The following is a 1,153,433-nucleotide window of genomic DNA, read 5'->3' as shown; positions in this document are numbered from 1 at the left end:
ATATTCATTTTGTCAGACCCCGGAAAGGTTTGGAGAGGTCGTTAGAGATGCAATTCAATGATTAGCTCTTCCCCTTCCTTCTCAGGGCAGAATGAAGCAGAGGGAAGAACCGGGTTTATAGCTTCGGGTAGATTTGCCTTTGACTCACATGGCAGTCCCTTGCTAATCGCCTGGACTTGGGCATGATTTGTATATTCTCAAAGCCTTCTTAAATTAATCATATGAGAACAACAACAATGATACCTACAACATAGTGTTAGAAAAATCAAGTGCCTAGCATAGAGTAGTTCCTTAGTAAATGTTGATCCTCTTTGTCTCTTATTTATGTTTGAATTAATTTCTAGTACATGTGCATTAACTATTGAAACTAACTAAGAACACGTTGATGAATTCTTAAGATAGTCTTCATGTCTCTTGATGCTCTAGGCTTCCTTTTTGTCTTCTTTCAATTTTTGACTGAAAGGGAGAATGTAGATTGTATAGGGGATGGTCCCGTATGAAAGAACACAGAAGAGGGCTTGTGTGTGCACCATATTGTTTTTCACTGCAGCTGGTAATTTCTGATCTTTCCTGGGACACAGGCACTTTTGAGGATCTTCATAAAGCTAAGGACTCTTTCCCCCAGAAAAATGCATGTACATTTTACACTTTGCATATTATCTCAGGGAGTTCATGAATCTCATATATTCCAGATTAAGAATGCTGGGTCAAAATATCCTCACCTGCCGTCTGTCTGTCTTCTGTCCCTTGGCTCGCATTCTCTCTTCCTCTCTCTTTTTCTATCTATATTTTCATGTACTTAACTAATGTATTTAGGATTAGGATAAGGATTATGGATGGATAAATGGGTGAATGGATTAGAAAAGTAGAGGGCAAGAAAGCACTATGGAGTTAGAATGGTTCCTTCTTTTTTCCTGGAAAGCTCACTAATATGTCACCTTGGACGTACCTTGCTGATCTGTTATAAGGCAGAATGTTATAATGGTTAAACTCTGGAGCTAGACTGCTGGGTTCAAATCCTGGCTGTGTGTGAATTTGGGCAATTAATTGCCTCTCAGTTTCCCTGTTTTTAATATGATAACACCACCATATTGAATTGTTGTTAAGAATTAAATAAGCTAAGACATATATGGGTTTTAGAATAAAATACTTTAGCAAGTGCTCAGTAACAGCTACTACTATCATTAATTTTGATCATTTAAAATCGCCAATAATATAATTACTTATTCACAAAGCATGACATACTACAAATAATAAATTCAAAATTACTAAGAGGAAAACTGCAACTAGAAATCCTCTTTTGAAAAAAAGAACTTGCCTACCCCTAAGGTGACTTACTCTTAAATAGAAATTGTAGGTTAACAGGGTAGCTAGGAAGCCATCATGGATTTTTTTCTTGAGACCCAGTGAAGAGAGGGAGCCATTGCCCAGAAGATGGTTTTTTTGTTTTTTAGTTGTTTTTGTTTTTGTTTTTCCCATACTAACAAGGCCTTGTTAGGAGAGGAACCCAAGCCTACTTCTAGACATGACTAGGAGGGTTTACGTCCTTTTGTCTTTTACTTAGGAAGGGTCTCTAGACTGGTAATTACACCTATATCAAGGCAAAAGGTATACCATGATGTCAAATTATGAAGCTGATACTTTCCCATGAGACGTTGCTTAAAAGAAAAAAATATGAAAAAAGAAATGTAAATGTGCGGTCACCACTGTTAACACTTCACATTTTTAAGGTAAAAGACTGTCTAAAATGGAATCTATTTTCCCTAATTTATAGGACTTGTTTACATGTGGCCTTTCATTCTTCTCTTGCAATGTGTTTCTTGCTGCTTTTTATTTTTATTTTTTTTAAACTATGTGTCTCAACCCCAGAGGATTTTTTTAAAATTAATTAATTAATTAATATAATTTTTGGCTGCGTTGGGTCTTTGTTGCTGCCCATGGGCTTTCTCTAGTTGCGACGAGCTGGGGCTACTCTTTGTTGCAGTGCACGGGCTTCTCATTGCGGTGGCTTCTCTTGTTGCGGAGCATGGGCTCTAGGGCACATAGGCTTCAGTAGTTGTGGCACACGGGCTCAGTAGTTGTGGCTCGTGGGCTCTAGAGTGCAGGCTCAGTAGTTGTGGCGCACGGGCTTCGTTGCTCTGTGGCATGTGGGATCTTCCTGGATCGGTGCTCGAACCCATGTCCCCTGCATTGGCAGACAGATTCTTTAACCACTGTGCCACCAGGGAAGTCTCTCTTATTGCTTTTTAAATGGAAAATATTTACTCTTGCAAAACTGCAGCAGAATTGTCCAGTTACTGCAGTGTTAGCAGGAGGGGAAGAACCAATGGTCCCAGGCCAGCTCTTGACACCCCACCTGTGCTACAGGAAGGGGACGGTGCAGCTGAGTCTGCGTCCAGGAGATGGCGCTGCCTTCAGAACATGGAAGGGAGGGGTGGTCCGGCTGGGGAGGCTGGGAGGAGTCCCTGGGAGAGAGCAGTGGGGAGGGGGATGGGGGGAGGGAGGAGTGAGCAGTGGCCGAGGCCTTGTTCTAATGGTTCCAGAGGTATGAATTGTCAATTTCAAAGGCAATGTAATTGAATTCTAATTGTTTTGAGGTGGGAACAAAATCTAAGGACGTTCAGATAGATCTGGGGATGCCTGGAAACCCAATGGCAGGGTCTCCTAGTAGCCTACTTGCATGAGAATTGAGGCTCCTCCTGGGACAAACTCTTCCCAAGGGAAGAAGGAGCTTTGAGAAGCAGGACCAGTTTGGTCCTGGATCACTATATGCTAACTGTACGAACGGCCTGGAAGTGGCTCCTGAGTCATGAGCACAAGTCTGCATTTTGGGACTTCCCTTGTGGTCCAGTGCTTAAGAATCCACCTTCCAACTCAGGGGATGCGGGTTCGACCCCTGGTTGGGGAACTAAGACCGCACACGCCATAGGGCAACTAAGTCCACGTGCCGCAACTTCCGAGCATGAGGGCCACAACTAGAGAGCCCGCATACCACAACTGCTGAGCTCTGGCACCACAACTGGAGAGAAGCCTGTGCGCTGCACGCCGCAGCAGAGGATCCTGCATGCTGCAAGGAAGATCCTGGAACAACTAAGATCCTGCAGCAACGAAGACCTGACGCAGCCAAAAATAAAATAAAATTTAAAAATATATTTTAAAAAGTGCTCATAACTTAATAAGAACAATATTCCTAACAAAACAAAACAAAAGAAAAAAATACCAAGTCTGCATCTTGTGAGGCGTAGAGAGAGGAATCTGTAAATGCCCCCCGGAAGAAATGTTTCATTAAAATCCCAGGAGGCAGTGAGGTACAAGTCACACAACCTTGGGGCTCTCCTGGCAGAAGCTAACGCTGGGGTGATGGGGACATTGTTACCAACGGCTGTAATCGCCGTGTACCCAGGACTTATTATCTGCCTGACTCTTGCCAAGGGCTTTATAATCTTGTCTCATTTAGGTTTCGAAATAAATCTAGAAGGTAGATTCTACTTCTGGTCTTATTTTACAGAAGAGGAAACTGAGGCGGACTGAACTTGTGGGCAGAGCTAGGGAGTTGCAGGCTGGGTTTGCACCACGTGGGCCTGACCCCAGGGCACATGGCGACTGAGGTCCTTGTCCTGGGTGCCTGTTTGAACCTGTGCCAACAACAGGACTCGCCCACAGTATGTGCCCCGAGGAGATGAGGTTGTGCGGGAGGGCTCAAGGCAGTTCTGACTGGCATTGTCTTGAGGTCAACATGGTGCTGTTGAACTTGAACCAGGCTTTGAAGACTTGGGTTTGGGAAAGGAATTGAGCTTTTCAGGCAGGGGCCTGGAAGGAAGAAAAAAGTGAAGGCAGGTGCAGGTAAGGTGTGATCAGGGGCAGTGAGAGGCCTGTCTGACTGGGTGGAGGGGTCGGTAGCCTGAGGCCCATGCAGGAAGGGTGGCCTGGAGCTGGCAGCCTGGAATGACAAAGACTGATGGTGGCACGTGTGGGCACAAAGAACGCAGTGAAGGGAGGGTGAGGTGGGCTTCACGTCCCTAGGACCCCAGAGACCTTGGGCTGTCTTCCACACGGGCTCCCTCGTCAAGCTCTGAGTTCTTGGTGCTGACCAGAAGGCATGGATCGTTTATGGGCCTCTGTCAACCCACCATGAAGTTGGCATCTCAACCCAGCATGAAGTCGGCATCAGAAGTGAAATACTTTTTTTTTTCTGAAGAATGTCGCAGAGAAAATAACTTTATTGTCAGTTCGCAATTATCTGTGAGGAAATAAGGTTAATTGAAATCTACAGATTTCAGTAGCTAATAGCTTTGCCTTCTCTTGCAAACCATCCTTCATCACACCTTCCAGAAAATAGCACAATTGACGAATCAGATTTTTGCGTCTTCTCTTTCATGTCCTCCACCTGAAGTGCTAATAAGCAGGGAAATGGCCCAAATGTGGAGAGCAGGAAGGAGAGAAAGGAAAAGCAGGGGTCTGGAGAACAGTCCACCCAGATGTGAAACTCCTAAGGAACCCAGAATGAGCGTTTGGATGCGTTTGTGCTGACGCTGTTGTGACTGGAATGTGTTTGTGCATCCCATCAGGGCTGCTGGCTTGGTGGGGACCAGGAGATGGGATGGGAGGTAGAAATCTGGGACATAATAGCGGCAGACGTCATTGAAGTTCAGAGTTCAAGGGCACCCCACAAAGTCGACATGTCCTGAGAAGCTTGACAAAACACCTTGTCGGGGAGGCTTACATGGGGAACATGGGAACAAAACTGGGGTGAGCTGAACTGAGGACCAGCAGGTGGGGTAAAGGCATTCAGCAGACAGCTCCATGACCCTCATCATCACTCTCCTCTTCTGTTCCCCTGGAGAGTAGCTTCAGGTGGGAAATATTTATATAACATCTGAATTAGTGGTGATGTCATCCGTGCCTGTGTATCCTAGAACATCTTGTGACTTAGATGGAAATTCTTTATCATCTCCATTTCTGCTAAGTAGGGTCTGTTCCTGATGTGAGGATACAGGGCCTTGGGAAGAGCATTTATATTTGAGAGAAGAGGGCCTGATGTGTAATCTCAAGAGTGCCCCTTATTTCTTTTATAGGGAGAGGAAATGAATTTGGGGTAAATAAGGAGGCTGTAAGTGGGGGTGATGGGGCTGGAGAGAGGGAGGTCTAGTGTTTTTTACCTTTCTTGATGGTAGGAGAACACAGAGCTTACCCCAGGCCCTGGGCAGATGCTCCGGGGTGGGAAGAATCGTCTGTAGCCAGGGCATGTGGAGAAAGAGGACCAGCCTCTGGCAGGAGAAGAGAGACAGGAGCAGGCTGGGCTCTGTGTGCTTCGGCCTCTGCTCAGACCCTGGTTTGCTGTTCTGACAGAGCCGTACAGAAGATTCTGCTACCATTCTTTTTCCTCTTGCAGTGTACGGCCCATTCCTCCACGGCCTAGGACTTCTCACCCCTGACAGCTGCCATTCTGGCTTCTTGCAGCCCAAGAACCCATGAGCAATGCCCTGGCCATTGCAGCTTCATGTCACACTGCGCACAAACCTAGAGCCCCGTCTTCAAGGAAATCCGGATCCTGATAGGGCTTTCTGTGGGCTGGGTGCCTGGGGCTACATATCACAGCGCAGCAAAGCCTCAGAAAAGAGAATCGCTGAGGACAGATACCCACCAAGCCTTGTCCCACACTCTCGGTAACATCCCATCTTCTTCTTATGGGATATGGGTGACTCTGTTGGTGGTGGAAAGATGGAGTTGGGCGGGAAATCTGAATGCTGTTTTGACATGGAGAGGGGATCCTTATGTGAATTTTGGGAACATTTACTCCCTTGAGATCTCTTCAGCTATGTTGCTTAGTCTTGTGGTGAAGGAACACCCCTTTTCCCCCTCTGGGATTCTGGAAGCAGATGTTAACTCTGACCGTGACTCTGGTGACCCCAGGGAGACTCAGCTCCTGAGTTGCTGGGTGGGAAGTCCCGGTTTTGGTGCCACGTTCCTGGAAACGCTGGACTTCAAGATGGAATGGCTTATTTACTAGGTTGTCAGGAGCCTTAATTTTTGTTTTTGGCTCCATGAAGGGTTAGGTGTGTCATTTGGCCACCAATGATGCAGCCTTGGAAAAGTCACGCCACCATCCTGACTTCAGTTTCTTTATCTGAGAAATGAGGGGGTTACGCAGATAATGTCAAAGGCGATTATTCACGTCAACTAGGCTTTTTATTCTAAATCTCTGGACAAACAACTTACATCTCTGACTCTTTCTTTATCCACAAATGGGGATCATAATACCCACCTCTACCTTCTAATCTGTGTGAAAACACTTAGACCTCTGTGGAGGAAAAGCATTATAAAATCCAGAGTAGAATTATTATTATATTTTATTTGTTCTTTCCTAGTCATTCCTCATGGCTATGCTCTACAATTAGGCCCTGGGGTGAGTTATGTGACTAAACAGTCACACTGGGCAAGCTTATTGGGGATGGAGCATTCTGATTGTGTTGGTATAAAAGTCTTTTATTTAGTCATTTTAGAGTGGAACTTGCTATCTATGTTGTATCCAAATGGAATACATCCCTAGCCCTAGAATATAAGCTTTGCGGTTAATTTAGACTTTGTTTTCTTGCCCTTGAAGTTCTGTGGCTGTTGCTTTGCCTGGTTCTGACCCTGAGGAAGCACAGCACCAGTCCTCTTTGGCTCCCAGCAAGACCCTGCTAGTGCCCCAAACTCTGATGGTACCTGGGGTTTCGAGTATAACCAGGGTCCCCATGCCTGGAAAATCTTTACAGACCAAGGCACGTACATAAAGGTTCACCTCACCTAGCTAAACAAACACACGCTGGCTTATAATTGCTTTTGTATTTTCCCTTTGTAGCCACCAGAGGCCTCCCAAATTGTGGTCGATTTTAATGTCAGTGGAAATCTACTGGGAATTAACCAAAAAAAAAAATATTTTTTTTAATTGAATAGAATGCCTACGAAAGTTCAAAGTCTGTTACCTTGTTCATTCAACATCGCTATTCATGCAAAATGTCACGCAAAGCAGTCCTTATTTACTGAGTACTTTGCTTCAGTAACCCCCCCAAAAAAAATGCTAAGAAAAAAAATCGCTTATGTTTAGCCATCTATTTTTCCAAAAATAGGACAGCAATTCAAGTAGTACCACATGATATGACTGACGGTATCAGTGCAGGAAAAGAGCGCCGTCCTGGTGGCTGGTGCTCTAGGGCTGGGCATTTGAGCATCATCAGAGGCTGGGCAGTGCATCCCGAGGAGAAGTTCTGGAATGCCAGGGCCATCAGCAATGTAGATGCTACACGGGGCATGGAATGATGAACGCATCCTTTGTGTGATTAGTCATGACAGCTGTGCCTTCCAACAGGGGAACTCAGAGACCCTTTGGGAACCTAACTTGACCTCTGTGGTGCTCAGTTTCTTCTTCTCTAAAAATGAGAGGATTGGGCTATGTGATCTCCAAGTCCTTAAGAATCTATGATTGGGGCTTCCCTGGTGGCACAGTGGTTAAGAATCTGCCTGCCTATGCATGGGACATGGGTTCGAGCCCCGGTCGGGGAAGATCCCACATGCCGCGGAGCAACTAAGCCCGTGAGCCACAACTACTGAAGCTTGCATGCCTGGAGTCCGTGCTCCGCAACAAGAGAAGCCACCGCAATGAGAAGCCCGCGCACCACAACGAAGAGTAGCCCCCGCTCGCCGCAACTAGAGAAAGCCCGCGTGCAGCAACAAAGATCCAATGCAGCCAAAAATAAATAAATAAAATAAGTAAATTTATAAAAAAAAAAAAAAAGAATCTATGATTGTTTTCTAAGACATTTAGGACCACTTGTTGTGCATCTGTCATGTGCAATTACAACAAAAGTTGGTTTGCAAATGTTTTCTTACTTAACTCTCGAGACCACCCTTTGAAGTAGGAATAGCCAGCTCCATTTTACAGATGGTGAAACTAAGCTCAAAGAAGTGAAGTCCCTCACCAATGAGGGTTGGTGAGGGACTTCACTTACAGCACAGATTGTAAGTGACAAAGCCAGATTTGCACTCAGATCAGTTTGATTCCAAAACTTCTCACTGCCTTATCCTACCTTGCATGCATTCTCAAACTGAGAGAATAAACTCAATTAACCTATATAATTTACATAGGGTTAATATAGGTAACTATGTAAATGGGGTGTACCATTCCTTGCTGGTTACTGTACGGTTAAGAATTGCACTCGTGGGGCTTCCCTGGTGGCGCAGCGGTTGAGAATCTGCCTGCCAGTGCAGGGGACACGGGTTCAAGCCTCGGTCTGGGAAGATCCCACATGCCGTGGAGCAACTGGGCCCGTGGGCCACAATTACTGAGCCTGCGCGTCTGGAGCCTGTGCTCCGCAACAAGAGAGGCCGCGACAGTGAGAGGCCCGCGCACCGCGATGAAGAGTGGCCCCCGCTTGCCGCAACTAGAGAAAGCCCTTGCACAGAAACGAAGACCCAACACAGCCATAAATAAATAAATAAAAATTAAAAAAAAAAAAAAAAAAAAAAGAATTGCACTCGTGGTAAGCAACAGACCAGACAACTAATGGCTTAAATACACATGAGTTTATTCCCTCTCATAAGTAAGGAGATGGGTTGCCTAGGGCAGGTGTGTTGGCTCTGGAGTCACCAGAAACCTCAGTGCCTCTGTCTTTCTGCTTTACCATCTCCTAGGATGTTGTTTCCATCCTTAAGTTTGACTCATGGTGCAATATAGCAGATGGAGATCCAACCATCACACCTGGGTTCCAGGCTGGAAGAAGGAGGAAAGCAAAAGAATTCAGTGGGCGGGTTTCTAAGTTGACTTAGCTCCACTTCAGCAACACTTCAAAATGTCAACACAGTGCTCCTGCTTACATCTCATTGGCCACACCTTAATGACATGGCTACACATAGGGGTGAAAGTGTAAAGCTAACCAATGCAATCTTGATTCTGGTTGCCTAACTGCCCAGTTAAACCCTAGGGTTTAATGTTGTTAAGGAAGAAAGGGAAAATTGGTACTGGGAAGCAAATAGCTGTTGTTGCCATAGTTATCAGCTCCACAGTGACCCCCAGCTCTTTTCTGCTGTTGGAGCCCTGATTTCATTCAGGTTTCTGCCTTTCCCCAGCCTCTCAGGTAATCCTGAATAGGTGGAGTCAGTCACGGTGGTAACCACTCCCCTTGCCTGTGATTGTTTGGAATTAGATATATGACTAGTTCTGGACAATGAGATAAGAAAGGGCTTCTGGAAAAGGTTTCTTTGCTCTTAAAAATTTGGTGTTTGGGAAGAGACTGCTTTTCTACTAGATGTTGTAATGTCTGGCAATGACATCTGGAATGTGGCAGCCATCTTTGTAACGATCTGGGGAACCTACTTCTGAGGATGAAGCTGCACCTGAAGATGGCAAAGGGGAGAGATGGAAAAAATCTGGGTTCTTGAGGATGAACTGACCAACTTTGGAGCTGGCCTACTTCTGGACTTCTTATGAGATACATTGCACATTGTTTAAGCCAGTCAAATCAGGGTATTTTCTTATTTGCAACCAATGGTGTCCTGACATATATGCAGGAGAAAGAAAGGAAGAGATCCATTCCTTTATGCCAGCAGGCTGGCAAGCGAGACACTAATCTAGGCCCATCTTTGACTAAACCCCTGTATTGCTCTATTTCTTATAAGAGGTACTTTGTTTTGATTCCCACAGAGAGGATACATTTACACAGAGTATTTAATAGGCTCAGGTAGGAATGTTTTAGAGTTAAAAGGGAGCTTATCCCCCTTGCTCGAGCCTCAGAGAGAATCAGTGATTTCTCCAGGGGAAAATTTACTTAGTTAGGGGTGGAGCTGGGACTGGGGGTCAGGCCTTCGGAACGCCTCCCAGTTCAGTGCTCTTCTCACTACATTGCTGCCCCTCTCCTTTGTTTCCAGTGCAACCACTGCTGCAAGGTCTGAAATGTCGTGGGTTTGTCTTGGTCATGGTTAGAACTTTCCCAAAGAGATGCCCTCCCCTCCATGCCCCCAGCCTTGCCTTTCTGCCTCTTCCACATGACCCCTCTTGGTTCCAGGCTCCCAGGCTGGTCATGCTGGGAAAGATGACTTACAAATGTAGGCAGGAAGTGGCTTTCAGCCTCAGCTGTTGCCAACCACATCGGCCATGGCTGTCACTCTTCCTTTCTAACTGCTCTTGCCAAAGCGTGCTGGAAATCCTTAAGATGGCCTCCTTCCCTTGAAATCAAATCCCAAAGGGTTTTGTGCACTCAAGCCCCATCTGCTCTTCCTTCCAGACCATGTCATGTCACAATTATCCCCAATCATGTCTCATTTGGCCAGCCAGGATGCACCGGGCTGGGAAAAATTCCCTTAGTGAGAGTCAGAAGTGTGTGCAGCTGTCCAGAGCTGGGGGGTGGGGGGCAGGGGGAGACGCTCTGGGACCTGAGTGACAGGCTCAGTCATGGTCTGTGGATGTCCTCCAAGAGAGACAGCATGGCAGTCATGGGCTGCGGAGTCACACCAACCCCAGCTCAGCTGCCTACTAGCTGTAAGACCTTGCAGGCTGTTTAAATTCCCGGTGCCTCTGTTTCCTCACCTGTCAGTTGAGTATAATAAGATTGATAGTTATCTTGTAGAGCTTTAGTAAACACCAGATGATACAGTATATATAAAGTACTTAGCAGACACTCAATAAACAATTTTTAAAAGTATCTAGAAGGCACTCCTTATACTATTAATCAAAAAATAAACTTTTGTCGTGGAGTTACAATAGCATTAAGGCTTCAACTTGCGTCTTGTTTTTTTCTGAGTTGATGATCTTTGCTCCTCTGACTTGATACTTACCGGTTCCCTGGGATCCAGGGAAGAGGTTAAGTGTCCCTCCTTCCCAATCATAGATTCTTAGAGTTGAAGGGACCTTGGAGCTGTGTATCCTGACCTGCTTGGTCCTGGCCTCTTACACAGTCTTGCTGAGCAAACAGGATCAATTCAACAGGTGGAGCTTGAGTTACTCTTACCCCAGGAGTTATCGTCATCCTGCCAGAAGAAAATACCTCCCAAGGGACTACTGAGGCACCAGAAAGAACAGTGACTTGTTATGGGCTTATGGTGGAAGTCAGTGTGGCTCTAACTTGTCCTGTCTCTGCCTGTCTAGGCTACTCTGATCCTTCTTCCATTGGGGTTGTCCCGTTTCTTCTGAGGTCCCCTGGATCTCATCTGACTTTTCAAAGGGTAGACAATCCTTTCCAAAAGGCATCCCCGGGTATTATCTTAACCACCCTTAGCAAGAGATGGAATCAAACGGATGAACTGGGGTGAATCACAGAAATGGTATCACCTTTGTTCTGGCTACCTTTGCTCTGACCCTTCATATCCTGATAGGATGACTTAGCATGTCATATTACCTTTGACGTTTACCATCTTCCCTGGCAGTGGAGTGAGGGGAATTGTAGACCCTGAGTTCTCTCATGAGACTCTTAGGTTTGAGCAGCAGCGACCTCATAATAGCTGATAAATTTGGTTAATCCTAGCAGTGTCCTCAGTTTCATTGCAGTGGTCCTATTAACTTCCTGTTCAAACACAGCCGTATCGTTCACCTCTTGCTATTATACTTTCTTATCTGTACTGTGGAGAGGACGATGGCTACATCAGCACCAGCATTCTCAGATAAACTGCACCATAATTCAGGGAATGCCTTTTATGTCTTCTAACTGAAAACAGGCTAAGGAAAGAGTAAATGAAAAAAAAAAAAGTTAAACAGAATCTTAAGGGGGACATTTGCTATTTCACCATTTGCCTAGTTGGAGGATATTTTATGATGGTGTCAGGCAGTCCTCCTATCTTGGGGACACTTGAAAAATCTTCATGAGGCACTTGTTCTAGAGACTGGCCTGAATGTATGGGACAAAGGCTGCTGAGGCAGATTTTCACTGCAGTGTCAAGAGGCCAGCCCCGGAAGACTTCTAGAAGTCTTGGCCATCTGGTCTAAAATACCTGAGCACATACTGGGAATTGGTGAAGGACGGGTGTCCTTAGGAGCAGGGCTCAAGGAGGCTCTCGTGACACAAGTGGTTGTCTCCAGTTTGCCCTGAGGAATGTTCAGATGGGGGCTCTCGATTGCACTGATGTTATCTCATCTCTGTGAGAACCGTCTTGTGCTGAGCTCCACACTTTCGTTTAGAGGCAGTAGATGGCTCCCTCGTCAACGCAGAGGACCAGGCTGCTTGAAGGCTGTTTCCTCCAGCCTCTGTTCCTTTGTTCTTTGTCTCGTTTTCCCCCTAACGTGTGCTCATCAACGTAGGTCCTTCCTTTTATCTTTATTGTCTCTTTAATTCTCTAATTTTCAGCATTTCCTGGCCTCTTCCTCTCCGTCCTTATCCTCCAACCTGCTTTCACCTCCCTCACGCTTCCTTTCTTCTCTGTATCCTACCCACCAGTTTATTCTTTATTCTCTCTCCCTTGTTATCATCCTACTTCCTTCATTCTGTTGCCTTTTTTCTTCTCCACAAAGCTTTCTTGGAACACAGTTTAAGACAGATGTTAGCGCTCTGGTAAAAACAAGAACTTGACACAGAAATATTTTACTGAGGAACCCTTTCTCCATCCATCCAGCTTTGGGCCCTGCAGGGGCTCTCACACCCCTGGTCCCATGTCACCATTCACCCAGCGTATATTTAACGTGCTAGATGACTCCAGAATAAGATTGGTTTTCTTAAGATCAGCTTGTTAATTCTTGGAGTGGGCCGATGGAAGTAGGTGCCCAGAGCATGGAACCCGCAGCACACTGAGACCCTAGGGAAAGCCTCTGTCCCGGGCTGATTCCTTTCCAGCTCATCCCTAGAGTAGGGGGATCGCCATGGGTAGCCACATCGAGAATTCCCTTTTGTATGTGAAACCAGAGAGCAATGCATTTTGATCAGGTATCCCAACGACCGATTCAGCATTTCTTCCCAACAAACACTTCTGGGTTAGGAAACATTTCCTGTGCTAGGAAATCCAGGTATCAGGGACACCAAATTAAATGAGCGTACCTACCGCCCTCGAGGAATGGACAGTCCAGTGATAGGTCCTTCCTCAATCTTGAGTTTAATGTGACATCTGCTGGGGTGGTTCACGGGGCCTGGACAGTGAACTCACGTTTGCTGGAATTTTCCAATGCATAGTTTACCCATGTTAAGTACAAATGTATTTTCCTAACAAGAACTTGTGTAGAATATGCTATCAGGCACCTTATGTATTTTCTGGAGATTATCATCCCTGCATGATTTTTATTTGTAAGTAGGTCCACAGCCTATTTTTTTTTTTTTTTTTTTTTGTTCCAGAATTATTTCCAGAGTTGTGAACAGGTTTAAAAATCACTTGTTTGGAAAGCTACATTTAGTTCACAAAAATGTCACTGAGCTTTGCAATGGTCACCAGAGCCACTTTTATCCACAAAGTCACCTTGCTTAGAAACTGGTCCAACTTTAGGAAATTAAAAATTCACTTGCTTTGCAGGAGAAAACTTTTGGACATGATAAATAGATTTATTATCTTGAGTGTGGTGATGGTTCATGGATGTCTATATATGCCCAAACCTATCAGATTGTACACCTTAAATACAGGCAGTTTATTGTATGTCAATTATATCTCAATAAAGGTGTTAACAAAAACTCACTAGGCCCCAAATATGTCCCTTTCCTCTGCCTGAAATTCATCATTTTGTTTTCTTTCACTGTCTTTGACTTCTTCCATCAGACAGTCATTTGGTTCTATCAGATTTTATGAAGTAAATGCTTCTAGGAAAGTAAAAGTACAGCCAACAGATTCTCACACTCTTGTATCAATTAAATCAATTTACTGACTTTTTAGCAACTGGGGTTCAGAGCTAAAAGGGGACAGAACTGGAGTTCAGATGAGGCAGGGAAAGAGGGAAAAATGATTTTGGAGCCTGGGGAATTTTAGAAGATGAGAAGACAGGGTAAAGTGACTTGGTGACCAACCAGTTTCTAGGGAGGGGTCCCAGGAGATGAAAGTGTTAACATCCGTGAATTTGTGTCAAGGGTCAACCCTGTTCTTGATCAAGACAGGTCCTCTCAGTCTTTTCTTTAGGATCAAGGGTGGATCTGCTGGACGCTTTGAAGTCAGGCAAACATGGATGTGACCACGGTTCCCCCACTGATGAGATAGATGACCTTTGTCAAGTTTTTCAACTGACCTTAACTTCATTTTCCTAGTGTGTCAAAGGGTATAAGAATGTTTACCTCAGAGGGGTGTTATGAGGCCCAAATGAGATTATTTAAATGGAGAGCTTTACCGAGTGCCCTGCACAGGGTAGGGCCTCTTTTCCTCACTTTAGGAAAAATTTTACCATAGATCTTTTGAAGCTTCATTAAACCCATTTAAAAATAGGTGTAGGGACTTCCCTGGTGGTGCAGTGGTTAAGAATCCGCCTGCCAATGCAGGGGAGACGGGTTCGATCCCTGGTCCCGGAAGATGCCACATGCTGCGAAGCAACGAAGCCCGTGCACCACAACTACTGAGCCTGCGCTCTAGAGCCCGTGAGCCACAACTAGTGAAGCGCATGCACCTGAGAGTCTGTGCTCCGCAAGAAGAGAAGCAACAGCAATGAGAAACCAGTGCACCACAACGAAGAGTAGCCCCCGCTCGCCGCAACTACAGAAAGTGTGCAGCAGTGAAGACCCAATGCAGCCAATAAATAAATAAATAAATAAATAAATAAATAAATAAATAAAAAGAAAAAAATTAAAAATAGGTGTATACTTTTTTTTCTAATCACAGAAGTAATCCATTGTAATGGTTTTGAAAGAATGCAGAATACAAATTAGTCAATGGGGGAAAAATTTTCCCTTCCCTGTGAGTTCTTAAGAGAAAATGAACACCTCAAAATATAAACATTCAGAAATAATGCCATTTGCAGCAACATGGATGGACCTAGAGATTCTCATACTAAGTGAAGTAAGTCAGAAAGAGAACGACAAATACCATATGATATCACTTATATGTGGAATCTAAAATATGACACAAATGAACTTATTTACAAAATAGAAACAGACTCACAGACATAAAAAACAAATTTTTGGTTACCAAAGGGGAAAGGGAGGGGGATAAATTAGGATTTGGGATCAGCAGATACAAACTACTATATATAAAGTGGATAAACAACGAGGTTCTACTGTATAGCACAGGGAACTGCATTCAATATCCTGTAGTAAACCATGATGTGAAAGAATATGAAAAAGAATGTATATATATGTATAACTGAATCACTTTGCTGTATGCCAGAAACTAGCACAACTTTGTAAACCCTCTATGCTTCAATAAAAAAAATATATAAATATTCATTATAACCCTTACAGAGCCCTGTTAAGGGCGAGAGGCTGTGGATGGGTGGAATATGGGACCTTGTGTCCTATCCTGCCTTATTACCTTTGGTTAGCTTTGATCTCCTTTTGATTCTGGAAATCCAGGCTGACACTTATTTTCAGATACTACTGTCTTATTTTAAACCCAAGGTAAAAGAAAATTTGGCATAATTTTATATTGCAAAGTTCAAGGATGCTTACTCAGTGTGGAGAGCAGAGGGCGATGTACCACGTGACCCAAAGCAGATCTTGCAGTTCCGCCGTGTCCTTTTTAATAAGGCCAAACCCAGAGCATCCAGGCTTACTCTTGACTTGCTGTTTTTTCCGACCTCTGAGCACAACAGAATTAGTCTCCGGTTTACCCCTGACCTTTCTCTTCCTTCCTCTCTCGCACCAGCTCAGTCACCAAACCACGCCTGTTCCCTCTGCCCCACATGTTCTGCTCCATCCTTCCTGCTGCCTCTCCAACCATCACGATTCTTTTTTCTGAAAAATCATACTTGCTTTATTTTTTTATCCATATTTTTTCATATTCTTTTCCATTACGGTTTATCCTAGGATATTGAACATAGTTCCCTGCGCCCTACAGTAGGACCCTGTTGGTTATCCATTCCATATATACTAGTTTGCATCTGCTAATCTCAGCCTCCCACTCCATCCCTCCCCCAGGCCCCTCCCCCTTGGCAACCACAAGTCCGTGCTCTGTGTCTCCATCACACTAGTCTTTACACACACAACATCTTTGTCGCTTGTGAACCACACCACCTTCGGTGCCACCTACCACTCCTTTAAATTCTTTGTGGAATCACATTATCAAGAGCTAGAAGAGACTTCAGGGTCATCTCATGTACTCCTCCCATCGTATCAGTGCTTAGTTCAAGGCCACATAGCTGGGGCTGCTGCACTGATGTTCTGATGCCCAGGCACAGGTGGCCCGGAATGGGCTGGAGCAAGGGACCCACCGATCCATGACGCTGGCCACGATCACCTGGAACGACTTGCTCGTACAGCAAGGAGGGGCTGGGGAGCCCCTTAATTCTGGCATTTTGTGCGTCACAAGGAAAAACCCTTTAAAGAGTTTAGCTACTTGCGTTGCTCTTAAACCTAAGGACCTCCTGCTCGCTTCCATTAAGGGGGCTGATGAAAGAGTCAGTCCCCCCAGGGTATCGATCCGTGTCCTCACAGCCCAGGCCAAGTCTGCTGCGTCCCTGTCCCCAGACACACAGATCTGACCCTGTGGCGACACAGAAGCACTTTCCCATCTACGCCACCTGTCTCTGCACCCCCTGGTCCCTCTGACTAGAATGTCCTTCCCACTTTTCTCACCTAGAAAATGCCCAGTCCAAGCCCTCTTCTGTGCTGCCTTGCACGTTATCACGATCCCTTGACCACCCCAACGATGGTAATCGTGATAAGAAAGACAACCATGGTAATGAAGATTGATTGAGTATGGGCCGTGTGAAGGGCAATATGCTCATCAAGACTCACTATTTTATTTCTTTCATCACCAGAAATGACTTGATTAGGATGCTATGTTTCCAGAGGAGATCCTTGAGCCTTAAAGAGGTTTAGTTATTTACCCAAAGTTACAGCTAGAAAACGGTGGCCTGAGGCTCAGACTCAAGTCTGTCTGAATCCAGAGCCCAAGTCCCTCATCACGACATCACCTCTCGCCATTCATCATGTTGTCTTAACAATGATCTGTGAGCAAGTCTTACTGATTGAGGACGGGGACCGCCAGCGTATTCCCAGTGCCTAGAATAGTGCCTGGCATATGCCAAGTGTCCAGTAAATGTCTGTGGAATAAGTGAATAAACAATACATTTCAACGGGGCACTCCCCACCCCCAGCAGTCTCTGAACTAAACCCAGTGACTCGGGTGGAGGATGCTGGTCTGCGCCCGGGAGTAGCAGCAGATGGCGGTGCTGGGAGATGCTTCTCCCATCGCTCCTGCCCTGCGCTGTGCTCTCCATCCCCTCTCCTCCGGAGAAGCCCCCGTGTTCCAGGAAGGCAGCCAAGTGAGGCTGCCAGCAGGAAACACCTGGCTGGTCAAAGGTTTTTGCAAAGCTTTGTTCCTACAATTACCCTTTATTTCTTTCTCTCTCTCTCTCTCTCTCTCTCTCTCTCTCTCTCGCTTAGATTTCATGCAAGCCAACTGGTATTTCTTTCTAAACAGCTGAGAACACCAGATGGAAGGGGAGGGAGAGGGGGAGGCACAGGGAAAGGCAGGAAGAGGTCGAGCAGGGTCTGTGGATGAGGAGGAAATGTTTTGAAACATGGGAAGTTGGGAAAATGCCGGACAGGTCAGCAGAGGAAGGAAAGGAAAAAAGAGCTGAGAAAGCGAACAGCCACCATATGCGTGATGCACAGACATGCAGGGCTTTCAACATACCATTAAAATAGAGAAGGAAACGTTCTGGTTTCCGTAGCAACAAGGCCTGTTGGTGCCTCAGCCAGAAAAACTTATTGGAAAAAAAAAAGGCATTTGCCTGTTAAGGAGCCTGATGAATTGGGAGATAATTATACAGCGTTCCACCACCACTAAAGACACACAAATATCCTCCAGGAAATATTTTAAAGAGCACTGCTTGTCACAAACCTGTGAAGGCAGGGGATAGGAGAAAGAGGCAGAGGCAAGGATAAAAGGCCACTGCAATGATTCTAGGGGAACAGCCCAGGGGTGTGTGTGCTTGTGATGGGCAAACTAGAACCAGTTCGTATGTCAGGCAACAGACATCTAGTGAGAGGCCAGAGCTGGCCATAGCTGTGTTTGATCGGAAGAAGCCAGTACACTGAGTCCTATTCTTTGTCTTTTCATGAAGTGGTGGGTGGATCTGTAAAAGCTAAACTATTCGATTCAATATGAGAGAGTCTATTGACCAGGGTGTTGGGATCTGCATTTATTAGGGTCCTGCTAGTGCCATGCAATGAGTCAAATGAAACTCATGGTACATCTGGTCCCTGAGATAGGGTGGGACAGAAGAGATTCTTTTTTATTTTTTATTATTTTTTTTAATTTTTAAATTTTGTTTTATTTATTTTTGTATACAGCAGGTTTTTATTAGTCATCAATTTTATACACATCAGTGTATATATGTCAATCCCAATCGCCCAATTCATCCCACCACCGTCCCCACCCCCCCGTGCAGAAGAGATTCTTGAAAACTGAGTAGGGTAACATAGAATCTTGCTTAGGGTAGAAGGAGAGGAAATAGGTAATTATTTTGTACTCAAAGCTCGGGACACAGTGCCGGGCATATAACAGTTGTTAATATAATAGCGAATGAGGATTGAGTGGATGAATGGATAGATCGATGGTTATGTAAGTGAACTGACGAATGCATGGGTAAAGAATCATGAATAACCAGGTCCCCACCTTCCTTCTTGTTCCTCCCTAGGAACTTAGCTGCACTCAGTTTTGTCCTCCAGAAGATGGGCAGAAGCGTGCACAGTCTCAGCCATGGAGTCTTTGGAAGAGTCACATTCCGAGGTAAGCCCTGGGGTCCTGGGGCTAAATTGTCGAGCATCTTCGGGAGACTTTGAGGAGTTGGATTTTCTGTACATATTCCTCCCCACCGTGGATGGCATATCCTGTGATACACCCTTCTAGGGATGCATCCTGAATTAGAGGGAAGAGGTCGCCCACTTCATCAAAGCACCAGGACCACTTTCGGTGGCTCCTGGGGCTCAGAAAAGCCTTCAAATTTGCTCTGAATCAGTTTTCCACCCTCTGATTTCCTGTAGTGCTGGGTGATGTCTTCATCTGCACCGTATCACATGCCATGTACAATCCTTAGTTATTGTTTAGTTTCTCCTGTGTGGACGTCACACCTCTCCAACTAGACTACGCTCCTTAGGGGCAGGGGCCTCCCACAGAACCTCTTCTTCCTGCCAGCCCCTAGCAGAGCGCCCTGCATTTCGAAGCATTGAATGTTGGCAGCGCTAACACGAAGGAGAAGGACATTGACCCCGAGCCTTTAGAAGCTGACAGACAGCATCAGGCTCCAACCCAAGCTGGGTTCAGCTCCATGCTGAGAAGCCCCTTGATCACCAAACACACCTGCACCCACACCTACCATTTTGTGGGTGCTGCCTGGTCGGCTTGCATGTTCAGGCATGGGCTTGAGGGCTGTGTGAACTGATGGGAAAGAAGGGAGGGGTCAGGAAAAGTGATGGAGGACTCATCTCCCTGCTACTTATAGGCACTTGGCCTATTCTTGAACTGAGTGTATCACAGTCGCGCCCTAAAGGGGTCCTGCCCGGGAAGGGAATGCTGAACCAGTCTCGGGCAGCTTCTCTGTTCTGAATGTAGAGATGAGGGGATGGGCACCTCGGGCACCACTGCCTCCTTGTCATCACAGTTCTGGAGGAGCATTTGGCTTATATTTTGTTTTCTAGACATGGAAATGGAGGTTCAGAGAGGTTGAGTAAGTTGCTCAAGGTCACACAGCTAGTGAGTGACCATGTTGGACTTACACTCAGGCTTTACACTGTGTCCAGTGTCCAGGCTCTTGACTCCTGTCCTATATTGGCTCTTGTGACTCAGGCTCACTGGAGGAAGCCAAAGTATGTTTGATTTCCCTGAATAGATGCCTCTTCCAAAATACAGCTGGTTTGGGAGTATGAAAGAAAAAAATCGGATCAGAGCCCACTGCTAGTTAAAATAAAGATGAAGGAAGCAGAGTTCAGAGCAGGGAAAAACTTATATGTCTTATTTTGTGTAAGCATCATATTAACAGATTCCGTTCCAACTATAAACAGATTTTCACATTTCCACCTTCCCCCTCCCATTCCCCTCATCAGCCCCACCATCCCTAACAGATTGTTCCTTTCCTTCTTGTTTAGATTACAAGTAAGCAACATTGGCTTTCTTTTCATTCTCCACCCCCCGCCCTGCACCATCTGCGGGGGGGGAGGTGCTTATTTCTTACCCCAGTTTCTTTTAAAATCTTCCCTTGACTTGCTGTCCAGCGGCCCCGTGCGCTTTGGAAGCTCTGCGGAGAGTTTCTCCAGCGGCCGCCAGGGGTCGCGGTCGAGCAGCCGGAGCCTCCTCTCTGCAGGGGCTCAGGGACCGCTTGCCGGGAATCGCCAGCCCATCTCCTGTAGATATCAGCGCGCAGCATTCATCAGGCCGCAGCTCTGCAGTGCTTTGCGAGCGGAGTGAGAGACCGGGGCTGGGAACGAGACCGGGGCTGGGAACGAGAACGGACTTTTTCAGGCATCTAGAGCCCGGCCGCCTCAACTCTCCCGCCCCGGGCTCAGAGCAAACAGTGCTCCATCAAGTGAAGTGAGGCCACCCACTCGCCCCGGCCCAGGGTCGTGCTGTGCCTTTCAGGGTTCCTGAAGGGAACAGGCGTGGGAAACCCCAGGGCCCGTGACTATGCAGAGGGCAGTGCCCTGCCAGGCCTGACTTCATCAGGGGAGGAGGGGGGTGGTGGTACAGGGGCAGCGCTTGCTATAGGAAGGGAGGGCATCTCTCCCAGCCCGGTCCTCTTACTGCCCCTCCCCCCATCCCTGTCGACAGCCCCGGTCCCCAGAAGGAAAGTGCTGCTTTCCTCCCGCACACACGTGGACGCTCACAGCTCCCCAGTGATTGCTCTGTCACCTCAGACAAACTTGGCCCAGCCTCGCGTGGTCTCCGCCAGAATTTTCTCAGATGAGATGCAGAGGAGGGGTGGGGGAGCACGTGCTGCCTTTAGCATACGAATTTTTCAGCATTACATTTTCATCTCTCTGTCCTATTTCTCTCCATTCCCTCCCACTGCTCTTTTCAGAAGTGGAGCTGCTTAAGATTTGATGCAATTGCTGGGCATCTAAAATGGAGGCACAGTGGGGAGGAGGGAGGAGAGGGAGCAGAGGGGGAGGGGGAAGGGATATGGTAGCCCAGGATGCCAGCGGTATGGCAATGATGAGAATCTGGGGGCTCGGTGAGGCTTTGCCAGTCCTGGGAAGCACTGCTGAACGGCTTGATTCAAGACAGTGAGGTGAACCAGCAGAGACCCAGGAGGCACCTCTGCTTTTCCTTCCTCATTTCTCCTGCCCCTCCCTCTCTTCCTTCCTTCCCTCTGTTCCTTTCTTCCTTCCTTAGAGACAGTTGCGAGCACATATAGAGAAAAATATACAGGCATGAAGACATGCTTACAATACAAGATGGACTTTGATCTTTTATAATAAGTTTGAAAGGAATAAGGAGCTATGAGAAGTTATTTTAATGGAAGGGTCTGGTAAGTTTCCTGAAATGAGTGAGATTTGAGTTGGAACTTGAGGGATGGGTAGGACTTCTGCAAGAGGGAACGAGGCATGCCCGGCAGGGAAAAAAAGAGCTTGAACAGAGACGTAAAAGTGAGAGGTTTCATAGCACTGGGGGAGAGTAACGAGTCGGCAGCTGCGGTTCAGCAACAGGCACAGGGGAAGGGATGCATTGGACGTAAGCATGCGAACGTAGGTTGGACCAGAAGATGGAGAGCTCTGCGTGCCCGGATGAGGAGCTAGGATTGCCTTTAAACGGTGAAGTCCATCAAAGGTTCCCATGGCACAACAGACTTGTGGTTTAGGGGAATCCTTCCAAAAGATGGACAGATAAAGAGCTGACAGACTAGGAAGTCGCTGGGATGGGAGATCTGTTAGGAGGCCATCATGCTGGTAGGAGTTGGAGACCGTCAGGTCCTGAACTGGAGCTGTCACACTAGGAGTGGAAAGAGAATGGGAGCAACCGTGAGGAAGGGCTTCATGATTGCTCCTCAACACGCCTGCCCTCTGTTTGGCCGAAAGTTGTACTTTCGTTTTAGGTTCGAAGGATTCATTAACAAAGACACACCGCTCGTCACACAAATAGACAATTTCAACTTGACTTTAAGAGAAAATCATTAAAAAGAAAGAAATAGAAACGAAAAGGGAGAGAAAAGTAAAAGCACGTACCTCACCAAACTGGGCCGACACCCTTCTTCTACTGTCATCATAGCTGGTGATCTCCCATCACTCTTTATTGAAACATGGGAACTATCGGGGAAGAACTCCCGCTTCTCCCAGCCACCAAGTCTGCACATGGACCTGTGTGTGTACCACTGTCTCCATCTTCCCTGCTCCTGGGAGGCAAAAAGTCCCCCTTATCAAAGGCCAGTGCCTCCCCTCTGCTCTTCTAAAGGATTTTTCTTCTTCGTGATTCCTTTCTCCTGCATGATCAGTCTCTCCCTCTTTAATAGTCATTGCTACCAACATACAAGCTTGCTTTCGTATTCCCCATCTCCACCAAAGCTTTGACTGATGCTACATTTCTCTGTACCTCTACTTCTGTTTATAGTAAAACTTCCCCCAAAGTATTGTCTGCACATACTGCATCCATTTCTTCACCTACAAATTGCTCTTCAGTTTGCTCCAATCTGGCTCGCAGCACTGCTTTGCCAGAGATTACTCTGCAATCTCCATCATCCTAAACCCAAATGGGCAGTTTCCCGGCTTTATTTTGGTCTTTTAGTAATATTTGGCACATTTGACCCCTTCCTCCCTCATGTAACACTCTTCTTTCTCAGTTTTATGAGACGATCTCCTGGATTTTTTCTATATCACTGGGCTCTGCTTTTCATGCTGAATATTGCTGACTCATCCCCTTTCCTTTTCTTTCCTTTCTTTTCCTCTCTCTTCTCTTCCTGTCTTGTCTGTTCTCTTCCCCGCATCTGTGCACTCCCGTGGTGTAAATACCATCTCTACAATGATGTCTTCTGAATAGATCTCTATCCCAGAGCTTTACCCATGGAGCTCCAGCTTGTTATATCCAACTGTCAACTTGACATCACCACCAGGATGTCTCACAGGCACCTTAAATTTAGCATGTCTAAAACAAACTCTTTATTCCCTGCTGTACTCAACTGCCAGCTGGCCCTGTTCCTCCTTTTATGTCCCCAACTCACGAAATGGCATTATCAACCACCTAGCTGCTTACACCAGAAGCCCTGAGTCATCCTTGATTCCTCCTCTCCCCCCCATCCGCATATCTAATCCATCAGCAAGTCCTCCAGCATAGACCTCAAACTGGTCCATTGCTCACCATGGTCATTGCCATCCTGTGGTTCAGGCTGTCACTACCTCTTATCTGGTCCGGTGCAAAAGTTTGAACTTGCTTCCCTACCCCACCTCTTGCCCCCTAATCCCCATCAGTGAAAGTGAACTTTGAAACACATAAATCAGATCAGATCCCTGCTCTGCTTAAACGTTGCCATTTGATTTCCCATCACACTTGGAATAAAATCTAAATGTCTTGAATGGCCTCCAAGGCCCTTCCTAATCTGGCCCTCTGGCCACCCCTCACCCTAATCCAGTTATAATCACACCCTCCTCCATAAGATCTGCCACAAAGGACTCATTGCTGGTCCTTGGACATGTAAAGCTCCCTCTCTCCCTGTAGCCTTGGCATCTGCTGGCTCTTGAACCTGGATTGTTTGTTCTTCCCCTGGGTCTTTCAATGAGAGGTTCCCTTCTTGTCCTGTAGAGATGCCTTTCCTGACCGCCCTCATGGCTCCAATCGTTCACATCACCCTGCTCCCTTCCTTCATAGCATGGGCCACACTCTGCAACACGACGCTCATTCATTTGTCTACTGTCTGCCTCCCAAGAATAGGCAACTTATCTGTCTCACCCGCCCTTATATTCTCAGCACCGAGCAAAGCCCCTGGCTATGAATGAGTCATGTTATCTGTTAGGTAGAAATGAAAGACTCTGGTGAGTTATCCCGTATACAGAGTGTAGAAGGGAGAGATTTCATTAAAGATGGAGGGACTGGAAAATGCTAATGCCTGTCCCTGGATGAAGGGACAAAGGAGAAAGTAGAGGCTCGAGTGGGGAGATGAGTAGGGTGGCGATTTCACATTGAGTGTGAGATGCCTGTAGGACTTCCAGCTGTTGGATGAGGATATAGGTCGACAGCTTGGCTAAGAAGTTAAGGCTCGAGATACAGGTTTGGGAGACAGCTGTGCCAACATCATAATGAAAGCCACGGGCATAGATGAGACTGATCGTGGTGGGTCAGATGGAGGGAGACCAGGAGGCAGACAAGGATGAAACCTGAGGTAATGCCTATAATTAGGGATGGGAAGAAAGGAGGAGCTTTTGAGGGAGCCTGGGAGGCAAGAGGGAAACCAGGAGAAGGAAGTATTCCTGAAGCTCAGGAAAGCTGAGATTTTAAGAAAAAAGGGTAGTAAACTTTCAGTTCAGCCCTACAAATATTTATTTTGCTGTTTCTCCATGCCAAATGCTGTACTTGACTGTAGAACTACAAATATAAATAAACTCTCATTCCTTGCGGGGAGGAGTTAGAGTCTGTTAGGAGAAATAGATATGTGAAAACATTTAAATAAAAAATATGTACTGACACAAACTAGCACTATATACTTTATAAGTGTATATCTAGATATAAAGATATATGTCAAATGTATTAGAGTGCTTTCCTGTGGGGAGAACAGGAGTGCAGAATGGGGGTAAAAAGGAATCAGTACATAAGTAAAACAAGAGAGGGGCTCAAGCACACAAGGATGTTAGAATGCCATGAACAGAGACTCCTGCCCACCTCCCAGATCCTTGCAAGTTTTCCCTTTATTATCAAAACACTTTTTTTCTATTATAAAGTGCTAAGCACTTAAAGTGCTAAATATTTATTGTAAAATCTTTAAATGGTAGAGAAAGTATAAATAAGAAAATAAGCATCCCTTGACATCCCATTGCCCAGAAACAACCTATGCTAATATTTTTGTAACCAGGTATGCATGCACGTACATGTATGTATATTTTTGGTGCCTTTACTTATTTAAAATTTGCTGACAATTTTTGTTTCAAATCACCTGGAAGCAGATCCCCTTTTGGGGAAGAACCACTTGTGTGTGTTCATTTCGATAGTGGATATAAGGGGCGTATCCATCTGCCTGCTGTTCTAGGAGAAAAATATAATAGAATATGTTTTGGTTTTACAAGAGTCCAAAGCTTAGACACTGGGGTGGGTGAAATTAGGTAGTGAACTTCCCAATATCCTTTGGTCTCCATTAATTAAGAAGTCAAAGAGCCTTTATGAAAAAGGAGTGAGTGAGGCAGAAAGAGAGGTGGGGTTGAAGAGGTGGGTAGATTCTATCCTGCAGGGCCTCATAAGCCAGGTCTGGCCTTTGCATTTTGTTGTTATATATGATTGGAACCACTGGAGGATTTAGGCAAGTGTGTGACATGACCTGCTTATGTCGTTTACCTGCACATCTAGAATTTTCCATATAAGCGGGCATACGATCCCCTCTCTTCTGTAGCTTGCTAGTTTTGCTCAGGAGTATGTAATATCCAATCACATCTGTTTCGTATGGGAGGTGCAATGCCATACCTTTGCAGAAGGGCCCCGGGAGCACAGAAGAGGGCATGTCCAGCCCTAAGGAATCATGGAAGATTTCTTGGTAGAGGTGTCTGATCCAGGTCGTAGATGAGAGGTAGCCTAGTAAGGAGCAGTGAATGGACCACATATAGGCACAAAGGAGAGAAGCACAGGAGAGGGTGGGGCAGGGCGCCCGTGTGCATTGCCGCAAAGGTAGAACAAGACAAAGAGGCCACTGGAGTCGATCTTTTTTATTGAGATGTAATTGACCTATTATATTCGTTTCAGGTGTGCAACATAATGACTTGGTATTTGTATATATTGTGAAAATATTGCCACAAGAAGTCTAGCTAACATCCGTCACCACCCATAGTTATGATTTTTTTTCTTGTGGTGAGAGCCTTTAAGATCTACTGGAGTCCATTTTTGGGAATTCCCTGGCAGTCCAGTGGTTAGGACTCCGCGCTTTCACTGCTAAGGGCCCGGGTTCGATCCCTGGTTGGGGAACTAAGACCCTGCAAGCTGTGTGGAGTGGCCTAAAAAAAAAAAAAAAGAAAAAAGGGAAAAAAAAGATATACCGGAGTCCATTTTTAAGAGGCGATGATCAGCAATCTTGAAAATATCAGCTTCAGGGAGGTTGTGAGAATGTGGGTTCAACAGACATTGTCGGATTACAGGGACAGAAATCACTCAACTAAGAAGGGCAGCTGGCTATTTTAAGGATCTCACAGGCGGTCTCACAGATACCCAAGAACAGGATACACTGGGATTGAACCTGGAAAGTCAGGAAGTGAAGTCATTCTCCCTCTGTGAGAATCTGGTTGGCTGAGCCCTGACCATTACTGGGTCTGTCCACTCCAGGTCCAGTTGGCTTGGGTGGGTTGGCAATTCCAAAGAAAAGAGCATGGGTTGAGCAGGCTTCCCAAGTGTGTCTTCTGCAGCTCTTCTAGTGATGAAGAAGACAGGCTCCAGAGCCAGAGTGAGGCAGAACCTCAGCACTACCACTCACCAGCTGTGTGATATTAGGTTAATGGCTTAACCACTCCGTGCTTACTTTCCTGTACTGAAAGATGAGGATGTTAATGATATATATCTCTCTCTCTCTCTATATACGTATAAAATGTTTATATATGACTGTTCCTCTTCAAAGAACAATCCTGTTGGGGCTCAGATCTGTGGCTTTGGTCTCTGTTGATAGGGGAGCTCTAGTTTTCACCTGTTTGGCAGAGGATCATGAATCAGACTGAGAAAATGCCAGGACCTTCCCTCTCTTGGCTCAGCTCTGAGGTCCCGCCCCGGCCCTTCCTCCGCCGATCTCTCCTCTTACCTTCTTCTTGTGCACGCAATGCAGACCCTGCCCCACACCCTGCTCAGTGCCCAGAGGACCCACACGGCCTCCTTCTGGCAATGGCTTCTGTTCCCCAGTGATTTATGGACCATATTTCCTTTAGTGTGAACATCCCCTGAGGGCAAGACCCATGCTTATTTCACTTGAATATCTCCCTCACACTCCTTCACTAGGATATGTAGCCCAGGGCTGTGAGGTACACAGTGGGCGCTCAATAAATGCAGGTTTCCTAAATGTGGAAAAGAAGTTCTCAGACTCATTCCACTTAGATACCGTTCACCTCGATCTCCATTGGTAACATCCCTTTCACAACACACACTGGCACTTTCAGAGACAACTTTACTTTCAAAATACTTTTAAGGTTCTTGCAGTTCTATTGGAAAGGAGTCGACTCTGGCTTCCAATCAGGCATTTGTCCCCCCTTATTAGAATCACTAATTGGGGAAATGCTTTTACTGGAGTTCAGCATGAGATGGGCCTGCTTTCTGTGGCTTTCCACTCTGGAGGCACAGGGCTGTTGAAGGCTGTGTGTGGGAAGGAGGAGGCTTATGATTATTGGCAACTAAGAGAAGACTCCTGTGAATCAAGAAAAGCTCAGCTCTTTATCTTCGTGCTTCTGTTTTATATCTCTGTACTTCATGTGTCAAATTGGGTAATGACATCTGTAGAAGTTGCCTACCTATGATTTTAAAATATCTAAGATGATGAAAATGCTTTGAAAAGTGCCAGGTGAGATGTAAATACCAGGTATTCTATTTCTGCTTGCACACAGATTTTAAGGTTTCAGTTCTGACAGGTATGCCTCAACTACTGAAGAATATCTAGGGGCTGTTCATTATGTGTGTGTGAAATACATACTCGGACACACCAACACTCTTTTCCTTTATCTCAGGAGAATTTATTTCAAAGAAAATGTTATAGATACAGTTAAAATCCACTGGGTACTCCTCCCCAATCTCATTTCTCTCCTTCTTTTCTTAGAAGTAACCAACACCCTGAATTAGGTGTTTATCGTCCCACACATTTAAAAAAAACTTTTACTATATATACATGGTCATAAAAATATATGGAATTGGCTTTCGTGTCCTAGAAGTTTTATATAATTGGTTGTACACTGTACATAACATTCTGCAACTTTCTTTTGTTTGCTCAACATTACACATATATATGTATATACATGTATAAATATATGTATGCATATACTTTATTGAAGTATAATTGATATGTAAAAATTGCATGCATTGAATGTATATTTGATGAGTTTGGACATGTACATATACCTGTGATACCATCACCACAATTAAGGTTCTAAACTGATACATCACTTCATGGAGATTTTTAAATAGAATCTGCATGTCTATGTGTGTCTATATTTATACCAGCAAGGATTTTTTGTAAAGATCTGCCCATGGCAAGTGTATGTCAAATATATCATGATGATGCATTTATATGTCCTGGTTTAGCGGGATGAACTTGAAGTCTGCCCCTGAACATATCCAGTTAAGTTATACACATGTTTATTAGAGATGCTCATATTTATAGATTCAGATATACCATAGGTCAAGTCCTGTCCCCACTAAACACGATAGGCTCCTATTGGGAAGAATTTCTTCTGTGCTTTCATCCTTGATTTTGGACTAATATCCATTAAGAGTTACCCATCTATTTCTCAGAGAGCTGTTTGTCTTCTCTTATGAAAGATAATTACTCGCTAGCCCAAGAAAGTTCCTAAGTTCCGGTGGGAACTTGAATTCCAGGAAGAGATCACTGAGACTGGGTGCTACTAGGAAAAGTAAGACTTTGCATTTCAAACATTCCTGGGAAACTCAAGTACATTGCTCCTGACTTACAGGCTATGATAAACAAAGATTCTACTTCCCATGACTGATTGCAGTTGACATGAGAAGTATAGACCAGACCTTGACCCCAATTAATTAAATTGCCAACTGCTATTTACAGAGGTGAGCCCAATGCCTGTGATATGTTTGTAAAATCTCATTAATTCAAACTTCATTAATGCAGAATTTAGCTTCCTTTGGAGAGGGCCAACCTCTGCATTTATCCTTGTGTTAACTGCAGGAAACAGTCTGCTGCAAGAGCTGGTGAGGCGAAAAGTCACAGTGGGGAAATATTTAACACACGTTGGCATAATGTAAGCAAACGGAACCTCTTCGTGGTGTTCCCCCAGCCTGGATTTGAGTTGCTGCAAGACAAAAATGGGTGCGGTGTGGATGGACCAACATTGCGTGAAGATTATGACCCAAAACTGTCAGATGAGTTTGGACAGGTACATACACCTGTGATGCCATCACCACAATCAAGGTTCTAAACTGAGGCATCCCTTCATGGAGATTTAAGAATAGAGTCTGCATGTCTGTGTGTGCCTATATTTATACCAGCAAGGATTTTTTGTAAAGATCTGTCCATGGCAACTGTATGTCAGGTATATCATGATGATGCATCTCTATGTCCCAGTTTAGCGGGATGAACTTGAAGTCTGCCCCTGCACGTATCCAGGCAAGTTGTACAAGGCTCTTCCTCCTCTCCTGTGACCACGTGTCTCTTGCTCATGGCACCTCTGTTTCTCTCTGACATCTGTTCCTTTTTCTTTACTAATCAGTTCTTCTGGTCTTATCCATATATATCCATATATATATATATATATATATATATATATATATATATATATATATTCACATTTCCAGGGAAATTCTGATTCCTGTTTAAAAAAAATGTTTTTTTTTGATTCCTGGTTCTTATGGCTCACCCCAATTCACTCGGCACCTGTGGGAAGTGATTCTTTCTTACTCATGTTCCTGTGCCCAGCTTACAGTTGATATTTACTGAGTAGACTGTTGACTGTGACCTCAACTAGACACATTTTATCAGAAAGCCATGCCACTTTTCTCAACCTCTCTGTGGGCGTGGGTGAGGCTGCACCAGTGCAGACACAGCCCTGGCCCACAGGCAGCTCCTCCTGGACTCTGCCGTGGTCTGCTGTGTGCTGCCCTGTGGCAGTGTCTCCCATACACGTGCGCCGGCTGTAACCTCAGCACCCAGGGACGTCACACTTCATATCTTTAACTTAATTATTCCCCCAACATCTTAGGGATGCGAGGCAGACTCAGGTGTGGAGTACAAAAATGGAGACGTGAGGTCTTGGACTTTTCCACCATCAGCAGCCTGGAGTCAGGGAGGTCAAGAGAAATCCCTCTGCACAGCTCTCCCTCCTGTCACTCACAATCTGTCACTCTGTAAGTGGGTTCAGTGATGGAAAGATAGACTGTGAGGGGAAGAAGTCCACAATGCCTTCTAGAAGCCCAGGGGAGCTTTTCAGGAGACAGCACATCTGGCATTGCTTCAAACCAAGACTGGCCTAGATTCTGCGATGAAATAAACAAACAAACATGGCGGATGCTTGTAACTCACTGAAACCTTGTTAGAGATCTTAAATGATTTCCCACTGTTCTCCGGCTAAAGTCCTAAATCTTTACAAAGACGGTGCCCTGCAAGATCCGGTTCCTGCCTACTTCTCTGGTTTTCTCTCATCAATATTTTCTTGGCTCTGGACAGTCCAGCCAAGCCAGTCATCTTCCAGCTCTCCAAAGTGGCCTTGGCCTTTGCTCACGTTAATTCCTCTCCTGTGATCATTTCCCCTTCCCTTTCCTCCTCCTTCATCTAGCTAACTCACATTCCACTGTAGGTCTCGTGCTTAAATTCACATATTCAAGGAAGACTTTCCTGACACCCTAGGCTATAATATTAGTCAGTGTTCTCCAGAGAAACAGAACCAGTAGGAGCTGTATACAAAGTAAATAATAAATCTGTAATAAAGGTATTTATTATCAGGAATTGGCTCACATGAGGATGGAGGCTGAGAAGTTCTACATCTGCTGTCTGTGAGTGGGAGACCCAGGAAGCTGGTGGTATACTTCCAGTTTGAGTCTGAAGGCTTGAGAGCCGAGAGCACGGATGGTGTAGGTGCTTGTTCAAGGGCAGGAGAGATGGATGTCCCAACTCAAGCAGTCAGGAGAGAGAGAACTCTCCCTTCCTCTGCATTTTTGTTCTATTTAAATCCTCAACGGATTGGATGGTACCCACCCACATTAGGGAGGACAATCTGCATTACTCATATTCAGATGCTAATCTCATCCAGAAACGTCATCACAGACACACCCAGAAATAATATTTAACCGAATGTCTGGGTACCCCATGACACAGTCAAGCTGACACATAAAATTAACCATTACAATCCCCCTACTATACATAACAATGCACCACAGTTTTTTTTTTAATTTGCTTTTAATTTTTTTAATTTTTAATTTTTATTTTTGGCTGTGCAGCATGTGGGATCTTAGTTCCCTGACCAGGTTTTGAACCCATAGCCCCTGCACTGGAAGCACGAAGTCTTAACTGCTGGACTGCCAGGGAAGTCCAATAAAGCACCACAGTTGTAACAAATTATCTGAAGTGGTGTGGTTACTACTTTAAAGTCTGTCTTCCTTTTGTAGCCTGTAAATTCCATAAAGAACTTATTTTGTTCACCGCTTTATCCTCTATCCAGCATGGTGCTGGAATAGAGTTGGCACTTAATGAGAATTTATTGAATTAATAGCGTTCCAGGAAAATCCCATCAATTGCTAAGGAAGATATTACTGAAGAGATAGGGAGGTGGAGAGTTTCAAATTCTATTGCAAATTCTGAGGCAAAGGACTTTATCTTACATTCTCTTACCCCTCAAAATTTTCTCTCTCTCATTCCTTATTCCTAAGTCTTAGCGATTATTGAACAAATACTCAACGAGAGAAGGAAGAGAACTAATGGTATGACATGGGGCGGGGAACTCACAGTGTGGGCCTGGGTCTCGGGCTGGTTTTGTTGATAACCTGGGAGATGACTGTCGACAGTTACTTGACTTCCCCCTGCATCACCTCTAAGCTTGGTCTCTGCCCCAGCCATGCTGCTGTCTGGTCCAGGAGCAGAGGGGCCTCTCCATCTCTGTGAAGGGAGGAATGGTGGATGCATTTCTTTCTGCGAGTCCGCGTTGAGAGGTCTTGACATTGCTCCCCAACTTTGCAAAAATGCAGACAGAAGTCAGCTAATGGAGGAAGGATGAACCCAAGTGGTCAGGGCACAGTGGGAAGGAAGAATGAGTCCCCTGAAAAATTGGAGCTGGTAGGAATCATCGAGTTTACCTAGTTCAGGCCATATTTTACAGGTAAGGCATCTGAGGGCAAGATCAGCTCATTGGTTCATCCTAGATTAGTGACCAAGCCAAGACCCAGATTCACCTGTTAGGACTTCTAACTCAGGGCTCTTCTTACCCTGCCCCTTTCCCTGTCCACTCTAAGGACTTGTGCACACACCTGAACACAGACACACGTAAGCAGTGGGCTTGATAAACCTCCATAACCCAGGTGCTAGCTGGAGTCCCCTGGCCCTTGGAAATGTGGATAATAATGGCCGGAACCCTCATTCCACGGACACTGGGGATCCAGCTTCCCTCCCAGTCTCCCCAGAGATTCTTACAGAAATTTACTCTTGAGCTTGTCTCCTCAGGCTCTGAGTTCTTGCTTCCGCTGAATTAATTCCATTTCTGTATCATCTGGGCCACCTGTGCATGCCTTGCCCTTTCCTCACTAAGTTACCCCTCACTAAGTGGGGTCCCTTCACCCCTGCAAGAGAGCCCATCCCCTCCTTCGGCTGCGTGCGTAGCAGACTCAGGTGAGGGCTCAGGGCGGTGGAGCGAGTTTACACGGCAGCACCACAAACAACTTCACTGCATAGTAGACACCCTGTTCTTGAACCTTCTTGGGCATTTCCTACTGGCCCACATCTCAGCAAGGGGCAGCCTTCAGCCACATTACACAAGCCCCACCCCCGCTCCTGCTCTATACCCTATTACATTTTTGTGCAAAAAATTTTAACTAAGTCATTGACTATCTCCTCTTCGTCCAAGTTCTTGGGGCCCATCTTCTGCACTTCAGTGGGCATAACAGGGTATTTGCCAAACCAGAGGCAGTTCTCTTCCTGAGGTGAACTTTATCTAGTGCCTTCTGTGCGTGTGTGTGTGTGTGTGTGTGTGTGTGTGTTGGTGTGTAAACAAGTATGGCGCAATATTTTAATTTGTTCTTACTGTTTTCCTAATTGTTTAAATATTTTAATTTTAATTGTTTCTTAATATTTTCCTAATTTTAGAGAAGGATGGGAGCTCAAAGAAGGATCGGAGGAGAAGAATGCAAATGGCTGTTATAGGCAGGTAAGGAGGGTGCTGCAGAAGGGCAGAAAAGACTCTGAACACCACAGAGCCAAGACAAGGTCAAGGTACAGATGAAGGGCGGTCCCTGGAGGTGGGTGTGCAGTGGTGACACACGTAAGGCCAGGCTTGCAGTGGGCAGAGTAGTTGAGGCCCTCCGATGGGCAGGTGTCAGATGGAGATTGGGCAGGTGTGACTTCAGCGGTTGAACCAATAGTCCAAAGCCCTGCACTCCCATACTTCAGCTGTGGCTGCAGCCCCAAGTCTGGCTGTCAATCACTGTTAAAATAAGAGGTTGGGAGGTGCTTCAAGGGGGCCCGAGAGTCAGAGACCAAGATGGAGCCCAGAAAGGGATTGCATTAAGCCATTCTCATTGGATAGAGTGAGCAGCGCAGGGGGGTGGCTGCGGGTTTTGTGAATGGGAGGTTGGGTATGGGGGGCGACTTCAGAGAAGGAGCGTAGAACCTTAGGGTCTTTACCACCTCCTTCTAAAACGTGGGTCCAGCCCAAATGGGATGAATTGTCCTTTGCTTTCAGAAGCTTCTCCTAGATCTATTACTGTAGTCAAGGAGATGGACTATTCTAGATGGTCAGCCTGGGTCCATGCTCACCCCTAGGACAGTGGGGGAGGAGGGCTAGGTCATGGGGAATGACAGCCCACTTGGCACACAGGGTGGGTGAGTGGTTCTCCAGTGGGAAAGTGAAGCAGCGTTTTCAGACAGCCACTGAAACAGATTTCTGCTAAGTTAAAGTGGCAAGAGAAAGAAGAATCTTTTGGTGCCAAGAGGTTTCCCTGAGCCTTTCGTGGCATTTCTCCTTCTTGTAAAATTCTGTGTGACAGCAGCTGTGCCAGGTGCCTGGGATACAGACAGGAAAAGCCATTTTTCCGGGCCTTTAAAGCCCACGTGATCTTTTAGCTGGATGGAAACATCAAAAGACAAATGCAAGGCAGTGTGACGTTGGCAAAAGGAGGCCTGGGCAAGCTTCATTGGTGCATCTGACGGTGTCTGTGGGTATCAGATGGGGAGCAAATTGAGATAGCCCTACAAGAGGTGAAGCTTGCTGGCAGTTATCTCGAGGAAGGGCAAGGTTGCCTTCGGGGCAAAGAGAACAGCTTGCCAAAGGCAGAGAAGCACGGTGTTCCATGGAAATCCAAGTTCAGTGTTTAGCACAGCCGAGACCCTTTGTGCCCTGCCGGCTCCAACCAGGCCGGGCAAGGCAGGGGCTCGGGGGGCGTGAAAGCGGAGGGCAGGAAACAGCATGTTTGGGGGGCAGCCTTAAGGTCAGTGGAGGCTTTGTCCCAAGAATGGCTGCATTTCAGCCCCACCAAGGTGGGTCCCGCCCAGGGCTTCTGGGAAGTATGCACAGAGGCTCCACCCTCCCCCCCAGCTTCTCACCAAACAGGATGTGCGCTGCTCAGCTGTCGCTACTTAGGGCACATCCCCGTTTGGGCTGCTCTTTCCCTGAGGTCTTTCTCTCCTCCCCTCTCTTCTTTACGTGCGTGCTCATGCCTGTGTGCTCTGGCGTCTTTCTCTCTCTTTGAATGTCTGCCTGCCCTGTGTCATGTTGACAAGGAGGAGACAAACTGGGAAAATGTCACAGCTGAATGGTCCCAAGGGAGACAGCTTTGTTAGATGCCAAGCGTACAGGAAAGATAAAGGCCTGCTGCCACCTGGGGAGGGAGTGATTGAGTGGAATCCAGGGGCTGGCACCACTGGTGCCCCCAAGATGGCCTTAGCACTTGTTTTAGAGCAAGCCGAGGGCAGGGGCCTGAAATGGGGGAAGGGTGGAGTGAAGTTCCTTTTAAAATTCGTGGCCCGGCCCTGCCAGCCTGGGCCCTGGGGGTGATGAGGGAGGCTGACAGATGAGTTTGGGTGTGGAGGTTCTGCAGCCCCTCCTGGGGTCTGGAGAGGGCAGTTTCTCAACCAAGAAGGATACATTTGAATCCTTCAATGGGATTTTGAACACACTTAGTAAGAGGGACAGATGTCGGCGGGAAGCTGAGTTAGACAAGATTTTTAGGACTCCTACCCTAGTTCTATTCTGAATTCCCAGCGCACTTTTCCTGGGATCTTGGAATTTTGCAAATGCAAATGGACACAAGCACAGGTCCTTCTGTAATTGTGGTGTTTGGACAGGAATTGATTATGTTTTAGACTTTTCCTGAATCATACTGAAACCAAACCCATGTACTCAGCATGCAACGGGCTAGGATTCTCAAGAAGCAATGCTCATGCCTAAGAGAAATATGAAGGCTCTTTATTCCATGTAGTAAAGGGTCAGCCCTCATTTCTTTCTCCAGGAGCATGTCAAATACTAGGTTTATTAAACAAAACGCCACAGCTGTCTTTATCCCTGCATCCTGACTGGGCACAGACTTGGAGAAGAAAACAGGCAAAGAGAACTCAGGTACCAGATGGAAGACTGTACCACCATCCTCTAAAACACTGATTTAGGCAGAAATCACTTCCTTTTATTCACAGTCATTCCCCAAATTCATGAGGCTTCTAGTCATGGGAATAAGACAATGGACATTTTCAAATCATTCACTTACCCATTCATTCATTTAATGAACATACTATAAAAACTTATTTTGCTCCATGGTAGGGACTTAGGAGGCATTCAGAAAGTCCTGTCTTTAGGAGTCTCATAGACTCATAGCAGAAAGAAGACATGTAGACAAATAAGAACAATTCAATGGAAGAAGTAATTGGGATCATAACAAAGGTTTGGGAAAAGGACTGTGCATGCCACTTCTCATCGGCTAGAAGCAAACTATGGCCACCCTAAGCAAAAAGAGATTCATTGGGATTGTGAGATCATAGATTAAGCTTCAAAAGGACAGAAGTAAGGACAACTTTTGGAAAGCACAGGTATGGACTCAATTTCTAGGATTCTGCCTTAAGCTCCACCTGTATTTCATTTGCTACTCCTTTTCTCTTCCACCCAGATCAGCTTGCACCAATCTTGCAGTGTCCCTTTCTTACAGTATCTTATGAGAGCCTACGAGAAGTAGTGGGGACACTCTAGTATCTAAGCCTGCAAGGAGGTGGCTTACACGGCCACACTGTCCTTCACCAGCTCACACTATCCCATATCTTAGGGGGCGGTCACTTTCACCAGCCTATTTCTGGGCACTAATATCAAGGCAAGGTGGGTGAGTTACTACACTTGGCTTAGCCTGGGTCAATGCCTGCTTCTGAGACTGGGGGTGAAGGAGGAATCTGTTAGAAGAAGAAACGGTGGAGGGGAAGGCTGCTCAAGAGAAAGGACATCAAACTGTCACCTACAAGTGATATAGATACTCACAGGGAAGAGAGGTCTAGATGGTGGAATCAGAGAAAGCTTTGAGAAGGAGCTAGAGTTTGGGCTGGGTTTTTCATGTAGGTAACTTGTAGGGGGTCTTCCTAGGGCATGCCTTACTGCTGTGAGACTGTCCCCCTCTCAGCAACACAGGTATACCTATACAGAAGCTCAGTCAAGTTATATTTGATGATCCTCACCTCCTTGGCCATGGCTGGGCAGATGAAGTTGAACAGCTGATGGCCAGTCCAGTGGAAAGTTGACCCAATGACACCTCCTTCCACATCCACTGGGAACTGGTATACACTGCAGGATGCTGGTTAGCTGGCTGCTGAGCTTGGAGCTGAGAATCATGGAAAAGCCTTAGGTGGCCATGTTTGGTCAATATATATGGAAAGGTAGAAAAAGCAGAGTCTGAAACCAGCAGAGCAGACTCATGGGAGAAAGTAGAGATAGAGCATATTTGACTAGTGAGGAAGGAAAAACTGGGGTGGGTGTGAGGGGCAGAGCGAGAAAAATGAACCATTGCTCCCTATGGCTTTCCTGTGTCTTATTTCAGCCCCTCGTAAGATCTAGTTGTGCTTGGTTCTTTTGGTTTTCATGAGATATCCTTCAATCTTTCCAATCAATTCCTTTTGAGTCAATTTCTGTCTCTTGCTATCTTTGAAGGACAATGGGATATGGACCTTCAGAAATGGGCCAGGAGGTGAGGAAGAACATTAGAGGCAGCTTGAACAAAGTCTAAAGGTGGGAGAGTGTGGGACTTAATAGGTAAAGAACAGTAAGAATAGTTCCGTTTGATTGGTTCATTTTGTAAACAAGGGCTAGGAAGTGGGATGGGAAAGTAAGTAAGGTTAGATTGCAAGGACTAAGGAGTTTGGAAGTTAATTGGGATGTAGGGTTGAACCACTGAATTTTTGAGTGGGAGAATGAGTTCATCTGACCTGGTCTTTGGGAAGATCACAGAGAGTGGACACCACTTTGGTATCCAAAAAAAGTGTGTAATGCTCCTGCTTTCCTAGGAGAGGAGAGGAAATCCCTTCTATGCCCCACTTCCGTAAGATCTGGCTTGGGGCAGCTTATTTTGTGTGGGGTGTGTACTCCTTCTTCACCCTTTATGGTGAGTAGCACCCAAAAAAGAACCTGAGATTCTTCTATTCTGTGTCCCAGATCAGTCATGTCTAAGGTGGGTGTGGGGATTTGCCATTGGAACTTTAAAAACCTGAGTGGTCAAAATCTCTGAAAAGATCTATCACCAAGACAAATTTCCTCCCATCTACAATAAGAAGATTATGCAAAACAGTGTGTTCTGAGATATTTCGGTTTTGAGAACATTTTCTGGATGACTCCAAAAAGGCAGAAAAAAAGTTGCCTAATGATGGAGGTTGTTCATGATGTTTCCTATGCTAATTGTACAGAAAAACATCTTCATGCCCACTCCCTCGCTCACCCAGCCAAGGAGAACCAGCAAGGTGTGGCTCTGCGGTCTCAGATTTACGAGTGCCTTGTTTGTCACTGCATGCAGTCACTTTTATGAGTCGTCTGTGACAGGAAGAGAAACATGAGGAGTACAGGAACCTTGGGTACCAACTCATTTAGCAACCAGCCTGCTCTCAGCAGTGACGGCTAATAACCAGGTTAGAAACCAGAGATGCTTTCAAATAAAAAGGATTGCTGAGGGTGAGTTGAAAGAGCCCAGTAATGGCTTAGCTTAGGCAGGTGTGTTCTGTGCTGGGCTGGGAGGAGACTCTTTTAGCTTGAGGCAGGGGATTCCGTAGAGATAGGATATGAAAGGATAAGCCAGAGGGATAGTCGTCACGCCCATCCTTATCGCTGCTTGCTGGATACGTAGCAGTTCTGGCCAGTTACCCAGGGCTCTTCCCATTCTCCTGCTTGCCAGCGCTGCTAAAGGTGATGGGGTCACCATGGTACCCTTCCTCCAACATCCACCCCATCACTCTACTTACAACAGTCAGTTCTGCAGCTGACAGTTCTCGGAGGCACGTGTAGAGGTGCCCGTGGGGAGGGAAAAATCCCAAGAGGGAAATCGAGACAGGTGAAAACAGTGGGAAAGCTGGCAAGAAGCAGAGGGTAAATGGATGGTAAGCGGTCCATTTATCTTTGCCCAAGTGTGGAAAGGGCGCATTGCCATCGCACGAGAGAAGATGCCCCACTCTCGGTCTCAGTCCCATGCTCTCGGAATGTGGACCTTGGAACAGAAGGCTTTGAGGGCTCATTCTAGTGCTTACGCGGTGTGATTCCGTGGATTACTGAGCTCCCTGGGGTTCGTTCTCCATCACTTGGGGAGGAGGTGGAAGGAGCACCATGGCTGTGATGGAGGCCCTTTCTGCCCAGAGAGACTTGGGTCATAGTTTGAAGAGGAAAACAGGTACGGTAAAGCTTAACTGGTTTCCTGGGGAGGGGTGAGAGGTGGGGCGGGCCGTACTTGGTGGCATTCTGATAAACCGATTGAAAAAACAAAATCTTGCTCTGCTTATTTTCAAGTGTGGTCCAACATCCAACACTCTTTCCTGCTATTTGGGCAGACAGAGGTTTAACTCTAACTAAAGTATGTGGAATGGTAAAGAAGTCTTCTACCTTCATTTATTCAAGTTTTGAAAATTATTGTTTTAGGTTTTTTTTTAAACAGTAGATTCCATATTTTGGAATGTGTTTTGGTGGATGTGATTTAAATTAATGATATTTCAACTAGTCCAATCATCTTACCAATGCAGAAATCTCATCTATAATTGATTCCTGCCTACCTCCCTCCCTTTCCCCCCTCCGATAGACATGTTTAATATATGTGTTCAGAGCGGGGCAAGAAGAATGAATAGAAATTCAAGTGGTTCATATGTCCAGGGTGGGATGGCCGGGCAGGAGTCATGCAGACACAACATAATATAGATCAATGTACAGCCACTGGTACATGTTAGAGTTTACTGAATACATTTTTGTCTAAAAACAAGAAAGAAAGAACTAAATACATCCTCAGTAGTTTTGCTCTCTGCTTTTCAAGGAAGCCTTTTTCACCACTGAATAATTTTGTCAGAAAAATCTTTCCTTCTTTATTGAACTGATTTCTGTGTTTCTGTTTTTTCACTGGCTGGCTTTTGTTCTGCCCTCTCTTCCTCTCAAAATTCTTTTCATCCTTTAAGAACCATCTCAACAATCACCTTTATTTGCCTTTCCCATCCCATAGTTCTCTTTCTCTGTTGGCCAGGGAAGTGACTGAAATAAGCCCTAGAAGATGCTCCAGAGAGCAAAAGTCTTGGGCTTGCTTGGTTGCCTTTTTGAATCTCTTTTACTTGCGTTTAGTTTTGTAGAGACAAAGGTCCAAAGGAAACCCAGCTGACATGTTCCCTAACTGGGCATCCTGCACTGGGGCCAGTGCACACCACACCTGTAATCCTGCAGCCCAATTACAATATATCTTTTGAGGGTAGTGCAGATTTTTACTCCCATGTGTACCAGAAAGGCTAAGTCACTGATTAGCCTAGGCCTTTAAGGACGCTGTCATAATTTAGGAGTTAGTGAAACGTCACAGTGTGTGAGCAAAGCCATGAAACTCTGAGACTGTCTCTATCTGTCCCAAAGTGAAAGGGAAATGAGCACACTATCCAGTTTATAGCAGTATTAGAGGTTGTGAAGAGGACTGTCAGCTGTGATTCCACATCTGGCTTGAGCATCTTTCTCTCGTGACTCTTCAACGTGATCTTTCCCTTTCAAGTTAATCTCCTCAGTGGCTTATATTCCCTTAGTTGAGTTTATGTCCATTGGCTACTTCTAAGCCCAAGTTTGTAGCCCACTTTTGATCATATAAATTTCAGTTTCTGTTCCCAGTAGCCCTTGTTTGTTTACTAGGTCACAAAGTTTTAAAACTAAATAAAACATCTTCAAGTTTATGAGGCTGACATTTCTTGGCTATAGATTGGTGATAACGGCAGCAAAATGGAATCAAATTTTAAAACTTGCTTTGAGGTATTGAACAATTGTATTTGTAGTGATTTTACAACCTTTGTGGGCATTTATTTTGCAGTTATCATTTGATGCCATAGGTTGGTCACTTATATTTTCTCTATGGATTTCTCCTCTAAGCTTGGTGTCTCGGCTCAGCACAGGAGTATTGCTTTTTGAAACGGGGCAATGTTGCTTTGACTCTTGCCCTCTAATCCATTATAGGCTATGAACAGATAAAGCCAAGGCATGCCACACCTACAGACTGAGGAGGCAGCACCTGTTTAGGGAGGTCTACAGAGACAGAGATGCTCTCTCCCTCTCCCTAGCCCCAAACGTAGCCGAGCAGTGTTTTCCTTCCTCTCAATATAATACCAAGCTCCCAGTGTATCAGCCCTAATTAATAAGATGTTGGAAGTCAGAATCGTGCATATCTCATAAACTCCTCTGAGTTTGGGTTTTGCCATAGTTGATCAGGGGGAAACTCATCAAAGTATAGCAGAGAGGAAGGCAAGCCCAGACCAGAGCAAAGCCAGGGAAAGAGAGCTAAACTGAGCACCATTTAAATTATTTGTCACGTGGCCTGGAGAAGAGCCTGCAGAAATACGAGCGATTCAGGTCTTGAAGATTTCAGTTTTCCATTTTGGTCTCTCCTCCCTTCTCTCAGTTCTTTATCAGCATGAGAAAAAACTTAATCCATTTGCTGACGACTCTCCAATTAACATCTTCATTCCAGATGTCAAATTGCCTTCCTGACTTGCCCCTTGGATGACTAAGGGATAGATAACTCAGATTTAATGTGATCAACCCATGATGCTGAGCTCCTTCTCCCACGCTTGTGTTTTTTGCAGTCTTCCCCCATCTTGGTCCATGCTAACTCCAGCCTTCTGCCTGCCGAGGACTAGCACCTTGAAGTCATCCCTGGAATCTTTCTCTCGTAGTGGTTACAGCTGCCGTCTCAGTACCTCGACAGTCAAACCACATCCACAGTCTGCTCACGTGTGTGGCTGCCATCCTCATTCAAGCCGCCATGATTTCTCCCTTGGGTCATTGTCATAGTCTTCCGACCAATTCCCCTACTTCTACTCATCTCTCTACACCCTAATCACGGCACGAGGGGGTTAAATGTTCCTTTTAGAATTGTCAGACTAGGGCACTCCCCTACTCAAACTCTACACCTGGGACCTAAAAGGCCCTACATGACCTGTCCCCTTTCTTCCCTGACTTCACCTCCAGCTGTTTGCCCCTCGCTTACTCTGCTCCAGCCACTCAGGCTGCCTTGCTCGGTGATCGTGTGGCACACACTCTTGCCTCAAGGTCTTTTCAGGTGTTTTCCCCTCTTCCTTGAATCTTCTTCCTCCAGAAATCTGAGTGGCTTGTTCCTTCATTCCCTTCAGATCTTGCTCTCATGTCACTTTCTCACTGAGGTCATCTCTGGTCATCTTCAATAAATCACGCCCCCACTGAATACTGTCCGTTCTGCTTCCTTATTTTGTGTTTGTCTTGGGACTTATCACTGTCTTGCCGCTATCTTCACACTGTAAGAGTTGGCTAGTGCTGAGTAGCACCCAGTGACATCAGTCATTTGTGTTTCGTGCTAGCACCTCTGTGAGTCGGCTGAGGATTAGGTAATCCAGGCTGGGTTTGGCTTCGGGCTCTGCTTCCAGCTGTAGGTCTGGTCTGTCCTTCTCCTGGCAGGTACGACTCTGGTGGGTTCCTTGTGATTCCATTCTGGAGTCTATGTGGAAAGGGCAGCAAGGACCCAGGGAAGGCTCTTCTCATGATGATGGCAGAGGTGCAAGACTACACCCCTGGTCTGCAAGCACATTTTAAAGACATTGTCAGCCTTCTCTGAAATAATAGCATGTCTACAGTCAAACATCCTTTGGTGATGTGTTGATGGTCTCTCTCTTGTTTTGAGATGAAATGTTTATATTAGCCAGATAGGACCCCCTCCCATGGCTCACTCCATCACTTCTTTTGTTCAAATATCACCTTTTCAGAGGGACTTTCTCTGACAACTCTTTCAAACATAGCATACCTTACTCTATCTCTGTACTCTGCTGTATTTTATTTTATTTTTTAAATTTATTTTAAAAATTTTTAAATCAATTAATTAATTTTTTATTTTTGGCCCTGTTGGGTCTTTGTTGCTGCATGCGGGCTTTCTCTAGTTGAGGAGAGCGGGAGCTACTCTTCCTTAGAGTGCACAGGCTTCTCACTGTGGTGGCTTCTCTTTGTTGCGGAGTGCGGGCTCTAGGCGCGCAGGCTTCAGTAGTTGTGGCACGCAGGCTCAGTAGTTGTGGCACACGGGCTTAGTTACTCTGTGGCATGTGGGATCCTCCCGGACCAGGGCTCGAACCCGTGTCCCCTGCATTGGCAGGCAGATTCTCAACCACCAGGGAAGAACCTGCTATCTTTTATTTATTTATTTATTTTTTATTAAAAAAAATTTTTTAAACATCTTTATTGGAGCATAATTGCTTTACAATGGTGTGTTAGTTTCTGCTTTAAAACAAGGTGAATCAGCTATACATATACATATATCCCCATATCTCCTCCCTCTTGCGTCTCCCCCTGCTATATTTTAAAATAGCATTTCTCTGTACTTTACATTTCAAAAACTTTTTATTGAAATATAGTTGATTTACAATGTTGTGTTAGTTTCAGGTGTACAGCAAAGTGATTCAGATATATATATATATATATAAAATTTTTTAGATTCTTTTCCACTCTAGGTTATTATAAGACATTGAGTAGAGTTCCCTGTGCTATGCAGTAGGTCCTTGTTGGTTAGTTCTTTTATATATAGTAGTGTGTATATGTTAATCCCAAAACTCTTAAGTTATCCCTTCCCCCTTTCCCCTTGGGTAACCATAAGTTTGTTTTCTAACTACATAACATTATAATAAATATTTATTTCTTGTTTCTTTTTGTCTCTCCTACAAGAATATAAGCTTCATGAGGGGAGAGACTTTGTCTTGTGCACGGATGAATTTTCAGCACCTTGAGCGGTGCTTGAAGGCTAGGAGGCTTTCAGTAAATAGTGCTGAATGAATTAGGAAAAACAGTTATGAAAGAGGTCTAAGTCTGCATTACAGACTTCTCCACGGAGGAGAGTTGCTTGCCCCTAAATTATGTGATGTCACTCTACAGTGTCCGTTTATTCAGGGTCGAGCTCTTTTTGACACAACATCGATATTTTTGACATTCTTGTCTTTTTTTTATTTGCTCATAAAACACTGTCCGTGGCCCTGTAAAAGCATCTCTAAATTTTTCCTGCTACTTCATGTGATGTTTTGATTATTTCTGAAGCCATTCTCTGAGCCCCTAATATATCTGTCCCTCCTGTCTGCAGATACTTTGAAGGTGGTAGAGTTGAGCTAATGATATTCGGGAGTAGCTAAGCAGTTGGCTTTGCTTCAACCTTGTGCACTGACTGCTTTTGTGTCTTATCCTCGAATCTGGTATCAAAACAAAAATCTTTAACACGGGAAGATATTCTAGTCCTCAAGCTATCTATTATTGTCACAGATAATGAACAAGGCAGCTTTTAAAAACACCCAAGCAACGTTCTCTAACCTGTCTCTCCAGGCACTCACCTTCTCCTACAGTGAGAATGTTATGATTGGATTCATTCCAAATAACCTTACTTTTATATAACTTAGAACTGTAATGCTTTTTTTAAAATCTCACGTATTTGTATAGTGTTTGTTCCTTTCTGGAGAACTTTCACATCGTGTATTTTCTTATACGTCAACGTAGGTATGGCTGCTCCCATTCGACACAGGACAAATCAGATACAGAAGAGTTCATTGACATCCTCAAGTCGCTTGGCTAACTAGTGACTGCATCACTACACAATCTATCTCCAGGCTTCTGTGCTATACAGATTTTGAATGTTGAAATATTAAGGCCACTTCATCTGATTCCCAGTATAGACTTCCTGTTTTCTAGATTTGAAAACGTATCAGTAAGCTTAAAAACGAAACATCAAAGGAACGGAAGTGTGTTTGGCAAAGCTGTGAGGCTGGGGTAATCTACATACTGTACTCTCCCCGCTGTCCCATCACTACATTTATGAGGATAAAACCAGTTGTGTTTAATGGAAGAGGGTGGGCATGAAAGGGCAGCATGAAATGTGAGGGAGATGTGTGTAAGGGAAGGGGGGCTTCATCCAAGAGTGTACATAAGGTAAGAACATGTGTATTAAGGCTCTAGGGCTTTCTTTGCCAACCCTGGCTTTCTCATCCCAGCTCACAGAGGCTTAGCCGTGTCCATTACTTGAGCCAATCCTGACCAGGTGTCAGCAGCCTCAGGCCACCAGGTGATGTGTTCTAGCATTTGCTGTCATGGATCAGGTGTCTGATATGAGCTATATGCAACCATATGCCCATCAAGTCCTTGCCTTCTTTAGCCTTCTTTGACTGCAGCGGTCACTTCATATGATTGGATTTCCATTTGGAGCTGTGGCCTGAATACCTGATCATCTATCTAGGACCCCAGTGACCCCCATCTAGCTCCCACCAACTCATACCCTGAGGGGGTGGCTGGGTTTTGCTTTCTGAAGATTCAGGCAGTGGTTGGGAATATGAAGGTATCAGTTGTCGGTAACATTGCTACAACTGCCTGCTTGACTTCAAGCATGTCCTGTAGGGTCCAATGCTAAAACTCCAATGCCTTCCATCCTACCTGGAATGGGGTAGACAGTCAATGAATAAGTGAATGAATAAACAGAAACACTTCCTGACTTCCTATATCTACTCACTGGGGAGAGCCTTTTAGATAGGACATCTGTCTGGATATAACCTGAATTACATCATCTTTTTGGACTATGAGTCTTGGGCTCTCTACCATTTGCAGCTAATCCAGTCTTCCTGCTTCCAGATTCATGGACAAGCATGTACCTTACAAAGGTCTCCCCTTCACTTGCCCCTTTATCCAAGTCGGCTACCCTACCACCACTACTTGACAGTGAGTAGAAAGACAGCCCCCTTCCACTTTTGGAGACTGTGGAAGCCATTTCAGAAACCAACAAGTGTGCCCTCACTAAATGGACTCTAAAAATGCTTTTTGAGGAGCAGGAAGGAGAAATCTCTGGCTCCTGCTCAGGATTTTGAAGGCAGAATTAGATTTGGCAGTAGGAAAAATTCAATTCCATTTAACAGAGATTTATTTAATTTTAAAGTACTTTTATATGCCTAGAACAACGGGAATGAAAAAGGGGAGTCAGACATGTACTCTGCTCTCTAGGGAATGACGATCCAGTGCCTGAGGAAGACCCAGTGATAATTGAGGTAGGCACAGTGATTCCAGCATCGGGCAGATTTAGCAAATGCTATAGCAGGGCAAGGGTGGAAACCCTGGGGAGGGCTCAGCAGTTATCATATATTTCTGGGAGACCGAGGGAGGGAGAAGTCCTAGAGTACTATAGCTTATCCTCGGTGTCTTCCCGTTTCCTTTTCGGGATCCTCTGTTCTAAATGAAATGAAATGAATTGAATTAAATTCAAAATTTTGGTTAGTTAATACATTCCAGTGATCAAAAACCAAAAAGGTTTCATGAGACACACATTTCGAAGTCTTACTCTCACCATGATCTCTTTCAGTCCATCCCCCACTCCTATTCCCTGTAGGTAAGCTTTTGTATTGGTTTCTAGTAAATTCTTCCAGGGCTACTTTATGTAAACAAAACAGATAAGAATGCACATTCTTATTCCATCCATTTTCTCACACAAAAGTTTACGTTATGTTCGGTTTCCATCTTGTTTTTTTTCTTTACGATCTATCCCAGAGATGATTCTATATCAATAAATAAGGAACTTCTTCTTTTTTTTAAAATCAATGCATAGAAAGCCTTGCCGTTTATTGAACCAACTCCTTTGGGGTGTTTCCAACTGTTCACCATTAAAAATATTGTTGCACCATTTATGTACATCATTTCGTTTGTGTGCAGGTATATCTGTAGGGTAAACACCCAGAAGCAGGACTGCTCAGTGATCTGCTCTCTTTTCTTTTTCTTTTTCGTTCAAGCTCATCACTATTCCCAGTCTCAGAGATAAATGCTTTGTCGTAGAGACTCTCAAGGACCAAAGGACTAGATCTCTTCTGGTTGAATTCCAGTCCTATGAGGAGATAGAAGGTGAGATCTTAAGACACTACATCTTAAGTATCTTAAGCATCTTAAGTTGCTACATCTTAAGACCTAAGAAGCCACTTAGTTCTACATGACCCACTTATTGGATTGACTCTATCATCAAGTCCTGATTTCCAATTCCATTAATATCTGTTTCGGCCTGGTCAGTGGATTATTCTGCCCTCATTCACCTGTGCAGCCAACAAATGTTTATTAGGCACTTATTAGACCTTAAGGTCTGATAGACACTGGAGTTAGAATTGGTCCCTGCTCTCTAACTCACAATCTAGACAGAGATGTAACTATCTAAGTACACATTCAGTACGGCAGATATTGCTATAAACCTAGATGTAGGTTGAACTTTGTCTCCAGCCTCCCCACCTTCCCTGTCTATATTCTTGGCAACCTATCAGGATCCCTCACTGCCACTTGCCATGTGCTTCTCATAAGGCATGGAAATTGGGGTCAGAAGACTTGAATTTGGGTTTAATCTATGTTACTTATTAGCTTGTAGTTTTTCAGAAAATCTAAATCTCCATTTGAAATGTATGTGAGTATCAAATGATAGAAAAGCTTGAAATGCTTTGCAACTTATTGTTTACATTTTTCTCTCCTAGAAAACAGCACTGTGAGTGAGAACAGTTAAGGGTTGTGGGAATAATTTTAGTACTTGCCTCTGGACCGACAGAACCTCTCAAGTCCCTCTCCTTTTCTGGGTAGATTTGTCCAGGTGACAGGCAGTCAAAGGAAGACGTTAAAGTTTTCTTGTAACAGCGGTCAGTGCAATTTCTCAGGTGAACTTGGAACCGACTTTGGCCCACCTGTACTTGTCGCTGTCAGTGTCACTTCATCACCACTGAGCCACTGAGCTGACCATCCTGCTCTGACCAAGGAGGGGGAGGGCTTTTTGATATGATGTCCCTGGGAACCGTACCAGAAACTATGAGAGTTGTACCCAAAGTATTCCTGCATACGGATGGCACGTCAGTGTCAGCACAGGGTCAGAATCGGGCATCTGTATTAGCCAGCATGTGGTCAGGAAAAGAAAGCCCAGGCTAGGGGGTCCCGCAGAAGAATTATAATATGGGGAGCGCATCTCAAAGGCACTGGAGGAGCTGAAAAGTGAACCTGGGGATAGAGAGACAACTCAGAACTCAGCAACATTCACAGCCGGCCGCCATCCCTCGGGTGGGAGGGAACAAGGGAGCAGGAGGTATTATCAGCACCCAAGAGGCAGACCTGCTGGTCTGTCTTGGATCACAGAGCAGCCTCAGCTCACTGATGGGAATTAGAGAAACTCTGTCTTCTTCCTCTCTCCTCTCCTCCTCCTGCTAGTACCTTCTGTGAGCTGAACCTAGTGAGAAGACTATTGGCAAGGGAGCCTGGGAAATAGATTTTGCTGGAGAAAGTCAGGGAATGAATCCGAGAGCAAACAGGCAAATGACCAGCACAGACTCTGCTCTCTTAGAAAGTGTTCCCTTTAAGTGGGGAAGGTTGCTTCCAACTTTCCTTTTGTTCCTGAAGCCGTATTCTTTTTTTTTTTTTTAATTTTTTAAAATTTATTATTTATTTATTATTTTTATTTTTGGCTGTGTTGGGTCTTCGTTTCTGTGCGAGGGCTTTCTCCAGTTGTGGCGAGTGGGGGCCACTCCTCATCGCGGTGTGCGGGCCTCTCACTATCGTGGCCTCTCGTTGCGGAGCAGAGGCTCCAGACGCGCAGGCTCAGTAGTTGTGGCTCACGGGCCCAGTTGCTCCGCGGCATGTGGGATCTTCCCAGACCAGGGCCCGAACCCGTGTCCCCCTCATCGGCAGGCAGATTCTCAACCACCGCGCCACCAGGGAAGCCCCAGCCGTATTCTTTTGTCTTGAGGCCTATCGGGTTTTACGTTCTTTGTTATTCTTTCTTCCAGCAGGCCCACCAAGTCCAGACCAGAGAGAGCTTCCGGGAGTCCCAGCTGGGACCGTCAATCAACATTGTCCTACCTGTTCTCTTTGATTCCTACAGTTGTCTAGCTAGCCCTTTCATCAGTGGCTTGGTTGGATGCACAGGTAGGAAAGGGGAGGTCCAGGATAAACACATCACCTCTTAGAATCATCGAGAAGCCAGAGAATTCTGAGAAGGAACAAGATGATTGCTGAGGCTTCACCTTGGTTATTACCCACCACAACTCCAGCGGTTACAGGGAAAATTCTCTAAATCTCTTTCCTGTCAGCCACAATCTTCTAGCCTTGATTAGAATTGATAGCATTTCAGAGCTAGAAAAGTTGTTAGAAATAACCAGCCTCAATAGTTTCTTCTTCATTGTATAAACAGTGGAAATGAGGTCCGGCGAGGTTAAGTGACACTATCAAGACCACATAACAACTTAGTGGTGTGAGCTGATTTTAAAACATTCCTTTTCCATCTCCCCATGTCAATTTCACTTAAGTTCTGTACTGATTCACCAACTTTTTAAATAATTAATTAATTAATTAATTAATTTTTGGCTGCTTTGGTTCTTCGTTGCCGTGAGCGGGCTTTCTCTAGTTGCTGCCAGCAGGGGCTACTCTTCGGTGCGGTGCGGTGGCTTCTCTTGTTGCGGAGCATGGGTTCTAGGTGCGTGGGCTTCAGTGGTTGTGGCTCGTGGGCTCTGGAGCACAGGCTTAGTAGTTGTGGTGCATGGGCTTAGTTGCTCCGCGGCATGCGGGATCTTCCCGGACCAGGGCTTGAACCTGTGTCCCCTGCATTGGCAGGCGGATTCTTAACCACTGTGCCACCAGGGAAGCCCATCGATTCACCATCTTAATACATTCTTCCAAAAAGATGTAAGCACTTCCACTCCTACTACTTCAGAATTTCTCAGTGTAGAGATCAGTTTAGGTGGTTGCAGATCACTTTCAGCAGATTTTTATTTTCCCCTGCTGCCTCCACCTCACTTGATGCAAATGATTCTGAGCTGAGGAATATCTCAGGTGAGCTCAGGTTTGAACTGGCCAGTGGCTTACGTTATCAGAGGGAGGGCTTGTGTGGCTTTCCCTTCTCCAATGTTTGTGATTCGAGCATGCGAGGGCTCTTTCTGTGAGAAGTTCTGCGGTTTTATTGCCAGTAAAGTAAAATGGAAAACCAATACTATCATTTTCACTGTAGGTTTTATTTCCCTGGTGATACATGAAGAAATTGGTTCAGTGAAGAAGCCAGCTGTGAGCATGGAAATCTGCAGAGCGCAGGTCCATGGGAGCCCCGGAGAGGGTGTGGAGTCAAGCGGGAGGAAGGTCTGATCTTTGATGGGACGGCTGATCCCACAAGGCTTCTCCCCAGCTTCAGGCAGTGGCTTGAAGCGGCAGTTTAGTTTTTATCTGAGTGGGGAAGGAGAAAAAGACAAAAAAGCCAAGAGAAAAAAGATAGAAAAAAGAAGGGGAGTGGGCACAACAGAGACAGAGCACAAAGGAAAGAAGGAAATAGAAGGAAATGCTCCCATAGGAGCAAAGAGCCATGGGAGAATAAGAATCAAAGAAGGGGGCCACATGTCACCAAAAAGTGCATTGAATGGAAATGTGACTTTTTTTTTTGGTCTGCAGCACTAAGCTGAATTAGCTATTTTTATCAGTGTGAAGTAATCAGACTCAGGCCATGTTTCTTTGACTGCAGAGAAATCAGAGTGATCCAAAGACCAGGTCAGTCTGGTTTGCAACTTCAGGGACTAACGTGCTGAGATCTTACATGGGTTGGAGGTGAGAATGGGGTCGGGGGAGGAAGAGGGGGGCACTGTCTTAATCCACTGGGGATGGGGGCTCGCACATACCAGGTCCTCTGTGTGCACTGGTTAAATGTTCATTCCTCCTTTGGCTACTTGTTCTGATGCAGTCATGGTGATGCCAAGTTAGCACAAAGATTAATTTGTACGTTTTTTTCAATTGTTGTGAGTCAATATTTGGCTAGAAATTGGGCATCCTGAAGTTTGGAAGGTAGAGGAGTGAGTGGGAGGGGAAACCTCCTGGGTTAACATAGAGGTAGGAAGGTGTTTGTTCTTCTGGGCAGTAGTGGAGGAGAAGGAATCTTCTAGAGTGGGCAGGTGCTAGAGGGCTGTATAAAGTGGAAAACAACTGCGCTTTAATCAGCTGGAAGAAGAGAAGGATAACTGGTTTGAGACCCTCTAAGTACTTTGCAATTACATTGGTTGGTGAGGCTATCAGTCACGATGCTCCAGCTGGACTGTTTCCCGGAACTTAGAATCGTTCGCAGATGAAAAAAGCAGTTGGTAGGATCGTCTCTGGAGAACATTCCTACCTTATCGTCATTAAAGGAGAAAGTAATGAGAGAGCAGGAGATTAACTAGTTAGTTGGGGAATCAAGGAAAAGGTGGGAATTGACACCTCGGGGCCTAATCTTGAAAATTGTTCTGGCACAGACGGCAGCTTGCTGAACAGAAGAGGAATGGGATGTGGAATGCCAAAAAACAGAAGAGAAAAAAGAAAAAAAAGATCAAAAATGCTAATCAAAATATAATAAATAGACCTAGAGATTTTCATGCTAAGTGAAGAAAGCCAGACAGAGACAAATAGCGCATGATATCGCTTATGTGTGGAATCTAAAAAAACCCAAAAACAAATGAATTTATTTACAGAACAGAAAGAGACTCACAGACATGGAAAACAAACTTATGGTTACCAAAGGGGAAAGGAGAGGGGGAGGGATAAATTAGGAGGTTGGGATTAACATAAACACACTATTATGTATAAAATAGATAAACAACAAGGACCTACTGTATGGCACAGGGAGCTATACTCAATATCTTGTAATAACCTATAATGGAAAAGAATCTGAAAAAGAATATATATATCATTAAAAAGTTATATATATATACATTTATATGTGTATATATATGTATATAACAGAATCACTTTGCTGTACACTTGAGATGAACACGACATTGCAAATCAATTATACTTCAATAAAAAATTTAAAAAATGGGTAATAAATATAAAGTGCTAAAGTATTTTAAATAAAAATAACAGCTTTGGTATGACATCTTTATTCAGTCATAGATGACATTTATTAAAAATGCTCCCATTCCTCAAGCTGTTTCAGCACAAGAGCCAGAGAGAGAAACCCAAGAGTTAAACTGGTGACGGCTGCAGATAGATTCCTTATCTCTCCACACTGTGTGGGACGCCAGTCCTGATGGCAGCGACAATAGCTAAACACGGCTCTGAATTATAATTGTCATAAGGCTCTTTCCCGAGTTCATCTACCTTACTTAGCATTTTAAGTCTCTCCTGCTTAATGAAATGTCATCTTTTCAAAGCTGGTGACCAAATAATTGTTTAAAGTGAATCAGAATGTGAAAGGTGAAGGTTTTCATAACTCGAAGCTTAATTCATTGTGATACTGAGAATCATGCCTCACGCTAACTTAAAGGATGTCATATTTCAGGACGTGTGACCTTTCACCACCCCACGCTTCACCAATTAGCATTTCCCTTTCTCCAGAGTAGCTGGGCAGAGGTGGTTTCAATTTCCAATATTCTGATTAACTGGGTATTGACGTATAATCCAATTATCAGAGAATGAAAATTCATCTTCTCTGAATGATGACTTTACCTTTGTAACCTTTCTGTATATTCTACTCTCTCTTTAGGTTAATCTTCTTGAAGACCAACTCATTTCTCCCCAGCTCAAAACTTTCAATAACTGAACTTCCCTGGTGGTCCAGTGGTTAAGACCCTGTACTTCCCCTGCAGGGGGCATGGGTTCAATCTCTGGTCAGGGAACTAAGATCCCACAAGCTTCGCGGCCAAAGAGAAAAACCCTTCAGTAACCTCCTGTAACCCATGGGATAAAGCTCCCATTCAAAGTTGTTCATGATCGTTCCCAGTGTATCCTATTTTTACCCCAATTTCTGTACCCACCGTGCCTCTCACACTCTTCTTCATAAACACCCTGACCTTTCTCCATGCTTAGTGTTCCCTCCACAGAAGGTTGTTTCTGCATATTCAAATCCTACCTATTCTTAAAGACTCGGGTCAGTTCCCTCTTCTTTGGAAAGCCTTCCTCAATCTCTCCCTCCCCCCACCTCCTGGTTTTACTAATATCTTCTCCTTCTGAAATCTCATATTCTTTCTTTTTAATTCTCTGTAACATTCTCTGTAACATTCTCTGAAATTTCTTTTTAAAAAATTATTGAAATATAGTTGATTTCCAATGTTGTGTTAGTTTCTGGTGTACAGCAAAGTGATTCAGTTGTATATATATATATGTATATGTACACATATATATTCTTTTTTCATATTCTTTTTCATTATAAATTATCACAAGATATTGAATATAGTTCCCTATGCTATATAGTAGGACCTTGTTGTTTATCTATTTTATATATAGTAGTGTGTATCTGCTAATCCCAAATTCCTAATTTATCCCCCCACGCCTTTGGTAACCATAAGGTTGTTTTCTAGGTCTGTGCGTCTGTTTCTGTTTTGTAAATAAGTTCATTTTTGTCATATTTTAGATTTCACGTATAAGGGATGTCTTATATTTGTCTCTCTTTGTCTGACTTACTTCACTTAGTATGTTAATCTCTAGGTCCATCTATGTTGCTGCAAATGGCAGTATTTCATTCTTTTTTGTGACTGAGTAATATTCCATCATATATATGTACCACATCTTTATCTACTCATCTGTTGATGGACATTGAGGTAGTTTCCATGTCTTGGCAATTGTAAATAGTGCTACTATGAATATTGGGGTGAATGCATCTTTTCAAATTAGAGTTTTCTCTGGATGTATAGCCAGAAGTGGGATTGCTGGATCATATGGCAACTCTATTTTTAGTTTTTTAAGGAGCCTCCATACTGTTCTCCATAGTGACTGTACCAATTTACATTTCCACCAGCAGTGTAGGAAGGTTCCCTTTTCTCTACACCCTCTCTAGCTTTTATTGTTTGTAGATTTTTTTGATAATGGCCATTCTGACTGGTATAGATGACACCTCATTGTAATTTTGATTTGCTTTTCTCTGATAATTAGTGTTATTGAGCATCTATCGTGTGTCTCTTGGCCATTTGTATGTCTTCTTCGGAGAAATGTCTTTTCAGGTGTTCTGCCCATGAACTCTCATATTCATCTCTGCCTCTTTTGGGAAATGACTTTCCCCTTTAAGCCATTATCATTTACATCTACTTTATCTTACCAATTAGTCACAGCTTCCCTGAATGTATAATTTGTGACAGATATATCTCTGTCAGTCCCCTAGGTGCCACCACATGTCTTGCACACAGTAGGTGTTCATTAAATAAATGAACCAACAGAACCATAATTTCATCACTTGGATGGGTCAGAAGGTGGTTTTCTCTTTCTTAGATGATTCATAGCAGGATCTCACAGTGCTTTTGATTTATTATGATTAATGTCAGCCATCATTAGAGAGGCTGCAAATAAGTCTGGGTATTTGAATTTTCTGGTTTGGATTTCTGAACAAAACTGAGAGTGAGTACATTTAGCAACCAGGGGACTGACAGAACCTAAAGGAAAAATGCAAGCGTTCATTGACTTCACATAAAACACGGTAAAGGGTTCAGGGAATTAGGAGAAAATTAAATCCATCTAGATGTGGAGTGATTTTGTCTGAGAGAATCTAATTAGTCATGTCAGAGTGTGATCAGAACCTCAGTGTTAATACTACCCGGCCTCCCCACTCTCCGAGGAAAATGACTTCAGGAAATGCAGCCATCCCAAGGGACAGGACCAGGCACTAGGCAGGAGGTAGGCAGCTTCCTTCTTAATCACCAGAACCACAACTCGGATTGAAAATTCACTGTGGTTTCCTGCCCCAAGGGCTGCAGGACATGGCATTTATTTCAGGGCTGGCATAGTCACTGCCCCTGATGCCATGCCTGCGGGCCGACAAGAGTTCGTGCAGAGTCACGCACACCCAGATAAAAACAGGAAAGAGGCCAGTGACCAAGCATGGGTGAGAGGGCAGTGTCCGTGATGCCAGGTCATGCTGGGAGCAGGATCAGGTCAAGTGATCTGAGGAAGAAAGAAAAGGGGATGTAGGAGCTCATGGTGGGATACGGTCAGGGTAGCAGTGTGTCGGCTGCCAAATGAGCTAATAGAAATCAATCAGAGATGTAGATGTCAGGAAAAAATAGAAGACCAGTCCAGGCTAAGAATCAACATCTTTGAAATCTGAAGAAGTTGAAGGGACAAAGCAAGATGGATTGCCAATATGGAGCTATCTGGAGCATTTTGCAGCTTTCTCTCCAGAAAGCAGCTGCAGGGTCCCAGCATCCAGGAAACAAATGAGATGCCAGGGGAATTTGCTATTCCAGCCCCAGCTGCATCGATGTGCCCTCTCACTCCAGTGAAACCCACTGTGAGGTCTCCTGTCTCGAGGGTTGGCGGACAATGTTCACTGAAGGCTGGTGGCAGGAAATGTGGCAGTGATCATTGGAGGCGATTATCCAGGCAGAATAATTTTCTCAACACATGGGCAGATAGTTGTTTGGAAATGGACCCTCCCTGGAGCATTAAGCTGATCAGGACATCTACTAGGGATTCTCTTTCTTAGACTTTTATCTGATTTCTCCTCGAGGTTATGGGAACCCAGAGTCCACTAAAATCCTCTCCAAGAGCTCCCTGTCTTGGTCTTTGACACTGACCGACGCTTAACTGTGGATCTTCCTACAGCTGGCTGTATTGTTCTCGTAACAGCTGGAGGCAGTGGGAGCCAGGTGCACATGCCCTCTTAGAGCAGCCCAAGCCCATCCTAGAGTAACTTCCAGGTGGATAGCTAAGTGGAGTTCTTTGTGTAATGGAACCGTCTAAATTATAGACTCTGTAATGTTAAAGCTAGAAGAAGACAACTCTGTGTTTCATACAGAGAGAAACAAGTTCAGAGTAGTTAAGTAACTGGCCCAAGGTCACAGAGTCAGAACCAAGAGAACCCAGATCTTCTGAATTCCTGTCTATTAAAATCATATCCACATGGCCATCAGGGACCACACCAATTCCAAGTCAAGCTTTTAGGTTCCCATCTGATTAGTGAACAGGAAATTCTGGTCCATTGTCCATGCAGTGGAAATTGATTCTTAAAATGATTATCCTGAGACTATGTAAGAATGGGTGAAGATGTGTGAGCAATTTACCAAAACTGCTCTGAGCCCCTGCTTTCTTATTTGGAAAATGAAGGCTTATCACCCCCCCTCAAAGGATTACTGTAGAGATTAAATGGATAAAAATGTAAGTATAACATTAACTAGATGCATGGTAAGTCCTTGCTTCATCAAAAGAAAGATTCAAGAATGTTTAGATCGGGTGCTCTTTCATTGCATTAAGTTTCTTGGAGTTTAGTTAACTCCTGCAGGGTTTTTTTGTTTGTTTGTTGGTTTTGTTTTGTTTTTTGCAATGTTCTGCTGACCAGAAAGAAGCACAGTGCGTGAGAGTTATATGTACTTACATGACCAAGAAACAAAGCTATCTAAGTGTCAGTTCTAGCTCTGCTACCTACAAACTGGATAATCCTGTGTAAACCATTTAGAGTTTATGGCTATCAGTTTCTTCTTCTCTAAAATTCAATAATAGACTGTGTTTTCTGTATCTCCTTCAGAGGATTACTGTGAAGATCAGATAAAGTAACAAATGAGCAAGTGTTGTTACCATTAACTCAGTGGCCATGTATCGAGTGTGTCAGTTTCCAGCCGTCATTTAATCTCCACAATAATCCCGTGCGGCAGACATAGCTTGCTCCATTTGAAAACCTGAGCTCAGAGAGACATTCAGTGCTTTCTGAAGCTTCGCAGTTACTGAGCAGGAGAGCCAGGGCTCAAAACCTAGCCTCTCCACTACAAGTGCCTTTCTCACTATTATGTGGAATCAAATAAAACTGCTATTTTTGTAGGTCAAAAAAAAAAAATCGAATGTCAGCAGTTTCACATGGTTTAACCTGATATAACACCTCTGTATAAAGAACTATTGAAATTCAAGAGAGCAGAACTATTGAGTAGTAGCTTAGGCTCTGATTAGCACCATTCAAAAAAGTGTGCCTTTATACCATGTAGAGGATCAGAAAGGGGTCATAAATTTCACGTTTCGTCCAAATGGGAAACGTGGCAGAACCCTGCTCTGGTTGGGCATATTCACACAGTAGTTCAGCCACAGCTCATGCATAGGAGACAAACTCTATCAGCAGCGCCGTCCTTAAGCTGGGGTCCTGATAGACTATGTGATGTACAATATCTACCTATTGTCATAGAAAAATGTAAATTCATGATGAACCTGAATCCAGGTGCAGACTGAGATACTAAATAATTTATTTAGTAATGTAAAGTGCACGCCTTTAGCAAATATGCCTTTATGAGATTGAGATTTTTTTTTTGACCATTCTTTTTTTACTGAAGTATAGTCGACTTACAATATTATATTAGTTTCAGGTGTACAGCAAAGTGATTTTTATAGTGAATTATATAGATTATACTCCATATAAAGTTGTTATAAAATATTAGCTATATTCCCTGGGTTGTACGTTACATCCTTGTCACTTATTTATTTATTTATTTTTAGAGTCTTTATTGAACTTGTTACAATATTGCTCCTGTTTTATGTTTCGGTTTTTTGGCCTCGAGACATATGGGATCTTAGCTCCCCAACCAGGGATTGAACCCGCACCCCTGCATTGGAAGGCGAAGTCTTCACTACTGGACTGCCAGGACAGTCCCACTTATTCATTTTATACCTAGTCGTTTGTACCTCCTCACCTTTCTTGCCAAGTCCTGTTGACTCTTACTCTAAGATCTCTCCAGCATCTGTTTACTTCTCACCATCCTTGTGACCCCCATGGTGGTCTAGGCCATCAGCATCTCTCACCTGGATGACTACAATAGCCTTGTAAATGATGAGATTATTTTTTAATATGAACTTAGATTGGTCTATTCATGAAAATTGCTGTATTTTGGGAGGAGATCTACAACTATTGGCTGATAGGGTCCTGTTAATCCTATGAGGGATGCTGGTTTGAGTTTCTCTTCACTCATGCAGGAAAAGACTGTGAATGGGTTCTGGGATGAGCTTGACCTAACATTGCCTGTACTGGAGATGTGGGGTCCTCCATATGGTGTCACACAAGGTTGGACAGCTGACCTCTGGGGAGATGTATACAGAGTATCACGATTGCTTTGATCACATGGCCGGATTATACCCCACAGATAAGGGTGGGGATTTTCCCTGAAGATAATAAATGTTCCTACTGTTGGTTATCCTGGGGGACTGGAAACAGGAGGGCTTTGGATTAGGAAGGGGAAATCTTCTCTCTGTAGGTTGAAGGGCAGCTAGGGGCCAGGATTGCAAGTTAGGAAGAAGTTTGGACATTCCTGTAGGATTGAATTCGACCAGCTATTTCTAGATAGTGGCCTTGACACATAGCATTTAGAGAATTTCCTCCTGGAGCTGCATACCTTTTATACCAAGCCTTCAGAACAATTTCACTAATTGTTACAGATCAGCTTCCAGGTAAAAGCAACAAGTTGGCCACATATATTTATTTTCACTTCCCCACAAAACCCCACTAAAATGATAGAAAAAGAAATTTAAAAAACAGTCTTTATTCATGAAGACAAAGAATAGGAGAGGACAAAATGACAATTAAATTTTGGAGGCCGGGAACCAGGTGGATAAGTGATAACTGACTTAGCAAGCCTGAGAATGTGTGGGAAATGAATGGAAAAAACTGAAAAGTAATTGAAGTTACATTGAAGAACTCCAGAATTTGTGTCACTATGGAAGCGAGTATGAAGATGGGACTGATACCAGGGAGGTTGGTTGAAAGTCTGTTTAAGAAGGAAGCAGTTATAGGCCCAAATCCTTCCTCCCATGCAGTGTAGCTGGGCTGCTGCTTCTTCCCGACACTGGCAGAGGTGAGAGAAGGTACAAAGTCACTAAAGTGAGACGATAGTAAGTATGGTTGAGAATGGAATTATCATAGTGAAAGTATCCATGGGAGGGAGCATCAGCCAAGCTGACTCTCTCCATAGTAAACCTACTCACTCGTTCAGAACCGTCAGTCGGCATTTTCAACCAACACTTGCACGTATAAACAGATCACCAAGATGACCATGCATGTCAGAGGGAAGTCTGCAACATGAAAGCAATAGATAGGAACAAATACACAGAGAAAATTAAAACAACTTGGAGGAAACAAAGATTATACAGGCACAGGAACACAAAATATTTGCTATTCTCTATGACTCAGCCATAAAAAAGAATGAAATATTGCTATTTACAGCAACATGCATGAGCTTGGAGGGTATTATCCTAAGTGAAATAAGTCAGACAGAGAAAGACGTATACTGTATAATATCACTTATAGGTGAAATCTAAAAAATACAACAAACTAGTGAACAGAAAAGAAGCAGACAAAAACGAAGCAGACTCACAGATAGAAAGAACAAACTAGTGGTTACCAGTGGGAAGAGGGAAGGGAGGAGGGACAATACAGGGATAGGGGATTAAGAGGTACGAACTATCAGGTATGAAATAAGCTACAAGGATATATTGTACAACCTGGGGAATATAGCAAATATTTTCTAATAACTATAAATGGAGTATAACCTTTAAAAATTGTGAATCACTGTATTGTCCACTATAATTTATGTAATATTATACATCAACTATACTTAAATTAAAAAAAATTGTAAGACAGAGAAAGACAAATATCATATGATATTGCTTACATGTGGAATCTAAAAAAAGTGGTACAAATGAACTTATTTACGAAACAGAAATAGAGTCACAGATGTAGATAAAAAACTTATGGTTACCAGGGGGGAAAGGGGTGGGAGAGGGATAAATTGGCAGATGGGGATTGACATATATACACTACTATATATAAAATAGATAACTAATAAGAACCTACTGTATAGCACAGGGAACTCTACTCAATACTCTGTAATGGCCTATATGGAAAAAGAATCTAAAAAAGAGTGGATATATGTATACCTATAACTGATTCACTTTGCTGTACAGCAGAAACTAACACAACATTGTAAATCAACTAAATTTTAAAAATTTAAAAAATGAAAAAGAAAAAGAATAAAAGAAAAAGAAAAAAATTGCTATTCTCAGAGACATGCGAGGATAATATATCTACAGACCAAGGATACAATATTGTAGAAAACAAAAACTTACAGAAAACAAAAAAAAAGCTCTTGGAAATTAAAAATGACAGCAGAAATTAAAAACTTGGAAGAGTTGGAAGATAAGATTGAGAAAATTTCGAGGAAATAGAACAAGAAGGCGAGAGATGCAGAATAGGAAAGAAAAGAGCAGAAAATGATATAATCAGGATATAGGAGCTTCAGAAAAAAAAAGAACAAAAACATTTAAGGGAAAATATTTTTTAAAGAAACAATTAAAATGAACAAGTGGTCAGCACAAAGGAGGGTAAATCCTTTGTGACCCATAACTGTTACAAGGGCTGTCTTCTGGGCAAGTTCCAGAGGCTCCCAACACACTCCACACGTAATAGTTTGGTCCTAACCTCAAAAAATGTTCTTCTTGGGTCGCTGAGGGCTGGAAAAGCCTTGTTCCCCAGAGCCAGTGTGTATCAGTCAGAGTAGGCTAGGTTGCACTGTAGTAACAAATAATCCTCAAGTCTCAGTGGCTTAACACAACAGAAGGTTATTGCTTGTGTGGGCAGGGGGTAGGTTCACTGTAGTCACCCAGGAACCGGGAGTGGTAGATACCCCATCTCTACACAGTCTTCCACATTTCCCAAAGCAGGAAAAATAGGATATAGAAACACACATTGTCTCTTAAAAACTTTCACCTGTTAATGATACATCACACTTCTGTTCACACTTCTGTTTAGCACCATATCATTGGCTAAAGCAAGTCACATGGCCATGTCTAACTTCTAAGGAAGCAAGGAAGTGCAATCCTATCTTGTGCTGGGAAAGTGAGGAGAGCTGGACTATTTGTGAGTATCCCTAAAACCAGCAGTGTTTTAAGAGTCAGCAGCGAACTTCTTATCTTTTGGGGTTTCACACTAGCCTGTGAGCTTCTGGAAGCCAGAGCTTGTGCCTTGAGCATCTCTCTATTCTAAAAGCCTAGCACAATGCCCAGCATGAAACAAACTCTCAATAGATACCTGTTGAATGAATTAACAAGTAACTAGATGAAGACTCTTTCCTTAAAGAATAATCCTTCTCACTGCTGACCAGAAAAGTCTACATCACCTTTCATATTTTTAAATTAAGCTTCAGGGACTGAGTTCCATTGCTATATGCGCTCTCCTAACATGGGTAGAAAGGCACCCTGGAGGCATGTTCAGCCCTGCCCAGATGAGCAAACTCAGGTAACTGCATTTCAAGCCTCACTGGTGACTTTTGGAAATTACAGCCAGTGCAGTCCCTTGTGTGCAAGTCTTAGGGAGATGGTAGGGGAAGGTGGGCAAGCAACTTCCAAATATGAGAACTGGTGATCAAAGCCCGGCCCCGGGAGGGCAGTGAGGGACCCGGGTTATCTTCCTCAAACATTGATGAAGGCAGGGGCTACAGATGCTGAGACTGGAGCCCTGGCTCTATTTGAGTAGAAACCCTTAGAAAGTCTCCCAGAACAGATATTCTGTTTCCAAAGTAGCAATGCCAATGCCAAGTTTCTGGGCCAAGTAAAGGCCACAAAATCAAATAATATAGCTGCTCTCAAAGGACAGCTAAGTCACTGGATGACTGCTAGAGCGAGTTTATAGCAGCCACAGAAGTCAACAGACTAGGATGGGTAAAAAACAGGCCATAATCTGATAGGCCCCCCATTTATCATTGCCCTTCGTGGTCCACGATGTTGAAGCCCTGGCAGTGATCTCTATCTTTATTGGTCTGCCTTAGACAAAAAGATTAGTGCATGGCCATGGGTGTATCCGCAAGGAGACTGACAAAAAGCCTGGAGGAGAGAGCAGCCTCAGCCCAGTGCCCTGTGCAGAGTGTGAACCCGGGGACCGGCACAGAAGCCAAGATGGAGTGCCTTCCCTTGGGAGTGGGTGTTGGTATATCCAGGACAAATAATGCAGGCCTTTGCCGTGAGAGGAAATTGAAGCCAGCACAGTGCCCGAAGCGTGGGACAATTTATGGTCATCCTTTGTTGCCAGGATATGCATCACTCCCTGGTGGACGTGTGCCCCCCGCCTTCCTCACCCCCTTAGCTTCTATGTTGCACACAGGCCTGCTGTGTCCCTCTCAGGGGCTGGCCCATCATGGTATGTGCGCTGAGTGTGCTGGAATTATTTGAGCGGTAAGAGGGTCAAGGTGGTGCACAGAGACGTGTGTAATGACATGACTCCTGCTCTTCCTTCCAACCATTTTTCCCAAGCTGGATCCAAGGATGCTGGGAATCTCTGCAACCAGAGGCTGGGGGCACATCTCCCCAGGGGGTACCCCTAATCCTTCTTCAACAGGTTTGGCTGGGCTCCCTGGCAGACTTCTGAGTGGTTGCCTTTCCCTATGCCTGATGCTCAGGGGGTGAAGACGTGAATTTGACCTTGGATCACTGGAAAGTAGCAGCTTGTGACTAAGAGGTCACCTACAAAATCCTACCTGATGCTACAGAAGCAAGAATAGCTCCCTAACTTTGTAAGCCATCAGAGTCCTAGAAAATAATGGGAGTTTTAATTTCTTCTGGGGAAGGGTAATCTGGTTTGAGTGACCTGCTTTGAATGAGCCCTTGCAGATAATAGATTCTCATCCCAAACTATCTTATGAACTTGATTCAAGAGTTTCTTCTTTACATTTTCTGAAAAGGCCCAAATAGTAACTATTTGAGGCTTTGCTGGCCACATATGGTCTCTGAGCTCCTCCTCCTCCTCCTTCCTCTCATTAAAACTATAAAAACCATTCTTAGCTCAAGGACCGTATATAAACTGGCCTTGGGCTGGATTTTGCCCACAGGGTTGGTTGCAGGTCCATGCTCTAGAACATAAAGTGAAGAAAACCATCTAGTGTCATACAGGGGACCGGAGCATTTTTCAAAGACTTAAGTCAAGTGGGACCATGACTCTAAGTTGGTGGCCCTTCACTGGGACGGTTGCACATTTATGTAGGTCAAGTAGATCTGAGAGGAGCTGAGAACTCAGAAGTACTTCTCCATCCATCTGACAAGAAGAACATGAAAGTCTACCTGAGATATGTTCCTACAGGTCAAAGCTTACACAGCCCGGGATTCCCAGTTAAAAGATAGTCCAGGCAGGTTAAGATTCATTTCTCCAGATGGTTTTCTAGATTAAGAGGTGAGTTAAAAGGGAGCGAAATGTGAGACAGGTGGATTGAGACGCCTTCTGGACCAGAGGAGCACAGCTCAAGTGGTAATAGGGTGTGACAGCGGCAGAGGGCAAAGAGGCTCTTAAGTACCATCCAAGCAGGTGACATAGGTGGGTCTCAGAGGGTCTGCATGTTCAGCAGGAACCAATGAAGATGACCAGTCAGCAAAGGGACTGCAGAGGCTTCCACAGGGCTAAGACACAGGACACTGAGTACATCGTTGTGGATTCCAGCAACGCATCCAGCAAGAGACAGGCAGCAGCGTACGGGCTGGATGTGTTCTCTCGCCTGCCCACTGGCACAACTTGGAGCCTGAGAACCCTCCTTGGGTAAAGGGAAGGAGAAGGGCAAGGGCAAGGAACTACTGACTATCGGATGTTCTTGACTCTACAGGGATTAAGTTCACCCTGAAAGAGACTTTCAAACCAGAGGATGCTGAATTCCCATCAACTGGTAAATTTAAATTCCCCCACCTTCTCCCCCCACCTCCATCATCAGGAATAGAGGCTTAGAAGTAGAAAATAAAGTCCTCTTTCTATGTCCCTCCCCCATCTGAATCATACTTTGGTCTCCCTATACATATTAAACCGATTATTGCCCACCACGTGCGAGCCCCTGCTGTTGCACGTAACCGAGATGGACATGACCTCTGCCCTCATGGAGCCAGTGGTCTTCCTGAGCGCTGGTCCTTCATTGTAAAAGCGCTGGCCAATCTCTCTTCTATGCCTTCCCTCTGGTCATCTCCAATAGCACTGCCCGAAATAGCCACCCACTGGTTTCTCAGTTCCAGTATTTTCCCGCTGAAACCCATTGTTCTTGCTGCTACTAGAGTGCTTTTTCTAAAAAGTGCAAATCTAAACATGTTCTTCTTTTCAAAAGCATTTAATATACACAATATATAGGCATTTACTATACACCAATATTGAATCATTGTCTTGTGCCCCTGACACTAATGTAATGTTATAGATCAATTATATTTCAATAAAAAAATTTAAAAGAAATAACAGGGTATTGAGAAGTATCAAAAGGAATATGACAAAAAGGGCCAGCCTATGCTTTATAATCAGAACTTTGAGAGGCAGTTTCATTCATCAAATTTTAAAAGGGAAATACAAGAACAGTATAAGCAAATAAAGGGGCAAAAATGGAAGGTTTCTGTTATGTTATTGTAGTCATTTTTAAAAAGAGCCAACGTAATGAGGGCTAACAGAGTCAAAAAAATAATAAGTCCAATAATGACGATGGTGCCCAAGTACAGAGAGCTAGGAGGAAGATACTGATTAGCTGATCTCTGCAATAAATCTGTGGAGGTCTGTGCAAGGGGAAATGGGCTTAACTATGAAAAAATGATATATATCCCCTAGAAGTAATAAAGCATCTCCCAATACATACTTTTCATGAAAAAAAAAAAAAGGCATTTACTGGTCTTCTACTGCCCACAGGGTAAAATCCTAATTTCTCATTGTTAGGAAAACCCCACGTGAAGCCCACCCCAGACATATGGGGTTCTTGCTGCTCCCCAAACAGATCAAGCTGCTTTGCATCTTTCAAGCTGTGTGTGTGACCCCTTGTGCTCTGCTGTGGTCTGGAAACTACTACTCATTCTTCAAGTCTCCCTTGATGTCCCTCTGTTGGAGCTTGTCTAAGAACCTCCTTTGCTAGGCTCCCACAACACCTTATGCCACCAGAGCGCTTACCATACCGAAGGGCCATTGCTTATCAATGTCCCGCATTGGGTTCATTCCTTCATTTATTCATTCACTTAATATTTGTTGAACACCTACAATGTGCTAGACATTGAAAAACACACAGTCCTCGCCTTTCAGGAGCTAATATTCTAGTGAAGGAGACACACAATACATTTAGAATGCACAATAGATAGTGAGCATTTTAGGGTCAGGAATGGGGTTTTCTTTATCTTTATGTCCCTGGTGCTTAGCACATGTGTGACACACACATGACCCTCCATGATGCTTGTGAATGAATGAATGGATAAGAGAAGCAGAATGTTATGCCACTGACTACATGAATATATGGAGAAATTATGTTTGTTTTCGATTCATCTGAAATTCTCTTTTCCTCAAAATGCTCTTCCATCCTCCGCAGTAGAACTCTAAAGACTTTTCACTTGGTTCTCCTTATTTCCCCTTCTCTTGGATCCCATTCCCTCATGATTGTCCTTCCCTCAGGACATTCACCGTCTGGCAGATTTCTCACTCTTCTCCAGACAGAGCAAACCATCAGCCTTTCTGGGAAAAAGAGAGGTCTCTCCTGGGCTCTTTCCTCTCCTATTTCATAAACACTGGATATTCCTCATAATCACACACGACCGTATACTCACAACCAAGGTATGGCAGAGTCAAATCACTCTCATGTAACAGAATCTCATTAATATCTGTTTCTCCAAAAGGCTTGAAGAAGGCAAACATGATGCGCACGGAGATGCATGTGTCGCCCTAGGTGGGGAAACTCACAGGTACACATGCATACGGTACACAGCTACGTGGAGTCACCCAAACTGTCACCCCCGGCCCCTGAGACACACTGAAGCAGCTCCTGTCTGAGCCTCCCTTTCTGCATCCTTACAGACTTCTCTGCAGTCATCAGGGCTTCCTGACCTTCCTCCTCCACTTCAGACCTGCCTCGAACCCTCTCATTGGTTTCCTCTCCCTATTCGTGGGTCAATAACCCCTCTTCTTTTGCAACATCCATACCGAGATGAAATCCACATTTGCTGATTCTCTTAACGGAGCTCTGTCCCCCACAATTTATTAAAAATTAACCTTGCACACCACTACCTTGACACTGTACTTTTCTATGGGGCTCCCTTTGATCAATGTCACCATGCTGTGGAGATCCTACAGTGAGAGGAGGATACAATTTTATAGCTTGGTCCTCTTAGGCAGGCTCATGACTTTCTCAAGACACAGACTAATAAATAGTGACTCCAGAAGCTTCCAAAAAAGGCTAGACAAGACGGCTAGTCCTTTAAAACATGGCCTGTAGCTAAACCTCGTGTAAATATACAGTCAACTTGGATAGTCAGGATGAGCTGGAGTCTGCTCATTGCTGTGGTAACAAACATCCCCCACCCCTCAATGGTCTGCAACAGCAAAGGTTTCTTTCTCACTCGTTCCACTCGTCCACCACACCTGATCACACTCTGCTCCCTAGCTCCACTCTAGGGCCCAGGTCAACAGAGCAGCCTCTGGCTTGGAACACGACAAATCTCATGGCAGAGGGAAAAGGAGATCATGGGGACACACAAGCTGGCTCTTGAGGTTTCTGTCATATTCACTCCCATCTCATCAGCCAAAACAGTCACATGACCAAACCTGATGGGTATCCTGGGTGAGGGCCAGCAAATAATTTGGTTGGTGATACAATCTATCACATAGTGGAAACTTAAACTAACCTCTGAATAACTCTTCCTCTTCTTCCTCCAAGCTATCTCTCCCTTCTTTCAGATCAGGTGAATGGCACTAACAACTACTCAGTCACATTTCCCCAGGATGCTTCCAGAATTGTCTCTCCAATTCATAAAATGAATCATACCACACCCCTGCCTTAAACCTTTCAGTGCCTGTGCTCTGCTCATGGGATAAAGTCCCAACTTATCAGGAGGGTCTATGCAGTTCTTCACAATAGGGCTCCTGCCAAACTTTTATGTCCAGCTATGCCCTCCCCTGAACACTCTGTGCTGCATCAATTCTAAGTAACCTAATGTTGATTTTTTTACAAATCCCATTTTCACGGCTTCATGTCCATTTTCATGGTCATGAAAACTTGGTGAACTCTTCCTGTCTTTGGCCTAAAAAAGTCTTACCTATCTTTCAACCATCAACACAAATTTCACCCCCACTATAATGTGTAGACCCCCAGGCAGTATTCCCCCAAACTACCCCCCAGGTAAAACTGGCAATTTTCTCCTTTGCGCCTCTACTACATCTTATAGATAACAGCTTTTAAACTTCTTTGATTGTGCCCCTCTAAGAAACATATTTGATATCACAACTCAGAACATACGTACGTATGCATAAACATAACACATATATATGTGGGGCTGTATATATATGTATTGTATATACACACACATACAAAAGTGAAACAACAGTATTAGGAAATAATATATCTACTTTTACTACGTGTGACAAATTTTGTTATTTTCTATTCTTTCTACTTCATTTAAAAGATGCTGCTAGGTCCCACTGAATTGGTTCCATGACTCACTAACAGGTCATAACCCACACTTTGATAAACACTACTATATAGCATAGATGGATCTTAGGAACATAGTGCTTAGTAAAAAAGTTAGAAATAGATTGTGATCTGCGATTCAGTACCATTTATTTGAATTAATACACTACCATGTGTAAAATAGATAACTAGTGGGAACCTGCTGTATAGCACAGGGAGCTCAGCTCCATGCTCTGTGACGACCTAGATGGGTGGGATGATGGGGAAGGGAGGTCCAAGAGGGAGGGGATATAGGTATACATATAGCTGATTCACTTCACTGTACAGCAGAAACTAACACAACATTGTAAAACAGTTATACTCAAATTAAAAAAAAACAAACAAACACGCACAAAAAGTAACAACATATGTGTTGCAGGAGCACACACAAAGAAAAATGATAGGCTTAAAAATGGTTGTCTGTGAGGCAGGGAGGAGAATGGGAATGTTTGGAGATAATATAGAGGGCAAATAAACAAATAAATGGATCAGTTAATAACTGGGAGGGCTTGCAAGTACAATAATACTAACAGGTAATGACTTTACACCTAGGGTCCAAAAGAAGCTATAACAAGGATTCGCTATTATGGAAACTTCTATAATATTATCTAAGATCTTTTTCTTTGCCTTTGGTGTTCTGTAGTTTCATTATGATTTACAGAGGATGTGGATTCATTTTATTTATCCTGTTTAGGGCACATTGGACTTCATGAATCCGTAGATTCAGGTCTTTCTTCAGTTCTGGAAAATCCTCAGGCATTATCTCCTCAAATATTGCCTTTCTTTCACTCTGATTAAACATCTATTAAATGTTCTCTTCTCTCTTCCACATTGCTTAATATCTCATATTTTCCATCTCCTCATCCGGCCATGGGGTTTTATGGATTTTTTTGTTAGCTCTAATTTACAGTTGACTAATTCTGTCTTTAGATGTGTATAATCTGCTGTGTAACTAAAGATCCACGGACCCCATGTTACTGACCAGTGTTCTTGGCCTCCTTAATCAACAGAAATTGAGAAATTGATCACATGCCAGACAAGAAATTCAGGCAAGGCTTTACTGGGGCCTCTGTTGCAGCAGTGGGGAGTGAGAACAAGTAACAGTTTCCCTTGCTTGCTTGCTCCCTAACTGGGAGCTGCTTCCTTATATGGGGTGAGGGTAGGGGTGTGTCCAGGGGTCTGGCCGGAGGGGTGGCTTAGATCGTTTGCCCACCCCTTAGGTGGTGTTGAGTGCAGGGGGCATACACAGTACCCTGCTCTTGCTCCCAGCCCCCTGCTTTTGTTCCTAGCTCTTCAGAAGCAGCAGTTGGTATTTTTGGCCTTTTTGTATCTCGTTGTCCATAATTTGCTCCAACTGCGCACGCACGCGGTGATGTTTAGTCCCTTATAGTTTCTTTGTATTCTGTTGCTCGAAGAGATGTTTGTCCAGGTGCAAGCACTGCAGCCAAGGGTCCCAGGTCCCAGGTCCCAGCCTGTCTCACTCACAGTGAGTCCAGCTTTGCCCTGACCCAAGCACACCTCTCCTTGGGATGTCAGGAGCCTGGAGGACTCCTGTGGTTGCTGCCCTTCTGCTGACAGCTCCAGCCCTCAGAGATGACAGCAAAGATGTATGCCTGGCCCTTAGTTTATGGGACCCTGATCCTCAGTCATGGTGGGTTTTGATTATGAGCCCATTTTTGCTTGCTCTCTTAATCTGTGAGAATCCTGAAGGTCTAGATCAGGGATATTTCCCTTCCAGACAGGGTCTGTATCTACTTCTGCTGAGAGGTAGGGTCTTATCCTGACTTGTGACCCTTCAAGGACCTGCAAGTGTCTCAGGTTTAATTTCCCCATTTTGCTGCTGGCCCAGTGCTGATATCCTGAGAGCATTGCTGGTAGAATTTGCTGTTGGGGCAACTCCATCTTTTCCACTGTCTTATAACTCTCCACCTCCAGCAACCCATTCAGCTCACATTTTGGGGGCAGCGGGGAGGGTTTGTGTGACTAATTCTTAGAGATTCCTTTTGAGTACAGCACTGAATTACAAGGTGTGTTATACCCAGGATCTAGTAGTTTGGTAGCAGAAGGATCCTTCCAGGGTATCTTATCAGCCATATTACAGGAGGCAGAAGGTTTTTACACACGTCTGTCGCCCTCTACTAGACTCTGAGCTTTCTGAGGAACAAAATATGCCCATACCCAGCACCCAGCACAGTGCCTAGACTATGATAGGTCTTCAAAAAATGTTTGTTAAAAGAATATATGATGTGACAACACCTTCCTCCCTCAAAACACTACCAAAACAGCCCCTCACCCCCAAACACATAGCATGTACTTCTTAGTCTGAATCTTATCTTTTAAAATTATTTTCTGAATTTCTACTTTTATGGGAAAACAAGAAGGAAGAATCACTTGGGTTTGTTTTAGGTCTAAATGACCACTCCTAGACTGTCACCTGACTTCTCACCCGCCCCCCCCCCCCCACAAGGAGCAAGGGATGATTACTGTGAAGTTAAGAGGTGGTAGAGAAATTCATAGTAAAGTTCAGTCTGCTCTGGTGCTTGGAGATCCTTGAGGATAGTATCGGTGTACACATTTTAAATACTTATATTATTCACATTTATTACTATTAGTATCTAGAGTCCCTTGCAGTTTTCTAGTTCAGACATTCTGATCCATTCTGCATTTCCTGATGCCCAGCAAAGATTCCCTGCAACTAAGTCGCAGGGATTGGCAGAATGCCAAGCTGGTATTATTGCCAGGCTAATAGTGCTTAATAATCAATTAGGCTTATTCATTAGTATTAACTCTCTCTCTCCAGCACCACCTGCAGTCCATTACACGATGGCAGACAGATGCTTTCCAGATGTTCACAAGGCCAGTTTTGTGGGTTTTCTTTTTTTTTTTTAACTTTGGGTTTATTTATTTATTTATTTATTTATTTATTTATTTTTGGCTGTGTTGGGTCTTCGTTTCTGTGCAAGGGCTTCCTCTAGTTGCGGCGAGCGGGGGCCACTCTTCATCGCGGTGCGTGGGCCTCTCACTATCACGGCCTCTCCCGTTGCGGAGCACAGGCTCCAGACGCGCAGTCTCAACAGTTGTGGCTCACGGGCTCAGCTGCTCCGCGGCATGTGGGATCTTCTGAGACCAGGGCTCGAACCTGTGTCCCCTGCATTGGCAGGCAGATTCTCAACCACTGCGCCACCAGGGAAGCCCGGGTTTTCTTGACTCTCATCAGGCAAGCTGTGAAGATGCCTGAGGTGGAGAGAAAGGAGTTGGGGGTGGAGGAGGAAAGATGGGGAGAACGAGGAATGAGCGCTCGTTTTCAGGGTCTGCGGTGAACTAGTGTCGGGTTCGTGGAGAACACGGTGTCCAGGCTGCGGCAGACAGAAGGTGCACCCCGTCTGCGACAAGCTCTGGCCGGCAAGGGATTGGATACAGGAAACAACTGGTCCCACCCTGGTCCCCCTCCCACTGCCTGATGAGCACATTCTACCCCATCAGAGTCGGGTTGGAGTGGGTTCCGTGGTGACTCCAAATACTTTCCAGTTGTCTGGGAAGTGGGCATTGTGAGCTTCTGGATGAGTCACAGCGGCATCATTAGTTTGTAGACCTATGGCCAGCTTTTCAAGAATGTGAAAACTGAGGGTTTTCACATTCCCAGCAGCTTGGATATAAATCACATCCTGCTGATCAAAACCGCGCAGTAGCAGGGAAGCTATGTGGCCTGGGGAGACCGATTCCGCAGCCCAGGTTTGTGTCTTTTGTGTTGGATTTGTGCCCTGTCTCTGGGCGGGTGGACCCCCCTTCCCAGATCCCGGAGGAAGCAGATGGAGAGTGGGAGGAACAAACAGCTCCGGCAGCCACGGAGCCGGCTGCTGGAAAGTTGTCGTAATTATGATAATAAAAATAAAATTGTCACCAGTTATTTGCCAGGCATGCGTTTAACCATCACAACAACCCCGTTAGTTTTGTGGCATTATTGTTCCCATTTTACAGATGCAAAAACAAGTCCAGAGATTGTAAGTTCACATGCACCTCTTCTAAGTACACATCCACATACATTGCTAAAAGTTGCACAGTCAGAATTCAAACCTATACTGTCCAGTTCCCAGTTGTGCCTTCATATCCCTGTTCAAAAGAATTCACCGTTCTCGACCCTAGGACTGTTTTTCGTGATTGTGGTAGGTTGGGCAGAAGGTCTAATGCAGTCTTATTTTTGGTAGGGGGTGTTCAGAATTAACGTATGGTGCAGTCAATGGATAAAGAGTTCTTTCAAGCTAAGAACTTGTGAGTCTCTGTAGTGTCAAAGAAAATTCAGAGAGCTTTACTTGATATGAATATTTGATTAGCAACAAACAAACCATTTGTGGACAGAGAGACTTCGAAGTTGAAACTGGTCTGAAGCTCAGAGTCTGAACCTCAGCTGTTACAGGACAGGTTATAAAGGAAAAAGGAAAAAGTTGTTTAATGTTTATAATGATTGATTATTACAATGGGGGTTTCCAGACGGTGGGGGAATGGTTGAAAGTAATTATCTTATATCATTTAAGGAAGATAACTTAAGTTTTATTTATAATTATCAGAGGCATTTACAAGAAATAACCTAAATTAAGTTTCACTTATGTTCATGAAATAAACTAGATTATTTTGCTTACATTGCTGAGCTGGTTTTCTCTACTTGGAGTATTTTCAAGCCTGGTCTTCTTTTTATTTTATTTTAACAGAAGGTAGGTTTAGGTAAAAAATTGGGGGAAGCATGTTTATAGATGGCACATATATTTTTTAGGCGTGAAGACTAGAGAAACAACACACACGCATGCGCACACACGAACACTTACAATCTTTGTAACTGAATAACTGTTTTGGTTTCCTGATTGTATCAGCTGCCTGGGAGCAAGATGGCCTCTGAGAACAAAGGTTCAAACACAAGAGGGCAGAGAGTGTCCTGAGAAGAACAGGTGGCTGTGTGGTTTGGAGACAAAGCCCCTGCTTCCAGGGCTGCCCTTCAGGCTCTCATCCTGGGGTTGTTCACCCCATCAGTTCCCAGGGTAAAGCTGACTGGGAGATGGTCTGGGGCAGATGTGCCCCGAGGGTGCTTTCTCACTGGAAAGTCCCTCAAATGTAACAAAGACTCTTCCTTGTCTGTGGGAAGTACCAGGGCTGGGAGGGCTGTGAACTCAGAGACACGCAATTGCTGGATTGAAGCCCTTACTTGCTCCACACGAAAGGGCCTGAATGCTGACCTCCCAGCATACTTCCAGCCTTGGGGCAACTGAGATATTTGCTGGGAATGCCTGATTTGCTCATTTCTACCTCATTACCCTTCATGCGGCTAACATATATTAAGCACTGATAAAAGTTGCTAGAATGAATTAAAAAATGCATAACTCATTTCTTGAGCAAGAAGTCAGAGATCAAGCTGTGGGAAAACGTTTCACACCATATTTAATAACTGTATTCATTCAGTATCTATTGAGCTCCTTTTTATAGGGACCATGTAAAACATTGTGAGGGATACAAAAATAAAATATCTGGTTCCTATACCTGAGGACTGGGAACTGTAGTTAGGAAGGGTAACTGTTAACACTGACAATTCTTGTCTTTACCTGGATTCTTTTCCCTTATTCTCATGTCCAGATGGTTCCCATCCTTTAAGATCCTGTTCAAATGATGCCTCTTCCATGAACCTTCCCCCTTCTCTGCATTCCCAGAGTGTATTATAATTATTTCTGTATATGCATTATGTACTATTTTAGGCTATAAGCTTCTTCAGAGTATCATTGGCATCTGAATCATGGATGTATTTTCTCATCTGAGAGCCTAATGTAAACCTAGAACATAGCAGAATCTCAAAGTTTTTAAAAATAATTAACTATTAAACCAATGAAAATACACTAACAAAGAAAACAAATTTTGAGGATGGCACAGGAATCGGGATAGGGAAGAGGGAGGAAAGGAATCCAGAATGTAGAAAGGAGCAATGACTTGACAAGTGGAATGAATTATTTCATGGGTAGAACCATTGAGAAGCGAAGAGAGCCCAGTGTATTAGTGGTCTGGAGCTGACAAGGGGGAAGGTGAGCTATTCCACTGGCCCATAGAATCCAGAGGAGTGGAAGAAGCTGAGGGTGTCCAGAGAGAAATACACAGGAAAGTTTAAGCTGTAAGGAAAGCCTCATTATATTTCATTCTGGGTGATGAGACCCAAGATGAAGTTGATAAGTAGATTTAGGCTGTAAAGGGGTTTAAGAAATTTCTGGTCAAGATGTCATTGAAAGGTCACTCTTTGAAGTCTTTCAATGACTTCTACATGCAGAAAATTTTAAAAAGGGAAAATTTCAAAGACAAAGCTGTGTTCAAACACCAGATAAATATCTCTGTGCAGCACAAATAAAATGAATACAAAGTGCGAATTGGGCTGAGATTGGGAGCCTTCTGGGCTCTGGGTCCAGAGATAGGCAGAGAAAACCAGGTGGTTCAACTCTTGCAGAGTGACACAGACAAAAAGGGCCTCACTCCAGGTGATGATCAGACTCTGTGGTGGGGGGGCTGCCACCCACAAAAAGAGGCTAATAGAACTGCGTCTGTTTCCTGGGGCTCTGCTTCAGTGAGGGTGGGAGGAAGCAGACCCAGACATCCACCTAGAGCCATGGCCAAGAAAACCTCTGTCCAGGACGGGCAATATGAGTTCTGGTTCCATTCTGGGGGCCCTGGGTGGCTACATGGAAGCAACTGCAAAGCTGCTAGACCAGGAAGGATGGAGGGATAGGGAGAGAGGAGAGATGGAAAGCAAGAGAGACAGACAGACAGAGAGAGATAAAGAGACAGAGGGACATAAAGAAGATGTGGCACATATATACAGTGAAATATTACTCAGCCAGAAAAAGAAACAAAATTGGGTTATTTGTAGTGAGGTGGATGGACCTAGAGTCTGTCATACAGAGTGAAGTAAGTCAGAAAGAGAAAAACAAATACCGTATGCTAACACATATATATGGAATCTAAAAAAAAAGGTTATGAAGAACCTAGGTACAGGACAGGAATAAAGATGCAGACGTAGCGAATGGACTTGAGGACACGGGGAGGGAGAAGGGTAAGCTGGGATGAAGTGAGAGAGTGGCATGGACATAGATACACTACCAAATGTAAAATAGATAGCTAGTGGGAAGCAGCCACATAGCACAGGGAGATCAGCTTGGTGCTTTGTGACCACCTAGAGGGGTGGGATAGGGAGGGTGGGAGGGAGACGCAAGAGGGAGGAGATATGGGGTTATGTGTATATATATAGCTGATTCACTTCGTTATACAGCAGAAACTAACACAACATTGTAAAGCAATTATACTCCAATAAAGATGTTAAAAAAAAAAAAGAGACAGAGAGTCAAAGAGACAGAGAGGCAGAGAGAGACAGACAGAGAATGAATAAACTTTTAAAATAAGATTGCAAACTAAAATTCCCAAAACATGAAGGGAAAGTAATGCTAAGAAGAAAGCAAAACCAATAATTTGGGACATGAATTCATCTCAATGAAATGAAAATAATAGAGCAATCTAAAGAGGACTTTAAGGCATGTGGACTTTAAGAGATTCAGAATCTTCACAGAGATAAAGGAAGGAAGAATAGCCCCCCTCCCCCAAATAAATTATGATACACTAAAGTAAGAAATAAAGCAAGAAGAGAATTTTATAAAAATGAAACCATTGGAAATCCTGGAAGTAAAAAATGATCATTGAAATGAAAAAAATCTCAACAGCCAAGACAAATTTCACACTGGACACAAAGGGAGAATTAGTGAATTGGAAGGCATTAGTGAGAAGGCACCTAGAATAGAGCAGATAAAAATATGGAAGGGCAGTTAAGAGATGTGAATAATAGCACTTGTCCCAGGAATTCTAGACGAGGAAATGAGAGAGGACCAATACTTAAAAAGATAATACCTAAAAATTTTCCAGAATTGAAGAAAACATGCATCTTCAGACTGAAAGTGCACATAATGGGCTAAAAATAAATCTACATCATCTAGACACATTGTGGTGAAATTGAAGAATATAAAGTATACGGGAAATTTTTTTAGATCTACCAGAGAGGGAAAAAACCCAGACCATTTTAGAAAAAGAAATTTCTCTTATACCATCAGTAGGCCACTCATTAACAGCAATAGAAAAGTCAGTGAAGCAGTATCTTCCAAGTATAGAGGGAAAGTAAGGGTTCAGATGGGTTAGAAATAATCTAGGTTTAAAAATGTAATTGGGTTCGATCTCTGGTTGGGGATCTAAGATTCTGCATGCCATAAATAAATTAAAAAATTTTTAAAAAGCGGGACTTCCCTAGTGGTCCAGTGGTTAAGACTCCGTGCTTCCACTGCAGGGGGCATGGGTTCCATCGCTGGTGAGGGAACTAAGATCCCACATACCACAAATAAATAAAAAATTTAAAAGGAATGTAATGTAAGGTGGGGAGGGGCAAAATAGGTGAAGGGGATTAAGAGGTATAAAATAAGTAAGTTACAAGGATGTAATGTACAATACAAGAAATATAGTTAATATTTTATAATAACTTTGTATGGAGTATAATCTATAAAAATATCAAACTACTATGTTGCACATCTGAAACTAACATAATATTGTAAGTCAACTATCCTTCAATAAATAAATAAATTAATTAATTTAAAAATGTAATGCAAGGGCAAAATAATGATCAACTGAATTTCTGCTACCCTCTTTTCCCCTCCACTCTATCCCCTAAGCCTTGCTAGTAGAACTACTACAAAAGGCATACCTCAGCTAGGTTCTTAACTGTGGAAATTTTGCCTCTCAAGGGACATTTGGCAATCTCTGGAGACATTTTTTGATCATCATGACTTGGGAGATGCTCCTTGTTTCTAGTGGGTAGAGGCCAGGGATACCGCTGAACATACTGCAGTGCACAGGACACCATGCCACAGGAAAGAATTAATCCATTCAGAATGTGAATAGTGCCACTGCTGAGAAACCCTGAGTTAGAAGAAATCAAGAAACAACATGAGCCTCCAAACCAGTAAAATATATTAATGTACTCAACTATGGGTTATTTAAAAAAACATTGGTAATGTATAAAAAAGGTGGAAATAAATACTAGCAGTGGGAGGTGGTTTTAAGTAGTTGGTTAAAGCATGGTAAAGTCTTTATTTTGTTAAAGAGGAAGATAGAAATAATAATTTTATACTTTAAAATGTAAATTGTGTGTTTGTTAAAAATTTGGGAATAACAATGAAAAAAAATAGAAACACACTCTATAGGTTCCAAACCAGTAAATGAGGAAAAGCAGGACTAAGACAACTTTATTAACTTAACAGGAGGCAGGAAAAGAGGGGCAATGAGGCAAAAAAGTATGGAAAACAAAAGATACAAAATAAGATAGAAATAAGTTCAAACATATTAGTAGACACAAAAATGAAAAGGAATAATCTCACCTAGTACAGATCTCAAAAACATCATGTTGAATGGAAAAATCAAGTGGTATGTTGATATATACAAGCTGATGATACCATTTGTGTAAAAATGATATATTTAAATGAATGTCAATTATAGATAAATGCATACACAGTAAATATTTTAAAACATGAAAGGGAAAGATACACACTACCTACTGGTTTGTTGTGGGGTGGGAGAGGAATGAGACTGGAAAAAGAGAACATAGGAAACTTCAACTTTTTCTCTGAAATACTTCATTTCAAGAAAAGGAAAAATCTGAAGCAAAGATGGCCAACATTTGGGTATTGAGTACACAGGTGTTCGTTAGCTTTCATAGTTTTCTGAATGTTCAAATTATTTTTAAAAATCATTATAATTGGATTGAAAAATGGAATAAAAGCTGTCCCAAGAAAAAATGAAAAAGCATTCTGACAGAGTTTTAGAAGTGAATCTGCAGTTTTTATAATGATGCTTTCTTACACATCTGGTTTCGTTACTTATTAAAAATGTCTAGTAATTATTTTTAGATTGTCGTATTTAATTGCATATTCATTCTCTTTCTATCAGATAGTCATATAACAAATGCATGTAAAATAAACCAACCAACAAACAGGTAAATAAATACATTCATAAATAGGTAAATACATAAATAAAATATCTTAAGTTCGCCCATAAGAGAATGCAGTGTCTGTAGGACATAGTGTAAGGAAATCATAGACATGAAACGTGTAACGGAGAGAGGTCTGCTCCTATCCCAGCTCTGCCATGCGGAACCGCGGGCAGGCATTAATCACCAGGAGATCGGATTCCTTGTAAAAAATAAAAGAGGTTAACAATCCTTGCCTGACATGATTGAAATGACAAGGGGGAAAGCACTGTGCAAAATTTAACAGGCAAATAAGATGTGTGAAATAAGAACAGAAATGAGCTGAGTTGGCTGTGAAAATTCAGGTAGGGGAAATGAGACTAGAATGTATGCCCCCAGTGGTGGGGTATGGAGAGGGGAGATGCTTGTGAAGTAGGACATTTCCACCCCCTATTCAACATGTACCTTAGGCCAAAGTGGACCAAAACTAATTGCAAGGACTCTATCCCAGAGGTCATCTCCCTACCTGCTGCTAGAACTGGGTAACAGGCAATGATGCAGGACAGGTCAATTGGAAATCAGCATTCATTGGAGCAGTCAGCTGCTGAATACAGATGCACTTTACATATATATGTAATAAAACTGACAAAGGTATCGGTGGAAAGTATGCTGAGAAGGGTAATTGTTTTGGAGGCCACATCTCCAAATATTGACCCAACTTGGGAGCATTAGCATAACTATTGTCTCCTGATACCTGGGGAGATGGTAGGCATACTAGCCATAGGCTAAATGAGTTTCCACAAATTCTCTGGTCCCCGTCAATCTAGCAGTTACTGCCATGCTGGTCCCTGTGGCAGCTGGGCAGCAAGTTATATTGGTTTAATATAATTTGGAAATCTATAACACTTTTCATTTTCCTATGTATCCCAAAGTGTTTATTGTTTAAAGAAATTAAGTTAGAATTTTCTCAGGACTATAATTGGAGCAGAGAAGAAAAAGAACTTCTCAGCTGCAATGGATATCAAAAGAGGTCTCACAGAAGTCCCCAGTGGTCCATGGAAATTATACTTAGATAAAAGCTTCTATCATTCCCCCAAACAACCACCACAATAACAACAAATATCGTTTATTGAGTGATTACTATGTGGCATGCACTTTGCTGAGTGCTTTATATGTATTATCTCATTTATACCTTACAACTATCCTATTAGGTAGTTATAATTATTGTATTGATTCTGTAGGTGAGGACATTGAAGCCTAGAGATCACACAGCCGATAATTAACAGAATAGGAATTTCAACCCCCATTTGTGGCTTTCCAGAACCTGAACTCTTAAACACTATTTTAGTGATTTTTGAACCTTAGGCAGCTAGGTTCTGTCATGACTTTTTCCAAATCCACCTACCGCCTGAATGATTATTTATTAAATATTTGTTTAACTCAATTTCCCCTCCCCAACTTAAAAAAACATTTCATAGATAAGAAACAGATACAGAAAACCACACAAACATATATATTAATTAATGAAGGCAAACATCTTTGTAATTATCACCCAGGTCAAGAAATAGAACTTTGCTACCCGCTTCAGAACCTCCTTCATGTGCCGTGTCTCAACCAGAAGTCCCTTCCCTTCTCCCACAAGTAACCACTATCTTGACTTTTTGGGTGTTTCCTTATAGTTTTATCATCCCAGTTTGTATCCCTGGGCATAATAGTTTAGTCGTGCTCTTTATAGAAACATGATATGCCTTTAATGCATTCTTTCATCTATAGGTTCTCCAACATTCTTTTATTTTACTTAACATTTATTGTCACAGATCTGGGCTGTTTGCCCGGTAGAGTCTTATTCAGTCTGGATTTTGCTGATTGCATACTCATGATGCGGTCCAACATATTCCTTTTTCCTCCAGGTTTTCTGTAAATTTGCAGGTGGATTCAGAGGCTTGGATAGATTCAGGCTCAATCCATTTGGCAAAAATATAGGTGGTAGTGATGTGCTCTTTCACTGGGAGGCACGTGATACCTGTCAACTTCAAAGCCCGGATCCATTGATTCATTAGGGGATACAAAGTGATGATATTCTAATTCTATTATTTCATTCTTCAAAAGTGGCCAATTAGTTTCTTCTTCCTATCATTATAAACTCATAGATATTTGAAGGGTTTAAATCAATTCTAATTATTGTACTTAATGAAGCTCAAAATGTCCTATCTTTGGCCTTCTGGAGCCTATTCAGTTTAGCTCCTGAGTTCTTTTGTGATGACCCTAGTACTGTTCGATAGCTTTCTTGCTATCTCAAAAAATACTCTAAGATGATCTTGTATCTTTCACGCCTCAGACCTGGAATCTGCCATTTCTCCAAGAAGCTCCATATCTCTTAGTGAAGAATCTTATTTTGAGAGCAAAATCTGGGCCCTAGGGAGGCTTATGGCTACAGGATTGGTCATAGTTCCTACATATTTTCAAAGGACAGAGCTAGGACATAAATAAATAAATAAAATACTGCTGTGTATTTATAAATATGTATCAATATGAAATATCATATGAAGTCATACTGCTACTTCAAGTTCACATCCAGGACTATAGAATTTTTGCTTAACTTTTTCTAGATTACATTTTTTTATCTCATTTGTATATTATATATACTTTTATCTTGTTGCTTCCACACTGAGAATCCTGTTTCCTAAGGACACAGGGAATACTAGAATTAAAGTATCCCATATTACTTGTTTGCTTTGTCTCACATCACACACACAGCAATCTCAGCGTAATGAGTCTCAAACTCCACTTTGGACGTTTGAGTGCTGACAGCTCTCAAGCTTCACTTTTCCTTCTTTCCCTCGAGCCTTATGTCTGGGTAAGCCCATAACAAAGCTCACATATTCCCTCTCTTGGTGCTGTTGGAAAGTTCAAAACATACAAGGCCCAGACTATGCATGGGAACCCTCATCCCAGCCTCATCTCCGACCACAATATTGCCCCTCCTTATTCTCTGAAGACATTTTGGACCTACTGGGAGTCCACACTGTCGTCCCTAGAAAGTCTTATCACGTGAGTAAAACATTTTCATACCCTTTTGGTCCATTTGTGGCATCATCAGTCTTAACATCTGATGTATTAATTGGGAGGAAGTTCATCCTATAATAATAATACTACCACCATCAGAATGACTACTAAATGATGTTAAAATTATATATATACACTGCCCATTTTCCTCTCCCATTTTTTATAGTTCTACTATATCTTCATTGTCAGAGTTATAACCATTTCATACTATACTTTGTCTTTCTCAGCCCTCAGTCATAGTTGTTCAAGTAATTATATCCTTAATGCTTGTGTAAAGGGTGCTGTAGTCATTTTAGTTGTCTGAAGCTTGTTCTCTACTAGATTTCTCAAGAAATGCTCATGAGAACAATATTCTCTGGGTTCTTGTATGTCATTAACAGTTTGCGTTCTTCATCCTTGAAGGTTAGTTTTGCTTGATATAAAATCCTTAGGTCATTCTTTCTTTCCTTGATTATATTACTAATGTTTCTCCATTGTCTTCTACTACCTTTTTTTTTTTTGAGTTCGCGTTTTTAAAAAAATTCAATTTATTGAAGTATAATTTACATGCAGTAAAATTCACCAGTTTTAAGTTTCTTGAATTTATTGAAAAGATTGCATTATTCTTATGTCACTTGTATATTGTTTGAGAAGTTGGAGGTTAACTTGGTATTCATTCAGTTTAAGTGACTTGGGTTTTTTGTCTGGCATAAAGCATTGCTGGTAGACATCTGATAATGATCTAATTTTCTTTCCTTTATAAGTCACCTGCCCTTTTCATCTAGTTATTGCTCATTTTCTTTCTTTTTTTAAAGTCAGTTAATTATACAAATCTGTCTTGCTCATGGTCATTCTGAGTTGATATGCTCGGATATGGGTTGTGCTTTTTCAATATTTTTTTCATTTTTTTCATTACAGGAAAGTTTCCTTGGATTATATATATATATATATATATATATATATATATTTTTTTTTTTTTAAATTTATGATGTTCTTTTGCTTTGATTTCCTTCTTCAGGGATTTCTATTATCTGTATACTAGATTTTCTTTGCCTATCTTTAATGTTTTTCTCTTTATCTCATTTTTTCTTTCTTTATTCCTATTTGACTTAAAAACTTCCTTCTTTTCACCTCTAATTTCTCTTAAGGAGCTGTCTATTGTACTTATTCCCCCATGTATTCTTTTTTGTTTAGTTCTCACTTCTGAGATGAATTGTTCTTTTGGTTTTTTTTTAAAGACAGTGAAATAGAAAGTCTTTTTATTTATTTATTTATTTATTTATTTATTTATTTATTTATGGCTGTGGGTCTTCGTTTCTGTGCGAGGGCTTTCTCTAGTTGTGGCAAGTGGGGACCACTCTTCATCGTGGTGCGCGGGCCTCTCACTATCGCGGCCTCTCTTGTTGCAGAGCACAGGCTCCAGACGCGCAGGCTCAGTAGTTGTGGCTCACAGGCCTAGTTGCTCCATGGCATGTGGGATCTTCCCAGACCAGGGCTCGAACCTGTGTCCCCTGCTTTGGCAGGAAGATTCTCAACCACTGTGCCACCAGGGAAGCCCCTGTTCTTTTGTTTTTATTTCCTGAGTTCTGTTACATCATTTCTGAGTTTTATGTAGTTCTGATTTATGTTATTCATTCATCTCTTTTATCACTTTTAAATGTCTTTCAGTTAGTTTTGAAACAGAAGGTTACAGTTTTGATCTCTTTGTGGGCATTTTTTTTTCCTGGGAGGCTTATTATTCTGCTTTTTATTCTTATTTTCTTTTTACAGTTATTTTGTAAGGGATTTGACCTCAATACTTTTTGCATGCTTTTATTTATATGAAATGTTTCCCTGAAATTTTAGAAAAAAGCTGTGTTCAGGTCAAAATAGACTTTCTAACTTCAGAGAGCTCTCTCTTCTGTGGTTTTGTGTAGTGCTGAAAAAATAGCACTTGGCTTTCTGAAGTCTGCTGGCTGTGCTACTCTTCCCCAATTTATTCTACATTTTTTCTTCATCTCTGTTTTCCTTATCCTGCTCAATTTTAATCTCATCCCAGCAGTTTCTCCTCAGCCTGAGTCTTTCTCTTGGAAGGGGTCCTTAACTGGTCAGTTTTGAGAGTTTATAGATGCTAGACTTCTCCATTGCCTTCAAACCTTACTGCAGTTCACTTGTACTCAACCACAACTGAGAGGGAAAAATAACTCTTTGTCTCAGCTTCTTTTGTCAAATTGGTCTGCCAAGCTTTCCAATCAACACCTGTTAGCTATTTTGACATTCTCCTCATGTTGCCTGTGAACTTTTGGTTTTGCTCTCTAGTTGTGTTCTTTGTTTTAGTGTGAAGATTCAGAAAGATTTAAAAAAACAAAAAACAAAAAAACTATGAGGTTGCTGTCTTCTGATTTCCACAGAATCTTCTGCTAATTTTTTTTTAGTTCCATTAAAAAAAAAAAAAAAGGGTGTATTGAGGTGAAATCTACATGTAAAAAATGCACCAATTTTATGTTTCTTGAGTTATTGGCAATGTTGCTTCGTTATTGAGTTGCTTTGTGTATTTTTTTGAGGAGGTGGAGGCTAAATTGGTATCCATGAATTGTAAATGATTTAGTCTTTATGTCTGGAGTCCCAGAAAAAAAAGTTTTAATTAACTTCAGCGTCTTAATAATTTTACTAGGCTATGTCCTAGTGTTAATTATTTGGGTTCCAGTGTTTTGAGGTATACTATAGACTCTTTCAATATGTAGATTCAGTTCTTTTTTTTATTTTTTGAAAGTTTTCTTGCATTATAGTTTAGACATTTTTATTTTGTTCTCCTGCTTGCTTTTCCTCTATGGAATTATTTCACCTACTTCTTTATTTTCTTATCATTCTCTTAGCTGTTTCTATTTCTCTTCTCAATTTCACTTAATATACTTTCAATCAAATCTATTTTCACCTGAGCTCATAAAAATTTAGTCTTCATTTCTGAGAAGAATTTGTCTTTATCTTCAATTTTTTTCATTGAGTTCAAGTTCAGCCAACTCTCATTTTATGTCTTTTTTTTTTTTTCTAAGTCTGTAATGAGTTTTTGAATTTCTGGTTGAAAGATGTCTTTCTTCTACAAATGCTATTTAAATGATATTTAATTCACGTTGAGGCACTGTGTTACAGTTTTCCTCTGCTTCATGGTTGATTTGGGGGAGAATTTTTTTTATCATTTGAGAAGTTTTGATTCTCAATTTCTGTTTTCTTTTTGTAGCAGCTTTGCATGATGCTTCCTGATATTTTCCATTTATTTTAAAATGTCTTGTAATTTTTCTAGTCCAGCAATAGCAGAGGTTTATATGGAGGAGTGAGAGGAGTTGGTAGACTTGCGAAGTCTCTTCACTTTTCTTTCATACAGTGAAGGACACTTTCTTTAAAAACTGGTGTCTATTTGGGGAGAGGGAGGCTCTTGATTTTCTGATGGAGTCTTCTATGACTTCTGTAGAACTCTTATTTCAACTGCTTGCTTCCTACTTTCCCTTCACCACTAGGCCACTCCAAGGGACACTAGATCAGTCAGGGTCCAGTCAGAAGATAAAAATACGACAGTAATTGGAAATTGAAAACTTAATATAAAGAATTGTTATCTAGTAGTAGGTAGTTGACTACTAAGGGATAAAAGAGGACTCTCAGGATTCCAGAAGTAACAAGTTAAAGAAATCAGCTACTGCTTTTAGGCTGAGGAAAAATAGAAATAAAGTAACTAAGGATTTAGAAGAACATCCTTATATCCCTTAAGCATGAGATTCAGACTTATTTAAAGAGGAATGTGCAGCCTGCCTGTAATGACAAGACTTGCTGCAAGGCATGGATTAAGTGGCAATGCAGTTGCCTAAGGGTGTAGCTGCAGCTGCTGTGGAAGTGGCTCACTGGAACCAACCAGAACCAGCTGTTAAGTGGGGAGAGGATGGCTTGAAGATGTAATTGGAGGTACCAAGGAAGTAGCCCACTAGAGTGGGTCAGAAGTGGTTACCAGATAGGGCCAGAGTGGCCTGAAGGCACAGCTAGAATGGGTCCATTATGGCCACTAGGCTGCAATGCTGAATAAAGAATGGTGAACTAGAATCTGGAAGAAGCGCCTCTTCATGTGGCTATCACCTTGGTGTTACTCCAGCATCTCCTGTTGATAAAGCTTCACATTGTGTCAGCTGGCAAAGGAGACATGTTTACAGGGTCTAGCTTCAGTATCGCAAAGTGGGTCAAGGAAGGGTGGGTTTGGAACAAGGAGACAGTCAATTGATACCTGGTACAGAGAAGTTCTTTTTCAACTTGTCTTCTCTCCCAGAAGCTGTGCCTTTCCAATATTGCCAGCTTTGAAACAGTACCCTTTCAACCCCCTTATTTTCAATTCCCAGTTACCAGTAGTCTTATTTACTATCCCAGACATTTTCTCAGTATTTCTCAGCTCAGGATGAAATCCTCACTTTCTGAAGGTATAGTTATATTTCTTCTGCCATCTCTAGGACATTGCACTCTTCTTCTTCACAGTCGTCCCTGGAATCTCTGCTCTAGCATGAGCTACAGGTGTGGTTCTGCTGGTCTAGATGTTTATTTCCCCACTTACTTGTAAAATGAAGCTTGTAGCTTTCTTTTTTGTATCAGTAAGCTATTATCATGTAAGGAATCACCTATGTAGCATGTAACAACAAGCATTTATTTCTTGCTTAATCATCTTTGGGTTTGCTGGAATTTGGCTGTTATAGACTGAGCTTGACTGGTCTTAATTACAAACTGCGGGTTGGGTCCACGTCTATTGAATGTGCCTTTCATTCTCCTAGTGGCTCTGGAAGGCATGTTATTTCAGGACAAAAGACAGGAGTGCAAGAAACCAAGCCCCTCTCTGAGAACACATTTCAAATCTCTACTTACAACACATCCCATTGACCAAAGAAAGGCATACGAATGAATCCAAAATCAATGGGGCAGAAAAACTTGTTTTCTCTGTGGAAGTTGGAAGAGACAGGAAGTGAATATTTTCCAAACAATAATCTTATGTACTGTAGGCTTCCCTCTTGTTCATAAATAAATATCTATGTCCCTTCCATATTCAAAATAAACTCACTCCCATCCCAAGAGCCCCCGAATTCTTATCAAATCATGGCATAAGGCTTGAAGTCCAGGATCTCATAATCTATACCAAATCTGTATTTGGCTTCTTCTCTTGATCCAGAGATTTGTGAACTAAGAAGACAAATTGTTATCTACCACCACACCATGTATAGCCAGTATACAACTGTGGACCGGAAGCAGGTAAACTGCACCCTCATCAATTAACTGCACTCTAAACGTTCTAATTTTAAAAGGGAAAGAATAGCAATCACATAGCACATAATCACTGATCCACAGAAATTCTGCAATCCTGCTGGGAAAGTGTTGTCAGGTTCTTCTATATTGGGAGTAGCGATTTTCCTCCATTAGGTCCTGGCGATCCCCTGTAGGAGCAGTCCTAAGTCCATTGTTCCTCGCTATTCTTGGCTCTACCTTTTGGGAGTTTTTTCTTGTCTTATCATTTGATTCCTATCAACAGAAATGCCAAAAGCCACACACACACACACACACACACACACACACACATATTTTTTGATACATGTCTTTCTCTTTCTAGACTTAAATTGCAACAAATTTGGACACACCACTCTTCCATGGGATCATGTTCTCCAGCTTTCTACTTGCCCTTTTGTTGAGTTGAAAGGACCTAATAGACTTTGCCTTCATCTCTTCAGAGATATAAGCACGTCTTATAGCCACACCCTTGATGTGATGTTTATTCTGAGGTCATGTTTTACTGGAAGAACCTGGATTTGGCATTTTTTCTGAGGCTGTGTCATAATGGTAACAATTTGATTTAGTAATAAGCACTTTTATTTTACAACCCTGTAATTTTCTTCTAAATATTGCTTGCAAACTGGGTAGTATTTTTCTGATCTAATCACTTTCATGTATATCAAATGCAACTAGTCGCAACCAGCTCACACTTTGAAAGTTCTACCTCAAAACTTCATTGAACACTAAATATTTATTAGGTACATTTTCTGCCTTCTAAGATACTGCAGGTAATATTTACCAAATAATTTGCCACTGCATAACATAGACATTATTTTTCATCATTTCATCGCCTACTTCCCAGTCCCAAAATGAATGCCAAATGTTTCAAGTTTGTTACAGCAACATCTCACTTCTGGTACTAATTTCTTTCCAAAAATATATATATAAATGTATATATATATATATATATATATATATATATTTTACAGTAGGTCCTTGTTGGTTATCTATTTTAAAAATAGCAGTGTGTACATGTCAATCCCAAACTCCCAATCTGTCCCTTCCCCCCTTCCCCCCACTCCCCGTAACCATAAGTTCTCGAAGTTCATTTTGTGAGTCTGTTTCTGTTTCATAAATAAGTTCATTTGTATCGTATATTAACACATATATGTGGAATCTAGAAAAATGGTACAGATGAACCTATTTGCAGGGCAGGAATAGACGTAGAGAACGGACATGTGGACACGGGGCCGGGGGGAAAGGGAGGGTGGGATGAATTGGGAGATTAGGATTGACATACATACACTACCATGTGTAAAATAGATAGCTAGTGGGAACCTGCTGTACAACACAGGGAGCTCAGCTCGGTGCTCTGTGATGACCTAGATGGGTGGGATGGGGGGTGCGGAAGGGAGGTCCAAGAGGGATCCATAGAAATTCTGAAATCCTGCTGGGATATATGTATACATATAGCTGATTCACTTCGTTGTACAGCAGAAACCAACACAACATTATAAAGCAACTATACTCCAATAAAAAAACTTTGAAAAATTTTTAAAAATCTTTATTTTTAAAAATTAGACTCTGCATGTGAGTGATATCATATGATATTTGTCTTTGTCTGACTTACTTCACTTAGTATGATCATCTCTAGGTCCATGTATGTTGCTGCAAATGGCAGTATTTCATTCTTTTTATGGCTGAGTAATATTCCATTGTATATATGTATATATACACCACATCTTCGTTATCCATTCATCTGTTGATGGACATTTAGGTTGCTTCCATGCCTTCGCTATTGTAAACAGTGCTGCAATAAACATTGGAGTGCATGTATCCTTTCGAACCATGTTTTTCTCCGGATATATGCCCAGGAGTGGAATTGCTGGGTCATATGGTAGTTCTATTTTTAGTTTTTTAAGGAACCTCCATACTGTTCTCCATAGTGGCTGTATCAATTTACATTCCCACCAACAGTGTAAGAGGGTTCCCTTGTCTCCACACCCTCTGCAGCATTTATTGTTTGTAGATTTTTTGATGGTGGCCATTCTGACTGGTGTGAGGTGATATCTCATTGTAGTTTTTACTTGCATTTTTCTAATAATTAGTGATGTTGAGCATCTTTTCATGTGCCTCTTGGCCATCTGTATGTCTTCTTTGGAGAAATGTCTATTTAGGTCTTCTGCCCAGTTTTTGATTGGGTTGTTTGTTTTTTGGATATTGAGCTACATGTACTGTTTGTAAATTTTGGAGACTAATCCTTTGTTGATCACATCGTTTGCAAATACTTTCTCCCATTCCGTGGGTTGTCTTTTCCTTTTGTCTGTGGTTTCCTTTGCTGTGGAAAAGCTTTTGAGCTTAATTAGGTCCCAGTTGTTTATTTTTGTTTTTCTTTCCATTACTCTGGGAGATGGGTCGAAAAAGGTATTGCTGTAATTTATGTCAAACAGTGCTCTGCCTATGTTTTCCTCTAAGATTTTTATAGTATCCAATCTTACATTTAGGTCTTTAATCCATTTTGAGTTTATTTTTGTGTATGGTGTTAAAGAACGTTCTAGTTTTATTTTTTTACATGTACCTGTCTAGTTTTCCCAGCACCATTTGTTGAAGAGACTGTCTTTTCTCCATTGTATAGTCTTGCCTCCTTTGTCATTGATTAATTGACCATAGGTGCATGGGTTTATTTCTGGGCTTTCTATCCTGTTCCATTGATCTATATTTCTGTTTTTGTGCCAGTACTATACTGTTTGGTACTAATTTCTATGTCTGTCAACTATTGCTGCCAAACAAATAACCCTAAAACTCAGGAGTATAAAACAATATTCCCTAAGAGACTACTACAAGCAACACTATGCCAATAAAATGGACAACCTGGAAGAAATGGACCAATTCTTAGAAAGGTGTAACCTTCCAAGACTGAGCCAGGAAGAAATAGAAAATATGAACAGACCAATCACAAGTAATGAAATTGAAACTGTGATTAAAAATCTTCCAACAAACAAAAGTCCAGGACCAGATGGCTTCACAGGTGAATTCTATCAAACATTTAGAGAAGAGCTAACACCCATCCTTCTCAAACGCCTCCAAAAAATTGCAGAGGACGGAACACTCCCAAACTCATTCTATGAGGCCACCATCACCCTGATACCAAAACCAGAAAAAGATACTACAAAAAAAGAAAATTACAGACCAATATCACTGATGAATATAGATGCAAAAATCCTCAACAAAATACTAGCAAACAGAACCCAATAACACATTAAAAGGATCATACACCATGATCAAGTGGGATTTATCCCAGGGGTGCAAGGATTCTTCAATATACGCAAATCAATCAATGTGATACACCATATTAACAAACTGAAGAATAAAAACCATATGATCATCTCAATAGATGCAGAAAAAGCTTTTGACAAAATTCAACACCGATTTATGATAAAAACTCTCCAGAAAGTGGGCATAGAGAGAACCTACCTCAACATAATAAAAGCCATATACGACAAACCCACAGAAAACATCATTCTCAATGGTGAGAAACTGAAAGCATTTCCTCTAAGATCAGGAACAAGACAAGGATGTCCACTCTCACCACTATTATTCAACATAGTTTTGGAAGTCCTAGCCGTGGCAATCAGAGAAGAAAAAGAAACAAAAAGAATACAAATTGGAAAAGAAGTAAAACTGTCACTGTTTGCAGATGATATGATACTACACATAGATAATCCTAAAGATGCCACCAGAAAACTACTAGAGCTAATCAATGAATTTGGTAAAGTTGCAGGATACAAAATTAATGCACAGAAATCTCTTGCATTCCTATACACTAATGATGAAAAATCTGAAAGAGAAATTAAGGAAACACTCCCATTTACCGTTGCAACAAAAAGAATAAAATACCTAGGAATAAACCTACCTAGGGAGACAAAAGACCTTTATGCAGAAAACTATAAGACACTGATGAAAGAAATTAAAGATGATACCAACAGATGGAGAGATATACCATGTTCTTGGATTGGAAGGATCAATATTGTGAAAATGACTATACTACCCAAAGCAATCTACAGATTCAATGCAATCCCTATCAAATTACCAATGGCATTATTTACAGAATTAGAACAAAAAATCTTAAAATTTGTATGGAGGCACAAAGACCCCAAATAACCAAAACAGTCTTGAGGGAAAAAAACGGAGCTGCAGGAATCAGACTCCCTGACTTCAGACTATACTACAAAGGTACAGTAATCAAGACAATATGGTACTGGCACAAAAACAGAAACATAGATCAATGGAACAAGATAGAAAGCCCAGAGATAAACCCACGCACCTTTGGTCCACTAATCTATGACAAAGGAGGCAAGGATATACAATGGAAATAAGATAGTCTCTTCAATAAGTGGTGCTGGGCAGGGAGATCAGCTTGGTGCTTTGTGACCACCTAGAGGGGTGGGATGGGGAGGGTGGGAGGGAGGAGATGCAAGAGGGAAGAGATATGGGAACATATTGTATGTGTATAACTGATTCACTTTGTTATAAAGCAGAAGCTAACACACCATTGTAAGGCAATTATACTTCAATAAAGATGATAAAAAAATTAAAAAAAAAATAAAAAAAAAGACAATGGACAGCACTAGAAAAAAAAAAAAATAAGTGGTGCTGGGAAAACTGGACAGCTACATGTAAAAGAATGAAATTAGAACACTCCCTAACACCATACACAAAAATAAACTCAGAATGGATTAGAGACCTAAATGTAAGACCGGACACTATAAAACTCTTAGAGGAAAACATAGGAAGAACACTCTTTGACATAAATCACAGCAAGATCTTTTTTGATCCACCTCCTAGAGTAATGGAAATAAAAACAAAAATAAACAAATGGGACCTAATGAAACTTAAAAGCTTTTGCACAGCAAAGGAAACCATAAACAAGACAAAAAGACAACCCTCAGAATGGAGAAAATATTTGCAAACGAATCAACAGACAAAGGATTAACGTCCAAAATATATAAACAGCTCATGCAGCTCAATATTAAAAAAACTAACAACCCAATCCAAAAATGGGCAGAAGACCTAAATAGACATTTCTCCAAAGAAGACATACAGATGGCCAAGAAGCACATGAAAAGCTGCTCAACATCACTAATTATTAGAGAAATGCAAATCAAAACTACAATGGGGTATCACCTCACACCAGTAAGAATGGGCATCATCAGAAAATCTACACACAACAAATGCTGGAGAGGGTGTGGAGAAAAGGGAACCCTCTTACACTGTTGGTGGGAATGTAAATTGATACAGCCACTATGGAGAACAGTATGGAGGTTCCTTAAAAAACTAAAAATAGAATTACCATATGATCCAGCAATCCCACTACTGGGCATATACCCAGAGAAAACCATAATTCAAAAAGACACATGCACCCCAATGTTCATTGCAACACTATTTACAATAGCCAGGTCATGGAAGCAGCCTAAATGCCCATTGACAGACGAATGGGTAAAGAAGATGTGGTACATATATACAATGGAATATTACTCAGCCATAAAAAGGAACGAAACTGGGTCATTTGTTGAGACGTGGATGGATCTAGAGACTGTCATACAGAGTGAAGTAAGTCAGAAAGAGAAAAACAAATATCGTATATTAATGCATATATGTGGAACCAGAAAAATGGTACAGATGAATCGGTTTGCAGGGCAGAAATTGAGACACAGATGTAGAGAACAAACTTATGGACACCAAGGGGGGAAAGTGGTGGGGGGTTGGGGGTGGTGGTGTGATGAATTGGGAGATTGGGATTGACATGTATACACTGATGTGTATAAAATTGATGACTAATAAGAACCTGCTGTATAAAAAATAAATAAAATTAAATTAAAAAATTAAAAAATAAATAAATAAAACAATATACATTTTCACTTATGTTTTTGCATGTTAAGTGAGACTCAGCTGACATACTCTGGGTTAGGCTGGGTTTGGTTATAACCTGCAGGTTGCATCCACATCTTCTTCAAGTGTCTCTCATCCTTTTTGGACCAGCTGCTGAATAAGGCATATTTTTTTCATGGCAAAAGACCAGACCCAACCACACAAGCACATATCAGGTTTCTGCCTGCATCATGTCCCCAACATGTGACTGGCTGAAGCAAGTCACATCACCCTGCTCCATGTCAGAGGTGGTGGTGGTGATTCTTAGATGGGAGGGAAAGTGAACTATACTCTGTCTCCTAGTGATGCACTAGGGCCAGAGGTTTGACTATATTTGTTCCACTTGTTGTCCATTTGTTTTTTTGGGGGGTATGTGAGAAATTTAAAACAGCTGCCATTATCCTATGAAAAACTAGAAGTTCTCTATTTAAATCAACTTAATTTTTTAAAACCAAATTTCTTAAATAGTAATATCCATTAAAAAATTTAATGTGTGACATATATTTGTCATATGATTTCACACATATATTAAAATTTTAAGAAAATAATTCCCTATACTGCATACAACCTTCTGATTTACCAACTTGGGCACATGTACCCAAACTTTTGGAAAAATACTGTCTTAACCTGTAAAGTTTCCCTAAATCGCTGATGTAGGTGTCCCTTGTCCTTTCTACCCATACAAGAAAGGTGTCTTCATCCTACGGATCTTAATAGCCTGGGTGATAGTCTAACCAAAAGTGGGAGTCCGGCTGCTTGCTGCTCAAAAGCCAATGAAGAGGCATGTTTGGTGGAAAGGAAAGTTTGCTTTATTTTGGATGCCAGCAACGGGGCGGGGAGGTGGGAGGCAGGGCGGACTCCTGTTCAAAGGCCAGCTCCCTACCACTGACAACCAGTGGGCAAGATCTTTTGTAGATGGACGGAGGGGGCTACATGCAGAAACAGTCACCTCTCACAGTCATCTTGAAATTGGTCATCGGTGGTCTGACCAGCATCCTCTTGATTGTTTTAGGTACAGTTAGTCTTCAGTTCCAGGGTTGGTTTGTTTCCATTTCTTTGAGGCCAATTCTCAGAATTGTGGCAGCTTATGTCATGGCTACAGTCTGGTCATCATGTAGTTAACGTCTTCCGCCTGGTGATGGTTTCAGTATCGACAAGACAGCTCCCAGGATATGGCTCAGAATAGTATCTACAGTCCTTGAGAGGGAACTGAAAGTCCTTGAGTATGCTTCATGACTAAACTATTATTATTTAGTCTTGTTGGACTGTTTTCCTTTGTTTCTGCGTTTGCTCACTTCTCTGATTAAACTTATTCTTCGTCCACAGACAAAAGGCAGGCAGAGGACATGGGTGGGCGGTGGGGGGGGGGTGTGTGAGGACCAGAGTCCTGCGCCGCTTCAATAGGTTTGACTACTGCACTTGGCATGCAATAATAACCAACACTTACACAGCACTCACGATGTCATAGAGGTGCTCCAAGTGCTTTACACATTAGCTCATATATCCTCACAACAACCCTCCAAAATTGGTACTATTATTATCCCCACTTTACAGATAAAGTAACTGAGGCACAGGGAATATAAGCAATTTGCCCAGAGTCACAGATTTAACAAGTAGCTAAGCCCAGATTCAGACCCAGGCAGTATGGTTCCAGAATCCACGTTCTTAACGACTTAAATGTTCTACCTCTCATGGCAGGTGCTCAGTAAGGGTTTGTTGAGTGAATAGTTGCACAAAATCCACTACATGGTTGAGCAGAAAAACACAAATTTAGGGCCACTGGATGGCATTTAGATTTACAGGACACCTTATAGCACAGACCACCTCTGTAATATTAGGACCTGCTGTTTGTTTCATAAATGGATAAAACAGCCCTGTCCCCCAGCCAGCTATTAAAGCAGTACTCTATTTAAAAAGAACTAAATGCAATGTGCTATTTGCTTGGTACTTTGCCTGCACACAGGCATTAACTCACCACTAGACAGAAGTGTACCTCCTTCTCCTCACCGCTCTGCAGCCTCCTTGCTAAAACAATATCGGATGCCCCTGTGAGAGACTGATGTGTATCCTGAATGGGTTAAGAGCTCCAGGCACCATCTTAAGGTGCCCTTAGTAACAGATGATCTCTTTTCTTTTTCCTTTCTCCCTGGAGGCAAACATTAACTCAGCTGGCTCCTAGAATTTTTTTGTGCTTAAGATAAATTAACTAGAACCAAAGAGCCTTTCTGAGGTGATGGTACCAGTCTAGAGTGCCCTGAAGACAGTAATCCATTTCAATTCCAATATCTCTGCCTTTTGGGCCACATGGTGGGAGCCCACAGTGTTTGCCGTGGCCTCGGGCCAAGCACCGGGCAGGCTTCTGGAGCGGGAAGGCCCTTACACCTTGAGGCTTTGATACACATTTCTCTGTCTGCTCGCCTGTACATAATTGGGAGGAGCACCAGAGCAAGAAAGAATAATGTGACCTTTGAGGGCTGTGTAAACAATCATGTCCTCTCCGAATTTGTAGGTTGAGTGATGATGCAAATTAGGGCTTTGGCTTATTCTTCAGGGTGAAGTACCCAGACCTTGAGTTACCTTGAGAATATTTCATCATTATTTCTTCATACCCAGTAAGAGCTCTGCCCTGCCCCCTTCTTAATTAAAGAATCCTTACATCCTCGTAATAAAATTTCACTCTGTGCTCTCATCTCCTATCCCACACTTCAACTCTGTCTCCTCCCTCCTCAGTGACGGTGAAGAATCAAAGAACATCCAGCCTGACCAACAGCCATACAAAAGAATTTACTTAGCGTCCATTTAATAAGTTTTTACCGAACATCTTCTAGATATTGGGAAAGTCTTAGCAGAGCCCTGTTGCTCCATGCTAAGTCCTGGGAGAGTAGACAAAAAAGCGAAACCTGGATTTCATTTTTGGTCCATCTCTGTGACCTGGGTAAATTAACCTCTGGGTTGCTTCATCTGCAGGTTTGGGATTACAATGTTTATACTGTGAGTTTTAAAAGAAATACTTTATGTATGATGTACCACATAGTGTTCCCTTTAATAAAAGCTCAACAGGGACTTGCCTGGTGGTCCAGTGGTTAAGGCTCAGTGCTCCTAATTCAGGGGGCCCAGGTTCGATCCCTGGTCAGGGAACTAGATCCTGAATGCCACAACTAAGACCTTGTGCAGCCAAATAAATAAATAAATATTTTTAAAAAAAAAGAGCTCAACAAATGCTGGTACTACCCCATCCCCTTTCCCCCCCTCCTCCCCAGGAACAGAGGAAACAAAGATAACTATGATACAGCCTTTCTTCTTGAGAGGCTCATAGTTGAGTGGGGAAATAGTTTGTAAAGAGATAAACTCTAATAAAAGGTCTACAGAGGATGAACAACATGCTGTGGGAGCCCAGAGGAGGAAGCAACTGATTTTCTACCAAAATGAAAGCTGGAGCGGCTTTACTGGTAGGATAGCTCAGCTTCTTTATTTTACAGGTGAGAAAACTCATTCCCAGGGAGGTCATGTGACTTGTTCAAGGTCATGTGACTTTTTCAAGGTCACGGTGCATTCGTGGAAGAGCTGAGAGTAAAACTCAGGACTCCAGATCCCCAGCTTGGGGCTTATGTCACACAGACTATAAGGCAGTCATTGAGACAGGAAAGAATAAAGGTATCTTACTAAACAGAAAAGTGCAAAGCTGGATTTTGAGTAGATGGGTCTAGAAGCTGGAAGAGGGCTCTAGAGCGAGGGAACCCGGGGCTCATCTCATGCTGGACAGCGTGCCTACTCTGTGCCCAGAAGCCAGACCTGAGAGTGAATTCTGCAGGACAGTTCATTCTAAGGCAGGGCACAGCAGAGAAAGAGAAACAGGAGGAGGATGGTGTATGTCCTTGACGTTGGAACCACCATGAAGGTCCTCAAGAACCTTGGTGTTGAACAGGAACCTGCAATTGAAACTAAACCATATTTAAATCTGGAGCAAAAGCTTCATTTCATCTAGACCCAAGTTATGGTTTTGGATTATGCAGATGTTTAACGAATGTAATTGTTAAAATTAAATTGTAAATTAATTAATTAAAAATTAATTTTTAAATTGTAATTTTAAGAATTTACAAATTTTTCATGCCTATAGAATTGTCTTCAGAGACCCTGACCTGAGACCTGAAACTTATCCTCTAATCCTCCCTGCCGCCCTCACTGGGTGGCCCTAGGAGCTCCCAAAGACCGTCAGTAGGAGGGGAGGGAGAAGTTGATGTGTTTGTTCATGTTGTTACAAGTGGCTTCAGGATTAGCCTGAGATATCAAGGACCAGTTTACCTAAATCCTCCCTAGCCCACCAATGTTTCAATTGCATTGCATGTTTTAAACTCTAGAGCAAAATAGGAAAAGCAGCCTAATGACTTGGGTGTCAGAAAACTGAGAAAGAAATAGAAATAATCACCCACTTCACTCCTCATCTCCTACCTCTGGTTCCAACATGAAATCGTATTTACATTTCAGGTGTTCTAAGGAGGATGTAGTCCCCATTTTTTATTTTGTAGGGGAAAAAAGATCAGAAGTGAGTTGAGCCTCAAAGCAGCAATAAAACAGAGCTGTATTTCCTGGCATCCTAAGTCCCTGGCAGGTGGGTGGCAATCTTAGGGGGTCTCCACTCCCCCTGCCTTCTTCCCCTCTGTCCTCCCCACCTCCCCCCCACCCCGCCGCCAAACAGAGCAGAGGTTCTTGTCAGAATGGGGGACTATTTTTCTTTCTAAGATTTCCTTCTTCTTAAGGCCAGGTCAGAGTCTAATTATTATTATTGGCCAATCAATTTATCTTATTTAAAAAGTTGGTGTTTAAGAGCAGAAATAAAATTATTTTTCTGGCTAGGTTTGATGACCCTTAGAAGATTGTCTCTTATTTTGAGTCGATATTAAGTCAAAATATACTCATTCTCTGAGTTTTGGATACTGTATTAATATGACTTTTGTTTCCTTATTCTAAGGGGGTTGGAAACAAACTAAAACAATTATCCTTTTGGGAAAATGTTCAGTATTTAAACCCACATCTAATTTCCAGTTCCTCCTCTCCCAAGGCTCCCTAATTACAGTGAGAACTTTAAGGACTCTGCTGCGTATCTATTTGTTCTTTGGGCTTAAATTGCCTTCCTCAGCAAGAGAGCAAATTGGGCAGACCATCAGCATTCAGCACCTCTCGGCATCCAACTGCACTTCCGATGGGCCGTCCATGGCTTTTTTTTTTTTTTAATTTATTTTTAACATCTTTATTGGAGTACAATTGCTTTATAATGGTGTGTTAGTTTCTGCTGTATAACAAAGTGAGTCAGCTATACATGTACATATATCCCCATATTGCCTCCCTCTTGCGTCTCCCTCCCACCCTCCCTATCCACCCCAACCATGGCTTTTCTTTTTTTAAACTTTTTAATATGGGAATTTTCAAATACATATACAAAAGTAGAGAGAATGATGAACCCACATACCCATCGCCCAACTTTAACAGTTATCCTTTTTAAAACCCTCTCTCCTCTCTTCCCAGCATCCCCACTGCTGCAAAGAAAAGTGCGGCCAGGTCCGGGGCTGTTGCCTTTCCAAAGCTCTTAGGAGATTCATAGAGCGGAGGCTGTGATACCCAATGTTATCCAACGTGATGGCCCAAAGTGGGAGGCTTTCAGCCTTGCCTCCCCCTCCCGTGAGGCTGGCAGCCTTCGGTGTCTACGCAGATTGTAAGTGAGCCGGAGGAGTCCACACGTCCCCTAATTTGTCATCACCTTGGAGCAGTCAGAACGGATAGGTCACGTGAGTGCAGTATTTGCAAAAGCGGGGTGCTAGGGTGCAGGAGGCTGGACGGTGCCATTGAGGACTTCGGCAGCCACGCGCCCTTCCCGGCAGAGCTCTGCAGCTACCGGATAGGGATGAGAATCCTCCCTCAAATTTCCCACTCGGAGAACGAAAGCTCGATGGAGAAAAGTGCTTTAAAGAGGTAGAGAAAGTTTGTGTTTTAAAGCTGGCTAATGTTAAACTATGGAGGAGCTCTTTGGGAATCCTTTTTGATCTACATAAATGACAGAGCTGCAACGTGAGCCATGTCACAGGGCACCTCCTGGGACTGACATTTCCCTTTAGTTTCTGCCCACCCCCTTCCTCATTTGCAGCCTTCTCTGCAGTCCCCAGCCCTGTCCCCTCCCAGCAATTCTTCCTTCTGGTCTGGGTGGATTTTGTGAGGAACTGGCACAGTCAAGCAGAATGTGTCTAACTAAGAGCACACAGACTGCCCCGGGGGACGACTCCTGACGCCCAGCTCCATTGCTGGAAATGAGTAGGAGGTTGTACTTTCCTGAGGCCTGGATGTGGCTCGAGCGCCCAAAGGAACATCACTCTACTAGAGGAAAAAGGAGAAAAGGGTGATACCGGCGCATTCTGTTTGCATCAGGCAAGAGGTGAAAGCTTGGAGAAAATGCTGCCCTTTGATTCTGCGGAGAGATACGGTCAATCCGTACGAAAATGGCACCAACGAGGCGATGGTTTTTTACGTTGTTTTCTTACTTCAGTTGCTACAAAGGTCAGTGGAACTCAGACGTTTGGAGGTGGCTCCTCTCAAATGAGAGTAAGAGCCCGGGGGAAGGGCCTGGGTTCTGACCTCGTTTTCCTTCTGACTGCCTGAGACACCACTGGGGTTTTTTTAACATCTCAGTTTATGCATCTGGAAAACAAAGGGGGGGATGGCAATGAGTTGGGTGGTTTACCACTCTCCTCCCACTAGGAGCAGAAAGCTTTTTCAAACGTCGCCCTTCCACTCCCCGCTGTGTGTTGTCACCGATTTCTTTGTTCTTGTCACTTAGTTCCCTCAAGGCCACCCTCCTGTAGTAAGATGATCCTGTAGGAAAGCGGGTTGTTCCACCCTGTCTCTTCCACCCTGTGGACCTGGTCCTGTGATGAGGTGAAGCAGGTCATTGCCTCAGCCGTGTGATTTAGGGGGGGTTGTGTGTGTTGGGAGAAACGAAGACCTTGTCTTTCCCCAAATGCCGCATCAGTGCCTAAAATTTTGCCATTGATCGTTCGTCCCTTCCTCTCCAAGATCATTTGTTAAAATATCAGGAACCTTGAGAGCGATCGTATAGGCCTAATCAGTCATTGCCTCTTTAAAGTATATACGTCTTTCCTGACAGCAGGTTTCCTGATAGGAGGGCAGGGGGAGACTGGGGTCACTGAAGGGGAGCATCCCTTCAGATTTTAGTCCAAAGCTGGTTTTGATGGCTGTTCCTCTGGTGGCCTGGGTGCGGACACAGTGACATGTTCTCACACCCAGTTCTAAAGCTAAATTGCCCCGCTGAGGAAACGGACAGCCCTTTGTCACCCCGAACTGGGCGCATCCAGAGCTCCATGTTTGTGGGAGTAAAATCTGAAGCCAGAGTTGTGGAACTCAGCTCTTAGCAGCTGTTTTTGGGGCTTGGGATTCAAAGAATGTTAATTTAAATGTACATTATCAGTAGTTGCTTGACGCAAAGGAAAAAAAAAAAATCCCAGAAAATTTCCTTTAACTATCCCTAAGGTGACTCTGGTCCAATGAAAGCGGGGCCTCCAGAAATCCCAAGATTATAGGTAATAGGGCCTGCCCTCCCATAGCCGTGTGGTTTATGAGGAGAACATCATTTTAATTTGCATTGCTCTTGTATTCTAATACCCAGTAGCACGATAAGGAGAAAGGGAACTAATTTCCAAATATTAACAGAGTTGTTCAAGGGAACTGCATTTTCTGATGCTGCACATCTTTTCATAAAGCTTGCCTGGGGCTGACAGCCAGCGTGGCGCACTCCTGCTGAAGTCCTTTGGTGATGAAGAGCAGGGCTGACAAATGACCAGATTCCAGATAGGCCAGTGAGGGCGACAGTCTGCGAACTGGGGGAGATTGAGGCCTTAGAAGGGCATCCGTGGATGAATGTATCCAGTCTAGGAGGGAGGGAGGCAGCCAAAGAGAGTCACCTAGGGAAAGTAGATTGAAAGCAGCTTTGAAAAATTCTTTTTTCTTCTTTATTTAAAAAATTTTTTTCGTTTGCGAATTGAAGTATAGTTGATTTACAATATTGTGTTAGTTTCAGGTGTACAGCAAAATGATTCAGTATTTTCTTTTCAGGTTCTTTTCCGTTATCGGTTATTACAAAATATTGAATAGAGTTCCCTGTGCTATACAGTAACTCCTTGTTGCTTATTTATTTTGTGCATAGTAGTGTGTATCTGTTAATCCCATAGTCCTAATTTATCCCTTCACCCTCCCCCTCCTCTTTGGTAACCATAAATTTGTTTTCTATGTCTGTGAGTTTGTTTCTGTTTTGTAAATAAGTTCATTTGTATCATATTTTAGATTCCACATATAAGCGATATCATATGATATTTGTCTTTGCCCGACTTACTTCACTTAATATGATAATCTCTAGGTCCATCCATGTTGCTGCAAATGGCATTATTTCATCCTTTTTAATGGCTAAGTAATATTCCATTGTATATATATGTACCACATCTTCTTTATCCATTCATCTGTCAGTGGACTTATAGGTTGCTTCCATGTCTTGGCTACTGTAAATAGTGCTGCAATGAACACTGGGGTGCATGTATCTTTTCGAATTAGAGTTTTCATCTTTTTTGGGTATATGCCCAGGAGTGGGATTGCTGGATCATACGGTAGCTCTATTTTCAGTTTTTTAAGGAACCTCCATACTGTTTCCTATAGTGGAAACTATACATTCCCACCAACAGCATAGGAGGGTTCCCTTTGAAGAATTCTGAAATAAGGATATGGAATAATGCTGGTCACCTCCACATCCCCACATAGAAACCCGCTTAATTAAAAAAGCTGGGCTTATTAGGAGATGTTGAGCACCAGCCTCCTAGGTATTAAGCACTTTTCTGTGTATAATATGATGGAAACTACCACTGATTTCTGAGCAAACCCAGGGTAATAGAATTTTAGCTGAGAGGTAATTATTCAGCCAAGGACTAATTTCTGGCTCCTTTTGGAACCAGGTGTGGCCATATGACAAAGCTCTCATCTATAGACTGTGAATGGAAGTGACGTGAGCTCTTTTCAGACCTGGCCGTAAACCTTGTTCATGAGCTCGTGCCTACCACTACCCTCCCTGATTGTGGGGATGGCAATCCCCCGGTAGCCATTGGAGCCATGAGTTGAAGATGATAGAGACACCATCTGTCTGGACCCCCCAAAATGATGCTTGGAGCACAGCGCTCCCCAACTGCCCGCTCTAGGCTATTAACATGAAAAAGAAAAAACTTCTATTATTCTTGGGCCATTGCATTTTGGGGTTCATCCATTGTAGCAATTTAGACCCCACTGTCCTAGTCCATTTGGGCTGCTATAACAAAATACTCTAGACTGGGTAGCTTATAACAGAAATTTCTTACAGTTCTAGGGACTGGGAAATCCATGGTCAAGGTGACAGCAGATTCACTGTCTGGTTCTTAGACTGTTATCTTTTCACTGTGTCCTCATATAGCAGAAAGGGCTAGGGAGCTCTGTGGGGTCTCTTTTATAAGAACACTAATCCCATTCATGAGGATTCTGCCCTTACGACATAAGCACCTCCCAAAGGCCCCACCTCCTAATACCATCACCGGGGGGGGGGGGGTTAGGATTTCAATGTACGAGTTTTGAGGGACACAAATATTCAGCCCATTGCACTGCTTAATATATACAACAACTGTGGAAAGTAGGTGATGTCACTGTTTTATAGGTTAAGAATTTGCAACTCTGAGAATTTAAGGGATGTGTTTATTTACCCAAAGTCATGTGGATTTGATTTGAATGCGGAGTCATGATTTGGACTGGAGTCTGTCTGGTTTAAACCTCTAGCTCCTCAAAGTTCAGGCCTCCAGAGAAAAAGAGGGAAGAATAGATGGTTTGGTGTCTGATTCAGTTGGGATGTCCACTAACTCAAGCCCACATTCACACCACCCTTCGTGCAGCTCATCATCACCATGGAAATGGTCACGCAGGGAAACTGGTCTCTCCATCTCCAGTTCATCTCCTCACCTATGTCCAAATCATTCTCTTTCTAAAAAGCAAATTTGATTGTCACTTCTCAAAACCCTTCAGGGATCCTTATAGCTTACAGGAGAAAGCATAATTTTTCAGCAGAACATTATAGGACCTCCATGATCTTGGATCCTTGCATCTCACCCTCATATTCCCTCATTCTCTGTTTTTCAAATCTAGCTGGAGCCACAGCGCACTGCCTGCCCTTCCCCAAAGTACCAAAATGTTGGGGTCATCATCTTACTTTGCACATGCAGATGTGTCTACCTGGAGTGCCTTCCCCCACTGGATCACCTGGGAAACTTGTACCTGTCTATTAAGTCTCATGTATGAATTCTTCCTAATTCACCCCTTCTTTCCCGGGAGCCCTGTACATATTTTTCTCCTAGCACCTAATCACACTACAGTTATAATTATTTATTTGTCTCCCCTACTGGACTTTGAGATCATTAAGTACATCAGCTTCAGTATTTATTTCTGGAAGCCTCGGGTCGAGCACACGTGTCTAGCGCATCAAAGACATTCAGTATGCTGCCATTACTACAGTGTGTGCTTGACCAATGGATTAGAATATTGATGTTTCTCCCAGTTCCTTTCATGGATCTGTATCGACGTGCATTTTATTATTCTATGTGGGACTGTTAGTTGCTCACAGTCTAATTCTTTCAAACCCAAAGAGAAATGTTTTAGTTGTCAGATATACCCACCCTCTACCCCAAGAGCTCAGCACATGACCTTGGGAACCTTGAATATTTATGGAATTGAACTAAAATCTGCAAGTGTTAATTGAGCCTCTTGTTCTACTGAGGCCCTAGAAGGAGGTGCTTGGGGAAAATGTCAGACTGTAATAACCTATATGGGAAGAGAATCTGGAAAAAAATGGATATATGTCTATGTCTATATGTCTATATATATATGGGAAGAGATATATGGATATATATGGATATATATGGATATATGTCTGTGTGTAACTGAATCACTTTGCTGTACACCTGAAACTAACACAACATTGTAAATCAACTATACTCTATTATAAAATAAAAATTAAATTAAAAAAAAAATTAAAAGCCTATGGAGTGGGGGAGGGATAAATTAGGAGTTGGGGATTAACAGATACACACTACTGTATATAAAATAGATAAACAACAAGGACCTACTATATTACAAGCTATATTTAATAGCTTGTAGTAACCTATAATGGAAAAGAATCTGAAAAAGTATGTATATATGTATATATATATATATGCACATGTATATGTAACTGAATAACTTTGCTATACACCTGAAACTAACACAACATTGTAAATCAACTATTCTTCACTAAAAAAGCAAAACAAAACAAAACAGAACCCCAAAGCTGTCACAACAGCCTCAGATGGTGTGTAGCCCTGTGCCCAGCCTACGTATGAGAAACCCGAATCCCGTGGAAAAGAGGAAGAGGCAGAGGCAAGGCTCATACCAAACTGCCTGCTGCCAGGGCTCCAGACTCCCACCTGCAGTGACTACTGCCAGGTAGCCATATGTGGTTAATATAAATCAATCACTCCAACTGGGAGGGAAGCTCTTCTCGCTTCCTCCCATCCCCTCCATCTGTTAATGCTTTGCAACCCCGGGGATTGTCCGCACATCAAAGCCTGTCAGATTGGACAAAATGAGATAACAACGCAGAGATTAAACTCTTGCCCGAAGTGGTAGCCTTTGTGCAGCCCAGAAGTCGCTTTGTTTGGGGACTTTTAAAATTGAATCACACAGTCTCAAAATGAGGACAGTTAAGCCCCGTAAGAGAAGAGAATTGTTCAGGGTGGTCTTCCTGGTACCTAAAAAGATACCTTGCACACAGTAGGCACTTAATAAATCTTTAAGAAAAAGACTGCAAATGGTGGAAACAGGAGCATTTCAGCAGTGTTTAGAAGGCCATGCCCATTCTTATTCTTACGCTTACTTATACCTGGAACACCTATGAGATGCTGAGTTGCTTTGCATACACTCAGCCCTGTTTTTGTCTCTCTCCTCCATCAGCCCAGAGGGGAAATCCATAGCACAGCCTGCATGACCTGCAGAGTGGGAGGCTGTGGGTTGCCCACTTCCTGCAGCAGCCTCTTCACCCTTAGTTCACTAAAAGGCAAAATTTCAAAACAGGCGTGGGACTAGGGTGAACATTAAGACGCACTGAGGTGCAGAATTCAAGGAGGCGCTCTCTCTCAGGCTGACCACATTGTCTCACTCATCTTATCATAGGCCTTGCTCTCAAGAAACTCATTCTGTCAGCTTTAAATAAATGGGAGTCTAATTGCCTGTAAAAATATATATATAAACTTTCTCCTAAAATGTATTACATTAAATCATATATTTGGACCTCACCCTGGGTGAGTTTATTCTTTCCTGAAATGGATGAAACAATGTCCATATAATGATATTTAAATCATGCCCTGTGGAGCCCAATCTTTTTATAAGTGAAATTTTGGCTGAGATAATCATAGATGTGAATGCAGTTTTATGAAATAATACGGAGAGACCCTGTATGTCCTTTACCCAGTTTTCCCCAATGGTTAACATCTTGCAAAACTATAGTACAATATTGCAACCAGAATATTGAAGTTGGTAAAATCCACAGATTTTACTCAGATCTTCCTCATTTTACTTTTACTCGTTTTGGCATGTGTATTTAATTCTACACAATTTGATCCCATGTATAGGTTGTGCATCTACCACCATAATGGGATGGTGAGCTATACCATCACCACAGGGATTTCTCATGATCCCTTAATAACCACAGCCTACACCCTACCCACACCTCCCTCCCCATTACATTTTCACGTTACATGACTTTCCATGGTCTTTCCCAATTTGATGGCTATAAGTACTCCATTTTAAGAATTTATCAATACCATATTCACCTAATCATCGATAGTTGAACATTTTTTAGATGTATCTTTTTTGTTGTTTGTTCATTTCACTCTTCCGGGACCACTTCACTTAATCTTTTCACACATCCAGATTTATTTTCCTAGGATGAGTTCAAGGAACTTATCCTTCATTTTCTATATTCTTAATTTGATTACTCAGAAAAGGCACCAATTCTAAAAGTGAAGAGGAGAAGGGGCAAACGATGGTCACCGTCACCAACTAGCCAGAGCACAGGCTGTGCTGTCACAAGCTGGGAGCCCACACTGGCCTTTTCACCTATATCTGTCCCTAGACAGGACTCTGATTTTCCAAGTGCCCCAAAGAAAGGCATATTCTCTAAACTACGACTTGTGAGCTTGACGCTAAAACACACCCCAAATTCCACCAGGTTATTGAAGAGGCACCTGGAAAAAGATTCTAGGGTTTCTTGGATGCAACCTGGGTCTACGGAAGGCACATCAGAGCCGGTTAAGGGCGCCTTTTAAGGACGTCTTTCTCTGACAAGGTCAGGGTAGACTGGTCAGCGAGGAGCACGTGAACTTTAGTTAGCTGACCGACAAGGGCTCCTGTGGTCTCGTGGACCAAAGTGAAACACATGGTTGGATACATGGATATATTGGCATGCTGGTAACCAGCAGAACATCTGGGCAATGAAGGTACGGTTTAATGAATGTGGAGAAAAACCGTCTGTAGTTGCCTGGTTTAGAAGCCCTCCTTTTGCTCTGCTGCATTCAAGTTTATTATCTATGACTTAGATGGAAATTTAGATTTTCAGAAGAAAGGGAGCTGAGAAAAACCTCTCTCTCATACACACACACACACATACACATACACACAGAGAGAGGATGGATAGATAGATAGATAGATAGATAGATAGATAGATAGATAGATAGATAGATAGATAGATGATAGGAAGATTTTTGAAAGGCTGGATTAAAGAGTGGATTTGGGCAAGATGATATTTAACAAATGCATGACAAGAGAGGACACGGCTTGGCAGTATCTCACGTGAAAAAGTTTAACTGTGTGTCCACACAATCTGCAATTGTGGTGCGAGGTCTCCTGTAAGGCTGCTTGGATCTTGGACTGTAATAGTAGAAGCAGAGAGTTCGCAGCTGAGATGATCTTCCATTCTGCATTGTCCTGGTCTGATATCATTAGGAATTTTGCCTTCTACTCTGGACATCATGCTAAGAAGCTGGGACGGTCTGAAATGGAAGAGAGAAGCTACATTTAAAAAAATGACTGAAACACTCTCTACTGAGGAAGAGAGAAGAAACATAGATGGGACATTTCAGGAGTCACATGGACAGAGCTTCAACGTGTGAAGTTGTCTGAGATTTCTCTGATGCCCCCAAAGGTGGAAGGAGCATGTATGTGAGAAAGCCCTGGAGGACCAAGCTGGGGCTCCATATAAAGAAAGTTCTCCAGAGATGGAATGTTGGGTTCTAACTAATCCCAACACACAATGGAATGGATAAGTCAAGACAACATACAGCTGCTGTGGACATTGTCAGAAAGGCCCTCCTAGACAGCTAGAATAGGAAACTCTATATTCAGTTTGGTTTCAGAAACTCCGGAGAGGCCTTAATGGTCAGAAACATCTTTCCTGACCATCCTGAGATGTCCCCGCTAGCATTCTGTCCCTATAGCTGAAGGCTTCGATTCCTGTTCTATACAAACACCCCTGGAGGTTCTATCAATAACTTGTATATAAATGTGAAAGGAGAGAAGTGAAAAGTTTTAATAAAGGGAAGAGAGGAAAGAGAGGGTGTGAATACAGGAGGATGGAGGTGAATTGGGGGATTTTAAGTGTAGGAAACCTGTCTTCATTTCGATTTGCCTGGCCCGAATCCCCACTGCTAATGAACTCGGGTGATCTGACGTTCTCTGATCCAGGGCTCCGTTCGGCCTCTCTCCCAGCCCAGGTCCTGGTGTCAGTATTTCCAGGCACAGGTGGAGTTTTTGCTGCTGACTCAGGCCTGGGAGGAGACCGTGCACAGGCTCCCCTGGCTCCTGCCCAAGGATCCCCAGTCAGCAAAGCCGGGCACGAAAGCCCCACACCAGTGACAGCACAGGGAGCAGGTGCCTGGCCCTCTGCACCACCTATCCTGGCAAGCTGGGAGTCTGGCTGGCGTCACGCCCGGCTCATTTCTAAGAGCTCGTTAGCTAGATATTTACTGGGAGGGAGTCTTGGCAAGAGGAGGAAGCTGGGCAGAAATGGTGCCCAGGCCCATTCACCCACTGCGCTGTGGCAACTGAGGTTTATTGCCCGGATGGAGTTTGGTTTATGACACAACATTAGCAAGCTTCTTCCTGAGGCTGTCCCTCACCCGGATGGCCGGGGGAAGAGGCGAGGCAACCCTTCCATCACCAGAGGCAGGATGGAATGCTTATTGTGTGCCCCTCACTCTGTAGCAAGGGAAATTTGATTTATTTTAGAGTTAATCCATCACCCTCTGGCATCCTTTCAAGATGGGCCTTGAGCATAATTGCAGGATCTGGCGAAAATGGGGAAGTCAAGTTCAATTTATTCCATTAACATTTAAAAGACATTTAATTACAATAAAAACTGAAAAGCATTTAATGTGAATGGGACCATGGCTTTATCTTCTCCGTGTGTTTTCCCCACCAATCTCTCTCTCCCTGCTGCCACTGGCCTGTTGGAACTTTGTTTCCTGGTTTTGAGGGTTCCCGTGAGCCTCGGCCCCATTGTCACCTTGGCCGGCTGCGGCAGGGGGAGAGGAGGTGGCAGGTCCTCTCACCGCCCTCTGTGCAGACCTAGATCCATTCATTCCTTTCTGCATGGTCATCGCATCGTCTCCTCTGCTGCACTTTACTTTTCGTATCTCATCCCGTCCCCTCTTCCCGTCGAGGGCCAGGGAGTAGGGCAGATGGGATGCAGTCACATCTGCCTCTTTCAGCTGTCCCCTCGCCAAGCCCTCAGTCCATGCTGGACTGTCCAGGAGCCAGAGGAGACACACTCGCAGAGCACCGCAAAGCAGGGGCAGCTAAGGATGTGATTTTAGAAAAAGATACTATATTTCATTTTTCTCCAAGGTCACCAAGGTAGACAAGAAAGGCTAGCATTTGGTCAGATTTCTTCATACTTATTTTATGATTAGGTATTGCTTTTACTTTTAATCTATATGGGATTGGGGTAGGCAGACAAATGGTCCCCTAAAGATGTGCATGCCCTAATCTTGGAAACCGTAAATGTGCTATGTTATATGGTCAAGGGAAATTAAGGTGGCAAGTGAATTAAGGTTGCTAATGAGCCGCTTTATTTTATTTTATTTTTTAAAAAATGTTTATTTATTTGGTTGCCCTGGGTCTTAGTTGCGGCAGGTGGGCTCCTTAGTTGCGGCATGCAAACTCTTAGTTGCGACATGCATGTGGGATCTAGTTCCCTGACCAAGGATCAAACCCAGGCCCCCTGCATTGGGAGCATGGAGTCTTTTTTTTTGAGGAATTGTCAGACTGTCCCCAAAGCAGCTGCACCGTTTGTATTATTTTTGTTGTTGTTATTTATTTATTTTTGGGGGGAGGCTGTGTTGGGTCTTCGTTTCTGTGCGAGGGCTTCCTCTAGTTGTGGCAAGTGAGGGCCACTCTTCATCGCGGTGCGCGGGCCTCTCATTATCGCGGCCTCTCTTGTTGCGGAGCACAGGCTCCAGACGCACAGGCTCAGTAGTTGTGGCTCACGGGCCCAGTTGCTCCGCGGCATGTGGGATCTTCCCAGACCGGGGCTCGAGCCCATGTCCCCCGTATTGGCAGGCGGATTCTCAACCACTGCGCCACCAGGGAAGCCAGGGAGCATGGCGTCTTAATCACTGCGCCACCAGGGAAGTCCCATGAGCTGACTTTAAAATATGAAGGTGACCCTGGATTATCCAGGCGGCCCAATGTAACGAAAAGTGTTCCTAAAAGTGGAAGAGGGGGCAGAAGACAAAGCCAAAGCGCTATAATGTGAGAAGGACTTGACCCGCTCTTGCCGGCTTTGAAGATGGAGGAAGGGGCCACAGTCCAAGGAACACAGACGGCCTCTAGAAGCTCGCGAGGGAAGGAAAAGGATTCTGCACCGAGAAGCCTGCAGAAAGGAACACAGCCCAGCTGACACCTTGATTTTAGCCAGTGGGACCTATGTTGGACTCCAAATCTCCAGAACTGTGAGATAATAAATCTGTATTGTTTTATATCACTGAATTTGTGGGTGTTTGTTAAAGTTTGGAAACTAATCCAGGCCCTGCCTAGATGAGGGGAGGAGAAAGATGTTTGGAGCCACACCATCATCCGCAGCAAACATATTCATTCCCAAGCATCTTCCAGGTGAAAGGCAATGTGCTGGGGCCTGGTCCTTGCCTTACATAAACCCTAGAGGAGGTGGCACAAAGCAGGTGCTCAGTGGGGCTCTGGAGAGGGAGTCTTTGGGGTTTGCAGGATGGAGCTAGTCCAGGATCAACTTTAGTTGGGTAAACTCAGGAAAGGTATTTAATGTCTCTGAATTCCCATTTCCCCACATTACAATGGATATAATAATAATATTAGGGTTGCTATGAAGAATGAATGAGTTAATATTTGGAAAGCCCATATAACAGTGCCTGGCACGTGAGAAAGGCCATATAAGTGTTAGTTATCACCGGACTTTTAGGAAAGCCTTTAGGGGCAAAGCAGCCTTCAAGGAAGGAAAGTTAGAGAGATAATAAAAATAACCAATATTTACCAACTCCTTCCTCTGCATAAGCAGTGTGATAAGCATCTATCTTTATAACACTATGTGCAAGTATTAATCTTAGTTCCACTTTACAGGTGCACAAAGCTTAGAGGCTTAGAGAGCTAAATAGCCCAACAGTTGAGAGGCCGAGTAGGGATGCAAACCCAGATTCTTGTCCTTTCAGCCAACACACTGAAACTACTGCTCAGAGGCGGGCATGAGCACATGTTGGAAGAAAATCGAGACAGGCAGTTAGTTGAGTGGGAGCCAAAGGCTGGTATGAAGGAGGAACTCACCGGGACCAGGCTGGGAAGTCAGAGGGGCCAGACAGTGATGGCCTTGAACAGCAAGATGTTATTATTTAGGGAAGACAAACAGATGGACTTGTAAGAACATGAATCTGGCAAGTGTGTGGGGGGATGGAATCAAGAGAAGGGGATCCAGATGTAGACAAAGCAGTTAGGGCATCATCCCAGATGCAGGGGTGCTGGGGTGGAGAAGATGTGCGGAACAGGTGAGTGAGAAAAGTAACACAAAGGAAGCACTCCCACAGAAGGGGAGAAAATATTTGCAAGTGAAGCGACCGACAAGGGGTTAATCTCCAAAATATACAAACAGCTCAGGTAGCTTTATGTCAAAAAAAAAAAAAAAACCAATCAAAAAATGAGAGGAAGATCTAAATGGACATTTCTCCAAAGAAGACATACAGAGGGGCAAAAATCACACGAAAATATGCTCAACATCACTAATTATCAGAGAAATGCAAATCAAAACTACAATGAGGTATCACCTCATGCCGGTGAGAGTGGCCATCATCAAAAAGTCGACAAACAATAAATGCTGGAGAAGGTGTGGAGAAAAGGGAACCCTCCTACACTGTTGGTGGGAATGTAAATTGATACAGCCACTATGGAGAACAGTATGGAGGTTTCTCAAAAAACTAAAAACAGAGCTACCATATGACCCAGCAACCCCACTACTGGGCATATATCCAGAGAAAACCATAATCTGAAAGGATACATGTACCCCAGTGTTCATTGCAGCACTGTTTACAATAGCCAAGACATGGAAGCACCTAAATGTCCATTGACAGAGGAATGGATAAAGAAGATGTGGCACATATATACAATGGAATATTACTCAGCCATAAAAAAGAATGAAATAATGTCATTTGCAGCAACATGGATGGACCTAGAGATTATCATACTGGGTGAAGTAAGTCAGACAGAGAAAGACAAACATCATATGATATCACTTATATGTGGAATTTTAAAAATGGTACAAATGAACTTATTTACAAAACAGAAATAGAGTTACAGATGTAGAAAACAATCTTATGGTTACTGGGGAGAAAGCGGGGAGGGATAAATTGGGAGATTGGGATTGACATATACACACTGCTATATATAAAACAGATAACTAATAAGAACCTACTGTATAGCACAGGGAACTCTACTCAATACTCTGTAATGACCTATATGGGAAAAGATTCTAAAAGAGTGGATATATGTATATGTATAACTGATTCACTTTGCTGTACAGCAGAAACTAACACAACATTGGAAATCAACTATTCTCCAATAAAATATTTTTTTAGGAAGGGAAAAAAAACCCATAAAGGAAGCACTGGGGGTCCCTGGCTGTGAGGGGCTGACAGTGGGGAGAAAAAAGATGGGGAGGAGGAGAAAATCAAAGGTTTCAAGCCAAAGAGGTTGTAGGGCTGCCTGCCGAGGCAGGCAGGGATTTGGAAGGCTGTGTGTGTGTGTGTGTGTGTGTGTGTGTGTGTGTGTGGTCACTTCATCTCTCCATGCCTCAGTTTCTTTAAGTGTAAAATGGGCATAACTATGGCTGCCCTCCCAGCTCACAGATATGCCCAAGGAGGTTCACAGGAGATCGCAGGCATGAAGTTGCGTTGACACACGAGAAGGTTATACCAACACAGTGCACTGATTACTATTAGCCACCCTGGCAAGACAGTCAGACCCACAGGCCACGCCAGGACACAGCCCCATCCCATGATGTGCATTTGGACAGCCATCTCTGGTTTGGGTTCTCGAAGACCAGAGTTTTCACACGCAGTTGAGAATCTTCCTTCAGAAACCACCATGAGCACTAACCACTCGCTCTCCCCGTGCCTGGGCCCCTCGGGCTCGGCCCCCTGATCCCTGCATGAGGCTGGCGTGTCATTCCCAGCAACAGAGAAGCTGCTTCTTTCCTCTCCAAGAAAACAGCCCCGCGCAAAACTCAGCCGCCCCAGAGGGCACCCAGAGCGTCGCACAAAAGAAGCGTCTGTACCCTCACGCTGAAAACATAATTAAAACAACTCTGCCTCCCTTATCTGAGACAGGGGAGAAAAATGAGTGGGATGACGACTGAAAGAAAAAAGCCCTTATCTCTCATTTCCTAAATAAGTTGTTTTTGGCTTCAAGGAAAGGGTAATTGCCAAATTGTGTCCATAGCGAGAAGAGGCCTGGGTGTGCCGGGAGGGACCCAGTGCGTGGCTGTGACAGTTCTCAGCACCTCGGAGGGCACAGATGCTGTCCATAGGCTGGGCGGCAGCTGTCACGTGGTGGCACAGACGGAAGCTCTTGCAGCCTCCCTTCCAGGACAGGTTTCCTGCTGTGGCACCAACGACCCAGCTGCCTGGCTCCATCTGCCCCAGGAAGTGGGGCGCTCACCACCCCTGTCTCCCTTCTCTGCCCCACCTCCCTGCAGGTTATCCCCTGTCCCCTGCCACCCTAACCCTTTCTTTTTGGCGCGTTGGGAATTCAACCCAAGCCCATGCTCTCTGAACATTGAAACATCGCCCCAATCATCCTGCATGCAGCTGTCAGATAAGGATTAAGTGCAAAGGAAGAATAACAGCCCAAACAACCGAAACCAGAAAAGCAAATAACAGAGAGGAGGCTGTGGAGAAGCCTCCCACCCTCCCTGTGATGAGCAGAGAGGCCCCCTTGGAGTTTACATCTCCCCTTCGTGCAGCTGCAGGTTCCAACCCGACATCGCCCCGCCTGGCAGATCCCCGTGGAGCAAGCCCGCTGGACACCCGGGCTCTCCTGGTTGGACCGTCTTTGCAGCAGAGTAGGGGGCTCTGTAGGTGCCATGACACAGAGGGTGGCCGACGCATGTGGGATTTAAGGAAAACAACTTCACAGAGGATCTTCTGATGATTTATTTAAAACATTCAGTCGCAGAGTCAATAACAGAAGCAAAAAAAAAAAAAAAAAAAATGCAGGAGTTGATAAAGTCATGAGCCGGGGAGAGAGGATGTCCCAGGGTGCAGGAGACGTGATCACCCGGACGGAGGCCGGAGTGGGTGGAGAACGGGACCCACACGCCCTCCACACAACCCTGGGCACCAGGGAGCCCCGAGGAGCTATTTCAGTCTTTTCACCTTGGTCCACCCAGAGGCCTGGCCCCGAGGACTAAGGAGTCCGGTGGGAGAGCAGAACCAGTAGCCCGGAAGGCAGAGCAGGAGGGCTTAAGGCTGCAGTCGGTCAGGAGGTTTAAAACTTGCAGGCGTTATTATGGTAGGAAAACCATTCCAGCTGGAAATCAGAGAGAATGGGAAGTGGGTCAGAAAGTTAAAGAACATGTTTCAGCACATTTAGACTTTTGGCAGAGGACCACGGAGCCGCTTGCTTCCTACCGGTTCTTATTTTAATGAACCCAGTAGATCAAGGCTTTTCCTGGAGGCGAGCTCAGTGTGAGTGGTGGACCTTGGAGAGCTGCCTGCTCGTCTGCCAGGTCCTGGTGATTCTATCGCCTTTATGCTCCTCCAGCTCCCACTGCTTTTCTGCCTTAGTTCAGACTCTCATCTTTTTCTCCTGCATTATTGAAACAGCCCCCTAAATGGTCTCCCCACCTGTGTTCTCATCACCTTCTAGTCTTCCCCCTCCCAACCTTCCAGACTGATGCTTAGACATCCCAAATCCGATTGCCTCATACAGCTGCTTAAAATCCTCCCCGGCTCCCTGCTGCCCACGGACGTGTTCTCAGGCTTCCTTGATCACAAGGCTCCCCTGAGTTGGTTACCAGAATACAGATTCTTAGGCCCCCTTGAGATTCTAATTTAGCAGGTCGGAGGCGGAGCTCCAGTATCTGTATCATCAATAAACATCCTAGTTGATTCTCATGATCAGGAACGCGTAGGAGACACTGTCTAGAGCTAACGCTGAACTCTCGCTCGCGTGAAAGGTCTGTGTTGGGCGGCTGTCTCTGCACCCTGACAGTTGAGCTGCATCTCTGAGCATCGTTTGCTGGAGCCCAGCCAGACTGGCTCTGGAATGGGGATTGCAAACTGAAGGCTGGTTCAGAATACCAACCACGGGGCAGTTCAAGCTCATTGTCAAGCAGACCACCCGACTCTGGGCTGGCAGAAGGCAGGTACACGTGCTTTGGAGAGATGGAGAGGTTTTTTTTCTTTCTTTCTTTCTTACAAAAATGAGAGAAAAACAGACTGCAGGTAGACAGGGAAAAGCAGTTAAAAACCCATATTATATAAATAACTTGTGGTGTCCACTGCCTCCTGTTGTTCTGAGACAAACAGCTTAGGAAGTAAACTGAGGCAAGACGAACAAGATGGTAACAGCAGTAAACGAGCTTGGCCGTGATTCTCCAAATTGCACGCATCTGAAATTTTCGAGCTCCGGATGGTAGAATTGTGACGTCGGCAGTCTGCCTGGACATCCTCAGACCTCTCCCTTTGGCTTCTCCTTTTGCCTTGGTTGCCTCTCTCGGCTGTCTGGTGTCCCCACTGGGATCCAGATACTTAGGGCCGCTCACCACAGGTTCCATTTCAGCAGCCCACCCGCCCCACTCTCACCCCTGCACCCATCGCTATTCTCATCCCTACACCCACCCCTCATTTCATACCTTGACCACTTGCTTCCAGGTGGGAAACGATCTGATAAACTGATCTCTGCTGAGGTTTCAATGCCTGATAGTAACTATATATAATGTTACATATATATGTAAACACTATATTCCTGAATATAGTGTTATAGAGCTTATGTTTTTTACCGGTGAGCTGCTGGGAGACAAAACTTTGCTAAAGGTTTAATTGATGGGTGTGAGACGTAGGAAAAGATTGTTATCATTTCCCACCTGTTGGCTTTAACCACTGTGTTCTAGCCCTGATTACTGTGCTGGCACAGAGTAGGGACTTGATAACCTGGCTCCAGGGCTTAGGCAACAGAAAGACTGCTGTCTGACATCTGGATTCCACCTGGATCTTCTTGGACCACTAAGTGTTGATTTAAGTGTTGTTTTGACAAAGAAGATTAAATATTCCGTAAGATGGTATGGAAAAAACCCGAACGAACTTTTTGGCCAACCCAATATATATATTTAATGAAAAGGGTATAATTTAACTTTTATATCTCTCAAGATTTTTTATTTAAATAATCCCCCAATTTAAAAAAATCTATGTCAGACCGTGTCTTTCTGATTTGGTTTACTGATTAAAGTCTTAACAAAATACTGTTGCTCCTATTCTGCCTCCAATATAAATATCTTACAATAAGAGTTCTCCTCATCCCTGGTGAGTTTTTTTTTTTTTTTTGTCTCCTGTGCAAGCAGTGTTCTCAGCACAAACCCAACTTTCCAGCTGGGATCTTCCCCTGTGATCTGTTGGTATGTCAGGTTGGAGGGCTCTTCACTGTCTTGGATTTTAATAAGCTTTGATATGGATAGAATACATCTCACTCCCTGTATTAGTTTCCTAGAGCTACCATAACAAAGTACCACAAATTGGGTGGTCTGAAACAATAGAAATGTATCTTCTCACAGTTCCGGAGGCTGGAAATCTAAAATCAAGATGTCAACAGAGGCATGCTCTCTCCGAAGGCTCTGGGGAGACTTCTTTCTTACCTCTCCCTAGCTTCTGGTGGTTGCCAGACTGGCCTGACTTGTAGACACATTACTGGCATGGCCTGACTTGTAGACACGTTACTCCAAACTCTGCCTCTGTTTTCACAGGATATTCTCCCTGTGTGTCTGTGTCTGTGTTTTCTCCTCTTGTAAGGACACGAGTCATTGAATTAGGGCCTGTTATTATCCAGTATGATGTCATCTTAACTAATTACATCTGCAAAGATCCTATTTCTAAATAAGCTCACATTCTGAGGTTCTGGGCGGACATGAATTTGGGAGGGGACACTCTTCAACCTAATACACTCCCCTTGGCATTTCTGCCCTCACTTTCAAGTTCTATGTATAGTGAATCCATCTAAATACACATCCATCTCTTCCTCTTTTCCCTGACTCACTCCTCTTTGTTAATGGCCTTAAGCTGTTTCCAAAGAGAGTAAAATGTTCTTATTCTGATCTTCCCAGGGCAGGGGCTGAAAACCTTTTGGCCAAAGAGAGCTGGGGCAGAGAGTGGTCGGTGCTTCAGGAAACGGGTTCCTCACAAACCTGCCCACAAAAGTTGACTGTGTTTCTCATACTTTTTTGCAATTAGGTGTGGCCTCGTGACCAGGTTCTAATATATAGAATCTGAGCAGAATCATGTGCTCCACTTCCAGGACTGGCCCTTGATCACGTCCCATGCAGGATCCTCCAAGCTCTTTCCTTCTCTGCTAGCTTGAGGCAAATGGGCAGCACAGCCTTGAAAGCTGTGTGCTAAAAATGGCAGAGGCAGAAGATAAAAGGAACTGGACCTCTGTGTCATTTCCTGAAAGAGAGGTACCTGTAGGTCAGGAACACCATTTTGGATTTTATATGAGCAAAAAATACACTTTGATTGTATTAAACCTGGGGGCTGATTTGCAATAGGCGTTAGCCTACTCTGAGTAACCAGCGGTCTAGTCCAAGTTTATAAGGCTACGTTTATATTAGTGGCAGAGACATAGGCTTCAAAGACCCAGTTCTTCTCACTCTTATTCTAGTACTCTTGTCACTCAACTGCCCTGTATCAGTTGAGCTTCAGTCATTCCTATGATGTAGCATTTATTTCCTTGTGACAAATTTTTAGACTACATATTTCTTGGCCTGAGTCTATGCATTGAAACACAGACATGTGAAGTCCTGAGAATCTATGTAGACACTGACCTGACCATTTCTCCTGTACATTACTGGTTACCTCATCTATCACTACTTTTATTCTCTATGTCTTAGTCTGCTATTCTTCGTCTTGGGCTGCTCTAACAGAATACCACAGACTGAATGGCTTATAAAAAACAGAGATTAATTTCTCACAGTTCTGGAGGTTGTTGTTGGTAGCTTCAGTGTCAGGTGAAGACCCACTTCCTTCCTGGTTCATGGGTGACTCTCTTCTCCCTGTAACCACACATGGCAGAAAGGGTGAGGGATGTCTCTGTGGTCTCTTTTTTTTTTTTTTTTTTAATTTATCTATTTATGGCTGTGCTGGGTCTTCGTTTCTGTGCGAGGGCTCTCTCCAGCTGCGGCGAGCGGGGGCCACTCTTCATCGCGGTGCGCGGGCCTCTCACTATGGCGGCCTCTCTGTTGCGGAGCACAGGCTCCAGACGCGCAGGCTCAGTAGTTGTGGCTCACGGGCCCAGTTGCTCCGTGGCATGTGGGATCTTCCCGGACCAGGGCTCGAACCCGTGTCCCCTGCATTGGCAGGCAGATTCTCAACCACTGCGCCACCAGGGAAGCCCTGTGGTCTCTTTTTTTAAGGGTGCTAATCACCTCTCAAAGGGCGCCCTCTCCTAATACCACCACAGTGGACATTAGATTTCAACACGCAAATTTGGGTAGAACACAAATCCTTAGTCTATAGCATTCTACAGTTGATTTTGTGATTTTATCCAACTATCTCCACCCAAGTTCATGTTAAGCCCTCGTGTGCTTTTCTTCTGGTATCAGTGTGCCCTTCAGCTTTCTCTGTGGAAGACTGCTCCACTGCAACATGAAACTTCCTCCATCCAGGCCTGGGTACTCTCATGTAGCTCTGTTTTCTCACCAGGTCCCAGATATTATGGCCCAATGCAGAGTGTCCTGCTTGACCACCACCCAGGTGTTGATTTCCTAATTCTAGACCTTTCCTCCCAGGACCCTCCCCCTAACTTTTGAGTGTCAGGAACCCACACACCAGCTACAGAGCTATCGTCACATGGAGGTGTCAGCATCAACCTAGACTTCCTTTTCTGGGGGACACTCAGGACTCCCACAGAGAGTGGATGGGACCACTAGAGCCAGCATTGATGTAATGTGGGGAGGGGATGGCATTAGCCTATTTCCACCCTTCTTCATGGTTCCTAAAATAATTCTGACCTCTGGCTGCCCAACACTCCAAAGATCTGCCCACGTCCTATTCTACCTGAGTATTTCTAGGTTTGCTATACCCATTGTTTGTTATACCCAGTGTTTTCTTTTCAATCTCCTTGCTTTCCTTTATCTCCCCACTTTAAAAAAATCTCAAAGCTTATTTTTCTAAGCTGAATGCCATGGAGCTATTTTTACTTTGCTGAGTCTATTTGTCTCATTATTCTACTGTTCTCTCACTTGTACCAGCTCCTGGCTAAGCGTGAACGTACCATTTCCAACCACTTCCAGATCATTAATAAAGCTGTGAAGGAAGACAGTTTCTTACCCTAAACCCTGTGTCACCAATTAGATGCTTACCCCCAAATGGGTTCCTTGGCAATTTATCATTACCCTATGGTCTTTCAGTCAGTGTTTAATCAATGAGTCTGTGTTCTGATCCAGGCCAATTTTCAACTAAGTTTCCAAGGAAACTTTCTTGAGACCAGTGGCGTTTCTGAAGCTGTCTTCTCTCTTGCAGCTCAGTTGGAAGCACAAAAACCTGCCAGACCATTTATTTGGCTCTAATGATTGTTGAGGGTGGTAGCGTTCATCTCTCTTTTCTTCCATCAACTTCTGCCTCTTGAGAAAAGGAAATCATCTTGGACTGCTCCCTTCTGTATTACGGAGACTGAACTGTTGCCAGGATGGGGTTGGAAAGGGGAGCATATCTTCTACTCTAGGCAAGACCTTGATCACCAAGTCCTGCTTCCCAGACATATCCAGGTGCAGAACTTTATATAAGGGGGCTCTTCAGAAGGACACCAATGACATGGGGTGAGGTGCCCATGCTCAGTGAATCTGAAGATTAAATCATAACCATTGAGCGCTGATCATGTTTTAAGAGTTGTACCAGAGATGCCCATACAAAGCTGAAGAAGCCATAGCCTACAGCCTCAGATGACTTCAAGTCTGGTGGAGGTAGAATGAAAACGTAACAAATGGTCCCTGCTAGGAGTTGAGATATAAGAGGACCAGGATAAATATAAATGTATTTGAAATTATGTTCCCTGGCAAGACAAAATTTTAATGTTTTATGAGTTGTTACCACTCTCAGCTGGGTTTGGCTATCAGAGAATGAGATGTGGAAGAGATACGTTTCTTGGTGAGTTGCTGGGTCATAGGCTGGGTACATCTTCAACTTTACTAGGTATCACCACATTTTCCTCCAAAGTAGTTGCACCAATTTGCACACTATAATAGAGGAAGTCTGGGTATGCAACTCAGCTCCAGCACCAGGCACATGGGGGACACCAAATCGAGGTGGAAAACTCTCCAGCACTGTTCTTTCAGGCCATCGCTCAAAGTTTGGTGCCCACAGACACGAGGGTGATTAAGATGCAGATTCCTGCATCCCATCCTAGCCCTTCTCTACCACGGTTTCTGAGCATGAACCTGCATTTTAAACAAGGATGCCTAGGTGGTTCTAAAGCAGGAGTTTTAAACCTGGGGTTCACAGGCATGCTAGGGCAAGGTTCTCAAACTATGGTGTGCCTAAGAGTCACCTGGAAAGTGGGTACAATGCACACACTGGAATCTAACACTTACAGATTCTTCTTAGTACGTCTGGAGGTGGGGCAGTGAGCCTGCCTGCATTTTTAATTAGCATGCCAGGTCTCTGTAGTGCAGGTGGTCCTGGGATCGCACTCTGAGAACCCCTGCCGAGGAGGTCTCAGGGGTTCTATGCTCTGCGTCCCATTCCTCCACTCCCACTCGCTGACAACTTACGCACAAACCTTCCATGTATGTGCCTCTGTGCCATTTTATGAGGACGGTCTTTTGTTTCTTCAGATCCCCAAAGAGATCTGAAAAAGAGTCCAGAAAAAAAAGTTAAGACACACTGTTATAGATGCAGCCTCTTCTTACTGGTTCCAATAATTTCTTACATCTCTGTGTAAGCAATATAGGGGAAAAACTGTATCAGCCAGGAGCTGCAGACACTACTCCCTCAGGTAAGCTATTTGTTCCTCAAATGATTCCTAAGCCCTGTCCAGCAGATGCCCAAGGACAGGGGCACACAAAAAGGCACCCAGTCTCCAGTTTCTCATTCAATAGTCTCACTGCCCAGCCTTCAGGCTCTATGTTAGGGAATTCAGCTTTAAAATTAAAAAAAAAAAAAACTCTAATAATAATTGGTTTATATTACTAAATTTGCTGTCCCTGGAAATACGCTTTCTCTGATCTACCGGAGTTCCCTTTCCCAGATCCTCTGAACTCTCTCTCCTGCAGCGCCACTTCTGCTGTCCTCATTATTTAAGTGACAGACAATCAAAAGCTGCATCTGCTCACTCTCCTGTGATTTATAGTAAAACTGAACCCCCTTTTTCATTTTTCCATGGTGTCACCTGTGTTCACTCGAGCTCCAATTAAATTCTCGTAAGATTTTTTTGTTTGTTTATTTTGCTTCCTTGTCTGTTTTCAACTTATGTTGTTGTTCAAACGGGGCGGGGGGAAGATGTGCAGATGTTGCTTTTATCTAGTGGCCAGGTGGGTGGAAAAAACACAAAATGTTTCAAGGCCAAAATTGGGGGAGTAACTGCCGAGTCCCCAACCTAAACGGTCCAAAGACACTGCACGCTGGAGTGGACTGAACCTGGGCTTTGGAAACTGCAAGGTCTTAGCAGCTTTTCCCGTGTGACTCTGAGAAGGCCGCCTATGCTCTCTGAGCCTCAGTTTCCCCATCTGCATGTGGGCAGCCGTTCTCACTCCACTCCTCCAGGCAGGGTAACGTGTTCTCGGCTCAGCTAGTAGGACTCAGCACGTCTTTCCCCTCCCAGTGAATCCAACCACACCATGGGGTTATAGAGCCACATTGAGTTTACTGAAGATTTTGTGCAGAATCAGAGGAGGGTTTACATCACACACCTCTGTGGTAAAACCCTGTGCGTCCCTGCAAACAGGTCTTCTCTTCCAAGTCTTTCCATCTCCTGCTAATCAACAGCCTCTCTTCTCTCTTTCTGCTTCAGACTCACTGGCTGAGCATCTTGGTCTCCCTACTTCCCATCCCTGCCCCCTTCCCCAGTTCCTACAGCCTCTAAGTCACTGTCTGCTTCCTCATTGCTCAGACCCCGTGTCTCCAAATCTACACTCATCAGGTGCTCAGAGAACAAGGATACTTCCCACCCTCACCAGACTCTTACTTTGGAAAAACACAAGCAATTCAGCAATAAGATATTATTTCCTATTAACTATACCTCTTCCCCCGCCTCTTTTTAAGAACCTTCAAATGAATTCCAGCCTTTTTGATGTCACATGTAAAAAGTGATAGCCTGAAGAGGTCCCCATGGCTAGGGCTACTTCCCAGGGCCTCCAGCCACCCAACAGCTTGGGGCGGGTAATATGTCACCAAATCCCTAGTCCATCTGAGGCACACCTATGTTCCACAGCACACAGGCCAGGAAGCTTGGCCTCTGAAGACAGAGGGTAAGAAGAGCCGACTCATTGTCACCTGTCAAAAGGGGGAAATAATGCCTATTGGACAGGGGTCCCCTAATGACTAAATGAAATAACATCTGTCAGCCACCCAGCAGAGTCTCTGCTCTCAGGAGGTGATCAAGGAAGGACCTTGGTTAAACGTCGACTTCGTTTTTATGTTGATTCACTTTCCTGCTAAGAATTCCTTTTGCTGGGAATTCCTTTGCTTCCCTTTATTTCTGTTTCGTTTTAAAGAATATCCATAAAGTCTCTAAACTTACTTCTTTGAAGCCACACTGGCTGAGGTCAATTATCTTCCCTGTTTGAAGGAGCTGCAGTTCACCGGGCCTTGATTATGGTCTCCCCTGGGAGGAATACATTTCCTCTGCCATTTGTATATCTTGACCTCACTCACCCTGCCCCCCGCCCGTTGCTTTCCACCACAATCCCTCACCATCAGTTCCATATTTTCCCTCTAGAGCCTCCCACTGCTGATGGCCTATGTCTCATGTCTCTTCATCACATTTTATTTGTCTTTTACCACCCACTCCTGGTTCGACACTCTGTTCCCTGGAATCAAGGGAGACTATGACTGTAACATTGTCACGCATTTTGCCAACGTGTCAATTTCAATCATTCTTCAATCATTCATCTGTGCATCATGTCCCTTGCAGATGAGCACGGAACCACTAAATTTTGTAGGAGAAGGTACTTTCAAGACCCATCATGACTGACCTTATCATCCTCTTCCTCACTCTGTTTCAGCCACACCAGACTCCTTACTGCTTCTTGAACACAGCAGCACACTGCTGCCTCGGGCCTTTGCTGCTCTCCCCTCGGCTGGAACGCTCCTCCCCCAGACAGCCACTTGGCCCACACGCTCACCTCTTTCAAGTCTTTGCTCAAATGTCATCTTCTCCTTGAGGCTTTCCCTACTATACCCCAGTGCCACCAACCGCCTCCTTGCTTTATTGACTTCTAACATTGTGTGTGTGTGTGTGCATGCGTGCAAGTGTGTGCGTGTGTGTGTGTGTGTGTGTGAGAGAGAGAGAGAGATGTATATAGTTTATAGTTTGCCTGCTCCCACTAGAATGTAAGCTCCAGGAGGTCAGGGATTTTGTCCTTTTTGTTTCTTAGCATATATCCCCTGTATTATATATTCAATACATAGGTACTATATGCATATTATGTATATGTATTATGTACTCATTTATATGTATCCCCTCTTTATATTCTATATCTAGAATATATCCTGGCACATAGTGAGAGCTTTGTATATAACTGTTGCATTGAATGAATCAATCAGTCACTTATTTCAGACAATGGTGGAATGAATTGTCCAAGGTTGCACGCTATCTAGGGTAGAACTAGGAAGTTAACCCAGGTCTCTATCACACAGTTCAAAGCCTTTCCTCTGCCTCCACTGCTGTCATTATCAATCACAATCTACAGAGCTCTACCCTTGGGGTCACTGCCCCTAGAGTGTAGCTAGGGAAGGCTTGGAGTCTGTCCCTCAGTAAGAATGAAAGAATGTGAGTTTTTAATGTGTTAAATGTATGTTCCTGATAAAAGTGGCTTCATTTACTATGCTTCAGCCATACTACTCTTCCTTCAGTTCTCTAAATCAACCTCAGGGCCTTTGCACATGTAGTTTTCTGGAATGCTATTTGCCTAGCTTTTCCTTTGACTGCCTCACTTTCATCCTTCAAGGCTTGGCTTAAATGTGCTTTCTGGAGAATCCACCCCCAACTACCCACATCAAATAAGTTTTAGTAATTTTTCTTCATAATATTTGTTACCGTTTGTTTGTGTTTGTTTGTTAAGTCCTTCTTCTCCTGTAGGGCCGGGGTTAAAACTACTTTGTTCACCTTCATACGACAGTGTTAATGAAGGATCTGTAATGAACACGTCAGTGAATAAATCTACTACCAAATAAAATGCAAAGAATTTGAGGATTAGGCCTTACTTCACATTAGCCACCAAAGCCATTTTTTGAAATCTAAAGGAGCAACTACCAGTGGGTACGAGCCAGGTTCAAGCCAACATGTGCTATGGTTGTTTATGTTTGATTAAGTCTGTTTCTAACTTGCCGAGTATATCCCAGGCAAGTGACTCGGTATATCTTCACCCAGACCCCGAAAATATATGTTCTATTGTGTATGTGTATATGTAACATCGTAAGTCCCTCCTTATAAACTAAGTTACGTCAAGCTGTGATAATACTTACCTTCATATGCAATTCAAGCCTTATCGGGGTATCTTTTCTAATGTCTATCTTGTTAGATTATACCTCATTGGAAACTATTTTAGATCAATGGGTAAATATTCATTGAGAACTTATCCAGTGCCTACCTCTGAGAAGAATATGAGAGTACTAAGAGAATGACCCTGTTCTCAAGAAATAGATTATCTAGTAGGACAAACACATTTTATACCCAGGATGACGTAAATGGGATTCTCCTTCCTAATGCATACATTAAGCAGGACAGACAGTAAGTACAATGAAATCTGGTGGGAGGAAAACAAATGTGTGCTAAAGTCTTAAGAGAAGGGCTTATGAATGAGGTGGTATTTAACTGGATTTTGAAGGATAGGGGAGAATAAATCAACATATTTATTGAGTGCCTACTGTGTGTAAGATACTGGACTGAATAGTATGGGGGATACAAAGAGTTATAAGACAAGGTTTCTGCCCTTGGCAAGTTTGTGATCTACTTGTAGAGACAAGACATAAATTAGCGGAAAGTTAAATAACGTTATGAGAGGTAAGTAGCAGCTTAACACAACAGCAACACAGGAGATGTCAGAAGGCAATGTGTGATTAATTACCCAGGAAATGCTACAGACAGTAAAAGCTTTAGGAGTTCAAAAAAGGTATTCTGGGAAGGCTTCTCAGAAGGCATAGGACTTAAATTTGTGTTGGAAGGATGAGTAGGATTGGTTAAGAAGATTATGGAAGATGACAAAAGACAGTATCAGGGAGGAAGGGTGGAGAATGATATAAAAGTACAGGGAAAGAAAAGTGTGTATCAGGAAAATAAATGAAACAGAGTGGCTGGAGCAGATAAAAACTAGACAACAGAAGAGAAATAAAGCTGGGGAGAAAGATTAAGACCAGATCATGAAGGCAATGAAAGCTGTCCTGTTGAGTTTACATATCACCCTCTGTACAATTAAGAGACCCCAAAACTTTTGCAGGGGCATGATGTTTAAGAACGATTTGTCTGGCAGTGTAAAAAATGGCTTTGAAAAGAGCAGGTCTCCAGGAGGCTGATGCAGGTGTCCAAGCATGAGGCTAGAAGGACCTAGTAAGGGGCAGTGGTGACCATTCACAATGGAAAGTAGGTAGACTTATGAGAGAAACAGTGAAGGAAAAATCCACGTATGGCTGGCTGAATATGGGCTTGAAGAGAGAGAAGGGTCAAATGTGGGTTTTGAATGTTTTGTGCCTGGATTTCAGGAGGATTTGGTGACACCCACCCAACTACACACACACTGTCATTTATTGAGTATCTGCTATTTGCCAGATGCTGGGCTTAGATGTTGAAAATACAAAGACAAATAGGACCCCGACTTTAGATTTCTTACAGCCTTAAGTGGGATTATAATACATATTCAGTGAGCAATATTAGAGTGCCCCATATCTTCCAGGAATAAGAGCAAGCAATGCCATATGGAGAAGCTTAGGGAACAGGAGGGGGAACTTTAGATTTCGGTCATACGGAAAGGGATGAAGCACTTCGTTTAAATGCATAGAATTCAAGGTAATAGAAGGAATTTCACATAGAAACGTTCAGAGGCACAGGCAAATGTAGGATTAAAACTAAGTGCAAAACCCAGGGAGGGAAATGTAGATCTGAGAGGGCTTTACTCAGAGCGGTTGGCTACCAAAGTGAAGGCATTGAGAGAGAAGACGGAGGTCCAAGCCTGAACCTTAGGCTACAATTACATTTAGAGTTGGCAAATGAAATATCGACTAAGATGGGATAAACATAACCAGAGCAGAGTTGGGGCAGTGTATATCACTCAAAGGTAGAGGGGCATTAACTATTCAGCAGTGGGTACTGCTCTGTGGGGGTCAACATGAGGGGATTAAAAAAAGGCTATGGTGCAGCCACTGTGGAGAACAGTATGGAGGTTCCTTAAAAAAACAAAAATAGAGCTACCATATGATCCAGCAATCCCACTCCTGGGCATATATCCAGAGAAAACTCTAATTTGAAAAGGTACATGTACCCCAATGTTCAGTGCAGCACTATTCGCAATAGCCAGGACATGGAAGCAACCTAAATGTCCATCGACAGAGGAATGGATAAAGAAGATGTGGTACATATATACAATGGAATATTACTCAGCCCTAAAAATGAATTGAAATAATGCCATTTGCAGCAACATGAATGGACATAGAGATTGTCATTGTCACTAACTGAGTGAAGTAAATCAGACAGAGAAAGACAAATATCATATGATATCGCTTATATGTGGAATCTAAAAAAATGGTACAAATGAACTTATTTACAAATCAGAAATAGAGTCACAGGTGTAGAAAACAAACTTATGTTTACCAAGGGGGAAGTGGGGGGAGGGATAAATTGGGAGATTGGGATTGATATATACACAATACTATATATAAAATAGATAACTCATAAGGACCTACTGTATAGCTCAGGGAACTCTACTTAATACTCTCTAATGACCTATATGGGAAAAGAATCTAAAAAAGAGTGGATATATGTATATGTATAACTGATTCACTTTGCTGTACAGCAGAAACTAACACAACATTGTAAATCAACTATACTCTGATAAAAATTAAATAAAAAAATAAAATGTGCATATTTCAAGTTGAAAAATTAAAAGAAAGAAAAGGCTATGGAAGGGGTCTCATTAGCTAAGGAACCCTCTGGTCCTGAGACTTTTTGGTCGACGACTGGATGACCATGTCTTGAATATCACAGAAAGTCCCCCAGATTTGGTGGGAAATTGGGTTAGATGAATGGTTTTCAACTCAGATGTTTCAAAGTGTTGTTATTGATGGTAACAAAGTATCTAAGTTTATAAATGATTTGCTTTTTTATAATAATGAATCAAAGCACATTAATTTATCCAAGTAATAATTTTGTATTCACTGACTTGCATTTAGGTAGGTTTCCTTGAGTGGGGAAGAAAGGTAACTTACCTGAAAGGTAGCTTACCTGGGAATTGGACATATCTCCCAGCCTGTGACATGCCCACCAATACTGGTGGCTCATGCAAATATCAGGAACACTCGTGTGTATGGTTGAAAAATGCTGGGTGGCTTCAATGAACTACAGTTTCTTTTGTGACTTAATATTTCTATAATACTGTGATTTAACAGTTAGAGCCCATAGGTGGAGAGCTTCTGGATGGTGAAGACCATGTATTGTATCCTTGCATTTGTATCCCTCCCAAGATCTGATACACTGGTAAGTACTTAATAATTTTGTATATGAATAAACTGATGGAGGCCTTCAGCAATGCAGTGCAGTTTCTATAGAACAGGAAGAATTTTTTAGTATCCAGTCAAAAAGATGATGAAGAGATCAGAAAATAGAAGTAAAATTGATGAGGGTGGCTTTCGTAATAGCTTCATATCTGTGAATGGTCATTGCATGAAGACATATATCTGTGCTTTGATAAGAGTGACTTAGGTTGGATATAACAAAGCCCTTCCTGGCCATAAAGGCTAATAGATACTGAGGGGAGATTGTAAGGAATGATGTGGATGTGGTATCTCTGAAAATGCTTGAAAAATGAAAGTCCTCTGCACCTGAGGTTCAGCCCTCTTTCTTTCCATTCAATGATACAGCGATACAGACCACCGTAGTGAGTGTCTCTCCTTGCATCATGTATTTGAGTGAATTTTTTATTTGTGAGAATTTTGATATTAACCACTTATTGACCACTCTTAGGGACCAAACTCAGTCTATTATGTCTCTTAGAAAATGAAAATGACTCAGTGCATCTGCATTGAACTTTTAACTGTGAATGTCAGGCAGTCAGATGCCACTAGCAAGGTGCAATGAATGTGAGTGAAAGGAGATGGCGTGTGTGTGTGTGTGTGTGATTATTTCAGCCCTCCTTCCATTCAGAGGGAAAACGTGCTTCCTCTTTTGTGTAAGAGGACCCAGCATCACTGCTTATTGTGAACTGTAAATTATAGTTTCCATCCAAATACAGCAGGAATGGAAATCATGAACTTGAATACATTATATTTCACATTGCCCAATTCTCTCTTGCCCTGCTCTCTGTTTACATTCATCCATTTATATATAACCTTGTATTGTGGTCAGACATTTATTATAAGCTTTGCTGGAGCCTCAAACAATGGTTATCTTCACTTGACAGGTGATGCTTTGTTGAGAAAGGGCCAGAGGAACTTGAACGCAAATTCTCTCCCTCCTCCCACTTGGCCTCAGTCTGGACTTTCTCTCCTCTTTCCTTCCATCAGCTTCCTGCTCTCTCATTTCCATCCCACTGCCTCTCCCAAATCCATATTCAAAGATGCTTTCAACATAACACAACTACTGCCAGAGCTGATTATAATTGCGCATGGATTTTGTTACATGACATACATTTTCTTCTAACTTGAATATTTCAAATTGACCTATGAGAGGTAAAAAGAATTAACGTGATAATTTTTCCCAGCCTCCCGCCCTCCCTCCTCGGTTTCAGTTGAGAGGAACCATTTTTTTTCCTTATTGGGTCTGTCTATTTTTATTCCCTGTCCCCTGCACCCTTATTTAAACCTAAAATATTGATGAACTCCATTTCAAACTCAACATTCATTAGCAGAAACTACAGTTCAGTTCAGTACAGGTGGATGCAAATTCCTAGGATTCCTTAGAGGCCAGAGACAGTGAGATGCATAGGCTAATGTGGGGAGAAAAATGACAATACACACTGATTTTTAATTTTTTTTAGTTGAAGTATAGTTAATTTACAATGTTGTGTTAGTTTCAAATGCACAGCAAAATGATTCAGTTATACATATATATGTATATACATGTACATATATATATATTCTTTTTCAGATTCTTTTCCATTATAGAGTATTACAAGATATTGAGTATAGTTCCCTGTGCTATACAGCAGGTCCTTGTTGTTTACCTATTTTATATATAGTAGTGTGTATATGTTAATCTCAACCTCCTAATTTATCTCTCCCCACCTCCTTTACCCTTTGGTAACCATAGGTTTGTTTTCTATGTTTGTGAATCTATTTCTGTTTTGTAAATAAGTTCATTTGTATCATTTTTTTAGATTCCACAAATAAGTGATATCATATATTTGTCTTTCTCTATTTGACTCACTTCACGTAATATGATAATCTTTAGATCCATCTATGTTGCTGCAAATGGCATTATTTCATTCTTTTTTACAGCTGAGTAATATTCCATTGTGTGTGTGTGTGTGTGTGTGTGTGTGTGTGTGTGTGTGTGTGTGTATACATACACCACATCTTCTTTATCCGTTCATCTGTTGATGGACATTTAGGTTGATTAAGCACTGGTTTGAATGCTTTGTGGACTTAAGGCATAGTCGTGTGAGAGGGAGAAAGCGTGAATTTTGGAAACAATCCAGGACAGTCCCCTAGGTCATCAGGATTCACTGGTGGCATGTGTATGGTGTGGATTCCAAGGAAGATAGGAAGTTACAGGGGTAAGAATGGAAACTTTCCATCAGGCTGCCTATGTTCAACTTCCAGCTGCAGATCTTACTAGCTGCTTGATTTGAGGCATCACCCTTGCTGATCTAAGCGGTTTCCTATAAAATAGAGAAGGTAACAGTTCCTATCCAACATGGCTTGAGGGAGAAACTAGAAAACACTTATAAAAACATTCAGCACAGTGTCTGGCATATAGGAAATAATTGGTAAGTAGTAGCAATCATTACGTGTTGTCCCTTTATTAATGTCCATCCATAATCAGCACATTATTTTTTCAACTATCTCTGTGAGAAGTTCTTAGTTCATGAAAATGATGTTCAAAACCAATCAGCCTTAGAAAAAAGGAGTAAAGTCCCTTTGACAATTCCAATCATTCTGGGTGGATATCAATTTATTGTCTCCTACATTGTTCAAGATTTTAATCTGCTGTTGATTTGTCTCAGTTATATCCTAGTTGTGAGATTATCTCTCCCTATCTCTCTATCATCTATCTATCTATCATCTATTTATCTATCTATCTTTCTATATTTCTAATGCCTATCATACATAACATGATGTTGAGTGAAATTTTTCCTATTGCTTTGGAATTTGTATCTGGGGTGCAAAGTCTCCCAGGTGTCAGCCTTCTGCAGCAGAAGGCTGGGGAGGTGGGAGGTGATGCACAGGTCTGAGGGCTGGAGGACCCAGGGGTGGAAGAGGTCAAACCTGAGCTGCATCTTCCATATCAAAGTGTTGTGCAGCCAAGAGGCTCCCAGGACACTCTGAAGGACTCACACATGTGTCCCAGGAGAAACAGCCCTCAGCTGGAAGCTGGCTGCATGGAGGGCTTCCATGGCCCATCTGTGGAAGGTAGGGAAGCAGCCACAAGCACCAGTGACCACGACAGTGGCCCAGCCACGTAAAGAGACACTTGTCCTCCTCTCTCTCCTTTCTCCCCATCCCACCATTCCCGGAAGAGTCGGATTTGCAGGGTTGGGGCACAGGAGGTGTCTCTGAGTCAGATCACCGTCCCAGGACCCAGCCTGTTATGGATTGAATTGCGTCTCCCCAAAAGATATGTTGAAATCCTAACCCCCAGTACCTCAGAAGGGGATCTTATTTGGAGATAAGATCTTCACAGAGGTAAACAAGTTAAAATGAAGTCATTAGGGTGACTCTAATAATATCAGTACAACCAGTGTCTTATAAAAAGGGGAAATTTGGACACAGACATCCACGGAGGGAGGCCGATGTGAGGAGACACAGGAAGAATGTCATGTGAAGATGGAGTTAGGCTTTGCAAGCTAAGAACACTGGGGCTACCAAAAGCTGACAGACAGAGCACGGCCCTCTGCACACCTTGATTTTGGATTTATAGGCTCCAGAACTGCGAGACAATACATTTCTGTGGTTCTAAGCCAACACGGTTCATGGTACTTAGTTATGGTGGACCTAGGAAATTAAGACACATCTCAAAGCTGTACTGAAGGGAGGGAAAAGAGACATGATTTAAAACCACTGAAACTTTAACCTGGGCTGTACTTTAAGAGCCAAAAATGACCGGAAAATTATGGAATCTGCCCACGATCTTGTTGAAGGATGTGTTACGTATTAGGAAAAGGAAGTTCCACAGAGCATAGGTGGAAGCAGCGACTGGAAAAAATACATTTATTTTGTGAACACACCCCACCGAGTTCTGACTGCTCAATAAACCAGTAACACGCAGATTCCAACATTCTCTGACAACCAGGTGCTTGGGAACTTTGCCAGGATGGCTCTCAGGCTGTGTGCTGGTTGTCATGACAATGTTGGTAAGTAACAATCTTATAACTTCCCCAGCTTATAGAATAGGACCGGTAGTGTCTCTAAATGCTCTAATCACTAATATTTTGTGATTAAATCTGATGTTTAATGATGAGCTCTCAGGACTGTAAATCTCTGAAATCGGAAGGTGCTCCAAGGGCAATCATGGATCTCCCTCGATGTAAGAGCTACTTCATTGGCAGCTTAGAGGAAAGACCCTTTTCCGTATCTTGCCTTTGCCTCTAGATTAGTATCAGGGGCTCCATACCCAAGAGAATCTCTACCACAGTCTAATTCCCAGTGGGCTCTAACAAACTCTACTGGACTTAGTTCCTCATCTCCAGTATATCCCACTGAGCTGCCCCACTAAGTTTATGTGCAATCCCAAGAGAGTAGAGGCTGCAAGCTGAGTTTCTGGGGTGGACGGCCACATAGGGTTTCTTTCCCTCTCCCTCCTGGAGACTGAATACAGGGAACGAAGAATTTTGGCAGGCTGGGAACTTAGTTATGTTCATCCTGCTGGACCAGGGGCTTATGGCTGCAATGAGCAAGTCCTCCTTTGTGGGACAGCAAAGGCATCTCCATCCTCACCTTCTGGGGGATGGATTTACTTAGTTATTTTCTTGCTTCTTTGATAAACTAGACAGTTCTTGCTTGTCTGCCTGGGCATGGCCAGCATTAGTGTTTTTGGAAATGGTGGCAGCCCTAGGAGAGGGGGCACTGAAGGAGGAGAGGAACAGGATGTTAGGAATGGCTGGGGTAGGCAGGAGGAGACATCAGCCTGGGCCCATCAGGGTGTTGTGGTCCCCAGGATACAAGGGGATGTTCTGAGGAGTCTAAGCAGGTGAAAAGGAGTGCTCCTACTTATGTCTGTCCCCCGCTTTTATTTTTGGGCTGTGCCACGTGGCATGTGGGGTCTTAGTTCCCCAATGGGGGATCGAACTTGGCGCCCCTTGCAGTGGAAGCACGGAGTCTTAACCACTGGACCGCCAGGGAAGTCTCTGTCCGTTTTTAATACTTTTCTCCTGGCACCCCAGGTACTCTTGGTGGGAAACCAAATTTCTCCTCCTTGATACCCAACCCTCCTCCTCACTGCAGTTGGGCCCTCGATGTTGATCCTGGGACATTTATTCCTGCTCATTCGTTGCATCTGCTGGGGAAAGAGGAGGAAAGGAAAGATGGGAGCCAGGGTTAAGAAGGTCCATATCCATTGCTACATGCTTATGTCTCTACCATTCTAGTAAAATCCTCTTGGCTCACTCTTTCTCTCCAGCTCTGCTCTCTCTCTCTCTCTCTCTCTCTCACACCCTTTATATATTGGACCCTACTGACCATTATCCCTTTCCCAAACCCAATTTCCTTGACTTTTGGGATTCCACACTTGTCTGCTTTTACTGTCATCTCTTGGGCTACTCCTTTTCCATTTCCTTCCCCTACCTGTCCCTTAAATGCTGGTGTTTCTTGGGGTTTGTTCTTAGCTCTCTGCCATTCTTGAGTTATTTCATTCATTTCTTTATTGATGACTTTCAAACCTATATTTCCAGTCCAGGCACTGTTTCCTGAGCTCCAGGCTCAGAAATGTCACTTCTTAGTAGAGAGTTATCTTCATCTGAATATCTTGCAGACACTTCAAATAGGAAGCATCTAAAGTGCTCTATTCATTCACGGTCCCCAAAGAACGCCCTTGCTTCTATAGCCCCACAGTCTACCAGTTGGCAATAAATAAATAAAGTGCAGAAGTCTTTCTTAAGTCCATCCTCTACCTCACACCACATCCAAGCAGCCACCAAGTCCTAATAATGTCACCATCTAAGTAGACCTTGGCTCCATCTCTCTTTCTCCACTGGCATAGTCCAGATCACCACTATCTAGCCTTCAAGGGCAGGTGCAGGACATGTGCATTCTCTGTGCAGCCTAGTTTTTCAACATGGTTTAAGTATAAATCTACTGTTTATTTAGAGGGAAGTCTCAAAGAAGGAACACTGTTAAAGGAGCACTCAAATTATCTTCTATTACAGGGCCAGTAGGCTGGCTACCTGTTTAGTAAATAAAATTTTATTGGAACACAGCCATGCCCTTTTGTTTATGTGTTGTCCCCGACTGCTTTCACAAAGTAACAGCAGTTTGGTGGTTGCAACAAACCATAGCTAGCCAGCAAAGCCCCAAATATTTACTATCTGGCTCTTTACAGAAAATACTTGCTGATGTCTCTTCTACTATTCTCAACAATTCAGCTCTGGCCCTGCACTTGCATACTTCTGTATGAAATAATTTAGAAATCATCTGTTGTAAGTCACCCATTTCCCTTTGTAGGATTCAAAGGGATGGTTAAGGTAAGGAGGTGTCCTTCACAACCACAGTGGCTTATCAAAGCATTCTTCCCAATCACATACAGTGTTTCTGCTTGGCAGGACATTTGAAACATGTAATTGTCTCTGTCCTGATAGATTTCAATTGATGTTTTAGAAACTTAGTGAGGTTTCATTGCTCCTCATAGATGGATGTCTCAGGCACTACCCAGTTGGCTCTCCTTAATTTGGTTCGGATCTCACCACTGTTGCTTTGACCTCCTAGCTGGTCTTCCTGCCTCAAGTCTTGCTCCTCTTCAAACCATCCTCCATAATGTGAATAGAATCATCTTTTCCAAATGGGTATCTGATCATTTCACTCACCTGATAAACTACGTTGCAGAGTTTAGAGACTTTACAGTATGTTCTGACCTCTGCAAATATATCCTTTAGGATCTGGTCTAAACTCTCCAATGTGGCTTATCAAGCATTTACTTTCTGGACTCAGCCTTGGTTTTGGCTTCATATCTTGCCCTGCACCCTCATTTTCTAGACTCCACCATATGCCTCCTCTTTCAATTTCCAGATGCACCATGTTTTCTTCCTCTGGGTCTTCACAGACTATTTTTCTCTGTGCGGAACACTTTTCCATTCATCCTTGTCCCTACCTGGCTTCAACTCATCCTTTATGTATCAGTGTAAACATTGCTTTCTCAGCTTGGCTTTATCTGTCCCCTAGACACCCTTAATATCTCTGTACTCCCCTTATCATAACACTAATCATTCTTATTGTTATCACTTGTTTAATTATCTGTAAATTTCATAAGGATAGAGAGCATGCCTAGCTTGTATCCTTCAAACTTCACTAGCAATTAGCAAGCACTCAAATATTTATTGAGTAGATAAATAAATGATTGAATAAATATATGAATGTATGAATAAATGATTTAGTAGCCCTCTTAAGCTACTCATTATCCCCTAGTCTCCACAGCTAACTGGTAACCAAGTCTGGTGCATTTCTAATTTCTACCATCTCTCATGTGCCTTCCCTCTTCTATCTTGTACCTGAACCAGGACAATAATCTACTTGCCTTTGGTATGGTGGTGCTTCATTCACCCACCATACAGACATCTGAAATATCTATCTATGACCTTTCCTTTCTGGCCCACAGTATGAACTCAAAATCTTTTTGCTTGTTTGATCAATGTCTGCATTTCTTATCTCGATTTCCCATTTCTTGCCCCTCCCTCTTCATGACCAACGTCCACCAACGCTGAATTACTTACAGTTCTTTAGAATATGCTAGGATGTTCCATGCCCTCCTGCTTTCCCCAGCTTCTACCTGCATTTAGCACATCCTACCCTGTTTTGTGCACCTGGAGAATACTTGTGCACTTTCCAAGACTCAGTTCAAGTGTACGTCTTCTGTGGAGCTGGTCTGAACTCTCCTTTCTCTGTGCCCCAGATGAGCAAGTGTGTCTATCATAGCACCGATATCACTTTTTTTGGACATGAATTTGTTTGTCCTGGTTTTTCCCAGTCTTGGGGATAGAGGACATGTCTGATTCATGTTATACTCCCAGCAACTAGTCTAAGATTGGCACTTTTTGCTGAAAAGTGGACTAAATGGAGGTGATCTCTAAAGTTCCTGCTAGCTACAACATACCATGCATGAAAGAACTAGGCCATGATTTGCAGCACATTGAACCAGCATCCTGGGGACTTTCCTAAAGTTGTCATGAACTCCGTTTTCCTGTTTTGAAAGCCAGGGCAGCCTAGATCTGGGCTCAGCATGACATATATTGCCATATGACATATATCACAACTATTTGAGGAGCATCACTTCCTGCTGATTCTTGCTAGAACATTATCTGTAAATGTAATTTGGAGCCCACTTCTACCTTTTAATGATATACATCTTTCCCTCTTTTCTAATCCTAACCTCCAGGAAGGAGGAAGCCAAGCAGTGGAGGTTCCAAAAGGGGCCAGCTGTGGCTTATGGTGAAGGAGGAGGTTTCCACGTCTTTGGAAGTATCGCGGCAGGTCAGCTGTAGCAAAGGTACGGGGTGTGGTGCCGTGTGGACTGGAGGGGGATGGAAATAAACAAGGGTCATAGAGAGGCTGACTTGGCTATAGAACTGGTCTTGCAAGCAGTCAAATTATGTCATGAGTACTGGTCCAGTCTGAGATGCTGAGATGGCCTTTAAAGGGGTTGACTTTACAAGGAGAAGGCACAGAGATTCTCAGAGCACAGCCATTCAGGACTTGGGAGCAGGGCTCTGCTTATCTTCTTAACCAAAGCATAAGACTGTAAGTGGAAATAGGTGCTAACGTTTAGCCAGCCACCCCTCCCACTTGGAGCAAAATAACAGAGCTCCAATGCCAAAGGGACCCTGGAGAGCAAAGTAGGAATTGTGGCTGGGGGGTTAGGGAAGAATCGTCTTTCTAGAAACACAGAGGACATTATGGGTTCCTAGGTACTCACAAAAAGAACATTAGTTAAGGCTAGAAACTAATCCTAGACTCCCCCCACTGGTAGAGACAGGGCCCCAGATATTACAATATTTGTTAGTCAATGTTCAGAGATGAGGTAGGTCAGCCTGGGGCTTGGAATTATTTAGAATATTTGTAATATAACTTATCTTTCAAGGCTTTGAAATCCTAAATGGTCACAAGTGCATAATAGTAAAGAAACATAAATTTATGTAGGGATGCAATAGCTATTTGCAATAGTTATTTGGGCCTATCCAATTGGAATTGGGTAGTTAAAAAATTTATTTTATATAAAATAATCAGTGCTGGTGATAGCACAGTTAGACCACTGTTGATTTTACATTAGTACAAACTTTATGAAAAATAGTTTGAAAGATCATGTCAAACCCCTTAAAAATTTATTCTTGTAGTGAATATTTGCTTATTCAGCCCTTATTTCTGTCTTTCTCCTTCTAATACTGCTCAGGTTTTTGTCTGGACATTCATCCTCTCCAAGCAACCATGTGTTTTAGGGGAAGTCCCCGCGCCCCCTACCTTCATGGACAGTCTGACTTAAGCCAATCAGAACATTCAACCCCTGGTCCACAGTCATTGGTTTGTGGACAGGCATAGGACCGATATTCCAATCAGGGTGAATCCCAAAACTGTTTTGGAATGCGAAGACAGAAATGCACACCTTCCTGCTAGGTGTTACTGATGGTGTGTGTAGCCCTGATTGTGGCTGATAGTCATCCTACAGTGACAAGGGGACTCAAACAGGGATAGGTTTGCCTTTGTGGTTGACAGATGAGAGAGAAAGAAAATGGATCCCTGACCACATCATTGAATCAGTCAACCTGAATCTGGGCTTAATTTCTGGAATTAATTTACACATGACCACAAAAAGCCTTTATTTTTAAGCTAGCTTAAGTTTTGTGTTCTGCTATTTGCTACTAAAGCTTGACAACTTGGCCAAGTAATTTCACTTCTAGGAATCTACCCTAATGAAATAATCACAAATTCATACAAACAACTTAAGTACACCATTATCTGTAAGAGAGAAAAATCGGAAACGGCATGCATAAATGTCCCCAAGTGGGTGAAGGTTAAATAAATTATATTGTACTCATAGGAAAGAATTTTATGAAACTATTACAAATCATGTTTCTGAAGCCTATTTAATGACCCTGAAAAGTGCTCACAGTATAGTGTAAAGTATAAAAAGTTAAGATGTAAAATTGGATTCACATATTGTGATCTTATTATCTTATTTACATGTAAAAAGATTGGACCCAAAATATTAACCATTGTCTATGGGTAATTTTTATTACTCTTTATGGTTTTGAATGTTTAACTTTAAAAAATGTGCACATATCACTTTAATAATCACCAAATTTCAATCAACATTACTAATATTTTTATACTTTTGACTCTTGGACAGAGACCCCAAAGGGTAATAACATTTGCTAATTTTCTATTTTGCTGAGGCACATATTTGAATAATGCCCTGGGAGGCTAGTGAGAGGCAGCACATTTTTAAACTCTGCTACCCTTCACATAGGTCAGACCCTTTATGGAGTCAGCCTTGGAGAGAAATCAGGCTTGGGTGGGCCTGGGGCAAAATCTGTCATCCAACAGAGAAGCAAATACTTCTCAGTCCAAGAAAAGAGCTAGGGTCTTATTTACTTCTTCTTGAAGCCACGCTGAATCTGGAGTCCTAGCTACCCTTCCAGACTCTTCCTGCTGTCTCCCACCCCCATGCTCAATCACTGCATTCAGAGATGGGAAACTGAAATGCTCTGGGAAGTAACTCAGTCACAGCCAGACTGTGAAACAGCCCCAAAGAAACAGTGTGGGACCAGGACCACCTGCCTCTTCAGTTAGGGGCTTGATCCCCAAGGTAGCTTATCATGTGGGACTGTTTTCCCCCAGAAGGCTGTGAGGGCTACATCCTGCATCTTGCTGGCTCTGCTACCCCTTCTAGCACAATCCCAGTGGGAAAAGTTCTAGTAGCTGAGGCCTGGGAATAACACGCCCTATTCTCCATTTTCATCCAGGAAAGGTCGTATGAACAGGCACTGTTTCCTCCCTAAAAAGGTTTGGATCCTGGGGCTTGTGTGTGAGAAACAGGATCACTCCTCCCCCCCGCTCCTCCCTCTTTTCCTCTCCTTCTTCTCCTTTTTCTTCATTTTTCGACGTCCTTAATGGCTCATGTTGCTTAAGACTTGACTACGGGTTTTCAAGAGCATTTTGTTGCAGAATGAGATGTCTGCCCTCCCCGTTATCCCCAAGGACTCACCATCTGACTGATCAAGTCCTTCCCCATTATTGCACTTCTGGCGGTAGCACAGCTCCATTCTCTTAGCAACCATCCCTCCATCAGGGGTTAGGGCATTTGGAGCCTCCTTGCTAGTTCTGGCTCCTCTCAAAGCCAGCTTTTTCCAGACAGGCTAACTTCAGCTGGGATTAGGCTGATGGTGGCATTACATTCTGGGACTGGAGTTCCGACTCTGCTGTGCCTACGTGGTTTCTTCCCTTTTAGAAATATGATGTATGAAAGGATTCTCCTGCTTATTCTGTAGCCTGGTCATGGCCAGGGCTCAGCTGCATCGTGGAGTAGTGCCAAGAGATATTCTCACCAACGTCACCTCCCTCGCTTGCCTGAAGTCCTCCACATTAGTGCCATTCCTTGGTGAGGAGACACATTCCAGCCAGGAGCAAGATAGGGGGTCATTTATCTTATAGGTTCAGAGGGCTTCATTGATGAGATTAGACTCTTCCAGGTGGGAGAGGGGTCCTGGAGGAATTAGGAGACCCAGGAACACACAGCTTGGGATGTCCTAGTAGATGGCATTGGACAGAGCAGGAGCTGAGGTCTCTGGGAGCCAGGGCCGGGTCTTGCTCACCTGGGACTCCAACCTGGCACCAAGCACAGAGCTGGGTGCGTAGATGTTAGCCTTATTCAGTCCGCATCCTCGCCCCCCTTTAAGGAGAGGTAGTTGGTTGAGTAAACAGACACGCACGTGTGCATTTCCGAATCACGTCGTTGAGAAGCCACCGTAGGGAGGTGAACCTCCTGGCCCCGTGGACATCGTCAGCACGTAGCATCGTCAGGACATCTCTGACTCCAGCTGAAGTAATGCCAATGCCTTCATCTTTAGACCCTTGTTGCCAGATCAGGCGTAACCACACGCATGGGCTTTTTCCAGTGTGTGTGAGGACCCGGTCTCCGTGTGCTGCAGTGGCGTGGGCCACAGATCAGGCTTAACAGCACATGGTATTCCACTCTCCTGCTCAGAGTTCCAGTGACCACGTGTGCCACATGACTCATCACGCTTTCCCACAGTTGTGTAACTGCTGGAACTCCCTCCCCCACCTCCTGCCCCCTGGCCCCTGGGACCTGCTGGCAGCGCTGGCACCGTTCCTACTGTGAATGGGTCACTGCACTCCCGATGCCTCGCTTGTCCAGGTCCCAGAGACTGGCTAGGACTTCTGAGGCTTTGACATCGCCCACTCCCAAGGACTCAGTTCACCAGCCTTCATGAGTGCCTCTTACGTGTCAGGCTCCTGCAAGATGTCTTCATGGATCTCAACTAACCCTCAGATTGTTTGGTAGCTATTATCATTATCCCATTGTATAGATGAAGAAACAGAGGATGAGAAATTCAAATGAGATCTGCTTGACTTTAGCCAGGACAGCGTGTGTCTTGGCAGGCCATGACTTGGGTCAAGAGCCCTGATGACAAAGAACCATCTCATACTTGAACTTTTCTTCCTACACGAGGAGATTTTATGCCTCAGCTTCCAGAAGGTGGAGTTCCAAGAATGTCTGGATGAGAAAAGCAGGGATAGAGGGAGGGACGCACATCTGAGTCTGGTTTCTACCCAGTCTCTCCCTTCCATCTTGCATCCTGCCTCATTTTCAAAGGGGGAAAAGGGAGTCAGTGTCACAGTGGAAAAGTGCAATGATTTAGAGCATATTCTCTGGATTCAGGTTGATGGATTCGAATCCTAGCTCTGTCACTAACTACGTGACTTTGAGAATGACACTTACCCTAAGGCTCAGTTTTCTCATCTGTAAAATTGTGATGATAATAATACTTAACTCATAAGTTTGTGATAATGAGATACAACAATACATGTGATTATTATTATTATTAGAGGTTATTACTTGGTGCACATTGCATACACGATAAGTTGATATTTGTATTACTAATAACTAACAGCTAGAATAGTGTGCAAATTGGTGCAACTACTTTGGAGAAAAATTTGGTGATGTCTAGTAAAGTAGAAGATGTACATAGCCTATGACCCAGCAACTCTTCTCCTAGGTATCAGCTTGCATACGCATCAGCAACATCTATAGCAATGTGCACAGCAACACCATTTATAATCATAGGGAATTGAAAACTATATATTCATGAATAGAAGAGTCAATAAATCATGATACAGCCATACAATGAAATACTACACATCAGTGAAAATAAGTGAGCTTAATTTACACAGATCAACATGGGTAAATTTCGTGAGTTCGATGCTGATGGAAAGTAGCAAAGCAAAGAGCTGCAAAAGCACAGACACAGACTGTTGGGTTTCAAACATGCAAAATGAGATGTTGGGTTTAAAACATGTTTTTTTTGATGTTTAAAGAATGACTCCCCATTGGTTAGGAGCACATACATATATAAAAAAAGCATAAAGAAATGAAAAACACTGCATTCCATATGGTGAGTAAGAGAGGGGCACCTTGATTAGGGCATCAATTTATTAGAATTTCTTTTTTCTCCACCCAAATGGTGGGCTCATGGTGTGGTAGGCAGAATTCTAAGAGGGTCCTCAAGATTCTTGCTACCTGCTATTCACACACTTTATCCCGGTTATTCAATCGAACGCTAATCGAGGTCTTGCTGTGAAAAGATTTTGCAGGTGTAATTAAGGTCCCAAATCAGTTGACTTTAAGGTAGATCTTTTTTTTTTTATATTTTTCTTAACGTTTTATTTATTTTTGACTGTGCTGGGTCTTCTAGCAGTGGAGGCTGCTCTTTGTTGCGGTGCGCGGGCTTCTCATTGCGGTGGCTTCTCTTGTTGTGGAGCACGGGCTCTAGGCACGCAGGCTTCAGTAGTTGTGGCTCACGGGCTTAGTTGCTCCGCGGCCTGTGGGATCTTCCCAGACCAGGGCTCAAACCTGTGTCCCCTGCATTGGCAGGCGGATTCTTAACCACTGTGCCATAAGGTAGATCTTAAAGTAAGATTATCCTAGCTGGGCAGAAGGTAATCAGCTGAGTTCTTTTAAAAGGGACTGAATTCATCCCAATGAGAAAGATTCAGTCATGGGAGGGATTTGACAGGAGGATTCTTTGTTGCTGGCTTGAAGATGGAGGGGCTGAGAGTGATCTCTAGGAGCTGCGAGTAGCCCAGCCCATAGCCAGCAAGGAAGTGGGGACCTCTGCGCTACAATGCAAGGGGCTGCATTCTGTTAGCAATCTGAGTGAGCTTGGAATAGGACCCTGAGCCACAGACAAGATGAATAGCGAATCTGGCTGAGATCTTGACGGAAGTGTTGTGAGACCTGGACAGAGAAGCCAGCCACATGGATGCTGGACCTATAGTAATTTTGAGCTACTAAACAGGTGCGGGTTTTGATTTTTTTTCTCTTTTTTTTTTTTTTGCAGTGCTGCGTAGCATGCGGGATCTTTGTTCCCCAACCAGGGATCGAACTCGTGCCCCCTGCAGTGGAAGCATGGGGTCCTAACCACTGGACCACCAGGGAAGTCCCAAACAGGTGCTGTTTTAACTGCTAAGTATGTGGCAATTTGTCACGCAGTCACTTAACATCCATACACACTGGAACTCTCGGTATTGTTCTCTATATGACTTTTGTACATCTGAAATATTTAATAACACTTTTTAAAGGCAGCTGGGATGGAGCTGAGTAGTATTGCAGAGTTCTAGGCCTGACCTAGAATTAGATAATAATTACCTGAAAAATAGCCTGTGCATCTGGCATATAGTAAAAACCCAGTAAGTGCTGAATTGGAGACAATGCATGTCAGTGTGACACTGTTGAGACTAATTTAACAGGTGGGGTCCACCGTGAGTGAACTGGGTATAGATTGTGAGAATAAAAGTCTTTGCTGAACCAGACAAGTGGGAGCTCGGTGAACTTTTTAAGAAAAAGTTCACGGGGTCCAAACAAGCCTTGATCAAACTGGTTAGCATTTCGTGGCCTGTCTGAAGAATGTTGGGCTCTTAGGTCAAGTTATTCCTCTTGGGTTGAGGTGGGAGAGTGGGAAGAAGGAGATGTGAAAGAGAGTGGAGAGAAGAGGCCTCCCAGGAGTGGCTGTGCTGGGCGAGGCCGTATTAGTCCATCCTGGGGAAATGCCCCATCCTGCATCTGTGGTACGAACCAACTCCCACTCCTGCCCCATCATCCGTCAAGTCCTTATCTTCCTCAGACTCTCCCCAATTTCAAAATGTGATTCCTGGAGCTACAGGGCTAGGACCACAATAGCCTCTTAGGTTTGTGCCCTAGAATGACCAAGTCAGGCTACAGTAAATGGAATAAACTGAACGTGTGAACTGGGTCTTCTCTCTTCTTCCTTCCTTCAGGGGTCATTGAGCTACGGAGGATTGCTGCCCGGCGGAGCCCCAGCCCAGCCCGGTCATCTGCCTGCTGCGTAGCTCAACCTGGGTATCCCACCAGGCTTCAAACTCAGTCCTGCCCAGGTGATCTTATCATCTCATCCCCACCCCCGCCCTTCCCATCTTGGACGTGCACTTATGACATCATCATTCATCTAGTTTCTCTATTAGACACCTAGGAGTAAGTAACCCAATCATTCCAATTATTTTCCATATTCTGTTCTATCCACCCCTTATACGGCTCTAGAATTTGTCACCTCCCTTTTCTTCTCAGTCTTGATTTATTTTATTTGTATATAATTTCAAACTGTACAGAAAAGTTTTAATGATTGTGTAATTCCCATGTGCCCTGTACCTAAACTGTTTGCATTTTGCCTCTTTTTCTCCCTCTTCCTCTCCCTCTCTCTCTCCCGTCTCTTATTCTCTGTGTGTGTGTGTGTGTGTGTGTGTGTGTGTGTGTGTGTGTGTGTGGTTTTTGCCTCTGAACCACTTGAGGCATCATGCCCTTTTATGACTAAATACTTTTTTGTGTATTTCCATATTTCCTAAGAACAAGAACCTTTTCTTATGTAACCACAGTACAATCGTCACAATTGGAATATTGATATAAGTTATATTTAATCCACAGTCCATATTCAAATTTTATTAGTTGTCCCAATAATGGTCTTTATAAAATTTGTTTTCCCTGGTCCAAGATTTAACACATTACATTTAGTTGTCATGCCTCTTTAGTTTCTTTTAATCTGAAAGAGTTCCTCTGCTTTTCTTTGTCTTTCTTGACCTTGACCTTTTTCAGAGTACAGGCTAGTTATCTTGTAGAAATCACAGAATTTAAGTTTGTCTGCTGTTTCCTCGTGAATAAATTAATTCAGGCTAGGCAGTTTGGGCAGGAATATCACTTTGTCAGGCCCATGGTGTCAGTTTGTCCCAATAATGGTGATGTTAACTTTGATTATTTGGTCAACATGCATCTGCCAGTTTTCATTTCTGTTAAGTTACACTTTCTTCCTTTGTAACTAATAAGTGATTTATGGGGAAATAGCTTGAGGATATGAAAACCTCCTGTCTTCCAGCAAACTTTCACCCACTAGTCTTAGCATCTGTTGATTTTCGAACTCCTTCATTCCTTCTGTATTTACCCACTGGGACTCTTTTTAAGGAATATTTATTTACTTATATCTGTAAAAATGTATGGATTCTTACTTTATTCAATGGGTTATAATCAATTACAGTCATTATTTCTTTTCTTGCTTAGATTGCCCTGATTTGGCCAGTGGGAACGCCTTCCAGAAAGCATCTGTGTCCTTTTGATGTGTCCCCCACCATTTTTGGAGGATTTTTTTACTTTCTTATGCAACAAGATGTTTCAGGCTTATCTTGTCCTTTCCTTGCCTGGAATCAGCCTTTCTCCAAGGAACTCTGGTTCCTTCTAGTAGAGAATGGTGTTTAGAAGCCAGGATCTGGGTCTACATACAAATAGTGCTTCTGATATATCATTGTTTCTAGGCTTTCTCAGGAGATAGAGCTAGAATATATACACATATATGATAGAAAAGTAGACTAATATATACATATGTAGTAAAATCATGTGTCCTACAGGACACAGGCTTTCTCTTCTTTTTCTATGTATGATTTTCTTCTCCAGTAGTAAGAAACCTGGCTCTTATTATCCTCAATATATTTACTCATATTTTTTCAAGCCTAGAAGAAACAGAAAATAGTTTCAGGATTCCTAAACTGGGCCGCTGCTGAAACTAAATTGACTAATTAGAGTTCAACATTTGTTTATATATTTTTTTTCAGGGAAAATATACAAATAGTGCAAGTGCACAGATCTTAAGTGTATAATTTATTACAAGTTGACAAATGCATATATATCCCATACTCCTATCATGATATTGTATATCCATCACCCCAGAAAATTCTCTCATGCTCTTTCCCAGTCAATACTGCCATCTCCCATAGGCAACCAGTTTTCTGATTTTTTTTCACCAAAGATGAGTTTTGCCTGTTTTGGAACTTAATATAAATGGAATAATAGAGATATACTCTTTCATTCTTTAGCTCATCCATGTTATTGTGTGAATCAGTAAACCATCCTTTTTTTTTTTTTTTTGGTCGGAGTTTCATTCCACTGTATGAATATACCTCAATTTTTTAATTCACTTTCCTGTTGATAGACATTTGAATTGAACGCTAATATTGTGAGTAATGCCGTTATGAATATTCCTGTACAAGTCTTTTTGTGTGCTCTTCATTTCTCTTGGGTAAACACCGGGGAGTGAAATTGCTGAATCATAGGGTAGATACGACAGATTGCATTTTCCAAATGAGGCCACGAGAGTATCTTTGGTTCCACAGGTTCTTCTGCCTTGTCTCTTCTCTATCAAGAGGTAGAGTCTATGTCTTCACTCCTTGAACCTGGGCAGACCTGTTGGACAACAAAAACAAAGGACACCGCATGACTTCTGAGTACTTCTGCCCCAAGTACTGATCATGTACTGCCCCAAGTGTATTTCTCTTTTCCGGAGTCCTGTGCTTGCTATTTTTCATTGCCTGAAAAAAAGTTGCTTTATGTATTTTCCAGTTTGATTGTTTTTTTCCAGCGGGAGGAAAAGTCTGGTACCAGTTATGCTCTCATGAATAAAAGTCTAACTACAGTGGCTTAAAACACTGTATTTCTCTGTATTATAATATCTGGAGGTGAAGTACAGGTTAGCAGGATGGCTGTGCTCCAGGTGGTCGTTTCAGGAAGCCTAGTTCCTTCCATCTTGCTGCGTCACTATCCCCTAGGACGTTGTTTCCACTTGCATGGTTGGAGCTGGACACAGTCTAGTCTGAGTACCAATTCAAGGAAGAGAAACTCCCTGTCTTTGAACTTGGAGATGATGACTTAGAAGAGTCTCACATAACTTTGGCTTACCTCCATCCCATTGGCATAATTAAGCCACCGAGCCACATCTCAACAAAAGGGAGGCAGGGAATATGCTCTCTAGCTACAGAGATGGTCATGGACCAAGATTAAACTCTATAACTTTGAAGAAGGGAATAACAGAATTTGGTGGTTAACTGGTAGTCTTTGCTACACCATCCTTGATCCCTTCCTGCAGAAAAATCATTCTCAAATAGTTAATGATTATGTAACTCCTAAGTCGAGAACCCTTTAGTGGCTTCCCATTTCAAAATCTTTAGCTTGACACATAAGGCCCAACATGATCTGGGCAAAATCCCTCCTTCCTTCAGAAACTTCCCTTTCTTACCCCTTCACACTTCACTACTTCCTCAAGAGTTTATGGCTTTCCCGCCTCTGTATTTGCACAAGATCTTCCCTATGGTTACAAATTCCTCCCTTTTCTCTTGGCCATCAAAATTCTTGTTAATTTCTCAAGACCCTTCACATTCCCCAGGAAGTGTCCCCCCCCTTTTTTAATGTCAATCCCATACTCCCAATCTATCCCTCCCCCCAATCCTTCTCTCCTGGTAACCATATGTTTATTCTCTAAGTCTGTGAGTCTGTTTCTGTTTTGTAAATAAGTTCATTTGTATCATTTTTTTTGATTCTGCATATAAATGATATATGATATTTATCTTTGTCTGACTCCGCTTAATATGATAATCTCTAGGTCCAGCCATGTTGCTGCAAATGGCATTATTTCATTCATTTTATGGCTGAGTAAAATTCCATTGTATATATATATACATATATATATATACACCACATCTTCTTTATCCATTCATCTGTTGATGGACATTTAGGTTGCTTCCATGTCTTGGCTATTGTAAATAGTGTTGCAATGAACATTGGGGTGCATGTATCCTTTCGAACCATGTTTTTCTCTGGATATATGCCCAGAAGTGGGATTTCTGGATCATATGGTAGCTCTATTTTTAGTTTTTTAAGGAACCTCCATACTGTTCTCCATAGTGGCTGTATCAATTTACATTCCCGCCAACAGTGCACAAGGGTTCCCTTTTCTCCACACCCTCTCCAGCATTTATTGTTTGTAGATTTTTTGATGATGGCCATTCTGACTGCCTTTTTATACACTTTGAATGCAGAGTCAGAAATGAACTAGTATGAGCCACTCCAGTTCACCACTGACATATATTTTATAGCATTGATCACATTGCATACAATTATTTGTTTATACATCTCTCTCCTCCATTAGACTTCAGTTTTTTCAAGGCTAAAGGCTGTACCTTATTTGTTATATTTTCCCCAACATCTAGAACCTTAGCACATTATCTGATACACATTAGGAGTTAAAGAATAAACGTATGTCTATGTGTTTTAGAAGAGGTTGTGCTATAGGGTGGAAGGAACTAAGAAAGAGGAAATGCATATTATGTCCATAAATATTAACGGACTTTGCAGGGTTAAGAGAGCTCTGGCCACCTCGTAGTTACCCCTAGTAAATGAAGAATCCTACGCTTGCCCCTGCATCTGTCTTTCCTTCCCTTTTCACTTTTGACAATTTAGTCTGTTCTCATAGTTTGTTTCTTCTCCATAACTCTCTTTCATCACCAGTCTCCATTTGGCCTCTTCTGTGTACATAATTACAACATACAACCACACACCCCGATCACTAGACTTTGCTGTACCAGTCAGACTTGCCCACCACTCTCTTCCACTTTTTATTCTTTTGCTTCCTTGATTCACAGTCTCCTGGTTCTCCACTTGACTTACTAACCATACTTTTTCAATCTTTGTCTTTGTATCCATGTCCTCTTCCCACCTCTTTAGGTTGGATCTTCCAGGTTCTATGAGCGTCTTCTCTTCTCACTCTTCATGGCTTTGCTGAATGAGCTTATGAATTCACTGGTTTTAATCCATCCTTAATGTTCAGATCTAAACTTTGCTGCACATGTCAGACATGTATATGTATATCGTGACCTACTGGGCAGCTACACCCCATGGCTCCAAAGACGTTTAGTTCAACATAGCCAAATCCAAACTCAAAATCTTTTTTGCCCCTGAATGTTTCTGCTTCTGTACTTTCTTTTTCTATAGATGGGATCATCTTCTAGGAATCTGAGAGTTATCCTTGACTTCTCTCTTTCCTTAATTAATCAACAAGTGCAATGGATTTTATCTCCTAAACTATCTTCTATGTTTTATGCTTGCCTCTCTATCTTCTTTGACATTTCCCATCTGTCACCTGGTCTGTGACGATACCTCTAACTGCTGTCCTTGGCCCCATCTCACATCCCTCAAAGACATTCTCCATGATGCTGCCATGGTGACCCATCTAGAGGGAAAATCTAACCACCTCATCAAAATAAAGTTTACGTGTGTCAGCATTTGACATCTATAATGGCTTTCATGATCTGGTCCCAATTCTCTCTCCTGTCTCTCCCCTTCCTCCCCCTTAAACTTTACAATCATCTTCATTTTCTACACCTTCTATCTTTGCATGGAATGACATCCCATCGTTGTCCTACAATAGTCCTCCAAAATCATCATCAAGTGTCACCTCCTCCGTGAAGTCTTCCCTAATCCTTTCTCCAAAGATAGAATAAATGTCTCAGATTTCCTGCCTGTTTACATTTCTCTTCTGTCACATATGACGCTGAATGTGTTCATCAGTGTATTTGTTTATCCCTTCCACTAGATTGTGGTCTCCCCAATAGTGGGAAGCTTTTCTTTTTCTCTTTTCACCATTCCTTTTGCAGTGTCTGGTATGGTACCAGTCCATAGAGAGTGCTTATTCAACATTTTTTTTGTGGTTGAATTAGACTGTTAGAACTACAGTCAAACACTGCTCTTATGCAATATTTAAAGACTGGAAATTCTAGCTTTAGAAAATGAAAGTGACTGACTGGTGAAGAAGATCTGAAGGATGCTCCTAGCCTTTTATGTGCTTTTTATTGGGCCTATCTCCTAGTTCATTAACACCAAGGAGAGGGAAGAATGCTGGCAGGTTTTTATCTCAAATCATTATTAAAGTAGAATCTTTTCTTCCAAAAATATTCTCTGTGTGAAGCACAATTAGAGTTTGTCTGAAAAATCAGCCTTCAGGAAATGACTTGGGTCTTGACCTCATCCATAAAAAAATGGAACAGTGCTGCTGCTTGGCCTGGGGAGCCCATTCACCACTCAGGTACCTTCCGGATAAAGACTTGATTAGTGGTACAGGTAGAAAAGAAAGCATCTCCATATCTCAGTGTGTGCCAAACAGAACTCGTCATCTTTCCTCTCAACCCAGCACCACCTCCTGAGCTGCCTATTTTTGTTAATGGCATCAGCATCCTTGCTGCCACCCAGGCTCAAAATCCCCCTGTTATCTTTGCTTCTTTCTCTCCCTCCGCTGCTCCCCAACCACCTGTCTGTAGTCAATTCTGCCTTCCCATTCCTGCTCTCATCTGTTCCCTCCTCTGTTCCCATTGCTGCTGCCCTAGTTCAGGGGCTTATTACCTCTTGCCTGGGCTGCAGCAATAACCTCCCAAACGGTCTCTCTGCCTCCCTAAGACCAGCCCTGCACATGGGGTTAATCTGCCTGAAGCACGGCTGTCATCACGTCCTAACCCTGCTAACAACTTTTCAATGGCTCCTCAATTCCCTGCAGAATCAAGTCCGCATTCATTCAAGGTGTGGCCTTTGCAACACGATTTCTCATTACTCTTTCCACGCTCCCTATGCTTCAGCTAAATCAAATGGCTTTTTCTTCATTCACTCACTCATTCATTTATTCAATAGATATTTATTGAACCACTGGGCAAGGCACTGAAGATTCGTAAATCAAAGGCAGCATTTCTGATCTCAAGCTGCTTGCAAGTTCTGCCCTTTCCCACCTCTCGGCCGTTAACCTTTCTGTCCCCATCACCTCTCTTTTCCCCCTCCCTCCATCTATATCTGCCCCATTTCAACTTACGCTTCAATGCCTCCTTTCCTCTGATTCAAATATCACCTTCTTCCTGAAACCTCCTCTGCCTGCCTCTTTCTCTCTCCGAGCTGGAAGAAATCAATTCCTCCTCTCAAAGGTTATAGCACGTCACCTGCATTCTCTGAAGGCTATGTCTCCTTTTCTGCTAAAAACTATTTGCTCCTGAGAGAAAGATTTGTGTCTGTTTCACCTCTGCATCTGAAAGAACATTCAATATAATGCTGTGCAGATATTAATTACTCAAACGTAGTTGCGTGAACAAATTTCCCAGAGATGCACCAGGTAAATGAGGCCCTCCTGAGTCAGACTGTAGAACTGGAAAATAAGCCTTTTCTGTTCTTTGCTCCTAATTGTCCCAAAGACTCTGGCCTTTTCACAATCCATGCTCTTTTTGTCCCGGCACAATGCCCAATGCCACGTGGACTGGAGAAGTCAAAGCAAAGCTCAGGCTGAGTTCCTTGGAAGCCTCCTGACTTTGCATTCCTGGGGCTATGCTTTTTCAGACACATGTGGTGGCTTAGTTCCTTGGTGACCTAGATTATCCAGGGTTTACTCTGCCCCATCCTGGACACATGGTGGGCCCAGTCATCTGGGGGTCTCTGCACCACACTGGGTGGCAAAGGGAAGATGGCTTGGAGCCAGAAGAGGGGTCCCAGCAGAGCTTGGATGGTTGCTCCAGCCTTGTGCGTGAAGGCAAAGGGCCACTGGTGGGTGGCCAAAGTCAGAGGCTGCCATTGTTCCAGAACACTGCAGAGCCTAGTGGGGCCCCAGTGAGAATCATAGCCTGGGAACAGATTTTTGGGTAAGAACAGGGTGCTGGGAGTAAGCCCAAGCTCAGCCCAGAGCTTCCAAGGGCTCGTGGAGCTTCACTGGCTCCTTCAGTAGCTCTCCATGGATGGAGAACCGAGTTCACACCCTTGGCATTGATGGATCCTCCCTCACCTGGTCCCGCCTACTTCTATCGTCCTAGTATCCACCACACCTCCAGGCTTAGCTTCTGTTCCCCTTGTAAGAGACCGCTCGGGGTTACATCCTGCTCGTTCATGCCCGGGACTCCCTCCCGCTGCTGGCCCCATTCTCAGTCTCTTGAAAGCCTCTGTGTTCACAGCCCCACTGAAATGCCACATCTACTTGCCCTTTTCTTGAATATCCCACTGAAAATGCACCAATTGCTCCTCTAGGTTTAGCACTTATTTTATTGTGCTCTATCTTACACATCATCTATAAGACAATCAGTTGTTGGTAAGTCTGTCTCCTTCAGTGGATTACAAGAGCCTTCAAAATCACCACATTTTATTCAAATGCGCCCCAAAGCCTATCATAGCTCCCCAAACACAGTGGCCCTGGGGATATCCAATAAATGTTTGTTCAGTAGATAGCCAGATGAAATATTATCATACCGTTCCATGAGATTAATGTGCTTCCAGACAGTTCTTCTACCTTGCGGAAGAGCGAGGCAAACAGGAATGCTCGTTCCCCCAGAGCACCTTGCTCTGGCCTTGAGGGTGTTTTCTGTCCTATTTATCTCAGGCCCCTCCATCAGACGTATGTGGTTAGGCTCTGCTCAGTGACACGGTGCGTTACCAACTGAAACCCAGTTCTGAGCATTGTCTCTCTCCCTGGATCCCGCATCTCAGCCCTCCCTCTGACAGTTGGGGCTCACCTGGTCCCCGTCACTAATGTTTTTGGACTTGGTAATCAGTCGTCATGGAAACGAAGTGTGCTTGCTCAGGCTCAGGGATGCGAGGATGCTGAGACAACAGACACTGCACTCCACGCTCTCTGTCTACTTTCCAATCATCTCCTTTGACTCGCACATTTTTCAAAGTGCTCCGAACCCTCAGCGTCTGGACAGTGTGAGGGTATCATACTGTACCTTCTCCCATAGCTTCCAGTGGTCTCAGGTGCATTTCTCTCATTCTCAGCAAAACTGTAAACTTCTTGAAGGAAAGATTTATGCCTTATAATATTCTAGTATCCATAACACAGCATTAAGCATATAGTAACTACACAATGAACATTGTTGCCTTTTACAAGTCAAGCTCCCGATCAGGGCATCCTCACAAGTCATGGACATCAAAGTGAAACACTACGGTCTATAATTAAAATATCTTCACTGCAATGCTGTCTATACTAACAAATAACTGGAAATAACTTAATACCCAAGGATGAAGTACAAGATTCAGTAAATGGTACATCACTTGATGGGATAGTATGCAGTTATTAAAATGGTAATTATAATATCTATGGAGCAAATATGAAAAATATTTATGATAGACTGGAACTGATAAAAGAAGATAAAAAATAGTCCGAAGCTATAATTGTAACTATTACCTGCACTATAGCAAATCTGGGAAGGTGATATGCAAAAATAAACCCGGTATCAATGCTGTAGGATTTGAGTGATTTTTTTCTCTGTCTTTAAGGTTGTCTTTAAGGTTGTGATTTTTTTCTATTTTTTCTTTAAGGTCACTAGAATATTAAATATATAATATTTTGAATAAAAATATAGGTATATGTGTAACTAATATAAAAATAAATATGTTGCTTGAAGTTTAGGGCCATTAGTAGGGAGAAGTCCATCTGGCAAAAGAATGGAAGGATAAAAAGGTGATTTTAATCAATACCAAGATCCAGTATATGTTATACTCTTACCAAATGAATTTTGATAATGATGATGGTACTGATAATCAAAAGAAAATAGTATTTCTTTGACTGGTCTCCTGAAATCTGTAAATCAGTATAGAAACTGAAAATAACCATGGCACCCTATGAAAACTATGTCAACTCCAGTAGGGTCGGGAATTTCAGGGAAGAGGGCTGCTCTGACCTTGGGAATTGCTGGTCCCAACTACATGGTACATGAAGATGGAGTGAGAGGAACAGGGAACAGAAATATTGAAAGGCTGGATTCGAGTCCCAGTTCTGGTATTAAAGACCCACGGCATTTTGGGGAAGTCACAACCTCAATAGGTAATGTCCTTCCAGCAGCCAGCCAGCCAACCCCATTCAACAAAAATACAGCCAGTTCTTACTGGGAGGCAGTGCCGAGCTCAGCATTGGGCCATCCTTGGTTTCCGGCAGAGCGAGTTCATAGGGATAGTGGGAGGATAAAATGAAATAATGCATGTAGAAGTTGTGTGGAAAAGCTGCTCTAAATAAATGTGAGCTATTATTAAGGAACACAGAAGCAGAGCTGATCTGGTTAGTTCCACAATGCTGACAGCTGATTCAGATCACACCAAAATTGAGACAATCAACTACTAACAAAGCCGGGAAAAACAAAGCCCTGATTGAAATGGGCTGCAGGTGACTTTTCCAAGCCTCCCAGCTGGACTCATTCGGATTCTCCCAGCGAACTGCCGCCCCTCCATCAGAGCAGTGATCATGCTGCCTAGGGCACAGCTCTGTCCCGTGCCCCTGTCCCCTCTACTAACTGTCACCTTGCCCTCAAGGGCTGCTTAACAAACGTTTGTCAAATCTGAAGGCTGTGTGTGTGTGTGTGTGTGTGTGTGTGTGTGTGTGTGAGCGAGAGAGAGAGAGAGAGAGAGAGAGAGAGAGAGAGGAAGAGAGAAAGAATGAGAGGGAGAGACCTTTCGATCTTGATGAGTCATTTCTGACCTAGCACCAAGGATGAGCAGTATTCCCCCTCTGAGCTAGCTACTTACCACTTTCTTAAAAGACACAAAATGCCTTGATAAGGACTTTTAAACGGACCTTGGCTTTTTTCTGTATATGTTTCCCCTTCTCATTTGGGCAGAAATGAGATGAGTTAGTTTAATGCCTTACGGAGGAAATGGGGAGAAGATAGAAAGGAGCACACAATCCGCAGAAAAGAAAAAGCAATTGACAAGAAACCATAGGAAAGGTGAGTCAGTCCAAGCGAACAGAGTCTCTTTGTAGAAGAGGCACTGACCCCTCCCTGCACCTTTGCACTCTCCGTCTCTGAGAAGGGCTGCGGTAGGGAGGTGAAGGTGGCATCTGAGGTCAGGTCCTTAGTCCCTGCCTCCCCAAGACAAAGGGCTTGGAAATACTACTCACAGCTAATGAGGTTTGAATTATGAATCAATAACAATTGCAGTCCTTTCTTTCTTGCTGAGTCCCTAATTGGCATGTTGGTCATTTATAAACTCGCCTGCCTCCGTGTGCCCTCACAGTTAGCCTCGTGCAGGGGCAGAAAAAGCTGGGTGTCAGTGGCAGGACACGTTGGCACCTCCTCCGCTCTGCCGGTGTCTAAAGCCGGCAAAGAGGCTCACAGCCTCTGTGCCTGTGAACTTTAGGTTGTCATTTTTCTTTAATAAATTCTGAATTAGGATATTAATAATACTAATAGAGCTCACTAATTGAAGGCTTACTATGTTCAGATAGAGTGTCAAGATTTGTTCTTGTAACAGACTCACAGACACAGAGAACAGACTTGTGATTGCCAAGGGGGAGGGGGTCGGGGAGGGAGGGATTGGGAGTTTGGGATTAGCAGATGCAAACTATTATATAGAGAATGGATAAACAACAAGGTCCTACTGTATAACACACGGAATTATATTCAAAATCCTGTGATAAACCATCATGGAAAAGAATATGAACCAGAATGTATATATATGTATAACTGAATCACTTTGCTATACAGCAGAAATTAACACAACATTGTAAATCAACTATACTTCAATAAAATAAATTTAAGAAAAAGATTTGCTCTTGTAAACTCTGTAGGGTCACAGAATTAATAAGTTGCGGAGTGAGTTTTCAACTCCTAAGCATGGGACTGTGAACTAGATAGGAAAGGATCATGTTGAATATTTATTGATCCAGTTGCCAGATCCCAACTTAGCATCTACTGGAGGAGTAGTCCTGGGCTAGGCATTAGGAGGGATATAAAATGTCCTACAGCCTCATTGCCCTTCTCACCAAGCTTCAGGCTCATGTGACACTCACTATTTTGGGTTAAGACACAACATCTCCCATCACTGTCACCAGCACGATGACCGTCACCACCATAGCCCCGCCAGCATCACCAGCACCTCCGCCAGCACCCTGGCCATCACCACACCATCATCAATGCCAAAAACATGTGTGAAGCATCTGTTGTTTGCATGTGGCCACATGGCTTTTCTCCAAAGTGGCAGCTGGGTCACAGCTGGGGTGTGCTGAAGGATTAAGTGGTGCCTGAGTGAAGGTGACACGTGACAAAATCTCCTCCTAGCCTGGAGCAGACTGCAGATGCCAGCCTCCCGGGAGCTGTCAATCCAGGACAGAACATAATGCTTGCAGAATGGGAAATGAGCACAGTTTATAGAATGTTTCAGGAGGAGTTGACGACCAAGACTTCAATCTCCCTTTCTGCAAGCCAATCTGAGCCGACGTCTCTCTTCCTGATCAAAGGTCCCACCAACCTGTCACAAAGGGCATCAGGCAGTGCCTCACCTCTCAGAACTTGAGGAGATGCTGAAGGCACCGAGGCGGCATTGCCATGCCAACTGTAACCTCTTGAAACACACAAAAAAGGCCAACGCAGAACCAGAGAGCTAAAGTGAGTCAGAGTCTGTCCACATTGGGAATTTATTTATTTTTTATTTTGGGGGGGAATTTATACACAAATTTCATGTACATGGGCACACTTTTCAGATGCATCTATATTCATGATATTACTTTAATCACAGAACTGTATGAAACCAATCACTCTTTCAAGCGTATAAAACCACTTCCCTTCCCATCTCCATGCCTTAGCTTATTTTCTACTTACAACCTGGAATACCTTTCCTCTGCAAATGTCCAAATATTGATTATCATGGGTGGAATGGTATCCCACAAAATATGCTGAAGTCCTAACGCCCAGTACCTGTGAATGTGACCTTGTTTGGAAATTGGGTCTTTGCGATTGATCACATTAAGATGAGGTCATTAGGGTGGATCCCCACACGTTATGGCTAGTGTACTTATAAGAAAGGGAAATGTGGACTCAGAGACAGCCGTGCGTGTGCAGAGGGAAGATGATGTGAAGACACAGGGAGAATGTCATCTACAAAGCAAGGACTGCCTGGGGGTACCAGAAGCTAGGAGACAGGACAGAGTCTGCCCCACATCATCAGAAGGAACCAGCACTGCTGACATCTTGACTTGGACTCCTGGCCTCCAGAAGTGCGGGACGACACCTTTCTGTTTTTAAATCCACCCAGTTTGCGGTACCTTGTTATAGCAGCCCCAGGAAACTAATACATTAATCAAACCTCAGGATCAAGCTACTTTCTACAGAACATCTTTTCTGAGTGTAGCACAGTCCCATCTGTGATGATACAGACGTGCCATGACTTTACCTCCAAGACTTCCAGTCTTTGTGCTTGGACTGTAAGGTGGGATGTAAAGGTGCGAAACAGATTTTTAGAGAGTGAAAAGAAAGGCACTGTTGCAGGAAGGTCTTGGGGAGGGGGTGGCAGATTGTGAAGTGGCTCAGGTAAAGGTTACCCCCTTTTCCTTGACAACACAGGGACCCCACTAACAATCTAACGGCCCTTGCCTGTGCTGCCTTGTTTAAGCAGACCTTAGAGGTCAGAGAAGGTGCTCAGTCTGGGGTCCTGGGATGCTGCTGGTGGGCAGGAAGATGTAGGTGAGAGAATCCTAGGTAGGCTCTGTGAGTTGCCTCCCCTTCTGGAAACTTCTCTGGTGTTAACATGGGATTATGGGAAAGCTGAGTGTTCGAGCAGGCCTGGAAGCTTCTTGTATACAGAATGTGGACGATACACAGCATGCCTGTCACTTGCTTTCTTTGCTGCAGTGAAAACTCCCCGATCAGAGTCTGGGTTGGGAGTAGAAAGTGGTACAGGCCATGGCTGGCCTTCCATCCAGTGCTGAAACTCAATGATCTCAATGATGTTTTTCATCAAGGGCTTTGGGGATCGCCTAGAATCCGCCTTTGTCCATTTCCTAGTCTCAGAAGCTTAGAATGCCCCAGGACTTGTACATCTGGAATACAAGGTAGAATGTGACAAGCATCACAAGATGGGAAGGAAAGAAGCAGAGTCAACAGCACTCCCAGTTGGCGGATGGGGGAGGGGTCTCTCTCCCTTGTTCGCCAGACTTTCCTCAGGATCTCTGTCCGCCAGAGAGCAAGTCCTTGCCCCGACCTCCAGTGCTAGTAACTCAGGTTCAGAATATCAGCGTTGTCCCTTGTGGCTGTCATTGTCGCGTTGACCCTCCAAACAAGCCTGCCACCTGCTCCGTGAAACCATCCCTGATAATCTCGAGTGAAGCTAATGGCCCCATTCTGGCATTTTAACTTCTGCTTAGCCCTTACACCATCTTGCTTTACATTTTAGTTAAATATTGAGCTCAACCCCTAGTTATAAGTGCCTCAAAGTTAGGAAACATGTCCAATTTGTGTTTTTATCATTCTGGAGGTTGGCACAGGGCCACTGGTTGGATGAGAGTCAATAAATAAATCAATAGATATCTATTTATTGAGTGCCTATTAGGTGCTGGGTATTGTGCGCTGCTGGGGAGATCAATACTTTGAACAGAAAAGTGTTCACAGGTGAAATAAGATCTTGCTTTTATTCCTGACCCCTATTTCTCTTCAGCCTCCAGCTTCCTAACATGACTTACTAACCACGTCTGTGGGCTTGTGCCCCGCTCAACAAACAGTACATAAGATGTTCCCTGATTGGGCTGCGAGTTGTCTCAATTACGGGTCATCTGGTTGTGATGCCTTGTATCTGTGGTCAGGACCACTCGCTGGGTCCTATGTCTTGCTTGCCCAGACCCCTGGTTCCCAACTGCTCACTTAAGATTTGGCTTCTTTTTAAAAATTTTATTTATTTATTCATTATTGAAGTATAGTTAATACACAATGTTGTGTTAGTTTCAAGTGTACAGCAAAATGATTCAGATTCTTTTCCATTATAGGTTATTATTGCAAGATACTGAGGGTAGTTCTTGTGCTATACAGTAGGTCCTTGTTATTTACTTATTTTATATATAGTAGTATATATATAAATCCCAAACTCCTAGTTTATCTTCCCCTACACCCCACTATCCCCTTTGGTAACCATAAGTTTGTTTTCTATGCTTGTGAGTCTATTTCTGTTTTGTAAATAAATTCATTTGTATAATTTTTTAGATTTCACATATAAGTGATATCATATGATATTTGTCTTTTTCAAGATTTAGTTTCTTGCATGGGGGAGAGGTGTGAGGGAGGGATGGATTGGGAGTTTGGGGTTAGCAGATGCAAACTATTATACATAGAATGGATAAACAACAAGGTCCTACTGTACAGCACAGGGAACTATATTCAATATCCTGTGATAAACCGTAATGGAAAAGAATATGAACAAGAATGTATATATATGTATAACTGAATCAATTTGCTGTACAGCAGAAATTAACACAACATTGTAAATCAACTATACTTCAATTAAAAAGAAATTTGGCTTCTTGCATTAGCTTGACTTTCCTGACTTCTGTCTTCTCACCTAACTCTGACCCCAGCTCTGCCTTGACCCTGGGCTCTCAGATGTCCCCTTGAATCTGGATCCATCAGACCAAGCCACTGGTGCTCATTAGAAGTCTTGTCTTGCCTCTCTGTCCTGGATTTCCAATCTTCTTGATGCACATCTTGCCCTCCGGCAGGTCTTCTTGAAAGAAGAAAGGAAGGGCAAATTTATGAATATATGTTCCAATATAAGTGTACTTGACTGTTGAAATAACAACAATATCTTAGATTAAAAAGAGGAAAAAGGAACAAAAGCATTCAACAAGTTGGTGAGGGAAAATGGAGGTAAGTGTTGTAAAATCTTTATACTGTATGTAATAAATATAAGGGTACTGATTAATTTAAAAATTTTATATACTAAGTATGTATGTTGCATTTTTTAGGGTATGTACTAAAAGAATAGAAACAGAATGTATAACTGTCTAGCTAATAGAAGGAAAATAGAAATAATAAAAATAAATAAATCCAAAAAAGGCAATAAAGAAAAGGAAAAGATACAGAAGTAGGGCAAATATAAGCACAAAAAAAGAGTAGATTTTAAACCTGAAATATTAGAACTTACAAAAATTTGAATGGATTAAGTTCTCCAGTAAAAACAACAGCAGCTATATTATATATGATATACATTCCTGTATGTACTATTTTCAAGAGACATGTCTAAAACATAAGGATAAAAAAGGTTAAAGATAAAAGAATGGAAAAATACAGGAGGCAAATATTAATCAACAGATGTCTTAGGAGAATTCATTAATATGAAATAAAACAGACTAAGCATTATTAAAGATAAAGAGTATAATTTCACAATGACATTTTAGTTAACAAAAATACTACAATTTAAAATACATAAAAAACCTTTTAAAAAGCTGCAGAATACATAAAATAAAAATTGACAGAAGTACAAGAGGAAAAATAATAATCATCAAAGTGGCAGATTGTCTTATATTGTTCTCAGTCACAGATACATCTTGCTATAAAAAAATCATAATGGTATAGAACATTTAAACCAGATTTTAAAAATTTACATAATGGATGCATATAGACATTGCATCAAACAGCTGCAGAAAACATATTCCTTTCAGGCACATGTATAATGTTTATAAGAGTCAATTATTTCTGGACCTTGAGTCAATCTCAATGAATTTTACTGAATTGAAATCACATCAAGTGTGATCTCCAATAAAAATACAATTAAGCTAGAAATAAAAAACAAAAATTAACTATAATTTTCCCATATAATTGGAAATTTAGACACATGCTTCCAAATAATCAAAGAAGTGTGGCTAAAAGAGAAAGGACAGTTTACCCTGAACAAAGCGGGAGGGTAGATTAAGGGAACTGACCCTCTGAGCAGTTGAAAAATCCCGGATAGGCCCTCCACATCAGTGGTTCCCCATCTGTGGATTCAACCAGCAGTGGATTGTGTAGTACTGTAGTATTTACTATTGAAAAAAAATATATAGGTGGAGTCGTGCAGTTCACACCAGTGTTGTTCAAGGGTCAACTATATAGTGGAACATATTTTGAAAACAATAGTGAAAATACTATTTAAAATTTGAGACATACAGCCAGTGGTGTGCTAGAGCTGCCTTGTATCAGCTTGCAAGAGCCAAATGTTAACTATTCAGGAAATTTTCCCACTGGTTATTAACCCACTACTAGCCTAAAATCAGTTGTGGTGAAGTATTTACAACACAGAAGTATGAAATTGGCATGCTACAAATCAGGACTTTTACTTTTTATTTTCCTTTCTTTTCTTTTCTTTCTTTTCATCCTTCTTCCTTCCTTCTCTTTCTCTCCCTTTCTCCCTTCTTTCCTTTCTCCCATCCTCCCTCCCTCCCTTCCTTCCTTCCTTTCGCAAATTAGTTAACAGAACACTAAGAGATGCAGTTAAAATATTATATAGAGGGAAATTTATAGTTTCAAAAGCATGGATTAGAAAAAAAAATGTTGGAAATTCTATCTTCAGGAACTAGGAAAAAAAGCAATGCAAAATCCAAGAAAGTAGAAGAAAGAAAACAATTAAGATAAAAAGATAAATTAATGGCATAGAAAAATAGTATACAAAATAGAAATATAATAAAGAGAAAAAACAAACCCAAAAGTTCGCTCTTTGAAACTAAGAAAAAAATTGACAAACCTCTGGTGAGATTGATCAAGAAAATAAAGAAGAAATGCACAAATAATCAACATCATGAGTGAAAAACTGGGCATTACTACAGACACTGTAAATATTGAAAAGATAATAATAGAATATACAAAAAACTTAACACCAATATATTTGAAAACAGATGCAAAATGTATACATTCCTGGAAAAGTATAACATACCAAAACCCTTCTCATGAAGATAAGAATTCTGAATTTTCCTTTAGTTAGTAAAACAAAAACTTCTTATCCAGAACTCTCTAGGCCCACGTGGTTTTACCAGTAAGTTCTATAAATGTTCAAGAGAGAAATATTTGCAATTTATACACATTCCTTCAGACAATAGAATAAAAGGGCAAATCTTCCATTATGCTTTGTGATACTACCCGCAATCTTGATTCTAACACTCAACAAAGGCAAAATGAGAGAGGAAAACTAGAGCCCAATCTCACTCATGAATGTAAATGCAAAACGTAAACTATAATTAGTAAACTGAATCCAGCAATATACATAAAAAATACATCATGACTAATTTGTGTTTATCTTAGGAATGTAAGATTAGTGTCACTTTGGAAAAGCAATTCATGTAATTCGCCACATTATAAGAAAAAAATGGAAAAAATGGGGTGATTATCACAGAGATGCAGAGAAAATATTTAGTAAAGGTCAACATTCATTCATAATAAAACTCTTATGAAAATAGAAATAGAATGAAATTTCCTTAACCTTACAAAGAGTACCTACTACAATCTTATTACAAACGTCACATCAAATGTTGAAACTTTGAGAGCTCTCATTTTGAAATTTGGAACAAGACAAGAATTCCTGTTATTGCTACTTCTATTCAGCTTTGTCCTGGAGTTCCTTGCCTGCTCAGTGAAACAATAAAAAGAAATAAAAGGTATGAGAATTGAAAAGTGGAGAAAAACAGCTGTCATTATTCACAGATGATTTAATTATGTGTAGAAAATCTGAAGGAATCCATAGAGAAATTACTGTAATTATTACGAGGCTTTGACACGGTTGTACTATTCACATTCAGTAGTTAAACAATACATTTAATTCATATAATCGAGCAACAGACTGAAAATGAAATAAAAGAGCTACCATTTAGAATAGCATAAAACAAGATGATATCCTTGGGAACAGTACTAACAAAATATTTTTGTCCAAGACATCTACGGAGAAAATTATAAAGTGTTACTGAGAGACATTAAAAAAGAAAGCTAAGTGGAGAGGTATACCAAGTTTATGAATCAGAATAATTTTTATAAAGATGCCACTTGTCCTCAAGTTGAGTTATAAATTTAACGCAAACCCATGCAAAATTCCATGATTTTTTAAAAAAAACTTGGCAGGTTGGTTTTAAAACTTATATGGATATGCAAAGTGTTAATAAGAATATCCAATATCCAAGACACTCTTGAAGAAGTAGAACTCTCTGGCTCTACAGGATTTCAAGATCAGCAGGCAAAACAAGAATTTTTTAACAAATTGCTGAGACAGGCATTCATGTAGAAAAAAACGAAGTTGGATCTTTACCTCATACCATCCTAAAAAAGTCGATTTCAGTGGATTAAAAGACTGAAGGTGAAAGGAAAATCAATAAGGAAAGATATTGTCATGATCTTGGGGTAAAGATTTCCTAAACAAGACACAAAAAACACAAACCATAAAGAAAAAAATTATAGATTTGTCCTACATTAAAATCAAGACATCCTCTTCATCAAATGGTATCAAAGGTAAAAAGATAAACCATGAAGTGGGAGATAATATTTACAACACACAAAACAAACAACAGACTAGTATTCAAAATACTTAAAGAATTCTTCCAAAATCACTAAGAAAAAGGCAGACAACCTAACAGGAAAAATGGGTAAAAGGTTTAAACAGACACTTCACAAAAAGGAAATTTCCAGTTAAATATAAGATTAATAATCAGTGAACTAAAATACAATCATAATGGAATTCCTTCCGTACCCCACTCAATGGGCAAACGTTTGAAAAGTCTGACAATGAAGGAGCGATGGAACATTTTGAACTCTCCTCGACTGCTGAAGACAATGGAAGTTGGTACAACTACTTGGAAATCAGTTTGGCATTATTTAATATATCACCTATAAATAGAAATACCCAGAAATGCACCCCTAGGTATATATTCTAGCAAAGTTTGTTCAGATGGGCACAAAGTAACCCAAGAATGTTCATAGCTGAGCTGTTTATAATTATTCCAACTTTGATACAACCCAAATATTCATCAACAATGGAGTAGATGAATTACTCTGTAGTTTGTCATGCAATGGAATAACACAGGTACAGGTAGACCCATGGATGAATCCCACAAGCACAATGTCGAATGAAAGACCCCAGACAGAACGGTTCCATTTCTACAAACTTCAAAACCGAGAAGCCAGACTTTAGAGTTGCATACATGAGTGGTAAAACCATAAAGAAAATGAAAGGAATCATGGTCCTCAAAGCCAGCACAGCAGTTAACTCTAGGAACAAAGGGCAAAGTTGTCAGCAGGAAGGGGCACATGGGATCTTCTAAGGTGCTGGCAGTGTTCCTTTTCTTGTCCTGGCTGGTGGATTATCTGGGTGTTCATTTTTATTCATTTATTTGTTAAAGTGTTTTATCTTCAAATTTTATTCATTTATTTGTTAAAGTGTATACATGTGTTTTATGTACTTTTCTGTATCCATGCATCATAACTTTTTAAAATAAAGGGGGTAAAGATTGCATTATCATCACTGGATGGCAGTTTCCACTTGCTGATAGCCATAAAGGTATTGACTCACAGACGTCATAGAAGAACAGCCTAGCTAACTTCCTGGTTAAGGGATGCATGGGAAGTACCCCAGGGAAGTCCATTTGGGAGCTGAAGATGCCCAGAATCCGAGAAAGACTTTTGGAGAAAATAACCTATGTAGGCGTTTCTATTCATCATCCGAGCTTCTAACAATCTTGACACCCAACAGTCACTTACAAACATAGACTGAGCCCCACCAACGTGCGAGGCATGGGGCTAGGTGCTGGGATACAGAACCAATGAGATGTGGGCTTCAGCAAGCTTACGCCCAGAGAAGAGAAGGAGAAAACCACCGATTACAGTAGGATGCGGGCTAGTCTCAAGTGGGTCTTGTGTGGGAAGTATTCCCAGAGAAGATGACACCTGAGTTCTGTGTTAGGGGACAATTGCCAGGCATATAGAGAATAGTGAAGGATCATTCAAGAGAAGGAAGCAGCATGTGGATAAGTGAGAAGCAGCGGGCGCATTCCGGAAACAACAAACAGCTCTGACTGTCCGGACTGTCCTGAGTGCTTATGTGGGGTTGATTTTATAAGAAGGTTTACTGCGTGAACCCCATCCATTCCTGGCATGCCGAAATTAAGGGCTATTTAAGAAAATATTTTCAGCTTTCAGGACCCCTGAAAGTATTCCCAGAAGGGATTTAAGTGTAAAAATCAATAGGAATTTCGATACATTTTTACTAAGCGTCTACTATATGCAAAACAGGTGCTGGACCTGCAAGTATCAAAAGCAGGATGTGGGGAAGTAAGATAAAAAGTATTTCTGTAACCAGGACATGGAAGCAGCCTAAATGTCCATGGACAGAGGAATGGATAAAGAAGATATCGTTCATGTATACAATGGAATATTACTCATTATAAAAGAACGAAATTATGCCTTTTGCAGCAACATGGATGGACCTGGAGATTGTTATACTGAGTGAAGTAAGTCAGACAGAGAAAGATAAATATCATACGATATAGCTTATATGTGGAATCTAATAAAAGGGTACAAATGAACTTAACTACAAAACAGAAATAGAGTTACAGATGTAGAAAACAAACTTATGGTTACCAGGTGGGAAGTGGGGGGAAGGATAAATTGGGAGATTGGGATTGACATATACACACTACTGTATATAAAATAGATAACTAATAAGGGCCTACTATATAGCACAGGGAACTCTACTCAATACTCTGTAATGACCTATATGGGAAAAGAATCTAAAAAAGAGAGTGGATATATGTATATGTATAACTGATTCACTTTGCTTGTATACCTGAAACTAATACAACATTGGAAATCAACTATTCTCCAAAAAAATTTTTTTTGAAAAGGGGAAAAAAGGGTGTTTCTGTTGGGGCTCGTGAAACATGAAGGTGACCGTAATGCTTTACCTCTGTATGTCATTCTGGCATTTAAAATTTTTTTCACAAATATCTCATTTGGTTTGAGGTGAAGAGGACCTGACCAGCGGTTTTGCCTGACAGCTCTGCCGGTGATTGACACTGTGTCCTACACACTATTAGCAGCACATCTCCGTCGTGGACTGCTGACCCCTATCTGGGGTTTATTAGAGGATGGAGGAAGATCAGACAATTTGCTTGTCTTGCAGGGTTAATATGTTGCCTGGAAAACAGCGGCTTAGCCCCTCAGGGTCTGAATTTTCCCTTGGGTAGAATTGCTTTGAAATCCTTAGCGGAAAGGTTTTTTCTACAAGGGCCTTTTCTTTTTCTTTTTTTTCTTTTTCTTTTATTTATTTATTTATTTTTGGCTGCGTTGGGTCTTTGCTGCTGCGTGTGGGCTTTCTCTAGTTGCGGCGAGCTGGGGCTACTCTTCGTTGCCGTGCGTGGGCTTTCCATTGCAGTGGCTTCTCTTGTTACGGAGCATGGGCTCTAGGTGCGCGGGCTTCAGTAGTTGTGGCACGTGGGCTCAGTAGTCGTGGCTTGTGGGTTCTAGAGTGCAGGCTCAATAGTTGTGGCACATGGGCTTAGTTGCTCCGTGGTGTGTGGGATCTTCCCGGACCAGGGCTCGAACCTATGTCCCCTGCATTGGCAGGCGGATTCCCAACCACTGAGCCACCAGGGAAGCTACAAGGGCCTTTTCAATAGAACTTTTGCCAAGAGAGAACTAGAAAAAGAATAATCCTGTAAATATCATCAGGCTGAGGAAGACAGAAATGAAGTCCCACGCAAGCTATTCCACTAGGTTTACCCAGAAACAAAGGACCATTGGAGGTCTGTAATGCCTTCCACTTGCAGCAGAGTGTCCTGAAAACAGCACTAAGTAAAAAGATGTGTTTTTAGCATTGGCCCAATTGCTACTTAGCTGTGTGGTTTTAGGCAAGTTATCCAACCTCTCTGAGACTCAATTTTCTCATCTGTAAAATGGGGATGAAAACTTCTACCCATCTCAGTGATTATGGCAAGAAATGAGATTAATGTCTGGGAAAATCAGCTTGTCTCAACCAAGGAAATTATTGTTGTTGTTTGTTGTTACTTAGCCTTTTTGTAGGATCGGCTTGGGAGGTCTGTTGTCAGGAGGGGGTTTTTTTTTTTTTTGTCTCCTGCAAGGTAGCTCTGAATTCTGTCTACTGAATAGCAAATTGCTACTTTGTTTCTTTGTTGTTTGACACTTAGGTTCTCATCCTAAAATTCTGTTTACTTAAATATTTCAGAGTCTCTTAGCATTTCAAAAGAGTATTTTTAAACATTAGCTATGAAAAAAAAGAATAGAGGCACAATTGCTCCTTTTTCTAGGCTCAGCAGTTAGGTATTAAATTATGCACATATACAGAGAGAAAAAACAAAAAAATAAGATGTTCGCTTGACAACAGAAATAGGAATTATCTGTAAGTTTTTAAATCAATGCCTGGCCTTGGTGGTTAATTTCACATACATAATTTCACCCTTGCATGAAAGCCAGGTATGAAAATGACAGTTCCCAAGGGAAGGTTTTGTAATCCTAAACAATGATTCCAAAGAAGTCTCTGCTTCAGTCTAATAGTCTTGTGTGTGTTTTTTTTAAGGAACATCTTTTTTTTTAATGGATTTTCTTTCTTTCTTTCTTTCTTTCTTTCTTTCTTTCTTTCTTTCTTTCTTTCTTTCTTTCGGCTGCGTTGGGTCTTTGCTGCTGCATGTGGGCTTTCTCTAGTTGTGGTGAGCGGGAGCTACTCTTCATTACAGTGCACGGGCTTCTCATTGCGGTGGCTTCTCTTGTTGCAGAGCACGGGCTTCAGTAGTTGTGGCATGCAGGCTCAGTAGTTGTGGCTCTCAGGCTCTAGAGCACAGGCTCAGTAGTTGTTGCTTGCTCGTGGCATGTGGGATCTTCCCAGACCAGGGCTCGAACCCATGTCCCCTGCATTAGCAGGCGGATTCTTAACCACTGTGCCACCAGGGAAGCCCTGATAGTCTTGTTTTAAGACATGGAGTGACAGGAGTTCCCTACAGCTTTGAAGACAGGAAACCAGGAGGTTCTAACTGACTTTGAATTCTAGATCTTGACTTCCCTGTCTCTTCTTTTGTAATGTTACAGCCCCAGTGCAGTTCAGCTCTAGAGGACATTTGATTAAAATGTTATTTTTAGCGAATACATGATTTCCTACATTAAAATTCAAAAACCCAAGAGGGCAGCTGAGGCTTGTAACTGTGTAAGGCTGTTGGCCACTGGTGTCCAACAAAATCTGAACAAGAGGGAAAGGGGGAAAGAACTGGTACACAAAACGCGCCCCGGCCTTGAGAAAATGATGCCAGAGCCCCAGCCTCCAATACACCACCTTCTCTGGCGTGAGGTCATAAGCTTGCCTGCAGGAACCCACCGTTCAAGTGACCTCTCATTTTCCAGGATGGGAAGAAGCCCCGCAGAGGGACTGTGGCCCAGATGTCAGGCATCTGGCAGGCTGCAGAGAGAAAGGAGGTGCCGAGTTTCCTGCCTTGATCAGCACAGGCCTAAATTTGCTGTGATATGATTCATACAGTGTGCTTCCCAGAGTACTGGATATAGTTGCAGCTCTGAGTCAGCCTCAGGCCCCACTCCCTCCCTCGTGGCTCTACAAGCTGCGAGGGGCTGAGCGGCAGACGCGAACCCCAGTGTCTCACCAGGGCTCACTTGCTCCCCATGTCAGATCAAGGTCCTTGTTAGGCCTGACCTCTTGTCCCCAGAGCATGCTTTCAAAGAGATGCTGGCCCAGTCGGTAGGAAACCCAAAGTCTCTGTTGTCTGTTAAGTCTGAGTAATGGAGAGTTCTTTCTGGTTAATTCAGATTATTAGAGGCTTAGATCAATCTGTTAATAAAGGTTTACCATTCATAGCATTTGTACATTTCCAGATTTCAAGGGATTGAAACTAACCTGCTATTCACTTACTGTGTTTCTAGTGATAGGGATAGAGTAGGATAATTAAACAGTCAGTTTAGAAATTCCACTAGGGGATTAAAGACAGAAAGGGAATTTTAAGGGAGTTTGGGAGACTGTTGTAAGCTAATGACCACTCAAGAAAAGAATCCAGTAACCTAGCAACAGTCTACACTACCTTGAAGGAAGACCAGGTGCATCCAAGCACCAGACACACTCAAGCCACAAACCCTGATAGTTAAAACACAAGACAGTAGATATGGGGTCTGAATCTTGTTACATGAAGTCAGAGAGTTAATAGTTCTTGAAGAGTAGCATTCCTGAATGTGGCCAAGACAGAAATATAGGTGAAAGGGGAAGGAAACTAGGTGAAAGGGGGCATTATACCGAAACCTGAGATGAATTACCATATTTAACATATGTTACCACCCTTTTGCTAATATACATATGATTTGAATAACGCCATGACAGTCCCAGTTAAACCATATAGGGCCAAAGGAGGAACTAATGATGGAAGCCTTGACGTCTGCCCAAGAATGACGAAGAAGGTGGTCTTCTCCCCTCCCCACTTTTTCTTTGATTGTAAAAATGTAGCCCTCTTTCTTCTCAGGGCTGTGCTCCCTTGCCTGCACGCTTGTATCTCTCACAAGCATCCTATGCTAATAAACTCACTCTTTACCTGCCACTTTGCCTCATGCTGAATTCTTTCTGCACCGAGACAAAAGAACCTGAGCTTCAGTAGGTCCTGACACTAGGTGAGAGGTTTCAATGGAAAGACAGTGGGTTTCAGTCTCCTCCTAAGCTAGGGATTGTGGGTTTGAGTTCCAATCTGGATTTTGGCTGGGTTCAAGTCCCATCCGAGAAGAGGTGCAGTTTCACTAGTGTTTAGGTTCATATCTTAAAGAAGTTGGAAATCTAGCTGGTTAACAATCTAAAACACATGTAACAATGAAGAAGGCTTGACCAAGATGAAAACGGATCCAGAAGGACAACAATGAAGAGGGTAGTTGTGGTCAGAGGTGATTTTCTGGAGGAGGTGAGGTACCCCCAGAGCTTTGAAGGACCAGTAGGATTTACCTGGCATGCCAGTGGAGAATAAACAGGAAGAGTCGGGGAGTGAATGTGAGAGAATTGCTAATACCAAAACAGGAGAGAAAATAATTTAATCTTTCTTTGCTTTCTCAGAAGGCTTATTAGGACTTTACAGAACTCCAGGATCCTTCTAGATCACAATGTTCAGAAGCTATCAGAGGGTGCCAGCTGATAGCTGAGCCTGTGAGAGAAGAGAGGGCTGACAGCCTTCGTTTTAGCTCCTGGGTCTCCTTTTGGAGACATGAGAACTAAAATATTTTTTAAATCAAATAAAAGAAACTTTATTTGTTGGGTTAGTGAAAGGATCAGGGTATATGAGTCTGGTCGGGGAACTAGCCTCTTCCCCCAGAGCCATCCTTGCTCACTTGGTAACCATGGGTCACAGAGGAAATAGCTTTATGCCTTAGCCTGAAAAATGGAACTAATAACAAGTCCCCTTGTGTGTAAATAAAGTGGCGTCAGGGGTAAGCACTGTGCATATTATTTCTTACACTCTTTGGAAGAAAAGATTAAAATAGTTTCAAAGAATTATTATTATGATTACATATGCCTGGAGACTGAGGGCTGATTTTTCAATTCAGTGATTTCGTAAATCCTTCATGGTGTCTTAGAATTGAAAGCAATATTCCAATTGGAATTAGAATTGGAAGAGGATCATCTACTGGGGAAATCTTGGGCTTTAGAATCAGAAAGGCTTGACCTTGAATCCCTGATCCCATATTACCAGCACCATCTTTCTTTCGTTCATTAAAGAAATATGCATGAAGCTCCTGTGATGTGTTCTGATAAATTATCTAAGTTCTTGGAGCCTCAGTTTCCTCATCAGTAAAGATTAAAGTATAACCTCTTAAGGTCATGATAATGACTGGCATATAGTAGACCTTTAATTAGTTTTCCTCCTTTAATTAATGAATGAGGGAATTAAATAAGACATGGCTACTTAAGAAGCTTAAAGTATGTGACGGGAGGAAAGGCAAGGCAGAATGCATCTAGTGTTAAGAGACGGGATACAAAGGAGCTGAGATTGTCTGAATGGACAGAAGAGAATTGACTCAAGGACTGGGGCCATGATGGTTGAATGGAGAAAGTGGATCCTTATCCGCTGCTGCAGTGTGGCCCATAGCCAACAGGATGCTGTGAAGTGATACAAGGAAGTGTCCCACGTCAAACTTCGCCTTGTTTACCATTTACTAGTTTAACATTGGCATTTGGGGAAGATGCATGTGTGCATCCAAACATCCATCCATTCTTTCCTTTATTCACTTATTCATCCATTGAAGAAACATTTATTACCCTCCTTCCCTGAGTCAGGCATTTATCTAGTGCTGGGAATACAACCAAAGTACTTAAAGAAGAGTGGAGAAGAAAGACAAGTAAACAGACAGTTATAAATCATCGTGATGAAGACTAAGATGGGATCAGACACAGACCTGACCACTTCCTGAGTGTCACACAAAACTGGGTGTTGGCTCTGGCTTTGCCACTCACTGGCCGTGGTATCCCAGGGAAGACGATAAGGAATCATGTACTTAAAAGCTCTTTGGAATCTGTGTTATGCCATATAAATGCGCATTTTAATATATTAATCATCAGCGAATTCATCATCTTATATTATCCCATCAGATCTGATCCTCTTTTAAATTTTTCTGTAATAAATAGTAGCTGGCACACAGATTTCATTGTCATTCCTGTCATTTTTATTTCATGACGTAGCTTCTTTTTGAACCTCTGTAAAACCTTGTCTTCTAGTTCTTTCTACCAACGTGGTTGTATCCACAGCTGTGTGTTCTGTGTCAGATAGAATTTTAGGGACGTCTAATAAGGTTTTAAATTGCCTTTGGAAAGGGATAAGGAGACTGATCACTAATGACGGAAAGACTCAGACACAAAGATTCGAGGGGAGTCGCAAGTGTTCCAGAAAGATCACAGTAAGAACATGAAGGGTGGGGTTTAGCAGCATAAAGGGAACAGAGATGGAAATAAAACCTAGAAGAATAGAATGAGTTGAGAGTGAGGGCAGAGGAAGAGACAGATACAGCCATCCAGCTGGTGGAGGAGAGAAAAAGGTGCTTCCCATTTTAAACAGCTTATCTCCTCTATCTGCAATATTTCTGCTGATGTCTGAATAGAGAGAAAGATGTATGTGTGTGTGAGTGTGTGTGTGTGTGTTTGTTAATAACAGTCATCTATTTATAGACCTTAAATTATACACCAAGAAAGCCTCTCTGAGACAAGATGTGTTATTTGGCTGCCAGAAGGAAACGTTAAAGAAAAAACTACCCAAAAAGGGGGCTTCTAGATGTCTTTCTTCCTTTTCCTCATCTCCTTTGTCCATCTTCTTATGGTTAGTGACAACTGTCAATTCTGTGTTTTGGAGACAAAATTCCAAAGAGGTGAAAGGAGACAGTCGAAGATTTTCCTCCAGAATTAGGGGTCTCCACAGTTTCCAAATCACATCATTTTCCAGCTGAATCAGAAGGGAGATTAGACAGCATCCTTTCCATTTCAGAGGATGCTCTTTCCACCAGGGTGCCCGCCAGGCCATCATCCCTCTTTCCAACTCCGATTCTCTCATCACATATGAAACAAGAAGTTTCCATTACTTTTTCCTCTAACCTCATCTTTCCACAGAAGGGGCTGAATCCCTTAATGACCTCAAGATGACCTTCAGGTAAAAGGACTTCATACTTGGTTCCAAGTTTGTAGAACTTAGAGAAGAGTGTGCCTAAGAGTGTGAGCTTTGGTGTCAGACCCAGATCTCCCAGTTATTACTGTGTGACTTTAGGTACATGATTCTTTATACCTCGGTTTCCTCACCAGTAAAATGAGGATAATAATGGAACTTCTCACATGGAGACTAGAGTGGAGATTGAATGAGGTAATACATGTAAAGCGCTTAGCAAAGAGATGGAACATAGGGAACTCCCTGGAGGTCCAGTGGTTAAGACTCTGTGCTTCCACTGCAGGGGGCACGGGTTTGATCCCTGGTTGGGGAACTAATATCCCACATGCCACATGGTGCAGCCAAAAAACAAAAAAACAAAAAAACAAAAAAAAAGAGATGGAACATAGAAGTTCTAATGATTTTTTTTTCTTATTATCATAGCTTTCTAATGGGTTAGAAAAGCTGACTCCAAGGACAAGAGTTTTGGATGGGAACCTCAAATGCAGTGTCCACTCCCTCTGAGGCCCTTCATGTGCAAGGTATTGATGGAAGACGTGATGATCAGCAAATAACCTACCAGTCAGTCTATAGATGGCCTTATTGAGGATGTCAGCGACAAGGGAAAAAGACAATAGTGGGAGGGATGGGGGAAAGTGGCCAGGGGCCGTCAGAGAGTATTAGAGAGAGGCTGGGCCTCTTCCTTTGAAGAGAAAGAACTCACGTCTTCTGTCCTCCTCTTCCCTCTATAGCCTATGGAGGTATCAATTTTGAGCTCTTACTGTCTACGAGGAGGGACCACTTGCCAAGTTCTGTAGCCTGAAATGGCTTACCCATCTCATATACCAGCCTTCTAACCTTCACCCATATAAAGTTTGGCTTCTGTTCAACTTCTTGATCACCTTTTGCTAGCAATTTAACATTTTCTTTTATGAAATATTTTGACTATTATTTTATTGGATTCAACGACTCCTCCACAATTTGAGAGCAGATTATGATTGCCATTTGCAGAGAAGTCAAATGTTTTCTCCAAGGTCCGACGTTTAGAAATTGGCTTCCTAAGTCCAAAGAAGGGAGGTACTTTTCCTGCTGCATCACTGGACTGGTTCTTTGCAGTAACTTTAATCTTTCTTTTGCTCTCACATATACATTCAGATGCACAAGAACTTACACATTTAAAAAAATCACCAAAGCACTATGTATTAAGAATTTCTTAGTGTTAAGCTGAACAATATATTCTCTTATTTCCTTTCCTCATAGGGGAAACACAGGCCCTAAAAATCCAGTCTGAGAAGATCCGTTAAGGCAGGCATAAATGAAGCCTCTATTAAAATCTAGCCTCTAAGCAAAACATTCCGTTCTCACATCCTTTGTAAACAACCCAAGGGTATGATTAGTATCTTATATATTTTATTTCCTATAATGTTTATGACAGTGCTCTGAATTTAGCAGCATTTCAACAAGTGTAATAAATGAAACTGATTCAAAGCATCTTAGGGTGGGAGGTGGGATAGGAAGTCCTCTTGGGAGGCCTCAAATGCTGATGTGTGCAGCAATGTTAGTAACATTAATGGTTTTTACTGATTATATAATGCTATGTAAGGCACATTACAAAGACTATCTCTAACTCTCAAAATCATCCTGAAAGGTAGATATTGTTCCTATTTTACAGTTGGGAAAACTGAGGCTCAGAGAGGTTAAATAATCTGTCTAATTCACTAGGTAAGTATGAGGCAGAGTAGGAATCTAGGACACGCTAGTATTTTCGTTTTGGTTTTTTTTTTGACTCCCTTAGTTTTTTTTTTAATTCATTTTTTATTGAAGTATAGTTGATTTACAATGTTGTGTTAGTTTCTGGTGTACAGAAAAGTGATTCGGTTATACATATACATACACACACACACACACACACACATAATATATATATATATATATATATATATATATATATATATATATATATATATTCCTTTTTCATACTCTTCTCCATTATGGTGTATTACAGGATATTGAATATAGTTCCCTGTGCTATACAGGAGGATCTTGTATTTTGTTTTATATATAGTAGTTTGTATCTGCTAATCTCAAACTCCTAATTTATCCCTCCCCACCCCCGTTCTCCTTTGGTAACCATAAGTTTGTTCTCTATGAGTCTATTTCTGTTTTGTCAATAAGTTCATTTGTGTCATATTTTAGATTCCAGATATAAGTGATATCATGTGGTATTTGTCCTTCTCTTTTTAACTTACCTCACTTAGTATGATAATCTCTAGGTAGGATGCCCTAGTTTTGTGTAGTTTTATGTGGATCCAACACCACCAGGCCACCACTTTCATCACGTTGGTTCCAGTACAGTTCCCTGACCTCCCACAATATACTTCTCTCCATCAGCAGAGTCGGGGTCATGCTCCCCGTGTGTGTGTGTGTGTGTGTGTGTGTGTGAGAGAGAGAGAGCTGGCGGGCCCTGCGTGGGAGCCACTGTTGAGAGAATTTGAAAAGTGGGAGGGGGGAATCTTCTTTTACTAAGCAAGAATCTAAGAGCTGTTGTCAAGGAAGAATCCCAGGCCTTCCATAAAAGGAAGGCCTCTCTTCCTCTGCTGGCAGCAAGTGCTGCCTTGAACAGCGAGTCTGACATTTTTCCTGGCCCACCTGTACTTGGGCAGCTTTGGAAAGGAGGCCCCCAGGGGTGGGCATGGGGGGAGTAACCTGGAACCAGCAGGTGGAACCTTTGCTCGAAGGCACAGGGCATCATGGGAGGCAACGCTCAGCAAAGCAGCAGAGCTGAGCTCACCAGCCACGCCAGGTGACAGGTCACCTGCCCTCCAATCCTCTCAAGATGTACCTGGGAGACTTTCCCAATATGCCACAATTCTGCCTAAATGTCCTTCCATGAATCCCCATCATTATTGGGTAAAATCCAACTTATTTTGCCTGACAAGAAAGGGCTTTTTCCTGAGCAGACCTTTGCTTGTTTTATCAGCCCTTCATACCGTATCTATCTGGCTATTTCCAAGTGCTTGTCTGCTTCAGAGCAGCGTAGGCTTTCCTGTGCCTCTGTGATTTGCACAGAGTATTTCCTCTGTCTGGTCTGCCACCCTCCTGACACATTCCAAAACCCTTATAGGCCTGGGAGTCACACTCAGAGTTTTCACACAAGCATTTCAGATAAAGACCAGGCCTCCTCCCCAACAGCTTGTCAGTTATGACACACCCTTGGCAGTACTTCCTTCTTTCTCAGTTCCCCACCCACCCCAACCCTGGAGGAGCCAGACTTTAAAGAGAGAGGTGGAGTGGGTATGTTCCCAGTTTAGACTATGCCTCTCCATTCCAAAACCTCTAATGAAAAGTGCAAGGTACCACGTAGCATCTTTCAACTTCCCTCTCTTAGGCCATTCAGGCTGGTATAACAAAAATGCCCTAGACTAGGTGGCTTACAAACAACAGAAATTTATTTCTCACAGTTCTGGAGGCCAGGAAGCCCAAGATCAAGGCACCAGCAGATTTGATGTCTGGTGAGGGCCTGCTTGCTAGTTCATAGATGGCCATCTTTTCACTGTGTCCCCACATGGCAGAAGGAGACAAGAGAGCTCTCTGGTATCTCTCTTATAAGGGCACTAATCCCATTCAAGAGGGCTCCACCCTCATGACCTAATCAACTCCCAAAGGTCCCACCTCCTAATGCCATCACTTTGGGCATTATGATTTAACATGTGAATTTGGGGACCCACAAACATTCAGTCTAGGGCTTCCCTGGTGGTGCAGTGGTTAACAATCCACCTGGCAATGCAGGGGATACAGGTTTGAGCCCTGGTCTGGGAAGATCCCACATGCCGTGGAGCAACTAAGCCCCTGTGCCACAACTACTGAGCCTGTACTCTAGAGCCTGCGAGCTGCAACTACTGATCCTGCATGCCACAATTACTGAAGCCCACGTGCCTAGAGCCCGTGCTCTGCAACAAGAGAAGCCACCGCAATGAGAAGTCCATGCACTGCAATGAAGAGTAGCCCCTGCTCACCACAACTAGAGAAAGCCTGCGTGCAGCAACGAAGACCTAATGCAGCCAAAAATAAAAATATATTAAAAAGTAAATAAATTTATTAAAAAACAACAACGATAAAAACCCATCCAGTCTATTGCATGTCTTTACCTCACCTCACCCTGAACTTCCTGAGGAAAGCAGATGATATTAGATTTAAATCAAGCTTAAGATCTAAGTTTTAAGTACAAGTGATTTTTTTAAAACCTGAGAATGATGAAACCCAGCCCAAGATGTTACTGAAGGAACGACACAAGAAGGATTGGAAGGCAGTTTATATCTGGCAGGGCTGAGACTACCCCCAAACGGGCTACATTCGATTCTCATTTCTGATTTTGACTGGCAGTCAGTTCCTCTGTCCCCTCATCACTCCCTCAAGTGTTATGTGGAGCGATGTTCTTCAAGGGGGTGTATAAACAGCTGTGTGTCCCACGCACATACTTGCAGGGCTGATGATTCATCATCAGCTTTCACCGTAGGTTTCCCGTTAGTATTATAAACAACTAGGGAACACCTGTGCTGACGGAAGCATCTTCATTATCTCATGAATCCTCGCAACCACCTGAGGTCTGATTCTGCCCATTTGCGCTGATGAGGGTCAGAGTTACACTGTTTGCCCAAAGTCACGAAGCTGGCAAGTTCTGAGGCTATTGGTCAAAGCCACCTCTGGTTCCCAGCTCCACAGTCTTTCTACTGTGCCACCGATAAATTCAGCTCAAAAGAAGCATTTATTAAGTGCCCGCTGTGTACCAGGCACCATGCTCAGAGCCAGGACACGTAGATGAAGAACGCCCAATTCTTGCCGTGGTGCAGCTCGTGTTACTCTGGGGCAAACACACCATGGTGAGTTTGTTCGGTGTGTCATGGTGAAGATGATGGTGATGGTCTGCATCGGGAGCGATGGGGGCACAGAGGAGGGACGCTGAAACCTACCACGAAGGGGTGATGCCTGAATAAGGAGCTGGGCTTTTCAGTATGAGTTTACCCAGGTGAGGGGCTCAGGGGATCGAGATGCTTTGCAGTGGGAGATGCCCATGTGCACAGGTACCGTCTCTCCACAGGTGCAGATTGGGCAGCCTGGTTGTAGCATCCCCTCCCCCCTCTTGCTCTGGGACATTATCGTTCATTTGCCCTTTAGTCTCAATCTGTGCCCATGCTAGGTGTTTTTATTTTTTAAAGTTCTATCTCAAAGTGAGGGACAGAGCACAAGGTCCAGAAGAAATATCAAGTACTCTTTGGGAGGAGATGCGGATGGGGGAGGATTATTTTAAGGGGCAAGAGCCCCATTTCCTGAATCCTACAAAATGTGCCACATAGACTAATACCTGCTGCACCTGTCCTAAGGTTGGTACTGGGAGGTGCTGTGGAGGAAACACAGACCATCAAGGAGATAAAAATGTGTGAAGGCTACTGTGGCTGATGGAAGGAAGAGGCTGTGCACATCTCTTTAGAAAAGCTCCACATAATCAGAAGCTGGATTTACTCAGGGATGTTTGGGTTTTATAGCTACCCACTCATAGCTATAAAAAAGGGTTTACTTTTGAAATTGCTGCTGGGGAATAACTTTTTTATTTTTTTTGGAAGGCTGAACTGCTTTAGTCTTTAACCCATTTTTCCCATTGAAACAATTGTTCTTGTGATACACTTTTTGAACTCAAGGTTTCGTAGCCACACAAAGAAAATATAACTAAAGAGACTTTGTGTGATAGAGTTTAATCCTGGAAGAGCTTACAAATGCATGTAGAAGACAGAATATACATGAAATAATGAACCCTGCCTAATATTTTTCATTAAGTGCTACAGTCTTTGACCTGTAATCACCTAAGCTCTGTAGGTTCATATATGTGAATATGGTATTTTCCACAGGTGGGGCATTTGTGTGACTGCAGTCTGTCTGCACTGCTGTGATCCAGGTGCCATCCTGGGGCAGCCTGTCCAGAACCCTTGCTCTAGGCATCAGGGCCAGGTCTGAGGCACTCCCTTCCCTGGGTGGGAATGCTGCAAGCCATTAGCATGGCAAAAGCACACCAAGGTGGGGGGGTGGTTGAAGAAAGGAATATAGATGGACGGAGGCAGAACCACCGCCATGCACAACTCCAGGGGGCGCCATTCACATGGAATAGATACTTGAATACGTGGTGATTGATGCCCTCTGGAGTAGCTAACGTGGCGGCCCACTGGGGGGCTGAGATTAGAGGATGAAGCGGAGGACCAAGGAGAGGAAGCGAACATAATTGCTTTGGGCGAGCATTATTATCATCTACTTTTCTCTGGTTTCTTTCCCCCCGTCTCTGCCTCTCTTGGAATCTCAGCAACTGTCCCCCTTCCTCCCAATGCCTTCATTTCTTTCTTTCTTGACTTAGTCCATCTAAGGGTCTCTCCCTGATGCCTCAGCCATCACCAATTTCTGGTCCTCCTCCATCTAGCGCATTTCCCCTCTCTGCTTCCATTGCTTTAGCCTATGTTCTTTCCTTCCCCTTAAGGTTTTCAAATATTTGGCTCATAATTTTAGGACTTACTGCCAAAGTAGGACATAAATTTTGAAATTTTGTGCAAAAATGTAAAGCTAGCCTAATCAAGATTATCCCTAAATAACTCCTCTAGCTGAGAGTATTTCTCTTGGACACCTCCAGCTCTGACTCATCTCACCTCTCTGAATCCCTTCCCTGGTCTCCTGGGATGGTCAAGGAAACATTCAAATGTCTGGCCCTAACTGTGTGCCTTCCCTCCCCTCAGTGTCACCCTGGGTCCTCTTGCTTCTCTTGCTGACCCAGACTCTCTGCGATGGACTAAACATCCTCTCCTTTCTGGTCCCCCCCTTCCCTGCCAATCGCCTGTCACTTTCCTCTCTCTCTGTATGCATGAAACATCACACTCCTGGACCAGCTGCCCTCAGTGCAGCCTTCTCCTGCTGGAGTCTCACGTTTGATTCTTACTCAAAGCACCAGCCTCACCCTCAGAAGCCAAGTCCTTTGCCTCATGAAGGGTTTCCAAACAAGCCTAATCGCAAGAGTCAGAGGGAATGTCCAAAACCCAGATTCCAGGGCTCTGCCCAGCCCTAAAGAATCTGATGATCACTCCATAGCGAAATATCCTGGCCTGGTTTAAGGTCACCAGAACACTGGGGGGTGGCGAGGGCACGGGGGGGAGGGCAAGGAGCTGGTCTGCAGCTCACTTAGAAGTCACATCCTCCCATCTCTGTCCCTCCAGGCACCAGGTCAGTTAATTCTGGAGCTGGGGTAGAGGGAGGCCTGAACCCAACCAAAGCCCAGCTGAATGGTTCTGAGATCTGAATCAGCCGGAAGCCACTGCTCTGGTCCCCAGAACCCATGTCTCAGTTCCGCCTGGCACCACCAATTATCTGTGCCTCTGACATAGGGTGTTTTTTTTTTTTTTTTTATTCCCTCGAAATAGGGCTATAATTAAATCCAGAATTGTACTGGAGACTTTATAGTCATGGCAAAAGCGGAACACGATGTCTGCAGACAAAGAAAAAACCTCTTTCAATAAAAATTAATTATTGGCAGCTCGTGTCCCAGTGCCGGTGGTGATACGGGGAATGCGTATGAGGGTGAAGGCTGGGGAGGACCTCGGCGAGGAGGCATTGGATGGCAGCTCCCGCATCTCCATTCATGTGAAGCCCTCACTGCGCCGCCCTCCTCCCCCCTCCCCCCCTCCCTCCCTCCCTCCCTCCCTCCCTCCCTCCTCCCTCTGAGTAACTACGTGTTCTCCGCGGCCCTGGAGGTTACTGCTTTTTTCTTTTCCCTCCTTCAGGGTCTGAGAAATTGAAAGCAGCCATAGAAGGGCTGGGAGAGGAGAGAGAGAGAGGAGAGGCAAGACACAAAAGGAGAGAGTGAACCTGTGATCTGTCATTCCCATTCAATCTCTCCTTCTTGCAAGTGGGGAGACCCTCCCTGGTGGGGGATGGAAGAATCTTGCTGGCAGTGCGTGCCTTCTGCTTCCTGCCGAGGGGAGGGTGCAAGCTCCAGCTCCCCCGGTGAGCTCTGGGGGAAGATGCGAGCCTGGACCCGGGCTGTGTAACACCCACGGGACAGAGCCCGCTGGGGCTCGGCCTTTCCTCTTGTCCAGAGCGTGAGTCCGGATGCGCAGTAGAGTCAGAACAGAGTTCTGACTTGCACAAGCCTCCTGGAGGGGGAAGTACAGTGAGAAATCAGAGACAGGGATGTGACGGGGGAGGCAGAACGGGAGGGTCTCACTCTGTAACCTAGTCATCAGATAGGCCAGGAAAAAGGAAACGAGCTAGTAAAATCCAAAGTGGGCATAAAGCAGGGTTGGATATCTTCCAATTTACCCAAGGGCGTAGACACTGAGGAGCGCGAACCCGGCGTCAGTTGCTCCGTCAGCATCTCGAGTTTCTTCCTGCAGTAGATCAGGTCTTCGCCATCCGCTCTGCCTGGAGGAGGGTCCCACCAGGCCACACGGAAACCCGAGATCAGAGCGCCCCGGGGGGCTGTGCGTCATCTAAACACACAGAGTGGAACAGAGGGCGAGGGGCTTCCTCCACAGGGGCACCCCTGTCGGGTGGGGCACCCCCTGGGGTCAGGCTCAGTGGGGCACCCCCTGGGGTCAGTGGGGCACCCCCTGGGGTCAGGCTCCGCCCCCAAAAGACACCGCTGTGCTCGTTTGGGGTACGACCCACCCAGGCCTCCATAAGGGGCGGAGCCAAATTGCACCCACAGAAGCCGCGGAGGTACAAGGCGACAGCCACTCCTGGCTTGGTAGAAGGTGGAGGCTGGGGGTAGGTAACGCTGCGGGATCATAAAGCAACAAGCAGGGGTCATGGAAGGGCTGATGGGACGTTTCTGGAGATGCTCTTAGATGTGGGCATGCGCACAATTGTCCTCCAATCCCAAGTTTTTCAAGATATTCCCAGGGACTCATGCTTTGGGTAGAAGATTGAATGAGATGCTCCCCAAGTCTAACATCGGGTGATTCTGCTGAGTCAGCCAGATTTTCCTGCTTTAGGGGGATTACATGGGTTTAAGGACCAGCACCTCCTTATCTCCTGCTGATGGGAACCCCATCTCCTCTCCCAGCACCACAGGCCTCAGCACACAGGCACTCAAATTGCACCAGCTGCGCCACATACAGTTGGGCAACACATAAGCAGGACAGGTCTGCCATTTATTCCACAGATGTTTTTTTTCCTCTTCGTTTCTGCTGAGGCAAACTCTCTCCTGCATACCTGTCCCCCCGCCCCCGCACTTTATCCAGTTTCAAAGCTTATCAAAAGCTCAGATTATTTGACCTCGGAAGGGGAGAAGCCATGCCGTGCTTCAACCCAGATGGTTAAAAACTCTGTCAAGGCTCCCTTATCCTGGGGAATTAAACGATAACTGCCACTACCCGACTTGTGGTCAACATTGTATCACACGTCCCAGCCAAGACGATAAGACAAGAGAAGAAAGTACAAGGATTGAAAAGGAAGAAATAAAGCCATCATTAGTTACAAATGGCATAACAGCTTATGTAGAAACAATTTTTTAAATCTACAGATAAACTATTAGAATTAATAAGTAAAGCCAGTAAGAATACTGGACTCAGGATCAACATAAAATTCTTTGTATTTTACATACATATGCAACAAACTTTTTAGCTAAATCTTTTCAATAGTTACAATTTGAAAAGCATCAAAAACATAAAATAACTATGCATGAATCTTACAAAATTGTACAATTGCACTATCCTGCAGATGAAGAGACCCAAAGAAATTATTAAGGCAAATGAAGAGACCCAAAAAAATGATGGGATACATATCATGTTAATGTGTTGAAATACCGTGAAGAGGTGAATTCTCCCTGAATTGATCTGTAGATTCAACATAATCATAATCAAAATTCCAGCAGAGTGGTGTGTGTGCGTGTGTGTGTGTAAAGTGGCAAACTGATTCTAGAATTTATATGCCTGTGCAAAAGGGTGAGGAAAGGCAAGACATTTTTTTTTTTAAATCAATTTACTTTTTTTTTTTAAAGGAACTCCTTTATTTTTTATTTATTTCTGGCTGTGTTGGGTCTTCGTTTCTGTGCGAGGGCTTTCTCCAGTTGCGGCAAACGGGGGCCACTCTTCATCGCGGTGTGCAGGCCTCTCACTATCGCGGCCTCTCTTGTTGCGGCGCACAGGCTCGAGACGCGCAGGCTCAGTAGTTGTGGCTCACGGGCCTAGTTGCTCCGCGGCATGTGGGATCTTCCCAGAGCAGGGCCCGAACCCGTGTCTCCTTCATTGGCAGGCAGATTCTCAACCACTGCGCCACCAGGGAAGCCCGGCAAGACATTCTTGAAGAAACACAAAGCAGGAGCCCTTATACTACTGTATATTAAGGCTTATTATAAAGTACCAGTAATGAAGACAGTGTGGTATTGACCCAGGATAAACAAATAGACAAATAGAACACAGTAGGGTCTAGAAATAGACCACACATATGAGGTCACTTGATTTATCACAAAAGTGGCAATGCAGTGCAGTTGGGAAAAGATAATCCTTTCACTAAATGGTGCTGGCTTAATCGGATATCTAAATGGGAAATAATAATTTTACCCTACCTTACACCATACACAAAAAATCAGTTCCCAATGGATAGTAGATCTAAATGTGAAAGGTAAAACTACAAAGCATCTAGAAGAAAACATAGGAAAAGATCTGCATAAGCTTGGCACAGGGAACAATTTATTAGATAGAAATAGAAAAGCACAAATCATAAAGGGGAAAAATGATCAACTGGAGTTCTTAAAAATTAAGAACTTCTGTTCTTCAAAAATACTATTAAGAGAAAGAAAATGCAACCCATAGAGTGGGAGAACATATTTCCAATATACTTTTATATCTTTCTATATCCAAGATATAGAGAAGACTCCTACAAATCAATAAAAAATAACTATTTACCGAAGAAGGTGAGTAAAAGTCTTGAATAGTATTTCATAAGGATGTCCAAATGGCTCATAACCATTTGAAAAAGATCAAACTTTCAGTAGTCATCAGGGAACTGCAACTCAAAACCACAGTTTAAGGTTCCACCATACACCACCGGAATCACCCAATTTATATCAAGTACCCATTCATATAAAGTACAGATTGGGCAAACTCAATCTATGCTGTTAGAAGTCAGGATCGTGGTTATTTCTTGGAGGGGGCAGTAACCAGATGGGGTTACAGTGGGGCGTCTGTGGTGCTGGGAAGGTTCTATTTATTGATGTAGGTGCTGGTTATTGGGGGTGAGGCCTCTTTGTGAAAATCCATTGAGTTAAACTCTTATGATTTGTATACTTTTCTGTAAGTATGTTATACTTCAAGAAAAAAAATCCACTTAAAAAAAAAAACAACTGCTGAGGAATTTCCTCAGAAGAGCATAATCCCCCTGGTTAGGGGAAAAAAAAAAAAATTAAAAACTGAGGCAGGAAGGTTAGGTCACAAGCTCAGGCCAGCCTCATAAGAAGGCCGAATGGTGACCATCCACCTGGTACAATTTGAGGGTCATCACACATGGTGATCACGGTGTCAGAAGTCCCAGCACCGTAAATCTATCCGTTCCTTTGAACTTTCAGGAGTCCCCTGGAAGGCTTGGACCTTATGCCCTGTGATCGGCTAACATGTCAAGGAGATTTACTGTCAGCTGGGAGATGGTCCAAGCTTCTTGAACATAGAATGGGTTCTGGGAGATCTAGGGAGGAGAGAGAAGACTGTACTTGTGAATGGGAGGCGGAAGGGTCCACGGATGCTCTGTCATCCACTCAGGGCAGCCCCTTACTGTGGCTGTTCCATGTAAGTCATTTCTTCATTGATTTACATGCGACACGTATTTATGAAGAAGCCACAGTGTCAGCATTGCAGCTGATTACAGACGTGAACAAGATAGGTCCTGCCCTTGCCCCTTGAAGTCTACAGTCTGTAGACGGGCACACAAAGCTGAATTTCTAGTAGGTGGATAAGCTTACTCTTCGACAGTTCAAGAGCCACACTGGGCTTCAGTGCCCAGCCCTCTGAGCCCTCACCTCACAAGATGATCTCAGTGGAACTGGATGCAACCCTCCCCGTCATGTAGTTCAAAGGGCAACAGGCGTGATCTTCTCAGGGTGCAACCCAGAACATGAAAGATTACTTTGAAATGGTTGAGGAGACACGGGCGCAGCATATCTGGAAATGGATTCTAGCCAAGACTATGAAGCTCCTATAATCTCATTTTATGTCATAATTACAGTCTACTTGCTCTTTGCTGTCATCAGCCAAAAGGGGTTCTTAACAGCGTATTTGTCATTATAAATGTTAACCGAGGAAGATTAATCATATTCAGGAGACACATTACATACTACGAAACACAAGACTAATTAATTATGGAAGAATATACCGCAAACCCCAGGCGACAGAACACCTTCTCTCATCTAGGCTTTCACTGCCACATAGGAGCCCACAGCCAACCCTGCAGCCTAATTTGTTTTTGTCTTAGAAATTGAAGAGAGACCAGTTATCAGAGAGAACAATTTCATCCAAAGAACCAGAATAGACCGTGCATGTGCAGTATTCATGCTTAACCACGGACATATATGCATTTTGGTTCCTTTTTATTTCTAGTATATGTTAAGTTCTTATCTTCTCATCAATAAAACTTAATCGTCCTTTCATTAAGAAATAATTCTGGGAACTTCCCTGGTAGTTCAGTGGTTAAGAATCCGCCTGCCAATGCAGGGGACACGGGTTCGAGCCCTGGTCCGGGAAGATCCCACATGCTGCAGAGCAACTAAGACCGTGCGCCACAACTACTGAGCCTGCGCTCTAGAGCCCGTGAGCCACAACTATTGAGCCTGCGTGCCACAACTACTGAAGCCCGCGCACCTAGAGCCCATGATCTGCAACAAGAGAAGCCACCCCAGTGAGAAGCCGTGCACCGCAACGAAGAGTAGCCCCAGCTCGCCGCAACTAGAGAAAGCCCTCGTGCAGCAACAAAGACCCAACACAGCCAAAAATAAATAAATAAAATAAATAAATAAATTTAGTGAAAAAAAAAGAAAAAAATAACTCTGCAGCTTTTTTCCGTAAGAAGACAGGCAGGAGTCTTTTGTCTCAACACATCGTGCGTCCCAGGCCTCTCTACAGATGGTGGAAGAGGCGGAGTAACTTTGGCACCATGCTGATGTGTCCCCATGACCGCCTCACCCCCTCACTGACTCTCCAGTATTGCTGGGCAAAGCTGATCACGCATGAGGCCTGAACACATTCTTTAATCGTAGTCTGAGGCACTTGCATACCTTCAGTATCATTCCTTCAAGAAATATTTAATGAGTTCCTCCCCTGTGTCAGGCACCAGGCCTGTGCATTCCCCCTGCGGCCCATCCTCCCAAGCCACCCGCCACTGACCATGAGGGCATTCTACAAACAGTCCTTAACCTAGGTGTATCCTTCTAGACCTGCTTCCCTCTCTCTGATGTTCATTCTGAATCTTGCACGAGTACACATCTAGAAGTGGACCCTCCCATTTACTCAGTGTGCCCTTTCTCATATATCATGCCAACTCTCACTAGCACGTTGTTGTGCCCATAGCCCCTCAATGCATGTTTGCTGGTTTGTTCTTTGAGATCCAGACACAGTTCCTTTTACTAAGACTGTGTGTTAATACTGTGCTCATGCCATAAACAATGTGTTCATGCCTTTCTTGGCGGGGTGGGCAGACTGTCCGAAGTGGAATTCCCTTGCAACTCATGCCAAATCTAGATGACACTGTGCTTTGGGAGAGTTGTATATATGCCATGGAACCTGCACATGGTTAAAATACTACCGTGCGAAGGCACAGTGAGTTCCTGACAGCACATCGGGATTCACAGGGAGAGAGTCCACAGCCTGTAATTCAAAGATCACAGCAAGATCATTTCTATCAACACCACCTGAGAAGTTTAATTGTCAAGCCTCAGGAGGCAGCTGGGTCAGGTGAGGTGCTTGGGGGTTTCCTAAAGTATCTTGCTTTTTTTTTCTGAGACGATGAAGTGCAAGCTGACTCAATAATTAGTGCCATGAGGAATGTGAAGAGATAGGATGCTGAACCCACTAACAGATGAAAGCAGAAAAAGCTCATGGAAGCAGAGTGAGCCTTCCTCAGATTTCTGAGAAGAGGGCTAAAACATGGCACCCAGGCAGCCTTAAATCTTAAGACATACTCCCAAGCGCTAGCGGCACCACTGGGATCTGGGCTGGTAGCTATTTCTGCATCTCTACAAATTCATCTGGTGAAATTCCAAAGAAAAACAAGCATTGGGCTATAGATGGATGAGACTAGAAGACACTTAACTTTAAATTTAACTGAATTTATTGTTAATGTAAAGGCCACACAAGTTCTAAGAAATGGCAAGATGGATGATAGAAATAACAGGTATAATTTTCTGGAAATAACCAAAGTCATTCTGGAGTCCCATGCTGCATATAAATTTTATAGTCATCTTAAACATACTGGAGGCTCAGAGCTACTAATTTTAACCTCAACTTACTTACTAACCTTAACAAAATAACCTCCAAATATAAAAATTTTCATTATACATACAGAGAAAAAATATTAGCTTGAGAATAACAATGACAAATAGTGATGAGGGTCGTATGAGAGGAGTGAAATGGAGAAGTGCTGCCAGCCTCAAGGAGAGAAGAGAAAAGAAACGTCACTACTGGACCAAATAGGACGATGTTTACCCCCAACTGTCCTCTGAGATTAAGCATGGGCTGGATGCCAGTTGCCTACTGCAGGGAAATCAAGTGAGCATTAAGAACCCAAAAGAAGAGGCCCAGAGTAACTCTCTGGGAGGCGACAGAAAGAAAGACATTCAGCTGAGCTGGCAAGGTTGAGAGCAAGTGTATGAACATATTTGAACTCTGCAAGCAGCTCTCGGCTAAAGCCCTGGCTGGATTGCCAAGACAGGAAGACCCCTTAGCTCTCCTTTCTCCTTCTTCTCTTGGCCTAAAGGCTTGAAAATTGATTGGAGTTTTAAAACTGAGAGTGCCTGAAAGGGCTCTTAGTTTCCTTATTCAGGGTTCAGGGGTGGAGATATATAGATATAGATATAGATATAGATATAGATATAGATATAGATATAGATATAGATATAGATATAGACACACACATAACACATATATAAATAAATGTTTATAAGTATGTATATTATGTATACATATATAAATAAATTTGTGATTTAAGAATATGTATATATATATTATTATATATATATATATAATACACATACATACACCACACACACACACATACCACATATATAGCTATTTATGGGTCAGTTGATGGCTTTGATTTGCATTGAGGTAAAACCTACCGGGTAATGGATCAAATTATTATAGCTGATCAGACAAAAATAGCCTGCCCTAGGCCTTGTTCCACATCCCCCAGAAATGCTCTACTGAGCAAAAAATGACACCCAAGCAAACACCAGAAGGATCCTCAGTGTGAAGTCCAACTCCCCAAAATGTGACGCCACAAATGCATATATGTGGAATCTAGAAAAATGGTACAGATGAACCTGTTTACAGGGCGGGAATAGAGATGCAGATGTAGAGAATGGATGTGTGGACATGGGGTAGGGAAGGGGAGGGTGGGATGAATTGGGAGATTGGGATTGACATATATACACTATATATCAATGTGATATATACACATATATCAATCAATTGGGATTGATATACACTACACTACCATGTATAAAATAGATAGCTAGTGGGAACCTGCTGTATAGCACAGGGAGCTCAGCTCCATGCTCTGTGGTGGCCTAGATGGGTGGGATGGGGTAGGGAGGGAGGTCCAAGAGGGAGGGGATATATGTATACATATAGCTGATTCACTTCGTTGTACAGCAGAAACTAACACAACATTGTAAAGCAACTATACCCCAATTAAAAAAAAAAGTGGCATTAGATTAACTAGTGGCATATATATATGTATATGTATAAATTTTTACTTATTAGTCTTGGGTATGTATAAGACTAAACACTTGCCACTAAATGGAACCAGGGCATCATGGAGTGATGGTTGGCTGATTATATTTCTGTAGCATGGAGAGTTCAAGTTCTAGAATATCTTGTACCAGAAAGCAAGGAATTGCTCAAAAACTATGGGAATGTGTTAAAAGTACAGAGGAGGAGATTTGAAGTAGGTCACAATGCCCAAAACTTGGTAAAATTCAGGCATTCAAAAGAATAATAATAGTCATGGATTATAATAATATACTCAATAAAACAAAGAATCCCTGAGTCCAGAATATTGCTACAAAAAGGGGAGGTGGTTCTTCTAATAGAAGAATGCCAGCTAATAGATATAGGAGGAATGATAAAGTTATTAATATAGCCACTTTACAATCACCAAAATAAGTTAGGTCAGTATCATCAATGGATGATAAAACCACTGGAAGAATGTTATTGGAAAAGGATATTCACACAGTCTCAAAGTATCACCCCACCGATTATATATTAACTACAAATGAAAACATGTGACACTTCGCAATGGAGAAATCCAGAAGGCACCTCCTCAACCAACTGAACATACTTAACATCACCGATAAAGGGACAAACTGACGTTCCGTGTCTCCCAATTTGATGTACTAAGAAGTCAAAACATCACCTATGTATATTCTTGGCATAAATGTTTAATATAATCATGAGAGAACAATCACATAAATCTAAATTGTGGGACAATCTACAAAATAAATGACCTGAACTCTTTAAGATGTCAGTGTTATGAAAGATTTTTTAACAAGGCTGGGGACTGTTCTTGATTAAAAGAGGTTATAGAGATATATCAACTAAATACAACACGTGGTCTTTGATCGGATTCTGGATCAAATGAAGGAAAAAAACCATGTAAGACATGGGAGAATGGGAGAATTGACCAATTTAAGATGAGCTATAGATTAGAAAACATTCTTGTATCAGTGTTAACTTTTTTTCAGAATTAACGTACTGCTCTTAGGAGGCATTTGTTAAAGTATTTGGGGCTAAATTTTAATTGTGATGTCTATGATTTACTTTCAGATGTTTTTCTGTTGGGGGACAGAGAGGGAGGATGGCAACATAGAGAAAGCAAACACACGTGGCAAAATGTTATTAACAACTGGTGACTCAGTGAAACGTAAGTGAACCTTCACTGTGATATTCTTTCAGTTATTTTGTAGGTTTGGAATTTTTCAGAAGAAAAAGTTGGGGGAAATTTGCTTGCGAGGCTATAGAGGAAATATGAGGACATACCATTTCAATATATTTTATGTTCTCTGCTGTACTGAATAGAATATGCTAGCAAAGAGATCGAACATGACTGTGTTGCCAAAAGGAAATGATTCCTTCTTAATATTCCTAAAATAATAATAGCTCACCCTGGGATATTTACACATGTGCCAACCATGGTGCTAAGGGCTTCAAGTGCTTTAGCCTTGAAGTCAAAAACCTTATGACATAGGCACTATACTGCAGATGAGGAAACCAGGACTCAGAGACGTTAAGTAACGCACCAATGTTAAACAGTAAGTAGACGAGAACCATCTGCCTGACTACAAAGCTTGGCTTTCCACCTCTCCTTCACACCGACTCTGTGGCCAGTCCTGAGGGCTCTGACCCTCTGTAGAAAATCAGGTGACATGAGTCTTATATGTATATTTGTATATACATATTCCTAAAAATATACACAAACTTGTTAGAAATTGGGAAGAAGGTCACATAATTTTATGAAATTGTATTCTGAATACTGTTAATCTGGTAGCCATCAATTATGAAAGAAACTCTTAAGTTATTTAAAACTATCTGTTATTCAGCATGACCATTTAAATTTATTATGTTAATTCAATATTCTGGTCAACAGAGTTACCATATATACCATGGGTTGCCAGTTTTGAAACAAAAAAGATCAGTTTGAAGTTGCTTCTGTAAAACTCTACCAACTGTACAAAGTCGTTTATAACAGTAGCAGTATAAATAACAAGACCACCATTTACTGTTATGTCCCTTTTATCTTTTCAAAAAATGCCTTAATAATTATTATCCATTTTTCATCAGCTCAGGAATGTCCTTATTAACATGGACAGAGGCAGGTGTTGGTGCCGTAGAGATGGAGCTCTCTCGAAACTGTGTGATACCTCTCGAGATTTCCTCTAGAAAATACATCACTTGACTCGTGCCTTGTTTGCATAAATGTAGAGGAGAGAACGTGTGTCTCTGGCTTTGCTGGTGAGTAGAGAATTTCGTTTCCTTGAGTCCCTTCCCACCCCACAGGCTGGGCTGAAGGATCTCTCTGCTTGGTCAGCCCTGATAATGAAGGCTGAGGGCACCGTGACCGTACTTCTATCTGTTGATGTTCTAGAAAGCTAAGCATGGGTTCCTAATAGCTTGGCATTTTTCTCAGCTGTGGCCCGATGCACTTGGACTCCATTTGTGATGGGCCCCTCATTGAGCATGAAAGCCGGTTTCCTTTTTCCTGCCAGAAAACCTGGCTCTCTCATTTGCTATATTTTCTGGGTCTGTTGGACTCAGCTCAAAAACGCCCCAGCAGAGTCTGTCTCTAGGGAAAAGCAGCCCCCGAGAAAGGGTGATTAAAGGCAGTGTTTGTCTCTGATTCTTCCTGGCATCTGTGTGCAGGTGAAGATGTAGAAAAGGCCAAGGCCCACAGCCTACACACAACACAGTTGTGCAACTTAGCAACTTTCCACAAGCAGTTGCATTGGCAATAGGATCACTTAAAGGAGACTTCCCCATGGCACCAACTGGGGGAGGAGAAAGTAGGCCATTTACCTACACAATGAGGCAAATGTCCTACTTGCTAAGTCTGGAAAGGTGGGTGGCAAGGATGGTGGCACACATTTTTCTGAGAACACAGTTTGTCTCTTTGGCTCCATTTTCCCCCAGTATCATCCCTAGACAGGACTGTCCTGGAATTCAAGGTCATGGCTGAAGCCCTATGCATCAAAGAGCATTCAACGGAAGGTAACCTGCAACACATTCGGTGCAGTTTTCCCAGAAAACAGCATCATTGACTTCTGTATAGCCTGGAAATTCGGATTTAGTTCAGAAATCTCAGGAAAACAAAAGGAATAGACATCAATCTCATAGCGTCATCTACTCTTGACTGTTCACTAAGCGTTAGATAGGGGTCATCATAGAAAATATTGCCCAGATGGCTTATGAACAGAATGGGTTTTGACATCTTTTCATTGTTGTTGTTTACCAGATGCTAAATAAGAGAGATTTGAACACCACTCAGATTTCATATTTAATTTAGAAAAGACATTTAAAAAACCCCAACACCTCAAAATGTACGAGTCATTTATCCTGGACTGACATAAACATTAATTGTAGGAGTGACATGATCTCCAGTATGAAGTGTAAAACCAAAATAAAGGTATCAGTGAACTTTCCAGCACTTCTTGAATTGGTCCCTCATGATTACTTTTATCAAGGTTACCCAGTCCCTAAAATATCAGATACTATTTATTAATTTAAACATAAATTTAAGAATATTAAATCCATATCATAATTATTGCATCCTTTCATTGAAGGTAATCAGGAGCTAAAGGTAGACGATTATTTCTGGGAAGGGTAATCTTTTTTTTCCCTTTGTAAGCCTATTTTTGATTATGACTTTCAGCACCCCAATTTATATTGTTCAGCTCCCCAGTGAAATTATGGAAAGAATATACAAAATAAATACTTTTCCAAGGGGGAGGGTCTCATGCTCTTGGTGCTATTGAGGAATACAGGGTATCTCAGGGCAGTTTTCACATATTCCTGTACTTAGTCCACAACTCTGCAACCAACACGTTCAAAAGCTTAACTCCAGCTGCCAGTACTCTTCCTCTTTAGTTCTACTAATATCCAACTGCTGTTGACCCCCTCTAGTGTTCCACAAATTCTTTCCTTCCTTTCCATGTTCTTTGCCACTAGTCTAGTCTGGGTCCTTATCACTCCCATCCTGGACGGTGGTGTCAGTCTCCTGACTTGCGTCCCCTCTCCAAGGGGGGTAGACATCACTACTGCTCATCAGATTCATGTTCCCCTGGACTCGATGTCTCCTGGAAGTAATATGTAGATTCGCTGAAATCGGAGCAGAAATCGGAGCAGAAGTGGAGTGTCTTGTGCCCTCTCTCTTCTAGGATGGAGAGTTAGAGCATTCCAGAGAGTAAAGCCTGTGCCAGCAGGGTACCTGATGAGGAGGTGGTGGAGCAGAGCCCCTGCCAATGTGATGTAGACATGCATAGGGATGAGAAAGTGTGCTGTATCAAGCCACTGAGATTTGAGTTTTGTTTGTTCGTTGTTGTTTAGCTTAACCTAATACACTCCTCCGAGTCTCCTTGTACGCTCTTGCCAGGGTAGTCTTCTGAAAGCACAGGCCAGCTTGTTCCTTAATTGGAAGCCATCAGAAGTTCACCACTATCCACAAATATAAAATCCCCCTTTCCAGCTTTCAGGAAACCACGAGCTCTGTCTTCGGTTTCCTTTTCCATCTTTCTCACCACACCCATGTTTCCAGCCCAATGGTAAGGCTCGCTGTGACCTTTAAATACTCTTCTCTTGACTTGGGATGTTACTTTCATCTGGGGGGGGGGGCCTTTGCCCTGATTACATCATGTTGAAATTCTACCATCCTTCAAGCACAGGTTCAAATGGTAAGAATTTCCTGACTCCCAGAAATGGATAATTACTCCCTTTCTTCTGGGATTTCCTAGCAAATTGTATCTTGTCTACAGTATGTATCCCTTTCTATTGTGTAGTACAGTTATTTGAGTCAATATCTCACCCCTCCTATTAGACTATAAACCACATTAAGGCATATACCAGTATTGTTTATTTTTGCAATTCCCGACAACACCAAGCTGTGCCGTTGCTCAATAAATAATTTATGAATTAAATATTAATCTTCAGGGGAGGACCATGGAGTCCTATTTTAAATCCCAAGTGATCATAGTTTAGTAAGTGACTAGGAATGCCACCTGTAGAACAGACATGCGTTTTCCTGGTGAGCCTCCTTCTTTGGTGGGAGATTCTGCAAGGCCACCTCTGTATGAGGCATCAAAGGGAGCCTGTTTCCCAGGAGGCTTGATTAAACTTTAGCCCCACAGTAACATCTATCCTGCAAATAAGCTAAAAACTAGAGGAGATCCTAAGGCAATAAAAGAGAAGCATATTGAAAGAACCAAAAAAAGGTCATTGAGAAAAGAATTGGTAATTCTTGGATTCAGAGGAACCAGCTGTATTGAAGAAAGTTTCCCAAGGTAAGATAGCACTGGCCATTGAAGCCTTGCAGCTACTTTTTGGGATGAAGGGAAAGGAGCAAAGGGGAACAAGAGACTAAGTGGGGAAGGCGAGCTTGGAGCAACTGATGTTACTGAAGGAGAACAGCCCAAATAATCAGCTGGGGGAATTCTTCAGTCTAATGGCACCGGGTAGGGAATATACATCAAAAGCTAGTCTAGAGAGTTACAGGTAGGGAAGGGCGGGGCCTGTAAGGAGACATTTGTAACTTTGGTGCCATTGGGATGGAATTTTTGTAGTTATGGCTACAAAAATCGGGAAGGGCCTTCCCCAGCTAGAAGATCAAACACCAGCTCAAGACCCAAGAGGAGCAGGCAACTGTGGAGTAAAAATAAAGCCCTGAAATGGTGCAGAGAGAGAGGCAGAGAAACACAAGGGGCTTACTTGGTCTGGAAGCTGTGCAGTCCAAATCTACCTTGAGTTTGATTATTTTTACCATCTGGCCCAAACAAACCCCATAACACCAAGAAGCCCACAGGCTGTGCCAACGCAGCTCATGTGTTTTTAGATATTAGCTGAAACGAAAAAGTACCATACAATTATAGAAATTAAGAAATTTATATTAATTTACAAAGTTGGTGTTGCTTTGCAAGACAATAAAGAATTGTGGTCACTCTACCAATATCAAACACTTGCTCTCGTATGTATGCCAACCAGCGTATGTGCCCCTGTTCTATTTCTGTACCTCTCTGTGTATACAAAGTAAGTTTTTGTTTCAAAGCCAAAGCACAGAGAGTGTTCTGCTTATGTTTTTCCTGTAAGAGTTTTATAGTGTCGGGTCTCACATTTAGGTCTTTAATCAATTTGAGTTTACTTTTGTATATGGTGTTAAAGAATGTTCTAATTTCATTTTTTCAGGGGCGAAGTGGGGGAGGGATAGTTAGGGAGTCTGGGATTGACACAGTACACACTGCTGTACTTAAGATGGATAACCACCAAGGACCTCCTGTATTGCACAAGGAACTCTGCTGAATATTATGTAACAACTTAAATGGGAAAAGAATTTGAAAAAGAATAGATACATGTATATGAATAACTGAAAAAAAAGTATTACAATCCTAGGGGGAACAAGTCACTGAACTGTATACTTTAAAATGGGGGAATTTTATGATATGTGAATTATATCTCAATAAAGCTGTTATTAAAACAACACCAACAAAGCCAAATCACAGTATACTTTGTTCACAAACAGTAACAACCTATCAAAGTAGCAACACAAATAGCTAAGAGGACTGTAAATGCACAGAGAATGACGTTTCATAGGGGCTGCTAGCCCCCTGCCCCCGAGTCTGCAAGATACTTTGTTGGTGAGATGCAACCTGGTTTCAGATATCGTAAAATATGAAAAAAAAAAATTGTTTTAGAGGGTCAACAAAATCCTCTCCTTGCCGTGCTTCAGAAGAGCCTGACACTTCCAGCTCAGACTGCCTTGAGGCCATGAGGTTGCACGTTACGGGAAGTCTACCCAGGCATGTCCCTCACTGGCCTGCCTCAGGCCTCCTGCAACCTGGCCTGAGCCCTGCAGGCCTGTGCTGGGTAGAAGCTTCTTCTATGTGGGCTGTGTGCAGTGAAGAGGGCGGGCTTCCCAGACCCTTTGCTGGACTCAGAACAGGATGGTCCCTGGTCCTCCGAGAAGATCCAAGTTTTCTAGGTAGAGTTTTGAGCCCAATCTGAAATGGGACCTAAAAGTATTTTTCGAATTAATTGAAGAAGCTTAGAGTTTAATCTCTCCCTTTCTTGAATTCCCATTTCATCAAAGTAAGGATAGGGTTCCTGCAGGCACTAGACCATGGTCCTGGGGTTTCAGAAGTACGAGAAAGGAGACCGAGCTTTTAGCTTATATGGTCTTCCCACCCTAGTTTTACCCGGAATTACCAGAGGCTAAACGTAAAACTGGAAACCTAGTGGTGCATGGCCCCCGAGGGAACAGGCTTCCCTGGGGCATCTGGGCTGGAATTCAGGGCTCCAGGTTCAGAACCCCCTCTGCTAGCAGCGCACCATCGGCTGCTTCTCTTGGAAGGCAGGGTGCTGAGAGCAGCTGTGGGCCCAGGAATCTCAGCTGTGCAGCCACAGACAGCCTCAGGAGCTGGGTTGGGCCAGCAGCCCTCCGCAAGCTCTCCACTCAGTGGCTGGGCTGTGATGAGTTTTCTTCAAGCCCACACAACTTCAGCCGTGCTCTGCTTAGACACAGAATGCCTTGTGGGGAGGGGAGAAGCAGGGCGCTGAGCATGACAGGGGAAAGAGGCAGAGGGATCCAGTAGCTCAGTGCCTTTCAGAAAGGAAAAAGGAGAGGCTAATGAGCCAAGGTTTAGAAGACCAGGGAGACAGTTCCTTCTCGCCTGCTCCCCCAACACGGAGGGCATGGCCTTTCTGTGTGGCTGAGAGATGCTGGTACCCACGGCTTTTGTGTCACCACTTAGGAGTTTGTGGTGATAGGGGTTATGGTTCTCTAGGAACCGTGTGTGTGCTTGCCAGGATCTTCAAGCAAGAAGACATGTGGGAAGATCTAAGATAGAGGCATCTGGAAAATTGCAGTATCAGTTTTGATAATATTAATCTGTTGAAGAGTAAGAAGAAGCAAATACTGAATGATTTTATTGCCAATTTCTTCAATAATCCTGTGGCATTAGAGCCAAGGGACTATGTGTACCTAATACACCACTAATCCGTAGCAGATGTAGATGCCCGATACCTGGCCGGCTGGTAGATGGAAAAACTCACACCATAGCAACAGATCCTGAACAGGATCCTTAATCTATTTAATTCCTGACCAGAGCTATGTCAGCTGGCCACTCTGCAGTTAGAAGAGATGGGTAGAAGAGATGGGGCAGAGGGAGTCTGGGAGAGAAGTTAAGCAGAGGTCAAGGAAATGGAAGCTATGTGTGTGACAGGGGTCCAGCATGACTGCCACACCTGACCAGTGTTGCCCGGAATAGATGGCAAGGAAGAGATACTTCACAACAGGATCACACCTGATCTACTGTGCTGAATAGTGTCCCTCACAATTCACGTCCACATAAGACCCATCAGTGTGACCTTATTTGGCAATAGGGTCTTTGCAGGTGTTACTGAGTTAAGACAGGGTGGACCCTAAATACTATACGACAGGTGTCTTCATAAGAACAGGGATATTTGGACGGATGGACACAGAGACACAGACACAGGGGAGAATGCCATGCGAAGACAGCAGCAGAGACTGGATTGTAGGGATGCGTCCACAAGCCAAGGAGTGCCAGCAACCACCAGAAGCTAGAAGAGTCAAGCAGGGGTTCTTCCCTAGAGCCTTTGCAGGGAGCACGGCCCTGCTGACTCCTTGATTTTGGACTTCTGGCCTCCAGAACTGTGAGAATACATTTCTGTTGTTTTAAGACACCTGGTGTGTGGTACTTTGTTACGGCAGCCCTAAGAAGAGACTACACCTGGATCAGGGCTGCATTTCAGACCTCAGGTCAGGGCTCTCTGCAAGGTGGCAAGGGTGCCAGTTTTTACTAAACTCTTCCTCTGGGTAGACTGAGCTCTGGGTGATCTTGATTGATCTTGACCAATTTCTCTGATTATGGCCCAGAAACCTTGCATCTGCTCCTGATGTCCTGATGCTTCAGCTTTAACTGAGGGACTCTGAAAGCCTTTCTCTAGATATCACAGAGGCCTCCCTTATCAAAGCTGGGCTATTCCTGAGACCCGCAGAGCTTCATGCCTCAATACCGAGCATTTTGCCAATAAGGGAAAACTGAGAGGCACCTGTAAAACTCACATGCCTTGGAGAGCTCGCCACCTCGCTCCCACCAGGCACATTTTATCTCACGCTTTCTCATAAATATTGATTTGCATACAACACACCAGCCCACCTTCATTCTTGATTGCAGGCTCACACAGACAAAAACTTCTAAGTGGTGAAAGCACACTTCTGCAATCAAATGCTTCTTTGCTTACTCAGATCATAGTGTCCCCCTTTTTTCCTCGAGTCTGTGTATTCCTATCCACTAGCCTCTGACACACACATGCTAATGTAGTCTTGTTCTTCACACCTTATGTATTAGTTATCCATTGCTGTGTAACAAATGATCCCAGAATTTAACAGTTTACAACAATAAATATTTATTATCTTACACAGTTTCTAAGGGTCAAGAATCTGGGAGTGGCTTAGCTGTGTTGTTCTGGTTAATCAAGCTGTCAGCCAGGCTGCAATGCTTTCAAGACTTGAATGGGGCTGGAGAATCTGCCTCCAAGCTCACTCATGTGGTTGTTGGCCTCTCTGACTATTGGCTAGAGAGTTCAGTTCCTCGCCACCATGCCAACCCCTCAGTCTCTTCTGAATGCCCTCATGAGGGGCTCTTCCCCCACAGAGTCCACGATCTGAGAGAGCACATACAACCAAGACAGAAGCCACATCCCTTTATAACCTACCTTGGAAGTACCATACCATGACTTCTGCCCTTTGCTATTGGTCACAGAGACCAACCCCAGCACGAGATGGCAGAGACTACACAGGATCTTTGGGGGTCACCTTAGAGGCTGGCGACCACACCCATGTGGAAATATTTCCTATATTTTCTGAGCCTGCAGCAGGAGACAGATTACTTATGGCCCCCAGAGTCTGGGAATATGTAGCCCCCCCTAGAGGATCCAAATGTCTCTATTTTTCGATCTGTCTTGATCTTTCCATAGGGCTAGAAAAACTGTGGTATTTTGTTCATTTCTCTTTGGTCAAACTGCCTGGATTCAAGTCTTGCCTCCCTCACTTGTTAGCTGTGTGATCGTGGGCAAGTTACTCAACTTCTCTGTGCCTTAGTTTCCTTGTATGTAAAATGGGGCTAAAATAGTATATACTCCACAGATTATGGTATGGCTTTAATGCTGTAATACACAGAAAATGAGTAGCACAATCCTAAGTGCTCCTAACATTGTAACTATTATGATCGTTGTTGTAATATATCCTGTTTTAGGAATCAGAAAGGAAGGAGAAGGGTTTAAAGGGGATGATAAAACAATGAAACGTCAAGAATTCCCCCTCGAATGTTCTGCCGTGCTCTGTGTAGCGTTGGACTTTTTGAGATAACTGTTATTCCGAGCAAAGTCTCTCATCCTCCCCTGCCCCTTCCTCTCATAAACACATTGCCCTCAATTCCTGTACATTATATTGGCCGACTGAGAAGTCCTGCCCAGTTGCAGCCTGACCTATGTGTGTGTGTTTGGTGAGGGTGATCTGCCCCAACACAGAAAACCTTAACTCGGGCCTTTCAACTCAACGGAATTAACTTTAAAAGGAAACAAATTAAAAACCAATGAAGTTAATAAAAAATTAAATTAAATCTCCTTTATTAAATCCATTATTTTTTAAATTTCCCTTTGCTGAGTTCGGGGCAGTCCCATCTGCCAAATTTCAACGAGGTCAGCCCAAATGTTTTTATTTGTAACATAGTCATTAGTAAAACTACCTAGACCCCATGGTTCAGAAATGCTTGCCAAGTGAATCGGGTGCTGTCGGTTTAAGCTCCTTGTCATCAACATCGAGAGAGACTCTCGTTATTCGGATCAATGGCTTATAAACCAGACAGCATTAAAAGCTTGGTAGGACACTTCCTCATTCATATTTGTAAATAGAGAATTAGGAAGTGAGACCAACACAAATAGAAAGAGTAATAGGACTCTAGGCTTCACATTAGAAAACCAACCAAGGTTAATTTTAAAGGGGCCAAAAGAACAAAGGTCAAGAGCCATTCATCTATTCTTCCCCCTGTTGGTTGAGTATATTCACCAGGCTCCAACTAACGGTTTTCCTGGAAGAGCACCTGAGAAAAGCTTTGCCTACTGGTAAAGCGGGCCGCCATATTGCACCTTGAGTTGATATGTTTCCATCAACCTTTTAAGGCCAGCAACCACAGCCATTCCTTATTAAGCTGTTAGAACAAAGAACCCAGAGCTTCCTTTATGTCTGATGCTTATTGATCAAGGCAGTTCCTACTGGTAAGAATCCTTAGGTTTCTTAACTTGTTAGTCTCTCAACATCTGACAACCTAGTGCAGAAAATAGTGGCTATTTCTCAGAAATGGAAGGTATGGGACAGGCGCCTCAGACTATTAATGGCCCAAAGATTCAGCAGTCAGGCCAGAGAAGCTCTGATAATAAACAGGATTCTTTTCCAACCTGTTGCCTGCATTCCTTACCCTTCTCCCGTCCAGAAGCCCTGCTGCCTGCCATAGAAAAATTCATAATGATGGTGAAAAATTGCCAAACCCAGGAAATTTCTCCAAGCAAATAACGATTGCAATTAAGTGTGTTCATGTTTGCAATAATCGTAATAATGAAAATGATCCTATTTTATACACCTAAAGCACTTCTCATCCCCTAGTCTACTATTTAATATGTGAGGTTTATGCATTTGCATATGCCTGTAGGAAGATGTGCGCAGTGTACACTGAGTCCATAAAACGATTCAATGAAACATTGCCCTTTGATTAATTTCCAACGTTTATTCATCTTGCCTATTTCAAAATTTTAATACCAAATATTACATTAGCCTCCTCCCACTCTCATCAATTTCACCCATTTACATTTTTAGCATCAAAGTTGTTATCTATTAATATCCAATAGATGGCTAAGAAGTTGGGGGCCTCTTCCTGGGAGGATGTCATTTCATGCTCAGAAAACTGAAGCAGAAAGAACTTGAGAGACAGGAGCAAATGAAACATTTTGACATCAGGGATTGTGCCTGATTTCTGTTATCCTTACTCATGCTCTCTGAGGTCAGAAACTCATGAACCAGCACACTCCGGCCTGGCTTTATTCAAGTTTAGAAATGAAACAGTAGAAATACCAAATTCTGCAGAGCTGGAGAGTCTTGCAGCCACGGTGACTCATAAACACGGCAAAAGAAATGTATTTAATTTGGGTTTTGGCCTCTCAAGGTGCCACATTCATCTCCTTTTGGCCTCTGCTCCCCTGGTGGGATTCCACTTAGGATGGCAGAACCAGAGCTGTAGAGCTCCCCAAGCTCTTTGAAGAGAAAGGCCCATTTTGTGCAAAGCGAATCCGTATTCTTATTAAGGATACACGAGAAAATATCCCTCGGCTTCCCAGACTGACTGGGAGAGGCCACTGTGCTGGGAAACGTAGCCATTACTGGCCCTTTCAGGATCTTTGATCTCTTCTGTGATGATCAAGGAGAAGAGGACGACAGGGGCCATGAGAAGGAGAAGGGGAGAAGGAATTATAGGGAGGAAGTCAGTTCAGCACACATTCACTGACCTACGAGCTGGAGACAAAACCCCATAAATTACCTCATCAGTTATTTGCTGGATGGGGAAAAAAAGGGAAAAGCAGAATAAGGAGGCTTCTGGAACCATGGTCTTCAAAGTGTGACAGCCAGACCAGCAGCATCAGCATCACCCAGGATCTTGTAAGAAAGTGCAAATTTTGTGGCACGGGAGGGCGCACAAACGGAACATTTCAGTATCAGGTCCTAAGGAACAGTGTGGAGATGTGCTAGGGAATGCTGGGAAAACAGCATGGGGTCACTGAGGCCACCTTGTGGGGGGTTGAAGAAGGGTTCCTGAACAGCTGAAGGCTGAGCTCAGAGCCCAATGCACAGGTAGAGGAGTGGTCTAGGAAACGTGCCAGCGTCCGAGAGAACACAGAAACGCAGAGTATGTGCTGGGGATTCCTAGCCCTTCAGTATCACAGGGAGTGATGGAAAAGGAGTGTGGCGAGGTAGACAGGTCCCTTGGGGCATTGCCAGCCATGCTAAAAAGCTAAACATTATCCTGCTGGTAGAGTGGGAGCCGCTGAAGATTTTTAACCTGCGACAAATGGGGTCTGACGGCTTTTAGATGGATCATTTCACTGGCCGTATATATTGAAGGAGCAACATTGGAGGTGGAGGGCCCAGCTTGCAGGTCATTGGAATTGTTCATGAAAGAATGGCAGAAGTCCAAACTAGGACAGAGGTACCAGGGAGGAGACAGACTAATTTGTAGACAGAAATTAATGGAACCTGATCAGTTATTTGTTGGATGGGATCTTGTAAGAAAGTGCAAAGTTTGTGGCCGGTCCCAGACCTTCAAATCAGTTACTGCATCACTGACACTGAGGCTGGGGCCCCATAAATCTTCATGTTAACAAACCCTGCAGGGGATTCTGAGGCAAGCTCAAGTGTGAGAGCCAAACTCAATAGAATAACCTCCAGAATTTTGCCTTGGGTCCTTGGGTAAATGAAGTTGCTATATGCTGAGATAGGGAATACTCTAAAAGGAGCAGAGTGATTTGTTTTTGTTTTGTTTTCTTTTGTTTGAGGATGAGAAGAAGACCAGAAGTTAAAGAATGGAAAAGAAGTAGGGTGACACACAGCAAAGAGAAACAGAAAAAGAATTAGAAAGAAAGACAGGAAGAGAGGAAAGGTAGGAAGAAGTAACTTTCAGACCCCACTTGAGATTAGCAGTTGGCAGAGGGAAAATTCTGAAAGCTGATTTGCTGCTCCTGGAGTAGCAATGGAACGGAGAATGCAGCCTGAATGGTGAGTTAGCAATTTTTTCCCCCTGAATCATTAAAGAAATCTGAGTTGCCCACACTATTGATGGTAACATATCCTGCTTCTTATTCCAATGCACAGTAGCCATAATTTGGAAGGATTTGATTGAGGTCTTCCTCCTTTTGTTTGGCTGAAGAACTGGAAAGAATTTGCAAAAACACAGGACCCAGGTTCACAAGTACTTGGGCCCAGGTCTTTCTTGTCATGGGCGTGATTAACACCATGTTCAGGCAGCAGTGTAGACCATGGCAAGGCTTGGCCAACAGGTTGGAAGAGCCCTTCTCATGGGGACAAGACCTCAAGCAATTTGCCTCTCAAGTTGTCTGTCACTGTGCCAGGGTCAGAGCTCAATGTACAGCCCACTGTGACCCCAGTGCATGCTTCCATTGACCTGGGGAAGATGGCGGGCATAGTGGAGGTTGATGTGCAGGGAGAGAAAGGGTGGTTCTGCTCTATGGAGCGCCCTGGATGGGGTCAGAGATGGATAAAGTGACTAAGGAGAGGCAAGAGCCAGCACAGGGGGAGGTGGTAAAAGAGAAGAGTTCTGCCTGGATCCAACCCTGCATAATATAAAGAGAGATGAAATAGCATCCTCATCCCTTTGAAATGGAGTGACTTGCTCGGGACTTTCAAGTCTGAAAATAGAAGATTTAAGGCAACGAGGAGGCCACTAGCTCGGTTATGACAGATGTATGGAAGCTTTCTCCTAATATGGTATCTGAAGATAAAAGCAGCTCAGGAGAGACATATATTTTAAGTGCCGTCCTCCTAATACAAATCCATCATCAGTTAGCCATGCTTTTGACCACGGTTTTAGCGGTGAAAATGGTTTGTGCTGATGAATCCATGTGTTCAGTGCCAACATTTCCAAGCCCTTGGCTTTGCGACATCATGCTCCAACCAACTGTTCCTTTGCCTGCTCCAATTTCTTCTACGTATCACTGCCAGATTGATTTTCAAAAGTAGGTCCCATGTTACTCTTCTGTTCAAAAACCTGCAAAAGCTCCCTCTTGCCAACACAATTGAATTCAAACTTTCCAACTTGGCCAAGGTACCTGAAATTCCCAACGTTCATGTCTGTCTTGCCTCCAAAGGCCACAGTCATAATGGAAGTATGATGACACAGGGAAGGAGAGCACTTTCACTCATTAGCACCAGATGGAAAATTCAACAATGGGTACATTTAACAGACGGAAAGAAAGCGGGCTCCTTGTAGACACAGTATGGGCAATTTCCAGTGAAGTTTCCTTCATACATTTAGGGAATTTTTATAATAGAAGTTTCAGATGGTACATATTGATAGGGGGGTTGGAAGGAGGAAGGTCTAGCCTAGAGCATGGTGCACTGCTGGGGTTGAGGAGATTTGATGTGTATTATGAACAGTCTACTCTAAAGGCATACGTGGACTCTCTACCCAGGATGGGGATGAACCCGGAAACAACGGGAGGGGCCTCACAAGAGCCTGGAATCTTTTGCAGTAAATTATGTGCAGCCCGGCTCCTCGGAGAGAGGTCAAGTTCAGAATTTCCCATTACAGAAATGCCTCTGCAAGGAGATGAGGGGACCCTGCCTCCCCCTCAACTGCACTCATACCGCTAGTCCGCTGTCCACTGTGGGCTCCCCATCGCCTTCATAAACAGGTTTCCAGGTTCTTCTTAAATAATATGTGGTGTTGCCAAGAAGTTGTCAAGCATTTTCTTGGGACTAGCAAAACCATGGGTGCAGGTGCCTTATCTCCAGGAGGATAGCTGAAGCTGGGACCCCAAGAAGGCACACAGGATGCTCCAATGCCCCCCTCCCGGTAGAGAGCCCAGAGGTCTTGGTGGAGTCCCTTAACCTGCTTGTGCTTCAGGGTCCTCACCTGTAACCTGCACATGATGTGATACCCGTGCCCATACCACGAGATTGTTCTGAAGATTAAATGAGATTATATGTAAAATGCTTAGAACAGTGCCTTGTACTCAGTAATGCCCATGTAAGTGCTTGCTGCAGCTGCTGCTATTAGCGGTGGATAAGACTGGGGTCTGGAGCCACATTTTCTGGGTTCAGATCCTGCCTTGACCTTGCTGACCTTGGGCAATTACTTCACCTTCTCTCTGTGTCTCTGATTCTTCATCTGTAAAATGGAGATGATAATATTTTTCTCATAGGACTGCAGGGAATATAGTGTACTTTAAGCAGTGCCTCCTTGGCTAATACATATTAGCTCTTATATATTTTAGCTATTAGTTTAATCATACTAGTTTTCCTTCTCTCCCCATTATCTTTCTTTGCCACCCTCACCCCACACTCGTGTAGTTTCTTAAACTTTGGTACTTGATGTTCTAGGAAGGGTCAGGATTCCCTGAAGTCTTCCTTCCTGTAAGTCCATTCTGCTTCATTTCTTGATCACTGGGTCGTAGACTTACAATCCTGATGCTTGGGTTCTGCCCCAGAGGCTCTGATTCGAGTCAACTGCACTGGGGCTCAGGCATTGCTAAGGTTTTTTTTTTAATAAATTTATTTTATTTTATTTATTATTTTTGGCTGCGTTGGGTCTTCATTGCTGCACGTGGGCTTTCTCTAGTTGCCATGAGCGGGGGGCTACTCTTCGTTGTGGCGCGTGGGCTTCTCAATGTGGTGGCTTCTCTTGTTGCAGAGCATGGGCTCTAGGTGCACAGGCTTCAGTAGTTGTGCGGCACGCAGGCTTAGTTGCTCCGTGGCATGTGGGATCTTCCCAGACCAGGGCTTGAACCTGTGTCCCCTACATTGGTAGGCGGATTCTTAACCACTGCGCCACCAGGGAAGCTCCTTGGTAAGTTTTTTTAAAGTGCCCCATTTTTTTCTAATGTGCAGTTAGCACAGACCCGCTGGTCCAGGCTGATTGGAATCAAAAGAATGGAAGGAGGAGAAGAAGCATGCTGGACCACTCAACAAATCCACCAATCCTTTTCTAAAGGAAGTGATCATGGAGCCTTGGTAAATACTCCAGGTTGACTTCGTGCTTTTGGAACCCTTACATCATCTTGAAGTACTCTTGCCTTCAGCTCAGGTACCTGTGGTGAGACTACTGCAGAGCCCTGCTCAGATGTTCTCGGTTGGTGGGCAGAAGACGCTACTCGAGGGATATTTGGCATTGAATTTTCAGCCACACTGTTTGAGAAATCACTTGAGCTACAAAGGGAGAAATAATTCATCTCAGAGTGTTCCAGCTGCTGGACCGGAAACATTTAGCATTTCTTTCTATATCCAGAGGCAGATTTCATAGTCATTGCAAAAGTTTCTTTGCCTCAGGTGAAGAATTTTGGACTTTCTTCTGTAAACCGTGGGAAACCTATGAAGATTTGGGGCAGGAAAGCAATATGGTGACAGCAGCATTGTAAGAGGATGGATGGTGGCATGTAGAATGGATTGGATCAGGGACTGTCAGAAGGTAGTTGAAACCACGTAGGTGAGGAGTATTGGGAGAGAAGAAAGGCTGTGTGATGGGATGAAAGGACTGGGGTTCTGTGAACATGGTCTGTCAGAGATCAGCCTGGGGTTTTGAAGAAGAAGGAGAATGAGACCCCTTTCACCACATCACTGCCCCCCATAGCCTAAATTATGAAGCCCCAAAGCCATTTTCTCATCTCTCATGCAGCAAGAAGTGTACTTAATCCCTAGACTATGGCCGTTGTAGGTCGTACAATGAGTAGTGAATGGACAGCAGAGCGTGTATAGAGCCCACTGCCCAGTGGGGAGGAGAGGGAAGGGTAGGCATTAAAAAATAAATACATTAGTGGGCATCACACGAACGGAAATAAGCCAGACGGAGAAAGGCAAATACTGATATCATTTATACATGGCATTTTAAAAAAAAAAGTCAAACCCATAGAAACAGAGGGTAAAAAAGTGGTTGCCAGGGGCTGGGGGTGGGGAAGTAGGGAGAGATTGGTAAAAGGGAACAAACTTTCAGCTCTAAAATGTATAAGGTCTGAGGAGCTAATGTAGAACATGGTGACAATAGTCGATAGCATTGTAGTGTTGTAGACTTGAAATCTGCAAAAGAGAGTAGAATGTAAATGTTCTTACCCTCCACCCCCAAAGGCAAGCATGTGAGGTGATGGTATTTTAATTAACTAGATGGGGGGACCTCTTTCACAATATATACATCTATCAAATCATCATGATGTACACTTTTAACATCTTACAATTTGTCAATCATACCTCAATAAAACTTGAGTGAATGAATGAATGAATGAACAATAATGAGATAAATGCCATGCAGAGGCCTAAAATAAAATGAATGATAGAGTGACTAATGACTGTTTTAGGTGGTGGTCATTAATGACCTCACTGAGGACGTGGCCTTTAAGCTGAGGTCTGAAGGACCAGGAGGAGCCCTGTGAGACCTGTTGGAAAAACGTTGCAGGCAGAGGGAACAGCGAGAAGGTGGCCATGAGCTTGAAAAATCTGAGGAACAAAAAGAAAGCTAGGGCTTCCCTGGTGGCGCAGTGGTTGAGAATCTGCCTGCCAATGCAGGGGACACGGGTTCGAGCCCTGGTCTGGGAAGATCCCACATACCGCGGAGCAACTAGGCCCGTGAGCCACAATTACTGAGCCTGCGCGTCTGGAGCCTGTGCTCCGCAACAAGAGAGGCCGCGATAGTGAGATGCCCGCGCATCGCGATGAACAGTGGCCCCCACTTGCCGCAACTAGAGGAAGCCCTCGCACAGAAACGAAGACCCAACACAGCCAAAAAATTAAAAACAAAAAAAAAGAAAAAGAAAGCTAGTGCCGCTAGAGTATATGATCCAGGGGAAGAGTGGCCTCAGATGAGGCCGTAAGGAGAGGCAGGGGCCGGGTCAGTTTGGGAATTGAAAGTCAGGCAAAGGAGTTAGTTTCTGTGTTATTCCAAGTGTGATAAGAATGGGAAAAACAACTGGAGGAGTTTTGAAAAGGAGTGTAACGTGGTCTGATGTATTTAGTTGCAAATTGTTTTGGCTGCTCTGTGAGAATAAAGTGTAGGCAGGGCAAAAATGGTAGGAATGAATTGCCCTACCAGGGTGGGAGTAGTAGAGATGGAGGGGGGTGAATTGATCTGGAATATATTTTGATGATGGAACTGACAGGAATTGATGACTTAGGTGTGGTGGTGAAGGACAGGGAGAAATCAAGGATACTTTATAGATTTTGGGGTTGAACAACTGAATGCTATTTACTGAGATTGGGGGGAGTTTCAAGGAGTAGCAGGGTGACAGGGGTAGGTAATCTGAAGTTCTCTTTCTACCATCTTAGGTTTTAGGTAACTATTCAACTTTCCAGCGAAGAGGTGAAATAAATAAATATCAATATTTGACATAGGCATCTAGGTTTGGAAAGAGTAAAAGACTGAAGTAACGTTTAGGATGAAGGGGATACTCAGTGTAGGTAACACCATGAGGCTGGGTGAAGTTGCCAGGAAGAGTGCATGGATAGAACAGAGAAGGGGGCCTGGCGCCAGCTTTGCGGCATGTTAATAGTTGGAACTGAGCACAAGAGGAAGAGCTGATAACGTTATCTGTGAAGGACGGACAGGCCAGTGAGGGAGGAGGAAGAGCAGGAGAGTGAGGTATCATGGAAACCAAGAATAAAGTGTTTGCAAATGGAGAGAGTGATCAGCTGTGTGGAGCACTGAGAAGGAGAGTAAGACGAAAACAGAGGCAACACGTGGTCTCAATGGAGTGAGAGGATTAGAAGGGTTAGGCTGAAGAAAGAACACAAGGACAGGAAATGGAACGATGGAAGTCCTTGAAGGTGAGAGCAGACGTTTCCAGAGCCCAGGAGAAGGCTTGATTCTGGATAAAAGCCAGGAAGGAGGGTGAAAGGCACGGATACTGATGCCAGAAGGATGGTGGACTTGCTGAAAGGGAGATAGAATTGCTGTCCAATTGCTTGTATGCCCAAATAAAGTCTGAGGTAAGGTCGTTAATTAAGAGTGAATAGAAAAGAGTATAAGGTCTTTAATGAGTGAGAAGAACAATCATAGCAAATATTTCTACTGAGGTTACTACATGCCAGACAGTATGTAAATGCTTTACATCTATTAACTCATTTAATTCTCATAACAATCCTCTATGGGGATTCCATATTAACCCCATTTTACAGATGAGGACACTGAGGCATGCTGCGATTAAATCCGTACAACTAATAAGTGACAAAACAATTGTCTGCACTGGCTCTATGGATTAAGTGTGAAATAGTAGTTTGGGGGATTGCAAGAGTAGAGATGTTATGAAAGTGTTGTAAGTTTGCCCATCATGGTGAGCACCATTGGAAATTCACGCTCATGAATTTAAGGTGGGACAGCACAGTGTGTATTTTTTCTTCAGAGTTCATCAGTTAGGGGGCAGGCACAGAGTAGGTAGACAATTTGGTTTAACCAGCCTCGGGCTCTGCCTGGCAAGCTCCCTGGAGAGGGAAGAGGGCAAAGGAGTTAATGATGTTGGGGAGGGAATGAGAGTGATGATGAGATGCTCGGCCATAGATAGGACTGAGAAGACGCATGGGAGAAATGAAGAGTGGGAGAAGTGGCAGGGTCAGTGGATTGCAGAAAACTCTAGGTCAAAGTCTTGCTGCAGGGGTTAGTAGAAGAAGAGAAGTTGAGCTGGGAGGATGGGAAGAGGTACTTGGATGCTGGAAATGAAATCCGGAGAAGATGAAATTATCGGTGACAACAAAGTCAAAGGCATCAACCCAGTTCTCCCTCTGCTTCCATTCTTACCTCTTACCGTCCTCATGACAGATGCTGTGCTCCTTTAAATAAGCAACACAATCGCTCGTCTCCATACTTCTGCGTGTGTCCTTTCCTGGCTCAGGATAATTTTTCTTCTGTCTTCTCTCATTTAAATAGCAGTCATTCTTCCAGTCCTTTCTCAAAGTGATCCTTCTCTGTTCCTCCCCTTTTCCCACATGCTGATGCCTTTAGCCAGAAGTTATTTTCATTGCTCTCTTGTGGCACAATTTATACCATTAATATAGTATTTATTACATATTGCCTTTTAGTGAGACATTTGTTCTTGGGTCTCAGCTACTCCACTAGGCTTAAGGGCAAGGACCATCACTCCACAACTTGGTATTCTGGTCCAGGCTTGGCTTAGTGGTTTCCTGCCAGTAGGAGCAGTACAAATAAAGAATCCAATCTCCTAAGCACAGAGGCTGGGTAGTAGATGCTCAGTAAATGTCTGTCAAATTGAATTAATGACTCAACACAGTGGGAGCATTGTTTTCTATTTCTCACATGGATTTGTACTCATAGACAACTATGAACCAGCGTTCCTGCATATCTATTCTCTCTTCTTTATGAGGTTAAATAGTTCAAGTCCAGTCCAGTTCTTCATGAGAGACCATAACAATAATAATAATAATGTTAAAAACCATATAATTCTTACTCTATGACAAGCACTATTCTAAGTAGTTTCTTTACCTGTTTAACACGTGTAATCCTCAAAATCACATCAGGAAGGGAGTGTTATTATTCTCATTTCATAGACGAGAAAACCATGATTTAGAGAAGTTAAACAATTGTCCAAGGTCACTCAGGGTGCTGGCAGCAGAGCTAATCAGCAGCAATATTTAATTAAGCTCATGCTTTTGACCAGTGTTTTCTAGCTTTTGGACAACGGTCCAGAATAAGAAATATTACACTACCACCTAGGACAAATACACTCAACTCTGAAATGAAAGTTTCGTAAACGAATGCTTCTCTTTGCTACAAGCAACGTTCTTTGGTATTTTTGGTTACATTTTATCCTATTTTATTGCATTACAAATGTTAGAACTCCCTACATTGATTTCGCAACTTCCTAATAAATTGAGACTCACAGGCTGAAAAACACCACTCTAACCAATGTGCTTTATGGCCTCCCTTGGCTGAAATAGGTGAATAACTCTCAGTCCTTCCCTGCTTCTCCCAAGTCACCAGTCCAAGCTTTCTATCTCTAAAAAACAAGTGTCCTAACTGGAATGTGTGGGAAATAAGACGCACCCAAGCTGCTGTTTAATTACACAGTGTCGAGCATAAGTTAAATGACATATTCCCTTCTGAGTTACAAGTAACCCAGCTACAGGATTGCTGGAGGATTAGGTAAGACAATTCTAATTGAAAAAGAAATTTAATTACGTTCAGAGAGGTCAACTGCTCTGAGCCAAGCTGCTCACCCATCCTGGGGTCTTTTCTCTTCCATATCACGCTGACTAAGCAACCTTCCTTAGATAGATCCCTGAATGCAGTTTTTCTCTTCATTCCTTCATTTAGTTACTAACGTACCAACTCTTTTATTTGGAAAAGAGTCGTTAAAAGTGGAAGCTAAGCGCCGTGATTTGTTTTCATGACGGCCCCTGGTAATACAAAGATGTCCAGTCCCTGCCTTGAGTTTAAAATTTAGTGTCATTGTGCGCCAAAGGAAAAACGTCCCGGCCACTGTGGGAGGACAGAGTGAGGTGGCCCTTAGTTGTGCCTGAGGCAAAGGGGGACAGGAAAGACATCCACAGAAAGGATGACGTGGGGACCTTGGCCCCGAGGCCTGCTGAGTGATAAGGATTTTGTACAGAGGGAGGAGCTGGAGAAGATGGGGGTGGGGAGAAAGGGGAGAATGCCCCACGTGGAAGAAATCACGTGTGAAGGCAAGATCATTGTACATTTAATAAAATGCAACCACCGTAGAGTGTCTAGGGCTTGGGGGAGGTTGACGGGACATGGGGCAGGGAGAGTGGACAGGCCTTGATTATGAAGATTTGTGACATACAAGGAGTTTGTTCTTTATTCTGCAGGTGACGGGGGCTATTAAAGAGTGTTTGGCCATTGAATGGCACAGATGGTGTAATGTTTCAGGAAAGCAGCGATGGTGTGTGGAGTGGGGATGAAACAGGGTGAGCAGCAGAGGAAGTGGGGTGAAGGCAGGGGTAGGAAGGCAGAGGTAGGTTGGAGAGCCATTTAGCAGGAGAGTGGACGGAGTGAGTGACAGTGTGGAGGGAGTGGGCAGTGGCTCCCAGATTCTGCTTTGGGTAGCCCAGGCAATAATAGTGCCATCTGCCAAGATAGGGGGTGCAGGAGAAGGAACAGGCATGGAGGACACATTAACAAGTTCTATTTTAGAGAGGATGAACTTGAAGCCACCAAGAGCCCCCCAGGTATGCATGTAACAGGCAGGCAGAAATGTTATTCTGGAGCTTGGACATAGGCCTGCTTACAGGTATAGATTTGGAAACTATAGGTTCTGGTTCCAGCCGAAGCATTAGATGTAAATGAGCGTGTGTGTGTGTGTGTGTGTGTGTGTGTGTTTGTGTGTGCACGCGCACGTGCAGTAAAATTAAGAGGGCTAAAGGCAATATTTAAGAGGTGGGCTGGAGAGGAGGAAAATTAAAAAAAAAAAAATTCCTGAAAGTATCAGCCAGAAAGATGGGAAGAAAATTGCCAGGGATTATCATTATGGACACCACGAAGGAAAAAGACTTTCAATAAGAAATTTTGAACAGTGTCAAATAACGTAGAGGAGCCCAGAAAGCGGTCACTGGTTTGCTCAGAGCAAGTTCAAGGGTGAGGCCAAGGGTAGGGGGCTAGGGAGGGAGGGAGTCAGGTTGCAAGAAGGGGCAGCCCAGCATTGCAGTGGTGGGAAAGGCAGCAGTGGACAGCACACCATGGCGATTAAGGAGGAGACTCTGGTAACAGATTTGTTTATTCAACTGATATTGATCGAATGTCCACTCTGGGGCATTTACCTGAGACCTATGTGTGTTTCAGTGAACAACAGAATAAATATGAAAATCCCTTCTCTTCCAAAACTTACATCCTCAGATAACCTGAGTTTGACTCCTGACTCTGACACTTCTTCCTTGTGTGGCCTTGATAAGTTATTTTAACTGAGATTAGTCTTAGTTTACCAGTCCATGAAATGGGTATGAGAACAGAACTGTCAGGGAGAAAAAAAAGTTTTCCTCTACCTTTCTAGGTTTTTCTTAGGGCAGGGTGGGGTGGAATCTATGAATGAGATTGACATGAGACAGATTAACAAGAGAAAATCAGACAGAAGTTCAATAACGTGTATACATGGGAGACCCAGGAAAACTAAGTAACTCACCAAAATGGCTAAAACCCTCACCTTAAATACCACCTCTGGCCAAAGGCAGAAGAGGATGCTGGGGGTAGTGGTCTGGGACCTCAGAGGGGAGGAAGGCGATTCACATGAAGATGGAAAAGCAAATGTTTGGTAGACCACTGTTTGCCGGAGGCTGCAGAGACAATGGGACGCAGCGTGACTCTAATCTCGAGGCCCTGCCAAGTTTCCCCGCCTCATCCAGCCCATATTCTTTGCAGATCTCTCTGATGACAGCTTTCTTGGAGGAACAGGCCTTCTATCTAAATTCTTTTAGGCAGTTAGGGGGAAGGTCAAAGTTTCTTCTTGAGTCTTTTGGGCCTTGATTCTTTCCAGCTTGAAATAACCCGCACACTAAAGAGGCATTTTGGGGCGGCAAATTTTGCTCCCCTACAGTTCCTGTCTCACTGGGTAGTTGCGAGAAACTGAGAAAAAAGGAAACGCAAGTCACTGGGCTCCATGAACGGAACCTCATCACCTCTCAATACCTGTGAGCCACGTTCTGCAGACACTTTTCCGAAGACTTGTCTGGAAATAAGAGATCCGATTACAGCTGAGCGTGGACCTAGCCCCAGGGGCGCGTATTTCTCCACACAGGAGAGGCCTGGCTGGTTTGTGTACCGGGAAGACTGAGTCAGGCTGAGGGGAAACGGAACGTGCAGGAGATCAGAGGTGGGGCTGTGGTTGCCTCTGGGAGAGCAGCTGCCCGTCAGGGCCACCTGAGCCTCAGTGAGATGAAACAGAATGACCCTGAGTTTTTGAGCGAATGACCTTGCCCCTGAACTCCCATGCTCCTTTGTCTTTCACTCTTATAATCTGTTTCTGGACCCAGAGCTGCCTTGCCCACCCCTGGAGTAACCCCCAGTAACCTCCAGGCTGGCACAGTCCACGGAAGCAGCCCGGTTGCCAGGGTGACCATTCACTCCAAAGTCCCAGCAGGATGTTTTTCATATAGACTTGGAATTTCAATGCTCCTCCACTGGGAGGTGTCTTCCTTCTCCAGATTCAGGAAGGGTAGGTGTTGCAGGAGCACATGAGCTGAGAAGTCAGACAGACCTGACCTCCATCTCTCTCATGCACTAGCTGTGTAGCTGTGGAAAAGCTCCTTAACCTCTCTGAGCTTTTGTTTCCTCCATGGCGAACATGAGAATAAGAATACCTACCTCATAGCATTACTCTGTGATTCAACCTGAAAATGGAAAGTACCTAACTCTCAGCCTGGTACTCAGTAAGTGCTGAATAATTATATTTTTTTCTCATCTCAAAGAACCCTGAAGCATACAATCATTTAATAATAATGGAAATGATAAACACAAAGAACCGCAGAGTATTACATGGTCGTTTACGTAGCAATTTCTCATCTATAAAATGGGAATAACAATAGCGACACCCTGCCCCCAGCACTTTGAGGATTATGCGTCACAAGGATGCGGTGTCACATCTTTATGGATAGTTTGACTATTGCTATTATGAAGGCAAACATGAAAATGCTCAAGGCTACTTTCCGTCAGGTGAGAAACCTTGGTGCTGCGGTGAGGTGGAAAACTCAGGTATGGGTCTCTGTTGAGGGCCAGATAGGGATCCTTAAACCTAAGAGACAGTGCGCACCATAAACTTCAAGCAGGGCTGTCTGCAGTCCAGCCAGCATTGCCAGGAGTGCCGACGTACAGACCCTGCACAGACTGACCCAGTGACACGGAGCTCTGGACCACCAGACCTTCCTAGACAGTGATGGTTTTGCACCAGAACTGTTGGTGTGAAAGAGGTTGGAAGTAAAGATACATCCAGGCAAGTCAAAGGTCAGGAGAAACATGGGGAGGGCAGGCCGCCAGTGAGATCTTCCCTTATAACGTAAAGAGGGAACCCAAGATTTGGCCCCCGGCAGATGTCAACATGGGAATCCAGCAGCAGCCTATGTCCAAACAGCTGGTGTGGTCATCCCACCTCAGTCAGACACAACCACTGCATGTTCTCTGGAGTTTATGAATGTGCTCATTGCCCTTCACTAGCTGCAGGGCTTTCTGCCATGCCCTTTAATTTCTCTGTTCCCATCTGATTTCTCCTTGCATCCAGATACTCTGCACCTGGGAACTGGTCACAGGGACGGGCTGCGGAATTCCATAGCTAGAGAAAGCTAGGCAGCCATCCAAATGCTATGTGAGCAATACAATTACCTGGTAAATGAGGACTTTTCAGAGAAAATAGGCCCTTTATTATATCACATAGCCAGGGCTGGCATGCCTTCGATTGACTGGGATGAAGGGAAAGGGTGTTAGGGTTTGACCAGTCTAAGTCATTGGCACTGATAATATTGATAATAATACTGCCATGATGGTGAACCTCTCTTAGAAGACAGTGAAGGTAGAAGGGAAAAAGAGAGACTATTACACAAACTCTTTCTCCTTGCCGTTATTCTCACCCAGCCATTTCCCCAACACGCCACGCATATCCCATCCACTGAGCCTTTTCACTGGCCATTCCTTCTGCACGGAGTTGTGAAAACTCACAAAGGGAAAACTCACTAAAATGGAGTCGAGAGGCCAGAAGGGGGAGCGCTCACGTGCATGCCATAGGAAATCGATACAGATCCCAACGCATCTCTGGCAGGAAATGACTCTACTACTGCCAGCAGGAGGAAGAAAGATTTTCTCCTCCCCTGGCAACAGCACAGCCAATGAAAAGCCACTCTACTTCGAACTCCCAGTTTCCTCCAATGGACTTTTTGTTTATAACAGTCCCTCCCAAATTCCCCTCCTCCTCTATAAAAGAGTTTCCTCTCCTTAGCTTTACCAGACTTGCCTGTGGGTCGCCATAGCTGCATGTCCTGATTGCAATTCTTTGTTGCTCCTGAATAAACCCATTTTGCTGGTAAAATAACTGGCTGTTTTATTGTTTTAGGTTAACAGAATGCTCTTCCCTAAGATGCTTCATGGCTCACTTTCTCTCTGCTCATGTGGAACCATCTCTGGGAGGTCTTCCTGGCCACTCTCCCTGGACGCTCTCCCCCGTTTCCTGTTCTACTTTTCTTCACAGCACTAATTACCATTCAGCGAACTAAATCTCTCTCATGTTTGTTTATCTTTTGCCTCCCCTCATTAGATCTTAAGCTCCGCTAGAGAAAGGATTTTTGTCAAGTCTAATCGTTGCTATAGCTTTAGCAACAAGCATTTACCTGGCATATAGTAGATGCTCAGATGTTTGTTGGAAGGAAGGAAAAGAGGAGACGAAAGGGAAGATAAAGATATTAAAAAAAGGCAAAGTTGCCCCCAAACTTTCCATTCAATTTAACAAGCCGTGTTTCCACCTATACTTTGTGCTGAGCCCCTGCTCACACCCTGGAGTAGTGAGTGGTGGTCTCTCTCACTCAGGACCTGCCAACCCAGCTGTGATTTTGAGAGCAGGTAGGAAACAAGTGGCGTTAAGTTGTGGGCATCACAGGAAAGAGAGGCTACATGGTCGGGGTGACTGGCAAAGGCTTTAAGAAAGAGGAGACATTTGAGGTGGCATGTTATGGGATAGAGGAAGTAGGATATTGTGATTTATAATAAGAAACATACTTGGTCTTCATCCCCATACCTGGCACAGAGCTTCTAAAACCCTTGGAATTTCCTAAGTGATAAGAGAGATACAGGTGTCTTTGTTATTCATAACAAGCCCCTTTCGACCACACCTGAGTTTATGTTAATGAGGTGGTTTTTGCAAAGCCCCTAGATAACCGCAGGATGGGAACCAGCTCTGTGACTAGAGAGAGAGTTGGAACTTTCAGACCAACCGCATCCTCACCTCCACCTCTGGGACGAGGAGAGGGGCTGGAGACTGACTTAATCAGCAATGGCCAATGAGTTTATCAGTCATGCCGACATAAAGCAGCCTCCATAAAAACCCTAAACGACAGTGCTTGGTGAACACGTGGAGGTGCTAGGAGAGTGGCCTCTTGCCCTGTGTATCTCTTCCATCTGGCTATTCCTGAGTTGTATCCTATAATCTGGTAAGTAAACTGTTCCTGAGTTCTGTGAGCCACTCTAGCAAATTAACTGAATCAGAGGAGGGAACCTCTGATTTATAGCTGGTCAGTTAGAAGCATAAGTGACAACCTGGACTTACAGTTGGCATCTGACGTGGAGGGAGGGGACAGTCTTGTGGGACTGAGCCCTTAGCCTATGGGAGCCGGTGCTGTCCCCAGGTCATAGCATCAGAACTGAGTGGAACTGTAGAGCACTCAGCTGGTATCACAAGATGGCTTGATGAATGGAGAACCCACGTGTCCGCTCACGGAAGTGTTCAGTGACAGAGTAGAGGAGAGGTGACACACAAGAGGGCTTTTTCCTAAACAGGGGGTATACATAGGAATATCTGCACAAAAGCAGGCAGTACCGGGCGTGACTGACGAACAGTAAATAACCCACTGGGCTTCAGCTCGGACTGTATATCAGAACGCTAGACAGGAGGCAAGAGAGGGAGGCCAGGCCATGATGTCAGGGGAGCGGTCCCACCTCACTGGCAGGCAGTGGGGAGCCGGGCTGGCTTCGGCTGGGAAGCGGCCTGGGTCGCACAGTTCTGGAAGGCAAGCCAGCAGGTTTGAAGCGGGGGTTGTCAGGAGGGGCTCTGAGTGGGGGGAGGAGCCCTCAGGACACCACTGCCATTGTCCCGGGGAGATCCGGAGGGCCAGACCCGGACCACAGAGGGCAGAGCAGGCTTTTAGGCACATTCCAGAAGCAGATTGGACAGAACATGGCAACTGACTCACGTCGGGGTGCGGACACAGGGAGAGTCGAAGATGACCCAGGCTTTAAGCCCGAATGCACAGGAGACTGGAAATGGAACACAAGGAGGGAGAACTCCCAGAAGTGGAGGGGGATTTTGTCTGTTCCCAAAGTTCCGGGCCGTTCGTATTTTGAGTACGAAGCCTCAGGACTGGGATACTGAAGTCAGCCACGGGTCAGGTTCAGCCATCCGTCCCCTCCGCCATCACGAGGAGACCCTGAGATGTAGTTACAGAGAGCGGCCTGCCGCACAACGTACTGGGAAGAGAACATCTATTGCGAAGCGTAAGGACCGGGTCACTGCTGCTGAGCCGAGCCACCTCGGCATGTCCCTGAACCAAGGATGCTTCAGTTTCTCCTGTTGGAACTGGGTGATGCTGATTTGCATCAATTCACACTGCAGCATGAACGTCTAAAGACAACGTTTTGTGGTGTGCAATGAACTCCCGGCCTAACAGGGGCTGTGGAGGAAACACCGTTGGTCGGTCCGCACAAAGGGCTTGTCCTGTTGAAGGCGCTATTTATTGCGCGGGCGGGGGCGGAGGGATGTCAGGATCAGGCTTGATTCCAGCTCCCGTGGCCGCTGCTTCCGCTGTCCTGATTTCTTTGTGCGCAGCTCCTGGCCTCTCAGCTGCGGTTCTGTTCTGTTCCCATGCAGATGGTTCAGCCCCGCCAGGCTCCCCCCGGGAAGGGGTTGCATTTGTGAGAGGAGAGAAAGGGCACTAAATATGTCTGAGAGACACAGGCTATTAAGGCCCAGGACACTGGAACACCCACCGCAGCGGCTAGGAGCAAAACAAGGTTGTTATTTTCCTTTCTCAACCATCCAAACAGGAAGCTACCTGTGGCATCTAAATTGCAAAGGCTAAGCGTGGAGTCTGCGTTGGACCTACTGGTTTGAGGTAATTGGGAAAAGACCAGGGAGTTATTATAGGTTGAACGCCACCTGCCGGGACCCAGTGATGCTGTAGTTGCTGTGATGAGAGCTCAGGACGCCTATTACTTTCCCACGTGATGGCAGGGAATAAGCTCCCGCCCTCTGTGATGGAGACGGCAGAAGACGGAAAACATTGTATGAACTGGAGCCTGAAAACCAGGGCTCTCCTCCAACTGGCAGAGCCAATGAAGAAGGTAATGCAGATCGAAGGGAGCAGGGGTCCAGCCTGCACAGGGAGAAGTCAGCGTGGGAGGCGCCCGGGGTCCTTGGTGGAGCATCGCAGCGGTCGACGCGCCTCCAGGCTCATGCTGCGGCTTCCTCTGCTTTTAGGAGCCAAGACGCCAAGGGCGAGCAGTCGGAGGGGAGAGGTGGGTTGACCTCCTCGCGGGCAGGCAGGGTGACAGCCTGCGCTAACATGGAAAGCATTCCTTTGAGGTCTTGGGTCCGTCTGCTCCTGCCACTGTGGAGAACGCCTGTCAACTTCCTTCCCGGGGATTCTCACTCCCGGGATGGAGTGAAGCCTAAGGCATGTTAGAGAAAAGAACTCAGAAGGAAGAGAGAGGTCGAAATCAAAAACAGAGGCCTGACCCACGTCTGCCATTCACCTTTGTGTGGAAAAGGAGAGGAAGATTTGGCTTTCCATGTTTCTGTTTTGCTCAGTTCTGCTCTGTTACTGGGAAGGGCACCTTAATCACAGGGAAGGGTGTTCGTCTGTGTCTACATGTGGTTTCCTTCTATCCTCCCTCTGCCACGACTCACATAATTGTGTAGTGAAGCATTCAGTCCCTTCCCCAAACTCTCTGGAGAGGGTCTCTCTCCCAAGTGAGTTGTTACCTTTGCTGTTCCCCTCCTGTCAATCATTTTTGCAAACCCTCCTTCTTCTGCAAATCCTGCTTCTCCAGTGTTTACCCTGGAAGGTCAAAGCCGCCATGGCTCAGAGCCCATGGAAGGCGCAGGAGGGTGCAAGAGCAATGATGCTAGACAAAGCCCGGAGTTCATCTTCTGATAATTAGAGCCCGTGTATGTTCTCGGTCCCCTTGGCCACCTGTGTGCCTTGAGAGCATCTCAGTGGCTGACATGAGTGGCTGCAGGCAGCCTAAAGGCCCCCTCATTCATCTTTCTTTCCCACTTAGATAAGAGTGGCACTGGGTTGCAGAATGATGTGGGAGAGAGGGGATCATCACTCTACAGACGCTACAGGATGGGGCGGAGATAGCTTAGAGCCTGACCTACCAGGAGGATATAGCAAGGCAGTGCCCGAGCAAGAATCTGGCACATGTTTTTGCCCCTAGGACAACGTCTGTACTTGTTGACTCAGCAGGATGGTGGGGGAGTGACACTGGGCAACCAGGGGCTCTAGGACAGGCTCAGCTCTGGGGGCAATCAGGTTGTAGATAAGCAGAAACCTGGCTAAAATGCAGCCCTCACACTGGTATTTCCTCAGCGGCCTCTGTGCCGTTAGATGCCAGCACCACGATGCCATGCTGGCAAGTAAGAGCCAACGCAAGTTCTGTGGGTTCATATGATTCTGTTCTTGCTGGTAAATGTTTAGAAAGGATCTGCCAAGTTGTTGTCTTCACGTGAAGGTTTTGCAACAGTGACTTAATCAAAGCCATAAGGAAGGGTGTGCATCTGTCTCTATATTTGGTTCCATTTTACTTTCACTTCTGCCTCATCATCCTTCATCACCTTATGTTACACTAAAAAAAAAATTCCTGCAATTATCCATGTCAATCATGAAAGTAGCCTGGTGCAATGGAGAGAACACTGGGCTTAGAAAACCTGGGACCCACTTTTTACTTACTGCATGACCTTGGAAAAGTCCCTTTCCCCCCAGTTTTCTCATCTATAGCATAATAATACTCTCTGCCTGTTTACCCCTCAGGGATGTTGTGAGACTCAGAAAGACAGCTGGATGGAAGCAATTTGTCTTCCTAAGTCGTTTGCCTCTTTCTGTCTCTTCCCCACTCCACCCCTACCTCTGGTTCTAGAGTTCATTATACTCTTATTTATGACCGTGTCTATTTTTCACTTCAATTCAGGTATGGCTTTCATCATCTGTTGTGGAGGCATTCTGCAAAATGAGTCTGTGTGGAAGAGAGCCCCTTCTCTGAAGAGGAGTTAAGGCATCCGTTCCAGACACAAAGGCTCTTGCATTGGAGCTGGTACCCCAGGCGCAGCGAGCAATTCCTGGGACCACTGACTGAATCTACCTCCTAAGTATGTGCTGGGCCAGATGCAGTGGGCACAAGTGTTGTCCTGCCTGGAAGTCAACCCCGAGGTTCGTTGGGGCCATGAATGATTTTCCAAGGCTCTGCCCAGTTAAGTACTAGCATGGGAGTTCCTTGAGAGCAGAACTTTTTTCTGTTTTACAAGCTGCTGGATCTTTAACTTCCAGAACAACGTCTGGTGTATAGTAGACAATAAATGGAGGAATGAATAAAATTAAGTGGAAGCAGTGGAAACCCTGCTCTTCCCCTAGAATCTTCACATAAGCCTTGCCTGGGAGTCCCCAGCCTAGTTTTGTGATCACTGTTGATTTGGAGCACACCAGCCTTATCAAAATTTTCCAATAAGTTTACCCTAATAAAAAGAGACACAGGGCTTCCCTGGTGGCGCAGTGGTTGAGAATCTGCCTGCTAATGTAGGGGACACAGGTTCGAGCCCTGGTCTGGGAAGATCCCACATGCCGCGGAGCGACTAGGCCCCTGAGCCACAACTACTGAGCCTGCGCGTCTGGAGCCTGTGCTCCACAACAAGAGAGGCCGCGATAGTGAGAGGCCCGCGCACCGCGATGAAGAGTGGCCCCCGCTCGCCGCAACTAGAGAAAAGCCCTTGCACAGAAACGAAGACCCAACACAGTCAAAAATAAATAAATAAATAAATAAAATTAAAAAACAAAAAAAGAAGAGACACAGAGAAAATGATTGACTTCCTTATCTCTCCCCTACTGCCACCACAATCACCAGAATCAATATAAAACATAAACGCATAAGCATTTACTTATATAAATTATTATTAAGTCACATAGAAAATTAATTATAAATTATATATTAGGTAACTCATCTTATGTAAATATCATCTGTATGAAGTTGTCAGGAAATCATGTCTCCTAATTATATGTAGCTTGCAAATTAATTCACTTGAATTCTCCTACCATTGTGATAAAGCAGTGGAAGCAAAGCAAAAATCCAGTGTTAACTGTCACAAAGAAGTCTGCAGCTCGTGGAGTCTTTTGTTAACCAAAATCATCAATTGAGATAGATCCCCATATTCCTACAACACCCATGAGATCTGTTTCCAGAAATACAACATCTGTCATTTGTATAAAAGGGACATGCTTATCCAGGCTTCACAGGGGAGCCTGTGCAAAGCTTTTCCTCCATCCCCACTTTGTGATCTGGCAGCAGGGTTATAAAGAGAGCGATGGGTGCTGCACAGAAGTTTTTGATGTAACCCAGTGCAGCCGTCAGGGTTCAGTAAGGAAAGAGAAACCATAGCCGTCATCTAAATGGGGAAAATTTAGCTTGAAGAATTGTTTCCTGGGTAGTCGTTTACTGGAAGGGTGAAAGAGAACCCTGCAGAGAAGGGCTTCCATCCCTGGGACTGAGGGGAGGGTGAAAAGACAAGGGACTTTACTCTTAAAGGAGAACCTGCGAGGCTGAGACTTAACCACGGTGGCAAGAGGGAGCAACGCCCTGGCCGCACGATGAGGAAACGGGCTGGAGGCTGTTCTGGAACCCTGGGAACTGCCCACCCCACCGGTGTGGTGTAGCCTTGGGGGCCAGCTGTGCAAGGATGTGCTGGCCTGCTGACTGAACAAATGAACTCTTCTTCCTTCACCAGCCCTCCAGTGCCCCTCCGGCGCCCTCTACTGGCAAAGCCTAGCATGGCGTGGCTGGCAAAGGAGAAATGAACGTCGCAGAGACCAGCTCCAGAATCACAAAGCAGCAAAGAAGGGTGTGCGTGGAACTTGGAGGCCAAACTTAATAACTGACACATCCCCGAGGACATATGGGGTAAAAAGTATTTCTGGGTTTTATATATTCTGGCCATGAACCCTCTTTGCATTCACTGGGCTGAAGAAGTTTGTTCCAGCCTCTCCCCCATCTTGTGACCCTGATTTATTTGCTGGCATTAAATGAAACCACTCGTTCCCAACCTTGGCTACATGTCAGCATCATCCCATGAACTTTTACAAACTACTGAGTATTTAGCATCTGTATTTTCAAAATCTGGTGGGGTAACTCTAATATGCAGCCAGAGCTGAAAACCTCTGGCAAGAAGAAAGTGGCAAAAAGTAAGGCTGCCGCCAAAATAATGTGCTTTAGGGGCACTGTAAACCTTCAAAGGCTCTGTAGTGGAAAGGTTCTGGGGTTAGATGGATCTGTTCCGCCTGTGAAATTCCAGGCATATTAAGTAACCTCGCTGAGCTTCTGTTTCCTTCTCTGTAAAATGAGAGATGGAAAGAAAAATATGATTTGTCCCAACATTATTAGGAAGAGCAAATGAGATGATACATGTGAAATATTTAGCACAGTGCTGGTAAGAATTAAGTATTCAATAGATGGTATTTATAATGACAGAAGTAGTGGCTATTTTCACTTGCAAAGACCACTTCTGCATGACTTTCTCAGAATGGCTACCAAACGTGACACTTTGGACAAAGCAGAGTGTTACAGCGTCCAAAGGGACAAGATTTGCCAAGATTGGTGCCTAAGTGAGTAAAAGTAACTAATGGTTGAGTATCAGAAAGAGGCGAGCGAATACCAAGCCATGACTAGACAGGTTAACATGACCTTCCATTTATCTGGAGTACGCTTCTGTTCCCAGAATGGCTGCATGCGTAATGTGTACTCCTTTTAATAGATCGGTAAGACTTTCTGACTTAATGGTGAGAGTGGGGTGTTTGGGATCAGCTTTGCTGGTTTTGAACTGCTGATCTTTCACTCAGTAGTGTGGATATACATTTCTAAGCTCAAGATGGAGTTGCTTCTGCCCAGGGTGCCATGTCAGCAAACCAGAACTTAGATAACGTTAGTGTCCCTGTAAATGCTCTGCTTGATAGCATATCCAGCCAGCCAATGTCCAAACACCAAGGCAACTCTGGGCTCTACACTTACTTCCTATTCTTTATTCTTTATCCCATAAAAATCTCCCTGCCTTCCGCCCCACTTTACAGTTCTCTGGACCCCTGGGGATAGAGACTGCCCATTTCGTGAAGTGTTAAGAAAGTTTGCTTGTATCATCTAAATTGTCTTCTTTACCCACAACAGCTGTGTGGCTTTGGGCAAGTTGATGAATCTCTCTGAACCTCAATAAGAATGTTTGTGAAATGGGAGTTATTAAGAGGATTATATAAGATGATGAATAAAGGGCCTGGAATATAATAGGAGCACATTAAATGACAGTTTCTTTTAGGTATAACTAAAAGGAAAAAAATATCCTCTCCTCTGATGTCTGGGAGGTTTCTTGGATAGGATAAAACTCACACTGCCATGTGCGCTGGGAATAAAGAAGGATCTATCCAAATATTAACTTTAATCTCAAAAAGAAGCAAAAGAGAGAGGAAAAAAAAAACTTGACATTTAAAGCTTTTGTGGGTGTGTGTACTTAAATGTTGTAGACGGTCGTGTAGTGGGTCATTTTATTAGTCATTGGTGGGACCTCAGTACACAGACTGAGGACGTGAGGAAAAACAAAACACTGTCACCGCTTTGCCCCGAAAGAAGAAATGCTATTTTCATGGCGTAATTACAACTTTGTTGAGTACCTTGCAGCAGTTAGGAGATTAGACTTGTATGTGTGTGTGTGTGTTGAGGGCAGGTGGCAGGGAAAGAGAGTGCTGCAGACTTAATTACCTGCTAAGGTGAGACAGGTAATGGAAACTGAGAGGGGTTGTACAAAACTCAAGAGCAGGTACTATCTAGAGGCGTTCAATCATTAGAAGATCATAGATCATTGCAAATTTCTGAATAAATCCAGGAATAATTCTATATCCATAAACCAACCTCTTGTAATAGGTTTAACTTTTTGACTTTCCTCCCGTGATCATGGGCATAGTCATATTTAACGTGCATCCCGAATTTAAAATGTATGTGTTGAATTTCCTTTAGGTAGAGTAACTTTTCAGTATATCTCTATCTGGCCATGGATTGTGGTGGTAGGCAAGATCAAAGAACTGGATTGTAACAGTAAATTGAGCCTTCCCTATGTTTATTCTGCGGCTCCAATAGAGGAGAAAAGAGGTCTAGGAGTTCCAGAGGGTGACCATCCATGACATGTGACACGAGTGGTGGTCCATAGTGAGGCTGAGAATGGGAACAGGCAACGGCTGCAGCACAGAGTTGAATTAGAAGCAAATATGAGACCTCCTTTGCCCCCAATACACTGCTGCATATTAAAATCACCTGGAGAGCTTCTAAAGTGCCCTATGCCCAAGCTGCACCCCAGAATAATTGAACAAGAATCTTTGGGAGATGAGACCAAGGCATCGGTGTTTTAAAAGCACCCCAGATGACGCCACTATGCAACCAGAATAGAGAACCACTGCTCCAGGTAACCTGTGTTGCAGGAGGGCAGAGGGGTGGATATCTGGGCTTAGAGGTAAGAAAACTGAAGTCCGCTGAAGTTCAGTGATTTGTTGAAGACCGCAAATGACAGCTTTGGCATAATTTTTTTGACAGGCTTCCAGACTCTGTATCAGAACCATCTTTCTGGTGGGCTTTCCCATTCTTTGATCATTCTAGAATTCTACAAGAAGTTGCTTCCTGAGAATAATTTATTTCAAAAGGATTATTTCGGGTTTGTGAAAGGACAAGGGAATAGAAATATTCAAGCCAAATGATCAGGGCAGGTGTTTGAGTGAAAAATGCAGAGAAAGGATGTCAGTCTGGGAAGCCCATCTTTCTGGGACAGTGGGCTGGTGGTGACATGACTGGCTGCCCTTCAGCCCATCATTAGACGGCTATTGCTGATAGCCTCTTACAGTGGAATGCAGGGTGGCACAGAGACGTGAAGAACACAGGTGCTCGGAGCTAATTAATTCAGGAGGTCCCAGGTGGTGGGTGAGGCAGGTGGTATGAAGAACAGACATCTGCCACAGTCTCGAGAATTCCTACAGGGTGACCTGGTCAGTTGAGTCTTTGGTTTTTTAAGGTGCTCTGGTCATGGTCAAAGCTTTAAGTATGTCCTTACCTGGGGCTCCCACCAGAATTCTGATACCTACTCTTAAGCTTTCATTATTTAAAACCACTTTAAAATGGGGTGGAAATCTTATCTCCCCCAACTTTTTTTTAAATGAATGTCATATTTTCAAATCAAACCTACTGTATAACCTTCAGATTCTTTTTAAAGCAAGTTTATGGCCCAAGAACAATTTGGGCTTCAATGAAATACCTCCAGAAGTGAAGAGAATAACTATATCTGGGAAGAACTCTGGCTTTATGTTAGAGCTCATCTACTTTCAGGAGTGATCAGGGAGGTAGGAGACCTTTTTGTTTCAGTACAGAGGAAAATACAGGAGAAACCCTCACAGAGAATCCCTCTGAGACAAAGAAACAATACATCACCCTGGAAGATGCTCAGAACCAAAGATCAGAAGTGCTGGCTTCTAGCCAGGACTTTGCCACCTATGTTAGCTCTCTGAGACTCCTGAGTCATAAGGTGGGTTTCTACTAACTATTCTCTCTATAGTATAATACTTTCTAGCACTAGGATTCTAGGAGAAGCACATGGCTCTTAATAAAGTGATGTTGGAACGTGCTTTAGGATTTCCATCTGAAAAGCTAAATATATCTATGCTATTTTCTTTTATTATCAGAAGTATCATTTCACTTGAATAATTTAGAAATTAAAGTATAGTAAGAGAAATCATCCAGTGTGTGTGTGTGTGTACATATATATATAAAATCAATGACAGAACTGGGGCTAGAGGAGAAAAAAGAAGACCTTTCAGGCAAATGTAATAGCTCAAAAGGACAGGTTGAAGAGCCAGACCAAGTGCTGTTTCTTGTCTTGGCTGTGAGAGGAGCTTGGTCACCTTGTGACTAGACCCACATTACTGTTGACCACCTGGATATATGTGAGTAGCTAATTCTTTTCAATGCACCACACATTGGTTAAAATGAGGTTTAGTTTGCTTTCCTGATAACTCTACACAATGGAAGAAAAATGCATTAAAGAGTAAGAAAGACAGTTAACAATTTAAAGAACACACAGAGGATAGAGGAATATGTTAATTGCGACCATGGGGATGCCACCAGCAAAATCTAACTGTGGGAACATTTACAGGATAAAAGACTCCATGTCTTTAACAAACACATTTCAAAAAATAAGTTGAGAGGTGAAACTGTAGGTTCAAAAGAAATTTGAGAAATAGCCACCAGTTGTGTGGACTTTATTTGGCTTGTGATGAAAAAAAAAAAAAAAAAAAACAAACCCCAACTGTAAAACAGTATTATATTTGAGGCAAGAAATTTGAACAGTAACTAGATATTTGTTATCAAGGAATATTGGGAAATTTTGATGTCATAACGGTATTGTGGTTACTCTAAAGGAGAGTCCTTAATTATTAGAGATACGTTAGTGAAATATTTACAGATTAAATTATACCATTATGGACTTGGCTTCAAAATAATAGAGAAGAGGGAAATGGACAGGGATATGATTGAAACCAGAGTGGCATCAGTTGATAATTATTGAAGCTGGATGATGGATAGGCGGAGGTTCATTATACCATTCTGTTTACTTTTGAATATGTTTAAAATTTTCCATGCTGAAATGAAAAGCAAAGCAGATGACAGGTATCGTGTAGTAAGAAAGAATGTTATGGACACTAAAAAGTTGCTTTAAGATCATAGTTATTTAGTCTCCTCCCAACCCCTTACCAAGATCATTTTCAGTATTACCAACATTTTCAGCATCAGCTAGCAGAAAGTCTCCTAACTTAACTGGATTCACCAGTCCAGACTACCACTGACGGTTAGAAACCGATTGGGAAAGGAATTTTTTCCGAACAGCATCTTGTTATAACAAGCTTTTCCAAGCCACAGTAAACAGTAAAGAAAGCACAAAGACCAAAAAAAAAAAAAAAAAAAACACACACACACACACAAAACCACTCTGATTTTGGATTTTTTACCCTGATAATTTATGGTAGGTTTCTTTATTTTTTGAATATAAAGTGACAGAAATAATTTGCCATTAGAAAAGAGAAAGAATCTTTGACTATTTACAGCTTTTATACATCACAAAGTTTTTCTTGTTTTTATGTTGTGTCTTTTTTTTTTTAATTCATTTTAATTTTTGTTCCTGCATCATTTGAACAAGTCCAAACTGGAAATCTATACAGCTCACAAAAAAGCCCTCCACCCAAAAGAACCCCCCCACCCAACCCCCATGAGAAACAAGATAAATCAAAAGAATGAGATCAACTTATTTCTTTTTTTTAAAGGTAAGTCATTTGCTTATATATATACTTGTAATTATTTTTTTTTCAAGTTCAAACACCAAAATCCAAGAGAGAAAGGAAAAAAAATAAGAAGACCCGGTCATCCGCCCTCTCCCCCCACTCCAGAATCTCAGTTGATCCCTGCACGTCCAGAATAAGAAATATATATTTACAGAAAACAAAAACAAAACAAACAAACAAAAAAAGAACTTGGAGGTGGATGGGCTGGGGATCTGAGAGTCAAGAGGAAGGAGAGCCGGCCCCAGGGACGGGAATGGGATCTGGGCCTCACAGAGTCAAGGTGAGCCTGAGTCCTCTGTGTTTTCCTTGGGGAGGGTACCACACTGGGAAAGCTAGAAACGTGTCCCCTCTGCCATGGTGCCTCGGGAAGGGTGCGGCTCTGAGTTTGCAACCCAACCCTGCGGTGGATTCGTATTTTGTGGTTTCCACCATCACCCCCTCACACTCACACACATGTGCGTGCACACACACACTCACAGGCACACACACGCATGCGCCAGTCATTGTGGCACAGTGTAATGATGACAGTGCTGGAGCTTTGGCTTCTGTCAAGTGGACGAAAGAGATTGGCCCTTCGGGACGAGAGCGCATTGCCCTATCTTGTCCCTTTTCTGATCTCCACTGTAACATGCCGTCTAGGGCCTTCAAATGTTTCCAGCTACACTGAAAGATTAATGCTGGGATGGTCATTGGGTAACAAAGCTCCTACGGAGATTTGCCCCCTGCCCCCTCTCCTGCAAATTCCCTTAACAAACAGGTACACCCACTTCACCAGGTGTGGGAAGCAACCTGAACTAGGGGAAAACCTGAGACTGAGGCAATGGAAGCCATATTGTTTCCTGCTCACCTTTGAAAGGTTCCGTTCCCAGGCATCAGAAAGCGAACAGAGGGCATGACAAACCCATCCCTGGCTTGCTTCCCTTGCTTCCTCCTTCCTTCCTAAGTGGGGTCCCTTAGTCTTCGGCGCAGAAAGCCCAGTATACCCCCTTGGGTTGGTCGCAATGTCCCTCCAATACAAGAACTCAGGATGTGGCATTAGACAAGCCAGGGTGAACACAAGAGAATCTTTTGGGGAAAATGCCAGGCAGGACGTGACTAAGCTCAGGGGTCCCTTTACTGGGGGACAGAGAAGCTGAACCAGTGGTAGCGTGGTGTGATGAAATGCATGCCTTGTTCAAGATTCTGCAGCGGCTTGGAGAACTAGTGCACCAGAAATGGTTGAACAGCTTCTATCTCTTTTCAAATTATGAGAGTTTTTTTTTTTTTTTTTTAAGGGCACAGGATATAAAACAGAATGAGCACGCCATCTGTGTCAGAAGCATGTGGACTATTCCTGGGGGCAGACTCTAGGTTGCTCTTGCTAAATCTCTAAATGTCGATGCAAGTGGATTTTTTTCCCCTGCCTCCCTTGGTCAAATTTCTGATTTTTTTCAGCCCTCCCTAAAAGCCCTCACTTGTCCCTTTTCCATGCAGCCCCACTCAAAGTCCTTTTCTTCCTAACCCTCTCCTGATCTTCCAAACCTCTCACCCAGGGCTTTTAAAGACTTCCGATCATTTCCTTACGTTCCTCTCTGTCACAAAAGAAAATACTAAATAAAAACGATCAGTCAGAGAAAACTGTCATATAGCAGAACTGGGCAGAAGCAAAGCTGCTTTCCAATCCTTTTACTTTGATTTTTTTTAAAAGATAAATGAGAAGAAAGGTGAACAAAGAGTTATGATTTCCCCAAGGAAACTGACTTCATTGGGAGCCTTGAAAATAGAAAGGACAAGATTTACTGGGAAAATGTGTTCTTTCCAGGGCAATAGACAAAGTGTGGCCTCAAGCCACGATCACATTTGCTGACATCTATAAAAATAGGCTGTGGCCTACCACAGATGGCAATGGAGTTTCTAGCGAACATCAGAAAAACCCAAACATCAGGACTGAAGAAGAGGCACCAGAGTTCCGCTCCGTTCCTTGGCCTCCGCTCCTTCAATAACCTTTTCCTCCACCTAACGGCAGTCCCACCCCACCCCAGACCCCAGATCAGTAACTCCAACCTCTGTGTAATCGAAGCCTCAAGCATCACACTCTCTGACCCAGCTCCTACTTCCCAGATTGCTCTTTCTGGCAACTGACTCAGTAATTCACGGACCCCAGCCTGCATCTCAATCCCCTCTCCCTACCACACTTCATTATTCCTGATTCCCTAAAAAAGCCTTACTTTCCTCCTCACCCAGCTTAGATTCCAGGGCCAATCATAATCACCAGTTTGCAGTTGCCCTTGACTGTTTCTCGTGCTGCCCTCATTGCATTTACCTGGCTAACCCCCAACTCTGTTTAAATCTGACTCTCCGCTCTAGCTAAGCAGCTGAATGCAGCTGAAGAAGATTCTTAAATTACTTTTAAACTCACGACTGGAAGCAACTCAAGTTAAGTCCTTCGTGCCACCTAGGATGCCTCTTACATTTACTTTGTCTCCTGGCTCTTCTGCTGCACGACAATATGAGTAATTCATGCCTTCTTTTCCTTCCAAACCTCCAGTACCCATTCCCCAATACTCACTATTGGCTGATGAACTCCCTTTGTAATTCACTAAAAAATGATCAGTCAGAAAAGACATACTCCCAGCATCACATCTACCAATCCCCTTGCATCTGTGCCCCACTCTCTCCCTTCTGTTACCATAACAACCTGGTTAGGTTCCTAAAGCCAGTCCCTCCACTTGTGCCCTGGATCCGATTGCGTCTCACTTCGTCGAAGACATCACTCCAGCAATTACGCCCTCTCCTTAAGAATCAGCAATTTCCCCTCCTTACTGGATTATTCTGGTCAGCATGAAACAGGCTGTTATTTCTTCCATCTTTGAAAAAAATAACCTCCTTGGGCCTCACATCCTTTACCATCTACTATTATTCTATGTTCCCTTTACTGCAAAAGAGTTGCCTTTTCATATTGTTTCCACTTCCTCTTCTCCAACTCTTTCTTGAACCCACCCTGACCATGCTATTGGCCCTCCCAGTTCACTGAATCAGCTGTTTTCCAGGTCATGAAAAGAATGACCTCCCTGTTGCCATGGAGGCCACTCCTGGCCCAGTGCTAGTTGCTCCTCATCTCCTGGGGTTTTGAACATCGCCCCCCAGGGCCAAGGGACTCTCTTCTGTCCGTAGTCACTCCTAGATCTAGTCTCATGGCTTCAGATACCACCCAAATGCCTCTGAATTCCAAATTTATATCTTCAGGCTCTACCTCTTCCCTAAACTCCAGGTTCATATAGCCAACAGCCTAATCAGCATTTCCACTTGGATGTCTGATGGACATCTTAGCCTTACGAGAAGGATATCTTTCCCAGTCTCCTTCACCTCCAGGATTCCCATCTTATTAATGGTGACTCCAAACTTACAGTAGCTGAGGCCAAAAATTCTAGGATCATTCTTGACTCTTCTCTTTCTCTGACTCAATATCTAATTCCTCAGCAAACCCTTCAGAGTATTTCCGGAATCCAACCACTTCTTACCACCTTCACTAACACCATGGCCCAAGCCACTGCACCTCTTACCTGGATGGAGGCAACAGGCTCCTAAGTAGTCTTGCTGCTTCTTCCCTTGCCCACCCTCTCACAATGTATTCCCGACACAGTGGCCACAGTGCTGCTTTTGAAATGAAAGTCGGCTCCTATCACTCTCTACTCAGACCCTTCTAGTGACTTCTCATCTTGCTCTTGGTAAGAAGGCCTTACAATGGCCTATAAGGCCCGTGGGCCAATGCCACCTCTCTGACCTCATCTGCCACACTCACCTCCTCACTCACTGGCCTCCTGGCTCTTCCTCAAGTACGTCCAACATGTAGTTTGACCTCAGGGCCTTTGTGATTGCTTTCTCTTCGCCCGAAAAACCCTTCACATAGACAACTCCTAGTCTCACTCCCTTGTTTCCTTTTAAGCCTTTGCTCAACTGCCACTTTTTCATAGAAACTTTTCCTGTCCACCCTATAAAAAGTAGCAGGCCCATGTCCACCGCATCACCCCCTAACCCCCTCAATCTGCCTCATTTTTCTCCACTACACTTTGAAGTGTCTGACATGAAATATATTTATTGATTTTTTGCCGATTTCCTCTCATCAATATGTAAGCTTCACAAGGGCATGGACGTCGCATTCTTCTCTTTTGTATCCCTGGCCTGGGGGTTCCAGTCAATAAATATCAATGCATGAATAAACAATCACTCCAAAACATGCTCCTACACTGCAGGCCAAATATCCCCCAAAGAAGAGTAAATGACATCTTGTCATTTGTAAATGACAAGAGTAGAGCTTTCCTTTCTGATTTAAGAATTGTCCTTGGGTTTATTATGTTTTTTAATAATTAAGAAAAAAATTTCCTTGAGTCTCAAAGGCTCTCTTGCTGTTGCCTAACTCTTAAATCCCTTGTGGGTCCAGTAGAATTTATAGAGACTCAATATTTGGAAGGATAGTTAACATTTTTCTGCCTTTCTGGTTTGCTTAGAACATACGATCTACTGCCTTTCAATAATATTATAGCTTAAAAAATCATGTCTGAGTCAGTTAATTCCATGTTAATATGTGTAAGACTCGGGATTAAATCAATCTGTAAAAAATGCCTATTTGTAATCAAATCTACCAATTTCCTTCCTGAAGTAAATAGTAATCAGATTAGAAACCTGGTGGTTTTCTCAGGGGATGGGCAGATATAATTTTATTTAAAAGATTTTCTCTCTCAGAGGTGACTTAATTTTGTGATCCAAAATCATTCCAAAGTTGAAAAAAGCTCCAGCTAATTCTATTCCCCTGATATAATTTTTTCTCCACAGCACGCTTTGCCTTCCCAATTTAAGTAAATGTAATCATAACGGGGCTACAGTTCTTCTACTCAGAACATTTTCGACTGGAGAATGGAAATCGTTTGAGAGGAGCTGCCCTAAAGATTTGTAGACACATTTTGGAAGAGTTAAGGTGCAGTGCTTACCAGTGTCTACCTGGAAGCAAGCCTGTGCCTCTTTCTCAAGTCAGCGTCACTGTTTTTCCTGAACAATCAATACCTGCCCAGTTTCCCCTGCTGCCCAAATCCCTTATGGAATAAACCAGAGCGTCTGGGTGTCGGTGTCACTGCCTCCTCACCCCCAAACCGTTCTACCCTGATTTCTCCTTTCCTTGCTTTTGAATTTTTCTCAGCTCAGTAAAGAGCATTTTTCAGAAGAAAGCTGTTTGTCCACTTGTCACCACGTCTGTCTCCTAGTTCACCTTCTCTCTCTCATCCCAATAGAGACAATGTTAACGATTAATAAAATCACGTACAACAGCTCATTGGGTGAGATATTTAGGAAGTCTGTGGCCGCCGGGCCGAGGAGAGCTAAGGAGAGTGTCATATCCCCAGCACGTTCAGACTGGAACGCAAGCATCCCCCGTCTCACAGGGCTTGTGCTTTGAGACAATAAAAAAGAGAGAAGATGATGACAAACACAAAATACCTCTGTGCACACGACAGGCACCTCAACCGAAGCCCTGGTGCACGCTCTCAAGGCGGTTGCCTGGTATTCAGAGCACACCCCCCCTCCACTAGGTGAACCACAGGTTATCACCGCAACAGGCACACACTTTCCCAGCATTTGACCTTGAGTTGAAACATCTGGTAGTAGGCCCTTCTTGTTTGCTTATCATTCTCCTTTTAAAACTTCTCCATCTTCCCAAGTTAAAAAACAAACAAACAAACAAGAAAACCCATGAGAAATTACCAGTGGTTTCTTTTAATGATCTAAGAGTTTAGATAATAGCACGGCTTAAGGAATACATCCCTCCTTGAGGCGGGGGTGGGGTGGGGGTGGGGGTGGGAACCAAATCCATGAAGAGGAACCAGGAGAGACACCAAGAAGGCTAGGAGGTGAGGAAGAGTTTCCACGTAAGAAACCTGGAAGGTTCAATGAGAAAAGCCACCTCACAACAGCTAAAAACATAGGTATTTTGGTCTATTTCCTATCATAGCCATCATTCTTCTTGTTCAGCGCCAACCACTGAAATTGGTTTGGGAATCATGGCTGCCAGGCAAGGAGCAAGAACAAGTGCCCCAAAGAAGAGATGGTTCTGGAAGAGAGAACAAGATCCCCAAAACGATTGGGGTTAAAGGAAATATGCTGATTCTGTTCGTTCTTTGTGAATTTCCATACCAAACTCTGCCTGTAGGATGTTTGATGGGTGATGACCTAGTAGATTTCCCCACAATGTGGCAAAGAAAATGAAAACGAAACAAAGGAAACCGAAAAGTGATGATGACAGCCCCAGAAGATCACAGTTTTGTTCTTGGTCTCATTCATCTTTCCACTCACCGGACTTTACCCACTTACCTGAATTATCATGCGGGTAATTCTTTCATGTTAGCTACAGAAAGCAAGAGGCCAAGGAAAAGTGTGAGCTGCCCAGGTGCCGATGACCAAATGGACAAGCCTGGCTTGAGAAGAAATCAAAATCACGCTACCAGAGGAAATTACATCCTGCCCCCAGCCTCAGTGAGAAGGAGTTTAAACTCATGTGTAAGTTGCTGCCCAGCAGAGCCCTTGGCTCTGAAATGGACTCTCCCCTCCGCTGCTTTTCCACGGGACACCTAGCACCCAGGCCCACTAAAATCTACTCCAAATGGGAAGCTACCCGCATTTTACCTGTGCTCTCGGCTTAGAACTCCAGTCTCGTGCACACGTGGATTTTCTTTGGAAAACTTTGCCCTTGTAACGTTTCCTATCTTTCTCTAGGAGCTATCTTTTTGGCAGCTGTACTGAAGGGTTGGCTTTTTCATTTCTACCATAATCTTTAATACTAAGCACAAAAGCTCTGTAGTTTTGATTAAATAATTCTCTGTTATTTCTTGCCCTTAGGGTCCCCATGAATCCTTTTATTCCCCTCCCCGCTTCAATGAACAGAGCTGCAGTAGAGCACGGAATGGCCATCCCAGGCACTAAGATGTTCCGAATGCTCATCAGCTGTTGGCCCTGTTACTCCTCACGAAGCAGCATCAGGACCACGTATCTATAGCGACACTCCTGTGAAGGATGAAGTTCCCATGGACTCAAGATGGAATAGCCCCCGTCCCTCTCTCTTAGCTTCCTGTAATACCATCATGATTTCAGGTGGCCTATGGGGAACAGAAAGGAATGGATATTTGTCATTGGCTTGATTCTAAACTTTGAGCTTAGGGAGGGCTCTAGTACCTTCTTCTACACTAGCCCCGTACATGAGAATAAAACTCACCTCCTTCCTCTGCCCCTGTTCTCTCCACGAGTGAGGGTCCTGAACCAGGCTCTGGGAATGACCACACTATGCGATCGATGATACAGAAGACCACCACCTTCCACTGCCCCAAGCAGCTATTATTTTTCCAACTTCCTATTTCTTCTCCTATCTTTCCCCTGGGGCAGGAGGGACCAATGAAAAGAAAGAAAAAATTTCTACATTGAACTAGGACACTTAGAGCTCCTTCACTGCTCTTGGTATAAGCAGTGTGCTCTGTACGTGAACCAAAATCTGTTCTGTGACAGAAACTAAAGACTATCTTCTTTGGAAAGACTGATGATTACTTCCTGATCTTAAATCATTCATCAGTGAACAGGTGGATTGCAAAAGAAGATGGTTGCAAGATTCCCTGGCCCTTGGGTGCTTAATGATTTTACCGTTATAATCTTGGGGCGAAATTAAGGTTTCGTAAGAATTCTCAGGAGACCTTTATTAGTCTTTGCAACGTCCATGCTGCCCTGGCTCTGGGCTTTAGGCAGCAATAATTATTACGGGGGATAATTCCTTCCTCCTGGAATTCCTTGCATACGTGAACTTCCTTATATTTCTACATAGGCTTCCAGAACTAACTCACGCCTTAAAACTGGCATCAAGCTTGCTGTGTTTGAACTTGACTAAGTTACCCAGAAGAAACTAAAAGTCTCTGTCTTGAGGTTGCCCGCTTCACTGTGAGCTGATTAAAAGCACTGATACCTTCAGAGTATCATGACTTTCTCGCAGATTCTTAAGTCTCCCTTTCCCATGGAACACTCTGGAAGAGATCCTCTGTCTCAGTTTTCCTTGAGCTTTTTATTTGAGTGGGTTACATGCTACATACAAATTTTTTAATGATAAAAAATTATTCACAATGTGTCACCCCACAAAATTCAAAACCATTTTTGTTATTTAGCCTTCAACTCTTCTTCATTATAGAAACTCTTCTATCCCTTTCTCGTTTTTAAGTTTTTTGTTCTTACCCCTTTGACTGGTCTCTGTAGACTCATGTGGACTGTGTGTGTGTGTGTGTGTGTGTGTGTGTGTGTGTCTGTGTGTGTGTGTATGGCTCTGTGAAGAAGACAGGTTCTCATGGGAAAGATTTGGGTAAACCATAAACTAGCTGCCTGGCTTTCAGGACTTTTATCCTCCATTAGATGCTGAACAAAGGGTGGGGTGGACAATTCAGGCGGCACTGTTTTGTGAGCTAGGCTGAGAGTTGGAAATTCAGACAAGTTTTGGTTCCGCCAAGAATTTCCTGTATAACCTTAGTTCTGACTGCTCATCTAATTTTGCTGTGCTTCAACATTTTCATCTTTAAAATTAAAAGACGATCGTATTTCCATGCCAAAGGAAGCCATTCAGAGGGATGGTTGTGGCGGAGGTCTAAGTGGGCTGCTGGTGACCCTGGAAACTCTATCCTTCTCCAAGCACGGGTAGCAGAGTCAGGCTGAGAAACTGCCATAGCTCAGGGCCACTTTACATGGGAATTAAGCTACGACTGCTGAGTGACTCCTCAAATTTCTATGCACCCCATTTCTTGTGCCTGCTACCAAGACACAACCAGCGTACTTGCCCTGATCACTGAAAGTGCTCAGGAGTCCCAGGAGGAATAACAGTAACAAGGTTGTTGTCTTCTCTGGGATCCTAAGTACACAGTTATGTGCAGCAGGATCTATCCTCCATCATTAAAATGCAGCAGGGCTGACTGTACGAGGCTTGTTGGGCTCTGGTTTGAAAACATTAAATACCACGCACATGTGCAAGCTCTGTGCTCTCTCAGCTTCTCATTCTAACAATGTGTGTGTGCATGGGTGCGGGTGTTTGGAGGGTGGGCTGCTCGGAGCTGACAGAACACAGAACACTTCGAGACCCTTCACCTGAGGATGGGAATGTAAGATGATAAGTGAAAGAGGGAAAACATGGCTGTAAGTGCCCTGGTTGTCTTCCAGTTGCGTTCGCATGAAAGAAAGGGTATTTTTGCTATTTTATGTCTTTCTCAATAAGAGTTCTGTCTGGATGTCTCTCTAGCCTCTTTGCTTCCTGCTGATGTGAAGTCTTGCTATTTTCCCTGCTCTTGACCCTGGGAGAAGAAAAATTGAATCTCCCAAGCAAGGTATGTTTGCCATTTCCATCCCACTGAGGACAGACCTCTCCACCCCCGCTCACGGTGTTGTCAAGAGGAGACGTGGGTACCCATGGAGACGTAGTTATCTAAGCAGCAAGCCTGTCTATCCTTGGCGAGGCTGGCTTCTACATCTCCATCCTCTTAGCACTGATCCACTAATGGGACATCAGAGGACCACGTGGATTCCACAGGGCTCAATAGGGACGGGCAGTAGGACAACCACGTGGTTGTCCCATTACAAAGAAACGCTCCCTTCATATAAAGCCTGGATGGTCTGTCAGACCTGGAGGTGTCAGCGATCCACAGGCTAGGAAGGGCAAAGCGAAAACACTGGCTCGAAAAACTGTAATTATGTCCATCCAGTTCCCAATGAACACTTCCATCTACCAAGAATGCACCCCTGCTCCTCCATAACATGACTGACAGTGGCACTGTGGGGTCTGGTTGTTAGGAGTGTGAGTGTGTGTGTGTGTGTGTGTGTGTGTGTGTGTGTGTGAGATGTGTGTTGGGGAGGTGCACAAGCATGACAGAGAGGCCAGATTAGGTGTAGTCACGCTGTTCGGGTGCATCTGTGGAAGCGTTAAGAGCACACCTCAGGCAGAGGCAGCGTCATGGCCTAGTCTCTGATTTTCAGAGGGTCCTACGTCACAGCCAAAGGGAACATGAAGATAGCCCTTGATTTCAAAAGAAAATGATCAATGACAATTAAAATGTGACAATGACATTGGGCGTTAACTACAAAGACTGTTCTGTATAAGACTGAGGTTTCAGGCAGGCATGTTTTGGTTTTTCAAAAAAAAAAAAAAATGTCCCCTCTGGAAACAGGTAACATCCTTATCTAAGAGCAGCCGGTAGCCCAGCAAACTCACATTCCTGGGGCCGCTTCCCCTGAAGCTTTGCTCCTGGCAGATCTCTGAGACTATGCACCTCTTAATACAAGGAGGGAGATGGAGCCACAGCCTGGGGCCTTAGACTTCCTGTCACTCCCTCTCTGCCCGGGCGATGACCAGGGGCTCTCTGGGTCCTGTGGTCTGAAGGGCACAGCCTGAGGATGGGCTCAGGGCTGACCTGTGGCCTGACTCCCTGAGGACATTCGGGACGTCACAGGTATGGTGGCCTCCAGGCTCCTCCCTCATCCTGGGGCGGGCACAGTTACCGCTGAAGGCAGCCGTGATGTGGCTCTGGCTTTCCTGGCGCTGCCCTGGACGGCTGTTACCTTCCCTGGTATTTCTGGCATTGCATCAAACAACTCCCAGTACACACAAGGGCAGGAAGGTGGCCCTCAGAAAGTGCTTTTGAACCTGCTGCATCTCAGGTTACAAGTGGAAATGGAAAATGAGAAGTGTAATTCTATCTTCAGTCCAATTATGCCCAGAAAACAAGCTCCAAGTTTGAGTGAATTTTCACGCCCTGCGAAGGACTAAAGGAACAGACACTTGAAAGGTCATCAGCTTTGGGTCCTGCTCTTTTCCAAAGCTACCATCAACACCAGTAGCCAGTGGGGGTCCCAGAGACGCAGGTGCAGCTCCTGGCTTTGTGACATGAAGGGCTGCTCTCCTCTAGACCCCCTGTACTTTCCCTTCCTCCTATGCTACCCTTCCTCTGCTTTTGTAAGTATTTATAGGCCAAAAATTGACATGAACACCTCATGGGTAAAGCTGCCTTCTGGATATATTCTGAGTTCCCTGGAAACTTCTTCATTCCACTCGTCCAAGAGGGATCCATGAACGTCCTTCTTCATGAGGATGGCACCTCTACACCATTCCACCAGCTATTATCAGACTATTTGTTTCACTGGTTAAAAAAAAAAGTGTCATAACATAATGAGCTGGATTTTGCTCGAAAACATTGACTATCCCTATTCCTTGGAGCAGGACTATCTAGATTTAATGGGATTTTTGGGAAGAACAATTCTCCCCCAGACTTACATTTTAATTTTCATTAGGGTGCTTCCCAAGTTGTCACAGTTTGCCCCATCTTGCCCTTAATAATTCCTCTACCCGCTCCTGTCTCAATGAAGAATGGACTTTGTTCACTTTTTTTGAAGAAGAGACTTGCCACTTCCTGTAACTTATTTGAGTTTGGTTCTCTATAGGATGCTTTAAATTAGCACACAGTGGCAGAAGATGCCTCCCACGGGAGAATAATTCACGTTCGATGACAAAATGAAAGTTATAGAGAAGGCTGGCCAGGAGAAGGGAACATGATGGGTTACCAGAGCAGCGTAAGTGAAAGGACAGTACCAGCTCTAAGAGCGCGTTCAGGGGGACAAACAGCAACTGACATTGACCAGAAGGAATAGGGCAGATTGCTTAGTAGACCACCAAGGAGGTGGGGGAAGGTGAACGCGGCTCAGAGACTACAGTGACAGCAGGGCCATAAGGTCAGAGGTGATGCTGTCTCTTCCAATGCTATCAATCCCTTCGTATTTAGAGAGAAAGGAATCTTTTAGAAACTAGAATTCTCTCTGAGCCAGCTCATTCAAATCCTAAGCTACTTTCGTTTGTGATATCAAGATCAGAAATAAAGCGCTTGATTACTTCAACTCCTGTCTACCCTTTGGGAGAAGTTGTCCTGTAGTCCAAGCCTCAGAAAGGGTGAGAATCACACAGAGTCCAGGAAATAAATATCATGAAGACACAGGTCGTGAGCTGCACAAACAGTTCCCCCAAGTCTGACCTAGCATAGATACAGAGGTGGAAAATACCAGGCGTGCAGCATAATACACTGGTCCTAGTGCACCACTGTTCGGGGCCCATAAGACTGTGTGATTAATGAGCCTGAACTGGGACAAGTTCTTTCTGGTATTGCAAGTGCTTAAAAAAGGGCTAGAGGTTACATCAAAGCCAGATGAATCCCAGCGTAGGTCAGGTTGTTAGAGACTCAGTCTGGACAGTGCAGTGTCTGGAGACAGGCTCCACTCAGAGCACCTGGAAAGCTCCTGGTACCTAACATTTGATCAATATCCTCCATGGTCTCTCCCTCTGTGACTTAACAATATGTATACATCTTGTATGCCAAGGACACTCCACTAACCATAAGATAGTCACAACATAGCTTTGAAGGACAAAGCAAAACCTAGAAAAATCCAAATTCCCATCTGAAATGATAATTTACCTGGGAATGTACACATGTCCTGTGTTGCAGTGACTGTTGGTGGGTGCAGATTTACAGAGATAAATGGGAAGGGACTCGTCCTTAGGTTTTACTGCAGATTCAAGTATCCTGTGGGCAAAATAAAGTGACTCCTTTTCGATTACCATTTATAATAACATCAAATATTTTTCAGCACCTTCCATAAACAAGATGCACTGCTAGGTGCTACAGGAGATAAAAAGATGAATAAATGCATGACCCCTGACCTCAAGGAGTTTATAATTACCAGGGGAGATGGATGTATAGTTAAATAACCATAAATAAGATGGTCCATGATGGCTGCATAATACCATGCATAATATATTATGCATAATATAATGCATAATATCTTTGACTCACACCCTGAAGCCAGAAAAAATTAAACCTGCAAGATCAGCTAAATAACCATAAATAAGATGGTCCATGATGGCTGCCACTAGACAGATTAAAGTGTTATGAGCATTCACAAAAGGCATATACATATATATGGGGTTTTTTCGGGGGGGGCGCGGGGGATGGCAGATGAAGACAGTGAACATGATGGACCAGATGTTCTGGTCTTTGAAGACTTGTATTGAGGAAGATGGCTATTATGCAAGAAGGGAATGAGATAAGAGATGGGGAGGAGAGAATTTGGGGCAAAGGGAGCAGTTTAAGGAAAGACAAAAGTGGGAGAACAAGTTGGTACAGGAAAGGAAAGGGACAAAAATGTGATCCCCCTGTTGTCTGGGCCCAGGTGCACACAGGCAAATAACAGGAAGTTATTCTTGCTGGTGGATTGTGGCAAATACAGCCCACTGAAGGGTCGTTTGTTTTGTTCCGAGTTGGAAAATGACATGATTTAATTTGTACTGAGCAAGTGATACTGATGAGAGTAGATTCAAATATAAATTCTTGGAACAGTGCTAAAAGACACAAATAATCCAGACTAGAGGGAAGGGCCTGAATGAAAAGACTTGGAAACTTTCAAGGTATGAATTAACGGCTTTCCAGATGATTAGACGTGCAGGATGAGGGAAATCAAGGAGGCAAAAGTGGCTGAAAATCTTTAGTTTGGTGACAGAAAGAATCGGGGTACCATTAGTCAAAGGGGGGACTTGGTGATTATGTTGGTTTCCATTGGATATTTGACTCAGTATGAAGTTAGTTGTCCAGGAAGTGGCTGGAAATATGTGCATTAAGATGAAGTGAAAAGTTGGGTCTAGGAGTGAAGATGTGGAATTCATCCTCATCCAGAGAGTCGTTGAAGTTGTGGAAAACAGAAATATTGCTACAGAAGCACAGAGGAAAGGAGAAGAGCGTCAAGCTCAGAACATCATGGCAAGTCGATGCTGAGGGGGCAGGACGGACAGCAGGAACCAGAGAGGGAACACAGAGAGAGGACCAGATCAAAAACCAGAACGTGCTGCTACCCAGCGGTGAACTTAGGGTGGTATTCACGGTGCCAAAGAGCAGAATTAAAAAAAAAAATAAAAATTACTGGATTTTGTAACAAGGAGTTCATTGGAATGTTGCCACTGAGTAGTTTCAGTAGAGCGGCAGGATGTAGCCCAATTTTAAAGGGTAAGCCATGCGCATTAACTGAGGAAATGAAGAAAGAAATACGACCCTTTTGAGAAATTTGGAAGTGAAAAAAAAAAATGGAGATAGGACAGGAATTCAAGAGTCTAACTGGACTGAGAGAAGATTGGGATTTAGGGGCTGTTGTAGGACTTGTTTTTGGAGATGGTGGAACACTGAGGACTGTTTTTAGAGATGGTTGTAGGCAGGTGTGTGGAAGGGATTAAAGATGCAACAGAATGAAGTGCTATTGGCTGGAGCGCCATAGAAAAGGTTGGTGGGGGTGGGTATCAGAGTACGGGGAAGAGGGGCACTGAGTTGGGAGGGAGGATGGCAACGATGAGTGAAGGATGGGAGAAATTTAAAGGTAGAGAGGAGAGGTCATGTGAGAATTCGCAAAATCAGGTGTCTTTGCTTAGTAATTCAGTAGGAAAGAGACGAGATGAAATGAAAATAAAAAACAAATGAACAAACCCTAGGAGAATGTGACAGGGAGTCAACACTGGAGAATAAAAAAGATGTCTGAGCTGGGTAGGGTTTAGGTGAGATTAAATGGATCCAATCTGTGCTCTTTGGTATAGGTTTTGACCTTCTGTTCTTGGAGATGGAGTGGATGTTGGGAGAATGGGAGACAGAGTTAGAAAAGCAAGGTAGGTGGGGTGAGAAGGCAAGAGGAGGAAGAGATTGCTGGTGAGGGTGTTGCTGATATGGGGGATCACAGGGTGAGACCAAGGAGGGAAGTAAATGAAATCAGAGGGGTTTATGGACCAGAACAACAGAGGGACCCTGAAGGAAGGCACATGATAGGATATAGAAAATGCCAGGTTGTGGTCAGAGAGGGAATTTCAGTTTTAGCACTGGGAGGCGGAATAATTCCAAAAGAAGGATTCAGGCAAGGCCACGATGGGGAGAGGTGAATCTCTGTAGTGTTTTAAAAATAATATAATGCATAATATCTTTGACTCACACCCTGAAGCCAGAAAAAATTAAACCTGCATGTATAAATCTACCCATTTATGCACACCTATTTATACATACATAATACATCCATTTAAATATTGTGTGCTTTTGCATTCGCATATTATATGTGAGTATAATATACTCCATTTTAAATTTTTTCATGTTCTTCACAGCACTAGCCCAGGGGCATGATATGTGTTCAGCAGACATTGGTTTAATTGAACTAACACATTTAACTAGAGCTTTTACTTGTTTCTCCTGCAGAGTACTGGAATCTGCTCTACCCCCTAAATCACAACGCTAAGGTAATTACGAAAAAGAGAGTTCAGGTTTAAACTGAGGAGACCAAACCTTTAAAATAACAGTTTTATAATGGGCTTAGTGTTGTGCTTTTTCATTGTACCCTGAATCCTTGCAGCGAGTTCCATTTCTCTCACCTTTGCCAAAACACGAATTCTACACACAAGAGTCCCGAGGCTATGGGGAATTCTACTCATCCGCTCTGCTTTCCACCCTTAGTTCTCATCAGGAGGCCTCACCCTCAGAATCACACCAGCAATTCTGCTGTAAAGCACAGAACAGAGCCAGAAACTCACTGCGATGGGCTCGGAGATGGATGTAAATGGACACGCTGGCAGAGAAACATGGAAGATTTCTAACTCTGCCCACTTATTCCCAGTACTGCTATCCGAACCCATCACTCTCTGGGCAAAATTCCTTTTCCTTGCTTCAGCATTGTAAATTGGAAGCCCCAAACCTAATTAATCTCTCCAAGGCACACAAAGAGCACTGATTTTCACTTAAGGTTTTTGGGGGCATTCTTTGTCATGAGAATAGTTAGGTCTCTATGCTTTAAGTCAGAGGACCCACAGAACCCCTGCATGGTGACTGAGTCAATGTGGTTGGAATGGGATGGAGGGGGGATATATGGAGATATCTTGGGATTTTATATGATACTGAAACCCCCGAACTAGAATGGAATCCTAGATCTAAACTATGATTAGAAGTTCTCAGACTGCTGAATCTACATTTTAGCGTTGTCCCAAATACCTGGTAGGTCTAAAAAAGAACTGCCCACCAATTGTTGTACCCGGTAGTCCAGTAGCTTCCATTAGTGTGTGTTGGGATCACCCGAGACCCCCTGTGGAGGTGGAGAAGTGGAGAACATAGAACGACCCAGCTACACTGGAAGATTAATCGAACTGGGACAGAGGAGAGACAATGACAGTAACTTTTTATTGCCATAATTTGATCTTTCCACTTGTCTACTCAGTAACTTGTACCAGAGGAGAAACATCAGTCTTCCATTTTCTACAGAAGGAGTCAAAGCCCTTAACCTGTCCTACAAGGTACAGATGTTAGAAATTCATAAACTACACACTCATGTGGCTGCTTATTGAAAATAATTCCCGGCTGGGAGTCCTACTGCTGTGTCACATGAGCCTTAAATAAAAGCAAGAGAAGGATGAGATGGTTTAAATGTCTTCATACTCTAGAACCTGTGTCTTTCCTCCCTACTCTGTGACTCTTAGCGTTCTTTGTGCTATGCCTCTTCTCCTATACCGTTACTTTATTTCCAGGAAAAGAAATGAGAATCCTAATGCAAGCTAGGTGTTGCAATGTCTAAATTTCTAATATGGCTTAATACGGCACCCTTCCTGGGATGATTTTCATTTAAATGACAGATGAGCAGCTCAGGGCTAAAGGAATAATTCTGTGTGGGAAGCCAGTAGTTGGAGTGGGGTGGGGAATAAAAAGGAAAGGTCTTCTCAGGACCTCTGAAGCCACACCATGGACCATATGCCATTCGTAAGGCCAGACCCATTCCAGGGTAACTGTCTACCCTGAGCTGCTTCTCACCCATAAAGAGTTCCTTAGACAGGAAGGAGAATCTCTTGACACTCGAGTGAAGAATGAAACGCTCCACCAAAGTATCTGGCAGTCTACTGAGCACACATTCCTTATATGGCTTTGGGCTCAGACAGCACAGAAGGTATGGCCACAATACCTAGAAATGCCTAATGCGTTCATCCATAGCACTGCAGCTGCATCATTTATGCACACATCTGAATCATTCCTAACACACCAAACAGACACACACAGGGTGTCAAGCAGTGAGAGGGCTTTTTTAAAGAGATGGGAATTAAAAGAATAAAGTGAGTTCTGGAATAGCTTTTTCCAAAGGTTATTGCCCAAACAATCTGGTTATGCTGTCCCTAAATCTTGAACTAAGTAAAAACCAAACCAAAAAACAAACAACAAAAACAAACAAACAAACAAAAACCCCCAAGAAACCCTAGTCCTTAAATGAGATGTGCAGGTGACCAGCACGCTGCGTTTTGGTAACACAGTTTCTTCACCTCCCATGCAGAGAATTCACCCTTGGGCAACTTCTGACGGCCATGGAAGACTGGGCGGGTGATATTCCCTTAATTTTCTAGACGACTCCTATTTTATCACATTACACATGCGTTTTGGCACTACTGACACCACCGACATTTAATGGAATCATTTGGGATTTTTTTCTCCCTCCGTCACAATATGGCTGTGGCCAGTAGAGGGGAATCCAGATCAAGGACGTTTCCCACGTTCTGGCTGAAGAAACACAGTGACATACTTTGAAATGACAAGATCCACTGTACATGCGTCACTCTGAAGGGTGTGCACACTCTTGACTCAGGCAAATTCAAGGGTCAGATTACCTGAAGTTGGCAGAAATGCTGAGATTTAAGCATGGCCACCGAAAGGAGTGATATAGGACCACACCCGCCGACTCACTTCCACAGTGGAAGGGAATGATAGAGGACACGGAAGATAGAAAGCACGGACTCTGAAGAAAGTCGGAACCACTAGCGCTCCCGAGGGTGTCGTCTGTGGAATCTCACAGTTTGGACAGACTGAGTCTTTGTCCAGACCCATCTGTGGAAGAGATGGGGCTGATAGCTGAATTCATCCTCATGCATTTTCCCTGGCTTCTTATTTTGCAATGAAGTTAACATCTAGAACTTGGCATGGCTCAGCCTTCCTTTCTTTAAGCTTTCTTGAGCAGGCCATGAATATCTTATTTGGTCTCAATTCATACATTCAGTTGAAGAGAAGTGACCAACGGGGGCCAAAGAGGGGTTTAGAGAAATGGAATTACCCAGCAGACAGCCTTTGATGATGGCAGGATAGGACAAAAATGTAATGTAATATCTCAGCTACATGGATTTGGAAATTTCATCCGGTGGTAGAGAGAGGCTGCCACCCTTCACAAAGCCAAGGGTCCAGTGAAAGAAATTCTACTTGTCTGGTTAACCCAAGGTCAGGTTCTGAATACCTGGCTCGAGGCAAATAGCACCTTCCTGATGGCAGAAGCAAGGACAAGGCAAATATAAAGTCACTACTGGCACTGTCCCTCCTGTGCTCACCCTTCTACCTGTAAACCCAACTTCTGAGACCTTTCTAAGAGAATCCTCTGGCCAGTGAGCTTTGAGAGGAGCCGGTAATCTTTCCTGGAAAAGCACGCACATTTGTCAGACATGTATCCAGGACTACCTCCCTGTAACCAGATAGCACATGCTTCAAGAAAGGAGACCTCGTGGGAATTTTCTGGGTGTGCCTGCAGCGCTGATCTGTAAGGAGGAATGGAGGGGGCCGGGGAGAGGGCTGGAGCCCAGGTAGTAGGAAGAAAAGAGTCAGAGTGACTGAGGTGCTTGTTAAACATTAGAGGGGGCTGCGGGGAGATTTCTTAGGACTGAGCTTCCTGAAACCTCTCAGCCACATCAAGGATGAGGGGTTGATTTGACCTCAATTCTGGTTTAAGCCCTTTGGGGAATCTTTCCCACCCTCGGTGCCGACAGGGAAGCTATGGCGCCACCAGCTTGACTTTGCACGGATGCTGGTGATCTATGGTCTACCTGGAAGATAGGAGCTGGGCCTGGGGTTTGCCTGGAGCCAAACTGGACCCGACGTCAAGCCCAGGCCGACAGGCATGACTTCTTCTCACAGGCCAATGAGAAGACTGGTGAGGTGGGAGGTGGGACACACAGCCCCTTCCCTGGCTTAGTCACCACGGTGGCCTCCATTCCCGTTCACTGTTCTCCGGACACCCTGGAGCGAAAGCCATACAAAACAATTCCCCCGAAATGGAAAATGAAACCCCGAAACAAAACACTTCTTCCCCCTTCATTCCCATCCCGACCCCGCTCCCTCCGGCCAACACCCTGAATACTCACGAGAGAACACTTTATCTATACAAAATTAATTAGAAAACAAAATATTTACATATGAAATAAACACCATCTTGATTTCTGTCACCAGCGGAGACGACAGAGCCCCCTTTGTTCTAGATTGCTGTTCGCTAGGTTAGTTGGTTTGGTTCTTTTATTTGAAAGGGATGAGGTAAGAGGAAGAGTGAGGGAGGAGCCCCTGACCTGGGACAGAGTCGGGGCGAAGAATGTTTGACGGCCCTTCGCTTTCCTCCTCCTGGAGATGTCTCACGCCCTCTGGCCTCTCTCTCCCCAAGTCCTTCCTTGAATCTAAAGTAAAGCACTCCGTGCTCCTCTCTCCAAATCTGCGAGAGGTTCAGCCCCTTGCCCCCAGGTTCGTTTTAGAAAGAAAACAAAGCTTTACAAGGCCTTCGGTTGGCTTGAAAATGAAAGATACTGAGGTAAAAATCAAGGAGGAGAGTGGGGGCAGCAGTCAAGGGCTGGGGGGTGAGGAAGGGAGGTGAGTCGGGGCGGGTGGGACTTGAAGAGACATGGCCGCTTCCTTCCAGAGGAGGACGAGCACCTTTCTGGTTTGTGTGTCCTGTGTGCAACATGGAGATCCTGCAGCCAAGCTTCCAAACTGACCTGGCTCTTTGGCTGCCACCCTGGGTAAGGGGAGGATGGCAGGACAGTGGAACTGACCCACGGAACACGCCTACCCCAAGTGTCAGGACTGGCAGTGACAAGTATTCGTTTCCCTTCTCAAGTTTCCAACTTTGAGTGAAGGGGGTATCACATCTGCCAGTGCCCTCATCCCTGGAGTTTTATATGTATATATATATATATATATTTTTTTTTTATTCTTGACTGGTACAATCTGGGAGGGGAAGGAGGTGCTGCAGGAAGGTGGAGGGGTTTCTACAGAGAGTGTCCGCACTGGGTTCAGCGTCACATCCTCAGGGAGCCAGACCCAATGGGGTAGCAGGGGAGTCCCTTCTCGCCTCCCGTCCCCACTTCCGAACCTCTTCCCTTCCCTCCACTGTTTCCCGAGCTGTACTCGTGCAGCAAGCTCATGCCTCTTCACTGGCGGTTCCCTATCGGCTGTGGCCAGTTCAGGGGGGTAACAAGCCTGCTCTCCCGGCTCCAGGTTAAGCAAGAAGGGATCAAAGCATTGAAAACATCCCCCTCTCTCACTTACCCGACCATAAACGACCCCCCTGTCCTTCAACACCTTACTTAGCTCCTCCCCACAAACTGGCCAGCTGAGGGTCTAAAAAGCTCAGACGAGCTTTGTACAGTCTTCTGCCCTCAGGTACAGGCCAAAAGAATCCTGGCTGCTTCTATTTCCCTTTAGCCTTCCTGGAAAGTTCTTGGCCAAAACTGGTGGAATGTATTGGCAACCACGGAGGAATTATTTTTGTACAATTGTTCACCCACGTTTTTGTCTAGACCACAGGAACTTCTCCGTCAAGAACTTCCATTCTCCTCATTCGGGAAGGGTGAAGGGGAGAGACAGCCAAAATTCAGGTAACATAGGACCATCTCTGTTTGTATATAAGCCAAAACAAGCCCGGTGCTTAGGGATATTGAAAGAAACAACATTATGAGTCAGGTTGCCTTCTCCGCATGAAAAGGCCTGATGACAGGCGTGTACAGACAACACGTGTGCAAGTGTATATAGACACACATGCACACGCAGTCCCTCCTTCCTTGCCTCTAATGCACCACGAAACACTGCTCTGATGTACTTTCCATCATCCGCCAATGACCTTTCATTCCAGTTCACCACCAGTAAGTCTCATGGAATTGAAGCAAACTTTTTTTTTTTTTTTGGCTTATATAGAAACACACATGGCTTCCCACCCTCTGCTTGGCGCACGATCCCCAAACACACTCCATCTAAGCAACAAGAATTTAGCAAAAGCCTCTTTTCATTCACAGGCAGTATGCTAAAGGAGCTTATTGGGGCGCTTTTGCTTCCTCACCTAAACATAAAGATCAGTTCGGGGAGAGCTATCCTGTGCTCCCGTGGCCTCCTCCTGCTTCTCCTTGCTTCAGTCGAAGTGGGTGGCAAAGAGTCCTTCCACGCTAGGAGCAAGCTCGCGTGTGGCCACTTCCTCCAACCACTCCGCCCTCGCCGGCTGAGCGAGCCCACCGTATCCTCTCGCGGGAACTGGGAACTGGAAGGATGGACAGACCGGGAAGGAGGAGGGGACTGGAAAGGGAGCAGAGATGCTTCTGGTCACCAGGGTCGCCCTCAGAAGGAATCGGAACTCCAGGATCCCATAAATAAATGAAAACGACAAGAAAGGAGCAAATGGGAACCAAGTTCACCCCCGTCACCCTCTGTGACATGCGCACCACACGTCCACAGCCCCGACCCTCCCGTACCCACCTTCGCCTCTCTCTTCCCTCACTCAGACATCAGACTCAATGCTAGACAGTTTCTCATACACATGCCCATTGCTGGAGCCATTGAAAGCCCTGGGGTTTTTGTTGTTAGGCACACAGGCGTTGGACTGGTTCCCTATACAGATGTCTTTCTGGAAACGGCCTGGTACAGCCCCGTGCAGGGCCGACACCACCGGCTTGTTGGTGACAAGGGCACGGAAGTCCGGCCTGGCCTTCGGCACCCCTGCCACCGTGGGCTGCCTGAAGAAGTAGGATTTGCTGCCGTGGAGCAAGCACTGGTCGTCCCCGAAAGTGGGGATGAAAGGGTTCTGCGTGACCCGGTCGGGGTAGAGCGACTTGCTGAGCATGTAGCTGCCGCCGCCGCCGCCGCCGCCGCCGCCGGGGTTGCCGTGGTTGCCGTGGTTGCCGTGGTGGTGATGTCCCGCGGCCGGCGCCGCCGCCTTGCCGTCGCCGAAAGCGCTCTCGCCGGCCGGCATCTCAAACATGTGCGCGTAGGGACTGCCGTCCAGGAAGCGGCCCTTGTCTTTCAGGCTCACGCTGCGCGGGGCCAGGGCGGCCTCCTCCTTCTGCAGGTCCACGAAGGTGTCGTAGGAGTGCTGGCGCCGCAGCTTGTTCCGGGTCTTCTTCTGCGCCTTGGAGTTGGTCGGGCTCTGGGGGTACTTGGCGGCGGACGCGCTGGACGTCACGGCCACCGGGGCGGCCGGCTGGTCCAGCTCCTGCAGGGAGTTGTCCTCGCTGATGTCGTACAGGTTGCCGGCCTTCTTGCACGCCTCGCAGCGGATGCACGCCTGCCGGCCCGCGTTCTGCCCGGCCACGCTCGTCGAGTAGTTGTGCAGCTTGGACGGGCAGCTGCGGCAGAAGTTGCCCCCGGAGCGCTCTTCCCAGTCCACGTTGGCCAGGTTCTTCTCCCAGGGGGCCGGCACCCCGCCGACTCCGCCGTGCTTGTCACCCGGCCCGTGCTTGAGGTGCGCGCGGTTGGTGCAGGGCCCTCCCCCGCCGACCGAGTCGCGCTTGAAGTCCTCGCCGCGCTCCTTGTAGATGTCGGTCAGGTCCACGTGCTCCCAGTGCGGCGAGGTCTCCTTGGCGCGGAACTGGTCCAGGTAGAAGTCCCGCAGCCCCTCCTTGTCCCTGAAGTAGCGCTTGTGGTCGGGGGAGCGGGGCGGCCGGCGGCGGTAGGCCAGCTCGATCTCGTCGAACTCGCGGCGGGACTTGGCCGAGGCCGGCCGCTTCTTCAGGCTGTCCTTGTACTGCTGCTTCCGCCTCTTGGCCGCGTTGCCCTCGATGTTGCCGTAGGTGACCGTATGCGTGGAGATGTCCGACACGTCGGAGCGGATCAGGTCGTCGTGGCCGCCGTAGCGGTCGCTCTTGAACGAGAACTTGCCGTACAGGTCGCTGAGCTGGCTGTGCTTGGCGGAGGGGAGGCCGATGTCCAGGGGCTTCTTGCCGAGGGACCTGGGCTGCGTGGTGAAGGGCGGGTTGTCGCAGTCGTAGAGCCCGTCGATGGAGCTGGCGCTGCCGATGCTGTGCGGCCGGTGGTGGGGGTCCTGGTACGCGTTGCTGTCCTTCAGCTGCAGGTTGCCGAAAGTCCTCTCCACCTCGCTGATGTAGTCGCTGAAGAGGTTCTCCTCGCAGGGCGGGTTGTTGTAGGATTTGCAGTCAGAGTGCGTGAAGCTGCGGCGGTGCTCGGAGATGTCGTAGACGGACGACTCGCGGCGGATGAAGTCCAGGGCGCTCTGTGGGGAGCCGTTCACGCCGGACAGGTTGGCCATGTTCTTGGCCGTGCGGAGCAGACGCAGGATGTTGGAGTGTGTGTTGTTCATGGTCGCGGTGGGGGAATTCATCACGGATTGGCGCTCCTCGATGGCCACCCCGTGGATGCAGCTGTAGATACCCTGGAGGGAGGATGGGACCGGTTAGGTCTCCGGCGAGGCAGGAGGTGACTATAAAGACCAGCCCCCAACCAACCCACCACTGACTGCCTAAGTGGATGCGAAAAGTCAGAGAAGACATGAAAGAGATGGTCTTACACACTCACAGAAACATACGGCTAGAAGCTTGCCTGCCTCATCCCCCTGCACTTAGCAAGTCGCATCACGAGCTGGTGGCCTGGCGATCCAGAGGGGACATGGCTACACCGAGTGACTTGAGCAAATGGATTCGAATTGCAAGACAGGACATTCTTGCCTCAACTCCACTACTGACTCGAATTGATTTTCCTTTCTGTGCTGAGGTTTCTGTGTCTCAAAAATGAGGCCGTGATATCAACTGATAGCAAAAAATATTGTCACCCTTCTGGAAATCAGTAGCAATGCTCTACAGATGCTGGGGCTTTTCGGCCCTGCTGGTCACCCTTGGCTGGCAGTAAAGCACGGCGGAGCCCAGGCGCTCACAACGGCCACTCTTTCCCGGCTCTGACAAACTTTGAGCAGCTTTTAGGATTTTGGTCACCAAGTCACAGCTGAGCAATTCTCTTCTTGAGCCAAGCGTGAACCAAATTCACAGAGACAATCAGGCAGCCCTGGGGTCAAAGAGGGATTTTTCTCCTGCTGTGCCCTATACCGGGGCAGGAAGGACCTGGGACAGATATCCCAGTACTAAATAGGAATAAAGAATCCCCTTGTTGGGGAGAGGGAGGTGGGGGAGGGATGGATTGGGAGTTCGGGGTTAGCAGATGCAAACTATTATATATAGGATGGATAAACAACAAGGTCCTACTGTAGAGCACAGGGAACTACATTCAGTAGCCTGTGATAAACCATAATGGAAAAAAACTATGAAAAAGAATGTATATATATGTATAACTGAATCACTTTGCTGTGCAGCAGAAATTAACACAACATTGTAAATTAACTGTACTTCAGTAAAATAAATAAATAAAAGAATCTCCTTGTAGAGTCCTCTCCTTTATTCTCTCGTTAGCTGCTGGTTTCCTCCTTATAGTTTCTCACCCATTTACTCTGATCATAAATAATTAATATCTTAACAAATTAGTATTGACTGAGAACTCCCTGTGTGCAGCTCCTTGTGCAGAGCCCTGAAGAGCACCGTCCAGGAGAGGGAAAGGCTCGGGCTCAAGTCTAAAGTCAGGCCGACCTCCTGCCAATCTCTTGTTCCCTGCCTTGAAAGGTGGACACATTTGGAACTTTTCTGCCTGGCAAGGGAAGGTCTTTGCAGAGGAGGTTGTTTGAACTGTATCTTTGAAACTAGGGGGATAAATTTGGAAAGGGGCTGTCCCGATGGAGGGGGATGAGAGGAGAGAAGATTAGAAAGGAGAACCGCAGCTAAATGGGAAAGAAGGAAGATTTGCATATGATAAGCCTCAGTTTCCCCGAGGCAGCCGTGAGGTAAGAGATCTTTAAGAGAAGGTTCCTCTACTTTCCTTCTCAGGCCTCCTTTCTAACCCTTCTTGATTATGGCCAGGAGAAAATGCATTTTTCCTCTACAGAGCCATTGATTATGTCGAGGGGCTACGAATGGGATTTCTATTACAGGTTCCCCCCGCTGCCACCATCCCCCTCTCTGGAGAGGTCTTGGGAAGTGCCACGCAGTGCAACGACATGGCTCAGGGACCACAAGTCCCGACCGACCTCCAGCTCCCAGGTAACTGAATAGCCTGCAGCAACTCACAGCCGGAGAGGACACTTTCTGTATCAACTAAAATACTACAGGAAAATGATCAAAAGATGGAACAATTTAATGAGTACTCCATTTTCTTATATAATTCCATTAGAGACAAAGTTGGTAATTTATGTCTGAAGCCTAGACCTCTATTCGAAGAGGACATTTGAGTTCACCTCTCATGAATGAATCCCATAACTTTATTAACAAATTCAAAAGAAGTCTGTTTTGTTTTGGTTTTTTTTAGCTTTTCCCTGTGACCCTCTGTTCATATTCAAAACTGTGTTCAAAATCTCACTTTGGACTAGACACATAGAAGAGAACTAAATAAAGAACGACTTGAGTTATACTCTTGCTCCAATTAAGGAAGTTTCTGGAATGCAAATTTCTTACAGGTCAGGACTTATTTCTGAAGGTTCTGTTAAGCTCTTTAACTCCCCAAACTCACACATGGTTAAAACATAGAGTAGGACGGTGAAATTACCAACAATATACCTTTGGATGTCAGAATAAGAGAGATCTATTTCACGATTTAAATAGAAATGGGATTTTTTAAAAGGATTAAATGATTAATCCCACCTCTGCAGAATTAACTAACGGTGATGAAAGGCATCTGGGAAAAGGCCAAATGTTTCATTTTGATAGATCTGCCAGTTCTTATTGAGAACCAAATGCCCAAACCCCAGACAGAAATCTGTTTCTTGAAGGAAAAACTGCATCACCTGTTTTTTGAGCCACTTGAAATTATGTCACCCCACCCCCCTGGGGAAATGTACATGATGCGGTTTCTCGCTTTAGCAGCCTCAGGCTGGAGTTAGTGCCCTCCTGGGTTTCTGTGCTCTGCACAGTGAGCTGTCTTTCCCAAGCTCCAAGCACCTCAATCAAAACACTTACTCTGCTGATGGAGAAGACCATGCCAGGCTTGCCAGAACACACACCCATAAAGCAGTGCCTGAACTGCCAATAGAAGAGGTGTTCGCAAATGAAGGTGATGAGGCTGAGAGCCATGGCGGCCCCCAGCATGTAGAAGACGCCCGCCATGTTGTCAATGTCCAGCTGGCTGCTCATGACCTCATTCTTCTCATTGTGGCAGATGCCCGTGAGCCACAGAGCTTCCAGCTCCTCCATCTCCCCTGGGGACGGGATGGGAAGGAGAACAGGCAGAGAGAGGAGAGAGGGGAGGAGTAGAGAGAGGGGGTGAGAGGGGTTTTGGGGAAAGGAGAGGAAAACATGAGAGAGAAAGAGAGGAGACATAAAGAAAGAAAACCAACAGAGAAAGTTAGTGATTTTATTAAATACCGTTATGTATTAACTTATCAATGTATTCAGGTATTCAATGAAAACATAACGTGGGTACCACCGGTGACACAAAGATAGGAGACGTTACCTCTGTGCCCCGTTACCTACCCAGTGTAAATTGGTATATAAACAATCAGTATGACAAGCTATATGCAGGTCACAAGAGCTGCTTGAATTAGTGAGAGTAATTTTGCAGATGGGTGGCCAGTGGGTTTTCATGAGGAATGTAGGACTTGGAGGTGGGCATGGTGAATGGGTGACTTTTAATTTATATTGTACAAAAAGGCACTCCAGGCAGCAGAAATAGCATGATCAAGGGGAGGAAGGTAGAAAATCACAAGGCGTATTTGGGAAAGGCAGGCAGAACGAGTCAAACAGAGTAACAGTAGGCAAAGGAAGCTGAATACAAAAGGTTGATGCAAGATCGCTGAGGGCCTGAGTATCAGACTAAAGCACTTTGAGCTTTTTGTTGTTGTTGCTGTAGACAGTGAGGAACAACATAACCGAACAAGCGATTCAGAAAATTGCTCTCAAAAAATGTGCAAAGCAGATTGGGTGGGGGGAGGAGAGACAGAGACATATCGGCAGAGAGATTGACTGATTCCCTAGAGGCCCTCAGGCTTCCTGATCTCTTGTTGAAAATATAAGTATTCACAGTAAAAGGGAGGAAGCTGCAGTAAAATGAGACCACCAAATTCGGACCTGCCTCCTTTTAACGCTGCTTAAGGAAGTTTTGATTAATTCAAGTCATGCCAGGTTACAATAACCTTGATCCACTTCAGTGGATACTAGGAATTAGAAAGGTAGAAATCGTAGACAAAAGGAAAATGACGGAAACCATATGCCCGAGAATGCATCTAATTCTAGAGAAGCGAAAATCTGAAAATCTCATGAAGAAAATTGCCTGTTCCGATAGTTCCAGTTTGGTTCAAAATGTGAACCTTGTCTGAATAATCTGACCGAAGCTCTGGCAACTTCTGCAAATCGTCTCTCCAGCTGCTCTTCCTCGTGCACAGAGGCCCCGTTATTGCCTTTAAGTGACAGCTGCGTTACAGTGACAGAAGCTCTTAGACCAAAATGGCTTGTAACGCTCCACCTAGAACCCCCCTCCTCTTTCCAACGTTAATCAAATCACTTTTTACTCATTTCTTGGCTCAAACGATGATTTTCCTAACTAGGGAACAACTGACCTCACCCAGAGTCTGACAATCCCCCTATGCTCTTCTGCTGCTTCCCGCATCCCTAACAGCAAAGATTCTGCAGACAGAACTTAGGGAACCGCTTGGTTGATGGCCTGTGAGGCCAAGTAGAGTCGGGCTGCTCATCTGTAGCTGGATTAGCTTCTGTGAGACGAACAGGAGGAGTAGGTGCTTTAGACAATACAGTGAAGAGGGGTGCGGAAGGCGTGAGTGTAATGAAACAGGAGATGAGATTTTCTCAAAGCAAGCTGTCTGCTCAGTCTGCCACGAGAGTCACGCTGGGGAGTGAGTGCCTTCCGGTGTCTGCCTCTGAGGACCCTGGCCCTGCTTCCTACCTCTTCCAGAGGGAAAAGCAAGATGGGAGAGGGAAGGACGAGCAGATGGCCACGTGTGGATTTCTCTGGGCCCAGAGAGAGCAGAGACCTTTCCGAAACTCCATCCACTGCTCTGGCCACATGCGAGCAGGCTGTTTGGGGAACTTCTAATCCCAGCCCCTCTTACTTTATCCCTGAGGGTTGGATCATACCCTGCAATCCTGAAACACACCTCCTTGACTGACTAATCCTCTCCCCCAAATTTCACCCTGGGTTGGATTGTATAACCACACCCCGCTGCCCCCCGCAGTTCCCTTTGTTGAAGTCCTAACTCCCAGTACCTTGAAATGTGACTTTATTTGGAAGTAGGGTAATTGCAGATGTAACTGGTTAAGATGAGGTCACCTGGATACGGTGGGCTCCTAATCCAATATAACTGGTATCCTCAAAAAGGGAGGGAATCAGACACAGACATGTACAGAGGGAAAACATGCACACAGGGAGAAAGCCATGTGAACATGAAGGCAGAGCAGGGGTGATGCGTCTACAAGCCAAGGAATGCTGTAGATTGCCAGCAAACCACCATGAGCTTAGGGGAGAGGCATGGAGCGGATTCTCCCTCGAGTCCCTCATTAGGAACCAAAGCCGACACTTTGATCTTAGGGTTCTGGCCTCCAGAACCTTGAGCCAAATGTCTGTTGTTTAAGTCACTCAGTTGGTGGTACTTTGTTACAAAGCGTTAGGAAACTAATAATATATACCCTCCAAATCTCCTAGTATACTGTGAAATGCTTTTCTGGAAATGCAGAGGTTAGAGGGATGGGGAAGGAAGAAGGGTTGATGTTTCGGACTGGCCATCGGAAGAGGCCAAATAGGCACTGTCCCTTTCTTTAACTCACCATCTCCGAAGAGCTGCAGGATAGCAAGGTCCACCTGGCGCTTCCATCCAGAATCCTTCTGGATGGCAATGCCATAACCAGTGGAAGCAAAGACCTTCCCGCTGCCAATGGTCACCAGCTTGCAGCCTTCGTCTCTGCCTGCCATGTAGTTCAGCACTGCTGCATCGTAGATGAAGGCATCCAGTTTCCTGCGGGAGAAAGAAACAAACAAAGCAAGTCCAGTGGAAGAATTTTAGTACAAAACTACCCATGGGGTCATTAATAGGAAGCGGTAGGGCTCCAGCAGACTGTGGGGAGAAGTGGTTCAAAGTAAGGCTCAAGGTGGAACTCAGCCAGAAACTAAAGCCTAAATCCCAGGCTGTTCTTTGTGTGATTTCAGGTTGAAAGGAGGAGTTCTCTCCCTCCCACTGGGAATGATGAGAATGTAAGCTGGGCCTGAAGCCAACTCATAAGCTGTGTCTGAAAGGAGATGGAGTAAAAAGGAATCAATAAAAATAATAACAGAAATAATGAAAAGGAACCATCACAATGATAACAACAAATAGCATGGGTTAGACTTATATACCATTTTTCATTTCTCAGTTCATTACAGTCTGGAGTGGGGTAAGTGTAGGTAGACGTGCAGCAGTAGATGGGCAATGCTTTTTTTGCAGTCGGAAGGGTTTCAATATTCTGTTTTGCAGCGCAAGGAGAGAAGTGAGTCACTGGGGTGGTGGCAGCACAAGCTTGTGTCAAGAGCAAATGTGTGAAACCACAAGCCAGTGCAGCATACAGCAGAATTCAGAGAATTCAAATTCCAAAACGTATGAGAATCTCATTGTACCTACTGTGCTTTTCAAGGAAAGAATATATAGGGAAGGGGGTAAAGCTAGGGGCAAGGTCAGGAAGGTACAGGTCAGTATTTAAACACATCAAAGGGAGAAGAAGAAATTGATATATTCATATAGGTAATAGGTCTGCAAGAAAGAAAGGCAGGCATCTTCCTCTTCACTTTTACAAGTTAAGTTAGCTTTACTCCTCCTTAAGAAAAAAGAAACCCTTTCTGGCATGATAAGACACAGAACACTTTTTCAAAAGGCCTGTGAGTATCCTTTAGGAGGCGTGTCCATCAAAAAGCCAAAGCTCTGATTGACAACTGTGATTGTACCAGGGACCAGACTGCCCAGAGTGGTCCATCCCAAACTCAAATCCCATCTTCTGAAATCTGCTGTGACTTCATAATGATAAGACGGAGTCTAACAGTATTTAATAAACATGCATCTGGGTGGTTCTTCCAGAACCAGAGCCACCAGGAGGTCTAAGTGTTGCTAGTTAACCTACAACACAGGAAATCAGCTATGAGGCCCCAGGACCCTCAAATTCCAACAACTCTCATGGTCAACTGTCTGTCTTATTCTGCAGCTGTGGCTTCTGAAGGCCAAATGAATGAAGGAACCCATGTGGCTGAGATTATGCAAGCAAACATATTTGCAGTTCATGAGCTCCTTTTAGTGAACGAACTGAGATTATAGAGCTGGAGCAAAGAATGCCGATTTTGTTGGAATTGGAAATTGGTTAACACATTCTTACTGTGTGTTATCTAAAAACGTTTACCCTTTCATTGTTTATTTCTCCCTGTCCATAAGACACCAAAATCATCATTTTCACCTTTTGGTCAACAGGTCTTTATTTCGTGTGTAATGTGTGAACTTTAGCCTTGACTCTCCCCTTTGACTTTTACATCTATTACATTCTTGTTTCATGTTTACATTAATGCAAGTAGAATACAGTTTATTAAAAATACATAGAAGTGAATAATAGCATAGGAATCTCTGTGCACTGGCCTGAATTACACTGACACTTTAACTTGGAGATCCATAAGGAGCAAATGCTGCCTTCTTTGCTTTAACATGGTGTGGCACCAAGCATGGCACATCTGATTCCACGTATGTTTAATAAACGTGAGCAACATATCAAAGATTCTGAGCTTGGAAGCAGTTCTTACCCTGTTTTCAGGGAGAGCAATGCATCATCCACACCCCTCTGGTTGAACTTCCCCATGTAGGCGTGCATTTCCGCATAGTTATTGCGAATATTCCTCTCCGTGCTGCCGTTGGGCACAGTACCGAAGCGGAAAGGGGGTGAGAAGTCATTAGGTCTCTGGAACTGGAGACAGAGAGAGAGAGAGAGAGAGAGAGAGACAGAGAGAGACAATATGAGTGCTTCAGAAAATGTGAAGAGATATTACGTTAACTTTAGTGGATTTATCATGGAAGGGACAAACAAGAGTTCACCAAATACATTAGCCCTCACTCAGGAGCAGCAATTGCTATCTGAAAGTGAACTTCAATTCAACTCAATTTATTCCACATTGTTGAGAGCTTTCTATCTGCCCACCCTTGACTTGAATCTGTAACACTTGTGTGCCTCATTTATGCACACTGCACAAAACCAGGGATGATGGAAATGTGCTATTAGCGTAACTGCAGTGGGCTGGTTATCTTTATTTCTGAAAATTGTGTGATATCTGCTTCCAGGCCCCTTCATTGCACTATCAAGGCTACAGGACCTTAGTGAGGTAAGCTACATTATACTCCTGAAAATCACTTGTTGGATAGCAAATATGTTTTGCTAAGAAGTTTTCTCTTGACCTTGCTTGATGCTTTAAAAGCCCATAGTTATCCTACATGAGTTGTAGGATAAATTGTAAAAGCAAATGCAATTTTAATTATGTTCCCTCTCGTGTTTAAGAACTGAGTGTGTATTACCAGGGCTTAGCATCACAAAGTGAAATGTCTTGGATTTTCACCCCTATGACATCAACTTTATTTCTGGCTATTGCCCTGCAATGAGCAAGTCTTTGTGTTGCTTCCTGAACACACAATTCATTCATTTGTATCTTCACGGCCTCACAGAGTCTGTTCCCTCAGCCTGAACTGACCTTTCTCCCCGGGCCAATTCATGTCCTTCACCTCAACATGTAACTCAAAGCAATTTCTTCAGGACACTTTCTATGAGTTCTTCTTTCCATCAAGTCTACCCAACAGTGACCCATCAGTACTTTGTGTTCTTGGTTTAGATCATTATAATTAATACTACAAATTCATTTACTTTCTAAATGAGCTGGCTAAGTTCTGAGAGCTAGTCTGTGACGTAGTCATGAAGCTCTAGATTGAGACAGATATGGACTGAAGAGCAGCTCTGCCACTTACTACTGTGTGACGTGGGGCAAGTAACAGGAGCTCTCTGTGCATAATTTCCTCATACGTAATAAGGAGACAATAATGTCTACTTTTCAAGATTGTTGTGTGTATTAAATGATACAATGTACAAGAAGTGTATGGCACAGCATCTTGCACACAGTAAGTGCTCAAAGAAGACTCCTTATATTATTTTAAATTCATGTCTATATTCTGCATTCCCTAGCAAACTTCATACTTTCTAAGTTTCTCACTCTATTAGAACAGCAATGATCAGACAGAATGTGACCAGAGTGTGTGGTCATATGTGCTGTGCCTTGGTATAGGAAAGACAATCTAGATATCTGAAGTCCACTTGGTTTCAATACTATACCATTTACTGTGGAGATAGATACATTTGAAAATCTAACTCAGGAGTACTCTGAAGCTTTGGAGCTGTCTGGGCTTCAAGCCATCCTCCTTTCTCCTTCCCTTGACCTGAGACACTCAAGAGCTTCTCAGAATATGGGGATTTCATGGACCACAAAATGTCACAGCACCAGGAACCGCAAATGCCATCTTCATTGCTTAAAGTTGGCCATAGTTAAAAGTAAGGTCATGCAGTGGTGTTTGTTAGGTAATCTGAAATGCATCAAAAGACCACTACTCTCTGACTTATCAAGGTGCTTTTTGCCATTAAGAGTTTCTGTTTAATTATTTTTAAACAGGTTGTGATTTTTAAGTGAATAAAGACACTATAAAAGAGTCAAAGAATTTTAGAGTTGGATGAGCCACTCAAGGTTAACTAGTCCAAACCTTTCATTTTACAGATGAAGACAGAGGCCCACAGAGGACAAGTAATTTGCTCAATGTCCCACAATAGCAGTGATGGCTAACATTATCAGGAATCATGTTGGCTTAATTAATAGTATTCCTCATGGTCCCCAGCAGATAACAAGTTTAAAGTAAACAGGGATATGTTTTGTTGGAAGAGACAGAATGCTGTGCATAGAACTGTCAATTACAACACTTTAGATGTTTGAAAAAAGGTATCCCCCAATCAAAAGTAGAGTAGATACCATGGCAGGCAGCAGTATAACCAAATAAGCTCCCTTTAATCAGTAATTCCCCACTTTGCTAGGACAATGACAACTGATGCTCACAGTGTCCAAATACTAGGGTCCAAAGTATTTTCTGAAACATCAATGAATGTTGAAATCATGTCCAGTACAATTCTGGTATAAATTTTTATGTTCTAGTTTTTTTGAAAATCAGCAATCCATGTAAGGTAGATACAATAATTTTTTTTAAACTAAAAATTTTTTATTGAAGTATAATTGATTTATAGTGTTGTGTTAATTTCTGCTGTACAGCAAAGTGATTCAGTTATACAAATATATATTATTTTTCATATTCTTTTCCATTATGGTTTATAACAGGCCATTGAATATAGTTCCCTGCGCCATATAGTAGGACCTTGTTGTTTATCCATTCTATATATATAATAGTTTTCATCTGCTAATCCCAAACTCCCAATCCTTCCCCCCCACCCACCGCCTCCGCCTTCCCCTTGGCAACCACAAATCTGTTCTCTATAGATACAACAATTTTTGATTAACCAAATGGAATGTGATACCCAGAGTGCCTCACGTCCTGATGAAGCTAGATTATGGGAAGTTTCCATACTACACTTAATTAACTTTAATTTCTAAGTTATCTTTAGATTTCTAGACGCTGTTTTATAACTATATCTTTGAATACATAAAAACTAAAGAAATAATAAAGGACCTAGAATAGCCAAGATGACCTTGAAGAAGAAGAACAAAGTTGAAAGACTTATACTACCTGACTTCAAGACTTATAAAGCTGTAGTAATCATGACAGTGGGATATTAGCATAGAGAGAGTAAAGACATCATAGGAACAGAATGGAGTGCCCCCAGTAGACCAACACATGTATGGTGCAAAGGTGATTCAGGACAGATAGGACAGTCTTCAACCAGTGGTGTCAGAACAGCTAGCTATTCATATGCAAAAAACCTTCATTCCATACCTCTCAAGATATATAGAAATTAACACAAAGTAGATCATATATCTAAATACAAATCCTAAAATTATAACATTTCCAGGAGAAAATATAGGAGAAAGGTTTTGTCACCTTGAGTTAGACAAAGGTTTCTTAGATATGACACCAAAGTACAATCCACCACAAAAAAAAAAGATAAATTGGACTTTGTTAAAATTAAGAACTCTTTGAAAGACACCGCTAAAATCATGGAAAGACAAGCCACTGGCAAGATAAAAATATTTGAAAACAATTTAAAGCTATTAAAGAGCTAAAGGAATTAAATAAGAAGATAGCAAGACTCTTGAATAGTTAAAGCATCTTCCATCAGAAAACAATCAGAGAAATCAGCCAACACTAGAAGAATGGAAGGCGTGGTCCTGTGGAAAGCATTGGTCTTGGAGGCAGACAATTTGGATTTGAATTCCAGATCTTTCTCTGACCGACTGCATGAACATGGGCAAGTTATTTAAATTCCTGGAGCTCCATTTTTCTGGAAGCATTATTTTTAATTAATATTGAGATAATATCTGGGATTACTTAACACAATATCTGGCACATGGTGGATTCTCAAAACTATTAACTGCTTCCATGAGGATGAAGTTCTAATATCTAAAATTGTCTTATGTTAGATAATGTTCCCTAAAATGGAAAACTCTTGTTCCCTAATTTGTTCCTTAAACTCAGCCAGTCTGGGGACCAAAAGGGTGAGTGTATCACCCCACAATTAGCCGAAGCAGAAGCAGAAGTGAGCCTGCCTCTTCCTTTGAAGATTCTTGTCCCAGCTTGGTGAAATTTAAATAAAAACCTAGATTTTTAAAAAAACTGTCATTGGAACTTGAAGTTTACTAAAATTCATGGCCATGGAGAACTGTATTTTTAGTGAGGAAGAAGGAAAAAAAGAATCCTCCAAATACCACCTTGATGCTTCCAATAAATGCCCTGTAATAAAACTTACCCCAAGCTGTGAGGCATTATATGGCACTTATTTAACCTGAATGGCAATCTGTGCTCTCTGGGGTTTGGGGAAGGAGTAAAATTTAGTACCGTCCAGAACCAGAAGTCTTAAAAATTCATAGAACAAGAAGGACTCTAAGAAACACATTTTTAAAATATTAAAAAACCCAATACACCAAGGAGACCAGCATTGAATTAAAAAGCTCAGTCTGATTTTCAAATAGGGAATTTTATATAGTATTCCTTATTAGTCGCCTTGGGCCATTATAGAGCTTCCTTGAACTTGGAATCTTTTCCCAGAGCTACCCAGGTCGGGATTCTAAAAACATAGAGAGGAAAATAACAACGCAGAAAGGAAGGAACCTGGGGGATGGATCCCATTTCACAGATGAGGAAACTGAAGCTCTGAAGAGACCAAGGAAGTTGTCCCAGGCCACGTGGTGAAACAGGAGGACCAGCTGATAGGGCTTGACCCCCGAGCTGAGCCGTCCCGCTGCGGCTCAACCAGCAGCCGCCTGGCTCTACTGCTCCCGGGGGTTGAAGCCACGCACTGTGCAGCCGCCCGGTGAGGGCATCCTTCCCTTCCTGTCACATCAGATGCCAACACCTCCTTGGGATTCAACACAGGCTGCCCAGCCATCACTGCAAGCTCGCTCTCGCACAAGGGCAAAACAGTGCCAGAATGTTAAGAGACCTGTAATCTCACTTGATCCTCCTGGAGAGCTGCCGGCAATCAGAATTCAGCCCTCTGAGCTCCTCAGACCATCATCTCAGCCCCCATCTTAACGACCTCAGAGTGAGTTAGTCTTGGCAGTCAGGCAAGGAGAGAGGTGCGGAGGCCAGGAGCAAAGGCCCTTTCCCCACCCAGAGATGGTGGGATTAGGGGGCCCTGGGGCTGCCCCTTCCCAACAGAGAGGCTCTCCCGCAGCCTGCTGCAGAGGGAGAGGGAAAGGGAAAGGGGAAGAAGTCAAGGAAGTGGAGATCTGGTCCATTTTGTTTATTTATTAAATACATATATAAACCGATTTTACTACGTATAAGGCATTACTAGTTTGTTAATAGCAGCTACGCATATTCAACACCTATATATGTACTGGGAACAACTCACGTTATCTCCTTTAATGATCATTAAAATGCGTCCATTCATTTGACAAATATATCCTGAGCATCTAATAGTGCAGAGGACTGTATTTATGAGGAAGCAAGAAGTTTACATACCAGAGAGTCAGAGATGTAAACATTCATTCAGTTTTTCATTCCTTTACTTTTTCATTCATTCATTTGTTCATTCATTCATTCTTTCATTCATACAGACATTCAGCACATAGTTATAGCATCTGTCACGATCTTCTGGGTGCTGGGGATACAGTATGACAGGAGAGTAAGAACCTGCCTTCAAGGAGTTCACATTGTAAAGAAGTAGGGCAGATAATAAGTCGTTTGTTTTCTCATGTAATGGACTAATATAGAGCCACAGATTCTTTGCTAGTCCTTGTACGAGAGAGGAAGTATGTCCCCTGTCCTTGATTCTGGCCTGGCCTTGTGACTTGCTTGACCAATAGAATGTGCAGAAGTAACATTCTGGGACTTCTGAGGCTAGGTCATAAGAGCCTTGCAGTTTCCTCCTGGGCCTCTTGGAACCTGGCTCCGAGGGGAGCGGTCACCTCTGTAAGAAGCCCTATGACCCTGCGGGCTCCACGCCGGAGCTGTCGTATCTAGGCGCTTCTATCTGCCGGCCCGGCTGAGCCCAGCCTTCCAACCACTCAAGCGAGGGCACCAGGCAACCCCGCCCACACATCTGACCCACAAACTGGGGAAATACAATGAAATGGCCCTTGCTTTAAGCCACCCACCAGGTGCTGGGGTAGGTTGCCGTGCAGCCATAGATAATGGGCACACAGGTGATCTCCAATAGTCAGAACCAAGTGCTGGGAAGAAATGGACACAGCTATGATACAGGATGAAGAGCGACTGGCAGAGACGAAGTTTAGGCTGGCTGTCCTAAGAAGCCCCCTCTGGGAAGGTGGCTTCTGAACAAAGCGCTGGATGACGAGGAGGACCCCGGCACGTGGGCATCGGGGGAAGTGCAGCGGGTGTGGCTGGGGGACTGGGAGTGACACGCTGGGCGCCACGGAGCAGCGTGCCCGTGACAGTGGAGGCCAGAGCAAAGGGCGCTGTCCTGAACAGCCTTAAGGAGGCTGCAGAGCCGGGGCAAAGAGCTGAAGGGAGAGTTATCTAGTAGGACAAGAGGAGAGAAGGGGTTTTTAGATCGACACAGCAGTCTGTGCAGACGCAGGGCCCTGGGAGAGACCGGGCATGACTGGAGATCATGAGCGGTTTGTCATTGCCGGAGCCTAACAGATACGGACGGCCCTGGTAACTGGAGGGTAACAGGGCTGAAGAGGCAGGGCCTGGCTCACAACGGGAGTTGAATTCTGCACAAAGGAGTTCAGAGTCCATGCCCTAAGGGAAAAGAAACAGCAGAGCCTCTGGAGCCAGACTGCTTGAGTTCAAATCCCAGCTCTGCCGCTTAATAGCTGTGTGACCTGGAGCAACTCACTTAACTTCTCTGTGCCCCAGTTTCCCCATCTGTACAATGGGGCTAATAATGCTACCTACCTCATGAGGCTTCTTAGTGCTCAACAGGTTAATCTGGGCAACATGTTAGCACAGTGCCTGGCACGTGTTAAATACACTATATTAGCTATTATTACTGTCATCGTCATCATTATCAGAAGCAACTGAAGAATTCTGGCCGAGGGTCAAGACTGGGTTTTTGTGTTAGAAAGAGCCCGGAGGGTCAGCATGAAGAGCAGGTTGGAAGGAACAAAGCAGAGAGACAGGAGCTGAGGAGGGCATGCGCGCGGATGAGGGTCTGGGCCCCAGGGAGCACAGGGACGGTCAGACGCTTCCTGACCGTCCAAGAATGGGAAAGAGGCCGTACGCACAGCTAGATGAAATCACGACCGCGGGCTGCGTGCCAGTGCCACCGAAATTCCACAGGAGAGAGGCTGCAAGCAGCCCGGTTTCCTGGATGGCTTCTTGGAGGAGGCTGCATTTAACTTGGTAGGGGGATGGGTTGGGCTTGGAAGGGTGGAGGTGGGTCGGGAATGTCCCTTCACGTTAGAAGAACCCTCTGCTGTAAGACACTCCTCGTCCAACTCTGTTCAGTTCCCACGGTGAGGAAGGAAACAGATCCTCGCGGGGTTTTTGAGGCCATGATGGCAGAAGAAAAGAAAACCAGAACCCTCCTCCATGTTGATGGCGCCCAGGCTTCTGCGCTGACGACCAGACACAGCCCAGTGAGGGCTAGTGTTAGATCTTGGGAATGACAGCAGGCGAAGGAAAGGGTCTCTACTCAAAGGAGGAGGGAGGCAAGGGGGGGGGAGCATCCCTTCCGGGGTGGCTGGCGACCCTGAAAGATGGCTCTTCTCCTTCAGTCGGGAGTCCGATTAGTGTATGCAAATTAGGACAAACCAGCTCCGTGACCTTGAAGAGATGGATGTTGTAATGTTCTGTTTGCAGGGTCCACCCGCGTGAGACACGGAGTCTGGGGGCTTTTGTCTTCAAAGCTTGACAGTCCCACACGTCAATATCCATTCCATCACTCTGGCTTTCACATTTGAATCACACACAGAAAGTCAATGCCCAAATGCCACTCAGCCCTCTGAGGCACCCAGGAGAAAAGGTGGGAGTGCTTAGGCTACGAGGGCAGCTTTTGCCCGGGCTACTAATAATGAGGAGGTGGCAGAACAGCGGAATTCTTCGGGGACCACTTTACCTATGCAGCTCTCTCCTCTTATCACTGCTATTAGCATCTGCACCTTCTGTTTTCACAGGGCTGTTTTATCACTGACTTTCATTATTTTTTATGTACAGTTCTAAGCATTTTGTTATTCTATTGATTCATTCATTCATTTAAATTGGGGTAAAATAGACATCAAATTGACCATTTTTTGTTATTGATATATCTTTTAATCCATTGTTTGTAGTTTGGTTTTGCTTTGTGATCCAATCTGAGAACCCTTTGCCTTTAACACAGGAATTTGTGCTATTTTTATTTATTCATAGGAAAGGTATGTTTGGTACTCATTTTATCATCTAAAAATGTCCTTCTGTTTTAGCAATAAAATTTACCATTTAACATATTTCTAAGTGTACAGTTCTGTGACCTTAAGTGCATTCACATTGCTGTGCGACCAGCACCACCATCTACCTCCAGAACTTTTTCATCTTCCCCAACTGCGATGCCATACCTGTTAAACAGTAACTCCCCGTTCATTCAATTAATTTTAACCACATAGAGAATCTTGTAACCAGCAGCACGATCAGGGCACAAAACAATTCCATCGCCCCAAGAATTCCCTTATGTTCCTTGTCTGCAGTCCTCCCTCCACCTTTAACCTCTGGCGACCACTGGTATCTGTCCTCTGTTCCCATAGTTTTGTCTTTTCCAGAATGTCCTACAAATGGAATCACACAGCATGTAGCCTTTTGAGACGGGCTTTGCACTTCTCATAATGCCTCTGAGATTCATCCATGCTGCTGCTGTGTATCCGTAGGTCATTCCTTTTTATTGCCGGGTAGAATTCCACTGTATGGCTGTATTGGTTTGTTTATCCATTCACCCACGGAAGGACATTTTGGTTACTTTCAGCTTGGGATAACTATGAATAGAGCAGCTATAACACTGACATACAAATTTCTGTGCGAGCATAAATTCTCATTTCTTTAAGGTAAATGGGCCATGAGAGCTACCACACTGCCTGGGACCCCGTCCCCCCAAGTGCACCTCTTTTTGCATCTCTCCTCTCTTTTGATCCTCCCAATTTTCCCATGAACTATAAAGTAAGTACATCAACTGTTATTACCTTATTATTCTGCCTGATATTCATTCTTCCCATAATATTATCCTACAGCCAAAGTAGGATGATGTGTGTATGTGCGTGTGGCTTCAGACTCTGAACAACACCTGAAGGCGGGACGGGGTGGCTGGGGAAAGTGGTCCCCGTCCTCTCCCACGGTGACACCTTGTTCGCCCAAAGAGGAGAGAAGGTCAGATGACAACACAGACCAGACTCCCTGAAGGTATGATCTTCACTGTTCCATGGCCCGTAAGTACTTGGGACGGATGGGGAAAGCAGGCAGAATGCGCTTACACTGAAAGGGCCATGTAATGACAGAACAGTTAAGTAACGACATGGGTTATGGGCTCAGAAGATCTAAATTCAAAACCGAGCTCCACCGTTTATTAACTGAGTGACTTAATAAACAAACCACTTAGCTTTGAAACTGAATTTCAACAATGTTCAGGAGGAGAAATAAGGAATAGCATCTCATTACAAATCTTCCATTTCAAACATAGGGCCCAGGGTAGCCACCTAGGACCCCACCATGGAACGAGCTGGCTGTGGATATAGTGATGGATTAGAAAGTCAGACTCTTCACCTTCATGAGAGTTATAATCTGGGATGGAAGTGGGGGGAAAAATAATTGTTTTTACATTTCATTATACATTATTCATCGGAGAGAATATTGTTCAAATTCATTTGGAATAGGTGACTGACTTGCGATAACAATAACACAGAATGTAGTTAGAAGATACAGGTATATAATGAATGTGCCCAAATTAACTCAGTTCTCTTCCTGGGCACCAGGAGAAACTGATCCCATTTTGCTACCAGGAAGTGAGTCAGCATTTAGGAAGCACTTGACACCTTAGTTGTTTCTGCTCTTTTTTCTCTTGTTATTAATATTAGTACTGTGGTTGTCTACAGTGGCAAATACATCTAAGTTTGCATGTGAAGAAACCTCTACTTGGATGCAAGAAGCCTGGTAAGTATCTCTTCACAACTCTGGGTGCTGTGCTTCTGGGGAAGGAGCCCCTTGCCTCTCTGAGCTGGGGCTCTGGTGGGTGACAGGCTGTAGAGGGGAGAGAGTGATGGAGGGAACAGAACTCGCTCTCCTCCTGTCACTTCCCTCCTGCTGTGGCCCAAACAAGAGCTTGTAGAAAAGAAAATACAAGAGCTTGTAGAAAAGAAAATACAAGAGCTTGTAGAAAAGAAAATACAAGTTCTTTGGATTCCTGGAATTTATAGTTAATGATCAGTATTCCTCATTGTAAAGCAGTCACTTCTTTTGTATTTTCCTAAATTTGCATATATAAGCCTTAATAAATATTTCCTGAAATATTTCATAAGATTAGATAGTGGCATCATAGTTCATGTCAGCTCGCTGAGGTTTGGTCCCTGAGCTAGTAGAGCAGAGCAGATGGGCTTACTCCTGCATTATGACACTTCACCATGTCATACTTGTACCCTGAAGTCTTAGGTGGGTAACCCTAAAGTATCAACATCAGCACACGTTTAACGTGGATAATCCGTGCATAAGTCGCTGAGCTCTGAAATGAGTATCAAATGAAATGGGGCAACAGATACAATTCTTACATTGCAGTTCAGTTGGAAATAATAGTGAGAGTATAATACAGACACAGCTAACACGTCTATGTTAACGTACCACACAATTTACATATAGTAACTCACTAATCTTCCCATCCACCCTATGAGGGAGGTATTATTATCCCCATGTAACCGACATGGAAACTGTTGCCCAGAGAGATAAGTAACTTGAAGAAAGCCACAAACCTAGGCTTCCAATCCAGGGTTCTCACACTTATCTGTAAAACACATCACAGAGCTCTAGATACACAGAGCAGATGTTCAGCAAACCTGTAGAGTAGAATAATCCGATGACTAAATGAATAGGCCAAGTTCCAAAAGGGACGTAAGGAAAGTAAAGGCAATGGAGGTTTACAGGGAGTCGAGATCATCATAAGAGAATGGGGATGAGGAGGGTACAGGGAGGAAGCAGAGACGGAGCTGACTTCTACAGATGGGCCAAGATTTATACAGGAAGATGTGTGGGGAGGGCACTCAGGACAAGAGGAAGGGCACCAGCAAAGATGCAGAGGGACCCGGGCACAGTGTGTCAACAGAAGTTGGAAAGAATATTTGTATGTGTGAATATGGACCACCGAGTTGGTGTCTAGGCAGGAGCTGAGCGGCCGAGCACGTGTCGTGGTCGGGCAGGGGAAGGACGCAGCATTTAGTTATCATTACACAGCTAAAGCAACCGAATGAAGAACTGAGAGGCTGGGGCGGGGATGCTCACCGGGGGTCTGGCCTGTTCCCAGGAGAAAATAACGGGAGGAATATATGGAAAAGACACCAAAGCGTAAGCCTTGACAGAATCCAAGTCTGCTCATACGTTCAGAAGAAGGAAGGAGAGGACGTGTCAGGGGGGCCTCATCCACACCACCTCCTCTCCCACTGCTCTCCTCGCCCGCCCCTCATAGCCACCCTGGCCTCCTGGAAGATCCTAAGAACACCGAAATCCCCAGATACCCATCGCTCCCTCACGAACTTCAGGTCAGACCTGATAGTCTCACTGAGACCTTCCCTGACCGCCAGATTTAAAGATGCAACTTCTCTGCCAACACTATCTCCCTTCTCTGCTTTATGTTTCTCTGTGCAGTAAACACCTTCTTAGATTGCATATAATTGCCTTTTACTTTTCTCCCTTCCGCCAACCCCGCCTTTAGAATACAAGTGACATGAAGGACAAGATTTTTGTCTGTTTTGATCACTGCTGTCTCTCGGGTACCTAGAATAGAAAGTGGAACTTTGTAGGCTCTCAGTATGAATGAATGACTAAATGAGTGAATGAACTGAATAGCACAAATGTAGATCTATTTATTATATTTTAAAAAATCACTCAAAGTGCCCTCCTTGCTGGTGAATGCATCATCAGGCAACACAGTTGAGAATGAGCTTGTGCTCTTCTGGCATCCCTGGTGAATAAGGAGTTAATACGTCCTCAGGCCGGCTGGGGACACCTTTCCTGTCCCTGTCTCCATTTTTGCCTTCAAAAAATATATCCGAGCTGAGATCCCACAAGAGCTTGTCAAATTTAGGACTTGACAGTGCGTATGGATATTTCTTTGGCACCAGAAACGTGACAGAGCTGGAGATGATTATGGTAACATGGGGATGAAGGAAACAAGAGGCGTAAGGACTGAGGCATTTGAATTTTATCCTTACGTCATCCTGTGCCTGACCGGTGGCCTTGATCGTGCCTCCTCAACCTCCCCTTAGGCGAGACTGTTACAAAAAGCTGTTACTGCCTTCTGTCCGCTCACACCACTGCGCGGACAGACCTGTGAGAGCGCAGGGACCGTGTAGGTATTTTATGAAAGTTGTGGGCGCTGGCAAAGAGACATGGCCTTTAAAGAAGATTTTAAGTAAATGGTACAGATGGATTCACAGTGGAAACTGGGACTCCAGAGCTTCCGTAGAAGCCCCGGCAGCTCATCTACAGTTTGGGGGACACCGCTGAGGGTTACTACCAGGATTTCCATATGCAGGATGCCCCAGGAATTTAGGGGCGCTCCACTTGTTAGCATGATGACCTGAGGTTCTTATCACAGTGGAAACAGCTCAAGGGTTGCAAAGTTGGGGTCAGGGGCGGGCAGCCAAAGGTCTGTGCCAGGCAGGGCTGAGGATCCAGGGAGAGGCGTGGCAGGGGGACGGGCACACCTCTGCTTTCCTGGCCACCAATCAGATCAGTCACTTCCAAACCAAGAGATGGAAACTCCAGCATGAGCGCACACGCTCGCATTGTGCCACATTTACGCAGACCAGAACTCCTTGCCTTGGTCAATAAAGTCAGCCCCCAAGCAGGGGACATTGCAGCCTGCAGAGTGTCGGCCCAGGGAGGGGGTCAGTGATCCCGCTGTACACACTGCATCCCCTTCTGGGGTCACAAGGGACCCGCACAGCAGAGGGCTCCAACAAGTCCTTTGGTAAAGGAACTTATTTAACCTTGTTACAGCATTTTCCCGAACACGTTCTGCTGTGGATCTTTTAAAAGAATACCCATTATGTGTCCCAGGACACTCGTGGGCTGTGAAACAAAGTTTGAGAAATGCCGACTGAGCGACGTCCTCATTGTGGAGAGCAGGAAGCAGAGGCCTGGGCAGTTCATGACCTATCCAGGGCCAAAGGGCCATCCCCGGCCCCTGTCCCCTCCATCCCCTCCATCATCCAGACACCACGCGCATACTGAGCATCTACTCAGCACCAGGGGCTGCTCGAGCGTCAACATCAAGGGAAGGCAGAGGCTTCCACTCCCCGGGGCCTTTAGGGATAATGAGAGTCCAGTTGTGCTTCCCTTGTCCTTAATGGGCCTCCAATTACAATGCGAGTGTCATTATTATAAGGCAACTGCTACAAAAGTAAAAGACCAATAACCACAACAGGAGAGGAATGGATTTAACTTCTCCATTTGACTGAGGGTTAAGTCAAAAGCCCTTTCACTTTCAATCCTTTTGTCGTAGATCATCCTAAACTACGGTAATTCACACTCCTCTTTAGGGTTACCCTTCATCAGACGTACTCAGTGAGCTCTGCTATGCATCATGATACTGGGGTGTGAACGCTGCGTAGGAATTTAGACCCAAAAGATCAAAGATGGTTTAAGAGATTGTGTTTAATATGTATTTATTCCAGGAAAATCTTAGAAACTGTTTTTACTTTTAATAATTCCTTTATATAAAGCTGGTTTGATCATCATTTATCTCTTTTCCCTCTCAAAGTGGAAAGTGGCACTGTTACAGTTATTTCAGGGCTGGCTACCTCTTGTTAAACGAGTGATGGGAGAGCAGAAAGCACTTGCTGGACACCTGGCTGATTGAGAAGCTGAGGTCTCACACTCAGAGAACAATCGGACTTCGTGAGCACATGCGTACACAGAGGGCCCACCACACCCTGCTCACACATGAGCTGAGGAGCCATCAGGGGCTTGGAGAAATCAAATATCTTGCCAAATAAATCCTGAGGTCACTTTATAATTTAAGATATGACTAGCCACGACAGTAGTATTATTCGGTATTCTTTTTATACACATGCTTGATTTAGATGATTTGACAGTAGAAATCACAAGACGAGCAAATTCTGAGACTATAAATGTCCAATATTTCTCTACATTACCCTCTCTTCCCCACCATTATTGATGAAACTATCTCCTCCTGTTCTGCACATTCAAAGGGCTAATAAAGAAAAGGAAGTATTGGCTTATGCTATGAACGCTATATGAATTATATAACTGTCTTATTCATTCATTCATTCAACTAAATAGTTCATTAACTCATTCTTCAACAAATATTTGAGCACCTATATTTGCCAGACTCTATTATAGTTACTGTGGATACATCAGTAAATAAGGTCAAAAAGTCTTGTCCTCATGGAGGTTACGTCTAGCAGGGAGAGACAAACGTTGTAAATATGTTAAATATGAATATGTCACACCATATAATATAATTTCCATTAGTGGGGAAAAAAGAGAAACACAGATAGGGAGGGATAAACCTATTTTAGAACCTCTTTGAGATTTTAGATCAGTTGCTTAACTGGGGGCCTGCCCTACAGGATGTCCTGAGCTTAGACTGCCTTTTAGGGTCACTGCTCCCTGGAAACTCTTGTCTCTAATAACATACCTCCTGTCAGTGCCTTTCACCTTGAGTCTAGCCCCGCTAGCTTGGTCTGATGTGAATTCTCAGAAGAACAACTTCAAGTTCGCATCAGATAAACATATTAAGATTAATTTTTCCACTTAAAACCCAAGGCGTGTTTCGTCTCAGGCTTGGAGAGAGACTTTTTCTAGAATAAGCAAATGAAGAGAGAGAATTACTGGCAGGGTAGCTTGCTTATGAATTGCAATATATATTTGGGAGAATAATCTAGATGAGTCCATTTCACACTTATATTTTATTAAATCCTTATCTGGGTGGATTTACCTTCTCTGGTAATTAGAGGTAAATGTGTGCACTAATTGGGCTATTGTCTCAGCTACCTAGCAGGAAGTTATTCAAGCTTCCTTATCAAGCTCCATGATGACTCTTTCAAGATACGAGCCCACTGGGCCCTTTTAATGGTTCCAGGTGCGTGTGTCATGTTCCCTTTGTCAATGGTTTACAGAGAACCTGGTCTACTTAAAACTATTCTATACATTTCAAATCAGGAGCCAATTAACAGAATGGGGAAAAGTCTCTACCCAATGCCAGAGTAAACCGTAAAGAAAAAAGTTTCTCTGTATCAAAAGGTAGACGGGACCCTTGGTGAAAGGGTAGATGTGATTGCTTGAGTTGGGAGGGTGAGGGTAACATTAAATACACAGGGAAAGGTGCCATTTTCTGTCATCACTTAGATGGTAGGATGGAAAACTTGCTCCTTGAATCTGCTATGACATTAAATTGGATTGGATGGCTGGCCATTTGGAAATAGAAGTAAACATCAAAGTAGTAAGTCTGGCATGAGGAAAGAGGATATTAAAAGGATGAAGTTCAATTAGGGATCATACAAAGTAACTCTCACAGGATGTAAAACCACATGGTCCTAGAGTAAGAAGGGGCAGGAACTGGCTTTGTCAAAGCATGGTCAGAAGGGATCATGGAGCCCTAGAGGACCACAAGCTACATGAGCTGATAATGCAGTGCTGCTAGTTAAATAGGGAGCCTATAATGGGAAGCTAAAGAGAAATGTGGCAGGTGGGAAGGACATGGTCAGGCCCTGCGATGCACCAGTGGGAGGGCTTTATGATCACTGCTCTCTCCTATAACTCACAAGTGAAATTTGAGAAGGTTCAGAAAACCATTAAAGGTAAGGGGAGCAAGTCTCCTGCTGAAAGGTTAAAAGACTGGGTTTATTTAACCTTGAAAGGAACACCCAAGGACATACCTCTATCATGGTACTTGGTCTAATGTTTTGAGTGTCTGCCCCCCTCACCGGACTATGAGACCAGGACTGTTTAAGCCCATCTCCAGCACCTCACAGGTAGGGTTCCATGAAATCTGGGGACACATTTATACTAAAATCATATTTGCTGTTTATCAGAAATTCAAATTTAAGTAGGTACCCTGTATTTCTATTTGCTAAGTCTGGCAACCCTACTCACAGTGTAACTGTGGTAACCATCCAATAAATAACCTGTTGAATTCACTGCTATTATGTACTAGGTGTTATGCTAAGTGCAGAGAACAGGAAAACTTAAACAAAAAGCCAGGCAGATGATACAACAGAGGCCTTAGTTAATCCAAGGAACTGTGGAAAGCGGCAGGATTCTGCTAGGAGGTAGAATCCAGGTTGAATCAGGGGCTTACAGAAGGTGGGAGGGGTTTCAGGAGAGATTCTTTGAGAGAAGGAAGCACAGCTATTGGTCTTTCTTATCCCCAGGCCTCTAGGCCTTAACCATGGACAGCGTGGCAGCTGCTGGGATAGACAGGGACAGATGTGTGGTCAGTGGTGACAGGAAGGTGAGAGAGAGAGAGAGCGTGCTTGCACAGAGCTCTTCTGATCTTCCCACACCGTATTCCGGGCAGTGGTTTATGTAGATATTTAGAGTCTACCTGCTGAATGAATCAAGAGTAGATAGTGAGACTGAAAAACAACGCAACTGATTGTTTAGAGAACACCATTACACTAGGTTTGCATCACAGAGATACGCAAGATAAGGGGCACTAACACAGCATGTCTAAGGTGTGAACTGGCCAGTGGAGACACCTCAATGGTATAGAACATGGGGAGAGAGCTCCCTGGCGTAGCTACTGAGAAGAGGAGCTTCAGACACTGAAACCACTGGGTCTCAGACTCTTCTCCCAAACCCACATCTAACTTGACTTTCTGGGAATTTTCCAAATGGCGAGGGGTCATTGGGGACCATCAGTCTTTCCCTCATTCGCGGACAAATTACCATAGAGTAGCAACTCTTTACGACAATAAGCACATGATTTCTATTGCTAAATAAACTAGTCGAAATGGATATTAATAATAAACGTAGGGATGTTATAAATTCTCTGGTTTCATCAATAATTCCCAGTGTAGCTAAAGCTCTTTTCTACATCTTAAAGAGACCTTGAGGTAGAAGCAGTTAGGTTTACTTTTTCTGGGAGTCTGAAAGGACAGACAACTCTTCGGCAATACAGTTAGGGAAGGCTTTAAGGGGAACCCAGGTTTATAGTCTGTCCACTCCTGTAAGAAACTGTTTGGGGTAGGGCCCACTTGCCCAAGGAAATGATATTTGAAGTAGTTGTTTTCTATCACAGCGATGGGTGACAGACATAGACTTAGAAACGACCACTGAGCTCTTACTCCCCACCTAGGAGGATGCTCCGTGTTTTCTCTCAAAAGCCCCACAGGATGGCTGCAAAGAGGGCCCGGGCGCCTGCTGCCCGTGGCAGATACCCTCTTTCCAGGCACCCCTGGATCCAGAGCTATTTTCAGGGAGTCTAAGCGCTGCAGAGTGGCACCCCCATCCTCCCCTGCACACCTTTCCAGCCCTGGTCCTCCCCACCCCATCTCTGAATCTCACTGAAATAGACAAGTGCAGGGATCCGGGAGGGTAGAGGGAGGGTGGGTCCTAGAGTGGATTAGGAGCAGTTTGTCTATGGCTTTCCAAGCACATGTTAATCATCTACTGGAAACAGCACGAGCTTTGTGAGATGGATTCCGGCACAAACCCTGGGTCTGCCATAGGATCCGAACCCTAACATTTACTGAGGGCTTAGTAGGCATGCAACACTATTCTAAGCATTTCACAGTATTATACGTAGATACAGTATTATACATCTTTAATCAGCACAACAGCTATAATGTAGGTGACATTTTTATCCCCATTCTATAATTAGGAAACTGAGGCACCAGAGGGGCTTAGGAACCCAGCCATATCACATACTTTCCAGTAGCTGAGTCTTAGTTTTCCCTTCTGGAAAGCAGAGGTAGCATCTGCCTAAAAGGTCTGGGAGGAGAAGTAAAGGAGACCAAGAATGTAGAGCATCTAGCCCAGGAAGGCAACCCCTGGTCAGGGATGACTGGTCCACTCTGAGACCGTAACTACGGATGTGGTTTCCATAGTGACTACCATGGATGATGGTCATGGTTGCTCACACTGCAGAGGAACGCACAATACAAAGACTGATTTATTTTTGGCTTTGGAAATGCAATTTTTAATAGGCAGGCTCCAACCTATGAACACGCTGTCCTCAATAGTTCATTTATAAGTCAGCTGTTCAGAAACAGAAATACATTTCCCCAGAGAAAGAAGACTGTAAATGCTTAGCTCATTAAAGGCAATTTAATCCATAAGAAAGCAGAACTTCAGTGTTAATATTATTAGTTTCTGTTCTGGGAACATTCATTCACTTAACACCCTTCTATAATGTACCAGGCACTATCCCAGGAGCTGAACAGACAGAGTTATTGAAAGCATGCCTGTTGCCTCAAGGAGCGCACAGTGCAGTGAAGGAAATGGGCATCGATCAGTGATTCTAGTGGAGGGTGACAGAGGTGGGGTCTGGTGGTGCTAGGAGGATGGGGGCGGGGTAGCTGGGCTGGGGGAGAGGCAGGAGACGGTGATGAAGCGCTGGAGGAAGGGGAAGGGGTTGCCTTTGCTTGGGATCAGGGCTGGCCCTCACACTTCTCTTTCTGTACTCATACCCCACTTCCTGGGCCCTGCTGCTTTTCTAAGCTCCCCTCCAGGGCATCCAAAAAGTCCCTATTTTCCTACATGATCCATGTCCACAAAATCAAAAGCCCCATTTTTTCAGTCCAAAGGAATCACATCTAGGCGTCAAAAGGGAGACAATCTTAAAAACAAAAAAGTCTCTGAGGACACAGGGTGGGGGAAGGGTAAGCTGGGACGAAGTGAGAGAGTGGCATGGACTTATATACACTACCAAATGTAAAACAGATAGCTGGCGGGAAGCAGCCGCATAGCACAGGGAGATCAGCTCGGTGCTTTGTAACCACCTAGAGGGGTGGGATAGGGAGGGTGGGAGGGAGGGAGATGCAAGAGGGAGGGGATATGGGGATATATGTATATGTGTAGCTGATTCACTTTGTTATACAGCAGAAACTAACACACCATTGTAAAGCAATTATACTCCAATAAAGATGTTAAAAAAAAAAGTCTCACTAACTTGTGATTAAACTATTACTGAATGTCCCCAAGATCTCTTCATTTTAAGTAGCAGATAGTTTAAAATTTTTTAGTTCTTTATATAAACGTTTGAACTAGAAAGCACGTGAAAATGTTCCAAAACAGCAGCGGTCACGCAGACCAATAAGCCCCACTTGCGGACTGCCCTGGGCACCATTTTCTTGCAGGGATTCTTCCTTCCTCGCTGAGCCACGCGTCCTTCAGATCCTGCAAGGACGTCGAGGATGCCGCGCTGTTCTTTTTATGTGCGCAGTAGCCCGCACGGGGTGCTGGTTCCAGCGAGGGAGGGGGAGTGGAGGTAGGCTGGCCGCTTGGCTGGGTCATCTGTAACCCGGAGGGACTCGTCCTGGGTGTAGTGGATGATGTGTGATTTCACGACCCTTCAAACCGCAAACTGAGGGCACATCGTGAAGACTCTTCAGGAGGGGCTGGAGAACTGCCCAGCTTCCCAACAAGCCCTCCCTGCAACCCCCAGCCCCGCTCCTGTCACCGAGACCACGCCGCCAAGCAGAGGGGCCCGCACTGCTGTGAGCTGTGTCTGGCCCGTGCCATCCCCAGCAGAGACGACCAGGGCGACAATTACGTGATTCTGTTAAAAGCCTCTTTTTGATGACTCGGGACTGAGAGGAGAGACTGTAATTCTAACTCAAGAAGAGGCTCTGAAGTGCTGCGGTGAGGGGAAAGGGTGAGGCGGTCAAGAGAGCAGTCAGTCCTCCCGGCTGTGATTACCGGGAAGACTCCTGCTCTGTGTACAGCAGCTCCTGGATGAACCCTGCAGGCCTCTTCCAAGGAAATGAATCTCACGATGTGAGATCGTCGTGTTCATTGATTTCTTCGTGCGTGCGTGTGTGTGTGTGCGCGTGCGTGTGTGTGCGCGCGCGCGCGTGTGCGTGCGTGTGTGCGCGCGTGTGCGCGTGCGTGTGTGCACGCGCGTGTGTGTGTGTGTGTGTTGATCGTTTTGTGCCCTTTCCATGGTGGCTCATGCTTGCCCTTGACTGCAGGTATTCTGAGTATGGATACATTTATGGTTACACCTGACCCCCAGCTTACGGACGTCCACAATTCCCGTGAACTGTTATTTATAGTTGTCAGACCAGCGGGGGATTTAAAGAATCAAGCTCTTCCGTCTACACTGTTTGGACCCCAAGTCGGCCCAAATCTTGTCAGACCTAGTGGTGACTTCCCACGCCAGGGCCTGATTCTCGCCAGGGCAGTGGATGCTCGGGGAGCTGGCGTCGACTTGACTCTGCCTCCGTTCCCACTTGAAACTCCTCGTCCCCCTTCGTCGGCATCAGAGGATTAAAACGACCACACTGGCCGCCACCTCTTCGCATCGCAACCTGCAATCACTGCTGTGCTGAAGGCTGCTTGGCTCTTCGGTGCTGGAATATCAATTTGCATAATGAAGCAGGTGAGAAAGCCTCTTGCCTGTTCAGGCGGCCCTGATTGGCAGAGAGAAAGGGATTTGGCCGCAACTGGCTGGAATTAATCTGACGTGCTTTTATAAGGAGAAAAGGAAAAAAGCAGAAATTGCTCAGCACGCCCAGTCAAAGCCGCATTTGCACCCTCTGGTGCGTGCGCACGTTTGCAGTGATGGGTGGGCGTGTCCCGTAAAGACACGTAAGTGGATGACCTTGTGGTTCAGGTGCATTTTTTTCCCTGGGAGCATCACTCCCCAGTGGCACCTCTGCCCGGGAGGTGTGCAGCCGCAGCGTGCTTCCTAACGCGATGCTGTTTGCCATCTTGTCTAGTTTGTACTTGAGGCCAACAGGAGACATCACTGACGTCACAGCGTGCTCTCTTCAGTACCAGGATGACACCCAGCTCAACGGCTCTTTTGTACTTGGTCCAAAAAAGGCCAAGTCCCAGCTGTCTCACGGTCTGCTGGCAATCAGTTCTTGCAGGAAACGGAATTGCCTTATGCTTAACTCAGAACCCGCTGCCGTGCAAGTGATGAGCTGGGAGATGGGTGAGGAAGTTTGAAGGAATTAAGCATTTAGCACATTTACTATCGAGGTGGTTTCTAGACTTAAGCCATTGATGGTCTCCTAGCCACAGGCACTTCAGAAGCAGTGAGTGAACACTGTTCTTGCTTTAGTTCCCTCCTAAGAGGAGGATGGAGGCGGGGAGAAGGACACATTTCCCTCCTCTCCAACTCTTTCCTCTTTCTTGAGAGTAAGATCTTTTCTTTTCTGGCCAGATTAAGTAAGTATGTATACTGGTTACTTCCTGGAAGGGAGAAAACATGGTGCCCGACAACATTCCGTGTCTCTGATTCATTCATCCAGTCAACACTCATTAAGTAAGTGGCTCTTAAAGGTGCGAGGGGCTATGAGTTCAGAAACAAAGACAATAGAGCCCTTGGCTATTCCTAGATTGGAGTGAACAGAAGTCTCTTCTAGGTTCCTGTGCATCCATAGCTGGGTAGAGGGTCTACCCACTCTCAGTGGGTTGGTGGGGTTTCAACATCACCTCCTTGAGAATCCAAGAAGCCAGGTCAGACAGGGTCCCGTGACAGGGGCTTGACTGGATTCTGCTGCCCCAGGCCCGTGTCTCTAGAAGCGTGTCCCTCCTCCCCATGTCCACACAGAGAGGACATGGGGCTACGGCAGTGCAGTAAGGCAGGACGGTTGCAGGCTCTGGAGTCAGCTCTCCCTGGATCAAATCCGATGCCCTCACTTGCTAGTTGTGTGACTTCAGGGAATTTGCTTATCCCTTAAATGACTCTCCTCATCTATAGAAAGATGTCGATAATCTTTATCGCAAAGGGTGGGCAGAAGGATTAAAGGAGTCACGGGTGTGAAGAGTCTGACAACAGGCACATAGTGTGTGTTCACTAAATAGTTCAATCATTGTTCATTAATAAGGGCCAAGGCGGCCGAGTGTCTGCAGGAACCCCAGGTGCTACCACCGGGCCAAGTGAAGCCAGCTCTTACGGGACCTGCCCCTGAGCTGTTCTCCCCCGTTCCCTGGGGGGGCCTGGGGTGGAAGGCAGAGAGTAGGAGGAGCCAGAGGCAGGCAGCGCCCACCTCGTGGTGCCGTAGTGAGGCGGCATGGATGCCCTCTTGACAAGGCCGCCGTGCAAAGCAGACTCTTCTCCTGGTCAGGCAAGTTAACGGGTTCCCCGAGAGCCTCTCGGTGAGCACCTCGGTCTCGCTCCCTGAAGGCAGCTGCCTGTCTACATCAACCCCTGCAGCTCCCCCACTGGCTGCCGCCCCTCCCATGTATCTGTGGATGGGCAGCTGCCTCATCCTGAGCAGGAAGCCCAGTGGGCAGGGACCTTTAAAATCACCTCCCTCCACTCCCGGCCCAGACTGGCCCCCTCCTGCCCGAGTGGCCGGATGTGGACTTGGGGGATGCAGACCTGACCTGCCGTGGGTGGAAGCCTGGCCCACCCACCAGGCCACTGGCCAAGACCTGTCACCTGGGTCTTCTCAGGTTTGGGGCAAATGCCAGCCCCTCCCCAATTCTAACCACAGGGGGTGAATCCCAAGCTCTCCCAGTGACCCCCTCAAAGCCCCTTCAGTAGGTCTGAGGGGTGGGAGGAAAGTGGAGGGGGGCACAGCCCTCCAGTAACTTCCCCCCAGAGAAGGGGAAGTTCAGATGTCTGGTTTCCTGGCTGCGTTCTGGCAGGTCCTGCTCAGGCGGCAGCTTCTGCCACCTGGACTTTTATTTCCAGCTGGGTGGACAGAGTCCTGTTTCGTTTGAAAGGGTTCCCCAAGTGACTTTGGTATCAAGACTCGGCCCTAACCCACCCCTTCCTGGGTGTCCCCAACACAGACAGGTCTACGTGGACAGACTAATCCTATAACGATTACAGAGAGGACCCAGAACCCCGATTTTCCTCCTCCCGACTCTGCCTCCTGAAAGTCTAAGCTGCCTGCACCTCGGGGACCCTCCATGCGGGCAACTCTCAGGACCACATTGGCCTGGAGCCATTGCCCTTGACGCTCTGAATCTGATCTGCCCAAATAGGGCAGAAGAAATGTCTGAGGCTATGGTGCCTGTAGAGCATGAGCCGTCTCTCCTTGGCTCTCTGTGACCCTCGCTGGCAAGGAAACCTTGATATGACTTGTAGAAGAAATGGTTGGGCTTCCCCAGCCTCAGGCTCTCTCAGCCACCACCCTCCCCCCACTCCGAACCTCCCCTTCCCTACCTTCCTGGCCCTAGCACGTGCCCAGCTAGCCCGGCTATGCGGAAGGCTTCCCAAAATACAACAGACTGCACACGGCCCACTGAGGCCCTCGCCCACTTCTCTTGCCACCATTATGGGGTGGAGGTGTACTGGAGGCGCCAAAAGACCAAAACAAAGGCCCAGAGCCAGCCCGGGCCACAGTTTGCACTGTGAATACAATTCTGACATCTGTAAAACTTGATTCATTTTAGGTCTGATGCCTTTGGCCACATATAAATTTTCATGGCTGCATTAATTTGTCTCAAAGGACTTGAACTTAGTTGCCCAGAAGAGAAACACTAATTCTTAATAAATCCTCAAAACACAAGCCAAGATTTCATCAGCCTGTAAAAGCCCCCTTTACGGAAACATTTATTTCTAATTTTTGTTTTTAACCAGAGAGAAAAGGATGTTGAGGAACCCTCTTATTTTTCTTGGACATCTATAAACTTCGGAATAAAAAAACTGCTTTCAACAGTTAGCTAATGCAACGGCTCCCTTCTCTCAGAACCAGAGACTTGACCATAAGTAGATTCGAACTTCTATGGGATTCCCCAGGGCCGCTTGCTCTTCCCAACCTGGAAGAGATGGCCTGACCAGAGAGGTTCCATATGGAAGCCACACAGATAAATTCAAGGATCTGACCAGTTCAGAGACGTGCTCACTATTTTCTCCCACTCTCAGCGCACCCAAAGCTTGAGTACTGCACTTGGTGGTACATGCTTTGATTTTTGTTAATAAAATTGTTTGCTGTCTATTGCTGGCTTTCACTTGGGGTCAATACAGGTGGGGAAATTGTGAATTCATCCTCATGCTAATTTGTGTAGTAGCAATTTAAAAAAATGTCATGGCTCCAGGAAGGCATCTATCTCTCCACTACCTTGCACAGGACCACCTTTCTAAGAAGAGATATACAGAGCAGATCTAGCTTACGATTGGGTTCTGATGTTTTTTTTTTCTTTTTTTCTTTCCTTCTTTCTCTTTCCTTCCTTTTCTTTCTTTTCTTCTTCCTTCCTTCATTTCATTTTTGTTTCATTTCACAAAATGATGGTTCCACTAGTATCAGCAGAATGAGACAAAACTTCCTTTTTTTCCCAGGTAAAGACATCCTTTCTCAGATCAACTCTGTAAAACAGAAGTTCCTATGGACATGGGAAACTTGCATTCCTTATGCAGCTTTGTTAAGTGTCAAGTTCCTAATTACCCAGTTATCCTGTTATCTTTATGTAGTTTCGGAGGATGGAGATATACATATCTATACACACATATGCACACACATACATGCATATGTGAGTGTGCACTCCTATGTAACAGGGAAGATACATTCATCTACATGAAGAGAGAGGACACCTGTTTGCCTCTGATGAGCAAAACATCACCTGTGCCTGATGATCAAATAACGTCCCTTGCAGTCCCGTGATATGAACAGCACAGTGAAATCCAGAATATGAGGGCTGCATTAATAATATTTTCCCCAGAAGAGTTGTGAAAATGATACATCTTACAAAAACATGTCCTCAGTCCCCTTTGACAATGACCTCCCTGCTCAGAGGTCTAGTAGAAGGCTGCGCGGAGAGCGTACACGCAGATAACACGCTACATCCTGGGAGAAACTAACAGTAATCAGGCTCAAGGACAGAGCAAAAGGGAGCACACAGTGACACGCGGGATTTTCATTGTCTCCTTAAAATTAACCAGCAGGGAGAAGACTCCCTCTGGGTGTAAACCATGTCTCTGCCAATCTTCAGGGCGACGTAGATCTGTTCTTCCAAGCAGAGGAGATTAGTGGGAAGAGGAACTGAACTGGATTCTGCTGTAGGAAATACCCGCTTTGGAAGGACGGGGCGGGGTGGTTGACAAGAGCAGGTGAGTGGGAGGAGCACCAGGGTTTAGGGGGGGCCAAGCCCCTGAGAGTGCAGGTTACCGGAGGGGCACTGAGGCCCCGTGTTCGTTTCCGGTGGCTGCCGTAGCAAACCACTGGTGGCTTAGAACAATACAAATTTATTCTCACACGTTCTGGAGGCCAGGAGTCCAAAATCAAGGTGTCAGCGGGGCTGCGCTCCCTCCAGAAGCTCTAGGGGAGAATCCACTCCTTGCCTCTCCTAACCTCCGGTGGCTCCAGGTGTTTCTGCGGCTGCCACACTCCTGTCTCTGCCTCACTTCTCCTGGTCTGCTCTTCTGCGTCAGCTCTCTCTCTGCCTTTCTCTCATAAGGACACTTTTCATCGGATGTAGCAGCAATCCAGGACGGTCATAACCTGAGATGCTCAACTTAATTACATCTGCAAAGATCTTTTTTTTCCAAATAAGGTCACCACTCACAGGTTCCAGGGATTAGGATGTGGACGTTATCTTTTGGTGGGGGCGACCATTCAACTCCTAGAAGCCCCAACAGTATAGCAGAGGTGGGAGGTGAGGTATCCTGTGTGGGAAGTCACAGAAGGTCAGGAAGCAGGTGGTCATTCAAGGAGAGGAGGGCAGAGTGAGGCCTGATGCTATAAAGGGGACACAAGAAGGAGAGAAAGGGGGCCCTGGGGCTCCCTCGGGAGCTCAGCAATCAACACGGGGACACCTGTATCCCTGGACCAGGGGGGTGACCACTGCTAAGCCCTACTGGATGCCTCAGTCAAGGCAGCCAGTCAAGAATGGACTCGGGAATTAGAGTTCAAGGGGGCCAGCTGGGGGCCATAAGTAGTCCCGTTCTCAGATAAACCTAGAGAAGTGGTGAGAGCTGACCCTGAGCGACAGAGCTGGGCTGCTTAAGCCCCAGGGCTTTGTTCTGGATGCATCTGGATGGAGGCCGCCCTGGCAGGAATGAGTGGGTTCAGTACTTGCGGTGGTGGTCCATGCATGGTGTCAGATTGGTTCAGCTAATTAGGAGACAAAGGGGCACGTGTCCCTTCTCCCACCCATGTGTGTCCTGTACCCCGTACAGTCCCAGGGTTTGGGGAGTTTTCTTCTCTTGTCACTTCCTCCAGAACTGCTCTTGACCAGCTGTAACAAAAGGACCAGATGCCCGACAGCTCCAAGGGACGCCATGTAATAAATCACCCCCATTTTTGCTCAGCTACCTGGAGGCCCAGCCCAGGCCCTCATTTCTAGGTCCTCGGCTAGTTGGTCATTCCTGCTGCTTTCCCTGGTGAGCTACTTTTAGCTCATTATTCCATGACCTGACCAAGATGGTCTGGGCCAGGACCAGGGTGTGACAGATCAGGCTTGAGGTCAGCTGTCTCCCACTGGCTTCCGGCCTAAAGTTAATAGGGCAAGGAAGTACCATTTGTACAGTGGCAAGCAAGGCCCATTTCCTCACGCATGCTCAAATGCCATCTACGTATCACACATCAGTGTAGTTGTGGTGTAAATACGCTTATCCCCAGGCTGGTTTTCTTCCAGGATGCACACTGACACATTTGTTTGCGTGCTGATTTAAAAAGTCATACACTGCCTATCTGCCAAAAGGACATGAGACAGCTTCCAGACTCTATGGAACTTCTCAGAAACTCAGAATAATCATTATCTAGAAAAGCCACGGGGTTCTTACTTAGTTTTTAGAAGGCTATCCTGATTGCACCTTCAATGTTGCAGGCGAAGGGGTCTGCCCTCATTAACCAGATAAACACCTTTTGACATTTAAAGTTCATAAAGTTCCTGTAGTTCCTCGAGGAAAAGAACAGCAAAATACAATGCGGGCGTATGTCACACTGGAGGCAGGAATGTGTAAGGTGGGACGCAGCCTCGGGAGCCCCCTGGCCTGACGGCAGCCCCTAGTGACCTTGGCAGCCTCTGCCTCCCCGCAGGCTTCCTTCACCCCCTGAACCTGTCACTGACCCTTCTCTGTCCTGCTGCCACCCCTCTGCCACCCTCCAACAGTGGCTTAAAGCTCACGGTCACAATAGGCCCAGGCTAAAGTCCATTTGTGGGCCATTAGCCTGCCCAGGTCCAGAAAAGCACCACCATTCTCTGTTCAAAGGAATGCCTCTGAAAGACTTATTAAATAAAGGGCAAATGTTAAAATACTATCTACTTATTTTGGATCAGTTAATCAGATAGCTCCTCTTTAGTAGAGGAAAAGGATCTCACTTGTTAAGCTTCGGGAAGGTAGATGGGAAGGTTAGGAAGAAAGGGGATTAACCGGAAAGAGCGCTGGCATCTGAACACGGTGGCACACTGTTGCGGGGCTGCTAGCCAGCCAGGAACAGCAGAAGGGCAAATGACTTAACCTCTCCAAGCTTCAATTTCCTCATCTACAAATGAAGGTATTATTATAGAAGCACCATTACATAAGATAATCTATGTAATGTATTTGGCATTACGCCTGGCTCCCGAGAGCTGAAAAAAATGTTTGCAGAGAGATCAGTGTTGAAGTCATATTAATAATAATGATAATTGCTATTATTATTATTAGTACTAGTAGTAGAGGTAGTAATAGCAGTCTTGGCAGTGGTAGTGTACGGTGACCTGAGAAGGGTTAGGTTAAGTGGAACCAAAACTGAAGGTCATTGAATGAGAGGGTAGGAGATTCAATGAGGAAGTGGGTGGGGTGCAGGGGTGTCAATACCAATCCTTAGCTGTGTCATAACTTTGTCTGGGATTCACTGCAAGGGAGACATCCTGGCAAAGTGATTTTTAAAGCCAAACACACCGAAACTCAAACCCTGGCTCTGTCACTTGATAATGTGTGACTTTAGGGAATCACGAAACTTCCCAGAGTCTCAGTGTCCTTATTTGTAAAATGGGAATAATCATACCTGATGAAGATTATTCATATAACATATATGTAAATACTTAATGTATCCAGTGCCCGGAAAATATGTCTCCTGTTCTCCTGGCCAAACTCTCTCCCCTCCATACTGTGGTTGGCCGACTGCGAAATGAGAAGTCCATCTGGATAGCTGAGAATATGAGAATGAGCATTGTGGGCTCTTTGTTAAGAGAAGAAAGATGTCACCAGCTTCCTTATATCCTTCTCCCACTGGGAGAGCTGATGGAATGTACACTAGGGCTGCTAAATGTTAGAACTTTTACCCATACTTAGTTATAGCATGTAGTGGAATAATTCTGAATTCAATGATGTAATGTGCTATTGCAAGATGGAAGCCATCCAATAAAAAAGGAGCCCCCAAATAGGATTTCATGGAAATTTAACTCTGAACATTCTGACTTTGTACCTTAACATAAATGAGATCTGGGAACATTTTCCTGCCATAAAATTGAGGATAATTTCTTAAAATATCTAAATCTAATGACTACAAATATCTCCCCATCATCACTCCAAAATATGTATCATTTGGTCTAAGTTACATAGAAGATATGTCATCTGTGATCGTCAAAACAAGTTTAGAAACCCTTCTCCACTTTAAATGTTACCTTCCTTGATGAAAATTTAATTACACTGAAAAGAGTCTTCAAAATCACCTCATTTCTGTTCTCAATGTTATCGTTTTGAAGACTTTACTATTTCCTTTTGCTAAATTCACAGAATATACTTCCTCTCATGTAAAGTCTTTCTCAAGACTTAGTTTTCTTTAGGTGTTTTGAAGTAAAACTAATAAGAATTTTGACATTTTAAGTGCACTTTCAGAAAACTCTCTGACTTATAATACTGTTCCTGACACTGACCTGCAGTTGTATGTCATTGGTTACTTAAATGTTTTCTATACTTCTGTGAATTATGTTGACACTTTCTGGTCAGATGCTTACAATTCACTATTTTGTCATTTGCAGAGTTCTGAAATGGGTCAGATAATCATTTTCAAACTGAACAGCTGTTAAAGGGTTCTTGCTCTCTTGCTGCTTTCTTTGCCTGTAATGCTTAGTCCATTGCTCTGGTCCAAGAGACTCTGAAATAGTATACCATCTCTCCCTCTCTCCCTATAGACTTTTTGTAAAAATGATAACCAAGTTATGGTCACTGACCTTGTGAAGCTCATGGTCAAATAAGGGGAGATATGGACAGGTACACGTCCGTAGATTACAATGTGGGAGACAAGTGCTATAATAAAGGTATGAATGATTGCCATGACAGAGGAGACAATGGCTAACTTCCCAGATGAGCCCAGATGGGAAGGCTTTGCAAATAAAGGGATCTCTGATCTGTGTCTTGCAATTTCAGTAGGAGTTTGGGGAGTGAAGAAGTAAGGAGAAGAACACCCCAGGCAGATGCAGAGAGGCGTCGCTGGGAAGGATAAGGAGGCAAGGATGCCTAGAACATAGGATGCAAGAGTCTACGCATTGGCCGATGAGACGGAATTGCTGGTGCACACTGGGAATCATTTGTAAAAGCTCTGAGCGCCACGTCTGAAAAAAGTCATCTTTATTCTGTAGGCAATGGAGCCACTCAAGTTCTTTAAGCAAAGATGGGATCCAACTTTTCAGAACATAACCAACGTGGTGTGGAGGACAGACAGGGGCAGAGCCTCTCTGTTCAAGCAGCCCAGAACAATATGTTCTTTCAAAACCACAGAAGGGAAAACAGTCTCCCTCCATCTCAATTATGCTTAGTTCAAGTAGAAAATCATCCAGCTGTTGCCGGATGGCCCTAGAGAGGATCAGAAACACAAATACAGTGTCCTAACCAATTCTCAGAGGAAACGGAAGAAAACACCGTGATAATTGTGGTGGATCTCTCACTTAACAGCCCAGAGTCCCCGGAAGGGCTGTGGCCCACCACCCTTCGACCATGTTATTTACTGCATGGTGACACGGCCCCACCACACTCTGCACGGGGACCTAATCCGCCACACCCCTGCCGTTCCCTGATGTGAGGATACGGTCCTCCGTACCCCTGACAGATCCACACGTGGGGACACGGTCTGTCACGCTTCTGCCACATTCATGTCTCAGGGTGGCCGTGGCCCACGTCAGCTCCGCCACATCCAAGTACGGAGCCCTGAGGGATCAGCTGTTCTCAGCACCACGACTGCCCAGGTCACAGAAATAGGCACAAAAAGTAGTTGTAGAAAGGGATGAAGGGAGAGGTCTAGCTCAAAGTTTCTGAGAGGATCAAAATGGTAAAGGAAGGATGCTGACAAAGGAACAAGGAGAGAAAGGTTTCAAGTGAATTAAGTAATAGATGGATGAATATCTGAAGAAATGCATAATAAATCATGAGTTAGAAGAAAATAAGTAAAAAAAAAAAAAGCTTAAAAATAAGGGAGAAGGAAATAGAAGAGAGGGAATGTTTTTAAAAGTAAGGAAGAAAGATAAAGTGAAAAGGAAGACAAACCAGAGAAAGAGCCAACCTAAAGAGGTAAACATCGTGAGTGATCCACGTATGCGTGTGTGTGTGTGTGTGTATATATATATATTTTTTTTCATTCCCTTAAGAAGCTGTTTATCTTCCTTATGCTTTTGAATGTCCTTGGTGAGTAATGATGAGTAGATGGAGAAATCATAACTTGAGTCCCCAAAGAGAATATCTCCTCCTTTTCGTTCTTCTCAAACCATTTGCTAAGTGTTTAAGGTTTTGTCTTGGGGAAAGCTGACCCATGTGATAAAGCATTAACTACATATGACCTGTGTGGTCTAAACACACATCTGTCTATATCACATAGTTTCATCCTGGGGGAAGGGGTGGGAAATCACATTTTCTAAATCTTAAGGAAACGGAGAAGAGGAGACATTGTAAGTGAAAGTCTCCGGAGTGATTTGGGGTATCCAGGGGCTCTCCTGGGCACTCCAGGAAGGTAGCCGCTAGTACTGGGGTTGGACCAGAGCTCCCATGGAACCTGTGTTGCTTCCAGCAGACCTAGAGAGTCACATGTACTGAGCCTGGGTTTCACACATCCTCCCCAGAAAACATGGCAACCAGCAGACACTTACTTCCCTTCCTGTCCTCACGGCACAGGCCAGCAGGGAGGCCTGCGGTTGGTACGGGGACAGCCCATTCATCGGCGCCCCCCGATCCAGTTAAACAGCAGCTACTTTTCTTCAGGACACAGTGAGAACAATCCTTCTTCTCAACCCTGGGAACCCATGAGTGTGCAGAGGAACAAAGGGGGAGCGCGCAGGCGAACAGCCCTGGGAGGGAAATGAAGGCCGCGACGGGCCGGCACCCTCAGCGTGGGTGCGTGGGGCGGTCCTCTAATAACAGCCCAAACGCACAGCCCTGTGCTACTGACAGGCCACCTGAGCGTCCCAGACAAGAGGAACCCTGTACTCAGAGAACCGCTAACACACCAAGCCGCTCATTTGCAGCCCAGGGCGTGCTGGTGACAACCTTTCACAAATGAGAAGGCGAACGTGAAGTAATATTATTTCGGTGGGGAAACTGAATTCTGCTCCCGTGTCCCAATTTCAGGAGCCATTAAGGAAGAACGGTCGATTCTAAAGATTTAGGAAATTAACTGGTCAGTGAGAGCTCTGAGTGTGGCTCAGAATGGGACTGGGGGAAAGACGGGAGGTTTCAAATGGTGCTCCTACCTTTTTGTCACTCAGGCCGGAAACCTGGTCCACATACTCCTCTTGGATCATGAAGGCAGCTAAGTTGGCAGTGTAGCTGGCCAGGAAGATGACAGCAAAGAAGGCCCACACCGACACCATGATCTTGGAGGTGGTCCCCTTTGGGTTCTGCACGGGGACGGAGTTGTTAAACACCAGACCCCACAGTAACCAAATAGCTTTGCCGATGGTGAAAGATGGGCCACCCGGCTCTGGCAGGACAAAAAGACAAGGACAGAAGGTTAAGACAGAGTCACTGGTTCTATTTAAACCTACAAGTACATAGAGCCGGTAAGTTCCTGCTCAGAGCAGGAAACCCGCCAGCGAAGCCCCAGCCCTAAAGCTAACCTTAGGTGCCTTCTTCAGTTGAGAGCTTGTGTCTCTCTTCTCCTGGGACCCACAGGAAGGTGGAAGAGAAAAACCAGAGGCCTGGGGTGTGTGCGGGCTCTTACTCCAACCAACGATCATGACTCAGCCAGGGCACCGCAGGAGCCAGCTTCCTGCCCTGATGGATGTAAGACCCTTAAGGGCCCATCAAGACTGAGTAACGAAGGCAACCATCCCACTATGGTCACACTTGCATCCTCATTACCATGTTCCCAAAATTTATATTTGTATCTCCAGAGAAAGCATTTCAATTTCAAAAAAGGTCAGCGAGAACCTTGTGGGGTCTTTTTCTCCCACTAGTCATAGATCTCCTCCAATTTTAGTCACGGATGCCGCTTTGAATGCACTTGATCCTGATTCTTCTGTGGCTTCCAGCTCTTAGCACTCAATGGTTTGAAGCAGCCTTGACCTCACTCCAGGGCCAACACCTCCCACCTGGTCCCCTCCAGGAGTGCCTGCCTTCCGTGTAAAAGAATACCAGGCGGCCCAGAGAGTCTGCCAGAGATCCCTGGCTTGGCCACATGTATCTGAGGGCGGAAAGGCAGGCTGTCTTTGTCCTCCACCCAACCTTCACACAGATCACGCAGGGCTTCTGCCCACATATTTATTGTGACCTCTCTGCTTTCTCTGCTTGGCGATGGTGAAATCTTGCCTGCTGTCTGGGTCTGCACGCAGCCCCTCCGCTGCAGAAACGAACATCTGCCTGCACAGTTTTACAGCACATTAGCACAGGTGTTTCGATGCTATCTGTGATCCTGAGAGCATCTGCTCAGTCACCCAAATCATCAGTGACTACACGTGTCGAGCCTAAGATCTAACTGTGCACACACATCCGCGCGAGTGGACCTTATTTCATGGAACAGATGCATAACTAAAAAATTGTTTATAAATCAAAGTTTTGTGCGTTGTAAAATGCCCCAAGGAGACTTGATAGTTAAAGCGGCCCCATGTTGAATTCTTTGGCAAAGTCAAGCATCCTTTGGTAAAGTGAGTAATCGTAAGCCCTTGCTCTGATTTTTGTGTCTGAATTTTTGCCTCTTCGATTTTCTTTGCGGGGTCGGGGAGGGTGAACACTAGCTTTGGTTCTTGACATTGTCAACATATGTGTGTACTCTGGTGCTTCTCGGATGTTTCACTTGTTACTAATGCTCATTGGGATGCGGAGTAGTCATGGCTTTTGGATGACCCTTTGGCACAGGCAGGAAGCCCCTGACTATTCCGTATTGTGGAGACATCCAAGTGTCCACCCCAGAAGGCACACCCCAAATGAGAAGGTAGGTCTGCACCTGGAAATACTTCAGTGCAGGGGTGGTTCATAGCTTGGACTGTGAATTCAACAGAAGCACAAGGGGAGCTTTGACAAAATACTGACACACCATCCCCAGAGATTCTTATTAAATTGGGGTGGGGTGGGGTGGTTATTCTAACATGCAACCACGGTAGAGAACCACTAGTTTGAAACATACAATGGTTCAAGTCTCGCTCTGGACTTAGTGAATCAGAATATTAGAATATGAGGTCTGTGTATCTTTGTCTTTTAAGTGCCCCATAGGTAATTCTTACGTGTAGCTGGGGTTAAGAATCTTTCCTCTTTGAGGCATAATTCCAGGATAAAGCTCACATGGTGGATGGGAGAAGACTCAGAGAAGGCATAATATTTCCTAATCCTGGCGTTCTCAGGAAGTTTTAGAAGAGATATCTATAAGGACCCCTTGGCCCCCTTCAGAAATCTAGTAAACTTTTTGTGAAGTCTCACAAATGCCTCAAACACATGGGTAGCCCTCACATCTCTGGACCTTCCTAGCCAGGAAGATGGACCACCCCCAAGAGTAGCTGTGGGTGAGAACTGTTATCTCCCAGCCATTTTATTTCAAATACCCAACTCCCCTACCTCCTGGCAGAGAGATGTGAGCCGGGGACACATGCTTTGGGGATCTTGTACCTCAGAGGTTATCCTTTGGCTGTGGAGAGCTGTTTCAGCCACAGCTACCCTGCATGTACCCTGGGGTAACCTGTTTTTTCTTACTCTTGATACATGTGTCTAATCTGCCTTGTTAGCGCATCTGATGGGACAGATGGCTCATAGCCTAAGGTTATCAAAAGAGTTTCCTCTGACATGTTTATGTTACACGTTTCTGCTGCCAGCTTTGATCTCACTTGCTTAGGGGTGGAACTGGGCTTGGGGTCAGGCTTGAGGCAGGGAGGGGACATACAGATTCAAACTAACATCTAAATTGGGGTCTTTGTGTGTGTGTGTGTGTGTGTGTGTGTGTGTTTGCTTCTTGTTGTTTATTTGCTTTAATAATGGGAAATGATCAGAAAGTTTTGGAATCTACACAAGTTTTTGTTAAGGGGTTCAGTCACACAGTCTAGAAGATGGGTAATAACAGAAGAAAGATAAAAGTTTTCACATTCATGCTCTACTAAGTTTGGGCTACTTAATAGAATGGCTACATGTGCATAAAACTTAAAAGACTAGAAGTATATATACCAATATATTAACAGATATTATTTCTTGCTGATAAACTTACGGGTGATTATTTTTAGTTTTACCTAATGCGTTCGCAAATCTTTCATAAATTCCACAATAAACTTTAAAAGTCAGGATAAAGCTCCACTCTTTCCAAATGAACAGATGAGTAGAATGTTACGAGGGTGTCAGTCACTATTTTTAAGGTATAGTACTTTCATATGAATTAGTCTTCTACTTACTTCTCAAGTTAAAGAACAATGGTAATCCCAATTGTCACTGTACATTTAGAAATTAATATTTTCTCAACACCAAGGTAAAATGAAAAACCACAGCACTGATTAGAACCCCTTAATTGGGGTCTTTCTAACGAGTCACCAAGGTGGTGACCTTGAAGACTGAGGGTTAGGGCGGAGGCAGGCAGCAGATGGGGGGCACAGAGATTCTGAGCTGAGAACGAGAGAAAGGCAGAAATGCAGCGGTTACAGCTGGCCTTACCCCTGCCATCGGCGAGGCACCTGTTGTAACCCACAGGGCTAAAGTACTCGAAGACAAAGACGGCCACGGCCGAGACGATGAGGAGCATCACGAACATCATAACCCACACGTCGGCGCTGAATGGCTCTGGGGAAGCAAAACATCAGCGCTCAGCGTTAACGCAGAGAACAAACCAGATTAATTCGCACGTTCATTCACTCGCGCGACTCCTATCTTTGGGGAAACAAGCCACAGGTGTGTGCGTCCCTTCAGAAAGCCGGGGCCTGGCTTAGGGAGGAAGGAGTAAGAGGCTGTGTCTGAGCGTCTCCATCCCCCTGATGGGCGTGTCGAAGCTTGTTTTCTTTCAAACATATGAGAAGGGCGGCCTCTTGCCCGTCCTTTTTGAGACTGTACAGATAGTTTCTGCCATGACTGGACCGATATCTGGGTCTTTTGGAAAACAGTGGAACTAGAATAAGTACTAGACATGGATAAGTGAGTCGTGTTGGGCTGGCTCTTGGTTTACGCTCCCATCTATATGCCACACCCCACAGCTGGACCTGGAAAAGTTTTCACCAATGCTTCCGAGCCGTGAGGCCAAGTTCATTCTCGACAAACTTGGTTACTCTTTGTGGCTTGAACTGGTTCAGTAATAATTAGGCACAATGAATAACTCCCTTGCCCCCTTGCTTCACTTCTCTTAAACTTTCCAGCCTAGATTTGCTTTTTCAACCTGGTTTGACGTGGTATATTTTATTAGACATCATGAGTGTAGGAGAATACGTCAATGTTAAAAAAAAAATCCATCCACATTAAATATCAGTGTCTACAACACTGGGAATTTAGCAAATGACAAGGGGACATGATAATGAACAAAACAACCTCAATCTAGTCCCTATTTCCAGGTGACAAGGTTGATGGGACAAGAACAGGCTAGAGAGTAAGAATGTTCTACATATGCTTTCTTTAACTTTTTAAAATCATTTTTGCTGACTCTCTTCCAGTTGATCTAAATCTCTCTGGCTCAGAGGTGTCCAGAAATTGAATACTGAATTCCAGGAGCCCTCTCTCTGGAGGCCTGTAAAAAGGGACAATCACTCTTCGGTCCCATAATACAATGCTACCTCAATTGTGCCTCAAAATAGTTCTGGCCTTTTTAGCTGTCACATCACACTGTAAATTCAGAACTAAGTGAATTAACATGCTGCTTCCTCCATCTTCCAAATCATTTATAAAGATGAAATTGAAAAGGGAGGGAAATGGGCTGAAAATTCGAAAATATTTCCTTATTTTGAAACCTACTTTACTTTTGAACTCCCAAGGGAATTATAAAAGCCTGGCCACTTAATTAATTTAAAAGGGACCTTGATAAGGCACACACCGACTGTAAAATGCAAAACCTTTCGGTGGCAGCCAGAGATGCGAGGGTGGAAGGTACAACTCAAAGCCTCTGTACGGTGGAATAGAGACCCTCTCCTCCTTGGGTCTGATTGATTGAAATCCTACTCTGATCCCAGTTTGTCCAAGATTAGGAAATAACTGAGTAAAAGCACTGTCTCTATGCTTTCTTTCCCCCCATTAAGCCCAGAGCAACTTTCGGTACACAAAATACAAAAAATGTTTGTGTTGGTCTATATAATTTAGAAAGTACTTTCACCACATAGTTTCTACTATCCTTTAATGGCCCTTTCATTATGGATTATTATATCTATTTTACAGAGCAGTAAACTAAGACTTAAGAGGTCCCAGTCCTTTGTAAGTTCATACTCAGAAGGTGGCAGAGCCAGGTTATGAACAGAGGGCCTCTGAAGGCAAAAGTCTGTGCTTTTCCATTTTATATCACATCTTAGTCTCGGCCCACTGCACTGTTTCCTGATTTTAGGAGTCGAGCTCTGAAATGCCCCCATGTGTACTAAAACACAGGCTGCAAGGGCTGCCACATCTGGGCTTTAATCCTGGATCTGCTCCTTACTAGCTGAGAGATGGCTGGAAAATTGCATAACCTAGGATTCAGTTTCCTAAGCCATAAACTGGGTATTATAGTAGTGTCAATTAAGTAATATAATCAAAGTTTGTACAACGATGCCTGGGCCTTCACATAGCAAGTGTTCAATAAAAAAAAGTGCTGGTATCCTTTAGAGAGACTGTGACCGGTCCAAGGGCTTTCAGCTTGTTTATGACCAAACCAGCTTCCTATCTCCTAGCCCAGTGGTCTGGTTTTCAAGGTGACATTTTCTTTTCCAATCCCTTGCTCTCACAGCCCCTGCCAAAAATATGGGGCATGAGCTCACAAAAGACCTCATCTAATTGAAATCTTGGCCTCATCTCACCCAGTCTTACATCATATGGAAGGCTTTGACACATAAGTAATGCTGGAGAGTGAGGTACAGGTTCTATGGGGAAGGATGGGGTCAGTGGGTGGGAGAATCAGAGCAGCTTTATCTGGCAAAGCCTCCAAAAATTCATGTGAAAACAGAAAACCTTTTTTTTTTGGTAGCACTGAGCTCCACTCTTGAAGCTAATTTGAAACAAACAGGTATTTGAATGATATCCAGAATTAGACATTATTAAGGCAGGAAGCAGCTTCAGAGATCAGCTAGTCGAAATGCCTTATTCTATGGATGAGGAGACTGGGTCCCAGGATGGAGCAAGTTTGTTCAAGATCAAACGCAGGAGTGAGACTCAAGTAGGACCCCTGGTTACCGGTCCTGTACTGTTTTCTTACCGGGTACCATGCCTTCTTATTTTTGAGGGTATTCTGCAGTTTTCATGTTGGAGAATGATCAATTCTGAGGTCCCCAAAATGAAATCCCTGGCTGAGGGAAGCTCCTGAAAAATCAGCTCCTGGCTGAGAGAGCCTGGCCACGAGCACCTGCACCTGTTCCTCATTCCCTCTATCTGTCCCTGTGTCCATATCCTTCATGCCTGCAAGCCCATCACTCACCTAAGAAGGCAGAAGGTGAGACGGTCCCATTGCTGCGTGACACCATGACACTGATGCCAGTCTCTATGAAGGGCACGGAGAAGTCGACCACCTCCGACCGCTCCTCGTTGATGGTCAGCGACCCCACTGCCATGTAGGCCCTCTTCATGACCACCTGGGGAGAAAGACGCAAGACTCCAGTTAGGGCATCCAGGAAGGCAAGGGGCCACCGTGCAGAAAATATTTGGGGCCCTAAAGTGCTTTCCTTTGTATAGTGGGAACAGTACATTTCATTTACAGCCTTCCCTCGGTATCCGCGGGGGATTGGTTCCTGGACCTGCCGTGGATACCAACACCTGAGGACGCTTAAGTCCCAAAGTCAGCCCTTCTTATCCGCGGATTCCACCAACTGAAGATTGTAGACATAGTACAGGATCCGCAGTTGGCTGAATCCACAGATGCAAAACCCACAGGTAAGGAGGGCCGAACATATACTTATTGAGAAAAATCTGCTTATAAATGGACCACATAGTTCAAACCCATGTTGTTCAAGAGTCAGCTGTACTATTTTATATTTTCTAAAATTTATAAAATGAGCATTTTAAAAATATTTAAATGAAACAAAATAAATGAAAGACAAAAATGGCCCTTAATTCTTGACACTTACCTCTCCAATCATACCATTCCAGGTTCCATTGATTTTCTTCCCATGCTTGCCATTGGTAACCAGATAAAGATCATAGGTGAACTTCACAGATTTAGAAATTTTCTTAAGGATGTCAATACAGAACCCCTTGCAGCATTTTTTGATGTAACCTGGCTCCTCATCTGTTTTATTTCTAACCAGGTAAAGAAAGAAAAAACAAAAACAAGGCTTTTATACAAGAGGCAAAATACTACCCTTGCCAACCACAAAGCAGGCCCTCCTTCACAGCTCAGCACAATTTATGTCAGGCCCGGGTGAGGACATAAATCAGACCACAGAACTGCAATAATCTCATTACCTCATCATATTGGACCATGTTTTCTCATAATTTTAAATGCTCCTTTGAGGTATAATATATATCAGGAAAGTGCACATATCCTAAGGGTTCAGCTGGATGAATTTTCATACACTGAACCCACCCATTTAGCCAGAAAACCCAAATTCAGATACAGAAGAGTTACCAGCACCTTAGAGGCCTCTTGTTCTCCCTTCCAGGCCCTTCCCTCCCTCACCAAAAAGAACCATTATCCTGACTTCTATCAGCATAGATTAATTTTATCTATTTCCAAAAATGTTTCTAAAGACATGCTGGCCTCAGATAACATGTTTCAACACCAATGTAAACTTAAATCTCCACGAACTTGAGGTCCTGGTCACTGAGACCACGCGAGGCCCCAGGAACGATAACATAGTTAATTCTCCCGGGTCATGATCTGGACAGAACCAGATGCCAGACCACAGGGCTGCCAGAAACTCCACTGCTCAACAGTAATGAAATTCAGATATGGTGCCCAATTCATTCTGTGCCTCGGATCCCAGCCAGGTGCTGACAGCTGGGGCAAATCTGACTTTCCCAGGCCACGTACTCAGAGATGATGCGCTTTTGGCAGGGCACCGTGTTCCTCATGCAAGTTCCACTCAGAGGGTCCACGCTTTCCACAATGACGAACGGGGCCTCCTCCAGCGTTACGATGCTCAGATGGTCGTCCTCCTGCTCTTCCGTCTCAGGACACATTCGGGGCCATACGTAGTACTTCATCTGCAGGGACTTGTCTTTCCACTTCCCCACCTGCACAGGGATAAACAAGCACTCAGAAACCACTGGCGGAGACAGAGCCGCTTCTCCTGGCATCCCCTGGGAAGCTGTTAAACGAAGTCCAAAGATGCAGGCACTGTCCACAATAGAGACGAATCCTCCTTAGACCACATGCTCAGGATGAGACTACTGTGTCCAAATCTAAGAAAGGTAGGCTCTTCATCTACTCACCCACTTACCAAACATGTGCCCGGCACTCTGCTAAACCTCGTGGCTTAAAGAAGCATCTTTCTGCCCTTTTGTCAAGTTCACACTGAGTGAAGGAGTCAGAAATGTAAGCAAATGTTTACAGCACCGTGTGGTAAGTGCTAAAACTGAAGCCTGTCCCAGTGCTGGGAGGAGGCCAGAGCTTCCTGCCTTGAGTGCCTATTGGTGTTTTCTCCTTAACCGTAACAAGGAGCAGGACGGTGAGAGCAGCAAATAGCTTTGGAAAGGTCAACAGAGCGACTGGAGCAAATGAGCCAGAGGATGTGCTTTGGCTCGTGCCAGAGGTCTAGTGGGAAGCCACGTGGAGAACTGGGTGCATGTGAATTGGAATAAAATGGTGAGTCAGGATGAAAGAATAGAGCACAGCTGGGCTGGGGAAGGGAGTGTGGTCGAGGGGGTGATGAACGTCACAGGTCAGCGCGGATACGCACCTGTGGGCTGGGTGGGCGCCCCGGGGGTGGGGATCAGAGTGGTCTCTCTGTGAGCTGCCACACGTGGCCACATGGGCTGTGTGCCTCCACTTCACGTACTCCAGTGTGAAAGGCGGGCGCCCCTGGCATCACGCACGTGGTGGCCCTGCTGCCAATCATCGCGAGAAATGTGTGGGTTCCATTCTTTTTTAAAAGAGCCATTCGTTCCTGTTTCTATAATAGAATCTGCACGCCTTGTTGGTAGGTTCTTGCTCTCACCCTGTCATTGAGTTTATTGAAGAAAGAGGGAACGCCTTTTAACTTTCTATAACCAAACATCTTCAGTTATCACCAGGAATTAGCGATGGCAAGTTCCTGCATTTTCTTTCCTCTATGCAGCGAAACAAATTAGTAGCACAGGTGAGGCACCAGGACTACGAAACGACTTAATTTATGAACTACGAAAACCAACAAGGAGCAACAAATGGGCAGTATGTCATAAATTTTCAAGCAAATGGCTTAGATTTCCGTATTAATACAAAACCAAAATTCACTCCTTTGCTACTGCTTTTGTCTACACCTAAGTTTCCACCTAGTGCCTCCCTTGGTGTGGTTTATACCTCCCCCCAACCTGTTTGGTAGGTGTTGCCTACTTCCATGCCCAAATTAGGCCTGTACAGCCACTGCCTTTGTTCCCGTGCGTCACTGTAACACGGGCAGGGGCTCGGTGGCCTGGGCTCTTTCGTTTGGCATTAACCCTGATGCTAGTTTTCTTCCAAGTGTGTAGCCATATGTCACTTCTGTGCTCGGAATTATGCACTGAAGCAGACATTTGCTTCCCTTTACATGTATAGTCTCTTCCGTACTGTTGGTCCTGATTTCGGTACAAGTCTATTTTTCTTCACATTACTAAGACTACTCATTTCTAAAACAAAAATGTCCAAAGAGCTCCCCAGCCATGTGGAGATCTTAATGTCTTCTGCCTGTGATTTGGGGGAGGTGGGGCTTGGGGAAGGGAAGACCCGGCCATGGGAGCCCATGACACTGGGTCATGTCCATCTCCAAGCGGCCCTAGTTACCCCAGTGGCCAAACCGATATTTTCTGCACGTTCCATTATGTGAAAAGGACTGGGAAGCCCTAAGGTACCTATTTTTCTTTTCTTCACTGCTATCATGTCCCCCCAGTGGTCTCTCTCTCTCTGAGTTTTTTCCTTTAATCCAAACGTATGCTCTTCCATCTTTACTGCTACTAGCTTAGCCCAGTGGTCCAGCAGCCCATCCTGGGATTACTGCAGGCAATTTCAAACTTCACATAAGGTTTCCCCTAGAGTCCACTGTGGACACTGCTGCCAGATGGCTCTTCTCAAAACATCACTTCATCGTATAATTTCTATTCAAAAATTTCAACAACTTCCTACCACCCTCAGGATTGTGTCCAAACTTCTCACCTAGATGGTCAAGATTTGTGCATTGAGCCTAATCTACCTTGATACAGTTAACTTCACTATTTTGAAACACGCATCCTTTATTAAAGTTGGAAAAGGAAGCTGTCAGTTTTGGAAGTCAACATAGGTTAATCAGGAACAGGTTTCAACAAGCTGGCTGTATTTTCTTCTCTGATAGTCTCACTGTATCTGTGAAACAAAAATGCTGCAGACATAGCATGTTGGCAAAGTTTTTTCATGAAACTTGTGAACAAGAGGGAATATAATATAGATCCTTGTATACTTGATAGATTGGAAAGGAGTCTAAAATCCATATCCAAAAAAAAAAATAAAAAGATTGTTTAACGAATTAATGCCAACACAGAAAAAGGTCTCTAGTGACATGTCAGGGACTCTTTTTAGAAGTGGCCTGTGTAGTGTTTCAGAAAACAAAACAGAAGTCATGCTCACCAAACTGCAGATAACACAAACCAGAAAGGACAGACGACATACTGCAATGCAGGATCAAGGTTGGAGGCCATATGAATTCACTGGAATAATGGACTGAACGGAATAAAATTCAACAGTATTTATACTTAATGTCTAGCATTTAGGTTTTTTAAAAGCAACTGCACAATACTGAAAAGGAGATATTTCAAGGAACAGCAGTCTACACAAGCCATTGCGATGACAAATGGTATGTTTACAAACTTACGGCGTCCAGCTCACTGAGGGGGGGGGGCTACGGATGATCCCACCCTGCTCTGTGCTCATCATACCACAGCTGGAAAGCTTCGTTCTGATCCTATAATCCTATGATCAACTGACTTTTATTTACTATCTCATCCTCATTTCCCCAGCAATAATCTGTTCATGAGGTCTCCTCCAGCACTCTCTATTAACTTCCTGTCAAGATAGCTGGATCACATTCTCGCTTCACTTCGACGAAATGCAACCAACATCAACTGCACATCAGTTCTGTGCCAGGCGCTGGGCTGTGTGCTAGAGAAAACAATACCAGGCAACATTTACTAAGGGCTTAGTATGTGCTAAGCACCAAACACATCCAGGAATCTCACGCATCGTCAGAGTGAGGCTGTTATTTAATGTCTCATTTTGCAGGTGTGAACAGAGGGGTCTGATGACTTGCTCGTGGTCTCAAGGTTAAGTGAGCACAGTGTCTGGATCTGAAGCTGACCAGTCTGGCTCCAGAGCTTGGGCTCCCACCCACCATCCTGCACTGATTCTCGGATAATAATGAAGGAGTAAGACACGGTCCCTGTCCTCCAAGGACAGTCCCCTGGGGAAAGACGCTGTCTATTGACAGTAATATCAAGTCAGGCTTTGGTCATTACCCTAATAAAAGGTCTAAAGAGGGCTTCCCTGGTGGTGCAGTGGTTAAGAATCCGCCTGCCAATGCAGTGGACACGGGTTCGATCCCTGGTCCGGGAAGATCCCACATGCCACGGAGCAACTAAGCCCGTGAGCCACAACTACTGAGCCCAAGAGCCGCAACTACTGAAGTCCCGCGCCTAGAGCCTGTGCTCCACAACAAGAGAAGCCACCACAATGAGAAGCCCCTGCTCGCCGCAACTAGAGAAAGCCTGCGCGCAGCAAAAAAGACCCAACACAGCTAAAAATAAAAAATAAATAAATAAATAAATAAATAAATAGATTTAAAAAAAAAAAAAGGTCTAAAGAATTATTCGGATTCAGAGTAGAAGTGACTATTTCTTTTTTTTTTTTTTTTTAAGAATTTGCATTTCTTTTCTTTTTTTTTTTTTTTTATAAATTTATTTATTTATTTATTTATGGCTGTGTTGGGTCTTTGTTTCTGTGCGAGGGCTTTCTCTAGTTGTGGCAAGCGGGGGCCACTCTTCATCGCTGTGCGTGGGCCTCTCACTGTCACGGCCTCTCTTGTTGCGGAGCACAGGCTCCAGACACGCAGGCTCAGTAGTTGTGGCTCACGGGCCCAGTTGCTCCGCGGCATGTGGGATCTTCCCAGACCAGGGCTCGAACCCGTGTCCCCTGCATTGGCAGGCGGACTCTCAACCACTGCACCACCAGGGAAGCCCTGAAGTGACTATTTCTGAAAGCGACAGGGAAAAGCTTGACTGGGACCCTTTTTTAAGCTGGGCCTTGAAATGGAAGTGATAGCTCAGGAGGTGAAGAGTGGTTTATCTGCTGAGGCAAGAGCAAAGTTGCAGAGTCCTGCAGCTGCTGCATGGAAAGACCAAGGATGGTCCTTCATGTGTGGGGAGAACCGGTCTAGCTTAGTTCTCTTCCTTAGAGACCTGCCCCGTCCAGCCAGAAGATCTCTGTTACTCTTGACAGCCAGCTAGATTGTATAAATCTGTTCCCAACTGCTTGTTCGACGGCTTCAGGTTGGTAGTTTGAAACTCGTCGTGGGCACCATGAAATCAGGGCTGCCTCTGCCCAGCCCTGCCCCCAGCAGTTAAACATTTACCAGATCACCACTGCCCAGAATAACCAAATCATTCATTATTTCATGCTCTTTACTCCCTTATTTCGTGACTTTTTAGATGTCTTGTCTCCTAAACGAAATTCTTTGTTTTGATTCATTTTTTATCCTTTTAATATATGTGGGATAGTAAGTTTTTTTTTTTTTTTTGCCTCACCTTGGGGTGAGGGCATGTGGGATCTTAGTTCCCCGACCAGGGATCGAACCCATGCCCCCTGCATTGGAAGCACAGAGTCTTAACCCCTGGACCGCCAGGGAAGTCCTTCCTAAACTAAATTCTGAATGTGTCTCTAAGTATTTCTGTGACTGCAGACAAATATCTATAATTCTCTGAGCCTCAGTTTCCACATCTGTAAAATAGGGAGTGATTGCTAAGGTGTCTTCTACATAATTTCATGATCTTTAGGACACAGGCTCCCTACTACATTTCCATCTGATGAGAGCCCAGTAAAAAGGTGTTCTTAGAGGTTATTTCCTAAAGGGAGGGAAGTATCTGATCTGATTCTACAAAAGATTAGCTTGTCTTAAAGTCTGGTTTCTTTTTGTTGTTGTTGTTGTTTCTTCAAGGATGATTACAGTGAGAAAGAAAGTTAACAAATTCCTTCAGGACTGAAAGGAGAAACAGGTTTGAAAAAAACCCAACACAACTCTGCTATGAATATCAGATTTGCAATGCCACTACACAGTGCTTATGTTAAAGAATGTGTTTAGTTAACACAAATTAACTACTTCAGCTTCTTGTGAAGCAAGACAGTTAGAAATAAGTAAACAACTAAAATTAAATAAAATAGGGGCTATTTATGTGGAAGAACAAGGTATGTTTCAAGCAATTCTTCTTTTAAGGGGGAAAAAGTATGGTGAAAGTATTAAAAATGGGAAAGTTTGTAAAAGTAAATAGAGAAAGAGAAGCCTGAGATTCTGAAAGGAAAAATCTTGAATTCTTTTCTAAGGTGTCTGAACTGGCATTAGTATATCATATTGGATATGCAGAGTAGGAGGAAATGAGGTTAACAGGAAATATTTCAGGAAAAATCCAGTGAGAAAAACTGAATGAAAAATTTATAGTCGAGAGTAAAATATGTTCAGGAGGAAGAAAAGAACCTTAAGAAATAATGAAGAAAATGTCTGTAAAGCACTCTGAATTCCTCAGAGGAAAGCGCTAAACAAACATCTCCAGAAGCACATTTAACAACAACATCTGTCTGTAAAAAATGCAGTTCCCTGCCACACTAAGATTTCAGAAGATCTCTTGAGACCTGAAATCATCTTTCTCAAGAAAAAAAAAAAATCTCTGATTAGTTTTCTCAGGAAAACATGGAGTCATTTTGAGGGTTTCTGGTTGCTTCTCTCAGTACAAGCTGAACACCTGTTCAGCTGGGGATTTCTCCTCAGAAGGAAGTCTACCTCACAAACCTACAGCGTGTTACTCCATAAGCTTTCCCTTAGGAAAATTCTAGAAGCAATCTGTGGTGATGGGAGACGTCAAAGTCTTCCTTCTGCTAACAGATTTCCTCCACCGCCGGCAGTGAAGCTGGCACCCAACAGCACGCTGGGACACACAGGGGCGGCACTCCTTCTGGAAGCCCCCGAATCTGTCCCCTTGGTGAGCGTGTCCTCGGGGAGAAAGAGAGGAGCCCAGGCAGGGCATGGCTTCTGTGAAGGCCACTGCAGTCCTTGCCCAGAGAGCAGAGGGCATTGCTCTCCCCGGGCAGCCTCTCTCATCTGCAGGCAAAGTCATCTCTCAAGATGCTGGAATGAAAGCCCTTAGTAGAGCCTCTTTAGGCGTCAAAGGTTATTTTCCCCAAGTCAAAGCATTGTTGTTTCTTGCTGGAGATGACATCTGGATCTAACACTAAACACTTGCTGCTTATTTGACGCCTTCGTCTGACTGTTAGAATGCAAAATTGAAAACTACATGTAATTTCCCTGAGCAAGCCGAAGGGACCAGCAGTCTCTGCCAGGCAGCCCCGATCTGCACCCCATCCCGTCCCAAAGTGGCGTCAAGCAGGCAGCTGTCATGTGTGGGGCATGCCCTGGGGCAGGCCTGAGACTCCTAATAGAACAGAAATCTGAGGAGAGCAGGGCACTCCTATTTCTCCTCCCCCAAAGCTACACATCTCAGCCCTGAGGATTTTCAAAGGTTAAGTGTCTGATAACACTTCATTTTGTTCAATCTTTATTTTTCTGCATCCATCCCTCCCCTCCATTCCTCATAAGCAAGTAAATATTCTGGTGTATGACCATCCATTCTCTATTCATACAAAATACATCTGTGAGTACGTATGTATGTATGAAGGTGTTTTTCCAAAGTCGGATGTGTATGTGTGAGGTATGTATGTATGTATGTATGTATGTATGACACCAGGTCATAGTATGCGTGTCTCTGCAAACGTGCTTTTCCCACTTAATTATACATCATGGGCTTCCTTCCAACTCAATAGATGGCAGACTTGAGTCCTTTTAATAGCTGCATAGTACTTCCTAATAATGACTTCATCCTAATTTATTCAGTCATATCCCTATTGATAAACATTTAGGATGTTCCCCCCAAATTTAACAAAAACGCATACTATTGAATACATAACTTGGTATTTCCAAAGCATCAATTACCAATAATACAAAAGTAGAATGAAAGGATATTTGTGTTTTCAACTTTCGGTTTATTTATTTATTTACTTATTTATTTATGGCTGTGTTGGGTCTTCGTTTCTGTGCGAGGGCTTTTCTCTAGTTGCGGCAAGCGGGGGCCACTCTTCATCGCGGTGCGCGGGCCTCTCACTATCGCGGCCTCTCTTGTTGCGGAGCACAGGCTCCAGACGCGCAGGCTCAGTAGTTGTGGCTCACGGGCCCAGTTGCTCCGCGGCATGTGGGATCTTCCCGGACCCGGGCTCGAACCCGTGTGCCCTGCATCGGCAGGCAGATTCTCAACCGCTGCGCCACCAGGGAAGCCCGATATTTGTGTTTTCAAATGTCCTTGATGTTGCCAGACTACTTTACCAAAGGTTTAGAGTAACTGAAATTCCCATCAGCAAAGCACAAGAATGCGCCTTACTCACATTCTCACCAGCACTAGGTTGTTACCCCTATTAAAAGTTCGCCAATCTGAAGAATAAAACATGGTATGTAATTGCGCTAATTTTCATCTCCTGGACTCGTGGTAAACCAGAGCACCCTTGCACGTCTGTTAGTCATTTTGATTTCTTTCTTTTACCCTCCAGTCACACCCTTCACCCATTTTCTGTTGCGTTGTCGGTCTTTCCTATCTACTTGTAGGAAGTTCCTGGTAGAGTATGATAGTAACCCTTTATCTGTCAGATGTGCTTGAAATATTTTTCTACTCTAAGATTTGTCTTCTGACTGTTTTTGGTATTTTTTCATGCACAAGATTTTACTTTTACTTCTTTCTGTCAAAGTAAAATATGTCTCTTTTTATACAGAACGCTTGATTTCCCACCCTTACTTGAAAAAAAAGATCTATCCCACTCTCATAGCATTCCTTATTTTAATGTTTGGCAGTGTTATTTACAATACTAATTTAAATGTAGAGCTAGGAATAAACACTAGAAAAACTAAGGTTATACAATGAAATGTGTGTGTTATAAACCTTGACAATGGAAAATAAAATAGCATGTACTAAGAGTCAGGGAATGGGAAGAAGTATAAAAGTACTAAATTTGTTTTAGATGTGTCTCTAGAGTATAGCATGCGGTTGGCTTTTGCTCTGTAAACCAACCTGAAAGTCTTTTTGTCTTAATACCTAAATTTTGCTCATTTATATTAATTGACGTGATGTATTTGGCTTTGTCTCTGTAATATTTTGGTCTTTACTATTATTTATTTATTTATTTTTAAGCATTGTTGATTTACAATATTGTGTCCATTTTCAAGTGTACAGCTAAGTAACTCAGTTGGTTTTTCTTAGATTATATTCCATTATAGGTTATTACAAGATGTTGAATATAATTCCCTGTGCTATACAGTAAATCCTTGTTGCTTATCTATTTTATGTAGAGTAGTCTGTATCTGTTCATCCCATACCCCTTATTTGTCCCTTCTTCCCTCCCTCTCCCCTTTGGTAACCATAAGTTTGTTTTCTATGTCTTCCCACAGTGTTCTTTGTTCTTACTCTTTGCACGGAGCTTTGTCTACGCTATGTGTGGTCGACGTGCAGCTTCGTTTTCTGGGCTGCACGGTCTTCTCTCCACCAGCCCCTCCCACGTTTCTCAAGTGCTCTGCATCCTTCGCAGCCCTCCTCAGGCCTCAGCACCACCATGATGCCGTGCTTCTCCATCCCCAGCCAGAGAAGAAGCTCTGTTTGATCTTCCGTAATCATTTTGTGGGTCAACTGCTCCCTTGCGCTATTACATTAAAATCTCTGTCTCTGAATGTGACTTTAAGCACTCGAGGGCAGAGACTATATTACTTACCTCTTTCTGTCCCTGTACGGGCTTGAAACAAGTGTGTTCTCGGTAAATTATTGACTGATGTGTCACTGGGGGACAAATACTTCATATACCCTCAGAAAGCCTCCAGTGCTAGATATCAGTCCAGTGCTCTTCCACGGAAAGGCTGTAGTAGGTAAGGGCTGCCTCACACTGCCTCTCTCAATTCTGCCTCTAGATTATAGAGTGCCCTGGGCGGACTCAGTTCCACGTGGATGGCTGCACGTACAACGGCACATCTGCTGCGCTCGTTCCCCTAATCACGTGCACACTCGGTGATGTCTAGATTTGGAAAGCTAGTGTTTTGAAAAATGTGTTAGAAAATAATTTCCATATTCAAATTTGATCCGTGCTGCCTTGACCCTTTACTGCCTTGACACGTACTAAGCTGGGGGCCGGTGGCTCTGGGCACACACGCCGAAGGGAGACCCATCCAGCCACTCTTGCCTGGCACCTGTGTGGGTCTCCCAGTGGCACTGAGATGTCAGTTGTCATCTCAGGCCTCATCTGCTATCCCTGGCTGACCCCTGCCCCTCCGAGAGAGCCCGGGGCTCCCTGGGGGTTGTGCAGACCCACTGCTGCCACTGCCCGTCGCCCCCTGTGTGGTCCCTGTTCTCCATGGTTCCTCCCTCCATCTCTCCTGCTCTGGAGAGTGAAGGAATGGAGAAGTGGCGAGCTGGGGTAGAATCTGGGGCCGGGAATGGAAGGTGCTGATTCCCTCGGCACCAGAGAACAGCTGTGGTCATCGCAGATAACACCACGAGCAGAGATGCGATAATATTAGAGTAACCGTGTGTATTCTGGGTCAGGCCCTGTGCCAGGCACTTCACACAGAGTGATGGCATTCCGTTGTCACGAGCTCCCAAATAGGCGGGTACTGTGATGCCCACAGTAGAGGCAGAGAAACTGAGGCTCGTTGAGGGTCCAGGACGTCATCCCTGATCTGTTTGACTCTGGAAGTCTGTGTTTCTTGCACTGTGCCATGTTGCCAAGAGAATATTTCTGACCTCTTTACTCCTCCCCTGCCGTGATCTGAGAGAAGAGGGTCTGCTTCAGCTTCACGGCCTCCCTGCAGTCACCTAAGCCTCCCAGAAGCTGGGACGGATGGCTGTGTCTAAAGACTTTACAGCAAGTGTCAACTGGAGTCCATGGAGGGTGGGGGGCACAGGCAGGATGGTAGTAGTAGGAGGCAGGGCACAGACAAACTGTGTGACCTTTGGTGAGTTATTTCACCTCTGGGCCTGGCACGCAGTAGTTTTATGCAAGCAGTATTTGCTATTTTTTCTCCTCCTCCTTCCCCTCCTTGCTGTTACTGTTACTCCTACTACCAACAACAGCAACTCTCAGTGTGCCTACTTTCCTCCCAGAACCAACTCCAACTTCTCAAACCCTTAACGCGATCTGTTTCAAAATGTCAGACTAAACTCCATGCCATTCTTCCGGTTACACGCAATATTTTCATTCAGGCGCAAATAAAAACAGATATCACGAGAGTAAAATTGCTACGACCCTTCAAGATTTACCAAAGGCCTTGAACCCAACGAGTGCCACCAAGCCAGGTGTTCCTCTCCCATAAACCCCTCCCTGGGGCAAGATGGCTAGTTTAGAAAGCATAGTAATTCTTTTAGGTCAGAGCATATTGTAAATAGTTTGCTCAACAGGCTCAACTAAGCTGAAAGATTCAACATGTTTTCCTGGAGTATCTGATGCCTTCCTGGCCCGAGGGTTTGAAACCTCCCAAGCCAACTCCCCATCCTTGGACAGCAATCCTCGGAGTCCATTCTGGGCCTCAGAGGGGCTCAGTTACTGAGAGCGGAGCCCCATCTACCTTGTCCTCTGATCCAATTTTTTCCAGAAAAGGCCCTCTTCTTGAACATCAAGACTGAGTCCTGAACCATCTCCTCTGGGACATGTGGGACCAGGCAGAGACCTCTGGAACTAAACAGCACCAAGTCAGGTCCCACCTCCTCTGAGTCAACTTCCTCCTGTATCATGGGGCTCTAGACATGTGTGCAACACGCCCAAGGTAAGCTTAGGTTGCTCCAGAACCCAGCTCGGCAGGGCTGGGATGCTGACTGACTGCCTGACTTGACTGATGGATGCGGGTGGTGTTACAACCTGCTTCGGGGCACTGGGCTACAGGCTTTAGTCACGGACATCGCTCCTCATCAAGTTCCCTTCTCATTGCTACCTTTATCCTCTGATTGCCAACTGGAAGGACAGAGCACAAGTGCACAATGCCTGAAGGTTCTGAACGTGACTTCCTGGACTTGAGCCCTGGCTTGGCAAGGTCTTCACTGGCATTTACATACGTATGCGTGACTGTATGCACGCATGCACGTATGGATGTGTGCATTCAAACATTCACTCACTCCACTACTTCATTCTAATTTGTCACCTTAGTTAAATGCAGGGCTTTGAGTCAGAAAGGCCTAAACTGAGTCCTGGCTTTGGTTGCGTGTGACTCGGCAGGGGCTACCTAACCTTTTAAGTTCTGGGTTGTGGATAACTGCTATTCTGTCTACCAACCAGCCATCCTCTGCCTGACCCCCTAACTCACTCTCTACCCCACCCCTCTTGCTTAGCTCGGTCTCTCCTTTTGTGAACTGCCCCTTCCTCGATTCCAACCACATGGTCCTCTGAGAATGGCCATGTTATTAAATCTCCCAGTCCATCCTCTGACCCAGCTACAGTTGAGGGGAGGGCACCTGACCGGTTGGGTCAAATCCTTGGGATTTTTGGCCTTAGGAACAAAGAGTGTTAAGTCAGTCTTTCCCCAGTAGCACAAGCTATCATCTGTAAAAATCAGAAGCTCTTTCCGCCATCTTTCCGTGCCGCCATAGTGGTGCCCATGAATGTCCCGGCTGATGCTCTCACGAGTATCAACAATGCCGGAAAGAGAGGCAAATGACAGGTTCTTATTAGGCCGTGCTCCAAAGTCACTGTCAGGTTTCTAACTGTGACGATGAAGCATGGTTACACTGGCGAATTTGAAATCATCGATGATCACAGGGTGGGGAAGATTGTTGTGAACCTCACAGGCAGGCTAAATAAGTGTGGAGTGCTCAACTCTAGATTTGATGTGCAACTCAAAGATCTAGAAAAATGGCAGAATAAACTGCTCCCATCCCATCAGTCTGGTTTCATTGTACTGATAACCTCATCTGGCATCATGGACCATGAAGAAGCAAGATGAAAACACACAGGAAGGAAAATCCTTGGATTCTTTTTCTAGCATGTATGTAATACATACATGCAAATAAAATGCCTCAGAGGAAAAAAAAAACCCAGAAGCTGTGGGCCACCATGTTTCACACCCTAGGAGAAAACTGGCCAAGGGAGAGAGAAGAATGAAGCCAGTGGCCAGAGGAAAGCACATCCCAGTGAGAGAGTGAGCAAGGTGCCTGAGAGGATCAGTGTTCTGGAGGCTCAGCTATGTTCCCATCGTGGGTTCTGGTGAGACAATCCAGTATCCTTATAATAAATTTGCCTTTTGCTTAAGTTCATTCAAGTTGGATATTTATTCTTTATCATCAAAACGGTCCTCATAATGCACTGTTTATCTCATCTATAAAAGGCAATAGATAATAACTATAACTATCTTCATGAGGTTTTGATGAAAATTAAATGAAATAATGTATCTAAAATGCTTTTGCAAAATGCCCGGAACTTGGTGAGCACTGAGTAAATGATGCTGCCGGTGGCTGGTGTTTATCACCAACTTTCTGTGAACATCTCAGGGGCCAGGAAGTAGGTTGCGTCACCAGTGACAGGCAGATCCCACCGCCATTCCTAAATAAGCACCCCCTGCATGGGATCAAGGAGAAGCAGGAGGCTTCCCCTCAAGTTCTCAGGTTCTGGGGTGTAGGCAGGGCCAATCAGCAGAGTTCCTGTTGTCAAGTCCCACACTGACTTGTGGCTGCATCCCCTTCTGGCCCCCAGGCCTTGGGGAGGTGGGGAGGGGTTACCTGGACAATCACAGGGTCTCCACTTGTAGCCAGTCTCACTTGGCAGGTCCAAAGTATACCAAAGTACCTTTTACCCACTGGCCCACATGCTAAACTCTGCTGCCAGGTCCCGTTATTTCCATTCCCTCCATCTCCTTTTCTACTCTCCATGGCCCCCTTCCACAAATCCTTTTCCAGGATTAAGAGCTTATAACAAGAAGGCTCTTATAAGATCCTTATATAGAGGTTTCAAAAGCCAAGCAAGTGGTAGGAACAACATCTGAATCCAGACATTCTAATACCAGAGTCTTTGCTTTTTGCCACTCCTCTATGTTGCCTCAAATATTGGATAAAAGACACATAAGAATCGTATCAGGCATGTAGTAATGATGCTCAGTAAATGGTACTGATCCAGAATAGCCCACCCACCCTGTTCTCCTTAGGCAGCCCATGTGCCTCGGGCCCGCCATAGTATCAGATGTCCTAGAGGCCCAGAGCAGCAGCAGGACAAAAGACACTAAGTGGAAGCAGTGCCACCACCCCGAAAGCACCAGCTCGTTGTGCGAGACCTCTGGAAGCCAGATGTGATTATACTGCTCTTCAAATAATGCTTTACTGAACCGCTGCCTCCCTGCTTGCTCTGCCCTTGGCCTCCTGGTGAGTTTCATTACATCGTCCATCATGATCTTTCACTTAATTTTTTAAAATTTATTTATTTATTTATTTATTTTTGACTGCGTTGGGTCTTCGTTGCTGTGCACGGGCTTTCTCTCATTGCAGAGAGCAGGGGCTACTCTTCGTTGTGGTGTGCGGGCTTCTCATTGCGGTGGCTTCTCCTGTTGCAGAGCACGGGCTCTAGGCACACGGGCTTCAGTAGTCGCGTCGTATGGGCTCAGAAGTTGTGGCTCGCAGGCTCTAGAGCGTAGGCTCAGTAGTTGTGGCGCACGGGCTTAGATGCTCCGCAGCATGTGGGATCTTCCTGGACCAGGGCTCGAACCCGTGTCCCCTGCATCGGCAGGTGGATTCTTAACCACTGTGCCACCAGGGAAGTCCCCCTCTCTGAATTTTAAATGTACTTAATATTTAAAGACAAGGTTATTTGAAAATATGCAAGAATCTACCCATAAATCTTAGATACATAAGGTTAGCACCTGTATCAAGTACATCTCAGGACACTAAGAAAAATGAAGCAAATGTTGCACACTGAGTGAACCCACCAAACAAGCAAAATCGGGTTCTCGTGCAAATCTTCAGAAGCTAGAAAAAATGCCCAGGACTGAAGCAGGACCTTCCCAGGTGAGGTTGCAGAGAGCTGCTTTCAGCACTGTGGGGTGCTCGAACATGAGAGCCAAAAGGAAAGTAATGGGAGGGATTCTGGAAAAGGAACACATTGCATAAGTGTAACGACAATGTTTTCCAGACCACAAATCTGAATGTAAACTCTGATGATTATGAATGTGTTTTCAGGGACAGTGAAGCAGCATAGTTGAGAGCGTGATCACCCAGGAAATCCAAGGCATAAGGTTGTGAATATATGTGAAAAGAAACAAGGCACAAACATTGATAAGGCACATAAAAATAACTGAGGCAATAAGGGAACACAAATAGAAGAGATCAAAGTCATTGAAAACGCATTAAAATTTAAAAAGACTAGACCACAGATAAAAGAAAAAATCGTGAAGATGTGTGTCCAAGAAGGTCCCTTGTAGCATTCATAGAACAGAGGGCCCACACGTCACTAAGGCCACGTGCAAAAGAGGAATAAATTCCTAATAAGAACACTCTTAAGACCGTCCAGGGTTTACCACCCCTCCTTAGCCAGAACAGGTCCATTTTGTGGACAGGCATACACTTATTAAGTATGAAGAAAATAGTTTTTTTCCAGAATATTCTGGACTATGCTATCCCAAACTAGGATATCTAAAGTCATTCCTTTTCTCACTGAAGTGCCTTCCCCCAGCCTTGCAGGGTGGAAATGGCAGGAAAGGATCTCAGTCTGGCCTCCATTCTCAGATAGTCTATCACTTGCCTGGATTTCTGGATTACTCCTAGCTGGTCCCTGGCCCCCTCCAGTCTTATCTTCCTCCAGTTCATCCTCTTCTTGGCCCCAGGTTTCTTAAAATACAGATCTGACCCCATCCCGACTCTTCTCAAAGGCTGTCAGTGCCTCCTCATTCACCTACAGAAAAGTACCTAACCTCCTTGGGAGAGGACACATTTGTTCCCCATACTTTCCCTTTATCTTTCCCGTTCCTATCCACCCTCCCTCCCTCTCCCTCTCTCTCTCTCTCTCTCTCTGTCTTTCTTGCCTTCCCGCTTTCTTTTTGGGTTATCTCTTCAGATTTCCTAGCCTTTCACTCTGATAATAGCACACTACTCTCTTTCTTACCCAATGCCTTCACTCATGCTGTAATTCTCTATTTTAAACGCCTGCTCTTCTGGATGAAACCCACTCCCCCCTCAGGATTCAGCTCATATGGTATCAAGAAGCCTTTTCTCACCACACCCCCAGGCTGGGTTAAGGGGTTAGGTATCCCTCTTTGGTACTCCCCAAATACCCTGTGCAAATCTCCGTCACTGAACTTGCCATACGACACTATATTTAATTGCTTGTGTGTCTGGTCTGCTCCAGTAGACTATGAGTTCCTCAATGGCAGAGACTAAATATTATTTCTTTTTTCCCAAATGCTCAGCATAGAGAATAGTACCACAATGGGCACTCAGTATTACTAGGTTAGTTGAATAAATGAATGAACGGGATTTCAAAAGGAGAACCTGCTCTTGGCAGCTAATAACGGCTAACGGTGATTCTACTACTAATACTAACTAATATTTATTGAGCATTTTACTATGTGTTAGGGATTGTGGTAAGCAATGAACGTGAATTATCAAATTTAATTCTCACTGTAGTCTTATAAGGTGGGTATTATTTTTTACACCCATTTACGGTAGTTTATTATATTAGTGGTACCCAGTGAATCAAATGTCTCAGTAGCCATGTCCTTGTGACTCGCTTTGACCAAAAGGACAGCAAAAAATGTGACACATGTAGAGACTTGATGATTGACAGTGCAAAGGGCCTTGCCTTCTTGGCATGTTGCCGACAACTCTGAAAAAACTTGGGCCAGCCTCCCTGAGGATGAGCAAATCTGCAGGATAAGGTCCAGCTGATAGCCAGTAGCAACAGTTAGACACACGAGTGAGGCCATTATGGATTACCCACCCTTGGTTGGGCCACCGGATGACTACATCAGGTGAGCGTTCCCATGTGAAACCAACCCAAGGACCACCCAGCTTATCCCAACTCATACTGTCCCAAAGAATAACGAGTAATAAAATGGTAGTTGTTTCAGGTCACTAGGTTTTGGGGTTGTTGTTACATAGCAGAGGTTAACTGAAGTATGTCCACCTCGGGAAAAGGCTCTGTGTAGCTAGCAAAACCAATGAAGAAGATAGAAGCAAGCAGAAAGACACATGGAGATAGAATTAGAAGACAAAATAGCACAAAGTCCTTTAGAGTGCTTTAATATAAATAAGTACAGTGCTCACGTAAGTCCTTCTTAATTGTAGTACTGTTGAAATAGTGCTAAACCTAGAGATGGAAATCCTGGATTTCAGGCCCAGCCCTACTCCTGACAAGTCCTGGGAATGTGACAAATCGCTTAACCTCTTGGACTCTGTTTCTTTATCAGCAATGTGGGAAGTTATGTATATATGTTTACAGGTATATTCTAATTCTGCTAATCTCACAGGGCTGGTAGAAGAATCCAATGTATATAACAAATTGTCCAAATGTAAGTATTAATGTTGTTGAATTAGTTAATAACTATGACTAGCAATTTACCCACGAACCAACAAAAGCCGGTGGGACAGTGAGGGAAATTCGGAAGTTAAACAGTCATCATGTTTCCATGTATCAAATAATACTTCTCTAATAGGTATTTCAACACCTTTCATATCAGTGGTATCTTACCGTTTTCTTGTACAAGGTGCTCTTGGGATATCTCGTATAACTCTTTTCCTTTTCTCTCCAGTGTTTATAATCTAGTTTTACGTCATCCACTGAAGGCCAGGGGGATACCTGGTCTCAAAGCAAGAGCACTGGACCAGAAGTGTGGACACTTGCTCAGCCTCTGGCTCTAACCAGCTGTGGGAACTTGGCCCTTACTTTCCTGAGCCTGAATCTCTATCTGTAAAATATGAGGGTGACAACATTTACCAAAACTCCCCCAAAGGGGTTCAAGAACGACAAATGTGATAGTGTGTGTGGAAATGTCTTGAAACTGACTATTCCCTGCACAAAGTCAAGGTGGTATCAAGCAGAAAATACCCTTGATGTTTAAAGGTATTAATTTATTTAGAGGTATTTAAATTGAGGATATGCCAGACACTGGCCTAAGTGGTAGGTCTTGCAGGGGAAAAATGGGGAAACTGACCTTTTGAGATGCGAGGTCATTTGCCTGTGGTCACATAATAATTAATAAATGGCTGAACTGGATTCAAATCCTTGTCTGCCTCCCTCTAAAGCTTGGGCCTCTTGTATAGTTCTGGGCATCCTCCAAATGAAAACTCCTCAGCCCCTAGGAAAGCAAAATTATTGGCCAGGTTGTTTACCATTAAATGGGGTCACCAGCTTGCGGCTAAAGAAACAGATGATGAAAAAAGTGCTGGGGGAGAAAAGGCCTGTTTACAGACACAGCTTAATTAATTAGTCAACTCAGACAAGGAAGAGGAGGCGGGTTTCCAGATGCCTGACACAGAGGATTAGTTAGCAGACAGGCACCAGTCCCTGGCCCTTGATTTCTGTCCAAAGCACATGATGGGATTAAACGACTAAATTGCCTCAGTGCCCCTCACCTAACTCAACTAAAGCCACTTGACTGGAAAAAAAAAAAGCCACCTCATTGAGAATGACAACCGAATTGAAAAGGCTCCACCAACTAAAGCTTCAAGTGCAGTCCAGAAAAAAAAAGTAGTTTCCAGTGTTTCTAATTCAAGTTACAAAGGGTCAGAATAAAAGTAAAGTGATGTTAGGTTGTACCCCACTAGCACTTGGAAATTCCAAATCTGTACCTACTCAGGTAAATAAAATGGAAACCCTCTAATTCCTAGCAGGCAAAGCCACGAGCTTCACTGCCGCTGTCTTCATGGTTGCAATGGAAGTGTGTTTGGGAAAAGCCAAAGCACGCAGACCACTGCTTCCATTTTCTAATTCATTTTGCTTCTTTAAAGGATAAAGGATTATTTAGGAAAGAGAGATTTACTGTACTCACCTGAGTTATGGTAAATATAAAGTACAACCATCCCTTGATCTCCACGGGGTATTGGTTCCAGGACTGTGCCCCCTGCCCCCAAGGTACCAAAATCCAGGAATGCTCAGATGCTCAAGTCCCTTATATAAAATAACATAGTACAGTCAGCACTCATATCCTCGGATATGGAAAGCCAACTGTATGTGTGAAGTCTTTCGGGATCACGACAAAATGGGGTTGGACCAGCCTAAGGGAATAAATAATATGGAGTCAATATTAAATGAAATGTGTACTGTTCCAGCTCTAGTGTGACTTTACGAGTCAAAGTCACTTTCCAGGAATGGGTCCTTCTCTGCTTCCACAGTTAACATTTCCTAGGGGTTCTAAAAGCGCTCCTAATTCATTGTTTATGTTTTTGTCAGTGAATTTCCATGTATTCTGCAGTTGTTTGGGACTTGTCCTCTGCCCAATTAAGCAGAGGAAGTTAATGAGGTATGCAGTGACTTCGTGCCACCCAGCAAATAGAATACAAAGTGCACAGGGAGAAGTCAGTGAAGGGTCAGGGCAAAGAGTCAAGGGAAGCTTGAGGGTTAGGTCTGCGCAGAGGCTGGAGGGACAGAGAGGCCAGGTGAGACTCCACATTTGTGGTGGGGCGGCGGGGGGAGCTAAACAAAGACTCCTAGATCTGGACGTGGTCTAGACAGATTCAGTCATTTTTCAACCACGCTGTATATTAGAATCACCTGTAAAGCTATCAAAATGCTGATTCCTGGGCCCTGTCCCCACCCCCAGTCTTGGAATTGCAGGATGTAGTCTAAACAACAGTATTATAAAAAAAAATTTCCCCAGGTGATTCTCCCGGGCAGAAGGATGGAGGACCACTCATCTATGGTGACCTCTTCATTTTACTAAAGGGGAAACGAGGGAAAAAATATGGGGAAGCAAAAGAGAGAGCCACTGGGGGCCGATGGTGGTAGGTGACATTTCACTGAGTTGCCCTCAGCAGCTTCGCTCTGGCTTTATGCGGAAGGAATTTCTCACGGCCCGGCATCCTTTGCCTTGTCAGGCTGTCGCACTTGGGCCGATTCGCAGATTCCTTTGTTAACATGAAGTGAGGCTGCAGGGATTTAGACCAGTGGTGCTCAAAGTGTGGTCCCCACACCAGCCCCATCAGCATCACTTGGGAGCCTGTTAGAAATGCATGTTCCCAGGCTTCACTCCAGACCCTGTGAATCGGCAACTGTGGGAGTAGGACCCAGAAATCTGGGTTTTAACACACCTGAGGCACACTGAAGTTTGAGAACCACTGGTTTAGACCATCGTTTTTCAAACTTGGGTCTTTAGAGGCAGGAAGTAGAGTGGGTGGGCATGGTACTAAGAGGTTCATGAGGACACTGGCCGCTGCAACTGAGGATGAAGGATGGGGTTTTCTTCTAAGGAATCAAGGACCACAGGGTAAAACTCATGCCCGTCCACAATGAGGATTTTAATATTTACCATGTGTCACCTGCCTGGCTACAGCCAACTGGTGGAAATAAAGTGCCTTTTCTTCCCCAAAGAGATGTGAGGCCAAACTGATACATTCCTGCTTTGATAAAGTTCCATCTTTGCTTACGATAGGGGTTATTTCAGAACCCTACCTGGTCTTAACTTTAATATTTCTATTTCAACTCTTGATTATGTCTCATAATAGATAAGAAAATTCACATAATAGTAAAAAAAATAATCAACATTTTCTTTGCTTGCAGAACGTATTCACGACTCACACCCAGCGACACAAGCACCCTCCCCCAAACCCTCCCCCACTTGTTTCTCATTCTCCCTTGGCTCTGGGCCCTTCTCATCGCCTACCACACAGCTGTTGACAAGAGGAATATGCTGAGATGATGGAAGAGCCGGGCCACAGCAGATAATCCATTTATGGATAACAAAAAATGTGTGTCACACTTCGCTGACCATGTCAGTTCTGAGCTGCTGTACACACAGAAGAGATCCTTCATTCCCAAGATGGATTTCAAAGCAAAATGAAAAACCCGTATGATTTGGCCATGTTCCTACTCATGTTTTAACTCATCCTAGAATAAAAGGTAGAGAGACGCTCTCTGACCAACAACTCTTTATTGATCACGTGGGCTGGGCTAGGCTCTGTGTGAGACTCCCTGCCGGGGACACGGAAGGCACCGACACAGACTCTGCTTTCCAGAAGCGTATAGTCGTGCCTCGGTATCCACTGGGAATTGGTTCCAGGACCAGCCAAGGATACCATATCTATGAATGCTCAAGTCCCAGAGTTGGTCCTCTGTATCTGTGGGTTCCACATCCACGGATTCAACCAACCCCAGTTGGTTGGATTCAATCCTGGTTGAATCTGAGGATGCAGAAGCCGTAGACACAGAGGGCAGACTGTATAATAAAATGGAGAAGAAAGAAATATACATACTGAAAACCGTCTTACAACATCTGGTGGATTGGCTATGGTGGGCCAACTGCTGTAACAAATAGCCTGTGAAATGTGTTATAAGTCCAACACAATAGAATTTTATTTCAAGTTCATGTAACTGCACTGAGGTGGCCAGGGCAGCCTCCTCCATGTAGTTATTTGGGGACCCAGGCCAGCGGAGACTTCCACCTTGAACACGAGGCTTTCAAGGTCCCCATGGAGGTGTTTCCATTCCAGCTGGAGAGAGACAGGAGGAGCATAGTTGAGCTTGTGCGGGAGGATTTTACGGCACCCATCACTCCTGCTCACGTTGCATTGTCTAGCCGTCAGTCATATGGCCACACCTAATTGTAAGAGAAGCTGGAAAACAGAGTCCAGCTGGAAACCCCAAGACGAAGCACAAACACATTTTGGTAAAAAGCTACAGCTTCTGCCATACTAAGCATGGTTGGAGGGTGTGTGAGGCTCGGTGGGGAGGGAGATTGGTAATCGCTTTCTCTATATATGTTGGTCTTGTTTGGTTGTTTCCCATTATCAAGTTTTACTTTTGTAATTTTTGAAGATCCCGTTATCTGTACTTACGGCTACTTCCTTGATCTTCCTAGAGCGCTAGGGAATACTAGACAGTACGGTCCACTCCAGGGATGAGTGTTATTGGGAGGAGAAACTGAGCAAGAGAGGGGTAGCGACATTCAAATGATGCTACTTTGACGTCTTTCTGTCCCACCTTTTAGCCAGTAATTCACTGCTTAATGCCAATGCATGAAAACCACTTTAGTGTTGGCACTGACGAGGAAGTGATGGATTTCATTCAGATGCCTGGGCCAAGAGAGGTCCAGTAAGGCAGGACACCGAATGAATGTTTGTTCTGGGGTCTGATGGGATATGAATGCTGAAAGGAGATTTAAAAATACAGAGTATAGAGGAATATGAGAAAAAAAAAAATCTCTTCACATGGAGAAAAGCAGGATGGTGAAACAGTCTGCAGTACTAAAGAGGGATTGGAAAAGGAGAGAGGGCCATTTGCATTTTTTCCTGTTGTCTGCAAAGACGGGAAATCAATAGACCCTCCATAAGAGCTCCCTCTGGGCAAAGAACAGATACCTATCTCATTCCCCCCCCCGCCCCTCACTACCCTGCCAGCACTTTCCCAGACACCATTTTATTAGTTCAGGGTACTGGGAGAAACAGAGGAAGATGGAAAAGCAGCACACATCTGGACTTACAGCCCCCCTGCTGCTTGTCTGCAAAGATAATTATCTAATCGGAATTAACAGACACTCAGCGTCTGTTGGAAACAACAGACGTAAGTAGTCATCAAAAGGTTGAGTGTGAGCACAGAAGGATTGGCAAATATGTGAACCTGGCCTCTTTAACTCGGTGCCCTGAATCTAGCCGTCTGCTTGCTTTAAGTAAGACATTCTGCTTCACGTAGACAGTTAGTGGCAGGGAGGAAAGGAGTATGTGTTAGATGTCCCGTGCATTATGCTGGGAAAGGTATTTTACACCTCTGGCATTTGATGGTGGAAACACAAGCTCAGGAAAAACTTTCATATATTGATAGCTGTAATTAAAATACAGGTTTTTGTTCTTTAACCCATTCATTCATTCATTCATTCATTCATTCACTCAACAAATATATACCACTCAGGAGACAGGCATTCTTCTAGCTGCTGGGGATAAAGGTGAACAGTCTAGTCCCTGGCCTCCAGAAGTTTACATTTCAGTGAGGAAGAAAGACAGTTAGCAAATATATAATAAAATGTCAGCTGGAGAGAACTGCTATTAAGAAAATTCAACGTGGGAAAGAGGATGGCACGCGATGGGGCTTAGACAGGGTGGTCAGGGAGGTCTTCTCCAAAGAGGTGGCATTTGAGCAGAGACCTGAATGAAGTGACGGTCCTGGGAACATCTGAAGGAGGAGGATTTCAGGCAGAAGAGTGCAAGGGCAAAGATCTTGCAATGGCACCTTCCTTGAAGTGTTTAAGGGACAGCAAGTCGGCCAGTATGGCGGGAGCTGGGGAATCCAAGGGAAGAGTGTCAGGAAATGAGTCTGGAGGGGTCGGGGGCAGATAGACCAGGTAATGAGGCTTTGGATGATCTGTGTTTGATGAAAAGCTGTTGCACGTTTGTGAGCAAATCACTGACACAAACTGTTATGTTTTGAAAGTACTGCTTTGGCTGTTACGTAGAGAATTGACTATGGACAGCAAGAGAAGATACAGAAGTCAAGTAAGGAGATGATAGTGACTTTGACCATGGTGGTGGTAATAGAGGGAGTGTGAATTGGTTAGTTTCAGGAAGATAGATATGTTTGGAAGATAGAGATGACAGGAGTTGCTGACAAATTTGATATTGGATGGAGAGAAAGATAACTCTGAGGTTTGGGGCCTGGGCCATGGGTGAACGGTGATGCCATCGACTGAGACCCCGTACAGAAGCGTGATTAGGCTGCAGCCAATGCAGACGTGGACGCCAGGAGGACTGAGATTAATACCCCGTTCTGCTATATATGAGCCATGTGACCTCAGGAAGTTCTCTCTGTACCTCTCTCTGTATCTCAGTCTTTCCTCTGTGTAATGGGGATGCTAAAAATACTGACCACATAGGGTTGTTATACAGATGAAATAAGTTAATACCTGTAAAGCACCTAGAACAGAGTCTGGAGTATAGGAAGCTCTCAATAAATACTGGCTACGACGAGAAGCATGGAGAGTGGGAAGCAGACTCACAGAAAAAAATCAAGAGCTTGATTTGGGACACGTAAGTTTGAGTCCCCTCTCAGACATCCCAGTAGAAATGTCAGTGAGCAAGTAGGCATAAGAGTTTGAGTTCAGGTGAGAGTTCCAGACTGGAGATATACATTTGGGAGATATCCACACATAGAAGATTTTGCAGGTCAAGGGGTTGGAGAGTATAAGCTTGCCCTTCCCAAGCAAACACAGATCATGGACTGTAGCCACCAGGGAGAGCGGTATGGAGGTTCCTTAAAAAACTAAAAACAGAGTTACCATATGGTCCTGCAATCCCACTCCTGGGCATATATCTGGAGAAAACTTTAATTTGAAAAGACACATGCACCCTTATGTTTCTAGCAGCACTATTTACAACAGCCAAGACATGGAAGCCACCTAAATGTCCATCAACAGATGAATGGATAAAGAAGATGTGGTATGTATACACACACACACACACACACACACACACACACACACACACACACTGGAATATTGCTCAGCCATAAAAAAGAATGAAATAATGCCATTTGCAGCAACATGCATGGACCCAGAGATTATCATATTAAGTGAAGTAAGTCAGACAAAGACAAATATCATACAATATCACTTATATGTGGAATCTAAAACATCATACAAATGAACTTATTTACAAAAGAGAAATATACTCACAGACATGAAAAACAAACGAATGGTTACCAAAGGGGATAGCGGAGGGTGGGGAGGGATAAGTTAGGAGTTTGGGGTTAACGTATGCACACGACTATATATAAAATAGGTAAACAACAAGGACCTACTGTACAGCACAGGGAACCATACTCAATATCTTGTAATAACCTATAATGAGAACGAATCTGAAAAAGAATACATACATACATATGTATATACACACACGTATATACATATATACGTATGTATGTATTCTTTTTCAGATTCCTTTTCATATACATGCATACATATATATGTGTATATATATGGTATACATATGTGTGTATATATACATATATGTATGTATAACTGAATCACTTTGCTGTACACTTGAAACTAACACAACATTGTTTGTTTGTTTGTTTTATTTATTTTTTATTTTTGGCTGCACTGGGTCTCTGTTGCTGCACCCGGGCTTTTCTCTAGTTGAGGCGAGAGGGGGCTACTCTTTGCTGCGGTGCACTGGCTTCTCATTGCGGTGGCCTCCCTTGTTGCGGAGCGCTGGCTCTAGAGCACAGGCTCAGTAGTTGTGGCGCATGGACTTAGTTGCTCCGTGGCATGTAGGATCTTCCCGGACCAGGGCTCGAACCCGTGTGCCCTGCATTAGCAGGTGGATTCTTAACCACTGCGCCACCAGGGAAGCCCAGAAACTACCACAACATTGTAAATTAACTATACTTCAATAAAAAAAAAAATACAGACCATGGCCAAAAAATTAATGTGTTCTGAAAACTAACAAGGAAAGGCAGGACAGCAGAGTAATGCACAAGAAGAGGGGCTTACTTAGACTTGGGGGACAGGGACGGTTTCTCTGAGCAACTGAGGTTTAAGTTGAAACCCGGAGGGAGAACTTCCATTCATAACTATGCTCCCTGCTCTTCTTTGTCTGTTTTTGGTCAAAACACTCATGGCCCATATTGAGCAGATTAAGAAAGATACACGTAGAGAAAAGGACAATGACAAAATTAATTGTGCATCTATGTACATTTCCTTAGGAAAGACATCAGTTGGTCTTCTTCAAGGAGATGTTCTGTCTTCAGTAAAGTTTTGGCATTTACCAGTGAAAGGAAATGTCAGAATTTCCATACATTTTGCATTTGCAGCAAGAAATCACTCACGGCTTAGTCAGCATTTTCTTAAAACAATAACGATAATCATGACACACAGCCTTACCTAAGCTAACAAACCATTATCCTTCATAACCTAAGCATAAACGGGACCCTGATGAAAAGGTTTACTAGTTTTCCTCCCTGGTTAGGACATTAGACCCTTAACATACACATAGAAGCCGTATATATTAAGATGCCTGTTCACACAGCCCACCAAATATTTCAATACTCTTTTCCCTTTCCCTTCTACTCTGGGTGCCAAATCACTAAAGTCCATGCTGCATCAGTAAACTGTTTAACTCAAACAGAGCTTGGTTAAGAGTCTAGGCCAAAATAATGTCACTGACCTGTAAATAAGTGTGCAGGCCTGACCAGCAAAGGGGATTTAAAAGACACAAGATTAGAGTTCCCACTGAAGTGGAAAGGAAGGCTTTTACTCTTCAGAGAGACCTGCTGTCATTTTTCCACTGTCCCAGATGGTGAGAGTTATATACTCCTTGACCTGAGCCAAAGACGATGTAAGAGAAAACAAAGGGATAAACAATATCTGCTCAAAGAAGCTGAGCAAAAGCCTATCTCCAATGGCTTAAGTACATGACAAACTTTCCAGACAAGGATGCCTCGCCTGACCCTGTTTTCTACACTATGGTTGACAAGGTAACTGAAAAAAAATCTCATAAGAGACTAGTTCAAGGTATCCCACAATACCTGGAAATGACAACACTAGATTTAAAGGACTTTGAACGCAGTGATTTTTTTTTTTTTTTTTTTTAGGTAAGGAGTAAACCAAGGCCAAGATACGTCCATATGCACACGCAGTACACGCTGAATGAACGTGGACGGACGGGTACTGGCAGAGGCAATCACTGGGCACGGGCCACTGATCAGAGAAAGTAACATCTTGGGGGAAAAGCCATGCCTGCCAAAGAGAATCAGAGCTGGGGATCATAGTTCTCACTCTAGCCCTCTGTCAACAGCACAAGAAAGGGTCTCCTTAATTTGCAAACTAAACACGTCTCCAGAGTGCAGGAGTCCATCTCTGTTTATGGAAGGGTGCTTGAGCTCTCATTTCAAAATGGTCTGTCTTAATAATGCAAGTAACAGAGCACAGATGTCAGTCTTTAACACTGAAGAAGCACTTGGCAAATGAGAGTGGAGGGAGTTTCTAGTAAGTCACATCACGTAGAGAACTGTGCACTCCCAGTGACCTCAGTGTGGCGAGCCCCATCCTACCCCTGTCTGTGGAAATGGGACGGGTCTGAATTTGCTGGGCATAGAACGTGACTCCTCTTCTTACCCGACTCTTGGCTCCCCTGCATATGACAGCCTAGGGGTGAAGATGAGGCATTCGCTTCCCCTTTGTTTACCCCATGGGAAGGAAACAGGAAATGAAAGATAACATGTATGGAATACCTCCAATCTCCCAGTCCCTGAGGAAGGTCTACATACCCAGCTAGGGAGGTTATATTTTCTCCTTTGTACTGAGGAGAGAACTGATGCTCAGGAACGCTGAGTAACTTGCCCAAGGTCATCGAGCCATAAGCTGCAGTGTCAAGATTCAAACCCAGTGGTCTCTCCCAAAGCCACGTTCTTTCCAGGGGAGGCAGTCTGCTTCTGACCATGCCTATCCTACTCGAGGTCCCAGCAACACTTCAGGAACAATGCTTTTTGATTTACACTGTGGCAACCAGTCAGCAACAGACGCTAGTGCCAGAGAGCGCCTTGCTCAGGTCATAAAAATAAAAAGGTTTTGCAGTGGCAGAGGCAGTAAAAGCTGTCACAGCGCTCAGAGACAAGGAGGAGGTTGCCCTAATACCAGCTACATCCTGTGGCTTTTGGCAGTCACGGCGTTAATAGCTTTTGCATACCTGATGACCACTAATAGGTCACTTCTCAATGTTCAATGTCCCATTTCCTTTCAAGTTCCCACACGTGTTCCATTTACTGTCCTTTTAATCATTCTCTTATTTTTCCAATAGACACTCACCAGGTTCTCTTAAATTCCTGTGGAGTCTGCAGTTTTCAACAGGATCCAGTCTTCCGGGAAGATTGGAAAAGTACAGTACGTCTTGGAAGAAAGATGTCTCGATCAACACTTAGAACGCGCTTGTCAGACACACGCCGCGTCCTCTGCTGGGGTTTCACACTTCCCCCCACCCCCCCACCGCCTCGTTTCACTGCGGCCTCCTTTCCCTTCATTTTTTACCTATTTCTCCCTTCCACTGCTCCTGCTATTTTTCCCTTTTCATTTTCCTCTCCTCATTTTCTCTTTCCATCGTTCTCCCTTTCACTTAAATTGCCCGCGTTCTTTTCTTCACCCTCCTCTTCCTTTTATATTTTTAGAGGCCAATTAGTTCAGTTTGAAAAACACAGGTGTTGATGTCACACAAAGCTGGTTCGAAAGCTGATGCTTACACTTAGTGTGCCCTTGGACGGGCAACCGTCCTGCTCCTTCCTTCGGTCTTCCCATCTGCAAAGGATAGTTATCAACTGCATTCATGGCTAGATCTGAATATTAAATGAGATCATCTGTGGAAATGCAGTTCAGGGCTCTGTATGGAAGTGGGACAATCCCCCGGACTTCTGCCCCGTCTCCTGTCCTGCTGTTGTGAATCCTACCTTCTCTCCGCTCCTCTCCTAGCTGTCAGAGGTCTCTGGTCCTGGCTCAGCATTCAGCTCAGCTCATCCCCCTCACTGTGATATGGTTTCCCTTCAGGACTTCTCCTCATGGTCCACACTCTATGCTGGGTCCATCCTTGTGTGGAAATAATTAGACATCACAGAATATTGCACGTAGACAAAACATTCAGGCACCTCAGCGACAAGCTGATTTTAAAGAACAGTAAGGACAACAATATTAAATTATCTCTGGACCATTCTGAATTATCTATGAAGAATGAGGAGCTTAGGAGCAAAGAATGGCCAGGTTGGCCTGCACCTCCAGGGACCAGACGTGTGACTGAGAAGGAGCCTACCTCACTGCACACTCATTACCTGCCCAGATAACGAAGGTGATGATATTTTTTAAACTGAAAGTTTTCAAAATTTGTGAGTAATATTAACCCCTGGCTCTTAGATTACTTTTTGGTGGACATAACTCTAATCTAAGGAGAACAATTTAGGAGGTAAACCTTCCGTAGAAACTTCAGACTCATAGTTCTCCTTTCCATAAAACATAGGACCCCACACAGAGACACTGACGTGCATTGTTGCATATGGTGACCTCTGCTACGTAATTGCATCGTGTTTATTTCCAGGCCTCTGTAGCCCATGCATCTTTTGGTAGTTCTCAGCCTGACCTGCCATTTCCATGTCTCAGACTTTTCTTGTCTTTATTTTCTCTGAGTCCTCGATTTCCCTTTGCCCTTGTCTTAACTGAACTTCATCCTGTTAGTTTCTGATTACTTGTCCAATTTGTTGAGGTCATTTCCAATTCTAATCGCATCCCCCAAGGTTTTAGTCTCCACTTTAGATTCAGCCTCATCTGTGAACTTAATGAGTACGCTGTTGCTGCATCCAAGTCATTGATGACAGTCTTAACTAGAAGTGGATCCAGGACTGGGCCCTGTGCAACACCATTTTTTACGTGTTTACTTGTCAGAAGAAATGTACGTGCAGGCGCCTTAATGATATTTAGAGAACATAAGCTTCTCTTCTCTTCAGGATCTAGGGTTATTTGGGTAGAAGTTGTGACATTTTTGGCATTTCAAGTCTGTAGTTCCTTACAAGCCAAATTAAATAATCGAAGTCACTGCTCAAAACATAACTTTCTTTCTCTAAAAAAGTCTCAGTATTTTGAATATAAAAGTCAGTACCTATTTTCACTATTCTTCCCTGGGAATCACTCATATGCACCCTCAGCCTTGATAAAGGGGCACCGGGAGGGGAGGGCAAGGCCCTGGCTTTCAGTTCTATCTTTGCCACTCAGCGTATGACCTTGGGTGAGTCACATGACCTTTGTCAGCCTGGACCGCATCCTCATCGGTAAATGCCTTCCAGTCCGAGAGACTGTGATTCTCTCGTGATGAAGGGCCTAATTATTCTCAGTGACAAACTGCTACACACATTCTTTGATTATAAGCTTTTCCCATGACACTTATATATGATATTACAACTCTGAATACATTTAAGAAGTAAGAGTTAGATTAGCTCTACCCATCATCTGGAATTTATTTGCCAAAAATGCATGTTTATCTGCTTAGGTGTGCCTTCTCCGTGCATTCTCAAATACTTGAATGTTAGGTATGTGTGAGGTGCCCTGATGCTTGTCATTTCCTTGTGATATCACTAACAACCAATATTCTCTTGCAGAATTCTCACTTGAAGAATGAGGAAACTGAGGCCCAGACTGGTTTAGTGACTGTGTAGGGCAACAGAGCTTGCTTGTGGTGAAGTTCGGGCTTGAACTTGGGTTTCTGGGCACAGAGTTCTGTACTCTTTCCATATGGCATGCTCCCCTTCCACTTAAATTATTGTTCAAACTCAGTATAGTATATGCTCTAAAGGAAAATACCATCAATTATTTCAGCAATCAACTAAAATGCCTCCCCACGCTATGGAGGACCGTCTCTTTTTCAATGATGAATGATCATCAACTCAGCTGGTGGAGACAAAAGTAATTCTAAATTTCTTACACTAGGGATATGTCAATTATTTTCTTTAAGATACTTGGCTCTAAGTCTGGAAACAATCAATTTTTTAAAAGTCAAATTCTTGGCACTAATTTCTTCACAGAAATAAACAATTTCCTCCTTCTTCTCCCCAACTCCCTTTTCCTCCTCTTTCTCCTCCCTCCTCCTCTTTCTTTTAAGCCCAGGGCTTAAGTTTTCTTTTTTCTTTTCTTTTTTTTCCCCCAACTTGATACTAGATTCGGCCTCCAGGTAGGAGGAATGATGTCAACAGCCCCCTTTCCCGACCTTCCTTAACACTTCTACCCTCTGATTCACTGATTTCTCTGATTCACTTGAATTTTTCTGCAAGACAAGTGCTACACAAATAAATATTTAAACAGCAGGGAAAAAGGTGGGGGGCATCTAAAGACCTAATTGTGGAGTCTGGGGAAGAGTAAAAAGAAAGACGTATATTTGAAAGGAATGATTAGAAGAAACTTGAAAGCATCATTTCACCTCAGAAATTTGTATTCTTCTAGTCAGTCACCTTAAGACACTGGGAGTTGTTTTTTTAATCCCTCAAACAATTCTCACTAATAAACAAGGGAGCAGGCTGCAATGCTTGCTCCACGGAACAAAAAACAAGAACCTGAAACAGCAGTAAATCATAAGAGGTTAATGATTAAGTTCCTCTCCCTGAAATTACGAAAAAATAATCCAAAGAAATACACGTAATGTTTCTAATGAGAGGCTTGTGAGCAGAAGCGTCTGCCCTCTCCTTGCTGAGACCTTCCTTTATTACCCATTTTTCCTCCTCCAACTCTATCCATTGTCTTTGTTTCTTCTTCTTTAAGATTCTCAGAACATCTGCCTCAGTGTGTCTCCCAGATAGGAAGAAAGGAGCTGATATTCTTTTCATATGTTTTACAGAGATTATCTCATTGAATCCTCATTGTAACTGAATGTGGGGGGGATATTATTTCAGCAGATACTCCCTAAGGTGACTCCTACTGAGTTACTACCTTGTGTAATCTCCTCCCCTGGAGCTTGTTTCTAACCAACAGAATGTGGCAGAGGTGATAAGATGCTACCCCCTTGGTTAGGTTATGTTAATGGCAAAGGTGACCTGACTGTCACTTTCATGACTATGTTATGTTACGTAAGATTTCTTCTTCACAGACCAGGGGGAGAGACTCTCCCACTGGCCTTGAAGAAGCAAACAACGTGCTGTCAACTGCCTATGGAGAGGACCACAGGGCTGGGGCCTGTGTGTGGCCTCTAAAAGCTGAGGATCGCCTCTAGCCCACACCCAGCAAGAACCTCAGGCAAGTAGCCACAAGCAAATGAATTCTGCCAACAAAGCAGAGTAAGCTTGAAGTGGATTCTTCCTCACTCAAGCCTCCAGTTGAGAACACAGCACGGCCGACACTTTGACTGCAGCCTTGTAAGATCCTGAGTTCAAGACCCAGTTAAAGACATGCCTGGACTCCTGATCTCCAGAAACTGTGAGAGAACAAGTGTGTGCTGCTAAAGTCACCCGGTTTGTGGGAATTTGTTACACAGCAATTGAAAACTACTACAGTTGCTCTCTCTGCTTCATGGAGGAGAAAAGCAAGCTTTGGAGAACCTAAGTGTGCAAGTTTTTGAGAACTTAAATAACTTTGTTCAAGATCACACAGCCAGTAAGCAGTAGAACTCATATGAAAACTTAAGTCTCCCTAAAGCTCAGAGGTCAAATGCTCTCCAATACAGCATGATGCCTTTCCACAAACCCCTTCTCATTAACTGGCACTGTTCATGGGATATCACCACCTATGGGCTATGATATCACTTCTGGCAGTTGTGAACCTCTAATGTACATGGTCTTGAAGGTTAAAATGAAAGAACTGAATCAGTTAGTTCCTCGCCCCATGCCCCTCTCCCTGGCCATCATGTAGAAGGACGCTGCCCACTCCTCACCCTTTAGAGAGAGAAGAGAGGAGGAGACCAAATGGGGAAGTGTAGAATGGAGGGGGCTGCCCGACTAGCACTGGACAGAGGTTCTCACCCACTCAAAAGGGGAACTAAATGAATGTTCTCCAAAAAAGAATTGCTCCACCTAGGAAGAAGCTCTGAGGGTCACAATAATGCGCCTCCCACCAGGAATACCCCAGAGGCAGAAGCTCAGGGCTGATGAATAAGGGTCCACACTTTGGGTCAATATTGGGTAATAATGAATCCCGCAGCTTCACTTCAATAACATTTGCTTTGGGTGGGATGAAAGAACGCTGGCGGCAGGCTAACTTTGAGCTTGACAAGTCAAGGAGCATTGGTTCAGATATCTTAGGGGCTGTTTGTTTGATGTGGATTATAAAGGCTGAAATTTCATTGGTTAGGCTTGGCTGGACCTGCCTGCCGTTGGGCAGAGTTGGACTGTACTTTATATGCACCTCGGTTAAATGACTGGAACAGTAATAAACTAGGTGTATCAAAATTTTGACATGCCAAATTACATGGGAGCAGAAAGGGACTAGTATAAATCTTAGCTCTCTCCAGTCCATCATAACCCTCAATTTCTACAGCACAGCTTCAGAAAGAGCTCAAGAGTTGAGAACCGATCCCATGCCAGACCCAGGGCTGAGTGCTGTGAGGAGAACAGGGGTGAGACACAGCCCTCACCACGCCCCCCATTCCAGAGTCTAGAAACAAGTAAGATAGAGAAGGGTGTACATTAATAACTAAGCAACCCTCCTTACAGTTGGAATTTGCCATCTTTGGAGCAGGAAACAGTGAAGGGCACAGCCAGCCCCTACTTCAATGCAGTTGATTAGATGACACTAAGTCACTTGGAAGACCAGGTAGCAGGTGTGAAAGGCCTAAGGGACAGACTGTCATTTGCTGTAACAATTCCTAGAATTTCGAATTCCCTTCCACTGCCGTAAACAGCTTCTTCTTTGTTGAAAGATCTTATTGCAAGTACCTCCTATGATAGTAGGCAGGGTCTAGTTGAAAAGGGGTGTGAGATCCATGAACACTTCTGGACTTTACCATCTTCACCTTCCAAGAAAAAGGCATGCATAGGCAGTGTGCAATGAGAACTTTAGGGTGTAGGTAACGAATCCTGGCCCTGGAGGATCTTGTTGATCGAGCTAAGGAAGACTAAATTACCTGCTAAATTTTAAATACCTAAGAGGCACAGGAGACGTGGGAGCCTTATGGTTGAATACCCTTGAGAGTCCAATATTCTCCTTTAACTCATTTAACATGGATGCTTTGTGTGGTTGACATTACAAGGGAGAGAAGAAAAAGAAAGGAACAAGAAGAAATAATCTGGGAAGAATAACATAACAGACAACAATACTAGCTTTAATTAAACACTGGTTTGAATCTGGGCTCTGCCACTAAATTAATTGTATGATCTTGGGCAAGTGACCTACTATCTCTGAGCTCAGTTTCCTCATTTGGAGGGGCCATTCCTGACCTTGCCAGGGGCTTACTAGGAACAAGCAAGATAATGTACGTAAAGCCTGTAGCATGAGGTTTTACATATAGTGGACACTCAAAAGTTATTTTTGGAAGGAAGGAATGAAGGCAGGAAGGCAGGTGAGAAGAGAGAAGACAGAAGGAATACTGGTTTTTCCGTGATTATTTTCAGGCTTTCCTCTGAAGCTTCTCTGATTTATCTACCTTCCTCTTTCTCCATAGAGGCTCTGAAAGAGCCAACTGTTGCTGAGGACAGATGGCTCATGGTTCCCAGGAGCGGTTCCATAGGATCGTAAGTGCTTAGTGAAAAAAAAAAAAAAAATCAACATGGTGTGATATGTATGGAGACATGCTACAGAAAATTTAAACAATTTTCTTTACTGTCACTAAAGAATCTTAGCGGTTATATTTTTCTACTGTGCATTATAACTCTTCAAGATGATGATATAGTAGATAGCATCTCCCAAGTGGACTTGACAGGAGCCAGTTTTTCATTGTGGATCACACGAGGCTAGGGTTCCCTGGAATACCCATTTGAGGAACGCTGATTTATATCAAGACAGTGGGCAGTAGTGGGCACCAAACTGGGGGGAAAAGTCCCCAGAAGAGGCTGTTGGGAAAATATTCTGGAAGAAGAGTCCCACCTTATCAGCTAAGCTGCCCTAATCACTCAAACCTCTGGCCCTCTGTTTTCTCATTTGTAAAATAAGGGGTTGGAGACACATATTCGAAGTACCCTTCTAGCTCTAACAGTTGAACATTTCCATGGGGATGTGACCTATATGGTTAAGGATTCAAAAATTCTACACGTTACTACGTCCCTTCTTAGATAACCACCAATTCCCTCCCAGGAGGCCTTCAGTGGTATTCACCAAGCACCCACCATGAGCTGTGATCTCTGATAAAAGCACTATACTCCAGATTCTTCTAACTGATTGTTAATGCAAGAACTCCCCTTACGAACAAAGTAGAAATGGAAAGAAATCACTTTGGCCTGGCAGTCAAGGCCCTCAGGGTCTCTCCATTTTGTATTCTCCATCTCTCAGTAATCCTGTGCCCACCACGTTCCACTGGTCCAGGTAGAAGCTCCCCTCCTATTCCATTATTCTACTCATCTTCTCATTGGGCCCCAGCCACTTGCTTTCCTCTTTCTTTCACAGCATCATCTTGCCTGCCATCCTCTTCCTCCTCCTCTGTCAACATAAACTCTGTTCTTCCTTCAGGACACCAGTCAGGTCACAAAAAGTCTTCCCTGATCCCATAGGAGGGACCCTCTTTTTTTCTCTCTCACTTGAAATTTAATAGACCTTATTCCTGTGTGTACTCTCACTAAGATGAGAAAAAATTCCCTTTGCATGTATGTCGATTTATCTTTCCAACAAAATCTTAAGGATTAGAGACTCGGGTCTACCAGCCACCCATTTTTCTCTCTGGAGTACTGAACAAGGAAGTACCTCTCATAACCATCAATTGGCAAATGGGGGAAAAATGCCACTTCATTTAGTTCAGTAACTCCCAACTCCCCCAACCCCCTTAATTCCTTGGGTGTGCCTCAGTCACCTTCTCAATGAGGTCTTCTTTGGCTACTCATCTAGAATTTCAACACCCTCCCTGTTACATTTCATTAATCCTTCCTTTCTTTATTTTATCTCTTTTGCGTTTATCTCTATCTAACATACTGTATAATTTACTTAGTTCCTATGTTTTCTGTCTCCCCAGCTAGAATGGATACTCCATAAGAGCAGAGAATTTTGTCTTTCGGGTTTGTGACTGAATCTCAGTGCTAGAGGACTACATAAGTGCCTGGTGCATAGTAGGTGCTCAATAAATTTTTTTGCATGAGTAAATTAATGCAGAGAATGCCGTTTAACCTAAAGGGTTTATATGGCCTTTTACTCTGCTCTTTTATCTACCAAATCTTTCCACGAAGATGGGATCTTTCCACTCAGTAAGGAAAGTCTGGCTTGAAGCACATCCACCAGTGCCAGAGGAAAGGGAATGAAAGAGATAGTTGGAACATACTGCTTGTCTCAAAAACCTTGAGCTAAGCTGCTGTAGACCTCCTAACTCAAGGTAGGGACAGGACCCAGGCCAGGCTGGCATGTGGAAGAAAAGAGAGAGGATGACAAGACTGATTTCCTCATGCAAAGAGAAAGGGCGATGTGGACCCAGATGCGTGCAAAAGGAACCAGACAGCATTCAGGCAGAAGCACACACACGTCTTTGACAGTGACTGTGTCCTCCATTAAAACAGGGCGTGTGATCAATCAAATTAGTCATCAACCATGTGTAGACAGGTGGGCCTCCAACATCTTTCCCCCAACCTAGTGGGGGAAAAGAGCCTAAAAAGATGTTTAATTTCTTTTGAGAGAGAGACAGGAATGAGAGGAGAGGGGGAAGAAAGATATCTCAGTGCAGACTTTGACAAGAAGTGGCAATACTAGTTTTACATTCTCCAACAGGCCAAGCATATAATGGTGGTTCGGTGAATGCTAGTGAATTGGATGGCTGGTGCTGATTTTATAGGCATTAGGAGAAATTCTGGGACTAAAATAAAGGCCAGCATAAAGTCCATCCTTTTCCCTGGGCTTCAGGAGCTATTGCTGATTTTCCTCACTCAGCCTAAGTATGACCCTAACTCCTTAATATGAACTCTTCCCTACCTATCTTCTAACCATGCTCAAAGCTGTTCTACATCAGAAGTTGCTTTGAGTGCCAGTAGATGGCCATTAGTCCCCTGGCCCATGCAAACTCTCCATGAGGTTCAGACAGACCCACACTCTTCTGTGATTTGATATTTGCATGATCCTGGGCCAGTTATTTAACCTCTTCAGATCTCAGTTTCCTCATCTATTAAACTGGGATAATATTTACCCAGTGGGAAGTTGTGTGGATTAAATGAGATAATGTAGGATTTCATTTATTTAACCTTTACTGAGCCTTTACTACGTTCTGGGCTGCATTATGCACTAAGGATACGGAGATTAAGGATGCAGTTCCTGCTCTTCGGGAACCTGCAATCGGGAGAAAGAGCCACAAACACAAGCAAGTACGATATAGTGGGATAAGCGTACGGATGAAGGTATGTGTCCGTTGGTTCTGGAACACACATACTCAGTTTCTAACCTAGCCTGCAGGGAGGTCAGGAAAAGCTCACCAAAGAGCTGAACTGAGCCATGAAGGGTCATTAAGAGTTAGCCAAGTGGAAAAGGTCTGGGGCAGTTGACCCTTCTAGACAAAGGGAAAAGCACATTAAGAGCACGGAGGTGAGCGTCTAGCAGATTCAGAGAACCACGATCAGTTTCTTATGGATAGAAAGCTGGGTTTAAGTTGAGGAATGATGGAAAATGAGAAGGAAGAGGATGGCAGGAGTCTGGAGCCAGAACATGAGAATCAAAGCTTCTCAGCATGGCTTTGAGTTTTCATCCTGATGTCACTGCAGCGCTATTGCAGAGTTTGAGTCAGGCAACAGACGTGAATACTTTTATGTTTTAGGAGGATCCCTCTGACACTGTGTGAAGGACAGATTAGAACAGGGCTAGATCAGAGTCAGGGAAGGGAGGCAGACGCAGTGATTCATGCGACAAATAACAAAGGCAAGAAGAGAGGCAAGAAAGAGATGAGGTGGATATAAGAGAGGGATAGATGAGAAAGAGAAATCACCTAGAATGATTCCCAGGTTTCTACCTTGATGATTGGGTAGACACTGGTGCCAAGGTTAATTCAAGAAGAGAGGAGGAGATGAGAGTTTTGAGTTTGGTGGACTTGAGGTCTCTATGGGATATAAGAGTCAAGGTGGTTGAGCACCTAAGTCCAGGGCTCAGGAGAAAAATCTGGGTATAGACGTTTTTAAGTCATCACTCGTAGGCATGGGTTGTCCATAAAGTCCATGTAGATGGGTCTGTGATGAGACCAGAACCCTGGAAGTACACCAGTGAATAAGGGGAGGCAAAGTGAGAACAAGGGTGAAAGGTAAGCCAGCAAAGGAAGGAGAGACAAGACAGAGAGGAAGTCTCAAGGAGGAAAGAGGGGTCACCAGTGTCAGCTCTCAAAGAGAGGTCAGAAAGGGAATAAGTCGATTTACTGGATTGAGAGCCAGGAAGCCACAGTGGCACTAGGAAGGGCCATTACAACGGAAGCACATTATGTGGTGTTAACTCTAGACAACTTCCATTCTGCTCATCAAGTGTACACAGTGCCAACACTGTGACTTTATCATTGGAAATAAGTTTATCTCTTAAAATTTTTTTTAATTAGAAAAAATTATTCTATGGGGTTAAGAATACAACATGAGATCTACCCTCTTAACAAATTTTTAAATGCATAATACAGTAGTGTTACTATGGGTACAGTGTTGCACAGCAGATCTCTAGAACTTACTCATCCAGCATAACAGAAACTTTATGCCCATTGGTTAGTAACTCTTCATTTGCCCCTCCCCCTCAGCCCCTGGCACCCACCATCCCCCTCTCTGGTTCTATGAATTTGGCTGTTCTAGAGACCTCACATAAGTGGAATCATGCAACGACTGTCCTTCTGTGACAAAATATTCACATTGTTGAATATTGCAGAATTTCCTTCTGTCTTTTAAGGTTGAACAATATTCCATTGTTCCTAATAAGTATGTCTCCATCCAGTAGGCGAGTTTTGTCTAGAATCATTAACTGGTCACATGCATTGTCCATCTTCCCCCTTAATGCAGTAGGTCTCCGGTTCCTTTACCCTAGAATTTCTATTTGTTGAGCCAGACTCAGGACTAGGTATCTGCTTTTGTCAAAAATCACCAAGAAAAGAGTTGCGTAACCCTGCGACCTCCTTCCTGCACTCCCCACCCCCTGACTCTCAAAACACAAAGGGGCTGCACCTGCGTTTCCAGCGCTTCCCCTCGGTGACCCGGAAGCAGAGGAACGCTGCCCTGGAGGCCAGGCTGCTGAACAGTCCTCACTGCTTGAGCGGCTCCGTGGGAACCCGCAGATAAAAGGCGTGAGAGGAAAGGGAGATGTTATTTCTGGAATTATCATGGTAAGAGGTGTAATGAGAAGCTCACGGCTGGGCTAGACAGAAAGAAGAAGGAGGAGGAGGCAGCAAGGGAAAGAAAGGCTTCCTTGGTTTCTTTGCAAAGAAGCTGTAGGAAAATATTTGAAAATGTGTGCATGTTGAGAGATAAGTAGGAAACTGAAGAATGAAAGGCTTCAGTGCTGGTTAACTAATCCCATTTGCTTGTTTGTATGTGAAAGACCAAAGAGAGAATCTTGACATAAAGGACATCTTTTAAGAAATCTGATGCTAATACTTTACATCTGAGGGTCTCTGCTTCGACTTGCAGATAACAGCCTTGCAGGGTGATGCCACAAGAAGATGGAAAGGGCAGCTTAGCACTGGCTCCCCTAAACGACTTGCTGCCAGTGAGTCAACTGGTTCTGTTTCTGACTGTTTCTGTTTCTGAGTTAATTTTCATTTTCGCTGAGTTCCTGTAGACAACAAGTGCTGACTGTGTTCTCCTTTGTAGCTGAGACTGCTAAAGGCTCGGGAGTCCAGTTTTGCCCATCCTGCTGGTGTGTTTTGCTTTTCTGGGCTGGAACTGTCCCCATAACTAAGGTCCCGGCATCCCTGTCCACTCATTACCATGGCAATTACAATGAAGTAAGGCTACGTTTGCATCCAGTTCTGGAAAGCCCAGTCCGAGGCTTAAGAACAGTTTTTAGGTTGAGGGTGACATTCTGGCCCAGGTTCTGGCTACTTCCTTCAAGGTGTGCAAATAAGAGAAACAGAGGCTTCTAACTGTCAGAGATGGGAGGAGCAACATTTTGACTGAGGAAATGGAATTAGGAATGTCAGGCTCCCACAGCCTTCTCCCTATGAGTCAAAAAAATAAACAAGTAACTCCCCTAAGTTGGGTCAGTTGTTTTATGTGCTTAGTTGGAGCACACTCTTGAGAAACGTGGAGAGGCTAGAAATGAGCGTGGTGTCAGTTACGTGAAACCACCAGGCACAAGATATCCAAGGTATTCAAAACCCACCCAATTCGCATCTCTCCTTCTCTGTACCAGCAAACCTGTGGGCCAAACGTCTCCTCTCTTCTCAGGCTTGTTCTCCTGAGAACAGAACCTGGCTCGGCCCAGAATAGAGCCGCACAGCCCAACCAGCGATGATTATACTCAATGCCTGAGGCCAAAGCGAATGTGCTGGGCGCCTTTGGCAAACATGGAGCATAAGGCTTGAATTTCAGAGCTACAGGAATTGATGGGGAAGGAAACAGGCATCAGGACACTTAGAAGCTAGAGCATTAATGCACACTGCCCCCCCGCCCCCCACCCCCATGGAACATGAGTGGGATCAGATCTTTCCTGTGCTGCATTCAGTGGTGTGTGGTAGGCAGTGCTGCCTCCGGAGTCTGAATGCACGGTCCAAATCCTGGCTCCTCCACCTCCTAGCTGTGTGACCTTCAGAAAGCCACTAAACCTCTCTGGGCCTCGTGATTTTTTGGCTTGTGGTTTTGTCTTAAATAATGCTCCATAGGGATGTTGTGAGGGTTAACATGAGTTAATATAAGTAATCTGCTTAGAACAGTGCCAGGCCTATAATACTGACCTATTACAGAAGTGATAGGTATTACTAACACTGTTACCTGTCAGCCAGGGCTCCTGTCTCTTTAGAAGAATTGGCACAAACTAGGGTTTTGACTCCCCAAATCTTCTGATTTCTTCCCTTCACTTCCCCTGCTTTCTGCCCTGGGTGGGGTCTACACTATTCTTTACCCCTTTTGAGAAATGTTCGCCCTTTCTCGCTCCTCTTGTAGTGCCGACCCTTTTCTCAGTTCTCTCTTGCTTTCTCCACCTGTCCGTCCATTTTCCCTCACACTCCTTTCTCGGAGAACAGAATCCAGCACGCTGCAGGCATTAATGAAAAATTCACTCAATGAATGGTAAACCGGAGCAGGAACATACAATATAGTCCCAGAATACAATAGTGACTTCAAAATATAAAAAGGAAAAAAAAAACAACCCTATAAATTATTTCTAATTTTGAAGGACGGGATCGCAGAGAAAGAGATAAGTGATCAGTTACAAGACAATATCCAGAAACACAGAATAAAAAATAAGAAGAGGCTGGTTTCCAGTGCGGTGGGGAGCCCTGGTGGTCTGCGTGTGGGCAACCGTGACATTGATGTGTAGGCGACACTGCTTGACTCCAGCCACCCATGTCTCTTCCATGAAAGAGACACAAATAGTCAAACTGCATAAGGCAGTCAAGGCTTTTCCCTGAGTGCTCAGGAGCCAGGCCCCGAGGAAGCCTGCCCTCCACTGTTATTTTGTGAATTACTAGAAAGGCCAGAGAAGCAGGGCAGTGGAAAAATTCAACCTCCCTTTCCAGCCCCCATCCCAGAAGTTAGCTGTTAACAAAGCCCGTGGAGCCAATGACAGAGCCATCCCACCTAGGAAATGAAGTTCTAAAAATAAGCAATTCTTATAACTAATTAACGAATAAATAGATGTCACTAAAGATATGCCACAGACAGAATACTGTGAAAAATCCAAAGGTGTGCTTGAAACCACAGACTGTCTGAACTAGAAGATCTGGGGGATTTAATGCAACCCTCTTGCTTTATAGATACGGAAACTTGAAGCCCAGGGATCTTAAGTGACTTGTCCAAGGTCATCCAGCAGATTGATGTCAGAGCCAAGACTTGATAGGCCAAGGGGCATGGACTTGCCTATTTCTGGGAATTTAATGCCAACCGAGTCTGGATATCCTGCTTGAGGCAGGCAGCAGCGAGGAGCCAGAGCACAGAAAGAAAACAGGGAAAGAGCTCGGGAACTTCCACGCCAGCAGACTGGCTTCAAAGATTCAGTGGAAGTTGAGACCAGGACTGAAGAAGTAACTCGGGAAGGAAATGGAGAGACAAAACCCACCAGGCAAAGCATTTGCTGTCCTGGAGTGAATGGTTATTAAACAGTGTCCCGGGGAATTGGGGATGTTCCAAGACTCAGCTCTAAAGGGCCAAATAGCTTTTTCATGTTCTAAAAGCCGCTTGAGCTCTCCGAGAAGAACGGCCCAGGTGCTCATCTATTATTGAGCATGTTTAAAAAGGCATTTAGGAAAGAGCACCAACAGACAGATTTGCAATACAACGTCAGTCCCAGGAGGGCTGTGCTTGCTTAGAGAAGGAGCAGGGTTCACGTTCAGCGATACGGGAAGAGCCACCATGGGCAAGTGTCCTGGAGTCCTTGGGAACACCTGTTGGTGTCCCCCCTCCAGCAGGTGCCCGGAAGTGAGTGATGCAGGGGGCGAACGCCAACAAGGGCAGCCTCCCTGCTGTCAGCTTGCTCAGATCAGTGAGCTGTGGCCAAGATCTTGCACCTTGTGTGTCGGGGGGACTGCCTGGTGGGGGAGGGATTTTGTAACACATACGTCTACATACACAGTTTCTAAATAATGAAATAATATATAGCACTAAAAATTATGTGATAAGTAGACGAATGCAAATAGATAATAGATCAATTACTGGCTTGATAAATATTTAATGATATATTTTCTATCATATTTATATTTTTAATATTTTAACGATACGTATTTATGGCATACCATTCACAACACGTTGTTAAAGGAAAGTGTAGGTTACAAAAATGGGAATGTATGCTACTATCCCGATTTTATAAAAATATGCACTTACATTTGTAAAACACATTTATAATCTAGAAGAGCATAGAGGAAAAAAGAGTGGAATGATAGAAACCAAAATGTACATAGAAATTACCTCTGGGGGGTAGAATTTGAGGTGAATTTTATTTTTTTCTTAACGCTCTATTAACTTTTTCTCAGTGAACAGCTACTATACTTTTGGATCAGACATAAATAACAAATATCATTACATAAAAGAGAGGTTTATTACTCAAGATGAAACTAGATTCCTCTGGTTCTGAAAAAGAGATCCTCACAACTTTGCGTGCAATACATTTAAAACCACAGTCCCTCCTCCTTAAGGAAGGCTTTTACTTAAGTATAGTCTTAAGTAGCCAAGAAGTCATCTGGAAAATAAAAATATAGGTGGGGATTTGGGGGTCTTCTTAGTGGTTGCCTACCACCATCACGTTCTTCCCGATATTATACCTGTGTGATATTCTCAACAGCATACATTTTTTCAGAACAGAGTGTCTTGTTTACCTCTATTTCCTCTTAGCGCCCAGCACTGGGTCCTTCATAGAGAAACCCTGCAGAATATGTTCGCTGAATTGAACTGAAGCTGCCTGATAAAAGAAGTGATAACTGGATACAGGAAGGAAAAGCAATGCCTTCTGGTGGACTTTGAGATTCTGCTTTCACGTGAAAAGAAGAAATGCCAATGGAGACCCAAGAAGAAAGGTTTATCTGAGCTTTGCAGAGTAGAAGAAAATGCTCGGTACTCATTGTCGTTCTTTGGATATAGGAAGTTCCATTCGGAGGTGGAGTGTTTCTCACTTCTGGGGTGGGATGGGGGGAATCTAAAATTCCACGTCTCCAGGGCAGAAAGAGACCAAGCATTCCCCTTACTTCCTTAGTTAGCGCTTGCACAAAGATCAAGATACCCCTGTCATGACTTTCATGATGAACTGGCCTTCCCTTACATCCTGAATGCTCAGAGTCTCATCTGAGTGTGGCTCCTTTCCTGCCCGGACAACTTCAACCTCCTTGTTTCTTGTCTCTGCTTTTTCCCTTTCTCTCTGCATTAGTTTAACCAGACTAGCATAACTAGAGTCATCTCGCTCCTCTCTACACTCAGACTCTGTCGCTCCCTCTCTCTAATCGCTATCAGTTTTCTGTTCTTAAGACGTGGCATTTCCCCCACCTTCATTTCTAATTTCAGTTCTTCCTATTCCACACATCTCTTTCCTTTCATTTGCCCACCGCTTTCCTTCATTATCTTGGTCTCCTGGCTGAGATTTTCCCCTGCAAAAGCCTTCCTTTCTTTGCCAGGTACATGCCCTTAGATCACTCAAATTCCCCTTGAAAGCTCATGTCTGTGAAGCCTTTCCAAGATATTCCTCCAGGTAGAATTATTTGTTACTTTGCCAAGAAAAAAGACAAATTCACACATGCCTAAAACCTTTAAAGACATTAGAAGTGTATATTTCTGTGTTTCACTGTCTGACAAATAGAAAGCCCTTTAGACAGGTAGTGTCTTTTGCCTTCTACAATTCTAAGGTGAATTTGGGGATTCAGTACAATACAGAACCGTGGTTGCCCTGTGTGCTGATGCGTTTTTAAGACAGCGCTCAAAATTCTCATCTGCCCCCTAGGGACTACAAGGTGAACTGCAACAAGCGATCAAAAGGCTGTGTCCGCTCCATTTTTACCTGATTCCTTAATCCTGAATGTACCCATTTCCAAGGTATACATTTTTGTTTTTAAGCAGGGACTGAATCTTTTCTGAACTCATTCCTGTTCTAGGAGTTGCAAACTCCAATGGCTGTAAGAACTAGGTAGATCATTAATAAAAGGGACGGGACACCTGGAGGGTGTGTATTGAATTGAGAGCATGTATTCCATCCAAAGGAGGCTCTACCCCTCAACCCCGGCAGAATGTGAGCCCAGTGTGGCCACTCTCCAGATTTTTTTAGGAATCCACAAATCTGGAGTTTTAAGGTAATCTCTAAATTTGTAAGTGCTAAAGCCAATTTAATCTTAAATACACCACTCTTGGGCCACCTAGAACATGTCTATGACCCAAAGGCTGCCTGTGAGTTTTATGACCTTTCCTAAACATTCTCACCAGGTCCTTGTGTAGTGTCACATCGTGACCACAGGGTCAAGTGGAGACAACTCAGGAAGTGAAATAATTTCCACAACAGCTGCAAAAGAATGTCATGCTCACTTGGAACAGTAGGTGAGGGTACGTGACTTACTAAATGCAGTTCTAATTAAACAAAGAGGGTTAATGCTTTCCGGTTCTTTGGAAAAATCAAGCATAAATAGTGAAATGTTCACAGCCCAATGTGTCAAATTATAAAAATTCACGTCCGTATTCTCTAAAACCTAGTAGTAATGGGAAAAATGGAAGATCAAATACTACCCACATTTGCCCTGCTGCTTGGAAGTGGGTCTGTAGTCTCAACACAGTATCTATGCCAAGTTTCAGCAGAGGACCTATGGGCATCATTTGAAAGGTTTTTACTTTAAGTTGCCAGTTAAATTTCTAACAGCTGTTGGACATACTCCTTAGAAATTTAACTGTCATCTTATTTAAAATAAGAAATTGTAAATAAGCCCCGCTGGGGGCTGGTATTTCTAAAAGCCCCTTGGGGGGCTGGCATCACGTGGGTGAGAGCCACCATACCCTATCTTACCACCTTAATGGCACTAGACGCCATTTGAAGTGATGATATTTACTTATTTGTTGATGTGTTTGTTGTCTGACCTCCTCACGAAGACAAAAATTCCTTGAGGGTGGGGAATTGGTTGGTCTTATTCAATACTGTTTCCCCAACACCTAGAATAGTGTCTGGTACTTAGTAGGGGCTCAGGAGATATTTCCTGAATGAACGACCCCAGACAATCAGCCTAATATCCTGGAGTTTCTGTAGCAGTGACTGAAGACCATAGATAATTCACAGTCTCCTGGAGTGAGTGATACAGGCCTTAACTCTTTCTTGCTGGGCTTCTGGCTCTATCCTCAACTTTGTGGAGGGATAAAGATTCAGATTTATTTCAAAGTAAAAGGCTGGAAAATAAAATGAGAACAGAAAACAGTGACAAGGTGGCAGTCTTAAGTATCCATTAAACAGATACGTCTCTTCTTGTGAAAGGGAAATGTCTGTGGTCAATATCCCTGCGTTTTATAGGTCAAAACTCAGATTTCTGGGCCTCATCCCTGGAGCTTTGGCAGGAGGGCCTGAGACTCTGCATTCCAAATAAGTTCCCAGGTGGGAACTTTATGTTGCTGGTCCAGGGACCACACTTTGAGAACCACTGCTGTAAACTATAAAATGCTACGTGTCAGTTGCATTTCCTATTTCACTCCCCACTTCACCATCATCCCCCCCTTTATAGTCAACCCTGACTAGGACGTGTCTTTTGACATAAACCACCTTCCCTTGTGGGAGGAACTCCTTTAATGCTTGTGGGCCAATCTACTCGCTGCACAATAAGGAAGCCATAAAGGGGAGACTGGCGGCGGTTTGTTACAGTGAAACAAAAGCCAAGGAGATCAAATGGCACAAGGACACACCATGAGGTTTCATGAACAGTCACTATCGCCTAATGTGGTTTGGTTGTTATGTAATGGTTACTTAGAACCCACAATGTCCTAAATCTAAGCTGGACATGTTTTTAATTCCCTGATTTGGGGGCAATGAGCCCAGCACGGGCTGCTGTGCTGTGTTGGGGACTTTACCATTCTTTTATTATTAATAAGACTCAATTTTTAAAAATCCCTGTGCAAAAAGTTGTTTAGGAATAAAGGAAGAAAGCGTGTTCTTTGCCAGTGTATCATCGGGCACGTCAAGGAGTCTATGTGTCGTTTCCTAGTTCCTTCCTTTCAGTGACTAAGGCCAAAATCCAACCTTGTTGTGTACTTGTGTATGCGGTTCATTTTTCTTCACTTTCTTGTTTTCCAGAACCCAATTTCAGTTAAGATTGGTTTAAAATATATTCAATTATACTTCAAAAACAAACAAAAACATAGAAAGAGAGATCAGATTTCTGGCTACCAAAGGCAGGGGGTGGGGGGAGGTGGAATCGGATGAAAGTGGTCAAAAGGTATAAACTTCTAGGTATAAGATAAATAAATATTAGGGATGTGATGTACAACATAATAAATATAATTAACACTGCTATATGATATATATGAAAATTGTTAAGAGAGTCAATCCTAAGAGTTCTCATTACCAGAAAGATACTTTCAAATTTCTTTAATGTTGTATCTATACCAGATGATGGATGTTCACTAAACTTATTGTGGTCATCATTTCATGATGTATGTAAGTCAAATCACCTTAAACTCATACAGTGCTGTCAATTATATCTCAGTAAAACTGGAAGAAAAAAACATGTTCAAGTAAAGAACAGTGAATATTTGCACAGCACCTGCTACACGTCAGATACTGTGCTAAGAATTTTAAATGAATTAAAGCTTATTTGATCCGTATAGCCACAGTTTGAGGTAGGTGCTATCATTCTTTCCGTTTTATAGATAAGGAAAGGGAAACAAAGAAAGTTGAAGCAACATCTATTTACACTGCTTTGGATGAATCACTGTATTAGGCAGAGGTGAGGAAGATATGATGCCTCTTGGCTTTTAAACTATGCCTCAAAGGGCAAGTTCAAGAGTCCAAGGTTGAGGGGAAAGCATAAGCCAAGGCATGTAGGCATAAAAGTACAAGAGGTTTGGAGAAGGGTAGTTGCAGTTATGCTGGTGTGTAGATGAAATACAGAGAGCAGAAGAGGAAAGAGGATGGGAAGGTAGGTCAGTCTTCACTACTGTGATTTGGGAACCGGGGTCTGGAACACACTTTGCCCTCTGGAAGCATTTCTCAAATTTCAGTCATTTGAGCTCCACTGTACCAATTTTTGCCACATCTGTGCACCACCTACACTATTTTTAATTACATATGAAATAATCTTCTTCTAAAAAATATATTTATTTAAAAATTTCATATCATGACTGTAAATGTAAGACAAGTGTCACTTGTCAAAGATAGAAGATAACTATAAAGATAAACAGATTATTTAAATAAAAAATACTTATCCCTCTTAATTCATGTACCACAGTGAAACCCACGATCATACTTGGGGAAACACTGAAGTGACCATGATGAATCACAGAAGATCAGTGGTCTTAGCTACTGGATTTTGCTTCTACTTTCTCTTTTATATATTTGTATGTATTCATCTCAATGAACCTTCAGCTAGTTTGATATGAAATCCCCAAACTCCTCTCTCTTAGCTAGTTGAGCTCATAAAATATTTAATTGATTGTGTTTTATGTAAAACAAAGTTAAAATTTCATGTCACTCTCTTGCTAAGATTTGAAGTCTGTTTTGTAGGTCAGCTATTTTAAATTCCTCTTGGTGTTTTCGACATTTCTCTGCACCTCCCGCAGGTGTCTGATCAATGGGGCTGCATAGCTGCAGTATCACTGCCATGTGGCTGCACTTTAGAAGAGCTTTTAATGCAGAAGCAAACTATTTGCTAGAAAATCCCCTCTATGTAATCAGGACCTAGACAACTATTTCTGTAGGTAGCTGTGGCCTTTGCTATTGGGAGAAACGTGTTCTGTCCTCACAGTTTGAGGGGATATGTTATTGTTCTAACTGAAAAAAAGAGGCAATGTATGCATGTATGTATTTTTAGGGATGTGTGTGTGTGTGAATGTGTGTTTAATAATAGATAGTGAAAAGGTATAAGGATGTAGGGATGCAGAAAAGCTTTTCTGTTGTTGTTCTTATCTTTCTTGCCTCTCTCCCTCCTTTGCTTACTTTTCCATTTTATAATCTTCTCAGGAAAATATTACACTGAAACAGCCAGTCACAGTTTAAGCTAACTCCCCCCCGCCCCTACCTTGTAAAGGACCATTTCTGAACACTTTGTTTAAAAACTCTCATGTGATAGCGCTCACATATTTCCATGGTGTGATCTGTCCTCTGGTCTACAAAATTATCCCCATTGGTAGTGCTACACTTTGATGCCATTAGTCTAGTTATACTGTTATACTCTGTGTATCAAGGCAAAACACATATTGGACTTAAATGGAGCCAGACGTAAATATCTACACTCAGCTCTGCCACTCCTTAAGTGTATGACTTTGGCAAATCGTACAGCTTCTCTGAGCCTCAGTATACTTACCTGTGCAACAGGAAGTAAGTTTTAACAGGAATCAAAATTAGGTCATATACGCTAAAACTCTTCATAAACCACATTGTTAATAAAGGGCCCAATAAATGTCAGATGTGCTAGTGCCAAATCTTCCTAAGAGCCCTTGATCTCAGGATAGAGTGTTCTAGAAATTGTACATCTTTCTCAGACCCTTTAGGGAGAATAGATGTTTTTTCACTGTTCTATAAAGAGAATGCTGAGGTGGCTTAAATATCCACCAGAAATTCTACCCAAGAGGTAGTATTCTATTCCTAAGCCAGAAAGCTCCCCTCCTTATGGAATGAGTGAAAAAGATGGTACGCGTTATTATGAGAATAGCCAAAATTGACGATCTTAGAAGACACCACACACCAAACCTTCAGAGTAGAAAAACGTGAAAGGATATCTAGCAGAGTTTGGTGTAAACGGGGAATATTGTGCACTTTGAAAATACAGCGGTGGAGAATGGTCCTCTTTCCCTTGGGGTCTATCACTCTCTCCCAGATGTATACTTGTGTTCGTCTCCTCTTTTATTTGTCTCAAGACCACACTTTCATTCTCATCATTCCCCTGGCACAGATCTGTTTTAAGTTTAAACCTTCAGAACACGTAGCTGATGGAGCTAAGACCTGGAATGCCTGTAGAACTGGCAATGGGCAGCCTTTATGGGCAGCAAAGAATACCTGGGTCACATGACCACAGAGAGGGAGAGCTGGAAGAAAGTGCAAGAGCTTGTCTCTCTCTCAAAATGAACTGAAATGCTCACCAAATTATGGACAGAAATCATCCTGATAGAGAAAATAATAAAATCACACCAAATAATCTTGAGTGCTATGGCTGTTGTGGAATGCTTGTATTCATGGTTTTTTTATTAATAGCTTTCATTCTTAAAGGCAGTTTATTTTCTTAATTGGCCAACGCTTCCTTTCAACTCTTTGTACTGAGGGCCGATCAGCAGAGTTCACATGCCAAGGTCAGTGCTTCCCTCCCTGTGCGCACGAATCACTCTACCCTGGTCCCGGCCAGCTCTCACAAGTAGGTATTGTGGAGAGAGAGAATGTGCGTGGACTTGTACAAACCTGTCATCGCTGTAGGAAAAACTCAAAGCAGAAGATCTCCTGGTGATAGGTCAACAGAGGCGTGCATGTAGATGAAGAACATTCAGATATTATAGCTTTGATGTCACACCTCATACTTCAGGGCAAGTGTATATGCTACTAATGTATGCACGAAGTAGCTTGTTTGGTGGAAAATACACCAAGGTATGAAAAGAGTAGTCCCTGCCGTGATGGCCCTGACAGTCTTGAGGCACATCAGCCTGTGGGTATGTGAGTCAGTCAGCCAGGTACTGCCTCACTGGTGAAAGAAGGGGATCACTCTCCCTTCTTCCTAGGTCACTTGGGGCACAGAGAAAGGAAACAGCACTAGAAAGGATGTCACACTAAGCATGAGCCCTACTAGCTCCTTAGGAACATGGGCCTGAATTTTACAAGCTTCCAACTCTCAAGAAAATGGTCCCAGGATGTGGAAAACTGCAGACACAGACCACATGAAGACAGGGACGGAGGGAGATGCAAGAGGGAAGAGATATGGGAACATATGTATATGTATAACTGATTCACTTTGTTATAAAGCAGAAACTAACACACCATTGTAAAGCAATTATACTCCAATAAAGATGTTAAAAAAAAAAAAAAAAAAGAACCCCATTCTCTGTGTGCTATAACTGCCAAAGATAAGAAATATTCTCATCAGCAAAGTTAGAGGATTAGAAGGTCAGAAAGAGAAAAACCCTCTGGGATCCCCAGCAGACCAGGAATCACAAAGGAGAGCCTTTCACACCCACTGCATGTGTGTCTACTCCTTGTTACTGAATGAATATAACCCAAGCTTCTTGAATTAAAGGATATCATTTTGAATGTTTAGAGACATAAAACAACAAAAAAAAAAGGTGACCAAACCTTGTCACCTCGGACATCAATCTTACACATCAAAGCTGGATTATCAAAAACTCTGAAATTATTCTCATATGAGTACCAGTCTCTACTGAATACACATATGAAGGCCTAATCATGGGGGATCAGTTTAAAGAAGTATGATACGTCTTTACAATGGAATATGAGGCAGTCATTAAGTTTCATGCTTTTGGATAACATTAATAAAATAAGAAAATGGTCACAATATCATAGTGAGAGAAAGAAGAAGATCGCAAACTATTCATATGTTGCGTTTCCAGTTCTATTGTATCACACTGTATTGTGTTAAAACATACACATATACACACACAGGCACAGAAAAAAGCATCAGTAAGAAACAGAAGAAATGTAAACACTAATTCTTTGTAGGTATGTAAACGGGTAAATTTTATTTTGTCCCCCCAAATATCTTTAATAAGCACCAATTACCTTTATAATAATAAAATCATAAATGTTGTTTTTAACCTGTATATTAACATAAGAGTCTTGTAACCTCTACATCACTATTTCACCTTCAATACCACTACTGGAAAAACATTATAACCTAGAATTAGAAAGGTAGTTCAGAGGACTCAGGAGCCAACCAAAGACAACTGTCATGAAATAAAAATCTCAATAAAATTTAAACAAGGTGGATGAAAGCTATCTTTTGGCTTTGGGGATCCTTTCCTCTTTACAGTGTATCCTTAAGTCAAGATTAAGCCAGCACTTCTGTCTCCAAGCTCCATCCTGCTTTTCTCCCCCACCAGCAGGTATAGGTTTCAAAAGCAAAGTCAACCAAGGTTATCTTGTTCTTTTATCCTTTTCATTCAGTGGCTGATGACAGCACATGAAGACAACCAGCCTTTCTGAAATGACATTTCTGAAGTCCTTTCCCCCAATACAACCTGCTCTGCTCTTCGAATTATTTTATAAATGTACATGGGGGTAGCAGCTTGACATTGTGGACTGAGTCTACCAGGGGTGGGTGTGGAGACCTTGGGGGTTAAGGGCACACCTCCCCACCCGGGGCTGGCCCCCAGTGGTCTCTTTCCGGGACCCTGGAAAAGGGTGTAGGCAAAGAGCATGGGCCACGGCTCTTGGAGCTGAGGGAACCAAAGAAGGGAACACTTGGATGTGAAAGTCTGTGATAATCACAACTTGGAAAGACAAACAAAAGCATGTAATCCAGAGGCCTTGTCTATAAACCATTGTCATATATATGCAGGGTCTTTACTAACCAAGCAAGATGAAAGAGCCACCCAACTATTAGACCATATCCAATAGTCAGATTTAAAATCACCTTAGGTTATAGAAATTTTAAGTGTCACAATAAGCGCCCTTCTCCTTGCAATACTTCTTTCCCCAGCAGCTAGGAAAATAATAATACTAATTTGGTGGGAGCAACACTAGGCTCATAGAAGGTGCTCAATCGTTATGTGCAGGAAGGAGGGAAGGGAGGGAGGGGAAGGGAAGAAGAACTCTCAAAGCCTGTAGTTCACGCATTGTTGTTTGGGCAGGACTGCACGTTACAGAGCCCTGAAGATATACCCAATGTTTAGTTCTTCCGAAGTCAGCCCCTGGTGGGGTTAACAGTTCTGGTACTGAACACTTCTCTCGAGGAAGAAATTCTCCTTATAGCTAATATAAATCCTCTCTGCTTGATCTTAAGCCCACTTACTCTGGCTCTGTCTCGGAGGAGAAAGTGAACAGCTGATCTCAACACTTGGTCCAATAATTCTTCATATATTTAAAGAGAGTAAGCCATCACCTTGCTGCCTCTTCTTCTTCCCCTCCGTGACCCCAATTCCCACAGCCTTTCTCCATGGATCCTGCTTCTTAATCCCTTAATCCAATGATGCATATTAGTATGCAGTTCAACGTCGGCAAAAAGAGCATGTTGCCAAGTGGTGGTATCGGGAGATGCAGAACAAACACACCAACATGGGGAGGAGCTTCTGTTTCACTCCTCGGACGCCCTCTGCAAGTCTGGAGAGAGCGCGTGGATAGCCTGTGGCCTCTTCCCCCGGGCCGGGAGGTGGAATTCAGTTGGGGCAGGTGTGTTCAGGCAACACCAAGTATTTCCTGGCCTGCTTAGCACTGCCTCGCACTGTGCTGGGCACAGACGTCTGGCGGAAAACCAGTCACATGTGGTTCCTGTGTTCGTGAGCAGACCGTCAGTTTGTCCGTGACGAGAGAGACAGTGTGTGGGCGCGCGTGCGCACGTTCTCTGAAGGGACGGACGGGCTGTTTGATGTCATGAGTCAATGGCTTTCAAGCAGAATCTGCCACAGTAGCGATCAACCTCTGTCACATCATCACCCACTTGATCGTTCTGGGATAGGATCTCTGTAGTCCTCAGGTGTCGGTACCACAGAGCGGCCACAGCCTGGAGTCAGTGCTGTCTCCTGGATACGGGGCTACCGGAAGCATCCCTTAACCTGTTTCGTGCATCCCAGGCTCCAGATGCTGGTGGGACCTTCTGTTTTATAAGGTTGTTGCTGCTGAGGCAGCTCTCGGGAGTCTTCTCTCTACCAGTTTGGTTACCCTTCGTCTCTCTCACTGATCCATACGTTAATTCATAAACACGACTATGGACTCAGCACTTCCTACCGACCACTTTCACCTTTAACCCTTCTTCCACAGGTGGATATGGCTGTAATCTCTCAGGATTGCCAGCCTAAGGTGATAACTGGGGCTTGGGGAGCCCAAAGAATGACCCAGACAAACGAAGAATGTTTTAATCGACACAAGGAGGGGTATTTTCTGGGAGGTGGAGGCAGGGAAGAGGGAGTGCGCTTCTAAAATACAGCTCTGGCGAGTTTGGGGGAAAGACGAGCGGAGAGGCAAACCGTATGTATTGTCTGCAATTCTGACCCAGAGACAGTCCCTTTGAGGTCTGTTTACCTCTTACAACCTGAAAAACGCATCATCATCATTTCTTGAAGTCATTACTCAGAACACACCCCACTGCATTTCATTTTTACTATCCCCATTTTAGGAACGATTAAATGGAAGCAGGGAGCAGTGGCAATGAAGCAAATCATGAGAGGCTCTGATAAAGACAGAAGCCTGAACGCTTGCTGGAACTGCTTCTCTGTGCCAGACTATTTTTAATGCAAGTTGATGCATCTGTCCCCCTCTTAGAGAGACTTACAAATGAAGCCACTCTGCAAACAAATATTTTTCACCATCCCCTACCCTTTCCCACTCACCATGCTGTGTGTGTGTGTGTTCCTCTTTATTTTTTTTTTGTACTTTTTTTTTATTGCAGTATAATTGCTTTACAATGTCGTGTTAGTTTCTGCTGTACAACAAAGTGAATCAGCTATATGTATACATATATCCCCTCCCTCTGGGGCCTCCCTCCCAATGCCCCCACCCCCGTCCCACCCCTCTAGGTCATCACAGAGCACCGAGCTGAGCTCCTTGCACTATACAGCAGGTTCCCACTAGCTATCTATTTTACACATGGTAGCGTATATATGTCAATGCTTCTCTCTCAATTCGTCCCACCCTCCCCTTCCACCCCTGGGTCCACAAGTCCAATCTCTACATCTGTGTCTGTGTGTTCCTCTTTAAATGTTCTTCACATTTCTACATACCAGAGATATGTACTTGGCTTTCTGTGAATATAATTCTGATCCAGAGATCTCTTTGCTATTCTAGCCCCCAGCCTCCATGCCTCCTTAGAGGCTACTAATATACGATCCCACTAAAGGTTCACAAAAGCATGTACTATTCGTTTAAAAAAAGAGGCTGAGTAAATGTAGAAAATTTGTATATGCTTGGCAGTATTTTCAGAGCAAATACATAAGACATTGAGAACTATGGTTGCTCTGAGGAGGGACCTGGGGAACCAGGGATCATAGGTGATGAGAGGACATCCTTTTTACTGGATATTCTTTTGTATCATTTGACTTTTTACCATGTGCAGATATTACCTTAAAAAATTACTCGAGGACGGTGGGGACTACCAGTTGGTATTTGTTGAATACTGGCTATGTTTCAGCCACTATTAACTGGTTTTACTATAATATCTCCTTTATAGCTGGTTACTATAAAATCCCCTTTAATCTGTATGACAGCCTTATGTAAAGCCCCATCTTACAAAAGGGAAATAGACCCCGGTAATATCAGTCGCTCTGTATACACAGCTGATAAATGGCGATGTGGGAAACTGAACTCAGCTCTCTCCGATTTCTAAAACCTGTGCTCAGTCCCACAGACTATCCTGCCTTCACTTGAAGTCTTTTGGAAGGAACCAAATTGATAAGACAGTAGCTTTGAGACTACTTTGTAAAAACCTGAAGGAATGTGGTGAAATCCTACCACACGATTCACACTGACAACTTAATAAATCTTCCTCCTCCCGAGGCTGCCTGTTGAACACGGTTTGGGCGCGCCTGCCTGGAGACGAGCCCTCCCGAAGGTGCCCTGAGTCCCTTGCCGGTCCTTGGGGGGCTCAGTCCGTAGGGAGATGTACCTGCTGTCACGTGCTTTTCAGTAAACCACTCAGTCTACACGGGAGAGTCCCAGGTGGAAGCGAATGGTCGCTACCGGTCACGGCTCTAACCCTCCTGAGAGTACGGATTCCTCGTTTATCTAACAGTGACCTTTTGAGCGGCCCCTCTGAGCCAGGCACTCTTCTCAAGTGTTAGAATTATTGAGGTGAACTAGGCCCTTGCGCCCACGCAGCATCCGACCTGGTGTGGGAACACAGGTGCTAAACAAAACAAACAAGCAGACAAATAAGCCAAACGTCAGATAATAAGTATCTTGAAGAAAATGAAAATAAACCTGACCGGGTGGCTACTTCAGCTTGGGTCATCAGGGACGGTCTTCTGAAGAGATGACATTTACCTCAATGACAAGAATGACAAATACGTCCTGGGAGCTACTGTCCTTAAAAACAAAGTCGGGGGCTTCCCTGGTGGCGCAGTGGTTGAGAATCCGCCTGTCAATGCAGGGGACACGGGTTCGAGCCCTGGTCTGGGAAGATCCCACATGCCGCGGAGCAACTGGGCCCGTGAGCCACAACTACTGAGCCTGCGCGTCTGGAGCCTGTGCTCAGCAACGGGAGAGGCCGCGATAGTGAGAGGCCCGCGCACCGCGATGAAGAGTGGCCCCCGCTTGCCGCAACTAGAGAAAGCCCTCGCACAGAAACGAAGACCCAACACAGCCATAAATAAATTAATTAATTAAAAAAAAAACAACAAAAAAAACCCAAAGTCGGGCTCCTTTTGTACGCTCCAGCTCTCACCAACTTCCATGCCATGCTCCTATTTATTTACAGCGTGAATATGTAATCTCAGAAGTTAGAGCTGGAAAGGACCCATCACACGCCATGATTCCAGACATGAGGACAGAAAGATCCAAAAAAGTGAAATGAGCAGGTCACACAGCCAGTTAGGGGCATCACTAGAAGCTAAAGGCCCCATCTCTCAGCCCACGCCTCCTCCACAAATTGAGACTCATTCTCTGCTTATCTCTCCCGTGACCATCTCTTCACTGTAAAATCCTCACCCTGAGGCCTGCCTCTCTGAAGTCTAAATCTTCCCTGGACCACTGGGGACCTTCTGGAATGCTATTAGGAGTCCTGAGAAGGCAGAAGGGTTCTGGGGGCCAGGGTGACAGTGGAAGAAATGGTACAACTTCCCACGGTTTGATTTCACCACATCCCAGACATGCTCTAGACCTGTGCCTGGCATCCCCACCCTGCCCGCAAGGGCTTCCAAGTTTGGGAGTTGTGTGGCTCATGAACCTAAGGAATACTGAAGATCTCTCTTCAGCAATGCTCCCTGATGTAACCAAGTCAGTATGAAAATGTTCTATTCTAGGATCCCAATCCCCCCAAAAGACTTTATCAAAAGATTACCCACAGAATTTCTTTAAATAACAAGCTCCCTTAGCACACTTAAAGTACGATCTATGAAAACTCAATCTGCATAAAGATTTTATCTCCCCTCGCCCAAAAAAATGAGCTCTTGTATCAAGGGCAATAGCATAAACTTGGGTTCTTAATGATGGATTTTAGACTCTTGTATTGTGTAATGGTCCTCATTCATTCGACACATATTTATCGAGCTCTGCTACACGCTCCTCCAGGTTGCCATGAGGACACGACAGTATAAAGACACAGCTTCTGTCCTCTGGAAGCATCACACATGCAACTCGAACACAGGCAGATGTGATGAGTACTACAACAGAGGTACCGACCAAGGCTACAGGGGACAAGGGAGCAAAGAATTATATCTTGGTCAAAGATCAGGGAAGGAGACTGCAACATTTTAATTGGGCTTCAAAGGATGATTATGATTTGTATAATTGGACCATTCATTCCAGGAAAAGAAAACATCATGACACACTGTACGGAGAGCAAGACATACACGGGCACATTCTCAGAACAGAGAGGAGCCCGGTGTAGCTTGATGGTGAGATGGGAAATGGTGAGGAAGAGAAGATGCGTGTTGGAAAAGAGACCAGAGCCTTGAATGCAAGAATAGATAGAGTGTGGGCCCAATCCACAAACTGCAGAAGCTCTGAGCAGGTTTTGGGCAGAGAAAGAACATAACTAGAATTGTGGCTTGGGAAGCTCTTTCTAGAAGCCATGTCCAGGGCTGATCTGAATGGTTCAACGTGGGCGTCAGGGAGAAGGAGGCCCATTTAAAAAACTTATCCACATGGTTTCTGGATCATATAGAAATAAGGAATAGATTCAAGAGTTAGAGTAGAGGTAGATTTGTTAAGGAGGGGAGGGATCCAACCCCCAGGAAGGAGAGTCTAGTTTTGGAAAGGGCTGGGGGTCCCAGGCCTCAGATTCCAGCCTAAGGAAGAGAAGGCAGCACAAATGACGGGAAGTGGTGTCTCTTTGAGACGGGACGGTTGTGAGAGGGCCCCTTACTGGAGACAGTAATCACGAGTCTACTGAATAAAAGCTACCCTAGCTGGATGTCTTCTGATCCACATATGAAGCCTCCGTTTTTAATAACTCCTCTTCTGGAGATATACAGAAGCGCCTGTTGTACGTGCCGGCCCAGACACTTCTTGAATGATTATGTCTCCAGAGCAGCAGTGAAAAGCAGATTGACTGGGGTGAGGAGTGGGAGCCCAGGGAATAGGCATTTGGGAACAAATGACAACTCAGGGGAGGGGCGGCAGCTTCAATCAAGAACCCCGGGCATAATGTCAGCCTTATAGCCAAGCCCTGATATGAGGAACCCATGACAGATGGAGGTCTTCGGTTTGAAAGGTAAGGCCCTGGGTCCCACCACCTGAGACACACATGCCTGATTTCACAGGTGAGCATTCTCATAACCACCTGCCCACGGCTCTCTGTGACAAGATGGTGAATTTCAAGAAGTTTATCTCTGGCTTCTTTTCCTGGCTACTCTCCTTGGAACTATATCACCTGGTTTCCATCCTAGTCAGAGCCATGCTGACATCCTGAAGTCTATTCTCAGCCAACTGGCCCACAGCGTCTGCAGAGTCTGTAAATCAATGTTTCCCAACGTGATTCACAGAATATGATTTCATGAGTAAAGGGATCTTGTGATAAATCATTTGGGGAAATGCCAGATTAAATAAAATGAAAGATGTTTCTTTGCTGTAAGACACCTCTATTGGCAACAACATGGATGGACCTTGAGGGTGTTATTCTAAGTGAAGTAAGTCAGACAGAGAAAGACAAATACTGCATGATCTCACTTATAAGTGGACTCTAAAACAAAAGAAAAAGAAAAAAACCTAGTGCACAGATACAGAGAACAGACTGGTGGTTCGTCAAAGGGTACAAACTTCCAGGGGTAAAATAAATAAGTCATGGAAGTGTAATGTACAGCATGCTGACTATGGTTAATAACACTGTGTTGCATATTGAAAGCTGCTAAGAGAGTAGATTTTAAAAGTTCTCATCACAAGAAAAAGAAATTTTGGAACTATGTATGGTGACGGATGTTAACTAGATTCTCTGTGGTGATCATTTCACAACATATACAAATATTGAACCATTACACTGTACACTTGAAACTAGTATGACGATGTATGTCAACTATCCCTCAGTAAAAGACACCTCTGAACTTTCAAATGCTAATGTGTTCTGAGAATCTCCCAGAGTGAGACAGAGTAGACAGCACCTCTCAGTCTTATTTATCTGCGAAACCATTTCTCAGCAAAGCGTCTCAAGGCACAAGTGCCCTGCTGAACATTCTCGGGAACACCAGTGATGAAATTACTCTCAGGAACATTTGCATTTAACTAGGAATCAGGGATAATAATAAAAGCCAATACCTAGTAAGTGCTTACTATGTGCCAGGCACCCTTCTAAGTCCTTTACGTATATTAATATATTTAATCCTTATAACAACCCTGTGATATTGGTACTATTATTATTATCCCCATTTTTCAGATGAGGAAGTGGAGGCACAGAGAAGTTAAGAGATTTGTGCAAGGTCCTAAACAGACAATTTAGTGAGTAGAGGAGCTGGGGACTGAACCTAGGCAGTCTGGCGCCCACGTAAATTAACGCCTAATGGTGGAATTTCAGACGCTGTGATCAACTGGCAGTGGGAGAGATCCTGAGAAGAGCCTTGCATGGCAAACCTCCAGTCACAGGAAATCCAGACTTGTGTGCTCATAAATTAGGCTTCTCAGGCCTCCCCAGTATACCGTGTAGGACACGACTTCTGAATTACACCATAATTCGGTTTCTCCACCTAATTGTGTTATATTGTGCATGCACACTCTTCCATTAAAACAAAGTCATGCTGCAGACAGCACCACTACCAATAAAGCAGAAATACAATAGGGACAATCATCTCTTGATTGACCAAAGTAGCAAGAAAATGAAGATGCAAGTTTGAGAAACGGCCTCCCCCGTGTTCTTAAAGTATTGATCTCTTGCTCTCCAGCTCAGAGAGCAAAACCAAGGTGCCATTTTCCTCCCATGTGTTGCAGACTTTCCGATCCCCACCCCCTCTACTTAGTATGAGAATTGCCAAAGACATGTCCTACCCTCTCCCACTTCCTCTCCTTGTTCAGAAGGATGATCACCAGTTTCGGGTGCATCTGGTAGCCGTCTTCACTGAAGGACAGATTTCTCCCTTCAAAAGTCACATTGATCAGATACCTGGAAAGATAAAATACAGAGAAGGTTGAAAGTACGAAGAAGGTATGCTAGAACAAGATGGTTAGGAACACGGAGAGAAAGGGCTGGAGGCAGACACGTGGATAGCTGTACAAATACCACGTAAAACTTGTACCCCTCGGGCTCCCATCTGATGATCCAGTACCGTCATCCAAGTTTTCACATAATAGGAATAATAAGAAAAGGCAGAAATTTAAAACAAGGGCAGTGGGTTTGACTTTAGTCTGCAGCTATGACTGAGCAATTTATTTAGCCTTTTGAACATCAGTTTTTTCACGATCTGCCAAAAATGGGGTAATAAAGAACCTACTCTATTAGGTTTGTAAGGCTTAAATTAGATAGCTTACCACGGGGCCTGGTGCAGAGTAAACTCTCATTAAGTGTTAACGATTAGTATTCAAAAAAGGAGCTGGATTAAAGGACAGACGTGGTAGAGACAAGACACAGTGGGCGTGGGCCAACACAACTTCCTGCCCAGAGAGGCTGGAGTTTAGGGTCTTTCCGCCTCCCAGAGATATGCCTACACTTTTGAACTCTTGCGATGTGCCTGCCCAGCCCATACTTCTAAGGGTTGCAAGATAAGTCCAGCAGTCAGGGATCTGGTTCCACGAGATGCATCTGGAAACCAGGGCTATTGCACTTTGTAGAGTGAACAGAAAGTAGCAGGGGCGGGAGGTGGTGATGGGGGAGGAGGGAGAGAAATTTCACAGACTGTTCTAGGTTTAGGCACTTAAACTAGCAGAAACTCTAATAATTAGAGTCAGACCAATGGCGTTGTCTCCCTCTCCAACACCTGTACCCCCCGCTCAGCCCATCCCCCTGCTGGCTGCTCTGACCTAATGAAGTTCCCTCACCGGGAATTCCCACAGGTGTGCTCATTCCAACCGCATTAGTGCAACTGTGCTGATGGTAATTTAGGTCCCTTTACCGTCATGGCTCAAGGAATCAACAATGATTAGCTCTGTGTTCACATGACATGCTACTCTGGAGCCTTGCACCCGATGCTGCTGTGAGATGTGTCTCTGCTAAGAAGCAAAATGGGAATCTTGTGATTGTCCTGAGCATTCTAAAGGGCTTCAGACCTTTGACCAACAATGGTGTCCTACTACATTTGAAGGGCAGAAGAAGAACGTGCAGGAGGTAGCTTAAAGGCTCCTCTTTTAAGTCTTTTCATTCAACGGAACTGTGAGCCTCTTCTTTGATTCTTCCAGGTAACATTAGGTTAAGCAACAAGGTTGCTAGGATGCCATGTCCTTCAGGCAATTCTAGAGATGACCAGGCATTGTGAACCAAATCCTCATGGACCACTCCTCACTTCTAGAGCTGCCTGGGATTTTTCAACCTGTCATTTCGGGGCAAATGCAATCAAGAATACGGACCTCAAAGGAGGAGAGATTCCTAGAATCTCAAAATTGGAAGAGACCTTCACAATCAATTAGCCACTTACTTCTTGTAGTTTATACTTCCCTTCTACATCATAAAACCAGGGCTCTCAGCTCTTCTTGAATACTTCCACTGATGGGGAGCTTATCACTGTACACCCTACCCTCAAGGCAGCCATCTCACTGCTGGGCAGTTCTTTTTATACCTAAAGCTGAAATCTGCTCCCCTACCACCCCTAGATCCCGGTCTCCTCCTTAGATATTATACAGTCTTAGTCTAATGTTCTTCCACATGGGAGCCCTTCAAGTATTTGAAGATATTTATCATGTATCCCTTACAAAATAAATTTTAGTCTTTGAAGAAACCATAAGCTCAATTAGTTCTATAATTTTAACTTGCTAGATCAGGGAACTGAAGCACAGAGAGGTCAAATTATGTGCCCAATGTTCTCCAGCTAATTGGGAGCAGAAATAACATTTTAAGCGCCATTCTCAATCCCATGTCCTCTCTAGCACCCCACCCTGATTCTCGTATGCCACAGCAGCTTTAATATCCCTGGTTCCTTCATGTGGTCCTGCTATGCTACGGCTTCAGCTCCCTCCCTCTATCCCCTTGGCCGCACTCTCTGGACACTTGCAGTCGGTAAAAGTGTAGCATCCCTGATTCCGCTCAAGGCTCCACCTGGCGTCTTCGCCATCCCCTGTGCTATTCCTCCTCTCAGCTCAGTGCTGCCTGCTCCAGCCCATCACTACTGAGAAGGTGATATTCGGGTCTCCTGTAGTTAACAACAACTTCAACGCTCCAATCAAAGTCCCATATGATTCACTTCAGGGAGTATAATTACAAAAGCACAAAACACAATATTTTAAACTAACAGACCAGAATTTAAGCACCCAACATAACCAACTTGAAAAATATGTTCTTACTACAACAATATGGTATGGCTTAGAGTAATTTCTGGAAGTCTGCAGAGAAGGTGTACAAAACATGTAAAAAAAATTAGTCTTGCCTCTTTTTTGGAAGAATGCAAGAGAGGAGGGGGAGATGGAGAAGGAAGGGAGGGGGGAGGGAGGGAAGGAAGGAAATGGAAAGAAAGAGAGAAAGAAGTAGGAAGGGAGGGAGGGAGAGAGGGAAAGAGGGAGAGAAGGAGGGAGGGAAATAAATTACCTAGTTTAAGCACCCTCCTTTTCACCAGACAAGGCTCTGAATAATTCTGACTTTATCTAAAATGCCATTAAGAATATTTCAAAGAAAGTGTCCATTTCAGAAGGCAATTATAAAAGAGAAGTTCCAAAAATCATGTAAGTAATAAGCAGCACGAATGGAATAAGTATATAGCCTCTCAAGATGACTTCTTTGAAAGGGGACAGCACTGAATTAAGTGGATAAGTTGAGAAATTCAAACTCCGAGAAAATAAACCACATTCATGGGTAACTGCTCTGTAGTTAAATTTCTCTAATTGTTCCTGCCCCCGATCCTTTTGATTTTCCTTATATATTTCTCTCTCTCTGGGATGTTCACCCTCTTCCAGTTCTACATGTTCATTTTATTCCATGTTGACATTTCTCATATATTTTACTTATCAAAAATAGTAATAAAATGTTATGATGATACACAAAATACTCTTCTCCAAAGTATCCTTTAATCATTCCTATCCTTCAGCAGTATATAGATTAATCATTCACATTGTGTTTTTCTGAGTAATTCCCTGGGACGTGCCAACATTTAGCTATTAGTGAGGAGCTTGCAAACATATACTCGAGTGCCTTGAGCAAGGATGCCCTTTGAATAGCAGAAAAGACCAAACCATTCATTGGTAATGAAAAGTGTGAAAAAATAACTGGGAGTGTGGTCACTTTTAGACATGTGACCTTGGCCCTGAACCTGACTTTTTCCTCTTTAAAATGGAAACATCATTTCTTACCTCCAGCTTATCAGGTTGTGATGATCACATGAAATAGGGGGTAGAAAAATGATATAAAATATGACACAAATATAAGGTTATATAGAATAAAAAATATATATTAGCCTGATTTGAGTATCTAAAGGCGAGGAACTTGCCTCATTTTGGACCTCAGTGAGTAAAAGTGTGATGATTACATTTAATAAGACCAAATTGTCCATGGAACACATGAGAGGAATGGAAATTGTATCTCACATATGGAGGATAAACTAGGTCAAATGGTCATATTAATTTAATTTCCATAAGACCTGAAAATATCCAACTACCTTTGGATCTGGCTGTACTTTGTCAATTTTGAATATTAATTAAATTAAAACCTCAAAACTTCCATGTATAAATTCTCAGCAAAGGATTAAACTACAAGATTAAGAGATGCCACAGCAATTCTGTTTTTCTCTAAGAATGTCATCCTCAAGTATGTAATCAGAAAACCTAGCTTCAAGTGGCAGCCATATTCAGAAGCTCTGTCCATAAAACTTTAGTCCCCTGGAAGGCCCATCAAGGTTTGGTACATAAAAATATTGCTTGATTTGTCCCCGGGATGTAGCAACCTGATGGCTTGTCTCATAAAGTTCTAATATTACACAAATCTCAGATTGCCAGAACGAGAAGAAAACTTAGGAACTATCCACTGAAAGCTCTCATTTTAGAAAGGAGGAAACGGGTCCCAAGACGCTACCTGACTTTCCCAGGTGACTTGCCTGTTCAGGACTGCAGTTCAAGTCTTCCGATTTCAAGTTCAGTGTTCCTTTTCCTTACATCACCAAGTAAAGTGAAATCAGCGTCGCTGAGCCCCAGATGTGCCCCTTAGCATTCTCACGTCACGCGCCATGCCCTGGTCTGTGCAGACCCCTCATACAGACTGCAGAAAATAAAACCCATCTCATTTCCTGCCTGGCCCCGGCTTGTGGAGAGTCTCAGAACCCTGATGGGCTCAGAGCCAATACCTTTGCTGCGTGTGGCCAGAGTCATCTTCCACTGGGTTTAATGGGGTCAAGTTGAGGTAAAAAGCCCTTGTGCCTCTTTGACTTTGACCATGCCACTCAGAGCTCATCCGCTGCAATGATTTAGCAGTACGCCCAGTGTGGGAGGTGCCCGGAAGAGCTCTGCCAGAATTTTCCCAGCAAACCAAGAGCCCTGGCACCACAGTACTAATTGTGCCCTCCATATTTTCACAAGGCACTAGATTCTTTTTATGAATGTCTTTTAATGTGGTAATAAGAGAGACAAGTCTCTCCTCTCAGGAGATCCTTTCAATTTTCAGATAAGCAGATGAAGTCCAGAGGGTTCTGTGGCTTTCCCAAGATCAGATGACAGGGCTGGAAAGAGGATCCAGGCGTCCTCACCCCCAGGCCAGTGATCTTTCCACTCAACACCAGGCCTCAAAAATGGTGGAGTTTTTCACAGCTCTCAATTTCCATTCTCCAGTTATTCAGAGCAAAATAATAAAGGAGGAAACACAGCTCCAGGGAGGAGAGTTGAATTCTTGACCCCTTTGTGTACAATTTTCTAGCTCTGAAAATCTGTAACTCTGTCACTGTGTCTTTGGTGTGTCACTTACCATTTAAAGCCTGCAGCTCCCTCATCTATAAAATAGACTCGTTCAGACCATCTCACTTGCGTGATGCAGGAAGCACAGGGCTCCTTCGAGATGCTCTCTAGCTCTGCATTTCAGCTGATTAATACTGTGGCTATTATATTGCTAAACTCTACCATCTAAATGACAAAACCACAGATCTTTCAAAAAGCCTTTCTCTGGTCTCTTTTTAACAATCACTATTTCATATGCATGTCTTCTCTTGAAATAGTAGGAACAATTTCCCATGGGATTAGAAATAGTGGACTTAAAAACATTTAAAAGCTACTTAGTTAGAGACCAGTACTGGGGGAAGAAAGCAAAATATTTAAAAATTAGATGTTCCTTGTGATGGTTTGGTAGACTAAACAGAAATTCATAATAATTAAAATGAATCCAAAATGACCAACCCAGTACAATGTGGGCAACATGGCAGGCCATGGCCTGGGAACAATTCTCTCCTTTACTTACCAATAGCTTCTTCTGGGATCAAACCCAGAAGAAATATCTCATTAGTGAGATATCCTGCACTCAAATGAATGACTTAGACAATGCCCCTAAATGCTGGTAGAAAGAAAACAAGGAGAAACAGGAAAAAATAAGTTAATTGAAGGAGAAAGGAATGCAGTATGTACTACGCACACAGCTCCATCACCAGCACCAGGAGAAGCAGCAGGCAGTGTGCGTGGCGTTTAAGAGTAAGGACACTGCAGTCAGGCCACTTCTGTGCAAATCCTAGATCCCCCAGTTCCTAGGTTACGTGACAATGCTTTCAAGGCAGCACACGCATTAGTTTATTCTGGCCAACAATGGCTTTCTTTTTGAGGAAAAGGGACTTGAAGAAGCTTTAAAGGTTTCCTTTGGCACATAGGCATATATTTTCATATATAAAAACACTAAACCATGTTGTTGAACAAAATTAGAAATACCAGTTTCCTAAGCTGTCAAGTGTAGGCCTTTTCTCTTATTTTGCAAAATGAAACTTAGTAGAGAACGTCAGGAAAAACTAATTTGAAGAGTACATTGTAACATTAATTTATAATTACTTGAGGCAAATTAAAAATAGTTTGTCTTCCAGTGGATTAAACATTTTCTCTGAAGTGGTGTTTATGCCATTCATTTATTTTACAAAGCATTCCTTACAAGTTATAAAAGCTTCAAGTTTGGGCTAGTCCATATCTCAGTCATTTAAATTCTAAATTCATAGTGTTAAATTAATGAGATATTAAAGTAGCTTGAAGACTGTCTGATATAAATTTAATATACTTCCTCTCTCCTACTGGTGGTGAGGATTGGCCCCTTAGCAATCTGGCTGAGGGGTAAATGGTGATGTGTCAACTCACCAACTATTACAGTGAGAGAGTCTTCTCAGGCCCCTAGGCCTGACAATGAAATATTTCTGAGAGCTATTACCAGAATTCTGTTTCATGACTGAATGCCATGAATTAGATTTATCTGAAACGAAAGAAAACAGAGGGGCATTGCTGAGAGTCATCCGACAATCTCTGCTCAGATATAAGAAGGCTGAGACTATTTCATCTTCCTCCAGAAAGATGTTAAGTCAGTGAGCTCCGAGGGGCTCTGCCACCAGCTGCGATGGCCTCCTGTCTACTCTTTTATCCTCGTATCTGTACCCTTTCACCAAGCGGGGTCAATGTGGCAGGCCATGGCCAGGAGACAATTCTCCTCTGGATCGTTCCATCTGGGATCAAACCCAGGAGCTTGTTCTCATTAGTAAGATACCCTACACTCGAATGAATGAAAAGGCCTGGAGAATGCCTCAAAATGCTTAGTGATGGGGAGTTAGTAGAAAGAAAATAAAAGGGAGAAACAGTACACCTGAAACTAACACAACACTGTAAGTCAACTATACTTCAATAAAAAAAAGAAAAATAGTGAAGACGGAAGAAAAAGGGAGAAACAGAATATGTTAAGTGAAGATTAAAGGAATGTAGTATGTATTAAACACACACACACACACATACACACACACACACACCAGTACCACCAATATGCAGTGCAGCGTGGTATGGAAAAGCAAGAACACTGCGGTCAGGTGACTTCTGCTCAAGTCCTTGCTCAGCCGGTTCTGAAGTTGTGTGACCTCATGAGTTATTTAACCCTCCTGTGCCTCGGTTTCTTCACTATAAAAATATGAATAATAATAGCACTTATAACACTGCTGTGAGGATACATAAAGGACTTAGAACTGTACTACTGCATCTATACATAATGAGCCTTAGGTTTTAGCTGCTGTTGTTGTTATTATGATGGTTGCCTTTTTAAAAACTACTGCGTGGATATCAGACAATGTTAAGAGTTTGTGGGGACTCCTGGATCACAGTCTGACCTTCCACATTTGAAGGAAGGCCTGGGAAGATGCCGCTCTTCGGCAGGGTAAGTTCCGAGTCCGGGTCTCCCAATTTCTGGATCTCTTCTTTTCCATAAAAGCACATTTCCTCCCATTCCCACAGTATCCGAACTGCTAAGGCTTCGGGACATTTGCTTCCTCCCCTATGGTTGGTTCCCCCTGTGAGGTACCTGGCAGTAGGGAATCACTTAATCGTACTACTTGCATGTATAGTTCACTTCTTGAGGAAGGCAAAAGGTGAGCTCATAGGCCCATGACTTTAGTCTAGAATAAATGACTCCTCAAAATGATCTCCATTCTGACCTCCTGGAACCCTGATTGGAACACCATGTAGTTCTCTTTAAAATTCCTTTGGAGGGGGCACACTCCTGCTTGTGGGTTCCTTAGGGAACTGGCGATGCCAATACAACAAGAGTGCTGGACACCAAAGCTGTTTCTCGCTGAGGGAACCGTGCACAGGGCTCGAGATGGGAAAGGAGTTCCTCCTGGTGCCCGTGCCCACAGCCCTGCGTCACCTCTGCTACGGGTGACACAGGCGAAGGTGCAACGGGAAACCCAGGGTTATCAGAGGCAGTTCGCAAGGTGACACTCCCAGTGGGAGGGCATCAAGTAACTCTTCTGGATAATGTTGTCATCACTGGATTTTTTTTTTCATTTTAAGTTCATGCTTTCAGGTTGCATGTAAGTTAAAATCACTTCCATTTTCAAAAGCACCGAATAAAACCCCTCTTCTCTTCCCTAGATTATGTGCTCAGTATACTGGAATATAGCCCAGTGTGGGCTACCAAAACTAAGCAGTTGGGACCTTCCCAGAGAAAACGCCAAGACAGGTCAAAGGCTAGCTGATCGCTGAGTACATTGCTATTTCTTCTTTATGCCTACTAATAATTTGCAGGTGAAGGCTTTCCTTTCTGATATCCATTTTAGCTCAAGAGCTGGCAGCCCTGCTCAGGGGCTATACGCCAAAAGCAGCCAAACAGTGACTGGCACATACTTCTCTAGGACATTCAACCCTGACGACCAGAAGCCTTTTCCTTCCTGTGAATGTTCAGACTTTATTGAAAGAAACCCTGGTCATATACGCCCTTGGTCAAGAATCCAAAGTGACCTGGGCATGACATCAAGGGAAAAGAATAAGGAGGCTTTTCTCTTCCTTTTGGCCTTTCTCCAGCTCCTCAATTTGTTCTTCCATAGGAGTCCATCTCTACCCTCTCCTCTACCTGAGGTGGCCAACAAAATGAACACACTGGCAATATCTCCATGCACATAGCACCTACCCACTCTGTAGCTACGATACGCTTAGTTTCACAACTGCCCCCAACAGCTCTACTGAAGGGTGGCAGAAGAGTTAAGCAAAGGAATTAGTGAGATGGCTTCAGTTACAGGGGCTGGGAGTGAAGGTTATGAGGAACTGTTGTCCATGGAAAAAGGGGGTTATGATTCAGTCTTCCAGTCTAACAGGTGGGAAAGACCTTCAGGTGGAGATTTCTAGAAGCAATTACATTGAACGGGAGGAAAAGAGGATCAAAAGAAGGAATATATTCCAGGGGCAGGGGATGGTTTCCAACAGACAGAGGACTCAGGATGCCTGGGTGTAGATGATGTCGTTCAGGGAGATGGGCGCCTCATAATGACCTCATGCTATTGATGCGAGACAGAGGGTGATGGGGGCTGTTGACTCATTCCAGCACACATCTCCGTCTTCAGAAGATGCAGTCATGACCACCTGCCACAAGGATAATGCCCTTTCACATAGGAAGTAGAATGATTCATTGAGTCTAGGGTCCAAGGAAAGACCAGGGGCATGAAACATACATGTGGCCCAGATGCAACGTGGAACATAATATGGGCGTGAAGGAAGTGAACTGTCCGGAAAGTTAGTTAGCGACAAGGGGTTTGTTGATGTGGTTCCCACAGCACAGTCTGCCAAAGAGCTTTCTGGGGCTTCAGTTCAGTGAGAGGACCCACTCCTTAAAGTCTGGTTGGGTTTGAAGGTGCAGGAAATGTAAATATATCCGTCAATAGTAAAAGGGATATCAGGGACCTGAAAACAGTGAGATGAAATGTATAGTATACCTTTATCAAGAAGAACACGCCAAGATGGAAACTACAATGTAAAAGTGCTGATCAAAGGTTATCAACCAAACACAGCTTATGTTTCTAGAGTTTCTGTAAGTGCTGCTCTAAATCACAGTACTTTAGAGCACGGTTTCTAGACCAGGTTAGAGTAGAGGGTCCAGGGGAAGATCAAACTTGTTTATTTCTTTAACTAATTTTAGTTAGTTACTTGGTTAAAGACACCCATCGATCTGTTCCAATATTCTAACATGGCTTGACCCTTAAGTCAGAATTTGAAGCAAGGTGAGGGCAAGAGTTTATTCAAACCTAACTCCCTTTCCCTCTTTCCTGGTCCTCAAGAGGACAGCACCATGGACCCCAACTGCGTCTTCACAGGGAAGCTGAAAGAAACATGTAATTGTCTCTCCCTGCTGTACTGTGCGGGGGCTAGAACTCTGCTGTTCCTTCTTTTCAGGGGATCCTAGCTCTTTCTCTCCCTCTGGAGGTTGATGTTTCCATGGAAACATGCTCTTTAATGCTTCTGAAATTACTGTGCATTTATACCATTAACTCTTTGTTGGCCAGGGGAGGTCACAGAGATTTATTTTCCAACTTCTGCAAAGTAATTCCATTTTCTACCTCTTTTTACTGCAAACTTAAAAAAAAAAAAAAAAAAAGTAATTCACACTTGATGCCCCGATGTCCCCACCAGCCCTCACTCCTTCACTCTTGCAGTCTTGGTTGTTGCCTCTATCATTCTATGGAAACTGTTCTTAGGAGGTCATCAATAATCAAAGCAAAGTCAACAAAACCAAATCAGCAGCCTTTGTTTCATCATCGTTCTCCTTGACATTATACAGCTTCTAACAGTTGATACTCCCACATTTTCAGTAACTCTCCTTTCCTTTGTTTATTTGTTGATTAAAAGTAGGATAATTTCTTGATTCTCCCTATATCTCCCAGACCAGTTCTCTCTTCTTTTCTGTCCATTTTTGCTTGGAAATCCCTAATTTGGGGGCACCCCAAGACTCACGTTTTCACCCCTGCTCTCTCCCTCTGAGACTCATTCGTAGCCAAGTATCAACCATCACCTCCGCACCAAGGCCTCCGAAATCGCCATCGGAGGTCCCATCTCTTTCTTGACCTTCAGTGTGATATTTCTGAGGGGACCGTTCTACCTGAATGCTCTGATATCAGTTCAAACGTAACATAGCCAAGGCCAGGCCAGGCTCCCCTGTCTTCTGGCAGTGAGACCACCACTCTCAGGGTTTAACATCCTGCCACACCTCTGGCTTCTCCCTCTCTGTTATGCTTTCATCTTTACAACATGAATGCAAAGGAGAAAAGGCTGGCTGCTCTTATGAGCTGCTTTCTCAGAACCAGGCAAATCAGTTAAATCATCAGCCGTAGTTCAGCATTATGTACAAAATAAGTTGAGGGATATTTTTTTTTCCCCCTCTTTTCAGAATTTTGTCTCCCCAAGCTAAATGAATCTCATGGCTTTCTAGCCTATAAGTGAAATTGCTTAGAAGCCATATTTCTGCTCTGGTCACTCAATTAAAAAAACAAAAAAACAAACAAAACCAACAAAACCCTCTAGCAAATGCTACCATTTTTTGAGCACATACCAAGCTCTGTTCTGGGTGTTTTGCATTATTTGATATTGTCACAGCAATGCTATAAAATGATAGATCACGTTATAATGAAAGCCCAAGGTTGGTGACACTGGGAGTTGATTCCATTCGATTCTGAGTGGCTCTAAAACCCATGTTCCTCCCACTAAGGATAATGTTGTCAAGAGAAGCAATGGTCAGGAGAGAGGAAAACAAAAAATCCCAAACTTCTAACATGGTAGAACCAAAATCTAAACCCAGTTCTGAATGGCTCCAAAGCCTGGGCTCTTAAATCACTATTTATACCACCAAGCACCCGTCCAGCAGTTGCTTTTAATTGTCCCTCGTGCCAGCATCATAAGGGAAATCTTTAGGGAAGGGGGCGATAGACATGGAAAGACTGGAGGCGCGTTGCTGGTCAGGCGTTACGTTCATAGAATAACAAGAGAACTCCGGGTCTCTAGGGGCTGTCAATCTGTCATATTTCATAAGCACTAATCCAAAAAAAAAAAGTGCAGAAATGGAATTAATTCGCCTTATAAGAAAACAGGAGACAAACCACAAAGCAGTAGCTTGACTGAACTTATAGAGGAATTAATTCTCAGATCACACTCTGGGAGGAAGTCAGTTATGAAAGCCTAGGACTGCATTCTTGGAGCTCTTGTTAGCGGCAGACAACAAGAGCTAGAATATTTATTTGGCTCGGAGAAGATGGGAAAAAATTTTATCCTGCTTTGGCACAGAATATCTAAGTTCTCTCTGGACTGAAAAAATACAATATTAAAGTATTGCTTTGGAGCTACAATCAACTCTCAGTGGTCCTCCATGAGGGAGGCAGAACCATACTTATGATCTGGACAATCAAATACAACGATTACTCTTGGTACTAATTCCGTTCCATCTCATCATGGGTTTAAGCTGCAGGACACGCCCCCTCCTTTGGAAATGCTTCTAGTCTAGGTCTCATCACGCTGCATTGTCTTGGTTCTTCTCCTTCACCTGTGATTGTTCCTTCTTTCCCTTCTTTGCTGGCTGCTTTTATTTCTCTTTTCCCTTATTTGAGGTTTTGTAGGAAATTCACTACAGGGTCTCTGTTCATTTCAGCCATTCTCAGGGCACTAACTCTTCCTCTGAGTCCCAATTCTGTGCCTGCATCCTAACATCTTTTTCATGCCCCACTTTCACCCCTCGATGGCCATGCCTGCTTGCATTTCCCCGTTACAAACTCTTAGTGCTGGCAATGGATTTGCTTTATCTTTCTCCTCAAACGAGCTGATTTTCTAATTCCCCTCTCTGACTGAGCTGATATTCACCGAGCATTTGGGATGGTGCCAGGCACACAGCAGGCACTCAGTGAACATTAGCTGGCCTCATTCCTTTGGTCTTGAAACCTCCCAGGAGTCTCTGCCATCTTCCTTTTCCTAGTTTCCCACGACCAACGAGCCCCCCAAACAGTCCTGTTTTTACAAAATACTTCTTGCATCTGTCCCTTCCCTTCGAGTCCCACGACTTTCATCCTAGACGAGACCTTTATCACTTGACACCCAGACACCTGCAGCAGCCCTCTCCTGGGCCGTCTTCTCCCCAACATCAATCACCCCTACCTTCTAAATACCACCTGCACTTCATCTTACAACAAGACTTCTTAGGGTTATGTCACTGCTAACTCAGAAATCTCCAATGGCTCCCCACTACCTAGAGGAAAATTCTGCCCATGGTCAAGGTACTCTCCATCCTGGCCCCGTCTATCTGTTCTCTATATGAACTCTTGCTAAAGCCAAGTGGCTTCTTCACTGTCCCCTGAGCATTACCTGCATTTTCCTGGCCCCCTTCTATTTTCTCTCAATTGAGTACAACACAAATCTCACTCATGCTTGTGGTCTCAGATCCAATTTTACCCTCTCCCTATACTTTCCTGACCACGCCAGGCCCCTCTCTCCTCCTGCCCTTTCTAGTCTCCAGTCCACGTTTTCAGCATTTGATTTATTGTTGACCTGATGTCTTGCTCCTTTTTGTTACTCAGCGTTTTATGCGTGTGGATCTTGTCTTCCATGACAGACAATACACTGTTGGAAGGTAAGTATCAAATCTTGTCCTTCTATTATCCTTTGCAGAATCCAAATTAGTGCCTTGCTTGTGGTACATATTCAATAAATACTTACTGATTTGTTTTTGAACTTCTAGAAGACTAGTCTTGAAGACTTCTCCTCTGCTTTCTCACTTCCCACCCCTCACACCCACCTTTCTATGTCAAACCTCTCTCTCTCTCTCTCTCTCACACACACACACACACATACACACACACACAGGGCTGGCACTGTGCATTGGTATCAGCATTGAGTATTGATTCCCTATAGAAAGTGACTCCTCCAATAATTGATTTAAAAAAGAATAACTTCTAAAAAATATACACCTACAATCTTTTTTTTCTAAAAACAATGAGACAAAAAGTGGGGCTGACTTCATTTCTGCACGAGCTCTTTTTAAACTTCTCCCCTTTGGATGTTCTTCCCGTTACATTGTCCATAAAACATATATCTGCCCATGAGAATCACCTAACTTACTCAAATCTTATTCCATAAGAAAGAAAAAGAAATAAAATTCCTTGATAACAGGGCTGCTGGCAGTGATTCTTTCTCTGAAACATAAAAGCACTGGGGGAATCTGAAATATATGTAAAAAATAATACTGGGGTGTTCTCTACCAATGTAAACTCACTTTGGTAGTTTAGGAACAGAGAAAAATAGAACTCATTTTGTTTATAACATTGAAGTGAGAAGGTCTTTAAAAAAAAAAGAAACCAGAAAAGCAAAAGAATTTATTTATTTGTTTTCTAGTATTTTTCAGTTTTAAAATTAAATTAAAAAATTAAAATGTCCTCAGTGGAGGAGGGAGATAACATTTCCCCAATGTTCACGTGGTTAGGCACACATAAAACCCCTCCCTCACCCCTTCCCTCTCCCCAGCTCCCCACAACACCACAGCAAGAGCAGAAGAGAAAGAGAAGCCACCTAAGTGTCCATAGACAGAGGAATGGATAAAGAAGATGTGGCACATGTATACAATGGAATATTACTCAGTCATAAAAAGGAACGAAATTGAGTTATTTGTAGTGAGGTGGATGGACCTAGAGTCTGTCCTACAGAGTGAAGTAAGTCAGAAAGAGAAGAACAAATACCGTATGCTAACACATATATATGGAATCTTAAAAAAAAAAAAAAAAAGGGTTCTGAAGAACCTAGGGGCAGGACAGGAATAAAGATGCAGATGTAGAGAATGGACTTGAGGACACGGGGAGGGGGAAGGGTAAGCTGGGACGAAGTGAGAAAGTGGCATGGACATATATACACTACCAAATGTAAAATAGATAGCTAGTGGGAAGCAGCCGCACAGCACAGGGAGATCAGCTCAGTGCTTTGTGACCACCTAGAGGGGTGGGATAGGGAGAGTGGGTGGGAGGGAGACGCAAAAGGGAGGAGATATGGGGATATATGTATATGTATAACTGATTCACTTTGTTATACAGCAGAAACTAACACACCATTGTAAAGCAATTATACTCCAATAAAGATGCTAAAAAAAAAAAAAAAGAGAAAGTGAGGGTGAATATTCAGATAGTCACACTAAGATCTTTTCTACATTTGGCCCAACTCTTGATAACCCAGGATGTCAATATCTGCCGAGATGCCTGTGGGTCAGTGCAGAAAATGCACAAAGTGAATTACTTCATGGGTGGGACATCAGGAGTTGAGATAGTTCAGGCTTTCTCCTTTGTAGATAACACCAGGACACGAAGAAGCAGTCCAGGTGGAAATCAGAAATATATTGTTAATAAGTCTCTCTGAACCTCCCTGTGAAAGCAGAGGAAAGTTAATTTGATTAACACTTGCTTGAATTCCCTCAAACTCTTGGTCATCCTAGCATAACATAAAGCAATTTAGCGTTTGAGTCAATTTCCTTCCCTCTCTTCCAGTCACTCCCAGGTTGCTTTGATTACAGGAAGTTAAAACGCATTCAATGTGACTGGGGGCAGAGCGGCAAAACAGCCTGAAGAAATGCGGTGTTTGATGTCCTCAATTATAAGGGGGTGAGGTTGGGTGTATAAGAGAGGATGGAGGGAGTGAGCACATGCTGGAGAGAAAGGAAGAGATGGAGAGGAGATGAAACAGCATGCAGTACGCTGGATAACATCTCCATGGCAACCACGGTCCACGCACAGAGAACTGCCAAAATAAGTCAAGATCCAAGTAAGTAGGTGTTGGTGGAAAGAGGAGGTAAGAACTCAGCAATGGACAAAACCAGCTAGAGGAAATGAATTCTCTTTGTGAGCTTAACTTTTCTTCCCACTTCCTTCTCCAGCCACACTCAAAGCTCCCGTTTGGGTGAGAATGCAACTGAAGTTTGCCTGCTGTCAAATCCGAATTTTACCCACGAAGGTCTTGGGATGGCAGGAGTGAGGCTTAAGAGGCTCCAGGAAAGCCAAGAGAGAGAGAAAAAAAATCCTAAGTGAGGTGAAGTAGATCCCTGTAGCCATTAGCTCGTTTTCTCAACTCTTTCCAGCAATGGGCACAGAAGGAATAGATTTGTTTTCATTCTTCAGTTGGCCTAAAGAGGGGAAACAGCATGGATGGAGATACCGTTGGGTGTGTAAGACAGGTACAAAGTTCCTACGTTGGTGTTCTAGGCTGCCTGCCCAGTGGGGAATCTATCCGTGTAACATGGGAAGGAGCTTTGTCAAAAATAGAGTCAGGATGTCCCTGGAAAAATTAGGTGCTTGGAAAGATCATTTTCTGAGAATTTGAAAATTACCCAGTAAATAATGTATAGTCCTTTCTGGATAACTTTCGGGCGTCACATATAAGAACCATCAAGAGCGCCAGGATTTTGGGGCGCTTGTGCCTCGTGGCAAGCCCTGGGCTAACGCCTGATGCATGTGGGGCTTCTCCACACAGGTTTACACCTGAGTAGGGGCCCTGCTGGGTCTCTGACACTCACCTGGGGAGCCTATTAAGAAACATGAATTCCTGAGCCACACCCCAGAGACTATGCCTGGGATGAGGCTGAGAATGTGCATTTTAAAGCTCCCTGGTGGCTCTGTTGTGTAGACAGGTAAGGAGACCATCCCACGAAGCAAAGTCCCTCCCCCACTCTCTGGTGACTCCCCTACCCTCTGCCTTGTGGGGAGGCGAGGCTTTCCTCACCCCTGAAGTGGCACAGTCCTCGTGCCTGGTGGAGAGTTACCCCTCGCACGTTCCCCAGGCCAGAAAAATGTCAATTCTGTGTTGAAAATGAGTGTGAGACCGGCGCTGGTCACCAACTACTCCTGTGGAGAGTCTGGTCTTGGAATCACTCTTCTATAAATGTTGGAGGGAAAGGGGCAAACTAGGCAGAAAGGGAACATAGTTTACACTGAGGGCTTAGACAGTAAGTGAGAATAGTTAGGTTTTAAGGTAAAATAAATAGCTAAATTTTGAACGAGAAGTACAGCACTCTTAATTCTCCTCTGGACCCACAGTGGCACTCCCCTGCATCCTTCCTTGCCCCCAAAAAAGGCATCCTTGATATCACTTATCTCAAAACTCAGTCCTCTTTCCTTTCAGTAACACCATGCTTCTGATCCCGATTTATACTACCAAACGTCTGAAGAATTGCTTCCGAAACTAACTAAATCATATCTATAAAAAGTAAAATTTACTAGGTGAGGCATCTGACAGGAGCAATGTCAAGTTTATGCACCATAAGATCATGGAGCCCTAGGATATGTCAAACACTAAATACAGAGATGAGTAAGAGAAGTTCCTGTCATCTCCTAAGCACTTACTCTGTTACACGTGTTTTGCAGATGTTACCTTATGTGATCCCATGTTACAGATGAGGAAACTAAGGCTCAGAAAGGTAAATAATTTTTTTCAAAGTCATGGAGCTAGTAAATGACAGGTGGAATTAAAATTGAGGTTTGTCTGATTCCTAAATTATACTTTTAAAATCTATCACATGAACTCTTTCCCACAGTTCTGGGTACAAACAGAAATGTATATACAAAATTAATATTGCTGATCACGTGTCCACGCTTCCCCTCTAGTTCAATCCCTGAACAGGTGCATGGAATTATCACGAGAAAAAAAAACAAACGCCCTCTTCTGAAAAGAGATGAGAGATGTCTCCCATTCCTTTGTCCAGGGCTAAGGAAAGAGAAGAAAGCCTTTCCATGAGTGGAGTAAAGGAATGTATACATATGTTGGTCTCTCTTTGCCTTTCCTTTTGTTCTTCCCCTTTCCTAAGACTTGAGGCTACACCACGTACACTTGAGAGGTGACTGACCGACTCTGAAGAGTGAAGAGGATTGAAAGGGCTGTCAAAGAGGAGGAAGGAGGAGCCCAGCGCTTTGTGGAAAGCTGCAAAAAGATCCCTCCAGCAGCAACGCTGCCCCCCTCCAGTCACCGAAACAGACACGAAAGAAGCATCTACCAAGGAAACAAAAGCACCTGTATTTGGGGGTGTGTCCCAGCAGTGGTACACTGTCAGGACAGTAAAGCCTTGCAGGAAACGTGCATCACTCCACTCACCTGCCCCTTCCCTCCTCTCTGCCTCTCCTAGTGCTGGCCTGCCACTGTCCTATCTCTCAGGAACACAGCAGAGCAATAAGGGACCTGGTAAGGGGCACTGCCGAGGAGAGGGAAGCCCCACAAACACAACGTGTTAGCTACTATAACCACCTTACAAGGAAGGGAGGGCCCAGAGGACACAGGGAAGCTGGGTAGGGAAGGGGCTTACGGCTTCACAAGGGGGAGCTATTTTCGTGGCTCTCAAAGAATGAGTCGTTTATCTGTCAGAGCAGAGATGGATGGAGAGTCCAGGGACTGTGTCACATGCATAGGCAAGTGTCTGTAGCAATGTTGGCGCTGTGGCCGCAGGATAGGATGGAGGAAAGGGAATAAGGTCACTGGAGTGGAGAGAATCAATGACAACAGCTTTAAGCCTGGAAGGAGTGACTGAGGCCATGTGAAGGTCTTGAACATGAGGCTCTATCCCTATAAGTAAGTATCCAAGACAAGTCTTCAAACGGGGCAGATAAGTGATCCAATTAGTCTTTCTAATTAAGTTTTTTGTTGAGAACAATAATGCTTGGCGTGAAGACAAGTTAAGGGGCTCATAGTCTAGATAAGAGAAACCATGTGAATGTGAAGCATAGGAGTGGAAGTGGTGACTGAATGCAGGAGGACAATCTAAGGGACGCTGTGAATGGCATGGATGGATGTGGAATGCGAAATGTAGTGGGTTTAGCTGCATTACCTGCCCCCTCTCATTACAGGGAGAGAAAGTACAGCTCTGAGTTCTGCAGGCCACTCTCAAGGCACGGCATCTTGCATTTAGGACCTTCCTGATTACAACGACAACCTCTTTAGGACTTCAAGCTCAGAGGTAAACTGACTGGTTCTTATTAAAATTAGAAGAGGAAGAAGAAGGAAGACCGGGAGAGTCATGAAGGAAAGAGAGCTTGGAGCGTGAATAAAGACCAAGATGGGGTGCAGCAGAGTCATTTTGCACGTTGGAAGGTCATGCTGGCAGGAGTGGGGAGCCGGCAGCCCATAGGCAACCTGTGATATATCTGATGACACTTATTTAGCTACCTTAGGAGCTCCCCATCCTCAGGTTTGAGAATTCTTCTTTTTTAAATTGAAGTATAGTTGATTTACAATGTTGTGTCAATCTCTGCTGCACAGCAAAGTGACTCAGTTTTACACATATAGACATTCTTTTCTTTAATATTCTTTTGCATTATGGTTTCTCCCAGGAGACTGAATATAGTTCCCTGTGCTATACAGTAGGACCTTGTTGTTTATCCATTTTAAATGTAATAGCTTGCATCTGCTAACCCCAAACTCCCAGTTCATCCCTCTCCCTCCCCACCCCCCTTGGCAACCACCAGTCTGATCTCTACGTCTGAGTCAGTTTCTGTTTCATAGATAGGTTCATTTGTGTCATATTTTAGATTCCACGTATAAGTGATATCATATGGTATTTGTCTTTCTCTTTCTGACTTGTGTCACTTAGTATGATAATCTCTAGTTGCATCCATGTTGCTGCAAATGGCATCATTCTGTTCTTTTTTATGGCTGAGTAGTATTCCATTCAGGTTCGAGAATTCTGATTCCTTTTACCTTTGTGGAGTCCCTTTAACTGTTTTCATTGTTCTTGCCCGGGTCCTCTCAAAACCACTGCCAGAATATAAGATGATATTTAATCCAAAGTCCACAGCCTGACCTGTCTCAAATGTTAGCATGCAGAGGTATCAGTGCATTCAATTTGAGAAAGTTGCCCTGGGTGATTCTAGAATCTACCCCACCACACAGTCTCACCCCTGCTGAAAACTTCTGCTTTACTGGGTGCCTGACCTGCGCTGGGTGAGGAGAAAGGCTGCACACCAATCTGATACTTCAGTGAACGCGTATGGATGCAGGGCCCCTCTCATCGTGGGGTCACATCACAGGACCACGTCTAAATCATGGCTCACTGCGGTTCTCAGCTGTATTTTGCAGCTGTTTTTCTGCACGTCAGCTCTTCATCAGCAGCACTAGTGGAGGACAGGGAAGGCATGCATCACCCAAATCACTAGGTAACTCAAACCTCATTGTAGGCAAAGGTTCACAGTGCTCCCCCACCGAGTCCTTTGTAGAGAGCTCTTATCAAGCAGCAAAACTTAATAATGCTTTGCCTGTTCTCTCTGCGCCTCCATACCTGCTGGTGGAAGTCCTAACAAGCAGCAAAATGACCAAAACCCAGCAGGAGGGGGCAGGGGGAAAAGCAAAAGACCTAGAAACTTCACAAAGTGGATAATAAGTGCCTGAATGATGGGCTCTTGGAAAATCGAGCCCTGGCGGATGAGGCTTCTTTCTTCCCCCCAAATACAATGAAGACAAATCATCAAGCACGTTTGCTCTAAGATGTAAATTCGGAAGTACCATGAACTACCCCACACAACTCAGGAGCGAGGCAGAGAATGGGGAAGGCCTCAGTTTTCACTCCTTAAATGTGCAACCATAACCTTAAAATTCATCCAATTCAGGAAGCAGCTTGTCTCTAAATGTGATGAAAAAAAAGAAAAAAGAAAAAAGAAAAAACAGTCTATTGAGTCTATCGGGGCTTCTGACACACTCACAGATGGTGCAATTAACATCCAGCTCAGTCCATATCCCCATCGTGCCCTTTGCCCCCTTGTCACTCTACTGGCTTTGGGCAACACCTGACTTCATCTTTCCTTTCGTTCTATCTTTTGTTTTCTCTTCTGTGGGTTCTGTAGTCACTGGAGGGACTTCATTTCACTTGACAGTGACACTCTGAGAGCGGGAACTAGAGCGGAGAGGCTGGAAGGATTTCCTGGCCCCCAGTTCTCATGCCAAAAGTTTCTTTCCAAGATATTGTTTAGGGAGGATATACCCACCAATGAAATATTGTCTTTTAAAGAGATTGGAAGCAAATACGGCCAACGTTGACTTCCATTAAATCTGTGCAGTGGAAGCATGGTATCTGAGACAGTATTTTCTGTGCTTCCCTGTACACTTAAAGAATGTCACATCTTTAAAAATTAATTAATTAATTTTATTTTATTTAGTTTTGGCTGCACTGGGTCTTCGTTGCTGCATGCGGACTTTTCTCTAGTTGCGGTGAGCGGGGGCTACTCTTCGTTGCGGTGCGCGGGCTTCTCATTGCGGTGGCTTCTCTTGTTGCAGAGCACGGGCTCTGGCACGCGGGCTCAGTAGTTGTGGCTCACGCTCTAGAGAACAGGCTCAGTAGTTGTGGCGCATGGGCTTAGTTGCTCCACCGCATGTGGGATCTTCCCGGACCAGGACTCGAAGCCGTGTCTCCTGCATTGGCAGGCGGATTCTTAACCACTGCGCCACCAGGGAAGCCCAAGAATGTCACATTTTAAAAATGTTTCACTGTATGGAACATAAAAGACAGGCGACTTGCACCAACTCTACCGTTTCAGAATGAATTAAAGCAGAGAATGTTGATCTTAAGAAATGCATTTTGCTATGCTGTACAGTATTTACTCCTATTGGACACTAAGCCTCCATATCCAATTTAACACAGGCCTCGGAAATATGCACCAAAGTAACAGACTGGCTTTCCCATCTCACAGGTAGGATGAGATGGACCCTGTCCACTCTCCTCCATTAGGTCTGTAGCATCCCTACGTGAGAGCCTGGGGCATTGTTCAGAGGTGACCACAGTTGCACAGAATAGCATCGTTTCGTCCACCTTCAGCGTTTAGCTGGAGGTCACCTCGCCACATCATTATCAGCCTTGCTCCATGGTTTATGAGGCAATGAATGCATAACATGCTCTGGTAAAGGATGCATGTGTGTGCTGTTCTGTGCTGATGCAGCCCAATGTAATGTCACATTTAGGAACATCTCAAATTCCCAAGAAATTCCTACCTTGGGAAACAATGAAACACTCCAAAAGGAGAGTCCTTATAGAAAAACAAAGCATCAGGAAAAAAAAATTCTTTTGTGGAGACATGCAAACATTAGTTGAAGTTGTTGCTTTGACAGCATGATTCCACTTCTGCATACAATAAAATGACATATGTGTGTTTATATAAACAAAATATATTTATAACACATTTTTAAAGCCTGGAAGAAAATACTCCAAACTGTAACAGTATTATCTCTGAGCATGATAAAAATCTTTGTATTCTTCTTATACTTATGTAGATTTTCAAATGTTTCTATAATGCACATGAATTGCTTTTATATACAGAAAAAATATTTTAAAAACCAAAAAAAATCAATCTACTTTGGTCATCTGCACAGACTATTACCTAGCAAATATAAATTATTATCGTAATATGTAGAAACTTGGGGGAGAGTCCATATATCAAAACATTTTCTGAAAAGCTTAATGAAAAATTGGGCATACACTTGTGATGGCAATTGTATAAAAATAGGCTGGCACAAGGTGAAAGGCTACAACAAAATTAAAATACTTGTGTTATGGTAGTGGGAAAATAAGTATATTTTCTTTTGTTTCCAGTTTTCCTACTGTTGCTATCTATCTATCTATCTATCTATCTATCTATCTATCTATCTATCTATCTATCATCTATCTACATCATCTATCATCTATCTATCTAGCTCACCTATCTTTTAAAAAAATGGACTCAGAATTACAACTTGTTAAGGCAGTTTATCAGGGGCTAGGACCAAGTGCCTCAAGAAATGGATATAGTTGGCTCTGAGAGTTAAACTAGTACAATTGGACCTATCATGGCTGATATGGGCTTGCATAAAACATCACGAAGGCAGTGGACTTCTTAGGAAAACCTGAGCTCACACCTGGTGGCAGCACTAACTAAGGACCTCGGGTGAGTTGGCCTCTCAGAGACCCATTCTCCCCAGATACCCACTAGGGCATTGTGTAGTGCTGCCTGGGGACAGTGCAATGCATATATACTGCCTGGAACCAACAGGTCATTGATAAATGGTTGCTACTTGGGTCTCCTAAACTCAAATAGAGTAAGCAGAGCCTGGAATGCTTATCAAGGTGGGTCTAATGGTATGAGAAACCTGCAGAAGAATCATATACGAAATGAACATATACAACTTGTTTGGCAGGAAATCTCTGAAGAAAGATTGAATTGACAAAGGAAACTTGCTTGAAATCTCTAGAATAACCAATGTATATAAATTTGCTGATGAATTTTCTAGCGCTGGAGAGGGGAGAAAGTCACCTGAAGGACAGAGAAAACTCTGTTTTTGGTCTAAATACATTTGGCAAGTAACATGAGAGTTGAGATGGCTATATCATAACTTTGGTGACACCAGTCCCTCAGACCATGTAATTCACTCCCTTGGTCTATACATATCAGGGAATCTTCTTATAACGGAGCCTTTTCAATAAAAGAGGAGCGTTGTGTGATTTGTGTGTGGGGAGGGTGGGGTAGGAGACGTTAGCAGACTGAGACTTCTCCTAAAAAGTCATCTGCATAATAACCTGGTTTCACTTAGATTGTACACTTATTTGCCAGGGTTTGGAAGGGCAACTGATGGGAATTTTAAGGAAGTCAAATATCATCCCCCTCCTTTGGCCTGGGTAATTTAGCTAACTGAAACTTCTCTGTAAGGAAGAGAATAGAATGAACAATTAACTTTAGTATCAAATCTTTAGAATAGCTGTTCTTCAGTGAACATTTGGAGTTTATTAAAAATGGCTACAAATTTTTATCACTTCCTCCACCAAGAAGTAGTGTATTTCTTATCCCCACACCCCCTGCCCTGGTAAACCTGGGCTGGGCCTGTGACTGCTTTGACCAAGAGAATATAGCAGAAGTGGCACTGTGCCAGGTGGAACGAGCCGCCATGCTGTGAGGAAGCCCAAGCAGCCAAGTGGAGAGGCGCCCATGGAGGAGAACTGAGTTCTGGTGACTCCCAGCTAATAGCCAGAACCAGTTGGCCAGCCGTCTGAGTGAACCATCTTGGAATTAGATCCTCCAGCTCTAGCCAAACACTAACTGAGGCTGCTTGGAGCTAAAATACACTGTTCCTGCTGAGTCCTTCGTAAACGCCAAAACTGTTAGCTTACTGGTTGTTTTTTTAAACCAGTAAGTTTAGAGATGATTTGTTATGGAACAACTGACAACAAAAACATCATTACTAAGTGGCATCTGGCTTACACATCAGTCTCTTATGAGTTTGGTTGGGATAGGTTATTGCCCTGATTTTGACCAACTCAGAGGGAGCTATTACAATTGAGATTGGGAGCCTAAATATTCACAGGTCATCATAATCCTGTCAAAGCAATAACTTCTGTTCAAGTTCTGCTCAAGCACCCCACCGGCCTCTGTAGTATCTTTAATTCATTTAACTAATATCAAGCAACTGTTAGGCTCTGAGGATTCGGTGGCAAACAAAATAGACACAGCTCCTGCCATCACAGGATTCTTGGTCTAGTAGGTGTCCAAGTTCATCTCTCTAACGATAACAGCAGTGTCTACTCTAACTAAATTTACTACAGCTCTACGATCGAAGCCAGATCGCAGTGGAGGGTCTGCTGCGGTGGTGAAGTCTGGCCCACCACGAGGAGTCCAGAACTGCACAGCTGAAATGCATGTTCAATTGCTGTCACCAGTTCCTGTGGCTTTTCCTCAAGCAGAGCACACCAAGACACAGGCAAGAACCCTACCCATCCTCCTCGACACACCCTCAGTTCAGGCTTCTTTGGATGAAAGACAAATGCAAAGCAAAGCAGGGGGTCACAGGAGCTGTGAGAAGAATCCTTGGAGACCTCTCGAGAAATTCGCATGGAACTCCTCTACTAAGTGAGTTTAGAGTCTTTGCCATACAAACCAATACTGGTCAATTCAAACTCCAAGAAAGTTTTTTTTTAATTTGAATAAACTTAGCAATAACAGAACCTCAGCAATCTGCTAACAAATCATCACATTAATTAAGATTTGTATACTGAGCATCTTATAATTCATGGATCTCTTTCACGTGTATCCTAGTTCTTCCATTATCGGTCTCAGAAACTGCTTTCCATGAGACCTGGGCTTGATCCCTCCTCAGATGCTACCATCACACCCAAAGTAACAGAACTATAATTGTTGAAATGTCTATCATTTTACCAGTTCAAAAATGTGTTTCCCCAGGATCTTCCCCTTTAAAAGGGAATCTCAAGGTATCCACTTTTTATTTGATAACTTAATGATTGGTAACAATCAAAACTGCTTGGAGCCAAGGAGAGCTTTATCATACGACAAAACAGCCAGAGCACAGGCATGGTGTCTGCTCAGAGATCAGTCAGTTTCCTGGTCTGCTCTTAGGCTCTTGACTTCAGTGAATCGGGAATGACTCTGTATCAGTGACGAATGAAAAGATCTAGAATGGAAATTGTCATAAGTGGCTATAAACTAAACCAAGAAGCACAGCTGCAAAATAAGCATTATGATTTGAACACGGGAATAGATCACATTAATATGCCCTCCACAGGGGTCCACACACCATTAGCACAACAAGTCTATCCATCCCTGGGAGGCAGCTCCATTATAAACCAGGGATTCGGCTCACTTCCAAGGCCCCATGAGGAGGGGTCCCACAAGAATTCAAGGGCAGTGTCCCAAGCCCTCAGGAATGCAGGAGACCATGGGTCAGCACCAAGAATTTGAAGGACAGCTTTTGGATGCCCATCTCTTTTCCTTTCTATTCTCTCAGACCCTGGCCACCCAGGTGCCTCCTTTTCCTTAGTTTATTGCCCTCTGTTGTTTCAGGCTAGCCAGTTTCTGGATTCAGAGCTCTCTCAGACATCTTCTGCAAGGCGTTCCCAGTTCACTGCTCCTCCCATGGTGCCATGTATTCCTGTGCTCGTGGACACGCCCATCCTTTAGAGCTATGGTCTCAGCCAGACTAGGAGGAAAGCAATATCCACATCACTAACTCAGGCAACGGTGAAGGAATGTTGCTTATGTGTGTGTGTGAAGGGCACTGCACAAACTCAGAGGGTCGTCCTAACATGAATATTGTCGCTGAGTGTTTTCACTATGACAGTTCTCCAGCACACGGCAGTACAGTGTTTTAAGGAATGGACACCTTCTTCGAATTTGCACAAAAGTGACTTGTGGGCTAACATGTCCTATGAATCACTGGTAAATCTTTGCCCTCCCAGGGGTGTTTATTACTTCAAATAAATTTCTAACTGGGTAGAACTTTTAGGAAGAGATTTTGGGCAGTAAGGTGAGCTGGAGGAGGAGGGAAAGAAAAGCTCACAGGCCTCGTAACCCTCCCTTATTTGGCTGTAATAGTGACCTCTTCCTGTTGGCCCACTGTTTATATTTATGTTACTCCTAAAATACTGTTGTCATCTCACAACTTTATACTTCTTTTCTTATTCACATGCTACATGTTCACTATGGCAAATCAGAACATGCAGTTAAGAAAAATAATTTCACTTTCCAGGGGTAACCACATTATTACTTTAGCAATTTGCTCAGATGTTTTCTAAGCATAAATATGCAAATGCAATAAAAATATGTCACATATATCTAATCTTCCATTTTTTTTAAATTTTTATTGGGGTATAGTTGATTTACAATGTTGTGTTAGTTTCAGGTGTACAGCAAAGTGAATCAGTTATACATATACATATATTCACTCTTTTTCAGATTCTTTTCCCATATAGGTCATTACAGAGTACTGAGTAGAGTTCCCTGTGCTATACGGCAGGTTATTTATTATTAGTTATCTATTTTTCTAACCTTCTTTTTTCTTGTTCTTTTTTTTAAATTAATTTTTATTGGACTATAGTTGCTTTACGATGTTGTGTTAGCTTCTACTGCACAGCAAAATGAGTCAGCCACACATATACATAGATCCCCTCCCTTTTGGACTTCCCTCCCGTTTAGGTCACCACAGTGCATTAAGTAGAGTTCCCTGTGCTATACGGTATGTAACCTTCTATTTTCACTTTATGCCTTCATCTCTTCCTACACACATACACACATGTAAGCATATATATTTTTTAAAACTCGTATTTCATTGACTGATTAACCAAAATTTAATCAACTCCGTCACAGAAATGGAAACAGTAATAGAAATTTAGGATGTGTTCAGTTTACAAAAACTGGATAATTGCCCTCCTATGCATGTCTTTGTGCAGCTCACCTTTTCTTTATTTTAAGTAAGCTTGACCACAGGTTCCTTTCAATATCAATTTACTCCCAGCTGCTTCTTCCCACCCTGGGAACATAAATATACATATACAAACGGGCATAAATACACCCTTCATTCTGTACATACCCTTACTTAGGCACTTCCATTCATAATCACGTTCACATTCAAGCTTGAACCCATACAGAAACCCACCCCGCATGCAGGGTCATGTGTTCACTGTCTTTGGCACCCAAAGAGGGGGAGAGGGTGGGAGGGGGCTAGGGGTGAGTGAGGATGGGGACAAGGTAGGAGAGGGGCTCTGAAGGCTTGAGCAGAACGAAAGTCATCAGAGGGATAAGAAAGTAATGACCGGGTCATGAGGGTGGCATCTGCAGTTACGGGAAGAGAAGAGGACATCAGAGCCGTGGTGAGGAAGGGCTTGATGCTGACACAGGCAGGCCAACAGTGATACTCCAAGGGTATGATGACGTGAGGAGGATCTGAGCCAGACAGGGAGCCAAGCCACAGCCATGCAGAGCCCAGGCTGGGGCCACGAGCAAACGGCCTTTGAGGGGTCTTAGAGGAGCACAGAACAGTAGAAGAGAAAGGAGAAAGAATGGAGGAGGAGAGCACGGGATGAGGAAGAGAGGAAGGACTTGATCTCTGTGAAACACACCGCGTGAATGGCCAATCCCTACACGGCAGTCACCCAGCATCTCCGATGACTCAACCAGCAAAGAGCTCTCATTTTGCATTCATCTATTTTCAGGAGTATGCTGAAATAATGCCTGTGGCATTACAGTCTTTCTTGGTCATCACAACATCCCTCAGTGCCATCCCAAACCCCTAGAAGTAGCCACATATCCGCTCATTTAGCGCCCCATCTCTCTAAATCCTATTGGCATCGTCTCCAAGTGAACTCCCTCCCTGCTACTCAGACCCACCACTCCACGAATTTCCGTGAGATTTCTCCTCCCTATTCATTTCCAGGTCTGTGTCTCCATCCGACGGAGATAAAACAGTATGTGCCTCATAGCGCTGTTGTGAGGATTAAATGAATTAATACCCATAGAAGGACTGAGAACTTTGCCTGGGACACTGTGAAAGCTCAAAAATTTTTAACCATTTCCAAAGGGGGGAGGAAGGGTGGGATGAATTGGGAGATTGGGACTGACATATATACACTACTGTGTATAAAATAGATAACGAGTGAGAACCTACTGTATAGCACAAGGAACTCTATTCGGTGCTCTGTGGTGACCGAAATGGGAAGGAAATCTAGAAAAGAGTGGATGTATGTATACGTATGACTGATCCACTTTGCTGTACAGCAGAAACTAACACAACATTGTAAAGCAACTATACTCCAATAAAAATTAATTTAAAAAATTTTAGCCATTATTACAGTGATTTCCTCGTTTATAAGGAAAATGCATGTCACTGATACTTTCGTTCCTCATCTCTTAACCCCAAATTTTGAGGAGCCAGTTTCCTCCTGCCTGAGGACTGATCTCAGTGGAATATCCCCACAACCCATACTTCCCTAGACGGCTTCTCCTCCAATGCCCAGGTGCCACAGTGCCACCACACAAACATACCCTAGTTTGATCATCCCATCCGTTCTTCATCCTTTCCCCTGAGGGTGATGTGTTGTTTCTGCCCATGTTTGTGTATCTACAGGACCTGGCGTAATGCTCACACATGGAAGATACCTGACGAGTGCTGAATCTCGCTCCCCTGCTTCCCACCTTCGCACATCCTGATTACCTATTAGCCCCTTAACCTCTCTGTGAACCCCAAAGTCATTTCATAAGGGAATAAATGTCATATACTCTTACAGTTATTTGTAGTAATTACTGTGTCTATTATTTCAGATTCTTTGGACAAGATACTCTAAAATACACTAGAGGAAACACTCCCAAACTGATCAGACCAAAAAAAAAAAAAAAAAAAAGAAAAAAAGGAATGTACAGTATAAGGCATAGTGCCTTGTCTTCTCTAGGTTTATAATTTAAAAGTAATTTCATGACAAGAAGGCACATGATCATCTCCACAAGGATTCCAGAGAAATGTAGGTGAACCACAATGAGATTAAGTCGGTTAAAACAATAAAAAAAAAAAAAAAAAATGCAACAGCCCTACCTAGAACTGGGCCCTAGCAGCAGTCATTTTAATTTTCACCAAAAAAGGCCCATGAGCTTTGTCATTTTAAAAAATCATCAACGAGGCTCCCAAACAGTTATTCTGCACTCAGTCTAAATTTCTGTTCACTATAGTAATTATTTTAAGACAATGTAGAAAAACTCAAGAGTTCAGAGAACTTTAATATAGATAGCTAAAGACACAAAGAAAACCTCTGATGAACAGTATAAGAAACTGGAGTTGTTTAGTGTAGAGAAGAGGGGTACAAAGGTGATGAGATTTTGTCTTTAAGTTCATAAAGAGTTGTTATTAGTGGTGTAGTGATCATTTGCTATCCTTGCCCAAGTAGACAAAACAGGAGCAAATAAATTAAATTACATCAGGAAAGACTTCAATCAGACACAAGGAAGAAACTTCCAGCTGATTAATTACTAGAATGAGCTACTTGAGGGAGGCTGCCAGTTTCCATTTCTGGAGTGCTAATAAACAACTCTATTTTAGTGGGCTTTGGAAATCATCTACCTATAGGCACAGTGACCTCCAGAGGTCCCTTGCAGCTATTTGATTTGATGACTCTCACAGTGTTTACTGGTGTCTCATTGATCACATACATATATTGGAACTGGCAAAAGGCTGTGGAACAGCAAGGATTAGCAGTTGAATTAAGTACTGAATAGACATCAGACGTACCATCCTCCAATACGATCATATTCTAGCACTGTCAAGATCCAAAGGAAAATGCATAAACTCATACTTTCCCAGTGGGAGACTAAATGGTTAGAAATGAAATAAAGTTTCTTCCAGTGACCTAAGCAGAACTCAATCAGTATAGACAATTAAAAGGTCAACATAGACTCATTATTTAACTGTATTTTCCAGTAAACCAACTTGCATCACAGATCCTAAGCCCCAGCTTTATGCTGTGCGGTTATATGGACAGCAGTATCCCCCAAAGAAGTCTTACCCACTTCTTCCTCTAGCCTGAGCTTGGAATGCCCAAACCCCCATGTCTGATCATCAAAGTCCTAACCACCCCTAAAATCCCAATTCAGATGCCACCTTCTCTCTGAAGATTTACCAAATCCCCCTAAGCCAGAGTGCACCTCTTCTTCACCACATCACCGCCTTCGTGTCTGGGTTACGGCACACATCAGGGCTCTGTAATGTCTGCTTGACTGAGCTCCACAGAGCCACAGAGTCAAAAGAGTGGCAGTCCATGACAGCAGGAGAAATTTTGGTCTGTCTCATCCCAGAGCATCTTCCCAGGCCCAGAGAGCTCCCATGGCCCAGATGGCTGTCTTCTCTCCCTTTGATGCTAGCGCCCAGGACCCAGTCTCCTTCCCCTTCTCTCAGGAACTTCCTCACATTCATGATCGCTTGTAAAAGCTCTTCGCTCAAGCTTGGCTATGCAGGGGAAATCAGTCTCTCTAACCCTTCACTTCTTGCTGCCCATGAAGGCCGACATATAAGCCCCTTTCCGTTCAAAGTTTTGTGTTTTTTTAAATCACTATGGGCTTATACATATGGGAATGAATTTTTAAAACACCAGATCATAAGAAATATTCTTATAGTCTGGTTTGGCTCCTTGGCCTTAATTCCCTTCTGAGACAGTAAATGGAAGTCTCATTTTGTTTTCATTCCTGACGAACCTATCAACTGTCAATCCTATCACCTTTTACCCTATTAATGAAGTCCTTGTAGTCCCTTTTTCATTCCAGACAGATTTTTTTTTTTTTTTTACCGAAGGGGAAAAGGGTGGGGGAGGGATAAATTGGGAGTTTGGGATTAACATACACACACTACTATACATAAAATAGGTAACCAACAAGGACCTACTGTATAACACAGGGAACTCTACTCAATATTCTGTAATAACCTATATGGGAAAAGAATCTGAAAAAAATATATATATGTATAACGGAATCACTGTGCTGTACACCTGAAACTAACACAACTCTGGGAATGAACTATACTTCAATTTAATAAAAGGCAAACAGCAGATGTACCCTGGCATCAGGTGGCATCTCAGAAGATCTTCATCCTGGACAGTAGGAGGTCTCCTCACACGCTCTAAAGGATATACTTTAAACGATAGCCTGGGACTCTGGCTTCTGACCACCCCCCCTCCTTCCATATTTAATCCCTATATCCGCTCCCTGAATTCAGCAGCTATGATGCCGAACAGTAATAAACAGAGCTGAAGGTACTCGTAGAGATGTCCCTCTGCTACATGTTTATATAGTTCCCAAGACGGTAACAGCATCTTCCCATAGACTTTAGAATGCCGTGGGAGTCTCAAGAAAAGTTAAATGGTGGTGTGTCAATGGACAATTAAATCAAGGCTGTCAAGGCACATTTTTGAATACTTACCAGATCTCTTGCATAAAGTCTGAAACTTTCACTAAGCACCTCTCTGGTTCAGGGCACAGGCTAGGTGGAAAATGTGAGTTGGATAAAATATAAATGCTTGGTGGACAGCAGTGTGAAAAAATTTGACGACTTTAGCTGCTTGGAAATGCTATGGGGGATATTTCCATTCAATACCGGGGAAGAAGGAATGAAAGAGATAAAACTCTTTGGTTGAGAAACAGTGCACTGAGAATTTGTAACAGATGAAATACTGAGCCGGATTACTGGGAAACAATGGGTGAAAGGAACAGGTTTCTGGGTCTCTCCCAGAGCTCTGGTAGAGAGTTGCTTTGGTGTGGAACCAGGCTGAGTTTCCAAGCAAAGCTGGAAGCCTGATGGATGTGGTGTTTTGGTCTGCAGGCCCCAAGGAAGCCACAGGCTTCATGCAGTAGGGAGTAACACAGAGTAGGCTGTGACTCAGCAGGCAAAGTTGTGTCAAACTTAGTCCAGCTCTACTGGACCAAAAGGTCAACAGCAGCAAAACGAATAAGGCTGCCAGTTTACCACTGTCCATCAGAATTGGTTTTGGGATGAGCTGGCAATTAAAAGATTTTCTTTGACAGGCTAGGAGATGAGAAGAGCCTATGTTCTCCTGTCCCCCCCACCTGCCCCAAACCTCCATAATTTTCATCCCGTCACACTTAAAACAGCTCTGTGGGAGTAGATATTATTATTCTCACTTTAGAGAGATAATTTGGCTCAGTCTGAGGGAGGTTGAAAAAAGTCACCTATGAAGCCATCTCACTTCAGAGGCCATGATATTATCCTTTTTCATTTGAAGATCATTTTCCTTAATAGAGAAGATGGAAGGAAAATAGGAGTGGAGCATTTCTGCTTTCATTTGCCATCTGTTTACACAAAACCAACGGCCCCACGGAATGAACCCATCTTTTGGTTATTCTCCTTGCTCCCAGTTTTAAAAGTTATCTTTATTGTCTCTTTATTTGAAGAGGAGTGAAAAGGGAATGTTGAATGTGTGTGTTTTTTTTGGTACCTACCATATGCGAAATACTTTCCGTATTTTTCTACTATGAAATAAATATCATTTTCCCATTATATAAAAGAAGACACTGATACACACAGAGAAAGGTTGATCAACTTGTACAAAGTCACAGGTATTGGTTATTCTAATTGTTTTCTTGTAATACTGCTCAGCAAACATTAATGTATTCGTCCTTGTTTATAGCTTATTTTTCATTCATTCCAAAATGCTTATTGAATGCCTTTGATATTTATTTAGTTCTAGACAGTGCTCTGAATACTTGGGATACATTGGTAATATAACAATGATCCTTGCCCTTAACCAAACATAAGTGAATACCTGGGTTTTCTTTCATCTTGTGAATATATGCTTTTGAAATTCAAGCTTACTGGTTCTGGTTCCAGGTAAAATGGAGAAAATACATGACAACTTTTCTCTCCCACTGAAAACAGCTATTAAACCCGGAGAGAATGCATAAAACAGCTATTTGAGATCTCTGAAAATCAAATATCAACATGCAGATTGGAAAGAACACCAGAATTCAAAGTACCATCAAACTAATGGCTCTAAACAAGGCTCAGAATCTCATAACACAGTACTCTAGATGTCCAAAATGCAACCCAAAGTTACTCATAATACACAAAGCCATGAAAATCTTGACTTGTACGGGGAAAGACAATCAACAGTTGCCAACAATGTGATGGCTCTGATGTTAGAATTATATGATGAAGCTTTTAAAGCAGCTACTATAAAAATACTCAAACAAGCAATCTCAAACACTCTTGAAACAAAAGTTAAAACAGAAAGCAAATGGAAGTTTTATAACTGCAAATACAATAGCCAAAATAAAAACTACCCACCAAACAGACTCAGCGACCAGAATGCTGATGGCAGAAGAGTCAGTGACTTAAAGGTAACAAAAGTCATTGGGCAGTACTTCCTCCTTGAAGCTCTAAGTACTGTACCAGATTCACATGGCACCAGGCATATATTCTCCTCTAAGCTTTTAAGTTCTAACCACAACCCTAGCGCTAGAAATAACAGGTGTTCCTGCAGGTATTATCTCTCAGAATTCACTTTTTGTTCTTTGAGCCCTCCAACTTCCTACAGTACATTCCCTCTTGTTGACTGAAATATTCATACAAATGTATGAATGGAATAAGTATGGCGGAATGTAAAATGATATAACCACTTTGAACAATGGTTTGTCCCTATCTTGCAAAGTTAAATATACACCTATCCTCTGACCCAACAGTTCTACTCCTAGCTATTTACCCAGGAGACATGAAAACATTATGTCCACAAAATGACACAGAAAAAAATGTTCAGGGCATTTTTATTCATAATAGTCAAAAACTGGAAACTCAAATGATCACCAGCAGAAAATGACATATTCTAGTATATTCATACAATGGAATATTACTTAGAACAAGAAGTCACATGTATCAATATTTCATTCTACATTAAATGAAAATCCCGTAAATTCTGAAAATCAGAATCTGGTTGTAGCTTTTGCCTTTTTTTTTGAAAATCAGTGTCACCAATGCTTAAGAAAGAAAAGTAAGGCAAGGATGGGACAAAAGTTGGTGGAAATCTGGGCTCACAAGATCTTTCCTTCTTCGGAACAAAAGGCTGCCATCGGTATTAATCACACAGAGCTGTTAGGCTGCCCGGCTGGAGAAGGGTGCAGCGTGTTTAAGATGCTCTAACACCCGCGTTCTGTAAGGTTTTTTCCCCCCTTCCTCCTAAGGACTCATTCTTATTGCTCCTTTGTGACCTAAAGGGTATATAATTTTCAGCTTCTTTTTCACATTGACAAAATGGGTATTGTTTCTGGCCTTATATTCCAAAAGCAAAATCCCCGAACTCCAACTCAGAAATTAAACAGATTTCTAAAAATGGACCCTCTATCATGCAACCAAAGTCTATCTCTCAGAAGGTGGGTGGGAATAGGATTCTCTCCTTCCTGTGGTCCCTCCCCCGCCATCACTGTTGACGGACAGGAGACGTCAGCTTGTCAAGTCTTATTGGGTGCTACCTGATGTAAGGCCACACTGAGGCAGTAAAAATCTGTTTGCAGTCAGCTCTTTTAATAAGTCCCAGCAAACAGGAGAAAAGCAGATCTATTCAGTAAGATGCTTCCTCTGATATGGTAGAAAAAAAGTAGTCCATGACAGAGGCTTGATATGAGGAGATTTTTAAACAAAGGACAGTTCTTTCTTTAGAGAAACTGGAGAGAAATAGCTTCCCTAGGGACTTTGGGATTCTAAGAAATATTATGTTGCTATGCTTATGATTTAAAGCTGACCTGGACTCCAAGCTCTTTGAAAAGGAGGTCATATCTTCTCTGTAAAATGCCCATATTCCACAGAGTCCTGCTGAGTCCTAAGCGTTCTGTGGGTTCTGAACTTCGATGAATAATATCGGTGCTGTCTCTTAATCTCAAGCCCAAAGGGAAACTCTGGTTGGGTATCCGGCCTTCCATCTACCCCCAAAAGGATAAGAAAGACTGAGAAGACCAAATGTTCTGAGAACAAATTTTATGACACAAAGGACCTAATTCTTGGGCGAACCAAAGTTAAAGGTTCAGCCAAGAGATTTCAGAATTCTAAGAAATATGTTCCTACGCACTATATACATATTATTAAGATCAAATTAGGTGCCAACTTCCTGAAGACAGTGGTCCAGTCTCTTCAGTAAATATTCTCATTCATGGTGCCTAGTGCATTGCTGGTGGGCTATGGGTCTAATGGTGTTAATACTGATGGATGTTGCTGGTGGTGGAGGTTCCAGTGGTAACAATAATGAAGGAGACAAGGAGACTCACTAATGAGACTCAGCAAGGTTTTTTAAAAATGACCTGACAGGGTGAACTGAGAATTATTCTGAGAATGACTATCATGTATGTATTCATCCGTTCACTTTGCTGAAGCCTCTCAACTCTTTATCTTCCATGTCATACTCACTTCTCCTAGAATAATACAGATGTGGCAGAAAGTGAATTCTAGGAGTCGAGCTAACAGCATTCAAGTTAAACTTATTACATCATTAGACTGAGAAATCTTTTTTTCTGGATGGAATTAATAAAATAAGAGCTACCAAAGTTTTAAATAATATCAAGCTCTTCAGAAATAGTCCTGCATAGAAGGTTAAAGAATTGCCTTTGCTCCTCACCTTCCAAGACAACTAACATGCAAGAAACACTTGGTAAATGTTCTGAATGAATGCATGCACGATTGTAAAATGAATGAATGAATACATGAGTGAGTGAGCAAATGAAGAATGGTTCCTTGAACTATATTTCTTTGCTAATTAAAATAGTTACTATTGTGCAGGTAAAAAAAGGACATTTAAGAAATCTGGAGCTTATGCTCTGAAAGAATGATCTCAGGGAACCCAATGCTGTTCCTTCAAATGAGCAATGCAAGACTGTATGAGCTCCAGAATTGCAATATATGACTCCCTGTTGACAAAGCAAAACAAACTGGTCATAATGATCTCATAAGAGCAAGTTCTTTTGTAAGCCATTATAATTTTTCATGTCAATTTTAACCAGAAGATTTGTGGAAGCAGAAGAATTTGATCCCTATGCAAAGTGGTGATGGAAGTGTGTTTCTACCAGTGTTCACTTACTTCCTCCACAATATCTATGCCCAAATCATTACCCTGTCCATAATGACCTGAGTCCAAAATAACTGAGCTAAGAGCCATAAAGTCCTTTCTATAGGATTTTTTTTTAAATCTACAACTAAAGTTATCAATGGACCATTGGTGACCTAAACCATCATCAGGTTGAAAATTCTTCAGGGATAAGAATATATCTAACTTACCTCGGATTTCCTTGGTGGCGCAGTGCTTAAGAATACGCCTGCCAATGCAGGGGACACGGGTTCGAGCCCTGGTCCCGGAAGATCCCACATGCCATGGAGCAACTAAGCCTGTGCACCACAACTACTGAGGCTGCACTCTAGAACCCACGAGCCACAACTACTGAGCCCGCATGCCACAACTACTGAAGCCCGCGCGCCTAGAGCCCGCGCTCCACGACAAGAGAAGCCACCGCAATGAGAAGCCCACACACCACAACAAAAGAGTAGCCCCCGTTTGCTGCCCCTTGAGAGAAGCCCGCGCACAGCAATGAAGTACCTCTGTATCTACAGTAAACCTAATACCAAGTTTTGAATGAAACAATCTCTTAATAAACTGCCATTGATTAAATGCAGAAGTGGGACTAGGGTGATGCAACAGGCAATAAATACTGTGCAAGTTTAGAGACAGGAGAGCACAGCGTGGGGAGGTGAAGTCAGAGTGGACTTCACGGAGGACATGGGACTTAAATAATATATTGAAATAAATGGCTGTGTTATCAGCCAGTGCTAATCTAAGTGCCTAATATGAAAAAGCCATAAGCTCTCAGGGTCCATGGCAACCTCACAGTGGCGCCTTACCCAAGGCTTTTCTGATGTTCAGTATCTTACTCCTTTCAGAGGGACCCTGCTGGATAGAGATGTGTACCTTTATTGTCACAGTGGATCATGGCAGAGGACATATGAGATGCTTCGGAAGACAATGCAGTGAGAAGCATCGCCACATAAGAGATCAACACTAAATTTTTCAAGAAAGATGAAAGACAGGGGTATGGGATGAAGGTGAAAAAGAAAGGCAGAAAGAAAGAAATGGTTTCAATTAAAGAAACTCTCCTTCTCACAATTCAGGGAAAGAATTAATCTGTCTTCCAGGAATGAATGTCATGTAACATTCTTCAGGAAAACATAAAATAGAGAGGGTTTAGAACTACCAATTATTCTCACATACTAGTCCTGCTCTGTCCACACACGTAGTAATGTTAGTTCTTCAATCTTTGGTCTTTGTTACTGAGAAAGTCCTTCCTATTCATCACTTATGAGGACTGTGCCTACCCTGATGTGACTAAATATGCAAGGGCTTCGTTCTTTGAGCATAAGAATAAGAGCTATAGAAAACTATTAAATTTTATGCAACCACAGGAAATAAGAAGAGTGGGTTCTCATCAGAAGGGGGAATGAGGGAAAGAGCACTGGATATTTCCTATCTAATAAGTGTGTTATATATTATATTAGGTGATATACATATATACACACACACATACACACACAAAATGATGTATGTACATGAGTGCACATATATCTTTATATGTGTGCGTATGTGCATATTCACACAATCCTCACAGTAATCCTTAAAATAAGGAATTAATATCTCTTTTTTTACAGTTGGTAAAGCTGAGGTGCAGATAATTTTATACAAGTTAAAGAGTGGGTGGTTATAAATCCCAGATCTACTGGGATTCATAACCAGGTCTGGGTGACTCTAAAATACACTGCAGCTCAGTAAACAGGCAGAGCGTGGCAATTCCTGGTAACAAAACAAAATTTTGATTTGAAATAAAAGCAAGATGTGCAGAATAATGAAAAGATCATGAGAATCAAACCACAAAGCCCTGCTTGGAATACAATCTCCGCCACCAACCCTTGGACAAATAGATTAGCCTTAGTTTTCTCTTCCATAAAATGGTATAATAACTGCCCCAAAATATAGCATCACAATCTAAATACGGTACCTTTGTGAATGTGCCTAACTCTGTAGCTGGTACGGTAGGGCTTCTGGAACAGAATCTGCAAACAGTAGGCATTTGGTAAATATTTGTGGCATGGTAATGAAGTAGAAGTGAGAAATCCCATAAGAACCATCTCCTTTTTTCAAAACTTGACAGATGGTCAACTTATTCTTAAGAATTTCCGATCCCTCCACCACCCTCAGAAATCATTCTACCTATGTCTTCACTGTCATAAATCGAAAGTGAAAAATACAAAGGCACCAGAGGTGGAGGTAAAAGTACAGCCTGAGGGTGGCTGGGGGATCCAAAGTAGAAAACAGACTTGTCCTTGTTCTGCAAATCAGTCTCTTTTCCCCTTCGTGCCCTGAGGTAGCTTCCCCCCCATGCCAGGGTTTCTCTTAAAGGAAGAACTGGGAAAGCAAATCCCAGAGGGAGCACAGGGGCTGGAGGGCAGACTGGGGCTGAGCCCTCCACCAGGAAAGAAACTCCTCGAGGCACGTCCCTCCTATTCCTTCCTGGGACCTCTTTGCTCAGCTCTCTCCTCCATGACCTCCTTTGTCTCTGGAATCGGGAATGGTGATTCCCTGCTTCTCCTTTTGGAAGGGAAGTCTCTCGCCTCTCATGGCCAGCCACTTTCTCCTTATGCTTGACGTGGTCACTCCAGCCTCCCATTCCGGGACACCCTCCAACCACACATGCGCACACACACCACACATGCGCACACACAGGCATGCACGCACCACCTCCCTCTCTCCCCATCCCCAGGCAGAGATCCAGCTCCTGTACGATTCTCCAGAGGGGCGTGGGAGAACTGCAGTCCCCAGAACGGCATCTCTGCTGCCTGCAAGTCACACCCCCCCTGCTCTTCCTCCACCTCTTCCCTCTTTTAAGGTGAGGAGACAAAGCCTCTCAGGCTGATCATTCAAGAAACTCAACTAAGAGTCTGTTAAGGAGAGATTCACAGCTGTGAAAGTCCACACGAGGCTTCAAGTGCAAGGCAGTGGTACGGAGGAAAAAAGGGCAAACACCTGGACTGAGGCGGTTGCAGAGGTGAACAGGTGGGGGGAAAGGGGGGCAGCGGGGAGTTGTTGCTGGCTTATTCCCAAGGGTAAATTGCTTGCTTTGCCCTACAGCATTTTACAGCATTGGGAAGTGTCTCTAGAAAACTCCTGTGGGACTGCAAAGGATACAAACGTAAATAAGAGAAACTATACTGCTGCCTCAGACAGCCACTTCTAAAGAGGATCTGGAAGCCCCTTTAGTCAATCACGTGACACCCCTGGTAGGCAAACTCTGTGACATGGGGTTGCGCTTAGGAGAGAGGAGAAAGTTCATGCCCTATGGGGCTACCACTGATGATGTGGCTTGGGTGTATTTAATTTTAAAAGGGGAACAGTCACTGGCTCTCTTCATGCCTAAGTGGAAACACAGAGGCGAAAACATGCTTCAACGAGCGTCTCTCTCCAACTCAGCCAAATGCATCATGACTAAAGATAGCCTCATCTCCCAAGCCTCCCACTCTAAAACAGGCAGCCGCACTGCCCCACCTACTTGGCCCAGACCTGCTAAGTCTCAACCACTCCCAGTGCTGGTTAAGGCTACCATCCACCTACTCGCACAACTGCTCTCACACAAATCCTCTCCAACAGCCCCTCACGCGCTAGAACCACTTACACACGCTCGCTGTCACCCCTCATCACCCACCGTCTTCCGTTCCCAGAGGCCAGAAGCTGACCTACCCCCACCGTCACCAAAGGAGACGGCCACTCCTGCTTACACCCCACCACTCCGGTCTCCCCCTGCACACTGAGTCTATCCCCTGTATAAATACATATGCAGTGCATCCTGTCACTCACTTGTGCTGGCTTTTTCCCACCCAAATGAATACTCAAGTGTAAACCTACTCTTCCATTCACTCATCCACACGAACCAGACAAGCATCAATAAATCACCTCTGTACTTTGCCGTAAATTTCAAAGCATGGACATACTTCCTCGTCAGGAAGACATCTAAATTCTCCGATACATTTTACCAGATATTTGTTTTTGTATGGAAGTCCAGCCAGAAGAAGCCCCGCCTCACAACCGAAATGATGGTGACACTTTGGTTTACTGCCGTGTCACCATGAGAAGCCACGCAGTGGCACCTGAATAGGAGGCCATCACAGTACGGTAAGTACCGTACGGAGTCTAGCAAAGCCACGTCAACATTTCTGTTCATCGTCCAAAGGGCTCTTTTCCATGCATAAAAACACGCGATAAGCTCAAAACACAGTCGTCAAATTCATATGGCTACTTTTGGCATATTGACCTAGCATCTGGTTCAGAAATCCATTCTCATGCTAACTTGTCCCTTTTGAAATGTAGCTGTCCCAGGGCCACAGGGTCAGAGGCAATTCTTCTGTTATTTCATAGAAATGGAAGGCATTTTGCTACGGCGATCACTCTCATTAATTGATGCTCCAGAGATTCTGGACCCTCTGCTTGCAAGTACCAAAACCGTCAATCCCAACACTACTGCAGGAACCGCGGAAGACTCCCAGTTCACTCCCTTGTGCACCTTTCAATGGACAAAAGGGACAATTAACCCAAACCAGGGTTCCTATGTGAAGCCGGGAAGGAGTTGCCCCCTGGGATGGTGTATTTCACTTATAGTATTGGGAGAGGGGAGAACTGACAGGGACAAAAAGATGAGCCTGAGCCTCAGTCCCTGGGGCTAATGGATACATAGGTAAATGTCAAGTCAGCCTGTTTTTATCTAATTCAAAAAAATAACCTCATTTATATCACTTCCCAGGCACCCCTGTGTCCTGGCATCTGTCACAGGGAGTCTGGCTCCTTGGTTCTGGCATATTCAACCAAGCAGGCTTTCTTTTCTTACGTCCCCAATTAAAAATGACACGGCCTTTCTAGCACCATGTCACACTGTCTACACCAGCGCACAGGACTCCCTGTGATGTAAAGGGAGTGGTAGTAACGTCCCTGAGAAGTGAAAGTGACGAGGGCCAACAGTCCCCGTGAAGGTCTTAAGGAAGGCACTTAATTCAGTGGCAGGATTATTTCCATGTGAATGCTCACCAACAGGGCGTTGAGCTAAGGCTCACACTGTTAATCAGAAAGCAAGTTATTGAACATGAACTGAAGCCTCTGATTTCCTTCCTTCCACCAGCGGATTTCTGAAGGGCTGGAAAAACCTAGGGTGAACGCTTGATCTTAGGGCAATTCTATCATCACTCTTCAAAGACCCTTCATCCCCTGAAGTTTATTTTGGTCAAGTACTAAACAAACAAACAAGCAAGCACCTTATTCACAGTCAGGGCTCCGAGAACCAGGAGTCTCCTGTAGTAACCCAGGGAAAGAATGCTGGTACCTCGGACAGGGTGACTGGTGGACAGGAGAGTGGACTGATTTATATGATGAGAAGGCAGGCTCCATAGCTGTTACTTATGTTTGGATGTAGAAGTGAGAAAAGCAATGGGGTGAATTTGGTTGCCCATTGACTGAGATGTGAAAGGGGAGGAATGTTCTATTTTGGCAATGTTCAGTTTTAGGTGCCTTCCAGACACTGTGAGGAAATGTCTGGTAGGTAACTATACAGTGTAGTATACGGTTCTGAGGGGTGGTCTGAGTTGAGGATAAATATTTGAAAATCATTGCATAGAGAGGATATATAAAGCCATCGACTAGATTAAACCACCTAGGAAAACTGTGTAAATTTAAAAATAATAATAATAATAATAAGGGATCCCAAAACAGGGCCCATCTTTAGAGATGGAGAGGGAAAAAAATGAAGCTAGCAAAGAAGATTGAGAGGAACTGACCAATAGAATGGGAGGAAAATTGCAAGAGTGTGGCTTCATGAAAACCATGGATTTCAATGAGGAAGCTGTCACTTGCGTCAAATGCTGCAGAGGGGACAAGATGACAATGGAGTGACCACTGTATCTGGCAACATGGTGATTGTTGGCAACTCTGGCAAGAACCACAAGAGCCATTCCATTACTGTGGTGTGAATGGAACCCCATGGAATGGGTGAGGAGAGCCTGGCAGGTGGGGAAGGAGAGAAAGCGATTATAGGCAACTCTTCCAAGAAGTTTTTCTATTACAAGGAACAGAAAAATGAGTAGATAATCAGAGGCAGACGTGGATTTTTGGTTTTATTTTTAATATAGGAGGTATTTGAACTTATCTGTGCCTGGCTGGGATCCAGAATTTAAGAATTCAAGAGATCTGGACTCAAACTCGTGTTTTCTCACGGACTTTGCTCTCTGTAAAGGGTTGGTCTCTATGAGACAGGGGGACTTCATCCACAGAACCTGGAGTGAAGGCTGACGGCACTGGTGCTGAAGCAGGTATAGCTGGTAGACTTGGTGATATGAAAATGAGGATGTTCCTGGCAGAATAATTCCATTTTCTCAATGAATTCTGAAGGCAGATTTACCAGCAGAGAGTGCTAGTCAGAGAGAGGAGAGATGTAACAGGTTTGAAGTGAGAAGAGAGAGTGAGAAGTTATTTTGGAGTGGGAGAAAGTTAATATAGTAGGAAATGCAGCAGGAGCTCTGGGCAGGACCAAGTCACAGTTTGAGAACTGTGGCTTTGTCATCATGATTGTGTTTCTCCAACTTGGAGGAGAAACTGGAGTTGTTCAAGTGCTTCAAGGCAGGCATGAAAGAGGCGGTTTACTCAGCCATAAAAAAGAATGAAATAATGCCATTTGCAGCAACATGGATGGACCTAGAGATTATCATACTACGTGAAATGAGCCAGACAGACAAAGACAAATAGCATTATGATATCACTTATGTGTGGAATATAAAATACAACACAAATGAACTTATCTACAAAACAGAAACAGGCTCACAGACGTAGAGAACAGACTTGTGGTTGCCAAGGGGGAGGGAAGAATTGGGAGTTTGGGATTAGCAGATGCAAACTAATATATAGGATGGATAAACAACAAGATCCTACTGTATAGCACAGGGAAGTATATTCAATATCCTGTGATAAAACATAATGGAAAAGAATATGAAAAAGAATATACATATGTATAACTGAATCACTTTGCTGTACATCAGAAATCCCATTCACCACTGCAACAAAAAGAATAAAATACCTAGGAATAAACCTACCTAAGGAGGTAAAAGACCTGTCCTCAGAAAGTTATAAGATGCTGATGAAAGAAATCAAAGATGACACAAACAGATGGAGAGATATACCATGTTCTCGGATTGGAAGAATCAACATTGTGAAAATGACTATACTACCCAAAGCAATCTACATATTCAACACAATCCCTATCAAATCACCAATGGCATTTTTTACAGAATTAGAACAAAAAAATCTTAAAATTTGTATGGAGACACAAAAGACCTCAAATAGCCAAAGCAATCTTGAGGGAAAAAAACGGAGCTGGAGGAATCAGACTCCCTGACTTCAGACTATACTACAAAGCTACAGTAATCAAGACAATATGGAACTGGCACAAAAACAGAAATATACATCAATGGAACAGGATAGAAAGCCCAGAGATAAGCCCACGCACCTACGGTCAACTAATCTATGACAAAGGAGGCAAGGATATACAATGGAGAAAAGAAAGTCTCTTCAGTAAGTGGTGCTGGGAAAACTGGACAGCTACATGTAAAAGAATGAAATCAGAACACTCCCTAACACCATACACAAAAATAAACTCAAAATGGATTAAAGACCTAAATGTAAGACTGGACACTATAAAACTCTTAGAGGAAAAAATAGGAAGAACACTCTTTGATATAAATCACAGCAAGATCTTTTTTGACCCACCTCCTACAGTAATGGAAATAGAAACAAAAATAAACAAATGGGACCTAATGAAACTTAAAAGCTTTTGTACAGCAAAGGAAACTATAAACAAGATGAAAAGACAACCCTCAGAATGGGAGAAAATATTTGCAAATGAATCAACGGACAAAGGATTAATCTCCAAAATATACAAACAGCTCATGCAGCTCAATATTAAAAAAACAAACAACCCAATCAAAAAATGGGCAGAAGACCTAAATAGACATTTCTCCAAAGAAGACATACAGATGGCTAAGAGGAACATGAAAAGCTGCTCAACATCACTAATTATTAGAGAAATGCAAATCAAAATTACAATGAGGTATCACCTCACACCAGTTAGAATGGGCACCATCAGAAAATCTACAAACAACAAATGCTGGAGAGGGTGTGGAGAAAAAGGAACCCTCTTGCACTGTTGGTGGGAATGTAAATTGATACAGCCACTATGGAGAACAGTATGGAGGTTCCTTTAGAAACTAAAAATAGAATTACCATATGATCCAGCAATCCCACTACTGGGCACATACCCAGAGAAAACCATAATTCAAAAAGACACATGCACCCCAATGTTCATTGCAGCACTATTTACAATAGCCAGGTCATGGAAGCAACCTAAATGCCCATCGACAGATGAATGGATAAAGAAGATGTGGCACATATATACAATGGAGTATTACTCAGCCATAAAAAGGAATGAAATTGAGTCATTTGTAGAGACATGGATGGACCTAGAGACTGTCATACAGAGTGAAGTAAATCAGAAAGAGAAAAACAAATATCGTATATTAACGCATATATGTGGAATCTAGAAAAATGGTACAGATGAACCGGTTTGCAAGGCAGACGTTGAGACACAGATGTAGAGAACAAACGTATGGACACCAAGAGGGGAAAGTGGGGTGGGGATGAATTGGGAGATTGGGACTGACATGTATACACTAATATGTATAAAATAGATAACTAATAAGAACTTGCTGTATAAAAAATTTAAATTTAATTAAATTAAAAAAAAAAGAAATTAGCACAAAATTGTAAATCAACTAAACTTCAATAAAAAAAAAAAAAAAAAAGAAATAGGTGGTTTACCCGGGGCTGTGTATCAGGCATGAGTTGGGTACCACTTCAAATCCTCTCACCTCCCCTGCTCTCCAGTCACGAAAGTGGTGACTATTTGCGCTTAGGCTCTGGCCAGCATCATGCAGCATTCTATCCTGGGCACATCCTGTCCAGCTCTGGCTTCTTGTCCCCAGGCTTCTCTGTTGCCATGACCTGGTATATTAGTGAAGGAACTGCTCTGTGCAACCCAGAAGTGGGAAAGTGCATGGGAGCCTATAAATAAGTTCTTCCCCTTTTGCCGTTCAGTACAGAGTTCTAAGACATATTTCTTAAGACTCCTTAGAGGATGCTGCCAGAATGAAGGACCACTTGCCCCCAGCAAAGCTCAGCCTAATCATGTATCCTTATACCAGCTTTTTCTCGTTCCTTGTCTCACTCTTCTGGTCCTCGACTCCTGCTCCGTAGAATTTCTTTTTAAAAAACCTACCTACATATTAGTCTTTGCCTAAGTCTCTGCCTTCAAGGGAACTCAGGGTAAGATCATTGGTACTAGAAAGAGCTACACAGATCAGAGCCTCAAGATGGGATTGTGGAGTTCAATGAAGACCCCACTGCTGGGGGTAAGTGGGGCAGTGGTAACTCCTGGCATGTACTAGCTTCACAAATGCTACCAGTCTCCCCCGTGGTAGACTGGGACAAGGTATAGGTAGAGGGTGATGTATGGGGTTGTGTGGTGGCTCTGGTCTTTGAACATGTGGGCAGTTGGCTGACTCTGTCAATATATTTTGCAAGTCTTGAAAAAAGAAACTGAAAGGGCCAAGTCAGCCAACTATCAACTCAGGGCTTTCTGTGAGACCCAGAAAGCCTTCCATGCCATGTATAAGGAGACTCACACCTCGTAGCCACAGGCAGACTGTTGAAAATCAGACCCCAAGAACTAACTGTAGCAGTGACAACAATACAAAGGAGACTAAATGCACAACCTTGGACTATCTCCTATGTGACAATAATAGGAAAAGAATGGGACCCTGAGATCCACATGGGGACCTTTGGGTAGACAGGGAGGGAGGCTTTTCCTGAAACCTTGTGGAAGGCAAGAGAAGCTCCACCCCCAACCCCTTGCCAGAGGAAAGAAACGTGACCTTACTTAGAGACCCTGCAAGGACCTCATCTGAGGCAGGTGTCTTTCAGTATGACTCTGCTCCTCCAAGATATGTGCCCTGTCTGCCTTCATCCCGTCCTGGTCAATAACCAGAGCCTGGTCCCATGCAACTACAGCTGGACAGCACATCCCTAGACGGGGTGATGGTCAGCAGGAAACAGCTTCCACGCTGAAGGGACGGCCGTGGAAGGGCCTGGCTGATGCAGACCTCAGAAAGCAGTGAGCACAGGTGAGAGTGGATTCTGAGGGAGTCCAGGTGGGGTACAGTGATAGAGAATTTGTTGGCATGGGAGCACTCGCCTGTGAATTGAGGGCCGAGGTCCTGTCAAAGCCTCCTCGGGGCAATGCTAATACCCTCCTGGGTCGGTGGCCCAGGGAATGAGGCGGTGGATGATGGAGTAACTGTGGCAGAATCTTGGGGTCAGAAGACTAGTGAGGTGGGAACATCAGGCTGGAATCACCGCGCGAGCCTGAGAACGATGACGTAACTCTGCGCTGAGATGATTTCTGAAGGCTCTTCTACAAAGTTCTGGCGGGATCAAGCCCCAGTCACCCGTGGGGCTTATCAGCTGCATACAGCTCCTTTCGCTGGCTTCCCTCCTCCCCTATCTCACTTTCCTAGTCCCTAATTTCTGTTCCCCAAGATGGTTCCCACACAAACTCCCTGTGCAAAAGCTAAGAGTCTGCTTCCAAGGAGCGAAGTTCTAGGCGAGGTAGAGAATCGGGAGGCTGCTCCTGGTCCCGCCACTGAGTCCAAACACGGACGCTTCCTACTGCGGTGTCCAGGACCCAGTGGGTCCTCAACGTGTGACAACTCCCTCCTTCCCTTCTTCGCCCTTCCCCTGAATCAGTAAATCTGGACGGCGGTTAAGGGCAAACAACTCCTTGAGACAGAACAACGACCTCTTCTGCTCTGTGCCTACCCAAAGCCCCTCTGAACTCACGCTTCCTCGGCCCCGACTCTGCTTCTCCTTCCCCAGCACACAGTTTGCCTCCCTGGTTGCTATGTAGCCTCAGGATAACTGTGTCCCCCAGAGGGATCGAGTCCCCTTCTGGGGAAATCAAAGAGCAGATCAGGAATGAGTCACCAGACTGTGTCGCTTTGAATACAAGGAAGAGAGAAAGGAAAGGAGGTGGAGGAGGATGGGCAGGGGAGCGGCTGGGAGAGGAGAGAGGCAGGAGGGTAGCAGCGCTGTGGTTGAGGAGTTCACACATTTAATTTTCTTTCGTCATCACCGTACATTTGCAAGGTGTTCTCCTGTCACACAGATGACGGAGCCAAGGCTCGGGGTCCCTGTCTTAGACACCTGATTCCTAAGCTAAACTGACAGCTAGGAGTTGCAGGTGGTGCCACCACAAGAGCCAGAGACAGGGCTTGATTAAGAATGAGGGAAACCAGGGCTTCCCTGGTGGCGCAGTGGTTAAGAATCCGCCTGCAAATGCAGGGGACACGGGTTCGAGCCCTGGTCCGGGAAGATCCCACATGCCGCGGAGCAACTAAGCCCGTGCGCCACAACTACTGAGCCTGCGCTCTAGAGCCCACGAGCCACAACTACTGAGCCCGCGTGCCATAACTACTGAAGCCTGTGCTCCGCAACAAGAGAAGCCACCGCAGTGAGAAGCCCGCACACCGCAACAAAGGGCAGCCCCCCACTCGCAACAACTAGAGAAAGCCCGCGCGCAGCAACAAAGACCGACACAGCCAAAAATAAATAAATTAAGAAAAAAAAAAAAAAAAAGAGGGAAACCAAGCAGACGAGATACACAGATGCCTTAGGCCTCTGCCTCCTTCAAGCTTGGATTTATTTGGAAATACCAAGTTATAGGGGAACTTCATCGAACTGGAATGCAGGCAACCAGAATATTTTCATTATTCCCTCTGCTTAACAAGTAATGGTCACCAAAAAGTACAGATGGAGCAATTTCCAGGGGAAGAGGGCACAAAGGCTGTGAAGAGAAGCACCGGCTTCACTGGGTGCCGAGCTCTGAGCACCAGGATGAGGCAGCCCAGAGCCAGGGCAGAGGACCAAGCCAGCTGCTGTTGACAATACAATGAACTTAACCATGACACCCCAGGCAATGGGACCAGAACGCCTTCAATTGTTCTGCTTTGCTTCTGGAAGGTCCAGGGCATTACAACACCTCCCTTTGCTTCCCTGCTAAGATCTTTGCCCAGTAATTTCCACCTATACCAATGAAACAGCTTATTTCTTCCTATACTATATTGCTTTCTCAAGGTTCCTGCTGAAGTCCTCCTAACTCTTTGCCATTTCAGCATTCTTCTTTAATGTCAGGTCCTTTGTAAATTGTACATTCTTTCTCCACTTCCAGTAATAACTAAGCTTCAAAGACTCATAATACCCTAGAGCTGAAGGGACCAATTTTTTTAAATTCAAGAAACAATTATATAGCATTTACCCTAAGCCACACACACGGTTGAATCCCTTGAAATTATTAACCTATTTAATACTCAAAACAATTCTATGAGTAAGGTACGGCTATTATCCCCACTTTTTTTCAGATGAAGACCCTGAGGTTCAACAAGATTAAATAACTTACTTTGGGTCACACAACTAGAAAGTGGCAGAGCCAGGAAGTCTGGCTCCAAAGTCTGTGCCTTAAAAAAAGTCTTAACCTTAGGGGTCATTTCACCCATCCCCTTCATTTTACAGAGGAGGAGACTCAAACACAAAAAGCTAAGTGATTTGTGCAAAGATAAGGTCGACTGTGGGCTGGCATGCAGGTTTTCTGATTTCCGGTTCAATGTTTTTGTCCCCGTATCCCATGGCTGGGCTCCAGACAGCAGTCTTCACCTCTAGGCTACATTTCAACGATGGTTTCCCGTGATTTCAACTGACCCGTAGCTTTATAATATCATCATGGATCTTCATTCTACCAAGGTTGTGTAGAAACACATGGGACGTTGTAAGGCTCTGCACCTAGTCCTTTGGGGCTTTAGAATCGGGTGATCCAGGTCCTAGGGCTTCCTGATCAGCTGTGAGACCCTGGCAGGTTCCTCTCCCTCTCTAGAAAGTCTAGTTGCTGTATGGGAGGGTGCCCTGCACACTGTAAGAAACCTATAAACCCTATAATTACAATAATGATGATTAGTACTGTTAAAAGCATCATGTCTTACCCTTGATTTCTGCAGAGTTTGTCAAGTGGTGACGAGGATATAGTCTCAGATGGTCATTGTTGCTCAAGGCAGGAGGACCTGGTGCTGAGCTGGCTGTTGGGGGGATACGGGAGGCTGGGGGCAAAAACTGGAAACGCAGCCGTGTTCCTGTCATTACCAGCTCTGGATAATAGTGGTGTGGGGCAAAATGTAAGGCTGTTAATAATAGAGAACCTGGGGGTCATGGAGACATACGTCTGCATGGCCCCCATCCCCCAGCCCTGCGGTGCGTGCTTTCACCCGCTCTCTCATATCCACCCTTACTGTAGCATCGAATGCAAACCTCAGGTCAGACTGATGCATTTGGTATTTCTGCTGTTTTCTCAGCCACCTCTGTCACTGGACATCGGGAGCCCTTCAAGGACAGGAACCCTTGTCTTTTATCTCTGTGTCTACAAAGCCAGCAGCGTGGTTGGCATTCGGGAAATGGTGGGTGAATAGGGAATGAATGAATGCTTTTTGAACTTCCTTGAAGAGCAACCATTTTGCTTTTGCTCAGCAGCCCAGGACTCAGGGTGTTCTATAAGCCCTCCCAGGGTCGTGGTCGGGCAGGACTAATATTGGGCTGTGGGAGTCAATGGAATTTTCAGGAAGTGTGGGAAGAGACATTGAAGCCTGGAACTTTTGTAGATTCAGTTTCTGAGAAGCAATGTGTGGTAGTTCTCCAGTATTTCATCACGCAACCACCAAGGGTGCCCATAACTCCCTCTGCATCAGAATACTCTCCTATACATATTAAGAAACAAAAACTAAATCAAGTATTTAAAAAACTCAATCTAGCACTTTGTCTTGTGGGTACTTTAATCCCTAGGAGATACTCAGAGAGCTGTAGTTTTTGGCTTCAAAGACAATTTTAAGAAAGGAAGTGGGGATAAAGGCCCTGAGAGAGGCGATGCCAATTCACACATTCTTTGTGTATACTTCAAAATTGAGACTATTAAGAACTCCTTAATGACAGGAAGAAAGTATAAACTTGGTAGGGCTCCTACAGCACCTAGCACTGGCTATGCACACAGACGATGCTCAATAAAAACTGGATATATGGATGGATGGATGGATGGATAGATGGATGGATGGATGGATGGATGGATGGATGGATGGATAAATGGATGGTGGATGGATGGATGGATGGATAGATGGATGGATAAATGGATGGTGGATGGATGGATGGATGGATAGATGGATGGATAAATGGATGGTGGATGGATGGATGGATGGATGGACAGAATACAACTTTCTATTGCCACCATTATCAACAGTCACCTGTAACTAGTGTAACTCTATAGTCAGAATAACCTAATAACCTACCATGTTCTTTCCCATTAATTCTCTCTGGACTTTTTTTGCACGGAACTGATATCTACTTATTGTCTGTTCTTTATTCAATCATTCAAAAGAAAACTCTGTCTCCCTCATCATCCAATAGTAAAACCCTCTACATACACCAGTGCCTTCTCACACAAATCAAACAACATACTACAATGGTGTTTTCATTCACTGTATTGTGTCTCCATCTGAGTAAGAGATGAAATCAGAGATGTAGTTAAAGTCTAAGACAGATGTTTTCTTTTTTCTGTCATTCATCTGGCACTAGCTATCGTGTTTCAAAACAAAAAAAGCAAAACATGCCAACAATAACCTAGCATTCGCTCCTTACCTGGGGTAGGGGAGGGGCTAATGTAAATTAGTCTCTGCAAGTCCTTTCATCTGTCATAACTCTTTGTCCCAAATAACTCATTGCCATTCCTACAGCTGCATCTGGCTGCTCAGGTCATCTTACCCCATGTCCAAACTCCTTCTCAGAGAACTTTATTCCTTCTGTCCCTCCCGCTTTTGTGTAATTCCCTGTCTGCCCCAGATTTTGAGTGATGAAGATTTCCAAGGCCAGATAATTCTTGGGTTGGGAATAGGTGATTCACGGAGAGACAGTCTTGGAAGAGAAGGGAAGGAAGAGCATTAGAGAGGAAGCTTGGGGAGGCTGCAGAGAGGATGGTGCCAAAGGAATGACCAGAGGGAAAAAACATGGGAGAAGTACAATAGAATCTGGAGAAAAAAACTGTTTCCCACATCTCTTGCTCATTCCAGAACTTTGAGAAAAGAGGTGAAGAGATGGAGAATGGGTTTGGGGAAATTCATCCTCTGTTCTATGACAGGATTCACTTTGTTACTGAAGGGAAATAACCGACAAGAGACGAGAGAGACAGAAAGAAACCAGGAGTAGGGTGGGCGAGACAAAGAGGAAGACATATGGGGAGGGGGTGGAGGAGAAGGGTGAGGAGGAGAGAACACGGAATGCAACGGGAACACTGTTGGAAACAGAAAAACCGCCCCCAGAGGAAAATGCCAGCATCTCTGGGCAAAAATCTCAACTGTCATCACATGCATCTTTGCTCTCAGAAATATACACATTTTTCCCTTTCAAGATGATTCCCCACTCCGACATCAGGAGAACACTTCAAACCGAGAGACTAAGATAATTTCATTCCTGCTATCATGTAGCACTTCCAGGCCCTCCCTTGGCATTCTTCATAAATGTGCCATCACCACCCTTTAGACAAATCAGTGCTGGGAGCCCAGGGCAGGGAAGATTCAGGGGCAAGTCCTTGTCTAGATTTCATATAGATTTACCTCTTACAAAACTGGAGTGGAAGAAATCTGTCCCTCTTGGAAAAAAATGAGGAAAAGGAAATGCAATCTTGAATGTTTACACATTCTAAATACAGTTCTTCATTCAATTCTCCGTTGTTAATGTCAATAGAGCAGGGACAGTCCAATAAAACGAGTAGAATAAGACAATAATAACAAAACCAATGGCTACGTTTTTCGAGCACTTATATCAGGTCCTCTGTACACACTTTGCATACATTCTCATTTAACTAGTATGAAGACAATAGGAAGCCTTTAGTGCTACCCATGTTTTTACAGATGAAGAAGCAAGCTCAGAGAGGTTAGGTAACTTGGCCAAGGTTGCTCAGCTGATAAGTATGGGGCCCGGATGTTGAGAGACCCTTCTGGCTTCCTATATCGTGCAAGGGCCTAAATTTTATTTTACCAACAGTCAATATTAAGCTCCTTGCCCACCAACATTTTCCTATACCTGGTAATGGAGAGAAAATGGTTGAATCCTTCCCTTCCCTTTAATTTTTTCTCTATGCTATTTACAGAATAATAAAATGAGCTCGGGGTCCTTCTACACCACCGCCTTGGCCAGTCGGATCACCCTTTATCAGAAATTAGGCAACCGACCTGAGTAATCAAAAAACCAAATAATCAATCCCTGATCAATGGTAGTTAATGGTAAAAAAGAGGAAATAAAAGCTATGTAGGGACCACATGTGCCTGCCCTCTCTACCATATTGGACACTATTGATCCCTTTTGCTTTCTTAAAGATCATTTATTTTGGCTTCAGTAGCCTGCCCTCTACAGAGCTGGTCACCACAGCCTCCCTCCTTGTATCCACCGGCCTGAGGCCTTTGCTGAATATTCTGCCTCGTCCTCCCTCCAACTGTACTGGGTGTTCAAGGCTCAGCCCGAATCTCACTTTCCCGTTCTCTACGTACTCTTCTCCTGAAAGAGCAGATCTTTTCTCAGCTGGCCACTGACAGTTGTATCAACACTATGCTGATGAATTTCAAATCTGTAACCTCACATTCCAGACTCTATTAGCTGCAGACACTGCAAGACATGCTCACTGACATGTCCTGCCCTCAGCTCAGAATTTAACATATTTTCTGTGAAAAACAGGTTTCTACTTCAACTTTTCCATTTCCATTGATTCATCACCAGCCTTTCAATCTCAAAACCTAAAAGCCAGCTTTGACTATTTCATCTCCTGTATTATCTCTATGTAGGACATTACTAGATCCTAAAATAGCATCCTTCAAAATTCTCTTGCGATTTCTGAGGCCACCAAAACCCTGGCTCTTGTCACCTTGCATTTGGAGTAGGTCTGACTTGTCTCCCACCCTTGGGTCCCTCACTACTCTTCCCCCATCCTTTCATATAGTGGTACGGGATTAATCTTCTCAACATAACCATTTCATCAAGTCTTTCCTACAGTGACGTCTCAGGACAAAGTTAAATGACATTAATCTAGCTTTCAGGGTTTTCCATAACCTACTGGCTAGCAGTCACACTCATTCAGCCCAAAGCAGGGATTCAAAAACTAAATAGGCTGTTTCTTAAAGAGAAGATTCTGAAGCAGAAAGATACCTCAGTGGTGTCTAATTCAACTCCTTTACAGAAATATAACATGTATTAGCTAAAAGTTGATGTAATCCTACTTTTTATTGATGCATGCTCCTTACCATGCTATTTTTTTAATGAGATTTGAACAGACTAAATGACTTGAGTAAGTTCACACAATTAGATGCCAATTCCCAATATGGTAACTTTCCAACTCTAGCCTTTCCAAAAAAAACAACTCTGTCCCACAGTGACCCCACGCTTATTCCCACTAGTTGTCTACAAGTCCATTCAGATGAAGTTGATCCCAATATAACCCTCACATGAACATTCATTGTCAAGTCCAAATCTTTGTTCATGCTATCATTCCCACTTGGAGAAAGGTCACCTTCCCTTGGGCCTCTACCTTCTACATTCTTTGAAGTCTAGGTCAAGTTCCATTGCCTCCAATTCCTCCACAATGTTTCAAGGCTGCAACTTCAACCTATGTAGATAACACTCCTTGACTGTAGCATATGAACTGTATTACCCATCTGAGGCACTTAATCATATTCTGTCTTACACTTTTTTTTTTTAACATCTTTATTGGAGTATAATTGCTTTACAATGGTGTGTTAGTTTCTGCTTTATAACAAAGTGAATCAGCTATACATATACATATATCCCCATATCTCCTCCCTCTTGCATCTCCCTCCCACCCTCCCTATCCCACCCCTCTAGGTAGTCACAAAGCACCGAGCTGATCTCCCTGTGTGTGCTATGTGGCTGCTTCCCACTAGCTATCTATTTTACATTTGGTAGTGTATATATGTCCACGTGTCTTACACTCTTATTCAACAATTTTGTGAATGTAGCCTTTGCTTCTTCAACTAAACTCAAGTTCTGAAGAGACTCAGAACATGTCTTTTTTGTTGTGTTGTCCTTCACACCAACTATAGCTCCTTGCACAGAGTAGACACTGCACTATTTGTTAAAAACATAGACTCTAAGAATAGAACTGAAACAAAGTCTTAAATAGATAATCCAGAGGCCCAGAGGAAATCAAATCCATAGATAATACAAAGCTTAATTTTCCAATTAGCTTAAGTTAATTAACTGACTTTCAAATATTTAATAAGTGCCTGCTCTGAGCCAATTAAAGTGTCTAGTATTAAAATGCGATGGTGAGTGGAACAGACAGACACATTGTTGCCAACATGGAGCTAACAGTCTAGTCAGAGAAAGACACAAACATTAAATGATCACATATGTGTGTGTGTGTCTAATTTAACTAGGACTGTAGGAAAAATGGGAAAAAGTGGACAGATTTGAAATATATTTTGCTATAGAACCAGTAAAATTAGAAAATTGATTAGATGAAGCGTCTGAGGGAGAGGAAAGAATCAAAGATGACTTGCAAATTTCTGACACATGCAACCAGAAAGATAACTGTGCCATTCCTCTGAGATGAAGAAAAGTAGTGGAGGGCAAGGTTGAAGGGATTGTATCATGAAAATCTAACCTTCGGCATGCTGAACAGTTCATTAGTAGAACACTATCAAATAAGAAAAGTCAACAAGAAGCACTTGGAGGCCCAGGTTCTGACCTTTAACCTGTTCACCTTCAGATCGTGTTTCTTAAAAAGAAAACGCTCCACCCAAAATTGGGCCTGCGAAGAGGAAAGCAGAATCATGGAGCTCAGACGGCCCAGAATTGGGTAACTAGACTGTGAATAACTGCAGGTTACTGTTCGCTGAGGCTTGAAGAATACAAAATAAATCTTTTCAATCCGAGAAAATAAAATCTGGCCCATTTATTTTTCTTTATCAAGTGAGTCAAAAGCTTAGCTGAACGGAAAACTAAAAGTAATCTGAAAAAGGACAGCTTCTGGTGTGTATACTCATGCAAAAGGCAGGCTTAACACACAGGCCCTGACTCTTCATTCCCCGCCTGGTGCTTGGTCAGCTGCTGTATAATACGTGCTAGGAATGAAGCCACGGTTCTGGATTCCAAACCTATTCAAGCTTTGATCACAGGGTTGGAAGGGAGCATAGACGTTCAATACCTCATAAAATCAAAGAATCAAAGAACCTATAACCTAATCAGAAGGCACACAGGGCTCATTTTTTTCCAAATTCTTTTCAGGCAGGCATCTCCCCAAGACATTATTTTACAGATGAGGAAACCAAAGTCTGAAAAGGTAAAATGACTTGTAACACAGCTAATGGGTAGCAAAGCTGGGAACAGAAGCATGCTCTCAGCACAGGGCCCCTTTCACTCTAGAGACCACATTGCTGAGTGGTAAAAAGAGGGGCAGGCCTAGAAAAGAAGTCCCTTTTGAAAAGTAATTTGAGATCAGATTCTGAGAGCGGAAATTTGCTATCTAGGGAGGATGGCTGCTAAGTATCAATTTGACTAAAAGAAGTCCCCATCAGTCCTTCATCATGTAAGCAAAATGATCCAAATGATATTTGAAAAATATAAACCTGACAGTGGGTAAGATGATTTTTGTGATATGAAAGAAAAGGGACCCAGAACAGCATGTTATGAGCATCTGGGCACAAGGGAATGAGGGCAGTGGCTGTGGAAAAGAATGACAACTTCGGGGCGCCATGCAAGAATTATGGAGTCTGACTATTACATAAAAGAAGCGAAGGGCAGCGAGGAATCATTTCCAAGTCCACGTGACTGATTAGAAGGCAGAAGGCCATGTGAGCACTCTGCACGTAAAGCCAATGTTGAAAACTAGTCGAAAACCTACATTTTACTGCCAATGAATCAGAAAAATCACCTTCACACGTGAAGGATAGCATATTGAATTTTTAAAAAGAATAATCACTTTTTCACTCCCCATGCATGAGCCCCACTTTTCATCTTTATTGATTCATTCACACTCTCATTCAACAGCAAAAAAAATGTGTGAGTCTTCTAGGCACTGAGTCCTGGAGTGGCTACGAAAAATGAATGAGACAGTCCCAGCCTCGGGCGCTCTCAGATCTACTTTTAATTTGAACCGCTGGCACATCTAAGTGTTTGTTATAATAGCGGTGTGAACGCAGGGCTATGGGAACACAAAGAGAGGGATGACTAATTCTGCCTGGAACTGTTAGAGAAGGCTTCATGGAGGAGGTGACACTTGAGTTAGATCTTAAGGGACAGTCATGTATCCACCAAGGGAATTGAAAGAGGACTATTAGAGAGTACATCCCATGTGATGCCAGGAGCAGTAAAAAACTGTCATATTTAGAGAATGGCCAGTCATGTCACTGGGTGTTGCTGGATCACAAGCAGGGTATGTTGGGGCCAGGCAGGGAGTTGGAAGAGGGAGGCAGTTGAATAACATAAGCCCAATCATAAAAGTTAGACCCAGATATTCAAGGTCTTTGATGGCTTGCTGAGAAACATATCACATCCAGCAGATAAAAGGGAGCCATCAGAGACTGGTGGAAAAATTAGCTTTCTGCTCTAGATATCCAATTCTTCATTATTTGCAGCATACTGAAATCTTACTTAAATCAATGAGTCTTGGGTTGCAAATTCTTCCTCACCCCCAACTTGATTGGAGAAAGACCACTTTAGCCACTTTGAGGTCTTCAGTGGCAACGGCTCCATCCAAAAAAGCACGGATGCCAAGGTGATGGGCTTTTCATCATCCAAAGCAGCCACCAGACCTCAACATCCTGGCAGATGCTTGCTGGGGCCATTGTCATTCTGATCAGGCCTTGTGTCTTTCTTCTTTGTAAAGGAAAGCAGAATATATTTGAGGGATTTTGAGCACGTACCCCCTTTCAAGAGCACACACCCCTTAACTGAATTCACAAAGGCAGGGTTTTCATTTTCTCAGCAAGGCATGATGCCGCTGCGTTAAACATACTGCTCCCCTGCCGTAATGCTTCTCTCTACTCGATTAGGATGGGCCAGCGCAGGCCGGACCAACGGCGAGTTCTGCGGGCTCTGTGATCATGCTCTCAGCACCCAGGCATTACAGGATCATGCCCCAGTCTCATTTATTTTTGAAACGTCTCTTCTCCCTCAGATATATCCTGTTCCTTCTTTATATCTCCTGTCAATTCCTTTTCTTATAGACATATTTCCCTGCTGCTTACTAATAACCAGAGTGACTGATTCGACAGCTGGTATGACCAAGTGTGGAGAAGTAGGATCCTTTCCCAGTGCTCAGAAGGAATGGGAGAGACAGGCATTTTTCTTTTCTTTTGGAAAAAAAATAAGCTCACAATCTGAAGCACGTGTCACTGCCAGGGCTGACAGACTTAGCATGTGTGTCCTTTACAAGGGACCCAAAAGATTCTGAAGCCTGAATCAATGCTGTACTTGCTTTCTTTTCTCACTTTCCAATTTTACCTTTTCAAAAGAAACATGTCTCAGTTTTCCTGACACTGAGACACATGAACTATCATCTCCCACAGAAAAGAGGAAAAAGCACCACTCAACTCCCAGTTGTACCCTCAGCTCCTCCAGGAGAGCATATGGAGTTTCTAGGTCACCCTTTTTTTTGAAAGTTCTCCAATTTACTATTTTTTTAAAATTTTGTTTTATTGAAGTATAGTTGATTTACAGTGTTGTGTTAGTCTCTGGTGTATAGCAAAGCGATTCAGTTATACGTATATATTTTCTTTTTCATATTCTTTTCCATTATGGTTTATCACAGGATACTGAATATAGTTGCCTACGCTACACAGTAGGACCTTGTTGTTTATCCATCCTATATATAATAGTTTGCATCTGCTAATCCCAAACTCCCAATCCATCCCTCCCCCACCCCCATCCCCCTTGGCAACCACAAGTCTGTTCTCTACGTCTGTGAGTCTGTTTCTGTTTCGTAGATAGGTTCATTGGTATCATATTTTAGATTCCGCATACAAGTGCTCTCATATGGTTTTTGTCTTTCTCTGTCTGACTTACTTCACTTAGTTTGATAATTTTTAGGTCACCCTTTTGACTCAACACGTAAGACAGCACAGTGGGCTGCTCTGGGGAGATTAACTCTGGTCCACCTTTTCCTCGCTGCCTGAAGGCAACACCAAAGAGCCAGGATGAAGTGAAGTTGACATGAGAACAATGGCAGCAAGGAAAAGGAAACCCCTGTGCAGCACAAGAAACATTAAGCATGGCCACGGGTTCTCGGCCACTAAGTGCCACGGGTCCATAATTGTTTGAGGTTCGCAGCGCAGGACAGTAGCTACACCTCCTTTTCTCTGCCCTTTACCTCCAGTGCAGAACCCAAAATTGTCTTGTGCGTCCCTGCCAAGAAATCCAGGAAAAAAAAAGAAAAAAAACCAACCTCTAAATACTTAGAAACAAACAGCTAAACACATAATCCTACTTGTAGCACCAGTCACTGGGCGCATGCAAAATAAAGATTTGACCGCACCTGCACGAGACATTCTCAATCCAACCTGGAGGAGCCAGCTCGATATTAGAACATGCCTGGTCGAGCCCAAAAGAGGTACACACGTTGTACAGCAATTAATAAATGCTTCTCCAGAGTGATTAGTTCCTCCCTCCTCTTATGCTCTTGGTGTAGAGACACCAGAAGGCTCCGTTGAATAGCCCAGATCTGAAACCTGGAGTTTGGGGGAGCACAAGTGTTCTACATTCATTCCCGCCTGTTCATTCAACAAAGCCCAAGTCTGATGGCCCAGGTCTGATGCTGCAAAATGCCATGTGTTCAGCCAGGCACCTTTGTGATAAACATGGGAGAGATGGCAGGGCGGGTGGAAAACAGGGGTCAAGGCCAGTGATAAGAAGCACCTAATAATCACCTACTTGGTAAATGTGTCTGGAGACTGTCATGCTTCTCACTCACAAATCACTCAGAGCTTTAACAACAGTAATGTAGCATTTCTTTCTCTTCTTCTTCTTATTCCTTTGGACAAACATACAGTTTATGCCATGCAGAGTCTTTAATAAGACGGATGGCATCACCCAATTCTGAAGACTTCTGTCCTTCCTTCATATAATACAATTCCAAAGCTATGCCTCAGCCTAACCTGCTTACTTGCTCACAACAGACAGAATCACCAGAATGCCACACATTATGAAACCACCTGCAAACCCACACCAGAACATTCTCAAGCCCAACGCAGTGGGCTGCCCTGAAGGAGAGCTCCCCTAGCTTCCGGGGGGAGAGCTGTAAGATCAAGATAGCCCCCCACTTTTTTCTTATCTTACCTCTCACCCCGTGTCTTCCTCATTCTAAACTGTTTTTCCTTTCATTCTGTGGCACTTCAGGGAACAATTCCATTAAATGTAATAACAGTGTAGTAATACAAAGAACATCATTTTCTAGTGCTAATAACTTTCATTTTAAAAACCACTTGTGTGCTCCGAAATTTAGCAAAGCCTCAATTTCTCATCAAGGCCAGCAGACATCAAATTTGAAGCTTTAAAGTTCTGTTTCTTTTGCGTTTATAATCTAAGTACAGGGGAATTGAAATGCCATTTAAAGTCAGATTTGCTTTGATGCTCATGCTGCCAGCTTTACTGACGGAGACTCATTTCTGTGCATAAAATAGACACACGGAGTACCAGCAAAAGGACCAAAAACCATATTAGGAAAGCATGGCCACCTGCAAGAGGACCACCAATGTATGTACCTGTATGTACCCCTTCCAGAATTTCCTGTATTTACCTTTTCCAGAATTTAAATTTCATAGTGCTGATAAGGATCACAATTTTTAGACTGGTCATCAGGAGAGAATTAAAGGAAAGAATTCTCCCATTAACGCCAAGTTCAAATTTGTGCAAACGCTATCATTGCCTTTCACCCTATTCTGGTCACTGGGGCCACAAAAATGGCAGCAGAGTTGAACACAGCGATTTGCAACCCTGGCTGCCTTTTAGAATGAACTTGGGAGCTTTTAATATATGTCAGTTCTCAGGCCCTCACCCTCTCCTGTCCTCCTAAATCAGAATTTTGCAGGGTGGGACCCCAGGATCTGTACACAGTTTCTTAAACCTTCCTAGGAAATTCTAACACATAGTCAGGACTGAGAAACACTGACACAGGGAACTCCAAACACGGGGAATTGAAGACAGCATGGGAGCAAGTCAGCACATCAGTACTTCCCTGAGGCTGTTAAATCAGCATCAGGTGATACATTTTAGAAGCCTCCTTTATCTGGAAAAGAAAAATGTTAACTTCTGATGATCACAGCAAACATAGTTTAACATGAATTACCTCATTCTCTGTTACTACCTCTACCCACAGCTGCCCTGCGGCTGCTCTCGAAATATTTGTGGGATGCAGGTCTCATTCCCCCAGCAAGGCCCAAGCTTCTGGACTGTTCCCCATGGTTTTGAGCACACAGTAGGTACTGAATGGTTTGTTCCTCGCAGCTGAGAGTCTGCAAAAAGCCAATCACGTGGAGAATGGTTCAGAACACACAAGTGTTCAACTTGGCTAGTCTGGGTTAATTTTGGCATCCGGGAAGGAAGTGCTTCCCTAAGGATTGAGCCGCTAGAGGCCGCTCTGAGCCAGAGCCTTGGTCAACTGTGCACCGAAGTAAAATCACATCAAAGGGAGAAGAGGGTTGCTGAGTAGACTGGGAGTCATGGCAACACCGCGGCTCCTATTTTTAAACTTGTTGGTGAGTGAGCACACAAAGTGCATGTGTATTTGTGGGGGAGGGGATTCTGATCTCTTTCAAAAGAAAATTCTTTCATGAGGTTTTGAGTTTGCAGGTGGCTAATAATCCGTGGCAATGAGATCAGAGAATTCAGCTGGAATCAGCGATATTAGAACAGGTCTTTTCTCTTCTTCCCCTCCACTATCTTGTTCTCTATCGGAGCACATCCTTCATGCCTTGTGTCAGAAATATCAGGACATTCTTGATACTTTTAACAAACATATTCTGAAATTCTGATCTCGGTTTCTTAGGCTCATTCTGCTAGCCTCTTAAGCAATTCACTTTGTGTTACAAGAAAAATAAGTTCAAACCAGCAAAGGGAAAGAACTTTCTGTGGATACCCCGCTCCTCGTGAGGACAAGCAAATGTACGGTGTGTCGTCTATATGCCCAGCACCCAGCACAGGGTGCGGGACATAAGAGGGAGTCAAAATACTAGCAGTGAATGTGATACTGGGAAGTACAGAAAAGCTACCCTCCCCATGTCACGTTTCTTTCACTCCCAACAGCACTGCTTTTTTCTCTAGTCTCTGGCCAAGTATTAGCCTTAAACAAATCCAAACTTATCTGACCTCTCAAAAATGAATAGTGGCCTTGGAGGACATTTGTAAATCATGACAGAGGCCAAGGTCTTGTTTTGTTTTATTACATGCCCCTGACAGTGTTTTTCATGTGTCTGTAACCTCCAGGAGCCTTGGCGGATCTTAAACAGAAAGTCTGCTCTCACTTCAGTTCAAAGGACTTTCAGGTCCACCAAGACTACAAGTTATTGCTTTTTTATATGCGGGCTTAAAGGATTTTGGAATATACAGGACTAAGATAAGAAACAAAAAAAAAAATCATCCTTTCTAATTGAAGAGGAAGGTGTAAGAAAGATCACAGCAAGGCTGGTAAATATAGATGTGACACACTTCAGGATGGAGAGAAAAAGAAACAGACTTTGGTCTGGAACGTCCCTAACACGTGTGCAAGGGACGACTCTGTTCCTGGGCTGTTTCCGGATTTATCATGGCTTCAGGACACGAATTCAGCAGAGTGCCCAAGAAAGGAAACTATTACAAAACCACCCTGTACTGCAGGTTAATGATGTGTTCATCGACATCACATGGATGCCTAACTGACTCGGCCTCCTCAGCCACAGAAGGATGGACAACGTGGGGCAAAGTACACCTGGAATCCATCAAGACTTGGGTTTGAATCCCAACTTTACCTGTATGGAAAGTAGGCAAGTGACTGAACCTTTCTGGATCTCAGTTTCTTTCTCTGAAAAATGGAAGTAATAATGCCTCTGAAATGTACTTTTAAGATTAAATAAGGCTATATAAAACACCTGGCACACGGCAGTCACTCAGTAACCTTTTTTTAAGTAAACTTTCTAAATTGCTGAAGCTTAGTATTTTTAGGTATCAAGCTTTTTCTTGATTACAAGAAGCATTTTTAAATGGAAAATTTCAGAAAGGTATTATAGAATTTGCTGACTTCTTAAACCAAAGATAATCAATATAATTTAAGCTCTTATTGATGATCTAACAATGACTATGATATTTTGCTCTACAGGGATGCTTTAAAGGGGGTATATGCTTTCTGGGGAGTATAAGGCTGTTTGCCCCAAATGATCTTAGACAAATGTTCCTATCAAGGTCTTTCGGTGGGTTTTTCTAATACTTTCTGCACCTTACCATTCTGTTTATTTCTTAATGCTGTCAGCTCACCTACCTGATTCCCATCACGTTTGTTATTTCTAAGCTGTTGTCGTCTGGTAAATCAGATAAGCAAGTATCTCCAGACACTGCGGGTTGCTTACCAAACATATGGCCTTGACTTTCTCTCTCTAGTTAAGAGAACTTTGATTTTTAACTGGGCCTATTACTGCCCAGGTCAAAAACTAAATTAAACTAAACTAAATGGAACTTGCCAGCTTCCCTTGCAGCTAGCTGTGGCCATTGACTGATTTCTGACCAATGGGCTATAAGCAAAGTATGGGACTTCATGGTAATCTCCGTGAAAGGGAAAGAGCCTGCCCTCCTTCCTTTCTAACTTCAATCTGCTGCTTGAAACTGGAGTTCTGCAGGCATCCTGGGCATGAGGATGAAGGCCATACCCTATAAACAAAAGAGTAGAAAGCTAGCAGGAGTCTGGGGCCTGATGATCAGGCAGCTACCATACCAGCTCTGGACAAACCACCTAAATATGCTCACATATCTTGTTTAAACTGGGTTACTGACACTCTATGCCACATCTACTCCAACTGTCCCACAAGTGTCTTAGACGTATGTATAATATTAGAGTAAATGAACTCTGAGATAAAATAAGCCACATTCATTTTAGGGCAAGAATTTTGTGTCAGTGATTTTAGCTCAAAGCCCTTTCCTACTTTCTTTGTGGTTCAACATCATACTGCTGAATATGTGACCCCTCCTCTCCCAGGTAAAAGCGGTAAGTCTATGTGTGAACACACGTAAGCTGTGGAAACAGAGCAATGAGAGTAATGGCCCTGCGTAGCCTGTGGGGGACATACACACATACACACACACACCTGGCTTTTCTTCTACGTAGTCAAAATGAGAGAAATTTGACATATTATTAAAATCTATGTAATAATGGACTATATTATAATGACATTCTATCATGTTATTTTTGCCTAAACAAAAGTTCCTGATAGATTTTTGTTCAAGGACCAAAAAAAAAGTAGGTAGGAGTGTCTGGAAATGCTGCTGGGAAAATGAAAAGAAAGTAAGTATCTGAGTTTTCTCTGTTGATCTCCACCGTCAATTTGTGCGGTGAGTAGACAAAGCCCTCGCAGGTTTGTTGTAATGGTCTGGTGAGATGATGTGCATGAAGATTCCTTGTATGAAGATCGTCACTTTTATTGTCATCATTATTAGCCATGATCATGAATGACCTGAAGGTTCTGATCATCTGGTTTGATGTCAAACACTAAATGTACTTTGACACACAACCTCATGTGGACTCCATGTGTGATCTCTTTCAGGGAATGGTGAAAAGGACCACTTAGCATGAATATGATATTGTCACAGTGTGGCTTCCATGGCTATTTCTACTGCTTTGTCAGGGAAGATCTTTCCTTCAGAAAAAGAAGACATTTATGGGTTTCTTAAAATTATATAGACCCACTTGCTTACTAAGTTTATCTCCTTTGCCCGAACAGTAAATGTGCTAGGGTTACTTAGCAACCATCCTTACAGCCATAGAGATTTTAAAAACGAAATCAGAGTGGATGGAAAAGACCTTGTTGATATTCACCAGCGCTAACTGCAGGCAAGCCATTTTAAAGGATTCTTCCCAGCTTCTGTCCCATCCGCAGCCCTTCGCATGCCATCAGCGAAATGGTCTCAGTGATAGGAAGAAGTGGGGAGATGTCCTATGTGAAAGTATTTTCACCCAGTTCTTTGAATAATTCTTTATCCACTTGACAGATGCCAACGCACATACAAATATCCATGCTGTCTGGATGTCTAATACACGTGCACTTGGATGTGTGTGTGTGTGCACGCAAGAATTCCACACGGTCATGTATGACCACAGAAAGTGAAAGGCAGGAACGCCTTTAAAGCTTGTACAGGAAAGCTGGTGAGGAGAAGAGAGGGGCAGCAAGAGATCAATGAAGAGAACACCCTACGGAGAAAGAGATAGGGAAGAACAAAGAAGGAAAGGTGAGGGGCGGTGTGAAGCGGCCATGAATGAGGGAAAGTAAAGCCAGAGCAGCGAGGGAGGCGGTCAGCAGCCCCCGGCCGCCTGCTGCTGCTGGCAGCCGAACAAGAGGGAACAGATTCTAGCAGCAGGGGCTCTAATCTGTCAGCAGCAGTCCCTTCATGTGTGACCAGCCGGCCCAGCTTGGGGACTGGTGCCAGTCTGCGCACGCTGACCCTGCCGGGCCCTCCCGGAAGAGAAAGAGCCGCTGATGAAACCCTGAAGGTCCAGGGAGGGCTCCCCGACCCCAGCTCCCTCCGCTGCCCTCCTCCTCCCCTCTGCGCGCCCCTGTCTGCAGCGCTGGGTCAGATCCCTCAGCAGCTCCTTCCGAAGGTCAGTCATGCTGAACACCGTGCTTCCTCCCTCTCCTTAATGGCCACATCAGGTCCTGGAGGATTCTTTCCAGGAGATGACCATCTACCCATCCATGACAGCTCCATTGGAGAGGAAAGAGAGAAAGGCTCAAACCATCATTTATTTAAAATGTGCGAGGTCTTATATAGATGCAAAAGCCACAGAGCCATTTCTGCTCTCAAGAAGCTTGTGTTTGTTAAGCTGACCTTGGCCGGCTGTGGTCGAGCCTTCGCTCAGCCATCCAGCCCGTGTCTGTAACCATAAATGACAGCACTCGCGCTTTTTGGCAACTCGCCCCCATCCTTACCGCCACTCAGCCAGCCTTCATCCTCTGGTGGGAAGAGAGAGCAGATGGAGAAATAACTCCCACTCAATTCCTAAATAACAGCAGCTTCAATTCCCATTAACTGTGAATTTGCACCCTTGTCTGGGTAAGAAGCAAGGGAGCACGGATCACGGGGACATTGCCAGACCGAGGCAGAGGTTAACAGGGGAGCCCTGGCCGCCTGGCAGCCCCTCTGAGGCCGTGGGCAGGCAGCCGGGAGGCGGCGTGCTCTCTGCAGAATGCTCCTCCTGCCGGCGGGACACCTGGCTTCTGCCCCCGCCCTGCCTCTGAGAGACGAGGGACCACTCTGAGATTCTGTTCTCACATTTGCAAAATCCATTCACCATCCTACCTACCCTCTATCCCGTGAGAATACGTAACTTGAAAGGGTTGGATGAGATGAGCACCGAGGCCTCTCCCAGCAGTGATGCTCTGATTTGAAGCCAAGGTTTCTTTAAAGCTTGATTACTATGCAGCAGGGTGAGGGGCTGAAATCCAGGTCCCCGAAGCAGATCCAGGCCAGATCCTGGCATCACACTGCCCAAGCGTGGGTCTCGGGTTTCTTAAAAACATATAAAATGGGGATAATGATTCCTGCCTTCATTCATGCTTTTATCGGACAAATATTTATCAAGTACCTACGATGTATCGGACACTGTGCTAGAAACACAGATATTAAAAAAAAATCCTGCTCTCCTGGAGCTTAAATTCAATGAGGAGAGTGAGACAACAAAATATTTTAAAAGAAAATATACACAGTATGTCCGATAAGTGCTACAGAGAGAAATAAAGCAGGAGATGAGGATAGGGAGCTTGGGAGGATGGGAAGGACAAACTGCCATTAAAAGGGTGATCAGAAAACGTCTCCTGAGGACATCTGCGTGGAACAGGATTTTTGTGAGGATCCAATTAGATAACTGTACAATGCCGGGTGTGCAGGAAGTATTCAGAAAAGCAACCAACACTGGAGTTATTAACTTTGCCAGCCCGGCTGACAATGGGGCTGCTTTTGAGCATCTACCTATGACCCTCTTCTTAACCCTGACCATTGTCACCAACCCACATGCTTTCTGAGACAGAAAGTCTACTCTCAGAATGAGCCTGTCTGCTTTCTCCGCGGAGAGCCACTGCCCTGCTCTGCTCTCATTTCCTTCCTCTTCAAGACCATCTTATTCCTTCCCATGGATACTGGACCACCTGTGTCTTCTTGCCCAGCGCAGATGGGCATCCTGCCCCCGCTCAAAATTGTCCTCGGTGAAATGGAATTCTTTTCCCACTCACTCTCCCTCTGTATCTCCTGCCCTCTCCTCCAAATTGTAAATAGTTTTTAAAAGAAGGAGGAAAAAGAGTGGGGAGGAGGAAAATGAAAGAGAAGAAAGAAGAAAGAAACACCAAATATGTCATTGGTAAGTTTTAAATTTTGCAATTCAGCTCTAGAATTAAGTAGTGATTAAGGAAAGAATCATGTAGGGGTCTCAGTGTTAAACAGTTGAGAACGCTCTTCACAGGTTTGCATTTAAGGGAAAGAAGCAAAATCACTTGCTGAAATGACCATCTATATATGTGACATGAGGAAGGTGAAAGACTACAAAAAAACAGAAGAGCTTGAATAATCCTCACATTCAGCCATTCCTCCATGAACAGTTAAAGCTTGCTTCGCCTGAATTACAATCAGCAGTGAATATACCTTTCAGGATAGTTATTAGATTCTTCAGTTATTTTCCCGAATTTATATTTCCTGCTACACCACTGAGCAGATAAAGCCTGTCTCTATATATGCAGGTTGTGTCTTGCTTTACTGAACATTTCACATGAAAAATGGGAATTTCCTTAGATTCTAGTAGATTTCTTTAATCAGGTAAAGGCCACCATGCTTAACAGTCCACTTACAGCTAGCTATGCGTTCACGGAAACTTCTGACTGGTTCACATGTAAATTATATTAAGTCAACCTATAATACATGTTTGCCTTACCGTAAATCTGCCTGTGCTTGGCACTCCACGAATATTTTAACAACAACTAAGAGATAGGTAATGACCAAGCCAATCTTACCCATGGTGTCTAAAAAACTAATGGACTCAATTCCTCGTTTATCTCTTAACCGCTCAGCGCTTTCCAGGCCAAGAGTCAAGGAGGCATCCCATGGGAACAATCCCGCTAATACAATGGTTTCAAGGATGTGGCATCTGCCCCAAGGTTAAAGGAAGACCGTGTTCATCACAGCTCTTTCAATAAGAATCTAACAAAGCACCTTTCTTCATGTCGGTTATCCCCATCACTCAAAGGTTGGGTCAGAGGAGGATTTTGGCCTTTTGAGATGGTGACTTTCACGGGGAAGGAAGAATTGGGGGGTGGCAGGGGATAGTGCAAAGCAACTGTTGAGTAGGAAACATGAGGACACCAGGGGAAAATAATTAGGCAAGATTCATAAGAGGTTTGCTATGTTGAGATCCAGCCATCTCAAAGAACAACTGCTCTTTCTACAAGTCCCCAAAGTTGCCATGTATGAAGAGTAGGACCACTGGGTCCCCAGGACAGAAAGAGAGTCCAGAGGTGAGTGGCAGGCATGCCACCAACTACGTGAGAGAAACGCACTGGCCAAGTGCTGGAGGCACACTGAGAAGGAAACTCACCGTCAACTGCTCCTCCAGGGAAGTGATAAAGGAAAAATACAGACATGGGCCTATTAGCAGCTACCAATTCTTCTCTAGCTCAGAGGGATAAGGAAGAGTTTAGACAACTGGTCTGACCACTTTCTAAACACTTTCAGATCATCTGGTACCGAAAGGTTTTCAGAATTTTCTCAGGAACTAAGAAGATCTTTCACTTCGAGAATGCATGGCATAAGAAATTCTCCAACTCTTTCAACCAAATAAAGTTCCCAGTTGGAATAAAATGCTCTCAGCACGTCTTGGTATAAGGGCTCTGTACTACATTTACTAATAAGGCATAAATGAATGCTAATGAATGCTAATAATGAAAATTAATTCTTACGGTACAAAGTAGAATGGTCATATTTAGCAAAAAAAAAAAAAAAATTCAGGAGCCCTGTAACATCTGAATTTCAGATAAACAACAAATCATCTTTTAATATCAGTATGTCCCATGCAATATTTGGGGCACACTTATGCTAAAAAAAAATTTGTCATTTATCTGAAATTCAAATTTAACTGGGTTCCTGTATTTTTCTTGCAGCCCTGGTAAAAAGCCTTATCCAGCAGCCTATAGCCTATCTGGAGACAGTCGCCAAGTCTATAGTGGGCCAAGCTTCCAAGAGCTAAGAAGTTATCAGTAAGGAATCTGGATTGATACGTGATAAATAGCGTTCATTTGACAGTGAACGAAATAGTTCATTTTAAGGCTCCCCTCTGAGGATGCTGTTTTTCCTTCCATAACTAACAAGTAAATCACTTCAAATATGTGTCTCTCTTTAGGACTCAGGGATATCAATAGAATCTCCTGTCTGTGATCCCTAAATCTAGACTTAGGAACTTCCCTCACATGGAAAGAAAGCCACAGTCTGGTCAGGTAGGAATGAGGGATTTCCCTCCCCTTGCAATGCTTCTGGGGACGGACGACAGGGCCTGTGAATGCTACTGGGTTTTCAGAAGGTAAGACCAGAAGACGTTTCCCGACTCTGTATTTCCGTCGCCATCCCTGGCTGGGTCACCCCCAGATACGTCCTGCGGAGCCTTCCTGGGGATGCTGCTGGGAGATGAGCATCAGGCCAAAGGCAACAGTTAAGCGTTTGCAACAATTTTATCTGCAAGATTTCCTGCTGTGGCTAAATGCTGTGGCTGCTTGGTTTGTTATTTAAAAGAGTGACCCTAGTGAGACCAGAGCTCTGAAGGAGGGGCTGAATTCAGACCAGGGGAAGGAGGATGAGCGCTGACTGAGGATGCCTAATTGAATCCCACTGATGAGTTGAATGCTGTGCTTCTTACAGTCCCTGATAATCAACCCCAATCCTTCCTGGGTCCTGATAGAAAAACATATTAAAATACTAAGAGAGGCTAGGAATTGGATTCTAGAACCATGGGAAGCTGCGTTTGGGAGGAGGGGAAGGAAAAGACAATGGAGAAGAGTGAGGGATGCAGGTCCATGGACAAGGGGAGATAGCCCAGAGAAGATGTCCAGCAGGCAGTCAGATACAGAAGCCCGGAAGATTCAGGGAACTGGGGCAGAAGAGAAGGTTCATAGAGGAAACAGCTTGGTGGAGAAACGCTCTGGTAAGTCTGGTGAGACCTTTACAGTGTACTTGGGAAACTGAGGGAAGGTGCACTCTCTCTCTGCTCTGTCCTGGTACTGGAGGAATGTACGAATAATCTGTGCTGCGCCATCCTTGTTCCTTTCAGGACTGCTGCACTTGAGAAGATGGAGGGGTGGGCATTTGCGGTTCTCTTGACAATAAGCTCTAAGCAAGGGGTACAGAGGACTGAGGAGAGCCACCCTCTTGAGGGGCCGCAAGAGATGGCGACAAAGGTTAAAACCAATTGTGGTTTCAAAGATACAGTGGTTAGAGACCAGGCTTCCGAGATAACATTTACAGTCTAATGTGAAGTAAGCCAAATGGGAGATACTATCTTCAGATAGATAGCTGCTTACCCAGAGGAAGTTTAAGGTAAAAGCAGCCATTCCTGAACCATATATATGGATCCTAATGTAATACCCACTTGATTTCCTTGTGTTGCTCGGCAGATGTTTTCTGTTCGTTCATCTTGGTTTCAATGAACAAATATTTGGGAAAATAAACTGAATTAGGGAGAAAACATGAATGTACAGAACCGAATCTATAGTAAGTCTTTAAAGGAGGTGCCCCTTGTCTTGCAAAGAGGAGCAGAACAAAGATACTCCCGTAGAGCAGGAAGGCACCGGGCAGCTCAGCAACTCGGAGGACGTCATTCATTTGCTCCAGGTGTCTTCCCTGGTGCCGCAAGAATGAGGAAGACAGAAGGGTCCCTGCTTTCAGAGAACTTACAGGGAAGAGAGATAAGAAAGCACAGAACGACGATCATCTTTATTGGAAAGGCACAGGATGCAGGGAAGGTGTGTAACCGAGTGATATTCGGCCAGGGCTCAGCTTCCAGGGGAAGGGATGCCAAGACTGAACCCTGAGGGATGAAGAGAAGGAGGCAGGGGAAGGGGCATGTGCACCTGTGTATGGCTGGGCAGGGGCGCCTGGGGAGCACATTCAAGGCAGCAGTAGGAGCTGGAAGGGAGAGAGGACACGGTAAGTTCAGTGTGGCAGGAAGGCGGTGTTGAAGGGACCAGTGGCAGGAAACAACTTTGGAAAGCTAGGAAGGCTCATGCCGTGGAAGACTCCATAAACCATATTAAGGAGATGGGACTTTATTATAGGAGCAATGAAAAGCCACTGAAAGGTATTAAGCAAGAAAGTGATGAAATCACATTTTCATTTTAGATCACTCCGACTGCAAAGGAGATTGAAAAGAAGAACTGGAAGCCAGAAGAGATTTAAGAGGCCCTGCAGCAATGCGAGTAGGAAGAGGTGGACTCGGCGATGGCACGGGGATGAAAATAAGTGAAAGCTCTCCAGGGAAAATCCACAGACAAGGCCGTGATTGGCTATGAGGTGTCAGGGCTATGGCATCAAGGACACCTTGGACATTTGTACTTTAGGAAACTGGGTAACAGGATGTACCCTTTATAAGTGGTGCCAATTTGGCTAGAAGAGGGTGGGAGGGTTGATGGGAGAGGAGACAGCTGTGCAGCCTTGGATATGGTATGTTCTAGGGCCCATGGCATCCAAAGGAACAGATGTGGTCATACAGAGACAGACGTGGGGCTCAAGGGAGAAGTCTCAGCCAGCGATGTCACAGTTTGGGGGAACTTACAGACATTGATTGTATTCTTGGCAATGGAGGAGAAAAGAAGAGAGTCTAGGGACTTCCCTGGTGGTCCAGTGGTTAGGGCTCTGAGCTTTCACTGCCGAGGGCACGGGTTCTATCCCTGGTCGGGGAACTAAGATCCCACAAGCCACACTGCGCAGCCAAAAAAGAAAGAAAAAAGACAAGAAGGTATAGGACAGACCCCCTGAGAAGCACCAATATTTAAGAGATATGTAAAGGAAGAAGCATGCTGGGGAGGCTGAGACAGAATTGCCAGGGAGGCAAGAAGAAAACCAGGATGGTCTGTACCAACATGTAGGGATAACCAGGGATGGCAGAGAAAGCAGAGAGTTCAAGGTGGGGGAGTATCAGGACTGGATCACAGACGCAGCCACAGAAAAACGACTTTTAGTGTCAACTCTGAATTAGGAGCTTAGTCAAGAGGCTACAGAGTCCAAGTCCCTTCCAGAAGTTCAATAAGTATAAGTCAGCACACGTTCAACCTCCTCTAAATGTATTTCAACCTCCCTGCAGTACACTTCCTAATATTTTATTTCTTAAGCTGGGTGGTGGGTACCTGAGCATGGATTAAGTTTTTCTGAATATCTTTCTATATGCCTGATATAGTTCATAATAAAGGTGAAACGGATACCCAAAATACATTATTGAGTGAAAGGAAGTCAGGTTATTGAACAGCACGTCTGGTTATATTTCCATTTACGTAAAACTGTAGATTTATCTCCACACAGGTATACATGCACCGGGAGATAGCTAGAAAGACAGTCATTAATTATTTCAGTAATGACCGTTTTGGCTAGTCAGATTTAAGGTCGTTTTTACTTTTTTTTTTTTTTTTTTTTGAGCTCTTCTATATCGTTTGAGTTTTTACAGTGTACGCATGTAGCAGTTTTATACAAATAACAAAACCACAAAAGCACAGTACAGAATTTTCTACCCTACTTGGTCACACAATGGCCCCTAAGAGGTTGTGCTGCCATCGTAGCTGGATTCTGAGGTGAGGTCAGGGGAGCAGGATTCCTCCCACACCTTCTTCCCATTCATTAAGCCAGACCAACAGCAACAGAAAAGTTGCCTCCACACCAGCACTTAATCTCAAAGGCAGAGAAAGGAGAAGCAAAGGCAGATTAAAAACCAAGGGACAAATCCTCTTCATGTGCCTACAGACCCATGTACCCTATTCCCCATTCCCTCTCTGTACAGCAGTGTCCCAAAGGTAAGGGGGCTGGTCCTCCCTCATTTCTATGCCTGTCTCATCTTTCATAGTGATCAGGTGTGTAGCGATCAGAGAGACCTGGGTTCAACTCCAAACTGAACCTCTTACTTTCAGCGTGACTTCGGACAAGCCTATTCTCTTGTATCGTAAAATGAAACAATTTTTAAAAGCTGCCTAATAAGAGTTGTTGCCTTGAGGGTTAAATGAGGTCGAACACACAAAACGCTTAGAGTAAGACCTGGCACATGGGGAGTGGTCAAGAAGGGGGAGATGTTTTGCATTTCTTAGAACAAGAACACAGCACAGCGAGCTTTGGATCTGGATCTCCCACCGTCACGAACGATCGCCATCCCAGTGACCCGTCTTCAACCTCAGACATCTTGAACTGCTCCTCCCACAGTTTCTGAACATCCAACCCAGTCTCGGAAGCTCTCCTCTGACCTCCCACACTCACCTGTTCAGCATATTGGACTGGTAGATTCTCTTCTCGTGGGTGTTGTAACAGCTGCTCTTGGGCTCAGGGATGAAGCTGTGTTCGGACAGCATGTCGGAAGCAGCGGTGGTGATGATGGCGATTCCATCCCTCACTCGGGCAGGGAGGCCATAGTCCCATTCATCGTAGGACACAGAGATAAGCCCGGTGGGGAACTCCGAGGGCACCGTGTCTGTGTCCCCTGCCACCAGACTAGGCACAATCCACGTGTAGCCGTAGCCAGTCAGCCCTACTGAGTTAGCCACTTCGAAGATGTAGGTGGCTTCTTCCTTAGTACAATAAAGAAGAATGATGGGGCTTTGAAGTTTCTTGAGCTGGTTCTGGATCTTAGAATCTCCATCATCCAGGGACATGTCCAGCAGGAGGACTTCCTCTAACTCCCAGCCCACGAAGCTGTTCTCGATGGTGCTGCGAATCTTGTTTACAAAGTCCTGGTAGCCAGGGAAGTAGGTGGTGACGATAGAGAAGATGTACCAGTCATACTCTTCCATGATATTGAGCATCACGGAAGCTTGTTGTTCAATCGATGGGCCAAACTGGAAGAACATTGACGATTCATCCTAAAGTAGTAAACACAAAGAAAGAAAAAGAGAGAGAAAAATCAAAACGAAGATGGTGAGGGAGAGTCTGGACCATCTGGATACAAAGGTTTGTGTTCATTATTTACTTTTGCCACATAATGCCTTTAAAATTGGATATGTTTAAATTGCAAACATTTATAATACTTCCCTTCCTAAAACCCTCCTCTTGAGAAAATCGACATGGGTCTATACTCTTCTTGTCTGAAATCCTTGGGGCTACTGCAGAGCCTCAGGCAGCTTCCTAAAATCAAATATGTTAGTATTTCTAGAGCAAAACATGTGAAGAGTCACATAAAGTGGGATAAAGACGGTAAACGGCCTCATGTCAGTTCGGGTCAGGTTTTGCTGTCAAATGAGTTACATAAACACAAACACACACTTTCCACTTTTTGAGCCTTTCGGATTCATCAGTTGGGGATATGTATTATTCAATCGGAGTGAATAATCCAAAATGCCATCAATCTGCCCTTAAATCTACCTCTAGTCGCCGAGCAGGTGGGTGGTACTCAGGTATGGCTAGCAGGGAAGCACGCTGTAATACAAGATTTTCTATAAAGACATGATTGTTAGGTGAAATGCACATGGAATTTTCTCTCTGTCTTCTACTCTGATAATGAGGTATGTAGGTGGAGTAATGCACAAGTAGTACGTGTCAGCTGCAAGTTAGAATGACTTGTCTTCAAGGTCATTTATGATTAAGCTTTATATGAGAACAACACAGAAAGGACTGTTCTTTCTCTTACCTATATAATGCCACGGGTCTCCGTCTGACCTGTGTATTACACACAGCCCTCTGTCAATTCTAAGCATCTTATGTTTTCTCCCACCTCTTGAGGGAGAAGCTATTTTAAATTTCTCCCATTTTAAGCTGTATTTCACCTGTTGTTTGGAGATGTCAGGCCCTGCATTTTATCTCGATCTTACAGCTAGAAGAATCTGAAACCACACAATGAAGACCCTCTCAGCCTTGGCCTTCTCTTTCAGTCCGTTTTCCCCTGACCTCCTCCTGGGTAATGACATCTCTTTTCTTGGTCAGTGGCCCCTATCTCCTATCTGATGGTTCATCTCCATTTTATAACAATCCAAGCTAACAAAATTGTGTCTTTAATTCAAAGGGGCAGTTCTTTTTTATCCCCCAAACTAGAGCTTCAAAGTATGGTTACAAGAGGTCAGGCTTTTAAACAAAATGATGCAGTGATTTCTTAGTTCAGGAACACATTGTTGTACAGCTGAGAAACGGCTGAGTATTTTTTGGGCACCCACTATTGAAAAAAAAAATGCAGGCTGGGAACTATCCAGCTGGTGTCCAAAGACCCTGATTCGGCAACAAAAGCTGCCAGCCCCTTGAGGCTCTGCCAGAGCTGTGTGTGCTTCACGTGGCTTGAACTCTTCACGTTCCCCGCAAGCGATCCAGAATGAAACAGTAGCTGCCTAGTCGTTTAGGGGCAATTCTTTCTGCTAAGGGTTAAATGGTGTGTATAATGGCTCCCTCCCCTGGCTTAAATATACAGTCAAGGAGGAGCCTGGTAGGACAATGGAATTCAGAGAAGTAGAGAGGGTGGGGCATCAAGAATGGGTGGGGAGGGAATGGAAATTAATGCAGGATAGAACAATGATTTCATATGTGGCCAGCCCCTGCTCCTGGTCTTCTACTTCAATGCCACTATGTACTGCTCTTCAGGTGAAGCTGACCTTGTCCTTAGGTCACAGGATATAGTGGGAATCCAGGACAACAAGGCTTAATTACGACAAGACTTGTCAGGGGCCCACAGAGAACCACCGCAACAGGAAAGGAAGGCCCTGTGACAGAACAGCTCACCCAGAATGGTTATCACTTTAAAGAGACAGCCATTTGTCTTCCTTGTTACTTCCCGCTAAGTTAGGGGATTTGGGGGATTCTCAAATGAGACGTATTATCACTTGAGTTTTCACCAGCCCAGTGGACATAACAAAGTGACAAAAGCTAAATGTACCTTAAAATGCACAGGCTTAGGATGAGAGGGCTCCCCATTGCAAACAAAGTCAGTCTACCCATTCTATGACAAATGAACGTATCACAAGGAGGTCCTTGAATACCCACAAAGCTCCATCTACAGTGAAACCACAGCTGGTTCAAATACACAGCTAGAGATAGCCTTGAAAGAAAACCCATGGGTGGGGTGGTGGGGAGGCGGGACGGTCCTTAGCAAATGAGCCCATGCTAATGAGATTGAATTTAAAAGAAAACCAATCTACTGTATACCAACCCTCTCCTCTCCTCTCTTAGTCTTCTCTTAAAACTCTCTCACAGTTATCAATGAGCTCCTAAAGAAACCGCCAGCTACTATGTGAAGAAAGCCAATATACGGTGAAAGTAAGAACAGAGAAAAATTAATATGGCTCCGCCTAACCCTCACCACATCCGCATCTAACCTTCTAATTCTCGCTTCCTCCACAATCACCCTTTTTCTGGTTCCTCTGCTCCCATCAATGCCCAGTTCAACCGGCTTATCTTGCCAATCCTGCATGAAATAAGGATGCCTCGCACGGCCATTTTATCTGTGGCACCAAGAGGAGGTTAATGAAACCAAACAGGAATCAAGAGACAAAGTCATAGCTTGGGCAAATGTCTCCCGGTATAATGAGTGGTCCAGCGTTAGTAATTTAGCTGACACATCAACCTGGTGTATGGTAATCGGGAATGGAACAGCTCTTTTTCAACAAAGCTTTGGGCTAACTGAAAGTTGTAAGCAGTGACAGGCTTTGCAAATTATGGTCACAGCCACAGATGAAAGAGCACTCTTCATGTGTGCGTGGAGTGGAAAGGACTGCTGGCCAAGCGTCCACCTTTGCAGGCTCCCAGCATGCATGTGCTCACCACAAGAAGTAGCATCTTCCAGGATGAAGGACAGGGACATAACTCAGCTCACTACGCTTCCACACTTACATCTTTATTCTCCTAACGTCACTACAGAACGTTACGTGCAGGGGTCCTCGGGAAGATTCCCAGTCAAATTTTTTGCGTGAATGTACTTCTCCAACTTGCCTTGAGAGCCCCTTACAGCAGTCGTAGGTAAAGGGCTATCATGACTGATAGGTGCGGTTATCACAGGGAAGACACGACCGTACACTAGACCCCATCAGTCTGGAACTGTCATGGTGGACCTCATCACGTTGATGTTCAGGGTGTTTGTTTGCTAATAAGAAGAAACAAAAACAGGTACTTTTTTCATTCTATTAACTGTCTCAGAAAATAGCTGCCTAAAGAATTAGCAGTACACGAGATTCTTCTTCTGCATCACTGAGATCCCTTACAGATCCACTTCAGACATAAGGGATTAACTACCCCAGCTGCTGACGGTGGCCCTAGCAATTGGTTTCAGCTGCCATCCCACTTTGGGGACTGTGTCAGCTGAAGAGAACCACCTGGCCCAAAGTCACGTCCTCTTCCTGGGGTAGAATGCATTGAAAGACTGGTGGTCATGGCGTCCAAAGACCTGGTCCTCTTGCCCTATTTCTAGGCAACTCTGAAGGATGAGGCTATCTTCAGAACTTCCCACAAGCTTCCATTAATACTGCGTCTCACCTGTATTTCTCCCTCTGCCCACTCCTGCCCAATCTTCCCTTCCTTTCATGCTGTTGATCTCAAGAGCATTCCCTCCCGTCCACGAACTTAGTCTCAGATCAGCTTCTCAGGGAACGCAACTGGAGACTTTATCCATTTCCCTTTTTTCAACATGGAAAAGAGATGACTTGAAAGAGAACATGATATCTATTTTCAAATATAGAAATGACTTACATGGTAGAAAGATAAGTCTCTGCCCATTAGCTCCAGAGGAGAAAACCAGGACCAATGAGCAGAAATAGTAAAAGGCACTGCTTGGCTCAATGTGGAAAGTACATTTGCAACAATTACAGCTATTTAAAATGAAATGGGCCTCATAAGGTAGGGAGCTCTCTGTAGTTATAAACATTCAAAAAGGAGCTGGATTATTATCTGATAAAGGGATTCTCTTCAGCACTCCATCTGGAAAATGTCACACTCATCTTTCAGACCTAGTTCAAATGTCAGCTTTTTTATGCATATCATCTTTTCTAACGTCCCCAGGTCAAGTTAGTTCTCTTTCCCCTGTGCTTTCGCAATATTTTATACATGCATCTATCATAATATTTATATATTTTTAAAAGTTTTTACTGAAGTATAGTTGATGTACAAAATTATTTAAGTTACAGATGTACAATACGGTGATTCACAACTTTTAAAGGTTATACTCCATTTATAGTTATTATAAAATATTGGCTATATTCCCCAGGATGTTGTAAAATATATCCTTGTGGCTTATTTTATACCTAATAGTTTGTACCTCTTAATCCGCTCCCCCATATTGCCCCTCCCCCATTCCTTTTCCCACTAGTAACCACTAGTTTGTTCTCTATACCTGTTGAGTCGGCTTCTTTGTTATATTCACTAGTTTGTTGTATTTTTTACATTCCATATGTAAGTGATATCATACAGTATTTGTCTTTGTCTGACTTATTTCACTTAACATAATACCCTCCAAGTCCATCTATGTTGCTGCAAATGACAAAACTTCATTTTTTTATGGCTGAGTAGTATTACATTGTATATATGTACCACATCTTCTGAATCCATTCATCTGCTGATGGACACTTAGGTTGCTTCCATATATTGGCAATTGTAAATAATGCTGCTATGAACATTGGGGTGCATGTATCTTTTGGTGTATCTTTTTAGTGATTTTGTTTTTTTCAGATATATACCCAGGAGTGGGATTGCTGGGTCATATGGTAGTTCTATTTTTAGTTTTTTGAGGAACCTCCATACTGTTTTCCATAGTGGCTACACCAATTTACACTCCTACCAAGAGTGTATGAAGAAGGTTCCCTTTTCTCTTGGGAAGCATATATGCCTGCCTCATCCCATTAAAAAAGGTATGTTTCTCAAGAGCAGGAACTGTGCCTTATTGATCTCTGGATCCCTAGGTGGCACATGAACAAAATTTAAATGTTGGTTGTATTAATATTACAAAGAAGATTCCATTATCAGGTGGGAGATGAACTGAAATGACCTTGATGATCTCAACCGGTTCCAAATTTCTACGCTGATGGCACATAGCCACTTCACGGAAATAAGGTATGCCTGAAGAGTTGTGCACTTTTACAAAATGTGAGGGGAATCCACCTTGGAGCCAGCCAGAGGGGCAGAAAGTGTACCAGTCACTTCTTCACTCCTCTCTGCAGCAAATTCCATGACCGCATCATCTATACTTACTTCTTCCAACTCCTCTTCCCCACTTCTCTCTTGCACTAACTTCAGTCAGACTTTTGACCCCACTACTTCTCTAAAAATCCTCTTGTGAAAGGCAGTGGTGACCTTGGTATTGCCAACTCCAACATCCACCTGCAGCCTTTGACTTGGGTGATCACTTGCTCCAAGATATGCTTTCTTCCCTTGGTTTCCAGGGCTTCACATTCTCTTGATTTTCCTCCTGCCTTACTGGCTGCTGTTCCTCCATCTTCTTTGCTGGTTCCTCCTCTTCCTCCCGACCTTTCGAAGCTGGAGTGCCCCAGGGTCAATCCTTGGTGTTCATTTCGTTTCTATCGACATTCACCTCCTCGGAAATCTCACTCAGTCTCCTGCTTTAAATCCCTTTTCCATGCTGACCACTCTCACACTTCTGTCTCCAAAACTTCCAACCTGTACATCAAACTGACTATTTGACAGCTCCGCTTGGATATCTTTGAAACATCTCCAACATTTCCAAAACTGAACTCGGCCTTTCCCATTTCAGTTAAAGGCAACTCTATCCTTCCACTGCCAGCTGCTCTCTTTCTCTGGAATCCTACATCCAATCAGCCAGGACACCGTGACTGCCTGACCTTCGAAAGGGATCTAGAACACAACCTGTTTTTACCCACTTTGTTTGAGCCACCCTCATCCTTCACCCATCACTGAAAGGGCCTGCTGACTGGACCCCCTGCCTCTGCCCCAGTCTCATGCTCAACAAAGAAGCAGGATGATCCTTTTAAAGCTTAAATCATAAGATGTTACCTTCTGCCCCAAACCCTCAATAGCTTCCCAACTCCCTAAAAGGAAAAAGCCAACACCCTTGATTCGGACCCCACTGCCCCTCAGATCCCACACCCTCTGACTCTCACTCTCTCTCTCCTCCAAGCACGCTGACCGCTCTTAAATATACTCATTCCCGCTCCAGACCTTTATTTCAAGCTGTTTCCTCTGCCTGAAACACTTCCTCCAGCTACCAAGGCACTCACTCACAGGGCTAACACACACACCAGGTTCAAGTCTTTGCTTAAACCTCACCTTCTCAACAAAGCCCAAACCTGACCCTGCAATGCGATGCGACAGCCGCCCTCTCCTGTCACAGGGAGGCCTGAGCCCCCTATCCTGCTCCACTTTTGCTTTTTGCCATAGCATTTACCACCATCGAACAGATGACGTGATGTATTTATTATGAATGTATGCCTCGTGCCAACTAGAGTGTAAACACTGTGAAGGCAGGGATCAATTTATTTGCTCACTGCTATAACTCAGCACCTAGAATGGGGCCTGGCCCAAAGTGGACTCCCAGTAAATATTTGTTGAATTTTAAAATGTGGTAATTTTCCATTATGTGTGTTTCTGTGTGTATTCACAACTTCTTTATCCATTCATCCATCAGTGGGCACTTAGGTTGGTTTCACATCTTGGCTACTGTAAATAATACTGCAATGAACATGGGAGGGTTCATGTATCTTTTCTAGTTAGTATTTTCATTTTCTTCAGATAAATACCCAGAAGTAGAACTGCTGAATCATATGGTAGTTCTATTTTTAATTTTTTGAGGAACCGCCATACTGTTTTCCATAGTGGCTGAACCAGTTTATGTTCCCATCAACAGTGCACGAGGGTTCCCTTTTCTCCACGTCCTCACCAACACTTGTCATTTTTTATCTTTTTTATAATATCCATTCTAATAGGTGTGAGGTCATATCTCATTGTGGTTTTGATTTGCATTTCCCTGATGATTCGTGATGCCGAGCATCTTTTCACGTGCCCGTTGGCCATCTGCATGTCTTCTTTGGAAAAATGTCTATCCAAGTCCTCTGAACATTTTTTAATGATTGTTTCCATTTTTGCTATTGAGGTTTATGAGTTCTTTATACATATGATATATGATTATCAGATATATGATTTACAAATATTTCTCCCCTTCAGTAGACTGCCTTTTCATTTTGTTGATGATTTCCTTTGCTGTGCAGAGCTTTTCAGTTTGATGTAGTACCACTTGTTTATTTTTGCTTCTGTATTACTCAGCCATAAAAAAGAATGGAATCTTGCCATTTGTGACAACGTGGATGGACCTTGAGGGCATTATGCTAAGTGAAATAAATCAGGCAGAGAAAGACAAATACCATATGATTTCACTTGTATGTGGACTCTTAAAAACAAAACAAAACAAATGAATCAAATCAAATCAAGACAAAACAAAACAAACAAAAAAGCCAAGCTCATAGATACAGAGAACAGAATGGTGGTTGCCAGAGGTGGGGCGTGATGGGGTGAGTGAAATGGGTGAAGGGGGTCAAAGGTACGAACTTCCAGTTATAAAATAAATACTTCATTGGGATGCAATGTACAACCTGATGACTACATTTAATAATACTGTATTGCATATTTGAAAATTGCTAAGAGAGTAAATCTTAAAAGTTCTCATCACAAGAAAAGAAAGTTTTGTAATATGTATGGTGACGAATGGTAACAAGACTTACTGTGATCATTTCACAGTATTTACAAATATGGAATCATTATATTGTACACTCAAAATTAATATAACATTACATGTCAATTACACCTCAATTAACAAACGTGGCAATTGATGTTTCAACCAGATAATTCTCAAATCTAGTTTATTTTTGTTGGCTATCGAATTGATAATATATTTTTCTAGTATTTTAAAGTCTCCCACACTACTCAAATCTTGGTAATTTATAACATCATAGGGATTATGAGTCTGCTAGGACATTAAAGTAATTTCAGAGTAAACAAATCTGATTTTTCTCCGAGTCCTTCCTCCTAGTATATGAGTAAAAAAGTCCTGCTGTTTTTCCTTCTAAATTCAGTTCTTAAGGAGGATCTGTGTTTGATAAAAGTCTCGAATCACTAGGCTTTTGCTGAAAACTTTCTCCACTACCATCAGATTTAGAAGGCAAGTGTAGAAATGATGGACTAAGAGGTCAGGTTCACTCCGGCTGGTTTAGTCCTGGGTATTTCTTCTTTACTTCTTCCATGCTGAGCACAAAGCAGAAGCAGAACATGGGGACAAAATCTCTTTCCTCTCCCAACACGAGGGGGAGGATTTTCTCTCCCCGACCTAATCCAAGAGACCCCCTCTTTGGTGACTATAAATTCTGATTCCAACCATCATTTTTTTTCAGGTGACTAAGGCTGGTGGTAGCTATTTAGGGTGGGTTTGGATAGTGTCAATTTTGTGAGCAATGCCCTGCAAGAAGGAAAAAAGGGCCCGATGTTCTCCAACCTCGCCATTAATCGGAAATATCATGACTGAAACACACAAAGGAAGCTCACCAGTGGAGAATCAAGATCTTTCCTGCCAGATTCGTTCTTTGTAAACCATGGCACACAAAGGAGAACACGCTGGGTTTTCAAAAGCCCATGAACAGATATTCAAGCAGACTGAGCTAGTCTAAGAGCCATTCTGGATAACTAAACAGCTCCCCCAGAAGCCAGCAGTCTTTTTCTTATTTGTTCTTTCAGAAGATAATTTCACTTTCTCCTTGAATTTTGTCCCGTTTTCTTCCCTGAGTCTCCCTCTTGGATGTGCTTCAGTCGCTGAATTTAAGCCACATCTGAGAAACAAACTAAAAGTATTCACTTTGAGAACGTCTACAAGGTTCTTCCTATTCTAGGTCTCAGAGATGATTTTATAGCAAAAATAAAGCTTACAAGCAACAGACTGGGCAATAAGAGGAGAAGAATAAAAAGGCCTATCCCTCTTGCTAAGATACCCAAGAGAATTAAAGAATTAAGTCGGGGAGCAAAAGGCCTGGAGAATACCAAGAGAACTTCCGGAATGTGCTTGTTCTCCTCTGGAAGGTATCAAGATGCCAAAATCTTAACAAAGCTCTTACATTTCATCTTAAATTAAAATCCCTCACTATGGCCTGTGCCATTATGCACATCAAAACAACTCTCAGATGGACTGACTTGTATTTTTAATAAGAGGTTCCTTTCTATAAAAGAGCGAGCTGACAAGTTCAGCAACAATCACATTCTGTGACTGAATCAACGTACTCTTAAGTAAACGCAAGCGAAGAAGGTAGGGGAATGGGAAAAGCTGGGAAAAAAATGAAACAGATAGAGAAAAAATAGTATAAATATTAAACTAACAGTATTCATTAGGATTATCGATATCAGACTAAATTTATTTAGACACGTTTACAAAATCAAGTGTGTTCAACACAAATATAGATCTGAGCATTTCATAGATAGAAAGAAGGGCATTTCATAGATAAAAAGAAGGGCATCGTAAAACTAAACCATACAACCAAGGGAAAACAAAACTTTTTTTATGAGGTATGAAATACTAAATCCAAAATCCAATACTATCAAAATCTTTCCATTTAACTTAAGCCGAGAGGGTAGAGTTTACAGAAGAACTGTGATCATTATTAAAGAACAAGGTGAAGTACAGGCCAGTGATGGTACCTGACACACCAGCAGCGTTTTTCAGAGGGAAGACGTTGACGTTTCTTTCAAATACATAAACATTCCCATCTCTTTATATGTATTTGCTCAGAGCATCACATTCATATACCAATGGGAGCAGACAATGGGGGGAGATGCCCAAGAGAGGGGGAGGGTAGAAAAGGCATTTTGTATTTGGTGAAGCTAAGAGGGCTGGTACCTTTTTTGTTGCTAAAAATAACAAAGCACTGGTTCTAAATACAGTGATTATGTTCATACATGTGGGTCTCTGCAAGAGATCCCTGGAAAACAAAAGGTGCTCTGTCCTCCTGCCCCTGCTCTATATAGAAAGATGAAGCATTGCTGAATTTATTATAGAGTTTGCACCAAACATGGTCGTTTGGCACAGGTTAACAAGCCATTGCCTCCAGTGGCAGAAAGAAGTTTCCTGAGAAAGTCTTTCTCAACAGACATCAGTGATCTGATGTGATCAGGTCCCTGGATTGAGAAACCAATTGCTACTTCCTCACATAAAGCCAAGGACGGCTGTTCACGATTAACACGGCTTCGAATTTATTCACTTGTCCCAAAGCAATTTGGTCCTCCGTCTAAAAGAGGCATTGCATTTTGAAGGGCTCCAGAAATGAAAATAAAATTGCATACAGGCAGATTAAAAATACATATACATCTTCAACAGCTTGTCAGCACCTGCCTGGCTCAGCCTCACTCGATTGTAGGACTTGGAATTTTAGCCACCAGGCATGCCTGCCAACCTTTAAACCGGGATTGGCCCCGTCCCATCCTCACCAACAACGTCTTCTAAAGCTGACTGGGCTCCTCTAAGCCCAGTATTTGGAGCACCTGATGTGAGCCTGCTGGGTGCAGACGTGCCCGCCCAGAAGAAGCCTTCCTCCCTCACAGACCAACCATGTGACCGACCAAAGTCCTTCCACGTGTCCCGACCTTTATTCCAGTCTCTATTGGATGAGGAGCCCTACTCAGAACTTCCAACTCTTCTGCACAGTCCCTGACACCCTTGATGCTGGACCCTGCTGCCTCTATCTGCAGACGCCAGCAGAGGTTGGACACCCCTTCCTACCCTTACCAGTGAGAAGTTTACGTGGCTTTGTCCTCTACTGTACCAAACCCCCGCATTCCCACACCAGTCTGAGTCACACCGAGTGGGTTATCTGGCCTAAAATAGGTTTCTTGGAGCTTGCTACCTGCGGCAGGCAGTGTACACGGTTAAGTCCAGTCCCACCAACCCTCAGCCTCTCCCTAGACTCCTTGTTCAGATCCCAGTATGCCTGGCCCGCAAAAGCGTAAAAATGGTGTCCAGTGTTTGACTGGTTACATCTAAGTTTACTTGAGATTTTCTCTGTTCACTTTATACTGAAAATTGCTCTTCTTTTCCGGAATTATTCAACTCTCACTTTTGCTATTCCTCATTTGTGCCTGCTGGGTAAAAGCACTAAAAAGGGCTCTTTAAGAGTTTAGAGTTCCTACCCACTCACCCTTCATTTTCTTCCCCTCAGGCTCTGGGAGGCATGTGTATGTGAAGTCTCATTGAGTACGCGACACCATCGGCTGGAACCGACACCCAGAGCCTAACCTGACGCAGGGAGAGCCACACGATCCTGTCCACGTTCCTAGAAAACACCTATTACTCTCTCTGTACACAGAAGGAATACTTGGCCAAGAAGGTACAGAATGCTGGGTCTGACTTCAAGAAGGTACCAAGAAGGTACAGAATTCTGTACCAAGAATTCTGTACCAATTCTTCTTGGTACAGAATTCTGTACCAATTCTGTACCAAGAAGGTACAGAATCTAGCTGGGTCTGACTTCAGAGTGGATTCAGCTTCCAACACAGTCCAGCATCACACTGTCTCTGGCCCAGCCCAACCCCCGCCCCGACGGAGCAGTAGCAGCCCTGCCAATAGCCCTGGCCATCTTGTCACTGCTGTAATGGGCACTGCAGCCCGGGCTGAGGTTTCTTCCTTCTTTGACTCTCTTTGCCCACAGTCCTAGTTCCACAGATAAAGACCCCATTGGAATGTCCTAACTGGCCTACACCTTTAGCCCAACGAGCGTTTCCATTCTCCCTTCTGGGGCCTTGGGTCACTGAAATGCTGTCAGTATCTCAACCTGACTCTGGAAGATTGGCCAAGCAGGGATAAGCAGCAGCCATCACTGGAGGGAGGTATCAAAGTTGGCAAGATCTTTCCTGAAAATAAGAGCTGGACAAGTATAGGAAGAGCCCATTTATACATTCTGATTTTGAAGTTTGTATATTTCTTGTTTTTAAACCACATTCAATGGTCTCCTACATTTCTATAGCTCATACATTTCACCTAAATACGCTTCCTCTGTTGGAAGCATGTGAGCAGAAAAAGAGCTCTTTAAAAGAAAATGCCAATTGGCAATTCAAACAAAGAAGTTTCGAGCTTAGCCTTTTACGCGTCCTCATCAGACCCTCTGGAGTACAGAGCCATTGTTACAATCAGATGCCGGCGCATTTAATCTCTCATCTAGATTCTTCACAGTGGGGCCTCTGCCTATAGAGGAATCACCCCAGACAAGTATGATTCTTACATGGTCTCATTATCTTTAGACCCGGCAGTAAAGCCACTCACCTCGCAGGCGCACATCAGCTGGCTGTGAATTCTGGTCCATGCTAACAAAAACAGAATGGCGGATCCTGATGGCTCAGCAATGACATTCTGATGCTAATTCGGTACGGCTTGAAAGGTGCCAATATGTTAACCCTGTACAAGCACAGCTTAAAACTCTCTATTAAATAATGCCAGCCTGGGATCTCAAAGAAGACACATTAACCAGAGTGGCTTGAGAAGACACTAGTCCAGCTCAGAATAGAACCACGGTTAAACCAGTTTAGGAGAATGCGAGGTGGAACTAGATTATTTTCCAAGCCTTCAAAGAATATTCCACAATTTTCCTCAGATACACAGGCCAGTGAGTCCAGCAATCCTGACTTTCAGAAAATCTTCCCAATGTCTATCTCAATTCCATCATGCTGCAGATGAAGCCCTTTGGCTCTCACATTTTCCTCGGCAAAAGGCCCTCAAAAATTTTATTGAACTAAATTAAGGTGATGTCAACTTAGACGATGGTCTGTGATCTGTTTTGTGTGTAAAGATTACACTTACTCTCAGCCTTTTCTTCCTTAGCCCAAACAACCCCCTTTATTTCTCCTTTATTATGTTTCTTATTAATATTTATTGAGTTTACACTGTACTCGGTTATACATGCATTATGTCAATTAATTCTCATATTCCTATGAAGTAAGCCCTATTACTCTCTCTGTTTCATCAATAGAGAAAGTGAGTTTTAGAGAAGTTAAGTAACTCACCCAAGGTCACTGCTGGTCTGAGAATCTAGCTGGGTCTGACTTCAGAGTGGACTTAACCACGCCCCACACATCCTCACGCTTCCGTGAATCAGCGCTGTGGCTCCCATCTGAACCATCTACACCTCCTGTTTTAATTGTGAACCACAGAATGACCACAGTTATCTAGTAAAAGTCTAACCCCCGCCTAGTATAGTACACAGACTATTTTCATGGGTTCTTAAGCTTCACCCCTATGCATCCACCTACTAGCACAGTTGCACTGCTAACTAGTGATGGATTTGGTCCATGTTATCACCCTACGGTATTCTTTTACTGGACCTCATACAACCGGTTCTTTATGATCTTATTAGCTGTTTGCTAGTCAATCAAGGATTTATTAAATGCAGGTGCTGTGGGAAGTAGAGACAAAGTATAACTCAGCATCCTCATCCTCAGAGTGAGCCGATTGGAAGATAGATCAAAATACACAGAATAATTGATGGCTTTCTTAAGTTAAATGATAACATGAGGTTTCGAATACGTGTCATAAGAATGATGAGAACAGAGGTGCAGCGTGGCTGGACAGCTATATTTTTTAAGCTTCTTTTTACTTATCTCTTTCTTTGCCAATTCTCCCACCAGCTCTGTGCGGTGAGCAAATTAAACGCCCATGCATTTTAATCCAAATACGGACAGAAATATAAGTAACACTGGCCTTGAACTCAACCTTAGATTTGTCCTCAGGTGGCCAACGAGCCCCTGATGTCCACTATCTCAGGCAGCGACGTAAGGGCTGATAGAAATACCATACAGTATCATATCCAGAGCATTCCACCGTCTAAATGAATTATATATAAATCTTTCTCCTTGATCTACCCAGTCTTTCATTTTCATCTCAGAAGATTAGATTAGTATGACAGGACTTGTCCTTTATGAAGTCAAGCTATCCAGTTAAAAAACCCTCTTCTCTTCAAATGATTGCAAATTGATTTTGTTAAGATTTCTTTTCAGTGTTCCTTCAGAAAAGCTAGAGGAGTGATACTTTATAGTCTTTCCTTTCTCTCCATGTATTTTTTTTCTTTACTCTGGCCTTTTTTGTCTGATCCTCCAATAGTTTTCGATAATTGTGTGCATCAGTCGGGAGATCAATCAATTACCTCAGTGCTCCTTGCATAAAGATAACCTGCGATGGTAAAATTAAATCCAAGCAACTCACAAAAGTAGCCTGACGCCAAATTTTCTTCAGTTCACTTTATTAGTCTCTATGCCCCATTCATTTAAAACTGCACATACAACTACCCAAGAGCTATCAATTCTCAAAGCCCCCTCCACATCTCTTAAATTAACATAATATTCTTTTTAATTTTATTTGCCTACTAATAAAGCAAGGGTATATTTCAAGATCTGTTTTTATTCTTGGCCCCATGAAATTAAATGAATACAGACTAGCAATGGCATCCTAGAGAATTCACACAGTAACACAGTTTCTCACCTTTTGCAAAAAAAAAAAAAAAAAAAATGACACATCTGAACTAGTCAGGTGCTTCTTCCAGGTGTAAATGGAATGAGACACAATGTCCTTGTCTGTATGTTGAGGCTTATGTTGGTTACATATGCAACAACTTATTAACAAAGTTACTAGAACTAATCAGTTCAGTTTGCAAGTTATGTTTCACACAAAAAGGAAAGCTGTCTTGGCTCAAAGAAAATATCTCCTTGTATTTATATTCCTGAGTTCCACAATGATGCAAAGATTATCCAAATTATCTAGACAGAGTTCCCAAAAGACCTCCTACCAAGGACCTCTGTGGAATCAGTCGCTTAGTTATAGTAAGTTCTTAATATTCAAATCTTTGGTGACAAAGAGTAAGTTCATCTCACTCAACTTCTTCTTTTTTTTTTGAATCTTTTTATTCTATAGCAACATCTTTCAAAGAACAGACATTTTAAATTTGAAGTCCAATTGCATTTTTAAAAGTGAATCATGCTTGTACTTCTCCACGTTCATCAGGAAAAGCAAGAGAGAGGTTCTTCTTTAGCAAGTAAAAAAAACCTCTGCCAGTTTACAGGCTACAGGGTAATCTGGGAATTCAACTTTCTCAGACATATTCACGAAAATATCCCCATTCCAAGTCTCAGCATTCCATTGTTTTTTATTAAGGTCCTTGACTGTAAAATAAGGGACTTACTAGAGATGTGTATCTGGTATCCTTTACACTTGTATTGTCTTTAAAATTTAAATTTTGGGCTTGATAGATAAACTAAGTTCTCCTCTCATCTCCTAGGATGTGGGACCATTCTCCTTGCATGATCTCAAACCATCTTAATCTTGCTGCTTACATGTGGCCTTTTCCATCCCCACCACTACCACCCCCCGGACAGATAACTTCTCTTAGAACACTTGACCTGAACTTGGTAAGCAACAGTGGGAACTGTCTCTCAGCTTCTTAATCTTTTCCTACCATAAGGGAGAATAACTCCCAGATTCCCCTCTCATCTCCTTCCCATAAAGGCAAACATCCTCCTCATCTGGTCACAGTAAAACTCCTTGAATACCTAATTGTGTTTTTTTTTAATTAAATATGTACTAGTAGAGGGTTGCCGTGTTGCTCAGTGAGTGACTTCTACAGTCAGACTCGGTTAAGCTTCCTTCTTTGATGTGTTTGGTGTTAACAAAACCACAGACCTTTCACAGGCACTGGAAGGGTCAACCTTAAGTTGCTTGCAAATATGCTCCCAAAAGAAAAAAAGCAAGCCAGCCGATGATGTCAGGTAACTCAGATTATTACACGCAGATTGTACACGTACAGTGAAAAATGAGGAGCAGAGCCACATAACTCACAGCGACAAGACAGCTGCTCCGCGTGCGCCGAGGCCACTGGGACCCACACAAACCTCTGTGAGCCACTGAGGAAGGCTGGTCCTGCAATACCAGGTCAGGACCTCACAGTTCAGAAAGTAAGCTATTTATTTTACCTGGAGTTCTACTTTTTTTTTTTTTTTTAAATTTCTGCTACTCTGAACATGGCTCTTGTTTTCTAAAATTTTAATACATCCCATTCTCCACCATTACAGGAAATGAAATTTCTCCCATCTTGCCCTGCAAGCTCAAGAACTTTATCAATACACCCTGGAAGCCAAATTCATGCCAGTCTTTGACTTTTACTCATTGCACATAAAGCTCGTGTGCACTCTGTTCACATCATTTCCTATATCCTTATAAATTTAGGAGGAGAGAAAGTTAGTGTTCTGTTTCTTCTGAATTATCGGGCATTTCACAGTGACCTATCTGTCCATGATCACTTCAAAAGAACTTAACGTTCATTGACTTTGACCAAATGTGGCTCATTCTGAGGGTATTACCCTCTGTGAAATGGTGCCTGAGTAGCTGTCAAAAAGACTAGTTTCCAGAATATTTAATAGATTTCACTGAAATTTGGTAAGTGGGAGGAGGTTACGGAGATATTTGCTGGCACTGAGATTAAAGGTCAAACATTAATTTAGCCCCTGGCGTTAGCATCTCAACACCCCTAATGTACAAACTGCAAACTCCCTGCATTTTAACCACACTTAAAGATAGATATGTGTTATTTACTCCTGAGAATAATAGTCTAAAGATATTCTGTGATGAATTCTGTCTGACAAGAATAAGGGGCCCTGACCTCTAGAGATTTCTACAAACTTTTACTCTCTGGATTTCAACTCCAGATGCCTCATCCTTCTTTGTGATTTTGATAACTGGTTTCCCATAGCCACCACTTCATAATGAGCCCTAAGTGAAAATTTAAAATTTAGATTTTGCTCTTTATAAACTTAATGGTTTTAGAAGGAAGAAGCCAAGGTAACAAAGCAGTAAGTACAAAAAGAGAAAACGCATACTAGGGCTATGGAAAAAGAACTGGATTTGGAATCAAAAATTCAGATCCAAATCTGGATACTTCTTGTCTGTGTGATCTTAGACTGTAATTTAACTTATCCGACCGTTATTTTCCTCTAGAAAATAACAGTGCTAATTCTTATAGAGTGGTAAAGAGGATCAAATGGGCGTGTGGGGGGGGTGGGATGAATTGGGGGATTGGGATTGACATGTATACACTAATATGTATAAAATAGATGATTAATAAGAACCTGCTGTATAAAAAAATAAATAAATAAAATAAAATTCAAATTTAAAAAAGAGGATCAAATGAGATAATACCTGTGAAAGTGGCTACTACAATGCCTGGCACAGAGTAAATTCTCAGATTCAGTAAGTGTGAGGTTATTTACCACATACGATGACCAACAATATAGGCAAGGAAAAGTTTTATTTCATAAATATTTACATATTTACAAACAGGTTAAGTTGATATATTCATCATCATTTTTATTGTCCTTCTTGCCTAAGCATCAGTTATAATTGATTAAACAGCTTTCAAGGTTGACTGGATATTCAATACAACCCAGAACAGCTGAGCTCCCAAGTTGTCCTTTTCTGAATGTGTGAGAACATTCTACTTTCTCAGGTCTTGATGCGGGTCCCACTGATTCTTTCCATGACTTCGGTCATTCACTCAACTGAATGACTACTATGATTTCCAGCCCAAGAGACATACTCTTGCCCTTTCTTGCTTCTCACTGTCCGATCAGAACAACATTCACCAGCCCACTGATGATACTCTTTCATAAAAGTCATATTCTTCAGCCATTGCTCCCAGCTACTGTCGGGTCTCAGGTGGAAGAGCTTCTACTGGGTCTGCTGGGCAGGTGCCATTTTGGTGGCTCTCTACCAAGAGGTTACCTTATTTTACCAGACACAGTTCCTCTCCATTATCTTAAGGAAAACCACCCCTTTCTTCCCACGTGAAAATCACAGGTTTCCTCTCAGCTTCCCCCAATCTGAGTTCTGCCCCCACTCTGAAGAATACCGTTAGCCTCTGGCTCATTTGCAGACTGGTTTGCTCTGAGCATAAAGAAAGACTAACACTCCCCACCTCTCACTCCAATTCGTGCCCCTGGCTCAGGCCACTAGCCCCACCCAATTCCCTTGGTTCTCTTTCATGACTCATCAGCCAGCATGTGTACAGTGAAATATCTATCTAATGACCGCCAGTCAAAATTTTAGAATATAAAACTCTCTAGGCGCACACATAAAGTATGCAAAATAACTCTTACTGAGAAAGAAGCAGTATTTAAATCATGTCTGCAGGGAGTAAATACCTAACTAAAAGCAAGAAGAGATAAGGCACAAATAATAAATTGAAATTCTAAATATCTGAATCACTTAAGACATAGTACATTTCTATCACAGGCAACATAGCAGCCTTGTAACAGATTTTTTTTCTTTCACAGATCAACTAATTTCTAAATATCTTCACAAGTCTAAAAAATAATCACACTTTCCAACGCTGTTCCTCATCATCAAAGCCACCCCCAGGTCTCTAACTAATGTATTCTCAGCAAAGTCTTAACCTTTATTCATACGCACATCCTCAGTGGTGAGATCAGCGCTTTAGGGTCCATTCTCTGGGAGGGTCCAGAGATGTCACTGATTACCGTTGTGGGTGAATTTCACACTGAAACACTAGCAGAGTAGGAACTCTTGAACAACTGCAGTCCGCCGGGGTGCTGGGTTAGAGAGGATGGTCAGAACTGCAGAAGTGACCGGTGTTACCATGTGCCCACCCAGTGACTCACAAACACAGGCTTGGTAAGTTCCCTCCCATCCAGTCATGTAGAAACTGCAAGACTCTATGAAACAGACACATTTTTCTCTACTCAAAGACCCACACTTTCCTTGTTTCTCCCAAATTCAATTTTTATATCATCTGACATAGTGTGCTCTCAGTTGTGAGCTTGTGCATGCACACACCTGCACAATATTGTGTGCACATGTGCAAAAAAGGAAGAAGGAAGTCGGCACAGAAAGATCTATATAGAGAGAGAGTACATATCTGTTAAATACACACGAGGCAGGTCATGGTGAGACAGAACTTAACATTGTTTAGTAAAAGAAGCCATTGTCTGCTTCTTTGTTAAGATGGACCTGGAAAGAAGTCTGCATCCTCCCAAGAAGTTCCCCAAGGCAAACAAACACCTCCTTTCCTGGGGGAGAAATAAAAGAAGACTTTCGGGCATAACAAAAGTATCCCTCTTGGTATGGACAACACTGATCTCTAGAGAAGAGGTGGAGAGAGTAATACAGAGTCAAGGATTCTGTTGGGAGAAAACAGATTGATACCCCCAAACTCCTTCAAAATTACTAGACACTCTTCTGTAGATTGATATAGTTCAGACTGAGACCACTGACAGGAAAGAAAAATGGTGGAACTCGCCATGAGGCAGTGGGGAATGTACGATATGAACCCAGCTCAACTTATAAGGGGCTAGAGGTTCACGGAGAAGGAGCAGTTTCAACACAGCACAAGGCTGAAGCTTGAAGTCCTTCAGATATAGACGTCCCAGGACAATGACCCTGTCCTGGGAACAGTGGATGAGCAAATGGATGTAACTTGAAGCATTGTCAGCCCAAGGCAAGCCAGATAAACAAACCAAACCAAATCAAACCAAAACAGGGTCTACTAAGTAGGCTGCTCAGACCATCCAGTTGTCTCTCCTTCTGAGGTCTAGAAAGAGGCTGATCTATAGGCTGAGTAAACTCCTCGTGTTCTTGAACAATCTGGCATGGATATTAGCGAGACCTTCAGAGGGTGAATTTGCTTTTCCTGATAATACGGGCGGGCAGGAGGGAGTTTTAACAGTCAATTTAAAAATAAAAGATGTGACCCTTCTTTTAACCCAAGCTGATGACTGGTACAAATGGGTACAAAACTAGTTACACATATTAGATAAAGATTGAACCCCTTTGGGTTCAATTCAGTTAATTTTGCTAGTGGGTTTTTAATCAAAATGTGAAAAAGGTGAAGTGTAATGAGGTGAAAGGTGAACATCATCCAGATGGCTAATTATAGCTCATCTGCCCAATACTCTGAAACCAATGTGGTTCCAAGCCAACTTTATCAGAGAATGCTCATCCCTGAGATAGAAAATGCAGTAATGAGAACGGGAAGAGTGGAATCCTTGAGTCTAGAGCAGGTATTTAATGATTTACAAGCATTCATTGGGGTACAGGGGCATCGAAGTAGGAGTTGACACCCACTGGGTTACTAACGTTGCCGAGCCTAACGCACAAAGTAAGAGTAAATATCATTTTTCAAAATGGTGCCACAATGTTACAGTGCTTTGCTAAGTCTTTTTATCAAGAGCTCTAGTTGGGGGATGTGTTTTATGTATAGTCTAGCCTTCTCTATTTACTGCTAAAGACATAATACGCATTTAATCATTCCTGAGCACACACGACATGAAAGGCCCTGTCCTAGGCACTAAGGAGGATGCAGTAAGTTATGGGAAATTATCCCTGACCAAAATTCTGACACCTGGAATGTACAAGTGACAGTAATACAAAGTGTAATGTAATTAGCACAGGGTGAATTAAAATAAATGTTATGGGACTTAGAAAGGGAAGGGATCACACATGATCAGGAATCAGGAAAATTTTCATGATGGAGAAGTAGGACGATGGTGGCAGTGGTGGTGGTGGTGATGATTATGACCAGGTACTAATAGGATGAGAAGCCGATTCTAGTGGTGGGAGCAGTTCAAGCATACGTGAGGATTTGGTTCTGAGGACAATAAAGGTTCAATTAGGCTATTCCTTCAGCAGATATTCATCAAGTGCCTAATAAATGCCAAAGGCTGGGCTGGAGGCTGGGGACAGAGACAGGAGCTACTTGCCTAAGCTTTCACGGGGCCGAGCAGAGGAGCAAAAGGTAAACAGAAAAATAACATGTTAGGTAAGCACTATACTGCATTACACCGTGTGGGTTAAGTGCAGGAGCTCTGTGGCAAGACTGTCTCAGTGGGAACAGGACCGTATCACCAACAGGCTGTTACCGTAGGCAAGTTACTTAGCCTCTCTCGTCATGGTTTCCTCATCTGTAAAATGGGTCAGTAATGCACCTACCTCACAGGGTAAATGAGATAATGCCTCTGAAGCACCTCGTGTGGTGATGGACACAGAGTAAGTGCTTAGTGAATAGTAGTATAAAGAATACATTTGTTTGTGTCCATCGACAGATGAATGGATAAAGAAGATGTGGTATACACACACACACACACACACACACACACACACACACACACTGGAATACTACTCAGCCATAAAAAAAAGAATAAAATAATGCCATTTGCAGTAACATGGATGGACCTAGAAATTATCATACTAAGTGAAGTAAGTCAGAAAGAGAAAGACAAGTACCATATGATATCACTTACATGTGAAATCTAAAATATGACACAAATGAACTTATCTACAAAACAGAAACAGACTTGCAGACATAGAGAGCACACTTGTGGTTGCCAAGGGGGAGGGAGTGTGGGGGAGGGATGCACTGGGAGTTTGGGATTAGCAGATGCAAACTATTATATATAGGATGGATAAACAACAAGGTCCTACCATATAACACAGGGAACCATATTCAATATCCTGTGATAAACCATAATGGCAAAGAATATGAACAAGAATGTATATATATGTATAACTGAATCACTTTGATGTACAGTAGAAATTAACACATTGTAAATTAACTATACTTCAATGAAATAATTTTTTTAAAAAAGAATACGTTTGTACTTCTGTCTGAATATCTGATGTCATGAAGACAGTCTCTTTAGAAGTAGAATTAGGGAAGAGTCGGTCAAGGATACTAATTTTAAAAGTCACTAATGCATTTTTACACACTGTTTTCCAAAAACGTTGCATCATTTCACACTCTCATAAGCAGTGTAAGAAAGTGCTGATCTCACTATACTCCATAGTTAATATATTTTTTAAAATTTTGCCAATTTGGTAGGTGAAAAATATGTCATTGCTTTTTTAATTTTCATATCTTTCATTATGGTGAGGCTAAACATTTTTCATGTGTATGAGCCACACATATTTTTCTTCACATAAAATCGTATTCCCATTTTACAAGTGGGAAAAATGGGAATTTTGGTTGCAGAGTTTGGACTTAAAAAGGTAGAAAATGGGAACTGCTAGAAAATTACTGAGAGGGGAACAAATTGAAACGATCTTATGCTACAGTGCACATGTGCTAGTTCATTTCTTGTCATATTATTGGGAAAGAACAAAAATAAACTAAATTAATACTAAGGAAAGTTTAGGGGGGGTCTTGGAGCAGGAATGGATTAGAAGAGAGCCAAGAGAATAAACTGAAAACATTAAGACAGAAAGAGGAATAGGGAGCAAAATAAAGAGAAAAAGACAGTGAGAGCAACACGATTACCAAAGGCAGGCAAGGAAAGGAAGGAGATGAGAGATAAGCCCCCCAATTAAAATTTACATCTAGGGGGAAGGGATAAATTGGAAGATTGGGATTGACACATACATATAAAATAGATAACTAAGGACCTACTGTACAGCACAGGGAACTCTACTCAATACTCTGTAATGGCCTATATGGGAAAAGAATCTAAAAAGGAGTGGATATATGTGTATGTATAACTGATTCACTTTGCTGTACACCTGAAACTAACACAAGATTGTAAATCAACTAGACTCCAATAAAAATTAATTTAAAAAGTAAATAAATAAAATAAGATAAAATGTACATATAGTTTGTTTCTTTTCATCCCCCTGCCTCTGTACTTGAACAAATATGGCTTTAGCTCTATAGCTTGTGCTGCAAAGTGTACACTGATGTGGAGGGGAGGGTAAGCGTGGAAGGAGAGAGCAAGGGCACGCTAATGGGAGTCCCAAAGGTGCACCGTTCTCAAAGGCAAGGTAATCCTCAGCCCCATTCCATTAACCTGGTGGCCTCATCTCTGACCTGACCTGGAAGCAAAAAAAGAAGATCCGGAGTCAAAACAGCTTCTGGATGTGGATACTTCAGCCCAAGTCACCTTTGGAATGCCCCGTTTTGGTTCCAAGAACAGAAGGTCAATACAGAGAAAACAGAGTTAAAACTGAGGCCAAGAATAGGAGTGAATTGGAGCCAAAAGCGTATTCTCATCAACTTGCTTAAGGACACCCCTTCCGCTCAAGAGTGATCACTTAGCCAAACTCTTGTCTCCATCCTGACCACTCAAGAGTTCCCAGCCTCCTCTGGACCTCATCTCTTCCATGTCAATTTCAGCCCACCTCACCTGTGCCAGGAAACTGCAGGAAAGACATGTCAGCTGGGAAAGGAAAGGCGGCAGAAGAAAGAGTTAAAGTCCGTATCTCCACTGCCTGAGGTATTGTGCAATACCCCCCAGCCCTCAGCAAAACAAGAACAAGCGCAGCTGCAAGATCCACAGCGGCCGGGATAAAAGGCCCCTAAAGGAGAGAAGACGCGACATCATTTGGTGCCTTCCCATCACCGGAACCCGGAACGATTTCTCCTCCAAAGCCTCGTCATTCGTTAGCCTTTCTCCTTTGTTCTCCTTCCTCAAAGAACACTGACATTCAGAAGATATGCAACAGATATTTAAGGTGCGATGTATGTGCTTAGAGCCCGCGGGTCAGGTGGTGCCTCCCTACTCTGGGGCAGTCTTGTTGATTTGGGTCCAAGTATCAGCTCTTAGGCTAGCACACTCAAGAATCTTTCCTGAACTTCTTACTGTTCCTGTGGCTGACCTTCTCTCAGTCTGTCTCGAGTTCCCACGTCCACCCTGTTTGTCCACTGTTGTTCCAGCCAGACCAACGGAAATCTGAAGTCCAGCCTTAACTGGTATCTACATAAAGGGAAAAAAAATCCACTTGTTTCATCCACCTTGTGAGCTTAGTAATTTTACATAAGATCTGGGTAGACCTAGGGAAGGGCCACATTACTGCTGGAGTGGGCCAGTATCATTTCCACAGCTGGTCCACACCCTTGTTCCCCACTCTCTCCCCCTATCGTCTTCCTATTCTAGGAAATTACATATATATTTATATATATATATAATTATGTACATATTCTACATATAAAATACATATATATATATATGTTTTTATTTATACCTGACTCATGTAGTTGTTCATAGATCAAGCAGAACAGTTTCTCCCACTCTGAAGTCCCTCAAACTCAGCTTCTACCCCAGGCAGATTTTTCAAGTTGTTTATTCTGAAAAATATAGATTAGTCTCTCTAAAAGGTATTCTGGAGAATACAACTTTCTCTAGTCATATTATAACACAGGATGGTGCAAATTATAAAAAATTATAGAGAAGTTACAGGTTAGAGTTTCCCTTAAGCATGAATAATATTCAAGATATTTAGCAACTGACACCTTTGCCAGCCAATCAGAACTGAAGGTGGCCTCAGAGATGGAGTGGGGTCTTGGGCCCCTGCTCTGCCAGGCATCAGCCCTTGCCGCTGACTTGTGGGAGACCCTGGAGGAGGGACCAGGTGCGCTCACAGGCTTCAGAGCAGCTGCTCTTTACCGACTGGTTCAGAAGTGGTTCTACAGTTTAATGATGTACAACCACACTAGCGCTCACCAGCTGAACCCGGGCCACTCATCAGAAACAATCTTACTCGATCCCATTTCATCTGCTGAAAACAGTGCTCCATCCCTCCCCAGTCCTCCCTGTTTGTAAAATCAACTGGAACCCATTATTTTGGTCATCCTGCCCTTAACTTGATTGTTCATTTTTGGTTTTGATTTTGGCCAGTGATTTAGACCACTGCCCTGGGATTTTTTAGTCTCTGGGAAACCAATTTACTCTTTTTTTTTTTTTTTTTAATGTCTGTGTTGGGTCTTCATTTCTGTGCGAGGGCTTTCTCCAGTTGCGGCAAGCGGGGGCCACTCTTCATCGCAGTGCGCAGGCCTCTCACTGTCGCGGCCTCTCTTGTTGCGGAGCACAGGCTCCAGATGCGCAGGCTCAGTAGTTGTGGCTCACGGGCTTAGCTGCTCCGTGGCATGTGGTATCTTCCCGGACCAGGGCTCGAACCCGCGTCCCCTGCATTAGCAGGCAGACTCCCAACCACTGCGCCACCAGGGAAGCCCCCAATTTACTCTTGATCAAATATTTTAGGGAGAAATCAATTCCTTCAGAGTTACCCCAAACCGACTCTGGGGCCTTTCCAGAGTCCAGGTATAACATATATTACCAGCAGCCTCCTTTCCTTACAGAACCCAACTCAACTAACCAAACCACTCTGCTCTGTAACTCTCTTCATTCCTTTTTAACTTTACGGACATTACCAAAACTCAAGTGTGTTTGTATATCTGTTTGTTGCTAAACAGCAGTCCTTGGGAGTTAAGCTCTAGAACAGCACTATCCAACAGAAATACGTGAGCTACCTAGGTAATCTGAAATTGACTAGTAGACACAGTAAAATAAGTAACAAGAAACAGGTGAACTTAATTTGTATATATTATTTAACTCAATGTATCCAGAATATTATTTTAATGTGTAATCAATATAAAAATTATTAATGGGGTAATTCACATTCTTTCGTTTTTTACAAAGTCTTCAATTCCCAGTACGTATTTTGTGTTTACAGCACATCTCAGTTCCACGTGGAAAGTGCTGATTGCCTCATGGGGCTATAGTGGCTGCAGGCTGGACAGCCAGACTGTGTCTACCTCAGCTACTTACAGCTCCACCAGTTCTCAGCTGCTCAGTCTTGGGTGAATAATCTATCTGTGTCTCAATTTCTCATCTGCCAAAAAGTGATAATAATGGTACACACCTCAAAAGACTGTTGTGAGAATTCAATGAGAAGGCACTATTCCTAAAACATAGTAAGATTTCAACCAACGTTAGCTACTGTTATCACCAGCATTATGCTGCTACTTCATCCCCGAATACTACTATCCGTCCTCCAACCTTTTATTCAACATCCAAAAGAACGGGGGTAGTAGCCACATCCATAAACTTCTCTCTCTAGGAACTTGTTGTCCCGCCTCTGCCCTTTTTTCGGGTGGAGAAATAATGACCTAGAACAGTCCCATATCTTTAATAACTAATTAGATGGTGCCCACCCTGGCCGAAACAGACCAAACATAACACAAAGTGAATTCAGCCAAGTACAGACACAGTGAGAAGTACATTTTTTATTTACCTGGTGTCTGAATCCTTATTTACCACTGAACTATTTTTTTAAACCAGTCTCCTCATTTATGTAAGCAACTTTTATCTCTATGCCTGAATTCTAGCCAGTATTTCATGAAGGCTCAGCCAGAGAAAAGCATTCACCGTGATTTACCCTCCCAAATATTACAGGATGTTATTTATGCGGCCTTTGAGCAGGTTTCATGTGCATCCCCAGCCATGACTTCATTTCAACCACAAGAAACAGCAGAGGCACCATGTTTCCCAAAACTCCTTTAAAAACAACCCTGCAGATGCCAGGAGAACTGGGAATATTAATGACTGAAAAGCTGGGAATTAAGGGATGTATGCAGAATGCTGGGAAGGGAATCTAAAGAACCCAGTTCTATGGAGCGTGAAATTGTTAACAGAGGGCAAACGTTTACAAAGCTTTGTGGCAGGAGAACTGATGATGGAGGAGAAAGTCAGAAGGCAAGAGTCTGAAATAATCTAGGGTCAAAAGTATTTGCAGAACCAGGTTGTACGATATTATTTATAGAGAAAAACAGATTTTTTGGGGACTCAGAAAAGGTGTTGTAAGAGTGGGTTTTGCCAAGAAACATACAAGATGCTTTGGCATATGTAAGTGGCATGATTTATGAAGCCTGAAAAAAAAGGAGAAAAAAAAAAGAGAGAAACAATTTTGTTCACATAGTATGCACTTATATTTATTTTTCTCAAGAAGGAATACGTTCTGATCACAGACGTGGCCAAATATTTCAGTAGGACACTCAACAAAGACCCTTATGAAATCCTGGTGGAAAGAAAAGGTGGAGAAACAAGCTAAAGGGAGGTCTCTGGGGGACAACCGAAGGATAGAATCCTGTTTTATTCAGCGTTCTTATCAACAAAGTGGGGAAGAATAGTTCGGCAAATTTACAAACTACACACAAGACAAGAAAATGGAAAGGATACTGAGGTGACAGAGGGAAGAATCAAATTTCAAAAATATACGGGCAGGCCAGAAAGATGAGATCCACCTAAACAAACAATACGAACTGGGTTACATTTAAAACCAGCTGCACAAAGGGAGCGTGGGGAAGGGGCTTGGCTTACTTTGGGTCTCAGATCACTGTAAACTTGGGTAACCAGGTTGCCAAGGCAGCTAATGAAATCTTAAGGTACTTTAATAGAAGGATAGCATACCAAACAAGGGATGTGATAATTTAACTGTAGTCGACAGTGAACGGAACACGGTGATAAACTGATCACTGGTATCTTGATCAAATGTCCGGCATGAAATATCTGAAAATCACTGAATGTGGAAACCCGCTGAGGAAATTTAGGCTGCTTAGTGTGAGGGAGAAGACTTGGCAGCTGACTGAGTATTGTGCTGATGTACCTGAAGGCAGTCATGTGGAAAAAGGTTAGAAATAATTCCAGAGGGTAGAATATGGCCCTCCAAATGGCAGTTACAGCATGGCAGACATTGTCTCAATATAAAGAAAGCCTTTCACAGGCTGAACGCAATAGACTCCCTTGGCCACCCAGGTAAGGTCCCTGCCACCAGAAATGTTCCACCAGAAAGAGTCTCAGGGCCACCTCCCTCTCAGGGATTCCTGCTCTGAGTGAGATGCTGAACCGAATGGCCTTTAGGGTTCCTTCTGAGGCTACGCTAATATGGTATTTATGCAGTAAAATGTGCACAAACTGAGTCAGCTCTTTCTGACACTGTAACATAAGTGAGGTAATTACACATACATACCCCCATCACAGAGGATGTGTGTTATTACTAGAATCAAACCTTAGCTCTTCCATGTCTGTAGATCAATTATGTCAACAGAGTTACATGCTGACCTTGAGCTAGTGAGGTTGAATGTAGAACAGGATCAGAATTTATCTGAGTTGATGAAATAGGCTTCACTTTTCCATAACTAGAAAGCACAGGTCAGTCAGTAGGCCTGTTGAGGGAAGGAAACAGGCTACAGAGAAAAAGGAGTAGTTTTCAGTTCTCCTGCCTATGTTGGCAACACAGGGGAAAGGAAGGGAAGGGGCTGTTCCACACACACACACGCACACGCACACGCACACGCACACACACTCTCACTCTCATGGGAGCAGCCAGACACTAGGCTTCTGTGACTGTCAACATTTCTAAGCAGCTTGAGAGCAAACGTTCCTCTTCTATATCCAGATGATCTTTGCCACTGAGGTTAAGAATAGTATTATATTTCTCCTTCTCTCAAGGGATGAATTTGTCAGATTGTCAGATATCAGTTTTGTCTTTGAGTTGAGGATACAATAAAATACAGAAAGAATTCTATATCATCTCTCAGCCATTCCGATTTTAGAATTGATGATTCAATATGGCTCCCTTTTTGACAATAACATAATGAGGCTCATTTCTTGCAGATTTGAGAAAAGAACTCTCACTACGTTATAGTTCCACTTTGTACGTCATTCTTGAGCTATCTTTCACTTTGGTGAATCAAGCTCGGGAGGCTCTTTGCTCTAGACCCGAGTCTCTCATATATTTTTATCTCCCCATCACACTCCTGGTTTCACTTTAACTCCCCACTAAAGGTCAAAGTTGCAGCTCAGCAGCAGACCAGGAACTCAGAAGGTAGAGATATGGAAGGAGTCCATCCCTTACTCTATGGAGATGGGAAAAATAGGTCTTTTCCTAGTCTTCACAGAAAGAGGCATATACTGTGTAAGCACCTGGAGCTCTCCCACATTTAGAGAGAACCAATGACTTGACACAAGTCTTCCGTCATTCCCAAAAGAAATCAAATTTTTCAAAGACTGAGTGGGAAATTTTTTAAATACTATTAGTATAAAAAACTCCATTTTGTATTCTCAATGTCAAATTTAAATAATAGAAAGATCCAACAAGTTTATGATTCGCTACCAAAAAAAAAAAAAAATAGGAAAAGCTTCACTTTACTCAATGTCTTCACTGAAAATTCATTTAGGTCTCCTCCAGGTCAGCTCATCCTTCTCCCACCCCAATAATCAAAGGCGCAGGATACTGAAAAAATAGAAGGACTCATGCACTAGGGATAAAGAAGGGAGTAAGTTAGTGATGCCATATACAATACCTATTTTTGGCTTATAAGCAACAGGATTCCCTACGTAATGAGCTATGGACGTTCTGTTGATGTCCAAAATATAAGACAAGAGAAATACTAACATGAATGGATTTTTAGAAAACCACAGATAGGCAGTAGGGGGAAATGCAGCCCTTTGTTCCAAGCAATAGGCAGAGTTAGGTGGGTATTAACAGAGAAATATTTCAAAGGCTAAAACACTATGATAATAAAGACACTATGATCTAGGCACAGAAATCTGGGGCATAAGAACAAAGGTAGCTGACTGAGGTCTGTGAATACCCGGCAAGACTGATGAAGGCCTTTGGGCTCTTTCACAGGACAAAATATGTTTCCTTGTCATGAAGCAAATGATCTGAGAAAAGAAGTGAAATAAATTTATTCTAAATAAACAAAGGAGCCCACCCCAAGCAGCAAAGCTCTAGAACCTGCTGGCCAGACTTGGTGTAGATTAGCTCAAGAACCAGGAGATGCTCAGTGGAGGCTAACACAACACTGTAAAGCAACCATACTCCAATAAAAATTAATAAAATATGTATATATTAAAAAAAGAAACAGGAAGTGCTGAGCCTCAGGGTTCAATGTCTTCAGAATTTGTGTAACTAATACAGAACGTATCCCGCTGTGTCCTAGCTCAATAGGAAGCTTCCTGAAGGCAGGGGAGGCCTGCAGTAATGACTAGAATATAGTAGGTGCTTAATAAATATTCGTTATGTGAATACAATAGCTCAATTCAAGTTGTCCCCATGTATCAATGGTGGACTGAACGTACTAATGGCTGCCATTGATGGCCTCCTCTGAAGTTCCTCCCATCGAGAGGTATAGTCTATTTCTTCACCCTTTGAAATGAACTTGCCCAATGACTCATTTTGGCCAATATGATGAGGGAGAAGTGTCACCGTGCGAGTTTCAAGTTTAGGCCTCAAGGGGCTTTGCACACTTTTGCTTTCTCTCTTGGGAGCCTGCCATGATTTGAGAATAAGCCTGGGCTAGCCTGATGGAGGGTGAGAGACCACATGGTGAAGAGCCCAGCTGTCCCAACTGAGGTCATCCTAGACCAGCCTACAGCCAGCCAACACTCACACATGAGGGAACTCGGCCAAGATGTTCAGAGAGGCCAACGCAACCCAGAGCCTACCACAGATGCACGCCTGAGTCCAGCTGAGACCAGAAGACCTGCCCAGTTGACTCCTAGGCTCATGAGAGAGAATAAATGGTTGCTGTTTCAAGCCACTATGTTTGGATGGCGGCTTTTAATCCAACAATAGCAAACTGACACAACTCACTAAATGTTGCTTTTCTGTCCTTTATCACTGACCTTGTCTTTAAATGTTTGTGAAATACTTTCACTCCTAATAGTTTAATTCAAAAGGAAAAGCAAAAAGAATCCCTATCATTCATTCAATAATAACTTATGTCTGAATGTCCTTTCTCTTCCCCCTCTTCTTGCCTCTAACTTCTTCAAGTCCTCATTTATGTCTCAGTTTTTCTATTAAAATCAGTGCCTAGCTGGTCTCCAGGCATCCATCTTTGTTCTAACCCCATCTGCATAATGTGTAAGATTTATCATCCTAAAACATATGTGTAATCATGTCACTCCTCTCCCCGAAAAGTTTAAACCTTTCACATCACGCACGGAAGAAAGTGTGAACCACACATATGGCCAGTCACATCCCTCACACTTCTGCTCCAACGTCTGTTCCCAGTGTGACCTCACGCCAGAAGCCCCCCACGGCTCATGCCCCAGGACACCTGTCTGCCTCCGTACCCCCACCTTCCCCACCCTCATATCTCCGTCCAACTTGTTTCATATGCTTGCAACTTCCCACCGGTGAAAATCCCACTAAAGCCACCACCCTAAGAAGCTACCCTAATCTTCCACTATATCTTTATGTAATAAAATGATATAATAATAACAACAACAATGCCGATAATAATACTTAGTGAGCATGTACTATAAGCTAGCGCTGTGTTCAGCACTCCAAATGCATTCTCTCTTAACCATCACGTCAATCCTAGGGCATAGCTATTCTGACCACTATCTGCATGCTATAGATGAGCAAACTGAGACTTAAAAGGTTAATCAGTCCAACGTCAAATATCTACTAAGTGGCAGAGCTAAAATGTGGACCTAGGATTCTAGGAGTAAATACACTGAGCTACATCACGGTTTCATTTGAATTTCCCATATTTATTATAATAAAGTAAAGCAAAAAGGAGTTAAATGACTTGCCAAGGCCGCAGAGTCATCAGCAGAACTAGATCATGAAGCAAATATTTTGAATCCTCCAATCTTATGCTAATTTTGTGCCACCAGGGAAAATATAACTGCTGCCTGGTCTCCCCAGCAAAGCATGAGCGTTTTTGCCTTTGCCCCTTTTTTTCAGTTAGAATGCCTCAGCTAAACTAAGCAGGTAAGTTTTAGTTTCTCCTGCTGCTGTAGTCATCCACAGTTCTTCAGCCAAGACTCCAAGGCTAGAGGAAGAAACTGAATCTAAAACCAAATTAAGTTTTAGCTTCCTCTGATTCACATGTCAGCAATAGTCCACCCAGTAACTCTGTTAACATACAAATGAACTAAATTTCCCATATTCCCAACTGTGTTTAATTCTGTTGGGACCACATAGGTCGCACTAATGCCTTAAACATGCTAATCTCATTCTGTCCTACTTTAGGTACTGGTCTCCCAAAAAGCACCCCATACATAGCTGAATATACTTGCTTTTCAACAACTGTGCGCCCTCTGAATTATAGAAAATGTCAGCCAGGGTAGTCCCTGGTCCTGATGGAGACACGTGCACACTTAGGAGTGCAGGCCTGCGATTGGCCTGTAGCTACGAGTCTCCAGAGGTTAGGGCCAAAGAAAGGAATATGAACCAAGAATATAGCAGATTTTGCCCACACGTATCAGGGTTGGAAAAAAAAAAACGAAAGAAAGAAAAAAGCGCTGAATACAAGCCCAGGTGAACCATGTAAGTTTAGAAATAGCTCTTTCGCTAACTCAAAGGGGACGCAAGGGAAACTGTCACAGCCTGTTTGGCCGCTGTGCCTCTTGTCCACTCCCTTTCTCGGTCCACGCAGCCGCGCAGCGGGTGCAAGCGGCCACCGCGAGCGGCAGGGGCTGCAGAGGCAGCGGGGGAAAGGGTCTATTCAAGAGCGCTTAGTCCTCCCAGTTTGAGACTCTCCACAAAAGAGAGACAACAAATGCAGGCTTCAAAGGAGAACAGAAAATGTTCCAGTGATCCACCTCCTCCGAGGAGCCTTTGATCGGCAGCTCTTCCTGCTGCTTTATGCCCATCCTCACCTCCCCCAGTTCCGGCTCATCTAAGAGGTTTCTTTATTCTTAAGGCCTATAAAGTAGGCATAACAAGTAACTGGATGAAACAGAGGGTCAGGCTTAACCTAGGCCTGGAAAAGTATCCACTCAATATCATTTGAAAACTTTCTTAAGTTTATGAGAAGCCCCTGTATTAAAGAAGAACTTCAGCTGAATTCCGGATGTCTTTGGTTATTCATTGCTTATCTCACGTGTACCGTAAGAAAAGATGAAGATTCGATTCTGTTCAGTCCGGGAGAGAGGGAGGTAATAGCAGATAAGATGGGTCTTTGCTGCTGGGAAGGCCCTTAGAAAAGAACCCTTCAGGTTCTAGGGCTGGGCATCTACCTGCCAGAAGCATGTGCACTATTTCGGATGTCCTTTCCTCAAAGTCTAACTTAGAACCACTGGTTCTCCCCCAATCCCTCCCACTCTGCAAGCTTATGAGCACCTCTGCCAAAGGCCGGGGACTACCAGTGAAATGATACACAAATAACAGCCAGCTCAGCTAGAAAAAGATCTCATGGGGGAAAAGAGCAAGAAATGGGAGCTTCCATAATGTCTGCGAATTATCTAAGGATTTCACGTACCCTATTACTCTCTCCTAAGGCCTATAACTAACTCCAGCGCATGCTGACAGATTCACCACCATGCTGGAAGACACAGTTTAGGCCAGTGGGAGCACGCTTTGGTAAATAAGGTGTCAAATCGCCTTTTATTCACTCCAGATATGGAAGAGAAAAGGGAAGGTGAAGAACAATTAGCATAAACATGTAACCTACACTTCTAAGAATAAAGAGCTCACCTTTTTTTTTTTAATTGAAGTATAGTCAATTTACAATGTTGTGTTAGTTTCAGGTGTACAGCAAAGTGATTCAGTTATACATAGACATACATATATTCATACATATATATATTTTTTTTTAATAGATCTTTATTGGAGTATAATTGCTTCACAATACTGTGTTAGTTTCTGTTGCACAACAAAGAAAATCAGCCACATGCATACACATGTCCCCATATCCCCTCCCTCTCGAGCCTCCCTCCCACCCCCCCATCCCACCCCTCTAGGTCATTGCAAAGCACCGAGCTGATCTCCCTGTGCTATGCTGCTGCTTCCCACCAGCCAACTATTTTACATTCCGTAGTGTATATATGTCGATGCTACTCTCACTTTGCCCCAGCTTCTCCCTCCCACCCCATGTCCTCAAGTCCATTCTCTATGTCTGCCTCTTTATTCATGCCCTGCAACTAGGTTCATCAGTACCATTTTTTTTTTAAGATTCCATATATATGCGTTAGCATATTCAGATTCTTTTTCCATCATAGGTTATTACAAGATATTGAATATAGTTCCCTGTGCTATACAGTAAGTCCTCGTTTATCTATTTTATACGTAATAGTGTGTATATGCTAATTCCAAACTCCCAATTTATCCCTCCCCCCACCCTTTCCCCTTTGGTAACCATAAGTTTGTTTTTTACGCCGGTGAGTCTGTTTATGTTTTGTAAATAAGTTCATTTGCATCACTTTTTTTTAGATTCCACATATAAGTGATATCATATGATGTTTGCCTTTCTCTGTCTGACTTACTTCATTCAGTATGACAATCTCTTTGTCAGATCGCAAATTTTTTATCTCACTAACTAGACTGGGTCAGTCCCCAAGATACAAATGCACCACCTTCCAAAAATTAACTCCAAAAAGTTATCACTTAGAAACCCAAAAGCATTCTCTCACTGAGCCAATATAATAGGTGGTGATTGCAATCTCAGGCCAGCCTGCAAACACCAATTTATCTCAAATACACCAGGAAGGGTCTTCCTAGGAACCCCAGGCCTCTCTGAACCTAAGCCCATGGGGGCTCCTTGAATCTTAAAGTCCCTTTAGTACCAATATCCTGACATCTCAGAGCCAAGGCCGGAGGAGAGAAGGAAAACATATCAGGTTCCATCACTGTGGCGGCTGGACAGATGCTCCGGTGGGAGAGGTGGAAAGATATAATATTCCTCCTAAAGTCAGGGAACATGAGAGGAAGGGAGATGGTATGTGGTGAAACTTTCCACTTTAATCCTAAGAAAAGATGGTGAGTTTAGGGGATAGAACTAGACTTTCAGAACATTGGAGAGGCCACCATAGCCTTTTTAAAAAGTATTTATTTATGTATTTATTTATGTATTTGGCTGCACAGAGTCTTAGCTGTGGCACATGGGATATTTGCTGCCACGTGCAGGATCTTTAGTTGCAGCATGCGGGATCTTAGTTGTGGCATGTGGGATCTAGTTCCCTGAACAGGAATTGAACCTGGGCCCCCTGCATTGGGAGCGCAAAATCTTAGCCACTGCAACACCAGGGAAGTCTCGAGAGGCCACCATAGCCTTTCAACAGAATGCTGACTGCAGACGTAACTTTTTCAGCAAATATAACTAATAAAAAACCACATTTCTCTCATTTCTACTGATTATAACCATTATATACTAATTATAGAAAGATACAGTTTTAAAAATCTAGGTCTAATGATCTTATCAATACACTCAACTCTTGCCAAGAATGTGCTAGCACCATAGAATTTTTGCACTTAAGGGGGCACTGGAGGTCATCTACCCCAATACCTACATTTTAAAAATGAGATCACCAAAGGATGGAAAACTTGAGTGATTTCCAGAAGGTCCTCCAGTTCTTTAGATCCAGAAGTCACCTGGTGTCCACTGGGGACACTATTTCATGTGCCTCTTATATAAACTTTGGTTTCCCTTCTTTGAGGAGCCTTTCATTTCTCTGCATTGATGCTCCCCCTGGGAGTTAAATCCCACTCCCAGCCACAGAGGTTGTTTATTTGAGGGAAGGTATTAATGGTCTCATCCCAGGCATCTCCCTTTGAACTCTGAGGACTCCGCTGGAACTCTTTGCAGCCGGGAGAGCCTATTTTTCCCTTTTCTCCAAGGAATGCCAGCCTTGGCCCTGAGCATCAGGCCTTCTGCACTCGCTACCTCCAAGCAAGTGGAAGACGGCACTGGCGATAGAGCAATAAAACTGCGAATGTCAAACTCACTTAATTTGCTGACCAACTGATTAACGGCTCAACTCCACATTTCAAGTCAGCCCCACCTAAACCTCTGGAGCTTCTTGCCAAAGCCTTCTTAAACAGTCTTTTTTTTTTTTTTTTTTTCTACACACACTTAAAAACCTCACTAAGCAAGAGAGAATGTTTTTAAAACAGTCAAATAGTGCTTTCTCCACAGCCTTGCATGCCGAAGGTTATAAACTCTTATATTCAGCAACTGCCTCTACAGGATGCATGCCAGGGCAGCAAGATGATAAACCACTGACAACGGTGCAATAATGATTTCCTGTCACCAGTGGAGATCTTAAGTGGCAATAACTGCAAAAGGATGTTACTATTAAGCTAAGTGTGTGTGCCTTCATATTCCTTCAACAGGTTTTAGAAGATGGCTGAGGTTGAAAGTAGCTGGAGGAGGGTAAAGGGTGCCCGGCTTCCTTGTGTCCCCTGGGCCAGTCCTTTTCAAACCTCAAGACACCCTAAAATGAAGAAGAATATTTTGGTGGTAAACACCTTGCTGTTAGACCTGAGTGTCCGTCCAAGGTCAGCTTGTTAGTGGCTCTGAATATTGCCTGACCACTATTAGCCTGAGTTTCCTCAGTTGCAAAGGTGATAATAATGGTCCCTTTTCCTTGTACAAGGACTGTTGGAAAGATGAAATGATCCGGGCTATGCATTAGAATTTGGCAAAGCAATGAGTACAAGAAGTAAGTGCTCAATAAATGTTAGCTGCCGTTGTTTTTAAAAAAAAAAATACACATGAAAGGATGCTCAACATCAGTAATCGTTAGAGAAACGCAAATCAAAACTACAATGAGGTATCACCTCACACCGGTCAGAATGGCCATCATCAAAAAATCTACAAACGATAAATGCTGGAGAGGGTGTGGAGAAAAGGGAACCCTCTTGCACTGTTGGTGGGAATGTAAATTGATACAGCCACTATGGAGAACAGTATGGAGGTTCCTTAAAAAACTAAAAATAGAACTACATATGATCCAGCAATCCCACTCCTGGGCATATATCTGGAGAAAAACACGGTTCAAAAGGATACATGGACCCCAATGTTCGCTGCAGCGCTGTTTACAATAGCCAAGACATGGAAGCAACCTAAATGTCCATCAACAGACGAACGGATAAAGAAAATGTCGTATATATATACAATGGATTATGACTCAGCCATAAAAAAAGAATAAAATAATTCCATTTGCAGCAACATGGGTGGACCTGGAGATTATCCTACTAAGTGAAGTAAGGCAGACAGAGAAAGACAAATATCATATGACATCACTTACATGCAGAATCTAAAAAATACAAATGATACAAATGAACTTATTTACAAAACAGAAACAGACTCACAGACTTAGAGAACAAACTTATGGCTACCGGAGGAGTGGGGGGAAGGGATAGACTGGGAGTTTGGGATTGACATATACACACTATATTTAAAATAGACAACCAACAAGGACCTACTGCTCAATACTCTGTAACAACCTAAATGGGAAAAGAATTGGAAAAACAATAGATACATGTATACGTATAACTGAATCACTTTCCTGTACATTTGAAACTAACACAAGATGGTTGACCAACTATACTCCAATATAAAATAAAAAATAAATAGAAATGACACTTTGAAAAAAATCTGTTGAAATAAGATGCCTTTCAGCTTTCCCCATCACTGCTGGTCTCGAATGATCGTCACTTGCTATTACCATCACCCAGAAGTATAACTGGGGAGGGGGATCAGATCACAGTGGTAGCCGGAAGGCTGGGTGTGGGAGGAGCGATCGTTCGCTTGTCTTGCACTGCTCCTTCCCTCTTCAGGCCACAGAGCTTCTGATGCCCTGCGGTGATTTTACACAACTGGCTTTCATTGAAAGGTGGAGAGGGCCCATGACCACAGAGGTGAGGCAAATCAGAAGCAGAGTTTCACGTCAGCTAGCTTGGCACGAGCTTAAGGCAGAAGCACACCATCATCACTCTCTTTGCACAGCACCTGGTACGACACCTGATACTTGATGGATCAGCTGGGGGCAGGTCCCCCTTGGAGATGTCCGCCCAGCTTTCAAACTTCTGAACTCCCATGGAACCGTGGGGTGCAAAGCACCACCTGTCCGGGTGTGAGTCTGTCCTCAGCTCTCCCAGCCTCCACCTGCCTGTCCATCACAGACAAGGTTCCTCTGCAGTGAATCTCTGTAAGCTTCGGCCTGCAGGGCCTTCGGTCCCTCGGGCAATATCCCTGCAGGGACCTGCCTCCTAGCCTCAGCCCCTCTTTCTGTCTCCTCTCTTCCGGGCTCCTCAGGCTTCCCCGGCCCACTCATCCCCGCAAGCCCTTCTGATCTGAATCATCTCTCTTTGAGCTCATTATCTCTGCTTTCCTTGAATAAATACATTTCACTTAAAAAGGAAGAAAAAAAAACTTATTTTTTTATACTGTTCCCTAATCATACATCCACCTGACCCAGAAGACAGTGTTTTTATTGCCCCTTTCGCGAGATGCAAATAGATATGGACAGTTGAAGACAGCCCCAGCAGGCCCCCAGAGGTCTCTCTTCATGTTTCCCATAACTTTGGGAGTAGCTGCATTTTATACTAGTCATCTCCCATGAACGCTCTGTGGAGAATCATGTCTTTTCTATTCTATTTTTGGCAGGGGGAATAGTGGCAGGGCAGTGGGCGGCATCAGTGGGCAGTGATTTTATACAATACGTAGCAGGAACCTTGGGTCCAGAGAAGGCACACGCTCCTGTCGTTGAAGATGTTAAAGGGAAATAAGCACCATTATTAGGACCCAAGCCAGGGCTGAAAGCAGGACCTAAGATGGGCAGTTTGGTTTGGGCAAGACTGAGGTTGCAGTAAGGACCCAGAGAGCGGGATCAGGAATGAAAAGGCAGAGCAAGGCCGGGGCTGCCCTCAGCGCAGGGGTGAGGAGGCTGGAGCTCCGCCCCAGAGACAGAACACGAGGCCTGAAGAACACGGGGGTCAGGGTCCAGGCCCCACGTCAGGCAAAGGAGAAGGTGCTCAGGGGAGCCCTCCGCGTGGTCCTTACTAATTTCAGCACCGGTCACCAATATAATAGCTACAGAAAAGAATGACAGTGCAGACAGAACACCACTCTCTGTGAACTTTTTCATTTTCTCAATAGCCTTGTGAGGTAGGAATTTTTAACTCAAATGTGAAGATGGGGCAACTGAAGCTCAGAGATACTGAGGGACTTGCCCCAAGGCCGTGAAGTGGGTGGGTGTCAGAAGTGGGATTGGAGCATGCATTCTGACTCTGCGACCGGTGCTCTTTTCAATAAGCCTCAGCTGCCGGCCACCACCGAGGGCAGAGTCTCCCACTTCCTGAAGGGCAGCGGTTGGCCTGGGACCCGTGAAGGTCCTTGTTCCAGCGTGAGCCAGCAATGGACTTTTCAACGTTCGGGCATGTCTTGGAAACCGGAGGGGTGGGCTCTGCAGAAGACTATTTTCGTTCTTTTATGGCTGAATGAAAATAGACGTCTGCAGAGCCCACCCATCCAGTTTCAAACTAATGCCATTTGCAGCAACATGGATGAACCTAGAGATTGTCATACTGAACGAAGTAAGTCAGACAGAGACAAATATCATATGACACCGCTTATATGTGGAATCTAAAAAAAAAAAAAAAAAATGGTACAAATGAACTTATTTACAGAACAGAAATAGAGTCACAAATGTAGAAAACAAGCTTATGGTTACCAAGGGGGAAAGGGGGGGGAGGAATAAATTGGGAGATTGGGATTGACATGTACACACTATTATTTATAAAATAGATAACTAATAAGGACCTGCTGTATAGCACAGGGAACTCTTCTCAAAACTCTGTAATGACCTATATGGGAAAAGAATCTAAAAAAGAGTGGATATATGTATATGTATAACTGATGCACTTTGCTGTACACCTGAAACTAACACAACATTGTAAATCAACTATACGCCAATAAAAATTTTAAAAAAAGAAAACTGTATCAAGAAAACATTTTGGGGCTGATGAAAATATTAAGACTGAATTGTGGTAATGGATGTATAACTCTACACATTTACTAAAGTCATTTAATTATGTACTTAGAATAAATGAATTTTATTATATGTAAAAAAAATAAAGAAGTCTATTTTCACGAGAAGTGAAGGAGCAGGCTGGGGGAGAACTTATCTTAAGAAAAGGAGGAACCAAATAAATTCTACCCACTCACAGGGCTGTAGTCACAGGGTGGGAGGAGCAGTTTGGAAGCCACCGTAATGGCTGTTGCCTAACCTCACCCCAGCCCGACTTGTGGCTCCTCAGGGAATGAGGAAATAGGAGACGTAAGTAAATGCTGAAAACCCGTTTCATTAAAAACTTAGAAGAAATTATGTCACAAGCATGCCTGTGGCTTTGGTAATGGCATATAACAGAACGGGGGTTGGACCCAATTTCACCAGACACTCCACCACAAACCATGTTGAAGCTTTGGCATCAGGAAGGCCCCAGTGCACTCGAGGCAGGTGCTTAATGGGAAACCATAATATCCATAGGGAGTGGGGTTGCAAAGAGGCCGAGGTGCAAGGCAGATGCCACGGAACTCAATGAAAGCAGCAGGAAATGACAGTGGTACCATGGAAAAAAACCAGGAAACCCACAGAAAATGGCAGCCGTTCCCAGCAAATCTGGTACCAGAACAGTTTGTGAACCTGTGACATACCCTCCTGAGGGCTGCCCAAGCCACACCAGAAGATGATGAGTTTGTGGGGGACTGTGGTCTTAACTGAGTAGGAGGAAGCAAGAACGGATGGGATTTGAACTGTTACTAGTATACACACACAAAGTGGGGAGGGCTGGGGAAATCGGTGCTATGTATCGTATTCTTAACTGCATTTTTTTTCCGGAAGTATAGTTGATTCAAAATGTTGTGTTAATTTTTGCTGCATTTGTGATGTCTGTCATTCAAACTAATCCCAAAGCGGACCTGAATCTTCTGGATAAAATGATGAAACTCACAAATCTTTAGTCCTCAAGAAAATTTCAGGACACACTTGTCCTCCAATCAAAAATGTGTTCGGCATCCTCTCTCCTTTCCAAACAGAAGGAATTGAGCATCCAGGACCCTGCCAGATGTGGTTCTGTTTTTCTCCCACTCCTCTCTGGCCTGTGTTTCCTTATTTGAATCCATTTCCAATTCCCCAAAGGGCTCCAGTAACCTAGCCCCAGCACCTCACCTCACTGACAAGCGCGCGGTGGATAAGCCCTCTCTGGCCTTGGCTCTCTCCATGGTTTGGCCCCTTATTTGAATGGTGTGTTCCAATGGGGCTCTTCAAACCCTGTCTCAGCATCTGAGCACAATAGGTAATTTCCACCTCACCATCAGACTTTCGTGTGGGTAGAAACAGAGGGGGGCAAGTTTTAATTCCGTTACCATCTATGTCTTCAACTCCTTAGTAAAAGTGGAAAAAATTAAAGCAAAGGAAAGGTGAGTAGTTTACTTATTTATATGTTCTTAAGGACCACCTCCGTTTCTATGGCAATGGGCCAGTAGATGCTTCTATAGCAGCAGGTCCACTTCAGTGCATCTGCAAAAGTTCCTCTCTACCAAATTAAACACTAAATGAGGATGAGCTATCATCAGAGTGAACTATCATCCCTCAGTTAATTCCATTACCGTGACACCTCCCCTTCCCAAACCCAAGAGGTCATAGAGATTCGGTGACAACAGGAACATAAAATATTTCTACATCAGCACGGCTCCAGCAAGAAATTCCTCTACGATTGTCTGACAGAGACATCATTTTTTTCTCACAAAGTTGTTCAAGACAATTGAGTAATCAGAAGAAATGAGGCTAAAAATAATGTTAGCCATGCAGTGGGAAGACGTAACTCAGCAAAATGCTGGCAAGCGCTTCTCTAACCGCCAAGCCTCAGAATACACAAATGCCCTTTTCTGTTCAGCCATGACAATCTAATTCAGGTTTTGTCCTCCCAGGAGGTGATCGGTGGGTCCAGATGGACACCGGGCCGTCTCATCTTCCCGGGCACAGAAGCCAGACTGCACTGCAGGTATGTGCTCCGTGTCTCCACTGCCAGCTAGCTTGGCCAGGAGAGGAGCTGCCGTGCCCAGAGCCAGCTCCTGGGAAGGCTGGGTAAGGCCACAAAGCCCAAGGATTCCTTAGGCCACTCTGATGTTTCAGCACCTAAGGGAGCAATCAGAACTCAGCTCAGCTCACCCACCAGAATTCGGAATGACTGTAGGACGAAATCGAGACATGATCAGAAGCGAGAGAGTAAAGTTAACAGGAACAAGTGCTGCTGAGTACGAAGAGGCTGAGTCAATCTGTACGAAGCAGAGAACAAAACAAGTCCAGGAACGTTTAGTGGGCAATAAGCCAACTGAGTTAGTGATGCAACAAGGCTGGAACAAGTTAGATGAGGAGATTTAAATTTCAGAGCGCAAGGCAGACATAAGAAGGTGCTTATCATCCTTAAGTACGACAGGGTTAGATCTGTCGGGGAGCAAAAGATTTCCCTCAGCACTTCTAGGTTCTTCTGGCTGGTCTACGAATTAAATTGACATGAGACAGATTAACAGGAGAAAACCACACAAAAGTTTAATAACATACGTACATGAGAGAGACCCGGAAAAACTGAGTAACTCACCAAAATGGCTAAAACCCTCACGTTAAACACCATCTTCTGCTAGAGACAAAAGAGGATATTGGGGATAGTGGTTTGGGACCTCAAAGGGGAGGAAGGCGATTGACATGGAGGTGGAAAAGCAAACATTTGCTGGGCCTTGCAGAGACCATGGGACACAGAAAGGACTCTTAACAGACTTTACTAGGTTCGTCCCTCTCTCCACACCTAGTTCATACTCTAGTGATCTAGGGTGACAGCTCCCCTTCCTGGAACAGGTCCTCTATCTACATTCTTTAGGCAGTCTGGGGGAAGGTCAAGGGTTCTTCCCAAGTCTTTTCAGCTCAAAGTAAAACACATGCCAAAGAGTCAGTTTGTAGTGGCAAATTTTGCTCCCCTACAGATCTTTTCTAGAGAAAGAAGTCACGTTGGGGCAGTGGCAAAAACAAAACAAAACAAACTATAAAAAATAGGTTTACACGTAGAAGAACTGGATTTGACCTTGCCATGCACTCTCACTATGCCACCTGGATAAACTCTCTGAACCTGTTTTCTCACCTATAAGATGACATAATAACAATACATAACTAAAAAAAAGAAAAAAGACAATACGTAATTCATTAGATTGTTGTAAGAATTCATGAGGTGATGCACATAAAGCACTTTATAGTGCACGGGAAAGAGTAAGAGTTCAATAAATGTCAGCTCTTAATGGAACATCTATTTCTGATATTGCCAAAGGAAGACGAGAGGAAAGGTTCTTGGGGAACCCTACTGTAGAAGGTTCTTGGGGAACCCTGCATGCCTTAAATATCGTAAAATATGTTGTCTCCTGAAAATGTGACCAACCACGGACCTACAAAGCTAAGGACCAGACAGGCCGTCACACTTTGTGCCCCTACCCCGTTCTGCGAGGCTCAGCCTAAGAAATCAGCCAGACTCCTTGGTGATCTTTCCCTTTAACCTCACATTGTGAGTGGAGGGAAGAGGGCCAAAGGGGAGCGTAATTGTGACCACAGGGCACAGGCCTCGATCAACTGCAGTTGGGCTTGCAAATGACCAGCCAAGCCCTTCCCCAATTCTGAAATGCTTTTAGGACCATTTTAAATAGAAATGTCCATTAACCTTGAAAGCAGGCAATTAGTAATGCAAATATTAAGTCACCTTATAAAGAAAAAGGAACAAGATCAACGTATTTCAAAAACCTCTGTGAGAGAAACAGGCTTCCTGCCACAGTCTCGCCTCCTGCATCTGGTCAACCAATCCCTCCCACCCATCACTCTACCACTTGACCTGCCGTTTCCCCGCAGGCTTGGGAGCAGGAACAGGAAAAGACCTTAAAGCCCACCCAGTCCAAACTCCTCATGTTAACAGATGAGAAACTGAGACCGGGAGAAATTAAGGTGTTTTCCAAGAACGCCAATTTAGCGGCAAAACTGGTACGAGACTCTAGTTTTCCTGATTACCCGTCATACCTGCGTTGTTCATTCTCACCTCAAAGACTTTATGACAAGGAATATGATGCCATCACTTCTCTCTATTTAATAGACAGCAAGCTCCTTAAAGGAGGGTAAAGCATCCAGCTTTTGTATTTCTCATGCACAGCCATAAATAGATTAAAAATACGTATCAGTTGCACCTTTACGGAAATGACAGTGGAGAGGAGAGGAACCAGGACCCATGTGGGCAAGGATTGGTTTATTCTGCTTCGCTCATATTAGACATAACTGTGCTAATAATTTTGAAAAATCCCTGAAGGTTCTCAGAATATGGATAGGACCAGCCTGCCATTTTCAAATAAGCCCAGCTTCATGCAAGTGGGCAGAAAGCTATTCATTTTGAGTAAAGTAACAACTGACTGTTCTCCATTCCCATATAGGATTAAAAGCTATCAAATAAACTGCAACAAGAGCTTCATGGTACATGAGACAGAGATAATGTCCTTATTCAATGGGCATAAAACTCTAAAAAAATTCCATGGTGTGATTTTTATTCTTACAAATCTTATAAAATAACGCTGTCCAGAAGACCTAAAGAGACATTTCTCCAAAGAAGCAATACAGATGGTCGATAGGCACATGAAAAGGTGCTCAACATCACTAATTATTAGAGAAATGCAAATCAAAACTACAATGGTAGTTGTACAAACTACAAAACTACAACCTCACGCCAGTCAGAATGGCCATCATTAAAAAGTCTACAAATAACAAATGCTGGAGAAAGTGTGGAGAAAAGGGAACCTTCCTGCACTGTTGGTGGGAATGTAAACTGGTGCAGTCAGTGTGGAAAACAGTATGGAGGTTCCTCAGAAAGCTAAAAATAGAATTACCATATGATCCAGTAACCCCACTCCTGGGCATATATCCAGACAAAACCATAATTCAAAAGGATACATGCCCCCCTGTGTTCATAGCAGCACTATTCGCAATAGCCAAGACATGGAAACAACCTAAATGTCCATTGACAGATGAATGGATAAAGAAGATGAGGTACATATATACAATGGAATATTTCTCAGCCATAAAAAAGAACAAAATAATGCCATTTGCAGCAACATGGATGCAACTAGAGATTACCACACCAAGTGAAGTAAGTCAGAAAGAGAAAGACAAATACTACATGATATCACTTATATGTGGAATCTAAAATATGATACGAATGAACCTATCTATGAAAGAGAAACAGGATCAGGGACATAGAGAATAGACTGGTGGTTGCCAAGGGGGAGGGGAGTAGGAGAGGGATGGATTGGGAGTTTGGGATTAGCAGATGCAAACTGGTATATATAGAATGGATAAACAACAAGGTCCTACTGTATAGCACAGGGAACTATATTTAATATCTTGTGACAAACCATAAAGGAAAAGAATAAAAAAGAATATATATGTATTGGGTTGGCCAAAAAAGTTCGTTCAGTTTTAAGTAAAAATAAAAGACACATTTTTCATTTTCACCAAGAACTTTACTGAACAACGTATTCATTAACCGAACGAACTTTTTTGGCCAACCCAATATAACTGTGTCACTTTGCTGTACAGCAGTAATTAACACAACACTGTAATTCAATTATACTTCAATTAAAAATAAATTTTAAAATGAATAAAATAATGCTGTCCAACTTGAATGGTTCAGCTACTCTCCCATATGAAGACAGAAGCTGGATATATGCCCTCCTGTGAGCCTTTCCATCCTCTCTTACTTTCTGCTGTTTTATGACAGTGATGTTCTAGCAACGCTTAATTCCTTACCACCATTATATCTCCTACCTCCAATAACTTTCATATTCCAACCCATCTTTTAAGTCACAATTGTGATGCAGAAGGTCTGGGGTGGAGCCCAAGAGTCTGCACTTCTAACAAGGTCCCTGAAAATATGGATGCTGCGATCAACTACCCAACCTTGACCTGGGATGTCTTCCTATTTTCCCAAGTGTGTCTACCCTGACCTGGATGGCTCCCTAAAACTCGGAGAGTGTCTACTCTGACCGGGGATGTCTCCCTAATTCCCCAGGTGTGACTACTATGACCTCAGATGTCTAATTACCAAGGTGTGTCTACTGTGACCTCAGATGTCTAATTCCCCAGGTGTGTCTCCTGTGACCTGGGATTTTCCTTAACGGCCCATACGTGGCAACTGTAACCTGCTCTGTCGGCCTAGTAACCCACGTTATTCCTGACTCATCCCCTTTCCTCAGTAACCTCTTTACTAAAGTGTTTAAGACGCTTTGTGTGTGTTTACTGTAAAATGAATATATGATTGCAGTGTTATGAAAATTAACCAATGGTGTCATTCATTCAGTTAAAAAAACTATATCAATGTGCAATATGGCATGTATCATACCAGCCCCTAGGGATACAGAGACGAACAACACGTAGCCTCATTTGGAGATAGATGTCTTGGTTCCACAGGTTACTAGCTGACTGACCTTGGGAAAACTACCTAATCTGTTTGTGTTAGTTTTTTGTTTTATAAAATAAGGATAACAATGTCTACCTTACAGGGTAGCCTAAGTATAAAAGAGAAGTATGTATGAGAATTCACAATACACTCCAAAATGTACTATAAAAACGTTTGATGTGCTCATTCTTGTCTGTTCAGGTTCCCTCTTATACTGTAAACTGCCTTAAGGTAAGAAATACCACTTTTTCCCTTCTACCAAAACTAAGAGTTTAGCATGGTTCTTTACACTTTACGGAATTTAAATTCTCTTTCATGGATTGTCTTATCTCTTTTTTTCCCATTGTTGGGTAAACAGTACATCCTAGAACATTTCCACAAGAAAAAAACCTGAACCAGATGGATATTAGGACACATCCTCCAAAAATCTCGGTTCTGAACGATTTCTCATTCCACCATTAAGTTCCTCCTTGAATTTAACATGGCACTTCATTTCCCGGTGGCCCCTTTCTTCCATTGATCTCAGAACATTTCCCACAATTGCTGGCACTCAGTAAGTACTCATCGAATGACTAAATTAATATTAGGGTTTGACATTCGTTAAATCCAAGAAAATACTGACAGGTTTGGGAATTGGAGCCAGGATCTGTAGCCCTTTTCCCTTCATGAACAATTTCATTGCCCTGGGTCAGGGCAGCCGCCCATCATATCCCCTGGAAGCTGTCTGAGACCTTGATACTGTGCCTTGGAAGCACTTATGATTGATTTACACACCTGTTCCTTTAAGAATGGTGGCCACTCACGTAATTGACACCAATTAGCCCTTCTCACTCCAGGTCCCCACGCAGGGCCAAAGGCTAAATAAGACACAAACACAGTCCGCCTCTCAGTGCGGTGGACGGTGAGTGACACACTGGCAGAGGGGGGAGAGGAATTTCAGGCTTTCGCCATTGTTCGCTGCATCTCTTTCGCTCTGGTATTAACACTGTGCTTCCATTTCTAGGGACTGTCAATCCAGCACCAAATCCACTTAAGCGGAGGCATAGCCACTGTGAGGCTGAGTCCAAAGGCTTTCAGAGCGCAGCACACCTGAGAGACGGCTGAGCCGCCATCTCAGGGTAGAACCTCAGGGCATCTCTTGCCCCTTGCCTTCTTCTCCAGGTGCTGTTCCTGCTGCCGCCACGGACAAGATTAACAAGAAGGTTATATTTAAACTTCCAAGAGGCGCTGCTGTGCCATTATGGGTCTATTTAAAATCCTCCGGGCAGCTGCAGTACATAATAACAAATCAGTGGGAGGGAGGAAGGAAAGGGAGGAGAAGGGAAGGAGGAGGGGAGGTGGCCAGGAGCATCACGGATTGTTTCTGTGAAAAATTGACTGTCAAAAGATGGCAGGGGGTTCAGGCAAGTTAAAGATGCCCCCGTGGTGAGAGCCAGGGAGAGACAGGCATCAGGAGAATGTGCTAAGCAGGGGCTGGGAGGGAACCTAGGATCCTAATATGAAAATCTGCCACACCTGAAAACTTGCCGCCTGCCTGGGATATGGCATAGCTCCAGGACACTCTACTTCTCCCAGGGGACCCTGCTGAACAATACAAACAATACAAGCCATCGGTTCAATGCTGATGACAGATCAGCACCAGAATATAAAGAGCTCTGGTGTCCGGGGTACAAAGCGGCTCCCTCAGACCCAACCAAGGCGTGCCATTCTGCTCCTCGATTCAGCAGCCAGCACTTCACCCAGTGCAGGGCCAAGTCAAGGTCCCTTACAGGACGTTCCCTACTGCAAGAGCTTTAGCACCAAACGACTCACCTGCAGCTGGGCTCAGTTTTGACCCTGAAGACCCACCCCACTTTCTGCTGCCTTTGCTAGGTTTGGTCGTAAGGCTTTTTTAGCTTCTCCTTGCCCTCTCCTATCCCGTGGGTACAGCTGGATATTTACAACGTTCACTGAAGTGTAGGCCACAGTCATGTTCATTTTCATTTCTCAGCCCTACCTTCATCCATGATATTTGTTAACCTTGGTTTGCCTCACATTATCCAAACTCTTGACCATTTTTATCACGCTTTGCTAAAGTTGCTTCAAAGTTATTAACATTTCTCATGATTTTTTTTCTTTTTTTGTGGGCAAGTTTACTTAAATCTCCACTAATTGTCCAAATGATCACTCTCTGCCCACCCCTGGGGCTCCCATGTGATAAAAATCTCTGGTCTCACAAGCACAGACATTACAAGATGAAACCAACAGGGCAGTCCTGGGCAGCACATGCTTAAAATGAGGAAAACAGTTATGACCTAATTGATTTTGCTTCTATGGATGACCAAGCTGGATGTCACAGGCTCAAAAAATTATTTACTATGAACATAAGTCAGAAGACTTGGAAGTTCACAGTAATCCAATAAACCAAGTAAATATCAAAAATTCACTTTCTACTACAAAGACATATTTTAAATGTCGTGTCATATTCTGATATAAATATGTAAGTAAATGATGTAAGATGTAAGTTCTATATATGTTATTATCTCAAATACAATATTCTAGTAGATCAGCATATGTTAACAGTTTATACAGATTAAGAATGCATTCCTCAAGGAGCTTTATCTTCTTTTTCTTTTGTTTCTGGTTAAATGCCTAATAAGCAGGAGATTTATAAAACTATCTGTCCCTGCTAAAGCAACAACTGGCAAACAATACAGACAATTTGTTATAAGCCCAAATCTGCCATATCAACATATACTTACTGATAGTAACTACAGATTTAGAATTAAGTTCTATAGTAAGTATAGTAATTGCTTATTAAGCACATTATGCGGAATATATTGCGCAAATATTACCAACATACAGAGACTGTATAAAACACTCTGCCACGATATGTTCAGATTACACTCCGTGACCCATGTGTCATAACTCTGTAAGATCTATAAATGATTCATTACCTAGTGTCAATGTCCTCCCTTCTTTTCATTCCTGTATCTTTTACTATAAGTATGGGGAGCTCAAAAGAGATAAGACCTCCAGAGAGAAAAAGCCAGAAGAATTCCTACAGGAGGTGCTACACCACCGGGTCCAACCTCTCCAACGACTGAGGGGACAGAGAACCTTGTGACAGCATCCCGGCCAGGCTCCACCATCCACTATGAAAGCAAATGGTCTCGGCCAAATGAAAATGACCTTTTCAATAATAAATACAGCAAAGACCCATTATACTCCAAAGAGTTCCTTCTGCGTGAGATGATCAATTGAGGAAGTCGCATGTAACGATTCCAAGGTGTCAGACGGGAAAAACATCGACAAAACAAAAGAAATGCAGCCCTATGGACACGCTGTCCCTCATCAGGCCCCCAGCTGAACCTGTACCGACCACTCAGCTCATTGTCTGAATTCCTGGCCACTTGACTCACTCACTATCTTACATGTCATCCACCTCTGGTTGGAATGAGACTTTTGAGTCGGTCCCTGGGAACGGCTCCGAGCTCCGCTCACCAGCATGGCTTAGAGGAGACCCACCTACACTCGCTGACTGCGCTGAGTCTGGGGGAGCAGGCGGGGGGCGCTCACCCCGGCTCAGCTTCATATACGTCCCCCATCCTCCCATTCGCTTGGGACCCATCTCTTCACACAGCCTCCAGAGGTTTACTGAGTCCTAATGCTGGTGCTCAGGAGAGAAAAAAACAAGATATGATCTGCCCTGAAGGAACGTGAAGGGTCGCCGAAGTAATAAACATGTAAACAAAGAGTAATAATTTGTTAAAGTGAAATCATGGAGACAGACCCAGGGGGAAACAGGCTGCCGCTTTGAAGTCCCTACTGGAATAACAGACAATTCACAAGGGCAAAATAAAAATCAAGTGGCTAATAAGTATATTTTAAAACTTCAAGCTCACTGATAAATCAACTAAATAGAAATTTAAACATTTTTTCCAGTTTTACTGAGAAATAAGTGACCTACATGACTGTATAAGTTTAAGGCATACAGTAGGATGGTTTGATTTATACATATTGTGAAATGATTACCACAATAGGTTCAGCTAATATCCATCTTCTCATCTAGATATAATTTTTAAAAAGGAAAGAATAAAAGGAAAAAAGGAAAAAAATTCTCCTTGTGATGATAAGTCTTAGGATTAACTCTCTTAACAACTTTCCTATGTATCATTCAGCAGTGTTAGTTATAGTCATCATATTGTACGTTACATCCCCATAATTATTTATCTTATAACTTCCGTTTATACCTTTCGACCACCTTCCTCCAATTTCCCCTCCCCCGACCTTCATCTCTGGTAACCGCAAGTCTGATCTCATTTTCTGAGTTTTAAACAATAACATTTTACCTTCTTAAATATGCAAGGTTCTTTTCTTCATTGCAAAGGTCAGAGTAATGGATATTCTCATACATACACACAAGCACAAGCACATATAATAGTTTTACATTTCTGGAGATCAATTTGGTAATATATACTCAAAGCCACAAAACGTTGATGCTATTTGACCAAGTAAATCCAGTTTTACAAACTTATACTAAAGAAATAATTAAGGACAGACAAAACGATTCATCTGCAAGGATGTGCATCATTAGCTTATTTGTAAAAGTCCTCATTTTGAAAGTAACGTAAAATGCTGAACCATGAAGAATTGGTTAAATTGCAGAATTCTATGCAGTCAGTAGAAATGATGTAGAAGGATGCTTTTGACAGGGGAGAACGATCACTGTATGTTGAGAAAAAGAAAAGGCTGGATACAAAACAATATGCATAGTATGACCTCATTTTTTATTTTGCATAACACACACTGAGAGACGTTTACAGTGCTGCTATCTGGTGAGATGATGTCTGCTTTCACTTTCCCCTTCTCTTCCAATTTTTCTCTGATGTGCATGTATTGCTTTTGTAATAAGAAAAATAAAGTTACACTTAACTTTAGAAGAAAATAAAGTGCACTTCCTGGGCTAGGCACTGGGCTGGGGGGCTCTGTGTGTACACCATCTCTAATTTTCACAGTCCTGCAGACGATGAGTGAGACTAAGTGACTCACCTAGTCAGACAACTGGTAAAGCAGCAGTCGTGATTAGAAACCACGTTTCCAAACTCCTGTTTCCCTCCCTGTTGGCTAGTTCATAATACTTGTTCCCTAAAATTAGATTTTTTTCATCGATTTCACTATGATGTTACAAAGAGTTTTTCATATAAGCCAACCCAAAACATTTTTTAAACCAACGCAATGCCTAAAATAAAATTTAGGGGACTGTGAACAGGCAGAAAAGTGCCTTTAAAAGGGTTCTTTCACTTTATATTTGAGCTCATAGCAAAGCCTCCTGAAGCCTGTGATGAGAGGGGGAGGGGGTAGGAATAGTAGGAAGTCAAAAAACAAACAAAAAAAAAAACCAGAAGACCGTCATGTGTGAACAACAATTCACGCAGGGTTACCCACAGTCAAGTCTCAGCTGATGGAGAAAGTCAACCAGACGGGCGTTTGCCTTTCTGCCTGTGAACCTGCAGTTATATTTGTCCCAACCAGTCATTTTATGCCCCTCTGCTTCTGTGTATAATATAATTCCACGGAATTATATTGTGTTCAGTATGGACTGTCACTTCACTGGGTGCTTTATTCATTACTTACCCATTTTCATCTTTCTCTGAACCTGCCAAATTATATCTTTGTGTTGGGATACACGTTCCTGGGTGATCAAGTATGAACCTGTCAAACTTCTGCCTCTTCTTTCTGATCTCACTGTGTCTTGTGGTTTCTACAGTCTTTTTGTTAGTGAGATATTGTATTGAGATAAGAAATCTTTTAAATGCTGCTTTAATCCTCTATTGTCTGTTTTGTCCAAACTACACTGTGCATTACTTAGATTTAATAAATTGATTTTCACTCTCTTCTTACTGAAGATCAGAGCTTTCTTAACGTTTTAGGTTGCTATTCCTAAAATTTGTACATTCATCTATTCTTATGCCTTTTAGCACTCCGCAGTCATTTAGGCTTCTCCACATTCTACCCCAACCTATTTTTCAGTCCTTTCTCTTTAGTCCTTCAACACAAATCCAAAAGCAAGTCATCCAGACTCCTCATTTGTGAAAATTATTCCACTTTCATCCACATTTGGTCATGGTGGCCCCTCCACCTAGACTGCCCTCCTCTTTATCCTTGGAAATCCATGGAATTCAAATACCACCGCCTTCTCTGATCACACTAATTAAAGCTTCCCTCTGCATTCATATGTTACACTTAGTTTTACAGCTCCGGCAGCATTTCTCATACAGATGTATATTATATACTCTTGGTTATGTCTTATTGCCTCCAATCAATTCTTAAACCCCATGAGGTCTGGAAGAGTGTCTTGAGGCAATAATGCCTTGCCCTTAATAGGTACTCAAATATTTTTTTAATGAATGAACCCAACAGTGTTTCTCCAAGATCCCGGTCCTGAGGGCAAGGGCCAACGTGCACAGTGTACCTGGAGTTCATGGGTTTCCTGGGCAGGATGTTGCCCCCTCTCTTGTCCCCAACACGCACACAGAGCCTTGCTGCTTGGCTATTAAGTTCAGTCTGGTCTGGCCTTGATTTCATTTTCCCTATCTACATTTTATTCAGCAGTCAATTTATTTCATCTTTTAGTATTTATTTAGTACTTCGTGTTTGGGAGGAGCTTTGCAATCATGTATTAGTTATTCTTCTGCGAGACAGACCAGTATTGTCATCCCTCTTTTACAGTCAAGAAACTGAAGCCCAGAAAGCTTCTATGACTCACGGAGGATCAAAGATAATGTCAGTGTTAAACGCTACAGCTCTAAAGCTTCTTGCCCACGGATTCCCCCATGTCACCACATCTCCCACCAGAAACCAGGGCTCAGGGATCAGCATAAAAGAACCTCACAACCCAAACAAGATTGGATTGAGAAAAAGCTGAAGCTCACAAATCCAAACAGTTATCCCAAACTGCAGGATTGGTGTTTTTTTTTCCTTGAAAGTAATACTCTTCAATGCTAACTATAGCACCAGAGAAAGGAAGCTGCTTGCATCTCCACTGTAAGGTGTTTGCTTTTCTAAGAAACAACAAGCATGTAGGTTATTATCCTGTATGTTACTAAAAATCTAAAAATATTCAGTTCAAACTCTAATTTGAGCAATATAGCCTGCCACTTAAATGTTCTGAAAGTGCCTTGTAAATTATAATACTTTCTACAAATGTAGGGTCTATCACTATGTTATGTTTACTTTCCTGCAAATCCCATGAGATTGTGTAAGCGTCTTTACTTTCTGTCCTAAAATCCTGCTTGGTATTAATAACAGGCACAAGTTCCTTAAGGTCTCTGGGGCTGTTTTATGGAAAGAGGCAGGTGGATTAGGAGATGTCTAAGATGTTCTCCTGTCCAAACAGGTTACAGCCGCATGTATCTGCGTGGCTGCTGTCTGAAAGGATGGAAACATCTCAGGTAGGGGGGTGGTGGTCGTGTGGACAACCGCACCCATGGCTTCACACCGTGTCTAGTAATTAGGGGCCCTAGAAAAATTCCAGCCACTTCTCTGCATTTGTTCACATTTCACTCCCTGTGCTGCCCTCTCCTGCCTCTCACTTCCCATCTCCTCTCTGACCACAGTCACCTTGCCTTCCCTCTTCTCGCCCCAGGACGCAAGCTTTACTAAGCCAGGGGAGAATCTCACCACAGCGAAATCTGCCTCAATTTCAATCAGCAACAGAGAAGGGAAAGTGTCCAAATTAAGCTGCTTGATTGCGGAAATTAATCTTGTCATTTAGCGTCCTGTTCTGCAGAACAGGGCCTTTGATTAGCCTCCTTGTTTCAGAATATTACAAGCAGGAGTTTATTAAGCAGGAGGCATATTTTGTAGTCAGGCGAGTCGGAGGGAAAGCAAAAGTGCCAGGAGCTGCCGATAGAAGGACAGCCAGTCGAGGACCCTCGCCGGCTTCCACGCCGAGGTTCTCCCAGGGAAAGATGGTCACAGAGTCGGGGCGCAACCAGCCCGCCCAGCTGGGGACCACGCCTCTGATGGGGAATTCAAGAAGCAGTAAGATAATGCATAGTCCTTTATCCTTTAAGTAACAGAATGATGAGAGACATTCTGATGACTAGAGAGACAAAAGATGACTAGGGGTAACTTCATGCACTGTACAATTAAAATCCAACGTGTGGTGAACTTGCTTTCATAGGGCCATCCGCTGTAGCAGTTCTGAACTGTGTTAGTGTCTAGACTGAGAAAGCCGTAAAGACTGAATGTGTGTACTTTTATTGGGGGGGAGGGGGGAGGGGCACAGAGGTCATTCTGTCTCTCCCATCAGTGTGCATCAGCATTTTTAAACTTTGAAGGTGTGCGCTCTCCAGTAGAAGGCAATTTGCTTACTGGACCGTGTTCTCAACCTCACAGCTGCTGGGGTCGCTTTGAATTTGGTAGCAGGAGGGAGTCAGGGTTGACCTGCTCCCAATTCACACAACTTCCTGGTGGAAGGGCTTTTTCCAGTGCTGATAGCCTGACCTGCACCACGCCAAGTGAAGCACAGCGTGGAGCAACGGGGCAGTTCAGTGCAGAAGCCCCAGGATTTCATTAGAGTGGCTCAGGGGCTCCTGAGCCCTAGAATCAGAGCCCAGGCCACCAGCAATAGATAAATGGTGCTGGGAGAAAACCACTCATCAACCAAAGTAAAACAAAAAGCAGCTTAACAGCAGAAGTCTTTCTTCTTTAGTTGCATCCCAATTTCTCCTTAGAACAATAGCAAAGAAACATAATCAGGGTGATGACTGATGCAGGAGATGGATACTGATTAAAGTTACGGACAGATCAGGAATGCAGAAAAACAACTCTGGAACAGGATCTCCGAACCTTGGCTCTATTGACACCTTGGGCAAGATCATTCTTTCATGCGAGGCTGCCCCATGCCCCGTAGGATGCTTTAGCAGTCTCCCTGGGCTCTACCCACAGGACGGCAGTAACACACCCTACCCCAACTTGGCACAACCAAAAATGTCACCAGATACTGTCAATGTCTCCGAGGGTCAAAAGTCCCCTCCCTTGAGGACCACTGCTCTCGAATAATAGCAATCTCAGAAAAACCAATTTCCTAAGATTTCCCAAATAAGCTCATCATGCCGTTCAACTCTAAGAGACAGGAAGACCGTGAGGTTTGGAGGCCAAGAGACCCACGATCAAGTCCCAGCCACCACGCGTTTGTGTGTGGCCACGGCTGAAGTACCTTATCTCTCTGAGCTTTAGTAGAATGAGAAGAAGAATTTCCTTGCACAGTTTTTATGAGGATTCAAGCATATACTACTATATGCCTGGCATCTGGTCATAGAGGAGACGTTGCAAACCAGCGGTAATCATTATTACTCAAAATCCTAAAATCCAAATCTGAGACAGAGAATGACACGCCAAAGATAAAGAGAGAACTTGTAAAGTGAAACATTAAGCACCTTAGCTGGTCACCGTGAAAGTTTGTTGTCAAACGGGTTTAAGGATGGAAAGGAAGAGAGAGATAAGCGAGGCCCCCTGGAGCTGGGCTCCTCCAGGCAGGGGCCAGCTGGGCCACAGCCCTACACGGGAATGCTGAATCGGGAGAACCTCCACGTACGCCGGCCTCCGGGCCCACTTAGGTGTCCCCACCTCCAACAGCTCGTCTTCCACCAGCACCCAGAGCGCCCTTCTGCAGACGTAGCGCCCGCCCGGTCCTTCTCCGCACAATTAGCATAGCATCCAGGCATCTCAGCCGGGCCTGTGGGCCCAGTCTGCCCCGACCTCAGCTGCTGCCCCCTCCCCTGCTTGCTGTTCCAGCCAGGGGGGCTTCTAGCTCTTTCTCCAACTGCCAAACGCCTTCCTGCTTCCCGATTTCTCCACTTGCTGTTCTCTTAACCTAGAAAGCGCCTCCCTCCTCTCCCCCCTTCAAGCCTTCGCTCAGATGCCATCTCTTCTGAGGGAGCTCTCCCTCAGCCAGCTTCTCGAAATGAACTCCTCCTCATCGTCCCATATTCTTCATCCCCTTACCTTGCCTTCCTTTCTTCACAGGACTTAATTCTGTCGTGAGTTAGATCTGGCGTTACCTGTTTTCTGTCTGCCTCCCTCAGGAAAGTGTAAGTTCAAAGCAGGGACTCTATCTAGCCCACTCAGTGGCCCCAGGGTCTAGCCTGCCTTGGGAACTCAGTACGTATTTGTCGAATGATGCAGGTGAGTGCATCCATGGCCATTCTAAAGGATTTTCCTACTGCTGAGTGCAGCCCGGCCCGCATCCCTGAGCGCCAGCCCCTGAGAAGTGGAGTAATCCCTGTCACTCCTGAAGGGACAGTCACTGCGTCCTGCTTAATGGTGCTTCTGTACCTCTGCCTAATGCCTAGTACTGTGCCTGGTACAGACACCCCAAAACGCTGATGGCTTCTGCCGTCGCAGAGATGAGAGGAGCAGGGAATAATACACCTTCTTTGCTCTGTCCATACATCCAAATCCTGGGCCAGTTGTTCATACTGTATAAGAAGAGGGTCACAGAAAGGCTGTCTTCTCCTCCTTCCCAGCACCCCTAAAACATGCCCACAAGTAACAGTCTACCACCTTGTAGGGAAGTCTGACTGTGTGAATTGGATTAATGCACCAGTGGGCAACAAAGCACTGGCTGCCTGTCACATAAAGTAGGGTTAATTTATCAGATCCAGCAGCAAGATTCATTTATCTAATCATTAGCCACTGCCACCTATGGTAACTAGTAGGAAACGGCGGTCTTGTTTCAGTAAATGAATGGTGGGCATGTGTAACTGGGGAAGGAGATAATGAGGAAGATGTCAAAGCAAACTAGAGTTGGGAATATGAGAACCAAACCCTCCCTGCGATCCCATTCCCATTCCGCGAGGGACGGGCCTTATTTACAGTTGTAAAATATGGTCAAACATCAAGAAGGGTCCTCACTATGCCTACACAATGACCTTCTGGACAATAGTACTTACAAATGCTAGAGCAGGCTTTTTCCTTCATCAAATAGAATAACTTGGGCTAGAGGAAGCTGCAAACTCTGGCAACTAACACAACTAGTCTGATTGGAGGGCAGAGAGTGGGTAATTACACTAAGACTTCTGGTTTGGAATTGGGCACGGAGGTCATCTTTCAGTGGAGATAAGGAAGAAGGAAGACATCCAGGGAAACCTATGAATAGGAAGCAGGGACGCTAAACCTGAGGTTCGTGAATTGGCCTCAAAGGATCCATAAATCCCCTGAAACCGCGCGCAGAACTGGGTTTGCGGATACTTCTCTGAAAAAGGGATCTACAGCTTCCTTTAGAGTCTTTAAAGGCTCCATAAGCCATGGCCACTGTTTTATACAAGTCTCCACAGAAAAAAAGGAAGTATGTCCGTGACTCTAAAGATATAGTGGTGTTCATAGGCAGGATTCAATGTTTCAGTTAATCGATCTATCCAACCATAAAAATCAATTCAACAAATATTTGCTAAGACCCAGACTGTGCAAGATACTGTGTAGCACCATTTCCGGGGGTGTGCCTAACAGAAGAAATTTCGAGAAAATGTTAGCATTCTTTTTTTTTTTTTTATGAGGGAATAAAATTCTTAACAAAATGTTGACTGAAATAACTTCTGGGATCAGGCATTTGGACTGAATTTTATTCACCTGTTACATTTGCATTTTTCACTATTGACTCTCCCCAACCTCTATTTTCATCTGTACATAACATTTTTTTTTCATTTTTCCTCTTCTCATCTGCTACTGAATCTATTTCAACTTTGAACATTTTCCACAAGCAAAATTCTGCCACAGTGCTTTGCATTCAATAAAGGAAGAACAGTGTATAAAATCCAACAGATAAAAACTGCAAATGAAATAAAGAATTCTGTTTTACTCTATTAAATCTTGCAATGTCTATCAGACATTGCAAGAGATTAAATTGCAATGTCTGAAAGAAACGGAAGTGAGGAAGAGAAATAAGAAAATTAATAGTAAGATAGAGATGTTGATCAGGGTGTCCAGCATACACATGCAATATTTAAAACCATGAAACCATTTGCATTGGGAGTGAAAAGATAAGGGACTCGCCTTTAGAGTGACCGCTGTAGAAATCAGTAAAGGCATTTCATGGTAAACTGGGATCCAGGCTACAATGAGGTAAGCAACTGAGAAGTTTAGGGATATTTTATGTAAAACTGAATCAAGAAAAGACCAAGCAATAAAGCTATTTAAAGAGCCATCCATTTGAATACTGAATATCAGAATTATGACATAAGGCTAGAATAAGAGTGCGCAAAAATGAGAACCAGATGGCAAAGCAAGCATGTGAGAATGCTGTAGATCCCAAACACTCCACTTCCGGGACTCGGGGTACCGGAAGTTGGGAACAGGGTGAGGATAAAAAGTTGGGGGGTGGAGAGCAATTAACAACAGCAGCAGCAGCAAAATAAAAGTAATAATAATAATAGCTAAAAGTAATGAGCACCTACTATGTGCCAGTGCTTGACACACATTCTCATTTCATCCTAATGACCACTCTACAAGGTTCTGTGAAAAAATGAGGAAATGGAAGGAAGGTCGGAAAGATGAAGGCACTTGCCAGAGGTCATTTATGCAGGATTTAGACCCAAGCCTGCCTACCCTCTAAGTGCTAATTCATTCAATGAGGTATAGAGTAAAAGCAGTGAAGACTTGAGAACACATTCCTTTTTCGAAGTGAGTACATACAAGTCAATAAGGGTGTGGCCAAGCTCACAAAACAGGTAAAAAAGTTACCCTCCTCGAGATGTTTTCTATTTTTTTCTCGGCCTTGTTTTAATTAAGCTGTACAGTCCCACCTTTGGGGAAATTGGAAAATCTCAAGGCTGACAGCGTTTATGCCTCTGTGTACACGTGTTCTCACGCTCCGCTGACTGAGTCTTCAGATCAACGTGGGCAATGACTCAAGAGGCAAAAACCACGGACGTGTCGCCACTTCAGGATTTCCCCAAATGGTTCCTTTTAGACTAAATAAGAAAGTGGCCATTGATTTTTTTTAAAAAAAAGTCATAAAGAAGGAGACAGCAGAGATTCAGAGCTGGGATCAAACACCTGGGCTTCCAGGTAACCTGGGAAGTGTCTGGATTTAGGAACTTAATGCCTAAAGTACAAAACGCTTTCAAAAGAGATGAAGGCTTGGTACTTCCCTGGTGGCGCAGTGGATAAGACTCTGTGCTCCCAATGCAGGGGGCCCGGGTTCGATCCCAGGTCAGGGAACTAGATCCCACATGCCGCAACTAAGAGTTCACATGCCACAACTAAGAGTTTGCATGCCGCAACTAAGGAGCCCACCTGCTGCAACTAAGGTCCGGCACAACCAAATAAATAAATAAACATATAAATAAAAGAGATTAAGGCAGGCAAATGAGAGCTTCCCTCTCCTGTGCATTCCTCAGTGTGCAGTCCCAGCCAGAGGGACCCAAGAGAGGAAAGAGCCAGGTCAGACTCCACAGGTCATGTTCTGCCATTAGGGTTGGCTGAGACGGCCAGCAAAGGAGAGAATCACTACAAGGCAAGTGTTTTTTGAATGTGATGCTTATTTTATATGTTCTAAGATTTGGGACCAGTTCCACTGGGGCCACTAAGAGCTACAAAACAGCCACAAAGCTTAGTACCCAAGGAGAGAACAAAAGAGTTTCAGTGAATAACCAGAGCCTCCTCCAAGTCACCAAACCTTTTCTCTGTCATTACAGATATTCTTAAGGAAGGTTCAGTTCTCTTAACCTGTAGTTTCTGCCACGATCAGTTCCCTCCCTATGTTGTAGCACTGTTCAACAGAGCTTCTGGCGATGACAGGGACGTTCTCGACCTATGCTGTCCGATGTGAGAGCCATTAGCCACATGTGACTATCGAGCACTTGAAATGTGGCTCATACCACTAAGAAATTGAAGTTTTCATTTTATTTAGTTGTAACTAACTTAAATTGAAACTCAAACAGCCACAGGCGGCTAGCGACTACTGTATCGGTCACGGCAGAAACTTCAGACCACTGAGCAGGCCTGGCTTCTTATTTCCTAGTTCTTCCTGTCTCTGAATGCTGTTTTCAACTCTTCCCTTAACTCTCATCTCTTGGATTTTTGAAAATCTATCTTTAAATGTCAATCTTGTTTTTCGAGGTCTTTTTATACTGCACCTTTATCTTTGGTTAAAGCACATAAAATTGCCCTTTTACAGGTCAAAAACAGTGGAATATCTGCAAGTCTCATATGGTTCAACTCTATATAATGTATCTTAGGCTTCTTTGGTATGACTAATACGTGACACAAAGCTATGCACACAGGAACCATCTGTGGTTGAATGAATGAATGAACAAACAAATGGATACTGGCTGAATAAACGAGTGACAAAGTTAGGTGGCCAGCAAATATTTAAGCATTACTCAAGGTACCTTTCTTCGAATCAGTGGGCAAATATAATTGATACTGAGGTTAAGCCACAAGGCAAAAGCCTCTCAAATCAAAAACACATAACAGGAATATGTTTCAACTGAATCTAGTATTAGGCACCATTCAGAACAAACTTCTGACATTATGAGAGTAAAATAATCACTGAGTACCTTGGGATTCACGAATTCCTGGAGCAGAAAATGATTAAAAATCATTAAGGATGGGTTGTTCATTGAGGAGGGAAATGGAGTCGTTAGAAAAGGGAGATTTGGGGATATGTACCAGAGACATTTGAAGAAACTATGGAAAAGATGTGGTCACAGTCCAATAATGGGTCTTTGGGAATATTTCTGTGTAATATGAGAACTGGAGAAGTGAAAAAAGAAAAAAAGATCTTCAGTTTTTAAAGTCTAACAAAATAAGCTCTCACTGCAAACAATCTGGCCTGGTGTTGTTCATGAAGGCCCACTGTGCCTATCTTTGAAGTGGAAAGGTGGGTTAAAATACACATGCATTTTCTGTCTCTCCTTCTAAAAATGTGCTTGTAGACTTTAGCCTTTCTTCTGCTACGTGTATTCATGGGCTTCTTTTGACGTCATTCCTTACACAATAATCTTTCCATTAAAAGAACACAAGTAGGTGATAATTGCAAGTGTAAATCAATACCCTGAGTCGAGACCCAACACACACACACACAGCTGTAGTTCTCCATGTATGAAATGATGCCACAAACCCACGGCCAGCAGCGCGTACACGGGAGAGGTGTTTGCAGAGAGAAGAAGATTCATCCGTGGTCTGTCATATGGTTCCCATTCGTGAAAATCAGCTTAGACATACAAGTCATATGAAGGCTAAGACCACCATCTGTGGCCAGAGGTAAGAGATGACAGGTCCCTAAAGGGTCAGATCCTGCACCCTAACTCCAAACAGATTATGAAAAAAATAGGTACAAGGAGCTGACACCTGTAATACTACGGGTTTTGACAGTGCTATAAAATGGAACCCGGAAAAGTGGATGCATATGGATATGACAACCGATACATGGTAAAACGAATTTTTCTCTCCATCCTACTGGAAAATTCACAGAAGATTTAAGGTTTAGAGTTTCCACCAGTGGTTTGGACTAGGTTCCTATTTTTTTCCCCATTTTCCTCCACTTATAAGAGGCCAGAACGATAGGTTACAATGAGGTTACAAGGTTAAAGCCACAGTTCAGGTAAGAGGCCGGCAGGCTTTTTTGGAGCCCATGCTATATGAAGCATGGAAGTTCTACTCTGGGAAGGAGTGAGCGGCAGAGCCTGGTTTCCATAGCACTGCCATGGAAACAGCTCTCTGTGACTCTGCCTCCAGGCCCTCTGAAACTGAAGCATCTCTCCCTTTTTTGCTCTAACATCCACCTCCGTATCACATGCCCCCAACCCCTCACAAATGATTAAGGGGTATTTTGAGAAAGCGGGGCCCTAACTGGGCTTTTGCCTGGTTATATTAATATACATTAATATCCTTGAATGAAGAAAAAAAAATCAGATGTTTCTTCCTCTTTCACTGGGGGTGGGAGGGAGGTGGTGGATCAAAAAAGAGAAGAATAAAAACCGAAAGGCTCAAACCCCTAAACTTGAAATTGCAAAAGTAAAAATCTTGTCAAGTGGAGTATTAAAGATGGGCTTACTAATCTCATGCAGTGGGTTCTTTTATCCTCTTTTGTCTGCCTGGAATGCCAGTGTCCAAATATAAAGGATTTAATTAACTGTTAGGATGTACAAGAGCCTCTCCCCTCATCGTTATCATGCGTGATCAATTGGAGGTTTGGTAGGATTTTTTTCTCAGTCTCCATCCCTTGGTCATGATTCTGAAAGTAGAATAAAAGTTCAGAAATGGCCTTCTAGAATCCGGTAGAAAATTCCAACAGAAGGAAGCATGGGTGACTGAGCAAGCTTTGTATCCTTCGTGCCTCTCTCCCCAGTCCCTCTGAGGGTTGAGTGACAGCAGGCCAGCAGTGCACGGGGCTGGAATCTGGCTGGGTGATGTGCCCTCTAGCCGAGCTGGAGCGATGCCCATGGACCAGGAGCTGCTGGGAGCTCAGGAGGCCTGGTAGCCAGCAGATGCTCGGGAACTTGACAGAGCACGGCAGGATGGCTCCTGGCCCAGCCAGGGGACTGCACCTTGGACCCTCAGAATCCTCTTCCTGTTTGCAGTGCTTTCTCCACCTGATAAAATGAACTTGGGACCCTGACCTTTCCACACGTGCAATGCACAGATGCATAAAAGCATTACACCTGAGAAGAGCCTGAAGCTACAGTTCCTAGTAAAATTGTTGAGAGGAAACATAAGTAAAGGAGGGCTTCAAAAATTGCTGATGGGGAAAGATGGGGCTGTGACTGTTTTTTAACCCCTTCAGCATCACCCAATCATGAGTAAAGAGTAGGAAGAGTGCACATATATATGCAGAGAGGACGGAAGTCGGGCCGTGAGTTTCCAGCACCTCAGGAATGCTTCTTCGGGGCAAATAACTAAAATACTCTATGTCTTTATTTCTTCACCTGAAAAGTCTCCTCTGCCTGCCTTGCTGAGAACTGTGAGATGGAAAGCAAAGCCCGGATCAGTCAGAGTTAGACAAGGGGGAGTAAAATAACACAGGAGTTCTGAATTATTCATTTTTATTTGTGTATTGTAGTGATAATTGCTACAGTTTTTTTTTTTTGTTTCTCCTGGATGTTGAAAATTGTAAAAAGAAGACTGAATAATTCAGCATGACTCAAGAAAACATAAATGGAGTACTGTCTGGGCAGTGAATGCCTATGAAAGAGATTCATTTTGCTGTTATTCTTAACATTTGTGTGATGCACTGGTTTATAATTTAATTAACAACCTACGATGGCTCTAATGAACGTGATAATATTTGTAAAGCATTTCAATGCTCTAAACGTGAAAGGGACTGAAGAGTCACAATCCCTTGGTTTTTACCAGAGGGTAGAAAGGAGCAAAGGACCCAGTGGGAAAGAACAGGGACGTTCTCGAACCAAAGGCCATTCCAGGAAGACATCAGCACCCACACATGCCACAGGCACATTTCCGGGCACTAATTACTGCCCTGGCTTTTGAGCACTTGTGCCAAGCTCTACATGCAATCTTATTTCATACCACCGCAAGCCTAGAGGCAAGGCAGGATTTATTTTAAAAGGGGGGTGTTATTTCAGTCTAAGAGTCACAGGTGAGTTGGGGAAACATAGAAAGTGTCAATTTCTCATTATTCCTAGAGACTAAGGAGCCCAAACTCCAATCCAAACCTCATATACTTAAATCCATTTCCTCATGACATCTGCTTCACAGAGTCCAGAAATGCTGCCTGAGGGAACCAGCCAAAAAAGGGCGTGGAGAGGGGAGAGTGGACAGCAGTTTGAAGAAAAGAACATTCATCCCCTGAAGATTGCCAGACCTCAATTTCCCATCAAAGATGGGACCATCCTGACACACCCCATCCCAGGGGCTGGTCCAAGCCTTTCTTCGGCTCCTCCCTCTGTGTTCCACACCAGAGTGGTCGGCCTTCTGGGGGGCTCTCTTTTATACTACAGGCTGTTCAGCAGCCCTAGCCCCTCTCCCTTGTGACAGTAACACCCTACAGTCATGTAACCTCTGAAATGTACATCCACACATTTATTTCCAAACACCCCATGGGCAAGTTATGGGCTGAACTGTGTCCCTCTAAAGTTCATAGGTGGAAGCCCTAACCTCCCCTCCACCCGCTACTTCAGAATATGACTGTATTTGGAGACAGGGCCTCTCAAGAGCTGATTAAGTTAAAATGAGGCCATTAGAGTGGGCCCTAATCCAATATGACCAGTGTCCTTATAAGAAGAAAAGATCTGGACACATAGAGACAACAGGGACATGCCCAAAAGAGGAAAGACCATGTGAGGGCACAGGAAGAAAGTGGCCATCTGCAAGGCAAGGAGGCCACAGGAGAAACCAAACCTGCTGACACTTTGATCCTGGACTTCCAGCCTCCAGAACTTTGACAAAGTAAATTTCCGTTGGTTAAGCCACCCGGTTTGTGGTGTTTATTATCGTAGCCCTAGCAAACCAATATAGGAGATAATACCACCTCCAGCTGAGAAGCAAAAAAAGGTTCTGCATCTGCAAAACTCAGCTCACACTCATTTTGTCCAAAAGCCTTTACTAATCTCTGAAAGGAAATATAAGTCCACAATCCTTCATCTAAGCCTCTAGGAGCAGGATGTGCTTGATAATTTAAAATTTTTCAAAATTTAAAAAGTAACATGGTGGTTCATTTCCTGAATATTACGTAACACCCTCCTAGGGGTGTCTAGGGTAAGACCCTGTAATCAAACACATAAATGTTTCCCCCACAGAGCATAAAAACTGAACACTTTTAAGATTAAATTAAGACTATAAATGGATTCACATCACTTTAGGTCAGATTTTGCTGCCAAATGAATTTATATTAAAATCAGGTTTTTACCATAATTGAACTACAGAAAATGCTTTGTTCTTCAGCATATGTTGGATTTCTCCCCTGCAATTAAGAGATCATGACTCAATCCACCTCCCTTAATAAATGAAATCCAGAACTTCCAAAGTTGAGAATTAAGTGGAGAGTCTTCTGGTGAACAGGAGCAACCAACAAGCAACATAAACTTCCTGCCCTGAGGTTTCGCTTTCCTCACTGGAGTCTCCTACTTTGGTTCCTGGCCCTGGGTGAATATTTCTCTCCTTAAATCTCTGACCAACTTTGGACAAAGCCTTTCCTTTAGTTTCCCTTATTAGAACTTTCAAAAAAAAACTTTATTAAATCCCAAGGGCTAACAAAGGGGAACAAACAGAGCTATTCTGACCCTACTCTGGGTAGCTAGCTCTCAGAGGCTTACAGCCCCCCAAATAATCCACATCCCAAGAGAAAAGAGGAAAGAAGGCCCACAGCCAACTACCTAGTGCTATCCTAAGTGCCACCACCTAGGGACACAACCCTACATATTCTGACCCTTCCATTTTCAAAACCAAGGGAAAGGTCCCTTCTCTAGCCTACGACAAAGTAGAGAAGTTGTCATTCCCCACCCATATACCCACCCACCCAAGCTCAAATATTTATTCAATAAACATTAAGCACCTAGTAGGTTCTTCAACTCAGCTAAGTGCTAGGGATACAACCGTGAGTAAAACAGTAAATTTACCCTCATGGAACTTCTTAGAAACATTTTTGTTCTGTATACCAACAGCACACATTGTTTACCTCTGCTATAGTAGTCACCGTACTGCATTTTAATTCTTAAATGCCAAACTTTCTTACTAAATTTTGAGTTTGTTATGGGAAGAAGCCATGTCCTTTTTATTTCTCAAGTTTTTTACACAATGCTTGCCTACATTAGGGGGCCAGATAAATGTTGACTGGATTAATGAATAGACGAACAGGGATGAGGGAGAACTTGGCCACTAAATGCTTTTAATTATCTAAAAGGCAACCTTTCTTTCTTTTTCTCCAGATCTGTGCCTTTACTATCCCTTGGCTAATTACTGCAACAGTCTGATAACTGGTCTCCCTGCCCACAAAAATTTACACTTCACGTTGCTACCAAAGAGAGCTTTCTAAAAGAGAATTTTGATCATTCCACTACCCTTTGGTAAGGATCAAATTCCTTTGAATCATATACACGGCACTTCACAATCTAGTCCAAACTGGTTTTTGTTTTGTTTTGTTTGCTTTTTGTTTTTTCCACCCTTCTTGCACTTCCTACCGTGCAACATTTACCCCATTTACCCAAGATTACTCCATGTTCCTAAAATACACCCTGCTCTTTCCTCTCTGTATCTCTCCCCAGGCTGTTGTTCCATTTTCCTGTAATGCTTAATTATGGCTTCTCTTTCCCACCTCGCCCCCTACCCCCAAACACCTCCCCATTGAAAAAGCCCATTGTGCATTGTTCAGGGCCCAGCTCAAATATCTTTTCCTATATGGAGTCTCTTCAACTCTCAGGTAAAGTCATTCTTTTCCCCTGAAACCAAGCAATACAGTAAAGGAGGGTTCCAGAAGGAAGGGCTCTCTTCCTCTCTTATGCATACCATATGCTTGGTGGAGGTCATTCCTGGCCCCAGACTTGAACTGGGAAATGTACCCCTCTGCCTTTAAGAAGATGTTGTTAAAATGCTAATATCTGAAAGATGTATCACACGCAAAGGCTAACCTAATGATCAGTTAATTGTTATCAGGGATTAGTTAATGGCCAGCTGAGCAAGAGAAAGGGACTGCTGCCCGGGAAGAAGGAGAAGTCAGAGAGGAAGAAAGGTGCTACATACAAAAAGAGGTAGGAAGGAACATAAAACAAACTTTCCCTCTTTTACCATCTGCCTGGGATCAATGCTGGCCCATGTAGTAATAGAGACCCTGATCATTTGGTCATTTAGGGAGAATTAAGTCCCAGCCACTGTGGAACGTTCCTTCGGAGCCATATATGATTAAGATACAGCCACTATCCTCAGACAGCTTACAATCAAGTGAACTATTGAATTCACAAGAATCACAAGCCTACCATCCTACCCAGGGCCTGATTTTTTTCTACCAACTGAACGTAAAATGCAGGAAGTATATTCCTTGGTGTTTCTAAGACTTCAGACATTACTAACTTTCTCCACTATACAGAACAAATATGGGAGGCAATGAAGCAGTAAGAAGCTGCCCATAAATATTCTCAATCCTAGCCATGAAATATGTCCTAACTTCAACATATATAACAAGTCGAGTGAAAATCACGGAATGAGATGCAAAGCAATTTCATTTGCTCTGTCTCTCTACTCTCTTTTCTGTACTGTATTTCCTAAAGGGCTGGACCTAAAGTCTTATGAATTATTAGCACAAGGGTTTCAGAAGGGAATTTGGATGTGCGAAAAGAGAGGGAGAGAAGTCTATGAAAAAATTATGGAACCACACTTGTAACATATTTGGTTAAAAATAATGGTACCACCCTTGTAATATATTTGGTCAAAAGCAGCCAAACAATCAAACAGATTCTGAAAAACATCTGTAAGGGGGTTCAACCTTCTCAGCCTGTAATGCAGTAGTCAAAGATCTAAATGTATCAGGCAAAGGGGGATGCTTGTAGGGGTTACAAATAAGTACACAGCCCATGAACTTACAACCTATTTGCTAAAATGAAGTGTGCCCATGGGGAAAAGTAACTAAAATATGACAGAATCAGATAAAGGTTAATGAGATGAATAGCAAAGAAAGTATGGGGTAACATCAAAACAAAACTTTATTTATTGGGAAGATTCTACATGTCAAGCAGTTTGCAACACCCCTGTTAAGTCTCATAACAACCATACAAAGTCACTACGGTAGAAGTCTTCTTATCTGACAAGATCAGTATAGACAGAAAACTTTGGTTGAAGCAAGTAATATTTATACCTTTTACGTCTTATTTTAAGCTAGAATATATAAATGAGCATCCATTTGCTAATCTCTTGATACAGAGACAAAGCCTTTTTGTTGATTTTGATTTGATGACTGGAATTCCTATCTTTCTTACATAAATGACCCCCAAAGTCCGTAGTCTATAATTCTTAGCTTTAATTCCTTTAAGACACCTGCAAAGGTTGAGAATCATTTCTTTTTCCACATGGTTATCCAATTGTTCCAGTACCTTTTGTTGAAAAGCCTCTTTCTCCATTGAATTACCCTGGCATCTTTAATGAAAATCAGCTGCACATATAAGTCCATTTAAGGACCCCATTGATCTATACATCCATCCTTATGCCAGCACCACACTTTATTACTCTAAGTATGGTTAAGTTTTGAAATCAAGAGGTCTAAATCCTCTAACCTTGTTCTTTTTCAGAATTTTATTGGGTATTATAGGTCCTTTGTAATTCCAAATTTCCATAAGCTTTTTATAATAACTTGTCAATTTCTACCAAAAAAATCCCCCTGGGATTTTGATTGAGATTTAGATGAGTCTAAAGGTTAGGGTGAAAAAACCTGAATCTTAAAATAAATATTGAATCTTTTGATCTATGAGCACAGTATATCTTTCCATTTACTTAAGTCTTCAATTGTTCTGAGCAATGCTTCACAGTTTTCAACATAGAAGTCTTACCCATATTTTGTTACATTTTCTGTATTTCACGTTTTTAATGCTATTGTAAATAATATTTTATTTAAATTTCTTAAATTTCCAATTGTTCTCTGTTAATATATAAAAATACTATTGATTCTTATATATCAATTTTGATTCCTATAACCTTGCTAAATTCATTTGTTCCTTCTAGTGATTTTATTTATATCCCTTGGAATTTTCTACATAGAAGATCATGTCATGATACTTTTACTTCTTCCTTTCCCATCTGTATGGCTTTTATTTCTTTTTCATGACTTATTTAGTATGCTACAAAACTTAGTATAATGCAAAGTAGAAGCAGTAAGAGCAAATATCCTTGCCTTATTTCCAATCTTAGGATAAAAGTATTCACTCTTTCACCATTAAGCACAATGTTAACTGTAGGTTTTTCATAGATGTGTTTATCAGGTTGAGGAAGTTTCCTTCTATGCTCAGTTTGTTGAGAGTTTTTATCAGAAATGACTTGAATTTTGTCAAAATGTTTTTCTGCATCTATTGAGATGATCATATGGTTTTTCTCTTCTTTTTCTGTCAATATGGTGAATTACATTGGTTGATTCTCAAATGTTAAACCAATATAGCATTCCTGTGATAAACACCTCTTGGACATAACGTATTATCTTTTTTGTTTCTTGCTATATTTCCATATACTATTATTTTGTTGAAAATTGTTGCTTTTATGTTCATGAGGAATATTAGTATACAGTATTCCTATAAAATCTTATCTCATTTAGGTACCAAATGTAATACTTGTTATAAGTTTTTATACGTTCCTTCCTCTTCTATTTCCTAGAAGAGTTTGTGTAGAATTTATATTATTCTTTCCTCAAGTAATTTGGTGGAATTCAACAGTGAAGACACCTGGGCCCAGCATTATCCTTATGAGAGGATTTTACCTAGGAATTCTGTTTCTTTGATAGATATAGAGTTATTTAGATTATCTTCTCTTCTAGAGTGAACTTTGATGCTTTTATGTGTTTTGAGGAATTTGTCCACTTATCTAAGTTGTCAAATTTATTAGCATAAAATTGGTTATAATACTCCTTTATTATCTTGTAATTTCTACAGAATCTATAGTGGTGTCCTGGTTTCATGACTGATATTGGCAATTATATTTAATCTCTGATTCTTAGTCAGTCTTGCTAGAGGCTTACCAATCTTATTGATCTTTTTGAAGATATAGTTTTAAATTTCATTGATTTTTTTTCTTTCATTTGTCCATTTTCTATTTCATTGATTTCCCCTCTTACTCTATTATTTCATTTCTTGATAAATATTACTAGTGTACTAGAAAAGGATGTATATTCTCCTGTTGTTGAATAACGTTTTCTACAAAAGTAAATCAGGTCAAAGTGGTGGATAATGTTCTCCAAGTCATCTATATCCTTAATATGTTTTGGCATACTTGTTTTGTAAATGAATGAAAGAGAAGTGCTGAAACCTCAGACTACAAATGTATTTTTGTTTATTTCTCTTTTCCATCAGTGTTCCATCAGTGTTCGCTTCATGTATTTTGAAGTGATTAGGTGAACACACGTTTAAGATTGTTGCACCTTCTTGAAGAAAAAATGGACCCTTTTTCATTATGAAATGTCCCTTTTTATGCCTGGCTATATTCCTTGCCCTGAATTCTACTTTGTCTGATATTAGTATAGCCTATTCAGATTTCTTTGGATTAGCACTGGTATAGTATATCTTGTTGCACCTTTTTCCTTTTAACTTATCTATGTCTTTATATCTAAAGAGGACTTCTTAAGGAGGCCTTGGTTTTTATCCAATCTGATAATCTATGCCTCTCAATGAAGTATTTAGGCCATTTTCATTTAGTATTATTATTAATACGTTTGGGTCTATATTTACCATTTTGCTCTTTGTTTTCTATTTTTTACATCTATTCTTTGTTCCTTTTTTCTGTTTTTTGCCTTTTCTTGGACTGTCATTGTTCTGATGGTTTCTCTAGAATTTACAATATTCATCTTTAAATTATTATACTCTTTCTTCAAATAATATTATACCACTACACAGATATTCAATTTCCACAGATATTCCACTACACAGATATTCCACTACACAGATATTCCATTCCATTTGTGAAATGGAATTTCACAGAAATTTCCATTTTCTTTCTCATCATGTTCACATCTTCCTTTACATCCTTGAACATATTTATAATAGCTCTTTTAGTATCCTTTACTAGTGTTTTGAACATCTTTGTTATTTCTGCCTCTCTTTCTAATGTTTTGTTGGGGTCTTTTCCCTGTTTACAGGTCATAGTCTCCTGTTCTGTGTGTGTGTGTGTGGTGGGGGGAGGTAAACTTTAAAATTCCTTTTAAAAATGTGGGATTTTTTTTTTCTGGCAAGGAGTTACTTACAGGTTAGTTATTGCTTCTTATGGCATTCTAGAATAACCCTTATTTTAACAGTAATTTACCCACTTCTAAGACATTAGATCTGAGATCTCTATTGAACTCAGTGAAGTCTTTCCACTCTGGCTTAAGGGAACTAGAATGGTCCCTGGCCCTGTGGGAGTCATGGGATTATTCTTCTCATAGCTCCATGATAATTGTTATTTCCTCAGAAATTGTTCCTATCCAGCCTTGGGGAGTTTCACTTGAAATGTGCACAGATTGATATTTGGACAAAGACTCAAGAGGAGCCCTATGCATATTTCTGTAGCTCTTTCTCATTTTGGGTGTTCTGTCCCACAAAAATCTTGCCCAGCCTCCCAAAAGTCTGACCTCTGTTTTCTTACCTCAGTGAGATTGCTCAACTCTACTCAGATCACCCCTCCCTGTGCCTCAGTCATGGAATTATCTCCAGGTAAACAGCCGAGGATAACCTGACTTCCTTTTTCTCAGGAAGAACAGTCCTGTGCTGCCTATTTTCCAATGTCTAAAATTAGCCATTTCCTTTTTCCCTTTCAATTTTCTATGGTGGGGGGGGGGGCCTAATTCTAGATTGTCTTACCTCCTCATGGCTGGAAGTTAAAGTCTCATACTTTTTATATTTGATATTAAATTATATCATCTTGTCTCTGCTTAGACACCTTCAATAGCTTCATATTACGTGTGAAATTATACCCAAAGTGTTTATCATGGCCTATAAGGATGTACATGATCTGATGCCTGTCTTTTTTTCTGACCTCAACTCCTACTAATCATCCTTTGCTCACTCCATTCCAGCTACATTTGCCTTCTTTATTCTCTATAATTCCTCATCAGAGCCCTTATCCTTGCTGCTAACTCTTCCTAGGGTGCGTCTACCATAGATCTTCACATAGGTGGCCTCTCGTCATCTAATCCCAGTCCAAACTTTACCTCCTCAGTATCTTCACTGAATACTCAATCTAAGCTAGCTACTCCCCAAGCCACTTTGCATTAAAATATTCCCTTTTATTTTCTTTATAGAACTTACCACTACCTGAAATTATTGTGTTCATTGATGTGTTATCTGACCATCTCCAAGACTGGGACATGTAAACTCCATGAGCCCTGAGACAAGTCTCTTCATTCCTGAATATCCATCACCTATAAGAGTACATGCCTATACTGGGCATTCAATAAGTATCTGTTGAATAAATAACACTGTTCATTTTAAATTAGAATTTAGAACACGGAGAGCAGATTGTGGTCTAGAGAATGAGAAAACACAGTGAGGGAACTAAGCCCTTGGAGATGCTGACACCCTTTCTTTTCATTTGCTCTTTCAACACACCCATTCCTGCTTCATTATCTGCAGTCCTGGCCTAACAGATAAATTTGAGACCTAAGGATGATGCAGATTTCACCAGGCCCTGGTTGAATATTTGAGACTGATCTTTACCTGAATTAAAATTAGAATACTCTGAGATGCCAGTCTCTAAGAGGGAGATGTAGGAGGTAAGAGAACACCAGCCCTGCTAAGTCCACCTGCCAGGTTTCAGTAGCCTTTCTCTTTGTGTCTCAGATGAGACTATTCCTGAACTCAGGGCAGGAAAGGAGGAGTCCCTTTACCGAAGCAGTTTTTCCACGCTTACGCGGTGGCAGCTCTGTGATAGCACTCTGTCCGAAAGGGGTCACCTCAAAGAAGGTGTCCCCCCTCCCTCTTTCCAAGATGCTGTGGGAAGGTACAGGCGTGAAGAAGGGGTGTGGAGTGCTGGCGAGTGGCGGGGGGGGCAGTGAGGGAGGGGATGAGACAGGAGAGTGTGTGTGGTGGTTCTAACCTACTCTCAAAGCACTTGAGACCCACCCACTCTCTGGCAGACAGAGATGGCAAATCTGTCACCCTGTGATCAGAAAATGGTTGAGGTCTGTCAACAAGCCAGAGTCCCTTAAGACACCCACATAAAAGATACCTGACAAAAGCAAGGAACCTTATAGAAGGCATTACCTAAGGTAAGAGATTACAACTCAGCAAGAGGCCCAAACCAGAGCAGGACCAAGTCAGTCAGCTCATTCTTATGCCTTGGGTTATGACCCAATTCCATTATTTTTGTGACTTGGATTATAACTCATTAACACAGACTCAGATAAGAAAACTATCAGTCTTGCAAAAACTGAAACAAATTAGGCTAACTTAGGCTTCTACCTTGAGGAATACATTTTTTTGACATATGACTTCTAGCTTTATGATCCTGTACAAACACCCAAAGAGAGCATGTCTTTCATTTCCTAATGAAATGAGAGTTGTAGAGAAACTACAGAGAATATAATTGGAGAAAAAACAAATGCCTTCATCTTCTTCAGAGCAAACACTAGCATTAGCTTATCTCTGTAACACCTTATCAAAGGAAGAAGGAAAAAAATTAAAAATTAAATTAAAATACATGGACATAGATTGGGGAGCTATATATACATAAATAGATAATATAGATAAATCTATAGATAGACAGATAAATCTATCTATATATATATCTCCCCAATCTAAGAAACTAAGCTACAGGACAGTATAAGCCATATAGACCAAAAGCCCTCTCCTCCACTGAGGAAGGCTTAAAACACAGGCAGCAGTCCTGCCCAGATATCCCTGCTTGAAGAATCCTTTTTCTGCAAGAAAAGAACAGAGCCCAGCAGGAAAGTCCCACTGTAAATACCATCATGCTCATCACCACCTCCCCACCCGCCCGTCACAGCTTTAAAGTGAAAACTGCAGGTGAGTGAGTTGATTTTCTGGTTCCCTATCCAAGTGCAAGTAAATTCAAAGTTGCCCCAAAAGACAGTGTCAGAGGTGAGAGAATTCCCAGAGTTTACCAATTGCTGGTGATCGTCTCTTCTAGAACAGGAGCCAACAAACACCCTTTCTGGCCACTGGAGATGCCAGCTCAGGCCTGAGGGACAAGAAAGCACAGGAGTGGTGGGTGAAGCCAAGGACAGAGGGAGGGTAAGGGCGGCATGACGCCCAGGCACGGCAACGCTGGGTAAACGTGATGGACTGAAAGGCGTTGAAATTGAGTAGGAGATCTGCAACGCACTGCGAACAGGCAAGGACGGGAGAAAGGAGCAGAGGGGTCCATGTGGAGGAACCCAGTGACCCCAGTGACTGCCCCTCACAACTTCCTCTACAACCAGTCAGCAGACCAAAGCTGCAGGCCCCTCTCTCTGCACCAGGCCAGGCCAGGCCGCCTCCTTAGTTAAATAGTTTTAGTCTCTCTTCCCTACTCAACCTTATAAAGAAAGACTGTGTACTGACACATCCAGAAACAAAAAGTGATCTGGCCTTAAGAGAAACAAGTCAGCAGGCCTAAAATAAATTCAATAGGCAGTACTCTGCTTTTCATTCGTTTTCGATAAGGTTTGGGGGGAATTTGCCTTTATAAGAGAAGGCTTGCATGTATTTGTTCCAAAGTATATGCTATATGCCGGGGGAAGGGGGAGGGGGGAGTGGTCCTGGTTGGGGGACGGGTTTGTGTTATTTTATTTTCATTTATTGGTGCCAGCCATTAGCAGTAGGGGAACAAACTTAAAGAAAGGTGGTGTTCACAAATAAACATGGAGTCCAGGAAGATTTAGCAATTTTCCTGAGACCTGTCTCTTTTTTATAAGTATGTATCCTTATTGTAAGAGTATTATTATATCTTGTAATTGTGGGAAATTGGGGAATTATAAAGAACACACAGAAGAACACTGAAATCATCTCTGCTGTCTTCATTCAGAGATCATAACTTAATCGCTTTTGGTGTCTGGAGATGAACATTTTTTCCATTGCTCACATCATTCATTGTTACAAACATGGGCTCCTCCTAAGTTCACTCTACACCCCAGCAAAACACACACCACAGTGGACTTCGTCTTCCAGAGAGTACACGCCACCACACCACTACGGAGTAAAACCTTCAGAGCGCACCCCCATCTCCACTGGATAGAACCTTCTAGGGTGTAGGGTCTGTCTCTTTTATTTACATGCCATCTCCTGCATATCACAATAAATACAGTGTCCTGAACACAGTAAGGAATCAACAAATACTTGTTGACTAATTATTACAACAGCTTTTTTCATGCATTTATTGAACATAACATTTTACCATTTCATTAATTTTTGTCTTCTATAATGCAATTTTTAATGGCCGTTTAGCCTCCATACCATAATTTAAGTAGCTCATCACTGAACATGCAAAATGTTTCAAATCACTATGATAAATAATGCTTTGATAACCATCTTTCGGATAAATATTTTTGCATTGTCATAGGGTCATTTTCTATAAGCTGAACAGCTGTAATGTATACACATATTTTTGAGGCATTTATTACCAAACTGTCTTCCAAAAAGGTCATTCTGGTTTACATTTTTACGATGAATTTATGCGAGTGTCTCTTTCCCCATACTCTCACCAACACTAAGTACTTTAATGCAGAAAAAACTGTCACTCTGATGGATAAAATATAGTATCTCATGATAGCTTGAATTTGAATTTTTTGATGTCAGTGAAATTGAGCTTCCTGTATTCAAAACTGTGTTACTTCCCAAAGAAAAAAGTCAATTCTCCACCTTTTACCATCCTTATCTTCTGTTATTCCCCCCATATCTACCTTACAAAAAAGCCATAGTGGGTATTTGCTGTTCCTCCCAGGCAGGCTGGGCTCTGTAGCCTCTCCTCCTTCTGCCTCCTTTCCCACCACGCCATCTCCACTTACAGGAAGCCTACCCTTCCTTCAAGGCCCTTGTCCAAAGACAATATTTTTATTCACCAGAGCAGCGTTCACGGAGTTCGTGAAGAGGTTCCTCGCTGTGCCCCACCAGGTGTGCTCTCTCCGTCACAGAGCTCAGAAAGCTCTCTGTCTGCAGCAATCGTGTCCTGACTTGTGTCGTAGTTATTTGCATCCCTGATTCCTTAGCCCTGGCCACACTGGCCTTCTTCAGACTCTCATACTTGGCCATGCAGCCTCCTCTGACACAGCCATTGCACGTGCTATTTCCTCTGCCTGGAATGCTCTTTCCTCCCCTCTATGCCCAGCTGGCACTACTCATCCCGATGCCGTCCTGACCTCTGCGACGAGGTCAAGTCCCCCTAACACTGTGTACCTCACATCCTAGTACTTACTACAGTTGGAGTTTTAAGTTTACTTGTGATTACTTAATGACCTGCTCAGCTGCAACCTGCACGAAGAAAGTGTCTTTTTGTGTTCACCACTGTAACCCCAAGGCCTGCAACGTCCATAAACAGGTGCTCAGTGGATAATTATTGAATAAATAAATGAATGAATAAATGGTACGGAAAACGAATGGGATAGTGTGACAAGGGCTTTGTATACAAATGGTCATCGTTAAAGTTGTAGTTATTACTGGGATTGCATGCTTCTTGAAAACAGTGCCTAGCACGGCATTTGGCATATGGTATGGTATTAAAAACGATTATCTCTTGAATTGAAAGTAGACAGGTGATGTGGATCTGTGTTGACCCAGGAACTTACCATAAATCTGACCTTGGAAGGTGGCTCAGCACTAAGACATCCCACAGTTTCCATCAATCCATTCAGAGGGCTGTAGGCACTCAAAGGTAAGACTCGTTAGGCCCACTGTCCAGTCCTGGTCCTTACAAGGAGGATTAACACGCTAGAACCCGCCTTAGGACAGCCTCCATGGGCCTCAGAACAGTCTTCCTTTCTGTCTCCTCAGAACCTTGGCCTTTTTCCTGTTCTAATTTTACGCTATGACTCTTCCCTGATTCCTAAATCCAGTTCATTAAACTAGCTGAGAATATTATAAACTACAAATTCTGTTATAAAACTGTTATAAATTCAGTTGTTTTCTTTTTTTATATATAAATTTACTTATTTTATTTATTTATTTTTGGCTGCGTTGGGTCTTTGTTGCTGCGCGCGGGCTTTCTCTAGTTACGGCGAGCGGGGGCCACTCTTCATTGCAGTGCGTGGGCTTCTCACTGCGGTGGCTTCTCTTGTTGTGGAGCACGGGCTCTAGGCACGCGGGCTTCAGTAGTTGTGGCTCGCGGGCTCTAGAGTGCAGGCTCAGTAGTTGTGGCGCACGGGCTTAGTTGCTCCGTGGCATGTGGGATCTTCCCGGACCAGGGATCAAACCCGTGTTCCGTGCATTGGCAGGCAGATTCTTAACCCCTGTGCCACCGGGGAAGCCCATAAATTCAGTTGTTTTCTGATCGGTTTTCCTGAATGACCCCTGAGCCCAAGATTCTCCAACTGTGGAATTTCTCTCTTCTAGCGTATCTCTCATCCTGATCTAAGATGGGGGCTGTCACCATGTGGCCACCTGCTAGGTAACTTTGAGCAAATGGCAGGTGCTAAGGTGAGACTGACGGAAACAACATCCTCAGACCCGAAGAGGCTGTAACGGCCCCATCTCACTCCCATTCCTACCTTCTTACAGATGAGGAAGTGAGGTCCCCAGAGGACGAGGTACTGCCCCACAGCATCACAGCTCATGACGACAAAGCGGTATCGGGCCCCTCCTACAGCCCCATGAGTCCTTCCTCATGGAAGTCACACAGGGAAAGAAAACTGATGGTCATTCTACTGACGCTTCCCGAATGTGATCAAAATTCTGTGAGTTGAAGGCTTGCTGCTTTTTCCTAACACGTCCACTGCCCACAGGTAAAGGCAAGAAAAAAGAGCAAGGTGAAAACACACCTTTTCTATCTGACAGTGTCTCGAACTAGAAGAGACCCTCCACAGGAAGTTCCATCAGCAGCTTTCGGTCAAGTTCCAGGCGCAAATCAAAACGCCAAGTCATGTTTGTTTCACGCGCACCACAAACAGCATTATCTTTCGACCTGAGTGACCACCGGAGTGCACGATTTCCCCCCGTGCCCCCTCGCATTAGGCCCCCCTGACTCTGCCTGGGTTCCCATCTTGTTATTCCCCCATCAGCTGGCGGACCTTGACCTTGGGACAGCTCCCGCCTGTTTACCTGGCTAATTGCAGTGGTGTTCGCCCTTCACCCCTTTCACAGGTCAAAGAATGGTCATGTTTCACGAGGACCTTGCATTTTCTAAAGGTGATATGCAGAGAGGGAGAGGGAGGTTTGAACTAAATCTGAGAATTATGTGCCTTATTCCCCCCAAGGATTTCAGAGATGGCCACTTTACAGCCAAGTGTGCGGAAGCCATGATCACTGCCTTCGCCAAACAATCCCCAGCTAAGCCAGTAAATCTCAACGTGTTACACGTAAGAATCACCTGGAGGGTTTAAAAAATTACATTTGTGTGCACCCCAAAATGATTACATCAGACTCTGCGGGTGGGACGCAGGCACCTGTATTTTTTTTTAACTCTCCAGGTGATTCCCAAGTGCAGCCGAGTCTGTGCACCTCTGTTCCAAGCACGGGCCAAAGGAACCTTCTCTAACTGACCTTTATGTGCCAAGGACAGAGCACCAGGAATGGAAATGAGGAAAAGGAGAGTTAAATCGGTGTCCCTTCCCCTATTCTCTTTCTTTCCCCCATTTGCATCACAGACTGTAATTCAAGTGGCTCGAAGAGCTATCTACCATCTATGGAGCAGAAAAAAATCCTGAAGGAAAGGAATACCTCCCCCTGCCCCTTTTTTAAAGCACTGACCAACTTCTGTCCTTACTCTGTCCTTACTCTCAGTTATCGTGCTTTCTTGATTTGAAGCTCATATTTTCCCAGGATCCTAAAATGAGTTGTAAGGGAAGAGACAAGATGCCCGCACGCTCGTTTATCTGGAATCCTGGTTACGTGAACATTCCCTCGAATAACTATGTGCCTAAGAAGACGTTTCTGAGAAAGAATATTTAACGTCCTGGCTTCAGCTGTCTCTATCTTACCTCTTCCCATTCACAGAAGCTTTTATGTAAAACAGAAAAAAACTCATTTGCTATTAGCTCAGCCCAGATAGAACAGGAGCCGAGCCGGGAGTGAACCCAGCAGAAAGTACTCTGTGAAGGCCACTGAAATGACCTCCACAGACACAGTCCCTCATGGGGTTGGACAAGGGAGGGGTGAGGGTGAAACTCAGGAAAATGCCCCCTTAGGCTGGGGACCCAGCCAGTTCTGGGGACAGGCACTTAAATTAGCATTTTGGGGGAGAAAGAGAGGGAAGGATTTAAGGAAGCCAAGGAGTTGTGTGAGAGAGAAAACATACCACATTAAAAAAAAAAAAAAAAAAAAGAAAGAAAAGAAGGCAGCAGGAATATGTCCTAATTTGGAGAAACAGGCCACATTGCCATGGCAACTCTGAATCTCCACGAGGCAGCCAGGCATGCCTTTAAACACCCTGTTAAGTAGTTCAGTTATGAAGAAGAAGGAAGAAAGAGATGAATGTAGGGGTTGGAGAGAGAAAGAACAGGTCTGAAGTCTGCTGTGAGCCAGAGAGAGGTGCCACCCAGGGCCCGGGCACTCTTCAAGGGAGGTCTGAAAAGTGAACCTGCAAGTTCTGAGCTGGATCTTTCCTCCCCCACTTGGGCAGGTCGGGGACTGTATTTGCAGAGAGTTAACCTGTATCTTAAGGAAGATTCTCCCAAGAGTTAACCCAGATGTTGACCCACACAGATGTTAACCCAGGATTCAACCTTTACCATCTGAACTGCCACCCCAACGTGGAAGGTGGCCTCTGCGCCCAGGCCTCCTCCCAGGACCCCCAAGGGGCCGGCGGTCTTGAGCCACAGGGGAGGGGAATCCGGCAGCCCTGAGGGCCGAGGAGAGCCACACCTGAGCCACACCTGGAACCCATTCATGGCAAACTGGTCGGGAACTCTGGCCTAAGGGAAAAAACATTTCATGTACTAAAAAAAAAAAAAAATGTTTTTAAGCCACCTGGAAACCATGCCTAAATGAAGTGATGCCATGTGTGGTACTTTGGGATCCAGCCAGTGATGACAGGAATTCAGGAAACAGTTTACTGAGTGGCTCTGAACCTTTAGAAAATGTGAGTCAGGATATAAAACTGTACTCCCGTCTGGAACATTAATTACTCAAATTATGCACGTAATGTTCAGCATTTATTTTACCTTGCAACTGATTCTCAACTATCTTGTCTTCCACATTACTTGGTATCCTTTCCTTTTAGGAAGTCCCTCTCCTGGTCCCTTCTGGCTTTGTCCACCTGCCTTTCCCCACTTCTCTGTTAGGGCTAAGGGCTGCCCGAGACAGAGCAGGAGAGCAGAGACGCTCCAGGGGATGCCCAAGGGTGGAGGGAGGAGCCTGCATCGCAGGTGACCTGATGGGAATTAACAACGGCAAGAATAATAAAAGCAGGTGTGTATTGTTTCCCCAGGCCTGGCCTCCCTCTCTTTTTGTTCATCTGCTTACACAAATCCTCTTCCCCATAGATCTGTTCTTAGCACATGAAGCTGAAATCTCCACTTGCTCTGCTGTGCTCTCTCAGAAAGTTTCCTGGTCCGAGAACACCGCACAGCCCAGCGGGGGTCCTGTCTTATCCCGCTGCGTCTCCAGCTGGAGACGTCAAGGCCCGAGGGAGGCCACGCACGACCCCAAGCCAAAGAAAACCAGGCCTCTCCCCCAAAACACCCTCCCCCCCGCCCCGCCCCTCCACCTGGAATGTACCTTCCACGTCCTCTTCTGCCGCCGCTGCACAGACTCAGACCACAATCTCCCAAGTCCTAAGTGTCTTCACTTGTACAATAGTCTCCACCCCCCCCAGGACTGCTGGGAGGACTGAAGGAAGTATCTGTGGAAGAGTGAAGCCCATTTGCAGGCTGAAGTGAAAAGGGGTCCCTGTGTGCATATGTATATGTATATGTGTATGCCAAGTGCCATAAGGCATTTCCTTCTCTGTTGACCCCGCGAGGTATCATGACCCTGCTTTAAAAGGAGAGCCTGAGGTTCTAAGAGGTTATATAATTGCCTATGTCCAAACAGCTAGGAGCGGGCAGAACCTGATTTTGGCTTTCACAGTCACAGCCCTTGACTGCCACCCTACTCTCAATGGTGACTCCCACCCTACTCTCAGCCTGCTCCGCACAGAGGCGTTCGGAGCTGACGGTCCAGTTGGAAGGTAGGGCTTCAGGAGCTGTGCCGAGGCTGCACTGCGTAGCAGAGTCAGCGTTTAGCATGTGTCTCTATTTGGGGTGACTCATGTTGGGGCAGGGAGGTATAACTGATGGAAAGCTGTGAAGGGGCTGAAGGCACCTACCCCCCAGCCTCTCTCGGTGCTGCCCTGAGCACACTGCCTTTCTGATAAATGCAAAGAAATATCTGTTTAAAAGAAAATGCCATACCATGTATTCCCTGGTTGCAATTCTGCTTTTTTTTTTTTTTTTTTTTCCTAGCTGGAGCTCCACGAACTACCAAGGGATTTAAAGATTTAGGAGGGAGATACAACAGGAAATGTGAAACCATTCATTTTTATAAAAATTAAACGAGCAGAGGCTGCACATCAGAAGGGTGAGAATAAGAAAGAATGAGATAGACGGTGAACGGGGAAAAGGAGAGAGGAAAGTAGTAAGTGTTTAACAAACTCACTACTTAAAATCCCACTTAGGACAAAGCCTGGAACACAGCCAGACGTGACCCAAAGTGCTCCATTTCCCACCCTTCAAGCCCCTGCTATTTCCTTGGATGCCTCATTCTCTGAGGAAAAAATTCCTAGTCTAAGCCCATCTGATCCAGAGAAATTTCCATGCCCGGAGCACCCCAGGCCCCCAGAACTCAAAGACTCTGGCACTGTTTTTCTTGTCAATTTCTTATTCTTCCTATCTGACCTTCCTGTTTCTCTCTCCATTCCTCAGGTCAATTAACCTGCATTGAAAAACAACTGAATTATCCTTGCATTGTTTTGTCACATGACTTAAATGGTCTCTTGCGAGGCCACTGCCAGCCTCTGGGTTCCACCTGCTGTAAGGTTCACGTCTGTCTCTCCTCCCTCTTACCTAGTCCATCTCCTGTCACCTCTTCAAGGACTTACAGGGTCAAACCACTCATTCACCCAGTAGTCACTGGTGATCAGGTGTGACACAGGAGAATTTCTAATATGGCCTCAGAGCTGTTTAATAGGCAAGACGTGGGGAGGAGGAGTGGTTGCAGAAACCAGATGTTTTGCTCAAGAGATGAGTATATTTCAGGGGTGTCGTATAGAGGGAACTGGCAGCTTGCTCTTGGCACCCTGCTGATGCAAGATGGCATAAAACCCATCTCCCCGCTTCGAAGTTATCCCGGGCACGCCAGCACTCGCATGCCCACCCTCACTGACAACCTGACTCATTCACCCTTTCAGAAGCCCTCCTCTGGGAAGCTCACCGAATCTGCAGTCATTGAGCAAGGCCCCCAATGCCTGAGCCACTTTTTGGTCAACCCTTTCACCCATCCACTCAGCCAACATGTGGCAGAAAGGGTGCCACCAAGGACCCTGATTATAACATGTGCTGATGACACTCGGTGGTCGGGTCAGCCCTGGCACCGTGAAGCCCACATGTGCAAAAAGATGAATGAGTCTAAAAGAAAAAGCAAAGAATCCAGCGGTTTCCACAGCAGCCTGGCAGGCTGATTTCCCATCATTTACAATTAATTATTCACCATAATGTACACAGACAACCACAAAAGAAGGGAGTTTGGGTAAGGGCTAAGAAGCGACAGAGTGAGGGTGATGGGGCCCAGGAGGGACTTTACCATGATTTATCTACACAGAAGAAAGGTGTGGGCTAGATCCTTTCCTGCATGATGGAAATTTTAAAGTGGTGAAATGTAACCACACATACAATCACCGTGGTGAAAATCCCCAAGATCTTTTCACTTCCTTCTAACCAGAGTAATAATTACACCTAATGCTTGTAGAGTGCTTATAGCTTAACAAAGCACTCTCATGTATATTATCTCATTTTTAATCATTACATCATCCATTGTCACTTTATGGACAAAGAAACTTTGGCTCAGAGAGGTTCAGTGATCTGCCCAAGGTCATGCAGCCAGCAAGAAGCAGAGCCAAGTGGAAGACCCAGGTGTCAGACAAAGGTCTTGTGACGACACGCTTCAAATTTATTGCACTGTTGTCCCCAGTCCTGGGAGAAACAAGGGCAGGCACAAGAAAAGCCCAAGATCCAAGAATAACGTGCATACGAAAAGCCACTCAACAGCATCAATTAGCTATTGAAAAGGCACCTTCTTTAGTGAGGGATAACCGGGTCAAAGCTTTGATTTTATTGAATGGACCAGTACAGGTCATTCAGTGAACATAAAGCATCTCCATAATAGGAAATTCTGCATATGTGTGTATTTATATAGGAATCATGGAATATTTTTACACTTGAATCTTTCTGAATAAAATGTAACATTTCTCCCCTACCTCGCAGGAGGAAGGAGTTTATCCTGTAATGAAGGACCAAACCACTCATAACTCAAATGGTGAGGCGTGTTGCCATCATCTCTAGGAGGACATTATGTATGCTACCACAGTGCATGACGCGCTGCTCTATTTCATTCTGTGCCTCTCAGTTCTGCCCCGTTGCACCTCTCCATATCACAGGGACCAGCTTTGCTCCCTCTGGAACCTGTTTATTCGGTAAGAATCCAGGCATTCTAGAAACACACAGCTGGAAAGGAACTCAAGGTCATCTCATTGGAAAGGACAACAGCAGAACGAGATAGATAAACAGATTCCAGGGCTGAGAAAAATGCCTTGGACACTTACTCTGCAATAGGAAGGAGCAATGAATGACTGCATCTGTGTGGGGGCATCTTGCAATGTGGAGTCAAGAGGCCTGGTTCAAAATCTGGCAGCACCTCTTAGCTGATGTGCAACCTTGACAACCACCTCAAATCTCTTGGCCTCAGCTTTCTCCTATTCAAAATGGGGGTAATAATATCTACCTCACAGGATTATAGTGAAACCAAGAAGATATCATCAAGGTAATAGGTTAAATAACATAAGTAAATAATATAATCAGATGTAATAAAATAAAATACATTTTGAACTGAACAGGTACTCAACAAAGTACCTGTTCAGTTCAAGTTAGATCCCTTTCCATCTTTTATATGTCCAAAATCACTGAGTATTTCTTTGGTGATTTAATTTTAAAATAATACTACATGACTGATTTTTATCTCTGATGTGCTACATCTTCTGGGTTTTTTTCCTTTCCTCTCTCAGCCTTGAATTGTTTGTCCTGTCATTTTTTACACATTTCTAAAAAGTAAATGTATGAATCTCTTCTTCAGCTTGATTCTCCAGGGGCCAGAAGCAAGAAGTAAAGGCAGCTCATTCTTCACTATGGAGATGACATAACGCCCTATATCCGTGTGTTTATTAAGTAATCATAGTTTTCTTCTTTTTATTAATAGGTATTGGAACACTATGAGGTAACCATATATCAATGAGCTGATATACTGGTAACTCAAAGCGAAGAAACATATCACTTTTTTAGCCTAAACAGCCTAGTTGTGGGTAAATGTAAAGTTCCTGTTGGGTTTTTTGAACACTGAAGATAACCCAGTGGGCCCCAGGGGATACAGTTCTCATCTTATAGATGAGGAAGTTGAGACCGAAGAATGAAGTGACTTGTCCCAGGTCACACGGCTGGCCAGGACAGACCCAGGACTCGAACCCAGGACGTGGAACTCTCAGACGAGCCTCCTACTCCTCTATACCACAATTGTGAAATAACCTTCCCACCAGCAAGTTGTGCCTAGATTTTATTTTCTCAGATTATGGATGAATATATCATGCAGGACAGAAATAAAAGGCTCGCTAAAGTCAAGACTGAGTACATAGATCACTCCCCCCCATCCCCCGTACCCAAGCCTCATCTATCAGTCACTGAAGGAGATTGTGATGTACCCCGGAGAATCTCAGGGCAACACTTTTGTGATTTCTAGCAGAGAAACAGGATACGAGCAGAGCCCCTAACGTGTCAGGCTCCAGACCAACAGTTCAGCGGACGCATCTGGATCCACAGCTCTTAGAAGTAATTTACTCGGTAACGCCGCCTCTGGCAATAATATCTACACCAGTGCTTCCCAAACACTGGTCCATGGATCAATGACAATCCAAGATAAACTTATCATTGGCGCCCAGAGAAATGAGAAATGTAAGAACAATGCAGTGGTTGTTGATACAGCTAAATGTATTCAATTTAAAGGACTCTCCTTTATGCGGAGATCATGTATTTCCTAGTTTTGTTTTGTTCTTAGTAAGTATCCAAAGACCTTTCTTTAAAAAAAAAAAAGTGGTATAGAGTTTACAAAATATATCTTTAATTGGGAAAATAAAGACTCACCATGCTCTATCATGCCACCACTGCCATCATGATTATAAAATAATTAGTCTGCAGATCAAGTAACCAGGAAACCTCTCCTCTAAACAGCAGGCAGCAGAGGCTGTGTGTCAGGAAGCATTAAAGTCTCCACTGAGGCTGGGGCCATCCCAGCAGAAATGAGGCTCTGGGAAGGCCCTGCTACTGCCATGGTCAAGGGGCTTCCGGGAGCATCATAAAACCATACTCCAGCATGACACCCACCACTCAGTATCTTCTGAATTCAGTCACATAGGGTTTTTATTGTGTTATATTGGGATCTTTGTTTTAATTTCTTTGCTTCCGTTTTTTACATTCAACTAACATTGGTGGATAACCACCTACCAAGTGCCAACATCTGTATCAGCAGCTCTTACATGCATCATTTTTCTGAGCCTGTGAGGCAAGCCTTCAAAGTATTCAAGGTGGCCATGCCTGGTTTTTGTAGCTCACGGCTGCAAATTTTTCATGCTGGCCTCTCAGATCTTAGTTTCTCAAATTCGGTCCTCTTCATCTAATTTCTGTGCCCTTATCTCCTTTAGCGAGGCGTTCTGCACGTTACTATTGATTAAAATCCTATTTATGTCCAGCTATTTCTCCAACCTCACTACTGTGTTCTCAGTGACATGTACCAGGTATAACACATAATGGATGCTCAATTATATTTACTGAATGAGTAAATTAATCCTAGATCACTTTCCAAGAAGCTAATCATAATTCTATGAAATTATCAAAATGTTGACTTTTTTTGTGAAAATAGACCTGAAAAGAAAGCTAACTTCTATAGTTCATTATGGAAATAGGGTGAAAGTGAGGTCTAGGGAAGTGATGGGTTTTCACCAGCAAAAGTAATTAAGATAATTATAATAACACATATAAAGTTCTTACACATAGCAAGGGTTCCATGAATGTTAATCTTCTTCCCTTTCCAAGCCCTCTTCTGATTAGTTGCTTGTAGGAATGCTGGGGTGATTTATTTTTCTTTGTTTTAGGAAATTTGCTTTATTGCAGTCACAACACTGCTTTTAAAAAACTATAGTAGCAACACTGGGCCAAGGAAAAACACCTTAAAAACATGATTTCACCATTTGATATGTTCTCCAGAATACACACACACACACACACACACACACATTTCCAAAATTTTGGTTGACATCAGTTTGCCGATAATTATAAATATAATCTTCCAGCCACCTGAGTTCACATCAAATACTTCTAAGGGCATCACATTTGATCCAGTTTTTAAATTTTTCCAATTTTTCATGGATGATCAAATCTAAAGCTTCTTCAAAGTAAAGATTAAATATATTATTTTTCTCTTAAAATGTCTGCACCTTCAGGCTTTCACAGTTTATTAAGGCAGTGTGACAGGACTTATAGAAGCACCGGGAAAGCTTCTGCAAAGTGAGCGTTATTTAATTCTAAGAGCACCTGGTAGTTGATAAATATTAAATAGCCAGAAGAAATCGATTAGGGCTAGAAGCACCAACATCCCAAGAGTCACACAAGATTATTATCTCTGTTTTTGAAAGAAGCAATTTTTAAATAATAGGTACAAGCTGCAGATCTATCAAGATCCTATCGTTTTCTAAGTCCAACACGGCTCAGGTTTTTCTCATTTGTTTACAACAAATCTCCAAATCTCTCTGAGGTGTGTCATGTTACACTGGCGTGCACACCTCTTTCTGCTTGTGCCTATGTATTCTATTTACACCGTCCAGTGTAAAATAGTGTTTAATATCCATTTTAAAGCCAATGTTATCAAAATATATTTCGGCCTACATTCAACAACTCTGGAGTACGCCAAAAACCTAGTACATTTTCTCCTCATTATCACCTCAGTAAGAGTCCCTTGCCAGGATCTGGCTAGGAGGCTTGTATCTGACAAAGCTGAATGAAGTGTTAATGAAGGGAAAATGTCCCAGCCCATTCTGAGCTTTGTTCAGAACAGGTTTAAGTGTACCCTGGCAAAAAGCTCTTACTAGTGGCCCTTTTTTTTCCCCCAAGAGAGGACAGATAAAGGGAGAGGTTGTACACTTGGCTTTGCCACCTTTTGCTTGAATGGTGTGGTCTGTTGTTCACTAACACTGAGGTTTAATCCTTGTCCTTATTTTTAAATTCCTTGGTATGAGCTTTACCCATGAATTCCCCAACCTAGATACTGCCCGACCTTTCTGACGTGTCCATACAGATTTAATATATCCATGGCTTCTTTTTCTTCCCTCTAAGTAACTTCTTGATCTTCTCCAGTCCCATCTGAGCTCTTCATTCAACTTAAATCTCATCAGCCAGCGTCTACGAAGAATTCCTGTGGCCAAACCCTCTGGATTCCGTGTGACCCCCCATGCACGGACCTGAACCCGCAGGTCATTCATGTCCCTCAACACTCCTCAATACGGTTCACCTGATTCTCTCCTCTCATAGGCACTAGCTTTGGGGCCAGAAAACCTAGATTCCAGTCCTAGAGCCTATAATTTCTTGGTCTCCGCTATATCATTTAACTTCCCAGAGTCTTCGTTTCCTTAGCTGGAGAACAGGGATGACGGTTACTATTATCTTCATTCTTCAGAGAGACAACCTGAGGCTATACTTCCCATCTTGCACAACTGTCATTATCAAATGAAGACAAAGTACTAAATACATAAATTCTCTTTGAAAGGTGTAGAGCATCATAAAATGTAAGATTTGGTTACTTTTTTTAAATCTCTAACCACATATACTGAGGAGTTTCTTTCTGATCTCTCTCCTGCTTTCCCTCTTTCTTTCTGGAAGCCTCCCTGCCCTTCCAGTATGAACCCCCAGTTGCAGACAAATGTCCATGCATACTTGAGTCCTGCTTTCCTAATTATCTCAGTTAGAGGAATAGCTCAAAATGAAAAGTAAGAGGGGTAATCTCAAGGCACCATTTTTGCAGAAAAGGGAAGACCGATCTGTAAGTAGTTGGAAGATACCAGCTTCTTTGATCATTGAAGAGTCTCAACCAGATGAAATTTACTTTATCCAAAGTTACTTTCCATCTGCCTACCTGTGATTATCATAAATTCATACAACCTCCCCATGTATGGGTCTTTTACCATAAAGAGACCAAAAATTCATTCAATGATATTTACTTTTATCAATATCCGACAGATTAGTTAAAATACTTCTAATCAATTATCTCAGACCACATTGGTGCAAAAAATGGTAAAAAAAAAAAAAGTCATCTCCCCGCCCCCACCCATCCTAATTCAATTTGCCCTTGTCCTTCACCTCTAGTCAGGAGAGAAGAGACTGCAATTCAGTATATCACATTATCTGCTAAAGCGTGAACTAGCAGGGTTGGTGTTTTGTGGAGGTAAAAGTCCTACCAGAGACTGACCTGGTAATCTGGAAAATTAGGCCAGCTCCAGGAGACAGCAGAGGTGTGGCCTCAGGCAAGTCACTTAATCTTCCTTGGCCTCAGTGTCTTCTACCATGAAATAAGGGCACTGATCCAGTCTCTGAGATCCCTTCCGGGCCAAACGGTCTTGCACATGGGACAGCAAGATAAAACATGCATCCGGACTTCTGTGGAAGGGTGGGGACTAGGATGGGGTGAAGATGAAAACAGAAAGCTCCTTTTCCAAAATCCCCTTTCCCTTCTTCACTGCGTGAAGAGAGCTGCAACCTTCTCTTTGCAACCCTCTGCCTGTCAAACCTCAAAATCTGTCAGAAAGGATGCAGCTGGAAAACTCATAGTCGGACCGCACGTTTTCGTATTTTGCCACTGTCCCTCGTTTCCTTTATTTACTTTTATCTACACATGCTGACTCTTGTACCTTTTTCGTGGCTTCCCCCTATTCAATTACCCACTTCTCCTTCGGTCAACATCTGCTTCTCTTGGACATCGTATCAGAAACTTCTAGAATGGATTCTCTGCCTGGCCTTTGTAGCTCATTGCTGCAAAACTTTTCGTGAGGGCCTCCAAATCTTGGTTTATCAACTTTGGTCTTCCTCATCTAATTTCTGTGCCACCTTCTCCTTTAGTGAAGCATTCAGCATGTTATAAATCCCAATCCCTTCATTTTGCAGATGGACAAAATGTAAGACTAAGAGATATCAAGGGACATGATCGCTGTGGTTGGTTATAAAGGAAGGATGAGAACCAGGCCTCCTGATTCTGCAGTTCAGTCCAGGCTCTCCACCGTAACCCCAGCCACCACTAAGTGAGTATTTCCACTCAACCCCAGGGAGCAGCTGGAAGAAGGATAAAGTCTCTCCCCAAAAATGGGCAGTGGTGTTCCATCTACTCTATGGCCTCTGTGATCCGAAGTGGTTTTCAAAAAAATTAGCCCCAATCGCTCCCCCCTCAATTCAGATATTGGTGACAGGTATCTCACATTTTATAGTCCCAGCTGGGAATTAATTGCCTGTTGTGTTTTCGGGTTTTTTTTTTTTCCCAGCTCTTTGACAACTGTGATGAAGTCTGCTGTAGACTCTTTATAGCTGCATCCCCACCTCAAACCTACTCGAACCAACCCTTTTCCTCATAGCAAGTGTGCTTGCTGATACGCTCCAACTCCACCATCATCTAGCCCAGGATCTATGTGGAAAAGGTAACTCAGTCAGTTCTGTAATTATTCTCTCATGCTTATAAGTAAGTAAGTGCTGCACATTCTCCCGGAAGCCACGAAGGGCCCAGGAGCAGTGAATGACGGGGGGGAATGGGTCAGGACACGTGCTTTGGGAAGTATGTAAAAATTCAGAGAGGGGTTGATGGAGGAGAGAGCAGGAAACGGAGGATGAGGAACAGGCTGAGAGTCAGGAAAATGGAAAGAGAAGCACAAAACAGGGAGAAGAGAGGGGCAGAATTTCTAGAGACATTGGACAAATGTCCAAACAAAAGGACAAATAAGGAGGAAAACAGTGTAACTGAAGACCTAGTAACAAAAGAGGCAGGGGAAGGTGTGCAGGTAAAGGGAGGCTGAAGGAGGCCAAACGTGTGCCGTTGTCATCATGACCCTTGTCTCACAGCTAAGGAAACTGAGGCACAGAAAAGCTAAGTAACCAGGCTAAGGTCACAGAGAGCCAGAATCTGAGTCCAGGGCTGTCTGGGCCTGAATTCTGTCTATGACATTGAGCTCAAACCTTTTTTAGACCTTTAACATTATAAAATGTGAATCTACAGTGATCTCAAAATAAAAATTTAATTTGAAAACTCACATATATAATATTATTACCGATGTCCCTTATCAGTAAGTTAGCACTGATCCAGCCACAGCCCCTCAGCCACAGCCTCACTGTGACCAAGGGCGTGGACATGTAAGGGGGCAGCTCGAGGTTACCTTGGCCATGACTCGGAGGAGAGCAAGCGGGATCCTACAGAGATAGGACAGGCACCTTTGGTTGGCCTCCTTAAATGCCAGGTTCTAACCAACTGAACCCACTCGACACAGACTACAAAAGTACTGTTTGACAGCCACGAGCAGACCACCTGGGAACTTTTAACTATGCCAGGTTCAAAGGTGGGCCACTGAGGGACCCGGACACTGCCAGGGTGAAGCATGAAGATGGCTGCGTGCACCACATAGAGTGTGAGTCACGTGGAAGAGTGTGAGTCACGTGGAAGAGTGTAAGTCACGTGCACCACACAGAGTGGAAGTCACGTGGAAGAGTGTAAGTCACGTGCACCACGCAGAGTGTAAGTCATGTGGAAGAGTGGAAGTCACGTGCACCACGCAGAGTGTAAGTCACGTGGAAGAATGTAAGTCACGTGCACCACACAGAGTGTAAGTCACATGGAAGAGTGTAAGTCACGTGCACCACGCAGAGTGTAAGTCACATGGAAGAGTGTAAGTCACGTGCACCACGCAGAGTGTAAGTCACGTGGAAGAGTGGAAGTCACGTGCACCACACAGAGTGTAAGTCACGTGGAAGAGTGGGTCATAGGAGACGGGGGAGGGCAAGGGGAGAGAAGGGAAGAGAAACACAAACCAGAACTGGGACGATGGGGGAGCAGGGAGCAGAGAAGAGAGGAAGGAAAGGAGGACAGAGAGAAGGAGAAATCAGAGAGTCTAACGGAGGGAGAAGCAAAGAAGGGCGCAGACACAGGTGAGGGGTGGAGCCCTGGGGGCAGGAGGAGGCAACCCAGAGTTCTGAGCGCAAAACGTAGGATTTGAGCCTTCTCTACGGTGTGGAAAATTAGAACGCCTAGAACTAGAGTTCACTGATGAACCTAGGCTTCCCATTTCCACTGGATTCGCTTCCGTTTCCCAGAATGAGCTCCAGAGGCCTCCCGCCTTAGCTGCCGAGACGCCCCCCAGGCTCCGGAGCAGGCTGTGTGCTGTGCCCTCTCCCTGGGGGTAACTGACACCCTTCTCGGGGGCCTCTGTTAGCTTCTGTTTGCAGCCAGGTCCCCCAGCGGAGCCTCGGCTGACGCTAGCACTGACGAGGATCCTTACGAGTGGCAGGATGTGTGGGAGTCGGGAAAGGACCTTCGGTTTCAAATGTGTATTTGCCTTAAGGTCCGACAGGGTATCTGAAAGTCCACTAGTCCAAAGTTCTTCCTCTGAGTTAAAACGTAAATGCCCATGGAAAGGGTCACACATTAGCTGCTTTTGTCTATTTAAACCCTGGCAAGGACCTAGTCGTATAGGTTGTCTCCCAGACTGAAATGAAACAGGGACCTACGAGGAGGACATCCTTGGGGGCTCCATGGAGGACAGACCCAGGGCTGAATCACATCGTGCTTCTTGGGGAAGCCCTATCAGTGGGCAATGCAGGGAGTGGGGGGCAAGGGGAGGAGGGTCCTCCGGGCAGTCAAGAGGCAGAAAATGGACTCCGGATGGTTAAACAAGGTGGCAGTTGTCAAAAGAGGAGAGAGGAGCATGGGAAAAGGGAGTTTAAAAAAAAGATTAAAAACACATTCTTTTCCAATTGTGTAATTTTCTCAGGGCTAACTGTCGAGGTCAGGATGACAAAGGTGGCCACGGTTGCTACTTGGAAGTCCCAGCAACACACAAAAAAACCCTATTCAAGCCCTACTGCTACCTCCCAGAGGACAGGAAGCCAGCTCCAGATGTTTGCAACTCTTAGAAGCAGCAGAAGCCCCTGCTGTAATGACGGGGGAGCCTCTCTATTGGATCAAAGAGCACAAGAGCAGAAAATGCCAAAGGAAGAGGAGGTGCACCTCGTCCAGAGCATGGAAACCTGTGTGCAGGTCCCCTCCTCTGCTGAACAGACTGATTTTCCTCATAATCGTGAAACTGATCTCCAAGGAGAACTGAAATGACACCAGTAACTATTCACGGTGTTATCAAGTCTCCCCTTCCACTGACCAGGGAGACTTCTCCTTGGCACAGAAACTTCGGGGACGAATCGGAGAACTTCCAGAACCCCAAAGGCCACATTACGTTCCTTGGTAAAATAAGCCACCAATTTAGTCTCGGCAACACTGATCAGAGACCAAGGCATTCATAAAAAAAGTACCCCAAACTCATGGATTCTTCTGGTACAGACAGGTTAGACGTCTCTGGGAAGATGGTTGGGCAGGCAGGCAGGATGAGGACCGGGACCCCGGCCACCAGCCTTCCCCTCCACCCCGCGGAGCAGTCCTGGGGTCCTGCTGCTTTGCCTGTGCCCCTCCTTGGCCTGAGAAAAGCTTCCAGGGCCCAAAGGAGTGTAACCGGAGTTGCCGCTGTTGACAACTTCAGCTGAAGCTCCCCGCTCTTCTCCTGCCTGGGTCTGGGAATTGTGCACTCACAGGTCCTGCCCCAATTCCTCTGTCCCTGGGCTCCAACCCTGGGATACAGGCCTTTCCTCCTTTCAGTATCAACTGTGCCTTCCAGAACCATCCATCCAGGGTAGGAGACCCTCTGTGATCTCCATTCAGAGGGGCTGCGGGGAGATGGCTCTGGCAGAGATTCCAGGCAAGTGGCCAGCCTGGGCCAAGGGGAAGTGCATTATTCACAGGATCACAGATGTTAGAGATGAAAAGAACTCACAGAACCACATCTCACTCATCCATCCCACCTCGCGATGCAGGCCCTTTTCCAAGAGCATATGGCCTGTTCCCGTCTGATTTCAAAGGCTCTTTCATTACCAATAAGGTATTACACGTACTGAGTGCGCCTTGTGTGCTGCATGTGGCCCCAATCACAGGAGGAGGAGACAAATGGATTCCCCTCCTCAGGAAAGGGCTGCCACACTGCGCGATACATTTGCCTCTCCTGTGCATTGCTTGAGCCCACCCTGCTATCTGTCCCTCCACCCCGGCACGGATACCGTTCACACACCTGAATACAACTCTTGCATGTAAACAGGCCTCTGATCATCAGAGAAACTAACAGGGAGAGTAGGTGGTGAAGACCCGGCAAAAAGAGAGGAACAGCGGGAAGGGGCCGAGGAGGCGGCTGGCTGAAGCAGCCTCTGGATACCACCCCCAGGAAGGTGGTACCTTCCTAGATTTTGATCCAAGGTAATAACAGTTACAGCTGATTTCCTAAGACTATTGAGAGAATAGCAAGAGACAGTTTTCTCCAAGACCTACAGCCATTCAGGACAGTGAAGCAAAAATATTACCCCTTCTTTGTCAACTTCTCATCTGCTGAGATGGAATCTCAGACTGATGTATATCTGATTTCACTTTCTCCGGACACACAGCAAGCTAGAAAAAAATATCTTTCCAATCCCAAAAATGTCAGTGAAGAGTTTGATTTGATCCAGGAGTCAAATCCTGGGCCATCCACTTGGAAATGGGTGGGCTTGAGGGGGCAGTTCCCCTCTGGAGAACGGAGACCTGGGAAGGCGTGGGAGCTCCTGGGAGCCTCAGTTCTGGCCCAAGCAGACTGGGAATCGACCAGCAGTTTTGTCCACCCTCATGGACCTCTCTCTTTGACTTCTCTTTCCCTTTCTACTTCTTGTCTCTCATCTCACTCTCTTCTCTCCTTCAGAGCTGTTCTCTTGTTTGGAATGTTTAAGTCCTAATCAAGACCGACTGGGAAGGGGAGGAATCAACTTTCAAGGTCAAGTGCCAGTTGGCCACTGTCTGGGCAATTGGGAGAGTCCCTTCCCAGGCTAAGCTGGATGTTCCAGGAATACCGAGGACATGACAGTGACCCAGGGCAAGTGCAGCCCCCCGGTGAAGTCCCTGGGCGTTACTGTCATCAGATGAGGGTCCCCGTTGCCACACTGCCACTGCTAGTGTGTGACCGTGGCCAGTTACTTTCCTTTCTGACGCTCAGTTTCTTCATCTGGAAAAGAAGGAGAACAATCCTACTGCCTAAATCCTAGGGCTCCTTTGAGAGTTAAACTGGCTAAATGTAGCTAAAGCAGTATCTCATATTAACGTGTAGCCCTAACTTGTAGGAGGCACTTGGTATTTTTTAAACGGGGAAAGAGAATGAAGCTGACTTCTTCTGAAACTCCAGATCTAGTCCTCCCCAGTCTCTCAGTAACCGGGGAAAACACATCCAAAAGAGCATGATAATCACTTCTAGACCAGGACACAAGAGCCTGCACTCCAGCTGAAAGTCAGGGCCGAGGGCCGTAGAGCCTGACATATGATGGCCGATTGTCCCCTCCCCCAATTCCACGGCCCCGCCTTATCATGTCCGCATTCACTGCTCCCTCCCTTCCAGCTTCCTTTCCTCTCCTCCTCACCCCCTTTAGCTTCTTCTCATCCTTCTCCAACCCCTCTTGCTCCTTCTTAAATGTCATTAAGCAGCCACATGAATACATTGCACTGGGGACCACATGAATACATTGTACAAAAAGAAAGCTCAGCGGAGAGATCCTGACCCATCGCAAAACTTTACAACCTAAAAACATGCCATGTTCTACTCACCAGTGGTTCCCAAACCTGGCTGTGTCTCCCAGTCCCTTGGGGGATGTTTGTGAAAATTGTGAAATTAGTGGGGCTTTACTCCAAACCTATTAAATCAGAATCACTGGGTATAGAATCAGAGAATCTGTATTCTTAAATCATAATAAAATTTTAAAATTCCTCTGTTGCTTCTAAGTTCCAGTCAGTTTAAGAACCACTATCATACACTGCACAATTAAACTACAAAAACAAGCTCCTTTCCCCTCTTTTTCTTGATGATTTTTGGTTCCTTCATTCTCATGACCCTCTCAACTTATGATACGACATAGCTTTATTTTCTGAGAATTTACAATATTTGCTTTTACATGAGCAATGAGAACCCTGGAATGACAAGAGAACGAAAGGCAAAGGTGTTCGAGGGAGCTGGAAAGACTATGCAGACATGGATCTATGAAGGCGGAAGGCACGCGAATGCAGGTGGAGGGCAGCAGGAATTAGGGCCGGCGGGGGGGCGGGGGGTGGCGGTGGGGGCGGGGGGCAGCAGCATGGAGAAACTACAGTGAAGCCTGGCTGTAGTTGTCTGTTGTCCTGGCAACGTGATGCTGAAAGACTGAAGGCTGCTGCTCTCTGTAACACTGGACAACATGTCGTCAAGGCAACAGAATGCATCCAAGACACATGGTGGCTGGCCATGTGGTCTTGGGGGTGTGCCAGGAATCCTCAGTTGAAGGCAGGCGACACTGGCTGTGCCGTTACACCACCTCCCACTCTCAGTGCCCACACCTTTCACCCCCCCATCAAATCTTGCCCTGGCTGTTCCATTCCCCGTGGCACTGTTCTCAGTGGAAATTCTATCAGGCTGCAGTGATGTAGATGTAAGTCCAGGAACTGGCCATCGGACACTGGTGCATGAATGGGAACTCCATAAACTCAAAAGGAGAGGAAGCTATTTAGCCAATGACAATGTTTCTAACTTCCTCCATTGCTTGGCTACTTTGCTCCCAAGTTTGTAAACAAACTTTGTAAAAACAACAAAACTGCATCATCCATAGACATATCAAAAGAAAATGATGCCCGATTCCAGAGGCTTTTGTATTTCAATACTACTAGAAATGATAATAGCAGTGATTTTGTAAAACCAGGCATGTTCCTGGCAGAGTAATGAGTCCTGTAAAGGTTATTTCATTTCATTTCATAATAGCTCTTTGAAGTTAATGAGCATTAACCCTATCACAGAGGTGAGAGAAAACAGATCACAGAAGTCACACAACATGGCAAGAGGTCACTCAGCTTCTGAAAGATGGAGCCAAGACTCAAACTGGCTCCAAGGTATATGTCCCATCTACCACACTCTACTGCTCCCATCTGAAAAGATGCTAAGTCAAGTTACATCACTCCCTTCTTACACCTTCTAGAATGAATTGAAAAATACCCAACTTTGTGCCAAGGCTCTCAGGCCCTCCAAGATCTATCTCACAGTACCTTTCAACCTCAGCTGCCACCTTTGCCCCCATGCCCATCCCCTTCCAGCTCTACCGACCTTCCGGCCACTCATCAAACAACAAAAAACATGCCCACCCTTCGAGGCTTTTGCACCTGCTGTTCTCTCTGCCAAAAGGCTGCTCCTCAGATTTTCACCCTTCTGGATCCTTCTCACACAAATGCCAAGTGCCACATCCTCAGAGACCTTCCCTGACAATCCTAAAATAGCCCACAATATCCCTCCCTGCAGTTTTCATTAAAATATTTCCCACTGCCTAAAATAATACTGTTCACTTTATGTGTTTGTTTATTGTCAGTCATTGTACCATGAGGGCATGCCTCTCTCATGGACTAGATCTCCAAGACCTTGAACAGTTCCTGACACCCAGTAGATACTTAATAAATATTTTCTGAATGAATGAATAAATCAATGAGAAAGGCTGTTGTTTGCTAAAGGAAGTTTCAAAATCTCTTGCTAGTACCTTAAGTTTAATCGCATTGATTAAAGTTCATTGGTGCTGCCTGGCTGATTAGCATGTCACATGAATTGCATATGTTTATCTTTCAAAACTTTTTAAAAAATGTTTATTTCTTTCTGCTTCCTCCTTTGAAAGAAGGCTAATAAAGTCAAGATTATCACCGGCACCCATCTGCTTTGCATGATAAAAGCTTTGCTCTGCTACCTCAGAATGCACCCCTAACCTGAGACTGCCCTCTTGCCATGACTGTCTGCTGGAAATTAAGTGGCTGTGAGTGCCAAGGTGTTGACTGCTGGTATCTGGCAGAGGTGAAGAAGGGAAGAGTGAGGGAGATAGCAGCCTGGAGAGAGATAAGGAAGGTACTCGCCAGTAACCAGAGATTAATCCTACCGTCCATTTTTACTTGGGTTTAAAATACTTTTCTCTTAATTGCTACTAACATCTGTTGCACTGAAGTAATAATCTACCCATATATTAAATAAGTATGCATTAAGGGCTTACTATGCGCCAAGCTATATGTTAGGTTCTGCAGACACAAAAATGCAAAAGACATAGCCCCTGCCCTCATGAAGCTCGTAGTCTAGCAGGACAGACGGCTAATAAAAAACGATTATGATTCATTACAATTGTGATAAGGACTATGAAAAGTATGAAATGAAAGGGGATAAAGAGAAAAGAAACAGGAGCTTTTACTTGAGGGGAGGGAAAAAGAAAAATCTGAAAGCTTGACATTGGATTACGAGGGCAGCCTTAGGTGAGATGCTCCATCCTGAGGACTGGACAAGAGAAAGATACAGGCAACTAACGGCAGCGGCAAACACACATACACACACACACATGCACACGCACAGGTACACAAAACAAAGAAGCAAAACAAAACCCAAGGAGAGAGGAGGACAGAAAGGGATGCTAAAAGACAAGCCTCACTGCCCTGAAGTTCCACCAAAGAACAGCTGACTAACTCTGACACCTCCCCTCTCAGCACTGTCCCAGGCTCCGGAGGTCCAGAATACGCAAGCCAGGAGCTAGGTGAGTTCAGATCCTGCCGTGGGCGGCTTGCGCTTCTATTCACATCACTCCCTCACTCATTCATTTATTCAATGGAGACACTGAAAACCTCTCACAGACCCACTCTTACTGATTCCTGCTATTTGCCAGGCCTTTTCTAAGCACTTTTAATAACTTTACTTAATAACCTTAAGAAACAGCGTCTATTTTTACCACCATTGTATAGACGAGGAAACTAAGATTCAGAGAAGTCAGGTTATTTGCCAAAGGTCACACAGTAAACAGTGGAACCAGGAAACAATCTAGGCACTGAGACTCCAGAGCGCCCCCTCTTAACTGCCGTGTGAGTGTTGCTACTTCCCTAGGGCTGCCGTAACAGTTGTATCACATACTTGGCGGCTTAAAACAACAGAAATTTCTTTTCTCAGAGTTCTGGAGGCTGGAGCCTGAAATCGAGAGTCGGCAGGGTCATGTTCCCTCGAAAGGCTCCAGGGGAGAATCTTCCTTTGCCTCTTCCAGGTTTCTGGTGGCTTCCTTGGCTTGTGGCTAAATAACTCCAGCATCTGCCTCTTTCAAGGACTTCCCCTTTGTGTAGAGGTCTTCTCCTCTTCTACCTCTTAGAAGGACATTTGTCACTGGATTTAGGGCCCACTTGGCTAATCCAAGATGATCTCATCATAAGATCCTTAACTACATCTGTAAAGATCCTTTTTTCAAATGAGGTCACATTCACAGGGTCCAGGAGTTAGGACACGGAAGTATCGTTTCGGGGCCACCATTCAACCCACTAGAGTGTGTATAGAGAGTGTACATTTTAACAGTTGCTAATTGTGTAACAACAGTTGGCTGTTACTATGCACCCGACATTATGGCATGCGCTGGGAACACAAAAGTCAGTAAAGCATGGCCTGGCCCACAAGGAGCCCGCTGTACAGCAAATGAGACGGATAAGTAAACAATATGGGTTATAATAAAAGCTTAAATAGAGCACAGGTGAAGTGCAAAAAAAAAAAAAAAAAAAAGAACTAGTAAATTCTGTGAAGATGGGAGTCAGAAAAGGGTTCACAGAAGTGCCACGATTTCTCTTGGAAAGTGAGTACGGTGCTTCTGGGTGGACAAAGGAGGAAGAGGCACTGACCAGGGCCCAGAGATGTAAAACAGTCAGGACCAGACCAGGAGCGGTGACTGATTTAGCGTGACCTCACATTGCTGTTCAAGGGCGGGGAGGTGAAGGGAAAATCACCTCTCCAGGGATGGAGAGGTGGCCTGGGACCACATCAGAGAGGATGTCCTAGTCTCAGCTGCGGGAAGCCGGTGTGGAGTTTTTTAAGTGAAAGTGTAACGATCAGATTTGAGTTCCTAAAGAACCACACAGGTAAGCTGCCACGTGGCAGGGAGGACAAGAGGGCAGAAGTGCCGCTGAGGTCACTGCAGTGCACGGAGGGGAGGGGATCCGCAACAAGGCTTCTCTACCGTTGGCATAACTGTCCTGAGGGGAAGCGAGTGGCCGGGGTGGACCCCCAGACTGGGCAGCTGCTCCCTCCTGCTTTAGGTAAGCCTCTCTTTCCTCCTCGTTCTTGTTCTCTTCTTATCTCTCTAAGAATTTCTTTAGCTCTTTCCCATCTCCCCCTCCTCTCACCCCTCAAATGGGGGTTCTGTCCTGGACACACTTCTCTCCTCGTCCCCCTTGTTCGTTCTCAGCCTCTCCTCCACCCTCCTGGTTTCAACGACCCTCTCCATCCTAATGAGGCTCATCTCTTAACTTCCAGCCCAGACCACTCTCTTTACCTCCAGTCCCAGATCCAACTGCTTACCGGTCGTTTCCACTCCTGTGACCCACCCATGTTCCAAATTCTACTCATCCTCGTTCCCACTGTCACCAAATCGGTGACAAACCTAATGACTCTTGTCATCATAATTTTTGTAATAGCACTAAAAGGGTCAGCGGTGTTCAGTGCCACAGAAGGTCACGAACGACTTGAAAACCCCATTTGGATTTGGCATTTTGGATAAAGGGAAAGACGAGGAATTGAAAACAGCAATTTCCGACGAGCATTTAAGGAATTTAACTATGAAAACAAAGAGTGAGGGAGGAAAACCAGGGTCAAGGAAAGCTTTCAGGTTTGTTTATTTATGAATATGAGAGTGATCTGAGCATGTTCGAAGAGGGCAAAATTGACATTTTGGGGAAGACAATTCTTGACTGGTGGGAACTATCATGTACACTGCAGGACACTTAACACGGCTGGCCTCTGCGTCCTAAGTGCCAGTAGTGGGTGCGTGCAAACACAAAGACACACACACACACACACACACACACACACACAGACAAGTCATTATCATCATCCAAAAAACTCCCCCCGTACATTTCCAAACATCTCCTGAGGACCACTAAGCTAGAAGGCAGATGCCAGCAGGGAGGAATAAGTTGATAATTAAGGAGAAAAAGGACATAACTGGTGAGCCAAAGTCCTGGACGACATGTGAGGCGACTGGACCAAGGGCACAAAAGCAGATTTTGGTATAAAGCAGGAGAAATTTCACATGAGAGATGTTGAGCTTTAGAGTCACACAAACATTGGCTGAATTCCTAGGTCATCACTTCTTTCCTTTGAGAGACACTGCCTGTTGACTAACCTCAAAGTTGGTCCCAACGCTTGTCCCCTTGCCACCTCCACCAGAGAGCCTGCAACCCCCAAAGGGGTGGCCATGTGACATGATTTGGGGTCATGAGATCAAGGATATGGGGAAGACTTTTCCTGATCTAATCATACCCACCCCTTGGCTCTCCCTGCTTTGGTTATGGGGCAGGACAACAATTACCAAAATGTCAAGAAAACCCCAGAGGTCAGCCCTGACCTCACCGTGTCACTGCACCAGCCCCAGCGGTCCCCAACTCCAGGACCCTTGTGCTGAGACACCAATAAGCACCTATTGGTTTAAGCCATCGTGAGCAATCAATACCTAAACATCTTGGGCAAAACAGCCTCTCTGATCTACAGTTTCCTCATCTGTGAAATACAGACAAAATGCATGCCTTATAAAGGCAAGGAAAGAATTAAATGAAGCAACATATAAATGAAGCTCATATTAAGGTGACCAGCTCAGAGCCAGACAAAAGTAAACGACCAGTGTTAGTTCTCTTTCTCATTGTAACCTCCTAACAACCCAAAATAAACTCGGGTGTTCTTTGTCCCTGTGAAATAGAATAGTAGCAGTAAAGTATTTTGTCTTCAGAAAAATGGAATAAAACTAGCCTTGAACACTACTCTCATACATGGTGAACCCTTAAGCCACAGAATTAAAATATAACGTTGGGGAATATCAATTGATACAGCCACTATGGAAAACAGTATGGAGGTTCCTTAAAAAACTAAAAATAGAACTACCATATGACCCAGCAATCTCACTGCTGGGCATATACCCAGAGAAAATCATAATTCAAAAAGACACATGCACCCCAATGTTCACAGCAGCACTATGTACAATAGCCAGGACATGGAAGCAACCTAAATGTCCATCAACAGAGGAATGGATAAAGAAGATGTGGTACATATATATACAATGGAATATTACTCAGCCATAAAAAGGAACGAAACTGTTCGTTTGTAGAGACGTGGATGGACCTAGAGAGTGTCATACAGAGTGAAGTAAGTCAGAAAGAGAAAAACAAATATCATATATTAACACATATATATTGGAATCTAGAATAATGGTATAGATGACCTTATTTGCAAAGCAGAAATAGAGAACAGATGTAGAGAACAAATGTATGGATACCAAGGGGGGAAAGGGGTGGGGTGGGAGGAACTGGGAGATTGGGATTGACACATATACACTACTGACATTATGTATAAAATAGACAACTGAGGGGAACATACTGTACAGCACAGGGAACTCTACTTAATGCACTGTGGTGACCTAAACGGGAGGGAAGTCCAAAAGGGAGGGGATCTCTGTATGTGTATGGCTGACTCATTTTGCTGTGCAGTAGAAGCTAACACAACATCGTAAAGCAACTATACTCCAATAAAAATTAATTAAAATAGGTACATATATAAAATGTTGAATAAAATATAGATATAAAGCCTAAGAATGAGGCAAAAAGATAGAATCACACAAGTCTCAGAAAGGGGAATGAAAATACATTCTTGGTGTATAAATCAGAATCCAAGGAGTTTTTCAGCAATATCAGTGTAATCTATTAAAAACTGGCTGGTGAGGGAATTCCCTGGCGGTCCAGTGGTTAGGACTCCACGCTCTCATTGCTGAGGGTGCAGGTTCAATCCCTGGCCGGGGAACTAAGATCCTGCAAGCCGCACGGTGAGGCCAAGAAAATTAAAAAGATTAAAAACTGGCTGATGACATTTAGTAAATTAAGTGCCTTCCTATGTCTATAACATATTACTACTTCCTACCTAGTACTTTTAATATTCCCCTCATCTCATTGCTCACTTTTTCTTTTATATCAACACTGACAAATCGATGAGTAACCCTGGATCCAAAGACTATCTAATTCTGCTCTGCTTTCTTTTTTAACCTTCTTGGCTTATCTTCATTGCTTACATCCTATGTGTATCAGTTTACTGAAATCACTGTATGTCTCTGCTTTGAAAATCGTGATATGTCCTGATCGGGGCACAGTCAGTAACTGCGTGGCCGCAGAGGTGGAACCCACGGAGCTGCAGCTGAGCCACCAGGCTTAAAACGAAGGGCACTGACATCCCAAGCTCCTCTCTTTGGGTTCATGGGAAAACAGTAGAATCCCATTTTCTTCAAATGATCTAGGTAAGGTCTGGTGTAGGAAAACACACGGCAGACGTATACTGAGGCCCTACTGTTTACCAAGCACTGGGCACGCTGCTTCAGAAGGCTTGGTAAAACCCACTAAGAGCCAGGTGTTATTTCTGTCCCCATTTTACAAATGGAAAACCGGAGGCTAAGAGTGTTTAAGGAACACAGCTACAGTCACATGACTGGGAATGCGCAGAGCCTGAGCCTCCTGGCGACACAGCCCGCCTTCCCTCCACGTGATGTCACCTCTTTCCTGCCATAGACACACCATCACCTCCTGCCAGCCGCGTGAGAAGTGATGGCTCATGCGTTACTTTCTAGCAACAAGCACCTTAATTTCTGTGAATGCCTAAAGCGATTTCTGGAGCCTCAGTTTTTCCAGGCATTAAAACTGCACCTGGACTTCAAGTGGCCGGTCTCTTGAAAGCAAATCCCAGCTCCAACTGGAAAAGAGCGGATGCGCTGGCCAACGAGACGCAGGTGGATAGTCCTGGAATCCACACAGGCTTGAAGGCAGCACCACCCCAACGTCTATGGTGTCTCAGACAGAACTGCCCACTCGCCTTCCCCCAAAGTATAGTTCAAGGAAGTAGGAAAAATGGGAGAGGAGTAACGGACCCCCAGGCCCCCAGATGATTCTATCCTGGCTTTTTTCTGACTTCCTCAGTGTGGGGACTGGAAGTTTTAAAGTCAGCGGAAAAACTTAAAAAAAAAGACTCAGATCCCAGGCCCACTATGTTTCTAGCTATGCGACTTTGGCCACGATACGTAAACTCTCTCTGATTTATTTTCCCCATCAAATGAAATAATGCTACTTGTCTCACAGGACTGCTTAAGGATTAAAATGCTCACTAACATCATGTCTGGCACAGCGTTGGCATATGATAGCAGCTTTGTTACTGTCTTGCCTCTCCCACCTCTATGACTTAACTCTGCTCATCACCAAAAAATGTTCTAACACCACAGTTTGCTCTTGAAGTATGCTGTCCCAAGAAACACCGTATCACAAACAACTAAGAAGCAAGGTTAAAAAAAAACTCAAAGTCACCCCAAATTCGGGAAGAAGCATAGAGTGGGGTATGAACAGCATGGCCATCTTGGTTTCAAGATTATGTTGGCTATGGAAACCCACATGAGCAGACGGAAGGCAGTTAGACTATTTACAGGGTCACACTCCACTGCTGGCTCAACTACTGTCTCCAAACATATTGCCATTAGGTGTCAGGGCGGCGGGCGGGGAGTAGGGGGCAGGGGGAGAGTGAGAGAAGATGGGGCCAAAGGAGTGTAAGGGCCATCCTGCTGGCCCCAGCTGGATTCCAAAACGTGGCTTTCTGCACAGAAAATTAGAGTGCTAGTAAAAGTATTAATTCTCAACCAATAAATTTAGAAATGAAAGAATCATAGCAACAGATGCCAGAGTAAGAATATTTTCACCTGTCCTTTAGGGAGGAACAAGATAAGGAGCACGACATGTCTTAGCTGCTGTACTCCACTCCGATCAACAGAGTGAAGATCACTCTGAGCTATTTCCAGACCCTGACCCTTTACTCAGCACACCTTCTCTCTTCCATTTTTGCAGCATTAAAGCTTGGGTCTTCCATCCTTTTGCCTGATCCTACTGTAACTTCCACTTTCTGTATTCCTTCCTACCACCTGCCCAAGCCATTTTCATTGGCCCTGATGCTAGTGACGAAATAGTTTTCAATGACTGTCAATCCCTATCCCCACTTTTTAATTACCTCACCTAAAGTATCTGTTTGCCCAGCATTTTTCCAACTATTTTATTTTATTTTATCTTCAAAATGTTGTAAAGTGGGTAGGGCAGAAAACAAAATTTAACACTTATAAACTAGAAACCGAGTATCATGCAGCTGAAGAGATTTGTTTGCCTAAATTTCCAAAGCTCCTGAGAATGGAGACTGAAACACAGGACTTACAATTCTTAGAGCAGTGCTTTGTGGGGCAGAATTGCATAAATAGAAAGCACAGGCTTCAAAATAGGTACTTCTGGGATCTGAATCCAGTCCCATTGCTCGTAAGCTGTAATATCTTGGATTAGTTACTTAACCTCTCTGAGCTAAAATCTGAAAACCCAAGAAAGATTTCAGCAAATCAGCAGAGAAACCTCCAGGAAAGAAATGAAAGTATGTCTCGCGTTAGTTCATCATTTGGATTCTGACGGGCATCCTAATCCAGGATCTCAGGGAGAATAAAAGCAATTATAACAAAGCAAAATATAATAGACTCTTAATACTCGGTGGGGAACTGCCAAAAATCACCTCATACATTTTTCAATGGGCCCCGTTACTGTTCTAAACGGTCTTCTGCAACAAGCGCGAGCAGTTCTTTCCTTGTTCGAGTTCTTCCTTAACTGAATGTGCCCTTTTTTGGCCCTGGAGCGGCTATGCCACCAATGAGCCTCGGCCTCCCTGGTGGGACAAGACCAAAGCTCCCACCACAGTTCAAAGCCCTTCCCCCGGTTTTCACCTGAGCTCCCTTCTTGGTTGGTCTCCAGTTCTGAAGTGCCTCTATATTTGGCTGTGATTCTATTTCATTTCCATGCTTCTCCTGTATCATGAAGCCTTGTCCTTTTCTTCAAACTGCTCCATACAACCTTCAGCTCAGCCTACTGAATGCTGTGCTGGACACTTAGTGAAGCACCTGCTCTGTATTACCTCATTTAATCTTCAACAACCCTATAATGGATATATGATTATCCCCATGGTACAGACAAGAAAACCAAGGTTTAGCATAAGTGGTTTGGTAAGTTGTCCAGATCCCCACATCTAGGAAATGATGGTTAAAACTGCTCTGAGTCCGAATTCTGAGCTTAGAACAGCTCTGCTCTATCAGCTCCCATGCTTCTTTCTGCCATGGCACAAGGTGCATTTCCTCAATGGGAAAGTGGAGACTAATTAATGTTTGTACTGATTAATTAGCATATGCAAAAAAGTGAGCGTAATCTATTTGATCAATGCTGAACTATGTCTCCCTACTTTTGCCAAAAAGTCTCTGTAACTAACCGTGCTACCTTTCTTCCATCACGAACTCCCTGAATAAGGAATTTCCCCCCTGTAAACCAATCTTCCACAAGGATACTTAATAAGTTTTATTTGAGACAAACAAACAAAAAACAACTGAGTCAAAACAGAGTGGCAATTACCTATCTCGTAGAAGGAGGAAGCAAAATGGAAGGTTTATTCACCATCCTTCAGATGGCGACTATACCTTCAAGACTATGCCTTAAACACAGCAAAGCTGTATTTCTTAGATTTTCTGCATTAGTTCTGCTTTCAAACGTGTTGTCCTATTGCCCCGTAGTTGATTCAGAGTTGTCAAACTCTGTGTCCCCATTCTATGTTGGTAAAATACCGTCATGGTACTAAAAATAACTTCTATCAAAAAATAAAAAAGCTGGCCTTAGAATTTGAGGTGTTTTATTTTTGAAACTTGCCCCCAAAGCTTATTTCTCTGATTTCTGGGGGACTCTTTTCATTTGCCTTCCGGCTGGTCCTTCAGGCCTGTGAACGTCCCTCTGCACAGCTGCCCGGCGCCTCAGTGCTGCTGCCCTCTGGACCCCGGAGGTCTGGAGGGCAGATCCTCCTGCTGCCCGACCCGGCCCCTGCAGCCGCCCCCCACCCATCCAGGCCTCGCACCCCGTGACTGAGCCTTCCACCCTCCCGCTTCTGTGGCACCAGGACCTCCTGCTTGCTTCTTTCTTCTTTCTCCTCTTTCTACCTACCTTTCAGTAACTCTTCTTTTCAGGTCCAAAGTCAGTTAGATATTATTTAGGCCATTTTAGCAAAGTGCCTAACAATCATTGCCTACCTCCTTTTTTTGATGGAGAGAGAAAAAGATAAGATGGGATATTGGGGTGTGGTTGCAGTGGGGGGAGGGGGGAGGGGGAGGAGACCAGAGGGGGATCTCGTTACAATGACCCGGAAAAATCCCCCTCACTGGCTTCCATCCTCCATTTGACCCCTGGAACTGGCAGCCAAGGGGTCCCCTACAGAATTAGGCTACACCTAAGCCTCCACCATTTCACAGCTCATTAATCCTCTCCTCTAGTCAGATTCCGGTATTGCCATAATGAATCAAGCGATGCATCACTTTCAGGCAGATAACATTCACCACAGTGCTGCGTAACAGAGGAGAAAGTAAAGAAGAGGAAGGTATGAGAGACCGTAACCCGCCTCTCCATTTGCTTGAGAGGCAATCAAGCACATGGCCTGTGGAGCCAGCAACCGGTCCTGGACGCCACTTCCTAGCAGCATAACTTGGGATGTTATTTCACCTTTCTGAGCCTCAGCTTCCCCATCTGCTAAATGGAGATAAGTAATACCACTTAGCTCACTGGGCTGTTAAGAGTATTAACTAAGATAGCGCAGGCAAAGCAGTATGTTCCCAGCACATGGTAAACCCTCTGAAGCACCTAGGATACATCACTGAACAAAAGAGCCCAGTCTCTCCACGTGGTCTGCGTCATTCTTCATAGTATTATATTGTTATTATGCATTTGTAAGAGACACAACAGAGAAGCAACCAACCAGTTTAGCCAACAACCTTTTACACTGGCATGGGGGGAGGGGTGAGCCTGAAATAACAGGCTGCGCAAGAGTTCATAGATGCTAAATCAATCAATCAATCAATCATTTTCACCTGACTTGCTCTCAAGGTAAGTTTGCACTTATTTATGATTCAAGAACTGGGCTCCTCCATCTTGGCATTCTTTCCATGCAAATTGTGCCCTCAAAATACCACTGCTAAAATATAATATACTTTGCTAAGGGCAATGATGTTTAAAAAAATCTACCTGAAGCAAAAACTCATTAGGTTTTGCCATAGTCCACCTATATTTTCCGTTCTATTCAAGTTTATCCCACTTCCCTTAGCATGGGCTCCTCGGGGCAGCATTTTTTCTAACATCCTTACCTGTGCCTTTACCCATGCGAATGGGACAACAGCCTTCTCATATGCTGCTGAAAGCGTGAAGTTCCTCCACTTAGTACTCTCCACTTGACTTTTCCTAGACTGAACAAAGGAAGCTCCTAAACAGACATGAGTCATCTCTGCCTGCTGCCGACAGATGGCGATAGTGATCACGCAAGCTTATTTCACTCCGTTAAGCCCTGTGGCCTGGTGGTTCTCAACTGGCCAAGTAGCACGCTTGTGGCGTCTGTGCTAGGTTTTGAGGTGTTTGCAAACATCATTAAGCCCACAGCATGTCTTTTCAGTACAACACTGAAGGCGGTTTTGAAAGTGACATTAAGAAGTATAAGATGACAATGCAAAAGTAGAAACAATTTAAGAAACCCAAAGTGATGCAAAACAAATATTGCATTTGTGAAATGAATCATTCTAAGATATGAATGACTGCAAAGACAATATGTATATGAAAAGTACTGCACTTAAGCAATAAGCAATAATCATTCTACAGAGCAAGGAAAAATAACCGAATAAGCAAAAAATGTAAAAACAAAACATAACTACAAACAAAACACTTTTTCCTGCAGTCAGAGAATAAGCATCGATGTCACATGATAATTACTTTGTCATGTGACAATCTAATATTAATGTAGGAGAGACTATGATTTATTTGCGGCCTTAAAGCAGTGGTTCTCAGCCTTAATTGCACACGAGAATCACCTGCGGAGCTTTTAAAACTCCTAAAGCCTAGGCTGTGCTCCAGAACCTCTGGGGGTGGGACCCAGGCATTGGCTGTGCTGAAAGCTCTTCAGGTGATTCCAATGTGCAGTCAAGGTTAAGAACCACTGCCTTCAAATCTAAGCCTGGGGAAAACACAGCTGCAACTGGTTCTATGGATTAAAATCCGTTCACATGTGCAGATGGGATGCGTGTTGAGCCTGGACACCTTAGCAAGAAGTACTTCTCTAGGACATCTGAATCTTCAAGGAGACAAATTATCTGCCTCAGGGAATCTTGCTTTTTATATTCTTGAAACTGGTATGGGGGGAGAACATGTATTATCAAGGAAGAATAGAGCACACCTTTTCTAAAGTTTTGAAGGAGGTATTCATACATGTATTTGAAGAAAATGTTATCACCGAGCTACAACCTTCAACATCTCTTAGTCATTTCAGTGAATCCATTCACAAACAAATGGACACACAAACCTGTTCCAAACAAAAGGAGCTTCTAGATACCAGCATCTTCCCCGCCCTTTCAACTCCAAAGCATTAGGCTAGCTCCTGGTCTAGCCATTCACTCAGTGCATTCTGGTTACCTCTGGTTACCATCTGGTTACCTCCATCTTTCATAATCGAGTTTGGCATTCAAACAAATGCATCATTTAGTTCTCAGTACATACCACCCCCCAGGCTCTTCTCACCACGGCCCCCTTTTACCTTGTCTGCCATTATCATCGAGGAGCCCCCGTGGATACCCAGGATGGGGGTGAGAGTCTGGGCTGAAATGAAGTCAAGGATCTGGGCGATGGCTTCCTGGTCTGTGTCGTCAGCAAACACCACCCCCTGGACCTTCCGGTCAGACATGAGATCACAGATGCGGGTTATGATGCTCTTTGGGTCCGTCTCATTCATGGCTACCAGCTCCACACGGGGCACCACCGAGAGATGGTGGAAATCATCTTTGTCGTGGGCATCCTTGATGGCCACCTCGTCTGAAGTGCCCACGAGGATGACGGCAATGCCAATGCTGGGCGGGCTCTTCTGAGAACGAGCTCTGCTGCCTGACACGGCCAGGACAGCCAGCACCAGCCAGAACCTGGGGGAACAGCACTCCGCTCTGGGCTTCATCTTCAACTCGTCGACTCCCTGGAAACACAAAGAGAGAATGGCTACGTGACAACCCACACTGCATGACTGTCTGGGAAGAGGCTGGATACTGCAAGTCAAGGAGCTTATCTCCTTTTACTCATCAGCAAACCCAGCTTCTATCTTCTAGCCTAGTTTCTTATCTCTTGTGTTTGCGTAGCAGAGTGAGGAGAAAAAACTCTCAGAAGCGTCAGAAATCCTTGAGCAAGACGCTAAAAGATGCTACTGCTATAGCCATCAGCAGCAAACAGACAGGGACAAACAACGGAAAGAGGATGTAAGTGGTCCAGGCAGTCACACCAAGCGCACGAACACAGGAGTCTCCAAGAGCGTGTCCAGCTGTTGCTGCGAGATCCCCGGTACTCCTGTCACAACCCATCCTTGAACTGCTCTGGGGCCAAGGGATGGCAAAGGCCAGACAAAGTGAGCAGCAAAATGGGCTCAGCAGAGGTTACCTACAAAACGTGGTCTGGAAGAGCCGGATACAGGAAGTTACAGATACGTGAGCCCCCATTCTTGCTGCCTTTACTTTGTATTCACCTCAAAGAGGACAAGAGCCTGAAAATTCTTCAGCAACCCATCCGGCTCTTACTACTAAATCAAAAACAACCCATATGTTGTTTGGGCAGTACTTTTAAAAACATCTCCGATCCTTACAATAAACCAGCAGGGGGGAAACAAGAAAAACATTATTATCACCATTTTATGGAGGTTGAAGGGAAGACTCAGAAAAGCTAAGAAGTCCGAGACCATGAGCCAATTAAGTGAAATGAACATGAGCCCAGAACTTCTGGCTTTCAGGCCAATCTGCCTTACATCACATTGCCTCTTACATCATCAGTTATTACGAGGAATAGTTTTATTCCCATTTGTTTATGCATCAAAGTATGGTGATTTGGACAAATGCTATTAAATTACTGACATAGTGACCTTTCTGAAATGACTGACTTCATGTTTGCATGCAGTTCACCACTTTCTACCTTTTACCACAAACTCCTGCCTCTTTACTTCCACATGTGCCCCTAAGTCTTACACTCTGCACCAGACTGAGGACACAACTCTCTACAAAGCTTGGTCATTTCTCTTTTCATGTCTCACCATTCTCCAAGAGCTCCCCTTACTGAAATAGAACTGGTCCTGCTTAGATTGTATTGATTTGTTTTAAATAATCATTTATTGTACATCTGGTATGTGTTAGGTACCGTACTAGGCATTTCCTCCTCTGCAATCTCTTTAGTCCTCCTAGAAACCCTATAAATTAGTCATTTTATCCCCATTTCTCAAATGGAGAAACTGAAGCTCAAAACAGTTACATAATGTTGCCAAGGTCAATGATATTACAACACCAGCATGCCAATACATGCCAATACAAAATACACATAGCGTTTTTGGGACTTCCCTGGTGGCGCAGTGGTTAAGAATCTGCCTGCCAATGCAGGGGACACAGGTTCCAGCCCTTGTCTGGGAAGATCCCACATGCCGCGGAGCAACTAAGCCTGTGCGCCACAACTACTGAAGCCCCACGTGCCCTAGAGCCCACGCACCGCAACTACTGAACTCGCCTGCCACAACTACTGAAGGCCGCACACCTAGAGCCCGTGCTCCGCATAAGAGAAGCCACCGCAATGAGAAACCCGTGCACCGCCAACGAAGAGTAGCCCCCGCTCGCTGCAACAAGAGAGAAAGCCCACACGCGGCAACGAAGACCCAATGCAGCCAAAACTAAATAAATAAATTTTTTTAAAAAATAAAATACACATAGCATTTTTATACTCCAATGAAACAGTCTATAAATGGCACCCCAAACCAAAACCAGGGATTTTCATTCTTCTCCAAAGGGAGAGAATGTAATCAAGGATGATAATGTTGCTTCCTATCTCCTGCTTGTCTGGGAAAAAAAAAGGTAAGATATTAGGAATCAAAAAGCTTTGAGAGTTTAGCTAACAAAAAGCAAACAATAATGATGAGGGTGGCGAGCAAAGAAAGATAAGAAAGTGTCCAGGTTGAGCGCACTGACGGCAAAGGGCACTGATGATTTGGGGCTAAGATGCTGGGGACATTTTGCGGCTGAGGAAGCAGAAATCCAATCCAGTTCTTGGCAGAAAACATTTTGGAAGCCCTGCTGTTGTAGTCATCCTTCCACACTGCCAAGAAGGAGCCCTGTGACCACGGCCTTGTCTCCCTCTCGCAAGTTAAGACGAGCAGCTCAGTGGTTCACATCTGAACAAAGTTTACTCCTGACAGCTTCCTCGGCTTTGAGTCTCTGTGGAGACAGGGGATGACTACACAGCCCTGGCCACCCGTGTGATGAACTGTCCCCAGCTGAGCAGGGCAGCCGGAGCCCAAATTCCTCCTCCCAGAGCTCTAAGCCAGCAGCGCTATACCGAGTCCAGCAGCGCTGGATACTGAGGAAGACGGATGGCTTCAGCACCTCAAAGAGCTATTGGCAAAATACTAACAAAAATAATCTGTTAAATTTCAAGGACCGGTTCTCAAGGAGAACCAAAAGATTTAGAATTTGGCAAAAGTAGCAGCTAACTTCATTCCAGCGGGATTCGAATCGTACAGTCATCAGTCACTAAATCAGGTTCCCTTCACATTGAAAAGTGGTCCACTCTGCCATGACTGTTTACTGACTTTAATGCAGTCTACACTCTCCCACTCTGATGCTTTATTGGGTCTCTTAAAATATCTCTTACATTCCTCTATTTCTCCTTACACAATATATTCTACTTTGTTATGCGATGGTTAGTTGTGACACTCGGAGAATAGACTCTGGTTTTACTGAGTGTCTCTTTTTAGACTCAGGATAGAGCAAAGCACTTTACGAAGCAATACATTATGGGAGATACCAGTAGCAGAGGGACTTCGAGACAAACAAAGAAGTGCTGTGAATACAAACTCAATTTCACACCTGAGAAGGGGGTTAGTCGAGAGAAAGCTTGTCGTCCAAGACAAGCTAATTGGTGGTGCTCCCTTCCACCCAACAGACCACGTCAGTCTTCAGGCACCTGTTTATGAAGCTGTGCCCCTTCCTGTGCACTGCAGTGCCCCCTCCCCCCGTAGAACTGAGCACCGTTTCCCTTGGGCTCTTGTCATGGCCTGTGTGTGTCTATCTAAATACCCATAACAGTTTATTAGAGCATATGATTATGTATCTGCCTGTCTTCACTGCTGGTCATCTCCTGGTGGGCAGGGACCTTTTCAGTTCAGAAAGCACCCACTTTTATTAAGCACTTTTATTAAGCACCCACTCCCTAGCAGACATTGTTCTTGGTGTCAGGGATATAACGCAGACAGGTTCTACCCTCCAGGACCACAGTCTAGTAGAAGACACAGACACACAAGCAAACCTTGCCTCACTTGTATTTGCAATTCTTGGGGCCTAGCAGTGCCTTGGATACATACAATAAGGAAGGACTCAATAAATGGTAGCCGCTGAGTTTCTACCATAATGAAATTGTCAATGTTTGGCCATTTTTACCTACACTAGTAACCTATTTTATATATTATATATTTATAGTAACATTTTACCTATAACCTACCATATGCCAGACACTATTTTTCATGGATTGTTAAATCACATATAAACATGATATAATTTTCCCCATATTACAAATCAGGAAACTGATCTTCTGAGAGAGAGGCTAGCTAAGTGCATGACCAAGATCACGCAGCTAATAATTTGGCATCAAGTTTCAAACCAAAGTGTGTCGCGGAAACCCTTGCTCTTCCCATTCTACTGCCTCTCAGTATGAGTGTGTGAGTTAATGAATGAATAAACAAATTCACTAACCAAAACCAAACTGTGTTCTAATACCAGTTCCACAGTAGCTAAGCTAAGTACCTGAGGGTAGGCAAGTCCTCATCTCTGTGTCTATTTCCTCATCGGTGAAATCCGGATAATATACCTAACCTAAATACCTGAGAGAGTTTTATGTGAGGATCAAATGATAATATGCAGCTGGAAGTGCTTTGAAGAATATAAAATCTCTAGAGATGCAAAGGATGTTACCTTTAAGCTTCTACAGAAGTTGTTCAAGGAGCCTAGCTATTTATGAACGCACCAGGTCAGCATGTGGGAGGTGGGCGGGGAGAGAATGGCAGACAGTCTGAGAGGAATGTTGAGAGGAACTTCACGGCAGGGGAGGGTGGAGGTGGAGGTGGGGATGGGGATTGGGGGGTGGGGCGGGTGGCAAGAGATATGAGTTCCCTGACGTTCTAACTCCCTGAAGAAGATGTTGCATAATGGCCTCAGGGGAGCAGCAAACTCCACTGACAGCTTACCAGTCAAGTGCAGCAGAATTCACGAGTAATTCAGGCCAGGGGCAGTAATGGGGATCAGTGGAACTCGGCACCCCCAAATCATGCTGTAAATTCAGACACGAGGGTTCACAAGCAGAACCAAAAACAAAGCATCAGGATTAGAGCATCAACTGTTCACCTCCTGATCCTCTGCCTCCTTGAGGCTTGAGTTGAGTGGCCCTTAGATTTACAGCAAGCAGAAGACCGCAGTAGCTTGTGTTCATGCCTACCACCGGTGCAGGGTAACTAACAGGAACCAGGAGACACTTTGCCCACAGAAGGCTCCAAGGGAAGACATATTTGAGTGAGAAGCTGGGCCAATCCTGTTCTCAGAGAAAACTGAATCCTGGGGCAACCCCAAAAAGAAGGATAAAATGTGATTTAATAGATGATTAAGTCAAATTTTCCAAGCACCATCCTTAATGGAGTCAGGACGCTGTTTCAAGTGACCTAATTAACGCGACTGTGATTAGAATATGATAGGCAGTGAATAAAATGAAGATCAGAAGTGCCAGAGCTATGCATCAAGTCCAGTTTCCCAAGCTACTAATAAAGACAGAAAGTTAGGATGCACAGGCCTTAAAATTTGTCACACAGGAGAATGTGGGGGGAAAAGGAGTCTCATACAGTATAAGTCAAGTGAAATACAAATGAGTATAACCTTTTTGGAGGGCAATGTGAGAATGTCTATCAAAATTTTAATATCAAGACAAAATAAAATTCAAGATGAAAACATCAAAAGTGACAATGAGAGATGTCACATACCAGTTCCAAGAAGATACTATAATCATGAATATACATGAATCTAAAAATACAGGCTTGACGTGTATAAAGCAATAACTAAAATTACGCTGGGGAGTAACAGATAAATCCAACAGAGAAAATATAAACAATGACATAAATGATCAACAAACAAACAAAACAAAACAAAGCATGAGTAATAAGCTTGAACTATTTCAAATATCTAGCAACATATACAACAGAGAATATATATAAGCACATGGAAAATATTAACTCTATGAAAGTGCTTCAACAACTTCCAAAGAATCAATATGAAATGATTGCCATTTTTCTGTAATGTGATTAAATTTACAAATAAAATTTTAAAGGTAGCTAAACATATCACACATCCAAAACTTTTTAAAAACTTAATATTAAATAACACTAACGTTAAGGAGGAAATCATAACAGAAACTGAAAAATCCTTTGATTAGAATGACAATGAAAATATTAAATACCAAAATTTCTAGAGCATAAATGAAATGGTTTAGAGAGAAACCTATACCTTTAAATTCACTTGTAAGAAAATAAGAAAATAAAAAAATGAATTGTAATTAAATTTTCACTTATTGAACAATTAACAGAGTCAACCCTAAGAAGGAATTGAATAATAAAGATAAGGGCAGGAATTAATGAAACAAAAAGCAAAGAAAAGAAAAAAACAAAACCAAAAGTTGAACCTTTTAAAGACTACACTAGACAAAATTCTGACAAGACCAATCAAGGAAACAAAAGAGAAAATGCAAATGAAACTGATGATGAAAAAGGGACAATAACAACATATACAGTAGAAATTTTAAAATAATCAAAGAATATTATGAAAGTTAGTTGCTTTTAAATTTAATGTATAAATATCTAATTTTAAAAAGCAAAAAGTTTCAAAAGAATATGGAAAATTTGAATATAATAATAACCATTAAAGAAAATAAAATGGTTATCAAAGGCCCCCAATCCTAATCCACCAAAACCACCCCATCACCCCACCCCATCTTTGCCAAAATAAAAGGAAGTAAAACAGGTACACGTGGAGGAAATGAGCCTTGTTCACACAAGTTGAACAAAACAGAAAAACAAGAAAAGTTTAATTCTAAATCCAGATAATTACAGTACAAGAAAAGATTATCATAAGTCCCTTTCACTTATGAACCTAAAGGAAAAAAAATCCTAAACAAAATACTAGCTAACCAAAACAAATAGTATATTTTAATAATAATAATAATATTCAAGTGTGGTTTATATAAGGAATGCAAGGACGGTTTAATATCAGAATATAAATCAAAATAATTCACCACATTAATGGACCAAACAAGATATTTACATGAATATCTCAAAAAAAAAATAAAATAAAGAAAACACATTTGATTAAGGGCAACACCTATTTATGATATAAATGTTCGAATATTTTTTTAACTGTCTGATGACAGGAAATGAAGGAGATCACCAGTCTACCTGATAAGAGTATATACCAAACACTCTTAATCAGATTTTTTTTGACAGTGAGTTAGTGCTATCACTGCTCCTGGAGATTCTGGTAAATAAAATAAGGCAAGAAAACAAAAGTTTTAAGGATGGGAAGGAAAGAGAAAATAATAGCAGTATATGAAGATAATATGGTTATCTACACAGAAAGTCCAACAGAATTTTAAAACTATTAATATTAATATGGGTAGAATGAGATTGCTAGATAAAAAATACTCTTATAAAAACTCAATAGCTCTTTTTAACCAACCAGAAAATATAATAGTCATAATAACAAAAACGACTATAAATTATTTAGGAATTGGCAAAAAATGCACAAGACCTCTGCAGAGAAAGTTTGAAACTCTATTAAAGGATATGAAGGAAGTCCTGAACAATGTAATCATAGACCAATTCACGGAGGGGATGACATAATATTTTCGAAAGTTCTATTTTCTCCCAAATTAATCCATAACTTGAAGGCAATTCCTATCAAAATAACAGCAGGATTTTTAAAGGAATTTTATTATCTTCCTCTAAAAGATATATAGAAGAATAAAGGTACATGGAGAACAAGTTAATTAAACAAGACATCTTTATCTGAACCACTAATGAAAGTGTGCCTTGAACAGAGAAGTATGAATAACTTAACTCTGCAGAACAGATCCAAAATAAAAATTTTTTAATTAACACATTTTTTAAAACGTTTAAGTTCCAAGTCAATTTCAGGTTTTAAGTCATACTTTCTAAATTCAAATTTATAGAGGCAGAGCAAATGTTGAACCAAAGAGGTGTTTTTTTGAGTCCGAATGCTTAGCTTAGGTAATAAATGTGTTCACCAATCATCTGAAGCAGAAAGTAGGAGTATACCAGATGTCAAACATCTACTATCCAATGCCATTCTGAAGTACAAGACTAATATCTATTTCTAGCAAAAGAAACACAATGCCATCTATGTATTCAGGGCATTTGGAAACCCAATTTCAATTCTCCAGAAGCATTTAGGGTCTGCTAAACACATCTAAACTTCATCTAAATCTGTAAGAATAACATATAAAAGGCACCTATCTTTAATATTAGTGGACTTAGAACCTAAAACTTCTCTCTGCATCGTTATTCTCCTCTTTTCATACTGTTATCATCATCCAAGCTCTTTTAGAGCTTCTGAGCTCCCTTGCCCCTGCTCTTTCTTCAAAAGGAACAAGGTAAGAAAGCCTGGGAGTCTGGGGTTTGGGGTTTGGGGTCTGGGACTATGTGACTATGAAACCAGTGACAAAAGAAAAGTCTACCCGGACATCCTATAAACATGCCGAATCCATTTTTAATGTAGTGACTGACATGGCAATAAACCGCTCTCCTTGGTCCTGTCGGGGGATTTAACTTATCTAAATATACTCCTGTGCAGAGCTAATCCCAAATCCATTTCAACATACCACAGCCACAACAAATAATGTAAATAGACAATCAAAGAACTCAGAGCCTTAGTTAAGTCATTTCCGGGAAAGTACTCGATCAGGGAAGAGCAGGATAGATGGGAGAGAGGGAAAAGATACAGGAAAAAATTACCTAAACCTTTGACCCAGCAGATGGTTCCATCAAGTCCTCCTACATAAAGCAAGTAAGGATGCCGTTCCAAAGACCACCAGTCCCCTAGACCCTATGAGAAGATGGCCTCATCGCTGCAAAGGGCCAATGTGCCACTGAATTCCTTGGCAGAGGAATTTGCTTTCCTAGGACTTCTGTTACCTAAGAGCCTTCTTGTTCTCACTCAGTCCAAGCAGACCTACCACCTGAGCCTTGTTCTACAACCTACCACCTTGTCCTGCACCACTTCCAGGAGTTAAATCCTGGCTTTTCTATCTGACCTATTTTTTCCCGCTGTATGCACAAAGCAGAAGTATCACTTCTACTGTCACCCAATTTCTTGACACAAGAGTTGAAAAGATAACTAATAAAGGATCATAAATCACTTTATATGTATGCATTTTCACAGAAATCTGTAATACAAACGTAGATGATTATCTGTACTCTCATCAGCAACAGCCACTGATGGTTTTTTTTTTCTTCAGTATTCTGCAAGAGCAGACACCAAAATTTCTCTTCTAACATCTGCACACGGTTCTTAATTATAATTAATTTATATGCCTCCAAGGACAGTGTAGGCAGCCCTGCTGAAATCCAAACCATTTGAAACCTGATTCTGATTATCACCATTTGGCAGCAGATTAGGGCAATTGCATGTATTGGTTTAACAGCAAAGTAGCATTTTCAAGTGTTAATAAAAATTATTGGCTTGTCACTGACTATTAAGAAGGGGGATGAGGAGTAAAAATGGGTGATGGATGGTAAAAAGAGAATCATGGGAACAGGGGAGCAGGAAAAATGTCACCTGGGAAGGAGGTCAAAGGACGATATTGGGAGGGTAACGGTGAGCCAGGGATGGGACAGGGACCACCAGACCATACGCATCCACCCAGAACACACTGGTGTTCTGAGCTGCAGATAAACAGCCTGCGTTAAAACAGATTTAAAATTGGGGTGTTGAGGGGGGCCATTTCCAAGTCCCCCATATGATCTACTCTACTGCCTAAGTATATCCCAAGCCACTGCAACCCTCTACCAAGCCTGTTCTGCAACAGCAATAATAATCGTGCTGCGTTGTGGTGGAGATAGCAAAACTCTGGAGTTGAGAACATGTTTTACATTTACTCTTAACTTGCTATGTGATCTTAGATCAGTTTCTTGACCTCTCTGACCCTCAGCCCCCTCATCTGTAAAACGTGAGACAGTAACAGTTTTCACAGGATAATTGTGAAGATTCACTCATTGGACAAATGTTTGTTAAATGCTTTCCATGTGCCAGAGAATGTGCTAGGAGATGGGATCCAACACTGAATGGAATACAGTCCCCAAGGAGCCTTTACTCTAGTGTCCAAGACAATGAAATAAACAGGAAATGACGGTAGGATGTGATGAGTTAGAAAAGAGCATGCCCAGTGCTCCATAGGAGGCCGCCTAACCCTGTCTGGGAGATCAGGAGATTAACAAGCTAAGTACTAACACAGAAGCAGGAATAGTGATGAATATACTGAAACTGCAAAAATAATACAATATTAGTTAGAAGGATATTATGATACAGGGGAGAAAGCAAGGAACTAGACGTCAAAAGATCTAGAATTGACACTTGGCTTTGACACTTACTCCCCTTAGATGGAGGGGAGGCAGTAACTAAAATTACCTGGACCTCATTTTCTTCATTACAAAATGGGGGTGATTATCCTCACATCACAGAGTTGTGAGTATTAAACAATTTACTTGAAAGCATCTAGCAAATAGCACGTACCTGATATTTATTTACTGAATATGAATATACTGTGTTCAGAGACAGATAAGGAGCTTCTTTTGCCTTGAATTACTTAGAAAGAAGTCAAAGACTCCTTCCCTCCCACCCCTCTCTCCAGCTTTAGTACAATTTCTACCGACCTTAGACACAGGTTGTTTTTAAAAGCTAGTCTACAAGTAACAACCTGATATCCAATATAAACAATATTTAAAATAGATTTTATTTTTTTTAAAGCTTTTAGTGTTTTGTTTCGCTTTTTTTAATATTTATTTATTTATTTGGCTGCGCCGGGTCTTAGTTGCGGCATGTAGGATCTAGTTCCCTGACCAGGGATCGAACCCGGGCACCCTGCATTGGGAGCACGGAATCTTAACCACTGGACCACCAGGGAAGTCCCTAAAATAGATTTTAAATCCTAGAACCACCCAGCAGTAGAAGCTATTCCCCCATCTCCCACCAGCCACCAAACAGCCACCAAATTTTGTGCAAAGTAACATGATAACTTCAACTACATAAAAACATTCATTTCTTATCTTTGGAACCCATATCTTCACTTACTAATAGTGATTCTTCCTGCATGGAATATAGGAAGGGAGAACCCAATTCTCACTAGCTTGGCTAATAAGATAGCTTTTCTAGCAAACCCTAATGAAGTGAAGTCAAGGATAACGTGTCTTTCTTATCTACGTTCAGTACTTAGCAGAGTGTCTGGCATATGGTAGGTGCTCAATAAATGTCTGGTGATGACACTAATGAATGAACCAATAAGTAAGTACCTAAGAATGTCAATAATAAGTTGATTCTCTCCATCTCCATTGACACATAAATGAAGGCACCGGTCTAGGTCCTTCACTCCCAAGGGTTACAACATGAGGGGAAATACCATAAACACCAATACCATTCCCAACTTCTTGATATTCTACAGGGTCATTCTTAGGTCAGTGTTGTTAGCTGATAATTGTCTATGTATCTGAGTTTTCATTTGCACATGTACATATGTGGGTAAATCAATGCCCATACTGGTGATATACATATGTGTACAAAGTAGACCTCTTTCCCCTGGTCTCTAAGTTGTAAGATGCTGAAGCATGGTACCCAAACATGATTCAGCCTTCACTCAAAGCCTAGGTTTAAAACAAGACCCTGAGGCCATAAAAGACCTCAAAGAGAGCATGGTAGCAAGGCCAGAATCAATAGGGAACAAAAGCCACACAATTTGAGTTGGCTGGTTATCAGGCCAACTTGAGATGCCGTCATATGTTTCTTAATGTAAAATGCCATCTTTATTTTTGCCATCAATATTCATATTTGTTTAAGCACGCAACCAATCATAACTGAATTCTGAGCTCACTTAAATCCCTTTAACCTCACACGTGGAATTGAGCACCTACTCAGAGAATTAATCGTAAGTGGAAACATACCTCTCTAATTTCACTTCTCACCCTCTCCCTCTCCAATTACTGTACGAGAAGAATGTGTAGTAGAAGGGACACAGATCTGAGGATTGGGAAACCCCAGGCCCTGTTACAACCTTGCTACTAACAAGCCAGGTGACTTAGAAAGAATTACTCAGCCTCTCTGTGGCTCTGGTTCTTTACCTGTGAAGTAACAGAAATGGACTGGTTGCTCTCAAAGTCTCTTCCGGCTTTAAAACTCTGTGAATCTCTCTGTCTTCCATACCCCCCTCAAGTTCAACTCCCTACTCTTCTCTCCTCTTCTCTGAGCCCTGGGAGGCAGTCCTGTTTGGAGCACATCAATGGACGTCCTAGTCCTCTGGCTTCCGGTTGGGTTTGACCCAACAGACAGCCCAAGCAGGAGGAAAGAGGGAACAAGAAGGCCAAGACTGGGGTATTTCCCCTTCGTGCCTCCCTCCCTGTGGGTTCACGGTAGGTTGGCTGTATCACTTGACTGAAGGTCATGGCTTCCATGAAACATCCTTTTCCACACGGCTCTCTCTACCCAGTTCCCCCTCCAGATTCCAGATATCACTCCCAGCTTCCTCCTTCGGGACTAAAAATGGTGGTAACTACGCCAGGTCACTTCTAGCTCAGGACACTACCACCTCTTGTGGTTTCTGTGCATTGCCCACATCTTGGTAAACAGTCCTTTTTCTAAACTCTCTTCAAATTAAACCAGTTGAGGGTTGCTATCCGTTTCCTACTCTGACCATAAATGATACAGATTCCTACTGCATTCCATAATGCCTAGGAGCCTAGGTTCAAAAAGGCAAAACCAGGACCTGAATTCCACCCCACCCACCACTGGATAAGGTGTGGCCTCTCCTGATACTGCTTCCTGCTTATCCTCAGGTCCAGGTTCGGTCAGCAGTATGATAAACAGTAACATTCCTGGGCGCCTGGCCCCCCTGCAAAGAATGGATAAACGTCTGTAGAATATTTCAAGAGAATAGCCTCCAGGAGCTAGCATTTCGAGAGTGAGGAATATAAAAGCACTGGAAATCAGAAAAATACACGAAGCAATTATCAGAATGACTCCAAAGCACAACCCAGAGAAAGGCCAAGCATTTTCATGAAGGAAGATGTGGTCATTAAATGGGACTTTATGTTGCTGAAGAAACAAACTGGGTAAAGAAGCCTTAACTTTCGTTCTTTCTCTTTGATTTGGTTGGAATCTGTTTCGTGAAAAAATAAATATTAAAGTCAAATGTTCACTGTCAAATTATAAGCCAAAGTATAAACAAAGAAATACAGCAACACAAGAAACCATAAAGGTGATATTTCAAGGAAACGTGAGAGTTAACTCCGAATTGTTTCTTAATATGTGGAAAAGAAATTAAAATAGTGAAAAAGAACAAAAAAAAAAGGTTTGTGGCTCCCTTGCTGTAATGATAATAATATAGTTGTAATCTGGCCACCCTTCACATTTTACGTTGTTTTTAAAAAGCAAGTAGCTGTTCTCTCTGCCTGAATCCAGCATTTTTACACTGTTAGAACAGCACGTACATCAGGCCTGCATCACCATGTCCACTATCACCATAGAGGTGGCAGGGTGAGGCCAGCTGGCAATGCCTGCACCTCCCTTCCCAGGCCCCGCCCAGGCCAAATGAACCCCTCTCCCCTACAACTCAGTCGCAGGCAGCGCCACAATCCAGCTGCGGAGATCTGCTCATCCAATACAGGGAGTGCACTCAGGGCACACGCGACTTTCCCGTTCAAGTCAGATCTTGACATAGGAGATGACGAATGTTAACTAAACTTACGTGGTCATCATTTCACAATAATGTAAGTCAACTCATTATGCTGTACGCCTTAAACTCATACAGTGCTGTATGTCAACTATATCTCAACAAAACTGGGAAAAAATAGATTTCGAAAGCAAAAAACTCGACCTCACACACCAGCTTCTATCCCTTTCCCCTCAAAAGTCCAATGAATCAACACATCCTTACTGAAGACTCACTTTGCGAATCACAGAGAAGTGTTCCAGGGAGTTAAGACTTTGCTTCTGCCCACGAGGACTACCCACTCCAGCAAGGAAACGACAGAGACTCCCCAACGCTGGACCGTCAGAGGGCATGAAGGATGTAAAGAACTACAGAGACGAGCAGAGGGAGACTGGCTCTGGGCTCGGTAGTGAGGACAACTTTGTCTGGAAGCAGCTCTGAGGGTATCTGAGGTGAGGAATCGAGCTTGAGCGCAGGAACAGAAGTGAGGCAGGCAGCGCTAAGGCAGCAAAGCGGTGAGACACAAAGCTTATCAGGGATGGTACACGGCGTGGTTTGGCCAGAAGAAGAGTTCATGGAAAGAGTAGTCGTGAGATAAAGCTGAAAAGGGACACAGAGAAATCTGGGTGCTCAGCTAAGGTGCTTAACATACTGCTAGAGAGGCGGCAAGAAACGACAGAGGAGAGGGGAAGGAAAAGATCTCCGATCATGAAATTCAGTTTATTCTCAATTTCCAAGGTGAATGAAACTCCAGTGCTGTTTGGGAAATCAACCAGGCTGGCCTATTACAGCATGGCAAATCCTTCTAGGCCCAGGATAATAGCCGCCACTGTTGAAAAGAGCCCAATTTTATGATGATTAAGAAACCGAAGTACTGATGAAATGCCATTCACTGAAGCGTTTTTGATTGAGATACTATTCATGGAAACGGTCCTCTTCTCAACATGAACATTTCCCTGCGGGTAACACGAACCTCGACACCACAGCCCTGGACCACTGCCTGCCCCTGGGCTCCGAAGCCTCTCTCCTCCTCTCATCTCCATCCTAAATCGAGTCCCTCAGCTCTTCCAGTTTAGGACTCTCACTTGCTCATTCAAAGGCTGTCTCACAGCCTCGTCGAAACCCTTCATCCTCAGGCGGCCTTTTCTCAGTTTGCAAATTCTCTCTGGCCTCACTGTGGCTGATGAATAGGTATAAGGTTTTGCATATGTGTGGATTAGACAGCAAGAGAGAATAACTCATTCTCACTCACCTGGCCTCTCCTCCATCCTTTTCATTCCATTCCTCACCTCTCTTTTCAAGTCTGTCTTCTCTTTTTCTTAGAATTTCCTCTTCCTGAGTTCTTTTTGAGTGTCTTCCCACTTTCATCCCCTCCATCTGACTAAAACTACCTTGACACAAGTCACTTACAATATATTCACGAACAACTCCGGGTGCCTCTTTGTTTCTGCTGTTCTAATTTTCCCTGGCTGTGCTTGACAGGATTCATCATTTGTTTCTGCCCCATCTCATCATCTCTCTGGAAGCCTAACCTCCTTGCTTTCCTCGGTCTGCTTGCATCTGAATGTCTCTGGGAGCCTCTGCCTCTACTCTCTTACTTTCTCTGGACCACTCTTTTTCTTTCCTCATCCTGTCTCTCCAGGGAGCTTCACTTCTACCCAGAATTTAACCTTATACTTTCCCCTCCCCCCAGCTGAGCTGGTGACTCAAATCTTACTCATTCCTAACCTGTAAAGAAAGGTCTTGTTTTACACTTTTATCCATCTGTTTAGTTGTCTGGCCTCACTTCAAGGTTGACATGTCTGAAATGCTTTCACAGCTCTTCATATGCCCTTGTCATTTTCCTTTGTCTAATTTATATTCAGGTCTAAGTCAGACCCTGCTACTCTCTCTATTTTCCCACCAAATTCTTTCCTCATCACCTGATGCAAGGTCCTAATGTTTTCATTCAACCATCTTTCTTCTTTCACTCCACATCAAAATATCCCCATCAGAATCATCTCCTCCTGGTTGCCAAACTACATTTTTCTTTCTTTAAAATCTGACATCTTGTTTCCTAGTCTCCTCTTCCCTTAAGAGTCTACAGACACTCAGCAATGTCGCTTGACAGAAACATAACTGATCCAGTCTGAACTCCACAGAGTTTAGTGAAAAGGCTGCTAAGCCTTTACCCCTGCACCTAATTAATTATTCAAGCCTTGACAATTCACTGGTTCTTCTCCCAGCCATGCGCTTGGTCATTCCCACACCAATTCTCCAAATTTCCATCTGTCTCCTCGTCCAGAGTCAACAGGCTCTTTCTTACACGAATCTCTCCAAAAGAGATGAAGAAATAACATAGAGATCAACTAGTTACATCCGACACAAACCATATGTGCTACATTTGCCAAAGGAACGGGGCACAGTGGGTGCCCAAGGTGACTCTGGGCTCATCAAGAGCACTTTCCCAGGAGATCTAAAATCTGGAGGAAATGGAAGAGCTCTGAGGGAGGGGAAGGGGCTGAGTGAAGCACCAGGGAGCTCCCTGGACTTGGTCTGGACCAGAGAATAAGTGCTAGGCACCAAAGCAGGAATTCCCAGCTAGTCAAAGGGGATAAAGAACACCCAGGTAACCCATAATGAAAAACAGCTTTTGTTTTTCTTTTTTCATTTTTAAAGAGGCACTGAGAAATTGTGGGAAAAGGCTTGGATTTGAAAAAATTTTACCATGTGACATTAAGCACATCACCTAGGCTCTCTGAACCTCAGAGAGGTGGTCCTCTCTAAATGTGAACAATGATGTGAAAATAACCCTATTTCACAGGGTTATGAGACTTAAATGAGAAAATATGTATAAAGGTAGCATATAAATTGAAAGGTACCATGTGAATGAGGAAGTCTGTTATTCTTAAATGGAACTGACAAATTATTCATTCATGCATACATCAGTATGTAAACATTAGCTAATTACAAAATTCTTTTTTCTTAGGTCTAGTTTACTGGAATATAATTTGCATACATTAAAATTCACCCTGTTAAGTGTACAGTTCTATAAGTTTTTAAAAACGTATACAGTATGTAACTAATCACCATCATAATCAAGATATGGAATATTTCTATCACCCAAAAAGTTCCCTCTATGTACTCCTTTATAATCAATCCCTTCCCCCACTCCAACCCCTAGCAACCACTGATCTGATTTGGTCCCTATAACTTTGCCTTTTCCAGAACATCTTATAAATGGAATCATACTGTATGCAACCTTCTGTGTCTGACTTTTTTCACGTGACACAGTGGCTTTTGAGATTTCCCAATATTGTTGCTTGTATCGGTACTCGGTCCTGTTTACTGACAAGTGATATTCCCCGTATGAATGTACTACAAAGTATTTATCCATCCACTGTTGATGGACATTTGGGTGTTTCCACTTTTGGTGATTATGAATAAAGCTGCTATACCATTCACATAAAGTTCTTAGACATATGCTCTTATTTTTCTTAAGTACCTGGGAATGAAGATGCTTGGTTATATGATAAGCGTAATTTTAATTTTATAAGAAATTGCCAAACTTTTCCAAAGTGGCTATACCATTTTGCATTCCCACCAGCAGTTCTTCCACATTCTTACCAACACTTGACCTTGTGAGTTTTTTTTTCCTTCCTTCCTCTTTTTTTAATTAAAAAAAAAAAAAATCCATCCACTCTATTGGATGTTTAGTATTATCTCACTATGATTTTAATTTAAACTTCCTGCCAACTAATGCTGTTGAGGATCTTTTCAAGTGCTTATTTACCATCTGTATCTCTGTTTTGGTAAAGTATCTTTTACCCAATTTTTAATTGGGTTGTTTGTCATACTACTGAGTAGTAAAGGTTCTTTATATATTCTAGACACAAGTCCTTTATATGTATTTTCTCCCACTCTGTGGCTTATCTTATCATTTCCTTAACAATGACGTTCAAAGAACAAAAGTTTTTATTTTTAATGAAGTCCAGTTTATCACTTTTTCTTTTATGGTTCATGCTCTTTGTATAACTAGGAAATCTTTACCTAAACAAAAAAGATTTTTCTTCTGTTTTCTTCCAAAAGTGTTTTAGTTTCATAGTTAGTTCTATGATACATTTTAATTTTTTACATGACATAAGATATGGGTCAAGGTTCTTTTTTTGTCCAAAATCAATTGCCCACGTGTGTGAGTCTACTTCTGAACTATCTCTGCAGCCTGACTGACCTCTACATCTATTCTTATGCCATTCCCACACTAGCTTGACTACTGTTTCTTTATAGTAAATCTTATAATCAGTGTATGTCCTCCAATTTTATTCTTTCATTCCAAAGTTCTCTTGGCTTTTTTGCTTTTCCATATAAATATTAGAATCAACTGTCAATTTCTACCAAAAAAAAAATCTGCTGGGATTTCTATGGAGCTTGTGTTGAATCTACACAAAAATTTGAGAAAAACTGACATCTTAACAATACTAAGTCAGAAATTTTATAAAATTTACCCCTATGAATATCATGTTTTTGATATCGTAAATTTGTTTCTAAATTACCATTTCTTTTTTTTTATTTTATTGAAGTATAGTTGATTTACAATGTTGTATTAATTTCTTCTGTACAGCAAAGTGACTCAAACATATATATATGTGTATATATATATATATTCTTTTTCATATTTTTTCCATTATGGCTTGTCACACAATATTGAATGTAGTTCCCTGTGCTATACAGTAGGACCTTGCTCATCCATTCTACATATAATAGTTTGCATCTGCTAATCCCATTTGCAGCAACATGGATGGACCTAGAGATTATCATACTAAGCGAAGTAAGTCGGAAAGTGAAAGACAAATACCATATGATATCACTTATATGTGGAATCTAAAATACGATACAAATCAACATATCTACGAAACAAAAACAGACTCACAGACATAGAGAACAGACTTGTGGTTGCCAAGGAAGGGGTGGGGGGGTGGGTAGGGGAGGGAAGTAATGGGAGTTTGGGATTAGCAGAGGCAAACTATTAAATTTCCATTTCTAATTGTACATTGATATCATTTATGAACACAATTAATTTTTGTATATTGGCCTTGTGATCTTAACCAAACTTACTGGTTCATTTTCATAGCTTTTTTGGGTCTATTCTTTGCTACTTTCTACATAGACAATCATAAATTCAGTTTTATTTTTCCCTTTCCCTTCTTTTTCTATTTTTTGTTACACTGGCTAGGACCTCCTTCAATACAATGGTTCAGAGGAGTGGTACAGGAGGCATCCTTGCCTTGTTCCTAATCTTAAGGGTAGAGCATTCAGCCTCTTGGCATTAAGCAGGATACCACCTGTAGGGTTTTCACAGATGCCCTTTGTCAGGTTGAGGAAGTTCCCGTCTAGTTCTAGTTTGATGAATTTTTTTAGTCATGAATAGTTGGGAGGTTTTGTTTGTTTCCTTCACTGGAATTTTTTTTTTTTTTGCCTTTGCTTCAAGATTCTTTCTATGAGCTTGCCTGCTCACGAGGACTTGAAAAGAAATGAGTGGTGCATTTAAATTACACATGTAGTGTGTTATTCTGATTAGAGTTTATCAGATTGACTGAAGTATAACAAAAAGTAAGAAGCCCCGCCAAGGATGTTGTAGCTAGTCACGTAGAAGATAATCAGGCCATAAAAAAAAAAATTGCTGGAGAGGAGAAAATAGACCTGAAATTGATGAGGAGTAAAACACAGTAAGATGTGGAGAAGGTGGGAGACTAAAATTATATTAAAATTGTCCTCTACACCAATGTTTTGGGAAGGAGAAGCCAGTGATGGAAGACAATTTAGGGAATAACTCCTGTGTATTTTATATCCATTTCCAGGTGTCAGCAGTATACAGAGTTGTAGAAAATGTTGCAGATGATTAAAGATAAATACTAAACCACAGAGAAAGAGCAGTCAGAGCCAAAAACACTGATCTAAGTGACAACTAAATGAAGATGAAATCTCTCTCTAAACTGAAAGCACAGGTATACATCCTTATGAGAAGAGCATCCTTTCTACCTGGGTATGGTTAGAAACTCCCCCAAACAAACTTTTTCTTCCGATTAATGTAAGAAGTTTCACTCTTTCTTCCTTCATGTCTACTTCAGTCTTTATATAAATGCTTTCCTACTATGGTAGGGGCCCCCGTCTCTGCCCCTTGCCTATGACCGGTATCCGGATCCCCACTTCCCCCACACCAGTGCTGCCAGCTACAGGGTTTGGGAAGTGCTGGTAACAAAATCTGGAAAGCTTAACTAGGCTTTTATATGTTGGCTTAGGAATCTACCAACCTTCCCGAAAGACATGTATTCTTAAGCTTTATTTTTCTAAAATATTTATTTATTTATTTTTAATGATTTTATTTGGTTGCCCTGGGTGTTAGTTGTGGCAGGTGGGCTCCTTAGTTGTGGCTCATGGGCTCCTTAGTGGCAGCTCGCCAGCTCCTTAGTTGTGACATGCGGGCTTCTTAGTTGTGGCATGCAAACTCTCAGTTGTGGCATGCATGTGGGATCTAGTTCCCTGACCAGGGATCGAACCCGGGCCCCCTGCATCGGGAGTGTGGAATCTTAACCACTGTGCCACCAGTTTTAAACAAGAGTCTCAGAAACTGACTTTCAGAATACAACTTGTTCATAAGATAGAGTACTCGTGCACAGAAAGGACAAAAGGAGGGCAAGGTATACGGTTTATTAAAGAACTGACATCCAATGCAGTGTTTCTCCAAAGATGATTTGCAAGCACCTTGCCTCAGAACCACTTGAGCACTTGGCAGAATCTGTAGATACCCAGGCCTGACTCCAGAAAAGGTGGTGCAGAGTCTCTGAGAATGAAATTTGGAAATCTGCATTTTTCATAAGTGCCCCAAGTGATTCTACTGTGCACTTATAGATAAAGGAGCCCCGATTGGAGGAGTGTGGAAAAGCCAAATAATTGCAAAAATAAGCTGAAATGCTTTTGAAAAAACTTCAGTGAGACAGAAGAAATGAAAACACAAAGAAGAAAACAGATTACAAAAATCTGAATAACCTAAGTAACTTTTTTTTTTTTTTCCTAAGTAACTTTTGAAACACTTTCTATTAACTGGTAACATTTACACAGGCAAGTACATACATTATAAGTATGCACACAGCTCAATGAATTTTTATAAAATAAACCACCACTGAAGATTTTAAATGCCTTCATAATTAAGTATAGAGAAATTTTCATGGGAAAAAAAAAAAGGGTGCTTGCTCTCTCTATCCCTGAAATTAAATTAAAAAAAAAAAAAAACTAATATATAGGGACAGGAGGAAAAGGCGGAGAATTCAATAGAACTCTTACAAAAAGATGAGCAAACGATGGCATGAATGGAAGCTGAAAAAAATAAAAGGAAATCACAACTCGTAAAAGAATAATTCAATTCTTAGTCAAAGTGACCTGCTTTCAGGCACTTTGGGGATTTATTTCAGACTTACTTACACTTACCCACTCCTCCAGGACACGTAATAATTATGCCAAGTGAGTAATGAAGACTGGGGGTTTCTGGATCTCATGGATTTTATTTCTTTGGAGCAATCTTGAGAAGGAGAGAAGGCCAATAGCTCTTAGGTATTTACTTCTGCAGCCTGCTTTGGGGACAGGTACTACACTTATATAGCAGCTTCGCTCTGAAATATGAAGGAAACCATGTCATGTCCTCAAATGTATTGTGACAAGAGCTCTGTCTTAGTAGCTGTGGACTGAGCCCTGGGACTAATGCAGTCTGCAGCCCACCTTCATCCACTTTTACAAGCCTGTTTGCTCCTTTGGGCCAATTCCAAGTCAGCTGAGCAAACAACGAAAAAGCTGAATTGGCATTGGAAAGAGAAGGCAGGGAGATGAGAGAGGAAGAGGGCATGAGGAGAATGAGTATAAAAGGGGACAGAGAGACAGTTGTATTTAACCCTGAAATTAATATATATAGATAGCATCTCTAGGCAAGGAAAACATCACCTATTAGCACAGGATAGGACATAAAAATGCTTTACTATCTGAGTCTGCTGAGGGGGTTTTAGGTAAGCACAATTACCCAACTTAATATTATTGAGTGCTTTATCTTCCAACTACTTTATAACCTTTACCTAATTAATTTTCACCAAACCTCCACAAGGTCTGTATGTATTAAACACCCACTGTAAATGGACAAACCAAGAGGAAGAGGTTACATGACTTAACCTAAAATTGAAGAGAGGCTGGCATGTGAAATCAGAATGCGAACAGCAGTAAAGTATTTCTGTTCCCCAACACCATGCCAAACCCATATTTTTCCAAACTGCTTGTGTTTTCAACCTCCTAGCATTTATGGAATGGCACCAAGGATGGAATTTTGCACTAGTAAAAGGTGCATACACCTGGCTTTCATTCAAATGACAAAAAGAGGTGCATTTCTCACAAGTAAATATGAGCCCAGAAAACTAAAATACCCAGTGGTAATAGGTACAGAGAAGTACAAGCAGGGGCACAAAGCTCACCATCAGTCACTGTCATTCTTCAGCCTTGCTCATCAGCAGATTTCATCTTTTTTTAGGCTTCTAAGTGAAGCCTGGTCAAGGCAACAGTCTGGGTCCCTCCAATTAGTGAGGACTGAAATGGTCTTCCTATCCTAATTCTGTCCTCCCTGTGCCTAAGAGGAACTGAGACCCTGCTGCCCACCTGTGGTGCTGGCCCTGACCATAGGGCAGGCCCACCTTGCCTCCCTGATCGCTCAAAAATCCCCTATTACAGGTGGAGGCTTGCCCTGAACTCCAGCCACCAAATAGAGCCCTGACCCTCTGTTTGGCTCTCGACAGTTTCTTCCTTCTAAGGGAACACAAAGTTCTCCAGATTCCCAGTAAGGACCTGACTTCCTCATGCCTTTTCGGACCCTATTACTTGGTCCATCCTCCACCCCTCCTCCTCTTCTCCCTCTCTCTCTCTCTCTCTCTCTCCAGTATTTTTTGAACCTATCACTACTGCTGGATCAGTCCTACTTTCCCTGATCTCACCCACCATTTTCATCCTCCCTTTTCCCCAACGACTACTGCTAGGATCCCATTACATCTTAAAGTCAAATCTTTGTGAACCGTGAACTTTAAACATTAAGGACACAGTTTCAATGGTAACATCCTCTGTCCTGGATATCTGCCACTCCTTATTACCAGCGCACTGCTGCCACCTCCAATAATTTCCTCTTGCCCCATCTGTCTCTTATCTCAGACTCTTTTGGTTTTAACATTCTGTGAAATTTGCCCATCTATCTATCACTTCTAGAAAGCAAAATACATCAGGGACTTCCGTACTCTGAATCTCCTACAGATGACTCTCTAACTTCTGACAGCCACACTGGGGATTTGTAAACCACAGCACCTCAGCTGGGTCTTGAAATCCATCTGCTGCTGACTGGGGGAGAAGGGAGGTGGAGCCACCACTGCCAACACCCCATGCAGCCAGTGGCAGCACTAGAACGTCCATTTAAGAGAGGCTTAGGAGCACCAACCTGGTAGAAAAAGAAGCTGAGGGACTTGTCATAAGGCAGCAATTACATAGCAAGCACTATGTTTACTTGGTGTACATGTTTATTGAGGAGAAGGGATGCTGTAGGAAGGCTTATAGATATTATGGGATGATGTTTCCCCATCACTCCTTATCTCATTGTTGTCATTTGAACCATTTTGACTATTTAGGTCTCTAAGACCAAACTGAAAGAGCCCGTGAAATCTAGTGGATGGTGGGTATCTGGTCCACAGCTCACCCATACCCTGTACATGGTGTGCCTCCTGCCCAGCTCAGGTAGGATTTAAGGGAAAGCAGCGCTATTTGGGCACCATGCGGACTTTCCACTTCGGGAGAGAGGCAATACCCGGGGCACCCTGGTCGCCGAAGCCGCAAACTCCAGCGGGTCCAGGTCTCATCTGAGCCGGCTTCCTCTGCAGGTAAGGACACTCGAGGGCAGTGGCTTTCCCTCTCTCGCTCTTTAGCCAAGCCAGACAATCTCTGCTCCCTGTCAGTATGACTGATGCACAGCCGCCTTTAGCTGATTGCCATCTTCCGCCTTCTGGAATGTGATTTTTAAATGCGTTATGTATCTCATTTGTGCAATGCCCTGGAAACTGGATTGGAACACAATTGCAGCAGATTACACTATTTATTTTACTTTCTTGAAGATGGAGCCTCTTGAACTAGATATGCAAATACATGTGAATAATATGCAAATCTGTGTCTTCTGCCAAGACTCTGGCATTTTTCTTTTAATGGGACTGTGATTCTTATTCAAGAAGGAAGAGCATCTTCCTTGCATCCCCCTGCATCAATGCTCTCCCCATCTTCCCTTCAAGGTCCTGACCAGCTTGTAACTTCACTAAGCTTCAAAGCCCTGAGAAAATTACAGGCTCCACTGAATTACACTGAAACCTATAATGGTCATTCCAAGACATTATTTAGTGCCTTCCACTAGGTGTGCTACAAATGCAATGAGGGTCACCCTCCTTCACTGCCAATTTGGGGTTTTATTCTCAACCTCATGGAATCTGACAGTCTCCTTAGTAATTCTAAATTTAAATGTTCTCACCTACTGTACAGATGCAGCCACTCAAGCTTTCTAAAGAAAAAATGCAGTTTACAAAGCTTTTAAAAGTGATATTTACAATGGGGCTGGTAAAAGGTGTCAGACTGGCACCTGCAAAATTGAACCCTCTAGCCTCAGAATAGTAAATTACATGTATCTTACACATGCTACCAGACCACCACCATCACCATCACCACAACCCACCATCAAAGCTACAAGGAGAAAAAGACTTGCTAGGACCCAAGAGAAGCAGCTGAAGAAACTAATCACATCCAACAATTACTTGCCTACTATGTACAAGGCACCCTTCTAAGTTGTTAAAAACATAAAGGTAAGACCAGTCTTGCCATTTAGAAGTGTACAATCTAATAAAAATAATGACAAGAACCAATATTCACTCAGCACTTATTTTGCACCATCCTCAGCACTCAACACGGGCATATCATTGGTTGCTCATGACAACTATACTTGCCCAAGATCCTACAGTTAAAAAATGGTAGAAGCCAGATTCAAACCCAAAGAAACCATCCTAGTGACTCATGTATAAATAATTGTTAAATGAATTGAGTTAAAATTTCATAGGCTAAACACAACTGTCCCAAAAAACCAAGGTGAGATCCTTAAATTAACTCTCAGAAAAGGTTTTCATTCAGGGCTATAATAACACAGGGGAAGAAAGGAATCAGAAGTTCCATCTCCCAATGGCCCAGTTCTAATTTGTATTTAATGCTTATATGTCAAATTCAATAAAATAGCCTCGTGGTTCTCTAGTCCTAGTTCCCTTATAAAGAATATTATTTTTAAAAAGATATTTCAAATTCCCATAATGAAATATCATACAGGCTAGATTTATCCTTCCTATGTTGGGAATAGAATAAATGAAATTCCCTAAGTGATCCAGGGGGCGATGAAGGCCCAAGATTCCCAGACACCATGAGCTGAAACATCACACAGGCCAGAATGAAGCTGTATCTCCCACTCTCTCTACTCCCCAACCATTTGTTTATTCCTCTTGGTTCTGCAGAGGTCAGAGAGGTAAGGCAAAAAAACTGCCACCTTGGATAAAGAAGCTTCTCCCTGTAAACACAAAACACTCTCAAAAGCCTTGCGGTCATGAGAATACAGTGGGGCACCAGAGCATCCAATGAGAGTCCCAAGGGCCAACTATGGCCCACATTAACTACACAGTTCTCTTGAGGACTTTAAGGGAGTGAAGGTTATCCCGTTAGCCCTCCAGGAAGACTTCCTATTTCTGAGGTTTTAGAGAATGAATCTTAAAGCTTGCTCCAAAAGAATTCACCTGACATCCTGAAAGTACTTTCTCTTTCAGGAAAGAGAACTAGTGGATTCCAAGCTCAGAGCAACAGCCATCAGGGATGAGCAGCTGGAGTCAGAGACGAGCTGTGACCTGACCACAAAGGTCTCCATCCCTTGAGAACCATCCGGGTTGGTTCCGGGCTTTGTTCACGATGCAAATGACTTGATCGACATTGATCAAAGACTAGCACTTGCCCGTATCTAAGTGCCTGTGTACAAATAAAGATGATTAAATTGTTTTCAACAGCTTTTGAATTACACCTGAGCAGTCATATTTTAAAATAGCGAACACACTCTATTTCACCACTGTTATCAATAAAATATTCATGGGGCCCATACATACACTGATTTCTAATCATACAGCCAACTACCGAAGAAATGTGCCTTCCGGTTTTTCCTGTGCTGGTAAAGACTGATGCAGAAGACAGATGGTGGGAGCTAGGGGTAGGTAACAGAAACCCTTGAAAATATATTTCCCGAAGAGTTTTTTGGTAGTCATAAAAAAATCCTGAAATTGTGATGTCAAATGAAAAGTGCAACATGAAAAATTTGTGATTCCAAATCAATCGAATAATCCACAGAAATAAAGGAAGAAATATACCAAAATATTAGGTGAAAAACATTCATTAAATTCTTTGTTTAATCATGATTAACTAACTAATACCAAACCTCAAAAACTTAAGAAGGTTTCAGACCCCACACATGAGCTACCTGGAAATCTGTGAAAAGATATACATGAGCACATCTCACTTTATTTAATAGATGTGTGTCTGAAAAGCTACACATAAAACTCAATTCTATAAGTTTATTCCACAGATATTTGAAAGCCGTGTACTCAGGAGCACATCATCACAGCTTGCTATTTAAAACTATGATTTTGAGAAAACTAATGACCCAAAGGAAAAAAAAAATCATGAACAACAACAAAAAAAGCAACTTAATATGACATTTTTAAAGGAAGAGGAAGGTTTGCAGTCATCTGATTTATATACTGATGACACAAAATTATGTTCATAAATACAATAAAGAATTTTTAAAATACTGCAGATATGAGCAGAAATTTCACAAAAGAGAAACTACAGATGATTAACCAACATGCAAAATTGTTCAATATCACTGGTAATTACAGAAATAAAAATTAACCTAGCAGGGCTTCCCTGGTGGCGCAGTGGTTGAGGGTCTGCCTGCCAATGCAGGGGACACGGGTTCGAGCCCTGGTCTGGGAAGATCCCACATGCCATGGAGCAACTGGGCCCGTGAGCCACAATTACTGAGCCTGCGCGTCTGGAGCCTGTGCTCCGCAACAAGAGAGGCCGCGATAGTGAGAGGCCCGCGCACCGCGATGAAGAGTGGTCCCCGCTTGCTGCAACTAGAGAAAGCCCTCGCACAGAAACGAAGACCCAACACAGCCAAAAATAAATAAATAAATAAATAAATAAATAAAAGAACGTGAATTTCTTTAAAAAAAAAAAAAAAAAATTAACCTAGCAGTGGAGTGTAATTTTTACCCACCAAATCATAAAGGTTTTTTTATTTAGTTTTTAGAGGGGAGTAGCCAAGGATATGGTAAAACAGCACTCTCACATATTTCTATAGGGAGTATAAACTGATAAAACCATTTTGGAAAAGCCATTTGGCATTATGGATCAAGAGCCTTAAAAATGTTCATACCTTTGACCCTATAATTCAATTTCTGGGAATCTATCCTAAAGAAATAATGTAAAATAGAGACAGAAAAGCTTCATACACCAAAATGTTCACTGTAACATCATTTATAATAGTGAAAAATTCAAATTAATTAAATGGGTGACAGTAAGAATGTGGTTAAGTAAATTATGCTGTAGCTATATGACAGAATGCAAAATATCTTTAAAAATTATGTTTACCAAGAATTTTTAATAACATAGAAAATCCCTTATGGCTGTAATGTTAAATAAAAAACCAGCACACAAAAAAATAGTATGATTCCATCTATATAAAAATACATAGAAAATGCTGGAAGGAAATATACCAAAATGTTAATAGCAATTACTTTGTTGGAATTTAAGTGGTTTTTTTCTTCTTTCTGCCAACTTTTCCATTTTTCCCAAATATTCCACAGTGAGTAAACATTAATTTCATAATCAGAAAAAAATTGTATTAAAATTATATATTACATGTATTTCAAGTATGTACACCAGCCATTTAATTATAAAAAAAAAAAAAGATAAAGACAGGGAGAAGAATAAAACTGAAATAACGCAAAGAAACAGATTAATGGAGCCTCTTCCTGTCTCCTTTTAGGTACTGCCACTAAATTTTTTAAGGCCATGTTGTGTTAGCAACTGTAAGCATATGAAATATTTACCCCATTAGCCAAATAAAATTAAGTTGAGTGCATAAATCTGTCTTGGGTCACATATTTCCTACTTCTGACCTAAAGGAATCTCATAATGAATCATTTTGGAAGGAATCAATCACTTCTGTTAAATGAGAGTCATGATCTAATTCTTAGTATTCAAGTTTATTTAAAGGGCTGCGCCCTCCTCTGTGTGCCTATAAAGGCATGTGTACATTGTGTAAATATCGTGAATGTGCCTGCAACATGTAGACATGTATAAAGAATGTAAGAGCAAATATGAGTTGTATCGGTTGATTTATTTCAACCCTCTCTCTTGCTAGATGAAGAAACTGAGACCCAACGAAATCATGAGGCTAAAAAATTTGCTCAGGGTCACTTGCAGCCAGTGACAAAGCCAGTGTCGCTGAACAACCAGTGTGGAGGTTTTCCAAGAAACCGCAATGCCAGGTTTATACCCCAGGGCTGTGACTGCAAGAAACTGGAAAGTTGAAATGAAGTTGCAGTAACCCACTCTTACCCTGCCCAGAAAACGAGTACTTTCACTTTAACCATTTTGTATACTGAAGGGACTTCAAAAGCTCTTGGGAGTGTGTGGCTGGGCACTTTGATCTGTATATATCAGTCCTAGGTGGTCACTAATTGCTCAATTAGCAGAATAAACTGAAAGCGGAGGCTAAAGCAGTATTTGTTTTATGGGTAGTGTAAGATCAAAACAGCTCTTTCCAAAATCTGAAAGGCCAAGAATTTGAGAAGTTCTTGAGGAATGACAGAAAAGTGGGTTAATAATATAAACTGAACTCTGCAGATAATAAATATTTCACCGCTCCTGTACAACATTAGGCTAGCTATCCCTGCCTTGTGATTCTTGGTGGCTGTGACTAGCATATGTAAAGTATTTCAAGGTGACTTATTAAGCTCATTATCTGAGGTTTTCAGAAAAAGTTTTTGAACGTGGATCTTTAGATCTTTTCATATTACGTCAGTTCCTCCAACTTTGCGGTCTAAGTAAGTGTCTTTTGGCTTAAGAGTCCTTGTGCATATTAATCAGGGTATCCTTATATGTAGCAGAGGTTGACTAAATCAGGACTTAAACCACTTTGGGAGAACACATCAACTCCCTTTATATCCAGTGGGCTTTTACCAAATGTCTGTGTGCATATTATAGTTGGTGTATATGCCTTATATTTCATCTATACTATTTAGGTAAATTCCATTTGCAAATATTTTCTACATTTAGAAACTCAATATTGATAATAGAAAATAATGTGTGCAAACAGAGGATCATAGTGCGATTTCAGAGGAGAGGTGAAGTGTAACAGAGGGCTCTACCAATGTGGAGTCTCCTTTAACCGGCACTAAACTCAGAGCTGAGAACAGCAGTATGGTGCCAAGGCAAATGAGTAACAGGGGGAAGATTGGGACAGGAGTGCAGAGCTGATGAAGCTAAGGTGCAGGATGAGCTTGGCTACGACAGTCCGTAGAGCCTTGTAATTAAAGATCAAGGCAGATACTTGGAATGGAATCCAGAAGGGGAGAGGGTGTCCAATGAAAAGAGCAAAGCGACGGGGTAGGTCCTTCAAAAGGTCTACAGCATCACCACTGGCCAGGGAGGGCACGCAAAGAATCCAAAGTCAAGAAAATACAGACGACTTAAGAAAGTTATCATTAAGGCCATAGTGGTGTTTGTAAATTTTAAAATACATCTCCAAAATGAGTGTAATGCACAACTACGTGGCAATGATTTCCGTAAGTCATACTAGAAAATCCATTTCAGTATTTTACCATCCTCACATGGTGATCTCATGGCTCTGTGGACAAGTGAAGTCCTTGAAAAAGAAAAGTCCAGAATATAAAATGTCTTTGGGGGAGGCCTTTAGAAGTCCATATATATAAAGACTATTATCACTTTATGGGCAAGTTAAGTTTTATCTACATATTTTACTCTCTAGCAAGGACTATAAACAGAGTTGACCTAGCTTTGACATACACTAGCTGAGTGACCTTGAGTAAACTGTTTAAGCTATCTGAGCCAAGTTTTCTCATCTGTAAAGATAACAATAATTAAGATAATAATACCTACCTTGAAGAACTCTTGTGAGAATTAAATGAGATCATGTATGTAAAGTTCCGAGAAAGAAGTGTGGCACATCTGCCCCCCCATAACAGGTACTACTTATGATAATAATTACGACAACGAGTTACAATAATAATGTTACTTACTTAAAATATTACAAACATTTAAATTTCCCCTTCCCTTGCTCTTTTCGATTGCCCTAAAAAGAAGAATCGTTCCACTGTGTCCCATCCTCCCTACAGCTCTCTGAGAAATGCACAAGAAATAGGGAAAAGCTGATGTCTTAAGAAAGTTTCTCACTGAGTGAGTATATTTCCTCAGAGCTTCTTAAGTTAGTCAGCCAAACTCATGCCTCTCTCATGCAGGGAAATCACGGCCCAGACCAGCTAAAGCCTTGCTGCAGAAACTATCCAAATCCGCCACCTTCTCTGTTAGTATGTTCTAAATAAAAGACACCCAACCTCCAGCCCCACTGGCTTGCTAAAGCCAAAAGTTACAAAAGGAGCCAGGCACAGAGGAGAGAAACACCACTGTGTAATGAAGAGTACATCAGATGATCGGTAAGAGACTCCCAAATCTTTAATATTGGACAAGAAAACAAATTAAAACAGTAACCTCCTTAACCTACCATTTCTCAAGAAAGGTTTCCTGAATGCCTGCATTCTAACACTGTTTTCAGTCTATAGGGTACATAAGCTCCCCCAGTAAGTCAGGAGCTTTTAGACCTTCAGAAGTAACTGGCTATGGGATCTCATGCAAGACACTTATCTCTCTGGGCCTGGATTCTCCCTCTAGAAAATAAGAATGTTGTATTAGGTAATCGTAGCTGTCCATTTCAGAGGTAGACAGACAGATAGATACAGTTGACTCAAGCAACATGGAGGTTAGGGGCACTGACCCCTGCAGAGTCAAAAATCCCTGTATAACTTTACAATTGTCCCTCAATATCCATGGTTCTGCACCCCCAAATTAAACCAACTGTTGACTGTATGGCACTGTAGTACATATTTATTGAAAAAAATCTGCATGCGAGTGGATCCGGCAAAATTCAAATCCACGTTATATTCCAGGGTCAGCTGTATTTAGACAGATGATCAATAGATGATAGATATATAATGAGAGCACATTTTTACTGGGAAAATAAAAGTAATTGAGTATAGCTTAATTATTTAGTTCTACTGGAGAATTACATCCTGGGTCCAGACTATTTTAATAATTTGGTCCTTATTGAGAACAAAACCACAACACACCAAAACTTATGGGCTGCAATAAAAGTGGTACGAAGGGGGAAGTTTATTACATTAAAAAGGAAGGAAAACTTCAGATCAGCAACCTAACTTCACACCTCAAGGAACTAGAAAAAGAAAAGAAAACTAAACCCAAAGTTAGCAGATAGAGAGTAGAGCAGAAATAAACAAAATAGAGAATAGAAAAACAGAAAAATAATCAATGAAGTTAAGAGTTTGTTTTTTGAAAAGACCAATGAAATTGACAAATCTTTAGCTAGACAAAGGAAAAATGAGAGGACTCAACAAAAATTAGGAATGAAAGAGGAGACATTACACAACTGATGTCAAAGAAATAAAACTGATCATTAGAGACTACTATGAATAATTCCACACCAATAAATAACATAATGTATAAGAAATGGACAAATTCCTCAAAACCTACAACTTACCAAGACTGAATCATGACGAAATAAAAAAATCTGAACAAACCTATAACTAGTAAGGAGACTGAATCAGTAGACAAAAACATCTGAACATAGAAAAGCCAGATTGCTTCACTGGAGAATTCTACCAAACATTTAAAGAAGAATTAACACCAATCCTCAAACTCTTCTAAAAAATTGAAGAAGGAACACTTCCAAACTCATTTGATGAGGCCAGCATCACCCTGATACCAAAACCAGATAAAGATACCACAAGAAAACTACAGGCCAATACCCTTGATGAATATTAATGCAAAACTCCTTAACAAAATACTAGCAAGCCAAATTGACACATTAAAAGAATTATACACCATTACAAAGTGAGATTTATTCCTGTAATGCAAGGATGGTTCAACATACGAAAATCAATCAGTGTAATACACCATATTAACAGAATGAAGGACAGAAACTACATGATCATCTCAACTGATGCAGAAAAGCATTTGAGAAAATTCAACATTCTTTCATTGATTAAAAACACTCAACAAACTAGAGATAGAAGAAAACTACTTGAACATAATAAAGACCATATATGAAAAACCTATAGCCAACATCATGCTCAATAGTGAAAAACTGAAAGCTTTTGCTCTAAGATCAGGATCAAGGCAAGGATGCCTACTCCTGCCACTTCTATTCAATACAGTACTGGAAGTTCTAGCCAGAGCAATTAGGCAAGAAAAATAAATAAAAGGCGTGAAAATTGGAAAAGAAGAAATGAAATATCTGTGTTCACACATAACATAATCCTATTTATAGAAAACCCTAAAGATTCCACAGAAAAACCATTATAACTAATAAGTGAATTCAGCAAAGTTGCAGTGTATAAAATCAACACACAAAATTCAGTTGTGTTTCTATACACTAACAATGAATAATCTGAAAAGGAAATTTAAAAAAACAATCCCATTTATAATATCATCAAAAATAATAAAGTACTTAGAAATAAACTTAACCAAGAAGGCAAATGACTCATACTCTGAAAGCTACAAAATAGTCCTTGAAGAAATTAAAGAAAAACACAAATAAATGAAAAGACATCCCATGTTCATGGATTGGAAGACTTAATATTGTTAAAATATTCATACTATCCAAGCAGTCTACAGACTCAAGCAATCCCTATCAAAATCCCAATGACTTTTTTTTTTTTTGCAGAAATAGAAAACCATCCTAAAATTCATATGGAATCTCAAAGGACTCTGAATAGCCAAAAAAATCTTGAGACAGAAAAACAAAGCTGGAGGCCTCACATTTCCTGGTTTTGAAACATATTACAAAGCTACAGTAACCAAAATAGTATGGTACTGGCATAAAGACAGACATATAGACCAATGGAACATAACAGAGAGCCCAGAAGTAAATCCTCATATATATGGCCAAATGGTCTTTGACAAGAGTGCCAAGGCTACACAATGAGGAAAGGATAGTCTCTTTGACAAACAATGCTGGAAAAACTGGATATCCACATACAAAGAAGGAAGCTGGACTCTTAACTTACACCACATACAAAAATTAACTCAAAATGGATTAAAGACCTAAATGTAAGACATGAAACCATAAAAGTCCTAAAAGAAAAGATAGGGGGAAAGCTCCATGGCATTAGATTTGGTAATAATTTCTCGGATATGACACCAAAAGTAAAGGCAACAAAAGCAAAAATAGACAAATGGGACTACATCAAACATAAAAACTTCTGTGCGGCAAAGGAAGCAATCAGCAAAGTGAAAGCAACCTATGGAATGGGAGAAAATATTTGCAAATGCATATCTGATGAGAGGTAATATCCAGAATATATAAAGAATATGGAATGCAACAACAAAAATAAATAATCCAATTAAAAATGGACAAAGGACTTGAATAGACATTTCTCCAAAGATGATATACCAGGCTTCCCTGGTGGTGCAGTGGTTGAGAATCTGCCTGCCAATGCAGGGGACACGGGCTCAAGCCCTGGTCTGGGAAGATCCCACATGCCGCGGAGCAACTGGGCCCGTGAGCCACAATTACTGAGCCTGCACGTCTGGAGCCTGTGCTCCGCAACAAGAGAGGCCGCGATAGTGAGAGGCCCGCGCACCGCGATGAAGAGTGGCCTCCACTCGCCTCAACTAGAGAAAGCCCTCGCACAGAAACGAAGACCCAACACACCCAAAAATAAATTAATTAATTAGTAAATTTATTTTAAAAAAAAAGAAGAAGATATACCGACAACGAGCATATGAAAAGATGCTCAACATCACTAATCATCAGGGAAATACAAATCAAAACCAAAATGAGATATCACCTCACACCCAACAGGATGACCATTATAAAAAATATAATAATAACTAGTGTTGACAAGGATGTGGCGAAAGTGGAGCTCTTGTGCACTGCTGTGCACTCTTAGTAAGAATGTAAAATGGCGCAGCCCCTATGGAAAACAGAATAGAAGTTCCTCAAAAAATTAAAGATGGACCCACCAAACTAAGGAAATCCTATCATATGGATGAATTATGAGAATATTATGCGAAGTGAAATAAGCCAGGTGCAAAAAGACAAACGTTGCATGATTACACGTATATGAGGTATCTAAATGAGTCTAACTCTTAGAAACAGAAAATAGAATAGTAGTTGCCAGGGGCTGTGGGGAGTGAAGAAAGGAGAGCTGTTGTTCAATGGGTACAGAGTTTCGATTTACAAGATGAAAAAGTTCTGGAGATCATTTGCACAACTATGTGCATGAAGTTAACACTATTGTACTGCACACTTAAAAAAGACTACGATGATACATTTTACACTATGTGTTTTTCACCACCATGAAAATAAATAAATAACTTGGTCCTTATTGCCCATCCTCCTCCGTCCTCCTCCCACTGCCATCTTCTTCATAATATAGAAACAGCTACCTTAAAACAGCACTGGCTCTGCCAACAAGGGTTTTAATGAGGAGACAAAGAGAGATGGGAAGGAACGATGATAATAAATACCCACAGGAGCTGCTTACGTTACTCTCCTTCTCTCCTTTCTGAGCTAACCAAGCCCGCAGGCTGCAAATGAGACCCATCAGGGTCAGAGTCAGAGATGGAGGGATTTTTTTCCCGGTCATTATTTCTAGCTCCTTGTATTCTTGATTAATAGAACTAGTCTTAGAGATAATAATAATAAATATTTATTGAATAACTATGTGTTAGCCACTATGCTGTGCCATTTATGCACAGAATTGCATTTAATACTTAAAGCTTCTTGGAGATAGGTTTATGTTATTAGCCAAAAGTCACACGGCTAATAAATGGCAGGGTAAAGATATGAACCCAGGCCTGCCTGATTCCCAGGCTGGTGCTTTTCACCACAGGAGAGAACTCTGTTGTCACTGTATGGTCACTTTGTAGCCAGATCATCCTGCTTGCTGGATGTGGCGAGAAATCAAGAGGCAAAGCACAAATGTAGTTCTTCCTTGTCTGCTCACTGCGTTTCCTGGAATATTCTCTAGCGCAAATAATAACGACTACTACTATTACTACTACTTAGTATTACTACCATCACTTACTGAGAATTACATTTTGTCAGATACTGTCCTAGGCTTGTGTAAGAATTATTTTCCTCATTTTATAGATAAGAAAACTTAAAATTCAGAGAAGCCCATATTTTGCCTCTGGTCAAAACAGCTTATAAAGTGGAGATGAAATTAGAGCCCAACACTGTCTGACTCACCCCGAAATATACTATTAAAATTTGGATGTGGAATCAAGACCACATTAATTAATTTTTTAAAAGAGGGCCACATTAATTAAACTGACATATGACACTAACTTGTGCAGGGCCCTTAACTCTTTGAAAGTAAAAAAATGTATATTATATATATATATAAGATATATATTTATATACATATATATATTTTATATATAAGAGATATATAGCTATATATGATATATATATATATACACACACACACATATATCTTTAAAATGGAAAAACCATCCTTACAAAAAAAGACTGGATAACGTTCAGTAGAAATAAGACAAGACACTATGACCTGACAAAAGTAAATGGGTCAGTGCCAAGCTGAAGAGAGTTTAGTCGCAGAGCAATTGGGCAGGTGCCTTACGTAAGCCATGTTCAATCCAAATGAAGATGAAAATAGGCAGGAATGTCCAGAGGGGTGTCTACTTTTGCCCCAAGCAGCTCTGCTACGCAACACAGCATGGTGGTTAGAAGTGCCAAACGCACATTAGGAAATCTATAAATATTAGACATGATTACTTTCTACATCAAAATACTAAAGTAAATGATTCATCTGTAATTAAACAAATCAAATGGGGAAATTGCCAACTGTCCAGTTCCTGTTATGTGGTATAAACAAAGAACAGCATATTAAGATGTTGAATACTTGTCCTATTCTGTCTGATGCCAATGGGGCTATGACTATGGTCATGTTTTCTTTCAAGAAATCCACAGCTGTGCTTTGTAGAAGATGATGTTATCTATGAAGGGTTTTTTTTTTTTTTAATTCAAGAATAATTTCAAAACAGTTTCAAGTTTAGGAGGATCTCCCATTATATATCACTAGCCTATGTAACAGCCTTATTTCCCAACAATTTCCACCTTCCCCTAAAGGAAGCTGGCACTATTGACAGGATTCAAACAGGCATGGCTTCCCACCTCCATGCTGTTTTCATGATGTTCCAGTCCTAGAATGATCTTTCTCTATCTCTATTGTTTAATCTAGTCATACCACTCTTAAATATCCTTCCTGTATAACTTCACAAGTATACTCAAGAAAACATAAGCAGCTTAGGGCTTCCTTTATAATTATGAAATATATATAACAAAAGTTCAAAAAATATTTATGTACACTCTTCCAAGTAATTCTAGATCAAATACTCCCATAACTACCACCCAGATCAAAGAATAGCATATTATAACTACCCCAAAAGGCCCCTCTGGGCCCTTCCCTTGTTACGACCTTCTCTCTCACCAGTGGAGGAAGACACCAGACTACTGAGTACTATACTAATCATTTTCTTCCTTCTCTTCAAATTTTCACTTAATGACAAATTCCTAAGTAGTATGATTTAGTTGTTTGTTTTATAACACTATATAAATAGAATCATACCGTGTGTATTATTTCACATTTTGCTTCTTTTACTCTATATCACACCTGTGAGATTTAGCCACGGTGTTGGGTGCAGCTGTGATTCGTTACCTTAATTGCTATACACTGCTCCACTCAATATACTTATGTACATTAGAATACAGATAAGACCTCTGGGTCGATTGCAGCTTGGAGCTCTTCTGCCATGCCAACTTTTATCCAGGAACCCTGGTGTGACAGTGTATGAAGTTCTCTTAAGGTTTTTACCTACATGTGGGATTCAGAGCAGGGATATACATGGGTATATACGTATACACACATATATTGTCTCTATGAATTTCAAACTTATTCTCTATATATTTTAGATTTAATAGGTAACACCAAATTTTTTTCAAAATTGGGCAATTACACTTCCACAAGCAGTGTAGATGTTTTCCTCTTAATCTACATTCTCACCAACACTTGGTGTTATTTAAAATATTTCAGTCAATCCACAGAGTATATAGGGGCAACTTATAATGTTTTTAATTTGTATTCCTTTGCTTCCTTATGAGGTTGACATCTTTTCATATGTTTACTGGCCATTTAGGTATCCTTTTCTAGGAAGGGTCTATTAAAGCCTTTTTACTACTCATTTTACTACTGAGTTGTCTTCTTTATTAGTTACAAGAATATTCATTTCTTTATGAATTATATAGGGAACTATCCTTTATATAATCTGGATATAGATTTCTTTATAAAATCTAAATCAGTGCTATCCAGTATGGTAACCAGTAGTCAGTCACATGGCTACTGAGCATTTGAAATGTGGCTAGTGCAAGTAAAGAACTGCTTGTTAAAATTAATTTAATTTAAATAGCCAAATGTGGCTACTGGCTACCATACTGAACAGTACAACCAATCATATGAGTCTTTTGTCAGCTATGTATCTTTAAATATGTTTTCCCACTCTGCAACCTGTCTTTTCATTATCTTTAGGGTGTAACTTGATAAAAAATTGTAAATTCAATGTATTGTAGTTGAACATATCAAACTGGCCCTTTATTATTAGATATATTTTGCTTTAAATAAAAAATATTTGCCTACTCCAAGTTGATGAAATATTCTTCTAGCTCCTATGAGGTTAACGGCTTTACCTTTTACAATTATATCTCAAATCCACCTGGAATTGATTTTTGTATATACTGCGAAGTGAGGAATGTATTTAATTTTTTTAATATAGTGCCCAATTTCCCCAGCCCTAATTATTAAAAAGTCTATCTTTCCCCCCCACCACCACGAATCTGCCATGGGCTTCTATCATTTATCAAGTATCTCTACCAGTGGGGCTCTGTTTCAGAAACTTTTTAGTCCATTCCACTGATATGTCTGTATATCCTTGTAAAAATATTACACCATTAAGCTTTAAAATAAGTCTTGCTATCTGGTAGAGCAGGTTCTCCCATTCTGATCATCCTCTTCAAGAGTGTCTTGACTATGCTTAGCTGTATGCAAGACAGTGAATTTTACAGTGTAAAATTTTACAGTGAATTTTTGAAGGCATTTTACAGTGAATTTTTGAATCCATTTGTTCAATTTCTCCAAAATAAAATCTGCTACATTTTGATTGGGAGTAAATTGAATCTCAAATCACTTTAAGGTGAGTTAATATCTTTTAAATGCAGAGTCTTCCAATATGTGAATATAGTCTATCTCTCCCTCAATTTAAGTTTATAATGTTTTATATTATTCTGTGTGGTCTTTGCAGATACATATTTTTTTGTTAGATGTATTCCTAGGTCGTATTTTTTATGGCATTATAAATGATATATTTTAAATTTTCATTTGTAATTATTGCTGGCTTAATAATGTAAATGATTTCATATATTTTATCGTACAACAAAGTTAAAGTCTCATCAGTTCCAACAAATATATTTGGATTATTTTTTATTTCTGCATATACAATCATATCATCTGAAAATAATGATAGGGGTTTTTTCCTCCTTTCTAATTTTTTAAATTCTTGTATTCTTTCCTTACGTCACAGGCTAAGACTACCAAAACAGTGCTGAGTAAAAGTGACAATACGGTGCATCCTTGTCTTGTTCTCGATCTTAAAGGTAATGCTTTCCATATTTCACAATTAATTATCTTGTGTGTTATAGGTTTTTTTAGATACTATTTATCAGAGTGAGGACAATCCTATATTTGGTTTACTAAGCGTTTATCATTATCATTAATAAATGCTGAATATTTTCAAATGTTTATTGAAATGATAATGCCTTTCTCCTTTAATCTGTTAATATGATGAATTAAGCTAATTGCTATTATAATATTAAACCAACCTTGTTTTCCTGGGAAAATGCTTGGTCATGACATCAAAGTGACTTCAAAGACTGTTGGATTTGATTTGCTCTATTTTTTAAAAATTTCTGCATCTATGTTATGAGTGCAATAGGGCTGTAATTTGTCTTTCTCATAGAGCCCTTGTTGAATTTTGGTATTGAGACTATGTTAAGCCACATTTAAAAGACACACACACACACACACACAACTAGGGATTGTCATTTATTTAAATTCTCTGAAAGTGTTTACGTAAGAGTGAAAGTTTTCTTCCTTTAATAGTTGACAAAACTTGCCAGTGAAGCCATCTAATCCTGGCATTTTCTTTTTTGGAGGACTTCTTTAACTACCAATTAAACATTTCAAAGATTATCATAATCTTGGGTTTTCTACTTATTTGTGAATCAGTATTGGTGAGCTATATTTTCCAATAGTTTTTCTATTTTAACTAAATATTCTTATTTATTAGCACATAGTTTTTATAACTTATCTTTTTATTTTATGTAGCATTTATAGTTTATCCTTTTTTATTCCTTAGATTGATTACATGTTCCCTTTATCATTTTTTCAAGACCAGCCTTACCAGACATTTGTAACTGTGTAAGCTCTTTTTCACAAAAAATCTTTAGACTTTGTGAATACTTTATAGTATATGTTTATTATCAATTTCTTTCATTTATACTCTTGATTATTTACTTCCCTCTACACTCTTGTAGGTTATTTTATTTCCCTTTATCTAACTTCACAAGACAAATGTCTAGCTTATTAATTTGCAGTCTTTTTCTTTTTAAACACAAGCTGTAGAGACCATAAATTTCCTTCTAAGGACTGTTTTATCTGCATCCCTCAGGTATTGATATGTAGCATTTTTGTTACTGTTTGACTCAAAATACTTTCTAAAGTTCTATCATGATTTCTCCTTTAACACATGAGTTATTTATCCCAAAATATATGAGATTTTCTAGTTATCCTTTTGTTCTTGATTTCTAGTTTAACTGCACTGTAGTCAGAAAGAATAAGGTCTTTTTTAACCTTGATTTCAGTTCTTTGAAATTTATTGAGATGTGATTTAAGTTCTGGTAAACGATCAATCTCTTAAATGTTTTGTATGTGCTTGAAAAAAAATTGTATGCTGCAGTGTTTTGCATGTATCTGTTATGTCAAGTTTGCTAACCATATTGGTCAAATCTTCTATATCCATATTGATATTTTGTTGGCTTTTTCTATCAGCAACTGAGAGAAGTATGTTTTAATCTCCTATCATAATTCTGAATGTTTTTGTTTCTCCTTCTGCAACTGTTAATCTTTATAACATATATTTTGAGGTTGTGTTACTAAGTTCCTATAATCTAAAAGTTTTATATCTTCCTAGTAAACCAAAATTTTAATCACTGAAGTGACCCATCTGCATAATATCATATTTGGTATGATATTAACATAGCAATATCAGCTTTCTTTTGGTTAATATTGCAAAGTACATATTTTTCTAACTTTTTATATTCACTCTTTCAGTATCCTTATGTTTTAGATATGTCACTTAAAAAGAGCATACAGATTTTTTAATCAATCTGATAATTATTTTTTAATTAGATCATTTTTAGTTTCTATAATTAATGGGCTTAAATTTATCATTTTATTTTGCTTGTTCTATTTGTTCCACCTCACCTGTGTTTCTTTTTCTTATTTCCTCTTTCTTTGCCTTCCTTTGGCTGATTGAATATTTTTATCATTTTATTTCCCATCTGCTACTTGAAGTTATACACAGTTTTACTGTTTCAGTGATTATCCTAGAAATTAAAACATGTCTACTTAGTTTACTGGTGTAAAGTTAATAACTTTACCCCTCTCCCAGAAAATATAAGAATCTTAAGACACTTTAACCCCATTGACCTCCCTACTTCATTTATACATTTTTGTTATCATTCCCTTTTCCCATTTTTAATTTTGTCACTTTTGGTCAATTTTATTATTATTGTATATGGTTAATATTCCTTTAGATTCACATATTCATGACTAGTTCTTCACTCCATCTTGCATTTCAGACCTTTCCTCTTGGGCTCATGTTCCTTCTGCTTAAAGTATAACCTTCAGAATGTTCTCTAGTGACTGAAATTCTAGTTTTTATTTTGCTTACTTCTTACAACTTTTTTCATTCTTTTTTTTTTAATAAATTTATTTACTTATTTATTTATTTTATTTTGGCTGCATTGGGTCTCCATTGCTGCGCGTGGGCTTTCTCTAGTTGCAGCGAGCGGGGGCTACTCTTCGTTGCAGTGTGCAGGCTTCTCATTGTGGTGACTTCTCCCGTTGTGGAGCACGGGCTCTAGGCGCATGGGCTTCAGTAGCTGTGGCTCACTGGCTCTAGAGCACAGGCTCAGTAGTTGTGGCGCACGGGCCCAGTTGCTCCAAGGCATGTGGGATCTTCCCGGCCCAGGGCTCGAACCCATGTCCCCTGCACTGGCAGGTGGACTCTTAACCACTGCACCACCAGGGAAGCTCTTTCATTCTTTTTTTAATGAGAAAGTAAGCATGCAAGATCTTACTTCCCCGACCAGGGATCGAACCCGTGCCCCCTGCATTGGGAACGCAGAGTCGTAACCACTGGACTGCCAGGGAGGTCCCCAACTTTTTTCATTCTTAAAAGATATCTTCACTGGCATAAAATTCTAAGGTACCAGTTACTTTCTTTTAGCACATAAAGTTTCTACTGTCTTCTGGCTTCTGTTGTTGCTGTTGAGAAATCAGGAGTTAGTCTGCTGGTCATTTCTTTATAGTAATCTACCATTTTTCTATTTCTTTTAAAATATTCTTTATGTAGTTGATTTTCTGCTGTAATACTATGATTAAGTTTACTGCACAAACCATTTTGAAATATAAATTAAAGATACATTTACCTGTATTTGTGTTTCTTAGTATTCATTACACCTCTTGAATCTGTACATTTTATTTTTATAAATCTATTAACTTATAAATATAGACAGATCAAGATAGATAGTTTTGTCTATTTTAAGGTCATGGTTTTAAGTATATACAAGTTTTAAATTGTTACGTATTTCTGATAAACTAAACTTTTTATCATTATGATGCAATCATGAGATCTATGTATGTGATATATGGAATTATTTCTTCAAATATATTGCTTCTACCTAGTTTCTCTCACCATTCCTAGAACTCTGATTACAAGCAGAAAAGGTCTTTACTTTCTCATTCTATCCTCCATTTATTTTAACCTCTCTTCTACATTTTCTTTTTTTCAAGGGGGACAGCGGGGAGAGTTTCTCCATGTATTTTAACCTCTCTTCTACATTTTCTTTTTTTCAAGGGGGACAGCGGGGAGAGTTTCTCTGTGTATTTTAACCTCTCTTCTACATTTTCTTTTTTTCAAGGGGGACAGTGGGGAGAGTTTCTCCCTGCTGCCTCTGGATAATTCTTCTGATTACTCTTCCAGTCCACTAATTCTCTCTTCAGCTGTATGTAAACCTGCTAAATCAATCATATGAGTTTTCACTTTCAGGTTTTTTGTTTTTCTTCTAGAACTTCTGGCTGGTTCTCTTTCTTTTCAGCTAAAATAGTCTTCTTTTGTTAAAAAGCGGGTGGTTTAGCTCACAATTCAATCACCAAGTGCTTTTCTTCAAGATACCATGGTATCTTGTATCTAAAGCACAGATACAGAAGTGCTTTATGCATACTACCCATTTCATCACACAAACTGTTTTTTAAAAACACATAGTCAAAGGTAGAGAATTAACAAAATTAATAACATTTTAATATTTCATCACAGAAATTGAATATGACTAATATTTTTTATTGTGAATGCATGGTGGTGACTAATACAAAAACTACTAGTATAGCTTGGTACCACTGTCTTGATTTATACGAAGGCACCAGCAGTTTACCCATCACTGCGTTTGCATCATCTGTGCAAATGTCAACATAGTGAAAGAGGCAAGTAGTATCTATATATTATTATTACAATAGTGTTGACTCCCAAACCCATGAACTCCAGGGGACTAAAGACTACGCTTTGAAAACTGTTGCACTAAGGCAATGTTTCCATTTTTTTTAAGAGTATACATTTATACCCAACATACACGTATGCACGTATGCAGATACATATAAACTATGTGTTAGTCTGTATTGAAATCCCACATCTATCATTTGCCAGCTATGTGACCTTGAGTGAATTATTTAATCTCTGTGAGCCTCAGTCTCCTCAACTGTAAAGCAAGAGTAATAATAGTGCTTACTTCGTAGGGACGTTTAAGAATTAAATGAGATTAATTTATGCATAGCAATTAACACAAAGCCTTATAAATATTATCAGATCAATAAATATTAACTATTACCATTAACTATTACTTTTTAAGAGTTTTTTTTTAAACGAACTAAACTATGAAGGTATATTTTCAGAATTAAAAGTTACAATAGCATCTCAACAATCTTCCCAATTAAGAGTTAAGAACACTTGGCCTAGTTTATCATCTTAAACAGTTTACCGTTATACAATATTCATTACTGATTATACTTTGATTCATGTTTTGATGGCAGGGTTTTCAATTCTGTATCTATTTAATTTAAGCATATTACCTGATTTACAAACAGGATGGGTAGTTAGTTCCTGCTTGAGCTATCATAAAGATAGTGACATTTTCTGAGGCCGATTATGCTTCTACTGGATGACTTACCCATAACAGTCCAGAATTTTAACTGCGTATTGCTGATATTGATAAATAGTATCCAGTGTATGCCAAAGCTGACTGCACAGTTTCAGAAACACTTCCAGGTTTAGACAAAGTCTGAACAATAACAGAACTACCTGAAGATCTAGATTCAGGATGAAAATTTACAGGCAGCCACTGGATTTGATGGTGACTTGTAGTCTTGAGAGCAGCAGCAATACACCGACTGAGTGCACCATTCTTTATTCCTCTGAATAGGAGCTGTGTTCAAAATATTTGAAATTGCTGGCTTTGAACTTGATACCTCTCCGACCAAGACTGACTCATCACCATCCTCACACTCTTGCATACTTTCTTCTGCCACCGTTCCAGCTCTTCTTCGCATGCCATAAAGACTTCTGCCATTTCTGAATTATTTTTTGGTGAAAAGCAGTGTCACCCATCAAGTGGCAGAGCTGACTTGCAGCAAATTGCTACCAAGTACACGTGAGTCCAGACAAGGCAGCAAGTTATATTTCAGTTGTCCTTCCTTTTCTCCTGTTAATCTGTCTTTTATCAGTTTAATTTGCAGGTCGCAGGAACTTCACCGCGAGCAGAGGGGATCCACCTGACTGAGGCCCGGAGGAAGCAGAGAGAGCGGAAGAGAAGGAGATGCACGTAAAACTACACGTGGGGCAGTGACGCCCTCGGCTCTCACTGCAAAGCCAGCCTGGGAGCCGTGGAGGGGACGCGGCTCTCGGGGAGCCGGCGGGCTGCATCTTGGGTAGGCTCAGGATCAGAGGATCCCGGCTCCCTTTGTTCTTGCGGGAAGCGGGCAGAGCCTGTGCTCCGTGATGCAGGCAATAGAAGGCTCCAGGCTCCGATGTCTCCCGCACGCCAGCAGCCGGCTAGGGCCAGGCCCCTGCACAGCTGTGGATGCCCGCCTGCTCAACGGCAGTAATTCCCAAATCCCTAAATGGTTCTTTTACAAATCTTCTAGAACACGTTTGATACTTCATTGGTTCCTGGAGATACTTTTAAGCTTGCCTTTTACTTCTTTAAACACAGTAACTACCGTTTCACAAAGTGTGTCTGACGATTCCAAAGTCTGGAGATGTTTCTGGTCTGTCTCTGTGCGCTATTAGTTTCTTCTGGTTCGTGCTGGTTTTGTTGCATGCTAGTTTTCATTGAAAGTGGAGGGGAGGCATTCCCAGTAATCTTAGGATGAAGGTGTGATCCCCGGAGATTTTGCATTTGCTTCTGCCAGATGCCTAAGAGCATTGGGAACCCGGAACCACCTCTAACTGAATTCCCTGCTGGAGGGTTCTTGACCATCCATTTATGCAAATATGGTTGCAAGTATGCTGCTGGGCTGGGAGCCCGATGTGGTTACAGCTTCTCAGCCACAGGTTTCTTTCACTTGCCCACCCCCAAGCCCCTTGTGCTCAGTCTCAAGGCAGCTCTCCATAGACTTGCCTGGGGATGTGATGCAGGTATTTCTGGTTCAGAGACTCCAGCTTAATACGGGAGGGTTTCCCCAGGGACCCCACTTGAGCTGAGTTCCAAGCTTTGTTTTGTGCCCTCTCCTGCCAGGCCATCAAAACTGCAGCTCCATTTCCTAGATCAGCAAATACCACTGGGTAAAAGGAGCTCCCAATGCTTTCCTCTCTCTTGGATTTCAGCCCCGATTCCTCATTTTCTTATAGCAATTTGATGCTCTTAGGACAACATCCGTTTTATCCAGTATTTTAATTTGTTTTTAGCCAGAGGGTTAGGCTGAATAGCCAGACTGCCATATTCCAGGAGATGAAATGGCATTTCTTTGTACTCCTGTCACTTAACGTATTTTATCTTGTATCTGGTGTCCTAACTACAAACAAATCCACAGGCGCTCCGAGCCATACACCCTGTCCTCCCATTCTCAACCACCCTTCCATCTCCTCCCATCCCCTTCCTATACAGTTTTGCTATATTCAGTCAATTCCAAGTATAACATTTTGAGTCTCAGAAACAAAACTATTGGGGAGAGACAATTACGCACTTGATGACATAGAGATGAATGGTTACATCCCAGGAAATGTGTGGTTTTCACAGGGTCTACTGAAGTTGGTACATGTGCTTGTGAGTATGTGTGTTTGTGTGTGTTTACGTGAGTGCACACAAGAGAAAGTGAGAACGGGAGAGAGAGGATGTGTAGGTGAAGATTTACTCTGGCAAAATCAATCTCATTTTGTTGTACCTAGAACTTATGACTTGGTGAATGGACATAATGACAATGCGCCCACTGGACAATCAGAATAAGGCTCTCAAAAAACGTCATTGTCGAAACGTGCATTAGGACTCACAACCTAAGAAGACACTCCAATGCTGAAGAGGATTAATTTGTATCAAAGTAATTTGCAATTTTAAATAATTCAAATTTTCTATATAATTCAGACACTAGGTACATGATTCTCACTGAGAATAAAGTTTGCAAAAGATTTATATATGTGAAGATACAGCATACCACATCACTTGGTCATGAGTTAACTATGCAAGTTACTTAATGTCATTTATATATTCTTTAATATTTTATTTATTTATTTATTTATTCGGTTGTGCCGGGTCTTAGTTGCGGCTCGCCGGCTCCTTAGTTGTGGCATGCGAACTCTTAGTTGCGGCATGCATGTGGGATCTAGTTCCCTGACCAGGGATCGAACCCGGGCCTCCTGCATTGGGAGCGTGGAATCTTAACCACTGTGCCACCAGGGAAGTCCCCTTAATGTCATTTAGTGTCAGATGCTTCATTTGTTAATCACAGGGCCTGGACATGAAATTATGTAAGACTCCTTCTAGCCTCACATTTCTTCCAAACATTTATTTTTAATAACGGAAGGCCATTTAGAAATAAGCTTTTTGCATATTTTTTTACATGCAACGACAAGAATCTCAGAGACAAGATGTTAAGCAAAAGCCACTAGACACAAGAGTACATATTGCCTGATTTCCTTTACATGAAATTCAAGAACAGGGATAAATCTAAGACTTGACAGTCTGAATAGTGGTTTCATCACTACTGGGGGTGGTACTGACTGGACGGGGGCAGGAGGGAACTCCCTGGCTTGATGGTAATGTTTTATATCTTTATCTGTGATGGTTGTGTGGGTGTATGCATATGTAAACATTCATTGAGCTTGATATGTGATATTTGTTCACTTAACTACGTGTATGTTTTACCTCAATTTTTTTAAGTGTATAAACAAGGACTCAAAAGTTATAGACTTTATTATTTCAATGTTTCTAAAAAGATAAAACAATTTATCCTTTTCTTTTAAAAAATATGTGCATGAATAGTATTTTACTTATTACTTATTACTGCCCATGAATGCCTTAGTTAGAAATGTGTATATTTTTAAATCCTAAAACTTCATTTCTTTATTTAAAAAAAAAAAAAAACCTTCATTCAACTTTCACCAGGTCAGAATGGCATCCTCATCCATGCTACCCCAGGCTCCAGTTATTTTGAATTCAAGACACTGTATACTTTCCTTTTCCTAAGCATCACAGGAATATTTATGCCATTTAACTTTTTCTGGAAGCTAAGCCTTCTCAGTTCCCCACTGTAGGGGAGCAAAATTTGCCACCTCAAAATGTTTCTTTAGCATGCAGATTATTTCTAGCTGAAAACAATCAAGGCTCAAAAGACTCAGGAAGAAACTTTGACCTTCCCCTTAACTGCCTAAAAGAATTTAAATAGAGGGCCTGTTTCCCTGAATGGAGCTGTCATCAGAGAGATCTGCAAACAATCTGGGCTGGGTGTGGTGGGGAAAACTTCAGGAAGGACCTATAGATCAGAGCCCACTCTGTGTCTCATACTGTCTGCAAGGCCCAGCAAATATTTTTCTACCAAACAAACATTTGCTTTTCCATCTTCATGTGAATCGCCTTCCTCCCCTTTGAGGTCCCAAACCACTACCCCCAACATCCTCTTTTGTCTTCAGCTGGAGATGGTATTTAGGGTGAGGATTTCGACCATTTTGGCAAGTTACTCCGTTTTCCTGGGTCTCTCCCATAATTACATGTTATTAAACATTTGTTTGATTTTCTCCTGTTAATCTGTCTCATGTTGATTTCATTCTTAGACCAGCCATAAGAATCCTAGAAGGGTGGAGGAAAATTTCTTCCTCCCTGACACCACCAACTTCCTTCACTGAAGAAAAAAATAAGAAAACCACACATACATATTCTAAATTTCAAATTTGAAAAGAAAAAATTATAATGCTCAATTGTAATAGGAAATGCTGGAAACTGTTATTAAACCCATGTACTATCTCGAGACAGTTCGGATTGTTAATAATTGCCAGCATTATCAAGCACTCACTATGCATCATGGTAAGAGCATTTAACTGGTATTATGTTACCAGATAACCACAGAAGTTCATGCGATAGATGCTAGTATTAACCGCACCGAATGAATAAAGAAACTAAAGATTAGAAGAGTTAAAAAAAATGTACCCAAGTGTGGCTAGTAGCTGGCAGATGGTAGATTTAAACTCAAGAAGCTTGATTCCAATGCAAAAATTCTTAACTATCATACTCTAAAATCCTTCCTTACAGTGAACTGAACTCTGTCTCCCTTTATCTTGCACTAGTTCTGCTCCTTGGGGAAACGCACAACAACTTTAATCCCCTTCCATATGACAACATTTCAAATGCTTGAAGAAAACTATCATGTTCTGCCCTGATCTTCTCTCCTGCAGATTAAATGCCACCACTGCCTTCCACAGTTGTTTTGTTTGTTTGTTTGTGATATGACTTGTTTCAAGTCATGTCCCCCTGCTTAAGGCTTCTTACAAAATGCACCCCAGTGTATTCAGTGATTGCCTAGAATGGAAGAAAGGACATTCAAAGAGGCCTGAAAAGTACACAACACAAAGCACACTGCTAGACTGCTCCAGAAGAGAACGACCACCTTAACAGAGGCTAGAAATGCTTGGTACGTAGCAGAAGAAGTGGTCAGAAGAAGGAGCCCTGGGATTGTGTGTACACACACCGTGCTCAGTATAAATGGGTATGAGTTCATACCCTGCAATGAGGGCAAGCTCCCGGAAAGTGACATAATGATACTTCCTTCTCTCCTTCTACTTTCCTAAAGCCAGATCAGAGCCACTTATCCTTGGGCAGCACAAAGGGCAAAATTTTGGAGCTCCAAATTCCATGGCACAGGCAGGCCACGTTACACAGAGCTTCATTTAAAGTTGACTTAACTACTTCTTGTATGTGTAGAAATCCATGTGAAAACACACGACTGGCTGGGAGACAGCCCAAGTGGATAAACATGAGCGGTACTGACTTGTGCGAACTTATCTTTGATCAGGACGACCTGGGCTCAACACAGGCAGGTCAGAAGCCTGCTGTGATGGTTAGTAATAATACCCCTCAACAGGGCCAGTGGATATGTGCTGTGTGTCCTAGCGAGGGAGAGCCCAGACGGGAGCGGAGGGCAGGAAATAACGAGCTTTGTTCCTAAATCCAGCAAAACTTTCTGATCAGGCTTATCAAAGTCTCAGGGAAATATATGAACCGTATGCATCGCGACAGACACATGCGAGGCACATGTGAGGCACAGTGAGGTCTGGCGCCCAGCACTAATGTGCTGGGAAAATACACTGTATCCAGCGGCCTGATGGCTGACGCCTGACTGGTCCCTAAACTGGGACAGAGATGAGAAAGACCCAGGAAAAAAGATGCAGACAAGAGGGCTGTAAGGTTGGAGGAATACCCAGGAGTAATAAAGGTAAATGTGACAAGGAATAAATATGAGAGAGAGAAGGACGTTGCAACTAATGGTGAGACAAACTAATGGTGGCTTTTCTGATTTATATAAAACATCAGAGAAGAGAAAAGGGACCTGAATTAGAAGATATCAGCCATCTTTGTAAAAAGCTCTTCTTTCTAAAGACAGGTTGATTGATTGTCAGAGATTATAGAACAACAAAGAAATACCACCTCCTGCATTTTAAGAAACAATCTCCAATAGGGCAACTAAACTATTTACCTAGGAAACCCAAGAGCAGAAGCCATTTATATTACATTTCAGGAATGGATTTTAATATGGTCAGAAGTTCAAATACTTGATATTCTTCTTATAAAGTTTAAACGTAGACAAAATGCTTCCAAACCTACTTATTCCTTCACTGACAAACACAATAATGCTCCTGGGGTTTAGATCTTATTATTATTAAATACTTATTAAGTCTCCCTGGCGTGCTGAATGCAGCACATAATAGATGGATAAATACATCGTGTGCCCTCTTTGAAGAGCTTAAGAGCTTATAAAACTGATAGGACACACAAATAAACACCCCCAAATTTCTGCCAGAGACTACTTACAAGAATCAATGTCATTACCACATCTTGATGTTAGATGCAGGCGTGAAAACTGAATTGGTCTCGTTTGATGCAAAGGAAGAAACGCTCGGACATAATTATTCCAGCAATATGCAGCCTGCTCTTTCCCTTCTCTCCGTCCCAGAGGAGGTGCACCCTCTCCTGTCCATAGCTAATCCCTCCATCCAAGTCCCCCCTCCATCTCATCTCCCTGCCGCTGCTCGGGCTCAGACCTTCATCTTTTCTGGCTGGGATCACTGGCCAGGCCTCACCGCTCTGAGCAATCCTCCTGCACACCGTCTCCCAAGGAATTTTTTTTTAATAAAATGTAAATTTCACTGTGTCACTCCTCTGTTTAAAGATTCTTCAGTGGCTTCCTGCAGCTCTCAGGATATAGTTTGAATTAATCCCCCCCGCATGACATAAAATGGTCTTTGCGGTTTGCATCTTTCAGAGATTTTCACTCTCATCTTACGGCACCTCAGGAACCCGTCTGCTCCAAACCTACTGCCCTTGACTTGAAGGCTCCTAAATTTGCTGTGCCTTTTCACATCTCCATGCCTCAACTCACGCTCAAGGGGCGCCTGAGCCGCCCTTCCCTTCTCTCCTTATGCAGCCAGTTCAAGCATCGCCTTCGGTTGAAAGGCACGTCCCACCCTTCCCACATTTCCCTGGCTGGCTCTGCTCCGGGCCCCTTTCTGTTCTCAGGTGAGACCCTACTGATGCCTCTCCTGTGACAGGTAGTACCGTGGCAAGTCTTGACTGTCTCCCCAACTAGACTGGGAGCAACCCCAGAAAAGAGCTAGATCCCTTTCCTTCTTATATCTCTAGCATTGACACAGCGCTCCCAGCCTGGACACGAAGGCTCTGGGAGAAGCTGGAGGCGGGGAGGAGGGGAGAGAAGTGAGCGGCACGGGGGCCCCGGCCAGGAAAGCAAATTCCTCTCGGAAGTCTGCGCTGGCCTCACAGCCCGGGAAGCAGGAACCTACCCACAACCCCTGAGGAGTCTGGGTCAATATTTATTCTTCTTTACGCAGCTTTCCGTAGCTACCTGCTCACTTGCTCACCGCAGGCCATACATTACACTCCTATCTGACGGCTTTCTGGAAGGCCCCTGATCTGCAGGGGTTTGTGGGCAGATGGGCTCTTCTCTCTCCCTTGGTCGGGACCCCTGCTCTAGGCCTGAGGCTCCCCGCGCCCCCCCCGCCCCACACACAGGCACCCTCACAAGCACAGGATGCTGGGGTCAGCGCCGTGGTCCCCGCCTTGCAGGAGGCGGAGCTGCCGGCACACAGAGGCAGCTACTCAGCTACCTGTTCACTTCAGCCTCTGTCACTCTCCTCCTTCTCTGGTTTTTTCCATCTCCTCCTGCAGAAAGCTTGTAGCAGGAAAACAGCAGGCTTGACCGCCCAAGGCATCAGGAGGGAGAAGCTCTGCCCCACCGTGCGTGCGGGGCCAGCAGGCAGAGATGGAAACAGCCCCCAGCATGACCCGCAGGGCCAGGGCACGGGCGACGAGAAGCCCCATTAACCGAGGCCCCTGTAACCTGCCCCTTCCACAGCGGGAGGGGGTCCTGCCGGCGGCTCTTCAGTGCTTCCCACCCCGGGCAGCACAGGCTGGCCATTAGGATGGAGCTGATGCCATGGCCCTTCATCCCAGGCTGACGCTCACTCCGGTGCGATTCAACAACGGTACGCAGTGACTACTAACCAACCGGGGTCGCTTGCCACTCCCGGAGCAACAGGAGAAAGAGGAAAGCAAAAGAGAGGGGAGGCGATCAGAGGTCCGAGAAGAAGAAAGGAGGAAATGAGTGGGACATAAAGTGAGAGGGGAAAGTGAACGACTTATGTGGATAGCATTTAAAGGAGATGCTTCTCAAACACCAGCAGGCAGGAATGAGTGCTCCTGTCGAAGCTGCGTAGTTAATACGACTGGCAGGAAACCACCTTCAAGGGTTCAGAGAGCGTAGCACGTGCAGGAGAGGCGCAGGCTCACCTGAGCCTCCTGCTCACAGCTCTGTACTTACCTGTGGGCACAGGATAAGGGTGTGGCTGCAGGAAGGCAGCAGGGATTTCAGGTGGTGTCTGAACTTGCACCGCCTTCCGGAAGAGTCAAGGTGACCGCGGTGTAGAAGGAGCATGGCCTTAGGAATTGGGGGTGCTGGGTTCAAACTACTTTTTCTATATGACGGGCCTCGAAGAGTCTCGGTTTCCTCATCCGTAAGATGGAGCTGAATATAATACCCTTCCCAGATTTGTTGGAGAGGAGTCAATGCATGTGCATTTTGCAACGTGCAATCCAATTGTCAGCTCTGGGTGCCTCCCAACAGGGGGAAGCAATGGACTTCCCTAGTGGTCCAGTGGTTAAGACTCCGTGCTTCCACTTCAGGGGGCACGGGTTTGATCCCTGGTCGGGGAACTAAGATCATCCTGCATGCCACAAGGCACGGCCGAAAAAAAAAGAAAAAAACAGGGGGAAGCAAGAAGCAGAAGAGTAGGAGGGTCCAGGTGCACGTTACAAACCCCTGGGGCACCTCCTCCTGGTCCCTGCTTAGAAGAGGAGCTAGGCAGGCTCCTGGTGCCGCGGGCTAGCATCGCAGCCCTATGCCTCAGTGGGATGGATAACATCTCACCTCACTCCCCGAGCCTCCCATTGGAAAGAAATGACTGAGCCCTCCTCCTTACACCTGAGGTGAGAGTAACAGTGGCAGTGAGTTTCAAAGAGCCCGGGTAGAAAGGATGCAAATCCAATACCCAGAGTCCACACCGCCTGGGTGGAGGACCCCATGTATATCTTTAGTCCTAGCAGAGCCATGTTCACCACATTTCCTTTTCTTTTGTGAAACAAAAATCTCATTAGAGCACAGGCAGAAATCAGTACTAAGACGTGGTTTTCGAGACTAGAATCTTCTATGCAACACCTCTGATGCCCTACTGATACCAGCCCTACTCAGCACAACACAAGACACACATGGAACGGCCGGAGTGAAATGGACGGTGGAAGACAGCTTTATACTCTGACGCACACAGAGAGCCTCCAGAAACTTCTCCGCAGCGTCCCCTTTGAGAACCGGCTTTCCCAAGAAGGGGTCAGAACTGGAGTACCAGAAGCAGGGAAAGGTTTATAAGGGGTCCTGGGCTGCCGGTGCTGCCACTTACTCTCTGGGACACTGGGTGAGTCATTTCAATCCTTTAGGCCTCTGCTTCCACACCTGAAAAATGGAGAGTCTGCGATGTGCCACCTGCAGGTGAGCTTTGGCGGGGCCTCACAGAGGTGCTGCGGATGCCGTGTAATGTGAATATGAAGCCCTGGGCTGGGCGTGCACTCCTGCCCCACTATTCCTTGCCCCAGGGCCATCTGAGATGCCACAAATGGAGATAATGGTTTCTAAGATGCCACCCCCTCCCTGTGCCATCGGACAACTGACTTTCTCTCTCCAAACCTTGGTTTCTTCATCTATAAAACAGGGGCAAAAACAGTGTCTACTTCATAGGGTAGCCATGGGGATTAAATCATTAACTTATGCAAAACGCTTAGAACAGCAGCTGGCACACTGAACAGTACCAACTACCTAATTATTATTACTGTCATGATTGGTGATGTATTTTCATCTTTGATTCTAAATGCAGCAGATCCTCATTCCATTCGCTAAGCTTCCCATGGAAGAAACGCCCACCTCGGCATCAGGCCATGAGCGAGAGGTTAAGCACTAACCAGGCTCCAAGGCACTAGTGGATGGAGCCACCAGACCAACGTATTCAAATTAACGTCGCCCATATCGGTTCTTCGCCCAGCCGCACCCTCCTCCCTCGCCTTAGCCCTAAAGCCAGAGAAGCACTGAACTTGAGTTAAAAGCACCAAGTTCCAACTTGGACCCTGCCACCATGTGCCCTTCTCCACGTTACTTACTGCCTCTGAGCCTCGGTTTTCTCATCTGTACAAAGTAGGCAAGTAGCCACTATCTTAGAGGCAGAAATAAGGTAACGGAGGTGAAAGCACCCAGCGTAGGTCCTGGCATGCATTAGTCACACAATAACTTAGGTAGATTTCAATATGAATCTAAACCGCTCCATTGCCTCGCTCTCCACTAACTATGTTTCAGACCTGCTAGTGGTACCCAAGGGCGTCACCCAAACCCTGGCCACAGGCAAACCAACACCATTTGCTGTCCTCTCTCTCTATTTTCAGCTGTGCCTCCCGGGGCTGCTCCTAGCCATTCTGGAAAAGTCAGGCATCTTGCAGATGTAACGCTGTGGGCGCCCAGGTCCTTGGAGCAGCACTACCCAAGAGGACTGTCTGCAGTGACGGCCATTCTGTCTGCGGTGGCCAACACAGCAGCCTCATGTGGCCACTGAGCACTTGAAACGCAGCTCAGCAACTAAGAAACTGAATGGTTATTTCATTTAATTTTCATCTATTTACACGTAAAGATGATCCATGGCTACCTCATCCTGTACTGGACAACACAGCCTTAGGACCACCCCGGTTGTGGCCAAAGTGCTAACTCCAGCTACTCTTCCGAACTAGACATCCGACCCTTCCAACCACCTGGCTGGTATCTGTATTTGGACTTTGCTACTTCCATCCAGGCCGGCTTGGGGGAGCAGGAAAATGAGGCCGCTCAACGGCTATTTCCAATGCCCCGCCCCCAATCACTAGGTGACCAGAAGACTTGTTTTTAACATGCAGGTAAAATCAACATTTCCCTGGTTTACTGTATTTGGGGGAATGTATGTGAATTTCAGCTATGCTTTTAATAGTCGCTGGGGGTTTTGCCTGCAGCGGGATTACTTTGTGGGGTACCTCACCAGAGGGCAGAGCTTTCAGGCCAGTGATTAATAGGCTGTACACTGACGGAAGATGCTGGACAAAATGCTGGGGACCTTTTGAAAAATGAGATCCCTGGCATTTCAATTTCACTCGGTCAAAATCCCACAAGATTTACCTTACTTCAAAATATTTTTTACATTAATCTTGCCAAGATCAGATTCCAAGAAGCAATAAAGAATATTAAGTTAGCTTTCACTTTAAATCAGAAAGTTTGTTAGAGTTGATATCCTACACAAATGGTCATCTTTGCCAAACTGAGACTGGCCCTGAGGGGGTTGAGAGAGAGAAGATTCATCCTCTTGTTTATAACGCGTGAACCTTGCATAGTTTCATGACCTTCATCCAAGGTATTAAACGTGTTGTGTGGATTGCTCTCAATCACTTACCCTAGGCAAAACCAAAGCAAAATACAACACCCTGACCCAAGTAAGAGAAAGCGGGGGGTGGGAGGCAAAGCCCATCTGCTCATCTGATAAATATCTACTAAGTCTCTACCATCTGCCAGGAAGACACAGATGATGGGGCTCCAAGTTTAGTTAGAGACAAATCTATAAACAAGTAGTTACCACATAAAAGGTACACGGTCCACACAAGCTGCCTGGGAACACAGAGAATGGACATTCCACAGGGAAAGTTAAGGAACGCTTTCCCAAGAGGAAGCCTTGAGCTGGGACTGAAGACTGGAGAAAAGTATGCCAGGCAAGGACGGCAGGGGGAGGAGCTACGTTTCAGGAAGAGGACAAAAGCACGAGGGAGGGGCAGGGGCGAGCCTTCTATACCAGGGAGGAGCCCCAAGAACTGGTCTGTTTTCGTTTTGAAGCCTCTCAGTCTTCCCAGTCTTTACCGACCCCCTTTAGCCCTCTTCCAGATCCAAGCGACCAGTCCAAGAACGTCCTGTTCCGCCGGGTCACGCCCCATTATGAGAAGCCTCCAGATTGGGTCCTGCTAACAAAATCACACAGTCCTACAAATCAAGGCTGCTGCTTCTTTATACAAAGCCCCAGCAACCTGCCATCCCTGTGCATGGTGTTTGCTGTTTCTGGGAACAGACCCTCCGCTGCCACCGCAGGTAGCTACCTCAGATGATGACCCAAAGATTTTAGAGGGAGCTGGAAACCATTGGGGTGGGCTGGCTGTGTTGGGAAGTGCTGTAGTACTTTAAAAAAAGAAAAGAGATGTTACATGATAGCTAATTTAATGAGAGGAATGTCAGGAGGCTAGAAGTGGCTGCAAAGTACAGTACAATAGAGTGATGCAGAAGAAGAAAAGGAGACAGCAATGACCAAGGCAAATGTGGGCTCGCTGGAAATTTTTCTGGCATGACATTCGATTCCTAAAATTGATCTTTTAAGTCACGCTTATTTAGGAGACCAGGTTTTAAGAAGGTACATTTACCCCACAGTGCAGAAGCAGCTAGAATATTCACAGGAAACTATACAATATTACAGATAAGTATAAATTCAAAACTAGCCTATAATTGTTAGATGAAAAACATTTGTTACATTAGGTGACAATATCTCATTTTAAGTCACAACTTCAGAATATACAAAAATACTTCTTTCTGCTTTCTTATTATTCCAGATGCTAGAAAAATGTCGGATTTTTTGGGTAGAGTGGTTTTTTTTTTTTGTATCTTCTTAAAATTAGGTCACCTCGCCAGGCTTTTTGGACATGCTGGGTGGATTTTCCCAAATAAAGACATCACAGTGGTCAGCTGGCAACATCAATGATAGAATTCAGGTCCCCAGAAACTGGAACCAAGTAGGGCGGCACTGTGACCACAGCTCTGGACCTGCTGTCAGACAGCCATCAGCTTTAGCTTTTGGTATGACAAGTCCACCCTTTTCTCCTTGTGTGTATTTAAAAAGACAAGTCTCTTAACTTCTCTGGACCTCAATTTTCTAATCTGTAAAAGGGGAATAGTAATACCTCACAGGATTGCTAGGAAGATTAAAGACAATGATATAAGTGAAAGCATAAAGAAAATAGTAGTCAGTAAATCTTCGTTCAATTGATTCTGATAAACACCATGCATTGATTGGTAATAGGAGTTTGATAGTCTGAAATCTGGATGTTAAATAAAATGTCCACATAGCTTTCAAAAATCCTGGTTTCTCATCCCTTGACTAATGATCAGTCACAAACTGAGAAAATGAATCCCAGTTCCCTTGCATTTTCTATTCATTTCCCATCCTGCAGTGGGGCATTGGTTAAGGGAAAATAAAATATATTAAAAGGGTGATTATTTGCTCCCTCCCCTAAAAGCCTGTGGATAACTGACTCACAGACTACCCATTATGAAGTTGGGGATCTCCTTTTTTATACAGGGTTTGTAGCTCCAAAATGAATGACCTTATCAAAATAAAGCTGGAAAAGGATTCCTTAAGTCCCCTCCTCCTGTGATCTCTTTTTGGAACTATCAGCTTGAAAGTCAGCTTTCTCTTGGTCCAGATCCTTCTCAATCTTTTCCAACCACTAGAAACTATTGACAGTCCAACTAACTTATTTTTATTTATTTCACTTATTTAATACCTCACTTGTTCTCAGAAGGAATAAAGACTTCTAACTCCAGCTAATACAGAGATTCACCTGCTTCCATATCTCTATTCTGGGGAATTCCCACCATGAGCTCCTTTTCCTCCACATGCAGAACCGAAAAGCTCAACATTTACCTGCCTGATTTCACTGTTTTAACCAAACCTCCCTACAAATAGGCATGCAGACCTTCAGTCTTCTAAGTCAGAGTGTCTATGTTCAGAGTTTCATACTTGGTGACCTTCTAAATGTGGTTTAGAGTTTATCGTTCTAGGAGTCCCAACATACAATCCATACAGAAAGCAAACAAAGCCAAGTTTAAGATTATAAACTACTATTCTTCATAGATTCTTTTCAAACTCTTCCCCTGAAACACTCACTTATAAATTAAATCATTTGTTTCTCTCACAACATTTCTAAAATTCAACGTCTTCTCTAAACTAACATTCTCTAATACATAACTATCCATTCTCTTTTGGAATGGTCCCAACATTTTGGAAACAATGGCCCTGTCTGACATGAAAGATGCCAGGTAGAGGCCATATGGCTTCTTTTTCTAACAGGCTTAATGACAACTCTAACAATAATTTATTTTAAAAAACGTGACGCAGTCTTTTAAGACAGTCCATCAACTTAATTCGAGTTAAAAAAAAAAAAAAAATGGTGGTATCCATTTACAAAACAGTAGGGAAGCATCAAAATGAACCAATGAAAACTTTTGACCAAGATCTTGCTTCAAAGTTGAGAGGTGAAGAAGAGAAAATCTTCTTGGAAAAGAGTGGAAAGGCTCCGCATCCTCAGAGTGGTTGGGACCGCACGGGCTAAAGAAAACAGACCTTGCTCTTCAGGTTCATATCAGAAGCATCTTGAAAATGAGATCAGATGAGATCCAATCAGTTGCAGATGAACTAGCCAGAGCATTTACCTCCCTTTACCACAGGAGCAAATCACATTCCTACAGAGGAAAACCCTACAAACCCTTTCAATCAATTCAGCTTTTCACCCTGTGTCTTCCCTAAAGAGTTTATCTCTGAAGAGGCCTTGGATGATAACAGACCCCAGAGGAACTGACACACAATCCTGAGACTAACAGCCCTTCTCTTCCCTGAAAGAAGGGAATGGGAGAACCAAGATGGTGGAAAGTGGAAACGTGAAATAAAAAAGGAAGAGAATCAATAAGACTAAATTTCCCCAACATGGTTATGCTTCTTACTGAAACCTCATTCCTTGGCACTTTAAGCTGTTCAAGGAGAAGGTTGAAAGGGAGAGGACTACAGTAGGGAAAGAAAGGAATGGCTACTGCCTTATCCTAGGCCACATGTCCCCTTTCATTGTGCAGTAGGGATATCGTTTGTTGTTCCTCAGCACCATTCTCACCTCTCCAAGCTCTCCCTTGCATGCTAGGCTCTCTAGAGCCTAGAAACTGCCTTTCGTAGGTGCCCTAGCCAGCAAGTTTCCAGTTAGATTCCAACAGTGAGAGGTGAGAGTGAGATGGAGCAGCAGAAAAGAAAGAAAAGCCACTATGCTCCAGGTACACCTGGAGGCAAGTACCTGGGTGTTGGCACCCAGCAGAGGGGGGTCTGCCTGGGACATCAGGCATCTCCTGAGAATCACCCACTAGTTTCACTGCAGTCCCTGCACGTACCTTTTTCCTGAACAGGACTTTCCTGGCCTTCACTCCCCCAGCCTTTCAAAGGTTTCATAAACCTCAAATTCCTGGTATTAAACCACTTCCCATTCAAGATATCTACGGAGGCTTCTGTGATACATTAGTCTCTCCCTCGCCTCTCAAATTAGAGTATACGGACCAACCCCTGGGGGCACTGGGGATATGAAACTGCCCAGAAACACAGTACCTATCCTTGAGCCATAGTTCACTCCAGTATCTACTTTTAGGAATTTATTTTCATGTTAAAATAATCATTGAAATATTATGGGGAAAAGGGCATTTTAAAATGAACTTTTAATAGACTCATAGACATAGAAAACAAACTTATGGTTACCAAAGGGGAAAGGGGGGAAAGAGATAAATTAGGAGTTTGAAATTAACAGATACACACACAGATAAATGACAAGGACCTACTTACTGTACAGCACAGGGAACTATATTCAATATCTTGTAATAACCTATAATGGAAAAGAATCTGAAAAAGAATATATATATATATACACATATATTCTGTTTTTTATATATATATATCTGAATCACTTTGCTGTATACCTGAAACTAACACAACATTGTAAATCAACTATACTTCAGTTAAAAAAAAGAACTAAAATAAAATTTTAAGATAATATACAAAACTTAACAGAATGTAACTCTTGCAGAATGCCACTCTACAGCACACTCTCAGAATCTGAAGGACATGTTTCCACTTTCTGCAATTATGTGTATCATGGTGGACGAGTTAGAGATACAATGCACATCTGTTTGTCTGTATATCTATCTATCATCATCTATCTATCACCTATCTATCTACATCATCTATCATCTATCTATCTAATCTATATATTCTATCATCTATCTATATATCCATTCATCATTCTATCTATCTATCTATCTATCTAGATCACCTATCATCTATCTACATCATCTATCATCTATCTATCTAATCTATATATTCTATCATCTCTCTATATATCCATTCATCATTCTAGCTAGCTAGCTAGCTAGCTACCTACCTACCTAAGCTTCTCCCATGTTCCACTTTCAGAAGGGATTCTAGATGGCCTGGTAGCACTGCGGATACACTCTCTGTGAACAGCACAGTCAGGGCACGCAGCGTTCAAGTCACTGAGCTTCTGTACACACGTTAGCTCCTAGAAGGCAAGATCCCTCCTGGCAGGGAAGGCATCGTGTCTAATCAGCTATACATTCTGCACCATGCACCTCCAACACTGCTGCCCCATCCTAAGCACTTGATACATATCTTATTCATTGAATTGAGGAATCAGTGAAGAGATGGCTAGGTAGATAGCTATTTACCAAGCATGAGTGGCTGCACAGCATAGAGGTTATAGTATATACAATACGTATTAGTAAATGTGTAACCTTGAACAAGTTAGTTTGCCCCTAAGCCTTAGTTTCTGCACCAGGAAAACAAGGATAATAATTGTACCTACTTTATAGGGTCTTTAGGGTTGGGGTGAAGGTTCAAGAGAGATGATACAGATGAAGTGCAAGGTGTCTGGCACATAGTAAGCGCCCCATAAATATTAGCTATTATCATTACCAATTTCCCCTGGATTTGAATAGCCTCAGATATGCTTGGATTATACACCTATACTGAGTCTAATCCAATCTTTCCTCAATGGTTCAGAGAGCACTAAAGTGCTTCAGCAGGTCATCTGAAATAGAAATTGTGTCTCCAGTTCATTAGCCAGAATGGCAGATAGCAGGGTGCCCTGTTTGTCCTAGCTCAGGCCCTTGCTCACACAACGGAAGCTGGCTAGGAAAAGCTGATGTTCTGGCCACATGGCAGCCTTCCAAATTGAATTGTTATTTGGGGTAGGATTACGAGATTAGTAGAGAGGAGCACACAGGCAACGAAATAATACATTTTGACTTTAAAAAACTGATACAACAGCTCATGAAAGCTTACTCCTTACGTGAGGTTCAAACTGGCAGGAGTGTGAAGCCCATCACAGAGGCTAAAACCTGACCAAAAGCAAATGAACAATTATTAACGATAATGTACACAGTCAGAGGAATGCCTGGTGGGGAGCCTGTGGCGGCGTGATGAGTCCAGCTTTATTTAACGTCTCACTTAATGATCTGGCAGAGAGATAAACAGAAGACTAAAGAGAGATGCTGAAGTGGACATCTGTTGGCTTTGCCTGCCAGGCACCCGTTCTCCTGTTAGTGGTAACAACACCCAAGTTGTGCTTTGAGGAACAACCCCTTCCCCAGTGGATAAAATCTCCACGGGCCTGTCCAACAAGATGCCCCATGCTGGACCAAAAAAGATCCCCTCTCCCTGGAATTTGATTCTTAAGCAGAGTACCACAAAGACTTCAGAAACCATAGGGTCATCAAGCATCATTCGTTCCAGGAGTGTATCTCTGGGACAAAGAAAATGTATTTATTAATTCCTGCTACCCAGATCCTTGGAAGCTCCATGAGACTTTTCCTTTCCTTTCCCTTCAAATCTAATATACATCTTTTTTTTCCCCCTTAAATGAGTCAATGTCATTTCCTGTGGAATGCAACCTAAAAGCCCCACTAATAGAGATGCAACTTCTACAAAATCTGGACTAACTGGAAATGTGTTGATATGACCCTTCAGCGATTCTCAAAATACTCTTTCAGACATTAGCATAAGAAACAAAGCAAGCGATTTAAAAATCACAGTGTTTTGATTCGACTTGAAAAAAATTCACATTGACATTTTTCTGGGCAAAAGAAATGATTCTAATATTCACACAACAGTACAAATCACCTAACAAATCACCTTAGAGCTAAGGTGAAAGCAGAGGACCAGACATGAGATCTCAGCGAGATGAGGCACTTCTAAATGCCATTAAAGTTCTCTATTGCATAAAGTACAACACATCAGACATTAGCCAAGTACAACATGGTAAGTGACCTCTATGGTACATTGTCTGAATTATTAGGTGCATACTTTCTTTAAAGAGAGAAAGTAAGAGGAGAATAAACCCAATGAGGTTTGGAGAAGCAGCATAATAAAAATGAATTAGGCTATCCAGGGTAAAGGGCTGAATGCTAAGGATACACCAGCTTTGTTTTCCAACAGCCCTGCTCTCCTGAGTGGAGAGCGTGTAAGGAGGCCACCATCTTTGCTTGAGGCTAAGAGCCACGCCAGACTTAAGTGCCATCCATACTTGCTGATTATAAAAACCTCAGCCACCCAGGCTCAAAAGAAGAAGTGAAGACTAACGGTGAGGCCGGCCTAGCAGCCCAGCTGCCCAACTGGGTGTTCTCTGTCACCAACAAACCCTACTCTGCCTCCATGACAACTCGCCTACACTGCTTTGGGGCCAGAAGAAGCTGCCCTGCCAACAACGAAAAAGGCCACTCTTGCAGGGAGAATTTGGAAGGGAGGAATTTTCTTCTCAGTAATGGAGAGAGTCAAGACCCATTTCCTAGCCTACAGAGAACAGGGAATCCTACCCCTACTGTTCATTCCTCCCACCATCTCTGAGCAATGCCTCTGGGGGGACTCGCCAGTGCCACACCCTGGGTGGTGCTTTAGGAAGACCTGAGGTATACACTGTATACATCATATAAAGGGGTACACAGTAGTAGGTAAATTGTATATAGGTATAAGATATCTAGTATTGTATCAATTAGGGTCCCAATAGGAAACAGATGATAACCCCAAATGGGGAGACTGAGGAGAGTTTAACAAAGAGACTATTTAAAACGGGGTGGGCAGAGTCAAGGGAAGCCAACAAGGGGTCCTGAAACACCCTGGGTCTGGCCACGGTGGGAGCTGTCACTAGCTCTGGATCCCTGAGGAGGCAAGAGGAGGGAGCTAATAATGGATCCCAGTGGAAGCTGGACCTGTGAGAGGGGCCACCCCAAGGGAACTGTGATCTCTGGGAGAAGAAGGCAGCCATTCTCAACCCACAGCGCAGGAGGGACGAAAGAAACTGGGGGCTGGTCATCCAACCTCACCCTCCTGGTGCTCTTCCTTGCATCCCATTGGCCGATCCTAAGCAGATTGGTGGGGAGCCCGCTGATCTGGTAAACCAGGTTCAGCCTCATAGTGGTCAAAGCAGAGTGGAAGGATGGGAAGTGGATCTGGAGGGGCAAACAGAGGAATAGCCATCTCTGTATCTATATCGGTTATCTGTTTCTAATCTCACATCTTGGCAACTTCTCACGTCTTCCTCCAAAGTACATGATGCTCATTTCAACACTTCTACTCTCTCTGTAAGCTCTTCTAACCCTCTCTAAATGCCAATCTACATTTTCCTTAATTTTCTCAGTTATAAAATTAGGGGATAGGGTGCAAAAGCGGTATTGGGTTGGCCAAAAAGTTCGTTCGGGTTTTTCGTAAGATGTTACAGAAAAACTCGAACGAACTTTTTGGCCAACCCAATATTTCCTCCTCCTCCATCATCTTTCCCCTGGCACAGACAGGGACAAAAGCTTCCTTAAGGCTCTAATCAGAGACTTCCCTGGGCGTCCAGTGGTTAAGACTCTGTGCTTCCAAGGCAGGAGGCGTGGGTTCGATCCCTGGTCAGGGAACTAAGATCCCACATGCCATGCGGTGCAGCCAAAAAATAAATTAAAAAAAAAAAAAAAAGAGATGAAGACTCTAATCATAAAGGAAAAATGAAGATGATGATAGAAATGCTAACATCCTCCCTAACACCTCAAAGGAAAAGGAAACCTTTGCTTTACCAACATATGAAGGGCAGAATCCAGGTATCCTCTAATGTACACCTGAAGCGAAAACCAGCCCTATGTTTTTTGTTTTAGTGGCTGAAACAGCAGCACTGCCCTCCACCAGCCTTGCCCACGTTGTCCGTCCAGCTCTACCTTAGAAATAGCTCTCGGCACCTCCTCGCCTCTAACTATAGGCTAAGTCCCAGCCTCCTGTGTGACTTGACCCAACCAGGACTCCCGTTTCTACAAAATCCTCTTACACAGCACGTGACAGGGCAGGGATAACAGGAAGAAATTACGGGGTAATTTAGGAGCACCGTGTTAGAAGAGGCCCTCACAAGGTGAGCGGTGTTACGTCATGACGGGCTGCAAAAGAAAGTGGGGCAGCTGTCCTTTTTGATCTGTCTGCTGACAGAATCTTCAAAGCACGGCTTCCTTTTCTGATTTCCTCCACGTTGGAAAGGGGCGTGTGCGTAGCTCAGTAGGTCAGAGCTACTGGTACTTCGTCCACTTCATCTCTGCTCTGACAGTGGCATCATGAGATGCTTTATGAGCGAACTCATTCACTGCCCTCCACGACATTAGTCTCAGGCTTTGGGGAAGGACCCCAAACACCCTGATCTTCCCTTGGGACCTTAAAACCAAGGGAGCCCCAGAGTCATCTGCTCCACTTTTAATTCCTGACAGTTAAAATTCAAGCATTTGGAAACAGTTTTTAAAGATATTAAAGCTATTAAGAGTGAGATTTCGATGAGCTACTTCAAAGTCAGCATTAATGACCTGGTAATGATTTTAATGGTTCTTGCACTAAGCACTGTGAATGACCTACTGTTAAAATACAGAATGACTGGCTTTGACATAAATCCATTAACTCTTCTTTTCTCATAATTCTATCCCAACTAAAATATTTTCTTCCTTTCAATTTGAAGGGTTCGTGGATAAAGAAAACTGAGGTACACACAAAGAATACATTTTAGTGACCGGGGATCAGAGGAGGCAAAGGAAAAGAGGCAAGAATAAGCAAGGTTCAGAGCTCCTGTCTGCATGAAGCTGTGGTTTAGAGAGGAAATAAATCCAGCAGGGGCACAGCCAGACGGAGGAGGGGACAGAGGAGGAGTACAAACTCTGAAGGCAGAAATGAGAAGGTGATGGAGACAGAGATGGAATGGCAGGGGCAGGGACCCACTAGGGTCCAGCATCTTCAAAGAGCTGCACCTGCTTCAGCTGCGCACACTCAACTGCAAAGAGCACCGTCTCACCCTGGTGTGTACGTGTAACTAACAGGTTCATCTCTCATATTCTGGACCTGGCTGAATGCCTGGGCTACTGCCCCTTGCCTGTTAATATGCTCTGAAGCCACCATCCACCCCTAAACAAGGTACCCAGTCCTTCCTTGCCAGGCAGCAGAAGCAGCTACTGTCCTGGCTAGTTTTGTCCTTCTCCAGTTGACAGCACCACGCAGAGACCACCTCGTACAATGACTACCTCGTACAATGACCCTGTGGCTCCAGCTTCTCCCCAGTACCATCCTGCTTGGTGGCTGGAAGCTGCGTGACAGCAGGGGAGTCTGTCCGACAATGGAAGCCTAAGGAGCAGAGTTAAGTCTGTGGCAAATGAACAAAGTCAAAGACTGCTCCCACCTGGCTCTGCTGGCATTTTAAAAAAGATGAACAGGTAGACAACGCATTTAAGGTGTTGCAGACTTGTATGGAAATTCACAAACCAGGACCCACGGATGAGAGCACTTGGATCAAAGAGCAAACAAGACAGAAAATAACATCACAGTAAGAGTAGCCCACCAAGCATCTAAGCCTGACAGAGGATATTGAAAATATTTCCTGAAAGAGATCAGAAAACCGGCAGAAAGGCAAGATACTTTAGCCATACAAGATTTCAATTATTTAGACATGCTAGAAGTTTAATTCTGTTAAAACAGGGCATCTGATTTTTCCTTCTGACAGCAGCATTTCCCAGAAGGTTAGGAAATCTTTGAGAAACACTGCTGCGGGGGAGGAGTTTATTGTTTAGCCCCAGCTGTGGGCCAGCCAATTTTTTTCCCTGTAAAGTGACAGACAGTAAATATTTTACACTTTGTGGGCCATGTGGGCTCTGTCACAGCTATTCAACTTGGCCTGTGTAGTGCAAAAGCAGCCACGGACAATACGTAAACAAGTGAACATGGCTGTGTTTCAATAAAACTTTATTTACAAAAACAAATAGCAGACCCGATTTGGCCTGCAGGCTGTAGTTCAAGGATCCTTGTCCTAGATGGTTATGTAGAATTAATGATATCCCTGTGAGAATATGACCACATCCTCCTGGAATTTATACTAGCTAAGAAAGGGGATGCTGTGAAGAGTAAGATGTGCCATTTAGTAAGATGATTTCTGAGGGAAAATTAAAAGTTGGAAATAATGAATTTGAGTCTACAGACATTTCTAAAAAAAAGGCAATGTGATTCAAAAGAGATGTAATGCACTGCTTTAAATGATTTGATTCTGGCTGTATAATAGCTAATGATCCCAATGCAGAAGATATTTAAGAGACAATATGGATACCCAGAAAGTTTGTGATTAGATCAGATTATATAAGAAAATGTACAGAAGATGTACTTCTAATGTATAAAAACAGGGCAGTTATAAAAACAGAAAGACAAACTTATAAGAAAAGTGGCTAAAGCTTAAGAAAAAAATAGTTAAAAGACTTGTTAAAGCTGTGTTCAAAAGAAAATGATCCAGGAAGTGATAGAAACAGCTTCGTATGATGATGGAAAGTTAGAAGATGACAGAGAGAAGGCAGAGGTACTCAACTTTAATCTTGCTTTTTATCTCTTCCACCAAGGAGAATGATCTTCAAACTGAAAAGGGTAAGGCAAAGGGGGCTAAGATGAAACTGAAACCTTATAGGGGAAAAGAAACAGTAAAGTAGAGCTGCATTAACTAAGTTAGTCCCCACTAACTATATATATTGTACAGGTGGGCCCTCAAAGATATCGCGGGTTCGGTTCCAGACCACTACAATAAAGCAAATATTGCAATAAAGTGAGTCACACAAATTTTTTTTTTTTTGGTTTTCCAGTGCATATAAGAGTTATGTTTACGGAGTTCCCTGGTGGCCTAGTGGTTAGGATTCTGAGCTTTCACTGCCGTGGCCCGGGTTCAATCCCTGGTCAGGGAACTGAGATCCGGCAAGCCTCTTGGCGTGGACAAAAAAAAAAAAAAAAAAAGTTATGTTTACTATATACTGTAATCTATTAAGTGTGCAATAGCATTATATCTTTAAAAAATGTACATGACTTAATTAAAAAATACTTTATTGCTAAAAAATGCTAACAATCATCTGAGACTTCAGTAACATGGTAGTAACATCAAAGATCACTGATCACAAATCATCATAACAAATATAACAATGAAAAGTTTGAAATGTTGTTGAGAATTACCAAAACATGACACAGAGACATGAAGTGAGAAATGCTGTTGAAATAAAATGGTGCTAATAGACACTTGCTCAATGCAGGGTTGCCATAAATCCTCAATTTGTAAAAAAAAAAAAAAAAAAAAAAATGGAATATCTGGGAAACACAATAAAGTGAGGCACAGTACAACAAGATATGCCTATATGTACTATCATTTTCCCCCATTTTACAGATGAATAAGTCAGAGTTTAAGGAACGTGTCCAGCAGAAACTAACACACCATTGTAAAGCAATTATACTCCAATAAAGATGTTTAAAAAAAAAAAAAAAAAGAAACGTGTCCAAGTTCCCTGTTAGTAAGTATAGACCTAGGTTTTGAACTCAAGTCTGACTAGTACCAAAGTCCTGCTTTTAACGACACTTCAATAATGTGAAGACTTGTTCAAGAATCACTATCATTAATCCTTTAGAGGACTGGACCTCCACACTGGAGACTGGCATACGACCAGCTCTAACTTGCACAGAAAAGCTCCAAAACAGACTGATAAACAAGCAGTGTGGTTGCTTCAAAACAAAGAAAGATGTGATCGTCAGGAGAGAGCACTGGTTCACCTTGAACCCATTTCTGCCCTGGCCCCATCCATCCACCAGGATAATAGCATCCTAACAACATAGTCTCTGCCCAACTCCACCCTGAGTCTGGGAAAGCCAGGCCCCAAGATGTGCCAAAGAAGAGCCTCCCCACGAGTGACGGATACCCGAGCTTCTGCCACATAACTGGTGCTACTGTGCTAGGTCCTGGGTATCCACGGGAGCGCCAAGCTTCAGCTTTCCTCTCCTCTCATCACCTGTGAACAATAGTGGCCTCCATGGCCGGCGCAGGTTCCCATTCCCAGGCTCCCGCATCAGCGGTTTGGATCCTAGTTTGGCCATTCATAAGCAGTCATGAGACCTAGGCTACGCTACTTATCTTTTTTTTTTTTTTTAAGATTTATTATTTATTTATTTATTTTATTTATTTTGGGGCTGCATCAGGTCTTAGCTGCAGCACGCAGGATCTTCGTTGCAGTGCGCAAGCTTCTCTGTAGTTGTGGCGTGTGGGTTTCCTCTTCTCTACTTGTGGCGCGCAGGCTCCAGGGCGCATGGGCTCTGTAGTTTGAGGCACGCGGGCTCTCTGGTTGAGGCGCGCAAGCTTAGTAGTTGTGGTGCTGGGGCTTAGTTTCCTTGCGGCACGTGGGATCTCAGTTCCCTGACCAGGGATGGAGCCCGCATCCCCTGCATTGTAAGGCAGATTCTTTACCACTGGGCCACCAGGGAAGTCCCTACTTAATCTTTGATGATCAATTTCTTCATCTGCAAAATGATGCATCCTGGGCCACACTAGCTTATTGTGATGGTTTAGTGTGACGGGTTAAGTGAGAAAACATAGATTAAAGTGCTCTGTAGCACACTACAATGTGCTAAACAAATATTAATAATTACAAGTTATTAGTAACCTTATTTTTTAATTAGAACCTTATCGTAACTTTTGTTGATCAGATTGCTAGACTGGTGATTCAGAGAAATGTTAAGTATAAAGAATCTTGATTTCAGTGGGGCATTTAGCCAAGTTTCCCATGAGATCTTTGAGAATATGATGGAGAAAGGTGGGCAGAATAATGGTACAGCCAGAGAGGTTCACAGCTGGATGAGAAGAGGCCAATGCAGCTTGGAAAGAGCTTTGGGGAACTGGTCCAGACACATCCAGGTGACAGAAGCATCTGCCTGGCTGTGATCTTGAGCAAGTAAGAACCAGACCCTCTGACTTTGTGGGGCCTTCCTCACTCTTTAGCTGTGTTTAAAAACAGCCTTTGGCCTGTCTACATTTACATATATCTATCAGTAATTTATAATTTATATCCACCCCCTTTCACAAAATATGTGAAGCAATTAACATGTTTATTAATCACTAGGATGAAGGCATAGGAACCTGTTTATAAAAGGATGTCCCTGAGTGACAGAATTTGGACCCAAAATAGACCTTGACAAGCCAAATCGAACAAATAAGATGAAGTGCAACAGTGACAACCTTCAAGTTCCGTACTTGGATCCAAAAAAACAAACAAAAAAACCCCACCATCTATTTAATAACAGGATGGAGAAATAGCTTTGAAATAGTGTGTTAAAGATTTAGAGCTCTTAGATGATAACTAAATATCAATCAAAAGTTCAATCTGGTTGTCAAAAAAAAAAAAACAATGCCATCTATCTTAGGCTGCAACCATAGACGCAGAATACTGAAAATGAAGGAAATCATTTTCCCGATATATTCTACATGGGACAGATCCCATGTGGAGTACAATATTCAGTTCTGGGCATAACCCAGAAACACCTGAGCTCATTTAGAGGTGGTTTGACCAGGAAAAAAATTAATAAAAATCTAAAAATCTAAAAATTATATATCATGTTAGGAACAGTTGAAAGAACCAGTATATACAGTGTGTACAAAACAAGAGGAGGACTGTGGCATTCATCTCCTAATAGCTGCAGAACTATTCACGTTCCATTCTCCTTTTAACCCTCTACTAAAACTGCTCATATAGAGGTCACCAATGATCCCCATATCACCAAATCCGATAGTCAATTTACCATCTCATCTTACCTCTCATGTGCATTCAACAGTGTTGACTATCCCTTGATTTGTGAAACACTTCTATTCTGGCCTCAGTAACACTGCAGTAGCCTGGCTTCCTTCAGCACCCCTGACCTTCCCTGAGTTCCAAAGGGCAGATGCAAACAGTTGCTAATCAAGGAAGGGAGAGAATACAGAAACAAGGGAGAAGCAGTCAAGAAACAATAGTGCAGTGACGGGGCAGGGTCCTGGTTCCTTCTCAAGGAATATACATAACAGTACTTTCAGTTCTTTTGCAGGAACTAAGGCCCCCACGCAGGTGGAGGATGGTAACTTCAGGCTGAGCACAAGATTCCTGTTACCTCATCACCAGCCAATCAGAAGAAAGCCTGCACACACAGGAAGATAATGAAGGCTCCAACCCCCTCCCCAAATGATTCTCCCTTTAAAAACTTCCATGGTCGAGCAGAATCTTTGGAGTTGGCTTTTGGACATGAGTCCACCTTCTCCCCAGGTTGCAGGCCTCCTGAACAAAGCAACCTTTCCAGCCAACACTTGTCTCTCGAGAACTGGCTTTTGAGCAGCAAGCAGTCACACCTGAGCTCCGTAACAGAAAGACTGCATTTAAAACTATTGACGTTTGTTTGTTGGTACTCCAAGATGATAGTTAAAGTGGTGTTTGCACTCAAAGGGACTTTGTATGTCTGTGTCTGTGTGTGTAGCCACAGCTCCTGCTGGGCAGCCCCCCTCCCATAGCTACAGTTCTCACCAGGTTTCTTAAACATGCTTCCTTCCCCTTGTCCCCCAGCAAGACGTGATAACAGCTTCCAGCTGTTGCTAGTCTCTGAAATTGATCAGCTCATGGCGAGTCCCTCATTTCTTCCCATACCTCTGTAAACAGTCCCTTTATCAAGCTCTCTTCAGTTAAACCCTTTGAGTATTCCCTCACCTTCCTGTTGGTGTTCCTGAAAGCTCAGCCTCTCTGTACACCGGGGCCGAATCAAATCTCGGAGACAGAGCTTTGGGTGAAGTAGAAAAGGATAGGCTTTATTACTTTGCCAGGCAAAGGGGAACACACTGGACTTCTGCCTTGAAAAACTGTGTGTTCTAACCCGGGAGGATTTGATGAGGGGTTTTATAGCAGTGGTTCAAAGGTGGGGTCTCTGACAAGATTAGGGTGTGAGCAGGGCTCTCCCTTAATCTCATCTCAGGTCTCCTAATCTTGATGAGCTTCTCTGGTCCCTTTAATCTCGCCTCAGGTGGTTCCACGGCTGCTCCTCCCTAGATCAGCAACTGTTCGAATCTGCCCTTTGGAACTCAGGGAAGGTCATGGATGCCGGAGTCTTGCCTACAAGAAATGGGGAACAAGAGGGCCTCTGTGCCTGGAAGCCCCACAGGGCCTCACTTGGTTTCACCGGGACCCTGACTGAAGCACTAAGCCCGGCCTGAAAGATGGCTCCCTTCCCTGGGCAGCACCTTCTGGCCAGTCAACTTAATGTGACAGCCATTCCCCTCTTTTGTTGGTCACTACTTGAACTCCAAGACCAGCAGATTAACTTAACAACAATCTGTTTTTGTTTCCAGCTAATTACCCACTGAGTCACCATTTCCCCAGGCATCTACCTGATATAGCCCCACCGAAATAATCTTACATTTATAATTCTATCCTAATTTCACCCTCCACCTACCGTGGCTTCCCAAATGCAACCATATCCATTCCCTGTCGTGGCTTAGGTGTTGCTGGTACTCTGCAGAGAGGGTCCAGCCTAGCCAATCAGCTACGGCTCAGAGATGGGCTCCTGCCCTGCCAAGGCATTGGAAAATAAATCAAGAAAGCAAAGTAGAAGCCCCATGGTGGGACTGCACAGTAAGTGCTGAAGGGAAGACTGCAGGAAGGTTGCCCAAGTCTACTTGGTTCGCCAGACCCCGAGCCTGGCGTAGCCTAAGTTGCATCAAGATCCTACCAGCTGGAGGGTATAGAACTACCTGCCTTGGTAAAGTCCAGCTTGGGAGAGGACCTGGTCTAAGCTGACAGAATGAGGTTCACCCTGCCTGAAGGTGAACAGGGCTGGGAAAGGCAACAGTGGGTATTTGTCTCCTCCTCAGACCTTTCTCTTACCTCTCAACATCTCCCCGTCACCAACCTACTCAAACTGCTCCTTCTCCTGAAACATCTGTTCCCAGCATCCAGTCTTACTTCTCGGGGATACTACAGCCCAAAGAGGGCACGAACTCTGCCTTCTCTTCTGCTATATTCTCCACAGCCCCTAGCATAGTGCTGAGCACCAGAAGGACTTCAGAAAATGCCTGTTAATTCACCGCCTCATCTCAGCAGCCTACTTCAGTTACTCTCACAGACCCAGATGCTAATACTCCTTCCCTCTGTGAATGCCTAAATCTCCCCAGCCAACTGGTTCCATTTACATTTTTTTCTAAAAATCAAGAAGTGAACAATAACGAAATTGCCAGAAGTTGCATGCCATTGACTCTCTTTCTCTGGGTTAAGAGAAAACCATTTGGAAACTGGGTTAGATAAAATAGTTTTCATATACACGCTTTCATTTTCTCACAATTATCTTTAATACTGGATTCAACAGGCATTATGACTCCCATTTTAGAATTACTGAAACCAAGGCTCAGAAAGATTAAGTAATTTACCCAACACTACACGGCTTGTAAGTGAGTTTAACTCCAATTAGAACCCAGGTCTCTGTCTGCTACCCCACACTGCTTCTCTACTAGCTCACCTCTCCCCCAACCCCAGGTTAATGCCCCTTCCTCCACAGGCTAGCAAACAAATATAAAATGATGGGGTGATATAACAGGGCATCTGGTCATAATTCATGGCTGCCTCATTGGTGCAGAGCCAAGACCCCAATACACATGACCGAGTCCTAAATCTTGGCTGCCACTTACTGCTGCACACACTTGGGAGTGATACCTACCAGCACTTTATATGAAAGGCAAGGCTCTCAGTTCTGATATAAACAAAGCCCTGTGGGCTCACACAACCCCATCTCCTGGTCATGTGTCAAGGCTGCTGTGAATAGAAGCCAGAAAATAAAGTCTGCTCTGGTACTCTCTTATGTTTCCAGCTAATAAAACCCAACTGCAAGCAGCAGCAACCCAAGGTGTCTAAGGATGGGCAGCCAGAAACTCCTGGGACTTTAAGGCAGAGATGACATAAGGAACAGGTAGTCCATAGTTAAGAAAACATAAGATAAAGTTTGAAGTTTTCAAGAGCCATGGCTGAGTGAGTTTGCCTCTGCCTCAGCTATTCAAAGACCAGCATGTGTGACCAGTAAGAAATATAAGACCTCTGTATCACACAAATTTTGAATACAAGCAATAGTTAACTCACTAAATTACTTGACTACACACCAACTTCAGAATATAGCATGGCTGCACCTTCACTTGGGGGTTCCTATACAAATAATCATACTTGCACTTATGAAGCACTTCATCTCATCCTTAGGGAGGAAAGCATTTTCTGTGTGATAACCATGACACTGAGTGATATTCCCAGAGCACTGGCTATTGTCAAGCACTGGTTTAAAAGTATGAACTCTTAAGTCAAACTGTCTGGTTTGAATCGAGACGATGTCACTTGCTAGTCGGATTTCTTGCCACAAGTTACTTAACCCTCTGCACATCAGTCTCCTTACTTATAAAACTGTAATAACAATAGTACCTATTTCATAGCTCTATTGTGAGAATTAAAAGAGATAGTACATATAAAACAAATAGAAGAGTACCCTACATAAGGTACATATTGAATAAGTGCTAGTTATTATTAAAGATAAAAGTAAGTTGAGGGCTTCTGATTTTTGCAATGATGAAGTACCGGTATCGGACTAGCCTTCCTACTGGAAAGGAGTATATAAAACTGGACAAAATATATGAGGCAACTGTTTCCGGCAGTGGACAAAAAGCAGCATAAGATTTCAATTCCTGAGAAAAGGAAAACTCATGAGATCAGCCTGTGATTGCCCTGGCTCTTTGCCTAGACACAGTTTCCTGACTGGAGTAGAGAGAGCTGAAGTCCAAGCACAGCACAGTGGTCACACTATGCTTAGGGGGCAGAGGTCAGAGTTCCTGGCAGCTAAAAAGGCTGGAATCTGCAGGGTAGAGTATCAGAGAGAAGTTTGCAGAGAGGGACCCCATAAGTTCATGGCTGAGGGCTGGGTATATAGCTCAGGGCAAGATACCCATGATTTTCTTGATAGCAGTTACTACAAAAGTGTAAGTAAAAGATAGATACCAGAGGTTGAGCACCAGTGTGGAAAGGGAAGTTGTGGAGTTTGCTGGAGTTCCAGCTCTTCCAGAGTGGAGATTTCCAGAAACATCACTTAGGAACAAGGACCATACCCTTAAAATAAGACTTACTCTAGTCTCACCCTAATAAAGACTAATTCCAAACCCCGACAAGATCCACAAGGAGACAGAATTTAGAGACCGAGTTCCGATAAATTAGAGGGGCTTGGGAAATGCCATGGGCTTTGCATAGATATGCAGCAACAAAGCATAAAACCGAGCCTGCACAAACTCACAGCGATCAGCCAGTATTTAAGTTGTAAGATAAAATAAGAATTAATAATTTTCCAAAGAAAATAACAGAATCCAGAGTCTCTATAACATATTATCCACAATGTCCAGCATTCGATTTAAAAAATCACTTACAAGTGGCATGGACATATATACACTACCAAATGTAAAACAGATAGCTAGTGGGAAGCAGCCGCATAGCACAGGGAGATCAGCTCGGTGCTTTGTGTCCACCTAGAGGGGTGGGATAGGGAGGGTGGGTGGGAGATGCAAGAGGGAGGAAATATGGGGATGTATGTAGATGTACAGCTGATTCACTTTGTTATACAGCAGAAACTAACACACCATTGTAAAGCAATTATACTCTAATAAAGATGTTAAAAAAATAAATAAACAAATTTTTTTTAAAATAAAAAGTCACTTACACATACAAAAAAAATGGGAAATGTGATCCAGATTGTGGATTTGGCAAGCAAACACTTTAAGTAGCTATTAGTAGTTATTATAAATATTAAAAGCAGTGAAGAAAAATATGTTCAACTAATTAAAGGAAAATACAGTCTTAATGAATGAACGGATAGGGAATCGCAGTAGCAAAACAGAAATTACAAAAAGATGCAAATGCAAGTTCTAGAACTAAAAAGTATAATGGCTGAAACAAAAACAAAAATCACTCTTTGGGCTTAACAGAAGATTGAAGATGACAGAGAGTTAGTGAACTTGAAGACAGATTAATAATATCACTGATTTAGTCTTTTCTTTTTTTCACCCTGGCTCTCTGCCTAGAGACAATTTTCTGACCACAATAAAGAGAGCTGGAGTCCAAGCATAGCACAAAAATAAGGAAAAGCAGGGAAAAAGACTGAATAAAAAATGAAAGAGCTGCATATTGATATTTGGCACAATATCAAATGATCTAACGCACATACAATTGAAGTCTCAAATGATAAAGAGAACGAAATTGAAGCAGAAAAGATATCTGAAGAAATAACAGCCAAAAACTTCCTCAATACAATGAAAAACACTGACTTACAATTCCAAGAAGCTCAGCAAACTCCAAGCAAGATTAATATAAATGGAATCACAAAAGGTACATCATAACCAAACTCCTGAAGACCAAGCTGAAGAAACAGAAGATCTTGAAAGCAGCTAGCAAACAAAAGATGAACACAGAAACAACGGGGAAAATGATTGATGACCAGAAGACAATGGAACAGTATCTCTAAAGTGTTAAAAGGAAAAGGAAAAAAAAACCTGTCAAACCAGAATTCTATTACTAGCAAAAATATTCTTTAAGAATAAGGGTAGGGGCTTCCCTGGTGGCTCAGTGGTTGAGAATCTGCCTGCCAATGCAGGGGACACGGGTTTGAGCCCTGGTCTGGGAAGATCCCACATGCCGCGGAGCAACTGGGCCCGTGAGCCACAATTACTGAGCCTGCACGTCTGGAGCCTGTGCTCCGCAACAAGAGAGGCCACGGCAGTGACAGGCCCGCGCACCGCGATGAAGAGTGGCCCCCACTTGCCACAGCTGGAGAAAGCCCTCGCACAGAAACGAAGACCCAACACAGCCATAAATAAATAAATTAAAAAAAAAAAAAAAAAGAATAAGGGTAAAATAAAGACATTTTTAGAAAAAGAAAAGCTGGGTGAAAGGATGGTCTTCAGGCTGAAGGGTAATAATACCAGATGAAAAAACTCTGATCTACAGGAATGAGAACCACTGGAAGTAAAAAATAAATGAGCAAATAAAAAAGACTACGTTGTCATTCTTCTCATAAGTTACATGAAATAATACTGTTTATTAAAGCAACAATGATTATAGTATTAGGTAAAGTTTTACAGAATAGGTGAAAGTAAGAGATAAGACAACAATCATGCAAAGGACAAAGTATGCAGTTACATGAAATTTTGCTGTTGTGAGGTTATTACATTTGTGAAGTGGGAAGTGTGAATCAGGAAACAGAAAGTGGGAACTGCAAAGTGACAGGTATGAAGTGAGAAGTGGAGAGGGGAAACTAGGAAGTATGCAATGTCATATGTGATGTGTGAAGAGGTATAATATTGACTCTAAATAGACTACCATAACTAAGAATGCATAGTTTTAGCCCTAGAGCAACAACTAAAATAAATAATAAGCAGAGGTACAAATAAGAAGTAAACATAGGAAATAAAATGGAAAACACTAAGCAATAGTCTGTTAACCTAAAAGAAGACGGGAAAGAAGCAACAGACAAACGAAGATAAGCAGAAGGGACAAATGACATCCAAATAGCGTGATAGTTGACATAAACACAACTACATCAATAATTACATTAAATATAAATATACTAACTCTCTAGTTAAAGGGAAGAGATTGTTACACTGGTTAAAAAGCAAACTCAACTATATGATAGTTATAAGGAATACATTTTAAATATAAAGGCATGTTCAGGTTGAAAAGTAAAAGAACAAAATAAACTAAATCATGCAACAATATGACCCAGCATTTCTATGACTTCTAGACATATGTCCATAAAAAGATTTTGACATGAATGTTCTTTGCAGATTTATTCACAATAGCCAAAAATTGGAAATAATCCATATGTCCACAAATGGGTGAATAGATAAACAAATCATGGTATATTCATAAATAAAACACTACTCAATAAAAAGGAACGAACTACTGATTTGTGCAACACCATGGATATATCTCACAGACATTTTGCTGAGCGAAAAGGCTAGATTCAAAAGATTACATAATGTGTAATTCCATTTATATGAAATTCTAGAATAGACAAGACTAATTTGTAGAGATTACAAGTCAGACTAATAATCCTTGGATGGGGGACTTGGGGAGTAAAACGGACTGCAGTGGGGCACAGGGTAACTTTCTGATATGATAGAAATGTTCTATTTCTTAATTACAGTGGTGATCATGTGGTTGCATATATTTGTCAAAGGTCATTGATCTATATGCCTAAAATATCTAAATTTTATTTTATGTAAATTCTACTTCAATAAAGTTGATTTAAATGTAATAAAGGTAATTAAACATTTCTCTCCTCTTTTTGTCATCACCATCACCAACTTAACCAACTCACATCCATCCAGGAAAGAGAAGTAGAGGATTAAAATAAAATAAAACCTCACCTCAAAACGATTGGACTATTCCCCACCCCCTGTCTATTCTGAATGCACTCTTGGAATTACCACCTAATATTATCATTAACAGTAGTACTGATCAACTTTATTGATCTGTAGTAGAGCTTAGTTGACTAAAATCTAGTCGTTTTTAAAATTCTCTTGTGGAACCAGAGCAGTTTAAAAACACGAAGTGTTTTTAATCCAAGAAACACTGTCACCCCACATGAGGGCACAGAATACAAGGGCCCCTTTGTGTTAGCTCCAGCCTCGAGGTAGGAGCTGGGAAGCTACTACAGTGACCTGAAAACCCGTGGACGCAGGTTCATGATCCAGTAGAACGTTAATCACAAGCTTATGAATATGTGAAAGAGTCAGAAATCCACAGATTGTATTACTAAATTTCACAGTCCCCTGAGATATTTACAGTTTCATCATTATAAATGAAGCCAAGACTTCTTTTGCAGGGGGGCCTGCCTTTCCGAGCTGCCACCCTGTTCCCCTCGCCCTCCTATGCCATTAGCACCCCCTGCATCTGCTGGGAGAGTGATACAGTCCCTCAGACCCACTGTGATGCGCTTCACCTCAGCCTGCTTTATGATTTATGGAAGAGCAGGGTAAGGAAACCTCCTCACCTTTAAAGAACTCCGTGAAGCACAGCCAGAAGGCATTTTTCCCCAGCGTTTTGGGGTTTTTTCTCACCTTCCCATTTGCCCTCAACCCATCCCACATACACAGAAACAGACAAGGCTCCAAACTACAAAAAGATGAAGTGGGAGAAGAGACTGATTTATGAGGGTGGTACAGGGGGTATAACCGACTGATAATGTGGCGAAATTGAGCAAAGGCAAGTGTAGGCTGAATATCAAGAAATATTTGAAACTCCACAGAGTGTGAAGCAAGCTAGCAGAAGCCAGGGAGGCCCTATGGCTGGAAATCATTGAACACTCAACAGTGGGAAATAGGAGTCTGGCTGGATGGCCATAAGGGAGCAGAGGTGACATTTACATTGCACTAATATCCCAGAACTGCTCTGCTAAGTAAGTCAGTCTGTGATGGGTGAATGTTTCTGTATTCATCCTCAGCTCTCCCTCTCCCACTTTCTCCCTCTCTCTCTCTCTATCTCACACACACACACACACACACACACACACACACACACACACGCACGTGCCCAGCCCACAAGCACCCATACTCTCCACACACCTGCCCACGTGATGACCGGAAGTAGGTGACTCACCGAGCGCTCACAGGGTCCCCCAGGCTCCAGTTCCAGAATATACCATAAAGCTGATCCTTTCTCTCCTAACCTTCTCCCACCTCATCAACCTCCTCATCTCCCACCACTCATCCCGTCCACAGTTTCCCTTCATTTCTCACGTTTTCTTTCATTAACCACTGTATTTACGCTGGTGCCCCCAGAGGCGGCCGGCATACCCACAAGCATGCGGGGGAGGGGAGGGGAGGAGGTAGGAGACTCACGCTCTTTGGGGCTCTTGGATAAAGCTAAGCCAATTACCAAGAACGATCAAAACAGTGTTGCTAGGTAATGAGGATTATTTTACATTCCAATGCCTCCTCCTATTTTTAGTACTTTGAGACTACATTATGTTCCCATATTGAGCCTGGTCAAAAGCCAAAAGTGCCTGCAACTAGCACACAACTCCCCACAGGGCCAAGAAGTTCTCCCAAAGAAAAGCTGACAACCCTAGTCATATGCATGATACGACTGGGGCAGGCCACCAAATCTTCCTGCAGTGAAGATGGACTAAGGGACAAGAGAAAATTGATGCTGCTCTCATTTCAAACCCTGTGTAAGGCACAGGATCGGGTGGGACCTCTTGTTTTTAAGTCTAAGGTACCCAGCTACGTGGTAGAATGGAGAATATAACCCTGGACAGAGTGATTTGCTAGTCTAGTAAAGTTGGGAGTAGGATAGCCCCCTCCGCGGCTGACATACAGCAGCATAATCTGCCCTTAAACCTGATCCACTGGGAAGTGGTAGCCAAGGCCTACAGCACTCACGGTATTAAACACAGCAAAGCCCCTCTGCAGATTTCCAGTATGTTAGTATCCTATGAACGGTAGAAAATGTCACTCCTAGATCTATGTGCGTGCGGACCATGGGAACCAAGGGCTGAAAACAAACCCAAGACTGAACGTTGATCCGTTGAGAATGCAAATGAGGCTCACCTGTGCCTAACTCTATACGAGCTCTTGCAGTGTCTATTAAGGACCACTTGGAAAAGCTTCAATGTTAGCATGTTACTGCCCTCTCCTGGGCAAAAGGTCAAAGATGGTGCAGATGTGTGAGTCACATCTGGTGGATGTTTGTGTGCCCCAAGGCAGTCAATCTTTAATCCACTCTTTTACAAACCTCTGAAGAAGGCTGCCTTCCACCATCTTCCGCAGACAAACCTCTCCCTGGACTACCACCCTTTTCCCTTTCCCACTGGAAGCAAAGGCTCCTGACAGCACAGTCTTCATTAGTGGGTGGTTGTGGGGAAGGGACTGCAATTGTCCACTGGAACAGCTCATATGATGGAGGTGGGAAAACAGCCCAGGACTTCAGAACATCCTACTGATGCACTTTTTAAGCAGCAACCCCCTTCCCAGTTTCTTGCCCTGGAAATGTACACCTTGGCCTGAGAAAAATTCTTCCAATCCGCACCCTGCCACGTACCCTCTCAACTCTTCCCTACACCCAAGTACTTACTCTGCTGGAACCTAACTTTTACAACGGAATAACGTAATTAAATCGAATTCATCTGCAATTTTCAAGGGCTAGAATATCTTATCAAAATTAACGAAAACGCAAATCTTCTGGAAATAATTATCTTATGACTTTCAATGGCTGTACAAATAACAGTTTAAAGGAAGATACACAGGAATACTAAATAAAAGAAAATGAGACGAATTAATTAACAATGCCCTGATCGGCCTAAATTAGGTAAGCATCTATTTTTTATAAAGTCCTGAGGTAAGTCACTTACTTCCAACTCTTCATTTTGCATGAAGCAGAAAAATCAGGTCTGACATCATACAAGTTAAAAGGTTCCAAATTAATGGGAATTTACAATACAATATCTTTCCATAAAGATGATAATCGCATTAAAGGATTCTCATCCTCCACAAACATCTACGCCGGGCCTGCTGCGCACACAGCACTGCACCTGGAGATTGAGCCCAATTTCATCACCGCGTCTCCTCGTGAGGATGGATAACAGAGAATCCTGAGAGCCGCCGGTGGAGTCACCTGGCTTGCCTGGCACTTTGATCATGTCCCCCTATCCCTCGGTTCCCTGAAGAGAGCCTCCCATCACAGTCGGAGGAAAAGCGTCTTTTCAGTGGCAGGCAGGACGGGGTGTGGGTGAAGCAAGGGACACCCCAGGGACGAGGGCGCCCGACTCCCGGTCTCGGCGCTGCTCAGTCTCCTCTCGGATGAGAAGAGAAACGGCCACCACCCGTGGAGCAACGTGCCAGCACTTCAGGGATATTTCATTTAATCCCTAAAACAGTCCTGCAAGTGGATCTTATTTTATTCCACCATTTTAAGGATGAGAAAAGAGAAGGGTACCAGATTTAAGCATTTTGCCCAAAGGTACAAAAACTTAGGAAGTAGATTCAAACTTCATGTGAAAGTCTGTCTGAGGTTAAAGTGCAGGCCAGTAACCGCTGGCCTCTACTACACCCTTTGCGTGGGGAATGGAACCCTCCGATCAGGCTTGCAATGCAAATCAAATGATAATTTAAAGACGGCACTTTCCGGACATTTGCTTACATAAAGGATCATTAAGTCACGCCCGCCCGTGCTCAAAATTCCCCACTGGTTTCCCAATGAATTCAGAATAAAATCCCAAGTTCTCGCTGTGACCCACAAAGCCCCACATGAACTGGCCCCTGACTACCTCCCTGGCCCACCTCCCCTATTTCTGCCCATTCGCCAACTCGCTTTTTCTTAAACAAAAATGCAGATTTCTGCTTCAGGGTCTTTGTGAGTCTCGCTGCCTCTGTCTGAGACACTCTCAGCCCAGTTATCCACCTACATGATCCACCTCCTCATTTGCTTCATGTCTCTGCTCAATGTCTCCTTCTCCAAAAGGGCTCTCCTGCCCAATCTCCCTAAAATAGAAATGTCCATCACTTCCCGTCCCCTCATCTGTCTTCAGTTTTATTGACTGTCCTTATCACCCTCTGATATCAGTATACTCACATGTTTGTTTATTGTCTCTCCCATTACAGTAAAAGCTTCATGAGGGCAGGAAGCTGGCCTTGCCTGATCACTGCCGTATCGCTGGCACTATGACAGTTCACGGCACGTGGTAGAAACTCAGTAAATATTTATTGAATGAATGAATAAATGAACTTAAATTCCTTTATCAATATATCCAGATTTGCTTAATTTTCTTTAATTTTCCTTTGTAAAAAAATCTAGGAAGGACAACCTCAATTTTATGCAGATGGGACTATTCATTACCCATTTAATCTAATTTTTTTCCATTCCCATCTAGGTCTTCTCTTATTTCATTCCTCAAATCCAAAATACTATGCTCTGTGCAGCTCAATATCAAAAACAAAAAACCAAACAACCCAAACAAAAAATGGGTGGAAGATCTAAATAGACATTTCTCCAAATAAGACATACAGATGGCCAAAAAGCACAAGAAAAGATGCTCAACATCACTGATTATTAGAGAAATGCAAATCAAAACTACAATGAAGTATCACCTCACACCTGTCAGAATGGCCATCATCAAAAAATCTACAAACAATAAATGCTGGAGAGGGTGTGGAGAAAAGGGAACCCTCCTACACTATTGGTGAGAATGTAAACTGGTACAGCCACTATGGAGAACAGTATGCAGGTTCCTTAAAAAACTAAAAATAGAACTACTATATGACCCAGCAATCCCACTCCTAGGCATATACCGGGAGAAAACCAATATAATGAGAAAAGATACATGCACCCCAATGTTTATTGCAGCACTATTTACAATAGCGAGGACATGGAAGCAACCTAAATGTCCATCAGCAGAGGAATGGATAAAGAAGATGAGGTACATATATACAATGGAATATTACTCAGCCATAAAAAAGAACAAAATAATGCCATTTGCAGCAACATGGATGGACCTAGAGATTGTCATACTGAGTGAAGTTAAGTCAGACAGAGAAAGACAAATACCATATGATATCACTTATATGTGGACTCTTAAAAAGGGTACAAGTGAACTTATTTACAAAACGGAAGCAGAGTCACAGATGTAGAAAACAAACTTATGGTTACCAGGGGGTAAGGGGGGAGGGATAAACTGGGAGACTGGGATGGACATATATACACTACTATATATCAAATAGATAACTAATAAGGACCTACTGTACAGCACAGGGAACTCTACTCAGTACTCTGTAATGGCCTATATGGAAAAAAGAATCTTAAAAAAGAGTGGGTATATGTATATGTATAACTGATTCACTTTGCTGTATACCTGAAGCTAACACAACATTGTATATCAACTATACTCCAATAAAAACTAAAAAAATATATATAATGCTCTGAACTGCCACACACCCCTTCCCAGAAGTGCCTTCAATGATCTGCTAAAACCTTTTTCTAACCACATAGTGCAGTGGAGGGGTGACAATTTCAAAGCCACTATCTCAGTCACACAACCCAACATTTCATAGCCTAAATAACCAAATGACTACCATGCGCTGTTACAGGCGGAACCCTTCACCTGCCCCGGTTATACTGCTTCCCAGCGGCAGTAGAGCTGTGTAAGTCTCAGAACTGGGGGGCCTACTGTCCAGTTCTGTACACCCAACATTTCATAGCCTAAATAACCAAATGACTACCATGCGCTGTTACAGGCGGAACCCTTCACCTGCCCCGGTTATACTGCTTCCCAGCGGCAGAAGAGCTGTGTAAGTCTCAGAACTGGGGGGCCTACTGTCCAGTTCTGTACACCCAACATTTCATAGCCTAAATAACCAAACGACTACCATGCGCTGTTACAGGCGGAACCCTTCACCTGCCCCGGTTATACTGCTTCCCAGCGGCAGAAGAGCCGTGTAAGTCTCAGAACTGGGGGGCCTACTGTCCAGGTCTGCACACCCAACATTTCATAGCCTAAATAACCAAACGACTACCATGCGCTGTTACAGGCGGAACCCTTCACCTGCCCCGGTTATACTGTTTCCCAGCGGCAGAAGAGCTGTGTAAGTCTCAGAACTGGGGGGCCTACTGTCCAGGTCTGCACACCCAACATTTCATAGCCTAAATAACCAAATGACTACCATGTGCTGTTACAGGTGGAACCCTTCACCTGCCCCGGTTATACTGCTTCCCAGCGGCAGAAGAGCCGTGTAAGTCTCAGAACTGGGGGGCCTACTGTCCAGGTCTGCACACCCAACATTTCATAGCCTAAATAACCAAATGACTACCATGCGCTGTTACAGGCGGAACCCTTCACCTGCCCCGGTTATACTGCTTCCCAGCGGCAGAAGAGCCGTGTAAGTCTCAGAACTGGGGGGCCTACTGTCCAGGTCTGCACACCCAACATTTCATAGCCTAAATAACCAAATGACTACCATGCGCTGTTACAGGCGGAACCCTTCACCTGCCCCGGTTATACTGCTTCCCAGCGGCAGAAGAGCCGTGTAAGTCTCAGAACTGGGGGGCCTACTGTCCAGGTCTGCACACCCAACATTTCATAGCCTAAATAACCAAACGACTACCATGCGCTGTTACAGGCGGAACCCTTCACCTGCCCCGGTTATACTGCTTCCCAGCGGCAGAAGAGCCGTGTAAGTCTCAGAACTGGGGGGCCTACTGTCCAGGTCTGCACACCCAACATTTCATAGCCTAAATAACCAAACGACTACCATGCGCTGTTACAGGCGGAACCCTTCACCTGCCCCGGTTATACTGCTTCCCAGCGGCAGAAGAGCCGTGTAAGTCTCAGAACTGGGGGGCCTACTGTCCAGGTCTGCACACCCAACATTTCATAGCCTAAATAACCAAACGACTACCATGCGCTGTTACAGGCGGAACCCTTCACCTGCCCCGGTTATACTGCTTCCCAGCGGCAGAAGAGCCGTGTAAGTCTCAGAAGTGGGGGGCCTACTGTCCAGTTCTGTACACCCAACATTTCATAGCCTAAATAACCAAATGACTACCATGCGCTGTTACAGGCGGAACCCTTCACCTGCCCCGGTTATACTGCTTCCCAGCGGCAGAAGAGCCGTGTAAGTCTCAGAAGTGGGGGGCCTACTGTCCAGTTCTGTACACCCAACATTTCATAGCCTAAATAACCAAATGACTACCATGCGCTGTTACAGGCGGAACCCTTCACCTGCCCCGGTTATACTGCTTCCCAGCGGCAGAAGAGCTGTGTAAGTCTCAGAACTGGGGGGCCTACTGTCCAGTTCTGCACACCCAACATTTCATAGCCTAAATAACCAAATGACTACCATGCGCTGTTACAGGCGGAACCCTTCACCTGCCCCGGTTATACTGCTTCCCAGCGGCAGAAGAGCTGTGTAAGTCTCAGAACTGGGGGGCCTACTGTCCAGGTCTGCACACCCAACATTTCATAGCCTAAATAACCAAATGACTACCATGCGCTGTTACAGGCGGAACCCTTCACCTGCCCCGGTTATACTGCTTCCCAGCGGCAGAAGAGCCGTGTAAGTCTCAGAACTGGGGGGCCTACTGTCCAGGTCTGCACACCAGGTTCCAGCTGAGCCCCGTGCACAGGGGAATCCTCATTCAGATGCCTTTGAGGTCCTAATCGCTCAGCTCCGACTTTGCATTTCACACTCATTTTCTCCAGTCCTCTCAGAAGTACAAAGGCAGACTCTGTGCTCTTCATTTTACAAATGATAAAAGCGAGTAGTATCGGGAAAGTAAAACAACTGGCCCAAGGTCATGAAGTTAATCAGGGCAATGAACGAACCCAGAGATGACTTGAGTCCAAGGAAGAAACATCTCTTTCCGTTTTAACAGATAAATAATAAGGCTTTTGCCTAATCATTCAAGTATTTTTCATGCAGTTACTATGTGTCTCGGACCAGGATAGGTAATCTAGAACACAAAAGAAATGTATAGGTTCCCAGCTGAGAGGAAGAGTTGGGGCCTTCAGTTACTTGTTTATAACATGCTCATAGCTTTAATGTTCCCAAGAGCTGGACAATTGGGTGCATTCATTTGTATGGTTCCTGTAAACTGTGAGTTGTTTATCACACACCGCTTCACCTCTCAGATGACTATGGTTAGAAAAATAAACTGCTTTGCTAGTACTATGTGCTTTTCAAGAATAGAGTGATTCAACACAAATTCCTAAGTTCACACTAAGAATATGTAGGGGCTTAGAGGCTTGAGGTCTGACACAAACTGCCTGGGGCAGGCCAAAAAAAGAAAAAGAAAGCTACAGCACCATCCCCCCCCCCCCAAAAAATGCAACTAAGTAACTGCTACTCTCCTTGTTCCAGCTGCTTAATCCATTGGATGTATCATTGTGATGACATTAGAAAGAGTGAGAAGCCGCAAGATAAGCATTTTTATGAGGTGTTACAATTTTGTAACTAACCTACACTTCCTTTCCGGAAACTATGTTTTCTGCATCACTACAGATTCTTGTTGCATTCCTGGGTGTTACTGCTGAAGCTGGCTCTGCCCGTGTGATCCTGGGGAAAGCTGCTTTCGGAACTAACTGCAGGGGCTAACACCTGAACCTTTGTCTTACCTGTTAGAACAGCGCTAAGTCCCTGTGAACACAATAGCAGTGGATTTTCTCTCTAACCCCCTTCCTCCTTTCTCTCTCCAGAACTAGCCTTTCCACCAAGCACAACAGGTACACCAGCACCTACAAGTGTGGCAATCCTACAGCGAGATCGGCTGCCTGAGCCAATGAGGGGGATGGCTCAGACTCCCATGAATACAGTAGTCTATTTTGTCAAATCAGGACTATAAGGACAGTGGCAAAACAGGTCAGTCCAAGCCCAGCTGAAGTCTCTGCAATGAGGTAACTTAAGCAACTGCTTCTTCACCTGACTTCGATTTCAGGCGCAAACTATGATGCATTCGGACTTGGAAGTAAACCATCTATTACCAGACTCAATTCCTGTGCAGACACCGAAGAGGAAGCCTCAGATGCCAAACCGCTGCCCGTATTACACAACTCGGTGATACCAGGAGGTAGATGAACAAGCCCGATTTGGGAGCGGAGGTGAGCAGCCCCGTGCGGCGTTCCAGAGATGATGCAGACCGCTCCATGGAGACACAGAGTAAAAAGATTGGTGGGTCAAAGGTGGAAACAGGGAAAGTCAGGTTTTGAAGTCAGTATCAATATATAAAAACTGGAGTAGGGGGAGCAGGATGTGAATAGGGCTTTCAAATTTTTTGCTGTTACCCACAAAAAGGATTCTTAAATATGATGTACCCTGGTGTCCCTTTTTAAACTGACTTTTAAGTTCTTTTCACCATAATCTAAACGGTTCCAAAGGATACAATTTCTGCCACAGAGTAAACATAAACATTTTCAAATAAACTGTTCCATCACTCTTTTAAATGAATTCAATGGAATATATATACTAGAGTAACTTGATATCTACCACCATCCCCTTTCAAAATATAAGAAAGAGCTCTTCTTTAAGTGTCATAAATTTTATGTCATTTCCTTGGTTCCCTGACATGGTATTTCTGTCTCATTTCCCCCACAGGATTGTGTGGTAGTGTGATAGATATCATGCTCGAAAGTATTTTAATGATCACTCTCTATCATGCTTCTTTGCCACCAAAGTATGTATATACGTTGAAGTTTATGATTATTTTGTTACTGTTACCTGTTACCTGTAATCATGGGCTCTAAGTGTTTAACTGTTCTTTTCTGGATTGAGATAATATTACAATTATTATTTGTAAACGTTCAGGGAAAATAACATAAATACATTATAAATTTTGACAGATGAGTATTCAACCTGAATAGTAAAATCTTATTAGTTTTTATGTTATGTGTATTTTACCACAATTGAAAAAACACAAATATAAAAAAAATCTTATTAGAAATATATCTCTTAGTAAGCTGGATACAGGGGTAGTTTATGGTGTTTTGAATAAAGGAAGTGTCCCCTAACACCAATATTTCTAATTATTCCTTTATGTGTACCCCCCACTCCCAAAGAAGTTTTTTCAGCTTAGGGCAATGCATATAGTAAAATTCTAGGAAAACGCGAGATGCTTTTCTTTTGTGAAGTAGACAAGGGCAACCATGAAAGGGAGGGGTAGTACTTTCTCCAGCAGATCAATTTTAGGAAAGAATACACTAGCAAACTAGAAATTAAGTCCCTTAACATTATCCCTGTCTTCATACTCCTTGGAAAGTCTTCATGTGCTCACAAAAGCATGTGTTGTCCAGCTTGAAGGATACTGTGTTTGAGAACTTCCGGAACACTGCAGACTTGTTGCTTTTCCCCCTGACTAAGGTGCGGCCAGTGTAGCTAGTAAATCCTGAAGTTGAGTGTACACATCCCCTCAGGGTAGGAAAAGGCTAAGGCTCGCCACGTCCCTTAATGATCCTGGGATTACACCAACCTAGGCTGTGTGTTGCTTTCTTCTCCTCGTTATCTCCCAATAGGGGAGAGTCATCAGCTTGGCCCAGCAAGCAGCAGAGCCCGTGAACCATCCTTTGCCAGGGAAGTTGGAACACAGCGCAGAAATCATGCTTCCCCTCACTGGAGGCCTGTGGTCAATGATGGGAGCAAAGAGAGCCACGGCTCCACACACATCCCCCCTGCCCCCATGTCCAGTAGCAACCCGACCCCACATCCTGCAGTGTGATAGTTCAACATCTGCACGGACATTCTCCACCCTGTATCATATTTTCAATAATCCATTCCGTCCTCTCCTTTCCAACTTGAAACCCTAACATAAAAAGTGGCCATGGATCCTGTAGGACCCCACCTGTGGCTGTGGCTCCTTTCCCAGTCCCTGCCCAAATCCTCTACTGATGACACCAAAACATCACCATGGCAACCATTACCGACATACAGTGCTTGCGAAGCTGAGGGTGAAGCATGACTTCGTCTCCAAATAGCTTCTACGAGGTTCATCTGATGTCATCTATCACCCTCTAGGCTTACTGGCCTGTCCCAGGACCAAGGAAGCAGCACATCTTTAAAATTCAGTGATGCTTTTTAATAACAGTTATTTTCATTTAAAAGTAATATAAACACTTTAAACATAGGAAAGAGAGAGGGAAAGCGTTACCGATAACCCCACTGTACTAAAATATCTAGTCTTAGCATTGTGGTCTTGGAAGCAGCACATTTTAAATCGAAATTGTTCTTTTCACTCTCCTCAGGATATCTATCTCTACAAGAAAACTATGACAAAAGTTGCCATAGCTCCACCTAGACCCCGAAAGTATGGCACTTACTCATTCGAAAGCCAACTATCTTTCAATTAAATATAGAAAAAAATGCTACTGGGGGAGGGAAAGATGGTACCCAAAACTAGCACACGGGTAAACACAATACAAAATGCCAAACTGTTGTTGAATGGAAACAAAAAAGAAGGTTCTGGGGCAAATATAGCCACAGTGCCTCATAGCAAAAGCCTAAAGAAAGTCCCTGCCAGGGGGTATCCTTCGGGTAAATGCTTTCTTTTCACAAGGATCAATCCAACCCTGCCCCGTATGTTTAAATGCTAAATTCAAAAATGCACTGTGATGAAAGAACGGCAAACCTTTGTAAGCCCTCTGGGGGGGACCAAAGATGCTGAAGTGTGTGCCTTGCTGAGACAGCACTGTAAATAGCAAGGAAGTCCTATTTTTCTTTGTTCACAGATAAAGCACAGTCCTACAGATTTGGGTCTTAGATTTCTTTTTTTATATCCTCTCAAATTCATTTTTGCCAGAGTCATCCGGTTCTGCTCTGATGCCAAAGATTGTAGCACAGTTGGTGGTGGCACAGCCAACGCTGGTGACTTAACAAAGTCTGTTCATTCAAAAGCCATGTTCCTGAAGGAGCTCAGACTTAAGAGACTCGGATTCTGCAAGGAGCAACTCTACCGCTGGTTAGAAAATTTGAAATTCCTCTGAATGCAGGTTACATCAATGCCATCAGCGTAACCAAAGATGGTGCGTCTTGATTCACAGTAAAGACTCAGGAGGTGTGGTCCCTAGGCAGCCCTCAATGTAAGGAAGCCAGTCAGTGGATAATGAGAATAATGGGAATTCTGTGGACACAGGGACCATTTGGAGTCACGGGCACTTTGGCCCCTCTAAACTGAGGAGCAGCTACGCAGGCAACCCAGGGACCACAAACTTGCCATACCGCCGCAGACCACTTTTTCTTTGAAAAGACTAAGTGCTTGGGAAAGGAGAGTTCAGCTGACTGAGCCTTGAGAGGATGCTCCCAGAGATCCTACTACTTTCCCTATGTCTCAGGTACCCAGCAGAGCAGGCCAATCCCCCCCCGTAACAGGTGACAGCAGAAATACCTGTGTGCCCCAAGTCCAGGAAGCGCAGAGAGTCCCATACAGGATAAACCCAAGGAGAAACACGCCGAGACACATAGTAATCAAAGTGGCAAAAATTAAACACAAAGAAAAATTATTGAAGGCAGCAAGGGAAAAACGACAAATAACATACAAGGGAACTCCCATAAGGTTAACAGCTGATTTCTCAGCAGAAACTCTGCAAGCCAGAAGGGAGTGGCATGATATACTTAAAGTGATGAAAGGGAAGAACCTACAACCAAGATTACTCTACCCGGCAAGGATCTCATTTAGATTTGATGGAGAAATCAAAAGCTTTACAGACAAGCAAAAGCTAAGAGAATTCAGCACCACCAAACCAGCTCTACAACAAACGCTAAAGGAACTTCTCTAAGTGGGAAACACAAGAGAAGTAAAGGACCTACGAAAACAAACCCAAAACAATTAAGAAAATGGTCATAGGAACATACATATCGATAATTACCTTAAACGTGAATGGATTAAATGCCCCAACCAAAAGACAGAGACTGGCTGAATGGATACAAAAACAAGACCCATATATATTATGCTGTCTACAAGAGACCCACTTTAGACCTAGGGACACATACAGACTGAAAGTGAGGGGATGGAAAAAGATATTCCATGCAAATGGAAATCAAAAGAAAGCTGGAGTAGCTATACTCATATCAGATAAAATAGACTTTAAAATAAAGAATGTTACAAGAGACAAGGAAGGACACTACATAATGATCAAGGGATCAATCCAAGAAGAAGATATAACAATTATAAATATATATGCACCCAACATAGGAGCACCTCAATACATAAGGCAACTGCTAACAACTGTAAAAGAGGAAATTGACAGTAACACAATCATAGTGGGGGACTTTAACACCTCACTTACACCAATGGACAGATCATCCAAAATGAAAATAAATAAGGAAACAGAAGCTTTAAATGACACAATAGACCAGATAGATTTAATTGATATATATAGGACATTCCATCCAAAAACAGCAGATTACACGTTCTTCTCAAGTGCGTACGGAACATTCTCCAGGATAGATCACATCTTGGGTCACAAATCAAGCCTCAGTAAATTTAAGAAAATTGAAATCATATCAAGCATCTTTTCTGACCACAACGCTATGAGATTAGAAATGAATTACAGGGAAAAAAACGTAAAACAGACAAACACATGGAGGCTAAACAATACGTTACTAAATAACCAAGAGATCACTGAAGAAATCAAAGAAGAAATAAAAAAATACCTAGAGACAAATGACAATGAAAACACGACGACCCAAAACCTATGGGATGCAGCGAAAGCAGTTCTAAGAGGGAAGTTCATAGCTATACAAGCCTACCTAAAGAAACAAGAAAAATCTCAAATAAACAATCTAACCTTACACCTAAAGAAACTAGAGAAAGAAGAACAAACAAAACCCAAAGTTAGCAGAAGGAAAGAAATCATAAAGATCAGAGCAGAAATAAATGAAATAGAAACAAAGAAAACAATAGCAAAGATCAATAAAACTAAAAGCTGGTTCTTTGAGAAGATAAACAAAATTGATAAGCCATTAGCCAGACTCATCAAGAAAAAGAGGGAGAGGACTCAAATCAATAAAATTAGAAATGAAAAAGGAGAAGTTACAACAGACACCGCAGAAATACAAAGCATCCTAAGAGACTACTACAAGCAACTCTATGCCAATAAAATGGACAACCTGGAAGAAATGGACAAATACTTAGAAAGGTATAGCCTTCCAAGACTGAACCAGGAAGAAACAGAAAATATGAACAGACCAATCACAAGTAATGAAATTGAAGCTGTGATTAAAAATCTTCCAACAAACAAAAGTCCAGGACCAGATGGCTTCACAGGTGAATTCTATCAAACATTTAGAGAAGAGCTAACACCCATCCTTCTCAAACTCTTCCAAAAAATTGCAGAGGAAGGAACACTCCCAAACTCATTCTATGAGGCCACCATCACCCTGATACCAAAACCAGACAAAGACACTACAAAAAAAGAAAATTACAGACCAATATCACTGATGAATATAGATGCAAAAATCCTCAACAAAATACTAGCAAACAGAATCCAACAACACGTTAAAAGGATCATACACCACGATCAAGTGGGATTTATCCCAGGGATGCAAGGATTCTTCAGTATACGCAAATCAGTCAATGTGATACACCATATTAACAAATTGAAGAATAAAAACCATATGATCATCTCAATAGATGCAGAAAAAGCTTCTGACAAAATTCAACACCCATTTATGATAAAAACTCTCCAGAAAGTGGGCATAGAGGGAACCTACCTCAACATAATAAAGGCCATATATGACAAACCCACAGCAAACATCATTCTCAATGGTGAAAAACTGAAAGCATTTCCTCTAAGATCAGGAACGAGACAAGGATGTCCACTCTCACCACTATTATTCAACATAGTTCTGGAAGTCCTAGCCACGGCAATCAGAGAAGAAAAAGAAATAAAAGGAATACAAATTGGAAAAGAAGAAGTAAAACTGTCACTGTTTGCGGATGACATGATACTATACATAGAGAATCCTAAAACTGCCACCAGAAAACTGCTAGAGCTAATTAATGAATATGGTAAAGTTGCAGGATACAAAATTAATGCACAGAAATCTCTTGCATTCCTATACACTAATGATGAAAAATCTGAAAGAGAAATCATGGAAACACTCCCATTTACCATTGCAACAAAAAGAATAAAATACCTAGGAATAAACCTACCTAGGGAGACAAAAGACCTGTATGCAGAAAACTATAAGACACTGATGAAAGAAATTAAAGATGATTTAAAAAAAAAAAAAAAAAGAAATACCTGTGTGCTTGCTGGACATCAGGGGATCCTTGCTTCAGCCCCAAGAGCGCTCAGGGATCCAGGTCAGGGCTGAGTCCCCAAGCTAAAGAACCCAGAGCTCCTGGAGAGAAATCAGGGGAGAAGGTAGGTGCTGACCCTCATTTCGGCCTGGACAGCAAGGAAACCTCAGCTCAGTGAAAGCCATTGCAGAAGCTCCTCGCCGCCACAGAGGAATCTCAAAAGAGTTCCCGACTGTTGCAATTCCAGAGTTCTCCCACATCCAGGCTCTCTGAGATGAAGGGCAGAAATTTTCCTCTCTGTTCCTCCTTTCCCAGGGCTGCCTCAGATTTCCAAGACCTTCAATCTGAACTACTCAACCAGAGGGACCACAGGGCCTCCTGAAGTCTTTACAGGACTTAAAGCATGAAAGCTGCAGGGTGTCTGCAAGCAGCTCAGAGCCGCTGGCACAGGGGGGCTTCAGCTGTGCAGAGTGCTACGCTCTTATGATCACGCCACATATGACATCTACACTGTCACTGGCCTCTGTACCAGGGGGTCAGGCATCCCATGATGGACACAGGATTATTAACAAACCCTGTAATTCGTGTACATGTTCAGGTATTGTTGAGTAAGATCACAAACCACAATATCAAGAAGGTCCATTCAATGTTGTGCACATCGGTAGGCAGCAAAGCAAACAAGAGATGGACACAACTCAAAGGGAACCAGCAAAACAACACCCAACTTTTGATATGCACCAGGCTATGCTGTGCTTGCGGTACAGAATATGCAAGATCCAAGCCAATCAAATTCATATTTACTATGCACTTAATACATGTAATTGATGAGGAATTCAAAAGAGAGCAACAAAGCGTACTAAACATTAGGAAATAGGCACTTGAATCATCTTTGATCGTGATGTTGATTACAGAACCTAAGAGGAAAGACCAGAGGTGGCTGGAGGAAACAGAAGAGTTTCCACTTTATACAGAAATGCTGATCAGTCTGCTTCTTCCACTGATGCTGAGGAATGGTTTTTTGTTTTGTTTTTTGGGGGGGTTTTTTGGCCGCGCTGCGCAGCATGTGGGATCTTAGTTCCCCAGCCAGGGATCGAACCCACACCCCCTGCATTGGAAGTGTGGAGTCTTAACCACTGGACCGCCAGGGAAGCCCCAGGAATGGTCTTCTACTGTGGACAGAAAACCTCATATTTATATATGAAAGAGCTGCCTGAAAAAATGGGGCCTCCCACACCAGAAGAAGTCATTGAAGAGGGTGTAATGGATCCCTCCTTGTTAGAAATCGTTACAACAGGGCAGACAAATCAACCCACAAAGGTCTACTGAGACCCCCAGGCCAGGCCTAAGCATCATAGTTGAAAATGGGAACCCAGGACTAACTGGGGTTCAGATCCCAGCTTGCCCACTTACTTGGAACCTTGGGCAAGTGATTCAACTGCTTTGAGCCTGTTGCCTCACTTGGAAAATGAAGGTGATAAGAGTACTTACCTCATTAAGTTAGTGTGAGGATCAAATGAGAACATGCATGAAAGCATTTAGCACGGTGTCTGGCATGAACAGCAAGCTCAATAAATTACTGGTGCTGCGTGGACTTGGCCCCTTGCCAATCCAGAAGCTACTTGCCCAATGAAGAAATAAACAAAAAGGATTTCTGATGTGTCAGATTAAGTGTCTCAGGTCCCTGCCTGACAGTGAATGCCCTTTGCTCCCTGAGCCTACACCCCTGGCTCTGACTCAGGCTTCAGACACAATTCTTTATAAAGAGTTTCTACCTGAAGTCTGTGGGACAAAATAAGCTTTAGGTACAATATCACTTGGGCAGAAGCAGTTCATCCAAGGGCCAGATTGTTAATAACACCAGGGTCCCTAGCAGAAGCAAGCTCAGCACAGCTGCTCTGACTGACAGGCCAAGCCACACACAGCATAGAAAAAAGCTAAACTGGACCAGGAAAGAGGAAAACAAAGGATGAAATCTCCACTCCAGAAGGGGTGCTTCTAGAGAGAAAAGTTGCAGACATTTCCCACTCCCTTGTGAACATTTCAAGAGTAAAGCCAAGGGAGAGTGGTGATATGGCTTTCCAGGCAAAATACAGGACCCCCAATTAAATTTGAATTTCAACGATAAACAACAAATATTTTTAGTATGAGTATGCAAATACTGCAATACTTGGAAAAGATTTACACGAAAAAAAAATTATTCTGTATCTGAAATTCAAACTGAACTGTTAGTGTGTTTTAATTCCTTAAATCTGGCAACCCTAGACACGGGACAAGAAACCTTCTGTATGCAAACCGGCCAAGGCCAGGAATGAACTGGAAATACTGAAAAACCAGAGTGAGTCCCAAACAGTGTCTCTGCTTGGTAGACAGGCCAGAGAGAATTCATGCCGGGGGACGGGGGGAGATGGGAATCCTGCAGGCAGAGCAAGAAAATCCAATGTGAAAAGCATTTAGCCTCAATGTAAGGGGTGAAGAGGTCCCCTTGGGCAAATCAGCTTGTCTCATTAACAGATATTCAAGTCAAATAATCCAGTCTGTTTGTAGAAAGCTCACTGCATCCAAAAGCCAAGCATATGCAATTCATGGTTGACAGAGCTGCATAACTGCCCCCATTTGTCAAAACTCTAGGAAGATTTCATGGAAACTAAGTGACCATCCCACGCTCCCGAGCACACTACACCCATTCCCATCACAGCACCCACCGCACAGAACATTCTTATCCATCATCTGTCCATCTCTCCCTCTAGACTGCGAGCTCCTCCAGGGCAGGGACAGAGTCTCATTTATCTTTGGAACCACACCCTTAACAGTGCTGGCCACACAGTACATCTGGGTGACTGGCATGGTTCCTGAAAGGGAATTCATAGTAAGAAGACGATAACTAGCCTCTATGCAGATTAAGTCAGAAGAGGGAGAAAAAAATCCATTTTCTTTATTAATTCCCCTCAACAGATTAGATATGTTTATTTGTACAGGTTTTCTAAATAAGTACATTTTTATGTTATCAGTAGGTCCATGTACGTATAGCAGTACGAACGGAAAACTCCAAAGACCTTTGTTGATTTTTTCCTTTCGGGGGGGGGGGGGCGGGGGGGATGACATGTACACAATGATGTAAGGATTAAAATGTACATAAGCGCTTTAAGTATGTGTCTATATGTGCAAGTTGTGTGCACATACAGAATACACTAGAGGGATTCCCTTAAAGGGAATGAGAGGTACTAGAAAAAAGTTTCCACCCAAATCTCTTCCTAGAAATATTCAGATGTCTGAGGCACTCAACTCTAGAATCAGTTCTCAGTAATAGGTCCCTTTGCATTAGTGAGACGGTAACACAACATCTCTAGACGCTAACCATTATACAGTATCCACAGGAATCCACACTGGGAGATGGTGATGGTCGAGAACGGCTTTGTAGAAATGAAACTCAACGCTCTCGGAGCCTCACGCTGCTTCAGGACAAACCTCCAAATCTCCTGTCTGGCAGCCTTGCTTTCTTTCCATCTCATAGCATCTCTCCTTCACCGACATTTACCTGACCCTCTCCCTACTGCCTACCGTCCCGGGGCACCTCTGCATCACGTCCTTCCCCTAACACTGCCCTCCCCCCAATCTCTCTTCCTCACAGATTGCTCGAGTAGTCACTGGCTACTTAGAAGACCAGATATAATCAGAGTCTGTCCTCCCCTGGCCCCGTAGCCAATGTATAGAATGATAATAATAATACAGTGTGCTCTCCCAAATCCCAGGATCTGGGCAAGATCACTCACTAGGCATGGGAAGAAAATGTGAGAACTTCTATTAACATTTAAGTTTATCTCACCCATTTATAATTTCTGGTTTTGTGTGTGCTTTATAATGGATGCCACATATTAGACAGTATACACATATAATTACGTACTAAATAAACATCTTGGTCACTTGTGTTCCAGTGATAGGTGGCTGCATAAGAAACCACTCCAAAATTCAGTGGTATAAAATAACAGTCCTTTTATTATGCTCACAAATTCTGAGGGTTAGGAGTCTGGATACGGTACAGAGGGATTGCTTGTCTCAGACCCACAACGCTGGGGGCCTAGTAGGAAAGACTCAAGCAGCTGGGAGGGGATTCCGAGGGCTGGGTGCTGGTACCATCTGGAACTTCTCGACGACACAGCTGGCACTGGGCTCAGCAGGGACCATGGCCTGGAGCACTGAAGTGGCCTCTGCAGGTGGCTTCTCACCACCCCGCACCTGGGAGGTCCAGAGAACAAGCAAACCTAGAAACGCAGTGGGAGCCACGTGGCCTTTTCCAACCTCGTCTCAGATGTCCCCTAGGGTCCCTCTCCAGAACCTATTGGCGGAAGCTGTCATAACGCTGCCCAGATACGGGGGAGGGCACTAGGCTCCACCTATAATGGGAAGTGGCCAGGTCACACTGCAGAAGAGCATGGGCCGGTTTGGAAAGTAATCTACCTCCGTTTTCCTGTTGGCTCTGAGATCTGTCCCCCAGCCCTTCTCCTCCACTGCCCTGGATGGTAGAGGGCACACCCTGCAGACCACCTTTCCCAGGTTCTGCGGCCATAGACTCCTGCTACCTTGCAGGATCTTAGTTCCCCGATCAGGGACCAAACCCATGTCCCCTGGAGTGGCAGCATGGAGTCTTAACCATTGGACCACCAGGGAAGTCCCGACTCCGGCTCGGTTTAAACAATGAAGGTACGGCCCAGAGACGGAGGGGGTGCCGAAGAGAGGAGAAGCTAGGATATTCCATTCTGGTCAGCACATCCCAGGGGCTGTATCTCCTCCTTGGCTTCTGTTCTTGGCTAAGCAGCCACCATGCCTTCCAGCTCCCAACAGACAGCTTCCATCATGTTCCCTGTGACTCAAAGGTCGATACTGACTTCCTGCTTTGCTGATCTGGGGTTGATGTGCGGCCATGCCCCATTCATCACATCAGCTCTTCCAATCCTTTGTAACTGATTTCCAACATTAAATTCTCCTGTTCTAACCACCTGATGCGGACTCTGTTTTCCTATGTAATAAATATACACGTATTGGGGATAAACATTCCAAAATGTTTTACTCAGCAAAACGTGGGATCAAAAACACATGCCAATCATTGATGTAGTCTTTAAAGAGATGTGGAATGGGAGCCAGGTTGCCTGAGTTCTGGCCCTGGATCAGACACTAGCTTTATTCTTTGACATTTGCTTAGTGCATGGGTCTCGGTGTCCTCAACCACACGATGAGTGGTCCCCTTTAGCACTAGCATTCTATGATTTTATCTTTCAGATATAATCTGCCTACTAGGTTCAGACCTAACCCACACTGACCCTGATTATGAGTCTCACCTCAGCACTTAGAAAAAAAAATGACCATCACAATCAAACATAATTTTGCTACATGATTCAACAAAGGGAACTAGCCAGGCTCAACAGTAGGAGCCTGTCCGCGGCATGCTCACCCCTGACGTTCTGCTGAGGGTGAGACGGAGGATGGATTCAGGCACCAGGGGAGTGTAAGAGCCCCGTTACCACACTCGGGTCAGCTCTGGCTTCTCAGCTCTACATAAAGGCATGACAGTGTTTGTCACTGGACCTGTACAAGGAAGCCAGGCCATCTGCAGACTGAGTGCCATCCACGATCAGAGGAACTATTCGGGCCACTCAAAACCAGAGGAAAATAAACGTTTTCTTCTTTTTTTTCCTTTAAATGGGGGGAAAAAAAATCTTATAACATAAAAGGAGCATAGTTTGTTCCAAAACTGAAAAAAAAAAAACAAAAAAAAAACCTTGTGCAATGAGCCTGCCAAGTATCCCATCAAGAGGAAAGCTTCCACTTTAGAGAAATGCCTTCATGATGGAGCAGATAGAGGGAGGGGCAGGCTGGTGCTCTTTCCTTGCAGGTGCATATAAAGGCACCCTTATTTAATTGTGAGTCACAGACATTGCGTTTTTTACAAATTGAAGGTTTGTGACAACACTGCATTGTCAGATGATGGTGCCCATTTTTTAGCGATAAGTATTCTGTAATTAAGGTTTGTACATTTTTTTAGACACAATGTTATTGCACACTTAATAGACTACAGTACAGTGTAAATGTAACTTTATATGCACTGGGAAACCAAAAATATCGTGTGACTCGCTTTATTGCGATACTCACTTGATGGCAGTGGTCTGGAGCTAAACTCGCAATATCTCCGAGGTCTGCCTGTAAAATGATTCCTCCACCAACTCACCCATCCCCTTGTCTCCTTCCCATCCCAAGAGATTAACAAAATTGATTGTAGATTTAACACAGCATCTTTAAGATATTTAAAGGAAATGAAATACTGCAGTACACTACAATTTGATCATAAATTTTAAGTCCAAAAATTCTATTCGATCAAATATTATTTGAGTCAAATGAGTTAACATCTTTAGACCTAGCATTCTTTGGTAGTAGATTGGTTTTCATGTTCACGCTACTTCCTGTAACAGGATTTGACCTGTAAATCAATCCAAATACCATTCAGAAACATAGTTTAGGAAAATGCACATCCAAAACCAATACCCTGAAATAACATTAAAGATGCTTAAGGGCTAATCCCATCAAAAATGGGCAGAAGAACTAAATAGACATTTCTCTAAAGAAGACATACAGATGGCCAAAAAGCACATGAAAAGATGCTCAACACCACTAATTATCGGAGAAATGCAAATCAAAAGTACAATGAAGTATCACCTCACACCAGTCAGAATGGCCATCATTAAAAAGTCTACAAACAGTAAATGCTGCAGAGGGAGTGGAGAAAAGGAAAGCCTCCTACCCTGTTGGTGGGAATGTAAATTGATACAGCCACTATGGAGAACAGTATATGGAGGTTCCTTAAAAAGTAAACATAGAACTACCATATGATACAGCACTCTCACTCCTGGGCATATATCTGGAGAAAACCATAATCCGAAAAGATATATGCACCCCTATGTTCACTGCAGCACTACTTACAATAGCCAAGACAGGGAAGCAACTTAAATGTCCATCGTCAGAGGAATGGATAAAGAAGATGTGGTACATATATACAGTGGAATATTACTCAGCCATAAAAAAGAATGAAATAGTGTCATCTGCAGCAACATGCATGGACCTAGACATTATCATACTAAGTGAAGTAAGTCAGACACAGAAAGACAAATATCCATATGATATCACTCGTATGTAGAATCCAATTTAAAAAAATAAAGATACTTATTTACAAAACAGAAACAGACTTACAGATATCAAGAACAAACTTATGGTTACCAAAGGGGAAATGTGGCGGGGAGGGATAAATTAGGAGCTTGGGATGAACACACACACACTACTATGTATAAGATAGATAACCAACAAGGATCTACTGTATAGCAGAGGGAACTCTATTCAACATTCTGTGATAACCTATATGAGAAAAGAATCTAAAAAAGAATGAATATATGTATATGTATAACTGAATCACTTTGCTGTACACCTGAAACTAACACAACATTGTATATCAGCTATACTACAATAAAATTAAAAGAAAAAAAACTTTTTTAGTTAAAAAAAAAGATGCTTAAAGGCTAACAACAAGAACTGATGCCTTACCACACATCTGCAGCAGACTTAGAATCTTGCCTAAATCGCTAACCTGGTTCTATCTGAACAGAGTACAGTCATCCCTGGGTATCCAAGGGGGGTTGGTTACAGGCCTCCCCCAACTCCCTGCCGCTGCAGATACCAAAGTTCCTCGATGCTCAAGTCCTTTGTATAAAATGACATGGCATTTGTATAAAACCTATGCATATCTTCCTGTCTACTTTAAATCATCTCTAGATTACTTATAATACCTAATACAAAGGAAATGCTATGTTAATAGTTGTAAATACAATGTAAACGCCATGTAAGTAGTTGTCAGTGAGCGGCAGATTCAAATTCTGCCTTTTGGAGCTTTCTGGAATTTTTCTTCCCGGGTATTTTCCATTCACAGTTGGTTGCATCCATGGATGCGGAACCCTAAGATACAAAGGGCCGACTGTATTCAAATGTGAAACTTTACTTTGATGATTTTAAAGAGCAGGAAACAAGTTCCAACTGGCGTAAAATGTATTTATTCTCCTTAGCTAAAATTAGTTCTGCATCTGAATGATTTTGAGATGAACTGGGCAGAATTCATCATAGACACAGGGGCCACTTTCTTCCCTTACCTGAATCCACAATGGGCCTGGATAGATTACACAATACTTAGAAACAATGAATCAGGTATAAAAGGCAAATGAAGAGCCAAAAGTAGACGGGGGGCTTCCCTGGTGGCGCAGTGGTTGAGAATCTGCCTGCCAATGCAGGGGACACGGGTTCGAGCCCTGGTCTGGGAAGATCCCACATGCCACGGAGCAACTAGGCCTGTGAGCCCCAACTACTGAGCCTGCGCGTCTGGAGCCTGTGCTCCGCAACAAGAGAGGCCACGACAGTGAGAGGCCCGCGCACCGCGATGAAGAGCGGCCCCCGCTCGCCGCAACTGGAGAAAGCCCTCGCACAGAAACGAAGACCCAACACAGCCAAAAATAAATAAATAAATAAATTTTAAATATATATATATATATAAAAGTAAGCGGCCAGCAGATTCATCTAGGAAACAAAGAACAACTCCATTTAATGTGCCTACTTTATGCAATGCACCTTCCTGGATCCCGTGCGGAATATGAAGATGAACAGAGGCAGCCGGGCCGTCCAGGGGCCCACCGTCCAGCGGTGGCGTCAGACACATATATTAATAATCTGAAATCAGACTTGGCAGTGACGAGCACCATGGAGAGGACAGAGAGGGATACAAAAGACTGCAGACGGGAGAAAGTGTCGCCTTCAGTAGACGGGATGGCTTCTTAGGGCAGGTGGAATTCCAATGGGACCTTGAAGAATGGCTAGAATTCTGACAAAGTCAGGGGTAGGGGGGTTGGGAGGATGAACCCTCGGAGCAAAGGCAAGGAAGTCTGTTGAGGGCCTGTCAACGATGAGAGCAGAGGAGAGAGAAGGCGGTGCCCGGCCCGTGAGAGCCTAAGCCTGGTGCCTGCAGCGCCAGCGGGGGGCAGCGAGGACTTCAGTCTGCAGGCAAAAATGATCCAGGAAAGGTTTTGGAGAAGGCAGAGGCAATTAGATCTCTGACTTAAAAGACAACTCATGGTAATCTGAGTTCCATTCTTAAAATCCACATTCCTGGGAGAAAATTTTGCAAAAATCTCTTATCAAGGCAATAACTCTTGGTCACAGCTGCCCTGAATGCTCCCTCCCTGGTTCTGTTTGAAACGCTTCAGTCTGAAACCCAGCGCCTTGGTCTCCAAGTCACTGCCTCCAACTGTTCATTCCGTATGGACCCTGGATGCCCTGGGTGGTGTCACATCTGTCTGCCCAGCAACCAGCTGTGACAACATGGGCAAAACCCGGAGTGTCTCCTGAGGGTTCACCAGAAAGCCCACGAGCCGCAGAAGTACCAACTTCTACTTTCCTATAAACGTCCATGGCCATAAGGAGCAAAAGGAAACATTTTTACCTGGATGAGTAGCATCTATGTCCCTTAAACAGTTAATGTCAAGGTTATTTTGTTCTACAATTTCCCTGGACTCAGAAAATCAGAGCTCAGAATCCTCCCTCTGGTCCTGTAATTAAAGACTGAGTTTCTGAGGAAAGTTCTTTCTCCCTCTCCCCTCCATTTCCACGTGTAAACCGATTCCATTATGGAGGGTGAGAGCTCCCAATGCGTTCTGTCCCACCGGGTAAGAGAGTTCAGTATTTTTTTTCCTGGTAGGCATAAATAATGAATTAGATTAAAATTAAAGTTAAGCAGAATATGTGAACAAGAAAGGGGAAAGAAACAGGCAAAGAGAGGGTCAGGTCATACCAGGCCAGACCATCAAGCTATCACTTTCATTAGCTATTCTAATGGGGCGGGGTTGGGGGGAGGGTGTCATTTTCTGATTCTTCCACTGGACTTGGCAGCAACAAGTCTGCCTCTGGGAGCCTCTTCTGGGGGTCCAGCCTCAGTAAATACTAGGACTTTTAAAGCAATGCAAGATATGGGAAGAAAGTATGTGTATTCCCACGCTGACACGTACAAACACACGAGAGAGGCAGAGAGATGTAAAGAAAGGCTTCAACCAAAGGGACTCCTGAGGTGTGTCTCGGTAGAAATTAGAGACAGAAGCACCTAGTGAACTCATCTGCATCTCCTTAGTAACCAGTGGACCACGTGGAGGAGGCTGGCGAACTGCCGCATCGCCGCGTCAGAGCCCCCTTCACGCCAGCGCTGAGACACGGTCCAGCCCCACTCGGCCTGACCCCCTCAGGAAGAGGCCAAGGCCCCCCAGGTGTGAGTGCTGAGCTGGCCTGGGGCTGCTGGCAGGGAGGGGACCCGGGAACTGGTGGTTCCTTCTCTGAAAATACTTCCCACCCGACAGCAGGAAGCTCTGGGCCCTCTTCTCTCTGCTACAGGCTCTGACGATGCTGGCCCCCAGCAAGCTCCCACCTTTGGGTTCCTCATGGTTGACTGGGACCTCTCAGCAGGTAGAAAGGGAAGGCAGGTGAGGTAAAGGCCCAGATTAGGCAAATTACTAACTCTGACAAGCATAAGGAAATAGTGCACCTAGAGCTGTGACGTCCAATGTGGAACCACACTGGCCACCTGTGACCATTTAAATTTAAATTCTCCAGTCACACTTGCCATGTGTGCACAGTGGCTACTGCATTGGACAGAAAGATACAGGACATTTCCATCACAGCAGAAGGTCCTGCTGGACAGCACTGGTCTTAAGGTTGTCATGAAGAGGCCTATTGAATGCACCTTAATTAGGACTAAAATGTAGTGTTGGCGATACAGTGACAAGAGCACTAATTGGGAGTTAATTTCAAGGCCCAGCTTTACTTATCATGGACTTCAATGCCATGAGGGAATCGCTTAGCAGCTCGACCTTTAAAGTAAGGGCACTGAACTGGATTAGGTGACCCCTAAAGCCTTACCTTACAGAGTAAGATGAAGCACCAGGCCCAATGGGGAGAACCCTGAGTTTACAACAGTCAGGAGACCCAGGGGCAAGTTCCTAATCTCTCCTGCCCTTAGTTTCCTCCACTGATGAATGGAATGTTTTCATCTACCTCCTAAATCAAACTAACATCGCTTCATGATATATAAGAAAGTTAAGACAGTAAGTCCTGAAACTTCTCATCCCAAAGAGAATTTTTTTTTCCTTTATTCCTTTCTACTTCCTTTTCATTAGATCTATATGAGAAGATGGATGTTAGCTGAACCTATTGTGGTAATCATTTCACAGTATATGCAGATCAAACCATCATCCACCTAAAACTGACACAGTGATGTATGTCAAATATCTCTCAACAAAACTGGAAAAAAAAATTGCTGTTTGCTGCAAAATGCTAAACAAGAGCTAGGTGTTACCCTCATAAGTTAAAAGATCTGTAGTGCACAGTGTTTTAGGATTCCTGCCTCTCCCCCTTATCCCCATGAAGCATCTCCATTATAAGTGCCCAGGCCGTGGCACTGGTATGTTTTTCTCACAGCTACATCCTTGCTCCTGCTGGCTGCCTCTTTAGCAGGGCCATTTTGTTGCCTATGTCTGGCAAACCCAGATTTCCCTCTCCCTCTTCCTCTTCCTCCTCTTCCTCCCAAAACCAATAAAACCACAAAGAGAAGAGCAGGTATTTTAAAGTCACCCATAAAATATGCTCTTGGAGTTCCTCCTGGGCTTTGAGGGGAAAAAAAGGCAGTTACAGAGACATCATTTATTGAAGTCCTGCTATATCTAGCGCACTTTATTTGGGCTGTGGGAATTAGCTTTAAAAAAAAGAGGTACAAACACACCATTGTAAAGCAATTATACTACAATAAAGATGTTAAAAAAAAAAGAGGTACTACCCAAAAAAGGTGGGGGGAATGAAACATGCACATTTGGAAAAGCTTTCAAAATACTTAGGGATTCTTTATACACACCAGCAGGTGTACATTAACGTAGGCCGAATCTAGTAAGTACTTAAGACCCAAATGAGATCTGGAGTAATAGGACAAGGAGAATCTGGTGGGTTATTCGGGAAGGTTCCTAGGGGAGTTCAAAATTGAGCCAGCTTTTGAAAGAGGTGTTGGACCTGACTGGGCAAAAAGGAGAGAAGAAGGCTTTCCAGGGAGGGAAATTATAACACGCCAAGGTGCAGAGACAGGACAGGAGGGGCTCAGACAGGTGAGTGCCCAGCGACCTTGGGGGGAGTAGTACAAAGGCTGGTGGCCGCTGGAATGGGGGCCCCAAGTGACGGGGAAGTCAGGCTGTAATGGGCTTCGTGGGGAATTTCCTTTTGCTAATAAGTGGTCATGGAGAGCCACTATGGACCCTTGAGCAGAGGAAAACAGTGTTTAATGAAGACAATTCCAGCAGCTGCGTGGAGGGTGGAGGCGAGGAGGGGAGGTGGGGAAGCCAGCCGAGTCCTGCGCTAGACAGTAGCCATGGAAATGGAAATGAGGATCAAAGGAAACGGTGCAGAGGAAGAACTGGCAGAAGGTGGTGTGGGCTGGAGTGGGTCTTTGGGAGAGACAGCCAGTGGGAACCAGTGCCAGGATGGTATGCCACTGGCAACGGGGGATGTTGGGAGAGGGTGGCCATTTGAATGGAGAAGGGACAGGAACACCGGGTCTTGTTTAAAGAAATGTTTTTCCTTGAACATTTTCTGATATTGGGAGGATGGGCCAGGGGAGATTTTTCTGAAAAACCACTGGAGACAGAATCAGGATGCTGGAATACTAAGTCAGAGAAAGACAAATATCATATGATATCGTTTATATGTGGAAGTTAAAAACAGAGTACAAATGAACTTACCTACAAAACAGAAATAGAGTCACAGATGTAGAAGACAAACATGGTTACCAAGGGGGAAAGGCGGGATGGGATAAATTGGGGTTGACATATACACATTACTATATATAAAATAGAGAACTAATAAGGACCTACTGTACAGCACAGGGAACTCTATTCAAACTCTGAAATGACCTATATGGGAATAGAATCTAAAAAAGAGTGGACAAATGTATATGTATAACTGATTCACTTTGCTGTACACCTGAAACTAACACAACATTGTAAATCAACTATACTCCAATAAAAAAAATTTTTTTTTATGTTTTTCCCTGAACATTCTCCAATATTGGGAGGATGGGCCAGGGGAGGTTTTTCTGAAAAACCACTGGAGACAGAATTAGGGTGCTGGACATGGAGACTGCAGAACCATCAGAACCAGTTTGCCACTGAAGCCAGGTGATACAATGAGTCTTCCAAAGACTTGAGGCTTGAGAAATACAACAGAAACGGACACTAGATTACCCCTTGAGAAAATGGTGGCGGAGCCTGGAGCCAAGATGTAGAGCGGTGTTTCTCACCCGCGACACTACTGACTTCAGGGCTGGATTGCTGTTTCTGGATTGGTGTGTCCTGTGCGTTACAGGACGTTTGGCAGCATCCGGGGTCTCCACCCACTAAGTGACAGTAGCCTCCCTCTCTCCCAGCTGTGAAATTCAAAACTGGCTCCAGACGTGGCCCGGTGTCCCCCGAGAGGCTGCATGGTCCCTGATCGAGAACCGCTGATGTGACGTCATAGTAACATCTAACATTTATTGGTTGAACGCACGCAGTGTGCCAGGCACTGTTTTAAGTACTTCACAGGTATTTATTGATTTAAGGCCAAAACATTTTGAAGCAGCTATACTATTATTACCCCCTTTATATAAGTAAGGAAACGGAGACTCAGAGAGGTTACGCAATTTTTCAAAGGTTCCACCGCTAGGAACTGGCAATGTCAGGCAGTTTGCTTGTTTTTTGGCCGCGTGGCACGTGGGATCCTAGTTCCCCAACCAGGGATCAAACCGGTGCCCCCCGCAGTGGAAGCACGGAGTCTTAACCACTAGACCGCCAGGGAAGTCCCTGTCAGGCAGCTTGGCTCCGAGGTCCCTGATGTGTACCACAAGGCTTGCCTGCTTTTTTTGTGGAAAGGAGGAATCATACGCGAAAGCACTTTGAAGACAGATTCCTTAGAGTCCATCAGGGCTGAAGAGAGGGTATAAGGGAGATGCACAAGCTCCCCAAAGTGCCAGGCCTGAGGCTCCGGGAGAAAGAAATGGGGACCTCAGAAAGAGGAGCTGAGTTGGGGGAAAAATGAATTTTGCTTTGGATAAATTAAAGATTTAGGGCAACCACACTGAAAGCATCAGTGAAGAAGAAGTGGGAAGACAGATTTTCGTGATTTCAGGAGAGTAGGAGCCTTGAGCGTGACAGCAAAAGTCCTAATGAAAAGATGGACTGGGCCAGAAACGAAGCCTGTTGAAGTTGTAAAAGATGGGACAGAGGCCCCTCTGCAGTTTCCAGCAAACAAAACATAGACATGACTGTCTGTGTTGAGAAGAGAAGGACTGTGGACAGGTACATCAGAGAGTGTTGACTTTTTCAGCCAAGTGTCCGGAGACCACCAGCTGGGAGCAGGGGCTTGGAGCGAATGCTCAGGGAGGTGATGTTTTCAGGACAAGGCAAGCGTGTGATTCTGGGGCTCGAAGACAAAGGCTGGTCACCCCATCTTTCAGTGATGATGGTGTTTTGGAAGGAAGGACCCTGAGCATGATGGGTGAGATCACTTCTGGGACTTTTTCATCCGCGCTTAGTAGCATGAGTGACAGAAGAGAAAAAGCAGATACGACTGCAAGTTGATGGGTCAGTGATGGAGAAATTAACATAGAGAGTGATGAAACCTCGGTGGTAGAGTAGGGAGGGGAGGGGAGCAACAAGGGTTCCACGATGGCAAGTCAGATCGAAGTGAAATGGAGGAAGCAACGCTTGAAGGTCACAAGCAGGGTGAATTCGAGGTCTTTGGGGGAGTGGGTGAGAAAGACACGATAATTTGGGGCCGGAACGCTGCTGGAGATCTGGATGGAGGTGCAGTGTAGACGAAGTGGAGGGCGCCTCTCAGCTGGTACGGGGTTGACGCGCCACGCAAACGTGTAAGAACCCATCAATCCAACACATTTCAAAGTTTCTTTAGTGTATATTTTGAAATATAGTAGAAAGAGGAACAAAAAGCAAAAAACATTGACTATTTTAAGTGAAGAGCTAAATAAACACTTGTTCTATTAAAATTAGAGAAGGTTCCTTCCCTCTGAGCAGTCTGAACAATCCACTTATAATAACAGATCTAAGAACAGTTATTTGCGCAGCAAGAAGAGCCGTGTGCATAAAATTACAGGGTTAAGAGCATTTATTTAATCAAGCCACCACGTCTTCTAGAAACATGGGTCCACTGGACTGGCAGACAAGAATGGCCAGGAGTTTCCAGAAACCGGGCACTGGATCTCCTAGAGTAGATGCTGCAAGCAGCACTGGAGGAGGGGAAGCGGCACCCTGCACACGGGGGACAAAGGAGCAGGTGTGCGGGAGGGGCCAGGGAGGCGGCTCTGGAAGAGCAGTTCTCAAGCCCGGCTGTACCTTAGAACCACCTGGGGCCTGAGTAGGAAATCAGAATCGGTGCCCCAGGGAACATTCTCTAAGGCTCCTTGTACCCTGCGAAGGAATGATTTTTCATTCATATTCTCATCTTGTCTCCGTCTTTCTGTCTCTGTCCGTGTCTGTCTTACACGCCACGTGCGCGCGCGCGCGCACACACACGTGCACTGGGCTGGCTCTTGCACACAGAGAGCAGCAGGGAGCGCGGCTTTCCCTGGCAGCAGCTTTGTCCTCCAGCTGCATCTGGGCTGGAGCCCAGAGGCACCGAGGAACCAGGCGGGAGCACAGGGAGGGGGTCCTTGCCTCCACACCCACCTCATCCCCACCCCTGACTCCAGTACCAAAGGAGAATAGGACCCAGTGCCTTAAACAGATCCATCCCTTCTCCCATGGAAACGGGAGGGTTTCACAAAGACCAGTAACCCACCAGCCTGCAGGCGCTAAACTCAGATTTTCACACTCGGCATTCATTTTGTAGAAAATTAACCCTGAATTGCCTATGTTACTGGCAGGCACCATGGTGCAAACTACCGAAAACCAAGAAAAAGGCCAAATTGATTTCTATTTGCCATCCGAATGCTTGACGTTCTGTGAACTCGTAACGCTGAATTCCTTCCCAAAATGTCTGTTTGCCACCATTTAGAGGCAGGACTAAGACAGACATGTACACGGAGCAGGGTGCAGCCGGCACGTGTCTGCTGGACAGCGGGTTGGCCCATCGCCATGACTGTGACACCCAAGGAAGCCCGGGAGGGGCCGGCCCGCCGGCAGGCTGGCTGACCTCCACCAAGAAGTCTCCAAAACTCCCCGGAGTCCAGACAGAACTTCCCAGGGTGGAGAGCAGCTGTCGCTCTCCGGTTCTCCCCGGAAGTCTGCCAAAACTGTGGATGACTCCATCCTTGTCATCGGCCCGGCTGGGAAGGGGGGCGGGCGGTGGGCGCCCCCCTCTCCGGGGACTACAGCCAGCCTGGCATTCTGTTTGCACAGGTCCCGTCCCCAGGGTCCGGGAAGGGGAAACCTCCTTACGGCCCTTTCCTTTCCTCCCTCCCTCTCCCACTTTCTCCCCCTCCCTGTATTTTTCCCCCTCAACACACAAAGGAGAAGAGAAGCCAGAGAACTTGACTGAAGTTGGGGTCCTGGATGTGGCACTTTCCTCTTTTTCCTTCCATCACTCTCTTTTTTGTCTCTCTCCCTCTCTCCTGGCTGCTGCCATTGTCTCTAATAACGCAAGGATCCCGGCCCCAGGTCTCTCCGGATTGCCCCCCCTGGACCCACCTAACTTCAGGACCGATTTAGAAGCGCCCCCCACTCCCCGAGGGCATCCTGGGCCACTGGGTGTCACACAGTTCACTCTGTCTCCCTCGTTACGCAGACACAAACACACCCAGCTTCTACACCGTCCCTCCTCTGTGTGCTACAGACAGAGCGGAGCACTGTTGAGGAACAGGTGGGGGTAGGCATCTGTGTGGGACAAACGGACGATGGAGAAGGCCAGCGAGGAGCATCGCTTCTTCTCTTTCCTGCCCTACCGAGAACCCCCGGGCACTGTTCCCAGGGTGTGGACGGCAGAGGTGAGGGAGCTAAGTTCCAGGCACTTTATATACTTTGCCTCATCTAACCTTCACGTAACCTGCACTTCACACAAGAGTTCCGGAAGCCCAGGGCCAAAAAATAAAGGGCCTTATCCAACGTCACTCGATGGCAAGCAGCAAATTCAGGATTCTGAACCCATGTCCCTTTGATGCCAAGGACCTGGCCCTTGATTCCTGTGGGCTGCTGATCTGGGCAGAGCTAATGGGGCTTCAGTCTTTCCCCCCAGAGGCACAATTCAAAATCCGGGTTGGCTTTGGTTTAAAAACCACAGCAGCTCCAGCCTAGAAATCCTAAAGATGCTGGCCCCAAGGCATCTTGGAAAGGCACTGCCTGACACCCAGTAGAAAATACAAAGCTCCCATCGGGAGGGAAGGGTAAGGAGGGAATCCGAAAAGGTTATCTCCACTGACTGTCCCTTCTGTTGGGAGGGGAGGGGGATCCTCTCAGAAATCTTAAGAAATCCTCACTCTGGGGTCCCAAAGGAGAATTCATCTCTGGCTAGAAATTGTCCTCAGGGCCTCAGACAAGAGTCAAGGAGTCAGCTGAGGTAGACTGGGAGAGGGCTGAGGTAGTAGCCTGAGTATTAAAGCTAGTGTTCCTTTATGCCCATTTCATCTGAATCGCGTCCACCACTTCCAAAGCACTCGAATCCCCCCACTCCCAAGCGGCCGTGCTGGCTGGCTCAGCTCAAGTCTCAGCTCCTGGCTTGTCGGCTCTTGGAGACACAGGCATGACGCCTGATTCCACAGCAGAGAGAGCCCGGAGCCCTGCACGTGACCTCAAGCCTTCATAAACATTCTGTAAATGAACCCATGAGGCTGGTGGATCCTGGAAGAACACGGGAGTTGGGGTCTCAAGGAATCCTTCCCCACACCCCACCCGCTTCCAGAGACAAAGTAAGTGGAGGAATACTTGCCAGGGTGTGCCCTGGACACGGGGTCTAGACAGGGGTTCTGAACCTGGCATCCACGGCATCCATCCTAATCCTCCGAGTGGAATGTGGGGAGTTTGCATGAAAAGTGGGTTTTTCTAGGAAGAGGGTCCAGAGCACACGTTTTAGGAATCACTGATCACGTGCATGTGTGGACCGGGAGTGGGAAGGGTGGTGACAAAGATGAAGTGGGGTGGCAGCAGGGCCTGCAGAGGCTGTACAGGGGGCTGTTCCGGGCACCACAGCTGCAGAGCCAACCCTGAGGAACACCTCCCCACCCCTCAGCCACGAGCACGGCCCCCGAGAGGCAGGCAGAGCACTTCACTGTCCCCGCCCTGTCGAGGACGGAACACAGGCTGAGTTCAAGGCCCCCCAGGTGAGAGGCCATCACACTTCCAGGGGCATCGCCAGAGCCGGCAGCCACTGTCCGGCACTCCCTTTTGAGCACCGTCTATGCAACTCACCCCATTCCTCTGTTTAAAAGGTAGAATCTCTGGAGAAGTCAAATCTAAAGCTTTCATTACTTTTTCTTAATTACATATATCAGTCTCCCACAGCCTGCCAGGCCCATCCTTCTCAGAAAACCACAGCTCTAACAGGGTTTGCTCTTTAAAAAGCCATTTTGATGGTTACTTCAAGGTGTTGGGAACTGACTGTTAGGTTCAATATTTTTTCCAATGTAACATTTATGCTTATGAGGTTGTAATTTCCAGCCATCATCTTTTTTTTAAAAAGGTTAGGAGCTGGCCCTCAGATGTCTTTCCAGTCCTCTGTGATTTTCTCAAATGGCAGGCTTCGCCCTGCAGTGTCTACTTCCTTGTTAGAGGCAGCTTAGAATCAGTCTTTAAGACCTTGGGTTATTTACTACACTCTTCTTAATTAATGTTTCAAAATTCCCCCCAATTTTAACTCGGTTTTGTGTTCCCTAACCCATGCTAGAATCCAGATTATACACACCCATACACACACGTACCCACAAACACCCACACGTGTGACTGTACGTGAGTAACCAGTTCCCAACTATATCCTAGGAAAGTAAGGATATACCTCTCGCCCTTATGGTGATGACTTTTACCCCTTTACCTTTATCTGATTCCTGATATAATTAAAATTCTCATTTTTTAATTTCCTACCTCGTCTTTTCTGAATATGACAATAATTCACTGTATTGTGGAAATTTTATAAAGTAAAGAAAAATATAAAGAAGTAAAACGATAATTCCCTTGTCCCAAATTCTTCTATCTTTTGTATAATATGTTGACCTGACCTTTCCAGGTTTCACAACCTTCACTTTTTCTAAATAGGCTCACCTGCCCACCAAAGTCATTTTTCTTCTTAGAGTAAATTCTGTTTATCCAATCAGGTTTCCTCCAGGCGTCCTCAACCAAGGTAACAAGCATCTCTCCTCGGCTCTCTCAAGGCAGAGGCAAAGTAGAAAGGGCTCTGGACTTGGGATTCAGAAAAGCTGAGATGGAGTTCCATCTCTTTTTTTCTTCTCGACTATACACTTTTGTATAATCACTAGAGCACTTTGTACCTCAATTTCTTCATCTGTAAAATGGGGATAAGAGTTCCTGCCCGGAATTCCTCCTACACTGGGACTATCAAAAAATGTGTTGGGGAAAAAAACATATGAGAAAGCCCTGGGTAAACTATAAAGCATTCCAGAAATGTAAGTGATTGTTACTATTAGAAACAACTTGGTTTGTCTTGGCCTCTGTTCCTTTCTTTCACTGAAAACTTCCCTTTCTTGCTCAAATTTTGTTCGTTTGTGTGCAGGTTTCCTTACAGCTTTTCATTTTTTCCTCTCTTTGATCAGTTCAAGGTCATTCTGCCCAAAGCTCACTTTAACATTTAAATCCTTGGTTAACTGGTGCTTATTGGTGGGTATCTTCTGCATTTTTTTTTTTTTTTTGCACTTAGAATTCACATTCTCTCAATATTCTAGGAACATGTCAGCTCTTGGCCATACTTTCTTCTCTTGCCATCTATGCTATGATGAGATATACAAAGAAGTCAACGCCAGTCTTGATCTGGAGGGCCCTAAGCCAGAAACGACTGCCCCATACATGGGACAACTATGCATTACACCCTCACCACCAAACTCGCTCTGACTCGGTTGGGCCCAGGGGCTGTCATAGTAGTTACTACTTATTGAATGCTTACTCTGTGACACGTACTGTTCAAAGTGAAATAACTCACTTAATTCTCACAATGACTGAAAGACCAGAATTATGACTACGTCACCTTTTACGGAAGGAATCTGGGGGTACAGAGAAGTGAAGCACCTGCCCAGTAAACTAAAGGAGCTGAACAGAAACGCTGGCTGTCTGACTCCGGAGGGCTTGTTTTCAACCGCTGTTTTCTGGACCTGCCACCATGTTAGACTGCGGTAAGAAAGGATATGGGGGAGTGCAGTCCAGCAGGACGCCAGGGACCCCTGAAGTGCCACTGGCAGAGATGGTGGCCAGGAAACCTTAAGGAACCAAAAGGGGACGACAGCAAGGAGTAGAGAAGCACACCCCACTCCGTCCACGGCAAAACTCAACAATGACGACACCGGCACATTCCCAGGCTTTCCTGGAAGCTGGTCCCGGGTGGGTCCTTTATCTACGGAGCCCCTCGGGAGCATGGTCCTAACCACCCTGCAAAGTCTGCTGTGCACGCTCTTCTCTTCGCTCCACCGTCCTTATTATGGAGAACCGGACACACCATATGTTTCTTCTAAGTGTCTGACCGCTCAAGTCAACCATAAAAATTTACTACAAAGCTGTGGAGCGTAAAGCTTACGAGCACGAGTGAGCTCCAGCCAGACGGCTGGGTTCAGATCCTGGCTCTGCCACTTGAGCTACGCAAGCTTTAACTTCTCCGTGGCCTCAGTATCCTCACCCATAAAATGTAGGTAATAACTATTCATACCTCTGAGGAGGTTGGGACCGTCAGGTTCATTCATGCGTGGAAGCACTGAACACAGAGCTTGCAGGTGCTCACGCCACGCCACCAGGTGTTTGGTACGTGCCCACCCCGTGCCAGCACTCTGCTAGGCGCACACCGGGTAGAGGGTAGAGGTGCTTTCTGCCCTTGAGAAATTCGCATCAGGCGATGGATGGGATGGAGACACAGCAAGAGTCATTTCAAACCAGGGCACCGTGGGAGCAGGAAGAGGGCAGTGATTCCAGCCTGGGGGGGACCAGGAAGCCCTGGAGCACAATCTTGAAGGCGGAATAGGAGGGAGGCAGGTGGGCGACGGTGGGGAGGGCACCGCAGACAGAGCGAGAGGCGAGAGCAAAGGCCAGGAGCGTGAGACCGCCTTTGACGTTAGCCTTCTCCTCCGCTTGCGTCGCCATCTCCATCTCTCCTCTTCTCGGCCCGTGTAACAAGAAAAGATAAGCCTGGAAAAATGGTTCTACACATAAAGCTAGAAAGATTAGTCTTGCTCTCCTTTCTGACAAGCATTTGTCTAGTTTTCTAGATAAATACTGTGAAAGAGAACCTGAGGAGGAGACAGAGACCAAAGATTAAAAACCACAGGTCTCAGTGCCTGGTGCAGCTCTGCATTCCAAATTCTGGGGCCTCGGCTGCCTGCTCCCACCCCAGTCAGATACCCCCTCTTCTCCTGCCCACGGGGAGTGCGTGGATGGCTCTGGAGGCCGTTGTAAGGCTGTTACGCTGAGCAGGATGGAGTTATTAACAACGATACTGTACGTGTGCGTGTGAAACTCATGGTTTGAGGGGATTCTTTACGTTTCCTCATTTGACCCACAACACAGCCACTGTATCCCCCTAAAGACCTCATTTTACAGGTGAGGACGCAAGTTCGGCGAGGTTGGGTGACTTGCCCAAGTCACTCAGCGCCCACAGCGCTGACCTGGCGCTGAGACGGGACCTGGTTTCCCAGCCCCTCGGCCAGGGTTCCTCCCTCAATACCACTCTGCTTCAAATTACTGAAAAGTAGTTTTACAATATGCATGTGATAAAGCTAAGGTACCAGAACTCCCTGTGGCACCAAGACACAACGTCTTTTCTTAAATAGAAAAATAAAGATATAGGAAATTGAACCTTTGTCTTGTATGTTTATTTTATTTAAAAAAAAAAAAACAAAAAACAAACCTGCCCATTAACAGTAGTTAATGCAGATATTTGAAACAAAACGAGTTCCCTTTTGGGAATGAAGCAAGTGTATCTCATAGAACAATAATAGGGGGTTCCCTTACTAATAAAAACACAACTACGAAGCAGGATTCTGGACCACCATTCTCTTACTTTAACCATTAGGCTCCACTCGAAGTGGTAGTTTACAAATGGGTTTGAGAAAGAAATAGGTAAGAGAAAATGGGTAATCATCAAAATGTCCAAGATTAAGCGAGCAGAGGACTATTTCCTCTTAAAGGAAGTAGAGTCTTCAAGGTGGAGGTGAAGTATATTTACAGAATGGTAGGAGCAGGCTAAGAAGATGGTGCCCAAGCCTTAACCATCATGTGAAATCAAAGAGATGCTGATTGCCAGTGCCATGGCTTTCTCACCTTCTGTCCTCACTAAATTAAATTACGGTCCAGAGACTGGCTATTTTATGGGATGCGTTTTTCCACTTGAAAACAACTTTGCCTTTTGCCAAGAGCAAAGCCTAAAGAGAAGGGAGCTAGAAGGAAGTCACTTTAGCCGAACTTTCAGAGTACGTGCTGTTTCCGGGGTCCTCTACACATAAACCCTCACCTCCTTTAACACGGAGGCGGCTCTGTAGACTTTACAGAGCCAGGGGTTAGAACCAGAGCACCTAAGCTGGATTCCTGGCTTGCTGCTTACAGCCATGTGCCCTTGTGCTCTCGAATCCTCACTCTGTTCATCTGAGAAACAAAATAATGTCAGCCTTCTGGTTAGGACTGAATGAGATAACATATGTTAATGTAACCCAGAATATGATATATGTATATAAAATGGAACCATGCATATCTATCGCCGATTCAAGGCCCAATTTCAACAGGAAATCGAAATTGTCTTAAGCAAAAAGGAGGCAATTCCTTTTAGATAATTATTATATTTAAACTAACAGCAACAATTCTTAGTATTTTCATTCCACCATTTATCTCCAAAATGATCTACAATTTCTGGCTACCTAATGCCAGGACCTTCTCACTCCCTTCCCTAACCTCCAACTGAGGTTACGTAAACCGAGGTACATAAACCCAGATTTATCGATAAATGAGATGCCCTGCTATGGTGGTGGAAAGACCATACATAATTTTCAGAGCCAACTCTGAATTTTATCTTGAAATCAAAGCATCTCTGTGAAGAGATACAGAATAAAAAGGAGAAGGTGAGTAACCATGATCCTATTTATTACAGAAAGCCCAGAACAGTGAAGGCAACTGGGGGACATGAGATGAAAAAGCCCTCCTAGGGACGTGCCCCAAAAGCCAGCATGAGAAAGGTGCTACAAACAGAGGGAAAATAAAACCAGTACATAAACGAATGACTTGGGAGGGCTTATTTCTAGCTGGGAAGATCAAGCAAGACTTGGTGGAGGAGACAGTTTTTGAGGTGGACACTGAGGGATGGACAGTATTTACATGGGATTTGAAGGGAAGGGGGAAAGCGTAATAAGTGATGAGTGGGAGCTTTTGGAAGAAATACCTTATTGAACACAACGTAAAATGAAGCTCAGAGAAGTGAGGCACTAAGAAACGGGTATATTTTCATTGTCGGCCTGCAGCTAGCACTAAAGACACTCCCAGCCACACAGCTTTCGTAAAGTTCACCCGGAGCATCAAGAGGGGCTTGTGTGGCAAGGAAATGGAAACATAAAAGGCAGAAATATGTCAACTTCATCCTCAGTGCACGTTCATTTCCGAACGTCATCTGTATCGGCAACCAGCATTTCTGAGCAGTGCCCATGTGCACAGAGCATTCTGCTAAGCTCGGAGGACATAAGGCGACATAAAGCAGGAAAAATGTTCTCATGGAAAACTGACAAATTAATCAACAAACAAAAGTGATTTCTCTGCTATATGGAGGCTCTATGAAAACCCATCCAGTAGTTTTTTCTCCAAAAAGCCAAGGGGTCAGCATGTTCCTACCAAGAAAGATCTTCCAAATCTGAGCACCTGTATTTGGTCAGGGTCAGATTTCTTCTACAGTCTCTCTTCCTCTGTGAGCTGAAGGAAAAACCAGGATACAGGCGTAAACAGAATCAGAACAGGACTGAAATGTGTTCTCCTTCCCATTAAGCCCAGAAACAATCCTGGAGTTTCTAACAAGGTGATCAAAAGGAGAGCCACAAACCCTGAAGACATCAATTCTGGCCCCATGGAATGCGTGGTCTGCATGGTGAGAAATGCAAGGGGAGAGGCTGCAGTATCTCAGTGATTTGGATGTTTTGCTTCCATAGGGCCAGCCAATAGATATTTGGAAAAGCAGATCAGTGAGTGCACGGCTTAGGTTTCTCCTAGACGTTCAGCGGCTCACACTCCTGCGTATCCCACCAAACTCCACCGTGACTCCCAACCACGCTCACAACCTTGCACACGTCCACAACAGAACTAGTATTTTTACTTTCTTATGGTTTGTCTTTCTAAAGGAACACAGATCCGTAAATCTTTTTTCCCCTCGTCTCTGTACATTTGGGTTCATGTTTATTTTTAAATGGGGAAGGGAGGGAGTCAAAAAGGAAGGAGGTGAGAAAACGATTAACCCAGCCAGCCTAATAGTCAGTGATTAAAGTAACAGTCACAGAAGAACGAAGCTTAATGCCTCCCACCCTCTTCCTCCTCTTCATGCCTTTAATACTCGATTTCAGGCACTGAGAGGGAGGAGACCAGGGCTGGTGGATCCCAACTGGCACTAAGATAATTGCACCATTCACACCCCTCACCAGTCAATCAGGGTCTGCTTAGCCAGCCCCGTTTATTAATAGTTTTCCTACATTTACAGCGTTACAAAGGAGTGAAATGAGGCTTCCTCTCCAAAACAAGAAATGGGGCACCCTCAATAAAGACTAAGTGGAACAGAGGATGTTTGCCGAACCAAGGGCCGCTCGCCCTACTTCCCAGCCACACCTGTTTCAAGGGTGTCTGGGAAAGCAGCCCCGACTTCCCTAACTCTCCACCCCAGCCTGTGTCACTGGCGAGAGCGCTCAGGAGCAAGGTAAATATAGCTCTGCTCTTAACTGCACACCAGTTCCACCGCTGGTGTGCACTCTGTATGCTAAATCCCCTCCTATTCCAACCACTTCTTTTGACCTCTGACTGAGGGACCCTCATGCTACTCATGGGACAGTTTAACGGCGATAGGGTCTCAGTCTACACATTCAAATGCTAGGACTAAACGATGCTGAGAGCTAATAGGGGCCTTGTCAATCATCTTGCCCAGTGGTTTTCAAATACGGCCACACGTGAGAATCCCTGGGAAACGTTTTTAAATGACCACTGCCTGACTGCCTCCCTGAAAGATTTTGATTTAACTGTTTGGGGTACGGCCTGGGCATGGACATCCCATGTCCACGGGATGTTGCTGTTTAGTTGTTTGTATTTATTTTTGCCGAAGCTCTGCAGGCGATTGTGTTATTGACCTGGGGTTAAGAAGCACTGCTTTAGCCTGTCTTGCTGTTCCAAAAATGAGGAAATCAACAGCCAGTGGCCATGGATGAAACCATGGTCCCAAAGTAAAATAACACAAGCAGAAACAAAAAGGAGCTTCCAACTCCCAAGACCACCACCTCCCCCATCATCATGCAGGCAGCTACCGGATACCCTGGGGGAACCTGACATTTTAAAGACCCATTGCATATCCAGGGAGTATGCGATACCCTGGGCTCAGAAGATGTGGGGATGAGCAAACGCTCACCACTGGCTGACTTAGGGGTCAGGCACCCCAAAGGGATGAGTGGGGCAGGGCAATGGAGGGGAAAGTACTGAAAAGAGATTCAGTGGACATGGCTCTGCCACGTGTACACGACTTTAGACCACGTGGCTAACATTAGACCTATTTTCACAGCTTCAAAATGGTGGTTGTGGAAAACAGATTATCTCCAAGGTGCTGTCAGCATTAATATTCTTTTTTTTTGTAATTTTATTTATTTTTGGCTGCATTGGGTCTTCGTTGCTGCGCGCGGGCTTTCTCTAGTTGTGGGAGCAGGGGCTTCTCTTCGTTGCAGCGCGTGAGCTTCTCAGGGCAGTGGCTTCTCTTGTTGCGGAGCACAGGCTCTAGGCGTGCGGGCTTCAGTAGTTGTGGCTCACAGGCTCAGTAGTTGTGGCTTGCAGGCTCTAGAGCTCAGGCTCAGTAGTTGTGGTGCAAAGGCTTAGTTGCTCCGCAGCCTGTGGGATCTTCCCGGACCAGGGCTCGAACCCGTGTCCCCTGCATTGGCAGGCGGATTCTTAACCACTGCGCCACCAGGGAAGTCCAGCATTAATACTCTTATTATCCCAGGTCTTCCTCACACACACACACACACACACACACGCATTACTTACCTAAACGCACAGACACATTTACTGTATTTAAGATTATTTTTGACTACTGTTTGGTAGGGAAGTCCCTGCACAAACATGACCCTATGTACACAAGTCTAGTGGTGGTGTGTGTGCGTGTATTTGGATGCACACAAGAAACCCTGATCTCTAATCCAAAGACACCAGCTACTAGTGACCAGATTAAGGCCCCTTGAAGGTGGGAGGATTGATCCAGAACATCTAGGCATTCTCACAGAGTACAGTGGGCTTTGGGAAAAGGAGTAAAGACATCAGCTAAGCTTCAGGTTTCTCCCAAGCCTCTCTTCTCCCCTCCCTGAACAATGCAGCTTTCATCCCAGCCATTGTTTTGAAGTCCCGCCTCTCCAAAAGAAACAAGACCTGACTTCCTAAGAAATTCTAACCAGCTGAAGCCCTGAGAGGGTCTATACAAAGATTCATAAGAAATTTAGACTTGACATTTCTTTCTAAAGATGGAAATTTACAGTCTGAATGAGGCAATGAGCAAAGCCACAGAGGATGGCGTGTGTGAAGCACAGTTTGGCTGTCAGGAGTCGAGTGAGTTAACCTCGAAACCTTAAACTCTGCTGATCTAAGAAGCTCTCCACGACAGATGACAAACACCGCCCCCCGCCCCCCTTAAAAGGCTGGACCCCAGCAGGGCCAAAGCCTGGGCCTCTCTTTCCTTCCAGGCCTGCCACTCTCTCGGGTCTGGCCTCCTCCTCGCCCCCGCCCCATCCCTCTAAGCACAGCCTTGTCACTATGCCTCCACCATTCTGCCCCTTAAGTCACCTTGAAATGAATGTCCCACCACCCAGTGATGGCATCTGCTCATCCACATACCTTCAGACTCAGGATACTCTCTTTACATGCAGGTGGGTCTTTAAAAAGTCTTCAGGCCAAGCTTAGGTTCCTTTTGCTAATGAAATGAATACAGACCACCATATACAGAGAAATGGTGAAAGTGGCGGGAAAAGGGTAGAAGGATGGGGAACAGAAAAAGGTGCAAATAAAATTTAGAGGAACATTCATTTCCAATCCATCTCCCCTTAGGCACCAATGCTACAGTTTAATGAAGTGGTAGCTAAAGGTGTCTTCCTAGCATCTCTACACCTGGGCATCCCCATGAAGAATACTTCTGAAACAAGAGGCCATCTAATAAGGCTACCAAAACATTTTGTGAATGCCCTGCGAGTCACTATGCCCCTTTTCTTCCATCACTCCCCTTCGCCATGAAAGAAAGCAGCTAGTGTCCGGATGGCATGGCATCTCTCTGCCTCCCTACTCTAGAAACACATGGGGCTAGGCTGGGCCTTCATTCCCAGTAGCTTGACCTGGGCTAGGATCCAGCTCTCTCCTTGACTACAAACCGACTAACAGCTGTCCCTTTCTTTATAATGGCCATCAACAGAGTTAGTTGCAAGCCAGTGGCCTAAAATGAAAATTGTATCATTTGCTCCTTCCAGAGGCAAGCCTAATAAACAGGGCTAGCATTCATTAACTGTAGAACCACTAAAGCAGCAATGAGAGCCTCTTCCCTCTCCTTTCAACAAGACCCTGACTTCATCCTCTGGCCTCATCATTTGGAATCTGAAATTCCTAATCAGTGAACCAGCACATTCCTGTGTTGATCTTCTCCCCAAGTTTAGGGAGGTGAGGAAGAGCAGGAGGCGTGCCCCTTCACACCACTTGCCTCTCCACCTGCTCTCCATCCTCCTAAGATGACCATTCTCTCCTTCTTCTATAAAACTTCTAATTATTTTTCAAGATGTAGTTTGAATGTCAACCCCTCCATGAAGCCCACCTCCTTCTCCCAGGCTGCTCTCTCTTACAGCTCTTACCTAAGGATATGGTGGTCTCTTTACACGTCTCCCCCATTAAATCATGAGTTACTGGAAGGTAAGGACCAGAGCTAATTCTTTTTCATAACTCAGTGCTTGACAAATATTGGTCCTTAACAAATGTTTGTTGAATAATTGAGGAGAGCAGAAGTCATAAAAATAAATAAAGTTAAAAGAAGAGATAGTGTGAAAGAAAAGAGACCAAGAGATACTAATAAAGAAACACAGAAGCAGGAGTTCATAAAAAGAGGGAGAAGAATCAGTTATGAGAAGGACCAGCATAAGAAGGCACAGAGGATGGAAGGGGAAGAGGCAAACGATATATGTGGGTGGAAGAGTGAGGGAAGAGAGGACACAGGTGAACTTAGATACAAAGGTTCCTTTCTGATTTTTCTTTTCTATTTTTAAGAACAAAGCAGAAATGCTGCAAGTCCTCAAAGCAGAAATATACGTGGAGCTGCCAATGTTAATCATGATACAGAATTAGGTTCAGGAATGACGTAGACCCATGATGCATGGTCCAGTAACTTTGGCACCACCTGGGAGATTGTTAGAAATGCGGAATCTTGGGTACCACCCCAGACCTGGCGATTCAGAATGGACATTTTAACTAGGTCCCCAGGTGATTCCTATTTACAATAAAGTTTGAGAAGCACTGATGTAGACATCTGAAATCCACAAATAACCTCCACGTCTCACTCTATTCAATGGTGTGGTGCACAGAGACTTGGCACTAAGCAACTGCCCCAACCTTAACCAAATCACTTAATCTCCCTGGATCTCAGTTTCTTCATCTATTAAATGAGAAGGCCAGAGGAGATGCTTTCAAAAGTGCCACAGGGCTCTCATATTCTTGATCTCATCTAACAACGTAACTGCAAACCATTCCCGTACCCACCAGAACAAACAACAAATAGCATCTTTCACTAATCAATATTTCACTTCTCTCCATTCTCTCTATGGTAGCCACAGACATACCATTAACAGCCACAGGTGCACGGTAGAAACCCATCTCCTCTGAGTTACACCTGCTCCTTCACATTCTGTTCTATTTTCTGCATCCTTCTGAAAGATAGTATCAATTCAACCACTAATCTACTCTCCCTGGAGACGTCTTCTTGTGGTTGCAAAGAAGAGATGCACTTTAATAAATGTGAACAATTCATTTAGACCAATAACTCTTTGGATCCATATTTATTTACAGAGAGAGACGATACCAGGATACCGTGCACACCATGCATGCACAGTAGCAGAGACTGCAAAGGTAGTTTACTGACAGGAAGAAATTTCTAGAATTCTTAAGGAGGGTGCAGAACGGCAGTGAAGAAAAGGAGCTTATCCACTCCTGACCCCAACAAGTTACGCAAGATGAGCTCTTTTGTACTCTCCATCATTACGGAGAGAAGGTCATTGTTCAGAACAATAGTTTCCCAACCTTTAGAATGATGAGTTCCACCTGGCTCCTACAGGCTGCTTTTTTTGCTCTGGTTTCTTCACACATAACCTGTCCTTTCCCCCGCCTCCTTCTCTAGTTCATAGTCTATAAATATTAACTAAATTTCTCCTTTAGCCTGTCAGTACTAGTGGCTGTGTCGCCTCCATTTTCATATTCTTGAACAAGAAAATAGGAAAAAAGGAAAAAAAAAAAAAAAAAGAGCCCTGCATCCTGGATTCCTCATATTCGTGGAGGTAACGGGAGAAGGTTTTACAAGGTGATGATGTGGCCAAGGGCTGCATCAGCTCAGTCCTGTTTCTCCATTCATCCCACCAACCAATTTTAGTGCACGTGTCCCCCTCCCAGGTACCCGCTGCCCCTCCCCACACAAGGCTGGATGTGTGGACGCGTAAGTCAAGGGAGACCGTCAAGGTTCTGAAGCCATCTTTCTGGAAGTGAAGCAGGAACACAAAATCAAGGTACCTGCTGTTCATCCCTTCACCAGAGGAAGTCTCTCTTCCAGCTCAGCCTAAAAGAAAGGCACTGGGTGTGCAAAGTAGTGACTAGAGGAATTTTTTCTCTTCCTCCTCCTTTTCTGTCATTTCACCTTCTTACTTACTCTCTTTACCTCTATCTACCTCCCGATATATGATACATTTACAGTGGCAAAACAAGGCTCTTCAGATAGACAGGCTTCCCAGGGATGGAACCAATGGAGAGAAGGCACTAGACACCCCAGGGCACACCCTGCTCCTCTCCTTACTTTCAGCATCTGTCTCTAAGCTGCCATATCATCCTGTGTTCACAGATCCATCATGCTTCGCTACACCTGAAACACAGGCACAGAAGACACCATGTTGTTCAGCTTCTCTTGAAATCACCAACCTAACATCTTCAACCGTGCTTTCCTGGGAAGTCTTTATTTCCTACTAATTTTTTTTTTTCTTAATTGCACATCATGGAGGCACCTCGATTGAAATTAAATGTGCTCTTCCTCCCACCAGCAGCCACATTTCTCTGCCATGTAGCCCACACCATCAGGGGGGTGGCAGGAGGGGAGAAGACAAAATAGAACCCGGTCAGCTCTTTATGCTGTGAGGGAAAAAAAGGGGAGAGAACAGTGGCCCTGAGGCTGCCCAGAGCACCACTGAGTCACAGCCGCATGGCGTCCACTCCCGAGGACAGGGGCCAGCCGCCTCCTCCCAAGGTCTCCAAGACGGCTCTGGATGTGGAAAGACACGGACCACCTGTGGCGATTCCTCCTTGGATCCCAACAAGCACTTTCTGGATGGAGTCCATCCTTTCCTCTTTGTGGCTTCCCCACCGCCTAGCCCTCTTCCTCCCCTTTCAATGTCTTGTCCTTTGCCCAGTCTTAGAGCCAACTAACAATGGCCTGGAACCTGGCTTCACCCCATTAGCATTCAAGGCAAACGGGGCTGAGACTCTGTCGAAAGGCCTCCTGGCAACCTCGCCACCAATCAACATGATGACCGGTGTAGAGCACTGTCGTGGCCCCAGGAATGCAAACAGGGCGATGCCCTTGGAGACGCACCTCACCTTGCTCATCCTACCTATGCAATCATGGCGCACGGAGCTGCTTTTTTCACCCACACCTCTGTTCTATTTTTAAGTAAAATTCAGAGTTCCTCCTCCCACTTGAAGGAGTAGAAGCAGATGGGGAAGGAGCTCAGGTGTCTCAGGTGAGCACACACTGGGTCACCTCAGCTGTTTGTAGACATGGCGAGCACGGCTCAAAGTGGGATCCCAACCCGCCACTCCGAGGACACCACGGTTACAGATGAGTGCTGAAGCAAGAAACGCTCAAGAGAATGAAACCTGGGGGAGGGGAGCAGTGAATTGGATTCTATCCATCCTTTCTGGACAATGAAGAACTCTCTTCTACCAGGATGTTGAGTGACAAGGACCTTCAATGTCTTCCCCAATATCCCTTTAGTATTTTGGATTGTTTCAAAGTATTATCAAAAATACTGGAAAAAAGATTTAGGGGGAGAATACTTTCAGGAAGATTATTGGTGCTAGTGATTCTGCTACGTTATTTTGAAGATCTTGATCTCAACCTGATTCCTGCCCTTGGGTGCCTTCGGAGTTTGGGGATATATGGTCAGTGGACCAAGGTGAGGAGTAACCAGCTTACCACCTTGGCCCTGCAGCCCGTGGGCGATCTGATTTCCTAGGAGTTGTCTTGGATTGCATGAGCGACTAGCTGAAGAGCCATTAGCTAAGTCTTTTCCATTTCTCCTGCTATTTCTCTTTTCAAGTGCATGAATATACCACCTAGCCACATTGCACATGCTGTAGAATTTGCTGAGAGGGAGAAAAATGTAAGTATTAATTCTCTTTGGAGGGTCCAAGGCTAACACATGCAAACGGCACATCTCTTTGTTTAACACAAAGACTCACGTGTCGAATTCTGCACCCCTGCCACACACACAGCATTTTAGAACTCTGCAAGATAGCCATTTTGCAAGAGTGTGGAAGTAACAGTTTGCTCGGAGGATGTGTGGGTATAAATAGATGTGCAGACAGAAGGAGAAATTTATAGCTCAAATATAATAGCACACAAAAAAATACAAATTAAAAAGCAGAATACTGACAGAATTCCTTCTTTCCAAGCTTAAGATTTAAGTCCTCTTAACCTGCAGCATCCTCCAATTCCAGGTGTTCTGAGGCCAGCCTGATTCCCCACCTAGACCTGTCCCTCTGCAGTAGGCCTCCCGGGATCTCTGGGCCCAGGGTCAGCATTTAGACAGCAAGTGGACTTCGGGGCAATAGCCACAGTAATCTCATTCATTATTTCATTTTTTAAAAGGCATGAGAAGGATACCTAGGAAGGTAGAGACAGGAGCTAGAGAGACATGGAAGTGGCAAAGGGGAAAAACCAGCCTGAGAAAAAGAAAACGCTTTCTCGATTCCCATAAAAAAAATCAGAGCTTTAGCTTGGGGTGAATAAATGGCTATTTAACTCGAAAATCACACAGGTCTCCCAACCCTTATGCCATCCAACATCTGTCCCTACATACATCCACCCCCACTGCCTCCAAAAAACCCAAAACCTGTTAGATGAGGAAGGAAAAGAAATAACATGGGAGATTTCCCCCTTTGTAACAAGCCTTTTTCCCCAAACAGCATTATTTGAATATCTTGTTACCTTTTCTTCCCCCCAAAAAATCCACATGAGGGACTTGAAGAGAGAGATAAACACGGAATCCCTGCCCCAGGTGAGAAGAAAATGAAATAGAATTTGCCCTACCTTGGTTTGTAGAAGCCAAACCTCTAGACGGACAGATTAAGGGAGTGAGCATGTTGGGAATATCCAGTCGTGTCTTCTCGCTTGCATATCCACATAAGAAAGACAGACGATAAATAAAAGGAAGATCATTTAAAATCCAATTTAGCGTGAATTTTGTTTTAATCTTGTGTCTTGAAGAGATGCAAATTCAACGGAAAAAAAAAAAAAAAGATGGACTTCAAAGGTAATTCAGGGTATGGAGAGCAGCTCACAATGCAGAATCCAGAGTGATTATTCCGTTTGCATGTGAGGTTAGTGGCTGGACTATTTTTTTTTTTTTTAATGATTCTTCAGGCAATTACGGTTTTTGATTTTTGGAGCTTTAGTGGAGGAGGCTCTGTGTAGAGAAGCTGGGGGCCGGCTCTGTCCCTCCGTGGAGCATGGTCATTCCCAAAGCGTCCCCTTCCTAAGGGGGAAAAAGAGGCGGTCAAGGTTTGATTCGAGTGTCCCCCAGAGGGTGAGAAAAATGCATTCCGAAAAAGAGATCAATTCGTTTTAAGGAAAAGGGGGAGGAAACCCTGCATTTCCCACAGAGTGCACACGAGAGGAATTGCAAACAGCTGGCACCGGTCTATAAATAATTCAGAAAAGGTCTGGCTATACCATTCCTGGGACAGGCATGGATGCGAGGTGGGAAAGCCAACCTGAATGGAGGAGGAGAAAGGGAGGGAGGGAAAGAGGGAGGGAGGGAGAGAGGGAGGGAGGGAGGAAGGGAGCGAGGGAGGGAAGTGGGAAGCAGGGAGGAAGGGAGGAAGAAGCGGCTCCACGTAGCAACACACACTCACACACACGCAGAAACACAACCCCGACTTAACTCGCCAGCAAGTGCGGCCCCCAGCCCCATCTGCAGTGCTGCTGACATGTCTGTCTCGCTCTCCCCATCGTCTCCAACAGCAGCACCTCCTCCCACCCCGGGCTCGCGCTGAATGGGTTCTGATTGTGCACTGAGTGCACACTGGGCATTCCCTGGAAGGGGCACACTGACACGCGCGCACACACGCACGCGCCCCCGCGCGCGCACTCACACTCACCCCCGCGCACACTCACGCCGCCGCCGCCGCGCTGCTGTGCAGCTCACGGGGCTTCACCTGAAACGTGTCGATTGGACGGATGGTCGCGGCGCGTGGCTCCGGCCCGGGGCACCGATGCCCAGCCTCTCTGCTCGGTAAGGGGACTAACCCCCCCCCAAAAAAAAAGACCAGAGAGTGCCCTATCCCTTCACCCTGAAAAACCTTTTTTAAAAAGCCACGTCCAAATGAGCAAGTGCCGGGCTCTGCAGGCTTTAAGAGCTTTACTTAATGCCAGGTTGGTTAACGGCTCCACTGCTTCGACCCTTTATCTTCCTGACACCCCCATTCCCCCCACCCCAAAACTGAGACAAGAGACTCCAAGGCGAATATTTACGTACCGGCTCGGAGCGCCTGGGCGATAGCAGGGTCTCCGGAGAGGGGTGCCCGGTGGCCGAGGATGGAGGGTTTTCCTTTCCTGCAAAGCAGGATTAATAATCCGTCTCGGAGGGTTTTGAAGTTCACGACTCTTCTTTGCAAAGCAAAGGAAAATGCATCCGGACGCCAGCACTTCTGGAGGGTGGTGCTCAAAAATCACCCAGCCGAGCACTTTCGATAGAGCAAAGCCCCGAGATTTCCTAGAGGTGAAGAAGCCGAAGGAAGTGGTTTTTCAAAGGGGGTGGGGGACCTGCCTTTCTCCAAAAAGGTGGGGGGTGGAGAGGCAGGCGCCCAGATTCCAGCTGGTGATGATGGGAGCCGGGGGAGGGGAAGCGGGCGGGGGCAAGTCAACCGCGCCGCGGCGGGAGAGGAAGAGGAGGAGGGGGAGGAGGGGAGAGTAAGAAACCGGGAGATTAATCACCGGGTACAGGGGCAGGGCGGGAGATCACAGGCTGCCTGGTCTGGATTTGGGTCTCACACTCAAAAACGTGCCCCCCACACACACACACCCCTACCTCTCACACACTGCTCTGGTGGGAGGAGAAACCCGCGAAGCTAGGAAAGATGTTCCTGCTCCCAGGGTGTGTGTGCGCGCGTGTTCTCTTTCTCCACATCTCCCACCCCACCCCCAGACCCCTTCACCCCCTCACTCCTAATGCTAAGTCTCCGGCGGAGGCAGCTTCCCACGTCACGTGCTGGGGGAAGTGGGGTAGGAAGGGGGAGAACGCTTAACCCGAGTCCGTGGCGCCTCCTGCTGGCCGCAGTGGGGAACGGCAGCGAGGAAGGGCGGCCAAGGGGTGCGGGGAGCGAGACAGTGTCCGCGGCGGGCGGCCCCGTTCCGCTGCGGAAAGCGTCTCCAGGGCGGAGCTGCGGTTTGAGATTTAAGATCCTTGCTTGATTTTCCATAAATCAGCCTTTGCTTCGTAAGTACGTGGCGTGTGCTGGACGCAGTTTAAAGCCGGGTTCTTGCCTTCAAGGGGCTTAAGATCTATTTTGAGCACTTGAGGCTGACGCGTAAAACCGTGGGAAACAAAGCAAGGTAAACGTAGTTAGGGGCTAAATTGTGTAGTACAGATTACGTGTGTGCTTTGCTGACTGCTAGTGAAGGTTTGAAGAATTTGGAATTTTTTATTAAAGTACATCCTGTTATTTAAAGACCTTGAGAAGAAGATGATGAGACAGGTGAATAATCCCTAAATAAAACTAGATTTCAGGGCATTTACAAACCCACCCTCTTGTAAAAAGCAGACATCTATTCATTTCTCTCCCTCTTAAGCTGCTTTCTATTTTATCACCACCTGTAGTATTGTTTAATTTTAATATTAATATCATTGTGTAGGCATTTTTATTCAGATCCATTGTCTCTTCAGAGATACAGAATATTACAGTGGTGGAGCATTTTCATTCTGGTTATATCATGAGCTTCTTACCCACATTCCTGAGAAGCAGCCATATAAACACACGGGTAACAATCCTGTGTGAAGTGTTCACACCTAGCAGCTGGGTGCTTTGATCTATATAGAATGGGGTCCTATAGACCAGACAGCACCCATAATACATCTGAACTAATTCTTCCATGTTTCCTGATTTTGATAGGCCGAATCTTTGAATGTAAGATTTTTAACACACACACAAACACATGAGCATTACAAGAAAACACAAACACAGTGTGTTCACATGTGAATTATTCTTTCTCAGTAATGGCAGAGCTATTTTTCTAAGTCAGGGTGAGGCTGATCTTCCACCTCTTTGGAGAACTGCAGAGGCGCCCTGAATTGCTGTGCCCCTTGACACACAACGGCCAACCCAGGCACTCCACGTGTAGGTTTCCAATCGTTAGCCTGTGGATTCGAGGAGGGGTGTAGGATGAGGAGAGCAAGGGCCCTGTGGGGCTTTCCTGAAACACTCCTCCTGGAGTTTTCCAGGAATGCCCGTTAACTTCACAATAGTATCCAATCTCACTCAAGGCTGACCTTTAATCTACTTTTTTTTTTTTTTTTTAAACCTCAGAGCCCACCCTCCCCTTCCTATCCCTGATCCCCTTCACCAAAATTGGACCAATTCTCTTATTTTATTCCTTTCCTGGACCCAGCAATTCCGTTCCTGCCTGTTCATTTTTGCAAGTATAGAGAGAAGGATGAGCTCTCAGATCCCCTCTCCGTAATTAAGTCCACCCTCTCTTTCAGTTTCTAGCTCAAGTTCCAAGTCCACAGAGGATATTTTTCTGTCAACCAAGCCTGAATTGATTTCTGTAACAATTTCAAGGATTTTTAAATGAGGTCTGGCACCTCACCACCATCCCCCGACTCCGCCCTCTGCATTTGGAAATGTGTAGAGGAATTTGCACGAAATGACTGGGTGATGCCACTGGCATGTATGACCCAGGCACGAGATACTACACACACCAAATTGAACATTTGGTCCTGCATTATGAAGAACTGGCCCAAAAGGAAAACAATACTTCCGTAAGCTATTTATCTTGAACCGTATGAAGCTACTGGTATTTAATCATATGAAATAACCATTAATTACTGACTTATAATAAAAAGGCAATTTCATAAGGTTAAACTTAAAGGTGTATCCTTATGTACAGTATACCTCTTATCTTCCCAGTTAGTTGTTTAACTACTTAGGGAGACAGACCAGCATCTAGGTATCCATATATTCCCAGCACTAGGCTGTTGGTTGGCAACCTCAGAAGTTCCCCTGGGGCAGTTCAAAATGGCCCCGGTACAGAGAGGGCAAGGAGAGACCAAAGAAAGAGGCAGACCACTCCAGATTGGTAGGTGGCAGTTGTAATAAGCAAAGGAACTTACATACCAGGCTTGCTGTCTTGGGCGGCTGCAAGATGAGTAGATCTACACACCTGCTGGACCTAGAAAGCAGCCCTAACAGGGTTCAGTCACATATTCATTCCAGATGGTGTCAATAATACATCCTCTCAGGGTTGCATCCTTGAAGCGGCTCCTAGGGCAGGAACAGTGGACGAAATGGACATTCCAAGGACAAGGGGAGGGTGTAAGGAGTCTTCATATTGCCTGGGTCCGACTCGTGGGTCAACTGCTGGTCACATCCTCTTAATGATCTCCTCCAATACTGGTGCAATTTCACACATGTGGGGTCTCAGTAAATATTAAGGATTTTTTATGACTGTTAGAAACCACTTTCCCAAGCAGTCTTGCCAACTGCGGAAGAGCTAATTCTAGGGACCATGCAGCCTGTGAGCAGAAGGTGGTATCTCTTCTCCATGGTGTCCAGTGCCCATTTAATGAGGGAGACCTCTCTCCTTATTTCTCAGACTTCCTGTCACTCACTTGCACTTCTAATGAACAACCTTTGCCTCCAAGGACCACAAACCTTTCAACAAAACTGTTTTCAGAGATCACCCAGATTCATGAAATTTGAAACACCATTTCTCAATGTTGCAAATATGCACTTCCTAACTCGTAGTCAGACAGCAAAGAAAGAAATATTCTAACACGACAAGATGTTGGGTTATATTTCACAGCATTATTTATTGAGGTAAAAGCTCTTACCTGAGGCTGCTAATGACACTGTTGGAGGTATTCTGCTAGCTCACTTGACCCAAAGGATCCCAGGAGATGCAAACAGCCCATGGCCCCATCAGCAGATACAAAGCCCATGCCTCGTCTGGAGAAAAAGGATAGAAGTATATTCATCTCACAGCATCTTTCAGATCAAACATGGAAACCAAAGGGTAGGGCCTGAAGCTTACAATTTGGAGTCATTCTTTAAGGAAAAGTGTAGAAAATTTGATGCGAAAGTAAATACTTACAAAAAATGAGAAAATACATCACAACAATTGAAGAATTCTGACACTTATAAATGCAACACTTTTTTAAATTAAATAACATTTTTTATTAGTTGCTGCTTGACTCTTCTGTAATACTTGCTTTTCTACATTTTTTTACTTCATACTCTTTGAGTACCTCTTCACATTATGATTATTATATCATTTTCTATAGAAATAATAGAAAGAATCCAGTCTGATCTTTACCATGGTTGTTCAAAAATTGTTTTTTATTGTTGATCATTTAGGAAAATTTCTTACTTATTGGTAGTAGTACATTTTTCAGAATTGTTGAATTAGGGAAAACCTTTATCAAATTTTTTTAATATATAAATTGTAAGGCTTCAAGGGTTTCAAGTTTTCTTGTACAGTGACTAATCTTAAATATCCCTTGAATTGATGACACTCATTAACCAGTTTGCAATGTATTATAAAGTTTTACATTATCTTCATCAATGTCAGTATTTTGTCTCAAACTTACCAAAAATTTAAATCATTTCCCAATGTGTACATATGACTCACTCCTCTTCATTAACTGGATTATCAAACAATCCAGGAGCCTGTTCATTACTTCTATTCAAAATTTCTCTTTTCTTCTTAGAGAATTATAGTTCTGGTATAATTTGAAAAAAAAATGTTGCAATTTGCTTCCCAACGTCAGACTGATTTCTATTGATGTCAGGGCTAATCTTTATCTTTTTTGTTTCATATTACATTAATTATTATCTAAGTTTTCTCTTGGTTCTTTAATAAATAAATATAGATAATAAAAGAAGGAACTCTTCAAATATGTCCCAAACAGCAGTCTGTAATTTCTCATTTGTTTTGTTAAAATGTCCCAAAATGTCTTTCGAAAGTGCAGGTTAAGTGGCACAATCAAGCTTTATCAACTCTTCTGAATAAACTTTTCTACATCTCTATGTTCGGGTTTCCCTTCCCAGCCTGTGAAAAATTTTAGAGCCTTAATATTGATGTACACATGTTACAAAGCTTGAGCAGCTTTCTAATGGGAAACATTGCACTTTGATTCTTTAAAGAAAATTCTAAGCTGTCACATACTCTATTGGGGAGAAAAATCTAAAAGGAAAAAAAGCTGCGACAAAATGCAAAAGTGGTCGACGACTTCAGGGGAGGTGGGGGGCGGCTTTTTTTCCAACTAGCACAAGGGGATGGCCCATGGAGCACACGTTCTGTGACACTTTCATGCCAGGATACTGGGTGACGAGGTGCAAGGTGCAGGTGGAGTCTTCCCGGAAGTTTCCCTTGGGACAGCTGGCAATAACTTCACAGGAAACCGACGGCAAGCTGCACAAATACATCTCACTAAACCCAAATTAAATTCTTCCCTACTCAACCTCCTCTTAGCCTCATCTCAAAGATGCTCACCGCCAGTCCAAGGACACCCAGCGTGAAGGAAAATCAGAGAAAGTTGGAGCGGAAAGAGACGGCAATCTTAAGTGATTTGCAATTAAAATATGCTACTTTTGCAAATTCTACTAAAACATTTGGACACATTATTAGGGCCTCTCCCACAGTCTTAAAAAGGGCCCCAGGTGAGTGGCTGGGAGTCTGAAGCTGCATTAGCTTCAGAGTGGGTCTGTCCCCGCCCGTTACCTCAAGTAAAACAGGCTTCCTGGTTTCCAGAGAAAATATTCGAATGTTTATCATCTCTGAAAAAATAACTCGTAAAGGCTTAGTTGACAACATGCACGTTAGTGCCTTCTGCTGAATCCAATCCATCTTCTTTTGCTTACTATTCCTGGAGTGTACAGGAAACACGGGCAGAGCATTCAATTTTAATCACTCTCACAAGCATACTAAGATCCTACCATCATTACTCTTTTAAAAGAATCTATTTTGTTCTTATCATAATGATATTAATTATTCAACTCGAACAGTCTTTTTTCAAAGGGATAAACAACCTTCATCCCCTTGTGTGAAGTCCTCCAACAATGAAAAAAAGTCTTCATTATCCACCGCAGTTTTTTGCGCCTGTTGTGTACATTGTGAACAATACACTTCTAGACATTTGCACTGTGTACTCAAGGGAACATTTCTTTAATACTTCCCCAAATGGGCCCTTTTATTTTCCAAATTATACAATGGGGGCAGAAGGGAGGAGAGAAAAAAAGGAGGAATAAATAAGACTTTCAGAAAGAAGACTGAATCTAGAAAGCAGGAGATGTGATGAGATAGTAAGAGTTCTCTGTAACAGAGAAAGGGAAGAATCCACATGGTGTTATTTCTAGCGGCACTCAGCTCCTGCGAGAACACACCCCGAGTGGAAATAACCCCCTATTAAGCACAGTTAGAATTGGCACTGCCTTATTAATTGTTTTTTCCCCTCCTCCAACATAGCGAAGATATGACAACACTGTATCTGACCCAGCTGTTTTGGTTTTTTTTTTAACAAATCCTTTAGAATCTTGCTTTTTTTCCACCTGGAAAGGTCTTCTTTTTCTTTTCTTTTTTCCATCTAAGCACTGGGGGGAAAAAAACCATCTCTAGTCTCACCATTATGGTGAAAAGAAGATGCACTCTTCGGATGTTTCAGTACCAGATTGTTCAAGCTTCTTGAGAAATGTGCCCCAATATCTTTTACTACAGACAATGTGGGTGAGAGACTGTCTCTATCTGAAGGCATTTTGAAACATCTTATTACCAGAGGCAGTCAGATAATAATGCGAATGATAAAACAAAATGGAGATAAATTCTGTAATTCTCCTCTCACTAGTTCCCTTCTCTCTTGTCACGTCACGCTCTTCTCTGAAACTTTTTAACGTTTTTCTTTGTGAGCCATGTGCCAGTGCTCCCAATACTCTTTTTCCACTTTAGCATCTGCCTCCTTCCACGTGGATCTTTACTCCTGGAACCGTCGCTGTCATCAGCCTCCAGGCAGATACCACCTCTTCTTCATGCCCCTTCAGAGAGTCCTTTTATCACGCAGAGGAGCTTTCACTGAGAGTGACTTCTGCCTACTTCTTCTGGCCCCTCTGCTCCCATCGCCCTGCACCCTTCCCATTCACCACCAAGAGACCTTATGTGGAGCCCAGTTAAAGGAAATAATGACAAAGCAGCTTAGGGATCTCCTGCCGGAAGGAAGAGGCCACAGGGAGACCTGGGCAGGCTGTTGAGAGAACACGGAGTCACAGGGGTGTGAGACGATCACGTGTGGAGTCAATGGTCCCACAAAATAAATGTGAAATTAATGTGAAATCGTGTGAATTAAGATGATTTCATTAGGGGTTGTGTGCGCGCATACACACACACACACACACACACACACACACACACACACACACACACACACACACACACACACACCAGCGCTTTGAGAGGATTCTGAGGCGCCAACCTGAGGCAAAGGGTGGTTATTCCTCACATGTCCCAAATCCGCATAATTAGCCTGAGAGGGATGGAGCATATGCTCCACGAGGGCAGGGCCCAGTCCATTTTGTTCACGGCCACATTCCCAACACCCAGGGCAGTGCCTGAATGAGTAAATAAATGAATGACTTCTAAGAGGACCTAAAAGATGAGTAAATATTTAAAGAAGGATTTTCTCTGCCGCTGTAAGAGCTGCGTTAGGATGACCCTGCTTGCACTTCTCAACAGGCTCCCACTAATGGGATTTAGTTCAAACTCTCCCCTGACAGGTGGGCTCCTTCACAGCCTGGCTCCAACTTCTCTCTCCTCTGTATTTCTTCATAACATCCACTCATTTTCTTCATTTTGTTTTAAAATTGAGGTTTATTTTCTTTTTAAATTTAGATTTTAGTTTTCTCAAAGTTATATAAGCAAAGAGTTTAAGATACTCAAAATAGCTCAAGAGCAGTCCCCTGACCTCCCACCACCATTTCCCACTCGCTAAAGGCCACCACTTTTAGCTCATTTAATTGAAGCTGTTGGCACTAGCCCTCCCAGCTCAAAATGACACACTTACACTGCTACTTCTTAATTTTTTAAATTTATTCATTATCTATTGACATCCTACTATGGAAGATAAGGGTTTGCCTCTTTTTCAAAAACAAAAACTAATGTACCACATATACGCACACTTCCTATCTACCCTCATATTCTCCAATATATGCATATCATAATTATACTTAAATCAATATTCATTTGCAGTTGTCCTGTAAATGTCCTTTATCAGGTTTGGTTATCTTATCTCTTTAGTCTCCCTTAATTTAGAATAGTCCCTCCACCTTATTTTGTCTTTCATGACATTGACATTTTTGAAGAATCTGGGCCAGTTATCTTGCAAAATATTTCACAATCTGGAATTGTCTGACTTTTGTGCCCATGAATAGATTAAGGATAAACATTTTTGGCAAGGTGATATTGTGAACTTCTCCAATGCATGTATTAGGAGATACATGATGCCAGTGGTGTCCCATTGTTGATGATGCCAAATTTAATCATTGATTTAGGGGGTATCTAACAGATCTCTCAATTATAAAGGTATATTTTCCTCTTTGTAATTACTAAGTAATATGTTGGGTGATAATTTGAGACTATGATCCCATGTTCCTGTTTCCTAATAACTTAAGGACAAAGAGTATTAAAAAGAAATCTTAAACTTCACATCTAGTGTTTATGGTTGGTAGTGGTATTAGTGCAGTAACTATGAACAGAAATAAAAAATTATATATATGTATATAGGCTCTATCCACTAAAAAGAACTAAAAGCAAGCAGTGACACCCCAGTAACAATAAGTACACCTAGCACCGAGATCCTGGCTTCTAAATACCATTCTCCACTCAAAGTAACCAGGGATCCTTGGCAAAATGGCTGATTTCAGGCCGAGTCAGGGAAAATGAAAGGTGAGCCCAGACCATCTTGTTTGGTTTGAAAGCAGGATATGCTCTAAAACTAATGGGGACATGTCCAAAGGACATAGAATCCAGCTTAAAGGGTCTCCAATTGACCAAATTTGGGACTATTTTAGCATAAAAAAAGAAAATGATCATTATTGATTATGACACATTGAATAAAAAAAAGACTCCATTAGTCCATATTGATTATGACACACTGAATAAAAAAAGACTCCATTTAGTCCAAAGAGAATGGTGGTGGGTGGAGGGAAGAAAAGTTCTTCTTCACAAATATTCTAGCTAATAAATGCTGAAGGAATGATAGAGTTAGAGAATCATCATTTTTACAGTTTCCAGTGTAACAGCTGATCATCAGTGAATACTAATAAATGCTTTTTTGATGACGATATTTAGCAAGCCACAACTATATGGTGTACTTATTATTCTTAACCTGTAAAAATAAAGTCCTTTTTTAAACCTTTATAATGTATATTCTCCCACATCTTACAAATATCTCTTCCCCTTCATCCATGTTTACTAATATTGGGTTGGCCAAAAAGTTCATTCAGGTTTCTCCATAACAGCTTACGGAAAAATCCAAACAAACTTTTTGGCTAACCCAATACATTCATAAACCCTTCCAAATTTCCTTCTTTGCAAATTTTTTCTTTTATCCATTGGTAGATATCTGTGAGCACTGATTCATGTATAATTTAATGACTCTGTAGAGAAAAATGCTTTAGCCTCTATTTAGGAGCCATTTCTGAAATTCTTCTTTGAACAAAAACATTTCACAAGTTTCTTTTTACAAAATGATAACATACCTGTCTAAGTTAGCTACTTTACTCCCAATTTTAAAATGCCAATTCAAAAAACATTAACCAAACACTGACCATGTGTGAAGGAGAGTGCTAAGTATTGTTGGAAAAACTAGAATAAGTAAAACACATCCCTGCCTTCCAGAAGTTAATAGTCTAAATAAAGGAGAACAGTATGTAAGCAAAGAAACAATAAAATGCAGATCTATTTGACCCCTATGATAGAGATAAAAGTAAGATGCTAAGACCTCAGAAGTAAGACCTATTCATTCCAACAGAATGTGGAAGATTGCTTTAGCAGCCCCAATCCTTCATCTCTTCATATAAGCACACCCTCGGCCATGTAACTCTGCAGTGCCCCTTCCGTTATGGCAGGGACATCCTTGTTTACACCTTGACTTTGGGTTTGGCAATGTGACTTGCTCTAACCAATAGAAAGAGGCAAAATTAATGGAGTGTCAGCTCCAGATGTAGGTCTCAGGAAGTCTACACATTCCTGCTTGAGCTCTCAAACCTCTGCCACTGCCACAAGAAGAGCATATCTAGGCTAACGTGCTTGTACTGAGAGGGAAGAAGCGACATGCCGAGTAAACTGAGACACCCCAACTGAGCCCAGCCTACTTCAGACAATCTTCAGCCAACCCACAGATCTGTGACAATCAGTGCTTGGTGGTTTAAGCCACTGAGTTTTGGGGCGGCTTAGGGTACAGCAATTTTATGGCAATAGTTAACTGATATACAGAGGGATAAAGGAAATCTTGCACCTCAGAGGATGCGGTACTAGTTCTGAACTTAGAAGGAGTAGACTTTTTTTTATGGAGATATAATTGATATATAACATTATACTAGTTTCAGGTGTATAACATAATGATCTGATATTTGCATATATTGCAACAAAAGGATCACTACATTGTCTAGTTAATATCTATCACCATATATAGTTATTTTTTTTCTTGTGATAAGAACTTTTAAAATCTATTCTCTTAGCAACTTTCATATCTACAATACAGTATCATTAACTGTAGTCACCATGGGGTTAGACCATTCTAACCATTTCCTTCTGAGCTGAAGGAAAAGCACAGGCAGAATCTCAGAGACACATTCAAGTAATAGCAAGCAATGTAATGCAAAGTCCAAGGAGGAATATAGTAAAAGTATCGAGGTAGGTTCTGGAGCCTATTGAATTCCATACTAAGGAATCTTCATCTTATTTTACACTCTATGAGAGGAATTTGATCTGGCCTAGACTTTTGGGAAATAATGTTGGCAATAATCTGGGCCAGGTGCAATGGAGGAAAAAAAATATCAAGTTAAGAATGATTGATTCCCAACTACGTACTGAGTGCTCTACCTTAACAATCTCATATAATCTCTCAATAATCCTATGAAGTAAATATTGGTAAACCCTTATATAGATGAAGAAAAAAACATATTGAGATTAAGTAACTTTCCCCAAATCTCACAGCTAGCAAGAGGTAGAGCTGGGGTTCAAGGTCAGGTCATGTGGCAAAAAGGTCAGGTTGCTTGCTCTTTCTACTGTGATAATTTTGCTTCCCAAATATTGGATGCAGGCAAATTAGGAGGCCGTTGTTATACTGTAGGCAGTGGTAATGAATTACAACAGTGGCAATGAGAGAAGAGGGAATATATTTTTGAGAGACTATACAACTGTGTTTATTTATTTATGTTGCCAAAATTAAATTGCCAGAATATAGCAACTGGCAGACAGAGCATAAGAATATTCCACGTTTTTGAGCATGACTAACTGAAGTGTCGCAATGCCACTAAGATAGAGGATACAGGAAAAGCAGATTTGGTGGTAAGAAACCAAAGACACCAAATTTAGTCATCATCTTGGGGAACTTTCTGACTAGTAACAATGTTAATAATAACCCGTGCTGAGCACTGTTCTAAGTGTTTGTATTAATTAATTAACTTGCTCATCCACACAACAACCCTGTAGGTTGGTGCTATTATTATCCCATATTATTGATAAGAAAACCAAGGAACTAAGAAGTCAAGGAACTTGCACAAGTGGCAGTGATGCTTGGATATGAACACAGGCAATCTGGCTCTTAGGACTACACTTCTGAATCAGTCATTAAAGGCTCTTCAACGTGTTAGGCCCTAGTCCCAACTCTGTTCGTCGAGGTAGTCAAGGTTATGCTGCAGTGAAGAGCCCTCAAACCACAGAGACTTAACACAACCAAAGATCACTTGCTGCACGCTCAAAATCCACTGCAGATTCAAGCAACCCTTCATGACATAGTTCTCCATGTGTTGACAAAACATTCCCTCTTGCCTCAATCTTAAGTCACTTCCAGTGAAACGTGTGCCACCAAGATAGCAGCCATAAGGAAGGAGAGGGATGGCATTTCTTGAGCTGGCTGTTAAATGTTTTGTCCTAAAAGAGATGCATCTCATTTCTGTTCACAGCCCATCAGTCAGAACTAGCCTGTGGCCAAGCCCAGCTTCTCGGGGGCAAGGAAGTATAATCTTATCTAGAAGGAGTGGAGCCATAAATATTGTGAGCGGCAGTGATATCTACTTCCTCTCCTAACAACCAGTAATTAGACATTTGAGTCTTAAAACTCAAAGTCGAGGTGAAAGCACTAATTTAAAATGTCTTTGGATAAGCATGTATACTTACATATCTTAATTTCTATCTCCTGTCTCAGAATCCAGAGTGTTCATGCTGTTCCCTGGCACCACTCTTATTCCTGCCCAGGAAGACTGAAAAGATCCAAGACCTAATCCATATGCTTTGCAAACTTTGAAGCACATGAGTAGTATCATTCTATCTGATATTAGGATCTTTATTTACCCTCAGTTATCTACTAGCCAGTCATTCAACAGTCATGGAACACCTAGACTAGGCACTGCAGAAGACACAAACAATTTTAATACCTGTCCCTGCCCTCAAGGAGTTACAGTTTCATTAAGAAACCAGGTTGTGTCCATGGAGTGTTAATAAACATAAGCCAAGCAGCAGAATGCATGTGACAATGAGCACCTCTGATAGGAAATACTATTCCAGAGATCACGGAAGAAAAAAACGTGGAATTTTTCGAAATGGTTTTATGGAAGAATCTTCACAGTTAAAGAAGTGAGAACTCAAATGTATGCCGTAGCCAGATGTAAGGATGGCGGGGGCTACGGTGCTCTATCTGAAGGCTTTCAAATTCTGGGAGGGGCACACACACACCATACAGATGAAACGAAACACAGCTTCTTGGAAGTATCTGGAGTGTAACCTCTGGGGTTCAGAGGACTGCCCCCAGGGATATCTTTGGGCTACTTGATAACAAAGCCCTACATTATAAGGGTAATTTCAGACAGACAAGATGTAAGGGAGACTGAAGGGGGTGGTCTTCAGAATATCTGCTCTCCCAGAGAATCTGGCCACAGGAAAGTCTGCCAGATCTAATAAAACTAGATGCTAATACATAGAGAACTGAAGCACATCTTGCCTAAATTAGCACAAATTTCAACTTAGTAAGGTCAAAATTAATTTTCCTGTACTTTGAAATCGTATTTGATGGCATGATAAATGTTAGAGCTAAAAACTTAACTATCTAATAATGTCAGCATCTAAAGGAAAAACAAGGGGAGCTATAGATTTTGTGAGTTTTTAAAAGAGAGTACATTTACCCTTGACGCCAAGATTCTTAGAATTTGGTTAAGCAGGACATCCAATTGTATGTCTTATCTTGACCCTTAAAAATGATGGACCATCCCATTTAATTTGAAAGGAACTTAAATTTTAAATTATTAATAAAGATTCAAAAATCTTTTCTTTTGTATTAGTATTTTTAATTACTTTTACATTAAAATAACTCTTTAGCTTATACCTTAATTTTAAAACACTAGCTGTTTATGTCACTTGTTTGGATTTTTATAGATATTTATGTATATATTTCATTTTTATGTAGTTGTAATATATGTGATTATGTAACCTCTATTCGTTTTTCATTTAAATCTACTTTTTATATCATTTTCTAGGTATCTACAGAAGTCATACATTTATCAAGATAAAGGTCATAAGTTGCTAATCCATTCCTTAAATTTTGTTTCCAGTTTTTCAATAGGATGAATAATTTGCCACTGATACAGCTAGATATAAAAAATACATTTTTTTCTCTTAGAAATATTTACTTGGGATGTATTCCCAAAAGTGGGATTATTGATCACTGAGCACTATCACATTTACTGCTTTCATTTCCAATTTTCTCAGGAAGGTTTTAGGAGTTTGCAAAATCTTACTTGCACCTCTTTCTCGACTGCCCTGCAAACTTGGTCTTTATTATTTTATTTATATTTGTTTATATAACATATAAGAAGGAGCATCTCCTATGAGCATCTCCTTTAATGTATTTTTCTGTAGCTCTCATCAAGCTTATTGATTTAATATTCATCCTGTGTGCAAACAGTTTGCTCCTCTTTTTTTTGGCCAATCATTCTATGGAGAAGAAATATTAACTTTATCCATAATTATTCTCCTTACATTTGTATATTCAAATTATAGCCATCACATTTATTTAGCACATTTACCCTAGTATAAAATCTTAAATTTGAAAATTTTCCTATTAAACTATTTAAAAATATTTATTACAGAAGCACTTACAGAAATTTCTAACTACCATAAACTCCCAGAAAATTCACATTGCCCTAAGTTATTTGCAATTCGGTGAAATTTTGATCAAGTCCAACTTTCCTTGCAATGTGACCTTAGTATTTTGACTTTGAATTACCCAGGCTGACCAGTGTTATAGAAGTTGCGTTAGATTGGAGCTGGGTTTATGCTTTTGTAAAGTTAGCAAATACAGTGCAGAAAAGCCTTATCTGTGGTAGCTTTCCACGGAGCAGAGATCATATGCTTTATAGTACCACCTAACAGCCTAAATCCACACTCTTATTCCAGGAATACATTATTGGGCAATACTTTCACCAGGCACGCTAGAAACATCCTGGCAAAGATCTCACTAGAAAGAGAAATAAATAAACAATTCACAGTGATTGAGCACTGCTGAGGAAAGGGCCATGTTCCTTCTTGCCACAATGTTAACTATCTCTTTTGCCTGATGCAATAGTCATCCACCGCTTCAAAGTTAAAGAAAAAATAGCCTCATCTTGAGAAATTCCCTGTGCTTTCTGAAGCTTCATTCTTATTAGGGAAAAAATACTGCATTAGGAAATTCACTGAAGCAACACTATGACCTTTGCAGAATCACTTCCTGTTGATCTCATCTACTTCCATGGTTTCCAGCACTAACTGTACAACAATGATTTCTGAATCAGTATCCTAGGCCAAACCTTTCTTCTGGACTTGAGAGCCACATTTTCAAATGCACTGGAGATCGCTGCCTAGGAGACTGCTGTCTTTCAGACATTGCACACTCAACATTTCTACACTTATCCATATTCTTTCTTCTCTTGCCAAATCTGCTTCCACTACTATATTCCCTACCGTGGATAATATCAACATTTACCCAATTGTCCAAGCCGAAATTTTGAAGATGAATCTGACTTGTCCCTCTCTCACACCTCTCACTCTAATTCATCCCTCATAAATATCTCTTGAATCTATCTCATCCTTTGGTTCTCTACCCTCACGATTTCATTCCAAGCTCTCCATAGCTTAGCCCTGAGCTGTTGCAATAGGCTAGTAATTGTTCTTCCAACTTCCAGACTCGACTCCCTCCCATGCACCCAGCACACTACATTAGAGGGATCTCTTAGGAATATACATTGATCAAGACACCTCCTGCTTTAAAATTCTTTAACTGTCTCTCATCACTTACAGGATAAAGTTTAAACTGCTTAGCATGGAACCAAGTTATGTAGGATGTTTGTTATTTGCAAAATCCCACCAAAGGGCAGATAAAGACTTGAATTGTTGACTCTACTCAGTAATAAATTATACTAATTCACTCATATTCTCATATGGGCTGCCCTATAGTTAATAACACAGATCTTATATGCCTAAGTGGAAATAGAAATGCAGTTAATGACTGCATCCCAAGTTTTTCATACTTTCACCTTAGAAAAAGATAGCTATATTATTTAATCCAATTTCTATAGTTTTTGGAGGCAAAGCTTATGTTATATAAATCATAATGGTTTATATTAACTCAATAGTGGATCAATATTTATCAACATTGGGCTTTAATTCTGTGGTCATTTAATATGTTACAGATGCTAATAAATGCATTTACTCTATCTCATGGTGACATATGGATTATAATGGAATCACACAACACAAAAATTCCACTAACTGCAAAGACACAGCAAAATCAGTGGGTCTTTAGATCACTTTAGATCACTGAATTTAGTTTAAGCTCAGAAGAAAAAAGAAAAAAAAGTCTTTAAAAAATTGATTGTTTTATCAACTTCTTTGTACTTGAATAATCAGTCCTTCAAAATGTATTGCTAGTTACACGTGTAAAATTTTTCTTTAAAAATATTGTTAATTTCTGAACAGCAAAACTCCCTCCATTCTCATGAAATTTTATTCCAAGATCGCTTCCAACACTTAATCTCTTCCTCCCCTACTTGGAAAATTTTCCATTTTAGTATTTCTTTTCTTAAATTAAACATATGCAAAGAACCACCCCATTCAAGGACCAGAGTATGGTAAAGTTCTTCTTGTGCTTAAAATAAAAATTCAGATGTTGGGTATTCAGAGCATCTTTCAGAAGACTTGTCCCTATGCATGTGGCACAGAAAGACATGTATGGAAGCTTGTTCTATTTTTTCTAGGGCTTTATCGCCACTTGACCTTTCTTTCCTTGTGCTCATTTTAAGAGAATCTGAAAGAGGTGAAAATTCAGGAAGAGATGGTTGACCCTGAGAGTGATGTTCTCCCAGCTCACTCCCACTCTGTGTTCTCCTGTCCCTACTCTGTTTAAGGACTGTTTCCTCATTTATGTTGAAGAAGGAACTCTCTTCATTCCACCACTGAGAGCCCACACTTCTTCCCTCCCACTTGATGGAATCCTGTTTCATGAGAATTGTAAAAATTTGCAGCAAAAACTTTCTGCAATATTTTCTTCAACTCTTTTGTTAATCTCTATATGGTGACTTCAGGCTCAATTTTATATAAAGATATAATATAAAATTGTATCCAAAGCTGGAGATATCTTTGAGGCCCAAGGTCATATATTCATTAAAAAGGGTGTAAATGTGCACATAGAGTGTTGGGACTATCCTTTGGTCCTGAACATCACTCTCTGTCACTTAAAAATTATTATCTCAGGTCTGACGATATTATCTTCCTGGTAATTTATACTCACCACACAGATGTGATGTGAAGAATAACTAATAAAGAATGTTATAAAGTCTCCTACAAGCTTCGCATACTCTACGTATGCTTACTAATTTTAGCATAACTCCCGAATGAAAGAAGTGAAACCCACATGCTTTAATGCCATCCCAAAGTTCAAAAGCCAACTGTAACTTAATTACAACTGAGCCCAACAGAAATATTAATTCACACAATAAAGTTACAGATCTACTCATTATAACATGTCTCTTTTTTCATTTCTACATTTGAGAGTAAATATTGATTTGATATTTTAAAAAAGAATGAGAAAACACCCAAGTGACAAAAATAAAACAGTTGGCCAAAAGGACAGCTCTGGGCTTGTAAACTAAATTACAAGGTTTCAACAGGGTGTCAAAAAGGCCACAAATTTAGGATTGTTAGTCATGATCAACTATTAAAGTCATGCTTGAAAAACAAACAAAAAATCATTTTTAACAATAGAACAGTGTATGCAATTTTTCCAAAAGGGTCGATAGAAAATCTGGTTCTGGCACTGTTTTAGTTAATGGATCGAGGAAAGCTGTTTTGCCTACTTTTACTTTTAGGATGTTTTCAAATGAAGAATTGGACAGAAGCACCCCAGTCTCTTTCCTCCTAGGAAAGTGGGGCACTGGCAGAATTCTTTCTTCCACTCTCTTGTGCTTTCTCTTGAGCCCCAAAGTTATTCAGACTCAAGGAAAAGAAGACAAAGAAGAAAGACTTTTTCATGTCAGCTTAAAGGTATTCCTCCCTTTGTGAACTAACCTCACTTCCATTCAGTCTAATAAATCCTCTCATTCACTTCTCTTTTATCCTTCCACCTTCAAAAAAAGTCCTGGATGTAAGCATACAGTGACCAAGAGAAACACCAGAAAGAAAAAAGGCAACAGCCCATGTTGTTTTACCTAGCCCTCTAGAAACAATAGGTTCTCTCTGTGCTTCTTGCTCTGTTGAGAAAAGTAGGAAAACAGCTGCCAGGTTATCAGTTCCAGCTTTGAACTGGGAGCTTCAAATTCCTGCCCAATGCTGGACATGCCTTGCTAGCCCATGAAATCTCTCAGCATTCCTAACTGAAGACCTGAGAAGATTGGACCAGCTGTGTTCAGAGACTGTCAGATCCAGAAGAAGAAATGAACTACTTTCAGCCAAATGAATGGTTCTCTAGTCTGTGTCCTTCAGCCTAAGCCTCTGAGGCATTCACCCCACCTAGAAAACATGTCTACGGATTGCTTCCTCTCTATTCCTTAGAGAAGTGGAATTAACAACAATTTTAAAAAGAACTCTCAGGTTAAAAACACATAAAACACAATATTATCTTGCCTAAAATAGTCTTTCCTAATATCTTATATCTCCCTTTAGCAGAAGAAATAAAGGTTTTCATTATATTTAATCCAGAAAACTGTAAGGCAGGCTAGATTTTTTTTTCTCTCTGATTTATTTGTCCACATCTTGCTTATATCAGTCTGGTCACATTAGCTTTGGGGAAGACAAAGGAGACATAGGATAAGGTAAGTCGGGTAAGTTCCTTGAAATAATTGATTGTTTTAAATATTATGTTTACCCAAAACACCCTATTCATTATGATGGAATATAAATAAAATTCTGATCTACAAATAAACACTTCACAAATATACTCACTGGATTTTTTCTTTTTCTTTTAACTGAAGAAGCACCACTCTTGCTCAGGAGCATGGATTAAAAATTGTGAGTTAAGAAAATTAGGGGATTTGATGGGTTGTTACCAAGCTCAAATGTGTGTAAGTTACTCCTCAGCCATTAAATAAATGCTCACTGAGAGGAAACTCACCAGCACGAGCGGCAAGCTGCTGGTTAAGAGTGGGCAGTGCAAGAATGGAAGCAGGAGAGAGGGCATTTTCATTTTAATATCATTTTACAAGAGCAAAAGGAAAGCTTCAATAGCTTTATGGTACCAAATATGTTCTAACGATCTTTTTTAACCAAGAAAAAGCTTGCAGAATATTCAAATGGGATGGGAAGGTTAAGACTAATCATAAGGCAGTTGAGAGTAAGGTATTTAGTCATCATGGGACGTAGATTTTGACACGGAGTTCCCCTTGCTTTACGTTTATTTCAACTTCCTTTCATCTTTTTAGGGAGGGAAGTGAATGCATTGATGTTCTTACAGCTGTTTATTAAACACGAGTCCTTACCTCACTTCTTCCATATATACCCTTTCTTTTCAGCAAAGTCTCCGTGCAACTTATTGTGGACTCCTACACCAAGTTAACAGAAGCGGGGCTCATCCAGAAGTGGGAAAACACACAATTGTTCCTCCCTCTCTCATTCCTGCTCTCTCCATATTCCTGCCCAGAGGCATCTCAGCCTTCCGGTGGGTATGAGTAGGGAAGGATAATACCTTCTCCTCCTTCCCACGTGGGACCTGGGATCCAGGATATATGGCCAATGTGAAATTAACATATTCCTCTTTCAGGCCACTTTGCCCTTGTTATATACACACAGAGAAGCACTCAAATGTATAAACCACAGACTAATTCTTGACAGTTCCCATCAGTATAACTGATCCTTCCTTCCACTTTCTACTATGCAGTAATCTTGTAGAACTGAAGTTTCAGTCTGTTCATTTCCACACAGATTTAAGGGGACCTTATTGCTTGGAATAGTCTCCCTTTTTTGAGAAAGTACTACTAAAATCTTTCTGGAGAGTAAAGTATTCCTGATATTAAAACTAGTCAAAGATATAAAATCACACAAGTACAATTTGTATAACGAAAAATGTGCTTGAGCAGTAACTGGAATGTAATCTTACAATAAAATAGGTCCTTCACTCTGGTTCGCTTATCAGTAAATGCCACATCCCGTACACTGTTGAAGCCAGGGACCACTTTTCGCTTTAGAAAAAATGCCAGGATTTTAAGAATCTTTAGTTTTCAGTTTTCTGAAGTGCACAGCAACCAGATTCCATTGTTCTGTTCAAAAATTTTAAGCGTTTTAAAATTTCTCAAATGACACCTAACATGCAAAATGGTATCATTATTGCTGCAATGGTTCTAATATTTGAATAAATACAAGCATCTCCTAGAAGACGCCGGGCAAGAATAATCCTTCTCTATTCTACCTTCCAGTGCTATTTCCTGAAACAGAGAATCCCATTTTTGTACCCCTGAAGCCTGCCATGTGCTTGACAGTATCCTCTAGAATGGAATTATTTCACATTTGGGAAATAGGGTGAAGGCAAATGAAAGAACTAGATAATTTTTGCACAGTGAATAGGCCAAGAGATGGCTTAGTAACAGTATTCAAGGGTATAAATGTTTAGTCTAAGAAAGATGATGACAAGCTTAACCTCATTCCACTCAGGACAGGGTAGGGGAAAAAAAGAACTTGAAATCACACTAGAAAAATGTGTTGTACATGATAACTATTTACATGCACATACGCATACTGGACACGCACATATATACACATAAATACATTCGGAGCCTTCCTAAAGCCCTTGTGTGTTCTATTTTTTTCCTCTGTGCATCTTGAAGTTTAATAACTTAGTTGGGATTTATGATAGAAATAACCTATGCAGAAGTCCAGAAGTGAATTTATCAAACTCTAGGACAACCATATTATGCAGTTATAACAATATATACTAACTGCAGGTCCCGTGACAAATAACCCAAATGGTGGCCATACACAGAAGATGATGGAAAATTTCGGCTATGGAATTAAAGTCGGTATCACTTTTTAAAAGAAAAAATTTTTTGACTTTAATATACATACAGTGTTTCTGTCATACCTACAACCCAAGTTATTAACCTTTAAAAAGCTATATCAGGACTTTACGAAGCACCTGTATATGTATGATACATTCTAATATAAAGGTCGAATCTAAAAGTAAATAAAAGTTTGCCAACTTCTTAGAATCCCAAGGAAACATTTTGTTTGGATGTTTTGTAATCTCAGTCTCTTTTGAGTAACAGTGTCATTTCCTAAACCTATTCAGGACACGGGACCTTTTTCACATATCTTCTCATGCGTAATTCTTCCTCAGCCTTCTTTGAAGACACTTCTTTTCCTCCACATCCTGTAGGTATTGAGTCTTAGAAGATAACTATGTGCCCTCCTATACGTATGAGGGCGGAGAAGCGCAGTAGGAAGAGGAGAGCATTCAAAACAGATGGAACCCTAATGCACTGTGGTAACCTAAACGGGAGGGAAGTCCAAAAGGGCGGGCATATCTGTACGTGTACGGCTGATTCATTTTGTTGTGCGGTGGAGGCTAGCACAACAGTGTAAAGCAGCCATACTCCATAAAAATTTTTAAAAAACAAAAAAACACAGATGTACGAGCCAGAGCAAAAATACAGGGATATGGAACAATGTAACATGTTTAGAGAAATGCAAGTACTTGGATGTGGCTGGAGCACTGATGGTTGTTTGGTGGGGGGAGGTGGTGAAGATGGGGACCTGAACAACTGGGTACAACAGTGATGCTGAATGACAGATAGGGCTTCGGATGCGACGCAGGTATACAGGCTTTGAGACCCTGTTTACCACACCCTGAGGTTTGGAGTTTCTGCAATGGGTAGCTAGTGATGGGTTTTAAGCAGAACATTTGGGTCGTTAGATTAGGACTTCAGAAAAATCATTCTTGCAGTGGTGTGGAGGATTCACTGGAGGGTCCAGAAAAGACTGTGGACACTGACCTAAAAGAGCAGTGGAGGGAATGAAATGGACGCAGTTAGTCTGAAAAAGAATTGAGAGGAAAGAATTTATAAAACTTAATAGTAATTAAATGAGAAATTAAGCAAGAGAGTGGAATGTAGGATGATTCTGAGGATTCTGAATTAAGAAATTAGGTATTTGATGGTAACATGCATTGAGGCAGAGACTAGAACAGAAGCAAAAAGTAGAGAAAAAGAGGAGGTAGAGGGTAGAAGGGAGAATGAATTCTGTTTTTATATTTTATAATTGAGTTGGTTGTAGGATACCCATCAAGTTGGAGTTCAGGGAAAAGACGAATTTTAGGATACCACCTAAAAAATCGGATGTTAGTGAAACCAGAACCCTGATGCTGCACCTCAGAGCTGAGGCCCTTGACGACACTCTTGTAAAATGAGAAATGGAGAGCTTCCCCTTTTTAAATCCGCTTAGAGTTCAACACCAAGGAGTTCCAAAACATTGTGGATTTTACTATTATGTCTCATTTCGTACACATAGCCACTTGCTCTCAGAGTACACCCCCCTTTCAAAGAACCTGCATGTGATAGTAAATCTGTCAATTTGTCTAGGCTATAGTTACCCAGTTGTTCAGTTAAATACTAATCTAGGCATTGCTGTGAAGGTATTTTGTAGATGTAGTTAACATCTATTATCAGTTGACTTTAAGTAAAGGAGATATCCTCAGTAATCTGGGTGACAGGTCATCCAATCAATTAAAAGGCCTTAAGAACAAAACTAAACCCACAGCAACATCATACTTAAAGGTGAAAGGTAAGATGCTTCAGGTCAGGAACAAGATAGGATGTCTGCTGTCACCGCTTCTATTCAACGTATTACTTGATCTTCTAGCTACGGCAATTTGGCAAGAAAAGGAAATAAATAGTATCCAAATTGGAAAGGAAGAAACAAAACTATCTCTATTCACAAATGACATGATCTTTTTTTTCAATATATTTTTTTATTGACGTATAGTTGATTTACATTGTTGTGTTAAGATACGATCTATCGCGACTTCCCTGGTGGCGCAGTGGTTAAGACTCTGCCTTCCCAATGCAGGGGCCCCAGGTTTGATCCCAGGTCAGGGAACTAGATCCCACATACATGCCACAACTAAGAGTCCGCATGCCACAACTAAGGAGCCCAGGAGCCGCAACTAAGGAGCCCACCTGCTGCAACTAAGACCCAGCCCAACCAAATAAATATTAAAAAAATAAATAAGTATTCTTTTAAAAAGATACAGAACATTTTTATTAAAAAAAGATATGCTCTATCATAACTTGTTATCTTTTCTATATTTCTATATCTAGAAAAATACTAAGGAGTCCACATTAAAAAAAGTTAGAACTAATAAATGAGTTCAGCAAGATTATAAGATACAAGATCAATATACAAAAATGAATTGTAGTTCTATACACTTTCTTTTTTTTAATTTTTTTTTTTTTTTTTTTGGGCTGCGTCGGGTCTTAGTTGCAGCATGCAGGATCCTTCACTGCGGCACGGTCCTCTCTCTAGTTGTGGTGTGTGGGTTTTCTCTCTCTAGCTGTGGTGCAAGGGCTCTGTAGCTGTGGCACACAGGCCCAGTTGCCCTGTAGCATGTGGGATCCCAGCTCCCCAACCAGGGATCGAACCCACATCCCCTGCATTGGAAGGCGGACTCTTTACCACTGGACCACCAGGGAAGTCCCTCTTTTTTTTTTAACATCTTTATTGGAGTATAATTGCTTTACAGTGGTGTGTTACTTTCTGCTTTATAAAAAAGTGAATCAGCTATACATATACATATATCCCCATATCTCCTCCCTCTTGCATCTTCCTCCCACCCTCCCTATCCTGCCCCTCTAGCACCGAGCTGATCTCCCTGTGCTATGCAGCTGCTATGATCAATCTGAAAATGAAATTAAGAAAAAAATTCCATTCACAATACCATCAAAAAATAAAATAAATTCCTTAGGAATAAATTTGACAAAAGTAGTGTAAAACATATTCTGAAAACTACAAAAGATTGTGGAGAGTACCTAAAGATCTAAATAACTGGAATAACACCATGTTTATGGATTGGAAGATTTAAGATTGTTAAATGGAAATACTCTCCAAACTGAACTACAGATTCAATACAATCTCTGTCAAAATACCAGCTGACTTGGTACAGATTGACAAGCTGATTCTAAAACTGATATGCAATTGCAAAGGCCTCAGCAAAAAAGTAATCTTGAAAAAGAAGAACTCACACCTGCCAACTTCAAAATGTATTTACAAAGCAATGGTATACAAGACAGTGTCGACAAAGATAAACATATAGACCAACAAAATAGAAATGTGAGCCCAGAAATAAACTCATCTATCTATAGTAAACTGATTTTTGACAAGGGTGCCAAGACGATTCAATGGGAAACAACAGTTTTGTCAATAAATGGTGCTGGGACAACTGGATAGTCTTGTGCAAAAAATGAAGTTGGAACTTCATCTTATACAATATACAAAATTTTACTCAAAATGAACCAAAAACCTAAATATAAGGGCAAAAACTATAACTCAGAAGAAAATGTAGGGGAAAAATCTTCATGACCTTGTGTTTATCAAAGGATTCTTAGGTAAGACAACAAAAACACAGGCAACAGAAGAAAAAGAAATTAGACTTAATCAAAATTTAAAACTTTAGTGATTCAAGGAACACCATCAAGAAAGTGAAAAGACAACCCACATAATGGGAGAAAATATTTGCAAGTTGTATATTTAATAAGATACTTTATATGCTATATAAAGGAGGCTTACAACTCACTAATAAGAGAACCCAATAAAAAATGGGCAAAGTATCCAAATAATCATCTCTCCAAAGAAGATATATAGTAGCCAATAAGCATGCAAAAGAATGCTCAACATAATTACTAAGTTAAAACCATAATGAGATACCACTTCACACCTACTAAGATGGCTAGAATCAAAAAGACAGATAGCCAACAAGTGATGAGAATATGGAGAAATTGGAAGTCTTATGCATTGCCGGTGAGAATATAAAATGGCCCAGCTATTTTGGACATAGTTCGGCAGCTTGTCAAATGATTAAACATGAGTTAGCATATGACCTAGTAATTCCACTCTTAGGTATAGACCCAAGAGAAATGAGAACCATATGCCCACATGGAAAATTGTACACAAATGTTTATAGCAGCATGGTTCATACTAGCCCAAAGGTGGAAACACCCCAAGTGTCCATCAACGAATGGATAATTCATCTGAATCTAACAATCCATTAACTGGAATATTACTCAGCCATAAAAAGGAGTGAAGTATTGATACATGTTACAGCATAGAAGAACCTCAAAAATACTATGCTGAGTGAAAGAATCCAGTAACAAAAGACCACATACTATATAACTCCAAATATATAAAATTCCAAAATAGGTAAGTTTGTAGAGACAGAAAGTAGATTAGTGGCTCCTTAGGCTTGTACATCAGGGGAGTAGCTTTAGGGAATGGGGAAATGGGAAGTGAAAGCTAAAGAATATGGAGTTTCTTTTTTGAGGTAATGAAAAAAATTGTAAAATTGACTGTGGCGATAGTTGCACATATCTGTGAATATACTAAAAACCACTGAATTGTACACTTTAAGTGAGTGAGGTTTATGGCATGTGAATTATATCCCAATAAGGCTGTTTTTTAAAAAGTGCAAAACTGATTTTCTCTGAAGAAGAGAATCTGCCCATGGATAGCAGTGTCAGCTCCTACCAGAGTTTCCAGTCTGCTGACATGCCCTACATATTTTGAACTTGCCAAAATAAGCATAAGCCAACCAGCATAAGCCAATTTCTTGAAATAGATAGATGAATGATGGATACATAGTAGATGACAGATGATAGATCGATAGATACATAGATAGATAGATAGATAGATAGATAGATAGATAGATAGATAGATAGATAGATAGAACAAGATTTCTGTATCTCCTACTGTTTCTGTTTCTCTGGTAGAACTCTAATACAAATTTTGGCATTGAGAAATGAGGTGCTGCTGTAACAAATACCTAAAAATGTGGCAGTGGCTTTGGGTTTGGGGTTTGGGCAGAGGCTGAAAGAATTTTGAGGTGCTCGACAGAAAAATACTAGGTTGCTTCACAGAGATAATTAGTGGAAATATGAATGTTAAAGGTATTTCTGGTGATATCTCAGAAGGAAATGAGAACATGTTACTGGAAACTGGAGGAAAGGCAATCTTTGTTAAAAGATGGCAGAACTTGGGTGACCTGTGTTCTACTTTGGAAAAGCAGAACTTATAAGAAATGAACTTGAGTATTTAGATGAGGACATTTCCAAGCAAAGTGCCTGGTTTTTGGATTTTAGGGTTTGTTTCTTTGTTTGTTTTTGCTGCTTATGGTACAATGCAAGAAGAAAAAAATAAATTGAGGGAGGAACTGTTAAGTAAAAAGAAACCAGTACTTGATGATTTGAGAGGTTTTCAGCCTATCCATATTGCAAAGGATGCTAAAATTAGGAAATTCACTGTAGAGAGAGCCTGCTCTGGAGAAAAAGCTGAGAGCGTAGCTGGACAACGTTTTGTGGAAGAGATTTTAGGTGTGTGACTCATTTTCCAATCAACCATCTCAACAGAAGCCAAGAATAGAGATTAGGTTATCCAGGAGGAATCAGTGAAGAACTCTCTTGTATGATGGTATGAACCCCCCTGACATATGTAGGAGGCCCACAAGGGTTTTGATAATATTATACCAGCACAAACATTGCCAACTTGGATCAACAGTGATGGAGACTGGACAAAATGTAAAAAGGTTGTCTGCTCCTGAAATTCTACAGGAAATAAATAGATTCATAGAGCCACTCAGGTGCAAACATGAGCTACTCTTAAGAAAAAAAAGAAATGAAGAATGACTAAGAAGGTGGGACTATCATGGGACCAGCGGTCAAAGACAATGGAGCCATTTCCAAGGGCATAGAGCACAAGGGACTTGTAACTAAGGATGCAGAGGATGATGGTGGAGCCATAGGCAGAGAGGGAGGACCTTGAACCTCATAGTATTATTCTCAAGCCTTGAAATCTAATGCAGTTGGCCCTGCCAGATTTCGAAGTTGCTTGGTACTTGTGACCTCTTTATTTCTTCCAATTTCTCCCTTCTGTAGTGTAGATGTCTATACAATTCTTGTCCCACCATTCTATTCTGGAAGCAAATAACTTGTTTTCTAGGTTCACAGACCACATCTGCCCCAGGATAAATGATACCCAGAGTACCACCCATACCTTATTTAGATGATTTAGATGATGAGATTTGGGGCCTTCGAACTGATGATATTTACATGAGATTTTGGACTGAGAGTTGGTGCTGTAATGGGTTGAGACTTTGGGGGATATTGGGATGGAATGAATGTATTTTGTATGTGAGATGGACATGAATTTGGGGGAGCCAGAGGGTTGACTTACTGTGTTGAATAGCAGCCCCCGCAAAGGTAAGTCACCCAGAACCTGTGTATGTGAACTTATTCAGGAAAAGGGTCTTTGCAGATGTGCTTAAGTTAAGGATCTTGCGACAAGATAATCCTGGATTAGATGGACCTTAAATCCAATGACTAGTTCTTAGAAAAAAAGAAAAGGAGAAACGACAGAGAAACATAGGGAAGAAGACCATGTGAAGACAGAGGCAGAGATTGGAGTTATACTGCCACCAGATGCTGAATGAAGCAAGGGAGGATTCTCCCCTAGAGCCTTCAGAAGGAGCAGGGCCCTACCAACACCTTGATTTCAGAATCCTGGCCTCCTGAGCTGTGAAAGAATAAATTTCTCCTGTTTTAAGCCACCAAGTTTGTAGTGACTTGTTACAGCAGCCCTAGGAAACTAATACACTGGGCAAGGATGAACTTTATGCTTGTCCATACTCTTTAACCAGAGCCATCACTCCCTTGTAATAATTTATATCTAGATATTGAACCCAGTTTTTATTGCAGACTCACCTCTACTTTGTGTAAAATTTATTCTCAGGAATCCCATTGTCCTATTCTGCAACCAGCTTCAACTGGAGCCACCCCCAATACAATAGGTATGATTTCATATATTCGAACCTCAGCTGGAGATGGAGTGGTCAGGGTACCAGCCCATCTTCTAAGAGAATCCTCCACTCTATGTAAATTTGGATGCAAAAGAAAACCTGTTGGTTAGAATGCACCAGTTTAAGATGCCAGAGCACCCAAATTCAAATAAATGGAAGCACTACTCCAACCCCAACAATATCTGAATCCCAAAATGTCCTGTGGTATTATTATGAGGGTTTTCATTTTAATTGTATTTTATCTTTGGCATATTATGACTGTGATTATTATAGGCAAATGTCTTGGGGTACACACTTAAGATATAGCTCCTATCTTCTGTGAATTAATAATCTGGTTGGTTATTATTATAATAATAATTTTAAAATAAATAAATAGATAGACTAAAATATATCAGGCACTGTGGTAGGCACAAAAAAATTTCTTTGAATAAGGTCTGAGGATCTAATATATAGCATGATAACTATAGTTGATGACACTGTGTTGTATAACTGGAATTTACTAAGAAAAGAGAACTTGAATGTTCTCACCAGGAAAAAAAAAAAAAGGTGGAGAGAGCTTGGCCAAGATGGTGGAGCAGGAAGAGCCTGAGCTCACCTGCTCCCGTGGGCACACCACAACTACAACTATTTACAGAGCAACTACTGATGAGAATGACCAGAATCCAGCAGAAAAGATCTTCCACAACTAAAGACATGAAGAAGGAACCACCACGAGATGGACAGGAGGGGCAGAGCTGCAGCTTAGTCCAGACCCAAGCGCCCCAGGTGGGTGACTTACAAATGGGAGAATAATTAGAATTGAAAAGGTTCTCCCTAAGGAGCAAGGGATTTGAGCCCCACATCAGGCTCCCCAGCCCCAAGGTCCTGCACCAGGAAGTCAAGCCTCCACAGCATTTGGCTTTGAAGGCCAACGGGTCTTATTTTGGGAGACCCTGAGGGCTGTGGGAAATAGAGATTCCACTCTTAAAGGGCACACACAATATTTCACACACTCTGGGAACTCAGGGGGAGAAGCAGTAGTTTGAAAGGAACCTGGGTCAGACCTACCTGCTGATCTGGGAGTCTCCTGGAGAGACGGGAGGCAACTGGAGCTCACGCTGAGGACATAGACGCTGGCAGCAGCAAGTGATACGACCAATAAGGGGCTAATATATATATATTATAAACAGCTCATGCAACTCAACATCAAAAAAACAAACAACCCAAATCAAAAATGGGCTTAGGACCTAAATAGACATTTTTCCAAAGAAGACATACATAAGGCCAACAGGCAAATGAAAAGATGCTCAGTATTGATAATCATCAGAGAAATGCAAATCCAAACCACAGTGAGGTATCACCTCACACATGTCAGAATGGCTATCATCAAAAAGAACACAAATAACAAATGTTGGTGAGGATGTGGAGAAAGGGAATCCTGGTACACTGCTGGACATGTAAATTCGTGGAGTCACTGTGGAAAACAGTATGAGTTCCTCAAAAGACTAAAAGTAGAACTACCATATGATCCTGCAATTCTACTCCTGGGCATATATCCTGAAAAAAATGAAAACACTAAATCGAAAAGATACATGTGCCCCAATGTTCATAGCAGCACTATTTACAATAGCTAAGATATGGAAGCAACCTAAGTGTCCATCAACAGATGAATGGATAAAGAAAGATGTGGCATACGCACACACACACACACACACACACACACACACACAGGTATACTACTCAGCCATAAAAAAGGAATGAAATTTTGCCTTATGCAACAACATAGATGGACCTGTAGGGTATTATGCTCAGTGAAATAAGTCAGACAGAGAAAGACAAATACTGTATATTATCACTTATATGTGAAATCTAAAATACAAACAAACAAATGAATATAACAAAACAGAAACAGACTCACAGATATAGAGAACAAACTAGTGGTTACCAGTGGGGAGAAGAAAAGGGGAAGGGGCAAGATAGGAGAAGGGGTTTAAGAGGTACAAACTAATATGTATAAAATAAATAAGCTCCAAGGATATATTGTACAGCACAGGGAATATAGCCAATATTTTATAATAACTTTAAATGATGTAAAATTTATAAAAAGTTTGAATCACTATGTTGTATACTGAAACTAATGTAATATTATAAATCTACTATATCTCAGAAAGAAAATAAAGAAAAAATAAATAAATAAAAATAAACATTAAAAAATGTAAAGATGTGAGGCAAATACGTTAATTAACTCCATGGGGGGAATCCTTTCACAATGCAAACGTGTATCAAATCATCATGTTGTATACTTTAAATATCTAACAATTTTATTTGTCAATTATACCTCAATAAAGCTGAAAAAAATTCTTAGTTAATAATTTAAACTCCTCCATTTAATCTATGGAACAATAAATGGAGGTTTTAGTGTTTAAGGATCCTTGTATCTTATTACTGTCTAAATTTCTTATATTATGGATGTATTATTTTTTAACAGATAAATAGCCCTCCCTTAGAGGCAGAAGAAGTAAGACAATTGACATACGGCAATATGAGACTCTTTTCATGGATTAGAAATAGGGTTTATTTAGCATTGTTCTTAACAAAGGCCCCAGGAGGCACAGCATGGGAAAGAGAATTATCCTCTCTAACTTCAATCTCAGAAGTTTGGTATTTAGCTCAGCATCATTTCAGAGCCATTTATGACTCCATGATTCATAAATGTAATCATTTATTTTTAACTAATATATGAAATGCTTCAGATAAACTGGATGCTGTAACAGCTGCCCTTTGAGATGTTGTTTCATAATGAACCATACCTGAATCAACAGATAATAGTCAGGTGCTTTATTCTTCTGATATCAGGTACAGTTCATCTTCCTCTTGTGTTTAACAGATGAATTCTTTAGCAATAACCCTTGGCTGTGTATTCCAGAAAAAACAAACAAAGAGTGTCTTAAACAATATAGAACATTATTTCTCCCTTAACCCTAAAAGAAGGCATATGCAGGCAGACGAGAGTCACCATGGTGACTCCTCAAAGTCTTTAGAGGACCAGGCTCATTGCATCTTTCTTCTCAATCTTCCTAACACATGACTTCTAATTCCAGCTGTCACATCACCAGGAAGAAAGAAGAAAGAATGCTCATCCCCTTACCTTTAAGGAAGCTTCCTAAAGGTTTTCTTCCACTTATATCTCATTGGCCACACCAATCTGCAAGGGAGGCTGGGAAATAATGTTTTCAGCTGGGCCCATTGCAAGGATTTGGTTACAAAGGGACAAACACATGATAGATTTGGGGAAGCAATTAACGGCCTGTGACACAGCAGAGGTTCAACATATGCCAGAGGTCGATTTCTGAAGAAGATCATGCTTAAAGTCCCAGTGATTATGCAAAATATACTCCTCACTGTGACATTTACCATTTACGTTCTATTTATCATCTTGCTCAAGCAGCCATAATCCAGGAAAAGAGAAGAAATTCTTCCACTATCAAAATTGTAAATAATATGTTATCAACTAATTTTATAGTTTAGGCTTCTGGTATTTAAATAAAGACAATTCTAACAAGATTTTTTAAAAAGTAGGTCCAAGAGTTTTTTAAAATGTCCATTGTCCAAGGGGCTGTACTAGGAACTTCTTAGTAATAATGGTAAATTTCCAAATGTATCAATAGTAAAGCTCACTATTGAGCCATCATCCACTGCTGTGTTTTCAGGCATATCCGAATGTGTTCGTCAAGTTGAGGGAGTACCCTTGTCAGGGGGTCCTAAAGAACAAGACTGACCCCTCAAGTCGGAGGAGAATAGGGATTCTGAGACCAGCATGATTCAGACTAAGCACACCTCTTCCCAAATCCCTCCTTTGGTGCAGGTTGGAATCCTAAGGAGAAAAAAGGCTATGAGTAAAACTAAAAATCTCTCTCTAAACTGTCTAACACTTTAGGGCTTAAACAGAACTGTCTCAGGACACTTCTAACACAATGCAACCCAAGAAGTAGGGAGGCATCTTCTCCAGTTCCACAGTAGGGGCACCCCAAAGCTTTGATGTGCTGAGAGCTCGGTGCAGCCTCCGGGGCATGACTGACATGGCCAACGCCCAGTGGTGGAGTAGCACAGACGGACACAGTCCTCCTCGTTACCACTCTGCCGGGCCCAGTGGTTTGATGATACAGCCTTGTGGTGATTGCTCACAGTTAGGTCAGAGGGCCAACTGAGACGAAGCACCATCCACCATACCTAGAAGAGTGAGAATAGCTGCAAGCAAGGAAACTACTCAGTCCAGAAGAGCAGTGAGAATAACAGGAGGGCAAACTGCACTTAAGCACATGTGAGATAGTCCCTGGGCTGCCAAGAGAAGCTGCAGGACTTCGTAAGAGTCTAAATAGTTAGTAGTCCATAGCTAGGATGATTTGAGTTACAGATGTGTTTTCCTTGGCAAGAGTACTAAAGTATTAAAACTTTTTTAAAAATTGACAATATTCTAAAATTACGATGCAACTAGATATTACTGAAAAATGGAGTGTGGTTTTTGCTGCATAGTAGATACTGAAAATTAGAGTTTTAAGACATCCTTTCTTCATATCATTCAAAAAATATTTATTAAGCACCTACTATATGCCCTGTGCTAATTGCCAGGGATGCAGTGGGGAACCATAAAGATGTGGATGTAAAGTGTGGTTGAAGACAATATTAAGTACAGGCTGTAGAAGTTAGCAATTCAAGTTTGCCCCAAGAAATGCACCAGCAAGTTTCTTTTATTTAAAAAAACCATGTGTGTTTACTGTGACACATCGAATTATTATCCTTATTATGGAATTATGTATTATGTATTTTTTGCCATGTGACTTTTAACAGGTTTATTGAAGTATAATGTATGTACCATAAAATTCACCCATTGTAAGAGTACCGTTCAATGATTTTTGGTAAATTTATACAATAATGGAATAGTCACCACAGTGTAGTTTTAGAACATGTCTCTTACCCCCTCATGCTGTGCAACATCAATCCCCTCTCCCAGCCCTAGGCAACCATCTCTATAATTTTCCTTTTTTAGAAATTTTATATAAATGGAATCACACAATATATAGTCTTTTGTGTCTGGTTTCTTTTACTTAATATAATAGTTTTGAGATTCATTCATGTTGCTTCTTGTATCAGACGTCATTCCTTTTTATTGCTAAGTGGTATACCACTGTATGGATATACCACATTTTGCTTATCCATTTCCTAGTTGGTTAATATTTGGAGTGTTTCTGAATTTGTGTTATTAAAAATAATGCTGCTGTGAATGTTCACAAGTTAAGTATTTGTGTGTCTTCATTTCTCCTGAGTAAACACAGAGGAGTGGAAATGCTGGACAGTATGGTAAGTATATGTATAACTTGTCAAGAAACTGCCAAACTTTTTCTAAACTGGATGTAACATTTTACATTCTCATGAGTATTGTAGAAGGATTTCAGTTTGTCCATCTTCTTGCCAGCACTCAATATTGTCAGACTTTTTGACAACAGCCAATCTAGTGCGTCTGTAGTGATATTTCACTGTAGTTTTAATTTATCTTTCCCAAATGTTTTCATCTTTTCATGTGCTTATTAGCCATTTGCGTGTCTTTGGTGAAACATCTATTCAAATCTGCCCATTTTTTAATTGAGTGGTCTTTTTATTACTGAGTTGTAAGAGTTATATATTCTGAATATGTCCTTTATCAGATATGTGATTTACAAGTATTTTCTCCTAGTCTATGGCTTGTCTTTTCATTTTCTTGATGGTGTCTTTTGAAGGGTAATGTATTTTAATTTTGATAAAGTTCAATTTATCTATTTTGTCATTTATAGATTGTTTTTATATCAGAGTTAAACATATCTTTGCCTAACCTAAGATCACAAAGATTTTCTCCTATATTTTCTTCTAGAAACAGTATAGTTCTTACTCTTACATTTAGGCCCTTGATCCATTTTGAATTCATTTTTTTGTGTACAGTGTAAAGGATCTAAGTTCATTTATATTTTTTTGCATAGGGATATCCAATTGTCTCAACAAAATTTGTTTAAAAGAGTATTCTTTCCCTGATTGAATTGTGTTTGCATCTTTTTTGAAAATTAGCTCACCATAAATGTAAGAGATTATTTCTAGACTATATTCTGTTCCATTGATCTATATGTTTACCCTTATACCACACCGTATGATGACTGTAGCCTTATAGTAAGTTTGAAATCAGTTAGTGTAAATCTTCCGACTTTTCTTTTTCAAAATTGTTTTGCTGGGCTTCCCTGGTGGCGCAGTGGTTGAGAATCTGCCTGCTAATGCAGGGGACATGGGTTCGAGCCCTGGTCTGGGAAGATCCCACATGCCGCGGAGCAACTAGGCCCGTGAGCCACAACTACTGAGACTGCGCATCTGGAGCCTGTGCTCCGCAACAAGAGAGGCCACGATAGTGAGAGGCCCGCACACCGCAATGAAGAGTGGCCCCTGCTTGCCGCAACTAGAGGAAGCCCTCGCACAGAAACGAAGACCCAACACAGCCAAAATAAATAAATAAATAAATAAATAATAATTAAAAGGTGCTAATAATTTAAAAAAAAAAAAGAAATCACCTTCCCCCAAAAGAATTCCTTAAAAAAAAAAATTGTTTTGCTAATTTAAGTTGTTTGCATTTCCATATAAACTCTAGGATTGACTTGTCAAATTCGAAAAGAATAAAGCCTGCTGGAATTTTGATAGGGACTGTGTTAAATCTATAGATCATTTTGGGGATAACCGTTATCTTAATAACATCGTCTTATAATCCATGAATATGGTACATCTCTCCATGAATTTAGATATTCTATAATTTCTCGCAGTAATGTTTTGTACTATTTTAGTATATATCCCCTTCACTTCTTTTGTTGTACTTATTCCTGAGATTTTTTTTCTGTTTAATACTTTTGTGAATGGAATTCCTTTCTTAAATTTATTTTCAGATACTTCAATGTCAGTATACAGAAATAAAATTATTTTTTGTATATTGATTTTGTATCTTGCAACCTTGTAAAACTCATTTATTAGTTCTAGCATATATATGCATGCATACATACAAACTTAGGGTTATCCATACACAAAAGCATAAAGGCTTTTAATTTCTTTTCCTTGCCTTATCACATTGGTTGGAACATTCAGTAAAAGGTGAATAAAAGTAGTAAGAGTGGACATTCTTGCCTTATACCCAATCTCAGTGGGAAAGTTTGTAGTTATTCACAATTAAGTGTAATGTTAGCTGTAGATTTTTCATACATGCCCTTTTTCAGATAGAGGATATTTTCTTTATATTCTTAATTTGATGAGAGTTTTTATCATAAATGGGTATTAGAATTTGTCAAAAGATTTATCCGTGTCTATTGAGAAAATTGTGTAGTTTTTGTCCTTTCTTCTATTAATATAAAATATTATATGCATTGATTTTCAGATGTAAAACCATTCTTGCATTCCAGGAGTAAATCCTGTTTGGTCATGGTATATAATTTTTTATATATGTTGCTGGTTCCACTTTGCTAATATTTTGTTGAGGATTCCTGCATTTATGTTCATCAGAAATAATTGTTTCATAGTTTTCTTTCTTGTGATATCTTTGTTTGGCTTTGGTATCAGTTTTGGTATCACACAAAATACTGGCCTCATAGAACAAATTGGGAGGTGTTCCCTCCTCCTTTTTATTCCTGAAAATATATGTATAGGACTGGTTTGTGTCTTCCCTAACTGTTTAATAAAATTTACTAGTGATCCATCTGGGCCTGGGCTTTTCTTTGAAAAAGATTTTAAATTACAGTAAGTCCCTTACATATGAACCTTCAAGTTGTGAACTTTCAAAGCTGCAAACGTGCATCTGGTTCCAGCAAGGAACCAGAACCTGTGCCATCAACATCAGGCGTGAGTGAAATTGCAGCTTGCCCTCCATCTCCTATTGCTGACCATCCTTCACCTCTACCATCTACCACCTCCTTTCCCTCCTGCAGTCAGTAACTCTTCTTGCCTGTTCACTCGATGCCAGCCTCTGTATGCCAGCTGTTGTACTGTAGTACTATACTTTTCAAGGTACTATACTATAAGATTAAAAACGTTTTCTTTATTTTATGTTTGTTTGTTTTTTATGTATTATTTGTGTGAAAAGTATTACAAACCTATTATAGTACAGTACTATTAATATACAGCCAATTGTGTTAGTTGGGTACATAGGCTAACACTGGTGGACGTACGAGCAAATTGGACTTAACGAATGCACTCATGGAACAGAAGTCATTCGCATGCAGGGGACATACTGTACCAATTCAATCGCTATGCATTTTAGGTCTATTGATATTTCTATTTTTTTCTTGAGAGAGTTTTGGTAATTTGTTTATTTTCAAGATATTAACCATCTGTCATACAGAGTGAAGTAAGTCAGTAAGAGAAAAACAAATACCGTATGCTAACACATATATATGGAATTTAAGATAAAAAAAAGGGGGGGCTTCCCTAGTGGCGCAGTGGTTGAGAATCTGCCTGCTAATACAGGGGACACGGGTTCGAGCCCTGGTCTGGGAAGATCCCACATGCTGCAGAGCAACTGGGCCCGTGAGCCACAACTGCTGAGCCTGCGCGTCTGGAGCCTGTGCCCCGCAACGGGAGGGGCCGCGTTAGTGAGAGGCCCGCACACCGCGATGAAGAGTGGCTCCCGCACCACGATGAAGAGTGGCCCCCGCTTGCCGCAACTAGAGAAAGCTCTCGCACGAAACGAAGACCTAACACAGCTAAAAATAAATAAATAAATAAATAAAAAGAGTAGCTATTAAAAAAAAAGAAGGTCATGAAGAACCTAGGGGCAAGATGGGAATAAAGACACAGACCTACTAGAGAATGGACTTGAGGATATGGGGAGGGGGAAGGGTAAGCTGTGACCAAGTGAGAGAGTGGCATGGACATATATACACTACCAAACCTAAAATAGATAGCTAGTGGGAAGCAGCCGCATAGCACAGGGAGATCAGCTCAGTGCTTTGTGACCACCCAGAGGGGTGGGATAGGGAGGGTGGGAGGAAGGGAGACGCAAGAGGGAAGCGATATGGGAACATATGTATACGTATAACTGATTCACTTTGTTATAAAGCAGAAACTAACACACCATTGTAAAGCAATTATACTCCAATAAAGATGTTAAAATAAATAAATAAATAAATAAATAAATAAATAAATAAATAAATAGGAAAAAAAGATATTAACCATTTCATCTAACTTCTCTAATTTGTTGACATAAATTGGTTCATAACACTCCCTGAGAATCCTTTTGATTTCTGTAGCATCTGTAGTGATGTTCTCCTTCCTTTTACTGACTTTGTTAATTTGTTTTTTCTTTCTTTTCTTTCTTTTTGTTTTTCTAGGTAAATGGTTATCTATTTTGTTGATTGTTTACATTTTGGTTTTCATGGATTTTCTGTATGGTTCTTCTGATTTTTATTTCACTTATTTCTTCTCTGGTCGTTATTATTTCTTTCCTTCTATTTACTTGAGGTTTGACATGCTCATATTTATCTAGCTTCTTGAAGTGGAAGCTTAGATTGTTGATTTTAGATCTCTTTCCTTTCTAATATAAGCATTTAAAGTGTTAAGTACCCCTCTTAGCACTGCTTTAGCTACAGCTCATACATTTGGATATGTTACGCTTTCGTTCCCATTCAATTCAGCACATTTTCTAATTTACCTTGTGATTTCACCTTTGACTCATTGTTTTTCCAAAAGTATATTGTGAAATTCAAAATATTTGGGAAATCTCAAATTACCTTCTGTTGCTGGTTTCTTATTTAATTTTGTTGTAGTCAAAATAGTTTGATTCATTTTGTGGCCTATAATGCAGTTAATATGGAGAGAGTTCCATGTGCACTTGAACAGAATGTATATTCTGCTGTTGTTGGATGGAGCATTCTATGTTATTTATGTCTAGTTGCTTGCTAGTGTTGTTCAAGTCTTGAATATTCTGTCTAGTTCTATCAATTACTGAGAGAGGAATGTTGAAATTTTCAGCCACTACAATACTGAACTGTCTACCTATCTTTTAATTCTGTCAGTCTTTGATACATGTATTTTCATGCTCTGGTGTTAGGTATTTATCTATTAATAGTTGTTACTTCTTCCTGAGGTACTGAAAACTTTATCAGTATGAAATGCTTCCTTTTGTCTGTAGTAATATTTCTTGTCTTAAAGCCTACATTTGTAATATTAACAAAGTCACTCCAGTTTTTTAATGGTTACTACGTGCTTTTCCATCCTTTTACTTTGAAACTATTTGGCTCTTTGAATATAAAATATGTCTCTTATAGACAGCATTTAGTTGGATCTTGCTCTTTCCTCTATTAATGGTTTAGCTATATTTTAAAAATTATTTTCTTAATAGTTCATCTAAGGATTACAATATATATCCCTTTTTTACCATATTTATTGGAGTGTAATTGCTTTACAATGTCATGTCAGTTTCTGCTGTACAACAAAGAGAATCAGCTATACGTATATATATGTCCCCATATCCCCCCCACTTGCGTCTCCCTCCCACCCTCCCTATCCCACCCCTCTAAGTGGTCACAACGCACAGAGCTGATCTCCCTGTGCGATGCAGCTGCTTTCCACTAGCTATATATTTTACATTTGGTAGTGTATATATGTCCATGCTACTCTCTCACTTCGTCCCAGCTTACCCTTCCCCCTGCCAGCGTCCTCAAGTCCATTCTCTACGTCGGCCTCTTTATTCCTGTTCTGCCCTTAGGTTTGTCAAATCTTTTTTTTTTCTTTTTTAGATTCCATATATATGTGTTAACATTTGGTATTTGTTTTTCCCTTTCTGACTTGCTTCACGCTGTATGACAGACTCTAGTTCTATACACCTCACTACAAATGACTCAATTTCGTTTCTTTTTATGGCTGAGTAATATTCCATTGTATATATGTGCCACACCTTCTTTATCCATTCATCTTTCGATGGACACTTAGGTTGCTTCCATGTCCTGGCTATTGTAAATAGTGCTGCAGTGAACATTGTGGTACATGACTCTTTTTGAATTATGGTTTTCTCAGGGTATATGTCCAGTAGTGGGATTGCTGGGTCACATGGTAGTTCTAATTTTAGTTTTTTAAGGAACCTCCATACTGTTCTCCATAGTGGCTGTATCAATTTATATTCCCACCAAGAGTGCAAGAGGGTTCCCTTTTCACCACACCCTCTCCAGCACTTATTGTTTGTAGATTTTTTGATGATGGCCATTCTGAGTGGTGGGAGGTGATACCTCATTGTAGTTTTGATTTGCATTTCACTAATGATTAGTGATGTTGAGCATCCTTTCATGTGTTTGTTGGCAATCTGTATATCTTCTACGGAGAAATGTCTATTTAGGTCTTCTGCCCATTTTTGGATTGGGTTGTTTGTTTTTCTGATATTGAGCTGCATGAGCTGCTTGTATACTTTGGAGATTAATCCTTCGTCAGTTGCTTCATTTGCAAATATTTTCTCCCATTCTGAGGGTTGTCTTTTCATCTTGTTTATGTTTTCCTTTGCTGTGCAAATGCTTTTAAGTTTCATTAGGTCCCATTTGTTTATTTTTGTTTCCATTTCTCCAGGAGGTGGGTCAAAAAGTATCTTGCTGTGATTTAAGTCATAGAGTGATGTGCGTATGTTTTCCTCTAAGAGTTTTATAGTGTCTGGCCTGATATTTAGGTCTTTAATCCATTTTGAGTTTATTTTTGTGTGGTGTTAGGGAGTGTTCTAATTCCATTCTTTTACATGTAACTGTCCAGTTTTCCCAGCACCACTTATTGAAGAAGCTGTCTTTTCTCCATTGTATATTCTTGCCTCCTTTATCAAAAATAAGGTGACCGTATGTGCATGGGTTTATCTCTGGGCTTTCTATCCTTTCCATTGATCTATATTTCTGTTTTTGTGCCAGTACCACACTGTCTTAATTACTGTAGCTTTGTAGTATAGTCTGAAGTCCAAGAGCCTGATTCCTCCAGCTCTGTTTTTCTTTCTCAAGATTGCTTTGGCTTTTCGGTGTCTTTTGTGTTTCCATACAAATTGTGAAATTTTTTGTTCTAGTTCTGTGAAAAATGCCTTCGGTAGTTTGATAGGGATTGCACTGAATCTGTAGATTGCTGCGGGTAGTACAGTCATTTTCACAATGTTGATTCCTCCAATCCAAGAACATGGTATATCTCTCCATCTGTTGGTATCATCTTTAATTTCTTTCATCAGTGTCTTATAGTTTTCTGCATAAAGGTCTTTTGTCTCCTTAGGGAGGCTTATTCCTAGGTATTTTATTCTTTTCCTTGCCATGATAAATTGGAGTGTTTCCTTAATTTCTCTTTCAGATTTTTCATCATTAGTGTATAGGAATGCAGGAGATTTCTGTGCATAAATTTTGTATCCTGCTACTTTACCAAATTCAATGATTAGCTCCAGTAGCTTTCTGGTAGCATCTTTAGGATTCTCTATGTATAGTATCACGTCATCTGCAAACAGTGACAGTTTTACTTCTTCTTTTCTGATTTGATTCCTTTTATTTCTTTTTCTTCTCTGATTGCTATGCCTAAAACTTCCAAAACTATGTTGAATAATAGCAGTGAGAGTGGGCAACCTTGTCTTGTTCCTGATCTTAGAGGAAATGGTTTCAGCTTTTCACCATTGAGAACGATGTTGGCTGCGGGTTTGTCATATATGGCCTTAATTATGTTGAGGTAGGTTCCCTCTATGCCTACTTTCTGGAGAGTTTTTATCATAAATGGGTGTTGAATTTTGTTGAAAGCTTTTTCTGCATCTATTGAGATTATCATAAGATTTTTATCCTTCAATTTGTTAATATGATGTATCACATTGATTGATTTGCGTATATTGAAGAATCCTTGCATTCCTGGGATAAGCCCCACTTGATCATGGTGTATGATCCTTTTAATCTGCTGTTGGATTCTGTTTGCTAGTAGTTTGTTGAGGATTTTTGCATCTATGGTCATCAGTGATATTGGCCTGTAGTTTTCTTTTTCTGTGACACCTTTGTATGGTTTTGGTATCAGGGTGATGGTGGCCTCATAGAATGAGATTGGGAGTGCTCCCCCCCTCTACTATATTCTGGAAGAGTTTGAGAAGGATAGGTGTTAGCTCTTCTCTAAATGTTTCATAGAATTCGCCTCTGAAGCCATCTGGTCCAGGGCTTTTGTTTGTTGGAAGATTTTTAATCACAGTTTCAATGTCACTGCTTGTGATTGGTCTGTTTATATTTTCTATTTCTTCCTGGTCCAGTCTCGGAAGGTTGAGCTTTTCTAAGAATTTGTCCATTTCTTCCAGGTGGTCCATTTTATTGGCATACAGTTCCTTGAAGTAGTCTCTCATGATCCTTTGTATTTCTGCAGTGTCAGTTCTTACTTCTCCTTTTTCATTTCTGATTCTGTGGTTTCAGTCTTCTCCCTTTTTTTCTTGATGAGTCTGGCTAATGATTTATCAATTTTGTTTATCTTCTCGAAGAACAAGCTTTTAGTGTTATTGATCTTTGCTATTGTTTCCTTCATTTCTTTCTGATCTGAGCTTTATGATTTCTTTCCTCCTGCTAACTTTGGGGTTTTTTTGTTCTTCTTTCTCTAATTGCTTTAGGTGTAAGGTTAGATTGTTTATTTGAGATTTTTCTCGTTTCTTGAGGTAGATTTGTATTGTTACAAACTTCCCTCTTAGAACTGCTTGTGCTGCATCCCATAAGTTTTGGGTTGCGTGTTTTCACTGTCATTTGTTTCTAGGTATTTTTTTATTTCCTCTCTGATTTCTTCAGTGATCTCTTGGTTATTTAGTAGTGTATTGTTTAGCCTCCATGTGTTTGAACTTTTTATAGTTTTTTTTCCTGTAAGTGATATCTAGTCTCATAGCACTGTGGTTGGAAAAGATACTTGATACGATTTCAATTTTCTTAAATTTACCAAGGCTTGATTTGTGACCCAAGATATGATCTATACTGGAGAATGTTCCATGAGCACTTGAGAAGAAAATGTACTCTGTTGTTTTTGGATGGAATGTCCTATAGATATCAATTAAGTCCATCCTGTTTAATGTGTCATTTAAATCTTGTGTTTCCTTATTTATTTTCATTTTGGATGATCTGTCCATTCATGAAAGTGGGGTGTTAATGTCCCCTACTATGATTATCTTACTGTCGATTTCCCCTTTTATGGCTGTTAGTATTTGCCTTATGTTTTGAGGTGCTCCTATGTTGGGTGCATAAATATTTACAATTGTTATATCTTCCTCTTGGATTGATCCCTTGATCATTATGTAGTGTCCTTCTTTGTCTCTTATAATAGTCTTTATTTTAAAGTCTATTTTGTCTGATATGAGAATTGCTACTGCAGCTTTCTTTTGACTTCCATTTGCATGGAATATCTTTTTCCATCCCCTCACTTTCAATCTGTATGTGTCCTTAGGTCTGAAGTGGGTCTCTTGTAGACAGCATACATATGGGTCTTGTTTTTGTATCCATTCAGCCAGTCTATGTCTTTTGGTGGGAGCATTTAATCCATTTACATTTAAGGTAATTATCGATATGTACATTCCTATTACCATTTTCTTATTTGTTTTGGGTTTGTTTTTGAAAGTCTTTTCCTCCTCTTGTGTTTCCTGCTTAGAGAAGTTCCTTTAGCATTTGTTGTAAAGCTGGTTTGGTGGTGCTGAATTCTCTTAGCTTTTGCTTGTCTGTAAAGGTTTTAATTTCTCTGTTGAATCCGAATGAGATCCTTGCTGGGTAGAGTAATCTTGGTTGTAGGTTTTTCCCTTTCATCACTTTAAATATGTCCTGCCACTCCCTTCTGGCATGCAGAGTTTCTGCTGAAAGATCAGCTGTTAACCTTATGGGGACTCCCTTGTATGTTATTTGTTGTTTTTCCCTTGCTGCTTTTAATGTGTTTTCTTCGTATTTAATTTTTGATAGTTTGATTAATATGTGTCTTGGCATGTTTCTCCTTGGGTTTATCCTGTATGGGACTCTCTGCGCTTCCTGGACTTGATTAACTATTTCCTTTCCCATGTTAGGGAAGTTTTCAACTATAATCTCTTCAAATATTTTCTCATACCCTTTCTTTTTCTCTTCTGCTTCTGGGACCCCTATAATTCTAATGTTGGTGTGTTTAATGTTGTCCCAGAGGTCTCTGAGACTGTCCTCAATTCTTTTCATTCTTTTTTCTTTATTCTGCTCTGTGGTAGTTATTTACACTATTTTATCTTCCAGGTCACTTATCCGTTCTTCTGCCTCAGTTATTCTGCTATTGATTCCTTCTAGAGAATTTTTAATTTCATTTATTTTGTCGTTCATCATTGTTTGTTTGCTCTTTAGTTCTTCTGGGTCCTTGTTAAATGTTTCTTGTATTTTCTCCATTCTATTTCCAAGATTTTGGATCCTCTTTACTATCATTACTCTGAATTCTTTTTCAGATAGACTGCCTATTTCCTCTTCATGTGTTTGGTCTGGTGGGTTTTTACCTTGCTCTTTCATCCGCTGCATATTTCTCTGTCTTCTCATTTTGTTTAACTTACTCTGTTTGGAGTCTCCTTTTCGCAGGCTGCAGGTTTGTAGTTCCCGTTGCTTTTGGTGTCTGTCTCAGTGGGTGAGGTTGGTTCAGTAGCTTGTGTAAGCTCCCTGGTGGAGGGGACTGGTGCCTGTGCTCTGGTGGCAGGGGAGGGGGGGGCTGTATCTTGTCTCTCTGGTGGGCAGGGCCACGTCCAGTGGTGTGTTTTGGGGTGTTTGTGACCTTATTATGATTTTAGGAAGCCTCTCTGCTAATGGGTGCGGTTGTGTTCCTGTATTGCTAGTTGTTTGGCATGAGGTGTCCAGCACTGGAGCTTGCTGGCCATTGGGTGGAGCTGGGTCTTAGCGTTGAGACAGAGATCTCTGGGAGAGCTCTCACTTATTGATATTATGTGGCGCCAGGAAGTCTCTGGTGGTCCAATGTCCTGAACTCAGCTCTCCCACCTCAGAGGCTCAGGCCTGACACCAGGCTGGAGCACTAGACCCTGTCAGCCCCATGGCTCATAAGAAAAGGGAGAAAAAAAGAAGGAAAAAAAATAATACATAGAAAAAATTATTAAAATAATTAAAAAATAATTTTAAAAAAGGGAAAAAAAGAAAGAAGAGAGCAACCAAACCAATAAAGAAGTCCACCAATGATAACAAGTGCTAATATCTATACTCAGAGAAACATAAAAATAGAAACAAATCAGTCACAGACAGCAAATCCCAAGTCTACAGTTGCTCCCAAAGTCCACTGCCTCAATTTTGGGATGATTCGTTTTCTATTCAGGTATTCCACAGATGCAGGGTACATCAATTTGATTGTGGGGATATAATCTGCTGCTTCTGAGGCTGCTGGGAGAGATTTCCCTTTCTCTTCTTTGTTCACACAGCTCCTGGAGTTCAGATTTGGTTTTGGCCCCGCCTCTGCATGTAGGTCGCCTGAGGGCGTCTGTTCCCCACCCAGACAGGATGGGGTTAAAGCAGCAGCTGATTAGGGGGCTCTGGCTCACTCAGGCCGGGAGGAGGGAGGGGTACCGTAGTTATAATTGGAATGCGGGGTGAGCCTGCGGTGGCAGAGGCCAGCATGACGTTGCAATAGCCTGAGGCATGCCGTGTGTTCTCCCAGGGAACTTGTCCCTGGGTCACAGGGCCATGGCAGTGGCGGGCTGTGCAGGCTCCCAGAGGGGTATGGATGGTGACCTGTGCTTCCGCACAGGATTCTTGGGGGCTGCAGCAGCAGCGTTTGCGTTTCATGCCCGTCTTTGGGGTCTAAGCTGATAGCCATGGCTCGCGCCCGTCTCTGGAGCTCATTTAGGCTGTGCTCTGCCTTTTGTGGGCAGACGGAGAAGGAAACCCCTCTCCTCGTGCACCCTGAAACAATGGTCTCTTGACTCTTAGGCAGGTCCAGGCTTTTCCCCAGACTCCCTCCCGTCTAGCTGTGGCGCACTAGCCCCTTCAGGCTGTGTTCACACAGCCAACCCCAGTCCTCTCCCTGGGATCCGACCTCCGAAGCCCGAGCCTCAGCTCCCAGCCCCCACCCACCCTGGCGGGTGAGCAGACTAGCCTCTGAGGCTGGTGAGTGCTGGTCAGCACTGATCCTCTGTGCGGGAATCTCTCCACTTTGCCCTCTGCACCCCTGTGCTGCGCTCTCCTCCATGGCTCTGAAGCTTCCCCCCGCCCCGGCGTCCATCCCCATTCTCTGCCAGTGAAGGGGCTTCCTAGTGTGTGGAAACTTTTCCTCCTTCACAGCTCCCTCCCAGAGGTGCAGGTCCCATCCCTATTCTTCTGTCTCTGTTTTTTCTTTTTTCTTTTGCCCTACCCAGATACGTGGGGATTTTCTTGCCTTTAGGGACGTCTGAGGTGTTCTGCCAGGGTTCAGTAGGTGTTCTGTAGGAGTTGTTCCACATGTAGATGTATTTTTGATGCATTTGTGGGGAGGAAGGTGATCTCCACGTCTTACTCCTCCACCATCTTGAAGGTCCCCCCTACAATATATATCTTTAACTCATCACAATCTGCTCCAGAATAATAACAATAACAGTAACAGTAATAGTAATAATAACACAGCAACTCTGCTCTGATATATTTTCATTATTCCCTCTCATTTTAGTGTTAGTATTGTCATACACATTACATAGATGCATCCCCCAAAATGTAGCATTATAATTGTGGCTTCACATAGTCTTTGTTTTTAAAGAAATTAAGAAAAAACAATAAATATTCTTTTATGTTTACTCACATATTTAACATTTTCAGTGCTCTTCATTCCTTCCTGTTGAGTTGAGTCACATCTACTATCAATCATCATTTCCTTTCAGCTTGAAGGACAGCCTTTAGAATTTCTTACAAGGCAGATCTGTTTTCATTTACCTGGGAAGATCTATATTCTGCCTTCATTTTGAAAGATGGTCTTACTAGATAGAAAATTGCTGGTAAATAGCCTTTGTTTTCGTTTTTTCTATTAGCACTTCAGATATGTTCTTCCACTACTTTCTACACCCCATATTTTTGTGAGAAGTCAGCCATTGTTTGTATTGTTTTCCATATATGATGAGTCATTTTCCTCTTGCTGCTTCAAGACTTTGTCTTGGCTTTCTGGAGTTTTTATTATCATGGGTCTATGTGTGAATCTCTTCATGTTTATTTTACTTGGTGGTCATTGAGCATCTTGGACCTATAGATTAAGGCTTTTCATCAAATTGGGGAGTTTATGGTCATCATTTCTTCAAAAAAAAAAATTTACCTTTGTGCTCCTCCATTCCTCCTGGGACTACTATTAACAAGTACATTGATATGCTTGGCATTGTTCTACAGATCTTTGGGTCTCTGTTTATTTGTCTTCAATCTTGTTTTCTCTTTATTCTTTAGATTAGATAATTTCTATTGATCTATCTTCAAGTACACTGATTGTTTCTCCTGTCGTTTCAAATCTTCTATTGACCCTTCTAGTGAACTTTTCACTTCAGTTACTGTATTTTTCAAATCTAGAATTTCTACTTGGTTCTTTTTTATAGATTTTAAATCTATTTAGATTTCCTATTTTTTGAGTCATAGTTACCATATTTTCCCACACGTGTGCAGCTCCTAATGTTTCTACTTAGGTTTTGAAATTGTATTTTTAAAATTATTTTTCAGCTTTTCTTATTAGGGTTCATCCTGTGTCACTAATATTTTAGTGGTCAGCTAACAATTTATGCAGAGCACCTCAAGTCCAAAAGTACTTCCACCCTCTGGCAATCAATCTGTGTATAGATTGGGAAATGCATTCAACCCTCAGTTAGTTCTCAAGTATGCCTTGGCTTTTACTTTTCAGTACACTCTTTTTGGTCTCCTCTGGCATGAGCATAGCTCATAGTGCCAGTCAGCCAGGAATGTGTGGAAAGCTTATGGAGTCCTTTTAACGGCTCTCTCACTTCCAAGATCTCCCCATTAAGTTACCAGCTGGTCCATCACTTGCCCCAGATAGAACCAGAGCCTCAGGCCAGAAAAGCTGTAGGTTTTTCCCATTTGATTCCTACTGAGTTTGCCACTTTTAGATGACAAAGCCATGGGATTTTTGTCTTCAGCCTCAAGTTGAGTCTGCCCACTCAGGAAGCAAAACTGCTGGTATTCACAGCCAGCACTACCCTGGTAAACTACAGCTTTCACCAACCAGCATGGGCTGGGGAAGCATCTCCAAGCAGAAAAGGTGCATATTCCCACAGCTCTTACCCAAAATTCTTGCAGATTTTTTCAGGAATAAATCCTTCTCAATTATTATCTCCTTTTGCTCAATGTCCATAGCCTTGAAATGGTTGTTATTGACAATTTTATCCAGTTTTATATTTGATTTTGTTTCGCAGAGAGGTCTCACTGTCCTCTTCATACAACAATAGCTGGAATTATCTGTATAATGTGGCTTTGGGGTGCCTCTCCCTAGAGTAGCAAGAGTATATTTCTTTGCCCCACTGATGTTGGGCTTGGCTGTGTGACTTACTTTATCCAGTGATACATTAGCAGGGGCTTTAAATGTATTCTCATGATCTGGCTTGGATCTTGTACCCTTGTGATCCATCATCAGAAGAGCATACCTTGGATGGTGATTGGTCCTAAAATAAAGAAGCATGAAGTAGATCTACATCCAGTCTTGAGCCTGAAGCCAAGCCCAGGTGAGCTCAACCATGTTCAGCCAGACCCCAGTTGAAACCCTACTGACCCACAGACACATGATTAAGAAAATAAATATTTGTTATTATGAGCAACTGGACATTTTGGCATTATTTTTTATGCAGCAGTGTTGACTTATGCAGTCACCTAATAATAGACAGTGTCCTGGGCTTCCCTGGTGGCGCAGTGGTTGAGAATCTGCCTGCCAATGCAGGGGACATGGGTTCGAGCCCTGGTCTGGGAGGATCCCACGTGCCGCGGAGCAACTAGGCCCGTGAGCCACAATTACTGAGCCTGCGCATCTGGAGCCTGTGCTCCGCAACAAGAGAGGCCGCGACGGTGAGAGGCCCACGCACCGCGATGAAGAGTGGCCCCCACTTGCCGCAGCTGGAGAAGGCCCTCGCACAGAGGCGAAGACCCAACACAGCCATAAATATAAAAATAAATTAATTAATTAATTAATTTAAAAAAAAAAAAGACCTCAAATCCAGCACAGCTCCATACCTTAAAAAAAAAAAAAAAAAAAATAGACAGTGTCCTATCTAACCTGTTCCATATCACCAATAAAAGAGAGTAGTGCCATGCTCTACTTTGTACAACCTCTTCAAAGTATCCAGATTGAAGGGTAATGTCTAGGTTACAGGCATCATCAAATGCCATGGAGAGGTAATGAAGCAATTGGCATGGATTTATCATGAAATTCTTTACAGAGTCAAGAAAGAACAATGAGCTGGTGTAAGCCTAAAGAAGCCATTTACTGCTGAGTTATCGACTAAGAAGTAGAGAAGTACATGAAAAATGCCATTATGTCTTTTATGAACCTGATAGACCAAGCTTAGAGGTAACCCAGCATTACTCTCTTACTCTGCATTACAAACTGAGGGCCCATAAGCAAGAATGCATTCTGAACTTGTTTTGCTGAAAGCTCTGCATCGTTTGCACACACCTGACAGAGACTCTTGAGCAGTTTCATCAGTTCAGTTCAGTTCAGCAACAGGTACAACAAAACACCTACAATATTACAAGGGCAGCACAAGGCATCCTAGAATCCTTCACTCAAATGATAGAACTTACCAATAAATAGATGTTTATAATATGATGTTATATGGGTTATAAAAGATGTCTATGCGTTAGGGAACAATACCGTCTCCCAGATCTAAGAATGTTAACTTAAAAATCAGATCTCTCACCAGCATCATAAGGAAAACTGTCAGTCTTGGCACTGAAATAATCCTCATATTGATGTGCCCCTGGAATGTGTGTATGCAGAGAATAGAAGACAGCAGGAGACTCAAGGGGCTATTATATCTGAAAGCTGATGTCGGAAAAATCACAGGCAAGGAGAGCAGGATAAATGCTATCAGCACACATCGAAACACAGCATCAAGCAATGCAACAGAGCTTTGGACTACTGGGAAACAGCAGCAACACACAGAACAGCCCTAGCTGCACCTGTAAGGAATGTGGGGAAAGACTTCAGGTGAATAGCTAAACAACAATAGGCTACATCTGCTAACAGGTTGAAATTTCACATGAGCATAGTTCCTTCCACCTTTGCCTGCTTAGCCACACTTGAACATAGCAGCTGTGGCATGAACCCACAACACTGTCTTAAAAAAAAAACAAAAAACAAAAAAAAACAGGAGTCAACAGAAAAATTCTAGCTATTGCCTATCAATCCCTTATATATTTTTATATACCTATCTCAACAATCGTATACATAAATTCTAATGTCATCTGAAAATGCCACACTTCAGGTAATAGATTAGTAGGAAGACTTCTGGCAGCCACAGATATCTCATCCATAACCTCTAATCCAGAAGCCAAAAAGATCTGTGCCTTGCAAGAAAACCAGCTGTAATAAAACCCATGGACCTTATCTACAGAAGAAGCAGAGCCTACCATGGGCCCGAAGACCTACAGTTCTGTAAAAGCTTACAGACCTCATAAGCTGCTTGCCTGCTTTTTCTAGAAAACTGTTAAGTTTTCTTAAATTATAAAGGACATACAGGTTGCGTTAGAAAGGGCATAAAGGTATTCTTAAGAAGCAATAACAAACATTGGCGAAAATACAGCCAAACTCCTGACTATAATCGTACATGAACCAGGGGCCATATTAAGTGAGAGCAATAGCCCTATAAGGTTCACTCACTCACAGGGGCATCAATAAAACACAACGTAAAAAAAAGTAAGCTCCATAATGATGGTATCAACTCATGAAGAAAATGCTATATTAAGTTGCTTTTTCTAATTAAGAAGATGCAGAAGTATAGTACGTTTAAGAAGACTTTCACAAAAATAATTGACACAGTGAACATTTTAATGTTTAAATGTATCTGGAAAATATAAACATGTAAAATCCTTCTTTGCACAATGGCTCTAGATCACCACTGCTCAGCAGAAACAAAAATGTGAGCCACCAGTGGAAGCACCCATGTAATTTTAAGTTCTCTAGCAGATACATTAAAAGAGTTTTTAAAAGAGTAAAATTAATTCCAATAATAAATATAATTTAACCCAACATATTCAAAACACTATATTAGCACTTCAATATATAATCAACATAAAATTATTAATGACATTTTATCACATTTCATTTGTACTAAGCCTATGAAATCTGGTATGTCTTACACTATGGCACATCTCAACTCATACCAGCCACATTTCAAATGCTCAATGGACACACTTGGCTGATGACTACCACACTGGATAGCACAGCTCTCAATAAATGAAGCTTTACTGAAGAACCGAAATTAATGCAAATGCAACCATACTATTCTAATCCAGTATTCAGAACTCCTAGAAAAAATGCTGATATCAAGCCACACATGTTCCCTGAGTTTCTCCAAAAGCTCTATAAACAAGGTTGAAAGAATTTAATATATGTCTCTGATAACCATCACCAAGGCAAAGAAAGGTTAGTACTAATTCCTGGTAAGAGGAAGGAAAGAGTTGTAGACTCAGAAATTTAGATTTAGGAAGAAATTTTCTCTGTAAGATTTTCTTGAGCCTTCCGAAATGAAGTGTAACCTTTGATGCCATAGTCCTTTTCTTATCTGGAAAGGAGGAAGGAGAATTGTAAACACTTAAAGCCATTTACATAGTCACTTCTAAGGTTAATAAGAGAAGTTCAATTTTCAAAGCTACAACTTTAAAATAACTGAATTTTCAAAGATTGCTTCAATGTATGTCTAGATCACAGTAAGAAAGGCTCTACTAAATAAATCTAATAAAAATATTTTAAAGTATGGCTTTTTTTGTACCACATGTCTGTTGGTATAGGGTCATTTGACTGTTTATATATTTTGAAATTTTGCAAAAACTTGATATTAATATTTAATAATTATATTATAATTTGGGGCTATTAAAATCACATGCAGATTTCCTTGTGTTTAATTGCACTTTCTGAAATAAAAATAAATGAAAAAAATCTTATTAATGCAACATTAAAATTCAACTTTTTTATGCCCAAATGACAACAAATGTAAAGAAAATATTTCTTAGGGAAGTAGTCTTTCTCTTTGATCTAATTCAGATCTTGTGTCCTTCCACTTTTTTCTACAACTCTTGGTCCACAGGACTACACCCTGTACAATTTCCTGCTCAAGCACCTCTCTCATGCCAAAACGGTGGAGGTGACGTCTTTTTTTTCTCATTGGATGAGAGCTAGGGCAAAGTTTAGCCAAGAATTAGAGGAACTGTAAGCCTCTGACAGGATAGACCTGTGCGAAGGGAAATTCTTAAATGTCAGGTCCTAAGAAGCAGATGGAGACTAAATCTGCACTCTTTACCCCATGAGGAGCTACTTAAGAACCACTGCAAGATGCAGGGGTCTGGGGAGGCACAGTACATTGGTGTGGGAAACCATGCTTGAGTAAACTGAGGACACAAAGGAGGAAGGATGGCAAGAATAAAGCCTATAAGGCTATTACAAGGTTTTATTTACCATGAACTTTGTTGGTTTAAATGTATTAATTTTGAATGAATTATAGAAGTTTATTATATTTTTCTACGATAATTATGTTATCATTTTCTAAAAAGGCCAACTGATTCTCTATCTCTTCATCTTTCTTCATGATTCTCATAATCTGATACTTGAGTATCACTGATACTCAATCTGATACTTGAGTAATCACTCTTACATGAACTTTCTCAAAGCTTTCTTTCTCTTCTGAGCTATTGAGGATTTTAATACAAATCACAATACATATGACAGTCTAACTGCAGCTGAGTGCAATAAGAGGAAAACTCATGGTTCTAACATTAACTGGCTCTTATAAAAGATCTTTGTATCACAGGTTGATTTTTAAAATCAAACTACATGCTATTCTGGATCTGTCTTTGGCCCTCCTTGACGCCATATTCTCTCCTAGCTTTGGAGGACCCTTTTATGGTCAGGAGGATGAATACACTTTGTAGTAACCGTGTATAATAGATTGATACTACTATCCATCAGTTAGTTGATAGGAAAAAAATTGAAGTGATTGTTTATGGACAGAAGTATGTGGTAATCTTAGGCCTTCATTTTGATGCTTAGCTTCAAGATCCACCCGTCTCTCAAAACAGTCCAGGCAATTCTCATGATGTCAGGCCACCAGTACAAGCACTTGAGTCCAGAACTCATTACTATTTTCCACCCATCACTCTAACAGTAAAGTTCTGGTTTCCCTTTCTTTTGTAGATATTGGTGAGTAGACAGGCATTTAAAAGTAAATGGAGGCCTTCCCTGGTGGCGCAGTGGTTAAGAATCCGCCTGCCAATACAGGGGACAAGGGTTCAAGCCCTGGTCCGGGAAGTTCCCACATGCCGTGGAGCAACGAAGCCCATGCGCCACAACTACTGAGCCTGCGCTCTAGAGTCCGCAAGCCACAACTACAGAAGCCCGCGTGCCTAGAGCCCGTGCTCCGTAACAAGAGAAGCCACCGCAATGAGAAGCCCGCGCACCGCAACAAAGAGTAGCCCCTGCTCACCGCAACTAGAGAAAGCACGCACGCAGCAAGGAAGACCCAATGCAGCCAAAAATAAATAAATAAAATAAATAAATAAACAAAAAGTAAATGGAAGTTTGGGTGACAAAGAGATCAATTCACACTAAGTAACTAAAAGGCACATGAGACAAAAGTAAACATCAAAAGGCTGATGTGTTAATTTACAGTGAGAAATATAACACCACACGCTCAAGAAATATCATGATGGCTTGATCAAAACTTTTTTTTTTTTTTTTTTTTTTTTGCCTTATGGTCCAACCACATGGAAATCAAAAGGAGGCTTCATGAGCATGGACTCAAAACAACAGGAGGTAGATAAATCAAGCCTTTAATGCATCCTTTCCCAAGATGTGCTGTGTGCTGTGAGACATTTTAATAGATCTTTCAACAACAACAGAAGGTTCAGTAATCAAGTGAAGTTGAGAAACGCTGGATTAAACCAAGGAAAACAGCTTTCATAACTACACATTTCCTTTGATCTGCAGATGTACACTGTGGAGTTGTGAGCTCAGATAGGCAGTTTTCTAGAATAAATTTGGCTCCCGTCTTTATAGAACACGTCAATATCTCATGGAACGATATTATTCTACAGATACAGTTTAGGATTCACTGACCAAATTCCTTAGCCTGATATACAGTCTTACCATAGGGACAGACTTGTCAGTGGGCCTAGTGTACTTGGAATGCAAGGACTAAAGCCCTGTATCATTCACCCTTCAGGGACACGCTTACCATGAGAACTGAAATAATCAAATAACAGTATCTGAGTCTCCCTTTTCCTTTTTAGTGTTTGGGTGGGCACTGCCAATATATACTTATGTTATTGTCCTTTTTCTTTAATTTTATTTAATTCTATCAGTGATATTAAGACATTAAAGACGTTACAACGAAGGCATGCTTGCCTACAAGTAATTTCATCTTCAGATGATTTTCTCTACCTTTATTGTAAGTTATGTGTTGATTTTTAAATGTGACTCTAAATGACTCTATTTTCTTTATTTTCAATTTTTAGAGTCCTGCCACACTATAACCCCTAAATGCTTATAAAAGTACGCAATCAGAAAATAATATAACTATGGGAAACAGATTCATACCCCCACCACCCCAAAGTCTATATCCAATCTCCAGAACCTGTAAATATGTTAACCTTATATGACAGAAGGCACCTTGCAAATGTGAGTAAGTTAAGGATCTTGAGATGGAGAGATTATTCTGGATTATCTGGGTGGGCCAGTGTAATCACAAAAGTTCTTGTAAGTGAAAGAGGGAGGCAGGAGAGTAAGTCAGAAGAGGAGATGTGACAGTGGAAGCAGATATCAGAGTGACGCAATTGCTAACCGAAAGGGGGCCAAGAGCCAAGGAATGTGGGCAGCCTCTGGAAGGTGGAAAGGGCAAGAAAAGGAACTCTTCCCTCGAGGCTCTAGAAGGAATGGTGCCTTGCTGACACCTTGATTTTAGACCCATGAGACTCATTTCAGGTTTCTGACCTTCAGAACTATAAGATAGTAAATTTGTGTTGTTCTAAACCACTAGCTCTGTGGTAACTTGTTAAAGCAACAATAGGAAAGGAATAGAATAACTAACACTTTGGAGACACCTGTCCCCTGTCCCCCTGGTCCTTGCTGCCCATATGCAACATGTAGCCTGCTGGGTTCAACCTTGACGAATAACTAATACCCTGAGCCACAGTGTCTATTTGTCCTTTAAAACTTATTTGGAGATTCATGTGAATGTCACCCTACAGTGCTTTGGAAACTTAAATCTAAGAATCTTAAGAAGTTTCAATAAGCATTAAACAAATCACTGAATGTCTCAGAAAGAGATCAATGTAGTTAGAGAGCAAAAAACTGAAACTTTTAACTCAAGATGACAACTACTTGAGAAATGTGAGTTTTTAGAGCCTCGACAGTAGAATGAACTCAGGAGAACTGACCCATGTTAAACAAACTCACAAGACACTGTAAATAACTGTCAGGGTTCTCCAGAGGAACAAATCCAATAGGGTGTGTATATAAATAGAGATTTGTTTTAAGGAACTGGCTCACGTGATTATGGAGGCAATCTGAAGGGTGAACTGTCAGGCTGGAAACCCAGGAAGAGACCATGTCGAGTTCAAGTCCTAAGGCTGCCTGCTGGTAGAACTCCTTGCCTGGGGAAAGGTCAGTCTTCTGTTTTATTCAGACCTTCAGCTGATTAGATGAGGCCCACCCACATTATGAGGGCAGTCTGCTTCATTCAGAGTCCACCAATTTAAATGTAAATCTCATGGAAAAACACCTTCACAGAAACATCCAGAATAATGTTTGACCAAACATCTGGCACACAAAATTAACCATCACATAAACCAAAATGTCAATTTATTAATTTAAATTTGGGACATTTCTTCCCATTGATTACAGTATCTGTGTCCACTAACCAGAAAACCTTAGTGTCAGAACATCTGGCAGACTAAATTAATAAGCCTTAAACTATTTGGTGAGTGTGAATCGGAACAAAGTTGGTAGGACAGTCGTGGGGAATAATTCACTATACTGGTCAGATTCTACCAGGTGCCTGTGATTTCACTACCCTTCAAAGAAGCCTCCAAAGTCTTGCCTTTTGAAATTTTCCTTGTCAACAGATTTCCATCCTTTGTTCCATTTGATGGAACACCATCTAGAAGGGCCACCATCTAAAGGTCCACGAGTTGGCCTTACACTGATTGTATGGCAACTTAAGCTCATTTCTCCTTGAGATTTTCAATATGGAACATATGGACAGAGAGAGAGAGTAAGTAAAAGCCTTAAAACATAAGAAACAATATTTTAGTAGAAGCAATATAGAAAAAAATGGAGACGAGTTAGTTCGGCAGAAAGGAACAAGTGCCAGTGGAAAAAGAAGTAAAGCCTGAAGTGCTAAATCACGCACCTGGAAGCTGAGTGGCATGAAAGGCCTCCAGCCAGTGAGGGTTACCCAGGTGTCCTGACTGTACACCACCTACCAGTTCTCCCACATATCTTACAACAAATCCCATTTGTGCAGTCCGACACATTCACCCAGGCTCTAGGAAAGCCAGATAAACCTTTACTACCTTATCAGAGAGTGCACCTCTCCCAGAGACAAAAGTATTCCTATGCCTTAGGTCCGGTGTCTAGATCCCAGGTTCTTTGGACAGTGTTGGAGACTTAAGATCCCTCTGTAGGCTTCTGACCTCATCTCAACACCATATAATTACAACGCACAAGATATATATGCCCGATGTATGGTCAGGTCAGTGCTCTGACCTTGTTATTACTGCAGAATATGATTCAGCTGTTCATCTGTTTCCAGGAATGGTGTGGGTTATACTTTCAAAAATTGTGGTACCATTTCATCTTCCTGAGACCATACCCTAGTCTTGCTCTATATACTACAGTGCTGTCCTCTAGGCACCAATTTCTTGATTATTCCTCAAGGTGTGTAAATTTTAAGGATGGCTGATCTCATCCACTCTGTGTGGCTTTTTGGAGGTTTACTGTCACAAGTTAACCTTATTTTCCAGGTCCCATGCGACACACCTCATTTCCCCTCTTTGCGCTGACGGCAGCATCATGCTTATTCAAATCCATCACTGAAAAATTAAGAGCTTTAAGATTAATTACACAGTAAACATTAGGCAGGGGCAGAATTATAATGCAAAAATCCAGGCTTATTCAATCAATTTTAGTGTATTCACATTCAAGGGAGGAACAAGGAATCTTAAAAGCTGATGTCGGGGAATTCTCTGACCTTCTTGAAAGTTCCTTGCGTTACAGATAGGTGAACAACCACAGGATCCGGCTGTCCAGATGAGGCCAGGATTGGGGTCTCTGAGTTGAAGCAATCTGGCAGCTGCTTCTGGCAAAGGCCAACAAGCCCTTAGGACCCAGTGTCAAGTCATAGAGGGAGGATTCGGCAGATGCTGTATGCTCAGGCAGCGAAGAGGAATCTTGACTGAGAAGACAATGAGAGCCAGTGGCAGAATAAGACGATATGGCAGCTCCATCAGACAAACAGGGGCCCTCTGGTCCCAGCACAGGGACCCTCTGTCTCCTGCCCTGCCTTAGGGCTGGCTCTGTAGGCTGCGGGACACTGAACTACTAGCGGTTGTTTCTAACTAGAAAGAAAGTGTTGGTCCACAGATGAATCCTGGGCCTGGATGATGCCTGGGCACAGGGTTCAGCTTGCCCCACTTTCTTGTCACAGGAAACAGGCTGCCACAAAAATGCCTTAGAACAGTGATTCCTCTTCTAATGGGTAGCAAGAGAACCTTTTTTCAAGTGAAATTTTTCTGTGGAATGTCAAATATATAAAAATAGTTGAAAGCATATCAGCTCTGAACAGCCCAGAGCCCAAACACAAGGCCGCCCCACTGGGTCCCACCCCCATGGCAGCCTCTGCGGCCCCTCCATGGAGCTGTTGGCATTGGTGGGGCACAGTGTGAAAGCTGCTGCTTCAGAATGCCAGGCAGTCTGCCTGTGAAAGCCTGAAAGCATAAATTCAGGCAAACGTGAACAATAAAAATCATGTATCAAGCTGACAACTTAAAAAACCTACCAAAGTTGAATCAACTGGTCCCTGGGAAACCCTAAGTGTCAAAGGCATCCTTGAATCCTACCACATCAGCAGTCTGCTGCTAGAAATACCCTTACTGGAAAGGCACCTGAAAGGCCATGCATTGCCATGGAACATGTCATTTAGGGTCCTAAACCCTGAATTTGAGTCACAACTCTGTGACCTACTAGCTGGGTGACCCTGAGAAAACGTCTTATCCCTCTGAGCCCTGACTCTCTCATCGACAAGAGGAAGATCACAGGTTTCTTACTCACTTTACATTGTCATAAGGATCAAACGAAAGAACACATTAAAGAGCTATATAAACTGTTAAGCTCTGTGTTCATGAAAGTTGTTGACATTATAAAAATCTGCTGCCTGCTGTATCATTCATTAACTCTGCAAATTTCTATTGAATAATATTCCAGCTAGTGTAAGACTGTTAGATTGGGCTGATTTGGATGTAACTGCTCTGTGTCCCACTGCACAAGGCAACAGTCCCTCCCAGGAGCAGTGATGGGAGCTCCCTGTCTGAGAGAGCCCCTCCAGCCCCACCCCCTGCCTGAGCTCCCTGAAGCTAGTGAAGCTTCCTCATGGGAGAGTCTACTGCTCTCTGTCACTCACTGTCACCTCCTTCACAGCTGGGGCCCTGAGCTTCCCGGTCCCCGCCTCTATACAGAAAATTCAGAGCCAGCTGACCTAGTCATTCCATGAAAGACAGGCCTCACTTTCACCACCGCCAAGCTGCCGGCGGCACTGCCCAACAGAACTCTCTGCAGTGACGGAAATGTTCTCTATATGCACTGTGTGGTAGATAGCCACCAGCCACGTGAGGCTATTGACCCCCCTGAAATGTGACTAGCATTCCTGAGGAATTAATGTCATTAATTTAAATAGCCACATGTGGACAGTAAACAGCACAGCACTAGAAGAATGGAACAGAGGTCAATCTTGATCTTTTCAATGAAATCCAGAAAAACAAAACCACATAGTAGTTGCAACCGTATCATTTTCAAAAATAAAAACACTGTTAAATAAATAAATAATGGTGTTACCATGTTCATGCGCTCTTGCAAAAAGAGCAGATTGAGTTCCCTGTCCTAACGCAGTCTCCAGCAGTGCTTCTCCTAATTGTTGAAGGTGGTGAGCAGAGGCCAGTGTCAGGCAAGAAGACAGCACGCATCTATGGGACTTAGCACTTAGTGATCAAATGAAACCTACAATAACATTCATCTGACACCTATTAATGATGTGCATGATAGCTGTGGTGCGTGTGGTAATTAGTTATACAGGGTAAGTCAGTCTCATAAATTACTAAAATTAGCATAATTTTTATACCGTTTGTTCTCTGGTATTAACAAATTACACCAATATCCCCAGCTTTCCTGAATTTTCTGTAAATGTTCATACATGGCCCATCTCCAGCATCACTAAAAGATCAGTATCCTGGCTCTGAAGCTATTGCTACATGTTCTAATCTCAGCGTTCATTCCCTGCCCAAACAGTCCACAGGTGAGGTGTTGCGTGCTCCTGGCCGTATTGCCAAGTTCTCCCTGTCCCACCCTTGAGATCCTGGCAAACAGGGCAATTTTCGCTCTTCCCTCCTTAAAGTTTTTGCCCTGGAGGGCCAGTAGCAGAAACTCTGAGGCAAATTGTGGATGGACAGCTCTACCCCGATCACAATGCATCAAAGAAAAGGGAGGGGAGGGGAGAAAGGAAAAAGGCCAGGAAAGAAGTCAGACACTGAGCAAGAATGGCCATTTGGAGGAGCCAGAAGTGCTGAAGGTGGACTCTGGGTTAACAGACAGATGGCAGCTTGGGGGCGGAAGGGAAGAGCCCGGAGTAAAAGAAGACAGTGCAGCAGTTAGATGAGGGGACCTGCACTCTTGCAGATGTGATCCTGGTCCTGAAGGCACACCCAACAGAAGCCAAAGGGCACGCAGACCCACGTGGCCCCTGAGCAGTCCCTGGGAATGTGCTTCTAGTGGCTCTAGCTGTGACACAGCTTCCACAATGAAGAACAAAAATAACTAACATCACTGCAGTCTTGACCTCTTGGAAGACTACAGGCAGCACAGGGGCAACAGGGAGGCGGAGAGGATAGGGTGAGGGGAGAGGCTGCAAAGCCCAGGAAAAAGAAAGCTTGCGTTTCCTCTCGACTGGGAAAACTGCAGGAATCCCACCGCGTTCGCAGGAAATACTCATTTCCATGGCAAGTGTTGGGTTATAAATACCTCAAATCGACCCTGAGCAGACCCTGCCGGCAGACTACGTGCTTTCTGGGTTAAGGAGGCGGCCAGGGCTTTGAGGGGAACTAAATGGTACAGCTTCCTCACCAAATTTTCTACACCAGGGGTCCCGACATTATCCTGCTTGATATGCTTTTTCTAAGGTAGATGCTGTCAAGTACTGGTTTATTATTCCAAGGTCCAAAAAAACACAAAGGAGTAGGAGGAGTTCAGCAAGGCTTGTACTAAACACATCCTTTTCTCTCCAAGGACCCTCTCCATCTTCAGTTTTCAGTTGACTCTGAAACGAAATACCAGCAACAACTACAATGCAGTCACTGAAGGATTTGTATGAGCGGCACTCAATGTTCCCACCTCAACCCAGCCTCTCTCTCTCTCTCTTTCTCTCAGCCTCCTGCATGACGACTCTACAGCTCTTGACATCTTCTCCATTCATGGAGCCAGCTCAGATAGAAACCAGCAATTTTTGTTCTCAATTTAAACTCACTGGGAGGAAGAATTACCTAGCCCTGCTTGAGTTAGAAATCTACCTTGGTTGAATCAATGGATACCAGAAGCTCAGATACTTATAGAACACAGGTAAAGAGTGGGGTCCCATCTTGAGAGAGTAGGAGGGTGACTGCCCTCAGAGAAGAGAGATGTGAGCTGGACAGACACTTGGGAACGTGTTTACTGCAGTGCAATACTTCAGTGCTGTTGGTACAGACTGTCTTTGACCTTTGGGAAGAGTTGTCATCACCACAGACGGGGAAATTCTGAAATGCGGGATGGGGTAACCTCTAACTGCTGCACAATTTATCTGAGACTATCTCAACTACCTCCAACTGACCAGATAAATAAAAGCTGTGTGCAAAGGAATCTGGCTCTGCCTGATTGCACGTACACAGGGAGGTGGGGTCGTGATCTCTTCTTTGATAAAGAGTTACTTTTAATGATTCTGAAGCCAAAAAATGCCTTGGAAGAGAAATGTTACTGATATTAAAGTCTTTGAGCTGAGGGATTATTGTGCTCCCTTCCTTTCAGGGAATCTGAGAAAACATGGTTGGGAGAAAGTGACTCAGGTGGCAGGGTGTGGGGCAACTGTTTGTGAGATCATACGGAGGGGGATGAGCTTCTGCTCTCCCAGTGGAGCTAATGTTAAAGGTTCCTGTGCTAGTGATAGGTGACTAAGTAACTAAAATGTCGATTGCAGTCAGTATTATTAGTTATGTTTATTAGGCTCCAGGAGAGAAAATAAGGAGCAAAGACCAGACGATTAGGCTCACCTTTGGCAGCTGCTGATTGAAAGCAATTCTGAGCTGCGTCTCTGATGGTGAACTCCTTATGACTAAGAAGAAGATACCAATACAGAAATCTTTCTGTGGAAAAACTTTAAATAAAGAAGAGCCTTATCTCCTAGGAAACCAATTCACTCCTCCTCATTCTCTGTTCAGAAAGATGGCCAGCTTTCCCTTTTCCCTTCCCCAATCCCATCCCCACTTCCTTCTTCAAAAGCTCACAGTTTATCAAAGCAAGCAGGCATTCTAGATGAATATATATATATAATATATATATTATATATATATATTTAAAGCTGAATTGTATCCAGCCAAGTTCCAACACCATTTCCAGATTCAGAATCCTTTTCAAAAGATATTTGGTATATAAACTTACAGGCAGATGCTGAATAATTGCTTAGATATCACAAGGAACATAGGCTGTGAATCAGAACACAGCTGGAACCTACCTATATAACCCTGTTTTCCATAGGGTAGAATTTAGCAAATAGTATCTCTATTACAAGGGGCCTGGTTCCTTATATCTCTTGTAAGCAATTTTACTGATGCTATGTCATCAAGGCACGGTACCTTATAGAAGCTTTTATTCACTCATTTATTCCATGTGAATTGAGCACCTATTATAAGCCAAACACTAGGCAGGGCACTAGGGAGATAAGGCTAAGAAAAACAATTAAGGAACTCAAAGTGTAACAGAGGAGGCAGCACATAAGTGAATACTGCAGCTACTAAATAAAGAAGTGAGTGCAAGGCACAGCGCTGGTACAAGAGAGGGTCAACTCTATTAAGGATAATCAAGGAAATTTCACAGAAGAAGAAATCTTTGCATTGGGATCTTAAGAATAAATAGAATTTTGCCAAGAAGGCTACTGCGGGAGGGTAGGAAAACTTCCCGATCTGGTACGAGACATGAAATTCCAAGTTAAGTAATTCAAGAAGGTCGGCACCCAGTAAGACAGAGAGGCGGAGGGAGGTGATTGGAGAAGGAGGAAGGCACTGGCTCATGCAGGATACGGTTTGTCATGGTTGAGTGGTTTGGATTTTATCTCACCCGTGATAGAGGGAGACTGTACCAGATAAACTATGGTCCTCAGAGCCATTCCCACTCCTTCTATGCTCTCTCTTGTCTCTCAGGAATTGGAAATCTGGGAATACATTTCCTCGATCTCTTGTCAGCAGCATTCCAGTTTCAAGTCCACCAATTTAGAATCCTGCCTGATTTGGAATGTAGAAGGAAATCAAAGGCCACCATTACTCCTCCAATAGTTGCAGGCAAATGTGTGAGCTTCAGCAGACTTTAGGTTGTTCTCAGTGTTCTGCTGCACGTTCAGCACCTACTTTGGTGCTACAAACAGCTATGAGCTTCAGCAGTGGTTTTCTGGAGTCCTTAACCAGGGCGAAAATAGCTGCTTCCTCATCCCCAAAAAGCTTACTGTCACATTGTAGACCTATTGGCAAACTTCAGAGCCATTGACAACCTTCTCTGACCTACAGTCCTACAATTTTTCCAATGTTTTATAAGCATCGTTTAGCAGTATTAAATCCATCCCTGCTTAAAATACTTCACGTGGTTTCTGTTTCCCTGATCCAAACCCTGACTGGGGTATTTTAGAAGATGACCCTTGTGGCTTTGTAAAGAAAGAATTGAAAGAGTAAAGACTAGGGTCAGGGAGATCAATAGATGGATTATTTCAATAATACAAAGGAGAGATGATGAAACAAAATTAGGACAATGGCAATAGAAATAGAAGAGGAGAATAACTTTAAAAATATTTAGGACATATAACCACTTGGATGGAGGGGTTCAGGAAGGCTCTCAAACTTCTGGTCTAGGTGATTGCACTAATACTAGACAGGGAAGAGGGGAAGAAGGGGACTTGGCCAACATTACAGATGATGAGCTCAGTTAGAATATATTAAATCTGTGGTCTAGATATTTAGTAGGCAGTTGGCTAAATAAGCCTGGGGGTGAAGGGATTGAGGCTGAAGGTATTTATTTTGAAGACTAGGAGCACAGAAATGGTCATTAAACCACGAGAGTGGGTGAAATTGATTAAGGAAAATGTGTAGCATGAAAAAAAGTGGAAAGTTAAGAAATGATCCCTGGGGCTTCCTTGGTGGCACAGTGATTGAGAGTCTGCCTGCCAATGCAGGGGACACGGGTTCGAGCCCTGGTCTGGGAAGATCCCACATGCCGCGGAGCAACTGGGCCCATGAGCCACAATTACTGAGCCTGCGCATCTGGAGCCTGTGCTCCGCAACAAGAGAGGCCGCGATAGTGAGAGGCCCGCGCACTGCAATGAGGAGTGGCCCCCACTTGCCACAACTAGAGAAAGCCCTTGCACAGAAACGGAGACCCAACACAGCCATAAATTAATTAATTAATTAATTTTAAAAAAAAAGAAAGAAATGATCCCTGGAAAACATCAATAGTTAAGAGCAAATATTAGAAGAGAATTCAGCAAAAGAGACCAAAAAGGAGTAATCAAGAGAGATAGAATAATCCAGACAGTATGGTATTAAGCAGGAAGAGGTCATCTGAAATCATGGGTAAAGACATGAAGATGACATAAATTATAACTGGTAGAAGACATCCATTTAAAAATATAGGAAGGCTAGTGGGAAGCAGCCGCATAGCACAGGGAGATCAGCTCGGTGCTCTGTGACCACCTAGATGGGTGGGATAGGGAGGGTGGGAGGGAGGGAGACGCAAGAGGGAAGAGATATGGGAACATATGTATATGTATAACTGATTCACTTTGTTATAAAGGAGAAACTAACACACCATTGTAAAGCAATTATACTCCAATAAAGATGTTTAAAAAAATAAATAAATAAATGAAAAATAAAAATATAGGAAGGATTTCAACTGACTACCTAGATTCATTCAAATGTCATTATTTGTTCCTTTTCCACATGGGTGCGGTTTTATACAACATGAAAATGAAGGGATGTTCTTTGCAGCTTCACCTTTTCACTGGGTTTTTTCTCTTCCTCTATCTTCCTCCTTCATCCTAAAGGCAATTTTCCCTTTCTTCATTGCTTTATTCCCTCATTTCATTCCCTTTGTTCTTCTCAGGATGAAGCCAATGCATTTCTGCCTTTACAGATAAGAGTTCCTGCTCACATCTTCCAGATACCTAATCTGCTTTTCTTTACCCAGGCAGTCTGGATCAAAGCCTTGTGGATCCAATGCCCATGCAAGTTTGGATGTGGCCACTCACAGACTTATGGGTTCAAAAACTGTAAACAGACCTCTAGGGCTGTGTTGAAGTCCGGTTAATTGGTCATGACCAGCCTAGTTTTTAAGTGAAATACAGGAGAGTAAAATGGAATAGAAAACACAAGCACATGTTACTGGCAGCAAAGATAAATATTATTTCATGGAACATTTGTTTCAGTGATAGGTTATGTGTGTATTTCAGTTTTATGCACGGTATGTGTGAAGAGTCACAAAGTCACATAATGGAGCAAAGTCTCATAAATATAAGATGAAAAAGAACTACCAAGGAGGATTGAGTTCTACCTTAGTTTACTTTTACAGACAAGATCCCAGGTGCAGGTAGTTTATTTGGAAACTGATCCTGGGAAACAAAAGGGAGGGAGTAGCGAAAGAGAGAGAAGGAAGGTCAAAGAGCCCATAAAGTGCGTGTAATGTGCTGGCTACCACTGTGGGCAACTGGTCTCCATCTAACTGGGGATACATGAAGGAACCATGTAGAATGTGCCTCAGAACTGACCAACTAGAGCAGAGGTTGGCAAACATTTTCTGTAAAGGGTCCAATATTCAACATTTTCCTCTTCGCAGGCCGTGCAGTCTCTGGTAACTACTCAACTCTGCCACTGTAGCATGAAAGTAACCATTGACAATATGTAAATGAATGGGCATGACTGTGTTCCAATAAAACTTTATTTACAAAAACAGGCGGGCAGGATTTGGCCCATGGGCCAAAGTTTGTCAGTCCCTACACTAGAGTGATAACCTTCTCTGCATTGCTGAGCGTGCATAGACAGTGAGAAACCAGCACAAATGGATGTTCAGCGTGTCTGATGTAGAACACTGGCCAGCAAGGATACATGGGAGTGTGCTGGAGTCAGATGGACTAAGGGGATGTGAAGGATTGGATCACGGATGCTGCAAGGGACCAGCTGCGATTAGGAAATTCTGGAGAATATATTCACATACTCACATCTTTGCTGAAATGGCCTCACAAGGCTCTCCTAAGTCCTAATTCATTTTTCCATACCACCTTTTTCTCTGGAAATGCTAAAACTTGGTGTTTTTACATTCAGCATGACCCATTCCCTAAGGAAATTAGTAGTTGCATTTTAGAGAAGTTTTTTCTTTTACTTCTTTAAAGTTAACTGTGTGTTCAGCTCTCATACCTAGCTTGGCACAGACTCTACCATTTCAAATCATTTTCTCTTAAGACTGTCCACACAGAGGAATCTCACCTAATTATTCTTACACAGTCTAAAACACACAGTCTCTCTTATGCTTTTAAGCTCATTTTCTTTTCCACACGCTTTCCTTTTTTCCCCAAATGGACACATCCAATTACTCTCCTCTTGGGTGTTTTAATTTCACACATTTTTGTATACTTAGAAAGACCATAGATTGCACTACATTCACTGGCAAATCATCAAAAAGCATTTAGATGAAAGAAAATTTTTGTGAAAACGTATCTTTTGTAGCAACATAAGCATAAGATCATTCCTTGTTTTAAACCACATAACTAGAGAAGGAAATGAGATTTCATGATTTGAATTCTTTTTAATGACTTCTTCATGTATATAGCATTTTTACAGCTCACAGAACTCTTTCTCATTGAAGTCGTGTGATTTATACATTTCCTTATTTGATCCATAGGGAAACTGAGACTCAGAGGTTAAGTGCTTTGTAAACTTTACACAGAAAATCAGTAACAAGACTGGGTCTACAATCCAAGCCCCCTTTATCTCAATATTTCGTATGTGAATTAGTCACAACTTTCCTGTGAATTACAGAAATTTTAAGGGTTATTTTTATTTTATTTTATTTGGCTACTAACTTCTCACAGGGACTTTATAATACCAAGTCATTCAACTTTCTCCATGTCTAGATATTGGCTATAACTGCTTGAATGTTTTTTGTTTTTGTTTTAATGCAGGTAGGTCCCAAGCATGGTAGATTATTTGCAAAGATGGCTACAAAACCTTTTATCCCTGTATGCTCATGACTTTGTTTTTCTTTCTAGTGAGACAGTCTATTTCCCCCACCCTTGAGTCTTGGCTGACCTTGTGATTTCCTTTGAACAGTAATATGCAGCAATGTAACATAGTGGAACTTCCAAGGCCAGGCCTCAAGATGCCTCTTGAAACATGGTGATGCCATGTGAGGGAGCCTGGCTCTCTTGCTTGAGGATGAAGGACCATGGGGAAAGGGTCCCAGCTGAAATTCGATACCGAACAGCAGGTGAGTGAAGCCACCTTGGACTATCCAGCACCATTCAAGCCGCCAGGAGACTGAGCCGCATGAGTGATTCTAGATGATACCAGTAGAAGTGGGCAGTTAAGCTCATCCCAAATTGCTGACCCAGAGAAGGATGAGCAAATAAAAACAGTTGTTGTGGGCTTCCCTGGTGGCGCAGTGGTTGAGAATCTGCCTGCCAATGCAGGGGACACGGGTTCGAGCCCTGGTATGGGAGGATCCCACATGCTGCGGAGCAACTAGGCCCGTGAGCCACAATTACTGAGCCTGCGCGTCTGGAGCCTGTGCTCCTCAGCAAGAGAGGCCACGATAGTGAGAGGCCCGCGCACTGCGATGAAGAGTAGCCCCCGCTCGCCGCAACTAGAGAAAGCCCTCGCACAGAAACGAAGACCCAACACAGCCAAAAATAAATAAATAAAATAATTAAAAAAAAAAAAAAAAAACAGTTGTTGTTTTAAGCCACTAAGTTTGGGGTTTATTTGTTATGCAGCATATACATAACTGATAAACTAGGGATGAGGGATTTCATGGCCCATTATTTTGAGGAAATAGTGGAGATTCCCCAAAGATCTGAAGCCATCTTTAATGCCCCAGGGAATGATGAGTTTCCTCCATTTTTAAGGAATGCTCTCTCAATTCCCCAGGCTTATTGCAGAGTAATAGGATGTTAATAGATAAACAGCATATGCTTATTATATTAACGTCTCACGGAACTGCTCGAGCTCACCATAGGAGTGATTTCTGGGAGTCAAATTTCTGTTGCTTGACTCTGCCCCAGCAGCCATAATTAATTAGTCCAAGAATGGATATCCAAGAATGGATATCCAAGAATGGATACTAGTACAAATTGGGCAAGTTTGTCTCTCAGTGGTGAATATGAAACATTGAATGGAAACCCAGAGACTGGAAATCTTTGAGAACTGAGTCTGTTTAACGGTATGGCTCTGGAAGAAAGGCTATGACTACTCTGAGGTCCCCAGAGACACACTGGTCCCCACCCTTCCTGAAGAGTGGGTGTTCAATTCCTCATTAGACTCTGTGACATAATTTAGTATTCATCCAATAAATCCCCTTTCCCACATAAGCTGCCTTGAGTTGGTTTTTGTTCCTGGCTCCTAAAAAAAAAGTCTAAATGCAGGTCCCAATCCCACCTTTGGATAGGTAGGAGCCCAAGACTGGCTCCTATGGGTTCCTTGGGGGGTCTCATTTTATAGTGAGATCAGAAAAGCTGGCATCTTACATTTCTTCATGGTTCCACCTACTGCCCAGATCAGTGCTAACATCAGATATAAGCAAGTCTCTGTCAATAATGATTTCACTGATGAAAGCTCTCCCTGTCCCTATCGCCCCATGCTCTTAGCACATGGACATCAACCCTGTGCTGTCAGGATCAGCTTTAGTGGTGGCAGTAGGAGGAAGAAAGTGTAGATGATGATACCTGCAATTGGTTTCTTAGGAAACTGGGCATTTGAGGGTCTGTGGCACCAGGTCTTTTCTCCACTGCCCACCAGGGCAGCTCTGGCCATTCTATTTCCTTGTTCCCTGTGACATCAAAAATCTATACCCCTCTACAAACTACAATATACTAATTTTATATGAGAAATCTTAGTTAAAAGAGCTGGAATCTTACATAATTACCACAGTTCAGGGCCCAGAAAAAAGACTGCAGGTAACAAAATCATTTTCTATTATATATGTGCAGGGAAAGGTGAACGCTGCTGAACAGCTCCTGAGGGCACCTTGTTTTCAGTAACAGCTCATGCAGTCATGTGGCTAAATTTCACCTATTTCATTCAGGACAAGTCTGGGAATTGATTCGGTTTTGTTACTGGAAAGGGAAAATGATCTTAGTAAATGTCCAGGAAATAAGGGTTACCGAACTTTACAATGTCATGATAATTTCTGCAAAGGCTGGATCAAGGATTAAAGTTAGGTGTCCCATGGGCAGATGTCATTGTGCCTGAGTCTCTTTTTTGGTTCTCTGAAAAATACGAACAAGGCCTTTGAGTGAATTTAAATCTAAGGAAGTTGGTATCTTTTAGAAAATAGTTTCAGGTTGTGGCCTACAGATCGATAGTGAATATTCACATTTGGAGAAGAGCAAAATCCCTGGTTCTTGATCATATTCGAATCTCTTCCTCCATTTTCAGAAACCAAAGAGTTGAGTTTTCCACAAAAGTTATTGGACTAAAGAAACAAATCAATTTATTCCAATTTCTTGTGAATTGGAAAAAGGAGAAAAGGGACAGAATTATACAAATGTAAAAATGGAGATGATCTCTTAATCCCACTCTATAAATAAAAACTTGCATAGGTTTTAGTTTGAGTAATCCTAAAGAAAACATACTGCATATGTAAAATCTCTATTCAAGTTAAAAAACAAAATCAAACAAAAATCCCTAAACTAAAGCTCTCCCTTTAGCCACACTCATTAAAGTTAGAACCATTTCCTTAGAAAAGAGCAATTATCTACTGGTAGGACCTTGTGTTATTTAGTACGTAAATGTCTATGCTTGAGTATCATGGGCAAAGATTACATAGTTACCAAAAAGACTCCAAGAAAGTAGTGAATTTGGTCACTGGCAACTGCCGTTTTTTCAACAACCTATGCTCATGACCTAGGAGTCATTTTTCTTGTTCTCGTTTATTCACTCACTCCCTTGTTCAGTCATTCATTCAATAGCATTTACTGATGACTGCAGTGTACCAGGCAATGTACTAAGCACTGGGGATGAAGAGAATTAAAATACAGCTCCTGTCCTCAAGAAGCTTACACTCTGATCATGGAAACTTTCCAGTCTCATTCCTTACATCCAACTGTGAAAATCAACGTAAGTCTCTTTTCTTTCCATCTCTTCCTTGTCTCCACCATGATTAAGGTCATTAATTGATGGCTGAATGGTTAAAGTTGTTTTCTAGTGGAATTCCTACATCTAGCCTCTTCTCTCTCTGCAAATTCTTTATACCACTGCTTCATTCACCTTCCAAAAAGATTGCTTTGATCATGTCATACCCTTGTACACATATCGTTAGTGGCTTCTCGTTTTCCCCAGAAAAAAATAGATAAATTCCACAACCCAACTGTTATTATCAGTATAACTAATAATTACTACTATTTATTGAAGGCTTACTATGTGCCAGGTACTGTGCTAAAGACTTTATACACATTATGTCATTTACTCTGCATGACAACCCACTCAAGGCAAGAATTATCTCCATTTTATAAAACAAACAAAAAATGATGCTAAGAGGTGACCACTAACTTTCCCAAGGCCACAGAGACAACAGGTAGCAGATTAACTCCAAAGCCCATGCTCTTAACCACTACCCTGAACCGCCATTCTGCTCTTGAGTCAGTCTCAACCCTGTGCAAGTGTGCTTCTGTACCTTTGTTCCCGCTGGGTCCCCCATATGATATGTCCTTCACTTTCTCCGTGCCTTTCAGGTTCTACTGACACTCATTCAAAGCCCAGTTTAAGTCCCCTCTCCTCTGTGAACTCTTCCTAGACCACGCTAGTCTGCATGGATCTCCTCATCCTCTGAGCTCCTATAGGGCTTATTCTCTCTACCACTCATTTGGCATTAAGATGTCCCGTACCATATTTTTAGAGAAATATCTCGTATGTCTCAGGCCCAGCAATGAAAACCCCTTGGGAGCACATGGTCCTCAAGATACTTAACAAATACCTGTTGGCTTTGTGGTGCTATACATTTAACAGGCACACAATAAATTAATGCTGCGTAAGAAATGAAGAGCTTGGACATTAAAACAATGAGGCAAGACTGTCACTAAGTATGAATGATTACAATGCACATACCATTCTCTTGCCATGACCGGTAGAAAAGGATCACATTGGAGATGCTATATTTCCCTGTCCCAGCATGCCATAAGGAACAGAAGGTTATAGGAGAGTTACAGGGGTTCCCCAAATCTTGCCTGAGTAGTCAGACAAAGGAGTATTATAAAAATCCCTGACCTGATCCTTAATTTGAATAAGATTTATGTGGAACTTAAGCCCCAGAGGCTTACCAAGCAAGCTCCAGGGCAGAAATGGTGGGCTTCCCGAACATTTGGCAGCAACATAGTTTGGCTAAGACTGAGCGGCATGGATGCTGAGGATTCCCACCCTCTCCTCAAGCTACAGGAAATGGTTTTCATTACAGGTCTAATCTAAGCCACACGGAGGGACCACAGAGCTCCTCAGCCCACTAGCCATGTCCTTCCACACTGAGCCCCTCCCCACCCAGCACATGGCAGGACGTGACGACCACCCTCCACGTCATACCTGGAGGTTAGCCAGAGAGAGACTGCCAACTGGACAGTAATGTCCAGCGCGAAAGCCTGGCTGCAGGCTACATGTGACCAATTGCTCCACGCCATCCTTACCTTTGTGCATGAGTGGCAGAACAGGGTCCATGCCTTCACTTCTTTGCTAAGGATAAAATGCCAGCCAGTGACTTGACGATGGAAGATTCCGAGTAAAGCCTCAGGTGCCTTCAAGTAAGCATTGTATTTTCTGAGAAAGAAAAGAAACAGAGGAACTTGTGGCATGTTGGAGGCACATTCTCTGGAAAAGAACTGATAACATGCTACATTTGATATTAACCTCTTCTGTTTTTAAAGGGGGGTTTCATAAATTTCCGTATAATTTCAGCCTCTCATCAATCCTAGGAGATGTCTCGGGCAGGAGTAAGTGTCCTCCATTGTACGCACGTGGTAACAACAGCCCAGAGCCTGGCCGGAGATCCCACCACTGGTGATGGGCAGCACCAGGGCTAGAACCTCTGTGCCGCTCACACTTGCTCTAGTGCCCGGCCAGTCTCAGCACACTGTTCCTTCCCAAGACTGAAGGAACTGGAATATGAAATGGCTTGGTTTGGTTTGGTTGGCTTCGCTTTTTTTTTGCTTCCATTCCTGTTCTGACTTTGTTCCCTTTCTGTCCCTTCCCTTCCACCTTCATACACTTCCCTCCCCCTCCCCACTGCCCCCCACCCTCTCAGATGCTGCTTCACTGGCAGCTTCGGCTGCAAACTTCCCAGCTTCACAGCCAACATTTGGAGCTCACAGATTACAGAGCCGTGGCCTCAGGATGCCTGTTGCGTCTTCTCACGGTTGGATGAATGATTTTTTTTTTTTTTAATGGAGAAGGGGTGTTTGTTAGAGAGGAAGAGGAAAGAACTGAATAATTACTAAATTAACATCAACTGGTGCTCACCTAACAACGCCATTGAGACCCCAAATCATCTCAGTCTAACTCTTCAGGTTTGTGATGGACAAAGAGACATTTTAGGGGTCAAAACCCCAGGGTAAAATGCTTCCGGTGTTACAGTGTTTTGATTTACCTGACTGGTCAACATCTTGGCATGTAATAATCAAAAAGACAGAGTTCTCGAGCGACTCCTCTCTTTTACTGCCAAGTTGTGAGGGAGAGACACCAGAGAGGGGGCGACATGTGCTGGGAGCTGTCAATCCGGCCTCTGCCTGGCACTAAATTCACACAAAGCACACAGCGCACAAATGAGCAGCAGAGAGAGAACAAGGAGAAATCTGAGGGCTACGCTGTCATTCTACTCAGAGGGAAAAGAGTTCTGAAATTGTCAAAGGGAAGGCCCTACTCTGGGCCTCTCTTTTTTTCCACAGCAACGTTGTTCAGGCGACTCTCACCATGATACACGCTTCCACTGAGCTTCTCGGGGTCGGGGGGAAACAGCGACCCGGGCCTCCAGTGCTTCACCGGTAATAAAGATTTTACCAGCTGCACGGAGTGTTGCTGTGGAATCCAACTACGGCTGTCAGGCTAATAAGAGAAAAGATTCACTGTCGTGAATCAGATAAATAAACATGCCTGGGAAACACTATGGCAGCAGATAACACTGAGAGGAGAAATGCGAATTGGTACTATTTTTAGTGCTAGCTTTCTGATTATAATTGTACTTGAAGAGCAACTAGCATGAACAATATAAAGGCAAAGTTAATTTCAGATCCTGAGCTTGCTGCACAGTTCTTGGATGATTTGAAATGCAATGTGATCTAGAGTCATTTTTCAACCGTGTGACAGGGGAACTTGGAGATGGTAAGCAGCTGCTGGGAGGCTCGTGGGCAAATGGAAGTTGAGGGAAGTTGAGTATAGAAAGATTTTTTTTACTTTAGAAAAATCTCACATAGCATATCCTGTTCACCCTTTTAAGCTAACATTTACTGAAGACTTATCTTGTGCCAGGTACTGTGCTAATTGCTCTCATGAGAATTATCTCCTTTAATTATCACAACAACCTGTGTGGTAGGTACTGTTATTGTTTCCATCATATAGAAGCCATACAGTTTGCAAAAACTGACTTAGAATTTGAACCCAGAGACTACCCTGGTGGTCCAGCAGTTAAGATCCTGTGCTCCCAATGCAGGGGGCCCAGGTTCGATCCCTGGTCAGGGAACTAGATCCTGCACGAAGCAACGAAGACCCCACACGCAGTAATGAAGATCCCATGTGCCACAACTAAGACCCAGTGCAGCCAAATAAGTAAATAAATATATTTTTTAAAAATTCTCTTAATAAAAAGAAAGAATTTGAACCCAGTCCTCTTACTCTAGAGCCAAATCATTGCGCTGTTGTAGATAACACACCCTTCCACTTTCTGTCGTTTGATGAGACAAGGAATCACATCCCACTACCTGCACTGACCTACACATCCATCACTAATGACATCCATCACTAATGACTAATGACAGGGCCCATGGTTGCTGCCCCAGTGATCCAAAAAGAAAAGAGTGGCTACACCTTCCCAACACACCTGGAGCACCTCCCGCCCCCAACCGCCTGTATCTGCCCTGGTGGGGACCCTCTCCCCTGCTGAGTCCAGGCCTCACAGCAGAGGTACCCTCATCCTTCTTCCCAGATCGGAGCACTGAGAAGCAGGCGCTCAGGTCCAGCTTTGAACCACTACTCTTACCATCACCCAAGGAAGCAGAATGGCTCCGACAGTCACTTCCACGACTCTACGACACTCAGTGTCTCCTTCCTTCTCCTGCCCTCGAGCTAAAAAGTGCCCAGGTTCAGACTCACTAAATGTGTGTATGAAAACAACCTTCATTCACATAAACTATACCAAAGGCTGGGCTTACAGGATCAACGAAGTGAGGAACAAATTTGTCCCACATTATGTGAAGCTCTGAGTGCTAACATACTAGGTGTACATGTACATGGCAATATGTACACATGGAGCTCACTGTTAACCACCGCAAGTCTTCAGATTAAAGAAAGATGAAAACCAAACCAAACTGCCAGCATAGGACTAAGAGGAGAAATCCCCATTAACTGCAAAACACAGCGTGCTTGCTGACTGACCACAGGGTCCTGTGATGCCGTGTTACTGATCTCATTTCCAAGCCGATGGAAATATTTCTTCTTTTTTTTTGGCTGCGTTGGGTCTTCGTTTCCGTGCGAGGGCTTTCTCTAGTTGCAGCGAGCGGGGGCCACTCTTCATCGCGGTGCGCGGGCCTCTCACTATCGCGGCCTCTCTTGTTGCGGAGCACGGGCTCCAGACGCGCAGGCTCAGTAGCTGTGGCTCACGGGCCCAGTTGCTCCGCGGCATGTGGGATCTTCCCAGACCAGGGCTTGAACCCGTGTCCCCTGCATTGGCAGGCAGATTCTCAACCACTGCGCCACCAGAGAAGCCCGGAAATATTCCTTAGAGAAAGCTTTATAGTGAGAGTTAATGGGACAATAGTCTTGCCGTTAAGGAAAAGTCTTACACATGTAACTTGACTAGAATACATTTGTATCAGTTTAAGAGCTTTTTGGTTCCAAATGACAGAAGATCCAACTCAAACTAGCTTGGGTAAAAAGGGCCCTTGCTGGCTATGTAACAGGCCTAGAGCTGGCTTCTGGCACAGACTAATCCAAGGGCTCAAACTCTGTCACCAGAGCCTGTTCTCTCTCCACACTGGCTTCCTCTCTCCTTCATGTTGCTTTCATTGTCGGTGTCCAGTTGGTGGCAGGAAAGATTGTCAGCAACTTCCTGCCCTACGCTCTCTGGAGTTGGAGGGGAGTTTGAAGGATAAATGCTCTGGGCTCCACTCTGATTGGCCTGACTTGTTTCAGGTGCTTATCCTTGATCACATCCCTGTGGCCGAGGGGTTTGAGTGTATTCTTTGGCCAAGTTGAATCACATGCCCACCTTCTGCAGGGGCTGTGAGACAAAGGGTGAGTCTCCAACAGAAATCTGAGGAATTTTTTCCAAAAGAAGGGGGAAAGGAGGCTCAAATCAACAGATGTCCTCTACAGCCTCTCTTCATAAAACAGAAGTCCTTGTATTCTTTTATTAAAATTATTCAGTGCCAATGCATTAAACACTTGACTGTGAGTACACTTAAGCTCCCCCCTGCAATGTAACATTCTTAGATGGACCTAAAATATTGGCACATATTTTAAAGCTTTGGCTGCCCACTGGTATGAATATGATTGCAAAAATTATATAGGTCTAAAATTAAAAATTAAAATCAAAGACCAAGACCAAAGAATCTTGTATTTCTATCTCAGATTGGCTTCTAAGTCATGAAATGTTATCCTGATAAATTCAAGTAAACTTTCTGTACTATTTTTCCACTGGATGTTATGTGAGGGGATTAATTTGGGGGGAGGAGACTTGCAAAGACTTTATGGTTGCACGATAACCAGAGAATAATTACCTGGAAGCATTTAGCCGACATCCCATTGGAAGCAAGGACCGCTGTCCGGTATGCTTCTATGGACACACTCTTGGGGGAGCTGAGTTATCCATATTTGCCTGTTCTTTGCTAGATCAAGACATTTTCTGTTTATCAACAGGGGGAGTGACAGCCCATCTACAGTGGGCTGTCACTGTAGATGATATAGTGAACAACAAAAAATGGGGTGAAGCGGAAAAAACAGATTATTAGCCTTAAAACCCCCATCCCTTTCATTTGTATCAATTTTCCTATCGGTAGCTCACACTCCTTTTGCTTCAGGCAGGGGAACTACTTAGAAAGTGGAATAGGTTATGCTCTCCCTGGTTTGCAAATCTCTGCTACTGCTGCTCCTTGTTTGTTTATTTTTTTGTTTCTAATTATTTTTTAAAGGCATTGGTAACAGAACCAAGGAATGAGAGAACATACTCATTTCTTCCTGGCTGTTGGCCTTTCTTAAGTCCAAGATTTTTTTTTTTTTTTAATTTGTTGCCCCCAGCCATGGTAGCTACTTTCAGTTGCCCAATTGAGTCTGCATTTTAATGAAAAGCACGTTATCCTCTCCTATTCGGTTTAGGATAATTGTTGCCCAGACAAATCATTATAATTAAATTCAATTTAAAAGTGAGAAACCACCTGCAACCATATGTTAAATTTGCCTGTGGATAAGGAAGTTGGTATTTTCACTTTGTATTTAATGCAAAGGTGGGTAATGGTAAGATTTTCAATGGTGATGGTTAAGGAGACTTGCTTCTTTCTTTTAAATGAGTAATTACAATTCACCTGTGTCTGAAAGGAAATTACTTGACTCAGAAAAACATTTTCATTAAACAGAACTACCATTGAGCAGGCTTCTATCAAGCGGATTTGGTATTGATGCAGAGAAATAAAGTTATTGAGATGAGAAAAAATAAGAAGCTTTCAGTAGATACGTGAAATGAAATTGAAACATAGAAGGATCCTATAGAAAACATTTGGCATTGTTTGGCTGCCCAGCATCCTTTCCATTTCCTAAAAGTGTTCTGAATTTCCTCTGAAAAAACTATTTCTCATTCTTATCCAGAGTTTGGAAGAATTAGACCCTCCCAAACCAAGGGCTGGTGTGACTTAAGCCAGTGAGATTAAGCCAATCAGCGTAACCCATTCCTCTGGCCAGACTAATTTGACTAGGAATCAGAGACAATGTTTGCTGGAACTTCTGAGAAGAAGAAAATTCCTCTCTCTTCTTCAGGAGTCACTTAAAGAGATGTTTTTCTCTAGAATGTACAGTTTAAAGACGCAAGATCTAGAACTGCGACAGCCATTTTGCCATCTGGAAGGAAAATCCAGAATGGGAGGGGCCCCGTAGGCGTGAAGCTTTTACCTAGGAAGGCAGATCTATGTGATCACCTTGGTGACATCATCTGAGCCATTAGATCAAGCTAGTGCTACCTCTGGGTTTCTCAGCCATGTGTACCCACCTTTACACTTAAGCTAATTTAAGTTGAATTTTCTGTCACTTGCAACCATGGGAATCCTGGAGGAGTGAGTCCCCCACCTGGTTTGAGGCAAGGTCAGCTGACTCTCAGTCTCTGATAGGATAAAAAAAATGCCAATGCCTGCATTACTGGGACAGCGCATTAGGTCAGGAGTTCATGGCTCTGGCTAATCATCTGAATCACCAGGAAACCTGGCAAAAACACATGTGAAAACTTGAAGATCAATGATTTTAGGAAATTAGTTTTTAAAAATAGGTGAATTGAGAAAAGAGAACTAAGATAAACATAAATAATGATCTATATCTAAAAGAGGAGGGAGGGACTTCCCTGGCTGTCCAGTGGTTAAGATACCACACTTCCAATGCAGGGGGAGCAGGTTCGAACCCCGGTAGGGGAAACTAAAATCCCACATGCCGCGTGGCCAAATATATCAATAAATAAACAAACAAACAAGGAGGGAGAGAATGTTAGAAGAAACGGGCAAATTTTCATTCTCTCATTCAACTAGCATTTATTTAAAGTCATTTAATGGCAAAGTACTGTGATAGAACTTGGTAGAGGTGATTACAAAGCTGTGTCAGACAAAAATCCATCTGCACATGGAATTTTTTTAACTGGGTAGGAAAGCTAAACAGGTATGCTCTTAAGTCCATTGCAATTCAGTACAAGGCAAGTGCTGAGAAGTTATTTCTACAGTCTTTAACAGCTTACTAAGCATATTCACACTCATTATATCATTTGATTCTCACACAACCCTTTGAGATAGGCAGTGGCACTTCCCTATTTGGCATAAAGAAACAGACTCAAAGTATACAAAGATAAATATAAATGAATGTCGCTGTGGCATTATTTGAAAGAGAAGAAAACTAGAAACTGAGTAAATAGCTATCGATAGTGGAGTGGCTAAATACATTATGTTTCTCCATACAAGGGAACAGTAGGTAGCTGTTAAAAATCATAAGACGGAGTTCCTCTCTGGGAAAGATGGAGTAAGGACACTCTACCTAGTCTCCCAGTGAATTAGGATTGCCAAACTGAGCAAATAAAAGTACAGACCATCCATTTATATTTGATTTTCAGATAAACAGTTAATTTTTTTAGTGTGTGTCCCACACAATACCTGAGATAAACTTACACTAAAAAATTATACTGGGGCTTCCCTGGTGGTGCAGTGGTTAAGAATCCGCCTGCCAATGCAGGGGACACGGGTTCGAGCCCTGGGCCGGGAAGATCCCACATGCCACGGAGCAACTAAGCCCGTGTGCCACAACTACTGAGCCCGTGCTCTAGAGCCTGCAAGCCACAACTGCTGAGCCCATGTGCCACAATTACTGAAGCCCGCACACCTAGAGCCCGTGCTCCGCAACAGGAGAAGCCACCGCAATGAGAAGCCTGCGCACCACAACGAAGAGTAGCCCTGGCTCTCCGCAACTAGAGAAAGCCTGCGCACAGCAACAAAGACCCAGTGCAGCCAAAAATAAATAAACTAAATAAATAAATAAGAAAACATTAAAAAAAAAATTATACTGGATGTCCTGTACTTTATCTGGCAAGCCTAGACTGAATGTAAATAAAAACCTGGACAAAACGCATGGAGAAATTATCTGAAGACTCTGAAAAGTGAATGGGAGCAGGAAGATTGAGGAAAGAGATCTTGAATTACGAATGATCTGGTGGTGAATTTCCTGGGTTGTTTGTCTGTTTCCTTCCTCATCTCCCAGCCTGGACTAAAAGCAACTCAAATTGCAGAGCTCTGGACGTGGCATAGAGAGCAAGACTGCCAAGAGAAGCTCTCTCTTTCTGGTCTGAGGACTGAGAAGTGGGGCCTCGTATAGTATGGAGAGAACAGGGGAGGTCCTCTGGTTTCCCCCCTCCCTCCCTTCCTCATTCCCTCCCTCCCTCCCTCCCTCCCTCCCTCCCTTCCTCCCTCCCTCCCTTCCTCCCTTCTTTCCTCCCTCCCTTCCTCCCTCCCTCCCTCCCTCCCTCCCTCCCTTCCTCCCCCCTTCCTCCCTTCCTCCCTTCCTTCCTCCCCCCTTCCTCCCTCCCTCCCTTCCTCCCTTCTTTCCTCCCTCCCTTCCTCCCTCCCTCCCTCCCTCCCTCCCTCCCTTCCTCCCCCCTTCCTCCCTTCCTCCCTTCCTTCCTCCCTTCCTTCCTTCCTTCCTCCCTCCCTCCCTCCCTTCCTCCCCCCTTCCTCCTTCCCTCCCTCCCTTCCTCCCCCCTTCCTCCCTCCCTCCCTTCCTCCCCCCTTCCTCCCTTCCCTCCTCCCTTCCTTTCTTCTCCCTCCCTCTCTACATCACCCCCCTGCCACCTTCCCACTTTCTTTCTTTCTTTTCCCAATGAAGACCTCAAGCAAGCCACAGTCCCAAACCAGCTGGGTGATGGCTAAGCAGGGACAGCAGCAGTGGCCAGGCTGGCATCTAAAGCTCTGAGGAGGAGCATTCCATCTCTCTGGCAAGAGGAACAGCAATCTGTAGTGTGTAGGGGGAAACCCAATTGTTTTCTTCTCTCTATATATCTTCCCACTGCTTGAATGTGGAGGTGGACCCAGCTGTAGGAAATATGCGGCTGAGTGCAGAGATCAAATACTTGTTTTCTAGCCAAAGGACCAGAAAGAGGTCTTTGGGTGCCAGAGAGCGTTGGGAGATTGAGAAGAGAAAGATCAAAAAAGGGTCCCATACGGCGATGACGAAATCGTCGGCTCACCCTTGATATATGAAATGATCCTAAACGCTATATACCAAAGCTTGAGAACTGAGCTATGGGGCAGACCACCCCCCAGGACCCGGATTGCTCACTGGGTGGTGCACACATGTGACGGATGTGAATAGCATCGCAAAGGCTTTGAAAATTGAGCTGAGTTGGAAACACAGTCCATGGGAAGCAGGTAGGAACTTGCAGCCTAAACATAACTGGGTTGAAGGCCTAATACCGTAGCCAGTTTCCAAGATGCCCCCCATCACCCCACATCGTGGTATTCACACCCTTGTGTTGTTCCTTCCCACGCTGTACCAAGGTTGGTCTGTGGGCCCGATAGAATATGGCAGAAGTGATTATTTGCCACCTTGGAGGGTGTAAAGACTGTGGCTGCAGTCTTGGGTTCACTCTCTCTCAGATCACTCCATCTGAGGGAAGCCACGTCATGGGGAACCCCGTGGCGTGTGAAGGAGCTGAAGTGTCCTGTCAGCATCTACGTAAGTGAGCTTGGAAGCGGATCCTCAAGACCCAGTCAAGCCGCCGCTGACCGCAGCCCAGGCAAACACTTTGCAGCGTCATGAGAGCCCCAGAGCCAGAACCACTCAGCTAAGTCACCCCCAGATTTCTGACCCCCAGAAATTGTGAGATAATAAATGTGTGCTGTTTTAAGCTACTGGGTTTGGGGTAACTTGTTATGTTAGCAGTATATAACTAATATGCCTACCAAAACAAGGAAAAATATCCACCTTCTCCATATGATTCAAACAAGATACAGATTCTCATAACATAGCAGTCAAATGATGCAATGTTAATGATGCAATCCAAATTACCTGACATATGAACAATTGAGAAAAATTTCATTACTAGTATATAAAAATATGATTGATTTTTTTAATGTTGAACTTGTATCCTGTAATTTTCCTAAATTCACATATTAGTGCTAGGAGCTATTTAGTAGATTCCTTAAGATTTTCTATGTAAATGCAATCATGCTGAGTGAAAGGACCCATTCTCAAAATGTCACATACTGTATAATTCCATTTACAGACACACCTCAGAGATCTTGTGGGTTCAGTTCCAGACCACTGAAATAAAGCGAATATCACAACAAAGCAAATCACACAAACTTTTTGGCTGCTCAAGGCATGTAAAAGTTATGTTACACTACACTGTAGTCTATTAAGTGTGCAAGAGCATTATGTCTCAAAAAATATTTACATACCTTAATTAAAAAATACTTTATTGCTAAAAAATGCTAACTATCATGTAAGCCTTCAGCAAGTCATAATCTTTTTGCTGATGGAGGGTTCAGATATTTCAAGAATTACCAAAATGTGACACAAAGACACAGAGTGAGTAAATGCTGTTGGAAAAATGGCACCAATAGACCTGCTCGAGGCAAGGTTGCCCTAAACCTTCAATTTGTAAAAAAAACTCAATGTCTGTGAAGCGTAATAAAGCAAAATGCAATAAAATGAGGTGTGCTTGTACATGACAGTCTGGCAAAGACAAAATTATAAGAATAGTTGCCAAGGTTAAAGGGGAAGAAAGGGTTTAACTACAAAGGGGCAGCAAAAGGGAATTTTTGGAGTGATGCACATAAATGTTCTCTATTCTAAATATGGTTTTGGTTACACAAATCTATATATGTGTTAAAACTCACAGAACTGTACACCCCCAAAATTCAATGTGTGTAAATATTTTTAATTTAAAGTAATAAAAACTATTTTAAAATGAGAGATGTCTGTAATATATATTGCTTATTATAAGAAGTCACAAATGTGTGAACGTGTATGTGTGTATCGTGTGTGTTTGTATGCATGTATTTTGTGAATATAGAAATATCTTTTTATAATTTTAATTTAAATGGGTATAGAAATACCTTTAAGGATCTGAAGCAAACTTTTTTGTCACAAGAAAATGTTTTAATCTTTTCATACACTCTGTTCACTTATTCAATAACTATTTATAACTTGGCGAGTATTCTGGAAGGAACCAAGGACACAGCAGTCAGTGATACAAACCATTCCTGACTAATAATATTAAAAATATACAACATGTGTCCAGTGTATATGCCAAGTGAGTTACATCTGTTTTTTTGCTTAAAGAGGTGATGAGAGCTGCCCGGACTATTACAGCTAAGAAGTGGAAGAGGCAACATTCAAACCAGGTTTGCTGTCTCTAGAGCCCAAGCTCTTAACCACAGTGCTATCAGGCTTTTCTGGCAGATAACGTTTGTTAAGTTACAAGTGTGACAAATGAAATAGAAAGTAAATCTAAGGCACCCAACCTTGCAGGGGGACGGAGAAGACCATCGTGGCCATGACATTTTAGCTGAATAAGAGTTACCTAAGGAAAGCTGGAGAAGTTGAGGAGATTGTGCAGCAAAGCGGAGGAAAAGTAGGGGCAAGTTGCAAAGAAACTAAAAAACAAGTAACAGTAACCAGAACCACCCCCCCCAAACACACACAGACAAAAAAAACAAAAACAAAACAAAACTTGTAGGGCTAAAATCAAGTGGTGGGAGGAGTGAGAAAGGGCAAGTAGTAATGAGAAAGGGCAAGTAGTAAGATGCAGGCTTACTGAGGAACCTTAATACCACGGAACTTTAAGCACAAAGGCACATAATCCTACCGCCGAAACATGGGTTTCTATATTTGAAGCAAACTCTTAACAGAAGCAGAACTGGGGAGAAGTGGAAAAACCTTACTTACAGAGAGTAAATTTTTAAATGATATTTGTTACAACAAACTTGTATAAAATTTGTAACATTGGTTAAGATTTGTATGATGAGAGAAACAGGCCCAGATAAATTGAGGTGTCTTGTTCAAAGTCATACTGTGACAGAATCAAAAGGATTCTTACATATGCCTAATGTTCTTTTCAATAAATGACAATGAATTCAAAAGAAAGTCAGAAAGGGGAGACTGGCGTTTGGGAAAGACTGTATTAAGGAAGAGGTATTTGGGGTCATACCTTAAAGGACAGAAAAAATTTAAAAGGTGGAGATAACAGGAAAGCATTTTTGGTGAAGAGACTATCTTGAGTATAACAGGAAAAAAATAAAGCTTGTTACTTTAGCCGTTCCAAATATTTATCTAAATAACCGTTCCAGGTTATTTAGATCGATTATATAGGCATACCTACAGCATTAGTAGAAGGTGATGCAGAGATGTTACAGGGCATGAGAGCTTTGAAAAGACTGTATGGGGTTTGGGAATTGGGAATAATTAGTAATACATTAACAGCCTTCAGAGAAGCCAGAAGAGATTAAGCCATCTTAGTCTGAGGACGGACAATGACAAGCTGTGCTTTCCAGAATAGGTAGTTACTTCCTAAAAATGTATTTCAAAATTTGGCTGGGTTTATTTGCAGGGAAACTTATGTTTAGCTCAATTAAACAACGATGTTTCACACGTACGGGGTTTCAAAGAATTTTTGGCGCTCTGGAAACTGAGAAGGGTCCTGACATTATCCTTCTCATCAGTTATTTAGCAACAATCTCAGCTGTTCTGGGATGCTTATTTCCAGAGCTTCCTGGCACATAATAATAGTAACCTTTCGCCCACACTATGTAATATATTAAGGAAAGACAAATCGTGGGTCTGTGGTTGTTTGGGAGTAGGATGTGCCAGCCTATCAGCACTGTTTACTAATTGGATTTAGGATTTGTACTTGGTTTGGCGGAGCCAGGTAAGTTTGACAATTAAGTCTGATCACATAAATGTAATATGTCTAATATGACCAGCTCACTACAAGAGACCTGGACCAGGAGCAGCCTTTGGGCTTTCTGTTAATAGGTGCTTTGCACACACAGTAGCAGTGGTTTGAGACCTGGAGACAAAGCATGTCTTATCCAACCTAGCAGTGAGTAGACAAAGAAACCTGGACATGAAATCTTCAGGCACTTTAAATGCATATCCTTTTCCTGATATTGTTGTCCTGTATCCTTTGCTTGTAATAAAACTGTTCCATGAGTATAAATGATTTGAGTCCTGTGAGTCTTTTCAGCAATCCGTATCAGAACTCCTCAGGTAATTAATGAACAGAGCAGGGGGGATAGGAAGGCACAAAGAAGATCTCTGAAGGGCAAACATTTATTTTTTCAGCTTTTACTGAATGTTTATAGTTGCAAAAATCTCACTTAGCAATTGACAGACAAAAACGACTCAGGACTCTGTGATCCTGAAATCTAGGGAAGTCGTTTTTTCTTCTCTTTTCCTGGCTTTTCAAGAGCTTCCCCCCATCCCCCGGGGGATGGGAGTGTAGAGACAGAAGCCTCAGATGAACGCCCGGTTCGTGGACACACTGCTCATCATCTTTGTCTTCTTGTGCCTCCTATTCTCACCAAGGGAGTAACCGGGGTCCTGGTTTACAGGACAGACAAGTACAGGAGACTGAAGGCAGAAGTGGAAAAACAGGGTAAAAAACTGGAAAGAAGAAAGAAACAGTAAGAGTCAGCTGGTAGAAAGAAAGAAACAAAGAAAGGAAGGAAGGAAGGAAGGAAGGAAGGAAGGAAGGAAGGAAGGAAGGAAGGAAGGAAGGAAGGAAGGAAGGAAGAAAGGAAGGAAGGAAGAAAGGAAGAAAGGAAGAAAGGAAGGAAGAAAGAGAAAATGGGCAAGAAGAGAAACTGAAGAATAACAACGGAGATGGTCTGAATGAAATCCATGTTTGCAACTGGCGTTTGTTTTACTGCCCAAATGGGAATGTTCAGTTCCATATTTGATGGTAGAATGGTGACAAAGGTCCCCTTTCATCCTCCTTTCCCACATCCAAGGACTATCTCACGGAAGTCTGCTGGAGGATGACAACACAGACTGTTCCTTCATCTTCCTGTGTATTCTCTCTACCATGTAATTGGACGGAACATCCAGAAGATTCTCAGCCTTGCCCCTTCACAAGCTGCCACCAAGCAGGCAGGTGGATTTCTTGGCCCTCCACCTCTTTCTGGTAAATTCTTTTGAAATCAAGAAGAACCCTATAATTCCTGTCATCAGACTGGCAACTACTTTGTAGCAAGAGCCATAGGCAGCCTTAACATTTGGGCCACTTTCTAGTTTTGAGTTATTTCTAGACTTTTTGGTATGATTCCAATGAGAATGGCACCTAAGAAATATGATAGTGCTTTTAGTCATAGATTATTTTTGTTTAAACAAGTGTGTTAACTAGATAAACTTGGGCGATGTTTATATAATGAGAAACAAAATCTTGTTTTGCTTATATGAATATTTCCTGTGGGACCGACTCTCAAGTATGTGCTGTGTGCTATGTATCATGGAAGTTGGCTCTCCATGAGCATCTCTTCCAGAGATCTGGAAGAAAAATTGGGTTTCTGTAACTCTTAATTGGAACTGTTTATTGTATTTTTTTCAAGGCAAATGTATGACCTGAGATAAATAAAGAGGCCAAAATTTTAGCTATTTCATCTACAAGAAGACATCTGTTTTGATTTATTTCTGGGTACACATTTTTAGTAATCTGAGCATAAGGGTGAACATTGGCCACAAAGGGGCAATGTTTTAAATCTTTTGTCTTACCATACTTGCCTCATATGCTCAGTATATAGAATTGTCCTATTATAAGAATAGGAAAGTAGGAGAAGAAAGGAAAGTAATGACTCATGGGAGTATAAAAATGAGGGTCCTAAGCAGTTCCCTTCATACCCAAATACAATCTATTGGATCCTGGGGAGGCATTCTTTGTCCTCCCTGGAGGCAAGGTCATAGTTATATGTGGTTAATCTTGTGGAGCTTCCTTTTAGTCACAATGGCCTTCAGTTCCTGCCATGATCCTTTGTAAAGGATAAGAGGATGCTTATACCGTGATCTTCCCCTTCTAATCCATGGAATTGGAAATCCTATATGGAGTCATAATGCTAGTAATAAATATACACATTTATCAGTTAAAAAAAAAAAGACTCAGACATGAAATTATCCTTCAAGAATTCAGATGCTCGTTAATAACTCATTAATAACTACTCAGAAAGAGTAAAATGTAACCAAGCTAATAGAGGGGAAAAGGCAAAATAATAAAAGTGGTTCAATACAAAAGAAGTCAAGAAAGGAAAGAAAAAGGAGTACAGGATAAGTGAAATAAATAGAAAAGAAGTAGTGAGATAGAATAATAAAACTCAAAATATACCCATAATTAGATTAAATGTAAATGGTCTAAATGCTTTAATTTTTTTCAAAAATACGTTTTTAGGATGGATTTAAAGATAGCAACTATATACTACTTACAACTAACACATGTAAAATATAAGGTTACGTATATCCTCTCCCCAGTGATCCCACCTCCCAGTATTCATGGCCTTTTCTAGTCTCCCCTCCTTGAATCTGGGATGAATTTGTGGCTTGCTTTGAGCAATAAAATGTAATATAAGTGATGCTTTGTGACTTCCAAGCGTAGGTCAAAATAAGCCTTGTATCATGTACCTAATTTCTTAGAAAATATGATCTGGGGAAAGATAGTCACCATGTAAGAAGTATAAATACTCTAAAATTACCATGCTTTCAAAAATATAGATTGAAAGGAACTGTACCCAAGTAATATACCCAATAAGCCTCATCTGTACCTGGACGTAATTCAGATAATGAGATCCTGGACTTCAGGAAGGAACTTAATGCCACAGTGGAATGAGACTTTGGGGGCCTCGATGGATAGATTCATGTGGAAGGGACAGAAACCACTGCAGGCCAGGGAGCAACTGTGTGTGGTAACCAGTTTTTCAATAATAGCCCTTAGTGAATCCCACTTTCCAGTACTTGCACTCTTGTGCAGCCTCATCCTCCTTTATTCTGAGTCAACCCTCTAACTCACTTTGGACTAACAGAATACAGCAGAGTCAGTGCTACATGACTTCCATAGCCAGGTCACAGGAAGCCTGCGGCTTCTGCCTTAGTCTCTTGGAACATGCCCCTGGGAGAAGCCAGCCACCATGCAAGAAATCCAACTACTCTGAGCTTGACATGCTGTGAGAAAGCCTGAGCTAGCCACATAGAGAGGTCCTATGAAGAAAGAGTGATGACTGATCATCCCTCAGCTACTTCACCCACTCCAGCTGAGAGGTCAAACAAGTGAGGGAAGAAGATATTTTGGACGTCCAGCCAAATCAAGCCCACACATGATTCCAGCATCAGTCACCATATGACTGCAGCTGCATGAGGGGCCCCCCTCCAAATGAGAACTACTGAGCTGAGCCACGAGAGATAATAATACATTGTTGTTTTAAGACCCTAAGGTTTGGGGTTTGTTATACATCAATAAATAACTGAAACAGGACTAAACGGTTTAAAATAAAGGGATGCAAAATAAATATACTACACAAATACTAGCCAAAAGCGGGTTGTTGTAACTATATTAACATCAGACAAAGTAGACAAAATGTGAAAATATTTACTATACATTAAGAGGAAACTTTCACAATGATAAAAGATTTATTAATTCACTAGGAAGATAAAAATTTTATATGTGTACACCTGATAACACATCCTCGAAGTATATAAAGTTAAAAGTAATAGAACTTTAAGGAGAAACAGACAAATCCACAATCACCCTGGGCAACTTTAACAACCTCTCTCATTAGCTATAGATTAAGCAGAGGAAAACTATCATTAAGGATAGACGATAACAGGATCATACACGATGATAAAGTGAGGTTTATCTCAGGAATGCAAGGATTCTCCAATATATGCAAATCAATCAATGTGATAAACCATAGTAACAAGTGAAGGAGAAAAACCATATGATCATCTCAATAGATGCAGAAAAAGCTTTTGACAAAATTCAACACCCCTTTATGATAAAAAAAAACTCTCCAGAAAGTAGGCATAGAGGGAACCTACCTCAACATAATAAAGGTCATGTATGACAAACCCACAGACAACATCATCCTCAATGGTGAAAAACTGAAACCATTTCCTCTAAGATCAGGAACAAGACAAGGTTGTCCACTCTCACCACTATTATTCAACATAATTTTGGAAGTTTTAGCCACAGCAATCAGAGAAGAAAAAGAAATAAAAGGAATCCAAATCGGAAAAGAAGAAGTAAAACTGTCAGTGTTTGCAGATGACGTGATACTATACATAGAGAATCCTAAAGATGCTATCAGAAAACTACTAGAGCTAATCAATGAATTTGGTAAAGTAGCAGGATACAAAATTAATGCACAGAAAACTCCTGCATTACTATACACTAATGATGAAAAATCTGAAAGAGAAATTAAGGAAACGCTCTCATTTACCATTGCAAAAAAAGGAATAAAATACCTAGGAATAAACCTCCTTAGGGAGACAAAAGACCTGTATGCAGAAAACTATAAGATACTGATGAAAGACATTAAAGATGATACCAACAGAGGGAGAGATATACCATATTCTTGGATTGGAAGAATCAACATTGTGAAAATGACTATAATACCCAGAGCAATCTACAGATTCAATGCAATCCCTATCAAATTACCAATGGCATTTTTCACAAAACTAGAACAAAAAATTTCACAATTTGTATGGAAACACAGAAGACTCCGAATAGCCAAAGCAATCTTGAGAAAGAAAAATGGAGCTGGAGGAATCAGGCTCCCAGACTTCAGACTATACTACAAAGCTACAGTAATCAAGACAGTATGGTACTGGCACAAAAACAGAAATATGGGTCAATGGAACAGGATAGAAAGCTCAGAGATAAACCCACGCACATACAGTCACCTTATTTTTGATAAAGGAGGCAAGAATTTACAATGGAGAAAAGACAGCCTCTTCAATAAGTGGTGCTGGGAAAACTGGACAGTTACATGTAAAAGAATGGAATTAGAACACTCCCTAACACCATACAAAAATAAACTCAAAATGGATTAAAGACCTAAATGTCAGGCCAGACACTATAAAACTCTTAGAGGAAAACATAGGCAGAACACGCTATGACATAAATCACAGCAAGATCCTTTTTGACACACCTCCTAGAGAAATGGAAATAAAAACAAAAATAAACAAATGGGACCTAATGAAACTTAAAAGTTAATGAAACTTAAAGTTAATGAAAACAAAAATAAACAAATGGGACCTAATGAAACTTAAAAGTTTGCTGCGCAAAGTTCCTTTGCACAGCAAGGGAAGTCACAAACAAGACAATAAGACAACCCTCAGAATGGGAGAAAAGACTTGCAAATGAATCATCAGACAAAGGACTAATCTTCAAAATATATAAACAGCTCATTTAGCTCAATATTAAAAAAACAACCCAATCCAAAAATGGGCAGAAGACCTAAATAGACATTTCTCCAAAGAAGACATACAGATGGCCAAGAAGCACATGAAAACCTGCTCAACATCACTAATTATTAGAGAAATGAACATCAAAACTACAGTGAGCTATAACCTCACACCAGTTAGAATGGGCATCATCAGAAAATCTACAAACAACAAATGCTGGAGAGGGTGTGGAGAAAAGGGAACCCTCTTGCACTGTTGGTGGGAATATAAATTGATACAGCCACTATGGAGAACAGTATGGAGGTTCCTTAAAAAACTAAAAATAGAATTACCATATGACCCAGCAATCACACTACTAGGCATATACCCAGAGAAAACCATAATTCAAAAAGACACATGCACCCCAGTGTTCATTGCAGCACTATTTACAATAGCCAGGTCATGGAAGCAACCTAAATGCCCATCGACAGATGAATGGATAAAGAAGATGTGGTACATATATACAATGGAATATTACTCAGCCATATAAAGGAACGAAATTGGGTCATTTGTAGAGACGTGGATGGATCTAGAGACTGTCATACAGAGTGAAGTAAGTCAGAAAGTGAAAAACAAGTATCGTATATTAATGCATATATGTGGAACCTAGGAAATGGTACAGATGAACCGTTTTGCAGAGCAGAAATCGAGACACAGAAGTAGAGAAAAAAACGTATGGACACCAAGGGGGGAAAGTGGCAGGGAGGTGGGGGTGGTGGTGGGATGAATTGGGAGATTGGGATTGACATGTATACACTGATGTGTATAAAATGGATGACTAAGAAGAAAAAAAATAAGTAAAAAATAAACATAAAAAAAAACACAATCGGGGCTTCCCTGGTGGCGCAGCGGTTGAGAGTCTGCCTGCTAATGCAGGGGACGCGGGTTCGCGCCCTGGTCTGGGAAGATCCCACATGCCGCGGAGCAACTGGGCCCGTGAGCCACGGTTGCTGAGCCTGCGCGTCTGGAGCCTGTGCTCCGCGGCGGGAGAGGCCGCGATGGTGAGAGGCCCGCGCACCGCGATGAAGAGTGGCCCCCGCTTGCCGCAACTGGAGAAAGCCCTAGCACAGAAACGAAGACCCAACATAGCAATCAATCCATCAATCAATCAATCAATAAAAAAAATAAATAAATCTTTAAAAAAAAAAAAAAAAAACACAATCAAATACTAAATAAAAAAAAAAAGAAGATAACATAAGAAGACTTTGTGTCTTTGGAGTAGGAAAGATGTCTTTAACAGGACACATATAGTATTATTACTTAAAGAGAAATTTATTAGATTGGATTATATTAAAATTAAGGACTTTTATTCATCTAATAAACCATTAAGAAAGTGAAAAAGAAAGGCACAGAGTGAAAGAAAGTATTACATCATATATAAGTGACAAAGGACTTGTATCCTGAATTTATAAGGACCCTCTACAAATTCAATAACAATAAAAAGACAATCAGGTAGAAAAGAGACTTGAAGAGGTTCTACATAGAAGAAGATATCCAAATATATGAAAATGTGCTCAAACTCATTCATCATCAGGAAAATGAAAATTACATCCACAATGAAATGCTCTGACACCTCCACCAAAATGGCTAAAATGTAAGTCTGTTAATACCATAATGTTGCCATGGATATGGAGCAACTGGAACTCTCATACACTGCTAATGGGTTCTAAATTGGTACTACTACTTATAAAAAGAGTTTGACATAGTCCACAAGATTTATAATAAACAGTCTTTGAACCGGAAATGTCATCCTCAGGTATATTGCCAAGGAGAGAAAAATATATATATATGTATATATACCAAAATACATGAGTGAGAATGTTAACAGCCACATTATTCAAATTGGCCAAATACTGTAAATTCATAGACATTCTACAAAAGAATTGGTTTATTATTTTTAAGTGCCAAGGTCAGAAAAATTGAGGAAAACCTGAACAGCTGTTCCAGATTGAAAGACATTAATGCAAAGTGTGATCCTGGGTCAAATGAATGCCCTTATTAATATAGTACAGCCATTAACTTCCTTAACTTTTCCATTGCCATTGTTTTAGTTCAGACCCTCAAAATATTTCACTTGGAGCAGCCTTCTAACTATTCTCTCCACTTCACCTTCATATTTTACTCAGAGTGGGCTTTATAAATGCAAATCTAATGAAAACATTATTATTATTCCCAAACACAAAACTTTTCTCTGTCCCATTATCTATAAGATAAAGTCCGACCCCTCACTTGTTTCACCTAGTCCCCACCCTGCTAGCCAAGATCAGCAAAGCTGCCTACCTGACTCACAGTTAACCACAGGCAAATGCGAGAGCCCAGCTGTAACCAGAACAACTGCCCAGCTGAGCACAACCTTCACTGCTGACCCACAAAACTGTGAGCTAAATAAATGGGCGGTTTTTAGCTAAAAAGTTTTGGAGTGGTTGGAATGGAACAATACCTAACTGCTACAATTCCTTTTTAATCACCTGAGAAAGGATCCTGAGTCTCTCTGAAAAGCTACTTTGGTAGTGAGTACAAAATTCAACCTCATATTTTTTTGCCTTGTAAAACCGCCCAGGAACAGGTGGAGGGGTATGTGAGTTAAGGCATCTGCCGGAGGTTCAAAATTTAGGGGGATGCCTAAGAGCTCAGTAACTGAGATAATATTTTGAGGCAACATCTTTAAATTAAAAATAATGAAAAAAATGCATACTAAACAAAACATCAAAATTTTAAATAAAATCTAGAGCAGACAACAACACAACTGCAATTTCTACTTAACATCTGATTGAAATATAGGAGTAAGAGTAGTCAAGAAATTTTTAAATGGGATTAAGGAGAAAATGGGAAGAACTGATTATTTCTCAGACTATTTAACATGAAACACTTGATTATAAACTGACATTCTCTGTAACATTAAACATGTTTCACTGAAAAATATGATTGACGGTAATAATACACAACCTTCCCCTTTGTTCCCCCTCCATCTGATTGATGGACTTCACATCATCTGAGGGACAGAAAGGACAGCTATTGAGACTCGCCACAGATGGAGTTTGCAATGCTAGTAAAAACCAACTTAAATTTAGACATTGCTTTCGGCTTCAACACAGACAAGAATACATTAAAGAACCTTTAAAAGAGGCTGATAAGATATGTTCGTCTTTAAGCTTTATAACCAAATGTTTTTAATGGTCTCGCTACACTTTTACTAACATTAAAATAAAAACTCGAAGAACTATCCCTGATTATTTTTGCTAAATGGATTTGAAGCAAGTGAATGGGGAAAATGTATTTACTTATTACGCAACACATTTGTTCTTAATGCAGCCTCTTACATATTTGCGCAAGTAATGGAATTTAAATTTCTCTCATGATTAGTCTTGGGCCCTGTCTATCCCTTGAACTGGAAAGACTCTGACATCTGTGTTCTTAAGAGGGACCTTAAATAATGAATAAGAATCTCCACACAATTCAGCTGGAGTAAACTATATTGAGATAGTAAAAATAAAGAAGAAATTTTAAATATATTTAATTGGAATGTAGAGAAATATCCAACTTAAATAGCGAAAAAGTGCACCATAATTACTGCTGCACTGCAGTCATTTCTGCATTTCCCATGTTTCTTAAATAACTATCTTGTCTGATAACACACGATATAAAGAGCAATTATGAAAAACAGACATAAATACTGTGTTTCTTTGGGACTTGAAACAACTATAATAATGTTGGGTGCTCTAGGATACGAACTTATTACTGCTTCTGAACCATCCTTCACTCATCTGCAAATATGTGTATGCCTCAAATATTACAGATGACTGTGCCACCCATTTGATTAAAATGAGGAATATCTTCCTCTTATTAGTAAAAGGCAAAGGCAAAAGAGAAGTTCTGCCACTTGAATACATAAGAGAATAGTCAATCTTTGGCATAAGGAAAACATTTATTGAACTGATACCACACCAAGCGCTGTACACGCTCTAATCATCAAATTTGATCTTCACAATGTTGTGCAAAAGATAATATTAACCCCTTTAACAGATGGGGTTTATGAAGCTGAAGTGAATTGACCAAGATCACAAAGATATGGAAGAATCTGGATTCCAACCCAGTCCTCTGGTTTCAGTCCTGTGATCTTCCTAGAGGACCAAGGAGAATGATTCCCATTCTCCCACAGTAGAGTCCAGCTGAGGTTCTGAGCCCCTTTTGTTTCTTCAGTGTGAGGGATGTGATAGTGACTGAGAGGAATTGAATAGATTAATCTCATTGATGGTCCCAGTTCTTTGTCTCCCCTGTATCAATGCCACTTTGCCAGATGAGTGTACATTTCTCATGGTTTTGCCATGTCACTTGCTTTGGCTAATGGGACGTTAGCAGATCTGACACATGTATAACCGTGAAAAAGGGTTCTGCTCTTATGCTTCTGCTGCTGGCACAAGAACATACCTGGGCTGGCCTGCTGGAGCATGAGAGCCTAGGGGGTCCAGTTGCCTCAGTTAACAGTCAGCTGAGGAACTTCCCTGGGGGCGCAGTGGTTAAGAATCTGCCTGCCAATGCAGGAGACGGGTTCGATCCCTGGTCTGGGAAGATCCCACATGCGGTGGAGCAACTAAGCCCATGCACCACAACTACTGAGCCTGCACTCTAGAGCCCACGAGCCACAACTACTGAGCCCACATGCCACAACTACCGAAGCCCGTGCGCCTAGAGCCCGTGCTCTGCAACAAGAGAAGGCACCACAATGAGAAGCCCGCGCACCGCAACGAAGGGTAGCCCCCACTCACCGCAACTAGAGAAAGTCCATGCACAGCAACGAAGACCCAATGCAGCCAAAAATAAATTAATTAATTGATTAATTTTAAAAAAAAAAAGAAAAAGAAAACAGAAACAGGGTTACGTGCTAAAGAGTGACATGGAGAAGGGTTAACAGAGAGCGGCAGGTCAGGTGCACTGTCACTGAGGAAACAGCCGAGAAACAGACCAAATAGAGGACACACACACACACACACACACACACACACACTTATTTCAAGGAACTGACTTCTGTGGTTGTGAGTATTAGCAACTCCAAAATCTGGAGGGCAAAGCAGCATGCTGGGTCAATTGGCCAGGAGCTGATGCTGCAGTCTTGAGAAAGAAGTTCTTCTTCCACAGGGTAACCTCAATTTTGCTCCTAAGCCTTTTCAACTGATTGGCTGAGAAACACCCACATTATTCAGGAAAATTTCCTTTTATTAAAGTTAACTGTTGTAAATATTAACTACAGCTACAAAATACCTTCACAGCAACACCTATATTAGTGTTTGTTTGACTAACTGGGCACTCTAGCCTAGCCAAGTTGACCATAAACTAACCATCACACTGAGGAAGCACAAATTACACTGAGATCTGGATGACAAGGCAGAGCCAACCATGTGAAGAACTGGGGAGGGACACTTTAGGCAGGAGGAAGAGCTAGTGTTAAGGCCCCAAGGCTGATATAATCTTACAACACTGTTGTGTACTGAATTTTTATGTGCCCCCCTCAAATTCATAGGTTGAAATCTAATCCACAATGTAATGGTATTTAGAGGTAGGGCCTTTCAGGGGTGAGTAGATCATGAGGGTGGAGCCTTTATGAATGGAATTAGTGCCCTTAGAAGAGACCAGACAGCTAGCTCTCTCTCTCTCTCTGCTATGTGAAGATAAAATGAGAAGACAGCCATTGGTAAACCAGATAGAGGCTTCACCAAAACCTGACCATACCGCAGCCTGATCTCAGACTTCCAGCCTCCATAACTATGAGGAATAACCTATGTGTTTTTTAAGTCACCCAGTCTATGGTCATTTTTACAGCAGCCCAAGCTGATAAGACGCATATCAAGAAGCAAATGGAAGGTCTGTACTAGAGTGCAGTGGCTGAGGAGGTAGAGATAAGTTAAGAGAAGCAGGAAGGCTATATCAGGTAGGGCCTGTAGAACATTACTTGAAAATGCGTTTTATTCTAAGTACAATGGGAAGCCATTGGTAAGTTCTAAAAGGATGTTACATCTGTTTGTCAGTTTGTTTTCTTTTTTTTTAATTTTTGGCTGCCTTGGGTCTTCATTGCTGTGCGCAGGCTTTCTCTAGTTGCAGCAAGCAGGAGGCCACTCCTCGCTGCAGCGCGTAGGCTTCTCATTGCGGTGGCTTCTCTTGTTGTGGAGCACGGGCTCTAGGCGCGCAGGCTTCAGTAGTTGCAGCACGTGGGCTTCAGTAGTGGCAGCACGTGGGCTCAGTAGTTGTGGCTCACAGGCTCTAGAGCGCAGGCTCAGCAGTTGTGGTGCATGGGCTCAGTTGCTCTACGGCATGTGGGATCCTCCCGGACCAAGGATCAAACCCGTGTTCCCTGCATTGGCAGGCAGATTCTCAACCACTGCGCCACCAGGGAAGTCCCTGGTTTTTGTTTTAAAGATTACTCACATTGCCAATGGAGAATTGATTATAGGCACACAAGAGTAGAACAGCCAAGTGATGATTTAGAAACCTGTTGAAGTTGTTCAAGAAAAAGATAATGCTAAATTGACTGTTCTGATTAGTTGAAGTGGGAAAGAAGTAGATGGATTCAGCTGTGTATTGGTGGTAGAACCCACGAGACTTGCTGGTGGTTAGGACACGGAAGTGGTGTGGTGGTGGGCATCAGCATACATGAGTTTGGAGTTCTGATTTCCAGTCCAGCATGTAAGGGGCTTGGAAGTCATCATTCCATTCTAACAACAAAAAGTTGAACAAACTGAACGATCAACAGCTCTTCTTAGATCCAGCAGAGAAGTTAGGTCACAGAGCAAACTTCTGCCCCTCAGACTGGAGAGATAGACAAGTGAATAGAGGCAATCACAACTTACCAGAGTAGAAACTCATGAGCAGAAACTTCTGTAAGAACCAGTGCTGGGGTAGAATATCTTAACTGTAATTGATCAATTGAGGAGAGTCAGTGTGGACAAGTCTGAAAGTTAAAAACACCAAGGGAACCAGTCGTGAGGGGCCCCTACACTTTTGAGTTTTACTGCCAGGAATTCTACCAGAGTGAATATTGGAAAAAAAAATTCCCTTGTGCTTTTGGCAAAGGGATGGGGAAATAACCATTTTGAAATACTCAAGAAGATTCTATTCTTAACAAGGTCTTCTTCCAAGAGAAACTATTTAATCAGAGCCTAACCTGCTGGGGTTTTATCAGAGCCTAATTAACCTAGGAGAAGGGAAATAGCCAACTCTAGCCCGCTCTACCCATCCTGTCCCATTGTGGGGACAGGGGGAGGGCTGAGAAGCACTGGGAAAGTTCCCAGTCCAGGGTACAGGATCAATAAAAGACGGAGACCTAATCACAGGACAAGAGAATGCTTCTCTGTCCCCAACAGCTTAGACCTGTTTACGGAAGTTCCATTTGCTCAGTACCTCATGTCCAGCTATGAAGAAAAAACTACAAAGCATACTAAAATGCAAAAACACAATTTGAAGAAACAGAACAAGCATCAGAACCAGACTGATATGGCAGCGATGTTGGAATTATCAGACAGGCGTTTTAAAACCTCTATGATAAATATAGTAAGGGTTGTAACAGGTAAAGCAGACAACATGCAAGAACTGGTTGACAATGTAATCAGAGGGATGGAAATTCTAAGAAAAAATCAAAAAGAAATGTTAGAGATCAAAAACACCACACCAAAAATGAAGAATGCCTTTGATGGGCTTATTAGTAGACTGGACATGGCTTGCGGATACATCAATACAGACTTCTAAGATGGAAAAGCAAAGAGAAAAAATCCTGAAAAACACAGAATAGAATGGAATATCCAAGAACTGTGGGACAACTACCAAAGATGTAACATACACATAATGGGAATACCAGAGGAGAAGAAAGACAAAAAGGAATAAAAGAAACATTTGCAGCAATAATGACCAAATTTCTCCAAATTAATGTCAGACATCAAACACAGATCCAGGAAGCTCATAAAACACCAAACTAGATAAACACCCCCCAAATAATAAAGAATTACATCCAGTGTCACCTCAGAAACCATGCAAACGTGAAGAGAATGGAGTGAAATATTTAAAGTATTGAAATTAAAAAAAACACCAATTTACCATTCTGTACTCTGTTAATTTATCCCTCAAAAGTGAAGCGGAAAAAAAGACTTTCTCAGACTAGCAAAAATTGAGAGAATTTGTTGCCAGTAAACCTGTCTTGTAAGATATGTTAAAAGAAGTTCTTCTGAGAAAAACGATACGCATCAGAAACTTGGATCTACATAAAGAAAGGAAGAGCACCAGAGAAGGAATAAATGAAAGTTTAAAAAAAAAAAAAAACTTTTATTTTTCTTATCCTTAACAGAACAGATAACAGTTTGTTTAATAATAGCAACAATGTATTTAATTGTGTGTGTGTGTGTGTGTGTGTGTGTGTGTGTGTGTGTATGCCTGTATCAGTGAAATGAATGGCAGCAATGACACAAGATTTGGGAAAGAGAAGGAGCATTATTCTGTTACTGGAAGGTACTTGCACTACCCATGAAGAGGCTTAGTGTTATTTGAAAGTGAACTTGGATTCATTATAAATGTATATTATAAACTCTAGGGTAGCCACTAAAAAAGTAATTTAAAAAAGAAGAAAAAGAAGTGTAGCTGAAATGCAGAGAAAGGAAAGAAAATGGAATCATATAAAAGGCTCAGTTAAAACCAAAAAAGGCAGAAAGAGTGGAAGACAAAAATAAGCACAAAGAACAAGAGCAACAAATAGAAAACAGTTACAAATATGGTAGAGATTAATCCAACTCTATTTGAGTCTAAAGTTCAGAAAGAAATCAGGACTAGAGATATAAATAAGGGAGCCATCAGCATACAGATGTTATTTAAAACAATTAAATTAGATATGATTCCACAGAGAGGGAGGTAGGTAAAGGAAAGTCAAGAGCCTGGAACCAAGCTTGGGGTCACTCCAGCTTTTACACCTCAAGTTGAGTAACAGGGAACTGCTGTGGCAAGGGGAAGGCAAATAATCAAGGTAAGATATTTCTAAGTCAAGGAGGAAAACAGGATTGCTCAGGCCACCCAGCTGGGGCAGTCTCTCTCAGGGGGATATTTGTTCATAAAGTTCACTTACAAATCAAGCTGGTAATGGCCACTGTTAGATGCTGTTGTCAATATATTTTTTAAAAATCAATATGGGCCCTGCTCTTTATTTATTTATTTATTTAACCATGCCACATGGCTTGCAGGACCTTAGTTCCCCGACCAGGGATTGAACCCAGGCCACCGTAGTGAAAGTGCCGAGTCCTAACCACTGGACATCCAGAGAACTCTGGACCCCACTCTTAAGGAACAGATAAATTTTCTTCTAAGTTCAAGTGCCAGAAATATTTACACCAGCATTTACAGTTACAGGATAGACAATCCTATAGATGAGGTTCTCCCTGACTTAAAAAGAGTGAAAATACTGTTTCCTCCCTGAATAACCTAGCTCTGAAAATGCCCAAATCTTAAAGGCCTTATTATTCCCAAAGAAATCTACACCAAGATACATCATAGTCAAACTTGTGAAAACTAAAGACAAAGAAAAATTGTGAAAGTAGCTAAAGAAAAATGGCACCTTATCAATAGGAGAAAAGCAACTCAAAAGACACTGGAGTCCTCATCAAAACCTTAGAGGCCAGAATAAAATGGCACAGCATTTCTCAAGTGCTAAAAGATAAATTTGTAAATCTAGAATCCTATATCCATCAAAAATATCTTTCAAGAATAAGGGGAAATCACGACATTCTCAGATGAAGAGAAACTAAGAGAACTTGTTGCCAGCAGATCTATTCTTTTCTTTCAGCAGATTTATTCTAAAAGAAGTTATTTAAACAGAATGGAAATTATTAAAAATATAAACCTGGGAACATCAGGATGGAAGAAAGAACAGAGTAAGAAAAACTGAGTAATACAATAGGTTTTCTCCTTTTGAGTTTTGTAAATTATGTTTGATGATCAAAACAAAAATATAACGTGGCCTGATTTGGTTCTGAATATATGTAGAGGAAATATTTAAGAGATTATATTATAAATGGGAATGGGTTAAAAACAAAAAAAAGTGAAGTAATGTTTCTACACTTCACTCAAACTGATAATATGATGATAGAAGTAGACTGTAATAAGGTATGGATGTAGAATGTAATAATACTTAGGGAAACCACTTAAACTATGCAAAGAGATACACTTAAAAGCACTGTAAATAAATCTAGCTGAAATTCTAAAAAATGTTCAAGTAACCCACGGAAACGCAGAAAAAAAAACAGAGAAACAAAAAACAACAGAGAGAACAAACAGAAACAAAAACGTAAAATGGCAGACTTATGCCCTAATTCATCAACAATTATTTTAAATATAAGTGGTCTAAATACACCAATTAAAAGATAGAGATTAGCAGAGTAGATTAAAAAACATGATCTAACTCTACACTGTCTAAAAGAAACTAACTTCAAATAAAACAGTATACAGGCAGGTGGAAAGTAAAAGGATGGATAAAGATGTAGCATGCCAACATTAATCAAAGGAAAGCCTCTATGAACATCAGGTAAAGTAGACTTTAAAGCAAAGACAATTAAAAGAGACAGAGAGGGATATTATATATTGATAAAACGTCAAATGACCAAGAAGGCACAGAAATCCTAAATATATATGCACAAAACAAAAGAACAGGAAAATGCATGAAGGAAAAACTGATAAAACTGAAAAGATAAATAGACAAATCCAAATTATAGATGGAGACTTCAACACCCCTCTCTCAATAATTAATAGAAAAACTATGTAGAAAATCAGCACGGACATAGAAGAACTCACTGACACCATCAACTAAGAGGATCAGTAAACATGTATAGAACACTCCACTCAACAACAGCACAATATATATTCTTTTCAAGTGTTCATGGAACATACATTAAGATAGAACAAATCCTGGGCCATAAAACAAACCTCAACAAGTTTAAAAGAATCTAAATCAGAGTGTGTTCTCTGACCACAATGGAATCAAACTAGAAATCAATAACAGAAAGATAAAAAGAAAATTTCCAAATGCTTATAACCCAAACAAGACATTTTTAGGTAATATATGGGTCAAAGAAGAAATCTCACGGTAAATTTTAAAAAATACACTGAACTAAAAGAAAATGAAAATAGAACATACCAAAATTTGTGGCACACAGCTAAAGCAGTGCTGAGAGAGAAATTTATAGCGTTAAATGCATATACTAGAAAAGAGGAAAGTCTCTCATCAATAATTTAACCTTTCATCTTAAGAACTTAGAAAATGAAGAGCAAAATAAACTCCAAGTAAGTAGAAGAAAGGAGATAATAAAGATAAAAGCAGAAATAAATAAAATTGAAAACAGAAAGACAGTAGAGAAAATCAATGATAAAAGATTTCAGGTTTTTTTCAAAAATCAGTAAAATTGACAAACCTCTAGCAAGACTTACAAAGAAAAAAAAGAGAGAAGACTGAATTACCAGGATCAGGAATGTAACTGGATATATTACTACAGGTTCTGCAGACCTCAAAAAGATAATAAGGCAAAACTACAAACAACTCTATACATACATTTGACAACTTAGGTGAAATGAAACAATTCCTCAGAAAAAAAGCACAAACCATCATAGCTTATGCAGAATAAAGTAAATATGTGAATAGTCCTAGAATCATTAAGAAATTTGAGTTCATAATTTGAAAAACTTCCAAAAAATGAATCTCCAGGCCCAGATGGTTCCACAAATATTTAAAGGAGAAGTAACACGAATTCCACACAATTTCTTCCAGAATAATGCAAGACAAGGAAACACTTCCCAATTCATTTTATGAGGATATTATTAGCCTCATACCAAAGCTAGAAAAAGACAGTAAAAAAAAAAAAAAACTAAAATCCAATGTCCATCATGAATACAGACACAAAAATACTTATCAAAGTGTTACCAAATAGAGCTGAAACTGAGCCGGACACTGTGGAGCTCCAAAAAGCCTTTCTGTGTCCCCCATTCCTTGATTAGAGGAAACAGGATTCATTCAGCCTCCATGACCTTCCCCGAGTTCCAATGAGCAATTTCAAACAGTTGCTAATTAGGGAAGTGAGGGGAGTGGATGCGATGCAGAGACAAGGGAGGAACAGACAAGAAACAATAGTGCAGCCTTCGGGCAGGGTTCTGGCTCCCCCTCAAGGGATACACATAACAATATCTTTGAGCTGTTTTGCAGATACCAAAACTCCCACCAGGTGGGAGAAGTTAACTGTGTGCAAGCATGTAGACCCCAGACAGGTTGGAACCAGAAGATTGATAATGCTCCCACTTACCTCACCACCAACCAATCAGAAGAATGTCCATGAGCTGATCACGCCCTGTTTGAACCATAACTGTAAAACTCCTCACTACCCCCTCTAGGTAGGGACACACAGTTGTGAGGGCATTAGCCCACTGTAGCCCCCTTTGCCTGGCAAAGCAATAAAGCTATTCTTTTCTACTTCACCCAAAACTCTGTCTCTGATATTTAATTCAGTGTCAGGGTAGAGAGGCCAGATTCGGCTTCAGAACTGGCCATATTTATTTAGTTTTTCTTTTCGGCTGTGTTGGGCATTCGTTGCTGCGCGCAGGTTTTCACTAATTGTGGGGAGGCCTACTCTTCATTGTGGTGCGCGGGTTTCTCATTGCGGCGGCTTCTCTTGTTGTGGAGCACAGACTCTAGGCACGCGGGCTTCAGCAGTTGCGGCACACAGGCTCAGTAGTTGCAGTGCACGGGCTCTAGGGTGCGCGGGCTTCAGTAGTTGTGGCACCTGGGCTTAGCTGCTCTGTGGCATGTGGGATCTTCCCGGACCAGGGATCAAACCCGTGTCCCCTGCATTGGCAGGTGGATTCTTAACCACGCGCCACCAGGGAAGTCCCTGGCAATATTTTAAAAGAATTATACACCATGACCAAGCAGGGTTTATTCCAGAGATGCAAAACTGGTTCAATATTTGAAAATAAATAATGGTAATTCATCAAATTAGGCTATACAAGAAAACTCACATGACATAATCAATGCAGAAAAAGCATTTAACAGAGTTCAACACCATTTATTAAAAAAAGAAAAAAAAAACTCTCAGAAATATGGAATGGAAAGGATCTCCCTCAATTCAATAAAGAACATCTACAAACAAGCTTCAGAATTACAGTTAATGGTAAAAGACTGAATGTTTTAACCCTAAGATCAAGAACAAGGCAAGGATGCCCACTCTCACTGCTCTTATTCAATATAGTGTTTGAAGTTCTAGCTAGTATAATAAGGCAAGAAAAAGAAATAAAAGGTATGCAGATTAGAAAGAAAGAAATAAAACTGTCCTATATGCAGATAACATGATTGTGAACATATACAATCCCACGGAATTTACAAAAACTCCACCTAGTACTAATAAGTGAATCCAGCAAGGTCGCAGGACACAAGATAAACATACAAAATTCATTTGTATTTATATATACTAACAATGAACAAATAAATGTCAAAATTAAAAATACAATATTATTTAAAATTGTTTTTATAAAAAGAAATACTTAGGTGTAAATCTTAAAAAATATATGTACAGGGCCTGTATGCTGAAACTAAAAAACACTGATGAAAAAAATTAAAGAAAACTTAAATAAATGGAGAGACATATTGTGTTCCGGATGGAAAGACTTAGCCTGGTAAAGATGTTAATTCTCCCCCAAATTAATGTAAAAGTTTAACATAATTCCTACCACAATCCCAGCAATATTTTTATTGGGTATAGACAAGATTATTCTAAAACATGTATGGAAAGACAAAGGAACTAGGATAAGGTAAAAATTGTTTGAAAAAAAAAGATTAAAGTGAATATATTAGCCACTAGGGCTCCCATAACAAAACAGCACAGACTGGGTGACTTAAACAACAGAAATTAGTATTCTCACAGTTCTAGAGGCTGCAAAGTCCAAGATCAAGATTCCTGCAGGGTTCAGTTTCTGATGAAAGCTCTCCTTCTGTCTTGCAGATAGCCACCTTCTTGCTAGGCCCTCACCTCCCATGGCCCTTGCTCTGAGCGTGTATGAGGGAGGAGAGAGAAAGAAAGCCCTCTGATGTCTCTTCTTATAAGGACACTAATCCTACTGGATCAGAGCCCTACCCAAAGACCTCATTTAACCTTAATTACCTCCTTATAGGCCCTATCTCCAAACACAGCCACACTGGGGGGTTAGGGCTTCAACATATACATTTGGGGAGTAGCAGAGACAAAACCATTCAGTCCAAAACATCAGGACCAATCAGTTTACCTGATTTTAATATTTATTATATAGCAATAGTAATTAAGACTGTGTGGTATTGGCAGAGAGACAGACACACAGATCAGTGGAGCAGAACAGAGAACACAGAAACAGACCCAACAGATTTTTGACAAAGGTACAAAAGCAATGCAATAGAGGAAAGATACCTTTTTCAACAAATGGTGCTGGAGCAATTAGACATCCATAAGCAAAAAGTGACAATAATAAAGCTTGACCTAAGTCTCACTCCTTATACAAAAATTAACTCAAAATGGATCACGCACTTAAATGTAAAACATAAAACTATAAAACTTTTATAGGAGAAAATCTTCAGGATCTAGGGCTACACAAAGAGTTCTTATGCTTAACACCAAAAGCATAATCCACAAAGGAAAAATGGATAAATTTGGCTTTAACAGAATTAAAAATTTTGCTCTGTGAAAGGCTCTCTTAAGATGAAAAAGCAGGCTATAAACTGGAGAAAATATTTGCAAACTGTACCTCCAACAGAGGACTAGAATCTAGAATGACATAAAGAACTCTCAAAACTTAAACATGCAAGTATCCTGTCACCCAGGCAATTGCGATCTGGGTATTTATGTCAGAGAAATAACACATGTTCACACAAAAACTTGTACATGAATGTTTATTGCAGCTTTATTCATAATAGCCCCAAACTGGAAAGAACCTAGATGTCCTTCAATGGATAAATGGTTAAACAAACTGTGATAGAATCGTACCATAGAATACCACTTAGCAATAAAAAAGAACAAACTATTGGTACACATATTCTCCATAGAATTATGCTGAGTGAAAAAAAAGCCAATCACAAAAGTTTACATACTGTATGATTCTAACTACATAACATTCTTGAAATGACAAATATCAAATCCCTGAAATAGTTTCCAGGGATTAAGGAGGGGGTGGGGCAGAGGGAAAGTAAGTATAACTGTAAAAGGGCAACGTGAAGGACCTTACGGTGACGAAAATGTTCAATATCTTGACCATATCAACGTCAGTAACCTGATAGGCACCGTATACTATTGTTTCTCAAGATGTTACCATTAAACTAGGTAAAGGGTACACAGGATTTTTCTGTAATATTTCTTACAACTCGTGTGAATCTAGAATTATCTTAACAAGTTTAATTTTAAAAAATGAGTGTTCAGCTCTTGCACTGTTGGTGGTAATGTAAATTGATACAGCCACTATGGAGAACAGTATGGAGGTTCCTTAAAAAACTAAAAATAGAACTACCATACGACCCAGCAATCCCACTACTGGGCATATACCCTGAGAAAACCATAATTCAAAAAGAGTCATGTACCAAAATGTTCATTGCAGCTCTATTTACAATAGCCAGGACATGGAAGCAACCTAAGTGTCCATCATCGTATGAATGGATAAAGAAGATGTGGCACATATATACAATGGAATATTACTCAGCCATAAAAAGAAACGAAATGGAGGTATTTGTAGTGAGGTGGATGGAGTTAGAGTCTGTCATACAGAGTGAAGTAAGTCAGAAAGAGAAAAACAAATACAGTATGCTAACACATATATATGGAATCTAAGGAGAAAAAAAAAAAAGGTCATGAAGAACCTAGTGGCAAGACAGGAATAAGGACACAGACCTACTAGAGAATGGACTTGAGGATATGGGGAGGGGGAGGGGTAAGATGTGACAGGGTGAGAGAGAGTGGCATGGACATATATACACTACCAAATGTAAAATAGATAGCTAGTGGGAAGCAGCCGCATAGCACAGGGAGATCAGCTCGGTGCTTTGTGACCACCTAGAGGGGTGGGATAGGGAGGGTGGGAGGGAGGGAGAAGCAAGAGGGAAGAGATATGGGAACATATGTATATGTATAACTGATTCACTTTGTTATAAAGCAGAAACTAACACACCATTGTAAAGCAATTATACTCCAATAAAGATGTTAAAAAAAATGAGTGTTCAGACACTTCTAAAGGTCGTCCTGAATGTGACATTCTAAGTGTTACCATGATTTGTGTGGATACCTCTATGGCGTATTTTCCAAAATACAATCTACGGAACAGGAGTCCACCTCAAGAGGCTAGTAAGTGGTCCGTGGTTAGGAGGGTCTGTTCTATTGTCAAATAAGTGTGGATGAGCATTACTATAATAAAGAGAACAAAAAAATTTTAAAAACTAATTAACTTTAAGCCATAGTTTCCAAATCCAAAACATGGCCAGAGTCCTTTTCCTCCCTTTCCTTTCCTTTTCCTTCCTTTTCTTTTCTTTCTTTTCCTTTTTCATTTTTCCTTATGAGGACCTAGTAGCATCGAATGGAACACTGGAGGTCCACAGAACCCAATCTGAGATATGATGTTGTTATAAACAGTCGGTTCCTTTGACACAGGGTGTACAACTTTAAGTTTTCACTTTCAGCCCTCCCTCAATCCCTCTCTGGCTATGTGTGTGCATTTTGGCCAATGCTTCCAATTCCATCTCTCTCTTTGTACTCTTAGTCCTCTCTCCTGCACTGAATTCAGAGCTCCCTGAGGGCAAGAGCCTTGTCTGCTTCCTCAGAGGCAATCAAGCACTTGCTTTGTACCTACCTCTGCCTCTCCCCAGGCACTCTTCTGACTGTCCAGGCGTTACTCATCTCAGTTATTCTTCTGAAGTGAACCGCTATTGTTTCTGCCTTCCACCAGCATTCCGGCACTGATCTTCCCCCCAGGTGAATCATGCATTCTGGTGGCTTGTCACCTCTCTGACATGGGACACGACATGGTCAGATAGGACCCCATTCTCCTGGCCAAAGGGATTGGTCCAGGGTGAGTACAAGACCCAAACCAAGCTAACCAAAGCTTTTCCCTGGAATTATCCAATTTGGAGTTGGAAGAGAAGGAGTTTTGCCTCTTAGGTCATAGAAGCTGGAAAGATGTAAATCTGAGGCCAGGTTATCCATTTTGAGAAAGTCTGACTATGGTAAGCTGAGGATAAAGCCACTCAGAGACAAGCAGAATTAATGAATAGAAAAGGTTCTGACACTAGTAGTTGGATCTCTGGGATCCTGTGGACAGCCCCACTCCTGAACTTCCCACTTACTTTCGCTAATATATTCTTTTTACGCTTAGGTGAGTTCAGGTTGGATTTCCATCACTGCAACTAAAAAATTTCTAACTAATACATCCCATTCGACTTCTCGTTCATTCCTCATCACCCTAATAAGCAGTAAGGATTGGGGCTTTTCATGCATCGCTTTAACACGTTCGGATACACTGAACACACTTTTACATTTTGATTTAAACCTGAGCTATGCAGGCACCTACTGTGCTCGTTCTTCATGAATGGGATCGAGAACAGATGTGTCTCGATGAAAAGAAGTCAGGAAAGGTCTGAAGCCTAGAGGGATGTCACGTGAGGACGCGAGGCGGCCAGTGAGGAGGAGGAGGACTGTGGCGAGTCGGGTAGAAAAGGTCCCTTAACGGAGAGGGTGACCCCTCAAATGTATACGTTAGCTCTTCCAAAACGCTATACAGGAGTGAGCCTGCCTCGGTCAACCAGAGCCAGACAACAGCAGGGAGGGGAGAAGGAGGTACAGATGGACAGGGAAACCCGGGAAGAAGTAGAAGACATTAACATTCATCCGGTGCCTAATACATGCCAGACACAGGCTCAAAAACGTCAAATAACGATTAGCCCAAGGTGGTGGGTTCACAATTCAAACACAAGTCTGTTTGCCTTCAAAGCCAGTGTTCTTTACACTCTGATGTGGGCTGTACCCGGATCCCAGGATCTGCAGATCGGGAGAGGGTGGAGCTTGCGGTCAGGACAGCAGAACCAGGTCAGCTTCAGAGCCACTTCCCTGACATGACCCGCACACAGGGCTGCCTCTCTCTTCTCTGGAACAGAAGAAAGCTCCAGGCGGTAGCCTCCTGGTGGGTTGTTGGAGCCTAGGGCATTTGAGGACCTGATTGGAATTGGGAGGGAGGGGGTGGAGGCAGACATTTCCATGGAACTAGGTTGTCAAAAATTGGGAAGTGTTCAAGACAGGCACTACTGTACACGGAGATGAGTGTGATCATATTCTTTTCTCTTAGTCCCCAGCAAAGCCAGTGACCCAAGGCTGTTGGCAGGGGGGTGGGGAAGTAAAAGGGAATAGCATCTTCACGGAGAGTCCGGAAGTAAGGAATCTGGTTCCATATTATATAATCTAAAAATGCCTCCACCACCTACCCTCACCCCCACGCACAGGAGCAGGAAAGGGGGAAAAAACTCCCAGAAATCACACAGTCAAGGCAAATGCAGCGAAATGGCTCATTGGTTACTGTGGCAACCGACTCTTCCCTGCTCCTGCTGCTTATCCCACGATCCCTCTGTCACCCTATTTTTAGACTGAAGACAACGAATGAAAACGGCTTTAAAATATATATTTTTTTCTTTTTGGTGTGTTGAAGACATGCATAACCTTTCAAAAAAAAAAAAAAAAAGACTCAGAAGCCTGAGCTTCAAGGTAGGGGCAAGTCCCCCGGTCCTGCTATAAGGTGACCCTCATTTCTCTGAGACCCGGACCACCTCCGCAGAGGAAGGAGGGTGCTGGGTTTCCTGTGAGTTAAGGGGCAACAAACAAGGAGGAAAAACCTGAAGAGACTGGAAGGAGCATAAATGCAAAGTAAGGTGGAGAACCAAAGTCATTAAAAATAAATAAAATAACAGTTCTTGAGGAATGAGAGGAGTTTTGAATCATCTGGCTAAGAACGACTATGTAACTCACCTCACCTCCAGATTTACTTGTCCTCATCTGTGAAATAAAGGAGGTGATGGTCTTTCCGAATCTCCATAACCTCCAAGATTCTGAAAAGCTCTAACGTCTATGATCATATAATTTTTAAATGTTACTCTCGTTAACCTTGCAAAGGAGCCAAATTGTAAGAATCTATTAGAGTTTCCCTAAGAAACAGTCCCAAACTTGTTACAGTGTTTGGTTTTATTCCAGTTGTGATATTTGAGGAATGCTACTGTGGACTACCTCTATCTTTTTTTCTGATGGAAAGATACTTAAAAACAAAAACAAAAACAAAAACTTTTAGTGCTGATGAAGAAATGAAAAAATGTAGATGCCTTTTCCTCCTAGAAAACACTGAATGAGTGCAACATACACTTAAGACGTTTTCATGAGAAAACTGGCCTTCTACAATTCAATGGCAAATAAATTAGCAACTAGAATGCAAAGCTGTAGGCTTGGTCTGTGGCAGAAAATAGAGCAGGGTCAGAGGAAGGGAAAAAGTGGAGAAAGCTCACTGAAGGAGGAGAAAAATCTAACCTAGATACAAGCTACATGCTTGATTTAGCTGATTCTGCATGGTGGTAGAAAGGGGCTCATGTGTCCAAATGGGTGGGGAGGCTCAGTAGTAAGGGGCCTCCCCCGACCTCGCCCCGTCCCAGTTCAGGGCTGAGTGGGAGAGCAGAGAGAGAGAGTCTTCCCCACAGGTGGTGGATGGGGAGACTGGAGTATATTTTGGGTCAGCTGAGGCCCCAGAGCAGGGGTTCTTGAAGTCCATCATGCTTGAGCATTACTAAAGTGCTTGTTAGAAGTGCAAATGCTCATTCACAGCACCAGTTTGTAGTAAGCTGGCTTGTATACTCTTCACCTGGCTAATATCTATTTGCTGTTTGGTTTTGGCTTAGATGTCCCTTCCACAAGGAGACCTTTTTAATCAACCCCGACCCCACCTCAGATGGTTCAGATCTCTTCTTGTGTGATGCCATCACACCAGCGTTTCTTGTTTTGAACTTTGTGTCATAGCTGCAACCATTTTGTTTAATATCTGTCTTCTACACTGGACTGTAAGGGCTGTGAGCTTCATATAGGACATGTGCCACATCTGGCTTGTCACTCTATCCCTAGTAGCTCATGTCGGGCCTAGCACACAGGAGGCCCTCAATAAGAACTTGTTGAATGAGGGCTTCCCTGGTGGCGCAGTGGTCGAGAATCTGCCTGCCAATGCAGGGGACACGGGTTCGAGCCCTGGTCTGGGAAGATCCCACATGCCGCGGAGCAGCTGGGCCCGTGAGCCACAATTACTGAACCTGCGCGTCTGGAGCCTGTGCTCCGCAACAAGAGAGGCTGCCATAGTGAGAGGCCCGTGCACCGCGATGAGGAGTGGCCCCCGCTCGCTGCAACTAGAGAAAGCCCTCGCACAGAAACGAAGACCCAACACAGCCATGAATATAAATAAATAAATAAAAATTAAAAAAAAAAGAACTTGTTGAATGAATAAACATTATAAAGCATAGCAGTCCCATGTTGAATAGTGCCCACCCCCCCAAATTCATAACTACTTGAAACCTCAGAAGGTGACCTTACTGGATCAGCGTGGGTCCTAAATCCAGTGGCTGGTGTCCGTACAAGAAGGTCATGCGAACACACGAGAGGCAGAGCTTGGAGTGATGCATCTACAAGCCAAGGAGCACTGGCAGCCAAGAGCAGCTGGGAGAGGAACGCAGAACACACAGAACACACAGAGCACACACAACACCCCCAGAGTCTCCAGAGGGAACCAGCCCTGCTGACAGCTTGATTTTGGACTTCTGGCCTCCAGAACTGTGAAAGCATCAATTTTTGTTGTTTTAAGTCACCCAGATTGTGGTCATTTGTTCTGGCCGCCCTAGGAAACTAATACAGTAGCCCACCCGCTCTGGACACCTTTCCATTCACTTATTACTCCTTTTGTTGAGTCTCAGACTCTCCCTACATTCAACTCATGCCATCAAAATTCTCATATTTCCTACTCCAATTAAGCAGTAAAAAGTACCAGAAACCCAAATTGGTTTTAAGAATAAAATATTTATTGCTCATGATCTGCAAAATACACAGAGTGAGATGGGCTTCAGTGACGACAATGAGGAATCAAGTTTTCAACCTCTGCTTTGCCTTCCAAAATGTAACTTCACCTCAAGTTGGCCCCTTCCCATGGTCACAAGATGCCTACTCACAACTCTCTGGGCTACAATTTTTTTTCTCTAGTATATTCAGTATTTATATCTGTGCAACAAGTTACATTAAACCTATTGTTTGGGCTTCCCTGGTGGCACAATGGTTAAGAATCCGCCTGCCAATGCAGGGGATACGGGTTTGAGCCCTGGTCTGGGAAGATCCCACATGCTGCGGAGCAACTAAGCCCGCGAGCCACAACTACTGAGCCTGCGCTCTAGAGCCCGCGAGCCACAACTACTGAAGGCCGCGCACCTGGAGCCTGTGCTCCGCAACAAGAGAAGCCACTGCAATGAGAAGCACGCACACTGCGGCGAGGAGTGGCCCCCGCTCGCCACAACTAGAGAAAGACTGTGCGCAGCAACGAAGACCCAATGCAGCCAAAAATAAATTAAATAAATTAAAAAAAAAAAAAACCTATTGTTTAAGACAACAGTAATCGTTTATTATCTCTCGAAGGTGTGGAATTCTGAAGTGGTTTGCTTGTGGGATTCTGGCTAGGTATTTCTCCTGAAGTTGCAGTCAGATGTGAGCTGAAGTTGCAGACACTGAAGGCCTGCCTACAGCTGGAGGATCCACTTCCAAGGTGGTTTGCTCATATGGCTGATAGACTGACGCTGGCGAGTTGGTTCCTCTCCATGTGGGCTTGTACGCAGCACTTCAAGAGTCTTCCTGACATGGTGGCTAGCTTTCGCCAGAGCAAGAAGTCAAAGAGAGAAGGAGGGAACCTGCAATGGCTTTAGCCTCAGAAGTCATGCACCATTACTTCCACGGTATTCTATCATCATGTTGTTCACACAGGTCAGCCATAATTCAATGTGGAAGGAGACTACACAAGGTGTGGATTTCAGGAGGCCATCTGAGCAACTGACTACCACATCTGTGTCCTAGAAAAGGAAGTCTGAGTTTCTTCCTAGAGTTTTCTCAGAAGAACAAGGAAACTTTTTTCCCAAAAATCTCCAGAAAACTTTCTTCCTGCTGAATTGGTCCATCCTCAAACTAGAAAGTGTAACTAGGATATGGGATTGAGCTAAATTAAGCCTGTGCTACATACCACACTATTGGGGCTACACAGGGCAGAGGGGTATGGACACTCAAATGAAAATCTGGATGGATGCCAGGAAAATCTGGGGAGACAACATAATCTTTCCTAAATCCAGTGGCTTGACCCCAGGAACTTCTATTTCAGTAAATACCCTAGTATGTATGTCTGAAGAAATAAGGACTTATTTAAAGACATAACTACAATACCATTGGCTTTAAAAATTAAGTCCTTATAATCATCAAATGTCCAATTAGCATTTAAATGTTCCTAAAATATCTGATTGTTCAATATTGTTTATATGGTTTTGTTTGGTTTTTAATTTTGTTTTCATCAGGATCCAAAGTCCAAACACTGCATTTGGTTGACGCCTCTTCCCTTTCATTTAACCTATATACTTCTCCTTCATATTTTTTATTGCAATTTACTTGTTTAAGAAACCAGGTCATTAATCCTATAGAATTTCTCGCAGTTTGGATTTTGCTGAATGCATTCCCATGGTGTCATTTAACATGTTTCTCTGTCCCCTGTATTCCCTGTAAACTGGCAGTTAGAACTAGAGGCTTCATTAGACTTAGGTTCTGGTTTTTTGCCAGATATACTTTATTGATGGTGCAGTGTATGGCAATCTGCATTTTAACAAATTCATATTTAACAAATATGCCCTTTTTAAGTAAGTTATTTATTACCGATATTAATGGAATTGATATTGGATATTTAAATGGAGAGGGAAAAGCTCTGGAGTGTGATTGCAAAACTCTAGCATACGTAAGAATCGACTGAGGAGATTTATTTGAACAGATTGCCAGGGCCCACTCCTGAAGTTTTTTATTCAGTAGATATGAGATAAGGCCTGAGAATCTGCATTAATAACAAGTTCCCGAGTGATGCTGATGCTGTTGTTCTTAGGACCACACTTTGTGAAACGTCTTCTTTAGAACATGGTGGTTTAGAGAGAGGCCTTGACATCTGAAAACCTAAGATGGAATTCTGCCACCTGCCTGCTGAATGGTCTTGGAAAACTATTTGACTTCTCTAGACCTCAATTTCCTCATCTGTAAAATGGAGTGATAATAATACTCACCTTAGATACAGAGGTAAAACGATTAAATGAGATAATACCTGTAAACTTTAGTATTGAGCCTTGTGAATTGTCAATATTCAACAAATGGTAGTGGTGTTAGTATAATAATTATAATTATTATTATCAATATTATTATCCCTTTGCTAGTTTTATAACTTGCAATCAGGTCTTAAGAAATTATTTCAACATAACAGTAATGAGGAATCTGCCTGGGACACCTACTGGCCTGGAGATAGGAGTCTTTGGTCAAGTTGTGGCTGTGAACTATTTCAAAGTGGAACGTAGGAAAGAAAATGGAGGAAAGTTCTATTCTTATTCAGAGTCAGAGGTGTTCTTCCAAGTGGAGCAGTGAGAAACTGGCCCTTCCCACCACAAACACATCTGCCTCATAGACACTCAATAAATTTCCCAGTATCACAGATAAAGGGACTCAACTCTCACCCATCAGCAGAACAGTTTTAACATCGCACAGAATGTGCAGACACAAAGGCAAATGGACCAAAAAATCAGACAAAGATATTTACAAAAAATTAAAAATAAAAAGAGTGGCAATGAGTATTTTGGAGATGGGATTAAGAATATTTTTTTAACTTCATCAGTTATTATGAATAAATGCTGAGGATTCCCTGGGTCACTGTAACTTCCTTGGTTCCACCATTACTTGATTCGACTGCCAGCCCAAAGCAAAGCGAAGGGGACTCGAGCCAATGTGGGGGAGGACAGGACTGACGAAGGGAGAAGACAACACAGGAACAGTCATAAGACTTGAGCTGAGATTAGAAAGAGGTTACTAATCCCTAGCAAGGAGTGGTAGGTAGGAGGTTAACGAAATACATATATACATATATATATATGTAAATATGGAACTGAACTGGAAACTTCTGTTGGGGAAGTAATACGGAATAATGATTAAGGGTCAGCAGGTCTAGGTTTCAATTATGTTTCTGCTGCTCACAGGCTGTGTGCCCTTGAAGAAGCTGTACAATCTCTCTGAGTCTCAATTTTTTTCATACATAATGATGAAAATATTATTGTTATTAGTTATATTGTTATTACTATTATCATTTTGACAGGAGTATTTAAGGACTGTATATCCCGCCCAGGGTCTCTTATACCGTCATGATTCTCATTCAAGCTGAAGACTGTAACTCCCAATCATGGTGGTTGTAAATAAAGTAAAGGGAAAATAAACTTGCCGGTGGGAGGAAACACTCTTAGAGGTCATGGGCATAATAAATCTGCCTTAAAGAGGCAACTAAAGAGGAAGGAAGATGAAGGCATGATGACTTTGGGAAAGACTGTCAAAAGCAGTAAAGAGTCTGAGATTTTCCTCTACTCGCCAGCTGACCACGTAGCCCACCACAGTTTCCTGGACAGAAGACCAAAGATTTCTGGGTCAGACACAAAGGACTGTATTACTCACTGTGCAGTGAGCAATGTGAACATCAGCAGATTTGCCTCAGTTCCCCTTGCTGTCAAGTCCAACAGGGGTGACATGATGAGACCAAATGATACCTGCACGCACAGTTGGTTGCTTTACAGGAGAGGAATCCAGGACCTAAAGCCCAGAACACTTTTTGATCAGGCAGCAAACATTGCAGCAAGCAGAAAATAAAGATATTTAAAACGAATTTAAAATAAAAGGAGCAGTAATGAATATTTTGAAGTTAGTTAGTCCCCTTCCCTCTAGAGAACAAGTAGTTACAAGGTAGTCACGCTGCGGTCACCTAGACCTACTTAGTTGCCTGTGTGGCTAGCTACAAAAACTGTTCAGTGTCAGGAGATGGGTAAGCCTTGCAATCTAGCACACTCGGCAAGAATGTCTAGGAAAGTTCAAGGCCCATGGGAGGTTGCCTCTACCAATGGAGCACTCACACCTCCCGAGGGCCTTCTGAATCTCATTAAGTCTGCTGATGCTTTATTAATATTTGTATAGGTATTTTTTCATTTATTTAGAGTTGGAGTGGTCTATCATCAAGATAAGAAGATAAGTCAGTCTTTAGAATGCATAATAAAACACCAACTTTCCACATCTCTAATGTATACGAATATTATTTCAAATAACACAGGATACCTGGGGTTCAGATTCCCACCAGTAACCTCAATTCTGAAGTGCCTTTTCTAAGTTCCCAATAAAAACCCAGTGAAGACTGCTGATGCTCAAGAGAGACAGACTACGGCAACTTTAACTTTTTGTTGTCCTTGTGTTTCTTTTAGAATTCCTAAGCTACGTCATGTCATCTCAGCAGAAACTTATATATCTGAATACTGCTCTAGCTCTTTATAGAAATGCTTTTACAAACTATAATTTAATACCATGCCCTCGGGCTTCCCTGGTGGCGCAGTGGTTGAGAATCTGCCTGCCAATGAAGGGGACACGGGTTCGAGCCCTGGTCTGGGAAGATCCCACATGCCGCAGAGCAACTAGGCCCGTGAGCCACAACTACTGAGCCTGCGCTCCACAACAAGAGAGGCCACGATAGTGAGAGGCCCGTGCACCGCGATTAAGAGTGGCCCCCGCTTGCCGCAACTAGAGAAAGCCCTCGCACAGAAACGAAGACCCAACACAGCCATAAATAAATAAATAAATAAATAAAATTTATTAAAAAAAAAAAAATACCATGCCCTCTTTTTACAAATCAAAACTTGGCATAGCTAGTACTAAATAAAAAGCATCTTATTTAGTTGAAGATATGCCTACTATCTTGATCAACATCCCCAAAGATTCACAATATAGATTTTTTTTTTTTAATTTAGCTCCAGAAAGACATTTGTCCAATATGCTTATTCATAATCGATATGAGAGAGATGTAACCAAATGTGCTTCTCTTTTTGCCTTGGTTATAGGAAAACCTGAAACTAAGTCTTGAACTTAAAAGCAGACATTTCCCTCAGTCCAGAATAATTATTCAGTGCCTTTCATTGGTTTGTCTTCATCCTTGTATTTTTATTTCAGTGGTTTTAAAGAATTATGGTACATTGTCTCAAATCATTTTTTGAAAATAGGCAAAGTAATGAATGAATGAACAAAACTACCTAAGTTTTGGGGTTTTTTAAAAATTTATTATTGTTAATATTTTGCCAAAGTACCCATAAAGCTTTTTAGTTTAAGGCATAATCCTCAAATTCATTTAAGATTTACAAAATGTAAATTGAGCTTCCAAGAGTTAGTCAGCATGCCTTATATTATGAGTTTTCCTGACTGTGCTTTTATTGGGGTTTAATCAGAGACCATTGTAAGAAATTCTAATCTGAGTTCTAAGCATTTGACATTATTAAACAGCTGAACGAAAGAGAACATAAGAATTGCAAAGTCGAAAATACAATTATTTTTAAATTGAATAACATTATAAATGTAACAACATTGAAATGCTAAGAAGCATTAGGCAGCTCCATCAGTTCCTGCTTCACAGGCCTAAATGCAACTGGAGAGCAATTTCTGGGGAGCCAAGGGGATAAGGATCTGGTGTCCGTCCCAGGGCAATTCCCAGGAATAACAGGGCAGAAGTTCCATGGTACAGGTGAAAGACTCTCTGAGGGTTATGCTGCTGGCTGTTGGGTTTGCCCAAAACACATCAGTGATAACAGGTTGGTCATGGGCCAGTCATGCACAGACTCTCATCACCATGGCAAGGCCTAGAATGTGCCTGGAACTACTAAGGTGGGCCATGAAGGCCCCCCTCCTTGGGTACCACATCCAGCCCAGCACCTCTCACCTAGACTCTGCCTTGAGCTAAGCACTTCCTTAAGACCAGAGGAATGAACCATCATGAATGTGCTCAGCCAGAGAACACCCAAATCCTCAAAGGCATACAACCTGTTCCTGGGGCCCTAGATCTATCCCTGCTCTGTGGGTGGCCTGAATAAGGGTGAAGACTCAGCCATCAGTAAAGGGCAGCAAATATACCTTCTTGCTACAAAAGGAGGGCAGTCAACATCCAACCCTGTTTCCTGGCATCACCTGAGTCTTTAACGCCATCTAAGAATTTAGATTGGGGGGGGGGGAGTTAAATTCTCAAAAATAACTTCAATTAACTTTAATGATTTTAACTTTTAATTTTAAAAGTAAATATTTGTCATCCAGTAAATGGGTTACATTGTGTGGCGGCACAGAAAAACAAGTAACTTTGCGGTTGTTAACTTTGGAGCGGTAACTTTGAAGTGGTTGAGGAAAGGCCATCCTTGACAGAGGGAGGCTGCCAGCACAGCACCCTCTGCCAGGCGAAAGTGTCCCTACAACCTGCCTAGAGCTGCTGGAGCTGCATGCAGCAGAGTGACCCTCCAGGCTGCTGTGGCATCAAAGTAGAGCAGCTGTGGCACCCTCAGGGCTAATTCTCACGAAGTATACGTGAGAAAAAGAGAAGAGCAGGAAGCCAGAGCAAGTGTGAGAGGACGAAGGGCATTTTTCTGCTTCTCTCTCCTCTTTGCAGCAGCTGCTGTTCACCATGAGGGATAAGTGAGGAGGGCAGGCTGCAGTTTGTATTTGCTCTTCCCACCTCCCCTTTCATCATCTCCCTCCCCACCTCCACTCCAGACCGAGGACTTCATTCTAACAGGAATCTGCTTTGCTCTTGTAGCTCTTTCTACTAAAATATTAATCCTGCTAAGGTGCCAGCAGATGAGAGACAAGCCACAGCCTCTCCTTGAGACATCTGGATTTTCAAAAGGAGCCTCTTGTAAGGTAAGTCTTCAGTCTCCAGTGAGAAGGGGTTTGGATTTATCTGAAAAAGGACCACACTTGTTGGGGAGAGGTTTTCCAGGCACACCTCAAATTATGGTTGACCCTTGAACGACACGGGTTTGAACTGTGTTGATCCACTTATACATACATTTTTTTCAATAAATACGTACAGCACTAGAGAACTGAGGATGGTTGAATCTGTGGATGTGGAACCACTCATACGGAGGGCGCACTTTGGGACTTGAGCATCTGCGGATTTTGGCATCCACTGGCGGCTCCTGGAATCAATCCCCCCACGGATACCAAGGGACAACTGTACATTGCCTTGGGCGGGAGGGCTTTCAAATGGCTCTGTTCAGGTCAGACTTAGGGCTGTAGAACACTCCACAGAGAGCAAATGATAGCCTGAAAAGGTGACAATGCCTGTCTCTAACTCAGAGAAATACAAGATCTTATGTAAGAATGATCACTGCTAGGAAGAGGGCACTTTAATCTTGGAAATGACATGAAGAGTTGGTTGATTCAACTTGACAAATATGTATGAAGACCCTCTTAGGGACTATACCATGAGATACTGCAGTGTACAAACAATGAGAAAGCCATGAGGCTTACCCTCAAGGTGCCCAGTCCAACAGGGGAGACACACGTGTAAATAACGCAATGTGGTTGGAACCTGCTATAATAGCTTCACGGGAAAAGTGCCATCATCAGAGAGGGGAGAAGAAAGAAGGCTGCTTCATATATCAGTAAGTGCGAAAAAGGCATCTTCACTCTAGAAATGCTGAGATCTCAAATAATTTTTTTTTTCAATGAGGCTAGTAATAGATAAGGGAAAGAAATGGAGAAATGAAGCAAAAATGAGGTCTGTGATTTAAATACGACCTACTGCAAAAGGATTTTTGCTTTTGCCTTTTAAACTAGAAACCCTTTCAGACACATAATTATGAACTGTATTATAAGAATAAAAAATAAACAGAGCATGGAAGATGATAGTGCAAGTTAATATTAGAATTTAATATCCATGAAACCTTGGCCATTCAGTACTTTTAGGGTTAGGGCCAGGGAATCGGAAGGTGAACAGAAAGAGAAAATTATAATATAGAAGGAAAATCAGACGAAAGCATTACTGAATATTTCAATAGAAGTGGAACTAAGGCAATGGTACAAAAGTCAGAGCAGCAGAGGTAGATGATTTATTAACAGAGCTACTAAATTCTGTGTCAAGGATAATTCCAAGTTACAAAGACTGAAGTTAAGAGAGAGTGAAGTAGAAAATACAGAGAATGGGAAGTTTAGAGATCAGATTCTAGCCTTAGCTCCACTGCTAACAAATAAGGAGCCCTTTCTGGACCTTGATTTCCATATCTGTAAAGAGATAAGGTACAGTAAAGTCTCGCTAAGATTCCTTCCGTCTCATGTTTTTTTTTTTTTAAAAAAGCATGGATAAAGTGTAATACTCATCCATTTCATCTCAACAAATAGTGAGCACATAGCATGTGCCAGGCACAGGGGGACGCAGGGGAGAACAAGATTATACTCTGGCTGGGGAGAGCTCACAGAAGATGAGAAAGGGAAGGAGTAGTACTTGACAAGACTGTTAATTCCACTGTTGAGCGCTGTGGTAGCCAGCCTCGAAATGTCCCCCAATAATCCCTGTTTTGGGTGTTCACACCCTTGTGTAATTTGCTCCCACGCTGCACCAGGATTGGTCTACGTGACCAACGATACACAGCAGAAGTGATGGGAGGTCACTTCCAAGATTATTAGGTGATAAAAGACTGCAGCCCAGTGTTGGGTTCCCCCTGCTCCCCCATCTATCTGTACCTGTATCTCTAGCTCCAGTTTTCTTGGATCTCTTGCTCTGGGGGGAAGACAGCTGCTATGCTGTGAGCAGCCCTACGGTAAAGAACTGAAGATTCCGGTCATTAGCCACTGAGGAACGGAGGCCTGCGATAATCACCTGAATGAGCTTGGAAGCTCAAGCTTTTCCAGCCCCAGTGAAACCCTGAGATGACTGTAGCCCTGGATCTACAATGTGACTGCAACCCTGTGAGAGACTGAGTCAGAACCTCCCAGAAACTGCATGAGATCATAAACATTTGTTCTTTTAAGCTGTTAAATTTGGGGGATGATTTCTAATACAGCAGTAGATACTAATCCACACATGCATGGTTTTAGTTTCAGTTATTTAAGTGTTCACATACATAGAATTGTAGAACTGAGGCTTAAGGAGGTTAAGATAATACCACTAACAACAGAGCAGCAACTAGCACCAACGCCTTTTGATTGATGTTCAACGCTCCCTTCACTGTCCTGTGCTGACTCTCCATAATGGGTTAATCTCATGGATAAAGAAATAAGGTCTGAGTGGATGAAGTAATTTGCTCAAGATTCTACAGCAAGCAAGTAGCTGAGCCTCTGCACTAACCTACTGAACACGATTCCATTCTTTATAATAATCTTTTTCCTACTCTCAAGCTTCACTGACCTTGAGACAATTAGCTGAATGAAGATTAAAAGAAATAAGAGCTGTCCTTAAAGGGTAAACTAGGCGCTTGCCTCAGGCCTTCCCATTCAAGGTGAGCTCTATGTTGGTGATTTACACTTGGCAATATATTCATGCATTTATTCAACAAGTATTTTTTTGACACCTGCTTTAAGCACAGCAAAATCTGTGGGTTGTAAGGAATATAAAATGCTAGGACTTAAGAATCTAATTAGGGATAAAAGACAAACGTGATGAAAAATTACAATAAAGTCAGTATATGTTTGCCTGCTGAATGAACAGTAGGAACAATATATGCAATAAGCATTTTAAAAGAATTGCAGACTAAAAAAAATGGAAGAATAGAAGGAAATCCACTGCTTCCCCCGGTTAAAGTCATACCCCACTCTCAGGCAATGGAATTGAGACCTAGAAATCCCCATTCTTATCCCCTAAAAGCTCCTTTCTCCCCTAGGGATATTCCATTAATTACCATTACAAATATCATGGGCCTCTGCTTCCTCCCTCATTGTTTTGGGTGTGACCTGGTCTTCAGGCTAAGGAATTTGAACTCCTTTTCTATAATTGTTGAAGGTTTTTGAGCTAAGCTTGCAATGGGGATGAGAACTGACTGGGTGGCAGAGGCAGGGGAATTCATGTCAACACCCACAGGTTCATACAGGTCGGTTGGACAGGGCTGCCACCTTGTGACAGGCATGGGCAGTGTGCCCTCTGGAGTGGAGACTGGAGACTAGAAGGGGGTGTGGGAGCTTAGCAGTGCTTGACTGGCTGGCAGCTGAAGGCTTTTTCATGTCTGTCTTAAAGAGACCTTGCTTTAGCTTGATAAAGAGAAAATAGAGACAAGTGTGGGCCTTTTAAGAAGATCAATATGGCCCTAGGTTCTCAATATTTTTAGCTATCTGGCTCTCTTGTCACAATAAAGATACCAGAGGGAATTCCCTGGCGGTCCAGTGGTTAGGACTCCACGCTTTCACTGCCCAGGGCACAAGGTTCAATCCCTGGTCGGGGAACTAAGATCCCACAAGCTGCTCAGAGTGGACAAAAATTTTTTTAAACAAAATAAAACAGCAGGAAAAAAAAATTATTCTTAAAAAAAGTAAAAGATACCAGAAACTATATTTTACACATCCAAGGATACGTATATTTTCAAAGATTGTGAGGAAAAGACTGGCAAAAGTAAACAGGGAAAATTCCGAGCAGCAATGAAAAAAATATTTGAGCTATGCACGTTCTTCAAGTCAGCAGATGAACAATAGTCCCTCCGCCTAAAGGGCCCAGAAGCAGTTTGAATTTAATATGTCCCCCAAACATTATTCATCTTCTCCTTAGCACCTGTCCTTCCCTCTGTGTTCTGTAATTTGGTGAATGATACCACCCAACTCAGCCCGAAGCCAAGAAGCCATCCTAGATGCTCTCTTACCTCCTCCTCACCTCCCAACTGCACTGTCAGTTCTCCTCCCTGAATCTCTCTCCAATCTGCGTCCTCCTCTTCATATTTGCTATGCCAGTCTTGGTTCAAACGCTCATTCTCTCTGCCCCAGATCATCGAGCATGAAACCAACAGATGCTCCTCAAGGAGAGTGTTTGGTCCACGACTGTATTAGTCAGGGTCCCAGCAGGAAACTGGATCACATTCCAACATGGTAACTTAAGATACTTGGATGAAGGGACTTTTTACAAAGGTGTAAGCATGTTACCTGAAAACTGGGTTCTCCTCTTGTTGGGTGTCAAGCCAAAAGACACAACCAAGCCAAAGAGTGGGAGAACGAAGAATTTATTATAAATTGCAGCAAGTAAGGAGAACACAGGGGATCTTTCCCAAAGCAGTGTCTCCCTGAAAAACAAAATTGGGTAAGTTTTAAGCTAAGGGTACATGCATATTCATGAAGGGGCTTGGGCAGTCTGGTCAACAGAGTCCAAGCTTTAGTTGATTGAAGTCATCCAGGGTGAGAAAAGGTCAACATCATCATCATCCCTTAGGTTCCAATTGTTCTGGGGGTTGAGCGCCTGGGAGATTTAAATTCTGCAAAACAGCTCAAGAAGAGCTAGTTTCTAAAGACTTCAAGCTAGTCTTTACCATTGAAATAGAACTGGGAGTCTTTACGACTGATTTGCTATCTTTGTTATTGTTGCTTCTCTTGCTTGATAACAGTTTGTTCTTTTGTTTCCTTCAAATCATTATTACTGAGACCTGTTCAAGGGCAAGCATTGTGTCCAGGCTTAGATCACAAAATGGTTTAGGCCAAAAAGGGCTCTTCTTGTGTCAAGAAAGCCATGCCTGGTTCTCTTTCTCCTGGGACCCCCTACCCTATCTGCTTACGAGTAGGCTAAGGAAACTAGCAAGAGATGGTGACGCTCCCCTAGGCTAGCCACTGTCTGAAGCGACAAGAGTAAGGACAGAACTGTAGCTCTAGGACCCAGAGCCAGCTACGGCTATAGAAAATGGACCTCCCAGCTAGAACTGTGACCTCGCGTAGAGCTACTGGCAAACCAAGGCCCAGTGGAGGGGGGTGTGTAAATTTCCTGTCCTGTCTCTCTGCCTACCCTTGAATCTCCTGCTAGTGACTCCCATTGACTGAACCCAGCGAGAAACCAAAAGGCAGGGGACATTTTCAGAAGGTCAGCCTCCTAGAGTCAGGGTAGAAAGAGTAGAGAGTGGGTCTGGAGGGACAAAGAGAGAATACCCACAACAAAGCCATTTCACAGTACTCATTCGCACATTAGACATTTTTAAGAGAACTCTGGCAAAGAAATCTCTTCAAATTTGTTTTACTTGTTGTTTTCCTGATCTTTCTCCATCTAATCCTGCCCAGCTGTATCTACTTCCTCCTAACTGCCACTAGATATGCCTTCTTAAAGCACAGATTTTAGCAGGTTACCCCCACCCCCCCACCACCCCCCACGCCCCCACCCCCGCTTCTAAATCTGTCAATGCTTGGCATCATCCTTTGAATGAATGCCCCTCCCTAACCCTGTACCAAAACTCCACCCCCAGCGTACACAGATACCACACCATCACTGACTCCTACTCATCTCCCCAATGTCATCTCCCTCCCAACAGTTTATACTCCAGGCTTCCTGAGCTGCTGTGGATTCATGACCCCATGCTGTCTTTTTACGTGGAATGCTTCAGCGATCCTGAGACCTGCATTAACATGATCATGTGGGAGCTCTTCCAAAAAAACGTTTTCTGATGCACCAGACTGGATGACACCTATTTTTGTGCCCCTGCTGTACTTTAAGCCTACATCTGTTATAACATTCATCCATCACACAGTATTAACTATATGTATGCTATTTACCTCAATGAGGTTGAAGAATTTCTTGAGGTCAGGGGTCATGATAATACAGCCCTGTACCCTGGTACAATAGGTACTCAGTGAATGTCTGTTGAATTAAATTCCTCCTCTATGTAAGGACCACATGGGTGGCTGGCAATCGGAAGTGAGATCTTTCCATGACACGCACCCCCAAGTTGTAAGCAGAGGAGATTTCAAAAATGTCTACAACTTGGGTTCCTTGCATTTGGTGTATTATTCCAGCTTATAAAAGGCAAAGGATCAAAGTCAATGTCTCAGTTCATAGAAAACTTATTTCTTGAATAACTCCTAAATACCTGTCTGTAAATGCCAATACCAGGAATTGTGACTCCCCTCAAATAGATCAGAACACTAGTGCCCTGAGGAAACACTGTGCCTTCACAGTCTCTGCCTTTCTCTGCACTTCTTGCACTAGACTAATCATAAACTCAGATTTTCTCAGGTAAATCTGTACCATGAAACAGCTGGCCCATGGGGTCAGATGTGGGTCCAAACATTGCCAGATGTCCTGGAGGTATGACTAGTGTGCTGCAGACACCTTCAGAAGGGGTGAGAGTTGTTTCCACAGTCAGTTTCAGGCCTCACTGTAGTGCAGTGATGGGAAAGCACTAGATTACTGATCAGACAGAAAAAGGGCGAGGGGAATGTTTAAAACCCAATTCTGCCCCTTCTTGGCTGGGTGACCTTGGTCGAGTTACTCTATGCTTCTAGGTGTGTTTCCCCATCTGCAAAATGGGATCAAGACGGGCCTCACATGGTTCTTGTCAGGATTAAGTGAGATAAGTCAGAAAGAGATTATTAGTAAGGACCCAATAAATTTTTGTTTCCCCTTTTACCATCTTAATTATCTCCTCCTTTGAGAGGCTGCCTTTCTAATTTAGAAGGAGGCAGGTGACTTGGTTGGGTGCAGTGAGGTATGCTAGCTTGTTTGTTTAAATTTTTAAAAAATACTTAATTTCAAAGCTTCCTTATGGCAATACTGTGACAGAAATAAAACTAGGCAGTTGTTGCTATGCAACATCAAGTAGTTCGCTGAGGAACTGGATATATCTTTGCTGTTACTTATCTTTAGTTGAATTCTGAGCAACATTTTTCTGACTAGCCAGCGTTACCCTGTTCTTATTTCGTAAGGGGAAGCTGTTGCGGTGGGAAATCGAGGAGGAAGTGCCGTGCTGGGGGTCACTGGATCATGGCTGGTGCTCGGTCTCCTGAAGACTGGGCGTTTTGTGTCCTCTTCATTTTTTGTTCTTTTCCCTTAATCTGTTTTGCCTCCCATTTTCCTCACTATAATAAAAGAAGACAAGGGGGAAAGTGGAGGGGGGGTGGTGGTGGGATGAATTGGGAGATTGGGATTGACATGTATACACTAATATGTATAAAACAGATAACTAATAAGAACCCGCTGTATAAAAAATAAATAAAATAAAATTCAAAAACATAAAATAATAAAATAAAATTCAAAAAGAAAACATGCGGCAAAAGCCTCATGACATTGGGACTTCCCTGGTGGTGCAGTGGTTAAGAATCCACCTGCTAATGCAGGGGACACGGGTTTGATCCCTGGTCTGGGAAGATCCCACATGCCACAGAGCAACTAAGCCCGTGCGCCACAACTACTAAGCCCGAGTGCCGCAACTACTGAGGCCCAAGCACCTAGAGCCCGTGCTCCGCAACAAGAGAAGCCACTGCAATGAGAAGCCCGTGCACCACAACGAAGAGTAGCTCCCGCTCGCCGCAACTAGAGAAAGCCCGCATGCAGCAATGAAGACCCAAGGCAGCCAAAAATAAATAAATAAATAGATAAAAGAAGACAAAATGTTTCTTTTAGCCCTTTTCTTGATAGCAGCCTTCTCAGTTTTGGTTGGTTGTTGGACTTTGTCCCTTTTGGAGCAATAAGTATTAGAATTTATCTAAATATTTAATTATAGCCAGTCCATCCAATAAATGTCTCTACTTTTCACTTAATAAAAGACATACCAAAATTAATACAATGCCTTTTGTAAAATATTTAACTCTATGCTCTTGAAATATTCTTATCCTCACCCTGTGTGCTGGTGTGCAATCCTCATACCTTATATTTTCTTTCAGAAAGCTCCTTCCTAAAAAAAAAAACTCTTCCGTACAACAGACCTGCAGTAAAATTCCTAAATCTGGCTTATTCCCCAGCCCTCCCTCCCAACACCGACCCTTCCCTTTTTCCACATCCTCTTTTCAATCCAGAGCGCGCACTGACCACCCATTTTTATTCCTCTTCACTGACTCCTCTGCTCTCATCCAAGTAAGTATATGCTAGGCTTCATCTGACCCTTCCGCTGTTTCCCATTCTGATCTCAGAGGCACTAACTTGTTGAGATTCTGCGGAGGTGCAGAAAAGAGCACACAGAGCTCAAAGCCGGTGGGGGGGGGGGGGGCGGTGAGATATTCGGAAGGATCATGTGACCAGGTGTGAGGAAAAATTTCCAGGGTTAGGGGGCATCATGGGGAAGCGGTTAGCATTCTGAAGAAGGTGTTTTGCGCTAGAAGCCGTTACTCTTGTGCTGAGAGAAACGAGTAAACAACAACAGGACACTCTAGGTTTTTTGTTCTTTTTGGCCATACCGCATGGCTTTCATTTCCCCGACCAGAGATGGAACCCTGGGCCCCTGCAGTGGAAGCGCGGAATCCTAACCGCCTGACCGCCAGGGAATTCCCAGGATACTGTAGTTTCGAAGGAATGCCAGGGTTTTCATGCTGATTCCTGACCTACCCCGATTCTGCCCCTTCTCCTGCCGGTGTGTCTACCCCAGCTGAAATATATTTACCTGTCCTCTGCCTCATTCAGCTTTCCCAGGATCAACCGTGTAGAAGATAAATAGGACTGAGAGGGACCTCTGAGAATATGAAGTCTAACTCGCTGATTCCAAAACCTGAAGCCCAGAGACTAGGAGAGATCGGCTACAGTCACACAGCTTGCTGGTCACAGGCCCTGTCTCTCCAATTAATGGACTGATTGGCTACACCAGAGGTCAGGAGGGTGGCCTTGTTTTATTGTCTCATTCATGTCTAATTAATGACTACAGAAGGGAGAAATCTTTTTAGTCTTGGACGGAGGGGATGGAGACCCAAAGCAATAATGGGCATAGTTCCAGGCTCTAGGGACTGTTGGTGAGTTTTAAATCAGACAACACGAACAAGTTCCTGTTTCTCTTATCAGTGTATCTTGCCCTATGGCCTTCCACACACTTTCATGTGGCAAACATGTATTGAGCACCTGCTCTTTCCACATATGGCACTGGGCACTAGGGTGCAGAGAGACAAAGAGTAAGATTCTGCCCAGCCCTCAGAATGCTTGAGGACTAACGGCTAGACAAAATCTCAAATGAAATAGAACAAAAGACAGAATCACGTGGGAAATGCTTATTTTCACACAGAGAAAGAATGATTTAATCCTCCCTGTGAGGAAGAAGAGGTCAGAGATGGTTTCACAGATGAGGTGGCTTTTGAGCTGCGTCTTAAAAGGTAAGTATGAAAGTGACAAGCAGGCGGAGAGGAGGGAGCAGGGCATCTGTGCAGCTGAGGCAGGCCCAGCAAACAAAGAGAGGCAGGATAGGCGGGCGTCTGTGGTCCCAGGTAAGAGGGGCTGTGCCCGCGCCGTGGGTGTGTGGGAACCGGAGGCGGGAGGTTAGACTGAGCACACAGACCAGGGCTGGACCGCGGTAGGCTTTGCACACCCAGGGCACGGGTTTGATTATCAGACCCATTTACATATTTCTCGTCCACTTGGACAGGAAAAAGATTTGCAGCTGTGGCATTTGGACTTTGTGAGCCACGGGGAGTAAAAAGGTTTTAATAATAAGAGCGTTGTGACTGGATTTGTATGTTAGAAAGATTTTCAGATTTTCACAACTGACCTTTCAAGTGCTAGGTGGAATGAGTTAAACGTTGCATCTTTCCGAGGGTGAAAGAACTGTAAAAGGCAAGCTTGTATTTACAAAGTGGAGAATATTTCAAGAAGACTTAGCTTGTTATGTCTGTTGAATTCTAAATAACAATGGTTACGGGTTAGGATAAGACCTAAGGATGAAGAGCACGTCATCTTTTCTGCTGCAGGAGTCCTTTGAAACTCTCCTAAGCTTCTAATGCCATTAAACCTTACAAAGTCTTATTTATAATACACAAAGTGACCCCCTACCTAGACAGCCAGATAACAGAAATTGCTAACATTTGTATAACTCTCTATATTCATTAAAGACTTTAATTCTACTTTCTGTCTTGATTCCCACAACAATTGGATAGATCAGTGTTATATTTGTCTCCGCTTTACAGATGAGGAGACTGTGAATCAGAAAGATAAAGTGGCTTGCCTAAGGTAGCAGTTGGTCAGGGGAATGGGGCCTGAGTTCTCTGACTCTACATCCTGATGTTCTTTCCACTGCAGCTTGCTGGTTATCAGTAGGGTGACAGCCAGACTACCTTCACAGAGATGAGGGACTGTCACCTGCACCAGAAGCTGCCCCCAGTTTACTGATGACCTTGGTCACGTCTTTACCCATCCAGTAGGAATACTCACCTGCTCACTGATTGTCAGGATGTTGTAAGAATATGATACCAGGACTTCCATGGTGGCGCAGTGGTTAGGAATCTGCCTGCCAATGCAGGGGACACGGGTTCGAGCCCTGGTCCGGAAAGATCCCACATGCCGCCGAGCAACTAAGCCCGTGCGCCACAACTACTGAGCCCACATGCCACAACTACTGAAGCCCACGCGCCTAGAGCCCCTGCTCCACAATAGGAGAGGCCCCCTCAATGACAAGCCTGCGCACCGCAATGAAGAGTAGCCCCTGCTCCCACAACTAGAGAAAGACCATGCGCAGCTACGAAGACCCAATACAGCCAAAAATAAATAAATAAATAAAGTTTATAAAAATAAATAAATAAAAGCTTTGCTTTTAAAAAAAAAAAAAGAAAGACTATGCTACCGCTCTACAAAGAGCAGAGTACTAGGCAGGCGTAATGCTCATCTGTATTCACTTGGTACAACAGCCTAATCCCCAAAAGCTGAGAAACCATCCATATGTTAGAAATGACAGCAAAATATTTTCCCCTTGAACCTCTGTCACACGGAGAAGGGAAAACAGAAATAGGTCGTATCTCTAATGTGTTCCTCTTCCAGATTACAAAAAGGGAAGGCACAATTTTACAACCAGTCATAGTGACACATAAACCAGGCATTTAAAAAAATCACTTATAAACTAGCAAAACAGTGGGCAAAGTTACTTCACCTTTCAGAACCTGCGAGGCCTTATCTGTGAAATCATGGGGTTGGACCTGATGAACTCTAAGGTCTCTTCCTGTCCTAAGACTGAATTATTCTATGCATAAGTGAAACAGGTTCATGTAAGATCTGATTAAGATCTTCTTGAACCTCCAGAGGTGAATACTGGGAATGCAGTTTTTAAAGCCTACTTCTTGCCGTGAGCCTCACATTACTGCACCCTCTTCTCCAACTTCAGAGACAACAGAGCCCAAACTGATTCATAAACAGCCACAAGAGGAAGACCAGAGGTGTGAGAAGATGACTCCTTGGGTAACTCAGCAGCCTGAAGAGGAGCTCTCCTCTTTCTTCTCTCGCTGTAGTAGCTACAAGAAGGTAAGAGTCCCCAAAAGACAAACAACCCAGTTTAAAACAATGGGCAAAGGACCGGAATAAACATTTCTCCAAAAAAGATATACAAATGGCCAACAAGCACATGAAAAGATGCTTCACATCATTAGTCATCATGGAAATGTAAATCAAAACCACAATGCATGAGATCTGACTTCATGCCTACTATGATGGCTATCATCAGAAAAGGGCACAATAACAAGTGTTGGCAAGGATGTGGAGAAATTAGGGCCCTGCTACGCTGCTGGTGCAGATGCTGTGGAAATCAGCTTGTCAGTTTCTCAGAAGATAAATATAAAATTACCGTATGACCCAGCAATCCCTCTCCTAGATATACACCCAAAAGAATTGAAAACAGGAACTCAAAACATATATTTGTATGCCAACGTTCTTTGCAGCACTATTCACAATAGCCAAAAAGTATGGATAAGCAAAATGTGCTATATACATACAATGGAATGTTAATCCACCACAATAAAGAATGAACTTCTGATACATGCTACAACACGGATAAACCATGAAAACATAATGTTAGGTAAAATTAGCCGAACAAGAAGGACAAATATTGTATGATTTCACCTATATGAAATACCTAGAATAGGCAAATTCAAAGAGACACAAAGTAGATTCAAGGTTACCAGGGGATGAGGGGAGGAAAACAGAGAGTTTTTGCTTAATGGGTACGGAGTTTCTTGTTTGGGTGATGAAACACTTTTGGAAATATAGATAGTAGTGACGGTTGTACAACACTGTAAATGTAATTAAGGCCACTGAAGTAAACACTGAAAAAAGGTTAAAATAGCAAATTTGTGTTTTTATATATTTTACCACAATAGAAAAAAAAGAAGGGGGCAGGACTTGCCCCCATTGAGTGTGTAAAGCAAAGACTGTTGCTCACCATCCAGTTCTCCAAGGATCAAGTCAGTACCCACTGCGGTCGCTGACCTCCAGCACACCCTGAAAGGAATTCAGGACGAAAAACAAGATAAGGCACTCTGTGCTTTGGAAAAACACCCTTAGATAGTTAGGGATATTTCAGGCAAAAATTTTAATGAACCCAGATTCCTACATCTTCCCATACATAGAAACTCACTAAAACTATTAGCTGAGAAATCTGTTCCTCATGATGTATACGTGATCGCATGCATTCCCTAGCCACAGTCATATATACATAGTGGCTTCTTCTCCTACCTCTTCGGAGCAATCCCCTCAGAGCTACTGAGAGGCTGTTTCCCAGGCAACAGTCCTCAGTAAAGTCCCTGAATAAAACTGAAACTTACAACTCTTACACTGTACATTTTTCTTTCAGTCAACAGATGTCTAAGCAGTCTGAGGCCACCAGGCTTGTTGACCTGCCACCAGTGCAGGAGAAAGAACACCACAGAGCAGGGCACCAGGGCATAGCCTGGTTGAGAGGGGCATATGGTCCCCTTGGGTTCCTGTTTCCTGAGGCATGCAGAAGATAGATTCCACAAGTGGCTATAGACCCCGAGTAGGAGGCCATGAAGGGCAGATGGCCATGAAACTTACAAAGGACTACCAATGCCAATGGAGCATGCAGGATGGAGACGTATCAGCAAGGCTTAAAGGGATCCCTACTGCTTCCACTGGGCCTTCAAGCAACCAGCCAGAGCAGTGAGAATGGTCAAAAGAAAGGTAGGAAGAGGTCACCGTCTGTGTCCCTTATGCTTGTCCCTGACTCAGTCTCAGAGAGGTAAGTAGGAGGAGGAGAGGGGAAGATGAAAGGGAGCAGATGATGCCAGGTGCCTCTAACCTCTAGATCCCTGGAACTACTAATCCAACGTGAACTGGCGGGGGGGAGGAGGAGGAGAGTTTTGAACTAAATATCAGATAGATGTTTTTAAATGAAGAGATTGGGGCTCACAGATTGAAATGAGACTGCTCTGAATAGCCCAGAGTGACTAAGTACAAGGAACCAGACTGAAATATCCTTAGGGGAGCTGGCTCCCAGGAGGAAATGGTGGTTTAGCAGAGCAAAGCTGGTAGAAGTTATTGGACAAATAAATCACTCATATTTATACCACAATGAGTTGAGTCTGTTTAATACACAAGTTACATACTGTGGGAGATGTTTGCCAGTGTTCTCCAGTACCCATTCTCTCCATTCCTTCATAGTAAGAGGACTTGCAATTCTAAGCTGAACAAATATCCACTCAGAACAGAGAATACGTTTTCTATCCTCCATTCCAACTAAGTCTGAACACGTGCCTAGATTCTGGACAATTGATTAAACGTGGAAATATGTGGCAGCTTTTGGAGACCTCCCTCAAAAGGTCACTGTCTTATATCCTTTGCTTTCATCCACTTTCTTTTTCAAGTATTCCTCCACTCTGCATCTTAAGATGTTGACTGGGGCTCTAGCTAACATCCTAGATCATGAGGATAATGGTTGAAACCTCAAGATGGCAGAGGAGTAAACTCTAAGAATTCTTGACTCCTGGAAACTTCTAGGAATAGAACCACTACACACCAGCCCTGGAGAGCCTAACTTTTATACGGAAAGCGGGGTGGTCTATATTTTTAAAGCCACTGTTGTTTTAGCCCTCTGTAACTCACAGCTGAACCTAATTCTATATGAAACATGAAAAATATATTATCACAAAATAATCTAAAGCTAAAATGTAGAAAAAATAAGAACTACATGGTACCTCTTCACCTCCGCTTAGTCAAAATAACACAGATACTAAAAACAAGTATTTATGGAGACCTTAGGCAAAGAATTTTACCAGAGCTTCATAAGCGTTCTTTCTCTAGTTTTCTCAATTGCAGCCACATAAATAGGTATTACTGTTCACATCTTAGAGATGGAGACACTGACACTTAAAGAAGATAAGTAACTTGTCTAAGGTCACACAGCTAGTATCTGTAGAGCCATGATACAAACCCAATCTGTCTTACTCCAGAGCCATGCTCTTAACCACTACACATCACACCGGCCTAAACGTTCTTGCAAAGATTTATCTGTGTGGAGATCTGGGATAGATTGAACTGCAATAACATTTCATAGAATTTTTATAATATATACAGAAGGGATTTGTTTGGTGTTGGGTGGTGATGATATTTTGTAATTAATAAAACAACAAAAAGTTGTTGTAGGTTTTGCTATCTTGCCTACTATATCTCATACTACAGGTCTACAATACGGTTGTTTAAATAAATTGTAAATAATTAATTCTCAGTCTGCTTATAAATTAAGAAATGCTGTACTATAATGTGAACCCAAGAATATGTTGGAAGACAGCCATTAAAAGATGTATAACATTGAGAAAATGCTGTGATAACAAACCTACAATTCTGGCCAAATAGAGCACATAAGTAGCTACTTGTGATAAATCAAACAAAGCAGATTATTTGAGCTTATTTGTATTGCTATTGCAGAAAGTAGAATTTCTCTGAAAAGGTTTTAAAATTTCACTACCTTTGATAAAGAAGCTGAAACATTAAATTGGAACATTAAAATAAGACATTAACCTTTAGTGACCAATTAGTCTGTACATACTGGTTAAATATTTCTGAGAGAGTGCTGATTCTAATTTACTGGCATTGCTTCAGAAAATGGTTTTCAGGAATATTCATCAGAGAACCAATAATTCCTTACACTGAGTCCATGCCATAGTACTGAGATTGACATATTGTAGATGTTTAATAAGTATTTGACAAATGAAAGAATAGGTTGATCAAGGTGAATTGATGGTGATTGGGTGGATGAATGGATGGATGATTGAATAGATGAATATGAATGGTGCTTTACCAGCTTCAAGTAATTTTTATAGGTATTCTATCACGACCTTCAAAAGCCTCCTGTGAGCAATATGGCTGAAAGACACCCCTCACTTGTATTACCCCTTCAACGACAACAATTTGGCATACACCCACTAACAAAAATGTCTTTGTGGGAGCTGTGGGATCCAGCACCATATGCCAAGGGACCTGGGAGGAGTATCACCCACCCAGGCACCAGGCAATAGGCATACAGACCTTGGTGCCAAGCTGTGGACTCTGCAGTGGCCCACAGACTGACTCCAGCCCCTCTCAGCTATGGTTCAGGAGCCCCTGGAGAACACTGTCTTAGATAATCACCCATGGATAAGAGAGCCTTTGTGGAAGTCCAGAGGTCCGGTGGAGAAGTTCCAGCAAAAAAAAAAAAATATACACACACACACACACACACACACACACACAAGTATATATATATGTATACATATATATATACATGAATTTGGATGCATTGGAGATAGTAAGAGGAACAATTTGACTTTACCCATGTCACCCCTCCCCCAAGGTAGCACAGCTCAGTGCCAAGAGAGACCATCTGCTTCCTACTGAAGGGGAGAGAGCGAGTATGTGAGTGAGTACCTGGCTTCCACAGACGTGCAGGACTCTGCCAAAGAAGTCTATTTCTCTCTCACCCCAGCCAGAGTACTGAGTCATGATGTGCATGACTAGGAGGCATGAAGAGGCTGGGAGAGTGGCAGACAGAACTCTGGCAGGGCATCAAAGGGATGTGGATCCTACTAAAGGCATCATGGACTCGATCAAGAAGCCCTCGCATGAGCCACTGGGGCGCTCTGCCCATGGATCCCCCCAACTGACCCATGGGTACCTCCAAAGCTCCACGTGCCTCACTTACACACACCCCTACCCTGTGGCTGGATCTCTGTGTGCACTCCTGATGGCAGCAAGCGCTTGCTTTGGCAGATAGCTAGTGAGCACACACAGACAGGTGACCTAAATCTGCAGACCAGGGAAAGACCACAAACTTAATAAAGCTCGAGAAACCAAAAGGAACACCTCTCAGTACCTTGCCTGGTACACTGCAGGATCAAGAGAAGGTATACAAGCTTAAGAATTCTGTCACAAGAGGGATCAAGTGAAGGGATGGAAAAAGATACTCTATGCAAATGGAAACCTACTGAGCAGAGGTAGCTATACTTATATGAGACAAAATAAATTTTAACTCAAAAGCTGTAATAAGAGACAAAGAAGGTCATTATATGATGATAATAATAATAAAGGGATCAATTCACCGAGGGGGTATAGTCATTGTAAATATATATGCACCCAACATCAGACCACCTAAGTCTATTAGGCAAGTACTAACAAATCTGAAGGAAGAAATAGACAACAATACAATAATTGTAGAGGATACCAATAACTCTCTCAACAGTGTACAGATCACCCAGACAGAAAATCAGTACGGAAATGTTGGAGTTAGGCCATACTTTAGGCCAAATGAACCTAAGAGACGTAGACAGAACATTCCATCCAACAGCAGCAGAAAAACACATTCTTCTCACATGCACACTGAACATTCTCCAGGATAGATCATTGATAGATCATAAAACAAGTCTTAGTAAATTTAAGATTGAAATCGTATCAGATATCTTCTCCAACCACAATGGCATGAAATGAGAAATCATAACAGGAGGAAAGCTAGAAAATTCACAAATGTGTGAAAACTAAACAACACACTTCTGAAGAAAAACTATAATCCTGCAGCCTGTGCAACAAAAACCACATACACAGAAAGACAGACAAGATGAAAAGGCAGAGGGCTATATACCAGATGAAGGAACAAGATAAAACCCCACAAAAACAACTAAATGAAGTGGAGATAGGCAACCTTCCAGAAAATGAATTCAGAATAATAGTGAAGATGATCCAGGACCTCGGAATAAGAATGGAGGCAAAGATCGAGAAGATGCAAGAAATGTTTACCAAAGACCTAGAAGAATTAAACAACACACTTCTGAACAACCAATGAGTCAAGAAGAAACCAAAGGGAAATTAAAAAAAATCTTGAAACAAATGCAAATGGAGGAGCTTCCTTGGTGGCGCAGTGGTTGAGAGTCTGCCTGCCGGTGCAGGGGACACAGGTTCGAGCCCTGGTCTGGGAGGATCCCACATGCCGCAGAGCAACTAGGCCCGTGAGCCACAGCTGCTGAGCCTGCGTGTCTGGAGCCTGTGCTCCGCAACAAGAGAGGCCGCGATAGTGAGAGGCCCGCGCACCGCAATGAAGAGTAGCCCCTGCTTGCCGCAACTAGAGAAAGTCCTCGCACAGAAACGAAGATCCAACACAGCCAAAAATAAATAAATACATAAATAAATAAATAAATAAATAATTTTTTTTTTAAAAAAAGAAAAAAGCTGGCTTAAAAAAATGCAAATGGAAACACAGCATACTAAAATTTATGGAATGCAGCAAAAGCAGTTATAAGAGAGAAGTTTATAGAGACAAATGCCTATGTTAAGAAAAAAGAAGGACTTCCCTGGCAGTCCAGTGGTTAAGACTCCACGCTTCCACTGTAGGGGGCGTGGGTTCAATCCCTGGTCAGGGAACTAAAATCCCACATGCTGTGCAGTGTGGTCAAAAAAAAAAAAAACACAAGGGGGCTTCCCAGGTGGCGCAGTGGTTGAGAGTCTGCCTGCCAATGCAGGGGACACGGGTTCGAGCCCTGGTCTGGGAAGATCCCACATGCCGCGGAGCAGCTAAGCCCGTGAGCCACAATTACTGAGCCTGCACGTCTGGAGCTTGTGCTCCGCAGCAGGAGAGGCCGCAATAGTGAGAGGCCCGCGCACCGCGATGAAGATGAAGAGTGGCCCCCACTTGCCGTAACTGGAGAAAGCCCTCACACAGAAACGAAGACCCAACACAGCCATAAATAAATAAATTAATTAATTTAAAAAATGGAAAAAAAAATACTGCATTATACCATTGTGACAATTAATAAACTGATTTATTAAAAAAAAAATTAAAAAAACAAACAAACAAACAAAAAAAAAAACAAAAAAAGAGAGAAAGATTTCAAATCAACAACCTAACTTTATGCCTCAAGGAACTAGAAAAACAGGAACTAACTAAGCTCAAAGTTACCAATAGGAAGGAAATAACAAAGGTCAGAGCAGAAATAGAGACCGGAAAAACCATAGAAAAGATCAATGAAACTAAGAGCTGGTTTTCTGGAAAGAAAAACAAAATTGACAAACCTTTAGCTAGCCTAAGAGAGAAGCCTCAAATAAATGAAATTAGAAATGAGAGAGGAGACATTACAACTGACACCACAAAAATACACAGGATCATAGAGAGATTACTATGAACATAAATTGAATAACCTAGAAAAAATGGATAAATTCCTAGAAACATGCAACCTACCAAGACTAAATTATAAAGAAACAGAAAATGTGAACAGACCAATAACACATAAGGAGATTGAGTCAGTAATCAAAAATTTTTCAACAAAGAAAAGCCCAGGACCAGATGGTTTCCCTGGTGAATTCTGCCAAATATTTAAAGAAGAATTAAACCAATCCTTCTTAAACTCTTTCCAAAAATCGAAGAGGTGGCACACTCTCAGACCCATCTTACAATGCCAGAATTACTCTGATACCAAAGCCAGATATGGACACTATAAGAAAAGCAAACTACAGGCCAAAATCCCTGATGTATATACATGCAAAAATTCTCAATAAAATATTAGTAAACTGAGTTCAACAGCACATTAAAAGGATCATACACCATGATCAAGTGTGATTTATCCATGGAATGCAAGAATGGTTCAATACATGCAAATCAATAAATGTGATAAACCACATTAATAGAAGGAAAGTTAAAAATTATATGATCATCTCAGTAGATGCGCAGAAAAAGCATCTGACAGGATACAACATCCTTTCATGATAAAAACTCTCAACAGTTTGGGTGTAGGAGGAATGCACTTCAACATTAAAAAAAGGCTTTATATGACAAGCCCACAGCTAAAATCATAGTCAATTATGAAAGGCTGAAAATTTTTCCTCTAAGATCAGGAACAAGACAAAGTTGCTCGCTCTCACTACCTCTACTCAACATAGTACTAGAAGTCTTAGCCAGAGCAATCAGGCAAGACAAAGAAATAAAAGGCATCCACATTGGAAAGAAAGAAGTAAAATGGTCTCTGTTTGCAGATGATATAATCTTACATATAGAAAATCCTAAAGACTCCACCAAAAAACTATTAGAACTAATCAGTAAAGTTGCAGGATACAATATCATCATACGGAAATCAGTTGTATTTCTATATACTAAAAACAGTGTATCTGAAAAAGAAATAATAAAATAATTAGAAATAAATTTAACCAAGGAGGTGAAAAATCTATACACTGAAAACTATAAGATCTTGATGAAAGAAATTGAAGAAGACACAATTGGAAAGATATCCATATTCATGGGTCAGAAGAATTAATATTGTTAAAATATCCTTACTATCCAAAGCTATCTACAGATTCAATGCAATCCCTATCAAAATTTCAATGGCACTTTTCACAGAAATAGAAAGACAACCAGAACCATAAAATTCAGACAGAATCATGAATGACCCTAAATAGCCAGAGCAATTCTGAGAAAGAAGAACAAAGCTGGAGGCATCACACTTCCTGATTTCAAACTATATTACAAAGCTGTAGTAATCAAAACAGTACGGTACTGATACAAAAATAGACACACAGACCAACAGAACAGATTTGAGAGCCCAGAAATAAACTCTCACATATACGGTCAACTAATATTTGACAGGGAAGCCAAGAATAATCAGTGGAAAAAAAGATGATAGGCTCTTCAATAAATGGTGCTGGGAAAACTGGATAATCATATGCAGAAGAATGAAAATGGACCCCTATTTTACACTATTCACAAATATTAACTTGAAATAGATTAAAGACTTAAATATAAATAATGAAACTGCAAAACTCCTAGAAGAAAAAATAGAGAAAAATCTCCTTGACACTGGCCTTGATTTTTTTTGTATATGATATCAAAAGCACAAGTAATAAAAGCAAAAATGAATAAGTGAGACTACATCAAACTAAAAAGCTTCTGTACAATAAAATAAACAATCAACAGAATGAAAAGGTAACCTACAGAATGGGATAGAATATTTGTAGACCATCTATCTGATAAAGGGTTAATATCCAAATTGTATAAGAAATTTATACAACTCAATAGTCAAAAGAAAAAAAGAAAGAAAAAATTTAAATCCAACTTAAAATGGGCGGAGGAACTTAACAGACATTTTTCCAAAGAAGACATACCAACAGGTACATGAAAAAGCACTCAACATCTAATCATCAGGGAACTGTAAATCAAAACAACAATGAGATATCACCTCATACTTGCTGAGATAGCTATTATCAAAAAGACAAGAAATAACACGTGCTGGTGAGGATGTGGAGAAAAGAGAAACCTTGTACACTGTTGGTGGGAATGAAAATTGTTACAGCCACAAGGGAAAACAGTATGGAGGTTCCTCAAGAAGTTAAAAATAACTACCATATGATCCAGCAATCCCACTTCTGTGTATGTATCTGAATGAAACGAAATCAGGATCTCAGAGAGATATCTGTATTCCCATGTTCACAACAGCCAAGATATGAATAAAACCTAAGTGTCCATAAATGGATAAAGAAGATGTGGCGCATATATATATATACACGCACACAATGAAGTATTATTTAGCCATGAGGAAAAAGGAAATCCTGCTATTCGCAACAACATTGATGGACCTTGAGTACGTTATGCTAGGTGAAATAAGTCAGACAGAGAAAGCCATATAGCGTATGATCTCACTTATATGTAGACTCTAAAAATTCCAAACCCACAGAAACAGAGAATAGATTGGTGGTTGCCAGTGGGCTGCAGCGTGAGGGAAATGGGGCAATGTCAGCCAAAAGGTACAAACTTCCCGTTATGAGATGAATGAATTTTGGGAATCTGACGTACAGCATGGTGACTGCAGTTAACAATACCGTATTATATACTGGAAATTTGGAAATTGGCTAAGAGAGTAGATTGTAAATGTTCTCACCCCCCAAAATACATAGCAGTTACCTGAGGTGATGAGATGCTAACAGCCTTATTGTGGTAGTCAGTTCACAACACATACGTATATCAAATCATCACGGTGTACACCTTAAACTTACAGAATGTTATATGCCGATTATACCTCAACAAAGCTGGGAGTTGTGGGGAGAAAGAAGCATCCTGGCAGTAGGCAAAGTATGATTATACTCGTTTGAAAAATACAATATTGAGGCCCTAAGATTTTGAGAGATTTGCCTAGCCAGATTTGCTACGGGAAATCCTTCTCCCCCATAAGTATAAGAAAACATTTATTGCTTACTGTTTTAAGAAGGAAGAAGAAGAAATGCCAATGTTATGAAGTATTCCTTGAACAAAGCCATGATGTTTCACTCTTCTGTGTCCACAGTGGATCGTATTATCCAAAGACATTCACAATACTATCCTCTTACACGTGACTGGACACTCTTTTCGTTGAGATATGAAGTCTAGGTTCTCAACCCTTGAATCTGGATTGGTTTAAGATTATGGCAGAAGTGAACTATATGACTTCTTAGGCTCGATCATAAAAGGTAAAGTAGCTTCTGCTCACAAACCTGAAGACTGCTCTCCTTTCCATCCAGCCAAAGATGCTCCATTCAACATGGGGAACTACTCTTTCCCCACTATTATTACAGCTCTGATAAAGGTGTCTCTTTTCTCTCAGTCTCCTTCAAGTTTCTCACTTAGAGCACTTTTTAAGTAAAGTCTCTTGGGGCCAAATTGTGAATATTCAAGTGGCACCACATTTTCTCCAAGAGCCCACATATTAATCCAAAGTCAACTTTATTATTTCCCTCAACTGATGCAACAGTCTAAATGGGGCTCTCGGTAGCCAGCATGGGGTGCCAAAATTCCCTGGCTGACTAAACTGACCAGACCCCCATTGCCTCTGATCTGTAACCCCCACTTACTTAGAAGTATTCATAGAATTATTTACAGAAATTGTTTTATTATTTTGTGTACATAATTTTTGTAGTGGTGTGTACCTGGGATATCTCAGTTTGCAGAAGACACAAAGCCACTTGCTAGGACTTGATAGGACTACGTGCAGACGGCACAGCACCATTACTAAGCCTAGTGCTCATAGGAGCCGCAGGCTCAGTTCTGTTCCTCTCACTCTTTGCCACACTGTGTAGGAGAGATTTACTCCAGTTAGCATCTCCACTTCATTGGGAAGGACTAGGATTCAACATTTTCATATTTTTTCTTTATTAACCATTGCCTACCCCGACACTGACATTTCCTATTTTTGTTGGTCCTATTTAGACACATGTTGCACAGCACAACTGGTTGGGCATTTGTAGTGCAAGTGCGTGTTATTGCACGTTTATATGGTGGCCCGTGGTGCAACAGGAAGAACAATGAAACTGCAGGCAGAAGACCTGGCTTCTCTCATGAAATATCTGTGTGTGACCTTGGACAGGTCGTTTTATTCTTTTAATGTCTCCATTTATCTGTAAAATGAGGGAATCCAAACCTATTCTCTCTGAGGGACTCACTCAGAAATAGTAGTTGATGCTTCTATACTCTACTTGAATAGCACTTTATTCATTACTTGCATTTTCTAGGTACTTCTACAAAAAAGAAATCTCAAAACTACCTAATAGTCATAACATGGAATGATAAGGTTGGAAGCCATGCTTCATAGAATTCTTGATTTTTTATATATTTATATTAAAATATTTTGTATAATTATGCAGAATAGCAACAATGCCAGCTTATCAAGACTTCAGGGGCAGAACAGAAGGTGAGTATATATGGCTTTTGCTGAAGTTGAAATGAACAGCTTTGAACCCTAGCAAAAACCTTTTTCCCCTCAAGTCCAGCAGAGAATTTGTTGCATACTTGTGATGGTTAATTTTATATGTCAACTCAGCTAGAACACAGTACCCAGATATTTGGTCAAACATGTCTAGATGTTGATGTGAGGGTAACGTGTAGATAGGATTAACATTTAAACTTTGAGTAAAGTAGATTATACTCTAAAATGTCAATGGGCCTCACCAAATCAGTTGAAGGCCTTAAAAAAGCACCAAGGTCCCCGGGGAAGAGGAAATTCTGCCAGCAAAACGCCTTTGGACCTGAGCTGCAACATCCACATGGACTCTTCCTTGGGTCTTCACCCAAAGGGCCTACCCTGCAGATTTTGGATTTGCCAGCTCCACAATCACGGGAACCAATTTCTTAATCAATCTGTCTCTCTCTCTCTGTATCTCGGTCTCCATAAAACCAGCCATCGCTGGGTTTAAAGACAAAAGGGAACCATGAGCCAATAAATGTGGGCACCTTGAGAAACTGAAAAGGGACCATGACCTTCAGTTACAACACTGGTCTTGAGCGGGAGAGTGATCTGTGTTAACCACAGATCCCCATATGGTGTCGTTTCCAAGAATGCATTGTGGACATAAACAAGGACTGCCTGTCCTGTTCCAGGAAGTGGAAACAACACAAACCAGTGTCTGAGTGAACTCTGAAACATACCTGCATCCAACCACTGGATCTGGGTAAAGACAACTCATGATTCCAAGGGAACTTGGGGAAGAGCACTAAATGAAATTTAGTATACTGTTCCCTGACGTATCTTTGTTTATGACTCTACAGGTGGCTAGTTGTTTTCCTCAGTCCTGTTGCAAAAAGAACTGGAGGAGACAGGAAGAGCAAGAACAATTTGACCCTCAGTGAATTCTCAATATTTTATATATCTCCCTTTTGGTTCTGTTTCTCTGGAGAACCCTGACTAGTATGACATCTTCCTAGACTTTTTCATCCAATCCTGCCCTTATCCCATGTCTTCTGATTCAGCCCCAGTCAGAGGGTCCATCACTCAATAATGAATGCAAGTGAAAGGGATCTACAAACTATAAAGTACTGTGCACATGTATGCTAAGATAATAGCAGTTATTATCGTCATCATCACTATCATCATTTTAGACATTCAGTTTGAAACAGTAGATGTAATGAGGTATGCTCAGTGTTATATCATCTGAAAGGCTGGAATCTCTAAGAGAAGGAAGACCACACAGGGCAGGGTGATATTGTGCTCTGCTTCCACAACCCACCAGCCCAGCCACACATCAGATTATTAAAACCACTTCTGGGAAAGAACAGAATTCATTGATTATGCATTCATCCCACATAGCTCTTAGCTCCAGCAATTCTCTACACCTCCAGAGACCTCTCATCTTCCTCTTCATCTACATTATCCAGAAAAGAAAAAAAAGCCAGCTGTCAGAGGGAGTGATCTTTTTAGCACTTTTCCAATCAAAACCAGCCTTTGCTGACTTCCTAGAATAAATCCTGCCCTGGTCTCCAAAAAGCCTATGATAGCTTTTCAGTGCACTGGCTCCACCTAGTGACTGCTATCAAGAATGCACCCAAATTTTCTCAGTTTGGATCAAGTGCACAGAATTGACAGCTAAAAATAAGATGATGTGTTTACAATAGTCAGACCTAGATTTCAGTTCCAGAGGTTTCCAGGGAACACTGCTCATTGCTTATTTTAGGAGTACCTAGCAAAAGGTTAATAGTGCGGACACTGAGTTCAGACACCTCTGAGTTCAAATCCCTGTTCTATTCCTACTGTTTTTGCCTATGTGACTTTGGACAAGTCATTTAGCTTATTTAAGCTTCTTTTTTTTTTTTTTTTTGGTAAAAATTGGGGTAATTCTTATATAAGCTTTATTTTTTTAATTAGGTTAATTTTAACAGCTAAGAGGAATTTCTTAATAATATAAATAGATAGTAGATAGAATACCTAGTAGACTACATAGCTTTTAATAAACAATAATAAATCATAGTTATTTCTATTATTAGCTGCTTGGAGGACTTCCATAGACTATCCATTTCTATATGGGTTGCTACTCCCTACTCTTCTAACTAAACTAAACAGAAGATGATGATCTATTTTATTTTATTTTTTTTTTTTAATTTTATTATTTGTTTTATACAGCAGGTTCTTATTAGTTATCCATTTTATACACAGCAGTGTATACATGTCAATCCCAATCTCCCAATTCATCCCACCACCACCACCTCCACCCCCTCCACGCTTTCCCCCCTTGATGTCCATACGTTTGTTCTCTACATCTGTGTGATGATCAATTTTAAAATGCTTACATTAGCACAGTTTGGGTCTGATAGATGCAGATTTTCCTGTAGCAGTTATACATTCTTTGTTATGCTGCTGCCTAGAATAAATATTCTAATAATTCAATAAAGGCACTAAATTTTTTTATTGAATGTGTGTCACATCTGTTCCTTTCTTTGGTACTACAATAAAAGTTTGAAGTTCATTCTTAGATCTATGACCTTGGGAATATAACCTTTTCAATTATCTCTAATATCTATTCTAAAAATAAATTTTCAACAGCATAATTTTGGGTCTGTCTTGAATGCAAAAACAAAAGAGACCATGTCTTAATGAACGGGGAAGATTTTTTAAAGCACAAATATTTATGGTTAGTTGTTCATAATGTACCTTTGTTCAATTTCATAACCAAATCTTACTTCCAGAATCCCTTAGTTTGCAATACCACTGTCAGGCAGAAGAACCCAACCTTGCTCCCAGCCCTGTTCTTTCTTTTCCTTGGTTTTTTAGAAGTGGGTATTTTATATCCGGTCCCATCTTTCTCTATCTTTGGTTCTGGATATGGTTTTTTTCCCCCACGGAGAGCTCTGTGTGATGTAGAGAAGGAAGCACTGGACTAAGACCCATGGAATCTGCAACCTCATCTCATCGGAATCAAACTCATGAGACCAGATACAGGTCACAGCCTAAGCCTCAGTTTCTGCATCTGAAAAATGACGATACCTACCTATCTTATCCTACAGAATTGTGGTAAATATAATAAATTAGTGTAAGTAAAAGATCTTTGTACATTATAAGGTGCTTACAAATACAAAATCGGTGTATAATTATTGCCCAGGATGAGAACTACTAGTATATCAAGACCCATTTCCAGTCTTTTAAGTATGGAAACCCTCATATACCAGTAATTGTATTTTTACTATGTATTGACTGAGAAAATACAAGTTTTCATTTGGATGTCAAGTTCCTTACAATAACTTCAAGGCCTCCCAGAAGGTCATGGTCACACGTTTAGATGCCTAAATCAGTAAGGACATCAACCAAAGACACACTGGACTGCTTCTGTCTTGTTTTCAGGTTCCTAAAAACCAACTGCTTTCCTTTCCTAAATGTCCTCTAACCACTGGCTCTGACTCCTGGCCCCTCTTCTTCCCTGCTGGTTCTCAGGAGCCTAAGCCCACCTGTCATTTCTTCCATAACTAGTAATGATATATTCTTAACAGTTACTCATAGTTAAACCTATATAGGCACACACCTCAACAGTGGAAAATAAAACTGTTATCGCACATGGGAATGGGAAGATTTGAGTCCAAAGTACTGGTAAGAAGTACAAAAATACTGCCCTCCCCCAACCCTTGAGTTATTAATCATCTTGAGGTTGCAGTACTCAGACATCTGTTGGATAAAAGAACAGAAGAGAGGGAGGCAAGGAAATCTGCCAAGACCTGAGGCAGACGCTTCCTCTTAGATTTGGACCTATTAGCAATGCTACATGTCCTGACTCTCCCACAGGTTTAAGTTTCAACATCACACTTCTCTAATGTATTAAAACAACTCTAGTGGAGGTAGAACTTGAGCAGAAGGAGTCCCAGGTATTATTGGGCCTCTTTATTCATTCATTCATTCATTCATTCAGAAGCATTAGTTGAGAACCTACCCAATTAGCCTTAAATTATCCTGAGGCTTGAGATTTACAGATTCAAGACACTGTTCTCAAAGCGTTCGCTGTCTACTGAGGGATTCAGTTTACAGTATGGTGGCCTCAGTTCAACTGTACAAGGAACCCAAGGTGTTCTGGAGCATATGGGTCAGCACCTAAACCAGGGGTGAGAGGGAATCCAAAGCGACTTCCCAGAGAAGGGAAGGCCTAAAGCAAGATTTGAAATATAAACGTAAGCTTATCAGGTGAGAAAGGGGTAACTTATTCCAGGTTAAACAACAGGGTTCAGAGACTTGAAAAGAGCTTGCTCATAAGATGCAAAGTGGAGGAGCTGAGAGATAGGAGAAAGAGTAGCTGAAGGCTCTTCAAGGAAGGGCTTGGGACTTCCCTGGTGGTGCAGTGGTTAGGCCTCTGCACTCTCATGCCAAGGGTCCGGATTCGATCCCTGGTTGGGGAACTAAGATCCTACAAGCCACAGTGTGACCAATCCCCCCCACCCCCCGCCACAAAAAAAAAAAAAGGCTCCCTATGCCAAGCGGACAAGCTTACACTGTGGCTGAGGCGATGGGAGCTACTAAAGGATTCTGAGTGGGAGAGCAGCTTAGATCCCCCTTTCACAGTTTTCAGCATGGTCTATGCAGAAAGTGACGTGATTTCAAGGTTTAAAGAGACCTGGATTTAGCTGAGTTATGAGGATCAGAGAAGGAAAATGCAGGAAAAGAAAAAGAAAGGAAGGAAATGTGTGCTGAAATGAGTTTGCCACCTATGTATTTTTAACAATCCACATCCCTTATTCTCTGCTCTTCTCCCTCGCCACCACCAATACCATTTCTGGATTTGACCTCATTATAGTCCACAGTATGTACATCATTGACTCAACTACTTAGAATAAACACATTTAGAAAGAAGATAAGGTGGACAGAAATACTGTAATACAAAAGATTTTCTCACAATGTGGGAAGAAGTATGTATTTTTTCTTCCAAATTTCACATAGTCCAAGAAACACTGTAAGGATAAGTGCATGTTGCCATGGAAACTAGATGTCATCATTAGCATCATCAACAGGCTAAATGCCTGTTAGGTATTGTTCTGAGTTATTTCCTACTTACTCTGGAAAAGAAAGATCTGATGTTCGCTGTGAAGGAATTTCTAATTCAAAGCACTTCTGGAATAACACATGCTTGGTAAGAAAGGGATGAACATTTTATCATTCATCACTGCTAGGTGCTAGGGATATAGAGATTAATAACACTCAGTTCCTATCCACAGAGTTCAGTCTGGTGTGGGGGGCAAATGCATAAATGATTAATAGACAGTGTGGAAATGCAGTGGTAGTGATGTACACAGGGTATTATGCATAACCCCCAAAGCCATGAAACGCTGACACCAGAAGAAGCACATGCCTACTCAAGAAAAAATAATCTGTTTGTATATCTATTTCTTGTCTCATTATTTATCCCTGAACATAATGTTTTAACTTTTATAATGCATAGGGGAGAAGACTCCCTTTGTCCTCTCCCTAAATGCCTCTCACTGCTCCTAATGTTAACCTTAATCAGTGAGATTCCCCCATTCAAACGCAGAACTCCTATAAAGTCTGTAAAGACTGGAATTATGGTTTCTACAAGCTGGTAAGTCAAAGAATGCGTGAATAATTTAGTCTCCACCAAAGCGCCAATAATCCTGTGTTCCAAAACTCTGGACCCAATCAGCAAATGATAGGCAGGGCACTCGGGAGGGATGATACGGAGCCCAGGAGAGCAATTAATCTTTGTTTCCTCTGTGTTTGCACCAGCAAACCCTGATGCAGGCTGCTGACGGACTGCCTGGATCTGCAGGACTCTTGGATTGCCCTCTGGGGCCCCGCTTGTTGCCAATGTTCCGCTCGTTACTTCTTGTTGGACCTCCGTGGCTTGGCCAACTGCCTAACCTTCTACCCCGCATCTGCACCGTCCACCAAAGACTATGCTTTGCCTATTAGCCTTTTCCCTACTCCTGCAATAGAATCGCCCTCAAGTGCCTGCTCTGCCAGGAGTCTATAGAGTTCTAATAGTCTAGTATAAAAGCAGGATTCTCTAGAGAAATCTAGGCAAGAGGAATCAGGCTTACCACATACAGTGGCCAAGGACATGGAGTGTAGCATCTGAATCAGTTCCAGAAGGTCCTGGAGTTCTTAAAGGAGCTTCGATCCTAAGTGGATCAGGGCCTACTGAAGACGTAACACTTGTTTCCCTCTGAGCAACAGCACAGTGATGTTTAAGGGGCCCCTAAGAGTCACACTCAGCTTCACGAGGAGAAAGAGTGATTAAAGAGAAACACCTAATTCACAAATGGCCTAGAGTGAATTTTGGGATACAATCATTTTTGGACTGACTGAAGGACTGGTTTTATGTCAGCCTGTGCAGCCAGAATTATGCTCAATACACGTTCCTTTCCCTCCCTTAACCCAGCTTTTCATTATTTACCTTCTTCTCTAAGGTTTTTACACATGATCCAGTCTCCCTCCCCAAATAACTATGCCTCGACTCTGCAACCCCTCAATCCACTGTCCTATCTCTCTCTGATGCCTGCCTGTCCCACCCACCCTCATATCCTTGGCCAGACAATTCTCCCAACTTTGAGTGTGAACACTGCTATCTATACACCTAGAACTTTCAGTTTCCAGGCTGCTGCAGAGGGAGGGGAAACCCAAGCAGAGCCTGCTAGTCTCCATGAGTCGGGGAGACGATGCTGGGTGTCCTAAAAGGCAAAATGGCTGGAGTTTGCAGGGCAGAGTCCTGGAGAGGAGTGAGCTAAAGCGTGAGAGAACTCCAGACATCTGTAAAAGGTCTCATCCAGTATTCAGCTGAGTTTTGAAAGGTGCGTGCATGTGAGGAAAATACTCAAGACCAGGGAAAGGAACCTAAGAAAGGACTAGAGGACTGAAGCTGTAATTTGCTATATTAATAGGTTATATCAAAAAAAAATCATATGATCATCTCAATAGGAATAGACAGTGAAGAAGGAGAGATTATATATGGTCATAAGGAAGCTTTTGCAGGTGATGAATATGTGCGTTATCTTGATTGTGGTATTGATTTCACAGGTATGTGCTTATGTCAAAACTTAGTAACTTATATGCTTTAAATATGGGTATTTTATTTTACATCAATTATACTCCAGTAAAGTTGTCAAAAAGGGTTACTGACTATAGTAGAATAACAATATATTTATATTTGTACAGTAAGAATTGAAGTATACTAAGTATTAAATATATTTTTATATAGTAAGAATAACAATTATTGTGGATATACAGCATATGTAGAAGTAAAATATAACAGTAACACAAAGGAAAGGAAGGGAGAAAGGTAAATATACTGTTGTAACATTTTTATACTATACGTGAAATAGTAGGATATTACTGTAAGTAGACTGCAAAAAGTTTTAAAAGTATATTGTATTTCATAGAGCAATCACTAAAATTTTAAAAAGTGCTGAAAAAGTGCTAAAAGCCTAGTGGAGGCAAGATGAAATCAGAAAAAATATCTAAATCCAAAGAAGTCAGGAAAAGAAAATAAAAAAGGGAAAAGCAATTGAGACAAACAGAAAACAATTAGCAAGACGGTACATTTAAACCTAAGCATATAAATAATTACATTACATACAAAAGGTTTAAACAATTAAAAAGTGGAGATTGTCAGGTTGAATTTTTTTTAAAGGCTCAGCTGCATACTAACTATGAGAAGAAACCCACTTTAAATACAAAGACACAGATGGTTAACATAGAAAGGAGGAAGAAGATATAAAATGCAAATGCTAATCAAAAGAAAGCTAAAGTGTCAATATTAATATAAGATTGAGTAGATTTTTAGAACAAGAAGTTTTTACCAGGTTTAAGAGGAATGTTTCTTAAAGATAGAGACCAATTCACTAAGAAAATATAATAATTGTAAATGTATATTAACCTAATTACAGAGCCTGAAAATATATAAATCAAGAACTGATAGGAGAAATAGAAAAACCTACAAACTGGGACTTCCCTGGTGGCGCAGTGGTTAAGAATCCGCCTGCCAATGCAGGGGACACAGGTTCAAGCCCTGGTCCGGGAAGATCCCACATGCCGCCGAGCAACTAAGTCCATGAGCCACAGCTACTGAGCCTGCACTCTAGAGCCCGTGAGCCACAACTACTGAGCTGTGTGCTACAACTGCTGAAGCCCACTTGCCTAGAGCCCGTGCTCTGCAACAAGAGAAGCCACCACAATGAGAAGCCCACACACTGCAACAAATATTAGCCCCCGCTCTCCACAACTAGAGAAAGCCCGCACAGCAACAAAGACCCAAAGCAGCCAAAAAATAAATTAATTTCAAAAAAAAAGAACCCTACAAACATGTTAGAAATTTAAATACTCCTCTTTTAGTAAACAAGAGCACAAGTAGACAGAAACAGCTGTAGAAGACTTAAAACAACACTATCAACCAATTTGACCTAACTGACATTTATAGATCACTATACCCAATAACAGCAGAATATACATTCCTTTTGAGTTCACATGGAACATTCACCAAGATGGACTATACGTTTGGATATAAAGCAAATTTCAATAAATTTTGAAGTCTTTAAATCATATATAGTATGTTCTCTGACCACAACTAAATAAAACTGGAAATCAGTAGCAGAATGGTGTCTGGAAAATCTCCAAGTATTTGGAAATTAAATGACATAATTATAAATAATCCAAGGGTCAAAGAATAAAACCTAAGAGAAATTAGAAAATATTTGAAGTAAATAAAAATGATAATACATCATATCAAAATTGTGGGATGCAGCTAAAACAGTTCTTAGAGAGAAATGTAGATGGTATTAAATGCCTATATTAGAAAAGAAGTGTCTAAATCAATGATCTGAAATTCTTCTATAAGAAACTAGAAAAAGAAGAGCTAAACCCAAAGCAAACAGAAGAAAGTAAATAATAAATAAAAGTGTAGAAACCAATGAAACAGAAAATTAAAAATATAATACAGAAAACCAGTAAAGCCAAAAACCTTTTCTTTCGAAAGCTTAATAAAATTGATAAGCCTCTAGCCAGACTTAAGAGAGAAAAAAAATCACACGACTTACAAATATCAGGAATGAAGATATTCCTGAGAGGGAATATTCCAGAGGGGGGCAACACTATAGATTCTAGAGACATAATAAGAAAACACTGTGAATAACTTTATGCCAATAAATTTAATAACTTACATGAAATGGACAAATTCCTTTAAAAAATAAAATAATCACAGCTCATTCAAGAAGTTGATAACCTGAATATCCCTGTATCTATTAAAGATATTAAATTTGTAGCTACAAATCTTTCCATGGAAAAATGTCTAGGCCCAGATGGCTTCAATGGTGAAGCTTTTACACAAAAATAATACCAATTCTACACAAACACTTAGAGAAAGTAGATGAAGAAACACTTTCCAACTGATTTTATCAGGTCATTATTATTCTGATAGTTAAATCTGATAAAGATATTATAAGAAAAGTATATATCATTATCCCTCATGAACATAGATGCAAAAATCCTTTAAAAATATATGTAAAAATCAAATTTGGTAAGAGATATATATATATATATATATTTTAAAGTAGTTTATCCTGGAATCCAAAGTTAGTTCAACATTTGAAAATCAGTCCATATAAAAAGTAAAACCATATGATTATCTTAATAGTGGCAGTAAAGCATTAGACAAAATTCAATACCCATTCATGATTAAAAAAAAAAAAAACCAAACAAACAAAACAAAAGCTTTCAACAAACTAAGAATAGAACAGAATTTTCACAACCTGATAAAGGGTGTCTTGAAAAACATACAGCTAAGCTAATATCACTTAAAGGAGAAAGACTGAATCCTTTCCCCCTAAGATCAGGAAGCATGTCCACTCTCTCCACCTTCATTTAACACTGTACTGAAGATTCTAGCTAGAGGAATAAAGCAAGAAAAAGAAGGAGAATGAATACACTTTGGAAAGGAAGTAGGACTGTCCTTATGTGCAGACAACATGATTATCTATATGAAAAGTCCCATGGAATTAAATAAAAGTGAGTTTAACAATGTCTCAGAATAGAAAGCCACTACACATAAATTAATTCTATTTCTATATGTCAACAACAAACAATTGAAAATTAAAATTTTCTAAAGTAACATTTGTTGTAACATTAAAAATATGAAATATTTAGGGACAAAAAAGTAAACATGTGTAAGACCGATACACTGAAACCTACAAAGCATTACTGAGAAGAAGTAAAGAAGACTCAAGTAAGTAGAAAGAATGCCACGCTTATGGATTAGAAGGCCCAGTATTGTTAAGATGTCGATTTTCCCCAGATTGAAAGACAGATTCAATTTCAATCCCAATCAAAAATCTCCACAGGCTTTTTAGAAATTAACATGCTGATTCTTAAAATGCATAGGGAAATACAAAGGATCTAGAAGAACCAAAATAGTTTTTAAAATAAGAACAAGTCTGTAAGTCTTACATTACCTGATTTCAAGATTTAAAATAAAGTTACAGTGATCAAGACCATGTATATTGACATAAGGGTAGACACATAGACCAATGCAACAGAATAGAGATACAGAAAAAGACATGCACTTATGGTTAATTAATTTTCAAAAGAATACCAAGATAATGCAATGGGGAATAGTGATCATTTCAACAAATGGTGCTGAAAAGTTGGCTATCCATATGCAAAAAGTGAACCTCAAGATGGTTCCTCAAAAAGTTAGACATGAAATTATCTTATTATGATCCAGCAATCCCACTTCTACATATACATCCAAAAGAATTGAAAGCAGGGACTCAAACAGATTTACCCCAGTGTTCATAGTAGCATTATTCACAATAGCCAAAACATGGAAACAACCCAAGTACCCATCAACAAGTGAATGGATTTTAAAATTTTGCTATATATATACAGTGAAATGTTATTCACCCTTAAAAAGGAATAAAATTCTGATACATGCTACAACATGGAGGAACCTTGAAAACATTATGCTAAGTGAAAGAAATCATGCACAAGATGACAAATATGGTATGGACTCATTTATATGAGATACCTAGAACAGATAAATTCATAGAGACAGAAAATAGAATAGAGGATGGGGAGGGGAAATGGAAATTATTGTTTAATAGGTACAGAGTTTCTGCTCAGAATGATGAAAAAGTTCTGGAAATTGAGAATTGAATTCTTGAAATCTTAGAATCCAAAATTTAATCAGGAGACTAACAAATAAACTACCACAATGGACCAGGCAAAAGATGAGAGTGGTAGCAGTAGAGACAGAAAGAAGTAGACGAATTCATAATATATTTTAGCGGTAGAACCAAATGAACTTGCTGGTACATGGTTAAGTGAGATGGGAAAGAGAGGAACCAAGAATATCACATAGGTCTTTGAATTGAACATTTGGGTGGAATATGGAGCTATATGTGAATAGATGGAAAAATCAGGAGTTCAATTCAGCCTTTTTCAAGTTTAAGATGCCAATAAGACATCATATTGAAGCTGCTGAAGGCAGCTGCAGATACAAATCTGGAGGTCCCTGCTCCCATGGTGCTTATAATCCGTGATGGTTAATTTTATGTGTTAACCTGACATTTGGTCAAACATTATTCTGTGTGTGCTTGTGAGTGTGTCTTAGATGAGCTTAACATTTGAATCTGCAGACTTATTAAGACAGAGCGCCCTCCCTGAAGTGGGTGGGTCTCATCCAATCAAGTGAAGACATGAATAGAACAAAAAGGCTGAGTAAGAGGGAACTCCTCCTGCTTGGTTACCTTGAGCTGGGACACTGGTCTTTTTCCTGCCTTCAAACTCTGCTTGGGTCTTAAGCTGCTGGCTTTTGGACTGGAACTTGTACCGTTGGCTCTCCTGGAACTACACCATCGGCTCTCCTGAGTCTCCAGCTGGCCAACTGCAGATCTTAAGATTTCTCAGTCTCCATAATCATGTGAGCCAATTCCTAACAGAGAATATAAAAGTGATGCCTATAATTACAATTATGATAAGGGTTACAAAGCGTACATATAGGTACTCTGGGAGCATATATCACGAGGAGAGTCTAATCTAGGCTGAGGAAGGAGGAAAGACTTTTCTGAAATTAAGAATAATTGATTCCAAACTTGGAAATAAGGCACAATGATGATTACTTGATACTTTTATATCATACCAGAGAATATTTTTAATAAGCCTATTTGACTTTCATGTGAGTCTCTCAGAAAATACCACTTAAAAAAAATAACTCACCGCTGACAAGGGACATTTTAAAGACAGACCTGAAAGAATACAGATTAACTTGGTAAGGTGTCATGGTTTTATAGTAAATAAGAAGGAACAGTTATGTTGTTAATACTCGTAGGATATTAACTAGTTTTGCATACAACTTAACATTGTTATTTTGACATTTCTTTCTTATCAGAATATACAAACCCCTGTTCTTCAATACACCTTAGAACGAGCATTATTCCTGCTGACTCCCTCATCAATGAGTTACATGGAGCTTAAGCTCTTGCTCACATATAACTCTCTGAGAAGTGTGCTGGGGAAAAAATATTTAAGCTCAGATCTGAAGAATGAAGAGGAGCTGGCTGGATACTGCCTGTTGGGTGTGTCGGGCAGCAGGAAGCATAGGGACGTGTTCTAGACAAAGTGAAACTGCAGTGCAAAAGCACTGAAGTTTAAAAAACAAAAAGCACAATAAGTCCTAGGAACTGGAAAAATATAGGGGAAAATCTTAAGTACTGAGAGGAGAACAGAAAATATAATAAGATGAGGCTAAGGAGAAAGGTGGGGATCACTGAACAACAGAACAACAGAAGGATCCACTGAAGAATTTAATCTGGGGAGGGACCTGATTGAGATTATGTTGGCTGAAATCTGAAAAGTAAAATAGAAGAAAGCAAATTTGATTTGGAATAAACTCTCAGGAGGCCCTTGCAATCATTTAGGCAAAAAAGATGATAGTTTGGTCTTGGGCAAAGGAGAAGGAGAAAAGGAAAACAGAGTCAAGAGATGGTTTGGAGATGGAATCAATATAACTGACTATTGACAAATGTGGAAAATAAGGGAAAGGGCAGAGATCAGGGTTGCTCTCAGATTTCTGGCTGCAGCAGTGAATGGTAATGCCCTGCAGAGTAGCAGTTGTGTTGGCTTGAGTCTCTGAGTCACAAAATACCCCAGGGAAAAAGGAGGTGTCATCTTTAGCTGTGACCATAAAGTGGCATGCTATCAGGAGAGTGGCAGCCTGCCTGGGCCACTTTACCTTGGAATATGGTACTTACTCGGTCCTCTACTCCAGCCACTGCCCTGGGCACTGGCATGATGCTCATTTGCAACAATCATTTCCCTTGGTCACTTGCCCAGACACCTCCTGGGCCACAAAAATAATCCTCAGGTTCCTTAAAAAACTAAAAATAGAATTACCATATGACCCAGCAATCACACTACTGGGCATATACCCAGAGAAAACCATAATTCAAAAAGACACATGCACCCCAACGTTCACTGCAGCACTATTTACAATAGCCAGGTCATGGAAGCAACCTATCGACATGCCCATCAACAGACGAATGGATAAAGAAGATGTGGTACATATACACAATGGAATATTACTCAGCCATAAAAAGGAATGAAACTGGGTCATTTGTTGAGACATGGATGGAACCAGAGACTGTCATACAGAGTGAAGTAAGTCAGAAAGAGAAAAACAAATATCGTATATTAACACATATATGTGGAACCTAGAAAAATGGTACAGATGAACTGGTTTTCAGGGCAGAAATAGAGACACAGATGTAGAGAAGAAACGTATGGACACCAAGGGGGGAAAGCAGGGGTGCGGGGGTGGTGGTGGTGGGATGAATTGGGAGATTGGGATTGACATATATACACTAATATGTATAAAATAGATAACTAATAAGAACCTGCTGTATAAATAAATTAAATAAATAAATTTTTTTAAAAAAGTCTACTCTGGGTGATATTTATGTACTATTATAACTTGGAGAACTATGAAAACAAGATGTAATTGATTATTTTAACTTCATTAAAAATCAATGATTTAATAAAAAAATAATAATAATCCTGAAATTAGGCAACAGACACAATAGAGAAAGTGAGAACCTCTGGCACATAAGCATTTTCCCTTTCCCTACCTTCTCTCAGGGTCCCATTAATTCTCTTTTTGTGTTTTCAAGCACAAAAGGGTGTGTGACTCATCCCCTTCTTGGAAGAAGGAACTATCTGCTGTAACAATCCTACCCCTCACCCCTTAGCTACCTGAATTCTCCTGGGGAAGCCCCACCACCTAGCAGCTTCTCCTTTTATGAAACTTGACCATCTCAAGCTGAAACTAGCTCTGCTTCCTGAACAGCAAGATGCAATCACACCTATAGGACTTGAATCTTCCAAGTACAAAAAGCCTAGTGGGAGTGATGTTGCAGTGCATCCATGCCTCAGGAGGGGCTCACCATCTAAGCGTCCACAAGGGGCTCTCTTGTGCCCTTTCACCTATTCAACAGAGGTTTAAAAAACACTGCTAAGTGCCATTCTCTATCTAGGCAATGGGAATACAGCAATGAATTAAAGTAAAAGGTTCCTGGCCTTTTAGATCTTACATTTTTATAGGGAAAACAATTAGTAAGTAAACACATAAAAGTAGAATTACCATATGATCCAGCAATCCCACTTCTGTGTATATTTATATGCAAAGCAAATGAAAACAGGATCTCAAAGAGATATTTGTACTCCCATGTTTATTACAGCATTACTCCCAACAGCCAAGATATGGAAACTACCCAAGTGTCCATCTACAGGTGAATGGAAAAAAAAGATGTGCCATACACACACACACACACACACACACACAATGGAATATTATTCAACTGTAACAAAGAAGGAAATCCTACCATTTGAGACAACGTGGATGAAGCTTGGGGACTTCATGCTAAGTGACAGAGAGACAAATACTGTGTGATATCACTTATATGTGGAATCTAAAAAAGCCAAACTCATAGAAAAAGAGAGTAGAGTGGTGGTGACCAGGGGCTAGGAGGGTAGGGGAAAATAGAGAGATATTAGTCAAAGGGTACAAACCTCCAGTTATAGGGTGAATAAGTCCTGAGGATCTAATGTACAGCATGGTGATTATAGTTAATAATACTGTATTACATGCTTGAAAGTTGCTAAGAGAATAGATCTTAAAGGTTTTCACGACAAAAAAAGAAACAGTAATTATGTGATGTGATGGAGGTGTTAGCTTATGCTAATATATTATTTTGCAACATATAAATATATCAAATCAACATGGTGTACGCCTTAAAGTTACACAATATTATGTTACTTATATCTCAATAAAGCTGGGAAAAATGCTTAAGAAAAAATAAAATAAATAAATTGGAGTTTACTTAAAAAAAGAAAAGCAACATAACACATTGTGATGAAAGTTATGAATAAAATACACAGAATGATGAGATAGAAACTAAGGAAAGACACTCATCAAGAAAGGTGTTTCTGAGGTGGTGGCATTTAGGCTGAGACTTGAAAGGTGAGAATGAGACTGCCTGTGTTTGCTACAGGCGATGCTATACAAATCATCATGCTATGTATTGAGAGCTCTGCCTGTTATTAGAGTGCTGTCTGGGGTCAGTGGTAGTTTTGTGAAGGCAGAAGTGACGCTGTTGCCGGAACTTAATTCGTAACACTGAGGAGGAGGAAACAATATTTTGAAAAAAGACAAATGTGATTTTCCCTTTCACCTTTTTGGAAACATGACTTCTTCCTAGTAAACCCAAAGTATCCTGGGGGAGAAGGAGGTGCAGATTGGATCAAGATCGTCAAAGAAGGAAGGAAAAGAGCAGAAGTTATTATTCATCTTGTCACACTCAAGAGAATTTTGCAGCATAACAATAGGCTAGGAAATGCACAGTTGAGAAAGAAAGGATTCTCCAAATGTTTAACTCGCACTAAACATATCAAGGGCTAGACCTGATAGACTGTATCACGTTTAAGTAGAGGAGAGGTTAAAGAAACATTCTTTCCTGACCCAGCTGTAGGACTGTAGGAGTGGAAGGGGGGGGCGGGAGGGGGTGGATGGCAGCTCCCCCTCCCCACCCTGCTGGGTTTCTAGTTCCCTGGAAGTGTGTTGCACAGGCTGAGGGGGAACACTGGGAGACGCAGGGTCTTTCCACAACTCCTCATTTGGGACTCTGGGAGGAGCAGCCCTGCATCAACTTGGGGAAGAAGTAGGCGCCAGCATGACTTAGAGCGCTGTTCCTCTGAATGCTCGTGGGCCAATTGATTTTTATTGTTTGTTTTCTTCCATTCAGCCCTGGTACATTTACAAAATAAACTAAGAATAAGTCAATAGAAAAAGGAAGTGGAAAATAAAATAAGTGAAAACATAGGAAATACAAGCCCAAGTTTTTTATTAGATTCAACAGACATAGAATTACTGCCAAATTGCTTTAAAAGCTTCTACACAGGGGCTTCCCTGGTGGCGCAGTGGTTGAGAATCTGCCTGCTAATGCAGGGGGACGTGGGTTCGAGCCCTGGTCTGGGAGGATCCCACAGGCCGCGGAGCAACTAGGCCCGTGAGCCACAACTGCTGAGCCTGCGCGTCTGGAGCTTGTGCTCCGCAACGAGAGAGGCCACGATAGTGAGAGGCCCGTGCACCGCGATGAAAAGTGGCCCCCGCTTGCCGCAGCTAGAGGAAGCCCTCGCACAGAGACGAAGACCCAACACAGCCCAATAAATAAATAAATAAATAAATAAATAATAATTAAAGGTGCTAATAATTTTAATAAAAAAAAATAGAAACCAGGGATCTCTGGCTGGTTTACCTTAAAAAAAAAAAAAAAAAAAAGCTTCTACACACTTTAACCAGACCCTGTTGGAAGATGAAGCTGAGACTTTAAGCTCAGCTTTTAAAGGGCATGGGCATCCCACAGATGGCCCGCCCCTTCAATAGTTGTCGTCTGGCGCCCAGATACTCCTCCAGATACTCCTCTTGCCTGGGCAGGTGATCTCCATGTGTCATCATCTGTTGTTTCTTTATGAAAACACAGGGCGGGACCTAGGACAGACTGGGGTGAGAGGAAGACAGGACAAGAAAGGCAGAAAACAGCCTTAAAGGAGAAGGGAATTGCTTTTGACATCAGGAAGAGCTTTGCAGCCTGCAGCCACCCTAAAATCACCCTGTGTGATTATGTTATTAGCCGACACCTTGAGGGATCCCCTACTGGCACCCTAACAGTGGTCTTGCAAATAATCACTTGGCCACGTGCGCAGAGCCAGCAGCAAACACTGGCTTTTATTATTTTATTTCCAGGTAGTATACAGGCTTTCTGGCCTGAAGTAAGAGGGGGTGAGTAAGAAAAATACATATAATAGAATGGGGGACGGTTCCAACTCTTCTGAACCTACAACTAGACCTGGCTCAATGCAATTTTATATTTAACACTGTTATTTTTGGGGAAAGAAGAGAGAGAAAAATGAAGAGGGTAACTGGCATCAGGAAACCCTGCATGAAGCTAACCATTGCTTACCCCTTTCAGGCTAGCTGGTTCCACTTCTTTCCTTTCTTTGCCGTAGACAGCAGGGTTCTAGAGTCTTTCTCTACCTTGCAACTGCCGACGCTTGGAATTTCCATACCCACCAAGCCGAGGCAGCAACAAGACTAACAGTTTCTATGGACCTTCGTCTTGCTCAGCTGTTGCTGATCGTCAATGGGTTCGCGCCCTCAGTTAGAATAGGGTTCACCTGAGATTTGCCCCACCTCCAACTTTCTTCGAATAGAGCCTCCCTACCGTGTTGTATTAGTCAGGGCTCTCCAGACAAACAAAACCAATAAGATATGTACAGATACACACAAAAAGGTTTTTAATGAGGGGTTGGCTCATGCAATTATGGAGGCTGAGAAGTCCTGCAATCTGCTGTCTGCGAACTGCAGACCCCGGGGAGCCAGTGATGCAGTTCCAGTTCAGACCCAAAGGCCTGAAAACCAGGAGAGACCTAATCCGTGTCCAAAGGCCCGAGAACCAAGAGTGCTGATGTCCAAGGGCTGAAGATGGATGTCCCAGCTCAAGCAAGAGGTAATTTGCGCTTCCTCTGCCTTTTTGTCAATCATGAACTAATAACCAAGATAAACCAAGAGCTAATTACGATAAAGCAACAGTGTCACCTTGGTCCTAGATGGATTGCTTATATACCTGAGGACTTCCAGGCTAGGTAATTAAGGATCAGATAGGCCACTACCAAGTGCAGGATTTAGTGCCTCTGGCCTTACCATCACTACCTCAGTCCCCAGCCGTTTCTCAGGAGTTCTGAGCGAGGAAGATGTAAAGTCTACTTTAAACTGTCCTCCAGAGGCCTTTGCAGAAATAAATTGGGCTCTAGAACTTGGGTTACACATAAGTGTTTTGGAGAGGGACATCACACCAAGTGAGTAGCTCATTCTAAAAATTCTGCCTTTTGTGATTTCCTACTATTGAACCATTCTGCTTTATTCATTTGGACAGACCAGGCTGGACTCGTAATTACTGACTAAATCGGAAGTCAACAGTGTTTGAAAAAGGAAAGAAAGGGACTTCCCTGGTGGTCCAGTGGGTAAGACTCTGTGCTCCCAATGCAGGGGGCCCGGGTTCAATCCCTGGTCGGGGAACTAAATCCCCGCATACCGCAACTAAGAATCTGCATGCCACAACTAAGAAACCTGCATGCATGCCGTAACCAAAGATCCCTTGTGCCACAGCTAAGACCCAGTGCAGCCAAAATAAATAAATAAGTAAATTTAAAAAAAAAAAAAAGAAAGAAAAAGGAAAGAAAGAAAAGAAAAGATAGCACAAGGAAAATAAATTCAGATTGTGTGTTGAACATTGAAACCATTCCTACTTCTTTTCATACTGTCTATATAATACAGAATAAGTGTTCAAACCTTCCCATTATTAGATTGGAAGGCCTGGCAGATAACATATGGAAAAGAAAGGCAAATATTGTTTGACCTCAGGAAAAAAGTTACACCTTCTTCCAAGCTGGATAAAAATTTGTCAATTAAGAATGGCCATGATTTATTCAAAGCCCTAATCTACGGCTTTTTATTCTTCGTACCCAATGCAATACACACAGGACAAAGTTAAAATTAAAAATATATCCCTCTTTCATATTACCAAATAAATTTAAGACTAAGGATATTTAGAACTGGCCAGCTGAAATATTCATTTTAAAACAATATATTTGTATAAAAAATGGTGTTAGTTGGAAGAGGAGAGAAAACTTTTTGCTATCAGCATCATAAACTTATTCCTTCCAAAACACATTCTGAATTAAGTAGTACTGTCTGCTTTGCTTGGTAGAATTGTTCCACCTGAGGAGATCAAAAAAGATTTAGCTTGGATGTGCAAATAAAAAGAATTGTTGCTTCCACTACTGAAAAGTCCCATCCTAAGGAAAGTTTCTGCCCAACTTTTTAAGCCTAGGCAGTTAAACCTCCACATCAAAAAATAATGTTGGGTGTTTATCTGAATACTTCAACAACAATTTCTATAACCCAAAAATGAGATGTGGGTATACTGCTTTGCTTCTTCCTCTTACGAACTGGGGATTGAAATAGGAGGAAGGAAAAAAAATAAGAAAGGAAAAGATAGAAACTTGAGAAGTACTTTTGTTTAGTGCAAAGCAGCACAAAATGTACGGGGGAAAACACTCTGAAACACCTTCTGGCTCAACCATAATAGCTATGTGACTTTGTACAGTATACTCTGTTTCTCTCATCTCAGTCTCCTCATCAATAATATGAAGAAAATAGGGTTTTGCTAACATCACAGATGAACTCGATCCAGTTTACATGCTGTACCAGATAGGTCTGATGCAACCTGCCCCATCTCCTCATTTTTTGCTTTGTTTTTTTTTTTTTTTTTTAACATCTTTATTGGAGTATAATTGCTTTACAATGGCGTGTTAGTTGCTGCTGTATGTGAATCAGTGAATCAGCTATACATATAATACACCCCCACATCTCCTCCCTCTTGTGTCTCCCTCCCACACGCCTCGGTTTCTTGCTCCAGTGAGAGCCGCCGCCCAGCTCCTGCCTTCACTTCCTCTCCTCACACCACCGTCTCGGCCCCCGTGAGACATGCCATGCCTCGGGCGTCCCCAGCAGCTGCTCAGAGGGGCCAGGTAACACCATCGAGAAGTCAGGGAAATTTTAAAATAATTGGATGGATTCTGGCCAATGAAAAGCAGGAAATAAGAAGTCACTGACAAATGCATCCCTTACTCCCCCTCCTTCCCAAACCTAACAGTGTGTTCTGAGGCACAGTGGATCTATACTAGCTCTCAGGAGATGCTCCATGTGAAGAGCACTGGCCATGTCTCCTAGTGAAGCAGCCGCCAGCTTGATAACACACCAACTTATATTTTCTTATCCTCCGTCCCTGCTTTACTTCCCTTCTTCCCTCACTCTTGCTGCCCTGGGATTCCACTCCAAATAAAGCATTAATATATCAACCTTGTCTCAGGCTCTTTTCTATGCAATTTAAAGACAAAAAGAGTGCCACGGGGAATTCCCTTGTGGTCCAGTGGTTAGGACTCGGTGCTTTCACTGCCGTGGGCCTGGGTTCAATCCCTGGTCGGGGAACTAAGATCCTGCAAGCCGCACAGCACGGCCACAAAAAAAAAAAAAGGAGTGTCATGAAATTAAGTGAAATGGGAATATGGGAAAGCCATTTATAATTGTTAAAGTAATCATTATGCCCATAAAAAGTCCACTTGGACAAATAAAAAAGAAGTACCAAATATTACGACCAGGGCTTGTTGCAGAGACATTTATAAGGGACTATGGTATAGAAAGAAGGGAGCGCTTAGCTCAGCTGGAGTGGGAGTTTGGAGTAAAAGGGGGAAAAGCCCCAAATAAAAGAGATCCTTTCAACTAGAGATAATGCCCAGGCAGACAAGAGAAGGGCATTTCGGGCAAAGGCAGAGACGTGACATTCCATGGAGGCCTGAGAAAGCACGTGAAGTCACAGGAACTTAGTTGAGAATGAGGTCAAAGAATGCGCAGGGTCAGATCATGAAGGACCTTGCACACCACACTCGAGACCTCACCTTTTTCTCAAGGCCGTGAGAATTGAAGAGGAACAGTGTAATCAAGGATTACATTGTAAAAAGATCACCCAGACACTGGTGTGGAGGAGAGAAAGGAAGAGAGTGAGACAGGAAGTAAGGAGAACAATTAGGAGGCTATTGTATAAGTACAAGAAAAGACTGATGCAGGGCTGGTCTAAGGCAGCGGCTGGGGCAATGTAAAGAAAGGGCAGATTGGAAAGCTGCAAAGGAAGTAAAATCAATTTTCTTGAATGTGGAGGTCTAAACAAGAAGGAGGCATCTAAGAGGGTCTCAGGTTTCAGATGTGAGCCGGTAAGGACCATTAACCAGGACTGGAAATGAAGAACAGAGATTTGCTTATTTTTGGTGGCCACAAATAGAAGTGATATGCTGAATTTTTGCAGTCTAAGAGATATCTAAGTGAAGATTACCAAGAAGCAGTTGAAAATGTGTACCTGAAATTCAGTCAAGACTCTCTGAATTGATGTTAGAAATTTTGAAGAATGCAGAGTTAGAAAAGAGAGTAAAGGAAAAAATTCTAAAATACCTACAACTGAGGGATAAATAGAGACAAAAGAAACCCACAAAAGAGACAGAATAGAAGGAGCTATCTAAAAGGTAAAAGGGAAACCAATGAAGACTAGCATCAGAGATCAAGGGGTGGGAGAGGTAAGTGGATGTGAGTGATCACCAGATAAGTCAAGTAAAATAAGGCCTAAAAAATGCCCATGGATAGCAACTAGGAAACCATTAATGATCCTAATAAAAGAAGCTTGGTGAGGTGGTGAAAGTGGAAAAGTGGCCGCAGTTTGTTCAAAAGTAAATGAGAAATTTTCATTTGTTGCTGGTGGGAATGCAAAAAGGAAGACAGTTTAGCAGTTTTTTACAAAATTAAACATATTCTTATCATAGATCCAGCAATCATGCTCCTTGGTATTTACCCAAAGGAGTTGGAAACTGATGTCCACACATAAACAGGCACATGGATGTTAAACCAGCTTTATTCATAATCACCAAAACTTGCAAGCAACCAAGATGTCCTTCAGTAAGTGGATAAATTGGTACAGCCAGACAATGAGATACTATTCAGTGTTAAAAAGAAATGAACTTTCAAACCATGAAAAGACATGGAGAAACCTTAGATGTATATTACTAAGTGAGAGATGCCGATCTGAGAAGGCTACATACTGTATGATTCCAACTATATGACATTCTGGAAAAAGCAAAACTATGGAGACAGTGAAAGGATGCGTGGTTGCCTTGGGTTAGGGAGGCAGGGAGGATAAGCTGGCAGAGTACAGAGGATTATTAGGGCATTGACACTATTCTGTACGGTAGTACAGTGGTGGATACGTTATTATACATTTGTCAAAACCCATAAAACGTACAACAGCAAGAATGAACCCTAATGTAAACTATGGACTTCGGGTGATAATCTGTCAATGTGGTTCATCATTTACAACAAACGTACCTGTCTTGTGTGAGATTTCAATAGTGGGAGAGGGTGTGCTGTAGGCAGCTGGGCAGGGTGGGTATGTGGGCAGCCTCTGTACCGTCTGCTCAATTTTGCTGTGAACATAAAATGCTCTATAAAATAAAGTCTGTTTGAAAAACAGAGTAAATAGGGGATAATAAGATGGAGATGGTGAACACATTTTCTTTTGGCCATGCTGGGCAGCATGTGGGATCTTAGTTCCCTAACCGGGGATCAAACCCGTGCCCTCTGCAGTGGAAGTGCAGAGTCTTATCCACTGGACTGCCAGGGAAGTCCTATGAACACATTTAGAGTGTAAGAAATTTGGGTGTTAAAAGTTGGAAATCACTCAGTTGATCTCTATGGCACTGGAATATACATAAAGAAATTCTAGAAGGAACAAAAACTAATAATAGGAATTATCTGTGGGAGATTGTGGAGAAGTAGATGAGGATACTGGGGAAGGGGAACCGGAAGGGGACCTTTCACTGTAAATCTTTTTACACGTTTTTGTGTCTAAACCACATGAGTTTATTAATTACTCAAAAAATTAAATGTAGCATCTACTATGTGCCAGATACATTTCTTCATGTCTTGAGGAAGGCTGGCAACCTCCTAAGAAACCAAGACAGACAGCCTTGTAGGATCTGAGATTATGACTTTAAAATCCCAAATAGCTTTGAGAGCTGATGAGATTGGCCTCATAAATGCCAAACGTCTTGTGGGGGTAAAAATGACAGAAAGGAGAAAGACCATAATTTCTGGGATTCCAGGGAGCTGGAATAGAATGAATGAGAAAAAAACAGAGCTCAGAAACAGTTTTTTAGTTAAGACGTAGCTAACAAAGTAGAAGTTAAGAAAACATTATTGTTTTCTAAGCAAAAAATGTTGTTATTAAGCAGCCAAGTTTAGTTGGCTCTCTTTAAAAATGCAAATCACTTTCACTATTTAAAAAAACCTGGAATTAGGGCTTCCCTGGCGGTCCAGTGGTTAAGACTCCACGCTCCCAATACAGGGGGCTTGGGTTCAATCCCTGGTCAGGGAAGATCCTGCATGCTGCGTGGCGTGGCCAGAAAACAAAACAAAAACAAATACACAAAAAAACCTGTAATTATTTCATTGACCAACCCATACTGACAGGTTGAAATCAACCACTGGAACTTTATTATAAAGATTTTTAAACCAATTAAATTTTGTTGTCTCAAGCCACTGGATTTTGATACATTTCCATGACCTGTAGCCCCCTATTTATGTATTCATCATAGCTGGCTCTCAGAATATCCCACTAAATAAAAAGTAGCCCAAAGAACACCTCCCACTGAACTCAAAAGACTTCCATCGTGAAAAATCTGCTTATTATTATTGTTATTTTAACAGAACAATGGAATTACCAAATGCCACACAATCAAATTCACCAAGCAAAGAAATGAAAATAAAACAAATAAGAGAAATTCCTGGTCTCCCCACAAACAAAAAAAAAAGTTATAACAAAGAAATGAGCCAGTACAATACTCTTAAGAACACACAAATTGACATTCCATTTGGAAGTCATATCTAAGGAAAATTAAAATTAAATATTAACCTCACACAAACAATCTGCAATCCCTGCTGCTAAATACTGATAATTATTGGAGTTCTTCATCAAAAAAGCAGTCTGGGTAAGTAATAAGTAATTCTAGATATGGAGATATATTAACTCCAATTTCGGCTGACCATATTTACTCACATATTTTCCCGTTTCCTCATCTCTTCCCTCAATCCTCTGAGGAAGAGAAGAGATTTTTTTTTTCCTGCCTAATTTTCCTCTAATATATTGTAGTGGTTTTGACATAATTCAAAAAGACACATGCACCCCAATGTTCATTGCAGCACTATTTACAATAGCCAGGACATGGAAGCAACCTAAATGTCCATTGACAGATGAATGGATAAAGAAGATATGGTACATATATACAATGGAATATTACTCAGCCGTAAAAAAGAACGAAATTGAGTCATCTGTAGTGATGTGGATGGACCTAGAGTCTGTCATACAGAGTGAAGTAAGTCAGAAAGAAAAAAACAAATACCATATATTAACGCATATATATGGAATCTAGAAAAATGGTACTGATGAACCTAGAGGCAGGGCAGGAATAGAGACACAGATGTAGAGAATGGACTTGTGGACACAAAGGGGAAGGGAAGGGTAAGACAAATTGAGAGAGTAGCATTGACACATATACACTACCATGCATAAAATAGCTAGCTAGTGGGAAGCTGCCATATAGCACAGGGAGCTCAGCTCGGTGCTTTGTGATGACCTAGAGGGGTGGCATGGGGAGGGTGGGAGGGAGACGCAAGAGGGAGGGGATATGGGGATATATGTATATGTGTAGCTGATTCACTTTGTTATAAAGCAGAAACTAGCACAACATTGTAAAGCAATTACAATCTAATACAGGTGAAAAAAGATTTTTTTAATTGTAGTGGTTTTGAAACTTGGAAAAAAGAACTATAACTGCAGCCTAAATGCAGGATTAGTACCACACTATGCATAACTATGTTACTTCTTTTATTTAGGTACTTACTGTTTTTGTTGTTTGGAGAGAAAAATTCAGATCTTCAGCTGACACATTATAATGTGTCACTTTAATAATGCTTGCCCATTTTTTAAGAGACCGTATGTAGCAAAAATTCTGTTAGTGTTTCTGACCAAATTTAATTTTAAGACAGAAGGATATTTTCTGTGTACAGCAATGTCTGGGTCGAGTGAGGCAGTGGGGAAGCCCAGACTGACACAAAGAATCTCTTGGCTCCTACTTGGAAAAATTCTATTTGATCTCTTTTCTGAAGAAATGAAAATTGAATCTTAACAACGCTAGCTCTCTAACTAACTCTGAGAGTTACTGGGGGAGAGCAATATCCTTTATGCCTCCGCCCAGGTATAATTCCATTACATTTAAATGTTTATGTTCCCTTTGAATTCTTCATTAGCTAAAGATTGCTTGTGCTGATAGCTGGTGAGCCAGTCTGTCTTAGAGAAAATATTGTTCCAATGCTACCTGTACTGAGTTCTAGGAACAACGTAATTACATAATGCCTACCTCCTTGTTAGTAAATTATTTGAATATGGGTGTGGGACTTGTCAACAACACATCATACCAACATACATACTCAACGCCACTGCAAAGTTTCCAGCCGAATGTCACAGATCCTATGTGTCAGGCTGTAAGTTCAGGCAGTCACAACAAAGCCCTCAGCTCACCCTAAAGGGAACTCTAGGGACAGGATGGCACCCCAGAGTTGCTCCAAGTTGGGGCGAGAAGACCAGGCCTTTATGCCTTCACAACAACCAGCCACTGGATGCGAGCTACTCCTGGACAAGGTCAAGACCTCGGGCGAGGTGGCTCTCTTCAACCAAGGCCAAGTCCCAGAGGAGGATTCAGCTGAACACTGTTGGCTGGCAACACTCCCAGCAGCCGGAGGAATGAGGGCTCCAGTCCTGCCGCTGGGGGAAATCTGAGTGGGGCAATACAGCATTCGTAGTGCATCCCTGAGCCTCTTGGATCCACTTGCTTCCTATCAGTTTTAAGAGCAGCTCCTCTAGTATTTTAAAGGACCTTTGGGTGGCAAGGGCTTGGGGAGAGACTTGTACGAGAAAGATTACTGCAATGAACTCCAGTACCCACTGTGCAGCCAGTCTCCAGACCGTAACCGATACTCATCATCTTTCTCAACTACTGCTTCTAGATTCCCTTTCCTCTTCTGGCCTCAGGTGGCTTACCCAGAACCTCGCCCCTGAGGATTCTCAGACCCTGGTCAATATCCCCTTCTCAGGATTTTGCGACATCCCCTATTTTACTTGGCATTTACAGTCAAAATTGGGCAAGGGAGTATTAAGAGGCCAAGTGGATCAGGTGGGCGCCAAATATATCCTTTCCTAATGATCAGAGTTAATAACTTCTCCCAGGATAGTGAATCCTTTCCTTGACTGCTGATCTTTGCGGAGAACGAGTAACTGAGTGACAGCCGTAGCTTGTGGTTGAAATGAAACACTTGCTGTGTCCCCTAGTGGAAGTGATCCCTCTGAGATCTGCAGTGTTTCAGAGGTGGAGAACACAACTTCCCCAGTGGGTTACTGGGGAGTGATGGTTAGTGGAACCAATCCTGTCTTGCTGTGGTTGAGAATGTAACTCTCTCTGGAACTTCGCTACTCTTGTCATCCTCAGCTTTTTGGGGGCCTCCAGGAGATGAGAGTCTCTTTTATGCTACAAAGGAGGCCTCTCGCTTTCATATTTATCCTTTAATTAATAATTAATTACCCTTTCATTGTCTTTCTACAGAGCTTCCATGGCCCTTGGCAATAGCCATCCAGTTTCATAATCGTTATATTTACTGCTTCCTCTGTTGTTCTCAAATGAGTGATACACTGCACCTGACAGCACATTCCGTCCCCTGCTCTACAAAGTTCACCACTGGTGCAAGTTTTTAAAGTTGTACTGCTACTGCATGCCCTGGACTATCCACTATTTCTACCAGCATTGATGGGGCTCTCGTTGATATTTGGCCTGTGAGAGATCCATTTCCAAAGTCCTTTCCTAGAGTCTGCTTTCTCAGACACTGCTGGTACCAACTGTTGTTATAGGTTGGATTCACCACGAACCAAATTCTGAGACAGAGATTTGTATACAGGGGCTTTATTGGGAGTTGCTCTTGGGATAAACTCCTGTGGGGACACAAAGAAACAAGATTGTGTAGAGAGAAGAGTTGAACTGTGAGTCAGTCAAAACAAAGACCATGGGCTGTCCAACAGAGCTCTGGAGTTGGGATGGTCCTCCAGAATTGCCCAGATTGAAGCAATGAGGTTAGGACTTTACACACCTGCATCAACCAGTTTGGGTATGTGAATTGTCTCTAGGAAGAAGGTGTGACCTTGGACTAGGCAGCTCTCTTTAGCCAAGGAAGATTCTCTGAGAGAGACTCAGCTGAGAGCTGAGAGCTGCCAACACTCCCAGCAGCTGAGGGAAGAAGGTTTTCTGACCTGGGTTTGGCACGGGTATCTGGACTACACACACCACACCATCCACAACACAGACCAGGGAGAATCAGTGTCTCTAAACAAAGACAGATTCCCTATTTATTCTACATACCTGCAATTGCCCATCTTTTATTCCTTAGTTTAACTCAGCTTTACTCAGGTCCATTATATGTGCTTGGCACCAGGAATATAACGATGAATAAGATCTCTATATTCTCAATGCCGATTATTTCCTCCCTGCCTCCATACCTCCTGTAAGAGAATGTGCCCATTCCCCTTCTTGAAGAGTCTACTTCCCTAAGCCCTTCTTCAGTGTTCAGCTGCTACGTTTCCTGTCCTCTAGGCCTCAGCTGATTGGTGCAAGGGTGCCAAGTGGACCCAAGCTGCACCAATCTGATTTTCTCTTCTGGTATTTTGGGACTGGCACATATGGACCCAAATCAGTCTTTTTTATTTATTTTACTAGAAATTCCATATAAAGCCAAGGCTGCAACAGAAATAACTGGCTTCTGTGTCCTGAGAAACAGAGAAAACAAGTGGGAAAGCAGCATAAAGTAGACTTGCAGAAAGAAGCAGGAACAGAGATCATGAGTATCCTGTGTCAAGATGATGATTCTGGCTGCAGGTGTTAGAAAATCCCAGCTCAACTTTTCTTAAACAGTGAGAATCGCAGCTCAACTTTTCTTAAACACACCACAAACTGGATGACTAAAACCACAGAAGTTTACTGCTGATAGCTCTTGAGGCTGGAAGCCAAGATCAAGGTGTTGGCAGGTTTGTTTCCTCTCGAGGACTCTATCCTTGGTGTGCAGACGGCTGTCTTCTCTCTGTGTCCTGTTCATGTATCCCTGACGTCTCTCCCTCTTCTCATAAGGACACAAGTCATAAGGACTATCCTTATGACCTCATTTAAGCTTAATTATCTCTTTAAAGCCCCTAACTCCAAATACAGTCACATTCTAAGATACTGGGGTTTAGGACTTCAACATATGAATTTGTGGGGAACAGAATTCGGTCCATAACACCGTATATAACAGGAAGTCCTCTTAATGTAGCCTCCAGGTACAGCTTAATGACATAATCAAGGTCTCAGGTATTGTCCCTGTTCTGTTCCTCTTGGCTTCAGGTTCATCCTAAGGCTGGTTCCCCTTGTAGCTGAAAGATGACTGCCAATGGCAATTGGGATTATAAACTCTCTTTTTAAGTTTGACAACAGAAAAAGATAACCTCTCCACCAAGTATGGAATACATGGAATACAAGATCCCCCACTTCAATCTCTTTAGGCCAACTTAGGTCACCATGCTTACCCCGGGAACAGTAATAGCCATAAGAATGTCATCTGTTAATTGGCTTAAACTAATGAAGATCTCTACCCCCAGAAATGAAGATATGGTTGTCTTCTCCTGAAGTTAGAAGGGGAAAGGATGGTTATCTGAACATAATCAAGAATTTGTTAGGGAGGAAGAAGGGAGAATGGACGTTGGATACCTTTGCTGTCAAAGCTTGAGAAAGAATCCCCAGTGGGGACAGGAAAGGCAGAGAGAATTCGTTGTTACAACCGTTCACCTGCCAGCAGTATATTTCTTCCCTTCATTTCTCTCTAGACACGTATCTCAGAATAAATCAACATGGAGGAAAAAAAACATCAGATTACACTTTCCATACCTGTTTCTTTACCCTCTCCTCCCATTCTCCTCTCCCCACTACCTTGCCAACGGTCCTCAGTGCACCACCAAGGAAATAGAGAGTAACTTTCCTGTCCACAGTAGAATTCAGTTTCACCTTGTATTGTTGAAAATATTAGAAAACAAACTTGATGCTTCAGAACATTTGTTCTTTAGGACTTTTCAAAACTCTTGTCCAAACTCATAATAAGTAACAAGGGAGGCCAGGTTTTGGATCACTGACCCTCATTTCTTCTGAGGGTTGGTTCAGTTCTTTTTCGTCTTAGCCATCCTCCTTCTCATCATTGGTTGTATGTAGACCAGACTCTTGATTTTAGGCAATAGAGAATCAGCATAAACCCATCTTTTTCTCTTCCTTAAAGAGGCAGCTAGCTGTTCAACAATTAGCAGTAGGTTTACACTGAAAATATTAACATATAAAATTAGGTTCCCATCTGAGATCACATATCATTAGATCTAGACTTTTTCTCTTTCTTTCTGAGTGAAAATTTCAATAATCCTTGAATTTGTGTATATGTGCATTCTTTCCCACATTGTTTCCAGGTATTGGCTAAAGATTAATTTTTCCATTTATGTACTTTTGAATCAAGGCCGACTAAAGGGCTTTGTCTTTTCTGGGCATTTGTGGCAATAAAATGTGTACTTTGTGTATTTAATTGGGTGTTAATGGAAGCGAAGCTCTACTGCAGGTGTGAATTTGTAAATATCTACAGTCACATTGCTTTGTGCTGGGAGCATGGGTGTGTGTTTGTGGGGAACTAACATGGATGTGAGTCTGGATGTGAACGGGAAAATCGGGGTAAGTGGCGTTACACGGGGTCAGTACAGGTCTTCATTCTCAGGGAGGAGGCAAGTTGCTTCTCAGTTTCCCAGTGACCTCAGTCCAGCCTGTTGAAAAGCTATTTGGCTTCTCATACAGCAGCCTCTGATTTCTATCCCAGGAACTCCTTTCTTTCAGTTTCCCTTGCCAGAGAATTCCCTGCTTATTCCTTTTACTTCCACGTCAGTGAGGCCAAAACCCTGCCCTGCTTCTTACATGGCCCCAGAGCAGGATTTGCTATTTAGAAACTAGTGGGAACAACAGGAAAGGGGAGGGAGGAGGAATGTGTGACCAAGACCTTCCTCCTGACTCCAGACCCACGTCTACCTCAAACTAAATCCCCACTCTGGGGGACTTCCCTGGTGGCGCAGTGGTTAAGAATCCACCTTCCAATGCAGGGGACGTGGGTTCCATCCCTGGTCAGGGAACTAAGATCCCACGTGCTGCGGGGCAACTAAGCCTGCACGCTCTAGAGCCTGGGTGCCACAACTAGAGAGAAGCCCGCGCGCCGCAACGAAAGTGCCCGCGTGACACAACTAAGACCCAACACAGCCAAATAAATAAATATTAAAAATTAAAAATAAAACATAAATCCCCACTCCGTTTCCTAACCACAGTGCTCTCTGCATGCCTGGCTCTGAAATACCCAGGGGAAGCCCTAGGTCTGCCTCTTCTCTAAATGCAAATAAATGCCATTGAAGTCTTTCTTTACCCAGAAATTCACTCTTAAAACTCCCATACTCAACCTAATTAAAATAAAGGAAGTGAGAATACAGGAGAAAATGTGTGTGCATGTGTGTGTGTGTGTGTGGGTGTGTGTATGTGTGTGGGTGTGTGTGTTTGGGGAAGGGAGGGAGGGGAGCTGTTTTAATTTACCACGTGATTGTCATCGTTATTAGACTTAAATAAGATAAAAATAATACAAAATTAAAATAAAAATCCCCAAAGTGCTTCAGGATCAGGTGAGTGGGGTAAGTTTTTAGATGTTTGGTTTTGGTTCTGTCCCTTTCTGTACAGCAGTGAGCAAGTGAAAGAAGCAATTCCAGTGGAAGAGGAAAGCAAGTGGGTCAGTCCTGAGGCCTCAGAAGAAAGCTACAGATTGAAAGTTATCACCGGCTACACCAGCAACTGGCCCAAAATGGGCACTGGGAGTGACTGCCCAGCAGCTATTGTCTATCAGATTATAATATTATAAATCATGGTAATCCCATCCTCTTTGCTACTGCTTGGTTTGGAAATGAAATAATGACCAAATTCTGGCCAATGAGACATGAAGGGAAATTTGTTGTGGGAATTCTGGGAAATTTTTCCATTGTCTTGCTACCAGCTAGGAAATGAAGTTACTACCTGGAATAGCAGAGTATAAAAATTGAAAGTCTGTATCCTTGTTAACATAATTAAGCCACTGGGGTAGCCCTTCCCTGGAACTACTGTTATGTGTGATAATAAAAAATTTTTTCAATATTTAAGACCTCTGAAAGCATCCTTCTAGATAGATGCTCCTTTCTCATAATCCCCTGGAACTCTCACTACACCCACCTCCTGACCTGTTTTATCTGTAAGAGCTACCCCCAGAGAGTTAGAATTGGAGAGTGTCTCTTACTATGTCCCCAGAGATAAAACAGGGTATAAAGCGGAGTCCTAAGGCTACATCAGGGGACACAGTGTCACACATAAAAGCCGAGTTCAGCTATAGTAGAAAGCGTGCAAGACTATATGTCAAGTACAGTACTAACGAAACAAACGTTTAAGAGTTATTATTATATGACATGGTTTCCATGGAAAATGGATTTTCAGTTTGAGACAACTGATTTACAGAATACAACCTATGGTAAATTTAAGACTGTATATGGTTCTAATTTTCATTGAAATCCTTAACTGAGGAATAACCTGGCCTGACCTAGATGTTTGGAGATTTTTATCCTAATATCAGGGATAAGAGGAAACACAGATTTGACTCCATGCCACTAGTCAGGGCTTCACTTGGCCCAGTGTGCATGTGTGTGTGCACGTGAGGGGAGGGGCTGGAAAGGAGGGGAAGCAGAGGCCAATCTCATGGTTTCTCCCTACACTCCAGTGTTGTCATCAGGCAAAATAAGGTTAAAAGGAACATTTAGAGCTGTCTTGAAAAGTCAGAGAATCAAAAAGACCAACTGTACCCTGTTGAGGTTCCATCTCCTAATACTGGTGTGATAAAAGAGATGTATATAGGCTAAATGCATGTGTATGAATCTTAGATATATCTCCTGAACCAGATGGAAAAACCCTTTCTTTGCCTGTCCTGTCCGTACCCCAGGACAGCTGTGCCTTTGAGTAAGAGGGAGTTTGTGTGGCTGACTCAACCAGTTATCAGTCTACAGAGTGGACCAAGCGGGAATAACCTAATTTTCCCACAGTCCCCATGACTAGGATTTCCCCCTACTAGCCTGTGGAGAATATGTCTTAATAATCTGTATTCCTATACCCCCTTAGCCCAATGTGATAATAATAGCTACCTTTAACTAAACACATGCCAGGCACATTTCTTACATTATTTCATTTAATCCTCACACCGACCCTATAACATAGATGTTACCATGCTTGTTTTAATTATGCAAAAATAGAGCAGTTTGGTTAACTGACTTGATCGAGATCACATAGCTAGCGTTAAAGTCAACTCTGAAACCCACCCAGTCTCAAAGAACACATCTTACTAAGCAGCTGTGACCAGGGTCCTCAAGACCGCTCTCAGGCTCAATGATTCACTAGAAGGACTGACATAATAACTCAGAAAAGCTGTTACACTCATGGTTACTGTTTACTACAGTGAAAGGATACAGATTAAAACTAGCAAAGGTAAAAGGAGTTGGAGGAGTCCAAGGGAAACCAGGAATAAGCTTCTAGTTTTCTTTTCCCAGTGGAGTCATATGGACAGCACTTACAGACAGTTGCTTCTCCCAGCAACAATGTGTGTCAATAAATAAAGAAGACTGCTGACCAGGTAAGCTCACCTGAGCCTTGGTGTCCAGGGTTCCCGGTAGGGATTGGTCACGTCAGCATAGAGTGCCCACATGACTGACCTTACTCAGTCCCCAGTCCCTCCAAAGGTCAAACCGACTCAGCATGGCCCAAGGCCCCAACCATAAATCTCATTGTTGGCCTAAACTATCTGATGTGGCTCAAATGTTTGATGAATTGATCTGAATGTCAGTTTGGGATCAGCTTACGTTCCCAGGGCCATAGTCAACAGGCTGAACAATTATATTGATATTTCAGGGTCACTGTAGCTCTTTGTCTTCTACAAGTCAGAAGGCATATGTGAATTTTAGAGGGATATTAGAGTCTTCTGAGTTCCAAGCAACCGAGAAGAAAATGAGGCATTAGATCAAGAACAATAAGAATATTTTAATACGTGGATAATACAAAAGAGAAAGAGAAATGTATTGAAATATTCTTAAAAACAAATATGCTTTTTAAGAATTGTAAGGTACTCTGGACCTACGAGTGGTATAACTTTGTTTTTCGTTTTTTTCTTCGGCTGCATTGGGTCTTCGTTGCTGTGCATGGGCTTTCTCTAGTCGCGGCGAGCGGGGGCTACTCTTCATTGCAACGTGCAGGCTTTTCATTGCGGTGGCTTTTCTTGTTGCAAAGCATGGGCTCTAGGCGTGCAGGCTTCAGTAGTTGCGGTATGTGGGCTCAGCAGTTGCGGCGCGCAGGCTCAGTAGTTGTGACGCACAGGCTTAGTTGCTCCGCCGCATGTAGGATCTTCCCAGACTAGGGATCAAACCTATGTCCCCTGCGTTGGCAGGTGGATTCTTAACCACTGCGCCACTGGGGAAGTCCCACAAGTGGTATGACTTTGGACTTAAATGAGCATCAGTTTCCCCATTTATTAAAAAATACTAATAAAAATTATGCACATACACATACCTTGCTGTGTTCTGTTGATTAAATCATGCAATATTTACTTGCTATCTACTATGATCCAATCACCATACTCACTATGAGAATTCAGTACACAAGCTTCCTGCTCTTGTAGAACTTAGTCTTGTGGGAAAGACAGAAATCAATTAATTAATCACACTGATGCTTAATTACAAATTTAGATAAGTGCCCCAAAGTGAAGGAACATGGTTGTACGAGAGTGTAGACCAATGATTTAAACTGGGGGGAGGGAAGGAAGGTCAAAGATCTAAAGGATGAGAAGAAGCTAACTAACCAAGGGGGAGGGATCAGCAGGAATTGAGAATTCCAGGCAGTGGGAACAGCAGAGAGAGATGAAAAAAAAAAAACAAAAAAAAAAACGCAGGGGCAGGAAGGATGTAAAAGAGGCTCTAATAGAGAGAATGAAGGAAAGCAGCCTAATAAGAGATGTATCTGGAGAGGTAGACGGGGCCAGAACATTCAGGATGTTAGAGGCCAAGGTGAGGATTTTGTTCTTTATCTTAAGAGCAACAGGAAGTCTTAGGATTTTAAGCAGAGAAGAGACTTACCAGATTTTCATTTTAAAAAGATCGTTTTGACTAAAGTTTGGAAATAGTGGCTGGGGAGGGAGAGAGATGTTGGCTGAAAAGAGTACAAGGAGATAATATTGTGAAGGTGCCAGCAGAGTTAATAAAATATAATATAGAAAAGAAAAGTAAACTAACATTAACTAAGTATTTGCTATGTTCTAGGTGTTTTATGTATCAATATACTAGCTGGTAGGTTAACCCTCAGTCTGACTCCAACATCCATATTCTTTGTGTTCTATCATGTACCTTCAGCAAGTATTACATGAATCCAATTTTTAAACATGAGAAGGATCAAATGCTCAGCATCCCATGGAGAAACTTTTATTATATACTAAATTTTGATATAACATAAGGAACGGACAGAAGAAAAAGAAAATTCTTTCTAGATGGAGTTTCCTAAAGAAAATAGTTTTGAACCCAATTATGTGAGCAAGATAATGATCAAAAATACTTTGTAGATTAGTAATAATTACTCATAAAATTCTTTTTTGAATTTTTGAATTTTATTTAATTTATTTTTTTTATACAGCAGGTTCTTATTAGCTATCTATTTTATACATATTAGTGTATACATGTCAATCCCAATCTCCCAATTCATCCCACCACCACCACCACCCCCCGCCACTTCCCCCAACCCCTTGGTGTCCATACGTTTGTTCTCTACATCTGTGTCTCAATTTCTGCCCTGCAAACCGGTTCATCTGTACCATTTTTCTAGGTTCCACATATATGCGTTAATATACAATATTTGTTTTTCTCTTTCTGACGTACTTCACTCTGTATGACAGTCTCTAGATCCATCCACGTCTCTACAAATGACCCAATTTTGTTCCTTTTTATGGCTGAGTAATATTCCATTGTATATATGTACCACATCTTCTTTATTCATTCATCTGTCGATGGGCATTGAGGTTGCTTCCATGACCTGGCTATTGTAAATAGTGCTGCAATGAACGTTGGGGTGCATGTGCCTTCTGAATTAGATTACTCATAAAATTTTAATGAATGTGCTTGCATTTTTAAAAAGACAAGATAATTAAATAAAAAATCCTAGCTTTGTTTCTCAAGTAGAAGCTAAAATGGCCCATCAGAGCGGTCCCAAATTGGGCTTAAAAGGCCAGGCCTTTTTACCCTCATATTGGTCAGTCACTGGATGTGGGCTGTCCTGGGAAGGGTGTGACCTTGGCTGCATCAGCTCTTTAGAGCTGAAGTGATCCTGAAGACACTGCCAGGGAAGCTGTCCACTGACAACACTCCCAGTAGGTGTGGCAACAATCCTTCAATGAAAGGGGGTCTGGGCAACACATCACCATGCCCACTATGTTCCCACAAAATATCACCATATCTTTTTACGTCTCCCTCATATTATCCCTCTCTACTTGGAGGAAAGAAAAATCCCGCAAATATTTTAAAGTAAATTTCAGAATAAATTCAAAAGAGATAGATAGATGATAGACTTACTCAAAAAGCATTTTTTGAACATCTACTTGGTACACAGTGTCAGAACCAGTTATTGTACAAAGGTGTAGAAGGTACAGAGCTAGAGTCAAGTCAGGTACATAAACATTTACAATATCAGGCAGGATGGCATTGTTCTGTGAGTGGTACAGACTGAGTACCACAAGAATGCAAAAGCAGGATCACGGAGGAATTGAGAAGGAGGCATACTGGGGAAAGATGCAAGGAACAAAAAAAAATTTGATAAAATACACTGTACCCTACCCACCCCTCTTTGCCCTGTACCAGTCCTCTTTCTGAAGCTGTTTGCGTGAATACTAGAAATAAGGACGCTGCTGAAGTGAGTTTTACAAAGATGGGATCTCAAAAAAGATCTCTCCAGTCTAAATACTCCTATGGTCTATTTTCCTAAATTTGTAGCAATAAGCTTATTCTATAGAGGCCATGCCACCAATTATTGCCACTAAAGGCATATTAGAGTGAAAGGAGCCTGAGCTATGAAGTTAAGAGAAACCTGGGGTTCACCTTCAGAGTTGGCCACTTCCTGAGGCAAATTACACACTCCATGCGCCGTAAAATTGCCATAATTATACCTATACCACATCCTAAATATACTAAATAAAAACATTTAATGGCTAAATGTAGGAGCTCAGTGAATATCTGCTCTCTTTATTCCTCTTATCCCAATTACACCCACTACTCAGGAAGATGGAGCCTATGACTAGAGTCTCCACAGACCACAGTCTTCACAAATTGATCACTTACACAGATTGTGTTTTCACATGCCCTGCTCATGTCAGTTACTGGATGCTGAGAATACGAAGCTGAATAAGACATGGTCCTGATCTCAAGCAGCTTACAGGTTGGTGAACAGGCAGGGAGGGCGAGGTGTGAGTGACAAACAGTATTATCAGTAACTAGAGTACAGCAAGGTTATTGTTAGAGGTAAGCCCAGGTAGGAGTTCAGAAGAGGGATGCCAGAGACTAGAAGAGCTGAAAGACCCTCAAGAGGATATAATACATCATATCTTTTGAATATTGAGAAGCTGATGCAAAAAGAAGTTAAGTGGTAACTCAAGGTCACACACCTACTTATTAGTAAAGTCTGACTGAACCCAAGAACTCTTAAGCCCAGCCTGGGGCTCCCTTGCTGTTTCTATTCGCTTTCTCCCCCAAACCTAAGGCGTCTGGAAGGGTTTTCCCACTTCAGGTAACTCGTCTAATGATCTAAGGCCTTGTCAGCTGCAGGGGGTCAAAGTCTTTCCCTGAACTTATGCCCTCTGACAATAGCTCGCGTTCATTCCCACTCTGAGCACCAGTATGCCCAAGCAAGAAGAGCCTAGAAAGGCACTCCTGAAGAAAGCACATGTTGGAAGTCTTTACACTCTTGGCTTTATAGTCATTATGTTGACCAGCAATAAAATCACTGGGACTCCAGGAATAAGCTGTGATTTACAAGCCTAGAATTTTAAAGGCTCGGAAGATAGAGGAAAACTTAAGGAAACTTTAAAGGAGAAAAACAAATAGTGATTATCTTTTCCTCCTCTTTCTCCAATCAACTCTAAATATTTAGTGGTAGCGCTGAGAGGGGTGTCCAGGTCTACAGTGGTGACTGTGCAGTCGCACACACTCCGCCTCACCACAGCAAGACAGTGATAGACCATCTTCGTTTACAGCACAGGGGCTGAACGCAGCATTACTGAATTGTCCAGTTAGTGTAGCGTCACATAGTTCACACATCACAAAACTAGTTTGGAAAGCATTTACAAGTAGGTTCCATTAATTAATTTTCTTTTATTTGAAAGTTAGAGCTTTTAAAACTCTCTTTGTAAATATATGTACGATAATAAAGACTGGATGTATGTTAACTGAAATATTTAATTAAATAATAAAATAAGAATAATGAGTTAATTGAAATTGTTGTGAAATTGGTACAGTGATTCACGACTCAAATATTTTCGTCTGCTAAGGTTAGCTCTGGTAGCAACTATTCTCAGGATTAGGTTCATATATCTCATTTAGATAAATTTAGTGTTCTGACATTAACAGTTTTGTGATCCATACAAAAGCAAATTCTCTTTTTTTCTGACCGTAAGGGAATATATTTTCATTGTAAATAATAAAAAAATATTAAAAAGTGAAAAAGTAAAAAAAAAAATTACCCATAATTACACAACCAGGCAATAACCATTTCAATAGTGTAATATATATTTGTATGTATATTATATGCATAGGAACCTACATATATTTAAATTACTTTTAAATTATTATTGGGAATTCCCTGGCAGTCCAGTGGTTGGGACTCGGCGCTTTCACTGCCGGGGGGCCTGGGTTCAATCCCTGGTCAGGGAACTAGGATCCCACAAGCTGTGCAGCTCAGCCCCCCCCAAAAAAAAACGTTTAAAAAAAAGTAAATTATTACTATACTATACGTAATCATTTCCAACTAATTATTTTTCTTATTATATTTTAAACCTCCCTGGGGGGAATATCAGAGATTATTGCTACCATCAAAAACTTGAGGATAGGGAGACAAGATGGCAGAGAAGAAGGACCTTGACCTCACCTCCTCTCACGAGCACACCAAAATCACAATTAACTATTGAACAACCATCGATAAAAAAGACTGGAAGTTATTCTACATCTAAAGACATAAAGAAGAAACCACAACACGATGGTAGGAGGGGCATACTGACGATATAATCAAATCCCATACCATATGGGTGGATGACCCACAGGCTGGAGAATAAATATATTGCAGAATTTCTCCCACAGGAAAGAGAGCTCTGTGCCCCATGTCAGGCTCCCCAGCCTAGGGATCCAGGGTCAAGGAGGAAGAGACACCAGAGCATTTGGCTTTGAAAGCCAGTGGATCTCGACTGCAGGAGTGCCACAGGACTGGTGGAAACAGAGACTCTACTTGAGGAGGGTGCACACAAGTTCTCACATGCACCAGGACCCCAGGCAAAAGCAGTGACTTCATAGGAGCCTGGGCCAGACCTACTTGCTGGTCTCAGAGAATCTTCTGGGGAGATGGGACAACTGTGGCTCACACTGGGGATGCAGACACTGGTGGCAAGGATACCAGGGAGTGTTCATCTGTGTGAACTCTTGCTAGAAGCAGACATCTTGCTTGGGTCATTAGCACCAAGACCTGTCCCCACCAACAGCCTGTAGGCTCCAGTGCTGGGATGCCTCAGGCCAAACAACCAACAGGGCGGGAACACAGCTCCACCCATCAGCAGACAAGCTGCCTAAAAAGTTCCTAAAAAGAGGAGCCCACAGCCACCTCTAGACACATCCCCCCGACATGGCCCTGCCCACTAGAGGGCAAAGGCCCAGCTCCACCCGTGGTCAGGCGCCAGCCCCTCCTACCAGGAAGCCTGCACGAGCCTCTAGACCAGCCTCACCTGCCAGGAAGCAGACACCAGAAACAAGAAAATTACTATTCCACAGCCTGCAGAACTGAGTTTGCAAACACAGGTCAGAACCTACCCTGGGACCAGCTTATCTCTGGTCCTTTGGTGACAAGAGGATAGTGTACTGCTGGAAAACATAGGACACCCCTACAGAGGGCCCCTTCTCCAAGGTCAAGAAATGTAACTAACCTACCACATACACAAAAGTACAAATAGAAATTTAAGCAAAATGAGATGACAAAGGAATATGTTCCAGATGAGGGAACAGGACAAAACCCCAGAAGAACAATTAAGTGAGGTAGAGATATGCAATCTACCCAAGAAAGAGTTCAGAGTAATGATCGTAAAGATGATCCAAGAATTCAGGAAAAGAATGGATGCACAGAGTGGGAAGTTACAAGAAGTTTTTAACAAAGAGTTAGAAAATATAAAGAACAACCAAACAGGGTTGAGGAAAATAACTGAAATGAAGAATACACTAGAAAGAATCAATAGCAGAATAAATGAGGCAGAACAACGAATCAGTTGAGCTGGAAGACAGAGTGGTGGAAATCAGTGCCACAGAACAGAATAAAGAAAAAAGAATGAAAAGAAATTACAACAGTTTAAGAGACTTCTGGGACAACATTAAATGCACCAGCATTCACATTATAGGGGTCCCAGAAGGAGAAGAGACAGAGAAAGGGTCTGAGAAGATATTTGAAGAGATAACCACTGGAAACTTCCTTAACGTGGGAAAGGAAACAGTCACCCAAGTCCAGGAAGCACAGAGCATCCCATACAGGATTAACCCAAGGAAGAACATGCCAAGACACACTGTAATCAAACTGACAAAAACTAAAGATAAAGAGAAAATATTAAAAGCAACAAGGGAAAAGCAACAAATAACATACAAGAGAATCCCCATAAGGCTATCAGCTGATTTTTCCACAGAAACTCTTCAGGCCAGAAGGGAGTGGCACAATATATTTAAAGTAATGAAAGGGAAAAACCTACAGCCAAGAATTCAGATTTGATGGAGAAATCAAAAGCTTTACAGACAAGCAAAAGCTAAAAGAATTTGGCACCACCAAACCAGTTTTACAACAAATGCTAAAGGAACTTCCCTAGGGGGAAAAGAAAAGGCCACAACTAGAAACAAGAAAATTATGAAATAGGAAAGCTCACCGGTAAAAGCAAACATGCAGTAAAGATAGGAAATCATCCACACACAACAAATATGATATCAAAACCAGTGATCGTGAGAGGAGGAGAGGACAAATGTAGGATATTTAAAATGCATTTGAAGTTAGGAGATCAGCAACTTAAAACAAATATATATAGAGAGACACTGCTATACCGAAACCTCAGGGTAACCCCAAAACAAAAATCTATGATAGATATACACACAAAAAAGAAAAAGGAATCCAAACACAACACTAGAGATAGTCATCAGATCACAAGAGAAGAGAACAAAAGAGGTAAGGAAAAACAATAAAATAAAAGACCTAGAAAAGCAAATCTAAACAAGTAACAAAATGGCAATAAGAACATACATATCGATAATTACCTTAAATGTAAGCGAATTAAATGCTCCAACCAAAAGACATAGACTGGCTGAATGGATACAAAAACAAGACCTGTATATATGCTGTCTACAAGAGACCCACTTCAGATCTAGAGACACATACAGACTGAAAGTAAGGAGATGGGAAAAGGCATTCCATGCAAATGGAAATCAAAAGAAAGCTGGAGTAGCAATACTTGTATCAGACAAAACAGGCTTTAAAATAAAGACTGTTACAGTATACAAAGAAGGACACTACATAGTGATCAAGGGACCAATCTAAGAAGAAGATATAATAATTGTAAACATGCATGCATCCAACATAGGAACACCTCAATATATAAGGCAAATGTTAACAGACATAAAAGGAGAAATTGACAGTAACACAGTAATAGTGGGGGACTTTAACACCCCACTTTCATCAATGGACAGATCAGACAGACAGAAAATCAATAAGGAAACACAGGCCTAAAATGACATATTAGATCAGATAGACTTAATTGATATTTATAGAGCATTCCATCCTAAAGCAGCAGAACACACATTCTTTTGAAGTGCACGTGGAACATTCTCCAGGGTAGATCACATGCTGGTCCAGAAAGCAAGCCTTGGTAAATCTAAAAAAATTGAAATCATATAAAGCATCTTTGCGACCACAAGGCTATGAGATTAGAAATTAACTACAAGGAAAAAAAAGTGCAAAAAATAGAAACATGTGGAGGCTAAAAAATATGCCACTAAACAACCAATGGATCACTGAAGAAATCAAAGAGAAAATCAAAAAATACCTAGAGACAAACGAAAACGAAAACACAATGATCCAAAACCTATGGAACACAGCAAAGGAGTTCTAAGAGGGAAGTTTATAGCATTAAACTTACCTCTTAAGCATTAAACACTAAAGCTTACCTAAGGAAACAAGAAAAATCTCAAATAAACAACCTAACTTTACACCTAAAACAACAAGAGAAAGAAGAACAAACAAAACCCAAAGTTAGCAGAAGGAAAGAAATCATAAACATCAGAGGAGAAATAAATGAAATAGAGATGAAGAAAATAATATCAAATATCAATGAAACTAAAAGTTGGTTCTTTGAAAAGATAACCAAAATTGATAAACCTTTATAAGCCAGACTCATCAAGAAAAAAAGGGAGAGGACTCAAGTTAATAAAATTAGAAATGAAAAAGGAGAAGTTACAACTAGCACCACGGAAATACAAAGGACCATAAGCAACTACTTCAAGCAACTACATTCCAATAAAATGGACAACCTAGAAGAAATGAGCAAATTCTTAGAAAGATACAATCTTCCAAGACGGAACCAGGAAGAAATAGAAAATATGAACAGACCAATTACAAGCACTGAAAATGAATTTGTGATTTAAAAACTCCCAACAAACAAAAGTCCAGGACCAGGGGCTTCCCTGCTGGCGCAGTGGTTGAGAATCTGCCTGCCAATGCAGGGGACACGGGTTCGAGCCCTGGTCTGGGAAGATCCCACATGCCGTGGAGCAACTAGGCCCGTGGAGCCACAATTACTGAGCTTGCGCGTCTGTAGCCTGTGCTCCGCAACAAGAGAGGCCGCGATACCGAGAGGCCCGCGCACCGTGATGAAGAGTGGCCCGCACTTGCCGCAACTAGAGAAAGCCTTCGCACAGAAACGAAGACCCAACACAGCCATAAATAAACAAATAAATAAATAAACTTTTTTTAAAAAGTCCAGGACCAGATGGCTTCACAGGCGAATTCTACCACACACTAAGAGAAGGGTTAACACGTATCCTTTTGGAACTATTCCAAAAAATTGCAAAGGAAGGAACACTTCCTAACTCATTCTATGAGGCCACCATTACCCTGATACCAAAACCAGACAAAGATAACACACACACGTAAAAGAATACTACAGGCCAATATCATGATGAACACAGACACAAAAAAGCTCAACAAAGTACTAGCAAACCAAATCCAACAATAATTAAAAGGATCATATACCATGATCAAATGGGACTTACCCCAGGGATGCAAGGATTTTTCAATATCTGAAATTAATCAGTGTGATCCACCACAGTAACAAATTGAAGAATAAAAACCATATGGTCATCTCAATAGATGCAGAAAAAGCTTTGATAAAAATTCAATATCCATTTACAATACAAACTCTCCAGAAAGTGGGCATAGAGGGAACATACCTCAACGTAATAAAGGCCATATACAACAAACCCACAGCTAACATCATACTCAACAGTGTAAAGCTGAAAGCATTTCCTCTGAGATCAGGAACAAGACAAGGATGTCCACTCTCACCACTTTTAGTCAACATAGTTTTGGAAGTCCCAGCCACAGAAATCAGAGAAGAAAAAGAAATAAAAGGAACCCAAATTGGAAAAGAAGAAGTATAACTGTCACTGTTTGCATGACATGATACTATACCTAGAAAATCCTAAAGACACTACCAGAAAACTACTAGAGCTCATCAACAAATTCAATAAAGTTGCAGGAGACAAAATTAATGCACAGAAATCTGTTGCATTTCTACACACTAACAATGAAAGATCAGAAAGAGAAATTAAGGAAACAATCCCATTTACCATCTCATCAAAAAGAATAAAATACCTAGGAATAAACCTATCTAAGGAGGCTAAAATCTGTTCTCTGAAAACTATAAGACACTGATGAAAAAAAACTGAAGACGACACAAACAGATGGAAAGATATACCGTGTTCTTGGATTGGAAGAATAAATATTGTGAAAATGACTATACCACGCAAGGCAATCTACAGATTCAATGCAATCCCTATCAAATTACCAATGGCATTTTTCACAGAATTAGAAAAAAAAAATTTACAACTTGTATGGAAACACAAAAGATCCCAAATAGCCAAAGCAATCTTGAGAAAGAAAAATGGAGCTGGAGGAATCAGGTTCCCTGAATTCAAACTATACTACAAGGCTACAGTAATCAAAACAATACGGTACTGGCACAAAAACAGACATAAAGATCAATGGAGCAGGATAGAAAGCCCAGAAATAAACCCATGCACCTATGGTGAATTAATTTACAACAAAGGAGGCAAGAATATACAATGGAGAAAAGACAGTCTCTTCAGTAAGTGGTGCTGGGAAAACTGGAAACAGCTACATGTAAAAGAATGAAATTAGATCATTCCCTAACAACATATACAAAAATAAACTCAAAATAGATTAAAGACCTAAATGTAAGACTGGATACTATAAAACTCCTAGAGGAAAACACAGGCAGAACACTCTGACATAAATAGCAGCAATATCTTTTATGATCCATCTCCTACAGTAATGGAAATAAAAACAAAATAAACAAACGGGACCTAATTAAACTCAAAAGCTTTTGCACAGCAAAGAAAACCATAGACAAAACGAAAAGACAACCTACAGAATGGGAGAAAATATTTGCAAACAATGCTACCAACAAGGAATTAATTTCCAAAATATACAAACAGCTCATACAGCTCAATATCAAAAAAACAACAACCCAATAAAAAATGAGCACAATATCTAAATAGACATTTCTCCAAAGAAGACATACAGATAGACACCAGGCATCTGAAAAAATGCTCAACATCGTTAATTATTAGAGAAATGCAAAGCAAAACTACAATGAGGTATTACCTCACTCTGGTCAGAATGGCCATCATAAAAAAGTGTACAAATAGGGACTCCCCTGGTGGCCTAGTGGTTAGGATTCTGGGCCTTCTCTGCCATGGCCTGGGTTCAATCTCTGGTTGGGGAACTGAGATCCTGCAAGCAATGCAGCACAGCCAAATTAAAAAAAAAAAAAAAAGTCTACAAATAGTAAATGCTGGGGAGGGTGTGGAGAAAAAGGAACCCTCCTGCACTGTTGGTGGAAATGTAAATTGGTGCAGCCATGTGGGAGAACAGTATGGAGGTTCCTTAAAAATTTAAAAATAGAGTTACCATATGATCCTGCAATCCCACTCCTGGGCATATATCTGGAGAAAACTATAATTTGAAAAGATACATGCACCCCAATGTACATAGCGGCACTATTTACAGTAGCCAAGACATGGAAGCAACCTAAATGTTCATCGACAAATGAATGGATAAAGAAGAAGTGCTATAGGGACTTCCCTGGTGGTGCAGTGGTTAAGAATCCGCCTGCCAATGAAGGGGACACAGGTTCGATCCCTGGTCTGGGAAGATCCCCCATGCCACAAAGCAACTAAGCCCGTGCACCACAACTACTGAGCCTGCGCTCCAGAGCCCATGAGCCACAACTACTGAAGCCCGCGTGCCTAGAGCCTGTGCTCTGCAACAGGAGAAGCCACCGCAATGAGAAGCCCGTGCACCGCAATAAAGAGTAGCCCCCGCTTGCTGCAACTAGAGAAAGCCCACGCACAGCAATGAAGACCCAAGGCAGCCAAAAATAAATAAATAAATAAATAAATAAATAAATAAATAAATTTATTTTTAAAAAAAGAAGTGCTACATACATACAATGGAATATTACTCAGCCAAAAAAAAGAATGAAATAATGTCTTTTGCAGCAACATGGATGGACCTAGAGATTACCATACTAAGTGAAGTAAGCCAGGCAAAGACAAATATCATATGATTTCACTTATATATGGAATCTAAAAAAAAAGGGATACAAATGAACTTATTCACAAAACAGAAATAGGCCCAGAGACATAGAAAACAAACTTATGGTTATCAAAGGGGGGTGGGGGGAAGGATAAATTAGGAGTTTGAGATTAATATATACACAATACTGGATATAAAATAGTTAGCCAACAAGGACCTGCTGTACAACACAGGGAACTATACTCAATAATTTGTAATAATTTATAAGGGAAAAGAATATGAAAAAGAATATATATATATATATCTGAGTAACTGTGCTATACACCTGAAACTAACACAACATTGTAAATCAACTGTACATCAATTAAAAAACAAAAACAAAAAACAAAAAACAACTTGAAAGTTTCTAGAGTAATGAGTCTTAATACATTACCTTTTAACTTGCCTATGTGTCATGTTCAGAGGACAGAAGTATCCTGAAGAATGACTATGGATTATCATAAAATTAATCAGGTGGTGACTTCAATTGACTCTACTATTTCAGATTTGGCTTCTTTAGTGGAGTCAATCAATATAACCCCTTCCATCTTGTCTGCAGCTATTGACATGTCACGTGCTTATTTCTGTATAATAAAGTATAAAACCCAGAGCAGTTTGCTTTCACCTGGTAGGGTCAGCAATATACTTTCAAGGTTTTGCCTCAGTTGCCTATGTTAATTTTCTCGTTCTCTGCCATAATCTAATCCAGCCATCAGCAAATTACAAGCCACAGGCCAAATGCCATTATTTTGTATGGCTCACAAGCCAAGAATGGTTTTTATATTTTTAAATGGTTGAAAAAGATCCAAAAATGAATAATATTTCATGACACATGAAAATCATATGAGGGACTTCCCTGGTGACCCAGTGGTTAAGACTCCGTGCTCCCAATGCAGGGGGCCCAGGTTTGATCCCTGGTCAGGGAACTAGATCCCGCATGCCACAACTAAGAGCTCACATGCTGCAACTAAAGATCCTGCATGCCACAACTAAAGATCCCACACACCACAACGTGGCAACGAAGATCCCACGTGCCGCAACTAAGGCCTGGCATGGCCCATAAATAAATAAATAAATAAATAAATAAATAAATAAATTTTTTAAAAAAGAAAATCATATGAAATTCAAGTTTCAGTGTTTATAAATAAAGTGTTATTGCAACATAGCCACATTCATGTGCTATCTGTGTGTTACTGATGGCTGTTTTCACACTACAACCACAGAGTTGAACAGTTGCAACAGAGATCATATAGCTCACAAAGCCTAAAATATCCACTATCTGGCTCTTTACAAAAAATGTCAACCTCTGATCTAGTTCACAGAGACCTTGATTGTCTGGAAATACCACAGAAGGTCATGTCAGCCCACAATATGGATGACATCATGCTAAGTGGAAATGATGAGCAAGGAATAGTGAATATCCTATTTGCCAGAGTGATATACATGCGTGGCATAGGATGGGAGATAAGCTGCACTAGATTCTGGGCCCTGCCACTTTAGTGAGTTTCTAGGGATTGAGTGGTCTGGGTCAAAATAAAGGATAAGTTGCTAACATTGCACTTCCCACCAAGAAAATGGAGACACTTTGAGGGTCTCTCTTGATTTGAAGGGCAATAAATATTTGAGTGTGCTGCCAATTTGAATAGGCCCATAAGCAACAAAAGGCTCTGCAACAGGTCCTGGATGCAATGAAGAAGCTGTCCTGTCACTTAGGCCTTATGGCCTTGCAGGCCCATATTCAGCTTTTGCAGCAGACTGAATGCCACTAGAAAGTGGCAATAGGAGAATCACAGGGTAGCCATCTAAAGTGTGCAAGTAAAGCCGTGTTTCCTTCTGCAGATAACATCTCTTTGCAGGAATGTGTCCTGGAGTTCTACTGAGCCTGGTAAAGATTGAATGCCTGATCGTCAGCCCTCAAGTGACCAAGGGGACTGAGCTGCTTATCACAAATATTGTGTTGAGCAGACACAATGGTCCTCATAGTATTTATAATATTAGTCTCCAAAATGTATTGAAAGAATCGCTAGTTGCTTGAACAGGTGGTGGCAGATTTCCAGGGCATCTACTCCTGCTTCATTGCCTCCATCTTCCCATCATCTTCCATCTTTACAGGTCTGTGTCCAAATTTCCTCTTCTTGTAAAGACACATGTCATATTGGATTAGGGTGCACCTTAATACTTTCATTTTAACTTAATGACCCCTTTAAAGACCTTATCTCCAAACACATACATCTCATATTCTGAGATACGTAGGGTTAGGACTTTAACATACGAATTGGGGGGGGCACAATTCAGCTCGTAACTTTTGGCCCTAATTTTGTATGTGTCCTCCTATTTACTTGGGTCCATACTAACATACTACATAATGGAGAGGTATGGGCATAAACAAATAGAAATAAAGTACACCATGTAAACGTCACAGTCTTTTTATCAAAACCGAGGATGAAATCCCTAACAAATGGTACAAGTCCCTGAAAGTTGAAGGGGTGCATCCTTCAAATACGTGGTTTAGTTTACAAATTACAACCATTTTGTCATTTAACCAGGTATTTTCTAAAATCATGTTTATAATTTGTTTAATAGGTAAGCGTTTACCATTATGGTAAAACATTCATTGGTGACCACGAATAAAAGTAAGACTCCTTTGGGAATGACTATTGTGAAATATGATATTCTGGGCATTTTTTAAATCAAGAAATTCCCTGACACTAAGGAAAGCTGCCATATCTGGTTATCATCTTGTGTCACATTTCTTACCCTTAGAACTCTGTAGACCTTGATGTCTTCTGGAATTAAATACTAGTATAAAGCCTCCTTTCTCTCCTTTTAGGGGACTTTAAGGGGGACCTAGTTGCTTAAAGATTATTTCTTTTTCTCAAGTCTTACTGTTGGTCAGTCTATATCAATTTTTCCTCTTTGTGCAAAGTTTTGATCTGCTGATTCAGCTACTCCTTTCTATCAAGAAAGTTTTCTTCTTTTACATCTCTGAATCTCTCCTATAAAGATATTTCAATATAAATAAATATTTCATTTTGGGGGTGGGGGGCTCTCACCACTAAAGGAATAGCAATTATTCTAGTATCAGATCATCTTTGGTCTCCTTCACTATCATTTTCTTTCTAACTGCTTTCATCTTTATCTCTTTTCTCAGACACTGTTAAGCACTAGTCAGGTCTTAATTTATTTAACCCTTACAACACACCTATGGGTAACTGCTATCATTATTCCTGTTGTTTTGGTCAGGGGCCCAGCAGGGGACACACTCAAGCTGGAGGGATTTAATAAATACTTAATGAAAGGATCATTTACAAAGGTATGGACAGAATGTAGGGCGGCCACAGGGGAGAGTGAAGGGCTCTAGGTTTCATAGCACTTTGGTACTGTTACCCTCCTTGGCCTTGAAGGATACAGGGACGGAGTGATTACTACTTCCCTATGATAGAGTGAGCTATTTCAGTAAGGGCCCTTGCCAGGAAATATGACCTTCAGTTAAGGAGTAGAGCCCTGTGGCCTCACAGGAAGAGGGCGGGGGGAATGAACACCCCAGCTTTACTCTCTTCTCCCACTTTGACTTCCTTTGAATGCTTCCTATTGCCCAGATTCAATTAGAAGTTAAAAGTCAAGGAAGTTCATTGGTACAGTCCATATAGATCAGTCTCTACCTCCTAGGACACAAAGCAGAGTAGAGAAGCATGACTAATAGATCTAGAGGGCAAAATTAAGATATTTAGCATATCCATTTTACACCCCAGTACTATACCATTCAGACTCCAGCAGCAGGTGGTTAGGAAGGATATATATATCCTCGGAGATATATATATCTCCTTTTCAAACTAAACAAAACAAAACGAAGAAAAACAGAAAATGAACACTTTTTTAGAGCCACGTATCACATTACTTTTGGAAACCACTGTATATGAACTATAAACTTCTTTGATTGTTACAGTACCTAATAGCATCCAGGAGATGGCAGCATTGGTAAAGGACAGCACTATTTAGAAATGTTTAAAATATTTTTCACAATGGTCAGTGATAGATAACAAACTTCCTAAATGGAAATAACCATTTAAAAAGAGTGGTTGGTTCTAAATAACAAAATGCAGAAAAACTAAACTGTTGTCAAATAATAGTATGGCTCTAGGAAGGTGGTTATTCAAGAGTACATATATCCCAGTACTTAACTGATAAAAATCCTCAAATCCAACAGACACGTATCTATAGATATACAGTACCATATAATGTCTTTATAAGATTTGCATAAATTGTTAAAATTTTAAAGCTTGGGTTGTAGATATGCAAGACAATCTATAAATTGTGCTCAAAGCAAATGTAATAACTAGAGGCAATTATTCATAAAATATATACAAAGTGTCATATTTCAGAGGCAGTGACAAATTACAACCTGGATCTCAAGAGACTTCACATCAGCTATGAGAAAAAAATTAATTTGCTTTTATGTGTCATTTCTAAACTGCGTTAATCATACCCAACATTCAAACTTGTAAAGTTTTAAAGATTCAGCTAGATATTGTCAGTATTTTAAGCTAGGTACTTGGCTAGATACAGAGAAAAAAAATTTTGAAAACAGTCTGGTCCTCTAAACCCTGAGTCTGATATGGAGGCAGGCAAACCCAACAAATTAGAATGCAATTGGATCTTGCTCTAATACAGCAAGGCGCTCTGTCACTGGGAGGGCCAGCTCACCTAACTCCATCTTGGGAGTCATTCAAGACTTTACCAAGGAAAGAGGATTGACACATTGAAAGATGAGCAGGTGTTTGCAAGGATGATCCCAGGGAGAAGGTCACCCCATGCAGAAGAAATAAGTAGAAAGGGAGGACAGACATGGCAGTGTTTAACCAAAGGGAATTTTGGCCCCCAGAAGATATTTGGCAATGTCTGGAAATATTTTTAGTTGTCACAACTGAGTAGTTGTTACTGGTATCTAGTGGACAGAGGACAGGGGTGCAGCCAAACATCCTACAATGCTCAGGATAGCCTCCCACAGCAAACAAATTCTCTGGCTCCAAATAGTGCCGCTATTGAGAAACTCCACTCTAACCACAAACTACATTCTTGGAATGGCCAGCTTGCAGGGAGGGATAGAAGAGAGGCAAGAGATAAAGCCAAAATGATGAAGAGGGCACAAAATTAGGGAAGCCTCACTGGCAAAAAAAAAAAAAAAAAAAAAAAGTTTAAATTTTATCCTAAATGTGCGAGAAAGCCGAACACGATCAAATTTACATAGCAGGAAAACTGCTGTGGCTGCCATGAAAGAATATATTAGAGATGGTTGGGTTGAGAAATGACAAAGAAACTGAGATTTTTTAACAATTTCACTTCTTTTTTTTATCAATAGGAATATTTTCAGAATGAAAAAAATAGAACTAAGACTGGTAAAACGAAACTGAAACCCAAGATTGATGACAAGATTGTAAGGGGGGGACTTCCCTGGTGGTCCAGCAGTTAAGACTCCATGCTTCCACTACTGGCGATGCAGGTTCGATCCCTGGTAGGGGAAATAAGATCCCACATGCCACGTGGTTCGGCCCCAAAAACAAACAAAGAAAGATTGTAAGAGGATAAGTAGCTGTTCTAAATGATTTCAAGATTTCTGACTCAGATAAATTAAACTGCCAGATCTGCACCTCGTTTCCTGAATCCCTCCCTCTCACTGGCCAGCACCGCTGCCCCTTTCCTCCCTCTTGCCAGGCCTGGTGCCTCAAAGCCCTTCCCTTGGCTCCCTTGTATTTATCCCACTAGACTGGCAACCCAGATCTGACTTGTTCTTCCGGTGTTGATTTGGAAACTATGCACTTAGTCCTTTGCACCACGCATGAGGTTTAGAGATACTCCACCCCTTAGCCTCAAGCATAGCAGAGACTGACTCAGAAGCTTGGTGGAAAGCGGGAAAGAGAGGATTTGACAAATTATCTCCTAAATGATAAGAGAATCTGCAGATGAGATTAGCAAAATGATTTTGTCAGTTCAGAGATGAGGGTGAGAACCAAAATCCTTTCAATTTCCTACAGTGTTTCACTTCACACCCCCCCACCACCACCTCTGTTTCCTACCACTCCGTCCCTCGGTCACTCAGCTCCAGCCACACTGGCCTCTTTCTGCCTCAAAGTGTTTGCACTGGCTGTTCCATCTAGATGAGAAACAGTTCCCTACGGAGCTTTAACTGCATGCCCAGATCCAACCTCTAGATCTTTTTTTAACGGGCAGATCTATTTTTCCTTCTGAATTTGGCTCCCTATCCTTTTTTCCTTCACTTTCACCTGTATTGGCACCTCCACCCCACCCCACATCCACAGTAACCCACGCTTTTGTAGAATATTTAAGTAAATAAGAAAACACTAGGCAACATAGAAATACAAGGATGACACCTGAGCTTCACTCTTCACCCACCCTCTCATCTCCTTTGGATCCTCCTTACTAGCTGGAACCAGGTGGAAGCCAGAGAGGAGGGAAGGTCATTGATGCAGTCCATATAGATCAGTTTATGCCTCTTAGGGCACACAGCAGGCTAGAGAAAGGGACCTTGGATCTAGAGAGGAAAAATAAAGATATTAAGCGCAATTTTTGTTCAGACCACTATACCTGGGCTCCACCGCCCAGGTTAAGAACTAAAGCATTACAGATATTGATAGGGATAGAGTAGGATAGTTACACAGCTAGTTGTACAAGTCCCAGGAGGGAACCTAGGGAACTTTGGGAGACCACTGTAAGTTAATGATCGCTCAAGAAAGCTATCGGAATGTCGTGGAACGAAGCAGGCTTGCTTAACTATAAAGCCATAAATAAAAGCACGAGACACGCCCCAGGTCACTAAGTGAAAGAAAAAAAAATGAGGCCTGCATTCTGCTGGTCGAGTTCAGCAAGAGTGTGATCCTTAGGACCAAGGACAGGAATTTAAGGGAAAGGTGACACTCCAAAGTAGGAGACCCTCATTATATGGAAACCTGAGATGATTCAACATATTTTAGTATGTGTTACCACCCTCCTGCTGATTTGAGTAAAGCGCTATGACAGTCTTAGCTCGACCTCATAGGGTCAAACACTCTCCTGCGCATTATGAAGGAGGAGCTAGTGATGTAAGCCTGACGTCTGCTCGAAGAATGAGGAAGAAGGCGGTCTTTTCCCCTCCCCCACTTTCCTTTGATTATACAAACGCAGTCTGCTTAATCCTCAGGGCAGAACCCCCTCACCCACCCGCTTGCATCCCTCACGAGCGTCCTATATTAATAAATCTACTTCTTGCCTCTCACTTTGCCTCTTGCTGAATTCCTTCTGTGCTAAGACACAAAGAAACAGCCTCAGTAAGTCCAAGACACCAGGTGAGTGATACTAATTAAAAGATGGTGGGTTCAAGTCCCAATCTGGGTTTTGGCTGGGTTCAAGTCCCGACACGTGGGTTCAGGTCCCGATCAGAGGTGCACGGTTCCAGTATCCCTGACGCTCCCAACAGACCCCACTCGAATCTCAGTTCCCTTTCTCCCTCTCCAAAGGCAACTGCTATCTTGAAGTATGTGCTTCTCATTCCCCAAAACGTTTTTATATTTCTACTATAAATGCACATATATAGAAATTTACATAATGTTGTTTTTATGTTTGTAAACTTTATATAAATAGTTGTGTACAATATGAGTTTCCTTGCTACTACTTTTTTTGCTTCCCTGTATTACTTTGAGAACTAGCCATGTTACACATGCAGCTCCAGTTCCTTTATTCTCAGTGCGGTATTCTATCTCTTTGTACAAATCACCACAGTAACAGCTAACTGTTCACAATTTTTTCTCTTTTTTTTTTTTTTTTTTTGCCATGCCGCGTGGCACTCGGGATCTTAGTTCCCCTACCAGGGATCGAACCTGTGCCCCCTGTGTTGGAAGCACAGAGTCCTAACCACTGGGCCGCCAGGGAATGCCCAAATTTTTACTATTCTAAACAAGGTTGTAATTTATATTCTCACAGATACCTCCTTACACACATGTGTAAGAATCTCTCTATAGTGTGGAACTAGGAGTAGAATTGTAAGACTAAGAACTCAAGAAAACAGAGCCTGAGGTAAAGATTAAGGTACTGCCACTTTATTTAGAAAGTACAAGCCCAGGACAGTGAGAAAAGGAAAAAAAGAAGTGAAGCAAGAAAAGATACAAAACAATACAACGCAATTTATTACCCTGTATCACAACAAGCCATAAGATAGTGCTTGGCAGATGTGTTCTCACACAGCATGTGAAGCTTTTCCCAGAATGTCTGAAGGAGAAAGTACATCAGAGCACAATCTATAGAATGAAAAAGGGAGAGGGGATTTATCTGCCCATCTCTCTTCCCCTCACCCTCTTCTCATAGGTCAAGGTTCACCCCACAAGGAGCTGACTACTCTCCCACCCCTGCATTTAAGGTCGCATCATCTGGCTTTTTGGCAGCCTCTCCTAAAGCCAAAACCTATAACTGACAAATCCTATAAGCCCAATCCTATAATCCTATAACCTGTGTGTAGCATTATATCCAAGTCTGGAAGTGTAGAGACCATTAATTGTGAATAGGATTTGGCATAAGCAATAAGAGGGTTATGAAAGTCTGGGCTTTCAACTCAGACTCCAGCCAGCTCAGGGAGCTTGGCAAGGTCACAAGCAAAGGCAGCAGTATTAGTGAAAACTGGGAGGTGGACAGTGCCTTTAGAAAGAAGGAATCTGAGGAACTGCACAAGGTTTGTGTCCAATAAAGTACAAGCATACCTCAGAGATGTTCAGCTTCAGTTCTGGACCACCACAATAAAGTAAGTATTGCAATACAGCAAGTCACAGAAATTTTTTGGTTTCCCAGTGCATGTAAAAGTCATGTTTATGCTATACTGTAGTCTTATTAAGTGTGCAATAACATTATGGCTAGAAAAACAATGTACATCGCTTAATTTAAAATACTTTATTGCTAAAAAAATGCCAAAACAATTTACAATAGTAACATCAAAAATCACTGATCACAGATGACCATAACAAAGATGATGATAATGAAAAAGTTTGAAATATTGCAGGAATTACCAAAATGTGGTATAGAGACATGAAGTGAGGAAATGCTGTTGGGCAAATGGTGCTGACAGACTTGCTTCAATTTGTAGAAAACGCAATATCTGTGAAGCGCAGTAAAATGACATACGCCTGTATGTGTCTTTTCAGCCTTATCTGATGTTGCAAAATTGCTCTCCAAAGTAACTGTACCAATTTATACTTTCATCAGCAGTCTATAAGAATTCCAGTTGTTTCAAACTTCCAACACATCATTGCCAACACTTAGTATTATGCTTCAAAAATTTAGCCAATCTGATGGATACATATTGGCACTTCATATTGTTGTTTTTTCCTTAATATTTATTTATTTATTTATTTGGTTGCACCAGGTCTTAGTTGTGACATGTGGGCTCCCTAGTTGTGGCATGTAAACTCTTAGTTGTGGTATGCATGTAGGATCTAGTTCCCTGACCAGGGATCGAACCCGGGCCCCTTGCATTGGGAGCACGCAGTCTTAACCACTGCACCACCAGGGAAATCCATATTGTTTTAATTTGCATTTAATTTATTAACAGTAAGACAGTATCTTTTCATTCAGTGAATTCTCTGTTCAAATATTTTTCCAGTTTTTCTTTCAGGTTCTTTGTCGTTTACATACTGAATTGTAGTTCTTTAAATCTTCTGAATAAGAATCCTTTTTCACATTGCAAATTTTCTCCCAGTCTGTAGATTATATTTTCACTTTGTGTGTGATATCTTTTGATGAAGAGAAGTTTTCATTTTAATATAGTCAAATCTATCAATTATTTTCTTTGCTCCAGAGTTTTATCAGGAATGGCTACTAAAATTTATCAATTATCACTTTGAAGTCTTTTGATATGATATGATTTCTTAAAACATTAATATAATTAATTATATTGATAGTTTTCCTGCTATTGAACTATCCTTGCATTCCTATAAACCTTAATTGGGCATTGTTTATTATTAATAGGATAGATTTCTGAATTATATTTATTAATATTTTATACAATTTTGCATCTATATTCATATTGCATTCTAGAATATATTTATATAATACTGCATTCATAGAATATATTCTATATTCATCTGTATTCTCTAATTCTGTTTTCTGTATTATCCTTATCAGGTATTGGTATTAAAATCAGCTGGATTAATAAAAATAATTAGAGAGATTTCTAACTTTTCCATGTCTGCCTGATGCAAAAGGCCTTAGTTAAATTAAGTGTGACTACATAAACCTACCTTCCTAGAATTCTGTCCCTTTCCTGTAAATTTTCTTCTTCTTCCTTCAAATTCCTCAGCTCCAAAAAACATTCTGTCCAGGGCACACGTAGAAAACATCCCTTCTTGGGGGCCGAGGCAAAAACCTACCTTTCACTCTAGTAAGAAGACATCCCTTTAATAATAAGCTAATCAGTGGCGTATGGCCATATGTCTAACTGCCTCTCAAAAACAAAAATCAAAAAAGCATAATTTGTAGCATTTGCCAATAAGCCACCATGGCAAATTTCAAGCTACCAATGTGATATCACTCAACATGAAATTGGAAAGACATGCCCACAATTGGCTCTTGGAAGCCAGTGAGAACTGGCTCCACAATACCACTGAATCAAGGCCCTACCTCCATACCTGTTAGAGAACTATGCCAGACTGTGGAAGAATTAAAATATTAAACAAAGAAGGTTGGACTTTACCTTGTAGATAATAGAAAGACCAGTACCGACCTTTGACCTGAGCAAATACAGCTCCTTTCCTGGGTCCTAAGCCTCAGGGCTTCCCTTCCCCACCCTCCGTGCTTTGGAGGGTCCTTCTCAAAATTTTCCAAGTCCCCATCCAGTGCCTGGAACCAGCCAAGGCTACAGTGTCCCCACAACCATTTCTTCCCTTCAGGACACTCTCCAAACCCTATCTGCTGTACTCTCCCTCTCTCCTCCCCCCCTAAGATGGGTTGCCCAGATACCTAAAGGAGTTCCAAACTCATGCCTATGGGGTGACACAGGGAGGGCCATGGCTGTGCCCATAGCCAGCTCAGTTCTATAAAGGTGCCTGGAGAGAGCAATATTTTTTTGTGGGATTCTGCAAGATTGCGCTACCAGAATAAGGTAGACATGCTGATGTGGGGTAACTCAAACTGTTCATATGGACAAGGACTCTTGCATAAAAATGTTTCGCCTTTCACAATTAAGCCAGGTGTAAAGCCATAAGCTTAGTACTAGAATACTGTGAAAGAAAGGAAAGAAGATGACTGAAATGAAATGTAGGGCTTAACGACTAACTACTATTGTAAATGAGTGGGATGGGAGGAGAGACACTGATTTAAATCATCTATCTAGAAGCAACATGAGAAGCCCTCACAGCACACAGCGACCAGCAGAGGACCATCTTAGAAAACAATCCTCTCAGAATGAGGATCCTTTACAGCGAAGTTCAACTTCGTATTTCTTAAGATGACAGCTGGTGCACGGTTCCTCTGAGGGTCCAATTTAGCATTTTTAGTAGAGGGAGGCTCCTCAGTACATTTCTGTACTTCAAAATTAATTACATGTTTCCTTTACTCTTTAAAGGATTATGGAACGAACTCTGAATTTTATAAACAATGCCAGCACTGTCCTATAAAACAACGCTTGGTTCAAAATACTCACTGATTCAGGATTAAGTCATAACATACTGGCACTGGAAGAAAATTTAGATGTCATGGAATATTTGCTGGATTTTACCTGCCATTATCTGTTCCCCAGTTTCTTGATAGCAACATTTTAATGTCCTTTGGAGAAACACCTTCTTCCCTACTCTTGAGTTCCTGTAGTTCAAGTTGGGGCACTTCACCCCCATTCTGGGTCCAGGGGTGGGCATGTGACCCGGGACTGGACAATCAGCATAGCCTTTTGCCCTGGCTCTAGTGATTGTCCCAAGGATATCCCATTCCAGGCCAGTAGACAACCACGGAATTTTTTACTAGAATTATCGAGAAAATGATACTATCTTTCCACTGTAGTTATTAAATCATAAGAGTATAATCTAGAGTTGTCAAAGGGCCAGCACATGAAGGCCTGCTTGAACATAAAACCAACAAAGAAGAAAATAAAGATAAGAATTAGACAGAGAATCCTCATGACCTCATTTGGCCATCAATCCAAATCCATGTACTGTTAGACACGAAAATAGTACTGTTATAGACGAAATTGTGTATGACCGAAATTCAAATGTTGAAGCCTTAACCCTGATGTGACTGTATTTGAGGATAGGGCATTTAAAGAGGTAATTAAGTTTAAATGAGGTCATGAGGGTGGGCCTTAATCCAATATAACTGGTGCTCTTTTAAAAAGAGGAAGACACACACACATACACACACACACACACACACACACACACACACACACACACAGAGAAAAGGCCACCAGAGGACACAGCGGGAAGATGACCACGTGTAAGCCTCTCTCCTTGAGGAGAAATCAAATCTGCTGACACCTTGCTCATGGACTTCCAGCCTCCAAAACTGTGAGAAATAAATTTCTGTTTTTTAAGCTGCCCATTCTGTGGTATTTTTTTTACGGTAGCCCTAGCAGACTAAGACAAAAGCTATTCCTGAACTTTTCACTTACAGGAGTCAATATATTATCCTTTTTATGGAATACAATTTGAGTTGGAGTTTTGACTCTTTTCGTTTTTTGTTCTTTTATGTTTTTTTGGCCACGCCGCAGGCTTGCGAGAGCTTAGTTCCCCGACCAGGGATTGAACCCAGAGCCACGGCAGTGAAAGTGCTGAGTCCTAACCACTGGAGCACCAGGGAAGTCCTGGAGTTTTGACTCTTATACTGGAGACATAATTGCTTCGAATAGTATCAGGAATACAGAATTAAAAAATAACAGACAGGGAATTCCCTGGCAGTCCAGTGGTTAAGACTCTGTGCTCCCAGTGCAGGGGGCACAGGTTCGATCCCTGGTTGGGGAACTAAGATCCCGCATGCGGCGCACCAGGGCAAAAAATTAAAAAAAATAAAATAAAAATATAAAAAATAACAGACCCCCAAATATGGAACTGGCTAATTGAGGTGAGGTGCAGGGTAGTGAGGACTCTCCCATTCCCCAGGTAGGAATGATTATCAATTCTTGCTTTTTGATAGGAAAGTAACTGATTAAATTACTGCCTATTTTATCTTAGGATTCTCCATGTATCAAACAAACAAGGCTGGATGTTTAGAGACCTGACGGAAAATATGTTTAGAGGACTTGATAGAAAATGTATTATGTTGGAATGTTTACTTTTTAGTAAGGTCCAACAAGGAAGAGCCAAGCTTTATTTGAAGCTGGCTTGTCTAAAAACAGAAAAAATAGAAAATACAGCTTTTTCCTATGGTTGATAATCCAAGATGACTGAGAGTAACAGTCTTGGGCTTCCAAGATTAGAATATCCAAATTCCATACTCCAAGCTGAAGTGGATGCTAAGGAAGCCAGGACACTGATACCCACAGATCACTCCCAGTCACTTCCTGTTATTCATTCCCTGCCTGACAAAAGAACAATTGTTCCATTTGCAAAAAGCCAGTCACTAGAATGTAGCCAGAAAAGAAGGGGATAATTAGTTCTGTCTCCCCACCTCTGATAGGCCATGATAGAGGTCAAGAAGCTATGAGCTAGTGGGTGGCCAAGCAGCAATGTTTGTTTCCAAGAGAGTAGGAAAAAAAGAATTTTGGTTTTGGTCACAATCTCAAGGAATGTGAATAGAAAAAAATGCACCAATATTATAAGGGAGTTGTATTGCCTTAGAAACCCCAGGCTTGGAAAACAAAGCCCTATAATTACTCAACCCCTAAGGCAATTAATACTCAAGTCCCCCAGACCTTCCCCAAAGGAATTTGACTGCTGGAAGAAAAAAAGGAATCTTCCCTAATGACTACCTCAGCTGTGGCCACGTGGGACAATAAAGATGGGAAGGCTTTTCAGATAGCAGAGCCCACGACAAACAGACTGGCGAGCAAGGAACTTATGCCACTGTTAGGGCAAGAGTCTCTGCTATTCCTGTTCTTCAGGATGTTATGTATGCCACAGAACAGCGGCCATTATATATCTGTCTCCCTTTCTTCTCCTTTGAAAGGGTTAGCTTTAAATTACGGTAATCTGGGACTTCGCTGGTGGTGCTGTGGTTAAGAATCCACCTGCCAGTGCAGGGGACATGGGTTCGAGCCCTGGTCTGGGAGGATCCCACATGCCGCAGAGCAACTAATAAGCACGTGTACCACAACTACTGAGCCTGTGCTCTAGAGCCCGAGAGCCACAACTACTGAGCCCACGTGCCACAACTACTGAAGCCCGCATGCCTAGAGCTCGTGCTCCGCAACAAGAGAAGCCGCCGCAATGAGAAGCCCGCGCACCACAACAAAGAGTAGCCCCCGCTCTCGGCAGCTAAAGAGAAAGCCCGCGTGCAGCAATGAAGACCCAACGCAGCCAAAATAAAATAAAATAAATAAACAAAAAGAATAAATAAATAAATAGATATTTTAAAAAGAAAGAAAACAACTTTTTAAAAAAATGTACTTTACTATCCAGACATGAGGAAAGTGACATAATTATGCTCATTTCAAAATTTGGGCAACTCTTTATGAAAAGGAGATTTCTCAAGGACGTGAGAGGTCACTGTTAGCTGTTTCTCTATTTCCCCGGTCAAAGTAATCTGCTTCTAACTCAGAGCTTTTGGATCTAGTAAGAACAATGTTGTAGACTAAGAAAGAGGAAAACAATGGAGATGTGATTTACGGATCCAGTCTCATTAAAAATCTAAGTATAGAGATGAAGTTAGACATGTAAAGGGAAATGAAGATGGAAAAAAGAAAGAGTTTCAGTGGTCTTTATACCTTGTGTTCTTTCACCCCTAAGGCCACCTCCAGTCCTGCGCTTCCGGTGGTTCAGTAATGTGAACCAACAAAAATCCATTTTTCTCTTCAGCTGCTTTGATTTGTATTTCTGTTTCTTGCAACCAGAGAATCTTAACTACTAAAAATTGTTTCGCATTACTGGGATAAATTCTAGAATCCTTGACTGACCACAAAGCTTTCTTCTCCAGTCCTGATTCAGGTCCCTCTTTCTCCTTACCAGACTCTAAAAGCTCAGGCATCTGCACTTCCCTGAACACCTGGGCCTCTTCTACCTCAGGGCTAATACGTGCTATTCCTTTTCCCTAAAATGATCTTCTTAAGTCCTACTTATCCTTTGGATTTCAGCTTACATGCACATCATAGAAAATGCTTCCCTGATCTCCCAATCTAAACCAATATATCCCTTCTATGTTGATCTCAGTATCTTGGTATTGTGGGGGCAGGGAGGGGGTCGGTTTGATTTGATTTGGTTTTGTTGTTTTGCCTTCAGAGTATTCATACCATGTGTAATACATACCTGTTTACTTTTTAATCATCTGTCTCCCTTTCTAGACTGTAGTCTCCCCTACAGAGGTAGACACACAAGTGGCCCAGGGGTCACAGAAGCCGAAGGAGGATTCAGGGGAAGTAGAGCAGCTGCAGGCCCGACTGCTGCCCCACATCAGTGAGGTGAGCCAGTCGCTAAGGGACAATTCATGTGAGCTACAAAAGGGCCTGCCCCCATCTTCTGAAATAAAAGCCAAAACGGCCACGGCTCACTCAGCCATCAAAATCTTCCACGTTAATATCTCTTGTGGCCCACCCTTAAAGGGAAACATACTGGGAAGGAACGTTGGAGAAATGGAGTTCAGCCTAGCCAATGGGACAGCGTTACAAAGCCACCACAGTTACTTGGTCCAAAGTGACTTCTGCCTGAAACAGTTCATGAACAACCTCCTAGTACTAATTCCAGTCATCCTTCCACAGTCCTCACTGTCCTCAGCTTCTACCATATTGGGCACTCGGGACCAACCTTTCCTTTGTGAAATCGCTTTTCCATTTTCTTTCATCAACTATACTCTCCTGGCTTCTCTCTCTCCTCGTATCAGATGGGATATGGCTTGTATTTCTCTTCCCAACCTTACATATAGATAGTCACCATTATTCTCTGTTGTTCCCCACTCCTTCCCCTACATTTTCACTCACTCTGTCATTTTTACAGTTGTAAGCAGGAGTCTCCTTGTCTCCAGGGACCTCCCCTTGTATATAATGAATAGGGCTTGGAGCATAGGTTCAAACAGCCCTGGATCCAAATCCCAGTGATGCCACTTATTGCTGCATGGCCTTGGACAAATTAAACTTTCTGAGTTTCAGGGAATTCCCTGGTGGTCCAGTGGTTAGGACTTGGCGCTTTCACTGCTGTGGGCCTGGGTTCAATCCCTGGTTGGTTGGGGAACTAAGATCCCGCAAGCCGTGCGGTGCTGCCGGGGGGGGGGGGAAAACCTTTCTGCGTTTCAGTAAAATAAGATAAATGGCACCTAGCTATACTACCAGGAGGGCATGGAGCACTCTCTGGAACATAATGTTATCCGATAACCGTTAGGTCCCTTGCATTTCTTTCCTTTGCTTCCCCATTCCATCCTCCAAACTGCTAGAGAGTCAATTTCATGCTAGACGTTACATTCCTGCTTAAAACTAGAGTGAACGAATCATCCAGGTTTTAAAACTGAAAGTACCTCATCCAGGGACTCCCCCTTAGTCCTGGGCAAACCTAGAATTCTCCACTGGCTCCACTGTGCCTGCTAAGTGGAGTTAGAGCACTATGTTCATCAAACCTCTAGGGTACTGTGACATGATTTAGTGGCTTCTGCAAATGAATGTATTGGAATTCTACAAAATGTCTGTTTTTTATAAGGAGTGCTCTGCTGAAAACCCCAGGCCTAGAGGAATGAGTTCAAACGCCATTGCATGGCACCCAAGACCCTTGGTGATCTAGCCTGCAAGCTCCTCCAGCCTCCCTTCCCACTGTTTTCACCTTTTCACCCTACACTCCACTCGCTTAGCTTCTTCTGTTCCCCAGGTGCAATGTTGTACTTCAGATCTCTGTATCTTTAATGTCCCAACCCCTCTGACCGACATGTCCCTCCCCCCCATTGTCATTGGCCCAAACTCCTGCTCCTCCCTCAACGCCCAGCTCTAACAACACTTCTGTTAAATCTTCAAGGTTGCCTTTCCCCTTCCGCCTTCTCCGCTCCTCGTCTGAGATCATCCTTCCCTGCGCTGTGACACACTGTAGTGTGAAATGTGTCTCTATGACAGTGCTTAGAAGACTGTAAATTCCTAGAAAGGAATTGTGCCTTCTCTGTGAGCTCAGGCAAGTTGCCTAAGTCTCAGTATCTATCAGGTTGTGTGTGATGATTACATTATACAGCATATGCAGAAAACAAAAACCTGGCACGTTGTAGAAACTCAATAAATTTTTTTTAACTATTGTTAAAATCAAGAACTTCCACTATCTGAACCTAACCTGTATTTTCAAACTTATTTCTCACTGTGACTCATCATGCATCAAACAGTCCAGCCAGAAGCTCCCTTTATTATACTCTTTACTTCTCCAAGATCCAATTCAAAGAAAACTGCTAAGGGGAAGAAGAAGAAGAACAAAAAAAAAACTCCTCAATTTCCTCTTCCGTGATAGTAAAAGCATACGTTTCCTTTGAAATTATATTCTCTGTGTTTCTCTGTGTTTACAGCATAACACTACATATTGTGGCCTATTGTGAATAGCGCTGTTCAAAGACTGTAAAGCCATGTTGCACTTTTGCAACTACAGACGTTTACGTGATACTTCTTAGAATTCTTATTTTAAGCCAAACAAAATAAAGCCAACATTGTGGTCTCTTGAGCTTTGCCACAGTACTTGTTCATGGCCAAGCCAAAATTCCCCGTGAGAAAACAGTAGGAAAGATAGTATTTCATAAAAAGATGAGAAAAGTATGGCTAGCACAGGTTAACTAAATCATGCAAATGTATATATATAGAGAGAGAGAGAGAGAGAGAGATAATAGCACAATAGAGACAGGAATTCAGGGCTTTCTCTACTGCTCTCAAGGGGGGCTGGGGGGGAGACTAGGCAGCTACTGACAACCTAGCTTACTGCCCCTATCTCGGTTCAGGGTGGGATTTTTATTAGGGTGGACACCAGCGATAGCTCGATACTCCTAATCCAGGGAAGGGAATAGAGAGCTGGAGCCAGAAACAAGTAGGGAAGGAATCAAGAGGGAAAAGAGTGAGGAAGAATCAAAGAGTGAGTGCTGGCTAATTTTCCTCTGTCCTGGTTTTGCCAGGGGCGAATGATAGCTCACTCCCTTGTGTGCTCTGGCAGAAGAGCAGTGCATTCCATTCAGTTAAGTCTCTGCAAGTGCAGCTTGTGTTACTGAATTGCGGAAAACGAAGTGGGGGGGGGGGGTAGGAGTGAAACTCATAAAAGGATCTTTCTTTTTTTTCTTTTCAAAAATGGTAAGAGGAAGGAAATAGAACACATTAATACAGAGAACCATTATTTCTTCATAGATTAGTCAGGAGAGCTAAGTTCTAGTTCCATTCAGCCACAACAGTACAAATGGTTCAAGCTCTTTAGCCTTCCATTTCCTCATCTGAAAAAGCAGGGGATTGTGTTGGTTCCGAATTTCTAGGGTTTTGTATTAAGATACCTTGAAGAGGACTTCCCTGGCGGTCCAGTGGTTAAGACTCCGGGCTTCCACTGCAGGGGCCATGGGTTCGATCCCCGGTCAGGGAACTAAGATACTGCACGCAGAGCGGCTCAGCAAAAAAAAAAAAAAAAAAAAAAAAAACCAAGACACCTTGAGGAAGTAATGACTGTTTTCATGGAAATAAGGGAGGAGATAAGAAACTAACGCTTAGCAACATTCACCTTGTGCCAGGTAAATTGGACTTGCGTTTTAAACGCATAGACTCAGTACCCAAACAGCCTGGGTTTGTGTATATGTTCTGCCACCTTCCAGCTGTGTTCCCTTGGGGAAGGTACCTAACCTCTCTGTGCTCCGTGTCCTCAGCAGTAAAATAGAGACAATGATACCTACTCCAAAGGGTGGCTGGGATTAAATGAATCTATCTCTCTCTCTAATCATATATTTGTGTAGTATTATGTATATAGAACAGTAACTGGCATAAAGTAATTGCTCTACAAATGCTATTATAATGACTATTACAACTCTATAAAATGGACATCCACTTTTTGCAGATGAAAAACAAAATGGGTAAGAAAACCAAGACTTCAGAGCTTTGAGCTTTTCTGACTTCCAGTAGTTTAGTCTCTTAACTGCTACCCTATACCAGTTAAAAGGAGTGAAAGTCACAGCATTTTTTAGGCAGCTAGGGAAATTCTACCAGTTACACAACCATCAGTCAATCAAAACCATTCAATGAATACAGAGTAAAACCACAGGTCACAAAAGTCCTCCAACCCCTAGAGCAGCTTTCCAAAGAGTGTAATAATAGCTAATTAGCCTAGGTAAAGAAATGCCCCAAAGGGATTACTCTTGTGTTGGGCTGAAGTCCAAAGAAAAGACTGACATCTAGTCTAAAGGTTCTCAGAAATGCAAATTGCCTACTTGAAATTCCAGGGAATTTAAATCTCTGCCTGGAGGAGTCTTTCTCTGGACTGGAGGGAGAAACTTTTTTGAAGAAGTAATTGGTAGACCCTTTCCCCCGCAGGGAAGGTTTTGTTGGGTGGGTGTGGGTGGAGCATCAAGTTAAGGACTCCAGATTCAGAAATCAAAGGGTTGGGGGCGGGGATGGCACATGGCCGGAGTGGGGGGAGGGGTGTTTCAGAGTCAAATCAGGTGCTACAGATGAGAAAACGCAGACTGTAAGAAATAAGTGATTCGTCTGTTTCTCTATTTGAGGACCGGTGACAATTGCATTACACTCAGTAGCTCTCCCATTATGTGAAGAGGAGCCCTGGACCAAATCAGTAGTTACTGAGAGTTTACAAGAGAAGAAGGACAGAGGCTAACTCTTGAAAAAGCTACAAGGTTTTTCAAAAGAAGAAAAGTAGTCCAGAAAGTACTGGGCTGGAGCTAGAGACATGGTATTTGAATTTAACTTAATCTGTTCAACAAATACTTATTCCTTGTTATTTTTTTGCCAGGTACTCTTCCAAAAGCTGGTTAAATAGTTCTGCTCAGACAGATATGGCCCTTAGGGGATTTAGAAAGCTAGTGAAGGAGGAAGAGACTATACAAGAAAACAAATATATACACTAATTGTAAGTTACAGTGGTGCTGTAACAGAAAAAAAGAGGATGCCATATAAGAGATAACAGGGTATAAGGAATCTACTTTTGACCAAGCAGGAAGGCTTCTCTGAAGAGGTGACATATAAGGAAAGCCCTGACAGGTGAGGCTTGACCATGAATTGGAGGAACTGCAGCAAGGAGAAGCATTTTAAGCATGTGAAACAAAAGGTGGGAAGATCCTAAAGGAAGAGATGATGGAACAAGAAGGCCGATCTGGATTACTTGACCTCCAGTACAGCATATACTACTGTTTTTCTTCCCACAATAATTACTTAAGATGTGTAAATCTCATACAAACAAATTCAACTGATGGATTCACCTTTTTTACGTACGTTTTTAAGATTACCTTAGCCCAAACCCAGTTTTTCTCAGGGTACTGAGTCACTACACAAAGCCAGATGCCCTCTCGTGCATATAAAAATAGCTTTTCCAGATCTACTGTTATAATTGGCTTTTTTCCAGGGCTTTATGCTCTCCTGAAACTAAACACTTAAATGAACAATATAACTCTGGTTTTTAGCCTAGGAGAAATGACAACGTTTCTGGTTCTGCTGTGAGATGTAGGGGTGAATTTTAAACTGCTGAGTTATAATTAATCCTTTGTAACACCGCAGAAGCAAAACATCTGTGATCCTCGTGCAGTAAAAAAACCCTGTACCAAGCACGTAAGTAAGTAAAACAAATAAAATGCACACGAAACAAGGCATTGAGGACGATTCTCACTAAAGCAGCCCGAGATTTGTGCTTCGACATATAATTGAGACAGGCTCAAAAGGCCTTGCGACATCGTGACACGTTGCTCACTTTGGCCAGCAGAGGGAGACGAGTGAGTCGTCCAGCACCAAATGGAGCCACACCCCGAAAATGGTTGCTTATTATCTGTCTCTTCTCTGATTTCTCAAAAACCACAAGAAGAAAATGAAAAATTCTTGTCCAGAAACGCTGCAGTTTTCAAAACTGAGGTAAAAAGTCACGTAACATAAAATTAGCCATTTTAGAGTGTACATTTAATACCTCCACAGTATTGTACAATTATTCCCTGTCTAGTTCCAACACATAAGAAATGCTTGAGTTTCGTGCAGAGAGAACTCACAAACGCCCAGCCCTGTCCTCTCCTCATTCCCTCGCATTCCCGGTTTTGCCTCCACCGGCATCGCGTTGGGAATGGTTCCCGCGCATTCTCCGAACAGCCTTCTTCACTGAACAATCCACAGAACCTGATCCAGGGTTAAAATTACATGTTCGAAAACCAAAACCATCTCAAGTCTTCAGTTCTTTCTCTGGGAATCGCGCAGTTACAACAGCCAGTATGAGGAACTGTGTAAAAATTCTATACATATTATGTTTTGCCCTTTCTCAACAAAGAAATGAATATTTTGATTTAAATACAGTTACAAAACAGAAATTAACAATGTAATGCACCAACACCTTCCAGCCTTTGATGTGAAATTTAAAGTTACTTCCAACCAGAGTGAAAATTTAAGATGTTTCTAGGTTAGAACGAGAGCCAAGGTTTTAAGGGCACCATGTCAACTGGTTAGATAACAAATTTGAGAAAAACAGAACTAAACAGTTAATGTTAACACAAGCTGAAGGTTTACAACCTAAATCCACTATTTTATTAAAGAATTTAATCTACTTCATGGGGCCTTGGCCCAGGGAAGGGTAAAAAAATGCCAAACTGGAGAGGCAGGGGGGAGGGGAATTGCTGGTGGTGACTCTGGGAAAACAGGAGGGAGGGAAACTGAAGAGCAAATGAGGCCGGATCCGCCCTCACAAAGAGGCAGAAACTGTCTCAACAGCCACCAAATCCAGTTCAGGGCGGTTTGAGCCAGTTTCTGAGCTGGATTGAGAACAACAGCCTCGGCTGAGACTTGACGAGGGTGAACTGGAAAATACAAAATGGACTTTGCAGAAAGAAGTGGAGTTGGCCTGGACCCGCAGGAGCCTAAAGCTGCTTCCTGGAGTGGCAAAGTCAGATAAAATATAAGGCCTGGAGCCGGAACAGCGGCCTATTGCGGAAGGAAAAAACGACAGAGCAATGCCTCTGTGCCTGGATCCAGTCCGCATTTTCCCTCTTACTGCCCCTAATTGTGGCTGGTAAGGGAAAAGGGCCTCAGGGTATCAGTTTTCAGAGAAAGCTGGCTGCGGTGTGGGGGAGGGGAGGATTATGTGTCCGGAGGTTTAATGAGGGTGCTGGGGGGGGAGGGGGTAGAATGTGTGAGAGGGTCTGAAGGAGAGGGAAGGACACTTCACACCCTGCAGTTCACACCGCCTTTTCGCACCTCTGCTGCATTATTGCACAACCTCAGTATACACGGCACAAAGGTGTCCTGGGAGCACCGTGCATACACTTGGCCCTTGTACATATAATTACCAGGCTCCTGCGGCCCTGTGCGTTAACGACAGTGCCGTCCACATGCTCTTTTCATTCGTGCTCTAAAATACATACAAGCTGTACATACCTTCTCAACCGAGGGACACAGCAGTATTAGGTAAGCGTGGAATGACGCCCCTGACCGCGCTTCCCCTCCCCCAGGTGCCGGAACCTGGGACATCTGTTTAGTCCCACCCTCAGGTGGCTCCTCTGAGAGCCCAGCCGTCTGAGCTGTGGTCCGCAGCTGTCGAGGGTGTGCACATCCTGCGGCCAGGTTGGGCTCGGAGCCTTCCTGGACCAGTTACATTTCCTGACCACCCGCCCCACCCCTTGCCAAACTCCAAAGGCTGCCTAGGAATTCGAGCCCAAGTCCCGACCTAGCTGGGGGGGGGGGGCGGGGCAGGGCAGGGCAGATTTCGGGGTAGGGGTGCTGAACTCCCTTTCCCCTGAGTATCCCAAGGATGTTTAGAATCTTCCAGAGGCACAAGATAAGTGTCTCCAGACCCCAAGGCTTGTTTGAATTGGAAGGCAGCCCTGGTGCGGGGAGGGCTGTGAGGACCCCTGTGAGCGTACGGATCTCTCTCACACACACACGAACACACACGAACATGCACACTCAATTAAAACCGGCTCTGTGGGGTTTCAGAATCCCCTGAGAGATTGGGGGAGGGGAGAGGGAGAAGGTCAAACTAAAAGATGTCACCGTGCTATTTTAATCTTTATACCATAGACGTATGGGTGGACAATTGGAACACATCCGCTGTGCATCATTTATGTGCAACAATCTTTCATAAACGAAGCTTGTCACTAGCATGTCCTAGTTGACGCTATTACACAAATAACTTACGCAGCACTTTTACATTCATTTCATTAACTGTTAGACTAGGGCTGCTATAGACTCTGCTAGAGGTTTTTTTGTTGTTTGGGGTTTTTCAGTTTGTTTTTTAGTAGGGGACAGTGTTTCTCCCCACAAGAACATGCAGGCGGCTATAGAAGCGATGACGATAACAGTAATAATCAGAATCATAATACTGAGAGCTTACTATAAGCCAGACACAGTACCAAGTGTTTCATACATTAAATTATCTTATTCAGTACTCACCATATTCCTCGGAGTTAGACATTATCGCTCCCATTCTAGAGATGAGGAAAATGGAGCTTGGAGAGATTAGGTATTTCATCAAATTAAGTGGCAGACCAAGATTCTGGTTGAATCTTTGCTTTTAACCCCCTGCTAAACTGCCACCTCCCTGGCAAATAGTTACAAACTTTTTTCCAGACCCTACTGTGTGTCAGCCTCCTTTCGGCTGGGGGGTAAGATGGTTACGTGAGAGGCAAGGATTGGTTCAGCGATGAGGACGTGGTTCCTGCCTTCAACAAGCTTTCAATCTAACGGCTGTTTTTTCAAGGACAGTTCAGGGCTGCCGTACAAGGGATTATTTTTTTTCTGCCTCTGGGTTCCAGAGGCCATCTGGGAATTATAGTTTGGAATTTCCCTGCCATTTCCATGCTGTGCGGGAGGAACATTTGAAGTCAGGACTGCCCTGGTACTAGCAGACAGCACCGGCAGACCGGGTGGAAAGGGGCAGGGCGAGGCCTCTGGGGAGCCGTAGCCATGGCAACCCAGCCTGCTTTCCAGAACAATGTATCTAACCAGGAAAACAGCTCCAGAGAGCTTTCTCTTCGTAATCCCCGCGGCCCGTCGGGCCAGGGAACGCACAAAGGGGATCCTTTCTTTGTAGAGAAATGACTCTTTACAGGGCCCAGAACAAAGAAAAACATTTGTTGTATAAGGTCCGTCTTTGTATTTGGCTGGAATAAAATCAACAAAGCGCAGTTACTTATTTCCTCTCCACTATTCACAGGAAATGAACACAGCTTTGTTGCGCAAGCTTCCTATTTTGGGGTAATATTTGTTTAACTTTTGTTTTATCCCCATTTTACAGATGGGAGATTAGTAATCATGAATGAACTGGCTGTCCGTAAAACTATAATTAAAACACTGCTGCGTCCTTTATGAAGGCCTTGTGAAGCTGGCCCTGCCTTTTTGCCTATTTTATAATAATTCTACAGATAATGTGAAACAGGGTTGATGTCCACGTGCTCAGGGGCCTGGGAGCTACCAGGTCTCCCTGGGCTCAAGCCCTCCCACTCTGGGCTTCCAGCCACTCGCCACCCTCCCCCCCACCCCCAGCCAGCAACCAGCAACCGCAGCCTGGAGGAGGAGGTGAAGGAGGAGGCGGAGCAGGGGGAGGGGAAAGAAGGGTAAGGGGGAGGAAAGTGAGAGGGGACAGCAGAGGCGAGGAAGGGGGAGGGGAGGAGGAGAAGGAATGAGAAAGACATTCCAGCCCCACCCCTGCAAGTCTCCACTCCAGCAGTTCAGAAACTCCTGCTCAGAAGGCTGAAAGAAGACAGTGTGCCGACCAGTGACTGTACTCCTCCAGGCTTTCAAGTGATCTACAGCCAGACTACACCCGTAGCATTGAAGACTGTAGCTTTGCTGAGCCAGGGCGTGACCTCCCTAAAGATGACATCAGGACCGTGGTGTCAATCCCCAGCCGCAAGACCAAGAACAAAAGTTACTATAAGCTCAATAACAAACGATCTTCCATAAAAGCCCACACCTATAAATAATGTAATTTTTAAACAGTTACGAACCAGAAGGAGTAAGAGCTCAGCTACCTCATGGTAATAAAAGCCCTGCTACCTGATTCTGGGTGCCCCAAGGGAGCCCAATCCATCATAAAATCTCCAAGACCAAAATCAGATTGGCCTGCCTCAACATTGCCTCTTTGTGCAGTGATGGGGGAGGAAGGAAAATGGGTCACATTCTCCTCCAGGTGAATTTATAGGAATTGCCTGAGGATCTTCTTCAAACTACACTTTCTACCCCATCCCCAGAGATTCTGCTGCCAGAGGATGACTTAATGATAGGTGTCACCCCCCCCCCCAACTTGGAACAAAGTTGAGAACCACTGCCAGTGTCACCGTTGTAAAGAGTTAATTGGATGAACTATTGATACTAAATTAAGGCCTAAATTTGTTGACCTTTCCCCTGTTAATAATATTTCAGCAGATACTGTTAGCTTACCCTGCTTTAGGAAGTACAAACAATGGATCTTTACAGTGAATTTCTAAAAACTCTGAGAGTGTTGGAAATTCCTAGAACTCAGGGACTTAAAATCCCTCTCCCCACATTTGATCCTTGTAGTATCAAATATTCATTCAACATTCATTGAACACTTCTTAACGATCAGGCACTATGTTACTTTTCACTACACTAAACCTGTGAATTTTAAAAATCATGTAAAACATGAAACTTACTTTCAAAGAGCTTACAGGATGGGAAGGAAGATACCCAGGAAGTCAGCTATTGCAGAATGGTATGATACATGCTTTGTAAAGATGGGAACAAGAAGGTGTGTGTGGGAGGAGAAAAGGACATGAAAAACAGAGTAAGCCTGGGTGGAGCAGTGAGATAATCGGAGAGCTTCTTGTCAAAAGCTGAAAAATGAGATGGAGTTAGCTAGAGTGATACCAGAGCTCGGAGTCAGAAGTTAGTTTTAGTTCCAGATTATCAGTCAGTCAGCTTTCAGGCAGACATAAAAAAAACTCAAAAGAAAAAGTAATCCAAATTGGAAAAGAAGGAGTAAAACTGTCACTGTTTGCAGATGACATGATACTATACATAGAAAATCCTAAAGATGCCACCAGAAAACTACTGGTGCTAATCAATGAATTTGGTAAAGTTGCAGGATACAAAATTAATGTACAGAAATCTCTTGCATTCCTATACAGTAGCAATTAAAGATCAGAAAGAGAATTTAAGGAAACAATCCCATTTACCATTTCAACAAATAGGAATAAACCTACCTAAGGAGGCTAAAGACCTGTACTCAGAAAACTATAAGATAGTGATGAAAGAAATCAAAGATGACACAAACAGATGGAGAGATATACCATGTTCTTGGATTGGAAGAATAAATATTGTGAAAATGACTATACTATCCAAAGCAATCTACAGATTCAATGCAATCCCTATCAAATTACCAATGGCATTTTTCACAGAATTAGAACAAAAACTTTTACAACTTGTATGGAAACACAAAAGACCCCAAATAACAAAAGCAATCTTGAGAAAGAAAAACAGAGCTGGAGGAATCAGGCTCCCTGCCTTCAGACTAAACTACAAAGCTACAGTAATCAAGACAGTATGGTACTGGCAGAAAAGCAGAAATATAGATCAATGGAACAGGATAGAAAGCCCAGAGATAAACCCACGCACCTATGGTCACCTAATCTATGACAAAGGAGAAAAGACAGTCTCTCTAATAAGTGGTGCTGGGAAAACTGGACAGCTACATGTAAAAGAATGAAACTAGAACACCCCCTAACACCATACACACAAATAAACTCAAAATGGATTAAAGAGCTAAATGTAAGGCTGAACACTCTAAAACTCTCAGAGGAAAACATAGGCAGAACACTCTTTGACATAAATCACAGCAAGATCTTTTTTGACCCACCTCCTAGAGTAATGAAAATAAAAACAAAAATAAACAAATGGGACCTAATTAAACTTAAAAGCTTTTGCACAGTAAAGGAGACCATAAACAAGATGAAAAGACAACCCTCAGAATGAGAGAAAATATTTGCAAATGAAGCAGCTGACAAGGGATTAATCTCCAAAATATACAAACAGCTCATGCATCTCAATATCAAAAAAACAAACAATCCAATCAAAAAATGGGTGGAAGACCTAAATAGACTTTTCTCGAAAGAAGACATGCAGATGGCCAAGAGGCACATGAAAAATGCTCAACATCACTAATTATTAGGGAAATGCAAATCAAAACTACAATGAGGTACCACCTCATACCAATCAGAATGGCCATCATCAAAAAATCTACAAAAAATAAATGCTGCAGAGGGTGTGGAGAAAAGGGAACCATCTTACACTGTTGGTGGGAATGTAAATGGATACAGCCACTATGGAGAACAGTATGGAGGTTCCTTAAAAAACTAAAAATAGAACTACCATATGACCCAGTAATCCCACTCCTGGGCATATACCTGGAGAAAACCATAATTCCAAAAAATACATGCACCCCAATGTTCAGTGCAGCACTGTTTACAATAGCCAGGACATGGAAGCAGCCTAAATGTCCATCAACAGAGGAATGGATAAAGAAGATGTGGTACCTATGTACAATGGAATATTACTCAGCCATAAAAAGGAACAAAATTGTGCCATTTGTGGAGACGTGGTTAGAGACTGTCATACAGAGTGAAGTAAGTCAGAAAGAGAAAAACAAATATCGTGTATTAATGCATATATGTGGAGTTTAGAAAAATGGTACAGATGAACCTACTTGCAAAGCAGAAATAGAGACATAGAGAACAAACATATGGACACCAAGGGGAGAGAGGGGATGGGATGGATTGGGAGATTGGGATTGACATATGCACACTACTATGTATGAAGTAGACAGCTGGTGAGTGCCTACTGTATAGCACAGGGGAAAAAAAGAAGGTACAATCTGTTTGCAGGACATATATTAAGTTAGCCTTTAAAATGCATTCCAAAAAAAAAGGCATTCCAATGTACATTAGGTGCAGACAAATATTGTTTAATTCCTCTTATATGAGGTACCTAGAATAGTCAAATTCATAGAGTCAGAAGTACACTGGTAGATGCCGGGGGGAGGGGGAGTGGGGAGTTAGTGTTTAAAGGGGACAGAGTTTCAGTTTAGGAAGGCGAAAAATTCGGGAGATGGATGATGGTGAGAGTTGCACAACAATGTGAATGTACTCAGTGCCACTGAACTGTACAGTTAAATATGGTTAAAATAGTATGTTTTATATTATGTGACTTTTACCACAATAAAAAAAAAATAAGGAAAAAAAATACTCAAATGATAAAGGCAAAGAGGGGAACTTGAAGTCCAGTAGGTCAGGACCTTTGCAGGACTGGAACTAGAGGACTAGCCTAGCAGGAGAACTGATCTGTTTCCTTGCCCAGGAGGCTTCCATGCATCTTGTTAGAATAAGAGCCACTTCACAAGCATGAAGAATCCTGCAAAAAGTGAGCTACTGACCTGCAGATCTCAACACTGCAGCACTTTAACATTTCAATATGTTATTTATAACTTTAGGTTTATTAGCGCAATTACACATTATTGGACCTGATATCAGAGTGCGATTAAATACCTGATGCTGAGTCAATACTGTTTTCACTGAAATTTTCAGTTAGTCTGCTAAGACCTGTTCACACATGCTATGCTAAGATCTAGCACCAGCAATTAAGCTAGGATCTCTCCCGTACCACGTGCCTAACATCTGATCTATTCAACCACTTCAGCTCTTAAAGAACAGGAAAAGAGAGATTCCTTAAGAGGTTTGCGAATGTTGGAGGGTAGAGTGTGGAAAGTCTGTTTTCATACTACAACCCCAATTTCTGGTCCCTCCAGCAAGCAGCTTTTTCAGACACTGCTTTTCTCCTGGTAACTCATCAGTGGTGTTCACCAAATATTTCCTCGTTTCCAGTTTCTGGTCACAACATAAGATTGAATTATCTGATCACTGTGAAATTAGGTATACATACTTTGGTCAATAAGATAGGAGAGGAGGTGGTATGTGTCATTTCCAGGAAAAAGCTTTAGGACGCAGTAAACCATTCACCACTTTCCCATCCCATCTCTGGGAGATCACAGAAGCAAGTGTTGAGCTGAAAACCTCTTTCAGCCGGAGTCTTCTAGCCAAACCACACTGGTAGGTAGGATGAGAGAGAAATGAACTTTTGGTGTGTTATGCCATTAAGAATTGGTGGCTATTTGTTACACAGCATGCTCTAGACTATCTTGATTGAGTCACCTCAATGTCCATTCCTGTACCCTACTTCCTTCCCAACAGAAGTCACTATCTCTATACAGTCTTCTGTTTTCAGAGAAGCTGACTCCAGCTCCAGCTCAGGGTGGTGGATCTTGTTCAACATAAGCCAATCATGGTAATATTCTCTTACCAGTCAGTGATTGAGAAATTGGAATGTGACCTAAGTCTGGCCGGTGAAATGTACAAAGAAGTCTGCTGGGAAGCCTCAGAAAAGTTTCTCAAAAGAATTTAAAAAAAAGAGAGAAAGAGAAGAGTTACTCCTTTCTTCCCCTAACTGTTGTCATATATAGATATGACACTAGTTATCTAGCACTATGTTGCAATTTACATTTATTATCTCGAATATTTAGTATTCCACAGTGTAAGTCAGGAATTCAGGAGCAGCTTAGCTGGGTGGCTCTGGCTCAGGATCTCTCATGAAGTTGTGGTTGAGATATTTGCTAGGGCTGCAGTCATCTGAAGGCTTGACCAGAGCTAGGAGATTTACTTCTAAGATGGTGCCCTCACATGGCTGTTGGCAGCAGGTCTCAGTTCATTGCTGGTTCTTGGCAGGAGGCTTGTTACTTGCCTTGTGGACCTTTCCATAGGGTTAATTGAGTGTCCTCATGACATGGTAGCTGGCTTTCCCCAGAGTAAGTGATCCGAGAGAAAGTATACGGAGGAAACCACAATGCCTTTATGTCCTAATTTCAGGAGCAACACGCTGTCGTTTCCATGACATTCTGTTCGTAAAAACTGCATCACTAAATGAAGCCCACATTTAAGAGGAGGGGGATTATGCTCCACTTTGCAGGGAGGAATATTACAAAATTTGTAGGTATGTTTTAAACCAACACAGATGGAACAGCAGGAAGGCTGTGCTGAGATTATGAGGGGCTCCCGCCTAAGGGTCCTCTCATGCTGAGGAAAACAGAGCAGATGTGGAAAGGCCCTTGATGGCGCTACTAAGCCTGCAACCTACCCTGGACTACTAGTTATGCGAGAAAAAATAAATTTCTTCACTGACTATTTTCGCATGTTTGAGATGAGGTTGGCTGATATTTGCAACTGGAGTTGATATTCAGCATATGTGATCATCTATAGGTATTGTAAATTAACATATATATCAATATATAAATGTAAAAAAATTAAATATAATTTCCATTTCTAAATTATAAAGGATATATGTATATATATGTGTGTGTATATCTGTATAAAACTTTTTATTTATAAAAGATATGTGTGTATATGTGTATATATATATATATGTGTGTGTGTGTGTATCTGTATAAAACTTTTTATCCTTGTAGGTATGGATGTGTCTGTGTAGAACTGTGTACCATAGGATAAAAGCTGGGTGCAGATTGTTCTTCAAATTATTCTAATTTCCAAGTAATTTGTTGATTTTTCAAAATATTTGGTGTTACTCTTTGATGCAGCTCTCCCTAGCTAAAAGATGCTCCAGTATGAGTCATGATTCCATGGACAGAACTGCCATAAAATTTTTCCAACATTTTAATTGAATTGATAGGCATCAAGTGGCTTGTAATATAAATAAGCTTTCAATTTTTCTTAACACCAGCAGTGTTTTTCACGGTGCTGATTTCTCAGTTTCTGCTGAACTAAAAGCCATTCTATTCAAAATTTTTCTAGTAAAACATTTTTAATAATAATTAATTTTTATATAATCAATATACATATTATCAACAATCAGAGAGGCAACACCACTTAAAAATAAGACAAAGATAATCCTTCAGGCCAGATGAAAGGTGGCAATTAATGTGTGCTCATGTGCCAGGTTAGGTTGCCTGGGTTCAAATGCTGGCTGGTCAAATAAATCTTAAATTATTTTCTATGCCTCAATTTTCTCATTTTAAAAATATGATTGGGGACTTCCCTGGTGGCACAATGGTTAAGAATCCGCCTGCCAATGCAGGGGACGTGGGTTCAATCCCTGGTCTGGGAAGATCCCACATGCCGCGGAGCAACTAAGCCCATGCGCCACAACTACTGAGCCTGTGAGCCACAGCTACTGAAGCCCGCGCTCCTAGACCCCGTGCTCCACAACAGGAGAAGCCACCGCAATAAGAAGCCCGTGGACCGCAATGAAGGGTAGCCCCTGCTCGCCGCAACTAGAGAAAACCCGCGTGGAGCAATGAAGCCAAAAATAATAAGTAAAATTTTAAAAAAAAAGAATTATTTAAAAAAAATGTGATTGATGATGATTTCTTAAATGAGTTAATATACTTTTAGACTAGAACCTGACACAGAGAAAACGTATTAGTTAACATTTTTATTGATAAAATTAATGTTCTTCATCAATGGGCATTCCATGAGTTTTAATGAATTCATCACCCTTAAATGGATATGAAATTCAACATGAATATTAAAAAGTGGTTTCTATACCTCAGATCACTCTTGGCTCCAACCTGACTCCAAGAGCCTTGCCTTTTCCTGCATCTTCCCCTCTGTTTTGAGAGTATCTGCAACGCCAGCAGAAAGTACAGAGCTCTATCTATCCATGGCTACATTTGCCCCTGCTATGACCTGCCCACTGCATTTTTCTCTCCTTTTTTCGCTCAAAGCTAAGATTCTACAGAGACTACAGCTCCCAAAAGCAGTTGTATGAGGGTCACTCGGGACCATCAACAGGGGATTCTTAGGTGTATCCTGGGTCTTGGATGCTGGAGTGCCAGAGCCACATCCGAGGCCCAGTCTTCCCCACTGGGCTTAGGACCCAACTCTCACCAAGGCAGGTGCCTTGTAGATGTGGGCTAGACAAGTGGCGCCAGAGCCCAGCCCAGTAGTGACTGGCATGGACATCAACCAATCAGAAAGGACACTGGTCACAGTTCTGAAGCAGGGTCATTTACCCTTTAGCTGCTTGAATTTAGGAAGGTCTGGGAGGTTCCAGGGCGGGGGGCCAGGATGGTCAGGGCTGCAAGGATGAGGAGAGACTCATAGGCTTAGGGCATTATTCTTATTGCCAAAGAAGTATTTAAAACAAAAACAAAAAACAGTGCTTCCACACCAGTGCATAAGTGGACTTCATACAGAGGGAAACTCGTGTTTGAGAATGACAGATGTTAATTTATCTTACAACCCTTCACCATAACTCAGACTACTGATTGGGAAAAACCTGTGTTATGGGAGATATCCCGGAAGATCTCCACATGGAGCTCAGCCCTGGTAATAATTTTTTTTAATGTTTATTGTTTTATTGTTTATATTTTTAAAATTTATCAACAAAGAGTACTAAAATATCATGCATGTTATTCTTAAGCAAAGTAGGTCAAGGTCATGAGAGTCTTTTTATGAAATATGTTTACATATCTGCACTAAGAAAGAATGAATGATCTATGCAAATCCACTGCCTGAGGCTCTTTCTCTAAGGCAAATATCTTCCCAAAGGGATAAGAGAGAAACTTGTCCCTTTATATCCCAAAGAGAACAAAAGAAAGATGCACACAGATTTCACTTTGGGAAGAATTCTAATTGAATGTCTCCACTGAGTATCTTTACCATTATTACGCAATTAGGAAAACAAGAACCAATTTAGTTATTTCAACCAGAAGATATTTAAATAAAGGAATTGGTTAAACTTGTTGGGAAGTCTGGAGAGGGGAAAGTGACCTTTGAGTAATCAACACTACCATTCCCAGGCTAGGAGAGCAAAATCATTAAGCAGAGGCCAAGGGTGTGTGCAGGTGAGGTTTCTGTTATTGGAGCCCAGCTGCCTGAGCTGCAGCCCAGGAACCTGCAACCATCGGCTGCTGATCGAGTCACTGCAGTTTTCCCTGCCCCAGACATCACTGCTACTGTTGCCTCTGCCACCAGTACTATTGCCACCTCCATTCTTTTATCACTGGTGCAGTCTTTGTTGTTTCAACCACTGTTTGAAACTGGAAAAAGAGAGTTACATCTCCCCTCCTCTTGCTTTTAATCTCCCTCCATTGGCAGGATCTGACCAAAAATCATTGGATATATGTAAGTTACAGAATATGAGCACCTTACAATGTCCAGCAGAGCACACAAGTGTGAGAATGAGGGCTGAGAACAAATAAGTAAATCACCAGCCTGAGAGGTTGTAAGGCAGTTACACCACGTGGACCTAACATGGTCGAGACACTCTCTCACCTCCCTTGGAAGGTTCTCTGAAGACACTCAATAGTAAAGCTGCAGGCAGCCACTCAAGAGTCTTCAGCCTTCAGACACTGAGGGTGCAGAACTATATTAGGAGACTAGGAAACTTCACACAATTGTAGATTCCCACCTTCAAGCAAAGGATAAGGGACAAAAGCAGTACTGGTAAAATCTAAATATTGTTTTTGTGAGTAAATCTGATGGCGGGAAAAGGACATGTGAAATCCCATGGCCTTTTTCTCTTGGTATCCTAAAATTCTGTCTCGCTGAGATTAAAGTGCAATCTTACCCAGGGATGAAAAGCATCATTATATTTGGAAGTCTAAAACTGCAAGCCATTGATATTAGGGCAATATAGATGGAGAGGATAAGGAATAACTTCAAACACTAGCCCCAAGTTACGAGGGTGGGCATTCTGTGGAAATAAAAACAAAGACCTATAGCAAGGGGATCAGCCGCTATCACTCGTGTTTTGGCAAAGACTCAAAGGCAGGCAGAGGAGTGGGAAAACTTCATAGTGAAAAAAAGGGAAGGCTTCAAATATGCCCCAAATAAAGGCCATTGGCATGGGGAAACGGTAGGCAAGCTAACTAGAAGTGGGGCATCCTACACGATAGGTTAGTGTGCATGTATGGCTTTTTCTGGTTGGTCCGCAGTTGGAAATGGAAACAAAAATTCGGGAAGCTATCAATTATTAATCAAGTCTTGGCCATATGGGGCTAGTTGTCACAGGGGTTATTGTTTGGTTTCCTGGACTATCATTAGAGATAGCAATCTGACTTCTACAAGTCTGACTTGCGTGCTGGCTTTCTGAGCTGGTTATTGTAAATAATGGATTGGTTTCTGGGACAGGTAGCTTCAGGTTATGGGTGTAGGGGAGAAAAAACTTTTCTCCTACCCTCTTAGGTTCAGTGCCTGTGCTCTGAGAATTAAGCTGACAAAAGACCAATCAAGAGGAGAAAAGCACACAAGTTTTATTTGATGTTAATATTTTTACATGGTACGGGGGGCTTCAGAGAGAACTGGAAACCCCAAAGAAGTGGTTAGACTCACAGGCTGACATACCATTTTAACAAAGGGCTATAAATTGTGGTGAAATGACTAGACAAAGGAAAGGAGTTTACGCTTCTCTGGGCAGTAAATTGTGGGAAAGTGACTACAAAATAAATACACGGGGGAAACTAATGGAAGATAAGGGTTACTTTGCTAAGGTTTGTTTGTGCAGCCTCATCTTGGTGTTGACTCTCTGTCTCTGGTGATAAGAATGGTCTCTTCTTCCTGGCACCAGGAGGCCACCTTTCTCATGGGAAATTTATGATCTACTTTTAGGCAGAAAGGGGGAGGCCAGAGAGTCCTTCCTACATCTGTTGTTTCTCAATTGCCTTCAGGTCAAAATTATCAATATGCCAAAACATATTGATGTTCAGTGACATGTTCTGATCCCCCTTACAGGTCAGAGTTCTATTTTTATAGATGGTCCCGTCATTGTCCATTTGTATATTCAGTCTCTCAACTCCACATGGCAGTTGTAGGGTTGATATCATACTCCTTCTGACATGGATAATTCTATTAGGCCTGCTCCAGAATGAGGCAGTAGGAATTTACTTACTTCATGATGCTTAATGATTTTGCTGAGCAATACTGAGGCCAGGTTGAATATTAATAAGAGGAAAGCAATGTAACCAACTAATTTTCCCTAACATATGAAAAAAAAAAATGATAGTCAATTTTTAATCCTGCAAGGGGTATTTGAATTTCTCAACTTAATACCTGACACCTCATATGCATCTCTAATGGGTAAAATTTCAAGCTTGATAAAACGGAGAATTTTAGCCAATTATTTTGGGACAGCCCCATAACTGAGCTTAGGGCAGATTCTTTAGAAGCAGACCCTACACAGAAGATTTCAATGCAAGTAGTTTGAGAGGTGATCCTAGGAAGACTTGACTGGGAAAGGAGAGGTAAGGCAGTAATTAGCAAGTTACCCTTGGGGCTAGCTGAGGCTGAATCATGCTGGGAACCCCTGAGAGGTATCCCACCAGCTGGAGAGGAAGCTGAGGTATTTATTCTCTCATTCTTATCAGTCACTTGCTGAGGGTTTTTCCCAAGGGTGTTAACTCCCCAGCACTTAGAACCTGCTCTGCACCTAGGCTGAGAGAAAGCCACTGTCTGCATGTATAGAAACAGTAAGTAGTAGGGAAATGAGCATGGTGCTGATGGTATCTTCCACACTGGCCAAGAAAATGAGGCCTCAGATTCCCTATAAAGTACTGAGATCTAAGAGAATTCAAAAGTACCTTGTAGCAATTCTCCATGTTGCGTGCCTTCTTTCTCCCTTCCCTGTGAGTATGTGTATATAGTAAATCCCACAAAGGTACCATACTTCTGACTTCATTTTCATTTACACCCCAATGTCAGGCTCTGACCTGTTATTTCAGAATTGATTGGGGCTGGATTTGGGGAGAGAAAATTATATGCACCACAGTAGAAAACAATGAAAATAAAACGAAGTATTAGTGTTCCCACCCGATCTGATATCCTGAGGAAGACTTATCGCTTTTATTATTCTCCAGTCGGGAATGCATAACCTGAATCAAATCATGAGGAAACATCAGACAAACCCAAACTGAGAAACATTCTGCAAAATATAATAGATTCTTTAAAAATGTCAATGTTACGAAAGCAAAGACTAAGGAATTTTTCCAGATCGAAGGAGACTAAAGAAACATGACAACTAAATGCAATATGTGATCTTGGATTCCATCCTCAAAATAAAAAATGTAACATAAAGGGCATTACTGAGACAAAATCAGAATATGATTCCTAGAATAAAGTATCAATGTCAAATTTTTGAATTGGATAACTGTACAGTGCTTTCATAACAGAACATCCTTGTTCCTAGGAAATACACACTAAAATGTCAAGACAAAGAGCCATAATGTATGCAAATGTGTCTATTGCCAAATGTGTCTTCTCTAAAGAGTTAGGTTGCTTTATATAATGAAGAACTTATACTTATCCTTCTCAAACTATTCCGAAAAATTGAAGACAAAGGAACATTCCTAAATTCATTCTACAAGATCACCATTACCCTGATATCAAAACCAGATAAAGACCCTACCAAAAAAGAAAACTACAGGCCAATAACTCTGATGAATATAGATGCAAAAATCCTTAACAAAATATTAGCAAACCAAATCCAACAATACATAAAAAGGATCATACACCATGATTGAGTGGGATTTATTCCAGGATCACAAAGATGGTTCAACCTATACAAATCAATCAATGTGATACACCACATTAACGAAAGGAAAGATGAAAACAACATGATCATCCAATAGATGCAGAAAAAGCATTTGACAAAAGCTTAAAAGCTTTTGCACAGCAAAGGAAACCATCAACAAAACAAAAAGACAACTTAGTGAATGGGAGAAAATATTTGCAAATGATGCGACTGACAAGAGCCAAAATAGCCAAAATATACAAACCGCTCGTACAACGCGGTATCAAAAAAATAAAAAATAAAAAAATCCAATTGAAAAATGGGCAGAAGACTTGAATAAACATTTTTCCAAAGAAGACATGCACAGGCACATGAAAGTCGCTAAATATCACCAGTTATTAGAGAAATGCAAATCAAGACCACAATGAGGTATGATGTCACCCACGTCAGAATGTCTATCACCAAAAAGCCTACAAATAACAAATGTTGGAGAGGATGTAGAGAAAAGGGAACCTTTGTAAACTGTTGGTGGTAATGTAAATTGGTGCAGCCACTATGGAAAACAATATGGAGGTTCCTTAAAATAGTTAGAAATAGAACCACCATATGATCCAGCAATTCCACTCCTGGGTATTTATCTTGAAAAAATGAAAACACTAATTTGAAAAGCTACATGCAGCCCAATGTTCACTGCAGCACTATTTACAATAGCCAAGATGTGGAGTAACCAAAGTGCCCAACAACAGATGACTGAATTAAGAAGATGTGGTATATATATATATATATATATATACACAATGGAATATTAGTCATAAAAAAGAATGAAATACTGCCATTTGCAGCAACATGGATGGACCTAGAGAATATTATGCATGGTGAAATATGTCAGACAGAGAAAGACAAACACTATATTATATCACTTATATGTGGAATCTAAAAAAATAATACAAATGAATGTATATACAAAGCAGAAACAGACTCACAGACGTAGAAAAGAAACTTTTGTGGGGTGAAGAGAAGAGGGGAGGGACAAATTAGAGGTATAAGATTAACACATACAAACTACTACATATAGAATAGATAAGCAACAAGGATTTACTGTAGAGTACAAGGATTATACCCATTATCTTGTAATAACGTATAAAGGAATATAATCTGCAAAAATACTGAAAAAATAGGTTGTTTTGAAACTCTTGATTCAGGATGATTTAATAAAAATTATGAGAATTAATGCTTCTTTTGGCACACACACACACACACACACACACACACACACACATAAACTGATTGTGGCAACTTAGCCTAAAGTCTCTGCTTCCGTAGGTAATATGCTAAGGCTGTGGCATTAATCTTTCCTCAGCTTTTAATCATTAAACAAAATGAAAAACAGACCCTAGAACTGGCTTGGAGTGGAGCTTTACCTAACCAGGGGTTTTGCTTTTGGGGACCTGAAATGGAGATAGATGAACAGACTTTCAATAAAACTGATTCTTTCCCAAGCTGTTAACTAAATCCTGATAACATATTGGCAATCTTTATTGATTGTTGCTTGTAAAATATGGTTGTCTGATCAGGTAGTGTGATTGACTTTCAACATAAAACCACTAAAGCAAGAAAGGATAAGAATCAGAATAGAAAAAAAAAAAAAAAAGAATCAGAGTAGAACTCCTGGACAGTAAGTGGATATGTACTAAGGTCTTGGGCTTAAGCTCTTGGGCTCTAGCATGTAGAGTGGGTTACAAACTTGGCTTCACCTGCATGACAATGAGAATATTACTTAACTTTTTTTTTGGCCGTGCCACACCCGTGGCATGAGGGATCTTAGTTCCCTGACCAGGGATCGAACCCGTGCCCCCTGCAGTGGAAGCCCAGAATCTTAACCAGTAGACCGCCAGGGAAGTCCTGTTACTTAACTTCTTTAAACCTGTTTTCACATCCGTAAAATGGACATAATAACAGTGCTACCTTCCTATGGTTCTTAGGAAGATTTAATGTGATGATGTATGTGACTCGGTTGGGATAAACTTGATCTACATATGTCTTAAAACTTAAAGTATCAATCAGGGTTCAGTGAAAGAACACAGCCACTGTGTGTATTATTAGACAAGGAACTCAGATTACACGGCTGTGGGAGGAGCTGAGGAAGTAAAGATCTGGAAGGGGAAGTTGGAGGAACAGTCGCCATAAGCAATCCTCCTGAAGCCCTGGAGTGCGTGGACAAGTGGAAGCTTACAAGGAAATCTGAGAAGCCAAACACATCCATCAGCCAGTGTAGAACTGTGAATGGGGAGCTCACGAAGCACCCTATGGGAAGCTCTGCCTCTCCGTAACTATAACCTCTGTGTGTCCACTGCTACGTGTCTGGTGGTGGGCCTACAACTGCTGTTGATCAGCAGGGCTAGCGGCTGGGAAGAAGAGTCTAGCATAGAACAGAGAAGACTGGACAACCTAGAGGCACTTGAGCACCTTGACATTTGCTCATCACCATGAAGACCTTCAGAGAGACATGACTACTGTTTCACTTCTGCCTCTCAAATCATGAGCAAATTCCTCTTGTGGTCAACTCTAACCTGCAGTCATACAGGGAAAGGGATTCTGGGAAATGCACTGCCGGATTAGCCAAATTGACAACAGAACAATCCAACATACCTCAAATAATACTGGCTTTAAAAGTATAGTTTATTTCTTGCAAATCAAAACCAGAATGAGATACCACCTCACACCTGCTAGAATGGCTATTATCAAAAAGACAACAAATAAAAAGTGTTGGTGAGGGTGTGGAGAAAAGGGAACCCATGTGCAGTGTTAGTGGAAATGTAAATTGGTGTAGCCAATATGGAAAACTCCATGGAGATTCCTCAAAAAATTAAAAATGGAAATACCATATGATCCAGCAATTCCACTTCTGGGTATTTATCCGAGCAAAATGAAAAGACTAATTTGAAAATATATATAAACACCTATGTTCAATGCAGCATTATTTATAATAGCCAATATATGGAAGCAACCTAAGTGCCCACCAATAGATGAATGAATAAAGAAGATGTGGTATATTACTCAGCCTTAAAAAGAATGAAATCTTGCCATTTGCAACAACATGGACGGACTCAGAAGGTATTATGCTAAGTGAAATAAGTCAGACAGAGAAAGACAAGTGCTGTACGTTATCACTTATATGTGGCATCTAAAAAACAAAACAAATGAACAAACATAACTAAACAGAAACAGAGTCATATATACAGAGAAGAAATAGGTGGTTGCCAGAGGGGAGTGGATTCGGGGAGGAGAGAAAGTGGTGAGGGAAAATAGAGGTACAAACTTTAGCTCAGGTACTCCAAACAAAGTGGTATTGGAATAAGGATAGTACAGATCAATGCAATAGAACAAAGAGCGTATCAATAGAACTGCACATATCTCCTCACGAAAAAGGAGTAAGGGTAATTCAATGGGGAAAGGATAGTCTTTCCCACAAATGATGTTGGAAAAAACAGACACAAGGAAAAGAACAAGACCATATACAAAAACTAACCTGAAGCATAAACCTAAACAGAAGAGCTAAAATTAAAACAGTGCTATCCAATACAATTATAATTTGAGCCACATTTGTAATTTGACATTTTCTAATAGCCATGTTTTAAAAAATAAAGAGTAATGGATGAAAATAATTTGAATATTTTATTTGATGGAAAACATTCAAAATATTATAATTTTGACATGTAACCGACAAAAATATTATTGGGGAGAAAAAAAAAATATAGCTTATTTCTGTCTCATATAAAAACAGCCTGGGCTTCCCTGGTGGCGCAGTGGTTGGGAATCTGCCTGTTAATGCAGGGGACACGGGTTCGAGCCCTGGTCTGGGAAGATCCCGCATGCCGCGGAGCAGCTGGGCCCGTGAGCCACAACTGCTGAGCCTGTGTGTCTGGAGCCTGTGCTCCGCAACAGGAGAGGCCGCGACGGTGAGAGGGCCGCGCACCGCGATGAAGAGTGGCCCCCGTTTGCCGCAACTGGAGAAAGCCCTCGCACAGAAATGAAGATCCAACACAGCCAAAAATAATTAAAAAAAAAAAAAAAACTTTAACAAAAAACAAAAAAAACAGCCTATCAGTAGTCAGTCCACAATAACAAGAATCTAGCTCTTTAGCTCTTCTTTTGCACTGCTATCCATAGCAGGCAACTTTATAGTGTAATATGGGTAATAAAACTCCAAAATTCATGTCCTCATTCCAGCCAGCAGGAAGGAGAAAAAAAGTAAAGTAGGGTTTGTTCATTCTTTTCAAAAACACTTCCAAGAAAAGTCACACAGCTACAAGGGATTCTGGGAAATGAAATCTTTATTTCAGGAAATCTTATATTCAGCTAAAACCTGAAGGAGTGAGAAAGCAGGTATCAGGGGACAAATAGCTATCCTTGCCACAGACCACTCATCCACATGCTCCTTCTTTCCACATAGAGACCTTGTCTCTTCGAGATATAAGTCCAAGGTGCCATTGGTTACTGCATTAAGCTCAAAGTCTGGAAACTCTGGGCGATATCCAGTCATCTCTATCATGGCACGTCGTAGCCACTCACAGTCCAGAAATCCATAAACTAAAAGTCATTTTCCCTCCCCCCTCACTCATACTCAATATATTGATATAATGGTAAAACAGGAATGGAATAACCTTAATTAAAATTCCAATGGGGGCTTCCCTGGTGGCACAGTGGTTAAGAATCTGCCTGCCAATGCAGGGGACACGGGTTCGAGCCCTGTTCCGGGAAGATCCCACATGCTGCAGAGAAGCTAAGCCCGTGCGCCACAGCTACTGAGCCTGAGCTCTAGAGCCCGTGAGCCACAACTACTGAGCCCATGTGCTACAACTACTGAAGCCCGTGTGCCTAGAGCCCGTGTTCCACAACAAGAGAAGCCACTGCAATGAGAAGCCCACGCACTGCAACAGAGTAGCCCCTGCTCGCCGCAACTAGAGAAAGCCCGCGCGCAGCAACGAAGACCCAATGCAGCCAAAAATAAATAAATAAAATAAATTTATTAAAAAAAAGAAAAAATTCCAATTGGATAAGGAAAAATAGGAAACATTCACACAGCACTCACTCGCACCAGTCCATAGAAATGATCAAACCCTGTTGGGCAGGAATTAGGAGACTCCCTGGCCTGGGAATGGAGTTCCTTGATTAGCCTACCAGTATTCCCTGGTTCTGCTCTTGGTGATGAACTCCTTCACTTGCTGTCCTTGTTATGGACTGAACTGTGTTTTCCCCAAATTTGTATGTTGAAGTCCTAACCCCCAATGTGATTGTATTGGAAATAGGGCCTTTAAGGAGGTAATCAAGGTTAAAAGGGTGGTGCCTTAATCCAATATGACTGGTGTCCTTCAAAAAAGAGACACCAGAGGCAAGGCCATGTGAGGACACAGCAAGAAGGTAGCTGTCTACACACCAAGGAGAGCTGCCTCAGAAGAAGCCAAACCTGTTAACACCTTGATCCTAGGCTTCTCGCCTCCAGAAATGTGAGAAAATACATTTCTGTTGTTTAAGCCCCCAGTCAGTGGTATTTTGTTATGGCAGCCCTAGAAGACTAATACAGTCCTCATGGCCCCTAGCTTTGCTCTCTCAGAAGTTCCTCCTTGCAGGCAACATAATTCTTTCAAATAGGAATTCCTTTTTATTTACTTTCAGTCAATTCCCTGTCCTTGTAATCACAGCCAAGATCTTGTTTAGACATTGTTTTTTAAGCCTGAATACTGGTCTTTTACTTATTGGTTGTATTATTCTGCCCATCCATTTCTCTCTAAATTTAATGGAGTTACCGCATAGTCATTTAAAACAGATGAGTCAGAAGAAAGAACCCTTAATCTGCTGTTCGCTAGCAATTGATCTGCTAAAACTGCTGGATTTTAGCCACTGCTTATAACTGGTTCAGTTTGGGGTGCAGAAGTAGTTTCATCCCTGCTTTCATCCCTGCAAAGTCCCAAATTATCAACTTAGATTGCAGGCCTCAGACAGATAGCAATTCTTTTAGCAAAGCTGTAGTCTCGTCAATCTCTGTTACTATACTGCCCAACTCTAGCCTGTAAGGCTTTGCTGAAAGTGTCAAGAAGCAGTCAAGACACACAGAAGTATTCATCTTTCCTATCATTTCCCCTAAAGCTACAGCCTCAGTCAGTACATGGTCTCCTTTTCAAGCTAAAGCAGGGGAATGTTTGTCACCAAAGATCAGCCTGCCATATTGAGTCTATACCACCTGCTGCTCAACTTCTAAGCCAGTACCATTTATGATATATTTTTTTTTGTTCGATGCAGTACCCCACTTCTAAGTATTTAATCCTGTGTTTATTGTGAATCCATTTAGCATGAAACACAGAAACCTAAAATCAATAGATAGTTCAGTCAGATGGAAGTTTTTCTCTTTCATATATATTATGTTGGAAGTGAACGGGGCAGGGTCTGAAAGCAGTTCCAGTCCTTACGGACCCATTTTTCTATCTTGTTGCTCTTCCATCCTCAAAACCTTCTCAAAATCTGGAGCTTCTAGGGCTTCCCTCATGGCACAGTGGTTAAGAATCCGCCTGCCAATTCAGGGGACACAGGTTCCAGCCCTGGTCCAGGAGGATACCACATGCTGCAGAGCAACTAACCCCATGCTCCACAACTACTGAGCCTGTGCTCTAGAGCCTGCGAGCCACAACTACTGGAGCCTGTGATCCTAGAGTCCATGCTCCGCAACACGAAAAGCCACCTCAGTGAGAAGCCCAGGCACTGCAATAAAGAGTCGCCCCCACTCGCCGCAACTAGAGAAAGCCTGCACACAGCAACAAAGACCCTATGCAGCCAAAAATAAATAAAATAAATTTAAAAATTTGGAGCTTCTAGGTAGTAGAAAGAAGAAATGTGTGAAGAAGATCATGCCTCCTCTTTTTAAAGACAATTTTCCAGAAGTGTACGTGAAACTACTTTTGATGTCAAAAACTTGGCCTCTGTGCACCTGTCCTAAATCAAATCTTGGAGACAGAGTTTTGGATGAAGTAGAAAAGAATAGCTTTATTGCTTTGTCAGGCAAAGGAGGACACAGCAGGCTCATGCCCTTAAGAACTGTGTGTCCCCACCTGGGGGGATCTGGTGAGGAGTTTTATAGCAATAGTTCAAGGGCAGGGTTGCTAATACGGATCAAGGTTTGTGCAGGGCCTGCATTCCCTTAATCTGGCCTCAGGTGGCCTCCTGAGGAGCTTCTGTGGTTTTTGAGGTGATTAAACCGTGACCTTCTCTCTGGAATGAAGAATGGTTTATCAAGTAGTTAACATCTTCCATTTGTTGGGTTTTTTGTTGTTGTTGTTATTTATTTATTTATTTGGTTGCACCAGGTCTTAGTTGTGGCAGGCGGGCTCCTTAGTTGCAGCTTGAGGGCTCCTTAGTTGTGGCATGTGAACTCTTTTAGTTGCGGCATGCATGTAGGATCTAGTTCCCTGACTGGGGATCGAACCTGGGCCCCCTGCATTGGGAGAACGGAGTCTTAATCACTGCATCAACAGGGAAGTCCTTGTTGGGGGTTTTAGTTCTGCAAAAGAGCTCAAAGATATTGTTATGTGTATCCCTTGAGGTGGAACCAGGACTCTGTCCCAAGACTGAACTATTGTTTCTTGACTGCTCCTCCCTTGTCTCTGCATCCCCTCCCTTCCCTGATTAGCAACTGTTTGAATCTGCACTTTGGAACACAGGGAAGGTCATAGAGGCTGAAGCCGATTTCCTACAAAAAAGAAATGGGGGACACAGGAAGGCTTCCATGCCTAGGAGCCCCACAGGGTCCTGCTCAATTTCACTTTTGCTTATAACTATTGGTTAAAACTTAGTTCTATGCAACACTATGAAAGCATTCCTTTCAGCTAGGTGTGGGAGTATGGCAGAATTGCAAAGCTATTAAGAGGAAGAGGCAAAAAGGTATGCTCTCTTCCTTTGAGTACACTGTCCAGAGAAAAAAGTACTCACCAATTCTAGTTGTGCATTTAGTTACTTGGCACACCCACCTGCAAGGGAAGCTAGAAGAAAATAAAGGCTTTATTCAAGGGAACCAAATACCCAGCTAAAAATTGAGAAGAACATATGTGGTGACCAGTTGCAGTCTTGGCTATGGCATGTGAATCACACAGCACAGCATCTATCATATAGTTAAAAACTCAGTAAATGTTAACTATTATTTGTGTCAAAATGTGGTCCAAGGAAGACCCTACATGGGTACCCTGTTTTACTCCTACTTGGATATATTTTTTTAACAGACTTTTTTTTTTTAAGAGAAGTTTTACGTTTACAGAAAAATTGAGCAGGAGGTACGAGAGCTCCCATGTACCTCCTGCCACACACAGGCAGAGTACCTCCCCACCCGCCATGAATAACCTTTAATGTTCACTCTATAGAAGTGAAACCCAACCTTCCACTTTTTTTTAAATTTAATTTTATTTTTTTATACAGCAGGTTCTTATTAGTTATCTATTTTATCCACATCAGTGTATACATGTCAATCCCAATCTCCCGATTCATCCCACCACCACCCCCCCTCCACTTTCCCCCCTTGGTGTCCATACGTTTGTTCTCTACATCTGTGTCTCTATTTCTGCCTTGCAAACCACTTCATCTGTACCATTTTTCTAGATTCCACATACATGTGTTAATATATGATATTTGTTTTTCTCTTTCTGACTTCACTCTGTATGACAGTCTCTAGGTCCATCCACGTCTCTACAAATGACCCAATTTTTTCCTTTTTAGGGCTGAGTAATATTCCATTGTATATATGTACCACATCTTCTTTATCCATTCGTCTGTCAATGGACATTTAGGTTGCTACCATGACCTGGCTATTGTAAATAGTGCTGCAATGAACACTGGGGTGTATGTGTCTTTTTTTTTGTTTTTTAAAGATTAATTGATTGATTGATTGATTGATTGATTGCTATGTTGGGTCTTCGTTTCTGTGCTAGGGCTTTCTCTAGTTGCGGCAAGCGGGGGCCACTCTTCATCACGGTGCATGGGCCTCTCACCATCGCGGCCTCTCTTGCTGCGGAGCACAGGCTCCAGATGCGCAGGCTCAGCAGTTGTGGGTCACGGGCCTAGTTGCTCCGCGGCATGTGGGATCTTCCCAGACCAGGGCTCGAACCCGTGTCCCCTGCATTAGCAGGCAGACTCTCAACCACTGCGCCACCAGGGAAGCCCGTATGTGTCTTTTTGAATGATGGTTTTCTCTGGGTATATGCCCAGTAGTGGGATTGCTGGGTCATATGGTAATTCTATTTTTAGTTTTTTAAGGAACCTCCATACTGTTCTGCATAGTGGCTGTATCAATTTACATTCCCACCAATAGTGCAAGAGGGTTCCCTTTCCTCCACACCCTCTCCAGCATTTGTTGTTTGTAGATTTTCTTTTTTTTTTTTAAACTACTTTCATTCACTTTATTTTTCTCATAGAAAACTATGTGGTGGCTACAGCTGGAGCCTGGGTCCTCTGCACGGAAACTCTGGTGTGGGTCTTTACAGGATGGTCAGTGAATTCCTGATATGGAGATTTGGTGAACATGGTCTCTTTCCAGAGATCAGGAGTGAGATAACTGTAGGTCTTGGAAATGGCATTAGAAGTGGCCTTGGCGAAGTTGCCCAGCGTGGCAGTGCAGTCCCTGGCAGAGGTGTAGCAGTCGTCAATTCTAGCCATTATCAGTAGCTTCTTGGGCACAGGGGCTGAGACTATGCCAGTGACCCTGGGGGCAGGGATGAGACGCACCAGCACAGAGCCACAGTGGCCAGTCACCTTGCAAGGGACACTATGGGGCTTGCCGATCTTGTTCCCCCAGTAGCCTCGTCACACCGGGACGATGGAGAACTCGGCCAGAATGATGGCCGCACAGATGGCAGTGGCTACCTCCTTAGAGCACGTCACACCCAAACCAACATGTCTGTTGTAATCCCAGATGGCAACAAATGCCTTGAACCTGGTCCGCTTGCCAGCATGGGTCTGCTTTTGCACAGGCATGATCTTCAAAACCTCGTCCTTGAGGGATGACCCCAAGAAAATGTCAGTGATCTCAGATTCCTTGATGGGCAGAGAAAAGAGATAGATCTCCTCCAGGGACTTGATTTTCATGTCCTTGACCAGGCGGCCCAGCTTGGTGACGGGGAGCCACTCCTTGTCCTCGGCCTTGCCTCCGTGAGCTCCACGGCCTCGACCCTGGCCCCGACCACGACCCCGGCCCCGGCCCTGGATGCTGCTGCCGAAGCCTCCGTGGCCTCCCATTCCAGGGCCTCCGGGCCCTCCCGGCCCTCCCACAGCACAGGTGTCATCCACCATTTGGTGTTTTTACAGAAAAAAAAAAAAGAAAGCTTTACGGAAAAAAAAAAAAAAGTTAGATTTTCTGATGATGCCCATTCTAACCGGTTTGAGGTGATACCTCATTGTAGTTTTCTTTTTAACATCTTTATTGGAGTATAATTGCTTTACAATGGTGTGTTAGTTTCTGCTTTATAACAAAGTGAATCAGCTATACATATACATATATCCCCATATCTCCTCCCTCTTGCGTCTCCCTCCCACCCTCCCTATCCCACCCCTCTAGGTGGTCACAAAGCACTGAGCTGATCTCCCTGTGCTATGCAGCTGCTTCCCACTAGCTATCTATTTTACGTTTGGTAGTGTATATATGTCCATGCCACTCTCTCACTTCGTCCCAGCTTACCCTTCCCCTCCCCGTGTTCTCAAGTCCATTCTCTACGTCTGCATCTTTATTCCTGTCCTGCCCCTAGGTTCTTCAGAACCATTTTTTTTTTTTAGATTCCATATATATGTGTTAGCATATGGTATTTGCTTTTCTCTTTCTGACTTACTTCACTCTGTATGACAGACTCTAGGTCCATCCACCTCACTACAAATAATTCAATTTCGTTTCTTTTCATGGCTGGGTAATATTCCATTGTATATATGTGCCACATCTTCTTTATCCATTCATCTGTCGATGGACAGGTTGCTTCCATGTCCTGGCTATTGTAAATAGAGCTGCAGTGAACATTGTGGTACATGACTCTTTTTGACTCATTGTAGTTTTGATTTGCATTTCTCTAATAATTAGTGATGTTGAGCATCTTTTCATGTGCCTCTTGGCCATCTGTATGTCTTCTTTGGAAAAATGTATACTTAAGTCTTCTGCCCATTTTTTGATTGGGTTGTTTGTTTTTTTAATATTGAGCTGCATGAGCTGTTTATATATTTTGGAGATTAATCCTTTGTCCGTTGATTTGTTTGCAAATATTTTCTCCCATTCTGAGGGTTGTCTTTTGGTCTTGTTTATAGTTCCCTTTGCTGTGCAAAAGCTTTGAAGTTTCATTAGGTCCCATTTGTTTATTTTTGTTTTATTTCCATTACTCTAGCAGATGGGTCAAAAAAGATCTTGCTGTGATTTATGTCATAGAGTGTTCTTCCTATGTTTTCCTCTAAGAGTTTTATAGTGTCCGGTCTTACATTTAGGTCTCAAATCCATTTTGAGTTTATTTTTGTGTATGGTGTTAGGGAGTGTTCTAACTTCATTCTTTTACATGTAGCTGTCCAGTTTTCCCAGCACCACTTATTGAAGAGGCTATCTTTTCTCCATTGTATATCCTTGCCTCCTTTGTCATAGATTAGTTGACCATAGGTGTGTGGGTTTCTCTCTGGGCTTTCTATCCTGTTCCATTGATTTATATTTCTGTTTTTCTGCCCCAACTTTCCACTTCCTAATATTCTTCTATTGTCATCACCAGCACAAAAAAATTCAGCTGATATCTTCAGTGTGAAGCTACTTCACTACAACTCGAAAAAATCTTGGATTACAAGCCACACATACAGTTTAAGGAATAAAACCAATCTTCTCTATACTTTAAGTTTATATTATTAGCATATTTCATGAATGTTGAAGAATGAAAGCAAAGCACAGATCAATAGTACATTTATTGTACCTCTGAAAATATGTGCAGTGTGAATAAGTATATTCTATATTATAATTTTCTATTTGGAGAGCAAATAAAAATTAATATTGCTTTAATAACACAAAGAACAACATGTTAAACTTGACCAAATCTTTGTTAATGGTAAAATGGAAGATTTAGTGATTCTCAACTGGGTACAATCACAGGATGGAGACAAGTAACATTTCAGGGGCCATGGGAGGGTTACCCTGCTCACTACTCCACTCCTCAAATACTCTTCTCCCTCTCCCTTGACACCTGAAATTCCTTTGAAAAGAGATAAAAGAAAAAATAAATATTATTAGAGACCAAAGATTGAGAGCTCAGTGAAAAAGTGTTACTAAATGGGATAGTCTTTGAAGTCAAAAGATCATAAACTATATCTGCCCATACTAGGAAAGGAAATACTCTGAGAGATATCATTGGCTACTGATTCCTAGCTCTATTAGCTGTATAAGCACTGAGCTGGTTGGAAATGATCCATTGTGCCTTTGGTACCCATCTCGAGACGACAGCATCCAACTGCCTCTGCTGAGCCCCGCTCTCCTGAAGCCCCACTGTGGGATTAGAGTGTGCAGCTTTTATTTGGCATGAATCAGGATTATTTTCCTCAGTCAAGTCTGCATCAGGGTCATGGGCTAGGTGTCCAGGTCTCTTAGATGAAGGTTTGTCAAAAGTAAAAGATAAATGCAATTAAATCTGGGAGAGGCAGAACAATGTAAATAAGCTTCAGTTAAGGTATAAGTAATTGATGATAGATCCTGACATATTTTGCTTGAAAGAGGAGAAAGGAAAATAAGAATGTAACAAAATTTCAATACTTTAAATAGTGAGTCAATAGCAATTGCAGTTGTGTGGTAGTGAGTAAGTAAGCATACCTCAGTAGAAACAAGAGGCAGAAAGGACGATCACTCACGAATTAGAATATGTGTTCAGATAGAGCTATCTCTCCTGCAGGCTGCCATGTTGCCAGAATACCACCACTCGTCTTTCCACCTCTCTAAATTCCTAGCCAGCACCAACTGCAGAACTCTTAATTTGATTCAGTTATTAGAAAACAATTTTAAGTATGTTAGGAACTTGAGTATGTGAATTTATTTTTTCAACTATAAATTTTATGAAATCTAAATACAGATCAAGTCTTTCTCTTGAAAGGTTAATGTTCATACTGAGACTCTAAAACACTGGATTTTGAAGATAACACCAAAAAAAAAAAAGTAAAATATCTTATTGTTAAAAATATTTACTGGTTGAAATAGTATTTTGTATATAATGGATTAAATAAGACATTAAAGTGAAAAAAAATCCACTTTTAAATTACTAATAACTTAAAAAGGAATAACACAAATAGAAATTAGCTAACTGAGAAGGACATGGAACATAAAAGATGTTGGATAGTAAAGAAACTTGAAAGAGATGAAAGCATTAGAAAGGGAAAGATGGCCAGACATAAGCTTCACCCACTTCATGACCCAATCTACAGCATTCCTAGTAGTTAAGTTAAAGTCTTGAATTACTAAGTTTTCCTTTGCTACAAAATCACACAAAATACAGTTTTCCTGTTATTCAAGTATCAGGTAGTACCAGGGTAATTTCTTTAGTCACAAAAAATAAGGTCTTTTCTGGACTCCAAACTGAGTCCCCTTTGTCCCAAAGGAAAGTTGCTCTTCTGATTATGTACTCAGAGCCCAACTTCACCTCAGTTTGTGAGGAATTTCTCATATAACTTAAATGAAATTCTCATATTACTGGGCAAAATTTTCCAAAGTTAGCATTCTTTTTTTTTTTTTTCCTGGCCGCGCCCGGCGGCACATTGCCTCTTAGTTCCTGACCAGGGATTGAACCCGCGCCCCCTGCATTGGAAGCACGGGGACTTAACCACTGGACCGCCAGGGAACTCCAAAAATTAGTATTCTTTAGTGCTTCTTAATCTTAATTTTTAAAAAAAAAATCCTTTCAAAATTTGGTACTCCAAATTTCAACTGCAGCTGAGATTTTTTTTCTTCCATTTTTTCCAAAAGGAGGTAACTAACTCACTTTTGCAAAAGGATTCTGCCTGGGCAAGAAAAGCTCTAGGGGTTCTAAAAAATGTAAATTGCCACTTGTATCAAAGAGATACCTACTCTAGCACCAGGATTTTATCTTCATGTCTCGTTTACATCTAAATGTGGAGTTAGAGGGTGGGGCAGGAGGAAAACTCCACCCTCCCCCCCCCCCACTGGAGAAATAAAAGTAGAGGGAAAAAAATCTTAAAATTGTTTTCCTCTTGTCATTTACTAAATCGGAAACTAGGCTACTGTAAGAACATTGTAGCTTCCTTTTTTTCTGTCTCGGTTTTTCATGTTAATTTAGTTCCTGGTAGTGATTAACAACAAAACTCCCGAAGAGGAAAATCCCCGGTGTAGGTTTGTCTTTACAGCTTGACAGAAAACTGAAAGATGGCAGCACCTGAAGGCGAGAAAGAAGGCTACAGCCTAAGAGCAAGAAGAAAGAACACGGGCTGCCTTTGAGACGGGGCCCTGTGGCTGAGCAGTGGGTTCACAACTAGGCGTCGTACATTCTGGATTGATTATCGAAGCTCGTTAGTCTTACACTGATCTCCCAGAGCATGCCTAAGCATCCATGCAGCTGTTGGAGACGGGAAATCCGTGATCAGAGACTGGTCTCACACTGGACCAACTCATCTCTATGGAGGACATGCTTTCCCGACCCCAGCGGTCACTCCTGGGAAGAGCTCCCTCTTTTTTCAAGGTCTCTTATTAGCTGTATTTAGCTGGGCGCTTGGCAGCGACCACTATCAGATCGCTGTGATCCTTCATCCTTTCAAGTTAACAGTACTTTCCTGGGCTTGAGGGAAGGGATAGGGAAAAAAAAAAAAAGATAGAATCAGCCTATTTTCCCTAGTACCTTGTACAATAAATTCTTTTTTTTTTTTTTTTTTACGGTCTTCTTTCTTTTCCATATGTAAAATACAGCATAAATGATATTTATTGTATAGTTGTTCATGTTTTATAGAGATTTTTTTAATGTTCCTAAAATATAAGAACAGTTTGACAATGAGCTCATTGGACTCCTTTAGTAGATCACAAGAATCTTCAGTTTCTGATATTCCTGACAGCAGGGTAGGGAGAGTGCTTGTTTTTAGTTTCTGTTGTTGTTTTCGTTGTTTTAAATATTGAGAGTCACAAATTTCTTACTTCAATTTGCTAACTTAAAGCAATCAATTAGCAACTATTGAGTTGTTCTAACCTACTTCTTACCACATACTTTGTGAAGGTCAGCTTGGCATAAAGCAAGCTTCCTGTACTTGAGTGGCTTAAAGTCAGCTTGGGGGATTGGATAGAAGGGGTTTTACTGTCCTTTGGTCACTAGGGTTGATTCAGCCTTTGTAGCAGCAGGTATTCCCTTCTTGTCTTCGCATAGGTACAGATCTTTCACAAAAAGGATAACTTTCTCACACAGAGATATGAGAAACACCCTCTTTTATACAGGAATCATTTGTTTACTAGTATGAGGAAACACTTAAGATGGTGACGTAAGCAAAAAGAGATTACTGGATATACTCTCAATGAAATGCTATAATGCTGGGATTATCTGATCATATATAGTCACTTTTGTCTTTGACTAGACTATTTTACAACTGTTTAGAGATTAAAATTAACTTGTAGAAAACAAGTAGCAATGCAGATAATTCTTTTCCAGAGTCATACATATATGTTCTGTTCAGTGGTGTGACAATTCTCCCTCTCTCCCAAAAGCCAGTTTTACAGCCATTTGCAAATTCACTTCAATATTCTTGATCAATAAATGTGTCTGTTGTGTGGATTCTCCTTTGAATCTGTTGTAACATCTTGCTGGTTTCCCCATTTAACTATAGAGTTAGTAAAATCTTCAATACATGTTATTTTTATATTTGTATGAGAATCATGATTTTATCATTAGGAAATTACCCTTAAACACTAGACACAAAATCTACTCAAACTAACTTGGGCAAATGGGAAAATGTAAAGGGAATACACAGGTCCATTTCAAGGAAAACCAAAGCAGGATGTATGAGGGCCTCACTAGGTCTGGAATAGGAAAATCTTGAGGAGTCCAAAGTGGTTATCTCACCATCTTTCCCAATCCATGTGATCTTTTTGTCTCTGCTTCTCACTTTTATCTGTTTTCCATGTATATGGGGAAATGGCCCTCTCAAGCCCTAAAGTTACAGAAACCTCTTTCATGTAGTCATTCAACAAAAATCTGTTGAGTACTTACTATGCCAGATACCTCCTGTGGTGTGCTCCAAGGACAAAGAACAAGACAAACTCAAAGGTCCAATATCGCCGGAACAAAGAGTTACAGGACTCCTATCACTCTGTCACAATGAGACCATTGCTATGTCCCAGAGCATGCCCTGTCCCTTTCCCATCCCATATAAGGAAAGACATTTGCCCCATTTTTCTCCCACTCAGCACACTGAAAGTATACATACTCTGCCCGGTCAGCATATGACTTGCAGGTTCCCTGGCTATAAAAACAGACAAGCAACCCATGCTCATTGTCGACCTTCCCTGGCTACCAGGAAGTTGGCCCGCTGTTCTTGCAGTGACCCTTCTCTTCAATAAACTCTATCTCCCTTACATTCTGCTTTGTGTCTGGAAATTCTTCTCCAACCCGTGCTTGGACCACGACACCTCCTGCTCCAGCACCACCACCACCAGATTAACATTTCAGTGTTTCTATACACATTCCATGCACATGTCAATATGACAGACTCTTATTGGCTCATATAGTTCATGCACCCACTCTGATCAGATCAGCTGTACCCAAAAGGCAAAAAGCACATAGTCCACTGCCATGAGAGGGAATTCCTGAGAACATGGCTGGATAAAGCAGACAAATGGATTAACATGCTTTCTCCATACATGAAATGTAAACTATTAACATACAGTGTTAGATATACACTCCAATCCCAACTGGAGCATACTGCAGTACAGTTCTGACACTAACCACCACCAGTGTTAGTGCAGATTCCAAAGGTTAAGAGCTCAGTCCTCCACAGACTGCTCTTACTAGAGTCGCCAGCCACAACTTCCGCTTCTGACTGCCTTGGCTATAAATTCAGGGGTCCCCATAGCCTCCTCAGATTTGATAATTCACTAGAACAACTCAGAAAGTACTCTATTTACAATTAGTTTTATTATAAAGGATACAACTCAGGAACAGTAAAATGAAGATACGTATAGGGTGAGGTCTGGGAGGGAATGCAGAACTTCTGTGCCTTCTCCTCATGGAATCCAGGCAAGTCATCTGCCCAGCACATCAATATGTTCACCAACCAGCAAACTCCACTGGGCTTTGGTGTCTAGAATTTTTACTGGGGTTTCAATATGTACACATGATTTATTAAGTCATTGACCACATGATTAAACTCAATCTCTAGCCCCCGCTGCCTCCCTGGAGGTCAGGCTGGCTCAAAATCTTAAGCATCTTATCCTCTAATCACATGGTCGGTCTTCTTGGTGACCAGTCCCCACTCTGAGGCTATCTAGGGGCCCATGATAAGTCACCCGTTGGTATAACAAAGATACTCCTCTCCAAGAGTTTTTGAAGCTCTGTGGCAGGAACCAGGAACAAAGACCAGGCATATCTTTATTACATCACAGTATATCTTTATTTATGTTGTGTTAAACACTATAAGAATTCAGGTATTCACTTTCCATGGGGAGTTAATGGCTGACATAAAATGAGCTAGCTTGCTGAAATAGAAATTACAGAGGGGAGGAGGACAGATAAAGCAATTCAGATGAGATTTTTTAATCTCACTGTTTTAATATGACATATTGGTTTTAAAAAAACTACTATATTTTTGTTTGACTGGAATGAGAGTTTGTGTGGAAGATAAGGTGCTAAAGGCAACTGGAACTCAACAGTGCGGGATTGTGACTAGCAGGCTGATGACTTTTGGAAACTTATCCTGTTGGTAGGGTGTTTCATCAAGGAGGGGAGTAAGTATCATAAATGGTATTTTAGGAAAAGCAGACTGACAGCAGAATGTAGTTTGAATAAGAATAGGAAAATCAGAGAAGCTATTAGGGAGTGTCAAAGTATAATTTTATTTTATTCTTTTAATTGTCATTATCATTTAATATTGTTCTTGAGGTATTAGCCCAAGGAAGTATTCAAAAGGAAATTAACAGATATAAAATAGGAAAGAAGGTAAAGTTATCATTATATTCAGACAATATGATTACACATCTGGAGCACCCAAATAAATTGTATTACAAAAAATAAGAGAATTTCATACAATATCTGGGTACAAAATAAATATACAGAATCAAAAATCTTCATGTATACAAACAACAAGCAGTTAACAGGTATGGAGATGGGGAACTCCCCTTTACATTAGAAACAAAAAAGGAAAAAAAAAAACAAAACCCTAGTTACCAACATAGCAAGAATGTGAAATACTTATTGAAGAAGACTTTAAAATATTACTGGAAGATACATAATAAACTTTAACAAATATAAAGGCATACCATGAACTTGGATAGGAAGACTTAACATCATAAAATATAAAGGCCCTTAAACTAATCTATAAATTTAACATGATGAATAAAATCACCAATGAGATTTGGTGGAAGAGGATATGGAATTAAATTAGATAAGGTGGTTTTAAAGTTCACATGAAATATGAACAAACTTGGACAGCCAGGAAACTTCTGAAGAAGAAGGCAATGAGGTGGGACTAACTCTACTAGATATTAAAAGCTAATATAAAGCTACATTAATTCAAACAGTGTGGTACATTAAATGGACAGACAAATTTATGGATCAGACTAGGGAGTCCAGAGACAGAACTAAATATTTGTGAGAATTTAGTATATGCTAAGAGATGTGGGGAAAAAGAAAGTAGATGATATACCAGATCTGTCTCTCAATGGGAGCACAGAGGAAAAGGCCATGTGAAGACACAGCCAGAAGGTAGCCATCTGCAAGCCAAGGAGAGAGGCCTCAGTAGAAACCAACCTTGTTGCCACCTCAATCTTGGATTTCTAGCCTGCAGAAAATAAATTTCCATTGTTTAAGCCACCCAGTCTGTGGTATTTTGTTATGGCAGCCTGAGCTGACTAATCCACCAGTGTTCAATGCAGTTCAATAAGTGGTATATACTGAGTACCCACTGTGTGCTTGGCACTGCCATGCATGCTGTGAATCCAAAAATGACTGAGACATGGTCCTTGCCCTTGGGACCTGCCCTGTCCTTGAAGAGCTCATGGTCAGGTTAGGGAAACACATCTACTAATAATTTGAATGTCATATGGTAAGGACCATGTTAGAGGTCAACCCAGGATGTAATGAGAGCTTGAAGGAACCAGTAACCTCTAAGGAGAGGAGCTATGAGAGATGAAGGAAGGCGTCAGTCGTGTCTGAACTGATTGAAATGGTTAGGTCAGCAAAGAGGGAAGGAAGCGTTTTCCCAGGAGGGGAAATAGAATGCTCAAAAGCCTGGAGGGGAGACACAGGATGGTGTGGGTGGAGAACTGTGATGCCACAGCTCCTTCAATTTGGAATGTGGAAAGCAGAGCACCTCCCTCTCTCCCATTTTGGAATCTTTGGTCAGGATGGATATTGGGGGAATTTCTTCTCTTAGTTTTTGAAGCTGGCAGGATAATACAGCTTTCTAAAACAGGACCAGGACTAGTGTTCACAAGCAGGAAATTCATCCTAAGTCTGCTCCTTCCTGACTTTTGCCCTGGAGCAGGAGTGTGGTGAGGATGGGGCAACTGCAGGTTGGCAGTTATGGATTAGAGCAGGACACTGTAAACTTTTTCTGTAAAGGGCCAGATAATATTTTTTTTCACTTAGTTATCATTTTTTGTAATAGTTTTGCCTGGCCAGATAATATTTCAGACTTTGAGAGCCATATGGTCTCTTTTTGCAACTGCTCGATTCTGCCAATATAGCAGAATGCCACTCTACTGACGCTGGGTTGTGGTGAAGGAAAGTACAGCGTTTATTGCAGGGTGACAAGGAGAATGGGCAGCTAGTGTTCAAAACACTCATTCCCCAATGGCTTTCAGCGCAACATTAGGGTGAGGGTCCCAGGGTGTGTGATCAGCTCCTGGACATTCTTCTGATTGGTTAGTGGTGAGGTAACAGGGTGAAGTTTCAGGAATCTCAGTCATCAAATCTCTGGCTCCAGCCAGTCTATGGTCTAGCGTTTACGGTCAGCAGTTTCCATCTGGTGGGGGTCCTGGTTTCAGTCTTTGCTGAAGTTATGGTCACTGAAGCTCAGCCAGTTCTGGTCCTGCATTGGGTGCGTAGGCGGGGGAAGGGTGGTGAGAGCACGTTGAGAAGGGTGGGTCACACAGGGCAGAGTGCGCAGCCTCCCCATGTAGGGTCAAAGGCGGTGCTGTCGCTCTGGTGACGGTTTCCCAGCTCCGTGACACCAGGAGCTAAGCCTTCTTCGGGAGAAATACAGGGCCAAGAAGCTTAGGCCATGTTGGTCGCCATGTCCTTCTCTAGGTGTGTGCCCTTCTCTGTGGTTGAAGGGTTGTCTGAGACTGAGAAGAACGCTGGGGAGTCCGAGAATACCTATATTCTGTGGCCCATTTTCCAGCAAAGGCGGGGAGCAGACGGGTTGTGGCCGGGCCGACCTGCGAGACTGCTGCTTCCTGCAGGCAGAGCTTGCTTGAGAGCATGGGCGTCCAAAGTATAATTTTAAAAGAGCATAATTTCTTAAAATATGACTTCTATACAAATATAGAATGAACACGTGTCAATGATTATTATTTAACTCATTAATGAGTTATTTAACTCATTAATGAGTTAAATGGTAAGTTAGTTCAAAGAAGAATTAGAATAATGGAGGATATATAACAGTCCATCTGAAAAGTCATACAGAAATGCATTTGTTAGGTTTGGGAATAAATTTTGGAGTGTTTTTGGTTTTTTTTGTTTGTTTTGTTTTTTTGTTTGTTTTCCTACGGGAAAGAAATAGTTTGCATCTTTCCCTGAAAAAAATTTACAGCTTAATGAGCAACCTCACAAAGTCTGGGGTCTAATCAAGTATTAAGTCACACAAAAGCATATTTCCTAGAAAATTAAATAATCCTGGATAGGGGTGCTGGGGAAGTTTGTTAGACATTAAAGGGACATGCAGTCATTTTTTTATCTTGTTTCTGAGTTTTGGATAATTTTTCTTAATAGTCCTCCTTATGATCATAAAAAAATTCTGAAAATTAGACTTGATAACACATATTTTTAAAAGCTGGACTCGTATTGCAACCTGATTCATCTATGTGTATGGTTTCCACAGATTAAGAACCCTACCAGTTTCTTCATGGTAGGCTTTTCATACCTAATGAAATGAGATTCATTCTGTAAAATACACTCCAGTATAGCCCTGATAGGACAATTGATTTGTTTAATTGTATCTTCACAGAAAGTAGGACAGATGCTTATTGAATGTATGCAAATTATTATGTTGGCAAGAAAAATAAAGTGACTCAGCAGAAGTATTTGTTCTTGAATGCCAAGGCGTCAGGGAGAACAAAACACCATTTAAAGAATGTTTAATTTCAGTTTGCAAAAGTATAGTCTGCGTGGGGGGTGGTGGTGGTGGTGGTGGGATGAACTGGGAGATTGGGATTGACATATATACACTAATATGTATAAAATAGATAACTAATAAAAAAAAGCATAGCCTACTATATTTAGGGTTGGAGATAGAATTTGAAGAAAGAGAAAAAGGGCTTCCTGATATATCTATCAGAAAATAGAACACTATGAGTAATACAACAATATACCCCCCACCCCAAATAAATGTCCATTATTATTATTAGTTTTTTCTCATCAGTTCACTCAGTTCTATGTAGATCTTGGGTTACTAGGTTTTCACAAAGTCATGATTTTTGATCTGAAAATAATCTGAAAATCACAGTTCGGTCCTCCAGCACAGTATGACAAGGTATAAATAACGCTGGCTCAGAAGCCAATACCGATGAGTCTATTCATTGTTGAGAGAGTACCTGGTACTCATGAGGCTCTGAGGCTGTCCTTTGCTGAAGATCCAATTTGTACTAGGAGTTTATGGCAAAGCTCTTAGACAAGCATGAGAGGAAAGCAGAAATCACATGTTGATGATAATACTGAATGGCTCTGACTAATAACACTAGCCAATAAAATGGAGAAAAAAAATTCTTCATAGGATAAAATACGTAACAATTTTATTAAATATTGATCAGTGTTTTCCTGAAGATAACATATTAGGGGCAGTAAGAACACTGACAAATCTTCCTCCAGATAAAGTATACACAGTATCTGAAACATATTTATATTAATAATATTTTACCTGTTCAAAATTAATCAAGTGCAAGGCACTCAACATCACTACTCAGGAAAATGCAAATCAAAACCACAATGAGATATCACCTCACACCTGTTAGGATGGCTATTATCAAAGACAAAAGATAGGGCTTCCCTGGTGGCGCAGTGGTTGAGAATCTGCCTGCCAATGCAGGGCACACGGGTTCGAGCCCTGGTCTGGGAAGATCCCACATGCCGTGGAGCGACTAGGCCTGTGAGCCACAATTGCTGAGCCTGCGTGTCTGGAGCCTGTGCTCCACAACAAGAGAGGCCGCGATGGTGAGAGGCCCGCGCACCACGATGAAGAGCGGCCCCCACTTGCCGCAACTAGAGAAAGTCCTCGCACAGAAACGAAGACCCAACACAGCCATAAATAAATAAATAAATAAATAAATAAAAATTAAAAAAAAAAGAAGACATACGATAAAACATAATTAAAAAAAAAAAAGACAAAAGATAATAAGTGTTGGCAAGGATGTGGAGAGAAGGAACCCCTGTACACTGTTGGTAGGAATGTAAATTGGTGCAGCCACTATGGAAAACAGTATGGAAGTTCCCCAGAAAATTAAAAATAGACCTACTATATGATTCAGAAATCATTTTTCTTGATATATATATATATATATATATATATATATATATATATATATATATATATATAATGAAATCAGTATCTCAAAGAGATATCTGTGATCTCATGCTCATTACAGCATTATTCACAATAAGCAAGATACGGAAACAATTTGTGTCTATCAACAGATAACTGAATAAAGAAACTGGCATACGCACACACACATACACACACAAAATGGACTATTATTCAGCCTTAAAAAATTAAGAAATCTTGCCAGTTCAACAGTACTATACAACATGGATGAACCTGGAGGACATTATGCTAAGACAAAGAAAGAAACTAGACGCAGAAAGAAAAATACTGCATGATTGCACTGATAAGTGGAATCTAAAAAAGTCAAAATTTCAGAAGCAGAGAGTAGAATGGTGGTTACCAGGGGCAGGGAGGTGGGGGGCAGGGGGGAGATGTAGTCAATGGATAACAAGTTTTAGTTGTACAGGATGAATTAGTTCTAGAGATATAATGTATTACATGGTGACTATAGTTAATAATACTGTATTGCATACTTGAAATTTGCTAAGAAAGTAGATATCAGGTATTTATAATACACACACACACACACATAAAAGTAACTGTGTGAGGAGGTGGATATGTTAATTAGCTTGCTGTTGTAATAATTTTATTATGTATTGTATATCAAAACATCATGTTGTACACCTTAAATATATACAATTTTTATTTAAAAAATGTTTAACTACAATTAAACAAGGAAAGTTATGCTTCTATATTGACTGGGAAGTTCTTTCTATGCACCTCTTAAAATAGTGTTGAAATAATTACAAAATATAGAGCATACCAAACAAACTTCATTTTCAGCTTTTTATTTTTTTTAATAAGGTAACAGAACAAATCACTGTGATCACCAAGGGGATCTCTGGAAAACCCCTAAGTGTAAAAGATATCTTAAGTTTTATCCCTGAATTTAAGTCCTAATTTTGGAAGGAAAAAAATAACAAAACTATAAGAGCAGATATGGTCATGATTAAGATAGGATCATATATGCCTTAGAACAATAAATGGTTATAGCTTAGCTGTCTATTAATCAAAATGTCAATAACGTAATTTAAAAAACATACCAGACAGTAACACAATTACAAGGAACCTTAGCTTTTTCAGAAGTGAAACCCTGAAAAAGAAAGTACGGTACAAGGCACAGAACATTATTTTAGTGAGATAACAAATCTTTTCTATATGAGCAGAAAGTAAAATATAATGTTCTATTTTTGCAGAAATAGAAAAAATTCCATCCTAAAATTTACATGGAATCTCAAGGGACTTCGAATAGCCAAAACAATCTGAAAAAGAACACAGTTGGAGGTCTCACACACTTCCAGATTTCAAAACTTATTACAAAGCTACAGTAATCAAAACAGTGTGGTCTTGGCATAAAGACAGATATATGAAACAATAGAATAGACAGCCCAGAAATAAACCCTCACATATTTGCTCAAATGATTTTTGACAAGGATGCTAAGCCATTCAATAGAGAAAGGACAGTCTTTTCATCAAATAGTGTTGAGGAAACTGGATATGCAAAAGAATGAAGTTGGACCCTTACCTTACACCATACACAAAAATTGACTCAAAAAGAATCAAAGATCTGAGAGCTAAAACTGTAAAACTCTTAGAAGAATATATGGGGAAAAAGCTCATGACATTGGATTTGGCAATAATTTCATGGATATATACTAAAACATAGACAACAAAAGAAAAAATAAATTGGACTACATCAGATTTTTAAACATCTGTGCACCAAAGGAAACAACAGAATGAAAAGGCAACCAATGTAAAAAGAGAAAATATTTGCAAATCATATATCTGATTAGTAAATACCCTGGATATATAAAGAACTCCTACAACACAAAACCAGCAAGAACAAAGCAAATAACTCAAAAAATAGGCAAAGGACTTGAATAGACATTTCTCCAAATAATATACACAAATGGCCAACAAGCATATGAAAAGACACTCAAAATCACTAATCATTAGAGAAATGTAAATGAAAAAGTAAAAGCCACTGAGATATCACCTTACACCTATTAGGATGGTTACTATCAGAAATAAACAAAAAACTGAAAATAACCAATCTTAGCAAGGATGTGGAGAAATTGGAATCTTTGTGTTGGTTGGAATGTAAAAAGGTACAGCTGCTATAGAAAACAGTATGGTGGTTCCTCAAAAAGAGTTATCATATAATCCAGCCATACCACTTCTGGGTATATATCCCAAAGAATTGAAAGCAGGATCTTGAAGAGAAATTTGTCCACTCATGTTCACAGCAGCATTATTCACAATAGCCAAAATGTGGAAGCAACCTAAATATTCATTGATGGAGGAATTGATAAACAAATGTGGTATATACATACAATGAAATATTATTTAGCCTGAAAAAGGAAGGGAATTCCGACATATGCAACAACATGAATTATGCTAAGTGAAATAAGCCAGCGACAGAAAGACAAATACTGTATGATTTCACTTATATGAGGTATCTGTAGTAGTCAAATTCATAGAAACAATAATTAGAATGGTGATTGCCAGGAGCTGGAGAGAAGGCAGAAGGAGGGACTTTTAATGGGTTTCAGTTTTGCATAATGAAAAAGTTCTGAAGATTGGTTACACAAAAATATGATATATTTAACACTACTAAACTACACACTCAAAAATGGTTAATGAGGGGCTTCCCTGGTGGCGCAGTGGTTAAGAATCTACTTGCCAATGCAGGGGACACGGGTTCGAGCCCTGGTCCAGGAAGATCCCATGTGCCATGGAGAAACTAAGCCCGTGCACCACAACTACTGAGCCTGAGCTCTAGAGCCCACGAGCCACAACTACTGAGCCCATGTGCCACAACTATTGAAGCCTGCGCACCTAGAGCTCGTGCTCCACAACAAAGACAAGCCACTACAATGAAGAGTAGCCCCCGCTCGTTGCAACCAGAGAAAGCTTGCACGCAGCAATGAAGACCCAAGGCCGCCAAAAAATAAATAAACAAATAAAAAAATTTATTTAAAAAAATGGTTGATGGTAAATTTTATGTTACGTGTATTTATCACAATTAAATTTTTAAAACATTAAATAACATTTTACTACCTCTCTATCTGCCAAGACTAAACTTTGTCATTTTAATAGAAAGAAAACCAAATTGTACTTTCATTAACATTTGGCAGCAAATGAGTAATAAGCTCTTAAAAATTTTGTTTATGAATAAGTACATCAAAACTGAGCAAACTTTGCAGAACTTTTAAAAAAATTTTTTAAATTTTATTTTATTTATTTTTTATACAGCAGGTTCTTATTAGTCATCAATTTTATACGTATACATGTCAATCCCAATAGCCCAATTCATCCCACACCCACGCCCACCCCCCGCCGCTTCCCCCCTTGGTGTCCATACGTTTGTTCTCTACATCTGTGTCTCAATTTCTGCCCTGCAAACCAGTACATCTGTACAATTTTTCTAGGTTCCACATATATGTGTTAATATACTATATTTGTTTTTCTCTTGCTGACTTACTTCACTCTGTATGACAGTCTCTAGTTGCATCCACGTCTCAACAAATGACCCAATTTCGTTCCTTTTTATGGCTGAGTAATATTCCATTGTATATATGTACCTCATCTTCTTTATCCATTCGTCTGTCGATGGGCATTTAGGTTGCTTCCATTACTTGGCTATTGTAAACAGTGCTGCAATGAACATTGGGGTGCATGTGTCTTTTTGAATTATGGTTTTCTCTGGGTACATGCCCAGTAGTGGGATTGCTGGATCATATGGTAAATCTATTTTTACTTTTTTAAGGAACCTCCATACTGGCTGTATCAATTTACATTCCTACCAACAGTGCAAGAGGGTTCCCTTTTCTCCACACCCTCTCCAGCATTTGTTGTTTGTAGATTTTCTGATGATGCCCATTCTTACTGGTGTGGGGTGATACCTCATTGTAGTTTTGATTTGCATTTCTCTAATAATCAGTGATGTTGAGCAGCTTTTCATGTGCTTCTTGGCCATCTGTATGGCTTCTTTGGAGAAATGTCTATTTAGGTCTTCTGCCCATTTTTGGATTGGGTTGTTTGTTTTTTTAATATTGAGCTTCATAAGCTGTTTATATATTTTGGAGATTAATCCTTTGTCCGTTGATTCGTTTGCAAATATTTTCTCCCATTCTGAGGGTTGTCTTTTTGTCTTGTTTATGGTTTCCTTTGCTGTGCAAAAGCTTTGAAGTTTCATTAGGTCCCATTTATTTATTTTTGTTTTTGTTTCCATTACTCTAGGAGGTGGATCAAAAAAGATCTTGCTGTGATTTATGTCATAGAGTGTTCTTCCTATGTTTTCCTCTAAGAGTTTTATAGTGTCTGGTCTTACATTTATGTCTCTAATCCATTCTGAGTTTATTTTTGTGTATGGTGTTAGGGAGTGTTCTAATTTCATTCTTTTACATGTAGCTGTCCAGTTTTTCCAGCACCACTTATTGAAGAGGCTATCTTTTCTCCATTGTATATCCTTGCCTCCTTTGTCATACATTAGTTGACCATAGGTGCGTGGTTTTATGTCTGGGCTTTCTATCTTGTTCCATTGATTTATGTTTCTCTTTTTGTGCCAGTACCATATTGTCTTGATTACTGTAGCTTTATAGTATAGTCTGAAGGCAGGGAGTCTGATTCCTCCAGCTCCGTTTTCTTCCCTCAAGACTGCTTTGGCTATTCGGGGTCTTTTGTGTCTCCATACAAATCTTAAGATTTTTTGTTCTAGTTCCGTAAAAAATGCCATTGGTAATTTGATAGGGATTGCATTGAATCTGTAGATTGCTTTGGGTAGTATAGTCATTTTCACAATATTGATTCTTCCAATCCAAGAACATGGTATATCTCTCCATCTGTTGGTATCATCTTTAATTTCTTTCATCAGTGTCTTATAGTTTTCTGCATACAGGTCTTTTGTCTCCCTAGGTAGGTTTATTCCTAGGTATTTTATTCTTTTTGTTGCAATGGTAAATGGGAGTGTTTCCTTAATTTCTCTTTCAGATTTTTCATCATTAGTGTATAGGAATGCAAGAGATTACTGTGCATTAATTTTGTATCCTGCCACTTTACCAAATTCATTGATTAGCTGTAGTAGTTTTCTGGTGGCATCTTTAGGATTCTCTATGTATAGTATCATGTCATCTGCAAACAGTGACAGTTTTACTTCTTCTTTTCCAATTTGTATTCCTTTTATTTCTTTTTCTTCTCTGATTGCCATGGCTAGGACTTCCAAAACTATGTTGAATAACAGTGGCCAGAGTGGACAACCTTGTCTTGTTCCTGATCTTAGAGGAAATGCTTTCAGTTTTTCACCATTGAGAATGATGTTTGCTGTGGGTTTGTCATATATGGCCTTTATTATGTTGAGGTAGTTTCCCTCTGTGCCCACTTTCTGTAGAGTTTTTATCATAAATGGGTGTTGAATTTTGTCAAAAGCTTTTTCTGTATCTATTGAGATGATCATATGGTTTTTATTCTTCAGTTTGTTAATATGATGTATCACATTGATTGATTTGTGTATATTGAGGAATCCTTGCATCCCTGGGATAAATCCCACTTGATCATGGTGTATGATCCTGTTAACGTGTTGTTGGATTCTGTTTGCTAGTATTTTGTTGAGGATTTTTGCATCTATATTCATCAGTGATATTGGTCTGTAATTTTCTTTTTTTGTGGTATCTTTGTCTGGTTTTGGTATCAGGGTGATGGTGGCCTCATAGAATGAGTTTGGGAGTGTTCCCTCCTCTGCAATTTTTTGGAAGAGTTTGAGAAGGATGGGTGTTAGCTCTTCTCTAAATGTTTGATAGAATTCACCTGTGAAGCCATCTGGTCCTGGACTTTTGCTTGTTGGAAGATTTTTAATCACAGTTTCAACTTCATTCCTTGTGATTGGTCTGTTCATATTTTCTATTTCTTCCTGGTTCAGTCTTGGAAGGTTATACCTTTCTAAGAATTTGTCCATTTCTTCCAGGTTGTCCATTTTATTGGCATAGATTGCTTGTAGTATTCTTTTATGATGCTTTGTATTTCTGCGGTGTCTGTTGTAACTTCTCCTTTTTCTTTTCTAATTTTATTGATTTGAGTCCTCTCCCTCTTTTTCTTGATGAGTCTGGCTAATGGTTTATCAATTTTGTTTATCTTCTAAAAGAAGCAGCTTTTAGTTTTATTGATCTTTGCTATTGTTTTCTTTGTTGCTATTTCATTTATTTCTGCTCTGATCTTTATGATTTCTTTCCTTCTGCTAACTTTGGGTTTTGTTTGTTCTTCTTTCTCTAGTTCCTTTAGGTTTAAGGGTAGATTGTTTATTTGAGATTTTTCTTGTTTCTTGAGGTAGGTTTGTATAGCTATAAACTTTCCTCTTAGAACTGCTTTTGTTGCATCCCATAGGTTTTGAATTGTCGTGTTTTCATTGTCATTTGTCTCTAGGTATTTTTTGATTTCCTCTTTGATTTCTTCAGTGATCTCTTGGTTATTTAGTAACGTATTGTTTAGCCTCCATGTGTTTGTTTTTTTTACGTTTTTTCCCCTGTATTTTAAAAAACATATTCATTACTGTTTTTCAGCCTCATTCCTTCTTTTCAGATATTGCAGGCATTAGAAGCCACAGCAAATAAAGTCCACATTCTGCATATCATTTATAATTTTCTATAATCATTTAAGTTTCATCATTAGCTCTCTTTTTACAGTCTCAATCAACCAGGGACATTAGCCCAAAACTATTCGCAATTTCCCTTGATAAATAAAATACAACCCATTACCTTGCATAGCTGGTTATATTTCTCTGCCACTATTGCTTCTAGAATCGTGCACCAGTTATTAAGTTAGTGTCTTCCATCTCCAAACCCACCGTTCCATGTTTTGCACTGTGATGGTAAAGCTAAGATTCTTCAAACAGCATATCTGCTTTGCCAGATGGCTCCATTTTATGCTCTCTCCATAGAGGATGTTAGAGGGAGACTGCAAGGCTAGAGGACTGCGTCCTGTCTGCGTCCTGTCTCCTTGTGGGTCCTATAAGCATCACCCTGGCAGTGCTTCTTCACCGTGGCAGCAGCAGTTCCTTCTTGCAGCAGCAGTTGAAAATAGTTTGCAGTTTTTCGACTAGTGGCCGAATGAACTTTAGTGTGCCTCCAATACCCTTAGAGACACCAGCACTGACTGATGCCCCCTCAGGACCTATTCTATTCCTCAGAAGTCTAGATTTTAGCGTCACGGGAACTTTCCTCTATATTTCTAAGTTTTAATCATTCCAACTGCTCTCCTTTGTTGCTTTAGTACTAAGGAAGGGTGTTAGCTGCTTATTGCAAATTGCACTTCCATGATATGCACAGTGGTCAGTCACCGACAGACCTTGAAAGAAGTGACATCGGTCGCTGACCATATTTACATAGTGATTTTTGCGTTAAAAGATGAACTGAATCATATTAAAATTTTTAAGAGTTTTTTGAGAAAAAACTGATTTGAATCGGGCAGCGTGCAATTTAGCAGGTAAAAAGGAGCTCCGAGAACCTGTATTTGATGAAAGACTTTATAGGCAGAAGGGAGCAGAAGCAAGGAAGTTATACTTGGCAAAAAAGCAAGTTGGTTATGGCAAAGTTGCTTTCCTTTAGAGGATCACAGGGGTCTATCAGGCAGATTACTAACTAGTGCTGACGAGGTAATTCCTAATTGACTAGTTTAAGATTCCATTTCTGGGAGAGCCAAAACTGTAACCTGGGGTTTATTAGCATAAGCAACTCCATTTGGGGTCTGTTGTCTTGTTTTGTTTTTTTTTTTAAACTTTTTTTGGGTTTTATTTTATTTTATTTATTTATTTATTTATTTTTTTTAGCTGTGTTGGGTCTTCGTTTCTGTGCAAGGGCTTTCTCTAGTTGTGGCAAGTGGGGGCCACTCTTCATCGCGGTGCGTGGGCCTCTCACCATCGCGGCCTCTCTTGTTGCGGAGCACAGGCTCCAGACGCGCGGGCTCAGTAGTTGTGGCTCACGGGCCTAGTTGCTCCGCGGCATGTGGGATCTTCCCAGACCAGGGCTCGAACCCGTGTCCCCTGCATTGGCAGGCGGATTCTCAACCACTGTGCCACCAGGGAAGCCCCTGTTGTCTTGTTTTTTAATAAGACCTATAGGAAAGTTTTTACTTTATGCAATTACTTACAATTAATATACCATGATAATTGAAATTTGAAACATGTTATTGGGGGATTGGTGTTATTTAACTAAATGATGGTGTTATAAGTTGAATGATGATTCTAAAAAATAATTTGAAGTCATAACCCCTTGTATTTTAGAATGTGACCTTATTTGGAAATAAGAGTTTTTGCAGATGTAATTGATTAAGATGAGGTCATACTGGAATTAGTCCAGTATGACCGTTGTCCTTATAAGAAGATGACGTGAAGATAGGAGGGAAGAAAATCATGTGAAGATGGAGGCAGAGGTTGGAGTTATGCAGCTGTAAACCAAGGAACACCTGGGGCTACCAGAAGTGGAAGAGGCAAGGAATGACGGCCCTGCCAACATCAGACTTCTGGCTTCCAGAATAAATTTCTGTTGTTTTAAGCCACCCAGTTTATAGTACTTTGTTACAGCAGCCCTAGGAAACTAATACAGATTGTAACTATATTGGAAAACCTACATTTCTCCTCCTGGGTCTTTCTCCTTTACTTTCACACAGAACACGTCATTTCTGACACTTCTGGTCACCAAATGTTTGTTTGTTTTTTTTTTTCCCCACACCAAGCAATTCTGCAACACCAGCTGGGTGTTGTCCTGCATTTTAGCTTAATTCTGACACTATGTCCCTGGAGATAGTATCACATCCCATAGGTTCATCACATAGGCATGATCGATCATTGACTCCATTTTCAGCCCTTCTCTGTTCTCAAGAGAATGAGGTGGGGTGGGACAGAGTTGACAATTCCAAGCTTCTAATCATGGCTTGGTCTTTCCAGGGACCAGCCCTCACCTGGGAGTCATCACATTAGAACAAAAGACACTTATCACCCAGGAAATTACAAGGGTTTCGGGAGCCCTGTGCCAGGAACTGGGGGACAGAGACCAATACATGTTTTCTACTCTCTCACAGTAACTAAAATTATAAAATGATACACATGGTAAAATAAAATGTGGTAACTAAAATTCATGCATGTCAGAACTGTGCAAAGTGGGGACTACCTGTAGTCTTAATTACCCATATTGCATATACATTTTAAACAAATTAACTAACTGCTATTTCACAAAGAGACCCAGGAGATAGAATATTGATACTTGTCATATGTAAGCATTTTAGCACGTCATTGGAGCGTATCTATGATGACCCTCATAACCACATACACACATAACTTAAACACTTTCTTAAGGTTGCAAAAATGAACACTTACAGCTGTTTAATAATGTATAAACATAAGCAGGAAAAGTATATATGAAAATACATGTATACTTTATATATACACGCATACTTAATATAATATATATAATGACCAATTTTCAGTGTTCTATCATATTTAGAAATTTTCCAGGTAATCAAAGATGAACCTTTAATTAGCCAATATTAGCATCTTAAAATTAACTAGGGATCTTGGAGATTTTGTTTAAGTTGACATGCTATGGAACATAATTACTATTGATATGAAAAACTTTATTAGAGCTATAATTCAATTTAATTGAATATATAATTTTACATATTTCATAATCTTAAATTCTTATATTATATTCTCTATTGATTAAATCAAGAAGACAGTTTTTTTTTTAAACCAAAACTATCAAACTAGTCCCATTGGCCCAAGGATTCACCATAGTCCTGTGAACTTGGATTTTTATATATAAATGCATCTGAGTTAGAAGTTTTCAATGAGAAGATCTGTTTCTTCTTGAAAGGCCAACACATTTAGAGTCTTGGAAATTCAGGGGTTTTCCCCTGGAATTCTTATGCTCTTTATAGGTTGTAAGATTTTTTTAGTCTCTATAAACCAACAAAATTGGAGCTCCTTTAACTTTAGAGGCTTTATAATCTAATTTGTGAACATATTCCAAAAGTAATGTATTACCTCGTACTCACGCAATGGGATGTATATGCTATTTTTAATAACAGTCACAAAGACACACTGAGAGCCCAAAGATTCTCTTCTACAACCTTACCCATGGGCAAAAAGTAAACCCAGAACACAAAAACTCACCAGTCCAGATAGCCAAAGACACTTCTTCTTTCCAGTGGGCACAAAACATTTGCTTAATTCATTTGGATTCACAAATCGTCAAATAAGTGAGCAAAATGACGAATAAGCCAAAATTCTCTGCCATATCCCATTAAACAAAGAATAGATTCCCACCAAATCAATAGAGATCATCAAAGACTCATATCATAAAACCAGATTTCCAATCCTTGCTGCTACCAATGGGAAACAATTTATCAGCTATGTGCACACCAAAACTGGAACCAAACCTGGCCAAGAACCAAAAATAAAAACAAAACAGAGTCACATAAAAAAGGAGATACAGGAGAGTCAATGAAAGTAAAATTATATTGCTGCCTAGAATTCACTCCAAAGGCCAAAAAGAGAAATGCCTTAAGTATTCCATGTGGTATACTTCCTCAGTTTCACTGGCTCTAGTTGGGTGAGTTCAGGTTGGCATCCAGGTGGAATAACTTCCATAACTGTGAAAGTATAATTTTATTTCTAAAACGTTTAAAATGACTCAACCACACATAGAATGACACCATCAACAATTTATTTGTTTCATTAATGAGGGGACTAGCAGGATTGTAAAGTTGATTTAAAGGAGAATTAGAGAAATTGAGGACTATTAAAACCTTCAAGAAAGACATACTGAAAAAAATTTTTTACATTTGGGACAAACGTGATTAGAATCCGACTGGTCCATAATACTATAACCTATGATGATATCTTTTTATACAACATTTATTACTTATATATCTGCCAGAAAAAAAAATCTGCAAGGTGACATGTACCTCTACAGTCCTAAACCATAGTACTTAATCTTAGAACTAGAGACAACCTGTTAACAGGATGAAGTATAACATTGAAAGGACATACATTAACCTTTTGCTTTAGTTCCAAGTGTTGGATAAATTTTCTTAACAAGAATGAGAGTAAAGTGTGAAAAAAATTAGTTCAAATTTACTTCTGCTCTAGATTTTCATTTATTTCTTACTTACTTCTGCCACATTTTTGCATTTTGCTGCGATCCCAAGCCAGGGAGCCCTGCAGGTCACCTAAAACTGCTTTCACTGAGAATTTTTCTCTAATTTATTAGCAAAAGCAAGAATTCTAACACCTTTACTTTCCTTTTAAGCAAATAAATGCTAATATTTCTTTAATAGGAACACTTTTAGCTGAATTTCTAAAAATGGAGAAATGGAGTTTGAAGCAGATCAAGTTCTAATATAACTTCCACATTCCAGGCTGCCCCACAAATAATTATGAATAATTTTTTTACATTTATTTATGCCTGTATAATATGCAAAACTTACTTTTGGCTCTTCCACTCAATTACAACTTAGTTATATGTTTTGAGGTATTTATTCTGTGGTCTACTCCAAGACCTTATGTCTGTCGCATAGAACAGGGGTTTAAAAAAGCAGCATAGGGCTTCCCTGGTGGCGCAGTGGTTGACAATCTGTCTGCCAATGCAGGGGACAAAGGTTCGAGCCCTGGTCTGGGAAGATCCCACATGCCGCGGAGCAACTGGGCCCGTGAGCCACAACTACTGAGCCTGCGCGTCTGGAGCCTGTGCTCCGCAACACAAGAGGCCGTGACAGTGAGAGGCCCGCGCACCGCGATGAAGAGTGGCCCCCGCTCACCACAACTAAAGAAAGCCCTCGCACAGAAACAAAGACCCAACACAGCCAAAAATAAATAAATAAATTTAAGAACAGTTTAAAAAAAAAAAAAAAAGAAAGCAGCATAACTCCTTCTAGCTTGTGATCTTAGATAAATACATTAACTCTTTTTGCCTCACTTTCTTTATCTGGTTTTATGTTGAAAGGAAATATAAATTCTTTCCCAAGAAGGAATATTTTACTGGTTCTTCACTGCCCCAACCAATTCATCAATCAAGATTCAATTATCCACCCATCTCTCTATCCATTAGGATTCAACTGATAAGAGAAGGCCAACCAGGCAGTGGTTCTTATTGTACATAAGACTTACTTAAGAAGCTTGTTAAAATGAAGATTCCTGGCCTTGTACTCAGATATTCTGATTCTATAGAACTGAGATCAGCTCAGGAGTCTGAATTTTTACTCAAGACCTCCCAGGGAATTCTTAAGCACAAGGTCCTTAGAACACATTTTGAAAATAGGCTTTGAAAGCTAATTTTCCATACCAACTGATATGGAGGCAAAACCCAAAATACAATTGGTAACTGCAGTGTTAGGAGAAATTGGGGTTGACCTAGACCAAGTGGCAACTATTAAGAAAATAAAACGGGTGTAGTGGTCCAGGCACAGCAATCACAGAAGTTAAAAGAAAAGCAGTGGGTAATTAGACACTGTGATATGAGTCCTGCCAAAAGATGCCTCACTCCAGATATCAATGGTTTTAACTTTAGGGCAGTGGGATTTGCAAGAAAAATTTGACAACCAGTTTACTAAGAGGTTGCTTAATGTGTACTTCAGAAAAACACTAGACATAACAAAGAATGGTCTAAACCACAATAATAGAATTACAGGCAGTTAGGCAGTTCTCTGACAAGTTTAGAAGTGAAATATCCGAATATATGTGAGATGAGAAACCCCACAGAAAGGATGATATAACATCACACAGTGGGAGAGGGCAAATAGCAAAACTTTTTGATATTGGCTGTGACCTAACATACCAAGTTCTTAGGACCCAGGACATCACAAATTCCACTTGTCAGAATATGGGCTTAGAGATATGAGAGTTGGCAATGAATCTGTTGCCCAGTTGGCTCAGTCAGATTCTGAACTCATTCTGATAATCCTTGCTTAAAACATGATGGCTAATTATTTAGTTGGGTGATATGACCCATATTGTGATTGTCAATCATCCTTGGCCTTGTTCTTGCTCAGTGGGCCCATGAGCAAAGCAGCCATGGTGGCAGTGAAGGAGGCCATCATGCGTTTATCATCTGGACTTCACTTCACCAAGGCTAATTCATCTGCTAGCATTGCTAAGGCTGTAACTGGCAAGCCACAGTGATCAGTGAACAATTAAGGGGAAAATAGAGAGAGAGCCCATCCATGCTTTAAGGGGAAGCAGTCTACCTGATTACAAGTCAACCTCATCAAGCTCTCCTGACAAGTAGAGGACAATGTCTTGTTCTCACCTAGACTCACTCTGGTTGTGTATTCAGTTCCCTAGTTATAGTGACATCACATATAAAGTTATTGGATGCATTATGCATCGTTCTGACACTCCATCCACATTGCCTCAGACAGTTCTTCACAGCAAAAGAAATGAGGCTGAAGCCCAGAGTATTTATTGTTATCATACTTTGTTGTGCCCACAAGTTGGCTTTAGAAGAAAGTAGAATATTTTATTGAAAATCCAACCAGGGTATCAAATTGGGAACCTCATTTTGCAAAGTTAGAGTCCTGTCTTGTAGAATGTGATAAATGTTTTGAACCAGTGACCAACAAAGATACTTTCTCTCCCATAATAAAGAATGAATCTAGGAAACAAGCAGTGTACTTGAGAGTGGCACTGCTCGTGATGGCACCTAATAATTGTTTCAGAATTTTTTGTTTCCTGACCTTGAAACAATGGACTTCTCAGCTCTCAAGCCTTAGTAACCAAGAAGATGGGATGTAGTAATAGTGGAAATAAGCTTGAAGAAGAAGCTACCATCTGGCTAATTCAGGCTCCTTATGACACCAAAGCAAGAGGCAGAAAAGGAGGTAATGACTTTAGCTGGATGATGGATCATGACTATAAAGGAGAAATGAAGAGTACAGCAAGAATCCTAGGGAACTCCTGGGGACATCTCCTCTTACTATTATCTGGTGGCACCAGAGTACCAGAGACATGCACAGGCAGGATCATAAATGATTCATCGCTCTCAGAATTAAAGCTTTGAATCACTCAACTGTGGGTTGGGTGAGTAGGCGAGGGAGGAGAGGGAAAGGAGGAATAGAATCCTACAAGCTGAAGTGCTGCCAGAAGGCAAAGCACACACAGTCTAGGTGAAGGGAGAGGTCAGTTATTAAGCGTCAATACTAGCTAGTGCCTCATGACCAGTTGCAGACATGACAGCTTTAGCCATAGTCTCTACATCATATTTATTATTATTGCTACTTTGTCTTTTTACTAATTGTAATAGAAATTACAAATTTTCCTTCACTATTCCTTTCTTCCTTTCTTCCTTTGTAACAGAACATTCAGTTTTTATCTAGGTACATAACTACTCAAAATAAAGACTGCTTTTCGTCATCTCTCCTTAAGCTAGGTATGTGCACGTGACCCAGTTCTCACCAGTGGAATATAAGGAGAAATGCTGTTTGTGAAAGTCCTTAAGTGGGGGTAGTAGGGACATACCATTTTCACTTCCTTCTTTTTCCTGCTGACTGAAAGAATGTATGTGTGCTGTCTTATTTGAGAATATTCAATTCTTACATTCAGGATAAGACAAACAAATGAGATATTTGAAACTCCTAAGAAGTACTAAGCCTAAACACCAGGTAAACTAGTAGCCTATGAAATACAGGTGAATCTTGTGGAGGGTGTTAATTACAGATAATGTGTAAGCACGTAGCTTGTGAGACATAAGCAGAATTTATAAAATGTGTTAAATACAGATTTTAAGTAAGTTAGTAATTTGTAAAACATGTTGAAGTTACATATAATAAATGGAGTATAGGGACGTCCCTGGTGGCCCAGTGCTTAAGACTCCGTGCTTCCACTGCAGGGGGAGCGGGTTCCATCCCTGGTGGGGGAACTAAGATCCCACGTGCCGCATGGTGTTGCCAAAAAAAAAAAAAAAACTGGAGTGTATGACAGGACAAACAAGAATGCTAGTCACAGGTAGAAAGGGGTAAAAGGTCAAGTCACAAGGTATAGGTACATCTCTAAGCTAACAGCTAGGCCATCCTTCAGCTGACTGCTGTGGTAGGCAGAATTGTAAAATGGCCCCCCAAATTTCTGGACCCTGCTATCTACACATCTTCACTTAGTTATTCATCAAACATTGATTTAGGTGTTGTTGTGAAGGGATTTTGCTGACGTATTTGAGATCCTCAATCAGTTGACCATGAGATAGGGGGACTATCCAGGTGGGCCTGACCTAACTACCGGAGCCCTTTAAACATAGGCCTAGAGATCAGAGACGGAAAGCCAGAGATTCAAAGCAAGATGCACCATTCCTGCCTTGAAGATGGAAGGGGGACACGTCGCAAAGAATGTCAGCAGCCTCCGGGAGCCAAGAGCAGCCCTTAGCTCACAGCCACTGAGGAAAGGGGACCCCAGTCCTGCAACTTCAGGAACTGAATTCTGTCAACAAGAAGAATGAGCTTGGAAGTGGTTTTGTCCACAGAGCCTCAGACAAGAACTCAGCCCAGCTGAACCTTGACTTCAGCCTTGTGATGCCTTGAGCAGAGAACCTAGTCATGCAGTGCCACACCTCTAACCTACAGAGCTGTGACTACTAAATGGGTATTGTTTTAAGCTGCCAAATTGGTGGTAATTTGAGACATAGCAATAGGAAAGGAATACAGCTACTCATTAATGATATTCATTATGGTATCATTCTGGCCGCACATGTGCTCTACCCTACAAACATAGATAACACGCATAATTGTCCAGCAGGCTAATTAGGGAGCTACAATGGTAGCCAGGCGTACTCACCCGTTTCTTGCTGATAGAACACATGAGTGTGTTGGTTCCAGACACCTCCTGTCTGCCAAGCTCCCTTGCTCAAATCCTAGTTCTGCTCGTCAAAATCACACCATCAAAGGGGAAGACTGATGTGGTAGAGAGAAAAAGAGAATATATGAACATTATGTAACCCAGGGTTCAGATAATGTGGTCCTTCCATCCCACTTGCATCCTATCTTAAGTGTGCAAAACTGTTATTCCATTTCTTTTTCCTTGTTTCTCATTCTGTTTTAAATTGATTTAATAAACCATATAATTTGAGCATATTTACTTGGTCTGCAGACCTTTTTGTTTCATGACTTCTGTGATTGCTTGCATGGTAGCATACTTAGAGTCTACTGTTGCATCAAGGTAATTTCCCACAGGACAAATGTGGACCTAATGGCTGGCACTCAAGCAGCCATTTTGGTCCCATGAGGCAAAAGGTCCATGCTGAGGATGGTATTGCCGTCAGATACAAGGAGAAACAATTTAGAAGAAGACTGAATTTCTTATATAATGGAGGGCTGTGACAGCCCTGAATTGCCTACCTCTGACTATTTTTTATGTGTGAGAGAAATAAACTTCTATCTTTTAAAAGTCAGTATTATTGATTTTCCATCACTCACAGCTGAGCCTGACTTTATGTAGTAATGTTTCATGTTTCCTCCACTATTTCAAATAATTGGTTTTTTTTTTTTTAATAAATTTATTTATTTATTTTTGGCTGTGTTGGGTCTTTGTTTCTGTGTGCAGGCCCTCTCTAGTTGCAGCGAGCGGGGGCCACTCTTCATTGCGGTGCTCAGGCTTCTCATTGTCGTGGCCTCCCTTGTTGTGGAGCACAGGCTCTACACGCACAGGCTCAGTAGTTGTGGCTCACAGGCTTAGTTGCTCCGCGGCATGTGGGATCTTCCTAGACCAGGGCTCGAACCCATGTCCTCTGCATTGGTAGGCAGATTCTTAACCACTGTGCCACCAGGGAAGCCCCAAATAATCGGTTTTTTAAATGTGGTCTGGGCTTCCCTGGTGGTCCAGTGGTTAAGACTCCACACTTCCATTGCAGGGGGCATGGGTCTGATCCCCGGTCAGGGAAGTTCCGCACGCCACGAGGTGTAGCAACAAATAAAAATAAAAATAAAATGTGGTCCAAGGCCTATCAAAATGATCTGTGCTACTTGTCAAAAAATTTAGTTTCTTAGATGCTTAGGTTCTTAGATTCTAAAGACTGCGGTAGAGTCCAAGAATCTGCATTAGTGATGAGTGCAGATTGGGTATTCCTATGCCACCAGTATTTGTAAACCACTGATCAACAGGGAATGTTTGTGGTATTTACATTTAGAATTTAGTCCAAAGACTAAAGAATAGCAAGGAGTAAAACTTGGAGAGGTCCCCAAAGGAATTAGAGGGCTAATATAAAATGCCTGGAGATTTTGAACTGAAGGGGAAAAACCAACTTTGAAAATTACCCCTTGCATTAGTTTAGTGTGGCTGCCATAAAAAATCACCACAAATTTGGTGGCTTAAAACAAACACACCTTTATTCTCTCATAGTTCTGGGGATCAGAAGTGCAAAATCAAAGTGTTTGCAGGGTCACACTCCCTCCAAAGGCTCTGGGGGAGGTTTGATTCCTTTCCTCGTTTTGCTACTAGTGGTTGCCTGCCATTCCTTGGCATTCCTTGGCTCTTGGCCTCATCACTCTGAACTCTGCCTCTGTTTTCACACTGCCTTCTCCTCTGTGTGCCTTTCTAATATCCCTCAACCTCTCTCTTATAAGGATACATTTGATTGTATTTCAGACCCACCCAGATAATACAGGATAAACTCTTCCTTTGAAGATCCTTAATTTAATCACATCTTTTGCCATACATGGTAATATTCATTCTTTGGTCATATAAGGTAGTATTAACAGGTTCTGGGGGTTAGGAAGTAAATACACCTTTTAGGGGAGGGGACATTTTTTCTCCTACTACACGTCTTAATATCACTTTTAAAAAAATTAATTAATTAATTTATTTTTGGCTGTGTTGGGTCTTTGCTGCTGCGTGTGGGTTTTCTCTAGTTTCTCTAGTGGCCAGTGGGGGCTACTCTTCATTGTGGTGTGCGGGCTTCTCATTGCGGTGGCTTCTCTTGTTGCGGAGCACTGGCTCTAGGTGTGCGGGCTTCAGTAGTTGTGGCATGCTGGCTCAGTAGTTGTGGCGCACGGGCTTAGTTGCTCCACGGCATGTGGGATTTTCCCGGACCAGGGCTCTAACCTGTGTCCCCTGCATTGGCAGGCGGATTCTTAACCACTACACCACCAGGAAAGTCCAATATCACTTTTTGATAGAGTAGTTAAACCGTGTATTAACAACAATTTGAATACATTTATAGTTTTTCACATGATAGATCATAAGGAGACGTTTCATGCATTACACCCAAAAAGTGAAATATACTGGACATAAAGTCATACTAGCTACCACACCCACTGTCCTCTTTTAACTCAAGCCCTACTCAGGGAAGCCACCTTGAATTGCATTCCACGATTAATGATTAGATCAGGGTAGGTACATGATTGGAGGGAAGCTAGTTTATAACCTATGAGATTACCTGTTAAACATGTGATTGTAAACATCTAAGACAAACACCCTAGCTTCCTCTGTAATTTTGACTAAGGAGTTTGAAATGTGGCGAAGATTACCAGTTAGCAGAGAGATTTGGATTTACTAGTCTGGGGAGGGCGCTGAGATTTTTTTCTCTCTCTTTTTTTAATCAGCTTTCTACTAGTTCCTATGTACTTCATAATTGGAGATCTCAGTTGTATTGAAAAGATTATGGTATATTGAGTCAAGTATTTAAATCTTGTCCCTACCAGTTACTAGCTCTGTGGTTGTCACTTAATCTCTCTGATCCCTAATTTCCTCCACCATGAAGGTTATGTCTACCTATCACGGTTGTAAAGACTGCATGACACAAAATATTTAAAATACCTGGCACAGTACTAGGCACACTGGAAACCCTCAGTAAATGGAATATACTAAGGGCTTTATGGCAGTAAAGAAACAGATAAGGTGACTAAAACTACAAACATGGTCAAGTCACAAATTTTAACTTTTGACAAAGTTCTCACGCTCTTTTGCACCTCTCTATATGAAATGTTATCAGGAGCCCACTGGATACCTGTACACCAGATTCAGTCTAGCTTAACATATGTAATTTTGTTAAAATTTCTCTTCCTACCATATGTGATTATATCATGATAATAAGGGATAATTAACTTTTGTTCAGAAATCTCTTTATCTCTGGTTAGAAATTTGCATTTCTGACCATCTGTAGATTGCAGGCCCCATGAGACTGTATCCTGGTTCTACTGGGGCATTTCTTGTTTATATATGGTGATGATGTTATATTTCAACACTAATTGACATTAACAAGACTATTTTCATATAGTGGGAAGGTATATTCACATGAGTCTGGCAAAATGGAACTCTTCAAAGATAGGCAGAGTTCAACATCACTAATTATCAGAGAAATGCAAATCAAAACTACAATGATTTATAGCCTCATACCTGCTAGAATGGCTATTATCAAAAAGACAAGAAATAATAAGTGTTGGTGAGGATGTGGAGAAAAGGGAATCCTTATGCACTGTTGCTGGGAATGTGAGTTGGTACAGCCAATATGGAAAACAATATGGAGATTCCTCAAAAAATTAAAAATAGAACTACCATATGATCCAGCAATTCCACTTCTGGGTATTTATCTGAAGAAAACAAAAACACTTGAAAAGATATATGCAGCCCCATGTTCACTGTAGAATTATTTACAATAGCCAAGATATGCAAACAACCTAAGTGTCCATCCACAGATGAACGATAAAGAAAATTTGGTATGTACAAACAACAGAAAATTATTCGGCCATAACAAAGAATGAAATCTAGCTATCTATGACAACATGAATGGACCTCAAGGGCGTCATGCTAAGTGAAATAAGTCAGACAGAGAAAGACAAATACCATATGATCTCTCCTATATGTGGAAGCTAAAAAACAGAAAGAAAATGAAACGTATAGATACAGGAACAGATTGCTGGGTGCCAGAGACAGGGTGGGTGGAGAGGGTGGGTTAAATGGGTGAAGGGAGTCAAAAAGTACAAACTTCCAGTTTAAAAAAAAAAAATCGATAATCCCTGCCTCCCTTTTCCTCCTTTTGCCATTTGTTTGCTTAAAAAGCTGGTTTATTTGTCATGTAGAATTTCCCATTTTATAGATTTTGCTAATTGCAAACATGTTCTTCTATTCCTTGTATTTCCTGTAAACGTCTTAAATCTAGAAATTTTATTAGATTAAGGTTCAATATTCTTTGGCAAGCATGTGTCAGAGATGATGCTGTATACTTCATATTGTATTGCATCATGAGTCAAATAATGTCCTTTTTGTGTGGACAAGATTGGCTTTGAGTTCAGATATTGTTAGCCTAATCCATTCATCATCAAGTTTCCTAACAATATTTCAGCTAATGCCATAGTTTTCAAATTGTAGTCCATAATCTCTGGGGATCTCTGAAATTCTTCCAGGGAGTCTGCAAGGTCAAAAATATTTCAAAATAGTAATAGATATTATTTGCTTTTCCTCATTATATTCTCACAAGTGTACAGCAGAGTTTTTCAGACACTACATGACATTCCTGTGTTTTAAATTTTTCTCAGTTTTAATTTCTAGTGTAATTAATATTGAGATATATAACTTTCAAAAAGAAAACCTCTTTGTGGTGTCCAATAATTTTTAAAAGTGTGAGGCATCCCTGAGAAAAAGTTGGAGAACAATTGAGCCTATGAATTTAGTAGCCATTGATGATTATTCCCTGAATTTATTATTTCATTAGAGGTTGTATAATATTAATATTAAAATGTAAATCTGATCTTCTCCCTCTTCTGCTTAAATAGCTTTCTATTGTTCTTCAGTTAAAGTGAAACATCTGAGGGACATGATAGAGTATCCTATTATAGACTGATGATGTCTATTGGTGCTTTTGCACTGAGGAAGTTTCTATTTCTGGACACAAAGCAAGAGATTGATATTCCAGGATTTACCCAGAGAGCCAATACTGGAGAACAGAGAAATTAACAGAGCTTTGTCACAGTTTTTGCTAGAGAAACACAATTGAAGGCATGAGGAGCTAAGATGCTAGTAAGAAGAGAGGAATGGAGAATTGAGGTTGACATGCAGAGAGTTTCCCCTTGTCGTTTGCTAAATTCTTAAGTTGTACAATTCTTAAGCTAAGAAACAAAGTAGAGTGCTTCCAAAAATTAGAGTGGAGAGTTTTGCAATCTCAAGGTACTAAGGAGGTAAAGATTAGAATTTAGAACTTTCTGGGGAAGGGCTCAGGTTAACATATCAGGCATTTCGTTGAAAGCCCTGGAGAAGTATACCATAAGCATAGGGGAAAAACAAGGGCAGACAAAAATCCTTACCCAAATGATGGCCCCTTGATTAAAGGAGCACCTATTGTCTTCAAAGAAAAAGGGAGGGTAAATCTTCTCTGAAGGAAGCAATATCATCTGGAGATTTTACAACTTCTATACATGATATCTAGCATCCAGTCAAAAATTACTAGGTATGTCAAGAGACAAGAACATAAAATAGATAAGTGAAGACAAAATAGAGGACAGAAATAGATCCACAGCTGATCCAGATATTGAAAACAGCAGACAAGAACTTTAATGTGCTCAAGAAAATCATGGTAGAGATGGACAAAACTGATGAAAGAATGGAGAATTTAATCAGAAAACTGGAATCTATATAAGGGAATCAAATGGAATTTCTAATTCTAAACTGTAAAATCTCACCTCAGTGGTAACTGAACTTAACAACTTAATGGAAGTGTCCCACAGTAGATTAGCACAAAAGAGATCATTAGTAAACTGAAAACAGAAAAATTTTCTGAAGCACAGAAAGAAAAAAAGAATGAAAAATACAGAAAAGAGCATAAGAGAAATGTTAGCACAATGAAAAAGTCTAATATGAATCTAAATGGTGTTTCGGAAGGAAAGGAGAAGTCTGTGTCTGAAGAAATATTTGAAGAGATAACAGCAGAGAATTTTCCAAAATTCTTCCAGTTGTTCTCTTCTCCTTTACTTCTTCCTACTCTCTTATCTCTTTTTTCTTCTTCTTTTCCCTGTGTTTTAGTTTGGATAATATATATTGATTTTCTTCAAGTCCACTGATCCTTTATCCTACATCCAGTATGCTGTTAAGCCTATACAATGAATTCTTAATTTCAATTATTGTATCTTTCAGTTCTAGAATATATACTTGCTTGTTTTTTAGAGATTTATTTTTATTAAGTTCTCTATATTTTAACTGTTTTATATGTCTTTCCCCCTGTTTTCCTTAACACATTCCTAATAGTAATTTAAAAGTTCTTGTTTGCCAATTCCAACATCTGGGTAATCTATGGTTCTGCTTTTTTTTTTTTTTTTAAAGTTTCCAGTTTTTTTTTTTTTATACTGATTTCTTTAATTTATTTATTACTTATTTATTATTTATTTTTTGGCTGTGTTGGGTCTTCGTTTCTGTGCGAGGGCTTTCTCTAGTTGCAGCAAGCGGGGGCCACTCTTCATCGCGATGCGCAGGCCTCTCACTATCGCGGCCTCTCTTGTTGCGGAGCACAGGCTCCAGACGCGCAGGCTCAGTAGTTGTGGCTCACGGGCTTAGTTGCTCCGCGGAATGTGGGATCTTCCCAGACCAGGGCTCGAACCCGTGTCACCTGCATTGGCAGGCAGCTTCTCAACCACTGTGCCACCAGGGAAGCCCTATGGTTCTGCTTTTAATGGCTATGTTTTCCCTGTTGATAAGTCACATTTTCCTTCATATTTGCATGTCTCATTTCTTTTTTTTTTTTTTTAAATAAATTTATTTATTTATTTTTGGCTGTGTTGTCTCTTCATTTCTGTGCGAGGGCTTTCTCCAGTTGTGGCGAGCAGGGGCCACTCTTCATCGCGGTGCGCGGGCATCTCACTGTCGTGGCCTCTCCCATTGCGGAGTGCAGGCTCCAGACGCGCAGGCTCAGTAGTTGTGGTTCATGGGCCTAGCTGCTCTGCGGCATGTGGGATCTTCCCAGACCGGGGCACGAACCCATGTCCCCTGCATTGGCAGGCGGATTTTTAACCACTGCACCACCAGGGAAGCCCCTCTTTTTTTTATTGTATGCTGAACATTATATATCTAAAAATTTATGGGAACTGAAATGTTATTTTGTCCTAGAGAGTGCGTGTCTTTTCCACTGTCAGGAAGCTAGACTGAGAAACATTACTTTGATCCAATCAGGATTATGCTCTGTTGGGTTTAGATTACAAGTTTATTTTGTTTGAGTTCACCTCAGGTTTCAAACATCTTGAGGGTGAAATCTGGAGTTGTCTCCTGTGTGTATAACATACCCATTCCTCTGGCTGGACTTTTAGACTAGGCATTGTGAGACTGGCTACATCTTACCTGGAAGCATAACTCCTGCAATTAACAAATTTATTATTGCTTTTTTTTTTTTATGAAATTACCTTTACTTTTAATGGCTACACCAGCAAACAACAATGCTGAATTTACTTTCACTAGTTTTTCTTTTTTTAAATTTATTTATTTATGGCTGTGTTGGGTCTTCGTTTCTGTGTGAGGGCTTTCTCTAGTTGTGGCAAGCGGGGGCCACTCTTCATCGTGGTGCGTGGGCCTCTCACTATCGCGGCCTCTCTTGTTGCAGAGCACAGGCTCCAGACGCGCAGGCTCAGTAGTTGTGGCTCATGGGCCCAGTGGCTCCACGGCATGTGGGATCTTCCCAGACCAGGGCTTGAACCCGTGTCCCCTGCATTGGCAGGCAGATTCTCAACCACTGTGCCACCAGGGAAGCCCTACTATTGCTTATGAAAGACAATTTGGAAAATAATTCCAAATAGAAAGACAAAACTCAATCAAAATGCCATCACTTCAATAAAGCTACATCATTATTTTGATGTATTTTCTTACAGAAATTATCCTGGGGCTAGATAGTTTATAATTGTTTCATTATTTAATTGAAATACTAAAAGTAAGTATATACTTTGAGGTGAGGTTACTTAAGAAATATTTTTTTTTTGTCAAGTCCTAAAGGAAAATAATATTTATAATGAGGCTGCTTGCTTTTAAATTTTGTTGAATTTTCTTTGAGAAGGAGGCATCCACACTTTTGCATTCTTGCAAGATCATTAGGATGGTAAAGTCAATTCATTGTGGCTTCTTAAATTATTATTCTCAGAATTTTTGTTGGGAGTTGTGTGCTGTGCCTATAAATAGTTCTTTTAAACAAATCTTTTTAACTAATACCCAAACCTTCTAATTCTGGAGGTATTAATTTTGGTGACTCTCTTGGATAAATAGGTCTATAACTGTCAGTAGCTTTTCTAAAAGGGTAGATAGGTCATATATTTTCTGAACCTTTGCGTATCAAAGAATAAAATTTGTTACTTTTCTACATGAAAGACAATTTAAACATAAATTCTAATGGCCCATCCTTTCCCTCCCAAAACTCTTACGATATTGCTCAAGTAAGTATTTGGTATTTAATATAACAGAGAAGTCTGATGTCAATTTGATTTTTGTTTTTTGAAATATAGCATATTGTGTCTCCATTTTTCACCCACCCACCAAATACCCACCCATGGCATATATACCGTCTTAAGCCCATACCAAGCTGAAGTGAAGCACTGGCCATTGCTCTGTGAAGGTCATCTTAGTCAAATGTGGTGATGAACAGACAAAGAGGTCATATATTGACCTTGACAAGTTCCAGATGGTCCTCACTCTCCTTCACTTCACCTCCAGCTTGTCTTCCTATCTGCCAAACCTGTTGATGAGCAACAGACACTTGGTTTAAACACAGAGGCAATAACTAACTACGCAGAGGCAATAGCTTTCCCTTTGCAGTCCCACTTAGGCAGCTATATATGCTTTACTTTTCTGATTAGTTAGTTGGTGACTCCTTCTCTGTTCCTTCAACTAGCCTTCTCTGACTGTTACTTCCCCAGCTCCTACTACAGGTGTAGAAGGTTTAAATCCTATAGTAAATCTCTTATTCCATAAGACTTATTAAGATCTCTGCTTCTCTTACTAAACCCAGCTGATATTGTTATTGGTACTGAAAATTGTTCCAGGGGAACAGAAACATGATGATGGGACTTTAGAATTGATTCTCTGATCTACCTAAATTTGGGATTAATGACCCTGTTGCCAGTAATAAAATGGTAGCCTATTGCATGAAGTGGCAAAATAGTTACTTAAATTATAACACACGGTCATGAGAAATCAACTGCCTATACAATAGTTGATACCATAGATTATCTTAGGGGAAAAACAATAGTGTTGATTGATTGCTTCCAGATTCACTGTAGAACTTGAAGAAAGAAAATGATGAGTTCAGAACTTTAAATTCCCAGTTTTAGATCCAGGTAAGGAACAAGATGGCTTCTATGACTGCCCTAAAATAAACCTTTATTTCTTTTAGCTGCAGAGTGTCAAGGTTTCTGACCAAGCCCAAAGTCTAGTCATGTGGATGGCTAGGTTACAATGCAAATTAAAATTATAACATCAAATGGTCTCTTATATTAATGTTAGAACATTGATTAGAAAGAGTGAGAGAATTGGGGTGGGAACATAGAGGAGACTCCATTTAGGCTAAGAACCCAAATTTTGTCAAGCATCTTTTGTATCAGAAATAGCCTTTTGTATTCTGTCTCTGTAAATTAGTCTCCTCTTGTCTGAAGAACCAGTAATGACCTTTCCTGAATTGGTTGCTTTATAGGGTCCAGTGATCCAGGGTATGGACTTGGAAGGTACCCCTTCCAAGATAAAGTACAAGTTGTTTCATCTGATTCTTCCTACCAGTAAGAAAGGAACAGGATGCCTATTGGGCCTCTTTGGATTTTAGAGACAACATACTCTGATCCACTTACTGGATAACCCAAAAGGCTGCTGGTTTGGTGTGGATCCTGGAAGAATTTCAGCATCAGATTGAGGCTTCTGCACAATCTGCTCTGTCATTTGGGCCATATAACTCAGCAGATATGATTGTGCTTGTGCTTTCTTTGGTATTGATAGGGATACTGTATGAAGCCTTTGGCAGGCTCCTATAGGATTTTGAAACAGAGCTATGCCATCTTCTGCAGATGACTGCTGTCCTTTGAGAAACAGCTCTGTCCTGCTATTGGCCCTAATACAGACTGATAGCTTGACCACAAGCCACTAAGTTACCATGTGACCTCAGCTGCCCATCATGAACTGAGTATTGTATGACACATAAAACCATAAAATTGAGTATGCACAGCAGCACTCTATCATCAATCTAGATTGGTCTTGAGAAACTCCTGCAGAAAGTAGTAAGTTTTTTTTTTTTTTTTTTTTTGAAAGTAGTAAGTTTTATGAGTCTGGTTCCATCTCCTGCTACATTGCCTCTTCTCTCTCTTGCACCTGTGAATGCATTGAAAATTCCTATAACTAAGAAAAATTTGGGCCTGGTTTAAAGATGGTTCTCAATTATATGCTGGTACCACCTGAAATTGGATGGCTGCAGTCCCACAGCCACACCCTGGGGTGGACCTGAAGAATACTGGTGAAGGAAAAAACTCATTGGGCAGGACTTCAAGTGGTACATTTAGCTGTCTACTGTATCTGGACCAAAGAGTTGGCCAGAAGTATGGATCTACATTCGTGGGCATTTGCTGACATTTGGCTGGATGGTCAGGGACAATACAGAATTGGAAGACTGATGACACAGCGTCTGGGGTAGAGGTATATGAATGGACCTCTCCAAATGAGCACAGGGTATGGAGATATTTGCGTCCCATGTGAATATCACCAAAGGGCAACCTCAACAAAAGAGGATATTTATAATAAGGTAGAAAAGATGACCCATTCTGCAGATGTCAGGCATCATTTTTCCTCAGACATCCCTGTCCTTGTTAAATGGGCTTTTGCACAAAGTGGTCATGTGGTCAAGGATGGAGGTTATGCATAGACTTAGCAACATGAATTTCCACTGACCAAAACCATTGCAGTGAGCCCAAGCTACAACAGTAGAGATCAACAATGACCCTCCTGCTTTAGAACCATTCCTGGAGGATAAGCCAACCTTGGTAGGAGGATGATTACATTAGATTAATTCCATCATTCAAAGGGTACACACTGTTCTCATTGAAATAGACTATTTCAGACTAATATAATTTGGAAGCATATTTACCTTCCCTGCCTACAGTACTGCTGCCAAAATCACTACAACCTGTGGATTTACAGAATGCCTTCATCATAATATTCCAAAGAATAGCATTTCCAACCAAGGAACTCATTTTACAGCAAATGAAGTATGGTGATATGCTCATCTCATAGAATTTGCTAGTGTTACCATGTCCCCATCACCTGAAACAACTGTCCTAATAGAATGGTAGAATGGCCTTTTGCTTTAAAGACTAAGTTGTCTTTTAGAGTAATTGAAAATATTTTCTTTTACCTTCATTTACTGATTTCTGATGTGGACCATTTTTAAAGTCTTTACTGAATTTGTTACAATATAGCTTCTGTTTTACGTTTTGGTTTTTTGGCCGAGAGGCATGTGGGATCTTAGCTCCCTGACCAGGGATTGAACCCGCACCCCCTGCATTAGAAGGCGAAGTCTTAACCACCAGACTGCCAGGGAAGTCCCCCCATTTATTGATTTCTGATACTCTTTATTGCTTTATGTTGATCCATGTTTCTCACCTATCTAATATTCTTTCTCCCTGAGAACTTCTTTAACATTTCTTTTAGAGTAGTTCTATTGACAATGAATTCCCTCAGTTCTGATTTGTCTGAGAACATTTTTATTTCTTCTTCATTTTTAAGGATACTTTTGCCAGGTATAGAATTATGGGTTGATTTTTTTTTTCTTTCAGCACTTGAAAGATGTCACTTTATTGTCTTCTTGCTTGCATAGTTTTTGATGAGACATATGTTATAATTCTAAGCCTTGCCCCTCTGTAAGTAATGTATCTTTTTCTCTGGATGCCTTCAAGATTTTTGTTTGTCTGGTTTGCAGCTATTTCAACATGATATGTCTAAGTTGTGGGGTTTTGGTATTTATCCTACTTGGTTCTCTGAGGTTTTTGGATGTATGACTTATTGTCTGTCATTAATTTTGGAAAAATTTTGCCCATTATTTAGTCAAATATTCTGCCTTGTTCTTTCTTCTCCTTCTGGGATTATAATTATGTATGTATCACACCATTTGATACTATCTCACATCTCTTGGATATTCTGTTCTGTTTGTTCATTCATTCTTGTTTTTCTTTTTGCATTTTACTTTGGGTAATTTCTGTTGACCTATCTTCAAGTTTATTGGTTCTTTGCTTACCTATGTTGAGTCTACTGATAAGCTCATTTACGGCATTCTTCACCTCCATTACTGTGGTTTTTTTAGCTCTCCCAGCCATAATGTACTATTATTTTAAAAGTCAAATCATTTTAGCATGAGGTGGTGGGGAAGGGTGGGGGATATAATGTGGAGATTAAGTAATAGCTTTAAGCAGGCACTGTAAACTTGGGTCTTGGGGTATGGATTTCATAAGTGTTCTGTGTCTCTTGCAGATATATACTAGGCCTAGCATGTCTTCCTGCTCCTCCTATAGGGGTAGAGCATTCTTTTTGTCCTACAGTTAGTTTTTGTTGCTTTTTCCACTTCAAATTAAGGTTTTTGTTCCACAGAGGAGGTAGGAGAGACAGGTTTCAGCAGTGGCTGTGTTCCCCTCTCCCAGCCAGCACTGTGAAGCAATCTTTCTCAGGATTCCCCCACTCTTCCTCATGGGAGCCTGGTTGGATTCCTGGAGGAAAAGCCTGAAAGAGTGTGCAATGCCCTGCATGTCTGTGTCCCTCAGGAGCCTCACACTCATTTTAGCCCATACCTGGTCTTTAGCAATTTGGTAAAAAATTGCTAGCTGCATCTTCTTACTGGCTTAAATGGCATCTGGAAGCATCTGCCAAGGTAAAAAAGTGCTCAGACCTTGTTTTTCTCTGTCTCTCTCCAGCTTTCAGGTTAGTTGTTTGCCCTATAGCTGCAGTTCTCAAACGGGTTCAGCAAAAGTCATTAATTTGCACAGCTAATTTATTTTGCTGTAAGGGTGACACTCTTTTCAGCTTTCTGAGCTAAATCTGGAAGCCAAGAATGGCCTTTTGAAGGCTTAGTTATGATGTCAACTGGGTGGCAACACTTTGTGGGGCTGAGATAATGTTCTCCAGTTTGTGACATATACTCTGATTCAGTGACAAAAGTAAGATTCATGAGTCTCAAAATCAAGGGCTGGATATGCGAGTGCCTCCTTTTGCAATTACACTTAATGTTCCACTAGTGAATTCTTTGCTTCCTATCCCACAACTTTAGGCTCTGCTGATCTGGAGGTATTGGTTCCCAAGTGAAGACTGTTTCACCGGCAAATACATTGATTTTATTAAACTAGAAATTACCTGGTTTTTGGGCAACTCATGCCAGTGAATGATAATGTACTGGTATTAATTAATACCAGTAATTAATACTATTAAGGGGAAATTAGATTGTTGCTACATAATGGACATAAAGAGAAGTATGTCTGGAACACAGGAGATATTCTGGGGGTGTCTCTTAGTACACCCATATCCTGTGATAAAATTAATGGGAACACTACAACAAACCAGTAAAATCAGGACCATTAACGGAACAAACCCTTCAGAAACAAAAGTTTGGATCATCACAGGTAAGGAAATAGAACCATTTGAGGGGAATAGCAACATGTAATGAGTAGTAGAAGAATTCAGTTATAAATACCACTTACAACCATGTGATCAGCCATTATCACTTGCAAGCATGTGACCAATCGTTATCCTATTCTAACACTTATTAGTGATTCTTCTCCCTTCACTGAACCCAGAATGATGTACTTCTCTTACCAGAAGGAGGAGAAATGTCTGTGGACAGACAAAAACAACTATTGTGAACTTCAGGAACTTTCATTAGAAGGGATATGGACTGGCTGGCTTTGTGCTGAATATCTCTAATTCACACTTACAGTCATACAGATTCAAATGACCACATTAATGCTTAGGTTATTTTACCTTGGAAACTAAATGTTTTTTCTTTTAAATTAGGATAATATCTATTATGTATAATTTGTTATAATTTTAAAGCACCCAATATATGGCCCAGCATATAGTATATTATTTTCTTCATTGCTTCCCCTTTCTAAAAATACTTCCTTGGGCTTCCCTCGTGGTGCAGTGGTTAAGGATCCGCCTGCCAATGCAGGGTACACGGGTTCGAGCCCTGGTCCGGGAAGATCCCACATGCCATGGAGCAACTAAGCCCGTGCGCCACAACTACTGAGACTGCGTGCCACAACTACTGAAGCCCGCGCGCCTAGAGCCCATGCTCCGTAACAAGAGAAGCCATGGCAATGAGAAGCCCGTGCACTGCAACAAAGAGTAGCCCCTGCTGCCCACAGCTAGAGAAAGCCCGTGCACAGCAACAAAGACCCAACGCAGACAAAAATAAAATAAAAATTAAAAAAATAAATAAACTAAAAATACTTCCTTGCTGAATATATATGTATTACCCTCTTTAACATCCCCCAAAACCTTCTTTTTCCCCCTCTAGTTTCCTTTCTTCTCCAACAAACTTTAAATACAGGTCTTCCTCTTCTTAGAAAAAAATATTAATTTGGGTCTTGTAGTCTAGAGCTTCCTAACTGATGTACATAGGTACAATGATGTGCTAAGGTGCATTGATGTGCCATGTGTGGGTTACAGGTGTATAGAACACTGATCCTCTCAGCTATCAGTACAGTCAGCTTGGGTCTAGGGCAGCTGGAACCCCAGTTATCTTTGTTCTTCACAGACCATAAGCAGCTTCTTTCATTTATCACAGTGTTCCTTCCATACAAAAGCAGTACTGTCATTTTTAAATTTATACTGTGACTGAAAACACTATAATTCTACAAAGGGGGATTAGAGAGATTGATTTCCAGAATTAATTTTCTAAAAGTGATTTTATCAGTACAGATTGAATGAGACCTGGGATATGAAAATTAGGGACAAGATGCTTTCATAATTATTCTATATTCTTCAGCTCAATATAATTAAGCAAGAATATTGCTTAGCATGTATAAAACAAAAGAACTAGAAAGATTCTGCTTTAAGAAATTCTTCCCACCAAAGGGTCACTGCTGCATACATAATTTACTGCAGTGCTGTCATTTTACTAGTGATTGTAGAAGCTCTATATTTGTTGATAGCTGAACATTTAATAGTTTTATTCTTTTTATCCTATTACCATACTTATCCTTTTATTTGCTGAAGTTATTTATTAAAATATTCATTTTTATTTTTACCAAACAAATACAGGTCTATAGTTTAAAAAATCAAATAGTGCTAAAAGTCTTATAGTAAAAAAAGCACTCTACTATTCCTCCTCTCCCTACTCTAACCCTTTCTCCAAAAACAACCACTTACAATTTTGATGCTCTGTTCTTCTGTTGTTTGGCCACATGTTTCTAAGTGACATTCATATATCACTATCTCTTTGTTCACCCATTGACTTATAACCTACTGGTATGGTAGATTAGGATTAACCTCACTTATACCCCATTCCTCCAAACTACCCTTCCCTTTATTCTCTCAATATAGCTAAAGCATTATGAATTGAACATCCAGTATTTACATTAAGACCAGGTAAATATTATTTGTTGTTGAACCAAATAGTACCCTATGATTATATATCCTTGTCTAAGTTAATTTTTCTTATGAATAGTAATTGCCCTGCTTTTCATTTGTTTGGTGAGCAGTTTTTTATCGAGGTTTATCTTACTCCACCTTTAAACATCCTCTAACGATAATTTTTCACATGGTTCAATGTATCAGATTATCTAATATTTCCAGTATTTCTCTCTCGAGACCTCTCTCAAGCAGTCTCCTGTCCTGCTCCAATCATGACTTCTTTTCCTTTTTAATTCATCCTCTGAATTTTCTTTGTCTCTCTACTATATTGGGATCTCTTTCCTGGAACCTACTCACTTCTTTTTGGTTAATGTCCTCTTTTTGGTAGATGGCATCCTTGATTAAGATTCCTGTGTAATTGCATATGAGAGGTAAAGTTTTGACATTTTGCATGTCTGAAAATGTCTCTATCCTAGCTTCATATTTGATTGATAGCTTAGTTATAAAATTAAATGTTGAGAAGCAGTTTCACTCAGAAATTTTAAGATAATACTTCAAAATTTTCTCTGGCTTCCAATACAGAAGAAGACTAATATCACTTTTATTTATTTTAATATGTGGCCTATTATCCCCCTACACCCACCCTGACATAAGCTTTTACGATCTTTCCTCTCTTCCCAAGATCTTGACATTTCAAAGTGAAGGGCCTAGGTACATGTTTTATGTTTTGTACTGAATTGCAATGATCACTATGAATTAGGACTCTTGTATCCTTTAGTTCTGGGAAATTCTTTCTTTATATATCTTGAAAATTTCCTCCCCTCTCTTGGATCTTTTTCTCTTTTTTGAACTATTAGTTAGATGCTGGACCTTCTGGAGCAATCCTTTTTTAAAGAATTATTTTTCTCCTATTTTCCACTGTTTGTCTTTCTTGAACTTGACAACTTATTCCAAAAATACTTTAATTTTTAAAAATTTGGTGATGATATTTATAATATCCAAGATTGTGTTTTGTCCTCTGTTCTTTTTTTTTTTTATCATGGGAAAATATACATAACGTAAAATTTACAATTTTAACCATTTTTAAGTATACAATTCAGTGGCACTAAATACATCCACAATTTTGTGCAACCATCACCACTATCAATTTCCAGAACATTTATCATCATCCCCAAAGAGAAACTCTGAACTCATTAAATAGTAACTCTCCATTCCCCACTTCCCCAAGTCCCTGGTAACCCTTTATTCTACTTTCTATCTCCATGAATTTGTCAAGTTTAGGTACTTCATATAGGTGGAATTATACAGTATTTGTCCTTTTGTGTCTGGCTTATTTGACTTAGCACAAAGTTTTCAAGGCTTACCTATGTTGTAGCATGTAGCAGAGTTTCCTTCCTTTTTATGGGTGAATACTATTCCACTGTATGTATATACCATGTCTTGTTTATCTGTTAACCTGTTGATGGACACTTTTTTTTCCCCCACCATTCATCTATTGTGACAAATGTTACTATGAACATGGGTGTACAAACATCTCTTTGATTCCCTCTATCCATTCTTTTGGGTTTATATCCCAGGAATGGAATTGCTGGATCCTATGGTAATTCTACGTTTAACTTTTTGAGGAAATGTCAACCTGTTTTCCACAGAGGATATACCATTTTACATTCCCACCAGCAATGCATGAGAGTTCCAATTTCTTCACATTCTTGTCAACCCTTGTTATTATTATTTGTTTGTTTTTGGTGATAGCCCTCCTAATTGCTATAATGTGGTATGTCATTGTGATTTTAATTTGCATTTTCCTAATGACTAATGGTGTTGAGCATCTTTTCATGTGCTTATTGGCTATTTGTATATCTTTTTTGGAGATGTGTCTATTCAAGTCCCTTGACCATTTTTGAATTGGGTATGGTTGTTGTCATTGTTGTGAGTTATAGGAATTCTTTATAAATTCTAGATTTTCATTCAGATTTTCAAAGATTTTGTCCCATTAGGTGGGTTGTCTTCCTATTCTCTTGATATTGTCCTTTGATGCAAAAAAGTTTTAATTTAAAAACATTGAGAAATAATTGACATATAATATTTTATTAGTTTCAGATATACAACATAATTCAATATTTGTATATCTTGCAAAATGAACACCACAATAAGTCTAGTTAACATCCATCACCACACATAGTTACAAATTTCTTCTTATGGTGAGAACTTTTAAGATTTCTCTATTATCAACTTTCAAATACATAATACAGTGTTTTAAACCACAGTCACAAAGCCATACACTACATACACATGACTTATTTATAACTGGAAGTTTGTACCTTTTGACCCCTTTCACTCACCTCCTTACCCCATACCTTTGGCAATTACCTGTCTGTTTTCTGTATCTATGAGTTTAGTTTCTACTTTGCTTTTTTGTTGTTTTTTAGATTCCACATGTAAGCGAGATCATATGGTATTTGTCTTTCTCTGACTTATTTCACTTAGCCAAATGCTCTCAGGATCCATCCATGTTGTTGCAAATGGCAGGATTTCATTCTTTTTTTTATGGCTGAATAATATTTCATTCTCTCTCTATATACCACATCTTCTTTATTCATTCAGCCATTGATGGGCACTTAGGGTTGCTTCCATGTCTTGGCTATTGTAAATAATGCTATAAGGAACATGGGGGTGCATATATCTTCTTGAGTTAGTATTTGAATTTCCTTTGGATAAATACCTAAAAGGGTAATTGCTGGATCATATGGTAGTTCTATTTTTAATTTTTTGAGAAATCTCCACACTGTTTTTCATGGTGGCTGCACCAACTTACATTCCCAGCAACAGTGCACAAACGTTCCCTTTTTCTCCACAACCTCATCAACACTTGATATCTCTTGTCATTTTGGTAATAGTCATTCTAATAAGAGTGAGGTGATATCTCATTGTGGTCTTGATTTGCATTTCCCTGATGACTAGTGATTTGATCACCTTTTCATGTACCGTTGGCCATTTGTATGTCTTCGTGGAAAAATGTCTATTTAGATATTGTGCCCATTTTTCAATTGGAATTTTTTTTTTTTGGCTTTCGAGTGTATGAGTTCTTTATATATTTTGAATATTAGCTCATTATCAATTATGAAATTGCAAATATTTTCTCCCATTCTGTAGGCTGCCTTTTCATTTGGATGATGGTTTCCTTTGCTGTGCAGAAGCTTTTTAGTTTGATATACTCCCACTTATTTATTTTTGCTTTTGTTGCCTTTGCTTTTGGTGTCAGGTCCAAAAAAATCATCACTAAAACTAATGTCAATGAGTATAACACCTATGTTTTTTTCTAGGAGTTTTATTGTTTCAGTTCTTACACTTAAGTTTTTAATCTATTTTGAGTTAATTTTTATATATGGTGTAAGACAGTGGTCCAGCTTCATTCCTTTGCATGTGGCTATCCAGATTTCGCAACACCATTTATTGAAGAGACTTTCCTTTCCCCATTGTATATTCCTGGCTCCTTTGTTGTAAATTAATTTACTCTATATTTATGGATTTATTTCTGGGATCTCTATTCTGTTCCACTGACCTATATGTCTGTTTTTATGCCAGTACCATACTATTTTGATTACTATAGCTTTGTAATATAGTTTGAAATCAGGGACCATGATGCTTCCAGATTTGTTCTTTCTCAAGGTTGCTTTGGCTATTCAGGCGTGTGAGTGTGTGTGTGATTCTTTGTGACTCTTTAGGGTTTTCTGTATATCATATCATGTCATCTACATAATAAAACTGTCATAATGACAGTTTTACTGTTTTCTTTCTGATCTGTATGACTTTTCTTTCTTTTTCTTGTCTAATTGCTCTGGTTAGGGCTTCCAATACTGTGTTAATAAAAGTGGCCAGAGTGGGCATTCTTGTATTGTTCTTGATCTTAGAGGAAAAGCTTTTAGCTTTTTACCCTTGAGGGTGATTGATAGTAATTGTGGGCTTGTCGTATATGGCCTTTATTATGTTGAGGTATGTTCCCTCTACACTCACTTTGTTGACAGTTTTTTACCATAAATAGATGTTGAATTTTGTCAAACATTTTTTCTGCATCTGTTGAGCTGACCATATGATTTTTATCCTTAATTTTTTTAATGTGGTGTATCACATTGATTGATTTGCAGATGTTGAACCATCTTTGCATACCTGAAATAAGTTCTACTTTATCATAGTCTATGATTCTTTTAATGTATTGTTTGCTAATCAAATTCAGTTTGTTAATATTTTGTTGAAGATTTTGCATCTATGTTCATCAGGAATATTAGTCTGTTATTTTCTTTGCTGGTGGCATCCTTTTCTGGTTTTGATATCAGGGTAATGCTGTCCTCCTAAAATGAATTTGAAAGTGTTCTCTCCTCTTCTATTTTTTTGGAAGATTTTGAAGAGAATTGGAATTAGCTTGCCTTTAAATGTTTGGAGAATTCACCAGTGAAACTATCTGGTCCTGGACTTTTGTTGTTGGAAAATTTTTGATTACTAATTCAACCTCCTTACTAGTTAATTGGTGTGTTCAGATTTTCTATTTCTTCATGCTTCAGTCTTGGTAGGTTGTATGTTTCTAGGAATTTATCCATTTCTTCTAGGTTGTCCAATTTATTGGTGTATAATTATTCACAGTAGTGTCTTGTGAGCCTTTGTATTTCTAGGGTATCAGTTATAATTTCTTCTCTTTCATTTCTGATTTTACTTATTTGAGTCTTTTCTCTTGGTGAGTCTAGCTAAAGGTTTGTCAATTTTTTTATCTTTTCAAAAAACCACCTCTTAGTTTCAGTGACCTTTTAAATTTTTTTTTTAGCCTTTATTTTAATTATTTTTGCTCTGATCTCTGTTATTCCCTCCCTTCTACAAACTTTGGGCTTCATTTGTTCTTGTTTTTCTAGTTCCTTGTGGTATAAAGTTAGGTTGTATGAAATTTTTCTTGTTTCTTTTTATTTATTTATTTATTTATTTTAAACATCTTTATTGGAGTATAATTGCTTTACAATGTTGTGTTAGTTTCTTGTTTCTTGGTTTTTTTTTTAAACATCTTTATTGAAGTATAATTGCTTTACAATGGTGTGTTAGTTTCTGCTTTATAACAAAGTGAATCAGTTGTACATATACATCTGTTCCCATATCTCCTCCCTCTTGCATCTCCCTCCCTCCCACCCTCCCCATCCCACCCCTTTAGGTGGTCACAAAGCACCGAGCTGATCTCCCTGTGCTATGTGGCTGCTTCCCACTAGCTATCTATTTTACATTTGGTAGTGTATATATGTCCATGACACTCTCTCACCCTGTCACATCTCACCCCTCCCACTCCCCATATCCTCAAGTCCATTCTCTAGTAGGTCTGTGTCTTTATTCCCGTCTTGCCACTAGGTTCTTCATGGCCTTTTTTTTTCCCCTTAGATTCCATATATATGTGTTAGCATACTGTATTTGTTTTTCTCTTTCTGACTTACTTCACTCTGTATGACAGACTCTAACTCCATCCACCTCATTACAAATACCTCCATTTCAATTCTTTTTATGGCTGAGTAATATTCCATTGTATATATGTGCCACATCTTCTTTATCCATTCATCCGATGATGGACACTTAGGTTGCTTCCATGTCCTGGCTACTGTAAATAGAGCTGCAATGAACATTTTGGTACATGACTCTTTTTGAACTATGGTTTTCTCAGGGTATATGCCCAGTAGTGGGATTGCTGGGTCGTATGGTAGTTCTATTTTTAGTTTTTTAAGGAACCTCCATACTGTTCTCCATAGTGGCTGTATCAATTTACATTCCCACCAACAGTGCAAGAGTGTTCCCTTTCCTCCACACCCTCTCCAGCATTTATTGTTCGTAGATTTTTTGATGATGGCCATTCTGACTGGTGTGAGATGATATCTCATTGTAGTTTTGATTTGCATTTCTCTAATGATTAATGATGTTGAGCATTCTTTCATGTGTCTGTTGGCAATCTGTATATCTTCTTTGGAGAAATGTCTATTTAGGTCTTCTGCCCATTTTTGGATTGGGTTGTTCGTTTTTTTGTTATTGAGCTGCATCAGCTGCTTGTAAATCTTGGAGATTAATCCTTTGTCAGTTGCTTCATTTGCAAATATTTTCTCCCATTCTGAGGGTTGTCTTTTGGTCTTGTTTAGTTTCTTGTTTCTTGATGTAGGCATTTATAACTATGAATTTCCCTCTTAGAAAATCCTTTTGTTGCATTCCATAAGTTTTGGTGTGTTGTGTTTCCTTTTTCATTTGTCTCAATGTATTTTTTTATTTCTCTTTGATTTCTTTTTTGACCCATTGCTCAGGAATGAAGTATTTTTATGAAAATAGAATTACTTATAATCCTAGAACTCAGTGTAATTTAGTTGCTAATTTAAAAACTGAATATCATGTTTCATTTATGTTCCATCAACATCTACATGTATGGTATACAAATATAAGAATAACATGGATTATTTAATATTAAATTTTTTCCCCCAAATGTTAGGAATACTGCAATAAATTCTGAGTATCTACAGAACCACAAACTGGAACATTCAAAAAAGCAAGAAAATGGAGGTTTGACACTATTGGCAAGTGAATTCACTGTGCAAAAATCTATTAAGTCTGCACTAATAGCAGAGAAGCATCTGAGAAGTTAAAGTTTTTTCTTACCTCTCTTGCTGCTCAAATATTTGCATACTCTAAAGCTGTGTGTGTGTCTCTACTCACTAACCTTCACAACATTCTGATAGTTTCCTTTTATTTTTGAGGACATAGAGCAAGAAATATGGAGAATCATTCCCGTGAGGCCTTGAAAAGTATTAGGAGAGCAGATATTTAAGATCACAGTTCCCCATGTGGTACTGCTGATTGTCATATTCCGAGCGACAAAGGCATTCACGTGTTCTTTTAAATGTGTGTGTGTATGTTTATTATATGTAGGGGCCTTCTAAAATATGAGAACCCAAACACAGGTCCCTCTTGCCCAGCTATAATTACAGTACTAGTTCTAGCCTTTTTACGAATGCCAGGCAATGTCTTTTACTTAGGACCCATTTTATCCATTTAGGTCACCTATCTACCTTCGAAGATTTTAAGGTATCCCTTCCCTTCTTTGGTGACTTCCTGTATTAGTTTTCTATTGCCAAGTAACAAATTACCACAAATTCAGTAACTTAAAATAATGGCATTTATTATCTCAGTTTGTGTGGGTCAGGAGTTTGAGTCTGACTTAGATGGATCCTCTGCTCAGAGTCTCATAAGGCTATAATCAAGGTGTTATTTGGGCTGAATTTTCATCTGAGAGCTTGACTGGTAAAGAATCTACTTCCAAGTTCATTTGGTTTGTTGGTAGAATTCATTTCCTTATGGCTATATGATTGAGAGTCTTGGCTTTTTTGCTCACTGTTGGCTAATGCCCACCCTCAGGTTCTAGAAGCTATCCAAAGATTCTATAGGCCACTTGTAGTAACTTTCCATGTGGGCTTCTTCAACATGGCTGCTTACTTCATCAAACCATTAAAGAGAACACCTCTCCTCAGGGAAGGCCCAGTTCCTTTTTAAAGGGCTTTTTCCAGATTAACTCAGGCCCATCCAAGATAATCTCTCTTTTAGTTATTCATAATCAATTTTTATGAGACCTTAACTACATCTGAAAAATTCATTCACCTTTGCCATATTCTATTGGTTAGAAGTAAGTCATGGGTTCTGTCCACAGTCAAGGAGAGAGGATTATACAGGGTGTGAACGCAAAGGGGTGGAGATCATCTTAGAATTCTATTTATCACACTTCCTATTCCAAGAAGTTATTTCTTAAGTTTTCCCAGGTTTGCCTACTTAACACCTCAGTAAACTTCTTTGAGAAATGGAGGATAATAATAAGAATTATCAGGTTATGGTTAATTCATATTCTTTCTTAATGGTAGTATAGGATGTACAGATAGAAACTGCTCAAGCTGATATATGTCTGTACCATTACTACTCTGACAAGTACTACTAGTACTACTACTATTACTACTACTATGATTACTATTAGCTAACACTTATCAAAGTATTACTATATACCCAGTATTCCTCGAAGTGTTTTACCAGAATTTAATCTTTGTAAAAACCTTACCAGATAAGGGCTATTTTTTTCATGTCCATTTGATATTTCTGGAACCATTTGGTTAGAGAAGTTTAGAACAGGCAGTAAGTAAGAATAAGAGAAAAAAATTTTAATTCAGGTAGTAAATCTTCAGAGCCCATTTTTGTAATCACTAAATTAGACTGTCTCATATTACAGTACTTAGAAACTTCAGTTTTCCTCTTCAGTTGTTCCTTTTTCAAGTTTATACTGTTTTTCAAAAGTTCAGTTTTCCTTGCTCAATTGCTACAACTGAAATTCATTTAAAAATGTTTATTATTTTAGGGTTTTTTGCTTTTTGTTTTTGGATTTTTTTTCTGTGATATTGCTTTACGCCAGCACTTTTTTTCTAGAAGTCTATTCAGCCTGTATATATAAATAAGCCCACAATGGTGGGTAAAATATGGAAATCCTTCAGTACTGATTGGTAAATAGCCGCCCTACCCTGAATACCCCTCCTACCAGCCAGTCTGTCTTGGTGCCCAGCTGAAGAACCCTTGGACCTCTCCACAATCCTACAACTAGAGGATTAACATTTGACAAAGTAGGGGGTCTTCAAACCTTCTTGTATTCTAATGGACCAGTGCCTGGTACCACAAGGATTGATAAACATTCTGAATATCATCCCACCTATAAATTGAAGCCATGCCTTTTTCTTTTTTCAGTGTCTTCGCATTTCTGTTTACCTAATTTGAATTCTCCTTCTTTTGTACCTATTCTGACAGCCACTTTAAGTTCTACATTATAAGTCAGATCAAGCATCACCTGTTCTGTGAAATTTTCCTATATTCCATGAGGAAGTTTTAGGTTCTTTTGTTTTACATTTCTTTTCTACTTAGTATATACCTCCATGATAGTAATGATCTCATAATGTGTATCTGTATATATGACTCTTTCCCTACCAGAGGCAGTGTCATTTCCTCTGGGCATCCCCAATGCTTAGAACAGAGTGTGAATAAATAATAAAGGCTGTACTTGTTGAATGAAACAATGAATGATTGGTTAGATTAACCAGCAGGTAGACAGATAAAGAGACTGTAAACATGTGGTTGAGGATATTTGAGGAGATTCAAACACAATAAAACTGTCTAACTGGAGTTTTAGGGAGGCAAGTCTAGAATATGAGCAAGAAAGAAAATTGATCAATTGGTGAGTTCATGTTCAATTACTTTCCCTTTGCCATTAGCCAAGACAATTGAGAGTGAACTATTATAAAAATGATTCCTTTCTATTTGCTTATGGAAGACAAAGAGAAACCTAATGAACTCTGTTATTCCTATCCCATTTCTCTTATTATAGAATGGAACTTTAAATATTGATATTATTTATAATTTGCTGAGCATCTGTTTTATAATTGAGCACTATGTACTAAATAAATTACAATACATAATTTGTTATAACTGAGCTTCTATTTGTAATTTATTGATCACCCATGTACTATGTTCTGTGCTAAGGACTTTACAAAGCTTAGCAATTAAGCAATGCAAATCTAATTGTGTTATTTCCTAACTTAAAACCTTTTAAGTGATTCCTCATTGCTTTCACAATGAAGTCCAGCTTTTAGGCAAGAAATCTATTAAATCAGTTCTCATGTTAGAGATTACTTCTTCTAGGAAGGCATTACTGATTCTCCAAGTCTAGATTAGGTGATCCTCCTAAAAGCCACGCAGTATTTCAACTAAGTTGAAAGCCCCAAATTATAGAAATAAGTATTAACCACCCTGCACTAATTTCTTATTACTTACAAAAATTTCCTGTTTACTTTTCTGTCTCCTTCACTGTAGTAGAGATTTCTTGAGGACAGGCACCTAATATAGGTCTGGAACACCAGCATTGCTAAATAAATATTGAACAAATAGATTAATTTAAGGGAGAATTGATGTTAAAAAACGACAAACAAACCTCACCATATATTTGCTAGGCTGCTTTTGCTTTGCCAAACACACTTATATTTATCCTTTCATTTAGCCCTCTCAACTGATTTGAATTATAGCCATTATCACCATTTTAGAGAAGAGAAAACTGAGTAACGCACTTATTTCAAGGAACAGGCACGTAAGCAGGAGTACTTGGACGTGAGCCCAGATATCCCAACAAATACAGAGGCACCTTTTTCATTACACTCTGTGGCCTTCATGAAGGGTTGGCTCCCAAAATAAAACTGAATAACAGGGATACAACAGGTGGAAGGGTATGACTGGAAGCGCTTGCTCTGGCACAGGACTGAAAGAAAAGATGTGTTTGCGCCACTCCCTCGTGACTTACACAGTTTGAAGTATATTTTCTGACTTTTTAATATAAACGATAAACAACCTAACATACTCCAGCCTTTTTCGAAAATCTTTCCCTCAGCTCTTTAACTTTCACCTACCTATTTCCTTCCTTCCTTCCTCCCTCCCTCCCTTCCTTCCTGAGGCTCATAGAGGGCGCTCACAAAGCGCTACTCACTGGTTGAGCAAGGCTCCACTCAAAGAACACACCTCACTGCAACTGAAAGGCGCAGCGCCACCACCTCAGGCTTCCTTCTCTTTTCCACGGCAGGAGGCGGGGCCAATTTTTCTCATTCAAATAAAAAACCAGAAGATTTGCATGGGGAACGGCCAGTCCGTGAGCCCATTGGCTAAAAGCATGGTGGGCGTGACCAATAGTACGACCGCCGAGCCCCGCCTACGATAATTTGCATAACGGCCCCGGCGCGTGCAAGGGAGAAGCGGGTTTGTTTTTGAATCTGCGGAGGCGGCGGCAGCGGCGGCGGCGGCGCGGCGACTGAAGCGTGCGAGACTGAGGCTGCAGCGGTGGGGACGGCTGCGCGGGACGGCTCTGTAGGAAGGAACTTGGTTCCCCCTCCCTCATCTCCCACCTCGAAAGGTATATGTGAGTCCCAGGGGCTATTATAACCACATTTTGTTACATTATTATTGTATTTCTGAAGAGTCAAGACCGCATTATGGCGGCTGCGGGAGCTGTGTTTGCGCCTGCGCGGTTGCGGAGCTGCGGGCGGGCGCTGCATGGGAGCACGTGATCTTGCGGGGTCGGGCTCTAGCTGCAGTTGTGCAGCTGGCGGGGCGGTGGCTGCGCAAGCGCAATATTCATTTTCAAGATCTAATGTTCTTGTTGGACGCCATTCGGGTTCTAGATTTAATTTTCCTCATTCTTGAGGGGTTTCGTTTTGTTACGCTCGAATTCCTATATTTTAAAAGGAAAACATTTCTCTTATGTTGTATTCCTGTACCGACCTCAAACTTCCTTCTTGTATTTCTCCGATACTCTGAGAAGCTGTGGACTTAATTTTGTGTAAAAATGATTGTCCCCTTGTGGTTCTCGATTTTTATTTCACTTTAAGGGTATTGCTGGATTCAAGTTTATATTTAGGGGGCGGAAGATCAGCACCTAGTGGTGTGCTCACGGGAAGTGCAATTATTTGAACTGCATATTTGCAAATACATTTTTAACCCTATCTTTACCAGTTCTGTTATGGAATGTTTTCAAAATAGAAACAATTTGAGTTTTGGAAAAATGAGAGGGAGAGGGCATTGGAAGAATCTATATAATGTTGAAAAAGAAATCTCAATCTCCTTGGGTATTTATTTTTAAAAAATTTGATCCTCAGTCGGTGAAGTTTTAATTTAATCACTGTGTGCCTCTGATCTTGCTTGCATTTGAGTTCTGCATTTTTTCTGTCTCTGATCACTTGTCCATTACTGCTTCAGTTAGATTATTTTTGGTACCTTGACTTTTAAAATTAATCATTTCCTTAGCATTTTGTTTGTAATGATATATAAAATATAGTACTTAAACTTGGTAAATTTTTCTGATAAAGAATTCCTCAAAGAACTCCCAACTACACTGAGGCCTTTATGAGGAAATTGTGAATCATTGATAAATCAGTTGATTAAAAAAAACCAAACTGCCATATATACATGTGTGTAAGATACAATTGTGTTAGATTTTTAAAAATTGTGTGTTCCTGGTTTTAGTTTCTTAAAGTAGTTATAAGTGTGTTACTGATTATTTTACTTTAAAATGGTAGTGTCACTATATTTAAATCTGATATAAACCTCTGGGAGTTTTATACGATATGATATAATTCTACCATTGTGTAAATTATTTCTTACTGGGCTGAAAACTTGTAAATGGTTGTCATAAATTTCATCTGTGGTTTGTATATACAACAATTGTTTTCTTGGTTGGTTATGTAACTCTGAGTTTAAGTCAGTCACTTGTCAAATGAAGAAGTGGCTGTTGCTCTATAATCTTGGTTGGTTTAAGGACTTTATTGCCTACAAGAACGGTTAAGTATTAAATAGATGTAATTGAAGGGAGTACTTCTGGTTGGTGGAGTTTTAAAAAATGACATCACAAAGGAGATAGAATGCAGTGATGGGAATAATTCTTTTTTTCTCAACAGAAAATTTGTTGATATAATTTTCGAGCCTCCGAAGTCTTCTACAGAGAAATATATTTAGAGGGCAGTTGTGTAATCTTTTCCCTTTTATGCTTCCAGAGTAATTACTCAGCACACCGCCTCCACCCTCCAGACCTTATTTCAGGTGTTTTAGAGTTGGAAATACATTGTATTTTCTGTATCTATGTCTATGTCTGTGTGTATGTGTTAGGTTAAGAAAAGAACTTTGATCATAGGGCATGGTTCATTCTGCACTTCCAAAAAAGTGAAATATTTTGGTTTATATATTTAAGCTTATGTTTTCATTTGCATATACAAATGATTGCCTCTTAGGTTAATGTGAAAGATCATAAGAGGCACTTGAAACACTGAAGAACATAATGTACTATGTAAATATGTATTGGTAGGACAGTTTTGCTGTTACATTTGTTAGAAAGGCAAGTATAGTTCTATAAATTTAAAACTAAGTCTAATGAATTGTCTGAACATCTACTGTTTGTTCATTGGTACTCTATCAATAACAAGCATGTTTTGGAATTTCAGTTAATATTAAGAATAGGTTACCGAATGAATACCAAGTTACTGGGAGTCATTTAAAATCTTTTTCATTATAGCACATTTGGAAAGTATTGAAAATTAATTAGAAATAAACACTTTTTTTGTGATTTTTGTGACTTTCCATTTATTGATTGATCAATTAGTTTATCATTTGGATCATAATTTCATTCCTGCCCTTTTAACTTAGTATTATATTGTGGATATTTATCCATTTCATTATTCTTTTGAAATTTTTTTTTTAATGATTACATAATAGTTATTTTGTGAAAATATCCCAAATTATCAAATGTTCTTGAAATATATTTTTAAATGGCTACGTAATATTGGTGTCTTTAGTAAGAATGTACTGTGACTTACTAAATCTTTCTTTCCGTATTGAACATTTTGTTGCCCATTTCTGTATTGTAAATAAAGCTGCAGTGAACATCCTTGTACATGAGTCATGATCTACATCTCATAATATTTTTTTGAAATTACTGTTACAAAGGGCTTTTAAAGTAATTTACAAAACTGATAAAAACTTAGTTTTATTGAAAAGCATTTCCTATACCACCATCAATTTGGTGGTTAGCATTTTTTCTGATAACTAGTGAAATTGAACTTTTAAATATTTAATATATATGCAACTTTCTCATTTTTTGTGACTTTGCTTTTTGAGGTTATTTTGTGTATCTTTTTCTGTGGTAAATGTTAATGTCTTCCTTATGTGTAAGTTATTTATGTATATTAGCCCTTTGCTTTTCATATTTCTTGAAGTTTTTTTTTCGTTAAGATTTTTTAAAAAATTGCTATGGTTTTACATATTTAGAACTGTTACATTTTTAAAAAAAATTTATTTATTTATTTTTGGCTGTGTTGGGTCTTCGTTTCTGTGCGAGGGCTTTCTCTAGTTGCGGCGAGCGGGGACCACTCTTCATCGTGGTGCGCGGGCCTCTCACTATCGTGGCCTCTCTTGTTGCGGAGCACAGGCTCCAGATGCGCAGGCTCAGTAGTTATGGCTCACAGGCTTAGTTGCTCCGCGGCATGTGGGATCTTCCCACACCAGGGCTCGAACCCGTGTCCCCTGCATTGGGCAGGCAGATTCTCAACCACTGCACCACCAGGGAAGCCCAGAATTGTTACATTTTTATGAAGTCAAATGCACTACTTTTTCATGTGTTATTTCTTCCAGTTCTCTGCATAAAAAATATTGTAAGATGAACTAAATGTTCGTCTGTTCTGTTTATTTTTTCTAGATGTTTTAATTACTTTAAAAAATACCTTTTAGCCTATACGGAGTTTATTTTGACATTGCGTAAAGATGGGTTGCTCGTTTCCATCTTTTCCTAATTTTCTTAGAATTTTATGTTGATGATACATTTCTTCTTTTGATCATAACTTACTAAGTTTGAGCTATCAATTCTGCTTCATTTACTAGGGATATTTAACTTGAAGTCCATTGGCCTTTGGGGGTTCTATAGATACTTAACTTCCGTGGATTCCATGATATACGCAGTTTTGTGTGAGTGTACATATGTGCTTTTTTTTTTTTCTGGGGAAAGAGTTACAGTTTTATCAGCTTCTCACAGCAATATGTAATGTAAAATCTAAAAGCAGGTTAACAACCCTGGAACTGGGCCTTGTTTTTCTATAGCAGTACTACATTGTCTTATTTGCTGTAGTGCTATAGACTATATAAATATATGAAGGGGCAGTAGATATCATTCCTTTTCACAATTTTTTAAGCTAATTTTCCCTCCTTTTGTACATACATTTGGCAAAGTTTAAAAAAAGCCAACTATTTGAAGTTTTGTTTAGAATTGCATAAAACCTAAATTAGGGTAAGTTTACATATTTATACTGTTAGTTTTTTTTTTTAAATTCATGAATATGATGCATTTCCTGTAGATCCCACAAAAATGTATTGTTTTTAGGAACTCTGAGAAAAATTGTGCTACTGTTACTTTTTATTAAGGTGTTATTTTACTGGTTTCCTATAATGGTATAATGTTAATAGGAATGACATGGTAGAGGATATAGGACAACATTTCCAGTTTTAATCTGCTTTAGGATATAGCATCATGAAAATAGTGCAAGTATGAAGTTAGAGATGAGAAAAATAGGTTACCAAGATAAAGTGTTCTACAGTATTTGAAAATAGAAGTTTTCTTCTGTGTTTAACATAGACCTTTTTTTTTCTTCCAAATTTATTTATTTAATTTATTTTTGGCTGTGTTGGGTCTTCATTGTTGTGTGTGGGCTTTCTCTAGTTGCGGCGAGCGGGGGCTACTCTTCATTGTGGTGCGCAGGCTTCTCACTGTGGTGGTTTCTCTTGTTGCGGAGCATGGGCTCTAGGCGCACGGGCTTCAGTAGCTGTAGCGTGCAGGCTCAGTAGTTGTGGCTCGCTGGCTCTAGAGTGCAGGCTCAGTAGTTGTGGTGCATGGGCTTAGTTGCTCCGTGGAATGTGGGATCTTCCCAGACCAGGGCTCGAACCCATGTCCCCTGCATTGGCAGGTGGATTCTTTTTTTTTAACATCTTTATTGGAGTATAATTGCTTTACAATGGTGTGTTGGTTTCTGCTTTATAACAAAGTGAATCAGCTACACATAAACATATATCCCCATATCTCCTCCCTCTTGCGTCTTCCTCCCACCCTCTCTATCCCACCCCTCTAGGTGGTCACAAAGCACTGAGTTGATCTCCGTGTGCTATGTGGCTGCTTCCCACTAGCTATCTGTTTTACATTTGGTAGTATACATAAGTCCATGCCACTCTCTCACTTCGTCCCAGCTTACCCTTCCCCCTCCCTGTGTCCTCAAGTCCATTCTCTATGTCTGCGTCTTTATTCCTGTCCTGCCCCTAGGTTCTTCAGAACCATTTTTGTTTTTAGACTTCATATATATGTGTTAGCATACGGTATTTGTTTTTCTCGTTCTGACTTACTTCACTCTGTATGACAGTCTCTAGGTCCATCCACCTCACTACAAATAACTCAATTGCATTTATTTTTATGGCTGAGTAATATTCCATTGTATATCTGTGCCACATTTTCTTTATCCATGCATCTGTCAATGGGCACTTAGGTTGCTTCCATGTCCTGACAGTTGTAAATAGAGCTGCTGAATATTGTGGTACATGACTCTTTTTGAATTATGGTTTTCTCAGGGTATATGCCCAGTAGTGGGATTGCTGGGTCGTATGGTAGTTCTATTTTTAGTTTTTTAAGGAACCTCCATTACTGTTCTGCATAGTGGCTGTATCAATTTACATTCCCACCAACAGTGTAAGAGGGTCCCCTTTTCTCCACACCCTCTCCAGGGTTTATTGTTTGTAGATTTTTTGATGATGGCCATTCTGACTGGTGTGAGGTGATACCTCATTGTAGTTTTGATTTGCATTTCTCTAACGATTAGTGATGTTGAGCATTCTTTCACGTGTTTGTTGGCAATCTGTATATCTTCTTTGGAGAAATGTCTATTTAGGTCTTCTGGCAGGTGGATTCTTAACCACTGTGCCACAAGGGAAGCCCAACCTTTTTTTTTTTTTAAACAGAGATTTTGAAAAGTTATCTGATTCATTTTTTGGCCAGTATGGAGCCTAATAAATAATATATAATTAAGGTAAAAAATTTTCTTTTTAGTCTCTTTGGTAACATTAAATATTTCTCTCATAAGGATGTTTCCCTAAGTATTAGTATACGTTCATTCTCTATTAAATCTATTCTTTGTGCTGATTGAAGAGAAAAGTATAATCTTGATTGATAGTGTATTTCAGTTGTAATCCTACTTTTTAAGAATTATTTTTATATTAGGTATAGGAAAGAATGTCAGATTATTGTAAAAATATTTTTGTTGAATATAGTTAAACTTGAAAAATTGGTGGTTGCATGTAAAGAAGAAATCAAGGAAGTTAAAGATAGAAATCAAATGGTAAAATATTATTGGCTTTATAAAAATAAATCTAGGAAATAGGTAGAAATTGTGTTAAGATATTATTGGCTTGTCTTCAGCATTTTCTTTCTTTCTAATGAAAAAATTTTGTTTTTGGATATTTTTCAAGCAAATCCACTTATAGAAGTTTGCGTATTTTTATTTTTTTGTGTATGACCTTTGCCCTTACCTGAGAACTTTTCATAGTTCTGATGTATTGTGATTTGTGTTTTCAGACTATAATAGATAGTTAGGGACAGGAGAAATGCTACTAGAAAAATGCATATGGATAGGGGCAAGAAGAGATGGCTGGCATCTTGATAGTGAAGAGCGGTCAGATTTCAAGTGTTAGAACAAGAATTTAAAAACTTAGTTTTGAGGTTATTTAATTTGGGAATTGTTATTCTTAAAGACAAATTAGTGTTTATAGCACGTTCATTATGGTAATAGATGATCTTATTATGATTCTGAATTATAAGAATATTTAATTATGCTAAATTTGTTCAAGAAGACAAAGAGGTGTATGGTTTGGTTTAGAAAGATTTCTATTATACTTTTTGTTTTTAAGTTTTGAGGTATATGGAAAATTCATACATTGTCATACCGAGTTTTTCAAAGGAGTCACATGTAGAAAGAAGTTTGAGAGTAAAGTTCTTGCTTTTGAGTTCCTAACAGCTGTAGGGCATTATAAATAAAAATAAGGTGATATTTTAACAGTAGATTACAAAAATATCAAGTAGCTCTGGGGAGCATTGTCCTTGTTAGTTTCCTAGAGTATCTAGAAACTACCTATCCATTAGTGGAGCTTCTTTTTTTTAAAATCCTTGCCCATTTGATCTTGTTATGTTCTTTAGAGAGTCCAAGGCTAAAAATTACTTCTTAGTGTTCTTAGATTGTCATGCAATCTGCAGAGGAAATCAGTGTTTTTTTTCTGTTATTTTACTTTTTTCAAAACAGAGAAGTGAATTCCATAAAATTAAGCTGTTTATATATGCTTCAAGTTGTATGGTGGAATCCATCTTGTATTGGAGACACTGTGATTGCTGGGCAGCATTTCCAGTTTTTTAAGTGCTGCAAAGTGAGAAAACCAGGGCGCTAGTGTTTCTTTATACAGTGTGAACGTTTTCAGTTTTGAATGTTGATCTTTGGGTTTTTGAGTCTTTAAGAGAATGACCCGGGCATCTCCTTGGTCACCTTCCAAAACATGTGGCAGGCCTAAGGGTACAGTTGATATTATCTTCCTGAGAGTCTTTATAATTGGACCTATGTAAACATGAATGTCTGGGAAATGAAGATGACCTTTACCATCAGAAATATTAACTTTACCATCAGAAATATTCACTTATTCATGTCTGCAATTTTTCATTGTTTAGAATATTATTAAGAATTTTGTGTTATTTTGTGTTATACAAAATAACAGAATTATCAGTTATAGTTCTGATAACTAGGGATAACTAGATATATTCCCTTTAGTTTGGGAGAGAGACCCCTTTTTATTGATGATGATGTGAGGTAGTAGTGTTATTATGTCAAACCGTATAACCCTTTCTCCCTTTCTTTGTTGTTTGTGTAGCCCTGTGCTGCTTTGGGAACTGCTGTCTTGGTAGGTACCCAGGAATTATGTGTATGCTGCTTTTACATTCTAATAAGGAACTTGAATTGTATGTTGGAATAGTGGTTCTCAGAACTGACAGGGCTGTAAAAGGATCTCTCCTTGAGCCAGTAATTGTCCAAGATGATGTCTTCCATTTTGTGGAAAGGTAAACTTAGAAGGTAGGAAGAGTTTCTGCTGTTTTGAGGACCAGGAGCAAAAGAAAAAGAGATTGGTGAAACAGTAATGAATGACTTGACTGCTTCAGCTCATTTTCAGCTAAGATTTTCCAGCTTAGGAGTGTACCTGCCCTGTTACCATTATTAGATTAAATGTCTCAAGAAAAGGAAGAAATGGGGAAGAGTATGGAAAAGAGACTGTTTTTGAACTTCTTTTATTTTCTTTTAGGTAGTCAATGTCAGGAGCTGATTGGATTACAGTAAAGGCTAAACTGCTCTGAGACACTCTGTTACTATTAAGGATGATGTTTATTTCTCTTGTGTAATAATACAGAGGAAAACTCTTCAGGTTTTTAAGTGGCTTTGGCTTAATGTATGGTTTCCATATGTTGAACATGGTTTCTAGGTTGAACATGGCTGCTTTCACCAGCCAGGGGCAAGGGAGAAAGAACAATGGGAGTGCACACTCATTGTTTTGAGAGCCTCATCTGCAAGTAGTACTATCATTTAGATTCATGTGTTATGGGTGAGAATTTAATCACTGGAACATACTTAGCTGGGAAAGGTAGGCTGGGAAATGTAGTATCTGGCTGCACAACCATGTGTTCAGCTAAAATTAGAAAATTTTATAAAAGAAGGAGAGAAATGGGTATTAGAGAACAGTTAGCCTTTTCTGCTACTAAAGGCAGCTGGAGAAGTGGTCTCTAATTAATTCATAATTTGATATTGAAAACTGGTTTTCTGTTTTAAGAATTAGATCCAGTTGTAACTCTATATATCTTCCTTTGAAATGGAATTTTGAGAGCTTTGTAGTCATGATTCCTGACAGATTGTAGTTACTATAAATATTTACCTTATTAGGTAGAGTTTTTCCTCTTTATGCTTGCTTTTGAAAACATTAAATCATGATTAGTTTTGCAAGAATTCAGTGTACTATCTTTGAATCTTGCCAGTTAACTTTAAAAGGATGAAGGACTGTAGGTAAACTCTGATAGTTGTTTGAACTGCTTCTTTTAGTTTCAAAGTTGAGTTTATGATTTCTCAAGATGGAAAATGTGATTTTTCAGGGCCTTGTAATATACACAGGTAAAAAATAACTGTGGTCATAAATTCTTTGCTTACAAGTAAAACTTATCTGATAAGTAATAAGTAAGTAATTAACAAACAGCTCTCTGTAGATAAGTGTAACACAATAGATATCTGTGTAAGGCACAGAAAGTGGGACTCTGTTGGAGGGAGATCAAGGAAACCTTAGAAGAGTTGTATTTTAAAAAATTTTTTTAAAAAATATTTATTTATTTATTTGGCTGCACCGGGTCTCAGTTGCGGCATGCGGGATCTAGTTCCCTGACCAGGGATCGTACCTGGACCCCCGGCATTGGGAGCATAGAGTCTTACCACTGGACCACCAGGGAAGTCACAGAAGAGCTGTATTTTAAAAGAAGAATTAGAAGGATATTCTTAGTAAAGGGAATAAAGAGGGTAGTCAAAATCTCAGAAGTGGGAAAGAAAGTATTATGTTTAGGAGAACATAGTCTGATATAAATCCTTGATTTTTGTAAATAAAAAATCATTGATGCCATGCTGCCTGCATAATGTACCTAATAAAGGATATTGTTATCCTCAGCTGGAAGTTCTCTAATTTCTCTTTTTACTTTGTATCTCTTTTAAAGGCATTTATTCCTTTCAACTTTTATGTTTATAGTTATTTGTGTAGTACTTTATAAGCTTCCTGCAGTTAGGAATTTTATCTTACTGATGTATCTGGCAAATGTTGCATATTAAAGACAAACCCTTTCTAATTAGGTATAATAAGACTGCTAATAAAAGTATAAAATTGCATTCCACAATACCTACCTTAATATTCAGTAAATATTTGCTTATTGAAAGAATAGAACCCCTTTGTTATAGGTGCAAAAAAAAAAAAAGAGTAAGATGTTCTAGCTCCTTTCATTTAATGCATGATAATCTACACGTCAGAACTTTTAGTTGTTGTTGTTTTTAAATAATTAACCATGAAGTTTACTTAGCCAAGCATCCACTGGGTAAATTGTCAAAAGATTTGACAGGCACTTTGCATCTGGAAAATTATAAATAGTAAAAATAACTTTTGGAAAAAATTCTTCAATCCCATTCATTAAGAAATAGAAAAAATTTAAAGAACACCATTGCTTACCTATTAATAAGAAGTTTCTAAAATATGATTCTGAAGGACATATGTATGAAATTAATAAGGGTTTGATGAAAAGATGGAATGACATAATTATTTTGTGTTGTGTAATTCTCTTCTCCATCAAACATATTTTAAGTGGTATAATAGTTGGCAGATTAAAAATATGCAAGCAAATTGACAGAAGAAAAAGAAAGAACAAAAGAAAAGACAAAGAATTTTCCTAAAACCAGTTAGTAATATCATGAAGTGGAAAGTATAGTAATTTTGTATTGGAACCTGGCCAATTTGTGTTTCCCAGCAGTATTTCTTACATGTAAAATGGTGATACTACCTACCTGGTAGGCTTATTTTGAGAGATTAAATGAGATTAATTATATAAAATGTTAGCATTTGTTCCTGACACACTTTTCATCTCTGGCTTCAACCAATTGATGAATCTATTAGTAAGACATGAATATTTACTAAGAGGCAGCTATGTGAAGCTTTAGGGAGCCCTGCAGTACAAGGAGATATATGGAAAATGACAGTATTCTTCCTTACTGGAGCTAGAACTTACATACATTTAAAAAGCAACTTAGAAAAGTAGGTTTGATCATGCCCCTTACTAGTAGGAAAAATATGCATTTAGAAACGTAGTTTATTTGCAAAGGTTTGTGAGAGGGTCCAGCTTTAGGACTTATTCATTAAATTAAAACAAAAACAAAACCAAAAAACACCACCAGAGTATTTAAAGAATAAAAACCCCTCAAAGATTACTAAATCTCTGAGCCTCATCATGGTGAAAAAGCAGCCATTTTCTCACATTAATTATTTATCTTCAAGGTTTGTCATAATTCTTCAGGCTGTCATTATTGCCAAAGTTAGAGATGAAGTCATTTATTTTGGGAGCTAGATCCACATAGAATTATCCTGTTTTCTTTTTGTAATTTTAGGGTGCAGTGTGATCCCTCACCCCTTATTTACCCTTCAGCTATGGAACTTGCTGGGCATGCTCACTTAAAATTGAGGCAAAACAAAGTGTCAGTTTTCTTCCATAACCCTTCCCGTGGCCAAGTTTCTGCCCCTTAAGGTACAGATTTGATCATATAAGTTTGTTTAATAATTTTCTGATTCTTTATTTCGATGTTTTGTTTGACTAGTTTATTGAACTAATGACATATTGATAAGTCTAGAAAGGCTTCCCTTTGCTTAACAAAACTATGTCCATTTGATATGAGTTAAGAGTTAAGTTCTGTCGAGTTTTATAAAGCATAATAATTTACTTATTTATTTGCTTGATTACAAGATTAGGAACCAAGAGCCATTTAATTTATCTCAATGAGATTTTGCCTGCATTACTTAAAACTGTAGGGTATCATGGTTCTTTAAGAGTCCCACATTTGTCAGTGTTCCTTGTCTGTCAAGAAGTGATATTCTTTATTCCTCTTAAAGCTGGGAATCCATAAGTTATGAAAGAGATACTATATTGATTTCCTGTGAAGACCTAGAAGGCATCATTTCTACGTTTGAGATGCAGTCCTTGTTCCCCGTCATAGCTAATTAAAAGAGATTTGTTTTTAAACATTGCATTTTTCTGTGGTCATGGTTACAAATTTGATTTATCCATTTTATTCTGAAAGGAAGGAAAACAGATTCTCATTGAAACTATGTAAGTGGGTTCATAAAAAGTAGAGAGACTCAGTTATGATACTTTATACAAGATTTAATCATTCTTCTAAGTAGTTTTTAAACAAGGCCAATCAATATATTCAGTATTTTTCTATAGAATTGTTCTTAAAATATTCTCATAGTTTATTAACTTAAAACCTGTATTAAGGTCTTTCATAGGATATTCTGCCCCCCGGAATTCTGAGGGTATTGGATCAAGATACTATTTAAATTACTATTTATACAAAATATATCTTAAATTGAGGATTAAAGGTAGATTAAGAAGAAAGTATTTTTCTCATATGACCATTAAAAATAAAATGTTAACCATAATTAAATCATTTCATTTAGTCCTAAGTAATTCTTATTCTCCTGATCTAGAGTTAAGTAGTCTACTTACACAAAGTTGTCTGCCCTGAACTAACGGAATTATGGAAATCATGACTCATTCTCTTGATACAGTTATGACACAGGTCCATCCATGAAGGTAATTTTATACCAGGATGCCTGTATCCATGAATCTCATCCATGTAATAGTAATAGTTGAGATGATTTGGTACAATCCTTTACTAAGGATTTTTTAATGTTTATTTAGAAGACACTTTTTTCCCCCTCAGGTACAGTGGCAGCAAGGATCGTGACTCATTTTTGTTTCTTGATTTTCATTTTTCCAGCCTACTTACTTTCTACATCTGGTATACTGCTTTCATCCTTAGAATTTTATTCACCATTGTGGGGATTCCTCTCACCCCTCTTCTGTGTAGGACCTTTGTTTTCCATGTGCTATGTCTTTTTATTGACTTATTCTGTCATTAGGGGGAGTGGACCACATTCTCTAGTAGCTTTTTGAGAAAGAATATATAGGAGATATGTTCTCTGAGACTTATGTGTCTGAAAATGGTCATTTTATATTTTTAATGCTTGATTGATAGTTTGGCTAGGTATACAAGGCTAGGTTGGAAATCATTTTTCTTTAGAATTTTAAAGGCACTGGTCCATTATCTTTTTGCTTCTGTTACTACTGAGAAATCTGAAGCCGTTCTTATTTTTGATTTTTTCCCTCAATGGAAGCATGTAGAATCTGTTATTAGTTTCCAGGTGTTCTGAAATTTCACTTTAATTCCTTGATATGGATCTATTTATTATTGTTTGCTGGAATTCATCAGGCCCTTTCAGTTTGGTAGCTGTTGCCTTTCAGTCCTGGAATTTTTCTTAAATGATTTCATTGGTGATATTTTCTGCCATTCTATCATTCCAATGTGAATTTTTGGATGGATACTCAAATTTTCTTCTCTCTCTTGTTTACAGCTTTGTCTTTTTGCTCAGGTAGATTTCTTATCATCAGGTCCTTTCATTGAGTTTTTCATTTTTTTTCTATCATATTCTTAATTTCTGTTTTGTAATCCTTGCCTGTAGTATTCTATTCTTGACAAATGAATGCAGCATCTTTTGATATATATAGATACTAATTTATTTTTGAAGTTTTCTCCCTGTGTAGTCTGTTGCTTTGTGTTTTATTGTTTTTTTTTAGTCTCTGTCTTCCATGTTAGACTTTTCTTAGTTGCCTTTCTCTTCCTTGCCTGACTGTATGTAATATGTTGTGGAAGAGTAAAAAGTTGATTAGCATATCTAAATTTGTCAGTTTTGGACTTCATTATAGAGGCTGATCTGGGTGGGCTGTTTTTGGAGAGCTCCCAAGACCTTAAGGCCTTGTGTCTTGTGCTTGTTAACTACCCTCAGAGAGTAGTCTTACATTTTCATACATAGAGAGTAAGGATCGGAATGCCAGCATTCTGGGAGATTAATGGAGGAAGAGGATTGGGTTCTCTTCAGTGAGCACTCAGTCCCTCTTTTTGGTATGCTACTCTCATTTTTAACTGTCGATATTGTTTTCAGACCTCTGCTAGGATTGGGGAGAGCAGGCATTCAGTGGAATGTGATGAGGGACATCTAGGGTATCTTACTGCTTCACAAACAGCTTTCACTAATATTCTCTTTTTTTAGTCATACCATCCTACTATTTGCTCCCTTCACCCCAATTTCCAAAGTGCTTCGTTCTTCTAGTCTCTATGTCTTTTGATGTTTCTGCCATGTAAATCAAATTGGTTCTTAATTTATCCCCAATGCAGCTTAGAATATAGTGTTTTGGGAACTGCTGACTTAGTTACCAGTGGTTCTGCTTATTTTCCAGCTCCCAAAATCATGTAGCTATTGTCCGTTTTACTTTTCTCTTTGTTCTTGAGGATTTATGCCTTCAAAAAATACCTCCACTGTAGTTTTAGTGGGATTTGAGGGAGTGAAGTTAGGTGTTTTCAGTTTATCATCTTAGTAACATTCTAATGTTCCTTTTCTCTTTTAATATATATATAATGTTGATAGTACCTTGTGTAACTAAAGTGTATTAACTAAATTAATGAAAAGTGTATTTACTTTCTACTTAATACACTGAAACCATTTATTTAGGTTCCATGGAATTTTCAGTATTCTGCATGTGCGAAGTTTTTTTTTTCAAAAATAAATTTGTTTATTTATTTATTTACTTTTGGCTGTGTTGGGTCTTTGTTGCTGAGCGCAGGCTTTCTCAAGTTGCGCCGAGTGGGGGCTGCTCTTTGTTGTGCGCGGGCTTCTCACTGTGGTGGTTTCTCTCCTTGCGGAGCGCGGGCTCTAGGGCACGCGGACTTCAGTAGTTGTGGCTCGCGGGCTCTAGAGCGCAGGCTCAGTAGTTGTGGTGCACGGCCTTAGTTGCTCCGCGGCATGTGGGATCTTCCCAGACCAGGGCTCGAAACCATGTCCCCTGCATTGGCAGGCGGATTCTTAACCACTGCGCCACCAGGGAAGCCCCAGAGTTTTCTAATAGTGTGATATATGGTATATAAAAAGTGTAGTAGTTGACTAAAGTTAATTCTCCTATAGTTCTTTTTCATTACTACTTGTGTGACCCCTGGCAAATGATTACATTCTCTGGTTATGAAAAATTTGAGATTATAGCACTATTATTTTACATGGTCATTGTAAGAGTGAAATGAAAAAATTATATGAAAAGAGCTAGTTTTATTTAGGAAGAGGTAAAACATTGAGTAATCATGGAGATGTTTACCTTACATTAGAAATGCCTTCCAAATGTGTTTGCTTTCACAAATAAGCAATGATTGGGTTTATTGACTAACCCTTCCAAAAACAAATTTCTTGTAATCTATGACATTATATAAACAAGCTGTACTCTTTCTTAGTAATGTTAAAAACTTTTTAAAGTAAATAATATATTTATTTCTATAATTTTTATAGACTTTTTTCAGACTTTAGTCTAACACACATTAGCTCCTATGTAGTGCCTCTAAAAACACTTTAAAAACTGAAAAATGCCCTGCAAAAGGTATTTTTTCCACCTTGGGTTTTGAAGTACAGAGCTGTTTAGGTCAAGACTAAAAACTTAGCTGACTTCTTCTTCTTCCTAGAAAGTAAGAGTTGAGATCCTAAAAATGAAGGTTCCTAAGGATGTAGAATTTTCAGAGATTTTTGTGGTAGAAATGAAAACACAGGGAATTACTTTCAACTCACCATCTATTGAGCAAATAAATACTATTTCACATTATGAAAGTGAGTGGAAAATGAATTAAGTTGTTTCTGTCCTTTAAGAACTCATAAATAAAGATAAATAATGAAATATGCTAGGTATAATGATGGTATATATAAAAGACCTTGAGAGAGCAATTACACCTGGTTTGGGGGTTGGGCATAGTAAGGGGAAAGGAGAGCAAGGAAGGGATTGTCAGTGATAAGATAATTTAGGTTGAATCATGAATAGTGTTTATTGGGTGAACCGGGATAGTCTCTTTGGGATAAAGAGTGAATGAAACATTGGCAGTGACACCACTTACCTGAATAACAGCCTAACCGTTATTCTTTCCTAAGTTGTTTCCGTGATGCACAGAAACAGAACCAGTGTGGGAAGGGACAGACAAAGCTCCAGTAGGCTTGGGCTGAGTGTAGTCTAGGATGTATTTTAGCTATTAGCACTTTTCGTGAAGTTATTTAATCTCTGAGCATGTTTTCTCAATCACGAGTTGGAGATAAAACCTATCTTGTAGGGTTAATGTGAGAATTAGTTTAAACAATGTATATAAAAACTTATATGAAGGCTTGATTTATGTTAATGGACTTCCCTACTCCTTTGTCTTCTAAAGCCCCTTGCATGAAATAGGCAATCATTATATTGATTTGACTTACGTGCCTTGGGATAATAGAGAGGATATAGTAAATTAGTAGTAAAATGGTTGTAGTGGCTGAAGGAGGATTGGTATAAGGAGGGAACTTAGATTATGTCTCTTATTTTGAAGTCTAAATTGGGTGAAAAGGTAGATCTTATAGCCAATAGCCAGCATCTTAGCTTTCCCGGGAAAGCTTAGACTGAGAAAAAAGTATTTAGTATTTACATTGGAAGGTGTCTGGCGAGACGGGGGAGGCTGAGGCGGGTGTGGGGAGCACCGCACGTTTGAAGGTATATTACATAATTTAAACCTTTGTGGAACAGGCTTCCGAAAGAATCTGCTTCTTGAATATCAGCTGCTCTTCATCAGGCAGCTCTAAATGTTTTGGTTGGTTGTCTCTCCGTTAACCTTAGCCACATTCTAGTGCTCTAGTAATGTCTATCCTGTTCGAATCTTTCCCAGTTTACCTCTTGCTTTTAACAAATAGATTTGAGCCACCCTCAGAGAATCCATTATATTTTTGAAGAATTAATGTGGCTTAGATCAACTATAAACTTTTTTTTCCCTCATGCAGTACTTAAAGCAGTTTATGTTATCTGGTTTACCTCAGGGAGAATAAATAAGGACTTTTTAAAAGCTGAGTATTTTTTTTAACTTTTATTATGGAAAAATTTCAAATATATACAGAAATAGAATGAAATAATGAGCTCCATGTGCCCATCACTCAGCTTGAACAATCATCAATGTATGGGGCCAGTCTCCTTTTTGCTGTACCCCTACCACCCCCTTACACCCTTAACGTGTTTTAATAAATACCTACATCTAGTGGTGGATAGAGACAAAATAGCACAAGGCAGCTAAATTTTAGGATGGTAAACCAAGTAAGACAAAAGGAAAAGATGGATTTCCTAGCTGATGTGAGCTATCAAGCAAACAGGTTCTTTCTGTGCTTTTGTCTTTCTCTTGATGGTTGGTTACTGTTAAAACAAATTTGTCTTCTTAATACACCCACTTTCAGACTGAATTTTACCCTTTTGTTCTTCCTATTTGTTTTTTCCCCCGGGGGTGTCTACATTCTTTATTTTATTTGCTTTTCACCCATGTCAGAATGTTGGGAGGTCTGAGCCAGGGCATGAAATTTAATTTGCCCTGGGACCAACCACTCACCTGGAGATGTCTTTGTGACCATCTGGACTACAGAAGAGAAGAAATTGTTTTTATCTTTATGGCAGATTACTCAAAATAAGCTTTGTTGCCACTGTAGCTCTAATGTCTCTAGTCCTCCCCAGCAGTTATTTAAAATTATTGTCAAGATTCAATAATTTGATTGCAAGCTTTAACCATTCGGCTAGATTTGAGCACTTTGGGGCTTAGATTCTGTGGGAAAAACCTTTAATTAGCCTTCTATAAATGGAAATTGATTATCAGGATTTAAACAACTTAACTTTCTAGAAATTATAAAAATTGGCACTCTTTTCATGTAAAAAGTACTATAAAAGAGTAAAAAAAAAAAAAAAAAAAAAAAAAAAGGACCTTGAGCATAGTTTGACTTTTTTTTTTTTTCTGGACTGAAATGGAGGCTTTCTTTCAAGCAAATTCCCTGATGTTTGCTGTGTGTGATTTGGCTCCATCTCTGTAACTGCTAATATGTGGCATGGACTTCAAGCTGTCTGGGATCAGGATGTGCCCAAACTCTGTATTGCAAGTCGGGATTCACAGGCATTATGTTACAAAACTGGCTTGCTGCCTTCTCTGTTTGCTGTGTTCTGAGTAGCTGCATTGTTTGTTGCAGTATATGCATTAGCTGTTGTCAGTGTTCAGTTTCCTGCAGGCTGACAAAGTGGGAGGGGCTTTGTTTGATACATAGCTGAGTTTCCACTGTGAGTTCTTGAGTGCACACTGCAGCCATCTTAATTACACTTTAGTGCAACTGAGACAGTGCAGCTGTCTCAAAATGGCTGCTAACCTAGTCTTTGTAGCTGCTTAGGCAGCCACTGTGCCACTGAGGAGATTTGTCACATGCATCAGGACCAGAGGTAAGAACCAATTACTCTTTATCTCTGAACATTTTAATTAAAAAACATTTGAATTTTACTAAGTTTATATAGGAAGGCGAACTTAGAGCTTGCTTGCTAAGAAGTTGAAATGTTTGCTGATAGAACACTGAAGCCTCTGTTATGGAAACAGTACATGGGATGGTGAGGTCAAAGGTTAAATTCCTGTAATTTCTCACCGTCTTATGTTCTGACATTGCCAGAACAATTGATCACCACAGTAGTGCTTTTCTGGCCCTGATTAACTTAATGTTCCTTTTATGTTGGATATTTTAGTTTGCTTGATATTTATTTGTAGAAATTAAAAGCAATATATTATCTCAGTAGATTTTTTAAAAAGAAGCCATAAGTAAGCCGCGTTTTGCGTGAAGATTGTGATGACTTTTCTGGGTTTGTGTGTGGTGTGTGTGTGTGTTTTGGAGGTATTGTTTGGTAGCTTTTTGGGAAGAATGTTAATTCTCTGGATGTAAATCACAGTTACAAAAATAAACAAATTTTTAACACTGGTAGTTTTTTTGTTTTTTTTTTTTACTATGGGTTTCAATTCTTTCTCATTATGCTGCCTCCTCCCAGCCATCCAATTCTTTCACATTTTTGATGGGGCTAACTTTTCATCCTAATTATTTTTTGCTTAAATTGGCATTCAGATTCAGATTTTGAATTTAGAAAGAGTTCACATCTTCTAGGTCTGGATACCCTTTTTCTTTGTATCTAATGTATGCTTATACAACAGGGCTGAAGTAAATCTCAGTTTTTTAGTTAAGTGATATTAACTGTTGATGTCCACCTTATCTTAGTTAAAATCTGTGATATATTTAAAAGTAATGACTCAATAATTTTGTAAATTTAGTTTCAAAATTTTCAAAAAGCTTTCTTAACATTGTTCTGAAGTATCAATAGAAACGTTTATTGAGATATTGTAAGTCCATAGTGACCCAGAAAGTAGGAGAATGAAATTTTTATTCATGTATTATTGCAGATAGCACAACAGTTAGTTATAATTAAAGCACTGATGTTTGAATTGCAGTACTTAATAAAATTTTTTCTAAATGGTATTGTGCATTCCTCTAGCTTTGTCAGTAGAGTATTATGAATATATCCCTGACTAATATGACATAGAACAGTAAGTTTTGATCTTTCTAAATACAGAAACTTTTAAAAGACAGCAACTTTTTGCACCTTAAATTCTTATGAAGGTCCCCAGTATATTAAAGGGATATATGTGTGGTATTTTATTATTGTGTAATTATTTTATAATGTAAATTTATAACATTTACTTATTAATTTTCTTAATAAAATGAGAACAGTTAGGCTGTTACAATGAAAATAAAGGTTTGAAACCAGATCATGTATGACAATTATGATCTTATTATTAGTGTCAGGATCTAGGTCACTTAATTGTAGACCTCCAGGCGCTAAGGGACTATGGAATTCAGTTTGAGAAGTATTCTAGAACATATATTCTTCATGTTCTTTTTTGACTTACAAATTTTCATGAAGGTAGTATATAAGTTCTATATTTACATGATTTAACAGTTTAAAATTGCTGCCTTGCCCCGAAATTGTGTTTTGACTTGTTCTTATTTAAAAAATTTTTTAGGAACATTATTGTTTTTCCTAACTTAATCAGTATTTATTTGTTCAGTGACCTAAAATGTTTTTGGAATAATTAGCTCAGTTTTATCAACAGCTGTAGTATGCTTATTTTACTTCCATTAACTTATTGCTTTGTAACATTGTTAGGACTATTTTGTGTGATATAATGGATTCTCATAATCTGAACATTTCTTTATGTAAATGTATATAGGAGCTTGCTCCTGAAAGGGAAAAAGAACAACAAATCCAATATGCGTGACAAATCCAATATATGTGAGAGGTTCTATCCATTGTGCATTTCACTTCAGTAAGGTTGTGCCCTAGAGTGAGTATGACATAGGAAAGTGAATGTGCTGTGACTCTAATCACTCTTATTGTTTTTTGCCTCTCATAGTATGAACAGCTCACTGGATTTCAAAAATTGCATACCATGTAAACCAGCTACTTGGTTTGATATTCTTTATTGCTGGAGAGAAACTGGCCAGGTTGAAATTATTGATCAATTTATGTTAACCTTCAGAGTAGGACCTCAGGGAAATTTTAATGATCCATTCTTCTTGCCTTCTATTGTGGACTGTAATATTTATATCCACCCTCCCCTCCACAAGATGAATCCACTGATTATTACTTATACATGGGGTAATACCAACACTCTGTGGTTATTCAGGATGTTATTGCTAATTCTTTCAGTGCCATGTTGCATTTTTGCAACTATAAACATAAACTAGACCTCACTGGGATTATTACTTTTGGGGTTGGTGACAGTTTTCAAATTTTCTATGCTGAATTCCAGGTTAGCTATTACGCTGAATAATTGAGGGCATAATAAATCTGGGTGCTGGGTAATTGAGGTGTTATGTTATTATTTTGTCACTTCTTGTCCTCCCCATTTGTTTACCCTTTTTCACAAGCCATTTCACTAGCATAAACCTTTAAGAGAAATGTTGAGGTAGTGGAAAGAACACTGACCAAGAGTTCAAACCAAAATTTGAATTCTGTTTTTGCTACCCTTTTCTTATATTGGCCAACTCATTCCATTTTCTGACTCTCATTTCCTTATGTACAAAATGGAGGAAAAAAATCCTATCTGTTTGGCAAGGATATGTTGAAGATTAGTTTATATAATGTTTCTGAATAGTACCAGGAAATACTCTGCAAATATCTGGCATGCTAATTTTCCAGTAGTATTTGAATGCTCTTCAGTTTCTTTGCTTCTCAGATGTCATATACTTTATCAAATGTGATTGGATCAGGGAATGTGGTATGTTTAGAAAGAATGGGAAATTTCTCATAGAACTCATGCTCAGAAGCAAGAAGTAGCAAAAAGCAGAACTCATGCTCAGAAGCAAGAAGTAATTACCAAGCATCCACTTGGTAATTGATATATTCGTGTTTGCACTCCTGGGTTCTACTCTGTTAAATAAATTAGCCATCCTTTGCTGTATGTGGGTAGTGGCAGATGTGTTTATTAAGTAAAGCCAATATACAATGTTGTCATTACAGAATCAGAGTAGGAGAAATGTTTCAGTTCTAGTCTGGCGGAGTAGTCCAAATATGCAGTGAGAAAGTAACTTCTCTAAAGAGATGATGTGAATTCAGGGCCTAGAGTTTTATATGTTTCAGTACAAATGAGAATCTTTACAGTATAGTTCTCTTTCAGTGGCCACAAACTGGCAGCCAGCAGACTTCTTTTGTCCTTGAACCACTGTCGTATTTCTCTAGTTAACATTTAAAGTTGTCAGATTTTACACAAAAATCTGCATGTCTCATCTTTCAGAAAATAGAATATTGGGCAGTGCTAGAAATGTATTTTTGCTTGAGAAAAATAACCTACAGTTGAGTAGCTACTGTATCCTTCAGATAGGGCCTACTCCACACAGCTGGTCCTCTTCATTGATTCACATTACCTTCTGGGCCCCTGAGAGCTGTTCCTTTTAAATCCCTATCCTACTTACTTGACAGATTGTTGGCAACCTTTAATATCTAAAATACAGCTTCTCATCCAGAAGAAAGTAAACATAAGTAAAATCTAACCTACTTCACTTGGTAGGAGAGATAACATACGTAAAGTCAGCGTACTCTTTAGAAGATATGGCACATTGCTAACGTTTTTCTTGTCCTGATTTTTATATTAGAGTACCATTGTTGGCTGATTGAAGGAGATCCAGTGACATCAGGAAAAACTGACAATTGGTTGAAAGTGAAGCGATTAAAAAAATACAAACTAGAAACATACAAGTTCCTTGAGGTCTTTTAATGTGATAATAAATTCTCTTTTCTTTACATGTTATCACTATTAAAGACATCACTATTTATTGACTTAATGTTCTTAATGATGATATTGAATAAAAAAATGTTAAATTATATTCAAGATGTGCAGTTTCCTGAACAGGTAAATGAAATGAACTTTATTAAAGATTTTTGCCTAAATTGATTGAGCTAAGAAATTTTAGCACTTAAAGTGAGTAAGTTCCTAAAAGAAAGTTTTCTTAACTGTACTAGGCTAGATAATTTCAGAGGCTGTTATTTTTGTTAAAATTTCACTTCTGTTTACAAAACATTGACCATCTCAACTATGTGAAGACTACCTTGATGATCTGTGAAACGTTGGCGGTGTATAATAATGATCTGATTTAAATTTGAATTCCACATTTTCCAGAGTAAAAGCCAGCTTCTTAGCATTCATGTAATACCATGACATAGGTAACTCTAGGGAAGTGCTAAAAGAAATTTACTCATTTTTGGAAAATGGCTTTCAAATTAGAGAGAAAGCTTTAGCGAAAGTTGAAAAACCAGTTAACTTGCACAGGAAACACTCATGGGCTCCCCTGTTTTCCACTTCTTACACTCCCGAAAGAGAAAGTGATTTGGGAGAAAGCTTAAAGTTTATTCAAAGAAGGGATTTTTAATAAATTGCTCAGGTTAGGACTTTCACTAAGTGTTCTCATTAGTAATTTGTAACAGTCTGTTATTGGACATTAATGTGTGACTATGGAAATGATGAAAATAGTGCTTATTGACTCAATGAATCTTTGAGTTTAATGAAGGAGGGAGTTTAACACCAGAGAAAAGAGTTGCTTCTGCATCTGCCTGAGGGCTTCTACCTTCCCTGCTGAAGTAAACCAGGCACTGCTGCCCAGTGGAGTCATCTGACTGGTGTTTTCTTTTGCTGACATACAAGTATCATGGCATGCAAAGTGGAAAGTATTAGTATAGAAGTCAGGAAATGATAGTTCTGGTGCTGCTAGTGAGTAGTTGTATAGTTTGGATAAATTATTTAAGCTCTTAATGCCATTCTGTGACCATTAAACAAGGGAGGTGGTTGGACTACAGGGAAGAACACAAACTTTGGAGTCAAGGTGAATTCATGTTCTTCCACTCACTAGTTAGAAGTTTATATGAAAAGTGTATAATAGTGCTCAACGTATAATGGCTATTTATAGTAAGTGCTCAATAGGTCTTATGCGTTATTTTTTATGGGATGAGGCTAGTTGCTTATTTTCAGAACTTTAGTTTTCTTATCTTTAAAATGGGGATAAAGTACCATACAGAGTTGATACTGGGATTTAAATGGGCATAACAAAGTACCTAGTGTATGTGTGATACAAATTAAGTGTGAGTAAGATTGGTTATTTTTTCCTCACAAGGTTTCCTCCAGCACAGATTTTTTTTTCTCTGTGTTTCTTTTTTCAATCATTATGAAATTGGGGGGAAATCTGGGGTACTGGATACTTTAGAAAAGGATCTTTAGGGAGAGGGGATTGTTAGGGACCTGGCTGATCATACAGTAAAAATGCCCGAGAGCAAGGTGTTTAAATCTCGAATTGAAGACTTTAAAGAACCTAAAGGGGACAAAACAAGAATTCTTATTTGTGCTAGGGCAGCATGATAGAGTGAAAACAAAAATGGACTGTGAATTGATCAATTGATTCAACAAATTTAACATATTTATTATGCCCCTGTTATTTGCGAGACACTGTTTTTTGTTTTTTTTTTAAATTTTATTTATTTATTTATTTATTTATGGCTGTGTTGGGTCTTCGTTTGTGTGCGAGGGCTTTCTCCAGTTGCGGCAAGCCGGGGCCACTCTTCATCGCGGTGCGCGGGCCTCTCACTATCGCGGCCTCTCTTGTTGCGGAGCACAGGCTCCAGACGCGCAGGCTCAGCAGTTGTGGCGCACGGGCCCAGCTGCTCCGCGCCATGTGGGATCTTCCCAGACCAGGGCTCGAACCCGTGTCCCCTGCATTGACAGGCAGATTCTCAACCACTGCGCCACCAGGGAAGCCCCCAGGCACTGTTTTGATGGCAGGCACACAAGATCCCTTGCCCTCAAGGAGTTTACATTGGGGCAGGGAAAAAAGGAAGAGAGAAGTAAATATGAGATGCTTAAAATGCTGAGATTGAGAATGCGGGGGGGGGGGGGGCGGGGGGGGGTGTAGGATGGGATAAGTAGTGCCTAGGTGAGCCCTACTCAGAATGTGTTCTGTGGATCAGTTCAAGGTCAGTTCTGATCAGTTCATCTGTTCCTGGTTCTCCATTAGATAACTGAAATTAAGAGTGTCTAGAAGAAAAAAAAAGTGTCTAGAAATTTTATATCAATCTAATAAAATAATTTTATATCAGTTAGATCAAATAAGAAAAAGGTTTAATTTATATGCCTTTTTTTCCAAATAATTCATTTTCATTGTATTTTACAAGAATATTGGTATGTAATGGATTGGAAATAAAACATTGGGTCTTTACCATTGTTAGTCTGAGAAACACTGAGCTAGATTGGTAGCTTCCATTGTTGGCACTTAAGCAGGCTGTAGAGAATTTGAGCTTCTTATGATTAATTCATTGTGAGGGGATTGTTTAACTTATTTGGCTTTCAAAAACAGTATCTAAATACTTGTTATTAACATTATATTTTCTGATGGACTAAAGGATTTTAGGTACTTTTATTCAAATAGTTGTGTGTATAAAGTAGAAAGAGAGAAGGAGGAAGCAAAATTAAAAATGGAAGGAATGCAATACTTAGATGATTTCCAACTCTGAGATTTTATGATCAATTGTTCTTTTGGTATAAGACCTTTCCTTCCACAAAGTGTTGCTTATACAGGGTCTACTATATGAAGTTACACCATCTTATTATGCATTTGTCCCTGTCCCTTCATCTGCCACTGGTGGGGCACAGATCCTAAGAAGAGAGTATAGTTGTTTGAGGAAATCTACTACTGCTTATCAAAGATAATGTGGGTAACATTTAGGATTATCCACATATTAGAAGTCTACCAATTTCTGTTGATATGTAACTTTATCATTCCCCTATTTAGAGCCTTATTATCCTTATTGTGTAGTAGGGATAATTTAAGACCTATGTTTTAAGACAGCTGAAAATAAGATTAAAAATAAGGAACGTATTTTGGATAAACCCTAGTTAGCATATTAAATACTTTTCATTTTATTACCATTTTAGATGTGGCACTAAACTAGTTTCGCATTTATTATTTGAAAATGAAATTTAATATATTTAAACTCAATAAAGTAGTGGAAAAATAGAAATGGAGGTATAGAACTATTTATTAGTAGGTCATTAAGTAACTATAAAAAAAATTTTAAACAGAGGACTTTCATAGATAATGATTCAACTCTTGCCCAGTCAGATCTGGCCAATTCAAACAATACACAAATGATTTAGGTTCAAAAAAGAATATGCCACACAGAATATGTTCTTGTGTAGATATTTGTAATATAACATGCCTGAGTTTTGATATTCAGTGCATGCTTTAGTAGTATTAACTAGTGGTAAATATGTTGAATTATTTAAACATCATAGCAGTGATACCTGAAGATGTATTGTCTTGTTATATTTGGTGAAACATAAAGCAATTTGGTTCTAAGAGCACATCTATTTAATGATCATTTACTATTTAAGTGATTAGTTAAATTTGAAAGGCAGCTGTAGAGTAGAATGAGGACAGCTTTTAGCTAATATGAATTATAGTTTGTATTTTTAATGATTGTTAAAAATAGCAGTCATTGGATTTATGTAATTATATTGGCCCATGCCACAAATAAACTAAGGCTTTTGAATATCTCTGGGGGTTAAAAATATTTTTGGTGGGGTGGGGGTGGGATTTCAGTTATATAAGAACTACAAGTTGATTTTTTCTTATTACCTGGATTTTAATCATATTAGTAAATAGATAACTAGATATATTCTAGAACCAGTCAGTGCCTGTTGGGGAACGAATGGGGGAGGGTTTACTCAGCAGTATTCTTCTTTAGTTTGGTCATGAAATGAGAACTGCTTTATGTAAATTGTTCTTTCTGGCGCCAGCTAGCTGTAACTGCAGTCTGGCTGTACTAGGGCAGCAAATAATATGTGTCATGGATTTTCTGTTTGGAATGTATAAGAATGCAGCCTCTTGGACTGAAAGAACAGAGTTGATGCATTAGAATAGGAATACTGAGACCTGCACAATTGCCAGTGAATATGTGGAATAGTAAGAAGCTATAAGCCTTTTAAGTTTCTATTCCGCTTTTATAGATTCATGCCTATTGATACTATTGGGTAATATGTGGGAGGTACCTAACTGCACACAGTTGCTGCAGACCTAATAGTTGGCGGCATAGAAAGCGATACAAAAGAATTCTGATTCTAGGCATCTTCACTTGCAACAGTCCTTTGGAAGATGTATGTTGAGTGTTCTGTGAGCTTCATTGACACGCTGTCTGATGTTTTCTGGCTTTTGTGGCTGATGGGATGTTTGCTGCACAAACTACACAACAGATGTGAACCACTGTTTGAAAGGAATTTTAATATGTAGCCAATCTACTGTATTCCTATTATTATTATTATTTTTAATGAATATTTACCAAACGAGGAATTCAGGCTCAAAAAGGCTGATCTAGAAATCTGCATTAGCTTTTAATGCTTATACAGATGAACTGAGTAGCAGTGGTTAACAGAAGAGGAAGTCTTTTTCACAGTATCAAGCTGCCCACAGGTAAGAGATTCAGGTCCTTTTTCTGTGATAACCCTTCTGCCTCCCCTCCCTCCTCAGGCCTTACATCTGTCTCTCACTTTTGGGAAGTTTTTCTTTGTTTTAGTTTTAGTAATACCAGGATTACTAGATTGTTTAATGTTAATTTTCAGGAGATTCTGAATGTCATATTTGGATTTGATTTTTTAAAAAATATTATTTTCGCCTTCTCAGGTTCGAATTGAAATTAACAGTGGGTGTCATATGTGAATATTACTCATGCATACAATATATTCATATTACATAGAAATCAGTTTTAGGTCTCTCTTCATTATAGTCCTGTTACTGTGTTCTCCGTTGTAGTGACACCAACTGGTACACATGGAGCGATGACATTTTGTAACCTTACTAAACTATAAAGTTTTAGTTTAAATGTACCCCTTTGACTTCATCAAAATCAGAATGCTTATGTTTTTACAAGGGGCTCATTGGCATACATTAGATAATGTGTGTGTATATATATATATATATATATATATATATAAATATAAATATATATAACATGGTCAAGTTTTCCCTACCATCCTCGTTTCCATTTCCACATACTTAAATGTATCACCATTTTACAAAGTGAATTTAAGAATTTAAAACTAACATGAGTGTATTAATTAGAAATTCCAGTGAATCTAATATTATATTTCTTAAGGTAGGTGAAAGGTACACAGGCATTTGTTATATTATTCTCTTTTTGTATGTCTGAAGAATTGCATACAAAAAAATCTCGTTGAAATAAAAGTAAAGAACTATATAAAATAAAGAATATATAATCATTACTGTAAAGATATGAAGATTTATGTTTATAAAGAAATGCATACTGATACGAGTATGGCCAATGATAAAATATATTACTGATTGATCTAATAATAATTTTAGGGGGATGAGAGTGGGGAGGTGAGGAGGTTGGATGAAATGAAGAGTGGTAGTTTAGAGGCTACCACTCTAGTGGTAGTTTAGAGAGGCTAGTTTAGAGAAGTGGAGGAAACGAATTAGATTAGGCAGTTCTCTGCCTTTGCCTTCTTCTCTGGGAGTTAAATAGCAGGTTCTTTCTGCAAACTGAAAGTGTTAGTTTTAGGTGGGACTTCAGTTCTCTAGATTCTGAAAGGTAGCTCGTCATTTGTTACTACTGTGTAGTTGAGTACTTAAAAAAAACTAGAGGCCAGCTGTGATAGAAGGCACACTCATGTTTCAGGGGCATGAACTATTTCCTGTTGCCTTTTGACAGTATTGCTAGGGATTTTTAAAATGATTGTTTTAATGTATGTTCTGTTGAAGTATAAAAATTTATGTTTGTGGGTGTGTTTCCTCTAAGTAAACAAATTCACTAGGATTGGAGAAATGCTGATAGTAGAAATATATCAATTTTGATTAATGTGCTTGAGGTTGGATGGAAGAATGAGATTGGATGTGTTCTCCTGGTGTGGAGAGCATGGTTGGGAAATATTTTCAGACTTTTCTTGAGCCATTGTTTGGGAGAATATTGGGCTGGGAAGACGGTGGAAATAGACTGACTGGTTTATATATATAGGTAAAGAGGCAAGGAGTTGTTAGACCAAAAAACAGAGGAATTTATTGATTGGTATTAGAGTTGGGGGGTTATGTAAGAGAAAGATGATGGAAAGTAGGACAGAGGAGTATTCTGTCTATAGAGAAATAAACCTAAAAGGAAGCAGGTAAGACAAAAAAATAAAGGCCATGAGCATAAAGATGTGTAATCTTTGAGACTGCTGAGGTTGAGTGTGCGTGATCCAAAAATCTGGGGGATAAAATTTGAATTTTTAGTTTTTGTGTTCCTCTTAGGCAACAAAAGTTATTTAGCAAGCAGTGTAGACTTATGAAATCTTCAAAGTGAAATGGACCTAAGTGATCTAGTAGTTCTAACATCACACTTTGCATGGGAGTCTACTGTTTAGTATTTCTGACAGGTAATTATCTAGTTTCTGCATCACCCCTTCTAATGACAGAAGAGAGAGGCTCTAATTTCCTAAGGCAGTTCCTTCTTTTGTTGGACATCTGAAAAAAATTAACATTTGCAGATTTTGAGACAAAATCGGCCTTTCATTGTTTTGTTCCTGCCCTCTACCTTGTGTCTGTCTCTTTCTCTGTGTATCTATCTTTTTTACATGACAGATCTGCACTATTTAAAGAAAGCCATTAAAATTCCCTTGTGTTTTCTAGGCTAAATATCCTCTGTTTTCCAACGTTTCCTCATACACTACATTGTTCTAGGTCCTTCTTTAGCCTAGTCATCCTCTTGTTTATCCCGCTGTTCCTAAAGGTCTCTCTTTATCTGTGATGCTCATAAGTAAATGTATTACTAAAAAATGTCCCTTTCCTCTGACTGTGTACTTCTGTTCAGCAGTTTAACTTTGCATTGACATTTTTGGCAGCCACCTCCCACTGTTGAATTTTACTGCGTTTGTGGTAAGTTAAAATCCCTCAGTCTTTTTCATGTATTCCATTGATAACATTTAATATATTTAAATATTTGAACCAAGAGTATTACCTTATATTTGTAGTTATATTTTCTTCATGATTTCTAGTATTGTTTATTATGCTTTCTTTAGATTCTCCTTGCTGTATTTTCCCCCTTTTAGTAGTCTTTTCAAAGAACTGGCTTTTGGTTTCATTGATTGCTTGCTGTTTTATTGAGTTTCCCATGATAATTTTCCATTTTTATTGTAATTACTTGCTTTGGGTTTATAACTTTTACTAGCATTTTTGAGTTTGTGCTTTTTTATTAATACATGCATTTAAGGTTTTCTCCAGAGTATCATTTTAGTTGAATTCCCTGGGTTGTATTTTGTTAATACTTTGTCATTTTTATTATTTTTACCGCTGATTTCCTCCTTAATCCAAAGTTGTTTTGTTTTTCTTCTTTTTTTTTTTTTTTTTTTTAATTTATAAGGAGATAACTTTCCCTCTCATTTCATTATTGTTTATCTAAATGTATTATGTTATGGCCAGAGAATGTGGCCTTATGGGAATTTTTTTTGGGGGGTGGTCTTGGAATTTATGATTTCCTTGTCACCACATGCACAGTCAATATTAATGTATGTTGGTTTTGTTCATAAAAAATTCGTATACTGGGTTTTTTGGATATACAATTCTATTTATTTTTCTATTTTTCTAGCGTGTTAATTGAGAAATGCATTTTTTTATATTACTTTTGTTTTTATCTGTAGATTTTAGAAAAAGGTGTGTCTTTGTGGGTTTATTAGTCTTTTCCTGAATTTTTAAAAGCGTGTTTTTTCTTTATGTGATTTGAAGCGATATTATTTAGATACATCAAAGATAATGTTTCTAGTGGATTGTACCGTTTATTAATTAGAAATATCTTTTTTGTCCCATTACTTGATTTTCAATTTGAATTTTTTTTTTTAATATGTTACATATATATAGGCTTTATATGTATACTTAACTTTTTTTTTTGTATTTTTGGTTAGCATTTGCCTCATGTATCATTTTTCACCTCTTAGTTCTCAACCTTTTATGCTATTTTAAGGTATGCCTCTTTTTTATAGCACGTATTTGATGATATTTATGTTTTACCCAGCTTGAAACCTAAGTTATTTTTAGATGATAGTGTTTTTAATTTTTGTGCCATATTCCACAATCTCTAAGTCCATTAACTCCCATTTTGTAATTATCTTGTATTTTGATTCCAGAATATTTGTTTTAAAGGTGGTGGGTCCTCAGTTATTTCAGTCTGCCCACGAGTTGTACTTGTTTTTTGGAGCATTGCTGTTTCCCTTATCCGAGTTCCTTCCTACGGCCTTTTGCTGTCTTATGTCTGTAGTATATCTTTATATAATTATGTTAGCAATAATCTGTTTCCTCAGTCTTTGCTCAGAAGTAATACCTTTAGTTTTTCTATCCTTGTTGGTTTTCTGGCAATAGGATTCTAGGCTAAAAATAACTTTTCCCCTGAACTTTGAGGATATTGTTGTTTATTTTAGCATTCAGTATTGCTGATGACAAGTCTGATGTCAGTTTAATTCTTATTCCTTTTTAGTTAAAAATGATTTTTTAAAAAACTCTCTCTAAGATATTAGTATTTACTCATATTGGTTTTCTGAAATCTTAACACAGTATGTCTAAGTGTTAAAGACTTTTTTTTTCTTATTTTAATTTAGTCTGTTTTGGTAATTAGTAGGCCTTTTCTATGGAAAACTTTTTTGGGGGGTGTGTCTGTGAATTGTTTTCTTACTTCTCTCCTTTTTTTCTCTATAACTCCTCTTTGGTGAAAGTTGTTGCTTCTGGGTGTATCCCCTATGCCTCCTTTCTTTCTGTTTTTCCTTTGTATAATCCCTACCTGCCCCCCCACCCCGAATTTTTAATTGATTGTACTCATTTTTGTGTTTGAGTTTTCCTATTTTATGTTGGGTAGATGCTGACCCAAGTGATTGTGAAGGAGGTGGTACTTGCTGCTCATGGCATATGCTGGGAATTTGTGTTTTGAATGGTAGCCTTCCTTCCCTGTCTCTTCTGGAGCTTAGTGTTTGTGTGGGTCACTACCCTTTCCACATTCATAAATGTCACTGCTGCCCTGGTTTAGCATTAGCATGAAAGAGATTGGGGGAAGTGGAATGAGCTTAACTGCTAAGATAAAAATCACATGAATGTGTTTTCATTTTAAAATTGAAACTGATATAGCAAGTCTAAGTGAAAGTCTATATATTCTACTCTCTTCTCCCTAAGTGAACTGCTGTAACTAGTCTGGCATTTGTCCTTCCAGACTTTGAAATATCACTTGAGATATTTCAGAGATTATATATTAAGATATATAAATGTTTAGAAATATATTATTTTGCATTTAAAACATAATTGCATAAAAACTGGAAACACTTATTGACTACTTATATGTCTGAGAACTTTCTACTTACATTCTCATTTAATCCCCATAACATTTTTATGAGGACAGGCATTATAATAGTCTCAATTTCGTAGATGAGGATGCTGAGGCAAGGAGAGAATAAATATCTTGGACAGGTAACTTAACAAGGACATGATCACACCAGTATTCAAAGAGGTATGTCTGGCTTCAGTGTTTGTACTGTTAAGTACTGTGAATTCTGTAGCTGCTTGTACACTTAATATTCATGCCTTTAAAAGAGATCTACCACATTCTTTACTTTTCTTAGTGTTCTTTATTCTTTACTGTGGATGCTGAAGTATTTTTTTTTTAACTATTAGTGATGGATGTTAAATTTGATTGTTTGCTAGTACAGTGCAGCAGTAGGTATCCTGATACATTACCTTTTTAAAACATATTATTAGTGTATTTAATATACATATCTCAAAGTGTCTTTGGTGTGTCAAAGTGATGCACAGTTCCTGCTTATTTGCCCCTGAAAATAGTTATGACAGTGAAGTCTTCTACCAGCTGTGTATGATGCTACTCTTTGCTAACAATAAGTAGTTGCCAATCTGATGTAAAAAAAAAAAATGTATTTTCTCTTTGTTTTGTCTTTCCCTGATTATTTTGAAGTTGAACATTTTTTCTAACTTTTTTAATGAGTTACTTGTTTGATTCTTTTTTTACTTTTCTTTTGAATTTTTTTGTCCTTTTTATTCACTAATAGATGTTCTTTTTTATTCTGGGAACTAATTCCGTATCACTATGCTTTTTTTTTTTTTTTTTTTTAAATGGGAGCGGCTCCTCTGCCACTGCGGCTGTGCAGTAGGCCCGCCTCCCAACCCCGGGCCACGAGCCCCGCCTATTCGGTGGTGGCGCAGCCCGGAGCTGGTCCCCCTGCCGCCCGCCGGCACGTGCGAGGCACCCCGACTGAGTGCCGCGCCCGGCGTGCTCGGAAGATCTGAAGATCAGCAGATCAGCACTCACGGAAGACCGGGCGAGCGGAGGAGGGAAGGAAGGGCCGGCTGGGAAGGGCCGGGGTGCAACCCCGCCATGTTTTTTATCTTTCATGTATTTCTCAAAACGTGTGGTTGCTTGTAGTACTTTTCTGTGCCTTCGAGATTTTTCTACATTGAGTCATATACCCAACATAGTTCTAATATTTCACATATTTTCACAGCTTCGTGAATCTTTTTCTTATATATTAATGTTTCTAGATACCTTTTTCTCTTGCTATTCTGAATTAAATGTTTTCTTCTTTGTATCTTTTTTGTTTGAGCTCTTACTGCTTTGGTCAGGATTTCTAGAACAATAAATGTGTGAATATAGTATTACACTTTTGTTTTTGCCTTTAGTGGAAATGCCTATGGTGTTTTACTACTAAATGTGAAGTTTCCTGTTGGTTTGAAGTAGCCACTATCAGCTGAAGGAGCAATCTTTATGTTCTTAATTTTCATTTTTGTCAGTAAATGAGTCTTGAAACATATTCAATGCCTTTTCAGGTTCTGTTGAAAAATGACAGTTAATTTTTAGGTTGTTAATACATTTCTGAATATGCTTAATTTTTTAATTATTAGAGGTGTTTAAAATGGAAAAACAGTGCAGTTTGGGGTAGAAAATTTCTCTTCATTTAGTATTTAACCAGGCCTACAGGGATAGAGTACTTCGATGAGAATGTATAGTTTTTTGTCTCTGGGCCTTCAAGATCTAGCATAGGAAGTCTCATTCATTTTCCTACAGACTGGGGCTATTCTTTGCACAGTATATTATTGAGTCAGTTGTTATGCCATTAACAGTGACGTGGCTAATCACATGTCTTCTGTCCTCCAGTAGAATAGCTTCAGAGTCTTTATTCCAACATTTAAAAGATGATAAAAAATTTCCTAGAGAAATATAACAAATATTTGGAAATACCAAAATAAGGTCTTTGATTCTGAATTTGTGAACCCTTGAAAAGAGCTTGGTGGCGTATTGCATTTATCATTGTATTTCTTTGGACTTTTTTTTATCCCCCACCACTTTTCTTTTCCCTTTCTTTCCTTTCTTCTTTTTTAAATTCTGGAGGCTCTAGGCTCAGTTAAATATTTTAATGTGGCAGACAGCCAGATTTCCAATAGCCCTGAACTCAGCATGTTGCTGTTTCTTAGCAACTACTTGTGAAGTCTTGTGGATGTAACTAACTGAATTATAAATAGGGTTATGAGCAGAAGTGCAATTGAAATTGAGATTGGTAAGAAAGGCATACTCTTTTTTTCCCTCCCATTTAAATTTGAGTTATTCTTTATGCAGAGTCAGTTTTTAGAAATCTGACTCATAAAACTTGGGTGTACTAACCCTATCAGGAAGAAAGTAAGGGCTCTGTAGAGGTCTTATTTGTAATCACACATCTGAAAGCCTTTTTTTGATTATTAGGATTAAATAGTCTATATTGGAGAGATGGCAGTTAATGGAAAATAGAGTACTTCTCCTAAGTTTCATGGTCATTCACGTGGAAAGATTACCACACATAGTATTACTGCCTATATTTTTTTCCCACATTTATGTTAAAATCTACATGTAACACTTAAATTTTGGCTATATTTTTATACTTTTAATCACATTGTTTCTTTAGTGTCTTAAAAATTGTCCTATAATAGTGACCATGTAGGCATTTGATAAATGCATGAATACACCAAGCTATCTTTGCCATTTCTCAGTAGAGCAGTGGATTTTAGGGTGGAATTTATTAAAATTTTATTTAAGAATCAAAATATAAGTATTCTCTCAGGTCTTCTAATTTGTTTTCCATTTATTCCAGATGGAAAATTTTAGACCTAAAGATTTTAAATGATTTGCCTAACCCAAATCTCTCCAATCTGTGTTTTTTCTGCATTATTCTCTTACTGATACAGATCTAACAGCTCTTTTTTTTTTTTGCACTCATGTTTCATCAGTTTATACGAAGTTTAATTGTATTCTGTAATTTAAATTAGAAACATACAACTGAATTCAGTAACAAGCACAATTAATATGAACAGATTTAGATGAGAGTAGAAGAACATGAGATCTCAGTATGCTTGTGGTTATCAATTGTATGTTCATAGAATGGGTGGAAAACGTCAGCTCATTTGGTCTGATGGTTAAGAGGAGAGAGGCTAAGAGAGTTTCCAAAGTATAGTGTTTTTTGGTCAGATCTGCAGATTTTTTTAGGTTCTGAAAGAGGAAACAAAGTGATAATCCTTGGTTTTGGGTATAGGAACTCTGTATTTTCTTAAAATACATCACAAACATTTGATACTAGCTTCTGATAGCCCAACCTGTATTAACTCAGCTTTTTAGGAACATTTGCCTGAAGCAAGTAGATTATATTCTCATTCATTGTTTGCCAGAAAGATTTCAGACTGGGAATGTAATTTTTCTTTTTTTGCTCCCTGGAGGGGTGCTGGTCCATTCTGAGTTGTATGCCCAGGAGAGATCTTGTTATCAAAAGCATAACATTTTTCCCCGTAAATTCTAACTGAAGAAAGATACAGATTTGCAGATAAGATCAGCTCAAAAAGTTGTGGTAAATAGAATTTTAGTTAGAGCTGCAAAGGGATAACATACTAGCAATATTGCTTTGCTACAGAAGAGAAAAATTATAGGTACAAAGAAGAATTTGAGTTTCCTCTGGGATATGAAAGAAGATTAGGTTTCTTCTTTTAGTTTAGTTGTATTTGTTATTAACGTTAGACTTCTGTACCCGTAGGCTAGGGCCACAGAACATCTGGTTCTCAGCTGACATTTTAAATTCCTGTGGGTTGTTGGAGGGGAGGGTCTACAGATGGGGAAGAGAATGGAGGGTGATGTTTCTGGAACGTATCTAAACTTGTCCAGGGCATTTTAGTTGCTGTACTAATTTTTAACACTAGGGTGCCATTGATTATTCAGTCCCCCCAAAATTCCGATTGGTGTGTGATAAAATGTTTACTTTGAATAATATTCTGCAAACCTCATGCTTTTTCTGTTCTCTTGAAATGAAACTGGCTAGTGTAAGTAAAACTAAAAATTATTATAACTGCTTTAAATGATACCTAAGAAAATATGAAGTGCTGAGATGTATATCTAAAGTGATATTTGACTTACATATCTGGAATTATAAAATACTTTTTCCCACTTCTTGTGCCTTGTTATCAAATTTTGACCCATTTGTTATATTCTTCCCCACTAATTGTAACTCATAGGTTAATTCATACTACTTTCCTTTGTGATGAGGATCATAGTTTATTTGTTCAGATAAGTAAACAAGATCTATGTACATATAATATTTACGTTATCTTAAAGATGTGAATACAGTTGTAGTTAGATCTGTATATCCAAGTCACATGTGAATACAACGTTAAGAAAAGTGAAGACAATAAGCTAAGTTACTTTTCATTCAGACCAATGTTTAAAATAATAGTATTTATGTTTCTAAAGGCATGGTTAAACTTAATTTTAAAATCTAGCTATCCTTAAATGTCTAGATTAAAAGGTTATACTACTCAATAGATTGCTCATTTGATGTTTCTTCATCCTTCACAGGAGCTCTTTTTGTTACTTAAAACTGTTCTGCGTTCTTATATGTTTTAGAGACATTGTTTCTAAGCTTTATTAAAATAAGTCCTTTACATGTAATTTTCATAATGAACTTTTTAAGACTTTCCTGGTATCAAATATATGAATTCATTTTTTGACCAAAGAGAACATTTTAAAGTTAATTTACCACATCACTAAAACATACTGATGGAGGGTTTGATTTAAGAAGTATATAGAACATGAAATTTGATAAATAGCATTTGTTTTACTATGGTTTGATTGTCTAACCAGCCTTTCATTTCAGCAGCTATAATTTAAATTTTTGAAATTAAAAACCTTTTTTTCCTTTCTTTTTCCTTTTCCTTTTCTCTTTACTTTCTTTTTATTTATTTATTTTTAAATTTGGTCATTCCTCAGTAGCCCGTAATCTTCATAGTTATTACATTAGACTGCACATTGTTTGCCATCTTTAGGAATTAAAATTTCTCTAAAGTAAATTTGTTATGTACAAGGAAACATGCATACTAAGCATAATTAGGTTGGAAAGTTAGAATGATGAACATTCTTTTATTTGGGTGACAGAATAAGAAAAGTCATGTGTTGTCAACTTTAATATTATCCCACATTAGACAAAATTGAAAACCCAAAGATAGCAGTATTTTACAGATTATATATTTACATGTTTAACTTTTACTTGACATATACAATAAGATAGTTTGTTTTCCTCACTGACAGGAATTGTTTTACTTTGATTGAGGAAACAATTATTGAATGTCTACCATGTGGAAGACACTACTGTATGTTGGAACAAGTTTGTGTCAAAAATAAATAAGGCATAATCCCCACCCTATTTAGAGATCTGCTTTGATAGATTATTTAATCTTTGTATTTTTAATACACAGTAAATAGTCTTTTACCCTTAAGTAAGATTCTCAAATGATCGCAGGGGAAAAGTGTTAGAAAAAAATGCAGTGGTGTTCAGATTTTGAGAGATTTTTAGAGGTTTAGAGAGGTAAGAACTATGATTAAAGTGCTTAATTTTTCTCCTGAAAAAAGAACACTTAAATATATATGTACATGCACACACATATGTATATAAGTAAAATAATATGGATAATGGCATGTAACTTGAAAGTGGCCCATTAATTTAGCTTAGCATTCATTTTTCTTTAATTGCCACTTAGTAAGAAAAAGTTGCAAGTTTAATATTCTAGGTGATGAAATGCAAGGTACATCTTTTTTCCCCAAGAAAGTAAAGTGTTTTTGCTTGTGGTTTTGCTCTTATAGTCACATCTATTCTGGGATTCATACTAGCATATTGTTTCTATTTTTAGGCTGTTGCCGGGCAGATTAAAAATTTCTCCCCTTATGATTGCCCAGTTTCTAGCTTTCTGATTGGTTACATGAACCTGCTCTCTTTAGCCAACCACAGTGACTATGCAAATTGTATTTCAGTTTCTGTTGCAGTGAGAGAACTGATAAGATGGCTGCAGGGGTTTTCCTTTGGGGTATGTTTATTATTTTAGAGGATTTTCATCATTATGTAGTAATAAGCAGAAGTAGATTTCTTTCAAAACGGTATTTTAGTTTTTGAAATGTAAAATCAACTATCTAAACAAGTTTTATGAGCCTTGAAAAATGTCTCTCATGTCAGATTAGATTAATTTTAATGGTGCTATGTATTGCATCCTGTCAGAGGCAGCATTTTGTGTAAGTAGGCATATGTTACTTTTTGTTAGTAAGTAAGCATTCTGACTCCTCAAAGGAAGACTGACCTCTGTATGTAAACCTGCTGTATTTGAACATGCCAGCATGTTAGTTTGCAATTCTGTCAGAAATATTCTAGATTCCTACCTTTGCTTTATAAAGAATAATTTAGCTTTTTCGCTTAAGAATTATTTTTGATTTTAGTTGTATGTATATAGCCTATTATTCTTTTAGTCAGTATTTACTAAGTAAGTGTATACTATATGCCAGACACTGTATAGCTCATAAATATTATTCCAGGCTACTTACTTTATTTTTTGTTCTTTTGTTAAATGACTTCTGAAGTACGTCATAATGATACCAGCATATTTTAAGATGTTTTCTGACAATGTAGCTTGGACACTTAAAATGTATTAATCTTATGCTAAATACATGATGAGTTGTGCGAAAGTGTTCCATTAAACATAGGTATTTCAGTCAATTTATACTAATTATTTCTTTTTTAAAAATATTGAAGTATAGTTGACTTACAATTTTATATATTTCAGGTGTAAAACATATGATTCGATATTATTATATGTTGCACACCAAAGTGATTACAATATTATTGACTATATTCTCTGTGCTGTGACATTACTTCCCTGTGACTTATTTATTTTGTAACTTGTAGTTTGTACCTCTTGATCCCTTTCACCTGTTTCACCCATCCCCCCATTACCTCCCCTAATAATTATTTCTAGAAAGATACATGTAAAGTACTGGTAAATACAGTGGCAAGACACTTCATATTGAATAAAGACAGTATTGATAAAATGTGACAAAGCTTTATGTAACTCCAGAAAGTTCAGTAAGTATACCTCATTTATAAATATTATCATTAATTACGTGTAAGGCCTTTTGGTTATAGTGCCAGTTTATAATAAAAGGGAATGCTCCTGCTTCACTTAAGACTTCCTAGTCCTTTTGGTAAAGATGGTTAATTGCATTTTCCATGTGTAGAAGACTTTATTCGTATATGTACCTGGAGTGTTCATTTGCACCATGCTCAGTACTGTTTTTGTTGATACAATTTGTTTTGTTCTTTTATATGAGTATCTCTTGCCCATTATTACCATCCTGTGAGATAAACGTATCCTAGAATTATGTCCCATTTAGGAAAGGGAAAAAAAGTAATTGGCTTATCTAAGATGAACACATGGAGAACAGGATTGCTGTTATTTTCTGTATATTGCCTTTTATCACTAGTATAATTACACGTATACTTGTTGGCCTAGAAATGTAAATTCCCTAAAGTAGGAACCGGTACTCAGTTCTTTTGGTATAGTTGTTTTGTCCATCTTGAAAGTGTGACTCAGTGAAAGTCATAGGTTAAAAATAAATGAAAAAATACTCAACTCTAGTTTTGCTATTTAAAAAAAAATAACAGGTTTATTGAGATGTAGTTCGCATACCATACAGTTCACCCGTTTAAAGTATATAACTCAGTGGTTTTTGAAATATTCACACAGTTGTGCCACCATCACCACGATTAATTTTAGAACATTTTTATTACATTATAAAGAAATCCTGTACGTTTTAGCAGCCATTCCTCATTTCTACCCCAACCCTCAACCCTAGCCAAGGCTTTGCCTTGAATCAGTAGATCAGTTTCGAGAGTAGTGACATGTTAATATTAAGACTTTTGATTCAAGAGGTTAAGGTATCTTTCTGTTTATTTAGGTCTTCTTTAATTTCTTCAATGTTTTGTAGTTTTTTAGAGTATTAAGTTTTGTACTTTTTATTAAATTTATTATTTTTGATGCTGTTGTAAATGGAATTGTTTTCTTAATTTCATTCTTAAATTGTTCATTGCAAGTGTATACAAATACAACAGTTTTTTTAATATCTTGATCTTATGTCTTGCAACCTTCTAGACTCATTTACTGGTTCTGATACAATTTTTAGTGGATTCCTTAGGATTTTCTATGTACAGGATTTTATCATCTGCAAGTTGAGGTAGTTTCACTTTTTTGTTTTCAAGGTGCATGACCTTTATTTCGTGTTCTTGCCTAATTGTCCTGGCTAGAACCTCTAGTCAGTGCCAAATAGAAGTGCTAAGAGCAGACATTTTGTCTTGTTTTTGATCTTAGGGTGAAAGCTTTCTGTCTTTCACTATCAAGTATGATGTTAGCTGTGGGTTTTTCTTAGATGCTCTGTATAAGATTGAGGAAACCCTCTCTGGTTTGTTGAGTGAGTTCTGTTGTTATTTGCTTGGATGACTTAATGAAAAGTTACTTTTAAAAAGATACTTGAATGTTTAAGAACCTCTTGGTAATACTGTTGGAGCTAATATATGAACCTGTCTGCAGGGTGGTGAAATTGAGTGTGTACTGTCAGAACTCATTTACTGTGTGGATGGGCCTTAGCAATTATATTAAATGACTCTTCCATTTTCAAAGAGATAGAGAAGAAAATTGTGGTAAATACAGTATAGTTTATCGCTTAGCATTTTGAATGCTAGAACACTCCCTGGTTGCAAAATTTAAAGGATGAAATGCATAAGAAAGGTTCATATGCAATGAAGACAACTCCATGCTGAAATTGGGTGTCTGTTGACCTTACTAAGTTAATTATTATCTGTGTAATGGAATGAATGATAGCAGCATGGTTATTGATGTATTAATTCAGATGTAAAGTTGAATTTGTATAACCTGTCACTTAAATAAATGGGAAAAGAATATGCCTTGGTTTAGGGCCTGACATATAATTACCCCTTGATAAATGTCAGTTCCTTTTATCCCTTTAAGGTGTGTTGTTTCATTAATGAAAAGGGGAATTTATAATATAGAAAAAGTATAAGGTATGCCTGGGAATAATAAACATCAAGTTCAAGATTATGCTTATCTTTGTGTTAAGGAGTTGGGGATGGGGAAGGAGGAGTATGCTATCTGGTAGTGTTATACAGAGGGCTTTGTTTTTAATTTATCTGGATAATGGGTACACATACGTTCATTATATCAGACTTTATATCTTGCATGTTCACTGTATTTCATAATGAGAAATTAATTATAAAAGAGCATCAGTATAGCTAGACATTAGTAAAATAATACAAAATTTGAGCTAGAATCAAACTTAGCAACCATCTGGTCTAACCTCAGTTTTACAGTTGAGCGACGTGAAATCTAGAGAGTTTCGGTGATTTATCCTATGACAACTGTTATGGTAATGCTGGAACATGGAGTAGATTCAGTTTTGTTAGTTTAGAAATCTTTGTTGTGCTAAGATTTTATAATTATGTATTTTTGAGGTGTGGTAGATTATATAGTTCACTGTTATTCTTGTTCTGGTAAGATTATATATCCCTGCCTTTTGCCATGTGACATGAAATCTTTCCCCGTGAGAGCTTTTTTCTTGTCTACCCTCTTAATGTCTAACTTGGCTTTAGCCAATGGAATGTGAGTGAAAGTAGTGTGTACTATGTCTAAGAAAAAGCTTTAAAACCATTGTGTACTGTATGGTTCTGTCATTGTGGATTTTTTCTCTGCCACAAGACCTGGAATTGCAGGGGGTGGGGGAACAGTTGCTGCTCCTTCAGCCTATGACTTAGAATGAAGAAGAATCTTAGTTATTAGCCAATAAAAATTTTTTTTTCATACTGCATTATCACCTAGTGAAAGCTGACTGACACAGAAAGTAAGCTCTCCGTTCTTTCTCCTTAGGTTGGGTCAATAAGAAAAGTAAGAGCTGTTTCCTGGCATTTGAAGGATTTACATCTTTCAACTTGTCCTAAATCATTCTGAGTGTTTTAATTCACCCAGGTAAAGTGTGAAAAATTTTGGACAAGTGGTTCTTAAATTCCTGAGGAAATAAAATACATGGCCTTCTGTAACTTTACTCATTGCTGGTGGAATTTGGTGAGTGGGATAAGCTAGTGGGTAGGGCTCTGATGGATAACTGGCTAATTTTCTAAGGGGGTGTAATTTGGTAAGTGTGTTCTAAAATTGCATTTGTTGGATCAGGTCAATTAATTTGACTTTGCCTGTATAACAGAATGATCCCCAGAATGCACTTGGAGAAGTGATTTTAAGGTATCTTGCATTTTTTCATGTAGACTACCTTAGAATTTCTCAAAAGATCAATATCAGTGAATGCAACAAGTTAGACTGTAGTGACCATTCTGGTTTAATGTGCATAACCAATATTGATTTGCTCCTGCTTTGTCCAAGGAATTGTTGGTAAAGCAAACTCCCTGTTTCCTAGGGGATATTCCATTACATATTTTTATATCATTAGCTTGATGACAGGCAGAAGGGGTTATTTGTTGTGTCAAATATTATGAACATTCAATACTTTACTGAATTTGTGAGTATTAGGTAAGGAACAGATTTCACCAATTAACGTTTTTTAAAGTGTGGTAGGAATAGCCATTGACAGTGTTTTTATGCATGTGAGAGAAGAACCATAGCATAGTAGAAATGAAGAATTGTGAGCTATAAGGGACTCTGGATCCTCAAGTAAATATTGCCAGTGCTTTGTGAGTGGCTGGGAGAGAGAAGTTTGGAAACAAGATGAAAATCTTTGCGGGAATTTTAACAGAAGTAGTGATTTTGTTTTACTACAGTTTTAGAAAAATAATTATTGACAGAGATGACAAGATATCCAGTATTTAAGAGAAAAATTTAGCAAGTCTGTATACTAAATTTGAGCAGATAAGTATCAAGAGGATGAATCACTGCACTAGAAGTCTCACCAGTCTTCATTAATGGGCAGTAAACAGTACACAGATTATTAACATTTACTGTGGAACACACTGATTCTTCTTTATGGTTTTATTTCCAGGACTATTGCAGAATTCTCAAGTAAAATTTAGGAATGCAAAGTAAAATCACACAGTTCTCAACTGACAATGGGATTCTTAAAGAACTCAGTAGCAGAGCCTCTAGAGGCTAGGAATCCTCAGCATAAAGTGATTATTTAGGAGTAAGCCATTATTAGTCAAGCCTATTGACTAATATTTATTTAAGCCATTTAACAGAAACTCAGATCTGAATAAAAATTATTTTCAGCATCCCATTATTCAGAATAATGTTATTTATACTAATGTCAGTTAACAGCATGAATTTAATTGGAGTAACTGTGTCAAAGAAGTGTCAAGTCCACTTAAATAGCTTTGCTTAACATTTTGCAAATTTTTGCTAAAGTTTTATTTTTAAATATACTTCATCAAGTATCCATACTTTGAATTAACATAGTGTTTTATGTGTGTGTGCGCGTTTTGACCCTACAGTCCTGGTACTTAACTATTGTTTTGTTAGTTAAGGCAGTTCTTGGAAAGCAGTAGTATAGATCCTTGTTTATTTACTCTGAAAAACCCGACCATAGACCTGTTATTGAAGCAAAGAATCTGGGGGTATATTACGAATATGTGTCAATTTCATCATTCACCTTTAATTTCACACCGTTTGGATTCTTGGTAGAGCACTTGCCCTCATCTGCTTCCCTTGTTGCCGGGCAAGGTACGTGTTGCTGATGTCTGATTGGTTTAGGCAACTACGGCTTTGAGCCAATCAGACAGTGAATTTCAGTTCTCTCGCAGGACTGAAGCATTCAAGCAGCTGCTGATTTATTTTTCCTATGGGGAGATTATATAAACTAAGAGTATGGCTGCAGCAAGCTCCCTCTTGGGTGTGTTTGAAAAATTACAGGGTTTATCTGTAATTGAAGGAGAAAAAAATGAGGTTTATTTAAAAAACTTGTTTATTACTAAGAAAATTTTATAGGTAGTAAATTTGAGGAAAAAAAATTCTGATGACAGATTTCCTATTTTTATTTTATAATTTTACATTTAAAGGACTGTAGAATGATGTAATATAGGAAAAATTTCCCTTCAATTTACATGAGTATTTACTATGTAATATACACATTTGCTTTATTTCTTCAAAAGGGGAGAGCTCATAACCTTTTTGTAACCTGCTGCCAAGGGCAGTTAAGGAGAAAAGAATGTAGTAATTGTACTTACAACACTTAATACAGGTTATCAAGAATCACATTTTAATTTCATTAGATGAATCAAACTAAATAAGTGCAGTAGACAACAAAACACTTTATAATGCTATCCATAGTAAACCTTTGGATCCAGAACACAATTAATTTTTGGAATTGGAAATCTGTAACAATAGAGGTAGGTGGGTATGAAAATAATCTTGTTAGTTGTTTGGATTTAAGGTTTTGCTGGATTTTTAGTATAAATGTTTTATAAACATTAAGGACTATGGAATTTTAAAAAGAAATTTACATTTGAATTTTGCAGATTCTAACCCATTGTGTAGAAAAGTATGTTCTTGTTATGCATTGTCCATGTTTGACTCATTCCCCAGGTAGGGAATGGATTTATATTTCTGGAAACATTCTTTAAATGAAAATAAATAAGATTTATACCTTTTATCTTATTTTAATTTATTTATATGGTATATTTAATGTATATTTATGGACTTAGAATTTTATGCAATTATGTTCTAGATTACTTTTATCAGACAAAGAACCTCACTGAAGTGTTGTGAATCCAGGTTTTAACTATGTTTTTCTGACCTTATTGTCTGTCTCCTGTTGCTGGGCAGGAATCAGAATGCTGGCTACTGATTGGCTGAGCTTGTGACCAGCTCTTGAATAGCCACTTAAATTCTTGAGCTTTTTGAGCAGGCAGATTGTAGGCTAGGACATTGCAGCTTTTGGTAATACTTCCCTTTGTTGTTTCATAGCTTAATCTCTTTGCTAGAAAGAAGAGTGTAAAGGAGTGGGTGGAGGGGGATGAAGCAGAGAAGAAAATAATGGTTTCACTTAAGAAGAGGCTCATTGGGCTTTACTTAAAAATAATTTACACAAATTTCAAAAAAAAATTCCAAGCCATAGAGACTTATTTGCAGGTAACACACCCTTCTTGGTTATTTAAATATAAATTCCTTTAGTAAAGGTGAAATCCTTGTTAATGCTGTAGAAAAAGTTTTTTTTTTTTATAGTGATAGTATTTCCCTAGAGTTCTTGAATCTGAATATATAGAGTAAGGACCCAAAAACACTTTTTTCTTACTGTCTTCCTCATGAAAAAATGTTTTCAGGAGAAAGTAGTTCATCACGTTTTACACATTCACTGCTAGATATGGCAGACATTTTCTGCTGTAAAATATAAATGCTTTTTCCTGTGAAAATAAATTACAGTCTTGTGAGAGCTTCATGATTCTAGTGTTGCCACCTAAAAAAGTAGTATTTCTTTTGTCAAATAGTTTTGTGAATGGCGTCTCAGTTCCAGATGATAGTATTTAAAATGATCTTTAGAAATGTTTTGTCCCGGTAATACAGTCATGGAGGCTTGTTTTCAGGTAAACACACCCTTCTCTAATGTGTGTCTTTCTTAAATATACATTGCTCATGCAAAATAGATTTTTAAAAACTTAACTGTTGATTGGTTTGCATAGATATGGCTGAACTAGTTTGAACTGGTTGTTCATGCTACTTCCTTATTGCTTTGTCTGTTATTCATTATACTTAGAACCCATAAAAAATCTTGTAAATGGCTGTAGTGTGCACCCTTGTGGGTATAGATGGTAGTTATTCTGTAATTCTTTGTATAGGTAGTCCTTTAGTGTAGAATTGAATGGCAGTTTTGTTGATAAAACCAGCTTGCTTTGATAACATTTATTTTTATTAAATGTTACTTGGTGGTGGCAATTAACATTGAATGTGATGTTTGCATGTTGCATTTTCTAATTCATATACAAAATCCCAGAAGTATTTAAGAGAAATTTGTTTCAGATTCTCTAGTTTATGCCTAAAACCATTCTGAATATACATAGACAATTATGATAATAACATTTATTGAGTGCTTACTACCTTCTAGGTGCTTAATGTATAGAATCTCATTTAATCATTATTACAACCTCTGTGTCAGGTACTGATATTCCCTTTTTAAGGTGGCTGAAACTAAACATTGAAATGCTAGGTAACTTGCCCTCTGTCACATAGTATATCGGAGAGCTAGAATTCAAATCCATGTTTCTGTTTGCAGAGTTCATGTTCTTAATGGGATTACTAAAAATTAGAGCTAGAATTCAAATCCATGTTTCTGTTTGCAGAGTTCATGTTCTTAATGGGATTACTAAAAATTAGAGCTAGAATTCAAATCCATGTTTCTGTTTGCAGAGTTCATGTTCTTAATGGGATTACTAAAAATTATGAAAATATACTTTTTTTTAGAAAAGAGGAATGTTTGCTTTTAATGCAACTGGCAATAACTGCCACTTATGCATAGTAGTTGAGAAATGTGGCTGTTATGAGGTCAAAGTCCAAAAGAATTGCAGTTCAGTGTTTGAAAATATTTAAAGGGTAACCATACGCCTTGTACTGTAAATTTAATCCTTTTGTATGTTTGGAGTCAGCAAGGAAAAGTGACTACAAAATTTGCATTGTATCTTTGCAGAAAATTTTTCAGTTAGTGTGAGTTTCGAATGGATGGTAGGTGGGAAAAATTTTGAAGTTTAAATTTTAGCTGCAGTTAATAACCCTTAAAATAGTGCCTATGATAATTTTGCATTGACGTTTCTTCTCAATTTTAAGGTAATTTCTGTAAATAGTTTCACTTAGCTCCATAATTTAAATTAAAAACCTAGAAAGACCAAGAATTATAAGTAAATGGCTTAAAGTAAGAGAATGAATGCAGATTTTATACCACAGTCTAGAAGTACTGTGACAAAATGGTTGGTTCTCAGGCTTTATTGGCCTCCAGCAAATAGGCTGGGCCATAGTTTTATGCCTTTCAGCTAGAGGAACAGTGGAACACCAAGAACACACCTGTAATTGAACAAGTTGGGTTTATTATTTGTTGCAGTGAGAGAATGTTCACCATGGGGAAACAGCGAGGCATATCAGTAGGAGGATGTTAGAAAAAAACCTGGTAAAGGATTCAGTTATAGTATAGTTGGGTTTTGGTGGGGGGGGTGGTTTGAGGCAGTAGAGCCTTACTCTGTATTAGGTGCTGTCAGAAAGCAGGGGCAATTCTATGCTTGTGTATCTCAGTAACTGTTATCTACAGGGAGGACAAACTACAGCGAGGATAAAGCTGCAATTGATAAAAAAGTGTAGCTATCACTTATTTAGTCAGAGAGGGAGATGTTTAGTATTTTACGGGATGCTGGGTTGCACAGTGACCTTGTCTAATTTGAATGGTGAGGTCGTTTTATGTCCAACATGATTTAGCTATAAGCATCAAATCAGTTTATAACAACACTGAGCTTTGAGCCTTAGGTAAGTTCCCAGACTTCAGAGGCTGCTTTTTTCCCTTCTCCAACCAAAGCAACTATATCCTAACATCATTCCTACTCGTAATGGTGATGTTAAGTGAATATCCAATGTAAAATTAATATTCTTGATTCCGTATATCTTAGTCCTTTAAGGACGTTTGTTTTATTCCACTATAGACTGGCAACATTGTCTTTCTCTAGGACCAAATCTTTTGTTTGCCTTACTGCACTGACCAGATGTTAGCACAGAAACAATGATAGAGAATATCCTTATCTTAGTTCTGATCTTATTTTACCATTAAGTATGATATCTGCAGTTTTCTTTGTAGATAATCTTTATTAGATTTGAGTTGTTTCCTTCTGTTAGATTTCTGAGAGTTTAATTATGAGTCAGTGTTGAATTTTGTCAAATGAATGAATGTTCTGTGTCTGTTGAGATGATCTGTTGTTTATTTTCATCCTCTATTCTGTTTATGTGGTAAATCACACTGCTTGAAAAAAATTTTTTTTCTTAAATAACAGAAATGTATTGTCTTACATTTCTGGAAGTTAGAAGTCTGAAATCAAGGTGTTGACAGGGCCATGCCCCCACTGAGGAAGCTAAGGAAGGGTCTGTTCCACACTCTCTCCCAGCTGTATTTTTCATGCAGCGTTCTCCCGTGTGTGTGTGTGTGTGTGTGTGTGTGTGTGTGTGTGTGTCTGTGTCCAGATTGTCCCCTTTTTATATGGCCACTGATCATACAGAATTAGGGCCCACCCTAAAGACCTTATTTTAACTTGATTATCTCTGCAAAGACCCTATTCAAATAAGGTCACAATTTGAGGAATTAGGGCTTAGGGCTGTAATGTATTTTTATCAAGTGGACATCTTGGTTGGGCCTAAAATAAAGCTATAATGCTTCGTGACTCACTCGTAAATCTACATTGCTTGATTTTTTAATATGAAATTGACCTTGTATTTTTTTAATGAGCTTCACATGGTCATAGTGTATTACCTTTTAAAGAAACATACTTTTAAATAACTCACAGATGAAAGAAGAAATCACAATGGAAATTAGAAAATATTTTAATAGAACAACAATGAAAAATGACACATTAAAATGTAAGATGCAGCTAAAACAGTGCTTAGAGGGAAATTTATAGCTTTATATGGATACACTTACAAAAAAAGGGAAAGATTAAAAATTAATGATTAATGTTTAGCATGTTGAGGAACTGCCAGACTGTTTTCCCAAAGCAGTTGCACCATTTTACAATCCCATTGCCATTGCAGGAGAGTTTCAATTTGCCCACATTCTTGCCAACATTCATTATTTTCTTTGATATAGCCATCCTGGTGTGTGTGAGCTGTTATCTCATTTTGTTTTGATTTGCATTTCTCTGGTGACTAAATGATGTTGAGCATCTTTTCATGTTTCTTGCTTATTGGCTATTGGTGTATCTTTTAGAGAAATGTCTGTTCAAGTCCTTTGCCCATTTTTATTTTTTATTTATTTTTTTTTTTAAAGATTTATTTTTTTATTGATTGATTGATTGATGGATTGATTGCTCTGTTGGGTCTTCGTTTCTGTGCTAGGGCTTTCTCCAGTTGCGGCAAGCGGGGGCCACTCTTCATCGCGGTGCGCGGGCCTCTCACCATCGCGGCCTCTCCCGCCGCGGAGCACAGGCTCCAGATGCGCAGGCTCAGCAATTGTGGCTCACGGGCCCAGTTGCTCCGCGGCATGTGGGATCTTCCCAGACCAGGGCGCGAACCCGTGTCCCCTGCATTAGCAGGCAGACTCTCAACCGCTGCGCCACCAGGGAAGCCCCCCCCTTTGCCCATTTTTAAATTGTTTTTTTTGTCGTTATTTTTCAACTGCAACAATATTTTATATTCTGTATTTTCCAGATGCAAGTCTCTTATCAGATACATTACTTGCAAATATATAATAAATACAGTTGACCCTTGAAAAATGTGGGGGTTAAGGGGGGGCCGACCATCCGCACAGTTGAAAATCCTCGTATAACTTTATAGTTGTCCCTTCGCATCCACAGATTAAACCAACTGTGGTTCAGGTAGTACTGTAGTATGTATTTATTGAAAAAATTCCAAGTTTAAGAGGACCCATGAAGTTCAAACCTCTGTTGTTCAAGGGTTGACTGTATTTCCTTCTGTTGTGTCTTTTCACTGTCTTGATAGTAACCTCTTATTAATGTGTTTACAGTTGTTAATTTAGATATTCATGGTTGCAAATGTAATCTTTCCTTATGTTCCTTAATTCTCCCTTCTTTTTTTCCCCTTATCTCTATACCTCTCTCCCATTCCCCTACTGCTTTCATTCTCTTAATACTTTTATATTTCCTTTGACAGCTACTTTTTTATTTCACGTATTTTTTTTAATGCTATCTCCTCCGGACACTGTGAATCCATTAGCTTACTGAGAATAAAAACTAGAAATTAGTCACTTTTTTCCTAATACTGCCTAGTAATTGATCTCCTGTGAACTGTATCTATTATCAATTTTATATTATATAAATTCAATAAATATGAAAATTAACACACAGCAAAGATCATTATGCTTTCTATATGTAATTATTTCGAAATTACATAAAGGGCTGCTTGCTTAGAAGATCAGTTTGCAGTAAGTCTGTAATTAGGTGGCTTCGGTTTCAATTGTTAAACTCTTTCTCTTTCTCTTTTTAAAGATTCAAAATGGATAGTATAGAAGAACCTCAGAAAAAAGTCTTTAAGGCTCGAAAAACAATGCGAGTGAGTGATCGTCAACAACTTGAAGCAGTGTACAAGGTCAAAGAAGAACTGTTGAAAACTGATGTCAAGCTATTAAATGGCAACCATGAAAATGGAGACTTGGACCCAACCTCACCTTTGGAAAATATGGATTATATTAATGACAAGGAAGAGGTGAATGGCATTGAAGAGCTTTGTTTTGACCCTGAAAAAAGTAAATCAGAATGGAAAGAAACACCTTCTACCTTAAATGTTAATGTAAAAAACAAGCAGGATGATGATATAAAGTGTGAACCTTTGTCTTCTAATAATATAACTCCTGAACTAGCCTCTAAACTGACTGCTGAACCATCTTCTGGTGATACAGCCTCTGGTGCGCTAGCTGCTAGAGGTCTGGTATCTGGAGATTCTGCCTCTGGAGACTTGGCCTCTGAAGCAGTAACCTCTGGTGATCCCACCTCTGGTGATCCTGCTTCTGTTGATCCTGTCTCTGGTGATCTTGCCTCTGATGAACTGGTCTCCAGTGAAATGGTCTCCAGTGAACCGGTCTCCAGTGAGCCAGTCTCTGATGAACTGGTCTCCAAGGAACCAGTCCCTGGTGAACCGGTCCCTGGTGAATCGGTCTCCACTGAACTGGTCTCCAGTGATTCAGCATCTGATGATCCAGCCTCTGGTGATCATGCTTTTGAATCACTAGCCTCTCATGATCCAGGCTCTGGTGATCTGCCTTCTGGTGATCCAGCTTCTGGTGATTCGGCCTCTGGTGATCCAGCCCCTGATGAATCAACTTCTGATGAACCAACTTCTGAGTCAGTCTTTGATCCCACTGTTGAACCAAGTTCTGTACCAGTTTGTGAACCAGTTCCTGAAACTGATAGTACAGAGCCTAGTAGCAATAAAGGTGATGATTTTCTTGAAAAAAATGGAGATGATGAAAAGTTAGATCAAATTTTCCCATTTGATGAGAAAAATAAAGATGATAGTAATGTTGATGTTGATGCAGAAGCTCTAGAAACAGATGATACAATTATTTGTTCAGAGGTGTCTCCTGAAAAGAAGGTAGAAGAAGATGCTATCACAGAATCTGCTCTTGGAGAGGAAGCTATATCTAGCAGTATTGAGATTGACCAAAGTGAAAAGACTGAAGAAGAAAATTCTGCAGACCTTGCAGAAACCATTAGTGAAAATGTTATAAAAGATGACAAAAATGAGAATGTCTTAGAAAATACAGATTCTATGGAGACAGATGAAATCATTCCTATTTTGGAAAAGCTTGCACCTGCTGAAGATGAACTTACTTGCTTTTCTAAAGCTTCTCTCCTTCCAATTGATGAGACAAATCCAGATTTGGAAGAAAAGATGGAAGGTTCTTTTGGTTCACCATCTAAACAAGAAAGTAGTGAGAGTTTGCCAAAAGAAGCCTTTTTGGTCCTCTCTGATGAAGAGGATATTTCGGGTGAAAAGGATGAGTCTGAAGTTGTATCACAAAATGAGACATGCTCTCCAGGTTAGCATATTATTTAAATTCTAAAGATTTTGATTAGCTTTGATAAACTGCTTAGTAAAACATTCTCTTAAAGTTTAAATTTCTTTTAGTTACAGAGAAAGTTGAGAATGATGGTGACTAGAATGATCTCTTAACTTCATAGGTTCTTAACTTCACAGAATTTAGAATTACAGAGAACCACTCTGAGAGCAGCATTGTGTGAAGTGCTGAGAAGGGAGATAAAATAAGTAGAAAATTTTGCACTTGCCCGTAAGGGACTTATAGACTGGGAATAGAGATAAGATGGACCAGTATAACACCATGATATAACAATTTCCAGTACATAATTGATCAAAATCCTAGCAATTGTTCATGCTATCGCTTAGCAACCAAATAACTTTGAATCTAAAAGCCTACTAGTTTATTTGCTTCAAGTGTAACAAATTCCATTTTACAATTAATTTTCCAGTTGAAATCTGATTCTTTTAATATTCTTTGTCCAAGGAATGGCACCACCATTGCTGGAAGCCAAAAACCTAGAGGTCTAATTATATGTTTGGTAAAGACTTTATCCATTTGCTTCCTAAGCCTTCTTGATTCTACCTAACGTATTCCCCTCATTTTCTGAATGATCTCTCAATAACTTAAATCTCTTTTCTTTGATTGTGTTCCTCTCTTTCATTAGATCACTATTATTGGGTTGGCCAAAAAGTTAGTTTGGTTAGTGAATACACTGTTCAATAAAATTATTGGTGAAAATGAAAAATGTGTCCTTTATTTTTACTTAGAACTGAACAAACTTTTTGGCCAACCCAATACTTTTAGGGTAATTTCAAACTCCTTATATAAAAGCTATATAAATTTCATGATTTGGTCAATGCCTGTCTTTTCCATCTCTTTTATTATTACTAGAGAAAAAAGAGCGAATGAGAAAAATCCTACTTTGCTTTCATGGTCAAACTCAAACATCATTCCTATGTGAAACTTTCTCAGTTACTTTCAGACTGGTGTGAATACCTTTATGTTCCCATCGTGTCACATTCTCTTAGCCTTAGAGCCCTGTGAGTGGAATGACCTTGTAATAAGAAACACAACATCTGGTTTTTAGTTTGTTCAAAGAAAAAAAGCCTAGAAGACACAGAGGATTCCCTGCCCCCCCCCCAATATATCAGACCCACTTTTGGAGATAGAAACTTTTTCTTATTAAAAAATGACTTCATTTCCAAGGAGCATTCATTCATTTATTAAACCTGTATATATAGAAAGGCCAAGCTCTTCTTGGCTTGGGGATTTAAAGATAAAGTTTATTACTTGCCCTGAGGATTCTGACAAGAATTAAATTGCAAGCCATTAAATACATGGTTGTGAATACAGTAGTAATGTTAAATTGGTATGCTGGGAGTTTAGAGGAGAGTAACTTTATGAGAATATAGATGTATTCAGGGAAGCACTTTCCTTTCACTCTCTGTGTAACATAGGGTTTTAATGAAGATAATCCCTTTTCATTGCAGCTCCATACTACTTGCTCAGGCCAGAAATCTTGGAGCCATTCTTTTTTTTTTCGTTCATAGTCCATATCCAATCTGTCAGGAAATCCTGTTGGTGCTACTTTCAGAATAGATCTAGAATGTAGTCTCTTCATACCATCTTCACTGCTATCACCCCTGCTTTGAGCCATCATAATCAGGCCAAAATAATGCTTGGGTCACAGTTAGTGCTCAGTAAATGTTTGTAGAATTAATTAATTGGTAATATAAGAGAAGAGTGTTACGGAGGACCTTGCTTACAATGCTAAAACATACTAACACCGGGGAACCATTGAATGATTTCAAGCAGAGAAGAATGACACGATGAAATTTACATTTTGGAAAGGTAATAAATAACAATGTTTAAGGAGAACTTCACTGATTTTTCAGTAAGACTATAGAGAGTAATATTGGGGTAAGTCCTTAAAAAAATCTTTTGGTAGTGTGTATAAGAAAGTCATAGCAAATTGAAGCTTAATTATTTAATGAGTTTATACATTTTACCTTTATGTCAGAATCTTGGAGATTGGAGACCATCCCTCCCACCCAGTGCTGTTAAATGCAGAAAGATGAATATTAAGCCATCCCTATTGTATACTTTGAAAATTCAGAGTTCGGTTTATTTTTGGTTACTTTTAGACTTTTATTTGATTGTATGCTGTTAGAGTAGGTTTAGTGATAGATTTAATTTCTTAGCTGGTAACTAAACTTTCATTTTCTGTCCCCTGACCCAAAGGAGATTTTGTGTATTGTAAGTTGAAGTATGGTTTCTTCATTGGTTCTTAAACTGTTCTCTGTTCTGTTTATATGGTAGTAGAATCTGTTACATGTCATATTTGCTGTTGTTCATCTGCTGAGGTATCACTTTCTTCAGATTCTTTATTCTTAACTAATTTTTAATGTTTTCAGAACACAGGATTATAAGTCTGGCTTTTCCCTCTGAGTACTAACATTTATGTGCTGTACTAGTAGGAAAACATAAACCTCCATTATTTCAGACACTTTAGCAAATTTGTTTTAAATATAGCAGTTATGATGGATATGAGCAGCAGCAAAAAATAATGAAAGATATCTGAAAACAAATAGAAAAGCTATTTCAGGTTTACAAAGATAGATGAAAGACCTAAAAAACTATTGCAGATATTCCTTAGTAGGCCTGAGGACACTGTCATATTGTTGCTTAATACTGTATAATACCTGATACTCATTAAATGTTTAAAATCATAGTCTGTTTAAGAAGTCTAGGAAAATAAAGGTTTCTCTTTGGGAACATTCAAACAACACCAGAGGAGGTACACGTATTAGTTATACCTTCCATGTATTCTCCATACCATATACTCTCCTCTACTACTGTTCCAACTTTCCTCTCTTTCAGTGCCATTCTTCAAGTTATGTTAACAAAGCTAGCACAGTTTCATCTCCTCCTGTTTACTCTTTAACTTAATTGAATTGTGATTTCCACGTTCCCAGCCTCTTTCCTAATTGTTCTCAGTGGAGTGACATTGATGCTCATGTTGTTAAATCCAGGGGCATCCTTTATTTGTCTTTATTCTCTCATATTTAGATGACCTGTTAATAACAATTCCTCCCTCTTGAGATTCTCCTTAGCTTTCAGGCTACTGCATTCTCTATTTTCTTCCCTTTGGCCCTTCTCATTTTGTTTCTTATGTAGAAATGAGAGGGAGAGCTCTTTTCTACTTGGCTTTTAAAATTTTTTAAACATTGTTTTTTCTTAATATTTTTGAGGAGAAAAATGTTTCAGAGTAAATAAGATTTTACCCTAAGCTCTGACATACTTTCCTTCCAAATATTACTTCAGATTTTAAAAATATCTGGTTGTTTTTCCCTTTTCATTGGATCCTTAAGATAAATTAGATGAACATAAATGCTAATTAGGATAATTGCATGGGAATAGAATTTAAGGTTTCTGTCTAATTTTGCTTTAGGTTAATAGTGGTAGAATTGCCATGGTTTAGATAATTAAAATTTATTGATATTTTGTTTTCACTATTCAATGTGTTCAGCTAAAATTCTTTATTATCTCAGCCCATTTATATTCAACTGTGTCTTACGTACTTGGATTTTCTTTATGGAATCTTGTATTCCTGTACATTGTTGTAGAAGTTGCAGATTTTTCTTTTCAGAGTTGAGGGAGATCAAAGATGAAGCAAGTTTTGGAAAGGGGAGTGTGGGAGGAAGATCAGTTTCAATTGACTATTGTTGCCTGAGTTAGATATATGTCTGGATTTTAGAGCAGAGGCTTGGACTGTCTAGAAAAAATTAGGGGGTAGGTACCATTATAGACATTAGTCAAAGTTGAGTGATGAGGTGAAATCACCTCAGAGTGAGTATAACTCAGTGAGAGGAGATCCGAGAACTGAGGTCTTTGGCAGTCCCGTATTTAGAGGTTGAAGATATGAGGAAGAACCAGCAAAGGAGACTAAGAAAAAACTTCAGCTAGAAAGAAAATTAGGAGATTTTGTCAAGAAGTCAAGTAAAGAATGTTTTGAGGAGGAAGGAGTAACTCTATTTGTGTATCAAATGCAGCTGTTTGTTCAGTTATGATGGAAGAGAAATATTTAATGACCCGGAGATCATTTATGACCTTGACAGGGGGCAGTGCAGTTGAAAGCCTAGTTGATAATTGAGTTTCAGAGAGAAGGGGAGGAGAAGAATTGGAGATAATAAAATGTAACTTACCCCCCAATTTTGCTTTAAAAGGGAGTACAAAAACTTACTGTGGAAGATACTATTTAGAGATTTGTATTAGTTAAATAAAGCTTTAAAAAATTTTCTGGAAAAGTCACATTGCCAGTAATGCCACATTTTTCTGATTCCTCTTGTGAGGCTGAGAATCTTAACATTTGTATTCCTTATCTATAAATTGCTTGTTCCTCTTCTTTGCCCATTTTTTCTGATGGATATATTGTCTTCAGTTAGTCTGTAGGAATTTTTTGTTTTAAGTATTCTCATAGAGCCATTAATCTAAGACAGGGGATTGGTGAACTGTGACCTATAGGCCTTAACTGTTTTTGGCCAATAAAGATTTGTTGGAACATAGCCACATCTATTTGTTTATATATTACATATTGTTTATCATCAATTCCCACCATAAGGACAGAATTGAGTAGTTGTGTCAAAGACCATAGAGCCCACAAGATCGAAAATACTTCGTTTTGGCCATTTACAGAAAATGTTTGCCAACCCCTGATCCAGGGCAACGGTTTCGTCCGTATTTTCTTGGAATAAAGTTCTATGTAATTCTGAAAATGGGAAACTAACCCCTAATGTAAATTCTGTCTTCTAATCCTCTACAATACAGTTTTTCCACCTTCATTTAATGAATTTTATTAAAGATAACAGTCATTAGAAAGATATTAAATATCTACTTTGTCTCAGCTCTTCCCCAAAGTTCTAAGGGTTATCAAAATTACAAGGTTTGGTACATGCTCTTAAGGAGCTTACTGTCTAGGCTGGTTGAAAGGAAAGAATACCACAGATAGAACTGTTTGTGAATGTATGCCAATATATGAGGCTGTACTCAAGATGGGAGGAATTATAGCAGAAACTGTGAATGAAGACAGATTCTAAAAAAGGCAGTCTTAACCCAAGTATTTGGATGAGTTTTAGGAGTCCCAGAAACTACTTGAAATTATACATAACACTGTGTACATGAGCCTCTGATTATTACTCTGAGTTGATGGAGGTTCACTTAGATTCTCTACAGGCTTTGTGAACAAAAAAAAAAAAGTTAAAGAAATATAGGGCCTTACTCCCTTCTGTAGACTCTGTTAGTACCATTTTTTTAAATCCCAACTTCTTTATTATATAAAACTCGAGCCTAAATTTTAATTCTGTTTGTCTGTTTCAAACTCCGAATGAGTGTTTTAAGTATTGAGAATCCAGTCATATCTTCTAAACATACCTGGAAAATGGGAATTTGATGATAAGAGGAGTTGTTTGAATAAAATGAAGGAATTGCGAGCTAAGCTTGACATATCTGTGGGAGGAGAGGGAGCTAACATGCATAAAAGAGGCAGACCAAACCAGGCCAGTTTGCTTTGCTGTTTTCTGATCTGGCTTGAAGTAACCCTAATTGGAGCCAGGGCTAATTTTGTTCTTTGGGTGGAAGGATGGTTTGCTAAATAAAGACTAAGTAAACCTTCATCTTAAGCAACCCAATTACTCTGTGTTTCTGGAAACTAGGAAACTATAGGAGTCACCATCCTCAGTATTAAAGGCAGGAAAACTTGGAAAAGTATATATAGCAAAAAATGCTATGTAATGAGTGTGCAGTCTACAGGGGAGCAAAACAAACTTTCATTTCATTGAACTGGGGTTGAGGGATGAGATCTTAAAAAAATTTCTTAATGAGCATAGGGTGGTAATTGGAAAGTTAATTTTTTAATATTCATTTATGTTAAAGTTTAAAAATAGTCTCAGTAATCTTTATATGTACTGTGTAAACGTCCTTCTTTTGTATTACTATGTTCACGTTTTACAGCTTTATTGTTTATCTTAGTGTGAAAAACATTGTAATAGGTTCATCAATGATCCTAGTCTTTGCCTATTTTCACCTAAAAATTCTTTTAAGTTTTTTTAACCTTGACTTCTACCATCAGGGCTGTTGAAATTAAAACCCTGGTGTTTGGAACAGAGATGCCATATCAAAATCTTTATATAGTGCTATATACCCATGATTGTTTATTTAATTGTGGTTGTAGAATATGATGAAATACGGCATGCTTTATTGAAGCTGCAGGGGAGCCACTTGCAAGGATGTAAGGGGGAAAAATAGAAACCCAAACATGTTAGTGACTTGTTCTTCTCCCCTAAATGATTAAGTTAGTTGAGGAGCTATAGATTGATTGACCAAAGGCCATTTCTGGTGCCTCTGGAATTTTATTTGTTGTAACAATGCAATTGTATGGCTATTTTTAGCAGTATTTTTTGGTAGCACTCTTTAGTTGTTAGATTTTATGTGCCTTTTGTGAAAATTACTTAACCTTTCTGAACGTTACTTTCCTCATCTATATATATGATGGCAAAAATACTGTTTATAGTGTAGGATTTTTTTGGGGATATGAACTAATATATGTCAAGCACCGAGCTAAGTTAGTTGTTGGCACTGGTATCAAAGTAGCTGTTACTTTTAAGTAAAACTTTTATTATCTTTAGGATAGCTTTTCCCTATCTGTAACCGTTAAAATAACCTAATGATTCAACCTGTCTGGTCAAAATATTAGGTGTTCTGAGTTCGCCAGTAATTTATAATTTTTTTTGTAATTGCCACAACCACTGTTTTAGTTTTAATAATTGAATGTAAAGGAGTCTGAATGCTTTATAGTAGTTGTTTTCACATTTTATTAATCTATTGATGACAGTAAATTACTAAGATTCTTTGTTTTAAAATCTATATTATTTAATTTTTTTCCATGTTAAGAGTTTATTATGAACTTGCAGAAACATTTAAAACTAGACTTGTCCACTTATTTCCACCAGTTCATGCTCCCTTTTTATTCCCAATATTTTACATTTTGAGGCTCTGATTTCCTAAAATATTATCAACTGGATAATTACACCAAAAGTATAAATTATAATGAACTGTTACAAATTCTGATGGAAGAAAATTTCCTTTTCTATTTTTGTTACAGAAGAAGTAGAAAATAATGAAAAGGACAGCAAACCTGAGGAAGAAGAGCAAGTAATACATGAAGATGAAAGACCTTCTGAGAAAAGTAAGCATGTACAAACAAACCTGAAATAGTTTTAAAAATTGTTTCTGCTTTTAAGGCTGTGGAAAATACTTTTCTGTCCATGAGATGCTTGTAAAATTTTTCAGTTTAAGTAAGCCACAGTTAAATCGTTTTGTTGATGGCTAACCCAAGGATCTTTGAAAGTATTAATTATTTCATGTACTTTATTGTTTTATTTATTTATTCTTTCCATTGCTCCATAGAAAGATTTAAGCTTACTTATTTAGTAAGGTGCTATCTAAATGTCTTGAGAGAAATTGTTTTAGATTTGCTTTTAGAGCATTGGACCATAGGAATTTTGTCTGGGATGATACAGGCAAATGGAAGTATGTGTCTCAATCTACTTACAGTTCTTAAGCTGTATGAGAAGGGGAAACGATGTTACTGAATGTCATTAGGTTGGGTTCTGTAACTCTCCCTGTCATACTGCTCTCCATCTGTGACTATGTAAGTTATTATTTTTTTAGACTTTCAATAATGCTACTACTTAATAATAATAAAAGCAACTGTGTTGATAACACTTACCTATGTACCAGACACAGTTCTAAATTTTTTACATCTTCTTTTTTTTAACTTTTTATTTTATATTGGAGTATTTATTAACAATGTCATGGTAGTTTCAGGTGTACAGCAAAGTGATTCAGTTATACATATACACGTATCAATTCTTTTTCAAATTTTTTTCCCATTTAGATTGTTACATAATATTGAGCAGAGTTCCCTGTGTTATACAGTAGGTCCCTGTTGGCTATCCATTTTAATTGTAGCAGTGTGTACATGTCAATCCCACACTCCCTAACTATCCCTTTCCTCCACGCTTCCCCCACCCCCCAGTAACAATAAGTTCATTCTCTAAGAATGTGAGTCTGTTTCTGTTTTGTAAATAAGTTCATTTGTGTCATTTCTTTTTAGATTATGCATATAAGAGATATCGTACAATATTTCTCTTTCTCTGTGTGACTTACTTCACTCAGTATGACCATCTCTAGGTCCACCCATGTTGCTGCAAATGGCGTTATTTCATTCTTTTTAATGGCCGAGTAATATTCCATTGTATATATGTACCACAGCTTAATTATCCATTCCTCTGTCGATGGAAATTTAGGTTCCTTCCATATCTTGGCTCTTGTAAACAGTGCTGCAGTGAACATTTCGGTACATGTATCCTTTTGGACTATGTTTTTCTCCAGATATATGCCCAGGAGTGGGATTGCAGGATCATATGGTAGCCCTATTTTTCGTTTTCTAAGGCACCTTCATACTGTTCTCCATAGTGGCTGTACCAGTTTACATTCCCACCAACAGTGTAGCAGAGTTCCCTTCTCTCCACACCCTCTCCAGCATTTGTTGTTTGTGGATTTTTTTGGTGATAGCCATTTTGACTAGTGTGAGGTGATGTCTCATTGTAATTTTGATTTACATTTCTCTAATAATTAACAATGTTGAACATCTTTTCATGTGCTTCTTGGCCATCTGTATGTCTTCTTTGGAGAAATGTCTATTTAGGTCTCCTGCCCATTTTTTGATTGGGTTGTTTGTTTTGATGACATTAAGCCACATGAGCTGTTTGTATATTTTGGAGACTAATCCCTTGTCAGTCACATCATTTGCAAATATTTTCTCCCCTTCTGTGGGTTGTCTTTTCATTGTGTTTATGGTTTCCTTTGCTGTGCAAAAGCTTTTGAGTTTAATTAGGTCCCATTTGTTTATTTTTGGTTTTATTTCCATTACTCTGGGAGACAGATTGAAAAAGATATTGCTATGATTTATGTCAGAGTGTTCTGCCTATGTTCTCCTATAGGAGTTTTATAGTGTCCGGTCTCACATTTAGGTCTTTAATCCATTTTGAGCTTATTTTTGTGTATGGTGTTAAAGAATGTTCTAATTTCATTTTTTTACATGCAGCTGTCCAGTTTTCCCAGCACTTGAAGAGACTGTCTTTCCTCTGTTGTATAGTCTTACCTCCTTTGTCATAGATTAATTGACCATAGGTGTGTGGGTTTATTTCTGGGCTTTCTATCCTGTTCCATTGATCTATATTTCTAGTTTTGTGCCAGTACCATACTGTTTTGATGACTATAGCTTTGTAGTGTAGTCTGAAGTCAGGAAGCCTGATTCCTCCAGCTCTGTTTTTCTTTCTCAAGATTGCTTTGGCTATTGGGGTCTTTTGGGTCTCCATTACAAATTTTAAGATTTTTTTTGTTCTAGTTCTGTGAAAAATGTCATTGGTAATTTGATAGGGATTGCACTGAATCTCTACATTGCCTTGGGTACTATACTCGTTTTGACAATATTGACTCTTCCAATCCAAGAACATGGTATATCTTCCCATCTGTTTGTGTTGTCTTCGATTTCTTTCATCAGTGTCTTACAGTTTTTGGAGTACAGGTCTTTTGTCTCCTTTGATAGGTTTATTCCTAGATATTTTATTCTTTTTGATGTGATGGTAAGTGGGATTGTTTCTTGAATTTCTCTGTCTGATCTTTTGTTGTTAGTGTATAGAAATGCAACATATTTCTGTGTATTAATTCTGTAACCTGCAACTTTACCAAATTCATTGATGAGTTCTAATAGTTTTCTGGTGGCATCTTTGGGATTTTCTATGTATAGTGTCATCTGCAATCAGTGGCAGTTTAACTTCTTCTTTTCCAATTGGGATTCCTTTTATTTCTTTTTCTTCTCTGATTGCTGTGGCTAGGACTTCCAAAACTATGTTGAATAAAAGTGGTGAGAGTGGACATCCTTGTCTTGTTCCTGATCTTAGAGGAAATACTTTTAGCTTTTCACCGTTGGATAAGATGTTAGCTGTAGGTTTGTCGTATATGGCCTTTATTATGTTGAGGTTTATTCCCTCTATGCCCACTTTCTGGAGAGTTTTTATCATAAATTGGTGTTGAATTTTGTCAAAAGCTTTTTCTGCATCTACTGAGATGATCACATGGTTTTTATTCTTCAGTTTGTTGATGTGGTGTATCACACTGATTGATTTGCAGATATTGAAAAATCCTTGCATCCTTGGATAAACCCCACTTGATCGTGATGTATGGTCCTTTTAATGTATTGTTGGGTTCTGATTGCTAGTATTTGGTTGAGGATTTTTGCATCTATATTCATCAGTGATATTGACCTGTAATTTTCTTTTCTTGTGGTATCTTTGTCTGGTTTTGGTATCAGGGTGATGGTGGCCTCATAGAATGAGTTTGGGAGTTCTCTTTCCTCTGCAATTTTTTTGGAACATTTTCAGAAGGATAGCAGTTAGCTCTTCTCTAAATGTTTGATAGAATTTGCCTGTGAAGCCATCAGTTCCTGGACTTTTGTTTGTTGGGAATTTTAAAATCGCAGTTTCAGTTTCAGTGCTTGTGATTGGCCTGTTCATATTTTCTGTTTCTTCCTGGTTCAGTCTTGGGAGACTGTACCTTTCTAAGAATTTGTCCATTTCTTCCAGGTTGTCCATTTTATTGGCATACAGTTGCTTGTAGTAGTCTCTTATGATCCTTTGTATTCCTGTGGTGTCAGTTGTAACTTCTCCCTTTCCATTTCTAATTTTATTAATTTGAGTGGTCTCTCTTTTTTTCTTAATGAGTCTGGCTAAAGGTTTATCAATTTTGTTTATCTTTTCAAAGAACCAGCTTTTAGTTTCATTTATCTTTGCTTGTCTCTATTTCATTTATTTCTGCTCTGATCATTATGATTTCTTTTCTTCTACTAACTTTAGGTTTTGTTTGTTCTTTGTCTGGTTGCTTTAGGTGTACGGTTAGGTTGTTTATTTGAGATTTCTCTTGTTTCCTGAGGTAAGATTGTATTTCTTTAAACTTCCCTCTTAGAAATGCCTTTGTCATATTCCACAGGTTTTGGGTCGTTGTGCTTTCATTTTCATTTGTCTCTAGGTACTTCTTGATTTCCTCTCTGATTTCTTCAGTGATCTAGTGGTTGTTTAGTAGCATATTGTTTAGCCTCCACACGTTTGTGTTTTTTACAGTTTTTTTCTTGTAGTTTGTTTCTAATCTCATAGCATTGTCATCAAAAAAGATGCTTGATGTGATTTCAATTTTCTTAAATTTACCGAGGCTCCCTTTGTGGCCCAGCGTGTGGTCAGTCCTGGAGAATGTTCCGTGTGCACTTGAGAAGAATGTGTATTCTGCTGCTTTGGGATGGAAAGCTCTATAAATGTAAATATCAGTTAAGTCCATCTGGTCTAATGTCTTATTGATTTTCTGCCCGGATGATCTGTCCATTGATGAAACTGAGGTGTTAAAGTTCCCCAGTATTATTGTGCTACTGTTGATTTCTCCCTTTATGGCTGTTAGTATTTGCCTTATATATTGAGGTGCTCCTATGTTGGGTGCATATATATGTACAATTGGTATGTCTTCTTAGATTGATCCCTTGATCATTATGTAGTGTCCTTCTTTGTCTCTTATAACAGTCTTTGTTTTAAAGTTTGTTTTGTCTGAAATGAGTATTGCTACTCCAGCTTTCTTTTGATTTCCATTTGCATGGAATGCCTTCTTCCATCCTCTTACTTTCAGTCTGTATGTATCCCTAGGTCTGAAGTGGGTCTCTTGTAGACAGCATATATACAGGTCTTGTTTTTGTATCCATTCAGCCAGTCTGTGTCTTTTGGTTGGATCATTTAATCCATTTACATTTAAGGTAATTCTCAATATGTGTGTTCCTATTACCATTTTCTTAATTGTTTTGGGTTTGTTTTTGTAGGTCTTTTTTATTCCCTTCCTCTTTTGTTCTCTTGTGGTTTGATGACCATCCTTTGTGTTGTGTCTGGGTTGCTTTTTCTTTTTTGAGTGCGTACCTATTGTAGTTTTTAGGTTTGCTGTTCCCATGAGGTTTTGATATAGCAGTCTATATATGTAGAAGGTTGTTTTATGTTGCTGGTCTCTTTCCCACCTAGAGGAGTTCTCTTAGCTTTTGCTTTTCTGTAAAGCTTTTGATTTCTCTGTCAAATCTGAATGAGAGCCTTGTTGGGTAGAGTCTTCTTGATTGTAGATTCTTCCCTTTCATCACTTTAAATATATCGTGCCACTCACTTCTGGCCTGCAGAGTTTGTGCTGAGAAATCAGCTGATAACCTTATGGGAGTTCCCTTGTATGTTATTTGTTGTTTTTGCCTTGTTACTTTTAATATTTTTCCTTTGTCTTTAATTTTTTCCAATTCGATTACTATGTGTCTTGGTGTGTTCCTCTTTGGGTTTATCCTGCCTTGGACTCTATGTGCTTCTTGGACTTGGGTGACTGTTTACCATGTTAGGGGGAGTTTTCAATTATAATCTCTTCAAATATTTTCTCAGGTCCTTTCTGTCTCTCTTCTTCTCCTGGAATCCCTATAATGAGAATGTTGGTGCGTTTAATGTTGTCCTAGAGGTCTCTTAGATTGTCTTCATTTCTCTTTATTCTTTTTTCTTTATTCTGTTCCATGGCAGTGATTTCCACCATTCTGTCTTCCAGGTTACGTGTCTGTTCTTCTGCCTCAGTTATTCTGCTGTTGATTCCTTCTAGTGTATTTTTCATTTCAGTTATTGTATTGTTCATCTCTGTTTGTTTCTTCTTTAGTTCTTATAGGTCTTTGTTAAACATTTCTTGCATCTTCTTGATCCTTGCCTCCATTCTCTTCCTGAAGTCCTTGATCATCTTCACTATCATTATTCTGAATTCTTTTTCCAGAAGGTTGCCTATCTCCACTTCAGTTAGTTGTTTTTCTGGGGTTTTATCCTTTTCCTTCATCTGGGACATAATCCTCTGCCATTTCATTTCGTATACCTTTCTGTGATTGTGGTTTTCATTCCACAGGCTGCAGGATTGTAGTTCTTCTTGCTTCTGCTGTCTGCCCTCTGGTGGATGAGGCTATCTAAGAGGCTTGTGCAAGCTTCCTGATGGGAGGGGCTGGTGGTGGGTAGGGCTGGGTTGTGTCTCTCTGGTGGGCAGAGTTCAGTAAAACTTTAATCTGCTTGTCTGCTGATGGGTGGGGCTGTGTTCCTTTCCTGTTGGTTGTTTGGCCTGAGATGACCCAGCACTGGAGCCTACAGGCAGTTTGGTGGGGCTAATGGTGCCTCTGGGAGGGCTCATGCCAATGAGTGCTTCCCAAAACTGCTGTTGCCAGTGTCTTCGTCCCTGCAGTGAGCCACTGCCGCTCCCCACCTCTGCAGGAGACCCTCCAGTGCTAGCAGGCAGGTCTGGCCCAGTCTCCTATGGGATCACTGCTCTTTTCTCTTTGGTCCTGATGTGCACAAGACCCTCTGTGTGCCCTCCAAGAGTGGAGTTTCTGGTTCCCCCAGTCCTGTGGAGGTCCTGCAATTAAATCCCGCTGGCCCTCAAAGCCAGACCCTCTGGGGCCTCCTCTTCCCGTTGCCAGACCCTCAGGCTGGGAAGCTTGACATGGGGCTCAGAACTTTCACTCCAGTGGGAGAACTGCGGTATGGTTGTTCTCCAGTGTGTGGGTTGCCCACCCGGTGGGTATGGGACTTGATTCTATCACAATTGTGCCCCTCCTAACGTCTCGCCATGGCTTCCCCTTTGTCTTTGGATGTAGGGTATCTTTTTTTGGTAGGTTCAAGTGTTTCTTTGTTGATGGTTGCTCTGCAGTTAGTTGTGAGTCCAGTGTTCTTGTAAGAAGGGATGAGCGTACCTCCTTCTACTCTGCCATCTTGACCTAATCTCTCTGTGACTACGTAAGTTATGATACAAGGGAAATCGTAGAATAGAATTGGATTTTAATAATAGGCTCATAGATAGTGTGGAGATTTTAATATTTTAATATTTCCCTGTTTCTATATTGAAAAAGAAACCAGATAAAATATGTTATGATCTCATGAGTGTTACCAATATTTGAAACAGAAATTTTCTAAGTGAAGGTCTTTGAATGTCTGTTCTTTACCAAATTTACCTTTATAATGACATTAATTTTATTATTTTTATATATTTGAAATTTATTAGGATATGTTAAGAATAACTAATACTATTTTCCTAAGGCTGGTGATTAAGGAAGAATTTTTCCTAAACTTACTGAGGAAGAAAATTTACTGAGGATGAAGAATTAAATAATTAAAACTATGCGCAGCTAGTAGAAGCATGTGATGTGAGAATAAATACTGAGAAATCTGTGACTTGTGAATGAATACTGTATTTTGTCAGAGAATTCATATACACTAGAGAATTTAGTGAAAGGAACGAATTTGCGATGATTTCTTCTCATCCCATATTGTTAGTTGGGCTTCCATCTTAATACGAAGATTTCAAGGAAAACATGTTCTTTGTTCATGTTGTTTGTACATTTACTTATTTAGCATTTGGAGGTTCTTATTTAGCATATTGAAAATCATTTCAAGTTTAAGGTAAAAGCTATCTATTTACTTTTCTGATCACAAGAACAATTCATAAAATAATTTATTGAGAGTGCTATTTTGATAGCTAGAAATAATATTTTCCTGAGGCTGGAGAAGAGGCATTAAGGTCTATCTATAATAAAAACACCTGACTGGTCATTATGCTTTTTCTTCTCAGGTGAATTTTTTAGAAGAAAACGTTCTAAGTCAGAGGACATGGACAATGTACAGTCTAAACGCCGTCGATATATGGAAGAAGAATATGAGGCAGAGTTTCAAGTAAAGATTACAGCCAAAGGAGATATAAACCAGAAACTACAAAAGGTGTTAGAGATTATAAGTTAAAAGCATATTAAACAAAAAACACCACCATCTTTATTCTTCTAGATTTTTGACATTACTCTGTATTTTGCTGAAATATTCAGCTTTTTCCTAGAAAGAACTTGAAGAAATTGGTTAAGCTTATTACCCTTAATAATTTAATTCTAAAATTCCTTATGACTCTTTTGAAGCTAAATAGTTTTTTTTTGTTTTGTTTTGTTTTTTTAGATATGGTAGTAATTTTCAAAATGGGAGAGAAATTATGGCTTCTTTTCTTATTTGCTTTAGTAACAAAACTGAATACCAATTTTCAGCTTTCATTTTTTCTTCTATATTGAACTTTATTCTAGTGGAAACATTAGAGTCTTATATGTTAACATTTTAGTTTTTATAATTTTTATCATAAGCTGGTTTCATGGCTGTAAGTCCCTACATTCTAAAATCTTTGTTATGTACCTTAGGCTTAGTATTAAAAATGGTATGGACAAGGCTTTCCAATGACTAGGGAAAGGGAATATTTAAAGTACAGACTTTGGAAACTTCCCCCTATATGTGTTAGACTAGAGATAGAAATAATGAAAATATAAAGTATTTAATATATTTTTCAAGATGTGTTCACAAATATTGATGACAAATGCCTTTTTAAGAGAAGAATAGAAGACTCAGGTGAAAATTTTTCAAGGTCTTATAGATTTAATGGTGAAATTATAAATAATCTAGGCCAGTATTCTTCTACTCAGATAAAGTATAAATATCCCCGTTAGAGAAAGGAACAGAGAGGCAGTACAAAAGTGGCTTTTTTTCTCCCAGTGTCTTTTTTCTTTTAACCATATGGTGATAATAATGCTTGTTTAATCTTTCTTATAGAGCTATTAGAAATATGAAGATAGCTATGAGAAAGCATTTTGAAATATACTTCTGTATATACTGAGGGTTTACTCCTCTAGAGCAGTGTAATTCGGGGATGGTCCATCGGCTGCACTGTGTGTCCTGTTTGTTATGGGTCCATAATGAGATAAATATGGAAATTGTGAGTAGGCATTTAGAAATGTTTTATAGGAATTTCATAGTGCAGTGACATTCTTAGTGTCTCACAAAAATATCATCTGTAACAGATTAGAAAATTTAATACCTGCTCCTTACCTTCAGCTGGTTTCTTTTAAATCACAGTAGAGGGTGTGGGAAGAAAATATTAAAACTTCAATTTCAAATTGTTTTAAAAATTTCACCCTCTGGAAATTTTCTATTTTTAGTACATTTTATTGTGTTATAGTAGATATTATATATGTAGAAGTGGAGGATTTCAGCAGATAGCATTGTGTTACGGATGCCAGTATTTTTTTTAATTAATATTTTAGTACTATCTTATTAGTACTTCAGAATATTTACTGTTTGCTGCTTGCTTGAAATTCCTTTTTTGCTATAACAAAGGAATATGTATTTTTTTAGGTTGTACAGTGGTTGCTGGAAGAAAAATTGTGTGCGCTACAGTGTGGTGTATTTGATAAGACGTTGGCAGAATTGAAAACACGAGTGGAAAAGATTGAGTGTAACAAGAGGCATAAAACAGTTTTAACTGAACTACAGGTTTGTACACTGACTTAAATTGCATATCCGTGTGTCATCATTTTTATAACTTACTTTCTGGGATATGTTTTTGAAGTTGACAATAAAGTATATTTAACTTTTAAGTATTAGAAATAAAAGGAGCCTCTATTAGTTTGATAGGGCTACCATTAATTAACAAAAAGTACCATAAACTGGATGGCTTAAACAACAGAAACGTATTGTCTCATAGTTTTGGAGGCTGAAAGTCCAAGATTAAGCTGTCGTCAGGATTGGTTCTAAGGGCTGTGAGGAAGAATCTGTTCCTTATGTCTACTCTAGCTATAAATGGTTTACTGGCAGTCTTTGGCATTCCTTGTCTTATAGAGGTATCACCCTGATTTCTGGCTTCATCTTCACATGGTGCTGTATCTGTATGTTTGTCTGTTTCCAATTTTCCCTTTTTCCAAGGATACTAGTCATATTGGATTAGGACCCACTCTATTCCAGTGTGACCTCATCTTAACTACACTTGACTCTTGAACAATGTGAAGGTTAGAGGTGCTGTCCCCACCCCCTGCAGTTGAAAATCTGTACACTGGTATCTGCTTCAAAAAATGAAGGAATTGATAAATGACTCACCCAAGGCAGTAGCTGAAACACTTCAGATAGAATCGGAACTCAAGCCCTAGTTCTTTTGATTTCACATCTGGTGATCTCTAATTGAACACAAACTTTTCCCCACACTTAATTTAAAGATCTGTAAAGTGAAAATATAGGTACTATATTGATTGAAAAAAAAATCCATGTATAATTGGATCCACACAGTTCAAATCTGTGTTGTTCAAGAGTCAGCTGTCATTACCTCTGTGATGACCCTCTTTCCAAATAAGGTCATGTTCTGAGATACTTGGGGTTCAGACTTTCATATACTTTTGAGATACATAGTTCAACCCATAGCAGAGCTTCAGAAATAATCTAACTTAGTGCATCTTAAATATTTCTTTATTCAGTGAAGAAAGGCTGGCATCATCTAAAATGTCATGAGTACTAAATAATATTTGCTGTGATTCTTTTTATATTAATCTACTTCTCCCATGAATCGTATTTTTTAAAGATATTAGCTTGTTAATCTATATTTATTAATCATTACTACTTTTAATTTTTTATTAAATACATCTGTATGTTAACATGTACTGCTAGAGCTTCTAATCAGTTGAAATGAGCACACGGTAGCATGCTGCAGTAATTCATTTTATTCCAAGACTAAGAAACTGGAAAATTTTATCAGTACATTCATTCTATATAAGCATAGTCTCAGATGCTGACTTGCAAACCACTTATAGAGCCTGTTTTACAAGTGAGGGAGAAGTGGTCCATGAAAATAAAGTCGCTTCTTCACAGTTAAAAGCAAATTGCAACCAAATGTGACTAGAATTTAGGTATTATATTTGGCAGCCTACAAGTTATTTTTTTGGTTTCATATTGTTAGTTTTGTTTACAGTGAGACTTTACTACAAAGACTTTATTATTAATAATTTCGTAATGTGTCATTTAGGACAACGCTAGTCCTGTTTCTTACCTTTAGCAGGTCCTTATATAGTGATAGCATTATCTCATCATTAAACTTTATTTTACTAGTACTGTTAAGAATTTTGAATGAGAACTTGAAAATATCTGAAGATTTAAGAAAGTAATTTCATTTGTTTGTTATCACTCCCATGGCTGCATCTATGGTTTTGTGTTTCTAGAACCTGAGATTTTGACTCTTATAGTCTTACTTAAGGTGCAAGTGTGCATCTAACATTTAATAAACCTTTGCACTTGGATATTTCTTTGTAGCCTCAGAATCTGAATCTTTCCAACATCAAACCAATCATCTTCTCCACAAATATGTCACCCTTCACATTGTTCCTCTTACTCACAATTCTTGAATTCTTAGAAAAATCTTCAAGGAATATCTTCCCGTTGTTCCTGTTATTCACAATTTTTTAGTTCTTGGAAACTGATTCCTCTGTATCACTTCACATATGCACAGTGGGTTGCCAAATTACAACTTTTTTTGTTTCGTATAAAAGTCTGTCTTTTGCTTCTTCTATCTGCAAGGCCATCATTACCCAATTTCTTGATTATAGTAACAACCTTTTACATGACCACTTTGGTACTGCTTTTTAAGTCTTTGCTGGTCCTTCTCAAGCATTGTACTCATCTTTCTAAAATACTGCTTGTTCATTCTCTTCTGTATAGTCCAGTTTGCTCAACTGTGTACCAGTTTAAACCTGTATTCATTCTTCGATTTGTAATTCGGATCTCCTAGATTTTGATCCACTTTTCCTAATACCCACCAGTTGCTTCACTGTCCTACAGAGTATTAATGTTCATGGTATTTTTATTTCAGGCCTCTGACTTCATATTGCTTCTCCCATTCATTTATGATCTGCCCTTACCATGCCATTTATTTAAATTTTACTCGGCCCAATTTAGTTCCCATCTCTTTCTTTGTTTATGGAAGTAAAATTCAGATAACAGTCATTTTAAAGTTTACAGTTCAGTGGCATTTAGTACATACACACTGTTGTATGATCATCATCTCTATCTGGTTCCAAAACATTTTCATCAATCCAGAAGAAAACCTTGTACCCATTAAACAGTCACTTCTCATTTCCCCCTCCCCCTAGCCCTCGGGAAGCATGAATCTGCTCTCTGTCTCTACTGACTTACCTGTGCTGCATATTTCATATGAACAGAATTATACAATATGTGACTTTTGGTATCTGGCCTGTTTTTCTTAGCATAATGTTTTTAAGGTTCATATATGTTGTAGCATGTATCAATACTACATTCCTTTTCATAGCTAAGTAATATTTATATTTCTGTACTATTGAAAATAAGTAGGAATTAATTCAAGATGTTAACTTGTGTGTATACACACACACGCACACACATTTTGTTTATGTATTCTTTGGCTGATGAACATTTGATGGGCATTTGGGTTGTTTCCACCTTTTGGATATTGTAAATAATGCTGCTGTGAACATTCATATACAAGTATTTGTTTGAATACCTGTTTTCAAATCTTTTGGGCATATACCTAGGAATGGAATTGTGGGTCATATGGTAATTCTTTGTTTAATTTATTGACGAGCATTCAACTGTTTCCCAGATCAGCTACTCCATTTTATATTTTACTCCCCACCAGCAATGTGAAGATTCCATTTCTCCACATCCTTGCCAACACTTGTTACTGTCTGTGTATTTTTAAAATTATTATTATAACATCCTAATGGGTGTGAAGTGGTATTTTATTGTGGTTTTGGTTTGCATTTTCCTAATGGCTGATGATGTTGAACATGTGCATATCTTCTTTAGAGAAATATTTATTCAAGTTCTTTTTGTTTTGTTTGTTTTGCCTTTCTGTTGTTGAGCTGTAAGAGTTCTTTACATATTTTGGATACTGAACACTTAGAAATACACGATTTATAACTATTGATATCCTTACCCACTCTGTAAGTTTTCTTTTCACTTTCCTTTTTTGATAATGTCCTTTAATGCACAAAAGTTTCAAATTTTGATGAAATCTTGTAGACAGCATAGAGTTGGGTCATGATTTATTACCCACTTTGCCAGTCTCTGCCTTATAATTGGAGAGTTTTTGTCTGTTTACATTTAAATTAGTTACTGATAAGGAAAGACTTACTCCTGCCATTTTATTTGTCTTCCACCTTTTTTTCCCCTTAATTCCTACATTACTGCCTTCGTCTGTGATTGATTTTTTTTTTCTAGTGAACCATTTTGATTCTCTTTGTCTTTCTGTTTCTGTAAGTTTTTTAGCTTTTTCCTTAGTGATTACTCTGGGGATTACACTTAACATCTTGAATTAATACCTACTTATCTTCAATAGTATACAAAACTGTTCCTTTACAGCCCTGTCCTGCTCAAATCTGTTGAACCTCTCTGGTGAATTTCTTAATTTCAGTTATTGTACTTTCAGCTCCAGAATTTATATTTGTTTTCTTTATATAATGTCTGTCTCTTTATTGATATTCTCTATTTGGTGAGACATTATTTTCCTTTTTTTTTTTTTAAATTCTTTTTCTGTTGTGTCCTTTAGCTCTTTGAATAGATTTAAAACCATCTGTTTAAAGTCTTTGTCTAGTAAGTCCTATGCCTGAGCTATATTTCTGCTAATTCTTTTTTTTTCTGTGAATAAACCATATTTATTTCTTTGTATACCACCTAATTTTTTTTGTTGTTATTGTTGAAAACTGGATATTTTGAATATTATAACGTGGCAGTTCAGAAAATCAGGTTTTCCCCTCCTGTCCAGGGTTTGTTGTTGCTGCTTGCTGTGGTTTGTTGTTTGCTTGCTTAGTGAGTTTTCTCAACTATTTTTGGAAAGTATGTATTCATTATTGTGTGTGACCACTACAGTCCATGTTTTATTAGCTTAGTGGTCAGCTTGTGTTTTGACAGTTACCTTAAATGCCTGGAGCCTAAAGAAGGAAAAAAATTACTCTCCGAAGTCTTTGCAGATTGGCTGTGTTGGGGCACTCCTTCCACACTTAATCTAGGCCATTTACAACCTGCTTTATCAGAATTGCCTTATCCTTCCCTTCCTGCTTGCACAGACTCTGAAAGCCAGTCAGAAGTAAAAGCTTAGGGTCTTTTCAGCCCATTTCTGAGCATGCATTCTGCCCTGGACATTCAGATATTCTTCTCAATTTCCTGACATGGGTGAGAGCTTTTAAAGCCCCCTTTTGCTGTGTGTCTTTTTTCTGCTCTTTTCCATCCCAGGCTTTTCTTTATATTCTTTGTCCAAATTGTTCTGTGCCTCAAGCTGCTGTGCCAATACCAGCACCTTTAAATCTTTTTGGGAAAATCTGTCTGGAATGCTGCCCCAGCCTTGGGAATTACTCAGACTTGGGTGAATCAAAGGCCAGGCTTTGTGCTGGTTCTTGAGGGAGTTACTAGAGAAAATAAGGTGCATATTGCTTCCTGTGGCACTCATAACTTACTCCAGGTATCCCAGCTGTCATCCTTATAGCTGCTGCTGATCTGGGTGTGGGGAGTCATAAAGGACAATTTTAAAAGACCCCACTGCTGTCATACTGCAAAGTGCAGCTTTATTATTCCCTAAGTCTTCCCTTAGCTATTTTAAGTTTTTGAGTAGATTCCAAAAGTTGATTCTAACAATGCTTGCAAGCTAATTAGTTGCTTTTGGGAAGAGACAACCCTGAAGTTCCTCACTCAGGCATTTTTGGTGATGTCACTTAACTCTTTCAGTGTTTTAATAATTATTGTTTTCAAGTTCTTCAACTTAAAGCCTACTTTATCATATGCTTCAGCAAATAATTATGTATTTTGTTAAATAATTTACTATTTTTTAGGTAGAGCTGACAATAAATTATTTGAAAATATTGCAGTGTGTATATAGTACTTCTGTATCTCATATCATAGCAGTAGATGAGTACATCTTCCTGATATGCATATATATTCGTTTATTATACCTGACTTCCTTTGGCAGAATCCAGTATGAGTTTTATAACATTCAAAGTCAGAACACAATTGAAAGCAAATAATTAATCACCAGTGGCTTAGTAGGTATTTTGCTTTAAGGAATACATAATTTAATATTATTAATTTTAGTATTAGTGACTTCTTCTTTTTTTTAACACTGCAGTTACAAAAAAATAGACTTTTAAAGGACTTGTGATCCTTTGCCATAAGTATAAAAATTTACCATACATTAAAAACTGTGGTAAGAAGATAGAATTGAATAATGTGGACTTTACCTCTAGAAGGAACGCTCATGAAGGTCTCTATTCTGCTATAATTTTTAATGTATAAATTTCTCTGTAGGTAAAGGAAGTTAGATTTTTATGGATTTTCAAATTAGTTGTCATTCTTATGTAGTTTTTCAATGGGCTAGTTCTTGATTAAAGTCATTTTTAAGTTTTAAATAATAGTTCACTGTGTGTTATGACTTTTGTCCATAAAGCCTGTTTGTAATTATTAGCTTATTTTCTGTGTACTAAACATATTTTATAAGAGCTGAAAATATTGTCAACATTGGACTATATGGAGAATTCATTATATAATTATTTTCTGTGTTAGTTTAAGGATTGTTGCTTTCTGAATCTTGAAAAAGTTTTATGTATTTTCACTTTTTCAGAGATGTCAAATTGTAAGGTAAATCCAGTTATTTCCATGAATTTTATTATTTTTTAAGTAGGAAAATATATAATTTTTAGGTTTATATATCTTTAATTCATTGTCACATTAGAAATGTAGTGATTTCTAAGAATGTCTTAAAATGCTAACCACCGTCGTAATAAAATTAGAAATTATTGACAGATATTTAGCTTTTCCCCTCTCCCAGATGGTACCTTCCCCCAAAACATACTTCCAGGTAATTACAAAGAGGAATTTAAAAATGGACATTCTCAACTCTTTAGGTCAGAACTATAATAATACATTACATATTAAAACTTGTAAGTTAAAGCTGATGCAGTATTCAAAGGGAAATTTATAACTTTAATTTATTACTAACAAACAAAAATAAAAAAGCATTATATGTACATCTCCTTTGCTAGGGAAAAATAGCAATAACAAACTAAAACCCAGAGAAGGAGGAAGGAGTTAATAGAAATAACAAAAAAGCTGACCCTTTTTGAAGATTGAGCAATAAAGACAAAAGCTTATTGAAAAGCCTTAAAAGTAGATACATTTTTGATCTACAAATAAGAGTAAGTACAAATAAACTGTATAAGGATTCAAAAAGGCAAGAAATAAAGATCTAGAGGAGATTCTTTAAGTAAGAGAACATTATTATATATGACCTTATACCTATGAAGTCCATTTAATCTAAGAAGAAAGTAGAAAGCTGAAAATTATGAGAAACTCTGTTAAAATTGTAGTCACTTGTAGTGAAAGATCTGTTTCTGAAGAAATCATTCGGCCCCAAAAGCCTTGCCAGAAAATTCTGACAAACATTTGAGGAACAGGTAATTCACTTCTCATATAAACACTTCCAGAGTATAGGAAAAGATGAGGCCTCATTTCATGAAGCACACCCAACTGTGGAATTCTGTGGCATAAGAAAAGAACAAATATAGGCCAGTTTTATTTTCCAGCATTGGTTTCTCTCATGAATGTAAGGCTGGTTCAATATTAACCATTATATTTCACTGTACTAACAGAAGAAGGATGTAAATTGTGTGATCATCTCAGTAGATACCAAACAAGGATTTGCTAAAACTGACCAGCTGTTGGAAAAAATAGGAGGGAAGTACCTTAAATCTCATAAAGATTATCAGAAACCTGTTATAAATATCATATTTAATAGTGGATCTTTGGAAATATTTCCATTAGAGTTAAGAATAGGACAAGGATGCCTTATCTGTGCTGCTATTTAGAACTTTGGTGTTAGGGCAATAAAATAAAAACAGGAAAAAGGAATGAGGAGTAATAATGGTAAATGATAAACTGTAATGCTTAGCAACTAACTGATAAAAGGAAAACATATTCTAGTAGCCTTGCTGTACATCAGCAACAACCAGTGGGAAATTGTAATGAGAAAAAGGTTTCACATATGGTAGACATTTAAAAATAAGAAAATACTTAAGAATAAACCGAAAAACAAAATTTCAAGACCATTATGAAGAAAATGGACAGAAAAAGAAAACATGAGTCAACAGTGATATACCATGTTCCTGGATAGGAAGACTTGATTCCTCTCAAATCACTATGCAAATTCAGGATACTCAAAATTTCAACTGGATTATTTATGGAAAAGCTGTCAAACACACTCTGGAATCCAGTGTTCCATTGGTTATGATTTATAAAATGCCATTTTAAGTAGTTTTAACTGAAAATAGCTTTTTCAGTTTTTTCTTTCAGTCTCTCCTCCCACTCACCTCCCTCAACGAGTAAATCTGTGGCTGCCTAATCCAAGAGACAGTTTTGAATAATGAATACCATGTGTCTGTTTATTTAGTAGCTTTTTTGAGTGCTAATATTTGTTATTAGGCAAACTATGTACGATTACTTTTTTTTTTCCACACAGAATTATTTCCTGAGATATTCCTTGGTACATAACAAAGAAATTCTTGGTTTGCATAGTTTGCTAAACAAGGCCCCAGTGTGTCTGAATCCCAACAATTTATGCAACTTTTATTTAAACAGGTACCATTGTGCCGTTATACAAGAAATGATAGATGTGCCTAAGAAACCAAAAGCAAATGAAATAGTAGTAGTAATCAAAGATATAGTAATAGAATATTACCTTCCTTCACTAAAAAAATGACTTGTTTATGGAGTTTTTAAAAGATCTCACAGAATACTTGCCAGAAAAAGAGACCCAATCTTAGACATATTATGATAGATATTTTGAATTATAATTAAAAAATTGTAGTTTCCCTAGATTAAAACAACACAAAAAGTCTGCTCTTTGATTTCTTTTTTATAATATGAAATGGCAGAAGAAAACATGTCTGTGTCTAAATTTTGTTATTTTTTTCCTCTGCCAGTAGTTTAAATTTTGAAGTGATAAAAAAATTTTTTTTAAGAAATATTTGAATACTATAGATGTATATGACATGAAATTGAAGCTCTCTTTACACTGTCTGCCAATCATAGCCTCTAGAGGTAACCACCGTTAACTTTGGTGTTTATTCTTCTAGACCTTTCCCCATATATAACATATACAAAATAATGTTTTAAATTTGCTTTCATTTTTAAGGGCAAATAATAATACTATACATATTATGCAATTTATAGAATACCTACCAGATAGCCTGCCAAAAGAAAAAATGAAAGACATTCTTGTATAAGTTGGAGTACAGAAAACACTTTCTCATATACCTTTCTTGAAAAAATTACTTGAAATATTTTAGTTACAGGAAGGTAAATCCATATTAAGAATTTAAAAAATTGTGCTGTACATGTCCTTGGGTGTTAATAATATGCATAAATAATTAAGTCCTGAGGAAAATCTTCACCTTGGGAGTCATAGGTAATTGATTGCCTAGCCCATATCGGTGGACTTGAATACTTTTAAGTTTTGGGGTCTCCTGTAGAAGTGACTATATTGGGAAAGAAGGTTTTAAAAGTAAATAATATTTTCTTTTTATGATATGATTGTATTGGCTAATTGAAATTATCTGGAAGAGCACTTCCTTAGGCAGGCCTCATGAACGCACTCAGAAGTTTAAAATTCTTAAAAATATATTTATCATAAAATGACAGCAGCAGCAACAAGAAAAACAATTGAGTATCATAGCAATGCCTTAGTAAAAGACTTAAAGGAAATAAATACAAAGAAAATATTCATGTGGTGATGGGGTAATTTTCTATTTTTTTCCTTTCTGCCTCTGGTATTAAATTTTTATGAATATGTATGTGGGCAAAATATGTGATCAGGCAGTGTTTAATAAGCAGTACAAATGATTAATAAAATAATCTCACTGACAAATGTTAACACTAAGAAGGTAACATTTTTGTCAGTTTATTAAAGGTTAACACAATATGAAATTAAACACTTCAAAGAGTAATATCATGTGAACATTTATATACATTGCTATTGAAAGTGTAACTTAACAAAGCCTGTCTGAAAAGCATTTAGATAGGAGCCTTAAAAATATACTCTGTCTCAGGAATTCCACCTCTGTGAATGTAGCTTAAGTAAGTAATCTGAAAGAACAAAATTATTAATTGCATGTTATTTGACTGCAGCAGTTAGTTAAGAAACAATTGAACACATCCAGTAGGAGAGACTGTATAACTAATGATTCAATATATTATACATATACTCCTATGTACTATAAGTAAGGGATTTATAGATATGCTTACTGTACACTTCTCAGTGAGAAAATTAAGTGTGGTTACAACTGTGTTAAAAAATAACAAACGCAAGCACACATGTTCAGAAATACACTGGTTTGTGAGCAAACATCCACAGTTCAAGGAGGGAAAAAGCCAATCTTATAAAATTAAGAGTGTTTACGTTTTTGTTACGATTTTCTGTATTTTTCAAATATATGCTTTACAGTCAACTTGCCTTATTTTCTTTGCTGTTAGCTATCTTCTGAGGATCCTATTACCTGTGGGTTTCTTGTTATGTATGCATGGGTTCCTTTTTAATACTATAATGCCATTTGATTTCCGTCTCGTTTTTGCTCTTTTTAGGCCAAGATAGCCAGGTTAACCAAACGCTTTGGAGCAGCCAAAGAAGATCTTAAGAAGAGACAAGAAGTAAGAATTTCTATTCTTGCATAATTAATATTTAGCCTTAAGTGGTAATATTAAGAAGTGCTGATTTAGGAAGAAACTCTTTCTTTATTACAGGTCTGAAATTTGCTTTCATGCTGTGCACTTCCTGCATGTTGTTTCCAGAGCTGCTGATGCTCTAGAACTAATTATTAACCGTTTCTAATCCTCACTGTTTTCATACATCAGTACATATTAATCTATTTATATAAGGCATTCTTGAAATTGTATTTTCTATCCATCTTTAAAATTATGTTTTGGGGATTTGCCTTACCATGTTTCTCTTTTCACATACAGGCATGCCTTGGAGATATTGCAGGTTCAGTTCCAGATCATTGCAATAAAGCGGGTCACAAATTTGTAAAAAATTTTTTTGTTAAAAAAAAGTAAAAGTTATGTTTACGCTACACTATAGTCTATTAAGTGAGCAATGGCATTGTGTCTAAAAAAACAATGTACATACCTTAATTAAGAAATACAAAACAAAAAACAATGACAGTAACATCAAAGATCACTGATCACAGATCACCATAACAATATAATAATAATATAAAATATTGAAATATTGCAAGAATTACCAAAAAATGTGACATAGAGACACAAAGTGAGGAAATACTGTTGGAAAAATGGTACCTATAGACTTGCTTGACGCACGTTGCCACAAACCTTCAATTTGTAAAAAATGCAGTATCTGCGAAGTGCAATAAAACAAGGTATGCCTGTACTTGCCAGCGTCCTAGTCTAGACTATTATTTCCTCCAAAATGTTTTAGTATTACACTGCCTCAAGTAGCCTGGTTCTCCTCTTCCTCTTCTCCCCCATGTAGTTCAGTCCAAGCGTCATAGCATAGCACACAAACTGTAGTCTGTAGTCACACTTTTGCTTTTGTTGTTTCCTTAGTTATTCAGTAATATGTATTTTTAGTATAGCACTTGTATATTGCAGTATTGTTTTTAGTTGAATTTCTTTCTTTTCCTCCTCTTCTTTTTTTTTTTTTTTTTTAATCATTTGAGCAAGTTACATTTCTTTGTGTCTTGCTACCTCCATTGCCTGGGACATAGTAATTGCCAATAGTAATTATTTCAGTGGTAGTCATTATCACTGTAGGATTTTTCTGTCTTGAATCATTTTCATATCTTCTTTACTTGACTTTTTAAAACAAAATTTATTTTGAAATAATGATAGATACACAGGAAGTTGCAACAATAATGCGTAGACTCCTATGAACCCTTCACTCAGCTTCCCCCAATGGTGAAATCTTCTATAATTGTAGTACAATATCAAAACCAAGAAATTGGTACAATTCTACTAAATAGTTTTGTAGACCTTACCAGTTTCCACCAGTTTTTACATGAATTAATTGTGTGTGTGTGTGTGTGTGTGTGTGTGTATTTCTACGCAGTTTGATCTCATGTATAGATTTATATAATCTGCCACCACCGTCAAGATACAGAACTGTTCCCTCACCATAAAGGGACTCCCTCATGCTGTTCTTTTATAGTTTCAACCTTGCCTTAACCCTACCCTCACTCCCTGTACCCTGGCAACTACTAATCTGTTCTGCATCTCTGTATTCTTTTAACTAAACTTTTTAAGCTCTGATTTCTCTCTTTTCTTGAACAACTGATAGTTTTTATCTTTGTTTACACAGGTTAGTCTCATCAAACCCTCATTTGGCCACAGCCAAAGATTTTTAAATTATGGTCCTCTTCGATGATGTAATTAATTCTCTGATTTTAAACTCCACTTTCTCAGCTTTGTTTTTTTGTCACAGTATAAAAACTAAGCTGTTTTATTTCTTATATTAGAAAATTGGTATAAATCTTTGTTTAACCTTTATTTGCTATGCATCAATGAAATATAGAGGTTTGAAATTTTTCCATTGTTTTGTGCAATATGAATTTCCATTTTTTCCTTTCATCCTGTGTCTGAACTAAGCAGTGCTGCCCACCGTGTACTTTTCCAGTGTTTGTGCATATCAAATTTGTTCTCAAAACTACTTACCAGTTCTTGTTTGTTTAGTTAAAGAAGATAGGCAGAGACCTTAAGGAATAAAAATGAAAATATTACAATCCCTGAAAAGTTTGTCTTGAAGGGCTACAACTGGTATGGAAACAAGGATAAATACTGTGTAATTCCTAAAGATTGGAAAAGATTAATTTGGACAGTTAGTATGTGTGGCACTTGAAGGAAATGTTAAGGTGTAGTATTCAGTTTTTCAAATTTTGTTCCTTCCTTCTTTAGTTTGTGAATAAGGCCAATTTTAAATTTCAAAACTTGGACATCTTTCTAACTCATTCTTGTTAATGTTTTCTTCTTGTGAGAGAGATTTCTAGAAATTTCAAAGATTTGTTCTTTCATGTTTAATTCTCTTTAATTATGGTATCCACTGTACTTTTACATCTGTGTCTTGCTATGTTTTAAAAATAAGACATATAGAAAGAATGTTTAGAACTTTATCCCCCTTACAAAAATAAACAATGACACTTCAGATGCTTTTCTTCTATTTAGATTTGTTCCTTGGTCCTCTGATATTAACCAGTTAATAGTGAACCCCACTATTCAGGTTTGTCTTGAAACATTTCCTGTTAATTTCTGAAAGAATAGAAAATCCTCATAGGCAGTTTGCTATTAAGACCACACGCATAATCTAATCTATTTTACTGCTCTATGACTGATACCTTTAACTTTCATCCTTTCTAGTTTTTTACTGTAAAATAAATATCAAGATATTTCTCATCCTTTATCTATGAAAATCAATGACTTATAATTGATTCTCAAACAAATTTTAGATTGAATCTAAATCCTACATTTCAATTTTTTTATTAAAAAATATCTTAAATTCTTTTTACTTTAATTATGATAGAAATAGTTAACATAAAATTTACCATTTTTAACTCTACAACTCAGTAGTGTTACCTGTGTTAACATTGTTGTGTAACAGATCTCTAGAAATTTTTCATCTTGCAAAACTGAAACTGTACCCATAGAACAATTCCCATTTCCCCTCCCCTTTAACCCCTGGAAACTATTGTTCTACTTTGTTTCCATGATTTTGACTACTCTAGATATCTCATAAGTGCAGTCATACAGTATTTGTTGTTTTGTGATTACCTTATTTCACAAAACATTATGTCCTCAAGGTTCATCTATGTTACAGCATGTGACAGGATTTCCTTTTTTTAAGGCTGAATAATACTCCATTGTATGTATATACCACATTTTCTTTATCCATTTATTTATTGATGGATATTTGGGCTGCTTTCAACTCCTGGCTCTTATGAATAATGCTGCAATGAACACTGGTGTGACCTCTTTGACCTCTTTGAGATCAAAGTCTTGGATATATATACCCAGAAGTGAAATTGCTGGGTCATATGGTAATTCTGTGATTATTTTTTTGAGGATCCTCCAGACTTTTCTTTAGCAGCCACACCATTTTACATTCCCATCAGCAGGACACAAGGGTTCCAATTTCTGTATATTCTTGCCAACACTTGTTTTTTTCTGTTCTGTGATAGTGACCACCCTAATGGATGTGAGGCTGTATCTCAATGTGGTTTTGATTTGCATTTCTCTGATGAGTGATGCTGAGCATCTTTTCATATGCTTGTTGGTCATTTTGCATATTTTCTTTGGAGAAATGTTTATTCAGGGCCTTTGGCCATTTTAAAATCTGGTTACTTGTGTTTTAGTTGTTAATTTGTAGGAGTTCTTTATATGTTCTGGATATTAACGCCTTACCAGATACATGATTTGCAGTAGTTATTTTCTCCCATTACATAGGTTTCCTTTTCACTCTGTTGATTGTTTCCTTTCATGTGCAGAAAATTTTGTTGGATGTAATCTCCTTTGTCTTTTTATGCTTTTGTTGCCTTTGCTATGATCCAAGAAATTGTTGCCAAATCCACTGTCATGAAGCTTCCCCCTATGCTTTCTCTTAGGAATTTCATAGTTTTAGGTTTTACATTTAGGTCTTTAATCCATTTGGAATAAATTCTTGTGTATGGTTTAATGGTCTAACTTCATTCTTTTGCATTTGCATATCCAGTTTTCACACCATTTGTTAAAAGACTGTCATTTCCCCATTGTGTAGCCTTGGCACCCTTGTAGAACATCATTTGAGTGTATACATAAGAGTTTATTTCTGGGATCTCTATTCTGTTTCACAGGTGTATGTGTCTGTCTATATTCCAGCACCAAACTGTTTTGATTACTGTAGCTTTTAAAATCAGGAGGTATGAAGCCTTCAGCGTTGTTCTTTTTTCAGATTGTTTTGGCAATTCAGGGTTTCTTGAGATTCCATATGAATTTTAGAATGCTTTTTCCTACTTCTGCAAAAAATGACAGGGATTTTGGTTGGGATTGCATTGAAACTTTTGACTGCTTTGGATAGGATGGACATTTTAACAGTATTAAGTCTTTCAATCCCCATGAATATGTCTTTCCATTTATTTGTGTCCTTTATTTCTTTCAGCAAGGTTTTGTAGTTTTCAGTGTAAAGGTCTTTTACTGTCTTGGTTAAGTTTGCTCCTAAATATTTTATTCTTTCTAGTGATATTGTAATGGGATTATTGTCTTAATTTCTTTCTCAGATTGCTCATTGTTTGTATATAGACGTACATCGGATTTCTTTTTTGTTGTTGAGGTATAGTTGATTTACAATATTATGTAAATCTCAGGTGTACAACATAGTGATTCACAATTTTTAAAAGTTATACTCCCTTTATAGTTGTTATGAAATATTGGCTATATTCCCTGAGCTATACAATATATCCTTGTAGCTTATTTATTTTATACATAATAGTTTGTGCCTTTTAATCTCCTATCCCTATCTTGCCCCTCTCCCCTTTCCTGTCCTCACTGGTATCCGCTAGTTTGTTCTGTATATCTATGAGTCTGTTTCTTTTTTGTTGTATTCACTAGTTTGTCTTATTTTTTAGATTCCACATGTAAGTGATTTTTCGTGTTGATTTTCTATCCTGTAGCATTGCTGAATTCATTTATTAGTTCAGACTTTTTTCATGTCTGTGTGGCCTCTTTAGGGTTATCTAAATATAAGATGTCGTCTGTGAACAGTGATACTTCTACTCCTTTCGATTTGGCTGCCTTTTATGTATTTTTCTTGCTTAATTGCTCTTGTGAGGCCCTTCCAGTGCCATGTTGAAGAAATTGGTGAGAGCAGGCAAACTTACCTTTTTCCTTATCTTAGAGGGAAAGCTTTCAGTTATTCACCATTGAGTTTGATATTAGCTATGGGCTTTTGACACATGGTCTTTTTAATATTGGGTGGTTTCCTAACTTGTCGAGTGTTTTTATCATGAGAAGGTGTTGAATTTTGTCAAATGCTTTTTCTGCAACAATTGAGACGATCATGTGGGTTTTTTCCCCTGTATTCTTTTCATGTGGAGTGTTACACTGATTGTTTTTCATATGTTGACCTATCCTTGTATTCCAGGGATAAATCCTACTTGGCCATGTTGTATAATTCTTTTCAACGTGCTGATGAATTTTATATGCTAGCATTTTGTTGAGAATTTTTGTATATATGTTTATCAGGGATATTAGCCCGTAATTTTCTTTTATTTTGGTGTCTTTGGCTTTGGTATCTGGATGATGCGGGCTTCATAAATTGAGTTTGGGAGTGTTCCCTCCACTTCAATTTTTTGGAAGAGTTGAGAAGGGCTGTTGTTGATTTTCTTTAAATGTCTGGTAAATTCTCCAGTGAAGCCATCTGGTACTTGACTTTTTTGGTTGTTAGGATGTTTTTGATTACTGATTCAATCTCTGTACTTGTTTAGGTCTGTTCAAGTTAATTTCTTCTTGATTCAGTCTTAGTAGGTTGCATATTTCTAGGAATTTATCCATTTCTTCTAGATTATCCGATTTGTTGCCACGGTAGTGTCTTATGATCCTTCTCTTTCCATGACATCAGTTATAATGCCTCCTGTTTCATATATGATTTTGTTTATTTATGCCTTCTTTCTTTTTTCTTAGGTAATAATCTAGATAAGGTTTTACCAATTAAAATTTTTTTTCTATTGATTTTGTATTCTCTATGTCATTTATTTCTGCTGTAATCTTTATTGTTTCCTTCCTTCTTATAACTTGGAGTTTAGCTTGTTTTTTTCTTTTCTAGTTCCTTGAGGTGTAAAGTTAGGCCATTGATTTGAGGTTTGTGTTTTTTTTTTTGGTAAGCATTTACCACCACAAACTTTTCTCTTAGTACTACTTTTGCTGCATCAATTTTCCCATAAATTTAGTATGTTGTGTTTTTGTTTACGTATATCTCAGATATCCTCTAGTATCCGTTGTGATTTCTTATTTTACTCACTGGATTTTTAAAAGTTTTCCACATATTTGTGACTTTCTTCCATTTTCCTTATGATGTTGATTTCAAGTTTTATTCCATTGTGATTCACAAAGATATTTGGTATAGTTTTCATCGTTTTAAATGTGTTCGGGCTCGTTTTGTGACCTAATATATGATCTATACTGGAGAAAGTTCTGTGTGTGCTTGAGAAGACTGTGTGTTGGGTGAAAATTTCTACATTTGTCTGTTTGATCTTTAGTCTTGTTCATTTCTAGGGATTCCTTACTGATTTTCTGTCTGGAACATCTATCCATTATATAAAATGATATACTGAAGACTCCTACTATTATGGTGTTTCTGGTTTTCTGTTAAAAAAAAACCAATTTTTACATCCTATATTTGGGGGCATAGATGATATGTCCATATATATTTATAAATGTTATATCTTGTCAGTTGACTTTTCATTATATAGTGTTCTTCTTTGTCTCTTGTAATAGTTTTTGATTTCAAATTCATTTTGTCTTAAATACGTATGGTCACCTCTACTTTGTTTTGCTTATCATTTGAATGGAATATCTTTTTCCTTACTTTTACTTTCTGCCTGTTTGTGTCTTTAGACCTAAAGTGTGCCTCTTGTTGACAGCATATAGCAGGACCTTGGTTTTTTTTGTTTTTGTTTTGTTGTTGTTGTTTTATTGAATCCATTAAGCCAGAGTATGTCTTTCTATGGAGAATTTAACCCATTTGGATTTAAAGTAATTATTGTAGGGACAAACTTATTACTGCCATTTTGTTGAATATTTTCTGTTTGTCTTGGAGCTGTTTTGTTTGTCTTCATTTTTTGTTTACTTCCTGTGTGTTTTGTTTATTTTTTTAATTAGTAGTGTCAGTGCTTTAATTCATTTCTCATTTTTTTTTGTGTATCTTCTATAGGTATTTTCTCGTCATTACCATGGGGATTACATAAAATATCTTAAGTTTACACCTATTTTAAACTAGTAACAACTTCAGTCACATCTTTCCTCCCACCACTTTATGTTATTGATATCATACATTATATCTTTCTGTATTGTGTATACTTTAACATAGACTTACAATTATATTTTATACTTAAATTCTGTACCAGAATTATGTGATTTTTGCACCAACTTTACAGTATAATGCAGGATTCTGCATTTGTTTGTGTATTTACTCTTACCAGAGAATTTCATATTTTCATTTGCTTTCAAGTTGCTGTCTAGTGTCCTTTCATTTCTACTTGAAGGACTCCTTTTAGCGTTTCCTGTATGGTGGATTTAGTGGTGATGAATGCCATCAGCTTTTTATTTACTGGGAAAATCTTAATTTTGCCCTCATTTTTGAATGATAGTTTTGCTGGTTATGGTATTCTTGCTTGGCAGTTTTTTTCTTTCAGCACTTTGAATATGTCATTCCACTCCCTTGTGGCCTGCTAGGTTTCTGCTGAGAAAACCATTGATAATCTTATGGAAGCTGCCTTAAATGTGATGGGTCATTTTTCTCTCGCTACTTTTAAAATCTTTGTGACTTTTGACAGCTTGACTATAATGTTTCTTAGTGTAGGTCTCTGAGTTAATTCCAGTTGGAAGCTTTTCACCTTCTTGAATTTGTCAGTTTTTCCCCTCAAATTTGGGAAGTTTCTGGCCATTATTTAAGTAGGCTTTCTGCCCACTTTCTTTCTTCTCATTCTTGGTCTCCCAAATTTGTATATTGGTCCATTTGATGGTGTCTAATAAATCCCTTAGTCTGTCTTTACTTTTTTCATTCTTTTTTCTATTTGGTGCTCTAACTCAATAATTTCAAGTGACTTGTCTTCAGGTGTGCTGATTCTTTATTCTACTTGATACAGTCTGGTTTTGATCCCCTCTGGTAAAGGTTTCAATTCATTTATTGTATTCTTCAGCTTCAGAATTTCTATTGGTCCTATTATAAAGTTTCTTTTTCTTCTTGCATTTTTTTCCTGATTTCATTTCGTTTTCTGTCTGTTCTTTTTTATCTCATTGAGCATCTTAATGTTAGTCATTTTGAATTCTTTGTTGGGTAGTTCATAGATCTGTGTCTTCAGTTTCTGGAATTTTATTTCTTTGATTGATCCATATTTCCCTGTTTTTTTTGTATGTCTGGTTCTCTTTTGTTGAAATTAGGGCATTTGAAAAAATACCCTCCCCATCTTTTTGGAATATCTTTATACAGATGAAGCCCTTTACTAGTCAGTCTGGGTAGATACTCTGGTGTCCTCGCAAACCTATTTTTAAAGATGCATTTTCTTGGAGCTTGTGCATGTATCTCCCATCTGAAGAGGTTTATCTATTTCTACTTGGGAACTTCCCATCCCTCACCTGGTATCTACTTTCCATATTGCAGTCTTGCTGCTGCTTTAGCAAGCCATGATATTGGAGTTACCCCTGTTGTCTGTCTGTGTTATTGCAATTTTTCTGGTTTGGTACCAAGCCAAGGGGTTCACCTTTGTTCTCATCTAGTCCCCAGACATCCAACTTGTGCTGCTTTATCCAAGTCAGGTGAGACTGAAGCCAGTGCCTTATCAGTACCCCAAAAAGCCAGAATATTGCATGCAAATTCCACTCTTCTCTTTCCTTCCCAAAGGAGAGGACAGTTGTTGGGAATTATTTCTTGATTGCACCACACTGTGTGAGGAAGGGGATGGGGTATGGTGGGTAAGAGCAGCAGACTTTCCTACCCACTACCATATATCTCTTTTGGGGCTTGCTTTCACTTGGGGTTCTATAATCTCTCAACAGGTTTCTGGACTTCTTTTTTTTTTTTTTTTAATATTTTCTTCATTCATTCTTTTTTCTTTTTAAATTTATTTTATTATGGCTGTGTTGGGCCTTCATTTCTGTGCGAGGGCTTTCTCTAGTTGCGGCAAGTGGGGGCCACTCTTCATCGCGGTGCGCGGGCCTCTCATTACCACGGCCTCTCTTGTTGCAGAGCACAGGCTCCAGACGCGCAGGCTCAGTAACTGTGGCTCACGGGCCTAGTTGCTCCGCGGCATGTGGGATCTTCCCAGACCAGGGCTCGAACCCGTATTCCCTGCATTGGCAGGCAGATTCTCAACCACTGCGCCACCAGGGAAGCCCCTCTGGACTTCTTACAAGTGAAATTTGGTTCTTATATTGCTAAATCATTGTCTTCATGAGGGAAGGAAGGTATAGGATTTCCAATTCTGCCATCTTGCTGATGTCACCATACTGTAGTGTTTAAGGTCCTCCATCTGATGACTCTAAGCCCTGTTATACTTATTTATTATGCTTATACTGCTCCTTTTTTGTTTTTTTGTTTTCCCTGAAATGTTGTTTACCTTCATTTTAACTATTTTGAGTGTACTAATTACTCAAAGACTTGTTAGAAGATGCATTTCTTTCCCCTAAAAATTTTAAACTTTTTCAAGTGATACTACAGTGTTACTTTCATTTGCTTTTCTATTTATTTCAAATGTTTTTGCGTCCACAGCCAGGTTAGAACAGTTTATCTTAATTCTTTATCTTTTGTCTCCTCTACACAGATAACTAGTACAACACTATACTGTTTGGTTAAGATCATCCTTTTATCCTATAAAAAGCAGCAAGATATATTTGTTGTTGAGAAGAGTGATTAGTGGCATCTGCTTGATGTGATCCTAAGCACTTACCACCTTTTGTTTAATATTATGTGTATTATTATTATACTTAATTAACTCTTGAGTAGAGTTATTTATTTTTCTCAATTTAAGAAATAAATGATGATAGTGTCATTAATGATGGAGGCCCAAATAATGGTAATTAGCATATAAATATTAGAACTCTCTTTCTATATTCCCTGTTTTGGGGAGCAGAAAAGGGTTAAATTAGTTTGTTCTGAAGTTTAGAATTGGGACATCTTTAAGTGAAATTGTAAGTCAAGTAGTGGCAAGTATTTATTTTTTAAACAAAAATTGTAAAAATAATTTTGATTTGTGACCTAGGATACCACTTAATTGGCAATCAGTTACTTCTGGGGAAAAATAAATACTTACCTTGTTTGTTGAGTTTCTGCGTGTAATCGTTGCCTGATCTGCCTGATATATAGTAGGCATTCACTAGATATTTATTGAATGAGTGTCTAATTATTCTTTAGATTCATATTAATGTTTACTGAACCGTTAGAGCATATAAGCTTTCATATTCTCTATTTTATTTACTCATATCAAAAACTGAGGTTTAAGAATTATTCTATTCACTTTTCATATGATAAGCAGTTGTGTCAGTAGACTAAGCAATTTGTGTAAGGGGCTTAACAAGTGGCAATGCCAAGATTTAAATTGTTTTCTCAGTAAGATTTTCCACTATATTATAGAAATAACAGATAACATATTGACAAGGCATTTAAAGGTCTTATTTTTAAAGATCTCTTGTGAATTGGGTTTTATTTTACCTTGGTATTTTTCTCCCCCAGAATCCACCAAACCCACCTGTATCACCAGGAAAGTCCATAGTTGATGTCGGCAGCAATAACAGTGTGCCCTACAGGTGAGAATTGTAAACAGTCTATTTATCAAGTTTTTAATTAAGAGAACAAAGTTCTGATTTTCTTTGCAGAAAAATCTTGGAATGTGATTCTGTGTATTTATGTAAAGATAAGTGTTTGGTATACTGGATTAAGTATATTTGCTTCCTTTTTGCTTTGTTGTAATTGTTCACCTATGGATATTGATTTTGCTAATTTATTATAAGGCTTTCTTTAACGACTTGTGTTAAACAGTATTATCTTAATTGAGAAATGCTTTCGTCAGGGGTGATAAAATCTAATGTGTGCAGATATTCGGACCTACATTTGGTTCTCAGGTTAAAGTATTGAGGACATAGAATATAGAAGGAAGACACTCCCCTAATTCTGTAGACCCCAACATTCCAAAGTCTTTGTGCCAGCTTTGCTTCACTGCATTCACTCTCAGTTTAATGCTTTAATAACCAAGTCTAGCCACCCTTTTTTCCAAGGGGCCACTACTTTCTCTATACATAAATAGATATCCCCTAGAATGACGTATCAAGTGACCATTTGTGTGTATATATATTTCATAGAAATGCAAACACAGTGAGACAGATGTTGGAGTCCAAAAGAAATATAAGCGAGAGCACACCGCCATCCTTTCAAACCCCTGTGAATACAGGTAATATTCTTAACACTGAAATACATTTTCTTAGGAATTGAAGGTTTTGGTTCTTTTTTCTTTCGTTCTTTTGAGGTTGAAATGGACTAAGAAACTGAGCACAGTTATGTAAAACTGAGTGCTAAGCACAAAGTTTATTTAAAAATCAGGATCGCGGATATGCATGAAAATACAGAAATTCAGATCTCTACTGTAGTGGTTCTCAAACTTTTGGGTCTTCACATCCCCTTATAATCTTAAAAATTATTAAGAATCCAAAGAGCTTTGTTCATGTGGGTGTATTAATTGATATTTACTATGGTGAAAATTAAAACATAAAATTTTTAAATGTTTATTTATTCACTTTAAAATGATTACAAACCTATATTATGGACCATAAGTAACATGTTTTGATGAAAAGTAGCTCTTTTCCAAGCTTTAAAAAAATTAGGAAAAAGAGTGTTATTGTGTTAAATTTTTATAAATCTCTTATACCTCACTTAAAACATTAAGATGGCTGAAGATACCTGGATTCTCATATCTGCATCTGCATTCAATCTGTTGCAATTTGTTGTTATAGTTGAAATATGTGAGGAAAATTCAGCCTCATACAAATATGTAGTTGGAAAAGGCCTAGCCCTTTTAGTGAATTGTGGATATTCTTCTTTGATACAGCAAGTAGTAGTTTCTTAAAGGTTAGTTGCAAAGTGGAATCAGAAACCACACCAATAAACTTTTCTAAATTTTTCATTAAAATTCATTTGTCTGTCTTGTACTTGGATGGATCTTTTACTAATATCATTGATCATTTGGAAAATATTCACTGAGTTTTCTAAGTCTTCCAAATGTTGACACATTTCATTAATAAATATTTTTTTTAAATCATATTTATTTATTTCACTGTCAGTTCTTCTCAGACAAGTCTTTAAAGATTTGGGAAGCTGTCCTGCCCTCAGTGGCAGGTAGACGTATTTTCCAAAGTTCTAATTTTTGTTTTTTAAAACTCAAATTTTATTATTGCCAATAAATACTGTTGGTCGTTTTCTTTGAAGTGACTGCCGTATTTGGTTTATTTTCAAGAAAATATTTGCCAGGTACCCAAGTGTGAATAACCACAGTATGCTTGTAATTCTTTCAAGTAAAAGTGGTTTTCCATTAAAAAAGCCTGTTAGCTCAGCTTACAACTCAGCCAGTCTTACAAGCACTTTTCCTTGAGCCGGACATACTTATTTGGCATGCAGCAGTAATGCTTTATGTGTACTTCCCATTTCTTCACATAAAATATTAAGACGGACTATACTCAAGAATTGAGATTTAATAGAATTAGTAGTTTTTACTACTTCATAATGAACATTCTTAAATGAAACTGATTTTGTTTGGTTTTTACTGTGCACATGTGGTATTAAAGAACGCAGTGATAGTTTGGTACCACTACGTTGATTTTTATACTGAGACATCAAAAGTTTTACTCACCATTGCTTTTGCTCCATCATTGTAAATATCTGCACAGTGAAAAAGTCAAATAATGTTTTATTATTGTTATGGAAATAGTTTGGACATTTCAAACTTCCTGAAAGGGTCTCAGTAATCCCCAGGTGTCTCCCTGGACTGCATCTTGAGAATTGCTGCTCTAGCCTGCCTATGATTTTGGAAAGACTACAAATCATTGAGAAGAAACTTTGTCATTGATTTTAAACCTGTTCAAATGAGAATAAACACAAATGGTTGAACTAAAATGACTGTAAAACTACAGTGACAAGCATTTTGATTTTCTCTGCTCTTTGTTATCTGCTCCTTGATTCATTTCCCATCTTCACCGTGCTATTTTCCATATCACATAATGTCAATAGAGTGTTAATAGAGACAGCCTCTCCTCACCAGTTCCTCCCCAGGGAATCCAGTAAAATTTTTGATCCACAGATAGAGGTTTCACATTGTCCAAATGACAAAATACCATCACCAGGTTTACCTGTTATTCATTAATGGTACTCTTTCTAGATTTTCTATTTGAGTTTATGTATTGCCAGTGTTCTAAGGCATTTATAATATTTTTAATGTACTTTCAAAATTGTCTATACAATTTTACCTAGTTTTCAATGTTTTTTAGTTGTTTTTCCAGCTAGTTACTCTGAAGTAAGTATAATAATTTTCAGAGACTCTTTTTATACAGAGATAGCAGTCCTCTGCCTTAATCATAAAACATGTGCTGTTTTCATAATGTACCAAATACAGATGCAAAAATGCTTCTACAGATAATCTAAGAATTCAAGGATTTAAATCTTGAATTAAAAATTTAATTATGAGAGACTTTACTGTATATACTGCAATACATCAAATTTGTATTATATTATCTTAGCTGATAAAGATAGCTATTTAAACTGAGACTTCTTTTTTCTTTTTATAGTATCTTCAACCAATCTTGTCACTCCTCCAACAGTTGTCAGTAGTCAACCTAAATTGCAGCCTCCAGTGACTTCGGGTTCTCTGACAGCAACGTCAGTTCTTCCTGCACCCAACACAGCTACAGTAGTTGCTTCTACTCAGGTGCCTAGTGGAAATCCCCAACCTACAATCTCTTTACAGTCTTTACCAGTGATTTTGCATGTACCTGTTGCCGTATCCTCCCAACCTCAGCTCCTGCAGAGCCATCCAGGGACTTTAGTGACCAATCAACCATCTGGCAACGTTGAATTCATTTCTGTACAAAGCCCACCTACAATGAGTGGTCTTACCAAAAATCCAGTATCTTTGCCATCCTTGCCAAACCCCACTAAACCAAACAACGTTCCTTCTGTGCCCAGTCCTAGTATTCAAAGGAATTCTACTGCCAGTGCTGCACCACTAGGAACAACACTTGCTGTACAGGCTGTTCCAACCGCGCACTCTATTGTGCAAGCCACAAGGACTTCTTTACCCACAGTAGGCCCATCAGGACTCTATAGTGCATCAAATAGTCGAGGCCCTATACAGATGAAAATTCCAATTTCTGCCTTTAGTACTTCATCTCCTGCAGAACAGAGCAGCACTACCACCACAAGAATTGGTAAGTCAATATGGAGGTTTAATAATAGAAATGCAAGCATGTTAATAGCCTATAGGTAATTGAACACGTGTGTGTGTGTGTAAGTGACTAGCATTATTGGAAGAACAGAGTAAATAGAATTTTCACAGAGATTATTTTTAGTAAGTTTTTTGTTACCTAAGAGAAATGATGTTGTTACAGTGGGATTTGAGAGAGAGTTTATTTTGAGTGAGAAGTTAGCATTTGTAATTTATCTTTTACTAGTTTTCCTAATCTGTGTGAATTTTTAATTTAGGCTTTTTAGCAAGCATTATGAATTACTTTTCTAATACATTTTTCAGATATATCTGAATAGAGCAAGTATATTTTAAAGTATCTAATTGACATAATATATGCTAATAAGAAGAAAATAAAAACCACATATCTTCCCTACCCATTTGGAAAAATCCTCTTGTGCATTCATCACTCATATCTTGCAAATTTGAGTAGTTTAAAAGTAGGTCTTCCCTCTTTAATTTACTACAGAATGTTTGCTTTTTGTTTTCTCTTTTATATATTTTCCCGTATGACATATTACCTGATTAAGTTTGCATATGTATATATACTTTGAAGTATTGCAAAAATGAGAACTTGATTGTTCCTGTTTTAAAATCTGTAAGACTCTATATGTCTTCCTTGTTCTTAAAAAGCATACATTTTGTATGCATTCTTGAACTTGCTTGTTCTTCATTTCTGATTTCACATTTATCCCCACTGCTTTTGGAAAGACAGGAGAGAGAGCCTAGGCATCATGTATATAATGAAATTCCTAATAGTATCTGTCTTACTGTTGTAGTAAGTGACCATGAAATATAAGAAACAGATTATAAAGTACAAAATTACTCTCACAAGTGAGATATACAAGCCTTGTTTTTTTAAATTTCTCATGTAGTCTTCAGTAGTCTACTTGCCCTCTGAGTATATTTTCTCATAAAATAGTGATGGTGTTTCATAGAGTTATTGAGAGAGTAAATGAATGGCAGATAAAAATTAATATTGGACTGAAGCTGAATATCATCCTCATACAATTAACATCTGGGATATAAGGGTAAATCTGAAATTTCAAATAGAATTATTATTAGTATTTAAAATTAAATATTTGCATGGTACAGTAACCATATTTTTTTAGCATTATCTGCTATCACATCCTTATATGCTAAAGATGCTTACTTTTAATTGAGGTCAGTGATGAGCAAGATTTTGGGGTTACTTCATATTTCTCTAATTTATTTTTCTTCCAGTCATTACTGTTTTTTAATATGTCAGGTGGAAGATGATTATCATGGACATTCTTTTATGTGATTCTGGAGTTTTTCTTCTTTATGAAATTTTGAGCCTAGTTGACATTGTTTTTAATTCATGGTCACAAGATAAGATATATTCTTAAATATAGAACTTTCCCTGAAAGACCGAGGCCTGAAAAGAAATAAATAACTTGAAAGATTATTTTGTTTAATGTTATGAATGCAAGTACCCTAAATACTTCTACAATATCAGAATTGTAATTCAATTTCATTATCCTGTTAACATTGTATGAACATCTGTTGACACAAAAGGTATGTTTTTCCCAAAGTTATCTAGCTTAGTGCGCTTTATTAGTTGTAATGAGTGTTAGTCTGTTTTGTATTTATTTAATTACTTGACTGTCCTTGATTATTTTTGTATGTAAAATTAATAGTTTTCCCCATTATTATTAATTAGAACATCAGTCTACTTTTGTGATAATATACATTTATACTTATACGTAAAATTTTATATTTTAACATATATTTAACACATTTATATGTACTTTAATACATAAATTATATTAAGGAGATCTTCATTTTGAGTTCTATTTAGAATGCTTACCTACTTTTGAAAGTAAATTATTAGATATTAACCAAAAATGTTAATGATAAGCTTTGTTTTTATGTTGTTCATAATGTTAATTAGAATGAGATCCTATGAGAAGATATGTTCTTTGATCATGCATAATTTTAGGGGTGCCATAAATGGCATTAAAGTAGGCATTTAGCTATTGAGGCTTGCCGAAGCCTAAGCTGAAGCCAAATAGCAAATTTTGGCTAAATATGAAGGTTGAAGCCAAACTTCAATACATCCCTAATGTGATAAAGTAATTAGTTTTAAATCCTATGCTTATGTAGTTTTATTTACTTAATGAGAACATATACTGTATAACTAGACAGCATGCATTTGTATGTATTTTATATACATATATTCCGTAGAGTAAGTCAATATTTTTTGTAAAATGTAAAGTAAAAATTGTCCTAAGGACTACTTGGAAATTTAGAGACCAAATTATAGCTTATGTCATTCATTCATAAAATATCGAATGCCTGTATTGTTCTAAAATCCTGCAGATACACAGAAATGTACAAAATAGTCCCTATTCTAAACAAGCTTATAATCAAATATGGAACTTGGATATTAAATAAATAATTAATTATCAATGTGATGAGTGTAAAGATACGAAGGTTTCTGTGAGAGGTTATGGGAGATCTGGGATGGTATGAGAATGGAGTGAATGGAAAGATGGTGGGAAATAGGGTTTTAAAGGATTTTTACAGAGAGGAAGGAGTGTGACATCCATGAACACTGGCTGCAGTGAGGGGAATGGTTTAGAGGGGGAAAAACAGGGAGACCAGTTAGGAGGCTCTTGGAGTGATCTGGGTGACACATGGTGTTGTAAAAATGATTTAAAGGTCTTACATTGCATTCATTTTCATACCATTATCCAGCACCTACCAGGGTATACTACTAATTGGCACTCCTGTAAAACCTTTTTATTATTCTGGTAAAAATGCAGTGTTGGTAAAAAAGTGACAATATCTTTTCAAAATAAAGAGATAGAGATGTTTCCCATGTGACAGAAAGAATTTGAGGTACAATTTTTGACCTTACACCCTGACAATTTTATTGCTTGAGAGATTGATTTGTAACTTTTAACTTTCATATTTTATCTAAAGTAGATATTATAGTAAAAGAAAACAAAAGATGCAGTGAGACTATAAAATGATAAAGAATCAAGAAAACAATCTGTAATAAAGGGGTAGGGGAAGTTAACTGAAAATCTAGAATAAGGAATATTATTACAGCTCTGTGAATAATTAACTCTTTGTCCTGAGACAGTTAGGTCAAAGACTCACTCTGGATAACAAAACTCTCATAGTTATTAGTATTTGTGTGTGTGTGTTTGTGTGTGTGTAAAGAAGTAAAACATTTTATTAAGCAATCTAAATCTTCTCTGAATCTTGAAGATAATTGTATGAGGATATTTCAACAGAAAATAAAAATGAAGGTCCCTCACCTACTTTGCTTCTGAATTTACCTTTTATTTTCATTTGAAAATGAAAATGTGTTTTAAATCCAAATGAATGTATTCTGACATTGTATATATGTATTAAAAAAATTGGTAGTAAATTGCTGATGTTTTGGTAATGTCATAAGTGTAATTTAATACTCAACCATGTAGGATCAGTACCCTGGAAGTAGTTTTTTATTAAGTAGTATTTCAAGAACTTCACAGTTCAGAACAGAAGCTGATTCATTGTAAATGAAGTAATTTTAAGGTATTAAAGATATGTATATATCTTTTTTAAGTTATACACATCTTAAATTATTTCCCTGCGATATTCCTTATGTTAGAGTTACATATATATATATATATAATATATTATATTCTTCCTACGAAAGGAACTAAGATAATTCAGTTAGGGTAGGGAGAAATTGTAAGGGCCTCCTTTTACTTGCCTAGCCTAGAAAACCCTCTTTTTTAATAGGTAGATATTTATCCTGATTTTTTTGACATACAGATTTATATGTAGAAATACATGGTTCTGTCTCCTGTTTCTGGTTTTGTTTTTTTAATATAAATGGTTTACTTTATATGTGTGTTATGAAGATTTACAGATGAAAGGAGTGCCATATTTTGACCAACGTTTTTTCTGACAAAAAGCAAGGATGGTATGTTTCAACATTAGAAAATTCCTATTAATGTAATTGACCACATTACCAAAGAGAAAAAACTGATTAATAACCTCAGTAGATGCTCAAGACATTTGATAAAATTTAATACCTTCTCTTTAGAAATTGAGGCAGAAAAACCTACTTGGTTTCTTTTCTGTGCTGTTTTTTCATTCAGCTATCTTTTTTACAACTATATAGTTGTAGTTCTATACATACAACTTTCATATGTATGTGTGTGCATGTGTGTGTACATACACGCATGCACATACATACATATACCACAAACTCAACACAAGTTAATTGAAAACTGAATAAAGAAAAATCATCTGTGATTGACCTACTGAGATTATCCATGTATATTTCATCAGAATCACTGTTTGTAACTGTTTCTCTAGTGAATTTATTACATTTTTGCTATTAATTTAATACACTTAATTTAATACATTTTGCTATTAAATTTTGTTATTAAATTTTTTTTCTCCAAAGGTATATAGTATGGAAGGATTATATTTTATTTAACCATTCATGTTACAGCATTTAAGTTACACACGTCTTAAATTGTTTCCCTGCAATATTCCTTAGGTTAGAGTTAAAATTTCTGGTTAATGAGTATGTGAAGTGTTTTGATCTCTATTATGAATTTGTCCTTCTGAAAGGCTTTGTAGTGGTGGTCTATGAGAGGATCTATTTACATATGTAACATGTTGACGACAAAAAAAAATTGGAGAAAATTAACATGAATTGTTGTATGTAAAGCAACCCATCCTTTCACATTTTGTAGGTGCCTTTAAGAATAGCTCTGAGTTTTGCTTTGTTTTGTTTTTTGACTCCTCAGAAAACCAGACAAACAAAACAATAGATGCTTCTGTTAATAAGAAAGCAGCTGATAGCACATCACAGGTAAGATTTTTCCTACTGTTTCAAAGTAAAATTGTAATTACAGTCCATAGGAGAATGAATTTCTATCAGTATTCTTTGGTAAAATGAAAATTATTCTAAGTCTGTTTTTTACAACTGTGCACAAATTTTCAAACAGCGTCTCTGTGTTGTTTGACAGGAATTGAGGTTTTTTTGCTTAGTAATTCTCTTAGAAATAATATGTTTATTAAATTAACTAACTGCTTAGATTATATATAATCGACAGTCTAGTTGTTTTTCTTCATATATTGTGAAGTTTTAAGTCTCCATGTGTAATTTCTTCCTGGCCCATCTTATTTAAGAAGGTCCCACTGGTTTACCTCCCCCGGGGGCGTCCCCCCTCCCCCCCCATCCTCTGTCCTGCCATTGCCAGCACACACAGAGACATCATTTTAGTTTCTTCAAAGCTGATCAGACATAGCTTTTATGGAAAGAAAATCTTGATCTTTCTGATAGCTTATTAGCACTTTGCCAGTCCTGGTACTTTTTCATGTTAAATTTAAATCACTCAGGAATGGAGTAACTACTTTTTTCCTGTATTAAATTAACGACGTTCATCATACTTCTTTTACTATATTGCTTTAGGTGTAATAGATTTATAGGGAAGTCATTAGGTTGTTGATAGTCTAATTTTATTTTCTTCCCTTCCTCTTAATCATATCAAGAAATGCATATATTTTTCCTAGAAAAATAAAAAATCTTGAAGAAGTCAGGCATGAATAAATTACATGAATTTTAAAACAAGGGCATAATGATCTTTAATTTTGGCTGTTTTCCTTTAAAATGATGGATTTTTAACCAAAGATAGGTGTACACCATGCTTTATAGAAAGCTATTAGAAATATTTTATTTCTTAAAAATTTTAGCAGTCTTTTTATATGATATTAAAGATCAAAGTTTTGATTGCTTGTGAGGATGTCTTGTAGTAGCTATGTTTTTAATTAAAAGTATATGGAGTACTTTCTGGAAGACACATGGTATAGGAAATGTTGATATATTCAGTGACTTTTTTTTTTTTAATTTATTTATTTTTGGCTGTGTTGGGTCTTCGTTTCTGTGTGAGGGCTTTCTCTAGTTGCGGCAAGCGGGGGCCACTCTTCATCGCGCTGTGCGGGCCTCTCACTGTCGCGGCCTCTCTTGTTGCGGAGCACAGGCTCCAGACGCGCAGGCTCAGTAGTTGTGGCTCACGGGCTTAGTTGCTCCGAGGCATGTGGGATCTTCCCAGACCAGGGCTCGAACCCGTGTCCCCTGCATTGGCAGGCAGATTCTTAACCGCTGCGCCACCAGGGAAGCCCCTTCAGTGACTTTTATGTAACATTTATAGGAAGTCTAGCCTTACTTTATAAAGTAAACCTAAAACTAAACAAAGAAATTACAAACAACTTTATTTCCCTCGGTTATTTTTTTTCTTGTTTGTCTGGACACACTAGGTAATGTTTCAAGACACAAAAATGGACATTGTAATGGCTGTGTTTTTATCTTGTTAAAAAATGATGATTCTTCTAAAGTTGTACTGTCTAATGTGGTAGCCACTAATCACATGTTGGCCATTTAAATTAAATTTAAATTTAATTTAGCCTTAAATAAAAAATTTACTTCCTATATCACAGTAGCCCCATTTCAAGACTCAATAGCCAAATATAGCTAGTAACTACCATATTGGAAAACAAAGATATAGAACATTTTCATCATTGCAAAAAGTTATACTGGATTGCTGAAATAAAGTGTATGTAATATTGTAAACATCTAGGTGAAATTAAAATTGATATAAAAGTTTGCTATACTTTTAAAATTCTTTACTTAAAAATATCCTTTTTAAATTAAAGAAAAACAACAGAACAAAATAATATAAAATCCAGTCACACCCAGCTGCTTACTATGTTCTAGAAATTCTAAAACATCATGTGTTACTCCCCACTTTATAGGTTTTAGAATCTAAAATGTTTTACTTTACATTGTATTGTATAACTTACATTTTGATGAACCAACTTGTACCAGTCGATCCAAAAGACGCCTGAAATAGTAAGTGACTGCATCAGGTAGCAAAGAGACAGTGCAATCAAATATTAAGTTCTCAGTGGTTATTTTATTTGGCTTACAGGAAGAGTAATTCAATACCATTGTATGAAAAACACATACAAGTAGCATGACTAGGGAGCTAACCTGCCAAAGTCATGCCTGGTCAAAAAAAGCAAGATTTTCAGCTTTGAATGAGTACCAGTGATTTAAATAATAAATATAATATGCAAGTTTTATTATATAGTAAGGAACCATTTTGGAAATATATATGTGCTACCAGTTATAAATTGATGCTTTACTGGCTCTTTTGGGTTACAAATAAAATTTTTGTTGTTGTGCTGAATACCTTGATTGAGGTAACACTATTGTTTTTTTGAAGATATATTAAGAAATTATCGTTAGGTTTTTCCCCTGTATGTTACTTAGTAGCAAATAGAATCTGGTATGAAACAGGTAGCTTGTGATTCTTTAGACTGTTAACTTTCTAAGTATACTCTGCCAACTTCTTTTTTCTCTGCCAAATCTTACTTAGCTGTACTTCTGAACACTTTAAGGCTATTATAAATTAGAAGGAATCTGGATGGCTTGTATGGAAATGACCGTTGTTCAGACATAGCTAATTTGAAAATAATTAAATGTGTAAAATATTCTCTTTGTAGTCCTTGAATGAAGATTTCTCTAATGTCCTCCAAATAAGTATTTATTAACACATTCCATATAATGAGTTATTACTACATATTTTATTCATAGATCTCATTTCATACAGTACATTACTAATATATTTCATATGGTGAAAAAAATTATTTATTCGAAGTATCATCGTATGTTGTAAAACAGTGTAGAAATCTTTTTCTGCCGCATCTGTAGTTTTATATTACTTTTTTGAGGGACTCAAGATCAGCCTCAATTTTGTTGATTTGCTATAAGGACTCATAAGACCTGTGACAGGTTATACTCATGGTTATGGTTTATCACAGCAAAAGGTAGAGAGCAAAAACAGCAGGAAAAAAATATGCATCAAATGGGATTAAGTGCAGTCAGGCTGAGGCTTCCATATTCTCTCCTATCCAGCCTGCACAGGATGTGCTGTCTCTATGGTTATTAAGTGCAGGGACATGAGCCAATAGTCTTTGCCCAGGAAGCCTGACTGAGTATCAGGGTCTGAGCTGACTATACAGCTGCGTCTTTCTTTGTAACCAGCCATGGCAGTCAAAACTCAGGACCCCAGCAATGAAACCAGGTGTGCATCGTCAGACTTTATGTTTGTGCAGATCAATCCTGATAAGCCAGTATGACACTGTTTAAGGTGTACATAAGAAAATTATCATTTATTAATGTAAACTTTCTAAGGGTCACGTTCCTGGTAGCCAACCAAGCCTGACTGTAGCTCCCAGGTCCCCTTGGAGAGATGTGTGCGGAGTGAACAACCAGGTCTTCTGTATTAATAACTTCCCTTGTAATTTTTGAAGTGCCCTACTCTAGCCTTTCAAATATGTTCTAGTTATTGCATTTCAAATATGTTCTTGTTATTTGTTTCATTTAAAAAAAAACAAAAAAACCCAAAAAACCTACAAAGCCAGTATCTTTGCTTTCTTGAAATTTTCTTAGTGTTCACTTAATGAGAGTGGTCTCATTTGGGGGAAGGACACATGATTAAGTAACTTTTTAATAAAATAGATTCTTAGTATTAAAACTTATTTGACAGAACTAAGATGTTTTTTAATAGTTTCAACTTGAGTAATTCTGTAATATGTGTAAATGCAGATATAGGTGTGTAATGTCTCTGATTACATAAGTTTTCTCAGAATTGATGGCAGAAAAAATGTGAAGATATATAAATTTGCACCTAGTGGCATAGAAATAATAAGCTCTAGAGTCAGACAGTGGCTCCTGTCACTTAATAATGTGTAAGCCTTGAATAAGTTATCTAACACCTTGATTTCTTACTTATAAAATATGGCTAATGCTGGTCTCAACCTCAGGATTATTGTAAAGATTAAATTTGTTAATGAATGTACTGATAAAACACTTAGCACAGAGCCTGACGGGAATAGTGCCAGCTATCATGACTGTCTTATAATTGCTGTTAATAGTTATTGAAATAATTCAGTTTTATTTCTCAAGAAGAATATGTAACCAGGAAACTACCTGTAGTATGTGATAATAGATGAATTTTATCAGTCAGGTTATGGTAAATAAAAATATAATATAGATTAGATCATTGATTATAGATCTTCTCTTCCTATTATAGATTATACATTATAGAAAAATATGCACCTTATAATAGAGCATCAAAACATGAGTGAAAAACAATAAAAGAAATAGACAAATTGACTCTTTTATCGTTATAAGGTTTACCTCTTTATATGTTGTCTAACATTAATGTGATTACAACAGTTTTTTTATGCTTGCTTTTTTTAGTGTGTTTGTGTATTTGTATTTAAAGTGAGTATCTAGGAGAAGAAAACTAGTTATTTCTTGATTTCTTGATATATTATTTCATCTGACAATCCCTAATTTTGATAGGAAATTTCATTCCATTTAGTTAGTATAGTCATTGATATGGTTGAATTTAGGTCTGCTGTTCTGTAATTTAAAAAATATGTCATCTGTTTTTTTGTTTCTGAGTACTTTTTTCCTACTTTTATTTTGTGTTGATTTTTTAATATTCTATCTTAATTTTTCTGTTTCTTCCTGTATTTTTCATTTTCTACTTTTGAGATTTCTTATTTGCACATTTGTTAATATTGTATTTTCCTTTAATTCTTTGACATATATTTTTTTCATTTTTTAAAAATGGAAGTATAGTTGATTTACAATGTTGTGTTAGATTCTGTTGTATAGCAAAGTGATTCAGTTAGACATATGTATATATTCTTTTTTATTATAGGTTATTGCAAGATACTGAATATAGTTCCCTGTGCTATACAGTAGGACCTTGTTGTTTATCTGTTTTATATATAGTAGTTTGTATCTGCTAATCCCAAACTCCTAATTTATCCCTCCCCCCCTTTTCCCCTTTGGTAAGCATAAGTTTGTTTTCTATGTCTGTGAGTCTCTTTCTGTTTTGTAAATAAGTCAATTTGTATCATATTTTAGATTCCACGTATAAGTGATATCATATATTTGTCTTTCTGTCTGACTTACTTCCCTTAGTATGATAATCTCTAGGTCCATCCAAGTTGCTGCAAATGGCAATATTTCACTCTTTTTTATGGCTGAGTAGTATTCCATTATATGTATGTATGTATATGTCTATATGAGTGTGTGTGTGTGTATATATCTATATCTATATCTATATCTATATCTATATCTATATCTATCTATCTCCCACATCTTCTTTATCCAGTTATCTGTCAGTGGGCATTTAGGTTGCTTCCATGTCTTGGCTATTGTAAATAGTGCTGCTGTGAACATTGGGGTGCATGTATCTTTTTGAATTAGAGTTTTCTCCAGATCTATGCCCAGGAATGGGATGGCCGGATCATGTGGCAACTCTGTTTTCAGTTTTTTAAGGAGCCTCTTTATTTTTCTCCATAGCAGTTGCACCAATTTACATTCCCACCAACAGTGTAGGAGAGTTCCCTTTTCTCCATACCCTCTCCAGCATTTACTGTTTGTAGACTTTTCAATGATGGCCATTCTTACCAGTTTGAGGTGATACCTCATTGTAGTTTTGATTTGCATTTCTCTGGTAATTAACGATGTTGAGCATCTTTTCATGTGCCTATTGGCCATCTGTATGTCTTCTTTGGAGAAATGTCTATTTAAGTCTTCTACCCATCATTTGATTGGGTTGTTGGTTTTTTAGTTTATTGAGTTGTATAAGCTGTTTGTATAATTTGGAAATTAAGCCCTTGTCAGTCATATCGTTTGCAGATATTTTCTCCCAGTCCGAAGGTTGTCTTTTCGTTTTGTTTATGGTTTCCTTTGCTGTGCAAAAGCTTATGAGTTTCTTTAGATCCTATTTGTTTATTTTTGCTTTTATTTCTGTTGCCTTGGGAGACTGACCTAAGAAAACATTGCTATGATTTATGTCAGAGAATGTTTTGCCCATGTTCTTGTCTAGGAGTTTTATGGTGTCATGTCTTATATTTAAGTCTTTAAGCTATTTTTAGTTTACTTTTGTGTATGGTGTGAGGGAGTGTTCTATCTTCATTGATTTACATGTGGCCGTCCAGCTTTCCCAACATCACTTACTGAAGAGACTGTCTTTTCTCCATTGTATCATTCTTGCCTCTTTTGTCAAAGATTAATTGATCGTAGGTGTGTGGGTTTATTTGTGGGCTCTCTATTCTGATCCATTGATCCATATGTCTGTTTTTATGCCAATACTATGCTGTTTTGATTACTGTAGCTTTGTTTATTGTCTGAAGTTGGGAGTGTTAGGCCTCGAGCTTTGTTTTTTTCCCTCAGGATTGCTTTGGCAATTCTGGGTTTTTTGTGATTCCATATAAATTTTAGGATTATTTGTTCTAGTAATTCTTTGACCATATTTTTAACAGATGCTTTGAAGTCTGCTGAATTCAACATCTGGCTCCACTTGGAGTTATTTTTATTGACCATCTTTTGTTTTTAGTTGGGTTCTACTTTACTGGTGTTTGCGTGTTTGTCTAGTAATTTTTGATGAATTTAAAGCTTAATTTTAAAAGTGGACCTTATTTTGAAAAATGGACCTTTAGATCTGTTGTAGCAAGTGGATTCTGTTACATTCTTCAACGGTTTGTTAAGAACTTTTCATTTTGAATTTTTCAGATTTGTGATGTTTGTAAACAAGTCATTTTCTATGAAGTCATTATCAAAGAAAGGTTTATAAGTGTTTAGATTTAGAATTTAGATTTAGATTTACATCATTGTGTTTGGATTTAGAATTACATCATTGTGTTTGGATTTGGCCTGAATATCTAACATCAAAGAATTATTTTCTTTAATTTTGCAAAATTGGAGTTTTGTAGATGAAAGCCTTAATCATTTGGAGTTGATATAATATATCATAAAATAATTATGATTAGCATTTATTAAGCAGTTACCATGTATCATGCCTGGTGTTAAGCTCTTTGTATGCATATTTGGATTAATCCTTATAATAGACTTCATATCCAAATTTTGGAAATTGAGGAAATGTCCTTTTAACATAAATTCACATAGCTTGTATGTGTTGGAACTAAAAGATGCACTCAGTCTTTTTGACTTGAAGATCTTGGCTCTTTAGGTCTGTTTTCTACTGCTTTCCTTTTTTTGTTGCTATTTTATAGTTAAAATTTTTTAAAATTACATTTCTAATGATTTTGGACAGTGGGTGGACTTCAGTCAAATTAGATGGCAGTTGATTACAGCACTTCATATCCTATCATGTGACAGCATTCTTCAGGGAAAAAAATGTATTATTTTATGTAACCTAATTCTGGCTTTAAAGTTGCCTTTGGTGTTTTTGTGAATTAACGTCGCTAATTTAGTGCAGGTTGGTCGACATTTAAATGTTAGAAAATGGATTGTATGGGACTTCCCTGACAGTCCAGTGGTTGAGACTTCGCCTTCCAACGCGGGGGGTGTGGGTTCAATCCCTCGTCAGGGAGATGGGATCCCACATGCCTCGGGGCCAAAAACCGAGGCGTTAAACAGAGGCAATAATGTAACAGACTCAGCAAAGACTTTAAAAATGGTCCACATCAAAAAAAAAAGAAAAAGTTAAAAAAAAAAAAAGAAAATGAATTACATTTAATCACTTAAAACACTTGATCATTACTTTAATAGCTCTATGCAATTGACAGTGTAATTTAAAAAAAAAAAAGAATTTATTGTGAAAAGATTTCAGAGTTATTTTTTATGTGGCAGATATTTAGCTCATGAGTATCCTTGGGTCATTTATCTGACAAACAGTCTTTCTTCAGGTAAAGCCATTTAGGTGTCCAAATTGAACCAGGCTATGCATTATCCTTGTTTCCCCTCAGTATTATTTTATTTTCCTTATGTCTGCCAGAGTTTCCTTTGCAAAATGCAGATGTTTTGTTTTTCAGAGTGGAAAAGCCACAGGCAACGATTCAGGTGGGGTCATTGATCTGACAATGGATGATGAAGAGAGTGGAGCTTCACAAGGTACTTAAATATAAGTAATCATACTAAGAAATGCTTTGATACCATTTTTCTCTCTTAATCCATTATATTCAGTGAACACAGATCTCTACCCCATTATTTGTGTCCTTTTTAGAAAGAGGGTTTTTAAGATTAGAATTAAAAAATAGAAATCAAATCTTGAATGTATATGAACAAGGCATAAAGGAAAACAGAGCAACTAGGAGAATATTTGACTTGTGGAACACCTCTCCTTTTATATCTGTTATTTCACTTGATCCTTACAATAACCCTATATTGCTCATTTTAGAGTTGAGTATAGATTCAGAGTGCAAATTAAACCCAGGTCTTTTGACTTTAAGTTAAATGTTTTTTCCGTGTGTGTGTGTGTGTGTGTGTGTGTGTGTTTTAATGTAGATGTTAAATGAAAGTAATGTTAAAAACCATGCACACCCAGAATTCTCAATATTATTCTGAGTTTATAATATTTAGAAATGATATTGGTTAGATATTAACCAATATTCCCAGTTATTCTTCCACGGTGTTAATAGGTGTTCTATGAATAAAAGTTCATGGTTAAATATGCTTGGAAAATGCTGAGTTAAAATTATATGGATTTTTTCCTTAATACAGATTTCTCCGAGCCTTTGCTATGCTAATTTACAGTGTAAATCTCCAAGAATGATTCAAGCTATAAAGTATTTCTCAAACTTATTTGAGAATAACTTTGTTCACAAACATATTTGTAAAACTTTGTGGTGGTAATTATATAATGCATGTGGAAAATCTAATAGGATCAGGTACTAATTATTTTACCTTAAAGACATTAAATTTTTTTAAAAACTAAAGATTTTTTAAAATTACATTTTAGGGAATAAGATAGTTAAGTTGGTTTTAGGAAAACAAAATTAAGTAGCTATACAATTCATTATGTGACATTAAAGTCAATTTTTTTTTTTTGTATAAAACTGATGTAAAATTGGAAGGTTTGCCCCATCATTTGTCAGGGTTGAATTCATGCCCGTCTGATTATTGTTTAAAAGTTTCAGATTTTCTGTATTGCTTTTACTATTTTTTTTAATAGAGAAATCTTAATGGAAAGAATTTCCTAGAGCACAAAAATAAATACAGGTTATTTTTGAGAAGACACAGGTAGGGCTGCTTCTAGATAAAAAAGTAAAGTAAGCAAAGTTTGTTATCAATGCTCTTGCCAGTTCCCTTTCTATCACCTCTGCCTCTTGGAGCCTCTTTCCATTGCCCCACCACTGAGTGTTACTTAAATTCTCCCATCTAAAGTGCATTGTTCTTCATCAACACTCAAGTATTAAAGTAGCAGTTGCTAAAGCCTTAAATTTGTTGTATTGAGTTAGAAGTAGGATTCTTGCATTAAAAAAAAAAAAAAAAAGTTAAACTGTGTTTTCTTTAAATGTGAATTAGAATCTGTGATAGAGCCAACAGTGAATTGTTTAAGGTCCTGACTTGGTTTTCAAATTGGCAAAAGTGCACTTAATTAAAATACAAAGAAATTGTTCTCTTAGGGGTAAATGTGACTGAATGGCAAGGATGAACTTGTATTTCTAATTTTTTTCTATCAATAATCATATTCTCACTTTTAATTAACAGACCCTAAAAAGATAAATCACACTCCTGTGTCAACCATGAGCTCTTCTCAGCCTATATCTCGACCATTGCAACCCATCCAGCCAGCACCGCCTCTTCAGCCATCTGGGGTGCCAACAAGTGGACCATCTCAGACAACCATACACTTACTACCTACAGGTAAATGTGCTGAATCACTGAGCTGAAACTTTAGTTTTGCCTGCAGTGAAATATGACTATGAAATTGAGTGGAAAGATTAGACAGAAAATTAGCTCATTTAGGTAAATACCAATGAGCGTGATTGCTGGATCATACGGGAAGAATGTGTTTGGTTTTGTGAGACACTGCCAAAGTGTCTTCCAGAATGGCTGTACCATTTTGCGTTTCTGCCAGCAATGAGTGTGAGGAACTCTTGCTCCACATCCAGCATTTGGTATTGTCAGTGTTTTAGATTTTCACCATTCTAATAGGTGTAGTGGAATCTCATTGGTATTTGATTTGCATCTCCCTAATGACATGTTATGTTGAGTATCTTTTCGTGTGCTTGTTTGCCATCTGTTATCTTCTTTAGTGAGGTGTCTGTTCAGATTCTTTGTCCACTTTTTAATCGGGTGGTTCATTTTCTTATTGTTGAGTTTTAGGAGTTCTTTGTATGTTTTGGATAATAGTCCTTTATCAGATATGTCTTTTGCAGATATTTTGTCCCAGTCTGTGGCTTGTCTTCTCATTCCCTTGAGATGAACTGGATTTTTAACCCTAATTATGTTAGTAATAAGTTATAAAAACTATAAACTATTTTAAAAAAAGATTAGACAGAAAATTAAGAATAGTCCTCGTTGTTATTTTGAAGGCAGTGCATGTCTCTGAATGCAGTATGACTTAATTTCGTGGACAGTCTTAAGTAGCAGCACTGATACAGAATAGTTATAAAGAAGAGTTCAATTATATATGGCTTTGTCATCTGCCACTGTAAACAGCAGAAATGAATATAGTTTCTCTGCAAGGGATGAGTGTAATGATTCATTCTGATTATAACCAAGAAGTTATAACTGACTGATCAAACAAGAATTTTTACATGATTCTTAACTAGAAATAGTTTTGTTTTTTTTTTTAAGAGACCTGCCTCATCTTTGACTCTCTTCTTTCCCTCTGACACCCGTACTCAGCAAATCTTCCCTGCTCTGACTATAAAATATATCTAGAATCTAACCCCTTCTCTCCACCTCTGAAATAGTGTTAACTGGCCTAACACTACTGTCAGAAGATAACCACTAATATTTTACCTGCTACCTCTCAAGAAGCTATAAATCAGACATTTTCAAGATGTAGCCTGTATCTCCTAATCTGTTTGGAAGCCAATCAAGACAGGTTGTCTTCTTCAGAAAATAGCCTATTGCTTAAGAGATTTATCTGCAGAATGCTTATATAAGCACTCTTCTCATTAAGGTATACATTGAGCTCACATGGAATTTGATCCAGTGAAATAAATTAAAATGACAGTCACCTAATTTAGATAATTTAGAAGGAAATGTCATTATGCAAACCCATGAACAATATAGATAGTAAAATGGAGAATAAGGAGATGAAGAGATAAGTATTCCTCCTTGTATACTTTACTTTTTTCCTCTTTCGAAAGACTCATGTTGAAAGTTAGGATATGTAAAGACTAAGCAGTCTCTTTATCTTTATTATATCCAGTGTTTACCTCCAAATTTATTTTATTATAGAGCACATTTTTCCATATGAAAGTATATTTATTATTGATTTTTATTATATAGTTAATATGTGGTCATTTGTAAAATGTAATTCTAATTCAGAGAGTTATTAACAAGAAACTGTTAACTCCTGAAATCATTACTGTACTTCCATGCTGTCACTGAACATTTAGGACTCATATTTTGATAAATATGTGTTAATATCACTCAAGGCATTAATGCTCTCTGGAACATAAATTAGGAGGAATGCCTAATTAGGAAGAAGCCTGTATTTTAATGGGTGTTTTATTGTTTTGAGTAAGAGATGGTTTGGCTCATCTGAAGAAAATGTCAATTATAATAGCCAGTTTTTTTGAACTGTGGGAACACAGAGTTACTCTCTTGGATTTATACCCATCGGTAGAAGGCCTGGAGGGCCAAAAGTTCCACTCTGCTAAGAATAATTTAACACTGAGGAAGGGAAAATTTACTCTTTTAAATCACTCCTATAAGATCATACTCTCAAGGTCTAAACCCTTTCTTCATCTTCACTTGCTTAATTATCTGGTTAAACTAGAGTAGGAAGGGCATTGGACCTGGTTGAGGTACTCTTTTCTTCTGAAGCTTGGATTGTAATAATATTAATTTTCATTGGCCCTATCATTCTTACCTTTCACGATTACAAAAGGAGACTCTTGTCTCTATTTCTCTTTATTATAGTAAATCCGATTTTGTATAAAGTTAATTATCATTTAATACTGTTTACTTAGCATAGAATTTACTGCATTTTTAATACATTTTTCTGCTTTTCATTAGCTCCAACCACCGTGAATGTAACGCATCGTCCAGTAACTCAGGTGACCACGAGGCTCCCTGTACCAAGAGCTCCTGCAAACCATCAAGTGGTTTATACAACTCTCCCCGCACCACCAGCTCAGGCTCCCCTGCGAGGAACTGTTATGCAGGCTCCTGCTGTTCGGCAGGTCAATCCCCAAAATAGTAAGAGACTCTTTGCCTGTATATGGCTCCAAGTTACATGTAGTTCTTTAGCACTTAGTTGGAGTAGCTTATATTGACATTAGATTTAGCAAAAAGTGCTGAATATCATATTAAAAGTATTATTAATTCATTTTTCTTCCCTTAGGAGAGTTAACCAGAAAAATTGGACTTGTGTATTATATGATATGTGTTCTGGGTGTTGTGTTCAATTTAATTGTTTATGGCCTGTACTATCCCAGTACCGTATTTGATGTTGGTCTATACTCTATTAAGAGACACCTTGCCTAGTTAAAGTGGGAATGATCAGTTGTGACTTAGCCCAGATGGAGATAATGGTAAAGGATAGCCTCCAATGAGAGAGTCTTAAAGGTGTGGGAAGTGGCTGAGAAATAAAAGATGGGAAAATGTTCAAGGTAACTTGTAATTTCCATATGTATATGTATGTGTATATAAATGGAAAATATATATATATATATTTTTTTTAGTAGTAAAATATATCATACAAACAAGTTTCTGTAAAAGGTGTATTTAAAGTTTAAAGAAAAATGGCAAAATGAACCATGTATGAACTCCCCACCAGCCTAAGAAATAGAGCTTTATCAGTATCCAAAAGTCTACTATATGCCCGCCCTTAATTGCATCCCTCTCCCTTTCCATCAGAGGTAACCATCATCCTTACTTACTTTCTGTTTTTCTGTATGGTTTTGCAATCTATATAGGTATCACTAAAAATATTTAGTTTTGCAAAATTTAATAGCAAGGGCAAATCCAGCTGTTTAAAGAAACTTCAGTAATGCCATTATTAGGTGATGGCTCCTAGGAGAAAATAAACTAAGCAGAGTCTCTGGTTCACATTCTGGCTTCAGCTTTCTCAAGTTTACAAGAGCTTTCTCTGGGGAAATCAGTCAACAGTGTCATGAATGAATTCTGGGAAACTGGGCTCACCCCAGTCAGGGTACATGGCGGTACTGAATATATGGCAGGAAGGTGGTTGAGGCATGGGTGGCTTCTAAATTTTCTGCTTTTGTTGCCCTGATGTACGTCAGAAGAGTTTTCTGTTGGATGAAATGAGTATCCTCAGCTGATCAGCAGGGCATGGAAAGAAAGAGGAACCTCATTCCTGTTCACTGCGTCTCCTGTTTTCCTCTTTCTTGATTTTCTCTCTCACGTGGGTAGCATATATCCTCCAGTGGCTACTTGAGGAAAAGTTCACGGAGGTGGATTTTATTTTGGTAGCTCGCATATGTGAGAATTTCTTTATCCTCGTGCTCAAATAATACTTTAGCTGAGTGTAGCCTTATAGGAAGAAGAGAAATATTTTCCCTTTTGAATTTTAAAAACATCACTTTACTGACTTTAAATGTTTAATTCAGTGTTCTACCAAATTTGGAATAGAATTCTAATTTTGTCACTGAATTTTCTTTTATAGGTGTTACAGTTCGAGTGCCTCAAGCAACTGCGTACGTTGTAAACAATGGATTAACCCTGGGGTCAGCAGGGCCTCACCTCACGGTGCATCACCGGCCACCGCAAGTGCACGCCGTAAGCGCGGACACCTGGTTTCACAAAGTTCTCACCTGCACAGCCGTCAAGTAGCATTGCAGTTGGCACTTTTTTCTTTAAACTGGTTATATCAAAAGGAAATGACAGGTCTTCTGTGTCTCCAGCAGAAGTTTATTGAAGAAAATAGACCTTAGCATTGTGAGCAAATGTTCGTAGGGAATGATGGTTGAGGATTATTGAGTTTGCTTGTGGTGGTGGACAGTGTATAAAAAGAGCCCACATCTGGGGCATGCAGAGTGAAATAGACCATTTTAAACGCATGGTTAAATTAAAAAGAGCACTTTTGAGTATTAAAAAGGATATTTAAAAAAGTATCTTTTCATGTTCTAACTTCAGTTTTTATTTAATACCTTTATTATAGGTATGGCAGCTAATGTACAGAGTGGTTGAGTAACCAGCCCAAGGTCATACCTCATACATTTTCGTCATCTGACCTTAACTTACCTTTCCAAATGTGTATGTTCTTCACGTACCCAATATCTAGATAAAAGTTAATACTTGTTTTTGCCTATACATCCCCTCACTTGCCTATCCCCATGCCCTTGCTCATGCTTTTACCTACTGGCAGAAAGGTCCATGACTATTTCTACATTTCTAAATTCTGTCTTTCACAGTCCAATATAAATGTCACCTTTTTCGTGCTGACCAAGAACTGACCAAGAACAAAATATACATTCAGCGTTAAATGTGCTTACTTATAAGAATACGCTGCTGTCTTTAAATGGAAAAACAGTTTGAAAATGAAAGTAGAGTTGATACTCAATTTTACATGATAGACTGCCACACATGTTACTTAAAAATGTTATGTTATATTAAAATAAGTATCTGTAGTGTAGATCATCAAATCATAAATTATTCTGTTAGAAGTAGATGCTTATTTCAGTTTTTATCAAGATGATGTTCCATCAGCAAGGGCTTTTGTTTCCCAAGGAAAACAGTATTTTAGACCTCGAACGTAGAGTGGGAGGAACCTTAGCTCTCATCGTGCGGGGTGTGACTGGTTACAAATCATCAACTAGAACTTGCCAGAAATGGCATGGGGTCTGGTGTCTCCCAGGGTCCTTGGTGTAAGGTGAAGCCCCTCTAAATGGTGTCTAGGATGCTGTGCTCTGCCCTCAGCAGCGGCCCTCTTTGTGGCCATTATAAACCGGCGTGCCTCTTCTTCCTCTAGGAGCCCCCCTCACGCCCTGTGCACCCGGCGCCCTTACCAGAAGCCCCGCAGCCGCAGCGCCTGCCCCCGGAGGCCGCCAGCACATCGCCGCCTCAGAAGCCACACTTGAAGTTAGCCCGGGTGCAGAGTCAAAACGGCATTGTGCTGTCCTGGAGTGTCCTTGAGGTGGATAGAAGCTGTGCCGCCGTTGACAGCTACCATCTGTATGCTTACCATGAGGAACCCAGTGCCACTGTGCCCTCACAGTGGAAGAAGATTGGAGAAGTAAAGGCACTTCCCTTGCCCATGGCATGCACTCTCACCCAGTTTGTATCTGGCAGCAAATACTACTTTGCAGTACGAGCCAAGGATATTTATGGACGTTTTGGACCTTTCTGTGATCCTCAGTCAACGGATGTGATCTCTTCTTCCCAGAGCAGTTAAACCTTGGAGCCTTTATCTCTTCCTCTTTCAAAAGTTCCACTTTTGGGTCTCGCTTTAATCTTGTGCATGATACCCATTGTAAAATCCACACTGTGCAAGATTTCTTGGACAGATGTGTATATACACTACATTGGTTTATAATCAGAATAAACTCAGCCCATAAAGCAGAATCTTTTCCTGAACAATTCAAGCTTCAGGGTTTTGAAATGTAAATGTGCACCTTGCTTTAGTTTTGAGGCTGGGGTATATGTGTGGGTGTTTGTGCTTTTCTGTATTTATATGTTTATTGCGGTGGAATCTCCCATTTTCATTCTCAAATTTACCTCTCTTCCAGTGTGAAGTAAGTAGATCAAAGGATTTGAGGTATGTATCTGGCATGATTCTGCTTCTCAGAGATCTGTAGGTTCATGGATAAATGATTTAAACTGAATCTAAATGGAACCCAAAGAAAAAATAAAAAGCAAATTGGTTAAATAGTATAAAATAGATTAATTTGAACACAGGAAAGGATCTGTTCATCTTTTCTTTTGTCTCTTCTGGGTTGTCAATTAGATGAAAAAGATCTGCAGTGGGCCCTCTCTTTTCTAATCTGGTTTTTCCATTTATTTTGTGCCTTAAAGATTAACGACAAAAGTAAACAGGGCCATTTGTCCATTATTATTTACTCTTCCCTGACAGCCTTTCACCCTCATTTCTTCTTTGTCTCCCCCAAACGTAGCACATCTCCCTCAAGTAAATTTTAGACCAAGCCTTTTATAAATAGTCTCATCAGTGACATCACTACATCTCACTCCAAAAATTTGACTTGCTCTTTTCTTCCAAGAATATAAATGCTTTTTATTTTTGGACCACGTTGTGTAAGAAAATTTTCCTTCAAATATATTTTGGTATCTATGTTGCACAAGGTTTTAGAGATGATGAAAGCAATTCTAGTTTACCTTATCACCCAAAGCATAGTATTCTTTCAAAGGAAGTAAATAGTAAAATTCACAAAATACAGTGAGTAAACTATCAAAGGGAAAGCTCCATTTCTTCTTTATTCTCCTATCATTCTTCCTGTCTTAATCTTTTAACTTTGTTTTGATGGTGCTGAGTTTTGTCTGATTTATCGTATGTCAGCTTTGGATAGGATTTTAGAGTATATCCTTTGGAGTCATTTAATGTAACAATTAGATATAACTTCTGTGCATCTCTGTTCTTCTTCAAAGTTTTAATCAAGTTCAGCTTAGGTCATGGATTTTCATTATGAATGCCAGCTATACGTGGTATCAGGTACGTGTTTGAGTGTTGAGAGCTTAAGACAGGAGAGCTGGTGTAATTTGGTGGGGGTGAGAGTGTGGTTGGCCATACTTGGAAAGGAATTTGTGGAGTTTGTGAAACAAATTTTCAACTCATCTTCCCATATCATATTTGAATTCATACTCCTACCTTCTTAAATAAGTTAGTCATTAATTTTTCCTGGAATTATAAGTGGGAGCTATGGCTTCAATATTAATGCTGCTTTGTTTGCAACTTCGATGGCTTGTAATAAGGAAGCATTCTTGTTGTAAAGAAACTCTTTAGAGACTTTTACCAGTCAGTGTACTGTCATGTTGGGTGTGAAGTTTGATTGATGCTGAAGAAAGCCTACAGATTGCCAAAAGTAAATCCAAAATCTTCCTTTTGCTTTCAGAAAATGAGACCACAATGAGAATTAAAGTTTCCACTAATCGTATTTGCCAACCAACTATGTAGACGTTACTCATTCTAGGACTAATGATGATGGTAAAGAAGTTGCCAATGTCATGCCAATGAAAAATTTTAAAGGGAGAAATTGATGATCTTCTAGATGTGTGTGAGCACCTATCTTATATCTGCATGTATATATGTTTTTACCTGCAATGGTTGCAGTGTTGGTTATGTGTTCAAGATCATTCCTGTCTACAGAATAGAAAGCCCACGTTCAAAACTGTTCTTTATTGACCGGTTTTGTGGTCACTTGATAATAATTTGCTTACCTAGCCTAGAAAGGTTCCCTTGGTGAACGTTTATTTATATTCACTAATCCTTTTTTTTTTTTTTAAAGTTTTCATAGCATTATATAATCAGGTGAAGAAAGCCCAGTAGAATGAAAATATTATTTTAGCCTATATTGTGTCATTTCTGTCAGAGAAAAAAAATACTTAAATAGTAACCCTAAAAATAGATTTTCTACAGTAAAATAAAACTGTTTATTACAGGTGGTGGAGGGAAGGTACAAAGAGAAATTGTGATTATTTGAGGGAAAAGATATTACAAGATGGTCTCCTTCAGTTAGCCTGCCATGGGATTTATAGGCAACAGCTATATTGGAGTTACTGATGGGTGCTAGGCTAGAACTCTAGGCTTTTATTTGGGGCAGGTTTTAATGTTGAGGAGTGCTTTCTTTTTGTTTGGTTTGTTTCTTTGGGGACAGAGAATGGAGGACTCAACTAGAAATAGCTACTGGTTACAGATTTTTTTAATAGCAGTTCACACTCCATGGTACCTTTTTTATTTCACAATATCTTTTCACAGAGTGTTATAAACAAGCTTGATAATCCCATTTTGGGAATGCAAGTTTGCTACCTTTTTAGCCTGACAATACTTGTGTAAGTATTGCCTTATTGGAAATCCTGGAAACTTCTGATACTTCAACCTGAAATATAGGATGTTTATATGACATTTAAGGGTAATTGTGATGTTTGTTACTCTCTACTTTGCACTTTGTCAGAGTAATCTTCACCCTGTTTTAAGTGTAAGCCTCACATTTTAAAATTATGTTCTTGCCAGTAAATTTATAAATTACATACAAAGACATCTGTTGTTAACAGGTAACTTTATGAGGTAACTATATCCCTCTATTCCTCTGGACTCACTTTTTAAAATATGCAGAAAACTGTGTGCTGTTTAACACAGTAGAAGTTTATGAGAGAAGTGAAGAGTAGAGCTTTCTTCCTTGAGAAGTGAGTATTTATTGGGATACCATTTGCCTCACAGAGAGGTGTTCCCCACTCTCCTGACCCCCATTGCCAGATAGTAAATGAAAGGTTTAATTGAAAAAAATGACCTAAAGCAAGGAGCTGGAATCTTAGGACCATCTGTCAGCAGAACTCCTTAGTGGGCCACACCATACTGTTCTCTTGCGCTATTGGATTAAGTGTTAACGTAGTTTTTCTTTGTTTGCTCTTTTGCTTACATTTTCAAAATGATCATTTATGCAGCAAGGTGTTAATACTACATACATTTTTGTCTTGTTCTGCGAATTTTCCAGTACTGTACAAGATTAACAAAATAATGCCTCTGGTATCCTCCTCTCTCACTTCTATACACTGTGATCTTAGCACAGTAGGTTACGGCAAACACTTCCAAGTGTTCTCTGGGACTTTCCTTCTTGGGCTATTTCAGTATCCTATGATTTATTCATTACTTTAGCTTTATCATTGGCCTGTTTTAATTTCCAGAAAAACCATGTCCCAGTATTAGATTATTGAAAATAACTCTTATCTAAAACCAATGTATGATTCTGCCTGCCTTACTATTTACTGGGCAAATGATGCCTCCTCCCCTTTTCTAAAATTTTGGGACAAAAAAAAAAAAAAAGATTAGAACAATTCCTATAAGGTGTTTTGTTAGTGCGGCAGGTTTATCCAATTCCTGAAACTTATCCCCCTTGAGCCAGCCAGTGGGGAGGAATAGGATGATACAAACACATGCTTTGTCTTCTGGTCAAATTATTTTATTGTGTTAAGTAAGTTTTTCATTTTTTTTAATTTGTAGAGTCAGTTAATACCCATCATTTATATTTAATTGCCATCTTTTAAAAAAATTTTATTTGTAAATAAGGTAACTGGGCAATCAAACACCTTTTGGGAAATCCTGGCTTTAGTGTTTTATCAACCATTTCAAAGTTAAATATAAAAATAATTCCTTTGTAGTAAACTTGCATCCTGATTTTTCTTTATTGCAGTTGAAAGTGTAAATAATAAGACAATGTAAGACCTTCCTAATGTCTAATAGAAACTGGGCTATAGCAAGTTGCCCTATTTTTATTAGGTTTTGAAGGTTTTTGTGGGGTTTTTCTTTTTTAAATGTACAGTAGAGTGTTGTCTGTGTAAGTGTTAACTGTAGTGGGATTTTGTTCAGCAAGCCTGAAATTTATACTTTGAAATAAACTACTGGGTTTTTAACATCCTGTGTACTCTGATTCATTCTGATTATTCTCAGCCCTTGTGTGTTTTTTTTTTTTTTCTTTTGGGAGTCTTTCACCTTGTTAAGAGTCACTGTTACACTGTTCAGTATGGTTCGTTTAACTTGACAGTACCACGGTACTCAAACCACATACAGTTTCTCCAGCTTTGAAAGAAAAGTTTATGCAGAGTTGCTCCCAGATTAGATACGCTGCTTTTAACTAATGGGAGACAACATTAAAATTTGCTATATTATGTGCCTATCCTGTGCCAGAAAAAGACTCAGCTGTTGCTTCTTAATGACCAGAAAAAGAACACGGAGTATTCCTGTTGGAGGTCCCACCACCCCCTAGGGCTTTGTCGTTAAGCACATCCAGCTGGGAGAAGGGGACAGAGCACGAGGAGTACAGGCTGTTAGGGGCCAGGCCTGGGAAGAGTCCACTCGCGAGAACTCTGCCACGTGGCACAGCTGCCCGAGGGCGCCTGGGAGGTGTGGTCTGTGGGGCCAGGCTTAAGAGCAGAGAATGGATTTTCGTGAGCAAGGGAGCAGTTTCTACCATACTTTGTTGTGTATAAGCTTGTGTGCTGAAACGGTACTGTCATTTATCATATGTAATGTTTTCTTCTACAGCGCTCCACCCTATAGTAAATGCCTGTTTTAAAAATGACAAAATTGGCAGTGAAAAATGAAAGTGATAGCCTGGATTGAATATATTTTATTAAGACTAATTCTGAATGGGAAAACATAGTTAAAATAGTGCCCTTGGTGTCTCATCTCCCTCCTTTTTATGTCAAGTTACAAAATTGGTTTCATGGTAATAAAATCAAAGTTGTAGGCCTCTGGCATGCCCTCATGGAGAGTTTTGTTGAAACGGCTCCAGTGAAAAACAGGGAGGCCGCCTTGTACTGTGGGCCCACTGATGGCATAGGCTGTGTACTTGGATGCCAGGTAGATGTCTGCCACCTGCAAAGAGAGAAGAGGGGGACCTTTTAGGAAACCACTGGGGAAAAGCTAGACTACGTCCCTGCTGTAGCTGTTGTTCCTGCTGTTTGTCCAAAGTCACAGTATTAGCTCCCCTTAAAATAAAATCTTGCAAGCTTCCACAATAATGCTCTTCTGTTTCCATTTGGCATTCAAATGTGCACTGACTAGTAGAAGTGTGTTAAATTAACCGCCAAAAGTGTGAGATCTGGAATCAGGTTACTCATGTTTGGAATTCTAGCTCCAAAATGTATTTTGACTCCGTTTTCTCATTTGTAAAAGTAAACTAATAACCCTGCTTCATAGAAGAGTTGTCATAAGGATTAATGAGAGCAAATACTTGAAGCAGTGCCTAGAATAGATTAATTCCTCAGTAAAAGTTGTTATTAATCAGGGCACTAACGAGTATTGAAGTAGAAGGAACTCGATAAAAAGTGAGGTCCGTGTCTTAAAAACACTTGAACATTGGGTAGCAGCAGATCTTAAGCTTAGAGGGGAAAGCAGGAAATGTCTCATAACTTCTGATTTTCCTCATATTCAAAATGGCTCAAGAGAAATGATATTTTTAAAGTATATGCTTCAACAGAGACTTTTTTGATGAAAAATTGGCAGGCTCTTGTCTCCTGAAAAAAGTAAAATTTGGCAGATGGAAGCTTGGCTTGGGTTCTCCCCAGTTCAAGTAATTCTCTTTGTGTGTTCTGGAATGGACATAACACTTTTCACACACTTTACTGAATGTCTGCAAATACCATTAAAAAGAAATAAATACAAAAGCATTCACTGGGGCTTCATGTGTGCCAGGCTCGCTACATCCACTAAATTTTTCTTACACAGCATTTTGAGAGTCATTAAGGCTAAAGCTTGGCTCAAACTATTCTAAAGCATCTTCTGTTTAGACATTAAGCTGATAGAAAAAATAATGTATGGGGGGGGTTGGCATTCTTACAGTTATTAGAGAGCTTCAGATAGAACAGTTAACTCCGCTTGTAAGAGATTTCTTCCAGAATTTAGGACTGGAGATGCAAATGAAAAGACACATGCCCAAGCCAAAAGTGCAAAAGGATGTGGTAGAATGATTCCTTCCACCAACTAGATGGCTAACTCACAACCTTGGACATCCCAAATCCAGTAGTGTGCTGGTAAATTTTTAACTAACTAGCTCTCTGAGGGAAAAAGACCCCAATTTGTAGTGTTTGCTGATTTCCATGATGTAAATATTCCACCACTTCAAGCTATCAACATGGTGTCAACTATTTTAACAACTGGTTCTCACAAGCCTATGTGAGTGGGCTTCAGCCCCACTGCAAACTTTTTATTACCTATATTGTGAGACACATTACAGCACTTAAGAATTCTAGCATAGTGAAAACGCTTCATTGCTTGAGCATCTGGTCCAATACTTGTTCCTTCAGCTACATTCAGTTCCTGTGTAACGTGAAATCACGCTGCTCTCAGTATGCTCTCTGGACTTCGGGCCGGTCCTGGTAAAACAAAACCTCCCCAGCACCATCAGCAGCAGCAGCATGATTGTGCACATTTACAAATAACCCACTGAGTACCGCTGTGAACATCTTATAGATAGTAAATGTTGATTCTTCACAACAACCCTTGAGGCAAGTACGCTTACTTCCATTTTTCAGATGAGGACACAGAAGCATAACAGACGATGTGATTTACAGCTGAGCGGCAGAGCAGGAACTGGAAGTGAGGCAGTAGGACCTACCACCAGACTCTCTGAAAAAGCTGATTCCTGAACTGAGTTTGTGTTCAGAGACATCATTGTGTTTTATGCCACAAAAACCTCTGCAGCTTTGCCTTTGAAAAGGCCTAGGTACTGGTGGAAATGAAATTCAAAAACCAATAGCGACTGGATGGGAGGGGAGTTTGGGGGGAGAATGGATACACGTTATGTATGGCTGAGTCACTCGGCCGTGCACCTGAAACTATCGCAACATTGTTAATTGGCTATACTCCAGTATAAAACAAAAAGTTAAAGAACAAAACAAAACCACCAATAGCGTGTTACCTTGGTGTCATAGCAACCTCCAGGACTTGGATTCAGTGAGCTCAGGTCCTCACGGCAGCAGATGGTATTGCAGGGATCACCCTTACTGTAAGTATCGTTCTTGTAATCTAGGAAACAAGTGATGGGGAAAAGAGTGAGCACTGACCATTCCGCGATCCACTTATCCACAGTAAACTGGACCTGTGAAAGCCTAGACGATCAGAGAGTGTACCCCAGAGACCTCCTCGGCCCAGCCTGCTCCCATATACGGAAGTCCCCTCCGACTTGTACCCCTGGGAAGAGGCAACCGCAAGTCCCCTGCTCCAGGCTCAGCCTGGTCTCAAGAACCTTGCACAGTGAAGAATGGATGGAAGAGAGATAACAGAGGACAAATGTACATGCATTTTTTTTTTTTAACAAAATAAATACAAATCTGACTCGATACTGTTCATCAAAAATAAAGTGTTTATGAATAATTGTTGTTTTACTAGCTGCTTTTCTCCTTGGAAGGAAATCTGTGTTTGGGACGGTAGGGTAAAAAAAGTACCCTACATGGGTTCTTTCTTCTGTGTTTTACACATAACTTTTTCAGTTAAAAAAATATGTAGAATCCTCTTCCCTATCATTTTTATAAAAGAGGACAAAATTCTATTTGTTGAGTATATAATATGCATAGTATCAATTGAATACTAAATTCAATAACTTCTTATAATTCCTTCTAGTACAGAGATGATAAAATTACATGGATTCTTTATCCATGGGGAAGAAAAGGAGTTTTGAAGAATGATTCTTGAGAAACGTGCCACGTACTGTTGTATCGCATGATATATTTCATGGATTCCATGTCGGTCACTTTCCCTTGGTCGCGCCGGAAGATTTTGGCTCGTGAAGCCAGATCGTAAGAGTAGTCCAAACCCAGCTTCTTAACCAACACTGGATAGCCGCTCCAGTTGTAGATTTTTTCATGGAAAGGAATGTTGTAGGAGGGCCAGTATCCTAATTTGGAATGGAAGGGAGGGGAGGGTGGGATGGACGGGGAGGAAGACAGAAGAGAGAGGGAACAAAAGAAATGTTATTCGTGGTACTTTCTTTTGAAAATTGCCACAGCTGTGTAATTACAAAATGATACTACATAGAAAATAATGACTGTGAACCCTGGCAATCAAACAGATCCTGTGAAATTTACAGACTCGGTATACCTCTAGATTATTCCATTAGGGGAAGAAGAGCATCAGGATTCTTTGGTTTTTCACCCCAAATTCTTAAAGCAATCTATTAAGCAGAAGATAATCTGAATTCTAGGCTCAGGGTTGAATAACTAGACCTTAGGCAGTTAACCTCATTCCCCCAACCCCTTTTTTTAGCAGGAGGAGGGAAAGGAAGAGTTCATAATGTGAGGGGAATGGAGATGGTCTTTAAGGTTCCAGTAGGCATTTAACTCCTCTGACGCTAAACATTCATAAAGGCTCAGCTTCATTCAAAGCTTCACGGTGTGCCAAGGTCACTAGGCATCAAACATGTGACACACCTTTAGTAAAATCAACATTTCAGGAACAGCTCAGATTACAGTGGCCTAGGGTGTTGCCTATAGGACAGTCAGTCAACCTTCACCATTCAGGGATTAATTCCCACTCCCATATTCTCTTAGCCCTTGTCTGCCTTTTTCCCTTCTTACTGTTTTATAGGATCCCCTACTCGGGGGTGAAGTTATTAAGAGAAAACAAATGACAAGACATTCAACGTTGCTGATTCTGGGGCACAGAGCCAGCATCAGGAAGAAGTGAGATAAAGACAACATTGAAAGTGCAGGCTAAAAGTCACATTCATTATTGCAGTATACCTAGGTTATACAACTTGGGAGCTAGACTGCCTGGATCTTAAGCCTGGTCCTGCCATTATTAGGTATGTGACCTTACACGAATTTTTTAACCTCTCTGTGCCTCAGTGTCTTCATCTATAAAATGTGAACAATGACAGTACTTACCTTATAAGGATCATTGTGAGCGTTAAATGAGTTCAAACAGATGGAGTAGCTTACAACAGGGTCTGGTACTTGGTAAGCACTAGATGAATATTAACTTTTATAATTATAGTTCTCTATGTGAATAGCTCAAATGAATAATAAAAATGGCTGCTTTATATTTCACATTTTCATAAAGCTTCATGATTAAAAAAGGATTTAAAATAGAGTATCTTGTATAATATCACAACCACCTGCTGATGTATAAATATTACATCCCTCCTTCTAAAGGAAGAAACAGAGGTTCAGAGAGGTCGAATGCCTTCCTTCTGACTAAAAACACCCAGGGCTTCTATGGACATATCACAGCTGCTTCCAAATACTAGGAGGTTTGCGGGACTTTTTTTTTTTTTTTTAATGGCTATATGATATCGCTTAATTATTTAGGAAAATCACATGTTTCTTTCTGAGCCTTTCTTCCCTTACAGTAAGATGGTAACAATACTACTTATCTGGAAATATGTTATGAAGGTCAAACAAAAGAATATAAGTAAAAGGTATGTCAAGAGGGCTTCCCTGGTGGCGCGGTGGTTGGGAGTCTGCCTGCTAATGCAGGGGAAAACAGGTTCGAGCCCTGGTCTGGGAAGATCCCACATGCCGTGGAGCAACTGGGCCCGTGAGCCACAACTGCTGAGCCTGCGTGTCTGGAGCCTGTGCTCCGCAACAAGAGAGGCCGCGATAGTGAGAGGCCCGCGCACCACGATGAAGAGTGGCCCTCACTTGCCACAACTAGAGAAAGCCCTCACACAGAAACGAAGACCCAACACAGCCAAAAATAAATAAATAAATAAATAAATAAAATAAATAAAATCTCGGTGAGCAAAAAGTAACAGAAAAATAAATATGTTAAAAAAAAAATGTATGTCAAGTATATAGTAGACACTCAATGAATTTAACTCTGTGTTCTTCTTGCCTCTGGGGGAAAAAAAAACAAACTACAGACAGATCAGCATCAACTTGTTTTAGTCCCAGGGTAGACCTCTTCATGGGATCTAGGAATGGGATTGCAAAGAACCTGAATCTACCATCATATAATCAGCGGCTTCCTATTATTATCAGGCTCTTAGGACCAAGTCAGACAGCTAGGTTCTCAGTTTTGAACTGCCATGCTACCCAAGTAACCACCTAATGATGTGACTTCTCAGGTGGATTTTCCAACAAGAGGAGGTAGGTCCGCTACTTGGTAGCATCTGATCTTCTTGGCAATTGAAGTTTCCACCTTAGTTAATTCTGTTTTATGCACATTATATGCATTTAGCTGGCAGGAGCCACCCTGGAGTGAGGCGGTTCCCTCTGGGTGTCGTTACAAAATGGATTCGAGGACCTGGGAAATGAAGGACCAGCCCTGATCCCCAGGACCCATACCTTATCTTGGTTCTGTTCCTACTCATCTCTCAGCTGATCTATTTCAACAGTTTCCTAATTCTCCTCCTGTCTTCTCTCTGACCTGTCTGTTCTCCCTTTTCAAAGACTCCAGTTTTCTAAAGGATAAAGGCTAATTTTTAGTTTTTTAAGGAACCTCCACACTGTTCTCCATAGTAGCTGTACCAATTTACATTCCCACCAACAGTGTAGGAGGATTTCCTTTTCTCCACACCCTCTCCAGCATTTATTGTTTGTAGGTTTTTTGATGTTGGAAATTCTGACTGGTGTGAGGTGATACCTCATTGTAGCTTTGATTTGCATTTCTCTAATAATTAGTGATGTTGAGCATCTTTTCATGTGCTTTTTTTGGCCATCTGTATGTCTTCTTTGGAGAAATGTCTATTTAGGTCTTCTGCCCATTTTTTGATTGGGTTATTTGTTTTTTTGATATTGAGCTGCATGAGCTATTTGTATATTTTGGAAATTAATCCCTTGTCGGTTGCTTCGTTTGCAAATATTTTCTCCCATTCTGAGGGTTGTTTTTTTGTTTTGCTTATGGTTTCCTTTGCTTTGCAAAAGCTTTTAAGTTTAATTAGATCCCATTTGTTTATTTTTGTTTTTATTTCCATTTCTCTAGGAGACGGCCCGAAAAAGATCTTGCTGCGATTTATGTCAGAGTGTTCTGCCTATGTTTCCCTCTAAGAGTTTCATAGTGTCTGGGCTTACATTTAGGTCTTTAATCCATTTTGAGTTTATTTTTGTGTATGGTGTTAGGAAGTGTTCTAATTTCATTCTTTTACATGTAGCTGTCCAGTTTTCCCAGCACCACTTATCGAAGAAAGTGTCTTTTCTCCATTTTATATTCTTGCCTCCTTTGTCGTAGATTAGGTGACCATAGGTGCGTGGGTTTATCTCTGGACTTTCTATAAAGGCTAAACTGACTAAACTAAAGGCTGTATTTTCCCCTGACTACCTACCTATCTTCCGTGTCACAGCCTTCTCTCTAGCTGTCTTGGGCTAATAGTTTCTCCTTCACACCGCGGTCTCCATGCCTCTATTTGTTTGACCTTGTCCCCTTGTCAAATTGCTGAGCTCCTTTCTAGCCTGTAAACCTCCACGCAGACATCATTTTCTCTTTCATTACCAAACGTTCAGTGAGGACTTCTTATGTGCGCTGAGCACTACGTTCAATGCAAGGTGTCAGGACTTGCTAAGTGTCGGCAACGTGCTCAAGAATTGACAAAAATTATCTCAGTTAATTATCATGACAACCCTGTGAAATTGCAAAGGTCCACACTCCCACATCGCAAAACTCTTGGGGGCCAGATGTGTTTCAGAATTCAGGGTTTTCCAGGTTTTAGAACAGCAATGGTGTGTAAATTACAGACGATGTTGCAGTCTCTGTGGGGAGCCCCTCATAATCAAAGACATTGATAACTCTGTAGCCTAATGTATAAATTCTCTCCAGAGGAGAGGAAATAAATAGAGACTATAAATAGTTCAAGTTAGTTTTTGCTACCGAGTGAGTTCAGATCAGGTCATATTTTGCTACCACAAGAGAGCTAGGACGAAAAACAAAGGAACAAAGAACTTCTAGTTTTAGAGTTTTGAGATTTTGTAATTACAAATAAGTGACTAGGGACCTGTACCATTACTGTCAGGTTTTACAGATGAGGAAAGCGAGGCTTGGAGAGAGTGGATAAGATTTTGAGGAACAGATAGTCAAATCAAGGCAATGTGACTCCGAAACCAGTACTTCCAACGTCTGGGCTGTGACCTTGCCCTCCAGAACCGCCTTCTCTCATCCCTCCCACTGACACGGTGCCTTCTTTAGTTCCACCACCAGGTTTGCTACACCAGAGCTTATCACTGCTCTTTGCTTTCTGGGTTCGAATAGCTTCTTTGGGTGCCTTGCTTCCCTATCAGACTGTGTGTTGGGGATTCTACATCCACGCTTTTCCAGTCCCTGGGCCGGAGTAGCACTCCCGTAAATAGTTGCTGAACTAAAAGTTTTACTTGGGAACCCAGGAGAGAAGGTAATATTGGAACCATAAGTAGTCATAAGATTGAATGCCTGGCTTTGTCCCAGTCTACGCATAAGAGTAGATTATGCTGTCACGTAAGAGCCTGAGGTGCAGGTTTTACATGTTGTGCTGAACCTGGTCACTCTTTCCCTGTGTGACTAGCAATGGCATTCCCCTCCTTCCTTCCCCAGCATATACTCCCCCCAACATACATTCACACACATTATCCATCACACACACACACACACACACACACACATCAGACTTCCAGACCTCTAGCAAGAAGAAAATACCTGTCCGCAGAACATCGGTTTGTTCAGAATATTCTACATACGTAGGAATTTGCTCCACAATGTACAGAGTGCCTTTATCAAGGCTGTAGTTCAGATTTACCTTCTTCAGGTCCAGGACCATGTACTGATTGTTATACGTGCCTGAAATATCGGGAGACATGAAGACAGGGCATGGGTATGTCTTTACCAGTTAACTCCAGATCTAAACGTACGTACATGCCTAAAAGTTATTCTGCAGGGCCACTTACCAGAGTTGTATTTTGAAAAGACCTCTGCCCACTGCTTGCCTCCATTTGCCATCATATTGGCCACCCGGACTCTTTGCCAGGCCAGGAGAGACTGGGGTACCACGTGCTGCAGTAGGGTTTTATTATACACGCTGTTTGTAGTCTGCAGCAATACCAAACGACTGCTGAGAAGGTAAAAGTCGTCCAGAGACTCCAAAAACCCTACAGGAAACACGAATATACAAATCAGCATAACACATATGCAAAATATTGAGGCATCAGTGTTAGCACAGAGCTTTGTGTACACAATGCATTTTGTAGTGTCCATTATTATCCTCTCCCAGCTTTGGTTCCCCTCTGTGGCAGTTACTCAACTGCCGTTTCTAAAGGTGCCAGTGGACCTCCATCCCTGGATTTGCCATTGAAAATTTTTGATTTTATGATTTGGGATGGCAAGAATACATTAAATCGGGACTATTCCAAGTTTCCAAAATGACGAACAGAGTAGATCCTCACTTGCTAGGATTTTGCAGGAGAACTTTTAATTAGGGGGAGATATTAGCAGGATTCATTGTTGGATAGTAAGAATACGGATGCCTTCTTTCTTTCTCCTTTTCTGTATTTTCCAAATTTTATGTAATGAGTCTACATAATTTTTTTAAGTAGAAAAAGTATCTACATTTATAAAAGTGAACATGGTTTTGACACTCTGGGTCAATGTGTTTTACAAATGTTGGAAAATCAGCAGAGCCACAAGTCTTTTTTAAAAATAAATTTATTTATTTGTTTGTTTTTATTTTTGGCTGTGTTGGGTCTTTGTTGCTGTGCACGGGCTTTCTCTAGTTGCGGCGAGCGGGGGCTACTCTTCGTTGCGGTGCGCGGGCTTCTCATTGCGGTGGCTTCTCTTGTTGTGGAGCAAGGGCTGTAGGCGCCAGGGCTTCAGTACTTGTGGCTCGTGGGCTCTAGGCACGCAGGCTCAGTAGTTGTGGCTCACAGGCTTCGTTGCTCCGTGGCATGTGGGATCTTTCTGGGCCAGGGCTCAAACCCATGTCCCCTACATTGGCAGGCGGATTCTTAACCACTGCACCACCAGGGAAGTCCCTCAATGACTGTTCACTCAGCTCTTGGGCTGAGGTTGTTCTGCAGTGTTTGAACTGTACAACCATACTTGGCAGCCTTGAGCAAACTCTGGTAGAAAATCTCCATAGGATAGAACTCTGTATTTCTGGAGTGATAAACTTGGCTAATTCACTCCTTATTGTAGCAGCCTCTATGGACACAAGAGGGCAGGCATTCTTTAATATGTGTGCGTGACTAATACTAACATGAAAGGAGTAGTCTTTCATTCAAGAGCAAGACTGTTTGTTGAAGACAAAAAAAATGGAGGCCACCCAGAGTTCTGGAACAAAGAAGATAAACTGTCTTACAGAAAACTTCAGTCAAGGAGTTTAATTCTATAGTTTAGAGTTTAAGATTAAAAAAAGGAAAAGGCCCAGAGAGGGGACAGAGTCCTGAAACAGTGCATTATAAGAGTAAAAAATTTTCCTTGACTACGTAAAGCTGTATTCTTGATCTTATCTGTCACTAGCAGCTTTGGAAGGCACACTATTTTAGATCAGGGTAAAGTGAAACACTTCGGTATGAAAGCCAGCCAGCAAATAACATTTCATAGTAAGCTTCTTGCTAAATTTAATTAAGAAATAAGAGAACCCTTACAGTTCATAAAGCATCTTTCAGGACTTAAAAAATACGTAACCACTTGAATCGTAAACATTAACAATGACCACTTTCCTCTGATTCCATTTAGATCTATTGCTTAGTACAACACAGAAAAGTTTCCCCTTATTATCCTATCAAGTGTGTTTAAAATGTGCCCATTTGGAAGAGTGACATCAACATCATGGGGGGTGTGAGACACTCCCTTTGTCTCTCCCCTTCCATCTACGACCAGTAAAACATCCATAACTCAACAAAGGTTCCTCGGCCCGACACAGCAGCATGCTGGAGGGTTCCACACATCTGTCATCTAAGGGTGCGTGGCCTGGAACACATAAAGCAGGCGGAACCAGAGGGACGGTGAAGGCAGTACCTGCCATCTCCGTGCCCCAGGTGGCATTGTCAGCAACACCGGCAGCAGCAAGGAACCGATAACCCTGGAGACAGAAATAGTGACAGGGAGGGCACCAGGCGACACCTCTGACACAGACAGTGGAGGGTGGAAAGTGCCAGCTCTCAAAAATAACCAGAGGCAGCGCGGGTAGGAGAAACCAAAAACTTGTGCCATAGCGCCACCTACTGGGAAACAAAAGAAAGGCATCTAATTACTAACCTATTGAATAGCTACAATCAAGTGAGAAAAAAAGCTTTACCTAAAGAAGAGACATGTTCACCACTTCAAATGCACTGGCAGAGGAGCACTCATCAAGCCCCATGAAGAACCATGGTAACACAGTGCCACAAAAAGAAAATGACAGTCCTCCAGAAGCCAAATTTAAAGTCATGGGATGTTGTGATCTGATAGAGAATTCAAAATAGCTGTCATGAAGATACTCAACCAGCTACAAGAAAACTTTGAAAGGCAGTTCAATGAGCTCAGGAATGAAATTAATGAACAGAAGGAATACTTTACCAAAGAGATTGAAATTCGAAAAAAGCACCGAACAGGAATTCTGGGGCTGAAGAACTCAATAAATGAGATGAAGAATGCATTAGAAAGCACTGGAAATAGAGCAGACCACATGGAAGAGAGAATTAGTGAGCTTAAAGATGGAAATCTAGAAATGATACAGGGAGAAGAGGAGAGTGAATTAAGATCTAAAAAGTAAAGAAATCCTATAGAACTATCTGACTCTTTTAGGAAGGGCATCATTAGGGTAATGGGTATCCCATAAGGAGAAGGGAGAGTGAAGAGCGCAGAGGGTTTATTTAAAGAAATAATAGCTGAGGACTTCCCAAACCTGGGGAGGGAACTGGATGGAGAAGTCCACAAAGCCAAGAGAACTTCTAATTACCTCAATACAAAAAGACCTTCTTCAAGACACAGTGTATTAAAACTGTCAAAAGTCAATGACAAAAAAGAATATTCTAAAGGCAGCCAGGGAAAAAAGGATGGTAACCTACAAAGGAATCCCCATCAGTCTATCAGCAGACTTCTCAGCAGAAACTCTGCAGGCCAGGAGAGAGTGGAATGACATACTCGAAATTCTGAAAGATAAAAACCATCACCCAAGAATACTCTATCCAGCAAAGTTATCCTTCACATATGAAGGAGAAATAAAGACGTTCCCAGATGAACAAAAGCTGACTGAGCTCATCAACATTAGATGTGCCTTAAAAGAAACATTGAAAGAAGCTCTTCTACCTGAAATGAAAAGGCAAAAAAGTACTGTACACAAAACTTTGAGTAAAATGGTAAATGGACAGACAGAATAAAAAAATTGCAACTTATTCTATATCAGAATAGGTTGTTAAAAACTTAATTACAGCATAAAGATTAAAGGGGAAAGAGCAGTAAAAATAACGCTAGCTACTTTAATTTAGTAACGAACAACACAAAAAGGAATAATTTAAGACAACAAAAACGTAAAAAGGGAAGAGGAAAAGGAGGAAACCCATGTAGGCAAATGAAGATAAGATACTATCAGCAGAAAAAGAACAATTTTATCCATGATAGGTTTCATACAAATCTCATGGTAACCACAAAACATAAATCTAGAGCAGAGAGAGGAAACATAAAAACAAGAGGAAATTGGGAAAAACATCATAGAAAACCACCATACTAAAATGGCAGACAGAAACACAAGGAAAAAGGAACAATGGAGGGAAGCAGCCGCATAGCACAGGGAGATCAGCTCCGTGCTTTGTGACCACCTAGAGGGGTGGGATAGGGAGGGTGGGAGGGAGATGCAAGAGGGAAGAGATATAGGGATATATGTATATGTATAGCTGATTCACTTTGTTATACAGCAGAAACTAACACACCATTGTAAAGCAATTATACTCCAATAAAGATGTTAAAAAAAAAAAAGGAACAATGGAGATACAGAGCGACCAGAAAATAAAAGATAAAATGGCAGTTCTAAGTCCTCATCTATCAACGATCACCTTAAATGTGAATAGATTGAATTTACCAATCAAAAGACACAGAATAACTGGATGGATTAGAAAATAAGACCCAACTATATGCTGCCTCCAGGAGACTCATCTCAGCTTTAAAGAGAAACATAGGCTCAAAGTGAAGGAATGGAAGTCGATACTCCAAGCAAGTGACAGCCAAAAGAAAGTGGGTGTAGCCATTCTCACATGGGAAAAAATAGACTTCAAGGCAAAAATGGTAGCAAGAGACAAAGATGGACATTAAGTAATGGTAAAGAGGACAATTCGTCAAGAAGACATAACAATTATTAATATATATTGACCTAACATAGGAGCACCGAAATATATAAAGCAATTATTAACATACCTAAAGGGAGACAACAAAATAATAGTAGGTGATTTTAATACCCCACTTACATCAGTGTATTAGATCATCCAGACAGAAAGTCAACAAGGAAACAGCAGTCTTAAATGAACCTTAGACCAGATTGATTTGATAGACATATATAAAACATTCTATCCAAATGCAGCCAAATACACATTATTCTCAAGTGCACATGGAACATCCTCAGGGATAGACCATATGTTGGGACACAGAACAAGTCTCAATAAATTTAGGAAGATTAAAATCATATCAAGCATCTTTTCCAATCAAAATGGTGTGAAACTAGAGATCAACTACAAGAAGAAAGCCAGAAATATCACAAATATGTGGCAACTAGGCAACATGCTACTGAACAATTACTGGGTCAACAAAGATGTCAAAGGAGAAATGAAAAAAAATTAGAGACAAATGAAACTGGAAATATGGCTTACCAAAATCTATGGGATGAAGCAAAAGCAGTATCAAGAGGGAAGATTCTAGTAATACTGTAAATGGCAATATTTCTTTTTTATGGCTGAGTAACATTCCATCATATATGTGTGCATGTGTGTGTGTATGTGTGTGGATATATATATATATGTCCCACATCTTCTTCTTTATCCATTTATCTGTTTATGGACACTTAGGTTGCTTCCGTATCTTGACAATTGTAAATAATGCTGCTATGAACATTGGAGGGCATGTATATTTTCAAGTTAGTGTTTTTGTTTTTTTTGATATATACCCAGGAATGGAATTGCTGGGTCATATAGTAGTTCTATTTTTAAGTTTTTAAAAAACCTCCATACTGTTTTCCACAGTGGCTGCACCAATTACATTCCCACCAACAATATACAAGGGTTCCCTTTCTCCACATCCTCACCAACATTTGTCATCTGTGTTCTTTTTGATGATGCCATTCTGACATCTACATAAAAGTACTAGAAAAAAACATAGTACTAAAAAAAAACAAAAACCACTGATAAAAGGGGTGAGAGTGGGCATCCTTGTCTTGTTCCTGATCTTAGAGGACATGCTTTCAGCTTTTCACCATTGAATATGATGTTAGCTGTGGGTTTGTCATATATGGCCCTTATTATGTTGAGGTATGTTCCCTCTATGCCCACTTTCTGGAGGGTTTTTATCATAATGGATGTTGAATTTTGTCAAAAGCTTTTTCTGCATCCACTCTTGCCACTCTTATTCAACATAATATTGGAAGTCCTAGCCAGATCAATTGAGCAAGAAAAAGAAATAAAAGGCATCCAAAATGGAAAGGAAGAAGTAAAACTGTCACTGTTTGCAGATGACATGATACTATGTATAGAAAACCCTAAAGACATCACCTAAAAACTATTAGAAATAATAAATGAATACAGTCAAGTTTCAGGGTACTAAATCAGTATACAAAAATCTGTTGTGCAGAAAGAGAAATTAAGAAATCAATTCCGTTTATAATTGCATCAAAAAGAATAAAACCCCTAAGAATAAATTCAAGCATGGAGATGAAAGACCTGTATACTGCAAACTATAAGACATTGTTGAAATAAATTGAAGATGACACAAATGGAAAGATATTCTGTGCTCATTGACTGAACGAATTAACATTGTTAAAATGTCCATATTATTTAAAGCAATCTATGGATTCAGTACACTCCTTATCAAAATTCCAATGACATTTTTCACAGAAATGGAACAAAAATCCTAAAATTTATATGGAACTACAATAGACCCCAGGTAGCCAAAACAATCCTGAGAAAAAAGAACAAAACTGGAGGTGTCACACTCCTTGATTTCAAATGACATTACACAGCTATAGTAATCAAAACAGCATGATATTGGCAGAAAAACAAACACAGAGATCAATGGAAGAGAATTGAGAGCCCAGAAATAAACTCACATATACATGGACAATCAATTTATGACAAAGGAACAAAGAACATACAATGGAGAAAGTATACTCTGTTTAACAAATGGTGTTGGGAAAACTGGACAGCCACATGCAAAAGAATGAAACTAGACCACGATCTTACATTATACACAAAAATCAACTCACAATGGATTAAAGACTTGAATGTAAGATCTGAAACCATAAAACTCCTAGAAGAAAACATAGGCAAGATGCTCTTTGATATTGGTTTTAGCAATATCTTTCTGAATATGTCTCCTCAGGAAAGGGGAACAAAAGCAAAAATAAACACATGGGACCTCATCAAACTAAAAAGCTTCTTCACAGCAAAAGAAACCATTAACAAATTGAAAAGACAACCTACCAAATGAGGGAAGATATTTGCAAATCATATATCCAACGACAGGTTAATGTCCAAAATATATAAATAACTCATACAACTTAACAACAGAAAAACGAACAACCCAATTTTAAAATGGGCAGAGAAGCTAAAAAGACATTTTTCCAAAGAAGACATACAGATGGCCAACAGGCACATACAAAGAAGTTCAACATCACTCTTATTAGGGAAATGCAAATCAAAATCACAATGAGATATCACCTCATGCCTGTTAGAATGGCTATCATCAAAAAGGTAGAAAAAACAAGTGATGGAGGGAACGTGGAGAAAAGGGAACCCTCATACACTGTTGGTGGGAAGGTAAAGTGGTGCAGCCACAGTGGAAAACAATATGGAAGTTCCTCAAAAAATTAAGAATAGAACTAACATAAGACCCAGCTATTCCACTTCTGGGTATTTATTGAAAGAATACGAAAACACTAATTGGAAAAAGATATATGCGGCCCTATGCTCATTGCAGCATTCTTTACAAATAGCTAACATATGGAAACAACTTAAGTGCCCATAGACACATGAATGGATAAAGAAGATGTGGGGTGTGTGTGTGTGTGATGGAATACTACTAAGCCATAAAAAGATGAAATCTTGCCATTTGTGACAGCATGGATGGACCTTGAATGTATTATGCTAAGTGAAGTAAGTCAGATGGGGAAAGACAAGTATCATACGATTTCACTCATATGTGGAATACAAAAATAAATGAACAAACCAAACAAAAACAAACACATAGATACAGTGAACAGAGTAGCAGTTACCAGAGGGGAAGGGTGGCAGGGGGATGGCAAAATGGATAAAGGGGGTCAACTGCATGGTGATGAATGGAAGTTAAACCTTTGGGAATGAGCACGCTGTAGTGTATACAGAAGTCGAAATATAATATTTAGGTACACAAAAAACTTATATAATGTTATAAACCATTAAAAAGTAAAATAAAAAATTTAAAATGTGCTTATTTGCATATCACATGCATTAGCTGCTCCAAACCTCTGAAGACCACACACATTCCTTCCTTCCAAAAGAGTAGATTCAGTGTTGACAAAGGACATAAATGACATACAACTCAGGGTCAGGAGTGTGGGTCATGATTGTAAAAATAGCTGTGCTGCATTTCCTCACCCCTCCCTCTATCCATACTCAGCAATGGGACTTTGCAACATCTCCCAGAAAGAGGCATTGTCTGTTTCCCCATCTCTTAAATCTGAGCTGGATCCGGAACTTGCTTCGGCTAACAAAATGCGCCAGTTCTGAGTCTAGGCCTCAGGAGACCTTGCATACTTCTTCTCACCTCTTGTCACCCTGTTACAGCCGTGTAAAGTAGCCCAGTCTAATTTAGTCTCTGGGATGGGAGACCACGTGCAGGAGGGCCAGCCTCTAGCTGGCCAGTCCCCCAACGTGCTAGAGAGTTCATCCAAGGTCAGCAGAGCTGCCCACCCAACCCCAGCCAACCTCAGATGCACGGTGTGCCCAGCGGAGACATCAGAAAGAACCATTTAGCTGACGTGTGGACTCAAAAGCAATAATAATCACATGCTTCCAGCACAAAATTTGGAGGTTCAGCAGTAGCTAATATAATAAAAGTAATCCAATTATACAACATTTTGTTTTGAAATGTCTGCCATTTGATTTTTTAAAAATTTTAATTTTATTTTACTTTGATTCTTTTCTCTCTTTTTAAAAAAATTTATTTATTTATTTATTTCTGGCTGCGCTGGGTCCTCAGTGCTGCCCGCGGGCTTTCTCCAGTTGCAGAGAGAGGGGGCTACTCTTCGTTGCAGTGCACAGTCTTCTCACTGCGGTGGCTTTTCTTGTTGCGGAGCACGGGCTCTAGGTGCGTGGGCTCAGTAGTTGTGGCATGCAGGCTCCGTAGCTGTGGCTCGCGGGCTCTAGAGTGCAGGCTCAGTAGTTGTGGCGCATGGGCTTAGTTGCTCCGCGGCATGTGAGATCTTCCCGGACCAGGGCTCGAACCCGTGTCCCCTGCATTGGCAGGCAGATTCTTAACCACTGCGCCACCAGGGAAGCCCTGCCATTTGATTTTAACACAGATTCATGTGACACTTCGGGAACTCTTTTCTTTTTTTTTAAAAGAGAAAAAACAAAATAACATCTTGGCACCATACTCAGCCTTTCTGCTCTGCTTTTTCCCACAGCTGAAGAGGAACAGTATCACTTCTCAGACCTGTGGAAAGCACCCAGCTATGCTGGGCTGTCGGATTTCTCTAAGCCAGTCTGATAGTCAATAAATTTTTATTAAACGCTTACTGTATCTCAAGCGCTGTGCAATGGGTCTCAGCCCAGAGACTGTATCAGAATTCCCTCAGGAGCTTCTTCAGAAGGCATATGCCCAGACTGCCCTCTCTGCCCACCTCTGCTCCCCTCTGAGTCTCCACCAGAACTCCTATGTAAGGTTACTGTCTACAGCGGAAAAGTCTTCCGCTTCCTGCCTAAGAAAAGGCAGCCTGTGCTCTCCTTGTTATCCCAGGACATGAAATCCTCCAGCCATTTATTCTGTCTACTCTGCAATGGACTCAGTCTTCCTACCTTCCAGAATGGCATTCATTTACTTCTCTTCCTGCCAAGATCCTAACTGGAACCAATCAATTTCCCCTTCACTTTCCAGTAATTATTCTTCTATCAAGTATGTATTTTTTTTTTTTAGCACATTTCTGCTTAATCCTGCAATAGAAAGGTGACCAATGAAGGATTCATACTATTAGATATTCAAGCACATGAAGCCATACTCTGGAGTTTGAATATCCTGCAGCGGTCCAAATAAAAGAATTCGTATAATTCTAATTCTAAGATAATAATAATAATCTCTTAAAGATTACAGAAAGTAATTATGAAGAGGTGGCTTACATTTAACCAATATTCTGTTATTATCCACATAAAATTGTTTTTCTTCAATAATAAATTATTTATTTTAGGTTATATTATTTGCTTGTTTACTGTTTCCTTTTCCATCTATCCCATAGCATGTAAGTTCCACCAGGGCAGGAACTTTTTCTGTCTTGTTCACTCCAGCGCCAAGAAAAGGATTTGACACATAGTAGGTGCTCAATAAATAACTGTTAAATCCAAGGAAGAAAGAAGATGGTGGTCACTAACATTTACTGTGTACCTACGACACACCAGAAACCTTGCTTTAGAAGGATGGATACCATCATTTGATCTTCACAAAAAGAGCACTTAGATGAGCTAATTAAAAACATATTTAGCTATTTAAAGCTAACAAACAGCATTGTCAGGAATAAATTTAGGACTGAACCTCAACACATGCCTTTTCCACTACAACATACGCCTGACAAATGTGAGGGAAACAGATAGGTAGTCATTGCAAACAGTGACAACACTTATACACAATAGAGCAAATACATTTGAAGCAATTGGGAAGAGAGTGAATCATGGGGGGTTGCATGTTTAGACAGGGTGGAGTTGGGGAAAATCACCTTATGACCTGTCAGTCAAGAAAAGTGTGGAGGGCTTCCCTGGTGGCGCAGTGGTTGAGAATCTGCCTGCCAATGCAGGGGACACGGGTTCGAGCCCTGGTCTGGGAGGATCCCACGTGCCGCGGGGGCAACTGGGCCCGTGAGCCACAGCTGCTGAGCCTGTGCGTCTGGAGCCTGTGCTCCGCAACAAGAGAGGCCACGACGGTGATAGGCCCGCGCACTGCGATGAAGAGTGGCCCCCGCTCGCTGCAACTAGAGAAAGCCCTCGCACAGAAACGAAGACCCAACACAGCAAAAATAAAAATAAATAAAAAGAAAAAGAAAAGTGTGGAAAATAAGGTGGGATTTCTGGAAAGATAGAAGGGAGGAAGCTTCCTTAGCTAGGTGGGGAAAGATGTTCAAGACAGCTGTGGCCTGGCAGAAGTCATCAGTATCCTGGGATGGTGCCAAAGAGGAATACAAAACAAAGGTATTGATACTTAGGAAAGCAGAAATGAAGTGCTACAAAATCTATCTATGGTCCTTTGGAATGGGTGCCCTAGTTCTACTTTTATTTCTTCTCCTCCTTTGGTTCTACTTTTTAAAGGCAGAAGATATGAATCTTGGCATGTGTTAAATCACAGATCGTTTGTATATATTTCAGCCTTATGATCAAAGGATCTAAGATAAAAGAGGTAACATGAAATTAATAAAAATAATTATACTATTACATTAAAAAGGTTTACAACTACAGAGGCAATTTAATAACACATGAAAGTAATAACATTATGGATTGTGAAGGAGACTTGACTACATTTTCTTGGGGCTTTGACACCATTCTTTTATCTTCCTGTGCACCCACTTTCAAGTATTTGAACTTCAAACAGGAGAAGGCTGAGCAAAGTCATGGCTACCCAGACCAGAAAGGCTGCCAGAGTCTGAAAGGATGGGCTTGGACCCAATATGTTAGAATCACCTAAGGTGCTTGTTACAAATGCACCAGCCCAGATCAACTAAATAAGAATTCTTATGGATGGCACTTTAGAATCTGCATTTTTAGCAAGCTCCACAGGAAATTTTAAGGGGTATGTACATGTGTGTGGGAGGTGATGGGATGCCCAGATGTAATGCAAAGTAGGAACACGTGCATGCTTGGTGAAACACACTAAGTGTGTTCCAGAGAGCTCCACTTACAGATAATTAAGCATGAAGCCTCAGCCTCATAGGGACCATCATTATTTACGGTAATCCTCAATTAAAACACTTCGAATATGTTCCAGCTTTTGTTCCCACACAAAAGCTCCACCCACCTGGCATCCCAGGAGGCCCTTTGAGTTCATGGCTCTTTTAGTTTTAACCATTTAACTTAGATACAAACAGAAGCATTTCTGAAAACAAAAAATGGGTATTTTATAGTCAGATATGTTGTGTTTGAACCCCAGTGCCCAACTTCTGAGCAGTGTGGTTTTGAGCTGGCTATTTAACTTCTCTGAACCTGTTTCTTTATTTGAAAGATGCTGATACAATACCCTCCTTGCTAGGTTTTTATGAAAATTAAGTGACATAATACACACCAAATGTGTATTATGCATACACAGAGTGTCAGTTATAATGCCAGGCACATAAATAGGAGCTAAACAAACATTACTTCTTTTCTTTTTATTTCAATAACAAGTTAAGCTCAAACGATTTTAAGGTAACTTACTTAAAACTTGGGTGCTGCCTAATTCCCATAAAACTAGTTGGGTGCTATTCATGTCATTCATCACCAGGGTGGCTCCAAAGGATCAGCTTCAGGGTCCAATCCCTGTGCTGAACATACAGATTTGCATCTGAGATGCCTTGATACCAATTCGCGAACATCTCGGACTCTTCTTTTCAAATCAGGGGTGTAAAAGGGAGGGCAGGATGAAGAGAAAACAAGGAGCTTGTGATATATTGATAGACGATGACCTCTTAGGCAGCCCCTCCTCCACCGCTCACTGCACTCCCCGTCTGTCTTTCTCCAGTTTACACTTGTCCACATCAGAAGGGGTTATCTGTAACCTGTCTGCCTGTTTCCTTTCTTTATTCTTCCCATTACCTTTTCCTCCTTCCTTCCTTTTCTCCTTCCTTGCATAAATATTTGTTCAGTGATTACAATGTGCAAGGCTCTCTGCTGGCCCTGAGGATGCAGACATGAATACAGAACGTGGGCTCTGAAGAAACTGTGCACAAGGCACCAAGGAAGCTGAAAGGAGGGGTAGCTGACTCAGCCTGAAAATTAGCGAAGGCTTCGACGAGGAGCTCTTGTGATACTTTTGTTAATATGGAAAACATTTGGGTAAAACGCATTAAAAGGCAATAAAAATGCTCATACCGAGGGTGAGTATTCCAATGGCAGCACAAAGAAATTAGATGATTTCTCCCACAAGTAAAAATGATAAACACTGTATAAAATTATTTAAAATAACTAGTTGAAGGTACTAGAAAATGACCAAAGGCAGGGAAAACTGAGCACTGATCCTATTAGTTAAGAATATGAGTATGGGGGCTTCCCTGGTGGCGCAGTGGTTGAGAATCTGCCTGCCAATGCAGGGGACACGGGTTCGAGCCCTGGTCTGGGAAGATCCCACATGCCACGGAGCAACTAGGCCCGTGAGCCACAACTACTGAGCCTGTGCGTCTGGAGCCTGTGCTCCAAACAAGAGAGGCCACGATAGTGAGAGGCCTGCGCACCACGATGAAGAGTGGCCCCCGCTCACCACAACTAGAGAAAGCCCTCGCACAGAAATGAAGACCCAACACGGCCAAAAATAAATAAATAAATAAATAAATAAGTAAAATTAAAAAAAAAAAAAGGAATATGAGTATGGGGACTTCTCTGGTTGTTCAGTGGCTGAGACTCCGCGCTTCCACTGCAGGGGCCACAGGTTCAATCCCTGGTGGGGGAACTAAGATCCTGCATGCCGCACAGTGTGGCAAAACAAACAAACAAACAAACAAAAAATGTTTAAGAAAAGAATATGAGTATGTGGCTTCATTGCTTGAGTGCATTCCTTAATCCCCCACTGCCAGCTCTGGTGGTGGAAAACTGCAGCCATAGTGACTTGAGATGGTATTCAAAGTTCAGTGCTGTAGATATCTGAGAATTTAAGGGGGAATTTTTTTTTTTTTTTTTTTGGCTGCGTCACGTGGCATGCGGGATCTTAGTTCCCGGACCAGGGATCGAACCCATGCCCCCTGCAGTGGAAGCAGGGAGTCTTAACCACTGGACCACCAGGAAAGTCCCAAAGGGGGAAATTTTGAAAGCAAGAGAGAAGTATAGAAGAGCAGAGATCCAAAATCTGAACATAAGTTCTGCCTAGTTTCCTGGCTGACCACTAACTATGCAAGAATGTGAGAGATGCCAAAGAGCTGGGGATAAAACCAGAAAGAATTGAGAGATTTACCCTTGTAAGACCGAATTCTTACTGGTGAGATATACAAGTCTGCTGCAACTTTGACAGAGGGGGCTCCCCTCCGGGCTCATATACAGCTCAGACTGCTCCAGCTATCAAAGGGCAAAATCCAGAGCTGGAAGAACAAGTGGAAATTTAGAGAAAACCTTAGAAACAAGAAAATCACGAGAGAGTTAGCTCTAAAATCTCAGCTAGTCCCTGCCAAACCCCTTGGCTCTCTATGAAACTACACTGATTAAACACAAAGTAAGTAGAAAAAAAGAAAATCATAAAGATAAGAATGAAAATCAATGAGGAAGAAAAATGGACAATAGGAAACAAATCAATGAAAATAAAATCTGGTTATTGGAAAATATCAATAAAATTTATACACCTCTAGCTAGACTGATAAAGAAAAAAGATGTAATATCATGAATGATTAAAGGTACTTAGCTACAGATCCTACAGACATTAAAAGGTAAATAAAAATATTATAAATAACTTTATATCAATAAACATGATAAATTAGAGTCAATGGACAAATTCCTTGAAAGACACAAATTTTCAAAACTGACTCAAGAAGAATTAGAAAACCTGAATAGATCTATATTAATGAAAGAAATTGAACTCATAGTTAAAAACTTTCCAACAGATAAAATTCCATGTCTAGATGGCTTAATCAATGAATTCTTTAAAAGATTTAAAGAAAAAAATAATTGCAGTCCTACACAAACTCTTTCAGAAAGCATAGAGGGAAAAAATAATTCCAAATTCAGTTTATAAGAACAAGCTTACCCCAATACCAAAACCATTAAAAGAAAAGGAAACCACAGTCCAATATGTTTCATGAATACTAGATGAAAAAATCCTTAACAAAATATTAGTATGTTGAATGAAAAATAAATAAAAAAGAATAATATATTATGATTAAGTGGGGTTTATCCCAGGAATGCCAAGTTGATTTAATATCTGAAAATTAATCAGTGGAACTCACCATATTAATACAGGATGAGTATCATATGATCATAGATAGAAGCTGAGAATTGCACAAAATGCAGCACTCATTCATGATAAAAACATTAAGCAAAGTAGGAAGAGATGGGATCTTCTTTAACCTTATAAAGGGTATCCAAAAACCCTACAATTAACATCATACTTCATGGTGAATGACTGAATACTTTTCCCCTTAAGATCAGGAACTAGGCAAAGATTTCCATGCCACTTCTAGTCTACGGTGTCCTGGAGGTCTTATCCAGTACTTTCATGAAAGAAAACAAAGACATACAAGGTAAGGGAGAAGTAAAACTGTCTTTATGCAAAGATGGCCTGATTATGTATCTAGAAAAATCCCAAGAAATCCACAAAAAAGCTATTAGATTGACACATGAACTTAGAAAGTTCTCAAGAGAAAAAGTAAATATACAAAAAAAAAATATTTCTATATTGTGGTGGTGTTTAACTTTCCACAAATTCCTTGACAATTTTCCCTTTAAAAGATAGATTCTAGGGACTTCCCTGGTGGCGCAGTGGTTAAGAATCCGCCTGCCAATGCAGGGGACACGGTTCGAGCCCTGGTCCGGGAAGATCCCACATGCCACGGAGCAACTAAGCCCATGTGCCACAACTACTGAGCCTGTGCTCTAGAGCCCGTGAGCCACAACTACTGAGCCCGTGTGCCACAACTACTGAAGCCCACGCGCCTAGCGCCCATGCTCCGCAACAAGAGAAGCCACCGCAATGAGAAGCCCGCGCACCGCAACGAAGAGTAACCCCTGCTCCCCACAACTAGAGAAAGCCTTCGCGCAGTAACAAAGACCCAACGCAGCCAAAAATAAATAAATAAATAAATTAAAAAAAAAAAAAAAGATAGATTCTAATTTCCTTTTCTTGAATGTGGGCTGATCATAATAACTTCCTTCTAATAAATAGAACGTGGTAGAAGTGACAGTATATGACTTCTGAGACTAGGTCATAATAGGTATTGCTGTCTCTGCCGTGCTCTTTCAGATCACTTGGTCTGGGGGAAACCAGAATCCTGTCCTGAGGATACTTGAGCAGTCCTGTGAAGAGGCCCATGGAGAGGAATCAATTTCCCAGCACCATCTTATTGACCATGGAAGTGAGTCACCTTGGAAGTACATCCTTTAGCTTTAGTTAAGTTACCAGAGATTTCAGCCCCTCAGTCTCTGAGTCTTCAGCTAAAGCCCCAGATATAGTGAAGTAGAGACAAGCTCTCCTCACTGGGCCCTATCTAAATTCCTTATCCATAGAGACTATGAGATACTAAATGGTTACTGTCATTTCAAGTCACTAATTTTGGGGGTGATTTGTTATGTAGTGATAGATAACTAATGCATATATACAAGCAATGAACAATTGGAAAAAGGAATAAAAAGTTGATTCTGATTACAGTAGCATCAAAAATCATTTAGGATTCAAATTAATTTAAGGTATGTAAGACCCATATACTAAAAACTACAAAACATTGCTCAAATTAAAGAAGACCTAAATAAATAGAGAAACAATATTTGTGGGTTGGAAGACTCAGTATTACTGACAGGTTGATTATCTCTGATTGACTTAAACCTTCAATGCAATGGAAATCAGTAGATCTTTTTCTTGTCATGAACAAATTTTATTTATTTTTATTTTTTAATACAATTTCTAAAGGTCACATTCCACTTACAGTTATTACAAAATATTGGCTATATTCCCCGTGTTGTACAATACATCCTTGTAGCCTATCTTACACCCAATAGTTTGTACCTTCCACTCCTCCTACCCTATAAACCCCTCCCCCACCTCCCCACTGGTAACCACTAGTTTGTTCTCTATATCTGTGAGTCTGCTTCTTTTTTGTTATATTCACTAGTTTGTTGTATTTTTTAGATACCACATATAAGTGATATCACATAGTATTTGTCTTTCTCTGTCTGACATAAGTGAAATAATTCACTTAGCATAACGCCCTCCAAGTCCATCCATGTTGCTGCAAATGGCAAGATTTCATTCTTTATTATGGCTGAGTAATATTCCATTGTATATATGTACCACATCTTCTTTATCCGTTCATCTGTTGATGGACACTTAGGGTGCTTCCATGTCTTGGCTATTGTGAATAATGCTGCTATGAACATTGGGGTGCATGTATCTTTTCAAGTTAGTGTTATTGTTTTTTTCGGATATATACCCAGGAGTGGAATTCCTGGGTCATATGGTAGTTGTATTTTTAGTTTTCTGAGAAACTTCCATAATGTTTTCCACAGTGGCTGCACCAATTTACATTCCCACCAACAGTGTACGAGGGTTCCCTTTCTCAACATCCTTGCCAACAGTTGTTATCTGTGTTCTTTTTGATGATAAGTAGATCTCTGCACTGCAGTGTTCATGCAGTGGTAACGCCTACCTTTTCAATGCCGTCATTCCCTATGGGATTCTTGACTGCAGAGCCAAAATCAAGAGTTGTCTGTATACAGTATCCTGGCGGAGGACTAGCCAGGGCTTTTATCTTCCTTTGCCCTATAACCTCTTAGGTAAAACAGACCATGGCTATTCAAAAGCTTCTTTTTTTGCTTCAATAATACAGGGCCACCTTTCTTAGAGTATCCAGAGCTTCAGGCAAATAATTTTTGCAGGGCCCCTGCCTATATAAACAATTTGATTAAGAAATATATGACAAAATTCAAGGGCCCATGTGAGGTATAGTGATTTATTAATGAAGATTTAGAATAATGAGTAGAGAAACATACTAATGTATTTGTCTATCGTCCAGTCAGTGTATGTGAAGATGCTTCGTAATGTCCAGGTACCACCGCTTTGTATTCTTTATAATCCGATGCATTATTTCTGGAAAATTTTATATCTCCCTTCATGAGAAAAAAGCAGCAATACTATTACTCTCAAAGCCATGACTCTTTGTAACCTGTTTGCACTGAAACAACATAGATTTTTTTGCCTCTGCAGTTCCTTAACGCCAGTGACTTAATGACTCTGCAACGTTTATCATGTCACCTGTGAATACTGAATTCTAATGACTCTCTCAGAAATCATTACTGTGCTTTGTTAATCATGACCACAATGGCAAGTCTTACCCACAGTATTAAGAAAAATGTGAATGATTATTCTTTTTCTGGTCATTAATTACATTCAGAATTTTACAGAGTAAACAAACATCAACGTATTTCCAACTTTTGCCTGTCTTCTCTCAGACTTCCTATGCTATAATCAGTGCTCTCCTAGAATGTGGTCTCTATGCATGCTGCCTACACCCCTACCTTTGATACACTCCCGTCTGTGGGTAGGAGAGGTGAGAAGCCTGAGGCAGGAGCCAGAAGAGCAGTCTCAACTGCTCCACAGAATATCCATCCAACTTGTAACTTGTTAACGACTCGTGAGAGTAGGAAGTCACCTCATCAACTGGAGGCATGAGATCTGTTACAAAGGCCTGGTTGTGTTAGAAAGCAAGGTTTTTAAAGCCCTTTTAGGGGCCAGGGCCAGCCCTCCCCACAGCACTGCTGAACACGTGGTGCAGAACCTGCAGGGGGTGCCGTGACTGCCACAAGGGCCAGTGGGGGAGCATACAGAGTAAAGCTCACTTGTCACCTCCCCTGCTGCCCTTGGGTAGAAAGGAAGCAGCACTGCAGTGAGAACACAGGTGAAAGCAGACGCTTAAGCCCAAGGGTAAGCGTGACCTTTGGCAGCCTAGGGCCTAGTGACAGTTGCAAAAACTGGGGCTCCAGACAAGTGTATAAGCTTTTTACCTGGGAAGTGTTGCCGAGCTGTAGTGAGGCCAAGGGGATGTACAAGGATGGTGACTCCCAGCTTATGTCCCCTGGCAATGTCTCCTTAGCCTCTAGATGCATGGGAAACCTGAAGTCTGTCTGAAGCTGAAGCACCAGGCTAAGTAAATAGGTCTTTTTCACAGGCATACTTGGGTTTTATCTCAGCTTGCTGTCTGTGCAGTGCCCTGGGTGTGGTAGCCTGCCAAGAGCTGTCTTTCTGATCGTTACCGTCCTGTGGAGCTCAGGAATGCCAGGGCCCCTGGCCAGCAAGGCGGGGGGTCAAGAGGTGTCCCCTGTGTGGACTGAATGTGCTCACTGGCTTTAGCAGGGCAGCTGGAGAGTGGGGGGGGACGGGGCCCGCTCACTGGCTGCAGAAAGGCAGCTCTTCAGCCCCAGCCAGGGGGCAGGGGAGTGTTGCAACCACTGCATGTGCAGACTTCAGCAAGGAAGTAGGACACTGCAATGACCACTCCCCCCTGCCTGTTCAGCTAGGCAGTGGGAGGGTGCTGCATCCGAGCTCACCCCCCTGTGCTGGCATGCTAGGTGGAGACCGCACGAATGGCTTCCGCTGGCGCCTCTGCCTTCAGGACCATTTCAGTTGCCCCCCTGCCTCTCCAGCCTTTAGATTGGCAAATGAATCTTCCTCACATATGGCACTTTCCAAACTGTTGCTGTTTTGCTGGGTCTTGGGGTGAGTAAGACCACGTGCAAATCCTTTACTAGGGGAATCTGTTTCCTATAGCACTTTGGTACCCTTGGACATCAGCCCAGTTGGGTATCTAAGCCAAACGTTTTGGGAGCTCATCATTCTGGTGCGGATCCCAGGGGCTGGGGTGCCTGGTGGGGGTCACCAATCCCTTGCTCCTCCTGGAGAAGCACCTGTCTCATGAGATCCCTCCTTATCGCGTGTTGCTGCACACAATAAAGTGGGGTCTTTTGCAAGATCATGTCTCTACCTCTCCTACCTGTCTCAGTGTGGTCCTTTTATTCTCTGTTGTGGGAATCAGTTCATTTCATTTTCAGATCTTTTTCAGAGGGAAATGATCCAAATGTAGCTGTAGATTTAGTGTGTCTGTGAGAGCAGGTGAGTTCAGAATCTTCCTACTCTGCCACCTTGGACCCCACCTTAAATCCTTTCTAGATTAAGATGGAGGTTATTATATAAATTTATTTCCTTGAATAACTACCTGTATTTTTACGGAGTCAGCTGGGACTCCCGTGAACACAGAGCATGAGATTGGCTTAGATAAGCCTGGGTGAGCTGGGGTCAGCACATCCTTTTGCAATATTGATGAATGTGTTGTGAAGGATTACTATTGTTCCTCTTATTCTCCTATGCTAGAGTACAGTTTTGGGAGTGCCCTTCCAACAGTTCTTATTAGGCAATTATCCCTCAAGGATTCTGGCAAGGACAACCGGAACACTATTACTGCTATATGAATTCGGCGGTCATTTTTGACATCTTGTTTTCTTCTTGAAGAGGAATATCAATCTTCCATCCGTATATTGACTGACCATCTGCAAAACTTTATGTGGTTTGAGTTGCCTGGATTGTTGCCTCAGGCTTCTACATGTTCTGTTGGAAGCCTCTCTTGTCCTCGTCTCGTGGGCCAGACATTTTGTAATTCTAAAATGCAAATCTATTAATGTCACTTCCACTTGTCATCTTAATGGTCTTGCATTGCCCTTCATTCCCTCTCCCTGGCCTTCTCCACACTTTCTCTTGCCTATAGGCCTTTACATGTGCTGCTTGTTCCACATGGAACTTTCTATCACCCCATTATCCCCATTGGCCTGGGGAATTTACACTTGCCTTTGTGTCTCAACCTAAATTTTACTTTCTCTTAAAAGCTATCTCATCATCCCCAAACTAGGCTTCCCTATTATTACACAAATCACACTTTAATCATTGCTTTTGTATTTGTGTCTATTTTTCACCAGAATGTAAAGTTTGTTAGAATAGGGGCTGCATTTGTCCTGTTTTTCATCACAAATACTCTGCTTAGCACATTTTAATAGAAAACTGTAGATGAATAAATTATATCATGACTTGATCTATCAGTTCTGACTCAATAACTCTTAATATCCTTGTCCGTATCAGGAAGAGCCTCCAGGTCCTGCCCCTTTGAATACAAAACTGACACCACGCTCCTAACCCACTCAATCTATCATGGTACTCCTGCACCAAAGAAAAGCAACAAGTCGCCGAGCTTATTTCTGGGATCAACAGCACATACACATGGCATAAAGTTCATGCTAAAGCTTAGTTTTATATCTATGCGATGAATTCCGTATGGCTGATCCCGTAACTAAACAATTCTTTGTAATATAAATAAAATTCTACATGTTTTTTCATGTTGGCTGTTGAAAACAAAGCAGTCCAGTTAGAGAAATTATGAATGACATTGCTCCACTGGCTCCTGTAAAAACATCTTGGAGTAAAAAAAAAAAAAGTCTTTTGTTTTCTCTCAGTTTAATTGCTCTACAAATCTCTATTATCTATATATCTACTTCTAAATCTATCTATTCTGGAAGCTATATATGCAAATATGAGCAAGGTCAAAAGTTTCATAGGAAATCCCTCCATGTCCTTCTCCATCACTACCTTTGGGATTCAAGACTATTAAGACTATGGAAGAACACCATTCTGCAGAGATTTCAAAGCAAAAATTTCAGGTAACAGCTGAACTTTGCATTTTATCACAAATAAGAGGAAGAGTATGAATATTTGACTGTCTCAGTATCTTGCTGTCCTTAAATTTCAGTCCAAAGGAACACAGAAGAATCAAAGCACAGTCTAACTTGGAGAAGGGAGTTCTCAGTCCCCCTCAGTACTAAAACAATTAAGCAAACTATGACAAAGATGAAATCAAAGTGGTCTCAAAGGAAGGATCAGGTCACAAGGACAGAAAGACATCACTTTATTCCCCTGGTGAGAATTCCCGCTAGGGTGATGTTAATATTATCAAGAACAGGGCTTCCCTGGTGGTGCAGTGGTTGAGAATCCGCCTGCCAATGCAGGGGACACGGGTTCGGGCCCTGGTCTGGGAAGATCCCACATGCCGCGGAGCAACTGGGCCCGTGAGCCACAATTACTGAGCCTGCGCATCTGGAGCCTGTGCTCCGCAACAAGAGAGGCCGCGATAGTGAGAGGCCCGCGCACCGCGATGAAGAGTGGCCCCCGCTTGCCGCAACTAGAGAAAGCCCTCGCACAGAAACGAAGACCCAACACAGCCAAAAATAAATAAATAAATAAATAGATTAAAAAAAAAAATTATCAAGAACAACAGTGCCAGAAGGGACAATAATACTCTGACACAAATACTCTTACAAAGCTAGATATGACAGGTGGTTGGTATAACCACCCTGTAAGTTGCATATATGTAATTAAAGGTCAAAAGTGTCCACATCACATCTGCATCGGACACTTAGATGTTTGGTAAGAATTTACCCCTTGCCTTTGCTCATGATGTTTCCTGAAGAGGTTGCAAACCTGCAGTTGAGGGCAATTACAGCTAGCAGACACACGTTTTGGGGTTCACATGGTGGGTTTTGTTTTTCAAATCCATATTTCTCTCTTGAGAAGCTAGAGGATATGGAAATACTGATCTCCACATGGCTGGGTGACAATAGTCAGTGGGAGCCGACTGGCTCCCTGTCAATGGACCATGTGTTTGCTACAATTGTTTCCATTTCTATTTTCTTATACCAGCCCCCTTTATTCATTTGCATCATCTTCTGTCTCCTTTAGGTATAGGAGTTTGCAATCCCAACTCTACAAAGACCATCCTTCCCATCCATCTCTACCTGCTCAAATTCTAGTCATCGTTCATGGTTCATCTCAAATGTTCACCTTTTTCCTTTTTCCCAACAATCAGAAGTGAGCTGTCCCTATTTTGAATACTCACAACATTTCTTACACTTCTTTTGTAGCCTATACAGTATCCAGTAATAATATTGTTCTTATCTGTATAGTACTTACCTTGTTTGTGTAAGATCTATAAGCTTGTACATTCATTCACCCATCCATTCAGCAAAAATTTATTAAGTACTAGGTGCCACATACTAGGTAAACTGCTGTGGATATTGCAAAGAATAAGAGAAATGGATAAATCAACTATACTCCAATTAAAAAAAAAAAGAAATCATAAAAAAAGAGAAATGGAGACAGGCTCTCAAGGAGATGCTGAGATCAGGATCTATCTCGCTCATCTTTGATTCCACTGCAGAGCCTAGGCAAGTGCCTCGTGCTTAATAAATACTGAACTGGCATTTGTTGAAGTGAACCCTATTAACATAGTTTATGACATTCTATTAAATTCAAGTATTAGAGCTATATTTCATAGCACTCTAAAAACCAATTTTCATTAATGTATGCTAATCACTAAACCTTTCTTCTTCCATTCCAGTTACTCTAAATCACTAAGGTTTTATCCTGAAATAGTACTCAAAGTACTCAGATGTCTCTCTAAATTTATTTACCTGGGTAACTGCTGAAAGAGAGGCGACTACTGCTGGTGTCTTTATCAATGATGTTGAAGTCCCAGTGTTTATATATCCTGAGCATGGCAGCATACGTGTACCAGCTTGAGTGAGCAAAAAAGATGTTCTCAAATCCAGGAAGAACCTATAGCCAGAATCATAGTGAAGTATACAGATAACTGACTACAAATGTAGGAAGTGTAGAGGGATATGTCAATTAAGGTGTTTATTGCTGTTTTTGTCACTGGAAAATTAACCTTTAATGTGCACAAAACAGACAGAGTCTGTCCTAGCTTCCAAAATGGAAGATTCTGGATGGTGGGAGTGGCAGGTACATAGAGCACGGGAAAAATGATGGAAGAAACGGGTAACATCATGTACATCCAGTTCCCTCCATCAGTTCCTTCCAGTTCTTAACTGCTATGACAGAGGAACCCATGAGCTGATATATAACTATAGCTGGGAGTGGTGAGATGTTACCATACTTGGGTGACATATAGAAAAAGTCCATAGGGACCAGAAGAAGGACAAAGAGAAAGGCTGCCGCATGTCTCACCTTAATGAGAGCAGAGCAATGTCCCATGTCCCATCTCTTAAAAACCTCCAGGCCGGAGTTTTTTGTGGAAGAAAGTGTGGGAATCAGGTCCAGCAGATCTCCAACAGCGTTCAGGAACTGAATCTGGAACAGGGTTATGGGCTGGGAAAAGACAGAGACTGCACTTAACATTGATTTCAGACAATCAGACGTCATCTTCTATTGTGAGAGCTCCTCGTGTTAGGTATCCATTACATTATTCCTTTGCGAAGGTTCCCTAATGTAACAGATACACTAGATTTTATTGTAGTTTATAAAGTGATTTTTATTACTTTATAGTTTGTGAGACGTTTTAGCCTGTTAGCCACAGATTTTGGGAGTGGGTCCTATGAGAGTAAAGTACACAGAGCACTTTGCTTGCATTCCTCTACAGCAGGTTTTTTTCAGTCTTGGCACTAGTGATATTTGGGGCCAAATAAGTCTTTCTTGTTGGGCAGGGGGGCTGGGCATTGTAGGACGTTTAGCAGCATCCCTGGCCTCTACCCACTAGATATCAGTAGCACCCTCCCAATTTTGACAACCCAAAATGTCTCTAGGCATTGCAAAATGTCCTCTGGTGAGAAGTCATCCTCAGCTGAGAAGCACTGCTTTACAGCAAAAATATTCAACTAAGGTGCTTTTGATTTTGATCGTATGTTTAACACAGGACTAACAGACTTGACAGCATTAAACCTGAAGCAATTATCAGGCTTGAACATGAACTCTGTGTTAACTAGAGAGCACTGCTCCAGCAAGATTCAAACCACCAGAGTCGCCCAGGGCTAGGCATCTACAAACAAATTGGTTTTCGGGCAGAGGTGGTGAGAAGACAAATACACATGACAATTTTAACAAAAGCAAAAGCAAGAAAAAAACCCCAAACCTGATTATTTATTTATATAAACATTCTCTTTGTTTTGTTTTTGAATAAGTAATCCATTCATTATTCAATATTTTTTTAAATTATAAGATCTATAGTGGAAATTCTCTTCACTCCTATCCTCTGTTCACTCAAGACCCACCCTGTCTCCAGCTTACCACTTTTACTGATTTCTTGCGTATCTCTCTAGACTTTTAAAAATGTCTTACAAATACATTTTTTAACATAAACGATAGTGTGTTATATATACTTCTCTTCACATTGATTTTTTTCTCTTAATATCTTTTCATATCTTGGGGACCTTTCCATATTTGATATAAAAATCTTCCTCATGCTTTTAAACAGTATTTCAATGAATGGATGCATTATAATATTTTTAACCAGTATTTTATTGGTAGACTTTCAGGTGGTTTCTAGTCTTTTGCTAATATAAATAATGTAACAATAGTCAGACTTGTACACATCATTTTGTATGTGTGTGAGTCTGTGTGTAGGATAGATCTCTAGAAATGATTTTGATTTTAATGGATGTTTCCAAATTGTCTTCATAGGGCTTATTTCAATTATACTAGTACAGCCTAACAACATACTAAACAATTAGTTTATTTCCAGTTTGATAGGTGAAAAACAGTATCTCACTGTAGTTTATACTGGCATTTTTTCTATTATGAGAACCGCTGAGCATATGTTTAAAAATCTTTGGATTTATTTTTTGTGAACTGTGAATGTGCTTTATCTGTTTTTCTACTAGGTTATACTTGTTTACCTACTTTTAAGAGTTCTTTAAGTATTAGAGAGATTAGTTCATTGTCTCCGAGATGAATTGCAATATATCTTTCAGTTTGTAATTTGCTTTTAAATATTTTGCCTTTATTTTAAAAATTAAGAATGATATCATACATATGAAAGAATAAAGATGTATATGCACAGTTTAAGGAAAAATAATAAACTCCTACTACCCACCTCACAGTTTAAAAAATAGAATATTAGCTGTGCCTTAGAAGTCACCAATCTCATTTCCCTTCCCTTCCCTACCAGTAGTAACCACTCTACTAAATTTCATGTTGTTCATTACTTGCTTTTATTATTTTATCATCTATGTATAAATCCTTAAACAATTATTTTTAAAACTTTTCCTGGTTTTGAATATGTACAAATAGAATCATACTGTGTTCATTCTTTTGCTCAAAATTAATTTTTGACATTTATCAATGTTGATCATGTGGAAATAGTTCATTCATTTTCATTCCTATATGGTATCCCATTACATGAATATATAGTGTCACAATATACGTATGATAAATATCTGGGGTGTTTCCGGTTCACAGCAAAACAATGGTACTGTGAACTTTTACGTACTTGCGCCCCATTTTTGAGAAACTATGTAACATCTGAGTGGATCTGCCAGGTTGTAGACTGTGTTATCCTCAAATGTTTCAAGTAATGTCCAATCCTTTTCCAAAGTGGCTGTAATAGTTTACTTACTCCAATAGTGCTTGGGATTTCCCAGTTCTGGTGTGTAATAGGATCTCACTGTGGTTTTACTATGCATTTTCTTGAAATAGAGCCTTTCATCACCTGTTTATTGGCCATATGTATTTCCTCTTCCAAGAAAGTCCTCTCGATGTTTTTGCCCACTGCCCATTTTTCTACTGAGTATTTTCTTTTTAACAATTTGTCGATGTTCTTTATGTATTTTAGATACAAATCCTTTGTTAGTTAAATGTATTGCAAATATCTTCTCCTGGTTTACATCTTATCTTTTCACTCTCTATACTGTCTTTTGATAAAAAGAAATTCTTATTTTAATTAGCTGAATTTGTCAATCTTTTTCTTCATGGTTAGTGCTTTTGTGTCTTAAGACATTGTTGCCTACCCTATGTCGTATCCTCCTAGTGAAGACTGAATGATACTGGGTCTAGGCTATTGTCATTACTTCCAGGCTTTTTCAAGGGACAAAGCAAGGAAACGTGTACTTTTTTTTTTTTTTGGCCGTGCCATGAGGTTTGCAGGATCTTAGTTCCCCAACCAGGGATTGAACCCAGGCACAGCAGTGAAAGTGCTGAGTCCTAACCACTGGACCACCAGGGAATTCCTGGGAAACGTGTATTTTTTTAAAAGTAATGATTTGCTACCTATATTTCAACTTAAAAACAAAAACCAAAACACAGGATCTTTACTTCATTGATTTTTCTTATGCTGAAAATCTTGTTATCTAACATACTTATTTGCTTTATCTTACTATATCAAGTGAACTCTATCAAATTTCAAAATAGCAATATCAATATTTTTACTAAAGTAAGATTACAATTCAAGGTCATTTGTTTTGGTTTTGGTTTTGGTGATTCTTCTTGTCTGTAGCATCTATTCCACTGAGGATGTACAACAGTAACTGTGTTTTAAGGTCACTTGAAATAACTGCTGTCCGTATGGTTATGCCACAAACTTGATACACCATTAGGTATATTTGTGTCAATTTGTTTTCAGATCTTAGGAACTGCTTTGCTTTAAAAAATTTTTTTTAAGTATGAACAGCATTTACATAGTTCCAAAGTCAAATGTAAAAAGCAAGTTACATTCAGAGAAATGTAGCTTTCATCTCTGTTCCCTCCACTCTCTTTTCTTCCTTCTTTTATAGGTAATCATTTATTTTTTAGTTTTTGGCTTATTCTTTCACTGTTGTTTCTCCTTGAAAAAATGAGCAAATCTATCTATTATCTATCTATCTATCATCTATCTATCTATCTATCATCTATCTATCTATCTATCTATCTATCTATCTATCTATCTATCTATCTATCTATCTATCTATCTCAATTTCTTATGCAAAAGGTAGCACATGATATACACCGGTCTTCCCATTTTCACACTTAATAACAGATTCTGAAGGTCATTCCATAGTAGTACATGGAGATCCACCTTATTCCTGTTTACAGCTACATGATTTATGCAGCCAGTCTTCCATGTATTTGGCTGTTTTTGGTCTTTTCGCTATTATAAATTATCTGTGATGAATAGGCTTGCATTGTTGCCAGTGAACCTTTGTGATAATCCTAGAAATGGGATTACTGGGTCAGAGGGTAAATGAGTGTGTGATTTTGGTACTGGGTGCCAAAATTCCTGTCCATAGCAGATACACCATTTTGTATTCTCACCAGTCTTCTAGGGAAGTACCTTTCCCCCCCCCCCCATCTTTCCCCCCATTGCCTTGCCAACACAGTACGCTCTCACAGTTTGGAATTTTTTCCAAATTGATAAGTGAGAAAGTATTTCTCAGTATGATTTTAATTTGTATTTCTAATTTTATTAGCAAGGCCAAGTTCATATGATTAAGAGCATTTTTTGCATCTATTTTCTATAAACTGTCATTTTATATATTTTGTCCAGTGTGAGTGTGTGTGTGTATGTGTGTGTGTGTGTGTGTGTGTGTGTATGGTATATATGTTACCCCCAGGAAATAAAATCTTCCTAATTTTTGGAAGTATATTACACGGTACCTTTCAATCCTCAATGATTCAGTAAACCTTTCAAAAAAATTATGCTGCATGGGCATGTGTTTGTGTGTGTGTGTGCGTGCTGTGGAGGATGAAAGCATAGAACGCATACAGTTTATAAAACTTAGACATTTTTCTTTAACAAACATATTGTCTAAAACACTTGCTTTATTAGGTTAATTAAATAGCCAGTACATTCATATGGGGCTCTTTAACCTACCCCAGAGTATAGCATGAATGAGACTGAAAGAACACAGAAACAAGCTGGTTTATTTGTGAGTTAACCTGACACTGAGTCAGGTGCTAGCAATGAGATAGATAAGACAGTTCTACTGTGCAAGAAATTTATTCCCTAGTCCTAATGTGATCTTCTCCTTAATTGGAATGTATCAATAATTTTAAAGATAATTTTCAATATTCTTGCCATACCATATAAATCCTGAGTAGCTTTTAAAAAATCTTACCTTTGTTCCTTCTACTATAGCCCTCTTCGTTGCCCCTACATACAGCCCGTCCATTTGTGCCATAACATAGCCTGTGTGTCTCCAAAATGGGTCATGCTTGTTATTTTTGATGTTATCCCGGGCCCACTGATCTTGCTTCCTGGAAGACAAATTAGATTTGTACTAGAGGTCTCCATGGTTGTTCATCCAAAGCTAAATTAAACCCAGGTATTTAGAGATTATATATTCAGATACTTATGCTAGCTAGTATAATTTAAATTCTGGATCTTATAACATTCCAATCACTTTGAAAGGATATCAGAGCAAATCCTAAATGATTTTTAATCTCTCCCAAGGACTATGACTCTTCCATTCTAACTTCCCCCATGCTCTATCTAGAACTATCTAGAAACACAGGTGTAATATTTACTTATCTGTGATACTGAGGCCTAAGAAAGTCGAGGATAGACTGTTCAAATGTATCTTATACAAAATCATGTTTCACTAAATCGGTAAGGACAAGTTGATTAACTTTACTTTGTAGATAGAAGTGATAAACAACAGGAAAAAACAAAAGCTCTTAAGGACCGGGTGGTGTGTGTTTGTTTGTATTTCTCTCAGATCATTTTCATAGTTTATGGTTTGCCCTATTCCAGTTGTCGCTAATAACAGCCTCAATGCCTCTGTCCTGGGAAAAAGTCTTTTTTTTTTTTTTTTTTAATAGTCCTTTCATTCTCTCTCCTCTTTTTGTTGTCTGCACTTTATGCAGGATGAGTTGATATAAATTTGTATACTAAAAGCTACTTCTGATGTGTTCAGGCTATCTCTAGATCAATTTAAAAATACAGTGTCACTGCTTCATGGGATCTAGCCCAGATGCTCTGTAGGACCTTAGCACCTGACGAAGGGGTTGCTTAGCATATAATTTGGAGGGCCAAACCAAGAGCTCCTTTATCCCCAAATTAGTCTCATAGTCTGTCATCCCACAAATATAAAACAAATTTTCTGAATATTGAGAATTATTAGTCTTCAGAAAACTTTACTAAAATAGAAATATTCTCAGAGGATGTTAAGAATTATAACTTTAGATATGAGCTAACTCCCCAGCTAGGATGAGTCACCAGGTCCATGAAACGGAAGCACCTTTCAGAGGGAGGAGGAGGGATTTCTGCGAGGAGAGGAGCCCCCAGGTGGAAGGGATCCAGGGGTTTGACTCTGCCTGTCTTGCACTGGTGAGGTCTTCCTCTAGCTGTGTCAGCAATTGATAATGGGATATTTAACCTGACCTCTGAAAGAGCACAAACTAGAAGGCATTTGTCCACAACCAGTTTTCATGCCATTACCAAAAGGTGCTATACTTAACTACAAGAACTACTCCAGAGTCCTGCCTAAGAGATGGAAAAGAAATTGGTGTAGGAGAAATTGCTGTTTGAAATGACAGATTCAAGCCCTGAAGCCTCAACAGCAATGAGAAGAGGAAAGCTATTATACTTACGTTAAAAACTCCTGTACTTTATCCACCACGGAATGTTTCTTAATCAGCTGTGGGTAGAGGTTTGTGAAGTGGTCATACATATGTCTGAAAGGAGAGATGAAAATTGTTACATTTCCATTTTTCTTCTTGGATTTTCCCATCACAGTAAATTACCCAGTATTTTGGCTAACTGGGATGTTCCCTATGGCAAACCTTCCCTATCTTCTTTTATAAATCAAATGCACAATTTAAAATGGGAAATATCGGGACTTTGCTGGTGGTGCAATGGTTAAGAATCCGCCTGCCAATGCAGGGAACACGGGTTCGATCCCTGGTCCAGGAAGATCCCACAGGCTGCAGAGCAACTAAGCCCCGTGCGCCACAGCTACTGAGACTGTGCTCTAGAGCCGGGGCTCTGCAACAAGAGAAGCCACCGCGATGAGAAGCCCGCACACCACAGCAAAGAGTAGCCCCCGTTCGCCACAACTAGAGAAAGCCTGCACACAGCAACGAAGACCCAGTGCAGCCAAAAATAAATAAATAAATAAATAAATAAATTTTAAAAAAATAAAAAAATAAAACTGGGAAATATTCCCAGCATATAGAAAAGCATAGAATATAACAAACACCCAAGTATCCACTACCCAACTATATAAAATCATTATATTTTGCCATATTTGCTTCATATTTTTTAAAAAAGATATAAAACATAAGCTAGAGTTCAACTGCTGCCACTAATTGTCCTCCCTTCTCCCCAGAGGCAACTGCAGTCTTGAATGAACGATTTATTGTTCTCATGCACATTTTTATACCATCTCTCTCTATATATATATTTAATCATAAATAATGTATATTATCGGGCTTCCCTGGTGGCGCAGTGGTTGAGAGTCTGCCTGCCAATGCAGGGGACACGGGTTCGAGCCCTGGTCTGGGAAGATCCCACATGCCGCGGAGCGACTAGGCCCGTGAGCCACAATTGCTGAGCATGCGCGTCTGGAGCCTGTGCTCCACAACGGGAGAGGCCGCGATGGTGAGAGGCCCGTGCACCGCGATGATGAGTGGCCCCCACTTGCCGCAGCTGGGGAAAGCCCTCGCGCGGAGGCGAAGACCCAACACAGCCATAAATAATAAATAAATAAATAAATAAAAATTAAAAAAAAAAATGTATATTATCATTAATCATGTTTCAGAACAAATATAAATAAGATCATACTATCTACCACCCTAACTTGTTTATTTTTCTCCACATGATATTTTAAAAGAATTATCTGTTATCATCTGCAGCTTAAATTTATTCTTTTCATGTGTTGATGGTATTCCATGTTATGACTATATAAAAATTCATTTATGCAGTCCTATGATAGACATTTAACTGGTTTTTAATTTTTCGCTATTACAATGCAACTTCAAACATTGTTGTAAATGTCTCTTTTTACACATTCATTTTTCTAGTATGTATGTGTATATATACATATACATATAAAAGTAGAATTGCTGGGGTGAATATTCTCTACACCTATAGTTACTAGATACTGCTAAATTGTTCTCCACAGTGATTGTACCAAATTACGGTCTCCCCAACTACATGGTAGATCTCTCCTTGCTCCTTAGCCTTGCCAACACTTGGCACAGTCAGACTTTCAAATTTTCAACAGTCTGTTGTATCTGAAATGATTCTTTGTTTTAATTTCCATTCCCCTCAGCATTATTGGCTATTTGAGATCCTTTAAAACTTATTTAAAAAGTTAAATGTCCCTCATACGCTATACAGTAAACATTTTTGGTGAGCTATAATTGACATACAACATTGTATAATGATTTGATACATTTATATATTGCAATGTGATTATCACCATAGCATCAGCTAACACCTCTACCATGTCACATAATTGTAATTCCTTTTTGGTGGTGAGAACAATTAAGATCTAATCTCTTAGAAACTCTGAAGTTTATAATACAGTATTGTTGACTATAATCACAATGCTGTGCATTGGCTCTCCAGGACTTATCTACTAGTTGCAAGTCTGTATCCTTGAACAACATCTCCTCAATTAAACGTTTTTGAGTTGATGAAAATAATCCACTTACATCTGTTGTGATTTTAATACACTTGGATTTATTTCTGCAGTCCCTTCTGTTTTCCATTTACCATCCCTTTTTTTGTCCCTCTTTTATGGTTTCCCTGTTTAAATAGCATTTTCATTAACCTTCTTTTTACTTCTGCTAATTTAGAAGCTTTATATAAAATGTACAATTGACTCTTGAACAACATGAGCTTGTACAGCAAGGGTCCACTTATACATGGATTTTTTTCAGCAAATACATACTCTTTGGATATGGAGGGCCGACCGTAAGTCTACATGAGGATTTTTGACTGTGCAGGGTTGGGGATGAGGACTCAGCGTCTCTAACCCCAGCATTGTTCAAGGGTCCGCTGCATTTCTATTCCATTAGTGATCATCATTAAACATTGTGAAAACATTCATTATCATGCATTTTATTATAAAACATAAATGACTTTTTTTTGGGCGGGGGGCAGTACCATGTGGCATGCAGGATCTTAATTCCCCGACCAGGGATCAACCCGTGTCCCATGCAATGGAAGCATGGAATCCTACCCACCGGACTGCCAGGGAATTCTTGTATAAAATCTAAATGAATTTTCTATTTCTCTCCTCCTCCAAACATACATATTTTAGCAAGCTTTACCTACCCATTGACATCATCCATCATGTTATTGTTCAAAGATTTAGTTTTACCTTTTCAATTAAAAAAATATTAAAATAATTTTTATTGTTTAACTTTTACAATCAAATTTTATTAACTTCTTTGTTTTTTGTGTTAACTATTGTTCCTTATATCCCAAATGTTCCCTCTTGCTATTTTTGTTAATGTGTGTCCTATAATAGTTTAATAGAAGTCTGTGCATGGTAAAATATTTTAACTTATGTATCTAAAAATATCATTATTTTGCCCTTGCTCTTGGATAATTTAAACAGTTTTAAAACTCTAGTTAGTTATTCTTCCTCAGTACTTTAAAAATATCATCCTCATATCTTCTGGCTATATTGTTGCTAATGAGAGGTATGCTGTCAGTCAAGCTGAGATTCCTTTGTAATCAATATTTTTCTTTCTGATAGCTTTTAAAATTATTCCCTTTATCCTCAACTTTCTGTAGTTTCATCCTCTGTGTTGTAGCAATTTAATAGGCTGTGTCTTCCAACTAAGGACTCGTGTCTTTCTCAATTTTAATCAATTCTCAACTATTACCCTGTCAACTATTGCTTATCTGCAATTCCCTCCAGTTTCTTTTTCTGGGACTCCTAATAGACATATGTTGGAGTTTCTCAATCAAACTTCTCTATTTAATAACAGCTCTCTCATTATTTTTACCCCTTTCTCTCTTTGGGCAGTGTACTGTATAAATCCCTCAGTACTAATGTCTGATTCAGAAATTATTTCTCTGAGTTTGTCTAGTCCAGGGTTTGCCCACTTATTGATATTTTTAAAAATTAATTTCCATAATTTTCATTTATGATATTTCAAGCAGGTTCTTTAAAAATATCTACCTATTTCTTCCTTTTTGTTCCCTACATTTTTCAAGTTTTCCTTCATTTATGATATTTCATTTATGATATTTTCATTTTGATATTTCAAGCAGGTTCTTTTAAAATATCTACCTGTCTTCTTATTTCTTCCTTTTTGTTCCATAAAGTTTTCAAGTTTTCCTTCATATATATGTGTGTGTGTGTGTGTGTGTGTGTGTGTGTGTGTGTATACATATATTTTGTTGTCGTTGTTGTGACCTGCAGCTTGAGTGATCCTAGTTCCCCAACCAGGGACTGAACCTGCGCCCTCGGCAGTGAAAGCGCAGAGTCCTAACCACTGGACCACCAGGGAATTTCCAAGTTTTCCTTCATTTAAAACTTAGAGTACCTTAAAGATATTTAAAGTCTTTGTTAAACCCATCTACAAAATTAATCTGGAGTGTATTAATGACTATTGTTGATTTTGCTGACTTTTTCTTAGCATTCAATTTCTTTGTGCTTTTTTGAACTTGGTATTCAGGCATTTTAAGTTATGTGTTTGTTTACATTCTTAAATTCTTCCCCCGCACCCCCTTCCTTTCTCCCTCCCTCTTTCTTGCCTCTCATTTTCTTCTAGGTACTTCCATCGGACTCCCTGAGAGCCAGGTCTTATAGCGGCTATGGGGACTTCTTTCCTATGGAATGCTGCGCGTTTATGTGTCCTGGAACCAGCACATGATGATTTGGTTCTTTTGCCCACCCCGCCTCCCGTCAAGCTCACGGTTTCTTATACATCTCTACACCAGAGTGCACATCAGCAGAAGTTATTCTGTGGCCTCCTATTTTTCCAAACAGTCCAAAGCAGCAAGGTTACTTCTGCTTCCCAGCCTTGACTCAGCTTCCTCAGAACACCGAGGCCTTCACCCACCAGCAGGAGTGGCTGTCTCTGCCTGCTTCACGCCAAGAGCCCAGCAGATCCATACCCCATCGCTTTTCCGCTTCATTTCTGGTTCAAGAGATCTTTCATCTTGTTTGGGGGGGCCAGCTATATTACCATGATGCTCTCTTTCTATACATTTTATCTACTATTTGCTCTAAGTTTGGAGCAAAGCGGGTCAAATTGTGAGCCCCTTGCACCCTCTGGACTGGAAGTTTACCTAAAGTCTGAGTTGTGGTTTTTATTTGATGCTTTTTATCGACCTAGAGGTCAGCACTGTGGAACTTTTAGGTATCTTTATCTAATGGTTTCCAGAACTGAAACTGATAAGATGAGAATAGAATTTTATTGCCAGTGAGGCAAAGAACATTAAAATCCTTTGAAATGTTTTATTTTATGGTCCTTGAATTCAACAAACCTCATGAGTGCTTTTCCTTCAAATTATCTGTAAATATTTTTTAAAAATTGAATTATCATATTTAACTTTTGTTTATATATCTTTTATGCTGCCACGCCTATTCTTCTATCAAGTTGGTCCCTTTTCTATCATCTCTAAAACTGAGGGAGAGAAGAGCAATAAAGCTAGACAGGTATGTGGGTGACAGGGAAGGGACCCTCTGCCCTGGCCTCATATTTCAGGTGAATGGAATGCAGAAACTCCAGGTGAGTTGGATGACTTGATTTAGTTGCTTAGGGAAGCAAAAGCCTTTCCGTTTTCCCTCTGAGGTTGCATGGGGAAGTAGAGATGGCTGCCAGGACTGTCTGGCCTCAGAGCCAAATGCAGCACCCCTGCACCCCTCCATGAGTTTCAGGGAGCAGCCAAAGGCTTTCTTGTCTGGCCTAGGGTGGAATAAGAGGACATTGGGAGTTGATGGACCTCCTGGGGGCAGAGGACTTATACTTGAGGTGACTACTGCAACCTCGATGGCATTGATTTTGCAACTGGAGACCAGGGAGACCATGGAAGCCTCATCAGATGTCAGGTGGGGAAACACCCAAGCTAAAGACTCAATGAGACTGTTCCACTTCAGTAAATGTGCCAGAGAAGGACACAGGACAATCACTGCTTAAACATCTCCCCTTCCTCCAAGATGCCTCAGTGACACTAATCCATTCTGGAAAAAAGTGTTTGGAAGAGGAGTGGAACATTCTGAATTGACTCAGTTTCAGTGATATTTTGTTCCTATTGAAATGACTATGGTAACATTTCCTGCCATGAGGAAGAATGGGCTCTTAAAATTAAAATGATTTAAATGGAAATAAAGTTCTCTGCTTTTGGAAAAAATAATTTGTGGGCTATTGACCTACCAATGCTCACTCAGGTAAAGAAACAAAAATTCATACTTCTTACCTAAAGTCTCCATCACTGCACCCTGCCCAGCTCCACCCAGAGTTCCAGATCCTCTCAATTTTTCAGTCTTATTTCAATATAGGGCTGTGTTTCTCAACCGGAGTGATTTTTCCCTCCAAGGGGCATTTGGTAATGTCTGGAGACGTATTTTGTTGTCACAATAGGGGGAGGGAAGGTGCAACTGGCATCTAGTGGGTAGAGGCCAGGGATACTGCTAAACTTCCTACAATGCCCAAGAAAGGATAATTCAATCCCAAATGTCCGAAGTGCTGAGGCTGAGAAACCCTGAAACAGAGGAACATTCATCCTGACTTGGGGGTGGCTGCTGAGGAGGTCCTATAACAGTAAAGACAAAGGTAGATAAAGGAGGGTAACTAGGCTAGAATTATTAAAATTTTTTCTTTCTTTTTTTTGGGGGGGCAGGGGCTGAATTTTTTGATTCTGATATTCAGAGCTGGGGAAGAGAAACCTGCACATTGAGATCAGAAGTGGAGGCTTCACCTGATCCTGCCCCGCCCAGGGGGCCTGAGGAACAGAATCCACTCACAGTCCCCTGAGAAGGCTGAGGCGCTTCTCTGATCTTTGAGCCTGGGGCCCTATACTTTGGCGTGCTGGAGCAACACAGGACAGCAGATAACAGCAGAGGCTTTGAATTCTGAACTCAAAGCTTGATCCACTCCTTGTAGGCTCTACGACCATAAGCAGGATTCCCAACTTCTCCATGCTTCCGAATTCTCATCAAACAGAGCCAAGACCAGTCTCCATGTCAAGGATGTGTGAGATTTTGTTTCAGCTCCTGTGGTGTGTCAAGTCAGTAAGTTTCCTCCTAAGTTGGCCGAGACTTTGCCCATCTTTCCATCTCTCACACACACTTTGTGACAATCACAAAGACACATGGACACCTACTTTTCCCTGAATCTTTTTGCGTTATGTTAATACCATATCACTTAGTGCTTGTCAGGTGATCTCTCCTACTCTTTCCTAGTTGTTTCAACTTCCTACTTCCTGGGTCTGAGGCCATATCAGGCTCCTTTAGTATTTCCCGCTGTGATTAATCCATGTGTGTGTGTATGTGTGTGCATGTGCACGGACTCCGAAGCTGGACAGCTGGTTTCCAATTCTGGCTGCTGCTTACTAGCTTTGTGACTTTCAGCTACTTACTTTACTTCTCTGTGCCCAAGTTTTCTCATCAGTAATATGGGGATAGTAATAATATATACCTCACAGCGTGGCTGTGGATTAAATAATTTAACATATATAAAATGTTTTGAACAATGCCTGGCATATTTTAAATTATATATATATATGTGTGTGTGTGTATATATATATATATATATATATATAAAAATATAAGTGCTAGTCATCTGATAATTCTGAGGGTGTGACTGTGTCTTACTTATCTTTGCTTTGGCTACAGCCTTGACCTGGAGCCATATTCAGTTTCTAATATCAGAAGGAGCAAGTTGGGGGTACGGAGGAGATTCCTGAAGTATCTTTTGATGGTAAGACAAACGCCCAAAAAGGTTACACCTTTGACTATTCTCTCTACTTGTGCCATAATCTTGCTAGAACCTCTTTTCATCATAGTTTTAGCAACTGTTGTGTCAACACATTACCTTAAAACAAGTGGAGAGAGTACTCAGGAACTCACTCCCCACTGTCACTCTATCCCCAGAGTCCGGCACAAGGTAGTATAACGAGGGCGTGTCGTATTGAATTGTGGCACCCAAACTGGCTAGGTAATTCCAGAGGAGGTCATTTCTGCATCTGCCTCAGCAACACAAGAGATCAGTCACTTTGTTAAAAACTAGAGCAGACCAGGTCCTCACACCCCCATCACCATTCTTTCCAGAAAGGTTTCCTGACTTATTTTATTAAAAATCAATGACTGTTTATCAGCTTTTACATCATTCGTGAGCCATCAGAGACTCTTAATTTGCAACTCTTAGGGAGCCACCCAGTAGAGTTAAAAAAAAATGAAGGCAGAAATTCCATTTGGCCAAGGCTGCTAGACAATGCATTACATGGAAATGCATAGCTGACACTTCCGATTCATCTCTCACAAAACTGGAACAACAACAGGATTCAATGAAACTTCATAAGCATGTAGTTAAGTAACCACTGGGGGGCAGAAGTGCTGTGCCAGGCATCTGGGGTATATAAAGATGAGTAAGATGGGGACCCTGTCCTCAAGGCACTAACAGGTGGTGGAGGGGAGAGATGGGGCTCCGATCCAGTGGAAATGGAATCAGAAAGAGCTTCATCAAGAAGAGAGCATCATATAACTGATTCACTTTGTTGTACAGCAGAAATTAACACAACATCGTAAAGCAATTATACTCCAATAAAGATGTATAAAAAAAAGGTCATTTCTGGGAGCTTCCCTGGTGGCACAGTGGTTAGGAATCCGCCTGCCAATGCAGGGGACACGGGTTCGTGCCCCGGTCCGGGAGGATCCCACATGCCGCGGAGCAACTGGGCCCGTGAGCCACAACTACTGAGCCTGCGCGTCTGGAGCCTGTGCTCCGCAACAAGAGAGGCCAAGATGGTGAGAGGCCCGCGCACCGCGATGAAGAGTGGCCCCCGCTCTCCGCAACTGGAGAAAGCCCTCGCACAGAAACGAAGACCCAACACAGCCAAAAATAAATAAATAGATAAATAAATTTAAAACAAACAAACAAAAAAAACAAAAACCCTGCCGTATATGCGCATGTCCTCTCTCTAAAAAAAAAAAAAAAAAAGGTCATTTCTAACAGCTATATGATGTATCATCATATTGGCACACAATATAAAATATTGTAATTTCAAAGAAAAGCATAAAACAAGAAAAAGAGAGCATCTGAGATGGGTCTTGGAGGTTGAGCAGGATTTTGATAGGTGGAGACGGAAGAGGCAGCATCTGGCTCTCAGGAATCACAGCTCTAAGAGATGCTAGGAAGGGGCCCTGCGGGAGGCTGAGGGGGCACCACAGCCAGCCTCAGGGGCCCCTCCGGAACGCACGTCTGCGTGGCGCATCACGCAGTGAGGGGCTCCTCAGGGGCCGGGGGCGGGCCAGTGGAAGAAGAGGGAGAAGAGAGTGTGAAGAAGAGCAAGCCAGCGAGAGAAGCTCCTGAAAATAGTGAACGCCTACCGCAGGCTGTGGCCCCGGTGGATCTGCCTCCGCCGCACACGGTGAGATAACCCTGCAGGAGCCGCGCACGTACACGGCCAGGCGCTTCGAAATACAGGAGAGAGGGCGGGCCCGGGACAGCGTCGTAAAAGTGTCGTAAAAGCTCAAAGAAGCAACAAATTGCTGCGTGCTTCGAAGGCAGTGATGGAGGATTTGAGCGTATTTCTTTGTGTTTTGATTTGGCCTCTCGAGTATTTCGTAGGTTGGAAAAAGCAAATTATATTTTCTGAGGCCGTCAAACCAACGTCCTTATCTGCCTATCTCAGTCGTTCATCCCACGATGTTCGTCCTTTCACACATCTCCCCCCGAGGTGCGGGAGAACGTAAGGCACACCACTCCATTTTAAATGTGGTGATGTGGGAAAACGTGGCAGCCCTGTACTTCCCACTGCTCTTGGCAGCTGCCTGAGCAACTCTGCAAGATGAGAGAAAACAAGGCAGATCTTTCTTTTGGCCTCTGGCACAAACTCACCTTCTCTGCCCTGGCTCCAAGGCTGTGTCTTGGTACGTGGAATTGTCCTTTGCAAAACAGTCCCCAGCAGTATATGTTTTAAATTGATAAAACGATGTCTGTGTATGAAGATGCTATTGCTTCTCATACAACTGTCCCTGTGTAGCTGAAAACAAAGGACTCTAGCCTATGACTTGTATTCTTTCTCCGCCATTGGTTTGTGGCGACAGTCACAACTTCCAGAGGGTTGACATTTTAAGCTCTTCTGCCTTGCTTCAGAGAATGCTGGATACCTTTGCTCGGAGGGAGCCCCACTGCCTCTCTGCTCAGTTGAGACAGTGCACGGGGTGCCTACTGCTGCAGTCCTTCCTGGGTGGCGCCTTGGGTCTGATGGTCTCAATCACGTGAATTCTTCTAGCCTCCCCTCTGTCCTATCTCCCTGCCAGAGCTCTTGTCTCTGTGAGCCCTGATTCTTTACTCCATTTGGCATTTCTCCTTCCTCCAAATTAAGCTCTTGGGCAACAGAATGTGTAGTAAGCCTTCACCTCCTAGACCATATCAGAAGAGGAAGGCAGGAAACTGGTAACCACCTCTGTCTCTTACCTCTTCCCCAACCCATTGCCAGGGGTCTGTTTTAAGCTTGCCGGGTCACATCCCACTATTCTGAGCTTTGAGTGAAGCACAGAGCAGAGCCTTTGAATGCTTACTGATTCAGAAATTCCCCTACTTATTGGACTTTTCAGCAATGCAGTCAGAAAAGGAGCTTCTGGGAGATGCCCTTCTAAAGATGGTTTTGGTTTTATTTCTTTCTTTCTTTTTTATACATAGTAGCATTTATTTATTTATTTAGCTGCACAGCTTGTGGTCATGGATAAAGGAACTCAAGGATAGGTCAGTACTTTATATTATGAATAAGGCAGAAATGATAAAGCTACTTCCCAAAGTGAGATGTTAAAACTTGGGTTTTCCTGAGACATAAGAATAACAGAAGGGTCACTTTTGTCAGAAGTCTCCTCGGTCACACTCCCTGAGCTCTCTAGTAGCGATGCCAAAGTCCAAGGAAGACGAGCTTAGGCTCTCAACATTCAATCTATGTTAGCATCTCTAACACAGATTAGAGATGCTCCACTCAAGTTACATAGCTTCCCTTAATAACTCATATGTATCTTACGCATGACTTCATTGAATATATTTATGTTCACACAACTTCAATCTGAATTATTTCTCCAAACTTGCAACTCAATTTAAAGAATGCAATCAGAAACCAGTGGATCCCGAAATAAAGATTTGTAGGGGAAAAGAAAAAGTTCAGATTTTTACATGTTGAATACAGTTTTAAACATGTTTTTTAAATCGTAGTTTATAAAGTTTTCTACATCTCCAAATTGAGAGTGCCCTATTAAGGGGACTTGTATGGTAAGGTAACAAAAATTTGGTATAAAAACAAACCCAGGAATTTTTAGTTTAAATTTTAAAAAAGAGCAGCCAGAGTCCAGTAATTAGTCGTTCAACATTTGATATAATTGCCAGTACTCAGAAACAGATTAAGATCAGCACTGCATTTACTATGACTAAGATGGTAACAGTGCAAAATGAGGTTTGGTTAAACTGCACTCAACAATCTAGGTCACAGAGCATAAAAGAAGAAAGCCACGTCCTCAAGACATTTTATATCAAAGGAAGAATGAGGCTTGTTTAAATGAGTTGCAACTTTCCTTTCCTCAAAGATCTGTTCTCTAAAAAGGATGAGTCATGATTGCATTATTATAAGTACATTTTTTGTTATTTCCATAAGACAAGGGAAGAACACAAGAATTAAATAACAATAGAATTGGAAAGAACATTCATGTTAGACATTAAAATTTCAATTTAAAATCTTCGCCCACTTGAAAGTATTGTTCTAAGATGGTTGAAAATAAATGCTCTTACATTTTATTTTTATTTTTAATTAATCTTCTCTGTTTGTGGTCCTCAAAGAGCCACTCCACCTCCATTTGCTTTCTACCCGACAATAAATGACTAGTAAGATGAAATGGCTTAGCAGTCTTTTAAAAGAGTTTCATGAGAGGGAAAGATTTAAAAATGTGTCACAATTGGGGGCTTTGCTCCTTCTAGGCAGGTATGACTACAGGTTCAAATGTAATTCTGATAATCTTTCTATCATATGAGAAAGACCATGGCAACTTTTCAATTCTAGCGTACAATGCCAGGAAGAAAAAACCACTGTTGGGCAAAGAAAGGGACAGAGGTTGCCTGGCAGTTCTCCACCACGACTGGGTACTTACGGGGCAGTGAGGTAACCCTCCAAAAAGCCGGCTGCAAACATGACGATCTCATTGCTCAGGGATTGAGAACCGTACCCCGCTCTGATCTCCAGGATGCCCCAGCCTGTGGTTTTCACAGAGTTATTGTAAAAGCCATAGGCATCCCCATTCCTGTCTAGGACATTTTTGACTTGTATTCTCTTCTCAGTAGGCATCCAGTATGCAGTTGCATAGTAGACTCCTGGAAAAAAAGAAAAAGGAATAATGATAGGATGTCATTGAACTGAATTGCTGATAACATTTTTTTTTCTATGTAACCAACAATTCCAGCACATTTGCTTTTAAAGAGTTCTGTTCTATTACAACAGAATTGGGAAATCTGCCACACTATAGTTTGTCCTTGTTACAAGTGGGAAAAAACCAGAGCCTTGACCACGGGGGATGAGCCTAGAGCACAAAGAACCAGGTCAAAGGTAGGGGCGTAGTTGGAGCATCAAAGAGGTGGATCTAAGTGCTTCATCCTTAGAGATGGGATTCTGGGCAAGGCAGGAGCTGGAGCTCTCACCCACCTTGTCATTCAACCAAGAATAGGGTTCATATCCCTGGTCTGCAACCCTTTCCATCCCCCTCAATAGTTGGGCCAAAGCATCCATATTCTCTCACTTTCTATCCTATCTCTCCTGTTTAATTCTTTTTTTTTTCCTTATCAAAAATATCTTATTTACAAAAAAATTCAATTATACTGTACATCCTATACTGGAAATACATTGAATAATTGCTAGAATAAATATAGGCAATTAATTCAATGTTTTATGAGAATGAGAGAATTTGACATTTGAATGTTATCAAAGCTTAAGTTAGAACATAAATAGTCAAAAAGGCAAACTCAAGTTTTAGACTCATTTAATGGCGTGGTCTGTTTGTTTCTCACAAGCATTCCAATCAGTGAGAGTCTAAGTTGTAGAACATTATGTAACTTTTTGTACTCTGAAGGTAGAATGTGCAGTTTTTTCTTAAGCAGGATGGATGGAATATAGGTATCTGCATAAAAAGGAAGCAGAAAGGCAAGAAACACATGGTTGAATACTTCTCCACGTTTATGCTTCATCACAATACTTTTTATGCAACTCTTCATGTGTTCAATTGTGTTTTTAAACACAGGTCTACACAGCACCAGCTACAAGGCAAGATGGGTCATGTCAAAAGTCAAACTGGATAACTGAGACCCCAGAGTAACTAAATTAACAAGGCTGAGGATACCTGGTCCATCAATTTTTTATGTGCCAATTCTTTTTTTTTTTTATGGCTGTGTTGGGTCTTCGTTTCTGTGCGAGGGCTTTCTCTAGTTGTGGCAAGCGGGGGCCACTCTTCATCGCGGTGCGCGGGCCTCTTACTATCGCGGCCTCTCTTGCTGCGGAGCACAGGCTCCAGACGCGCAGGCTCAGTAATTGTGGCTCACGGGCCCAGCCGCTCCGCGGCATGTGGGATCGTCCCAGACCAGGGCTCGAACCCGTGTCCCCTGCATTGGCAGGCGGATTCTCAACCACTGCGCCACCAGGGAAGCCCCAATGTGCCAATTCTTGATATAACTATTAAACCTTGATATCATGTCTACTATGTAAACACATTTATGTAGGCCAGAACAGAAGAGATGAAGCAATTATCTGTATAATTCAGAAAAAATCTTCCCTAGAAAGTTAAAGAGGAATGTGGAGTTTGACTCTGCCAGTTTTGAATCTGTATGCCTTAGCCTTATTATAATTTATCCCACTCACCCATATAAACCTCATACTAACATGTAAAGTGAACTGACAAGCTGGAAAAAAAAAAGGTAGGTAAAGTATGTTCAATATATAGACAGGATCCAGTGAACACAGGTCACAGAACAAAATGATGAACTGCTTTGTATTTGTCCAAATTGTACAGATAATTTTTCCCACTTTCCTTTTTACGTAGCCTGGGAAAACACTGTGAGAATCTCCAAAGACTATCTTTAATACTCAGATTTTGTCCACTGCTGGATTACTAGTGTTTTCTTTTGAGAACTAGCATCCTCTTTTTTTTCAGTCTTATGAAAAAATTGTTCTTTTCTACCTCTTTGGCCTTGATTTTCAGTGACTTCTTTTTTGTACACATAAGTATGAATTTCTACTCACGAAGTGTGACATGTATATTGGCCTTTTCTAAAGAAATGAAAAAAAGTTAAAATATTGAAAGTTTAAATAGTTTTTCACAGAAACAAACTATTCAATTTTAAAGGGAGAGAGAGAGAGAAACATTTTATTCTCTCTATCATGAACAACATCAGTCAACCAAGCTTCACATTTTGGGTAGAAATTTTTTAAGTATGAATTTTTTCAGAACCTATTTTATTTTAAAAAAAGGAAGAACAGGTGTATTTTGGCAGAGAAGTAGAATATAAAATATACAAAATTTGTTTTAAAATTGGCATACAAAATTTTAAAACACAGTACAATTATATAAAAATACAGCACAGACAACGGCCTGTAAAATGTCCTTCGGCATTTCATTTGGTAGAGTTGAACAGAAAACCCTTTCTTAAAAAAAAATTAGCTATCAACACAGTCCATAAGTTAGGTTGTATATGTTGAAAGAACTTTTCCTTGAGTTTCCAAAATCCTCTTCTTCCATGGTTACCCACATAAAGCATGACTAGTGAGGTATATAGGGCAAAACACTGTTAGGCGGATGTACAATAAGGAAGAAGTGCATAAACAAAGAATTCTTCCCATTTTCATAGGAGTATCAGATTAAATGTGAGCTCTTCTTCTTCATGTATCATTTTACTTGGGCAGAATTAAAATAAACCCATACAAATGTCTTTGTTCAAGTCCCAGCAGCAGTGATGTGTCTCCTTTGGTGGCATTATCTGATGCCACAATACCGCACAGTCCCTAGAGGAACTAAGGTTCTGTGTGTGTCTGCATCTGTAACTGCAAACATCACATGTAAGATCATACATTAAGCACCATGTCATACCGTTGTTCCTTCTTCCGCCTGCCACAGTTTTTGATGAGAATCACATACAGTGTCAAAAACATGACCCAACAGCTTGCATAGAGCAATGTTCCAACAATTAAAGCTGTCTTGTTTGGATTCTGAGAATGGCTTTTTAGATTCCTTATAAATGGTGAAAATCACACCACCCAGGAGGATTGTATACCAAACTGATACTGGAATGAGTCCTATGAAATTATCAATGGATTTCCTTCCAGATGTGCCCCACCCAGCTTTGCTTATTGTTGCAACTGCAAACATCTTGGCGGGAAGTAAACTTGACATGTATAACATTGAGTAGAGGGACATGAAAACCATGATGATATTTCCTCTAAGGCAGCTGGCAGAAGATGATTTTATGAGACCCACTAACTGGACAGTTAACAAGAAATGGAGGATGTTCCAAATTTCACTCCTGTAGAAGAGCCGGATTACTGTGGCAATGAGAAAGAAAGGGAAGAACCCAGGGATGACTGCTTCATAGGTCATCCGCAAGTGATGTTTATGAAACCACATGGCATTGTACAGTCACTCTCGGAAGTAGGACTTGCTCCAACCGGTCTGCTGGTTTAACCATCTGAGACATCCCTTAGGTGTTTCAGTAAGGCATTTGGATCGAGCTGTGTATTTTGTTGCATAGCCCAGGCTCAGCACTCAGTTTGTTAGATGCCTGTCATCTCCAAAACTACAATGGCTGCCCATAAATTTTTTTAAAATTATTTGTTTATTATTTATTTTTGGCTCACGCCGTGTCTTTAGTTGCGGCATGCGGGATCCTTGTTGCAGCATGCATGTGGGATCTAGTTCCCCAACCAGAGACAGAACCCGGGCCCCCTGCATTGGGAGCACAGAGTCCTACCCACTGGACCACCAGGGAAGTCCCCTGCCCATAAATTTTTGATTGTACCAGTCTTCCACAAATTCATGCAGTAAGGAGTTTCTGTACATTCCCAGAGGTCCACTAATGCACTGGACACATCCAAAATAAGACTGACAGGCCCTTTCTATGTTAAAAGCCATCCAGTATCACACACTGCTGAGGAAGGTGATCCAGGAATCATACTTGTTTAAAATCTGGACGTCTCCCCTGACATCTCCAACCATGGGATCTTCTAAAACTTTTACCATCTCCACTGTTGAGGCAGGGTCAAGCATGGTGTCTGAATCACAAACCTGTACATAATCCACACTTCGTCCCAGTGCTCTGAAAGCCGTGTACATGACTTCTCTTATCCACCCCATTTTTGCATGATGCAAATACTCTTGTTGGATAAGACCAACTGGGTGACATGTTGTGAGCTTTCTTTATGTGACTCATCTGTCTCACCAGGACCCTTCGTGTGGAAGTTGTTCTTCCAGATATAAGTGGCTGATTTGTCCCTGCCCATGACTTCACTGAAGATGTCCATCATGTAAAGATCATCTTCTGAGTTTCCATCTATGACCATGACAACTTTAATTCCAGGGTAGGTTAGCCTTTTCACAGATTGCAAACATTCCCATAAGTAGTCTGGATCTTCTTGATATACAGCAATGCAAAGAGCAACAGTTCTGTTCAACTTAATGGGGGCTTCTAGAGATTTTTTCATTTTTCGGCGCTCCAAAAGGCAAACAGGCTTTGGATGAGGAGGTGTGATGCTAAAAAGGCACCATATAGTCCAAAAGAGAAATAGTAATTATCTTTTTGGATAAATTGGTAGCCAAAAATATATGCAGTTGTGATTCCAAGGAGGAGAGAAACTTCAAAAAGCGTGGTTCCAATTATTCTCAGGATACATAGAAACCTCTTACAATACATTTTGTTCATTGAATCCTAATGCCACGTGAATTTCTGAAAGAATTTGACCTTGGTGCCCACTTATTCTTAAAGCTCTTTCCTCCTATGGCCTCTGGAACAACAATCTCTCCTGAGTCACCTCCTCCTTTGCTTGCCTTTTCCTATTTCTCCCATGGGTTCCTCTTTCTCTTTACACCCAAGAGCACAATGGATAACACCTTCCGGATGATTCCATCAGCACTAGAAATTAAAAATATCCAAAACAAAATTCATATTCTCTCCCAATCCATCCTCCATCCTCTGCTTTCTAGCTCTGTGATCTTTCAGCCTGAAACCCAAGTCCATCCAGGTCTCCTCTCTCCTGCATAACTCATGTTTAATCAAAACCTCCTGGGCTTCCCTGGTGGTGCAATGGTTAAGAATCCACCTGCCAATGCAGGGGACACGGGTTCGAGCCCCGGTCTGGGAAGATCCCACATGCCGCGGAGCAGCTAAGCCCGTGCGCCACAACTACTGAGCCTGCGCTCTAGAGCCCGCGAGCCACAACTACTGAAGCCTTTTCGCCTAGAGCCTGGGCTCTGCAACAAGAGAAGCCACCGCAATGAGAAGCCTGCGCACCTCAACGAAGAGTAGCCCCTGCTTGCCGCAACTAAAGAAAGCCTGCACACAGCAACGAAGACCCAACACAGCCAAAAATAAAAAATAAAATAAAATAAATTAAAAAACAAACAAACAAACAAAAACCTCGTAAATATCTCTACCACTAGTAAGTGCCTCTTTAGCTCTACATTTCTATGCTAGTTTTGGTAACACAACTAGTCTGAACTATGAAGAGGCTTTTTTTCCAGGTCTCTCTGACCTTTAATCCATTCTTTTTTAAATTTATTTTTTATCCTTATAAAAGACTTCTACAGACAAGTTTATTGACCTAGATGGAACATTTTAGAAAAACATTTTCTAAATGTTTACTGTAATGTATATTTAAATTTCCAAATGATAGTTAACCCAGGATTTTACAACTAAGCCTAGAATTTTGTTACCAAATGTAATAAAAAGCTTTTAAAACCCTTTAACAATCAATGGTATAAGTTTCACATTCTCCTGAATATATAAATTTGGTATACTTCACTTCTACTGAGAATAATCCATTCTTCATACTTTGCCAGAGTGACCTTTCTAAAATGCAAAACTGATTTGTTTACTTAATTACCCCAAATCTTCAATGGCTTCTACTTCCTAGAATTAAAATTCTTTGACTTACCCTCTTGGCATTCATGACCTGGTTTCTGCCTGCCTATCTAGTTTCATCCACCACTCCATGCACTTTGTGATCTCGAAACCATTGCACACACAGCTCTCCAACCTGCCATGAGCTGGTCCAGCACCTCTGACTTTGCATATGCTGTTTCCTATGTCTGAGATTTTCTCTCTTGTTAAATACCTAGCAATCTCAAAATTGCTTTTTAAGACTCAGGAAGCAACACCCCCTTTGTAGGGACTGACTTGCTCTACAAGCTCCATGTACTTTGAAAGCAGGTCTTCTTCCAGTTTTATCACATTGTAATGTAATTTATATGTCTGCCCCTGCTCCTAGCCTATGAAATCGAGGCCAGAGATGGTTTCCTCAGCACTTGGTATGGTGTCTGACCCACAACAGGTGCTCAATAAACATCTATGAAAGGAAGGAAGACTTAGGAAGAGAGAGAAAAGAAAAAAGAAGAAATGAAGAAAAGAAATGGTATGTAGTGCATTTATTTCTCTGCCTAAGAAACCACTGTACAGCTGCTCAGGTTAAAGACAAACATATTAAGGTCATCAAAGAGGTGGGAGGAGGCCAGAATGACTCAGATTCTAGGCTGTAACTCAGTGGATGGTTGTTGTATCATCACTGAGAGCGGAAGCAGATGGGAAACAGGTCTGGGAGGGAATATGAGTTTAGTTTTGGACACACTAAGTTTTTAGTGGTTAAGATACTATAAAGCTCAGATTAAATATTTATATATGGTTATCTATTTTCCACATTCAAAACTGACTCAGTATTTTATCTTTTTTGATGCAAAGATTGTCTATGAAATGAGCACTAAAATTAGAAACTTAATACTAGAGCATCGTGGCACCTTGGCCCAAGAGGGTGATACACTGGGACTTGGTCAAGCTATGCTAATCAGCTAATGCTGACTATGACCCTTAAAGAATGATCTTGAGTGGGAAAGTCAATTTATTCTGAACTGAGTCATGACCATATTGGTGGGCTTTCTTTAAAAACGGTAAAGTGGAAGTAATGGCATTGATAAACATAGGCAGGTGCAGAATCCTTGTCAACAGGCTCCTGGTGATGAATGAGTCTAATTGTTACTAAGTCAATTGACCACAGTTGGACAATTGTGGGCATCATCCATAGTTATGTCCTTTCTTCTCCTCCCAAATATAATAAGTATGTTTTCCAAACTGATTTTGGGACACAAATGCCACAGCCTCAGCCCCTCCCCAACTTTTCTCATGCTCTCTCTCCCACCCTCACCTCCAGTGAGCTTTGTAGGAAATGAAAAAGGGTGGCTGTTTCACTGTTGCTGGTACTACCTACTTTCCTGACCACAAATAGTAAACTTCTGTAAATCTGTGCTTTTTTGACACTCATGTGCCCCCATGCATGGAAAAAAAAAAAACTTCTACCCAGTCCTCAAGAGAATTCAATGAGAAAAATTTACTGCTAACATACTGACCAATTTAGCAAATGCTTTGAGAATTAAGCCAAAATCTGAGTTTCTCCTGCTACCCCTAATTGATGTCCTCTGTTCCTCAATGTTTTCTCCATGTATCAACTCTTCCTGGTTGCCCAGTTCCATGCTTTTTTCTGATTTTCTTAAATCCTCGAATAATTTAAGCCTTATGCTTTTCTATTTTTAAAAAAACATCTCCATGTTGTGAGGCGAATGGTGTGGAAAGGGTAATAGCAAAAAGGTAGAAAAATATCACATAATTCTAATCTCAATCTAGCTCGATACAAGCTCTGTGAAGGCAGGGGCCACTTCTGCTTATGACCCTATATCCTGGGAGTGCTGTAGCTGGCACAGTAATGTTTCTGTGATGAATCTAGTTTAATTGTGTGTGTTCTTGACCCAAAAGTGAAATTTATCTGAACATTCATAGAAGTTAATCTAAAATAACTCAAGTCGTTATGTCTTCAAGCTTGGGTAAGGAGCCTAGAGGACGTTCAGATGCCCAAGGGGCAAGGGCCATGTGTTGATATTTTTTCTAGGGTCATGAAAATGAAAATGAGATTTAAACTTTTTTTTTTTGGCTGTGTTGGGCCTTCATTGCTGTGCGCGGGCTTTCTCTAGTTGTGGCGAGCGGGAGCTACTCTTCGCTGCGGTGCATAGTCTTCTTATTGTGGTGGCTTCTCTTGTTGCGGAGCACAGGCTCTAGAGTGCAGGCTCAGTAGTTGTGGTGCACGGGCTTAGATGCTCCGTGGCATGTGGGATCTTCCCAGACCAGGGATCAAACCTGTGTCCCCTGCATTGGTAGGAGGATTCTTAACCACTGCGCCATCAGGGAAGTCCCAGATTTAAACATTTTTAACATCAACATCCTTAGAATCAATGCACTTGATAAATATTTGTTGAATGAATGGGAATACTACTTTCTAAAAACAGAGTATTTTTCTTCTATAAATAAAGATGAAAGAGGTCCCATCATTTTCCTATTTCTCTCTAAAAACCCAAACACCCAAATAGAATTTCTTTTATTTACCTGTTTATTCTAATATTTTCTATGAGTTAATTGTTTTCAGTTGAAAAAAAATTCCTAACCCTGTCTTAGAATTTGTAAAATAATCACAAGTGGCCTAAATCACTCTTTCCCATATTTGGAACCTAAGTTTGCTAGCACCTCATTTATGAAAGAGGAAGTAGTTTTCAACCCTGAGCAAAACAATTTTTGCTTGATATAGTCAGTCAGAGAAAAAAAGAAACATGAGAGAGCAGAGGCAGAATATGTCAGAGAAAAATATAAAAACAATAAAATTGCAACTTAATCTATCCAGATTGGTTTTAGCTAATAATTTACTGACTGTGATCCTTGAATTGCTTTTCTCTTTTATGCTCCATGAGCATGGTCATTCAGCATCCCTCTGTGTACCTTGGCTTTGCACCTTTCCTTCTTCGAAAGGGCTTTCAGTAAATTGATACCTGGTTTTTAGATTTGCTTTGTCTCTTCATCAGAGTCACTAAGAAAATAACTGATTCATGAATAATCAACCTCTAGGCAGCAAAACTGTAGGTATTTTAGCTCTCACTCCCTCCAGAAATCAGAGCCTGGGATTGTTGATGAAAGGAGAATTATTTGGGGAAGTGCTCCCAGAGAACAGGAGTAGGGGGCCAGGAGAGTGAAACAGGGAGGGAGGGAAAGCAGGAGAGTGCATTTTGAGATGGTCCAAGGAGGTGTGCAGAATAAGCCTCTGAAGATCCCATCGCAGGGATGGAAGAGGGAGCATTTATCCAACTGCTCCCATCCCACATAGGTCAAAGGGAGTGTTAAATGAAGTGCTAAATCCTTCACTCTCAGGTCTGCACATGCTCCAGTGCTAAACAGTTATGATTTCGGAGGAGCTCTGAGGTAGAAAGCAGGGGGCTCCTGCAGTCTGGCTGAGGTGAGGTGCCTCAGCTTATATACGAGAAACTAGAATAAAAGGCAGGTGAGAAGATGTGAGGTGGGATGAATAATGTGCCTGATACACAAGGCAGGTTGAAAGGGATTAGTTTAAAAAAAAAAAGAGCTTCAAGGAAACAAAATACTAATACATAAAAATGCTGGAGATTTGCTTGGCTCTGGAATGATCTCTTTTCCTTCATCTCCTAAAAATGTACCTGTTCTTCATTGCTGGCTTAAATCAGAGTTCTTGCCAAAAGTCTTATCAACAGAAAGTCAACTTTGCCCCATTCTGATTTGGCACTCAGCTCACCGCTCATCTAGATCACTCTTTAGTTATATGTATTTGTGTGTATTTGGTCCAATAAATTTCATTACAAAGTTCTTAAGAATGAGGGGTAGCATCTTAAATCTCATTGTATTGGCTCCTTTGGGCTTAACATAATGCTTTATTAAATGGCCACCTAAATCCCCAACTTTCACACTGGCTGGAAGGTCACCGGAGACAGATTCACATCACATCTACAGTATATTAATTCTTAATTTCTAATTGCAAATTAGAATTTTGATATCTTAGGTCTGGTTTGAGTAACTCGACACTACCTTACGTTGGAATTGTAGCTGTGTGTGAAAGGCTGAAGGACAAATTTCAAAGCAAGCCTGTCTCTCTCAATCAAGAGACTTTCACAATTTTCCCCAAGAAGATGATAACATATCTGTTGTCTATACAGACGTAGAGTTTCAAATTTTAGACTCCAGTTTCCTCATAATTTCACTACCTCTATTAGTTTCATTTTTTAACCACATTAAGTAAATTCCTGTTTCACAGTAGTACAAAAAACCTACATAATAACATTATTAATACATTTTCTAGCCACATCTTAAAGCCAAATTATCAAAAGATTGTGAAATATAAGTTGTAGGAGCAACTGGAATCTTCTCTATTAAAAAAAAAGGTGAAACAAATGCATTTTAAAAAAAAACTCTTAAAATGTTAAACAAAATTAATCCCTTGAGATTCATTCCATTATTGTTGCTACTACATTTTTTGCTATTTCAATAGTTAATGCTTTGAAATTTGGAATCCAACAAAACATAACAGGTGACAAAAGTAAAAATAATGTCTAAATAAGTGTGAAAACTAAAGTTTCTATTTTGCATGTCAGAAGCAAGACCCAAGATTAAGTTCACGTGATAAACAGTTAATATATTATGGAAAGTAAATCACCATGAAATAGTTACTTAAAATGTTCTACCTCAATTTCAATACTGAAGGAAGACCTTTTAAATTTTCTTCCAGAGAAAGTTTTTGATCTTTGCTATCAGATTCAGGACCAGGAAACAAAATTTAATAATAAAGATTCATAAGTACTTCTCCCAGAAATTCTTCTGGAACTTATCTATTTGAAAACAAATTTTTTTGCTAAGGTCTAATCAATAAACGTGGTGTTATGCTTGTCTCTGCCCTGTCAAAGTCTATAATAAATGTTCAGTCAAAATATTTGTATGTTAGTCTTTATGAGAGAACCTCCCTAAATTTTCTCAAAATATTCCAAACTCCATGTGTCCCAAACTAAAGTCACCCTGTTCCCAGTCCTCAAATAAGTGCCTTTTCCTTTAGTTCTCACCTTGATGAAGGCAAGAAACATCCACCACTTTGATCTGGAAGTCATCCCTCCTGGCCATTTACCAAGTCCTCAGGCTTTTATCTATTTCCTTTTCTTCCCTATGTATCACTTTAGTTGAGGCTCTTCCCGTTTCTGGAACTTATCTTGTATACAGTCTTATAAGCACACTAGCATAGAGCTTGGATTGGTTCAAGATGGTGGAGTAGAAGGACATGCACTCACCCCTTCTTGCAAGAGCACCGGAATCACAACTAACTGCTGAACAACATCAACAGGAAGTCGCTGGAACCAACCAAAAAAGATACGCATATCCAGAGACAAAGGAGAAGCCACAATGAGATGGTAGGCGGGGCGCAATCATGATAAAATCAAATCCCATAACCACTGGGTGGGCGACTCACAAACTGTAGATCAATTATACCACAGAAGTCCACCCACTGGAGTGAAGGTTCTTAGCCCCATGTCAGGCTTCCCAACCTGGGGATACAGAGAATCTGACTTTGAAGGCCAGCAGAATTTGATTGCAGGACTTTCACAGGACTGGGGGAAACAGAGACTCCACTCTTGGAGGGCACACATAAAGTCCTGTGTGCATTAGCACCCAGGAGAAAGGAGCAGTGACCCCATAGGAGACTGAACCAGACCTACCTGCTAGTGTTGGAGGGTCTCCTGGGGGGGGGCGGGGGTGGGATGGCTGTGGCTCATCACAGGGACAAGGACACTGGCACTGACAACAGCACTTCTTGGAAATACTCATTGGCATGGGCCCTCCCAGAGACTGCCGTTAGCCACAGCAAACAGCCTGTAGGCTCCAGTGCTGGGTTGCCTCAGGCCAAACAACCAAGAGGGAAGGAACACAGCCACATCCATCAACAGACAAGTGGACTAAAGTTTTACTGAGCACATCCCTGCCCACAAGAGCAAGACCCCATAAGGTTAACAGCTGATCTTTCAGCAGAAACTCTGCAAGCCAGAAGGAAGTGGCAGGACATATTTAAAGTGATGAAAGGGAAAAACCTACAATCAAGATTACTCTACCCAGCAAGGATCTCATTCAGATTCAACAGAGAAGTTAAAACCTTTACAGACAAGCAAAAGCTAAGAGAATTCAGCACCACCAAACCAGCTTTACAACAAATGCTAAGGGAACTTCTCTAGGCAGGAAAACAAGACAAGGAAAAGACCTACAATAACAAACCCAAAACAATTAAGAAAATGGTAATAGGAACGTACATCTGGATAATTACCTTAAATGTAAATGGATTAAATGCTCCAACCAAAAGACACAGACTGGCTGAATGGATACAAAAACAAGACCCATATATATGCTGTCTACAAGAGACCCACTTCAGACCTAGGGACACAGAGACTGAAAGTGAGTGGATGGAAAAAGATATTCCACGCAAATGGAAATCAAAAGAAAGCTGCAGTAGCAATTCTCATATCAGACAAAATAGACTTTAAAATAAAGACTATTACAAGAGACAAAGAAGGACACTACATAATGATCAAGGGAACATAGACGCAAATATCCTCAACAAAATACTAGCAATTCGAATGCACAATACATTAAAAGGATCATACACCACAATCAAGTGAGATTTATCCCAGGGAATGCAAGGATTTTTCAATATCTGCAAATCAATCAGTGTGATACACCACATTAACAAATTGAAGAAAAACCATATGATCATCTCAATAGATGCAGAAAAAGCTTTTGATAAAAATTCAATATCAATTTACAATAAAAACTCTCCAGAAAGTGGGCATAGAGGGAACATACCTCAACATAATAAGGCCATATATGACAAACCCATAGCTAACATCATACTCAACAGTGTAAAGCGGAAAGCATTTCCTCTAAGACCGGGAACAAGACAAGGATGTCCACTCTCACCACTTTTATTCAACATAGTTTTGGAAGTCCTAGCTGCAGCAATCAGAGAAGAAAAAGAAATAAAAGGAATCCAAATTGGAAAAGACGTTAAACTGCCACTGTTTGCAGATGACATGATACTATGCATAGAAAATCCTAAAGACACTACCAGAAAACTACTAGAGCTCATCAATGAATTTGGTAAAGCTGTAGGTGACAAAATTAATACACAGAAATCTGTTGCATTTCTATACACTAACAATGAAAGACAAATTCAAGAAACAATCCCATTTACCATCACATCAAAAAGAATAAAATACCTAGGAATAAACCTACCTAAGGAGGCTAAAGACCTGTACTCTGAAAACTATAAGATGCTGATGCAAGAAATTGAAGACGACACCAACAGATGGAAAGATATACCGTGTTCTTGGATTGGAAGAATCAATATTGTCCAGATGACTATACTACCCAAGGCAATCTACAGATTTATTGCAATCCCTATCAAGTTACCAATGGCATTTTTCACAGAACTAGAACAAAAAAATCTTAAAATTTGTATGGAGACTCAAAAGACCCCGAATAGCCAAAACAGTCTTGAGAAAGAAAAACGGAGCTGGAGGAATCAGGCTGCCTGACTTCAGACTATACTACAAAGCTATAGTCATCAAAACAATATGGTACTGGCACAAAAACAGACATATAGATCAATGGAGCAGGATAGAAAGCCCAGAAATAAACCTATGCATCTATGGTCAATTAATCTATGACAAAGGAGGCAAGACTATACAGTGGTGGAAAGACAGTCTCTTCAACAAATGGTGCTGGGACAACTGGACAGCTACATGTAAAAAAATAAAATCAGATCATTCTTTAACACTGTACAAAAAAGTAAGCTCAAAATGGATTAAAGACCTAAATGTGAGACCAAACACTATAAAACTCCTAGAGGAAAACATAGGCAGAACACTCTCTGACATAAATTGCAGCAATATCTTTTTCGATCCATCTCCCAGAGTAATGGGAATAAAAACAAGAATAAACAAATGAGACCTAATTAAATTCAAAAGCTTTTTGCACAGCAAAGAAAACCATAAACACAATGAAAAGACAACCCACAGAATGGGAGAAAATGTTTGCAAATGATGTGACGGACAAGGGATTAGTCTCCAAAATATACAAACAGCTCATGGGGCTTAATATCATCAAAACAAACAACCCAATCAAAAAATGGGCAGAAGACCTAAATAGACATTTCTCCAAAGAAGACATACAGATGGCCAAGAGGCACATGAAAAGATGTTCAACATCGTGAATTTTTAGAGAAATGCAAATCAAAACTACAGTGAGATATTACCTCACACCAGTCAAAATGGCTATTATCAAAAAGTCCACGAACAATAAATGCTGGAGAGGGTGTGGAGAGAAGGGAACCCTCCTGCACTGTTGGTGGGAATGTAAATTGGTACAGCCGCTATGGAGAACAGTATGGAGGTTTCTTAAAAAACTAAAAATAGAGCTACCATATGATCCTGCGATCCCACTCTTGGGCATATATCCACAGAAAAACATGGTTCGAAAGTATACATGCACCCCAATGTTCATTGCAGCACTGTTTACAATAGCCAAGATATGGAAGCAACCTAAATGTCCATCAACAGAGGAGTGGATAAAGAAGATGTGGTACATATATACAGTGGAATATTACTCACCCATTAAAAAGAATGAAATAATGCCATTTGCAGCAACATGGATGGACCTAGAGATTGTCATACTGAGTGAAGTAAGTCACACAGAGAAAGAGAAATATTGTATGATATCGCTTATATGCGGAATGTAAAAAGAAATGATACAAATGAACTTATTTACAGAACAGAAACAAACTCATAAACTTAGAGAATGAAGTTATGGTTACCAGGGGGTAAGGGTGGAGGGAAGGGATAGTAAGGGTGTTTGGTTTTGACATATACACACAGCTATATTTAAAACCAGTAACCAGCCAGGACCTACCGTATAGCACAGGGAACTCTGCTCAATGTTATGTAGCAGCCTGGATGGGGGGGCAGTTAGGGGGAGAGTGGATACGTGTATGGCTGAGTCCCTTTGCTGTGCACCTGAAACTATCACAACATTGTTCATCGGCTATACTCCAATATAAAATAAAAAGTTCAAAAAAAAAGATACCACATTAAAAAAAAAAGCTAGTATAGGAAGAGCACAAGAAAATGTTTGAGTTCACACAGAGCACTGTCTTCTTTTGGGTCTAAAACACTAAGACAATGGGGATGAGCTGTAGGAAGACTTAGTGAGTCTCAGAAAGACAGAAAAGTGTTGGGAAATTCTAAAGCAGCCATGGTTAATAAAATTTGCACTTTGGCAAAAATAGTCAAGATGATTTCAGACAGTTATAACCCAGGAAAGTGTTTTCTGAAACAGCTGCTTAATGTGCTGGTATGGACCCCAACTCCCTGAAATGTTAGGCCATGATTAAGAAAAAAATTCTGTTTTTATACCAAGTTATTACTTCACAGAACATGTATTATCATCAGCAATCCTTTTGCCTTATCAAGAGATCCATGATGCCTTTTCAGAGAAAAGTAACTCCAATGGCTGGTCAATTACATAGCCCCTACTATGTGCCAGGTACTGTTCCTCACAACAAACCTATGATATAGATATTATTATAATACCCATTTTACAGATGAGGAAATTGAGGCATGTAGAGGTTAGATAATTGACCGAAGGTCATGTGGTTAGTAAGTATTGGAGCCAGGATTCAAACATAGGCAGTCTACGGCTTCTGTCTTGGAATTCCATCATATCTCTCTAATACTTGACTTCCAAGAATGAAGACCTGCCACAGAAAGAGTGAACATATGGAGCAACTTCCTCAGGGAATCTGGAAATAAGAAAGTTCTCAGAGACAAAGGATCAATTGAGATTGGCCTCAGCCATAGGTCTGCTACATCAGTTAAGGAGACTGAACAACTCCCAGGACTGTAAACTCCTCATAAAGGGACAGCCACATAAAGGGATTAGCCTCTTTAGAGAGGCAATCTGTTAGTCTCACGTGGCACTGGTGAGTCATGGGAGAGTGGAAAAGGAGTTGGTGACCAGGTTTTTGGGCAAGCAGTGTCTGGTAAGGAGGACCCATGGGCTGACTGAAGTGTCCAGTCCTAGTGAGACGCAGATGAATCAGGCCCCCAGCCTAAGAATCCCTGATAGTCTTTTATCCTGTGTAGTTTGATTGCAGTGAGGATGTGCCTGGAGCAGGCTACACAAATAACCAGTCTGATAAAAATGAACAACAATTAGTATTGTGATGAACAGACGTGTGTTTATCAGGACAAATCAGCTTCCTTGTATCTGATCAGCTCTGGAGAACTGGAAAGAATGAATTTCTGGAGTCTAGTCCTGCAAGTCCCAGGGCCAGATCTGGAACCAGTTTTACCAAGGCACATGCCACCTTACGAGTCTCTTGGCAACCAACCTATCTCTTTCCCTGGTGACAACCTGACTGCACTATACATACAACTTAGAAAAACTGGTAATTCCCTGGTGGTCCAGTGGTTAGAACTCCGAGCTTTCACTGCCAAGGGCTCGAGTTCAATCCCTGGTAGGAGCTGCAAGCTATGCGGCAAAAAAAAAAAAAAAAAAAAGAAAAGAAAAATTATACAAGACATCCTAAAAACACATGTGGGGCTTGAAAGTCTGGAAAGATAAAGGCAATGCAATTATATGTCTGAAGTCTATAATAGTTTGAAATATATGGCTAGGATGAATTGGTAGTTGTTTGCCGATTTCTAGAATAATGAAACTACAGCGTAACTTTCAAAAATTAAAGAAGTTGGTTTTGGATAAAGAGGTGTATGTTAGCAGATATAAAATTCATTCCAGGGGGTTGAAAATACAATCCCTTTAGTGTTTATCGGGCACTCGTTAAATGCTGAGTACTGAGCTGGGCATTTCAGAGAGAACATGGAAAGCAAGGGGTAGCAAAGGCCCCATTTTCTGCCCAAAAGTTGTTGGCAGTCCAGCAGTTGAGGGGAAGACAAAGACCCCAAAAGCTGCACTAGAAAACAGGTTAATATGGGTGGAACAAAGGAAACAGAGATCGCATCTTTTGAGACAGTCGGTGTGGGCATCACTTGCCATTCCTCAATGCCATGATTAGACATCTTTCTAGATTGCTGGGCACAGTGCCATCAGGATCAGTTGCAGCAGAAGTGCCCTCACTCTTTGCCTTGACTCCCTCCACCTGGCGCGGCTTCAGCTTCGTATTTGGGGAACTCAGTTTAAGAAGCTGTTTCTTGTAGGCTGATATTTTCTTGAATAAACAGTGCCCCATCTTCAGAAAAACAACGTCTCCACCTCACTCCTCAGGCTGCCCCCTCACATCTACAGAAACATTGAAAACAATCCCAATAATCCAAAAGAAGAACAGAAAAGGGAGAGAAGATTCCGCCAGCACTCCAGACACAGAAGCCATTTCCATTTCCAGGGCGCTCCCTAGCCTGTCCCAGGTGTGTCCTAATGAGCAGTCTCAATGGGCTAAAAGGTGGCACGGGCTCCACCACCTCCAGAATGTGCAGGCAAATCACGGGTCAGGAGCCTGGGATTGGTCACTTCTGAGCTCAGAAGCCCAGGCAGCTTCAAAGACTGGAAAGATTTAAGAATGATAAGTGGGCAAGTTGCGAAAGCAAAGGCCTTGAAATCTGGTGACTGCACACACTTGTTGATGGAAGGTGGAGGAACAAGAACCAGCAGGTGCTTTTAGGAAGGGGTCGCTCTCCCGAACCCCACCCTAGTCTTGCACAAGGTCAGCACAGAAAAGGGATTAGGAAATAAAATGAAACGAATCCTCTCTTAATATTACTTTTCAAGTCTTTCAGGTTTTTTTTTTTTTACTTAATCTTGGTTTTATTCATTGGGAGTGAAAGTGACAAAGCCCAAACTTTTTTTTTTTTTTTGAGGCAAAGGGTCAGTGTCAATACCTGTAGGGATAAAACCTTTTTAAAACCTGTTTTACTAAGAGGGGAGTAGTCAAGTAAATGGCCTTTTGCATTTCAGCTCTGCCGTCATTGGCTGTGTATCTTTATGCAAATTACTGAAATCTCTCAGTCTCAAACTTTCTCATCTGTATTATGGGGATAATAAGCCTACTTAGGATTGTAGTGAGCATTATAGGAAAGAACACAAATCCTTCCGCACACTGCCTGGCACATAGCAAGCTGACAATACCAGGCTGCACTTCTCATCATTTTAAACCAAAGTCATTGTCAATTAAGGCAAAAAAAAAAAAAAAAAAAAGAAAGTGGCATTCCGGGATCATACCTCTCTATGGTGCGAATAAATATATTCAGATGTCCTTTGGCTGACGCTTTTAGGACCAGCCAAGGCTCAGCAAAGCCAAGAGTCGTGCAGGAGCGAACCGATCTGTCTGCCAAGAATTCTGGCCAGCACTTTTTAAGTTCGCAGAAGCACACACCCTATGCCCTCGTCTGGGGCCATCCCCGAGCTCCAGCAGGGCTGGAGCAACCCCGGCAGAAGCGCGTTCCTTGGCGCCCACCCAGAAGCCAGACGGACACACCCGCGGGAAGTAAACTTGACCGGACTCTGGAGCTCACCGAGCGGCGCGGGCCAGCGGGGAGCGCGCGAGCGTCCAGGGACCCTCCCGGCGCCCCCCGCCCGGGCTGCCCGCGGGGCGCGCTGCTCACCTGCCAGGCCCGGCGGCACCACGGCGGCCAGCAGCAGCAGCAGCAGCAGCGGGGCCGGCGGCGAGGGCAGCCCGAGGCTCCCGTCCGGGCTGCGGCGGGACATCGCTCGGCGGCCGCGATCTCCGCTCGGCTGGACCAGGCGGCTGTTGGCAGAGCGGTTCTGCGGCCGGTAGCGGGGCGCAGCGATGCAGAGTTTGGGGCGTCCTTAACTTTCCTCTCTCATGAGCCCGGCCTGTTTGGGGCTTTTAGAGGCGAGGAAGCCTCACGTGGCCTTGAGGACAACCTTCGCCCTGTTGGGCCCCAGTCGGGGAAGGGCGGGTCCTTTCTGACCCTCTAGCGCCCTGTGGGCAGGGCTGGGACAGTTCCCCTCCTGCACTTCTGGGACCTGCCGAGGCTACGTGCTGCTTTCTCCTCACTCCTCGGGAGGTTTGGCGGCCCAGGGCTGGAACAAATCAGTTCATGTCCACACCGCTAGCCTCTAGGGCCGGCCACTCGTCTGCAGCAGCTGGGAGGAGACCCCCTGGGCCGTGGAGAAATGCATACCCCTGCCTACACGCAGCTCCGATTCTTCGCCATTCTGGAGAGGTCTTCACTGGTTCTTCTAACTCCAGGATTAGTGCCCTTCCATCTCAGGCTGTTTAACCTAAATCCATTGGCTGCGGCTCAAGACTTTGGATCGTTTGCTTTTCCCTTCATTGGCTGGATCCACCACTGGCGAGTGATCCAGACGGGTCTGCAACCAGATATATCCCCCAAACCCCTGTGAAGTCCCCATTTCTGTGCAGGATCAGTTGAAAGTGACATTGTGAAGTAGGCAAAACTATGCCTTGGGTAACACGGTGAAGTTGGCAGAGGGTGTCCTAGGTGACATTATGAAGTAGGCAAAAGGCATTTTATTTATTCAGTAAGCATCTGTTGAGCCCACCTTTTGTGTCAGGTACCAGTGATATAAAGACCATTAACAGCATGTCTATGACAGGCAAGCAGGGATAAAACTGTATAAATAAACAGGTACTGGAAGCTGGCGTTATTGCTGCAAGAGAGCTCTGCTTAAGGGTCGGTGAGGGAACCCAGCTGGGGGCCGAGACACCCCCTTCTTCTCCATCTTTCTTCCAAGCTTAACTGAAGTGTTAATGGGAAGGGGGGGAAAGAGGCACATTTCCTAGAAAGGGAAACACATTTGTAATCGCTAGAAAAGGTACAGAACAATTACATCAAATCTCTGTGCAAAATGTTAAACACGAATCCTAAGTCATAATTTTGTTTGGTGACAACACCTATCACAGTACTTGGATGATAATATCATGTAATGAATAGACATGAATGAAGGAACTGAGGACACTAAAAATTGCAATGTCCATTTTTCTTCAAGTTAGAAAATAAAAGTGAAGGAAAATTATGAACATTTTGATTGTGCCATGTCGGGAAGAGAACTACATTAGGACATTCAAGGAAGTCAGAAAGTAAGTCAGAAAGAGAAAAACAAATATTGTATTTTAACGCATACATGTGGAATCTAGAAAAATGGTACAGATGAACCGGTTTGCAAGGCAGAAATAGAGACACAGTTGTAGAGAACAAACGTATAGACACCAAGGGGGGAAAGCAGGGTGGTGGTGGTGGGATGAATTGGGAGATTGGGATTGACATGTATACACACCAATATGTATAAAATAGATAATAAAAAAAATTTAAAAAAGGATGTTGTGCCACCCCAAATATTTCAGTCATGCTACCCTTCACCACCCTCCTTCACCTTATAACCCTTCCAATCCACGAAGCAAGTGGTTGGATGCGATCATGTGTAAGAATGCCTGATGTGAACTACAAGAGACACTCATTCATCTATTATTTAGTCATCAAATATTTGCTGACTTCCACGTTCCAGGCACAGAACAGTAAACAGGACAAAGTCCCTGCCCTCACAGAGCTTGCATTCTAGTGTGGGAAGCAAGTTATACATGTAAACAAATTAAGTGGATCAGGGTTTATCAGCCTCAGTGCCGTGACATTTTGGACCACGCAATTCTTTGTTGTGGGTGTGGTCCTATGCATCCTCTGGTCTTTATCCACTGGAGCCTCCCTCTAAGTTGGGACTATCAGAAACGTCTTCAGACACTGCCACACGTTCCCCTAGGGAGCAAAATTGCCCTCAGTTGAGAATCACTGAATTCGAGGATGATAAATCTTGCCTTCTTTAAATTGTCAGTTTACATATCCAGGAGGGAGATGAGCAGCTAAACTCAGTAAAGCTGAGGGGAGGGGGACCAAAGAAGATGTTGACCGTGCAATGTTTTTATCACTTCTGTAGTAGATAGACACGTGTGGTTCGGGCTACTTACCACTCATTACCCACTTCCTGTTACCAGCTTTTCATGAATCTGGACCCTATTGGTTTTGAAGTTGCAGTGAGCAAGGGAGGAGATATGTTTCCACCAAGAGACACAATAACTGTTTCACTGAATTGGGATTTTAAATTTCTGCCTGGCCTTTATTGGACTCCTCTGAAAGAAACGGGCAAGAATAGGATTACAGTGTTGGTCAGAGTGACTGAGCCTGACAACTGAATGAATGCAGCACTGCTACTCAGCAGGAGGGAGCAGCAGAAGGAGCTCAGGAGAGTCCCTTGTACCACCATGTCCTCCTGAAAAGCTTAACTAAAGTGCTGTCACCTCGCCTAGGCCGCCCCACCAGTGACTCAGGCTCCTCACTCTGATGGGCAAAGGACGCCATCCAGCTGGGATGCTGGCCCAAAGCAAAGGGAACAGGAAAAGAGAAGTCACGGATAACTAGAGCTGGGGGACCAGTTGTAGAAACAGAGACAGTGGTCTCTGTCTATGTTTCTTCCCTTGCTGTAACATATATGCGGTAGATTCAAAATTTTACAGTTCTAGAATAAAACGTACATCATGTAAATTTGGTTTTTTTCCAAAAGGTATAATTAACTTAGCATTCAAACACTTATCCATCGACGGTAGCAATTTGAGAATACCAAACTTAAGGCTACTCAGTCTCATTTGGGCTAAGTTCTAAGCAAACTTCACCTGCTTATTCTTTCCCCCTTTCCTGAGGTTGATCGTCATTTCAGGGGCTTATGTATTGACTGGGCATTGAATAGGAGGCATCTATTCTGTGAGTCATCTTCTTGGCTTGGTGGCCTCCAGTGAGATGAAGTTCATCTGTTCTGTCCTCCTTGTGGTACAACAGTGGCAGGAATCCACTGTTGACATCTGAAGCTCTTGGCCTCAGGTCTGGATTCCTATGTGCTCTGTGTATTAGTTAGGTAATGACAAATAAACTCCCAAAGTTCAAGGGATGAATGCAACCAAAATGTATTTCTGACTCATATTGCAGACCAATGTGGGAGTTGCTTAGTTGCTGGCTTTCTTTCATGTAGAAATGTAAGAATCCAGTGTCCTTTCACCTGTGGTTCCACCATTCTCTAAGGCAGATGTTCTATTCTTTCCTTGTTCATAGTGCCCTGAGAGTCTCAATAATACATTCTTGGGGCTGCAGGCCCAAAGAAATATCTAACAGTTTCTTTTATTAATTAGTTAGGGCCAAACAATTGAGAAGTAGTAATTTACTCGGTGTCCCCGATGGTACTATGTTTTCCTCAAAGATTTATAATATCTCAAATGCCCCCTTTAGTTCATTGTGGTAGGTCCTACTGATAATATTATTTCCTGTGAATATTTAGTATATCCTAGGTACCCCTTGTGAATTCATTGTGGTTGTCAAACTGTATGCAGGAACAATCACTCGGGGTCTTGGAATGTTTTCTTCCAGCCAGAGAAGGGGAAAGAATATGGGAAGGTTCTCCTGCTTCTCAGTCACTTCTGCTCCCATCCCACTGGCAATAACTAGATATATTGCCATACCTAGATGCTAAAGAGGCTGGGAAATGCAGCCTCCAGCTGGGATGTCACCTCTCAGTACGGAAATAAAACACACATTTTTTTGGAAGTCAGCCAGCTGTTTTTGGTACTCTTGGCAACCTCTCCAACCAGACTTGGATTCTGCTGGGTCCTCTGGCTCATTATCAGACCCCTCTGAGCCCTGTGGGGGTGTGTGTGGAGTAGGGAGTCAAAGATACTCCGACTTGGTGTGTGTCAGTCAGCCTCCCCAGATGCCACCTTCGGTCATTGCTTGTCTACAACTCAGATGCCATGTAGGAGACATAACTCCTTGCAAGTTCATGAGCTACATTCTGGGAAGTTTAAACATAACCTCCTCTGCTCTGGTAACTCTAGACCTGTCTGGAGTTTCTATTACCAAATGTTCCCACATCCTGCCCCACCCATCAAATAGGCAACTCAACCCCTAGAGGAAGGATGGTGCTGGTCCTTGCATCAAACTACTGTGTATTTCTCTTAACCACTCTTCAAACTTTTTAGTTGCTTGGATAAGAGTTATTATACATCCTTATAAATTATTACCTTACAAACATTTATTATCTACTAAATACCTTATTATATGTCCTTATTCCAATTTATTGTTCTTTTTTTTTTTTTTTTAAAGTTTGCTGTTCTTTATTTATTTATTTATCTATATTTATGGCTGTGTTGGGTCTTCGTTTCTGTGCGAGGGCTTTCTCTAATTGTGGCAAGTGGGGGCCGCTCTTCATCACGGTGCGCGGGCCTCTCACTATCGCGGCCTCTCTTGTTGCGGAGCACAGGCTCCAGACGCGCAGGCTCAGTAATTGTGGCTCACGGGCCTAGTTGCTCAGCGGCATGTGGGATCTTCCCAGACCAGGGCTCGAACCCGTGTCCCCTGCATTGGCAGGCAGATTCTCAACCACTGCGCCACCAGGGAAGCCCCAATTTATTGTTCTTGAATATACTTTATGGCCTTTTATTCCAACTGTGTCTTTTAAGTGTCCAAGCCAAGCTTTTGAATATTTCAAAACACTTTTCTTTCTCAGGTGCACAAACCTTACATTTTAATGGCTTTGAAGATTATGGTTTGTGTCTACGCAAGACCACAAATTTTACTCTTTGGTCTTTTTGTTTTCTTCTTCCTTCAGCAATAAGCCTTAGCCTCTTAGAATTAACCTAGTAGTGCAAAATTTACTAAGTTAAACATGAATTTCTCAGAAGAAAAATGTGTAGGGTAATATTTTAGACTACTATTCAACTTCTCTTCTGTATATTTACTTCTGTAGTTAATTATCCCTTTCTTTTTTATTCTTTGCCTCCATTTTTTTGTGTGTAGGTCATTTTGGTAGTTAAACTGATCATTTGGTACTTGGGGATCAGAATACTGAGTTCAAATTGCTGCAGAACCAAAGAAAAAATGGACATTCCTCAGAAATCCTGGGCTCAAGCCTGATGCCTGCGGAGCTTGTTCTGATGACTTATTTTTTTTTTTATTAATTTATTTATTTATTTTTGGCTGCGTTGGGTCTTCTTTGCTGCACGCAGGCTTTCTCTAGTTGAGGCGAGCGGTGTCTGCTGTTTGTTGCCGTGCGCAGGCTTCTCATTGTGGTAGCTTCTCTTTGTTTCAGAGCACAGGCTCTAGGCTCATGGGCTTCAGTAGTTGTAGCACGTGGGCTCAGTAGTTGTAGCTCGTGGGCTCTAGAGTGCAGGTTCAGTAGTTGTGGTGCACGGGCTTAGCTGCTCCGCGGCATGTGGGATCTTCCCGGACCAGCGATCAGACCCATGTCCCCTGCCATTGGCAGGCGGATTCTTAACAACTGCGCCACCAGGGAAGTCCCTTGATGACTTATAATACAATTCTGTACTGTCTGCCTATCCTCTCTTCGACTCATTTGCTCATGCTTTATAAAAGCTGCAATCCATTATAATTTCCAGACTACAGGTGTCTTGTAAATTGGGTACAGAAAAGTGGGGCTGCCATTGGTCAGTGATTGTAAGGCCACTAGCATGTCCTGGCTTTGGGACAAGGGTGTAGGGGTGAGATGTGAATCAAGCATGGGCTGACTGAAGCAGGAGCAGAGGTTAAGAGAGAAGTTTCTGTACAAGTTGCATACTAATTACATGGTTTATTATTATTATTATTTTTTCTACAGATGACAACTATACACTTTTTACCCTGATGATAGGCATCTCGGTCTCCATCTTTACTTCCAAAGAGGCTGAGAAAGGCACTCCTGAATACTTTTGGGGCCAAGAACATTTTCTGCATTGTTTAAGGGATGTAATCTTTTTTTGCCTGACAGCTCTTTTTCTTCATAATTTCTCTTTTTCTACCTCTTTTCTAAATTAAGTGGCTATATCCTGGAGTAGCTGCCACCAAGTTCCTCAATTTACTTTTCTTCTCCCACTCTTAACCTCTTAGCATTTTCTCCTCATTCTACAGACAGAAGTACAAATGCCAAATAAAAACAATTAGCAAAACACAACCCTTTCTTAGTGGTGTTTAACCTTGACTGCGGATGCAAAATATTCCTGTGTTAAATGTCCCTGATCTTCTTTCAGGTTATGAGGAAGGATTTAAGCCTGAATGGTGTGTAACAATGAATAAATGAAAAGTGCTTGATCAATATTTGGTGAGTCGAATTTGCTATTGATAATTTTAAAATGAAGACAGTAAGAACACAAATCATAGGCAGTTAATTCTTGGAAAGTGGCTACAAATTAACATGTAAATATAACCCGGGGTCAAAACTCAAGATAATGCTACTAGGAAAAGATCCTAATTCAGTCTAGCTGAGTAAATTAGATGAACATCTCCTGGATACAGGGAATTTTGTTATAAACTGTGCATATCAATCTTTCAGAAAACTGCAGTTTGAGAAGGGAGTTCTGAGGAGTGTTGCCAAGAGAAATTTGAATACTGTCTCTGTTGAGAAACACACACTGTCTGCTAGCTCTTTCAATTTAAAGATTTCAATTTAAATCAGAAACAAGAACCAGCACAACATGGAGTCTTTGAAAAATATTGCAGACTGAGGGGAAAGGAACATCATCCTGAAAAAGCTACCAATTTTAGGAACCCAAAGGAATTTTAGGAAAGAAAATTTAGCATATTCTATAGGATGTGAGAAAATAGCCTCTCTTTACCAAGAGAAGAAAGTTTATAAAGAAAAACAGGTTGAGAAGAAAATGCATGAGATGAAATGGGAGATGGACAGAATAAGAAAAGGTTGATAGAAAACTAAAAATTTCATAGTAGAATTGATATTTCCATTGGAGGCTAATAGTAAAGAGCAGAAATTGACACTGTTGAAAATTGAGTCAGTAATTTGAAGGAAAAATTGATGAGGCCCTCCAAAAATTAGAGGGAAAAGATAAAAAGGAAAAGGAATGTCAAGGTGAGAGATACAAAAGAATTTAAAGTCCAGCCTAAGAATGATATTCTTACTGAAGATTAAATCAAATTAAATATTGAATAGAATAGAAGCACTGATCAAAACACTACCAAGAAAACTTTCCTGAACTGAATAAACAAACCTTAGTGTTTTTTCCTGATATGATGTGATGGGAGGTGCACAACATCACCTACGTAGTAGTCTTGGCAAAAATGTTTCACCTAAATCAAATCATGAGGATCACATTTGGCTGGGGCTAGCTTCATGGGCACATGACATGTTCAGTCAAATATACCCCATCTCTCAAGCCTAAACCCATCAGTCTATGGGCCCTGGTCCTGGAGGTTAAACCTTTACGTTTTAGGCTTATCAAAACCTTTGCTCAACAAAGGTAAGTCTCTCCCTAGGGGTAACTGCATACCAACTATTAAGAAAATAGTAGTCTCTGAATTGGTACATAAGGGGGGAAAAAAAAAGGAACTGTGAACGTTCCAGTGAAGGGAAAATGGAAAATGTTACCTGCAAAATAGTAAAAATCAGATTGACTTGGCCGTTGAAGAATCATCTGCAGACTTTGTTGACAGAAAAGGTTGTGACCATGAAATTTTATACTGAGTTAATTTTAGTTCATGTGTTAAGGTAACAAATGTTTAAGGACTCAGAAAATAGAACTTCTATGAATCATTTTTGAAAGAATTACTTTGATATACTCCAACAGACTGAATGACAGGTCAAAATTAAGAAGAGTAGGGAAGCCATAATGTAAAAATTTAGAGAAGAATCTTTCAGTCAGTTTAATAACTTCAGCACTCCACATTTAGGAATTGAGTGGGTTCTGTATTCTCAGGTGGATTCTTCAACCTAGGCAGCAGCTTGCCCTTCAGTGATTCCTTTAGCAAGACTGTGTTTTTTTCTGCTTCCCCTTCTTGCCCAGTGACACAAGGTGTATTTCTCAAGCTGCATTCTTCACAGTACAACCCACATTGAGTCCTTGCTGTGGTTGATAACTTGTAGGTGCTTTCCTGTTCAGCACTTGCTACCAAGTAATTTGGTTGACACAGTATGTCAACAAGAATTACATAACAGAAGCAAAGTTGCATAAAAACCATAATGGCCATTTTCCTTGCCAAATAAATTGAGCAATGATTTTCTACATCCTGACAACTCCTCTTGAATAGTGCATCATGTTTTTAAAAATTGGCTATGAAAAGCAAATGACTCAGGGGCAATCTATCAGCAGTCATGAAGCTCATCCTCTTATTGTTCTTCTTCTAGGGAATGATCGATATTTTTAATTACGCTTAGGTAGTGTGGGTCCTTTGGCTGAGCTAAAGTAGGATTCATGTTTGGATGTGTCTGGTGAATGCATGAGTCCACGTGTATCCATCTACCTGAATCGGGTTGTACTGAGGAAGGACACTGGAAAAGTAGGTTTGTGTGTGGGCACCTGGGGGAAAGCAGAGCAGGTGGGGAGAAGGATGAGGGGATGGAGAGAAAAGCATGGTGTCTCTTCCATAATTTGCCTGCTTTGTTAACCTGGTTTCAGCTTTTGAAAGAGAAAGGGGTTTCAGGCAGAGCAGAAGAAACAGATTTCAAGGAGATTTTGATACTTGGGACCATTAGAGCTTTGTTCTGATGCTGGATGACAGCATGGGCCATGGAGTGGAGAAGGAAAGCATGGCTTCCACTAAGTAAAAATTGCATGGGGAGCCAAACGGCATTGACACTGTTAAGATAAAGTGGATATATATGGAAACCCTACAGTGATGCTATGAAAAGAGTCCCAAAATGAAATAGTTTAATATCACAGACACCCGTTTGCAAGGTTAATGAAATGAATAATGGTGACTGGGGGGAGGAAGGGAATCAATTGGCAATTGTATCATAACCAAGTTTGTTTTACTGCATGCATATTTATATATACATTGTTATATACCCAAATGGATATTATTTTTAAATGGGGTTGGGGAAGCGAAGCTGGCTAAGCAAAGGAAAGAAGAGGGAGGGGACATGGGGACCTGTGTATGCATATGGCTGATTCGCTTTGTTGTGAAACAGAAACTAACACAGCATTGTGAAGTAATTATACTCCAATAAAGATGTATAAAAAAAATTATGTGAGCATATTATAATGGATGTCTCTGTATGGTGGGCTTGGGAGTGATTTTTCCCCCCACCTGTCAGTATTTTCCCAAAATTCAATGACAAGAATATGGCAGCTTTCTCATCTAAAATTTTAATTTTGCAATATCTATAGGAAATATCATTTTATATTAAAAAATATTTGAAGGTGTATTGACTGAACAAATCCTCTTACTAGATTCTAACTAGAATTAGGAGTTTTAAATTGGCTATTGTACACTTTGAAACGTAAAGTATATTTCAGATCAAGCCTTTTCACTTTGAATAAACGCTTTAACAGTTCCATTCATATAATTTTCGTAGTTGTTGTTATGCTTTTTCTTCAAAGCCTTTCAATTGCCAGAAGCAAAAGTTGGGTGTATGAATCATCTAGGAAGCATTTTCAGAATAATCATGGTTGCTTAATGTCCTGCTATCAACCTGATCTTCTCTGGGCTGGGATTTCAAAAACCTCAGAAGACTTGAACTTCCCCTAGCCTGTGTTGTGGAAAGTGACCAGCCCATATGAGAAATCTGAAATTTCATAACTCAGCCTTAGCAATATGACTCTATATGCCTTTCTATCTCATTGTATCTTTCCTGGGTGAACCCCCTCCTGCTTGACCACTGGATCTGAAATATCTTGCCCTTTCTTTCCATTTTTGACGAGATTGTTCTCCTAGCTTATCCCTTTCCTCTCTTCCTTTCCAAAACAATCTATCATTTAAGGGTCAGCTCTAGGCCCAAATCAGACACCTTCAAATAAGCATTTTGGAACACCTGGTAAAAAGTAAGTTTATGCTAGATACTGTTAAGAGTCCCGGTTAGAAAGTTTGTGGCTACTGTCTTGGATTAAGAACTCGCTATCTTGTAGTGGAATTTAGGTAAGAACACAAATCACTACAATGCAAGACAGAATAATACTAAGTGCCATGCAAGTAGGAGTTCTATGAGTTTCAGAGAGGGAGGAATGAGCTCTACTCTGAAGCTGCGTTCATCCATGTTGACCTTTTCCTTCCCTGAACTATTGTTGCACTTCTTATTTATACCACTAATTTTGGCCCTTATTCTCTGTTTCATGTGTGTTTTATGTATCTGTACTTTCCTTAAACACCTTGAAATCAAGGGAAAGTCATAAATGAATTTTGTTTTCCCCCAGAGTAGCCCAAAACAGTAGGGTACCTGGGTTGTATGGAATTGAATTCCAGCTTAGGTGGATTACATGACAGTGTGGCTGACGGTCATGCAATCATTCCACTGGAGTAATGACTTTAAATGCCCCAGGCTATAAGAAAGAGACTCCACTAAGTCTCTCCAAATAAACAATAAGCTAGGTAAAAGCAATGCGCTTGCTCTTTGATCTCCAAGATTGGTCCCTGGCTCTTCCTCTCAACCACATTGCTTCACTAGCTTCACATATGTATTTACATTCTGAAGCTCTTAAGAGAATGACACTCTGCCTTTTGAGCCATTATGTTTTCCATCAAGCAACTCTTGTTGACACTAGGATCTGATGGCCTAGGGAATGACTTATTTTTGCTTCCCTTCTTACCATTCTTACCTCCCTTATTCTTTTTTTTCTTTTGGCTGTGCCACATGACATACAAGATCTTAGTTCCCTGACAAGGGATCGAACCCGTGCCCCATGCAGTGGAAGTGCAGAGTCTTAACCACTGGACTGCCAGGGAAGTCCCACTTTATATATTTTAGATATAGGACTTTTACTAGATATTAGATCTGCAAATGTTATCTTGGACATGTAGCATGCCCAATGAATGTTACCTGTTATTATTTTTGTAAGTGTAATTATGTTATCAGAGGGGCAGGTTTGTGCAACTAAATATGAAAGCATACATATTCAATATGGAAATAAACATAAAGTAATACAGCTGTCTTTGACCTTCAAGTTTGACTAGTGCTTTAGATATTCATTTATTCATTCATAAAGAAACATATGTATCAGGAACTTTGCTAGACCTTAGGGATTACAAAGAAGAATAAGACAAAATCTCTGCTTTCAATGATCTCACAGTCTCAGAGCAGTCAAGGAATAAACCTATAATTATAATACAGTGTGGTAAGCTCAGTGACTGATAAACACGGGGTACTTTTGGAATTTCAAAGAAGGATGTATATAGCTTGGGGTGAGGTTAATCAAAGAAATCTTTCTGGTTGAGGTGAAACTAGAGCTGATTCTTAAAGTGAGTAGGTCTGAGCAGAAGAAAGACTAGGTTCCCTTTTATTTCTTTTTCTTCTCTGATTGCTGTGGCTAGGACTTCCAAAACTATGTTGAATAATAGTGGTGAGAGTGGACATCCTTGTCTTGTTCCTGATCTTAGAGGAAATGCTTTCCATTTTTCACCATTGAAAATGATGGTTGCTATGGGTTTGTCATATATGGCCTTTATTATGTTGAGGTAGATTCCCTCTATGCCCACTTTCTGGAGAGTTTTTATCATAAATGGTGTTGAATTTTGTCAGAAGCTTTTTCTGCATCTATTGAGGTAATCATGTGGTTTTTATTCTTCAATTTGTTAATATGGTGTATCACATTGATTGATTTGCATATATTGAAGAATCCTTGCATCCCTGGGATAAATCCCACTTGATCATGGTGTATGATCCTGTTAATGTGTTGTTGGATTCTGTTTGCTAGTATTTTGTTGAGGATTTTTGCATCCATATTCATCGTGATATTGGTCTGTAATTTTCTTTTTTTGTGGTATCTTTGTCTGGTTTTGGTATCAGGGTGATGGTGGCCTCATAGAATGAGTTTGGGAGTGTTCCTTCCTCTGCAATTTTTTGGAAGAGTTTGAGAAGGATGAGTGTTAGCTCTTCTCTAAATGTTTGATAGAATTCAACTGTGAAGCCATCTGGTCCTGGACTTTTGTTTGTTGGAAGATTTTTAATCACAGTTTCAATTGCATTACTTGTGATTGGTCTGTTCATATTTTCTATTTCTTCCTGGTTCAGTCTTGGAAGGTTATACCTTTCTAAGAATTTGTCCATTTCTTCGAGGTTGTCCATTTTATTGGCATATAGTTGCTTGTAGGATGCTTTGTATTTCTGCAGTGTCTGTTGTAACTTCTCCTTTTGCATTTCTAATTTTATTAATTTGAGTCTTCTCCCTCTTTTTCTTGATGAGTCTGGCTAACGGCTTATCAATTTTGTTTATCGTCTCAAAGATCCAGCTTTTAGTTTTATTGATCTTTGCTATTGTTTTCTTTGTTTCTATTTCATTTATATCTGCTCTGACCTTTATGACTTCTTTCCTTCTACTAACTTTGGGTTGTCTTTGTCCTTCTTTCTCTAGTTCCTTTAGGTATAAGGTTAGATTGTTTATTTGAGAAATAAAAGGAATACAAATCGGAAAAGAAGAAGTAAAACTGTCACTGTTTGCAGATGACATGATACTATACATAGAGAATCCTAAAGATGCTACCAGAAAACTACTAGAGCTCATCAATGAATTTGGTACAGTTGCAGGATACAAAATTAATGCACAGAAATCTCTTGCATTCGTATACATTAACAACGAAAGATCAGAAAGAGAAATTAAGGAAACAATCCCATTCACCATTGCAACAAAAAGAATAAAATACCTAGGAATAAACCTACCTAAGGTGTCAAAAGACCTGTATGCAGAAAACTATAAGACACTGGTGAAAGAAATCAGAGATGATACAAACAGATGGAGAGATATACCATGTTCTTGGATTGGAAGAATCAACATCGTGAAAATGACTATACTACCCAAAGCAATCTACAGATTCAATGCAATCCCTATCAAACTACCAACGGCACTTTTCACAGAACTAGAACAAAAAATTTCACAATTTGTATGGAAACACAAAAGACCCCGAATAGCCAAAGCAATCTTGAGATAGAAAAACGGAGCTGGAAGAATCAGGCTCCTGGACTTCAGACTATACTACAAAGCTACAGTAATCAAAACAGGATGGTACTGGCACAAAAACAGAAATATAGATCAATGGAACAGGATAGAAAGCCCAGAGATAAACCCACGCACCTATGGTCAACTAATCTATGGCAAAGGAGGCAAGGATATACAATGTAGAAAAGACAGTCTCTTCAATAAGTGGTGCTGGGAAAACTGGACAGCTACATGTAAAAGAATGAAATTAGAACACTCCCTAACACCATACATGAAAATAGACTCAAAATGGATTAAAGACATAAATGTAAGACCAGACACTATAAAACTCTTAGAGGAAAACATAGGAAGAGCACTCTTGGACATAAATCACAGCAAGATCTTTTTTGACCCATCTACTAGAGTAATGGAAATTAAAACAAAAATAAACAAATGGGACCTAGTGAAACTTAAAAGCTTTTGCACAACAAAGGATACCATAAACAAGATGAAAAGACAACCCTCAGAATGGGAGAAAATATTTGCAGATGAAGCAACTGACAAAGGATTAATCTCCAAAATATACAAATAACTCATGCAGCTCAATACCAAAAAAACAAACTACCCAATCAAAAATGGGTGGAAGACCTAAATGGACTTTCCTCCAAAGAAGACAAACAGATGGCCACAAGGCATGTGAAAAGATGCTCAACATCACTAATTATTAGAGAAATGCAAATCAAAACTACAATGAGGTATCACCTCCCACCACTCAGAATTGCCATCATCAAAAAACCTACAAACAATAAGTGCTGGAGAGGGTGTGGAGAAAAGGGAACCCTCTTGCACTGTTAGTGGGAATGTAAATGGATTCAGCCACTATGGAGAGCAGTATGGAAGTTCCTTAAAAAACTAAAATTAGAACTAGCATCTGACCCAGCAATCCCACTACTGGGCATATACCCAGAGAAAACCATATTTCAAAAAGATACATGCACCCCAGTGTTCACTGCAGCATTATTTACAATAGCCAGGTCACAGAAACAACCTAAATGCCCATCGACAGACGAATGGATAAAGATGTGGTACATATATACAATGGAATATTACTCAGCCATAAAAAGGAACAAAATTGGGTCATTTGTAGAGATGTGGATGGACCTAGAGACTGGCATATAGAGTGAAGTAAGCCAGAAAGAGAAAAACAAATATTGTATATTAGTGCGTATTTGTGGAATCTAGAAAAACGGTACAGATGAACCGGTTTGCAAGGCAGAAATGGAGACACAGATGTAGAGAACAAACGTATGGACACCAAGGGGGGAGAGGGGGGTGGGTGGGATGAACTGGGAGATTGGGACTAACATATATACACTAATATGTATAAAATAGATAACTAATGAGAACCTGCTGTATAGCACAGGGAACTCCACTTCGCTGTGCAGTAGAAACTAACACATTGTAAAACAACTATACCACAATAAAATAAATAAATAAATAAAACAAAGTAAAAAATAAAAAATAAAAAGGAAGAAGAAAGAGGAGGCAGACAGGGGAAAGGTTTTGAAGTTCCTCTGTCCACACAGTTTAACTCAAAAGCATGAGAATTCCATGCTTTATTTAACTGAAAAAACTGTACTACTAAAAAGTTATTTGAAATTCATTGGCCTATCATTCAAATGATATGTAAAGAATAAGGTATTAAGTGATAATACAAGGATGAGGCAAAACTTTTGATTCATTGGGAGTGGAACTTAGCAGGAATTGCTATAGACAGAGTGACACAATGTATCTCAAGGAACATCCTGGCTGGGAGCCCAGATAGGCTACTACCAATGTTAAAATGCCTAAGTGATGTCACATGGTCCTCAGCTTTGATGGTGCAGGAAGTTGATTATCAGCTAATAAGAGATGATCAATCTCTTGAGGACTGCTTCAATTTAAAAATAGGAGATGAGGGACTTCCCTGGTGGCACAGTGGTTAGGAATCCTCCTGCCAATGCAGGGGACTCGGGTTCGATCCCTGGTCCGGGAAGATCCCACACGCCACGGAGCAAATAAGCCCGTGCGCCACAACTACTGAGCCTGCACTCTAGAGCTCGGGGTCCGCAACAAGAGAAGCCACCGCAATGAGAAGCCCGTGCACCGCAATGAAGAGTAGCCCCCACTTGGCGCAACTAGAGAAAGCCCGTGCTTAGCAGTGAAGAAGCAACGCAGCCAAAAATAAATTAAAAAATAAAAAATAAATAAAATAAAAAGAGGAGATGAAAGTAAAAGTTACAATGCATTCATTTATAATAAGAAATAAGAAATTCGTGCAAACTGAAATACCCATGTTGTCGTGACTGGTA

The 1,153,433-nt window shown here is 41.5% G+C and overlaps 3 protein-coding genes and 4 pseudogenes across 11 annotated transcripts; 2 read left to right on the top strand and 5 right to left on the bottom strand.

Moving 5' to 3' along the window:
• Window positions 1–233,221: 233,221 nt before the first annotated feature.
• GRIN2B (glutamate ionotropic receptor NMDA type subunit 2B) lies at window positions 233,222–885,200 on the bottom strand. Its single transcript, XM_082421982.1, has 18 exons — window positions 872,203–885,200; window positions 815,675–815,859; window positions 734,964–735,093; window positions 667,722–668,552; window positions 664,865–665,101; window positions 663,418–663,862; window positions 537,684–538,112; window positions 427,892–428,490; window positions 355,063–355,177; window positions 295,809–296,011; window positions 294,904–295,075; window positions 294,258–294,411; window positions 291,335–291,460; window positions 287,962–288,191; window positions 256,125–256,285; window positions 254,141–254,328; window positions 251,324–251,562; window positions 233,222–248,703 (listed from the first exon to the last, which is right to left on the bottom strand). Exons 7-18 carry the CDS (start codon window positions 538,092–538,094, stop codon window positions 246,817–246,819), a joined length of 4,485 nt encoding a protein of 1,494 aa, XP_082278108.1. The 5' UTR covers window positions 538,095–538,112; window positions 663,418–663,862; window positions 664,865–665,101; window positions 667,722–668,552; window positions 734,964–735,093; window positions 815,675–815,859; window positions 872,203–885,200; the 3' UTR covers window positions 233,222–246,816.
• LOC309641710 (small ribosomal subunit protein uS8 pseudogene) lies at window positions 296,392–309,647 on the top strand (annotated as a pseudogene). The gene is made up of 2 exons (XR_014268594.1): window positions 296,392–296,582; window positions 304,672–309,647. The product of XR_014268594.1 is annotated as a small ribosomal subunit protein uS8 pseudogene (transcript).
• A 10,069-nt stretch (window positions 885,201–895,269) lies between the features above and the next one.
• Window positions 895,270–909,302, bottom strand: LOC309641174 (small ribosomal subunit protein uS5 pseudogene; annotated as a pseudogene). Its single transcript has one exon. The product of its transcript is annotated as a small ribosomal subunit protein uS5 pseudogene (transcript).
• A 42,401-nt stretch (window positions 909,303–951,703) lies between these two features.
• On the top strand, window positions 951,704–1,068,801 carry ATF7IP (activating transcription factor 7 interacting protein). Of its 5 annotated transcripts, none has more exons than XM_082421984.1 (15): window positions 951,704–951,854; window positions 1,001,389–1,002,938; window positions 1,010,098–1,010,181; window positions 1,017,714–1,017,859; window positions 1,019,306–1,019,443; window positions 1,029,587–1,029,652; window positions 1,040,430–1,040,503; window positions 1,041,056–1,041,144; window positions 1,043,528–1,044,166; window positions 1,048,986–1,049,050; window positions 1,057,105–1,057,183; window positions 1,058,783–1,058,938; window positions 1,061,270–1,061,452; window positions 1,062,882–1,062,994; window positions 1,064,187–1,068,801. In XM_082421984.1, the coding sequence occupies exons 2-15, from the start codon at window positions 1,001,396–1,001,398 to the stop codon at window positions 1,064,607–1,064,609; spliced, it is 3,798 nt and encodes a 1,265-aa protein (XP_082278110.1). In that variant the 5' UTR covers window positions 951,704–951,854; window positions 1,001,389–1,001,395; the 3' UTR covers window positions 1,064,610–1,068,801. The 5 variants fall into 5 exon arrangements, with proteins under 5 accessions (XP_082278110.1, XP_082278113.1, XP_082278109.1 ...); XM_082421983.1 differs by lacking the exon at window positions 951,704–951,854 and adding an exon at window positions 966,287–969,692; XM_082421985.1 differs by lacking the exon at window positions 951,704–951,854 and adding an exon at window positions 975,759–989,233.
• A 688-nt stretch (window positions 1,068,802–1,069,489) lies between these two features.
• On the bottom strand, window positions 1,069,490–1,142,296 carry PLBD1 (phospholipase B domain containing 1). The gene is made up of 11 exons (XM_082421994.1): window positions 1,137,815–1,142,296; window positions 1,119,173–1,119,392; window positions 1,107,474–1,107,557; window positions 1,106,000–1,106,138; window positions 1,101,144–1,101,284; window positions 1,100,588–1,100,732; window positions 1,077,734–1,077,934; window positions 1,077,486–1,077,626; window positions 1,072,594–1,072,779; window positions 1,071,805–1,071,911; window positions 1,069,490–1,069,760 (listed from the first exon to the last, which is right to left on the bottom strand). The coding sequence occupies exons 1-11, from the start codon at window positions 1,137,915–1,137,917 to the stop codon at window positions 1,069,593–1,069,595; spliced, it is 1,635 nt and encodes a 544-aa protein (XP_082278120.1). The 5' UTR covers window positions 1,137,918–1,142,296; the 3' UTR covers window positions 1,069,490–1,069,592.
• LOC309641296 (hyaluronan synthase 2 pseudogene) lies at window positions 1,122,127–1,122,871 on the bottom strand (annotated as a pseudogene). Its single transcript has one exon. The product of its transcript is annotated as a hyaluronan synthase 2 pseudogene (transcript).
• Window positions 1,122,694–1,131,384, bottom strand: LOC309641704 (hyaluronan synthase 2 pseudogene; annotated as a pseudogene). Its single transcript has one exon. The product of its transcript is annotated as a hyaluronan synthase 2 pseudogene (transcript).
• Window positions 1,142,297–1,153,433: the final 11,137 nt, after the last annotated feature.

Source organism: Balaenoptera physalus (assembly GCF_965194825.1).
Source record: "Balaenoptera physalus genome assembly, chromosome: 13".
NCBI classification, from domain to species: Eukaryota; Metazoa; Chordata; class Mammalia; order Artiodactyla; family Balaenopteridae; genus Balaenoptera; species Balaenoptera physalus.
This window is presented reverse-complemented; position numbering and strand designations above follow the sequence as displayed.

Bases quoted from the DNA above. Each gene is read 5' to 3' on its own strand.
- GRIN2B (XM_082421982.1), bottom strand. From the start codon at position 538,094: ATGAAGCCCAGAGCGGAGTGCTGTTCCCCCAGGTTCTGGCTGGTGCTG. The intron at 294,412-294,903 runs GTAAGTGTCAAG...CTTTCTCCCCAG, and splicing joins GGAATGGTATGATTGGAGAG to GTGGTCATGAAGAGGGCCTA. The intron at 248,704-251,323 runs GTAAGTGTTTTG...TCCTCCCTCCAG, and splicing joins TGGTCTTCTCCATCAGCAGA to GGTATCTACAGCTGCATCCA.
- ATF7IP (XM_082421983.1), top strand. The intron at 1,017,860-1,019,305 runs GTGTTAGAGATT...GTATTTTTTTAG, and splicing joins TAAACCAGAAACTACAAAAG to GTTGTACAGTGGTTGCTGGA. The intron at 1,040,504-1,041,055 runs GTGAGAATTGTA...TATATTTCATAG, and splicing joins AATAACAGTGTGCCCTACAG to AAATGCAAACACAGTGAGAC.
- PLBD1 (XM_082421994.1), bottom strand. From the start codon at position 1,137,917: ATGTCCCGCCGCAGCCCGGACGGGAGCCTCGGGCTGCCCTCGCCGCCG. The intron at 1,077,935-1,100,587 runs GTAAATAAATTT...TGTTTCCTGTAG, and splicing joins CTCTTTCAGCAGTTACCCAG to GGTTTTTGGAGTCTCTGGAC. The intron at 1,069,761-1,071,804 runs GTAACACGCTAT...CTCTCTTTGCAG, and splicing joins GAGGTTGCTATGACACCAAG to GTGGCAGACATCTACCTGGC.